The sequence below is a fragment of the Podarcis erhardii genome, assembly GCF_964252035.2.
Source record: "Podarcis erhardii genome assembly, chromosome: 8".
NCBI lineage: Eukaryota > Metazoa > Chordata > Lepidosauria > Squamata > Lacertidae > Podarcis > Podarcis erhardii.
The window spans coordinates 6719842-7865029 of record NC_138499.1 but is presented as its reverse complement, the minus strand read 5'-3'; the positions used below and the strand labels follow the sequence as shown (position 1 = coordinate 7865029).

General features: G+C 42.9%; 24 protein-coding genes, 5 long non-coding RNA genes and 2 pseudogenes across 60 annotated transcripts; 22 read left to right on the top strand and 9 right to left on the bottom strand.

The window, feature by feature from the left end:
* Window positions 1–16020: 16020 nt before the first annotated feature.
* On the bottom strand, window positions 16021–21853 carry LOC309349241 (mas-related G-protein coupled receptor member H-like; the record flags this gene model as incomplete). Its single annotated transcript, XM_081874986.1, has 3 exons — window positions 16021–17205; window positions 19188–19253; window positions 21730–21853. 3 exons carry the CDS (start codon window positions 21851–21853, stop codon window positions 16259–16261), a joined length of 1137 nt encoding a protein of 378 aa, XP_081731112.1. The 3' UTR covers window positions 16021–16258.
* Window positions 21854–24524: 2671 nt separating this feature from the next.
* LOC309349240 (mas-related G-protein coupled receptor member H-like) lies at window positions 24525–25513 on the top strand (the record flags this gene model as incomplete). Its single annotated transcript, XM_081874985.1, has 1 exon — window positions 24525–25513. The coding sequence occupies one exon, from the start codon at window positions 24525–24527 to the stop codon at window positions 25488–25490; it is 966 nt and encodes a 321-aa protein (XP_081731111.1). The 3' UTR covers window positions 25491–25513.
* Window positions 25514–35271: 9758 nt separating this feature from the next.
* LOC309348893 (mas-related G-protein coupled receptor member H-like) lies at window positions 35272–36198 on the top strand (the record flags this gene model as incomplete). The annotated part of the gene is made up of 1 exon (XM_081874693.1): window positions 35272–36198. The coding sequence occupies one exon, from the start codon at window positions 35272–35274 to the stop codon at window positions 36196–36198; it is 927 nt and encodes a 308-aa protein (XP_081730819.1).
* Window positions 36199–40041: 3843 nt separating this feature from the next.
* On the top strand, window positions 40042–51772 carry LOC309348856 (mas-related G-protein coupled receptor member H-like). 2 transcript variants are annotated; one of them, XM_081874637.1, is made up of 3 exons: window positions 40042–40067; window positions 48882–49069; window positions 50259–51772. In XM_081874637.1, exon 3 carries the CDS (start codon window positions 50306–50308, stop codon window positions 51287–51289), a length of 984 nt encoding a protein of 327 aa, XP_081730763.1. In that variant the 5' UTR covers window positions 40042–40067; window positions 48882–49069; window positions 50259–50305; the 3' UTR covers window positions 51290–51772. The 2 variants fall into 2 exon arrangements, with proteins under 2 accessions (XP_081730763.1, XP_081730764.1); XM_081874638.1 differs by lacking the exon at window positions 40042–40067 and having other exon boundaries at window positions 48806–49069; window positions 50262–51772.
* Window positions 43283–46045, top strand: LOC309348857 (mas-related G-protein coupled receptor member H-like). 2 transcript variants are annotated; one of them, XM_081874640.1, is made up of 2 exons: window positions 43283–43444; window positions 44586–46045. In XM_081874640.1, the coding sequence occupies exon 2, from the start codon at window positions 44630–44632 to the stop codon at window positions 45611–45613; it is 984 nt and encodes a 327-aa protein (XP_081730766.1). In that variant the 5' UTR covers window positions 43283–43444; window positions 44586–44629; the 3' UTR covers window positions 45614–46045. The 2 variants fall into 2 exon arrangements, with proteins under 2 accessions (XP_081730766.1, XP_081730765.1); XM_081874639.1 differs by having other exon boundaries at window positions 44583–46045.
* Window positions 51773–57150: 5378 nt separating the features above from the next.
* On the top strand, window positions 57151–65882 carry LOC309348848 (mas-related G-protein coupled receptor member H-like). 2 transcript variants are annotated; one of them, XM_081874628.1, is made up of 3 exons: window positions 57151–57529; window positions 58353–58532; window positions 64863–65882. In XM_081874628.1, exons 2-3 carry the CDS (start codon window positions 58409–58411, stop codon window positions 65726–65728), a joined length of 990 nt encoding a protein of 329 aa, XP_081730754.1. In that variant the 5' UTR covers window positions 57151–57529; window positions 58353–58408; the 3' UTR covers window positions 65729–65882. The 2 variants fall into 2 exon arrangements, with proteins under 2 accessions (XP_081730754.1, XP_081730753.1); XM_081874627.1 differs by lacking the exon at window positions 58353–58532 and having other exon boundaries at window positions 57165–57533; window positions 64689–65882.
* Window positions 59770–96388, top strand: LOC309348823 (proto-oncogene Mas-like). 3 transcript variants are annotated; one of them, XM_081874591.1, is made up of 4 exons: window positions 59770–59908; window positions 73147–73540; window positions 83455–83632; window positions 95138–96388. In XM_081874591.1, the coding sequence occupies exons 3-4, from the start codon at window positions 83614–83616 to the stop codon at window positions 96160–96162; spliced, it is 1044 nt and encodes a 347-aa protein (XP_081730717.1). In that variant the 5' UTR covers window positions 59770–59908; window positions 73147–73540; window positions 83455–83613; the 3' UTR covers window positions 96163–96388. The 3 variants fall into 3 exon arrangements, with proteins under 3 accessions (XP_081730717.1, XP_081730718.1, XP_081730719.1); XM_081874592.1 differs by having other exon boundaries at window positions 95127–96388; XM_081874593.1 differs by lacking the exons at window positions 59770–59908; window positions 73147–73540; window positions 83455–83632 and adding an exon at window positions 94171–94362 and having other exon boundaries at window positions 95127–96388.
* On the top strand, window positions 68333–75680 carry LOC309348847 (proto-oncogene Mas-like). 2 transcript variants are annotated; one of them, XM_081874626.1, is made up of 3 exons: window positions 68333–68786; window positions 69528–69707; window positions 74656–75680. In XM_081874626.1, the coding sequence occupies exons 2-3, from the start codon at window positions 69584–69586 to the stop codon at window positions 75522–75524; spliced, it is 993 nt and encodes a 330-aa protein (XP_081730752.1). In that variant the 5' UTR covers window positions 68333–68786; window positions 69528–69583; the 3' UTR covers window positions 75525–75680. The 2 variants fall into 2 exon arrangements, with proteins under 2 accessions (XP_081730752.1, XP_081730751.1); XM_081874625.1 differs by lacking the exon at window positions 74656–75680 and having other exon boundaries at window positions 69528–70622.
* Window positions 93539–126037, top strand: LOC309348837 (proto-oncogene Mas-like). Of its 4 annotated transcripts, XM_081874616.1 has the most exons (3): window positions 93539–94177; window positions 102482–102659; window positions 124772–126037. In XM_081874616.1, the coding sequence occupies exon 3, from the start codon at window positions 124816–124818 to the stop codon at window positions 125821–125823; it is 1008 nt and encodes a 335-aa protein (XP_081730742.1). In that variant the 5' UTR covers window positions 93539–94177; window positions 102482–102659; window positions 124772–124815; the 3' UTR covers window positions 125824–126037. The 4 variants fall into 4 exon arrangements, 3 of the variants coding, with proteins under 3 accessions (XP_081730742.1, XP_081730743.1, XP_081730741.1); XR_014159565.1 differs by lacking the exons at window positions 93539–94177; window positions 124772–126037 and adding an exon at window positions 103021–103278 and having other exon boundaries at window positions 102325–102659; XM_081874617.1 differs by lacking the exons at window positions 93539–94177; window positions 102482–102659 and adding an exon at window positions 123540–123997 and having other exon boundaries at window positions 124776–126037.
* Window positions 112035–115755, top strand: LOC309348845 (proto-oncogene Mas-like). The gene is made up of 2 exons (XM_081874624.1): window positions 112035–112192; window positions 114554–115755. Exon 2 carries the CDS (start codon window positions 114598–114600, stop codon window positions 115594–115596), a length of 999 nt encoding a protein of 332 aa, XP_081730750.1. The 5' UTR covers window positions 112035–112192; window positions 114554–114597; the 3' UTR covers window positions 115597–115755.
* A 21253-nt stretch (window positions 126038–147290) lies between the features above and the next one.
* LOC309349096 lies at window positions 147291–167086 on the top strand. Its single transcript, XR_014159695.1, has 3 exons — window positions 147291–147576; window positions 148304–148400; window positions 166512–167086. It is a non-coding gene; the product is annotated as an uncharacterized lncRNA (long non-coding RNA).
* LOC309349216 (proto-oncogene Mas-like) lies at window positions 148765–149730 on the top strand (the record flags this gene model as incomplete). The annotated part of the gene is made up of 1 exon (XM_081874964.1): window positions 148765–149730. The coding sequence occupies one exon, from the start codon at window positions 148765–148767 to the stop codon at window positions 149728–149730; it is 966 nt and encodes a 321-aa protein (XP_081731090.1).
* A 6603-nt stretch (window positions 167087–173689) lies between the features above and the next one.
* On the top strand, window positions 173690–177200 carry LOC309349109. The gene is made up of 3 exons (XR_014159720.1): window positions 173690–173907; window positions 176146–176217; window positions 177171–177200. It is a non-coding gene; the product is annotated as an uncharacterized lncRNA (long non-coding RNA).
* An 8112-nt stretch (window positions 177201–185312) lies between these two features.
* On the top strand, window positions 185313–190591 carry LOC309348862 (mas-related G-protein coupled receptor member H-like; the record flags this gene model as incomplete). Its single annotated transcript, XM_081874649.1, has 3 exons — window positions 185313–185342; window positions 186434–186486; window positions 189079–190591. 3 exons carry the CDS (start codon window positions 185313–185315, stop codon window positions 189968–189970), a joined length of 975 nt encoding a protein of 324 aa, XP_081730775.1. The 3' UTR covers window positions 189971–190591.
* Window positions 190592–199040: 8449 nt separating this feature from the next.
* LOC309348829 (mas-related G-protein coupled receptor member H-like) lies at window positions 199041–210664 on the top strand. Of its 2 annotated transcripts, none has more exons than XM_081874602.1 (3): window positions 199041–199124; window positions 207682–207707; window positions 209239–210664. In XM_081874602.1, exons 1-3 carry the CDS (start codon window positions 199095–199097, stop codon window positions 210218–210220), a joined length of 1038 nt encoding a protein of 345 aa, XP_081730728.1. In that variant the 5' UTR covers window positions 199041–199094; the 3' UTR covers window positions 210221–210664. The 2 variants fall into 2 exon arrangements, with proteins under 2 accessions (XP_081730728.1, XP_081730729.1); XM_081874603.1 differs by having other exon boundaries at window positions 199072–199124; window positions 207685–207707.
* Window positions 210665–219583: 8919 nt separating this feature from the next.
* LOC309348808 (mas-related G-protein coupled receptor member H-like) lies at window positions 219584–221624 on the bottom strand (annotated as a pseudogene). The gene has a single exon. The product of its transcript is annotated as a mas-related G-protein coupled receptor member H-like (transcript).
* Window positions 221625–231501: 9877 nt separating this feature from the next.
* Window positions 231502–235899, top strand: LOC309348854 (mas-related G-protein coupled receptor member H-like). Its single transcript, XM_081874635.1, has 3 exons — window positions 231502–231521; window positions 234214–234701; window positions 234829–235899. Exon 3 carries the CDS (start codon window positions 234882–234884, stop codon window positions 235866–235868), a length of 987 nt encoding a protein of 328 aa, XP_081730761.1. The 5' UTR covers window positions 231502–231521; window positions 234214–234701; window positions 234829–234881; the 3' UTR covers window positions 235869–235899.
* On the top strand, window positions 231528–234229 carry LOC309348855 (mas-related G-protein coupled receptor member H-like). The gene is made up of 2 exons (XM_081874636.1): window positions 231528–232010; window positions 232138–234229. Exon 2 carries the CDS (start codon window positions 232191–232193, stop codon window positions 233175–233177), a length of 987 nt encoding a protein of 328 aa, XP_081730762.1. The 5' UTR covers window positions 231528–232010; window positions 232138–232190; the 3' UTR covers window positions 233178–234229.
* Window positions 235900–239684: 3785 nt separating the features above from the next.
* Window positions 239685–243561, bottom strand: LOC309347774 (mas-related G-protein coupled receptor member D-like). The gene is made up of 2 exons (XM_081872544.1): window positions 243318–243561; window positions 239685–241508 (listed from the first exon to the last, which is right to left on the bottom strand). The coding sequence occupies exon 2, from the start codon at window positions 241483–241485 to the stop codon at window positions 240469–240471; it is 1017 nt and encodes a 338-aa protein (XP_081728670.1). The 5' UTR covers window positions 241486–241508; window positions 243318–243561; the 3' UTR covers window positions 239685–240468.
* A 10400-nt stretch (window positions 243562–253961) lies between these two features.
* Window positions 253962–266346, bottom strand: LOC309348246 (uncharacterized protein). Its single transcript, XM_081873297.1, has 2 exons — window positions 266246–266346; window positions 253962–255097 (listed from the first exon to the last, which is right to left on the bottom strand). The coding sequence occupies exons 1-2, from the start codon at window positions 266309–266311 to the stop codon at window positions 254081–254083; spliced, it is 1083 nt and encodes a 360-aa protein (XP_081729423.1). The 5' UTR covers window positions 266312–266346; the 3' UTR covers window positions 253962–254080.
* Window positions 266347–279005: 12659 nt separating this feature from the next.
* Window positions 279006–282861, top strand: LOC309348256. Its single transcript, XR_014159310.1, has 2 exons — window positions 279006–279142; window positions 282709–282861. It is a non-coding gene; the product is annotated as an uncharacterized lncRNA (long non-coding RNA).
* A 19428-nt stretch (window positions 282862–302289) lies between these two features.
* LOC309348564 (cation channel sperm-associated protein 2 pseudogene) lies at window positions 302290–304798 on the bottom strand (annotated as a pseudogene). Its single transcript has one exon. The product of its transcript is annotated as a cation channel sperm-associated protein 2 pseudogene (transcript).
* A 51001-nt stretch (window positions 304799–355799) lies between these two features.
* LOC309348412 (cation channel sperm-associated protein 2-like) lies at window positions 355800–357745 on the top strand. The gene has a single exon (XM_081873561.1). It carries the CDS (start codon window positions 355844–355846, stop codon window positions 357272–357274), a length of 1431 nt encoding a protein of 476 aa, XP_081729687.1. The 5' UTR covers window positions 355800–355843; the 3' UTR covers window positions 357275–357745.
* Window positions 357746–459678: 101933 nt separating this feature from the next.
* Window positions 459679–546154, bottom strand: KCNK9 (potassium two pore domain channel subfamily K member 9). The gene is made up of 2 exons (XM_081874437.1): window positions 545480–546154; window positions 459679–461251 (listed from the first exon to the last, which is right to left on the bottom strand). The coding sequence occupies exons 1-2, from the start codon at window positions 546129–546131 to the stop codon at window positions 460413–460415; spliced, it is 1491 nt and encodes a 496-aa protein (XP_081730563.1). The 5' UTR covers window positions 546132–546154; the 3' UTR covers window positions 459679–460412.
* A 61035-nt stretch (window positions 546155–607189) lies between these two features.
* On the bottom strand, window positions 607190–871282 carry TRAPPC9 (trafficking protein particle complex subunit 9). 3 transcript variants are annotated; one of them, XM_081874037.1, is made up of 23 exons: window positions 871143–871282; window positions 867578–868178; window positions 855470–855615; window positions 854849–854977; window positions 854408–854434; window positions 853740–853861; window positions 851406–851531; window positions 847052–847268; window positions 844155–844298; window positions 843272–843398; window positions 841814–841959; window positions 841080–841165; window positions 837443–837569; window positions 835865–835997; window positions 833652–833815; window positions 825620–825772; window positions 822555–822679; window positions 796769–796911; window positions 790668–790778; window positions 770852–771004; window positions 764834–764925; window positions 612266–612489; window positions 607190–609271 (listed from the first exon to the last, which is right to left on the bottom strand). In XM_081874037.1, exons 2-23 carry the CDS (start codon window positions 868159–868161, stop codon window positions 609092–609094), a joined length of 3459 nt encoding a protein of 1152 aa, XP_081730163.1. In that variant the 5' UTR covers window positions 868162–868178; window positions 871143–871282; the 3' UTR covers window positions 607190–609091. The 3 variants fall into 3 exon arrangements, with proteins under 3 accessions (XP_081730163.1, XP_081730164.1, XP_081730165.1); XM_081874038.1 differs by lacking the exon at window positions 871143–871282 and adding an exon at window positions 870973–871084; XM_081874039.1 differs by lacking the exon at window positions 854408–854434.
* Window positions 871283–872847: 1565 nt separating this feature from the next.
* CHRAC1 (chromatin accessibility complex subunit 1) lies at window positions 872848–877031 on the top strand. Its single transcript, XM_081874867.1, has 3 exons — window positions 872848–873063; window positions 875547–875673; window positions 876258–877031. Exons 1-3 carry the CDS (start codon window positions 872911–872913, stop codon window positions 876386–876388), a joined length of 411 nt encoding a protein of 136 aa, XP_081730993.1. The 5' UTR covers window positions 872848–872910; the 3' UTR covers window positions 876389–877031.
* On the bottom strand, window positions 876558–927914 carry AGO2 (argonaute RISC catalytic component 2). 4 transcript variants are annotated; one of them, XR_014159493.1, is made up of 20 exons: window positions 927512–927914; window positions 913686–913881; window positions 910023–910143; window positions 908740–908924; window positions 907197–907333; window positions 906935–907069; window positions 906136–906223; window positions 905306–905453; window positions 904391–904510; window positions 903185–903307; window positions 902392–902525; window positions 901057–901241; window positions 899556–899715; window positions 898186–898276; window positions 896723–896917; window positions 895266–895400; window positions 894923–895024; window positions 893417–893616; window positions 889495–892383; window positions 876558–879790 (listed from the first exon to the last, which is right to left on the bottom strand). XR_014159493.1 is itself a non-coding variant. In XM_081874140.1 (19 exons), exons 1-19 carry the CDS (start codon window positions 927552–927554, stop codon window positions 892275–892277), a joined length of 2607 nt encoding a protein of 868 aa, XP_081730266.1. In that variant the 5' UTR covers window positions 927555–927914; the 3' UTR covers window positions 883355–892274. The 4 variants fall into 4 exon arrangements, 3 of the variants coding, with proteins under 3 accessions (XP_081730266.1, XP_081730267.1, XP_081730268.1); XM_081874140.1 differs by lacking the exon at window positions 876558–879790 and having other exon boundaries at window positions 883355–892383; XM_081874141.1 differs by lacking the exon at window positions 876558–879790 and having other exon boundaries at window positions 883355–892383; window positions 908740–908921.
* A 4274-nt stretch (window positions 927915–932188) lies between these two features.
* Window positions 932189–937449, top strand: RPLP1 (ribosomal protein lateral stalk subunit P1). 2 transcript variants are annotated; one of them, XM_081874885.1, is made up of 4 exons: window positions 932189–932388; window positions 935925–935999; window positions 936354–936516; window positions 936992–937366. In XM_081874885.1, the coding sequence occupies exons 1-3, from the start codon at window positions 932317–932319 to the stop codon at window positions 936492–936494; spliced, it is 288 nt and encodes a 95-aa protein (XP_081731011.1). In that variant the 5' UTR covers window positions 932189–932316; the 3' UTR covers window positions 936495–936516; window positions 936992–937366. The 2 variants fall into 2 exon arrangements, with proteins under 2 accessions (XP_081731011.1, XP_081731010.1); XM_081874884.1 differs by having other exon boundaries at window positions 932190–932388; window positions 936354–936468; window positions 937323–937449.
* A 1104-nt stretch (window positions 937450–938553) lies between these two features.
* PTK2 (protein tyrosine kinase 2) lies at window positions 938554–1135842 on the bottom strand. Of its 14 annotated transcripts, none has more exons than XM_081874061.1 (36): window positions 1135768–1135842; window positions 1121582–1121644; window positions 1089583–1089609; window positions 1050547–1050773; window positions 1046096–1046262; window positions 1039220–1039307; window positions 1025154–1025233; window positions 1020821–1020883; window positions 1015728–1015782; window positions 1013601–1013741; window positions 1012758–1012835; window positions 1011862–1011969; window positions 1009627–1009744; window positions 1008221–1008251; window positions 1003995–1004047; window positions 999205–999288; window positions 997883–997900; window positions 991523–991579; window positions 990258–990278; window positions 989089–989186; window positions 986919–987003; window positions 984381–984481; window positions 982319–982434; window positions 978185–978285; window positions 977236–977325; window positions 974414–974618; window positions 968643–968754; window positions 965922–966008; window positions 961742–961879; window positions 960426–960557; window positions 954435–954497; window positions 951510–951549; window positions 950961–951067; window positions 941649–941804; window positions 940888–940968; window positions 938554–939603 (listed from the first exon to the last, which is right to left on the bottom strand). In XM_081874061.1, the coding sequence occupies exons 4-36, from the start codon at window positions 1050739–1050741 to the stop codon at window positions 939391–939393; spliced, it is 3282 nt and encodes a 1093-aa protein (XP_081730187.1). In that variant the 5' UTR covers window positions 1050742–1050773; window positions 1089583–1089609; window positions 1121582–1121644; window positions 1135768–1135842; the 3' UTR covers window positions 938554–939390. The 14 variants fall into 14 exon arrangements, with proteins under 14 accessions (XP_081730187.1, XP_081730186.1, XP_081730176.1 ...); XM_081874060.1 differs by lacking the exon at window positions 1135768–1135842 and adding an exon at window positions 1135478–1135688; XM_081874050.1 differs by lacking the exon at window positions 1089583–1089609.
* On the top strand, window positions 954885–957411 carry LOC309349128. The gene is made up of 2 exons (XR_014159741.1): window positions 954885–955851; window positions 957162–957411. It is a non-coding gene; the product is annotated as an uncharacterized lncRNA (long non-coding RNA).
* Window positions 1086573–1089113, top strand: LOC309349132. The gene is made up of 3 exons (XR_014159745.1): window positions 1086573–1086980; window positions 1087927–1088115; window positions 1088241–1089113. It is a non-coding gene; the product is annotated as an uncharacterized lncRNA (long non-coding RNA).
* Window positions 1135843–1145188: the final 9346 nt, after the last annotated feature.

The window sequence follows — 1145188 nt, the reverse complement described above, 5'->3', positions numbered from 1 at the left end:
CAGAAGGAAGAGAGGAAATAGTGGGAAATAATAAAACAGAATGCAAAGAACGGTTAAAGGCACTTTGCCCATGCTTGGAATCTAAATGGACATGGGAATCTAAATGGGGTAGTACCTCCCTTCTGGAGGTACTACCCCTCCTCTACCATCCCATACAACCTGTGAATTTTAATAGGGTCAGAAAAACAGAACCCCCAACAATGTGAGATCAAGCAGCAAGATGAGACTTAGAAAAACATCTGTATTGATTAGCCTGACATTGAGACATGGAACATAGACATGGAACACCAATATAAATGTTAAGGGCCTTAGTGGGAATATTTGGTGATTGCAACCACAGCCAAGAAACAAAGAGGCATGACACAGAGGCATTTGGTTGAAGAAGAATCATAGAATCATAGAATCATAGAGTTGGTAGAGACCACAAGGGCCATCGAGTCCAACCCCCTGCCAAGCAGGAAACACCATCAGAGCACTCCTGACATATGGTTGTCAAGCCTCTGCTTAAAGACCTCCAAAGAAGGAGACTCCACCACACAACCCTTTGGGTCCCTTCCAACTCTGCAGTTCTACGATTCTACGTGGGACCTAGTCTAGCCCATTCCTTTGTCTCTTACCTTCCTCTTTAGCACATGGGAAAGCAGATAATTGGCTGCTGTTGTTGTTGTTGTTTAGTCGTATAGTCATGTCCAACTCTTTGTGACCCCATGGACCAGAGCACGCCAGGCACTCCTGTCTTCCACTGCTTCCACTGAGAGCCAGTGTGGTGTAGTGGTTAAGAGCGGTGGACTCTTAATGTGGTGAACTGGGTTCGCGTCTCTGCTCCTCCACATGCAGCTGCTGGGTGACCTTGGGCTAGTCACACTTCTTTGAAGTCTCTCAGCCCCACTCACCTCACAGAGTCTTTGTTGTGGGGGAGGAAGGGAAAGGAGAATGTTAGCCGCTTTGAGACACCTTAAGGGGAGTGATAAAACGGGATATAAATTCCAAACTACTCTTCTTCTTCTTCTTCTTCTTCTTCTTCTTCTTCTTCTTCTTCTTCTTCTTCTTCTCCCCCGCCCCCTCCACAGTTTGGTCAAACTCATGTTGGTAGCTTCAAGAACACTGTCCTCTGTCGTCCCCTTCTCCTTGTGTCCTCCATCTTTCCCAACATCAGGGTCTTTTCCAGGGAGTCTTCTCTTCTCATGAGGTGGCCAAATTCTTAGAATCATAGAATCATAGAATCATAGAGTTGGAAGAGACCACAAGGGCCATCGAGTCCAACCCCCTGCCAAGCAGGAAACACCATCAGAGCACTCCTGACATATGGTTGTCAAGCCTCTGCTTAAAGACCTCCAAAGAAGGAGACTCCACCACACTCCTTGGCAGCAAATTCCACTGTCGAACAGCTCTTACTGTCAGGAAGTTCTTCCTAATGTTTAGGTGGAATCTTCTTTCTTGTAGTTTGGAACCATTGCTCCGTGTCCACTTCTCTGGAGCAGCAGAAAACAACCTTTCTCCCTCCTCTATGTGACATCCTTTTATATATTTGAACATGGCTATCATATCACCCCTTAACCTCCTCTTCTCCAGGCTAAACAGGCCCAGCTCCCTTAGCCGCTCCTCATAAGGCATCGTTTCCAGGCCTTTGACTATTTTGGTTGCCCTCCTCTGGACACGTTCCAGTTTGTCAGTGTCCTTCTTGAACTGTGATGCCCAGAACTGGACACAGTACTCCAGGTGAAGTCTGACCAGAGCAGAATACAGTGGCACTATTACTTCCCTTGATCTAGATGCTATACTCCTATTGATGCAGCCCAGAATTGCATTGGCTTTTTTAGCTGCCACGTCACACTGTTGGCTCATGTCAAGTTTGTGGTCAACCAAGACTCCTAGATCCTTTTCACATGTACTGCTCTCAAGCCAGGTGTCACCCATCTTGTATTTGTGCCTCTCATTTTTTTTGCCCAAGTGCAATACTTTACATTTCTCCCTATTAAAATTCATCTTGTTTGTTTTGGCCCAGTTCTCTAATCTGTCAAGGTCGTTTTGAAGTGTGATCCTGTCCTCTGGGGTGTTAGCCACCCCTCCCAAATTGGTGTCATCTGCAAATTTGATCAGGATGCCCTTGAGTCCACCATCCAAGTCGTTGATAAAGATGTTGAATAAGACCGGGCCCAAGACAGAACCCTGTGGCACCCCACTATTCACTCTCCTCCAGGATGAAGAGGAACCATTGATGAGCACCCTTTGGGTTCGGTCAGTCAGCCAGTAACAAATCCACTGAGTGGTAGCATAGTCAAGTCCGCATTTTACCAGCTTCTTTACAAGAATATCATGGGACACCTTGTCAAATGCCTTGCTGAAATCAAGATAGACTACATCCACTGCGTTCCCTTCATCTACCAGGCTTGTAATTCTGTCAAAAAACGAGATCAGGTTAGTCTGACATGACTTATTTTTCAGAAATCCATGCTGACTATTGGTGATCACAGTATTCCTTTCTAGGTGCTCACAGACTGTTTGCTGAATGATCTGCTCCAGAATCTTCCCTGGTATTGATGTCAGACTGACTGGGCGGTAATTATTTGGGTCCTCTCTTTCCCCCTTTTTGAAAATAGGGACAACATTTGCCCTCTTCCAAACTTCCGGGACTTCGCCTCTTCTCCAGGAATTCTCAAAGATGACTGCCAGTGGTTCTGAGATCACATCTGCCAGTTCTTTTAATACTCTTGGATGCAGTTCATCTGGCCCTGGAGACTTGAATACATCTAAACTAGCCAAGTATTCTTGTACTATCTCCTTAGTTATTCTGGGCCGTGTTACCTCTGCTGAATCATTTGCTCCAAATTCTTCAGGTCGGGCATTGTTTTCTTTATCGGAGAAGACTGAGGCAAAGAAGGCATTGAGGAGTTCAGCCCTTTCTGTATCCCCTGTTTGCATTTCACCATCTTCTCCTCTGAGTGACCCCACTGTTTCTTTGTTCTTCCTTTTGCTACGAACATACCCATAAAAGCCTTTTTTGTTGCTTTTAACCTCTCTAGCAAGCCTGAGTTCATTCTGTGCTTTAGCTTTTCTGACTTTGTGTCTACACGTGCTGGCTATTTGTTTGAATTCCTCTTTGGTGGTTTCCCCCCTTTTCCATTTTTTGTACACATCCTTTTTAAATCTTAACTCAGTTAAAAGTTCTTTAGATAGCCACCCTGGCTTCTTTAGGCACCTTCCATGTTTCCGTCTCATTGGTATTGCCTGAAGTTGTGCTTTTACTATCTCCCTCTTAACAAACTCCCAGCCATCATGAACTCCCTTTCCTTTTAGTATTACTGTCCATGGGATCTCACCCAGCACTTCCCTAAGTTTTATGAAGTCGGCTTTCTTAAAGTCAAGAAATTGAGTCCTAGTATGCTTGGCTGTTCCTTTCCGCTGTATAGTAAACTTCAGAAGAGCATGATCACTCACGCCTAATGATCCTTCCACTTCTACTCCACTAACCAGGTCATCAACATTGGTTAGGACCAGATCTAAAATGGCTTTTCCTCTTGTTGCTTCTCCCACTTTCTGGACAATGAAGTTGTCTGCAAGGCCAGTGAGGAATTTGTTTGACCTTATGCTCTTGGCTGAGTTTGACATCCAGCAAATATCCGGGTAATTGAAGTCCCCCATTACTACTATTTCCCTTCCTTTTGCATGCTTGGCCATCTGTTCCAGGAAGGCATCATCTATGTCCTCCGTTTGGCTTGGGGATCTATAGTAAACTCCCACAATGAGGTCCCTGTTATTCTTCTCTCCCTTAATTTTGACCCAAATGCTCTCACTTTGGCTTTGAGGTTCTAAATCTTGGATCTCTTCACAGGTATACACATCCCTGACATATAACACCACTCCTCCTCCTTTCTTGTCTGGTCTGTTTCTCTGAAATAGATTGTATCCCTCCATTATTACATTCCAGTCGTGGGACTTATCCCACCAGGTTTCAGTGATGCCTATTATGTCATATTTAGTTTGCTGTACCAAGAGCTCAAGCTCATCTTGTTTATTACCCATGCTTTGCGCATTAGTGTACAGACATTGAAGTCCATTAATCATTCCCCCGTGTCTCTTATTTAAGGATTTTTTTCCTCCCACCACTAGGTCTGCGTGCTGTTTGCTCCATTTGGTCTATGACATTTGGATGATCATGTTCATCAATTGATAGACCCCTACCTTCAGGAGCACTGTCTTCCTCCCCCACATTAGTCAGTTTAAAGCCCTCCTGATGAGGTTTCTGAGATTTTTGGCAAAAACATTCCTCCCAACCGTTGTGAGTTGCAGCCCATCTCTTGCCAGAAGTCCATCTTCAAGAAACTGCAGTCCGTGATCTAAGAATCCAAACCGTTCCTGTTTACACCATTTGCGAAGCCAGCTGTTCACTTCCACTATTTTTCTCTCTCTCCCTGGGCCACGTCGTTCAACTGGGAGGACAGATGAGATGACAATTTGTGCATTTAATTGCTTCAATTTCCTGCCCAGAGCCTCATAGTCTCTTTTGACCTTCTGGAGGCTATTACTTGCAGTGTCATTGGTTCCCACATGAACCAAGAGGAAGGGGTATTTGTCAGTGGGTTTTATGATTCCCTGCAGTCGTTCAGTTACATCTTGGATCTTAGCCCCAGGGAGACAGCACACTTCCCGAGACATCTTGTCAGGCCCACAGATCACTGCTTCTGTTCCCCTCAGTAGGGAATCCCCTATCACCACTACACGCCTCCTCTTAGGTTTGGTCGGGGTTCTTCCATGAGCTGTCCGTTCCAAGGTCGCCTGCACATTCCCTGAGGACTAACTTTGCTGTTCGTCTTCATATACCTGATCAATTGTAATGAGGGAGAGATCCTCAAATGGAGTCTGCTCTTCGTCTTCCATGCTAGGGGAGAGGACCTCAAAGCGATTGTGTATTTCTAAACAATCAGAACGAACCCTGGGCTTCCTACTTCTTTGAGTCACGTTTCTCCATATATCTGGCTCCTGTGTCGGTGAACTAGCCTCTTTCTCAGGGGAGTCCCCTGTCTCCTCCTTGGTGGAGACGGTGTGCTCTGTTGCTTCCAAGAAGAGCTCCAGCTCTCTAATTCTTTGGAGCGTAGCTATTTGTGCCTCTCATTTTTTTTGCCCAAGTGCAATGCTTTACATTTCTCCCTGTTAAAATTCATCTTGTTTGTTTTGGCCCAGTTCTCTAATCTGTCAAGGTCGTTTTGAAGTGTGATCCTGTCCTCTGGGGTGTTAGCCACCCCTCCCAAATTGGTGTCATCTGCAAATTTGATCAGGATGCCCTTGAGTCCATCATCCAAGTCGTTGATAAAGATGTTGAATAAGACCGGGCCCAAGACAGAACCCTGTGGCACGCCACTAGTCACTCTTCTCCAGGATGAAGAGGAACCATTGATAAGCACCCTTTGTGTTCGGTCAGTCAGCCAGTTACAAATCCACTGAGTGGTAGCATAGTCAAGTCCGCATTTTACCAGCTTCTTTACAAGAATATCATGGGGCACCTTGTCAAATGCCTTGCTGAAATCAGGGTAGGCTACATCCACTGCGTTTGGATTTGATATCATGCTTTATCACTACCCGAAGGAGTCTCAAAGCAGCTAACATTCTCCTTTCCCTTCCTCCCCCACAACAAACACTCTGTGAGGTGAGTGGGGCTGAGAGACTTCAAAGAAGTGTGACTAGCCCAAGGTCACCCAGCAGCTGCATGTGGAGGAGCGGGGACATCTCAGAGATATCTGCAGGAATCATTCTTCTGCTGTAGAATCACCTCCTGAAAGAATGGGGGGGGGTGAAGACAGTCCCTGATCTGGATAAATAGATGTCAGGTAAGGCTGACATATTTTGCCTCATTTATGGAATTAGTTTGAACTGATATTTTTAAATGGAAGTACTGGTGGGCAACAGAGAGTGGGGAGCTTTTTCTCTGATGGTTTCATGTCTCTGGGACACTTTCCTTGTTGTCTTTGTTCCATCCTTTTTGAAGTCTATGCCAGCAACATTATTCTGCTGTGGGGGCATTTTACTGCTGATTTTACGAGCAATGTTTGTAGAATTTATTTGGATAAATCCTTTGGAGTTTGGGGAGGATAATTTATTCTGTTACTTTTCTCAGTAGGTAAACTAGCTTGGATGATTTTTGTTCAGAAAGTCCACACATGCAAACACACACACAAACACACATGGATTTCCATGTCATCATCAGACCCCATTATACAGGTGTGTACTTCCCTGCCACCTCATTCTTCTTTACTTCCCTTCTTCCTATTCTCCTTCTGGCTTGCCATTAGGATGAAAAAGACCCAGATTCCTTAGCAAAATTAGATTCCTTTCTGTGTCTCCCTTAGTCTCCATTTCCTCTCTGGCAAGACCCTTCTCTCCTGGGATTTCTTTTTTTTGTTACCTCCTTACCTCCAGTTTCCCTTTACCATGCTTCCTCCCTCCTTATGCCCCAGGGACCCAGCAATATCTCCCCAACCATTTCCTTCAAACCTCTGTAGAAGTGTTGAGAGGCTTCAGAACCCTTTGAATTTTTCTGCAGCCTCATTTCCAGTCTGTCTGGGCCCACCTGGTTGATTAGAACGCAACCCAGGAGGCAGCTCAACAGCCGTAGCCTCCATGATCTCCAGAAACCCCAACATTTCACATGAAACCCTCCCTTTGCTTTAGGATACAATCAGGAGACAATGGAGTGTGCCATTGGGGGTGAAGTCAAACTATTGGAAAATCACAGCACCGGCTGTGGTTGTAGAGACTGATATGGGGGAGACCCATTGCATTGCATTGCATGTGAGGCAGATGAAGGGATATGCTGTTAATTACATTGTCTTTACAAAACACAGAGTGACCGTGAAATCCTTTATATTTACTCCATTGAATTAGGGTTCACTCCTAACTATATATGTATAGCCTGATACTGGGACTCTTGACAAAAAGTCTTTCCCACCTTGTTTCTGTCAGGCAACTCAAACTCCTCCATTGAGATATAAAAGGAGATAACGCAATCATGTAACTTTTTAAGCACCAGTGTTCTGGGGGCTGTTTTTTTGCTCAACTTTTGTTGTGGTATAGTCCTTCCAGACAGCAATAATGTGGTAGCATTTGGGAAGTACGATATGACAGCTGATAAAGCAGAATAAACCCAAACTCTTCTTGTAGGAAGATTATGCTGCAGAAAGCAGCCATGTCAAAATATTTAGTCTGCTGGGGGCTGATGACACAAGTTTAATGTCAACTGTGAAAAATATAACTTGGAGAGAAAGAGATGAATAAGAGCGAAGGGATTTAAAAATGTTGGTTTTTTTTTACCTCTTAGTAAGGAAAACGGCTAAGGGATTCAGCCAAAAGCTTTAGAGCACTTTTACTTTCTTTTCTTAAGGAGGGGTGTGGTGGAACAAAGAAAGGGAGAATGGAATAGAGTCAAGAGCCACTGCAGAAGATAATTTCCCATCAAGAAAAGATTCCATGCACAGAAAGTCCTACCTTTGTCCAATCACATCTGTTTTCCAGGAAAAGAGAGGAGAGAGGCTTGCAATATTCTGTTTCCAGAATTTCAGGGTCTCGGCCACAACCTAATAATGTCAGAAAGCGCTTTGTATTCAATAAGGGCAGTGGAGCAGTATTCATATCCTGCTAAAATGTTCATAGCCTTTAGTTTGTGTCCCAGTATGTCATGGGCAGGTTTCTATTTTCTCAACTTAGACACTTCAGCAATTTCCTGTCCGTTCAGGAAATCACTTATTCAAGTCTCCAGAGACATACGCACTTTATGCTTGCAGGTGTTTTGAGGGCTCTTGCTCATCAGCAGAGCTTTGGCTTAGCCAGCAGAAAGTCCTGGATTCACTCAGTGGCAGCTCCGGGTTGGGATAGGAATGATTCCTGTATATATCTCTGCTGGTCAGTGTCAGCAATCTGAGCTTAATGGTCTGACCTTGTAGAAAGCAATTTCCTATATTATTTATTTATTTATTTATTTATTCAGAGTTTTGAATGTATGCATGGCTTGAGAATTGATTTTTACTACTTGCAAGCCCACTTTTTGCAAGAGTGACATTCTAGGGCAGGCATAGGCAAACCCAGCCCTCCAGATGTTTTGGGCTACAACTCCCATGATCAATAGCTAACAGGACCAGTGGTCAGGGATTGTATTCCCAATACATCTGAAGGGCCCAGTTTGCCTATGGCTGTTCTAGGGTATTGCACAATTGACAGTTTCCTATTTTTTATTTATTCAGAGTTTTGAAAATTTGCATGGCGTGAGACCTGATGTGTGTATGGTTGGGCTGGGTACAAAACAGACTGAAGGAGAGATGAAGACAAAGGAGTAAAGAAGCTTCACCATAAGAGTTGTCTTTGAGGAGGGGCATGAAGGGAAAGAAATATGTGAGGACACCAAAGAGAAGGAGAAAAAACTAAAAGAAATGATGTAATGTGTTAGTGCTGGCGCAAGACATTTTGCTGCCTGAAGCAAGGGACCAAATGTCACTCACAAACTCTTGCTGCCCCTTTTCCTGCCTTCATCCTTCCTATTCACCTCCATTCTGCCATGAGAAGGGCCTTCCTTACCTTCCTGCACTCTCTCCTGCCATGCATAGAATTTGTGTAGCTTGCACCTGGGAGCAAAGAGGCTAAAGCGATTCCAAGCATCCTACTTTTATCCAAACAGAACTCTCTGCTTACAAGTGGGAGTAGATTGGCTATATGTATTCCCTTCTAGGAGGTTTCCCAGAAAAGAATGAGGTCCTCTTGCTGGAAAAAAGGTTTTGTACCTCTGCTCTACCATCATCCTGCTCTTTCCAGCCCATTAGCTGGGCTCTCTTTCTCCGGGTGTTTTGGAAATCTCCCGCGTGGGGAGCAAAATGCTTCTCTGTGCTTAAGACTTACTTGCAGGCTTTTGAAGTGTAATGGAGCCTTTCAAAGCACTTTTGTATATTTTACAAATGGAGCTGTTAGTGTGCATGATCACAATCCCCTAAAGAGCACTGTTTCCTCCACACATTTAGTCAGTCATGGTGCTTCTCTTGAGTATTGTGGGGAAATCCTGCCATTTCTATCCATCCCCTCCTTTCATGCTCTGATTATTCCGTACATGGTCTACTAGGACTCTCTAGACTTCTCAGTTCTCCAGTCTATCAAAAACTCAACTGCCATATCCATTCATTATTCCTATCACTCCCATCTTCAGATGTTGCTCATCAGTTCTATTCAGTTGCTTCCCATGCCTTTCCACCTCCAGGACTAATACTTCAATATGTGTAGTTGTTCATTAATGGAACCCACAAGGCAAACAGGAAATATTATAAATAGAGCAGGGTGGCTGAAAACCTGAACAGAAGAATTAAAACAAATGTAGCCCCATGTTTCAGAGAGCCAGTGTGGTGTAGTGGTTGAGAGCGGTAGTCTCGTAATCTGGTGAACCGGGTTCACGTCTCCGCTCCTCCACATGCAGCTGCTTGGTGACCTTGGGCTAGTCACACTTCTTTGAAGTCTCTCAGCCCCACTCACCTCACAGTGTGTTTTTTGTGGGGAAGGAAGGGAAAGGAGAATGTTAGCTGCTTTGAGACTCCTTCGGGTAGTGATAAAGCGGGATATCAAATCCAAACCCTTCTTCTTCTTCAACCAAACGCCTCTGTGTCATGCCTCTTTGTTTCTTGGCTGTGGTTGCAATCACCAAATATCCCCACTAAACCCTTTGACATTTACATTGGTGTTCCATGTCTATGTTCCATGTCCATTTAGATTCCAAGCATGGACAAAGTGCCTTTAATTGTTCTTTTCATTCTGTTTTATCATGTCCTACTATTTCCTCTTTTCCTTCTCTGGAGCCACAGGTGAGAGCTGAGGGCAGGGTGGGGACCAACGGTGGACAAACTATCACAGAAGGAGCACAACGTGTCCCCTAGCAGAGGTACTACCCCTCCTCTACCATCCCATACCACCTGTGAAGGGTCAGAAAAATAGAACCCCCAACAATGTGAGATCAAGCACCAAGATTAGACTTAGAAAAACATCTGTATTGATTAGCCTGACATTGAGATTATTTATAACATTGTACTGGTGGTGTAGAAACCTAGTGAGGCTGATGGTTAGACTGCATAGCCCAGTATTTCCTACTTGGACCGGTTTTGGCTCCCATACTGTGACACGATATCCCAAGACTCCAGGGATTCAACCTGGGTCTTCCTGGCTGCAAACCATGTACATTTCTTCCACTCAGCTATGGTTCTCCTTCCGCTTTTGCAAATTAACTACATCAACTTGAGACGTTCACATTCCTGTGAGAAAATGCTGATCAGCAATATGGTGAGTGGGAGACAGCAAATGCAGCACTCAGCACTGGAATAAGTAGATGGTAGGAAGGCTTGCAGAAATGAATGCAACCCAACGGGAATAAAAGCAGATATGTCCTCAAGTTCCCTGTATGACGTTTAGGGCTCCACCCACTCTTTTTAAGAATTCTGCCCACATCATTTCACAAAAAAATTCTTTTCAACGGTTATCAAAATTTTGAATATAGGAGGAGGTTCTTACCACATAAAGGCATTCTTGAGATAATTGGGTTAGCAAATTGCAGGGAATGAGGAACCAGACAACACTCTGTGATGCAATCAGGAGAACTATTTTTACTGAGTATTGTCATGCTTCATCTTCATTTTGCTATGTTCTAGCTGGTTAACATGGCCATGGGTACACAAGAAACTCAAATATATACATGCAAATGTATTTATTTCTTATTTCATAATATTCATATACTGCTTAATGGTGAAAATCTCAAAGCAGTTTACAGTTTACAGTTTACAGACATGTAAGAAGCGTCATATATATATATATATATATATATAAAATTTTTAAAGGCATCCTGGAGAGTTAGGAAGATCTTCCTTCTTCATTGACTGTTCAAGGTCATGTCCTATAGCAGTAGCATCGCTGAAAACTGAAGGAACCTTGTATCCACCTGGTCAGTGTGAGGGCAGGTTTCCCACACCCCAGTTCCCCTAAGAAGAAGAATTACTGTCCTGTACCAGCAGCATCAATGGGATGTAAAGGATAGGGGGGAGGGAAGGATAGGGGGGTGGGCTTTTTCTTTATTTTGGATTCTTCCCTGTACATTGCTCGTGATATTTAGTCTTAAAGGGAAGTTTTCCTTCTGCACATATGTTTTCCCTCTGCACATAACTGTTGCATTATGGGGAAGCATTGCTTCTTTTCTCTTGCATTCTGGGAACTCTCGCTTATAATCTTTTCTCTGTTTCTGCACACACTGTACGAACCTGCTCCAAACACCAAGACATTCCCTCATCGCTCAGTTTACTTTAAGTTCATGGTGACTTGTACTCCATGCATAGCTGACCACATTTATAGAACTTGATTATTGTATTCTTTCATGTTATGATCAATCATGCCTGTCAGGTTTCATGCCTGTCTAGTCCCAACCTTGTTTCCCAGCCTTTAATCTACCGGTGATTAATGTTCACATGTAATTCCCACCCCTCACATGTAATTCCCGCCTTGTATGTATGTTAACCAATCAGCATTAAGTTTCTTTGTGTTTGTATCAACCAATCAGCCACAAGCACACCTGTGGCAATGTTTGTAATATTCAATAAAAGGGAGTTCCCGGGACTTCCCCGGCAGACGCCTCATGACACCCACTGCTCGTCTGTCGTGATTTTCATTCCTACATCTGGTGACCCCGGACGTGCCAGATCCCTTACGCAGCCGAACCCCTGTACCTCACTCGACTGGAAAAGTCTCAGCGCGCTATTTCGTGAGTATGGGGGGCGATTTGACTAAATTGCAGAAAGAACATGACAGGGAATTGTTTTCTCTAGTTAGGCAGCGGGTTGTGGGTGTTCATGTTTCCTTAAAAGAAATTGAACAACTACTTTGTGAAATCAATTGCCAGTATCCTTCCTATCCCGAGAATGGCTCTCTGGAGGTGGAGACTTGGCAAAAGATCGGAAAGACCCTCTTCGCAGAACCGAGTGCTCCGATTCATTTTCTGCTTACCTAGCAGAAATGTGCAGAGGCCGTTGCAAAATTTGGACCCCAGGTCCCCCAGGCGTCTCCTTCGGCCCCTGCTCTTCTGCCTGTATCAGACAATCCTCCCCCTTATCCACATTCTTGCCTCCTTCTGCTTCGCAGCCCGGCCAACCCCCCCCTGCTTCTCACCCATCTCAACCTGCTTCCACCCCCCCTCCCCCCTCCCCCCCTCCTTTGCCTGCTCCTACTGGAGCCGTGCGTGCTGCACTTTCTCAGGCGAGACAGAAAGGACTTTTGTCTTTGGAGGAAGAATCTGCGTGGGCGGGGGAATTGCCATCTGCTTTCCCAATTTTTTATACTGATCCGGGGACTGCTCAGCAACAGGTGTTGTATGAGACACTCCCTTACTCTGTTATGAGGGAACTGAGGAGAGCCATCGCTGATTCTGGTTTAAAATCCTCCTATGTCACAGGGATGCTGGAGGGGATAGCGTCTGGGTACACAATGCTACCCCAAGACTGGAAAGACTTAATACACATGTTGCTCTCACCAGCCCAGTATGTTGTTTTTGACAGTGAATTTAGGCTTGGTGCTTCATCCCTGTCTGATCCGCAGTATTCAGCTAATGAACTTTATGGTGCTGGTCCGTTTGATACTATAACAGCCCAGGCGACGCTGACACCTGTACATTTCAGCCACACCGCGACTTGTGTACAGCGCACCTTTCAGAAAGTCCCTGTCTCAGGGCAACCGCTGAGCTCTTTTGTTAATATTAAACAACAACATTCAGAGCCCTACCATCAATTTATAGATAGATTGAAAGAAGCAGTCACCAGGCAGGTTGATAATACTACAGCCCAGAATGAATTGATGAAAAAATTGGCTTTTGAAAATGCAAACACCGATTGTAAGAAGGCTTTGCAGTCTGTCATTAATCGTCCTAAATATGATCTGGCACAGATGATTCAAGCCTGTGCGGACATTGGAAGCCAGAGCCATGCCATGTCCTTGCTTGCCGGTGCCACCCAGGCTGGCAATAAGCCAACTGGTAACTGTTTTAATTGTAAGCGCCCTGGTCATTTTGCAAAAGAATGCAGGGCACCTGGCGGTGGGGCGCACAGGAATGGTGATGCCAATAAGGCTAAACCTTCCAAAAAATGCCCAAAATGCGGTAAAGGCTATCATTGGGCAAATCAGTGCAGGAGTTCGGGAAACTCCATGTTGGCCCCGCCCTCGGGCCAAGAGAATTAGAGGGCCCATTGCCGTCAGCTCCCACCATTGACGCTCTTCCTAAGGAGACACCTTCAGATTTCACCATTGATTTAATTAATCAGGAATCCAAAGATTCTGTTTTACCTGGTGAAATCGTGCTCATGCCCACCCAATTGGCAGGCCCACTACCTCCCAAAGTCGCAGGTTTGATTTTGCCAAAATTTTCTGCAGCCAAAGAAGGAATCATGGTTATTCCTTCAGTCTTGGAACCTGACTATGTGGGCACAATAATGCTTCAACTTTGGGGCCATATGCCCATGCAGTTAAAAAAGGGTGACTCCTGGGCACATTTGGTAGTGCTTCCTACCGCTCCTACTGCTTCCATTATGGATAGTAATTTGCACCAGCTCTGTCCCCTCTCTCCGCAGCTATTAGCTGTAATCCAGAGGATCGGTGAACAGAATCTTCTTCGTAAGTATAAAATCAATGGCAAAGTTCTGGAAGGCTTGATTGACACAGGCACAGACATTTCTGTGATTTCCAGTAATTGTTGGGACCCCACGTGGCCCCTTGAGTCTGCCTCTGCTGTCTGGGGTGTGGGTGGACCACAAAATTCTTCCAAAAGCGTACAATGGCTGCCTGTTTCTCTGCCTGATAGCTCTGAAACCATTGCATATATTCAGCCTTGTGTGCTGAAAATCCACCTCAATCTGTGGGGCAGAGACCTATTACAACAATTACAAGCTACCATTCAATTTAATGAGTAAGCTTGCATTCCCCCTCAACTGGAAATCCACCATCTTTGTATGAGTGGAACAATGGACCAGTGACAAAAAGCATCATTTGTCCCGCTCTAGATATCGCCGCTCTGTGGAATTGACTAATGATTGTAACGATTTTGTTTTTCTCCCTAGCAGATCTGAATATATTTTTTTAGCTGTCTCTTTTTTAGGAGTCCCTGGATTGGCTGTACGAAATAGCAGGAATATTAACTCTTTAGCTTTGCTCCGCAGCAAAAGCCTTGAATTCTACTTCACAAGCTCTTCACCTTTTGAATAAAGAACAGAGGGAATTGCGTCATGGACTCTTACCGCGCTGCTATCGATTACCTATTGATGCTCCATCACTACGGATGCGAACAAGTGGAAAACATGTGCTGCTTTAATATCACTGACAATTCTAAGGCCATCCAAAAACAAATCTCTCATTTGCAAAATCTCACACATCACATTAAACAGGATGTTGGTTTTCCTGCTTTCTGGGATTCTTTCACCCAGTGGCTTACCGCTTGGCTGCCAAACCTTACTTGGCTTCGTAATCTCTTTCAATATGCTATTGTCATAATTTGCATGTTGATTTTATTATGCTGCTTCCTCCAATGCATTCCTGGCCTCATAAGTCTTTTCTCCCGGTTTCTCTCTCCCCCTCAGCCACCCAATAAAATCCTCGCTGCTTATTTTGCAAAATGGCGACACCAATTGTAAACCAAAGGGGAGATATGGGCAGATTTATTTCGAGCATGCGTTGGCAAACCACGTATCTCATAGTATTTTTTTGTCTCATCCTCCCTGGCGAACTTATTTTGGGCATTCGCTGGCACACCACTAATCCCGAAATATTTTTGCCTTATTTACCTAGAACGCCTCGCAAAAAAGAGAAAAAGAAAGGGGGTGATAAAGGGAAGTTTTCCTTCTGCACATATGTTTTCCCTCTGCACATAACTGTTGCATTATGGGGAAGCATTGCTTCTTTTCTCTTGCATTCTGGGAACTCTCGCTTATAATCTTTTCTCTGTTTCTGCACACACTGTACGAACCTGCTCCAAACACCAAGACATTCCCTCATCGCTCAGTTTACTTTAAGTTCATGGTGACTTGTACTCCATGCATAGCTGACCACATTTATAGAACTTGATTATTGTATTCTTTCATGTTATGATCAATCATGCCTGTCAGGTTTCATGCCTGTCTAGTCCCAACCTTGTTTCCCAGCCTTTAATCTACCGGTGATTAATGTTCACATGTAACTCCCACCCCTCACATGTAATTCCCGCCTTGTATGTATGTTAACCAATCAGCATTAAGTTTCTTTGTGTTTGTATCAACCAATCAGCCACAAGCACACCTGTGGCAATGTTTGTAATATTCAATAAAAGGGAGTTCCCGGGACTTCCCCGGCAGACGCCTCTCGTGACACCCACTGCTCGTCTGTCGTGATTTTCATTCCTACATAGTCTGTCAAGTTTCTTCCCCTTGAGCAGTAAGGCAAAAGTCATTCCATTCCTCTATGGCTCCTCTGTTACAACTCAGTTCACAATGTCCTACATGTCCTCTTTGCTTGATGCTCCTGTCTATCACTTCTTCCACCACTCACATATTTGGACACCCTCCCCAAGTTTAATTCATGGGATTTCTAGTTCTTCCCACCTGCAGCACAAATGCCTAAACCTTAATTTTAGTGCCTCCCCTCCCCCTTCTGCCCTTACTGCTTTGAAAGTTAGTGGCCATTATCTCTTCCTCTCCAAATCTTCCAACCTCAACTGACTAAAGCCCTCCTACTTCAATAAAGAGCTCTGCTCATTTTCTGTTGATGAGCTCACAACATGGAACTCCCCACCCTTAAGTATCTATCCAGGAAGGAAGATTTTGCAAGGTTGCAGTACAGTAGTAGGTGGCACAGGAAACTTCTTCATGTTCCAGGGTTTTCATTTTTCAAGGTAAACCCCCCCCCCAAAAAAAGTGGAATTCAGAAGGCATATGGTGGCTTTGCAGGGATTGAACTAAATGTCTCCTCAGGTCCCTTCCACCTCTACATTTCTGTGATTCTATGATTCCAAGTCAAAATAATTTTTGCCATATTAGTGGAGTTTGTGCCAAATGCTTTCAGAACTGTCTTCAATCACAGGAAAAGACTGCAACCACATCTGTATAAGCACAAGCAAGACATGAATACTCAATACAAATTAAGTAGGCTACAAGAAATGCAACCTGAAGTTATGAACATGTGCTTAGTAGAATCTAGAATGTCATAGTATAAACTAGATAAAAGTGATGGTCCTTTCGGACCATCAGCACTTTGTTTCAACAGAGATCTCTGCTTCCTCTGTTGAGCATTCCTCCTCCTTGAAAACATTCTGGAGTATGGCTTTCATGCTCTTCTTATGTCTGCCTCTCTTCTGTCTCCCAACCAGGAAATAGATCAAAGGGTTAACACTGCTGTTCAGGCAGGCAAATAAGTAGACATAAAATGAAGAAAAGAGAGATGCTGATTCAAAAACATAAGGGCTGATGTAATAGGCATTCAGTGGAAACGAAAAAATGATGAAGAAAAGAAGAGCAAGCAAGATGGCTATTTGAGTTTTACCCCGCCTTCGCTGTTGCGATTTGAAGGAGACCTTGAGGCAGAGAATTAGAGTTGAGATAGTCATGAGCAGGAGGCAAAGAATGCCGTTCACAGCATACTGGTAATATTTCTTGGTATAACTGTGCACATTTTCAGTCAGGCGGAGGGCGAAGTTAATTCCACAGGGAAGGCTAGAAAGTACCCATATTACGGAACACAAAGTGGTGGACAAATTTGCTGGCCGGCAGCATCGATGCCAAATTGGGAAGAGGACTGACACACACCTGCCAATGCTGATGGCTGTCAGTAGATATTGACCAGCACTGTACATTAATTGAAAGACATCTTGTAGAAAATCATACAGAGGTCCATAATGGTCTCCTGTTGCAAACAAAATCATTTCTATAAAAAAGTTAGCTGTGACTGCACCCAAGTCCGCAACAGAGAGGTTCAGGATGTAAATGGTGAAAGAGTTCCTCTTAATGCAGAAGCTAAGCAGCCAGACAACAGTCCCATTCCCTAAAAGCCCCAAAATGCAAATTAAAATTGTGAGTATAGAAAATATATATATATATATTTGGGTAAATATCCAAAATCCATGCTGGATAATCAAAACTACTATTGTTGGAGAAGGAAGTTGCATTGTTTTCTTCATAATAGTCTTCTTTAGCACTGAAAGGAGACAGGGCCATTGGGCTGAGACTGGCCATTGTACTCAGTTGTTGCTGTTGCGCTTCTTCTTGTGTAGATATGTCTGCTGGGGGTGGAGAGGGTGGAATTAGTCTTTGTTAATGAATAAAGATGAAAGTAAAGCTTTTCAGCCTACTCTTCCTTGTCTTTGTGAGTTAATTCTTGCGTTAATTCCTAATATGAGAGTTAATTTTTAAGGTGAAATGGCTCATCTGTTTCATCTCGAGTTCAGGCTACCTCTTCAGTAACAAACCTAATGTCAGGGAGTGGCTGGATGAAGAGGAGTGGTCGGAGCCTCCTGCCCTATAGCCCCCCACCCCCGAGGATGCGGAAGATTAGGACATTTTTATTCCAGATGAAAGCTTTACTGCCACATGGCTTCTGAAATAATTTCTCTCCCATCTCTGTCCTGCAGAGGACAAGGGATGGGGTGCTGTTAGTCCACCTGTCAATCACCTGACATCACAAGTGGTTCTCAGGTGCCTCAGAATTTACAAATTGGGCCTTTGAAGGGATGGTTAGTTAAGCCCATTTTGGTCAAGCTCTACCTTTTCTTCCTCACACAAACTAGGACCCTCGTACCTACAGGACTGCCTCTCCTGGTATATCCCACGTCTTCAAATAAGAACATCTTGGATATTCCGGGCCACAGGGAGGTTAGGCTGGCCTCAACCAGAGCCAGGGCTTTTTCGGCCATGGCCCTGATCTGGTGGAACACTCTGTCACAAGAGACTAGGGCCCTGCGGGAGTTGACATCTTTCCGCAGGGCCTTCAAGACAGAGCTGTACCACCAGGCCTTTGGCCAAGGCACAATCTGACCCCCTCCCTCATTCTGTAATCCTCACAGAACTCTAGCCCAATGGTTGCCATTAATTTGATTCTGAATTGATTTTAGAATGTATTTTAATTAATTAGCTGTGATTTTATGTAAACTGTGCTATTTTTCCTGTTGTTAGCCACTCTGAGCCTGGCTTTGGCCAGGGAGGGTGGGATATAAATATATTATTATTATTATTATTATATAAATGCAGAAGGTTGACAGGCCATATTTGGCCCATCGGCTGTAAGTTCCCTACCTCTAGTTGATAGAGGTACAAAGACAGGGGCGCCGACTTATAAAAAATATTGGGGGGGCGGGGGCCCATACCGACTTATAAAAAATATTGGGGGGGCCCAAGACCTCCAAACCGCTGCTGCTGGGGGAATGAAAGGGGCGAGCCCCGGGCTGCCCCGACCTTAAGTGAACCTGTGAGGGCCCGCCCTTTGCGGCAGCCGATTGGCTGCCGCCGTGGGCGGTGAATATTAATGAGCTAGGGGGAATCCCCGCTTCTCGCGGGGCTGGCGTCGTTGTTGATGGGTCGAGAGCCCGCAACCCCACCCCCTCTCTAGATCGGGAGTGGCTTTGTTTTAACTCATTACTGAATGTATTTTAAAAGGTAACTATCGTCAAACAAGGAAAATAAAAAATACCAACATAATTTTGTGATTTTACAAAGCATAATATAACTAATAATTTTCTTAAATTATTGGGGGGGCAGAGCCCCCCCAAACGAATTTTTGAGGGGGCTCTGGCCCCCTCAGGCCCCATGGAGTTGGCGCCTATGTACAAAGATGTTTGGGTCATTCATTGGAGCCATCTCCACTTGCCAATGAACAACGGGGAGCTTGCTCCAAGGCTCCTGGTTTTTCTTTTGCAGTTTCACTGGCCAAATTAGGAACCTGGCTAGGACTAGATTTCTCCATGGGTTTGGAGATTCTTAGTGCTTGATTTAGTACAACATCAGGCTCAGCGCACTCCCTGTCCTACTGGAAAAGGCAAAACAGAAATGGGGAACACAGAACAAAATGAAAAAAGTGGTGAAAGGGGTTTACTGAGATAAGCAAGAGATGGCTAGAGGTATTCATTTTATTGTAAAAAGTGGACATAAGCGGGCAAGAATTTCTAACTTGAGCTTTTCGCTTACCTGTGACAAACATTGGATCAGATATCATGATGGAGAGAGAAAAAACCAGCAGTAGATATTCCTGTGCTGCAATAGACAACCAGAAGATTTGCAGACATCAATGCCACTCCCAATTCTTGAGGAAACATTCAATGCATTTAAAAGCTCATGGCAAGATGTATAGCAATGTGCCTGTTTGCCTTCATTTATGCTTAATCAGTTTGCCAGTGACAAGACAAAAACGATTCTCACTGGATACAATCACCTGCAAATTTAGGAGGAGATTATTTTTTGCAATACCCTAGAATATCACTCTTGCAAAAAGTGGGCTTGCAAGTAGTAGGGGAAAAATGACTCTGAATTGATCAGGTGAAATGCATTTATTGAATAGAATCATAAAAAGCTTCTAAATTTTCATGCTGAAACTGGAATTATGGAGGTACCAAAAAGCACTAAAAGCATGCAATATTATAGCAAATGTAAGAACTTAGGGTGGTATAGGTGAGTATAGGGTAGTATACAAATTTTAATTATTATTATTATTATTATTATTATTATTATTAATGCCATATTATTATTTTTCTCACTCTCCTATAATACTAGAACTCTGGGCCATCTATTTCAACTGAATGTTGGACAATTCAAGAGAGGCAAAAGAAAATACTTCTCTGAAAAGTAGATACATAAACCGTGGAATCTGCTCCCAAAGTATATACTCATGGCCACCAACCTGGATGACTTTAAAAGAGGAGTGAACACATCAATGGATGATCAATTTATATTCTGCCTCCTGTGTGGGGGGCAATATGCCTCTGAAGTCACCACTCTGAAAAAAGTGGTGAAACTGGTTTACTGAGATAAGCAATAGACTGCTAGAGGTATTCATTTTACTGTAAAAAGTGGACATAAGCAGGCAATTGACAGCAATAAAGGCCTATCTCATATTTCTTTTATTTATAATGAATACCTCTAGCCATCTCTTGCTTATCTCAGTAAACCAGTTTCACCACTTTTTTCATTTTGTTCTGTGTTCCCCATTTCTGTTTTGCCTTTTCCAGTAGGACAGGGAGTGTGCTGAGCCTGATCTTGTACTAAACAGAAATGCTTCAGTGAGGGAGAAATAAATTATATACTTGAGCATATCCCTTATATTAGCCCCCCTCTTCACCCGTCATGCATTCAGTGAGTGCATAGGAGGGAAAGTATATTTGTCAAAGCAGATCCTGTCTGTGACCGCCACACAGCCATCTGGAGAACTTGTGGAGCCATTCAGATGTACAGGTGTGAACACATAGTCTCTGCCCATTCATTCTGGGATGCTCCCTTTTGAAGTTTTTGGAGTAAGATCTGGGAGACCAGCCTTCAAATTCCCGCACAGACATAAAACTCACTGGATAACCTCGGACCAGAGTCCTTCAACCTGACCTATCTCACAGGTTGGGTGTGAGGATAAAAGGAGGAGCAAGACAAACCATGTACACCACCTTGAATTCCTTGGAGAAAAGGTGGATGTAAATAAATAAATGGACTGAATTTTAGAAGGCAGCTTCCTATACTTTTCCGTTCCTAAAACCTCATACAGAATCTTTCACAGCTGTGTTATCTTTGAACCTTTTAACCCCAGGGATCGAAGCTGTGCATTTTAATAATAATAATAATAATAATAATAATAATAATAATAATAATAATAAAATTAAAAATTAATTCTGCCACAGTAATTACTCCTTTTTCTGCTCTTGCAAGCAAAGAATTTCTAACATGAGCTTTTCGCTTACCTGTGACTAATGTTGGATCAGATATTGAGATAGAGAGAGAACCAGAAGTAAGTAATCCTGAGCTGGAACCAGAAGATTTTCAGACACCAATGCAACTCCCAAGTCTTGAGGAAACATTCAATGCATTTAAGAGCTCATGACAAGATGTGCTGGAATGTGCCTGTTTGCCTTCATTTATGCTTAATCTGTTTGCCATTGTCATGTGATAAGTGAAAAACGATTGTCACTGGGTTGTCAATATAGTCTTTAGAGGATTGTGATCATGCACACTAACAGCTCCATTTGTAAAATATACAAAAGTGCTTTGAAAGGCTCCATTACACTTCAAAAGCCTGCAAGTAAGTTTTAAGCACTGGGAAGCACTTTGCTCCCCACGCAGGAGATTTCCAAAACACTCGGGGAAAGAAAGCCCAGCTAATGGGCTGGAAAGAGCAGGAAGATGGTACAGTAGGGATACAGAACCTTTTTTCCAGCAAGAGGACCTCATTTTTTTCTGGGAAACCTCCTACAAGGGAATACATACAGCCAATCTACTGCCACTGGGAAGCAGAGATTTCTGTTTGGATAAAAGTAGGATGCTTGGAATCTCTCAAGCCTCTTTCCTCCCAGATGCAAGCTACAAAAATTCTGTGCATGGCAGGAGAGAGTGCAGGAAGGTAAGGAAGGCCCTTCTCATGGCAGAATGGGGGTGAATGGGAAGGATGAATGCAGGAAAGGGTGCAGCAAGGGTTTGTGAGTACATTTGCTCCTCTCATTCAGGCAGCAAAATGTCTTGCGCCAGCACTAACGCATCTTGTCCTTTCTTTTTGCTTTTTTCTCCTTCTCTTTGGTGTCTTCACATATTTCTTTTCCTTCATGCTCCTCCTCAAAGGCAACCTTTATTGCAAAGTCTCTGGACTCCTTTGTCAACATCTCTCCTTTAGTCTGTTTTGGTACTCAGCCCGACCATACACACATCAGTTCTCAATTCCCATGTATATGTTCAAAACTCTGAATAAATAAATATAGGAAACTGCTTTGTACAAGGTCAGACCATTATTCTACCTAGCTCAGATTGCTGACAATGACCAGCAGAGATATATACAGGAATCATTCCTATCCCTACCCGGAGCTGCCACTGAGTGAATCCAGGACATTCTGCAGGCTAAGCCAAAGCTCTGCAGATGAGTAAGAGCCCTCAAAACACCTGCAAGTATAAAGTGCATATGTCTCTGGGGACTAGGAAAAGTGATTTCCTGAACGCACAGAAAATTGCTGAAGTATTTATGTTGAGAAAATAGAAACCTGCTCATGACTAATTGGGACACCCACTAATGGCTATGAACATTTTAACAGGATATGAATACTGCACCCCTGCCCTTATTGAACACAAAGCACTCCCTGACATTATCTGCTCAAGATTTTGTGTTCAGTGGTGGATGTACAATATGTGTTGAATGCAGAGAAGAGGTTGTGACCAAGACCCTGAAATTCTAGAAACAGAATATCGCAAGTCTCTCTCCTCTCTTTTCCTGGAAAACAGATTGAACAAAGATTGAACAAAGGTAGGACTTTCTGTGCATGGAATCTTTTCTTGATGGGAAATTATCTTCTGCAGTAGCTCTTGGCTCTATTTCAGTCTCCCTTTCTTTGTTCCACCATACCCCTCCTCAAAAAAAAAAAAAAAAAAAAAAAAAAAGTAAAAGTGCTCTAAAGCTTTTGGCTGAATCCCTTAGCCATTTTCCTTACTAAGAGGAAGAAAAAAAGCAATTTTAAAATCCCTTCGCTCATATTCATCTCTTCCTTTCCAAGTTATATTTTTCACAGTTGACATTAAACTTGTGTCTTCAGCCCCCTGCAGACTAAATGTTAAGTTATGGCTGCTTTCTGCAGCATGCTCTTCCTACAAAAATAGTGAATAACTTTTGGGTTTATTCTGCTTTATGAGCTGTCCTGTCATACTTCCCAAACACTACCACACTATTGCTGTCTGGAAGGACTATAGCACAACAAAAGTTGAGCAAAAAACCAACCCCCAGAACACTGGTGCTTAAAAAGTTACACGATTGCGTTATCTCTTTTTATATCTCAATGGAGGAGTTTGAGTTCCCTGAGAGAGACAAGGAGGGAAAGGCTTTTTGTCAAGAGTCCCAATAACAGGCTATACATATATAGTTATGAGTTTTGTACAGACAATGTAAGTAACAGCATATCCCTTCATCTGCCCCACCTGCAATGCAATGGGTCTCTCCCATATCAGTCTCTACAACCACAGCCGGTGCTGTAATTTTCCAGTAGTTTGACTTTACCCCGAATGGCACACTCCATTGTCTCCAGAGACTGACAAATGCCAACAACAGTATGGAAAACTTTATATACTGAAAGGGGGGAAGCAAGTATCCTAAAGCAAAGGGAGGATTTCATGTGAAATGTTGGGTTTCTGGAGATCATGGAGGCTATGGCTGTTGAGCTGCCTCCTGGGTAGTGTTCCAATCAACCAGATGGGCTCAGACAGACTGGAAATGAGGCTGCAGAAAAATTCAAAGGGTTCTGAAGCCTCTCAACACTTCTACAGAAGTTTGAAGGAAATGGTTGGGGAGCTGTTGCTGGGTCCCTGGGGCATAAGAAGGGACATTGTAAAGGGAAACTGGAGATAGTGAGGTAACAGAAAAAGAAGAGAATAAGGGAGAATAAGGGAGACACAGAAATGAAGCTAATTTTGCTAAGGAATCTAGGTCTTTTTCATCCTAATGGCAAGCCAGAAGGAGAATAGGAAGAAGGGAAGTAGAGAAGAATGAGGTGGCAGGGAAGTACACACCTGTATAATGGGGTCTGATGATGACATGGAAATCCACGTGTGTGTGTGTGTGTGTGTGTGTGTGTGTGTGTGTGTGCACTTTCTGAACAAAAAGTCATCCAAGTGAATTTACCTACTGACATAAGTAACAGAATAAATTAGCCTCCCCAAACTCCAAAAGCCAGCGTGGTGTAGTGGTTAAGAGTGGCAGACTCGTAATCTGGTGAACCAGGTTTGCTTCCCCGCTCCTCCACATGCAGCTGCTGGGTGACCTTGGGCTAGTCATACTTCTCTGAAGTCTCTCAGCCCCACTCACCTCACAGAGTGTTTGTTGTGGGGGAGGAAGGGAAAGGAGAATGTTAGCCACTTTGAGACTCCTTAGGGTAGTGATAAAGAGGGATATCACATCCAAACTCTTCTTATCCAAATAAATTCTAGAAACAGTGCTCATAGAATCAGCAGTAAAATGCCCCCACAGCTGAATAATGTTGCTTTTCTAAAAGTCACATGAAATAGCTGGCATAGCCTTCGAAAAAGAATGGAGCAAAGTCAACAAGTGAAGTGTCCCAGAGACATGAAACCACCAGATAAAAAGCTCCCCCCTCTCTCTTTCCCACGATTTCTTCCATTTAAGAGTATCAGTTATGGATTTTCAAACCGATTCCATACATGAGGCAAAACATGCCAGCCTTACCTGGCATCCATTTGTCCAGCTCAGTAGCAGGGACTGACTCCACCCCTCCCTCCCTCTGTTGTTTTAGGAGGCGATTCTACAGCAGAAGAACCTGAAAGCAAAATTTGAACAGAATGGCTAATTTCATTCAGCCATCCTTGCCTCATTTGGATGTCAGCAAAGAATATCCAGCGACATACAACGTCACAGAGTTTCCAAACAATGGTACCAACAATGATGATCCAGGATCGATTGCTAAATATAATTTAGAAACACATATTTTTTTTCCTATCACTCTTCCCTTCATCATGTTTGGGCTGTGGGGCAACGGGACTGTCATCTGGCTGCTTGGCGTCCGCATTAAGAGGAGCACTTTCTCGACATACATTGTGAACCTGTCCGCTGCTGACTTTGGGTTGCTCATTGTTGAAAGTATTCTACTAATATACTGGAGCATAACTAATTTGTATCGTGATCTTATAAGTGTATTGTTCAATGACCTCTTCCTATTCACATACAGTGTTGGCCAATTTCTGCTGACAGCCATCAGCATTGACAGGTGTGTGTCTGTCCTGTTCCCACTTTGGTATCGATGTCACCGGCCAACACACTTATCCAGCACTGTCTCTGCCCTGTTGTGGGTCCTGTCCTTTCTTCTCCCTGCAATTCACTTCACTCTTTTCTTGACACATGAATTTACATATTATTTCCTAAGACACTTGCAGTTCTTCATAAATGGCATCATTTGTCTCCCACTCTTAACTATCTCCACTCTGACTCTGTTCATCAAAGTCTATTTTAAATCACAACCATACCAGCGAGGAAAACGTTTGGTAGCCATCTTGCTGACTCTATTCTTCTTTCTCATTTTTTCTTTCCCACTGAATGTTTTTTCCTGTATGAAAGTGCTTAATCAGCAGTTGCCCTCCCATATTATGCGTTATGGTTACTTCTGTGCCTGCCTAAACAGCAGTGTTAATCCATTGATCTATTTCCTGGTTGGGAGACAGAGGGGGGACAATACTAGAAGAAGCATGGAGAGTATACTAAAGAAAATCTTTGTGGAGGAGGGAGAGAGTAGAGAGGAACTGGAAACCTAGTTATGATGCATGTGTTGTTTATTTATTCTTCATTCAGTATTTTTCTACCCAATCTTTCTCTCAAGATAAAATTCAACAGAGCTTCTGTGCTCCACATTCTAGTGCTAAGGATTCTTGTTTGTGCTTTGTAAAAACTCAAATAGATTGACTTTGGATAGCCCTGTAGAAACATAGAGCGCAGCTGTGGGGTCTGAAGGATCAGCCTTCAATGTGACTATCTAAATCTGACCCATCCCACAGAGCTGGAGCAGCAGGATATCATGTTCAATGTTCAGGATATCATGTTCAATGTTATCAAAAGGTGCCAAGAGAAGCAGCATCATGCTCCTTGTGTCTCAGTCCTGGACCCAGATTGAAATTGCGGTAATCTGTCACCTCCAGGAACAGCTGGAGGGGATTAAACTGTCATTAATCCCCAGGCAGGTGGAAGGCAGGGGGAACAGGCACAGCTTTCAGACATGTTTGAGAGGGAGACCATATTCCTGACAATGACTCTTTCCACTACCTTATCCCAAAATGGAATGCACTATCACCATCCTACAATGAAGTGTTTGCTAAACCCTGAACCCAATGCCACACACACACTTCTCCATTGGCATTCACCAGCTAGGATGGGCAGGGATCCAAATGGCACATTGTCAGATGCAAAGCTGCAAGTATCTTGCACACTTCATCAGGCCACATTGACTGCAAATGATTCCACAAGACAGTGGGAAAATGGCCACACCTGCTGCACCTGACTTACTGTAGAGTTGATTGACATTCTTCTCAGACCGTTAGGCATATTGATCACAGATAACCTCCATTCCATTGATTACAGATAACCTCCATGTTTCAGTTGAACTGGCGTCTACATCACATGGAAAAAAGTATTCCTAATATTGATTTATTTTTGTTGAGATTTGTAAACTGTTGAGATTTGTAAACATATTTCTGTTTAAATGCAAAACATGTTGCAAATTGACTATGTATGTTTCCCTCATAGTATACTGCCTAAACATGTCGTTGCAATACTTGTATTAAAACAATACTTTCACAAGGTGGTGATTCTAGTTATCTGAAGGACAAGCCTGTGGCAGACACAGGATCAGCAAGCATCCCGAGTGTTTATTAGGTAAAGGTAAAGTTGAATGACTGCTGGACAGGTAAGTCTAGTCAAAGGTGACTATGGGGTTGTGGCACCCATCTCGCTTTCAGGCTGAGGGAGCCGGTGTTTGTCCACAGACAGCTTTCTGGGTCACATGGCCAGCATTACTTCTGGCACAATGGAATACCTCCCACCACAACAGTACCTGTTTATATAATTGTGTTGGCTTGCTTTCGAACTGCTCGGTTGGCAGGAGCTGAGACAGAGCAACGGGAGCTCATTCCATCGCAGGGATACGAACCACCAACCTTGTGATCAGCAAGCCCAAGAGGCTCAGTGGTTTAGACCACAGCACCACCAGCCTCCCTTTTAAGATAGGCAAATATATGGGGGCCAGCATAGTTAATTAATCCTGCACATAGTTGTCTCTTTCATTTGATATAACCTTAAATGTTTTTTGTTCTTTTTTCCTTAACCATGATTCTTTTAACCTGGTTGAGAATTGAAATTTAGAAACTTTTTTATGATTCTGTTCAACAACTGCATCTCTCCTGAAATAGTCAGAGTTGATTTTACCCTCCTCCACCACTTGGAAACCTACTTTTCTTCCACCTATTCTTAGAGGGGAGGAATCTCCTCTCAAGTTTGCGGGTGAAAATCTTGATCACCCACTGGCAATCATTTTTCTCATCACATGATACTGCCAAACTGTTTAAGTACAGATGAAGATTTCTGTATGAGTTCCTGTACATTGTGCAGTAAGCTTGAAACACTGAATTTTCCTCAGGACTTCGGAGTTTCAATGGTTTCTGCAAATTTTCTGATTGCAAGCTATTCCAGCACATTTTTTTGTGTGTCTCTTGATCTCTCTGATTCGTTATACCTGACCCAAAGTTTGCCACAAGATATAATACTATCTTCGCCCAGCTTTGTTTCTCTTCAAAGGTGTATTGAAAACCATAGTGGGGTTGGTTTTGCACAGCCCTGAACAGGAGTATACAAGAGAATGTGCTTTGGAAGGCAAATTCCATGCTAAGGATCATTAGGAAAGGAATTGGAAATAAAACTGCCGATATCATAATGACATTATACAAATCTATAAGCTATCAGTGGCAATTTAAATGATCCTATGCATTTATCAAATACATTCTAACCAAAGGGAAAACAAAATTTTGCATTCAGGGAGCTGTTCATTCAAATCCTAGTTTTAGTGTCATCTAAACACTGGGCAATGTAAATGGTGGGGAAGCATTTACATGTGTATCCAAACAGGTTTGCAGACATAGACAGAGAATTTCTTCAGTGCAGTGCAGACCTCCATACCAATGTGTGGGACATTTTAAGGTGTGGCCAGCAGCATACTTTTGAGGCTCCATATGCCAGTGTTCATGAAGTCTGGGATGAACCGGCCTTTTATGCCCTTTACTTTCCCTCCTTACACGACATGTCTTTTTAAAAAACAAAAACAAATACAACTTTATTTAAGATTCAAAAATAACCAAAAATCCACAATAGCTACTACATCAGTTCATTACAACTGACCATCTTTAACAATAGTTGAAAAATTATGGAACATCACTTTAACTTACTCAAATTATTATATTTAACTCTTATCTCTTTCTTAACAGATCAAAAAGAAAAAGACCAAAAAAAGAAGGTAAAAAGAAAAAGAAGAAAAAGAAAAACAAGGGGGGAGAGAGATTTAAAGAAAGAATTAAAGGAAAGGGAAAAAATGAAATAATAATAATAATCACATTTGACATGTCAGCTTTGGTGCAAATACTGGCTGGTATTGCGCTAGACTCCCCTGTTTCTTCACGCCAAGAAACTGTGGTCCAGTCTTGGTTCACCAGATCAAGAGTGAAGGATGGTGAGAAGTGTTTGGCCTCGATGCCTGTTTATAGCATCATAAACAATTTACAAAGACTCAAATTTTTATCCAAACACAGCTTGTGTTTACTTCCCTTCAGCTATCAATGACAATTCAAATGAACCCATGAATTTATCCAATGCATTCTAATAAAAAGAAAACAGCATTTTTCACTGAAGGGATTGTTCATGCAAATCCTAGTTTTGGTGTCAGTATCATCTAAACATTGGACAATGTAAATACTGGGGAAGGATTTACATGTGTATCTGAACAGCTTTGCAGAAGCAGATGTAGACTTCTTCAGGGCAGGACAGACAACCTCAGTAATGTGTGGAACATTTTGGGGTGGGGCCAGCAATGTGCTTGTGAGGCTACATGGTCCGTTTTTCAAGAAATCCAAACATCCTCTGCAGTAGGAAGTAACAATGGGACAACGAATGTATTCTAAGGAGCTCTCATCCCCTAATCCCTGAAGGTGTCTGATATGTTTATTTAGCTGTAACTATTAGATAAAATGTGTTAGTTAAGGACAGAAACGTGAAAAGCAATTATACATATTTGATGATTAAATGATATATAATTATCATTTAACAGAGATAAAGAATGCAATTAAAGATGTGGAATTAGACTTTATTTATTTTTAAATTGCTATCTCAGCCAGTGTGGTGTAGTGGTTAAGAGCGGTAGATTCATAATCTGGTGAAACGGGTTCGTGTCCCCGCTCCTCCACATGCAGCTACTGGGTGACCTTGGGCTAGTCACACTTCTTTGAAGCCTCTCAGCCCCACTCACGTCAGAGTGTTAGTTGTGGGGGAGGAAGGGAAAGGAGATTGCTAGCCACTTTGAGACTCCTTCGGGTAGTGATAAAGCGGGATATCAAATCCGAACTCCTCCTCCCCTTCTTCTTCTTCTTCTTCTTCTTCTTCTTCTTCTTCTTCTTCTTCTTCTTCTTCCCCCCTATGGAGGAAAATCACTGAAATATGTGGAGTTAGAATCATTTAAACAGGAACAGTTCACAGGGTAGAGGAGGAATTGGATAAATGATTACATAATTGGTCTGTATATTAAGTAGGCAGGTAGGTAGGTAGGCTTATAATATGAATGGAAGAGGGAGAGAGACAGAGGAAAAAGATTCCTGGCCTCTTATACTGCAAGATGATCATGGAAGTGTCAGAGGCAGAGTGAGGCAGAAGAAACCCAGGCTCCATTGGTTGTGGAAGGGAGGGGAAAGGCGGAGAGAGATGCGGGCGGGGGGGGGGGGAGAGAGACTGGAATGAAGTTGGAATGGAGCTTCAGCTTCTGCATGTGGGTGTCTCTTTCTCTCTGCCTCTGTTATCCCTTCCAGAGTTGAGGGAGTCAGATTTCTTTTTCCTCCTCTGCCTGCCTCCACTATTTCCACACACATTGTGTAGCAGAGGGAGACTGGTTGCCATTCCCTGCTCTCCCCTTCTTGCTATGACACCTGAAGGAGCGTCTCCACCTCCATTGTTCAGCCCGGACACTAAGGTGCAGCTCCGAGGGCCTTCTGGTGGTTTTCTCCCTGCGAGAAGTTACAGGGAACCAGGTAGAGGGCCTTCTTGGTAGTGGTGCCAGCTCTGTGGAACACCCTCCCATCAGATGTCACATAAATAAATAAACACTATCTGACTTTTAGAAGACATTTAGGGAAGCTTTTATTGACTGATGTTATATATAGATATAAAAAATTGTCCAGTAGAACCTTAGAGACCAACTAAGTTTATTTTTGTTATGCGCTTTCGTGTACATGCACACTTCTTCAGATACCATTTTATTTTTTATATATATTTCTACTGTGTCAGACCAACACAGCTGGCTTGAGAGCAGTACATGTGAAAAGGATCTAGGAGTCTTGGTTGACCACAAACTTGACATGAGCCAACAGTGTGACGCGGCAGCTAAAAAAGCCAATGCAATTCTGGGCTGCATCAATAGGAGTATTGCATCTAGATCAAGGGAAGTAATAGTGCCACTGTATTCTGCTCTGGTCAGACCTCACCTGGAGTACTGTGTCCAGTTCTGGGCACCACAGTTCAAGAAGGACACTGACAAACTGGAACGTGTCCAGAGGAGGGCAACCAAAATGGTCAAAGGCCTGGAAACGATGCCTTATGAAGAACGGCTAAGGGAGCTGGGCATGTTTAGCCTGGAGAAGAGGAGATTAAGGGGTGATATGATAGCCATGTTCAAATATATAAAAGGATGTCACATAGAGGAGGGAGAAAGGTTGTTTTCTGCTGCTCCAGAGAAGCGGACATGGAGCAATGGTTCCAAACTACAAGAAAAAAGATTCCACCTAAACATTAGGAAGAACTTCCTGACAGTAAGAGCTGTTTGACAGTGGAATTTGCTGCCAAGGAGTGTGGTGGAGTCTCCTTCTTTGGAGGTCTTTAAGCAGAGGCTTGACAACCATATGTCAGGAGTGCTCTGATGGTGTTTCCTGCTTGGCAGGGGGTTGGACTCGATGGCCCTTGTGGTCTCTTCCAACTCTATGATTCTATGATTCTATGATTCTATGACCTACCTTTTGTTGGAAACTGCCCAGAGTGCCTGGGGAAACCCAGTCAGATTGGCAGGGCATAAATAAATTATTATTATTATTATTATTATTATTATTATTATTATTATTATGAGGAGAAAAAGCAATTTGCTATTGCCCTCCAACCCCAGCTTGCTAGCCAGAGGCTTTTGGTTATATATGGATTTTGCACAAACACACTGCACCTGTAACAGAATTGTTGTGTGTGATGATTGCATTGTAATGCATAATGCACAATGGTACATAACACATAACGAATGACACATACAATCCAACACATCAAATTATACACAATATCAAGGGAATCAGACCACACACACAGGAGATTGCTGAAGTACCGAGGAGGAGAGAGAGAACCTGCACATGCCATTTGAGGCACCTGCTAACTGATTTGCACAATTTAACAGGATGTAAAATTATCTGCCCCACCCTTCCTGAACAAACACAAACCTATCTGATGTTCTCTGACCAAGGTTGTGTGCTGCCTTCTGAACGGGCAACATCTCTTTTGAAAACAGAAAAGAGGTCTTGATTCAGACCCAAGTATTCTAAGAGAAGATCCCAAGCCTTATGGTGGGAAACCAGGTGGAATTGAATAAGGTAGGATATTTTGTGCAGAGAACCTTTTATGGGTGACCCATTTTCCTCTTCTTTGAGGCCACTTCCTATTCTCCCTTCCTTCACATCCTCCTCAAAGAAAACCTGTTCTCTAAAGATTTTGGTTTAACTTCTTTGTCACCATCCTAACCAAAATGAAAGCAAACCATTTCTAAATGACTTTGCTCATATTCATCTATTCCTTTCCAGATCTCCTTCTCAGTTTTTGACATTTAAGTGGTGGGTTCCTCTGAAATTTCTCTTAAGTGTGACCATGGACCCAAGTAATAGCAGGATGGTCACTGACACATATGTATGTTATCTCTATCTTTCCCCTCAATGAGATCCACACTACGTGGGTATTTTGAATGGCACATCCCTTAAAATTTGCATGTACCCTCTCTGAGCAGCTTTGCAAAGATGACTAACTACAAGGGAAAAGCTTGTTTTCTAGTAACCACCATAGTACAAGATAATACTAAAATCAGGGTAGGGGGAGAGAAAAGGAAACTAAATTCTATTCCGAAGGAGAAATTGACATGCTATAGCTATGCTATTTTATTTTTTTTGTAAACCACTTTGAGTGTTTCTTTTTTACAATTATACATATGTTTGCAACTTACACACGTTTAACATTTGTGAATTGGACTTTATGTGGCTGAAGGCCAGCCAGTGTAAATTGTTGTTGTTGTTGTTGTTGATTGACTGATTGATTTAGACCCCGCCTTTGTCGCTGACCTGACTCAAGGTGGCTTGCAGGTAAAACTACGAACCACTAAAAACACAGAAAAAGATGATCATTAAAAACCATTAAGCATTGATAGAATTAAAACTGTATACACATAATCTATTAAAACTGTACAAATAATTACAATGAAAGCAACACAGCACCAGCACTTTGGTTAAAAGCCATCAGATCTCAAAAGCCTGTTGAAACAAGAAATCACACAGATGAAATGCACAGAAGGCAGAGAGCTTAAAAACTCTTTTTTTGTACAGGGTTTTCCTGGTGCAGAAAGAGCTTTCAGGCTCTTTGCCTTGCAGAACATTACCCAGGATGCTCTCACACAAGGCCCACTCAGTGCATGGTCCTAAGAAAGGTAAGAATGGGGGCAGTTCCAAAGAAGTGGTTCGAGTATATGTATTTCTTTTGTAGATGCACACCACCCCTGGAACACGATCATACTGCGTAAACGTTGTTAAATAAATGAATAACTATTGTTGCATGGTATCTGTGGCAGAACCACCCATTCATTTGTCTGCCTTGACTCCTCTAGTGGCTTCAAAAGATCATACCACGTGGCTGCAAATGAAGTAGGTGACCAAGTCCCACCAGGACTACATGTTCTCTGCAAGCAACCATTATTTAATGAGGAAGAAGACAAAAAAATCTGCAATCTGGGTGTGTACATATTCTTGGTGGCATATTCTTCCCTTCCCCCAACTCTCCCCAGTTGTCTCCCCATGCTGTCCAGAAAGAGAAAAAGTGTGTAATCTTCCATCACATCTTCTCATTTGTTTTCTCTGTCAATTTCAGCTTTCCCAATTCCTCATTTTTTTTTTATTTTTTGCATTCTTAAGTTCAGTTCTGCACACTTCTGCAGTAACTTGCTATTTCTTAAAATAAAAAAAAATTCTTAAAATAACAAACATTTTAGGGCACTTTATGCAAATTTAAGCAACATTTGTTCACAACAGATTCCCCTCACCCCCAAGCTGGGCATGTTGCACAATTAATAATGTTACACATATGGAATGCTCTCCCCAGAGAAGCTCACTTGGTGCCTTCATTACATATCTTTAGGCAAAGGCATTTATCTTCCTTCAGGTCTTTGACTAATTGAATAATAAAGGTAAAGGTAAAGGTACCCCTGCCCATCAGGGCCAGTCGTGACCGACTCTAGGGTTGCGCGCTCATCTCGCTCAAGAGGCCGGGAGCCGGCGCTGTCCGAAGACACTTCCGGGTCACGTGGCCAGTGTGACTAAGCTGCATCTGGCGAGCCAGCACCAGTGCCGCACACAGAAATGCCGTTTACCTTCCCACTAGAAAGCGATCCCTATTTATCTACTTGCACTTAGGGGTGCTTTTGAACTGTTGGTAGGCAGGAGCTGGTACCGAATGATGGGAGCTCACCCCGCCGCGGGGATTTGAACCACCGACCTTTCGATCGGCAGGTCCTAGGCTATGTGGTTTAACCCACAACGCCACCCGTGTCCCTTAATTAAATAATAGTTTGCCTTTTAACCTGGGGTGGGGGGTATTGTTTTTGTTTGTTATGGTGGTATGCATTTTTCTGATTTTTATATTGTAAACCACCCTGTGATCCTCGAATGAAGGAAATTTAATTGATAAAAGATAATAATAAATAGGTTTCTGAGCACACTTGTAACTAAGCATGTTTGCTTACTGATCAATCATATTCTTTGGCATTAGCACACGTAGCAACATGCTGTAAGAATTTTCATGGTACTTCAATCTGGGTTCAGGTGCAGTTTGCAAACTGAATCAGCCTTGATCACCCTCACTGGGGACCCGTATTGAGGGTGCAACTCTGTTTCCAACTCTATGATTCTATGATTCCATTCTCTGTAGGAATGGAGAAGGAAGAAGGATTACCGGTATCTCAGCAACTATCTGCAGTTCAACTTCAGCCTGGATTTTTTAAAAAATCTACAGGAATGTATGGAAAGATAGAAAAATTAATCAATTCAGAGCATGTAGACTAAGATCATAGAAGCATAGAACTGTAGAGCTGGAAGGAAACCTGAGGATAATTTAGTCCAATCCCCTGCAATGCAGGAATCTGCAGCGGTCCCATACAGGGATTGAACCTGCAACTTTGAGGTTGCCAGTATCAACCTCTAACCAGCTGAACTATCTAGGCTAATGTTGTTTAGACATTTAGTCGTGTCTGACTCTTCATGACTCCATGGACCAGAGCATGCCAAGCACTCCTGTCTTCCACTGCTTCCCACAGTTTGGTCAAACTCATGCTGGTAGCTTCGAGAACGCTGTCCAACCATCTTGTCCTCTGTTGTCCCCTTCTCCTTGTGCCCTCCATCTTTCCCAACAGCAGGGTCTTTTCCAGGGAGTCTTCTCTTCTCATATGGTGGCCAAAGTATTGGAATCTCAGCTTCAGGATCTGTCCTTCCAGTGAGCACTCAGGGCTGATTTCCTTAAGAATGTATAGGTTTGATCTTCTTGCAGTCCATGGGACTCTCAGGAGTCTCCTCCAGCACCATAATTCAAAAGCATCAATTCTTCTGGACCACAAAGCCTTCTTTGTGGTCCAGCTCTGACTTTCATACATCACTTTTGGGAAAACCATAGCTTTACTATACGGACCTTTGTTTGGCAAGGTGATGTCGCTGCTTTTTAAGATGCTGTCTAGGTTTGTCATTGCATCTAGGCTAATAATTATCATTATTTTTAATGTGTGTTCCTGAAAATGCCACAGTAACTGGAGATGAGCCAGGAAGAATTATTTCACTTCAACAATAGTTTAGGAAATTGCTATAATGGATGAGGCAAGAAAGACTAGAGTAAACAGAAAGCTTTAATTCAATCTTCATTTGCTCAGATACATTAGCAAAGACTAATTCCACCCTTGATTCTTTACTTCCAGCAGAAATAGATACACCGGAAGCACAGAAACAAAGATTGAAGATGATGACCAGTTTCAACCTAACATCTTTGTCCCTTTCGTACAATGAAACTACTTTTTCCAACAACAGCAACAGTAATGATGACACAAAATCGATTGTGTATTATGAATTAGAACTATATGTTTTGTTTGTATTAATAATTATAATTTGCATTTTGGGGTGCTGGGGGACTGGAAATGTCATCTGGTTGCTTGGCTTCCGTATTAAGAGGAGTCCTTTTACTGTGTACATCCTGAACCTCGCCATTGCTGACTTTGGTTTACTCACAGTTGAATTGATTATAGAAGTAGTTTGGGCTGTAGGAGTTCTGAATGAGAGCCTTCTGCATGTGTTCCTTGGTGATGTTTTCCAATTCATGTACAATGCCGGTCAGTTTCTGCTGACAGCTATCAGCCTTGACAGGTGTGTGTCTGTCCTGTTCCCATTTTGGTACCGATGCCACCGGCCGCCACATTTGCCCACCATTGTGTGTACCTTAATATGGGTGTTTTCTTTCCTTCTCCCTGGAATTCACTTCATTGTCTGCCTGACTTTTAAGGGAAAACAGAATCTCATAAAATACTATCAGTATACTTTTAATGGCCTCTTTTGCCTACCACTCATGACTATCTCCACCCTGATCCTGTTTATTAAGGTATGCTTTAAATCACAACAACGAAAGCGGGGGAAACTACTAATGGTTATCCTGCTTACTCTGTTCTTCTTCATCTTTTTTTCTTTTCCACTGAATGCCTATTACATGATCATTTATATTTTTCATTCACCAACGCCCTATTCCTTACCTTATTGCTACTTAAACACTGCTCTGAACAGCAGTGTGAACCCTTTGATATATTTCCTGATTGGAAGACAGAAAAGAGGCAGGCCTAGGGAAAGCATGGAAGCCAGGCTCCAGAATGTTTTCAAAGAAGAAGAAAACTCTACAAAGTAAGTGGAGACCACCTCTGTTGAAATCCGCTTATGATGACTCCAAAGAATACAGGTTTTAGCTGTATCACTCTAGTTACGATAAGACACTATAGTTTCTACTTAGTTAGATATTTGCGTGTTCAGACCCAGAAACCTCCCCCCTAAATAAATTCACGCATGACTCAAATTTTTCTTTTGTTTTTGGCAGAATTTAGGCCACAACTTTATTGATTACAGAAAGTGACTGGTTGCATAGGCTCTGGTTCAACTAGCTCCCTGCCATGCAGGGTTCCAGCATAGGTCAGCCAAGGGTGAACACCTGGATAAGTGGAAAGCTGGGAACAGGCTAACTCCGCCACCCAAATGTCCCCCTGGATTCAGGCACGGGCACAACCCCCTCTCAGGGGTTGACCAAACCATTGAGTCCATGGATTCCTTTAATGGAATACCCTTCACAGAGGGATGGCGAGAGTGTTCTCCCATCCCTATCACCTGAACCAGAGCCTTTCCACAACCTTACAAGTTGTGATGATTTGCTACACGGCAGGCGAAACCCAAATGGCAGCAGCCAATCAGCCAAGTGGGGAAAATTCCTGCCATGCCCCTGTCCCAATGACAGATGACACACGATGGCATAGCAAAGCCAAGTGCAAAGTCCTAAAAGTAGGGAGAGGTGGGCGGGTGTTCCAATGCACGTGCAGAAAGAGGGAGCTCCAGGTCATGTGCATGGGCATAAATAGGTCCCTCGAACCATTTGGACTGCGTCCCATTGGCCAGATTGCACCCAGCTACGAGGGACCTACCAATCGGGTGTTATGGCTGACCAATCATACTCACCCACAACACAGGGTGTCAGTTTTCCAGGTCTCACCGTAATATGTGCCCTCTTTAAGGGAGGACCCGATGTATCCCAAATCTGCTGACATTTCTTTCTTGTTCAAGGGTGGTGAGGTTTGGCTACCTACTGTAGGTCCAAACATGAAAAGTTCCACATATGAAAACTTACTTACGGTATTAAGGACATTTATAGTTCACCTAATCATATACCAAAGGAGCAAAGAGAGCTAAGCAACCATTGGACCATATAGTTCTGTGTTGTAAAAAAAATTGGTAAAGGACCCCTGGATTGTTAAGTCTAATCAAAGGCAACTATGGGGTTGTGGCGCTCATATCACTTTCAGGCCAAGGGAGCCGCCGTTTGTCCACAGACAGCTTTCCAGGTCATGTGGCCAGCATGACTAAACTGTTTCTGGTGTAACGGAGCACCGTGATGGAAACCAGAGTGCACGGAAACACCTCTGTTTACATTCCCACCGCAGCAGTACCTATTTATCTATTTGCACTGGTGTGGTTTCAAACTGCTAGGTTGGCAGGAGCTGTGACAGAACAATGGGACCTCACCCCATCATGGGGATTTGAACCGCCAACCTTCAATGTATTGTATGCATTGACTGGCAGGGGTGCAAACGTGAATGAAATATTGTGGGGGACCAGGCAAGCCCCACCCCATATTATCAATCACATAGCGCAGTGCACATCCACCATTTGAATGGCAATGCCCATCAACTTTGTGGGGGCCAAGTCCCCTCAAATCTTTTATTTTGGAGCTGGCACCTATGCTGACTGGCAGGAGTCTTTCACAGCCCTATCTGGAGATGCCAGGGACTGAACCTGTGATGCTCTGCAAGCCAGACAGATGTTCTAGCACTGAACTACATCCCTTCCCCTACACGCAATATAGAGAATACAATAATAATAATTCACCATAAAACCAAACAGAATCAAGAACATGCTATACTGGGCACGTGCTCTTGGCTGTTAAATGCCAGGAAGTTTTGATCTATACAGATTAGATTTGAGTGTTTTCTGTGGTGAAGGCAGTTACAGCAGCATTTGATACAAAACCCATGCCATGAGAAAAATAACTACGGTATGTTTTTAAAAAAGAACCTTCCCAAGGAGCCTTCTGAGTCATGTCAAAATCATTTTGATTCCCTTCAAGGGAAAGATACCAGATGTGAACTACACCTCTGGAAAAACCCCCTGACAAGCTAGGGACACACAGAAATCCTTTGAGAAATCTCTTCAATTGCATTTTGCGCTCTGTCTCCAAAGTTGCTTCTAGTTTTGCTCTTGCTGACCTTTTGGGTCCCGTTCCAAATATAATATGGCTTTTACGAGCATAGAGGTTCACATGTGACTGTCTTATAGACCGGCTCAGATCCAGATACAGGGAAACAGAGTTTTACCCATGGTGGAAATGACTGGGAAGCTGTGGAAGGGAATCAGGGAGAGAGAACAGAATGTGTGAATGGCCGGAGATGTAAATAGTTGAGGCAGCCAAGTTTTGGATAACAGTGAGGAAGCCCAGAGAGGAAAGTGCCTCAGTAAACCATGCAGGAGATGATCATTGAGAGTTTGAACCATTTTTAAACTGAAGAGATGGAGAAGAATGGCAGGATATTTGTGCAAGGAGAAGCACCATGACTGACTAAACACAGGAAGAAAAATACAAGGAATAATGGAGTTGGGTGGGGGGACACTGCCAATTTTCCCTCCATTTTCCACTGATGCTGCTATGCGACCAACTCAGAAAATGTCAGTAACGGAGGGATATGTTTCCCACTTTCCAGTTTGCCGAACGGATTTTGTTATGATGATTCTTAGGTTGTAATCCTGTATGTATATATGTGAGTGGTGTTTTTTTTTTTAATTAATGCATTTGTATTTAACAAAAGTAATAATCTTAATAACAGGGGAGATGTATAGTAGCATATTGCTTCATGAAATAAATCCAGTAGATTTAAGAATTCCAAAGTTTTAATGTTACTGTTGGGAGGTGTTGATGTAAAAGATGCATGTTTACACATGTAATAAAATTCTGACATATATCTTGAAATGGAGTACCTTTAGCCAGTCTTTTCAGGGCCTTAAAGTAGTATGTAATCTTCTCAGAAGGATTAGTCTTCCATACATTTCTTACGCAAGAGCATCACAAAAATCCTGTAAAGTTTTCCAATTTTGTACACCAGATTATTATTAATAATAATAATACAGAATAATAAATAATAAAAAAACATTCAGTTACCAAGAAAAAATGTTTCATGTTCTTTACATGCCGTGCTTTTATTATCTCCATCAAACACAGAGAGAAGCGCTATCTGTGGCACCATCTGAAATTGTACCTGTACAATATCTGATATCCTGGGTTTTGGGTCGTGTATCCATGATTCTGCTCAGCAGCTTAAGCATGGAAATATAAAATCAAGGTATAACTAATATCGATAAAGGGATTTATCCTGATGAAGTTACTATAGCAGTGATCTACAGGTCAGGAGAAGAACAAAGACTTCTCTAGTGCCTCCTCCGTGTCTCTTCTGAAAAGTGGGTTTAATTTTATTTCAAATGTGGTCAGGGCTTTTCTTCCCACCAGAATTCATTGGAACTCAGTTCTGGCACCTCACAGGTGGGCGCCATTTCTATTATAAGAGAACAAGAGAGGCATTCATGGCGAGTTCTGGCACCTCTTTGTCTAGAAAAAATAGCACTGTGTGTGGCCTCTCACTAAGGACTATCTCCACTCTTATCCTGTTCATAAAACTATCTTTGAGATGACAACAGAAGAGGCAGCCATTTGGCTTGTACTCTGCTTCTTCCTTCTTAGCTTTCCCGTTAATTTTGTTTTTCTTAACTGATCATTTCTTCATTCGGCTCTTACACATTTTTTAGTTCTTATGCAGCTGTCTAAATATCATATTTCATCCACTGATGAGTTTCCTGTTTGGAAGAAAGAAAAGGGGTTGATCTAAGCAGAACACATAGGTCATACTCCAGATTCTTTTGAAGGAGAAGGAAGATACAGAGGAGCTAGAGTTCCAGGAGCAAAACCTGGTATGATGTCTTCAAAGTAATCAGAAACTGCATTTCTCTTCTGATTATAGTGCATGCTCCTTTCAGCTTTTTCTTTCTTTCAAACAAATGTATTTACCATAGTGTATATGTCTGAAGAGCTTCAGAGATGTCCACTTATTTTATTTTTTCAACTGCTGAGTGATGTTTTTAGATTGTGATCTTTGCTCTATACTATGGTTATCCAGAGAGCAGTAAGAATGGCTATCTGGAGATCCTGTAATATGATTCATGATGCAATATGAATTATATGATTCATGCATGAAAGAGATTGTCTTATTATGATATTATTGTTTTAATGCAACAATTAGTTGGGATAAGAATGAGAGTTTAGAGAAAGGTAAACTTCCTGAATCGAAGAACAAAGTACTGCAAAAGCAATATTAATTGTGAAACTCAACAGAGATCCAACTTGAGTGTCATCCTGTAGACCCGTCTGTTTCTTGATTAATGATTTCAAATGTTTATATTAATATCAGTACTTCATAAATGTATTCATCTGGATCAAACAGACTTTTCACTGAAAGCATTTGTGGTAGAGCACTATTAATAAAGCATGTTAAAAGCACCTGACACCAGACTTTCCGGTGTCAAAGGCCAGGATAAAGAGGTGCAGGATCTGTACATGGTAAAATGTGCATAAAGAAGGTACCACATGCATCTATGTAGGGAGGGAATATCACAACTTAGTGTGTGCAACACAGAAGTTATCTCTCCTTGCACTCAGCCCCTGAACTTCTGTGGGTGGTGAAAGTAGACAGCAACAAAACTTAGTCAAATGACTGGTCCATCTTGCTCAATATTGTCTATACTGACTGTTAGTGGCTTGCCCAGATTTTTAAAAATTGCTTTTATTAAGATTTCTTTGGCTAACAAAAATACATGCGGCACCTCTGCTTTCACTTCATAGAGTCCTTTCTACAGATCAGTTATATTCAATGGGAGACACTAATGTTATAGGCCGTATGAAGATGGGAGAGAAGAGAGGCATGGGGGGGGGGAGAAGGGGGGTAGAAAGCTTTCATTATTTGACATAATGTATGTGCGAGGTTTGTGTCACCGTCGTGTGGGCAGGTTTCCCCCCCCCCCCATTCATTTATTAGTTTTTGTTGGCAGTGAGAGAAGTTGTGGGGAGCCCAGAGCATGGTTGCTTGCCTTCAGCTGACTGCAGTGAGTTTTGTTGGCATGGGGGGGGGGAGATTCCCAATATAGAACTCTACTACATCGTCAACCAAGTGCGCCGCATAATCCTATAGGACTAGACAAAACAATGGGTGCACATGGAGACAGACACAATTGAAGACACTCCCATCACTGCTTGGTGTTCTCCCATCCCTACCTGAAAATTCTAAGACTGAACCTGGAACCTTTGCATGCTCTAAGGAACCAAGTCCATGTTATTATGGTGTGTGTGTGTTTCTGCCAACTCAAGTATATGATCATGTTACATTTGGCATGCAACACACTTGTGAGAGGGGAGTCTTGTGTGAAGTTCTGAATATCTCAAACCTGTCTGTTCTCATCTGTGATCAAACGATTGGTTGGAAGTAGGATGTTTAAGGCTTGAAATCCTTCAGTCTTCTTTCATCCCAGATGTAGGGTATATAAAATTGGGCAAGATCATAAAGCAGCTGCTTGCAGGGATAGAATTACAGCAATGTGAGTGTGTAATCAGGAACTGGTGTTTTAACAAGGCAGCAAGAAAGCTTTTGCAGTATCATTTGGAATCCTTTTAAAGCAGCAATTTTAATGGGCTGGCACTGATGAATGAGATCTTTCCTTCCTGCTTTTTTCTCCTTCTCTGTGCTGCCTCCGCCTCTCTCTCTCTTTCGTTACACTCCTCTTCAAAAGCAACATTTGCTGAAAAGCCCTGATCTCACCTTTGTCCTGATCTCTCCTTCAGTCTGTTTTGGCTTCCATCATGTCCACAGCTGAATTCTTAAGGTATGTATATGTGTGAGTCTGTGAATGTGGGAACATAGGAAAGCTGCTTTATACTAAGTTAAACTTATTACTCCATCTAGTTGCATGTCAAGGTCCCCAGGGCCACCCCAGTAACTGGTTTTTGGCATAATTTTGGCCACAGCTTTATTAAAATACAAAAAAATGTGAGTGGTTGCTTAGGCATTGGTTGCGACTATCTGCCTCCCCATGGGGGACAGACTGACATTCTGCACGCCTGTGAAAGTCAGTAAAGGAGAATACACTTGGGGATAGTGACGGAGCAGGGAACCTGCCCTCCCCAAATGCAACCAGGAGCTCACTGCTATGGCGTGAGCCCCCTTGACAGAGTGAACAAGCAATAGTTAGCCCCTGATTCCTTTAATGGAATCCTTTGCAGCAGCAGCATTAGAGGGGCAGGCACAGCCAATCCATGCCCCTCAACCAACCAAACCATAAACCAATGCCTAACCGCAACCTTACAAGTTGTGACGATTTGCTATGCAGTAGGCAAAAACCAAATGGCCCCAGCCAATCAGCCAGATGGACAAAATTCCTACCGGGCCCCTGACCCAAGAGCAGAGGATGGGCAATCCGATGCAGGGGTAAAAAGAGGAAGCCCTAGCCTCGTGCAAGGAGTTTTAGCACTTCTGGCTGTCAATCAACAAATGGCAACATTAACTTCATCCCAACAACAAGGGAAGCCCAATTGCATTAGTGGCCAACGATCAATTAGCCCGCCCCACAACTTTGGAGTGTCCTGGCGGCCCCCACCACAACATGTGCTCTCCATGAAGGAGAACACGCTTTATCCTGCATCACAGGGGATTGGATTACATGGGCCTTGGGATCCATTCCAACTCTACCACTCTATGGTTCTAGTTCAGTGCTGTTAACACTGATTGACAGGAGTTCTCCAGGATTTCTGGCAACAGCCTTTTACAGCTCTGCCTGAAGATGCAACAGATTGAAAAGCTCCATTGTCGTCGCTGATTCAGTGCAGAATCTGACTATTAATGCAACATGCCACTAAGCTTGAAACATCTGCAAGTACAAGCTGCAAATATCTTCTGAGGCTTTGCTATGTTACAACCAAAACAATTTGAAGCGCACACAGGGGATTGCTGATGCATCCCGGGAAAGAAAGTTAACCCTAACCTCGCCTTCTTCTCTTTTTTTTTGAAACACCAGCTAACCTCGCCCCCCCTTTTTTTTTTTGAAACACCAGCTAATAGATTTGCACATTTTATCAATTACCTGCCCCACCCTTGCTGAACCAACATGATAGTCTATCTGATGTTCTCTGCTCAGTGCTGAGTGCTGACATCTGGATCGGCAACTTGTTTTGAAAACGGAGAAGAAATACTGGCTCAGACCTTAGAATTCTAAGAGAGCAAACATCTGTGATTGGAATTAAGGTAGGACATTCTTCCTCTTCTTTGAGGCCACATTACATTCTCCCTTCCTCCACACCCCATCTTAAAGACAAAAGCTTTGGGCTTAACCTCTTCACCTCCATCCAGAATGTAGGGAAATTAGGGTATTTCCAAATGCCTTTGCTCATATCCATCTCTTCCTTTCCAAATTGCCTTCTCTGCTGTCGTCATTTAAACAGTGTGTTCCTCTGATATTTCCCCATGGATCAAAGTCACGGCAGGATGGTGACTGTCACCCTTGCAGTCCCCATGTTTTCCCCAGTGATATTGCTGTGTTTGGGTATTTTTTGAAGGGACATCTTGAGATGGATGGGGCACTCCCATTCCAGTTCAACTTTGTGCAGTTGATTAAGTGCAAAAAAAAGAGCTGGCTTTTGGGTTACAAGTATAGAACTAGGATACTATTAAAGGGAGAAAATTCACTGCTTACAGAGGAAAAAACTGAACTCTACTAGAACCAGAATATTATGAAATGCAAACAAGCAAAAACAACACACACACTTTTTAAGAGGGAGAAAAGAAAACTAAATTTTACTATTTGAAAGGAGACATTGACAGCAAGAGTGAAACTGTCGCCTATCACTGCATGATTTCTGTTTCAGAACCTTCCATTCATTCACCTATCTTGCCTCCTTTACTGCCCTGGCTGGCCACATTCATAGTAGGCCAGCAAGTCCAACAGGGTTAGCTTCATGTCCTCTGCAATCAATGGGGTAGAAAAATGAAACAATGGAAAGTGGTAGGATAACTTTATTGTCTGTATGTGTCCTTCTGAAAATGCAACTTTAACTGGAGAAGGTATAATAAGAAGCATTGTTGGGTTGAAATAAGCGACAGACGAGTAGCAGGTGTCAGCCATGTATTAAGCCATGTATGTGGTCAGCCATGTATTAAGAACAGGTCAGAATTGTTTGTATGAACTAACTATGAACTGAACATCCTAGGAATATTTCAGCTTGGAGCGGTTTGTGCAGAAACATGTGCAGAAACAAATACTTTCCTTCAAAGCATTTCACCCTAAGAGTGGTTTCTCAGACTGAAGCAAGAAAGACTAGACTGAAAAGGTTTGTTCACCTTGTTAGCAAAAGGCTAACGTGACCTTTTCTCGCACTTCTCCCAGCAGGAATCTCTACACCAGACAGAACACAAAAGCCAAAGCTGAACACAATGGCAAGTTTCAGCCCAACGCTCCTGTACCCTTTGGATGCTGGAGAGAAATATTATGCAGCCTTCAACGCAAGTGCTTACCCCAACAGTAGCCACAGTAATGATGACCCAGAATTTATATATAGGACAGTAACAATGTATATAGTGTGTGTATCAATTATTATAGTTTGCATTTTGGGATGCTTGGGGAATGGAACCGTCATCTGGCTGCTTGGATTCCGTATTCAGAGGACCCCCTTCACCACATACATCCTGAACCTCGCCATTGCGGACTTTGGTTTACTCGCTGTTGACTTTATTTTAGAAATACGCTGGCTTCAAAACCGTAAACAGGATGAAGGCATCGTGTTTGAATTATTCGAAGATATTTTCCAATCCATGTACAACACTGGTCAGTTTCTGCTGACAGCCATCAGCATCAACAGGTGTGTTTGTATCCTGTTCCCCCTTTGGTATCGATGCCACCGGCCGCCACATTTGTCTACCATTTTGTGTGCCTTGATATGGATATTTTCTTTCATTTTCCCTGGAATTCACTTCATTCTCTTCCTGACTGCTAAGAAGGAACACAAGTATATAAGGTGCTACCAGTATATTGTGAACGGCTTCATTTGCCTCCCACTCATGACTTTCTCCACTTTGATCCTTTTTATCAAGTTCTGCTTTAAAACACAACGGATAAGGCGGAGAAAGCTGATCACGGTCATCCTGCTTACACTCCTCTTCTTTCTTTCTTTTTCTTTCCCAATGAATGCCTTTTACATAAGCCATTATATTTTTGCGTCGCTAACTTTGCGTCGCATACAATATGGCTACTTGTGTGCCACTTTGAACAGCAGCGTTAACCCTTTGATCTACTTCCTGGTTGGGAGACCAAAGAGAGGCAAACCTAGGAGGAGCATGAAAGTCATACTTCAGAATGTTTTCAAAGAGGAAGAAAGTCATCCAGATGAAGTGGCACCCTCTGCAGAAACTAAGTTATGATGGCTCCAAAAGATTTATCAATCACGCAATCACACATTCTTACCCCCTGTGCTCAAAATTCACCTTCCATTTCATCAAAGAATATGGTATGATTTGCAGTGACCTACACTGAGCTTGCCTCTTCAAGATGGTTCCCACCTGCCTCTGCAGGGGCTATACCATAAAACCAGCTGAGAGAGGAACGAAGAAACGGGGCAGGGGATAGATTTCACCATCTAATAAGTAGCGGTGCACCTCCTTCTTTCACACATCTCCCCCTTTCACACATCTCCCCCTCCTATTCTCCACCCTTTTCTTGTCCCTGCTCTCAACCTCATCCCCATGCATCCTCCTCCCTGCTTTGTTGTAAGCCCCTTAGCACCCCAATTTTCACATTCACCCCTTTCCCCTCCACCGTCTTCCTTCCCCCCCTCTAGTCTCCATTTCACAGAGATCAACCCATTTCTGTGATGAATGCAGAAAGAGGAAATTTGAGAGAATCTGGAGAGAAGAAGAGGAACTCCATCCTGCTCAGAGAGTGCACATTCTGCTCACAGAGTGCACATAGAGGAACATAAATAAGAGGTTGAGGGCCTCTATAGCAGCATCCAGATACAGGATTTAAAAGGAAAGAAGAAACAACAGCCCATAACTGCAATACCTCAAGGACCACCTCTCCCCATATGAACCAACTGGGACCCTGAAATCATAATCAGGTCCTTCTTTGTTTGCGCCCCCTTGAGCAGTCCAGAGAGTGGCAACATGAAAACGAACCGTTTCTGTGATGGCTCCCCACTTGTGGAATCTTCTCCCCAGGAATCATCAGGTCCCCAGAGGGAGAGATCATTCTTCTTTTACCAGACCTTTGACTAGTTAAACAATCTATGGCCTTTAAAATTGTGTATGTAGGGGGGGTATCGTTTTGTGTGTCATTATCTTATATATTTTTTGTGCTTTTATACTTTAAACTACCCTGTGATACTCAGATGAAAGTTGGCAAACAAACAAAGCCTTCCCCTCTTCTTATTGCATGGCCTCCTTTGCAAGGCACACCAGTATCATGTTCAACCTCTTCTTTCCTCCTTTTTTCAACTCTCCCTTGCACACAGACCTGCCCCATTTCCATACACCCTCCCTTGTCCTATTCTGAAGCACCATTTGCATGTGCACGCACTGCTGGTATATAGTAATTTATCTTTAGGATGAATAGACTATGGAGAACAAGTCAGTCACTTAGCTTATTCAGTTAGAGTGTTAAATGGTGTTTGATGGACGTTGTACTTATATAGGTATCTGCTTGCTAATAAAATAGCTATTCAAAATTACTGACTCCACTGTTCTGTTTTTACTTCTGGTGTCTCTTGGGGCGTTTGAGCTCCATTTAGCATGGGAAGCTGGCAGGAAACTTTTTGAGTTGGCAGATAGGCAAGCCTTGAGCTGGACTACCTTCTCCTGCTCTGTGACTTTCAGGCATGTGAGCCGCTGCTGAGCAGCTTGGTCGAAAGGACAATGTGGGACTTAGGCAGCACACATGCCACAGAGCTGACCACTTGGTAGCTGGTTTGTCTTGGGCCTCCTCCGCCCTCCTGTGGGCAGTTGGTTATCAGTTGCCTCCTTTTGTGCCAAGAGTGTTGCAGGTTAGGACTCCACGGTCATCTCTGTTTCAGATTTGACCGAGTGCATCAGCCACCTGCCCTTCCCCATTAGGTCTGCTGGTGGCCATGATATTTTAGACCTACTTTGGCTATAGAGCCCACTGGCAGCCATTTTAGAGCAGGCCTGGCTTCAGCACACTGAGCTTTCCCTCGAACATTTCACTGATGAAAATAGGAACGTTCGATTCAATAATAATAATCAGTGCTTTTTTTCTGGGGGGACGCAGGGGGATGCATACCCCTAAACATTTTGTGAATCTTTGTACTTTTGTCCATTTACTGTATTTATTTTTCTTCATTCGAACTGTAAAATGGTGATTTCCTTGAATCAAAATGAGAGCACCCCTAAACATTTTTTTAAGAAAAAAGCACTAATAATAATAATAATAATGCCCCACAAATCTGACAGTGCAGCTTCCAACATATATAAAACATAATTAATTAATTATTATTTTTTAATACACTGCCCTTCCTATACAGGGCTTCCTCCAGAAGTCTTCTAAAGGTTGTATAGTTACTTATCTCCATGCCTTGGGGATTGCATAACTCCATGCCCTCCAATATTTATCTAATGGAAATAGGGATGTCCTAAGGAAAAGTGGGACATTCTGGGATCAAATCAGAAACTGGGACGTCATCTGTAAACCTAGGATTGTCCCTGGAAAATAGGGACACTTGGAGGGTCTGTCTGAGGGCATTGGCCTGGTGACCATTTTGAACAGCAGCCTTGGTGAAATATTATTCAGGCCATGATAAACCCATGACCTATGGCTGGTTAGGTCTTGTGGACTTTGTACTAGCACCAGACAGTAGCCTTAGCCAGTACCTGGTTTATTCTTAATAGTTGACTTTTGGGTGGTGGTTGGCACAGAACCTACTTTGGCTGGGGTAAGAAGATAGCCTTGCCATTGACCCAGCAGGGGTTTGTTTGCCCTAATAGATATGGGATTTCTTAATCATAGTCAGTTCCCTCACCTACAACTTTTCTGTGCAGGTTTATGTCTAACATTTAATGAAATGGACCTTATCCAACCCAGCCATTTGTCTCTCTGTATATATTTCAGCCTTCGGCCACACTAGAATGTTTACCTTCTAAAAGAGTTAGCTTGGCAATTTGTGGTTAAAATGTTATGGCACATTTCATAGAATCATAGAACTGTAGAGTTGAAAGGAACCCCAAAGGTCATCTGGTCCAGCCCCCTGCAATGCAGGAATCTCAGCTAATGATTGCTGCATCTCAGCATTTCTCAAATCTCAGCATTTGCCCAATATGTCTTCTTGGGGTCTGGCAAAGGGCATGACATAGAAACAGTTCGCTCTAAATCCACTTCCCCCTCCCTTAGGCACATGCAAAAATTGGCTAAAGAAGAAATTGCATGTTTACTGGAGTAAAGTTCACTTGAGCTATTGATCTCGCAGTGTCCAGTACTAAAGTTCATCTGACAGTTGATTGTCTGGAATCCAAATGTCAAATTTCAAATGTCAAATTGTAAGTATAAAGTGCATATATCACCTGAGGTTTTTGTAAGTTATAAAGGAACACACACTCACAGGAGATTCTTGAAGTATCAGTAAGCAAAAGACAATCCGTGGCTAAGTTGGGCACCAACTAATGGATTTGCACTTGTTAACAGGATTTCCGTTATCTGCCCCAAACTTGCTGAACAAACAACTCTTCCATTTGACATTCTCTGCTCAAAATGTGTGCTGACTTCTGGATGAGTATTTTATTTTGAACACAGAGAAGAGATATCAACTGATATCCTAGAGGCATCAGAGAACATCTCAAACCTTGTGAGCAAACATCTGTGGTTGGAATAAGGTAGGAAATGTTTTGTAGAGGTTCTTTTCCTGATGGCACAATTTTCTCATCTCAGAGATCACTTTCCATTCTTTTTCTCCACTCCCCTTCTCAAAGCCAGTATTTCCTCTAAAGCTTTTGGCTTGACCTCTTCATCTTTATCCTAAACAAAATAAATCTACGTGCCCTTACCCAAAATCAAATTAATTATTGTTTTAATTGTTGAGATCTGCAGGTCCAGCTTAAAAGTCTTATCGCCTTACCTGAAACTCTCTTTTCAGGACGCTTTTGCAAATGCTGTCTATTAGAAAGTGTTTGTTGTCATTTGTCCAGCTTTTATTTCCTTTCTAACCTTTCCAAATTAATTCTTCTCCCATCCTTAAAAAAGAAAAAGAAATCCAGAACATTTTGCATTTTTTAAATATATTTTTATTCTGTTCTCATTGCTAAGAATTATTACTATCAGCAGCAGAAGCATTAGAATTTGCTAACAACATACAAACAACACAAAGCAGCCAGCTTGGAAAGTTTAGCCTACTGGGGTTATATAAAGGAAAAGGTAAAGGTACCCCTGCCTGTACAGGCCAGTCGTGACCGACTCTGGGGTTGCGCGCCCATCTCGCTTAAGAGGCCAGGGGCCAGCGCTGTCCGAAGACACTTCAGGGTCATGTACTGGGGTTATATATATTCTTACTAATCAGTGAGCCAGCCAGCCAAAGCTTGTGGGCATATTACCCAGCCTTGAATACTACTTTTCTTTCCCCTACTCTCACTGCTTCTGCTGGCAATCTGGCCCCTTCTTGACATGGTCTCTTTGTTGACTCCAACGAACGTGTTAAAGGTAAAGGGAACCCTGACTGTTAGGTCCAGTTGCAGAAATCTCTGGGGTTGCAGCACTCATCTCACTTTACTGGCTGAGGGAGCCAGTGTACAGCTTCTGGGTCATGTGGCCAGCATGACTAAGCCACTTCTGGCAAACCAGAGTAGCGCACAGGTACCTATTTATCTATTTGCACTTTGATGTGCTTTCAAACTGCTAGGTTGGCAGGAGCAGGGACCGAGCAACAGGAGCTCACCCCTTCGCGGGGATTTGAACCACCGACCTTCTGATCGGCAAGCACTAGGTGCTGTGGTTTCGACCACAGAGCTACCTGCGTCCCAATGAACGTGTTACTTTTTATCAATCCCACTTTTTCCCCATGTCTTCCAGCAGGACTATCCACACCAGACGATACACAAAAGCAAAGGTTGAGCACAATGGCCATCTTCAGCCCAACATCCCTGTCCCCTTTGAATGCTGGAGAGAAATATTATGCAGCCTTCAACACAAGTGCTTACCCCAACAGTAGCCACAGTAATGATGATCCAGAATTTGTATACAAGACAGTAACAATGTATATAGTGTGTGTATCAATAATTATAGTGTGCATTTTGGGATGTTTGGGGAATGGAATTGTCATCTGGCTGCTTGGATTCCGTATTCAGAGGACCCCCTTCACCACGTACATCCTGAACCTCGCCGTTGCAGACTTTGGTTTACTTGCTGTGGACCTTATTCTAGAAATACGCTGGCTTCAGAATCGCAAACAGGATGAAGGCATCGTTTTTGAATTCTTTGAAGATATTTTCCAATTCATGTACAACGCGGGTCAGTTTCTGCTGACGGCCATCAGCATTGACAGGTGTGTGTCTGTACTCTTCCCAGTTTGGTATGGATGCCACCGACCACCACGTTTGTCCATTGTTTTGTGTGCCTTCATATGGGTGCTTTCTTTCTTTCTCCCTGGAACACATTTCATTCTCTATCTGGCTCTTAAAGAGTATCATGGTTCCGTAAGACTCTACCAGTACATTGAGAATGGCTTCTTTTGTCTCCCACTAATAACTGTCTCCACATTGATCTTGTTCATCAAGGTCTGCTTTAAAACACAACAGCAGAAGCGGGGCAAGCTCATTATAGTCATCCTCCTTACTCTTTTCTTCTTTATCTTTCTTTCTTTTCCACTGAATGCCTTTTACATTGGCCATTATGTTTTCCATATTCCAACTTTGCATCGATTGCAATATGGCTACTTGTGCGCCACTCTGAACAGCAGTGTTAACCCTTTGCTCTATTTTGTGTTTGGGAGACGAAAGAGAGGCGGACATGTGAAGGGCATGAAAGCCATACTCCAAAATATTTTCAAGGAAGAAGAAAACCCTACAGAGGAGGTGGAGACCTGTGCTTTAAGTCCCTTGTGATGGCTTTGAAAGAGTACAACTTATAGCTATACCACTCTGGTTACTATAAGTTGTTCTAGCTCCTACCAAGTAAACAAGTGTATATTTGTATTCCACTGCTGAGATTAAGTTTTGATGGCTCCAAAAGATTTATAATCCTAGATTCTTTGAAGCATACCTGTGTAATTTTGGTTTCCATTACCAGTACTTTTCTTGACCTGTATTCAGTGTGGGCTATTGATTCCAGGATGTGTTTAGAATTTCAGCAGGTGGGTGAACTAGATGAACTCGGAAGCTCTTAATTATTCTAAGTCTTGTAGAGTTATGAAGCAAAGCATGCTATACCATCAAAACCATGTCTCTGTTTTACAACCAGTTACCAGAATCATGAATGTACAAAAACCCTTCATCTATATTTGATATACTGTAATCTTGTATGTATAATCACCCCTTGCATTGCTTTGGAAGCCACCGTTTCTAATACAAGTTTGCATCTAGCTGTAACATGTCTACATTTGTTTGCATTGCTGTTGTAAAATGCTGTCATGGACTGGGTAGGGGCAGAGAAGTGGTGGGAGGCACCAGCTGAAAACCCCCAGGGAAGAAGACTCAGAACCAGGGGATTGGTGGTGGGACAACGATGAGTGGTGAGAGGGAGGAGACTGGGAGGAAGAGGAGGAGGAGGAGGTGGTGGTGGTGGTGGTGGTATTGGAAGCTGAAGAAGTAACAGGGTTTAGTGAGCAGGAAGAGGCTGTGACAGAGAGAAGTCCAGAATCTGGGTGGGGGGAAAGGAAGGAGGAGGGAAAGGATTTGGAAAGAGTCTTCTCCCCACCCTACATTCCCACTCTCAGTCTCTCACACACAGAGCTGCAGGGAGAACTGTTCTAAAGCCCAGACAGTAAAACGACTGGCAGGCTAGGAGCATCAATGGTACCCCTTGGAGATTTCACCCAGGGCAAAAGTCTGGTGTAAACCTCCCCCCCCCCACCAGCTATGGCTCTGCATTGGTGGAAGGCAACATCAGAGCACTATTAATCAAACACACTGAGAGCACTTTGCATGAGGCTCCTTGCTTCACCCTGACTAAAAGTAAACACAGAGAACTTCGAGGTGATGTCATGCAATTGCAGCTGGACATATCAGATGCTTTTTCTGCCCCTGACCCCAACTCACATGCAACTGGTGCACACGAGGGGAGCAAGATTTAACCTACCTCTTCCCCAAAGCTTCTTGCCAGCAGCGTTTATTTAGCAATAGCTTTTAGGAGCCGGATAAGGATTGCCTCACCAGCATGCAAAGGCATGGGGATGCCAGGAAAACCTCCCTACTCTCCTTCAGGATGAGGCCTGGGATAAGGGGTATGCACTTCTGCTATGCCAACTAAATATGGTATAAGTAAAGGTAAAGGAAGGGACGCGGGTGGTGCTGTGGGTTAAACCACAGAGCCTAGGACTTGCTGATCAGAAGGTCGGTGGTTTGAATCCCCACGACGGGGTGAGCTCCTGTTGCTCTGTCCCTGCTCCCGCCCACCTAGCAGGTCGAAAGCACATCAAAGTGCAAGTAGATAAATAGGAACTGCTCCAGCGGGAAGGTAAACAGTGTTTCGATGTGCTGCTCTGGTTTGCCAGAAGCGGCTTAGTCATGCTGGCCACATGACCCAGAAGCTGTACACTGGCTCTCTCAGCCAGTAAAGTGAGATGAGCGCCACAACCTTTATTTTTATTTTTTTAAATAATATTTATTAGATTTTCAAATAATACAAAAAACAAAAAATAATAAAAAGAAAAGAGAAAAGAGAAAAAAAAGATTCAACCTTTACAGTCCATATTTTCAGTAACTTTTTTCCAGAACTTCCCCTCGCCTCCCCTTCTTGTATTCCATGTCCAAATATTTGTTCAACAAGTTCTTATCCCTAAGTTTTTAACCTTAATTTGCTGTTATAGTTAATTCAGTTTATATATCAACTTTTAACTTATATACATCAATCATATATGCTTACACACTTTTTCTAAGGTCGACCCAGTTTCCCTTCCACGAATTCCCCATTTTTATACTAATGACAACACAAGAGTAAAAAGAAAAAGAATAATAGAAAGAATCAGACACCCTTCAGATTTCCAAACTCCCACCCTCCCTTCCCTGGTTTCGATCCCCAGGCCATTGCCCATTAGTCCATCTACTATCAGCCTGGCAACCTCACTTCTGAGGCCCTTAACTCTCTCTCAGTCTCTCTCTGCCGGTTTCTTTGGAAGTCCTTTATATTTAACACAAAGTCTCGGAGGGGCACTATCCCTATAATGTCCATGTTCCTTCCAGCCAGACCTCCATGGTTAAAGGTGGAGCTCAAATCTTGTTTCTTAATTCTTTTAAGTCCAAATAACCCAAAGGCTCCAACTTCCACCTTGATCAAATTTATAGTCCATAGATCTTCAGTTCCCCACAAAAGGAGATCTTTCCATTCCTCATTTTTAAATTCAAACCAAATTTCCCTCATCCAGTCCTTATTTTCTTTTATATCCATCTTGACAGGCCTCCGGCTCTCCTTTGCCTTCTGCAGCATTGCAGCCCCTCTTTCCTGCTCCTCCTGTTCAGCGTATATCCCTTTCTCAAATTTCTTTTCTTGTTCAGCTGCCTGGGTTTTGTACATCAAATTCTTTTCCAACTCAGTAGATTCATTTGCTGTTGGCTTCAAAGTTATGGCACTTGTAGACAAAACATGACCTTGCTCTTGCAACTTACACAACTTTCCCAGGAGAAAAGCAACCTCGTCCAGGTCAGCAAGTATTTTCCGACCTATTTCCATTCTTGTAATGTCCCTGAACCCCCTCTAGAGGGATTCTGGTTATTCAATATTCCTTTCACTTCCAACCCAAAAGTCAAGTTAATTTGTTTCAATTCTTCTTTATTTTCAACAACTTATAACTATATTGTATCTAATGTAACCGGCAAGAACATCAGAAACAAAGTTCTCTATTTTTCCCGACTTTGACAGCTAATTTGACAGCTGTCAAAATCTTAGAATCTTAGAATCATAGAATCATAGAATCATAGAATCATAGAGTTGGAAGAGACCACAAGGGCCATCGAGTCCAACCCCCTGCCAAGCAGGAAACACCATCAGAGTACTCCTGACATATGGTCGTCAAGCCTCTGCTTAAAGACCTCCAAGGAAGGAGACTCCACCACACTCCTTGGCAGCAAATTCCACTGTCGAACAGCTCTTACTGTCAGGAAGTTCCTCCTAATGTTTAGGTGGAATCTTTTTTCTTGTAGTTTGGAACCATTGCTCCGTGTCCGCTTCTCTGGAGCAGCAGAAAACAACCTTTCACCCTCCTCTATGTGACATCCTTTTATATATTTGAACATGGCTATCATATCACCCCTTAACCTCCTCTTCTCCAAGCTAAACATGCCCAGCTCCTTTAGCCGTTCCTCATAAGGCATCGTTTCCAGGCCTTTGACCATTTTGGTTGCCCTCCTCTGGACACGTTCCAGTTTGTCAGTGTCCTTCGTGAACTGTGGTGCCCAGAACTGGACACAGTACTCCAGGTGAGGTCTGACCAGAGCAGAATACAGTGGCACTATTACTTCCCTTGATCTAGATGCTATACTCCTATTGATGCAGCCCAGAATTGCATTGGCTTTTTTAGCTGCCGCGTCACACTGTTGGCTCATGTCAAGTTTGTGGTCAACCAAGACTCCTAGATCCTTTTCACATGTACTGCTCTCAAGCCAGGTGTCACCCATCTTGTATTTGTGCCTCTCATTCTATGTCTCCTCAGCAGGCTCCTCTCGCGGATCACTCCTGGTCCCGGGATGGGTGGCACTTTAACTCAAAAAATTAGCTCTTATCCTCCAGCACAATTACTTATGCTATCAATCAGTGGAATTAATAACTTTTATCCAATAAAGAAAAGGCTCTTCTCTCGACCTTAGTTGTCAAATCCTTGCTTTAAATTGTATACAATGGGGGGAGACGGACTTCCTTTTTGCACCTCCCCCGCTCGTGCCGAATCCAAGAAAATTTTTAGTCCAATTTCCAAATTACTCATGAGTTGTTGTTTTTAGATTTTAGTCCAAATTTTCAGAAGAAGAAGTCAGCGCTCTCCGTCGAATGGCATGCGGCTTCGCTTGGCAGGGGAAGCAGAAGACTCACAGCACCGCGCCGCTCCCCATCCCCCGCTCCGCAGCCTTAAAAAAGGCTCCTTCACGGGTCGGGGGGGCGCAAACGGTGCCCGCCGAGTCACCAGGTCCATGGGCTTCCGTGCCCATGCTTTTTGAGGGCCCCCGCCTCACCGGCGCGGCAGGACCTGACCCCTGTCGAGCAGATTCCCTCCGGAGCTCGGAGGGAATCCACCATTCGGCTGTGGCACCAACCCAGAAGTCGAGCGCCACAACCTTTAAAGGTAAAGGACCCCTGGATGGTTAAGTCCAGCTTTCAGGCTGAGGGAGCTGGCATTTATCCACAGATGGCTTTCTGGGTCATGCAGCCAGCAAGACTAAACCACTTCTGGTGCAATGAAACACTGTGATGAAAACCAGAGTGCATGGAAATGCCATTTATATTCCCACTGTAGCTGTACCTATTTATCTGCTTGAACCGGCATGCTTTCAAACTGCTAGGTTGGCAGCAGCTGGGACAGAGCAAAAGGAGCTCATCCTGTCATGGGGATTCAAACCGCTGACCTTCTGATCGGCAAGCCCAAAAGGCTCAGTGGTTTAGACCACAGCGCCACCCATGTCCCTTAAAATATGGTATACATTGTATGGATCACCTTTCAGTTTATCCTTACAACAATTCTGTGAGGTAGGTTAGGGTGAGTGTGTGACTGAATCAAGGGCACTCACTAAGTGCCATTGCTAAATAGTGATCTCAATCCAGCTCTCTCCACTCTGAGTCCAGCACTGGAATGCAAATGTGCAGGCAAGGTCAAGGTTCATGGCTCTCTCAGGCAAAACTTTGAGATGAGTCAAAAGAGTGTTGACAAGACTAGTGATTTTATTTATTTTGCAGAAGGCTGTTTGGGAATGCTTTTGTATATAGTTATTTTTCACATGACATATTGAAACTATCTTCATCGAGCGGAAACACCTGACACGATAGCTCTGACGGCAGATAATGATGCCCTGGTGTTTAACTGCCAAGAACATGTGCCCAGTATGTTATACATATTCATATATATCAGTCTCATGTGCAGTAACACCAAGTTGATACTCCTGTAGCCAAAACTGTACGACCTTTACATAAGAGGCATACTTCAGTAGATTTGGGTAGCTCTGAGAGGGGCATAAAAACCTCTGAACACCCCACTGAAAACTCAGTGGGATGGAATGTTGAATGAGTGAGAGTGAGTTGGAGTGGCATAGAATGGAGTGGCTCTCTCTCCTTCTTTCTTTTTTTCTCTCCCACGAAAAAGCACCAAAAATAACATCTTATGGTATGGCTAAGCCTTACTCAGACTGAGATATTTTTCTCCATGTCCCCCAGGATGGAATGAAGAGTACTTGATATCAATAAATAGAGGCTTTAAAGAACTGGTGCATATGGGATCAGACAGAAGTGTGCCCACACCCCACCAAAAAAGCAGATTGGCCTCCCACACATGTCAAAGTTGTCCCAAGGGGGTTGGAAAATTAAGGCGATTAAGGCCTGCCTTATGGGGGGGAGAGTACTGTTGTGTTCAGAAGCAGTTGTGGTCTTCCTTGAACCATCTGTTTGGCCACTGTGAGACCAGGACAGTTGGCTGCAGGGGCCTCTTATCTGATCTAGCAGGACTCTCCATTTGTTCTTAGTTCTCCACCCCAGTCTACGTTCTTCCCCAGCAGAACCAACCGCAAGCTGATTACTCTCTGAATACACTGGTTAGTCTTTCTGTTAATGGGTCAGGTGACACTCTAATCAGTAAAGATATTTCTCCAGATAAGGTCAAAGAGAAGTGGGACTTGCTTACCACTTGCAAAGCTTCTCTTCTCAAGAGTTCCTGCTTCGGACACTGAACTTTAGAGGGCAAAAATCTCCTCCTGAGTTTGTCAAATGCTATCCTGAGACCCAATGTGGAATACAATCATCTTATCACATGATGGTGGCAAATGGATTACACAGAACTGAAGACACGTAAGAAGGATCCTACACATCTTGTTAAGAGCCAGATGAGGCATCTTAACAATTTCTGCAAATCTTCCGATTACCTGCTTATTCCAGCACCACTTGCTGCTCCCACTCACCATGCCTGAGGGATGCTGATCCAAAGCTTTTAACAGGTACGTGAATAGCTAAATTTGATTTCATTCATTAACAAAGGTAAGAGGGGATCTGTAGCTGAATGGCAATGCTGTGCAGCTTTGGCAGATAGGTGGGACAAGCTAACTCCATGGATTCCTGTGTTACCTGGTAGATGGCTGGTGAAGACGGCAGGAATTTTTGATTTCCACATCCAGTCAGAGCAGAAAGGACTAGGCAGGATAGACTAAAGGGTTGTCTAATACATTCTACATTGTAAAAATCTTGCTGTCTGGCTAAGCTATTGTGGGTCATATTCTGATCTTCATATTTCTTATCAAAATCAATTTGGCTTGAGTTTTATTTATCCATTTCTTAAAAATCACATTTTAATACTAATAAAATTACAGATTCCTTCCCAATTCATTCTGGCTTTTGTTTTGCTAATCACAAGATCTGTTCAACTCCTTCTCCCACTCCTCTTCTCCACCACCCAATTATCCCACCCTCAATGTCTACAAAATGAGAGGTTAGTTTCAAATCTTAAGGCTGAGTCAGAGACCAGAAGTTGAGAAATTTGACTTTCCAAAATGATATGCTTACTGATATTGTGAATGTCGATTGTTTTACTGGTGGGAAAGAGCCATAACCCACCGGAATATTGCATTTCCCCTCTAAGGCTTTGAAACTGATGAGTTTTAACAAACATTCCAATAAACAACATTCCTAAAGTGTTTGTTTGTTAATCAGTTATGAATTCCCACTACAGCATGTCTCTTTTGCTATTGTTTGAGTGTCTCAGTTTAATATGGTTGAGCTTTATAGCCAAAACTGACTCCACATTTGTTTATTTTCTCCTGGTAGTAAGATCTATACAAGAAAAAGTACCCAAAAGTACTCAAAAGTACAGATCCAGCAAGATGACCAATGATGGCCTGGGATCCTGGTCCACTTTGAATGCTTCGTTGGAAGATATTGGAGCAGAAAATGAAACTGACCTCCTAACTCCCCAGGATGGTTTTGATTATGAATTATCAACATATAGTATAGCAGACATTCTTATCCCCATTTTACTTATCTCCATTTTTCTTATTAGCATTTTTGGATTTATTGGGAATGGAACTGTCATCTGGTTCCTTGGCTTTTGCATGAAGAGGAATCCTTTCACCACCTTCATCCTGCATCTGGCTGTGGCTGACCTTAGGGCTCTCATATGCTTATTTGCTTTTTCCATTATATATCTTCTGAGGTCATTTTTATATTTACCTCCCTATATGCATTTGATTGTATTATTGTTTTCCGATCTTTTTATCTTGATGTACAACACTGGTCAATATCTGTTGACAGCCATTAGCATGGACAGGTGTGTTTCTGTCGTTTTCCCCCTTTGGCATCGATGCCACCGACCACCACACTTTTCCACCCTTGTGTGTGCCACAATATGGATCACTTCTTTCCTGCTCACTGCAATCAACTTGATTGTTTCTATTTTTAACATTCTACCGTATACCATTTTCTACCACCTTCTCATGAATGCTATACTTTGCCTCCCACTCATGACTGTTTCCACTCTGGTCCTGTTTATAAAAGTTTGCATTAGATCAAAACAGAGGAAGAAGGGAAAAGCTTTAACAGCCAACCATACTTGCCCTCCTCTTCTTCCTCTTCTTAGCTTTCCCACTTACTTGCATTGTATTAATCAGTTTTTTCACTCCATTTATAGCCTATTTTGTGGAATCTGTTGGGTTATTATGCACCTGCCTGAATAGCAGTATTAATCCACTGATTTATTTCCTGATTGGGAGAAAGAAGAAGGCTCGTTCCAGGGAAAGCATGAAGGTCATACTCCAGAGACTCTTCAAAGAGGAGGAAAACTGCAGAGAGAAACGAGAAGTTTCAGTTCAAACCTGGATGTGAAGAAAGACTTCAAAATAGCTCAGAAAGATTCATTTTCCATCTCTTGGTATATTTCTTGGTACTTGCTTTCCTCTGTGCTCACTATTTTATTATTTTGGATTCATTTACTCTGTTAATTTTTGTCCTCATTTCAGGAGTATCGTTAAAAGCCCCTTGGATTGCCCAATTGGCAGGATAAATGTTTTACATGTTTTAGAAAATTAAATAAAAATAAATGCCGCTTTAACAGTGTGAGTTGAGTGGGATGACTTGCTAAATGGTATAGAAAACAGATTCATTGCCAAAGGGAACGAAGTAAAGCAATCTTCACATGTAGAGCTCGAATTTTTGAAGAAAACAGAAGAAAATATTTTCCCCACATGATAGAACATTCTACCAGTACAATCCCTATTTTCTGTGCTATTTTTCTAGAAAAAGAACTGCAGAAACTCACCATGAAGACCTCCCTTGTTCTCTTATAACAGCCATGGCACCCACCTGAGGGGGGTGGGAATTGAGCTCTGGTGAGTTGTGGCTGAAAAAAAGCCATGCTTATATGGATGTGGTGATATAGAAATTATAACTATGTGCATATAGAAATCCACAAAATTCTGCCTTCTACACCTTTATAGTGCAATGGGACAATTAGCAGAAGTGATTCATGACATCAATGTTTCTCCAACTTTCCAATATTTTATTGAGAAAAACACCAATGCATACAGGGAGGAGATGGTTCCATATCACGGCAAAATGCACTTTCCACTCAATGCTAGCCATCAAGCCTATATCTTGATGCATACACTGGACTCCTTTGCATGGTGAAGAACTGAATTCACCATGGATAAAGACTCACCTTGACACACCATTCTTGTCAACACTTATTAAGAAGGATTGGGATGGGGCATGAGAATAAAGCAGTCAGGTGAAACCATGCAGTCCACTCTGCACTGCAAAGCAAAGAGTCACCTCTGAGCAGGGGAGAAGATGACCGGGCTCCTCTTAAGCTCCTTAGCTTTTCACTGGCATTACCTAAGTGTCCCACCACAATGTGCAAAGGCTCTAATGCAATTAAGAGGAAGCAAGCTGCTCACATAAAAAGCTAACCAAAAATCAGCCTGACCAAGTAACACTCATCCTCAAAATGACACAAATCACCTAATAGGTGGCAGGGAAAGATTACTGCCTTCCAACCCAGCTCCTACAATCTGTGTGTGTGTGTGTGTGAGTATGTGCGCGTGCGTGCGCAGGATTAACAAAAGTACCGTAAATCTTATTATTCAAAAGAGAGGAATTAACTTGCTGTTGGACTGATGCAGAAGGATTGAACCCAAGGATTGAGAATTGGATATGGTGTGAGTCCCAGAACTTTAATTACCCCCATAATGTTTTGTAATTCTTTTACATATCATTATTGCATAAATAGTTATTTTCCCCATAATATAACTTTTGGATTTGATGCTTTCGTAACTGTCTCCTCTCACAGGAAACACCCAACTATCTTCTGCAGAAGTTCAAGCAAGATAGCTCTGCTGGCAGATAACAAGGTCCTGGCATTTAACTGTCAAGGACATGTGCCCAGTAGACCATTCTCATACAGTGTCTTCTATATCACATATTGCAGTCTCATATGTAGTAATATCAGGTTGATACTTTCCATGTTTGGGCTCCTGTATCGGCAGGAGGGACAAAGAGAAGTTGGACTTGCTTACCGCTTGCAAGCTCTCTCTTCTCTAGAGTTCCTGCTTGGGAAAGTGAACTTTAGAAGGCAGTGTCCTCCTGAGTTTGTCAAATGCTATCCTGAGACCCAATGTGGAATACAATCATCTTATCACACGATGCTGGCAAATGGATTACACAGAACTGAAGACACATGGGCAGAATCCTACACATCTTGCTAAGAACCAGATGAGGCATCCTAACAATTTCTGCAAATCTTCTGATTACCTGCTTATTCCAGCACCACTTGCTGCTCCCACTCACCATACCGGAGGGATGCTGATCCAAAGTTTTTGAGAGCAATGAAAATTGCTAATTTTGATGTCATTCATTAGCAAAGGTAAGAGGGGATCTGAGGCTGAATGACAATGTTGTGCACCTTTGGCTGATAGGTGGGACAAGCTAACTCCCTGGAGTGTTCTGTTAGAAGGATATCAGGTGGATGGCTGGTGAAGACGGCAGGAATTTTTGGTTCCCACATCCAGTCAGAGCAGAAAGTACTAGGCAGGATGTACTAAAGTTTTGTCTAATTCATTACACCTTGTAAAAATCTTGCTCTCTGGCTAATCTATTGTGGGTCTTTTTCTGATTTTTCTTATCAGTCTCAATTTGACTTGAGTTTTATTTTATCCACTTTTGTTAAAAATCACATTTTAATAATTATCAAAAACAGATGCCTTCCCAATTCATTCTGGCTTTTGTTTCCCTAAACACAAGAGCTGTTCAACTCCTTCTCCCACTCCTCTTCTCTACCACCCAACTGCCCCACCCTCAATGTCTACGACACAAGAGGTTAGTTTCCGATTTTAAGGCTGAGTCAGAGACCAGAATATAAGAATTTTAGTTCAGAAATGATATGCTTACTGATGCTGTGCCTGCAGATTTTTTTACTTGCAGGAAAAATCCATAACCAATTGGCGAACTGCATCCCGCCGCAAGCCTTTGAAGCTGATAAGTTTTGACAAACATTCCAATGAACAATATTCCTCACGTTTGTTTGTTTATTTATCAGTCATGAATTCTCAGGTTCTCAGGGCTCCTCCATACCTCATTTGGCCTTCTTCTCGTCGGCATGTGTCCTTTTTATGTTAGGATATGTTATATTAGAAAATGTTGGTCAAAGAGGGTCAAAAAGAGAGGAGTGAAAAATGTAAGGAATGTATGTGAAGTATGTTAATGTATCTGGGGTTGAACAGAAGTGTTCCCATGTCCCAGTAAAAAAGCAGGGTGGTCTCCCACCAATGTCAAAGTTGCCCCTAGTGGGGTTGGGAAATTAAAGAGCTGGTTGACCAGCAGAAAAAAAATCAGGAGAGGAGACTATTGTTGTGTTCAGAAGCTGTTTGTAGGCTTCCCTTAAGCATCTGTTTGGCCCCTGTAAGACCAGGACAGTGGATTTGACTTGAGTTTTATTTCATCTGGTTTTATAAAAATCACATTTTAATAATAAAAAACTTTACACATGCCTTCCCAATCCATCATTTGTTTATGTTTTTATGATATATGCGGGAAGCTGTCCACTGTGGCCTGGGAACCCAGTCAGATGGGTGGTGTACTAATAATCACAATGGCTTTTGTTTTCCTGATCAGAGCTGCTCAACTCCTTTTCCTATTTCTCTTCTTCACTCCAGATTTGAAGCATTGAGCCCATCCAGCTATCCCACTCTCAGTGTTTTGGACTCAATATGTTAGTTTGAGGTGTCAAGTCTGACTCAGAGAGCAGAAGAGGGGAATTTTAGTTCAAAAATGATATGCTTACTGATGCTATGCCTGCAGATATTTTATTGAAGGAAAAATCCATAACCCATTGGCAAACTGCATTTCCCCCCTAAACCTTTGCTTATCAGTCATGAATTCCCACTATAGCATGTCTCTTTTATTATTGTATGTGTGGCAAGGATTGCAGCACCTAACCAACTATAAAGGCAATATGACAAACATGGTCACGGCCAATGATGTGTTGGCAGAGGAGCTGAACATCTGCTTCACCCGCTATGAGGCAAAAAGAGCAGATATCTTAGCCAGTCTGCCAGTCTACAAACTCACAGCCACCTGTTTTATATGACCATCAAGTGAAAGCTGCATTGCGGGCGGTCAATCCCTGCAAAGCTGCTGTCCCAAATGGGGTGCTGGGAATAGTGGTAAAAAATTGCACCGATCAATTAGCAGGGGTCTTGACGAGGATTTTTTACATCTCTCTGCAAACCGCTTGTGTTCCATCATGTTTGAAAGCAGCCACAATTATCACAGTCCCAAAGAAAACAGCATTTAGCTGCCTAAATGACTATAGATCCATTGCATTAACATCTGTAGTGATGAAATGTTTCGAGAGACACGTGAGAACATGTTTTCCACTGGGCTTTGATAAACACCAGTTCGCCTACAGGAAAAATAGGTCAACAGATGATGCCATTGCTTCAGCTTTTCACCTTGCAGCAAGTCATCTGGAGAAACCAGGAAATTATGTCAGAATGCTGTTTATTGATGATAGCTCGGCTTTCAATACCATCCTTCCGGACATTCTCTTCGGAATGTTAAGGGACCTGGACCTTTCTTCTAATATCTGTGATTGGATTAAAGACTTTCTGAGAGATCAGACACAAAGAGTAAGGATTGGACCTGTTACATCTACCTCCCTGAAGCTCTGCACTGGCACTCCACAGGGATGTATGCTAAGTCCATACCTGTATTTGTTGTATACATATGATCACATTTCATCTGACCCATCTACTACAATTATTAAGTTTGCTGATGACACCACCATTAAAATGGGTTTAATTATAGGCGGAGATGAATCTGTGTACAGGGGGGAGGTTCAAAAGGTATCCACATGGTGCTCAGAGAACAATATGCAGCTAGACATTGGCAAGACAAAGGAGATGGTGTTGGACTTTCGGAGGAAGAGAGGGGAGATAGCCCCATTGTATATCATGGGGGGCTGTGTGGAGAGAGTCTCTTCCTTTAAATACCTGGGAGTCCATCTTAGTGAAGACCTAACTTGGAAGGTCATACAGCACAGGTGGTTAGGAAGGCCCAACAGAGACTTCATTTCCTTAGGATCTTGTGAAAGAACAAGGTTGGACAGCAACTCATGATTTCCTTCTATCAGTCTCATACTGTATCATGGTGTGGTACGCTGGTTTGACAGCCATGGACAGAGAGTGCCTACGGAGGGTGGTTAAGACAACACACGATATCGTGGGCTGTCCCCTGAGTCCGCTAGATGTCATTGTGGGAGACCGTTGTCTCAGAAGGGTGAGGAACATTCTAAGGGATGACTCACACCCTGGCAAGCACATGATAAGCAGCACCATCAGGTTAAAGAACAATTTCTACCCGTGGGCTGTGAGGCTGCTGAATGGTAGACAGCCACATTGCAGCTGACGTTTGGGGTTGGTGGTCGTACGACAGCGCACAGAGTGTAACCAGGACTGAGAGATTGTGGGGAGGGGGGGGCTCATTTAATCTCACTGTAAACAAGTGGTACAGTGACAATAAAGTATTTCTATTTCTAATATGAGTGTCTCACTTTCATATGGTTCAGCTGTGTAGCCAAAACAGACTCCACATTTGTTTCTTTTCTCCTGGTAGGAAGAGCCATGGAAGGAGTAGCTCAGAAGTAGAGATCCTGCAAGATGAGCAATGATGGCCTGGGATCCAGGTCCCCTTGGAATGCTTCATGGGAAGACATTGGAGCAGAAAATGGAACTGACATCCTAACCGCCCAGGACGATTTTGATCATGAATTATCAACATATCATATAGCAGACATTATTTTCCTTGTCTTAATTTCAGTTACTAGCATTTTTGGAATCATTGGGAATGGAACTGTCATCTGGTTTCTTGGTTTTTGCATGAAGAGGAATCCTTTCACCACTTTCATACTACATCTGGCTGTTGCTGACCTTGGGGCTCTCATGAGCTTATCTTCTCATTCGATTATGAGAATTTTGAGTTTATTTTCATTCTTATCTTTGTATAGTAACTTTTTCCCAGTATTCGAGTATTTGCTGTTGTTCATGTACAACACTGGTCAATATCTGTTGACAGCCATTAGCATTGACAGGTGTGTTTCTGCTGTCTTCCCACTTTGGCATCGATGCCACCGACCACCACACTTTTCCACCCTTGTGTGTTCCACAATATGGATCACTTCTTTCCCTCTCACTCTAATTGGCATGATTTTTTATCTTTTTGGAGATACAATGGATCCCCTTTTCTATCTGCTTCTGATGAATGCTATACTTTGCCTTCCACTCATGACTGTTTCCACTCTGGTCCTGTTTATAAAAGTTTACTTCAGATCACAACTGAGGAAGAAGGGAAAAGCTTTAACAGCCATCCTGCTTGCCCTCCTCTTCTTCCTCTTCTTAGCTTTCCCATTAACTTGCATTTTATTAATCAAATTTTTCACACCACATATAGACTATAATGTTGAAATTTTTGCAATACCAGTTGGGTTATTATGCAGCTGCCTGAATAGCAGTATAAACCCTCTGATTTATTTCCTGATTGGGAGAAACAAGAGGGCTCAATCTAGGGAGAGCATGAAAGTCATACTCCAGAGACTTTTCCAAGAGGAGGAAAACTGCAGAGAGAAACAAGAAGTTCCAGTTCCAACCTGGATGTGAAGAGTTCAAAATAGCTCAGAAAGTGTCATATTCTATCTCTTGGTATATTTCTTGGTACTTGTTTTCCTCTGTACTCACTATTTTACTATTTTGGTTTCATTTACTCTGTTAATTTTTTCCCTTGTCTTAACAGTATCATTAAAAGCCCCTTGGATTGCCCATTTGGAAGGATTAATGCTTTGTATGTTTTAGAAAATTAAATAAAATGAAAGGCCACTTCAACAGACTTTGAGTTAAGAGGGATGACTTGCTAAATAATATAGAAAACAGATTCATTGCCAAAGGGAATGAAGTAAAGAAATCTTCACATGTAGAGCTCGATTGTTTGAAGAAAACAGAAGAAAATATTTCTGCCAGATTTTTTAAAAAAGTGCATGATAGAACATTCCACCAGTACAATCCCTATTTTCTGTGCTATTTTTCTAGAAAAAGAGGTGCAGAAACTGACTATAAAGGCCTCCCTTGTTCTTTTACAATTGCAACAGCACGCACCTGAGAGGTGCTGGAACTCAGTTCCAGTTAGTTACGGCTAAAAAAGAGCACTGCTTATTATATGGATGTAGTGATATAGAAATTATAATTGCGTATCGAGGCCCCTAGACCCACCCCTAAAATAAATACACATGGACACTTATATTAGTTTAACATTTTGGGCAAATTTCGGCCATAACTTTATTGAAATACAATCACGTGAGCGGTATTGGCTTAGGCATTGACTCCCCACTATAACTGACTCCACCTCTCAGGGTGATTGTCCTATGTGGTAAACCAAATGAGGGAGCAAGCTTGATGAGAACCAACCTAAGCTCACCCCGGGGTTCCTGTGGTCCTGGCATGGCCGTAGCCCCTCAAGCGGACTTCGGACGAGATCCAGGACCCCCAGATTCCTTTAACGGAATACTCCAGTTCCTGGAGGGGCAGGTGATGGCCACACCCCCGCTCCCCACAATCCAACTGAGCTAATGCCTAACCGCCACCTTACAAGATGTGATGATTTGCTATGGGGTAGGCAAAAATCAAATGGCTAAAGCCAATGTGCCAAATGGAAAAAAATTCCTACCCAGCCACTATTCCAAAACAGGCAACCCAAACCAAAGTAAGGCCAAATGACTATACCTGAACTTGGGAGGGTGGGTGGTTGTTCAGCCGTGCAAATGCAAGTGTCCCACTTGCATCACACTGCTGTTTTTAAAGCACCTGGGATCACACAACCTCCTGGCTATTGGCTAAAGCCACCTGGCATGATCCCAGGGGAATGACCAGGACTTACTGCTCCCCCCCCATTTTAACCCTGTCAGGTGAGCTCTTGGAACCCAAGTGCAACCAGTACTCTGTTATGAGGATCCCATCTATGTGCATATAGAAATACACAAAGTTCTGCCATCTACATCTTTATAGGGCAATGTGACAATTAGCAGAATTATTCATGACATCAATGTATCAAAGTTTTTGAAAAATACACCAGTGGATACAGGAGAGAGATGGTTCAATATCATGTCACAATGCACTTTCCACTCAATGCTAGCCATTGAGGATATATCCAAAGCTACACTAGACTCCTTTGCACGATGAAGAACTGACATCACCATGGACTCACCTTGACACATCATTCTAGTCAACACTTATTAAGAAGGATTGGGATGGGGCATGAGAATAAAGCAGTCAGGTGAAACCATGCAGTCCACTCTGCATTGCAGAGCAAAGAGTCACCCCTGGACATGGGAGAAGATGACCAGGCTCCTCTTAAGCTGATTTGCTTTTCACTGGCACAACCTAAGTGGTCCACCACAGTGTGCAAAGACTCTAATGCAATTGAGAGGCAGCAAGCTGCTCACATAAAAGGCTAACCAAAAATCAGCCTGAGCAAGTAACACTCCTCATAAGAATGGCACAAAGCACCTGATGGGTGGCAGAGGAAGGTAACTGCCTTCCAACCCAGCTCCTGCAGTCAGTCAGTCAGTCAGTCAGTCTGTGTGTGTATGTGCGCGCACGATTAATGAAAGTAAATATGATGTTTCAAAAGAGAGGAATTACCGTGTTTTTCGCTCTATAAGGCACACCAGACCACAAGACGCACCTAGTTTTTGGATGAGGAAAACAAGAAAAAAAATATTCTGAATCTCAGAAGCCAGAACAGCAAGAGGGATCGCTGCGCAGTGAAAGCAGCAATCCCTCTTGCTGTTCTGGCTTCTGTGATAGCTGCGCAGCCTGCATTCGCTCTACAAGAAGCACACACATTTCCCCTTACTTTTTAGGATGGAAAAAGTGAGTCTTATAGATAAAAAAAATACGGTAACTTCCTGTTGGACTGATGCAGAAGGATTGAACCCAATGATTGAGAACTGGATGTGGTCTGAGACCCAGAACTTTAATTACCCCCATAATGTTTTGGAATGCTTTTGAATATCATTTCTGCATATATTGTTATTTCCCCCATAATGTAATTTTTTTGGTTTGATGCTTTTGTAACTGTCTCCTCTCACGGGAAACACACAACGATCTTCTGCAGAAGTTCAAGCAAGATAGCACCAGTGACAGATAACAAGGTCCTGGCATTTAACTGTCAAGGACATGTGCCCTGTAGACCATTCTCATATAGAGTCTTCTGTATCAGATATTTCAGTCTCATATGCAGTAATATCAAATTGATACTTTCCATGTTTGGGCTCCTGTATCAGCAGGAGGGACAAAGAGAAGTTGGACTTGATTACCGCTTGCAAACTCTCTCTTCACTAGAGTTCCTGCTTGGGACACTGAACATTAGAAGGCAGTGTCCTCCTGAGTTTGTCAAATGCTATCCTGAGACCCTATGTGGAATACAGTCATCTTATCACATGATGCTGGCAAATGGATTACACAGAACTGAAGAAATGTCGGAAGGATCCTACACATCTTGCTAAGAACCAGATGAGGTATCTTAACAATTTCTGCAAATCTTCTGATTACCTGCTTATTCCAGCCCCACTTGCTGCTCCCACTCACCATGCCGGAGGGATGCTGATCCAAAGTTTTTGAGAGCAATCAGAATTGCTAATTTTGATGTGATTCATTAGCAAAGGTAAGAGGGGATCTGTAGCTCAATGGCAATGCTGTGCACCTTTGGCTGATAGGTGAGGCAAGCTAACTCCCTGGAGTGTTCTGTTAGTAGGATACCAGGTGGATGGCTGGTGAAGACGGCAGGAATTTTTGGTTCCCACATCCAGTCAGAGCAGAATGTACTAGGGAGGATAGACTAAAGGTTTGTCTAATTCATTAGACATTGTAAAAATCTTGCTCTCTGGCTAATGTATTGTGGGTCTTGAGTTTTATTCATACACTTTTGCTAAAAATCACATTTTCATAACAATAAAATTACACACGCCATCCCAATTCATTCTGGCATTTGTTTCCCTAATCACAAGAACTGTTCAACTCCTTCTCCCACTCCTCTTCTCTACCACCCAACCATCCCCCCCTCAATGTCCGCAACACAAGAGGTTAGTTTCAGATCTTAATGTTGAGTCAGAGACCAGAAGTTGAGAAATTTGACTATACTTACTGATATTGTGAATGTCAATTTTTTACTCATAGGAAAGATCCATAACCCACCGGAATATTGCATTTCACCTCTAAGGCTTTGAAACTGATGAGTTTTAACAAACATTCCATTAAACAATATTCCTAAAGTGTTTGTTTGTTAATCAGTTATGAATTCCCACTATAGCATGTCTCTTTTGCTATTGTTTAAGGGTCTCAGTTTAAGTTTGGTTGAGGTTTATAGCCAAAACTGACTCCACATTTGTTTATTTTGTCCTGGTAGCAAGAGCTATACAAGAAAAAGTACCCAAAAGTACTCAAAAGTACAGATCCAGCAAGATGACCAATGATGGCCTGGGATCCTGGTCCACATTGAATGCTTCATTGGAAGATATTGGAGCAGAAAATGAAACTGACCTCCTAACCCCCCAGTATGGTTTTGATCATGAATTATCACCATATCGTATAGCAGACATTCTTATTTACATCTTCATTTTACTTATTAGCATTTTTGGAATCATTGGGAATGGAACTGTCATCTGGTTTCTTGGCTTTTCCATGAAGAGGAATCCTTTCACCACCTTCATCCTGCATCTGGCTGCTGCTGACCTTGGGGCTCTCATATGCTTATTTCCTTTTTCCCTTATAAATCTTCTGTGGTCATTTTTATATTTACCTCCCTATATGCATTTGATTGTAACATTGGTTTCCATTATTTTCTTCTTCATGTACAACACTGGTCAATATCTGTTGACAGCCATTAGCATGGACAGGTGTGTTTCTGTCATTTTCCCACTTTGGCATCGATGCCACCGACCACCACACTTTTCCACCCTTGTGTGTGCCACAATATGGATCATTTCTTTCTTGCTCACTGCAATCAACTTGATTGCTTCTATTATTAACATTCTACCGTATACCATTTTCTACCACCTTCTCATGAATGCTATACTTTGCCTCCCACTCATGACTGTTTCCACTCTGGTCCTGTTTATAAAAGTTTACTTTAGATCACAACAGAGGAAGAAGGGAAAAGCTTTAACAGCCCTCCTCCTTGCCCTCCTCTTTTTCCTCTTCTTAGCTTTCCCATTTACTAGCATTTTATTAATCAGTTCTTTCCCTGCAGTTATAGATTATAAAATGCAATTTGTTGCAATATCTGTTGGGTTCTTATGCAGCTGCCTGAATAGCAGTATTAATCCACTGATTTATTTCCTGATTGGGAGAAACAAGAGGGCTCGATCCAGGGAGAGCATGAAGGTCATACTCCAGAGACTTTTCAAGGAGGGGGAAAACTGCAGAGAGAAACGAGAAGTTTCAGTTCAAACCCAGATGTGAAGAAAGACTTCAAATAAGCTCAGAAAGCGTCATATTCTATCTCTTGGTACTTGTTTTCCTCTGTACTCACTATTTTACTATTTTGGATTCATTTACTCTGTTAATTTTTGTCCTTGTTTTAGCAGTCCTTGTTTTAGCAGGAGTAATGCTTTGTATGTTTTAGAAAATTAAATAAAAAGAAATGCCACTTCAACAGACTTTGAGTTAAGAGGGATGACTTGCTAAATGGTATAGAAAACAGATTCATTGCCAAAGGAATGAAGTAAAGAAATCTTCAAATGCAGAGCTCGAATGTTTGAAGCAAATAGAAGAAAACATTTCTCCCAGATTTTAAAAAAAGTGCATGATAGAACATTCCACCAGTACAATCCCTATTTTCTGGGCTATTTTTCTAGAAAAAGGTAAAGGTAAAGGTAAAGGTACCCCTGCCCATACGGGCCAGTCTTGCCAGACTCTAGGGTTGTGCGCTCATCTCACTCTATAGGCCGGGAGCCAGCGCTGTCCGCAGACACTTCCAGGTCACGTGGCCAGCGTGACAAGCTGCATCTGGCGAACCAGCGCAGCACACGGAACGCCGTTTACCTTCCCGCTGGTAAGTGGTCCCTATTTATCTACTTGCACCCGGGGGTACTTTTGAACTGCTAGGTTGGCAGGCATTTTCTAGAAAAAGAGGTGCAGAAACTCACCTTGTTCTTTTACAATTGCAACGGCATGCACCTGAGAGGTGCTGAAACTGAGTTCCAATTAGTTACGCCTAAAAAGAGCACTGCTTATTATCTGGATGTAGTGATATAGAAATTATAATTGTGTATCGAGGCCCCAAGACCAACCCTGAAAGAAATACACACGGACACTTATATTAGTTTAACTTTTGGGGCAAATTTTGGCCACAACTTTATTGAAATACAATCACGTGAGCGGTATTGGCTTAGGCATTGACTCCCCACTATAACTGGCTCCACCTCTCAGGGTGATCATGAAATGCGGTAAACCAAACGAGGGAGCAAGCTTGATGAGAACCAACCTAAGCTCACCCCGGGGTTCCTGTGGTCCTGGCATGGCCCTAGCCCCTCAAGCGGACTTCGGACAAGATCCAGGACCCCCAGATTCTTTAACAGAATACACAGTTCCAGGAGGGGCAGGTGATGGCCACACCTCCCCTCCCCACAATCCAACTGAGCCAATGCCTAACCACCGCCTTACAAGTCGTGACAATTTGCTAAGGTGTAGGCAAAAATCAAATGGCTAAAGCCTATCTGCAAAATGGAAAAAAAAATCCTACCCTGCCCCTGTTCCAAAACAGGCGACCCAAACCAAAGCAAGGCCAAGCAACTCTACCTAAACCAGGGAGGGTGGGAGGGTGTTCAGCCGTGCAAGTGCAAATGCCCCACTTGCATCACACTGCTGCTTTTAAAGCACCTGGGATCACACCACCTACTGGCTATTGGATAAAGCCACCTGGCATGATCCCAGTGGAATGGCCAGAGCTTCCTGCTCCCCCCCCCCATTTTAACCCTGTCAGGTGAGCTCTTGGGTCTCGAGCACAGCCAGGACTCTGTTATGAGGATCCCATCTATGTGCATATAGAAATACACAAAGTTCTGCCATCTACACCTTTATAGGGCAATGTGACAATTAGCAGAAGTGATTCATGACATCAGTGTTTCTCTATCTTTCCAATAAAGTTTTTTTTGGGGTAAACCAGATGATACGGGGGGGGGGTCCATATCATGTCACAATGCACTTTCCACTTAATGCTAGCCATCAAGCCTATATCCAAAGCTACACTAGACTCCTTTGCATGGTGAAGAACTGAAATCACCATGAATAAAGACTCACCTTGACACATCATTCTGGTCAATACTTATTAAGAAGGATTGGCATGGGGCATGAGAATAAAGCAATCAAGTGAAACCATGCAGTCCACTGTGCATTGCATAGCAAAGAGTCACCTCTGAGCATGGGAGAAATGACCGGGCTCCTCTTAAACTGATTAGCTTTTCACTGGCACAACCTAAGTGTCCCACCACAATGTGCAAAGGCTCTAATACAATTGAGAGTCAGCAAGCTGCTCACATAAAAGGCTAACCCAAAATCAGCCTGAGCAAGTAACTCTCATCATGAGAATGGCACAAAGCACCTGATGGGTAACAGGGAGAAATTACTGTCTTCAATCCTAGCTCCTGCAGTCTGTGTCTGTGTCTGTGTCTGTGTCTGTGTCTGTGTCTGTGTCTGTGTCTGTGTCTGTGTCCGTGTCCGTGTCCGTGTCCGTGTCCGTGTCCGTGTCCATGTTTGTGGCTGTCTCTCAAGTGTGCGCTTGTGTGTGTGTGCGATTAATGAAAGTAAATATGATGCTTCAAAAGAGAGGAATTAACTTGCTGTTGGACTGCTGAAGAAGGATAGAACCCAAGGATTGAGAACTGGATGTGGTCTGAGGCCCAGACCTTTAATTACTCCCATAATGTTTTGGAATTCTTTTGCATATCATTATTACATGTGTAGTTGTTTTCCCCATAATATACGTTTTGGGTTTTTAATGCTTTTGTAACTGTCTCCTCTCACAGGAAACACCCAACAATCTTCTGCAGAAGTTCAAGCAAGATAGCTCTGGTGGCAGATAACAAGGTCCTGGCATTTAACGGTCAAGGACATGTGCCCAGTAGACCATTCTCATACAGAGTCTTCTATATCACATATTTCACTCTCATATGCAGTAATATCAGGTTGATACTTTCCATGTTTGGGCTCCTGTATCAGCCAGCAGGAGGGACAAAGAGAAGTTGGACTTCCTTACCGCTTGCAAACAATCTCTTCTCAAGAGTTCCTTCTTCGGACACTGAACTTTAGAAGGCAAGAATCTCCTCCTGAGTTTGCCAAATGCTATCCTGAGACCCAATGTGGAATACAATCATCTTATCACACGATGTTGGCAAATGGATTACACAGAACTGAAGACACGTAGGAAGGATCCTAGACATCATGCTAAGAGCCAGATGAGGCATCTTCACAATTTCTGAAAATGTTCCGATTACCTGCTTATTCCAGCCCCACTTGCTGCTCCCACTCACCATGCCGGAGGGATGCTGATCCAAAGTTTTTGAGAGCAATGAGAATTGCTAATTTTGGTGTCATTCATTAGCAAAGGTAAGAGGGGATCTGTAGCTGAGTGGCAATGCTGTGCACCTTTGGCTGATAGGTGGGACAAGCTAACTCCCTGGAGTGTTCTGTTAGAAGGATACCAGGTGGATGGCTGGTGAAGACGACAGGAATTTTTGCTTCCCACATCCAGTCAGAGCAGAAAGTACTAGGCAGGATGGACTAAAGGTCTGTCTAATACATTCCGCTTTGCAAAAATCTTGCTGTCTGGCTAATCTATTGTGGGGTTTATTTTCATATTTCTTAATAATCCCTATTCAACTTGAGTTTTATTTATCCACTTTTGTTCAAAATCACATTTTAATTACAATAAAATTACACATGCCTTCCCAATTCATTCCAGAATCACAAGAGCTGTTCAACTCCTTCTCACACTCCTCTTCTCCAACACCCAACCAACCAATATCCATGACACAAGAGGTTAATTTCTGATCTTAAGGCTTAGTCAGAGAGCAGAAGAGGAGAATTTGAGTTCTAAAACAATATGCTTACAGATGTTGTGAATGTATTTTTTTTTTTACTCAGAGCAAAAGATCCACAACACATCCGCAAACTCCATTCCCCCCCTGAGCCTTTGAAACTGATAAGTTGTGGCAAACATTCCAATGACTGTATTCCTAAAGTGTTTATCAGTCATGAATTCCCACTATAGCAGGTCTCTTTTGTTATTGTTTGAGTGCCTCAGTTTAATATGGTTGAGCTTTATAGCTAAAACTGACTCCACATTTATTTTCTCCTGGTTGTAAGAGCTATACAAGAAAAAGCCCAAAAGTCCAGATACAACAAGATGAGCAATGATGGCCTGGGATCCTGGTCCACTTTGAATGCTTCATTGGAAGATATTGGAGCAGAAAATGGAACTGACTTCGTAACCCCCCAGGATGGTTTTGATTATGAATTATCACCATATCACATAGCAGAAATTCTTATCTCCATCTCCATTTTACTTATTAGCATTTTTGGAATCATTGGGAATGGAACTGTCATTTGGTTACTTGGTTTTTGCATGAAGAGGAATCCTTTCACCACTTTCATACTACATCTGGCTGTTGCTGACCTTGGGGCTCTCATGAGCTTATCTCCTCTTTCAATTATGAGAATTTTGACTTTATTTCCATTCTTACCTTTTTATATTAACTTGTTTGCAGTATTTGATAATTTGTTGTTGTTTATGTACAACACTGGTCAATATCTGTTGACAGCCATCAGCATGGACAGGTGTGTTTCTGTCGTCTTCCCACTTTGGCATAGATGCCACCGACCACCACACTTTTCCACCATTGTGTGTGCCACAATATGGATCATTTCTTTCCTGCTCACTGTAATCTCCAGCATTCTTTATATTTTTAACATTCTACTGTATACCATTTTCTACCACCTTCTAATGAATGCTATACTTTGCCTCCCACTCATGACTGTTTCCACTCTGGTCCTGTTTATAAAACTTTACTTTAGATCACAACAGAGGAAGAAGGGAAAAGCTTTAACAGCCATTCTACTTGCCCTCCTCTTCTTCCTCTTCTTAGCTTTCCCATTAACTTGCATTGCATTGATCCGTTTTTTCACTCCATTTATAGCCTATAATGTTGAATCTTTTGCAATATCTGTTGGGTTATTATGCAGCTGCCTGAATAGCAGTATTAACCCACTGATTTATTTCCTGATTGGGAGAAACAAGAGGGCTCGATCTAGGGAGAGCATGAAGGTCATACTCCAGAGGATTTTCAAAGAGGAGGAAAACTGCAGAGAGGAACAAGAAGTTCCAGTTCAAACCCGGATGCCATGACTTCAAAAAAGCTCAGAAAGTGTCATTTTCTATCTCTTGGTGTTTTTCTTGGTACTTGTTTTCCTCTGTATTCACAATTTTACTATTTTGGATTCATTTACTCTGTTAATTTTTGTCCTTGTTTCAGCAGTACCATTAAAAGCCCCTTGGATTGCCCATTTGGCAGGATCAATGCTTTGTATGTTTTAGAAAATTAAATAAAAATGAAATGCCACTTCAACAGACTTTGAGTTAAGAGAGATGACTTGCTAAATGGTATAGAAAACAGATTCATTGCCAAAGGAATGAAGTAAAGAAATCTTCACATGTTGAGCTTGAATGTTTGAAGAAAACAGAAGAAAATATTTCTCCCAGATTTTTAAAAAAGTGCATTCCACCATTACAATCCCTATTTTCTGTGCTATTTTTCTAGAAAAAGAGGTGCAGAAACTCACCATAAAGGCCTCCTTTGTTCTTTTACAATTGCAACAGCACGCACCTGAGAGGTGCTGGAACTCAGTTCCAGTTAGTTACGGCTAAAAAAGAGCACTGCTTATTATCTGGATGTAGTGATATAGAAATTATAATTGTGTATCGAGGCCCCAAGACCCACCCCTGAAATAAATACACATGGACACTTAAATTAGTTTAACTTTGGGGGCAAATTTTGGCCACAACTTTATTGAAATACAATCAGGTGAGCGGTATTGGCTTAGGCATTGACTCCCCACTATAACTGACTCCACCTCTCAGGGTGATCGTCAAATGCGGTAAACCAAATGAGGGAGCAAGCTCGATGAGAACCAACCTAAGCTCACCCTGGGGTTCCTGTGGTCCTGGCATTGCCCTAGCCCCTCAAGCAGACTTTGGGCGAGATCCAGGATCCCCATATTCCTTTAACAGAATACTCAGTTCCAGGAGGGGCAGGTGATGGCCACACCTCCCCTCCCCACAATCCAACTGAGCCAATGCCTAACCATCACCTTTCAAGTTGTGACGATTTGCTAAGGGGTAGGCAAAAATCAAATGGCTAAAGCCAATCTGCCAAATGGGGGGGGGGGAATCCTATCCAGCCCCTGTTCCAAAACAGGCAACCCAAACCAAAGCAAGGCCAAGCAACTCTACCTAAACTAGGGAGGGTGGGAGGGTGTTCAGCCGTGCAAGTGCAAATGCCCCACTTGCATCACACTGCTGTTTTTAAAGCACCTGGGATCACACCACCTACTGGCTATTGGCTAAAGCCACCTAGCATGATCCCAGTGGAATGGCCAGAGCTTCCTGCTCCCCCCCCCCATTTTAACCCTGTCAGGTGAGCTCTTCAGTCCCGAGCGCAACCAGGACTCCCATCTATGTGCATCTATGTGCATATTGAAATACACAAAGTTCTGCTATCTATGCCATCTATGTGCATATTGAAATACACAAAGTTCTGCTATCTACACCTTTATAGGGCAATGTGACAATTAGCAGAAGTGATTCATGACATCAATGTTTCTCAATCTTTCCAATAAAGTTTTTGAAAAAAGCACCAGAGCATACAGGGGAGATGGTTCCATATCATGCCACAATGCACTTTCCACTCAATGCTAGCCATCAAGCCTATATCCAAACCTACACTAGACTCCTTTGCATGGTGAAGAAGCAAAATCACCATGGATAAGGACTCACCTTGACACATCATGCTATTTAGAAGGATAGGGATAGGGATGAGGCATGAGAATAAAACAGTCAGGTGAAACCATGCAGTCCACTCTGCATTGCAGAGCAAAGAGTCACCTCTGAGCAGGGGAGAGGATGACTGGGCTCCTCTTAAGCTGATTAGCTTTTCACTGGCACAAGCTAAGTGACCCACCACAGTGTGCAAAGGCTCTAATGCAATTGAGAGGCAGCAAGCTGCTCACATAAAAAGCTAACCAAAAATCAGCCTGAGCAAGTAACACTCCTCATAAGAATGGCACAAAGCACCTGATGGGTAACAGGGAGAAATTACTGTCTTCAATCCTAGCTCCTGCAGTCTCTGTCTGTGTCTGTGTCTGTGTTTCTCTCTCTCTCTCTGTCTCTCTCTCTTAGAGTTTGTGTGCGTGTGTGTGTGTGTGTGTGTGTGTGTGTGTGTGTGATTAATGAAATTAAATCTGATGCTTCAAAAGAGAGGAATCAACTTGCTGTTGGACTGCTGAAGAAGGATAGAGCACAAGAATTTGGAACTGAATTTGGTCTGAGGTCCAGTTCTTCAATCATCCCAATAATATTTTGGAATGCTTTTGCATATCATTATTGCATATATAGTTACTTTCCCCATAATATCAGTTTTGGTTTTGACGCTTTTCTAAGTGTTGCCTCTCACAGGAAACACCCAACTATCTTCTGCAGAAGTTCAACCAAGATAGCTCTGGTGGCAGATAACAATGTCCTGGCATTTAACGGTCATGAACATGTGCCCAGTACAGTCATACCTCAGGTCACAGGTGCTTCAGGTTGTGTTTTGTAGGGTTATGGACGTGCCAAAACCCGGAAGTAGCGGAACGGGTTACTTCCAGGTTTCAGCGGTTGCACATGAGCAGAAGCACTAAATCGCGCCTTGCACATGCACAGAAGCGCCGAATCGCAACCCACGCATGCGCAGATGCACTGCTGCAGGTTGCGAATGCTGCGGGTTGTGAAAGTGCATCCTGCACAGATCACATTCACAACCCAAGCATCCACTGTATACCATTCTCATACAGAGTCTTCTATATCACATATTTAAGTATCATGTCCAGTAATATCAAGTTGATACTTCCCATATTTGGGCTCCTGCATCCAAAACTATACCACCATTGCATAAGAGGCATGCTTTGTGTAGCGCTGAGAGGGGCATAAAAACCCCAGAATAACCCCAAGAAAATTCAGTGGAATTGGATATGGAATGACTGAATGGAGAAAACTAAGAACCAGGTGGTAGAGGGCATGATGTAGGTCTCTCTCTCTCTCTCTCTCTCTCTCTCACACACACACACACACACACACACACACAAACGCACTCACACACACAGAAATACTATCTCTTGTTCTGGCTAGATAGCAGCCTTATTCAGATTGAGCATTTATTTATTTTTCCTCTACCAGGACTTCGACCTCCTGTAAACCAAACCGTGACAGGTACTTGTTCTACTCTGAACTCAGTATCTTATTATTATAAATTTATTTGTTAATATCCACAGGTTGTATATCTCTGAGGAGACATGGAGGTAAACCCTCTTTCCATTATTTTCAACTGCAGAATTATATATTAATATTATTTTTTGAATTTATTAATGACAAATCAAAGCAAATCATTCAATATTATAATAGTAGCAATACCACCAATTATATATTCCAATTATTAAAAATTTCAAAAGGGAACTCCCCATGCTCCAGATGTCTAGAGATACTGTCCACATTAAAGTCTCTGCATTCTTCACTATTTTCCATTTTCATAACTCTGATTTTAACCGTGCTTATCTTCTCAATCCATCAGTCGTTGTTTCTGTGACTCACTATCTTTTTAAACAGTTCCTTATATTAACACACAGGAGGCATTTCTTATTCCATATTAATCTCTGTCCAATTATTTTTGAAGTGCAGTCCTCTTTCTTTGATCTCTCCTTCATTCTTTGTATTCTCGTTAAGGCTCCCGGCTTTGTTCCTAAGTTGAAGTTGGTGGCGGCCTATCACCAAATTCTTCCTGATCTCTCTTAGTAACCTGTTATTAGTAACCTGTTGTGTCTGTATGTTTCCATTAAGTACTGAATTGTGGGGTATGCTTCAGGATCTGTATGTAATATGAGAATTATTTTCGGTTCTTCTAAAGGAAGCCCCCCCCCCCCAGCTCTCCTGGGCCCTAAGAAAACTGAGAGGGCTCCACAATTCACCATAATTGTGTCCTCAAATCATATATAAAAATAATTCATACAGACAGATGTGTCTTAGAATGAGGTACCCCCTTCTGTAGTCCAAAGGAATTCCTTTCTTTTTGTAACTGTGCAACACAGCCGCCATTTTTTTCCCTCCCATCCTCAGCCCAAGCCGCTTTCATATCAGATCTTACTCTGCCAGTTCTCCGTTGAGGGCTGTGCATCCTACATTCAATTGAGATTTCACCTCTTGTGTTCCCTTTGAATAATTAATTTCTTTCTGGGCGAGCTTTGCCATGAGGTAACAAATATGACAAATGCAAAAAGACAGCAGTTGCTCACCTCATTAATCCACACATCAAGATGAGAGTCCTTTTAGAGTCCAAAACTTAGCAACCAGCAACTGTATAATTAGGCAGATTTTTCTTTTATCTCTTTCCATCTGGAACATGCCTGTTTTTTGCCCAAATCTCATTCATTTATTGAAAACAGGTATTTCGGCACATGGGAGTGGCTTCAGAGAGTGCCCAGCTCGTCATTCCATGCTCCAAGCCCAGCGTCCCTGCCCCCACATCTTGTTGCGGAGGACAGATAACGGACAATCTGTGGGCAAGACAGCCCTCCCCCACCATGGGGAGGTCGGCAGGCCTGATTACCCCCTTATCAGCCCTGAATTACTGGAACAGCTGAGAGTCCGTTCTTGTGGCAGGCAGCCATTTCCGTCAGCAGGAAACAAGAAGTCTATATCACTCTTGTTCTAATGAGTCATTCTAATTCCTAGTAAGTCAGTGTGTGGTACTTTGGGTTGCATTGTCCGTAGCCTTGTTGATCTGCATTCAATGTGGATTACTGATTTCAGGTTGACCACAGGATTTTAGCATTGAGCAGGGGGTTAAAATAGATGACCTCCAAAGTGCATTATCTTCATGTTATTTTAGATATGTGCCCAGTATACCATTCTCATACAGAGTCTTCTATACCACATATTTCAATCTCATATGCAGTAATATCGAGTTGATACTCCCCATGTTTCGGCTCCTGTAGCATAAAAGACATAAAACCCCTAGAACAACCCAAAGAAAACTCAGTGGAATGGGATATTGAATGAGTGAGTGTGGGAAAAACTGAGAACCTGATGGAAGTAGGTCTCTCTCTCACACACAAACACATAATCCCATAATCTGGCTAGATTGCAGCCTTATTCAGACTGAGAATTAATTTTTTCCTTGTCGCCAAGATGGAATGAAGAATTTTTGTTTAGTCGTTTAGTCGTGTCCGACTCTTCGTGACCCCATGCCCCTACGCCAGGCATTCCTGTCTTCCACTGCCTCCCACAGTTTGGTCAGACTCATGTTTGTAGCTTCGAGAACACTGTCCAATCTTCTCGTCCTCTGTTGTCCCCTTCTCCTTGTGCCCTCCATCTTTCCCAACATCAGGGTCTTTTCCGGAGAGTCTTCTCTTCTCATGAGGTGGCCAAAGTATTGAAGACTGGGGGGGGGGCCGCTAGGGGTGTATTGGAAGATGGCTGACAATACCATCTCTCCGACTCACACGAGGTAATTGAGAGACTAAGATGGGAGTAATTAGCCTCCTGAGTTTTACCTGGGGAGGGGGAAATACTGCCTCGTCTGCGGTGCCTATAAATCACCCCCAAGTTTGTAAGAAGGAGGGGGGTGAGGGCACTAGATGCACAGCACTCGTGTGAGGCCGCTCTCCTGGACACTACTTCTCACCGCGCAACCTGGTTGCAGGAGCTCAAAATAAACAATTAGTGAGCAGCAAATGCACATGTTTCGAGTGAAGAAAGGGAGTACTGACTGCTAACCGTAGCAACTTCTGTGAAGCTGAGCGACGGGCTGGATTCAACAGGAAAATAAATCAAGAAGATGCATGAAAGATGTTGGTATGTCGGAATGGGGCGGAAGGAGGGGAACTTTTCTTTTTTCTCTCTATGTGATTACCTAACAATCCCCCCCAAGAAGAACCGTTGCAACAATTGACATCAAGTGAGATAATTATGAACTGTGTGGAAATGAATTATTAACCAAAAGGATTTGTGTTGGGGAAGATCTGGAAAGGAATGAGGGCCTTTGGAATGACGTAGCTCTAAAAAGAGATTCGCCATGACAGACAGGCTTGTTGCAAGATTGACGATCAAGAGGGGGAGGAAGCCATGGCTCTGTTATCATACTTGACTCTGTGTTTGACTTGGCAGAACCCCCTGAAAAAGATCAAAGTGAGAGCGACAAGTTTGCGAAAGATAATGAGCAGATACTAAGACTGTTTTTTGGAAGTGCTGAAATACGTCTGCTGTCTGAATATGATTTTTGGATTAATGTGAAAATCCACACAGGACTATAATACGTTTGTTTCAATTCGCTTGTGGAGACTTTCAGAGGTTATAAAGAAAGGAAAGATATATGATAATAACAAGAAGAGTTGATTTGAAAAGGAAAACAACAAAGAGAGGAATGGACAGAACTGTAAACATTATATGGACAGAACTGTGAACATCAAAGCAGCAGTAATAAGAGATGACTGGATCCCTTTCTGAGGTCGAAACATGGGTACCCTCAACAAAATTTTGAAAAATTGGCTTTGTAATTTGGAACTAATGTGATTTGATTGGTTTGTCAATAAAAATTATTTTTTTTAAAAAAAGTATTGGAGCCTTCCAGTGAGCATTCAGGGCTAATTTCCTTAAGAATGGATGTGTTTGATCTTCTTGCAGTCCATGGGACTCTCAAGAGTCTCCTCCAGCACCATAATTCAAAAGCATCAATTCTTCGGCGATCAGCCTTCTTTATGGTCCAGCTCTCATTTCCATATATCACTACTGGGAAAACCATGGCTTTAACTATACAGACCTTTGTTGGCAAGGTGATGTCACTGCTTTTTAAGATGCTGTCTAGGTTTGCCATTGCCTTTCTCCCAAGGAGCAGGCATCTTTTAATTTTGTGACTGCTGTCACCATCTGCAGTGATCATGGAGCCCAAGAAAGTAAAATCTCTAACTGCCTCCATTTCTTCCCCTTCTATTTCCCAGGAGGTGATGGGACTAGTGGCCACAATCTTCGTTTTTTTGATGTTGAGCTTCAGACCATATTTTGTGCTCTCCTCTTTCACCCTCATTTAAAGGTCCTTTAATTCCTCCTCACTTTCTGCCATCATTATATGAATTCTGCATATAAGTTAAATAAGCAGGGAGACAATATACAGCCTTGCTGAACTCCCTTCCCAATTTTGAACCAATCAGTTGTTCCATATCCAGTTCTAACTGTAGCTTCTTGTCCCACATAGAGATTTTTCAGGAGACAGATGAGGTGATCAGGCACTCCCATTTCTTTAAGAACTTGCCATAGTTCGCTGTGGTCGACACAGTCAAAGGCTTTAGCATAGTCAATGAAGCAAAAGTAGACAAAGAATTTGTTTTTTTCCTTGTCACCAGGATGGATTGAAGAGTATATAAATAAAAATAAAGGCTTTAAAGAATTGATGCATGTGGGATTGGGCCGAAGTGTGCTGAAGTCAAACTAAAAAAAGCCTATTGGCCTCCTACACATGTCAAAGTTATCCCAACGGGGTTGGAAAAATAAGGTGATTAAGGCCTGCCAGCAGAACATCATGGGGGAGGAGAGTACTGTTGTGTTCAGAAGCAGTTGTGGTCTTCCTTGAACCATCTGTTTGGCCACTGTGAGACCAGGACAACTGACTGCAAGGGCCACTGGCCTGATCTAGCAGGACTCTCTTTTTTGTTCTTCAGATATATTTCTCCACCCCAGCCTACGTTCTTCCCTAGCAGAACCAACCGCAAACAGATTACTCTCTGAATACACTGGTTAGTCTTTCTGTTAATGGGTCAGGTGACACTCTAATCAATAAAGATGCTTCTCCAGATAGGGACAAAGAGAAGTTGGACTTGCTTACCATTTGCAAACTCTCTCTTCTCAAGAGTGCTTGCTTGGTGCAGTGAACTTTAGAAGGCAAGAGTCTCCTCCTGAGTTTGCCAATGCACAAAGAAACCAGCTTATCACACGATGCTGGCAAATGGATTACACAGAACTGAAGACACATGGACAGAATCCTACACTTCTTGCTAAGAACCAGATGAGGCGTCTTAACAATTTCTGAAAATCTTCCGATTACCTGCTTATTCCAGCACCACTTGCTGCTCCCACTCACCATGCTGGAGGGATGCTGATCCAAAGTTTTTGAGAGCAATGTGAATAGCTACTTTTGATGTCATTCATTAGCAAAGGTAAGAGGGGATCTGTAGCTGAATGGCAATGCTGTGCACCTTTGGCTGATAGGTGGGGCAAGCTAACTCCCTGGAGTGTTCTGTTAGAAGGATACCAGGTGGATGGCTGGTGAAGATGGCAGGAATTTTTGGTTCCCACATCCAGTCAGAGCAGCAAGTACTAGGCAGGATAGAGTAATGGTTTGTCTAATACATTCCCCATTGTTAAAATCTTGCTGTCTAATCTATTGTATTAAAATCACATTTTAATAACAATAAAATTACATATGCCTTCCCAATTCATTCCAGAATCACAAGAGCTGTTCAACTCCTTCTCACACTCGTCTTCTCCACCTCCCACCCACCGAAGTCAATGACACAGAGGTTAATTTCCGATATTATGGCTGAGTCAGAGAGCAGAAGAGGAGAATTTGAGTTCTAAAACGATGTGCTTACTGATGTTGTGAATGCAGTTTTTTTACTTAGAGGAAAGATCCACAACACATCGGCAAACTTCATTTCCCCCCAAAGCCTTTGAAACTCATAAGTTGTGACAAACATTCCTGTGAACCATATTCCTAATGTGTTTGTTTATCAGTCATTAATTCCCACTATAGCATGTCTCTTTTATTATTGTTTGTCTCAGTTTAATAGGTTGAGCTTTATAGCTAAAATTGGCTCCACATTTGTTTATTTTCTCCCAGTAGTAAGAGCTATACAAGAAAAAGCTCACAAGTAGAAATCCAGCAAGATGAGCAATGACGGCCTGGGATCCTGGTCCACTTTGAATGCTTCGTTGGAAGATATTGGAGCAGAAAATGAAACTGACCACCTAACCCCCCAGGATGGTTTTGATTATGAATTATCAACATATTGTATAGCAGACATTCTTATCCCCATTTTACTTATCTCCATTTTACTTATTAGCATTTTTGGAATCATTGGGAATGGAACTGTCATCTGGTTTCTTGTCTTTTGCATGAAGAGGAATCCTTTCACCACCTTCATCCTGCATCTGGCTGCTGCTGACCTTGGGGCTCTCATATGCTTATTTGCTTTTTCCATTATATATCTTCTGAGGTCATTTTTATATTTACTTCCCTATATGCATTTGATTTTATTATTGGGTTCCATTCTTTTTTTCTTCATGTACAACACTGGTCAATATCTGTTGACAGCCATTAGCGTGGACAGGTGTGTTTCTGTCGTTTTCCCCCTTTGGCATCGATGCCACCGACCACCACACTTTTCCACCCTTGTGTGTGCCACAATATGGATCACTTCTTTCCTGCTCATTGCAATCAACTTGATTGTTGCTTTTTTTACCGTTCCAGAGTATACCGCTTTATTCCACTTTCTATTGAATGCTATACTTTGCCTCCCACTCATGACTGTTTCCACTCTGGTCCTGTTTAGAAAAGTTTACTTCAGATCACAACAGAGGAAGAAGGGAAAAGCTGTAACAGCCATCCTACTTGCCCTCCTCTTCTTCCTCTTCTTAGATTTCCCATTTTCTTGCATTTTATTAATCAGTTTTTTCCCTCTAGTTATGGACTATAAACTGAAACTTGTTGTAATATCTGTTGGGTTATTATGCAGCTGCCTGAATAGCAGTATTAACCCACTGATTTATTTCCTGATTGGGAGAAACAAGAGGGCTCGATCCAGGCAGAGCATGAAGGTCGTACTTCAGAAACTTTTCAAAGAGGAGGAAAACTGCAGAGAGGAACAAGAAATTCCAGTTCAAACCCGGATGTGAAGAAATACTTCAAAATAGCTCAGAAAGCTTCATTTTCTATCTTTTTGTTGTATTTCTTCGTACTTTTTTTCCCCTGTACTCACTATTTTATTATTTTGGATTCGTTTACTCAGTTAATTTTTGTCCTCGTTTCAGGAGTATCATTAAAAGCCCCTTGGATTGCCCATTTGGCAGGATAAATGTTTTATATGTTTTAGAAAATGAAATAAAAATAAATGCCGCTTTAACAGTGTGAGTTGAGTGGGATGACTTGCTAAATGGTATAGATAACAGATTCATTGCCAAAGTGAATGAAGTAAAGAAATCTTCACATGTAGAGCTTGAATGTTTGAAGAAAACAGAAGAAAATATTTTCCACTGATTTTTTAAAAAGTGCATGATAGAACATTCCGCCTGTACAATCCCTATTTTCTGTGCTATTTGTCTAGAAAAAGAGCTGCAGAAACTCACCATAAAGGCCTGCCTTGTTCTGTTATAATTTCAATGGCACGCACTTGAGAGGTGCTGAAACTGAGTTCCAATTAGTTATGGCTGAAAAAGAGCGCTCCTTGTTATATGGATGTAGTGATATAGAAATTATAACGATGTGCATAAAAATACACAAAATTCTGCAATCCACACCTTTATAAGGCAATGTGACAATTAGAGGTGATTCATGACATCCGTGTTTCTCTATCTTTCCAATAAAGTTTTGGAAAAACACCAGAGCATACAGGGGGAGATGGTTAAATATCATGTCACAATGCACTTTCCACTCAATGCTAGCCATCAAGCCTACATCCAAAACTACACTAGACTCCTTTGCATATTGTTGAGATTGCAGTGTCCCGTGCACAGCGGAATGATGAGGAGTACGTGCACATACTCTATATTGCTTTATTTACATTTCAAAGCTGGTAGGTTACAGAAAAACATCTTGCCTCTGCCGGAGCAGAGAAAGTATCCTCTCTCCTCTAAAGCACGGAGAGAACAAAACACACACTGAACTGCAAAGAACAGTGAAAAACAGGAAACCAGTGTACGTCACATCCAGTCTCCTTTCCCGTGGGAAAACCCAACAGCACAGACTGTGGAATGTAAACACCTGTCTCGTGACAAGCACTTCGCTGCACAGTGAAGAGAGCAGAAACCAACATCCTCCCCCTTTCTGTGAACATCGCTGGGCAGCGTGTTCGTACAATATCAGTACAAACCCAACTTCTGCACATAGGTACAGTGTTGATCCCTTGATACAATCTTGGACAATACATCAGCAGGAATTTCATTACCTGGCATATAGGACACCGTTACGAGTCCCTTCTGAATACGTTCCCTAGCATGTTGCAACTTCAATTGCAAGTGCTTCGTGCTTTGCTTACAACCTTCAGAATTCAGCAAAGCCAAACATGCTTTGTTGTCCTGGTAAACCTGGATTGGACATTTGACAGGAATTTTCATGTCTTTGCACAATTGTAACAACCATTCACAATCTTTAAGTGAATAAGACAGTGCATTCAGTTCAGCTTCACAAGTACTTAAGCTAACTGTTGTTTGCTTCTTGCATGACCAATCAAATAGACCCTGATTGTACATATAGCAAACTCCAGACGTACTTTTCCTGTCTGTAGTGTCACTTCCAAAACTTGCATCTGCAAATATTTCAAGACCACCAGACTTCTGATTGTTAAATCTCAGTCTGTAATGCATAGTGCCTTTCAAATACCGCGCTATGCGTTTCAGAGCTTTCCAATCCTTAACAGTAGGATTGTTGACTTGTCTGCTTAGCAAATTACAGCTAACAGCAATGTCTGGTCTTGAACATCTGGCAATGAAGTTTAGCTTGCCTAGCACACTTCTGTACAGTGTAGTGTCAGAAAATGCTTCTTCAGTGTCATCTACCTGATAACCTGTTGTCATCAGTGTGTCTACAGGGTTAGCATCCATCAGGTTCAGTTTGCTTAACACATCAGCAATTTTCGGTGACTGGTGTACTAGAATGTTACCATCTTGATCTCTCTCTATTTCCAGAGATAGGTAGTTGTTTACCTCACCAAGATCTTTCATGTCAAAGTGCTCTTTCAGTTGAGCTAGGGCGTTATTGTACATTGTGACATCCTTCCAAAAGAATAAAAGATCATAAACATAAAACAAACAATACAGTTTCTTTTGCCCCTCCTCTTTGACAAATACACATGGATCAGCTTTCTCTTGCTTAAAACCTAGAGAAAACAATACTTCAGTGAGTTTTGTGTGCCAACACCGTGCACTTTGTTTGAGACCATAAAGGGACTTCTTCAGAGCACAAACAAATCCCTGTTTTACCTGTACGCCATCAGGTGGAAGCATATAAAGAGATTCATCTAGAGATCCATACAGAAAAGCTGTATTCACATCATGGTGACTAATGTGTAGGTTCTCCTCTGCAGCTAGCTTGAGCATAAGCCTAATGCTCTCATACTTCACTGTGGGTGAGTAGGTCTTGTGATAGTCTTCACCTGGTACCTGTGCAAAACCTCTGGCTACCAATCTGGCTTTGTGTCTGACTATCTTGCCATTTTGATCAGTCTTCGCTTTGAAGACCCATTTGCTTCCAAGCAGTTTCATTCCTGGAACTACTGGAACTAGGTCCCATGTTTTGTTCCTTTCCAAGGAATCAAGCTCAGCCTTCATGGCATTTAACCATGGCTCAGCTTCCTTTGAATCCAAATCCTGGATTTCTTGGAAACTTGAAGGTTCAAATACCTTCTTGGAGCTTTTAACAGCTGTTACTGCTATCTTAGCAAATTCATCAGCAAATCTCTTTGGAGGTCTGCCTTTTGTGGCTCTTTGTGACCTGCGAATTAGCCGTAGGTCTTCAACACTCTCCTCTTCCTTCTTAGGAGAAAAGTGGCCTATTGTGAACAATGGTTCCTCCAATTCTTGATCAGAGCTTTCAGAGGGTCGCATAGAGGCTTTCGCACTCTTGAAATCCTCTGAATCACCCGATTCAGTTTCAGACTCAGAATCAGAACCTTCATCAGTGGGTGTGGGTTGCTGTGGCTGCTTTTGACTATCCTCAGTCTCATCACTGTCATCAGGATAACATTGGAAAATTCCCACATTCTCCCCCCACTTGGCATTGTACTCAACACTTCTTGTGAGCTTAATTGCCTTTGAGTCAGTCATCATTATTCTGTAAGACCCTTTCTGATAACCTAGAAAGATACCATGCAATCCACGCTTGTCTAACTTGGAGTTTTGTGGTGAGTGAACCCACATGTCAGAACCAAAAATTTTCATGTGTTTGATGTATGGCTTCTTGCCAAACATCTTCTCATAGGGGGTACAACCAATCGCTGAAGATAACCTGTGATTATAACTGTAAGTGAAACATGAGAGAGCTTCGGCCCAATAACTCTCTGGAAGATTTGCATCATGCAGCAAGGTTTTTAACCCTTGAAGCAATGTCTGATTTGCTCGCTCCGCAAGACCATTCATCCATGGCGAGCGAGGACTAGACAAATCGTGTTGAATTCCTTTCTCAGTCAGAAAAGCTTCAAACTGCTGAGAAGTGAATTCTCCCCCGCGATCACTGAAAAGAGTCTTTACCTTCTTACCATGCACATTTTCCAACCAAGCACAGAATTCCTTGAACCTTGGAAATGCCTCTGATTTTTGCTTGAGATTGTACACATAAATATATCTGGAAAATGCATCAATGAGAACCATGAAGTACCTATTTCCACCCAAAGAGGGCGCTAGTGGTCCAACCAAATCAGCATGAACAATTTGGTATGGTTCTGTAGCTTGCCTACTAGACACCTTACCTTTTGCAGCCATTTTCACCTTGTTTGCTGCGCATGCCTTGCACTTCATGTGGTACCTGCAGGGTTTAATAGTCATACCTTCAACCAAGGCAGGCATTTTAGATACTGCCTCAAAATGCAAATGACCAAATTTTCGATGAAAATCATGAATACATTCTGCATGCAAACTTTTGTTAGTACCTGCAATGCAACAAGTGTCATCCTGCACAACATCATCATAATACAAAACATATAAACGATCAACATATTCAGCATACAGTACATAATCATTTTTCTTTGTGATGATGCACCTTTTGTTCTTAAAGGAAACGTCAATTTTCCTTTCATTCAGCTGTCCAACGCTGAGCAGATTATGTTTGGCATCCGGCACATAAAGTACATTCTGTATCGATAAGTCCAAACTGTGAAGAACAGTTCCGTAGCCTTTACTGGGGATTATGTGGTCATCCGCCTGGTGAATCGCACCTTCCTGCGGTGTAAAAGACACGAACAGTCGCTTATCGTTGCACATGTCGTGGGTCGCTGCTGAATCAACCACGAAGAAAGATCTAGACGTCTTCTGGACCTCTGCAACCTTTGGAGTGAAGCGTGAGACCATTGCCTTGTGCTGCGTTGTCCTGGACACTGGACCTTTGCCTTTGCTCTGGCCTCTTCCACGCGATGAGCTTCCGCTGCGCTGCTCTGTCTTGGCCCTGGGATATTTGCATTCCCTCTTCATATGGCCTAGACGTCCACACGAGTAGCATTTCACTGCCTTCAAAGCTTTGGCGCCATCTGGTGGTTCCACTGCACTATGGGATGACGTCTGTGAAGTCTCCCCCTTGCCCATGCAGCTATCACCCTGGCGATCTGCTTCATTCTGAATCATGGCAGTATCACAGGCTACTGTGAGTTGAGCATTTGGCTGATCAGTGGTAACAGATTCCCCACTTGCTTCAGCCAGCCTTCTGCAGCTAGCCATCATGACTCTGGCATTAGCCTTCTGCGTCATCTCTGCTGCTTTAAACCATGCTGCTTTACTGCTGCTTCAAAACCTCATTCCAAAGGCAAGTTCAAAAGTGCTTTGTCTCTGCTGCCTTAAATCATGCTGCGTCACTATTTTCTGCAGCTGCTTTAGTCCAAAAGCACTTTTAAAAATTACTTTCGATTTTCCCAGCATAGGAACTTGATCCTTTGACCCTTGCCTATGCCCGGCAAACGGCCTTAAAAGTTCAAAGTCCAGCCATAAAGCCATTAATTAGAAGCTGGCAGGCTGCCCGGAGCAGTAGCACATACCTCATCAATCATCTTGACGCGCAGAGCAGATAAGACCGGTCCGTCTCTCTGTTCCCTTGCCGGAATTCCGACCCGACCTCCGGAGTCCATCCGTCAGATTGATCGCGTTTTTCTGGGCCCAGGACCAAATATTGTTGAGATTGCAGTGTCCCGTGCACAGCGGAATGATGAGGAGTACGTGCACATACTCTATATTGCTTTATTTACATTTCAAAGCTGGTAGGTTACAGAAAAACATCTTGCCTCTGCCGGAGCAGAGAAAGCATCCTCTCTCCTCTAAAGCACGGAGAGAACAAAACACACACTGAACTGCAAAGAACAGTGAAAAACAGGAAACCAGTGTACGTCACATCCAGTCTCCTTTCCCGTGGGAAAACCCAACAGCACAGACTGTGGAATGTAAACACCTGTCTCGTGACAAGCACTTCGCTGCACAGTGAAGAGAGCAGAAACCAACATCGCATGGTGAAGAACCAAAATCACCATGGATAAAGACTCACCTTGACACACCATCCTATTAGGAAAGATAGGGAGGAAGCATGAGAAAAAAGCAGTCAGGTGAAACCATGCAGTCCACTCTGCACTGCAGAGCAAAGAGTCACCCCTGGACATGGGAGAAGATGACAGGGCTCCTCTTAAGCTGATTTGCTTTTCACTGGCACAACTTAAGTGACCCACCACAGTGTGCAAAGACTCTAATGCAATTGAGAGGCAGCAAGCTGCTCACATAAAAGGCTAGCCAAAAATCAGCCTGAGCAAGTAACACTCATCATCAGAATGGCACAAAGCACCTGATGAGTAGCAGGGAGAAATTACTGTCTTCAATCCTAGCTCCTGGAGTCTCTGTCTCTGTGTCTGTTTCTCTGTGTCTGTCTTTCTGTCTGTCTGTCTCTCTCTTAGTGGCGCTCTCTCTCTGTCTGTGTGTGTGTGTGTGTGTATGCGATTAATAAATATAAATATGATGCTTCAAAAGAGAGGAATTAACTTGATTTTGGACACCTGAAGAAGGATAGAGCCCAAGGATTGAGAACTGAATTTGGTCTGAGGTGCAGATCTTCAATCACCCCCATGATATTTTGGAATGCTTTTGCATATCATTATTGCATAAATGGATATATATTTCCTTTCCCCATAAAATCAGTTTTGGTTTTGATGCTTTTCTAAGTGTCTCCTCTCACAGGAAACACCCAACTATCTTCTGCAGAAGTTCAAGCAAGATAGCTCTGGTGGAAGATAACAATGCCCTGGCATTTAACGGTCATGAACATGTGCCCAGTACAGTCATACCTCAGGTTACAGATGCTTCAGGTTGTGGTTTTTTTGGGTTACTCATGTGCCAAAACCCGGAAGTACTGGAACGGGTTACTTCTGGGTTTCGGTGGTTGCGTGAGCGCAGAAGCGCTAAATTGTGCTTTGCGCATGCGCAGAAGCGCCAAATCGCAATCCACGCATGCACAGACACACTGCTGCAGGTTGCGAATGCTGCGGGTTGTGAAAGGGCATCCTGCACGGATCACATTCACAACCCAAGCATCCACTGTATACTATTCTCATACAGAGTCTTCCATATTACATATTTAAGTCTCATGTGCAGTAATATCAAGCTGATACTTCCCATGTTTGGGCTCCTGTACCCAAAACTATACCACCATTGCATAAGAGGCATGTTTTGTGTAGTGCTGAGAGGGGCATAAAAACCCCAGAATAACCCAAAGAAAATTCAGTGGAATTGGATATGGAATGACTGAATAGAAAAGAAAAAAAACTAAGAACCAGGTGGTAGAGGGCATGATGTAGGTCTCTTTCTCTCTCTCTCTCTCTCTCTCTCTCTCTCTCTCTCTCACACACACACACACACACACACACACAGAGAGAGAGAGAGAGACAGAGAGAGAGAGAGAGAGAGAGAGAGAGAGAGAGAGAGAGAGAGAGAGAGAGAAATACCATTTCTCGTTTTGGCTAGATTGCAGCCTTATTCAGATTGAGCATTTATTTATTTTCTCTACTATGACTTCGACCACCTGTAAACTGGACCATGACAGGAACTTGTTCTACTCTGAACTCAGTATCTTATTATTATAAATTTATTTGTTAATATCCACAGGTTGTATATCTCTGGGGAGACATAGAGGTAAACCCTCTTTTCATTATTTTTAACTGCAGAATTATATATTAATATTATTTTTTGAATTTATATACTGTCCTAAAAGTCTTCCAAATAATGACAAATCAAAGCAAATCATTCCATATTACAATAATAGCAATACCACCAATTATATATTCCAATTATTTAAAAAATTCAAAAGGGGACTCCCCATGCTCCAGATATCTACAGATATTTTCTGCATTAAAGTCTCTGCATTCTTCACTATTTTCCATTTTCATAACTCTGTTTTTAACCATGCTTATCTTCTCAATCCATCAGTCGCTGTTTCTGTGACTCACTATCTTTCTAAACAGTTCCTTATATTATGAACACACAGGAGGCATTTCTTATTCCATATTATACTCTATCCAATTATTTTTGAAGTGCAGTCCTCTTTCTTTGATCTCTCCTTCGTTCTTCGTATTCTCATTAAGGCTATGGGCTTTGTTCCAAAGTTGAAGTTGGTGGCGGCCCGTTTATATATGTTTTGGGTTTGATGCTCTTGTAACTGTCTCCTCTGACAGGAAACACCCAGAAGTTCAAGCAAGATAGATCTGGTGGTAGATAACAAAGCCCTGGCATTTAACTCTCAAGAGCATGTGCCCAGTATACCATTCTCACACAGAGTCTTCTATACCACATATTTCAATCTCATATGCAGTAATATTGAGTTGATACTCCCCATGTTTTGGCTCCTGTAGCATAAAAGACATAAAAACCATAGAACAACCCAAAGAAAACTCAGTGGAATGGGATATTGAATGAGGGAGTTTGGAAAAAACTTAGATCTTGATGGAAGGCGGCATGCGGTAGGTCTCTCTCTCTCTCTCTCTCTCTCTCTCTCTCTCTCTCTCTCTCACACACACACACACACACACACACAACACACAATCCCTTGATCTGGCTAGATTGCAGCCTTATTCAGACTGAGAATTATTTTTTTCTTTGTCGCCAAGATGAAATGAAGAGCACTTGATATCAATAAATAGAGGCTGTAAAGATCTGGTGCATATGGGATCGGACAGAAGTGTGCCCACACCCCATCCAAAAAAGTAGATTGGCCTCCGACACACGTCAAAGTTGTCCCAACGGGGTTGGAAAATTAAGGTGATCAAGTCCTGCCAGCAGAACATCACAGGGGAGGAGAGTACTGTTGTGTTCAGAAGCTGTTGTAGTCTTCCTTGAAGCATCTGTTTGGTCATTGTGAGACCAGGACAATTGACTACAAGGGCCACTGAACTGATCTAGCAGGGCTCTCTTTTTTGTTCTTCAGATATATTTCTCCACCCCAGCCTACGTTCTTCCCCAGAAGAACCAACCACAAGCTGATTACTCTCTGAATACACTGGTTAGTCTTTCTGTTAATGGGTCAGGTGACACTCTAATCAATAAAGATGCTTCTCCAGATAGGGACAAAGAGAAGTTGGACTTGCTTACCACTTGCAAACTCTCTCTTCTCAAGAGTGCTTGCTTGGTGCAGTGAACTTTAGAAGGCAAGAGTCTCCTCCTGAGTTTGCCAAATGCTATCCTGAGACCCAATGTGGAATACAATCATCTTATCACACGATGCTGGCAAATGGATTACACAGAACTGAAGACACGTAGGAAGGATCCTAGACATCATGCTAAGAGCCAGATGAGGCATCTTAACAATTTCTGAAAATCTTCCGATTACCTGCTTATTTCAGCACCACTTGCGCTCCCACTCACCATGCCGGAGGGATGCTGATCCAAAGTTTTTGAGAGCAATGAGAATTGCTAATTTTGGTGTCATTCATTAGCAAAGGTAAGAGGGGCTCTGTAGCTGAATGACAATGCTGTGCACCTTTGGCTGATAGGTGGGGCAAGCTAACTCCCTGGAGTGTTCTGTTAGAAGGATATCAGGTGGATGGCTGGTGAAGACGACAGGAATTTTTGCTTCCCACATCCAGTCAGAGCAGAAAGTACTCGGCAGGATGGACTAAAGGTCTGTCTAATACATTCCGCTTTGCAAAAATCTTGCTGTCTGGCTAATCTATTGTGGGGTTTCCCCCCCTAATTTTCATATTTCTTAACAATCCCAATTCAGCTTGCGTTTTATTTATCCATTTTGTTCAAAATCACATTTTAATAACAATAAAATTACACATGCCTTCCCAATTCATTCCAGAATCACAAGAGCTGTTCAACTCCTTCTCACACTCCTCTTCTCCAACACCCAACCAACCAATATCCATGACACAAGAGGTTAATTTCTGATCTTAAGGCTTAGTCAGAGAGCAGAAGAGGAGAATTTGAGTTCTCAAACAATATGCTTACAGTTGTTGTGAATGTAATTTTTTTATTCAGAGCAAAAGATCCACAACACATCCGCAAACTCCATTTCCCCCCTGAGCCTTTGAAACTGATAAGTTGTGGCAAACATTCCAATGACTGTATTCCTAAAGTGTTTATCAGTCATGAATTCCCACTATGGCATGTCTCTTTTGATATTGTTTGTGTGTCTCAGTTTCATATGGTTGAACTTTATAGCTAAAACTGACTCCACATTTGTTTATTTTCTCTTGTTAGAACTATACAAGAAAAAGCCCAAAAGTCCAGATACAACAAGATGAGCAATGATGGCCTGGGATCCTGGTCCACTTTGAATGCGTCATTGGAAGATATTGGAGCAGAAAATGGAACTGACTTCCTAACCCCCCAGGATGGTTTTGATCATGAATTATCAACATATAGTATAGCAGACATTCTTATCTCCATTTCCATTTTACTTATTAGCATTTTTGGAATCATTGGGAATGGAACTGTCATCTGGTTACTTGGTTTCTGCATGAAGAGGAATCCTTTCACCATCTTCATCCTGCATCTGGCTGCGGCTGACCTTGGGACTCTCATATGCTTATTTACTTTGTCCATCATACGTCTTCTGATGTCATTTTTATCTTTACCTCCCTACATGCATTTGATTGAATGGTTGGTTTCCATTCTTTTTTTCTTCATGTACAACACTGGTCAATATCTGTTGACAGCCATTAGCATGGACAGGTGTCTTTCTGTTGTTTTCCCACTTTGGCATCGATGCCACCGACCACCACACTTTTCCACCCTTGTGTGTGCCACAATATGGATCATTTCTTTCCTGCTCACTGTAATCTTCAGCATTCTTTATATTTTTAACATTCTACTGAATACCATTTTCTACCACCTTCTAATGAATGCTATACTTTGCCTCCCACTCATAACTGTTTCCACTCTGGTCCTGTTTATAAAACTTTACTTTAGATCACAACAAAGGAAGAAGGGAAAAGCTTTAACAGCCATCCTCCTTGCCCTCCTCTTCTTCCTCTTCTTAGCTTTCCCATTAACTTGCATTGTATTGATCTGTTTTTTCACTCCATTTATAGCCTATAATGTTGATTTTGCAATATCTGTTGGGTTATTATGCAGCTGCCTGAATAGCAGTATTAACCCACTGATTTATTTCCTGATTGGGAGAAACAAGAGGGCTCGATCCAGGGAGAGCATGAAGGTCATACTCCAGAGACTTTTCAAAGAGGAGGAAAACTGCAGAGAGGAACAAGAAGTTCCAGTTCAAAGCTGGATGTGAAGACTTCAAAAAAGCTCAGAAAGTGTCATTTTCTATCTCTTGGTGTTTTTCTTGGTACTTGTTTTCCTCTGTATTCACAATTTTACTATTTTGGATTCATTTACTCTGTTAATTTTTGTCCTCGTTTTAGCAGTATCATTAAAAGCCCCTTGGATTGCCCATTTGGCAGGATTAATGCTTTGTATGTTTTAGAAAATTAAATAAAATGAAATGCCACTTCAACAGACTTTGAGTTAAGAGGGATGACTTGCTAAATGGTATAGAAAACAGATTCAATCCCTATTTTCTGTGCTATTTTTCTAGAAAAAGAGGTGCAGAAACTGACCATAAAGTCCTCCCTTGTTCTTTTACAATTGCAACAGCATGCACCTGAGAGGTGATGAAACTGAGTTCCAGTTAGGTAAAGGTAAAGGTACCCTTGCCCGTACGGGCCAGTCTTGACAGACTCTGGGGTTGGTGCGCCCATCTCACTCAAGAGCCCGGGGGCCAGAGCTGTCCGGAGACACTTCCGGGTCACGTGGCCAGCGTGACAAAGCTGCATCTGGCGAGCCAGCGCAGCACACGGAAACGCCGTTTCCCTTCCCGCCAGTAAGCGGTCCCTATTTATCTACTTGCACCCGGGGGTGCTTTCGAACTGCTAGGTTGGCAGGTGCTGGGACCGAACAGCGGGAGCGCACCCCGCCGAGGGGATTCGAACCGCCGACCTTTCGATCGGCAAGCCCAAGGCGCTGAGGCTTTTACCCACAGCGCCACCCACAGTTCCACTTAGTTACGGCTAAAAAGAGCACTGCTTATTATCTGGATGTAGTGATATAGAAATTATAATTGTGTCAAAGGCCTTTTGGGGCAAATTTTGGCCATAACCTTATTGAAATACAAAATAAAAAAATTCCTTCCAGTAGCACCTTAAAGACCAACTGAGTTAGTTCTAGGTATGAGCTTTCGTGTGCATGCACACTTCTTCAGAAGGGTGGTGGGAATGGGTATTACAAAGGAATTTCAGAAATAGACTGGAAAGAGAAGCTGCTGAATTGCAACTTATCACCAAACTTAAAACTATGGAGAGACCTGGTTTGAACAAAGACATTGGATTCTTATCTCATTATACATGACAAAGCCATTTTTCACCTTCTCACCCCTTGCTTTTTCCTGTTAGACCTATTGCAGTCATTAAGAGTCGTCAACAGGCTCATCGCAGCTATCTGCCAATCACCCATTCCCACCACCCTTCTGAGTAATACCCCTCCCCACCTTCTCACTATATAGAAAGGTCCGGTGACTTCTGTTTCAGTGTATCTGAAGAAGTGTGCATGCACACGAAAGCTCATACCTAGAACTAACTCAGTTGGTCTTTAAGGTGCTACTGGAAGGAATTTTTTTATTTTGTTTTGACCATGGCAGACCAACACGGCTACCTATCTGTAACTGGACTTATTGAAATACAATCACGTGAGCAGTATTGGCTTAGGCATTGACTCCCCACTATAACTGACTCCACCTCTCAGGGTGATTGTCCAATGGGGTAAACCAAATGAGGGAGCAAGCTCGATGAGAACCAACCTAAGCTGACCCCGGGGTTCCTGTAGTGATGGCATGGCCCTTGCCCCTCAATCGGACTTTAGACGAGATCGAGGACCCCCAGATTCCTTTAACGGAATACCCAGTTCCTGGAGGGGCAGGTGATGGCCACACCTCCCCTCCCCACAATCCAACTGAGCCAATGCCTAACCACTGCCTTTCAAGTTGTGACAATTTGCTAAGGGGTAGGCAAAAATCAAATGGCTAAAGCCAATCTGCCAAATGGAAAAAAAATCCTATCCAGCCCCTGTTCCAAAACAGGCAACCCAAACCAAAGCAAGGCCAAGCGACTCTACCTAAAGCAAGGAGGGTCGGCGGGTGTTCAGTGGTGCAAATGAAAGTGCCTCACTTGCATCACACTGCTGTTTTTAAAGCACCTGGGATCACACAACCTCCTGGCTATTGGCTAAAGCCACCTGGCATGATCCCAGGGTAATGACCAGGACTTACTGCTCCTCCCCCCCATTTAACCCTGTCGGGTTAGCTCTTGGGTCCTGAGCGCAACCAGGACTCTGTTATGAGGATCCCATCTATGTGCATATAGACATACACAAAGTTCTGCCATCTACACCTTTATAGGGCAATGTGACAATTAGCAGAAGTGGACTTCCGGGTTAGCGCCATCGGCAATGGCGGAATTACTCTGACTCAGAGGAACCCGCTCCACCAAAATCGGGTCTTGCCGCCGCGGCGAAGGCGGAGACCCTCTAGAAATCCCAGGCGGAGGAAGCCTGGGAACGTGGGATTCGGCTCGCACCAAGAGTGCCCTCCCTACTCACAGGGAAACCCCTTTTCGGGGGTTCCGAAGTGACGTGGGGTGAGTGGCGCGGTGTTTCGAATCGACTGCTATTTTTGTGGAGTGAAGCCGCACAGCTGTTGTCGGAGAGCGCTGACTTCTTTCTGTGACATTTGCATTTCAAACAACAACCTGTGAGTAGTACGGAAATTGGATTTTTAAAAAATATTCTTAAATTCGGCACCGATCGGGGAAGGTCCAGACAGGAAGTCCGCCTCCCCTTTCTGTAAATAATCTAAAGCAAAGAACCTATCAACTAAGGTCATGGAGAGTTTTTTCCTTTGTAAAGGACTTTAATTCTACTGATTGAGACTATAAGAAATTTTATTTGGAAGCAGGGGAGCCTGCAGGAGAAGAATTTAATTAGGGAATTGATGTGTCACCCCCCCCGGACCCGGGAGTGGTCCGCGAGAACCCGTTGATAAGGAATAGAACAATTTGACAGCTGTCAATACACAAAAAGAGGACTTTGTTTCTATTGCCTACGTTTGCTACAAGTTTATGTTTAAAAAGAAGAAAGGACTGTTACAATTTAACGTAATAGGACCTTTGGGTCTGTGCTGAAAGGAGTAAAAAGAAACTTAAATTCCCCTAGAGGGAGCTTTGGGATATTGCATCAAGAATCAGCTGTGAAACTGTCTTTTGACCTTGATATGTTTAAGAATGGCTGTCAGAAAGGAAATCCAGCTTGAATTGAATAGGACATTCTTTCTCTTGGGAAAGTTACAAGGTCAAATAGATGTTTTGACTACAAATGTTACAACTTTGGACATAAGACTGAGCATTAGTAATGAAATTGATAAGAATTCGGCACAGGAATGTTATTTAACTGAACAAACAGGGAAATTTGAGAAGGAGAACCATGTTGTCTTGGAAGAGAAGAAAGGGGGAGCCGTAACCCTGCAGATGCGAAAGGCGAGTGGCAATCTGAGGCCTGACATGATGGTAACAAGGAGAAATAAATTTTTGAAGATGGAAGCCTGGCCTGAATTGGAAAGTGAAAGATGGAGTGATCTTCTTACGTGGAGACCAGATGACCCTTGGATTATAAATTTGATTCAGGTGGAAGATGGAGTTTTGGGGACATTTGGATCTGAAAGGAGAATGAAACAAGATTTGGAATACCCCATAGGCCTTACTCTTAAGTATGGGGGCTTGGCTGGAAGGAATGTGGATGCTGTGGGGTCGGAGCCTCCCTGAGATTTGGCTTTCAACATTAAAGACTATCAAAAAGACTGGCAGAGGGGATATGAAAGAGATGTAAGAGCCGGGCTGATGGCCTTTTGAGATTGAGGGACTTATGTTGGGGACTGAAACCGGGAAAGGGGTATGGGTGGAATGGAAGTTGGGAACTCAAAGTGTATATAATATAATCTGCTTTTTTGTCTTTTTTCTTATGAGAGTTGGGAAATCCGTGGAAGGGAATCTTTTTCGACTTTAGAGAAACGTTTCAAGAATAAGTATTGATATATAGGTTTGGATGAGAGTTAAGATTGGATAAAGTAAAAGTGGTTTTTTAAAAAATACTGTAAAATTAAGGATTTTGATAGTAAGATGTTTGAAAAAGAAAATTATGGGGTTTTGGCAAAATGACATGAAGGACCAAGTTAAAATGAAATGACAAAAGAGAGAATGTAAAATTACAGTAATTTAAAACAATTTATCAAGATAAAAATAAAGTTGTAAGGATTTGCTGAAATAACAACTTAAACTAGAATACAAAAATGGGAGGTGTGAGGAGGTCAAGGAAATAAGTAAGGAAGAAAGTTATGAAAAGGTTTGATTTGTTTTTCGTTTTTTTTGTTTTTCTTTTTTTAATGATTGTATTTTTATTGTTCTTTTTTTCTCTTTTTTCTTATTGTAACTTTTAAAACCTTGAATAAACATTATTTTTTTTTAAAAAAAGACAATTAGCAGAAGTGATTCATGACATCAATGTTTCTCTATCTTTCCAATAAAGTTTTTGAAAAAAACACCAGTGGATACAGGAGGGAGATGGTTCCATATCATGTCACAATGCACTTTCCACTCAATGCTAGCCATCAAGCCTATATCCAAAGCTACACTAGACTCCTTTGCACGATGAAGAACTGACATCACCATGGACTCACCTTGACACATCATTCTAGTCAACACTTATTAAGAAGGATTGGGGGTGGGGCATGAGAATAAAGCAGTCAGGTGAAACCATGCAGTCCACTCTGCACTGCAAAGCAAAGAGTCACCACTGAGCAGGGGGGAAGATGACCAGGCTCCTCTTAAGCTGATTAGCTTTTCACTGGAACAACCTAAGTGACCCACCAAAGTGTGCAAAGGGTCTAATGCAATTGAGAGGAAGCAAGCTGCTCACATAAAAGGCTAACCAAAAACCAGCCTGAGCGAGTAACACTCATCATCAGAATGGCACAAAGCACCTGGTGGGTAACAGGGAGATATTAGTGTCTTCAATCCTAGCTCCTGCAGTCTGTGTCTGTGTCTGTGTCTGTGTCTGTGTCTGTGTCTGTGTCTGTGTCCGTGTCCGTGTCCGTGTCCGTGTCCGTGTCCGTGTCCGTGGCTGTGGCTGTCTCTCTCCCTCTATTAGTGTGTGTGTGCTTGTCTGTGTGTGCTATTAATGAAAGTAAATACGATTATCCAAAAGAGAAGAATTAACTAGGTGTTGGACTACTGAAGAAGGATAGAACCCAAGGATTGAGAACTGAATGTGGTCTGAGGCCCAGAACTTTAATTAGCCCCATAATGTTTTGGAATTCTTTTGCATATCATTATTGCATATATAGTTATTTCCCCCCATAATATAAGTTTTGGTTTAGATGCTTTTGTAACTGTCTCCTCTCACAGGAAACACCCAATTATCTTCTGCAGAAGTTCAAGCAAGATAGCTCTGGTGGCAGATAACAATGTCCTGGAATTTAACGGTCATGAACATGTGCCCAGTAGACCATTCTCATACATAGTCTTCTATCACATATTTAAGTCTCATGTGCAGTAATATCAAGTTGATACTTCCCATGTTTGGTCTCCTGTATCCAAAACTATACCATCATTGCATAAGAGGCATACTTTCTGTAGCTCTGAGAGGGGCATAAAAATCCCAGAACAACCCAAAGAAAATTCAGTGGAATGGGATATGGAATGACTGAATGGAAAAAAAATAAGAACCAGGTGGAAGGGGGCATGCAGTAGGTCTCTCTCACACACACACACACACAGAGAGAGAGAGAGAGAGAGAGAGAGAGAGAGAGAGAGAGAAATACCATCTCTTGGTCTGGCTACATTTCAGCCTTATTCAGAAAGAGAATTTTTTTCCCCTTGTCGCCAGTACGGAATGAAGAGTAAAAATTAGAGGCTTTAAAGGATTGATGCATCTGGGATTGTGCAGAAGTCTGCCCACACCCCACAAAAATAGCAGGTTGGCCTCCCACACATGTCAATGTCATAACAAGGGAGTTGGAATATTAAGGAGATTGAGGCATGCCAGCAGAACATCATGTGGGAGGAACGTACTGTTGTGGGCTTCCTTGAAGCATCTGTTTGGCCATTGTGAGATGAGGACTATTGGCTGCAGGGGCCACTGAACTGATCTAGCAGGACTCTGCATTTGTTCTTCAGATAAAGTTCTCCACCCCAGTCTACGTTCTTCCCCAGCAGAACCAACCGCAAGCTGATTACTCTCTGAATACATTGGTTAAGCTTTCTGTTAATGGGTCAGGTGACAGTCTAATCAATAAAGATGTTTCTCCAGATAGGGACAAAGAGAAGTGGGACTTGCTTACCACTTGCAAACTCTCTCTTCTCAAGAGTGCCTGACTGGTGCACTGAACTTTAGAAGGCAAGAGTCACCTCCTGAGTTTGCAAAATGCTATCCTGAGACCCAGTGCACAAAACAACCAGCTTATCACACGATGCTGGCAAATGGATCACACAGAACTGAAGACACATGGGCAGAATCCTACACATCTTGCTAAGAACCAGATGAGGCATCTTAACAATTTCTGAAAATCTTCCGATTACCTGCTTATTCCAGCACCACTTGCTGCTCCCACTCACCATGCTGGAGGGATGCTGATCCAAAGCTTTTGGGAGCAATGCGAATAGCTACTTTTGATGTCATTCATTAGCAAAGGTAAGAGGGGATCTGTAGCTGAATGTCAATGCTGTGCACCTTTGGCTGATAGATGGGACAAGCTAACTCCATGGAGTGTTCTGTTAGAAGGATACCAGGTAGATGGTTGGTGAAGACGGCAGGAATTTTTGGTTCCCAAATCCAGTCAGAGCAGAAATTACTAGGCAGGATGGACTAAAGGTTTGTCTAATTCATTACACATTGTAAAAATCTTGCTCTCTGGCTAATCTATTGTGGGTTTTTTTCTGAATTTCATATTTCTTAGTAATCTCAATTCAACTTGAGTTTTATTCATACACTTTTGTTAAAAATCACATTTTAATAACAATAAAATTACGTATGCCTTCCCAATTCATTCCAGAATCACGAGAGCTGGTCAACTCCTTCTCACAGTCGTCTTCTCCACCACCCAACCAACCGAAGTCAATGACTCAGAGGTTAATTTCCGATCTTATGGCTGAGTCAGAGAGCAGAAGAGGAGAATTTGAGTTCTAAAACGATGTGCTTACTGATGTTGTGAATGCAGTTTTTTTTACTTAGAGGAAAGACCCACAACACATCGGCAAATTCCATTTCCCCCCAAAGCCTTTGAAACTGATAAGTTGTGACAAACATTCCTGTGAACCATATTCCTAATGTGTTTTTTTATCAGTCATGAATTCCCACTATGGCATGTCTCTTTTATTATTGTTTGAGTGCCTCAGTTTAATATGGTTGGGTTTATAAGCCTAACTGACTTCACATTTGTTTATTTTCTCCAGGTAGGAAGAGCAATACAAGGAGTAGCTCACAAGTAGAGATCAAGCAAGATGAGCAATGATGGCCTGGGATCCTGGTCCGCTTTGAATGCTTCATTGGAAGATATTGGAGCAGAAAATGGAACTGAACTCTTAACTCCCCAGGATGGTTTTGATTATGAATTATCAACATATAGTATAGCAGACATTCTTATCCCCATTTTACTTATCTCCATTTTACTTATTAGCATTTTGGGAATCATTGGGAATGGAACTGTCATCTGGTTTCTTGGCTTTTGCATGAAGAGGAATCCTTTCACCACCTTCATCCTGCATCTGGCTGCGGCTGACCTTGGGACTCTCATATGCTTATTTACTTTTTCCATTATATATCTTCTGGAGTCATACTTATATTTAACTCCCTATATGCATTTGATTTTATTATTGGGTTCCATTCTTCTTTTCTTCATGTACAACACTGGTCAATATCTGTTGACAGCAATTAGCATGGATTGGTGTGTTTCTGTCGTTTTCCCCCTTTGGCATCGATGCCACCGACCACCACACTTTTCCACCCTTGTGTGTGCCACAATATGGATCACTTCTTTCCTGCTCATTGCAATCAACTTGATTGTTGCTTTTTTTACCGTTCCACAGTATACCGCTTTATTCCACTTTCTATTGAATGCTATACTTTGCCTCCCACTCATGACTGTTTCCACTCTGGTCCTGTTTATAAAACTTTACTTTAGATCACAACAGAGGAAGAAGAAAAAAGCTGTAACAGCCATCCTGCTTGCCCTCCTCTTCTTCCTCTTCTTAGCTTTCCCATTTCTTGCATTTCATTAATCAGTTTTTTCCTTTCAGTTATAGACTATAAACTGCAACTTGTTGTAATATCTGTTGGGTTATTATGCAGCTGCCTGAATAGCAGTATTAACCCACTGATTTATTTCCTGATTGGGAGAAACAAGAGGGCTCGATCCAGGGAGAGCATGAAGGTCATACTTCAGAAACTTTTCAAAGAGGAGGAAAACTGCAGAGAGGAACAAGAAGTTCCAGTTCAAACCCGGATGTGAAGAAATACTTCAAAATAGCTCAGAAAGCTTCATTTTCTATCTCTTGGTGTATTTCTTGGTACTTGTTTTCCCCTGTACTCACTATTTTATTATTTTGGGATTCATTTACTCTGTTAATTTTTGTCCTCGTTTCAGGAGTATCGTTAAAAGCCCCTTGGACTGCCCATTTGGCAGGATTAATGCTTTGTATGTTTTAGAAAATTAAATAAAAATAAATGCTGCTTTAACAGTGTGAGTTGAGTGGGATGATTTCCTAAATGGTATAGAAAAAAAGACTCATTGCCAAAGGGAATGAAGTAAAGAAATCTTTACATGTAGAGCTCGAATGTTAGAAGAAAACAGAAGAAAATATTTCTCCCAGATTTTTTAAAAAATGCATGATAGAACATTCCACCAGTACAATCCATATTTTCTGTGCTATTTTTCTAGAAAAAGAGGTGCAGAAACTCACCATAAACGCCTCCCTTGTTCTGTTATAATTTCAACGGCATGCACTTGAGAGGTGCTGGAACTGAGTTCCAATTAGTTACTGCTGAAAAAGAGCACTGCTTATTATATGGATGCAATGATACAGAAATTATAATTGTGTATTGAGGCCCCAAGACCTACCCCTAAAATAAATACACACAGACACTTATATTAGTTTAACTTTTGGGGCAAATTTTGGCCACAACTTTATTGAAATACAATCACGTAAGCGGTATTGGCTTAGGCATTGACTCCCCACTATACCTGACTCCACCTCTCAGGGTGAACTTCAAATGGGGTCAACCAAATGAGGGAGCAAGCTTGATGAGAACCAACCTAAGCTCACCCCGGGGTTCCTGTGGTCCTGGCATGGTCCTAGCTCCTCCAGCGGACTTCAGAAGAGATCCAGGACCCCCAGATTCCTTTAACGGAATACTCAATTCCTGGAGGGGCTGGTGATGGCCACACCTCCCCTCCCCAAAATCCAACTGAGCCAATGCCTAACCGCTGCCTTACAAGTCATGACAATTTGCTAAGGGGTAGGCAAAAATTAAATGGCTAAAGCCTATCTGCCAAATGGAAAAAAATTCCTTTTTTTTTTTTTTAAATAATTTTTATTGGGTTTTTACATTTTATAACAACAAACACACACACAAAGACAAAAACACACAAATACAATTACATACCCTAATTTTCTTTACCCACTTTCATTGATTTTCATTTTCATTTCATTCATACCCCCACCCCCTCCTCTTACATCCCAGTTCCAATAATTAATTCAGCAAGTTCTTACCTAACCTCTTAAACATATTCATATTGCTTTTAAAAATTAAATTCTTTTTGTTTATCTATATTCAACTTATCCAATTCTCTTATAATCATTAATTTCTTTTTTTTTTTAAGGTCGATCTAACTTCCCTTCCACAAATTTTCCCTTTATTATATTAATTATAGGTCACATTGACCAAATAAAACAAATCATAACATTTTATAATTCTATTCTCTCTCCCCCCCCCTGCCCCGGTTTCTGTCCCTTCCCAGACAAATGTCCAAAATACAAACAAAAAATAGTTCTTAGCCCGGATTCCTCACGTCCGAGGCGTCTGATTCTCTGTCAGTCCCTCTCTGCCAACTATATTGGTAATCCTCTTTGTTGGTCCTAAGACCCCGAAGGAGTTCAGTCAGAGTCACATCATATTTTCTTTCATCCAGAATGTTAAAAAGTGTTTGCTGCGAAGGACCATCTAGTTTTCCATACTCAAGAGGAAAGTCCCAATCATGTTGCTTTATTCTTTTTAGTTTTAATATTCCAAGTACTCCAGGGACTTCCCTCTTCTTCTTTCTCATCTTTCGCAGGTTTGTAATCCAAAGGTCTTCTTGCTCATACTCTAACAATGCAGATTCCTGGTTGATATTTTCCACTTGTAGTGTCTGAACTCCTTCTTTCTTCTCTGTCAATTCCAAGGGCATCTCTTCCTGCTCAGCTGCAGAGTTTTTGTCATACGTCTCCTTTGTGCATTCAGCAGAGTTGTTTGTTTCAGAATTCAAGGTCATAAAAACTTTACTCAGAGCCATACTCTGCTCTTGCAGGATTCCCACGAGAAAGAACATTTTTTCTATCTCCGCCAGTAATTTTCCCTCTGCAGCCATTGTAATGTCACTAATTCCCCCTAGGGGGCTTTCAGTTATTTAGTAGTCCTTTTCCAATAATCTGTTACTTTGTTATTATCAATACTTTGTTTCCAATCGCCTCAGTTCAAATGTATCACCTTTAATTCAAAGAGTTGTTAAATAACAAAATTCTTTACTTTGTCCGCCCGTTTGACAGCTTCTTTGACAGCTGTCAAACTCCTTTCACTTCTTCCTCCGGCACCCAAATAGGACACTCCCGGGTTTTTGGGGGGGATTACACACAAAGTTCCAAAGTTCCTCCCTTTCTCTCCAGCACAAAATCTTCTTCTATCAAATTTGTGAAAAACTTTTAAATCATCAAAACAGTATTCATTCCGCCTTAATTCTCCGTTCCTTGCTTTAAATCATCTATAAGTAGAGGGGGTGCGGACTTCCCTTTAACACATCCCCCGATCGTGCCGAATTCACAGGATAAAATTTTTAAAGTCCAAATTCCACTACTCACGGGTCCTTTGTTATCCAGTCCAAATTTTGGGAAGAAAGTCAGCGCTCTCCAGCCATGGCTTGCGGCTTCGCTCCACTGAAGTAGCGGTCTACTCTCAGCACCACGCCACTCTCCGTACCCTCTCCGTAGCCTTTAAAAAGGCTCTTCGTGGGTCGGGGAGGGCGCTTAAGGTGCCCACCGAGTCACCAAGTCCGCAGGCTTCCGCGCCTGCGGTTTCTGAGGGTCCCCGTGTCGCCGGCACGGCAAGACCCGTCTTCAGCAGAGCCGATTCCCTCCGGAGCTCGGAGGGAATCCGCCATTAGCCGTTCGCGCTAACCCGGAAGTTCAAATGGAAAAAAAATTCCTACCCAGCCCCTGTTCCAAAACAGGCGACCCAAACCAAAGCAAGGCCAAGCAACTCTACCTAAATTAGGGAGGGTGGGAGGGTGTTCAGCCGTGCAAGTGAAAATGCCCCACTTGCATCACACTGCTGTTTATAAAGCACCTTGGATCATACCACCTACTGGCCTTTATAGGGCAATGTGACAATTAGCAGAAGTGATTCATGACATCAGTGTTTCTCTATCTTTCCAATAAAGTTTCTGAAAAAAACACACCAGGCGATATAGGAGGGAGATGGTTCCATATCATGCCACAATGCACTTTCCGCTGAATGCTAGCCATCAAGCCTATATCCAAACCTACATTAGACTCCTTTGCATGGTGAAGAACCATAATCACCATGGATAAAGACTCACCTTGACACATCATCCTATTTAGAAGGATTGGGATGGGGCATGACAATAAAGCAGTCAGGTAAAACTGCTTTTCACTGGCACAACCTAAGTGACCCACCACAATGTGCAAAGGCTCCTCTAGCTTTTCACTCGCACAACCTAAGTGACCCACCACAGTGTGCAAAGGCTCTAATGCAATTGAGAGGTAAGAAGCTTCTCACATAAAAAGCTAACCAAAAATCAGTCCGAACAAGTAACACTCCTCATCAGAATGGCACAAAGCACCTGATGGGTAACAGGGAGAAATTACTGTCTTCAGTTGTAGCTCCTGCAGTCTCTGTCTCTGTCTCTCTGTCTGTCTCTCTGTCTGCCTCTCTCTCTCTCTCTCTCTCTCTCTCTTAGAGTTTGTGTGCTTGTGTGTGTGTGCGATTAATGAAAGTAAATCAAAAGAGAGGAATCAACTTGCTGTTGGACTGCTGAAGAATGATAGAGCCCAAGGATTGAGAACTGAATTTGGTCAAGATCCAGATCTTCAATCATCCCCATAATATTTTGGAATGCTTTTGCATATCATTATTGCACATATAGTTACTTTCCTCATAAAATCAGTTTTGGTTTTGATGCTTTTCTAAGTGTCTCCTCTCACAGGAAACACCCGACTATCTTCTGCAGAAGTTCAAGCAAGATAACAATGTCCTGACATTTAACGGTCATGAACATGTGCCCAGTACAGTCATACCTCAGGTTACAGATGTTTTAGGTTGTGTTTTGTCGGGTTACGGACGTGCCAAAACCTGGAAGTACCGGAATGGGTTACTTCCAGGTTTCAGCGGTTGCGCATGAGCAGAAGCACTAAATCGCGCCTTGCGCATGCGCAGATGCACCGAATTGATACTTCCCATGTTTGCGCTCCTGTATCCAAAACTATACCACCATTGCATAAGAGGCGTGCTTTGTCTAGCGCTGAGAGGGGCACAAAACCCCCAGAATAAACCAAAGAAAATTCAGTGGAATTGGATATGGAATGACTGAATGTAAAAAAAATAAAAACCAGTTGGAAGGCGACATGATGTAGGTCTCTCTCTCTCTCTCTCTCTCTCACACACACACACACACACACAATCACACAAACAGAGAGAGAGAGAGAGAGAGAGAGAGAGAGAGAGAGAGAGAGAGAGACCATCTCTTGGTAGATTTCAGCCTTTTTCAGACTGAGAATTTGTTTTTTTCCTTGTCGCCAGGATGGATTGAAGAGTACATAAATAAAAATAGAGGCTTTAAAGAATTGATGCATGTGGGATTGGGCTAAAGTGTGCTGAAGTCCCACCAAAAAAAGCCAATCGGCCTCCCACACATGTCAAAGTTTTCCCAACGGGATTGGAAAATTAAGGAGATTAAGGCCTGCCGGCAGATCATCATGGGGGAGGGTAGTCCTGTTGTGTTCAGAAGCTATATATGGGTTTCCCTGAAGCATCTGTCTGGTCATTGTGAGACCAGGACAGTTGGCTGCAAGCTCATGGCTCACTTAAGACATTAGCTACTCTTTCTGTTAATGGGTCAGATGACACTCTAATCAATAAATATATTTCTCCAGATAAGGTCAAAGAGAAGTGGGACTTGCTTACCACTTGCAAACTCTCTCTTCTCAAGAGTGCCTAACTGGGACACTGAACTTTAGAAGGCAAGAGTCTCCTCCTGAGTTTGCCAAATGCTATCCTGAGACCCAATGCACAAAACAACCATCTTATCACATTATTATTGCAAATGGATTACAGAGAACTGAAGAGACATGGGCAGGATCCTACACATCTTGCTAAGAACGAGATGAGGCATCTTAACAATTTCTGCAAATCTTCTGATTACCTGCTTATTCCAGCACCACTTGCTGCTCCCACTCACCATGCTGGAGGGATGCTGATCCAATGTTTTTGAGAGCAATGTGATTAGCTAATTTTGATGTCATTCATTAGCAATTGTTAGAGGGGATCTGATTGGCAATGCTGTGCACCTTTGGCAGATAGGTGAGCCATGCTAACTCTATGGAGTCTTGTGTTACCAGGTGGGTGGCTGGTGAAGACGGCAGGAATTTTTGGTTTCCACATCCAGTCAGAGCAGAAAGTACTAGGCAGGATAAAGTAATCATCATCATCATTTTTAATTTGTATACCGCCTTTCTATCTTACAATACTCAAGGTGGTTTACAAGCTGAAGAAACAAAAAATACACATCTCCCAACAATCTAATGCAATACAAAAATATGACAATAAAACACAACCTTAAAATAGGCAATCTCCATCAAAAAAGTAACATTCAACAATCATTAGAACAGTATAAAATAACAATATCAACACATAAAAGTTAAACAGATATCCACTCAACAGTCACAATAATATCTAAACTATAATCAATAAAACAACGGCAAGCCACAGTACATAAAACAATACAATACCCATTGAGAAGCAGAGGGTAGAGCAAGGCAGGTGGAAGAAGGCCTTGCCTGATGGCGTCTCTCCCCTCACAGTTCTTCCTCCAGGCACAGCTCCCTAGGGAGGACTCCTAGGGCTGCAGGGTGGGGCAAGGCAGGTAGAAGGAGGCCATTTTCTACCACCTTTTAATGAATGCTATACTTTGCCTCCCACTCATGACTGTTTCCACTCTGGTCCTGTTTATAAAAGTTTACTTCAGATCACAAGAGAGGAAGAAGGGGAAAGCTTTAACAGCCATCCTACTTGGCCTCCTCTTCTTCCTCTTCTTAGCTTTCCCATTTACTTGCCTTTTATTATATACTCTCTGCAATGGTGGAAACAATACAGAAATATTTCTTGGGCTCTTATTCAGCTGCCTAAACAGCAGTGTTAACCCTTTGATTTATTTCCTGGTTGGAAGAAAGAAACACAGTCGATCAAGGGAGAGTTTGAAGGTAATATTCCAAAGGGTTTTCAAGGAGGGGGAAGATGGGAGAAAGAAGAGAGATGTTCAAGTCCAATCCTGGATATGATGACTTCAAAAAAATTCAACCCATGAAAAAGACTATGATCTAAAAGTGGAGATGACAGGTGTATCTTTCCATGTTTATCTGTTTCCTTTGTAACACAAAGGCTTTAATTTAAAAAACTGATTAAGTTTTCCTCCAAAAAAACCCCTCATTTTCTATCTCTCCTTATATTTCTTCGTACTTCTTCTACTTTGAACTCAGTATCTTAATATTATAAATCTATTTATTAATATCCACATATTGTATATCTCTGGGGACACATAGAGGTAAACACTCTTTCCATTTTTTTTTTTCAACCACAGATTTATATATTATTATTATTTGTTGAATTTATATACTGTCCTATACACGGAGGTCTCAGGTGAGTGAGGCCTGCAGTTCTTTGTGGTCCTTTTATTTTCTTCTTGGCTATTTTTTTTCATTTGAGAGTAGAGAAAATAAATGTCAACAATAAGGTATTTGTGCTGGGAAACATCCTAAAAATCCTGTGAATAGAATTGGGGATTGATGTCAGAAGGTCTGAATGGTGAGGAAAGGGAATGATTCTGACACCTGAATGTTGGATAGATTGGACAGCCAAGCAAATTCAGAGCTGAGCAGTTCACCCTTCCCCATTTGAGAGATGGACACAGAGAGTGTGAAGTGAGGAAGCAGAGCTGACTAGAAAGTTATTTGTCATAAGCCCACCCACCTCTCCTCCACTTCCCACTGATCCTGCTGCTATAGTACAACAAATAGATATCAAAAACAAGGCACATCGTAAGAAGAAAACACATCATAAAAGCAAGCTGAAGAGTTGGCCTTTGTAGATGGCTTGTCTTTATGAATCATTTTCTTCTGATGTGTCTTATATTTGATACAAGCTTGAATGGAGTTAAGAATCTCCTCCTACACCAGCTATCTTGATAACCAATGGCTGGGGGGGCAGAAGTGTACATGCATTGCTGGCAGGAAAATCCAGGCTGAATCCCTGGAGAAGGGAATACTGGGCTGGAGAAACCAATAATCTGCCCCACAACTGCTCTACAGTAGGGATACAACATTTTTTAAAAAAAAGAATCTCAGTGTCAGGCTCATCAGCAAATCTCTCTCTCTCTCTCTCTCTCTCTCATAGCTCTCATTTTGCTGCTTGAATCTCCTCCTACACCAGCCATCTTGATAACCAATGGGGGGATCTTACCTCATGATATTGACAAGAACAGATAAAAGAAGTGATAGAAATTATTGGGTGGAGCCCTGAACATCTAGCAGGAAGCTTGATAGAACATCTGCTGTTACTTTGGAGCTACATTCATTTCTGAAAATGCTCTGACCCCCTACTTATTCCAGCACAGGATATTGTACTTCCTTCTGCATTCCACACACCATCTCTGAAGATTGCTGATCAAGAGTTTCTCACAGGTATGCGAATGTTTCAAGTTGATGAAGTTTATTTGTAAAAGCAAGAGGGGAACCATAATCGGGTAGCAGAGGTGTGCATGCAGGAGGAATACCCTTGAAGAGATACCAGTTTCTTTGTGACATAAATGGCATTTCTGTTATTCTTTACTATATGCATTCTGTGATTAGAGAGCATGGATAAGAGCAGATTAGGGTACAATAAACTGTAGATTAAAATATCATTGCTGTTTTTTTCATATGTGAGCCATGACTGACTGAATTGTTTGTATATTTGATATGTGGATATAGGAATAGACTCAGATGTGTTACTCTATGGAACAAAATTGGATAAATAGTAACAAAAGCTACATATGATTAGTTTTAGTGCTCTGGCACAACTCGGTGACATCTGTTATCAGATTTCTGTTCCAAATTTAAGAGCTAAATTCAGATTGTATCAGAATGGGAAATGGTGGTTTTGCAACCACGTTGCAGCAAGAAGACAAAAGAGGAACTAGCGGCAGAACGAACAGCACAGTTAGATGCACTTTGCCCATGCTTGAAATCCAAAGAAATACAAAATGTATACTTGGAACATAGAGGCAAATGTCTAGGGTTTTGGCTGGAACAATAGGCGAGTATTTCAAGTAATCAATTCCCTGTTTCTTCTCTGCCATTTCCCAAAATCCTATTGACCACAATGAGTAATGGATTAATTTGGAGGGTCCCCTCTCCATTTGTGTATTTCCCCCAGCTATTTAATTAACATATTTATTGTGAAAATAGATAATGGCCATATCTGCCTAATTCAAACTATACAAATTTTCAAATGTCTCCATACATGTCTATGACTGACCGTCTAACATCCCACCGGACATATAAAAACAGATTCTCAGGGCTCCTCCACACCTCATTTGGCCTTCCATTTCCCACCAGGAACACTTTCTCTTTACTGCTGAATCGAAACAAATGAACATTGGGTTTTTCCGCAGATTGCTGTTCATTCCAATTCAGAGGCAAAGAGCGTGTTTTTCAGGGGAAAGCTGCACAGCAAAGGCGAGGTCACTTGGACCGGTGCCTGGAAAGTCCCTGAAAACTGCATGAAACTGTGCCTTTTTTGGAATGGGTCTGGTGAAAGGTGGATAAGCCCTCAATCTGAACAAGGAAAATGATCTAACCAGAATGTGCCATGTTATTTACTCTACATAGATTTTTACATACATGTCTCTCTCTGTGTGTGTGTGTGTGTTTGTGTGCCATCGCATCCAACCATTCCATTCTGTTCTCCTGTCCCACCTGGTTCTCCATTTTCCCTCTCTTTCAGAAGGCCGCCCAGCACCCTTCCATGTTCCATAGTTACACCTGTGGGGCTCCACACACACCATGCATTCAAAGCATATCATTCCACTCAAAGAATCCCAGGCACTGTAGTTTTACCCCTCACCATTTGTTCCTTGCAACTTCTTTACTCACTTTTCACAAGAATGCTTCTCTAGGACATAAAGATTTTGGAGGCAAGAACCTCCTCTTAAATTAGCTTTCTTGACAACCAATTAACAAAATTATTCTTGACACATGATGTTGACAAACTGCTTAAGAACTTCATTTATGATGGGTGGAGCCCTAAACGTCTTGCGGACAGCTTGGGGATACATCTATTTTCTCCTCCGTGGGGCTGTAGTTAATTTCTGCCAATCTTCTGACTTCCTCCATGTTCCAGCATAAGATTTTGTGCTTCTTGCTGCCTTCAGCTGACCGTGTCTTTAGACTGCTGATCAACAGTTGCTCACAGGTATGTGAATGTCTCAAGTTGACACAGCTCATTTGCAAAAGCAGAAGGGGAAGCAAAGGCAGAAGTGTACATGCATTGCTGGCAGAAAAGTCCAGGCTGAATCCCTGGAGAAGGGAATACTGGGCTGGAGAAACCAATAATCTGCCCCACAACTGCCCTTATTATTTTTTTAAAGAATCTCCGTGTCAGGCTCATCAGCAAACCTCTCTCCCTCTCTCCCTCTCTCCCTCTCTCCCTCTCACTGTCTCCCTCTCTCTCACACAGCTCTCATTTTGCTGCTTGAATTCACTTTAACTTTTATTTTTCTGTTACACTTTTTTTTTTCATAAACAGCTTACTTCTGATGACACTTGTCCTTCTTAAGTTAGTAAATGCTATGTGAGAGACAAAAAAAAGGGGGTCAAGGAGGGTCATAGGAGAGGAGTGAAAAATGTCCCTATTTTCATCTGAGGAATGTTAGAGGGCATGTTTGTTTGTCATAAATTTCCACGATAGCATGTCTCTTTTATTATTGTTTCAGTCTCTCGGTTTAATATGATTGAGTTTTATAACGCAAACTGACTTCACATTTCTTTATTTTCTCCAGGTAGGAAGAGCAATCCAAGGCGTAGCTCAAAAGCAGAGATCCAGCAAGATGAGCAATGATGGCCTGGGATCCTGGTCCACTTTGAATGCTTCGTTGGAAGATATTGGAGCAGAAAATGAAACTGACCTCCTAACCCCCCAGGATGGTTTTGTTTATGAATTATCACCATATCACATAGCAGAAATTCTTATCTACATCTTCATTTTACTTATTAGCATTTTTGGAATCATTGGAAATGGAACTGTCATCTGGTTTCTTGGCTTCTGCATGAAGAGGAATCCTTTCACCACCTTCATCCTGCATCTGGCTGTGGCTGACCTTGGGGTTCTCATATGCTTATTTGCTTTTTCCATCATACGTCTTCTGAGGTCATTCTTATCTTTACCTCCCTACATGCATTTGATTGTATTATTGGGTTCCATTCTTTTTTTCTTCATGTACAACACTGGTCAATATCTGTTGACAGCCATTAGCATGGACAGGTGTGTTTCTGTCGTCTTCCCACTTTGGCATAGATGCCACCGACCACCACACTTTCCCACCCTTGTGTGTGCCACAATATGGATCATTTCTTTGCTGCTCACTGCAATCAACTGGATTCTTTCTATTTTTAACATTCTACTGAATACCATTTCATTACACTTTCTCATGAATGTTATACTTTGCCTCCCACTCATGACAGTTTCCACTCTGGTCCTGTTTATAAAAGTTTACTTCAGATCACAACTGAGGAAGAAGGGAAAAGCTTTAACAGCCATCCTGCTTGCCCTCCTCTTCTTCCTCTTCTTAGCTTTCCCATTTACTTGGATTTATTTATTCATTCTTTTCGCTCCATTTATAGCCTTTAATGTGGAATCTGTTGCAATATCTGTTGGGTTCTTATGCAGCTGCCTGAATAGCAGTATTAACCCACTGATTTATTTCCTGATTGGGAGAAACAAGAGGGCTCAATCTAGGGAGAGCATGAAGGTCATACTCCATAGACTTTTCAAAGAGGAGGAAAACTGCAGAGAGGAACAAGAAGTTCCAGTTCAAACCCAGATGTGAATAGTTCAAAATAGCTCAGAAAGTGTGATTTTCTATCCCTTGGTGTATTTATTTGTACTTGTTTTCCTCTGTACTCACTATTTTATTATTTTGGATTCATTTACTCTGTTAATTTTTGTCCTTGTTTTAGCAGTACCATTAAAAGCCCCTTGGATTGCCCATTTGGCAGGATTAATGTTTTGTATGTTTTATATGTTTTATAAAATGAAATAAAAAGAAATGCCACTTCAACAGACTTTGAGTTGAGAAGGATGACTTGCCAAAGGGAATGAACACATCATCCTATTTAGAAGGATTGGAATGAGGCATGAGAATAAAGCAGTCAGGTTAAACCATGCAGTCCACTCTGCATTGCAGAGCAAAGAGTCACCTCTGAGCAGGGGAGAAGATGACTGGGCTCCTCTTAAGCTGATTTGCTTTTCACTGGCACAACCTAAGTGACCCACCACAATGTGCAAAGGCTCTAATGCAATTGAGAGGAAGCAAGCTGCTCACATAAAAAGCTAACCAAAAATCAGCCTGAGCAAGTAACACTCCTCATAAGAATGGCACAAAGCACCTGATGGGTAACAGGGAGAGATTACTGTCTTCAATCGTAGCTCCTGCAGTCTCTGTCTCTGTCTGTCTGTCTGTCTGTCTGTCTGTCTGTCTCTCTCTCTCTCTCTCTCTCTCTCTTAGTGTGTGTGTGCTTCTGTGTGTGTGTGTGATTAATGAAATTAAATCTGATGCTTCAAAAGAGAGGAATCAACTTGCTGTTGGACTGCTGAAGAAGGATAGAGCCCAAGGATTGAGAACTGAATTTGGTCTGAGGTCCAGTTCTTCAATCATCCCAATAATATTTTGGAATGCTTTTGCATATCATTATTGCATATATAGTTACTTTCCCCATAATATCAGTTTTAGTTTTGATGCTTTTCTAAGTGTCTCCTCTCACAGGAAACACCCAACTATCTTCTGCAGAAGTTCAAGCAAGATAGCTCTGGTGGAAGATAACAATGCCCTGGCATTTAACGGTCATGAACATGTGCCCAGTACAGTCATACCTCAGGTTACAGATGCTTCAGGTTGTGGTTTGTAGGGTTATGGACGTGCCAAAACCCGAAAGTAGCAGAACGGGTTACTTCCAGGTTTCAGCGGTTGCACATGAGCAGAAGCACTAAATCGCGCCTTTCACATGCACAGAAGCGCCGAATCGCAACCCACACATGCGCAGATGCACTGCTGCAGGTTGCGAATGCTGCGGGTTGTGAAAGTGCATCCTGCACAGATCACATTCACAACCCAAGCATCCACTGTATACCATTCTCATACAGAGTCTTCTATATCACATATTTAAGTCTCATGTCCAGTAATATCAAGTTGATACTTCCCATATTTGGGCTCCTGTATCCAAAACTATACCACCATTGCATAAGAGCCATGCTTTGTGTAGCGCTGAGAGGGGCATAAAAACCCCAAAATTACTCAAAGAAAATTCAGTGGAATTGGATATGGAATGACTGAATGGAGAAAACTAAGAACCAGGTGGAAGGGGGCATGATGTAGGTCTCTCTTCTCTCAGAGAGAGAGAGAGAGAGAGAAATACCATTCCTCGTTCTGGCTAGATTGCAGCCTTATTCAGATTGAGCATTTATTTTTTCCCCCTCTACCAGGACTTCGACCACCTGTAAACCAGACCGTGACAGGTACTTGTTCTACTCTGAACTCAGTATCTTATTATTATAAATTTATTTGTTAATATCCACAGGTTGTATATCTCTGAGGAGACATGGAGGTAAACCCTCTTTTCATCATTTTCAACTGCAGAATTATATATTAATATTATTTTTTGAATTTGTTAATGACAAATCAATGCAAATCATTCAATATTACAATAGTAGCAATACCACCAATTATATATTCCAATTATTAAAAAATTCAAAAGGGAACTCCCCATGCTCCAGATGTCTAGAGATACTGTCCGCATTAAAGTCTCTGCATTCTTCACTATTTTCCATTTTCATAACTCTGATTTTAACCGTGCTTATCTTCTCAATCCATCAGTCGCTGTTTCTGTGACTCACTATCTTTTTAAACAGTTCCTTATATTATTAACACACAGGAGGCATTTCTTATTCCATATTAATCTCTGTCCAATTATTTTTGAAGTGCAGTCCTCTTTCTTTGATCTCTCCTTCATTCTTTGTATTCTCGTTAAGGCTCTGGGCTTTGTTCCAAAGTTGAAGTTGGTGGCGGCCTATCAACAAATTCTTCCTGATCTCTCTTAGTAAGCTGTTGTGTCTGTATGTTTCCATTAAGTACTGTGTTGTGGGGTATGCTTCAGGATCTGTATGTAATATGAGAATTATTTTGGGTTCTTCTAAAGGAAGCCCCCCCCCCCAGTTCTCCTGGGCCCTAAGAGAACTGAGAGGGCTCCACAATTCACCATCATTATGTCCTCAAATCATATATAAAAATAATTCATACAGACAGATGTGTCTTAGAATGAGGTACCCCCCTTTTGTAGTCCAAAGGAATTCCTTTCTTTTTGTAACTGTGCAACACAGCCGCCATTTTTTTCCCTCCCATCCTCAGCCCAAGCCGCTTTTGTATCAGATTTCACTCTGCCAGTTCTCCGTTGAGGGCTTTACATCCTACATTCAATTGAGATTTCACCTCTTGTGTTCCCTTTGAATAATTAATTTCTTTCTGGGTGAGCTTTGCCAAATCATGAGGTAACAAATATGACGAATGCAAAAAGACAGCAGTCGCTCACCTCATTAATACACACGTCGAGATGAGAGTCCTTTTTTTTTTAAATAAATATTTATTAGAGTTTTTGAATACAAATGCACAAATAATAAACAATCTTACTTCTATCACAACGTGGTTTCATCACTTCTTTGGACTCCCTCACGTCTCCCGCTCCCATTTACATCGTTAAAAGGTTTTTCCAAGCAAATTATCAACTTGTTTACAATCTTATATCCACTCATTTAAATATAATCTAGCAATTCTCCAAAAAAATTATGTTTTCTTTAATCTCACTTATCATCAAATTTAAATCTAATTTAGTGGTGGCCTATTTTTTATAATCTAGCATCCTTCTTAACATTCAGCCAAATTACAATGTTTTTGTAAATACATCTTAAATTTCTTCCAGTCTTCCTCAATCCTCTCTTCTCCCAGGTCTCGGATTCTGCCAGTCATCTCTGCCAGTTGCATATAGTCCATCAGTTGCATCTGCCACTCTTCCAGTGTGGGTAGATCTTGAGTTTTCCAGTTTTTTGCTATGAGTATCCTTGCTGCCGTTGTTGCATACATAAAGAATGTTCGGTCCTTCTTTAGCACCTTCTGGCCGACAATACCCAAAAGGAAGGCCTCTGGTTTCTTAGTGAAGGTATACTTAAATACCTTTTTCAGCTCATTATATATCATTTCCCAGAAGGCCTTCACCTTAGGGCATGTCCACCAGAGGTGAAAGAATGTTCCTTCATTTTCTTTACATTTCCAACATTTATTATCAGACAAATGGTATATTTTGGCAAGTTTAACTGGGGTCATGTACCATCTATATATCATTTTCATTACATTTTCCTTCACATGCAGTGAAGTTCAACCCAGTGGTCCATAACCTTTCCCAGTCCTCGAACATAATGTTATGCCCAATATCCTGTGCCCACTTTATCATAGCCGATTTAACCATTTCGTCTTGTGTGTTCCATTTTAACAGCAGGTTATACATTCTAGATAGTACCTTAGTCTTTGGTTCTAACAATTCTGTTTCTAACTTCGATTTCTCCACCTGAACCCTAACTTTTTGTCATTTTTTAAAACTTCTTTAATCTGAGCGTAATGTAACCAGTCTTGCACTTTATCCTTCATTTTCTCCAAACTCTGCAATTTCCAATTGTCTCCATCTTTTTCTAATATTTCCCAATATTTTGGCCATTTGGCCTCCATATTGGGTCTTTTTCGGGCCTTAGCTTCCAGAGTCCTTTTAGAGTCCAAAACTTAGCAACCAGCAATTGTATAATTAGGCAGATTTTTCTTTGATCTCTTTCCATCTGGAACATGCCTGTTTTTTGCCCAAATCTCATTCATTTTTTTGAAAACAGGTATTTCAGCTCATGGGAGTGGCTTCAGAGAGTGCCCAGCTCATCATTCCATGCTCCAAGCCCAGCGTCCCTGCCCCCACATCTTGTTGCAGAGGACAGATAACGGACGATCTGTGGGCAAGACAGCCCTCCCCCACCATGGGGAGGTTGGCAGGGCTGATTACCCCCTTATCAACCCTGAATTACTGGAACAGCTGAAAGTCCGTTCTCGTGGGAGGCAGCCATTTCCCTCAGCAGGAAACAGGAAGTCAGGCATCACTGAAACCTGGTGGGATAAGTCCCACGACTGGAATGTAATAATGGAAGGATACAATCTATTTCAGAGAAACAGACCAGACAAGAAAGGAGGAGGAGTGGCGTTATATGTCAGGGATGTGTATACCTGTGAAGAGATCCAAGATTTAGAACCTCAAAGCCAAAGTGAGAGCATTTGGGTCAAAATTAAGGGAGAGAAGAATACCAGGGACCTCATTGTGGGAGTTTACTATAGATCCCCAAGCCAAACGGAGGACATAGATGATGCCTTCCTGGAACAGATGGCCAAGCATGCAAAAGGGAGGGAGATAGTAGTAATGGGGGACTTCAATTACCTGGATATTTGCTGGATGTCAAACTCAGCCAAGAGCATAAGGTCAAACAGATTCCTCACTGGCCTTGCAGACAACTTCGTTGTCCAGAAAGTGGGAGAAGCAACAAGAGGAACAGCCATTTTAGATCTGGTCCTAACCAATGTTGATGACCTGGTTAGTGGGGTAGAAGTGGAAGGATCATTAGGCGCGAGTTTACTATACAGCGGAAAGGAGCAGCCAAGCATACTAGGACTCAATTTCTTGACTTTAAGAAAGCCGACTTCATAAAACTTAGGGAAGTGCTGGGTGAGATCCCATGGACAGTAATACTAAAAGGAAAGGGAGTTCATGATGGCTGGGAGTTTGTTAAGAGGGAGATAGTAAAAGCACAACTTCAGGCAATACCAATGAGACGGAAACATGGAAAGTGCCTAAAGAAGCCAGGGTGGCTATCTAAAGAACTTTTAACTGAGTTAAGATTAAAAAAGGATGTGTACAAAAAATGGAAAAGGGGGGAAACCACCAAAGAGGAATTCAAACAAATAGCCAGCACGTGTAGACACAAAGTCAGAAAAGCTAAAGCACAGAATGAATTCAGGCTTGCTAGAGAGGTTAAAGGCAACAAAAAAGGCTTTTATGGGTATGTTCGTAGCAAAAGGAAGAAGAAAGAAACAGTGGGGTCACTCAGAGGAGAAGATGGTGAAATGCAAACAGGGGACACAGAAAGGGCTGAACTCCTCAATGCCTTCTTTGCCTCAGTCTTCTCCAATAAAGAAAACAATGCCCGACCTGAAGAATTTGGAGCAAATGATTCAGCAGAGGAAACACAGCCCAGAATAACTAAGGAGATAGTACAAGAATACTTGGCTAGTTTAGATGTATTCAAGTCTCCAGGGCCAGATGAACTGCATCCAAGAGTATTAAAAGAACTGGCAGATGTGATCTCAGAACCACTGGCAGTCATCTTTGAGAATTCCTGGAGAACAGGCGAAGTCCCGGCAGACTGGAGGAGGGCAAATGTTGTCCCTATTTTCAAAAAGGGGAAAAGAGAGGACCCAAATAATTACCGCCCAGTCAGTCTGACATCAATACCAGGGAAGATTCTGGAGCAGATCATTAAGCAAACAGTTTGTGAGCACCTAGAAAGGAATACTGTGATCACCAATAGTCAGCATGGATTTCTGAAAAATAAGTCATGTCAGACTAACCTGATCTCGTTTTTTGACAGAATTACAAGCCTAGTAGATGAAGGGAACGCAGTGGATGTAGCCTACCTTGATTTCAGCAAGGCATTTGACAAGGTGCCCCATGATATTCTTGTAAAGAAGCTGGTAAAATGCGGACTTGACTATGCTACCACTCAGTGGATTTGTAACTGGCTGTCTGACCGAACCCAAAGGGTGCTCATCAATGGTTCCTCTTCATCCTGGAGAAGAGTGACTAGTGGGGTGCCACAGGGTTCTGCTTGGGCCCCGTCTTATTCAACATCTTTATCAACGACTTGGATGATGGACTCAAGGGCATCCTGATCAAATTTGCAGATGACACCAAACTGGGAGGGGTGGCTAACACCCCAGAGGACAGGATCACGACCTTGACAGATTAGAGAACTGGGCCAAAACAAACAAGATGAATTTTAATAGGGAGAAATGTAAAGTATTGCACTTGGGCAAAAAAAAATGAGAGGCACATATACAAGATGGGTGACACCTGGCTTGAGAGCAGTACATGTGAAAAGGATCTAGGAGTCTTGGTTGACCACAAACTTGACATGAGCCAACAGTGTGACGCGGCAGCTAAAAAAGCCAATGCAATTCTGGGCTGCATCAATAGGAGTATTGCATCTAGATCAAGGGAAGTAATAGTGCCACTGTATTCTGCTCTGGTCAGACCTCACCTGGAGTACTGTGTCCAGTTCTGGGCACCACAGTTCAAGAAGGACACTGACAAACTGGAACGTGTCCAGAGGAGGGCAACCAAAATGGTCAAAGGCCTGGAAACGATGCCTTATGAAGAACGGCTAAGGGAGCTGGGCATGTTTAGCCTGGAGAAGAGGAGGTTAAGGGGTGATATGATAGCCATGTTCAAATATATAAAAGGATGTCACATAGAGGAGGGAGAAAGGTTGTTTTCTGCTGCTCCAGAGAAGCGGACACGGAGCAATGGCTCCAAACTACAAGAAAGAAGATTCCACCTAAACATTAGGAAGAACTTCCTGACAGTAAGAGCTGTTCAACAGTGGAATTTGCTGCCAAGGAGTGTGGTGGAGTCTCCTTCTTTGGAGGTCTTTAAGCAGAGGCTTGACAACCATATGTCAGGAGTGCTCTGATGGTGTTTCCTGCTTGGCAGGGGGTTGGACTCGATGGCCCTTGTGGTCTCTTCCAACTCTATGATTCTATGATTCTATGATTCTATATCACTCTTGTTCTAATGAGTCATTCTAATTCCTAGTAAGTCTGTGTGTGGTACTTTGGGTTGCATTGTCCGTAGCCTTGTTGACCTGCATTCAATGTGGATTACTGATTTCAGGTTGACCACAGGATTTTAGCATTGAGCAGGGGGTTAAAATAGATGACCTCCAAAGTGCATTAGCTTCATGTTATTTTAGATATGTGCCCAGTATACCATAATCATACAGAGTCTTCTATACCACATATTTCAATCTCATATGCAGTAATATCGAGTTGATACTCCCCATGTTTTGGCTCCTGTAGCAGAAAAGACATAAAAACCATAGAACAACCCAAATAAAACTCAGTGGAATGGGATATTGAATGAGCGAGTGGGGAAAAAATTAGACCCTGATGGAAGGCGCATGCAGTAGGTCTCTATCTATCTAGCTAGCTAGCTATCTGTATCTCTCTCTCTCTCTCTCTCTCTCTCTCACACACACACACACACACACACACACAGTTCCTTGATCTGGCTAGATTGCAGCCTTATTCAGACTGAGAATTAATTTTTTCCTTGTCGCCAAGATGAAATGAAGAGAGCTTGATATCAATAAATAGAGGCTGTAAAGAACTGGTGCATATGGGATCGGACAGAAGTGTGCCCACACCCCACCAAAAAAAGTAGATTGGCCTCCCACACATGTCAAAGTTGTCCCAAGGGGGATGGAAAATTAAGGTGATTAAGGCCTGCCAGCAGAACATCACCGGGGGGGGGGGGGAGTACTGTTGTGTTCAGAAGATGTTGTGGGCTTCCTTGAAGCATCTGTTTGGCCACTCTGAGACCAGGCCTACGTTTTTAACCTGCAGAACCAACCGCAAGCTGATTACTCTCTGAATACACTGGTTAGTCTTTCTGTTAATGGGTCAGGTGACACTCTAATCAATAAAGATATTTCTCCAGATAGGGATAAAGAGAAGTTGGACTTGCTTACCACTTGCAAACTCTCTCTTCTCAAGAGTGCCTGACGGGGACACTGAACTTTAGAAGGCAAGAATCTCCTCCTGAGTTTGCCAAATGCTATCCTGAGACCCAAGGCACAAAGCAACCAGCTTACCACACGATGCTGGCAAATGGATTACACAGAACTGAAGACACATGGGCAGAATCCTACACATCTTGCTAAGAACCTGATGAGGCGTCTTAACAATTTCTGCAAATCTTCTGATTACCTGCTTATTCCAGCACCACTTGCTGCTCCCACTCACCATGCCGGAGGGATACTGATCCAAAGTTTTTGAGAGCAATGCAAATAGCTAAATTTGATGTCATTCATTAGCAAAGGTAAGAGGGGATCTGTAGCTGAATGACAATGCTATGCACCTTTGGCTGATAGGTGGGACAAGCTAACTCCATGGAGTGTTCTGTTAGAAGGATACCAGGTGGATGGCTGGTGAAGACGGCAGGAATTTTTGGTTCCCACATTCAGTCAGGGCAGAAAGTACTAGGCAGGATAGAGTAATGGTTTGTCTAATACATTCCACATTATAAAACTCTTGCTGTCTGGCTAATTTATAGTGGGGTTTTTTGTGTTGTTGTTTTTTTATTTTCATATTTCTTAACAATCCCAATTCAACTTGAGTTTTATTTATCCACTTTTCTTCAAAATCACATTTTAATAACAATAAAATTGCATATGCCTTCCCAATTCATTCCAGAATCACAAGAGCTGTTCAACTCCTTCTCACACTCGTCTTCTCCAACACCCAACCAACCAATATCCATGACACAAGAGGTTAATTTCAGATCTTAAGGCTTAGTCAGAGAGCAGAAGAGGAGAATTTGAGTTCTAAAATGATGTGCTTACTGATGTTGTGAATGCAGTTTTTTTACTTACAGGAAAGATCCACAACACATTGGCAAACTCAATTTCCCCCCAAAGCGTTTGAAACTGATAAGTTGTGACAAACATCCCTGTGAACCATATTCCTAATGTGTTTGTTTATCAGTCATTAATTCCCACTATAGCATGTCTCTTTTATTATTGTTTGTCTCAGTTTAATAGGTTGAGCTTTATAGCTAAAATTGGCTCCACATTTGTTTATTTTCTCCCAGTAGTAAGAGCTATACAAGAAAAAGCTCACAAGTAGAGATCCAGCAAGATGAGCAATGATGGCCTGGGATCCTGGTCCACTTTTAATGTTTCGTTGGAAGATATTGGAGCAGAAAATGAAACTGACCTCCTAACTCCCCAGGATGGTTTTGAATATGAATTATCAACATATAGTATAGCAGACATTCTTATCCCCATTTTACTTATCTCCATTTTACTTATTAGCATTTTTGGAATCATTGGGAATGGAACTGTCATCTGGTTTCTTGGCTTTTGCATGAAGAGGAATCCTTTCACCACCTTCATCCTGCATCTGGCTGTGGCTGACATTGGGGCTATCATATGCTTATTTGCTTTTTCCATTATATATCTTCTGGAGTCATTCTTATGTTTAACTCCCTATATGCATTTGATTGTATTATTGGGTTCCATTCTTTTTTTCTTCATGTACAACACTGGTCAATATCTGTTGAAAGCCATTAGCATGGACAGGTGTGTTTCTGTCGTTTTCCCCCTTTGGCATAGATGCCACCGACCACCACACTTTTCCACCCTTGTGTGTGCCACAATATGGATCACTTCTTTCCTGCTCATTGCAATCAACTTGATTGTTGCTATTTTTACCGTTCCACGGTATACCGCTTTATTCCACTTTCTATTGAATGCTATACTTTGCCTCCCACTCATGACTGTTTCCACTCTGGTCCTGTTTAGAAAAGTTTACTTCAGATCACAACATAGGAAGAAGGGAAAAGCTGTAACAGCCATCCTCCTTGCCCTCCTCTTCTTTCTCTTCTTAGCTTTCCCATTTTCTTGCATTTCATTAATCAGTTTTTTCCCTCCAGATATAGGCTATAAAATGCAATTTGTTGCAATATCTGTTGGGTCCTTATGCAGCTGCCTGAATAGCAGTATTAACCCACTGATTTATTTCCTGATTGGGAGAAACAAGAGGGCTCGATCCAGGGAGAGCATGAAGGTCATACTCCACAGACTTTTCAAAGAGGAGGAAAACTACAGAGAGGAACAAGAAGTTCCAGGTCAAACCCGGATGTGAAGCCTTCAAAATAGCTGGGAAAGTGTCATATTCTATCTCTTGGTGTATTTTTTTGGTACTTGTTTTCCTCTGTACTCACTATTTTATTATTTTGAATTCATGTACTCTGTTAATTTTTGTCCTTGTTTCAGCAGTATTGTTAAAAGCCCCTTGGATTGCCCATTTGGCAGGATTAATGCGTTGTATGTTTTAGAAAATGAAATAAAAATAAATGCCGCTTTAACAGTGTGAGTTGAGTGGGATGATTTCCTAAATGGTATAGAAAACAGACTCATTGCCAAAGGGAATGAAGTAAAGAAATCTTTACATGTAGAGCTCGAATGTTAGAAGAAAACAGAAGAAAATATTTCTCCCAGATTTTTTAAAAAATGCATGATAGAACATTACACCAGTACAATCCATATTTTCTGTGCTATTTTTCTAGAAAAAGAGGTGCAGAAACTCACCATAAACGCCTCCCTTGTTCTCTTATAATTTCAACGGCACGCACTTGAGAGGTGCTGGAACTGAGTTCCAATTAGTTACCGCTGAAAAAGAGCACTGCTTATTATATGGATGCAATGATACAGAAATTATAATTGTATATCGAGGCCCCAAGACCTACCCCTAAAATAAATACGCACGGACACATATTAGTTTAACTTTTGGGGCAAATTTTGGCCACAACTTTATTGAAATACAATCACGTGAGCGGTATTGGCTTAGGCATTGACTCCGCACTATAACTGACTCCACCTCTCAGGGTGATCTTCAAATGGTGTCAAACAAATGAGGGAGCAAGCTTGATGAGAACCAACCTAAGCTCACCCCGGGGTTCCTGTGGTCCTGGCATGGCCCTAGCTCCTCCAGCGGACTTCAGAAGAGATCCAGGACCTCCAGATTCCTTTAACGGAATACCCAATTCCTGGAGGGGCAGGTGATGGCCACACCTCCCCTCCCCAAAATCCAACTGAGCCAATGCCTAACCGCTGCCTTACAAGTCATGACGATTTGCTAAGGGGTAGGCAAAAATCAAATGGCTAAAGCCTATCTGCCAAATGGAAAAACATTCCTACCCAGCCCCTGTTCCAAAACAGGCGACCCAAACCAAAGCAAGGCCAAGCAACTCTACCTAAACTAGGGAGGGTGGGAGGGTGTTCAGCTGTGCAAGTGCAAATGCCCCACTTGCATCACACTGCTGTTTATAAAGCACCTGGGATCACACCACCTACTGGCCTTTATAGGGCAATGTGACAATTAGCAGAAGTGATTCATGACATCATTGTTTCTCAATCTTTCCAATAAAGTTTTTGAAAAACACACACCAGGCGATATAGGAGGGAGATGGTTCCATATCATGCCACAATGCACTTTCCACTCAATGCTAGCCATCAAGCCTACATCCAAACCTACATTAGACTCCTTTGCATGGTGAAGAACCAAAATCACCATGGATAAAGACTCACCTTGACACATCATCCTATTTAGAAGGATTGGGATGGGGCATGACAATAAAGCAGTCAGGTAAAACCATGCAGTCCACTCTGCATTGCAGAGCAAAATGTAACCTCTGAGCAGGGGAGAAGATGACTGGGCTCCTCTTAAGCTGATTTGCTTTTCACTGGCACAACCTAAGTGACCCACCACAATGTGCAAAGGCTCCTCTAGCTTTTCACTCGCACAACCTAAGTGACCCACCACAGTGTGCAAAGGCTCTAATGCAATTGAGAGGTAAGAAGCTGCTCACATAAAAAGCTAACCAAAAATCAGTCCGAACAAGTAACACTCCTCATCAGAATGGCACAAAGCACCTGATGGGTAACAGGGAGAAATGACTGTCTTCAGTTGTAGCTCCTGCAGTCTCTGTTTCTGTTTCTCTGTCTGTCTGCCTCTCTCTCTCTCTCTCTCTCTCTCTCTCTCTCTCTTAGAGTGTGTGTGCTTGTGTGTGTGTGCGATTAATGAAAGTAAATCAAAAGAGAGGAATCAACTTGCTGTTGGACTGCTGAAGAAGGATAGAGCCCAAGGATTGAGAACTGAATTTGGTCTGAGGTCGAGTTCTTCAATCATCCCAATAATATTTTGGAATGCTTTTGCATATCATTATTGCATATATAGTTACTTTCCTCATAAAATCAGTTTTGGTTTTGATGCTTTTCTAAGTGTCTCCACTCACAGGAAACACCCGACTATCTTCTGCAGAAGTTCAAGCAAGATAACAATGTCCTGACATTTAACGGTCATGAAGATGTGCCCAGTACAGTCATACCTCAGGTTACAGATGTTTTAGGTTGTGTTTTGTTGGGTTACGGACGTGCCAAAACCTGGAAGTACCGGAATGGGTTACTTCCAGGTTTCAGCGGTTGCGCATGAGCAGAAGCACTAAATCGCGCCTTGCGCATGCGCAGATGCACCGAATTGATACTTCCCATGTTTGCGCTCCTGTATCCAAAACTATACCACCATTGCATAAGAGGCGTGCTTTGTCTAGCGCTGAGAGGGGCATAAAAACCCCAGAATAAACCAAAGAAAATTCAGTGGAATTGGATATGGAATGACTGAATGGAAAAAAAAATAAAAACCAGGTGGAAGGGGACATGACGTAGGTCTCTCTCTCTCTCTCTCTCTCTCTCTCTCACACACACACACACACAGAGAGAGAGAGAGAGAGAGAGAGAGAGAGAGAGAGAGCGCATCTCTTGGTAGATTGCAGCCTTTTTCAGACTGTGGATTTGTTTTTTCCTTGTCGCCAGGATGGATTGAAGAGTACATAAATAAAAATAGAGGCTTTAAAGAATTGATGCATGTGAGATTGGGCTGAAGTGTGCTGAAGTCCCACCAAAAAAAGCCTATCAGCCTCCCACACATGTTAAAGTTTTCCCAAAGGGATTGGAAAATTAAGGAGATTAAGGCCTGCCAGCAGATCATCATGGGGGAGGAGAGTCCTGTTGTGTTCAGAAGCTATATATGGGTTTCCATGAAGCATCTGTTTGGTCATTGTGAGACCAGGACAGATGGCTGCAGGAGCCATGTACCTGATCTAGCAGGACTCTCCATTTGTTCTTGGTATGAGCTTTCATGTGCATGCACACTTCTTCAGATACACAGACATTAGCTGTGTATCTGAAGACATTAGCTACTCTTTCTGTTAATGGGTCAGATGACACTCTAATCAATAAATATATTTCTCCAGATAAGGTCAAAGAGAAGTGGGACTTGCTTACCACTTGCAAACTCTCTCTTCTCAAGAGTGCCTAACTGGGACACTGAACTTTAGAAGGCAAGAGTCTCCTCCTGAGTTTGCCAAATGCTATCCTGAGACCCAATGCACAAAACAACCATCTTATCACATTATTATTGCAAATGGATTACAGAGAACTGAAGAGACATGGGCAGCATCCTACACATCTTGCTAAGAATGAGATGAGGCATCTTAACAATTTCTGCAAATCTTCTGATTACCTGCTTATTCCAGCACCACTTGCTGCTCCCACTCACCATGCCGGAGGGATGCTGATCCAAAGCTTTTGACAGGTATGCGAATAGCTAACTTTGATGTCATTCATTAGCAATGGTTAGAGGGGATCTGAATGGCAATGCTGTGCACCTTTGGCAGATAGGTGAGCCATGTTAATTCCATGGAGTCTTATGTTACCAGGTGGCTGGGTGGTGAAGGCAGCAGGTTTCCACATCCAGTCAGAGCAGAAAGTACTAGGCAGGATAAAGTAATCATCATCATCATTTTTAATTTGTATACCGCCTTTCTATCTTACAGTACCCAAGGCGGTTTACAAGTTGAAGAAACAAAAAATGCACATCTCACAACAATCTAATGCAATACAAAAATGTGACAATAAAACACAACCTTAAAATAGGCAACCTCCATCAAAAAAAGTAACATTCAACATTCATTAGAACAGTATAAAATAACAATATCAACACATAAACGTTAAACAGAAATCCACTCAACAGTCACAATAATATCTCAACTATAATTAATAAAACAACGGCAAGCCACGGTACCTAAAACAATACAATACACATTGAGAAGCAGAGGGTAGAGCAAGGCAGGTGGAAGGAGGCCTAGCCTGATGGAATCTCCCCCCTTTGTCTAATACATTCCACATGGTTTGTCTAATACATTCCACATTGTAAAAATCTTGTTTTCTGGCTAATCAATTGTGGGTCTTTTTCTGATTTTAATATTTATCAATCTCAATTTGGCTTGAGTTTTATTTATCCAATTTTGTTAAAAAATCACATAATAATAATAATAATAATAATAATAATAATAATAATAATAATACAATGAATCCCCTTTTCTACCTGCTTCTAATGAGTGCTATACTCATGACTGTTTCCACTCTGGTCCTGTTTATAAAAGTTTACTTCAGATCACAACAGCGGAAGAAGGGGAAAGCTTTAACAGGCATCCTACTTGGCCTCCTCTTCTTCCTCTTCTTAGCTTTCCCATTTACTTGCATTTTATTATATACTCTCTGCAATGGTGGAAACAATACAGAAATATTTCTTGGGGTCTTATTCAGCTGCCTAAACAGCAGTGTTAACCCTTTGATTTATTTCCTGGTTGGAAGAAAGGAACACAGTCGATCAAGGGAGAGTTTGAAGGTAATATCCCAAAGGGTTTTCAAGGAGGGGGAAGATGGGAGAAAGAAGAGAGATGTTCAAGTCCAATCCTGGATCTGATGACTTCAAAAAAATTCAACCCATGAAAAAGACTATGAACTAAAAGTGGAGACAACAGGTGTATCTTTCCATGTTTATCTGTTTGCTTTGTAACACAAAGGCTTTAATAAAAAACTGATTAAGTTTTCCTACAAAAATCCCCCATTTTCTATCTGTTCTTATATTTCTTGGTACTTGTTCTACTTTGATCTCAGCATCTTATTAGTATAAATCTATTTCTTAATTTGCACAGAATGTATATCTCTGGGGAGACATAGAGGTAAACCCTCTTTCCATTTTTTTCCAACGACAGATTTACCGGTATATTTTATTATTTGTTGAATTTATATACTGTCCTATAGACTGAGGTCTCAGGTGGTTGATGCCAGCAATTCTTTGTGGTCCTTTTACTTTCTTCTTGACTATTATTTTTCATTTGAATCTTTTTTCCTGCTATACCAGCTTATGCAGAGATGGTTGTGGGGCTCTCTGACTGAAAGTCAAGCATTTTTCTAATCAGAAATTGGCAGTGGATTATACTTCATAAGCTACAAGAGTGGAGAAAATAAATGTCAACAGTGAGGTATCTGTGCTGGGAAACACCCTGGTAATCCCATGGATAGGATTGGGCATTGATGTCAAAAGGTCTGAACACTGAGGAAAGGGAATGATTCTGACACCTGAGTGTTAGATAGATAGGACAGCCAAGCAAATTCAGAGCTGAGCAGTTCACCTTTCCCCATGTGAGCGATGGACAGAGAGAGTGTGAAGTGAGGAAGCAGAGCTGAGTAGAAAGTTATTTGTCATAAGCCCACCCACCTCTCCTCCACTTCCCACTGATCCTGCTGCTATAGTACAACAAATAGATATCAAACACAAGGCACATCGTAAGAAGAAAACACATCATAAAAGCAAGCTGAAGAGTTGGCTTTTGTGGAGGGCTTGTCTTTATGAATCATTTTCTTCTGATGTGTCTTACGTTGGATACAACTTTGAATGCAGTTAAGAATCTCCTCCTACACCAGCTATCTTGATAACCAATGGCTGGGGGGATCTTACCTCATGATATTGACAAGAACAGATAGAAGAACTGATAGAAATTAGTGGGTGGAGCCCTGAACATCTAGCAGGAAGCTTGATAGAACATCTGCTGTTACGTTGGAGCTACATTCATTTCTGAAAATGCTCTGACCCCCTACTTGTTCCAGCACAGGATATTCTACTTCCTTCTGCATTCCACACACCATCTCTGAAGATTACTGATCAAGAGTTTCTCACAGGTATGCAAATGTTTCAAGTTGATGAAGTTTATTTGTAAAAGCAAGAGGGGAACCATAATCAGGTAGCAGAGGTGTGCATGCAGGAGGAATACCCTTGAAGAGATACCAGTTTCTTTGTGACATAAATGGCATTTTTGTTATTCTTTACTACATTCATTCTGTGATTAGAGAGCATGGATGAGAGCAGATTAGGGTACAATAAACTGTAGATTAAAATATCATTGTTGTTTTTTCATATGTGAGCCATGACTGACTGGATTGTTTGTGTATTTGATATGTGGATTTAGGAACAGACTCAGATGTGTTACTCTATGGAACAAAATTGGATAAATAGTAACAAAAGCTACATATGATTAGTCTTAGTGCTCTGGCACAACTCGGTGACATCTGTTATCAGATTTCTGTTCCAAATTTAACAGCTAAATTCAGATTGTATCAGAATGGGAAATGGTGGTTTTGCAACTACGTGGCAGCAAGAAGACAAAAGAGGAACTAGCGGCAGAATGAACAGCACAGTTAGATGCACTTTGCCCATCCTTGAAATCCAAAGAAATACAAAATGTATACTTGGAACATAGAGGCAAATGTCTAGGGTTTTGTCTGGAACAATAGGCGAGTATTTCAAGTAATCAATTCCCTGTTTCTTCTCTGCCATTTCCCAAAATCCTATTGACCACAATGAGTAATGGATTAATTTGGAGGGTCCCCTCTCCATTTGTGTGTTTTCCCCAGCTATTTAATTAACATATTTATTGTGAAAATAGATAATGGCCATATCTGCCCAATTCAAACTATACAAATTTTCAAATGTCTCCATACATGTCTATGGCTGACCCTCTAACATCCACTGGGATATATAAAAACAGGTTCTCAGGGCTCCTCCACACCTCATTTGGCCTTCCATTTCCCACTAGGAAAACCCTCTCTTTACTGCTGAATCGAAACAAATGACCATTGGGTTTTTCCGCAGATTTTTGTTCATTCCAATTCAGAGGCAAAGAGTGTGTTTTTCAGGGGAAAACTGCACAGCAAAGGCAAGGTCACTTGCACCGGTGTCTGAAAACTGCGTGAAACTGTGCCTTTTTGGAATGGGACTGGTGGAAGGGTGGGTGAGCCCTCAATCTGAACAAGGAAAATGATCTAGCCAGAATGTGCCATGTTATTTACTCTACATAGATCTTTACACACACGTGTGTGTGTGTGCCATCTCATCCAACCATTCCATTCTGTTCTCCTCTCCCTCCTGGTTCTCCATTTCCCCCCTCTTAGGCATTCAGACCCCCCCACCCCGGTCCAATTTCCAGGTTCCATAGTTACACCTGTGGGGCTCCATACACACCATGCATTCAAAGCATATCATTTCCCCCAAAGAATCCCAGGCACTGTAGTTTTACCCGTCACCCAGTTGTTCCTTGCAACTTCTTTACTCACTTTTCTCAAGAATGCTTCTCTATGACATCAAGACTTTGGAGGCAAGAACCTCCTCTTAACTTTCTTGACAACCAATGAACAAAATTCTTCTTGCCACAGGATGTTGGCAAATTGCTTAAGAACAGATGAAGAGTAATGGCTGGAGCCTTAAACATCTTGCGGAGAACTTGGTGATACATCCATTTTATCCTCCTTGGGGCTGTAGTCATTTCTGCCAATCTTCTAACTACCTCCTCATTCCAGCACATGATTTTGTGCTTCTTGCTGCCTCCAACTCACCATTTTCTTAGACTGCTGATCAACAATTGCTCACAGGTATGTGAATGTCTCAGGTTGACATAGTTCATTTGCAAAAGTGGGAGAGGAACCAAAGGCAGAAGTGTACATGCATTTCAGGCAGAAAAGCCCAGGTTGAATTTCCGGAGAAGGGAATACTGGGCTGGACAAACCAATAATCTGCCTCACAAGTGCTCTACAGTAGGGATACAACAGTTTACTGGTGGCGGCAATTTTCCTTCTTATGATAGGAAATGCTATGTGGAATATTCAGGGATATGTCAATGTATTTGGGATTGAACAGAAGTGTCCCCATGTCCCCATGTCCCCGAGTGGGTTGTGAAATTAAAGAGCTGATGGGCCAGTAGAAAACCACAGGAGTGGAGATGACTGTTGGTTTCTGAAGCTGTTTGTAGGCTTCCTTTAAGCATCTGTTTGGCCATTGTGAGACCAGGAGAGTGGATTTCAGTTGAGTTTTATTTTATCTGGTTTTGTTAAATATCACATTTTAATAATAATACAAACTTACACATGCCTTCCCAAAGCACCGTTTTGTTATGTAATTTTTTATGTTGAAAGCTTTGCACTGTGGCTGGGGAACCCAGTCAGATGTGTGGGGTACTAATAATCATAATGGCTTTTGTTTTGCTGGTCACCTAGTTGCTCAACTCCTTCTCCCGTTCCTCTTCTCCACTCCAGATTTGAAGCACTGAGCCCATCCAACCATCCCACTCTCAGTATTTTGGACACAATACGTTAATTTGAGATGTCAGGAATGACTCAGAGAGCAGAAAAGGGGAATTTTAGTTCAAAAATGATGTGCTTACTGATTCTATGCCTGCAGATTTTTTACTTGTAGGAAAACTCCACAACACATCGGCGAATTCCATTTCCCCACTAAGCCTTTGAAACTGATAAGTTGTGACAAACATACCAATGAACTATATTCCTAAAGTGTTTGTTTATCAGTCATGAATTCCCACTATGGCATATCTCTTTTATTGTTGTTTGAGTGCCTCATTTTAATATGGTTGGGCTTCCAAGCCAAAACTGACTTCACATTTGTTTATTTTCTCCTGGTAGGAGGAACAGTGCAAGAAGCAGCTCAAAGGTAGAGATCCAGCAAGATGAGCAGTGATGGCCTGGGATCCTGGCCCTCTTTGAATGCTTCATGGGAATATATTGGAGCAGAAAATGGAACTGACCTCCCAACCCCCCAACACGGTTTTGTTTATGAATTATCACCATATCACATAGCAAAAATTATTCTCTTTTTCTTAATTCCAGTTATTAGCATTTTTGGACTTATAGGGAATGGAACTGTTATCTGGTTTCTTGGTTTTTGCATGAAGAGGAATCCTTTCACCACTTTCATACTACATCTGGCTGTTGCTGACCTCATGTGCTTATGCTGTATTTTGATAAGTTTTCTTCAGGCATTATTTTCATATTCGTTTACAATATATTTCTTCATTCATTTCTTTATGTTTATGTTCAACACTGGTCAATATCTGTTGACAGCCATTAGCATGGACAGGTGTGTTTCTGTTGTTTTCCCCCTTTGGCATAGATGCCACCGACCACCACACTTTTCCAACCTTGTGTGTGCCACAATATGGATCATTTCTTTCCTGCTCACTGTAATCGGCATGATTTTTTATCTTTTTAGAGATACAGTGAATCCCCTTTTCTATCTGCTTCTAATGAATGCTATGATTTGCCTCCCACTCATGACTGTTTCCACTCTGGTCCTGTTTATAAAAGTTTACTTTAGATCACAACAGAGGAAGAAGGGAAAAGCTTTAACAGCCATTCTACTTGCCCTCCTCTTCTTCCTCTTCTTAGCTTTCCCATTTACTTGCATTTCATTAATCCGTTTTTGCACTCGACTTATAGACTATAATGTGGGATCTGTTGTAATATCTGTTGGGTTATTATGCAGCTGCCTGAATAGCAGTATTAACCCACTGATTTATTTCCTGATTGGGAGAAACAAGAGGGCTCGATCCAGGGAGAGCATGAAGGTCGTACTCCAGAGACTTTTCAAAGAGGAGGAAAACTGCAGAGAGGAACAAGAAGTTCCAGTTCAAACCCGGATGTGAAGACTTCAAAATAGCTCAGAAAGCGTCATTTTCAATCTCTTGGTGTATTTCTTGGTACTTGTTTTCCTCTGTGCTCACTATTTTATTATTTTGGATTCATTTGTTAATTTTTTCCTTGTTTTAGCAGTATCATTAAAAGCCCCTTGGATTACCCATTTCACAGGATTAATGCTTTATAATAATAATAATAATAATAAATTTTATTTATATCCCGCCCTCCCCAGCCGAAGCCGGGCTCAGGGCGGCTAACAACACTAAAACAGTACAGCATTATAAAACAGTATAAAAATGGATTAAAATGAATTAAAATCAAAATTGATGGCAACCATAAACTAAAGTTTTGTAAAGATTGCCAGAGGAGGGAGTCAGGCTGCGCCCTGACCAAAGGCCAGGTGGAACAGCTCTGTCTTGCAGGCCCTGCGGAAAGATGTCAAGTCCTGCAGGGCCCTTGTCTCTTGTGAGAGAGCGTTCCACCAGGTTGGAGCCGCAGCCGAAAAAGCCCTGGCTCTAGTTGAGGCCAGCCTAACCTCTCTGTGGCTTGGGACCTTCAAGATGTTTTTATTTGAAGATCGTAAGTTCCTCTGTGGGGCATACCAGGAGAGGCGGTCCCGTAGGTACGAGGGCCCTAGGCCGTATAGGGCTTTGAAGGTTAAAACCAGCACCTTAAACCTGATCCTGTACTCCACCGGGAGCCAGTGCAGCTGGTATAGCACCGGATGAATGTGATCTCTAAGCGAAGACCCCGTAAGGAGTCTCGCTGCAGCATTTTGCACCCGCTGGAGTTTCTGGGTCAGTCTCAAGGGCAGCCCCACGTAGAGCGAGTTACAATAATCCAGTCTGGAGGTGACCGTCGCATGGATCACAGTGGCTAGGTCAGGGCGTGAGAGGTAAGGAGCCAACTGCTTAGCTTGGCGGAGATGAAAGAATGCCGCCTTTGTTATAGCTGCAATCTGCGCCTCCATGGAGAGGGAGGTATCGAAGATTACACCCAAACTCTTAACGGACGGTGCTGGCACTAATTGCACCCCCGCAAGAGATGGGAGTTGCCCCCTCAGCCCCCTGTCGTCCCGTCCCAGCCAGAGGACCTCTGTCTTCGAAGGATTTAACTTCAGCCGGCTCCCACGTAACCATCCAGCCACAGCCTCCAAGCATCTGATCAGTGTGTCTGGGGCAGAGTCCGGGTGGCCGTCCATCAACAGATAGAGTTGGGTGTCATCAGCATACTGATGGCAGCCCAGCCCAAAACTCCGGACAAGCTGGGCGAGGGGGCGCATAAAGATGTTAAAAAGCATTGGGGAGAGTATTGCACCCTGGGGCACACCACACACCAAGGAGTGGCGGGATGACAATTCCCCCCCAAGCGCCACCCTCTGTCCCCGACCGGAGAGAAACGAGCGCAGCCATTGAAGGACTGTGCCCTGGATCCCCACGTCGGCAAGGCGGTGGTCCAGGAGTTCGTGATCGACCATGTCGAAGGCTGCTGACAGGTCTAGAAGAATCAGCAGCCCCGACCCGCCTCGATCCAGCTGCCTGCGGAGATCATCTGTTAGGGCGACCAGAGCCGTCTCAGTCCCATGACCAGCGCGGAAGCCGGACTGGAATGGATCCAGAGCTGATGTTTCATCCAGAAACCTACCAAGCTGTTCAGCAACCGCTCTCTCAATCACCTTACCCAGGAATGGAAGATTCGAAACCGGGCGGTAATTGGATAGATCTAAGGGATCTAATGATGTTTTCTTTAAGAGCGGGCGCACCACTGCCTCCTTCAGTTCCCCTGGGAATGTCCCGGTGCCAAGGGACAGATTGATGATATCCCCCAGGGGGGCCCGCACCTCGTCTGGACACGCTCTAATCAGCCAGGACGGGCACGGGTCGAGAGGACATGTGGTGGGCTTTCCAGCTCGGAGGAGTCTGTCCACATCGGCTGGGGATATCCGGTCAAAGTGGTCCAATACTGAACCCGAGGGCAGTCGAGGGGCCTCCAGTTCCTTTATTGTATCCAAATTGGCAGGGAGGTCATGGCGGAGCAACAAGACCTTCTCCGCAAAAAAGCTCGCAAATGCCTCACAGCTGTGTGTCAAATTGTTATTTAAATTTGGCTGTCCTTCGAGGGACGTTAAAGACCGAATTATACTAAATAATTGCGCCGGGCGAGAGCTAGCGGATGCAATGGAGGCCGAGAAGTAAGACTTCTTAGCGGCCTTCACTGCCATCTCATAGGTTTTCATAAAAACCCTATAAGATGTTCTTGAGGCTCCGTCACGGGCACCCCGCCATACTCGCTCTAGCCGTCTGAGGTCCCGCTTCATTTTCCGGAGCTCCTCGGTAAACCAGGGAGCCCGGTTTCTGCGGGGTCGCAGAGGGCGCTTAGGTGCGATCTCATTGATGGCTGCCAGGAGCTGGGTATTCCAGGCCTCAACAAGCTCAGTCAATGAGTCGCCAGGGGGAGAAAGGCCCCGCAAGGCTTGACGGAATCTATCAGGGTCCATCAGCCTTTGCGGGCGAGCCCAAATTGGCTCGCCACCCAAGCAGGGTGGGGGTGGAACGTCAATCCTGGCTTTCAGGGCATAGTGATCAGACCATGGCACCTTCATCGAAGGAAACATGATCACATCTATACCGATGCCAAAGATCAGATCCAGCGTGTGGCCTGCTATATGTTTTAGAAAATGAAATAAAAAGAAAAGCTGCTTCAACAGACTTTGAGCTGATAGGGATGACTTGCTAAATGGTATAGAAAACAGATTCATTGCCAAAGGGAATGAAGTAAATAAATCTTCACATGTAGAGCGCGGATGTTTGAAGAAAACAGAAGAAAATATTTCCCCCAGATATTTAAAAAAGTGCATGATAGAACATTCCACCAGTACAATCCCTATTTTCTGTGCTATTTTTCTAGAAAAAGAGCTTCAGAAACTCACCATGAAGTCCTCTCTTGCATAGCTGTCAACTTTCCCCTTTTTTAAAGGGAAATTCCCTTATTCCGAATAGGATTCCTCACAAGGAAATGGAAAAGTTGACAGCTGTGCTACCTTGTTCTCTTATAATAGCCACGGCATCCAACTGAGGGGTGTGGGAATTGAGCTCTGGTGAGTTGTGGCTGACAAAAAGCCATTCTTATTATATGGATGTAGTGATATGGAAATTATAACTATGTGCATATAGAAATCAAAAAATTCTTCCTTCTACACCTTTATAGGACAATGTGACAATTAGTAGAAGTGAATCATGACACCAATGTTTCTCCAACTTTCCAATAAAGTTTTTGAAAGAAACACCAGAGGATACAGGAGGGAGATGGTTCCATATCATGTCACAATGCACTTTCCACTCAATGCTAGCCATCAAGCCTATATCCAAACCTACACTAGACTCCTTTGCATTGTGAAGAACCGAAATCGCCATGGATAAAGATTCCCCTTGACACATCATTCTAGTCAACACTTATTAAGAAGGATTGGGATAGGGCATGAGAATAAAGCAGGTGAAACCATGCAGTCCACTCTGCACTGCAGAGCAAAGAGTCACCTCTGAGCAGGGGAGAAGATGACTGGGCTCCTCTTAAGCTGATTAGCTTTTCACTGGCACAAGCTAAGTGACCCACCACAACGTGCAAAGGCTCTAATGCAACTGAGAGGCAGCAAGCTGCTTCTCAGAAAAGGCTAACAAAAAAATCAGGCTGATCAAGTAACACTCATCATCAGAATGGCACAAAGCACCCAGTGGCTGGCAGGGAGAAATTACTGTCCTCAAATCTAGCTCCTGCAGTGTGTGTGTGTGTGTGAGAGAGAGAGAGAGAGAGAGAGAGAGAGAGAGAGAACTCAAACCTCAAGCACTCAGTTACAATGCCTCCAAAAGATTACCACTTCTAACTTTATCACTCTGGTTCTAATGAGTCACTCTAATTCCTAGTAAGTCAGTGTGCGGAACTTTGGGTAACATTGCCCCTAGCCTTGTTGACCTGCATTCAATGTGAATTACTGATTTCAGGGTGATCACAAAGTTTTAACACTGAGCAGGCGGTTGGAATAGACAACCTACCAGGTGCATTGTCATTGTGTTATGCTAGATGCTGTACAATTTTGCAGCAACACATTGTCCCTAGAGCATTGTCTGACCTATTAATGAAAGGAAATCTGGTATTTTAAAAGAGAGGAAATATCTGACTGTTGGGCCTGCTAGAGAAGGATTGAGCCCAAGGTTTCAGGATCTAGCCTGAGGTCCAGATCAACCCCACAATGGGCTAGGTTTGACAGGTGGGTAGGGCCACACAACTGTCAGTTACCTGATGTCATACTGAATATCTGCCAAGATACATTTAACAGGAAGGGGGGAAAATACCTGGGGGAATGATGGCACTCTATGGAAACTTTAAGGGGAGAAAATGTTTTATATTGGTCTCCTTTGACTGAAATTATGTCCAGGGTGACAAAAACAAGACACAGCTAGAGATTTCACATAGTAACATCTACTAATATATTCCAATATGTGCAAAGAAGAGGGACCCTGAAACGAAATGTGTGCCATCCTTCTGTTCAGGATCAACTGATCTCCAAGTGAGGAGAACACACTCAGGACCTGTTTGTCCACTTCTCAAATGCATTTGATGGCTACTGTGAGAAGGTAATGCTGGAGGAGATATGCATTGGGCAAGATGCAGCCTGTCACTCACTCCAATATGTACACAGAGGTTGGAAAAAACAACCCAAAGCCAGTTGAACTAAATGACTCGAAGCAATTAGCAAAGTGGAAACTGGACTGTTAGAGATTCATTTCATTATCATTAACTTTTTTCTCTCTGTCAATTCCAAAATCATGTTCAGCTCCTTGAGCACTGTGCTGATTGGAAGCCTAATAATAATAATAATAATAATAATAATAATAATAATAATTCTTTATTATTTATACCCCACCTATCTGGCTGGGTTTTCCCAGCCACTCTGGATGGCTTCCCACAAATATTAAAAATACATTAAAGCATCAGTCATTAAAAACCTCCCTAAACAGGCCTGCCTTCAGATGCCTTCTTAACATCAGATAGTTGTTTATTTCTTTGACATCTGATGGGAGGGCGTTCCACAGGGTTGGCGCCACTACTGAGAACTTTTCCCTTTCATTATATTTATATACCGGTATTTCTTGTTGAAAGCAAAAATGGCCATATCTGTCAAATTCCAGCTCCACGGCTTCTTAAATTTCTTCATTTATATCTATAGATGACTGTCTAACATCCCATGGGACAGGTCTAAAAAGTGTGTCGCCAACATGAAAAGTTTGGATGATGTATGTGTTGAATTGGTGGGTGACTGGGAGCTGTCTAGCAAGAGAGGGGAGCCAGCACATGTTGTCTGGATGCTAAAAGCAGAATGGGGGAAAGTGGGAGGGAAGGAGAGAGAGAGAATGAAGAGAAGGGGAGAGAAAAGCAGGGAGAGTGACAGCATTTTCATCTTCCCAGCAGTGTAGGCTTGTATTTTGAAAGTGCTCTCTCCCCAGTGTGGTGTAGTGGTTAAGAGCGATAGACTCGTAATCTGGCGAACCGGGTTCGTGTCTCTGCTCCTCCACCTGCAGCTGCTGGGTGACCTTGGGCCAGTCACACTTCTCTGAAGTCTTTCAGCCTCACTCACCTCACAGAGTGTTTGTTGTGGGGGAGGAAGGGAAAGGAGAATGTTAGCCGCTTTGAGACTCCTTAAAGGGAGTGAAAGGCGGGATATCAAATCCAAACTCTTCCCCTCTGCTTCCCTACTGGTTGCTGCAGTCTCCAAAAACACCTTCACTCATACACTTCCTCCATCCTCCATCCTCCATCATCAATGTTCCCCTTTTACTTCGGGGTCTTCCCCTCTGCATAAAGTATCTAGGAATGGGGGTGGAAGACAGGGAGCCAAGCTACTCTTAAAGGTCCATGGGACAGATTGCAGCTTTGCTAAAACTACAAGCTAGCTGCAACTCCACTGTCACTTTAAGAGGAGCTTAAATCAGGATTTCTCCTGGCAAAAGGAAGAAGCTGTGGTGGCTTAATTGTTTCTGTGGTGGTCCAGCAGATTTGGGGCAGTTGGAGAGTATGTTATTGTGGGACATGATCATGGGTACAAATGTCCAATCTCAGCCACATGAATTCTTAAACTTCTCCAGGCTATCATAAATAATGCCTTTTCCTGGGGCCTTCACCACCCCAAACTTCTGATGGAGGCAGAGCAACTAAAAGGCCTGCTCTGTTGATCTTAATACCTTGAGGGTAGAACCTTATAGAGAAGAATGTTTTGGGGCCTAAGCTATTAGGGGCTTTAAATATTGTACCTATTATATGAATATCCCTGTGTTTCTTGTGTATCCGTGATGCTGCTTAAGCATGAAAAAATAAAGGGAAGTTCTGACTGTCATCAAAATAGATATTTCTCCTGATTGCATCACAGTGAAGCTTTCTGGTTCAGCCGTGTACTTACGCAATTTTCTCAGGAACCCCTTTCCAAGACATTAAGCCTCAGGAGGCAAGACTCTCATCCTAAGCTATCTAAGAAAGAGTCTCATTCTAAGAATCTTATCATTAGCTATCTTAATAACCAATGAAACAAACTCCTTTTACCACATGACTTTTCAAATTGATTCAGAAGAAATGAAAATGAGTTGGGAGGGGGGGATAGTCCTAAACTTGTTGCTCTCAGCTTGAGAACACATCTGTTTTTTCCCGTGGGGTTGCATTCATTTCTGCAAATCTTCTGCCCTACCTAGTTATTCCAGCACAGGGTGTCGTATGTCTTCTTGTTGTCCACTCATTATGTCTAAAGATTGCTGATCAACAGTTTCTTAATTAGAACCACACATAGACAATTGATAAAAGAAGAGGGAGGACAGTTAAAACTCAAATCATATGAAGGACTAAAAGTATATTGTACCAGCTTACTCCAGTATTACCAACTAAATGATAAATTTGTTTGTGACAAGAAAATTTGTTTTTTGAAGGAAGAATCTAAATTCCAATTAGAACTCATACAAAACCCAAAGAAAAATATCTCAGAAATGTATAATCTGCTCCTTGAGTGGGAACTTAAAGATGAGCAAACCAAGGAATTTATGATAAAATGATATAAATTTTACTGTGTGTACTGCCATTAAAGAAAACATCAAGAAGATGTGCTATAGGTGGTATATGACCCCAGTCAAATTGGCAAAAATTTATAAACTACCCACAAATTTATGTTGGAGATGCAAAAAGGATGAAGGCTCACTATGTCATATTTGGTGGAATTTTGCAAAGATAAAGATTTTTGGAATAATATTTATGAGGAATTGAAAAAGATTTTTAAATTAACCTTACAAAAAAGACCTGAAGTGTTTCTTCTTGGTCTAGTCTCAGACGATATGCCTAAAGACATGGTCAGAGTCTTATTATACACAACAGCGGCCGCAAGAGTACTTGTGGCCAAAAATTGGAAGAGTGAGGAGACTCACTCAATGTCAGAGTGGCAAATTAAATTCTGTGAATACATTGAACTAGCCAAGATGACAGCATAAATTAGAATGCAATCAAAACAAGAATTAAGAAAGGAATGGAAGTGTGTTGAAGAATATATTGTACAATATTACTTCAATGGAAATCTTTTGATAAGTATTGATTGAGTTCATTAAGCTAAGATGCAATGATTCTAGAACAGAGGATTGATTAATGTGATGAATAAATATGAACACAATGATAGAGTTTTAATATAGTGAGAAGGTCATCGTGCACATGGGTGAGGGAAGTCACATAGGTATTTGGGTAAATGGTGAATAGGGTATAGGGTTAGATGTTGGGAATCTGTATGTTTAATATAATATATGTTATGTACAGTGCTGAAATTGTACAGTAACTGACATGTAATATGAATTTAATAAATAAAGGAGAGGGAAAAAAGGGGAGTGACACTTGGAGTCCCTTACAACTCTGTGATTCTATGATGAACTCATGGTGGTAAGGACTTCTGGATTTTGAAGGTCATATTCCAGAGAGTTTTCAAGGAGGAGGAAGATTGCAGGAAGAAATGAGACGTTCAGGTCCAAACCTGGATCTGATATCTTTAAAAAAAGAATCGAACCATAAAAAAGACTATGAACTGAAAGTGGAGACGACAGATGTACTTTCCCCTGTTTATCTGTTTGCTTTGTAACACAAAGGCTTTAATAAAAAAAACTGTGTCGTCCTCCCCAAAAAAGCTTCAAATTCTCTTCTTATATTTTTTGGTACTTGTTCTACTTTGAACTTAGTATCACTTTATTATAAATCTATTTGTTAATTTTTCTTATCACTTTAGTGGTATTGTAAGGGACTGCTCAGGGACGCGGGTGGCGCTGTACGTTAAACCACAGAGCCTAGGATTTGCCAATCAGAAGCCGGCGGTTCGAATCCCCGCGATGCGGTGAGCTCCTGTTGCTTGGTCCCAGCTCCTGCCAACCTAGCAGTTTGAAAGCAAGTCAAAGTGCAAGTAGATAAATAGGTACCACTCTGGCAGGAAGGTAAACAGCGTTTCCGTGCGCTGCCCTGGTTCGCCAGAAGTGGCTTAGTCATGCTGGCCACATGACCCGGAAGGTGTATGCCAGCTCCCTCGGCCAGTAAAGCGAGATGAGCGCCACAACCCCAGAGTTGGCCACGACTGGACCTAATGGTCAGGGGTCCCTTTACCTTTACCTATAGCTCTGTTTAGAGTAGGTAATGTCTTGATAATATAATGTTTTAAGTTTTTTGAATTAATCCAGCATATTTCCTTTTAATTGTTGAATGATTCTGTGTACATTGCGGCAGCCTTTGGCTATGTGCAATAAAACTGACTGACACAGGTATGCGAATGTTTCAAGTTGGTGCAGTTCATTTGCAAGAGCAAGAGGTGGACCATAATTGGGTGGCAGAGGCGAACATGCAGGAGGACTACTCTTGAAGCGAAACCAGTTTCTTTGTGACATAAATGGTCCTGGTGTTATTCTTCATTATATGCATTCTGTGATTAGAGAGCACGGATGAGAGCAAATTGGGGTATAATAAACTGTAGATTAAAATAATGTAATTTTTTCCCATATGTCAGTAGCTGACTGGATTGTTTGTCTGTGTATTTAATATGTGGATTTAGGAACAGACCAAGATGTGTAATTCTAAGTTCGATTTTCTGATCCCCTTGGTCAGCACTGTCTGCTGTAAAGGGAGGAAAAAGGAATCTCAATGATCCTCTAGGATCTCAAGGAGAGGATCTCAAGGATTTCCCTTCCCTTGGTCCCTTGAACTAGAGTCACCACAGCTTAAATTTTGGCACTTCTGCATATAACATATGTATTACAATCCCCAAACTATAGTCCTTCTCTAGAACCACTTCTTATTATAGCTGCACAGGATGTGATTTTCATTTTTTTAAAAAAGTGATGAAAAACAGAATTTATATTGGATCAATAAGAACAATGACCGCTCCCCACATCAAATGGGGGCTGCCTTTTGCGTGGTCGCACACAGCCCCCACCTCCCGGATCCTAGTGCAGACCCTGGTAGTTTGGGCTGGCTTCATCCTCCCCAGGCTGGATATCTGAAGGTCTCCGCCTACCTCAGCCAATTGACCAATCCAGCCTGGGAAGGCGTTACAAGGGGTTCAGCCAGGTAAGGGGAGGGACCACCCTGCCCACAAAACAGAAGGTGAATCCTACCTGTGAAGCATCAGTTGATTCCAGAGCTTCTCCCACCCTGCCCTCCCTCAGTTAAGTCTTCTTTTGCAGGTTAACCTCTTCTCCACAGGTACGCAGGCGCTGCTACGTCTTGGTCGCTGTTGAAGGGCCGGAAAGGAATTTTCCAGCATTGGCAGGTTTTGCCTTTCCAGTAGCAAAACGTCAAGACTTTGGCAGTTCCAGGCCTTGGGTGGAATCCTTTAATCTATCTACCTAAATGGGGTGTGTGTGTGAAGTGATGACCCACGCTCCCCTTGCGGCAGTGATCCCAGGGTTCCCTGTTAAAGGGGTCTCAAGGGGAGGCATTGGCCATACGCCGAGAGGTTGTCATTGCTGTTCCCTCCAACGGCGGCGAAACAGGGGCGGGCTCTCTGCTTGAACATATGTTCTCCAGAGCCAGCACAATCTGCACTCATTCTGGATAATTCTGATGTCTTCCAGATCTCCGGCTGTGGATTGGGAAGGATAAACGCCTAATGCCTGAGCCAAGGTCTTTCTACACCAGAAATTTAATAAAGTTGTGGCCAATTGTAATTCCATAGCACATTGTCTTGAGTCATTATTCCACTCAGAGGTCACCTGGGGTTGGGGGGACTCCGCCTGTCCATGCAAAAGTTACATACGCTTTTTAACACTGCTGCTGTTGTTCCCCCCCCCCCCAATATATTGCCTTGTTTTTGCCTCATTATCCTTTGAGTTACTCCACCATAAGTGCCAAGCCCCATAAGTGCCAATCATAGGTACGAAACTCAGAACCAAGAAATCAAAGTCTTTAGATTCACAACTGAGATTCTTCTTGGTGTCCTATCTGTTATCAAATTTCTGTTTCACACTTAACAGCTAAGTTCTGATTGTATCAGAATGGGAAATGGTGGTTAGTTTTGCAACTAGGTCTAGCAAGAAGACAAAAGAGGAACTAGTGGCCAAACAAACTTAGATGCAATTTGCCCATGCTTGAAATCCAAAGAAACACAAAATATATACTTGGAACATAAGGGAAAATGTCCAGGGTTTTGGCAGGAACAATAGGTGAGTATTTCAAATAATCAGTTCACTGTTTCTTCTCTGTCACTTCGCAAAATCCCATTGAGCTCAATGAGCATTGGATTAATTGGAGGGTCCCCTCTCCATTTGTGTCTTTCCCCCCAACTATTTATTTGATATATCTGTTGTAAAAATCAATTATGGCCATATCTGCCCAATTCAAACTACACAAATTTTCAAATGTCTCCGTTAATGTCTATGGCTGACCATCTAACACAGTGGTGGCCAAACTTGGTCCTCCAGCTGTTTTGGGACTACAACTCCCATCATCCCTAGCTAACAGGATGAGTGGTCAGGAATGATGGGGATTTTAGTCCCAAAACAGCTGGAGGACCAAGTTTTGCCACCACTGCTCTAACATCTCACGGGGCATATAAAAACAGGTTCTCAGGGCTCCTCCACACCTCATTTGGCCTTCCATTTCCCACCCAGGAAAACCCTCTCTGTACTGCTGAATCAAAACAATTGACCATTGGGTTTTCTGCAGATTGCTGTTCATTCCAATTCAGAGGCAATGAGTGTGTTTTTCATGGGAAAGCTGCACAGCAAAGGCAAGGTCACTGGGACCACTGCCTGGAAGGTCCCTGGAGAAGGCTTGAAACTGCATCTTTTTGGAATGGGACTGGTGGATGGGTGGATGAACCGTCAATTTGAACAAGGAAAATGATCTAGCCAGAACATGCCATGTTATTTACTCTACATAGATCTTTACATACATATGTATGTGCGTGCCATCTCATCCAACCATTCTATTATGTTCTCCTCTCCCACCTGGTTAGCCATTGTCCACCTCTTAGTCATTCAAAAGCCCCCCCCCCCATGATTTCCAGGTTCCATAGTTACACCTGTGGGGCTCCATAAACACCATGAATTCAAAGCATATCATCCCCCCCCCCAAAGAATCTCAAGCACTGTAGTTTTGACCCTCACCCAGTTGCTGCCTTCAACTTATTTACTCACTTATCTCAAGAATGCTACTCTATGACATCAAGACTTTGGAGGCAAGAACCTCCTGTGTAATCAGCTCTCTTGACAACCAACGAACAAAATTCTTCTTGCCACAGGATGTTGGCAAATTGCTTAAGAACAGATGAAGAGTAATGGGTGGAGCCCTAAACATCTTGAGGAGAGCTTGGTGATACATCTATTTTCTCCTCCTTGTGTCTGTAGTCAATTCTGCCAATCTTCTGACTACCTCTTCATTGCAGCACATGATTTTGTGCTTCTTGCTGCCTCCAACTCACCTTGTCTTTAGACGGTTAATCAACAGTTGCTCACAGGTATGTGAATGTCTCAAGTTGACATAGTTCATTTGCAAAAGTGGGAGAAGAACCAAAGGCAGAAGTGTACATGCATTTAAGACAGAAAGGTCCAGGTTGAATCCCTGGAGAAGGGAATACTGGGCTGGACAAACCAATAATCTGCCTCACAAGTGCTCTACAGTAGGGATACAACAGTTTACTGGTGGTGGCAATTGTCCTTCTTATGATAGGAAATGCTATGTGAGAGACAAAGAATGGGGATTGAGGAGGGTCAATAGGAGAGGAATTAAAAATGACCCTATTTTCATCTGAGGAATATTCAGGGATATGTCAATGTATCTGGGATTGAACAGAAGTGTCCCCAATGCCCTGTAAAACAACAGCAACAGGTTGCTCTTCAGAGTTGCCTGAAGTGGGTTGTGAAATTAAAGAGCTGATGGGCCAGCAGAAAACCAGAGGAGTGGAGATGACTGTTGTGTTCTGAAGCTGTTTGTAGGCTTCCCTTAAGCATCTGTTTGGCCATTGGGAGACCAGGAGAGTGGATTTCAGTTGAGATTTATTTAATCTGCTTTTGTTAAATATCACATTTTAATAAAAATAATAATAATAACTTACATATGCGTTCCCAAATCATTGTTTCGTTATGTTTTTATTTATGTTGAAAGCCGTCAACTGTGGCTGGGAAACCCAATCAGATGGGCTGGGTACTAATAATCATAATGGCTTTTGTTTTCCTGATCTCCAGAGCCATTCAACTCCTTCTCCTGTTCCTCTTCTCCACTCCAGATCTGAAGCACGGAGCCTATCCAACCACTCCACTCCCAGTGTTTAGGACAAAATACGTAAGTTTCAGATGTTAAGACTGACTCCGAGAGCAGAAGAAGGGAAATTTAGTTTAGCTTACTGATGCTGTGCCTGCAGATTTTTCTACTGGGAGGAAAAATCTATAACCATACTGCATTTCCCCCTAAACCTTTGAAACTGATAAGTTTTGACAAGAATTCCAATGAACAATATTCCTAAAGTGATTGTTTGTTTGTTTATCGGTCATGAATTCCCACTACAGCATGTCTCTTTTGTTATTGTATGAATGTCTCACTTTAATATGGTTGAACTTTATAGCAAAAAAATGAATCCACATTTGTTTATTTACTCTTGGTAGGAAGAGCCATACAAGAAATAGCTCAAAAGCAGAAATTAAGCAAGATGAGCTATGGTAGCCTGGGAACCTGGTCCACTTTGAATGGAACCGGCAATGGAACTGGGCTCCCCAACTCCCAACATGGTTCTGGTGATATATTTTTATCAATTTTTTTAACAGAAATTATCATTGTCATCTCCGTTTTACTTATTAGCATTTTTGGACTTATGGGGAATGCAACTGTCATCTGGTTTCTTGGCTTTTGCATGAAGAGGAATCATTTCACCACCTTCATCCTGCATCTGGCTGCTGCTGACCTTGGGACACTCATATGCTTATTTACTTTTTCCATTATATATCTTCTGGAGTCATTTTCATTTTCATTCTCATATTATTATTATTTGTTTCTACCTTGGGGTTCCATTCTTTTTTTATTCATGTGCAACACTGGTCAATATCTGTTGACAGCCATTAGCATGGACAGGTGTGTTTCTGTCGTCTTTCCCCTTTGGCATCGATGCCACCGACCACCACACTTTTCCACCCTTGTGTGTGCCATAATATGGATCATTGCTTTCCTGATCACTGTAATCTTCATGATTCTTTTTATTTGTAGACGTACAACAAATCCCTTTTTCTACCTGCTTCTAATGAATGCTATACTTTGCCTCCCACTCATGACTGTTTCCACTCTGGTCCTGTTTATAAAAGTTTACTTTAGATCACAACAGAGGAAGAAGGGAAAAGCTTTAACAGCCATCCTACTTGCCCTCCTCCTCTTCCTCTTCTTAGCTTTCCCATTAACTTGCATTTTATTATATATTCTCTGCAATGGTGGAAACAAAGCTGAGCTATTTCTTGGCCTTGTATGCAGCTGCCTAAACAGCAGTGTTAACCCACTGATTTATTTTCTGGTTGGACGAAAGAAAAATAGTCCATCAAGGGAGAGCTTGAAGGTCATATACCAGAGGGTTTTCAAGGAGGAAGATTGCAGAAAGAAGCGAGATGTTCTGGTCCAAACCCAGATCTGATGACTTTAATAAAGAATCGAGCCATAAAAAAGATTATGAACTGAAAGTGGAGATGACAGATGTACCTTTCCCTGTTTATCTGTTTGCTTTGTAACACAAAGCCTTTAATTTATTTATTTTTAAAAAACTGATTATGTTTTTCCCCAGAAGGCTTCATTTTCTATCTCTTCTTAGATTTCTTGGTACTTGTTCTACTCTGAACTCAGTATCATATTATTATGAATATATATGTTAATATTCACAGATTGTATATCTCTGGGGGGACATAGAGGTAAACCCTCATTTCCATTTTTTTTTCCCAATGGCAGGTTATTATTCATTGTATTTATATATTATTATTATTTATTGAATTTATATACCACCCTATACCTTGAGGTCTCAAATGAGTAGTTCCGGTCGGCGCCAGCGTCTTAATGGCGGTCCTTGCTTTGAGCTCCGAAGCAGGACTGCTCCGTGAGTTCGGGTCTGACCCGCTACGGCGAGCGGGGGACCCCTAAAATCACAGGCGCTGAAGCCTGTGAACAAGGAGATTCGGTGGGCACCTTTGCGCCCCCCGGTATCGCAAAGGAGTCTTTTTAAAGGCTCCGGAGCGGCATCGGGTGCGAGTGCGGTGCTGAGGATCGCAACCCAGCTCGCGGAGCGAAGCCGCGTCGCCATTGACGGAGAGCGCCGATTCCTTCCTGAAATTACCGATTGGCAACAATACCCGTGAGTAAGAACTGCAAACAAATTGAATGGGACTTTTAAATTAAGAAGATTTGGCTGAAAACGGGAAAGGCAAAAATTAAGGAAGTCAGCCTCCCGGAACTGCACGACTGACGCAGCAATGAAAAGAGCTAGCTGTATTTAAAGGGAACACTTTTTGAACTTTGCTAAACCTGACATTGAAAGGGTCTTCCCCCCACTGAGCGGGAGAAGGGGGGAAGGAAAAATTGACTTAATTTAACCCGCTAGAAGAAGAAAGTTGTGAACGGGAAACTCTCCGCTGCCGATACCTTTGATCAGGCTGCCTGAGCGGTGAGCGCCTAGAAACGAACTGTCAAAAAAGAGAGGACTGTGGATACAAAGTAAGACTTGACTTGAAATATAATAACGGGACTTTACTTGGCAGAATCTGATTTTAAATTGCAACAAAGTAGGACTTTGGGTTGGACTTTATTTCTTTGGGAACTTGCATGGCTATTTGCTTCCCTGTTTCTTTGTTATTCCTGCCTGGATACAATTTCCCCCTCTAGAGGACTAAAAGAGAGACTGCTGTATTGAGGCAAAGAAGTGGGATTTTCCATTTGCAACCTTCCTGTGTGAACGACCTTGAGTTATGAGCACGCCACTGGATGAAATATCAACAAGAAGCAAAACAAAACAGGCTCAAAAGCAGGCTCAGAAAAGAAGCTCCATATCAGGAGCAGCAGCTGCACAGGAAAAAGCAACAACAGCATCAATGGATTCTATGACACAGGCACTGCTCAGAATAAACCAATCTTTAGAAGCACTCACTAAGGAATCTACAGAGAACTCCAAGAAATTGACAGAATTGACAACAAGATTGGATTTGAACACAACGACAATATCATCTAATACAGACTCTATAAATCGTCTAATTCAAGAAAGTACGGAAACAAGGAAAATAGCTGAGATTGCTAAGAGCACTGCCGAGGAAACTAAGGGAAAATTTGCGCCTATTGCAAAGAAGGTACATGAACATGATGCAACTTTGGCTCTTATAGAATTGGAGAGGAAAGGCAAGAATTTGAAATTGAGATTGGTACCAGAAGAGGAAGAGGGCAACCTTGGGGAATTTCTCACAGATAAGTTTCAAGAATTTTGGACTGACGAATTAGAAGGAGAAGAAGATGAATTTGTAATAACTACAGCTTTCCGGATTGGCAGGAAGCAAGGCAAGAAACCAAGGGATTGCTTAATCACTTTGAGATCCAAGGAAGAAAGAGACAAAATACTGAACCTACACTTCCAGAAGGCTCTGATTATTAAGAATTCTCAAATACAGATTTTTAAAGATATTCCTAAATATTTTTTGGAGGTGAGGACTCAATTCAAAGATTTAGTGGATCTATTGAAACAAAACAACATTCCATTCAGGTGGGAGTTCCCACAAGGGTTGTCCTTTAATTTTAAAGGGAAGAAAATCAAAATAAAAACAATTCAAGATAAAGAACATTTTCTGGAGAGAAATTTTGAAGACTTTCAGAAAGGAACTGTGAGTGAGAGAGAAATACCGGATATTGCAAACCTATCATTTGGATTGACCCCAGCACCGACCGATCAGGAACAAGAACTTGGAGCAGTCGGTGGAAAAGATACCCAGTAACAAAAATGTCTCTGCAACTTCTGAGTTGGAACTGCAATGGTCTTAACCATCCCCGAAAAAGGGCTCAAGTGTTTCATATATTAAAGAAAGAATATTTAGACATAATATGTTTGCAAGAAACTCATATTGCCAGAATACACAGGAAACTTTTGACAAATAAGAGATTAGGACTGGAATTTATTTCCTCAGATAAAGTTAAGAAAAGAGGAGTGGTGATTTATGTCAAGGAAAAATTGGAACAAAAAATGATCTTTAAGGATGAACAAGGAAGATTTCTGGCAGTGGAAATTCAAACTCAAGGAGAAAAAATTCTGATTGTAGGAATTTATGCACCTAATGAGGGGAAGGCTGAGTTTTTTAAGAAGTTGCATGAGACATTAATGGATTTTATGGACTATAAAATTATAATGATGGGTGATATGAATGGAGTTGTCTCCACAAATATGGACAAAGCTCAAAGACAAGTAATTTCTAAGGATGGGAGACTACCAAAGACTTTCTTCGAACTGACTGACACAATGGACTTGATTGACATTTGGAGAACAAGGAACCCTCTGGAAAGAGAGGGGACCTTTTTCTCTGAAGCAAAAATGACATGGACCAGGATTGACCAAATATGGATTTCTAGCAATCTGGCACCAAGGGTTAAAAAAACAGAAATCTGCCCAAAAACTTGCTCCGACCATAATGCAGTAAAGATGGAAATGAAATTGACAACAGCTGGAACCTTCAGATGGAGAATGAATGACACCCTTTTTAGAGATGAAGCAATTTATAAAAAGGCCCAAAAGACTTTGAAAGATTACTTCGAAATAAACCTAGGAACAGATGTGGAAAGAAGAATAATATGGGATGCAAGTAAGGCCGTGATGCGTGGTTTTCTAATCCAGCAGAATTCGATAAAAAGGAAACAACAGAATGAGAAGAAAGAAAAAATTTGGAAACAAATGAAATAAGGAGAGAAGAAACTGAGATCAAAACCTAAATCCCAGGAGATTTTAAGAGAAATAAAGTATTACCAGACCCAATACATGGAATTGATGAACCAAGAAATAGAATGGAAAATAAAACAAATGAGGCAAAAAACTTTTGAATCAGCAGATAAATGTGGGAAACTGCTGTCATGGCAATTAAAAAAGAGACAAAAGTTGAATATTGTGACATTTCTTGAGGTAGAGGGAAAATCTATAAATAAACCAAATGAAATTAGTAATTGTTTTCAAAGTTTCTTTAAGAAATTGTATGCACAAGGGCCAAAAGATGAACAAGAGATAGAAGAATTTATTTAAAAATATGGACTATCAAAGATCTCGGAAAAAAATTAAAGGATTTTAAATGAGAAAATTACGAACCAGGAAATAGAGGGTGCCATCCAGAATATGCAATTGGGAAAATCACCAGGACCAGATGGGCTGACGGCGAGATACTATAAAGCAATGAAGGAATGGTTAATACAACCATTGAAAGAAGTTTGCAACCAAATTTTGGAGGGGAAAAAGGCTCCCGAATCGTGGAAAGAAGCATTTATCTCACTTATACCGAAGACAGAAACTGAGAAACATCAAGTTAAGAACTACCGCCCTATATCACTTTTAAATGTGGATTATAAAATTTTTGCAGACATTTTAGCAAAAAGATTTTAAAAAGTGTTGTTAGAGGAGATTCATAAGGACCAAACAGGCTTTCTCCCAGGGAGACATATGTCAGATAATGTAAGGAACATTATAGATATTTTGGAACTATTGGAGACTGATATAAATAGAAAAGCAGTTTTGATTTCTGTGGATGCGGAGAAAGCCTTTGACAATATTTCTTGGAGCTTCATGAAGAGGAATCTCCATGGGATGGGGGTAGGCCAAAATTTTGAAAACGGTATAGGTGCAATATACTCTGAGCAAAAAGCTAAATTAATTGTGAATGGTGTAGTTATGGACGAGATCCCAATAGAAAAAGGGACACGACAGGGTTGCCCAATATCCCCTCTATTGTTTATATCGGTCCTGGAGGTGTTGTTGAATATGATTAGAAGGGACCAGCTGGTTGAAGGAATACACCTCGGAGCTAAACAATATAAGCTAAGAGCATTTGCAGATGACCTAGTTTTGACTTTGCAGCAGCCAGAAGCCAGCACAAAAAGAGTTTTAGAATTAATTGAAATATTTGGTCAAGTGGCTGGTTTTAAATTAAACAAACAGAAGACAAAGGTGCTGGAAAAAAATCTAACGATGGGGGGAAAAGATAGTTTTCAAAGGGAAACTGGTTTGGAAATAACAAAAAAAGTGAAATATCTGGGGGTGAATTTAACATCTAAAAATGTGAATTTGTTCAAAGACAATTATGAGAAATGTTGGCTGGAAGTTAAGAAAGATTTTGACATATGGTCTAGGTTGAGACTATCCTTGTTAGGCCGAATTGCCGTTATTAAGATGAATGTATTGCCGAGATTGTTGTTTTTGTTCCAGACATTGCAAGTTCTAGATAGGATGGACTGTTTCAAGAAGTGGCAGAAAGATATATCTAAATTTGTCTGGCAGGGCAAAAAGCCCAGAATAAAATTTAAGATTTTAACTGATGCAAAAGATAGAGGGGGTTTTGCTCTGCCGGACTTAAGACTCTACTATGAAGCAGCAGCTTTCTGCTGGTTGAAGCAATGGCTACTTCTTGAAGATACAGACATTTTAGATTTGGAAGGGTGCTGTCAGAGTCACCCGTGGTCCCAGCTCACAAGAGACCAAAGTCCACTCCAGCTTATGTACAAAAGCTTTTATTGAAGAACATTATTAGCTTTACATCCGAGCTCTGTGACTCTACGTCTGTTACGCTTAGACCGCCGAGTCAGTCCCGCCTCGACACCAGTTTAAGAGGCTTGTACTGGTCCACCTCTTTCTCTCTTTCCTTTTCCGCAGGGTCTTTCTGCCCCCCTGTGTTCTCTCCCTTCGGGACTCTCCAGAGGCTGAATCCTCTGCCGCCTCCTCCCCCCTCCTTCGGGCTTTGGGACCAGGCTCCTCCCCAGGACTCTCTTCATTTCCGCGCGCCTCCCATTTTGAACTTGGCGCGCGTACGTTGCTCCTGACCTTCCCTTCGACAGTTACACTGCCCTCGATACTACTTTCCTCCCCTTCCGGCAGGACGTTTTGCCCTGATCTCCTTCCCCTCTCTGCTTCCTGTTCTGCTCCTTCTGACACACTGGTCACTCCTCCCCCCTCACTCCGTTCCAGCGGAGCAGCCGGTCTCGCTCTCCAACTCCCACTGGGGGTTCCCCCTTCGTTTCCCTGCTCCTGACTGCTTCCCCCTCTAGCTCCCCTTGGCTTGACCAGAGGGGCTCCCTTTTGGGAGTCCTCCGATTCACTGGACGGACTCATGGACAATCTTGGGTCATTGTCATCCTCTTCCTCGTCAGTCTGGAATCCTTCCCCCTCACTCTGCGTCTCTCTCCCTGAACCCCTGACAGGTATGATAATAATTTTGGCTGGCATGCATATTTATGGCATGACAAGGCAAAGGTTTATAAGGGCTTTAAAAATCATATTGTCAGGAAAGCTTTGTATAATGTTTGGAATCGATATAAGGATTTGTTGGAAAATAAAACACCCAGATGGTTGTCACCAATGGAAGCTAGAACGGTGAAAAAACTTAACATGGATTCTAATTGACCAAAATATTGTGAAATTATAGAATATGACGGTGAAAAAGTTAAATTACAGAGCTTTGAGAAACTAAAATCCAAAGTTCGAGACTGGTTACATTATTATCAGATAAATGAGACTTTTAAGCAGGACAGGAAACTAGGATTTCAGAAGGAGAGGTCAAAATTGGAAACAGAATTGTTAGAGACCAATACTAAGAATTTGTCTAAAATGTATAATTTGTTGCTGAAATGGAACACACAGGATGAAACGATTAAATCAGCTATGATCAAATGGGCACAAGACTTAGGTCATGATATTATGTTCGCTGACTGGGAACAGTTATGGACCACAGGCCTTAAATTTACGGCATGTAGTGCCTTGAAAGAAAACATAATGAAAATGATCTATAGATGGTACATGACTCCAGTCAAGCTTGCAAAGATATACCATTTGCCCAATAATAAATGCTGGAAATGTAATGAATGTGAAGGAACTTTCTATCATCTTTGGTGGACCTGCCCAAAGGTTATAGCCTACTGGGAAATGATCTATAATGAAATTAAGAAAATCCTTAAGTGGACATTTGTAAAGAAACCGGAGGCTTTTCTTTTGGGCATGGTCGGCCAATTGGTACCAAAGAAAGATAGGACCTTTTTCATGTATGCAACCACAGCAGCAAGAATTCTCCTGGCAAAGTATTGGAAGATGCAAGAATTACCTACTCTGGAAGAATGGCAGACGAAGGTGACTGAATTTATGGGACTGGCAGAGATGACCGGCAGAATCCGTGATCAGAGGAGAGAGACAGTGGAAGAGGACTGGAAAAAATTTAAAATATATCTTAAGAACTGTTGCAAAATCTCAGATTGATAAAATGTCAAGGGGTAAGAAACAGAGAATTATAGCTGTAAATATTTAAGTTAAGAGAATCTTGAGGGAAATTAAATATAGAAATGGAATGAAGGATTGCTAAAAAAAATTTGAAACAAGGGTGCAGTGAAGGGGAGGCATGGGGAAGTCACGTGTTGTTTATGAATGTTTTTATTTGTGTGTTTTTTGTTTATGAAAATTAATAAAAATTATTTTATAAAAAATAAAAAAAAAATCAAATGAGTAAAGCCTGCAGTTCTTTGTGGTTCTTTTAATTTCTTCTTAACTGTTTCATTATTTATTATTATTATTATTGGGGTGGTTTTTTTAAAAAAAAAGTCTATACCAGCTTATGCAGTGATGGTTGGGCGCTCTCTGAACAAAAGCTAAGCATTTTTTTTTTTCTGTTAGGAATAATGGGTAAAGAAATTAAAAAAGAAGATAAGGTATTATTCCTATATGCCACAACAGCCGCAAGAATCATGTTAGCACAAAACTGGAAAACGGAGGCAATACCTAAGATAAGCGATTGGCAGGTTAAATTGACAAATTATGCCGAGCTCGCTAGAATATCGGGTAGAATAAGAGATCAGGATGAACAGAAATTTCATGACAATTGGATTAAATATTGGATGTATATTGGAACCAACTTAAAAAGACACTGGCAGGACTGGAATAACTCTAACAGTAATGGGTTATTAGCTAGAAGAGATAAAATACGTGCCTATAGAGTATATCTGATACTTACCAAAGGAGTGGAGGGACGTCCAAGGCTCGGCAGAGCCTAAAACTATATTTATGATTTATGGAGTGGATATATATATTATGTGTAACCTTTATACTGGATTTTGTATATGTTTATTTGTTTATATGTATAATATCGATAAAAACTTATCATGAAAAAAAAGAACAAAAGCTAAGCATTTTCCTAATTAGAAATTGCCAGTGGGCCATACTCCATAAGATATGACAGTGGAGAAAATTAATGTCAAAATGAGGTGTTTGTGCTGGGGGAAATCCTGGAAATCCCATGAATAGAATTGGAGATCGATGTCAGAAGGTCTGAATGGTGAGAGAAGGGAATGATTCTGACACCTGAGTGTTGGATAGATTGGACAGCCAAGCAAATTCGGAGTTGAGCAGTTCATCCTTCCCCTTGTGAGGGAGGGACAGAGAGTGTGTGAAGTGAGGAAGCAGAGCTGAGTATAAAGGTATTTGTCTTAATCCTACCCACCTCTCCTCCTCTGTCCACTGATCCTGAAGCCATAGTACAACAAATAAATATCGAACATAAGGCACCAAAGTCCATTATCTTCATGTTATTTTAGATGCTGTTCAATTGTGCAGCAAAACATTGTCATCTGACCGATTAATGAAAGAAAATCTAATGTTTCAAAAGAGAGGAATGAACTTGTTGTTGGACTTCTGCAGGATTGAGCCCAAGGATTGAGAATTGAATGTCGTCTGAGGTTCCAGATCTTTAATCATCCCCATAATGTTTATGCATATAGTTATTACATATATAGTTATTTTCCCCATTATATAAGTTTGGGGTCTGATGCTTTTGTAACTGTCTTCACCAACAGGAAACACCCAACTATCTTCTGCAGATGTCCAAGCAAAATAGCTCTGGTGGTAAAAAAACAAAGCCCTGGAATTTAACTGTCAAGAACATCTGCCCAGTATACCATTCTTATACAGAGTCTGTTACTATAAAGAAGCAATGCGGAAGCAAGAAGCAGCTAAGCCAGCTGCTGCTGGCTGGAAAAGCCAGACAGGATGTTTGTGACTGTTACCATGGCAAGAAAGGGGCAGTCCATTCTCCGTATTGAGCACCGGATGTGAGCTCAGTGTGTGTTATATGACCTGTACAGGATGTACATGGGTGGAGTTTGAGATTCTCTCTGTTGTTCGAAGAGTGCAGACATCTTTGTATGTATGGCTGCTAAAGACAGAAATAAAGACATGTAAATACATTTCTGTCTGAGTCTGATTCCCCTCCCTGGGGAGCAGGGAGGAGGAGAAGCAGTGGTGTGTTTTTCTCACAGTCTGGGAAAAATCGCCGATACAGACCTCATCCTGTTTAACCTGCCGGGAGTCGCAGAGGGAGGTCAAAGGAATTCAGCCGGTGCCTGAAGGCAGGCACATTCCTCTGACCGAGGCAGAATTCCAACAATGGTAGCAGAGCTGCTGTTTTCATCGCTCCATGGAAGCCTGAAGTGAGGGGCTGATCCTCTGCAGCCAGAAGCTGACCAGACGAAGCTGACAGCCAAGCCACGGAGCCCAAGGTATGAGATTTTCGGGCTTAGAAGTGTGAATGCAGATTGATTCATTCTCTGCTTCACGGGAGCAGCGTTTTGGAAAAACAGCTCCAAGTGAGGAGAGGCCTGCATTCCAGAAATTCTTGTGGTATCCTGTCCTAGAAAGGAATGCACTGTTGCTAAGCAACGCCCGTCACTGAAGTGTAAAGCTACCAGAGGAGGGCTGGGCTATCAGGCTATGCCTCAGAAAGGCAAAAACAACGTCTTGTTTTGACGAACTGTTGGAAGGGACTTTCCAACGCAGCCAGTGTTAGAGCTGCCAGGTGCCAAGAGTGTAAACAAGCCAGCTATTGGATTTTAGAGGCTTGTGTTTGAGAGTTAATGCAAGGACTCAAAATGGATGCAAAGAAGGGGGGAGCCCTGCCTTCTCCACCCCTCCTGACCGATGACAATTATTCATCTTGGTCTATTAAGATGAAGGCCCTGCTGCAGAATCAGAGACTGTTTGGGGTGATTGAGAACCCCATCCCTGCAGCACCAACGTGTGCTTGGGAGTCACAGGATGTGAAGGCCAGAACGGCTATAATTCTGTGTGTGTCAGACTTGCAGCTTGTGCATATACAGGATTTAGAGCACGCGAAAGAGGTTTGGGACACGCTGAGAAGGACACATCAGAGAGATGCAGGTTCTTCAGCGTTGCTGTATTTTGAAAAGCTGACCAACCTGAGGCTTGCGCCTGATGGAGATGTTCAAGCGCACCTGACGGAAATGAAATATCTGCGCCAACAGATGGTGGAACGCAATTTCCGTCTGCAGGAGGAAGTGTTTTGCTTCATGGTGATAAACAGCCTGAATCGGACTTACAAAACTGTTGCCAGTCAGCTAGGGTCTCTTCCGGCGAATCAATTGACCTCGGAGAGGGTATTTGCCGTGGTGCTGAACGAACAGGACAGACTTGCTGCACTGGAGGTCAAGGACAGGGGGAGACAAGAACGGAGTTCTGACACCCCCACTGCTGTTGCTACTGGAGAAAATGCTGTAGCTTTGAACATTGTCCGATGTTTCAATTGTGGACAAACTGGGCATCTTCAGCGGAACTGCAAGAAGCCATGTCAGAACAAAGGTGCCAAGGGAAGCTCCATGAAGTCTGAGGCACCAGGCAAGATTCATACAAATTCACAGGCAAAGCCTGCAAAGGCTTTGATGTCGAAAGGAACCACGCCAGAAGTGGAGAACGCTTTTGTCATTGACACGGGGTGTACGTTTCACATGACAGCATGCAGGGATTTGTTTTCGTCGTTTAAGAAGCAAAGCTTCGTTGTACAACAAGCCAACGGTCAAGAGCTGGAAGCCACCGGAATTGGGACTGTGTATCTTAAAAGTCTGAACTTGACTATAAACAATGTTTATTTGGTTCCAGAGTTGAAGTACAATCTGCTCAGCGTTTCACAGATTGCCAAGAAGGGACTAAAACTGTCCTATGATGATGAGTACTGCGAGATCTACAAAGATGGAGAGCTGTATCTTTCTGCCAAAGAGAAAGATGGACTGTATTTGTTGACTTTTGATCAAAGTGATTACATGAATTGTAATTCTAACATGATCTCTTTTGCAGGTGTAGCCAAGAAGAACGCCAAGCAGGTCACCTTGAGGGTCGACAGGGCATTTCAGCGGGTGTATGCTGATGTGATTGGTCCTCTAGCACCTTCTAGAGGCAATGCAAAATATTACCTAATATGTGTTGATTCTTTCACAGGTTTTGTCTGGTTTTATCTTTTGGAGAGACCAAAAGACGCCTTAGAAAGGTTTAAAGAGTTTTGTGACAAGGTTAAAAGTATGCATGATGCTGACATAGATTGTCTTTGCACAGATGAGAAGCCAATTTTTCTCTTACAGGATTTCCAGAGGTTCCTGAAGAAGAAAGGGATAAGACACAAAATTGTCCAGGAGCACTTTCTAGAAATTTTGTGAGAATCACCTGACCAGATTCAGACAAAATTACTCTGCAGAGACCCTTTTCATAACCCACAAAAATGCCTCTGGCATTCTTCATCCCATCTGGAGTTTCCGTCCTGATTTGAGATCCAAAAACCCTAAAATGTGAGACAGAAGGTTTTCTGTGGAACAGCTTCTCAAAAAGAGAACTTTCCATACCTTATGAAACCTTTCTTACCCAAGTGTAACAATAACAAGATAAAGATTCAGCCCAAAACTCATGTGGCAAGTGTGAACTCTGCAATTGTGCATTCATGCCATTTTGCAACTCTTTGTTCACTTTTACACAGTTTTGTTCCATGCAGCTTCAGAAACAGCAACCTTGTGCTCTATCCCTTGCTTCTCAAGGAAATCCTGAAAATCCTGTGAAAGAAAAATTGGCTTCTCATCTGTGAAAAGAAAATAAATATTAGCATCATGAATACTCTTAATCTTATCACAAAAGTCCTTAAACCTTTCTAAGGTTTCTCTGGCACTCTGCAAAATGTAAATCCATACATAATGAGAGAAATGATCAACAAATACAAGGTAGTATTTTGCATTGCCCAAGAAAGTTGCATTGATCACTACAGATGGTGACAGCAGCCACGAAATTAAAAGACGCCTGCTTCTTGGGAGAAGGGCAATGACAGGCCTAGACAGCATCTTGAGAAGTAGAGACATCACCTTGCCAACAAAGGTTCGCATAGTTAAAGCTATGGTTTTCCCAGTAGTGATGTATGGAAGTGAGAGCTGGACCATAAAGAAGGCTGATCGCCGAAGAATTGATGCTTTTGAATTATGGTGCTGGAGGAGACTCTTGAGAGTACCATGGACTGCAAGAAGATCTAACCTCTCTATACTGAAGGAAATCAACCCTGAATGCTCACTGGAAGGACAGATTATGAAGCTGAGGCTCCAGTACTTTGGCCACCTCATGAGAAGAGAAGACACCCTGGAGAAGACCCTGATGTTGGGAAAGATGGAGGGCACAAGGAGAAGGGGGCGACAGAGGACGAGATGGTTGGATAGTGTTTTCGAGGTTACCAGCATGAGTTTGTCCAAACTGCGGGAGGCAGTGGAGGACAGAGGTGCCTGGCGTTCTCTGGTCCATGGGGTCATGAAGAATCAGACACGACTAAACGACTAAACAACAACAACAACAAATCTTGCATTGCCTCTAGATGGTGCTAGAGGACCAATTACATCAGCATACACTCGCTGAAAAACTTTGTTAATCTTTGTTGCCTTTTTATCCTTATCCCCATCCTATATACCTGCAAGAGAAAGCATTTTAGATTCACATGCTGTGCACATTTTATAATCATTTTCATAAAAAGTTAACAGATACAGTCCGTCTTTCTCTCTGGCAGAAAGATACAGCTCTCCATCTTTGTAGATTTTGCAGCTTTTCTCATCATAGGACAATGCTAGTTTCTTCTTAGTGATTTGAGATACACTCAACAGATTGTACTTTAAATCAGGAACAAAATACACATTGTTTATAGTCAAGTTCAGGCTTTCTAAGTACACAGTCCCGTTCCCAGTCGCTTCCATTTCATAGAATCATAGAATAGAATCATAGAATAGAAGAATCATAGAGCTGGAAGAGACCACAAGGGCCATCGAGTCCAACCCCCTGCCAAGCAGGAAACACCATCAGAGCACTCCTGACATACAGTGGTGCCCCACAAGACGAATGCCTCGCAAGACGAAAAACTCGCTAGACGAAAGGGTTTTCCGTTTTTTGAGGTGCTTCGCAAGACGAATTTCCCTATGGGCTTGCTCCGCAAGACGAATATGTCTTGCAAGTTTGCTTCCTTTTTCTTAAAGCCGTTAATACCCGGGGAATCCGCGCTCTGCAAGACGAAAAAATCGCAAGACGAAGCAACTCGCAGAATGAATTAATTTCGTCTTGCGAGGCACCACTGTATGGTTGTCAAGCCTCTGCTTAAAGACCTCCAAAGAAGGAGACTCCACCACACTCCTTGGCAGCAAATGCCACTGTTGAACAGCTCTTACTGTCAGGAAGTTCTTCCTAATGTTTAGGTGGAATCTTCTTTCTTGTAGTTTGGATCCATTGCTCCGTGTCCGCTTCTCTGGAGCAGCAGAAAACAACCTTTCCTCCTCCCTCCTCTATGTGACATCCTTTTATATATTTGAACATGGCTATCATATCACCCCTTAAGGCTCTAATGCAATTGAGAGGCAGCAAGCTGCTCACATAAAAGCCTAACCAAAAATTCCAGATCTTAAAATTTATTATGAAGCAGCATGCCTTACTTAGATTCGGGATTGGATCAAATTGGAAAAAGAAAAGGCAACAGAGTTGGAAGGACATGATAACAGATTTGGTTGGCACGCATATTTGTGGTATGGGAAAGCAAAAGTACATAAAGGATTCCACAATCATATAATACAAACAAACCAAATAAAATTCAGCGGCATGAGATATGGAATTAGTGAGTGGAAAAAACAGAGAAGCAGGTGGAAGGGGGCAAGCAGTAGGTCTCTCTCTCTCTCTCATACTTATACTCAAACTCACACACACACACAGAGAGAGAGAGAGAGAGAGAGAGAGAGAGAGAGAGAGAGAGAGAGAGATACCATCTCTTGGTCTGGCTAGATTGCAGCCTTATTCAGATTGAGAATTTATTTTTTCCTTGTCGCCATGATGGAATGAAGAGTACTCCATATAAAAATAAAATAATAAAATAGAGGCTTTAAAGAATTGGTGCATCTGGAATTGGGCAGAAGTGTGCCCATGTCCCACCAAAAAAAAGCAGATTGGGAGAGGGCTAGAACATGTTGTTTGGATACCAAACACAACAATAGAAACACAACACGTTGGCTAATAGTTATTAAAGAATATGTAATAGAATAATGATATCATCCAAACTGCAGAAATAAGCCAATCAAAGTTCATATGTACAATATAACAGAGTGGTAGTGAGGACCGTCAAGCCATGTGCTCAAAATAGAATGTTAAGTAGAGTCTCACAATACTCTTTTCAAAAGTTTCAACAGAAGATGTCTCAAAAGTTTCAAAAGTAAAGTCTCTCAATAGTCTTTCAAAAGTTTCAACGGACGACGTCTCAAAAGATAAGTGTATGAATTTAAAAAGATCCACCCTGGTGCTGAAAGCATTGTATCGAGGCTTTGGAACGAAACCGAGTCCCAATTGTAAAGTTTGTTTTTCTTCTGTGGATAAAATGCGCGAGGAATTATTAATAATTAGAATTTCCTCCTGGACCGAGGCCGTCTACCCATTCGAAAATCCTCTCTGTCGCGTATGGTGCCCTGTCAGTGTGGGAGAGGGGGTAAAGAGATGGGTTGATTTCCAACATCTGACTGAGAAGAAAAACTGGATTCACTGGTAGATCTAGTGATGCTTGCAGTGTTGGGCTGGGAATGACTGAGTGGTGATTTTTTGTAAACTCGATCAGTCTTATAATCTTGTAAATTGTGAGAAAATTGTTAAATCGAGCAGAATTGGGAAAACTGGGAGAGAAGGAGAGAGAGAGAGAGAGAGAATATGAAGAGAAAGGGAGAGAAAAGCAGGGAGAGAGAGAGCATAAAGTATCTATGGATCGGGGTGGAAGACCGGTAGCCAAGCTACTCTTAAAGGTCCATGGGACAGATTGCAGCTTTGCTAAAACTACAAGCTAGCTGCAACTCCACTGTCACTTCAAGAGTAGCTTAAATCAGGATTTCTCCTGGCAAAAGGAAGAAGCTATGGTGGCTTATTTGTTTCTGTGGTGGTCCATCAGATTCGGGGCAGTTGGAGAGTATGTTATTGTGTGACATGATCATGGGTACATATGTCCAATCTCAGCCACATGAATTCTTAAACTTCTCCAGGCTATCATAAATAATGTCCTCTCCTGGGGCTGCCACCAGCAGAGCTACTAAAAAGGCCTGCTCTGTTGATCTTAATACCTTGAGGGTGGAACCTTATAGAGAAGAATGTTTTGGGGCCTAAGCTATTAGGGGCTTTAAATATTGTATCTATTATATGAATATCTCTGAGTTTCTTGTGTATCTGTGATGCTGCTTAAGCGTGAAAAAATAAAGAGAAATTCTGACTGTCATCAAAATAGATATTTCTCAGGATTGCATCACAGAGAAGCTTTCTGGTTCAGCAGCGTACTTGTGCAATTTTCTTAAGAACCCCTTTCCAAGATATTAAGCCTCAGGAGGCAAGACTCTCATTCTAAGCTATCTAAGAAAGAGTCTCTTTCTAAGAATCTCATCATTAGCTTTCTTAATAACCAATGAAACAAACTCCTCTTACCGCATGACTTTTCAAACTGATTCAGGGGAAATGAAAATGAGTTGGGAGGGGGGGATAGTCCTAAACTTGTTGCCCTCAACTTGAGAACACATCTGTTTTTCCCTTGGGGTTGCATTCATTTCTGCAAATCTTCTGCCCTACCTAGTTATTCCAGCACAGGGTGTCGTATGTCTTCTTGTTGTCCACTCATTCTGTCTAAAGATTGCTGACCAACACTTTTTTACAGGTATGTGAATGTCTCAAGTTGATTTAATTCATTTTCAAAAGCAGGAGGGGCCCCATAGACTGGCAGAGGAGTACATGATTCTCAGGCAGGAAGACACAGGTTGAATTCCAGGGGTCTTCTGTTGGAAAGATTTATTGGTTTGTTTCATTCATAAACTATACATTAAAAGAGGGCAATGTCAGGTCTCAGCCAGACTGGTCTGTCTATACATTTTATGTATGGACTTGGAAACAGATGAAGATAAATAGCACCGAGTCAGACTTCCTTTTTCTAGGAACAAGTTTACACTTTAAAGCTCCATGTCATAGCTTTAAAGTGTGGAAATTGAGCTTTAAAGCATGACCCTACATTGAAAGAGCAGAGGGAAGGTAAGATCCATACCTTTCATAGTCCCTTTCCATAGTCACCTCTTGTTATATCTAGATGGACAGTGATTTTCTAAAAGAGAAGAATAAATGAACATCTGAGAACTTGATGAAGCCATTCATTCTATACTATCCTTTCTGAGATGACTAGGATTTTTACCACAGTATTCCAAGTGTAGAATGACCATAGATTTTTATAACTGCATCATTTTATTAGAAGTTTCATTTTGAATCCTTTTGCTAACAATCCCTAACATTGAATTCTCCATTTATCAAAGCTGCTGCACAGTGGGTCAGCATTTTCATCAAGCTACCCACCACATCCACAATATCTCTTTCTTGGTCATTCATCACTAGTTCAAATCCCATTAAATGAATATAGAGATATAGAGACCTTGCATAAAACTTTACCAAAAACCTTGATGGTGGTTTCTTGTCCTTCTGTGTGTTGTTGTTGCTGCTGTTTTAATATATATATATATATATATATACTGAGATGAGCTTTGCCATTAACTATTTCCCCTTCCTATGCAAGAAGAATTTTAAGAATGCCTGAACAAAGTCCACCTTGAGTCTTCTAATCACTAGAAAATGAATTAGTCTTCAAGATTTCAAAAGGGATTGTCTGTAAACTTTCAAGTAATTTCTAGCACCCATAAGGACTCTTCTATTTTTATAAAATTAAAAACTAAACCTGTAAAGAGGATTAATTTTGCACCCCATATCACATTGTTCTGCTGCCCCATGGTATTTTGCAATCTAGACATGCATCAGTGTAATAAGGTTCAGTTTTATAGACAGAACTGACTCAATCTTTGTTTCTTTTTTCCTAGGAGAAACCATACAAGACATAGCTGAAAAGCATAGATTGAGCATGATGAGAAACAACAGCATGGAATCCCTGTCCCTTCTGGATACTGCAGAGAATGGAAACCGAACAAACAATGGCACCGAGCTCCCCAAAAATAATAATCCCTATTTTGAATTAGGGGCTCAAGAAATGGCATTGATTATTATTGCCGTCTTTAGTTTTGTTATTTGCATTTTTGGACTTATTGGGAATGGAACTGTCATCTGGTTTCTTGGCTTTCGCATGAAAAGGAATCCTTTCACCACCTTCATATTGCACCTGGCTGTTGCTGACCTCAGGGTCCTCATATGCTCGATTGGTTTCCTAATAGTGCTACCTCTGTCTGTATTTTCACCCTCATTGGAAAATATCATCTGGTTTATATTTTGGGGTATCAGTACTTTCTTTTCCTACATGTGCATCACTGGTCAATTTCTGCTGACAGCCATCAGTGTTGACAGGTGTGTTTCTGTCCTCTTTCCAATTTGGCATCGATGTCACCGGCCACAGCACTTGTCTACCATTGTTTGTGCTCTCATATGGATCCTTACTTTCCTATCCATTGGATTATGCATTTACGCTTCTTTGGAGTACCTTTTTGAGAAACAATTTTTCTTCCTCTTCCTGATTCCTCCTGTGCTTTGCTATCCACTCATGATTATCTCCACAGTGATCCTGCTTATAAAAGTTTGCTTCAGATCACAACAAAGGAAGAAAGGAAGGGTCTTAAGAGCCATCCTTCTTGCTCTCCTCTTCTTCCTCTTTTTCACTTTTACATTAACTTTCATGATTTTACTTCTGCTTCTGAGGTTTGATATATCAGTGCCTTCACTAATTGTTGGACACTTATGCAGCTGTCTAAACAGCAGTGTTAACCCACTGATTTATTTCCTGGTTGGAAGAAAGAAACAGAGTCTCTCAAGGGAGAGCATGAAGGTTGCATTGTGGAGACTTTTCAAGGAGGAGGAACAGGGAAGAGTGGAGCTAGAACTCCGAGTCAGCCCCCAGATATAATGCTTCAAAAGAATCAGAATGCTTTACTTTTCTGCTCAGGAAGTCAAAGAAACCAAAACAAATTGTGATTATTTAATGGATAGTACAATCTGTGAATTATTGGGCTACGTACACACAAATCGTGTCCTCCCTAAAAGAGGGCACACGTTGTGGTGAGACCTGGAGACTGACCTCCTGGTTGTGGGTGGGTCTATTCGATAGCTACAACATGCAATTGGTAGATCCCTAGTTGCTGGGTTTAATCTGGCCAATGGGGTGCAGTCCAAACGGATTGAGAGACTCATGCACGTGTCCCAGAGCTTCGTCTTTCGGCTCATGCATCGGAACACCCGCACACCTCTCCCTAATTTTAGGGCATTTTGTGATTGACCTTGCTATGCTGTCGTGTATCGTCTGTCGTTGGGACAGGGGCACGGCAGGAATTTTCCCCACTTGGTTGATTGGCTGTAGCCATTTGGGTTTCACCTGCCATGTAGCAATTCATCACAACTTGTAAGGTTGTGGATAGGCACTGGTTCATTTGATAGGGATGGGAGAATGGTCTCGCCATCCCTATGTGAAAGGTATTCTGTTAAAGGAATCCAGGGACTCAACTTGGTTTGGTCAACCCCCGAAAGGGTGTTGTGCCTGTGCCTGAGTCCAGGGGAGCATCTGGGGAGTGAACAGAGTCTGTTCCCAGGCTTTTCACCTGCCTCAGGTGTTCACCCTTGGCTGACCTATGATAGAGCTCTGGGTCAGCGCTACCTGCAAGGGTGTAGGGAGCTAGTCGAACCAGAGCCTATGCAACCACTCACTTTTCTGTAATCAATAAAGTTGTGGCCTAAATTCTGCCAAAAACCAAAACTAAAATGTGAGTCAAATGTGTCTATATTTAGGCACATTTATGTAGACAAAAACTGCAACATTAGCCTCAGAAAACCTCATTTCTTACAGTTGTGCCAAATTGGGTGAAGTCATGCTAAAGTATTGGTTTGTTCCACCATATCAGGTGGAATGCTCTTTCTAGGAAGTCTTGCCTAGCACCTTTATTTCATATGTTTAGGCACCAGGCAGAAATGTTCCTCTGTACCCAGGCAGGCCTTCAGCTGATTCACCTTAAATGTGTTTGATGGAGGGGGGTTATTCATTTGTTTTTGTTCTATTAAATATTTTGTGTTATCATTTTTATGTTCTGAACTGCCCTGTAATCTTCAGAAGAAGGGCAATATGTAAATTTAATACATAAATAAACAAAACTATTACGAATGGTGTCTCCAAACATACTCAAAGACTACAGCCTCCAGGAACCTTCATACCAATTTGGGCAACATCTCTAGAAGCATCCAAATCAGCACAGTTGTGAACGATCACAACACATTGGGTGGAATTACTTTCTGAGTCACAAATTGGCATAATTTGGGGGGGGGGTTGTTGCTGTTAATATTTTGTATCTGTATTTTGTATCTTATGATTTATATGGAAATTGTTTACTTTGACTGTGTACTTTTGATATTTTCTTTATTGTTTATTACTACCTTTGTTATGTTTGAAGTTACGTAACGTTGCAAGGTCTTAACTTTGGAAAGGCAGCATAAAAATAAAATGATTGATTGATGGGGGGAACTGCTGTTGTGCCCTGCTTGTATGTTTTGGTGCTTGTTTTACACTGTTCTCACTGTTTTTAAATAATGAATAATATTCCTCAAATAAAATTTAAAAAGATAATGGAGCATGTGAAACACCAAATAGGTATTGGAAGGGAATTTGAGCAGTCTTATACATACAATTAAATTATTATAAGTAAGTATTAATTTTAAAACCTATCAATTCAAAGCAGTTTACTTACCATAAATACCAACTGCACAACAATTGTGGTTGCTGCTGCTGTTGCGTGCCATAACAATCTCTGAGCGATGTGGAATTCCAGCAGTTATGGGAACTTACTCAGGGTCCGTGTATCCTTTGGGAATGAGGCAGAGCAGAGACTGTGGTGTCTTTATGATAAATGGTTTACTTTTACACATATATAGTATGTGCCTATGATCGAGGGAATCACAGCATTAGCCCCACAAAAGGGTCTTGTTTCTCCCACAACCACAACCTTGGATTCAAATATTGCTCTCAAACAGTACTCTGACTCTCTCTCTCCAGCTTTACTTCTAGGTAACGTCATTGCCTACAAAATTTGCCCACTGCCTTTATTAACTTCTAACACTTGCTAGATCCAGGGATTAGAGGGATCTGGAGCATAGCCTAACATCCCAAACTCTTAAAAATACACACATACATGCATAATGCTATTTCAATGCTGGCTTTCCATAGGTGAAATCATGCTCAAGGCAGCTTACCACCTGAAGAAAAATACCGTATTTTTCGCTCTATAAGACGCACCAGACCACAAGACGCACCTAGTTTTTGGAGGAGGAAAACAATAAAACAAATATTCTGAATCTCAGAAGCCAGAACAGCAAGAGGGATTGCTGCGCAGTAAAAGCAGCAATCCCTCTTGCTGTTCTGGCATCTGTGATAGCTGCGCAGTCTGCATTTGCTCCATAAGACGCACACACATTTCCCCTTACTTTTTAGGAGGGAAAAAGTGAGTCTTATAAAGCTCAAAATATGGTATGTAATTACAGGTATAACAAAAGTAGTCAGAAACAATCAATAATGAAAAATACACAACCAAATTGTCCACATGAGTCATCGTAACATCACCATTCATTTCTCTTGAATGACTCTGTGATGTCTGCTTTCCTGTTTCACACTTTTCTGTTTCACCCTTAACAATGAAGTGCTGACTGTAAAAGAATAGGAAGTGGTGCAACAGGGCTGTGGTGAGAATGGGGAAAGAGGAACTGTTGTTGTTTAGTCGTTTAGTCTCTCTCTCTGTGTGTGTGTGTGTGTGTTTGTGTGTGTGTGTGCTCCTGCTCTTGAAATGAACCCTGCAAAAGTTTTCCACCACAGTATATATTCAGATTGATTTTTGCAGCAGGAGAACTTGGGTCAGTTGAAGTTGATAGAGGTGGAAGGGAAGAGATAATTGGCAGGAATATAAAAAGAAGCTACAGCCACAGCAGGCGCTGCAACTGTGCAACTGCTTGACCTCACCTCCAAAGGTGTCCTCCTCCATTGACTCATGAGACAGATGGATGCCAAAGCACAACAAAGAAGCAAGAAGTGAGAGTGGGGGTGGAGAACCTTACAATGAAATATTCCAGTGAATGGAATTTGTGGAGAGTGGATATCCCCAATATGTGAGGGATGGGCCAAGTGTCTGGTTCTGAGAGCTGTGCTTTGGATAAAATGGATCACAATTCCTGAAGATTGTCTTTCCACAGGATCAAGACTTAAACGGCAAGATGCACCTCTTAAATTAGCTATTGATAAAAAGGGGAATAACATCTTCCTGCAACACAATGTTGGGAAAATGCTTAAGAATGGATGGAACCCTACTGTTTTCTGATAGAGCCACCAAATGTTTTCTGAACTCAAATCCACTAACAACTGAGGGACATGAAGAAGCTCTCTGTTTATGTGTGCTTTGCGTGTGTTTGCATGACTGATTGTGCATGGATATTAAGGATCTGTTATTGTATGAGAGTCTGTGCCTGCCCAAGAAATTCTTCCCTCTTTCATAAATGTATAGAGCAAGGAGTTCCACTTTGGGGGTTCATCAAAAGAGAATGTTGAAGAAGATTTTACGATTGCCAACTGTAAATCTCAAAGGTGGTCCAGCAAAACTTCCTTCCTTCCTCTGAAATGAAGGCATGGAATCACTTTTGTAGCTCCAGAAACACAGCATAGCACCTGATAGCCCTGCTTTTTTTTTTGTCATGATCCTCCAGGGGTTCCTCTTCTGCCTCATTTCCCCTCCTACCACTATGTGGCGCTGCTCCTCTGTTCTTGCTATCTCTGTGTGGTTTAAATTTTAAAATTTCCTGCCACTGGAAGTTTTCCCCTCTTTCTGTCTTTCCCTCTTGCCCCCTAAACTGCTTAGGGTTTCTTACTCAGGATTTCAAAGTACAGTGGTACCTCGGGTTAAGCACTTAATTCGTTCCAGAGGTCTGTTCTTAACCTGAAACTGTTCTTAACCTGAAGCACCACTTTAGCTAATGGGGCCTCCTGCAGCCGCCGCGCCGCCAGAACACAATTTCTGTTCTCATCCTGAAGCAAAGTTCTTAACCCAAGGTAGTACTTCTGGATTAGCAGAGTCTGTAACCTGAAGCGTATGTAACCCGAGGTACCACTGTAGAGCAAATTAATTAAACTCTTGAAAGTCACACTTTCTGGTTGCTCAACAAATCTTTGTTCCACCGATGACTTTGTTCCACCAACTCCAGCTACTGGAATGGATGAGAAGGGTGGGAAATCTATACACAAATGTAATATGGTTGAGTTTTATTTAATGGGAACTGACTCCACTTTGTCTCTCTTCTCCTAGGAGGAGGATTCATACAAGAAGCAGCTCAAAAGCAGAGATTGAACATGAGGAGAAATTATAGCCCTCAGTCCTTGTCCCTTTTGGATGCTGTAGGGGAAGATAATGAGACAATGCAAGTGGGCTCCCAAACTATGAGCATATTAATTATGGAATATCATATATCTTATTATCCCTGCCTTTATTTCAGTTCCAGTTACAGATAGGTAGCCGTGTTGGTCTGCCATAGTCAAAACAAAACAAATTCCTTCCAGTAGCACCTTAAAGACCAACTAAGTCAGTTCTTGGTATGAGCTTTCGTGTGCATGCACGAAAATAAAGGGCAAGGCGAAATTCTCAGTAATAAATCTGAAGAAGTGTGCATGCACACGAAAGCTCATACCAAGAACTGACTTAGTTGGTCTTTAAGGTGCTACTGGAAGGAATTTGTTTTGTTTATTTCAGTTATTAGCATTTTTGAACTTACGAGGGATCTAACTGTCATCTGGCTTCTCGGCTTTGGCATGAAAAGGAATTGTTTCACCATCTTCATCCTGAATTTGGCTGTGGCTGAGCTTGGCATCCTTATATGCTCTTCTGATTTGTTGCAAGGGTTCCTTTCCTCTTACTTTTTCCTCATGTACATCACTCGTCAATTTCTGTTGACAGCCATCAGCACTGAAAGGTGTGTTGCTGTCCTCTTCCCAATTTGGCCTTGATTCCATCAGCCTCCATGACAATATGAATGCCCACAAGGTGTAAGAAGCAACAAAGGGGATCTGGTCCTCATCAACAGAGAGGAACTGAGAGATGAAGTGGAAGCAGTGGGAAGCTTAGAAGTAAATGAACATAACCTGTTTGCTTTAATGATACAAAAGCATGGGAAAGCTGAGTGTAGTCGGCATGCACTCAGAAAGGAAGGTGGAAAGTATCATTACAGATAAGCTGAGGTGTAAGAAGGGAATGTATATGAAATGGAAGAAAAAGAAAATCGGAAAGGAAGAGTATACTGTACAGGTGTAGCCAACAGCTGCAGGGAGAAGGTCAGGTAGGTCAAAGCTCAGAATGAGCTCAGGCTTTCAAGAGATATTTAAAATAATGTAAAGTGTTTCTTTGGCTAATGCTAAACGGCACATATTTTCATACCAAAACAAAAATCACAAACCCTGCAAGCTTTTCCATTTTGGGGCAGCTGAGGTTCCATCAGCTGCCATCATCTATGAGATCTGACACCTTTCAATCAATTATCCCATAGACTGAGCTGCTATGTATGTGAGATTCTGTATACACCATAAACTGAAATTACATTATCCACCACCACAAAAAGTATAGGACGTTTTCTCTGAGTTGCAGATCTCAGCATCCTAACAATCTACAGTCCCCACAATTATGAGGCTTTCTAAATTTGGCATAAGTTTTTGTGTGACCCTGTTAACTAGTTTGAGCATGGTAAAATAAGGGCAAGGCGAAATTCTCAGTAATAAATAAAGATATTTCTCCCAATTACATCACAGAGCTATTATTATTATTACAATTTATGATTTATTAAATTTGTATGCTACCCTTCATCCAAAGATCTCAGGATAGTTCACAAAATAAAAATGCATATCAGAGCCAAAGCAAAACAAACGAATCACCCACCTCCCCTGGCTCTTCCTTCTCTGTAACTTTCTGCCCCACATTTCTTAGTAATGTCTTTCTAGAACTTGAATTTCCTCCTAAAACTAGCTATCTTGATAACCGATGAGCAAAATTCTTCTTGCCATATGATGTTTGCAAACTGAGCACAAATTAAGAGGAAGGGGTGGAGCACTAAACAGTTTGCAGGGAAGTTTGATGACAAGTCAGTTCTTTTCTTTTCTTTGTAGTTGCATTTATTTCTGCACATCTTCCAGCACAGGATATTATACCTCTTGCTGCTGCCTCCAATGTATACGTCTAAAGATTGCTGATCAGCAGTTTCTCCCAGGTATGTGAATGTCTCAAGTTGATGTAGCTTGTTCACAAAATCTGGAGGGCAACCATATCTGAGTGGCAGGGGGGTATGTGTTTTTCAGTCAGCTTGAATCCCCAGAGTCTTCTGTTAGAAGTATAACAGGTCAAAGGCTGGGGTGATCCTTTTAGGCTGTGTTTATGGAAGACAATCTTACTCGGCTACAAGTGATCACCAAAGAAGATTCTTTTAGACCTGGTCTACCAGGGCAAAGAGCTGGAGCATATGGGATCCTAGGCTGAGAGGGCACCACTGCTACTTTTAACCTTTACTAAACGAGAAATGCCTCCTGATTCTTTAGTTTATGCTGATATAATTTTATTCTTGTAATACATGTGTACAGCTGTGTGCATGTATCTTTCAATAACGGTAAAACTTGCTTAGATGAAAACCACATATCACTTGCAAGTGAGTAAGCTCCAAGGACAGGTGACAGGGAAGTTTTACTCTGTATCAAAATCTGATGCCTAATTAAAGTCTCCTAAAATTATATACTTATTTCAAAAAATATATGTACTGCTTGATCGTAAAAAAACAAAACAAAGCCTCAAATTATTTTGTAATAACTGAAATAAAAATGTTCTCTAAGTTTCCTAAATTCCATTGAAACCCATTGAAATTAATGGATCTAAATTAATAATGGCCATTGATTTCAGTAGGCTTAGTCTGGGTGAACATTAGCTAAATGCAACCCAAACACTTGAATGGCCCTAAATATGCCTAGATTGAAGACTTTGGAAGGACTTCTTGTTGCCCTAACAAGGAGGAAAAAGGGGTGTGATGATATATCAAGAAAAAGAGAAAAGGGGTGCAAAGAGAGAGAAGGAGAGAGGGAGAAAGAGAGAGATGACTACTTAGGTTTGGCTGTAGAAGTTTCATAAGAAGCATTATGAATATTTTGATGCATGAGATTCCAGGCACCATAAATGGAAGCCATTCTCCTTGCTCTCTATCTCTATGGAAGCACTATTCTGAAAAGTAATCTCTTTGATTTCATTTAGACCCACAAGATCGTTTCAGAACTTCAGCTGTTATGATGGTTCTAGAGACTTATCTGGTTATCCAGATTTAAACAATAGTTTTGTCACTGGATATCAAAATAATACCACAAATGAGCTAATTTCCCCTCAAAGTTAACAAAATATATAATCACCAGATAAAAATGTAATAAATAAAGTTGTGAGGACAAATTTTCTCCCTCCTGAATGTGACAGAGTAGATTTCTCCCTAGGTAAAGGTAAAGGGACCCCTGACCATTAGGTCCAGACATGGCCAACTCTGGGGTTGCGGCACTCATCTTGCTTTATTGACCGAGGGAGCAGGCGTACAGCTTCCAGGTCATGTGGCCAGCATGACTAAGCCGCTTCTGGCGAACCAGAGCAACATACGGAAACGCCGTTTACCTTCCCGCCGAAGCAGTACCTATTTATCTACTTGCACTTTGATGTGCTTTCGAACTGCTAGGTTGGCAGGAGCAGGGACCAAGCAACGGGAGCTCACCCCGTCACAGGGATTCAAACTGCCGACCTTCTGATTGGCAAGTCCTAGGCTCTGTGGTTTAACCCACAGCGCCACCCGCGTCCCTAGATTTGTCCCTAGACAGCAGCAGCTTGGCTAGAGAGTTAACTACTCTGAGGCCATGAGCCAAGCGAGCTCACCCACATATCCAAGGATTAAGCTATAGATTACACTGTTTCAGATTTATAGGAGCCTGGAATGCTTTGAAGCTTTCATAATTCTAGTCCTTTGCAGACCCTTCAAGTAGACTTTAATAAGGCTGTTGTCATTTTAATCCCAATCCTTTGTGTCTTGTGTGGGTGCAATCACAATCTGAGAGGGTGCTCTTGGGCTCAGCTTCTCCGTCTGGCTATTCCAGAGGCATCTAGCTGGCCACTGTGAGAACATGATGCCGCACTAGATGGGCCACTTGTGTGATCCATCTGGGCTTTTCTGGTGTCCCTCTCTGCATCCAGTGTAGTTTCCAACTCCTTCTCCAAACTTCACAATTGGGTCCAGGGTGGGGCAGTTCATCTTCAGGTTGAACCAGCATGGTCTGCCCTGATTCAGGAACCCCTGGTTCAATGTCATGGAGCGGATGGTTGTGCACAGCTCTAGTGAACATCTTCCAGTCTCTTCTACTTTTTAATAAAGTCATAACTTTGATTTACAACACTTGAAATCATTCTCATAGTTTATAGTAGTTATTTTATTTAGGTATCCCACCATGGAAGGAAATTCTATACATCATTTTAATATCACAAGGGAACTGGATGTGACAGACATCTGGTAAGTATATACAATAATAATAAAAATAATAAGGCAGAAAATGTGGCCTCTGTCAGGTTACTAAAAAGAGGATGTGACCTTCAGAATTCCACCCTCCAGATTTATTTTATAGTTTTTTGTTTATTTATCACATTTATCTCACACCTTCTTCTCTAAAGAGAACGGGCAACACAAGAGCAGGGCCTTCTCTGCAGTGGCTCCCCATCTGTGCAATGCTCCCCCCAGGGAAGTTTGCCTAGCACCTTCATTATACACCTTTAGGCACCAGGCAAAAATGTTCCTTTTTAACCAGGGCTTTGGTTGATCCAATTTACATCCTATGCCCTTTTAAAATGTGTTTTTTTTGGGGGGGGGCTATTGGGTTGTTGTTTTTATTTTTATTAGGTATTGTGTGGTTTTATATCTTGATTTTATTCTGTGAACCGCCCTGAGACCCCTGGATATAGGGTGGTATATAAATTCAATAAATTATTATTATTATTATTATTATTATTATTATTATTATTATTATTATTATTAGCTCATGGTGCCATGCATGATTTTCCCAGTACTCCTTTAATCTTAGGGTGGATTAACGGTCAATCTCTTTGCACATGGAACTCTCGGAATTGTAGCACTGTGGTGGGAATAAGGAACGCCTAAGCACTTTCAGTGCCTTTAACAAACTGCAACTCCTAGGATTCTTTGGGCGGCCATCAATGTTTATCATAACAATGTAAAGGCATGGTGTGGATATGGCCACCATTGACTTGGGAGTTTTTGAAAGAAATGTTGGGAATCAGGTAAGAGACTCACTCAGTGGAAGTTGCTCCCAGTCCCAGTCGCACCCAAATCAATATGACTTTGACAAATGAGGCGTCAGGGTTTTAGGTAGCGTGGCTTGTGTACCCGTTGTGTAGATCATTTGATTGACTGCAGAATAATGATTACTCTTGTTCTCTTTCTTTTTGCAGGTATTGGCATGAAAGGATTACCGAAGTTAAGCAACCAGATGGTCGAGCAATAACAGAAGCTTACAGTGGTTCTGGAGACATACCTGATTATCTTAACTCAAATGAGAGTATCATATTTAGAAATTTAAATAATAGCACAACTGCTACCTCCAGCATTGTTTTTGCCGAGTTTGTAGCATCGAATGATCTGGTCTTCTCCAAATTAGCAAAGTATTTAATCAACAGCTTCATTGCCATTATTTGCATTTTGGGGGTTTTGGGTAATGGGTATGTCATCTGGCTTCTTGGCTTCAAAATTAAGAGGAATCTTTTCACCACCTATGTTCTGAACCTTTCCATTGCTGACTTTGCTGTCCTTTTATCTCTAATCAGTACTGCTGCATTTGCTACTGCCCTTCGTGTGACGAGTGAATCTCGCATTCTCAACAGTGTTTTTCTATTATTTTTTGAACTCTTTTGTTTCACATATTCTACCAGTCAGTATCTACTGGCAGCTATCAGCGTTGACAGGTGTGTAGTTGTCCTCTTCCCACTTTGGCATCGATATGACCGGGGACCAAACTCATCTGCCATCATATGCGCTATAATATGGATCTTCTCCTTCCTGCTTTCTGCAATCCATTTCGCTCTCCGCATGACTGGCAGATTTGGGGCATCCCTTTTACACTACCAGCTGCTTGTAAATGCTCTGCTTTGTACGCCTCTGATGTTCATCTCTTCTCTGATCCTGTTCATCAAAGTGTGCTGTAAAGCACAACAACGCAAGCAAGGAAAACTCATCACGGCTATCTTGCTTGCCCTCCTTTTCTTTCTCATCTTTGCTTTCCCACTGAATGCTGTTTATGTAATCTATTGCTATTATTTCCCCCACCTTCACAGTCTCATGCTCATCGGCTTTGGGTGTTCTTCTGTAAACAGCAGCATCAACCCAATCATTTATTTTTTAGTTGGAAGGAGAGGACGGAAGAGTCCTTCCAGGGTATCCATGAAAGTTGCAATCTCAAGGGTGTTTAAGGATGTGGGAGACTGTACAGAAGACAAGAAATCCAAAACAGAGAGTAAAGTTATGATTTGACCGTCTATGAGTGGTGTCTTAGCAGGGTTCCTACTGTGTGAAATCTTAGATTTCCTGATGGATTTTTATAGGCAGGCCTCACTTCTATCCCTGGGGATGGTAAGAAAAAAAAGCTTCTCAGTGTGAACCAGCATAGCCATCTTCCTTGCACTCCTCTTCTCTGCACCTTTGCTTCTCCAGTGGATGAAGTTTATATAATCAATTAATATTATTCCCACTTTCCCAATCTAATGCTCATTGGTTTCAAGGGTTCCTCTATAAACAGCAGTATCAACAGTCATGGAGAGGAAGCCAGCTCATGGGTGCTTACAGACAACTCTGGTGGGATTATGGGAAAGTACAAAAGTTCTGGCTCTCTGTGATTAAAGAGATTAATAGCACTCTCCTCACTTGAGGTTCCCAGAAACAGCTATTCAGAGGCATACTTAATGAATGCGAAAACCTTCCCAAAAAGACTTCTAAAAAGAATTCACTAGTTTTGTCAAAATTAATTTGACTCTTCCCAAAATTAGGTCTAAGAGAGTTATTAACCTATTTTTTCAATTCCACATCTGGAAAAACCAAGTTGAAGGAAAAGTGATTATGACTTAACATCAGAAATAACTTTCTGACACTAAGAGCTGTACAACAGTAGAACAGACTCCCTCAGGAGATTATGGTCTCCCCTTCTTTGGAGAGTTTTAAGCAGAGGTTGGAAGGTCATCTGTCACACATGCTTTAGTTGAGATTCCTGCTCGACTAGATGACCTTTGGGGTACCTTCCAACTTTACAGTTCTATGAGTCTATGAACCTAGGTCTCCATTTCTAGGTCCAATAGCAATGTCTGTACACACCATACACTGAAACCACATTGAAAGCACATTATGCCCCTCCAAGTATTCTGAGAACTTAATTTACCACTCACAGAGCTACATTTTCTAGTGCCCCTAATAAACTAAAGTCCCCAGAATTATTGGGGGGTGGGGGAGGATAATGTGTTTTCAATCTACTTTGTGTGATTGCCCAATTTACTGCAAGTGAGTGATAGAGATCTGGTGTGTTTCTTGTTTTTGTATATGTGTGTGTGGATGCTTGCTACTGGAATGCAGCTTCCAAAAGCTTTCCACCACAATAGATATTGAGATAGTGTGTGCCACATTTAGCGGGTATCAAGGGAGAATGAGCAGAGTTGTTTTTTGAAGCAGGAGAACTGAGGTTTTTAGAGATGGAAGGGAAAAGGTAATTTCCAAGAACATACTGAGAAACAAGGAATGAGTGAGTGAGGATGGGGGACCTTACAGTTAAGCATGAGACATTTCTGCTGGTTGGTGGCAAAGCATGGAAACCCTGTGAATAGAATTGAGGGGGTCGGGGATCCATATATGTGAATGATGGGATAAGTGAATGACAGCTGGAGTACCAAGGAATAACAGAATGAATAGACTGGCATACTAAGGAAATTCATAAAGCAAAAGATCACCATATACCCTGTAGGCAATGAGCAGAGGGACTGTAAACGGAATTGTAACTGGAAAAGAATGGAATGTTTTTTGCCTTATTGTGCAAGGAAAAGGAATATGACTAAATATCAAGATCAAACGACAGAGAAGAATCCAAAACAAAGACAGAGCCCATCCTCCTTTCCTCTAGTACCCACTGATGTTGCTGCCTTAGGACATCACCTTGAAAACTTGGGAAAGAAGGGACCTCCATCCAACTTACTGACTTGCATTGAGTTCTTTTTCCTTTATGTTGCTTCTTACAATTTATGTAATATTGCATGCATATCTTTAGGTTTCTTGTGTATCTCTGACCAGCCTGAGCATGGCAACATGAAAACAAAGAATAAGTGTAAACAATAAATAGATTTCTCCCTCCTCTGAGACTTGATGTCTCATGATTCTCTGTAATGCCTTTGTCAAGAATCTCACCCTAAATTAGCTATCTTGATACAGATAGGTAGCCGTGTTGGTCTGCCATGGTCAAAACAAAAAATTCCTTCCAGTAGCACCTTAAAGACCAACTAAGGCCAACTAACTTAGTTGGTCTTTAAGGTGCTACTGGAAGGAATTTTTTGTTTTAGCTATCTTGAGTACCAATGAACAAAATCCTTCCTCTCACATAATGTTGGAGAACTGTTTAACACAGATGAAGAGGAATGGATGCAGCCCTAAACTTCTTGCAGGTGTCTTCTTGCTGTCTCCTCCACATACTGTATGTCTAAAGATGGCTGATCAGCAGTTTCTCACAGGGATGTGAATGTCTCAAGCTGATGTAGTTCATTTGCAAAAGAAAGCGGGGGACCACAGCTGAGTGGCAGAGGGGTACATGGGTAGTTCTGCTGTAAGGATTCTGGGTCACCAGCTTGGGAAGTTTCTTTGTGACATCTTGGGAGCCACTACAAGCCAGAGAAGGAAATGCTGCAGTAGAAATTCTAATGGTCTGCCTCGCTAAGACTCTACAGCTAATCAACAGTTGGTTTGTCTGTTAAAAATATGTAAGGAATTAGAAACAGATCAAGATGTGTTATGCCAAGTCAGATTTTCTGTTCCCTTGCTTCAGCACTGTCTCCTCAGAGTGACAGAGGCACTCCTGAGTATCTTCCAGGATCTCGTGGAGAGGAAATCTTCCACACACACCCCTTTATCCTTTTAACTGGAGATGTCACAACTTAATTAAGCCCTACTGCCTGTGACACATGCATTGTAATCCACGAGCTATAGTCTCTTCCCATAGGCACATGCCACTAAAGCTGCATGCATGAGAAAGTGAAGTATCTGGGGGTGAATTTAACATCTAAGAATGTGAACTTATTTAAAGACAATTATGAGAAATGTTGGCTGGAAGTGAAGAAAGATCTTGACATATGGTCGAGGTTAAGACTTTCCTTGTTAGGCCGAATTGCTGTCATTAAGATGAATGTATTGCCGAGATTGTTGTTTTTATTTCAGACATTGCAAATTTTGGACAAGATGGACTGTTTCAAGAAGTGGCAGAAAGATATATCTAAATTTGTCTGGCAGGGCAAAAAGCCCAGAATCAAGTTTAAGATATTAACTGATGCGAAAGATAGGGGGGGGTTTTGCCCTGCCGGACTTAAGACTTTATTATGAAGCAGCAGCTTTCTGCTGGCTGAAGCAATGGCTACTTCTTGAGGATACAGACATTTTGGATCTTGAAGGGTATGATAATAATTTCGGTTGGCATGCATATTTATGGTATGACAAGGCAAAGATATATAAAGGCTTTAAGAACCACATTGTCAGGAAAGCTTTGTATAATGTTTGGAATCGATATAAGGATCTGTTGGAAAGTAAAACCCCCAGATGGTTGTCACCAATGGAAGCAAGAGCGGTGAAAAAACTTAACATGGATTCTAATTGGCCAAAATATTGTGAAATTATAGAATATGATGGTGAAAAGGCTAAATTACAGAGTTTTGAGAAACTTAAATCCAAGGTGCGAGACTGGTTACATTACTATCAGATAAATGAGACTTTTAAACAAGACAGGAAATTAGGATTTCAGAAGGAGAGGTCGAAATTGGAAACAGAATTGTTAGAATCCAATACTAAGAATTTGTCTAAAATGTATAATTTGTTGCTGAAATGGAATACACAAGATGAAACGGTCAAATCAGCTATGATTAAATGGGCACAAGACCTAGGATATGATATTATGTTTGCTGACTGGGAACAGTTATGGACCACAGGCCTTAAATTTACGGCATGCAGTGCCTTGAAAGAAAACATAATGAAAATGATCTATAGGTGGTACATGACCCCAGTCAAGCTCGCAAAGATATACCATTTGCCCAATAATAAATGTTGGAAATGTAATGAATGTGAAGGAACTTTCTATCACCTTTGGTGGACCTGCCCAAAGATTAAAGCCTACTGGGAAATGATCTATAATGAAATCAAGAAAATCCTTAAGTGGACATTTGTTAAGAAACCGGAGGCTTTTCTCTTGGGCATGGTCGGCCAATTGGTACCAAAGAAAGATAGGACATTTTTTATGTATGCAACTACAGCAGCAAGAATCCTTTTGGCAAAGTATTGGAAGATGCAAGAACTACCTACTCTGGAAGAATGGCAGACCAAGGTGACTGAATTTATGGGACTGGCAGAGATGACCGGCAGAATCCGTGACTAGAGGAGAGAGACAGTGGAGGAAGACTGGGAAAAATTTAAAATATATCTTAAGAACTGTTGTAAAATATCAGATTGATAAAATGTCAAGGGGTAAGAAACGGAGAATTACAGCTGATAATCTTTAAATTATGAAAACTTAAGGGAAGTTAAACTTAAAAATTGAATGAAGGATTGCTAAAAAGAATTGTGAATAAGGGTGCAGTGAAGGGGAGGCTTGGGGAAGTCACTTTTTGTGTGTGTTTTGTGTGTTTTGGAAAATAATAAAAATTGTTTAATAAAAAAAAATAAAGCTGCATGCATGCACACTGACTTTTTTTTTTAAGAGAGAGGGAGAGAAGAAAATATAGAACTCAACTCTTCCTGGTAGAAACAAAAATCTGACAAAAGCTACACATTTGTTTCATTTTAACCATCATTATTATCTCTCTCCCTTCCCTCTCTTTCTCTCCAACCACAAAATGTCTATGACAACAGTGTCTCTCACTACAGGTAAGCAAACTGTGGAAAAGATTCTATAAATTGAAAGTGGGGACAACATGCACTTTTCTCCGTTTGTTTTGTAACATAAGGAAATATTCAATAAATAAAAACTAATAAAGAGAGAGACTTTCATAAGGCTGTTGCCATTTTAATCCCAAATCTTTGTGTCTTGTCTCTTACTAAGGGCTGTGGGTGCAATCACAATCTTGGAGAGTACTGTTGAGCTCAGCTTCTGCTTCTGGGCATTTCAGAGTTATCTAGGTGGCCACAGGATGTTAGATGAGATGGGCTACTAGCCTGATCTAGTAGGGCTTTTCTGATCTTCCTCTCTGCATCCAGAGTGGTGATGGGTGGGTGGTGGTGCCCTGTCCAACCCCAACCCCCAGTACTTCAGTACTGGGTGTAGGATGAGTGATGGACCTCCATTAGATGCAGGGTGGGCCAGTGGGCCACCCTCATTTGTGACCCCTGGATCAATGTCATAGAGCAGATAGATTGGGCTGTGCACAACTCTAGTGAATGACTTTTTCAGTCTTTTCCACTTTGACAACAAAGTAACAGCATTTAAAATTATTTTGGTAATATATAGCAGTTATTTGATTTTAGATATCCCAACATGGAAGGAAATCCATTGCCTCCTCATAATGTGATGTGGTGGGCATCTGGTAAGTAGATTAATAATAATAATAATAATAATAATAATAATAATAATAATAAGGCAGAGCATGCAGCTGCTATCAGGTTTCTAAACAGAGAGTATGTCCCCCAGTCCTGGATTTATTTACTTATCATTTATTAGTTTCTTTTCCAAAGAGCTCAAGGTGGTGTACAGGGTTTCCCTCCTTCTCATTTGATCCTCACAACACCCCTGTTTGACAGGTTCATCTGAGAAGCAAAGGCTGGCCCAAGGTTACCCTGTGAGCGCCAGGCCAAGTGTGGATTTGTCAGTCAAGAATGTCCAGAGTGAGGAATTAACTCTTTATTGTCAAAAGTACACTTACAATTTAGTAACATGCCCCTCAGTCCTACGTTTCTTAGCTAATTCTGGGTGTACACCTGACGAGGCAGTTTCTGCAACCAAGAGGCCCCACCCTCTCTTCTTATGCATCTCCCCCACCCAAGCTGTGCACAGGCAGGAAAAGATTCCATGCAACCTGTTTTTGTTCCTCCCTCATGTCCTGGGAGACAGTGGAGCAGGAGAGGTGGAGGGGGAAGCAGGAGGAGATGTGGAAGGCCTTGACTCTACACCAGCCTCACCTATCTCTCACTCCTTCTGCACCTGTTTTTCACTTTCCAAACCTTCAGCTTCTCCTGTCTCTGACTCTCGTCTCCTGGCTGTTACAGGGACCCCCAGATCATTGATCCCTTCTTCCGTGTCAGTCGCTAAGCTAACCTCCGTTCTCCCAGCGCCCATTAACCAGTATCTACTGTGTAACCTCTGAGGAAGCCAAGAAAGCACCTTCTTGGTCAAAGTAACTTATTTACCTGAAACAAAAAATGGGTGCTGAGGAGCAACTATTGGCCCAGTTGATGACAAGCCAAAAACACTTTCCGAAGAAACTGAAGCACTTCCCTATTACAGCAGTTCTTGGTATCCCCTTATTGCATTCTAAGAAGAGGACAGCAGTTGCCTTGAATAATACACTGATATGAAATCTGCTGATATAAGATAAGGGAAGTAACACAAGAAGCAAAACCAACGTTTTCTTTTTTGCAATGTGGCAAGAGCATAAATACACATCAACAGCTTCTATATTGTGCCAGCCTAGGGAATGCATTGCTCAGTTTTATTTCATTACTACATTCTTATATTTCAGAGTTTGTACGTCTTTATCATACAGAGTTTGTGTTCCTGGCATTGGACAATCGGGACAGATTAGGGCTTCTGCTGGTTTACCGCCCGCCTCGCTGCCCAGCAGTCTCCCTGCTTGAGCTGACAGAGCTGGTTTCAGAGGTGGCATTGAGGTTTTCCAGACTGCTAGTTCTGGGAGACTTCAACATCCAAGCCAAGGCAGCTGGCTCTGGGGCAGCTCAGGACTTCGTGGCCTCCATGACAATCATGGGGCTGTCCCAACATGTCAGTGGTGCAACGCAGATGGCAGGCCACACTCTGGACCTGTTTTCTTGACTGGGAAGGAAGAGGGTGACTTGTTTGCAAAGCATTTTAGAGATACAATTGCTTGCCTCTACCAAGACTTTGACTCTGCTGTTATAGTAAGTATATCAAACCTATGGCTGCTGAGTGTCAAACACCAGCAGAATTCTGTGTCTGCTCATTTCTTCCTTCTCTAACGCCTACTTCCTATGAATTTTGTTATCTAGAACTATTTCAAAATCTTCTGGTGCTTCAGTTTCCTCTGTTGATTTCTGCTTACTTTTGTTGCTGACTAGCTCATCAGCAGCTGTTCCGGCTATAACTCTAGCTTGGGTTTCTTGGGGGACCAGTACATTCCATGGGCTATTCCATGATGGATGATTACGAGGTAAGTACTCTTAAACAAAAGCTCCCTTTTAATTGCTTCCCCATTTGCTTTTACATGATGCTGATTTAGGTGCCTGTTCGCTGATACTGTGGCAATTTCTCTCTGCATGCTTTCATGAGTTAGGCTTGAGACTGAATTTAAGATGTATAGCAGCTTGTAAAAGAGAAAACAGATAGGCTGGCTGTTCATTTCAGCTATTTCCACTACCAAACATGGTAAAAAGAAACAAACAACCTTGTCATAACCATTAACCAAATGGTGTTAAGGGGGTAAGCGTGCAAAGCTATTGTGTAATAGAAATATATACTGTATTTCTAGATACATAGAATGAAAGAGTTTTGGAGTTGGAAAGGACCCTGTGGGTTATCTGTTCTCCTCTCTCTCTCCTCTCAGTCTTATCTGCTGCAGGCAGGTGCCCAGAACTGGACCCAGCATTTCGGGTTTGATGTGACCAAGGTAAGATATTGTGGTTCTGTTACTTCCCTTGTTTGGGACACTATAGTTCTGTAGTCTAGAATAGCTTTTTTTGCTGCTACATCACACAGATGACTTGTGAAGCTTTTGGTCTACTACAGGCTTCCTCAACCTCAACCCTCCAGATGTTTTGAGACTACAATTCCCATCATCCCTGACCACTGGTCCTGCTAGCTAGGGATCATGGGAGTTGTAGGCCAAAAACATCTGGAGGGCCGAGGTTGAGGAAGCCTGGTCTACCTAAGACCCCTAGATCCTTTTCACATGTACTACTGGCAAGTCAGATGCTCTCCGTCTTATATTTATGCAGTTGGTTGTTTCTGCCTGACATTGGTACCTATTCCAATTCATTTGTTGGTTCTCCAATCTGTGAAGATCATCTTAAATGCATCATACATACACCATGCTGTTATACAATGTTCAGCAATGTTATTTGTTGAAAAATGATATTTGATTTGTGAAATTGCAAAGTATTTTTTTTTAATTAAACTACATTGTTTTTGCATTATACCCCCTCCCCTTCACCTCTTTGCTCATTTGGTCAGTTGTTATTAACATCTATTCTCTTAAACCTAAAATACTCTCTGTAACTGGGTTGTAATTGTGATTTTATTTAGATATCAGAAAATTTTTCTAGCATTCAATATAAAGAAGATGTATTTTACCTGGGGTAAGTGCATTTTTAAAATAATTTCATGTTCAGTATAAGCACTGTATCCATTCACTTCACTTAAAGTGAAGTGAATGGATACAGTGAATGTAGGTGTGACAAAGCATCTTTTGTAGGTGTGTCACACCTACATAAGAGAATGTAGGTGTGACAAAGCATAAGTGATTAATGCGGAACAATATCTTATAGAGTTTTCATAACAATAGCCAGAGATTTCCATTTTGGATTCTCTCAATTTCTCATGTTTCCAGTTCTGCAGAATTTTGATTTTAAAAAAAAAAATGACTTCCTCGTGTATTTTAAAAAATATTTTAATGTAACTTAGAAGAAAGTTACATTTGTGAAAAGAAATATATTAATATATTTTGTGTGCAGTTTTGAATAATGAGTACACTTTTGCAAGCAATTTCCCACAATACATGCATTTTTGTAGGAATTTCTTGGCTGGAGAACTGCATCACAAAATGCAGATAAGTGTGAATTTCAAATAAAAAATGTGCTGTTGGTTCAGGAAGTTCAAATTAGATAGTTTCTAATTAAAATGCAAAGACATTCAAATCTATCCACCATCTCTAGTTCTGCGATTAGCAAAACCATCATAGCAACAATCTCAGCTTGATCCAACAATCCCGTGTTAAAGAAAAAGGTTTAGCCCTTTGTCACAACAAGTGGAGGCGAATAAATACCACTAATAGACTCGCTCCCCTTCTCTTTATTTAAAATTTCCTGGATTAAAGAAAATGTTTGGGGCCGTTGTCACTAAAAATGGAGGGGAAGACCACAGGGAAGTACTTTTCCTTTTCTGAGAATCATTTCCTAACTCATAATCATAGATTCATAGGATTTGAGAGTTGGAAGGACCCCAAGGGTCATCTAGTCCAACCCCCGGCAATGCAGGAATCTCAGCTAAAGCATCCATGACAGATGGCCATTCAACCTCTGCCTAAAAGCCTCCAATGAAGGGGAGTCCATAATCTCCTGAGGGAGTCTGTTCCACTGCCGAACAGCTCTAATTGTCAGAAAGTTTTTTTGAATGTTTAGTCAGAATCTCCTTGAACTTGAAGCCATTGGTTTGAGTCCTACTCTCTTCCATGTCACAGCCCTTAAGATATTTAAAGATGGCTATCATATCACCTCTCAGTCTCCTCTTTTCCAGGCTAAACATACTTTCAACTACTCCTCATAAGGCTTGGTTTCCTGACCCTTGATCATCTTGGTTGCCCTCCTCTGCACATGTTCCAGCCTGTCAAAATCTTTCTTAAATTGGGGTGCCCAGAATTGGACAAAATACAGTGATACCTCTGGTTACATATGCTTCAGGTTACAGACTCCGCTAACCCAGAAATAGTGCTTCAGATTAAGAACTTGGCTTCAGGATGAGAACAGAAATTGTGCTCTGGTGGCGCGGCAGCAGCAGGAGGCCCCATTAGCTAAAGTGGTGCTTCAGGTTAAGAACAGTTTCAGGTTAAGAACGGACCTCCAGAATGAATTAAGTACTTAACCCGAGGTACCACTGTATTCCAGGTGTGGTCCGATCAAGACAGAATAGAGTGGTGCTATTACTTCCCTCAGTCTGGACACTACACTTCCATTGATGCAGCCTAGAATAGTGTTAGCTATTTCCTAATTTGCTATTGAACCTCAACATTTCACCTACTTTGTGTCAATATTTACTCAATAGTTGTAAAAATGGAAAAGCTACCAAACAGTTTACTTTGAAGATTCCAGGAAAATGTGTACTGCCATAGCTGCACAGGTATTGATCTAGACAAGAAGAAAGTGGTATTATAAAAAGAAAAGAAAAAAGAAAAAACATCATCAAAAAACAGAAAAAAGAAATAAAAAAACAAGTTAAACCTTTAACTCACTTACTTACATTCACTTATTTCCTTGACTTCCTCACGCCTCCCATTTTTGTATTCCCATTCAATTAGATATTCCAGCAAATCCTTCCAGCTTTGTTTTTATCCTAATAACTTAACTTAGCATACTATAATTCCCCTCTTTGTATTCTAATTCATATAAATATTTCAACAAATCCTTCATCTTGTTTTCATCCTTATATCTTATCTTAATATACTATAATTTCCCATTCTTTCTTTCACCAAATAACCATCCACTTTTACTTTATTTAATCTTATTTCTCATTAAAACTTATATATCTGTACTTATTCTTAAGACGTTTCCCCTAGGGTCAAAAAAGATTCAATTCTACGATTTTCCCATCTCTCATTACAAGAAAAGAAAAAACAAATTATATTATATACACTTTAAATTCTCAATTTTCTTCCACCAGATTCCCTCCCCGGTTTCGGCCCCTGGCAATAGTTCCATCAATCTCAAAAAACCATCAACCCGGAGATCTTAAGTCCGAGGCTTAATACCACTTTCTTCTTTTTTTTCTTTTTTTTCTTCTCTTTGATTGTTTTCTTTTTATTTTTCTTCTGTAACCTTTAAAATTTTAATAAAATTCATTAAAAAGAAAGAAAGAAAGTGGTATTATCTCTTTGCTGCTTAGATTGATCACTTTAGAGTTAATGAAGGTGAACCAAGACATCATATCAGGTACTGAAATCCTTTTATCTCTTTCAGGGAATTATATTTTGAGGAAATACGTGATAGAAATGTAATCCAAAGCATTGCCAACAGCATAATTATCATCATCTGCATGTTTGGCTTCCTGGGGAATGGAATGGTCATCCGGCTTCTGGGCTTCCACATTAAGAGGAATCCTTTCACCACCTACATCCTGAACCTCTCCATCGCTGACTTTGGTGTCCTTACAGTTCTCCTGACCATTATTTTGCCTGTTGTAACTTTCTATGAGAAATCCCATGTTGCTGTTTTGATTAGAAAAGTATTATTTGAACTATTTTTTTTCACGTATTCTGTGGGCCAGTTTCTACTGACCGCCATCAGCATTGACAGGTCTGTGGCTGTCCTCTTCCCACTTTGGCATCGATGCCACCGTCCGGCACGTTTATCCACCATTATCTGTGCCCTGATATGGACCCTCTCTTTCCTGCTCTCAGGCATTCACCTTGCTCTCCTACTGACTCAGAGCTTTCCAAACTCTAACCTAGTGTACCAGCTTATTGTGAATGCCCTCATTTGCACTCCTCTGATGGTCACCTCCACTCTGATACTGGCCCTCAAAGTCTGCTGCAAATCAGAGCAGAAGCAACGCGGGAAGCTGCTCACCACCATTTTGCTTGCACTTCTTTTCTTCCTCATCTTTGCTTTCCCACTAAATGCCATTTACACTGCCATCTATTTTAATGAGAACAATGTGATTCTAATGGAAGTTGGTTTTGTGTGTGCCTCTCTGAATAGTAGTGTCAACCCGCTGATCTATTTCCTAGTTGGGAGGAGACAGAAAAAGGGCCAGCCCAGGGTCTCCATGAAAGCTGCACTCCAGAGGATTTTCAAGGATGAGGAAGAATCAGCATCCAAAACTGAAAACTCGGTTATGATAGCAACTTAATGCCTTAAGGCACAACTGGCCAATTCTTTATTATCATAAGCACAATAATGTACAGCGGGTAGTCTGTGGTGTGAAAGACTTCTTTTAATGCCTTTCTATCTCATGTCCAACATAGGAAATTTAAACTAGGAGCTTTGTATTGTTACATTTGCTTTGGATAGAGCAAGACTGGCGATGGGCCTTGGTCTGCTTGAATGTAGCCTTCTTCATCCCTATATTTTTCGAAGGGTTGGGCTAAAGCTACTCTCCCCACCACCTCCCTATGCCATAATGTTGATTGGCATTTCAGCCTTTCAGAAAGTACACAAGTAGACTGAACAAAGCACACAACTCCAAGCTAGACAGCAGTGGGACATGACCACAGTCCCTTGCTTATACTGACTGCAGTGGCTGTGAACCGCCTTGATATCTAAAGGTATAGGGTGATATACTAATTTAATGCATAATGAAATAATAATAATAATTACATGTATCTTATAGTCTTCTTTTTTGTTTCTCTGTTGTTCTTTTTCATTTCTCCATTGCTCACTTGCATTTCATTTATGTATTTTTTTCATTCTTATATCACAGAGTTTTATCTTAATCAGCTGCAATTTAAATAAATCTTTCAATTTTATTGTACTTTGCATCTGACTCCAGTCCTTACTAAACAGCACACAACTCACTATTGAAGGTCACAGTCCATCACATTTTCGCTGTGTGGGTATACTCATGTGTAGGCAATCTGTTAACAGCTTCCATCCATTTAGCAGAGTTTCTGGGAAGCAGTAGTCAACAATTGAAGCTACACTTTGAGAAGAAACACAGACACCATAACACTCAGTCAAGTGAATTATTTCTTTTTTTAAAAAAAAAAAAATATTTTTATTAAGTTTATGGAATACAGAAAAAAAGAGGTTAAAACATAAAATAGAAGAAAAAAATTATACATTTCCATATTCCTTTCTCTCCCCCCCCCCCCAATGGACTTCCCCACATCTTCCGAACCCTGCGTTCTCTGTAATACAAAACATCAGCAATTTGTTAACTTGTTTCAAAACCTATTGTATCTTTCAGTTTATCGTGTTACCCAGATTCAAAAATGTTGTAACCCAATTCTTGTACATTTTAGCCACAATAAAGTTGTTTCATTATTATACCTCTAACTTCTTGTGTCTTGATTTCCCTTTCATTAGTTTGCAATTGCTGAAGCTATAACTTTCCTAAATAGGTGCTTTTTTCAACATTCATACAGCTTATAATATTTTATCAAATAGTCCTTAAATTTTTTCCAATCCTCCTCAATTGTTTCTTCTCCCAAGTCTCGGATTCTGCCAGTCATTTCGGCCAATTCCATATATTCCATCAACTGCGTCTGCCATTCCTCCAGGGTGGGTAAATCTTGTGTCTTCCAATGCCTCGCAATCAGGATCCTTGCTGCAGTTGTAGCATACATAAAAAAGGTTCTATCCTTCTTTTCCACACTCTGGTCTACAATGCCCAGAAGGAAGGCCTCCGGTTTCTTAGGTAAGGTATACCTAAATACCTTTTTTAGTTCATTATAAATCATCTCCCAGAAGGCCTTCACTTTCGGACATGTCCACCAGAGGTGAAAGAATGTCCCTTCTGCCTCCTTACACTTCCAACATTTATTATCAGACAGGTGGTATATCTTAGCAAGCTTGACTGGGGTCATGTACCACCGGTATATCATTTTCATAATATTTTCTTTCAAGGCACTACATGCCGTAAATTTCATTCCGGTGTTCCATAACCTTTCCCAGTCTGAAAACATAATGTTATGACCCACATCCTGTGCCCATTTAATCATAGCAGATTTAACTGTCTCCTCCTGAGTGTTCCATTTAAGCAGCAAATTATACATTCTCGAGAGTAATTTATTTTTTGGCTCTAACAGTTCCGTCTCTAGTTTCGATTTTTCCACCTGGAATCCAACCTTCTTATCCATTTTAAAAACCTCCTGGATTTGTGCATAGTGCAACCAATCTCGCACCTTGTTTTTTAGTTTCTCCAAGCTCTGCAACCTCCAATTGTCTCCAACTTTTTCAATTATTTCCCAATATTTAGGCCAGTAGGCCTCCATATTAAGTCTCTTACGGGCCTTAGCCTCCATCGGCGAGAGCCACCTCGGAGTCTTACTCTCCAATAAGTCCTTATATTTGGTCCAAACCATCAAAATTGCTCTTCTGACAATATGGTTTTTAAACAATTTGTGCACCTTAACCTTGTCGTACCACAAATATGCATGCCATCCAAAAGCATTATCAAACCCCTCCAGATCTAGGACATCAGTGTTCTCCAGTAAAATCCAATCTTTCAACCAGCAGAAGGCTGCAGATTCATAATATAGCCTCAAGTCTGGCAGGGCAAAACCCCCTCTTTCTTTCACATCAGTTAGTACCTTAAACTTAATTCGGGGCTTTTTGCCCTGCCAAACAAATTTAGAAATATCCTTCTGCCACTTTCCAAAACATTCCACCTTGTCCACGATCTGTAGGGCCTGAAACAAAAATAACATTTTCGGCAATACGTTCATCTTTATGACTGCTATCCGGCCCAACAAGGAAAGTTTCAATCTTGACCATGTTTCCAAATCTCTTTTGATTTCTGACCAACATTTCTCATAATTATCTTTAAACAAATTCAAATTTTTGGAGGTTAGATACACCCCTAGATATTTTACTTTTTTAACCACATTTAATTCTGTTTCTTTCTGAAACTCATCTGTTTCTGTAGTTGTCAGATTTTTTGCTAAAACCTTAGTTTTTTGCTTATTCAGCTTAAACCCCGCCACCCGACCAAAGTCAGATATTAATTCTAAGACTCTTTTAGTACTAGAGACTGGCTCCTGTAACGTTAATACCAAATCATCTGCGAATGCTTTCAGTTTATATTGTTTCACTCCGACCTCAATTCCTTGTACCAACCGGTCCTTTCTGATCATGTTCAGTAGCACCTCCAGGACCGAAATAAACAATAGGGGGGATAGGGGGCACCCTTGTCGTGTCCCTTTTTCAATTTTAAACTCCTCTGTCACCACATTGTTTACTATCAACTTAGCTTTTTGTTCTGAATAGATTGCCTCTATTCCATTTTCAAACCCCCTCCCCACTCCCATCCCTTCCAAATTTTTCTTCATAAACATCCAAGAAATGTTATCAAAGGCTTTCTCAGCATCAATGAAAATTAAAACCGCTCTAGTGCTCAAATTTGTTTGTAGAAGTTCCAAGATGTCAATAATATTTCTTGTGTTATCAAACAAATGCCTACCAGGGAGAAAGCCAGCCTGGTCCTTGTGAATCACTTCATTCAAAACTTTTTTAAATCTACTAGCCAAGATGTCAGCAAAAATTTTGTAATCCACATTTAGGAGTGAGATGGGGCGATAGTTCCTAAGCTGAGTTTTTTCAGTTTCTAGTTTAGGTATCAATGTGATGAAGGCTTCTTTCCACGTTTCCGGTGCTTTCCTCCCCTCCATAATCTGGTTGCAGACCTCCAACAAAGGTTGTATCAAATAGTCCTTCAAAACCTTATAATATTTGGAGGTAAGTCCATCCGAGCCTGGAGATTTGCCAACTTGAAGGTTCCGAATGGCACTTTCTATTTCTTGCTGTGTGATGTTACAATTCAGGGTTGTTCTCATTTCCTGAGGTATTTTTTGTAATCCATTAGTTTCAAGGAATTGGTCCACCTCGGCATCTTTCTGTGGCCCTTGTGAATAAAGTTCTTTGAAATATCTCTGGAAGCATTTTCTAATTTCCTCGGGTTTCTGAACCATTCTCCCATCTACCTCTAGATTTGTTACTGTACTAAGTTTCTGTCTCTTTTTCAACTGCCATGCAAGCAGTTTCCCACACTTATTTGCTGATTCGAAGGATCTTTGTTTCATCTGTTTGATTTTCCATTCCACCTCTTGATTAATCAGTTTCGAATATTGTGCTTGGAAAAATTTCACTTCTCTTAACACATCCTTCGACTTAGGCCTTGATCTTAATTTTTTCTCTCCTTCTCTTATTTTTTCCAATATCTTCTCCTTCTTTTCATTCCAGAGCTTTTTCTTGATCGTATTTTGTTGTATTAGAAACCCTCTCATTACTGCTTTACTTGCGTCCCAGATTGTTCTTTTTTCCACATTGGTATTTAAGTTTATCTCAAAGTAGTCCTTTAATGTTTTTTGGGCCTTCTTTACAATCTTTTCATCCCTTAATAAAGTGTCATTCATTTTCCATCTAAAGGAACCGGTTGTGTTTAATCTCAATTCCACTTTCAAAGCATTGTGGTCGGAGCAGGTTTTTGGGCAGATTTCCACCTTTCTAGTCTTAGGTGCCAGTCCTCTAGTTGTCCATATTTGGTCGATTCGTGTCCATGTCAGGTGAGCTTCAGAAAAGAATGTTCCTTCTTTTCCTAGGGGGTTCTTAACCCTCCATATATCAATTAAATCCATATTGTCAGTCATTTCAAAGAAAGTTTTAGGTAGTCTGCCATCTTTCGTTATGTTGGCACTTTGCGACTTATCCATGTTTACAGATACTACCCCATTCATATCGCCCAACATAATGATGTTGTTGTAATCCAAATAGTCCAGCATAGTCTCATGCAATTTCCTAAAAAAATCCGATTTCCCTTCATTCGGAGCATATATTCCTAATATCAAAAATTTTTCTCCTTGTGTCTGAATTTCAATCGCCAAAATTCTGCCATGCTCATCTTTAAATAGAAATTTCGGTGACAGGCTCTCCTTTGCATATATCACCACACCTCTTTTCTTAACTTTGTCTGAAGAAATAAATTCTTGGCCTAATCTCTTGTTAATTAGCACTTTTCTATGGAGCCTTGTCACATGGGTTTCTTGCAGGCAGATAATGTCCAATTGTTCTTTTTTCAAAATATGAAATACTTTTCTTCTTTTTTCTGGGGAATTTCCGCCATTTATATTCCAACTAAGAAGTTGCAGAGACATCCTGGTTCAATTGATGGGTCTTACAATGGGGTGTTTAGGTTTCCCTCCGATCCCGGAGGTGGTAATGCTGGTCCAGGTCCAGAAGGTGTAGGTTTTGATGGTGATCCCGGCGATGGTGGTGGCCAAGAAGCTGCAACACCTTTTTGGAGGTCCTCCTCGTGATCGTGTAGGAACTTCTGTTGGTCCTCTGGTGTTTTAATTCTTACCTTCCTTCCTTTGTATGTAAATGATAAGCCTTGCGGAAACTCCCACCTATAAGGAATTGCGTTGTATCTCAACAATTTGGTCAAATCTATGTAGGTGGTCCTGAGATCCAAGAGATGCTTGGGTATGTCTCTGTAAATTTCGGCCTTAGTTCCTTCTGTCTCCAAAGATTTTTTAAAATGTAGGCCTAATATCTTATCTCTTTCCTCTCTTGATCTCAAAATAACCAAACAATCTCTGGCTCTATCTTTCTTTACCGATCTTCCCAATCTAAAAGCCGTCACAATTTTAAAGTCCTTATCTTCCTCGATTCCCCAGAATTTAGAAAACAAAAGTGTCAAGAATCCCTCTAGGTTACCTTGCTCCAATTCTGGGATCGCCCTCAGTCTAAGATTATTTTCCTTACTTTTCAATTCAACAAGTGACAGGTAGGCTTGTTGTTCCCCTACCTGTCTTTTCAGAGGCCTTACTTCTCCCTTGATCTCATCAACCTTTTTACTCACTTCTTCTGCTTTTTGGTTGGCCGCTGCAGCTAATTTGTAATTTTCAGCTGTGGCTCCTTGCAAATTTTCAATTGCCTGATTATGTTGCGAAACTTGCTCAGATAATTTGCTAATGGAGGATGTAGCTTGGTCAATTTTTAAAGTTTGATTGTCCACTTTTTGGTTTAAAATTGCCAGTTGTTCCAAAATTTGTTTCAGGACTGTTTCAGATCCTCCAGATGCCATATCTTCTCCAGCAGACTGTTCCACTTCCTCCTCCTGTGCTATCAGCACAGCAGGGACCGATGATCTACGTTGCTGAGTTAACGTTGTTTGAACAAATTGCCCCTGCTTCTTCTCCTTTTCCTTAGCTTTAGCTGCTCTTGTTTTCCCTGAGCCGCTCATTCCACAGCTGCCTCTGTTCAAGGTCAAATTGCCTTTTAATCCATGGGAAAGATGAAACCAGAGACCAAACAATTCAACCACAAAAGTTCTCAACAAAATACAATTCCCAGCCTTCTATATCTCCACAATCCTCTAGGGGGGGTATTTCAAGTTTCAAGGAAAGAAGGAACTCTTTTCCGCCATTGAAGTTCCTATCTTCTCAATGTTAAATCTTTATAAATCCAAAACACAAAAGGAAGGTTCCCCAGGCTTTTCTCTCTCTTAGTAGAAGCCACAAGGTGTCAAGAGAGGTCCCAGCAACAATGTTTAAGTGTTAATATCGCAGTCTCGGTTACCTATGTAGCATTAGAACTCAACAGTCTCAGCAGTTTGACAGTTCTTTTCTACGCACTGGCAGTCCGAGAACTAGGCTGTCCCTTTAACTCCAAATAACTCAAAGAGGGAAGAAAGTTCCAAAAAATGTTCCCAAGTCAAAAAGCCACAATTTCCCTCTTGCCTTTTAAATACAAAGCCAGTCAATGCACCCTTAGTCCGTTTTTACAGTTCCTTTTAAGCGCTTCCGCATATTTCGATCCCTTTGCTTTGATCTGGTTAGCAGGGACGGAAGACGGACTTCCTGTTACTCGTCTCCCGTTTTTCAGCCAAATTTCAATTTTTTAGTCCGTATTTAGCACCCCTTACTCACGGGTATGTTGCAGCCAATTCGAAGTTTTCAAGAAGAAAGGTCGGCGCTCATCGGCAACAGCAACGCGGCTTCGCATCCACGAAAAGAGCGATGAACTCACAGTGCCGCTCCCCCTTTCACGTTCCGGAGCCCCTTACGAGGCTCCTTCTTCGTTTCTGGGGGGGCTTTTGGCGCCCGCCGAGTCCCACGACCACAGGCTCACTCTGCCTGTGGGTTTTCTTGATGGGTCTCCGCTGTGCCGTAGCGGACGACCCTTTTTCGCGGAGCCCCTCTTTACAGTGTAAAAAGGACAGCCATCACCGTTTCGCGCCGCCTCCGGAAACCCAAGTGAATTATTTCTTGACTGGTCATAAACACTTCATGGTAGCACTATTTACAATCATTATAGCAATAGCTGTAATGGCATACTTAAGTTTCAGTCCTTCTTTCTTTTAAGCAATGATGGAGGCAGACACAGTCTATCGGCAGTCCTGAAGCAGCAGTTTGGTCAGTCATCTAGTTCTCCTTTTATTGGCACTTCCAGCTGAAGCTCTGCATGCTCAGAGTTCCTCTCCCACTTATATACAACTGTTCTGGAATCTTCTCCCTGTTTGTGGATTAATGACTCCCTAACACTCACTGCAGCAAGCTGTTTTCAGGCCACTCCACCCCGCATATCAGTAACAGCCTATATGGCAAGATTTGTCAGATCTTACAGTGCAGTGGACCTTTGACTGAACCAGGAGCAGAGCCACGTTGAGCAATGTTGCTGTAGTCCATCTATTCCAAATTTGCTAATTCCAACAGGCCTTGGATTAGAATGATGCTGTATGTATATCAAACCCAGGGCTGCTGAGTGTTAACCACTATCTCCAAAAGTCAATGGAAAAAAATCTGTTTTTAGCTTATATCTAACTAACATCAGTGCAGGGAGCAGCAGAATTTCAAGTGGCTGGGCCACCATCATCACACAAAAAACCACAAGTGTCATTATCCAGATAAAAGACCCAGCCAGAGATTTCAGATTGTAATACAGTGGTAACTTACAAACACCTCGGGTTACAAATATTTCAGGTTACAGACACCACTAACCTGGAAGTAGAACCTCGGGTTAAGAACTTTATCTCAGGATGAGAACAGAAATCACGCAGCAGCAGCGCAGTGGCAGCAGTAGGCCCCATTAGCTAAAGTGGTACCTCAGGTTGAGAACAATTTCAGGTTAAGAACGGTTTCAGGTTAAGAATGGATCTCCAGAACGAATTAAGTTCGTAACCATAGGTACCACTGTATCTACTATTTGTGAGGGGGATAAACCATATTGTTGATTCTGCACTCCGATACACACCCAAAACACATGCAGTTACAAGACAAGTGCTCTGGACAACACAATGCTAGTTTTTGAAGAGATTTGGTCATGGCAACTATGCACAGAAATCAGCAGATTAACTGGTGAGATACTTCCTGTGGGTGAAAGCTGATTATGAAACATATGTAACAAACTTCATATCAAGGAAACTTCTTGAAAAACACAAACTCTTGCAAAAACTGAATCTTCAGTAAAAAGGAGAGGGGGGCTTCCTCAAGGGAAAATCTCTCAGCAAAATGAGGAAGAACCTTTGCACAAGAAAAATCAACAACACCACACCATCTTTAAGACTTGATGTATAAAACTCAAAATATTGCTTAGATGTTTTGCATGAAAGAACTACCCCAACATTTTCTTTGAATGTTCATTTCAGATAAAATTTGATGGAATTCCTACACCTGGACTTGCCACTATGAACACTCCTCTACATGCCTCTGAACATATATCATACATAGCAAGTGTCTAATCAATCAAACCAGTTAGCCAGAGTCATACTGGGGGCCAAGGGGATTAGAGATGATAGACCACCTCATATCCCATGGGTTACTTACTCTACTTTGTTATCCATGAGGAAGGAAAGGGTTATAGACAGATGGGGAGCTGGCATGGCCCCAGGCACACAATTTTGAGAGGGTGTGAACCAGGTGCCCCAACACAGGTGCCATCTTCCATGGGGATTCCAGTTCCGCCCAGGCATGTTCTGGCAGGCCCTGTCCCCAGCTTCCTGTCCTTCCCTGCCTGCCGCTGGGGGTCTCCTCACTTGGCGCATCGTTGCGGAGGTTGAGTGAGGTGGGGAAGGGGCAACCCACAGCAGCACAGCCTGGCATCAAGCACAGTTAATATTAAAAGGTCAACCCTTCTTTCTCTAACACCTACTTCCTGTGTCGATGCTGGAACAATACCAGGATGCGTTTCAAAATTAGCTGGTGATTCAGTTTCCTCTTTCGTTTTCCACTTAATTATTTTGCTAACTAGCTTATTATGTCTTGGAGGCTGTTCTAGCTACAACTGTAGTTGGGTTTCTTGGGGGACCAGTACATTTTATGGACTATCCCATGATGGATGATTACGAGGTAAGCACTCCTAAACAAAAGCTGCCTTTTAATTGCTTCCCCATTTGCTTTTACATGATGCTGATTTAGGTCCCTGTTTGCTGATACTGTGGCAATTTCTCTCTGCATGTTTTCATGAGTTAGGGTGGGGCTTGACACTTATAGCAGCTTGTAGAAGAGAAACGGGGAGGTTGGCTGTCCAATTCAGCCATTTACACTCCCAAACATTCTAAAACGCTAAAACCAAACAAGGCTAAGCAGGGAAGTATTCAAGGATAATGTGTAAAGAAATATATATATTCCAGATACATAGAATCATAGAATTGTAGAGTTGGAAGGGACCCCGGAGGTCTTCTGGTCCAACCACCTGCAGTGTAGATTTTCATCCAACCTCTGCTTAAAAACTTCCAAGGTTAACAATCATAATTTGTTATTTGTACCCCGCCCAGCTGGCTGGGTTTCCCCAGCCACTCTGGGAGGCTTCCAGCAAAGATTAAAAATACATTAAAATGTCACACATAAAAAATTTCCCTGAACAGGGCTGCCTTCAGATGTCTTCTAAATATCAGGTAGTTGTTTATCTCTTTGACATCTGATGGGAGGGCGTTCCACAGGGAAGGCGCCACTACCTGGTTCCCTGTAACCTTGCTTCTCACAGTGAGGGAACCGCTAGAAGGCCCTCGGCGCTGGACCTCAGTGTCCAGACAGAACTATGTGGGTAGAGACACTCCTTCAGGTATAACAGCTCTTGTTGTCAGAAAGTTCTTCCTGATAGTTAGTTGGAAGCTCCTTTCTTGCAACTTGAATCCATTGGGTCATGTCCTGTCTCTGGAGCAGCACCCTTTAATATAACAAGGGCGCTGTACTAGATAACCCTTGGGGTCTCATCCAACTCTACAGTTCTATGATTCTGTTCTCCTCTCTCTCTTCCCTCAGTCTCCTCTGCCCCTGGCTAAACATGCCCAACTCCCTCACCTGTTCCTCATAAGGCTTGGTTTCCAGACCCCTGATTATCTTGGTCTCTCTCTCTCTCTCTCTCTCTCTCTCTCTCACACACACACCCCCTGCACATATTCCAGCTTTTCAACATAATTCTTAAATTGTGGCACCCAGAACTGGACATAGTATTTCAGGTGTGGTTTGACCAAGGCAGAACAGAATGGAACTATGACTTCCCTTGATTAGGAACTATACAGTATATCTGTTGATGCAGCCTAGAAAGCAGTTGCTTTTTCCTGCTACACCACATGGCTGACGTGTGAAGCTTTTGTTGTTGTTTTTTTTTATAGTTTTTTTATTGAGTTTCATTTGACACACACATACAAAGACAAAAAACAAAAAAGAAAAACAAGCAAACAAAGAAAAAACCACAGAACAAAAAAAACTAATACATTAAACATCTTACTTCCATCCCTGCCGATTTCGGATTTCTTCTTTTAATGACTGAATTTTAACAGCTGGTGTTAATATGTGGTTTATACCTCGAGAGTTTTATAGCTGACCTGCTATAGTTGGTAAGTTTCGTAAATTTCCTTCAATATAGACCATAAATTTATTCCAATCGTCCTTTAACTTTGCATTTTTTTGGTTTCTGATTCTTTGGGTCATTCTTGCCAATTCAATAAAATCATATAATTTTGTTTGCCACTCCTTCAACGTTGGTATGTTTGTATTTTTCCAATTTTGAGCGACTAATATTCTGGCTGCTGCCGTTGAGTATTGAAATAGAGTTTTGTCTTCCTTCCTAATTTCCTCTCTGATAATACCTAGTAAAAAGGCTTCTGGTTTTTTTGGGAATGTGTATCTGAATATTTTCTTTAGCTCATTATATATCTGATTCCAGAATTTTTTCATTTCCCCACATCCCCACCACATATGTATAAAATTACCTTCTTTTATTTTACATTTCCAACAGGCCTTATTACCGGTCTTATACATCCTACTAAGTTTTTCTGGTGTTAAGTACCATCTATATATCATCTTCTCTAAGTTTTCTCTAATAGCAGCACTGGCCGTAAATTTTATCCCCTCATTCCACAATTTTGACCATTTCTCGTACTCTATGTTATACCCCAAGTCTATCGCCCATTTAACCATAACTTCTTTAATTTCTTCGTCTTTTGTGTCCCATTCCAATAATATGTTGTACATTTTGGATAATATCTTAGAATTGCTTTCAATTATTTCAATCTGAAACTTGGACTTCTTTTCATTCATTCCTGTTTTTTTGTCTTCTGTCCATATTGCATTAACTTGATGGTACTGTAACCAGCTCGTCAGCTTTCCCTTCAACTCCTCGTATGGTCTTAGTTTCCAACTATCTTGGTGTCTAACCAGTAGATCTTCATATGTCAGTCTTTTCTCTTCCATATTTACTTTTTTAATTATTAAGATATCTGTTGGGGACAGCCACCAGGGCGTTTTCCTTTCTAGCAGTTTTTTATTTTTTTCCCATACTTCATGCAAAGGGCCCCTGATGATGTGGCTCGAGAACCCTTTGTGGACCTTCTCTTTATTTGACCAGAGGTAGGCGTGCCAGCCGAACCTGTTGTCCGCCCCCTCTAAATCCAATAAATCTGTATTCTCCAGGGTTATCCAGTCCTTAACCCAACAGAGGCAGGCCGCTTCATAGTACAGCTTCAAATTGGGAACAGCCAGTCCTCCTCTCTCCTTCCGATCAGTGAGTAGTTTAAATCTGATCCTTGGCCTTCTTCCCTGCCAGATGAATTTCGAAAGGGTCTTCTGCCAATCCTTAAATATTTTGACCCCTCTAATGACCGGAATATTTTGAAACAGAAACAGCATCTTAGGAAGTATGCTCATTTTTATTGCCTCCATCCTACCCAGCCAAGAAAGGTTGGCTCTATTCCAAACATCCAGGTTTTTTTTTATTTCTTTCCACGCAGGTGAGTAGTTATCTTCAATTAAGTTTATGTTTTTTGATGTGAGCCATATTCCTAAATATTTTATTTTTTTTGCCACCTTGATTCCACATTGTCTCTCTAATTTTTCTTTTCCCTCGTCTCCTAAGTTCTTTACCAGCAATTTTGTTTTTAGTTTATTCAATTTAAAACCGGATATTTTACCGTATTCGTCTAGGATCTTCAGCGCTTTACTTAAGCTTCCATACGGCTCTTCCAGGGATAACATCAAGTCATCCGCGTAGGCTTTTAATTTATACTCCTTTGATCCTATCTTGATCCCTTGTATCTCCGGCGTTGATCTTATTTTATTTGCCAAAATCTCTAAGGCCATAATGAATAAGAGTGGAGAGAGGGGGCAGCCCTGCCTTGTCCCTTTCTCGATTTTAAATGTATTTGTAAGGTCATTGTTTAATATCAGTTTGGCAGATTGGGTTGAATATATTGCCTGTATCCCCTTCATGAACTCCCCCTCTATCCCTGCCTTTTGAATAGATTTTATTAGAAACAACCAAGAGACGTTATCAAACGCCTTTTCCGCGTCTATGAAGATCAATGTCGCCGGTTTGTCATTATTTATCTCTAAATACTCAATTATGTTAATAACATGTCTCACATTATCTTTCAAGTATCTGTTTGGTAGGAAGCCCGCTTGGTCCTTGTGAATTAAGTTTGTTAGACACTTTTTCAGTCTGTTTGCCATGATGTCCGCAAATATCTTATAATCATTATTTAATAAGGATATTGGCCTATAATTTTTGATGTTCAATTTATCTGTTTCTGACTTGGGGATTAGGGTAATAAAAGCTTCCCTCCAGGACTCAGGTATTTTCCCTCCTCTCAAAATATTATTCATGGTGTCACAAAGCGTTGGGGACAGTTGGTTTCCTAGGACTTTGTAATACTTGGCCGATAAACCATCCGGTCCTGGCGCCTTTCCCAGCTTCATTCTTTTTATCGCATTCTGGACCTCTTCTAAGTTTATGGGTTTATTTAATTGGAGTCTTTCTTCATCCGTCACCATCTTCCCTTCGCAGTTCTCTAGATATCTTTCTATTTGAGTTGGGTCTTCATTACCTTTTTTATATAATTCCTCATAGAAATTAAGAAAGCTTTTTTGTATTCTTTTTGGGTCTACTATCAGTTCGTCCTCTACCATTATTTTGTTTATAATGCTTTGTTTTTGTCGTTTTCTCAGTTGCCATGCTAAAAATTTACCCGTTTTATTTGCCGATTCGAAAAACCTTTGTTTCATAAACTTGATTTTCCACTCTACTTCTTGATTTGTTAACATTGAATATTGTCTTTGTAATATTTTTATTGTTTGTATACATTGGTCATCTTTCGGCTGTTCTGTTAATTTTTTCTCGTGCTCCCTTAACTGTCTGAGAATTTCTTCCATCTTTTGATGCCTCATTTTCTTTCTATAGGTATTTTGCTGGATGAAAAAACCTCTTAGAACCGCCTTGCTGGCGTCCCATACCGTTTCAATATTAGTTTCCAAGTTGAGGTTAAGATCGAAATATTCTTTTAATGTGGTTTTGGCTTTTTCAATGACTTCATCATTGTCCAATAGGTATTCGTTCAGCCTCCATCTAAAACCCCCCTGCGTTGCACCTTTTATTGTTAGTGTTATTGAGTTATGGTCGGAGAGTGTTCTCGGGTGAATTTCGCATTTTGTGGCTCTTAAGGTAAGCTCCCTCGTAGTCCAAATTTGGTCTATTCGGCCCCAACTTTTATGTACCTCTGAGAAGAAGGTGAACTGCTTTTCTGTTGGATGTTTATGCCTCCATATGTCTATTAAATCCAAGTTTTCTTCTATATCCTGAAATGATTTAGGTAACTTTCCTTGATTTCCCTTTTTCCTTTCTGTTTGTCTGTCAATTTCTGGAGTTGGTACTGCGTTGAAGTCCCCCAATAGTATCGTCCTGTTGTTCTCTAATTTTAATAGAACTTGTTCTAATTTCTTGAAAAACTCAGGTCTGTTCGCGTTTGGGGCATAGATATTTACCACGTTGATCTTTTCCCCCTGGAAGCTGATTTGTACCCCCAAAATCCTTCCTTCTTCGTCTTTATAAATCAATTTGGATTCCCATTTTCCATTGACATATGTTACTACTCCTTTTTTTTTTCCTTCCTCGGAGTTTATAAATTCCATCCCTAAACTCTTGTTAATCAAAACATGTTTGTGTTTGTTGGCTACATGAGTCTCTTGAATACAAATTACATCCAGTTTTTTTTTTTTCAACACATTTACAATTTTATTCCTTTTAGTTTTTTCGTTCAAGCCATTCACATTCCAGGTTAAAATTTTTAAGTTCATCGTCTCTTTTGTCTACCAAAAAGTCAGTAATTTGCCGATTTAAATTCGGGTGGATCTGCCCTCTGTCTCTTCTTCTTCCTCTCCTTCCTCCTCCTCCCCTACTTCTTCCTCTTTCTCTTCCTCCCCCCCCTCCCCCACCCTCCTCCCGCCCCGTCCCCCATCCCCTCCGCCCAAACCACCTCTCTCTTCCCTCTCTCCACACCCCCCCTCATGTCTCTCCCCCACCCCTCCAAGGTCCTTTTCATATCTGCGCAGAAATTTGTTAACTTCCTGACTTTCCGTTAGCTTGAATCTTTTCCCTTTGTAGAAAAAGGAAATCCCTTCTGGGAATTCCCACCTGTGTTGTATGCCATTCTTTTTTAAAGTGTTAACTATTTGTTTGTAGCCCTCTCGCTTGCGAAGGAGTCTTACTGGTATTTCTTTAAGAATGAAGATTGGTCTTCCACCAATTACCAATTTCTTCTGATAGCTTTCTCTCAGAATTATATTTCTCATCTCTATCGATTTAAAGATCATTAAACAGTCTCCTGGGATCTTTTTTAATCTATTTTGTTTGGGTCTTATTTTTATTCTGAAGACATTTTCTATTGTTTGTGCAACTTCCTCTTCTTTCATAGCTAACCACCTCGCCAATTCTTTAATCATTATTCCTTTAATATCTTCGTCTGTTTCTTCCATTACTCCTCTGAATTTTAAGTTTAGCTGCTTTTGTTTCATTTCCATCATGGCAAGATTGTCTAAAACTTGGTCTTGGCTCTTGCTCAGTTCTCCAAAGTTTTCCTTAATCTTCTCAGCTTCCTTTCTCTGGTCTCTCACCTCTCTTTGTAATTTTTTGTTTGAGTCTTCTAAAGACTTCGAGCGGGTTGTTAATTCTTTTATCTTATTTGACAATTCTCCCACCACCCCCTCTATTTTTTTATCAATAGAGATCTGCATCTCTCCTAACTTTTTTTCCATGTGAATTTCATTCTGCTTAAATTCTTCTTTTATTTTCAGCCATAATACATCTAGATCTCTAATTTCCTCTTGTTTTGAGGCTCTCCTCTCTGTTGGAGTTCCAACTGACTTCTTTCCGTCCCGTCCCGCCATTTGCCCGCCTCAACGCTTCCCTCACCCCCTTGATCCTTGTTAGCGGATTGAAATTTCTTATAGCTCTCCCCTTTTGGGCTCACAATCTCAAATAATTTTGGTTATCTTAGCCAGGTGCACCCTAATCAAACGGTGGCAAGGATCCTCGTGTCAATATTTCTATATTATAAATTCTGGCCTGGCTCCGCTGTTGCACAACTGCTATTCAATGGCACACATACAGAATCACAGAATTAATGACACTTTAAAAATGTGGTGGAAAACTACCCGTATCTATCATTAACTTGCAGTGTTGCACTTGGGTATTGAGGAGGCTATAAGTAGCGGAAAAAAAAAAAAAAAGAAGGGATGGGAAGGGGAGGGGAGAAGAGAAAAGATGAGCAGGAAAAATACACCGTGGGTGGAAGTAAGGATAGGTAAAGATTAGGCAAATTTCCTGTTACTGGAAACCCGATACCATAGAGGACGGACAGGAGGGGGAAGGGTGAAAAAGGAGGCAGGGAACAAGGCTCGGGCGAAGACGTTCCAGGAGAGCTTCAGGATCTCTCTGCCAGCGTTAGATATTCCACCGAAGAGGGAGGGGGAGTGAGACCCGAAGCAATCTCTGCTAGCGATCCAAGCCGAAGGTCCAACGATCTGAAACCTCGAAAGGTTCAGGCTGCAGAAAGTGCCCACAAGAGTCAGGAGTCAGGAGTATCCGCAAGAGTCAAGAGTCAGGAATGTCCGCAAGAGTCAAGCGAAGGGGGCGATGAAGATCTCCAAAGAGAGATCAGACGAACCCCCTAGATGAGCCTGTCTCTGGGGCTGCAGATTCAGCAGTTTCGGAATTTCAGCTCTACGGCTATCCCCCGGAAAGGAAGTAATGAACACAGACCCTCTGTTTCTTCCGAAAAGTGGCGTCCCCGCTTGGTGCGTCCCGCACTTGAGTCCGTGCCGGAGAGAACAGCAAATTTTGCGGGAGGGGTTCCGTTAGTAGATTGTGAAGAAGATAAGCCGTAGGAAGGACTAGACTCGACAGAAGAGTTGGGGGGGGCGCAAGTATATGGTTGTTTTCACGTCTCCGACGGGGAGAGGGGGCGAGCTCACCCCCAGCACCGTCACAGTCTCTGTTCCGGCTCTCCCCTTTTCCCCTCCTGCCTTTCTCGCCCTTCCTCTTCTGGCTAGTGTCTCCGAAGTATCTCGATATTCCTTCTAAGTTCTCCTCAAGTTTTCCCATAAAACAACCAAAACGATACAAAGTCTTTAAGGTTTCCTTCTGATTCAGTACTTTCCTGTTTGGTTACTTTTTTGCCCCGCCGCATTCCCGGCAGGGACTTTCCCTTCTAGGCTACTACAGCGGGTAAGAGTTTCTTTGTTTCACTCTCCCGATTAAAGTCCCAGCGCCATCTTAGGTCCGAAATACAACTCGAGCTCGACATCCATCGCTCCTTGGTCTCTTCTTTCAAGTTTCCTACTCCAACATTAAGTGCTTCAAACCAGGGGCGACTGTTCTTTAGATTACAGAGATTTGTCGCTTACATCAGCGAGAGCTAGAGGCATTGCTGCACGGGGTCCGCAGAGCTTACCGGAGTGCGTTTCTCGGTCCCGTCGATCCCGAGTCTTCCCCAAAAGTAGAGAAAAACCCATAGGAACTTCGGAGCCGTCCAACGCTGCTGGTTGCGCTTTCCCTCAAGGGGGCCCCCCTTGAGATTTTGGGGTCGCAGTGCCTTTGCGTTGCCCCCAAAACCCCCGTACAACTCGGCGAAGTCAGGAAGCAACTTCACCGCGCTCCCATACTGCTAGCGATCCAAACCGTGTGAAGCTTTTGGTCTACTAAGACCCCTAGATCCTTTTCAAATGTACTAGTGGAAAGACAGGTTTCCCTCATCTTATATATGTGCAACTGGTTTCTCTTACCTAAGTGTAGAACATGAAACTGGTCCCTATTGAAATTCATTTTGTTTGGGTCCAGTTCTACAATCTGTTAAGGTCATACTGAATGCACCATAAGAGTATCTCATGCACCGTGCTATTATATAATGTTCACCAATGTTACCTCCTTTGATTCAATACGTATATTTGGTTTGTGAAATTGCAACGCATTTTATTAAAATTAAACTACCTTATATTTGCATTCTTTCTTTTCCTTGACCTCTTTGCTCAGTTGCTATAAACAACTAATCTGTTAAACCAAAAGTAGCCTCTGAAACTGGATTCTAATTGTAATTTTATTTTCTCTTACATAAATCCTCTTTTTCAAAAAAAGGAGAAGAATATATCTATACGACTGTGGTAAGTGCACATAAAAAAGTAATATCATGTTCAGTATTAGCACTGTATAGTGGTGCCCCGCAAGACGAATGCCTCACAAGACGAAAAACTCGCTAGACGAAAGAGTTTTCCGTCTTTTGAGGTGCTTCGCAAGATGAATTTCCCTATGGGCTTGCGAGTCTTGCGTCTTGCAAGTCTTGCGAGTTTTTTCCCTTTCCCCCCCCTTTTTCTAAGCTGCTAATAGCCGCTAAGCCGCTAATAGCGCTAATCCGCTAATCCGCTAATAGGGTTGCTTCGCAAGACGAAAAAACCGCAAGACAAAGAGAGTCGCAGAACGAATTAATTTCGTCTTGCAAGGCACCACGGTATACATTAACTTCAGCACACCTAAGAATGAAGATGTGGTACTGCATATGTGATTAATACAGGACCATAACTTCATCTTATAGTCTGCATAAGGGATAGGTGGAGATTTCCATTTTGGGTTCTCTCAGTTTCTCACATTTTGAATTCTCTACATTTCTGCAACAATTTGGATTAAAAAGAAATAACTTCATGTAATATTTAAAAATATGTTAGTATGACTTTCTTTTTTTTAAAAAAAATGTAATGTTTGTGCTGTTTTGAAGAATGAACACACTTTAACAAGCATATTCCCATAAAACATGCATTTTTTGTAAACACTTTGGTTGGAGAACTGCATCCAAAAATGTGGGTAAATTTGAATTTCAAAGAAAATGTTGTTTTGCATATTGGCTCAGGAAGTTTAAATTCGATAATGTCTAAGTAAAATGCAAGGAGATTCTAATCCCCCCCCCCCAATGACTAGTTCTGCAATATTATGAAAAGCATCATTGCAACATTACATCAGATTAACTTGATCATTCAGATGGATTAACATAATCCAACAATATTGGATTGAAGAAAAAATGGTGCTTTCTCTTTATTTGGAAATGTTTTTGAATTTGTAGTTTTCCAGGAAAACCTCTAGGAAAAATGTTTTCCCTGTTATGAGAATCATTTCCTAACTGATAATGTTGGGGTATGATATTGCCATGCTTTGAAACTCAAAGTTCCCTTATTTTGTGATAAGATATCAACTTATTCGTTTCAAAAATTGAAAAGCTATTGGCAGGATTTAAATAAACATTTACAACTTTATTTACAGAGAACAAGAAATACAATTAGTGATAACAGAACATTATGTATAAACAGCAGAATGTAACATTTGGTGTAATAAACCAGAAATGGAAGTTGGGGGAAGTCAACAGAGAGGGGGAAACTAGAAAATGGATGTTAAATGATGACATTGAATATTTCTTACGAGAAAAGAAAACCAATAAAAATTATTTTTTTAAAAAAATTGAAAAGCTACCAACTAGCTTATTTTGAAGACTCACGAAAACTGTGCAGTGCCTTAGGTGGACAAGTGTTGAACTAGACAAGAAGAAAATCAAATTATCTCTTTGCAATTGGATAATCCTAACTTTTGATGATAGTTAATGCTATAGTTAGTGTATATCCAAAAAAGATTTCCTGTTATCTCTTCCAGGAGAGAGTATAAAGAGCCAAATCACTCTTCTGGAGATTCAGATGATGGCTCAACTGTTTCATTGAAGTTAACCCAAAGCATTGCCAACAGTGTCTTTATCATCATCTGCATCTTTGGCTTCCTGGGGAATGGAATGGTCATCCGGCTTCTGGGCTTCCACATTAAGAGGAATCCTTTCACCACCTACATCCTGAACCTCTCCATCGCTGACTTTGGTGTCCTTGCAGCTCTCCTGACTATTATTTTGCCTGTTGTAACTTTCTATGAGAAATCTCATGTTGCTGTTTTGATTAGAAAAATATTATATGAACTATTTTTCTTCACATATTCTGCGGGCCAGTTTCTACTGACCACCATCAGCATCGACAGGTCTGTGGCTGTCCTCTTCCCACTGTGGCATCGATGCCACCGTCCGGCACGTTTATCCACCATTATTTGTGCCCTGATATGGACCCTCTCTTTCCTGCTCTCAGGCGTTCACCTTACTCTCCTACTGACTCAGAGCTTTCCAAACTCTAACCTAGTGTACCAGCTTATTGTGAATGCCCTCATTTGCACTCCTCTGATGGTCACCTCCACTCTGATACTGGCCCTCAAAGTCTGCTGCAAATCAGAGCAGAAGCAACGCGGGAAGCTGCTCACCACCATTTTGCTTGCACTTCTTTTCTTCCTCATCTTTGCTTTCCCACTAAATGCCATTTACACTGCCATCTATTTTAATGAGAACAATGTGATTCTAATGGAAGTTGGTTTTGTGTGTGCCTCTCTGAATAGTAGTGTCAACCCGCTGATCTATTTCCTAGTTGGGAGGAAACAGAAGAAGGGCCAGTCCAGGGTCTCCATGAAAGTTGCACTCCAGAGGATTTTCAAGGATGAGGGCGACTGTGTGGAACAGTCAGAGTCCAGAACTGAAAACTCACTTTTGGAAGAGTTGAAGTCTGGAACTGAAAACTCAATTACGATGGCTCCCTTGAAGGCTTAAGACAAGAAATGTCAACTTCTGTATTACAGTGGTACCTCTGGTTACGAACTTAATTTGATCTGGAGGTCCATTCTTAAGCTGAAACCATTCTTATCCTGAGGCACTCTTTCACTAATGGGGCCTGCCGCTGCATGCACGCCTCCAGCGAGCGCTTTCCGTTCGCATCCTGGGGCAAAGTTCACAACCAGGAGCAGCTACTTCTGGGTTTGCAGAGTTCGTAACCTGAAGCGTTCGTAACCAGAAGCGTTCGTAACCAGAGGTACCACTGTATCATGATCAACATGATGTCTAGACAATAATCTGTTGTCTGAATGTCTTCTTGTAATGTCTTTCTTTCTATTGTCGAAAGCAGGAGTTTCACTTTAGGAGTTCTGCATTTTAATGTTTGCTTTGGAAAGAGCACTACTGTGAAGATGGAGCTTGGATGGAAAATATGTGTGAGCATAGATTGTCCAGTGGGTGTCTTTGTCACCAAGTGACAAAGATAAATTCTTGAGAGACTATGGAGAAGACCTAGTGAAGGAAGCAGAACTTGGAGAAGAGCCAGCAACATCAGGAAAAGGACTACTGGACGTGGCAAATTTATCGTTTGGACTACAGCTACCAACGGACGAAGAGCAAAAATTGGGAGCAGTAGGAGGAACAAGTAAATAATCTCATTATGGCCCTGCGAGTGCTGAGTTGGAACTGTAATGGTTTGAACATTCCTCGCAAGAGGAAGAACGTTTTTCATATTCTACAAAAACAACAATTGGATTTGATTTGCCTACAAGAGACTCATGTGACAAGAGCACATAGGAAACTACTCATCAATAAAAAATTAGGACACGAATTTATCTCATCAGACAGAGTGAAAAAAAGAGGAGTGGTTATATATGCAAAGGATAGATTGATGCCGAAACAGTTATTTAAAGATGAACAAGGAAGATATCTGGCAATTGAAATTCAGTTACAAGGTCAGAAATTTTTGATTTTAGGAATTTACGCACCAAATGAAGGCAAATCTGAATTCTTTAAAAAGCTACATGAGATTTTACTGGATTACCTGGACTCAAACATAATCTTGATGGGAGATATGAATGGAGTTGTATCCACAAACATGGACAAAGCGCAAAGACAAGCAATCTCTAAAGATGGGAGGTTACCAAAAGTATTTTTTGAAATGACTGACAATATGGACTTAGTTGATATATGGAGACTAAAAAACCCCCTTGAAAGAGAAGGAACCTTTTTCTCTGAAGCTAAAATGACTTGGACTAGAATTGACCAAATATGGGTTACTAGAGGATTGGCAACGAAGGTTAAAAAAGTAGAAATCTGCCCAAAGACTTGCTCCGACCATAATGCCGTGAAGATGGAAATGAATCAAACAACAGCTGGCACATTTAGATGGAGAATGAATGACTCTTTATTTAGAGATAAAGAATTTTGCAAAAAGGCCCAAAAAACATTAAGAGACTATTTTGAAATTAATATGAGGACAAATGTGGAAAAAAGAATAATCTGGGACGCAAGCAAAGCAGTTATGAGAGGCTTCTTGATTCAACAAAATGCAATAAAGAAGAAAAGCCAAAATGAGAAAAAGGATAAGATTTTAGAAAAAATCAAAGAAGGTGAAAAGAAATTGAGATTAAAACCAAAGTCTCAGGAGATTTTGCGAGAAATTAAATTATATCAAACCCAATATATGGAATTGATGAACCAAGAGATAGAATGGAAAATTAAACAAATGAGACAGAAAACGTTTGAATCTGCGGATAAATGTGGGAAATTTTTGGCTTGGCAATTGAAGAAGAGACAAAAATTGAACACAGTAACAAATTTAGAAGTGGACGGAAAGAACATCAACAATCCAAAGGAAATCAGATGCTGCTTCCAGAGATATTTTAAGCAATTATATGCACAAGGGCCAGAAAAAGAGACTGACATAGAACAATTTTTGAAGAAAAATGGGATGAAGGAAATTTCAAGTCAAGACAAAATATTTTTGAATCAGAAAATAGTTGAACAAGAGATAGAAGACGCCATTCAAAATATGAAACTAGGCAAATCTCCGGGACCTGATGGACTGACTTCCAAATATTACAAGACTTTAAAAGAATGGTTAATACAACCACTGAAGGAAGTCTGTAATGAAATTCTTGAAGGGAAAGAAGCACCTGATACGTGGAAAGAGGCTTATATAACGCTTATACCGAAGACAGAGATTGAAAAGACTCAACTGAAGAACTACCGCCCAATATCTCTATTAAATGTGGATTACAAAATTTTTGCTGACATCCTAGCTAAAAGATTGAAAAAAGTTTTGATGGGGGAGATTCACAGGGACCAATCGGGCTTTCTCCCGAAAAGGCATCTATCAGACAATGTAAGGAACATAATAGACATTTTGGAAATGCTAGAAGTTAATATAAATACAAAAGCTGTTCTGATATTTGTAGACGCGGAGAAAGCCTTTGACAATATTTCTTGGGCATTTATGAAGAAGAATCTCCATGGGATGGGGGTAGGTCAAGGTTTTGAAAATGGTATAGGCACTATTTATTCTGAACAAAGAGCAAAGCTAATTGTAAATAATGTTATTACAGAAGAACTTAAGATAGAAAAAGGGACACGTCAGGGGTGCCCAATTTCTCCACTGCTGTTTATTTTGGTCCTGGAGGTTTTGCTGAATATGATAAGAAAAGACCAGCTGGTTAAAGGGGTTCAGGTCGGAGCGAGACAATATAAACTGAGAGCTTTTGCAGATGACTTGGTACTTACATTGCAAGAGCCAGAATCTAGTACGAAAAGGGTTTTGGAATTAATTCAAGAGTTTGGTCAAGTGGCAGGATTTAAATTAAACAAATTAAAAACTAAGGTACTAGAGAAAAATCTAACAGTAAGAGAGAAGGAAAAGTTTCAGGAGGAAACAGGTCTAACTGTGGTTAAGAATGTCAAATATCTGGGGATTAATATGACGGCTAAAAATGTGAACTTATTTAAAGACAACTATGAGAAATGTTGGAATCAAGTGAAAAAAGACTTAGAAATTTGGGCTAACATGAGACTTTCTTTGTCTGGCCGAATAGCAGCAATTAAGATGAATGTATTGCCTAGAATGTTATTTCTGTTTCAAACATTGCAAATCGTTGACAAGACAGAGTGTTTTAAGAGATGGCAGCGAGACATTTCCAAATTTGTCTGGCAGGGCAAAAAGCCCAGAATAAAATTTAAGATCTTAACTGATGCAAAGGAAAGGGGGGGATTTGCCCTGCCAGACTTAAAGCTATATTATGAGTCAGCAGCTTTCTGCTGGCTGAAGGATTGGCTGCTTCTCACAAACACAGACATTTTAGATTTGGAAGGTTTTAACAACTTTTTTGGGTGGCATGCATATTTGTGGTATGACAAAGTTAAGGTTCATAAAGGTTTTAAAAGTCATATTGTCAGGAAAGCATTGTTTAATGTGTGGATCAGATATAAAGATCTATTGGAGAATAAAACTCCAAGATGGCTTTCGCCAATGGAGGCAAAAGCTTTGAAAAAACTTAATATGGAGTCCACATGGCCGAGGTACTGGGAAATTTTAGAACAGGAGGGTAGCAATGTTAAATTGAAGAGTTTTGAGAAATTAAAGGATAAAGTCAGAGATTGGCTTCATTATTTTCAAATAATGGAGGCTTATAAGATGGATAAGAAAATTGGCTTCCAGGTGGAGAAATCTAAATTGGAGACAGAACTGTTAGAATCCAATACTAAGAATTTATCTAAAATGTACAACTTGCTGTTGAAATGGAATACGGAAGATGAAATTGTTAAATCAGCTATGATCAAGTGGGCGCAAGATATAGGTCACAATATTATGTTTGCTGACTGGGAAAGGTTGTGGACCACAGGCATCAAATTTACGGCATGTAATGCCTTGAGAGAAAATATTATGAAAATGATATATAGGTGGTACATGACCCCAGTCAAGCTTGCAAAAATTAACCACTTGTCAGATAACAAATGTTGGAAATGTAAAGAGAATGAAGGTACTTTTTTTCACCTTTGGTGGACATGCCCAAGGATTAAGGCTTTCTGGGAAATGATATATAATGAAATGAAAAAGATGTTTAAATACACTTTCCTGAAGAAACCAGAGGCCTTCCTCCTGGGTATGGTAAGCCATGTGGTGTTAAAAAAGGACAGAACGTTGTTTTTGTATGCTACAACAGCAGCAAGAATCCTTATCGCAAAGTATTGGAAGACGCCAGATCTACCCACTCTGGAAGAATGGCAGATGAAGATGACGGACTACATGGGACTCGCAGAGATGACGGGCAGAATCCGAGACCAGGAGAAGGAGACAGTGGAAGAAGATTGGAAGAAATTCAAGGACTATTTAAATAAATACTATAAGATTGAAGAATGTTAGTTTGACAAGGATTTAAAAAATATATTGGTTTTCAGAGACATTAGCGTAAGAAAAGAAATGGAACTAGTAAAATTATATGGTGAAATAAGGGAAGGGACTTGCTGATGGAATAATGAAACTAGAATACAAAATGGTGAGGTATGAGGAAGTCGGGGAAATAAGGTTAAGAAATAAGGTTTTGAAATTATTCTTGTTGTTTTTTGTTGTTGTTTGTGTTTGTCTTTATTGTAGTTGTTTTGTATTTGTATGTTTTATTGGAAAATTTAATAAATATTATTATAAAAAAAAAAAAATAGATTGTCCAGTGGGTTGGGCTTCTTTCTCCATGAACAACTGCCATAATGTTTTTTGGAGTTACAGCCAACCCAGAAACAACTTAATTCACATTGCTTAAAACTGTGGATCTAGTAGACTTATTTTGAGTTGCATGATTCAAATTAATTAATTTTTTGTTGTATCTATTTCAACAATCCCAAAGTTTGAGAGTCTGTAGCATGAATGTTATAAAGATATGATGATCTGTTGTGGAACAACCCCATTGAAGAAGATAACAATGGTTACTCAGACCTTATTGCCAGTTGTAAAGGGGGCCCTGTAGCAATTCGAGCTTCAGGGCCCCCAAAATGTAGATCCACCACTGATAGCCACCACCATAACTACAGCCCCTTGCTCTTACTGACTGTGGTGGCAGCCGTGGGGCACATCAGGAACTTATTTCTTCTGGTCTCTTCCAGGGAAGAGTTTTTTATATGGAAATTGAGTTGCCAGCTTCCTTGAAGTTAACCCTAAGCATTGTCAACAGTATCCCTATCATTATCTGCATGTTTGGCTTCCTGGGGAATGGAAAAGTCATCCACCTTCTTGGCTTCCACATTGAGAAGAATCCTTTCACCACCTGCATCCTGAACCTCTCCATAGCTGACTTTGGTGTCTTTACAGCTCTCCTCAATATTATTTTGCCTGTTGTAACTCACTGTGGGGAATTCTATTCTGTTTATGTGATTAAAATATTATTATTTGAACTATTTTTCTTCACATATTCTGTTGGCCAGCTTCTACTGACAGCCATCAGCACTGACACGTCTGTGGCTGTTCTCTTCCCACTTTGGCATCAATGCTACAGTCCAACACATTTATCCACCATTATCTGTGCCCTGGTATGGACCTTCTCTTTCCTTCTTTCTGGAATTCACTTTACCCTTTTTAAATGCTCCTATTGCTCCATCCCAGCATCTGCCAATCTAGCAGTTCAAAAGCAAATAAATAAACAAATAGGTACCGCTGCAGCAAAAAGGTAAATGGCTTTTCTGTGGGCTCTGGCCCTTGTCACAGTGTTCTGTTGCAGCAGAAGAGGTTTAGACATGCTGGGCACGTGTCCCAGAAAGCTGTCTGTGGACAAACAGTGGTTCCCTCATCCTGCAAAGCAAGATGAGCGCTGCACCCCATAGTCACCTTTGACTGGACTTAACCATCCAGGGGTCCTTTACCTTTACCTCTACATATTGTCCAAAGAATGAGATTTAGACTAGGAGTTCTGAGCTGAATTATTTCCTTTGGAAAGAGGAACCCTTTCCAAAGGAAACAGATTTATGCTTGAGCACGAACTTCTCCACCCCTATAAAATCTAAAGGGTTGTGCTAAATCTTTTCTCAATGCCTCCCCCATTATAATGTTGACCGGAGTTCTGGCCCATAGACAGCAGTGGGGCATCATGGCATGACATAACCACCACCATAACTACAGCCCCTTGCTCATGCTGCCTGAGGTGGCATCCATGGGGCAGGCACAAGCTTGCTCTAGGCTAAACCACTTGCAGCTATATAGTGATCAGGCTCGATCCCAACTAGTGTTGACTATAGTGTCAGTTCAGAATCCACCAGGTCCCTTTGTATCTCAGCTCATTTCTGTCTCCAGGAGCCTGGGAAGCTCTCTGGAATGTCTTTCTACCTACTATTATATTACCAGGCAGAACAGGAAGTTCTTTGCCAATGGGGGGACTATAGGGTCACTCCTTGGGCAGAGGCCAGTGGACCAGAGGCTTGGAATGTGCCCCAAGAACCTCAATCTGAGTTAAATCACTCAGTATGAAGAATACAGAAGGCCATCAAATTGCAAGCAGAAATTCCCCAATGGCAGACCTCTTCAACACACAGCAGGTCCTAAGGAAGTTTATGGATGAGGCTCTACTCTATGATGCCTCTGCATGGAGTCTGCTTCAAACAGCTTTTGTGCAGTGGTAGGTTGAGTGGTACAGCCTCACACAAAGATGCCACTAAAGTTCATGTCTTCTACTAAAGAATCAGATGGCAATATATATATATATATATATATATATATATATATATATATATGCTTTCGTAGATTTTCACGGGTACAGGAATGCAGGTTTTGGTGTCCTCGGGTGTCTTCCCGTGTAAAAGTTGGGGTGTCTAGGCGACGTTTCGACGAGGTCTCACTCGTCATCTTCAGGCTGGTGCTTTCGGCTTCTTGTTACTGGAACAGAGCAGGATCTCAGTGTTTGAGTTCCTATAAATACTGTAGAGGGGGTGTGGTGTATAGCCTCCAATGTTCTGGGCAGAGAGGAAGTTCCCAGGCTAGTGTGCCTTTTCTTCTTTTGTTCCTTAATTACTTGAGAGATATCTTGAGTGATTTCTTGAGTGATATCCTGAGTACCACTTAGGTGGGTCATTAGGTGTGGATTAGTTGTTAAAGTCTTTGTGTCTTGACCTCTTGAACTTTGTGAAGAGTTTTCCTGAGAAGATGGCTGTACTGTACTTAGTTGTGTTCTGGCTTGGCTTCGTGTATAGTTTCCTCAGAAACCCCAAGGATAAAATCCAGTTGGAAAACCAAGGGATCTATGAAATACCCTGCAAAGTCTGCCCAGCCACGTACATTGGACAAACAAACAGACGAATAAATGCACGTATCGCAGAACACAAGAATGCCGTCAAAAAAGAAGAAAAAACTTCCTCTCTTTTCCAACACATGAAAGAAACAGGACACGAAATTAATTTTGCAGATTCCAAATTGCTCTTTAACACGGAACATCACCACAAGAGAATAATCATGGAAGCCATCGAGATAGAGAAACACCCTCACAACATGAACAAGCGTGACGACACATCCCGCTTGCCAGACATCTGGAAATTAGCCCTCCCCACAAAAACTGACACCAGATCCAGAGGCACACAGAACGCCAACACCAATCAACCACACCAGACCCAAACCCAGACCCTCTCCACAGATGAATTACAGACACCATCCAGTAGCCAATCCATGGTGGCACCTCCGGATGCTGCACCCCCCTGCAATCCCTACACAGATCTGGCTGACACAAGCCACAAAACCACAGCTCGCCCCTATACACGAAGCCAAGCCAGAACACAACTAAGTACAGTACAGCCATCTTCTCAGGAAAACTCTTCACAAAGTTCAAGAGGTCAAGACACAAAGACTTTAACAACTAATCCACACCTAATGACCCACCTAAGTGGTACTCAGGATATCACTCAAGAAATCACTCAAGATATCTCTCAAGTAATTAAGGAACAAAAGAAGAAAAGGCACACTAGCCTGGGAACTTCCTCTCTGCCCAGAACATTGGAGGCTATACACCACACCCCCTCTACAGTATTTATAGGAACTCAAACACTGAGATCCTGCTCTGTTCCAGTAACAAGAAGCCGAAAGCACCAGCCTGAAGATGACGAGTGAGACCTCGTCGAAACGTCGCCTAGACACCCCAACTTTTACACGGGAAGACACCCGAGGACACCAAAACCTGCATATATATATATATATATATATATATATATATATATATATATATATTTGGAGATCCGGGGTGTCTCAATGCATGTTAGACCAAAAAATGGAGTGGAAAGGAAGCAAACATTGGTGAAAGACACTGTAGCTTATGAAAGACCTTTGATGTTTTATTGTATTTTTAATATTCTGTTGGGAGCCACCCAGAGTGGCTGGGGAAACCCAGCAAGATGGGTGGGGTGTAAATTATTATTATTATTATTATTATTATTATTATTATTATTAAAGCCTGAATGTCTTTCTTGGACACACAAATATCACTTTTCCTGCTTTAAGCATCTCCCTCTTTCACTTCTTTAAAAATCATCCTGGTCAGTTTGTTCTAAGACACTCTTTTGGGCCTAGATACTTGGGTTTTGGGTTGGTGGGTTTTGGGTTTTGGGTTTTCCCTCGGATGTTTTGATATTTCCCAAAATCCATTTTATTTTTATATTCTGTTTATTCCTGTGTAAGGCTCCAACTTCACTACAATTTTAGACACATTCATCTTTTCTTTCTTTTTTTTAAACCTGAATTCGTTTTTCATTGGGACCCTTCTGAACCTTATGCATTCCGTACACTTTTCCAAACTCTCTCACTGAGTCCACAGGATCCTGTTCAGCAGATCCCTCCTTGATCCTTAGGTTGAACTGCTGTCTACTTTGGAATTAAGTAAGCTTTGAACTAATTAGATTGGAAGATGCAGTTTAGAACACAGGATTTGTGTTATTGATAGCTGCTTGGCCGCTACTTAAAAAACAACCACAACCTATCAATTATTTCTTTTAGTTACAGCACAATTCCACCCCACCCCACCCCCCATTTTGGGGGATTTTCACCAACTGCTGCTGAACAGGGTTTGGATCTATTTAAATTTGACACAAGCTTAAATTACGCTGATTTCCTTCAGGCCATCTTGTTCATAGGTTTGCTTCATTAGTCAATAAGCAGCACTACTTCTGCTTCTCCTCCATAGAAGTATCCAGGCAAACTGCATAAACCCTGATCAGATTAGAAACCATAGGAAGGATACTGAGAAAGCAAATGGCACATGAGTGACAAGGAGAATAATAATAATAATTAATAATAATAATAATAATAATAATAATAATAATAATAATAATATATTTCTACCCCACTCATCTTGCTGGGTTTCCCCAGCCACTCTGGGCGGCTCCCAACAGAATATTAAAAACACAATAAAACATCAAACATGAAAAACTTCCCTAAACAGGGTTGCCTTCAGATGTCTTCTAAAAGTCAGATAGTTGTTTATTTCCTTGACATCTGATGGGAGGGTGTTCCACAGGGCGGGCGCCACTTCCGAGAAGGCCCTCTGCCTAGTTCCCTGTAACCTCACTTCTCGCAGGGAGGGAACCGACAGAAGGCCCTCGGAGCTGGACCTCAGTGTACGGGCTGAACAATGGACGTGGAGATGTTCCTTCAGGTATGCTGGGCAGAGGATGATGAGTGGAGAAGATGCCAGGCCTAGGGAGCTGGTATGAGTTTTCATTTCATTTCATTTCACTTTTAATTTGTATACCACTTTTCTATATTGCTATACACGGGATGGTTTACAAGCTGAAGAAACAACAAAATGGACAGCAAATCTATCACACACCTAATAATAATCTGATCCAATATAGAAAGTCATAATAAAAACATAACTTTAAAATAAACAACCTACGCCAAATATAGCAGTATTCAATAATCCATTCAAATATAATAGTAAACTTCAAAATTAAATATCAGCAAATAATAATTAAACAGTTTACACTACTACCAAGAAAGCCCTCTGCCTAGTTCTCTGTAGCTTCACTTCTCGCAGTGAGGGAACAGCCAGGAATTGTTGTCATTTATTAATTTATATGCCACCCAATGCCCAGATTAGTTTTGCATTTAAAAAGCAAAATAGGAAGCCCATAGAACGCATTATCCAACTAAATGGAATAAAGTAAAAATAGATTTATATGGCCCATAATGCCCATATTAGCTTCTAAGCAGATTGTAAGTGTAAAATCCAATGAGGCAAACATTTTTGAAAATCAACATCCATAATTAAAATATGCATTGAGTTCTGCAGAAAAACTGGATCTGTGGAAGCTTTTCCAGAAGCAAATATTGCATTTGGTTATCGCTTATGTCATCCCCACAGCGTAGCTTACAAGGGGGGGTTGAAGAAGTCATCATAATTGAATCTGTCATGGCTGGTGGATTCTGATTCTCCATGCAATCAGCTTTGTCACTAAATACTCTTTCCAGCACTACCTTCAAGGGTTCTCTGGGTCGATGTTTCTTTCCCCTTCCAATTAGGAAGTAAAGGAATGGATTAACACTGCTGTTGATAATAGCACATGTCATACATATTAGTGGTTCCCATAACATGCTTTGAATGTCAATAAGTTGAAAACTTAGAAGGGTCATCAGCGCACTGAATGGTACACTGAAAATAAGGAAGAAAAGAAGAGCAAGCAAGAGAGCTGTGTAGAACTTTCCTCGTCGGTGTCAATGTAAACTACAGCAGACCTTGGTGAAAAGGACGACAGTACAGATGACTACAACAATTGGGCAAAATACAGAGTTGATTGTGGAAATGACTTGGAAAGTTATGGTAGATTGTATTTCAAAGAAATCAGTTCCAAAGACCAGAATGGACATTGCCCATATTAATGCACAAACAATTGCAGACAGGTGTTCTGGACGGTGGCATCTGTACCAGATTGGGAAGACAACCAAGAGACACTTCTCAACACTGATGGCTGTCAGGAGATATCCACTTGTGGTATATGTGTAAAAAAGCAGCTCTTGCGGTATGGAGCCTAGGGAATTAGGATCACTTTTAGTCAAAGAGAAAGCGAAAACTACCACAGAAACAAGGACACAAGCATCAGCAACAGCCAAGTTCAAGATGTAGGTGGTGATGGGGTTCTTCTTAAGAATAAAGCAGAGATAATAGATGACAATTGCATTCCCCACCAGACCACATATAAATATTATAAGGATGATGAGAATACCAAAGAGCAGTAGGCAGTCTATGAAGGAAGAAAGCTCAGATTCAAAATCATCTTCTGGGAACGTTGAAGGGCTGAATTCTCCAGAAATCCCAGCAGTGGTGTGTGTTAAAATAAGTGATACTGCTGTGCTCAGCTCTGTCATGATGAAATCTCTTCCTTTGGATTCTACCTTATTTTTCCTTTACCTACACAATTGCTGCAGGAAAAAAGGATGAAGATCAGAAGAAATCATCACTAAAGATCAGTTAAAACACATGCCTAATGCATAGCAATATATCTTTTTCCTTAACTGAAGTTTCTCCAAGAATACTCTCCAGGGCTTATCCCAAGGCAGTCACTCATTACCCCATTTATGTCTGCTCACTCAAACCATAATTAAGAACTATTTGGGAGGAATAACAAAATAACATTGCACATGAACATAACATATTTAGAACAAAATATATTCAAAGCCCTGAATTGTACATTGTGGCTTTTGAATCTGAGGAAAATAAGAAGCTCAAATTCTTGTGAAGATGAAAATCACATTTGGGTGGTTTTCCATGATGTTTTTAACATTTCAAACTGTTTCAAGTTCACTGCAAACACTGCCTTGAGCAGTCACATAAAAAGGTAAACATTTGTTTTTTAAAATATTAAAAATAACACTCCCGAATGCCTTCTGAATAATATCTATAGATGGCTTCCTAAGCATGTCTACTCAGAAGTAAGTTTCAATTAACAAGTTCTACTTAACTTGGTGGGAACTTACTTTGCATAGTAAGTGCACTTAGGACACTAAACCATAATATCCCAGTCTACTCATAGAAGTCTTGTTGAACTAAACAGGACATAATTTGCAAGTAAGTGGCAATATGCAAAGCTTATATTTTTTTTTAAAAAAAAAGTAGCACAGGAAAGAGATTAAGTTTTTGGCAATACTCACCTGCTGAAGCTTCGAGGAGAATTAAAAGGGTTTGGGTGAAGCAAAGAAGAGGCACAACTTGAATTTGACTTCTGGTTACACAATCTTTGTTTACCCCGCCTCAAAGATGTTATCTAGGCCAACTGTTGAGACTGTTTATCAGACTGCAACCCAAGGGAAGCATGTAGGACAGAAGAGAACTTGTGGACACGTTTTGAGTTAGTACTATTTGAAGCAAGCCTTCCCCAATCTGGTGCCCTCCAGATGTTTTGGGCTACAATTCCCATCAGGCTGTGCTGGATGGGACTGTTGGGAGTTGTATTACAAAACATGGTGCTCACAAAGTAGTAGAAACAAAGTAGTAGAAAAGATTATAAAGTAAGGATCTTAATTATGGGTTGGGGGGTGTTCTTTTAACAAAAATTATCTAACTTCATCTGCCATGGTATTTGATTTGATGGGACATGGGTGGTGCTGTGGGTTAAACCACAGAGCCCAGGACTTGCCGATTGGAAGGTCAGCAGTTCGAATCCCCGTGGCGGGGTGAGCTTCCGTTGCTCAGTCCCTGCTCCTGCCCACCTAGCAGTTCAAAAGCACGAAGTGCAAGTAGATAAATAGGTACTTCTCTGGCGGGAAGGTAAACGGCGTTTACATGCGCTGCCCTGATTCACCAGAAGCGGCTTAGTCATGCTGGCCACATGACCCGGAAGCTGTATGCCGGCTCCCTCGGCCAATAAAGCAAGATGAGCGCCGCAACCCCAGAGTCAGTCACGACTGGACCTAATGGTCAGGGGTCCCTTTACCTTTACGTTTATCTAACTTCATCTGCCATGGTATTTAATTTGATGGTCAAACTACTCAAGAAACAATGCCTTTGGAGACCTGGAAACTACAACTAATCCAGAATGCGGCAGAATGGGGACCTGGTCATATAAGAAGCATGCTACGGGTTGGGACTCTGTGGCAGCCTTTTCTTCAAAAGAAAAGTATTATCAAAACCTAAATGATTCAATAATTTGTATCTGTGCATACTAAAATTACCTACGTCAAAAAACAGTATTCAATGTATATAGCACCTTTTAAATTAATCCATAAAGCTGGATTGATTTAGTCAAGCCAATACAATGTTTTCTTTACATAAGCATTGTGTTTCAAGATTGTGAATGGGGCGTAGTGATGTACAAGTCTGCTATGCAGGCCTGGCCTGTCTCCAAAGGATGTTACAAAAATACATTTTATTCCCATTTCAACAAGCTCAATAGGAGTAGGGAAAATACTGTAGGGCCTGTTCTAATGTCACTGGAACCAGCAGAAGTGGGGATATTTGTCACAGTTCTGTCATGCAATGTGATCCTAAACACATTTCATGGGGAGACTCCTTTACAAGTGTGCTTAGAATTGCAGGTTACAGTTAACTCCACTGCATAGCTGTCAACTTTTCCCTTTTCTTGCGAGGAATCCTATTTGGAATAAAGGAATTTCCCTTTAAGAAAGGGAAACGTTGACAGCTATGCTCCACTGGAGAGTTTTGTTCTCTAACCTGGAGAGTCTGTTCATGTGAGAAATTGCTGTGTTCACCTTTTTATTGGGAAAAGACACACATTGAAGTTCAAATCACAGTAATGTCCCAGAATATGCCAACTTCATCTCATTTCTGGCAAGGACCTCATGATTGTCTCTGGCCAAGCATATAATTTACATATGCAAAATGACTTCACATTAGCTTAATAGGTATCAGTTGGATGAGAGGAGGCACTGTACAAGCTATCAGCACCCTAAACATTCCTTTCATCTCTTGGCGTATGGCAGGGGTAGGCAAACTAAGACCCGGGGGCCAGATGCGGCCCAATCGCCTTCTCAATCTGGCCCATGGATGGTCCAGGAATCAGTTAGTTTTTACATGAGTAGAATGTGTCCTTTTATTTAAAATGCATCTCTTGGTTATTTGTGGGGCCTGCCTGGTGTTTTTACATGAGTACAATGTGTGCTTTTATTTAAAATGCATCTCTGGGTTGTTTGTGGGGCATAGGAATTCGTTCATTATTATTCTTTCAAAATATAGTCCGGCCCACCACATGAGCAGCCCACGGCTGAAAAAGGTTGCTGACCCCTGGCATATGGCATGTGCCAAACATGTGCAGGTTTGTGGCAGTGCAGTTTTGTACTGGAAGACATTCAGTCAGACTCCAGTTTTTCAGTCAGTTCAGTCCTTTACTGACAACTCCAAGGCATTAAGGCAATTTCACTATATACAGACTTCCCCTAGATCCCTAGTAGAAGGTACAGGCTTCAAATGCAAAGCAAGTACAACTCACAGCATACATACAGCACAGAATTCAGTATTAATTTGCGAAGCAAGCAGGCAATGTACAGCCCCCGCTTAATAGACCTAAGAATGACCACATCCTTGGCCAGTTACCTGGTCACAATGACCTACTTGGCTGGTTGCCAGGTCAGTGTTCTTCAGACACTAATCACAAGACCTGCAGCTGAAAGATAAGGGAAGCATGTGCACCAGATGGGCAGGGTATAAATTATTATTATTATTATTATTATTATTATTATTATTATTATTACAGCAATTAAAGGAACCTCAACACCATCCTCTGATCAGCTTTCTGACCCTAAGAGAGAAAAGAGGCGTGCTCACTGAATCAAAACACAAAAAGACCAGATCAAATACTTGTCCTCAACTGTTATAGTATTATCTTGAATAGAGTAGCTACACATGTGTTCACTGATTAGTTTATCACATGCCTACCACAAACGGAGAGAGCCATCAGATGTCATGGTCTAATCATTGCCTCTCCCTTAGTCAGTTCATTAGGTAGAATTTGTGACTGTATTTGCCTGGGCTCCACCACCATTTTTGCAACACCATTTTCACTAGCACCTGTTTCATTCTTGAACATCCTTCCAAGCACATCCTTCAAGAGCTCCCTGGATTGTCTCTCCCAACCAAGTAATATATCCTTGGGTCAATGATGCTGCTGAATGGTAAATATAATGAAGAAGAGGAGAGCGGTCAAGAAATCTGTGTGCACCTTTGGTGGCTGACACCTGTGTGAGCTACAGCAGATCTTGATGAAGGGGTCAGCATGGAGCCAAACATAAAGGGATGGGGGGACCCAGAAAGTTCACAATGCTAATAATCATTGGACCCTGATGAAGTAGAAGCGTCATTCCAGAAAGTAGGTTAGACAAAACCCAGAACAAGGATGATACAACAGCAGAATAGGCTGGTAGATGGCATGAGTAGCAAATGAAAGGTGAAAAAGATACGCCCACAGCCAATCATGAAACACCAGAAGCATTCCTATTCACGTCCCTAATAGGCAACCAGCTAATCCAATACTACCATATGAGTAGGGTGGGCAGGCTGCTGCATTTAACTGATGAAGCCATTAGCCTAAATAGGGCTATGCCTGCCCTACTCCCATTGGTCCATTCTGACCACATGAGACTCTCTCTATCTCTCTCTCTCTCTCACACACTCACACACTACCATAGATGCCAGGTAGCACCATGCTTTTCACCCTTGCAAGGGGTGCCCCTAGCAAGGGGGGGAAACACTCCCATCAAAGCAACAAAGGAGAAAAATCACGCACTTCTCTGAATTTTGCAGTGCAGGTATAATTCAAAACACATTACATAATGTACACAAAAATATATTCTATGAGAAAGCATGCATTAATAATAATAATAATAATAATAATAATAATAATAATAATTTTTATTTATATCCCGCCCTCCCCAGCTGAAGCCGGGCTCAGGGCGGCTAACAACACTAAAACAGTACAACATTATAAAAACATTATAAAAATTAATTAAAATCAAAACTGATGGCAACCATAAACTAAAGTTTTGTAAAGATTGCCAAAGGAGGGAGTCAGGCTGCGCCCTGACCAAAGGCCAGGTGGAACAGCTCTGTCTTGCAGGCCCTGCGGAAAGATGTCAAGTCCTGCAGGGCCCTAGTCTCTTGTGACAGAGCGTTCCACCAGGTTGGAGCCGCAGCCGAAAAAGCCCTGGCTCTAATTGAGGCCAGCCTAACCTCTGTGGCCTGGGACCTTCAGGATGTTTTTATTTGAAGACCGTAAGTTCCTCTGTGGGGCATACCAGGAGAGGCGGTCCCGTAGGTACGAGGGTCCTAGGCCGTATAGGGCTTTGAAGGTTAAAACCAGCACCTTAAACCTGATCCTGTACTCCACCGGGAGCCGGTGCAGCTGGTATAGCACCGGATGAATGTGATCTCTAAGCGAAGACCCCGTAAGGAGTCTCGCTGCGGCATTCTGCACCCGCTGGAGTTTCTGGGTCAGTCTCAAGGGCAGCCCCACGTAGAGCGAGTTACAATAATCCAGTCTGGAGGTGACCGTCGCGTGGATCACAGTGGCTAGGTCAGGGCGAGAGAGATAAGGAGCCAACTGCTTAGCTTGGCGGAGATGAAAAAATGCCGCCTTTGTTATAGCTGCAACCTGTGCCTCCATGGAGAGGGAGGTATCGAAGATTACACCCGAACTCTTAACGGACGGTGCTGGCACTAATTGCACCCCCGCAAGAGATGGGAGTTGCCCCCTCAGTCCCATGTCGTCCCGTCCCAGCCAGAGGACCTCTGTCTTCGAAGGATTTAACTTCAACCGGCTCCCACGTAACCATCCAGCCACAGCCTCCAAGCATCTGATCAGTGTGTCTGGGGCCGAGTCAGGGTGGCCGTCCATCAACAGATAGAGTTGGGTGTCATCAGCATACTGATGGCAGCCCAGCCCAAAACTCCGGACAAGCTGGGCGAGGGGGCGCATAAAGATGTTAAAAAGCATCGGGGAGAGTATTGCACCCTGGGGCACTCCACACACCAAGGAGTGGCGGGATGACAATTCCCCCCCAAGCGCCACCCTCTGTCCCCGACCAGAGAGAAACGAGTGCAGCCATTGAAGGACTGTGCCCTGGATCCCCACGTCGGCAAGGCGGTGGTCCAGGAGTTCGTGATCGACCATGTCGAAGGCTGCTGACAGGTCTAGAAGAATCAGCAGCCCCGACCCGCCTCGATCCAGCTGCCTGCGGAGATCATCTGTTAGCGCGACCAGAGCCGTCTCGGTCCCATGACCAGCGCGGAAGCCGGACTGGAATGGATCCATAGCCGATTTTTCATCCAGAAACCTACCAAGCTGTTCAGCAACCGCTCTCTCAATCACCTTACCCAGGAATGGAAGATTCGAAACCGGGCGGTAATTGCATAGATCTAAGGGATCTAATGATGTTTTCTTTAAAAGCGGGCGCACCACTGCCTCCTTCAGTTCCCCTGGGAATGTCCCGGTGCCAAGGGACAGATTGATTATATCCCCCAGGGGGGCCCGCACCTCGTCTGGACACGCTCTAATCAGCCAGGACGGGCATGGGTCGAGAGGACAAGTGGTGGGCTTTCCAGCTCGGAGGAGTCTGTCCACATCGGCTGGGGATATCCGGTCAAAGTGGTCCAATACTGAACCCGAGGACAGTCGAGGGGCCTCCAGTTCCTTTATTGTATCCAAATTGGCAGGGAGGTCATGGCGGAGCAACAGGACCTTCTCCGCAAAGAAGCTCGCAAATGCCTCACAGCTGTGTGTCAAATTATTATTTAAATTTGGCTGTCCTTCGAGGGACGTTAAAGACCGAATTATACTAAATAATTGCGCCGGGCGAGAGCTAGCGGATGCAATGGAGGCTGAGAAGTAGGACTTCTTAGCAGCCTTCACTGCCATCTCGTAGGTTTTCATAAAAGCCCTATAAGATGTTCTTGAAGCTCCGTCACGGGCACCCCGCCATACTCGCTCTAGCCGTCTGAGGTCCCGCTTCATTTTCCGGAGCTCCTCGGTAAACCAGGGAGCCCGGTTTCTTGGGGGTCGCAGAGGGCGCTTAGGTGCGATCTCATTGATGGCTGCCAGGAGCTGGGTATTCCAGGCCTCAACAAGCTCAGTCAATGAGTCGCCAGGGGGAGAAAGGTCCCGCAAGGCTTGACGGAATCTATCAGGGTCCATCAGCCTCTGTGGGCGAGCCCAAATCGGCTCGCCACCTAAGCAGGGTGGGGGTGGAACGTCAATCCTGGCTTTCAGAGCATAGTGATCAGACCATGGCACCTTCATTGAAGGAAACATGATCACATCTATACCGACGCCAAAGATCAGATCCAGCGTGTGGCCTGCTTGATGTGTGGGGCCCGAAACAAACTGGGAGAGCCCTAGTGCCGCCATGGAAGACACCAGGTCCAGAGCCTGTGAGGAGGGAGTGACATCAGCATGGATGTTGAAGTCCCCCAATACCAATAGGTTAGGGAACTCCAAGGCCCAGCCGGCCACCGCCTCCAGCAGGCCTGACAGGGTGGCTGCTGGTGCGCTAGGTGGCCGGTACACCAGCCAGACAGCCAAGCTCACCTCGGAGCCCCACACTAGGCCAACACATTCAATGCCGGGGATCGATGGCGATGGTAGAGCCCTGAAAGAACAATCTTCCCGGATTAATAACGCCACCCCTCCCCCCCCCCAGCCCACAGTCCGCAACTGGTGGAGGACAGAGAAACCCGGGGGCGCCATCTCTCGTAAGGTAACAGTATCCCCTTCGCGCACCCAGGTCTCAGTCACACATGCCAGGTCAACCCCCTGCGAGGTGAAGAAATCTCGCAGGGTGGCGGTTCTGTTGCCTATAGACCTGGCATTGCACAACACCAGTGACGGAGGTGAGTAATCCTTGCTCACCCTACCCTCGTCTCTCGGGATGGGGCGCAGATTGGAAGGGGTACGAGCATATCCGTATCTCAATCCCCTTCGCCTATGACATCTGCCCCCACCGCCATACCTCCCTCGCCCCTCCACAGTAGGAATCCCAAGCCTCATACTCGCCTCCATTTACAGAATATAAAAGCAAACAAACAAAAAACAATTGCACCAAAACAAAACCAATCCCCACCCCACTCAACAACCACCCCACCCCAACCCGAAATAAACCAAAACAAAATAAAAATACATGGATAAAAACCACCATTTATGGTGGTACAACAAAGTAAAAATAAAAACACTTTAAAATATATAAAAGCATTTTAAACAGTTGCTGCAGCAGCACCAGTGTCCTTAACGTTGTGGCAGTGGTGAGTGTGGGCCCCGCCCCCTGGCCTGGTGGAGAATGGGCTAACAGGGGGAAGAGCCCTCCCCACAAACGCACGGCGAAGCGGCAGCAGCAATGTTCCAAGGCCTCCTTGGAGCCTTATATGCTGAGGTGGAGTCTGGGGCCCGCCCCCAGGCCCAAGGTGGAGAATGGGCTTGCAGGGGGAGCGGTCCTCCCCAAGACTCACCGGCAAAGCGGCAGCAGCAATGTTCCGGGCCTCCTTGGAGTCTTTTATGCTGAGGTGGAGTCTGGGGCCCGTCCCCAGGCCCAAGATGGAGAATGGGCTAACAGGGGGAAGAGCCCTCCCCACAAACGCACGGCAAAGCGGCAGCAGCATTTTTAGTTGAAATGCTTAGAAAAACATATGGTAATGCTTATTTTAGGCAGGAAATCTGTACACAACGTGTATTTTAGGGAAACTGAGTACAAAAGTGCAGACAATTTAAATGTGAAATGTTTGTTTCTCTTCTTTTTAAGGGGACAGAAACAGATTTAGGACTGAGCTATCTTATGAAACTGACACAGAACAGAAACAGGCTGACTTGGTTCATCCTTATTTAGAAATCATTGCTCTCCAGAAGCTTCTTAGTGCTTTATTATGTGCTGGGAACACATATCGCAGATTCTTTCAATTCCACGTTTCCCGTTTCCCTCAATGACAAAGGAAAGCAAAGGATGAATGGTGATTCTGAAAGCAGTAAGGAGAAATCAAAGCAACATAAGAAGAATAATGGGTATATAACCTAAACAGTCTATGAAGTACAATATTCTAAATGGAATAGCAAAGGAAATGAAGGAAGTGAGAGTGAGCAGTAACGGTCCCATAAAACATTCTTGGCTGATCTTGTGAGCTGCAGCACATCTTGGTGAACCTAATCAATGTAGAGACAAGAAGAGCGATGATAAGGGCATTCTGGGTACAGATTATCCTGATAATTGTGGAGAAAACATTCGTATGACAAAAGATGGCAAAATAGCTTTGCTCTTCCAGGCAACAAGCCAGAAGTGGGCCAAAGCAGCCATGAAGGCAAAGCAGAAATGTATTCTGACTGGGCAAAACAATCATAGATTGGAAAGCAAGCCACACTGGGCTGTCCAGTATAAGCAAACCAAAGGAGGTAAATTACTGGCCTCTTTAGTGACAATGATCTTGTTGGTCATTTTTGAGAGTGCTCGGTACCAAAAAAGGGAGTGACAGAAGCACAAAAGGGAAGAAGTTGAAGTCAACAACAGGCAAGTTCAGCAAGTTAGGCGATCGAGGGAGTACTTTTCTTGGTGCAGATTCACAAGGCATATGTACAGAAACCAGATGGCAATTCCAGTCTTCACCAATGGAAACAGAGGTGGATTTAGGAAAGCACAACCAGTTTGCCAGCACTGGGCACCAAGCCAAGAGGGCATTGGAGGAGGAGGAGGAGGAGGAGGAGGAGGAGGAGGAGAGGAGGAGGAGGAGGAGGAGTTTGGATTTGATATCCCGCTTTATCACTACCGGAAGGAGTCTCAAAGCGGCTAACATTCTCCTTTCCCTTCCTCCCCCACAACAAACACTCTGTGAGGTGAGTGGGGCTGAGAGACTTCAGAGAAGTGTGACTAGCCCAAGGTCACCCAGCAGCTGCATGTGGAGGAGCGGAGACGCGAACCCGGTTCACCAGATTACGAGTCTACCACTCTTAACCACTACACCACACTGGGGCAAGGATGACTTGGAACAGAAGATGAGAGGCAGAGGGAGCAAAAAGTTTTGAGAATTGCACAGGGGGCCACTGAAATCTTAGACCCCAAAGTCCACCACTGCTCCAAACATGCACATAAAAATGCCGGTGCTGTGGAGGATTGGTAAATAACCACAAGTATTGTCATAGTACTATGTTCTCCATTGTTTCCTCCTCCCTTGCACATAAAGGGAAAGTGGCTTCTCTACATCATGGTCTTCACGAAATTGCTGGTATTTCATTACAATTTGTAATTCATCACAATGATACCTGAAGGCCTTTTCAGGACTGGTCCTGAGACATTTTGCTGCTAGAGGCTATCCCCAGACATATCTGAGTTGGCATCTAAGAACATTGCACCCTTGCTTTAGGATCAACTCCATTGCTTTGTTTAAGGCAACTTTCCCCAACCTGGTGCCCTCCAGATGTTTGGAACTAAATCTCCCACTCCCATCAAGCACAACATGCTGGGAGTTGTAGTCCAAAAAATCTGGATGACATCAGACTGGAGGAAGCTTGTTTAAAGTCATGCCATCTCAGAACTTGTGTACAATTTATCTTCCTCTCTCGACCCTGATAACTTTAGCCTGATAAACAGTTACAACAGTTGGCTAAGATACCATCATAGAGGAAGGGGCAGAGAAGACTGTGTAACCAGAGTTTTTTTCTTATATGCATTGGGAGTCTTGTGCCTCTTATATGAAGCTCTTCTTTATTTTGCTCAAAATGTTTTCCTGCATTGCAGAGGGTTGGAGTGAATGATCCTTAGGGTCCCTTCAGACTCAACAATTTTATATTTCTATTCTTCTTCTTGAAGCTGTAGCAGGTGAGTAGTGTTAATCTCTTTCCTGGGCTACCTATAACAAATGAGTTAGAAGCTTTCCATATTGGAATTGTGTAGGCACTTACTTTTAGTGATTATCCCTTTTGATCCTCATCCCTTCTGCTTGCAGACATAGTGCAGAGAGCAGGAAAGAAGGAAGAATCCAAAGGAAAAGATTTCATTATGGCTGACCAGAGCACAGCTGCATCACTTGGTTTAACCATTGATGGGTTTTCTGGAGACTACAGCCCTTCAGCATTCCCAGGGGAAGATGATGAATCTGAACTTGCTTCCTTCACACATTACCTGTTTCTCTTTGCCTGTCTTTCCATTATTACCCTTGCAATATTCATATGTGGCCTGGTGGGGAATGCAATTGTCATCTGGTTTCTCTGCTTCATCGTGAAGAAGAATCCCATCACCACCTACATCTTGAACTTGGCTGTAGCTGATTCTTGTGTCCTTATATTTTTAGCATTTTCATTTTCAGCTAGCTTTTGGGATGTAGGAGGAATTTCCTCTGGGCTTTGTATTGAACTGTTTATTTCCACACATGCCATAAGCTTATATCTACTGACAGCCATCAGTGCTGAGAAATGTCTCTCTGTTGTCTTCCCAATCTGGTATCGATGCCACCGTCTAGAACACTTGTCTGAAATTGTTTGTGCATTAATATGGGCAATGTCCATTCTGGTGTTTGGAATCTATCACTTTGTCATTCCAACCGAAAATGCAGACTTTGACGTAATGATTTGGGTCATTCATATGATCAACTCTGTATTTTGCACACTTGTTGTGGTCATCTGTACTGTGACCCTTTTCATCAAGGTCTGCTGCAGTTTGCATCGATGCCAACGAGGAAAGTTCTACACAGCCCTCTTGCTTGCTCTTCTTTTCTTCCTCATTTTTGGTGTTCCACTCAGTGTCTTAATAACTGTTCAATATCTTCTTCCTGATATTAATATAATAACGGCATTATTTGGAGTAGTATCTGCTGTTATCAACAGCAGTGTTAATCCATTCATTTACTTCTTAATTGGAAGGAAAACGACACATCGATCCAGAGAACCCTTGAAGGTGGTGCTGGAAAGAGTTTTTAGTGACAAAGATGATTGCAGAGAAGATCGGAGTCTTCCAGCCACAACAGATTCAATGATGATGACTCCTTAAGTCTCTCCTTGTAAGCTAAGCTGTTGGGATGGCATTAGAGATGACCAACAACATAGATTTATTCTTAAAAAAAAGTCTGTAGATTTGTGTTTTTCTGCTTCTTTTCTACAACTTATAATCATGGGTGTTTATCTTTTAATGTTTGCTCCTTTAGTTTTTATACTTGTTATTTGCTTAGTAGCTAACATGAACATCTGGTGGCATACAAATTAATAAAGAAAAATTAATCATTCATGAAGTGGGATTTGTTCAAATACCAAGGACTTCAAAACTTCAAAGGCATAAGCAGGATTCTTTTCAACTCCATCCCTTTGGAAGCTCTGCATACCCTTGGTGTGAAAGTGTGAATTTAACACACCTGGTCATTCATTGCATGTGAAGCTTGAGCTGCTGTGAAAGCCTTCTGGTCCCCTGGCAGAACCTCCTGTATCTCCAATCCAACCTGATTCCACCACAAATAATATTGTTACAGGTTTGTGGGGGAACAAGGTATCCCCAGATCCCTGTGTATCAGATTCCCTCCTATATATTCCTGGATATGTTCTGGGAAGAGGAAAGAGAACAAAGGTGAGAACTTCATGAGTGCAGGCTGCAACCTAGAGAATGGCTAGCATAGCTGACTGCTCTCGACTCAAGCTAACTGAAGCTATGAGAGAAGCAGCAAGAGACACTCTTGGGGAGGGAGGTTCTGCAGTCCCTCCAACTAAGCTCAGGTGTAAATATGAGTAAAGAAACCACATTTCTTAAAGACCCTGCAGACCTTCCCTGCAGGAGAAGAAGTTCCACTGTATCCTTTGGCTGTAATCCATTATCTTTGTGCTATGAAAACTTTCACTAGCAGATGTGTCCACACTGAACAACTTGTGCTCACACAACTACAGGGCCATCTCTTCTTATCTTTTGCAAATTTGCTGGCAACCTTAAATACAAGGGTAGTCAAGAAAAAAAGAACATTGTTACAATGATACCTGAAGGCCTTTTCAGGACTGGTCCTGAGACATTTTGCTGCTAGAGGCTATCCCTAGACTTATCTGAGTTGGCATCTAAGAACATTGCACCCTTGCTTTAGGATCAACTCCATTCCTTTGTTTAAGGCAACTTTCCCCAACCTGGTGGCCTCCAGATGTTTGGAACTACATCTCCCACTTCCATCAAGCACAACATGCTGGGAGTTGTAGTCCAAAAAATCTGGATGACATCAGACTGGAGGAAGCTTGTTTAAAGTCATGCCATCTCAGAACTTGTGTACAATTTATCTTCCTCTCTCGACCCTGATAACTTTAGCCTGATAAACAGTTACAACAGTTGGCTAAGATACCATCATAGAGGAAGGGGCAGAGAAGACTGTGTAACCAGAGTTTTTTTCTTATATGCATTGGGAGTCTTGTGCCTCTTATATGAAGCTCTTCTTTATTTTGCCCAAAATGTTTTCCTGCATTGCAGAGGGTTGGAGTGAATGATCCTTAGGGTCCCTTCAGACTCAACAATTTTATATTTCTATTCTTCTTCTTGAAGCTGTAGCAGGTGAGTAGTGTTAATCTCTTTCCTGGGCTACCTATAACAAATGAGTTAGAAGCTTTCCATATTGGAATTGTGTAGGCACTTACTTTTAGTGATTATCCCTTCTGATCTTCATCCCTTCTGCTTGCAGACATAGTGCAGAGAGCAGGAAAGAAGGAAGAATCCAAAGGAAAAGATTTCATTATGGCTGACCAGAGCACAGCTGCATCACTTGGTTTAACCATTGATGGGTTTTCTGGAGACTACAGCCCTTCAGCATTCCCAGAGGAAGATGATGAATCTGAACTTGCTTCCTTCACACATTACCTGTTTCTCTTTGCCTGTCTTTCCATTATTACCCTTGCAATATTCATATGTGGCCTGGTGGGGAATGCAGTTGTCATCTGGTTTCTCTGCTTCATCGTGAAGAAGAATCCCATCACCACCTACATCTTGAACTTGGCTGTAGCTGATTCTTGTGTCCTCGTAACTTTAGCATTTTCATTTTCAGCTAGATTTTGGGATGTAGGAGGAATTTTCTCTCAGCTGGGTTTTGAACTGTTTATTTCCACACATGCCATAAGCTTATATCTACTGACAGCCATCAGTGTCGAGAAATGTCTCTCTGTTGTCTTCCCAATCTGGTATCGATGCCACCGTCTAGAACACCTGTCTGAAATTGTTTGTGCATTAATATGGGCAATGTCCATTCTGGTGTTTGGAATCTATCACTTTTTCATTTTAACCCAATATGCAGGCTTTGACATAATGAGTTGTGTCATTCATATGATCAGCTCTGTATTTTGCACACTTGTTGTGGTCATCTGTACTGTGACCCTTTTCATCAAGGTCTGCTGCAGTTTACATCGATGCCAACGAGGAAAGTTCTACACAGCCCTCTTGCTTGCTCTTCTTTTCTTCCTCATTTTTGGTGTTCCACTCAGTGTCATAATAACTGTTCAATATCTTCTTCCTGATATTAATATAATAACGGCATTATTTGGAGTAGTATCTGCTGTTATCAACAGCAGTGTTAATCCATTCATTTACTTCTTAATTGGAAGGAAAACGACACATCGATCCAGAGAACCCTTGAAGGTGGTGCTGGAAAGAGTTTTTAGTGACAAAGATGATTGCAGAGAAGATCGGAGTCTTCCAGCCACAACAGATTCAATGATGATGACTCCTTAAGTCTCTCCTTGTAAGCTAAGCTGTGGGGATGTCATTATTATTATTATTATTATTATTATTATTATTATTATTAGAGATGACCAACAACATAGGTTTATTCTTTAAAAAAAGTCTGTAGATTCATGTTTTTCTGCTTCTTTTCTGCAACTTATAATTACGGGTGTTTATCTTTTAATGTTTGCTCCTTTAGTTCTTATACTTGTTATTTGCTTAGTTCCTAACATGAACATCAGGTGGCATACAATTTAATAAAGAAAAAATAATCATTCACCAAGTGGGATTTGTTCAAATACCAAGGGCTCCAAGACTTCAAAGGCATAAGCAGGATTCTTTTCAACTCTATATAATATAATAATAATAATTTATTATTTGTATCCCGCCCATCTGGCTGGGTTTCCCCAGTCACTCTGGGCGGCTTCCAACAAAGATGAAAAATACACTAAAATGTCACATATTAAAAACTTCCCTGAACAGGGCTGCCTTCAGATGTCTTCTGAATGTCAAGTAGTTGTTTATCGCTTTGACATCTGATGGGAGGGCGTTCCACAGGGCGGGCGCCACTACCGAGAAGGCCCTCTGCCTGGTTCCCTGTAACTTGGCTTCTTGCAGTGAGGGAACTGCCAGAATGCCCTTGGAGCTGGACCTCAGTGTCCGGGCAGAACGATGGAGGTGGAGACGCTCCTTCAGGTATACTGAACCAAGGCCACACTGCTCTAAATCCACCTCCTCCAACCTCCTTGGTCACCTGCTTCCCACTTTAGAAGGCAAGATGCAAGTTCATAGCAAGGGACAGCAGCTGCAACGACCTTGACAGATTAGAGAACTGGGCCAAAACAAAAAGATGAATTTTAACAGGGAGAAATGTAAAGTATTGCACTTAGGCAAAAAAAATGAGAGGCACAAATACAAGATGGGTGACACCTGGCTTGAGAGCAGTACATGTGAAAAGGATCTAGGAGTCTTGGTTGACCACAAACTTGACATGAGCCAACAGTGTGACGCGGCAGCTAAAAAAGCCAATGCAATTCTGGGCTGCATCAATAGGAGTATAGCATCTAGATCAAGGGAAGTAATAGTGCCTCTGTATTCTGCTCTGGTCAAACCTCACCTGGAGTACTGTGTCCAGTTCTGGGCACCACAGTTCAAGAAGGACACTGACAAACTGGAACGTGTCCAGAGGAGGGCAACCAAAATGGTCAAAGGCCTGGAATCGATGCCTTAGGAGGAACGGCTAAGGGAGCTGGGCATGTTTAGCCTGGAGAAAAGGAGGTTAAGGGGTGATATGATAGCCATGTTCAAATATATAAAAGGATGTCACATAGAGGAGGGAGAAAGGTTGTTTTCTGCTGCTCCAGAGAAGCGGACACGGAGCAATGGATCCAAACTACAAGAAAGAAGATTCCACCTAAGCATTAGGAAGAACTTCCTGACAGTAAGAGCTGTTTGACAGTGGAATTTGCTGCCAAGGAGTGTGGTGGAGTCTCCTTCTTTGGAGGTCTTTAAGCAGAGGCTTGACAACCATATGTCAGGAGTACTCTGATGGTGTTTCCTGCTTGGCAGGGGGTTGGACTCGATGGCCCTTGTGGTCTCTTCCAACTCTATGATTCTATGATTCTATATGCTATTGTTATTCTTCTGAATAACCTTATTCATTCATTGTCTTATTCAAGGCCCCAAGGTGACTATAGAGAATTGCAAATAAAGTGGGAGGGATTCTGCAAATGGTTTGGTTTTGGCTCTTGACTCAGTCATGATTTGCGAGGAGATCTACTCATTTATCCCTTTCCTCTGCAGCCTACACAAGATTGTTTTTTGACTGGCTGTTCAAGAAACCCTTCGCCACATCCTCCCTTTTTATGTAATCTGTGCAGGAGACCAGCCACATAGAAGCCAGGTTGTGATGCTGTGAAAGCTGCAGATTTCCATTGCTAACTCAGCTAGCAAACCACACCAGCAGAAGCCCTGAGCAAATATTCCACCCCTATGTGCTCACCAAAATTGGCCTGCAGGGATTGGGATAAACCTTGCAATATGAAGTGCGGCAGAAGAGGGTGATCATTCTGACAAGCAAGCAAAGATGCTTAATTAGACAGAATGGATGCCTTATTTTTTTTTAAATAAATATTTATTAAGGTTTTTCATAATAAAAAGAAACAAAGTCAAAAAAGATACACCAATAACAACAATCAAACCAGAAATCAAAAAGAAAAACAAACAGAATCAACAACAGCACAGCATAGAAAACAAAGAAAAATAAGAAAAGAAAAAATTATCCCTTGCATTTATTATCTCTACAACCCTCTTTCCTGACTTCCTCACATCTCCCTTTTCTGTGTTCTCCTTTACACAATCAATTTTAGCAATTTCCTACCCTCTTTCCAATCTTGTTCCATATTGTATATTTCAACCTATTATGCATTTACTTTCCTTCTCTTTTAAACACTATTTCACATATTCATTTATAACTTAATCCCTTGTGTCATTTATTTAATCACAACATAATAATGCCCTGGTCTTACCCCTTCTTTTCCACATCATTTTTGCATATTTCTTTTTACCAATTTCCTAATGCCATATTATTTTTATATCCAACATCATTTTAACATTCAAACATTTTACAATGTTTTTGTAGGTATTCTTTGAACTTCTTCCAGTCCTCTTCCACCGATTCTTCTCCCCGGTCTCGGATTCTGCCAGTCATTTCTGCCTTAATACAGGGGTCGGCAAGGCTTACTGGGCATGGGCCAGATCACTCCTGCAGAGATCCTTCGTGGGCCGGGCCGGTGCAGCACAACGCCGAAAATCGCGTCTGCGCATGTCCGCGGTGCCGGAAGTTGCTTCTGCGCATGCCCAGGCCCTGGAAATTATGCTTGTGAAGAAGCAATTTCCGGCACTGCGGACATGCGCAGACACGATTTCTAGCATCTGGGCATGCACAGAAGTGATTTCCGGAGTCACTGAAGAGAATCCCCATGCTGCACTGCGCCGGTTTAGTGCAGCACTCAGAGACTTGATGAGCGGGCAGCTCAGTTTGGGGGCAGCCCGGCGGCTGGTTAAGTGGCCTCCATGGGCCGCTTCCAGCCCATGGGCCTTAGGTTGCTGACCCCTGCTTTAGTACATCACTGAATTCCTCCTAATCAAACGTTTCAAAGAACCATGGCAGTGCCTAAAAGGACTGCATATGAAACACTGTCAGGGACTGTTCTGAGGAGGAATGGTGGAGACCACCCCCCCACTCCTCCTCCTGCACTTCCAAGAGAGGAGGGAGACAGTATAGATTTACAACAGTGTTTTGCAGAAGGTCACAGTTCAGAGGCTGCAGAGGGCCATAAGCTGGGAAATATTGGGAGAGGAGAGGGAGGAAGTAGAAGCACCAGGGTAGAGACAGCTGACAGACTCAGCGTCTTTGGACAGCATGCCAGACCCCTGCCCTTATCCCAGGTCCTGGCGAGCATTGAGAGCAGTAGAACAGAAGGATCAAAGGCAGAAAGCACAGATCAGCCGGCGCAGGGATGATGTATGATAGGAGAGATGGAGGTGGTGGGACTTTACACGAAGCAATGCCATTATCTAAGAGAGGTGGCATTGCTATGTCTTTTACTGTGAATCTTGAATAAAAGACTTGGTAAGAACTCCTCTTTTTTTATTTGCTTATTGGCTGCCACCCTGGGAAGGATCAAATTTCCTGTCTCCTGACAAACACATAGGCAGTAAAAACCCAGCAATCTCACAGCAAACTACCCCCTGAGGAAAGGTTACAGCATCTGGGGGCCAAAGAAAGTATTTCTTCACACAGACAAATCAATCCACACAGTGCATAGTTAAACTATTATTATTATATATTAAATTTGTACACTTCCCTATACCCGCAGGTCTCAGGGTGGTTCACAAGATACAATCACAATATAAAAGCACAAAATATAGAATACAAATAAAAGCAACTCAATAACAGTTGACGACGCCCCAAAACACATTTTAAAAGGGTATTGGATGTGAATCAGCCAAAGGCCTGGTTAAGCAGGAAAGTATTTGCCTGGTGCCTAAAGGTGTATAAGGATGGTGCCAGGCAAACCTCCCTGGGGAGAGCATTCCACAAATGGGGGACCACTGCAGAAAAGGTCCGTTCTTGTGTTTCCACCCTTGAGACCTCTTTGTGGAGGAGGCACATGAAGGAGGGCCTCAGATGAGGATCTCAGGGTCCACGGTTCACACGGAGAGAGGTCATCCTTGAGGTATTGCGGTCCTGAGCAGTTTACTATGGGACTATGCTCCCACAAGAGGCAGTGATAGTCATCAACATGGCTGACTTTATTCCACACAGAGATGGTACCCTGAGGTTCCTGACGGCAATGGACTATGCTGCAGCAACTTTATCAATACTGAGCTAGAGAGAAGTGGCAGTAAAATCAGTATAGCAAGAGAAAAGCATTCCTTTGAGTTGACGAAGCTGTGGCTTTTTGTTGTGCCTATTGATTACATCTTGCATCTTCATTCCTGGGTAAGGAGATTGAGCTTCATGGTATAGTCCACTATGAGCAATTATTCCTACATGTTTGTTCCAGGATCAAAGCATTTCTATTCAAGAACAATGCTGGCTAAGTCAGTTGATGGCTTGGGTTGAACAAGTTACTGCACTAAGTTTCTCTGCATCAGTCAACACGTTCTCTTGCAGAAGATAGTGTTCATCCTGGAAGACCCTCCTGAAAATGACCTTCAGGGGTTCTGTAGAGGAACATTTGCCTCCTTTCCCCACCAAGTAATAAAGCACTGGTTTAATGCTGCCATTGACAGAGTAGAGGAGCTGTGAAAGCGCAATAAGAGTTTGTGAATGCTTAGGGGAGGATAGCAGAAATGCGATGCTCCATGGGCCATGGCAGAGGAGGAAAAACAGGAGGGAGAGAAGAATGGCAGTAGTTAGGCTTCCTGGCAGTCGGCGCTGAGAGTTGCAACACATTTTGGCCAGCAGGAGCAAAGTGAAGACAGCTAAAATTGGAGGCAAAACCCATATGACCACAATGAACATGTTCTTGACAACTGGGTATAATACCATATTATAGACCAGGTAAAATGAAATTTCCATTCCGCAGAACATGACACACAGGATCCAGACTAGCACAGATAGCCCAGACGAAAGGGATTGTGGCCGCTGATGTTGGTAGCAGTTCGGAAAAGAGACAGAGAGGCATCTTTCTATACTGATGATTGTATGGAAACAGAGACTGGCAGTATAGCAAAATTGGCATAAGTGTAACAGGGGTATTGCAGAAATGCGAACAGGGAGCGGTAATCCACAGAGGTCATCAGCGAACAAAAAGATAAGGGACAGAGACAAAAACATGAGCAGGCCAAAGTCAGCTGCAGTCAAATTCAGGATGTAGGTGGTGAAAGGATTTCTCTTAATATGGGAATCAAGGAGCCACAAAACATATCCATTCCCCAGCAACCCAAATATGCAGATAAGGATGGCAATGGGTTTAGTATAATAACCCAGTTCAGAAAATGCATATCTGTAGATTTCTTCTTCGAAACATTTTGCACGAAGTTGCTCTCCGTACATTTCATATGTGTTTTCAGTGTCCATGGTGAAAATGTTGCTGCCCCACTCACTGCTGCTCATAATACTCCACACCGTTTTCTGTTCTGTTGGAGAGAGGAGACAGAGCGGAATTAGTCACTCTGGTTGAGCTGGACTACAGAAGTATTTGAACATTTCACATCAACACTTTTACTATTTTATAAGGCGAGGCAACCGAAAGCTGGCATGAACGGGTGACATTAGAAGCTCCAGATATGGCTTTGCATGGGAATTCCAAAAAAACCTAAACAATCAGCAAAGTTTTGAAATCAGTGATTAAAACCAGTGAAGTTTTGAAAGTTTCAGTCTGCCATCTTGATCCGTAATGACATCCAGCTGTATTAAAACATAGACAAACCCTGTCCCTTGATCTCAGGAACCATCATGCAAAATAAGAATGCAATATCTCAGTAGGTGCCCAAACACAGAGTTAACAAACAATCATCCAAAATAGTAGATTTTCCAGCTGAATTCCAGCATTACCATTACTATTACTGTAACTGGTTAAAAGGACTTTATAAGAGATTTTATATAGAAACAGGAGAAATATCAATTTGGATTACTAGAAGGATGTTAGAAGAGTCGTTTTGTGCTGTCTGAGTAACTAAACATTAAAGGCTGGACTCTAGAGGGAAATTTGGGCAAAGTTACAGCCTGCAGAGGGGACAAAACTTTTATGGAGTACATATGTTAAATACTTTGAATAACTGTTGTAACAGATAATTGTCAGATAGAGAGGCAGGAGTTCTTCTTTTTAATCATTTTTTCCTAGTCTTTTCTATTCTTTTAGTTATTTTTAATTTGTTCTTTCTCTTCCTCTTTTTTATTTAATTGTGTTTTGTAAGGATCATGGGTATTTTTGTTGTTGTTGTTGTTATTCTTTTTTTATACACTCCTTTTTATTATCTTTTTATAAATGCATTTGGGTTTGAATGCTCAAAATGTTATAAACCTTCCATAAAATTGTTTTAAAGATTACTGTTATTAATACTACGGTTATTATGCATCCAGGCAACTGATACTTAAGAGCAACACTTACGTTACTAAAATATGGGGGTTGGGAGGTTAAGGCAGAAGGATGACAAGAATGAATGGAAGCAGAAGCTGAATCAGCCCACAGAGGAAGTGGTCGGAGAGAAACTGCTTTTACATCACACTCAGACATTTAACAAATCTTGGAGCCTCATTGTGGTCAGCTAGAAACCACTAAAAACTTTTACAATTTTGAATACTACTTAAAAAATGAAAAGGAGTGTGGGGGGGGGGAGAAATATTTTGACCTGGCCATGAAAAGTATTGAGAAGAGTACTAAAAAAACCTTCTCCGTGCGCTCAACAGTGGCAGCCTCCTTTGGATCAGATTCTGTCCAGTGAAAGGGATTTGATTTATTCTTGTCTCTTCGAAGAGACACCTTCCTGCATTAGAGGTTGGAAGCAGAGGGTGGATGGCCACCTATCAGCAACGATGTCCTGGTGGGACCCCAGCCTCAACAGAGGGCTGGATGAGTTTCCAGGCTCCTTCTCATATCACAATTCCGTGTTCACAGAGGATGCAAACCGGAGTGACTTGACCCCCACCTAAATGCAAGGCATAGCCTGGATTTATGTTGGGGGGCAGGCTTTATGTGAGGGGGCGCAGTTAAGTCCCCCCCCCCGGCTACACCCATGGTTACCGGTGCCCTCTGGAGTGCCTGGGTAAGGAGAGATTGAGAAACCAGAGAAGAGGTCCCCAGGAACATCACAGATCCTCACCAAAACCTGGAACTTTCAAAGGAGGACAAAGTGAGGAGATAGGAACACAAAACTATTTTTTAAAAAAACAAACAAACAGGACAATCAAAACTTACAGATATAAAAGTTACAGACATAACTTACAGATCCTTTCTTTGTCCAGTCCCTCCTGGGGGACCTAAAGCTTCCAGCAAAACGCGCGATCTGGCTGGCTGTTCACAGTCCTTCCTTCCTCCTTCGGCGGGGGAATGTTTTCTCCCTGCTTGCTTTCCTGTTATTCACACGCCCTTCTGATTCTCGCTCTCTTGCTCTTCTTCGCTGCTTTTTCTCGACTGGCGTCTCTCCAGCAGCTCTTCGCCTCCTCCTCCACCCCTTCTAGCCAGATCCGCCCTCTTCCCACGCACCCCACCCCCTCCCAGACTTCACAGATTCCTGAAAATCTCCAGATGTTCATTCAGCCTAGGAAATCCCCAGTCTAGAGCAAGTACTGCTGTTTCTGAAGAAGAGAGGGCACGAACTGCTTTCCCCTGGCTCACGCTGCTGACTGATCTGAGAGCACATGTACACAGTGTGCATGTCAAAACAAAACAAATTCCTTCCAGAAGCACCTTAAAGACCAACTAAGTCAGTTCTGTGAGCCTGGGAGGGAACTACACAGACTGCATTTTTTAAAAAAGAGGCTTGAATGCTACTCTCAGTTAAAGAGGAAAGTACAATTTGCAGAAGGAGCTGGTTATCTGCCAGAGACAGGCCACAGAGACTTTGCAAAGTGATCCAGCAGTCTTTCTGGTGAAGATTTCGATCTCCTGTGCACAGGAAACTTTGCATGGCAGAAGATTTAACTCTTTGTGAACCCTGAGCTTGCAAACGAAAAGAGGCTTTTCTGTTTCTTCCAGCTGGCAGAGGATATAGAATCATAGAATTGTAGATTTGGAAAGAACCCAATGTCATCTAGTCCAACCCGCTGCAATGCAGGGGTCGCAACTGACAGTTACCATCTAACCTCTGCTTCAAAACCTCTAACAAAGGAGAGTCCACCACTTCCCAAGGGAGTCTGTTCCACTGTCAAACTACTGTCAGAAAGTTCTTCCTGATGTTTAGTTAGAATCTCCTTTCTTCTAACTTGTCTTCCCCCCCCCCCCAGACATGGAGTTGTCTTGTTGCAGGAATTTATGTACAGGTGTGTGGGGGGGGTTGCCCCTCCAGCAGATATCATGCACATGCATGCCACTACCAAAATCAGCACAATCACTTTTGTGACTTTTGTGATTTGTCCCCACAAAACACTTCATCACAGTTTCTTCCTATCTATTCAAAGGGCCTCTGCTGCACAATACCAAATGCAACAATTCACTGATAAATGTATCTGTGTACTGGCTCACTGGGAAAACTTCAGAAATCCATATAGACATGGGAGCTCAGCTACTCAGCAGCCCCTCTGCCTGAGTGATAATTCCTGGCATCCTGATACCCGAGTGCCAGACAGGTAGCCATTCCAGAAATAACAAACCTAGATGAAGACAAAAGGGTATTATTAACTTGGCTGAGAAACAGGGAAATGTAAATATCTCTTTTGTTACACTTGATGGGTATTTGGTGGAGGGCAAGGGGAGGAATGGGGCAGGGTCCAGGATGCTCAGATTACTGACACCAGACCTCCCCTTTCATGATGTAACCATGATGCATTAGTGATGCAGTTTTTTGGGGGGGATGTTACAGCTAATAAAAGTTTGGGTGCTCTTTTGTTCGGGGCTTCTATCTTGTTCCACCTTGTGGCAGGTGGGAGTCCTGTCGTGACAGGCTTCAATAAAGACCAAGCCTACTGGCTGCTGTTTAGCTCTGGTATTCCTGGCCGGTGTCCTTGTTTTTTGTCCAAGGGAGCTCTCAGATTTCTCCATTAACAGTCTGAACATGTAGGACCTACTTTCTGTACTTTATGAAGAGTCTAGATGCATCTTGGTTGGATGCCTACCTAACTCAACGTCCTAAGTAAATGCCTACCTAACCCAACATCCTGTTCCTTCCCATGGCCAATCAGATGCCTGTGAGAAGCCCACAAACAGGGCATGAGCACAATAGTCCATCCATGCTGTTATTCCCCTGTTGGCAATCTTTTTTGGTAGACACATGTTTCACACACACATATTCTAGGAGTCTCTTGAATCATGACCTTTAGATAGTGGTAGCAGCATGTCTTGGCAAGCTTATCCAGGAAATGTTCTCTACTTCAGGCTCAGTTGTTTAGACCACAGTGCCACTCGCATCCCACTCCAACAGGATAAAAAAAGGTCATTAGGTCCAATCGTGACCGACTCTGGGGTTGCGGCCCACCGGAGCGGTACCTATTTATCTACTTGCACTTTGACGTGCTTTCAAACTGCTAGGTTGGCAGGAGCTGGGACTGAGCAACAGGAGCTCACCCTGTTGTGGAAATTCAAACTGCCGACCTTCTGATCGGCAAGTCCTAGGCTCTGTGGTTTAACCCACAGCGCCACCCGTGTCCCTATCCAATAGGATAGAAAGTGGCAAAATGTCTCCCTTCTGCAAATTGTTTGGTTTGGGCTCTTGACTCAGTCATGATTTGAAAGGAGATCTACTCATTTATGCCTTTCCTCTGCAGCCTACAAAAGATGGTTTTTTGACTGGCTGTTCAAGAAGCCCTTGACCACATCCTCCCTTTTCATGTAATCTGTGCAGGAGACCAGAAACATAGAAGCCAGGTTGTGATGCTGTGAAAGCTGCGGATTTCCATTGCTAATCTGATGGCCTCTCAATTGTGAATTCAACAGCCAGGGCACTATAAACAGTCCAATAGTGGGTCCAATAGTGCTGTGCTAAATAGATGGATGAACCTCTTTGATTTAATACTGCAAACCAAAAATAAATTCTTCAAGCTCACCGTTATGTTGGAAAAGCTGTGGAGAATGAGGTTACTATTTTCATGATTGGTGGGAGTGCACCCTGGTCCGTGCCTTTTAGGGAAAATACTTTTATCTGACCTCCAAAATCACTAAACTATCTATCAGGTGCTTGCCTTACTATCATTAGATTTGACCACAAATTCTACCCTTAAATCAAAAGAATTATTTTCCTTCCTGTTAACAGCAGCTAGACTAGTTATTGCCCAATGATTAGAAAACTCTAATATACCACTAGAGGCTTAAGTTAATAATATCTGGAACATTGCTCTTTCAGAAGGCCTCTCATGTCATCGTCAAATAGTCAGAGGCAAAAAGAAGTCTTTGACACAATTTAGTCTCCTTTTTTATTGAAGAAGAACAGGACAATTTTACGCCATCATCATCACAGAGGTGTCTGTGGAGGGGATATATTGATTGAAAATGTCTAGTAAACCCAGATCCATAGTTGGGTTCCTACTGAGAGTATTTGGCGAGTCAACATGACAGTGATGATGAATTGAGGATCGGAGTCATTGTTCTGTGGTATTATGGCAGTCAAGAAAACAAGTGTAACTTTTGGATACAGTGGTACCTTGAGTTAAGTACTTAATTCGTTCCAGAGGTCCGTACTTAACCTGAAACTGTTCTTAACCCGAAGCACCACTTTAGCTAATGGGGCCTCCTGCTGCTGCCATGCCGCCGGAGCACATTCTCATCCTGAAGCAAAGTTCTTAACCTGAAGCACTATTTCTGGGTTAGCAGAGTCTGTAACCTGAAGCGTATGTAACCTGAAGCATATGTAACCCGAGGTACCACTGTAATTGTGTTTTTAATAAAATTAATTTTTAAAATACTGCAAACCAGTTCTCTCTCTCTCTCTCTCTCTCTCTCTCTCTCTCTCTCTCTCTCTGTGTGTGTGTGTGTGTGTGTGTTGAATCTGGCCATTCCTCTTCACCCAATTTTCTTGGACAGACATTAAAAAACCTAAAATGCAAACCTGAAGTATTTGTTTGCCAGGTGAATGCAATCCCACAGTTACAAAAAAATAAATAAATGATGGGAAATGGCATTCTTATAGTATATATATAAAAAAGGGCACACCTAAAGAGCTGAATTTTCAAGTTGCCTAAATGGCTACGCTTTCCCTCATAAATAACCTGCAAGGTGTTACCCAAAAGAGTGCAATTTTTTCACAGGAAGCAATTTCTTTCACACTGGGAACATTGTCAAAGCATCTAGGATAATGGAACATTACCTAATAGGCTGGTAGGAAGTTTCAACATGATATTATTACCATGTGCCACCCTCACTGAAATGAGTGAAAACATTTCACCAATATTCTCTACCCAGAATGAGAAGTTTCTTTTGAACTCTAGAAAGAGATTATGAATAAGATTCTGACATTCTGAAGGGTGATATCTCACACCTGCTTGATCCCAGCAGGGGTATAAATAAATAACTTTTCTGTTTTACAATTTAAAATACTCATTTTACATCCTTTTTTGCAATTGTTTTTATTGATTTTCATATTATATATTTATACAGTACCTTCTTACAATATTAGTAACCTAAAACTCTCAGGATTACCACTTCCCTCTACCCCTCTTCTGGTTTTCTTGTTTCCACATTATAACATTTACACATGGATTTATATCAGCATACTGTTCACAGCGGGTGGCGCTGTGGGTAAAACCTCAGTGCCTAGGACTTGCCGATCACATAGTTGGTGGTTCGAATCCCCGCGACGGGGTGAGCTCCCGTCGTTCGGTCCCAGCTCCTGCCCACCTAGCAGTTCGAAAGCACCCTTAAGTGCAAGTAGATAAATAGGTACCGCTTTATAGCGGGAAGGTAAACGGCGTTTCCGTGTGCTGCACTGGTGCTGGCTCGCCAGAGCAGCTTTGTCACGATGGCCACGTGACCCAGAAGTGTCTTCAGACAGTGCTGGCTCCCGGCCTCTTAAGTGAGATGAGTGCACAACCCTAGAGTCTGACAAGACTGGCCCATACGGGCAGGGGTACCTTTACCTTTACCTTACTGTTCATATCTATACATGGTTCTTTCTATAATCTCATATAGAATGCTCCATACATTGTAAAGTTTATCTCCTACCTGCCAGTGTTCTTTATATGGAAACAGTGTTTCTCAAGGTAAGTTATAAATTTCTTACAGTCTTTTTGGAACGACTGGTCATCCTGCTCATGGATTCGTCCCATCAGCCTGGCTAATTCTGCGTACTCTACCATCTTTGTTTGCCATTCAACGATAGTCAGCAGATCTTGATGTTTCCATCCTTGAGCTATCAAAACTCTGGCCGCCATTGTCACATACAGAAATAGTTTTTCGCCTTCTTTTGGTATCTCATCCCCAACCATGCCTAAAAGAAATGCCTCCAGCCTTTTAGGGAAGGTACCGTATATCTAAACATTTTTTTTAGTTCATTGTGTATATATATATATATATATATATATATATATATATATATATATATATACAATGAACATTTTACATCCTTAAGATATCAATGACTTCCCTTCTTCTCTTTCATTGGTTCATTTTACGTATCGTAAATCCCTGCATATTTTACAAAAACTATACCATTCAGTATTCCATTATTGCACCCATCAAAACTTTTTTACACTATTAATCTTAATGCTGCCAGCATTGTCAACTACACACAATTATTTCCCATATATTCAGCAAACGTTTTCCAATCTTCTTTAAACATATATTCTTCTTGTTCTCTTATTCTATATATTAAGTCTGTGAGTTGTGCATATTCTGTCAGCTCGTTGCCATTCTTCTTTGGTTGAGTATGTCACACTTGTGTGCCCGTAGCTCTTACCATCACATCATAATTTCTCTTACTCTGTCCATCGTCTGGGCTGCCACTGAAGCATGGGTAGGCAAACTAAGGCCCACAGGCTGGATCTGGCTCAATCGCCTTCTAAATCCAGCCCACGGACAGTCTGGGAATCAGCATGTTTTTACATGAGTTGATGTGTCCTTTTATTTAAAATGCATCTCTGGGTTATTTGTGGGAAATAGGAATTCATTCATTTCCCCCCAGTATATACCCCCCCCCCGCCAAGATCTGAGGGACAGTGGACCGGCCCCCTGCTGAAAAAGTTTGCTGACCTCTGCACTGAAGGGTATTAACCTCACAAAATCCTCACAAAATTCCCGACCCTGTTCTTTTTCTCACACTGAGCACATCAGTCAGTTCAGGCAGAGTGAGAACTTTAAGCAAAATTCAGGACCATGGACAGCACCCATCAGGTCACACTTCTTTAAGGCTTCTTCCCATGTTGTACTGTAGGTATGGAGGGATACCGGTATTTTCCACCCATTTAGAGCTGAAACTATCTCAAGACTTGCTAACATTAGGTGGGCACACTCGCTATACTCTCATGGATGACCGTGAAAAACTTTTTTTATGTCAGCAAGCCTATCCAGGCGTGTAAATTACTATTTACTTTTTATTATTATTTTGCTGATTTTATCCGTTTCTTTAGTTTACAAGAAACAGTTAAAAGCAAAAGGTTACAGTTAAGGAAAAGTGGTTAAAAGGTTTAAACAACAATTAAAACCATCAGTAAATTAAAAAAAAGAGATTAAAACTGAGATTTAAGAGGGCAGCAGCCAAGAAAAAGGTGAAGAGGCTTCCCCCGTGATGAATCAAAAGCTTTGAGGAAAGGGATTGAAAATAAAACTGCTAACAGTATGATGCTGCTATACAATTTTACAGTGCAACCGTATTTGGAATACTGTGTACATTTCTGGTTGTTTCACCCCAGAAAGGAGAGCTGGGGAAATTTCAGGAAAGGTTGAAGAAAAATGAAGGAAAAGGTCAGTAAGGGGGAACAGCATAGAGCTGCATTACATGAATAAAGTCAATTGGAAGTTGTTGTTGTTGTTTTCTTGCAATTGGAGAATTCAGGGTCATCTGATGAAATTGAATTTTGGAAAATTTACGATAAAGAAAATAAAATACTGCCTCTGAATGTCTCTGAATACCATTTGCTGGTAACTGCATGTCAACAGAGCAATGTGGCACTCAGTTCCTGCTTGCATGCTTCCCAGAAGCAGACAGCTTCCAGATGGACCTTTGGTCTAAATCAGCAGCCAGACACTTCTTATGCACTAGTAATAATGAATATAGAGGGGAACTGTTATGGAAACTGGGAAAGAAAGACAATAGAGCCAGGACCCAGACCGTGTGTTTCTTTCACTGATTTTATTCATGACACTCATGAGCCATCTGCTGGCAAGCTGGACTAATAGCACTTTGAAAAGGGAATTTCAATTTTCTCCCCTCTTGGCTGTTCTCTAGCAACATTTGCGCACACCATTCAGGCAAAGCTACCTATTCTTCTTGCAAGCGCATATCGTGAAGTCAAGCTCAACTTACCAATTTCTCAGGAATGCTGTGTGTACGGAAGTGGAGGGAGAGAATGCCTATTCAGGGAAATATAATTTTATAGCACCCTTACATCCAGCACGCAAGGTCAATGTATGTAATCACATTTCTTATATTTCATTCTAACCATTTGCAGAGTGGAAGCCATATTTGTGTGTTGTAGCTGAAACAGCAAAAGTTCTTGTGGCCTCTTTAATGCAACCACATTTATTATGGCATGTTAGGTTTCACAGACTGTACAAGTCGGACAAGGTGCAGTCCCAAAAAGTTTATGCCATCCTAAATGTATCAAGCTTTAAAGGGTCACTCATAGAATGCATTTGGATGTGGCTATTATTGGACACGGGTGGTGCTGTGGGTTAAATCACAGAGCCTAGAGCTTGCTGATCAGAAGGTCAGCAGTTCAAATCCCCACGACAGGGTGAGCTCCCGTTGCTCAGTCCCTACTCCTGCCCACCTAGCAGTTCAAAAGCATGTCAAAGTGCAAGTAGATAAATAGGTACCGCTCCGGCAGGAAGGTAAACGGTGTTTCCATGCGCTGCTCTGGTTCACCAGAAGCAGCTTAGTCATGCTGGCCACATGACCCAGAAGCTGTACGCCGGCTCCCTCGGCCAATAAAGCGAGATGAGCGCCACAACCCCAGAGTCGTCTGCAACTGGACCTAATGGTCAGGGGTCCCTTTCCCTTATTATTGTGTTAGTCTTCCTGGTTAGAAGGCTAGTGCTTCTAACATTCCTTTTGGATCGCATTACCTGCTGCATTTTCCATTTTTGATATGTCCAGGCAGGTGGGTGTGGTATGACACAACAGCAGATATCATCGGACATGTCACCACCCTTTATGAGCATGTGTACTTCTGTTTCCCCATGACTGGCCCAAGAAAATAGTGGGGGAAACTGTATCCTAGAATACCAGCCCATATTTCATCACAATGGTGTGGTTTGTGAAAATAGAGCAAAAATGTACAGCACAAAATTCCTGCAATTTTCCAGGGATTTTAATAGGATCGAAAATTTATTGTATTTTTTCTGGAAGCAATTATCACAGAATTGTGTGCTAAACTTCCACTAGATTCTGCTAGATATCCAAAAGTGGTTTTTATGTCATGTGAAAGATCTTATAAAACACAGGAATTGTTAGGTAAGGAAACATTGGGGAAATGAAGAGATGTGCTGTCTGAACGCAGTCTTAGTTATTTCCAGGCTTTATAAGCAACTCTATTTAAACTTGTGAATAAGACAGATTCTTATTCCTTAGCCTATAAAACCTCATCATATAAATAAAAGCTGTTAAAGAGTAACTTTGGTGGTCATCATTGTCTATCTGAATCCTAAATAATTTACTGCCTTTGACAGCCAAAATCTTGGGCAGAACAGGTTGCCAATCATTCGAGGACAGTGGACACATTTGGAGTTTTGAGCAAGTGACATGAATGCCACCCTCTTTTGTCACCATTCTCCTCTCCCCACAGAGAGACAGAAAGAAGACAAATTGCACATACCAACACACAACACTTTCCCAAGGCAACTGGGTAAAGGTTGGATCCAGCAGAATTAATCTGAGAAGCACAAAGATCTGAAAGAGGAAGTGGGAAAGAGTTTCACTCTTCCAGCTTCCTTCTTCAGCTCCACATACTTGAAAAGATGTCCACACTAACTCTGGAAAAGCAGCTGACAATAAAATTATGCTGGTGGTGGTCCCATGTGCATACCCAATCAAATTACCCAAAGCATTTACACACAGGAGTATTGGGTAGGAAAGCTTTCCTTGGACAGTGCCATTTTGACGCAGTTGTGTGGGGCTTGCAAGTTTGAATTCTTCCCTTGCTTTTTCCCTTTATATAAAAAGCTTGAATGTCAAGTAGACGCATTCAGTCTTGCCCTCTTCCTGACATCATGTTTTCTTCTGTACAGAGGAAGTTTTCAGCCCATTCTTTCCACGAAGAGAATATTCAGACATATACTCTGACCACCTGCAACCTTGGTTTCACCGCAGTTTAATTACTTGAGTTGCTTAAAGTACAAAATGACACCAGCTAAGACCCTGTCCTTGAATCCACTGTTCTAAAGAGTAGTTTGCCTTGAAAAAAGCATTATTCCATCTATCAGCCGGCAAAATGAGTAATGGATATCAGCTGGTCCCTTTTCTAACCTGCAAAGCATTGCTTACTGTTGCTTCGTGCTATTTTTAGCTGCCCTTTCACTGAAGTTGCAGAGGAATTCGGTCTGGATTTACTGTTCCAAGTTGACAACTGTGGTTCTTTTTGCTTGCACAGGGAAGCATGTCTTTAACCAATGTATCTGAGCTAGGGACTTATAAATGTTTCCCTTTACTTCCATTTAATTTGGGCATATGTTTGTCCATGATTCTATTTTTGTTTTTGTTGTTGTTTTCTATTTTAATCCCTTTCTGTGTGTGTATTCACATGCACACATTTTCCCACAGGCATCATTAAATTGTTCTTCTCATGGAAATTATCATTCAGAACGTTGCCATTTCCATATCATTTCACATGCATATGGGATAGATTCTGTTCTGGCTTCTTCTCAACCCATTCAATCAATATTCCTATCCCTTCCCCAGAAACAGAGGAGCCCTAACACTGGTGACTAGCTGTGTTGCAAGACAGCAGAGAACTAGTGATGGGTGGAGGGTATGAGATGTTTCACCCATTCCATGTTCCAAATCTATACACACACCAGCATCCTGCCCATGGCTCACAAGAGCACACGCACATCTAAAACTTAATGAAGGGATAAGTCACTACTTCTAAAACTGCTTTTCATTTTTTAAAAATGCAATGCATAAGGACATTAGAAACTGGCTTATACCAACTCAGACCATTTGCTCATCTAACTCAACATTGACTACACCGACTTGCAGTGGTTTTCCAGGGTTTCATTTCCCTCTCAGCCCTACCTGGAGATGCCAGGGTTTGAACCTAGGACCTTCTGCATGCAAAGAATTTGCTCTGCAGCCTTGTCTTCAAATACAGTCCGATTTCCCCCTTTTAACCTTTCTTCTTCTTTTTACATTTCAGATTCACAACAAAAAAATACAGGAGGTCCTCTTGCCCAAAAGTGTCACATCATCATTTCACTTTAGGTGTTCAGTTCTCCCATTAATATTCCTACCACCAAGGTAAATTCCATGTTTAGATCCCTTATCTACTCATTCCCCCTGACCACACCCAAATCCTACCCACATGATTCTTCTGTAGGAATCCTGTTGTTATAGTTTGGGTCCTGTGATACTCCTATAGGTGAGCTGAGTGGTCACTCAACTCAAATAGTATTCCTCCAGGTCAACCTCTAGCATGGCTGCATCACACAACCATTTAAATAAGCAAGAAGAAAGTTTTGAAGGACACCAAGACACATAGAAGAGTCCATAGAACAATGGGCAACTGATATTTATTGCACAACATAGTTCTCCTATAAAACTGTAAAGCTGTTAACCATTTATTAGAATGGCTATGGAGAAATGTAATGTTGATGATTTTCAGGAAGTTGTAATTTTAACACTGCTCATTTTGAGGGATTAGGACTGAAAGGATTGGAGTTGAGCTAAAGTGGAACTATGATCCAGCTTTACTCTTCATCCACCAGAATAATATCTCCCAGTGCCATCCTTCGTGGGGCTGGTCGCATTGCAAGAAGGTCCTCATCAATCTCATCCAGCTCTTCCCCTCTCCCCCTGTGCTTTTTGGCTACATTGTCCAGTAACTTGTTTGCATGGCTAAGAGTCTTCTGAGCTCGTTGGCCGGCTGTTTGGACCTTCCCTTCCTCCAGGCCAGTCCCTGTGGCCTTCAAAGGTTTGGCCTTGCCTAAACGCTCCTGTTGCTCTTTCATCTGCTTTAATTTGAAACGGGGCCTACTATTCACCTGAGAAGGGTTGTCTGGAATCTTGACATCCTCTTGAAAATCAGGCGTTTGGAGAATGTCACACACGTTCTTGGGAATTAAAGGCTTACGGCATCGCACAGGGGAGCATTCAGCAGCAGGCTTTTTAGAAGGCTTGGCATTTCCCTCAGCTGGCAAGATGATCTGAACCTTACACAAAGGGTTGTCAAAACTTGATGAATGGATGCCCTCTTGATTCTCTAAACTGGGCTTCTCATTTGGCTTGACCATGTAAAGGCTTTCCACCTCAACCTGGGCCAAATTCTTCACCCTTTTGACATGGGGCTCACTGCCAATGGAGCCAATGCTAGCCAGTTTGGAAGCAGCCAACTGGGAATCTCTCTGAAGGCTCATGATTTTCTTGAGCTGAGCTTCTTTAACTTCCAAGGAGATGTCTAGCGGAGCCAACCTCACTGGTCTTTTCATGGCAAGATTATCCATGCTTTGAGCATCTGCTGAATAAAATGGTTTGGGGAAAGTAACACTATCTTTGGTGACTTTTCCAGCAAGGGTTTTTGTCTCTTCTTTGATTACTGTAGTGTCTGCAAGGTTGGGCGCAGAATGGTGGAAGCTGGCAGACCTGAGAACCTTCTCTTTCTTCTTTCCAGGCAATATTACAGTTGTTTTCTTATCAGGTTTGAGGTTCATCACAGTAACTTCACTAACTGTGCAGTTGAACATCTTTTCATCGGCTGCCGGAGCACCCTGAAAGAACAATGAATATGTAGATGTTTAGTGTGGTGCATGAATTCAAAAGTGTTTTTATACAAATGGACTTTCCCCTCCAGAAAAATAGCCACTTTCATCTTAGAGAGCTCTGTTCATTTATTTACAGAACAAACAACAGAAATATCAGCTTCTGACTCAGTTTGGAATGAAGAGAAATTCACAAATCACAGACTTGCCTAGGAATCCTTGAATTCACTACCACAGGATTTGGTGGTGACCCTGTGCTGAGATCAGTGGTTCTCAATGTATGTGACACACCACACTGGTGTGGCAGGAAAGGCTGGCTAGTGTGGTGAGAAGATTGAAGGACAATCAATGAAACATTTATATATTTTAGTGTAGCATAGTATAGTATCATTATTATTTTTTTGCAGAATATGGATAGATAAATGTTCAAAATGAGAGCAAGAGCATCAAGTGATAGTAGTTGTGATCTTTTTGTTTTCCAATGTATTTTTTGTTTATAATTTTTATTAAGGTTTTCCTGAACATTTTCCAAGATAATAATGCCCACTCACATTATAAAGAGCTTATAACCCACCTACTCTCAGCAACCAGAAGCATCATAGCCAGACACTGGAGAGACATGTCAGGACTGAACATGGACCACTGGTACCAAATCGTATGGAAAACAGCCTTATTAGAAAAGCTAACCAACAGACTAAAAATTTTATTAACAGCTGCATGTCCTGACCCTCTTTGAAGTGGACTGTGGCATGACATTCTGCAATACTTGCTGAATTGAACACTATTGTGTCTTAATACTTGCACTAAAATGTGCGATGCAAGGCCAGAAAGTTATTTTTGTTATTTACTCTATGTTCTGTCTACCTGACAAAAATAAGAGGACGCCTTCACCCTGGTATGACTCGCCTTTATTACATACACATCCCAGCAAGACAACAAGAAGAACCCACCGACAGTATATGAATCAATCTGGCTAGCTTTCCAATTTATTTCTTATCAATAAAACATTCAGTGCATGAGCAAATTTTTATTCTGAAAGTGTGGCCCAGAGGGGGGAAATTAAGAACCACTGGCTTAGATTTAGAAGGGGATTAGAGAAACTTATCTCCCAATGGTTATTAGTCATATTGGCTCTATACTAGGGCTGTGCACCAGAACCAGCCAAATCCCAGACCCTGAACCAAAATGGATTGATTTGAGTTGAGCCAAGATTCCACCAGAGTGCATTGGGTGCAGCCCAATTTTGCCCCATATCAGATCAGGTCCATTCAAAGTGATCTAGGAGAGAGAGGAAGGAGATGTGCAGACAGTCTACATGTGTCTCCTCCTAACCAACACCACATGTTTTATCAAGGTTTTCTTAAACATATAGTCAGGAAAGGATGAAATACCTGTCTGCTTCTCTTTCCTTCCCAACCACATGAGTGTACAAGCTCCACAATTGGTTTTAGGCCTGACATTCCCTTCAACATGAGCGAGCAAAGTGGCTTCTCACCCTAGTTACTTGCCAGTTAAATCCTCCTGAAGCCTTGTGCTAATTCACTTAACCTCTCTTGAGCTATAAGCACAGCATTTTGCTCTTTCTGCACATGTTAGTTTAGAGTCTCACTGAATGTTCATCTACTCTGACACTTTTGATTCAACTATTTTGTAGGTTCCTCTGGCTGTAATTCTCCCATGCACATTGGAAATGGTGGCAAGTCCAATGTACCCAGTACTTACAGGAGAATTCTTGTAAAGGGATCACTTTGTATTTGCAGACAGTAAAGAAAACAGCCTCTGAACATATATGTGAAACACTCTTCATCTCTGAATGTATGCACAGTACTGCAAACGTGGCACAGATGATAGGTTTGGCAGCTGATTTGTATCAGACACTATTCCCACAAGTATAATGTGTGCCCAAGCATTTACTTCTGCAAGACTGTTGTAAGCTATATCCTCAGCGCCACCCAGTGAGTTGCCACAGTAAACATTGTATATAGTGCATTGATCCTGTTTGCACATGCACGCTCTTTCGATTACTGCACAATAATCACAGGTTTCTCGCTTGTGTGAATTAGCCGTTCCAAATCTGACACCTCAGACAAAGCACAGAGCTTCTTCACTGGAGGCAATTCACACATTCATCTATGAGCCATTTTGTGGTCAAAACCTTGCATGCACATTAGTGGAACATTTATCTCCTTGCCTTCATGTGAAATAGTGAGGTGTTGAGGTTAAGATAGCGTGATAGGTAATGGGGGCAAGCAGCTTCATGGATAAAATCTTACAGCTTATCCAGAGTTAAGCTGTCCTCAGAGAGCAATTTATCCCAAGTTTAAATCCAACTTAGTTTGAAGTCCTCAGTATGCCCTGAGTCAGCAGGCGCTTTGTCTCTTCTTAATGACTCATTACTCAAGGCCTAGTTCAGTCAATAAGTGTGCTTGTGTACACTGCACAAATTGCATTAATGCTCTCCTCCATACTAAAAGGAGCATTGATGTTGTCTTACATGCTAGTCAATGGTTTGTATCTCTCTGAAACAAGCCACCAGAACTAGCCAAGAACACATATACACCAGCACACCTGCTTCCTCCCCGTAGTTTGTTTAACTATAGCTTACCACCATGTGAGAACAAGGCTATAATGTGATGCAAACAGGGCATCAGACAATCTGCGTCTGACATTCTTATATTCATGTGCCTTCCCCAATTAATGGAGATATATTGAGTCTGCATCTCTTCCTTCATTGTTTTCTAATTCCTTCTCTTTTCCTTCTCTATCTACTTATGTGATAGGTCTGCGGGACAAGATCTTGTAGTCCATCCTGTGATCTACATTGCACATCAACTTTTTAGGCACATGAGAAATAATCACCATTACATCATCACATTGATCCCTTTCATCTGTAGGTAAGTTGATCAACAGTTCATCTCCCACAGTTGCTGCCCAAATTAGCATGTTGGATTTGGAATGCCCCAGCTAGGGAAACATTGCTGGGAATTTCGTGTTGCCATCTGAACTTTTCGTAACTATATATAAATGAACTGTATTTCATAAGCCCTTCTGTACCTATTGATTAAAGGAAAAGGCTCATATCTGAATCCGTGTCTGAATAATGAGATAATGTGGGGCATTTACAGAACCCCCAAGTGAGCATATGAACAGATCAAGTTTAAGGCTGTGTGATTGTGTGCAGTTCTGCTCACATCACCTGAAAAAAGGATGTTGTGGAGCTGAAAATTTTCAGAAAAGGAAAACCAAAGAGGATGGAGTAACGACTCTATGCATAAAGTTTGCAGTATTGGGGATTTCTTAGTTGAGTAAGGTGAGTAAGTGGGAAAATGATTAAGGTGCCTAAAACTTAGTTTGTGAAGATAGTGGAGAGGAAAGCTTTTCTCCCTTTCTCATTACACTATAACTCAGAGCTATCCAGTGTGAAGGGACGCGGGTGGCGCTGTGGGTTAAACCACAGAGCCTAGCACTTGCCTATTGGAAGGTCAGCAGTTCAAATCCCCGTGACAGGGTGAGCTCCCGTTGCTTGGTCCCTGCTCCTGCCAACCTAGCAGTTCAAAAGCACGTCAAAGTGCAAGTAGATAAATAGGCACCGCTCCGGTGGGAAGGTAAACGGCGTTTCCGTGTGCTGCTCTGGTTCGCCAGAAGTGGCTTAGTCATGCTGACCACATGACCCGGAAGCTGTACACCGGCTCCCTCAGCCAATAAAGCAAGATGAGCGCCGCAACCCCAGAGTCAGCCACAACTGGACCTAATGGTCAGGGGTCCCTTTACCTTTACCTTTCTCCAGTGTGAAAGAAAGTTATTCTTCAAACAGTGCATCATTAAACTATTGAACTCAATCCTACAGGAGGCAGTGAAGACCACCAACTTGGACGACTTCAAAAGAGGATTAGACAAACTCATGCAGGATAAAGCTATTGATGTTCTACAGTCCCCATCAAAGGTAGTGTGCTTTTGAATACTTTTGAAGAATGACAACTGGGAAGAGTGCTGTTGCACTGTGGTCCTGCTTATAGGTTTCCCATTGGCAGCTGGTTGGCCACTGTGGGAACAGGAAGCAGAATGAGATAGGCCTTTGGTCTCCTCAAGCAGTTAAGTTCTTGAGGTTAATTAAATGAAATATACATTCTCAAAACAATGGTAGCACACATGGTAGCTAAGGAAATGGCCAGACAATACAGAGAAGTAACTAGAGGGGAGAACATTGTGGTAGGTATACCTGGACTATGTAATCTTGACAAGGATTGAAGATTCCCAAAACTCATTCCATGAAAAATGAATATAGTATATGCAAAACTTGTATAGTATATGCATGATTATATTATAATGTTGCACAATTATTTAATGCATATATATTCCTGATTGCTTTGCAACAATGCATGACTGTCTAAAAATACATATACAGATTTATACTGCAAAAAATATAGTAGAACATGGGGACTGGCTATTTTCTCTATATTATACATATAATATACATTTATGCATATATTTTTCCATATAGATCGGTGGGTTGTCATTTTTTAAAAAATGTTGAAGTGGCTTGGTCATAAGTGGGTACTCATTGCAAGCCACTGTCCAGTGATGAGGTTGGAAGCACCAAAATCTGTGTATAAATCCATTTAAAATGGATTACTCCATCACTAAGCTTGACATTGCATGTTTAAAAGGTAAAGGTAAAGGGACCCCTGACCATTAGGTCCAGTTGTGACCGACTCTGGGGTTGTGGCACTCATCTTGCTTTATTGGCCGAGGGAGCCGGCGTACAGCTTCCGGGTCATGTGGCCAGCATGACTAAGCTGCTTCTGGCGAACCAGAGCAGCACACAGAAATGCCGTTTACCTTCCCGCTGGAGCGGTACCTATTTATCTACTTGTACTTTGACATGCTTTCAAACTGCTAGGTTGGCAGGAGCAGGGACCGAGCAATGGGAGCTCGCCCCATCGCGGGGATTCGAACCACCGACCTTCTGATTGGCAAGTCCTAGGCTCTGTTGTTTAACCCACAGCACCACCCACGTCCCTTATTGCATGTTTACAGAGATGTTAGTTCTATGGAACTCAATGGTGTGCTTAGGATCGATACCTCAGTTGTTTGTGATTTATCCCATGTTCCAAAGTCAAGGGTAAAAAATGTGATATATTAAATGGGTTTGGGGATTCACACACCAGGTGCTGTTGTAAAGCTCCCAAGAGCACAGAATGAGAAGGAGAGATTAACTAAGTAGCCCCACAGCAGCTATTTGCTGTTAGACTCCCCATTACTAGTATGGATGGAGTAGAAATTGGACTTTGTTTGCATGTTAATGAAAAACTGCCTAACTCTGCATTTCTCAAACCAAATCAAAATACAGCTATCATTTGAAAATTCACGTTTTTCTGAATTTTGCAATACATCTCTCCAACCAATATGTAAAAAAATGCACATCCTGGGGGAAAGTTTGCTTTGAAATCCATATCTTAATAAAAATAACATACCAAAAAATACTTAATATTGAATAAACGTGCCTGCAAAATTTTGTAGATTAACCCAAACTGCATACAAACTGGAATCATGAGGAGGAATTCATTCACACTAAATGTCTGGTGGATTCTCACACGGATTTGCAAATTGACAATGTGTAGAACTGAATTCACAAGAAAGGAAAGAGACCAAAACTAACAGATGCATCCATTCTTAGCTGCTAGTGGATTCCCTGCAGAGTGATTCAAAGAAGACAGCAGATCAGGGGACTTTTGCCCCACTAATAACATTACTGTGGGACCATGACCTGCAGCAGCTGAGCGCTTAGTAGTGCTAAAATCTCTTTCAGAGCACTGGCCACCTGAGACACAGAGAACGTGGCTTCTGTTTCACCCCCACCCTTACCACGCAGTTCCTTTTGCCATGCCTTGATACCTTTCACTTTCCTGTCCCCCAACAGCCACTACCGACTGTCAAAATTTAGATAATGTGCTCCTTAAATCAGGGTGTGAATCACCTCAGTTGCGTCTATGAAATTAGCATTGTGCCAAACATTTCTCTTGCATCTGTTTCATGATGACTGTCCATTGAAAATAAATTCTGTTTTAAAAATATCCATGTGGAGATAAAGGGTCAATGAAATTCTCTTGAGTAGGATGCAGGGTTCCGCCCCCTCCTTATGTGTGCCTTCAAGGTGGCCAATAAATGTTTGTAGATGTTTTTTCTTTCATTCTGCAAATCTTCTCTTTCATGGCCTGCACTCTGCAGCCTTCCTGTGTGATCACCTTTCCTACAAACCCCATGACATCCTCATAGGAAGTGCAGTAAGGTTAACAGGTTGCCTGCGGTGCTCCTGAAGGCTGTGCATTGTCATGTTGCTAAGCCTTCTTGCTCTTAAAGAAATCAGTGTTATAAGTTAAGTGGAAAGACTTCTATTAGAAACAATTCAGGAGGAGCACCTATCTCAGGCTTTTGAAGCCAACCTCCTAGCTACCCATTTATTAGTTAAAGTTCAGGGAAAGACGTTGTGCTGTTATGGAGCTTTTGGAGGGATTGGGAAGTCCAGGCAACCAGGGAATCTGGAGAAATTTTTAATGGAAAGACCACCTCGCACCTCGTCTCACAAGGAGAGTATGGTGCAAAGATCAGAGAGTTGGACCTAGGAGACCAGGGCTGTTTCCAACTAACTTGTTCCATCAGTGCAAGGGTTGGGATTTTTGACTACATGCTATCTGATGCAGCTTCCCACAGAAGCAATTAAGGAGTTGGCCGAAGGCCAAGAAGACTGAGCAGAGGGAGTTATTCTGCCTAGAGATATGGGACCTTGGATACAACTCTGCTATTGGTCGAGGTCTCCACATAGGCATGATGACTCATGACCTTCCTTGCTGGTTAGTTGGTTGGTCAGTGTGAGTTCTAAGAGTCGTGCGGAGTTTGTTCAGTGAGAGAGTTAAGATCCATGTCTGTATCCTGTATATAGTAACTTGTAGAGTCTGCTGTAAATAATAAACCTCTAAGTAATCAAGTTACTGGTAGCAGTGGCTTGTTCCTGCTTCATCCTACCTGCCTGCAACTGATTGCTTCTGGAAGTCTGTGTATGCTCTGCTATATTCAACTGGGTCTGGCTAAGGTCCTACAATAGGTAAAGGTTGCGAAACATCAATAAGTGCTTGCGCAACAGAACTCCCCCATGTCCTCCTGATACACACCCAGATCTGTTGTAAGGGTTCCCTCAATGATCCAGAGTAGATTTGGGGAGGGGTGCACATCAGGAAAGAAGTGGAGGAGGGAGTTCCATTGCACATGCATAACTCCAAATTAGTTGGATACCAACCCAAGGTTCAATTCCACAGGAAGTCATAAAGCTCATTGGTTGATTTTGGGCATCTCATAGTCTCTCCACCTAACCTATATCACAGGGATGTTGTAAGGTTAGAATGGGGAGCAAAATAACCATGTACACCTCCTTGAGCTCCTTGAAGGAAATGATATAAGTGTAAAGATAAGGAATAAAGTAAGAACAATCCCACCCCCACCAAAATTCTAAAGTACCCTGAGAATGCAGGAGGAAAAAATAGAAACTTCTTTCACAGAGGAAGAAATATTTTGAGAAACAGGAGGATAAGTTTGATCACAGTGTACAAATAGCAACAAAAACAACTTTTCAGAATATATATCTGTAGATGGGCAGATGCTTTGTTCCAAATGTATTATTATTTCTTCACAACTTTGTCCCTGAAATACTTCCAGTCAGTGGCCCTTCTGTTAAAGACTAGAGCTGGCAAAATAAATGTTATAATGATTCACAGAATTGCAGAGCTGGAAGGGACCACAAGGGTCATCCAGTCCAATGCCCTGCAATGCAGGAATCGTCTGCCCAATGTGAGACTCAGACCCACAACCCTGAGATTAAGAAACTCATGTTCTATCAACTATTAATCTAGAGCCAATGTCTCATGCCATCTCTACTGCTCTGCAGGAGCAGAGACTTCCATGCTGGAAATTCTCTGAAATGCAGATCAATTCTACATGCAAACACCACCCAACATCAAAAGGTTTAGCAGATACCATCTCATGCAAGTCTCCATCAGAGCCATAGTAGCATAGCAAGTGGCTTTCTCAATGAGTCAAATCATTGGTCCATCAAACTCTGCATTGTCTACACTGGATGGCAGCAGGCAAGAGTCTTTCCAGATTGAACCTGGACCTTCTGGGTATAAAGTAGATGCACTACTACTGAGCTGCAGCCCTCCTGTAAAACGCCCTCCCATCCAACCCAGAGGAACACGCATTATCCAATTTTTCATCAATAGAATAGAGCACGAATAACATGCCCATACTGACCAACCTCCTTCAGAAGGCTGTACACCTGTGTACCGTCCCTCCCCAAATCAGAAAGTTCCCATGTGAAGTTTTGCATGAATTATAATTCCAAGGTGATGATTATTGACCAGAGTTAGAGAAAAGAAGCATGCATGTCAAGTCAGAGAAACTGGCATGCCGTAAGCACATCAGTCCAATGAATATGTGGTTGAAAATGTATCATCTCCTGTTGTGGTTTCTATTTGGCCCTTGTGGTTTGCAGGGCTGCTATCACTAACTGTTGACCATTATTACATACCCTCCAACAGGTTCAGTCCCAAAATTGGGAAGCCTGTCTTCCCGTCCGTGATCCTGCACGAGTCACATGACCCACGTGAGATCTTTGCGTGGACTACTGCAAAGCGCTCTATGAGGGGCTACCTTTGAAGGTGACTCGGAAACTGCAATTACCGTAATCCACAATGTGGCAGCTAGACTGGTGACTGGGAATGGCCGCCGAGACCATATAACACTGGTCCTGAGAGACCTGCCTTGGCTCCCAGTACATTTTCAAGCACAATTCAAAGTGTTGGTGCTGACCTTTAAGGCTCTAAACGGACTCGGCCCAGTATACCTGAAGGAGTATCTCCACCACCATAGTTTTACCCGGACACTGAGATCCAGCGCCGAGGGCCTCACTGCAAGAAGTAAGGTTACAGGGAACCAGGCAGAGGGCCTTCTCGGTAATGGTGCCCGCCCTGTAGAACACCCTCCCATTAGATGTCAAGGAAATAAGCAACTATCTTACTTTTAAAAGAGATCTGAAGGCAGCCCTGTTTAGGAAGTTTTTAAAGTTTAATGCTGTATTGTGTTTTTAACATATGGTTGGGTGCTGCTCAGAGAGGCTGGGAAAATCCAGCCAGATGGGTGGGGTATAAATAATAAATTATCATCATCATTATCTTCACAGAGCCCAAAAGACGGACTTGGAGACTTCTTATGTGGCAAGCACCTAATAAATTGAAATAAGATAATAAAATCAATAACATTAAATTAATCTTCCATCCTCTTCCCTTTCTGCCCAGGGAGTTGTTCTTGGGTCAACCTCATGCCACTTTCTCCTGTGTAAAGCAGGACTAGGGGGAATGCTTTGTTTGTGATGACAAACAAAGAGCTAGTTGCCTGCAGACCTTGCACTTGTGGAATGGGATTTTCCTTCTTCTCACTTCCTTCTGCAGCCTCCGATAGTGCTGGAAATCTGCTCATGGGCTTGGGGACCATATGAAATGATGGGTTGCAATTGGAGAGGGAATTACCCACTGCATGAGCAGTGATATCTTGGACTTATGCTCTGTTGGATCTAGAGACAGAAGAAACTGCAGTTTGGGATTCTATCGCTCAAGCATTTTTTTTCATTGCGGTTTGAAAAATAAGTCTGCTTCAAAATTCACATGCATTTCTGCGCAGATTTCTCCTAACTAGGGAAGGGGTAGGAATTTGATTTGGTTTGCATTTAAAAGCAAATCTTTCGTGTCTTCCCAAACCAATATGAAAACAGCCGCCCTTCTAAAATTCACAGCTCAATCCTGATGAGTTTTCATGAGGATTTAAAACGGGGTGGGGGGTGGGGAACCATACAGTTCTGCATAAATCTGGAGAACTAAATTTAATATGGGGAAAATGAGAAACTATGAGAACCAAAACTGGCATTTCCTTCCACTTCTACTGTCAATATATGTATTTTCGCATGCAATTTTGCCCAGTATTTCCCTCTAACAGAATGCAGTTGAGTATGTTATTTTCCCTAATACAGTGGTACGTCAGGTTACATACGCTTCAGGTTACATACGCTTCAGGTTAAAGACTCCGCTAACCCAGAAATAGTGTTTCAGGTTAAGAACTTTGCTTCAGGATGAGAACAGAAATCGTGCTCCGGTGGCGCAGCAGCAGCAGGAGGCCCCATTAGCTAAAGTGGTGCTTCCGGTTAAGAGCAGTTTCAGGTTAAGTACGGACCTCCAGAACGAATCAAATACTTATCCTGAGGTACCACTGTATCTGTGTGTGGATTTCTACTGAGAGCTGCATTTCAGTTCATACTCTGGTTTGGGGTGTGCATTTGGAAAATTCACATTTAAAATGCATAAAATGAATGGATTTCTCCTCCATCTCAGCCAGAGTTTCGCCACCCTTTCCCCCAAGGAATTGTGATTGCTAACTGCACAGCGTATGCAAACACTGGTGAACAGCAGCGTTGCAAGACAACAGAGATTTGGGGAGTGTGATATGCTTTACCCATTCCGTGCCCCAAATCCAAACACACACATCCAGCATCCTGCCCACCATGGGTCGTAAGAGGAAACACGCATGTGAAACCTGAGAAGGGGGAAAGCCACTTTTCCTGCAACTGCTTTTCATTTTTTTTTAAAAAAATGACATGCACAGGTGCATTGCAAATTGCCTTATACTGAGCCAAACCACTGGTCCATCTAGCTCAATATCATCTACATCTCCAGAAGACAGCTCAGCCAGTAGAGCATGAGATTTGTAATCTCAGAGTCATGGGTTTGAGTCGCACGTTGGGCAAAAGATTCTTGCATTGCAAAGGGTTGGATTAGATGATGCTTGTGGTCTCTCCAAGCTCCATGGTTGTATGAAACTAGATTCTCTCCAGGTCCTTTCTTGGGATGTTGGGAATTGAACCTGCGACCTCCTGCATGCAAAGCAGATACTCTAACACTGTGACCCTTCCCTGGAGATCAAGCTTCGTTACCTATGAAGGCGCAGCGACATGCATTTGCAAACAACACAAAACCAGCCCCTAAAAAGCCCATCTCCTTCTTTGAAGCAGAAAAGATGTACCTAACTTTCAGCTCCCTTGTCCTCAGATGTGCTTACCAGGCGGCCAGGTTGCTCAAGTTTAGCTCGTTGCTTTATCATTCCAGATCGTGGGCTTCCTTGCATCTTGCTCTGTGATGGCTTCGGCTGAAGCTCTTCTTGCAAAGTGTGCTTAGACCAGAGTGCCGAGCAAATGGGATCAGCAAGGACTTAAAGATGGTTTAGAGATACGTAACGGAGGGGGATTGGGGTCAGCTTTTATAGAGGCACTTAGGGAAATTGGCCCAGCATGGGTTCTGAAAGTCAAAATGACATGGCAAAAGGAACATATTTTTATTCCTTTAAATAAAAGGGCTCACGCTTATTCCTTTCCTGCTCAACCCATTACAATAAATACAGATATTACAGAAAAATATATCATTAGTATCCAGTTTCTTATTTCTTCACCAGAAAGTTAATGCTGTATTATTATTTTTAATTATTTTTATTTTATTTATATTCTGCCTATCTGTCTGGGTCACCCCAGCCATTCTGGGTGGCTTCCAGGACATAATGAAACATTAAACAATTAAAACTTGCCTATACAGCTGGGTTCTAAAAGTTGTGTAGGTCTTGTGCTCTTATGCTTGAATCCTGCTTCCCGGTTTCCCACAGGAATCTGGTTGGCCCCAGTGAGAACAGGATGCTAGATTAGATGAGCCATTGGTCTCATCCAACGGGCTCTTTTTATGTTATTATGGAAGAGAGAGAAAACTTAATTTAAAAAACACTTACAGACATCTGAAAATGGCATGATGAAATCAGCATTAAATGAAGTTGCATGTCTACTCATTGGTCTCTCTATACTGGAATGTGACCACCCCCACAATGTGAAAGAAGCAGTTTCAATTTGGGAGCCCCAGTTCTAAAGTCTCCTTATCTAGTTTAAACCTTCTGATGAACATGTCGTATGAAACAAAACAAACCGCATCCTCCAAAATGACAGCTTTGTCACCAGCCCTTCTGATAACAGATTTTGTTGTCTTGTGCCAATCAGTTTGACAGCCAAGACAGAAAACTAACCACACAACCAGGTGGGGTCACCCACACATTATCCCTCTATGCCAGGGGTAGGCAACCTAAGACCCTAATGCCCCTTCTAAATCCGGCCCGCAGACGGTCCGGGAATCAGCGTGTTTTTACATGAGTAGAATGTGTGCTTTTATTTAAAATGCACCTCTGGGATATATGTGGGGCATAGGAATTTGTTCATCCCCCCCCCAAAAAAATAATATAGTCTGCCCCTCCCCATGGTCTGAGGGACAGTGAACTGGCCCATGGCTGACCCCTGCTCTAAGCCAAATCCACTTCCTGGGCTCTCCATATCCTCATTATTTAAAAATCCACCTCTATTTACATGTTATTGAGTTCAATGCATGTTGTGGAACCACAGAACAGCCAATTCCTGGGATTAGCAGACTAGCAATAAAAAGGAAAGAAGTGGGGGGAATTAAACAGAGTGCTAATAGCAGGGATTAATACATCTCATTGAAAGGGCTTATTTTTTAACATGGGAAATAATGTGATGCCCTGTAGATATACTTAGCAGAGGCACAAAGCCCATCTTTGTGCTGCAGGAAGACTTATATTGCTTAATAATAAGAACGCCTTCATTTCAGCTGAATCAAGGCACTCATTAGTTAGTGGCAGAATTTGCCTAGATGTTGCTAGGACTGAGGTTTCATCGGATGTGTTTAGCCTGGCCCAGTGGGGGCTTTGCAATGTCATGGCGAGGGGGAAAGTATTGCCAGCTTCTCTGAGACAGCACAGGCAAGACGTACACATTGTGGCTCTCTCAGAAGCACACAGAATATGCCAGACACAATTCTCAAAGTTGCAGAGCATGTGCTTTTCCATGTGGAAGGAACCATGTTCAATCCCTGGTGCCTCCAGATAGGGTTAGGAGGCAGCGGCGTAGCGTGGGTTGTCAGCACCCAGGGCAAGGCAAGTAATTTGCGCCCCTAACCCCTAACCTGCCGCTGCTGCCAGCTTCTTCTTGCTGCTGCCTGGGCTGGGGTATTTACGGTAAGGTAGCCACAGTGGCGGTGGCAGGTCTGTGCCAGGTGATCTGAGGCGAGTTGCCGCTGGCGCTGCCGCCCAAACGACGCCGCTTGCCTGGAGGAGGAGGAGGACAGAGAGGCGAGGAAAATGCAACATGGCCCAGCAGCTGCAGCAGCAGCAGCGGCGGCGGGGCTGTGAGGAGGGGCTGCCTGGTGCGCCCTCCGCGGCCCTGACGCACGGGGACCATGGTGAGCGCTGAGAGCCGCTGCCTGCCGGACGCCTTCAGCCTGGACGTGCGCACAGCTCATCGGTTCCGCCAGACATGGGGCTCTGCTACAGCCTGCGCCCGAGGCTCTTCGGCGACTCCGGAGGCGGCGAGCACGCCCCCCCCCCAGATGTTGCGCCCGGTGCCGGAAGTCTTAAACGAGCTTTGGTCCATCCACTCAGAATGTTGCCTAACTGGTTTTCATTCATTCTTAATCCCTGTGTGTCCTTGACCAAGCCACGAAGGCCAAAACCTTTGAGCTTCAGCACTTACACACACCAGGGTCAAGGTTTCCAAGAACAGATGTCTCAAATTAGGCTTCTAAATCCCACATTTAAGCTTCTAAAACTGACTTCACTTTCATTGCTAAGTGACTGGCCCTTTGAAACAGTTGTTTATATAAATGTAGGACTATGACATCTAACTTTAGACAATCTAATTTTAGGTCATCTCAGCTTGCTGTTACTAAATATAAATGAACTGTATTTCATAAGCCATGTGCTACCTACTGATTAAGGGAGAAGTCTCATATCCAAGTCCCTGTTTGAATAAAGAGATAAAGCACAGACTCTCCAGGGTCCTACCTTCCAGAGCCAGCCCGGGATTTACAGAAGGTGTCCCAGTTTCTGATCTGATCGCAGAATGTCTCACTTTTCCTTACGGCGCCACAATTTTCATTGGAGAAATGTTGGAGAGTGCGGTAGGATGTCCCTATTTTCATCAGAGAAATGTTGAAGAACATAGCGTTATCTGACCCCTGAGCTATCTAAAAGCAGCCCTGTATAGGGAGGTTTTTAATGTTTAATATTTTATTATGTTTTTATATATGTTGGAAGCTGCCCAGAGTGGCTGGGGCAACCCAGTCATATGGGTGGGGTATAAATAGTAAAAATGTTGTTGCTGTTGTTTGATAGGGTGTCCCTATTTTCATTGTAGGGTATGAAAATGGGGTATTTACATAACACACAAACAAGCATATAAACAGATCAAGTTTAAGAAAATGAATGTGGTATGACCACACTTGCAATATTGTGTAGAGTTCTGGTCACCTCATCTGAAAAAAAGATGATATTATAGAGCTGGAAAATGTGCAGGAAAGGAGACCCAAAGAGGGTGGAATAGTAATAATAATAATAATAATAATAATAATAATAACAACAACAACAACAACAACAACAACAACAACAACAACAACAACAACAACTACAACTACAACTACAACTACAACAACAACAACAACAACAACAACAATTTATTATTTGTACCCTGCCCATTTGGCTGGGTTTCCCCAGCCACTCTGGGTGGATTCCAACAAAGACAAAAAAATTCACTAAAATGTCACACATTAAAAACTTCCCTGAACAGGGCTGCCTTCAGATGTCTTCTGAATGTCAGGTAGTTGTTTATGTCTTTGACATTTGATGGGAGGGTGTTCCACAGGGCGGGTGCCACCACTGAGAAGGCCCTCTGCCTGGTTCTCTATAGCTTTGCTTCTCGCAATGAGGGAACTGCCAGAAGGCCCTCGGCACTGGACCTCAGCGTCCGGGCAGAATGATGGCCGAGGCCATTTAGGGCTTTAAAGGTCAACACCAAAACTTGGAATTGTGCTTGGAAACGTACTGGGAGCCAATGTAGGTCTTTCAAAACCGGTGTTATGTGGTCTCGGCGTCCGCTCCCAGTCACCAGTCTAGCTGCTGCATTCTGGATTAGTTGTAGTTTCTAGGTCACCTTCAAAGGTAGCCCCACATAAAGCGCATTGCAGTAGTCCAAGTGGGAGTTAACTAGAGCATGCACCACTCTGGTGAGACAGCTTTGAAGGGTGTAGAAAGAGTGAAGGGAAAGGTTTTTTCCCCTCTCCCATAATATGAGAACTCAGGGCCAGACAATGAAGCTGAATGATGGAAAAGGTGTGGGGGGGGGAGCAAGTATTTCTTCACATAGTGCATAGCCAGAACTACAAAATTTGCTCCCATGAGAGAAGTGATGGCAACTTGCATGGGTTCAAAAGAGGATTAGTCAAATTTCATGGAGAAGAAGGTTATCAAAGTCCACTAGCCATGATGGTTCTGTTCTGTCTCCATGACTGGAGGTAGTATACTTCTAAATATTGTACCAGTCAGTGGAAACAATAGGAGGGGAGAGTGCTCTTTTGCTCAGATCCTGTTTGTCGGTTTCTCCCAGGCATCTGGTTGACCACTGTGAAAATCTGATGCTAGACTAGATGGGCCTTTGGCCTGATTCAGCAGACTCTTCTTGGAGGCATACAATTTGGACAAAAAAGTTGATTTCCAGGTGGAAAAATTGGAAACAGAATTGTTAGATTCAAAAATCAAGAATTTGTCAAGAATATATAACTTGCTGTTGAAATGGAACACTCAGGATGAAATGGTGAAATCTGATATGATTAAATGGGCACAAGATGTTGGACATAACATAATGATGGCTGACTGGGAACAGTTATGGACCACAGGTATGAAATTTACGGCATGTAATGCCCTAAGAGAAAACTTAATGAAAATGATTTATAGGTGGTACATGACACCAGTCAAGCTTGCAAAAATTTACCATTTGCCCGATAATAAATGTTGGAAATGTAATGAGATTGAAGGTACATTCTTTCACCTTTGGTGGACATGCCCAAGGATTAAGACATTCTGGGAGATTATTTATAACGAAATGAAAAAGGTATTCAAATATACCTTCCTGAAGAAACCAGAGGCCTTTCTCCTGGGCATGGTCGGCCAATTGGTGCCAAAGAAGGATAGAACATTTTTCATGTATGCAGCAACAGCAGCAAGAGTACTGATTGCGAAGTATTGGAAGACACAAGATTTACCCACCCGGGAAGAATGGCAGATGAAGGTGATGGACTATATGGAACTGGCAGAAATGACTGGCAGAATCCGAGACCAGGGAGAAGAGTCGGTGGAAGAAGACTGGAAAAAGTTTAAAGATTATTTACAGAAATACTGTAAAATTAGTGAATGTTAGAAAAATGTTGGAATGAAGTTATATGGCTTTAGTAGAAATGTTATAAGGAATTAAGTATAAACAGATTAATAGAGTATTAAAGGAAAAATAAGGTTAGAATGTGTTAAAATAATTATAGGATAGAAAACAGAGGAAGATGGAAAGGAATTGCTGAAACAATTAACAGAAGTGGAATACAAAAAGGGAGGTGTGAGGAGGTCACGGAAATAAGTGAATGAAAGATAAGATACTGAAATTATTTGATGTGTTTTAAACTGTTTTTGTTTTGTTTTGTTAGTTTAATGTGTTAGTGTTATGTAGTGTTTTTGTATTGTATTGTATTGTTCTTCTTTTTTGTAGTGTTTAAATTGTTGGAAAAGTAATAAATATTATTTTTTTTTAAAAAAAAAGATTCAGCTGACTCTTCTTATGTAGTCATCCTCCAAATTCTTTGCAAACAGGTCACAGCAAGCTGCCACTCCATTAATTTCAATGAGTCTATTCAGAATATAACTTACTTGGATGCAACTTAATGATTCTTCAGGCTAATGTTTACTGTTTCATTTTTTAAAAAAATATATAGGAAAATGAAGTATTAGTACTTTGAAGTGGATGAAGGGTGAATGAGTGGGCAAGGACTAGATTATGATTAAATAAGCAAATGGGGGTAATTGGCTGATAACTGATCTTACGCTGATGTTTCCTACAACAGTTGTAATATGGGGAGCTGCCCAGAGTCCCACTAATATTGTTTTCATGTCAGCTTCACTACAACATTCATGTACAAAAGTACATTATTATTTGTACGTTCAAATGCGCATGTGCGCACACACTCACACAATGACCTGGAAACTGCTGTCTGATTTTCATAGCAATACTGGTGAAGCAGGCATATGGATAATATCAAATCAGCCCCATTATCTCATTAGTAAAGGACTCATTAACATGAATGGTCTGTTTAACCAACATTTGCATGCCATATATTGCTGTGCAGATTGCAATTAACATCTGCCAGAGTTGTATACGAGTTGCAGCGCTCGATGTAGCCTGCTATTTCCTGTATTGAGCAACCCTGCAGCAGCAAAAACAAATAAACAATCTCCTACCTGACTAATGCACTAACATTTTCTTTATTTGCTCATGCTTAAAGAGGTCTCAACAGTACAGAGATTACACTCATGAGGTGTCGATATTGCAAGGGAGCTGAGCTGTGACTCTCGCTTACCATTCATTCACATAAACAGAGCAAATCTCAGAACAGCTTGTTAGGATCCAACGATTTGCAGGCATGCCACCTCTCATAGTGACCTGCCTAGATCCTCAGGTCATCAGCAATGGCCTTCTCCAAATCCCATGTCCAACAGAAGCACCTCTGCAAGGAGGTATGTCTGGTGCCAATATTGCCTTTCAGGCACCTGGAGAAGATTGCAAACTTTTAAAATATTTAAACATTCTAAATATTTAAACTCTCCAAATAGCATCTGGGTCTTAATTTACTGCTTGTTTTGTTGGGTTGTTTCTTGTTTTTTTAGCTGCTAATCTATCCACCCCTTCTCTTCCTGCTCGCTGCAAACTACCTGGAGATCATTGTGAGAAAGAAAGTATATAAATCTCTAACACAGTTTAGCAAACAAGTAGCTGGAAATAAATGGCTCACTGTCTTGGGGTTTCAGCCTGGAACTTATGAGGTAGTGTTGTTCCAGAGGGGCCAACAGCGCCAACTAAGTCCTACTCAGAGCAGACTTCTTAAAATTAATGAGTCTAAATTACAGTGGTACCTCTAGTTGCGGACTTACCATATTTTTCGCCCCATAGGGCGCACCGCCCCATAGGATGCACCTAGGTTTTTTTTTGGGGGGGGGAATAAAGAAAAAAAATTATTTCCCCCCAAGGCGCGGGGCTGGCGTGGGGGAAGCCCGAGCTTCCCCCGACCCCAGCCCCGAGAACAGCCTGCTATCCGCAAGGCTAGGGAGCCCTGGGCTTTGGAATGCAGGCAGCTCTGCGCAACCTTCCGGAGACTGGCGCGACTTCACGCCGGGTTCCCTATGGCTGCGCAGAGCTGCGCAAAGCCCAGGACTGCAGGCAGCTCTGTGCAGAGCTTCCTGAAGCCTGCATTCACCCCATAGGACGCACACACATTTCCCCTTCATTTTTGGAGGGGAAAAAGTGCGTCCTATAGGGCGAAAAATACGGTAATCCGGTAATACGGGGTGTCATTCGCACCCCAAAAAGTCCACAACTAGAGTGCCTCCTCCACACATGTGCGCAGCACGATCAAGCACTTCTGCATGTGAGCAAATTGCACAGATTGCTTCTGCACATGCGCAAAGCACGCAGGTAGCTTCTGCACATGCGCAGCTCGCGAACCCGGAAGTAAACACTTCTGGGTTTTCCTGGTTTGTAAGCTGAAAGTCCATAAGAAGAGCAGAATGCAACACAAGGAATGACTGTAATCATGTCCATTCATTTTGGTGAGTATCCCTTGAGTATGACCAACCCACAAACTGGGTTGGTAGAGCATGAGGCTCTTACTCTCAGGGTTGTGGGTTTGAGCCCCACATTGGGCAAAGGATTCCTGCATGGCAGGGGGTTGAACTGGATGACTCTTGTGGTCCCTCATGACTCTACAATTCTGTCGTTCTTTGAAGGACACCACTTCTGAATTTTTCAGTCTAGTTCTCCAGCCAAGTAATGTGTGCAAATACGAATACTAAGCTAACATGTTTATTGGGTTAATAATGTAAATCTTGGCACACTTGACCTACCTAATGAGGTCTTCAGAAGAGCTAAATTTCAAACTGATCTGATAAATATTGCTGTGGATACAGCCATGGGTGTCTTCATGTTGTTGTTGGTTGTTGTTTTGCTTGGAAGGCGGGGGGAGCAAAGTAAACACCAAATAAACAGCCAAACAAAATTAGCATCAGAGTAAGGCCTAACATGTTCTCGAAGCTACCAACATGAGTCTGACCAAACCGCGGGAGGCAGTGGAAGACAGGAGTGCCCTGCGTGCTCTGGTCCATGGGGTCACGAAGAGTCGGACATGACTAAACGACTAAACAACAAAAGGCCTAACATTTCTGGTAGATCCTGTAACTGAGCAGTGACATGGTCTAAGTATTCCAGATCCAGCGCTCTGTTGGTTCCCAATAGGTTCAGTATAGATATAATAATAATCACTTTAGTATCACTCAACTCTTCAACAGTCAAAGATTAGCATTGTTAGAGAAATCATTAAGTTTGGTTTCAGGATTGAAATATACTCGGAGCTGAGTGTTGATTTCATGCTCTTTATTTCAGCTTATGGTCATCAATGAGTGAGTGAGTTCCCCCCCCCAAAAAAAAAAACCTCTGGATGACAGTTAAGTCCAGTTGCAAACTACTCTGGGGTTGTGGCACTCATCTCGCTTTACTGGCTGAGGGAGCCGACAGTTTTTCCGGGTCATGTGGGCAGCATGACTAAGCCGCTTCTGGCGAAACCAGAGCAGTGCACGGAAATGCCGTTTACCTTCCTGCTGGAGTGGTACCTATTGATCTACTTGCACTTTGATGTGCTTTCGAACTGCTAGGTTGGCAGGAGCTGGGACCAAGCAACGGGAGCTCACCCCGTTGTGGGGATTCGAAAACCTCTGGCTATATATACATTATTTACACAATGGGTCCCACAAGATTGGCTGATTCAACTCCCCTCCTGGAGTCTGACTGGGCCACTCAAGTTGCTGCCTTCTAGGATCCTACCTGCCTATTGTACTAGGATTCAAACTCAGTACCAAGGATTAAGGATAATGACATTCGCTCTGGTCAAGAATAAGAGTGGTAGGTGACATGGAATGAAAGTGACATTTGATTATTCATGTACTGCTTAGCCACAAAGTTGTGCAAAAATGTTCCAATGCATGGAACTGCAGACAACCCGTAAAGCGAAATAACTGCTGATGATGTAAAATGAATCTAAAGAGTTCACAACTATTTTGGAATATGTTGAAATACTGCCTTGAACCTTTCTATAATATTCCACTACAGTGGTACCTCGGGTTACATACGCTTCAGGTTACATACGCTTCAGGTTACACACTCTGCTAACCCAGAAATAGTGCTTCAGGTTAAGAACAGAAATTGGGCTCCCGCGGTGCCACAGCAGCAGGAGGCCCCATTAGCTAAAGTGGTGCTTCAGATTAAGAGCAGTTTCAGGTTAAGAACGGACCTCCGGAATGAATTCAGTACTTAACCTGAGGTACCACTGTATATTCGAGCAAGTAAGTCTCTGTGCTTTGTGTGACAATTACTGTAAAAATATTGTGCACATTGCAACATGTCCAGGGGACTCGCTAGTTTTCAGGAGTTGAGAAACATCTCTCAGGTGTACTTCAGAATAAAGAGGAGCTTCAGGCAACTGAATCGAAAAGCAGCTTTCCTATGGTGCGTGTTCTGCAACAGTATGCCCCCCCCCTCAATTCTGCAGGAAATGTAGTAAAACTGAATAATGTAGCTTTGGAATAGAAGTAGCTTCAGAATTCAACTTAAAAATCATGGCTTCCATTTAAAAAACAAAAACAAAATGAAAACCCTCTACATTTTAGTCTTTATGGTTGTCAAAATACTCATGCAGGTGTCTGGGCAATGCTGAATGAAATAGCAAGAGTCAAGGGAGTTGTTGAATGAGATTCTCTTTGGTCAAAGTGCACTCTATTGTCATTTTTCATCCCTCTGAAGGGTTTGTAACGCTTTCCAGGTACCGTATTTTTCGTCCTATAGGGTGCACCGGCCCATAGGACGCACTTCGGTTTTTTTGGGGGGGGGGAATGAATAAAAAAAAATTATTTTTCCCCCCAGCCGCAGCTGCCGCCCCAAGCCTTGCGCACACCTGCCCGAAGCATGGGGCACCCTCCGGAGGGCTACGCATGCTTCAGGCTTCAGGCTGCCGCCCCAAGCCTCGCGCGCTCAGCGGGACCTCCCGCCGGGCGCGCAAGGCTTGCAGACACTCGCCAGGGCTGCAGTCTGCTGCCCGCAAGCCTTGTGAGCCCGCGGGAACTCCCGCCGGGCTTGCAAGGCTTGCGGATAGCTTCCTGAAGCCTGGAGAGCGAGAGGGGTTGGTGCGCACCGATGCCTCTCGCTCTCCAGGCTTCAGCAAAAGCCTGCATTCGCCCCATAGGACGCACACACATTTCCCCTTCATTTTTGGAGGGGGAAAATGTGCGTCCTATGGGGCGAAAAGTACGGTATTCAGGGAAACTAGTGGTGTGCCATGAAATTTTTCGTAGGGGAACAGTTAGGGTCAGAGGTGCCAAGGGCAATGGGAGGGGGATGGTGTCATATGTGAGACATCACCTGTATGAGCATCCCTAAGCTTGACAGAAATTTCCTAGGCTTTGGGAAGGAGGCAGCAGGGAAACATTTAGCGGAGTAGCCTACTCACCCATGTCTACGGACTGCACACCACTACTGGACCCCCTGCCAATGGCCAGGGATGATGGGAGCTGTGGTCCATCAGCTTCTGAGCGCTTCACAGACAAGGTGCCTTTTGACCAGGAGGCATGTGAAGGAAGAGAGAAGGGCAGCATCATGGATAAGAGATAAATAAACAATAGTACAGTGGTACCTCTGGTTACGTACTTAATTCGTTCCAGAGGTCTGTTCTTAACCTGAAACTGTTCTTAACCTAAAGCACCACTTTAGCTAATGGGGCCTCCCGCTGCTGCCACACCGCCAGAGCACGATTTCTGTTCTCATCCTGAAGCAAAGTTCTTAACCCAAGGTACTATTTCTAGGTTAGCAGAGTCTGTAACCTGAAGCGTATGTAACCTGAAGCGTATGTAACCTGAGGTACCACTGTAATAATAATAAATGCAAAGAAGGTCCCAACTAAACAATGCTGCTCTTCAGAACTGAAGGATCACTGCCATAATCTCTTACCAGCATTCAAAGGTGTGTTTTCCCCCATCCAGCAGTGAATCCCAGTCAAGGCATGGTAGAGAGTTTCATTTTCTATGTTCCTAGGGTGGGGTACAAAGTCTATATCATCATGAAATTTCCTAGCAAGCCATGAGCTTCCTAGCAAGCCATATAGTGTTCCATTAGCTTTCGGCAGGGCTTTGCTACTCTACCTGATCCAGAAAACTCGTTCCTGTCTTCTATTTTAATTACACCTAATGGGTGCCACCGTGAAAGTGGCAGCATTTGGGAGGCTGTGTTCCATCCGGGGAAGAGTGAGACAAGCGCTGCTTCCCTTGTGGCTGAAACTGTGAAAGAAGACACTGATGGAAATAGTGCAGCCATCTGCAAGAGAGTGTGCTTGCAATGAGGTTGTCCGTAAAGGGATTTGAATTTCTGTTTGCAATTGACTCGTCCAGGGGGGCTGAGTGAGACCAGGCCAGCCTTCCGTGTGAAGGATCCAGGTGCCTGGGACTGCACTGCTGTTTGAAAGCAGCATGTGCTCCATTTAGGGCTGGATGGGACCTGCCCCATCTCCCTTGGGGCTGAAAGTATAACCTGGGAGAAGAAAGGATTGAAGAAGATTGGAAGAAATTTAAGATTTATCTACAAAAATATTGTGATTTAGAGGAATGTTAATAAGGATGCTTGGTTATAAATAATTGGCCATCACTAAATTGGATCGGAAATTGACGATAAATGAGATTAAGAGAAACAAAAATTTGTTGGAGAATTGTTACATTATATTGAATTGAGTGGTTATAAATTTGCAAATAAGATGATAATTTGCTTGAAAAAATTTATTAACGATGTAAGTGGGAGCGGGAGACGTGAGGAAGTCCAAAGAAGTTATGAAATTTTGTTAAAACAAAGCAATGCTGTTTATTATCTTTGTATTTCTTTTATAAAAAACCCTAATAAATATTTTATAAAAAAAAATGAAAGTATAGACTTGCTGCCTGCCACTATGCTGCTGCACCAAGCGAGAAGGCCCTTTTTCAGAGCGGTTATGTCAACTGGAGCTGGGCTAGAGCTCAGCATCCATTCCCGATCAATTATTTGTATGATTCAGATATGTCATTGTTTAGTGAATTCTCTCTTTTTTATCTTCTGTGCTACTGCAGGTTTTGATACAACTGTCTTAGTGGAAATGTTCCTTGTTAAATTTTTAATGTGTTGTTATTGTGAGCTCGAGGCTGATACTAAAGCAAAGCAAGGCAAAGCAAGCAGTGTCAGCAGTCCAGCTGTGAAAAGAGAAACCAAAAGGAGGGAGACTGGATCCCTTCCTGCTATTAAGTTCACTGGCATTTTACCCTGGTGTCCCTTGGGAGTTGAAGTGGGTGGCTGCTTCTGAAATTCATGGGGTTTGGGAATCAACACCACAGCCGGTGTGTTACTCCCTCCGAAGTGCCGCTCGGGTGATTAATCCTCCTCCTGAGGCACTGCTGCGATAGATATCCGAAGACATCTGCACACCCTGTCTCAGCAGAGTCAGCAGACAGCAAAAGCAAGGCTTTGAGGTGTGGATTCAAAGCTCTAAGTTTATTATTTACAGAACAAAGAAAAGCATGGCTCCTCTCAGCTTCATCATCAGAGAGAGGGTGGGGGAAGCAAAAGTAGTATCACGGAAACAGCATATCTGAACTTCCGTTCCCATGACATCCAACACTGTGGAATGTAAACACACAGACATGTGATGAAACAATCCCATATCTGCAGCACGGAGGAATGAATTCCCAACACCCTAGAGGGTATTTGGAAGATCATAGTGGGGAGTAGGTGAGAGGGGTGGGCGACTTCCAAAGCAGGATTGACTCAGAAAATAAACCAAGCTATTCCAGACATTTGGGGAATTATCTTGGCTTCTCTCAATTTTGAGAGAATTATCTTGGCTTCTCTCAATTTTGAGAGAAGCCTGGAGAGAGCTCAAATGTTACTAGAAAAGTCCTCTTTCTACTTGTAGAAGCTTGTAGGTGTTTCCAAGATTTAGTTTGAAAATTGAGTTCTTAGGGTGGATTTTTTTCCCCATGTTCTATTGGGGTGTGGAAAGAGAGAAAGAATAATAATAAACACCAGGGAGTAACAAAAGCCCATAACTGGCTCATTTGGGCAGATCTGGGCTTCAGCTGAATTGGGTTGAGATAGTCCCGGATCACCGAAGATCAGGATGGCCCACCCATAATGATCTGGGACTGACAAGAGACACAGCAATAGTGGCAGGGGAGAAGGATAGGCACAAAGCCTTTGCAAAGAGCTGGATGGGGCTGTTTGCAAGAGGACTTTTAAACAGCCCTGCACAGTGCTTTGCCTATTTGTGCCTGTTCCGGTCAAGGGAATATCCATGTACAGCCAAATGAGCAGGACTGAACCTTCCACTCACCAGCATTCCCACTGGCTGTGGGGAATGCACTGGGGAAGCAATACCCAGCAGGATTAAACTCTGGACCCCAAGTAAATTCAAGGACTAGATCCAGGTTGGGTCAGCCCTGAGTTGGGTGAGGGCCGATCCAAAGTCTTAGAATGGCTGCTGGATTGGGTTGTGGGACGCACAGCACTAAATCAACACCCTACATTGTTGGATAATTGGCGTGACGTCGCTAATTGTTTTACGACCCCAATTAGGCGCAGCTCCTTGAATGGCAGCCCGACACTCTTCCGTCTGCTACCCCTCTGCTGGTCCTCCTCCGGCAGCCACACGTGCAGAGTAAACACAGCGGAAAGCTGTTGCTTCTCGGTGTATAAGATCCAAACACACCTAGGCGTCTGTGTGTTTACATAACAGTCTTTATTACAGCAGTAAAATACAAAACGGCACTTCTCAGATTCTCCTGGGCTGCTAGCATTCATGGCTGCTGTCTCGTTCAGAGACAAAGAGACAGTGAGGAAAAACTCCTCCCTCCTTCCAAATCACACGTCAGGAATTGAGGGACGTCACACAGAACTCTTTAACCCTGTGAGTTCTGAAAACATCCACACCCCCTCTTCCCTCGATTCCTGAGGTGACATGGGTATTTACCTTTACAGACCTTTTGTGCCCCTTCCTGGCATTCTTGTCAGGCACCAGTGGAACCTCCTCACAACTCTCAGGTTCGCACTGTGCGAAACCAACCCACACACCTGTGGCCTGATACCTCTCAGGTGGAATTCCCTTCGTTGTGCGACTGGACCGCCTGGGCACAAACTCAGGTATTTTCTCTGACTCACTGTGGTCAGCAGGTGTGTCCTGTGCATCACGGGAGTCCCCCTCTGACTTAAAGCGTCTTCGAATTCTCTGCATTACGCTAACAGGAGACACAGGCTCACTCTTGGGCTCTCTTTTGACAACTTGTGGAGATGCCCCATCCTGTTCTTGACCTTGGTCAGTGACCTGGTCGTCAGCAGGTACAGCCTCTGGTTCTCCTTCCTCGGAATCTCCCCCCTCTGAATCAGACAGACATTCTGAGAGAACGTCACGCCTTGCAGGAGTCTTTGACCAACTATCCTGCTCATAGAACTCAGCATGTTTACTGACCAGAAGCTTACTCTGATCACCTTCTGGATATGCAAACCTCCAGCCTTTAGTGGCTGGTTCATACCCACAAAAGATCATTTTCTGGAACTTGGGTCCACCTGGCTTTTGCAAAGCCTTTGGCACCGGCACAGATGCCGCTGACCCGAACAGACGGAGAAAATGAATCTGGGGTTTCCTTCCGTGAAGCATGAAAAACGGTGTGTCACCTACCACTGAATTGTAGGACCGATTCCAGGTGAAATTCACATTCTTAATTGCCTCCATCCAAAAGCTTGGAGGTAACCCAGAGTCTGACAGCAACACCTGTGTAGCCTTAACCAGAGCTTCACTTCTGAGCTCTGCCACCCCCCTCTCTTGAGGAGAAGTGACCTTGTGATGTATCCCTTTCTGGTGAAAGAACTTCTGCAGAGCAGACCCAGTAAACTCTGCACAATGGTCACTTCGAACTCCCTGTACCTTGGTGGAGAACCTTAGTTCCACCTCCTCAACCCAACTTTTAATCAGTTGTGGTGCATCTTCCTTGGATTTCAGAGCATGTGTCCAGGAGTTGTGTATGGTCATCAAAAATTGTTAGCAAAAACCTGGCCCTTCCCAGACTTGGCTCTGCCATGGGGCCCAACAGATCTATGTGAACAAGCTCAAAAGGTTTTGTGGTTACCCTGTCCAACGCTTGATAGGCCTCAAAAGCAGTCTCCAGCCCCTCTACCAAAGGCAGCTGTGATCCATCCAAACTAAGCACAATAGCTCCTAGAGCTTTGTGATTTTTTCTCTGTGAAGCGTGGGCAGCTGTAATTTCTGCCGCTGAAGCACCTGCCGCCGGTTGGGGTAGTGGAGGTCCCTGAACAGCCTCCCACAGCCCCTTGGCTACCAGCCATGCCTTCAGCTTTCTGCTCCATTCTTGCCAGTTTTTTCCGTCCAGTTTTTCAAATGGCACGGTGTACGACTCGTGGCTGTCTGCCATTTTCTCCCCAGGGCCCCAGCTGTACTCACGTAGCAGCAGCTCTCCGGCACCTGTCTCTGGAAAAGCGATTCCCTCAGCGAGCTCCTCTGCCTCTCAGCATCAGGCAGGACTCAGCGTCTTCCCAGCTGGCTCCAGCGTCTTCCCAGCTGACTTCAAAGCACACCGGCACACTTCGCAACAGCTTTATAGCAGTAATCAGCGCCCATAACCTGTTGGATAATTGGCGTGACGTCGCTAATTGTTTTACGACCCCAATTAGGCGCAGGTCCTTGAATGGCAGCCCGGCACTCTTCCGTCTGCGACCCCTCTGCTGGTCCTCCTCCGCCAGCCACACGTGCAGAGTAAACACAGCGGAAAGCTGTTGCTTCTCGGTGTATAAGATCCAAACACACCTAGGCGTCTGTGTGTTTACATAACAGTCTTTATTACAGCAGTAAAATACAAAACGGCACTTCTCAGATTCTCCTGGGCTGCTAGCATTCATGGCTGCCGTCTCGTTCAGAGACAAAGAGACAGTGAGGAAAAACTCCTCCCTCCTTCCAAATCACACGTCAGGAATTGAGGGACGTCACACAGAACTCTTTAACCCTGTGAGTTCTGAAAACATCCACAACATTACCAGTGTGAGCTATTCATGTCTATTCGGAAGTTAGAGATCTATGGGACCTTGGTAACTGTAATCGTAGTCTAGCTTGACTTTCCCAAAGTTTATATTGGAAATTCCAGTGGAGGGAGGGGAGAAAATAGGACTCTTTATCTGAGAAATAATCATGGGCCAAGTAGAATTCACAGTGATATTTCCTTTTATTGCTATTATTATTAATTAAAGCATATTTCAATATCAGGGAAGTGAAGTTCACAAGGGAGAAAAAGGACACCCTAATTATTTCTCATGGACTAAAGAGCATCGGTTGACTGAGCTTCCCTGTGTGAGATGGCTTCCGAATGGCCTTTCTACTGTTGAGGGGCAAATGAAAGAAGCCACCATTTTGATTGTATTTCTGATCTCTATCTTCCTCCCTTTGGACATTTTTAACTTATTTGTTCTGAAAGAAGATCCTGGGTGCCTTCCTCATTTAATAGACTGATTTGAAACCATCAGAAGCTCTGGAACGAATTCATAATGGATATTTCCTTAAAATGCCTTCCTTCTCATTTAAAGAAAGACATCCTTTCAGCCTCTAAAGTGGTACCACGTTGGCAGGGAGTACCAGCAAAATTATGTTGAAAATATCTATTGAATTTATCATGAGTTAGCTAATGCTTTGCCTATTAACTGAAGTGCACAGTGACTAATGAATTGGAGAACGGATATTCAGTCCAGCATTCAACAATAAATTATGTTGAAGAATTCATTAAAAATGTGGGTCAAAGTGTGGGGGGGGTCTTTCCACCCCCCTCTATGATGGTCACATCCATTTTTTGATGTAGAAATGAGGCAGCTCTGTTTTGATTCAGAGTCACTTTTACAGCTGTCCACTGATAAAACTTTCTATTGCATTCCCAAAATTATATGCAATTTATTTCTTTGAAAGAACACACACACAAATTCTTGTGTGTTTTAAAGTTAATGTCTCTCAGCCTAATCTACCTCACAGGGTTGTCGTGTGGATAAAATGAGGAGAGGGATAATCATGTACACCACCTTGGGCTCCTTGGAGAATAGGTGGTTATCAATGCAAGAAATGAAATGAATTTACACCTTCCATCAGTAGAATAGCAGTAACGATAGACCTTATTTTAGATGCCCCTTCTGATGCCCTGTAAACTGGCATCTGGGAAGATGCATGCACCTGTAAAATCAACAAGCGGTTTTTGCTTTCAGAAAAGCCAGGGATTAGTCCAAAATTTGCTCAAGCCGTGGAAGGAGGCAACATCCCCATCTGACTTCCATCCTTCAACATGAAGCCAAGTGGACCCCACAGTGTGTCAGAATGGTGCACCACAGCTCATTCAGTGGCTTGGAATGGACTATTAATGATTGATGGGTGAGAGATCTTTCAATGCCTACTAACCATAACAAAAGGAACTCCAACATTACGTTATACCCCTTATCATGGGACAAACAAGGGAAGGCATCTTCCAATGATATCTGGCTGACTTAGGTAAGAGAATTCTGGGCTAGATGAATCACTAGCAAGTTATTCTGAACTTTGCATCATGTAGCTCATAACATCTCCAGCCAATTTCACCAGAACTTCACCATTTACAGGAGGAACTGTTGTTCCTGAAACTGTTTGTAAGACATCGGTTCTGAGATGTGGAGTTCTTATTTTCTTAAGTGTTTTTGGAACGTTATATGAAAACCAATATATATGCAATTTATTTCTTTGAAAGAACACACACACAAATTCTTGTGTGTTTTAAAGTTAATGTCTCTCAGCCTAATCTACCTCACAGGGTTGTCGTGTGGATAAAATGAGGAGAGAGATAATCATGTACACCACCTTGGGCTCCTTGGAGAATAGCTGGTTATCAATGCAAGAAATGAAATGAATTTACACCTTCCATCAGTAGAATAGCAGTAACGATAGACCTTATTTTAGATGCCCCTTCTGATGCCCTGTAAACTGGCATCTGGGAAGATGCATGCACCTGTAAAATCAACAAGCGGTTTTTGCTTTCAGAAAAGCCAGGGATTAGTCCAAAATTTGCTCAAGCCGTGGAAGGAGGCAACATCCCCATCTGACTTCCATCCTTCAACATGAAGCCAAGTGGACCCCACAGTGTGTCAGAATGGTGCACCACAGCTCATTCAGTGGCTTGGAATGGACTATTAATGATTGATGGGTGAGAGATCTTTCAATGCCTACTAACCATAACAAAAGGAACTCCAACATTACGTTATACCCCTTATCATGGGACAAACAAGGGAAGGCATCTTCCAATGATATCTGGCTGACTTAGGTAAGAGAATTCTGGGCTAGATGAATCACTAGCAAGTTATTCTGAACTTTGCATCATGTAGCTCATAACATCTCCAGCCAATTTCACCAGAACTTCACCATTTACAGGAGGAACTGTTGTTCCTGAAACTGTTTGTAAGACATCGGTTCTGAGATGTGGAGTTCTTATTTTCTTAAGTGTTTTTGGAACGTTATATGAAAACCAATATATATGCAATTTATTTCTTTGAAAGAACACACACACAAATTCTTGTGTGTTTTAAAGTTAATGTCTCTCAGCCTAATCTACCTCACAGGGTTGTCGTGTGGATAAAATGAGGAGAGAGATAATCATGTACACCACCTTGGGCTCCTTGGAGAATAGCTGGTTATCAATGCAAGAAATGAAATGAATTTACACCTTCCATCAGTAGAATAGCAGTAACGATAGACCTTATTTTAGATGCCCCTTCTGATGCCCTGTAAACTGGCATCTGGGAAGATGCATGCACCTGTAAAATCAACAAGCGGTTTTTGCTTTCAGAAAAGCCAGGGATTAGTCCAAAATTTGCTCAAGCCGTGGAAGGAGGCAACATCCCCATCTGACTTCCATCCTTCAACATGAAGCCAAGTGGACCCCACAGTGTGTCAGAATGGTGCACCACAGCTCATTCAGTGGCTTGGAATGGACTATTAATGATTGATGGGTGAGAGATCTTTCAATGCCTACTAACCATAACAAAAGGAACTCCAACATTACGTTATACCCCTTATCATGGGACAAACAAGGGAAGGCATCTTCCAATGATATCTGGCTGACTTAGGTAAGAGAATTCTGGGCTAGATGAATCACTAGCAAGTTATTCTGAACTTTGCATCATGTAGCTCATAACATCTCCAGCCAATTTCACCAGAACTTCACCATTTACAGGAGGAACTGTTGTTCCTGAAACTGTTTGTAAGACATCGGTTCTGAGATGTGGAGTTCTTATTTTCTTAAGTGTTTTTGGAACGTTATATGAAAACCAATATATATGCAATTTATTTCTTTGAAAGAACACACACACAAATTCTTGTGTGTTTTAAAGTTAATGTCTCTCAGCCTAATCTACCTCACAGGGTTGTCGTGTGGATAAAATGAGGAGAGAGATAATCATGTACACCACCTTGGGCTCCTTGGAGAATAGGTGGTTATCAATGCAAGAAATGAAATGAATTTACACCTTCCATCAGTAGAATAGCAGTAACGATAGACCTTATTTTAGATGCCCCTTCTGATGCCCTGTAAACTGGCATCTGGGAAGATGCATGCACCTGTAAAATCAACAAGCGGTTTTTGCTTTCAGAAAAGCCAGGGATTAGTCCAAAATTTGCTCAAGCCGTGGAAGGAGGCAACATCCCCATCTGACTTCCATCCTTCAACATGAAGCCAAGTGGACCCCACAGTGTGTCAGAATGGTGCACCACAGCTCATTCAGTGGCTTGGAATGGACTATTAATGATTGATGGGTGAGAGATCTTTCAATGCCTACTAACCATAACAAAAGGAACTCCAACATTACGTTATACCCCTTATCATGGGACAAACAAGGGAAGGCATCTTCCAATGATATCTGGCTGACTTAGGTAAGAGAATTCTGGGCTAGATGAATCACTAGCAAGTTATTCTGAACTTTGCATCATGTAGCTCATAACATCTCCAGCCAATTTCACCAGAACTTCACCATTTACAGGAGGAACTGTTGTTCCTGAAACTGTTTGTAAGACATCGGTTCTGAGATGTGGAGTTCTTATTTTCTTAAGTGTTTTTGGAACGTTATATGAAAACCAATATAGAGCTGCATATTTTTGAGGAAGGGTTCCGCTCCAGCTCTAAGTAAAACTTTAATAAGCTTAATTCACAGAGCACTCCAAGGACTCAGCTAAACTGCTAAAGAAAAAGCGATTTTTCTGCTTTGTATGTGCAATGTAACATTGTGCTGCCAGATGGCGATGTGGAGTCCCGTTTTTCTCTACCTGTTTTCCCTGTTTAAATTTACAGTTCTTTAAACTGAAACGCTTCTTTGATGTGCCTAGGTCCAGCCCAAGTAGGTATCGTTTCATGTCCCAAAGTGCTGCAAATTCTGCTTTTTGCAGTATGCCAGGGGATGATGTATTTTCATTTATAGACACTGTAATCCTTCTTATATTACTTAAGTTGCCTTTCCCGCTTCATGGATGATTTATGGCAGAGGCATACACTCCCATTGGCCTCTCTTACAGTGATTAAATTGGAATATAATAACCCAATCACTCTGAGTATATTGCCTAAATATAAGTTCATGGGAAATTTGAGTCCCCCCCATTGACAATAAGGATGATGGTAATGAAGTTAGGGTAATAGCTGCAGTTGATGCTTACATGCACCTGATGAAGGCAGGAGTACCCTTCCCACACAAGCTCAGTAGGTACTCATTTGTCTTCATCTTGGTAGAAGGACTACACCTGGCTTGAAGGAGTGTCCTTATCTCAAAGGAGTGTTCTTACTTTGCAAGCTCCTTCAATACCAAGGAGTCAGCTCCACCACCAGCAGGCCTTTGGATAGCTCAGCCACTAGAGTGGAAGGCTGTAAACAGAGATTTGAGTCATCTGTGGGTGCTAAGAGCTCAGAATGGAAGCAGAAGCATCATTTTGACAGGTTCAAGTCAAGGAGCATTGTACCAGATTAGATGCACCCCCTGTGCTGCTGTTGAGAGGAGGAAGCTGAAAACAGTGGAACAGACTCCCTTGTAAGGTGATGGACTCTCCTTCTTTGGAGGTTTTTAAGCAGAGGTTGGATGACCAGCTGACATGGATGCTTTAGCTAAAATTCCTGCATTGCAGGGAGTTGTAACAGATAACCCTTCTGGTCCCTTCCAACTCCACTGTTCTGTGATTCCATGCCTATTATAATTTGGCTGGTTGCTTATATAGGGACACCTCTCACAGGTATATTGTGTGGACATCAAGTGAATCCTTTTTTATTTTTTTAAAAAAGAGGTAAAGGACCCCTAACAGTTAACTGCCTTTGACTGAAGGCAATTATGGGGTTGTGGCTCTCATCTCACTTCAGGCTCAGGGAGCCAGCGTTTGTCCACAGACAGCTTTCCAGGTCATAAGGCCAGAATGACTAAACCTCTTCTGGGACAATGGGACATCATGAAGGAAGCCAGAGTGCACAGAAACGCCGTTTACCTTCCCTCCACAGTGGTACCTATTTATCTACTTGCACTGGTATGCTTTCGAACTGCTAGGTTGGCAGGAGCTGGGACGGAACAACGGGAGCTCACCCTGTTGTGGGGATTCGAAATACTGACCTACCGATCAGCAAGCCCCAGAGGTTCCATGGTTTAGACCACAGCTCCACCCGTTCCCTTTTTTTACCTACCCAAAGCCTGTAAAACAGAACTCAAAACAGGGATTTGTGTTTGGATCAGAGCTGAATCAGGCAGTCTACAAAGTGCTTTGGACCAGATCAGACTATTTCCAAAGCACAAAACTGAGGTCTGAACTGAAACTTGTATTTGGGGCACACCCTTAATTTATGTTCCTTGTTCAAGTAGACCGGAATGATTCAAGAAGTTGGATAATCATTCATGTAGTTCATGATCTCCCTCATAGCCTTTTGATTGCTCTGGAACTTCTCAGTTACTCTTTGAATACGCTGGCTCTTTATGGATCAATTCACCAGCTGTCTTCCTTCCCCCGTGTTTTGGTTTCCAGACAATCTACCATCTGAGATCATTGATCATTTGCCCTTGGCCATAATCTTTTCTGCTTGACAGGCTTTCGGCAAGGTATCTAGCCTACTCATCTCCCTGTATACAAACTGCATGCCGCTTTGCCCAGAATACTCCAGTGGCCTTCTCAAGTTTGTGTGTGTAACGGCAGATGGTGCTAACATATGGAGTAGCAGTCAGGAGTAGTAGGGATTGCAGAAACGTCGTCCTCCGATTGGTGCTCAAGCTTTGCAGCTCTGCCCGAGAGCTTTCCAGCAGGGTGGGGGAAGTGATCTAATTCAAATTTGCAGGAACGCTAAGAAAAGGCATTGATCCAACACATTTTTTGAAGTGCTGGATGTAATGCACAGTGCTTTCCTATAAACATATTGGAAGGAAAGAGTAAGAGACAGTGAGAGAGCCAGAGGACTAGACATAGAAATATACATAGGGTAATAAGCAACTAAGTCTTGTTCACAGCAGACTCACTGAAATTAGTGGGCATGAGTAAGTTAGATCCTCTCTGACAAAACCACCTTTATATTTTATGACTTAGTTTGGAGTCTGGAATGATGTTTGTCCCCAGTTGGATCAACCAGGTACCCTGATTTCCTTTTTTAGTTGAATGTAACCACTTTGGTGCTGGAGGAGACTCTTGCTAGTCCCATGGACTGCAAGAAGATCAAACCTATCCACTCTGAAGGAAATCAGCTCCTGAAGCTGAGGCTCCAATACTTTGGCCACCTCATGAGAAGAGAAGACTCCCTGGAAAAGACCCTGATGTTGGGAAAGATGGAGGGCACAAGGAGAAGGGTACGACAGAGGATGAGATGGTTGGTTAGTGTTCTCGAAGCTACCAGCATGAGTTTGACCAAACTGAAGGAAGCAGTGGAAGACAGGAGTGCCTGGTGTGCTCTGGTCCAGGGGGTCATGCAGAGTCGGACACGACTAAACGACTAAACAACAACAACAAACCACTTTGGCTGTAGTGTTCAACTGCCTTCTTCTGAATTATCATACTATTGTTCCATCTCTCATCAGTACTGTCTGCTCTGACAGGCAGCAGTTCGCTGAGGTTTCAGGCAGGGTCTTCCTCAGCCCCAACTATCAGGGATCCTGTTTTAAGGACATAAAACCCACATTAAAGCAGACCAAAGGCATGTCTTGTCCAGGAATATCTTGCAATGGACAACCAGATATGAGGAACAGTTGAAGGAGATGGGTATGTTTAGCCTGGAAAAGAGGACACTGCGAGGAGGTATGACAGCCATCTTCAAATGTCACAAGGGCTGTCACATGGAAGAGGGAACAAGTTTGGTTTCTCCTGGCTGCAAGTTACAAGAAAGAAGATTCTGACTAAACATGAATCTATGATTCCATGATTTAAAAAATGCATCGTTTCATCACTTTGGTGTTCATTTTCCTGGGCTCGTTTGGGGGGGGGGGAGTGGGATAGTGCCTTCAATTAAATAATATCTGGAAAGGATGCCACTAATGAGCTGTAGAGCTGAGGTAATCAGAAATTCACATGTCTCTTTATGGACAAGATCCATCAATTTCCATTTTGCATACTACACCAAAAGTACGGAATTCAAAGGGTTAGATGTGCTTTTCTTGCAGGGCAGTTGTGGGAACTGACTTTCTGTCTGATATCTGTGTAATTTCCCTCTCTCTCTTTTTTAAAAAAATAACACCTTCCAGCATCAACATTTCAACAACTTCTCTAGGCAAGTTGTTCCTTTGACTGGCTCCATGTACAGATCGTCCCAGAAACAAAATCGATGGTGCCCAAACGCTCCCAGATCAATATTCTCTCTGCCTCTTAACTTATGCTGTTTTATACTTTTCTCGAGCTGTTTTGTGCTTCCCAACAAGTACCTGTTTTGAGACTTTAAGCTATTTCATTTTCAAAGATTAGAAACATCCATAACGGTGATCCAGTGGGTGGAGTTTGGGTACAGCTGTCCTCTTTCAACCAAGTGGATTCAAAGTGGTAGCCAAATGTTGTTGTTTAATCGTTTAGTCATGTCCGACTCTTCATGAACCTATGGGCCAGAGCACACCAGGCACTCCTGTCTTCCACTGCCTCCCGCAGTTTGGTCAAACTCATGCTGGTAGCTTCGAGAACGCTGTCCAACCATCTCGTTCTTTGTCGTCCCCTTCTCCTTGTGCCCTCCATCTTTCCCAACATCAGGGTCTTTTCCAGGGAGTCTTCTCTTCTCATGAGGTGGCCAAAGTATTGGAGCCTCAGCTTCACGATCTGTCCTTCCAGTGAGCACTCAGGGCTGATTTCCTTAAGAATGGATACGTTTGATCTTCTTGCAGTCCATGGGACTCTCAAGAGTCTCCTCCAGCACCATAATGCAAAAGCATCAATTCTTTGGCGATCAGCCTTCTTTACTCTGCTACACATCCGGTAAAGCTGAGTGGCAGCCGAAGTGTGCCGCACCTAATTACTCCATAAACCATTGTTGTTGCTGCTGCTGCTGCTGCTGCTGCTGGCCTCCACTTGTCTCGAGAGACAATGTAGTGCATTTCCAGGGGTGAAATCAAACCTCTGTTCTAACAGCACCAAAGTAACCTCCCTGGGGTGCATGCCTAGGTAGTGTGTTTGGAGGTCTTAGGCTGCCCAGATGACAAGACCCTCCCCCTCATGGCTTCACTGATGTGGACCCAGCTTGGCTGCAGGAGTTGCCGGAAGGAGACATACAAGGCGCCATCCAAACATCATAGGGATTCCCCTTCAGACTTGTGTAGGGTTTATTCCTTAGCCATTTCTTCTCCCAAAGATATTTCCCAGGGCAGAGGAGGTTTAGGATTAGAGTTTTCCTTCTTAGATGGGCTTCCTTTGCAAGTAGAGAAGTCCCATTTGCCCCTCACTTCCCAGGTGTGGGGAAGTAGACCTAACTGATAGTCCAGGTCCTTATATCCCCCATCTCTCATGTGCCAACTTTCGACATTATAGGATGCCTGCACATTTTGAAATCAAACCCTTTCAGCCAAAGGTACAATAATCATATCACGGGAGCCAGCCAAGCTCCCAGTGAGACCCAGTTGCAAAGGAACAATTGTAAGCTGCCGAAAGTTCACATATGACATCAGCCTGTGGGCTTTATCAGGAGAGGTCCCAATTGCTCTACTAGGCCATTTCCCCCCAAGGCATGTTCTCTTAACACATACCTGAAGGTTCCTGTCCCTGCCTTACACCCATTCCTTGGAAGGGCTTTTAATTTTATCCATGTGGAGTGTTTTGAGTTTCAAACAGGGCCATTAGAGGCAACAAGTTAGGAAGGTGAAGCCTAGTAAGTAAACCTGCTTACTAAGTGACAAGGACAAAACTTGTCAGTCATGCATGGTTCAAGTACCCACTTCACAGAAGTAAATGAAAAGATCTGCATATACTTTTGTCAGGAAGGCATCCCCTGGCACCTTATTGTTCTTCCTGGGTCTCATTTCACTCTGAAAACACCTAGCCTGGTCCCTTTGTCAGGGCTGTCAACACCTGGTTTGGCAGCTGGGAGTGGTAAACCTGAGTATGTGATGATACATCTTGAGGATTATAGAGTCCCCTTCCGCCCCACCCCCTCATCCCGGTATCACAATTTTTTTACCTTTTGGAACTAAATAAAAGCATCTATTTGGCTATTTTTGGTTAATTTCTGTGTTTCAGAAAATGGGATTTCCTTCCCTTATGATGGCACTGGGAGCCCAGTATAATGGAGGGAAATGTATAGAAATAAGTTTGCATTTAATACTGTGGAGCAGAACAAGCTGGTATTTTATTTTATTTTATTTTATTTTATTTTATTTTATTTTATTTTATTTTATTTTATTTTATTTTATTTTATTTTATTTTATTTTATTTTATTTTATTTTATTTTATTTTTTATTTTATTTTATTTTATTTTATTTTATTATTTTATTTTATTTTATTTTATTTTATTTTATTTTATTTTATTTTCAGTACAACTCAGGTGGTTAAGAAAGCCCAACAGAGACTCCATCTCCTCAGAGTATTGCGAAAGAACGATGTCAATCAACATTTGATGAAAGTGTCCTTTCATACTGCATCACAGTGTGGTACACTGGTTTGACATCAACTGATAGGAAGTGCCTACAAAGGGTGGTGAATACAGCACAAGATATTATGGGCTGTCCCGTGAATCTGCTGGATGACATCATGGAAGAACACTGCCTCAGGAGTGTGAGGAAAATTCTCAGGGATGATTCACACCCTGGCCGGCCCTTTTTTGATCTCCTGCCCTCGGGCACAGGATATAGAAGCATGATTAGTCGTACCAACAGGGTAAAGAATAGCTTCTATCCGTGGGCTGTTAGGCTGCTGAATGATAAGATAACAACAGGGCAACTGACTTTTGGGTTTGGTGTGTGTGTGTCAGTAAACGAGGGGAATTAAGACTAAGAGAGCTGAGTGGGGGGTGCTCATGTAATCTCACTGTATACAAGTTGTACAAGTGACAATAAAGTATTTCAAATTTCAAATTCTGGAGCTATAGCTGTTGTCAAGTCCTTACAGAGTAGAATGCTGGCCCAAGAGGCCAATGCTTCTGATGAATTGGTTGGGTACACTTCTCCCTTTGTCCGCAACACTTGGTGTGGGAACTTATTCAAGAATAGAGGCACTTAAATGAGCAGCCCCAGTTTGAAATGGGCACCAGCCTTATATGACAAACTGAGGCATCTGATCAAGGCCTGTATTTTAAAATGAGCTTAAAGATATATTTGCAAATGTTTCATGCCAGGCAAGAAACCAGCTGGTTAAGTACTTTTTCCAGTTTATCTTTCTGCTCTCCTGGACAAGGGCCCCCCTAATTTATAGCAGTAGCAGGAGACAAGTTTCTCAAAGTCATAAAAGGGAATTACAGGCTGGGAGCAAATGTTACACTGACCCTACATATTACAGAATACAATCAAGTGCAAAAACACTAACTAAGAGTTGGTAAATAGTAAGATTTATTGTTTAACAGAAAATAATACCATGTGCCTCCCATCAGACCCTAGCCATATTTTCCTAAGGGTTAAGGCAATAAATTTTGGGGAGAGCTAATGGGAAAAGCAGCTGGCTGGGAAAGGGGGGTGTAATTTGAAGAGGTTTTTTTAAAAGCTGTTTTTTTACTGAGTTCCTTTTTACTTTGAAAAGGCCTTTTTCTTCTAAAAAGCTATCTTTGTATGAGATTTGTTGGCTTAATGTAATTAGGCAAAGGATTTAGAAAGTAAGAAATGTTAGATTCTTATGTTAGATTCTTATTTCATTGATGGTGTGTGAGAATGTGAACCCAAGATCTCTGTTTAGATAGAATCTAATACCACGAGCCATCTGTTTTAGCCATTTGTTTTGGAATGCAGGGGCAACAGGGGCAAAAGGTGATCTGGTAAGTAAGGTGCCTTGTCGAGGCAAATGTAAGATATATGGCTACTTGTCTGCCATTTATGGATAGAAGGAAATATAGCTCTTTGTCTCCCATAAAAGGTAATAGGAAATGGGTGTATCTTTTATGATTGGTTCTAGCAAACAGCCAATAGGAATTTCAACCAGGCTGATTGGACAGAGGCAGCCAAAGGAGGAGCAAGGGGGCTGGGTTGAGGAAATATAAGTGCTGGCCATCAGGGCTGGAAAGACACTACAGAGAAACAAGGAATTCAGGATAATAACATCTTCCCTCCGGCTCTCAGGAGACACGCAGGAACGCAATCTGCTGTGTCGTGGCAGGACTGTTTAGAACGAAGTGCACAGTTGGAATATAAAACGCAAAATCATCTCATCGATGGACAACAATCAGATTACATGCCATGAGACTGGATTCCCCACCCACCCACCCTGGCTAATGAATTACAGAGAAAGAGACTCTTCGCATTCTTCAGACACATCCTCTCCTCTAAATAAGATACAATCCAGCATATTGAATTTTATGTACTTACCTGTGCATGCATAAAAAATTAGGAATTAGTGCCTGTGTAGGGTACTTAAACAGTTGCTCCTGTCAGTTTTAATAATGCAGAGGGAAGGAGAATAGCAGCCTGATAGGAGCTTTTGAGCTCAAAATATTTGTAACTCCAGGTTCCTTATTGCATTAACTACCTGGTTGTTTGACACTGATTTATTATCCAACTTTTCTTCCTCTCTGGTGCATATGCAAATCCTTTTACTACTCTAAGCACGCTTTCTTAAAATAATTCGCTGCTACCACTGCAGTTTTGAGAGAAAGTGAAACATTCATATTAAGGAACTGTTGGTTTGATCCAGCGAAGACATTTTGCAAGCAAATTGACTTCTGATCAAGCAGTGGAAACTTTCCTACCTCTCTTCCTCCTGTGGAACCCCCCCCCCCCACCTCACAAATCTGCTCTGGGGGTTCCCTAAACCCTCTGTAGCAGTTGGGGAAATGGCACCAGGAAATAGGAAAGGAAGTGGAAGTTCTGTTGCATGAACTCTTAATTCATGTCTCTCTGTTCATGCAGTGACTCCATTAAATTCAACCTTATAATGAGCTGCATAAATTGAATCAAGTCATGGTGGCTTAGTTGATAGATTGCTGGATTTCAGCGGTGGAAATGAGGTGGGATTAGACCCATCATTAGTAAGGCCAAGGGTCACATATGCAAGAACACAACATGAATACAATTCTGGTAAGAACCAGTTGAAGAGGAAATTAGTGGCTGATTGCTAAAGGGTAAAGCAACTCCATAGAAAGGAGGGTTCTGACATCTAAAGTAAAAATGGGTTGAGTAAGTTGTATCCATAGCTGTCAACTTTCAGATTTGAAAATAAGGGATCAGCAGCCTCACCTGTCCCAGGCACTCCTGTCTTCCACTGCCTCCCGCAGTTTGGTCAAACTCATGCTGGCAGCTTCGAGAACACTGTCCAACCATCTCTTCCTCATGGTTCAATGTTACTAGTGAGCAAAGTTACCCAGTGAGGATTTGAACCTTGGTCCTAACTTTTGGGGTTAAGTTTCTATTTAGCTGTCCATTAATACTGACAAACCGTATCTCTCATTCATCTCTCAGATCCCCTTGTAAATCTAAAGTACTGACCTCACCACATCCTGCGGTAAAAAAATTCCCCAAGTTAATTACACATTGTGTGAAGGTAAGTTTGTGAAGCTACAGCATTCCTACTATAAGCTTAAGAGACACATTCACGCGCTCTCTCTCTCTCTCTCTCTCACACACACACACACACACACACGCACACACAAAGTAGAGCCCCTCCAAGCCAAAGGCCCAAAGGCAGAAAGCCCAGCCAGCAGCCAAACGAAGCCTCAAGCGGTGGTTCCCACAGCACAGCAACCCGGCAAAGGGATACAGCAGCAAGGAAAACCACACTGTCACCTCTCCGCTGGAAAGCACTGAAGCAAAGGCAAGCCCCCAGGCAACACGGCTGATTTGATCGGCACAAGGCATGCAAGCTCCACCCCCCCAGTCATTCTCAGACTCCTTATTGGGCAGCCAAGCAACGCAGTTGAGGAGCCTCCCTGGCTGGCAGGGAGGAAGAGGAGCTGCTTCCTTTGAAATCTGGGAAATTTACGGGATATCAACAATCCGGGATAGCAGCGAGAAACAGCGCTGGAATAAGGGAGTTTCCCGCCAAATAAGGGAAGGTTGACAGCTATGGTTGTATCTCATGGACTGTGGTTCGATGAGAGGTGGTGAAGCACTGGGATGGCAGAACATGGTTGGATAGAGGATGAACAGCGAAGATGACACACAGTTGCCCACAAAGTTTGTGTCCTAACGGAAATGCTTTTACAAACACTTTGGACTCTGGTATCTGATAATGCTGCTGGAGGAGACTCTTGAGAGTCCCATGGACTGCAAGAAGATCAAACGTATCCATTCTGAAGGAAATCAGCCTGAGTGCTCACTGGAAGGACAGATCCTGAAGCTGAGGCTCCAATACTTTGGCCACCTCATGAGAAGAGAAGACTCCTTGGAAAAGACCCTGATGTTGGGAAAGATTGAGGGCACAAGGAGAAGGGGACGGCAGAGGACGAGATGGTTGGACAGTGTTCTCAAAGCTACCAGCATGAGTTTGACCAAACTGTAGGAGGCAGTGGAAGACAGGAGTGCCTGGCATGCTCTGATCCATGGGGTCACAAAGAGTCGGACACGACTAAATGACTAAACAACAACAACAAAATCAAGGAGAGGGTTTTCAAACCTGTTTTCTCCAGTGTTGTTAGCCTGTAGCTCCCATCAACCCCAGCTAGCTTAGTCAATAATCAGGCATACCTTCTGAAATATACTCGGAGTTGAGTGTGGATTTCATGCTCTTTATTCAGCTCAACAACATCTGATAATGCATTGCACGGTTGCCCCTTCTGATGGGACAGTCTGCCAAATGTCAGAAAGAATAGGTGAATCAGTTCTCCTTCAGGGGCAGATTATGTCTTTTTGGGGTGGGTAACATAGGAATCAGGGCAGGGGCAGGGCATGGGGGGGTAGAGAATAAATTCTCAAGGGAAAACGGGGTGGGGTGGTTTTTCCCCCACCGCAGGAATAATCCTTCCAGGGCCATCGACGGGGACAGGCTTCTGCCTCCCCTTCATGGATTTTGGGGGATAACAGTCTCTTCTCCCTGGAAAAGTGCTTCATTAACTCTGAAATTTTGGATCCCCTCCAAACTGATGCCAAAGTTTTGTGCTTGTTTTCCGCCAACCTATGGGAGAGAAATATATGTCCATTGACTTGCACAGGGGGTTATGGAAAGACACACAGGAAAGACTGAGGGTGGGGAAAATCTCACCCTTTGAGCAAGAACCTTGTTACCCCAAGAGTGGGCAATGGAGTTTGTGGGGAGCTTCTTTCAATTGATTTTTGCAGGGAATGGCATAGATCCATATGGGGGAAAAAATCACTGTTTTTAAGTTCTCCAAATCACTGTGATTGGAGTGCCCTGGGGAAATAATTCACTATGATTAAAGGCTAGACCTGTCCGTCACGGCAACTCCCTATGCCCCTATAAATATCACTTTAAAACACACACACACACACACACAAACAACCTTGATTGCAATCATAACCGTGGCCACATGTGAACTGCTGCCTCTGGTGCCAGAACATAAATGCTATGTTTAAACACAGAGCTTCACATGTGACTAAAAATATATATAATTAGTAACCAAGGCAACTAACTGTGATGGAACCTTGCTTTTAATAGCAAATACCAAAATAAGCTTTCTAGCGGTGCTTAAGAAATCTCTTCTGTGCATAGTATGCAAATTTAGATCATGCTGAGAGAGACGGAGGGGCAATTAAAATCAACATGTCAAGTGCTGTTTGGATAACAAATCTTTCGGGCCTCGCATATGCAATTCAAAAACCAAGCCACTTGCGCTAGGACGAAGAAGCCAAGCGCACAAGGACCAGCGCTGTATTCATAAACTAGATGCAAGAATATCAGAAGCTGTGCTTTACCATATCAGATAATTAGCTGGCCTAACTCAGTATGGTCTGGGCCACAGTCCCTTCTGGAAAACTTTCTGAGGACTGCATGCCACTGCTGGAGAGGGCCAGAGATACTTGCACACTGCTCCGATAAGGCAATTGAAAGGCATTAGAATAAGTTAAAGACACATCCTAGCCATGAAAATACATTTTGTTAGGGATGCACAGCTGGGACGTAGCCTTGGGCAGGTTCGAAGGGCCAGGTAGAGAGACCTGGAAGATGACATTTGGGCCCTAGACACAGAGCCATAGCTAGGTGATCTTGCGCCCCTGGCACAACTGTCCAGATTGCACCCCCTAACTACTGACAAATTAGCTCTTCTTTCCACCTCTCCTCCGACCCCCCCCCCCATTCAATTCACCCTTTATTTAAAACCTTTTCTTATGCGGCAATAATCAATATTTTTATTTATGGACATATTTATGGACATATTTTTAGCCGATTTAGTGCCCCCGCCCCTCACTTGTGCCCCTGGTGGGGTCCCATCTCACCACCCCCTAGCAATGGCCCTGTCTAGACCCCAGGTTCCCCACCATTGGTTTACACCCTTGGTGGTGTTCAACTGATGGGTTGGGATGCACCACAAGGTCACAGCCTGATCTAAGGTGGGTTGTCACAGCAGCACTGCAGCCATATAGATATATGGGTTGGTTGGTTGGTTGGTTGGTTGGTTGGTTGGTTGGTTGGTTGGTTGGTTTAAAAAAGATGTTGGTCCCCATATGCATATTTAGGTTCAAGATGGGTCCAAGGCTTGGAAAGGTTGAAGACCACTTGCCTAAACCAGTCCATTGCCAGAAGGCTGCACGTGACTTCCACTTCCATTGGTCTGACCCTCCCGCCAAGTCATGAGAGAGAAGATGGATGAACAGGTGGAAGTGTGGAAGGGATGAAGGAATGGATGAGAGGGTGGATTTGTGTGTGTGTGTGTGTGAGGGTGGAGTGTCCTATCCATATTTTAACAGATTAAACTCCATGTTCTTCCAAGGAAATTCTGCAGTGTCCTGTGAAGGAGACAAAAAACCCCAAACAGAAGCCTCTTTTGCAAGAAAAGAAAACTTTTTAAACAGGTTTCAGCAGAGTACAGGTTTTGGGTGGACACGTGAGCTACCCTAGTACAAAGCAGCTTCCAGTAATAGTAATAGTAGTGATGTATGGAAGTGAGAGCTGGACCATAAAGAAGGCTGATCGCCGAAGAAATGAGCTTTTGAATTATGGTGCTGGAAGAGACTCTTGAGAGTCCCATGGACTGCAAGAAGATCAAACCTCTCCATTCTGAAGGAAATCAGTCCTGAGTGCTCACTGGAAGGACAGGTCCTGAAGCTGAGGCTCTAATACTTTGTCCACCTCATGAGAAGAGAAGGCTCCCTGGAAAAGACCCTGATGTTGGGAAGGATTGAGGGCACAAGGAGAAGGGGACAGCAGAGGACGAGATGGTTGGACAGTGTTCTCGAAGCTACCAACATGAGTTTGACCAAACTGGGGAGGCAGTGGAAGACAGGAGTGCCTGGCATGCTCTGGTCCATGGGGTCACAAAGAGTCGGACACAACTAAACAACAACAAGAAGAATTGGAAGGAACCCTGAGGGTCATCCAGCTGAACCCCTGCAAAGCAGAAATCACAACAGAAGCATCCGTGATAAATGACCATCCAACCTCTGCTTAAAAACCATAATAATAATAATATGAATAATCAGTATTTGCTTGAAATGGTTAGTGAATAAGATTTCAGCTCATAATGTCCATCTCCTTTTATCTCATTTTGAATTTAATGGGTGGCGTGGGGTGGCCTTTTCTCATGCAGGATTTCAGCCGATCAGCTTTATAACTGCTACACACCTTGTAAATGGAGCTATTCTCCACAGGGGGTTGGAGATGGTGACTCTGCACATGCTCTTCTCCTTTGTTTTTAAATCACTCACATTTTGTTTCAGATGGGGTTTATGAGGCTTCCCTTTTGCTCTGGTAATGATTTGTTGTTCAATTGTGTCTCATCCGGCTATTATCTTCAAAGCGCCTTGAGATGCAGCACATGAAAGCTGCTCTCACAAGTGGTTTATGGAACGGAATGAGAATTCAGGTATCAACAGGCTGCGATTAATGGGCCTGCACTAAATAATCAGAGTGATCCTTCCTTCCTTGAAATCAGCAGCGGTGTCAGGCATCCAGGAATGGAAAACCTGCAAACAAATGTCGTACATGAGGTGGATATAAACCTTGCTGATGTCCAGGTCACACATTTCACCTGCCTTATAAGAGCTGATCGGTGACATTTGTCAACATATGAGATGAGAGCTGTAGGCAGTGAAATAACAGAGCCATTATCACCCACTGCAAATCAAAAGAAACTACAGTCATCTTCCAAAGGGGAAGATAGTGGAACCATGCCATCACTCCTGATTTTAACTGACATTGATTGGCAAGTGAAATTAAAGCCTCCTCAAGCCCTGCTGAAGCTAGGGTTAATCTACACTCTTGTTGTAAGACTAGGCGCAGGTGGCGCTGTGGTCTAAACTACTGAGCCTCTTGGGCTTGCTGATCAGAAGGTCAGCGGTTTGAATCTCCGCAATGGGGTGAGCTCCCTTTGCTCTGTCCCACCTTCTGCCAATCTAGCAGTTTGAAAGCACACCAGTGCAAGTAGATAAATAGGTACTACTGCAGCAGGAAGGTAAAATGCATTTCCGTGCGCTCTGGCTTCTGTCACGGTGTTCCGTTGCACCAGAAGCAGTCTAGTCATGCTGGCCACATGCAACCCCATAATCACTTTTGACTGGACTTAACCATCCAGGGGTCCTTTAACTTTACCTTTACATTTCCAACCCCCCCCCCCGACACTTGCGTATGCTGTTTGGGGCTGTTGAGAGTCATATTTGCTACCTGTATTTTAATGAACATTGGGAGACACAAGCATAATGTCCTGAACCCCTGGCCTACCTGGCAGTAAGTCAGTATGTCAAATTCCCAGTCCAGGGTCAATCCAGGTGTCCAAAGTCCAAAACAGAGCACCGTCCCACAGAGATCTGGAACATCCAATGTGAGAGTCAGGGACTGGGCAGGTGAGGAGGAGGAGGAGTGGAGACCAGGAAGCTTGCAGTCAGGGGCCAGATGATGGGAGTATGGAGCCAAAATTATATCATTCTACAAGGAGGTTCTTGGGCTCTTGTGCAGGTCTTAGCCTTTGTAGGAAGAATGGGAAGACCTGTTGCCTATGGGATTTGCTGGACTACAACTCTCATGAACTCAAAGCCACACACAGGTTCCCCATTTATCCATGAATTCAAAAACAGATGCCATGAAGTATAGCTGAATTTCTAAATTAGAGGTGTAGTGTCAATCTGGTATGTAAATCTTTCCCTGTCTGTAGACAATAACTAACGTGCAGAGAATATTTTTTTTTGCGGGGGGAGAGGGTTAGAGAGGAAAAAGCAATGGCACTCTGCACATGTGTAAAGGCACACTTTCCTAAGCACATGCTGTACAAGTCTTACGGTGATGAGAAAAGCAAGGTTGAAAATTGCAGCCCTACCAAGTCAAAGAATTATCAGCTGCCGCCCGTCCAAGTCATGAAAACATATAAATAAGGAATAGGGAATCTGTGGCCCTCCAGATCTTATCAGACTAGAACTCCCATCAGCCCTGGCCAGTATGGTCCATGAGGGTTGGTAGAAAAGCCTCAGTAAATTCAAGGAAATATAAAGTGTGTGGGGGACAGGCAAGAGAGTGTTTGAGATCTTGAGATGGTTTGTTTTTTTAATTGCCTGACATTTCTGGTGGGAGGGCTGTGTCTCAGTAATTCCCGTAGACCAGCCCCCATGGACCTGGACCCCACAAAGCTCAAATGTTGCCTCTCCCTTTATCAGCCCCCCCCCCAACTCTGGTCATCTGGCCAGGCCCAAATATGTGTTTCTAACATGTATGAAAACCAGAGTGAACAGAATCAGTGCCTTTACAGGTGTCATTTCCCTTCTTTACTGTCTCATTTCTTCCATTTGGTCTTTGATGATGCAGATTAACCTCTCCATTTTCTTTTGGAGTAATATATCTAATCCTGTGTTGTTGTTTTTATTTCTTTTGGATTGGATCCACAGTTCCCCTTCCTCTGATGGATGCCACTTTCTTTCCTGATGGGAATCTTCCTTGGATGTATGTGGTCCTTCTGATGAACAAGAAATGCTCCTTCCAACAGAGAAAGAGAACGTTTGGATCCAAGCCATCATATTTTGACTTGTTCTTACCAATTTTTTAAGCTGCCTTGAGGCTTGGATGAACAATTCATTGAATCGATTTAAATAAATACTTAAAATAAGAATTCAGGAAGAAAGGCAATACCATAATCAATCATTTTAAAGCTGGAAACATTTCTTTAATTAATTAACCACAAACATCCTTCTACTACTGATGTAACTGATTCTCTCAGCTTGCAATAAAATTGTGTATGCGGCTATGTGTTCTCAGAATAAAGGAGTTATTTGCAACATTTCAATAAGACTGCTCTTCTGTTTTCCAGGAGGATAGATTTGTCAGTCACTTACTAGGGTGCTCATTAGGAATTTGTGGTATCTCCCATACTGGTCAAAGGTGTACCAGTGCTTCAGCTACAGCATACTCTTTGAGCTCAGTATGGTGGGTTTCAATTGCTTGATGAACTCCTTGGTTTTGCCACAACAGGTAGGGAGTGTGGTCAAGGAGAGAAAAGGAAATGGGGTTGTGGTTCACTGAGATGTTGAAGGGACACTGTGTCACCTACCAGACATCAACGGCCAGCTCAAGTGGATGAAGAAGGAAATGACTTTTGGTTCCTAGAAGCTTCACTCATCTGACAGGAATAGAACAGGTAAGAAATGGAGCAAACTAGCGCTTCCCAGCTCACCTTTTGGTGAGTGGAAAAGGAAGGGCATGGACCAGTCAATCCTCTGATCCAGAAGCCAGAGTGAGGTTTCCTCAACAGGAAACAGAGGTGTTCATTCCATTGCCTCCCCTAGGGAAGGATATCCCCAGTGTTCAAGCAGGTCACTCCTAGCTTACTGCAAGACACTTGTGGTTAATTAATAAAAAGTTGGCTCTTTGGTCCATTGGTGTGTCTTATGCCAACTTTCAGGGGTATGGGGGAATTTATTCTTGTAGATCAAATATTACATATGTGCAGAACAGATGTCGGTCTGGCCCACAGGAAAATGTGGCATTTGAGGGTGCACCCTGGTGTGCCTTGCTCACCAATGCTATGAAACCCTAGAGACATCCAAAAGTGTCCAAAACCTGCAGACCGGGTGGTTTTGTGATCTTTCCTTGCAGTTCTAGTCTAATAGAAGCAGAAGTCCACACTTGCATCTTCTTGATCCTTCAGAAGCCATCACTCCTTGTCCTCCAGGTTGGACAGAGCCAAGACGGCATAATTCTGCAATTGTTTGCGCTCATCCAGGTTATACTGCAGCTTCTCCAGCAGCTCAAAGTAGCGGAAGAGGGCGTCACGGGGCCAAATGACCTGCTCGTCATTCTCAGCCTCGTATAGCCCTGGCAGGTTCTTGTGGACATATGTTTCCCAATCCAGAGGCCCAGCCTCGACTTCTGGTATGCTGTATATTGTGGATGGCCCCGTGCTCATTTTGTCCTGCCCCTGGGGTAAGCTGTACTTCTTTTCCAGCAGTTCCAGCTTAAATTTGTCAGCTTTCTGCTGAATCTCAATCTGCTTCATTTCTTCACTCAGTTCATTCCGAATGGTCTGGAAATTGGTGACCATGGTGGCCACCATGAGGTTTCTGAAGATGAATGCCCCAACAAGGAGCCACACGCAGATAAACAAGCCACTGATTGCTTTGTTTATCTCTGGGACCTTCCACGTGTCCTGCAGCAGAGCATACCAATGGTCCATGGTGAAGAGAATGAAGATGGTCACCAGTGAATTGGGCATGTCTTGAAAAAACCTGTTGTACTCTAGGTCATCCAGGTTTGAGCGAGTGTAGCCATCAAAGAAGAAAATGCCTGATACGGCAAAAATATAGAAGAAGAAGACGAGGAGCACCAGGATGAAGCTCATGGCTTTCATTGCTTTGAAGAGGGCCATAATGAGGATCCGGATTTGCCGGAGTCTAGGGAAGAGCTTTAAGCATCGCAGCACACGGCAAACCTGGAGGAAGTATGTGACAGCCTTGCTGTGTTTCTTTTCAACAAGGAGTATCAACTCAGGGATAAAGGATATGATGGTGACTGTGCAGTCAAAGACATTCCAGGAGTTCTTAAAATAATCCTGAAAGCTAACAGCCCAGTTCAGCCCAATTTCCACCAAAAAGATGAGGACAATGACCCAGATGATCACCTCCATTGCTATCTTCATTTTCACAAAGTGGTCCTCCAACTTATCCCTTATCTCTACTAAGATCATGAGGACCACCATGTTCAGGCAGATGAGGAAGATCATGAAGACTTTGAAGATTTGGCTGTTCAGGACTGAATAAGCCCACATGGCGACAGGGGGCCAGCGGCTGCAGCGCACACGGATACGGTTACGGCAGCGTATTTCTCGCGTGATCACGACATTCCGTTTGGGCGCAACATTGAAGCGCACCAGCTGGTGATGGTCTGTGAGCATTAGCTTCTTTAGCTTCCGGTGGTCCAAGAAATCTCGTATGTTATGGCGTGGAATAGCACTGCCTAGCCCCTGTAGATAGTCAATCAGATAGAAAGTGTAGATCAGCTTGGAGCGGATGGCATCTGCTCGGGGATGCAGTTCAAAGGGTACTTCATTTGTCTCTTTGGAAGCATGTGATGAGGGTGGCTGGTCCTCCATGACTCCTGCTGGCTCCTCCTGGTATGGCCCAACGAAGATTGGAAGGTTCTTCATACAGCATAATAGACACTCAGAAGTGACCTCACACCTGGAGCAGTCAGAGCATTCCACTAGCCTGATTCTATTAGTATGCCTAGGACTGCAGTTCTTAGGATCAATGCATGCAAGTTATATAATGGAATGCAGACATGAGCCAGTATATTGTCTAACCGCAGTGGTCCATGCACTGGTAACCTCGAGGCTTGATTATTGCAATGCACTTTATGTTGGCTACCCCTGTATCTGCTTCAGAACCTGCAGCTAGTGCAGAATGCAGTAGCCAAACTAATTACATGACTAAACTACTGGCAATATGTTGCTCCTCTCCTGTTGCCAGTTTCTTTTTCTGGACCAGGTTCAAGGTGTTTGTGTGAATTTCCAAAGCCCGAAACAGCCTAGGCGGAAAGGACCATCTGATCCCTTATGCTTCACCTCTGATGGGCACTTCTTGTAGTTCCCCACAGCCCTGAAGTTCAATTAGCCCTTGCTAGGGAATATTTATTGCGTGGACAGGCGGAGTCCCCAGATCCCGAGTGGTCCCCCCGTCATGTGGAATAACGACTCTAGACAACGTGCTATGGGATTAAATTGGCCACAACTTTATTAAATTTCAAATGTGGGTAGACCTTGGCTCAGGCATTGGGCGTTCTCCCTCCCTAGTCCCCAGCCGGGGACCTAGGGAGCATCAGGGTTATCCAGTGTGTGTGGGGGGGATGGGCCGGCTCTGGAGAACATATGTTCAAGCAGAGATAGCCGCCCCCGTTACGCCGCCGCAGGGGAGAGCAATGACGACCTTTCGACGTACGGCCAAAGCCTCCCTTCAAAAACCCCTTTAACGGGGAACCCTGGTATCGCCGCCGCAAAGAGGAAGATGGACTAAAGGATTCCGCCCAAGGCCTGATACCGCCAAAGTTGTGACGTTTTGCTACGGGAAAGGCGAAACCTGCCAATGCAGGGAAATTCCTTTCCGGCCCTTTAACAGCGACCTTATCGTAGCAGCGCCCGCATACCTGTGGAGACAGGTTAACCTGCAAAACCTATGAAAAAAAAAAAAAAAAGTTAACCTGCAAAAGAAGACATTAACTGAGGGTGGGTAGGGTGGGAGAAGCTCTGGAGCCAAGTGAGGATTAACAATTAAGATCCACCCTCTATTGTGTGGGCAGGTAATCCCTCCCCTTACCTGGCCTGGTTTCCCTGGCAACACTTCCCCCAGGTGGGATTGGACAACTCGCTGGGGTAGGCGGGGACCTCCAGGTATCCCACCTGGGGGAAGGCAAAGCCTATGCTGATGGGGCCACTCCAGATCCAGGGCTGCACGCGTCCACGCAAAAGGCGCCCCCCGTTTTAAGTGGGGAGCGGTCATTGCGTGGACAGGCGGAGTCCCCAGATCCCGAGTGGTCCCCCCGTCATGTGGAATAACGACTCTAGACAACGTGCTATGGGATTAAATTGGCCACAACTTTATTAAATTTCAAATGTGGGTAGACCTTGGCTCAGGCATTGGGCGTTCTCCCTCCCTAGTCCCCAGCCGGGGACCTAGGGAGCATCAGGGTTATCCAGTGTGTGTGGGGGGGATGGGCCGGCTCTGGAGAACATATGTTCAAGCAGAGATAGCCGCCCCCGTTACGCCGCCGCAGGGGAGAGCAATGACGACCTTTCGGCGTACGGCCAAAGCCTCCCTTCAAAAACCCCTTTAACGGGGAACCCTGGTATCGCCGCCGCAAAGAGGAAGATGGACTAAAGGATTCCGCCCAAGGCCTGATACCGCCACCCGAGACCGCAAAGATTGCGGTCTCGCCGCCAAGACTACCTACATCTGAAAAACCCCTTTGCCATCCTCCAACCAGTCAATCAGGCCATGCCTGATGTCGCTCAGCCAACGCTCGTTACCACGGTCCGATAGGTGCACGCCCTCGGGCCGGAATAGCTCCTTCATGTAGACTTTAATGTTGGGGTGTTTTGCGACCCGACCTCCGATGCGAGTGATTGCAGAGCGCACTGCCCTATTGATTTTTCCAATGGTGTAATTAAGTCTAGTGGGATTGATGTTGCCACGCCAATGCAAGCGTGGCAGAAGTTCAGACCAGAAAATCGTGATGTTGGGGTGAGCGGCATGTACGCTTTCCAGGTCCGCGATCGCTGTTTTAATCAGAATTATGCTTTTTTGCACGATCAAGTCATTTTCGCCAAGGTGGAGCACAACCGCGTTTGGCGGATGGCGGAACGCAAGTTCGTGACGCAACCGAGGGAGCAGGGCATCCCATCGCATTCCACGTTGGCCGAACCAAGAAATGGAGATCTTTGGCTGCAGACCCAGGTGTTCTCCGCCTGGACCAGTAGTGGCATGGATGGCCGCCCAATGCACTATGCTGTGGCCGAAGATCCACACATGTTTGGGGGTTGAGCCTGAAAGAAAGGATTATATGGTATCTGTCAGTGACTGCTGGTTGTTTCGAATATAGCCTTTGAAGGCAGCTGAACGCCACCGCCCCATTGTTTTTATGTGTTCTGCCGGGAGGCCGCTCGCAGCTGCCGAGGTTGCTGCACCAATACGAAATGAATGCCCGGAGAATTGTGCCGGGTCGCCTCCACAAGCATGGATGGCCTTACGCAATATTGAGACAAATTGGCAACGGGTCATGGGGCGGCCTGATGCATGAATGAGGAGGGGGCCTGGTCCAGGAGGACGTACCTTCAGGAATTTGCGTGTGTCCGCGACAGGGCATGGTCCAGTGTGTGGGGAGGAGGCTAGACTTAGCGTGGAACCCCTGCCTAGTTGATCGGTTTTGGACACTTGGATTTTGACTTGTATCATGCGTCTGTCAAGGTTGATATCAGCCAGAGACAAGCCCCTGCGATGAGGTGACAATGTGCCCCCTATGCACTCCCCGATACGGAGTGCACCAAAGAAGGCCAGGGAGAAGGCTGCCCTGAAGAGCCTGACCTCATAGTTGGACCAGCAAATACTGGGGAGCGCATCCCAGATCAGCTGGAGGATTTCTATGGTTACTGGCCTCCTCTTATCTGGAATGGGCGGGTGGGAGCGACGCCACCCTGCAATAAGCTTCCTTACGTGGAAAGTGTTACAGGGGTCTGGGAGCCAAAAACAGTTGCTTAAGTAGGAGTTAGCGGCCTTGTGCAGGCTGATGGTTTTAAGGGCCATGCCCCTACGCTTTAGGTGAACCAGATATTTTAGAACATCAGACTCCTTAGCTGTACGCCTGCGACGTAAGCCAAACTTATCTCTGAACCCCTCGAATTGGGACCATGCTCTGGTGTAGGACCGCAACGTTGATGGTGCAAGGGCGCTCAGAACTCCTGCTGTCACTTCTCCCGTCCAATTTCCCAGAGGTCCTCCGGAAAGGCTTCTGGGAGTTGATCGGCCTCGGGTGCTAGGTCGCGAAAGCGCTCCATCTGAAAGCGAGACAGGGCATCTGCGATGTCGTTATTGAGGCCCGGGATGAACCGCGCAGAAAAGGAGATGTTACTTTTCAGACATTCCAGCACGAAGAGACGGAGCACGCGAATTACCCTGTTGGATTTTGCGGATTGCTTCGCAATGATTCTTACCACCGCCTGGTTGTCCGACCAGAAGCACACCCTGGTGTCCTTGAGGAGGTGCCCCCAAACACGGAGAGCCACTAGGATTGGGAAGAACTCAAGGAAAGTTAAATCACGTGTAATGCCCTCCTCATGCCAAGATGTCGGCCAAGGCTGCGCGCACCAGTGACCCCTGGCATGCGATGGAACAGCCCATGGGCATAGCTTTGTCAAAGTACCATTGGTCCTGGAATTTGAAACCTAGCAACCAGAAGTCCCTGGGGTGGACTGGTAACAGACGGAAGGCCGATTCGATGTCACATTTTGCCATGAGCGCGCCCGGGCCACACTCCCTGACCAGCCTGATTGCGTGATCAAGAGATGCATATTTGACTGAGCATTGTTCTTGGGGAATGGCGTCATTTACTGACCCACCCTTTGGGTAAGAAAGGTTATGTATTAATCGAAACTCGCCTGGGGCCTTCTTAGGTACAATACCTAGTGGAGACACTATGAGGTTAGGAAATGGAGGTTCTGTGAAGGGACCTGCCACTCGCCCCAGCAAGCGTTCTTTGGTAATCTTCTTCTCGGCAATGTGTGGCATATCTCGGACAGACTTTTGGTTGGGGGGATTGGTGCATGAGGGGGTGCCTACCACTGGGATGCGGAAGCCTTCCTTAAAGCCCTCCTCAATGTATTTTGCTGCCTCTTTATTGGGGTACTGGTGTAACAAAGGCAGCATTGCTGATAGGGATATGGGTGAGGGGGCTAGGGAAAGGAGAGCACTATTTGCGGGCATTGTTTTTTGCTTTGCTGAGCGCCAGAGGAGCCTGAAGAGGCTCCGGCCTCTCTTTTGTCTTGAGATGCGCCTGCGCCTGATCCGCGGGAACCTCGAAAAAGCTTCTTCCCCCGAAAACATTTCATGGTGGGGTGAGATCCACTACAGCGCTCGCATTCATGAGCAAAGCGACATTTTTCTCTGAAGCAGGAGCCGTTGTTATACTCCCAGCAAGATCTCTTGGGGGCCTTGGATTGATATTTGGACTGCTTCACATTGTCGGGCCCTTTCTTGAAGAGCGGCGACACCAACTCAGACCACACGTCATCATCTTTGATATCCCATCTAACTGTGTCGTCCACTGCCGCCCGTTCCCTGAATGCCTGGTCATAGGCGAGTGCCGCCTCCCCCCCAGACATGGCTTCAGCCTTTAGGATGATGAGTAGGTAGTTGGTCAGGTGCCAACCCCTGTCAGGGTAACTAGCGACTATAATACCCATGTAAGTGGTGTATGCAGTGAGCCAATTACGAAAGGTACGCTCAACACTCACTTTTTTATCTTTTTTCCTCTGCTCGGCGGATTTAGATTTTAGGGCTGTCGAAGCGGCAGGGGATAGCAGATCAAACAAATCCACGAACTCCCCATTAAGGATGCGTTCCCGCAACTTCTCGCGCAGGCGAATGCCTGGGGGCTGGTCGGTTCTTTTGTGGTTGGATTTCCTAATTCTACCTCTGGAGTCAATGCCCTCCTCCCCGCAAGGCGCGATAGCACCATGTTCACGCCTGTGCCTCCGGTTGCGGCGCCGCCAGACCCAGTGCGGCAGCCCTGGGGCGTCGGGGCCTGTAACCCAATAGCCTTTGATGCTCCCCCCCTGTTCACTATCAGTGGAGCTGGACCTACCTGAGGAACTAGATGATCCAGACGAGTCCCTCTTGGACTTGTGGCCCCTCCTCCTGGACTTGTGGTGCTTCCTCCCGCGATGACGCGATCTGCGCGACTCAGGGCTCTTGTCACTCTTGTACCTGTCTGAGAAGCTGGAACGGGGGGACCTACCTCTGCGCCAGGTGGATGCGGATGATGAGCGTGATCCCCCTTCCTGAGCACGGCGGTCAGCGGAGCTGTTACTGCGTCCTCGCCTGCGTCTGTGAGGTGACACAGAGCGCCCTCTGCGCGAATCCCGCCGCTCAAGACGGCGCCTCAGCCGGGCAATGGTCCTATCCCTACTGTCACCACGCGCCGAGTGCGAGAGACTGCTACTAAGGGAGGAGCGGGTAGAGGAGGAGCTCTCTGTACGTCTCGGCTTGGCGGCCGACCCCTTGCTGGCGTGGCTTGCCAAGGCTAGTGGGCTTATGGACCCAGAAGGCCCTCTAGGTGCCGCTGCCCTCTTGGGCGCGGTCTTTCTGGGCTTGGCCTGCTCCTCCCTGGTCGGACGCGCCTTCCGCTGTCCAGTCGCCTGTCTCTGGGCAGGCTTGGTGGGTGCGCCCCTTACAGTGCCCCTTCTGGTGCGGGGAGGAGAAGCAGCCTGACGCTTTGGCGGCATGGTGTGGGGCTGATAGAGTGGGGTATGCTAGGGAATCCGGAAAACAAGGGGGGGGCAATGATTGGTAGGAAATGCCCGCTATCAATTTGCAAAAACACACTAGTGATAAAGGTAATGGTACAGATAATGGGAGGGGAGGACATAAGGCAAGAACTGAGTCACAGCAGGAATCGCTACTGAAGGCTGCAAAATAAAACAAGCAATAGTTTAGAAATTACTGCACAGATTTCAGTTGAGGTCCATTGGCGGTCTCCCCTCGACGATAATGAGCACGATGCCTGCTGTCCGCTGCACCTGCTGGCAAGTCATGGTGGCGATATGTAAAACCAATACGTACCTAATGAGGCTATAGGTGTGCCTGAGGACCACCGAGGCATGACCGCTGCCACGCGGCCAGATCCAGGATGGCCGCCGCCATGTGGCCACCCCCAAGCAGGCCCTGCACGCCCCCAGCAGAGACCAGTCCTACAGTGGGTTGGCAGGGCCCCGTGATGTGGTTCCACCCCCCGCCACACAGTTTGAGGGGGGGTGGGGCAAGCAGGGACCCACACTGTCCCCCGGGGCCGACTCAGGGGGGGTAAACCCGCCGGCTGCAGAGATCCCCCCTGCTGCCCAGGGGAGGTTCAGAGTTGCCAGCGGCCTCTGCAGCCGGGGGAGGCAGGATCGGGGGGCGGCAGGAAGGCCCCCGACGCCCGGGGGAGGCTCCGGGGCCGCCCAAGGCCCGATTAGGCCTCGGAGCCTCCCGAGGCCCAGCCAGGCCTCTCTGAGGCCCAGCTAGGCCCCCGGAGCCGGGGGGAGGCCACACGGCGCGGCCTGCGCCCCCCCCCACAATCGCGGGGGCGGCAGGAAGGCCCCCGCCACCCAGGGGAGGCTCCAGGGCCGCCCAAGGCCCGATTAGGCCGCGGAGCCTCCCGAGGCCCAGCCAGGCCTCTCTGAGGCCCAGCTAGGCCTCTGGAGCCGGGGGGAGGCCACACGGCGCGGCCTGCGCCCCCCGGCAATTGCGGGGGCGGCAGGAAGGCCCCCGCCACCCAGGGGAGGCTCCGGGGCCGCCCAAGGCCCGATTAGGCCGCGGAGCCTCCCGAGGCCCAGCCAGGCCTCTCTGAGGCCCAGCTAGGCCTCTGGAGCCGGGGGGAGGCCACACGGCGCGGCCTGCGCCCCCCGGCAATTGCGGGGGCGGCAGGAAGGCCCCCGCCGCCCAGGGGAGGCTCCGGGGCCGCCCAAGGCCCGATTAGGCCGCGGAGCCTCCCGAGGCCCAGCCAGGCCTCTCTGAGGCCCAGCTAGGCCCCCGGAGCTGGGGGGAGGCCACACGGCGCGGCCTGCGCCCCCCGGCAATTGCGGGGGCGGCAGGAAGGCCCCCGCCGCCCAGGGGAGGCTCCGGGGCCGCCCAAGGCCCGATTAGGCCGCGGAGCCTCCCGAGGCCCAGCCAGGCCTCTCTGAGGCCCAGCTAGGCCTCTGGAGCCGGGGGGAGGCCACACGGCGCGGCCTGCGCCCCCCGGCAATTGCGGGGGCGGCAGGAAGGCCCCCGCCGCCCAGGGGAGGCTCCGGGGCCGCCCAAGGCCCGATTAGGCCGCGGAGCCTCCCGAGGCCCAGCCAGGCCTCTCTGAGGCCCAGCTAGGCCCCCGGAGCTGGGGGGAGGCCACACGGCGCGGCCTGCGCCCCCCGGCAATTGCGGGGGCGGCAGGAAGGCCCCCGCCGCCCAGGGGAGGCTCCGGGGCCGCCCAAGGCCCGATTAGGCCGCGGAGCCTCCCGAGGCCCAGCCAGGCCTCTCTGAGGCCCAGCTAGGCCTCTGGAGCCGGGGGGAGGCCACACGGCGCGGCCTGCGCCCCCCGGCAATTGCGGGGGCGGCAGGAAGGCCCCCGCCGCCCAGGGGAGGCTCCGGGGCCGCCCAAGGCCCGATTAGGCCTCGGAGCCTCCCGAGGCCCAGCCAGGCCTCTCTGAGGCCCAGCTAGGCCCCCGGAGCTGGGGGGAGGCCACACGGCGCGGCCTGCGCCCCCCCCCACAATCGCGGGGGCGGCAGGAAGGCCCCCACCGCCCAGGGGAGGCTCCGGGGCTGCCCAAGGCCCGATTAGGCCGCGGAGCCTCCCGAGGCCCAGCCAGGCCTCTCTGAGGCCCAGCTAGGCCTCTGGAGCCGGGGGGAGGCCACACGGCGCGGCCTGCGCCCCCCCGGCAATCGCGGGGGCGGCAGGAAGGCCCCCGCCGCCCAGGGGAGGTTCCGGGGGGAGCAAGGAAGTCCAGCGACGTCCTTCCAGGAGAAGCTCTGGAGCCAAGTGAGGATTAACAATTAAGATCCACCCTCTATTGTGTGGGCAGGTAATCCCTCCCCTTACCTGGCCTGGTTTCCCTGGCAACACTTCCCCCAGGTGGGATTGGACAACTCGCTGGGGTAGGCGGGGACCTCCAGGTATCCCACCTGGGGGAAGGCAAAGCCTATGCTGATGGGGCCACTCCAGATCCAGGGCTGCACGCGTCCACGCAAAAGGCGCCCCCCGTTTTAAGTGGGGAGCGGTCATTGTGGCAGATCCTGACCTGTGACAGAGCTTGACCTGTGGAGCCTAGACGTCTGGCAGGAACCTTCCCTGCCTTCTTTCAGATGCCTTCTACAGAGCTGTTCTACAATGAAACGCACAACATACATACATACATACATACTGTTATTCATATGCAACCTTTCCATAATTAAAACCATGCTCAAGGCCGCTTACAATGTGAAAAAAAAATACATAATTACAATTATAATGAAAGTGGTCACAAACAACATAAATAATAAAACACCAAAAGTTTGCAACCAAATTGGGGGGGGGGGGGAATCCACATAAATCATAATATCATCCAAAATAAAGATACAAAAATAAATGTCAATAACAGCAGCAACCATCCTCCACCAATCTACCTAAACAATTCACCAGCCAAAGAATCTATTCTGCAGCCTCATCTTTTGTAGTTGGAGTCAGTCAGGGCTCTGCCCTCTTAGCCCAGGTGGGAAAAGGCTTGCAAGGCAAGGAGGAGGAGGAGGAGGAGGAGGAGGAGGAGGAGGAGGAGGAGGAGGAGTTTGAATTTGATATCCCGCTTTATCACTGCCCTAAGGATTCTCTTTTTTAAAAAAAATAATATTTATTAAAGTTTTGAAAGTTACAGAAAAAAGAAAGAAAAAAAATTAAACATAACAAAACCATACAATACAATACAAAGACAAAAATACTACATATACATAACAAAAATAAAAAAAATTAAAAAAACAAAAAACACACACATCCAATACTTTCAATGTTATTAACTTTCTTTTACTTGTTTCAGCGACCTCCTCACACCTCCCTTTTTTGTATTCCACTTCAATTAATTGTTTCAGCAAATCCTTTCTATCTTCCTCAATTTTCTGTCCTATCATTTAACTTAACAAATTCTAACATTATTTTTTCCTTTAATCCATTTACAATCTATTGTACTTAATTCTTTAGAACATTTCTGCTAAAGCCATGTAACTTCACTCCAACATCTTTCTAACATTCCTTAATTTTACAATATTTCTGTAGATAATCTTTAAATTTCTTTCAATCTTCTTCCACCATCTCTTCTCCCTGGTCTCGGATTCTGCCAGTCATTTCCGCCAATTCCATGTAGTCCATCAACTTCAACTGCCACTCTTCCCGGGTGGGTAAATCTTGAGTCTTCCAATACTTTGCGATGAGTATTCTTGCTGCTGTTGTTGCATACATAAAAAATGTTCTGTCCTTCTTTGGCAGCAATTGGCCGACCATGCCCAGGAGAAAGGCCTCTGGTTTCTTCAGGAAGGTATATTAAAATACCTTTTTCATTTCATTATAAATCATCTCCCAGAATGTCTTAATCCTTGGGCATGTCCACCAAAGGTGAAAGAATGTACCTTCAGTCTCATTACATTTCCAACATTTGTTTTCGGGCAAATGATAATTTTTTGCAAGCTTGACTGGTGTCATGTACCACCTGTAAATCATTTTGATTAAATTCTCTCTTAGGGCATTACATGCCGTAAATTTCATACCTGTGGTCCATAACTGTTCCCAGTCAGCCATCATAATGTTATGTCCAACATCTTGTGCCCATTTAATCATAGCAGATTTCACCATTTCATCCTGAGTGTTCCATTTCAACAGCAAGTTATACATTCTTGACAAGTTATTAGTTTTGGGATCTAAGAGTTCTGTTTCCAATTTTGATTTTTCCACCTGGAAGCCCAGTTTTTTATCTGTGTTATATACCTCCATTATTTGGTAGTAATGGAGCCAATCTCGCACTCTATTTTTTAATTTTTCAAATCTCTGCAATTTTATTCTTTCTCCATCTTGTTCCAAAATTTCCCAATATTTCGGCCATTTGGCCTCCATATTGAGTTTTTTCTGAGCCTTCGCTTCCATTGGTGACAACCATCTTGGGGTTTTACTTTCTAACAGATCCTTTGCCCTAAGGATTCTCAAAGCGGCTAACAATCTCCTTTTCCCTTCCTCCCCCACAACAAACACTCTTTGAGGTGAATGAGGCTGAGAGACTTCAGAGAACTGTGACTAGCCCAAAGTCACCCAGCACCTGCATGTGGAAGAGCAGGGAATCAAACCTGGTTCAACAGATTACAAGTCCACCGCTCTTAACCACTACACCACACTGGCAGGTCTTTCAGGTCTCATAGCCAAGATGCTCTACTTCAGAAGGTGGGGTACCTTCATTGGAGGTTTTTAAGCAGAGGTTTTTAAAAAAACAAAAAACAAAACTTTCAGGACCAGTGTTATATGGTCTCAGCGGCTGCCGTCAGTCATCAGTCTAGCTGCCACGTTCTGGATTAATTGTAGTTTACGGGTCACCTTCAAAGGTAGTCCCATGTAGAGCGCATTGCAGTAGTCCAAGCAAGAGTAACCAGAGCATGCACCAGTCTGGCGAGACAGTCCACGGGCAAGTAGGGTCTCAGCCTGCGTACCAGATGGAGCTGGTAAACAGCTGCCCTGGATACAGAATTGACCTGTGCCTCCATGGACAGCTGTGATTCCAAAATGACTCCCAGGCTGTGCACCTGGTCCTTCAGGGGCACAGTTACCCCATTCAGGACCAGGGAGTCCTCCACGCCAGCCTGTCCCCTGTCCCCCAAGAACAGTACTTCTGTCTTGTCAGGATTCAATCCATTAGCCACCATCCATCCTCCAACTGCCTTTAGACACTCATACAGGACCTTCACTTCCTTCACTGGTTCCAATTTGAAAGAGAGGTAGAGCTGGGTATCATCTGCATACTGATGAACACCCAGCCCAAACCCCCTGATGATCTCTCCCAGCGGCTGCATGTAGATGTTGAAAAGCATGGGGGCCAGAAACCCTGAGGGACCCCTCAAGTGAGAGCCCAGGGGTGTGAACACTCATCCCCCACCACCACTTTCTGAACACAGCCCAGGAGGGAGGAGCAGAACCACTGTATAACAGTGCACCCCGTTCCCAGCCCCTTTAGACGGTCCAGAAGGATGTTATGGCCGATGGTATTCAAAAGCCGCTGAGAGATCCAACAGAACTAGGAAACAGCTCTCACCTTTGTCCCTAGCCTGCCGGAGATCATCAACCAGTGCGACCAAGGCAGTTTCAGTCCCATGGTGAGGCCTGAATCCATAGTGGAGTCTATCTCTCTTTTCTTTTTTTTAATAATATTTATTAAAGTTTCAAAAAAGTTACAAGAATAAGAAAAAATAGGGAAAAAAAGAAAAAATACAAAATACAGAAAAGTAAAAACAATTAAAAACAAATCAACCTTTCCATATCTTGTCTTTCATTTACTTCTTTCCCTGACCTCCTCACACCTCCCTTTTTTGTATTCTAGTTCAATTAGTTATTTCAGCAAATCCTTTCCATTTTTACTTTTATCTTAATAATTTATCTTAATATATTATAACTTTACATTCTCACCTATTAACAATCCATTTTACATACCCCTTTGTAACATTACTGCTAAAGCCACATAACTTCATTCCAGCATCCTTCTAACATTCCTTAATTTTACAATGTTTCTGTAGATAGACTTTAAATTTCTTCCAATCTTCTTCTACCGACTCTTCTCCCAGGTCTCGGATTTTGCCAGTCATTTCCGCCAGTTCCATGTACTCCATCACCTTCATCTGCCATTCTTCCCGGGTGGGTAGATCTTGTGTCTTCCAATACTTTGCGATGAGTATTCTTGCTGCTGTTGTGGCATACATAAAAAAAGTTCTATCCTTCTTTGACACCAATTGGCCGACCAAGCCCAGGAGAAAGGCCTCTAGTTTCTTCAGAAAGGTATATTTAAATACCTATTTCATTTCATTATAAATCATCTCCCAGAAAGCCTTAATCCTTGGGCACGTCCACCAAAGGTGAAAGAATGTACCTTCAGTCTCTTTACATTTCCAGCATTTATTATCAGGCAAATGATATATTTTTGCAAGCTTGACTGGTGTCATGTACCACCTGTATATCATTTTCATAATATTCTCTCTTAAGGCATTGCATGCCATGAACTTCATACCTGTGGTCCATAACTGTTCCCAGTCAGCCAGCATAATGTTGTGTTCCACATCTTGTGCCCATTTAATCATAGCAGATTTCACCATTTCATCCTGAGCGTTCCATTTCAACAGCAAGTTATACATTCTTGACAAGTTATTAGTTTTGGGATCTAAGAGTTCTGTTTCCAATTTTGATTTTTCCACCTGGAAGCCCAGTTTTTTATCTGTGTTATATACCTCCATTATTTGGTAGTAATGGAGCCAATCTCCATCTGCAATTTTATTCTGTCTCCATCTTGTTCCAAAATTTCCCAATATTTCGGCCATTTGGCCTCCATATTGAGTTTTTTCTGAGCCTTCGCTTCCATTGGTGACAACCATCTTGGGGTTTTACCTTCTAACAGATCCTTTGCCCTAAGGATTCTCAAAGTGGCTAACAATCTCCTTTTCCCTTCCTCCCCCACAACAAACACTCTTTGAGGTGAATGAGGCTGAGAGACTTCAGAGAACTGTGACTAGCCCAAAGTCACCCAGCACCTGCATGTGGAAGAGCAGGGAATCAAACCTGGTTCAACAGATTACAAGTCCACCGCTCTTAACCACTACACCACACTGGCAGGTCTTTCAGGTCTCATAGCCAAGATGCTCTACTTCAGAAAGTGGGGTACCTTCATTGGAGGTTTTTAAGCAGAGGTTTTTAAAAAAACAAAAAACAAAACTTTCAGGACCAGTGTTATATGGTCTCAGCGGCTGCCGTCAGTCATCAGTCTAGCTGCCACGTTGATTTTTCCACCTGGAAGCCAATTTTCTTGTCCAAATTGTATGCCTCCATTATTTGATAATAATGAAGCCAATCTCGCACTTTGTCTTTTAGTTTTTCAAAGCTCTGCAATTTCAATTTATCTCCCTCTTGTTCCAAAATTTCCCAATATTTCGGCCCAATATTTCGGCCATTTGGCCTCCATATTGAGCTTTTTCTGAGCCTTCGCTTCCATCGGTGACAACCACCTTGGGGTTTTATTTTCAAGTAGGTCTTTATATCTTGTCCAGACATTAAACAATGCTTTCCTGACAATATGGTTTTTAAATGCTTTATGTGCTTTGACCTTGTCATACCACAGATATGCATGCCACCCAAATACATTGTTGAAACCTGAAGTCTATCTCTTACCGAATCTGAGCGACTTTATCGGCAAAAAACTTTGCAGAATCATTGCGGGAGATCATGTGGCCACTACTGGGCCCCGATGGAGCAGGTGGTTCCACTAAATTGTGAACCACCTGAAAGAGTCTCCTGCTGCTGTTTTCTGCAGATGCAATAGAGGCGGTGAAGAAAGGCTTCTTCGCCGTTGCTATCGCCTCTTGGTAGGCTCAACATTGAGCTCTAACCCATGTCCGGTCAGCTTCAGGATGAGTTATCCGCCACCAGCGCTCTAGCCGTCTCAGTGATTGTTTCATTGCCCTCAGATCCGTGGAAAACCACGGGGCTGTATAGGGAAGCTTTTTAGTGTTTAATGTTAAGTTTTTATATATGTTGGAAGCTGCCCAGAGTGGCTGGGGAAGCCTAGTCAGATGGGTGAGGTATAAATAATAAAGTTATTATTGTTGTTGTTGTGGAACAGGACATCCCTATTTCCATCAGAGAAATGTTGGAGGGTATAGAGAAGGCTTCTAGTATCATTTGAATGTGACTGAGAAGCTCTCCTGCAGAATGCAGTTAAATAAGGGCTAAAGAAGTCTTATAATGGAATTGGCATGTGAAATAGTGTCTGTGTGTCATGAGTGGTCTAATAAAGGCTTTCTGTGAACCCAAAGAGCTCTTCCATGGAGGATGCCTGGTGCAACTCTACATGACTGCCTGCTCTCCTCTGGGCTCTTTATGGGGCAGACCTCGCTATGTCACTGCAAGAGCCACTGTTCTGGGTGTGCCTGCTAACTAGAAGGAGGCAAGTTTATCTTTCACTCACTTCACTGCAGAGTTGCAGCAGAATAACTAGATCTCTAAGTCAAAACAAAACAAATTCCTTCCAGTAGCACCTTAAAGACCAACTAAGTCAGTTCTTGGTATGAGCTTTCGTGTGCATGCACACTTCTTCAGATACGTGTGCATGCACACGAAAGCTCATACCAAGAACTGACTTAGTTGGTCTTTAAGGTGCTACTGGAAGGAATTTGTTTTGTTTTGACTATGGCAGACCAACACGGCTACCTATCTGTAACTAGATCTCTAAGGAGAGCATTGAGTCTCTGGATGAGTCATTGGTCTGAGCATGCCTCTTCAAAAGACGAAAACATGTCCAGAACCAGCCACTCATGCAGAAACAAAGAAAAAATAGAGGTCTACTGGAGGCAAGTGATTCTCATACAGTTTAGAAAACAGGTCAGAGTATTTTTAAATGTGGCAAACTATCAGAAATCATGGCCTAGGTGGGTCTTCTTCAACTTTGGATCCCCAACTCCAATCATCCCTGACCAGACCCTCCAAGTGTCCCTATTTTCCAGTGATGTCCCTGATTTGAAGAAGCCATCCCAGTTTCTCATTTGATCCCAGAATGTCCCGCTTTTCCTTAGGATGTCCCTATTTTCATTGGAAAAATGATGGAGGGTATGGAGTTATCCAACCCCTGAGCCATCTTAAGGCAATCCTATATAGGGAAGGTTTTTTTTAACGTTTAATGTTTTATTATGTTGTTGTTTTTATGTTGGAAGCTGCCCAGAGTGCTGGGGCAACCCAGTAAGATGTGTGGGATAAAAATAGTAAAATTATCATTGTGGAATGGTGCGTCCCTATTTTCATCGGAGAAATGTTGGAAGGTGTTATGTACTGGGAAACCCAGCCAGATGGGCAGGGTACAAATAATAAATTATTATTATTATTATTATTATTATTATTATTATTATTATTATTACTGAGTTGAATAGGATCCAAAATGCAGCTGTCTCTTTTGGTCCTAGAACAATAGGATTCAGAATGCAGCAGTCTGATTGGTCTGCAGGAGCCACCCAATCCAACTCCAGGTGGAAGTGAATCCGCAAGCTGATTGGCCTACAGGAGAATCCCAAAATTAACCAATCATGTGGGGCCAGTTGTGTAATAATGTATATAAAGCAGATATTTTGGGGGGAACTTCCATTCCTCACTACTATGAGCTGAATAAAGAGCATGAAATCCACACTCGACTCCAAGTATATTTCAGAAGGTATGCCTGATTATTGACTAAGCTAGCTGGGGTTGATGGGAGCTACAGGCCAACAGCACTGGAGAACACAGGTTTGAAAACCCTCTCCTTGATTTTGTTGTCGTTGTTGTTTAGTCGTTTAGTCTTTGTCACCCCATGAACCAGAGCACGCCAGGCACTCCTGTCTTCCACTGCCTCCCACAGTTTGGTCAAACTCATGCTGGTAGCTTCGAGAACACTGTCCAACCATCTCGTCCTCTGTAGTCCCCTTCTCCTTGTACCCTCAGTCTTTCCCAACATCAGGGTCTTTTCCAGGCAGTCTTCTCTTCTCATGAGGTGGCCAAAGTATTGGAGCCTCAGCTTCAGGATCTGTCCTTCCAGGGAGCACTCAGGGCTGATTTCCTTCAGAATGGAGAGGTTTGATCTTCTTGCCGTCCATGGACTCTCAAGAGTCTCCTCCAGCACCATAATTCAAAAGCATCAATTCTTCAGCAATCAGCCTTCTTTATGGTCCAGCTCTCAATACTTCCTTTCAAAGATTGAGTGTGGAATTTGATGCAGCTGCAGCACAGGGACGCTAGGGGGTGTACAGCCATAACATTCAAGAAGCAATATCCTTTCAGATTTTTGTGTCATGAATCTCAGAGGGTGTGGGGCGAAGGAGAGACGTGCCATCAGCTGCCTCCTATTACAGATGCTGCTGGCTTTGGGTTTTGCTTAAAAGCTTTCTCTTTTCGAATCCCATTACGACTCTATGCAGGCCATTAGTTAATTAAGTGAAGCTACCGGAGTCTTTGATTGTCTGAATCTGTCATTACTCTTGGCCAGCCACCTTTGGGGATTTACCTTCCTCCACACAATCAGGAAATGTGGAAAGCAAATACAAAAACCAGGCGACAAAAACCAGCAAGAAAATGAATTCCTCTTGGGACGGAGCCAAATCTGTCTCCTTCTGCCAAGTACATTAAATCACTAGGTGCTCTCTTCCCTCCCCCACAAGACACAGTGACACTGGCAGCCTCTTGAGTAAAAGGGAACAATGAACTCATTACCGAACCCAGTTATTTTTGTAGCCTCCTCAGTATGATCAAAATGGACACCGGGTTCTTTTACCCTACAGTCCAGGAATTCTGCTTCTCCACCCCCATCGTCCAGCCCGGACACTGAGTTCCTCCTCCAAGGGTCTTCTGGCGGTTCCCTCAGTGCGAGAAGTGAGGTTACAGGGAACCAGGCAGAGGGCCTTCTCGGTAGTGGCTCCCTCCTTGTGGAATGCCCTCCCTTTGGATGTCAAGGAAATGAACAGCTATCTGACTTATAGAAGACATCTGAAGGCAGCCCTGTTTAGGGCAGTTTTCAAGGATTGATGCTATGCTTTTAGATGTGTTGTAAGCTGTCCAGAGTGGCTGGGGAAACCCTGCCAACTGGGTGGGGTATAAACAATATCATCATCATTTTTATATCTGTCGGAGGTTTTGTTAAATATGATCAGGGGGGACCAGCTGGTTAAAGGAATTCAGGTCGGAGCTAAACAATACAAACTGAGGGCTTTCGCAGATGACTTAGTATTAACTTTACAAGAGCCAGACACTAGTACGAAAAGAGTTTTAGAATTAATTCAAGTTTTTGGTCAGGTAGCAGGATTTAAGTTGAATAAGCAAAAAACTAAAGTCTTGGAGAAGAATTTAACAATTGCAGAAAAAGAGAGGTTTCAAAGTGAGACTGGATTAATGGTGGCAAAGAAAGTGAAATATTTAGGGATTAACATGACATCTAAGAATGTGAATTTATTTAAAGACAATTATGATAAATGTTGGACAGAAGTAAAAAAAGATCTAGAAATATGGTCAAATTTGAAACTTGCCTTGTTAGGCCGAATTGCTGTTATTAAGATGAATGTATTGCCTAGAATGCTATTTTTGTTTCAGACATTACAGGTTGTGGACAGAATGGACTGTTTCAAGAAGTGGCAGAAAGATATATCTAAATTTGTCTGGCAGGGCAAAAAGCCCAGAATAAAATTTAAGATATTAACTGATGCAAAAGATAGAGGGGGGTTTGCCCTGCCGGACTTAAGACTTTACTATGAATCGGCAGCTTTCTGCTGGTTGAAAGACTGGCTACTTCTTGAGAATACGGACATTTTGGATTTGGAAGGGTTTGATAATAGATTCGATTGGCATGCATATTTATGGTATGACAAGGTAAAAATTCATAAAGGATTTAAAAACCATATTGTCAGGAAAGCACTATATAATGTTTGGATTCGATATAAGGATTTGTTGGAAAATAAAACCCCTAGGTGGCTGTCACCAATGGAAGCTAAGGAGGTGAAAAAACTTAATATGGAATCTAAATGGCCAATATATGGTGAAATTTTAGAGCAAGAGAGTGGAAAAATTAAATTACAGAGTTTTGAGAAACTGAAGTTTAAAGTAAGAGATTGGCTTCACTACTATCAAATAATGGAGGTGTTTAAACAAGACAGGAAAATTGGCTTCCAGACGGAGAGATCAAAGTTAGAAACAGAACTGTTAGAACCCAATACTAAGAACTTATCAAGAATGTATAACCTGCTGTTGAAGTGGAACACACTAGATGAGACAGTTAAATCAGTTATGATTAAGTGGGCACAAGACATTGGTCATGACATTATGTTTGCTGACTGGGAACAGTTATGGACCACCGGTATAAAATTTACGGCATGTAATGCCTTAAGAGAAAATATTATGAAAATGATTTACAGGTGGTACATGACCCCAGTCAAGCTTGCAAAAATTTATCATTTGCCCAATAACAAATGTTGGAAATGTAATGCGACTGAAGGTACTTTCTACCACCTTTGGTGGACTTGCCCGAGGATTAAGGCCTTCTGGGAAATGATTTATAATGAAATTAAGAAGGTACTTAAATGTACTTTTCACAAGAAACCAGAGGCGTTTCTCCTGGGCATGGTTGGCCAATTGGTGCCAAGGAAGGATAGGACGTTTTTTATGTACGCTACCACAGCAGCAAGGATTCTTTTAGCAAAGTATTGGAAGACACAAGAACTACCTACGCTGGAAGAATGGCAGACGAAGGTGATCGACTATATGGGATTGGCGGAGATGACTGGCAGAATCCGTGACCAAGAAAAAGAGACGGTGGAAGAAGACTGGAAGAAATTTAAAGTATATCTTAAGAACTGCTGTAAAATTAATGAGTGCTAAAATGTCAAGGAAAAGGAAAATATAGAATTACAGCTGTAACTGATTAAGTATGAGAAGAAACTAAAATAAGAAGATGTTATTAATTGATTGGCGGAGGGGTTGTTGAAAAAAGTTTAAAACAGGGATGCAGAAAAGGGGAGGTAAGGGGAAGTCTGGGAAACAAGGTTTATGAAAAAGAGGTTTTGAAGTTATACATGTTTATATGTTTTTGTTTGTCTATGCGTGTGTGTTGTTTTGTTTTTAATTTGTGTTGGAAAATCAATAAAAAATTATTTAAAAAAAATATCATCATCATCATCATCATGTTACTGAACTGCAAGTGAAGGGTGGAAAGCTGGGGTGGCTAACATTTCCTTGATGAAAATAGGGATGTCCTATTCAATAATAATAATAATACCACAAACATCTGACTAGGTTGCCATTTAAACAAATAAAGTGGGACATCCAGGGATCAAATCAGAATGTGGAACAGCTTCTGTAAAACTGTGACTGTCCCTGGAGAACAGAGAAACTTGAAGGGTCTGCAATGGCTAGCCCTCCCAGTGTCACACACCATCAGCTTGTTTTCTCCATCTCCAGAGGTTACGTCTCAAACCCATGGCTTCAAGTTAAAGAAAGGAGATTCTGATTAAACATCGGGGGGGGGGAATTCTCACAGTAAGAGCTCTTCAACAGCTGTGGACTCTCCTTCCTTGGTGGTTTTTAAGCAGAGGTTGGACAGCCATCTGTCATGGATGCTTTCGTTGAGATTCCTGCCTTGCAGGAGGTTGGAGTAGATGACCCTTAGGGTCCCTTCCAACTCTACAATTCTACCAGAAGCCATCTGGGTTTCTGATTTGATTCCAGAATGTCCCGCTTTGCCTTAAAACACCCCTATTTTCACTGGAGAAATGTTGGAGGGTATGGAGTAATGCAACCCCCAAGCCGAGGAGATAAGTAACTATACAACCTTTAGAAGATATCTGGAGGCAACCTTGTATAGGGAAGTTGTTGATGTTTAATGTTTATTCTGTTTTTTATACATGTTGGAAGCCGCCCAGAGGAGCTGGGGTAACCCAGTCAGGTGGGTGGATGGATATATAAATAATAAAATTAGTAGTAGTAGTAGTATCATCCTCATCATGGAATAAGATGTGCCTATTTTCATCAGGGACACGGGTGGCGCTGTGGGTTAAACCACAGAGTCTAGGACTTGCCGACCTGATTGGCAGTTCGAATCCCCCGCAACGGGGTGAGCTCCCATTGCTCGGTCCCTGCTCCTGCCAACCTAGCAGTTCGAAAGCACGTTAAAGTGCAAGTAGATAAATAGGTACCGCTCCGGAGGGAAGGTAAATGGCGTTTCCGTGCGCTGCTCTGGTTCGCCAGAAGCGGCTTAGTCATACTGGCCACATGACCCAGAAGCTGTACGCTGGCTCCCTCGGCCAATAAAGCGAGATGAGTGCCGCAACCCCAGAGTTGGTCACGACTGGACCTAATGGTCAGGGGTCCCTTTACCTTTAACTATTTTCATCAGAGAAATGTTGGAAGGTCTGGCATCTGCTCTGCGTGCAGAAACTCCCAGGTTCAGTTCTCAACACCTCCACATAGGACTGGGACTATCTCCTTCCTGCAACCCTGGAGAGTTGCGGCAAGTCAGCGCAGACAGCACAGCTAGATGGAGCAGTGGTCTGACTCAGTAGAAAGCAGATTCCTAGGCTCCTAGCTTTCAGCACAAAACTAGTCCAAAGTGCTACGAAGAGTGAGAAAGTTTCAGGGCCGTTCACCTTGCTATTTTGAGATGGGGACTTTTATTAGATTGGATTGTAGTTAGATTGGATTGTAGATCGAGCGACCTGTGGGCTAAAAATAATTTTCTCCCTGTGAGTGAGTGTGTGCAAAAGAGAGTGAGGGGGGGTATTTCTGTTTTTAATCTCTTCTCCACGGAACAGAGAAGTGCTACAGTTCCTCCACAAAGCCCTCCTCTCCCGAGATGATATATGTTGCGCTGAATAAATGCAAGCCAAAGGCAACCATCGCAAACGAAGGAGCAAACTCTTCCTGACAAGTGACAATACGAGGTCCTCAGGCTCCCACTTATTATCGCAAGGCCCGGCAGATTTAGGAGCTGTGCCTCTCGAATGCAGCTCTCCAATAATCCCACTGACTCAATTGGCGAGCTTCTCTCCTTCATCACTTTCTTCATTGCAATCCACTGGAAGCGACAGCCCAGAACGATCCTCTGCTTACTCACCTACCAAGTGTGGTTCAGCTTCTTGTCACCTAGTGTTAGCTCAGCCAAGGAAGAGATCTTTTCTCAGGGCTTCTGCTCGCAAGCAACACGGCTCCATGCTTTTATTTTTGCCATCCTCTTAGAGTTGCTTTTTTTCCCCAATGGAAAGGAACACTCTATCAGTGGGTCGAGGAAATGTGGAGAAGCAGCCAGCAGTGAATGGAATCGAGGACTAGTTTTGAATTAACAGAGATTTAGTAGAGAATTAATGAAAACAAGTAAGCAGTGGAAGCCAGGAGTGCCTGGCATGCTCTGGTCCATGGGGTCACGAAGAGTCAGACACGACTATATGACTGAACAACAAAGCATCCGAAAGGGGAAATGTTGCAGTACTGGTTAACTTCACCTGCAATATCTGTTCCAGTCAGTGCAAAGAGATGACATTTCCAGGTACCCTAAATGACTGTGCACTAGAACAGTTGGCCATGGAGCTAATATGGGGTAGGTGGGAAGCGGGTGGCCCTGTGGTCTAAACCACTTAGCCTCTTGGGCTTGCTGATCACAAGGTTGGCAGTTCGAATCCCCGCAACGGGGTGAGCTCCCGCTGCTCTGTCCCAGCTCCTGCCAACCTAGTAGTTCGAAAGCACGTCAGAGTGCTAGTAGATAAATAGGTACCACTCCGGTGGGATGGTAAATGGCATTTCTGTACACTCTGGTTTCCATCACGGTGTTCTGTTGTGCCAGAAGCGGTTTAGTCATGCTGGCCACATGACCCAGAAAGCTGTCTGGGTCCCTCACCCTGAAAGCACCACAACCCCATAGTCGCCTTTGACTGGACTTAACCGTCCAGGGGTCCTTTATGTTACCAAAAAGGAGCAATGCAGCAGCGAGCAGCAGCAGCTTCTTCAGCTGCAGGTGGCTGGAAAGCCAGACAGAATGTTTGTGACTGTTACCATGGGAAGAAAGGGGCAGTCCATTCACTGTACTGAGCGCCGGATGTTAGCTCAGTGTGTCATCTGACCTGTACTGGAAGTACATGGGAGGAATTATTATTCTCTCTGCTGTTGTAAAGAGAGTGCAGACATGTTTTCTCTGTACTGCTGGAAAAGACAGAAATAAAAGCATGTAAATACATTTCTGTCTGTCTCTTTCCCCTCCCTGGGGATAGCAGGGAGGAGAGTGAAGGAGTGGTGTGTTCTTCTCACATCTGGGAAGAATCGCCGATTACAGACCTCGCCTGTTTTCCTGCCGGGAGTCGCAGGGGGAGGTCAGCAAGGAATTCAGCCGGTGCCTGGAGAGTGGCACATTCCTCTGACTAGACTCGGATTCCAACACTTTACCTTTACCTAGGGGTAGGTAATATATTGATATATCAGCCCAAACCACTTTGAAGTCCATATTGTGATATCAGTTTCAAAAATTTTGACCTGGCAATATCTTGCAAATCATGATGTGTATGTGGGGAAATGTGGGGGAAACCACAAAGCCAGCCAATGCTTCTCTTGATTCCTGCAGCCCCCATTAACTCTGCCAGCTCAGCTCTTCCCTGCCTCCTACAAGGGGAAGAGAATCACACACAAAAAAAATCACAACATGGGGAAAACCATGAAGCCAGCCAATGCATCTACATGGCTCCATCCTTATTTCAGACATTGTGATATACTGGTATATCATGATGTTTAGCGGGTGATCTATATCATGATGTCGGAAACCAGATATCAACCAGCCCTAGACCAGCAGAAGGGCAACCCAGGACCTGATGTGAGATTTCTGTTCTTGAACCAGTTGGGAGTAGTGGCCGGAGTGTTATTAGATTAAATATATATGTAAATGGCCAATAGCCAAGAAAATCTGACACCGTTGCATTTATTCCCTAAATTAATCCATAGCTGTATGTTAGTTGCAATGATACACTTTTTTAAAAAATGGACACTTCAGTAAAGGCATCTTAGTACAGATTACCTAGCCGGAGAACAGCAATGCAAAATTTGGAGAAGTGCAGAATTCAAAGGATGGCTGAATTTGAAGGATGGTTTTTGCATTGCTTCAGGACATGTGAATGAGGTAGGTTCGACTTTAAATGCAAACTGAACTGAACTCTGTAATGCTCACCATAATGTCACCCCAGCAAGTCCTCCTAGCAGCTCCACATTGAGCTTTAAATAGCCTCTGATTACTAACGAACAAGGCTATTCTGCTCTCCTCTCTGAGCTCGATTTCTCCTTGATGGGAAAGGAGGGACATTCTGTTCGGTGTTGGCAAAACCACCATTCACACTTAATATTGGGATCCTTCTTTGTTTATTTTTTGTCTTTTCTTCAAGAGTGTCTCCCCCCACACACCCTACAAACACATCCACACTTAATTTCTCCTGCTTATCTGCCAAATGCTTTGGGATGCCTCGTCCATTGCTGCAATGGAATATGTTTCAAAGACTCCTTGGTTACCAAATCCAATCAGAGTTTGTAGCACCTAATGCCAGACTCTCCAAGTCTTTAATCATTCGGCATTGTTCTTTTCTCCTCTAGCCTTTCTCATCAAACTCTCCACATTAAAGTTGTCATCTGCTAGGTTTCACTGTTACTAAAAACAAAAAGGCAGGTTTTAGGCAGTAGAACAAACATGACTCAAAAAGGGGAGCAACCAAACATGCCTTTTAAAGATTTTTTAGCTCTAGTCTCTAAGCTGGGAAAGAGGAACACAGAACTCTGCCTTACACTGAGTCAGGTCATTGATCTATCCAGCTCAGTCATGTTGACAGGAAGCAGCACCCCAAGATTTCAGGCAAGGAGTCCCTCCCAGACCTACCTGGAAATGCTGGTAAGCGAACCTGGGACCTTCTGCATGCAAAGCAGGTGCTCTTCCTCTGAGCTATAACACTTACAAAGAGGAGGAATGATAGAATTGGAAAGTTAGAAAGGAACACAAGGGGTCATCTAGCCCAACCCCCCCACAATGCAGGAATCTTTTGCCCATTGTGGGGCTTGAACCCACGACCTTGAGATTAAGAGTCTCATGCTCTATCCCAGAAAAAGGAAGAGCAATGTGACTTCATAAGAACATAAGTGTATAAGAAGAGCCCTGCTGGATCTGACCATTGGCCCATCTACTCCAGCAGCCTGTTCTCGCACTGGCAGATGGATACAAGAGTGCAATAAGGCAAGACTAACTAGGGGCACGGGTGGCGCTGTGGGTTAAACCACAGAGCCTAGGACTTGTTGATCAGAAGGTCGGCGGTTCGAATCCCCACAACGGGGTGAGCTCTCGTTGCTCGGTCCCTGCTCCTGCCAACCTAGCAGTTCGAAAGCACGTCAAAGTGCAAGTAGATAAATAGATACCACTCCAGTGGGAAGGTAAACAGCGTTTCCGTGTGCTGCTCTGGTTCTCCAGAAGCAGCTTAGTCATGCTGGCCACATGACCCGGAAGCTGTATGCCAGCTCCCTCGGCCAATAAAACGAGATGAGCGCCGCAACCCCAGAGTCGGTCACGACTGGACCTAATGGTCAGGGGTCCCTTTACCTTTACCTAACTAGCGAGGGATGTGGGTGGCACTGTGGTCTAAACCAATGAATAATAATAATAATAATAATTTTATTTATACCCTGCCCTCCCCGGCCAGAGCCAGGCTCAGGGCGGCTAACACCAATAAAATCACAGTAAAAACAAAATAGGGGGAGAAGAGAAGGGGGGATACCCATTTAAAATACAGGTTAAAATGCAATTTAAAATGCAGCCTCGTTTTAAAATAGCCGATAAATCAAGACCATAAGGGGAGGGAAACATAAGGGTCAGACTGAGTCCAAACCAAAGGCCAGGCAGAACAGCTCTGTCTTGCAGGCCCTGTGGAAAGATGTCAAGTCCCTCAGGGCCCTAGTCTCTTGTGACATAGCGTTCCACCAAGTTGGGGCCAGTACTGAAAAGGCCCTGGCCCTAGTTGAGACCAATCTAACCACCTTGCAACCTGGGACCTCCAAAATGTTGTCATTTGTGGACCTTAAGGTCCTCCGTGGGGCATACCATGAGAGGTGGTCCCATAGGTATGTGGGTCCTAGAACCTCTTGGGCTTGCAGATTAGAAGGTTGGGGGTTCGAATCCCTGCAAAGGGGTGAGCTCCTGTTGCTCGGTCCCAGCTCCTGCCAACCTAGCAGTTCGAAAGCACGCCAAAAAGTGTAAGCAGATAAATAGGTACCGCTCTGGCGGGAAGGAAAATAGCATTTCTGTGTGCTGCTCTGGTTTCGGCAGAAGTGGCTTAGTCATGCTGGCCACATGACCTGGAAAAACTGTCTGTGGACAAACACCAGCTCCCTCGGCCTGTAAAGCGAGATAAGCGCTGCAACCCCAGAGTTGTATGCGACTGGACTTAACTGCCAGGGGTCTTTTACCTTTTTTTTTTTTTTTTTTTTAACTAGCAGTTGAGGAAGTTTGGACTGGGTATATTTCAGACCCACCTGCAGTTACTTAAGAACATCAGAAGAACTTCAGAAGAACATCCTTAGTGGATTCATCTAATCCTCTTTAAAAACCGTCCAAGTTGGTAGCCATCACTGACTCTTGTTGGAGTGAGTTCCATGGTTTAACATGAAGAATGACTTTCTTCTATCAGTCCTGAGCCTCCCAACTTTTAGCTTCATTTGATCTCCATGAGTTGTTGGTGTTAGTGTTATGAGAGAGGGGAATAAAACTTTTCTCTGCCTTTTCTATACCTTTTCCCACCCTACAATATCCTTTTGTCGGAGAAGTGGCTAGAATTCACTAAAATGTTGAGTATGCCCTGTGAAGGCTACCTACTAATGTAAAGGTTTAAAAAAAGGTAAAGGACCCCTGGATGGCTAAGTCCAGTCAAAGGCGACTATGGGGTTGCGGCGCTCATCTCGCTTTCAGGCCGTGGGAGCCAGCGTTTGTCCACAGACAGCTTTCTAGGTCATGTGGCCAGCATGACTAAATTGCTTATGGCACAACAGGACACCGTGACATAAGTCAGAGTGCATGGAAATGTCGTTACCTTCCTGCGTAGTGGTACCTATTTATCTACTTGCACTGGCATGCTTTCGAACTACTAGGTTGGCAGGAGCTGGGACAGAGCAACGGGAGCTCACCCCATCACGGGGATTCAAACCGCCAACCTTGTGATCAGCAAACCCAAGAAGCTCGGTGGTTAAGACCCTACTAATGTACTTTCCTATCTACCAGAAGAACTGCCTACTTTTGCATGAACCTGCTCACACACTGCAGTCAGCATCTAAGTCCCTGCTCTGTGCTTTGTTTTGGCACAGACTTTTCAGCAGTGGAAGCCAGAACCTCCTGAAAGAGGTCCAGTTGGCTTTCTCTCCGCTGAGTTTTAAGATTTACTTATTTAATTAATTCTGCCATGTTTTTAATTATCTCTTTTAACCCTCTGCTGTGGTGGTGAATGTTAAAACTCGCCCAGTTGTTTTATGATCTTCTGTGTGTTGCTGTTTTAATGATTTGAATGGATTTACGGTGTTTGTTTTTAATCTATTTTTATGGTCTCCAAGCTGCCTTGGGTGTCCTTTTGGGGTCCTAATGGCAGGGTAGCTATTGCCTTGCATAAAGGAATGAATGAATAATAAAAAAGAGCAATGCTTCTTTACAATTTGCACCAAAATCCCACTGAACCTTCCCCTACAGAAAGCAAATTCATTATTCTTTTCACCTGATCTAGAAGCTACAATCCAAGCTAACAAAAAATCCCCATCTTGGAAAAATAAGGTGAACTTAACACTTTGAACTAGTTCTGTGCTGAAACCTAGGAAAAGTGGAAACAACCTCGTGCTGCCATTGGGCCATTTCACTCAGTATTGTCAACTGGCTCTCCAGGGATTACAAACAGGAGCCGTTCCCCCACTCCCTATATACTGTACATGGAGGTGACAGGGACTGAATCTGAGATCTTCCTCAAGCAAGACAGATGCTACGGCTCCAACCACTGAGCTATGGTTTGACAGGTTATTTTTCTTAAGCTGCTCCCCCTATGTCTGGAATTCAGGATTCCTGGAGCAACCAAACGCATCTCTTTGCATGGCAGCTCAAAGCTTATCAGTCTCAGTCTATCCATTTGTATTATTGGTCAGGGGGAGAGAAGGAAAAGCTCACTTCTTTATGGATGTATTGTAAGGATTAAGAGCATAGGAAGACCCTGCTGGATCAAGTCGAGGGTTCATCTAGTCCATCATCCTGTTCTCACAGAGGCCAACTGGATGTAGGAAACCCACAAGCAGGATTCAAGTACAACAGCACTCTCCCCTCCTGTTGTTTCCAGCAACAGGTTTTCAGAAGCATTGCTGCCTCCAGCTGTGGTGGAGCATAGCCATTATGACTAGTAGACATTGATAGCCCTCTCCTTCATGAATTTGTCTAATCCTCTTTCAAAGCCCTCTAGGTTGATGGTCATCACTGCCTCCCAAAGGAATGAGTTTCATAGTTCAACAATGCACTTTGTGAAGAAGTCAAGGGACGTGGGTGGTGATGTGGTCTAAAGCACCAAGCCTCTTGGGCTTGCCGATTGTAAGGTCAACGGTTTGAATCCATGCGACAGGGTGAGCTCCTGCCAACCTAGCAGTTTGAAAGCACACCAGTGCAAGTATATAAATAGGTACCACTGCGGCAGGAAGGTAAACGGCATTTCAGTGCGCTCTGGTTTCCATCACAGTGTTCCATTGCACCAGAAGCAGTTTAGTCATGCTGGCGGAGAAAGAGGAGTGTGGGGGGAGAGCACCGCCCCCGGCAGTGCGATCCCAGTGGGGTGCCATCGTGGCTGCCCCCCGCCTGCATTGGGTGCCACGCCCCTGGGATGTGCACCACGCCCCTGGGGCACACACCAGCCCCGCCCCGCCTGCTCTCCACCCCCCACCCCCTGGTGCCAGAGCATGAAACTCTGCCACAGACAAATGCCAGCTCCCTCAGCCTGAAAATGGAGATGAGTACTGTACCCCATAGCCGAATTTGGGTGAACCGTCCATGGGTCCTTTAACTTTACCATGTGAAGAAGTACTTTTTTGTCCTGATAAAAAAAGGTAAGAAAATATATGTGGGGGGACACAGTGAATGATCTGAAGTGCTCAAATGCAGATGTGTAGTTCCTAATAATAATAATAATAATAATAATAATAATAATAATAATAAATTATTTGTTATTTATACCCCACCTATCTGGCTGGGCTTCCCCAGCCACGCTGGGCGGCTTCCAACAAAATATTAAAATACAGTAATGCATCAAACATTAAAAGCTTCCCTAAACAGGGCTGTCTTCAGATGTCTTCTAAAAGTCTGGTACTTGTAGATCCCAGAATGACCAGCCAAACTTCTTTGATTCAGCTGAACACTTTGAAGCGTAGTTACAGGTAGGTAGTCATGTTGATCTGCTGTAGTCAAAACAAAATTAAAAACATCCTTCCAGTAGTACCTTAGAGGCCAACTAAGTTTGTTATTGGTATGAGCTTTCGTGTGCATGCACACTTCTTCAGATACTTTGAAACGTGGACGTGGAATACAGGGGTGGGGGCATAATTCACTATGTTGAATGACCTTTGGGAGAAGAAAGAGGAAATGCCGTGGCACAACCAGACTCCTTCATCTGCCCCAGATGCAACAAAACATATCGCTCCTGTATCAGTCTCTAAAGCCACAGCAGGAGCTATAACTTTCCAATGTTTGGACTTCACTACTGAAAGCACACACTTCCATTGCCTCCATTAGAATGCCAACCAATTCCTGATTCTCAGAAATCACAGGGACAAAGGATAAGTGGTTAAATCATGCCCGTGTTATTTTAAAACATAACATACAGAAAAGTATTTTCTTAAACACTTTTTTTTTAAAAAAAAGTGTGTTCCAAGCAAGGCCTTATGTAAACACAATGATTAAGATAAAATAAATTATAGGCTTAACCCTGGAGACAGTCACACTGCTCTTTGATGCAGAGTGCCTCTGCTCCCCCTCCATTGCTCCTTTCCCCACTCAAAAGCACTTGATGTCCCCACTTGTCACTTTAATTATTGGGGTAATCCAATGGATAAGGGGGACTTGCTCCACAACTCCCACTGACTAAATGCTCGCTTGAGGAAATGCAGCTGTGAAAAAAAATGCCGCAGTTCATCAGAGCCAAAGATAATAATCTCCTTGCTGCCTCCCCTTGCTCTCTTTCAACAACTTTTTCTGCCAGGCTTCTGGAAACGCGACTTACTGTTTCCATTCCTGGAAGCAGAGACTTTGCCGAGGGTTAAAGGTCCAGATAGACACGATGCATGTTCGGGTGGAGGGAATACTTTTTTTACATAATTTTATTTCATTTTCAACATTTAAGTATTTTCTTCTTCTTATGTATATCTCTGATGGAGAATGATAATTGTGATGTATACTAATATATATATATATATTAGTATACATCACAATTATCATTCTCCATCAGAGATATACATAAGAAGAATATATATATATATATATATATATATATATATATATATATATATAAAATGCAAAAGGAAAAGAAAAAAGACACGATGCAGGAGAGACCAGAAGCATCTCAACATTTTTAAATTTGTTAATTATTATCAATTGCATTTATACCCAACCTTTTTCTCCAAAGTGTGAAAGGTCGTGGACTTGGCCCCCCTCCCCCCCTCTTCATTTAATCCCCACAACAACAACCCTGTGAGGGGTAGACTAGGCTGAGAGGCAGGAGGCTCCAAATTTGACTGGAGGAATGATGGAGGGAAATGAGCAATTAAATCCCTGCAGGTATTTGTTCGTTGACTATCTTCCAAGGGAGATACTAGGACTCGGGCTCGGACTCAAAACCAGAGGAGTCTCAGTTCGCACCGGATCCTCTGCCTCAGGTGGCATCTGAACCAAGTCTGGAGCCTGGTTCTGAAGAGCCCCAGTCTGCACAGGTTCCCCTGCAACAAGCACCAGCTGAGCCGAGTCAGGGGCCTGAGCCTGCCCTGGCTCCAGACGCGGGGATGACCTCGTTGCCTCCAGCTGGGCCATCACTTACAGCTGCTCCACTACCAGTTGGGTCAGGAGAGGCAGAGGCGGCCCCTGGGTCTAGTAACCCACCGACATCTCCCGAGCTGCAGAGACTGAGGTCTGAGAGAAGGAGGGACCTGAGTACTCGCAGGAGGAGAGTGCTCACCTTCGGGCAAGACAGGGAGGTGAGTCACCGGGGGATCAGGACCGGCCATTATCCCATCAGAGATAAAAGGCTACTGGACCCCGCCCCAGGTTGTGGGAGCAACATTGCTGCTACCTGCCTGTTACCCAGTGCCTGACCTAGCCCGGTTTCCTGCCTTGGCCCTGTTGGACTGACTCCTCGTGGAATCCTTGGATTTGGGACTGGACCTGGACCGTGTTTCTCAGGTTAACCCCTGGGCCCAGCACAGATAGCATCTTTCTCAGATGATTTGTTCTGGGTCTCTGCTGCCTCTGCTCTGATGAAAATAGCCTACCATACAAAAGAAAATTTGGGATTAATTACTCTGCTCACTTTTGTCTCTGGCCCCAGCCACCACTGGTGTAAGGTCCTCAGGTAGTTTCACAGAAAGTTTTGCCACTCTCAGGCTGGAAAATGTTCCTCATTCCTGGTCTGTATGATGGAGGGTCTTTGCCTTCTGGTGCTCTCTGCATGTAAAATCCCTTGCATAATTGGACACATGGCAGAAAATTTGCATCTTTGACACTACTTGCATGTTAAGAAAAGGAAGATTCTCCATGTGCGGTTAGATTTGAAAACACGCAGCATCATTGGCCCTGGGAAATATTTCTTATTTGCCAAGAGTGGCCAGTAAACTGTTTCTGCTGCACTTTAATCAAGAAGACACAATAGTCTAGCCAGGTGGATGGATAATTAGAAATTCCCTCTGAATTCAAAGCAATCTCTTGGTTTGGTTTAAAACTCTTTCTTCCCACCCCAAGGTGGGAAAATGCCAGCACTTCCAATGAATTCTGAAGGAAGCAAAATGAGTTTCGATAAGTCTGGTGAAATTTCACGAGGAAATTCCTGCCAGGGGTTCATCGTCCGCCAATAACTTTTCCGCTCTGAGGGCAAAGCTAATGGGACTTGGAATTAGAGTTACAGTGAAATGCCAAGTTTTTAAAAGTTTATCCATTCAGGAAACCAAAGGCATAAGGGGGCAGCTACAGAATTGGCTGTAGAGTGGGTGAATACAATTTACTGGCTCATACACCAAGGCAAGGGCCATCCAATCTAGCATTTAGTTTCCAACAGTGGCTGGTCACAGCATCTGTTGTAGAGAGATATACTGCACCTGAACTTTGAGTTTACATTTAGCTTTCATGATTGGATGCCATTGATAAGCCTAATGGCATTGTATAGGTACCCACCAGTTAAGTTTAAAGTGGTGGTTCCACAGTGGTGGAATTCCACCCCCTATGAATGCATCAGGCTTCATCCCTGGAAATGTTTAAGAGGGCTTTGAAGACCTCTCTCTTTCCAGTGGTTTGTATCGGGTAATGCACATTGGGGACTTTGTGCATTGAAGTTATTTTGAATGAATGAATGAATGAATGAATGAATGAATGAATGAATGAATTTTATTATTTCGGTCACAGACCAGTTCCAGCCCACATACAATATCAAGGAAGTCATAAAACACAATAAGGATACATTTGAATTTGCAATTAGGTATAACAGGGACAATACAGATATAGCAAGTTAAAAATATATATAAATTAAAACTTAGTTTTAAGAAAGAAGTTATTTTGTCTTTGCTTTTTACTTAAGGTTGTTTTTTGTTTAGCTATAGATTATATCTCCCCCTTTTTTATTTCTGGTTTTAGATGTTTAGGACATGATTTTAGATGCATGGAAGCCACATTATGGAGAATCATTTTTATTTCAAATTTATAAATAACAGGTTATCTCCAACTATGTCTAACCCAGAGTAAACCCACTGAAACTAATGGGCCTAAGTTAGTGGTGCCCACTAAATTCAATGGATCTACTCTGAGTATGACTAATTCTGGACACAACCCAGCAACCTCCATAGATTAGTCATTATTCTTCAATGCCACCTCTAAGAAACTAACTTGAGTTTGAATCCCAAGATTCTGTTGTTGCTCCTCATGGTTCTTCTCCTTTCTTCCAGTGCTGCTTCTTTGTGAAAGCCACTAGATTTGCTCGGCCCACATTCCCTTCACCTTCTCGCTAATCTGATCCTTGGCATTTTGGAAACATGCCAAGAGCTGAGAAGCATCCATATTTCACATCCTTATCTTGAATTTTGATTCAATTGACTTTGAACCATGCTGTCAGATGATTGCATTTGGAGCTGTGCGGCGCTGCTTTGCATCCGAAGCTGAACTTAGCCAACCTCTTAGGGGAAAGAACTTGTCAGTCTTGCTTATTCTGGACATATACTATAATGCCAAAGTGGCCCCAAAGTGCAGTGTGGCAGCTGCAATAGTGGCTGGGAAAGACAGCAATCCATAGAGACAGCAATCCATGAAGACTGCTCTCTTAGGGCTAGTGGGAGATTGCCCCTCCAACCCACCAGCCTACCTTCATACAGACAACTCAGCCAGGACGTAGAACTGCCAGTGGTATCTTCCTCCTCCATAGTCTTCCTTGCCCTTGTGGAACTCAACAGGGATGAGGATAGGTACGAAAGCAGGAAGTGTTAGCTCACCCTATCCTTGAATCTGGCTCCCCCTACTCAGTGGCAGAGGAAGGGGGTGGAAGGGTGGTCCGCCCCGGGTGCCATCTCTGAGGGGGGTGACAAGAAGACAACCTGTGGTAGGCTAGCCCCGCTGCCCCTGGGTGCAGCGGGGCAAGCTGCGGGCATTGAGGTGCCGCAGCCATGTGTGGAGGATCCTGCTGCTGCTGCAAGCAGAGGATGCCACCGCCGCTGCGAGCAGAGGACTGCGCCGCTGCCTGTACGGCGCTCAAGCGGCGCCGTCGGTATTGGCACCACACATGCACCGTACGTAGCAGCACCGCGCATGCACCGCTGAGCAGTTTGCCCCGCCCCTCGACACCCCGCACCAGGTGCCAGAGAGCCTTCCTTCATCCCTGCCCCTACTTCTGATACCCTGCCTTCTGCCCAACCGAGCCAAATGAGCACCAGCCATGATTGGGACCAGTCCAGCCCAGCAGCATTTCAGGAAATGACCTTGATCTCAGACAGAGCACACTGTATAATAATAATAATAATAATAATAATAATAATAATAATAACAACAACAACAACAACAATAATAATGGTAATTATTATTTTATTATTTATACCCTGGCTGAGTTTCCCTAGCTGCTCTGAGTGGCTTACAGCATACATAAAGCATAATAAATCAAGACCTCAAGTTCAAATCCAAGTATCCCAAGTGCAAAAGACCCACAGGTCTGGGAATGGCATTTGCCTGCAACCTCAGTGTGAGCTGCTAGCAGTTGTGGGAGATCTTATAATAGCTTTGGTAGATCTTTGGGCATTTGCAATAGTATTTTAAACCTGATAATGCCATGAGCTCTTTTCCTGGAAGTTTATACCCAGGTATTTAAAAAATGATACCTGTTCAAAAGGTCGATTGTCAATTCTCCATTTGTGTCTCTCTCTTTTTTTTTTAAGAGAACACCATAACTTTGGATTTGCTATAGTTAATTGTTAATTGTTCGGCATTACAATAAAGAGTGAGAGATCATAGAAGTTATCTTAGGCCGACACAGGAGAAGGAAATTAGAACTGCATCATCTATAATGACTGGTGGCTGGGGAAACTCAGCCAGATTGGGGGGGGGGATAAATAATAAATTATTATTATTATCTGCATATAAGAGAACCGGGAGGGGTGTACCAGACAATTTAGGGGGGTGGGCATTTTCTTTCTCCATGTTTCCTACTGAGGAGTTAATATAGAAGTTGAATAAAGTAGGCGCAAGGACGCAGCCTTGTTTAACACCATGGTAGGTTTGGATTTCCTTGGATAAATGGTCCTGTCGGTCACACCTAACCTGGAAGCGAGTGTTTTCATATAAACTGCGGATGAGACAGTTGAAGTGGGAATGTCTGTCTATGCTTGAGGCAGTTGTGGGAGACAATGGCTGCACCAGACGGAGCAATGAGTCAAGCCATACACTAGACTTTACTCCTTGAGAGTAAAGTCAGCTTTTTCAAAAAGCAACCTGAAATATTGCCTAATAAAGTGGAGTGTGGGAGGGGTGGCAGGATAATTCAAAAGGAAGGTCATTTCAGTTTGCTTGCTTGCTTGCTTGCTTGCTTGCTTTTTAAGTGCAGCACTCTCAGGGGATCAGATGCTCATCAAGCAGGCTTTGTGCCCACCCTGGAAAGTCCAGAGGAAGATGCTATGTTGCAAAAGCCTCCTTTTTCCCCAGGAAGTGTGGGAAGCCCAAGAGGCTAAGGAGTACCCAGAGACAGGGCTGGCCCACCCAAGAGGCAATGTAAGGTGACTGCCTCAGGTGGCAGGTTCCACAGAGGCAGCAGATCCAGCCTGCAAGGAATATATCGCCCACTGCTGCCACTGCCTCCTCAGCAGCCCCAACAATGCTGCCTCTACAGTGGTCACTTGGAGAAGAAGAAGAAGAGTTTGGAATTGATATCCCGCTTTATCACTACCGGAAGGAGTCTCAAAGCGGCTAACATTCTCCTTTCCCTTCCTCCCCCACAACAAACACTCTGTGAGGTGAGTGGGGCTGAGACTTCAGAGAAGTGTGACTAGCCCAAGGTCACCCAGCAGATGCATGTGGAGGAGCGGGGAAGCGAACCCAGTTCCCCAGATTACGTGACTACCACTCTTAACCACTACACCACACTGGCTCACCACACTGAATAGGAGGCTCTGCTGCTTTCCTCTCACCTGCAGGGAGGAAAGGGCAAGAACGACTCTCTGGGGTCTCCTGGGGTCTGCACCCACCTGGTATGATTCAGAGCAGGCCCCTTCCACCACCCCATGATGGCCTTTGGTTCCCGCTTTAACTGTCAAATAAAGCTGATTTGATTCCTACCATGTTCCCAATCTATATCTTTATCCCCACTCCATTCCTGATGTAGTTCTTCACTCACCCCTTCTGGCCTGATGTGGGTAACCCTACTTTGTGGTTCACCTCAAATGTCAGGGTTGAAGTCAGACACAGGTCCGCATGAAAGATGCAGAGCTCCATTTTCAATGAAGGTAACTCTTTATTCATGGAAGCGCCATACAACTCAACAATCCTTCCCAGTAGGTCTTGCACTTATGGAGCAGTTGCCAGGACTGAAGTTTCTGCCTTCCACCCTTCCTAAGGCTCCTCCTCTCCCAGATGTTTCCCAAGCAGTCTCAAACGGCATCTGTGCACCTCTCGCCTCTGTTGTGCTCTTCTCTTTTCTCCGTGAGTTCTTAGGGACCAGTAGGAAGAGGATCTTGTCACAGCAGGCGAAGGAGATTCCCTGGATTCTTCAGCAGCTTCTTGACTCTCCTCCTCTGCTTCAGCATTGGAGTCTGAACTGCTCTCTCTCACCAGCTCTTCTTGCTCACTAAACCCTATTGCTGCTTCAGCATGCAGCCTCTCCTCCCACTCTTCTCCTTCTCACTCCTATTCATCCAGCCAGTGCCTGATATCAGATGCCGAAACATCTGGGAGCAGCCTAGCCCAGAGAGCAGCACTGGAGTGGGGGGGAGAGGGGGGGAGAGGGAGAGAGAGAAAAGCATACACACAGTATGGCCACCACATAAGTTTATTAGGGTAACTAACCAGCCCTCTATTCAAAAATAAAAATAAAAATGCAGATCACATTGCACTATGGTTTAGCAGAGAGGTGGGGAACATCAGAACCAGGGACTGTATGTGGCCCTCCAAGTCTCTCTGTCTGGTCCTTGGGAATCTCCCCAGGCCATATCCCATCCCCAACCACATGCCCTATTGACCCTACATTGCAGAAGCTAGCCTACTTGTATAGTAAAATTTTCAATCATTGATGCACAGGGAACTGAGATGGTGCTCCAGAAACCTGCTCAAGGGCAAGAAACTACAAGAAGGAACGAGTCATGTTTCAGTGGTCTCTATACAAATGCACAGAGTATGGGAAACAAGCAAGATGAATTGGAGCTTTTAATACAGGGTGATTCTATGCTCTGGCCAATTGGGCCTCTGGCCCCCTCTGCTGGCCAGGCTGGGTATGTGGCCCCTGGAAGGGTACTCAGAAAGAAATGTGGCCCTCAATCTGAAAAATGTTCATACCCCTAGTTGTGCATGGCATGGAAGCATGCCCATAGTTTCACAATGGTGAGAGTTTCATTAACATAAGGGGTTGGCATTAAAGATCATAAGGAGTGACGTCCTGTATCAGACCAACAGCTCATCTTGTCTAGCATCCTGTTCTCACTATGGTCAACACATAGCTATGGAAATCCCACCAAGCAGAATCTGAGCACAACAGTACCCCATCCTCCTGTGATTCTCAGCAACTGGCATTCAGAGGCATGGCCACTTCCTACTGTGGAGACAGAACATACTCATTACTGCCAGTACCATATGTGTAAGAGTATATACACGGCAGCTTGGGACACCTTGTGTAGTAAATGCTAACTATGCAAAACAGACTCTCAAACCGCATTCCAAGCTAGAGAAGTGATTTTAGAGGAAATCACCAAGTTCACAAATGAAGATGTAAAAAAATTTCTATGGGGATATATGCTCAGTATTTATTACTCCTGTTATACAAAAATCACCAAATGGGTCCAAACCTCAATGTCTAAAAGTCCTGGTAGAGGACAAGGATCTAGAGATCACGCTAAGGGTGGCCAAATTCTGTGTGGCTGCCATAAAACTTAGGGAACAAGCTGTACTACCAAAATGATTAAGGTTTTAAATGACAATTTTAGGTTATATTTTAGTGATCAAGATTTAATATATATTTCTGAATATTATCTGAATTGTCTCTGTTATACCCAATTGCGATTCAATGTATTCTGTTGTGTTTTATGATTTTCCTGATATTGTATGTGAGCCGGAACTGGTCTGTGACCGTAATAATAAAATTCCATTCAAGATGTAAAAAATGGATGAATCTGTATAAAAAATTACAGATCTTGGCATCATGGAATGAATGAACAAACAAACAAACAAACAAACAAACAAACAAACAAACGAATGAATGAATGAATGAATGAATGAATGCTTGACATCTACTTGTCCTGCTCCCAAGTATCAGACCTTAGTAAATAATTGCAGGAGACAATTAAAGCCATGTGGATGAAGATGCCAGTTGTAAAAGTACGGCATCAATTTCAGGTTGTACAAGGTGCCTCTTTCTGTTCAGTGCAGGTGCAGAGAGGAACACAGCAACTGAAGACAGCTTGTTTGCACAGCAATTTTTCAAGGAGCTAAACTTTCTCCCTCCTCAGTGACACTCACAAACAGTGGCCATTTATCAATATGTGAAAGAGATTTATTGGGACTTATATATTTCAGTCTCTAAGGGTAGGGAAGGAGGAAGGATAATGGGGGGCGGGGTAACGTTCCGGAGCTCTGCAAGGACAGCCTTGTGAAGTTCATGGTTGAGATTTGATGCTCACGTTGGGTCAGCAAAAACTTCAGAGCAACTGTTGGACACAGATGAAGTGCCACATGCCTGCATGCAGGGACTTTATAAAGCAATGTAAAGTCCAGAAGTGTTGAAATGAATTTGTGAACACCTCAACTCCATGCCAGGAATGGGGAACCTCCAGCCCACGGGCCACATTAGTCCAGCAAGTGACATTGGTGGTCCTAGGCAAGCCTTCTCTGAGATGTGTCTCTTCTATTGCACTGGTGTGGGTTTCTATGACAATTTCAGTGGTACAGGGTGCTAAGTGATGCCACCAAAAAGGTATCTCCAGCATCTGAGTCAGCCATGATCCTGACATGCTCAGAGATCCAGTACTTCTGCACGACTAGCTAACTCTAGAAGCAGGGGTAGTTCTGAGAATTTGGTAGGGGCTTCCAGCGAGTAGTCACATTCCTTAAGGTTATCTGTGTGGGAAGAAAACTGTTGCTATTTCCACATACTTAGAAGTGTGAATATCTCTTAATTGTTATCTTAATACAGTAACAGTTCATAGAAATAGGGCACCCATTGCTCTGAGCTGGTTAGCATGAAATTCAATTTGTGCTAATCTGCCCAATGCCCAAAGAGTGTGAAATATTCTGCATAATAGGAATTACCCCTGTTGGTTTGCCAGAATTATGGCTCTGCTTTTGTCATTTGCATTGCTGGATCAATTCCTCAGTGTGCTCTGTATTAAACACACAAACAAAGAGATTGACATTTGGGGTTCACTCACTCATCAGGGTATCAAAATGGTAAAAGGTATTGCTTAACGAGCTACAGTTCTGAAACTTGGCACACACACACATACACAGGCCAAAGCATCCCAGTTACTAGGAAACTGTGGAAATTGTACCTTTTATTATGTCTTCCTTAAACTGGGGGTTCAAAGCATTTATCCCAAATATGCAAGCTTCACTCTTACCTAGCAAGTCCAAGAAGATCTGGTTTTTGGAAAACTTATCCATCAAGAGAGTCGACTAAAAAATATAGAAACCAGAAAGCTGGAGTTTGGCACATTCATAGTTCAAGATAATGTAGGTGTGTTTTGTCGGGATATCAAGCCCTTTATCAGACGAACTGGCAACAATCCTAGGCACCCGGCTTGATTCCCTGTTGACCTCCCTGGCTGCATTCCCCAGCAGACGCAGACAAGGTCTCGATCGGCGATTCTTCTCAAACGTGAGAAGAACACACCCCTCTTTCCTTCCCCCCGCCCCCGGGCAGGGAAAAAAGATAGACAGAAATGTATTTACATGCCTTTATTTCTGTCTTTGCAGCATTACAAAAAACATGACTGCTCTCTTCAAGCTCCAGCAGTGAAGAGACAAACACTTCCTGAATAGGAACAAACGGAAGAGCTCATATTACACTCTGAGCTAATTCCGGTGCTTCGCACTGTGAAATGACTGTCCCTCTGATTCCCACGGAACAGTCCCAACATTCCCATCATGTTTACTTTTCAAGCTAGCACTTTGCAGCTGCATTGCATCCATATCGTAACATGTTTAAGCATTTGCCTGACCATGTGAACTTTGTTTCCAAGGATGGAGAGGCGGTGTTGAAGTGTGTGTGCAAGTCATCTGTCCCTCCAATTGCTTTGGACAGACTCTGTGCGCTCAACCCATTCACACATTGAGCAGAGAAGGTCTGCGGAGAACTTTTACCTGCATTCACAAATAGAACCCTCCCAACAAGGTGTCATCCAGGCATTATTGGACTACAACTCCCATCAAGCTGAGCCACAAGGACCAATGGCAAGGAATGGTGAGAGTATAATCCAGCAATGTCTAGAGGGCACTAGGTTGGGGACATTTCTATGATGGGAGGAAAACTCTGGTCCTCTTGCAGTACCAAAAGAATCAGAAGAGAATAAACAGGGCCATCTTACCCATAGGTGCTAGGGGTGCGGGGCACCCAGACGCCAGGCTCTCAGGGGCACCAGGCCGAGAATCCAGGGCCTGAGAGTTGAGTCCACCCATTGGTCAGAGCACTGTGATAGGCTCTTCTGCTGTGGGCAGCTCTGTGCCATGAGTTCAGGGGCGACCGAGCCAGCGAGACGCTGAGGCGGCTGGCTGGCTCTGCCCTCCTGCACACCTGGGACTGGGCAACCTGGGGGGGCACCGGGCAGTTCTTTGCACCCATATTTGGATCTTTGCACCCATATTTGGATCTTTGCACCCATATTTAGTCCCCCAAATATCTGTAGTGTCATGTCTATGTGTCCAAAATTGCCAAATGCTGTAAGGACCCAGTTCAGAATGAGAAGCTCTAAAGTATTCCAGACTGGTACCAGTTTACTCAGAATGATCCATGGTTTTCTCTCAGTTCACCCTAGGTTTCAGTCCACCCCACACCCACTTGCCAGAATGTGGTCTGATGAGGAGGGGTCTTCCCTCCCACCCTGATGCTTGCAATGCCAACTTGACAATATCACAGATTCATGTAGCACTGGGAGAGCAAGCTTTCTAAGTATCTCTGGTGCCTCAAATGCTGTCATTGCCAAGAACCAAAGAGAAATAGGAGTGGAAGGGATGGAGAAATTGAGAGATGCTTGTGCTAACTCAGTATTGGTAGAGAAGATACAGAAGCCACTGCAGAAGCCAGAAAAGGGAGCAGGTTTGGAGCCTATGGAAGATTGAGAGATGGAGGAGGATGCTGTTATACTCACAGCCATGTTATCAGGGGAATTGGGAGGTTCCAAATGATCTGCAGAATTAGATGACCTGATTTTTTTATTTTTTATTTTAAAAAACGACAGCAAACCTATGTTTGTCAAACTCGATTCCAAATCAAACTGGGGTAGGGAAGCATTTTTCATCTGAAAGCACAGGGTAATTTTAAAGATTTTGACATGGTAATTTTCCATGGTTTTTTTTTAGGGGGGGGGGAGTTAAAGAAAATGTCATTCCCCTGTTTTTTGCTACTCAATTCTCCCAGCTCACATCAAAACAATCCATCAGCCTCTTCTGTAACCATCATAATGTTACCTGCTGCAAAGACAAAAGAGCTACGCTCCTCGTTAGCTGCGGCCAAAGTGACATTTCTAATTATCAGTCTGCAGTGCAAATATTCAGTTGCCCTGCTGGGTGGAAATCAAAGTGTGACTCAGAATCAGGAGGAGAGGAAAATATGAGATCAGCAGCTTTGGGTCTATTGCCAAATGAAGAGGAGGATGTTTGTCTAATTGGTGCCAGAGGATATCGGGAGGCTGCACTGAATACTTAGCCAGAATTGACCAGAAGAGACCTCAGAGTCTGATATCTGTGAGCTCAGTCAGTATCTGCCACACTTAAACCGCTCAGCATTAATTGGGATGTCAGTTCTACGGCAAAAGAAACCCCCTTACACCAAGTCAGACCATCGGACAATCTAGCTCAGTATTATTGACCTTGGTTTTCCCGGGTTTCAGAGAAGAACCTTTCACAGCCTGCCTGGCATTTGAACCTATGGCCATCTCCCTGCAAGGCAAGTAACCCACCTCTGAGCTAAAGCTAAGTTTAGCAGTTTCCTCAGTCTTTGTATGGTGGCAGGGCAAGGTGACCCCTCAGTTGCACCATGCAGATGATGTAACGTATTGCTGCATGTTGCATCATTGCAAGCAGTGTGCAACCAAGACAATACTAGCTGGGCTAGAATTCCTTGTAAGAGAGCACACCAAAGACTTACAGCTGGGGTGGGGAACCTCATTCAACATTGTGTTATGGCAATCGTTCCATGAAGGTCAGCATTGCTGGCTGGAATTCTCTCCTCTCCTCTCCTCTCCTCTCCTCTCCTCTCCTCTCCTCTCCTCTCCTCTCCTCTCCTCTCTGCCCCATGTGTTTTTTCCAGGGGTTCTCCCAGCTCCCAAGCCAATTCTGGGGGGCTTCACAGGGAGGAGAGGGGAAGAAATCCCCTCTCGAGCAGAAGTATTTGTGCAGATCTTCCCCTAAGGGGACTCATTAGTTCAATCTTGTTATAGATGTGGGAGGGGGACTCCCCCACAAACCCTAGAAATTAATAAATAGTAGGATTTTGGCAGTTCTATTATTCTAGAAAAAGAGGTACCAGAACTCAACATGAATAACCTTGCTTGTTCTCCTACCATAGCAATGGCACCCAACTGAGAGGTGCTGGAACTCAGTTCCCGCAAGTTCTGGCTGAAAAAAAGTCCTGGGTTTTGATTACTTAGGGTGTGAAGGGGGAAATACAAACTGCAGAGGAATTCCTGGGCTAGCCTCTGCAAAACGACCTGGCCAAGCTAGGGCCATTAAGAAGCAATACAGTGACACTGAGAGCCATTGGCAATGCAAGAGAACTGTCCTCCCCACCCCCCCACCCCCGCCACCTTGCCCTGAAGTGTAAACAGAGACTGGGGTTTGGAAGGTTACCAACTGGGTGTGAGGTGACCGGAAAAGAGAGTTTTAGCTGGAGGTTCTGGGAGGAAGAAGCTGGAAGAGAAAAGACTGGAATTCATCTTGGGTAGGCTGGCTGCAGGCAGGCTGGGAGAAATGCCTTGGTCTCCGTGGCTGAACTGCTGTGGGGGTCATGCCCTTCTTGAAATGCCCATGCTGTAAGACAGGGGTCAGCAATTTTTTTCAGCAGGGGGCTGGTCCACTGCCCCTCAGACCTTGTGGGGGGCCGGACTATATTGGGGGGGGGATGAATGAATTCCTATGCCCCACAAATAACCCAGAAATGCATTTTAAATAAAAGGACACATTCTACTCATGTAAAAACATGCTGATTCCCAGACTGTCCGCAGTCAGGATTTAGAAGATGATTGGGCCAGATCTGGCCCCCAGGCCTTAGTTTGCCTACCCATGCTGTAAGATATGGACTTTCTTCATACAGACTAAAGGTATAAATAGGTGAATAAACCATATTTCTCAAAGTTATGACAGTCTCCGCTGTGTCTCAATTCTCCAGAGGAACACAGACCCTGGAACCCCATGAGCTCCTGCCATCTCCCAGCAAAGAGTGAGGGTGGCACCCAACTTTTGCAACAGTAAGGTAAAGGTAAAGGGACTCCTGACCATTATGTCCAGTTGTGGCCGACTCTGGGGTTGCAGTGCTCATCTTGCTTTATTGGCCAAAGGAGCCGGCGTACAGCTTCTGGGTCATGTGGCCAGCATGACTAAGCCGCTTCCAGAGCGGACCAGAGCAGCACACAGAAATGCTGTTTACCTTCCCGCCAGAGTGGTACCTATTTATCTTCTTGCACTTTGACGTGCTTTCGAACTGCTAGGTTGGCAGGAGCAGGGACCAAGCAACAGGAGCTCACCCCATCGTGGGGATTCGAACCGCCGACCTTCTGATCGGCAAGTCCTAGGCTCTGTGGTTTAACCCACAACACCACCCACATCCCTTTTGCAACAGTATAGTCTGCTTAGTGCCGAAATCAGCTTCTATGTGGTGTGCATAGTATAAAAATCAGCCTCGTGAGCGTTAAGACATAAGCATCCTTAATTAAAACAGACAATTAGAAAATCTCATTGAAACAAATAAAATAGGCTATTGTGTGTGCATGGAAACATCTCGTTGTTGCCTGGCTGGAATGTAGCCGACTGTACAATGATGTGGAAGCAAGCAACAGGCATTTTCCATAAGGCAGCAGCATATACTCACTTTCTTTAGCCTTGCGTCGGGATACTTTAGGAATTTGATTTCTGCAGCTTCCACACAGAAACTGCCAGATCCAATATCCCTTTGCCAAGCCTCAGGTTTTGTTGTCTGCCACTGTCAGACAGCTGGGTGAGCTAATGAGTTCCTTTTGCAATGAGGGTGGTCCACATTAAGCAAATTGAATTGTTCCTGGTGGCTTGTGAGCCAAAAACTGGTCCAAGTAGATGGACACTCTTCCTGCCCTGCATGAACAGAGACAGTTCGGCCAATGCAATGCAATGTTTGCCTTCGCCATCAGAACAGACTTAGCGGCTCAGGACAGGGATGACGAACCTCTGGTGTAAGTAGACTTGGCACAGGTTCCCATTTGGCCCACAAGGTTGTGTCCCCCCCCCAACCATGCCTACCCACCTCACACCTGGGCTGGATATAGACATGTCAAAGAAGCGATCCAGCTAAACGCATTGCAAACTCATACAGGGAAATCCGGTAGGCAAAAGATGGGACTCTACCGCGCCACCTGTGTCACAGTGTTATATCGCATATGTTGTTGTTGTTTAGGCATTTAGTCATGTCCGACTCTTCGTGACCCCTGGACCAGAGCACACCAGGCACTCCTGTCTTCCACTGCCTCCCACAGTTTGTTCAAACTCATGCTGGTAGCTTCCAGAACACCACCCAACCATCTCCTTTTTAAAAAAAAAAAATTATTAACCGACCAATCAAATCAAATCAAATCACATAAATTCCGAATTACAAAGCCGAATTTTAAATTTTTTGTTGGGAGAAGACCCATATTTCAAGATCCAAAGGGGATTCCAATCATCTTCTTGCTGCTGCGTTAATATCCACAAAGCTGTCCAAATAATGTTCATAATTCTATCCAGTCCTATCTTGCTGTTCCCACATCTCATCTTATTCATATATTTTTCTTTTTTCTTTGTGATCTCTTCTGATAATTTCCTTAAGCAGGTAAACACCAGTTATAATCCTGTGTGAATTTTTCCGTTTGTCCAATCACCATATCGAGATGGTTTCCATGTATCATCACTTCCATAAATAAAAGCAGTTTTTCCATCATTAATCTTCGCAAATCTGTTGCCTTCTTTGGTCCCTCTGAGGAGGCTCGCCCACAATAAAAACAGATCTGTTCCTCCTCCCAGACATAAGTCTTTCGACAGAACTTGCCAAAATGGCAACGCTATTTTTTACTGAGTCATCCCAAAGCTCTTATACTTTCCACAATCTCCTTAAAACATGCTTTTGGTTAGAAAATTATCTCCACACAGTCTTAAATCATCAGCTTAGGTCATTTAAGCAGCATTTCTGACTTGGGGGGGGGGGGATTCTTAGTTAATTACACAAAGAAAAGAAAGGAAAGTTTCCCACCCCCATCCAGTCCCATTGCCGACATACCGAGCCTTGGTGTGTCTTCTCATGATATATTCCTGTTTATCCGACCCGTCTTCTTTCTCAGAGATCTCTTCAATTAGCAGTCTTTACCCCCCATTCTTCCTTGAAATATGTACATTAGCTTCCTTCTAATTGTTTCTTTTGAAGTTGCTGCAGCTAGAGGCGCGAATCAGAGACAGAGTCCAGGAGATCCGAAGTCCACGCAAGGGCTTTCTGCCTAGTGCCCCCACCCCCTCAAATTTGGGGGTGGTATAGGGCACAGCAGGGAAGGGCATTCCCCCCCCCCACTCGCTTGGGGGGGTTGGAAGGCTGCTTACTCCCATCACAGCCTCTTAATTACCTCGTGTGGGTCAGAGAGGTGTTATTGTCGGCCATCTTCCAATGCGCCCCTAGTGCCCCCCCCCACTGCCCAACCATCTCATCCTCTGTCGCCCCCTTCTCCTTGCGCCCTCAATCTTTCCCAACATCAGGGTCTCTTCCAGGGAGTCTTCTCTTCTCATGAGGTGGCCAAAGTATTGGAGCCTCAGCTTCACGATTTGTCCTTCCAGTGAGGACTCAGGGCTGATTTCCTTCAGAATGGAGAGGTTTGATCTTCTTGCAGTCCATGGGACTCTCAAGAGTCTCCTCCAGCACCAGAATTCAAAAGCATCAGTTCTTCGGCGATCAGCCTTCTTTATGGTCCAGCTCTCACTTCCATACATCACGACTGGGGATATACAACACATATAAAATATTTTTTCTTTACCAGTCTAGCTGAGTCCCTGATGTTATATGTGATGTTGATGTGTGGGGTAGCTAAGGGTGTGACTCTGAAGGAACAACACAGAGCTTAAGGAGAGCTCCTTATCCTTTGAAAGCAAGTCCCAGTGGTATTGGCTGCACCAGGGTGTTCCCTATCAAGTTCTAGTTTCACCTGCAAATGAGCCTGTTTCCTCTTCAGCTGCTTGCAGGTGTGGCTTGGGAGAGCCAGTGTGGTGTAGTGGTTAAGAGCAGTAGTCACGTAATCTGGGGAACCAGGTTCGCGTCTCTGCTCCTCCACATGCAGCTGCTGGGTGACCTTGGGTCAGTCACACTTCTTTGAAGTCTCTCAGCCCCACTCACCCCACAGAGTGTTTGTTGTGGGGGAGGAAGGGAAAGGAGAATGTTAGCCGCTTTGAGACTCCTTAAAGGGAGTGAAAGGCGGGATATCAAATCCAAACTCTTCTCTCTCTCTTCTAAACCATGCCTGCAAAAAGACTTCAAAGCAGTTTGCTATAACTGCTTATCAGATGGTTGGTGGTTACAGCAAGCCCCTTTAGAGTTGCCATCTGATCAGGCACACCAACTCTATGGGGCTGAGGTCTTTACAGCCCCCACATAGCCACTGGGGGGGGCTCATCCCTCCCCCCCATCATGAGGAGGCAGATGAGGACTGGCAGGATGTTGCCCCAGGTCACTCAGTGTTAGGAGACACTGTGTGGACCAGTGTAGACTAGCAATTGAATGTCATATCGAGAGGATGTTTGTGGATCATCTGAGACAATATTATAGTCAACTGAAATAGCAGACAGGACTGGGAATATAAGCAAAGGAATGACAATGATAAAGGAATGTAATGCAGAATATACCTGTATGTTATGGAAGTAAGTATTACATTCAAGGCAGTAGACAAAGGATTTGAATAGAAACATCATGAAAGGAAGGATGGGAATTCTGAGAAGACAGATTCATGGATAATAAAGGATACCGTATTTTTCGCTCTATAACACGCACCTGACCATAACACGCACATCATTTTTAGAGGAGGAAAATAAGGGAAAAAACATTCTGAATGAAACAGTGGATGTATCATTTTTGTGCTTCGTGCTGTGGCCACAGACATGTGATCTGATGGTGAATTTGGGGTGACCCAATGCAAAAATCCTGAGGATCCATGTGGATCCATGTTTTGTAATCACGTTTTTGCACCATTGCAGCCCCAGGCAACAGTGGGTGCGTGATTTTGGGGGGGCAGGCTGTAGCCATGGACATGCTATGTGATCTGATGGTGAATTTGGGGTGACCTAATGCAAAGATCCTGAGGATCCATGTAGATCCATGCTTTTTAACCACGTTTTTGCACCATTGCAGCCCCAGGCAACAGTGGGTGCGTGATTTTGGGGGGGGGGCAGGCTGTAGCCATGGACATGCTATGTGATCTGATGGTGAATTTGGGCTGACCCAATGCAAAGATCCTGAGGATCCATGTGGATCCATGCTTTTTAACCACATTTTTGCACCATTGCAGCCCCAAGCAACAGTGAGTGTGTGATTTTTGGGGGGCAGGCTGTAGCCATGGACATGCTATGTGATCTGATGGTGAATTTAGGGTGACCCAATGCAAAGATCCATGTGAATCCATGCTTTTTAACCACATTTTAAGTGGGGAGGGAAGGAAAAACACAGAACGGACAAGGAGCACGAGAGGGGTGTGCAGAGAAGCAGCTGGCTAAGAATGCAGGAGAGGGGTATAACGGGAGGAAAGGAAGGCAAAAGTTTTCCCTCACCTACCCACCCAAGCCAGCCAGCTCGAGCGCTCTCTCTCTCTCTCTCTCTCTCTCTCTCTCCTGCATGTTTTCAGCAGCACGGAGCACAGCCTGGAGGGGAGGGGCTTTCCCTGCTCTTTGTTCCGTTTCAGCAAACACAGCAACGAAACAGAGATAGGTGGGCAGTAAGACCCTGAGGCAGAATGCAGGAAAGCAGCCACTTCCTCTTTTCAGTTTTCCCTTCTCCGAGCAATTTCCCGTATTTGATTTTTTTTTTTTTTTTGCCTCCCCTCGCGCCATCCTTAGAAAAGGATGCTGTGATTACTAAAACCCATCATGGTTTTCTCAAAAACAAGTCATGCCAGACCAATCACATGTCTTTTTTTGATAGAGTTAGAAGCTTGGCATACAAGGGGGATTATTATTATTAGTAGTAGTAGTAGTAGTAGTAGTATATGAATTTATATACTGCCCTGGGAATTTATATACCCAAAGGTCTCAGGGGGGTTGACGGAATAAAATCAAAATCTAAAACCACAAAATAAATTATCAAAATAAAAGCAACAACCCAATAATCCCCTCCCCCCAAAAAACCCACATTTTAAAAGGGCATAGTCAATCAAATCAACCAAAGGCATGGTTAAAAAGGAATGTTTTTGCCTGGAACCTAAAGGTCCATATTGAAGAGAGAGCATCCTATAGACTGCAGAGAAGGCCCTTTATATTGAATTAATTATTTTTTCAAATCTAGATGTTTCTTTTGTAAGACCTTCCTTTCTGTCTAAGCTCAATCTTTCATTTATCTGAAAATCTTGCAGCCAGTCTGTCAAGTGTCTTCTAATTTCTTCAAATTCTTTCAATTTGAAGTTATCATTAATTTCTTCTATCAGCACTCTGTATGTGGCCCAGTCTCTTTGCATATTTTTCTGTTTGACAGCCAGGGCTTCTGTCGGTGAGGTCCACAAGGGAATCTTTGGTTCTAATAATCCTTTACAGTGGTACCTTGGGTTAAAGCTGCTTCAGGTTACAGACACTTCAGGTTACAGACTCCGCTAACCCAGAAGTAGTACCTCGGGTTAAGAACTTTGCTTCAGGATGAGAACAGAAATCGCGGCGTGGCGGCACGGCAGCAGCGAGAGGCCCCATTAGCTAAAGTGGTGCTTCAGGTTAAGAACTGTTTCAGGTTAAGAACAGACATCGAGAACAAGTTAAGTTCTTAACCCGAGGTACCACTGTATATTTTATCCAGATCTTATATAAGGATTTTCTTATATTGTGATTCAAAAATCCCTTGTGTGCCCTCACCTTTTCATAAATTAGATACGTGTGCCAACCGTATTGATTGTCAAAACCTTCCAGGTCTAGCACATCCATTTCCCTTAAAGCAATCCAGTCTTTTATCTATACCTGCCCAGCAGTTGTGTGATAAAGTTCTAACTCTGGTAGGGCAAAGCCTCCCCTCTCCCTTTGGTCTATGAGTATTTCGTGTTTGATTCTTGTCCCCCCCCCCCACTCCAAATAAATCTAGCAAAGGTTTCTTAAGGAGTGGTCTTATCACTTCCTCCTTCAAACAGGCAGTGACCACTCCCTCTCGGAAAGAGGCACCTCCCTGACCCAGCCAGCTGTTCCCTCCCTGCTGTGGACATAGTGTATCTTGGTTTCAGGAGGCTGTTGGCAAACTCTCCCATGATATCCGCATGAAGAAGCTCGTAAAATGTGGGGTGGACAAGGGAACTGTTAGGTGGATTTCTTTTTTTTCTTTTTAAAAATATTTTATTAAGGGTTTTCTTGTTTTACAGTGTAAGTGTAATGCCTCGTATTCCCCCCCCCATGTAACATTTTTACAAATCCATTTCATTTGTTGAGGCATTAGGGGGAGAAGAAAAAAGAAAAGAAAAAAAAGAAAGGGGGTGGATGGAGGGGAGATGGATGGGGGTGGGGTCGGGTAGCGGTGTTTCTATTATGCTTAATATATGTAGTTTGATGTCAGCGTGCTTGTGTTGTTCACTTGTGTTCCTTTGGTGGTGAGAGAGGTTGGGGTTGGCCTAGGATGTGATTGTTTGTTTGTGATTGGCTGTGGTGATCTTTGTTTTCGTGTGTGAGTGAGGTGGGTTGGTGTTTTGGATCAGGTTAGCCATATTGATTTGTATGCTGTTGGTGGATTATTGTCATTGTCCTGTTGGGCTGTGTATGTGATAAAGGGGAGCCATACCGGGGTGAAGGCGTCTTCTTCTGTTTGTCCCCGTGTCAGTTTCAGTTTATTAGTTAATTTTTCTAGTAGGGCTGTTTCCCATACTATTTGGTACCATTGGTCCATGCTTACTCCTGACAGGTCTCTCCAGTGTCTGGTTATGGTGTTTCTGGCTGCTGAAAGTAGGTGGGTTATGAGTTCTTTGTGGTGTAAATGGGCATTGTTGTCTTGGAAGATGTTTAGTAGGGCCAATTCTGGGGTGAAGTCTAATACTTGCTTAGTTATTTTACATATTTCTTGTATGGCTGTTGTCCAGAATAGTTGGATTTTGGGACACTCCCACCACATGTAAAGGTATGTGCCTGTGGAGGTGCACCCTCTCCAGCATTTTGGTGAGGTTCCTGGGTGTATTAGCGCTAGTTTCCTTGGTGTTAGGTACCACCTGTAGGTGAGTTTCAGTGTGAGTTCTTTTCTTTTCGTTAATATGGATTTAAAGGGGGGTTCAGACCACATTCTGGTTCATTGAGTTGGGTTAATCTCATAGCCTATGTCATTCTCCCATTGTTTTTTGATTGCGTCTAGGGGATTTGCGGGATTTTGGAGTAGTATTTTGTATATTGCGGATACCGTCCCTTTACCGTTTCCCTTTGTTGTTAGGAGGAGGTTTTCAAAGGTTGTCAGGGGCCTAGTTGCTGCTGATTTTACTGTTGGGTTGTTTAAGAGGGCATGTAGTTGGTGTTGTGTTAACCAGGGCATTTGGGTGTCTTCTAGTTTGTCTTGTATTTCTTGTGTTGACAAGGGTTTGTTATTTTTATAAAAGTCTATTAGGCGATATAAGCCTTTGGTTTGCCAGGTTTTTATCTGGAGGTTTTGTGCTGCATGGTGGAATAATGGGTGGTACGCCAGGGGGATTAGTGGGGATGGGGTTGGGGATAGTTTGCTTATTTGTGTTTTCCATGCTTTGAGCATGGTCCGGGTGTACCTGTTAAGTGTTGTGGGAATTTTCTTTAGTTTGTTTGGGAGGAGTGGGTATGTTGTGGTGCAGGTATTTTCAATTGCGTCCCTCTCTAGGTGTACCCATTGTTTTGTCTCATCTTCTAGTATGTATGGGATTATATGACGTATTTGGTTGGCAATGTAATATGCTTCTATGTTGGGGATTCCCCATCCTCCTTCTGAGGTGGGGAGGTGCAGGTATTTGGGGCTTATTCTTGGTTTTTTATGTGAGAAGATGAAAGAGTGTAGTTTTCTCTGCCAACTGCGGAGTTGGGTTGCGGGGATCCAGATTGGGAGGGGTTGGAATAGGTAGGTTAGTTTTCGGAGTGTGATCATTTTGATCATGGCTATTTTGTCTGAGAGAGTGAAATTTAGGTGGATTTCTGGCTGGTTGACAGTTCAAACCCAAAGAGTGCTCACTAATGGTTCCTCATCATGCTGGAAAAAAGAGACAAGTAGGGTGCAGCAGAGTTTTGTCCTGGACCCGTTGTTGTTCAACATCTTTCTAAATGACATGGATGAAAGAATTGAGGGGACTCTCAATTTTCAGCTGACACCAAATTGGGAGAGGTAGCCGATGCCGCAAAAGAATCAGGGTTCAAAACAAATAAAGGCCCAAATAAATCAAGCGTTGAGGTTACAGATGCATGGACCACTGTGACTAGACTATATACTGGCTCATGTCTGCATTCCACTGTATAACTTGCATGCATTGATCCTAAGAACTGCAGTCCTAGGAATACCAATAGAATCAGGCTAGTGGAATGCTCTGACTGCTCCAGGAGAATACTCTCAACTGTGAGGTCACCACTGAGTGTCAGCACCTTCCAATATCCTCTGGGCCGTACCAGAAGGAGCCAGCAGGTGTCATGGAGGACCAGCCACCCTCATCACATGCTTCCAAAGAGACAAATGAAGTACCCTTTGAACTGCATCCCCGAGCAGATGCCATCCGCTCCAAGCTGATCTACACTTTCTATCTGATTGACTATCTACGGGGGCTAGGCAGTGCTATTCCACGCCATAACATACGAGATTTCCTGGACCATCGGAAGCTAAAGAAGCTAATGCTCACAGACCATCACCAGCTGGTGCGCTTCAATGTTGTGCCCAAACGGAATGTCATGATCACGCGAGAAATACGCTGCCGTAACCGTATCCGTGTGCGCTGCAGCCGCTGGCCCCCTGTCGCCATGTGGGCTTATTCAGTCCTGAACAGCCAAATCTTCAAAGTCTTCATGATCTTCCTCATCTGCCTGAACATGGTGGTCCTCATGATCTTAGTAGAGATAAGGGATAAGTTGGAGGACCACTTTGTGAAAATGAAGATAGCAATGGAGGTGATCATCTGGGTCATTGTCCTCATCTTTTTGGTGGAAATTGGGCTGAACTGGGCTGTTAGCTTTCAGGATTATTTTAAGAACTCCTGGAATGTCTTTGACTGCACAGTCACCATCATATCCTTTATCCCTGAGTTGATACTCCTTGTTGAAAAGAAACACAGCAAGGCTGTCACATACTTCCTCCAGGTTTGCCGTGTGCTGCGATGCTTAAAGCTCTTCCCTAGACTCCGGCAAATCCGGATCCTCATTATGGCCCTCTTCAAAGCAATGAAAGCCATGAGCTTCATCCTGGTGCTCCTCGTCTTCTTCTTCTATATTTTTGCCGTATCAGGCATTTTCTTCTTTGATGGCTACACTCGCTCAAACCTGGATGACCTAGAGTACAACAGGTTTTTTCAAGACATGCCCAATTCACTGGTGACCATCTTCATTCTCTTCACCATGGACCATTGGTATGCTCTGCTGCAGGACACGTGGAAGGTCCCAGAGATAAACAAAGCAATCAGTGGCTTGTTTATCTGCGTGTGGCTCCTTGTTGGGGCATTCATCTTCAGAAACCTCATGGTGGCCACCATGGTCACCAATTTCCAGACCATTCGGAATGAACTGAGTGAAGAAATGAAGCAGATTGAGATTCAGCAGAAAGCTGACAAATTTAAGCTGGAACTGCTGGAAAAGAAGTACAGCTTACCCCAGGGGCAGGACAAAATGAGCATGGGGCCATCCATAATATACAGCATACCAGAAGTCGAGGCTGGGCCTCTGGATTGGGAAACATATGTCCACAAGAACCTGCCAGGGCTATACGAGGCTGAGAATGACGAGCAGGTCATTTGGCCCCGTGACGCCCTCTTCCGCTACTTTGAGCTGCTGGAGAAGCTGCAGTATAACCTGGATGAGCGCAAACAATTGCAGAATTATGCCGTCTTGGCTCTGTCCAACCTGGAGGACAAGTAGTGATGGCTTCTGAAGGATCAAGAAGATGCAAGTGTGGAGTACTTGCTTACTGAGCCAGCACAACCAAAACCTGTGGCAAATCAACAGTTTAACTCTCACATTGTCCTCCTTACCAGTCTGTGGTCCTCCAGCTGTTGCTAGACTCCAAGTCCCATCATCCTTGACTCTTGCCCATGTTGGCTGGTACAGATGGGATCTGCAATCTAGCGACATCCTGATGGACACAGTTCCCTGCCCCTGATTTATGTGGCTATACATTATTAGACTAGAACTGCAAGGAAAGATCACAAAACCACCCGGTCTGCAGGTTTTGGACACTTTTGGATGTCTCTAGGGTTTCATAGCATTGGTGAGCAAGGCACACCAGGGTGCACCCTCAAATGCCACATTTTCCTGTGGGCCAGACAGACATCTGTTCTGCACATATGTAATATTTGATCTACAAGAATAAATTCCCCCATACCCCTGAAAGTTGGCATAAGACACACCAATGGACCAAAGAGCCAACTTTTTATTAATTAACCACAAGTGTCTTGCAGTAAGCTAGGAGTGACCTGCTTGAACACTGGGGATATCCTTCCCTAGGGGAGGCAATGGAATGAACACCTCTGTTTCCTGTTGAGGAAACCTCACTCTGGCTTCTGGATCAGAGGATTGACTGGTCCATGCCCTTCCTTTTCCACTCACCAAAAGGTGAGCTGGGAAGCGCTAGTTTGCTCCATTTCTTACCTGTTCTATTCCTGTCAGATGAGTGAAGCTTCTAGGAACCAAAAGTCATTTCCTTCTTCATCCACTTGAGCTGGCCGTTGATGTCTGGTAGGTGACACAGTGTCCCTTCAACATCTCAGTGAACCACAACCCCATTTCCTTTTCTCTCCTTGACCACAATCCCTACCTGTTGTGGCAAAACCAAGGAGTCCATCAAGCAACTGAAACCCACCATACTGAACTCAAAGAGTATGCTGTAGCTGAAGCAATGGTACACATTTGACCAATATGGGTGATACCAACAAATTCCTAATTAGTACCCTAGTAAATGACTGACAAATCTATCCTCCTGAAAAACATAAGGGCAGTCTTACAGAAAGGTTGCAAATAGCTCCCTTATTCTGAGAACACATAGCCACATGCACAATTTTATTGCATCCGTAGTAGAAGGATGTTTGCCGTTAATGAAATGTTTCCAGCTTTAAAATGATTGATTATGGTATTGCCTTTCTTCCTGAACTCTTACTTATTTTAAGTATTTATTTAAATCGATTCAATGAATTGTTCATTTGAGGCTCAAGGCAGCTTAAAAAATTGGTAAGAACAAGTCAAAATATGATGGCTTGGATCCAAAGGTTCTCTTTCTCTGTTGGAAGGAGCATTTCTTGTCCATCAGAAAGACCACTTGCATCCAAGGAATATTCCCGTCAGAAAAGAAAGAGGCATCCAATCTAAAGTAAAAAAAATATATGAACACAGTATTAGATATATTACTCCAAAAGAAAATGGAGAGGTTAATCTGCATCATCAAAGACCAAATGGAACAAATGAGACAGCAAAGAAGGGAAATGACACCTCTAAAGGCACTGATTCTGTTCACTCTGGTTTTCATCTGGTACAGGTTAGAACACATATTTGGGTCTAGCCAGATGAGTAGAGTTGGGGGGGGCTGATAAAAGGAGAGGCAACATTTGAGCTTTGTGGGGTCCAGGTCCATGGGAACTGGTCTATGGGAATTACTGAGACGCAGCCCTTCCACCAGAAATGTCAAGCAATTTAAAAAAAAACCATCTCAAGATCTCAAACACTCTCCTTCCTGTCCCACACACATTTTATATTTCCTTTAGTTTACTGAGGCATTTCTACAAACCCTCATGAACTATGCTGGCCAGGGCTGATGGGAGTTCTAGTCCAATAAGATCTGGAGGGCCACAGATTCCCCATTCTTTCTTTATATGTTTTCATGACTTGGACCAGTGGCAGCTGATAATTCTTTGACTTGGTAGGGCTGCAATTTTCAACCTTGCTTTTCTCATCATAGTAAGACTTGTACAGCATATGCATAGGAAAGTGTGCACAAGTGATATAATATTGGCTGCATTTGCTTCCGACTCCCAACATTCATTAAAATACAGGTGGCAAATGTGATGTTGCTGGACTCCAATTGCCACTGACCCCAAAGAGCATGGCCAAGCTTCAGGGGTGGTGAGAGATGCATCAGCATGCTTCAAGTAGGCCTTGATATCACTTGACAATCAATGTCAGTGTTGAAATCAGGAGTGATAGCATGGTTCCACTAACTTCCGCTTTGGAAGATGACTATAGTTTCTTTTGATTTGCAATGGGTGATATGGGCTTCACTGTTGCCAATGAAAGCTACGTTGCAATCCTGGCTCTGTTATTTCACTGCCTACAGCTCTCATATGTTGGCAAATAATGTCACCAATCAGTTCTTTTAAGGCACTGAAATGCTTGACCTGGACATCACCAAGGCTTATACAGTGGTACCTCGGGTTCAGAACTTAATTTGTTCTGGAGGTCCATTCTTAACCTGAAACTGTTCCTAATCTGAGACACCACATTAGCTAATAGGGCCTCCCGCTGCCACCGTGCCGCTGGTGCATGATTTCTGTTCTCATCCTTAAGAAAGTTATTAACCCGAGGTACTATTTCTGGGTTAGTGGAGTCTGTAACCTGAAGCATCTGTAACCCGAGGTACCACTGTACAGTAATACCTCAGGTTTAGAACTTAATTCATTCCAGAGGTCCGTTCTTAACCTGAAACTGTTCTTAACCTGAGGTACTACTTTAGCTAATGGGGCCTTCCACTGCTGCCACATGATTTCTGTTCTCATTCTGAAGCAAAGTTCTTAACCTGAGGTACTATTTCTGGGTTAGTGGAGTCTGAAGCATCTGTAACCCAAGGTACCACTGTATCCAACTCATGTACGATGGTTGTTTGCTGGTTTTTAATCCCTTGGACCAGCAAGGTTCAAGGAGGCCTTGGCAATAAATATCAGAGTTGAAATCAGGAGTATTGGTATGGTTCCACTACCTTCCCCATTGCAAGCAGATGTGCCAGATGATCATCTCGGGTCACTTCCAACTCTACATTTCTTTGATTCTTTGATGAAGCTGTCAATGGCTACAACCCACAATGGCTTATGTACTGCCTTCACTGTTGAAGACAGTATGCCTCTCATTATCAGCCACTTTGTAATACAACTGGGGTAGGAACGCAGGTGGCACTGTGGTTTAAACCACTGAGCCTCTTGGGCTTGCCAATCAGAAGGTTGGCGGTTTGAAACCCCATGACGGAGTGAGGTCCCTTTACTCCATCCCAGCCTCTGCCAACTTAGCAGTTTGAAAGCACACCAGTGCAAGTAGATAAGAAGAGGAGGAGGAGGAGGAGGAGGAGGAGGAGGTGGAGGAGTTTGGATTTGATATCCCGCTTTATCACTACCCAAAGGAGTCTCAAAGTGGCTAACATTCTCCTTTCCCTTCCTCCCCCACAACACACACTCTGTTTTGAGAACAACATGCTGCGCTAGATGGGTCTTTTGGTCTGATCTAGCAGCCAAGCTCTTACTCTGTTTACTTACGATAACTTCCTATAGCATCATGACTTTGACTAGAGTCTTGCCGCATATTCGGTTCCTCTGTGCAAAATTTGATTTTGAACTCAGATTTTACGTTGTGGGCAGAGTCCACACATGGCTCTAACCATGTGGGTCACTCTGTTCCACACCGACCCGAGGAAATTGCTTGCTTTCTCATATTGCCCTGCTGCTGCATTTGTTGCTCAGGGCATGCAGAAAACGAGCGAGCAAAGAAGAATCCAGCCGCCGCCCTTTCCGAACCCCCTTTCTCCCGTGCAATTATATAAAAAGCCATGTGCCCTTTCATCTGAGTCACCCAATGAAAGGGAGAATTAAATTACATTCCTGCTGAATAAAACCCGATAAAACAAGACTGAGGCTATTTTCGTAATCAAGAAAGACATAATAATATCCCCTTTTGTGCGAGCGCTTTGAACAAAGGAAGGGGAGGGAAGTCACCTAGAGATGGCAAAAAGGTAGCAGGTGCACAGGATTCCACCTACAGAACCTGTTTTGAGGTAGCATAGCAGGCCCATTGTGCTACAAGATGACTCGGGTCAAGTCCTTTGCTGTCGTCTGGCTGTCTCCACTGAATAATAATAATAATTTATTTATTTATTTATTTATTTATTTATTCCCCGCCCATCTGGCTAGGTTTCCCCAGCCACTCTGGGTGGCTTCCAACAAAACATTAAAACATCAGTCATTAAAAACTTCCCTAGACAGGGATGCCTTCAGATGTCTTCTAAAAGTCAGATAGTTGTTTATTTCCTTGACATCTGATAGGAGGGCGTTCCGCAGGGCAGGCGCCACCACTTAGAAGGCCCTCTGTCTGTTTCCCTGCAACCTCACTTCTCACAGCGAGGGAACCACCAGAAGGGCCTCGCAGCTGGACCTCAGTGTCCGGGCTGAATGATGGAGGTGGAGACGCTCCTTCAAGTATACTGGGCCGAGGCTGTTTAGGGCTTTAAAGGTCAGTGCCAACACTTTGAATTGTGCTTGGAAACATACTCTCAGTGCAGAATACCATGTCAGTGCAGAAAAATTACAGAATTACAGAAATCAGCCCAAGTTCCACATCTAGAGTCTACCATTGATTGTCTTGTTGGGATGCTGCTAAGGAATCGGGGGCCATTGGCAAGTCTCCAGCTGGCTCCAGCCCACCAGCCGATGTGCCGGTTGGACTCCAGTCCTTGGTGTAGCATGAATCTGCGACCCAGAGCTTCACAAGCTTCAGAAGCTGGGCACGCAACTTAGCAGAGTAAACGCACAACAGAAGTGACAGGGAGAGGCTGTGTAAAGCATATTTACAAGCAGTTTATTCAGCATACATCAGGAGAAGAGGGAAAACATGTCTTCTGTCTTTCATGTCCAAGCAAGCAGTATAAGCAAAAGCTATACACAAACAGAAGTTCCCAGCAAGCTGTGCTGGAGTGTAAACAGGTATGTGACACGCAACACGCATACATCAGGAGAAGAGGGAAAACATGTCTTCTGTCTTTCATGTCCAAGCAAGCAGTATAAGAAAAGCTATACACAAACAGAAGTTCCCAGCAAGCTGTGCTGGAGTGTAAACAGGTATGTGACACACAACACTCATGCCTGTTCCTCTTAAGGTGGAATGGAATCTTCTAACATATCTGACACCGAGAACAAGCGGCAGGGGATGGCTCTCTCCCTGCAACCTCACTTCTCATGGTGAGGGAACCACCAGAAGGGCCTCAGAGCTGGACCTCAGTGTCCGGGCTGAATGATGGGGGTGGAGACGTTCCTTCAGGTATACTGGGCCGAGGCCGTTTAGGGCTTTAAAGGTCAGTGCCAACACTTTGAATTGTGCTTGGAAACATACTCTCAGTGCAGAATACCATGTCAGTGCAGAAAAATTACAGAACGTAATTCTGAGGCCAAAAATCAGCCCAAGTTCCACATCTAGAGGCAGTCTACCACTGATTATCTTGTTGGGATGCTGCTAAGGAATCGGGGACAATTGGCAGGCCCCCAACTGGCCCCAGCCCACCAGCTGATGTGCCGGTTGGACTCCAGTCCTTGGTGTAGCATGAATCTGCGACCCAGAGCTTCACAAGCTTCAGAAACTGGGCACGCAACTTAGCAGAGTAAACGCACAACAGAAGTGACAGGGAGAGGCTGTGTAAAGCATATTTACAAGCAGTTTATTCAGCATACATCAGGACAAGAGGGAAAACATGTCTTCTGCCTTTCATGTCCAAGCAAGCAGTATAAGCAAAAGCTATACACAAACAGAAGTTCCCAGCAAGCTGTGCTGAAGTGTAAACAGGTATGTGACACACAACAGTCACGCCTGTTCTTCTTAAGGTGGAATGGAATCTTCTAACATATCTGACACCGAGAACAAGCGGCAGGGGATGGCTCTCTCCCCCTTGCTCTGAATGTAGCTGACTCCTGTTGGAGGCTGCTTGCTCAGGGAGGTAACATTATACCGACCTTCATTTGGACCTGGCCAGGAATTGTAACTGCAAAAAAGCATTCCAAGAATGGTCACCCTTCTATGGAAGGCTGCTTAAGAATTGTAAGTTGAAGGATGATTTTGTTGGTTGTTTGTTTGTTTGTTTGTTTGTTTGTTTGTTTGTTTTAATTATTTCTGTAATGCAGCTAACAGCAGCCCAGGATATGGGACTAACCCATGGTATGGTTGGCTAACACCAGCTGGACCCCAAGGACGAGCAAAACCTACACAGAATCATAGAGTTAGAAGATGCCACAAGGGTAGTCTAGTCCAACCCCCTGCAATGCAGGAATCTTTCATCCAACATGGGGCATGAACCCACAACCCTGAGATTGAGAGTCTCATGCCCTCTGACTTCCAGCTTTCAGCAGAACACCAAGGCTTACTGTTGTCCCAGAACCTTCCTCCCTCGCCCTCCTTTCCCAAAGGAACAGATTCTGGGAGCAGATTGTATGCAACTTTAGAATTCCCTGGGAAGAGGGGCTGATTGTTAAGCCCAAGGCTGGCTCATCCACAAGGCAAGGAGAGGTAACTGCCAGCAGCTGTCTGGGGTTGCAGGCAAAGGGTCTCTCAGCCCAACCTATCACTTTTGGCATGCAAGGCAGATTCTCCTGAGTGTCATTTCATCACTGAAGCTAAACCCCGAAATATCAGATGAAACCCTGAGAGGTGCCAACACAACTCAATAATAATATAAAGCCTTAAATCTGCTCTGGGGCCTCTCATAGTTTTGTTTTGTTTTGTTTTGTTTTAGAAATCCATTTCCAGGTCTTGCTGGATACATCAAAATCCTCCTTTATATCCTTGCCTTTTTGCTTCCCTTTCACTCCGTATATTTACTGCCACTAAAGAAAGTGCAGAGCATACAACATGAAAATCATGTCCTTTAACGGTGCTGACACTGTACTTTACTTGCAAAAACCCACAAAGCAGAACAAATCCAAAGGACTGTTCCATGACTTTTAAAAGTCTACAAAAAAAGAAAAGAAAAGGTTTGTGCTGTGGATGTTCTGCAGATGGAACAAGGTCTGTAAGATTAAGAGTTCACAGGAGCGGCTGAAGCTTTCTTCCTTTTCGAACATTCTGAAATACAACGAGGAGAGTGGGTGTGAATCCTGCCCGTGGGCCATACTCCCAGCTCTGCAGATTAATCTGATCTGTGTGCACACAGAGAGTCTTGTGTGTACAACTTGTACATGCATATACTCTGTGCTTGTCATTGGCATCCATCTGTCTCAAGAAACAGTGAAAGAGTGCACCATTGGGGGTAGATTCAAACCGTTAGAGAGTTATAGCACCTGCTGTGGGTGCAGAGACTGATACGGGAGAGACATGTTTCATTATAGCTGGGGCAGATGAAGGTGTCCGGTTTCGCTGTTAGAGAAGCACCAGGGCATTTCTTGATATTTTAAGTTGGCACACCACCCACCAACTGCTTTGAGAGGGACATCTCAGATTTACAGAAACTGCCCTGGCTTCTGTTTGAAATCCCAGATATCCCACTTCCACACCTCTTCTCCTCCACCTCTACATTGGCAGCCGGTGTGGTCTCCACCATGGACTCTTGGCTTCCGCCGTGACATCTGCTGCCACTGTCATTCTTCTGGAAGGACACTTCTGGAAGCATGTGACCACTTCCAGCGGCCATGGCAAGGGCAAGGAGACCTCAAGAATGTGGGATGTAAAACACAAGAGCAGTCAAGTACCACATCCCTAGAGTGGAATGTCTGGACCAACCAGTCAGAACTTCCTGTTTCTCCTGCCTGGGACAGACTTCCTCTACATATGATCAGAGGTGGGCGTGGCCTCACCTGTGCAGGTAACAAAAGCATAGGGCTGGCCGCCATCTCTCTCTCTCTGACTACTTTTGTTGAAGGAGCAACATCTACTTTACCAAAGATGCTTCCAGCCAAGAGAGGACAAAGGGACTGTCTTCTTATGAGATATTTTCCAGGTGTATGTTACTTTTCTAAGCTAAGTCTGCCTTCTGGGATCCAAATGTGAACAGAATGTGAGTGAGTAAACTCTTTTTATACTTTTATAGAAGACTGTGTCATGTCTTATCTTTTATGAGGGAATAAGGGGAAAATACCAGAACAGTAATTATAGAGACTTTAGTGAGCCTGAGCAAATGCATCCACTGTAAGTTTAAAAGAGAAATGCTACTCTGCTAAATTGTGGAACTGGTTAACACAAGTTGGAAAAGCTATAATCAAACAATATATCTTCTCCTGCATCCCTAACCATTCCCACAAAGAATGCTGAGGAGGCAAAGGCCCAGCCGCTGTCGCAGAGGAAGAGGAGATAGAGGCAGTGAAAGTAAGGCAATGCAAGGGGGGGCAGGCAAGGGGGGCATAGTGCATGGGGGGTGCTCTGGATTTGGGTAAGAAAATGTTGGAGGGTATGAGATGGGAAAAAGGACACCGAAATGACTTTACCAGTGGTTTAGGTACAGTGGTGCCTTGCAAGACGAAAAGAATCCGTTCCGCGAGTCTCTTTGTCTTGCAGGTTTTTTTGTCTTGCGAAGCAAGCCCATTAGCGGCTTAGCGGCTTAGCGGCTTAGCGCTATTAGCGGTTTAGCGGCTTAGCAGATCAGCTGATAAGCGGCTTAGCGGATAAGCTGATAAGCGGCTTAGCGGATCACCTGATAAGGGGCTTAGCGGATCACCTGATAAGGGGCTTAGCGGCTTAGCGGATCAGCTGATAAGCGGCTTAGCGCCTTAGAAAAAGGGGGGGAAGGGAAAAAGCCCGCAGGAACTCGCAAGACATTTTCGTCTTGCAAAGCAAGCCCATAGGAAATTCGTTTTGCGAAGCACCTCCAAAACAGAAAACCCTTTCGTCTAGCGGGTTTTCCATCTTGCGAGGCATTCGTCTTGCGGGGCACCACTGTATTTGCTTGTTGCATTTGTATCCCACCTCACCTGCAAGGAGCTCAAGATTGCATGATGTGAGGGAATGGTCCAAACAGGAGGACTGGGAAGTGTGTCCTCAACCAGATCAGCTTCTCTCCTAAGAGGCGGAGGAGGGGGACAATTCCCCCCCCCTTTCTCCCCAGCAGTTTCAGAAGGAGAGAGGAGAATGCTGCACAGCCTCCGCAGGAGTTACCTAGCTACGAGATAGTGGAAGAAGGGAGGGAACAGCCAGCAGAGACCTTCCTACAGAGCCTGGGTGATCCCCCCTCCCCTTGGGCTCACAGGTCCAGCCGAAAGAGAACAGTGAGTGTAGAGGAGCAGAACTTCCAGTTGGCACCTAGGATATTGCTGGGGATGGAAGGGGAAGGGATCAGAATAGCCAACACCTATCTTTGTGATATGCATATGGATTCTTGTTTTGCAACCAGATAACTGAATAAAAAGGACTAAAAAATGAGGGGCCGTTTTCTGAGCCTGGACCTAGATTTGGCACCCAGTAGGAGTTTGTGTTACGATATGGATGCGATGCAGCTGCAAAGTGCTAGCTTGAAGAGTAAACATGATGGGAATGTTGGGACTGTCCGTGGGAAACAGAGGGGCAGTTAATTCACAGTGCAAAGCACCAGAATTAGCTCAGAGTGTAATATGAGCTCTTCCATTTGTTCCTGTCCAGGAAGTGTTTGTTCCTACACTGCTGGAGTTTGAAGAGAGCAGTCATGTTTTTTGTAATGCTGCAAAGACAGAAATAAAGGCATGTAAATACATTTCTGTCTATCTCTTTCCCCTGCCCGGGGGGGCAGGAAAGAGGGGTGTGTTCTTCTCACGTTTGAAAAGAATCGCCTATCGAGACCTCGCCTGCGCCTGCTTGGGAATGCAGCCAGGGAGGCCAACAGGGAATCAAGCCGGGTGCCTAGGATTGTTGCCAGTTCCTCCTGATATGGGCTTGAATTCCCGACAGTTTGTGGGGTGGCAGACAAAGATGGCTCCTCCTTCCAAAGAGTTGCTAACAAAGGGACCTGGGCAGCACTTGGGGGAATTATCGTCCTTGGCACTTGGGCATCTCTGCTCTCAATAAAGAACTCTTTCATCCTCTTCTTTCTCTGTCTCGTCCTTCTCCCAAGAAATGCTCAAGCAGCCCCCTACTGCTTCCAGTTGTCTTCTGTTCCCCTATTTATTGAAATCATCTAGCTGGATCCTCAACAGGTTGTGTGCATGACCACTGCTCAAATTCCTGTTGAGTTTTTTTTCTTTTTTTTCTTTTTTTACTTCAAGTGCAAGAACCAGTGAAGGCGGTGAAGGTCCTGTGTGAGTGCCTGGAGGCGGTTGGAGGATGGATGGTGGCTAATGGATTGAGGTTGAATCCTGACAAGACAGAAGTACTGTTTTTGGGGGACAGGGGGCGGGCTGGTGTGGAGGACTCCCTGGTCCTGAATGGGGTAACTGTGCACCTGAAGGACCAGGTGCGCAGCCTGGGAGTCATTTTGGACTCACAGCTGTCCATGGAGGTGCAGGTCAATTCTGTATCCAGGGCAGCGGTCTACCAACTCCACCTGGTACGCAGGCTGAGACCCTACCTGCCCGCGGACTGTCTCGCCAGAGTGGTGCATGCTCTAGTTATCTCCCGCTTGGACTACTGCAATGCGCTCTACATGGGGCTACCTTTGAAGGTGACTTGGAAACTACAACTAATCCAGAATGCGGCAGCTAGACTGGTGACTGGGGGCGGCCGCCAAGACCACATAACACCGGTCTTGAAAGACCTACATTGGTTCCCAGTACGTTTCCGAGCACAATACAAAGTGCTGGTGTTGACCTTTAAAGTCCTACACGGCCTCGGCCCAGTATACCTGAAGGAGCATCTCCACCCCCATCGTTCTACCCGGATGCTGAGGTCCAGCGCCAAGGGCCTTCTGGCGGTTCCCTCATTGCGAGAAGCAAAGCTACAGGGAACCACTCAGAGGGCCTTCTCGGTAGTGGCGCTTGCCCTGTGGAACGCCCTCCCATCAGATGTCAAAGCGATAAACAACTACTTGACATTCAGAAGACACCTTAAGGCAGCCCTGTTCAGGGAAGTTTTTAATGTGTGATATTTTAGTGTATTTTTTGGTTTTTGTGGAAGCCGCCCAGAGTGGCTCGGGAAACCCAACCAGATGGGCGGGGTACAAATAATAAATTTTATTATTATTATTATTATTATTATTATTATTATTATTATTATTCTTGTTTTTGTTTATGTGCCTCTTCCCTCACCCCCCCCCAATCTCCTGGAACTTTGCAGTGGAGCAAATGTGCCCAAGTTCTGAGTGTGTCCAGCATCTCTGACGATGCTGATGACTAATGACATCGGCTGTACCTGCAGGCAGCTGAGAGATCTGTAAGAAGAGGACTAATGGCAGACCGTGGCCTCTGCGGTCAGCACACAGAGATGAAAAAGTGCTGTGTGAATGGGATGATGACTGTGCTCGTTGGGCCTCCAGAGGGGAGAGTGTGCCTGTATGTGTGTCTGCGTGTGCGCAAGACCCCTGCTTGCTCATGCTTTGGTCCAGGAAATCCCGGCTGCCTTCTCTCTGGAGGAATCTGGTGGCCAAGGGCCTGGTTTACAACTCAAGCCCATCTCTGCAGGTAGCTGTTCATGTTGTGCTGTTGTTTTAAAACCCATCAACTTCTTTTTTTAATGTCATGGCTATTTAGGACTAAAAAACACAAACTGCTTGTGATTCTTGCCTATGAAGTTACCAGGCTCTCCACGCTTGACACATGCATTATCCTCCGCCTCCTCATTTTATCCTGACCACAACCCTATAAAGTAGGCTCAGCTGCAACATCGTGACGCTTCCAATGAGCTTCATTGCTGAGTGGGCACTTGAACCCTTGTCCCCCAGGTTCTAGTCCAATACTTGAATTACTACACCACACAAGCTCTCAGTGATGTTGAACCGCTGTCTGAGCTAGTTATATGAACACATGTCGCATGCCCAAATCACAGCTCATCTGTAAAATCTGTAAAATCCAGATTAGGGGCATGTAACCACATGGCTTGTTCAGCATGCTTTAAATCACAGCAGGAATCTCTTGGGTTTATTTTATTGTGATTAGTCCCTTCTATGAGACAGTTATGATAGTCAGAAATATACACTCAGAGAATAAAGTTCCTTCTTTAGGTGGAATAAAACCTTCTTCTTCCTGATGGTGATGATTCCATTTGTCATCATCATCACTTGGAAGCAAATCTTATAGCATTCAGCTATAAGATTTGCTTCAGCCCAAGGTCCCAGGTTGGTTTACAATAAAAACACAATGTTAAGAACATTTAGGATTCATTATGTATTTATTTCATATTTCAGCAGAGTGGATAACAAGAAACTAAAAGTACACTTAGCAACAACAACAACAATGCAAACTAATAATGCAAATTAAAATAGCAACAGACATTTAAATAGATGGTACAATCAAACTGCTCTAAGTTTCAGAATGCTTACATTAGCAGTTCTTAAAATGCCAGAGATAAGCAGAAAAGTTTTCGCCAGGCACCTAAACGATCTTGCTCATGAATTACTCCAGATATTTGGGAGAGGGGCAGCAGATCTAAAGTTCTATTATGTAAACACCTCAAAGCCCAGAAATGGTAATATTCTACTCTTTTAAAAAGGCCATATTCCACACTTCACATCGTTATGCAAATGAAGGCTATTGGCATAAACCTGAAGATTTTGCTCTTCTTCTGATAACGACGAGCAACAGAAAGTAGCTGTGTAGAGCTCATGCAAACTTGCAGCCTTCTGTAATCTTCATAGAGCTCTAACACGATGGTTGCCATTAATCTGATTCTGAATTGATTCTAGAATATATTTTAATTAAGTGACGCTGTGATTTTATGTACACTGTGCTATTTTTACCTGTTGTTAGCCGCTCTGACTCCGGCTTTGGCCAGGGAGGGCAGGATACAAATAAAATTTATCATCATCATCACTTGGAAGCAAATCTTATAGCATTCAATGGGGCTTACTCTTAAAGAAGGCTGATAGCCGAAGAATTGATGCTTTTGAATTATGGTGCTGGAGGAGACTCTTGAGAGTCCCATGGACTGCAAGAAAATCAAACCTATCCATTCTGAAGGAAATCAGCCCTGAGTGCTCACTGGAAGGACAGATCCTGAAGCTGAGGCTCCAATACTTTGGCCACCTCATGAGAAGAGAAGACTCCCTGGAAAAGACCCTGATGTTGGGAAAGATGGAGGGCACAAGGAGAAGGGGAAGACAGAGAATGAGATGGTTGGACAGTGTTCTTGAAGCTACCAACATGAGTTTGACCAAACTGCGGGAGGCAGTGGAAGACAGAAGTGCCTGGCGTGCTCAGGTCCATGGGTTCATGAAGAGTCGGACATGACTAAACGACTAAAGAACAACAATTCTTAAGTAAGCATAGTCCAACTGTTTGATATATTTTCTTGTACAGTGGTACCTCAGGTTACATATGCTTCAGGTTACATATGCTTCAGGTTACATATGCTTTAGGTTACAGACTCCACTAACCCAGAAATAGTGCTTCAGGTTAAGAACTTCGCTTCAGGATGAGAACAAAGTGGTGCTTCAGGTTAAGTACGGACCTCCGGAACAAATTAAGTACTTAACCCGAGGTACCACTGTACAAGCAGGAACCTAGAAATTGCCTTCGAAATTCCCTTCCAGTGACACTTTGTTGCAAGGTCCCTTGTAGGTGAGGCTGAAAGCACATCTGGTCCAACACACTTTTCTCATAACTTTTGCAGAGAGAGGTTGTGTGTGGGGCAGTGAATAGGATTGCCATATTTCAAAAAGTGAAAATCTGAACAGAAAAGTTGTTGAGCTTCTTTCTTTTTTGAGCTATTTTTAAAGAAAAGCGCCCAAAACGACACGGCTGGCATGGGTTGCCAGGCGTCCAGACATAGTATGGCAACCCTAGCAGTGAATCATCTGGGTTTATGGAATCCAAATTAGATCTAGGTTTGGGCATCTATATATCTCTGAAATGTGCAGCGCAGTGCAGAATAGCTACTCTTTGATTTAAGTCCAAGGAAGTAAAGCAGGGGAAATGCTGAGAACAGGACAATCTTCCTTGTCCCGTGATCAAAATTAATGGACTTCACTCCAGTGGTGAGTGGACAGCCTTTTTCTTCAGCTCACTGGACTGATGGTAAATAATGATGTAACAGAAATTTGCAGGGTGCCTACAGCTCACTTTTACATCTTCTGCCCTTGTCAGCTGAACCGTTCATCCTCTCTCCACGCTCGGGATTAGATGTGATTTCCCCCATCCTGGTTCCTTGCAATTAACAAAGAAATGCTGCAACCAAGTTTGACAGACTCTGTTCCCGGCCTGCTGAAAAAGGTCCACGCTTTTCTGTTATCCCATTTTATGTCTTTATCCCTCGATCCTTGGCTTTGACACCTTGCCACCTGAAGGCTTCGCCTACATTAATTATCCATGAAGTGTCTTTCCATCTGAATAAGCAGATTATCCGACTCGTGATTTAATGATGGACTTATCTGCTGAGCTCTGAGTTCTGGGGGAGGAGAGGAAATGGAGAGAGGCAAAAGAGCTAAGGCCTGGATCCAGCACATTTTGTTCAGAAGCAAGTCCACACTGCAGGGGGGTGGGCCATATCCCCTACCCAGACCACATCCTGACTGTGCTTTCTTCCTTCAAATCCTCCTTGAGTGGTTTTGACTGGCTAAAGTGTGTCCTTGTACTCTGATAATGCATCTGCCCCTCCTGGATGGAGCATAACAAGGGGTGTGTGAGCGAGTGCATGGAAACTAGCCTACTGTACAAAGGTTGAATTTGCATTGCTCCACCCCCTTTTTCCTCTGGCCCTGCCCACCACTGCCATGTGACCCTTACCCAGAAGAGAATGCGGCCCTTAGGATGGAAGAGGTTTCCCACACCTGCCATATTGAAAAAAAATGGAACTGAGGTTTGATGGTGTTATGTACTGAGTTGACTAGGATAGAAAATGCAGCAGTCTGATTGATCCTAGAACAATAGGATTCAGAATGCAGCAGTCTGAATGGTCCTAGAACAATGCAGCAGTATGATTGGTCTGCAGAAGCCACCCAATCCAGCTCCAGGTGGAAGTGAATCCACAACCTGATTGGCCTACAGGAGAATCCCAGAATTAGCCAATCACGTGCGGCCCATTATGTAAATAATGTATATAAAGCAGATATTTTGGGGGGTATAATGTATATAAAGCAGATATTCTACAGGTACTAGAGAGGACCCACATGTGGGTTAAACACTTGTTCGTGGCACCGTAAATGCAAATAAAAAAAATGAATACTACACTATAAAATACGGGGAACGTGATGAATGACATTGGAATTAATTGCACAACAGTCTCAAGCTCGCAAATTGGCAATAAATCATTATTTTGTTTCGTTTTACTGTATGTCTGTTCTAGCAGCAATATCATAAAAGCCCATTTTTGTAAGGTCACAAACTTAAGCCACACTTTAAGTTTTCGCAGTCAGAATTTGAAAAAAATATTAACACGGTACTTCTGCCTTTTCACTTATCTTGTGTGTATGAATGGACCATCAAACACAAGCAATGGTTTGGATCCTGACTTCCCTCCCATGGGTGGAACAGGGTCCTCAAGCACAGAATGGGGCATTCCCTCCTCCCTGCCAAAGACACCCCAATTATGGACCTCAGGCTTGGGGGCTCCTTGGAGATAGTGTGATATCTGGGCTGTATCTGGAAAAGGACGTGGGCAGAAATGGCTCTTATTACATGAATGGAGGAGCATCTTAGAATCCAGTCCTCTTGGTTGGATCCACATTCCATTACATTAGTTGTACTTAGATCCCATTGAAATCCATGGGGGGAGTTATGGTGCTCCCAGAGGGGGCTTAATGCTGTAAATGGGTCGTTCTGATATCATTAACTGGTTCAGAGTAAATCTGGAAAAAATGGGGCTGAGGAACACATCCTGGCAATTCTAAAAATGTGCATGCAAGAGGGTCACTGATCCCACAATAAACACCTGCCTAGAAGCAGGCTTACTCTTGACTCAGCTACTTAGTCTACTCTAGATCAAACTTGATGCTTTTCTGCAGCTGAGTTTATGAGGCAACTCCCCTGTGTTTGAAATGATGCAATAGCAAAGTTGTTGGTTTCTATTTATGATCACCCATTAACTTGTGAAAGTAATCACTCTTCTTTTATTCTTTTTAATGTTTGTTTTTTATTAGAAAAAAAACACATGTTGTTGTTGTTGTTGTTTAGTCATTTAGTCGTGTCCGACTCTTGACTCTTCGTGACCCCATGGACCAGAGCATGCCAGGCACTTCTGTTTTCCAGAAAAAAACATAGTTTGCATCAATTCAAACCTTACATCAATCATACGCGCACACATATGTTAGACAGATGTTAGATAATAAAGATAAAGAAAAAAGAAACAGAAAAAATAATAAAGAATCTGCTGCTGCTGCTGCTTCTTTGGCGATCACTCATAGCCAAGTAAGATTCTCTTCCATAAACATGGTTTTAACAATGAGTCCGTAAGTGACTCTGGAGGCCAATTCTGGATCCACATGTCCTTCCACTGTGGGGGGTTTCAGGGTGGGAGTTGATCACCGTGTGGATTTGCCAAGCGTGCCTTCCTCTTAGCACATTTCTCCCTTGTGTCCTGAGTTTGAGTGTCTTCAAAGCCCATGACACCTTTGGTCAAGGCTGTTCTCCAATTGGAGCGCTTGCAGGCCAGTGTTTCCCAGTTGTCAGTGTTTATACTACATTTTTTTAGATTTGCCTTGAGACAGTCTTTAAACCTCTTTTGTTGACCACCAGCATTGCGCTTTCCATTTTTAAGTTCGGAATAGAGCAGTTGCTTTGGAAGATGATAATCAGGTATCCGCACAACATGACCAGTCCAACAAAGTTGATGTTGAAGTTGATGTTGAAGAATCATTGCTTCCACACTGGTGATCTTGGATTAGTTGTAGTTTCTGAGTCACCTTCAAAAGGTAGCCCCACATAGAGCACATTGCAGTAGTCCAAGTGGGAGATAACTAGAGCATGCACCACTCTGGTGAGACAGTCTGCAGGCAGATAGGGTCTTAGCCTGCATACCAGATGGAGCTGGTAGGCAGCTGCCCTGGACACAGTATTGACCTGCACCTCCATGGACAGCTGTGAGTCCAAAATGACTCCCAGGCTGCGCACCTGATCCTTCAGGGGCACAGCTACCCCATTCAGGACCAGGGAGTCCACCATGCCTGCCTGTCAGGCCCCGCCCTAAGCCAGATATTCCATATTCCATATTCTGTACTTCACAAAACACATAAACTATGGAATTCACTGCTACAAGATGGCCATCAACTTGGATAGCTTTAAAAGAGAATTGGACAAATTTATGGTGGAAATGCTAGCTTAGTGGGAAGGGGGAGGGATGAGGAGAACATTTTGTCATGCAAGCAGAAATCCTTGTACTGATGGGACATTCTTGGAGCAGTGCGCTGGACACTACCCAATGTTGGCAACAAGCTGCCTGTCAAAACAAGTGCAGAGCTGGAAGTGAAATGATGCTCTTCTTTGCTGCTCTGGCTCCGCTTCTGAAGCTCAGCCATCAGACTTTGGTGAGTCAGATTCCTTAGCAAAGAACCTATGGAGGAAACAAGCCTTCAGCATAGCTCCAGGCAGTGGGAAATTGTAGCACTGAGTGATGAAGTCTCCAATAGTATCAGGGCATCAACGTTAGAAGCCATAACAGACTGGCATGCTTGCGGGTTTGAGAGCACTGTGTTTGAGCAAATGGTCCAAGCAAAGGACAATCCCAAATGATTGACAGTAAAAGAGCAGGAAGTTTGGCCTCAGGGCTGTAGCTGCCGGGGGTCCGTGGGGGCCTTCCCTCCTCCCAGGGATATTCCAGCCCCTTTCCCATCTCTAAAATTTTAGCTTTCTTTAAGAAAAAGTAACACTGCCATTTTACCAAGGAGTAATCACTGCTGAATTCAAGTCCTCAGAGCTGTTAGCAGACCCCTGTTCCCTGCACGGAGCCACAATCCATAGAGTGCTTTAAGAGTCAAAGCCTCTTCCTGCATAGCTAAATTGGTTAGAGTGTGGTGCTGATAAGGCTAAGGTCACAGGTTCAATCCCCGTATGGGAACATATTCCTGCATTGCAAGAATACTAGATGATCCTCGGCGTCCCTTCCAACTCTATGATTCCCAGGGAAGTCTAGGAATTTTAGCTTAGGAGGAGAGTGGTCTCCTAACAATTCTCAGCAGCATTAACAAACTACACTTCCCAGGATTCTCTGGGGGAAGCCACGATGGTTTAAAGCAGTATCGTAGTGCTTTAAAGGCATGGTATCAATGTGGCTTAGGACTTCCTTCTGTGTATGCATGGTGCTGGTAGCCTTCATCCCTTTTCCTTGTGAAGGCTTATAATGGAAGGCTCTTGGTATTCTACCCAGTTGTGCACTGTGAAATAGTAAATTCATGTCCTGGTTGTGGTCTTCCCACAGGCATCTGGCTGACAGCTGCAGGGAATGGACTGCATAAGATCTGGCTGTTCTTAAGAAAGGAAAATGGAGGGAAGAGGGAGGGGAGTAAAAAAAGAAGACAGGGACATAAGAAACTAAAGGTGAGGGGGCGAAATGGTGTGGTTATGTCCATACCTTGCCTGCTGTTTCTCCCTCCAGGAGCAAGACTTTACTCTCACAGTGTGTGTGTGTGTGTGTGTGTGTGTGTGTGTGTGTGTGTTTGCTTCATTGATTGATTGGATTTATTTCCAGCTTTTCCTCTCCAAGGAGCCCAGGGCAGCAAACAGATATTCAATTTAAAAACAAAAGCATAGCAAAAAACAAACAAACATTATAAAACCAATCAAAGCACTCTAAAAACAATTACAGTACAAGGCATTCCTAAAGTGATTGCAATTGAAAACACACTTCCCATCCAACAATCTGGAAGTTTCTGGGAAGAAAAATATTCTTCAGCCACCAAATGCCTGGGTAAACAGAAAGGTACTCAAGTTCTGCCTGAAAGCTAATAATGATGGAGACAGGCGTACCTCACAAGAGAGGGCACTCCACAACTGGGGAACCACCACTGAAAAGGCTCTGTCATGGGTTGGCGCCAACTGGACAACTACCAACAAGGCATCACCCGCCAATCACAGGGTTCAGGATTGTTGATATGGGGAAAGTGCTCTCAGGACTGGTGCCACATGGCCCCATTGGGCTGACTCAATTGCTACAGGTGAAGTTACAAGGAACCAGGCAGAGGGCCTTCTCAGTAGTGGCACCCACTCTATGGAACGCCCTCCCATCAGACGTCAAGGAGATGAGTAACTATATAACTCTTAGAAGTCATCTGAAGGCAGCCCTGTAGATGCAAGCTTTTTAATGTGTAATGTTTTAGTGTGTGTGTATGTGTGCATATCAGAAGCCACCGAGAGTGGCTGAGGCAACCCAATCAGATGGGTGGGGTACTATAATATTATTATCATTATTATTATCATTATTATTATTACTACTACTACTACCAAGCTAACAAGCACATTTTGCACTTGCCAAAGCCTCTGCATTGTCTTTAATAGTAGACCAGCATAGAGTGAATTATAGAAGTCTACATATCAGCTCCAGTTTCGCTCAAAAACACAGAAATGAAAGTGAGAAAAATTGCCAACTGGACGTCCTATAACAGGAATCTGACTGAAGGACAGTGGAATCCAAGGACATGGTTTTTAGATGAATGTATTTAATAAAAGAGGTTCTGTTTTATCGTTCAGTGGACTAACCAAACAGGCTGGTACTTAATATAGTAGATGACTTGCCAGCAGTTTCCATCTGGCCAACTTGATAACGTCTGTCTTACATGGAAATGGATCCCATCTGAATATCTATATATATGAGGTTTATGAGGTTTAATCATTTATGAGGTTCAAACATTAAAGAGTGCTTTTTGACTTGCATGGCAAATTCCAATATTGTGACATTCATATTTGCTCAGTCTTTTTGCAGGGCCTGCTATCCAACCCATGGAAATAATTTGCTCAACTGCCTTGCTTCATGCTGTGTTTCTAGTCTCACTTTAAATTAAATAGCTCTTTCCTTTCTCAGCCTATCACGACACATTCTAGAAGGATAGCCATGTTGTCCTGTTGTAAGTGAAAAACAAAATCCGGCAGCACTAAGACACATTTTCTGAGCATCAGGAGGTTGATGTCTGTTTCCATTACCTTTCAGAGGTGCAAGATCTAGTAGAAGTTGCTGCTGCTGCTATAATAATAATAATTTATTATTTATACCCCACCCATCTGGCTGGGTTTCCCCAGCCACTCTGGGTGGCTTCCAACTGAATATTAAAAAGCCATACAGCGTCAGACATTAAAAACTTCCCTAAAGAGGGCCGCCTTCAGTTGTCTTTTAAGACTAAAATAGTTGTTTATTGCCTTGACATCTGCTGGGAAAGCATTCCACAGGGCAGGTGCCACTACCAAGAAGGCCCTCTGCCTGGTTCCCTGTAACCTCACTTCTCACAGTGAGGGAACCGCCAGAAGGCCCCCAGTGCTGGACCTCCGTGTCCGGGCTGGACGATGGTGGTGGAGACACCCCTTCAGGTATACAGGACCGAGGCCTTTTAGGGCTTTAAAGGTCAGCACCAACACTTGCTGTTGTTGTTGTTGTTGATGATGATGATGATGATATACTGCCCTTCATCAAAAGATCTCAGGGCAGTTAACCAGATAAAAACACAAGATAAAAGCACAAATAAATAGTTAAAACAACATCACAATAACTCCCCCTCCCACAAAGACATTTAAAAGGCTGTAGAATATTAGTCAGCCCAAAGCCTGGTTGGAAAAGAACGTTTTCGCCTGGCACCTAAAGATATATAAGGATGATGCCAAAGAAACTTCCCTGGGGAGAGCGTTCCACAAATGGGGAGCTACTGAAGAAAAGGTTTGGTCTTGTGTCACCAACCCTCTGGACCTCACAAGGTATGCACACGATGAAGGGCCTTGGACAAAGAACACACAGTCCAGGTCAGTTTATATGGGGAGAGGCAGTCCTTGAGGTATTGCAGTCCTGAGTTACAACAGGTGATCATGGCTACTCTTCTGAAATGTAGCCCTGAAGAAGGCACTAGCATTAACCAGATGAACTGAAAAGCCATAGATCTCATGAAGGACCTCAATGCACATTAATACTGTTAGACTTTAATGGCTACAGTGTTTTATTCAAGTTGGCACCCCTGCCTCCAACTGTGGAGGCAGAACATAGTCATCATGGCTAGTAGCCACTGATAGCTCTCTCTTCCATTAATTTGTCTCACCCTCTTTTAAAACCATCCAGGTTGGTAGTCATCACTGCCTCTTGTGGGATTGAGTTCTGAAGTTTAACCAGGCACTGCATGAAGACCTTTTTTCCTCTGTCCTGTGTCTTCCAGCGTTCAGTTTCTTTGGTTGTCCAGAGGTTCTAGTGCTATGACAGAGGAAGAAAAACCTTTCTCCGTCAACTTTCTCCATGCCATGTGTAAATTAATAAACTTTAGTCATGTTGCCTCTTACCTTTTCTATGAACTAAAACTTTCTCAAAGGTCTGGACAGAGAGGTGTGTCTTCACCTTCTTTCAAAACTTTAATAGTATTAGTATCAGGCACACTTCAGAGGTGCATCTCTTGCCTTTCTGGAGATTTTTCTGTCCATCGCTGCCTCCTTCCTGCCTTGCCTGTGGTTCTACCAGAATCTCATATTCACCGTTTTCATTTGGGCTAAATGCATCCATCAATTAATTGGCATGATTTACCAATTTACTTATCTCATGCAGGTTGAAAATGTGGCCTTTTCCATTAGTTTTTAATTGGAGTGATGCCCTGGATGAGGGCTCTCACTGCTGATTGTATTCTTGTAAATAATTTATGTCTCATCTTTTGCTTCGGGCAGTGTTCTTTAAAGTGATTTGGTGAACAGCAACAGATTTGTCTTTGCTTCAGAGTCAAAGGAAACATTATCTGCCGTGAAATATCTCCAGATTCCCCCCCCCCCGCCATCCTGTCTCAGCTCTCAAAGGTCCACCAAGGTCTGGAGGAACACCAATTCCTCGCCCCTATTCTGATAGATCACATTGGGGTGATATTTTGTGCCAGGAGAGCAAGGCATGCTTCGTTTGTTGATAAGAGGTTCCCAAAGCTGGCTGGTATAATTCTGCAGAATGCCTTCAGCAATTCTGCACATACATGTGGGTGATGCAGCTGCTCTGCAAGGCTACCCAGAAGCCTGGAATAAGGCACAAGTCCCTCTACTTAAATAAAAATATGGTAAACAAGCCTTATGAGGAATGGTTGAAGGAGTTGGGTATGTTTAGCCTGCAAAAGAGGAGAGTGAAATAAGATATGATAGCCATCTTCAACTATCTCAAGAGCTGTCATATCAAAGATGGAGCAAGCTTGTTTTCTCCAGCTCTAGAGGTTAAGACCCAAACCAATGGCTTCAAGTTACAAGCAAGGAGATTCCTGCTAAACATCAGGAAGAACTTTCTGACAGTAAGAGCTGTTGGACAGTGGGACTGCCTCCCTCAGAAAGTGGTGGGTTCTCCTTCCTTGGAGGTTTTTAAGCAGAGGTTGGATGGCCATCTGTCATGGATGCTTTATCTGAGATTCCTGCATCGCAGGGGTTTAGATTAGATGACCCCCAGTGTCCCTTCCAACTATATAATTATGTGATTTACAAAAGAGAAATGGCAATGAAACCAGGTGTATGCCACCTAAGCACACAAGCAGGTTGTACAGGAACACTCATGAAACTGTACTAAATCACCATGAAACAAACTCAGAACATTCCTAGTAGAACTTCTGCAGGGCTTAGTCGGTTGATTGACATGACATTTTGTTGCCTGGAGAAATCAGCACTGGCTCACTGAACTGCAGATCCATCTGGCTACCAGGTTTACTTGTTCAAGTCCATAAATCATTAAAAATATGTTCTGTTGCTCTGGGCATTGCTCCTATAGTTTTCACCCCATTGTTGTTTTATTTTGAAAGCCTTCATTTCTTCTTCTTTCTGGGCCATAGGTCAGTAAAGCAGGTCTTGCACAACAAACTTTACTGGTTGAACTTAAGAACCCCTAGCAACAGGGATTGGTGAAGATGCTTTATCAGAATCTGGTGATCTCAGGAAGTGTGGGAATGCTTTATCAGGGGCGCTCATACTTGGTTGTGAGTCTATTATCATGAGGAATGGCTATGATCATGCTTGAGGAAGTTCATGCAGACTTCATAGGATCAAAAAGTTGGAAGTGACCTCATATATCATCTAGTCCTGGTGATGAAGGAAATCCATGGCTTGACCTCTGAGCCATGGCAGTCTAGCCTCTGTTTAAAAAATCTATGTGAAAGAATAGTTTGTTTTTGCTTTAGAGCCTGTCCTGCACAGGAGGGTCAAAAGTTCATAGTGAGGTTAAAAGTATAGGGGGAGGTTTTCTCAGAAGGTTTGATACAGCAATCTCAAACATTCAGCCTAGCAACCTGGTAGTTAAAGAGAAACAGAATCAAGACTGCACTCTCCTTCTGATTGGCTAAAATGGTGGAAGAAGGAATAAATATATAAGTCAAGCTGAAGAGGGAACAGGGGACAGAGGTGGGAAAGTGGGAGAGGGGGGAGAAGAGAAAGGGCAAGAGAGGGAAAGATGTTGTGCTGGCCCCGGGGGGAAGGTACCGTGATCGTAGTCAGAGTTCACAAGATGAGAGTCGAGGTCCGAAACTGGGAGCCGGGCAGGGAACAGGAACACTGGAAGATCTGAAGCCAACAACGACGTTGCTCCCGCAACCTGGGACCGGGCTGACTGACCTTTATCTTCTTCTAAGGCCAGGGGCGGTCCCGGTCCCCAGGAGCCCCGCCTCCTCTGGCCTTAAGGCGAGCACTCCTCCTGGGAGCAACCAGTTCCCTTCGCCTCTCTGCCCTAAGCCTCTGTAGTTCAGGAGAGGCCGAAGGGTTACTGGGCCCCGGAGGAGGCTCACCTGTAGCCACTGAGTCCTCAAGCACCTCTGGGGCCAGAAGGGTTTCACCTGGTGCCTGCTCCTGAGGATCTGACACAGGTGCAGGCTCCTCAGAATCTAGGCCTTGCCCCAGTTCAGCCGGCCCTGGAGGCGGGGACTCCTGTGCAGGCTGGGATTCCTCTGGTTCAGCCTCTGAATCGGAATCCCAGGCCATCACAGATGTGGTGGAGAGACTAGAAATATGGGGAAGGGGAAAGAGGGGAGAGACGGATGGGCAATCCTAGCACATTTGCTCCATGCAAATTATTGTCATCTGGTGGACATTCCGCTAGTTTCTTATTAAAGATACCAAGGAATGCTTTGGCATTGTTGCCTGCCCACAAATATTTAAAATAGTAACTCAATTCCTCTATAACCCAGACAGCGCATTTTCACACTTAGAAGTCCTTTGTATACCCACTTTAGTTGCCACACGTCCCACTGACAAAACACTAAAATATTCAGGAGAACAGAATGCAGTTCACATTTACAAAATGGTGAGATCCATTTCTCCAGGAAGGAGACTATATTTTGGCAGCCAGATTGGAACAGATGGCAGCGAGCTCTGAAATTCTGTTAATATTCAGGACACAGCAGTCCCCTATATGCATGAATTGCAAGTGGAGTTGTGAGTTGGAGTGCAGGCAACCATAACAATGGAGTGCCCCTTGTCTTTTGTTTTTATTTGTGATGGAGCGCTGAAAGACTTCCCCTGGGCTGGATCTGACCCCTGAGAAAACTTTATTGACTCCCTGGTACCCCTGTCAAGTTTAAATCATGGTACAGTTTATCCACAATTTCATTCTTAAGAATAAGATGGATATTAACAAGTTGTAACAAACAGAAGCATTTCTAGCTCTCTTTCTAAACTGATGTGCAACACATCCATAATCAGGGGTAGCTGTGGCTCCTCTGCCCCTGTCCCAGGTGCTGCCAAGTGTTCTGGAATGGGCTCACTAACCTTCCTGTTCCTTGTGGCTCAGTTTAATTTAGCAGCAAGCAGCTGTGAGCCTCCTTCCATTTAAAATTTCATTCAATTCCCCATAACAAATGTCTCACGGCGCTGCAGGAAATTTTGTAACTTGTAGCTGCACAGTGCAGATCACATCGCTGCTACTGTTCACCAACACCAGTAGAAGCCCACAGAACAAGGTCGGTGGATCTGCTGATGTCAAGGTGTGTTTCTGTCAGGGGATACTAGAGAAGGACCCTATTCAGTGTGAAAATACACATATCTAACCATAGCCCCGGGATGCAGGTGGCGCTGTGGGTTAAACCACAGAGCCTAGGACTTGCCGATCAGAAGGTCGGCGGTTCGAATCTCTGAGACGGGGTGAGCTCCCATTGCTCGGTCCCAGCTCCTGCCAACCTAGCAGTTTGAAAGTATGTCAAAGTGCAAGTAGATAAATAGGTACTACGGTGGCGGGAAGGTAAATGGTGTTTCCATGCGCTGCTCTGGTTTCACCAGAAGTGGCTTAGTCATACTGGCCACATGACCCGGAAGCTGTACCCCAGCTCCCTCGGCTAGTAAAGCAAGATGAGCACCACAACCCCAGAGTCATCCATGACTGGACCTATTGGTCAGGGGTCCCTTTACCTTTTTAACCATAGTACCACACCTGAGCATATGTGTACAGTGGTACCTCGGGTTAAGCACTTAATTCATTCTGGAGGTCCATTCTTAACCTGAAACTGTTCTTAACCTGAGGTACCACTTTAGCTAATGGGGCCTCCCGCTGCCGTTGCACTGTCACTGTGCAATTTCTGTTCTCATCCTGAAGCAAAGTTCTTAACCCGAGGTACTATTTCTGGGTTAGTGGAGTCTGTAACCTGAAGCGTCTGTAACCTGAAGCGTCGGTAACCCAAGGTACCACTGTACTCTTGAAGATGTGGAGAGATTCAATGTTTGTGGCTTAGAGAAACAGTGAGTAAAAGGTGACATGATAAAAGTGTTTTCTAATATGCATGGCATAGAGAGAGTAGATATAAAAATGTTCTTCGCCCTCTCGCATAACACTAGAACTCATGAGCATCCAATGAAGCTGAATGTTGAAAGATTCAGGACGGATAAAAGGAAGTAGTTCTTCATGCAGCCCATAGTTAAAAGATGGAACTCTTTCCTGCTTTCATCCTCAGACAACTGTCATTCAAGATTTGTACCTTCTGATATAGACTAGTTACAGATAGGTAGCCGTGTTGGTCTGCCATAGTCAAAACAAAACAAATTCCTTCCAGTAGCACCTTAAAGACCAACTAAGTCAGTTCTTGGTATGAGCTTTCGTGTGCATGCACACTTCTTCAGATACCAAGAACTGACTTAGTTGGTCTTTAAGGTGCTACTGGAAGGAATTTGTTTTGTTTTGATATAGACTAGTATAACTAATATGCTAATATATCAAGGCCTGCAGGACTTGATCTCCTTCCGCAGGGCCTGTAAGACAGAGCTACTCTGCCCAGCCTTCAGTTTGAATTAGCATGATCCTCTGTTGCCTTTTCCCTTTCCTCTTCTATGAAGAAACCATTTCTGGGACCCCACATTTAATTCTTCCCTGGTCTCTTTGCTGGCCCTAGTAGGACCAACTTGGCCAGTTAGCCCTGGTGATCATGTGATGTCTACTGACTGGGGTTTTTTTTCCTCCCCAAAATGACCCCTGAATTTTTGAATTTTATTGATATTGCTGCTGCATTTTATGTTGTATTTTATGCTGTTTTTAAGTCACATTTTAATCAGTGTTTTATATTTCCTGTTAGCCGTCCTGATCCCGGTTTTTAAACTGGGAAGGGTGGGGTATAAATAAATTATTATTATTATTATTATTATTATTATTATTATTATTATTATTTGCCATTGATAGCCTTACCTTACATGGTGCATCAGGGAGGAGAATGGCAGACCTCAACATGAAGATATCGCTTTGGGACCTGCTGCATGTAACACATCCTGTCTTGGTGCTGGCACACAAGGAGAGCTGCACCAGACCTGTCAGGGAACTGCCATCGGCTCAGAGGTGAGAGATGGAGGGGTAGTTGTGTTACAGCGAGCCTTTGAAAATCTTGCAAAGCAGTTCTTCTTCTGGAGAGGAGTAAAGCCCCACCTCCAGTGGAGAAGAGGTGGAAGGACCAGGGGATGCTAGTAAGAGCCTTAACACCATGCCTGAGCAAGCCGGAGAGGAGGGAGGCACGCCTTTGCCATCGCCCATCATGCGCAGTAGTTTGAGGTGCAGGGTGGGGTGGAAAAGGCTGGGGGTGATGAAACTTTTATGTTAGGGGAGGTACAAAAACAGACCACTCCCGGATTCTGCTAGCAATTGAGCCAGACATGAACTTATGATGCTCTTCACTGTAAATGTTGTTGTTGTTTAGTCGTTTCATCGTGTCCGACTGTGACCCCATGGACCAGAACACGCCAGGCACTTCTGTCTTCCACTGCCTCCCGCAGTTTGGTCAAACTCATGTTGGTAGCTTCGAGAACACTATCTAACCATCTCATCCTCTGTCACCCCCTTCTCCGTGTGCCCTCCATCTTTCCCAACATCAGGGTCTTTTCCAGGGAGTCTTCTCTTCTCATGAGGTGGCCAAAGTATTAGAGTCTCAGCTTCAGGATCTGTCCTTCCAGTGAGCTCACTGTAAATATTTTCACCAAAATAAAGCCTGTAAAAGACAGGTCGGAGTCCTGCTTGGTTACTCTCAAGCAACCGCAACAGCACCCAACAAGACCAAAGGCCCATCTAGTCCAACATCCTGTTTCTTATAGTGCAGACCTCAAGGCATGGTGCAAGTGCAAGAGCACTCTCGCCACTTGTGTTCCCCAATATTCAGAGGCACAGAGAAGAGATTGTTCCTCACTGTGAATGCAGAAACTGGTCATCCCTGGGATGCAATCCAAAAAAACAAAACAAAAAAACCAACTGTGCACCAGTGAATATCTTCTTTTAAAGCATTGTTTCTGTGAAAGGAGATAAGAGCAAACACTTGCCTACCCAAAGAGATTTGCTTTGTCTCCCCAGGCCCAGTGGGTAAGAGCTTTATCGAGAAAACATGTAGCTCTGCTTTTCCAGCTGAGCAGATCGGAGTTAGAAAACCCACTGGCTATGCAAGCTGAGGCTCAAACTACATGCTAAGTGGAGTTCTGTGAGCCTTTGCTCCACAGTCTTGGGGTGGGTTTGTTCTTTAACCCAATGCAGCCCAAAATGGGAGACGAATAAGAGACTGTTTAATGCTTCCTATTATTTTGCAGCTGAAAATTGTCCCCCTCTGGGCTGCTTTTTCTCTTGGGGAAGGGACACAGTACCCATAACTTCCCTGTCATCATTTCTCCTGCAGGGGGAAATGCCCTCCAGGGGAAAGTAGCTACTGAAAGCAGAGAACAAGTGGCCTTATGTGATTTTGCAGGACAGAGCTGAAGTGAAATTCCAGATGCATTGTTGGGCAAATTGGATCACTAGATTCTCCCAAGCTAAGGTGGCGGTTTCCTTCCCTCCTGTTCAGTGTGTGCTGGCATCCTGCAACACTCTGCTTTCTAATTTGCATCCCTCATTAATTGTCCTCCCTGATCCCCTCCAATATCCAGGCCCTACTGGAGGATCCAGATTACATTCCCTCACCAAGGTCACTTTGAGGAATTTAAAAGCAGATTTAGCACCTTCATTAATGACCTAGATGAGGAAGTAAACAGCACGTTAATTAAATTGGCACATGGTGGCATATTGGAAGATGATGCATCAAGTGGGTGGAATGAAGTTCTGATGAATCATTTGTCCTTGTCATTGGCTTCTGGGAAGGTTCTCAGTACCTGAGCTCCCCACTTTACCCATCCCAGGCTGAAATCCGGACCTCACATATGCCGCAGGATACACTTAAGTTGTATGATCTGTGGTGGCAAAGCTTCAGTGTCAGGTTAGGCAATCATGCAAGAAGATCAAGGATGGGGCCCTCAAATGTTGTTGACCTGTAAGTCCCATAATCTCTGAGCCTTGGCCAAGCCATCTAGGACTGATGAGAGGCAAAGTCCAACACCATCTTCTAGAATTTGATTAAGAAAGATGGAACTTTGGGAGGTATCCCTTCCAAAAAAGGAAGGGAGGAAGATTCAGATGATAGAAATTGGCATCTCCAATGTCTACTCCTCAATTTTAGTGGGGGTGAGTGGGAAAGAATGTGAGGAGACTATTGACAATATACTGTTTGGTTTTCCCTTATTCTATTCTCAAGGAACTGGGAACCCAGGAGGCATTTGCACCTATAAGGAGTGCAGAAACTGCAAGGAATGGATATTGGATGGCTAATCCAAAATATGCATAAAAGCTCTTGGTGCTTCTGAACAACGAGAGAGAGAAAGGGGCACACTTTTATTAAAGGTTCTGAAATAAGAACTCTTACAATAATTTTATTTATTTATTTATTTATTTATTTATTTATTTATTTGCTTGTTGTTGTTTTTCCAATCCACCTCATCTTCAGACATTCAGGTACAACACTGATTCCCCTAGTGACAACTCACAGTGCAGTGAGGGAAGGATGACAAGTCCTTGGATGAGACATGCAACCTACCTCAAAGAATCAAAGGGGCAACCTGTCCTTCCTGTTTCCTGCAGGAGCCAGCAATGAACAGTGCTGATTGGATAGCCCTTGTAACATTAATAAAGGTTTATCCCTGCCCAACCTGCTCGTGCAGAGTTCTGACTGGCTGACCCTTGTGGCAGTCCGTATTATTTATTTATTTGAGGAGGGGAGCTTAAAACTTTCTTGAAGCACAGAGGAAGGGCTAAATCAGCACTTGGAGAGGTACATAAATCAACACCAGGTATGTGTATTATTAGAAAACCGCACAGGGATCAGAGCTCACCCCACAGTATGAAAAAAATGTGGATTGGTGCAACCGTATGCAAACTAAAGCTCTATAGCAAAGGAAGAGCAGAGTTAGGGAGCATTCTTGAAGATGGATGTATGGTTTATTAATAGATATGACAGCCATTTGCAATTCAAGAGCAACTTTCTAAAAGGAATGTCATAAAATAGAACAGTTTGCAGGGACCTGATATTGATCCACAAAAAGGCACACAAGTTATTTTTAGACCCAGACTGAACTATATTGAAACATTACGATGTCGTTACTTTTAGTGTTGCTTTGGGGCATTTTAAAAATGCAAAATAAATACACTTTCAGATTATACAAGATGCCAGAAAAATATGAAAATCCAAAGCTTGCAGCGTAACTGGTTATTAATTTTAACTGGGTAGAAAGCTCAGGAGAAACCAGCTGGAAGGCAAACAAGTGAAGTGGTGAAGTTTGGGTTGTCCTTTCCCAGAATGCATGGCAAGGAGGAAGTTGTTTCAGGTCAACATGACAGGCTAGGAGTTTTTCCCTGTTGATATTTCACAGGCATAAAGCTTAAGATAAAGCATTAAAACATTTGCTGGATCAGACCTGTGGGCATTTAATCTAGCATCTAGTCTAGGAGCTGAAGATCATCCTCTGCACCCATTATTGGCAGGTAGGGGGGCACAGAGGGTGAAGGGCACTGCCCAACACACAAGTACCTGCTCAGTGGTGAGAGCTGGGCGAGCGTGCTCCACACCCATCCCGGGTGCTTGCAAATGGCGCAATGCCCCTACCTTCCTGCAGTTTGTAGAGGAGCATCTTCAGATAAGGAACTCTCACGTGGAAGGACATAATATAGAAATGACTGCAAGGGAAGAGCTGTGGAAAGTAGATATGAAATTTACTGCTTGCTATGCACGGGTGGCACTGTGGGTTAAACCTAAGAGCCTAGGACTTGCCGATCAGAAGGTTGGCGGTTCGAATCCCTGCGACAGGGTGAGCTCCCATTGCTCCGTCCCTGCTCCTGCCAACATAGCAGTTTGAAAGCACATCAAAGTGCAAGTAAATAAATAGGTACCACTCCGGCAGGAAGGTAGATGGCGTTTCTGTGCGCTGCTCTGGTTCTCCAGAAGTGGCTTAGTCATGCTGGCCACATGACCCGGAAGCTGTACGCCGGCTCCCTCGGCCAATAAAGCGAGTTGCGCGTCGCAACCCCAGAGTCGGTCACGACTGGACCTAATGGTCAGGGGTCCCCTTACCTTTACCTTTAACCTCTAAATGAAAATAGATGGTACTTAACACCTAACAAATTATCTAAAATGTTCAAGATGGTTCCTAATAATTGCTGGAATTATAAACAGGTATATTGATCTTTTTTCCCCATATGTGGTGGACTTGCAAGAAAATGAGGAAATTTTGGGAAATGATACACGATGAGATTTAAAAAGATGTTTAAAATTAGTGTATTGAAAAAGCCCAGAGTGTTTCTGTTAGGGGTGATAGAGGCAGAAATCTCCCAAGAAATGTTAAAGTTTATGTATGTAACAACAGCAGCTAGAATTCTATATGTGCAGATATGGAAGGCGGAGGACGTTCCAACCAAAGAATAGATAATGAGTATGATAATGGACTACGCAGAACTGGCAAAATTAAGACGATCCAATGATGAGTGCTTTATGGAAGAATTGATGTCTTTTTCAGACTATTTAAAGAAATATTATAATAGGATGAAGTTGCGAGAAGGATTTAACTATGAGAATTAGCAGTAATCTGATTATAATAATGTGGTTATGATTTGATGCTTAGAAGATAGGGTGCATCAGCAGGAGAGAAACAACAACTCCATGAAGTGGGAAGTCAACAAAAACAAGAGAAAAGGAGAAATTGTGTTTTGATTGTATATGTTAAAAATGTTGAAACTTAGTAAAATATTATTGAAAAAAGGAACTCTTGTAGTGAAGTCTCAGACATTATGAGGGCTGCACCATGTTCCCTTGAATAAATAAAGATTAACTTTGAAGAGTTAATCTTTCTCCAGGCTCCGGCTGCACTCTGCCCCCTAAAGGAGAGAATACATTCAACACTGAAGCCAGGTGTATTCAGAGGAAGTGAAGGGCTGCCATCTGTTCCATTCTCCCCTCCCTCTTCATCTCCTTCTTCGTATTGCTACAGAGTCTACCATCCCAAGTCTGAGTCTGAAAGTTCTGAGGGAGGCATGAAAGACTTGACTGGAGGGGTGGGAGGAGCTGATTTTTAATTTGAGCCCACCTCTTCTTCTTGCTGCTCAGCTGCAAGGTATGCCACAGCCCATGCAAGACTAGGCTGTGAGCTAGAAGTGGCCCAGGGAGTACAGATCAAACACTTAAAAAATAGGGGGAAAGATGTGTTTCTTGGAGACTCTGCACACCATATTGAAAATGTGCATATTGCCCAGAGAATGCACCACATTCCCTAGATATAGGCACATTCCTGAGGCTTGCTGAGTTCATTCATATTCACTGGAGAACATACAAAACTCAGGCAAGGCATGAACATTCTTCAAAGCAAATTGGGGGTTATGCATAATGACTCGGGAATGCACAAACTGCAGTCGATATATGTACGTATCCCGAAGCCTGTTGGAGCTTATGCATAAAGACCAAAGAATGTACAAAATTCTGTAAATGTATGTACATTTTCCAAGTCCTGTTGGAGACTATCTATATTGACCAGGATATGTAGACAGTTGCCTTTCCATGGCTGGATTATGTGCCACTCCATGAGGTCAGGCGAATGTTCACAATGGGCAGTTGTTACTCTACCCTGGGAAAACCTAATCTGTGTTGAATTTAATTTGCCTCTTGGAATTTCCTCTCCCCTTCTGTCTGCTGAGATGACCAGATTATAGGTAAAAGCTCCCCCTCCCCACAACCATCTCATTGCTTAGCTCACTGCCCTCTCCCTTTCATCTTGCTTTGCCTTCTCTCTTCATCTAGGATACAACTCACATTTTCCTGTTCTTCCTCCTTCCCGTCAGGAATAGTCCAGAAGAGCACATGGAGGAAGGAGAGGGGAGATGGTTCCATTGAGCAAGCAAAAATGCTTTTGCTGATGGAACGATCATAATAGTGTGGTATTGAATTCTACCCCTAAACCTCTGTTGTTCCTGGAAATCGGTTCAGATGCATGGAGAGATATGTCCCAAGAAAGTATGGTAATAGTCCTTTATAAATGACAGAATCATTTCTCAGGTGTTCACCAGGGCACATAAGCCTCTCAGCCTGGGGAGGGAGGGGGGGACATTACTTCAGACTTCCAATCTGAATTTAACTCAGATATCCATAAATATACTGGCTGTATTCAAATTATTTCTGAATTGGATTTGCCACGGCAGAGTGGGATGGAAGAATTTCACTCCATCTAATTCAACCTATGTGGTCCAGGTGACAAGTTTCATCTGTAAAAAAAATAGCATACTTAGAATGGCAGTTCATAATAGCATTTCAGGAATACATTGGGAGTCAGGACACCATTAGCAACAGGCTGAGAAACTAAGTTGCTATGAGCCTTTGTGGTTTCCTGCAATCGCTGCTTCTATACCATGTGCTGGAGCTCTTTTCTTTCAAGCATCAATGCTAGAAAGAAGATACTTCCAATGATTTCTTGTTTTTGTTTTTGTCATCACTCATAAAAACCATAGAATTGCAGAGTTGGAAGGGACCCTGAGGGTCATCTAGTCCAAACCCCCCCCCAGGGATGCAGGAATCTCAACTCAAGAAAACAACTATATTATGAATGCTAGGCAACCATGCTAGTCATATCCTTCAACCAGTGAAATTGCATGTTCAGAATGTGTCTGTTTTAGGGAACGTATTGTTGGAGAATGGTCTTTTGACCTGTCTGGAACATGAAAACCACCAGATATGGGAATGTAATAGATATATGTTCTGTGAACTGCCCACATGAAAGGCCAGAAAAATCAGAGGATATTGCGGTGGTCATCCAAAGCACTACTGCTCCCATTGTTTGAGGAAGAGAGCATTTCTTCCAAGCTTTGCTCCCATTGAGTTCTTTGGAGAACTTGACCATGCGGCAATAAGTACGACTTCTGAAGAGATTAAAAAAACTTATTCCGTTCTCTCAACATGGAGAAATTTTGCATTACCTCATCTCCCTTGGGCTCTGGAAGCTCTCCTTATCTCTCCTTCCCCTCCTAATTTTTGGAAAAGACGGATCATACAAAATGTAAATGTGTCTTGCATCTCCCAAGAGGACTTAGACACTTGCTCGCTGCTCACTGGATGCTGAGCTTCTTGGGATTCTGCTGAAGCTTCCAGTTTCGGGACTGGAGGCTATATTGCTTGATTTCCTTGCATAAAACAATCACATCAAAACAGACTTCCAGGCCTCCTGTTGGTGGATGTGACTCAACATGGGCAGATAGAGAGAAAGTGTGAGATGAAGCAAATAAATAAATAAATAAATAAATAAATAAATAAATGCATGCTACAATGGAAGCTTATTTCTGCACCTACTCCCTTCCTTTCATCATCATCATCATCAATATGAACCATTTCCCTCCCTGTACTGAGACAGTCACTGAGCTGTGTTCTAATTTCCCATCTAGGCTGCTTGCCATGTTCTGATCTACCGATGCCTCCTTCCCACATAAGAAGATTGGAAGAGCCCTGCAGGATCAGGCCAAGGGCCCATCTGATCAGAGTGGCCAACCAGATGCCTATGGAGAAAGGTCATAGCTCAGTGGAAGAGTACATGCTTTGTATTCACAGCATCTCCAGATAGGGTTGGGGAGGGGGGAACCTGTCTGAAATCCTGGAGAGTCTCAGGTAGTCAGTGTAGGCAGCCTTGCACTAGATGGATCAATGGTCTTGTTAAGCATAAGGCAGCTTCCTATGTTCATAAGCCTCAATTTCTTTTGCTTGTTTTCCTGTTTTGTAAATTGCAATCTGTTACTAGTCTCTTTGGTCTCCTCAGTCTAGTGCTTTGCTGTCTGGGACATGCAAATGAGTTTTCCCATCTTTCCCCCCTCAGCCTTTCAATTTATTCACAGACTCTCTTTCCTGAACCACCCCAGCCTCGTCTTCTTGGCCTGTCACTGCCAGTGTCCTTCCCAAGAGATTCAAAACTGTCCTTCCCAACTCAAGTGCATGCAGTGGTGTCTGGTGCCCATTGGAACTGGTAAGGCAGATGGTGGCAGAGCTTCATGCTCTGGTACCGGGGGAGGAAAGCAAGCGGGGGCAGGGCTGGTGCGTGACCTGGGGCAGAGCGCGGGTCCTGGGGGCAGGGCTCACTGCCTGCGGGGGTGGGGCACCCTGTGCAGGCGGAGGGGGCAGCTGTGATGGCACCCTGGGGATCGCAATGCCAGGAGTGGTGCACTACCCCCACACTCCTCTTCCTCTGCCAGAAGAAGAAGAGGAGGAGGAGGAGGAGTTTGGACTTGATATCCCGCCTTTCACACCCCTTAAGGAGTCTCAAAGCGGCTAACAATCTCCTTTCCCTTCCTCCCCCACAACAAACACTCTGCGAGGTGAGTGGGGTTGAGAGACTTCAAAGAAGTGTGACTAGCCCAACGTCACCCAGCAGCTACATGTGGAGGAGCGGGGAAGTGAACTCGGTTCACCAGATTACGAGTCCACCGTTCTTAACCACTACACCACACTGGAGACCAACAGAAGCTGGAGCTGGAGCCAACAACAGGCAGAACCAACTAATTCTAGTTTTGTCCCCATCCTCCGACCTGTTGGTTTCAGGATTGTTGTTGTTGTTTAGTCGTTTAGTCGTGTCCGACTCTTCGTGACCCCATGGACCAGAGCACGCCAGGCACTTCTGTCTTCCACTGCCTCCCGCAGTTTGGTCAGACTCATGTTTGTAGCTTCGAAGACACTATCCAACCATCTCGTTCTCTGTCGTCCCCTTCTCCTTGTGCCCGCCATCTTTCCCAACATCAGGGTCTTTTCCAGGGAGTCTTCTCTTCTCATGAGGTGGCCAAAGTATTGGAGCCTCAGCTTCACGATCTGTCCTTCCAGTGAGCACTCAGGGCTGATTTCCTTAAGAATGGATACGTTTGATCTTCTTGCAGTCCATGGGACTCTCAAGAGTCTCCTCCAGCACCATAATTCAAAAGCATCAATTCTTCGGCGATCTGCCTTCTTTATGGTCCAGCTCTCCAAAGCCCAAAATTTGGCATCCCCTGCAAACCTGTGCCCAAGTTTTACAGTTGATTTGCAGTGAAAACCCTGCGTTTTGCAATGCCCCACAAACTGAGTTGCTGATACATCAAACAAGGGCTTCGTACTTAACATTAACTATGAACTCCAAAGTTGGAGGATCCCCTCCAAACCTGCGCCCAACGTTTTGCAACATTTTGATTTCCCCAAGGGCAACCCTGAGACAGAGAAGGAGTGGTCAACTCCGGGCTGGCTGTAAGAAAGAAGGCAGCCAAGTTACTTGAGGACTAGCTGAGGGCAGACTGAGGTTGCTGGGGAAGTGCCCAGTTCACTCTAATTGTTAGGGCCAGGGCTGTGCAGTTTGTCACCTTCCCCATTCATACCGCTACAAACTAAGCCAGGCGTAGGCAAACTCGGCCCTCCAGATGTTTTGGGACTACAACTCTGTGGCGTTTGCCCTCCTAGATGTGTGACATCATACTGGGTTCATAAGGAAAGGGTTAACTAATTGTAAAATGACTATCCAATGTGAGCCCAAGGGAAGGAGTTAGAGTTAGGGTGGTTGAGAAGTTAGAGAAGAGTTAGAGAAGAGACAGAGAGAGGATAAGTCTATGGGTTGGGCTAGTCTGATGTGAGAGAGTGAGAGAATTTGTTAAGGGGAGTCAGTCAAACAGTTGAGATAATCAGTCAGAAGGTATTTGGAAGGTATAAGCTGGTAAAGAAACTAAAGTTAAGAAACCGACAGGAATATTATCTGAGAAACCATAAACTTGTTAATGCTTATAAAATAAACTTGTTTATTTGGTTCAATTTTAACAACTGTCTGGACTCCATGTTTTACCAGAGAGTAACGGGTTGGTGGCAGCGGGGAAGCGAGCGCAGTGGTGGCACAGGGATCAATAGACCGTCAAACGTCCGGGGACCCTGTGTGATCGCCACAAACTCCCATCATCCCTGACCACTGGGTCTGTTAGCTAGGGATGATGGGAGTTGTAGCCCCAGAACATCTGGAGGACCGAGTTTGCCTAGGCCTGAACTAAGCAAAGCTCCTGTGCAGTATACAACTATGAATCGTTTCCCCATGTTGAATCCTTGCTGATCCATGTCCAATTCCTTACTGGCAGGGGATGGGAGGGGTGTCAGCCATTTCAGCGCATGATAATTGAGAACTCATTCGCAGCCTCCTGTCTGCCTGTTTACAGAGTCAACCAAGGTCTGTCAGCTTTGTACAAAGGAGAGATAGGAAAGGAAGCAAGAGGGCTTTTTTTTTTGCAAATGCCATTGGCTCCTTTGTGCAACAGACTGTTAAATCCTATTAGCAAAGTTTCCCCAGGAGATGCTACATTAAGTAAAGGATGAGGTACTTTCCATTCCCTCCGTGCCTAAATAGTTCCTTTTTTATTTTAAGGGAGTGCTAACACTTTGCAAATTAAAAGAAAAAGGCAAGACAAATTGTTCTTGATCGGGGAATTAGTGTGGGGACCTGTAGTTACATGGAGCAAATCTGATGGGTTAGGAAGAAACTTCAGCCTCCAACTAGTGCTTTCAAGTTGTCAGAACAATGAATGAGAGGGAAGGACATGATAGAGGGTTAGAAAATTATGAATGATGTAGAGAGTGGGGTGGGGTTTTTTTGGTTCATCTCCAATAACGTAGTATTACCCAGTGAAGTTTAACATCAAATTTGCAGGCTCAATACAGAGACAAAAGAAAATACTTTCTCACACAATGCATAATCATTGTTTTATGAAATTCACTGCCACAAAATGTGGTAATGGCTAGTCAGGTGGCTTATAAAATTACATTCAAGAAAGTCAGGGAGAGGAAATCTATCAGTGACGATTAGTCATGCTACATAAATATAGGTGTACTGAGGCAATATAGGTTTGAGATGGGCAAATCTATCATTTTCAATTCCTCATTTCCCCAATATTCAGCTTGCCCCATTTCTGCACATATTTGTGATTTTATTTTAAAGTATTCATGAAAAGTTGTGTTCATTTTCATGCCCATTCCCCATAAAATTGTAAATGCAATTTTGCCTTGTATATGCCTTTTTACAAGCAATTCATAATGCTTTTTTTGTACATTGTTTCTCCTAATATGCACGTTCATTGGATGCATTCTTTGGTTGGAGAACTGCGTCGCAAAATTCAGAGAAGTATGACTTTCAAAGGAAAGTTGTGCTTTGGTTCAGGTAGGGCAAATTGAGTGGTAAAAAGCCAACCAAATTAATCACCCATCCCTAGTACCTGGGCTTCAACATTTCTACACCGGAAGAGGCACCCAAAACCATCTCAGAAGCAGTCAGCTACAGAGATAACCCCACTCTTTTCTTTATATTTACTGTAGATTACTCTCACCAATGAACAGACTGGATATAATCCAGGCATCACGGAGATTGCTTATTCCAGACAGCAGTGCTTGCAACAGAATAACTCCCCTGAAAACATCACTTGAACATCAATGGTGCATCAACTCAAGAGAGGAACAGTCTACCTCCGGAGCTGTCAGTACCAGTACCAACTCACAGTTCTTTTTTCTTCTTCTTTTTTTGGACACCTCCGCTGTCATTTGTAGCCTTGCATAGCTTGTGAGAGATGACAAATATCACAGCAAGAAAGTTGTGTGTGTGTGGTTCATGAATAACTTTTGTTTCCTGATACTTTATACCAGCTGTATTCACCCCATAACTCACCAACAGAGTCCATCAAGGGAGAAAAATCTGAAGCTAAAATATTTTCAAGTAATACAGTTGGGATGGGTAGGTACACAAGAGGAGAAAGCATGGAAGCCATTCAGGAAAAGTGAAGAGAAGAAGATGGTGAAATCCCAACCTCTGATAAGGCTTTGCTTCAAGCTTTTATTTCTAGGGGAATTTTGTTTGAGATGAGCTTATGAAAAAAAATGAATGCGTGCGTGCGTTTTTGCTTATTTTCTTTTGACACTTCCCTCTACTTCTTCAGTGCTGGTAAATGACATTCAGTTAGAATTATTTGTTCCAACCAATGGTATTTTTCAAGTACTTTTCTCACCAGTTGTTTACTTTTTAATTTAAATTTTCCTTGATATCTGCATGACACTTGAAATGATGGTAGAAGTTTCTGATTCTTCTTTATAAGGTTTTTATAATATTTTTTTTTATTAAAAAAAAAAGCACACCAATCATTTCGGTACTATAATGTCTCTTAATCTGGACACCAAACTTTTGTTGATGCAGCCTAGAATACCATTGGCTTTTTTCCCCTGCTGCTGCATCACACTGTTGACTCACGTTAAACTTGTGGTTTATTAAGAACCCTAGATCCTTTTCACATGTACTACTGGCAAGCCAGATGTCCCCCATCCTATATATGTGCATCTGGTTCTTCCTGCCTAAGTGTAGAATCTTACATTTGTCCCTATTGAAATTCATTTTTTTCATCTGGGCCCAGTTCTCCAGTCTATTAAGATCTTCTTGAATCCCAGTTCTGCCTTCCACATCATTAGCTACCTGACCAGTTTTGTGTCAACCCCAAATTTGATGAGCATCCCTCTATTCTTCATCCAGTGGAATGAGGTTTTTAATAAGAAAAACAAACACCTTAAGAAAATGGGGGGGGTTCTCATTCCCCCTCTCATAGGAGACATCTCTTCATGTGAGCAACCTAGTGTCTGAACTAGAAATTCCTTCATTTCAGCCACAGCAGCTTCAAGTTTTGCCAAAACTAGTTCCTGGTTCACATACACATTATGCTTTTCCTGTGGGTAGCTCACTCAACGCGGTAGATGTGGGAGTGGAGGCAACAGGGAGAAGACCATCTGAACTGACCCTAATTTCTTTAAGTGCCAGCTGAAAATGGCCCTAACATGGGTAGACTAACTGCGGTCCCCAAGAGATCCACTCAAGCCAGACTTTTACTATGCAAGCAAACAACAACAACAATAACATATTCACTTCATGCAAATCAATCCTCCCTAATGGCCTGAAAAGGTTCCATCAATTAATTTAACTATTGGGGCTGAAAGATCATATGGAAAAACTCGGCTGCAATCCAGTTAAGGAAGTGGTTAAGCTTAATTTGATTGACGAACAGCATTTCAAAAGGAGTCAGCGCATCAGTCATTGACACACATCAGTTGCCCGTGTGAAATACTTCATTGGTAATGTTTTTGGCACTTCTCATCCAGAAGGCTTGGGAAAGTATGGAATTTGGGAAGTTACAAAAACTCAGAACAACATCATCATCTTTAGTAATACATAACATTCCCAACTCATATACCAAGTACACAGTCCTGCTCAACATTCTTAAAATGTAAGACGGGGTGAGGAATTTTTGAAGCCTGAGGACCACAATACCTTTCTATCAATCTTCTGGTGGCCTCATTCCAATGGTGAGTAAGGCTAGAAGCGAAAGTGGGTAGGACAATATGTGTGACTCTTAGTTTGGGACAGTAAGATACACTCCAGCCTCACAAAAGCCAGGGGGTTCTGCTCACACCTGTATATTTCCATTCTACCTCCAGACCAGCAAGAGGCACCATCGCATTCCAATGAGACATTTCAGACAGGCGAAAGCACTTGAGGCAATTGCAGAGCAGGGCTGATAAAGGGTTGGACTGAGAAGGGTCCCAATGGCCTGACAGAGAGAACTGCAAGGCCACATTCAGACCCTTGGCTTGAGATCCCCACTTCTGATGTAACATCTACTTCACACAAAATGTTTATAGCATATGGAGATCTCCAAAGATGTAGCCCAGATGGGATTCCACAGAGGTTGTTGACATTGTAGATGGGCATTTCGATGAAGAAGACTGACATGAAGCAATTATGATTTGTGCCAAGATGTTGGTCATTCCTCAAAGTTGCTGACATGATCATGTAGATCACCATGGCTGTGTTCCTCATATAGCCAGTGCCTCTACATGATCCTGGTTGGGTTGTGAGCCCACCAGTGTCCCATATGAAGCTACCTGGATCTTGTGATCACTGTCAAAGGCCTGTCTTCATGTGCCCCCTCCATGAGAGGTTCAGAGAGTGGCAACACAAAAATGGTTCTGCAGTGGCTCTCCATTTGTTGAAGCTCACCTGGTGCCTTGATTATATATCTTTAGAAACAAGACAAAAACATTCCTGTTCTCCCAGCCCTTTGGCTAATAAAATATATATATGGCCTCTTAAACTCTGTGGTGGGTATTGCTTGTTTGTTATTATGTTATGTATTTTTGAGTTTTTATACGTAAACCACCTTGTAATCCTCTGGTGAAGGGCAGTAAATAAGAATAAGAATAAGAATAAGAATAAGAATAAGAATAAGAATAAGAATAAGAATAAGAATAAGAATAAGAATAAGAATAAGAGAATAAGAATTTGTATGATTGCTCATGACCCAGCAAACATTTGCACCCAGTCTGTGTTGCCCAAATGGCAACTGTCAATATGATATGCTAGTAATCTGCCGCTTTGTCACATTTCCACTCATTGAGCAGTAACCATCAGCAGGGAATTTTTTGTTGTTGTGTTGAGAGTTTTTGTCACTAACAGATCTCCTGGCACTGAGTGGATGCAGCATGACAAGAGAAGCAGAATATTCTACCACAATTGCAAAATAAGAGCTTGCTCCTGTTAAATGCAAATTTCATCTTCTTGTTTACCCTTTGCCTTTGTCAGAAGTACAATTAAAATTGCCTCCTCTTCTCCCTGTTCTTTCTCACCTTCTCTCACCTATTAATCACTGATTGGAGTCAGTCATCTAATAGAGGATAATAAAACCCTCTTTCTAAAAGATTAAGGATGACTCACCAAATCTAAGAACTTTAGGGACTCTCAACCATCGTCAAGTCAGCCCAATTTACCAAAGCCATCACTAAACACAAAGTTATGTTAGAAAGCATTTTGACACTTTAGAGCACCTGCTAAGTGGGCAGCTATCTGACTGTCCCTTGGAAATGCCAGCTAATTTCCCACCATGATTTCCACAGATAATATGGAGGGGAGGGCCATAAGTCAGTGGCAGAGCATGTGTGTTGCATGTGGAAGGTCCCATTTTCAGTCCTTGGCATCAAGAATTTAAAAGGCTGGCAACTTCAACTCCACCATCTGGGAATCCCTTGAGGACAACCAGAGTGCCTAGAGACAGACAGTCAGGTTGTGCATCAATAGCAGTGACCAGGGGGAAAAGGACCACCGGGAGGAACACAGAAAGAACACCATGGTGCAACAGCAACTGCACAACCGTTTGTCCTAATCTGCCCCAGCTGCAACAAAGCATCTCTCTCGGTCTCTATAGCCACAGCAGGCACTGTAACCTTCCAATAGTTTGACTTCACCCCAAATGCGCACTCCTCCATTGTCCCACGAGACAGACAGACGCCAACCAGAAAATCTGTCCCTGGGTGTAACTTCCTCCTCCCAAATCTGCCTGACCCTGCTCCTCAATGCCAATTCAGGCAAAGCTCCTACTCAAACAGGTGCAGACAATGCTGATCACTAGGGTGCTGTCAGGACAAGCTGTGTTTTATCGGCTGGCTTTAAATGTATTCTGGTTGTCAGAGATGTGGCTCAAACAAACCCCTGGGAAGAGGCTGACTCTGGAGATGTTGGAATGCCAGTTCAGAGGGAGCCAGAGTCTGACTCTGGAGATAAGGTAATGCAGTCACAGACAGAACAGGAATGGGTTAGTTTGGCCCCCCTTCGTCAAGAGTTCCCAGACTCAGATAGAGCAGTAGACTCGGAAAGCTCACAGCCAGAGGGGGAGAGATAGACAGTATTGAGGGGGTTGCTATGCAACCAGGAGGGAGGCAGCGCTTAGAGGGCTCTTCGTTTGAGAGTGGGTGGGGGGAGTCTACCCACCTTGTCCCCGAACCAGAAGAGCTGAAAGGGTTTCAATGCAACAGAAGTACAAGAGAGGAAGAACTGGACTTTGGCGCCCTTCATGCTGCAAAAGGGGCGGAGACTCAGAGTGACCAGTTCTTAGCTAAGAGCAGCAGGCTCGGAGCGGCTCTCTGGGTGTTAATTGTAAATAAATGCACCATAAAACTGTCAGAGACCCATTAATTCTTATCAGAGCTTGCTTGCCTGCCTGAGAGCATTACACTGGTGTATTTTAGTTACTGTGTTTAACTTCCGTATTTTGTAATAATGTTTTAAATGCTATCAGCTGCCTTGAATCTAAACTCGAGAGAAAGTTGGCACATAAATATAATCAATAAATAAACAGATGGGGGGAGGCAATGTCATGGGTGGACTGCCTTGATTCGCTTTGGGTTTCCCATCACAAAGGGATGGGAAACCTCAAGCCCAGCACCTGAATGTAGCCCTCCAGACCTCTCCATCTCCCCAGGCCATGTCCTCTTCCCCAGGCCACATTTTTCACTGCCCTTCCTCTGTGTGCTTCTTGACTGCTTTTGCCTGAATGAAATGTATCCTAGACTGGAGATAATGTCTCTTGCTTGCCTTATTGGATGAATCTGGGGCTGGTGGGTCTGACTCTATATGGCTGTAATATGGTCTACCGTACAAGTTCCAAAAGCCACATCTGTGGCTTTGCCTACATTTGTCCCTAGCTCCGCCCATGTGCCCCTCTCCAAGGTCCCCCATAAAGGGATTTGGCCCTGGGACTGAAAATGCCCCCTCACCTCTCCCGTGGTGGCACCCAACCACACACAACCTTACCTGCTTCGGGAGCCTTGGCCAAAAAGCAGCAGGCCATAAATCCGAGAAATAAATAGTTCAATCTACTTAAATGAATAAGGATGCCATTCTGGGCTTCAGCATGCATGCCATGCATGGCTCAGGTTTATTGTGCCAGGAAGAGATCCCTGGAGCGGTGACAAAATCAACATGTAAGGGGTACAGTGCCCTGAATGTGTAAACGGATCTTCAAAGAGAGAGAAGGAGAGGCAGAATATTATTTTAAACAGTCTTTCCAAATGGAGTTCCTAGGGAGGTGAACAGAACTAATTATGTTCAATTAAAAAAACATACTGTTCTACATCCAAATATGGGAGTGAGCATATGTGTTCTTCTTAATCCTGGTCTCTTTACCTTTGGCAAACAGTATAATTATTATTTTGAGTTCCATGCAGGCTAAGAGTAGTACATCCTAATAATGAGTTCGGCAGGACAAGACATTCAATAATACATAGCCTGTTGTAGCAGAAATGAAATGCTGAAATGCCAAGGGTGGGGTCCTATTGCAGGCATCTTCCACATTTGTTTAACTCCTACCACTCATATGCTTTGGTTTTGCTTATTGCTTGCTTCAGAGTGACATTCTGTAAAGGCTAAGGAGGTTCCATACCCTCTAACATTTCTCGACAAAAATTTGTTGTTGTTTAGTCGTGTCCGACTCTTCGTGACCCCATGGACCAGAGCACACCAGGCACTTCTGTCTTCCACTGCCTCCCACAGTTTAGTCAAACTCATGCTGGTAGCTTCGAGAACACTGTCCAACCATCTTGTCTTCTGTCGTCCCCTTCTCCTTGTGCTCTCCATCTTTCCCAACATCGGGGTCTTATCCAGGGAGTCTTCTCTTCTCATGAGTTGGCCAAAGTACTGGAGCCTCAGCTTCACGATCTGTCCTTCCAGTGAGCACTCAGGGCTGATTTCCTTAAGAATGGATAGGTTTGATCTTCTTGCAGTCCATGGGACTCTCAAGAGTCTCCTCCAGCACCATAATTCAAAAGCATCAATTCTTCGGCGATCAGCCTTCTTTATGGTCCAACTCTCACTTCCGTACATCACTACTGGGGAAACCATAGCTTTAACTATATGGACCTTTGTTGGCAAGGTGATGTCTCTGCTTTTTAAGATGCTGTCTAGGTTTGTCATTGCTTTTCTCCCAAGAAGCAGGTATCTTTTAATCTCGTGGCTGCTGTCACCAAAAATGCTGTCGACAAAAATAGGGGCATCCTATTCCGTATTCTCCAACATTTCTCTGATGAAAACAGGGGCGTCCTAAGGAAAATCAAGACATTCCGGGATCAAATCAGAAACCAGGATGGCTTCTGTAAATTCAGGACTGTCCCTGCAAAACAGGGACACTTGGAGGGTCTTTAAGTTTCATGTGAGGTGGCATTTGAAAAAGTGAAAATGAAACCTTCTTCTTAGAAGTTGTTGAATGATGCTAATCAAAGATGGTTTTGTTGGCATGATTATTATTTTTTTAATTTAAAAAAATTATTTTGTTTTTCAAATTAAAGTTTTTCAAACACATATCCAACATACTACATAAAAATACAGTTCCAAACAGACTCCTGAACTTCCCTCCTCCTCTTTGTGGGTCCGATTGTTAGTCATTTCCCCCTGCGTCTCTTATAATAGTCCAAACATTTTACCTCTCCATTATATCCATTAAACTACAAGTGTTATTCCAATCCTACTAACGATTTTAACAGTTTACAATGGTTTTTAAGATAAATTATAAATTTCCCCCATTCCTTATTAAAATTTTGGTCTTCCTGATTTCTGATTCTTCCGGCCATTTTTGCAGTTTTGGCATAATCCATCAACTTAATCTGCCATTTTTCTCTGGTTGTCCCACCCCTATCGCTGGCATGATTTAGACCCGGTTCCAGTAAACTTTCCCCTGCAGCCAGCTCCTGTTCAGCTTCTGCTTGCAGGACAAGATGCTTTGAAAACGCTTTGCTCCCTTGCCTCCTCTCCCGGAGGGTAAATGAAGTGACTGCAAAAAATGCACATTGTGTTTGAGGGAGAGCTATTTACGACCGCGTGGGCTGTAAAAACGCAAAAGGCAGTGACAAAGTGCCGGCTGCGTATGCGCAGAACACCGCTGTCGATGTGGCATGTAATGGGGCTGTAACTTAATTTACTACAGGGCCTGCATATTGCTGCAGGATACATCATCCCTCTCAGCACTCTGCTCCGTGCGGTAGATAGATGTGATTGTGGCTCATAGATTAAGCAGAGGCATGTATTATTACTAAGGCTGTTGCAGAGCTAGAAAGCCTTTCCCTGCCCAAGGTGTAATCGCCAGAAAACATACTCTGCTCAGCGAAAAGCCAGGATAATGCAATATTAAAGCAAGAACAATATGAGCTGTCAAAGTCGATGGGTAAGTCTGCATTGCTTGCGCTCCTCAGAGTGGGCTATAGATTTCCTCATTTTTGTTTTTGTTTAAGTTGCAGAGATGATTCAGATAAAAGGCTAATTAGATCAGGCCTACCCTTTAAAAATGGATTTTCTTTCCCTTGCCCCTGTTACCCTGAAGAGAAGGCTGAACCTGTTGCAAAGCATACATACAAAACACTGGACTGTGAGTCACTTAAAATGGTTGAAAGCTCTGATTCCCCACCCGCTTGGCAGGAAGGCAAGGGACTCAAACCCACAGGGTCACAGGCTAGTGAGAATACCACCAAGTCCTCACCTGTTTAAAATGCCACAGTTCAACCCAAGCAGATGGAAACTAATTTTGGCTACCCTAGTGCCTCTGAGTATATACAGAGTGAGTTCCCCAAAGCTCCCTTGCAGCTTACATTCATTTAAGTGTGCTGTACTCAGGGGATTTTCCAAATCCTCCAACATTTCTCCGATGAAAATAAGAACATCCTAAATAATAATAATAATAATAATAATAATAATAATAATACTCCACCCATCTGACTGGGTTGCCCCAGCCACTCTGGGCTGCTTCCAACATATGTAAAAAACATATTGAAACATTATATATTAAAAAAAACTGCACAGGGCTGCCTTCAGAGAGAGCCAGTGTGGTGTAGTGGTTAAGAGTGGTGGACTCGTAATCTGGTGAACCGGGTTTGATTCCCCGCTCCTCCACATGCAGCTGCTGGGTGACCTTGGGCTAGTCACACTTCTCTGAAGTCTCTCAGCCCCACTGATCTCACAGAGTGTTTGTTGTGGGGGAGGAAGGGAAAGGAGAATGTTAGCCACTTTGAGACTCCTCAGGGTAGTGATAAAGCGGGATATCAAATCCAAAGTCGTCGTCGTCGTCTTCTTCTTCTTCTTCTGATGTCTTCTAAAGGTTGTATAGTTACTTATCTCCCTGGCTCAGAGGGCACATGACTCCATACCCTCCAACATTTCTCCAATGAAAATAGAGACATCCTAAGGAAAAGCGGGACATTCCGGGATCAAATCAGAAACTGGGATGGCTTCTGTAAATCAGGGACGGTCCCTGGAAAATAGGGACACTTGGAGGGTCTGAGTTTCCAAGTGGCTTGTGCCTTTGCAAAACTAGGAGTTGGAGGCGGGTCTCACCTCACTGCGATATTCCTAGCAATCTTACCCTCACTTTGACTAGATCAAAGGACTAACTTTGCTTCCCACTTTGGTCACGCCATCCCAAAAACTGAAAACCGAAATCCAAGAGAGGGGCATATACAGTACAACTCTCAACAATTGTTTATGCCTCCTTTTGAACCTTTTTCCTTCTGCTATCATATCAATTTGACTCTGGCATGTCTAGTCCACCAAGGGTGAAGAACTTGTAGCCTTCCAGGTGTGGCTGGCTGTCAACTCCTATCAGGCCCAGCAGTCAGAGATGGCGCAAGTTAGTTCCAACAAAATTTGGAGGGGCAGTACAGTGGTACCTCGGGTTACATACGCTTCAGGTTACATATGCTTCAGGTTACAGACTCCGTTAACCCAGAAATAGTACCTTGGGTTAAGAAATTTGCTTCAGGATGAGAACAGAAATCATGCTCCAGAGGCGCAGCAGCAGGAGGAGGCCCCATTAGCTAAAGTGGTGCTTCAGGTTAAGAACAGTTTCAGGTTAAGAACGGACCTCCGGAACGAATTAAATACTTAACCCGAGGTACCACTGTAGTTCTTCACTCTGGGGGTAGCCCCTTCATCTTCATTATCCTTAGTTGCAACAATACCTAATCAAGAGCAGGAAATATGTGTTTTTCCCCGAATTCTCTTCTGGGAAACCTTTTGAGAGTCGTGTGCTAAGTGGTAGCAGGGCCAGGGCAAAAGTGGGTGGAACAATCAGTATGCATCTTGCCTTGGTTCAGTAAGTTAGTTTCTGCACACATTTCAATCTATCCTTCATGTAGGCAAGCAAGAGGTGTTATCAGAGTTCAAGGACACATTCCACCCAGGGAAAAGCACTCTGTTGACATTTCCATTCCACCTTAAGGAGCAGACGTGTGGAATTGTTGCGTGTCACATGCCTGTTTACATTCCAGCACAGTATGCTGGGAACTTCCATTGCGTATATTTTTTGCTTTTAGCTGTTCTCTCTGAGACAACATGGGAGAGAGACAACATGCTTCTTTGTCCTGATTTATGATTAATAAATCTGTAGTTGTTAGTATGCTTCCACAAGCCTCACGCCTATTCTGTGTGTGCAGTTCATTCTGCTGATAGTGTGCCCGGGCTTTGAAGCCCGGGTTGCTGATTTACACATCGGTCTTCACATCGGGACAGCTGGAAGGGAGTGGCCCAGCTGGGGCTTGCCAGCTGGCCTCCTGGCCCTCTGCATGCTGACACAGACCAGGGCCATTGAGGGATGTGGCCTGGTGTGCATCCCAAAAGTCTGCCTTGGAGGACCACATTTGGCTCCCAGGCCTGAGTATCCCCACCTCTTTTTCTTTTTTTTTTCAAAGATATTTATTGGGGTTTTACAAACAGAAAAAAGAAAATAGTTACAGAATAAAAAGGAAAATACGAAAAAAAAATACACAATACCTGGAAAATAAAAAAACAATTAGGAAAAAATAGAAAACAGAAAAAAATCAATCTTTTCATATCTTATATTTTGTTTACTTGTTTCCTGACCTCCTCACACCTCCCTTTTTGTACTCCAGTTCACATGGTTAATTCAGCAAATCCTTTCCCTCTTTGTTTTTATCTTAATTCTATATCTTAACATATTATAGCTTCATATTTTCATCTAATTATCAATCCATTTTTTACATACTCTTTTTAACCTTGTTGCTGAAGCCGTTTCATTTCAATCCAACATCATTTTAACATTCATTAATTTTACAATGTTTCTGCAAATAGTCTTTAAATTTCTTCCAATCTTCTTCCACCAACTCTTCTCCCTGGTCTCGGATTCTGCCAGTCATTTCCGCCAGTTCCATATAGTCTATCACTTTCATCTGCCATTCTTCCAAGGTGGGTAGATCTTGTGTCTTCCAATACTTTGCGATAAGTATTCTTGCTGCTGTTGTAGCGTACATAAAGAAAGTTCTATCCTTCTTTAACACCATTTGGCCGACCATGCCCAGGAGAAAGGCCTCTGGTGTCTTCGGAAAGGTATATTTAAATACTTTTTTCAGTTCATTATGAGTATCCCCACCTCTGCCCTAAGGACATGCAGATGCATCTTCTTCACTTTGTCCCTTGTAAATCATAAAGGCATAAAAGGTCAGTGGCCCGAGTCCAGCATCCTGTTCTCACAGTAGCGAACCAGGTGCTTGTGGTAAAACCACAAGCAGGAATGGAGCAGAAGAACACTAGCCCCTCCTGTGGTTTCCAGTAATCTGTATTCAGAAACATTACTGCCTCTGACCATGGAAATAGAATATCATGGCTAGGAGACATTGATGGCCCTCTCCTCCAATGATTTGTCCAATCCTATTTTAAAGCTTTTAATGAGGGTGAAAGAGGAGACCGCAAAATATGGTCTGAAGCTCAACAGCAAAAAAACGAAGATCATGCCCACCGGGCCCATCGCCTCCTGGCAAATAGAAGGGGAAGAAATGGAGGCAGTGAGAGATTTTACTTCGTTGGGTTCCGTGGTCACTGCAGATGGTGACAGCAGTCACGAAATTAAAAGACGCCTGCTTTGTGGGAGAAAAGCAATGACAAACCTAGACAGCATCTTAAAAAGCAGAGACATCACCTTGCCAACAAAGGTCCGTATAGTTCAAGCTATGGTTTTCCCAGTAGTGATGTACGGAAGTGAGAGCTGGACCATAAAGAAGACTGATCGCTGGATAATGGATGCTTTTGAATTCTGGTGCTGGAGGAGACTCTTGAGAGTCCCATGGACTGCAAGAAGATCAAACCTATCCATTCTGAAGGAAATCAGCCCTGAGTGCTCACTGGAAGGACAGATTGTGAAGCTGAGGCTCCAATACTTTGGCCATCTCATGAGAAGAGAAGACTCCTTGGAAAAGACCCTGATGCTGGGAAAGATTGAGGGCACAAGGAGAAGGGGACGACAGAGGACGAGATCAACAGTGTTCTCGAAGCTACCAGCATGAGTTTGACCAAACTGCAGGAGGCACTGGAAGACAGGAGTGCCTGGCGTGCTCTGGTCCATGGGGTCACAAAGAGTCAGACATGACTAAACAACAACAACAGCAAATTTTAAAGCTGTCCAAGTTGTCTGGCTGTCACTGCCTCCTGTGGGAGCAAGTTGCATAGTTTCTCTCTGACACACACACAAACAAACACACAATTGCCCTCCTCCTTACCCAACACCTAAATTTAAACCAGGGTTTCCCAAAGTTGGTTCTCCAGATGTCTTCGGACTACAACTTCCATCATCCCTAGCTAGCAGGACCAGTGGTCAGGGATGATGGGAACTGTCGTCCAAAAACAACTAGAGACCCAAGTTTGGGAAATCCTTGTTTGAACTATAAGCTCTTTGCCTCTTGAAGCAGGAATGGTGATGGAGTTATAAATAATAACCGTAATTATTTATGAAGAGCCTCTCACACTTTGAGAATTATAGCGATATTTTTTAAAAAATGACCACATCAGAGTTGGGGAGCATTTATATTTGGAGAAACTAAACAAAAATTGCCTTGGCTTATTTCCTCTTTCTTTATACATTCCTGCCTGGGAGACGAGCCAGTTTGATGCAATAGAGTTGATGACAATCGACATTTGCTGGTGTAGGCACATTGAAACGGGAAACCTCCAGGCAGCAACAGGACTCTTGCCCATTGTTGCTTGCTAATCTGGAAAGTGTCGTTTAATAGACTCTCATCCTTTATTTTATTTTTTTATTTTTTCACTATGTGGCTTAATAATAAATGCAAGCGAAGACCCACTGCCAACGGTGCTCAATTCCTCTGCCAAAACCCCTTGGAGAAGAGAAGAAAGATGTATTGAAAACTGGGACCAGATTTGCTTGTTTGCAGACTCAGTGGCTATTGAGAAATGCTGGTTCAGGGCCAGGACTATGAACAACCAATTTGTCCACAGACATGAGCAGATGAAATGCCTCCCAGCCCAAGGCAATCTTCTCAAACCTGATGCCCTTCAGCTGTTGCTAGACTTCAGCTCCCATCACTCCTGGCATTTGGCCATTCTGGCTGGGGCTGATGGGATGTGGAGTCCATCAACATTTGGGTTACACCAGTTTGGGGGAAGGGTGACCTAAGGCTTTGCTAGGCATTGCTTACCTTCTAAGTGCACCTTCCTAATTATTATTATTATTATTATTATTATTTATTTCTACCCCGCCTGGCCTTCCCGGTTCAGAAAACTGGGCTCAGGGTGGCTAACAACAAATTTAAAACACTTAATTGATGCAACAAAAAACAGCATAAAATACAGTATAAAACGTGGATAACAATAAATTCTGAATTCACCAGGGCTAGCTGGCTAAATCAGTCCTATTTGGGCCAGTGAGGAGACCAGGGGGGAATTAGCTGTGGGATCCCAGAGCGGGCAAATCTTCATAAAAAGAGGAGGTGGAGGGAAGGAAGGGGAATAAAAACAAGAACAGCCCAATAATCCTCCTTCCCCAACACATTTTTAAAGGACATAGACTGACAATCAGCCCAAGGTCTGGTTATTTTTATTTTTATTTTTTTAATATTCTTTTTATTAAGTTTCGTTTACAACAGACATACACATACAAAAAAAACCAACATTAAATAAATAAGATCCATCAAAAAAGGAAAAAAGAAAAAAAGAAAAACAAAAGAACCGATACACATGACAAAAACCATTTCGGACACACAAATTGACTTCCTTCCCTGCTGGATTCGGGTTTCTTAATTAAAGACTCCATTTTCTGCTGCTGGTATTGTTACTGGGTTATACATCATAAGTTCTATAACAGACCTGCTATAGTTGTTATGTTTCTATAATTTCCTTCAATATAAACCATGAATTTATTCCAATCACCAATAAACTTTGTATTTTTTTGATTTCTAATTTTTTGCGTCATTTTTGCCAATTCAACAAATTCAAATAATTTTGTTTGCCAATCCCTCACCGTTGGTATATTTGTACTTTTCCAATTTTGTGCAATTAGAATTCTGGCCGCTGCTGTTGAATATTGAAACAGAATTTTGTCTTCTTTCCTAATTTCTTCTCCGATAATTCCTAATAAAAAGGCCTCTGTTTTTTTAGGGAAGTGTACTTAAATATTTTTTTTAACTCATTGTAAATCGAATCCCAAAATTTCTTCACTTCGTCACATGTCCACCACATATGTAGGAAATTACCTTCTTTTATTTTGCATTTCCAGCAGGCCTTGTTTCTTGTTTTATACATCATTCCTAATTTTACTGGTGTTATATACCACCTATATATCATCTTCTCTAAATTTTCTCTAATTGCAACACTTGCTGTAAATTTTATTCCTTCGTTCCATAATTTGGACCATTTTTCATATTCTATATTATATCCCAGGTCCATTGCCCATTTTATCATAACCTCCTTGATTTCTTCGTCTTCTGTGTCCCATTCTAATAGTATGTCATACATTTTGGATAGTAACTTGGTTTTGCTTTCAATTATTTCTATCTGAAATTTAGATTTCTTTTCATTCATTCCTACTTTTTTATCTTCTGTCCATATTGCGTTTATTTGATGGTATTGTAGCCAGCCTGTTAATTTTCCTTTCAGATCCTCATATGGTCTTAATTTCCAGCTGCCTTCAGATCTTATCAATAAATCCTCATATGTCAATCTTTGCCCTTCCATATTTGTTTTTTTAATTATTAGGATATCTGTTGGGGACAACCACCAAGGTATTTTCCATTCCAAAAGTTTTTTGTTTTTCTCCCAAACTTCATATAGTGGTCCTCTAATAATATGGCTTGAAAACCCTTTATGTACCTTTTCTTTGTTTGACCACAAGTAGGCATGCCAACCGAACCTGTTGTTAAACCCTTCTAAATCTAATAAGTCGGTATTCTCTAAAGTTATCCAATCTTTAACCCAGGTCTGGTTAAAGAGGTTTTTCCTGGTGCTTAAATGTGTTTAATGAAGACAACACCTGAACCTTCCTGGGGAGAGCATTCCACAAACAGGGAGCCACTGCATAAAAGGCCCATTCTCGTGTTTTATATATTTATTGAATTTATATTCCATCCTATACACAGAGGTCTCAGGGCGGCTCACAGAACAAAATCAAAATATAAAACCACATAATATATAAAAACAACAACCCGATAGCCCTGCCACAAAAAACCCACATTTTAAAAGGGCATAGGATGTCAATCAAATCAAGCAAAGGCCGGGTTAAAAAGGAACATTGTTGCCTGGTGCCTAAAGGTGTATAATGAAGGTGCCAAGCAAATGTCCCTGGGGAGAGCATTCCATAGACAGGGAGCCACTGCAGAGAAGGTCCTGCTCTTGTGTTGCCACCCTCCGGACCTCTCAAGGAGGAGGCACACAAAGGAGGGCCTCAGAAGATGATTTCAGGGTCTGGGTAAGTTCATATGGAAAGAGGCAGTCCTTGAGGTATTTCTGTCCTGACCCGTTTAAGGCTTTATAGGTAAAAAGCAGCACTTTGAATTGGGCCTGGAAACTAACTGGTAGCCAGTGCAGTTGGACCAGGATCGATGTACAGTGGTACCTTGGGTTACATACACTTCAGGTTACAAACGCTTCAGGTTACAGACTCTGCTAACCCAGAAAGAACTTTGCTTCAGGATGAGAACAGAAATCTTGCTCTGGCAGCGCAACAGCAGCAGGAGGCCCCGTTAGCTAAAGTGGTGCTTCAGGTTAAGAACAGTTTCAGGTTAAGAACGGACCTCCGGAACGAATTAAGTACTTAACCCGAGGTACCACTGTAATATGTTCAAACCGTCTTGCTCTGGTGAGCAACCTGGCTGCTGAATTCTGCACTATCTGAAGTTTTTGAACCGTCTTCAGAGGCAGCCCTACGTATAATGCATTGCAGTAATCTAACCTCAAGGTTACCAGAGCGTAGACAACCGTAGTTAGGCTATCCCTGTCCAGGTAGGGGAATAGCTGGGCCACCAGCTGAAGCTGATGGAAAGCACTCCACACCACTGAGGCCACCTGAGCCTCGAGCGACAGCAAAGGATCCTGTTCTTATAGGGACCAACCAGATAACTATGGGATGTTCCAAAGCAGAACCTGAGAGCTCTTCTAGTTTGTGAATCCCAGCAACTGGGAGGTAGTAAATAGCTATCTTGGCTGGTAGCCATTGCCAGGCTTATCCTCTATGAATCTGTCTAATCTTTTTTTAAAGACATCTAAGTTGGTGGCCGATGCTACAGCTTGTGGGAATGAATCCCATTGTTCAACTATGTGCTGTGTGAAGAAGTACTTTCTTTTCATCTGTACATTTTGCTTTGTTCTAGCCTTATTGGAGGTAAAAGAACTTCCTTCTCTCCAATTTCCCCAATCCATGCATAATGTTATACACCTCTATCATGCTTCCGCCAATTTCTGGTCGCAAAGGAATTTCATTTTAGTTGTTATTGTGATTCATTTTTAAACGATTGCTGGCTTTACAGGAATCATTTTTTAAAAAAAAAATCAAATGACATTTAGGAAGTGAGGAATAGTTTTACAGTGTTACAGCCCCCAAACCTATTAAACGTTATAAAATGTATATGAGCTTTATATTGTTTCTTTTTCTGCATGGTTATATTTTATGTATCTGCAAATGCGTCTGCAATATTCATATTACCACTATAATTTAAAAGGGGAGAAAGAAATAGATTTATACATCAAATGACAACTTTTGTTGCTGGTTGTAACTTTCCTAGTACGGAGAAAAAACTTTGCCAGCATCAACTCTCATGCAGATATTTTTCTCCTTGCCAAACATGGGCAGAGTTCCTTGCACTTCAGATTTACTCGCAACTGTGACTTGGGGAAAAGTTGGTTCTGAAAATATTTCTAAAAGGACAGAAAATGCCAGGACAATAATATTCAAATGTATTGCCAGGGATGAATGCTACAAATTCTTGACTCTTGCATTATTCAAACAAATGCACCCGGCTTATTATGCTCTGAAGGAAAGCAAGATTTTATATTTGTGGCTTTGGCCACGGAGCCAGTAAGAAAGTGAAGATTTTAGTTATTAAAAAAATGGTATCATGTCCAAGGTTATCTGGCCTGAGAGACTTTACTCTTGTCACTCAGTTACATTCCTTACCACCTATGGTGAGACACACTCTCTCTTTATATTTTATTTTTGTCTATTTAACTCTGCCAATTCGCAAATGCATATGAAGGGAGTTCGGCTTGACTGCTGTACAAAAATTCAAAACCTGCTACCACTATATATTTATTTTATCCCGTTTACTAAAACCTTAATCCATAACCCAGTAGATGTGATATTTTAGACATGGTACAAAGCATGCAACACACATTTTAACAATTAAATAAAAATAGCAAGGTATTTGTTTATTATTATCTATACATTCAAAGTGAGGTAAAATGTAATATTTCAGTTGCCTTCTGTTTCTCCAAGACTTGCATTTGCTATAGTAAGTTTATTTAAGTGACAATTATAGTGGTTTGCATGTTAAAGGTGCAAAAATCTCAACCCCCCAGTGCTGCCTCAACACAGCACTTCCATCGCTGGGCTCTGCTGAAAATGGTTTCTCCATGCAAACCAGGAAGTGACCTCTCCTACTTTCTTATCTCTGTGGCTGCAATCTCCTGGGTGTTGGGGATGCTGTTAGACAGTTGAATGCACATGCTCACTCCTTCCATTTGCCTTCTGGCCCCAAGAGCTGGCAACCGACACTATGCCATGGGCTGCAGACTTTGGCTCCCCCCCCCCCCACTTTGAACCATGCTTGCAGGGGCTTCATGTTAGGGTCAGTTCTAGAATTCATATTATGTTGAATTCTTCTCACTGCCTGACATCCTTATATGGCCTCTCTGCCAATCTTCAGCTTAAGCCAGTGATTCAGCTCTTTGTGGCCAGACTATTATTTCCTTCTTTCTCTGGGCCTATCTGTTGCCCATTTTCCACCTGGTTCTGTTTCAGACTTCTCCCTCAACTTCTCTTCTTTATCTCTGTTTTTTTCTTGCCCCCCTCACAGTACTGGAACAGGCCTGTTTATATGCAAGCCACCCTAGCCTTCAACCAATCAGATCTGAGTGGAGAAGAGAATTCTGCACCTCATGACTTCTCCTGTCCAATGAGTGATCAAGAACATCCACCCAACAGGCCAATCAGAAGGGTAATTGTACAATTCTCTCTCCAAGCATTTAAAAGAACCCAGTCCCCCCGCACAAAGAAGCCTCATATGACTAAACAACAGCTAACTGTTAGTAGCCAACAGATACACAGTATTTCAAATTTGACCCTTTACATGACTCACATACGCATGCGTTGTATCTCATCCAAACCCTGTTCCAGTACACATTTTAAAATGGGATTTCTCCACACTGTCCTTGGTCTGCATCCTCCTTGAGCGATTTTTGCCTGAATGTGTCTCTTGAATGCCTAGACAGAGGGTGGACGGGTGGGTGTATGTTTGTATATAGAAATCTCAAGATTTTGTAGGAGGAGAATATAGCCCAATGCATCTGTTGCTCTGCTCACTTTTGCTTCTGTCCCCACTCACCTTTGCTTCTCACCCCACCCACCACTGAAGGTTGCCCAGGGAAGGAATGCAACCCTCAGACTTAAAAAGTTTCCCCACCTCCAGTATATACTATTACAAATTGTATGGAAAGAAAACACAGAACACAAAGAGATATAAATATACATTACTGCGATTAACATGATGAAATGTCCCCCCCCCCCATAAACAATAAAGCCTCTGTTTTGTAAATCACAATAACGTTTCATGATGAACCGGATTCTAAATGGGATGCAGAACAAGCCTTGGAGAAGCGCTGTTTGATGTTTTTATAATGAGACATACACATAATACTATAATTCAGGTGGGCACCATTGCCATTAGAAGAGAACAAAGGAGGCATTCCAGCACCTCTTTTTCTAGAATAATAGCAGGGGATAAGTCTATCAACAGCGACAAATCCATGAGACCCAGTGGAGGTTGTCCCAGGAGGCACCTCCCCACCAATTTGAGTCTGCCTTCAGTCATCCCCACCTGCCTGTCTTTTTACTTGCAACTAGTCCAGAGGGTGGCTATCAGCCTCCTTCTCCTTGGTATCAGTGTTGCCCTTGTAGAACTCAGTGTGGTTGAGAGCCAGTGTGGTGTAGTGGTTAAGAGCGGTAGACTCGTAATCTGGTGAACCGGGTTCGCGTCTCCGCTCCTCCACATGCAGCTGCTGGGTGACTTTGGGCTAGTCACACTTCTCTGAAGTCTCTCAGCCCCACTCACCTCACAGAGTGTTTGTTGTGGGGCAGGAAGGGAAAGGAGAATGTTAGCCGCTTTGAGACTCCTGAAGGGGAGTGATAAAGTGGGATATCAAATCCAAACTCTTCTTCTTCTCAGCAGGGACAGGAGGGTGACAAAATTAGAATTAGCTGACTCTGCCCATTGTTGACTCTGGCTTAAGGTTACCAGATGTCCCTGTTTCCCAGAGGCAGTCCCCAGATTTATAAATCAATCCCCTGTCAAAATCCATCTATTTAGTAGGAAGTTGAAAAGTGTCCCCAGATTCATTGAAAAAAATAATCTGGTAACCTTATTCTGGCTTCCCACAGCGGCAGAGCGTATGCCCGCGCTGCCCAGGGTGGGCGCACTCCTGAGGGGGGGGGACAAGGATGGTGCCCTGCCAGGCACAGGATAGACGCTTGGGTGCATGGAGCCGTGTGCGCACCCTGCAGCTGGGGGCAGAGTGATCCACCCATGGCGGACATTTGGAGTGTGCCCCCCTCTCGCGACTCCCAAGCCTCCCCCAAGCTGCCAAAACGAAGGATGAAGGGGGAAAATGCCACCGGCAAAGCAGGGCAGCTCCACCCTTACCCGACGGCTCGGTGTAGGCTTGGGAGTCGTGGGTGGGCGGTGTGCTGAATGTCACCCCCCTCAGTGAGGGCACCTGGGGCGGACCACCCACACCACCCCCTTCCTCCACCCTTGGCTCCCTGTACTGCTTGTCTCTGTGCCTTCCACCACTTCCAGTGGGCACCAGTCACCAACAATGGTACCAAAATGGCATCTCCATGCACAAAGAATAGCAGGTGCTGAGGGACAAGCAAGAGAGAAGTCCTGTTTCAATCACACTTTGTTGGTTCCAAGAGGTTCTTTGCTGGCAACAGAGCTCTGACTTAAATGACCCTTTGCAAGGTTCCCATTATTTTCTTAAATTCAGTCGTCCGGCTTGTTGTTTAGTTGTTTAGTTGTGTCCGACTCTTCGTGACCCCCTGGACCAGAGCACGCCAGGCACTCCTGTCTTCCACTGCTTCCCGCAGTTTGGTCAAACTCATGTTGGTAGCTTCGAGAACACTGTCCAACCATCTTGCCCTCTGTCATCCCCTTCTCCTTGTGCCCTCAATCTTTCCCAACATCAGGGTCTTTTCCAGGGAGTCTTCTCTTCTCATGAGGTGGCCAAAGTATTGGAGCCTCAGCTTCACGATCTGTCCTTCCAGTGAGCACTCAGGGCTGATTTCCTTCAGAATGGATAGGTTTGATCTTCTTGCAGTCCATGGGACTCTCAAGAGTCTCCTCCAGCTCCATAATTCAAAAGCATCAATTCTTCGGCGATCAGCCTTCTTTATGGTCCAGCTCTCACTTCCATACATCACTACTGGGAAAACCATAGCTTTAACTATACGGACCTTTGTCGGCAAGGTGATGTCTCTGCTTTTTAATATTCTGTCTAGTCCTCCAGCTACCCAAATGCAAATTAAGCAGGTAAGAAGCTCAACAGGAAATTCCGCAGTTGCCACTGGATCCATTTTCAGTCTAGCAGCAAAGCACGGATGATTTGTCCTACTGCATTGCCCAACAGCAGCAATCCGAGAATTGGCCATGTTTAGCTCACTCTGTGGAAGCTCCTTTTCTGTTTCTGTTCTGCCAAGCCCGATACCTCTGCGTACTGACAGCTTGACTACTTATGTCAGGGTGAGGTTGAGAAATGAGTTAATTTATGATTGCATGAAATGTTTGTCAAAGAGACAAAACTGTTGGATCGGTTGGCAGCATATAAAAGGATAAATACTGAGGAACACAATGACAGGAGCCGACATTTATTAAAATTATGGCCTGCAATGTTTTCAAGTAATGTTATTTCATTTGCTTGCTCATCAGGAGCTTAGAGAGGGAGCCTGCATCTGGATGTAGGGAAGGAGAAGCCTCAGACACGCACATGAAGCTTGCTCATTCCAAACGCTTATTTAAAAAATCATAGAAGTTAAATGGACCTTCTTACTGCATTTGACTACTGGTAAGATGCTTTTGAATTATGGTGCTGGAGGAGACTCTTGAGAGTCCCATGGACTGCAAGAAGATCAAACCTATCCATTCTTAGGGAAATCAGCCCTGGAAGGACAGATTGTGAAGCTGAGGCTCCAATACTTTGGCCACCTCAGGAGAAGAGAAGACTCCCTGGAAAAGACCCTGATGTTGGGAAAGATGGAGGGCACAAGGAGAAGGGGACAACAGAGGATGAGATGGTTGGACAGTGTTCTCGAAGCTACCAACATGAGTTTGACCAAACTGCGGGAGGCAGTGGAAGACAGATGTGCCTGGTATGCTGTGGTCCATGGAGTCACGAAGAGTCGGACATGACTAAACGACTAAACGACAACAGTGAAAGATCTCTGCCAGACCTGCTGCCAGTTTGAGTGGACAACAGTGAACTAGACAGGCAAATAGCATTATGTAATATTTATTTATTTGACAAATTTACAATCTGCACTTTTCATAAAATATATCAAGGCGGCTTGCAATATTAAAATATATATAATAAAATCAGCCTATACAGATCCACAGAGCATAATTAAAAATATCAATTAAGAACAACGGCAGCAAGAATACTTATTGCAAAGTATTAGAAGACACAAGATCTACCCAGCCTGGAAGAGTGGCAGATGAAGGTGATGGACTATATGGAATTAGCGGAAATGACTGGCAGAATCCGAGACCTGGGAGAAGAGTTGGTGGAAGAAGATTGGAAGAAATGTAAAGATTATTTGCAGAAACACTGTAAAATTAATGAATGTTAAAATGATGTTGGACTGAAAATAAGTGGCACTAGCGACAAAAGTTAAAAAGAGTATGCAAAAATGAATTAAAAATTTGGTGAAATTATAGGGTTACAATATGTTAAGATTTAGAGTTAAGATAAATGAAAGAGGGTAAGGATTTGCTGATTTGAATATTTTAATGGGAATACAAAAAGGGGAGGTGTGAGGAAGTCAAAGAAATAAGTTAATGAGTTCAAAGTTATAAAAAATGGATTTGTTTTAACTTTCTATTTTCTATTTCTCTATTTTTCTTGTTTTTTGTATCTTGTATTTTTGTTTGAGAGTTTTCTTCTGTTTCTTGTTTTACTATGCATTTTTGTATTTTTGATTTTGTAAAATTTTAATAAATATTACTTAATATATATATATATATATATATATAAATTAAGCACCAGCAGATACAGGTAGCTCTGCCGTTGGAGGGAGCAATGCTTCTGGAAACCACATGAGAGGAGAGAGTGCTCTTGTGCTCTGGCCCTGCTCCAGGGTTTCCTACAGGCATCTGGGTGACCATTGTGGAACAGGATGCTGGGCTAGATGCTCCTGATCCAGCAGGCCCAATGTTCTTATGCTTGGTTAAAAAGAAAAAATAAATCTGCAGAGGTATCCAAACACTACAGTTTTCAGGAGTCATTTGAAAGAAGGCAGGGGAGATTCCTGCAGAACCTCAAAAGGTAGGGCAGGGGCAGGCCTGCCACACTAAATGTCCCTATGCCTAGGAAACGTTGACCATCACATCCCCAGCATCAGGGGTAGTTTTCCAGTTCTTGGGAATCACAGGTGAAGAGAGTGCTCAGGTCCTCCCAATGGCATAGCGTAGGTTGCCAGCGCCCGGGGCTGCACAGAGGGGGAAGGGGAGGGAAGGAAACAGACAAAGTATGCATGCCACATTCAACTGCCTAAGGGCATCCATATCACCCAGGAGATTGCAGCCACAGAGATAAGAAAAGAAGAGTCATTCTGTTGTCTGGAGAGGTAACTTCCTAGTTTGCATGGAGAAGACATTTTCAACGGAGCCCAGTGCTGGAAGCTCACAGTTGTATTGAGGCAGAACCAGGTGCTGAAATTTTGTGCCCCAAACAATTTTGTGCCCGGGGCAACTGTCCCTGTGCCCCCCCCCCACTCTATACCACTTTGTGGGCTTCAGATCATCATCTGACTGGCCATTGTAAGAAAAGAATGGTGGAAAGATGGGTCTTTGGCCTAATCTAGCAGGCTCATCTTACATTCCTGGTTGGTGGTGTTTTTTGTTTTGGTTTTAGAGGGGGAGCAGCAGTATTCAATTCTTTTTATTATTATTATTATTATTTGCATGTGAGAATGCTAGCTATACCCATCCTTAATCCACATTTACATCTCCTGCTTCTTAGCTCTCTGTAGGTATATGATTGGCCACCGTGAGAAGAGGATGCTGAACTTGATGGATCTCTGGTCCGATCAAGAAGGGTGTTTCTTTTGTTCTTAAGTAACAAAACTTTTTAAATACATATTGACACAAATGCAACATGCCGACGTGAATCATAGGAGATTGTCTTCTACTGAGTCAGACCAATGATTCATCTAGCTCAGTGCTTTCTGCACTGGCTGGCATCAGCATTCCAGGGTTTCAGACAACAGATTCCAAGCTCTACCTTGCAATACCAAGGAAACTGAACCTGGAAACTCTTGCATGCTCTACTACCGAACTATGGTCATTCCTCTAAGTATGCTTCCCTGCTTCCATAGATAACTCCACTCCTCCTGTCTTGTTGCTCCTTTTGCCTAGGGCTCTCTCTCAGAGTACCTGCCTGCTGCCACCAATCTCTCTTCCACGCCAAAAGCCCTTTTTCCATGAAGACTGGTGCAACCCCTTCGACCTCAACTCCTATTGATCTCGTTTTTTGACAGAATTACAAGCCTGGTAGATGAAGGGAACGCAGTGGATGTAGTCTACCTTGATTTCAGCAAGGCATTTGACAAGGTAAAATGCGGACTTGACTATGCTACCACTCAGTGGATTTGTAACTGGCTGTCTGACCGAACCCAAAGGGTGCTCATCAATGGTTCCTCTTCATCCTGGAGAAGAGTGACTAGTGGGGTGCCACAGGGTTCTGTCTTGGGCCCGGTCTTATTCAACATCTTTATCAACGACTTGGATGATGGACTCAAGGGCATCCTGATCAAATTTGCAGATGACACCAAACTGAGAGGGGTGGCTAACACCCCAGAGGACAGGATCACACTTCAAAACGACCTTGACAGATTAGAGAACTGGGCCAAAACAAAGAAGATGAATTTTAACAGGGAGAAATGTAAAGTATTGCACTTGGGCAAAAAAAAAAAAAAAATGACAGGCACAAATACAAGATGGGTGACACCTGGCTTGAGAGCAGTACATGTGAAAAGGATCTAGGAGTCTTGGTTGACCACAAGCTTGACATGAGCCAACAGTGTGATGCGGCAGCTAAAAAAGCCAATGCAATTCTGGGCTGCATCAATAAGAGTATAGCATCTAGATCAAGGGAAGTAATAGTGCCACTATATTCTGCTCTGGTCAGACCTCACCTGGAGTACTGTGTCCAGTTCTGGGCACCACAGTTCAAGAAGGACACTGACAAACTGGAACATGTCCAGAGGAGGGCAACCAAAATGGTCAAAGGCCTGGAAACGATGCCTTATGAGGAACGGCTAAAGGAGCTGGGCATGTTTAGCCTGGAGAAGAGGAGGTTAAGGAGTGATATGATAGCCATGTTCAAATATATAAAAGGATGTCACATAGAGGAGGGAGAAAGGTTGTTTTCTGCTGCTCCAGAGAAGCGGACACGGAGCAATGGTTCCAAACTACAAGAAAGAAGATTCCACCTAAACATTAGGAAGAACTTCCTGACAGTGAGAGCTGTTTGACAGTGGAATTTGCTGCCTAGGAGTGTGGTGGAGTCTCCTTCTTTGGAGGTCTTTAAGCAGAGGCTTGACAACCATATGTCAGGAGTGCTCTGATGGTGTTTCCTGCTTGGCAGGGGGTTGGACTCGATGGCCCTTGTGGTCTCTTCCAACTCTATGATTCTATGATTCTATGATTCTATTGAAACAAAGTATATGTAGGTGAGCTGAAAACATGGTGGTCATCTCCTATGGATTATCACCCCATGTTCCTCACTTTCCACCTCGCTCTTTGTCGTTTCTCTATAAAGCATCGTGCACTGATGTTGCTCTATAAATGGTGGAGGTTGTTAAGGTTATTTCACCTCAGGCCAATTTGGGCTGCCTCCAGCTCTACATAAGCAGACTAAAAGAAGAGTACAGAGCAACCACTAATCCCCTCTTGTCTTCTCCACCTGACATCGCCCAGCCAAATTTAGAACACCGGCACTTCATTCCCAATGACAGCATGCAATTGCTCCCTCCAGTACATTTTCCATTCATTCTCCAACTACGTGTCTCCAGCAGTGGCTTTTTTCCACTGTGTCCTTTTGGAGACTGTTTTGAAGAACATGCTATTCTTTATCATTTATGGCTATGAAGTGCTAACAGCACACAGAGGAGACAGAAAGGATGTCCATGTTGACAAGGGAAATGGTTTTGTAGAAGGGCATATGTCCATTTACTGCTCATGAGTGGTTAAAATAATAGAAGACTAGACCACGTCATTACCGAGGAGGCAGGTTTAGTCGTTGTTTGAAGACTATCCCTGCCTTCGGGTCTGGTCTTGACTGGGTGGATACTGGAATCAACAAGGGAGACTCACATGACCTGAAGGTGTTGCTGTGCAATGCCAGGTCAATGATTCATAAGACCACTGCCATCCACGACTTGATCGTGGATGGAGGACTTGACCTGGCATGTGTAACAGAGACTTGGTTGGATGAAGCAGATGGGCTTGTCCTTGCTGCTGCTTGTCCACCAGCTTTCTCATACACACAGCAACCCAGGTCATATGGGCAGGGAGGGGGGTGGCAGTGATTTTTAGGAAGTCACTGGTTTATACCGGGCATCCTATTGGAAAGACCCAGTTCTCTGAGTGCAGGTTCTGGAAGTTGGGCAATAGGGGCTGTACAGGATTCCTTTCAGTGTACCGACCTCCCCACTGCACCAAGGATTCCCTGCCCAAGCTGCTTCAGGTCATAGCAGATGTTCTCCTGGAGACACCTAGTTTGGTTGTCCTAGGGGATTTTAACATCCATGCCGACACGACCTTACATGGGGCCGCTCAGGACTTCATGGAAAGCATGGCCTCCATGGGGCTGTCCCTGAATAAGTTTGGCCCAACTCATAGTCACGGACATGCCTTAGACCTGGTGTTCACCTCTAGTGACGTGGGTGATCTGACATTCAGTAAAAGTGAAACAAAAGAAGTGCTATGGTCAGATAACTTCTTGGTGCAACTGGACTTCTCTGCGACCCTTCCCCTCTGCAGGGAGGTGGGACCAATTCGGATGGTCTGCCCCTGCCACTTAATGGATACAAATGGTTTCCAAAGAGTGATAGGGCATGCTTTATCCCATGTTAATGGCCTTTCAGCTGATTCCCTGGTGCTCCGCTGGAATGTGGAGTGCCTGGCGTGCTCTGGCCCATGGGGTCACAAAGAGTCGGACACGACTAAACGACTAAACAACAACATCGACTGTCTGGCTCTGAAGCGCCCTCTCCGAATGCATGAAGCCCGGACAGCCCCATGGTTTTCCCTGGAGCTGAGGGTGATGAAACAACAGCTAGAGCGCCAGTGGTGGAAAATTCATTTTGAATCAGACTGGACATTGATTAGAGCTCAACGTCGAGCCTACAAAGTGGTGATAGCGATGGCGAAGAGGACCTTCTTCACCGCCTCTATTGCATCTGCAGAAAATAGCAGCAGGAGACTCTTTCAGGTGGTTCACATTTTAACAGAACCGCCATTGACATCGGGGCCTGGTAAAGACTCCAAGATCTCCTGCAATGATTTTGCAAAGTTTTTTGCAGATAAAGTCGCTCAGATTCGGGAAGAGGTAGACGCCACCGTGGGAGCAGGGCCGGGGCGGGAGAGTGCTAGAGTCCTGTCTAGTCGAGTTGCATGGAATCAATTCCAATGTGTTACCTCTGAGGATGTGGACAGGCTGCTTGGACAAGTGAAAACAACCACCTGTCTCCTTGATCCTTGCCCATCCTGACTAATAAATGCAAGCCAGGAAGGGCTGGGAGATGGACTCTGCGGGGTGGTGAATGCTTCCGTCTGTGAGGGAGTCTTCCCACACCACTGAAAGAGGCGGTCATTAAACCGCTTCTTAAAAAAATATCTTTAGACCCGGCCAATATGGCCAACTATCACCCAGTCTCAAATCTCCCATTCTTGGGCAAGGTGATTGAGCAGGTGGTTGCTGAACAACTCCAAGCATGCCTGGACGATGCAGACCATTTGGATCCCTTCTAATTGGGATTCAGGCCTCATCATGGGACTGAACCTGCCTTGGCCACACTTCACCAAACTCCACCCCCAGTTCACCCTCCCCACAGAAGGAGAGCCATGAGGTATCCTTGAGTCCAGCCTGCTCTTCCCCATCCTCTCTTCGCTCTCTTCTCCTTCGCTCTCCCGGGGATCGGGAGGCAGCAGGAGGGCTGCCAGAGCTCTGCATGCTCTCCCCAGTGCAGCTGCTTGGCCAAGCGACAGAGCCCAAAGAGAGCCCCCAGCCTCCACGGCTCCAGTGACTGCAGTATCAGTGACCCCCTTCTGCATGCCTTGCTGAGCGATCACTCACCGGTGAGAGCATGCAGAGCTCCAGCAGCCCCATCCCCGATCCCCGGGAGAGCGAAGGAGAAGAGAGTGACAGTGCGAGGTTGGGAGAGTAGCAGCCGGTACTCGGGGATACCTCACGGCTCTCCTTCTGTGGGGAGGGCACACCGGGGCTGGAGTTTTGGCTCTGTGAGGTCCTTCAAATGAGTGCACATGAGTCCAGCCTACCTCCAGTTTCCATTCCACCTTACATGTCGTCTGAAGAAGTCTCCAGCCCAGATACGGCTTTCCCACCCTTCTGCCTCCTTATACTGCCCATCTCACAGGCATCAACAACAGATGGATTGTTATGGTTGGGTGGGAAAGTGGGTTAGTGGTATGCATAACTATCAGATTTCAAAAGGTTACACCGACAGATACAAATTAAACTGTCTGCCCTATTGCAGGGCTTCTCGGAGCCAGGGAGCATTGGGGACGACTCTATGTCCATCACAACCACAGACCCCACAATTACTCACAGACTCAGATGTGCTGCAGCCTAATGTAGTGATTAGGAAACTGTCTCACACCAGGTCAGATTATCTGCCCAGCTAGCCCAGAATAATCTACTTGAATGGGCAGCATTTCTCCATTGTCTCAGCAGAGGTCTTGTTGCTTGTTAGCTTTAGGTGGAGGTGCCACAGATTTAATACACGACCTCTGACATGTGGAGTTCATACTTGACCACTCAGTTATTGTCTCTGCCCAAAGGGGCATTATATGTTTCTCCTGGTGTGTGATCTACTCTTTTCAGATGCAGGTGAGCAAAATATGAAAATTGGGTTTCAAAAAGCCTTGCTGGTCAGGATATACTTATTATTAATTGCACTTATTAGTCACTTTTTTTAAAAGGTAACTCAAAGCAATTTTTAGAAATTAAAGCAACACCAACCTCAAACAGAATAAAAACTGTAGCGGACCTTAATAATTTCACCATACAGAAAGACACACATTTAAAAAGCAGGCTCCAGTATAAAGCAGCCAAATTCATTCATTCTCAAATCTTACATAGCACAGCTTGGTCTCAACAGATTCTGGGATAACCTAGCTTGATGGGTGTCTGGGATATCGTTCTTGCTATGCCTATTTTTTTACTCAGCAGGCTAATTCAAGGCCGGCTCTACTGTTAGGCAGAGGAGACCACCTCCGGCAGCAATCTCTGTTCCACCTAGGCCCCCTGCCTAGACCCCTCAATTGGAAGACAGAATTGTGCATGCTACACCATCTACCCCGGGGCCCCTAAACTAGCCTAGGTCCTTCTCTGATGTAGATTAGGGCATTACAGGAAGAAGGGCAGGATAGATTCCACCTAAACATTAGGAAGAACTTCCTGACAGTAAGAGCTGTTCGACAGTGGAATTTGCTGCCAAGGAGTGTGGTGGAGTCTCCTTCTTTGGAGGTCTTTAAGCAGAGGCTTGACAACCATATGTCAGGAGTGCTCTGATGGTGTTTCCTGCTTGGCAGGGGGTTGGACTCGATGCCTCTTGGGGTCTCTTCCAACTCTATGATTCTAGGATTCTAGGATATACATCTAACTAATTAATATCAATAATCCCACTGCCAGTGTTGAAACAAGATTGGGGGACAGGGCCATAGCTCGGTGGCAAAGTGTCTGCTTTGCATGCAGAAGCTCCCGGGCTTAATCCCTGTCTGAAATCCTAGAGAGATGTTTCGGGTCAGAGCAGACAATACTGAGCCAGACCCTCCAAGTGTTCCTATTTTCCAGGGACTGTCTCAGATTAACAGAAGCCATCCTCATTTCTGATTTGATCCCAGAATGTTTCCTTGGGACGTCCCTATGTTCATAGCAGAAATGTTGGAGGGTATGCTGAGCTCAATGGACCAATGGTTCTGATTCAGCATAAGACAACTTCCTATGTTCTTAACTGTTGGTGCGTTCAGCTTCTGTACATGGAATGAGCAACATCTATCACCTTGTCTTTCGTTTCTGGCAACAAAAATTGGGGGACAGCCTTGCCTGCTTTTCAACTCAACAATGAGAGGCAAAACCACACTTGGAAATACAGGGATTGAAAATATACAGCCACAGTGGCTGCTAGAGTGGCACTTTCTCATACTTTGGACCTGGCATATGGCACACAGGACTAATTTAATCTGCCCCATCATCTGCAATAACATTGTTCCTAATGGTTGTTAACTGCAAGTGCAAATTGCTGAAAGGGCAAGCATTTTGAAAGGAGGCAAAGCAATGCCAAGACACAATTGATCCAGCCATGTTATTTGTGCAGATGGTACTTGGATGCCTGGGCTATTTTTAAAGCCTGTAAGAATTACTCATCTATGTTTAACTCCGAGAAAGGGAAAAAATATCTCCCCAATATGTCTCAGATATTCATGTCAGCAAGACAGCCTGGGGGCTAGGAAATGTAGACACTGTCTGATGGCAAGTACTCGGCAAACTTTCCATCCTGCTATTTGTTTATGTAGCTCCCATCAGGTTCAGAGAGGGAAATGATAGTGGGAACCTGTGCTGACTGGTAAGCTTTTGCCTGCAGACATTGTTTCAATGAGAAGAGCTACCTTACTTGGTCTGCTTCACCAGCAGCGATAGTAGACATTTTACACAGACAAATGTATTTATTTACTTACCCAATTTCAATGCCAGCAATCTTAGCAGCTGAAAACAGTGCATAAAAAGCAACAGAGGCACATGAAAGCTACAGCTGAGCTGAAAGGAGGAGGAAATCAGCAGTGAAAAGAATCTTCACCTTTCAGATAATATTATGAATTTTCTCCAAAAGAGGGCAAATCTGTTCACACATTCAGTGTAGAGCCAATGATAATGCATTTGCCCTCATGTCATCAAGTCACACTGGCTGGCTAGCGTTGTGGCATTATTGTGTTTATGACAGAGTCCCTGAATGGTTGAGACCATGTAGCCTTGGAGAATGAAACTCTAAATCAGAGGGAGAAGGGGGAATGGTGCCTTAAGTAGTACAATGCCTGCAAAAAGTCATGGAAAAGGTTGTTATTCTTAAACAGTTTTCAGGGACTATTTTGGGGGCCCTGGAAGGAAGTTTGTCACCCTAGAATGTCCCCTCTCTACAATATATTTGGGCAAGTTGTCCACTGTGCATTTGGATACCTCTTAAGATATCATAACGAACTTCGGCATGATGGTTCCTGAGATCAAGCAGCAGATACTTTCCCCCCTATGTTTGGATACAATTGGGTGCCATTTTGAATCAAGATGGTGTACTGAACCTTTCAAAACTGCGCTGATTATTGTTCTTGTTTCTTAGAATTTTTGAGCAACATCAGGTACAAGGCTGGTACTACAAAAGTGCACCATGTTGGCTACAGGGTATTCAACAAAGTTTCCATGGCAAAATTAGGCCTGAAACCTGAATGAAATGGAGGCACAAGTTTACACATGTATGTGCCCATTGCCAATCCATTGCTTCTCCCATCCTTGCCACCCCCCCTGCCCTGCCCTGCCCTGCCCTGCCCTGCCCCATCCTGGTCTTTGTGAGCAGCAGGCACCATAGCCAGAAGAACAGCAGAGAAGTGGTGGCCTACCTCACATGTCATAACTGCCCACCAGACAGCAAAATAAAAGTGTGTCTTGAGAAGAATTGCGGGGGGAAACAGATTTGTGGTTTGGAGAATCGTTTGTTTGGAGTAAGAGAAGTGTCTACTGTAGAGGGGCCCCTTGGCTAGTTCCCATGATGTCAACCAGTCGCTTTTTTTCTGGAGGGATACGCATACCCCTAAACATTTTGTGAATCTTTGTACTTTTGTCCATTTACTATATTTATTTTTCCCAATTTGAACTATAAAATGGTGGTTTTCTGGAGTCAAAAGGAGAGTACCCCTAAACATTTTTGGGGGGGGCACAGATGTCAACAACACAAGCTCCATAATAGTACTTTTGAAACTTTAAAAAAAGTTAATAGCACATAAGATAACTGCTGGAACAACTTCCACTGTCCTTAAGATGTTACATTAGGGACAAATTCCATGATATCTGCAAGCACATGTAACGAAGCCCCAGTGATTTAAAAGTAAATAGCAATTCTGAGCAGAGGGTGCTCAGCTTTTTCCCAGGTGGGCATTCTTTTACTCTCAGAGAACACAGGAAAGTGACTTAATGTGAGTCGGACCAGTGGTCCTTTGAAGTAACCTTTGAACTGCCTACCCTGACTGAAAGCAGTTTTCCTGAGTTTCAAATTGGGTCCAAGCTGGTGATGCTTGGAAACTGAACCTGGAACTATTTACATTTTAGACATTTGCTGTGACCCATTCCTAAAATTGTTGCTAGTGGCTGCTTTTCCCTGGTGCGGTTCCAGCTGTGTATTTTGAAGGGTAAACATGCCTCTAGAGTTCTGCGGCAGGAAAAGTAGCTTGTATAGTGTGATTTGGAGAAGGGAAGGGGTTAAATACAACCCTTCCCACTTTCCTCCTCTGTTCAGAATCGCAGGCATCCAAGGCTTTAATTTATTTTAAAGAAAAGCCAGGATTTGTAGCACACATTTTAATGTAACATGGCATTTGCCTCAGAGAAAGACAGCTCTTATAGCAGGAATCTGCTATATAGTGGCTCCTAAATTATCACAAAAAATAATAATGGGGGGAGCAATGTCCACATAAGTCTTTGAGCCCTACTATGCCCTTTCCCCCCAGAAAAAAAGATTGCCCTCAACAGATTGTAGCATTACATTCTGGAACAATTTAAACTGTGTTAGGTATCTAATGCTTCAGCTATTTTTATAGTATCCAGGGGATTATAAACTGTAAGTCATTGTCGACTGCTTTTGATAAGTATTGCCTTCAAATCGGATTATAATTTGTAAAGGCACACACTGCACTTGGGGTATGGCCATGTCAGGCAGCGAGATAAAGAGTAAAAAGGAATCTGTTATGTTCTTGAGCCCTGGGGAGGAGCCGCCTTGTTTAGAAAGGGCAGCGCTGAAGGACTAATGGCTGCACACAGGAGACAGGAGGGAATTCAGTGGCTTGGCTTCAAAGCAAGACAACAAAAGGAGGTGATTTATCAGTTACAGGAGGATGAAGGGGCTGGAGGACCACACACCTTATCCCAGCTGGTTATGACACTCCATCACGGATCAGACAAATCACAGAAACCCAGAGAGGATAGTCAATACCTACTCCTGTGTCAGTGTCATTTAGATTCCAGAAAAAAAAACCTTCACATTTCATTGCACCAGACAAAAGACGGCTTCAGTTTGTTTGTTTAATTTATTTAGTCTGGTAGATTATCTCTGCTCCTGTCCAGGGCAGAGGAGAAAGGGGTGCAAAGAGGAAGAGAGGCTGATATAGTGGCAAAGAGGGGGGGAGCCAATTTTAGCACCAGGGGAAGAGGCATTGTGCCATCTTAATAGATAAGAGTGGAATTTTAAAAAGAGAATCAGTATATTCTGCCTGCTACATGCTGACAGGGAGTGAATCAGCTGCTGTCTTTTCACAGAATTGGAAATGATCTCAAATGTCGTCTAGTCCAACCCAAGGAACAGAAGCCTCGTGGATCATTTTAATTACGGATGGGGGATAAATTGTATTCACTTTGCATTTTAAAGGCAAATCTACCTAATTTGCGTTTTATGAAAACTACTCAAACTGTAACACAACTATCCTTTGAAATTTGCACTTCTCTGAATCTTGCGATTCAATTGTTCAACCAAGTAGCATCTACAGAGACGCACATTCTAAGGAAAAGTGTACTGTATATAAAAGTACATATATTAGTGAAAATAGCATACAGAATTGCAGTATATTAGGGGAAATATAAATATTGGAGAAATGTTTATATAAAGCACAATTGCATGCAAAAATATGTCAGTCGGGATCAATCTGGATGAAAATACTGAGGAATTTTCATGAAACTTGTTTCTAGGGAGGGAAATTGCAAACTGATGTGGAAATATGAACTTACGACTGGAAACATGAGAAACCAGAATAGACCAATTCACACATCTCTAGTTTTAACTCACCAAAGTAATGTTAATCGATGGGATAGTCCTGTTAAGTGCTTTTATCATTCCCTTCTTCCTTCTGCTTGAACTATCGGGGTGGGGGGGTGAGATAACAAGTTAAGAGGTCATCATGAGGGTTGAGCTGGAGACTATTGAACTTGTTATACTCCTCCCAGCCATATAGGAATTCTTTTCAAGTGCTCTCACCTTGAATTTTGGGGACCAGGGTGGCACTGTGGGTTATACCACTGAGCCTCTTGGGCTTGCCAATTGGAAGGTAAGTGGTTTGAATCCCCACGACAGAGTGAGCTCCCATTGCTGTGTCCCTGCTCCTGCCAGCCTAGCAGTTCGAAAGCACGTCAAAGTGCAAGTAGATAAATAGGTACCGCTCCGGCGGGAAGGTAAACAGCATTTCTGTGCGCTGCTCTGGTTCACCAGAAGCGGCTTAGTCATGATGGCCACATGACCCGGAAGCTGTATGAGCACCACAACCCCAGAGTTGGGCACGACTGGACCTAATGGTCAGGGGACCCTTTACCCTTTACCTTTACTCACACTCAACCATGAAACCCTCTACATGTCTTTGGACAAGTCAGTGTTTCACAGCCCAACACACCCCTTATCAGAGGCACCACCTTGAGCCAAAGATTGGGGGCAGCAGCATGACATGCCTGTGTCATCACACAGACGTCATTGCGAATAGGCCTTGCCCAGTGCCGCGCAGCTTCGATGGCTGCAAATCTTCCTCTCTCGTACTTAGGAGGAGCCTGCCTTTGATGCTAGGCTGCTCTCAGCTCAGCGCTTCAGCCTCCTCTGCCCCCTCAATATTAGGGGGCTCTGAGCCACCTGCTAAGGAATATTGAGGGGACTGACGACACTTCCAGCCCCTGGAGTTGGTGCCCCTGCCACTTATATACCAAAGTGAGTGTCCTGGAAGAAAGAGAAGTTGCAATTGTGATGGATGGATAGATAAAGGTAAAGGTAAAGGGCCACTGGATGGTTACATCCAGTCAAAGGCCACTATGGGGTTGTGGCGCTCATCTCGCTTTCAGGCCAAGGGAGCCAGCGTTTGTCCACAGACAGCTTTCAGGGTCATGTGGCCAGCATGACTGAACCTCTTCTGGTGCAACAGGACACTGTGACAGAAGCCAGAGCACATGGCAACGCCGTTTACCTTCCCTCTGCAGCAGTACCTATTTATCTACTTGCACTGGCGTGCTTTCGAACTGCTAGGTTGGCAGGAGCTGGGACAGGGCAACGGGAGCTCACTCCATTGTGGGGATTCAAACCGCCGACCTTCCAATCAGCAAGCCCGAGAGGCTCAGTGGTTTAGACCACAGCGCCACCTGTGTCCCCTAGGATGGATGAATACACAGAGAGGTTCCTGCAGCTTTATTATTTAAAAGAAAGAAAGATCTATTTGTTACTTATATTGTAACAAAAAAAGGTTGTTAGCCATAATGTGTAGACTGTCTTATAATTGCTCTTCATACCACACCTTATCCAGGTAGGCCATAAATGCTTCCCAGTCCTTGTACTCACAAGTTCCTGTAGTAAATACAATGGCAGCCGTTGGGGCAGGATGGTGCCACCTGCTGTTTTGATGTTTCCTTGGCTTAATTTTATGGCTGATTTGTGGCTGCTGTTTTACAGCTTCTGTAGTTCTGAGGAAATGCTTTCGCCGGCTTTATGTTAGTTTTTCAAATTTGCTTTCAATCCACCCCAAGCTGTAGAGAAGGGGGGGCGGGGGGTGATAGAAAATCCTTTCAACAAATAAACATATCTGTGTAGGAAAAGAGTGTTGTGTGAAGCAGACATCACTTCTTATGTACAATGCCTAGCCCTGTGGGAGTTAACCTGTTTGTGGCCTTTTAGAGTCTATTGCAGCAGAAATGTTTCGATAATAACAATAATATGTCTCATTGGGTCCCTAATTCCCATTCTCCATTAATGGAGATGGCAATACTCTCCAGAGTGTTGTGAGGATTAATTAGCTAATGTTTGTACAAGTGCTAAGTATTAATTATTAAGTCAGGCTGCTGCTAAAGGGAACAAAAGATTTTTGACTCTCTGGAAAGTGGGGAGGGGGGAAGACATTTTGCAGAAGACTCCCACAGCCTCTTAGGCAGATGTGAGCCGTGAGGTGGCATCTGAACAAAATGGAGAACAAACTCACAGCCTAATTAACAGAGGTGACAGATTTGTTGTTTTGTTGGTGGAAAGGCATTACACAACTCTCTTTGCAAGAGGAGAAACACAAACCCCACAATCCTGCAAAGAGAAATAGTTTACACCCCCCAACAAAAAGCAGAAAAGCCTGCTGTGCAGTTGGGTGTCATGCAGTTGGTGGTGTCATAATTCGTCTATTGAGGCATATGCATGTCTGTGCTGAATAAAATATTCTCCAGTTTCAATTTTGCAGCAAAAAAAAAGCGGGGGAGGTAAGGTGTGAGGAAGTTTTCTGAAAAACACTTTGTGCAAATATTCGTTTTTAAAAGAAAGGATTTTTCAAAAGATTGGTATTACCCCCTCCCCCCAAAAAAGAAGAAAAAGTTTCTTTCAAGCCTTATATACATACCCATGTCCATTCTGGTGTAAATTGCAACCCATTTTCCTTCCAGTTAGGTTAGTTTCTTCAGTGCATATTCGCATCAACTTGCTCATTTCAGCAAATGTCAAAGAACTTGATAAGCCACTTCTTGGTTGTTGGAATAGCTGCTGATTTCTGGTGTTGGGAAAACACTGCATTCTAATTCAAGCACATTGATTAGGGATGGATGAGTCAATGGCCACATCCGTACCAAACATTTAAGACCTGTAATGCCACTTTAAGAGTCATGGCTTCCTGCAAAGAATCCCGGGAAGTGTGATTAGTTAAGGGTGCTGAGAGTTGTTAGGGATTGATTGTTAAGGATTGACCCTGGAAATTGCAGCTTTGTGAGAGGAATGGAGCCTACTAACAACTCTCAGTGCCCATAACTCTCTACACTTCCCGTGATTCTTTACAATAAGTTGTGAGTGTTAGAGTGGCATAATAGTGGTTTAAATATATTTTGTGGAAGTGGCATTCAAGTAATTTTCTTTCTTCTTCTTTTTTTAAAAAATATTTTCATTGCAAAGTTACAATATAAAATATAAAGTCAAACAATGATCAAAAATCTTGAAAGAAAAAGAAAAAAGACAAAAAGAGAAAGAAAAAGAAAAAAGAAAAACAACAGCAATAACCACAAATCATAATGAAACATACATACATTTTGATTCCTGCATACCCTTTAGCGACTAACTTTAATTAATTCTAACTTTAACCCTTTCATATCTAATTCTTCCTTTCTTCAACATTGCAAACTTCATTCATTACATACCGATAAGTTTATTCCAGAACAATGTTTTTTCATATACACAGTCCCATTCTTTCATTAGTTTTTGCTCTGGTTGTCCTCAAGACTGCTGTTAACATTGCCAAATCTATGTATTCACAGAGTTTGATTTGCTATTCTCTTACTGATGGAATTTTTTCCCCTTCCCAGTTTTTTGCTATAAGCGTCCTGGCTCTTCTTGCTATAAGCGTCAAGTCTATTTCTGTTGTGTCGCTTTTGCATGTGTTCCTGCACAAGCCTGCCCTGTCCCATTCCACACTAATTCATATTTAATTCATAATTAAATACTATTCTAAAACATATTTTCTGTTCATGTGTTACGCAAGTCATGTGAACATGTCATCATGAACAAGTCATGTTGTCATGTGAACAAGAGCTCACAGGTTGGGTTTTCTTCACAGACAACATGTGGTTGCTCTGGGAAGGAGATGTGATATGGAGATGGGGCTACAAAAGAGGTTCTGCTTCCCAGTCACCACACACTTGCCTTACATGAGAGTAACACATTAGCAGAGCTACCGTTTCAAAACATTGGGGAGCTGTAGAAGCCAGAGGATAGAAAAGTCCCCATCTACACATTAGTGTGGGAGTTGCAAGTTGCCTCATTTCATACCAGAATTCCTCAGATGATGAAATCTTCAAGCATCCTTATGTTTGATAGTTCATCTCCAAATGGATCAAGCTTCAGATTAACATCAGTTACTTGACAAATGGCACCCAATTTAGAACCAATTTAGAATCAAATATGAAGATACTCATACTACAAGTATGGGGGGGGGGCAAAATTTCTGCCTGATCTCTAGAGGACTTCCAGGATTTAGATCTATTACACTTGAACATTTTTCTTCAGCCTGCCAGGAGTTAGATTCTAGAAACAGAACAACTCATAACATTTTGCTTTTCTCAGGAAGACACCAGAGAAGTGAGGATTAATCAAATAATAAATCTTCATCCAGGTCTTCTGACATTTCTAAATTCTTTTCCCATAAATATTTTAAAGAGTCTTTTTTAACATCCAAAATACATTATTAATGCTCATAGCAGAGAGGCAGCACCTCTCTGTCAAATTATTAAGCACCAAAACCTTGCAAGATGATCAGTCTTCTTTAAAACAAAAACAAAAAATTGGGGGGGGGGGCTGATTTTCATCAGACAAAATGTCTTCCCAGAAAACATGGAAACCAAGATAGAACGCAGCCTTGCAGTCTCATCCCAGTTCCTTCTCCTCTGATGAAAATCCCATTTATAAGAACATCCATCCATTTGTAGTCACAGACTTGGTTCACATGTAACACTAAGCCAAACCATGGCTTAGTGTGACCATGAAGGGTGCTGCTCCCAGAGAGGAGATTGTGACCACTTTACTTCTCCTCTGGTCCTGCTGTTGCAGTGTGGCTGTGGACAAAGCTATGGTTTGACTTAGTGCATCACTCTAACCATGGACTTGTGGTTTGTTTCTCATGGTTTATCTGGAGTGAGAGAAGCCATGAGCCTGGGTTCATATGCCAGGCTAAGGCAAACCATGAAGCATAGCAGCAGCTGGACCAGAAAAGGAGCGAAATGGCCAAAATCTTCTCCCTAGGAGCCTCTCTCCATAAAGCCATGGTTTTACTTGGCTTTATGTACAAACTGGGGTTTTAGGTCTTTCCCATTTGGAAATGTCCCCAAGACAACAAAGTAAATTAAATTTGGGATTTCTTGAAATCAGCACTAGATTTAATGTATTACTCTGCTTGCCCCACATTTTTAGTAATTTGTGTTGAATAACGTTTTATCCAAGCATCGTGTTCCTAACCGCTTGATACAATCATAGGACAGCTTTCAAGTTGCTCCAACAAAATGCTTGTTCTAATTCAAACCAAACAGCCTTCTTGTCTTGTGTGTGAACCATTGTCCTAGCCAGCAATGCTAATCTAACCCATAACTATTTGATGACAGGTGGGTATACAAGTTTTGTTTAAAAAATAAAATAATAGTCATGAAAAAATCATAAATAAAATTGCCCCTTTGTTGAGGGCAACGGACAGTCACATTGATGACCCCAGCCCATCAGGGATTAATGGCACTCTGAATGGAATGAAAAGAAAGATGCTACTAATCAGATTTGTCTATGCAATGGCACCACCAAGGATAAAGATAAATGAAGTCGAGAGAGAGAGAGAGAGAGAGAGAACAAAGTAATTGAATAATCAAAAGTTTTTGCAACTCATGCACAAGAAAATGTTGGAAAAGGAAGACATTTATAACACTTTGAAAGTTCTCTCATCGGTCTGCCCTGGACACCAGTAGATTTTCTGTCACCAGGTAAGTGGTTCATAAGGTTACCTTTTATGCGCTACTGATGGGTGGTAAAAAATAATTCTTCAATGATTATCCAAGTCCGTTATATGAAGCTATTCTCTGAGCAATCACAGCCTTCGCTGCTTCAGCCGAATGCATTTTTCACACCACTCTCAGCCAACCTTGGCTATTTTTACTACAGATTTATAGGGCAAAATCTGCCCTTAAATTCAATTTTCTTTGATGCAACCTTTTCACAGATGTTTTATTATTACTCTTATTATTATTATTTCCTATGAGTTAGGTTTTAATCTTTTCTGTCCTACCCAGGAGTTCTGAAAGGTTATCTACAGTTATAAGAAATAATATTTGCCACTGACAATTGGGTTGCTGGGTTGTTATTTTTTTCCTTGCTTGTGTGTGTGTTTTTTTAACTGAAGAATTGATGTTATTTTTGAGCAAGAGTTATTTTTACCCACATTTTTGCTTTGAGCATCAGGATATTTTAGAACAAAGGAAAGAACATGAGCAATATCCTAATGATTTGTGAAGGTTGGTTAAAGGAGGCTGAAATGACTAGAGAAGCAATATTTGGGGAAATAGGTATGCAAATATTTTTCCCTTCATCATGATGCATAAGCTTAGAGTCACTCAAATGAAATTGATTGGCAGTAGAATCAGGAAAGAATTATCACATGATGCACAATTAACTTAGGGATTTTGTTTATCTCAGGAGAAAACAATGAAAGGTGCCTTTGATGGCCTTAAAAGGTGCCAGACTAATTCTTAGGGATAAGATCTATCATTCAACATATATTAAAGTTAAAGGTAAAGGGACCCCTGACCATTAGATCCATTCATGGATGACTCTGGGGTTGCGACCCTCATCTCGCTTTACTGGCTAAGGGAGCCAGCTTACAGTTTCCGGGTCATGTGGCCAGCAGCGCACGGAAACACCATTTACCTTTCCACCAGAGCGGTACCTATTTATCTACTTGCACTTTGACGTGCTTTCGAACTGCTAGGTTGGCAGGAGCAGGGACCAAGCAATGGGAGCTCACCCCACCACGGGGATTTGAACCGCTGACCTTCTGATCGGCAAGTCCTAGGCTCTGTGGTTTAACCCACAACGCCACCAGCGTCTCAACATATATTACCCATTTTAAAAAGCAGGGGTCTGGTTCATATGGCTGCAAACATCCTTGAAAATGGGTGGGCAGCACCTAGTGTTATCTCAAATCCCAAAGCAGTGGTTAAATAAGACTTGGAGGAGGCAGGAAGGCTACATAGCTCATTACCCCTCCTCATGACTACCACTCAACAAATCAATCATGCAAAGGATACTGTACAGCTGGAAAAGATTCAGAAAAAGGCAACCCAAGTCATCAAAGTATAGACTAACTAAAGGATACAGCATCTGTGGCATTTTATTTTAGAGAAAAGGCAAATAAGAGGGACATGGTAGTGGTGTGCCATGTATGCCATGTGGAGAAAGCACACAGGAAGCCATTTTTCTCCCTTTCACATAATAATAGAACGTGAGGACTTACAATGAAGCTGAATGCTCCAAGATTTGGGACAGGTAAAAGAAAATGCGTCTTCACCCAGTGTGTAGCTAAACTACGGAATTCACTCCACAGGAGGTAATGATGACTGCCAAATTGGATGACTATCAAAGAGGGTTTGACACACTCGTTGACAATGAGGCTATTGATTGCTGCTAGCCATGATGGGTATGCTCTGCCTCCATGGCCAGAGGCAATATTGTCTCTGAACAGTGAATATCACTTGCTGGAAACCACGGGAAGGAAGAGTACTGTTGTGTTCAGGTTCTTCCTGTGAGTCTCCCATGAGCATCTGGCTGGCCTCATATAACCAACATGCTTAAGTCTAATCAATGTGTGAAGGAGTTAATGTCATAGGGTAAGCTGTCAGAGTTAGCTCACTCCCCTTCACCTTGGGAGGAAGGTAATCAAGGCACTTGTTCACCTTCAGTCTATCAGAGAAGTTCATTGTGTGAAGAGGTATGAGCTGGTTGCTCCCAGCTCAGACCCCATGGCTTGCACCAGCCACTCTTGAGTTCCTGTAATAACAATTTAGGAATTTTCACCACTTTGGAACTAAGCCAAGTTTTACTGCCAGTGCAACTTTTCCTGAGTGCTGTATAGAAAAGCACATGAATCTGACTTTTGGAGGATTTGTAAGTAAAGCATTTTTAACTTACTAAATGTGTGGTCTTTTTCTATTCTAAGGGAAGAGGGAAGTTTTGGAACTCACAAGGGCATATTTTCAAAGGCTAACAACCCATATTTTCACGTTTTACTTTGTTGCATGTTTTGTGATTTTAAATCTCTGCTGGGTTACTCTCACCAAAGACTACTTGTCCCAAACCTGTATATTGGCATCCAGGGGATTCTCTTTTAATACTTATATTTTTCCGTTGCTACCAACAAGAATAGGGTGCTGGATGAGATGGGCAAGGGCGCTCCTTATTTTCTTGCAGCAAGCTGTGCTCAGTTATGCTCCTGAGAAATCCCCCAGTCATTTTGTGTACTTTCCAGCACATAGCACCACTGTGTTTTTAATGTGTGCTTCTGCTTTTCTTTCACTTTCGTGCGGGTTAATGTTATGAGTATTGATTTTTTGAAAGCCTGCAGCGCAAGGAAAGGGACAAAATCTCTCCCTTCCACCCCAGCCCTCAACACTCCAATTTTAACTCCTATTTTCTCTTTTTATCCCTGCAGACTCCTGCTCAATTCCCTACACGCCAAAAGAATGTACTGATGGCGAGCCTCAGAAACAAGCCACCTCCCAGTGCTTTGCTTTTTTTAGAACAATTCACTCAGCCTCTCTTTTATCTCACTGGACTGACTCTGTCGACTGAGGTTAATTCCTGCAGGGACTATGGGAAAGAAGTGCCCTTTTGGTCCTCGCAAAGAGATCGAAAGTGCTCTCTCTTTGGATCTCTCAAATGCAGAGTAATTCCAGGCCACCTGAACAGAGAAGGAGCGGAATGTAGCCATCAGAGGAAGGAAGAATGGCTAAACTGATGCTCACTTTATAACATGATGTTATGCAAGGTGGGAAAGCTGTATAAAGTGCACTTTCTAGGTGCATTTGCATCAAGCCTGGAGCAATGTAGCCTCTGAAATCAATTGTCTGAACCACTGTGATGGCATGGGGTGTTCAGGAAAGCGCCTTATGAGGAATGGTTGAAGGTGCTGGATATGTTTGGCTTGGAAAAGAGGAGACTGAGAGGAGATATGATAGCCATCTTCAAATATCTCAAGGGCCATTACATGTAAGATGGAGCAAGCTTGTTTTCTCCTGCTCTGGAGGGTAGGACTTAAACCAATGGCTTCAAATTGTGAGAAAGGAGGATATTAGAACACCCGATTGATGGACAGGATATAATGGTGTAAGGACTGACATCATCCGAAACCAGGAAGAAGGGACATTGGATAAAACTAGAATGAGAATCTCTTTTTTATAAATCATTTTATTTTTGGAATTAGTGTAATACTAATGAAATACTAAAATGTGCTGGAAAGGAATTAATTGGCTTTAGCAAAAAGGTTTGAAGGAGTTAAGTTTAAATATGGTTTAAATTTCGAAAATTTTAATGTTTTGAAGGTAAGATAAGGTTAAAGAAATTAATAGTAAATTGAACTGTAAAATTTTCAAATGTTAATGATGTTGAAATGAAATGAAGTGGTTCTAGTAATAAGGTAAAATAAGAACTTGTAAGAATGGGTTGATATTAGATGAAAATCTGAAGTTATAACATATGAGGATAAACAATTAAGGGTAAAATAAGAGGGTATGAATTTGCTGAACCAACTTTTAAACGGAATACAAAAAGGGAGGTGTGAGGAAGTCAGGAAAATAAGTAAATGAATGGTAAGAAACTGAAAAGATAGATCTTTATTTATTTATTTTCTTTTTCCTTTTTTATGTTAAATTTTGGCTTTTGTATTTTTCTTGTGTTTTTTTTATTACTGTTCTGTAACTTTTTTCTTGTTAAAATCTAATAAAATATTATTTTTAAAAAAAATTGTGAGAAAGGAGATTCCGACTAAACATCAGAAAGAATGTTCTGGCAGTAAGAGCTGTTCGACAGTGGAACAATCTCCCTTGGGAGGTGGTAGACTCTCCCTCCTTGGAGGTTTTTAAGCCCATCTGTCATGGATGCTTTAGCTGAGATTCCTTCATTGCCAGGGGGTTGGACTAGATGACCCTTGCGGTCACTTCCAATGCTACAATTCTATGGTTCCAGGTGCCCAAGGGGAGGGGGAACTGTTCAAGATTTGGGAGCTAAGACTGCTACTGCAGTTATCTCCAACTTGTGGGCTCTCCATGGGCACTTGATGGTCGCTGGACTTGATGGGTCCTCTGTGTGATCCAGGAGACCTCCTCCTTATGTCCTTATGTCCTCTTTCTGTGGGAGAAAGAAAACTGGGAATTAAATTTGATACTGACCCCACTGCTTTGTGGGGCAGGCTGATGATTGGAAAGTGGTCCGAGAATGTAAGGAAGAGAAGGAAAGGTCTCATGAATGGTAGAGAATAGGCCACTGGTAAAGAAACAGGAAGAAGACTTGAGAGAAAGGGGCAGAGGAGATAAGAGAAGTGACCACAAAAGGGCTTGTGATAGAAAGGATGCTGAATAAACCTCAAGGAACGGAAGGACCACGGAAAACTCTGTGATAATGGGTGAGAGGAACTGATGATAGAGGCCATGCAGAAAAGAGGGTAGCTAATGGAAATGGAACCAAGTAGGAAGTAGACTGAAAGAGGAGGTTCAGAGGGTGGCACCAAGGGAGATGACATTTCCTTTAGGGGTTCCCATTTGTGGAATGTTCTTCCCAGCAAGTTCCTCCTGGCACCTTAATTAACATCCTCTCAACACCAAGTAAAAACTTACCTCTTTTCCCCGGGCATTTGACAGAGTGGAATGATTTTGCTGTTTACTTGTATGTACGTGTGTGCATATATATAAGTGCTATTTTGTAGGGCCTGTTCTATGGATTTTTACATGACTTTTACATGACCAATCTAACCACCTTGTAACTTGGGACCTCCAAAATATTGTCATTTGTGGACTTTAAGGTCCTCTGTGGGGCATACCAGGAGAGACGGTCCCATAGGTACGTGGGTCCTAGTTTCGCTTAGGTGTCATGGCTTATAGCCATGTGTAGATTCATAGAATCATAGAATCATAGAGTTGGAAGAGACCACAAGGGCCATCGAGTCCAACCCCCTGCCAAGCAGGAAACACCATCAGAGCACTCCTGACATATGGTTTCAAGCCTCTGCTTAAAGACCTCCAAAGAAGGAGACTCCACCACACTCCTTGGCAGCAAATTCCACTGTTGAACAGCTCTTACTGTCAGGAAGTTCTTCCTGATGTTTAGGTGGAATCTTCTTTCTTGTAGTTTGGAACCATTGCTCCGTGTCCGCTTCTCTGGAGCAACAGAAAACAACCTTTCTCCCTCCTCTATGTGACATCCTTTTATATATTTGAACATGGCTATCATATCACCCCTTAACCTCCTCTTCTCCAGGCTAAACATGCTCAGCTCCCTTAGCCGTTCCTCATAAGGCATCGTTTCCATGCCTTTGACCATTTTGGTTGCCCTCCTCTGGACACGTTCCAGTTTGTCAGTGTCCTTCTTGAACTGTGGTGCCCAGAACTGGACACAGTACTCCAGGTGAGGTCTGACCAGAGCAGAATACAGTGGCACTATTACTTCCCTTGATCTAGATGCTATACTCCTATTGATGCAGCCCAGAATTGCATTGGCTTTTTTAGCTGCCGCGACACACTGTTGGCTCATGTCAAGTTTGTGGTCAACCAAGACTCCTAGATCCTTTTCACATGTACTGCTCTCAAGCCAGGTGTCATCCATCTTGTATTTGTGCCTCTCATTTTTTTTGCCCAAGTGCAATACTTTACATTTCTCCCTGTTAAAATTCATCTTGTTTGTTTTGGCCCAGTTCTCTAATCTGTCAAGGTCATTTTGAAGTGTGATCCTGTCCTCTGGGGTGTTAGCCACCCCTCCCAGTTTAGTGTCATCTGCAAATTTGATCAGTATGCCCTTGAGTCCATCATCCAAGTCGTTGATAAAGATGTTGGTTCTGCCCAAGACAGAACCCTGTGGCACCCCACTAGTCACTCTTCTCCAGGATGAAGAGGAACCATTGATGAGCACCCTTTGGGTTCGGTCAGTCAGCCAGTTACAAATCCACTGAGTGGTAGCATAGTCAAGTCCGCATTTTACCAGCTTCTTTACAAGAATATCATGGGGCACCTTGTCAAATGCCTTGCTGAAATCAAGGTAGGCTACATCCACTGCGTTCCCTTCATCTACCAGATTCATGAGACATCAAATCTCGCTCAGTATAAAGCAGCTTCTTATGTTAATCTGATCCCTCTCTTTGTGTAGAGAACCTCCTGTGTCTGATCTGCTTACAGCAGAAATAATGGCGGGATTGTCTAAATATGCAAGAGACCTTGTTCTTCCTAAACCTCTTACGCTGTGAATAATTTGTGCCGAGCCACTGGGGAAAGGCATTTTTCTCCCTCCCTTCACCCCAATATGCTTTCTTTAGCTTTGTTATGTAGATCTTGTCGTAACATCTTCATTGCTCCAAAGAAACTAGTTAATATTTCTTTCTCCGGCATCTATTCTTGGTACAGCACTGGGACATTGCCATGGAAACAGTGGTAATCTGGAAATCAAAGTTGTTTTTTCTTATTTTTGGTTTGGGAGGGGTGCATTCATAGAAGCACTAAGAAACTCTCACCCATCGACTTGTTCCACAAGATTATTTACTGCCTCCATCCTATTTTACCAAAAGGTTTAGCTGCATTTGGAATTGTGGTATCAAATTATCATTCATAATTGCATTTCTACCCCCTGCTTTCCTCCTCCCCTGAGCTCAGAGCTCACACATATTATTCTCCTGTACCCATTTTATCCTCAAACCTGCAGGGTAAGTTTGACTGAGAGACAGCAACTAGATCAAGGTCCCACCGTGAGCTTCATGGCTGGGTGGGATTTGGACCTGAGTTGTTGAACTTTAACCACTATACCACAGTACCTCCCAAGTCAATGTGCAATGCATGCACATCCTCCAACCATATGAGGTTGACGGAGTCCTGCTGTCATAGATGGTGCTTAGCATAGCATAGAAAGAAGAGGCAGAGGCAGCGAGTATTTTCATAATGGAGGGGCAGCTCTTTCGAACCTCTCCCTTCCCCGGTAACTTTTATTATCCTTTGTCCTCACCAACCGCATGGTCATCTGGCAATGTCTCACGTTACATGCCTGGTAATGGTTTGACACTCCCCTCACCATATAAGGAAACACTGCCCAGAGGAAACACAACTCCATTTAAGGTCCTAATACATTGTAAAGCACAGAGTGCCGGTCAGCCAAGGTCAGGGGGCACCCTGTGGTATTTACAAGCCTCTGCCTTGGCTTTATGACTCCCACATGAGGTTTTTATATGTTCTCATAGAAATGTAAGTGGCTGAATCTCAAGAGGTGTCCAGAACACTGTCTAGTCTTCTTGTGCTGGATGAGTTTCAGTTATTAAGGCTTGAGGATGTGGGAAAACATTTGGTTCGGTCTGGACAACCACCTGTGTACTTGACCCTTGAGACTCATGGCTGAGAAAAACGGGCAGGGAGGGGAGAGTCAGCTGGGAAGTGATTGGTGACTTTTTTGACATAGGTAGTCCCTGTCTGCTTAAAGGAGGCAATGGTAAGACCACTCCTTAAGAAACCCTCACGCTTCGGGGGGGGGGGGGTGGCAAAAGCAAGTTGGTGACTGGAGGAGGAAAGGGGATCATCACCAAGGGTCAGTTGCTGCTGATGCTTTTATTTTCTTTCTCCTTTCCTTTTAGTGTGTAGCATGGCTTATGTGCTTGAGTCATCTAGGAGCTCTATGGATAGCATATTGCTGTTGACATCTGTCTGTCTTGAGAGACAGTGGAGTGTGCCTCCATGGGTGAAGTCAAACTGCTGCATTAGCAGCGCTGACGTGAACTTCCCTGGGCATGAGCCTGGGCAGTTTGTCTGGGTATTCTGGGCTGCCCAGTTAAGATCTCCCTCTCAGACTTGATGAGGTGGTCCAAGGGAAAGGAAAGGAAAGCAATATGTTTGGCACCAGCTTGGCTAAAGAAGTTGCCTGAAGGAGGTGTACAAGGTGCCATCCAACTGCCTTAGGGGCTCCACTCTGGATTTGTGTAGGGTTTGCCCCTTAACCTTTCCTTCTCCCAAAGATATCCCTAAAGATAGTGGAGGTTTAGGATCAGAATTTTCCTTCTTCTAGTCGAGCTACCTTCCCAGGTTGACAACCCCATCTGCCCCTCACTTCCCTCTACAACACATGCAGAAGCTGCCTTTTTGACGGTTGGACCCACCATTGGTCTCATCCACTCAATCTTCCCCCTGCCATTGACCTCAAGAATGAAATGAGCGCAGCTCCAGCCTCCAATCAACAGTTCAGCCTGTATCATCTTGAAGGACTTTCTAGCTCTGCAACTTCATGATTGCATTGCCATTCTGATCCCCAAAACCCGTTGATATTGTCGGCAACCTCATTTCAATGCCCAGGAGTGAGTGAGGACCTCCAAGTCCCCCCTAGGAAAGCAGCCCTATGATTGAATTGTTATTCTGGTCCTTAGATGCCATCAGTATTGCACAAGATCAAGGGATTGAAATTGATGGCCTCTTCTTGGCTTACAACTCTGTGGGCTGGATCCAGACAGAGGATGGAATCCAACACAGAACAAAATGAATGTTCTGTCAGTGCAAATATTTCTGCTTGTGCAATGGAGTATTCGCCCACTCTCCATTCCATGAACCCCCTAAATCTGTTCTAGGGTGTTCACCCAACCCTTCTGTAGTAAAGTTAGTATTATTTAGAAATTATTCTTTGGTCAAGTAAAAGGAGTGAAGCCTTGTGGGAGTTTCATCAGCCACAGGGACCCTGGGAAAGAAGTTGTGTATCTTTAACCCCTAGACTAGTTGGCTCCTCAGCTGAAAGCTTTATTGAACCCAAGGAAGTCTTGATTTAAGAACTAACACCTGAGGTTGAGAGTGTGAACCTCTCCCCCCCCTCCCAGTGATGCTATGTGTCCTTGAATTGCTTGGGAATGTGTCTCTGGCTAATTTCCACGAAAGGGAGGAACCCCTTTGATTTGGAGTTTGTATTCTAAATTGGCCCAGCTGTCAAGAAGTAAAATAATTGACCAGCAAGCCGGTCATTGGTGTATTCAAAAATAATTTGAGTCTTATGATTGGTTTGAAAGTTACGACGCCTTGTGCAAATTGTGAATAAAGGATCAGGGAATTATCCTGATCGGCGCTCTCTGCCTTTGCTCTGCAATCCGCAAAGATGCCGGCTCTATTGTTCCATCGTAAATAGCCGTCGTTTCGTCTTTTGAAATGGAGATCTTCAAAAGCCTTCAACTTGCAGATTCCTAAAGAATGTCAGCTATCCTATTTTGTGTTAGACCTTGTGAGTATGTATAGTTAGCTACACTATGTAACTTCGTTATTTTTCTTATCTGTAACGCCCAAAAGAGTGCCTGCTATTCTAGCATGTTTCTTATGTTATTTTAAAATAAACCTTTTAAGAATGAAACTGTTTTAGTTGTGTGCCTTTCCGGAGGGAATAGCTAAGTCCTAGCCTTACGCTTGGTTACGCTCTACCGTAGAACTTCTGCCTGCAAGTCTGTGGATGCAGCTTGTGGAGTAGGGGGACAGCCAGGTTAAATGGGTCGCAGCCTGCTCCCTGGGTTGTGATTCGGAGTCCCCTGGACAAGAGGGAGTGGTGGCAGCCCTACCGGGTCTTACTTGTTCTGTTATGCAAAAAGTAATTTCACCTGCCAACCTTGCCCTGGGCGTCCTGGCCTGGCCGGAGAGCAGAGGCAGGAGAAGGGAGGGGCAAGCGGTTGGGGGTGAGCATTACTACACCTTCAAAGCAGATTTGGGGAGAGCACAGGGGGAAGAAGGAGGGAAACTCCTGTTGCACTGAGAGGACAGGTTAGTTAAATAATACCGAGAGTTAGTTCAACTTGAACTCCATAGATGACTAACTTGTCCTATTGAATTCAAAGGGTCCCAAATGCAACTAACTTCCTCTGGGTCCTCTATGTCTCCATCTGCCCCAAAGCCAGAAGCACCACACAACTTCACTGCCTGTTTCTCAATAAACGGGCTTTTGATGTATCTGGGTGCCTTTGCAAAATGAGCTGCATATCATTGTTTCTCTTGTAATCATGTAATCAGACAGCAGCACTAATAATCAACATGTCCTTACCACCATGGCAAGCACTTATCACTGGCTTCTGCGAGAACAAAATCCCAGAAAATGTGCTGTGTGCTCTGTCATCTGTCACTTGGCAATCTTGAATGATTAATGTCTATCTGTGCTTACAAGAGGCAAAGTATAATGCTCCCTAGGAGGCTCCAGCGCCGCAGGCAAACTGTGGCAGGCAAAATGGATGAATCCCAGTGGGATGCAGGCCCATGTGGGTGAGCATGACAAGCTCCCACCAGTGATGCGCTAGGAAAAGGAATAGATGGGCTGGTAGAACTCTTGGGGCTTTGCTTAGCTCAGAAGGGCTTATTCTCATTCTGGGACTATGGAATCTGAGTGTTTCTCTTACCTGCCTAATTAATCACTGCAGGCCTTCCAACAGTTTAAAATGTTCCATTCTCATACAGAGCAAGAGGCTGTGATGGTTTGGGTACCCATAAGGCACCTATTGGATGGTGCCCTGTACCTGTATTCCAAGGGTGGCCAATGTGGTGCCCTGAAGATGTTGTGGACTACAGAACCCATCATCCCCACCATGCTGGCTGGAGCTGATGGGAATGACTGTCCAAAACATCTACAGGGCATCACGTCGACTACCTCGACTGAATGCAAAAATAGAACGGATCTTATGAAGGGACTTGAGCACATTTTGGTTGTAAGGCATGCCAAATAACCCCAAATTGAATGTCCAAATCTGGCCTCCCAGGTTTTGCTTTCCAGACTTTGGAGCTCTACTCAGGCCACAAACCCACTACGCTTGTTCTGCACCCTCAGGTGCTTTTGTCTGGCTGGAACATGTCCTTGAATGATGACAATGTTTCTTTCCTGTAAGGAGGAAGAAAAGGTGCAAGTGGGTGCAGAAACCTCTGGACTTTGCGTGGCTTGAATGTAGCCAACTATACACAGATAAGTATCATGTCCATTGAGAACCAGTGTGGTGTAGTGGTTAAGAGCGGTAGTCTCGTAATCTGGGGAACTGGGTTCGCGTCTCCGCTCCTCCACATGCAGCTGCTGGGTGACCTTGGTCCAGTCACACTTCTTTGAAGTCTCTCAGGCCCACTCACCTCACAGAGTGTTTGTTGTGGGGCAGGAAGGGAAAGGAGAATGTTAGCCGCTTTGAGACTCCTTAAAGGGAGTGAAAGGCGGGATATCAAATCCAAACTCTTCTTCTTCTTCATTGCTCTGGCTGCTTTCCCTCTAGCCCCAACCACCACTGACGTGATTTCCATGAAGGAATCAGCCTCTAGGCTGCAAAAGGTTCCCCATCCCCGTGTTATATAAAAGAAGCCGTATGCATTTGAAAACGTGCCATAGGATTTTTAATGAAAAAATTAGAAAAAGTGCATTTATTTTACAACACTACAGTAAATGATTCTCTCTCTGTATTTTTTTTTTCTCTTGTTTTGTAAAGACATTGTAAAATATATACAGGGTTGCTTAGTGCATTCATTACAAAAAGAAAGATGCAATCCCTTGCATAAATTACATATATTTTACAGGGGTTCGCTGTCTACTTGGACTTGTAAACATTGGTGTGGTACAGTTTTCATTCTTTAGGTAAGCTGCAATACATCATTTTTTTTCTGCTCATCCAACTGTTAAGCCACTCTGCTGAATCAAGTACGGCATTTGAAGGCCATGTGTGAGGTCTACCTCTCCCAACATGGAGAAGACCAGTAAAAAAAAATGAAATTGAGACACAACTGTCATTTAATTTAATTCACATACTAACATGATTCAACTTGTTGCTTCTGACCTGCTCTTCTTCCTCTTGACATTCTGTTTTGAAATACAAAGCCCTGGACTTCTTTCTCCATATGGGTCTTTTACTTGGGAGCAAAAACTCAACCAAGAGCACTATGGTACCTTAAAGACAAATCATTTCATTGTGCATTGAGCTTCCATGGGATAGAGGGGTATGTGGAATCCTCCTCAAGAATTTTACTAGTCCTCTGAAATGTGGGGTGTGAGGTTTTTTCCCCTTCTTTGAATGTTCCATATGAATCAAGAACCTTCAGATTTGCCTGGAAATGTCCTTTCAGGGAAAAGTCCATGGCCAACCAGGGATACCATTCCTTAGCAATTTCATTATTATTATTATTATTCCTTAAATTTCTTCAGATGTTTTACCTGTGCAGGAAAAACCTTGCTTGAGCAGGAACAGCAACCTCACCTTGAGACTGGCCACTCTAGAGCCTGCTTCAACTCTTGCCTTTAGTGCGCAATGCTAATTTAAGCACTTATATCCTGTATTTGTAGGCAAAAGCACCTTACAATATAATCACACTAGCATAATAAATAAATGCAATGTGAATAGCTCCTGCCACAATGAATATGATAGTCTTTTAGGTACCATGGGATTATTTTCTTTGCCACATCTGCTGTGCGGGCTAGAAACTGGCTAGAAGCTGTTAATCTCCAGAGGAATTGCATTGTGAATGGCACCCTTGAGGTAAGATCTCCCCTCCCCAAGATATCATCTAGGAAGATCCACCACCACACAGATCAGGGCCATCATACTGTGGTTTGCCCAACTCTTGCTCCTTGTCATTGTTGTTGATCATCAGGTGATGGCTTTGACCCATGCAATAAATGTACCTTCCTGGGTGCTGCTGCAGTAAGGGGAAGAATGATCCAAAGGGATGTCATTTCCATGGCACCCACTCAGCTCTGCCATGGCTACTCATCCATAATTTGTTCCTTGGGACAGATTTTCAGCATAGTCCATGGTGGAGGTAGTCAACCTGGTGACCTTCAGATGTTATTGGTTTATGACTCCCATCAGCCCTGGTGAGTGTGGCCAATGGTCAGGAATTATGGGAATTGTAGTCCAGCAACATCTGAAGGGCACCACACTGTCTGTCTCTAGTCCATGGACTTTACTTATTGTCCCTCTTTCCCCTGCCATTTCTCTTCTATGCTCTGCACAGAAAATATACCACTCAGATTAAGGACATTTTCTTTTTGATAATGCCACTGGAAAATGCTGCTTTGTCTTCTTTCCACTCCAGGAATGGGGAACCTGAGATGCTGTGGAGCTCCTAACACCCTTCAGCCCTAACCAGCATGACCAATGCTCAGGGATGGTGGGAGTCAAGTCATAGTCCAGCAACATCAGAAGGGCTCCAGGTGCCTCACCCCTGTCCTGCGTACATCGTGCAAAAAGTACAAAAATGCAACCGGAGTGTCAGGAGAGACAGCATCAACGCACACCCATGCGCGCACACTCACACACACACACAATAATTGCAGGCTCTCAACCCGGTTGAACACCTTTCGTGCGTTTGCTTTGGAAGAAATCCAAGAACTTCTGTATAAAAGCCACTGGGACACAATTTGAACACTTTTTATCCCTGCTTCTCGTAGATACAACAGTAAGCTGAAAGAAGAAATTGCACCTTAAAGAAACAGTCTCTCCATGCTTTTTGACTTGCTGGGAACGGCAATCACAAGGACCCATTTTCCCCATAATATATCGAACTGACTATCTGCAATCCAGTTTATGAACTGGAATTATCTATGATAAAAGGACTCGCCATGCAGAGGCAAGTGGTACCCTAAGTATGTTTAAATTGTGTTCCAAGGAATGACAGGCTTCTTCTGCCTGTTACTACTCTTCAGTGAGAAGATCATACATGGTGGACAAGCTTCCTTAAAAGATAGCTTGTCCATCAATATGCTCTCCATTTTGGATGTGGATGGGGGTGGTAGATATTAACCTGAAGCTAAACTGAGACCTCCTGCAAAGGCCATTTGGCATACACAAGAATTCCCTGAAGGAAGAAAGTTGGGAAACTGCTCACCTAATACCCAGTGGCTAGTGGAGGTATGTTTCTGAATGACAGCTGCTGGGAAACACCCATGCTTGGGACATCATGTTTATATCAGCTTTAAGCTTAGACTAATAGGGAAAGCTGGAGCATACCCTCCAACATTTGTCCGATGAAAATAGGGACATCCTATTCAACCACAACAATACTTTTATTATTTATACCCCCACACCCATCTGACTAGGCTGCCCCAGCCACTCTGGGTGACTTCCAACACATATAAAAACATAATAAAATATTAAACATTTAAAAAACTTCCCCATGCAGGGCTGCCTTCAGATGTCTTCTAACAGTTGTATAGTTATTTATCTCCTTAGCTTGGAGGCCGAATAGCTCCATACCATCTAATGAAAATAGGAATGTCCTACCAACATTTCTCTGAAGAAAATAGGGACACCCTAAGGAAAAGCGGAACATTCCAGGATCAAATCAGAAACTGGAACAGCTTCTGTAAATCTGGGACTGTCCCTGGAAAATAGGGACACTTGGAGGGTCTGCTGAAGCCGTGGGGGAGCTGGAGACAGGGTGGGGAAATGCAAACCCTTTCTCACAGACCAATCCTCGTTCTGGATTAGACTCCAGAAAATAATATTTAAAAACTGAAAGAAATGAAGCATAAGGTCCCTGCTGGATCAAGCCACAGGCCCAGGATCCTACTCTCACAGTGGCCAACCAGTTTCCCCAGTGGAGACCCAGAGCCTGCAAAGAGGTATTTGGTGCAACAACTGCACTCTCCCCACTTGTGATTCCAGAAACTGGTATTCAGAGACAAACTGCTTCTAAGAATGGAGGAGAAAGCTGGACAAATCCTGACTTGGGCCTCTGTTTAGCCTCTGATTTAGAGACAAGGAACCTGGGACATGCAACCTTTTGAGCAAATTGTCTTTCCACTTTAGTTCCCCCTCTCCCTCTCTTGTCTTTAAATCAATCCGCACATTCCTATTGCCAGCAGTAATTAGTGGCGCTATTTTCTTTCCCCAGGGTTCTTTCCCACAACATCATGCTCTTCATTAATGCACAATGAGAGGGAGAAGAGCTACACAGTAATGGTTCCATCTGATTGAATGTGCCTCTGAAAGGGCAAGCTAAGGCATCAGTTTGAAAGCGCAGCGGGATAACAAACAGGGGTGAAAAATAGCCAAGCATGAAACAAGCGACATCAGCTCTTTAACAAGGAATCTGCCTTCTGCCCTTCTGGGATGCTGTGATCCTGGTAGACACCCTTCCACAAGCTCTTCTGCACACTGAACAGGGTATTTATCAAAGCCACCAAACTAGTATAATCAGAAGTTAGGGGAGGAAAAGATGCATTTCAGAGCACATTTTCAATTACTGGAGCCGCGACTCAATCTGCTCACAGAAAGAACCGGCAAATGATAAATCCCGTCACTCTGCAGGATGGGTTCTGCTTTCTCAAACGGAGCCCAGACAACATGGCTTGCAGCGATGAATATTAATTACCCAAAAGACTGCACCTATTAATCTTGGTTTGGAGTCTTTTCCTTTCTTGGGGGTGGGGAGCAAAGCTGTTGTGGGTGTTGACATATAGCACTGTGCCATACATGATCAGTAGGCAAGGTGGGAAAAGGTTGACAAGACAATTAAGTAAAAATGAAATGCGCTAGGGGTGAGATCTTTGTTAATTACAATATCCATTCATCACAACCATAAAAGGGAGGGAGAGGAGAGGGAGGGAGGGAGGCTTGGATCTGGACGTAGGCTCATAAAATATGTTTCCAATTATTATTGAGAGCCCGTGTGTCCTGCTGGTTAGAGCAAGGGTCACCACTGTAATACGTCCATATGTTCTGGATTACAACTCCCATTAGCTCCAGCCAGCATGGTCAATGGTCATGGATGATGGCAGCTATAGTCCTCAACATCTGGAGGGCACGACATTGACTACACCATGGATTAGAGTACTGGATTAGGCCAGCGATGACCTAAATTCAGATACCCACTGAACTATAAAACTCACAGAGTGGTCTTGACACAGTCCCTTGCTTGCTCTCAGTCTAAACTTCCTAAGTGAGTTGTTGTAAAGATGAAAAGGCATGGATTTATATGCTGTCTTTGAACTCTTTGGAAAAAGAGGTCAGATATAAATATAATAAACCAATCCAATTCTGGTACAAAAGCATGAATGGGGACCTGTGACCCTCCAGCTATGGTTGGGTCACAACTCCCATAATCCCTGACTACTCTCCATGCTGGTTGAGGCTGATGGTCGTTGGAATCCAACAACTTCTGGAGGGCCACAGGTTCCCCATCCCTGACCTGAAGTCTAGGTAACACCACTGAAAATGAACAATTGCAATTACGTGCTGCACATATCCACCTCATTCTGCCAAACCTTCAGGTTTTCTTGCGGAGCTGCTGCACTTCTGGTCTTCCTCACTCATTTCCATGGATTCAGCCAATCCATTCAGACAAAGGAATACATCTCCCCTTCCAACTCTACAATTCAATGATTCAGTGATCAACTCTCTCTATTGAAATGACTGGATGAATGAATGCTCTTTGCATACCGGAGCAGCTGCACCCAGCTGTAACAAACCATGGCAAGCCGATTAACAAACAAACAATGGTGTTGGTCCAATGCAACCAATACAGGGTCAGTAAAATAACGCTTTGATTAGCACCATTATCAGAACCTGACTTGTAGCAGATCGGGCTGCTTATCCATCTTTGGTATTGTCTCCTCAGAGAGGCAACAGTGCTCTAGCAACTCAGGGGAGGGTTTTGAATATGGGGTCTGCCACATTCCAAGAATGTGCTCTATCACTTCCTCCCTAACCCATGTGCACATGTCCTGCTTGCGAATATCCCATGGACATCTGGTTAGCCACTGTGAGAACAGGATGCTGGACTAAATGGGCCTTTGGTTTGATCCACCAAACATTTGTTTATTTTTAGTACACTGTTAGACCATTTGCAAATTCAGCCCCAAACCTATTTTTGAGTTTTCACTACATCCACAAGGACTGGAAATATGGTTTGTTTTTAAATGCAAATGGATTCTCTGTAATCTGATGGTTTCATATTTCATTGGGTTATGCTGTAAACCAGAAAACCTGATTGGAATAATGAGTCAAGATGAAATACTTATTGGCTCATTCAAAGCAATATTTCTGATCAAATTTCATGCATTTGCATTCACAATCAGGTTTCGTGTCCCTGCTACCATCTTGCAGTGGATATTCCACATCCGTCTTAATTATCTGCACTTTAATTATTTGCAGCTTCTATTCGGAGGAAGGGGACTTTAATTTAGTTGTGAAAAATCAAACTAAGTGAGAAAAGATTTCCATAGTGAATTCAAACTTCAGTCAATTTTTCTACGGCTCATCTCTGTTGCTGTCCTCTGTTACCCTGCTTCTACAGCTCTATATCCTCTCATTTTCCAGTAAGAATGTTGATATTTTAAAAGGATGCTGTTAAAATGGGCAGTTCCTCTTCTGTGTTTCTTTTCCTTTTCAAATCTTTAAATGACATTGTGCTCCACATTGTTGAAATTAGCAACACTTGGATTTAAATTTGTGTAATATCCCAGTCAGCAACAGAACCTCATTAAAATCTACATTAAAAAGTCCATAACATTAGTGCAATGGACAGATTCCAGCGACCCTTTCTATTTCCATTTCCCTAGTAAAAGGCTTTAAATGAATATCTTAATTAGACCCTGGATATTAGCAAGAACATTACACAAAGTAAAATTATGCCATAAACCTCAGATCTGGTCTATTTCCTTCATAATTCTTCCGCTGGCCTCCATGCTTTTAATAGTTGGAAAATGTTTCCTTTTTTAAATCTCTTGTTCCTTTCATTGATCTTTCTTTTAAGCTTAACCAGTCTCATCTCACATGTTTCCAGCTACCAAATATATAGTTACGGTAGTTAGGTCATGATGTGCGATTCAGCATTCTTGAAAGGGCAGCCTTGTGATTTCTGAGGAATAGTCAGATCCCACCCTACCATTAGATGTAATGAGGCAGTTACCTCAGGCAGAAGATCATGAGGGCTTATGAGGTACAACACCATCCTTTCCCCTGCTCAGCTGTCCCCTTCTGTTGAAGTACACAATTGTGTGCACCCCTTAAAACAGTCTGATTTCTCCAAGAGTGGTGGAAGACACCATCCTATTCCACAGCTTCTATACAATGGTACCTCAGTTTTTGAACATCTCAGAAGTCAAAGGTTTCAGTTTTCGAACACCAAAAACCTGGAAGTAACTGCTTCAGTTTTCAAACGCTCTTTTGAAGTCAAACGTGCCACGGAGCTTCCGTATTGAGTTTTTCAGAAGTAAATGCTTCGGTTTTCGAACGTTTCGGAAGTCATACGGTCTTCCAAAATGGATTACGTTCAAAAACTGAGGTACCACTGTATATAGAATGGACACTGTATTATCCTTTACCTCCTGCAGCAAAATGTCTTGGACGTTGTGCCCACCCAGGAATGAGTGAAAAGGAGAATCGGACTAGAACAACCAAGTTTCACTAAGACATGAGATTGAAATATAGCCATGGTCACAGTGAAACTTGGTGGTCAGAGTTGGCACCCAGCTAGCATGCTGCATCAGTGCAAGGATTTACTCCTGCATAATGGAACTTTTCCCCCTGTGCACCCCTTACAGCTCTTCTAGGAGTTCCCCCAAACCTCCACACAGATTCCTAGGGAGGACACATTCTTGATGAATACCATCCATTATTGCCAACACACGCAAGAAGACTGAAGGCAAGCTAACTGCATGCATGTGTAAACCTGCGCACAAGGGAAATGGCTCCTTGAGCCTATGCACTCAAACACTGGTATCCTCTAGGTTGGATTACTGCAATGTGTTATACATGGGGCTGCCTCTGAAGGCAGTTCGGAAACTTCAGCTGGTGCAGAATTCAGTGGCCAGATTGCTCACCAGGGCAAGACAGTTTGACCATGATACAGTGATCCTGACCCTACTGCGCTGGCTGCCAATTAGTTTCCAAGCACAATCGAAGTGTTGGTTTTGACCTATAAAGCCTTAGGTAGCTCAGGATCACAATTCCTCAATGACCACCTCTCCCCACATCAATTGAACTGGACCCTGAAATCATAATCTCTGGTCCTTCTTCATGTGCCCCCTCTGTGAGAGGTACGGAGGATGGCAACACAAGAATGGGTATCTTCTGTGGTGGCTCCTCATTTGTGGAATGTTCTCCCCAGGGAGACTTGCCTGACGCATTTGTTACATATCTTTAGGCACCAAGTGCAAACATTCCTCTTCAACCAAGCCATTGGTTGATTAAACAATCTATGGCCTTTTCAACTGTGGGTGGGTATTGTTCATGCTTGTTATTATGTTATGCACTTTTGTATTTTTATATTATATAGCAATGACAAACCTAGGCAGCATCTTAAAAAGCAGAGACATCACCTTGCCAACAAAGGTCCGTATAGTAAAAGCTATGGTTTTCCCAGTAGTGATGTATGGAAATGAAAGCTGAACCATAAAGAAGGCTGATCGCCGAAGAATTGATGCTTTTGAATTATAGTGCTGGAGGAGACTCTTGAGAGTCCCATGGATGGCAAGAAGATCAAACCTATCCATTCTGAAGGAAATCAGCCCTAAGTGCTCACTGGAAGGACAGATCGTGAAGCTGAGGCTCCAATACTTTGGCCACCTCATGAGAAGAGAAGACTCCCTGGAAAAGACCCTGATGTTGGGAAAGATGGAGGGCACAAGGAGAAGGGGACGACAGAGGACGAGATGGTTGGACAGTGTTCTCGAAGCTACCAGCATGAGTTTGACCAAACTGCGGGAGGCAGTGGAAGACAGGAGAGCCTGGAGTGCTCTGGTCCACGGGGTCACGAAGAGTCGGACACGACTAAACGGCTAAACAACAACAACACCCAGTGATTCTCAGTTGAAGGGTGGTATAGAAATTTTATAAGTAACATAATATAAAATAAGTAACATCAGCTGTTTTCTTCATTCCTGGGATTCTGGTAGAAGGTAACCAAGAAACCTGGGCCAGGTGCAAGGCCAGTTCCCTCTTATAGGCACCTGTGGCTCTTGCTCTCTTTCTAGAAGAGCATAAAGCATTCCTAGAAAAACTGGTGACTCACAGCGGCAGGGCAGGGGCGGGTCATATGAGTCATCGCCATGGCCGGAGCTACGTCATCACTCAAGCAGGGATTTTTCACATGTCTACCACAGAATTCATATTTTCTTATGAATGTTTTATATTATTTTACATAAAATAGTTAGATGGGTTTTTTTATAAAAAAAATTAAGCTGTTTATAGTTACAGATAGGTAGCCGTGTTGGTCTGCCATAGTCAAAACAAAATAAAAAAAATTCCTTCCAGTAGCACCTTAAAGACCAACTAAGTTAGTTCTACGTATGAGCTTTCGTGTGCATGCACACTTCTTCAGATACACTGAAACAGAAGTCACCAGACCCTTCTATATAGTGAGAAGGTGGGGAGGGGTATTACTCAGAAGGGTGGTGGGAATGGGTGATTGGCAGATAGCTGTGATGAGCCTGTTGACGACTCTTAACGACTGCAATAGGTCTTACAGGAAAAAGCAAGGTGTGAGAAGGTGGAAAATGGCTTTGTCATGTATAATGACATAAGAATCCAATGTCTTTGTTCAGACCAGGTCTCTCCATGGTTTTAAGGTCTCTCCATGGTTTTTCCTGACATCAGGAATCACAAGACAGAGAAACCAGTAGGAGAACACTTCAATCTCCCAGGACACTCTATACAAGATCTCAAAGTATCTGTTCTATTACAAAGGAATTTCAGAAATAGACTGGAAAGAGAAGCTGCTGAATTGCAACTTATTACCAAACTTAAAACCATGGAGAGACTTGGTCTGAACAAAGACATTGGATTCTTATCTCATTATACATGACAAAGTCATTTTTCACCTTCTCACCCCTTGCTTTTTCCTGTAAGACCTATTGCAGTCGTTAAGAGTCGTCAACAGGCTCATCACAGCTATCTGCCAATCACCCATTCCCACCACCCTTCTGAGTAATACCCCTCCCCACCCTCTCTCTATATAGAAGGGCTGGTGACTTCTGTTTCAGTGTATCTGAAGAAGTGTGCATGCACACGAAAGCTCATACCAAGAACTAACTTAGTTGATCTTTAAGGTGCTACTGGAAGGAATTTTTTAATTTTGTTTTAAGCTGTTTATAAATCTTGTAAAATAAATATAATAAAATATATTTCATTCAATCAAATTTAAAATACAGTGGTACCTCTTGTGGCATTTGCCCTCCTAGGTGACATCATGCTGGGTCATAAGGAAAGGGTTAAATGAGTGTGAAGTGATTGGCAAGTGGGAACCCAAGGGGAGGAGTTAGAATTAGAGTTAGAGTTAGTGTTGTTAAGGAGTCAGTCAGGTGTTAGAGAAGAGAGAGGGAGGATAAGTCTGTGGGTTGGGATAGTTTGATGTGAGAGAGTGAGAGAATCTGTTAAGAGGAGTCAGATAGACAGTTGGGATAATCAGAAGTTATTAGGAAGGTATAGGCCAGTAAAGAACCTAAGAAACTGACAAGAAAAATTATCTGAAACCATAAACTTGTTAATGCTTATAAAATAAACTTGTTTATTTGGTTTAATGTTAACAACTGTCTGGACTCTGTGTGTACCCAAGAGAAATGGGTTGGTGGCAACGGGGAAGCAATCACAGTGGTGGCAAAGGGATCAATAGACCGTCAAACATCCGGGGACCCTGTGTGATCGCTACACCTTTGGATGCGAACGGGATCCGTTCCGGAGCCCCGTTTGCATCCTGAAGCGAACGCAACCCGCGTCTGCACGTGCGCGAGTCGTGATTCGCCACTTCCACGCATGCGTGTGATGTCATTTTGAGTGTCTGCACATGCGCGAGCGGCGAAACCCAGAAGTAATGCGTTCTGTTACTTCCGGGTTGTCGTGGAGCGCAACCCAAAAACGCTCAACCTGAAGCATATTTAACCCGAGGTACGACTGTAGCAGTATTATGTTTACTATTATTATAGTTAATGACTTCGTTCTGGCCAATATTGCACTTCATGCATCATTTTTGGTGCTACTGGTTAGCATTAAGTTACAACTGAAAAGAAGCTGGTGTGTCAGAGGGCAGAGCCTGTAGGAAATAAAGCTATTTTCACCTCAGATAAGCAACACTTGGTAGCGCTGGTGGCCCCAGTGTTGTGGAATGCTCACCCTGCTGAAACACAAGAGGTCCTATCCGCATTGGCATTCCGCGGGCTCTTGCAAACGCACTTGTTGTCACATCCCCCTGATCTCCTGACCTAAACCCCCCATCTTAATTGCTGTTTTAACTGTTGTGCTGTTTCAAAGGGCTTGTTTATTGCACATTTTAATTGTGGGATGTGTATTTTAATGTTTTGATGGGGCATTGTTTTATTGCTTGTCTCCACTCTGTGCGTTTATATTCTGTAAGTGGTTTTATATCTGTAAGCCACTTACAAGCCACTTTGGCAATTAAGTTGTATATAAATAAATTAATAATGTTTAGCCTCAATAGTAATAACTCTTTCAAGGAAAAACAACACAGTTAAAAGTTAAGGAAGAAGTAAGGAGTCGAAATGAGGTGGAGGGAAGTCACATGAGAAGAATAATTATTATATTTTTGGTTTATGTTTGTGTATAAGAAAATACATGTTGAAGAACGAATGGAATATGTATATGAATAACCAACTTAAAAACTCAAGAAAAAATTATTATTGTTTTTTCAAAAAAGAGAATGTGCAAGCAATTGCTTTAAATTCGGAAGTAAGTTCACCAGAATAAAGAACTTTTCCTGCCTATAAAATAACAACAACAACAACAACATCTCTTGCATGTGCTTACAGGTCCTCAGCCACCAAGCTGTTTTGTAAGATGTGTGGTGGTGAAGTAATTTGGGGGTGTGGGTGGGGAGTGACAACAGAACACAGGTTACCTCTAACCTCCTCAGCTGTGTCTCCCTTCCCATCAAACAAAATTCCCTCCTGCCTGGCAAATAGGCTTAAAAATCAGCTTCCGCTGACACCAATGGAGGCTGTTTTTTTAAAGCATAATTGAACTCTAACTGCCTGCAGGCTACATGTCAAGGTCCCTGTGGCCAACAGTTCCTCGGCCCTGATATTGTACAATGGAGATAGTTTCCCCATTCTCAAAAATAAACATGTCATCATAAGTGTATTGTTTATTTCACTTCACCCCTCGTTCTGCAATTTTACAATTTCCCCTTACACTGCGCCAGAGGGTACAAGAAATGGAAGGGATGAATACTAGGCCTTCAAATCTCTATATTTACCAAGTGAGAAAGATGAACCAATATAGAAAACTCCAGACCCTGAAGCCTTGTGAAAGCCTTTTGCTGAGGCCATTGCAACCCTCAGAAAATCACAGCATCATATTAGCCTTCTGCTTGCCTTGCTTCATTATGGCATGTCTCATCCCTGCTTTGCAGCTTGCTCTGTCAAAAACATTTGAACTATGCCCTGAGCAAACGAAATCCCTCCCTCCCTCGCTCTGGTGCTGATATGTAATGCGATAGGATAAACTGGATTGTTACATAATGGTTCCAACACAGGCACAAAACACAGAATGGCCATTGGGCTGATGAAAAGCACAGTTGCGTTGGGAGCAACGGAATGATCCCTTTGCAGACCCAATGCAGACATACAGCAGAATTGCCATCTCACAAAAATGAGGCTGATTGGCTGGAAGGAAGCCAAGCCAGAACAGGGACTCTTGCAGAGACAGCAACAGGCAAGCTTCTTCATGTCATGGGGTACTTAGCGCTCAAATAAGCTTTTCCATTCTAAATGAGCCCATTTCTCTGGATAACCCTAGTTGTTGTCAGCTGTTTTGGAATTTCTGGACTGCAAGTACGCCTCACCATTAAGCCAGTGCTTCCTAGATCTTGTATTCCTTGGACAAAATGGTTCGATGAGCTGCTCTCAAGTCGCTAAAGCAACTCAATTCTGGTGCAATCATTCAAAGGGTCAAAGCAGAGCAAGTATTGACACCTGCAGTGGCCTCAATTGAACACATTCGCTCAGCAAAAGATTGTCAGGGTTTAAACGTTCCCAGAAGGTCAAAGCATGAGACACTCTCTCTTGAATCCTTCCTGAGGCCAACCAAGGCTTTCCGTTATTTACAAATCAAAAGCATTTAGAGACTATCTTTTATTATAATAATAATTTAAAACAAGGAATGCCCTGTTTTTTATATATAAGAAAGGGGGGGGATACACCCACCTCTGTATACCATCCTTGTCCAAGCATTCCCAAAAATATAATTCCTATGCATGCATCTGATTCTGCACACGTACACGCATTCAGGCTCTCTCGCTCACACACACACAAGCACATGATAACATAAAATTTAATTTTATACAAAACTGTATAAATAAGAAATAATAAAATAGATACTCTTCAGTTCCAACGACCCCCCCCCCTCAGAAAAGAAAAACCCTCTGTGTTGTGGCATATAGTTGGAACAATAACAAAGAATTAAAAGAAACTGATTTTAAAACCATATTATTTGCTTTAGAGTATTAATCCTATCTTTTCAAGGGTTTTGTTTTCCTCTCGTATTGTCTTAATGCATACCAGTTCTACAAAATGCATGCTGTAGATTTTTTAAAAAATATACGTTTGGGGGGGGGGGGTTGTAAGGATTTGATCCGGCAAGCAAAAGCAATCCTTCTTTCCTGCCTTGAACCTTTCTGGAAACAAAACATCTAATAAAATCTAGCATTTAAAAAAAAATTAAAAATCACCATGATACACTTGGTATATTGACCGTTTATGGTGCATGCTTGACTCAGCAAACGGAACAAAAGAGAATAGCAGCTTTTTCCCGTTCCCGCAGCCCCTGCCATGTTTTGGAAGCCAAAAATCAGGCCAGAATACAAGTTCTTCAAAGGAAGAATCGAAAGAAAACAAAACCAATACCTGATGCTTTGATATATACTTTGTTAGTCACATGGCACTGGTAGTGGAATTGTGCGTTTGCACCTATATCCTAACCCAGACACTCCACACACAGGCACACTCATGCTCTCTCACTCACTCACACACACAAAGAGTGACCTGCTTGTGAAGGAAAAGAGTTCATTAGGTCAAAAAGTGCCCCAGGGCACATTGAAAGCTCCCAGCTAATATGTGCAACTTTGGAATTTGGATACCCACTTCCCATCACCTCGAATCTTCAGACTACCGAGGGGCGGGGACATAAATGTAAGGCATACTTTGCTCCAGAGCTGAGTCTCAGAGGAAGGATGTCTATTCCTTTGCTTGATTTCCTTGATTAATCTTAGCCTCGCTCTGACTTACATGAGGAATTCCTTAAAAAAAAACAATCTTAGGAATAAAAGATCAAAAACCCCAAGGACAAAGGACTTCAGATGGACTTCCGCCGTCTCATCAGCCTGTGGTTGTCTGTGAAGCTGTTCAAGCCAGGAGAGATTGAGCTTACAGGGGATGGGAAAAGGCTGTTTTTTAATGTGCTTGGCGAGATCTCCTCTATCTTGTAGGAGATAGAGTGAAAGTACTGGAGGTTCAACTTGGAGCTGAAGGAGTTTTGGTGGGACACAACCCGGCTGGTGTATTCGTGGGACCTGTAGCACATGCAGGAGCAATCCGACTGGAGGTCCGTCACCTCGGTCTTGTACCTTGGCCTCCCATGCTGGGAATCTTCTTGGATGTGGATGATCATGCTGTTACGGTTCCCTGACTGGGAGGCACGTTCCTCAGCCTCCCGCCTCTCTTCCTCGATGTTCATGAACAACCTGAGAACAACCAGATTGAGGAATGCCCCAATGACTGTCAACCCTACTAGGATGTACATAAAGCTAAAGGCCACATAGAGCGGCTTCCTCTGGAGGGCTCCTTTTGTCTGAAGGGCCACGTAGTCTCCAAACCCTATTGTAGTCAATGTTATAAAGCAGTAGTAGAAGGCCTGGAAAAAGCTCCACTCCTCGCAGTGGGAGAAGGCTGCTGCTCCTATGCAGAGGGTCCCTATGCACGAAAAGAATCCGACGGCCACCATGTTCTCCATGGAGACATCAGTGCTCCTCATCCTGCAGCACCTTTTCATCCGCTGCAAGAGGTACTTGACAAAAGTGTTCATGCGTTCGCCAAGGCTCTGGAACATGACCAGGGTCAACGGGATGCCCAGGGCAGCGTAGCACATGCAGAAAGCCTTCCCAGCATTTGTTCCTGGGGCAGCATGCCCATAACCTGGAGAAGCAAAAGACAAAAACAGGTGAGTGACCAGGGAGGAAGGGAAGGAGGGGTGGCTGCTCCTAGGTGGAGCTACCACATCACAGGTGGACTTTGATCTTTCACATTTCAGTAGCGCGCTGTGCAAGCCCCCAAATCAGCTCAATACTCCACTTCTCGCCTTCTGTTCTGTTCAATTCACTACGTCATAGTTGCAATGCCCTGCTGTCCCCCACTAGGCTCAACACCCAGCACAGTGGAACAAGACGCCCTGCCCTAAATCTTCCTCTGTACCCATTCCAAATGCCCTGCACATGTCTACTGTAAAGGAGAAATAGAGCTGTGTGTCATCACTGAAAGCCTCATGGTGCCCAAAAACACTCCCCAAGCATCACCCACTGAAGACAACCAACCAAGTAGAACCGGAACAACTGCAAAACAGTTCTGCTCACCCCCAACTGGGACAGCTGCTCCAGAATTGTACCATTGTTGATGACATTGAAAGCCACTGAGAGGTCAAGGATGATTAAGAGGGACACATTGCCCCTGTCTGTCTTCTGACAGAGGTCATCATATAAGGCGACCATGACCGTTTCTGTGCCAAAGCCAGGCCGAAACCCCGATTGAAATGGATCTAGAAGATCAATCTCCTCCAAGAGCACCTGGATCTGGTCAATGGCCACCCACTCAAGTACCTTACCCCCAAAAGGGAGGTTGGCAGCTGACCAGTAATTACTTAGGTTCTCAGGATCTATGGATGGTTTCTTGAGAAGTGGTCTTATCACTGCCTCCTTCAAACAGGCAAGAACCACCTGCCTGACATTGCTGTATCATAGCAATATGATATTGCTATATCACAGCAATAGTAGTGAAAAGTGATCTGTTAACTAGTGGTAGCAACAGCAGCCGCAGCAATAAATACGTGCCAAGATCTCCTCCTCCTCCATTTGCAGGATCTGGATCCAAATTGTGTGCTGCTAATTTCGCTTCCCTTTGAATTCACTTTTTCAGGCAATATGGGACCCACACTGCTAATCAAAACCGGAATGGAAGAAGCTTCAGGAGCATTCTTCATCGTCATTCCATGGTAATGGAAATTCACCTTCCTTCGTGGGGCAATCTCTCCTTTTGACAACAGCATAAAGCTAGGGGTGGAGGGGGGGGTGAATTATGCCAAACCCTCATGACTCAGACATTTCTTATGCTGGCTGCAGCCTGAGATGGCAGATAACGACAGAGGAATAATTGCATCTGAAACTTAAAACAGACGTATTAGGAGGGGGAGGGTATGGTCATGACTGAGGTAACACACGAACTGCTTTTCCTCCAGGGAAATGGTGGCAAAGAGTGACGTAGATCTTAGGAATAACTCCAGTAATTCTTTCGGCATGCTGAATTTTCCTTGACTCAGTTGTACTAGACACTTAAAGGCCATTGTATGTAGACTGTGTATCTGAAGTGTCTAAGCTGCTCTTGACGCAGGTTGCCCCATCATCTTCAGTCATGGTAGCAGAAAAGCCCTTTCAGTAGCAGCTAATACTGTCATGGTCGGAGGCAGGAATGAACATGTCAGTTTGGGTTTCTTTCTGTTTCTCCTTTTCCCAGTCTTCAGTTAATCTCATTTCTGCATTGATTTGCAGTTTATGCATTGTATTAGGTCAAATGGTTTGCAACAATTATTGTATTAGGCAAAGCAGCATTTTATTAAAAAATAAATGTGTATATTGGAGAAAATTCACACTAAAATGCTGGTGAATTTTCACGACTTAAAAAAATCCACGTAGTAATGTAGAAAGGTGGAAAAATAAAAGTAAGGCTGAGAAAATTAGAAACTGGAAGAAACCAAAATTGACAGATTAGGCCTCAGTAAACCCATTAGTAAATACGGCAAACAGTGCATCCAGTTCTCTAAATTAGAGTTCAGCATATTATATACACACCCAGAAAATGACTCCACTCCCCATTAACTTCTCTTTCCATGAGTGGAAATAACGAAGGTTGTCATCAAATCTTTTCTAAAACTGACTTTGCAAGTAGGGGATCTGTTACTGCTGAATAGCTACTATCATTTATGTTTATTTCATATTGTTTACAGACCACTTTTCTACGCATCTGCACCAAAAGCAGCGTACAGTTAAAATCAGTAAAAACAACAAAGGTCAATCAACAAAATGAACACTGAAAAAGACTGCTACAGAACAAAAATGCGAGGCATATTTTGAAAGAAGGGCCCCACAAGATATTCTTGGAGGAGTGTTCCAGAACTGCAGCAACAGTATCCAAAAATAAGCTCAAATCTGTTATACAGCATTGCAGACTACTTGGTAAAATCCTCATGGCATTTGCCGCTTATTAAGTTGGGGCTTCCTTGACTGTCACAAAAGTTGGTGGAGCCTCAAGACTACAAACTCCATGGTACAGTGTTACTATGACCAAAATATTGTTATGAGTTTGGGGGTGCCAGACTCCCCTAACTTCCTGGACCTAGTAAGTGTTAGAATTTAATCAAGGATTGGAGTGTTAAAATATAAACCAGGTAAGCTTCCTCATGAAAGGTGAGCCATTAAGAAAACAAAGGAACGGTGATGGCCCATTAAGAAAGCTAAGGAGAGGGGGCTCTGTGCCAGATGGCAAATGGGTGACACCTCTCCTCCATTTGAAGTTAGTTAGAAGACAAAGCCAGAGTTTGAGGCAGATGTTTAGAGTTGGCTGTGATGTGAACTAGAGGGGGGAAAGGTTGTAGGTTGGTAAAGGCAGCAAGCTAGGAAGAAGGTCGGAGGATAATTGATTTCTGCTTGAATACAAGGCTACACCTATGGGAGAAACAAGATCCTTGTGGGGGGTTAATGCTGTGAACTCCATCACAGGCTCAGGTTGTATATATGTGCACATAAACAATATTATCCTAAAGAGACCATAGTCTCTGCTGTGCCTCATTTGCAAAAGGAAACATGAACCCCTGGAATCTCACACCACTCAGAGATTGGGGTGGCATGCAGCAATATGCATCCACAGAAATAGATGATACCTGTGAATGTTAACAATAAATAAGCTAATTTTGAGCATATGCAACCGCAAAAGGAGCAGCTGAAAGCCAAAAAGAACAGATCGATTTCCTGCAGCCAAAATGTTGCCTGGCTGCCTCTAGCCTTATTGCTATGCACTGGACCACACCAGCAGATGTGAATAAAGTTTAAAATAAGTGTAAAAGGAATCGTGCTCCTGCCCTAGCCGAGACTACAATCGCCTCCCAGAGATTAACAGCACGAGCCACAGGCCTCTTCTTCTCTCATCAGCTCTATCAGGTCAGGCGCCTGTCTTCCCTTTTTTTTAATTCTGAAGGGTGGAAGGCCAGGCTGCAGCACGGCACAGCATGACTCAGAAGAAGGATGGCTGCTTCAGCTTGAAAAGTTACCCCCGGCACAGGTTTGTCTGCAAGTAAATCAAGTCGACTTAGCTAAATGCCTGTCAGCAAATCAAGCAGATGGCAGTGAAGAGGCAGAGTTGAAAGGGTCACCCAAGAAAGAGAAGGGGGAGATGGTCACAGAGTCAGCAAATTCCTGTCCCAGTGGAGAGGTGAGCGCTGGCTTCTCCTTGCAATCACATAGGAGGGAAATGGTATAAGGGACGTGACTTTCTTTCCACATTATGATTCACCCTGACATCATAAGGTCCCAATTCTCAATCCAGGACATGCATGTGCACTCCAAATACTTAAGAGAGCTATGGCCATCCCAGCTCATTCCAAAAAAAGCTTTGATATAAATGCTACAATTAAGAAAATACAGTGGACGCTCGGGTTACAAACCTGATCTGTGCGGGATGCATGATCGCAACCCACAGCATTCAAAACCCACATCTGTGCATCTGCGATTCATCATTCCAGTATTTCTGGGTTTTGGCGGTCTGCAACCTGAAAAAACGCAACCTGAAGCAGCTGTAACCCGAGGTATGACTGTAGTGGAGAAGAATTAGAACAGCAATCTTTTGCGCTGCTCCCTTGGAGTAAGCTGCACTGGGTGCAGTGGGCTTTCCAAGTTAGCATGCATAGGACTGGGCCACAACAATGCAGTTTGGGACTCAGAAGTAAGTCCTATTGAGTTAAATGAGTCTCACCCCCATTTTTTGTGCAGGATTGTAGCCCATGTCAAAGTGTGCTTGGGAAGAAGGTAAGTGTCCGCTTTATATTAAGTTATTCTATCTAGATCAGTATCATCTACACTGACTGGGAGGGTACCAGACAGGACACATTTCCAGTCCTCCTTGAAGATCACAGAATTGTAGATCTGGAAGGACCCCGAGGGTCATCTAGTCCAACCCCCTGCAATGTGGGGATCTCAACTGCTGGGGATTGAACCTGGGACCTTCTGCACTCAAAGCAGATGCTCTGCCGCTTGAACTGAAGGAAATCAAGAGATCTCAAAAGGATAAATCTACAGGTGATTCCACATCAGCCTGCAGTGGGAGGGAGATTAAATATTTGAATGCTTGCCAATATATATTGCACACGCAAGACCATCAGGGAGCAAGCACAGGAAATAATGCATGATTGAATGCGCATCAGATCTCATACTTCCACCAGCACCACCTGCAGTCTGAAGAGTTTCAGCCAGCTTTCAGTCATCTGGTGAACTTGTCCGCTTGCCTGCATCCTCCCTGCTGAATTTGCTGAATCTGGGCTTATGTTTTAGAGGGGAAAGGGTTCAGAACTCGGCGGGCTCTACTACACAGTTATCACATCACATCCAGCCTTATTACACATGCTGAGGGGATGGAATCTGTGTGTCCTCGCGGCACCCCTCTGTCCCCATTTGCCTCTGCCAACCCTCCTCAGAAACTGTCCAGAGTATTATATCACAAGACATATAATGCCTTGAACAAGACTGCGGCCTGAAAAGGCAAACTGGCAAGCAGAGATGACCGAAGGAAATAACTCTTCTCTAGTTTAAACCAATCATGCCTCCTTGGATTACACACACACACACTGCTCACTTCACTCTCCAACCCCTCCCCTTGCAGCTTACAGAAACCCCTTCCTCTTATGACAGCTAAGTCCAGTCGCGAACGATTCTGGGGTTGCGGCGCTCATCTCGCTTTACTGGCCGAGGGAGCCGCATTTGTCCGCAGACAGTTTTTCCACGTCATGTGACCAGCATGACTAAGCCACTTCTGGCAAAACCAGAGCAGCGCACGGAAACGCCGTTTACCTTCCCGTCAGAGCGGTACCTATTTATCTACTTGCACTTTGACGTGCTTTCAAACTGCTAGGTTGGCAGGAGCGGGGACCGAGCAACGGGAGCTCACCCCGTCGCAGGGATTCGAACCACCAACCTTCTGATCGGCAAGCCCTAGGCTCAGTGGTTTAGACCACAGCACCACCCGCGTCCCCCTTCCTCTTATAGATTGTCCCAAATGTGCACACACCCCTCCACCTACAGATCACCGAAACCTGAGCCCAGGAAACCTGAAGAGGAACCGAGGAACAGGCAGAACAGCAGGCTGTTCCATCACCGTGCTGCAGTTTTCGTGGCTGCCTGCTGGTGGCCACACAAAGTGCAGCGTGATGACATCCTTGCAGTTTTACTATATAGCCCCAGCTGCAACAAAACATGTCTCCCCCATACCTCTACAGCCACAGCTTTCGGGGGTGAAGTAAAAACCTTCCAACTGTTTTGACTTCACACCCAAAGGCACACTCCTCTGTTGACTCTCAAGACAAGGCGGATGCCAACCTAATCCAGCTTTCACATCAAGCATTTTACTAAGTAAAAAAATTCCTTCCAGCAGCACCTTAGAGACCAACTAAGTTTGTTATCGGTGTGAGCTTTCATGTGCATGCACACTTTTTCAGATACACTGAAACAGAAGTCACCAGACCCTTATATATAGTGAGAGGGTCGGGAGGGGTATTACTCAGAAAGGTGGTGGGAATGGGTGATTGGCTGATAGGTGTGGTAAACCTGTTGATGACTGTTAACGACTGCAATTGGTCTTACAGGAAAAAGCAAGGGGTGAGATGGCTAAAAATAGCTTTATCATGTATAATGAAATAAGAATCCAATGTCTCTATTCAGACCAGGTCGCTCCATGGTTTTAAGTTTGGTAATAAGTTGCAATTCAGCAACTTCTCTTTCCAGTCTATTTCTGAAATTATTTTGTCATATGACAGCTACTTTGAGATCTTGTATAGAATGTCCTGGGAGATTGAAGTGTTCTCCTACTGGTTTCTCTGTCTTGTGATTCCAACATTTTACTAAGAAACCTCTTTGGAGCCACAAATTCCCCTACATATTGCAAAGGATTTGGGGCCACCATTTAGAGTGCACATTCAGTTTGCAGAAATGAGACCAGCAACAAAATGCTGCACTGTGGAGTGTTCCTGTTCAGGTTTCCAGCCTGTGATCCATGCTTTTTTCCCATTCCATTTTGCCTCTCCACAGAGCATGCCCAGTTCTCAAAGGGCTGGGTTTTGGGCTGGTTGAGAGGGCCCCCTTTGCGTTTTTTCCCCAAAGCTGTTTTGTGCATCTGCAGTCCTTTAAGTTCCCCCAAGACCTCTGACACTCCTCTCATGCACCATTTGTGCCGTTTTGCCAATGTAAGGATTGTTGACGGAAGATTGAAACACTACTATCCTTCTACAGATAGGTAGCCGTGTTGGTCTGCCATAGTCAAAACAAAACAAATTCCTTCCAGTAGCACCTTAAAGACCAACTAAGTCAGTTCTTGGTATGAGCTTTCGTGTGCATGCACACTTCTTCAGATACACAGTGTATCTGAAGAAGTGTGCATGCACACGAAAGCTCATACCAAGAACTGACTTAGTTGGTCTTTAAGGTGCTACTGGAAGGAATTTGTTTTGTTTTGACTACTATCCTTCGAAATCCATACTTGAATGAACTTTGAGGTGCTGTTCTCCAACCAAATAATTTGCAGGCTTTGAGCATGCATCAAAGCATCAGTGAAAATGATTTTTGAAAATGCACTGTATTGGGAGAAATTGCTTGCAAACCTGTGTAGTAGTCAATGTTGCAATGTTGCATGCAATAATGTTTCTGTTATCCTAAAATACTGGTCTCTTTCATTGGGACCTTTAATTCGCAAATGGATGTAGAAATGTGGAGAAGTTAAGATTGGGAAAATGAGAAATGAAGAGAAACTGATTAGATAGATCTGCCTACCCCTACACATCCTGAATCTAGTGTACTGTTGGCATGGCAGGCAAACATCAATCATGTTGTTCTGCCCATTGCTTCTGCCCATTGCTGATGTTCACCTTGAGAAGCCTCTGCCCATTGCTGATCATAGAATCATAGAATCATAGAGTTGGAAGAGACCACAAGGGCCATCGAGTCCAACCCCCTGCCAAGCAGGAAACACCATCAGAGCACTCCTGACATATGGTTGTCAAGCCTCTGCTTAAAGACCTCCAAAGAAGGAGACTCCACCACACTCCTTGGCAGCAAATTCCACTGTCGAACAGCTCTTACTGTCAGGAAGTTCTTCCTAATGTTTAGGTGCAATCTTCTTTCTTGTAGTTTGGAACCATTGCTCCGTGTCCGCTTCTCTGGAGCAGCAGAAAACAACCTTTCTCCCTCCTCTATGTGACATCCTTTTATATATTTGAACATGGCTATCATATCACCCCTTAACCTCCTCTTCTCCAGGCTAAACATGCCCAGCTCCCTTAGCCGTTCCTCATAAGGCATCGTTTCCAGGCCTTTGACCATTTTGGTTGCCCTCCTCTGGACACGTTCCAGTTTGTCAGTGTCCTTCTTGAACTGTGGTGCCCAGAACTGGACACAGTACTCCAGGTGATGTCTGACCAGAGCAGAATACAGTGGCACTATTACTTCACCTTGAGAAGCCCCTGAGGAGCCCTCAAGGATCCCCAAGATTCCCTGGAGCACAGTTTGAAAGCCTGATGTTATATATGAACTGAAATGCCGGGAGTGAATCCCTGGGGAAATCTGTAAAGAGCTTTGCAGAGCCTGCCATTAGGAAGTTTTCCTTACATACAGCCTACGTTGAATTTCTCTGCTCAATTGCATCCCATTACCCTTCGCTATACACCCCCTACATCATTGCAGAGTCTCTCCATTCTTGGTATTAAAAACCCTCTTCCGACACTGTCAGAGAGTCGTTATCTCCTGCCTCAGGCAGAAGCTTCCTAGTCCAGCACTTGCATCCATAAAAAATATAGAAAGCTGCCTTAAAGCTGTGAGACCATTGGTCCATCTAATGCAGAACAGCTGACACTGGCTGGGAACAGCTCTCCCAAGTTTTCAGGCAGAGTCTTTACAAGCCGTATCTGGAGATTCCAGGGATTCGGCCTGGGACCTGCTGCATTAAAAACAGATATTCTGCCACTTAGCTATAGCCCATTCTGCTGTGCCAGCAATATTTCTGCATAGGGTGGTTTGTGTGAACAGCTGCTCCGTGGTCTAGGGCTCAGCTTGGAAAGTGGCCTGGGTCAAACAGGGGCTCTGAGACTGAGGACGGAAAGGGTGATGGCCAAATCCTACAAAATCTCAGGCTATGGGAAAGAGAATCATTACCAGCGGTGACAAGAGTGGGGGGAGAACTGGCATCTGCCAGCCATCATATGAGGAAGAACCACGGATTTGAGTAGGCAAGCAAAGGTCCCAGGCTCAGTGCCTGGCATCTCTAGGTAGAGTTCGAAAGGACTTCCTGCCTGAAACCCCATAGAGCTGCTGCCAGTCAGTGTAAAGGTAAAGGTAAAGGTACCCCTGCCCGTACGGGCCAGTCTTGACAGACTCTAGGTTTGTGCGCTCATCTCACTCTAGAGGCCGGGAGCCAGCGCTGTCCGCAGACACTTCCGGGTCACGTGGCCAGTGTGACGAAGCTGCTCTGGCGAACTGGCACCAGAGCAGCACACGGAAACGCCGTTTACATTCCCGCGATAAAGCGGCACCTATTTATCTACTTGCACTTAAGGGTGCTTTCGAACTGCTAGGTGGGCAGGAGCTGGGACCGAACGACAGGAGCTCACCCCGCCGTGGGGATTCAAACCGCCAACCATGCAATCGGCAAGTCCTAGGCGCTGAGGTTTTACCCACAGCACCACCCACAGTCAGTGTAGACAATACTAAGTTAGATGGACCAATGGCCTAACTCAGTATAAAATAAAAAAATTCCTTCCAGTAGCACCTTAGGGACCAACTAAGTTTGTTATTGGTATGAGCTTTCATGTGCATGCACACTTCTGCAGATACACTGAAACAGAAGTCACCAGACCCTTATATATATCTGTATATGTATCTGAAGAAGTGTGCATGCACACGAAAGCTCATGCCAATAACAAACTTAGTTGGTCTCTAAGGTGCTACTGGAAGGAATTTTTTAATTTTGTTTCGACTACGGCAGACTAACACGGCTACCTACCTGTAATCAGTATAAAGCAGTTTCCTACATTTCTGCAAGGACTTCATCCACTCCAAGTTGTGGTCAAACAAGTTGGAGACAGGGAGTGGAATGGAGAAAGGAATCCCCATCATTGTGGCCAGCTAAATCTTATGAAATCTCCCACTCCATTTCCCCCTCCTTCCGATGGAAAGAAAGCATTCCATCCCAGCTCTACATACACACTGCACTGATCCAGAGCTCCATATGCACAGAGCCCCACATTTTCACGGGGAAGTATTCAACCAAGCAATCCCCCCATTTGCAATCTGAAGTGGTACAACCAACCAACAGCTCTTTGTCATAATGTAGCAAAGAATAACATTAGTATTTGCCTACACAGTAATTTAAGGCTATCTCACATTCTGGCAATTCCCATCCTGCAGAGTTTTCACCCTTTCCCCCTACTACACTTCATAGGAACTTTGCATATCTCCTGCAAGATGAGCAACTCTATTTTCAATGAAATTTCAAGGGAAGAAATTCCTTTTCTGGGTTTTCATTTTGGGGGTGGGCGAAAAACCTAAAAGGAGCAAAACTGTGTCAGTTCAGTTGTGCCCCCCTCCCACTTCTAGGCTAAACAATAATAATCTCTTCAGTCTTTCCTCACACACCCTGCTGTCTTAACCCTTGAGCAACAGTGGCTTCCCTGAATCCTTTCCTGCCTTTTTGGATTTTTTTCAATCACCAACTGAGGGTCTGAACAGGCATCTGTGAAATCCTGCTCAGGAAGAGGCTAAGATGAGGATGCTGAAATTGCCAAGCCAAGCCACTGCGGCCAAGGAAGTAAATCTGTCTTGTTTAAATTGTGGAAATTGATCCACCCATCCCAGTTAGCCATTTTTACAGCAATTTGTCTCATCAATAGGCAGCTGCAGTTTTCTACAAAATAAGCCCATTTCTCTGTTGTTTACAAAGAGCAATCTTCCTCGATGCCAGATTCTGACATATGCATCCCACAGTAAATTTACAAGAGGCGGTGGAGCTAGGCATCCCATCTTAAACGTTCTGACTATGCATAATCAGGGCGATCCATCATTTTTGTTTCCTCTGAACTGGAGGCCCAACGTATGAGCCTGTGTGAAAGATCCAGCACTTTCAACAACTTTGCGTGGATCCCTGAGGAAAACCCACCCCCAAGGCCAGCCTTACTACATTGTGATCAATGAAGCTGGGAGGAGTACATTGACCATCTCCAGAAAGGAAAGATCACTTTCACTCTTCCATCCCTGGCTTCTCATTATCCACTGGAGAAGTCAAAGGCTATGTACACCAGGGGTCCCCAAACTAAGGCCCATGGGCCGGATAAGGCCCGAGGGACTTGTTTATCTGGCCCACAGCAACCCCCACTGCCGCCGCCTGCTCTTACCGGCATTGCGCTGTTGGCTTCCCACTTCCGGGTTGGAGGAGCACTGGAAATAGCTTGTGCGCATGTGCAAGCATTTTTTGCGCATGTGCAAGCGTTATTTCCGGTGCACATCCGGGTCGGAGGAGGCCCATGCACATGCGCACAAGCTATTTCCGGTGCTCCTCCGACCCAGAAGTGCACCGGAAATAGTGTGTATGCACACGTGTGGGAACACACTGCCCCGCCCTCTGGCCCGCCACACGATCAGCGCCGGAGACAAGTTTGCTGACCCCTGATGTACACACTATAAAGCACATTCAAAGTGCATCACTTTCCTCAAAGAAATCTGGGCACTGTAATTCACCCCACACAGAGTTACAATCTGCAACAGCCCTAAACAAATTACAGTGCCCAGAGGGTGGCAATGCTACCTGTCCACTTCCTCCTCCTTGGTAGCAGTGCTGCCCTTGTAGAACTCAGCAGAGAGGAGTATGGAGACAAAAGTAGAATGAGGTGGCTCTGTTTGAGCTATGGGCATTCCAGCCACCACTTTGATTTGAAAGCAATAACCTGGCCAGTTGGTCTCAGTCCCTTCTTTACCAGCCTGCAAAAGGAAGCCTGCAATATTTCAGTAGAGACAAAAATATTTGTTCTCGTAACTGGTTAAAGGTGGTTCTGAGTGTGTCAGTGTCAACCACACATTGAATGGCACAACCCCACCACCACAAATGTTAGGAGTGCGTGCAGGAGCCAGGCCCTGTGACCAGTAGGGCTTCACAGGACTGGGGCCTTCCTAAGTTTGTTCTGGAGAGGCAAGGCACGGTCACACAGGTGAGGCCACTTGGTAACTCACTGCTCCTGGTGGCAAGAGCCAGGAAGGGTTATAAGGTCAGCATTTCCCTTCGGCTCTTTGCCACAGCAACACGTTTCCTGCCTTGCTGCATTTGGCTTCTTGCTTCCTGATCCTCGGACCTCGGCTTCGTGACTCCCTGCTTCTCGACCCTCGGACCCTTGACTTCTGGACTCTCGTTCTTGCTCCCACCCCTCCATCTTGCCCCCAGTCCTAACGTCCTCAGCCAGGACTTCAATTGCCAGTAGACCAGACTGTGACAACAAGTCATTGCAAATGGCCATGCCACATCCCAGCAATCTCCAACCTGAAGCCCTCCAGATGTGGTTATGACTACAGTTCCCATCTTTCCTTACCATTGGCCACACTGACTGGGCCATTGCAGTCCAAGAACATCTGGAGGAAACCAAGTTGAGGGAGGCTGGCATAATCTGAAAGGGACTGTGAAAACAAAGCCAAGAAAGCAACAGCCCTGGGGCATGGTTCTGTGGAGGTTGCATCTCTTCAGAACACAGTTCACCAAGTGTGCCAGCAATTTTCTCTGCTTCTTGTGGCTTATTATTATGTTTTCTCCTTTCATGCTTTGAAATCAAAAGCTCCCTTTCCAGGCTTAGTGCAGTTTGTACCATGCTATATTTGCCTCCAAAACTCAATTTCCTTGGAGGGGTTTTGCAGTTGTTTGATGAAGCTGCTTATCAAGGTACACAAAGAAATGGCAGTGATTTCCGACAAGCCACACCATGCTTCCAGTTACCAACTATTCTGTAGTTGAAGGGAGGGGGAAGAAAACATTTTCTGAGCCTTCCAATCAGAACAAAGACAGGGAATATCTCTAAATTTTAAACCCTTAAGTATTAAGAAGTTGGTAATTTTAGGACTCGGCCTAAGGTCACATGGCTCAGGCAGTTCCAAATGCCCAGAGGTTCTTGCACAAGCTCTAAGAAAAAAATTGCTTCAAGCCATTCCTCATTCTTCTAGTCTGCCTCTGAACCCAGAATCATTACAGTTAGGGAAGGAAATATGCAGTTGGGTCCAGAATAATACTGTTGCAGGATTCAAGTAAACACTTACAATTAAGAAAACAAATGTAAAGATTAAGGAACAACAGTTTGGAAACTAATTAAGGATAAGACATAATTGGAAAGAAAATGTGGTATAAAAAATAAATGATGAGAATATAAGAGCATTTAATCAAAAGATAACAGTTAAGCAGAAATAGCAAATATTTAATGAACCAGAAGGGTGGGGGGGATGTTTTGATTCTTTTATTATTTTTCTTTTACATGACAAATGTGTGGAATATAAAACTGTAAAGCTAATAAAATTCTTTGTTAAAAAAAAACAACAGAATAATACTGTTGCACTTAGTTCCCTGTAATCAATGGAAATTAACACTAACTTGTTGCATTAATTTCAGCAGTAACCAAATATAGTCTGCATCCAACCCATGGTTGCCAATCGTCTAGGGCCAGTCTGAACACTAGGGGTAATGTCTGTCTGCTTCTGTGATTAGAACAGCCTTCATCTGCTGGTGAGAGAGGAGGGAGAGTCCTCTACCTCCCGAGGGAGACTGTTCCACTGTCAAACAGCTCTTACCACCAGAATGTTCTTCCTGATGTTTAGTTGGAATCTCCTTTCTCGTAATTTGAAACCATTGGTTTAAGTCCTACCCTCCAGAGCAGGAGAAAACAAGCTTGCGCCATCTTCCATGTGACAGCCCTTGAGATGGCTATCCTTTCTCCTCTCAGTCTCCTCTTTTCCAGGCTCCTTCAACCACTCCTCATAAGGCTTGGTTTCATAGATGCAAATAGCTCTGTCAATTCTCAATTTACCTAAGTGCAAAAAAAAAATGAATATAGGGAGAAAACCAAGAAACAGAAAACAGCCAAATGAAGACTGAGCATACTCAGAAGGCATGGAATGCTACTTGGCTGCTGGGGTGAGGAAAAGGAAAACTGAAGTGAGAAAAAGAAATAGTATTCAGTGCCTGTAGACCTGAACAGAGGCAAGCCATGTTGTATAATTTTGCTCCAGGTCCCACCTGTTTCTCATTTAGTGCAGCAGATGATGTACCTGCAACCAGTGGTGCTAACGGACTCAATGGGCACTGCCCAGTGCTTAGAAGGAAATAATTCAGATTAACTAATCCATTGAATTAATTCAAAAACCTCTGAATTATACCTATAATTTTGGGATGAACTCAATCTGAATAAAGTTCCTTTTGCAGTGGAACATTTGGGTGATGTGCAATTCATATATGTTTCGTCTCACTTAACTGTCTGTTTGATTGTGGCCATTTCATTATTTGGGGTAAATTAATAAAACAACTGGGACGTGGGTGGCGCTGTGGGTAAAACCTCAGCGCCTAGGACTTGCCGGTCGCATGGTCGGTGGTTCGAATCCCCGCGGCGGGGTGCGCTCCCGTCGTTCGGTCCCAGTGCGTGCCAACCTAGCAGTTCGAAAGCACCCCCGGGTGCAAGTAGATAAATAGGGACCGCTTACCAGCGGGAAGGTAAACGGCGTTCCGTGTGCAGCTCTGGCTCGCCAGATGCAGCTTGTCACACTGGCCACGTGACCCAGAAGTGTCTCCGGACAGCGCTGGCTCCCAGCCTATAGAGTGAGATGAGCGCACAACCCTAGAGTCTGGCAAGACTGGCCCGTACGGGCAGGGGTATCTTTACCTTTCTTTACCTTTAATAAAACAACTGTTCACATTACACTGTGTTGTTATGTTCTGATGCTTTCTTGGTCTTCTTAAGTATATTTTATGCTTGAGGAGAGCAGCTTGTAAAATTCTAGTGGCTAAAAAAATGTGCCAAGGACTACTCGAATGAATTTTGAATGGAATTGTAAGCTGAGCTGGGACGAAATTAGTTCCTTTTTGGAGGTGGAGAACTTGAACTGGAATTTATTCCTTTTTATAATGAAGTTCCCAAGCACTGTTACTGTAGATTTTAAAGCCGTTTTTCTATGACAATCCTTAAAGTACATATTGAAAAGTATTATAAAAAGGATCATGGTTGTAAATGATAGTGCTAAAGTATATGTGAGAGCAGAAATGAATTAACCGCTAACTATTAAACTGCTTGACCTTCGAAGTCATAATGTGCAATGAACAATTCAAAATCTCACCGCTGGCCCAAATACATGGAGTCTTCACACACCATTGATGCAAACTACACTCCATTACAATGCAGTCTCCCAGAGAACAAGGGAGAGGTAGCATTCCTGAGCACCTGTGCCTCTGAGCCCATCTCAAATACATTTTCTTCCTGTTATTTAAGCAATTACGGTCACGACCCATGTCTTTTCTAGGGGTGATAATGACCAACTGAAATTACTGCATTCATGCACCATTAGCCCCAAACCATCATTAGCTGCCTTCAGCACTGCACGTCCACTAATAAGACTCAAGCCTCTGCCACGAGAACGTATCCCTCGGACTTAGAGATTGTGCCAGAAGGAAGCCCCTTAAATACCATAGGCTTTCAGTCCATTAGGAAATGGACGTGTTGGCTACAAAAGCTCCCATTTGTCTTCCTGTTGGAATCAGAAAGCCGAGGGTTGCACTTAACAAGCAGGAAGGGAATTCAGATGACTCTGCCCAGCAGCTTAAATTTTCTCATCCTCAGGGAAAATTGACACTTCACAGTGCTTCCATTTTTATTATTTGGATTGCTATCCTACCCTCTCTAGAGGGCTGGAGGCAGGTTGTAAAACTTTAAAACAAAGCACATAAGCTTATTAACCAAGGGTTGTATCGAATTCATACTCAGAAGAGACCTCCTGAAGCTGATGGACTTCCATGTGACAAACTTAAGTCCATGGATTGCAGGGAGCCTATTCTTAGTAAGACTTAGTTGGGTGCCACCCCAAATCTGTAAAACATTAATAAGGATGGAGCTGGGAGCCACGGGAAACTACATTTCCTGTGATCCCCAGCATTAATAGATGCTCCATGAAAACATCCAAAATCGTAAGTGAGACCTCCCCTCTCCACCTCCAGACTGTCCTCCTGCCTCCTTAACATGCATACATTTTGGGAAGGAGGGAACCAGTTGCATGAAGATGCCAGGTGTACTTGGCCTGAACCTCAGAACAGAATGGGCTCAGGGAGTTCTGAACTGAGGATGTTCTTTCTGGGTAGGAATTGTCCGATTCCAAGCCACAGCATCATCATAATGGGTAAAAAAGAAAGAAAACAGCCATTTAGTGCCAATCCAAACAAGCTTTCTATATGCAGCATGACCACTTCAGAGGACCTTGCACATATAATGAAGCCAAAGTTATATAGATAGGTAAATGATAGATAGATGATGATAGATAGATAGATAGATAGATAGATAGATAGATAGATCGATAGATAGATAGATAGATAGATAGATAGATAGATGATAGATAGATAGATGATAGATAGATAGATAGATAGATAGATGATATAGATGATAGATAGATGATAGATAGATAGATAGATAGATAGATAGATAGATAGATAGATAGATATAGATATAGATGATATAGATAGATAGATGATAGATTAGATAGATAGATAGATAGATAGATAGATAGATAGATAGATGATAGATAGATAGATAGATAGATAGATAGATAGATAGATAGATAGATAGAGATAGATGATAGATAGATGATAGATAGATAGATAGATAGATAGATAGATAGATAGATAGATAGATGATAGATAGATGATAGATAGATGATGATAGATGATAGATAGATGATAGATAGATGATAGATAGATAGATGATAGATAGATAGATAGATAGATAGATAGATAGATAGATAGATAGATAAATAGATAGATAGATGATAGATATAGGTAGATATACCACATTCTTCCCTGTGCTTTCTCTCATGTTCAATGCAACAAATGTTCAGATATGTATTTGCAAAAGCTGAGAGTTTCTTAGCCTTAGGAACATAGGAAACTGCCTTACATTGAGTCAGACCATTGGTCCATCTAATTTAGTATTGTTTATAGTGACTGTCAATGACTCCAGAGCTTCAGGCAGGAGTTTCTCCCCACAAATACCTGGAGATGCCAGGGATTGAATCTGGGCCCTTCTGCATGCAAGGCAGATGTTCTCCCACTGAGTTATGCCCTCCCCCCCCCCAGTTAAGGGGATGGGGAACCCATGATCCTCCAGATGTTGGGGCTCCTGTTAGCCCGAGCCAATACAGCCAGTGGTAGAGATGATGAGAGCTGAAGTCCAGCAAGATCTTTGCTTTAGTAGCAGAAAGATTCAGAAACCTTCAACTGGAAAACCAGACAGCTGACAGTTTTAAGGATAATTGATTTTCTTTTGCCTGAGGATCTGACCATTTATGTCAGCATACTGCTTTGACAATGTACAAAATGTTATGCTTGTGCATTTCTCGTTTGTATGTTATGACCCGAGGTCAAGACAATAAAGAGACAAGCTGGGTGGTAGACTGGCTAAAACACTGTGCACAAGGCAAATGGCTGTCTGACGCTTACACCATGTGCCAAGTCACCTGCCAGGCACTGTAATGCGTTGAGTAAAGTTAGCAATCCAATGAAAGGGGAGCTCTTAGAAGACAATCAGTGCATATGCATCTAGGGATCAGGTCCACTGTCTGCCTATTCATGCAGCACACAGCACAGTCCAAGGATGAGGGAGAAATTTTATATTCTTTGCATTTTAGTGAGAAACTACCTAATTTGCACTTCTCAAACCTATACATGAACCAAAAGACAGCTGTCATTTGAAATGCACACTTCTCTGAATTTTGCAATGCAGTTCTCCAGCCAAAGTGTACAAAGATGCATAAATCAGGGGTAAGAGTACATAAAGATGCATACATTAGTGAAGCTAACAAAAAAAATTATTAAGGGAAAGGGATTGAAATATTAGTCAATATTAGTGCATATTAGTCAAAACTGTGTACCGAAATATGCTTAATATAATAAATCTGCTGTTGTAAAATGATTGTTCTGTTTATTGAAAATGCCAATAAAAATATACCTTTCTAAAACAAATGCTAAGGAATTTTGAAATTGTTGCACAAATGTGAGAGCTGGATTTAAGAGTGGGGGGGGAGAGAGAAACTGAGAAAGCCCAAATTGAAAACTAAAAACCTGGCAGTGTCACATATACAAGTACTTGGTAATGGTAGCAAAGCTTGGGAAGAGTGGCTTTGGAAATTACTTCCCCTCGTTTAGAACCCAGTTAGAATCATAGAATCATAGAGTTGGAAGAGACCACAAGGGCCATCAAGTCCAACCCTCTGCCAAGCAGGAAACACCATCAGAGCACTCCTGACATATGGTTGTCAAGCCTCTGCTTAAAGACCTCCAAAGAAAAAGATTCCACCACACTCCTTGGCAGCAAATTCCACTGTCAAACAGCTCTTACTGTCAGGAAGTTCTTCCTAATGTTTAGGTGGAATCTTCTTTCCTGTAGTTTGGATCCATTGCTCCGTGTCCGCTTCTCTGGAGCAGCAGAAAACAACCTTTCTCCCTCCTCTATGTGACATCCGTTTATATATTTGAACATGGCTATCATATCACCCCTTAACCTCCTCTTCTCCAGGCTAAACATGCCCAGCTCCCTTAGCCGTTCCTCATAAGGCATCGTTTCCAGGCCTTTGACCATTTTGGTTGCCCTCCTCTGGACACGTTCCAGTTTGTCAGTGTCCTTCTTGAACTGTGGTGCCCAGAATTGGACACAGTACTCCAGGTGAGGTCTGACCAGAGCAGAATACAGTGGCACTATTACTTCCCTTGATCTAGATGCTATACTCCTATTGATGCAGCCCAGAATTGCATTGGCTTTTTTAGCTGCCGCGTCACACTGTTGGCTCATGTCAAGTTTGTGGTCAACCAAGACTCCTAGATCCTTGGTTAGATTATGCTCACACCAGCATGAGACCGTTCCACCATCAACGTCCTGACTTTTCCTATCCAAGTTGACCCACTGGGAACACCAGCCTACACTAAGTTTGTGACACTGCTGTGTGCAGGGTCCAGAGTGTTAGGAATCCATGGGAATGTTACAATGTTAGCCGCTCTGAGCCCAGCCTCAGCTGGGGAAGGCAGGATATAAATAAAATATTATTATTATTATTATTATTATTATTATTATTATTATTATTCCCACTGACCTAAGAATAAGCTTCACTGAACTCAGTGTGACTTACCACCCTGAGACCTGTACGTATAAATAATAATAATAATTACTTCTAAGAAGACCTCTATAGGATTCCACTGTGAACCTCCATTTGATCTCTTGCAATTCCACTGATCTTTCACCCAAGCCAAGATCTCAAAATTCACCACTTGGTGAGAAATTCAGTAGCAACCTCAGAACAGGCAGAGCGCCGATATAAAATTCATGAGTTTTATCCAAAACTGTTTTGCTTCTCTTGACATTCCTCACCTGAGCAAGAACCTTCACTTTCTTTTCAGAATTTCAATTCCAGCAAAATTTGCTTCCAGCTCTTACTCAGAGGAGACCTCCAAACCTCCACAAAGGCACAACAGTGCCACTATAGTGTAAGGACCATATGTGAGGAACACCACCCAAACTCGGATGCTGGGAAATTCTAATACCTTGCCTTAATATGTGCTGGACTTAATGGTGTAAAAAGGCAATGTTGGATGACCTAGAAACAAAATACTCGATTCTGAGAGCCACTGCTAAGCACCCCTTCTGAAAACCATTGACAGACCTCTTGGGATGAAAGCATCTCTTGGGGTAAAAGCTATTCCATGGTAGCCCAGGGGGATGTTCAAGAAAGGAATCTTTGAACTTCATTAATCAATGGCAGAAACCTTTATAACATCTCTTTTTTGAAGAGAGAGAAACAAAGTAATCTCCCTAGCTTCTCTTTTCCCATGGGAATGGATTCTTATAATATCGGATGTTCTTTAACATCTCATCTCCCTTAGGTATCATTGCCTTGAAAAACACAGGGCCGAATGCGGAAGTTTTTTATTTTTTTCGTGACTTTCCCTCTTCACCAGTTTCTAATTTTACCAGTCTTAAAACAAATCATTGTGTAAATTTTGTCAGCCTTTCAGTGTGAATCTCTCCCAAAAAGGTAAAGGTAAAGGACCCCCTGACAGTCGCAGACAACTCTGGGGTTGTGGCGCTCATCTCACTTTATAGGCCAAGGGAGCTGGCATTTGTCCACAGACAGTTTTTCCGGGTCATGACTAAGCTGCTTCTGGCGCAATGGAACACCGAAAACAGAGCAGCGCACAGAAACACTGTTTGCCTTCCCGCCACGGTGGTACCTATTTATCTACTTGCACTGGCATGCTTTTGAACTGGTAGGTTGGCAGGAGCTGGGACAGAGCAACAGGAGCTCACTCCGTCACAGGGCTTCAAACCACTGACCTTCTGATTGGCAAGCCCAAGAGGCTCAGTCATTTAGACCACAACTCCACCCACGTCCCATGAATCTCTCCTAACAGGATGCAATTTTGATGTGTTATTTTCACAAATATGTATGCACATTTACACACACTTTCCATATTGAATGCATTTTTTGCACACACTGGATGGTTGGAGAAACGCATTGCAAAATTTGGAGACGTGAATATTGGAAGATCATCATATTGTGATTCGTTTATTGGCTTGAGACGTGAGAAGTGGGTAGTTGCTCATAAAAATGCAAACGAATTTGAATTTCACCCCGTCTCATATATTTTTGGACATATATGCATATATATTCATGCCCGGAAAGGGAAGACATTTTGTTTGATACAGCTTTTAGTGCCAAGATGAAACCACATCCTGACAGCCCTCTTTTTCTTTTCTTTAGATATACCCACAATCTAAGAGAGTGGAAATTTAAGCCAAATGCATCCACTACCTGCTTTGCTAAATGAGGTTTTGTTGACCTCCGCTGTTCTCAGACAAGGAGGTCTACTGAACTGTACGCACATCTGACTGCCGCTCTTTTATTCAGAAGTCAGCACAAAGCACACATCAGCACATAAATCTTTCTTCCCATCCCTGAGATAGTGCCAAACTGGACTTAGTGGCAGAAGTGTCTTATTTGATGTTGAAGTCTATTATCTGAGTATTAGTTTTGTATCTGATCGATTGCCACCTGTCTTCCATGAGGATTCAGACCTTGCATGCTAGGAACAAAGGAAGCTGTTTTATACGGAGCCAGGTCATTGTTCCATCTAGGTCAGTATCGCCTACAATGACTGAAAGCAGCTGTCCAGGGTTTTAGACAGGGACCTTTCCCCACCCAACATGGAAATGCTGAGGGGTTGAACCAGTTAAGATGTTGGTGATGAGGAAGAGGCCAGCACTACTGAACTAGATAGACCTGTGTTCTGACTTACTATAAGGTAGCTTCATACGTTCCTATGATGCATTCATTGTCGAACCTCTAAAAAGTCTTCTACAGTTCCCCTCCTCAAACAGCAGGCAAAGGGGGCTTTCCATGTCTCATAATAATTTGCTTCCCAGTAATTGAACAGTATTATTAACAGCACTGTCATCCATGCAGCCTGCTTAATTAACTGGTCAGCAAATGAGGCCTTAAAGATCATTAGTCAGATCCGTTATTGTTTTTCCCCTAATGATCTGCAGCATCTTTTAATTTGACTATTGGCCAAGGATCCCACCTAATATATATTTTAATGGCTTTCAACAGACGAAAACTGGATATGCTGTTGAATTTTGCATGACTTACTGCTGTTTGTATAACCTGTTATGCATATTGTTACTTTCTCTTCTTTCACAAGTACATTAAGGGGAGACCATCAAAGTCTCTCCTGTGACTGAGTTCTCCCCAGTGAACCCTTTCCCTTTTCTCAGTATAAGGTTGCTTTTTTTGGAGAGGGGCTAGCAATGGGAATGAAGACAGTCTTTCTCACACACAAAAACACCAGAGCTTGGATATTGGTAGTAATAACCACCAAGTTGGATGGCATTAAAATATTTTTTATACACCCCATTTTTTCCTTCTTTTTAAAGCTCATTTCCTATTATTGTATTCCTTCTGTGAAGTGTAAGATACACTGGTCATCTATATTATTTATATCTACTGTCCATCGAAATGTGATTCACTGTCATGGTCTGGTTGGGCGCAGAGAAGGCTCAGAGCCCAGGGAGTGGTGGTGGGACAATGATAAGTGGTCAGAGGAAGAAGAGGTAGCAGACTGGAGGTGTCAGAAGCAGAAGAGGTAACAGGGCTTAGTGAGCGAGGAGAGTCTGTGGCAGACAGAAGTCCAAAATCAGAGGCAGAAGCTAAGGCAGGAGAATGGGAGGAATCTTCTGCCCAACACAGGGCTCAAATTCACGACCCTGAGATTAAGAGTCTCATGCTCTACTGACTGAGCTATAAGTTCCCCCTGTTCTTTGACAGACAGAAACACCTGGCTTTAGGTCTGACACAGACCAACTATGTCAGAACAGCACAGGCCTTTTAATATCAACTATAATTGGAATATATGCCAAACCATTCCCCTTCATGGATCACTGCCTTGCCGTGGCGAAGGGGCTTGAAGAACTCAGAGAAGCTATGAACTATGCCGAGCAGGGCACCCAAGATGAACAGGTCATAGTGGAGAGTTTTGACCAAACGTGATCCACCTGGAGGAGGAACCGGCAAGCCACTCCAGTATCCCTGCCAAGAAAACTCCATGGACAAAGACAACAGGCATATAAAAGTATGAGTCTGACCAAACTGCGGGAGGCAGTGGAAGACAGAAGTGCCTGGCGTGCTCTGGTCCATGGGGTCACGAAGAGCCGGACACGACTAAACGACTAAACAACAACAACATGCCAAACCATTAGAAAATCAGATCTGCATTCATCAATTAATTAAAATACATCTTAAAATTAATTCAGACAAGTTAAAATTTGCGCAGGTGGCAATTATCAGGTTGGAATTGAGAGTGGTTAATACTTGCCAGGACCAATTGTTTCCACACACACACAAACACAAACACACACGTGTGTGTGTGTGTGTGTGAATGAATTTTGCCACATAGAGACAGACTCAATCTTATTGTTCATGTAAAATGCAGTAGCAGCCGCAACAACTTTAAACTACTGTGAGAAACCGGTAATCTTTCATTTAAGAAAAACACTGTATAGCAGAAAACATTTCAGTGTGTCATTTACGGGTTAGGAAAAGGCATCCATAATAAATCTTGTATCAATCTGGAGAATACTTTCTTTAAAATGAATTGACTGTTGAGAAGCCATCATTAGAAGATAGCACACATTTCCTAAGAAGTTTGTAACATCACCTCCCAAAATATGGCTGAGAAACCTGGAATGCAATATGTTGACCTGCCTGAACTTATCTTTTGACGTAGTATGTATGGCATACATTGTATGCATTGAAACTAAGGTCAACCTATAGGATTGCAGCCAACTAGGTTTTACTCAAAGTAGATCCATTGAAATTAATGAACCTTAGTTAGTCATGTTCATGAATTTCAATGTGTCCATTCTGGGTAGAACTAATATTGGATGCAACTCATACCGCTGAAATAAATACACTGCTCTGTGCCATTTAATCCTGGATATATTCAGGAGCAGGTCTCTAAACCTTGTTGAGAATTCTACAGTGTCTTCTTCCTGATCTGATATGAAATGGACTGGTACCCTAACTTTGTGGATTAAAAATAGCATCTGATGACATTTAAGAGCAGCTGCCTAGTCTGGGCTGTAAGAGTAGTGAGCCATGCCTGACTCAGATGACTGACTGATCCATCCATCATACAAACTTTACTGTCTGTCATTGGGATTGCTTCTGCGTTTTCCATTGCCCTCTTAAAAAAGAAGGGAGAAAGACTGAGAATTGCTTCCACAGGCCAACCATCAATATGACTTCTTCTTAATGAGCCAGAGTCCCTTCCCTAGTTAGTTAGAATGTATCTTGGGTCATTTTGACCCAGCCTGGAGCCCAAATGCATTAAATCCTCTTCAGAGTGAAACTGATTTATTTCCCGTTATAACTGAGAAGTGTAAATCTGACCAAACTGAAGAAACTATTGTTGCTTCAATTGGTAGGAGGTGGGGGATGGTGAGAAAAGAGAACACAAAATCCGTTGATGGAAAGAGGGGGAAATAAAGACAACTCGTGAATGTGATCAGACACCATTTCTTTTAGAAAGGAACAGCTGTAAAGCTTTGTAGCTATGGAAACTTTACTACTTGGTGTGTAGTTCTCCGTTGACAAGGCATAACATTGATAGATGAGCCTTGCTCCTGCTACTGATACTCTCCCCTCTGCAGGAAAACCACAGTATCGTTCAAGTACTGTTTACATGTGACTCAGGCTGTAAGCTTGTTGGGACAGAGAAAACAGGGGGCAGGGAGAAACTCTAATATAATGTTCTCCTGCCTTGTACATTTACGGTGCTGCATCACTGTATCTGTCTATTTGCCTTGTTCAAGCTATGCTCATAAGTTTGAGTTTTGTATATGACACCAGTGGAAAGGAAACACAGCAGAAATGTACCTTGAGCTGTCCAGCATTGGAATATAGGGAAGCTCTGTCTCTCTCTCTCTCTTTTAATAATATTTATTAACATTTTAAAAACTACAAAAGAAAGAAAAAGAGTTAAACAAAACAATACAATACAATACAATACAAAAACAAAAACACCACACAACACAACACCAACACCATAATATTAAATTGACAAAACAAAATAAACACAATTTAAAACACATCCAATAATTTCAGTATCTTATCTTTCATTCCCTTGTTTCAGCGACCTCCTCACACCTCCCTTTTTGTATTCCACTTTAATTAACTGTTTCGGCAATTCCTTTCCATCTTAGGGAAGCTCTGTCTCAGCTACTGCAGAGATGCCAAACAACAGGAAGCTGGAGGTATCTATGCTTCATGTTAGCGTAACACTGGAAACCAGTCTGGGGAAAGCTAGATTATCACAGCAAAGCTGTATGTCGCAGATACGATAAGGAACATCATCGTGGGAGGCACATATCCTGCAACTGTCCTGATTAAATTGGGTCATCCTGTTTGGGAGGGCGACACGCCAAAACATGCAAGATCGCAACCTGAAAGGCACGTGTTTTAGGGCACCATGCTCTTATGTGGTTCATGGGACTCATGCAAGTGCACGCCCTGAAAAACAGGCACCCTAGTTTCCTGCTGCAACATATTGGAGAGTATGGGAAACAGAGTGGTTGACTAGCTGGAACCAATTCAATGGGGCTCTTGTGTTTTTACGCCCACTGGGGTTGCCCAAGACTTTGCTCATTCTCTGTCTCCTCCTAGTTCACAGCAACAGAACCTACTGAGCCCCATCAGAAGAAGACCTCCTTTCCCTTCCATTGCCCTGTCTAGAACTAAAATCCCCTTAACTCAAGAGGAGCAAAATCTTATTCCAAAATTGCACTCTGTGAAAGGGAGCTGGATCTAGGCTGGCTGGAAGCTGCTGCTGTTTTCCTGTTGAGACAATATGCAAGTTCAATAATAAAAGCTGGCAGAGCAGCTGGAAGGAAGGAAGAAGCATGCCTGATAGCTGTGCTCTGTCTCCACAGTTGGAGTCAATGATGCTTTGAATACCAGTTGCACAGGGCAGGGCAGTGATTTGTGCTTGAAACCTGCTTGCTGGTTTCAAGAGAAACCCAGCAAGCAGATCAGGATGTTAGACTATGTTCTTCTGTCAGTGAAGAAGAGACAATCTGAGTCTCCTAAGGGAAGGCGTTCATCCACAGCTTGGGAGCAGCGAGAGAGAAGGTCCCTTCCCATGAACGACACTGCTGATGGCAAGGGAAAGTGGTTTGGAACTGGGTTTCTCCTCAAAGATCTGAATAGGCAGACAGAAGCATATGAAACCAGACAGCCTTTCAAATATCCTAGTCCCAAGCTTTCCAGGGCTTGTAGGTCCCAATGAAGCCGGTACTTTGATCTCGACTCAGAAGCAAAACTAAGCACCAATCAAGATTAAATAATAGCAGGCTAACATAATTGGTGTCTGCTATGGTGTCTCTTACACCCACCAGCCTGAGTCTGAAACTGAGCAGTTAAATGTCAATAGGAGCTAAGTCAAAACAGCAGCTGCTATGGGTTAAACATGAGATGTAGTATTGACATTCAGGAGTAGGAGTAATGTTACTGAGGGAAAGACCGTGAGTATTACCGGCAGCAAGTATCTGCTGCACTAACTAGAAGTCAATGGCTCAGGCTCATAGCCCAAACCCATCATGCCTGACAAACGTCACAGAGCAATCAGGATTATTGCCTTGTCAATAAACTGTGATAATTAAGCAAAGGAAGAGAAACAACAGGCTCTTTTGTATCCTAAACATAGCTGTTAAAGCTCAATTACCATTTCCTGGTAAAATTCCCAGACTTCATTCTGTTGTTCCTTTACAACCAAGGGCTCAGAAACAACGAGAGGGATCAAAACACCTGCAAAAAGGAGGGCGAAACAGAAAGGGGGGGGAGAGAACAGCAGCAGCTGTGTAAGGAAAGTCAGTCACCCTTAGTCCAAATGTGTTTGTAGTATATAAAAAAAATCAAAGCGAGAATTGTTTTTAGAGAAAGGCAAAATGCTCAGAACTGCTCTCTCTTAACAGGGCAGACGAAAGACATTTTGCTGCTTGTGGGAAGAATGACACCTCTCCATATACAGATGTTCACCGGCCCAAGAGTTAATCTTGCTTCAACACTGAACTTAAGAGCCTGCTGGGTCAGGCCAATGGCCCATCTAGTCCAGCATCCTGGTCTCACAGATGCCACCCAGATGCCTGTGGGAAACCCACAAGCAGCAGCCAAGCACAAGAGACACTCTCCCCTTCTGTGGTTTCCAGCAACTGATATTCAGAAGCATTACTACCACTTACAGTGAAGGGCGTAGGCATCACGGCTAGTAGCCACTGATAGCCTTCTCCAAGTCATAGATCACTAAAGCCAGGCTATCCTCATCTGGACAGCGCTGCAGCTGGGCAACCAACCAAAGTTGGTAGAACAACACCCTGGGAACTCCAGCTAGAACCACAAGAGAGTACATAGATAAAGATGGGCAGGCAGCCACATGTAAATGTCTTTCAGGGCCAAGAAGTATCTACCCTACCAGTGTAGTGGTAGTGGTTAAGAGCGGTGGACTCGTAATCTGGTGAACGGGGTTCGCTTCCCTGCTCCTCCACATGCAGCTGCTGGGTGACCTTGGGCCAGTCACACTTCTCTGAAGTCTCTCAGCCCCACTCACCTCACAGAGTGTTTGTTGTGGGGGAGGAAGGGAAAGGAGAATGTTAGCCTCTTTGAGACTCCTTTGGGTAGTGATAAAGTGGGATATCAAATCCAAACTCTTCTCTTCATCAGAGCTTTGGAACTCAGTTCCGGCACCTCTCAGGTGGGCGCCATTGCTAAGAGAATGCTAAGAGAACATGGTGAGTTCTGGCACCTCTTTCTCTAGAAAAATAGCATCGCCTACCATAATTGCTATTTCCCCCCCCCCCAAAAAAAAAATGTAACTAGTGAATATTCAGTGCAGCACCAATCCTAACCTCTGTCAGAAATGCTATGTGGAAGCTACTCTGTACACAATCATAATCCATCTTATCTGACAAGTAGCCATCATTATGAAGCACCACAGGATGAATTTCTCCCTGACCTATGAAAGCCAATATTGTTTTGTGATGTGAATCTAAATAAAAGAGGGGAGGAATTGAAGTTCTGTGAATTTTCCCTGCATTCTATTAAATAGATGATGAGATAAGGACATGACATGTCAAAGCTTTAGGCTGAACAAGGGAAAGGGTAGCGTTGTGCGAGCAGGGAAGGACGTGACGGAGCATGGAGAATTACAACCCGTTTTGCGATGGAATACTAATGTCTGATATCCTCACCAAGCCAGAATGCTCCTCTCATCGTATAATCTGCCATAAATAGCCAATAAATCCCCTAAGCTGGCTGGCTGCACAGCTGCTTAGGAAAATGTCTGCATTTTACCGCACTTGGCTGTCCCCGCGGTATCATTCGACGCCAGTTCCCATTAAAACAGCATTTCCCATTTACTGTCCCACATACCTACAAATCGCTTCAAATCGCTCCCAATCTGCTTGATCAGCACTGGGCTTCATTAACATAGCAAGTTGTGCTTTGGGGTTTACCGGTTGAGTGAACCATCCTCTCAGGGAGATACTTGTTGCATCTGTTCCCAGGCCCTACGAACAGTTAATCTCTTGCCAGCTTGATGATGGCTCTGCTCCTCCCATCCTTAGAAGTGAACCAAAATGTTGGAGAACTATAACCAGGATTGTACTGTAGATCACCCATGCCTTTCTTCAATGTCTCGCTCCCCTCCGGCTGCACTCAGACAAGCGCAGAAATTGCCAATAGAATGGAAATTTTTACTAGGGTTGGCCCTACCATTGGGCAAAGTGGTCACTCAGATTATTGGGGGGAGGGCAATATCCTCTTGCTGTTCTCTATAAGCCCACTAGCACTTCCATTCTGTTGGACGACAGACCCTTGTATGTGGTGTAGTGGTTAAGAGCGGTAGACTTGTAATCTGGTGAACTGGGTTCGCGTCACCGCTCCTCCACATGCAGCTGCTGGGTGACCTTGGGCTAGTCACACTTCTCTGAAGTCTCTCAGCCCCACTCACCTCACAGAGTGATTGCTGTGTGGGCAGGAAGGGAACGGAGAATGTTAGCCACTTTGAGACTCTTTTGGGAAATGATAAAGTGGGATATCGAATCCAAACTTTTCTTCTCTTCTTCTTCTTCCCTAGGCCACATCCCACACTGGCCCAGCATCATGCCACAAGCAGAGACAGAGCAAGGTGGATGCGGCGGGTGCAGCGCACTTCGGGTGCCATCCTGATGGGGGTCACATTCTGCCCCACCCCCACCCATGACTCCCACCCTACAGTGAGCCAGGGAAAGGGGGGAGCTGCAAAACAGCACGCAAGGCAAGCCCACTCACTAACCATCCACTCTCTCAAAGCTGCAGCCGCGAGCAGAGGATTCCACTGCCATCCGTATGGCATATTCGGCAAACCACCCATTGGCGCATGCGCAGCACGCAGTGGTGCCGCTTGTGCATCATACATACGGTGCACATGCATGCACGGCCAGGCCTTTTGCCCCACCCCGACACACCCGCACTGGGTGCTGGTTAACCTTCCTTCGCCCCTGGCCACAAGGGTTTTTGCCTGCCTGAAATATGTCCCTGCACTCTAACCATGCCTCTTGCTTATCTGGACAGCATATAGAGACGGGGTGTGTGAGAGTGTGTAGCAACTAGCCGACTGTATAAAAGTAGAAATTACATGCGCTGCGCTGCTTGCTTTTGCTTGTCTTGTGGCATGTGGTACCCAGAAAGTTGTCCCTCAGGAAGGAAATTGCCCTTGGGCTGTCCCCAGCTTTTACACAGGGAGGAGCTCAGAGAGAAGAAACGCCCTGGTGCATCTGCAGCAGCTCAACAGGACGCCTTCATCTGCCCCACCTGCAGCAAAACATGTCTCTCCCATATGGGTCTCTACATCCACAGCAGGCGCTGTAACTCTCCAACGGTTTGGCTTCACCCACAAAGGCACACTCTTCCCAAGACAGATGCCAACCAGCAGTTGAGAATGGAGAGCCAATTGAGGCTTCAGTTGAGAATGGCAACTAATGCTTAGGAAACATGCAATGAGACAGGCTGACAATTGGCTTACCAGGTGGTTAAGTTTGTGGAAGAGTCCTAGTTTAGTGTAGAGCCTCTCTTGTGCATGCAGAAAGTCCTAAGTTCAATTCCAGGCAGGGCTAAGTGAGACCTCACCTGAAACCCTGGAGAGCCACTCTCAGCCAGTGTCAACGATACTAAGCTAGCCAGTGTACGGCAGCTTTACTATGTTCCTAACTTAACCTCTTTATTTAACAGGATGGTTTTTTTTAACACTTATTCACCCACAACCTCTAAGCAGTTTACATAGAATATAAAATGTTCATTTAAAAAATAATAATGAGAAAATTGAACATTTAAAGCAAGTTAACCTAAATAAAACAAACACTTGTTAAAAGTATACACGATAAAAATAAAATGTCATGTCTTGCCTAAACTAAAAAGTGCAGGGGTTGCCACACTGAAGGATTGATTCCTTGCAAGTACAGAATAAGAATTATGTGGCACCTGCAAAGTGCCCTTTCTGTAGATCAAAGCAGCCAACTGGGGCAAGGAGTTACTTCAAGTCAACCGGCTTGAAGCTGTTAAATATTAATAACACCTAGAATTTCGCCTGGTGACAAATTGGCAGCCAGTGCATATCTCTGAGCAGAGCTGCAATATGCTCGTGGCCTCTTACTCCTTTCAGCAATCATTCTGCAGCATTCTGCACTAGCCGTAGTTTCTGGACCAAGTAGAAGGGAAGCTCACATGAAGTGCATCCAGTCTTGGAGTTAGCAATGCCTGAACTACTGTGGTCTCCCAGTCCAGGAATGGCCACAGCTGTTGTACCAATAGAAGCTGGTCAATAGTACTTCAAGCCCCACCAAGGTTATCAGGACCTCCAGGGACAAAGCTGGATCCAGAAACAATCCTAGACTGTGTACCTGATATTTCAGCAGCAGTTAAATCCCACCCAGGGTAAGCAATTGGTCAGTTTTTCTCAGACAGGGGAACAACTTGCCCATAGTGCTTCCATCTTTCCTTATCCATCCCACTTAGGGCTTTACAATCTCTCTCACTTCAGATGCTATGGAGAAATAGAGGTGTCTTCAGCATACTGATGGCACCTTGTCCCAAATCTCCTAATAGACACTCCAAATGGCTTCAAAGAGATATTAAACAGCATGAGAAATACAAGCGTGATCTCCGGCACATCAAAGCACCCCTCGCACTCCAAACGCTAAGCTGCATCCACCATCATCTCAGTTCGATTAGAGCAGGGGTCAGCAAACCTTTTCAGCAGGGGGCCAGTCCACTGTCCCTCAGACCATGTGGTGGGACAGACTATATTTTGAAGAAAAAAACTGAATGAATTCCTATGCCCCACAAATAACCCAGAGATGCATTTTAAATAAAAGGACACATTCTACTCATGTAAAAACACCAGGCAGGCCCATAGCTGTCAACTTTCCCCTTTTCTTGTGAGGAATCCTATTTGGAATAAGGGAATTTCCCTTTAAAAAAGGAAAACATTGACAGCTATGGGCAGGCCCCACAAATAACCCAGAGATGCATTTTAAATAAAAGGACACATTCTACTCATGTGAAAACATGCTAATTCCTGGACCGTCCATGGGCCGGATTAAGAAGGCGATTGGGCTGCATCCAGCCCCCGAGCCTTAGTTTGCCTATCCATGGATTAGAGTTCAGATATGAATCTGCCAGATCTGCAGGAAATTCTTGAAAAGAGAATGGTGACGGGGAGCTGTGATGTATGTAGAGCAGACCATGGAGTGCCTACAAGCTCCAGTTGCTTCATTGCATAACTTCAGCGTGACTTACAGAATAGAGTAGAATCTCATTGCTGAGATTAAATACACCATCACTGCCCTCTCCCCGTGCATTGCTTAGCCAGCACCAGCTGTTCATTTCCAGGGACATTTCTCCCCCACCCCTATTACCTCAGGTAACCTTTGACTCCATTCCTAATAACATCATGAGGCATGGGAAAGGAGACCCTAGCAACAATTAAACTGAAGGCTCCTCAGTCAGTCAGAAGGTCAAAAATTGAGTTAAAATACCCTGCTCTTTGTTCTCCACAGTGCTCTAGCTGAAAGGGCTGAGGTGAGGCTGAAAAGGGCTGTTGCTGAATTCTTTCGGAAATAAGGATGCAAGTTCTGTCTGGAAATGGAGACGTTGGCTGAGAAAGCCAACGTCAAAAGATAGCCATTCAGATTCTTGACTGCTAAAACGCAAGGAAATTTGGGAAGGTACCATGAAGAAGGGACAGATTGCAGATGCTAATCTAGTATAACTATATAAAACATTATAAAATTGATTTTAGTCCCAGCATGGAAGAAGCATAGAATTATAAAATTGGAAGGAACCCTGAGGGTCATCTAGTCCAACCCCCTGCAATTTAGGAATAAAGAGGGGGACATATTTATATGGCATTGTGGTTACAAGTGTTGGCCTAGGACCAGGCAGACCAGCATTCAAATCCCCACTAGATTTGAAGCTCACTGGGTGACTTTGGGCCAGTCACTGTCTCTCAGTGTCTAGTTATTGTGTCTAATTATTGTGAGGATGAAATGAGGGAGAACCATACACACCACCTTGAGCCCCTTGGAGGAAAGTGGGATATAAATGTAATTAATTAGTATAATTAATTAGCTCACCTAATGAACCCTGTTGGCTCTGCAGAAGGGCTTCTCCTTGTGTAATGGGACTTTCCCCTACATGGGGGCCCCCCATGAACCCCATAATTGGCTCTGGGAGAGTTGAGAATTACCCCAAAACAGCACTATGGGGAGAGGAGGTGGGATCATTCCATCTAGCAAACTAATATGCTTGTGCAGGTGGAACATTGAATTCCACCCAATATGTGGAACAAAAGAATCTTCCATATATTGAGTAAAATCACTCATCCATCTAACCCGGTTCTGTCTAGACCAGATATCCCCAATTGGATGCCCCCTGCATATGTTTTGGACTACAACTCCTCCCACAATCCAGAACATCTAGAGGGGTCCAGGTTGAGGCTGGCCTATCCCGAATGACTGCTACTTCAGAGTTGCAGATGTATTTCTTAGTCCCATCAGGAGATGCCAAAGAATGTACTGTACCTGGGACATTTTGCATGTGTCTTACTTTTGAGATCAAGGATTGGGGGGGGGGGCTGTGCTAAAAAGCTGAACACTGATATTTTTGGGAAATTCCATCTGTAGTAACAATAGTTTGACTTGTAAGCCAAGTCCCTTTTTATGGGCCCATGCCAAACTTGCCTGAAAATTGTATAGTAAAGGTAAAGGGACCCCTGACCATTAGGTCCAGTCGTGGCTGACTTTGGGGTTGTGGCACTCATCTCGCTTTATTGGCCGAGGGAGCCGGCGTACAGTCATGTGGCCAGCATGTGGCAAACCAGAGCAGTGCACGGAAACGCCGTTTACCTTCCCGCTGGAGCGGTACCTATTTATCTACTTGCACTTTGACATGCTTTCAAACTGCTAGGTTGGCAGGAGCTGGGACCGAGCAACAGGAGCTCACCCTGTTGCGGGGATTCGAACCGCCAACCTTCTGATCAGCAAGCCCCAGGCTCTGTGGTTTAGACCACAGTGCCGCCCGTGTCCCAAAAATTGTATACAGCAGAGCATTTCCTTCTCTGCTTAGCACACTGACATTAAATAGGACACTACCTCACTTCAGCTGCTCCTCAACCATCCTTGCATCTCTTCAATCACTTTCCAGAAAAGTAGAAAGTGTGATCGGTCTCACTTCTCACTGAGCTATTGGTAGTGTATGTTCTGTTTGTGACAAGCATTCCTTGATCCAAGCTGGTGAGCAGGCCATTCTTAAAAAAAAAAAAAAAAATGCTTTTCGATCAAGGATTGGGCCTGTCATCAAGTTACAGTGCACTCCCTGCATGTCTTCCTTTCTATCCCTATAAGTCACTTGGCAGGAGATCTTTGCTCAAAAACAGCCAATGAAGGGTTAACACCCTCCATCCTTCAGCAGAATTGTGCTTCGGAAACCTCCCAAGGAATGAAATGCCTGCACTCTTGTAAGGCCGGTTGGGCAATGCTGAGGAGTTGAGGCTACTTATCTGCATGAGAGACATTTATGTGACATGACAAGGTGAGGGACGGCCTTCTCCTGGCTCCTGCTTTGGGGTCTTTCAAGGCACTGACGGGAAGACAGCTCGTGCAAGCCATGTGCGCTTCTGAATCTTTGGCAAGTCCCATGCGCAGGTTCCTCTTCAGACATTGCAGTGAGAGAGCAGAAGATGGAAGGCGGATGCACTGAACCATTGCTTATCCCATGCCCATCTCAGTGACAGCTTGTACAGGCAGCGAGATTATATCAGGGAAGCTTTTCTAGACACAAAGAGATCTTTCCTGCCGTTCCTTTGATTGACTTTTGTTTCCTTATAGCAGGGGTGGGGAACCTCAAGCCCAGAGGCTGAATGCAGCCCTTCAGGACTCTTTGTTTGGCCCTCAGAAATCTCCTCAGGCTGCACCTTGTTCCTCAGGCCATATACTTCACTGTTCCTGTGTCATCTGCTGAGCATTTTTTTCCTGTCTGGAATCCCTCATTCAACTCTGAAAAGATATCTTGTTTGCCTAGATAGAGGACACAGGGGTGTGTGTGAGAGTAGAAACTAGCCTACTGCCCAAATGGGAAATTTGCATTTCTTGCTCCACCAATTTGCCTCTGGCCACACCCACCATTGGCCTGTGGCCCTCAGAAGGTTCTCCAGAAAGGAATGTCGCCCTCAGAGTGGAAAAAAATGCCCCCCCCCCACTCTTTGGCTTTCACAAACAACTGGCACTGAAGCAAAATAACATGGTGGCTTTATTTATTCTCCATTCATTGCCAGAAATACATTTATCCCATTTCCATCTAGGCCTGAAACATACATTAACGACAGCAGCAGGGGAATGATATGCTTCCCCATGGTTTCTTTCCACTCTGCAAAATGTATCTGTATATATAATATTTCTACTCTGCCTCATCACCTAACAGCCTGAAAATGTCTTACAATAAAGTTAAAAACCAACTAAAATACAAAATTAAGAAGAGTGTTTTTATAATAATAATAAAAAACTCATAAAAGCAGCAGATGGAAAGAACCAAAACCAGCTCATTACAGTCAAGGCATCTAAAGGCAATTAAAGCTTGAATTAAAACAATTCAAAAGTGTCTCAGATATTTTAAGAATCAAAGAGTCTTGTGGCACCTTAAAGACTAACAAATTTATTGTGGCTTTTGGGATTCAGACCAGCTTCGTCAGAGGCATGAAGTGAAATCCTGTCTGGCAGGTATACAAAGGAAGAAATTGCAAGATGGGCGTTGAACGGCTATGAGATGGAGAAACTAAAGTCAGGGATTGATTTATTGGAGCACACCTTGAAGTTTCTGCAGTGATGATTGATGCAATGATTGTATTAACACGTGTAATGGGGCAGGAAATCATTTGCAAGAGCACAGATATCCTGGCACTGGTTAGCTAATAAACTCAGGTAGCGTGATAAAAATCCTCTGTCTTGATTTAACTCACAAGTGATGGCATTGAACTTCAAGATGAAGAAGAAAGTATTTGTGTGTCTAGGGAGAGGGTTCCACAGCCTGGGTGCCACCACTTTGCTTGTAGTCACCTGCCCAATATTTGAAGGTAGGGAGCACACAGAGAAGGGCACCCAAAGAAGATATCAGTTGGTGGGCAGAATCACATGTCTCCCCGCCCCCCCCCCCCCCGCCCCACTGAAGTAAACTTATGAACTTGGTCACAAACTCGTCCGTTCTATAACATCTCACCAAGTCAACTTCATTTCTCCCTCTTCAGGACATGAACAATAGTCACTGGTATCCTTTCATTTTTATTTCCCGATGTCATCCACCCTCAAGGATTTTCAAACCTCAATGCAATCTGAGTACCTTGACAACGATCATATTTTATCTCGCCTTCTCTATCACCTTCAAAGACCACCGTCTCCACCTCTTCGCCTCTCAAGTGTGCGCTGAAAAGATATTTTCAAGGAGGTGCCAGCCAGGAGTTTAGAGGCCAAAGGACTAAGAGCTCATTCAGAACCCTTTTGTATGTGTATCTGAAGAAGTGTGCATGCACACGAAAGCTCATACCAAGAACTAACTTAGTTGGTCTTTAAGGTGCTACTGGAAGGAATTTTTTTATTTCCTTTTGTATGTGTGATTTGCTTAAGTTGTTTCATCTAGACTTCACACTACCTGCCCTGAAATCCATCACTGTGCCATTGTGCTGGCATTTCCTGAGATTTCTTCAACCCTTCCAGAGTTCCACTTGTTCCTCCCTCGCCTTTACTACCCTGATCCCTGTGGGTGTTTTTCTATTAACCTCCTCACATTCTGGAAACTGAACTGTTCCTTCTATTATTTGTTCCTTGCCTCTTAAGTCCGATTTAAAAAATAATCTATAACTGTGTTTCACCTCTCACCCTGTGAGGTTTGTGAACCTCTCCAGCAGGTTCCCTGAAAGAACGTTATCAAACCTTTCAAACCAGCCTGAAAGCAGTAGATCACCTTGTTCCATACACTGAACTCCTGGACATAAAACATTTCTATCTGACATAGGTAGGAACAGAAAGCAAGGTTGTATGACTGGGTGATAAACATATCTCAGTTGGTTAGAGTGGGGTGCTGATAACACCAAGGTCGCAGGTTCAATCTCCATATGGGACAGCTGCATATTCCTTCATTCCAGAGGGTTTCACTGCTGTAGATGACCCTCAATGTCCTTTCCAACTCTCTGATTCTGTGATTCTATGTTTCATTTGCATTTAAAACCAAAACAACCTAATTCACTAAAACCAAACTTTTGAGTCAGGAGTGGGAGACATTTGCAGCCCAAGGTCCATATTCCCTTCTTTGAAACCTCCTAGGGTCCATGTTCCAGGGGTGGAAGGGACCAGAGGCAAACCTGGACTTAGCAACAAGTGCAAGTTGCAGTATTTTTCACTCCATGAGACACACCTCAGCATAAGATACACCTAGTTTTTAGAGGAAGAAAGGGGGAAAGCCCCGTTTTTGGGGTGATCAGCTCACAGTTGTGCAGGTTCTTTTGCAAAGCGGAAAAGCCCCGTTTTTTTGAGGATCAGCTCAAAGTTGTGCAGGTTCTTTTGCAAATGGGAAAAGCCCCCTTTTTGAGGATCAGCTCAAAGTTGTTGAGCTTACTTTGCAAAGGGAAAAAAATCCTGTTTTTATGGGGTTCAACTCACAGTTCTGCAGCTTCTTTAGGAAAGGAAAGGGAGCCATTTCTATAGCTTCCAGACAGATAATCTAACCAGCCACTCACATGTCAATGGGGAAACAAATAGCCTCCTCTGCAGAACATTCAACAATGGAGGCCTGGGCAAGGGGCCAGGGCCGGAAAGGGAGCCAGCTATCAACCGCACATTCACTCCATAAGACACACAGACATTTCCCCTTACTTTTTAGGAGGGAAAAAGTGTGTCTTATGGAGCGGAAAATACGGTACACGGAAGGCTGGATTTTACACTCACACACTCCTCTCGATCTTCCATTCAGGCAAGCAGCTGCCACAGGATGTCAAGAACAGGATAGCGAATATTCAGAAGATATTTGAGTAGTCAAAAAAAAAAATAGTGAGCGAGCATCAGCATTCTCACTTGAGAGACCAAATCTGGCATATAATAAACACCGTATGGTTGGCTTCATTAAAAAACAAAAACAAAACCTGGTTCCATTTGATGGTGTCTCTACACCATAGCCATAACTTAGGTGTCTCTCCAAACTACATTTGGGCAGCTGACGTGCTAGCATGAGGACTTACCATGTGTTCTACCCAATCCACATTGCTTATAGATACAGGGTGGGTCCTCCACCACAAGAGGTAGTAGACTTGTTCACATATTACCCTGAACCCAGATACAAGCTGTTTCTACACATGTACAAGTGATTGCGTGAAAGAATGTGCACTTATTTGATCATGCAACTCAGTCATTGTGCACACATGCACCCAAAGTCTACACTTGTTGAACATTTCCTGTGCATAACTGTACAAACATTGAAGGAATGGGTTTCCCAAAACCCAAAACTGACTGTGCAGGCAGTTTTAAACTGCACAAAAATCCCTATTTTTCCTTAGCTAAAATGCATAAACTTGAGCCGTTGAGCAAATGCATAACAAGAACACAGCTCTCTCCTTTATCAGTTTGTGACGTCAAGGATGACCCTGACTGTACCAGTAGAACAGAGAAAACACGTTTGTGCCTTATCTTATGTTCTGACCACAAAGACGCACAGACCCAAGTCTGGGAATAACGCTAATGTGTGTTCTCGGAAATGGTGACCTCTGGCTCCAAGATAAGAGTAGGAACAGGAATATCCTTTTAAGGTCAGGAGTGCAGGAAGGAAATCCCTTTTATGGTTAAGAGTGCCGGAGCAGGAACATCTGTGATGTCAACCTGCGTATACAAGCTGACGTGGCTGGGGGAGGGGGAGAGGGTGCCTGGAGGATATATATACTGCATGAAATTTCTCATTTCTTTGGACTTGCTGTGGACACACCACGCAGGTGCCTTTCTGCTGTTCTGGAGAGCAGAAATAAAGAACTCTTTCTCTGAACCAACCCTCAGTGTCATTTGACTTCCTTCCTCCCGTCCGGAGCAACGCAGACCCAATCGGTGAACTCCAATAAAGCTACAGCGTGCAGCTCAACTATTTGTGTATACATGTGTAAAAGGCAAAAGATTTATATGATCTGAAGAGAAACCAGAGCATGTGTACACATGTGGACAGATTGTACACTCATTTAGTGTAACATGTGAACATCCCTGGTCTTCCAATCCTTTGACTAGAAAGTCACCTTTGGAAAGACAGTTTTCTCTGCATGTCTCCATAGTGAAATCTGTATGTGCAGAGGGAGAAATGCTTCTCAAAACTCGCTGAGTAAACCAGTTCCTAGGAACTGCAAACAACCCAGGTTTCTCCTTGTTTCTTCACCACCCCTTTCCAAGCATGCATCTCCCCTCTCTGGGTTACAATGTTCACTGCAAAGAAATGAGAATGTATCTTTCTCATACCATGTCAAGTGGTCCTAATGGGTCCCATATACAATGTCCTAGATTCTGTGTTTGTGAGAGCTTAGCTCCGATCTAAAACTTGTGAAATTCTACCTATATAATAAATATTGTTTCATTGTGTCTGTGTTTTGTGATAAAGTAAAGGTAAAGGGGACCCCTGACCATTAGGTCCAGTCGTGGCCGACTCTGGGGTTGCGGCGCTCATCTCGCTTTATTGGCCGAGGGAGCCGGCGTACAGCTTCCGGGTCATGTGGCCAGCATGACTTGCCCCCCCCCAAAAAAAAGTCAAAGGAGGAAGAAACATCTGTAAAATGAATCAGAGGAGAAGAGAGAGATTTTCATTTAAACCATCCAGATAAACCTGCTCAGTTTTCAGGAGAAAACTTGTTACCTTGCATGCTTCTGAAAATTTCTCTCTGACCTCTGAGTAGCAGCCTTGAATGTTCATTATAAGCCACTAAATGAATCACAAACATTTCCCCTCCTTTGTTATTCACAGTGAACAAGAGTAAGTACAGCTAAATAATAGAACACAATATTATCTGTTTATGCTCAAATACTCAAACATGTTTGGACCTCTGTTTCCTAAGCAGTTATGAGAACAACATGGTCAAAGGTTTTCTAGAGGTATTGGCAGAAAGGCACTCTAACAGAGAGCCCAAGCTAACCTACATTTATTAAAAAGAAGAAGAACAAGAGACTAAAACTGGAGTGGGAATTTTAGAAGTACAGAGATGTTAGCTAAATGTAAACTAAGCTGCAATATTATATGTCTGTGGAATTTACTCGCAGCAAATTCGCATTAGTCAAGGCATCACAGACCAAAGTTGGCCCATGGCTGATGTATCTATTGAAGAATACTATCCCCACCATCTTCAGAGGTAGGCTGGGACCATGGGTAACCCTGAAGTCTGTGCTCTTCACTCCAAGATTGAGGAAATCAATGGTTGTGGCCAGTTGTGGCTGGTAGCCATTGGGTCTGGTAGGGTGGAATGCAGGGAGGTCAACAGTAGGTGGAGCCACAGCCTAGCTTTGAACCCATCCTCCTACTTGCTGAATTAAATGAGATTTAGTAGGAAGAGAAAGCTGAGCTGGATACAAGCACTGCCACCCGCTGGACTGAATGGAAGTTAGACAAAAGGTGGGTGGGTACTAAGAGCAGACTGAAATTGGTGGGGCCATGCCCCATTTGCCTAAATGGGCTACCCTCTACTGCAGGGGTCAGCAAACTTTTTCAGCAGGGGCCCGGTCCACTGTCCCTCAGACCTTGTGGGGGGCCGGACTATATTTTGAAGAAGAAAAAAATGAATGGATTCCTATGCCCCACAAATAACCCAGAGATGCATTTTAAATAAAAGGACACATTCTACTCATGTAAAAACACGCTGATTCCCAGACCATCTGCAGGCCAGATTTAGAAGGTGATTTGGCCAGATCCTGCCCCCGGGCCTTAGGTTACCTACCCATGCTCTACTGGTTGCAGCTGGAGCTGCAAAGAAGGTAAAAGGTACTGGTGTTTTGAACGGGTGGAGGACAATGTCCAGACTCCTCATTTCCCATTCCTGATTAATCCACAGTCAGGCAATTGTGGGGGTTTGTGTTGCTTACTCCTGCTCCTTTCGATGCTTGAAGAGGGCACCAAAATTGGAGTGCATAGTTCTGCGAAGGCAAGATCCTACCCTCAAAAACGAAACACAAAGTGCCTGGTTCAAAATATAGAATCATTGAGTTGGAAGGGACCACAAGACTATAACTAGTCCAACCCCTTGCAGTGAAGAAATACATCACATCCCTGTGTGGTTCTCATCAATGATGAGCACATGGTGTCTGCAGTGACAGTCAGGTCCCCTCCAAACTACACCCCAATGTCGATACTGCTTGCTTTCTCCCATAGAAGAGAATGGGCCACAGTGAGAACTGGTGCAGCCCTAACTACATCAGCTGAGGTCACAAGAAAAGAAGACTCCCCAATAAGGCCAAAAGACCACCTACTCCAGCATCCTGTTCTCACAGTGGCCAAGCAGATGTCTACACGAAGCCCAAAAGGACACTCTTCCACTTGTGAATCCCAGCAAACAGCATTCTGCCTCTGATAAGCAGGCTGTTAGTTAGTTCTGTGCTGCTCAATAATTTCAGGCAAATCAAGTCTGGACGATGCTTTCCCATTCTTAACACTTTGCCTAGGAGCATCTCTGTTCCATTATGATTTAATGGAAACATTTTTCTCAGCTCTTGCAAAAAAAAAAAAAAAAGTAGCCAGTTCTTTGCAAAACACAAATGAAGAAAAATGCCCAATGGCTTTCTAATGCCCGTGCAACACCACAGAGTATTAATGAACAGATCCATTACCCGAAAAGTTGTTCCTAGACCTTGTCAAAGCAAAACTCCAAGAGACTGTGGATGTGAAATATTTGCAGACATATGGCAGGAGCTTTTGACATTGAATTTGACCAAGATGCAAATTTCAGGAACCTGAGCATAAATGACTACACGGCAGTTCCAGGAAATGACCTGACAGATGGCCAGTTTCTACAGCCACCAGAATCAGATGGAACAGTTTCTCCTGGACTGTAATACGTCGGATTGCAGAGGGGGAATCAATGTTAAAATTCCATGTCCCACACATGGAAAAACAGTACATATAAGTTTGCCTGGGTCTTTTCCCTGGTTTGTTCCTTTCTATGGCAAGGTGTGTACATGCACAGGCCTACGTATGTATTTCCATGTCAGTACATTCAAACAAATAGATTTCCACTTGCAGTCTAAAATAGCACCATCCAGGCAAAGTTTTAACACTGGATTGTCAGGGGTTTAGTATTATTTTAAATGTATCTGTTGTCCATAGGTTTTTAACTGTTTGTACAGTGGTACCTTGGGTTACATACGCTTCAGGTTACATATTCTTCAGGTTACAGACTCCGCTAACCCAGAAATAGTACCTCGGGTTAAGAAATTTGCTTCAAGATGAGAACAGAAATCGTGCTCCGGTGGTGCGGCAGCAGCAGGAGACGCCATTAGCTAAAGTGGTGCTTCAGGTTAAGAACAGTTTCAGGTTAAGAATGGACCTCTGGAACAAATTAAGTACGTAACCGGAGGTACCACTGTACTGGTAATTATCTCAACTTGAGATGGTGGTTTTGAAAGCAAATTAATAAATTATAATTCTAGTGGTGATGACGATGAGATCCTTGGAAGACAAAGGTGGTATAGAAATGTAATTATAAAATAAAATCTATATATTGCTTTTCATCCAAGGATCACAGGGGAGCTTACGGTATAAAAACACAAAAATAAATATCGTAAACATGCAGTGGCATACATAAAATATCTTCTTCTTTTTTGCAATGTAACAAGCTTTATCAATAGTCTTAGAATACATTACATATATAAATAGTACATCTTGTAGAGTAAATGGAAATTTCACTCATATACACGCATATATAAAATATAAGGATGTTCCATATCCCTTAAGTCAGGCTATTGTATTTTCTCCCACATCTCCCTGTAGATACAAAGACATGCTAGGTTAAGGCCATTACTCTAATATCATTCTTCTCCTCTCATACCTTCTTTTTTCATTTCTGTCTTTGCCACTACTTCTACATATCTCCTCTAGCAATTTCCTTAAGGACACCAATCTCACATGGGTCAATGGCAACTGTAAGGACTTGGTTCCAGAATCACAAGAATACTGTTCCCCTGAAGGACCAGGTGAGCAGCCTGGGAGTAATTTTGGACTCACAGCTGTCCATGGAGGCACAGGTTAATTCTGTGTCCAGGGCAGCTGTTTACCAGCTCCATCCAGGCTGAGACCCTATCTGCTCACAGACTGTCTCACCAGAGTGGTGCATGCTCTAGTTATCTCCCGCTTGAACTACTGCAATGCATTCTACATGGGGCTGCCTTTGAAGGTGACTCGGAAACTGCAATTAATCCAGAATGCGGCAGCTAGACTGGTGACTGGGAGTGGCCACCGAGACCATATAACACCGGTCCTGAAAGATCTTCATTGGCTCCCAGTACGTTTCCAAGCACAATTCAAAGTGTTGGTGCTGACCTTTAAAGCCCTAAACGGCCTCGGTCCTGAAGGAGCATCTCCACCCCCATCGTTCTGCCTGGACACTGAGGTCCAGCGCTGAGGGCCTTCTGGCGGTTCCCTCACTACGAGAAGTGAGCTTACAGGGAACCAGGCAGAGGGCCTTCTCAGTAGTGGTGCCCGCCCTGTGGAACGCCCTCCCTTCAGATGTGAAGGAAATAAGCAGCTATCTTCTCTTTAAAAGACATCTGAAGGCAGCCAGCCCTGTTTAGGGAAGTTTTTATTATTTATTGCTGTATTGTTTTTAACACTTGATTGGAAGCTGCCCAGAGTGGCTGGGGAAACCCAGCCAGATGGGCGGGGTATATATAAATTATTATTATTATTATTATTATTATTATTATTATTATTATTACCCTCAGAGAGGTTCGCAACAGGATCAGGCCAAGTCTCTAGTCAAGCATCCTATCCTAGCCGTGCCCAGCCAAATGCCTCTGGGATGTCCACAAACCAAGACCTGATTTCCACAGCAATCTCCCTACTTATGACCCTGCCCATGGAGCTAGGGCATAGCCATCTTGGCTAGTTGCCATTGGCAGGCTTATCCTCCAGGAAATCAAGCGACAATGTCAGAGCTCTCAGGTCTAGAACTCAAACAAGGAGAAGGAGAAATTATAATGATCGTGCACAGAGTGTATTCCCACACCCCTGAATAACAGCTGCCTTCTCCACCACACTTAGAATTATAAAATGGAGGAAGGATGCAACTTCGGCTTCCATTTCATTCTGAGAGATTAAGTGTTGGAGTTGAGGACTGTGGAAAATAACAAATGTATAAATTCCAGGCTCCTACTTTCTGAACCAATTATAATTTCATATATGACAATCATATTCCTCTTTTTCAACCAAGACTCCTAATCTTTTTAGCTGAGTTTTGTGTGAAACTCAGTCCACCCCTTGATCAATTTTGTAGTCTTTCTCTGCAATTTTTCAGGCTTGACTGTATCTCTTTTTTTCTCCATTGCACAGCCAAGAACTGCGCTTTAAGTGAAATTGTTGGGAGGATGAGCTGGAGCTGAGAGCAGAGCCTTCGCACAGTAATTGGTTTGTGTTGTAAGAGCTAAAAAGTATTAAAACATACTCTGTGTGCTACCTAAGTTCATCATGTTAACAGAGGCTTTGGTGATGTACGTTCAATGCTTTTGTTGAGCAATACGTTACAACAATGTGGCCTCTGAGAAGACCAAGCTAAGCAAAACCTTTGGATAAGTCTGCTTTTGAACATTAGATCATTTGCCACTAGCCAATTCTTCCACCAGAAAAACATGGATTTTGCCGCTGGAGTTTTTCATTCATGACTTGTGTTAGCAATTGGCATCCAACTTTGCGCTCCCAAAAATGCAGCACAAATATGAACTGAACGAACCTTGCAAGATTGCAGGCATATCTGGGGAAGCTGAGATGAGGACGGTCATATGGCAAAGAGAAATAATTTGGAGAGTCTTAGTGCATCATAACTAGGCTCCTGAATCAGACCAACACTCATCTTGGACTATCAATCTGCTTCTAACAGTAGCCAGTCAGAAGGGTATTCAAATTGACCTGAACAGATGGGCGAATTCAGCCCAAACTAACAAAAATGCATTTCAATACAGACAAAGGTAGGCAGGAAGAGCCAACTGTTCAAATGAGAGATGGGGGACACCTGACTTGCCAGTGGTATATGTGAAAAGGATCTAGGGGTCTTAGTAGACCACAAGCTTAACAGTTCAGTTGGTGCTGATAACACCACAGTTATGGGTTTGATCCCTGTTTGGGTGCATATTCCTGTCTTGCAGGGGGTTGAACTAGATAGCCCATGGGGTCTCTTCCAGCTCTATGATTCTGTGAGTCTACCATGAGATTCAGCAGCAAAAAAAGCTAATGCTATTCTAGGCTGCATCAACAGAAGTTTAGTGCCGTGATCAAGGGGAGTAATACCACTCTATTCTGCCTTGGTTAGACCACACCTGGAATACTGTGTTCAATTCTGGGCACCACAATTTAAGAAGGATATTGACAAGCTGGAACATGTGCAGAGGAGGGAAATCAAGATGATCAATGGTCTGGAAGCCAAGCCTTATAAGGAACTGTTGAGGGAGTTGGGAATGTTTAGCCTGGAAAAGAGGAGATTGAGATGAGATATGATCACCATCTTCAAATTTCTTAAGGTCTGTCACATGGAAGATGGAGCAAGCCTGTTTTTTGCTGCTCCAGAGGGTAGGACCTGAACCAATGGATTCAGGTTACAAGAACAGAGATTCTGACTAAACATCAGGAAGAACTTTCTGATGGTAAGAATGGACTACCTCAGAAGGTAATGGACTCTCCTTCCTTGGAGGTTTTCAAGCAGAGGTCATGGGTGGTTTAGTTGAGATTCCTGCATTGCAAGGGGTTGGGTTAGATGACCCTGGGGGTCCCTTGTTGTTGTTTAGTCATTTAGTCATGTCTGACTCTTCGTGACCCCATGGACCAGAGCACGCCAGGCACTCCTGCCTTCCACTGCCTCCCGCAGGTTGGTCAAACTCATGTTGGTAGCTTCAAGAACACTGTCCAACCATCTCATTCTCTGTCTTCCCCTTCTCCTTGTGCCCTCAATCTTTCCCAGCATCAGGGCCTTTTCCAGGGTCCCTTACAACTCTACAATTCTATGAAATAAAATACTTCTTCATGCAGCACATAATGAAACTATGGAAATCACTCCCCCAGGAAGCAGTGGTGGCCACCAAGTTGGATGGTTTTAAGAGCAGATTAGACAAATTCATAGAGGAGAGGATAGTTGACAACTGCTAGCCAAGATGACTATGATCTACCTTCACAGTTTGAGCCAGTGATGCTTCCAAATACCATTTACTGTAAACCACAGGCGGGGAGCATTCTGCTCCCTGGTTTCCCACAGGAACCTTGTTGGTCACTGTGAGAACAGGATGCTTGACTACATAGGCAACTGACCTGATCCAGCAGGCTATTTTTGTGTTCTTATGTTCAGTGCTGGGACGCGGGTGGCACTGTGGGTTACACCACAGAGCCTAGGACTTGCTGATCAGAAGGTCAGCGGTTTGAATCCCCGTGACAGGGTGAGCTCCCGTTGCTCGGTCCCTGCTCCTGCCAACCTAGCAGTTCAAAAGCACGTCAAAGTACAAGTAGATAAATAGGTACTGCTCTGGCGGGAAGGCAAACCGCGTTTCCGTGCGCTGCTCTGGTTCGCCAGAAGCGGCTTAGTCCTGCTGGCCACATGACCTGGAAGCTGTACGCCGGCTCCCTCAGCCAATAAAGCGAGATGAGCGCCAGAACCCCAGAGTCGGCCACGACTGGACCTAATAGTCAGGGGTCCTTTTACCTTTATGTTCAGTGCTTTTATGGCTCCCCCAGTGTTCTTTCAGAGACCACAGGATCCTTCAGTCTGAACTGAGAACTGTCAGACTGTTGGGGAAACGTGAAACCCTGTGAACAGCTAAATTCCAGCCTGCACATTAGTCTAGGTCTAGGAGATGCAGATCCGGTCAACATGAATAAGGGTTTGCAAATATTAAATTCCCCAACCATGCCTACTTTTTGCCAGCACTGCAGCTCATTAGATCAGGCCACAAATCAAGTCTAAAGCAACTGTGTGTGTTTGACCAACTGTTAAATAAATGAAATACAAGCTGTAAGGAAAGCGCTATCATATAAATATGCATTATTAAATCCATATATATTTTCCCCTTTATCTTTTAATCACACTTTGCTAGATCTTGGCCCTCTTGAGATGAGAGGAGGAATCCTGATGTTTATGCCACACCAGTCATTGATATTTGTGTAATCTTTTCTCGCCAAACTCTCAACTTGTCAGGCATGCGGTAGAATGATCTCCATTATGATTAAGACTCTGCAGTGACATTCTCTGAATAGTCAAATCAAGGCATAAAGGGAAGGGAAGGAATCTGTTGATGAACAAATGAATACTTCAAATGAGGGGATCCATGACATGAGATAATTTCATTCATCTCTGATGTGGGGAGTGGGGAATTGATATGCTTACTAAAAAAAATATTTAAAAAACCTGCAATACGGGAATCATAATGATTTCATGTATTTGCATAACAGGAATAGAAGGAAATTCTGATCGGCATTTTTGTTGCTGAATCTGACCTAATTTGTGCAAAATTAAAAAATAAACAATAATAAACAGTCTTGTCTGTTTCATTTCAGTATTAAAATGTTCCTCCTAAAAGCTGAAAATGCATATTACAGAGGTTAATTTTGCAAGGTCTTCTAATGAATGAATGAATGGCTATAATCTCCATATACTGCAACAAAGCTTAATTCTCATTAAAATGCTGACATCATGAAAGCTGCAAAGTTGCATAGAAAAGAGCTTTAAGAATTTGTGTGGGCTATATGCAACAAACAAGATTAACTTAACTGGATTTTAACCATAAAAACAAAAGTAATCGCAACTCAGCCAGGGGTTTCCGTTTCTTTGTTTGGCCTTAAATATTAATGTGCATTGAAGAATGTAGAAAATCAACAGACATATTTCCTCTGGCCGGTCTGAAACTAATGATCTGCTTTATGTTCTGGTTGTTCTGAGACTGCAGAAAGAAGGGGGAAATGACACCCTGACCCCATTCATCAGCATAAGTCGGGCAGAGAGCCACAAAACACTATGCAAGCAAACAGATAGCAAGGAAAGATCAACCTAGCCCAAACTGGATATAAATGCCTACATGCAACCATAATAGGGTTGCCACATATCTGGAATTTCCCGGGCATATCCGGAATACTGTAGCTCAGCAGTTTTCAACCAGTGTGCCGTGGCACCCTGGGTGACTTGAATGATAGTCAGGGGTGCCATGGACAACACTGTCCTCTGTCCTTCCTTCCTTCCTTCCTTCCTTCCTTCCTTCCTTCCTTCCTTCCTTCCTTCTGTCCTCTGATGTCCTCTCACATCTCTGCCTCCAAAAGGCTTGCACAACTGCTTGTTGCAGTGGCCCAGGCTACAAACTCTGAAGAGCGAATGGTGCCTCTGGGGCTGGCCAGGAGGTGCTGATTGCCAGGAGTTGAGGCAGCCTTGTAGTAAGCAAGGAAGTGGGCAAGGGAGCCCAGCCAGCCAGTCCACCAGCTCTTGCTGTTGGAAATGGACAGACAAGTCCCAGCCCCCTGTGGGGCAGTGCAAGGGAGGCCCCTCTCTTTGGGGCAGGGGGGCAGTTCAGAGACCAAGGGCAGAAGCAGTGGCTGCCCAGAGGACTCCTGAGGAGAAGGGAGAGGAGAGGAGGCTGAGGGAACACTCCACAAGGGAGGGTCTTCAAAAAGGGGGAAGAGGTTGCCTGCAAGGGGTGACATAACTAGGCTCCTGAGCCCCTCAAGGTTACCACAGAAAGAATGTAGCTGGTCAAGAGAGTTGCTGACTTAAAAAGGTTGAAAACCTCTGTTGTAGTTGGTTGCAGTGTCCGGGCGAAAATTGGCAAGAATTCTGGGGAAATCCAGACATATGGCAACGCATGTTGGCAGTGAAGATAAGAATAGCCTGCTGGATCGTGCCAATACCCCATTTAGTCCAGAATCCTGTTGTCACAATGGCCAACCAGATCCCCAAGGGGAAGTCCATAAGCAGGACTCAAGCACAGGAGCCTTCTCCCCTGCTGTGGTTTCCATCAACCAGCATTCAGAAGCTCTGCTGCCTCCAACTGTAGAGGTAGAACATAGTCATCATGGCAGGTAGCCATTGACATCCCTCTCCTCCATGAATTTGTCTACTTGCTTTGTAAAGCCATTCCAGTCAGTGGCAATCACTGCCTCCCAGAGAAGCAAGTTCCTTAGTTTGACCCTGTGCTATGTGAAAAAGGGCATTCGAGGAACTTCAGTAATAGTTGCAAGGCAGATAGAAGAATAAAGATCTATTAAGAAAAAGTTTAATAATGATAAAAGTGTGTACTGGCAATAAGTTATATGAAATTGAAATATGGAATAGAGGGGAGGTTGGGTCTTTAGTATTAAGACCAAATTATGTCTTATTGTTTGTTAAGAAAATTCAGTATCTATTGTTATTCTTGTGTGTAATTTGGTATTTGTGTTTTCTCTTTTTTTCTTTTCTTGCTGTATCAAAAAAAAATCAAAAGAGAGAGAGAGAGAAACAGTGATGCCGTATAACACTAAAAGTACAAATGCAAAAGTAAAAGAAAAGAAAAAGAAAAAGGGCTTTCTTTTAGCTGTCCTAAGTCTTCCAACATTCAGCTTCATTGGAGATTCATAAGTTCTATCTACTTTCTCCAAGCCGTGCATGTATATATTTTTTAAAAACTTCTATCATGTTCCCTTTTCCTCACCTTTTCTCTAAGCTAAAAAGTCCCAAACACTGCAAGCTTTCATTATACGAAAGTCATTCCATCCTCATTTGGTGGCCCTTTCCTGAGTCTTTTCCAAATCTGTAATATTTGGAAGCCTCCTGATCTGTTTCCAGTGCATTCAGTATCATTCAGTTTGCTTCGTTATTCAGGTCCAAATCTGATCTTTAAAATCTGAAGCTCTGTTTCACCCCCATTAACTATAATGGTGAATCTACAAATATCCCCCCCCCCCAATTTTCACTGAAGCAGATAAAATTTATGGGCCCTCTGAGTGGACTAAACCTGCCAAACTCCAGGCAAATCCATCCATGGGTTTTCATGTAGGTTTTGTGGGGGGGTTAGTCTCTAACCTTTTATTTGCTGCTACAATTACATGTAAGTTGCAGGCATTGCTCACTTGTCCTGTAGGGATGAAACCAGCCAAAATTCAGGGAGATGGGTAAAGCAGCTCTTCCACAAGCACAGACTTAAACATTTTGGAGTGGGGAAATAGAAATCATGTTCCCTCTCTTCTTTTTTGTTGCTGAAGGAAATCAATTTGAGAACTTATAACTTGAGAGAAGTGTCCCTTGGTAAGAAACCCACCAATGTTCAGACAAACAGATCTGAAGGGTATTCTGCTGGGTGATTTTACCTTCTTCTTTGGAGGGGGAAAAAGGCCTGGAAAAGTTGCAGTTCTTATTCACCACCACCCCTCCAGAAATCCCTCAGTGGAGAAGAGAGCTGTGATTTGTAGTTAGAAAAATTGAAGATTGGGAAAGAAGCAGGCCAATCAATAGTCTAACTCAACCACACACAGTCTGCTCTTGATGAAACTTGTAGTTCAGGAAACCAATGGTTTCAAGATTCTAACTAAACATTAGGAATAACTTTCTGGTGGTAAGAACTCTCAACAGTGGGATGGACTCCCTCAGAAGGAGGTTTCTAAACAGAGGTTGGATGGCCATCTGTCAGGGATTCTTTAGTTATGATTCCTGCACTGGAGGTAGATGGACTAGAAGGACCCCATGGGGTATTTTCCAACTCTTCAAATCTTTAATTCCATGAAAATCTTGACCTGCCCATCAAAACCAAAGATCCTCTCCCCTCTCGCCCACCTTCCTTATTGAACTCTAGACATTTTCCCAGTCAGTTCGGTTTTATTTCTCAGGAAATGGGATGGGTAGGTTGTACATTTAACTTCTAGGGGGAAATCACAGCCGCAGAATGACTCAGAAGCTTAGGGGGTTCCTGGTCAGCCTTAAGGCACCTTGTTAATGGTCTGATCTGACTCAGGAATGTGAGATCATGACCTGAATCATCCTGATTTGACTCGTTATTCAGACCACACACAAAGTCATTGCACGCTCCCAAAATATAACATCTCCTTTGTCTGCCTTTCCCTTCCACAGTGTGGTTTGTCTTTCTTTAGCCTAAAGGCAAGGCATCATTCCTCTTTCTTTCTTTCTTTCTTTCTTTCTTTCTTTCTTTCTTTCTTTCTTAGTTCATACAATCTACTTTGGCAGACAATAACTAGATCCTAAGCTGATCCACCAGCTGGCCTGATCTGAGCCTCTCTGCTGCCCCACCCTGGAGCTGGCTCAGCAAAATATATAAGACACCCTCTACTTCCACTGTGGCTTGGATGAGCAGTTGAATGAGCTTGGATGAGCAGTTGCAACTCTGCTGCTCCTCAGCGGGAACTTAGGATTGATCCCTACGTCAGGTTTAGAGAAGATCCTTTGAAATCAATGGGACTTAGTCATGACTAAGTCTCTTTGGTCTCCATGGGTCTGCTCTAAGCATGACTGAATCTAACCCAATATTACATGCACTTGGGAGATTCACCACTATTACAGGTGGTGGTGGTTTTTACGAACATAAGACAGGTCCTGCTGGATGAGGTCCAAGTCTCATCTGGTCCAACGTTCTGTTATCACAGTAGTCAGCCAGAAGCCTATAGGAAGCCCTCACCACTTGTGTTTTTCAGCAACTGGTACTACTTCTGACCACCGGAGCATAATGACTAGTAGCCATCGATAGCCAAAGCCTTCATGACTCTGTATAGACAAATTTCAAAGAGGGTTTTAAAGGTTATCAGATCCAGTTTCCTCCAACAGCTAAAACTCCATCTTTAAAGGCACTACGTATTTCATTAACAGATTCTGGAGACAAATCAAGAAGGGAAAGCTAGATAGATGGCTACCAGCATTATTGCCTTTGCCTTGTTTGTGAGCATCTTGCAGGCGTATTTGGGAGACAATGATGGACTAGATGGGACTTAAACCATCTAGTGACAACTTTTAAAAACAACAACAATACACTAAGGCAGCAATGGCAGCCTATGGTTCTCCATATAATCTTGAATCCTGCTCCCATTAGTCCCAATCAGCATGGCTGATGGTCAGCAATGATGGGAGTTAGAGCAGAATATCTGGAAGGTGACAGGTTCCCTGTCCCTACAGGAAGGCTTAGATTCCTTTCATGAGTGAATGGCCTATCAGAGCACTGGTTGAACTATCAAATCCACTCCTGTTACATAATACTTTTCAGAGTAGTCAGTTTACACATTCCTTAACCGTCAGTTCATGCAATGATTTGTATCACATGATTTGTTCACACTTAATTGCTATAGATGACTGTCAGCTGTATGTGAAAACAGATCATCTTGAAAATCTTTAAGGAGATAATGAGAGTTCTACCTGGTCCTTTTCCCACATGCAAGTTGGCCAGAGTGACTTAAAGGTAAAGGGACCCCTGACCATTAGGTCCAAGTCGTGACCGACTCTGGGGTTGCGGTGCTCATCTCGCTTTATTGGCCAAGGGAGCCAGCGTACAGCTTCTGGGTCATGTGGCCAGCATAGCTAAGCCGCTTCTGGAGAACCAGAGCAGCGCACGGATACGCTGTTTACCTTCCCACTGGAGCGGTACCTATTTATCTACTTGCACTTTGACTTGCTTTCGAACTGCTCGGTTGGCAGGAGCAGGGACCAAGCAACAGGAGCTCACCCCATCGTGGGGATTTGAACCACTGACCTTCTGATCGGCAAGTCCTAGGCTCTGTGGTTTAACCCACAGCACCACCCGTCCCCCCAGAGTGACTTAGTCTCTTGCAAATTCTTAAAAATAGCATCCTGGCTGCTTGCCTGAGTACCTGGAACCACATTCATTCATTCATTGTTCATTGCAAAAAAAAGCCAAAGTATATAGATGAGGGTGCAAGCCCAGATTCACCAGCTGAATTGAACAGGACCGTGCCACACACCTGGTTAGATACTCCTCTTGTAATCAGGTGTTCCTGCAGGTTACTTTAGCTACGACTGCACTCCTTGAAGCCTCTAGGGGGAGCCCTATAATCATTGTTCATTCCCCCTGGGATAATTGTAGTTCATACACAAGCACACAGTCTTTGATGCTTCACCAGAAGAGAGGTCGTGAACTATAAATAACTCCCCTTCTTTTATTTTAGAACAGTTTGCAAAAGGAAATATTTATTCCCTTGGAAATGCAAGATAAAGTAGCTCAGCCTTAACAGGAAAATTCATGGATTGTTTTGTTTTTTTATAATTAATTAACCTGCAAAGAGAAAGCACTTTGATCTGTTTGATGAGACAGTTTACACCTAATATTTGGCACAGCCAGCACTAGAAAGGCACTCACTTGGGGAAATATAAATGTGAGTCAACAGTTCATGCTAAATTCGCTGGAGAAGGGAGGTAGTGATTGATGCAATCTTCAGTCTCCAGATTCTCCCATTTCATAGACCCCTCTAGTATTCCAAAAACAGCACCTAAAGGAGCTGTGCCCAAAAGTTACACATAAACAAGCCAGGTCCCCTCCGCCTTCTGGAACTGCAAATATACGTTGTAGTAATTCACCTACATTTATTTATTTATTCATTGCATTTATATCCCACCATTTTCTCCAAGGAGCTCAAGGTGGCATGCCTACTTAGTTCTTCCCCTCCTCGTTTAATGCCCACAACAGCTCTGTGAAGTGGCTTAAGCCAAGAGTGAGTGATTGGCCCAACATCACCCAGAGAGCTCCACAGATGAGTGGGAATTCTTAACCCTGGTCTCCCAGGTCCTAGTCAGACACCCTAACCACTACATCGCACCCCCATGTGGTTGTATTGGGAAGGGCTATGATTCAATAGCAGAGCAACTGCTTAGCATGCAAATGATCCTGGTTTCAGTCCTTGGCATCTCCAAGAAAGGTGGGTATGAAACTCTGGAGATCTGCTACTAGTCAGTATGGGTAATGCTGAGCTAGGTGGACCAGTGGTCTGAATCTGTATAAAGCAGCTTGCTTTGTTCCTCTATCCATGATCAGACCGTGAACAAGTTACATTTCTCCTTGCAAGCATGGACAGACACACACATACACAGTGTTGAGGACTGATCAGAACTGCCTGCAACTGCACATGTGCTTTTGTGTGAAGTAGTAGACACTAAAGTCAATTGGTTAATTTTCATGTTCAGTTTTCATGTTGAAATTTTCATGCTCACTTTCACCAAACAAAGAAGCCAATTGTGCAAAAGTCAAAAGTGTTCCTCTGCTGCAAAGGAGTTTTGAAAGAAAAAGGACTACTAAACCCTCTCTTGGGCTCAAGGGAGAGAAACACATTGCATTCATTTATGCATATGTAAATAATACTTGTTGTTCAACAGTTGCCCCTCCCCCAAACACAAAGCGCGTGAAATTGTGTGATCCTCTTTTAAAGTCTCCTACTAAGAAAAATTGGGTGGAATGGAGAAATGGCCAAACTTGTCACATGGTTTTAAAGAGCAGGGTCGTTATGTGCCTGAACGAGAAAGGCCAAATCACTGTATGCAGGTTCCATGAAAAATCAGGCACCCTGGGGATGTTTTTAGTGTACGTGACTATAAATACACCAGATATCGACTTTATTCCTGGCTGACATTAACTGTTCATTTTAATGAGTAAAGTGAGGGGGGATATCTTAACAGAGCTAGATATTTTAATCTATAATTTGCTCCATCCTCTTGGTTTATTAGATTATACACTTGAGGAAGAACTGACTGTTCTTTTACTTGCTGTCCTTTTTGGCAACCAGATCTATACCTAGCAGAGCGTGGGTGGGGAAACACCTCCAAATTCTCTTGTGCATGCAAGGCGAATCCAAAGGAAATGTATATCTGTGATTGTACTTCCAGACATCCAAAAGCAGGAGGATTCAGGGGTAATGAATCACTGAAATGAAGGAAGGAAGGAAGCCAGAATTGTGGAGGCCAGAAGGATGGATAAATTTTTTTGGACAGAACATTACCAAGAAGGAACACCACAGAACAGACTTGCAAAGCTTTCCAGAGCCAATAGCTTGCTTGTCTTAGGACAACAGTATCAGGAAACCACTGACTGTGATGCTCCATCTTATGTTAATTGTAAGGCACTATGGCACTGCCAGACAAACTTTGGAGCCCAGTGTGGGTTACTTATGGTCTCAGCTGCTAGGAGACAGCTAGCTGCGTGGAGATGATAACTGCAGACACTCCACACTCTAGAACCCTCCATATTGAGCGCCAGGAACTAACAGTAGCAGCAGAGAAAACATGTCCCCCTCTTTATTTTCAATTTTCTTGGGCCACATGAAACTAACCACAATTACCTTCAATTTCTGCTTAACCCTCAAGAAAGAAGGGCATTTTCGCTGGCCAGGTTTGATTCAAATCTATCAAACCTCCTTTGGGGAAGGTTCTCAGGCAGGGTGGGAGGAGAAAGAACTCGCCCGTGTGAAGACCACCTGGTGGAAACCATTACACATATGGTTCTTAACTGTAAACTATATGCTGACCTCTATCAGCAATTTCTAGATCAACTCTGCATCCCCAAACGGAAACCAGAGTTGGAGGTCATACATTTTCTATTACCGGGGAATGATCAGGAGCTCACCAAGTTAGTGGCTAAATATCTCTATTTGGTTTTTGGTCGTAGAAATACACTGCAGACGCCTGATCTCCCTGGAGACCTAGCGATGTGACGATAGACTGCCCTGCCTCCTTTCTTTTAGCAAACGTTTTGTGCCACTAGGGAAGTGGTGATTCTGTATTGATTTGTTTTGGATGTTTGGATGTGATGCCAACAAAAGGTTTCATAGAATCATAGAGTTGGAAGAGACCACAAGGGCCATCAAGTCCATCAGCGGTTTGATGATGATGATGATAGAATCCTCCTAGGTGGGAGTGAACTAACCACAGTAAAAATCCCTGCATTGCAGGGGGTTGGACTAGATGACCCATGGATCCCTTCCCACTCTACAATCCAATGATTCTATAAGAACACAAGAAGCTGCTTTCTACTGAGGCGGACCACTGGTCTGACTGTCTCAGTGTCGTCTACATTGACTGGGGTTTCAGCTGGGAGACGTTCCCAGCTGTACCTGGGATGGAAGCGAGGCTGTTCATCCCAGGTGGGAAGTATCTAATTCCAAGCTACAGGCTCATGGTAATGAAAGATGAAACAAAGAAAACAGCAGTCCAAGGCCCATTCGCAGAACGTTTCTGTATGCATGATGACTGCAGAAGATCTTGCTCACAATGCAGCCAGAAGTAGCTATACATCACCCTTCCCTGTGCTTTATCTCTTATTTAATGCAAGAAGTATACAGAGCATGCACTTGTAAATGCAGAGAGCTTTCTCTGTAATGGAAAATTGGCTTTCTTAGGCTTTAGGAACCTAAGAAGCCACCCACCTTTGAGTCAGACCACTGGTCCATCTAATTCAGTATTCCTTACACTGATTGGCAGTGGGTCTCCAGGGCTTAAGGCAGGAGTTTCTACCAACCCTACTTGGAGATGCTGGGGGTTGAACCTGGAGCCTTCTGCATGCAAAGCAGATGTTCTGCCACTGAGCTACTTTCCCAGCCACCTTTCACTTCCATCTCTAAGCTCTGCTGCTTTGCAATCTGAGCAGCTGGTCTCCAGGGGAAGATACACAGCTTCTGTTCATTTCTGCCTGACTGCCTCCTCTATTTGACCTCCTGCCTGCTCCTCAGCTTGCCCCAGACCTATCAACATCTGAACCAGCCTTCTAATAACCAATACAGACACACGTGTACCGTACAATGTGGCTCAAAGGCAGGTATGCGCACCTCTCTCGCTATTTCAGAACTATTCAGCCAGTTCAGAGGTCTTCGAAGTTTTCAGATCCAATACATGCTTTTAAATCCAACCTGCATCGTAGGGGGGTGTTCAACAAAATATTCGTCCTAGTGCAAGGATTAGCACAAGCACAATGGGGTTTTCCTTTTCTCCTCCCCCCAATACGATCTCAAATGCACTCTTGGAAGTTAGGAGAGGTGGAGAACATGTCATTGCACAAAGAGAAATTCTTGTGCTGATAGACCATTAATCTTAGTGCTACACTGAATACAACCCACAGGTCTCTCTCTCTCTCTCTCTCTCACACACACACACACACACACACAGAGAGAGAGAGAGAGAGAGAGAGAGAGAGAGAGAGAGGTCCCACTTCTCTTGTCTCATTGTTTTTCTCTCACACACTTTTTCTTCCTCTGGGCATATCTGCACTGCAGACTTACTAGCTTATTGCAGATGGTAGTTCTTGGGGGGGGGATAGCAATTTCTAGCAGAAAATCCTTATTGTCTGAGTCAAATTACCGTTCCTAGGTTTGGGGCAAGGGAGCAAGGAGCCATGCCAGTTAAACTAGTACTGAACCAATATAAATGTATATTAATTATATAAATTTTGTATCTTTCACTCTTCTTCCCCACCATTTTCTACTTTTCTCTCTTTCTTTTTTTTTTAAAAAAAAAACATTACAGTGCTTCTGTTTCAATTCGCATAAGGTCGGTTCAGTTTAATGGTTAGCCAAAGAGGTTTTAAAGATCGCTTTAGATCTGGCCAGCACTCACAGCAAACTACTGACTCGCTGGTCAACACTAGGAAGAATGGCTGAGGAGCTGAGGAAAGCACTCATTCTTACACTGCTATATTCAGGATCTCTCAATATTCAATTGGCATGATTTTTTGACATCAAATGCAACCTGCAAGTGTTTCAAATATCAGGAATGGCATCCAAATCCATGGGTGTTGTCTGAAAATTCTTCAAAACAAAGTTCAGTACACTTAAAATATTTTTTCTCTCATGTATTACGCACCCCTCTGCAGTTTTGTTTTAATCTCAGTGTTAGTACCCAATTACTGAGGAACAGGATATTCTGCAATTTATCACATTTCTGCAGAATTTCCATTGCCTTGCCACAAAGTACAGAAGGGTTAGGAACTTCTGCTGATAATGGTGATTCACCTCCCCCTTCAAGATATGTTTACTATTCAGTTGCCTAGTTAAGTAAGTTGCACACAGCTAAATATTCCAGCATAAATTTCTCAGCAGTTTACACATGCCAGCATAAAATAATCAATACAAAACTATAAAATACAAAATCAACATTCAAAACCAAACCATACTAATAATTCCACAGTTTAGTAAAGCAACATGATAAAGGAACCAATAAATGTTACAAAACAATGTGCACGAGTAAAATAAATAAGAACCACAAAATCAGATCATATACGAAACATCAAAATACAAAATACAACATCGAAACGCAACATAATGATAGTATCATCTGGAAAATGTCATAAATATCACACAAAAGCACATAGCATAATAATACAATGAGTAAAATCATTCACGTACACCAGGAGCGAGGAATTTTTGGCTTTCCATATGTTTGCTAGATTACAACTCCCATTCTCCATGACTATTGGCTTGCTGGCTGGAAATGATGGGAGCTGTTGTTTGACAACAAAGGTTTCCCAGCCCTGAAATACACAGTCACAATACACAAAGCCAATCAGATTGCACAACCTCTACTTAACACTATCATTCAACTATCACATCACTCGGCCACATCACTCCATCCATTTAATTCCTGCTTCAACAAAACACTCAACATTCAATTAACTAATCATTGTGTACTGAAAAAGGAGTACTCTGAATAAGAAAAATCTATGAACAGCATTGGAAGGGGATGTCATTTCCTCCTCATCTCTCACCTGGGGCAATAGAAAACCCACTCTCCATCTCCCACCTAAGGAGATTAAACACTTTCCCACGAACAAGACTCTCGCCCCGTGGTGAATCAGGTGAAGTCCCCAGCATAGTTCCACTCACCACTTCCCAGTCAATCAATTTTTTAAAAAAAATCTCCCTTAAAAAACAATAATGCCCCAAGAACAACAAATCGAAAGGACAGGGGACTCTCTCATTCTCATGATGACCCTGAAGGAGCAACCCAAAATGGCTAACTACTCTGAATTTGTGGTCTCAATCAATCCCCTATGAGAGTGTCTGCTCTTCTGTTGATAATTTCTTCACACATTTCTTACTACCCATTATCAACCCTGAGCTCTCCGTGGTGCTGAATACTGAGAAGGCGCTGTCACTAGCAAGGGAATAACAGCACTCTTACAAGCTAGATGGAGGAAGCCAAAACCAGCGCTACAAGCTGCCAAATGACTTTGCTGATAGCACCAGTGGGAAATGTTCATGCAAGGACAGGTCAACAGCAGCAAATTCTGAGCATGATGTTCAGACCACCTAGGGGTAAACAAATTGAGCCCCATTTATGGATCCGCTTAAACGGCTGTTTTTGTTCACCAAAAGCTAATTGACCCAATTTTCCCAACACTTAAAAAAAAAGTGATGGTGTTATCTGTACACTCTTCCCATTGCCCTGATTATACATAAAGCCACTACCTCCTCACCACCACCATTCAAACCTGCACAAGTTAGAATTCCTTGGCAACTACAAAGCATGAAATGCAATTGTGAATCCTTGTTTTGGAAAGCAGTATCACCCTATTGTGTTATTTTTATCACCTGGGTTTCTTGGACGGGGTTTTCAGATAACTGGTGGTTATATTTGCACCTGAGTCTGAGACACGATTTTTCAGAAAGCCACCAGCTCTCCGCTCAGACGCTTATAAAGGTGTGTGGGATGAGCTTTGTTTATTAAAGCCTTATCAATGACACTTGCATTATTTTTAATTAAGCAAGACAGAAGCAGAATGACAGGAGGCAGCTGTCAGCCTATTCCTGCCTGCTTCCAACAAACCCCAAACCCCATCCTTTATAGGTTGCCCAGAGTGAGAGTTTGGGCTGCAACATTTTTGAGTATCCATCGGAAGAGCCTCCTTGATCAATGGCCCATCTAGTCCTGTTCTCACAGCAGCCAACCGGATCCTAAAGTTGCTTAATACTAATTAGTGTGAGACACTGAACTGGTATAGAGAAAAGCCTACTTGGATGGGAGACAATAGTTATATTGCCTTTTATGATACTGTATTGTCCTAGGTCAGGGGTAGCCAATGTGGCATCCCCCAGAAATTGCTAAACTACAACTCCCATAAGCCCTAGCTACTATGGGCAATGGTCAGAGATTATGGGAGTTGTAGTCCAGCAACATCTGAAGGGCACCATGTGTCCCTATTTTCCAGGGACGTCCCTGATTTAGAGAAGCCATCTCAGTTTCTGATCTGATCCTGGAGTGTCCCACTTTTTCTTAGGATGTCCCTGTTTTCATTAGAGAAATATTGGAGGGCATGGAGTTATCCGACCCCCGAGCCATCTGAAGGTAATCCTTTATAGGGAAGCTTTTAAAAATGTTTATTATCATTTTATATCTGTTGGAAGCTTCCCAGAGTGGCTGGGGCAACCCAGTAAGATGTGTGGGGTATTCCATAAATTACCACTATGGAATGGGATGTCCCTATTTTCATCAGAGAAATGTTGGAGGGTATGCGCGTGCACACACACACACACACACACCAGCTCCTGCTCCCATTTGCAAAATGGGGGTGGGGGGCACACAATACTGATCTACCTACCAGGCTTGCTGTAGGAGACTTTACAACCAGACATGTCTGTGAACTGTGCTCTGTGCACTCTGAAAAGCAAATCTAAAAATAATGTTAAGTGTATTTATGATCCTGTGAAGCAAAATGCATGTATCACTAGGCACAGAAATCACTTTGGGGAAACGGGGGAGGGGGAGAGAGATTAACTGGCCTTAAGTGTATAGCCCTACAATTATCAGAAGTACATCAAGGATATAGATGTCCCTGGAGCTCATTTGGAGAGTACAAGATGCTGCAACGAGGATGGTTCTCTTTCTCTGACTCCCTCTCTTTCAAAAAAAGGAAGAGGAGAAGGAGGGTGGGGAAACCAGACAGGATTTCAGCTGAACCTGTTTAGTAAATTATCTATTATCTCCCTTGGTGGCACAGGCAAGTAATCCCTCTTGCTTTAATGAGCAATTTTATGGCTACTAATAACATTTGTAGCTAAGATAATGAGAAGGATAATCAAATCCCATGCTTCAGGGCATATGCCAATAACCACAGGGTAAGTTAGGGAAGAAATCGCCACCACCGTTGAGTGGAACTTAGGTGTCCTGCAGAGAAGCTGTGCTACCTTTGAAGTACAGCATGTGTTAGACATCTGGATAAATTGAAAGCCCAAGTCTAGGAGCTCCTGCAGCGGGACTCAACCCCTCTCATTCTGATTTTTGTGTCTATTACATATTCCCTTTGGATCTTGACTTGAGTGGATGCATGTGCGTCACTGTGTTTCATCCCTTTCTGCCAACCCTGGGAACTGAACCCACTCCAAGAACTGGCACAGAAACACCCCAAAATCAGCACTGTGTCCATAGAATTGTAGAGTTGGAAGGGACCCCAGTGGTCATGCAGTTCAACCCTCGGCAATGTGGGAATCACAACTAAAGAAACCCTGTCAGGTGGTCATCTGTTTAAAAATCTCCAGTGAAGGAGAGTCCACCACCTTCTGAGCTAGTCCATTCCACTGTCAAATAGTTCTTACCATCAGAAAGCCATTTCTAATGTTTAATCAGAATCTCCTTTCTTGTAAGACCATCTTAGCTGTGAGTCTTGGGGGACCTGCTCCTTGCTTTGCAGGCCTTTTCTACCTGGCCTGGGAGGGCGGGTCCTTGACTGACTCCAACTACAAAGGCTGAGGCTGCTAAAGAGCCCAGGAGCCAACTTGGCTGTGAGTCCTTCCCTCTGGAACAGGAGAAAACAAGTCCTTCAGATCTTTGAATATAGCTATCATGCCACCTCTCAGTCTTCTCCAGGCTCAACATACCCAGCTCCCTCAACCATTCCCGATAAGGATTAGTTTCTCCTAGACAACCCAACTATGCCAGCAAAAGGAGCCAGAACTAATAATGACTACTATGGAACTTTTGGTAAGCTGACTCAGCAAACACAAATAAAATTTGGACACAGAACATACAGAAAGCCCTGCTGGATCAGTTGGTTGGGGCACATACTCCAACATGTGGAAAACACACACAAAAGCTCAAGATACACGTTGATCTACCCACACGTAGTTGTTATCCCTGAGAAATGTAGAAAATAACACAATATATTTATCCGAAAGTCTTCAAACTTACACAACCCTTTAAAAACTAGCTGATGAAGGTGAATACATCGAAACAGGGCCCTGTCCTGGTTTCTGATCCATAACTGACTTCTGACTTCTGCTCAATGATTGAAACTCTTCACGTTGAATCTATGGACTGACATGAACTTATCTCTATTCATAAACTCTTATTTCTAATTCTGTACGAATTATTGTGTTATACATATCTTTATGAGTTTGAGTTTATAATCTCTGTTAGAGTTTGTAATCTCTCTTTGAGTTTGTAATACTTGTCAGAATACATACTTTTGAATGGATTAGTTTTTGTTACTATTGACTATTGATTTGCGAGTAGGGACCACTCCCACTATTGAAGCTTACATTGGCCTGAGTTCTTGGTGTGCTTTTTTCATGAATAGGATATGAGCACAACAGCACTCTGCCCACCTGTGATTCTCAGCAAACAGTATTCAGAATTATACCGACTCCAACAGGGGAAATAAAATAGTCATAATGGCTAGTAGCCAATGAAAATTTCTAATCTTCTTTTAAAGGCATTCAAGTTGATGGTCATCACTCATTCTCGCAAATGCCATAGTTTAAGTAAGCACTGCATGAAAAAGTACTTGACTTTGTTTGTCCTGAATTTCAGCTTCTTTGGGTGGCCCTGAGTTTCAGTATTAAAAGAGAAGAAGATAAACCTTTCTGTCCACTCCATGAAAGGTTTTATGCACCTATCTATCCTTGGCAGCTGTAATGGCTGAAGGCACAACATCTCCAACCAAGTAGGATGTATGTCATCAAATCATGAGGCCTCTGCAAGCCAGGCAAAGGGCTCTTTAATCCCCTCTCCTCCAATGTGAACTTCAGTAGGCAGTTTGGAAAATCCTACCCTTTCCCACTCTCTCTTGCAGGAGCCAACCCTCAGCTGTATTGTATAAGAACTCTGTCAAAGCTGTTCACATCAGCTGAGCAGAAGGGAGAAGCACTGGAGAGCCCTTTGCCTTGTGTCTCAGTTTGCACTGGAAAAATAATCCGTTTGGTTCATAAAAAAGTGATGGGGACTGTGAAATAGGGAATCAGCTGGCAAGCGCTTGCAGCCATTGCCTGAGATTGATTCTAACTGGTCTGCAGTTCAAGGTCCTGCTCTGCATTACTCAACCTATCACCCATACATCCAAGTTCCTACTACCAGGTTCTTGGGTAGGCTGTCTGGCTCCTGATCTCTGCTCAGCCTTGATTCTGGTGGTCTCCAGCATTGTCATCCTGCTTATCACAACTGCACTGGGACTTCCAGAACAGCTGCAATATAATCTGCTCCTGAACTCAGCTCCCCATCTCTTCATTACATGCCTCTCCTCCTTCCTGGAAGCCCAGCCTATCCATTTATTTATTTTTAATCCTTCCACAGTCAGTGCATAGACTCCCATTCTCCAAATTGGCTAACATTACATTCAGGGTTTCCCCAATTGCTTTTCAAGTCTGCAATAATTTATTTTGCAGACTACCGCTTCCTGGTGCAGGGCACACGCTGACACTTGCAAGGCCGCATGCACAGGGCCACTTAATCAGTGCCAAAGTACTGCTAACATAAATAGATTTGCTGGTGGTCTTGGATTTATTCCAGCGAATCAGAATTATAAAGTGGACTCACTCGAGTTCTGAGCCTATGTTGGCTCACCTAACAATAAAACAAACCCTACAAGAATCATAACAAACTGGGCAATATACCAGCCCCTCAGCTTACTGAAGTTTTGTCTGGGGCAAGAAATATGTGGCTAGAATCTGAAGCACCATGGAACAGCAGAGAGAGGAGCCAGAATTCAGTGGTAAAACAACTGCTTTGCACAGGGGAAGTATCAGGTTCAAGCTCCAGCATCTCCTGTAAAAAGGATCATAGTAGCCAGGTTCAAAAATACTTTTGTCTGGAAAGGCCTTGCAAAAGAGGGGGCCCATGTTGTTTATATTGATGTGTAATGGACCATTGATACATGCAAGTCCTCAGTGCATGCTGCAGACTTCAAGAATGAGCTTCTAGATCACGAACTAGGCCTTGGGGAGGTTTGCATCCATTTGCAGAGAAGATGAACTAAAGCATATCTGATTAGAAATCAAGCTGGTTCGGTGGTGGTGGTTTTTAAAAGCTATTTGGTTTTTGTTCAGCTGCTGCCAATGCAGCTCATTTGCCTCTTTTTGCCCTACAGACACAGACATATGTTTTGGTTTCATACAAATAAAAGGAATACCCTGCTGTTGCAGGAGCTGCAGTTGCTGGAATTGCTCTTTCAGCGAGCCTTTCGACTCTCACTTGTGGCCTGCCTTAAGAACAAGCCATTCCTCATTCTGAGTGCTGCTGGCAAGATCTATCCAGCACAGATCACCCAGGCGTCAAGATAGGAAAGACGCAGGGCTAGAAGCCAGGTTCATTGCAACCCTGAATTACTCAGAGGCCTAGGCTTACATGAAAAGCTGTAGAGCTCCCAGGCATCCTGGCATCACAATGAGAAACTAGCTAAGAGGGTTATCAGGTTGCAACCTGATAGCCACCTTTCTTATGAACAGCAGTCTGGCACACCAGCTGAAGCTTTTCCCCACCAGTTATCTGGAAAAGCTTCACCTGTGGAATATTTTCCTGTTTGGCTGCAGGGAAAGCAGCAGGTAACAACCCCAACAGAGCCTTTGAATTCTCCAGTACAGTGAGAAATGGCAGTCAGGACTCCTCTAGCCTCAACCTCCTTGCTTCAGAAAGCAGGAATCCTAACAGTAATGGCCACCAACATGGATACCTTTAAAGTGTGAGATGTTTATAATGCAATCAAACCAACAACATGTTTGCTAGATGGTAGGAGCTGAAGCTCATAGAGTTTTCATGTTAAGTTTTCTAGAGAGAACTCCTGATGCGGAGATTGTATATAATTTCCCCACCTGGCTGCACACTTCCTCTTTGCTCTCTCTTCACTCTTATTTTTTCATCTCATCGCCAAGCCAGAAATGTGAGAACAATCTGCATGTCTGAGCTCCATTGCTCAGGCACCATTTTAAACTAGACTTAAGTAGGTCTATGTAACTGAATTACCATTTTAAGCTCGCCTCAACTAAAGCTACTGTATTTGATATTCTGCAGCAGAAGCTCTGAGTGAGTTCAGTGGACCCTCTAGTTTACGTACCGATCTGGATACGTAACTTTCGGGTTACGAACGGGGCAAACTCAGAAGTATACTTCTGAGATTTGCCACATGCACATGCGCAGAAGCACTCTGCGCACTTCACGCATGTGCAGAAGCGCTTAATCGTGCTGTGTGTGCGCACAGAAGTGGTGCCTCTGCCCACGGACTTTTCAGGTTGCAGATGGACCCCCGGAATGAATTTAATTCATATCCAGAAGGTCCACTGTAAATGTTATTTTTACCTTTTACAAGACTGTTTGTGTGGTTATTGTTTAAAGGGGAGAAAAGAGGGAAAATACCAATAGAATCCTTTCCTCCTTGAAGCATCCTGGATTACATAAACTAAAAGGAAAAGGCTTAAACTAGCCTTTCTAAGCTTCCCTTTTAAGCTGCAAAGGGGTGGCACTCTGCTGAACTCACAAACTTGAGGAAGGAAGGATAACATCTAATAAACGTATTATCTCCTAGCATCTATGCACATCCCTACATAAAGGAGGGTGAGAAAAATTCATGGAGGATGCTGCTATCAGTGGTTACTAAACACAATAGCAATGTTCCACTTTGACTGTCGAAAGCAGCATACACCAGTAGCTAGGAATCACAAGTGGACAGAGTGCTATTATGTTGAGGTCATGCTTTGAGGGTGGGGCTGTGGGTTAAACCACAGAGCCTAGGACTTGCCGATCAGAAGGTTGGCAGTTCGAATCCCCGTGACGGGGTAAGCTCCCGTTGCTTGGTCCCTGCTCCTGCCAACCTAGCAGTTCGAAAGCACATCAAAGTGCAAGTAGATAAATAGGTACCACTCCGGCGGGAAGGTAAACGGCGTTTCCGTGCGCTGCTCTGGTTCGCCAGAAGCGGCTTAGTCATGCTGGCCACATGACCCGGAAGCTGTACTCCGGCTCCCTCGGCCAATAAAGCAAGATGAGCGCCGCAACCCCAGAGTCGGTCACGACTGGACCTAATGGTCAGGGGTCCCTTTACCCTTACCTTTATAGGCATCCAGTTGGCCACTGTGAGGACAGAATGCTGGACTCGATTCCCATTGGCTTGATCCAGCAGGGTGGTTCTTTTGTGCCTTGAACCGGGTGAGGAAGACCATAGTCAGGCAGGATGAGCCTCACCCGGCATTTCCCACTTAACTTTGAGCAATTAAAAGATGTCATGCAGATCTCCAGGTTGCACACTGGCAGCCTATAGTGTAGACCTGTACAGTGGCAGTCCAACTAAGACTAGGTATCCATTGCCAGATATCCACTAATAAATAGCCATGTGCAACCAGCCAACAACTGCTTCTGCTATCTTGGAGGCCAACAGATTCCCACTCAGCCCCACTGTTTAACCAACAGGAAGCAGGAAGATCCCGGCATCCAACAATACACCCCACCTAAAAATGCCAGCTTTGAATAAGCCTACACTAGTAGGCTTATTAAAGTATAAAGTAAGGTCATGCCAATGAATACTGCTCTCTGCCTGTTCCTTCATGGCCTCCTGCTGCAGTCTCACTGCTGCTTTGCACCATTTATTTTCTTTCTATCTAGGACACTCCTAGCATGATCCTAGCTAATCAGGGATCACATAGTGATGTGACATGGCCAATTAGAAGGCTGGTTTTGTGCTGATGTCACAAGCTGGTTTAGAGGTAGAGCAATGCTTTCTGAATAAGAAACTACCTCTGACCCTTTCTTTATCAGTCCCCAAAAATACTGGAGTACCTTTGGGCACTGACAAAAGTTTGAGAACCCTTTTCTGGGGCTCCAAACCTATTGATCTGTGTATACAAAGCAGTGCCTACTACTGTTTGTAGAACCCCTCAGAGCTCCAGGAATGCAAATGAAAATGGCGATCTACAACACCAGCCCTTGTGTTTGGCAGTCTCTCAACAAGCCTGATAACAGAAGCTATCGAGATATCGAGCATCAGAACAACCTGGCCACTATAAGGAAATTCAGCCCTTGGTCTGTTCATTTTCCACCTTTCCATTTTTATTCTCTGGCCCCATATCTGCACAAACTTATTATCCCAAAATACAGACGTGCTTTTACACTTGCAAGACCGGATGTTTTGACATCTGCGGTACTTGAGGGTTGATTCCAAAAGATCCCACCTGAGAAATGTCTTTGCCCCTGTGGAGACGGTAGCCCCAAAACAGTGGCACATGTCCTCCTGTCTTGCACTCTCTACAAAGATATGAGGAACGAGATCGTCACCCCACTCGTACTAACCATCCCAGGGCGCTCAACCACTGCCACAATGTCCTTTCTTCTGTCAGATCAAAATGAGCAGATAACAGCAAAGGTTGCTAGGTTCATAGCAGGGGCAATCAGAATAAGGGCCCCTAACTGACTGCTGATTCAGGACTTTAAATTGTGCTCTTATATCAAATTTCCCTTTCTGCGTATACTGTACTGTTTTATTGTTGCTATGGCCATTGGCTAATGTGAATAAAGTTTTTATCTTATCATCATCATAGCAGAAGCCTAGCCTGCTTCACATCAGACTCCCATACCCTCCAACATTCCTCAAATGAAAATACTGTAGAGACATTTCTCACTCCCCCTCCAATGACCCTCCTCAGCCCCCACATTTTTATCCCCCCACCAACAGAGCATTTCCTATCAGAAGAAGGGCAAGTGCTGCCACCAGTGCACCAATGAAAGACATCCTCCACCACCCCAATATTTTATTGTATTTTATTTTTGGTAGATTTGGTAGATTTGCAAAAAGAAAAACACTATTTATTTAATTATTTATTTATTTATTTATTTATTATTTATACCCCGCCCATCTGGCTGGGTTTCCCCAGCTACTCTGGGCGGCTTCCAACAGAACACTAAAATACAATAACCTATTAAACATTAAAAGCTTCCCTAAACAGGGCTGCCTTCAGATGTCTTCTAAACATCTGGTAGTTGTTTTTCTCTTTGACATCTGCTGGGAGGGTGCCACTACCAAGAAGGCCCTCTGCCTGGTTCCCTGTAACTTGGCTTCTCCCAGCGAGGGAACCGCCAGTAGGCCTATACACCAATAAATACATTTTAGAAAGGGGCAAGATTAGATGTGGATGCACAAAGTGTTTGTTTTTAATCAAGACACCTTTGTGCTCTGCTCCACTCTCACTTTCTCCTCCCCCAGGGTGGCCCCGCCCTCTGCCTGCCATTCAGAGCCAGTGTGTCACACAGGGTTGGGCCCCAGTGGCTGCAGCCTCTCCTCCTCCTTGCCTGGTCTCCAGCAGTAGCTACGAGCTGCCCAATGGAGGAAGCCAGAGGCAGTGGCCATGGAGAGGCCATGGAGAGACAACAGGGTGGTTCCTCACAGCTGCCGCCACCTCTCAAGGACAAGTCTTGGCTCATCCTCTTCCCCAAGCTTGGCAGCGGCTGCACTGGTGGGGGAAATATTCCAGGATCAAATCAGAAACTGGGAAGGCTTTTGTAATTCTGAGACTGTTCCTGGAAAATCTGGACACTTAGAGGATATAAGCTCCATATCAACCCATCATCTCCATATATTGGGAACTCTGGACTGGAGCCACAGATCCATTAATACTGGGTTTGTGTTGGTCACCCAGCCTTGAGGCCCCAGTAAAGGTAAAGGGACCTCTGACCATTAGGTCCAGTCGCGGACGACTCTGGGGTTGCGGCGCTCATCTCGCTTTACTGGCCGAGGGAGCTGACGTACAGCTTCCGGGTCATGTGGCCAGCATGACTAAGCTGCTTCTGGCGAACCAGAGCAGCGCACGGAAACACCGTTTACCTTCCCGCTGGAGCGGTACCTATTTATCTACTTGCACTTGGATGAACTGCTAGGTGGGCAGAAACTGGGACTGAGCAACAGGAGCTCACCCCGTCGCGGGGATTTGAACCACCGACCTTCTGTTCGGCAAGCCCAAGAGGCTCAGTGGTTTAGACCACAGCGCCACCCGCACCCCGAGGCCCCAGTAGGTGACCCTAAAATGTTCTTAACAACTGGCTATCACCACCCCACAAGCCCAGGGGCACCAGTCTGCACAATGGAACAGAATTCCTCCGCCTCTCTCAGCAGACAGTCCTCTGATTTCCCCAATACAAGAACCAACCATGTGGAGCAAGGTCAAGCCAAGTGTTAGCGGCAAATTGTTACTCTCAGTTGTTTTCATGCAGCTCTTGGGCATGAAGTTGAAGCTGAAATGTGTCCCTTGCAAAAATGGAATAGGAGAGGGAGAAGGAGGGAGGCAGAAAGAGAGAGAGCTCTGTGTTTCAACTATTTGTTGCCTGGAACTAGATTTATCTCATTTTAACCATAGCAACTGCTCAGTAGTGCAGAAGCTTAAGACGACACATGGTGAGAAAGAGATAATGTGGGGACACTGTCATTTGCAGAAAGGGTCACAGCACTGTGTGCACTCCAACATCAGCTGGAAGCAAGGAGACAGCCCCCAAGAGCAGCAAAACATCCCCTAGCTAGCAGAACCCTGAATCAAACACCAAAGTAAAACAGTGTCTGCCATATGGGACCCGTCCCTACCATGAATCATCATACCGCTCAACGGCCCCAATCAAATTGGGATGTCCCGTTTTGGGGGGCTGTTCTCTCAAGAGCACAACACCCCAAAACATGCTTTTTGGGTGCTAGGATCTCATGCAGATCACGTGACATGTGGGACCATGTCCTGGAAGAAGCACATCCCGGTTTTCCATGGCGACATGTTGGAGGGTGACATGATGTACTTCAGAAGGCATTGTTGATGGTGAGGGACAGAGGAAGGCAGCAATTAGTGCCTGACTGATGCAACGATATTTGTTTCAGTGCTAGCCCCCTTGGCTGGGGGGGGGGGCACACAAAGTAGGTACCAGTGAAGAAGCAAAATACCTTGGACTGGGACCACTATCATCTACAACTGAGGCCGCATCTGCACTATGCATTTAAGGATGCATTATACCACTTTAAACATTCACAGCTTCCCCCAAAGACTCCTGGGAAGTGTACAGTGGTACCTCTGGTTAAGAACTTAATTTGTTCTGGAGTTCCATTCTTAACCGGAAACTGTTCTTAACCTGAAGCACCACTTTAGCTAATGGGGCCTCCCGCTGCCGCCGCGCTGCCGCCACACAATTTCTGTTCTCATCCTGAAGCAAAGTTCTTAACCCAAGGTATTATTTCTGGGTTAGTGGAGTCTGTAACCTGAAGCGTCTGTAACCCGAGGTACCACTGTAGTTTGTTAAGGGTGCTGAAAGGTGTTAGGAGATTCCCTACTTCTTTCACAGAGCTATAGTTCACAGAGTGGTTTAACAATCAACCCCTCTCCCCAAGGAACTCTGGGAATGGTAGCTTAGTGAGGGGAATAGGGGCCTGCGAACATTTCTCAGCAGCCTTAACAAACTACAGAAAAAAATACAGAAATGGATGCACTGAAAGTCTTTATCCCAAGAAGAAATAGACCCCCTGTGCCAATTTTGGTGATAGGTAAGCGGTCGCCATTTATCACATACTGGAATAAGCAGTGCCTGTTTGTGTCATTGAATAGAAATCTGCTTCTGTAAAGGTTAAGCGTGATAATGATTTTTTTACAGAAACAAAAAACGAGGATGAGATGGCAGTAGGATAAAGTGGATGTGTAGCACAACGGTGGGGACGTTTTTCAGTCTGAGGACCACAGTCACTTAGAATCATAGAACATAGAGTTGGAAAGCACCCCAACTCTATTATTACATTTAAAAAAACAACACTCCATATATTATTTCACCCTTCCTTTGTCTTGTCTTATGATGCTCACTTCAGTACGGCCACTTCAATTCAGAAGGTTGTAGACTCTCCTTCCTTGGAGGTTTTTACGCAGAGGCTGAGTGGCCATCCCAGTTTCTGATTTGATCCCAGAATGTCTCACTTTCCCTTAGGATGTCCCTATTTTCATTGGAGAAATATTGAAGGGTATGATGTTATCAGATCACTTCAATCCCATAATGAGGTGTCTCTTCTACAAAATGCTTTCCATCTGGATGCTTTCATTGGGTGCACATTTTATATTTTTAGTTTTATTACTTTGTTAAAAATAAAATAACAATAGCGAAGCTGGCGGGGGAGAGAAAGCTTTCACTGGATGCCATCATGGATGCTTTCATTGAGATTCCTGCATTGCAGAGGGTTGGACTAGATTATACTGGGAGATACAATAAGATATTTTTAAAGAGTCCTTCAAATCCATTCCTTAAGCAAAGGAAGCACATCCCAGAATCTTGACATTTTTCTTTTCCTAACCCTCTCTTTTCCCACCATTACATAAACGTCTATTCATGTCTGGAAGTTTGCCATAAGAAGGTTATGCAACATTAAATTGGCCCAAGGGCTATTGGCTCACAATCCTTTCTCGGGGGTGGGCTGCTTGCTTTACTGAGATGGTGGTGGTGGTGATATTACAGCAAAAAAGACAAACCTTTGTTAAGAGGAACATATGGTTTTCTCAGTTGATCGGATGAACATAAAGCGGAGGAAAGGCATTTGACTCTGCCCTTTGGCACTGCTCCTAGATGGCTGTGGCAAAGTGGAAGATGGAAAGCATTTTGTAGAAGAGCCACCTCATTGTGGGATTGAAGTGATCTGATAACATCCTACCCTCCAACATTTCTCCAATGAAAATAGGGACATCCTAAGGAAAAGTGACACATTCCGGGATCAAATCAGAGACTGGGATGGCATCTCTAAATCAGGGACATCCCTGGAAAATAGGGACAACTTGGAGGGTCTGTAACATCCAAAGGGATGATGTGAGCTGACTTGCAATCCACTTTCTCTGCAAGGGCAAAGAAATCAAACAAACTAATGGTGCATGAAGACAGTAGAATCGTCTTCCTACTGTGTTACTTGATCCCACTCACTCTGTATTTAACACCAGTAAGATTAAATCAAATGAACAAGAAATGTTTGGTGTTATGTTGGAGGAGATGCCAGGAAACTGGGACTTACATTCACATGTGGTGGGGTTGTAAATATATATGACTTTTTTGACAAAGGGTGTTTAAGGAGATAATCACTGGGTTAAAGCTGACCAAAAGTCCAGAGGTAGCATTGCTATCAATTTACGATGGGGTGGAAGGTTTGCAGGCTATGGAGGACTTACTCACAAATTTATTGACAGCTGCACTAGTTATTACAGCTAGGAAGTGGAAGGTGCAAGGTGAATATAAAATGGAAGAATGGAACAAAGAGGTTGCAGGTATAGCTATTAATGATGAATTAACTTGTGTTGTTAAGGTAAGACGGGGAATGTGCAGGAGAAATGATTTTTAGGAGATATGGACGGTATTTGGAGAATTTGTACTGTTAAAACGGAAAGGGGTCAAACCATTGCAAGGCGTGTTGAAATTTTGGGAAGTTGGATAGTTATAATGGAATGGTCTTGGGGGTGGGGTGCACATTTTTTATTTTTTTATTTTATTACTTTGTTAAAATATAATAACAATAATGAAGCTCATGGGGGAGCGATAGCCTCAGTATGGCCTACAGTGCCTGGCAGCAGTTCTGCAAGGCTTCAGTCTGGGACTTCTCCCAGTCCTACTGTAAGATGCCAGGGAATTAAAATCAAGATCTTCTGCATAAAAAAGCAGATACACTGAGCTATGTCCCTGTGCACACCATGAACCTTTGGTGAAAGATCCGGGTTAGCCCTATGTTTCTGTCATCCATTGGTTGCTTCTGCTGGTTTTGGAATGAGAGAGAAAAGATGGCTTTCTTTTCTTTGCATTCCCCACACGAGCCTCCAGAAATAGCCAGTGTTTACTACAGTTCCGTGGCGTTAAATCAAGTATGGCTATCACCTCTAAAAGCCTGAGAAATGATCGAGTGTTATCCATAGTGGGAACTTGCTCACTTTCAAAGGGGGAGGGAGGGAGAGAGAGAGAACGTACCCAGTTTCCTTGCAGCTATAAATGGATTGCTCTAGACTATATTCCCAAAATACTTCTGATTCCCCAACAGAGGAAGCCAAATCTTGTGGGCATCTATATAAGCCCACAGATGTTGCAATCAGAATACATTATGGAAATAAGAACATTAAGCAAATTGTCTAAATCAGCAGCCCTCGGGAGACCCTGGAGCCAATTTGAACCCCAGTGTGCATCAGGTCTTCAATTTTTCTCCTCTTCCTTCCTTTCTTTCTTTTTTTTTACTGGAAAGGTCTGTGTGAGACGTAAGAGGAACACTTGTGTGCCCATTCATGTTATTTCGCGGTTATGAATGGGAGAATACAGTCAATCCCTCTAAAAGCAAACTCATCGAGTTGAGTAGCCTATCAGCTGGGAAATGAAGAAGAAGAAAACACACACACACACATACAAAATAAGAGGGTGGTTTCTACCTTCCTAGTTGTACATATGAGTTTGTAAATTAAAGGGAAAATGTGTTTTGAAAAACTCTTAATGGGTGGGCAATGAAGCAACTCATGAGCAGGATCTGAGCTCAGCCACACTATTCCCTCTTATGATTCCCAACAGCACTTATTCAGAGGCATACTGATTCCACCAGAGGACATGGAACACAACCATCATGGCTAGTTTTAAAGATGCGCAGGTTTGGGGGCGAAGGTCACTACTACTGTGCAGCACAGCATGAAAAGGTGGAAGGAACAGGGGGGAAATGTGCTCCTTTCCCCTCCCATTCCCCGAAACTCCCTCCACTCCCATGATACTGAGCCTCTTGGGCTTACTGATCAGAAAGTAGGCAGTTCGAATTTGTGAGATGGGGCGAGCTCCTGTTGAAAGTGGATAGTTAGGTACTGCAGTATGAAGGTAAACAGTGTTTCCATGCATGCTGGTTTCTGTCACGGTGTTCAATTGCGCCAGAAAGAGTTTAATCATGCTGGCCACATAACTCAGCTCCTGCCAACCTAGCAGTTCGAAAGCACACCAGTGCAAGTAGATAAATAGGTACCACTGCAGCGGGAAGGTAAACAGCGTTTCCGTGCTCTGCTCTGGTTTCCTTCATGGTGTTCCGTTACACTAGAAGCAGTTTAGTCATGCTGGCCACATGACCCGGAAAGCTGTCGGTGGACAAACGCCGGCTCCCTTGGCCTGAAAGCGAGATGAGCGCCACAACCCCATAGTGGCCTTTGACTGGACTAAACCATCCAAGGGTGTGTTTTCTACATTTTTTACTCAAATAGCTCGCACATGAGTGCTCCAGCTGGAGAATAGCCTTTACCAAGGGTGCCATGGACTTTGAAGAAGCACGAACACAGGATGAAAAAGGAGAAATGAGCTAAGAAGAAGGCATATTTGGCAAATCCACACCATGATCAATTCCTGCCCAGAAACCAATGTCCCCACTGTGGAAGGACATGTGGGTCCAGAATTGGCCTCCACAGTCACTTACGGACTCACTGTTAAGACCATGTCCATGGAAGACAATCTTATTTGGCTGCAAGTGATCGCCAAAGAAGAAGAACTCAAATAGCACCACAAAGGTCTTATTCTACAGTCTCTGGAGCCCTGAAAAGGAACACTTCCCTTAGCAGTGAGGATAGGCATTCTATTGCACATCAGAAGAATAAGAGGAGGAGGAAAATGAGTTTCTGTTTATGACTTTAATGTTCAAAGAACTCAATATATGTTTTCTTAGTTAGTTTTACAATTGCTCTGGAAGGTATACCACTCTTGTTATCACCTCGCGTTGCATTTGGGTGGGGGTTGTTGAAAGAAGGTGAGAGAGGTTTGCCAGTGTGGTGTAGTGGTTAAGAGCTGCAGACTCATAATCTGGTGAACCGGGTTCACGTCCCTGCTCCTCCACATGCAGCTGCTGGGTGACCTTGGGCTAGTCACAGTTCTCTGAAGTCTCCCAGCCTCACTCATCTCACAGAGTGTTTGTTGTTGTGGAGGAAGGGAAAAGGAGATTGTTGGCCACTTTGAGACTTCTTGGGGTAGTGATAAAGCAGGATATCAAATCCAAACTCTTCTTCCTCCTCCTCCTCCTCCTCCTCCTCTTCTTCTTCTTCTTCTTCTTCTTCTGCCACATAGCAATTTCATGCCTGAGAAGACATCTTTGGAACTGCAGCCTTCCAGATCACCATCTATACTCTTCACCATTAATCTATATGGGCTCTTGTTGAGTGACTGAGGGTGGGGGGGGGCAGTGGATAATGCATGCAGCCACTGTAATTGAAGCAATTGCCCCTGATGAAGCAACCTGCCTGTGCAACATCAGAGGACTTTGCCTGCATTGCACGGCATCACATGGTCTAATATTGTTGCAATCAGGGCTGCAGGAGGATCCCAAATCCTGAGATTTCAGGGCCCAGACCTGAGATCTTAGGGTGAGCCCTGGTGACATCAGAGAGCAGCCCCTAATAATGTCATGGGGTAAGCCCTGGAGACAGAGGTTAATTAGAGCAGAGAGGGGAAGACTCTCCCCAAATGCCAATGGTGTAAATTGCAGCCAGCTCTGCCAGGCTGAAGCTTGCAAGTGGTGGTGTTAAAGGCTGCCAGCCTTGAGATTCAATACCTCCACTTGCCACCTACAGGGGGTGAGGCAGATGTGAAGGCTTCTGCCAACCCTAATTGCAACACCATATGGGGAAGCCTAACCCACTTTGCATTCATATCTGATCCCTGGCAGCTCCAGTTAAAACAGGGACATGGGACAATTTTCTGCCCAAAGACTTCATTCCCTTCTGGACAATTGCATGCAAGTGTTGGGCAGGCCCAGGGGCAAAAATGAGCAAGGCAACCCATGCAACATTTAGGTTTCTAAGTAGGCAGGTTCCAGCACACACACACACACACACACACACACACACACACACACACAGACACCTCGCTCTTCCATCCTGGCAGCAAGGAACACATGACAACCAGACAAACACACTCAAGGAGTGTGCAATGCTGGACCAGTGAAGGAAGTGGCCTGGGTAAAGGAGGCTGGGGAGGTTGTGAGGCCTGAGGGGAGTCCTGAGGACCACTTTTGGCCCCCAGATCTGTGACTCTCCACCCCTGGGTTATTAGGACACCAGGTGATAGGAAAGGTCTCTGCCATAGGACCTAGAGAGCCAGTCAGAGCAGATGAAACTGGGTGATGCTGATAACTAATCTGAGTTCACTGTGATCCTGTCCTGGCATGGTCACTAAATCCTGAAAAGGATTTAAAAGCTCAAAAGATGCAATGAATGAGAAAAGGCTGAAGGAACTCAAGTTTAGCTCAAGGAGAGAGAGAGAGAGAGAGAGAGAGAGAGAGAGAGAGAGAGAGAGAGAAAGAGAGAGAGAGCGCAATCAACACACATCAAGGACTATCAGCAAAGTTATTTCAGTGGAGCTGGCATATGCAGAGTTGATATACTTTTGAGCTCCAGACAGCCCATAGGGGGTCCTCATGCTTGTAAGCACCCAGAAACACTGGACTTGCCACTGCTGGAAACAGCATGCTAGGCTAAAAGATTTTTATCTAGCCGAGCAACACCATTCTTATGCACTGTTGAACTTTGAATCAGAAAATAGAATCTGAAAACTAGATGAAGGTGAATGGGGTTGACATAGAGAAGGAGCAGACATTTTGCTCAGGTACAGAAATAAACAATCAAATTGTTCTCAATGCTCAGAAATCATTCTCTAAGAAACGTGTACAGTAATAAGTAAATTCCTTTAATCCCCTGCAGAAACTTTTTTGAACCACCGAGTCATGAAAATTTCATGAGAAGTCACTTCAACGCTCCCAGTGGAACACAGTGATATATTTTCTGCACAATGATTGGGTGTGAGGGGGCAGAATTGGATGGCAGCCTGTAGAAAACTTTTTTTACCAAAAAATAAAAAAAATCAAAGAGTATGGCAATTGGGAGTCAGAAAATATCCTCCAAGAAATGCAATAAATATTTTGAGCCTCTGCTGATACTGGAGCTGACAAATTAGCTAGACCTCTCACCTCCCAGAGGAGGGGGGGGGGGAATCTATCACTGGTTAATGAAGGGAAGGGTGGGCTTCATCGGATGGAATTAACAAAAAATTGGCCAAGTGTAATTAGTGCAATGGGGCTTGGAAGCTTCCCAATTCTACTGCTTCTCTTGTTATCATTTGTGAGTAATTAGCAACAACCACTCAGCATTTAGGAGAGCATTTTGTTTCCTTAACAGTGAGCAGCTGCAGCAAGGAACTGACCAGTTCAACCAGTTTAGCACCATTACTTCTTGTGCGTTGGTGGTGCAAAATGGGTCTCCAGAAAGAAGAGTAATCTTTCCAACCTTTCCATTTCACTGGCATGGTTTCTTAACCAAATGCTCCCTAACTGGAGAGCCAGTGTGGTGTAGTGGGTAGAGTGTGGGACTAGGACCTGGGAGGCCAGGATTCAAATCTCTACTTGGCCATGAAACTCACCCAGTGACCTTGGACCGGTCATAGCCTCTCAGCCTAACCTACCTCACAGAGTTGCTGTGAGGTTTAAATGAGGAGGAGGTGGAGGAGGAGAACCTTGGGTGCCACCATGAGTTCATTGTAGGAAAATGATGAGACATAAATGCGATGGAAAAACCATCTGTTGACAGAACATGGAATGGGGCCCAAGGCACATGACTGCAGCATCATATGAGAAGTCGTAACTTAGTGATGAAGCAGCAGCTTCCATACAGAAGGTCCCATGGCATCTCCAGTTGAAATAAGGACAGAGAAAACATTTACAGCTCCATGGCTTGCTTCCCTTCTGGACAGCTTTCCACAGTCCACATACATACATACATGGATCAAGCCAGAGGCAAAAGAGGCAGAGCCACAAATGTAAAATTGTCGAAATGTAGAGTTGGAAGTGACCCCAAGGGTCATCTAGTCCAACCCCCTGCGACGCAGGAAACTCACTTAAAGCATCCATGACAGATGGCCATCCAGTCGCTGCTTAAAAACCCCCAAGGAAGACATCCCTTAAGATTTTTGAAGATGGCTATCAAATCTCCTCTCATTCTCCTCTTTTCCAGGCTAAACATACCCAGCTCCTTCAACCGTTCCTCATAAGGCTTGGTGTCCAGACCCTTGTTCATCATGGTTGCAAATTTGCATTTGTAGAGTGCACTGTATTCCTCCCTCCCTTCCTCCCTCCCTCCCTCTCTCCCTCTCTCTCTCTCTCCTCTATCCATAATCCATAATCCAGGCAAGCAATATCAGAGTTTGAGGACACATTCTAGCCAGCCAAAAGGAGTCAAGACCAGTCAGGGACACAAAGCAAGGTCAGCAAGCGAAGTACGGACAGCAGGCCAGACAGGAACTTGTGGCTTAAATCCCAGCTGCACCAGGATGTATCTCGAACCGGCAATTAACTCTCAGTCAAAAACTGCGTGTGAGCAGTGAACTCATGAATCCAAGTTTCGCAGGTGCTGCTTCTCTGTGGCAAAGCAGCACTGGGAGGGGATTATTTGGATGGGAGAGGAGGCAAAGGGGCTAAAGGACATCTAGGCTTTTCATTGCCCACTTATTTTTATCTTTGCAACTCAGGTGCAGACAGAGAAAGAGCAGATTATGAATATAGCCAGTTGCCTTATACTGAGTCAGTCCATTGGTCCATCTAACTCAGTAATGCCTGCACTGACTGCCAGCAATTCTTCAAGGTTTCAGGCACCCCTACCCAGACTGGGGGATGAACCTGAGACTTAATGCATGCAAAGGAGTCACTCAGCTGCTGACCTACAGCAGTTTCCCAAGTTGGCCAGCCTGAGCCTCAGTTCCGTTCTCTGTAAAAGGTAAAGGTAAAGGTAAAGGACCCCTGACAGTTAAGTCTAGTCACGAACAACTCTGGGGTTGCGGCGCTCATCTCGCTTTACTGGCTGAGGGAGCCGGTGTTTGTCCACAGACAGCTTCCGGGTCATGTGGCCAGCATGACTAGGTGAACCAGAGCAGCGCACAGAAACACCGTTTACCTTCCCGCCAGAGTGGTACCTATTTATCTACTTGAACTTTGACATGCTTTCAAACTGCTAGGTTGGCAGGAGCTGGGACTGAGCAACGGGAGCTCACCGCATTGCTGGCATTCGAACTGCCGACCTTCTGATCGGCAAGCCCTAGGCTCAGTGGTTTAGACCACAGCGCCACCCGTGTCCCTACGTTCTCTGTAATTTGGGAGTATTAATGCCTTGCCTCAGGAACTGGTACGAGAGCGAGTGCGGAGCCTCTTCAGACATTGCACTTGCTTTTCAACATACCCCTCAAAATGCAAACTAAACTCTTCTTTAAAAACATACATGCACTAGTCAGAGTGAAAGAGTGAGGGCACGCTCAGTGAAAAAGCCAATATGTGAAATGTGAAAATACTTTTGAGGGACATGATAATAAGGTTTTGGAAGCACCTTTAAGTGGTCTTACATCTCTCTCGCTCTCTCTTCCTTCAAATCCCTCCTTGGAAATGATTGATTTATTATTTAATTGAGGTTTATTTATTAAAAACCTTTCTGTACTGCTTTTCCAGCAGTTCCAAGTGGTTTACATTTTAAAATAAATTAATGACGGTAATTAAAAGCACCTTCAAAAGAAAAAAAAGGGGAGAAATCACAACATCAGCACACCATTGCAGATTTAAAGTAGCCACAGAAAGCCCTTTTCCCAGTCAAAAACCAAATAGAAGAAGTAGTTTCTGCTGCATCTCTTAAAAAATTACAGGGACCTAGCCCTCCCAACCTCTTCATCAAAACAGTGTCACAATTTGTGGTCTGCACTATCTATTTAAAACATTTACAGATAGGTAGCCGTGTTGGTCTGCCATGGTCAAAACAAAATAAAAAAATTCCTTCCAGTAGCACCTTAAAGACCAACTGAGTTAGTTCTAGGTATGAGCTTTCGTGTGCATGCACACTTCTTCAGATACGAAGAATTTCTGAAGAAATTCTGAAGAAGTATCTGAATACTGAAGAAGAAGATATACTGAATACTGAATACTGAATACTGAATACTGAATACTGAATACTGAATACTGAAGAAGAAGAAGTATACTGAATTATACTGAAGAAGAAGTATACTGAATACTGAATTCTGAAGAAGTATCTGAATACTGAAGAAGTATTCTGAAGAAGTATCTGAAGAAGTGTGCATGCACACGAAAGCTCATACCTAGAACTAACTCAGTTGGTCTTTAAGGTGCTACTGGAAGGAATTTTTTTATTTAAAACATTATTATATCTCTTTAAAGAACTGTGGCTTCCTTGAAAGAACCCTGGGAACTGTAGTTGGGCGCTGAGAGTCATTAGGTGACCCCCCCCCATTTGCTTTGCAGGGCTTCTCTTCCCAGAGTGGTTTAATTCTCAATCCTTCTTCCCAGGGAGCTCTGTGAAGGGAATGGGGTTCTCTTAAAAGCTCTCCATGTCATTTTAAAAAAACTACAGTTCCCACGTTTCTTGGAGCAGGGAGCCATGACTGTAAAAAACAGTATTTTAAATGTATACTGTAGATCATAGAATCATAGAGTTGGAAGAGACCACAAGGGCCATCGAGTCCAACCCCCTGCCAAGCAGGAAACACCATCAGAGCACTCCTGACATATGGTTGTCAAGCCTCTGCTTAAAGACCTCCAAAGAAGGAGACTCCACCACACTCCTTGGCAGCAAATTCCACTGTCGAACAGCTCTTACTGTCAGGAAGTTCTTCCTAATGTTTAGGTGGAATCTTCTTTAGATGGGGCCTCACTGAGGAAACCCAGGTCTGGGCTGGCAGCAAGGATGGAAGAGAGAAAACAACCTGCTTATTGGTCCATGCGGAGAACCAGCGATGATCCTTAGCGTGTGATGGTCTTGGGTAAGCTGGTGAAGATTCTCTTTCACAAAACCGTCACTTCACTTCTGGGTCCCCAGGTACAACAGCAAAGGCTTTTAGTGCTGGTCCTCAACTACAGTGAGGTCACAGTGGCTGAGTACACACTATGCATTCAAAGTACACAGTCACTCCCGATAATCCTGAAAACTGTAGTTCATAGAGCTACAGTTCCCAGCACCCTTGAACTACAATTCCCATGATTCTTTTGGGGGTTCTAAATGTGATTCAGATGTGTACACAGTTGATAGGCGTTAACAGTGTTTGCTCACATTCACTTGCCCCCTCCTCTCTCTTATGTGCCCCTATTCCCTGTCAGATTTGGCACTGTATGTTCCTAGGGGCAGGGACACTGGTTTATGCTGTAGAGCATCATATACACTGACGGGGTTTCTGCAAATAAAAATGATGACTCAGAGTTTCACCTTTTAGAAAGGTGACATACTAAGGATTTCTGAACATAGGCAGCACTTTGGAGCAATTTAAACCAGGCATAGGCAAACTCAGCCCTCCAGATGTTTGGGGACTACAACTCCCATCATCCCTTGCTAACAGGACCAGTGGTCAGGGATGACAGGAGTTGTAGTCCCAAAACATCTAGGGGGTCGAGTTTGCCTGTGCCTGATTTAAATATTTGCCGTTTTCAATGGGGTGGCGGTGTTGAAATATTTTTGAACAAACACACCATAATCGCTAAACCTCGACCAACTTGCTCAGTGCCAGATGTCGGATTCTGCACCTGGATAAGCTCACCTCTGGGACACTCTTATTTTCTTGCCTTTGATAAGAAGCCAATCCAGAAAGCACAACCAACTGTTGTATTTATTGACATTATGCAAAATATGGAAATTTCAGATTGCATTTGCTAGTGAAAGCCCACTAGCTGTACCCTACGGAGGCACTTGGTGCCTTCTCATTAATGCATAAAATGTGCTTTTTCTTCCTGAGTTGTACTTAGGTGGTTTCAGAGAGAGAACAAAGTGTGTGCAAAGCGACGTCTTCAAGGTTAGTTTAAAAATAGAAACTTAAAAAAAAAGCCCAACCGAGCGGCACACTTGATGTCACTGCAGATTATTCTAAAATAACTTTCTTTTTTTAAAAAAAAAAAGTGTTTTCTCTAAAGGCCTAAAACTACTGAAGTGGAATAAAGAAAACAGAAGCACTTTTTAAAGGTATAAATTATCCACACGTGAGAAACTGTTAATTTGTCCTCATGGGTTGGTAGAACTTGATATTCATTGAAATAAATGGGTCTGAAATTAAGTCAAGGCCAACTTGTCCCATTGATTGCAGCAGGACAGCAGCTTACTGAGACTGCAACCCTTTACATACTTGCCCAGGAATAGGTCCCATTGAACTGAATGGGCCTTACTTCTGAGCAGGCATGCATAGAATTGCACTGTTAGCGGATTTTCAGTGATAATGGTCCTATATACCCCAGCTTGAAGGCTTATTTTTTTAAATCTATGCCTACAGGCTGGATGGAGGGGAGAGTGTCTTTGAGCATGTACAGAGTGCGGTTTCTCAGTCGTAAGTAATCACAATAAGAGCACATTCAGACACATTGGCTTAGCCCATGGCTTCCAAGTTGGTTTGAAACTTGTCAAAGTTAACATTTACCTCTCCCATTGAAATCAATGGGACAAGAAAGTGTTTGCCTTTGAATAGCTCATGCCCATGGTTAAATTCAGAGTTCTCTTTCCACCAGGCTTCTTCCAATTATTCCTTGTGCTCTTTTAAGAAAGCTTTTGATCTAAATATCCAATATTTTTAAGTAATATGCAGGCAGGCAAACATGTATACTGAGAGCATTTAAAAAAAAATCTTTTCATCCTTCTGCAACATATTACAAAGTATTTCAATTATATACTCACAATTTTAAATAAATACACAAGTTAAGAGACAGCAGATGTACCGAAACTCATGAAAGGAAGTTATGTCATTGGGTCCAGCTAAACTAAACTAAACCCATTCAACAAACTATCACGACAGTGTTCAATACAATCATTAAAACATTATAACCTTATAAAAGATGGAACTAATTTTTAACACTGGGTCAAATTAATTCTCTAAAAGCACTTGGAGAATTTTGGAACACAGAAATTAAGAAAACCATCAAATCTAGCATGCTGGGGGCCCCACTTTATCTAAATTATATAATTTGGTATTTGAATGATTGGTATTATAATTGTATTATAAATTGGTATTGTTATAATGAGGCTATTATTGCACTGTGATTGAAAACTGATAAAAATTTACTATATAGAAATTTAAAAAGCACTTGGAGAAGCAGAACAAATTCAGCAAGTGGAAAAATATCAGAATTAAAGCACAGGGGTGGGGGTTAATACTCTGCTGTGTTTCCCTCCCTGATTCCCCCCCCCAAAAAAAAACCAACTTCACAAAGATTGTTCCAAAGCATTCAGGTTTTGATTTCTACAAAGACCCTTTATGATGGGGGGGGGAGAGACTGAAGTGAAGGGGAGACTCAGCAAAATAAGTCTCAGTTTTGGCCCCCAAAAGAAACATTCTTTTAAAGCAAAGTTAGAAAGACATAATCTACAAAATCTCTCCCAGTGTCAGATTACCTCTCAAGCAAGCAACTTACTGCTGCAAACTGCACACCTTCCCCACCTGACAGCTTATAAGAAGGTGGAATTCTGCTGAAAACTGAGAGCTCCTTCGTGTGTTAATGTTTACACTGGCGGTAATGATAGTGTCTGTCTCAATTAATAACGTTGTTCTGTTCTTCGTGTCCTGTCCAACAGAACATAGTGCATGCATTATTAACCAACTATTGTGTTCAAGTGACCTGCTAGTGGTGTATGTTGAGAGAACATCTTCATTTCCTCATGACGTGCATCTGAATATACAAAAGGCAAGCAAATAGGCAAGTAAGCACAAAATAAAGTCCAGGGTCTAGGACCTATCTCTTGATACCTCTTCAGGGCCTGAGGGATGAAATACACTGATTTTTTTTTTTCATTCTGTCAAGCAATATTTTATTTTATTTTAGGAGAGGAAAACTTTCTTTGGGTGATTCTGCACTTTTCCCAAGAGTATGGTACGCTGCTAGAAAAACAACTCTGCCTTGTCAACAAAACAGTCATCTAAAAAGTCATGTTGCGTTCAGCACTGGGCAAGTTCTCTGATTCCTACTATTTTGCACACTGGACTGTCTTCTCCACCTTCTAAAATGAGGGGGAGGAGATTGCAAGCAGACAAGAGGAGAGGCACGCAGACAAGGACCTGTTACTACTACTACTGTTGTAGAAGAAAACTTCTGGGGCAAATTGGCCTCTCCCTTCCCAAAGCAAAGGATCAGATGGAAAGATCTGATCCATTAGTTCCCTGAATCATGGCAATCCAAGGCTTGGGTTACAATCCTCAAACCACTATTGTGAAGTTTCCTGAGCAGCGCAATCGAACTATTTCAGAGTAAATGGCAATGCCAGTTTACAAACCTTGGCTATTTTTTTCTCCCTAGAGTGGAAACAAGCTTCAAAAGAGACTTGCAAGACAATCCAATATGTTTTCTCAAAAGTATGTCCAACTGAGCTCACTAGAACTTGTTCCCAGTTATGTGTGCCTGGGATTGCAGCTTCAATTACTTTTAAATCTTATTTAATATCACCTTCCAAATATCATTGCGCGAAAACTTGCACATCATTTTGTTGCCTCCCTGTCATGAGTTGGGAAGAACTACTAGTGGTGCTAAATTCTGCCTTCAGAAGTTCCCAGTCACTCCACCCAATTCTACTAAGGTTTAATCTGGAATCTGGGGATGGGAGCAGAGAGACAGAGAGACCTAAGGTTCAACAAGTGTGAACTGAAACATTCAAATAAATTAATAGAGTAGGAAAGGGAGAGTCATTCACTCTCCAACTTTTGGAACCAATCCCTACTGCACAGCTTCCTAAACCCATTCTTGTTTTTACCCTGAAAATCCCACAGTTGCCCAGCTCCCCAAATCATCAGTTCACCCACCTCGCAGTAGACATCTTTCCCTGGGTAACTCGCTTTCATTTTGCATAACTCCTCAATCTTTGGAGCAGTCTGATCACATTTACTTATGCTTTTACGCACAGATATATTTCATTTTCCGTGTTAGCAGCTCAGCACCGAACAGCACCCAAAGTTTAGGAAGCTTCCCTTCCGACGTCGCTCTCCTTGGCATCTCACAGTTTCTCCACTCTTGGCGCCCTCAAACCTTCCACTCGCACCCATCCCGGCATCGCGCGGGGGACTTACCTATGGTGGTGATAACTGTGATGGCAAAGTAGAAAGACCCTGCGAATTTCCACTGGACCCCGGCCCGGTGGGGCTCCAACTGCATGATAATCTCCTCCAGCTGCTGGTAGTCGTCGTTGGTGATGTTGTACTTCCCCTTGAGCCGGGTCTCCTCGGCTTTCAGCTGCTCGTCCTCGCGCATTTCGTGGTCGGACTCCAGGGCATCAAAGACGGCCGCCCCCACCAGCAGGTAAGTGAACGTGCAGATGATCAGGGAGAGGGTCCGCACGTTCTGCCTCTTCATGGCCGCCAGGAAGGGCCCACGGAGGGGACCATGTCCCCCCCTGGCCGCCCGGAGATCCGACAGGGTGCAACAGAGGCAGCCGCCGAGCGAGGCGAGCTGCAAGCGGCGCCTGGCGGGGCTCGGTGGGCTTCTTCGGGGAAGCTGCTGTCCTTGGTGCTGAAAGCGCGGTGGTGGCGGCGGCTGCTCCGGCTGCTGCTGCTGCCGCCGCTGCTGTTCTGGCTGCTGCTGCTGCTCTCCGCCTCGCGGATCGGGCTCCTGTGAGGCGGACAGGCACAGAAGGCTGCTGGAGCGTCTCGACCACGGACCTTGCAGCCGGCAAACTCTGCGCAAGACCTGTCCAAACCAAGCTGTCCCGGCGCGCAGGGCCATCAAGGGCACCTCTTCAGGAAACCAGATCTTGCCCACCCGAGGAGTCGAAAGGAGGCTCAGCCCGAAGACCAGAGGCAGGTCCCCCCCCCTCCACGCCTCCGCCCACAGTTTTTCCAAACTCCCAAAAACTCCCTCCCCGCCCTCTTAGCAAGGGAAAGCCAAGAGGGAAGTCGAGTCCGTCGGGGAGAGCGGATCGTGCCCGCCCCGCCACCTGTCTCCCCGCAATCGCCCTTCCCCGCTCGGGTTGGGGTTTATTCCGCACTTGTCGAGCCCCGGGGGGAGCGGGCTAAGGACGCGAAGAGGGGTCCCATCAGAGGGGCGGCGGGACGGCGGCACGCCCCTTCCAATCCATGTGCGACTGAGCTGTCCCTCCCGGGAGAGGCCAACTGGTCCCGTCTCCAGATGTGGTCGGTCCAGGTGTGCGCCGGTAGGATGCCGGCACAGCATCAGCCACGGCCCAAGAAGACTTCTTTTGGGGGCGCTGCCTCTTTGGAACGGAGGAAGAACTTCCGGTAAGTGGGGAAGGAAACTGACCAGTTTGCAAGCGCCACGGCGGCTCTCCCCCACCCCCAAATGATGCAAATTTTCACCAGGCACGCGCACAGGCACACACGAACATGCACACACACACACTTCTGCAAGCTGCTGCTTCCTTCGAGCAAAGCCTTCAAGTATGATCAGCAGCAATCTTGAGGCAGATCGTTCCAGGAGTCGCCACGAGGATCATACAGAGCGCACACAGCCTTTGCTTTGCAGCCACCAGCGTGGCTGTGGGGAGACGGGGCAGGAGGCGGCGGCGAAGTTCGCGAAATCCAGCTTTCTTTAGGGTCAGTTGCGATTTGGCTGGGGAGGGGTCGCGGGGGGGAGGTCTCTTAATGCAGCCAGCCCCTTTCTGTTACTGTTTCGGAAGGGAGATTGCTTTTGGAGGGGAAGAGGGAGGAGAAGAGCCCACCGTTTGGGGGCAGGGCGATTGTCGCTGGAACAGATAGGCGATGCTGAAGGAGAAGATCTGGAAGACCAGCCGGGGTAAGAAGGAGACGGTCTCAGACGTCAGCTTGCGGCTTTGGGGTCTCATAGTCGGACTCAGGGCAAGGGCGCGCTCGCTCGCTTTTCTCCTTCTCCTCCTCTTCCTCCTCCTCCTCCTCGCTGGAGTAAAAGGCAGACAGTCTGGGTCTTCTGGGGAGACAGGTGCGCGCCTGCCTCTGGATCCTTTATCTGAAAGGCTGCCGTTTGCCGGAGGAAGGAGTGGAATGAATGAATAATAGGGGGAGGGGAGGGGGAAGATTGTGTGTGAGAGAGAGAGGCGTGGCCCAAGGATGCAAAGGAATCTCCCGGTCGCGCGTGGGATCGTCTGGGAACCAACTGGTCGCACCCGCCAGTGCGCCACGCTCCTTTGCTCTTTTCGCAGACACTGGGAAGATGGGCTTGCCTGAAGCCGAAGACGAGAGCGCTACAGAAGGCACTTGGTCTTGCCAGTCTCCCTGCCTTAAAGGAGAGAGTTAACAGCCATCAGGATTCAGAAGGGGGAGGAGCACGGAGGGGGAGGGGGAGGGGAGCAGGACCCCTTGTCTTGACACTCTTCCATCCCAACCCCACTCCCCAGAAAATGAGACTCAAAGTATTGGAGGAATTATGGATCTTGGAGCCTGGGGTGAGGGGGACCAGGCTCTGTGTTTATGTATATCTTCGGTTCTGGGTCGTATCCTCTTTAAGGCTGCCTCCCCCACGACAAAGCAGCCCCCCAGCGTCCTAACTGCTTGACATCACCAGGAGTGGGAGGGGTGGCGTGCGCGCCTTCCTCCATCACCATCTTCCTTCCTCGCCCAACGCAAAGCCAAGCCGGGCTGGGCTGGGCTTCGTCTCTTGGGATGTTTCCAGCCCCAGAGAAGAGTTAGCGGTGGGGTTTGTGCGAGCCAGCCGTCGCCGGCGGAGAGTCTCCCACCTCCTTCAATTGCTCAGCGCCCTTCCCAGCGCTTGCCTCTGAGCGCAGACGGAGAAGCGCCCGCCCGCCCTCTCTCTTCTCATCCACCCACCTTGTCTGGAAAAAACTGGAACTCGTCGGCTGCCGTCTCCCGACCTGCTCTCTTGGTGTCCGCGGTCTCACTCACTCATTCTCTACATCCTCTGGCCCCGCCCACCCCAGATGTGGCCCCGCCCATTCTGCTCCTCTTCTTTAAATAAGCTGCGAGCTGGAGGAAGGGGATTTGGAGGGAGGGGGAGACAGATGATGTGCAAAAATCCAGGCACCGGGGACTCCCTTCCCTCGCTTTGCCAAGGCGTAGCAGTCTTCTGATCTTTGGGAATGAAGCCACTGGACAAAGATGTAGCTAAGGTTGCTACCATTTAATTCTGGGACTGTGGCTGTGACTCTTAGCAGACAGAAACTAAGCAAGGGAAACTTTCCGCGGCCTGGAAACAAAGTAATTGGGGCAGGTTGGAGAGAATGTCACCTGCTTTCTTTTCAAAATTCTGAGCCACCTTCACACATTCTGAGCTTGGATCCAGACTTGGCCAGTTGCACTGTGATCGTGCAGAAGTAAGCCCCTTTTAGCTCAATGGGACTGCAATCCTAGTTCCACTTTCCTGGGACTAAGTCCCATTGAAAATGGGAAAATGGCCAATGACGTTTCACTCAGACCCACTGAAATAAATGGGTGGAAAACAGTCATGCTCATGAATTGCAAGAGCTCTGCTCTGAGTAGGGCTAGTATTGGATACAGCCCCATGGGGTGTATGTCTGAGTAGACGTGTATAGGACTGGGTGTTCTATCCCCCACTGAAAGTAACGGGACTTGTCAATCATGACACTTCTTTCAAAGTTATTTAGGTATAACTGACTTTGTCCGGACCCAACCCTATGTTGGTTTATTGATTGATTGCTTAACAAGCTTCATATTCCTCCTTCTTAGCGCTCTCTCTCTCTCTCTCTCTCTCTCTCTCTAAGATGTGATCAAAACATAAAGCAAGTCATACTTCAAAATAAGCAGGCAGCAAACAAAAAAGGCACTGCATGCAGCAAAAGTAAAAGTATTCAGCTCTTAATAAAGTGAATGAGCAATCCTTAACTTCTGAATGTGGCCAACACCCTTCTGCAAGTGCATGTCTTGTGCAAATACACTTATTGGGAAGTGGAGATAGACTGCAGCTGCAGGGTGTGAAAGCTATACATAGTAAGGACTCTGCAGTCGCGCCATCTGTGAGACAGTCCTCAGGTTGTTAAAGGCAAAAGGACCAGAGCCCAGAAAAAGATAACAACTTGAGTGCATATTCACACATTGCTAAAAGCACCACTGAGCCCATCCCATACTGCACAATTCAAAGTGTTGGTGCTGACCTTTAAAGCTCTAAACCAGGCATCCCCAAACTCGGCCCTCCAGATGTTTTGGGACTACAACTCTGATCATCCCTGGCTAACAGGACCAGTAGTCAGGGATGATGGGAATTGTAGTCCCAAAACATCTGGAGAGCTGAGTTTGGGGATGCCTGCTCTAAACAGCCTTGGTCCAGTATACCTGAAGGAGCATTTCCCACCACCACCACCACCAATCGTTCAGCCCAGACACTGAGGTTCTCCTCCGAGTGTCTTCTGCTGGTTCCCTCACTGTGAGAAGCGAAGTTACAGGGAACCAGGCAGATGGCCTTCTTGGTAGTGGTGCCCTCCCTGTGGAAAACCCTCCCGCCAGATGTCAAGAAGATAAACACCTATCTGACTTTTAGAAGACATCTGAAAGCAGCCTTGCTTAGGGAAGTTTTTAATTTTTGATGTTTTATAGTGTTTTTACTATTCTGCTGGGAGCCGCCCAGAGTGGCTGGGGAAACCCAGACAAATGGGTGGGGTATAAATAATGCAAGCTAGAAAGCAGATGAGCACATTTTGCAATCAAAGTTCACATTTTTATTATAATTATTATTCCATAAAACACTGCCCTTTGTCAAAAGGCTGCAGAGCGGCTTACCACATAGAAACATAATAAACCACATAACGCGCCCATATAACATAGGCTAATGCAGAGATTACAGTGCATTTGAATCACAGATGATGCAACTTGCAGCTCAGAGGTGAAAATGAACAAAGGACACAAGGACACAGGCTCACTGCTTAACATCAGTGCAAGTCTCAGTCTTGGGACAAATTATAAACCAAAGTTGCTACATATGTGGAATTATTTCCTCTTAACAGTGAGTCGTACAACCAGCCTCCACAGATGAGAGCTTTGGTGTGCTGGGCTCCCATGTCCAAAAGGATGGCCTCCCAGGCAGAATCAAACCACTTGGCTCTTGGTTTCGAATAGGCATAGCCACATGGCTGTCCACACCCAGATGTTCCCATTATCTCCAGGTCTGCAAGGGAGCATGCTCAGATCAGTGGCCCATGCAGGACTGCAGGGACGACGAATCATCTGGGTTTCCAAAACAAGCCCTTTGTTGCTGTAGAAGTGAAACCGGTCTCAGGAGGTTGGGCAAACACAGTCTTAGAGTCCTGCCTCATTTCAGGGCTTGGGGTCAACAGCAGGCAATAATCCTTTGGCAACACTCTGGCAGGGCCCAGCAGCAAAATCAGCACTCTTGGCTTTCCGCAAAGCAGCACTCTGAGGGCATTGCAAGGAATTAAAAGGATGGCTGAACACTGATTAGAGGGCAATGACTTGCCACTGTGATGTAAGCCACTCTATGTTTGCCAACAGGAGGGGGCTCAGCGGAGTACCCTTTGGTGAGAGAACCCTCCAACTTGCAGCTCTCCCCTGCCCCAGCCTCCTCTGCTCGGCAGTGATCTTGCTTTCCTTTCCTAGCTTTCCCTGGCAAATAATGGAGCGCAGGTTTCCCGCCTCTCTATTTTCTCTTTTTATGTATGCGGAGCCTGAAATTTCAAGGTGGCTGTGCAATTATTGCACCACTTAATAGATGTGTTCGGTAACCCCACTGCTGAGAAGCTGTGGAATGGCACAAAGGCGAAATGCTACTGAGGGGGCTCTTCCCCCCCACCACCACCACCCTTCTGCTTAATTGTAGGAGACGTTTTCCTGGGGTAATGGAGGAGGTACCTCTACACAATTTCTCTCTTTGAGAAATAAAGGCAGTTTGGAAACAAGGCAGACACGTTGCCCTGGGAAATAGAGGTAAATCTCACAGAGAGCTACTGATAATGGACTGAAAGGGGGATCTAGACCGCATTCAGGGCCTTAGAGGAGAGGCGTCTTTCTAGAGTGTCAGTAGTGCATGGGCGAACTTCTCCAGCTTTGTGTGGCTGACATCATTGAGGGAGAGTTAGAGAGAGGAGCAACAGCCATTGGGAAGTTACAGGTGTATTCATCAGGTGATTGCTTTGCTGAGCACAGAGCCTCCATTCATCATCAGATTTCTGCAGCAGGCAAATCCCACGGGAGAGAGCTGTCGTGTCCTCAGCTCAGGAGCATTTTTAGAAGCTCAGAGGTCATTATTGTTTCCAGGCTTTTAATTTATACAGTAACCTTTTAATTGCAGCCAGGAAGGGCCAGTTTATAAAGTCAGCACAATTGGGTGACATTCCTGGACCACTTTTCTTTTCTTCTCTTCTCTTCTCTTCTCTTCTCTTCTCTTCTCTCTTCTCTTCTCTTCTCTTCTTGCGGATTTTTCCCCCCTCCTGATTTTTATGCATCTGAACAAGTAGGCTCTAGCCTATGAAAGCTTACACCACAATAACTGAACCAGTCTTTAAGGTATTGGGGAGTGGGGCAATAGCTTGTGGTGGACCAGATGTGTTGCATCTCCAGATACAGTTGAAAAAAAGTCACTGTGAAACTCTTGATACCCATTGTCAGAGATTGTAGAGAATAGTGAGCTAGATAGACCGATGGGTTGACTTGGTAGAAGGCAGCTTCCCCTCGTTTCTAAGGTTTCACATGACTCTTGGATGGTTTTCCCAAACTGCACTGCTTCAAGCTATACAAAGGTGTGGAGCAGGAGTTGCTGGGAGCTAACTGGCCTCAGTGGTTTCCCACTCCTCCTGAGCAACTCATGAACCTGTGAAGTTGCCTTATAACAGGAATGGAGGGCGTGTAGCCTTCCATCTGTAGCTGGTTTCCCATCAGCTCCAGCCAGCATGGTCAATGGTCAGGGTTGGTGGAAGTTTTAGTCTAGCAGCATCTTAGAACCAGAGTTTCCCCACTCCTGGCTTGTATCAGCTCAGACCACTGGTCCAACCTAGCCTAGTATTGTTTTCTCAGACAAGAGGTGCAGAGATTGAAACTAGGGTCCTACACAGTTGTATTTGGAATACAGCTACCATCACCCCCAGCCAGCATTGCTGATGGTCAGGGGTTGTCGGAGTCATAGTCCAGAACATCTGAAGGGTAATAGGTTGGGAAAGGCTGGTGCAGACAATATTGTGCTACAAGGACCATTGCTCTGATTTGGTATTCCTGCATTCCTGTAAGTCTTCTGCTCTAACTGACCACTGTTGCTCACACCCAGCTTCCTTCAGGATCTTGTTCAGCCTCATCCTAAGAATGAGGCTCCATGCTCCACCCATCTATGCCTCAAGCATCTCTGTCCTTCCATCAAAATCTGATTTATGTCGGCCACTTCTGATTCCCCCATAGAAAAGCAGAGAGTGCAGGGGGGCAGTCAAAGGGGGGGGGTTCAAAGAGCCTTTCTATAAATAGATTGCAACACAGAGCAGAGTTGCAGTGCAGATCAATAGCCTGTCTTAAGGAGGGCTCCAAATTACATCTCCAGGGATGGAGGTGCTGAAGAGAATTGATAAATGAGTTGCAAATGCTGCGTGTGTTGTGTGTGTATCTAATTAATGAAGGGTGACTGGGATCAATAGCAACGAAGGAGCAGAGCTAAAAATAGAACTCAGGCCAGGAACTCAACCTGCTGGCATCAGCCTCGCATGAAAATGTCCCCCTGAAATATTACCTTCCCCCAACACCAGATTTCCTTTTATTTTCTGCTGGGAGTGGATGCTGAATGCCAGGAGGGTGCTTTCGGATTACAAAGCTCTCCGCGCAGCTTTCTCTGGAGCAAAATGCATCGATCAATTGATCAGTGTGATTGGTGAAGCCTAAGACTGATGGCGTGAGCCTCTAGAGTTCTTGGCACGGGCAGGCCAGTATACCAGTAGCAATGCTCCTATCTGCTCTGTTCTCTGTCATTTTGGATAAGAGGACCATCCCAGAGGCCCTAAGAAGTCAAGCCAAGGGCCACATCCCCTCCTCTGCAAGCTTCCAGGGGCCACAGGTGGGCAGAGTTAAAAGAGGGCAAAACAACAAATGCAAATGTTACATCCATATGATAGTCTATATAGAATCATAGATCTGTAGAGTTGGAAGGGATCCTGAGGGTCACCCAGTCCAACCCCCTGCAGGAATCTCAGCTAAAGCATCCATGGCAGATGGCCATCCAACCTCTGCTTAAAAAGCTCCAAGGATGGAGAACCCACAGCCTTCCAAGGGAGACTGTTCCACCGTCAAACAGCTCTTATTGTCAGGAAGTTTTTATATATCTACCTTATATCCTCCATCCAGGAAACAAGAGTTCAAGGACACATTCTTGCCAGGCAGAAACAGCAAGGGTGCAGAGCAGGGATGCTGAAGGATGTGGCTGAGGAGGGTGTGTGACCTGAGATGAGTCACAAGCACCAGATAGAGAGGCTTGGAGGAACCCATTTGGGCAACAGCACCTGAAGTTTTCTACCCTTGCTCGGGAAGCATCCCAGACCCACTTTCCTCCTTTCCAAAGGAAATGCAAAGTTCAGAGACAAACACATTTCTCTGCTCTGCTAACCTCCTATCATTATACAGGATGCATTGCCCTTTGGCTCCCTGGAGTAAGAGGAAGGGTTGGTTTAAACAAACAGTGAACCAGTGGGGAAAATGCTATTGTTCATTACTGCATTGTGGGTGGGGGGGGAGAGAAATAAAGACCCCATAAGTCATTTCCTGATGGGATGCGGGTGGCACTGTGGGTTAAACCACAGAGCTTAGGACTTGCCAATTAGAATGTTGGCGGTTCAGATCCCCGCGACGGGCTGAGCTCCCGTTGCTCGGTCCCTGCTCCTGCCAACCTAGCAGTTCAAAAGCACGTCAAAGTGCAAGTAGATAAATAGGTACCACTCTGGCGGGAAGGTAAACGGCGTTTCCGTACGCTGCTCTGGTTGGCCAGAAGCAGCTTAGTCATGCTGGCCACATGACCCAGAAGCTGTACGCCGGCTCCCTCGGCCAATAAAGTGAGATGAGCGCCACAACCCCAGAGTTGGCCATGACTGGACCTAATGGTCAGGGGTCCCTTTACCTTTTAAGTCATTTCCACCTGGATTTGTGCACCAGCAATGCACATTAATTGCACCAGCAACTAGCATCATGCCTAATGATCTCAGGCAACCTTTGGGTCTTAAAATGCGGAGGATCTTCCTGCATCTTTTGTAACATCAATTGCCAGTTGGAAAATAATCAGAAAGAGCTGTTGCTCTCATGCCTTGCTTGCAAACTTCACAAAAGCTCCTATTATGTCTGTATGTATAAAGCAGGAAACAGACACAGAAACTTAAATTATAAGCATTTGGAAAGTCCACTAGGAGGGGAGCTTTCTTAATAGGTGCCTGATTATCATCATCATCATCACCATCTTCATCATTACATCCATATCCTACCTCTCCTCTAAGGAGATCAAGATGGTGTACGTGGTACCCCACCCCCAAATTGGATCTCCACAAAAATCCCGTGAGCTTGGTTAGGCGTAGAGGTAGTGGCTGGTCCACGGTCACCCAGAGAGCTTCATGAGTTGTGTGCAGATTTGAACGCTAGTCTCCAACGCTCTAACCACTACACTGCACTGATCCGTGTGTGTAATACATTCCATGCAAATTTTGCATGACTGCTCTCTCTGTTTTCACCTACAAATTAATCACACCAGTTGTATTCTACCAGGCAAATAAATATTTTTTAAAATTCTGTGTTAAAGGGGTGGGGAAGGAATACCTGCATTCTGCAGGCTAATTCACACATGCTTGCGCATCACTCAGTTTATGCAACAATTGATGACTTGACTGCGAGTGTGTGAACTAACTTCAAGTGCCTGCAAAGGACATGTTTATTCAGCATTCGTTCTGATGTGCTTGCACAAATCAGAACAGAAGTTAAACTATGCCCAGTCTTTATTGAGCATTAAATCTGATCTGTTTGTGGGGCATTGTTATGACACCGAGCATTCCTGCATTCCAGTATTGCAGGGTATTGGAATAGATTTCTCTTGGGGTCCTTCTCAACTCTACAATTCTATGATTCTATTATTCATCCTGATTTGCTTGTGGTGTGCTTATACCTCTCCCCATTAATAATTTGTTCATCCTACACTTTACAGAGCATTTCCTCATCTATTTCCTAACCACAAAGTTCTGCTGTTTTGTTTTGTTTTTTCAAAAATGGATTTTTTTAGTGCTAGGGTGACAGAGCACTTTAATCCACTCTGATTCCCACAAAATAAAGACCAAAGGAACCTGTCCACGGAAAAGTAATGCTATTTTTTATGTGGTGGGTATAATAGAAATTCCTGTGTTTGATCTACAATAGATTCAAATCAAAATAAACATTTGCTGTTGACTGCTGATGTGTTTTTAGTTTATTGGTGGCTTCAGTTTTCTGAATGCTTTGATTGTCTTTACTCATAATTGTATTGGGGAGGTTTTTTTCTTTTTGTAAACCACTTCAAGGGCTTTTTTAATATATATATATATACAGTCAAGTGATATATAAATTTCATGAAATAAATAAATAAACAAGCACAACAAGCACAATTTGACATTGCTGTCACCAAGCGTTAATCAGCTCAGAGATTCAAATAAAGAGGTAGCAGCTGATATTCCCCAAGCATTTTGCAAAACAGAAAGGCACAAGACCAAAACTGAAGAACCGTTTCATCCTGATCGAAGCTGCAGGGTCTCCAAGCCACTTCGGAAGCCCCTTTCTCATGCTTTTCTCGATGGAACATGCTACTGTTAAAACACTCTAGGTGGCAGCAAATTGAGCATCTGGTCTAGCTTGAATTGTCTCTCCTGTTCTATTTTTAAATTCCTTCTTCATTAAAAAAAACACTGCAGAACCGGATTGTGGCAGGCAAGAGTGACATCACTCCTCCACATTTGAGCCAAAGGTCTCCATGAGAGGCAGCATGTAAGAGGTTGAAAGACTTGACTGAGAAATTGAAAAGTGTGTAAGGAGGTGGGGAGCTGTTCAAGAGGCACACAGTTCTATATCCTGTGTGTGTAATAATACAGCATGTGCAAACTTTGCATGACTGCTCTCTCCACATTTACCAGAAAATCCAACTGGCCAAATAAAAATTAAGACTTCTGTGTTAAGGTGGGAAGTAGAAATGTGTGCATTCTGTTGTTGGGCGGGTACTTTGACACAGTACATTGAGCCCATTTGGAAGAGTAAAGGTAAAGGGACCCCTGACCATTAGGTCCAGTCATGACCGACTCTGGGGTTGCGGCGCTCATCTCGCTTTATTGGCCGAGGGAGCCGGCGTACAGCTTCCGGGTCATGTGGCCAGCATGACTAAGCCACTTCTGGCAAACCAGAGCAGCGCACAGAAACGCCGTTTACCTTCCTGCCGGAGTGGTACCTATTTATCTACTTGCACTTTGATGTGCTTTTGAACTGCTAGGCTGGCAGAAGCGGGGACCAAGCAACGGGAGCTCACCCCATTGCAGGGATTTGAACCGCCGACCTTCTGATCGGCAAGTCCTAGGCTCTGTGGTTTAACCCACAGCACCACCCGCGTTTGGAAGAGAGAAAAATAAATCTAAGTACTAAAGAACACGATGTAGTTAATTATTCCTCCCCGTTCAGATTTCACCACCCATAGACCTGATACCTTTCTCTAACTAAGTTTAACTGTATGAAACAAAATAATTCCATATTCTTCCCCTGTTTACTGCTGCTGCTTCTCCTTTCCCTTCCTCTGTTATTTCTCTGGTGTCTCAATTGTATGCCCATTGGGGCAGGGACCTGTGCCTTCTCATTCCTTATAAAGCACCATTGTAATAATAACAATAATATCTGAGGATGATGAAGTAAGAGTAGCAAAGCAATGTAGACCTTGCAACTTAGAAAGCTGTATTTTGCACTCTCTCAGCAGTTTTGGCCACAGCCCTATAAAATAGCCCAGTATTACTATCACTGAAATGATAGGTGGAGTTTAGCCTCCTTGGGAAACCCAGTAAATCTGCCAAAGGGAAAAGATTTGAGCCACGGAGGTCCTCACTCAGCTCTCCTGAACTGCACTCTTGTGAAAGGAACTGCAAGTGTCAGCACTTGTTGTTTTGTGAAAGAACCACACACACACACACACACACACACACACACACACACACCACGAGGTAAGATTGCCAATAACCCTGTCTTGAAACACCACTACAGTTGTAAAGGAGTACTCAAACCCTTCTGTTTCAGATCATTCTGTTTGTTTCCTGTCCTTCATCCGAAGAAGAAGAAGAAGAGAAGGAGGAGGAGGAGGAGGAGGAGAAGAAGGAGTTTGGATTTGATATCCCACTTTATCACTGCCCGAAGGAGTCTCAAAGCGGCTAACATTCTCCTTTCCCTTCCTCCCCCACAACAAACACTCTGTGAGGTGAGTGGGGCTGAGAGACCTCAGAGAAGTGTGACTAGCCCAAGGTCACCCAGCAGCTGCATGCGGAGGAGCGGGGAATCGAACCCGGTTCACCAGATTACGAGTCTACCGCTCTTAACCACTACACCACACTGGCTCTCTAAGGTCCTGGGGCAGGCTACAGCGCAATATAAAAACAATTTGAAACAACTTACAATCATAAAAGTAAGGCGGGTACTAAAAACATACACCTCAGGTGTCAAAAGTCAGGGTAAAGAGGTACATCATCAGCATTCTTTGGAATAATGAAAGTGCCAGATGCATCTCTGTGGGGAGAGAGTCCAACAGCTCAAGGGGCCACCACAGAGAAGGCCCTCTCCCCGGCCACCCACCCACCCATTGATGAAATGAATTACCAGGGAATCATGCCAAATAAGGTTTGGGTGTTGAGCATGCTAAGCATTACAGCAAACTCTAACCAATCATAAGGAAGCACACATACACACAAGGAAGTGGTAAAATCAGACCAATCACAAGGTGGTAGAATTGTCTACACTTATGTGCCTTATAAGGAAATGGGAAGAGGGGAACTAAACATTCTGATTGGGTGTAAGGGTTTGAAATGTATTGGAACGTATGCAATCTATATGAAAACGTGTGTGATCTAATGTTCTGGGTCCAGCCTTTGTGGAGCAATCCCACGGGATCAAACCTCTGTGCAGAAATAAACTTTGGACTTCTTTTTCACCTCCGTCTCATGTGTTTCTTTGCTCACTTGTGTGATATGGCTGGTTTTCCTGCAACACCACGAGCCTCTGGGGGCAAAGGAACTACCAAAGGGTAGTTGGCTCTGCCAATCTCAGCACCCAGAAGTGAAGGTGATGGTCTTTCAGATATTTGGGCCCTGAGTCATTTGGAGCCTGGAATTGTGAGCACTTTGAATTGGTCCCGGTAACAAACTGGCAATGAGTGCAACTCTTTTAAAACTGGTTGTAAGATGTGTAAATACAGTGGTACCTCAGGTTACATATGCTTCAGGTTACATACGCTTCAGGTTACATACTCCGCTAACCCAGAAATATTACCTCGGGTTAAGAACTTTGCTTCAGGATGAGAATAGAAATCGTGCAGCGGCGGTGCAGCGGCAGCAGGAGGCCCCATTAGCTTAAGTGGTGCTTCAGGTTAAGAACAGTTTCAGGTTAAGAACGGACCTCTGGAACGAATTAAGTACTTAACCCAAGGTACCACTGTAGAACCCCTGTCATAATTTGGACCAAGTGAAGTTTCTGAGTAGTATTCAAGGGCAGCCCCACATAGAGAGCATTGGAATAATCCAGTCTGCAAGTTAGTAGAGCATGGACTACAACAGCCAATCATCTCTGTTATTATTAATAGCAGCAGCAGTGTTATAGTATTAGCATTACTGCATAATTTAATTGTATGTGACTGCTGTCCAAGGCATGCTTAATTTTCTCATAAGGCCAGAGTTCTCTGCTTACTTGAAAACTGTCCCCATAAAATGGGGAAGCTGCTGTTTGTCTACCTGGCTCAGTTTTCACTACAGCGACTGACTTCAGCTCTCCAGGGTTTCAGACAGGGTGATCTCTCCCAGCCGCATCTGAAAATCCTGGGGATTTAACCTTGGATTAAATGTTAAGCAAGCCAGGCAGATGCTCCACCACTAAGCATCCCCCCTGATTTGGGATCAAGGTGCAAAAGATGTTTGGGGTTTTTATGTTATGTATTTTGCGTTCTTCTTTTGCAATTTTATGTTGTGAACCGCCCTGTGATCTTTGGTTGAAGGGTGGCATTATTATTATTATTATTATTATTATTATTATTATTATTATTAATAAATTGCTGCAGTAATTGAATAGCATAATTATTATCTTGGCTAGACTGCAGACCAGGTATAGGCAATCTCAGCCCTCCAGATGTTTTGGGACTACAACTCCCATGATCCCTAGCTAACAGGACCTGTGGTCAGGGCTGAAGGGAACTGTAGTCCCAAAACATCTGGAGGGCTGAGGTTGCCTATGCCTGCTGCAGACACACCCAGCTCCACTGCCTATAAAGCTGATTCTGCAATTGCCGTTGCAGTGCGGTGGGGAGGAGACTCAGACTTCAATATGATTTAATAAACACACCATTCTAGGAACAGCTTGGCCATAGAACAGTCAATTTTCTAATGCCGGAGACAGCTTGTAAACACACAGGATGTTATAAAAAGGACAGGTGCTTGAGTGAATCTGAGGAGCATGGTCTCCTATTGTTGGATACAAAAAGAAAGCCTTTAAAAACAACTAGGTTATATTTTCAGGGACAAGTGGGAGGTTGCAGCATTAAGTACTTTCCTTTGTAGCCCGCTGGCTGCTCAGATGAAGAAAGGGAGGCTTTTCCATGAAAAAGAGAAGTTGGTGGAACAGTATCCATTGCCCAAGGATACTTAATGGAACGTGCCTCCAGGGGTGAAGCCAAACTGCTGCATTTGCAGCATCAAAGTGACCTCCCCTGGGTCCTAACATGGATAGTGTGTATGGAGGTCCTGGGCTGCCCAGGTGACAAGACCTCCCCTCTCTACCTCCATCATGTGGTCCAAAGGAAAGCAGAGCAATGCACTGGGCACAGTTTTGGCTGCAGGAGTTGCCAGAAGGAGGTGTACAAGATGCTAAGGATACTATGCTTTGTGCAGCAGACAGGCAGATAGGCAGGTAAGCTGGCAGGCAAGCAGATAGACAAACCACTTTCCAAAACGTACAACGGGTTTAATTTTATTTATTATTACTTTTTTAATCCATTGCTCCTCAGTGGAGTTCCCCACCCCTAACCTTCATGGCCAAGTGGAGATTTGAATCCAGTTCTCCCCAGTCTAAGGACTTGTCCACACTTGACTTGCCCCATGCCTAGAAAGCAGTTGTCTATTTGTCCCACCTCTTTCCCCAGGAAAACTTGTTCTTCTGAATTGAAGCAGACATCAATCCATGGAAAGTCCAATTGGCATTTGCTCTGATTCTGCAGTAAATAGCAGATTTTCCCCACAGGAAAGCGGTTGGGAAAGTGGAGGTGTGTGGGAGCCTTTAAGTCCAACACGGCAATATCTACCTACACTGGCTTTAAGGCTTAATATATATATGATGCTTCCCCCGAACTGCATAAAGTGCTTTGCACAGATTTATTCTCTACTCTCACAACAAGCTGGTTAAGTATTATTTCTCACACATTATAATAGCATATTAAAGCTGTGATTTTAAATGAGAACTTCCATCTCATACTCATGCTATGCTACACTGGTTCAGTGCCTGTTTTTATTGAGTGTTGATGAAAGAAAATAATGGACAAACCTAACACAACATAAAATCCCCAGTACCTGTGCAATGCATATATAATGCATCCATTTCCCATAGAATCAAATAAAGACTTTGAGTCCCCAGCTCCATAATTCAATATCTCTCCCTTCCAGATCTATTTCCCCCCCCCCCCCCGAAACAAGGAGTGGCTATCCTTCAGAAAAGTTTCATGTGTCCATTTTTCAAAAGCCATTCAGCTTGACACCGAAATTGAGTTTTGTATTGATGAAATGTTTGATGTAATGCAAAAATGAAATAAAGCTATGCCGCATTGCATAGAATTTCTTACCCCCGAATACTCACAAGTGATGTGTTAAGAGCATAAGAACCACCTGCTGGATCAGTCCATTGGCGCATCTAGTTCAGCATCCCTCTCCCACAGTGGCCAGCCATAACATAAACTGGCATCTGAGCATAAGAGCATTCTTATCTCCTGTGGTTTCCATCAACTGGCATTCCCAGCATTGCTTTCTCCAACTGTGGATGCAAAGCATAGCAATCATGGATAGTGATAGGGGTAGGCAACTGAAGGAATGATTGCTGGGTGTGGCGCACACTTCCACCCACCGGGTGTAGAGCATATTTCCACCCACAGACAAGCCACAGCTGTCTGAACATCATGCCCTCTATCTAACCTTTTCTCTCTTAGTGGTCTGCCCTGTCTGTGATCTTTGTCTCATTTGCTATACATTGTTCAAGGGGAAAATGACGCGGTGGAAACAGGTGCCAAAATAACTTTGTACCGCCCCATGATCTCGTGATTGGAAGATGTAAAGGTCAGAGTCCAAAATGTATCTGACTGGTTTTGCATATTGTGCTAATAAAAAGAGCCTCAGCAGAGCTAGCTGGCAATTTGCTTATGCACAACTCACCTTCATTACCACCTCCTGCCTCATGTCCTTCACTTTAGCAACCTAAGGCCCAGGGGCCGGATCCGGCTGGATTGCCTTCTCAATCCGGCCTGCAGACAGTCCGGGAATCACATGAGTATATTGTGTTTTCACATGAGTATATTGTGTTCTTTTATTTAAAATGCATCTCTGGGTTATTTGTGGGGCATAGGAAATTGTTCATCCCCCCCCCCTTCAAAATATAGTCCAGCCCACCACATAGTCTGAGGGACGCTGGACCGGCCAAGGCTGAAAAAGGTTGCTGACCCCTGGTCTTATCCATGAAGTTGTCTAATCTTCATTCCCTCCTTGGCAGAGGGGTATTGATAATTTTAATTTACAAAACATGGGACCTCGTAGAAACACGACTGGAAATTGCCAGGAACTGGAGAGAAGCAAAACTTCTCTCCTTTAAATCTTGGTGCAGTAGAGTTTGGCAGCTAGCCCTGGAGGAAAAGCTGACCTAAGAGAAGGGGAGGGCATGTGGGAGGAATCAAAACTGATAAATTTGCAGCAATTCGGTATCCTTTTATTCAGTTTGTTAACAAAAGTGATTGAATTGTTGCAGAGTTTGGAGAAAATGAAGGATAAAGTGCGAGACTGGTTACATTATGCTCAGATTAAAGAAGTCTTTAAAAATGACAAAAAGCTAGGGTTCCAGGTGGAGAAATCGAAGTTAGAAACAGAATTGTTAGAACCAAAGACTAAGGTACTTTCAAGAATGTATAACTTGCTGTTAAAATGGAATACACAAGACGAAACGGTTAAATCAGCTATGATAAAGTGGACACAGGACATTGGGTATAATATCATGTTTGAGGACTGGGAAAGGTTGTGGACCACTGGGCTGAACTTCACTGCATGTAATGCTTTGAAGGAAAATGTAATGAAAATGATATATAGATGGTACATGACCCCAGTTAAACTTGCCAAGATATACCATTTGTCTGATAATAAATGTTGGAAATGTAAAGAAAATGAAGGAACATTCTTTCACCTCTGGTGGACTTGCCCTAGGGTGAAGGCCTTCTGGGAAATGATATATAATGAGCTGAAAAAGGTATTTAAGTATACCTTCACCAAGAAACCAGAGGCCTTCCTTCTGGGCATTGTCGGCCAGAAGGTGTTAAAGAAGGACCGAACATTTTTCATGTATGCAACAACGGCAGCAAGGATACTCATCGCTAAGAATTGGAAAACTCAAGAACTACCCACACTGGAAGAGTGGCAGATGCAACTGATGGACTATATGGAACTAGCAGAGATGACTGGCAGAATCCGAGACCTGGGAGAGGAGAGGGTTGAAGAAGATTGGAAGAAATTCAAGATTTATTTAAAAAAACACTGTAATTTGGTTGAATGTTAAGAAAGGATGCTAGATCATAAATAATTGTGCACCACTAAATTAGAAAGAATTAAGATGATAAGCAAATTTGAGAAAAAATTATAAACCTTTTGGAGAATTTATAGATTATATTTAAATGAATTTGACACAAGAGTGTAAACAAGATGATAAATTGCTGGCAAGAATTGACAATGATGCAAATGGGAGCGGGAGGCGTGAGGGAGTCCAAGGATGTTATGAAAAGATGTTATGATATTTGTTATACTGTTCATTATTTTTGCATTTATGTTTAAAAACCCAAATAAAATATATTTTTTTAAAAAAAATTGATTGAATTGAAAGCCCCCTCTCCAAGCTTCTCTTTCTTTTTTGGGTATGAGGTTCTGCCCCCACCCCAACGATTCCCTCCTCTGTCGTCCCAGCAGCACTACTAGTGCCCTAGACATTTTTATTTCATTTCTTTTGCTATTGTAAAGAGTGACATTGTTATAAACTGATCATTCTGTTAGATTAAAAAGGCAGTAAAAATATATTTTTAAAAAAACATGGGGGATTTGATGGCAAAATAGGGCCTTCCATCTTTGCAAAAAGAGGACTGTTTGCTGGTGTGTTCATGAGGTCCAGGTCAAGTGGAAGACCTCAAGTCTGAGTCATCAGCGGGAGAGTAAGTATGTCAGAAGAACAGAGAGAACTGCATGTCACCCCACTTAGCCCATGACTGTATATGAAAAACACTCCATCACTTTTAAAAAATATAGCAGCTAAATGTGGAAGATTGATAGCAACTTGTCTTATTAGCCAATCAGATGGCCTCCTCTGTGGAACTTGAGTTTGTGTGTGTTCCTTTAATGTAGCTTTTGCAATCTACCCTGAAGTTATTTTGCTTGCCAGAAACATGATAAAACAGCAACAAAATCAACCTCTGGCTGACTCAGCAGACAAATAAATAACACTTGCTGTCTTTGTCTTAGACTCATGTTCCCTTTTAAAACTGCAAATGTCGCAGTGTCGCCAATGGATCAGTAAATATCGACAGTGTGGAACACTAAATACATTTCAGCACCTCGGCCAGCTACACGGGCATTTCCTTCCATGGTTTATTTTTTCTTGCTGGCTGCCTCTTCCTGCTCCTCTCCCTGCTGAATGTTACGAATTCGGAGAATCAGTAAGATTAGCAACATCTGCCAGGGATTATTCCATATCTGCAATATTAACACTAACATTCACTTAAAGTAGAAAGTAATTATAAATGGGAGGATCTGTAGGGATTTCGATCGATTCAGTGGCATGGCAGAACATGGTGAGAGGACGCTCTAGTCATCCAAAGGCTGTGATTTCTGAACACTTGAAATAACTCGTGGGTGCTTGTGTTTTGAAAAGGGGCCCTCAAAGATTCTGAATAGGCAAAGCATTGTCAACATTTTCAGGTGTGTCTCGTCTCCTGCAAGCCAAAGAGGGAAAGTGCCTTGTTTTGAGGAAGGCGGAAGGCTTTGGGGGAGGGCCCTGACTCAGCAGGAGAACATCTGACTTGCATGCCCAAGTCCAATCACTTGTATCATCCTGTTGGGCTGGAGAGATCCCTGTCAGATACTTTGGAGAGCCACTTTCAGTCAGTGTAGACAATACTGAGCCAATTAGACCAATAGTCTGACTCAGTATAAGGCAACTGCCTATGTTCCTTGTAAGGATCACTACCACATAGTAGAAGCTGTAGGTTAGAAATGATGTTCAGAGTGTTGCATCTTGGTAGAGATCATACTGCTTAAAGTTTGAAAACTACAAGCCCCATGATCCACAGCAGCAGCATTTTCTTGTGGTGGTTGATTGTCTGGTAGTAAGTCCTGGCCACTGACTGTTACAACAACAACAACAATTTATTATTTATACCCCACCCATCTGGCTGGGCTTCCCCAGCCACTCTGGGCAGCTTCCAACAAAATATTAAAATACAGTAATGCATCAGACATTAAAAGCTTCCCTAAACAGGGCTGCCTTCAGATGTCTTCTAAAAGTCTGGTAGCTGTTCTTCTCTTTGACATCTGGTGGGAGGGCGTTCCATAGGGCAGGCGCCACTACCAAGAAGGCCCTCTGCCTGGTTCCCTGTAACTTGGCTTCTCACAGTGAGGGAACCGCCAGAAGGCCCTCGGCACTAGACCTCAGTGTCCAGGTAGAACGATGGGGGTGGAGACGCTCCTTCAGATATACTGGACCGAGGCCATTTAAGGCTTTAAAGGTCAGCACCAATACTTTGAATTGTGCTTGGAAACATTACCCTTTCCTCCTTCCACAAATAAAGCTTCTCTCTGTTTTCATTTTCTTTTTCTGTTTTCTTATTTTGCTTATGGAAAGTTGGAGTAGCATGAAAGACAAAGGTGAGGCATAAGCCAAGTTTGAATTGAGCCTAGGCTGAAGGAGACAGGACCTGACTTGAAACTGGGCTTGGTTTTCCATGTAAGGGGAACTCATATGTGCTTTCCAAGTGAAACCTTGCAGCATATCTCTCTCTTCCTTCTCCTTTTTCCTCATCTCCAGGTACTCCCACCTTTGCGTACTTGCCGCTTTCTCAGATTCATACGACCAATCACTCTTTCTATAACCTCCAGCAGTATTGGGTGACAATTTTGCGTCACTTCAGTAAGCCACCTTGCACTAAAAATGCTTTGCAAACATTTTAGCAGCCGATAAGATTGTTATTTACTAGAACTAGTACTATACCACCTTTCATCACAAGGTGGTGTAAAAAAATACATTAAAATTGCTTTGAACTTACAGAATTAGTTATATAGCAATCAATACCGGACAAAAAGAACCCAGATACATTAAGGCTGCAATCCTAACCACACTTCCCTGCAAACAAACTCCATTGAATTCAGCGGATCCAAGCAACTTTTTCAGCCAAATGCTGAGCAAATGGTTCAGAATGGGCTCTTCCCTACGCATTTGGATGCCTCTTGACCCACTGCCAACAAATTTGGCACTAGGTTTCCTGCGACAGATTTTGAATCTGTGGGAATGTTGAGGACATTAGGAGAGGATATATTGATTAATATTATCCTTCATCACTCACACTAGTGAGCTTGTAGTAGAGCACATTCCCATGTACATAGCAGGAAGTCAGTTTACTGGATTCGTGAGAATCACTTGAGTTAAGCAATCCAGTCTGGCTTGTCCAGATTGGATTTGTTCCTAGTAAATCCCCTTTTGTTCCCTCTTAAAACAATAATGACACAGTAATGTTCTTTTAAAGTAATGATAAGGTTGACTCGATGGCAGAAAGTGAGGAGGAATTAAAGAAACTTTTATTGAGGGTGAAAGAGGAGAGCACAAAATATGGTCTGAAACTCAACATCAAAAAAACGAAGCTCATGGCCACTGGTTCCGTCACCTCCTGGCAAATAGAAGGGGAAGAAATGGAGGCAGTGAGAGATTTTACTTTCTTGGGCTCCATGATAACTGCAGATGGTGACAGCAGCCACGAAATTAAAAGATGCCTGCTTCTTGGGAGAAAAGCAATGACAAACCTAGACAGCATCTTAAAAAGTAGAGACATCACCTTGCCAACAAAGGTACGTATAGTAAAAGCTATGGTTTTCCCAGTAGTGATGTATGGAAGTGAGAGCTGGACCATAAAGAAGGCTGATCGCCAAAGAATGGATGCTTTTGAATTATGGTGCTGGAGGAGACTCTTGAGAGTCCCATGGACTGCAAGAAGATCAAACCTCTCCATTCTGAAGGAAATCAGCCATGAGTGCTCACTGGAAGGACAGATCCTTAAGCTGAGGCTCCAAGACTTTGGCCACCTCATGAGAAGAGAAGACCCTGATGTTGGGAAAGATTGAGGGCACAAGGAGAAGGGGACGACAGAGGACCAGATGGTTGGACAGTGTTCATGAAGCTACCAGCATGAGTTTAACCAAACTGTGGGAGGCAGTGGAAGACAGGAGTACCTGGCGTGCTCTGGTCCATGGGGTCACGAAGAGTCGGACACGACTAAACGACTCAACAACAACAACAACAAGGTTGACTCACATTCAGTCCGCAGTGTGATCCTGAAGGCAGGCTTTAGCTTGTAGTTACAGATACAGAGAAAAGTGTGGGTTCATCCTCTCGTGAGGAATGAGCCCGTGTGCTGCTGGCTGAGAGCCAGCACACAGCAAAAAAAAAAGGATCTAGTTAGTACAAGAGGAGGAACATTGAGGGGGGGAGGGAAGATGGCTGTGTGACTAGCCCTTTTATGGGGTCTCCCAGGATCATGCCCATCTACCTTGTCACACAAAGGGGAGGATGCTCCAGAACAGGTGTGACAGGAAGTCCTGGGCAAACAGGAAATGTTGTATTTGACTACTTTTGTGATGTTACACCCCACAGAATCAAGATAGTAGTCCAAAACATCACTCTGGCCTGACTTCACATGGTTTTTGGTATAGGTTTGGCTGCCTCTTAAGATATTGTTGCCAAACTTGACATGCGGGTTCCTGAGGTGTGTGGTGCAATCCTTATCAATATTTGGATGCTGGGCACCATTTTGAACCAAGATGGCAGGCTGAAACATGAGGTTACCATGAGTTCACCCATTTTTTGCCACAGGATTGACCACCACTCAAGAGATCATCACCAAGCTTGGCATGAAGGTTCCAGAAGTGGCACTGGGGAGTCTTTGTTGATGTTTGGATTCCAGGTGTCATTTTGAATTAAGGTGGTGGACTGAAATATGACCTTGGCATTACTGCAACCAATTTTTTATATGATGGGTCCAAGCTCACAAATTGCACTATCCATTTAAAACACAGTATTTTTTGTTTCTAAAAATTCCTAGGCAGTGCCAGGCATTCCTCCACTAGTCTGCTCTATATTTTGGAAAGTTGATTCTTCACTATGTACTTAGACACTTTTAAAGATATTATAACTAAATTTTGTGTGTTGGTTCCTGACATCAATGAGCAGGTTTTTGTCCATATTTTGATATAATTGGACAAAATTACATCAAGATGGTAGACTGAACCTTTCAAAAATGAACTGATTTGAACCACTGATTTCAAAACTGAACCTATATATATATATATATATATATATATATATATATATATATGGTTTCTTAGAATATCCAAGCAAGTAATAAATAAATAGTGACTTTGAGCCCAAGGGTTTCCTTCATTCAATGGCAGAAGCTTTCTCCAATAAAGAAAGCCTTTCTCCAGTGAAAAGGAACTCCTCTACTAAAAATAAATAAATTTTCTCATTGGCAAAGACTTCTTCCTCTTAAGGAAGGAAAACTTTTGATCTAAAAGTATGTTTAAATAAGAATTACATCACATCTTGTATCTCCCTTTGTTTGTTTGTTTGTTTGTTTTTCTTTCCCTTGGGAGAAATATTTGGGAAGGTTATCAGAATTTCAACAATGCAGATACGTGAAACTCTCCACCCAAAACTAGCATAAAATAGCAATTCCGCTGAGGGCCTTTGTTTAACTTTTAATATTTAATTATTTTAAAAGGAAAAAGTGTGTGTGTGTTCATGTGTGCATGCTAAACTCAGATTGATACACAAAATGCACATCCCTGTTTTGGATACCATTTTCAGTCTCCATAGTAACCACTGAATACCAAATAATCTTTGAATCGGATGATTCCAGCTCTTTTTGTGATCATTCCTGGTTCCCATGGCAATCCCTGAAACCTCATGATCTCTCAAGCCAGGGATTCCAGCCAATAGGATGCCCAGCTGGAGCAGACAAGTAAACAGAAAGATCTAGTCCAGTTTATTGTACTGCCCATGGTTAAAAAAAAAAACCAACAGCTTTACTGCCGAATATCTATACCAATGATTACTCTTGGGATTTGAGGCAGAGACAGAATAAAGCATTTTACAGAAGCCTGCCTTGTTTAATCAGCTGAAATCAAATTTATTTAAAGAGTTCACTTTCTACTTACACTAGAGCCTTCCTCTGAATTCAGTAGGGTTACACTATTATAAATAGATTCTCTGTCATGATCAACCAGTTAAATTAGTGGAAATTAAAATATGCATTTTTGTAAGTTATAAACAATGCTTTTTAAAAGTTTACTAGTTTTCACAAGTAAGTCTGATGGCTGGGTATTTCAGAGAAAATCAGATGCACAGTCTGGTTCAATCCAGATTATGCAGTGATCCTAGCTACATGTACTTGGAATTAACTTTTTATCACTTACTTAATGAGAACATCGCTTATTAGATTTGCATCCTATGCCTTCCTCCTAATACGCCCAGGAAAGAGGAGTTAAGAAATATAGCCCTCTATTTCTGCTGCTGTTGCTTCTCTGCCCCCCCCCACCTAAAATTTTATTAAGACTCTTTCATAATGCAATGCTATAAAAAACAAAGTAATCTAAATGAAAACAAAAACAGAAAAAAAGAAAAGAAGAAGAAGAAGAGTTTGGATTTGATATCCCGCCTTTCACTCACTTTAAGGAGTCTCAAAGCGGCTAACATTCTCCTTTCCCTTCCTCCCCCACAACAAACACTCTGTGAGGTGAGTGGGGCTGAGAGACTTCAAAGAAGTGTGACTAGCCCAAGGTCACCCAGCAGCTGCATGTGGAGGAGCGGAGACGCGAACCCGGTTCCCCAGATTACGAGACTACCGCTCTTAACCACTACACCACACAAGAAAGTGGTTGACCCTCCCAGTTCTTACATGAGAGCTTCCCTTGCTTCTCCCTGCCTCCCATTCTGGGATATCTTCTCTGTCCTGCCTCTCATACAGGGTCCTCCATAAACCATCCAGTATAAGTTGCAATTTCAGCTGAATTTGGGGGAACCACTTAAAGCATCTGTCGTGTTGAGCTATTTCAATTGCTTTTGGTAGATTTGCTCATTGCAAACAGCCAAAAGTCTATAAATTTTGATAATCAACCTGATTTGCAATTGGGGTATGTGTGTGTGTGAGAGAGAGAATAATTTTAATTGCAACTGTATGTATAATCGCAGGGACGCGGGTGGCGCTGTGGGTAAAACCTCAGTGCCTAGGACTTGCCGATCGTATGGTCAGCGGTTCGAATCCCTGCGGCGGGGTGAGCTCCCGTTGCTCGGTCCCAGCTCCTGCCCACTTAGCAGTTTGAAAGCACGTCAAAGTGCAAGTAGATAAATAGGGACCGCTTTATAGTGGGAAGGTAAACGGCGTTTCCGTGTGCTGCGCTGGTGCTGGCTCGCCAGCTGCAGCTTCGTCACGCTGGCCACGTAACCTGGAAGTGTCTTCGGATGGCGCGGCTCACGGCCTCTAGAGCGAGATGAGCGCACAACCCTAGAGTCAGACACGACTGGCCCATACGGGCAGGGGTACCTTTACCTTTACCTTTTATGTATAATCACAGTAGTGGCCCAGAGTAGGGGACACACACAAAAAGAAAAGAAAAGAGAAACGAGAGAGGGGAGAATAAGGAAAATAAAAATAATAGAAGGAAAAGAAAGAAAGAAAGAAAGAAAGAAAGAAAGAAAGAAAGAAAGAGAAATAAAAAGGACTTCTGATTTTCCATTTCTCAGTTACAAAAAGATTATTCAAAGTATTTACTCTTAGGGTGACATCAAGATGTTTTTCCTTCTGCTAAGGAATATTTTCCTGATATTCTGACCCAAATGTCTCCTATTCATTCGTTTTCCATTCCACAGAAAAAGTCTAAAAGGGGTTCTTTAATTATTCATCTTTCTTCACACAAGTCTCTCTCCACTGTAAATGTAAAGGGACCCCTGACTATTAGGTCCAGTTGTGACCGACTCTGGGGTTGCGCACTCATCTCGCTTTATTGGCCGAGGGAGGCAGCATACAGCTTCCAGGTCATGTAGCCAGCATGACTAATTCTGGCCAACCAGAGCAGCGCATGGAAATGCCGTTTACCTTCCCGCTGGAGCGGTACCTATTTATCTACTTGCACTTTGACGTGCTTTCGAACTGCTAGGTTGGCAGGAGCAGGGACCGAGCAACGGGAGCTCACCTCGTCGCGGGGATTCGAACCACCAACCTTCTGATTGGCAAGTCCTAGGCTCTGTGGTTTAACCCACAACGCCACCTGCATCCCCTCTCCACTGTGGTCATATATTAAAATACTATTCCATAGTTATTTACTTATTGTATATTCATTAATTCACACCCAGTTCCATATCTTCCGATCCGATTTCCTATTATATTTGCCGTGATTTTTCATCCTAATTTTAAAAAAATTCCTTCCATTTCTGCTTCTTCCATTCTTTTCCCAAGAGAAGTATCCAAGGCTTGATAGCTTTCCCCTCTGGATTCTACCAGTCTCTGCCACCACAGCTTACAGGTCTGTTGCCAGGATTACCAAGTTTATGAATATAAAATTACTAGAAAGCTGCAACATGCAATATATAATCCAGGCTGTTTTTATTCCTTATATTTGGTTTCTTGTCTGTTTCTCACTCAGGTATACTTTCTCCAGCTCAACCAGAGTGTGCTAGCATCCATTTTACAACGAGTCTGATTAACATTTCTTCTAGGGATATGTTTTTTCCCCCTCAATGTGCATAAACTCAGAAGACTCATTTATCTTCCTTCCATCATAAAGGTCGAATCTATGAATCATTACAAATTATTTGTGTCCAACAAGTATTTGTTATATAATTGAACAAAGGTCATGGGTCAGCTGCCTACAGTGTCCGTCACGTACACCAGTCCCATGAATGGATGTTAGTTAGTAAAAGAGTCCTTAATATTGAATAAACACCTTCCTAAACATTAGGTGGACATACATTAGTCATGCTTAATAGAGAATGACAATAATTCAGTGGGAAAACACAAGGGAAGTTGGCTTCTACCAAGTCAAACCATTGGTCCATCAAGTCAGTATTGTCTACACCAGCGATGTCCAATGGTAGATTCCCCTGGTGATCACGCTTGATTATGGTCGATCGCGGGCTCCTTATTGAATGCTGGATTTTTTAAAAAATGTATAATGAAGGTCTCCGCCCCCCATTTCCCTCACTCTGTCACTCCATTGTGTGAAATGGGCGTTTCTTTGTTGTCTGTTGCCAACAATTGTGGAAAAGTGAGCTTGTTCGTGGCGTAGTTTATTGTGAGCGATTAATGTCGTTTCCCCCAAAGAAGCTTAGGAAATCAGTCCTCCCACCCTACATGAAGCTCAACAACTGTGGGCAATCCACCCCTTGCACCCACCTACCCCTCCAATGACAATGGGTAGATCACTGCCAGGTTTTTTATACTGGGAGTAGATCACAGTCTCTTGGGAGTTGGATATGCCTGGTCTACACTGACTGCAAGTAGCTCTCAGAGTTATCTCCCAGCCCTGACTGAAGATGCCAGAAACCGAACCTACTAGGACCTTCTGCATGCAAAGCACATGCTCCAACCAGTGAGTTATGGCCCTTCCTAATAATAATAATAATAATAATAATAATAATAATAATAATAATATTTTATTTGCATCACACCCTCCCCAGCCAAAGCCGGGCTCAGAGCAGCTAACAACAGTAAAATGATACAACATTCTAAAATGATTTCATTATAAAATCAGTTCAAATCAGATTAATGGCAACCATTGGGCTAGAGTTCTGTGAGGATTGCCAAAGGAGGGGGTTAGGCTGTGCCCTGGCCAAAGGCCTGGTGGAATAGCTCCGTCTTGCAGCCCTGTGGAAAGATGTCAAGTCCCGCAGGGCCCTAGTCTCTTGTGACAGAGCGTTCCACCAGATTGGAGCCATAGCCGAAAAAGCCCTGGCTCTAGTTGAGGCCAGCCTAACCTCTCTGTGGCCTGGGACCTCCAAGATGTTTTTGTTTGAAGACCGTAAGGTCCTACATGGGACATACCAGGAGAGGCGGTACCGTAGGTACGAGGGTCCTAGGCAGTATAGGGCTTTAAAGGTTAAAATCAGCACCTTAAGCCTGATCCTGTATTGCACTGGGAGCCAGTGCAGCTGGTATAGCACCGGGTGAATGTGATCCTGCAGCGAGGACCCCGTAAGGAGTCTCTCTTTCCATGCTTAAGGTACCAAGTTCCATCCCAGCATCTTCAGTCACCTGTAGCAGATGATGATAAAGGTCTCAACTTGACACCTTGGAAAACCACAGACCAGGGGTAGCCAATGTGATTATTGCCAAATGCTGTTGAACTACAACTCCCACCATATGTGTTGTAGTCAAGTAACATCTGGGGGCATCACGTGTTATGCCTCCTGTAGACAGAATTGTAGGTATACGAATGGTATAATTCAGTATAGGATACCTTCTTCTCATTCATATCAGTACAGATTCTTATTTATTGCATTTTTAAAAAAATCAGGCATAACCAAGCTGTACAGTCCAGCAGTTTTAAGTCTCAGAGAAGAGTTTAGCCCATGTTGAAAGCTCTCCTGCTGAAATCAGTGGAGCATTGGACTTGGTTGGCTTTTATCCTCGTTTTTATGTAGGGTATGTAGGGTATGATCCAACCAAAATTAGGCGATATTAAGTTCCACTGGTTTCAGCAAAAGAGTTAATCAGTTTTATGTTTCTCCTGCTTCAATAAGTGCCTAATTTGATTGGGAGCCTTTGGGCAGGGACTTGTCTTCTTTAATTCTCCACAGAGTGCCTTGTTTATTGCAAGAATAACCAATAATAATAATAATTAAGTTTCACATTTTAAGAATGACGAACATTCTGCCAGGTGTGCCACTGGCAGCCTCCCTGAGCTAAGAAGAAAGTCCAGGCAAGGCCATCATGGAGTCTGCAGGGAGAATGGGCACCCAGGAAGGCTGCAGAGGGCAGACCACTGAGGAGATTACTTTTGGAATGAAATAAAAGAACCTCAGAAACCCACACAGGAGAAAATTTGTGGGATGTGAAACACAAGAGCAGTCAAGTAGAACATTCCTAGAGTGAACATGTTTACACATGGGGAGGAATGTTTGTCCAGCCAGCAGGTAAACTTCATGTTTCCTTCTGGGCTGGGGCAGACTTCCTCTGCATGTGACTAGAGGTGGGTGTGGCCTCACCTGTGCAGGTAACAACAAAAGCACAGGGCAGGGCAGCCATCTCTCTCTCTTTCTCCACATGCATCAAAGAAGCAACATCTGCTTAGCCAAAGATGCCCTCTTGGGTTCCAGCCAAGAGAGGACAAAGGGGCTGTCTTCTGCTGGAATAGTTTCCAAGTATATGTTATTTTTCTAAGCTAAGTCTGCTTTCTGGGATCCGATTGTGAACAGAATGTGTGAGTAAAACTTTTTTATAGAAGACTGTGTCATGTCTTATCTTTTATGAGGGAATAAGGGGAAAATACCAGAACAGTTATTGTCAGGGACGCAGCGGGAGCGCAGGGAGGGGAGGAGATGGAGAGCGAGGGGGAGCAATCCGAGGGCAGCGTAGGAGAAGAGGACAGTAGCCCGAGAGATTCCATGAGCCTCTCCAGCAAATCGGAAGATTCACAGAAGGGGGCGCCGATGGCCAGGGCAAGGGGGGCCCCAAGGGGGACACCCCAGAAGCAAGGGGCCAGCGGGGACTCCCAGAGCAGCAGTTGGAAATCAGGACCAGCTTCCCCACCAGAGCATAGTGGGGGGGAAGGGCCCCAGGTATCAGGGCCAGCGTATTCGCCACCAGCGAGAGAAGATGAGTCAGGGTTGACCACGCCTCCATCGGAGAGCGAGGGAACGGTCGAGAGGAAGGTTACCGGCTGGGCGCGCGCGCCAAGTTCAAATGTACAGGCGAGCGGCACAGCAGGTAGCCCGGATAGGGAACCAGGTCCTAAAGCCCGCCGGAAGGAGGGGCAAGAATCAGGGGGGTCAGCGTCAGAAGAGTCCAGAAAGGATGAAACCCCAGCGGGCAGGAGGGCCCAGAGGAGGAAGGAGCGAAGGAAGAGGTGGGGCAAGGCTAGAGTCTTAAACTGGTGTCAGGGGGGCGGAGACTCAGACGGGACTTCGCCGGTCTAGACTTTAAGACGTAGAGCGGCACGCTGCGGCTTTGAAATGGAAACTGAACTTCAATAAAGACTTTTGTACATAACTACAGCCGGGCGTTGGTCCTTTGTGAGCTGGGACCAAGGGGCGGCTCTGACAGTTATTATAGAGGCTTTAGCGAGCCTGAACAAACGTATCCACTGCAAGTTTAAAAAGGGGAATGTTACTCTGCTAAACTGTGGAACTTGTTAACACAAGTTGGAAAAGGATATAATCAGACAATATATCCTCCCCTGCATCCCTGAACATTCCCACAAAATTGTGGCGTAACACCAGTTTTAATTATTATGCCTAGCCCATGTGTGGGGAACCTTTGACTCCCCGGATGTTGCTGAGCTACAACTGCCCTCAGCCTGAACAAGCACAGCCAAAGGCCAGAGCTAATGGGAGTTGTTCTTCAGCTGCGTCTTAACAGCCAAATGATCCCCACACCTGGTCGGGTCTCTGGACTGCTTGCATTTTTTCTTGAAGCTTTGCATTTTGCGGTTGCAGTTTCTTGTGAAGCTGCCCTTCTTCTGGACAAATGGCAAAGTGCACATATTTTAAATAAACAAGTGCAACACTTCATGCTAGAATTGTGGGCTATTTACAATGCAGTCAAACCAACAATGCATGTTTACTAGATAGGCACGTGTGTGATAGGAGCTCAGAGTTCTTCCTGTAAGTTTCCTAGAAAGAACTCTGAGAGACACTCCCTGTGTGCCCTGACAGGTGGAGGGCTTATCCATACATATAATCTCACCTAACCAAGCACTTCCCCTTTGCTCTTTGACCTCATTCCAGGAATGTGAGAACATATGCTCAGTCTCAGACTCCATTTTAAACTAGACCAATGTCTTTGTAACTGAATTACCATTTTAAGCCTGCCTGAACAAAGCTATCTGTTACTCTTCAACAAGTATTCTGAGTAAGTAAATTATATTTTTACCTTTTACAAAACTATTTGTGTGATTGTTGTTTTTTAAGGGGGAAATACCAGAAGGAACAGTGTGCCATAAGGCATCCTGGATTACTTAAACAAAAAGTAAAAGTTAAGTAAACTAGCCTATCTAAGCTGCAAAGCGATGCACTCTGCTGAACTCACAACTGTGAGGAAGGAGGGGTAATATCTAATCAATATTTCCTCTTCTAGCATCTATACACATTCCAATAAGAATGTGAGTAGACGTTCCATCATTAAGCCTCCGATAACTATGAGTTAAGGACAGCAGTTACTCATAGCTGTCAACGTTTCCCCTTTTTTAAGGGAAATTCCCTTATTCCAAATAGGATTCCTCACAAGAAAAGGGAAAAGTTGATAGCTATGTGAGTGTGTCTTCTTTTCTTTCTTCCTTTTTAAGCCACTGCTTTAAGAAGTAAACGAATGTTTGGCAATCGTTTAATTGAGTATTGGCATTTATGTATTATCAAAGCAGCGGTTTATGTTTTGTGTGTAGTATATCAAAGCCTGGGGGAAATGGCTAATTTCTGTGTTGAAAGCGAATTCAGAAGTAGGGGAGGGGACAGGACTTCAAGGAGAATCCTATCAACGTGCCATCAGGGAACGAACAGCCACAGAAGCTCGTTAACAGCTTGATTAGAAGGATAGAAACTAATCACTCTAGCTCTTAAAACAAACAGGAAGGCAGAAGGCTCAACTGAATAGGCACTAATTGGGAACAAAGAATTATGAGAGCCCCGATAAGATATACCCTCAAGGAAGCGGGAATAAGGTTCACTTACCCAAAGTGTTTTATTAAACAGAGAGTTTGCTATTAAGTACTGTACCACTAATGGAGAAGAGGCAGACACTTGCTTAGTTGCGGAGAGCTATCAGGTAGTAGTAACTTGCAACTGCATTAAAAGATTAATGACTGTTTAGTGCGTGGATAGCGCAGTTGGTTAGAGCACGGTGCTGATAACGCCAAGGTTGCAGGTTCGATCCTCGTATGGGACAACAACATATTCCTGCATTGCAGGGGGTTGGACTAGATGTTCCTCAGGGTCCCTTCCAACTCTACAATTCTATGAGTACCCTGAAAAGGGCAAGCAAATTATTAAGGGGGGGAGCAACTCCCCAATAAGGAAGGGTTGAAATACAGTGGTACCTCAGGTTACAGATGCTTCAGGTTACAGACTCCGCTAACCCAGAAATAGTACCTTGGGTTAAGAACTTTGCTTCAGGATGAGAACAGAAATTGTGCGGCGGCAGTGGGAGGCCCCATTAGCTAAAGTGGTGCTTCAGGTTAAGAACAGTTTCAGGTTAAGAACGGACCTCCAGAATGAATTAAGTTCTTAACCTGAGGTACCACTGTATTTGGGGCTTTTTAGCTAAGAAAAAAGCAAGTAAGTAGCAAGAAGCAGTGTGGAAATCATGCACGGCATGCCAAGAGTGGATAGAGGAGCGTTTTACACCTCTCTCATAAAACTAGAACTCATGGATCTCTGATGAAGCAAAATGTTGGAAAGTTCAGGACAGATAAAATAAAGGACGTCACAGTTAAACTGTGGAACTCCCTCCCTCAAGAGGCACTTATGGCCACCAACTTGAATGGCTTTAAAAGAGGTCTGGACAAATCCTTGGAGGTAAAGGCTATCAATGGCTACTAACCTTGCTTACTGTATTCTACCTCCAATATGCTTCTGTAGGGTGCAAGCGGTTCCTTTGCAAGCACACCTTCCCTGCAGAGAAGTTTATGGGAATGTTCAGGGATGCAGGAGAGGATATAGTGTTTGATCATATCCTTTCCAACTTGTGTTAACAAGTTTCACAATTTAGCAGAGTAACATTCCCCTTTTTGTACAGTGGATGCGTTTGCTCAGGCTTGCTAAAGCCTCTATAATACGTTTTAGTCCCTCATAAAAAGATAGACATGACACAGTCTTCTATAAAAGTATAAAAAGAATTTACTCACTCACATTCTGTTCACAAATGGATCCCAGAAGGCAGACTTAAGTTAGAAAAGTAATATACACCTGGAAACTATCCCATAAGGAGACAGCTCCTTTGAGCATTTTAGGCTAAGGAGATGTTGCTTCTTCATCAAATGTGGTCAGAGGGAGAGAAATGATGGCCAGTCCTATGTTTTTGTTACCTGCACAGGTGAGGCCACGCCCACCTCTAGTCACATGCAGAGGAAGTCTGTCCCAGCTTAGGAGAAACAGGAAGTTCCGACTGGCTGGTCCAGATATCCCCTTTTATGTCCATTCTAGGGATGTTGTACTTGACTGCTCTTGTGCTTCACATCCCACAAAGTTGCTTGCAATGGAGCACTCCACAGAACTGAATCCCATTGCTGTTGGTTGGCAGGGAGAAAATACACAATGTCTTCTCCCTCCTCCCCCATCCTGGCTGTATTATTAACTAGGGGGTTTAAACAAAGTAAACAAACGAAAAAAACACACCACCTAATTAAACTCTACTTAATTTGGAACCACATCCAAGATGGTTGGTCCTCAAGATGGAGGATCCACCCAGGGCAGGTGGATCAGGGCCCCAGAGTGAACTGGGGTTGGGCTATTGTGTGTTCCTTGACTTATGTTCTGCTCATTGGTTTCCAGTAGGTATCTGGCTTGTGATTGTGAGAACTAGATGGGCCATTGGCCTGATCCAGCAACCTATTCTTCTGCTCTTAATGTTTAGATTTCAGGAGAACACTCTGCATCCAAGAAAGCAGCACCGCTGGTTCTCTCCCCCCTCCCCCCCCCCGCCTGGAGAGCAGAGTGTTCTTTTCTAAGCAAAACATTCATTCCTCGCTCACATCATTTGCGATGGATTCATATTACACAGAGGGCATGAAAAGGTGCTTTTATTCAGAGGGGACTCAAGCTACAACACTGCAGAAATATAAAAGGCAGTTTATAAAGGAGAGCTATAGAGATTATGCTTAGAAGCTTGACTGGAGGCAGGGAACACCTCCTACGAAGGGAGAACACACACACTCATAACATGATTAGTCAAGAGGCCTCGAGGGAATTTCTGTCCCAGAAGTTTCATTCTAAAAAGGGGAGGGGATGTTCCTCCCCCGCCCCCATGGAGGAAAACACCATCCATCTGAAACCCAAATCGAGCTATAAGTATACTCCCTTTTAACCTAGCAATCATGTTTTAGGGCCAACTCTTCAAAGCTACAATCAGTGCACTGCCAGGGTAGGGAAGCTGATTTGGGGTTGCCCCCTGCCATGACCCCAGAGTCTAGTGGTGACTAAGGCCACATTAACACCACACATTTAAAGCACTACAATACCAATTTAAACAGTTATGGCTTTCCTCAACGAGATCTGGGAGCTGTAGTTTGTTAAGGGTGCTTAGAGTTGCTAGGAGACCCCAACCCTTCTTCCCCTCACAATGCCACAATTCCCAGAGGGATTGGTTGCTATTCCATTCTGAGAGGGGAAGTCAGAGAACTGCCCTAAATTTGGGCCCTGTTCCTACATTGGGAAGAGAAACATTCCATTGGGAAACGGGAGTGGGCAGACTTCCTTGACTGAACAGCTCAGGACATATGAGGTTTCCAGGAATCCAAATTCTGCCTGGGAAACTTGTCTAATTCTGCACCCAACAGAGATGTACAGTGGTACCTCTGGTGGCAAGCGGGATCCATTCTGGAGGCCTGTTCGCAACATGAAAAGAAGCCAACCCGCATCTGCACATCTGCGCACATGCGGCTTGCGATTCATTGTTTCTGCATATGCGCGTGATGTCATTTTGCATGTCTGCACATGCATGAGTGGCAAAACCTGGAAGTAGCCCTTTCCGGTACTTCCTGGTTGCCACGGGACATATCCTGAAAGAATATACAGTGGTGCCTCGCAAGACGAAAAGAATCCATTCCACGAGTCTCTTCGTCTAGGGGTTTTTTCGTCTTGCGAAGCAAGCCCATTGACGGATTAGCGCTATTAGCGGTTTAGCGGCTTTTAGCGGCTTTTAGCGGCTTTTAGCGGCTTATCAGCTTAGCGGATAAGCGGCTTAGCGGCTTAGAAAAAGGGGGGGAAAGGGGAAAAAACCCGCAGGAACTCGCAAGACATTTTTGTCTTGCGAAGCAAGCCCATAGGAAATTCGTTTTGCAAAGCACCTCCAAAACGGAAAACCCTTTCGTCTAGCGAGTTTTCCGTCTTGCGAGGCATTTGTCTTGCGGGGCACCACTGTAACAGGAAGCAGACGTAACATGAGGTATGACTGTATTTGATGATCTGCTGTGCTCAGCAGCAGCTTCAGAGATTCAAATGTTCTCTCTCCCTGCTTGCATGTGACTCTTCATGTAGAAAAAGGCTATCAATGACAACTAGCCATGGTGACTGTTCTCTCCATCCATGGTCGGAGGCAGTGTTTCTGAATACCAGTTGTTGGAAGCCACTGGAACAGAGAGGTTGTTCTTGCCTTGAATCCTGTTTGAGGATTTCCCACAGACACCTGGTTGGCCACTGTGTGACAGGTTACTGAACTAGATGTATCACTAGTCTGATCCAGCAGGCTCTTTGTATGTTCTTATGACACCCAAAGCCATCCTAAGAGAAGAAGGAAACCACAATTCCGATCCTCATTCATTTTTTCCATGCCCAACACCAATCATTCAAAAGGTTCCACACAGGTTCCACTCACCAGATCTCCTTGCTGTTCAGCAGGCAGTGGAAACTGGGCTGGTTTGCATATTTCTTCTTTCTAGTCCAAGCCCAGAACTCATTATCCTGCATTTATCTAAGCTGCATTCCATTTGTCATCTTTTTGCCCAATTACTTAAAATGATCTAAGACCTTTTAGGTGTCCAAGTGCACCTATCTTCCTTAATTACCCTTCCTTCCAATTAACTGTCACCTGAAGTTCTTCCTGTCCCATACTCCCCACCTGCATTCTGCGTAAGATGCATCTAGGAATAGGTAGAAAAGAGAGAGAGAGAGAGAGAGGGGGGGGGGAAGAGAACTTTCATGTTGGCTGCCTGCTTTTTGCTTTTGCTCCATGTCATTCCCTGCCACCTTCATCTGACCAAAGCATATTAAATTTGTCAGCACGAATGTTAATTTATTAAGAATCTCTGCTCTGTGAATAGCAAGGAAGATCTATTCCCCAAGAACTGGACCAGCAAAGAACAGACTGGAAAATAACTCTGCTGTTATGTTGATGTCAGTTGGAAATGATCACTATGTAAAATGCCTTTGTATACTCAGCTAGCAAAACAGAGAGTGAAGGTGATGGCATCTTTTTGGAGCTAAGATATGAGAACTGTACAACTAGACTGTCTTGCCAGAGTGGTGCGTGCTCTAGTTATCTCCCTCTTGGACTACTTCAATGCGCTCTACATGGGGCTACCTTTGAAGGTGACTCGGAAACTGCAATTAATCCAGAATGCGGCAGCTAGACTGGTGACTGGGAGTGGCCACCGAGACCATATAACACTGGTCCTGTAAGATCTTCATTGGCTCCCAGTACGCTTCTGAACACAATTCAAAGTGTTGGTGCTGATCTTTAAAGCCCTAAACGGCCTCAGTCCTGTATACCTGAAGGAGCGTCTCCACTCCCATCATCCAGCCCAGACACTGAGGTCCAGTGCCAAGGGCCTTCTGGCAGTTCCCTCGCTGCAAGAAGTGAGGTTACAGGGAGCCAGACAGAGGGCCCTCTCGGTAGTGGCACCTGTGGAACGCCCTCCCAACAGATGTCAGGCAATAAACAACTATTTTACTTTTAAAAGACAACTGAAGATGGCCCTATTTAGGGAAGTTTTTAATGTCTGATGCTGTATTGTTTTTAATATTCGGTTGGGAGCTGGCCAGAGTAGCTGGGGAAACCCAGCCAGTTGGGCAGGGTATAAATAATAAATTATTATTATTACGGATCAATACAAATTTAGCACAGCATCCTTTCTCCAGGGGTAGCCAGCTAGATGTCTCTGAGGGGCCCATCAGCAGAGCATGGAAGTCCTGGCTTTACCCCACTTTTTGTCCCCAGTGTCTGAGATTGGCAGGCATACTGGGGAAAGTATTTGATGGGTTGAAAAAGGGTTCCTCATCCCTGCTGTACACTGTCTGGAGGTAACCTTGGGAGGTTGTGGACTCTCCTTCATTGCAAGTGTTAAAGCAGAAATTGGATGGCCATCTGTCTTGGATGCTTTATTTGAGAATCCTGCATTGCACAGGGTTGGACTTGATGACCCTTGGGGTACCTTCCAACTCTACCATTCCATGATTCTATAATTCTATGATTCTATAGTGCTGGAGGAAACTCTTGAGAGTCCCATGGACTGCAAGAAGATCAAACCGATCCATTCTTAAGAAATCAGCCCTGAGTGCTCACTGGAAGGACAGATCCTGGAAGCTGAGGCTCCAAGACTTTGGCCACCTCATGAGAAGAGAAGACTCCCTGGAAAAGACCCTGATGTTGGGAAAGATGGAGGGCACAAGGAGAAGGGGACGACAGAGGACCAGATGGTAGGACAGCGTTCTTGAAGCTACCAGCATGAGTTTGGCCAAATTGCAGGAGGCAGTGGAAGCCAGGAGTGCCTGGCATGCTCTGGTCCATGGGGTCACGAAGAGTGGGACACGACTAAACAACTAAACAACAACAACAACTCTCCACAGGTTCAGACAGGTCCTGGGACCTGGGACATTATGCATGCAAAACATGCACTTGAAACAGGTACCCTCCCAGTGAGCTATAGTTCTCCCCCCGCCACCAAAAACAAAAACCACCAGAAGGTGCCAAAGAAAAAATTACTTTCCATTTGCAAACACGCTCCCAACTTCTTAGTATGCCTAACCTGTTTTGAGCATAACATACTATTTATCAGAGGCACTAAAAGCAATTCAGAAAGCATAATGCAAACAATGTATCACAACATTTAATACATCAAGATCATGTGCAGACACATCACGCCATTTAAAACATATTTGTTAAAGAGTGCCCAGGGAACTGCAGCGTAAACATCAGCACTGAGGCATATTCTTCAAAGAGAACTTTAAAGCCTGATATTCTCTGAGCATTCAGAGTTACAGAATTAATGAAACAATGAGCCCGCCAACTCCATTCTTTCATAATCAGCTCGCTGTGTCTATTGTCATCAAAAGGCATTATGCAGATCACAGCTACTGATTCTCAAAAAGAGGAAGAGACAAACATTTTAATTCCCTATAAGGATTATTGTAAAGGAACAAAGTTTATGAATACCTGTCTGGAGTGGGGAATCAGCTTGCAATCCACAGAAATAGCTTCAGTATTGAAGGGGCAAGTTATTTTCAATGAGATCCCCTTTTCCTTTCTCAGGTTGAAATCCTATACATTTACCTGGGAGTAAGTCCCATTGAAATAAATGGGGCTTAATTCTGAGCAGGCATGCCAAGAACCACACTCTTAGCCTTTCTGCTTGGGCTTCAGGAGGTTGACAAGATTAAAGGGGAAAGGTGTGAATTTTTGCCTCATGGGATTGAGATGAAGGTTGCAACACCAAACACACTTCCTAATACAAAGGAAGTGAACAAGCATGAAACTTGTTTCACTGGGCTAGAGTACCTGTGGCCCTCTTGATGCTGTTAGACTCCAATTCCTATAATCCCTGTACATTGGTCATGCTGACTGGGGCTGATGGGAGTTGGAGTCCAATGACATCTAAAAGTACCAAGGCGCTCAAAAGCTGCTCCACAGTCACCCTTAAAGGTAAAGGGACCCTTGACCATTAGGTCCAGTCGCGGACGACTCTGGGGTTGGGACGCTCATCTCGCTTTATTGGCCGAGGGAGCTGGCGTACAGCTTCCGGGTCATGTGGCCAGCATGACTAAGCTGCTTCTGGCAAACCAGAGCAGCGCACAGAAACGCCGTTTACCTTCCCACCAGAGCAGTACCTATTTATCTACTTGCACTTTTTTGACTTGCTTTCAAACTGCTAGGTTGGCAGGAGCAGGGACCGAGCAACGGGAGCTCATTCCATCGTGGGGATTCGAACCACCAACCTTCTAATCAGCAAGTTCTAGGCTCTGTGGTTTAACCCACAGCACCACCCGCGTCCCTCAATCACCCTTACCACTCCAATGAAAAGGATTTCAGCTAGCAGGGCAAGACAATACCTCTCTCGGTCTTTAGTTTCCCACATTACAATTTTGTCTATAGTTCTTATGAAAATTCATCAACATATTAATGGGCATTTCTCCTGACATTTTTGTGTACAACGGTATCTCGGGTTAAGAACTTAATTCGTTCTGGAGGTCCGTTCTTAACCTGAAACTGTTCTTAACCTGAGGTACCACTTTAGCTAATGGGGCCTCCCACTGCTGCTGCACGATTTCTGTTCTCATCCTGAACCAAAGTTCTTAACCTGAGGTACTATTTCTGGGTTAGCGGAGTCTGTAACCTGAAGCGTATGTAACCTGAAACGTCTGTAACCCGAGGTACCACTGTACAATTTTTCCTGTGATATCCATTTTTTACAAGATGATTTCCCCAATTTTTATTTTCACCAATATATGTGGGCTTTTTATGGACACGTCAAACACCCCCCCCCTCTCCCGTGCATGAATTTTGTACACATTACTAGGCTGGAGGACTGAACTGCAAAATTCAGAGGTGTGCGAATTTTGAAGGCTGCTTTTATTCTGTCCGCATATTGTTTGGGGGAATGTGAATTAGGTCAAAACAACCTTTAAATGCAAACCTCACCCCTATGCCTCATCTTCTTTAAACTTTGCCTCCGCACCCCAGCTAGGAAAAACATTGCATTTGTTTTGGTGGGGAAAGTTTGCCCACAGAGAAGAGGTTAATCATCAGATATCAAGCAGGCGGTGATTGCTTAACTTGGATTAAACCAAGATTTGCTGGAACACAGTAATTTGCGTCTGTAATTGCACTCAAGTTTATAGCTATATCTGACAGCTTCTGCTTCACTTTGTTCTCCTCCTTTGAAATGTTGTTGTAGCAATGTAACTGGCAAAGAATAATGTGTTTGGGGGGAAATTGTAAAAAACTGTCACAAGCTCCCAGCGTGAAGAGACCGCACAGTTTACAGCTGACATCACCAGAGTCTTTGTTCATAATCAGGAGTCTTGGACGCTTGTTCCATAGCATATTTGTTTCTTGAAAATTGGCTTTCTCCAGTTTCCAGAGGGGCAGGTATGTTGCAGCCGAATTTGAACCATGGTGTTATGTACTGAGTCGAATAGGATCCAAACTGCAGCAGTCTGATTGGTCCTAGAACAATAGGATCCAAAAGGCAGCAGTCTGATTGGTCCTAGAACAATAGGATTCAGAATGCAGCAGTCTGATTGGTCCTAGAACAATGCAGCAGTATGATTGGTTGGCAGGAACCACCCAATCATGCTCCAGATTGAAGTGAATCCACAACCTGATTGGTTTACAGTACAATTCCGGAATTAGCCAATCATGTGCAGCCCATTGTGTAAATAATGTATATAAGGCAGATACTTTGAGGGGACTTTCATTCATTCCTCCTCACCACTATGAGCTGAATAAAGAGCATGAAATCACTTTGCGACTCCGAGTATATTTCACTGGCGACGAAGGTGGGATCCCGCTGAGCTGACTGCCACACACAGCACCGCAGCACCGCCACCTGCCGCACCGCTGCCTCGCACCGTGTATCCAGGCTTCAGCTCCGGGACACAAGGAACTCAGAATGGCAACTGACAGCAACTTCTCGCCGTTCAACCCAGCATCTGGAGACTGGGAAGCGTACGCCTCCCGTTTCACCTTCCTCCTAGAAGCCAAAGGGGTCACCGATGATGAAGACGCCAAGAAGAGGGCAATATTCTTCAGCGTCTGCGGAGAGGAGACATTTGAAATCGCCCGGGCTCTCCTTGCGCCTGAAGACGTTGCTACTGTTCCATACAAAACAATAATGGAACAGCTGAAGGGGCACTTTTCGCCACAGCCCTCAGTGGTGGCTCGTCGAAATGCCTTCTACGCAAAGCGGCAAGCCCCTGGGGAAACCATAACTGGGTTTGTGACCTCTCTCCGCCAAGCCGCCCGGTTCTGCAACTTCTCAGAGCTGGAGAACATGCTTCGTGACCGCCTCGTCGGTGGCCTGAGGGATGAGAAGCTGCAACGACGCCTCTACGCTAAGAAGAACCTAACGTTCCAGGTCGCTCTGGAGGAGGCCCTGGCAACGGAAGCTGCCGAGAGGTCGACACAAGAGGCACGGCCGAGCCAGCCGTCCCAACCGAGGGTCCACCATGAAGACCTCACCGACGACTCAGGATCTGACAGGGAGGAGGTGCACCGAGTACAGCAGCGCACTCAAGCAGCCCACATACCACAGCTGCCTCGACGAGAAGGAGGGAACTGCGCAAGCTGTGGAGAAAGTCATGAGAGGAGGACCTGCCGTTTCCGCAATGCAGAGTGCAGACAGTGCAGAAAATCGGGACACATCGCCCGGGTGTGTCGGGCTCGGCCCACCCGACACCAGGCATCAGACGACCAATCCAAGAACCCCAGGTCCCGGGGCCCAACGCACCAAGGCAACTCGACAGAGCTCACGGACTTCCAGGTATACCAGTTGCCCCACCCCAACATAGAGAAAATTTATGTAGAGGTACAGATAGAGGGGGCCCCATGCCGCATGGAGCTTGACACGGGTTCAACTCTATCCATAATCTCGGCAAGGACCTTAAGGAAACTGTGTCCTACTGGGGGTCCCAAACTCAGGCCGGCCCCATTCACCCTCCGGGACTTCCAGAAACGTAAGGTCCCCACAATGGGGGTGGGGACCTTCAGGGTGCAATACCGAGGGCGGACGCGGCAACTGGACTTGCTTGTGGTCAAGGGCCCCTACATTAGCTTACTGGGATTGGCATGGTTTGGACCACTGGGGCTAGCTGTCACCGGGGTGAACCACACTAGCTTACAAGTGGACGTGGACGCCATATGCAAGGAATTTCCGGGGGTTTTCGATGGGAAATTGGGACAGTATACGGGCCCCCCCATTGCTCTACAGCTTGACCCCGCAGTACGACCAGTCAGGCTCAAGGCCCGCCGGGTCCCGTTCGCTCTGAAACCCCGTATAGACGAGGAATTGGACCGGCTCGTGGAGCAAGGAGTGCTGGAACCGGTACCTAATGCCCCCTGGGAAACCCCAATCGTCACACCTGTCAAGCCTAATGGCTCAGTCCGCATCTGCGCAGACTACAAATGTACCATAAACAAGGCCCTCACGGCCCATGCATACCCAGTGCCAGTGGTCAGCCATGTCCTTGCCACCCTGGCTGGGTCGAAAATTTTTGGCAAGCTGGACTTGGCCCAAGCATATCAACAGCTGCCAGTAGATGAGGCAACAGCAGAGGCACAGACGATTGTGACGCACAGAGGAGCATTCAGGGTAAAGCGGCTGCAATTCGGTGTCAGCGTGGCACCAGGCATATTCCAGAATCTAATGGACTCTCTCCTTAAAGGGATTCCTGGCGTCACCCCCTTCTTCGATGATGTGTTGATTGCCGGGCCCACACCAGAGGAGTTTGAGGACCGCCTCCGCACCGTTCTGCACCGTTTCCAGACAGCGGGTCTCAAGGTAAAGCGGGAAAAATGTCTACTAGGAGTGCCCCAGGTGGACTTTCTGGGATTCATGGTGGACGCAGAAGGGGTCCACCCGACTGGGGACAAGGTACGGGCCATTTGTGATGCCCCAGCGCCCAGGAACAAGACTGAACTTCAGGCCTTCTTGGGACTATTGAACTTTTACCATTCCTTCCTTCCCCACAAGGCGGCGGTAGCGGAGCCCCTACACAGACTCCTGGACAAGCGGGCCCCTTGGGTGTGGGGCCATCGCCAGGAGGCCGCATTCCAGGCAGTCAAGGACTTGCTTGTCTCAAACTCGGTCTTGGCACACTTTGACGAGAAGCTGCCGGTGGTGCTAGCATGCGACGCCTCACCCTATGGCATTGGCGCTGTCCTGGGACACCAACTCCCAGATGGAAGAGAGGTACCGGTGGCATACTTTTCCCAGACACTCAACGCAACCGAGCGGAACTACTCACAAATCGACAAGGAGGGCCTGGCAATCGTGAAGGGAGTAAAAAAATTCCATGATTTCTTGTATGGGCGGCCCTTCACCGTGGTGACTGACCACAAACCGTTGCTTGGCTTGTTTGCCCCCGAAAAGCAGACCCCCCAAGTGCTGTCTCCTCGTGTCCTCAGGTGGTCAATTTTCCTTGCCAGCTACCAGTATGCACTGATTCACCGCCCTGGGAAGGCGATGGGCCATGCGGACGCCCTCAGCAGGCTACCACTACCAGAAACAGGCCCCGACCCGGCACCTGCACAAGAGGTTATGAGCCTGGAGCTGCTTCCCGACCGCCCCATTCAGGCACAAGAAGTTGCACACCATTCCAAGAAAGATAGGGTCATCTCCCGGGTCCTGGACTGGGTGTGGAGGGGATGGCCCAGCAGCAGCCCCGGGCCAGAATTCGCCAGCTACACAACCCGCAAACATGAACTGTCGGCCCACAAGGGGTGCCTGTTATGGGGAAGCAGGGTCGTTGTTCCCCAGCCCCTCCGCAAAAGGGTCCTCACAGCCCTACACGAGACACACCCAGGGGTAGTAAGAATGAAGGCCCTTGCCAGGAGTTATGTGTGGTGGCCGGGGATCGACGGAGAGATAGAGGCCTGGGTCAAACACTGCCAGGCCTGCCAAGAATCCCGCCCAGATCCCCCAAGGGCCCCAGTCCAGTCCTGGGAGTCTGCCCGAGCACCATGGTCACGCCTGCATGTGGACTTCGCTGGCCCCTTTCAGGGGAAAACATTCTTCATAGTGGTGGACTCCTACACCAAATGGCTGGAAGTCGCACTGGTACCATCCACTTCTACATCCGCAGCCATCCAGGTACTACGCAGGCTGTTTGCAACGCACGGGCTCCCTGACACTCTCGTCTCAGACAACGGGACTGCATTTACGTCAGGAGAATTCCAAACCTTCACAGCGCAGAACGCCATCCGCCACATCCGTTCGGCGCCATTCCACCCTGCCACCAATGGCCAAGCAGAACGCATGGTGCGGACCACCAAGGACACCCTTCGCCGCATGACGCAAGGGGATTGGGAGTACCGCCTTGCCACATTCCTTCTAGCACAGCACAGCACCCCCAGCTCAACGACTGGCCGGAGCCCCGCTGAACTACTAATGGGTCGGCGCCTTGCAATCAGATTGGACCGCCTTCACCCCGATAGAGCTCAGGATGAGGTAGGGGTGGGGGAAGGCAGGAACCCCCGGACCTTCGAGGCCCAGGACCCAGTGTACGCAAAGAATTTTGGGGCAGGCCCTGCATGGGTACCCGCCACAGTCACCAGGGTCACTGGCCCCGTGTCGTACGAGGTGCTAACGGATGGGGGGCAATGCTGGCGCCGCCACTGTGACCAGATACGGCGACGATTCCCGGGAGAAAACCAGGAGGAGGAGGACAGGTCAGAGGAGTCCCAGGGGAACAGTGGGGCAGTGAGGCCCATAGAGCAGCAGGGGCCAGCAGGAGAGGCAGAACCAGTAAATACAGAGAGGTCCCGGGAGGCCGAAAGGACACCGGAACCAGAACCACGACTGAGCGAGCCGGTTGCGCCAGACCAAACAGCCCCATCACAGCCAGCATCCTTGGAACACGAGCCAGAACCAGAACCCCGGACCAGGGAACACCCCAGGCCGCAACGCACACGTAGGCCGCCAGCGTACCTTGAGGACTATGAATGCGACCTCCCGGGCAGGACTGGAACTTAGAGGGGAGGGGTGTTATGTACTGAGTTGAATAGGATCCAAACTGCAGCAGTCTGATTGGTCCTAGAACAATAGGATCCAAAAGGCAGCAGTCTGATTGGTCCTAGAACAATAGGATTCAGAATGCAGCAGTCTGATTGGTCCTAGAACAATGCAGCAGTATGATTGGTTGGCAGGAACCACCCAATCATGCTCCAGATTGAAGTGAATCCACAACCTGATTGGTTTACAGTACAATTCCGGAATTAGCCAATCATGTGCAGCCCATTGTGTAAATAATGTATATAAGGCAGATACTTTGAGGGGACTTTCATTCATTCCTCCTCACCACTATGAGCTGAATAAAGAGCATGAAATCACTTTGCGACTCCGAGTATATTTCACATGTCTACTCAGAAGGAAGTCCCATTGAATTCAATGGAAGTCTCAGGTAATCAGGGTAAGGACTCCATCCTTTCCTAGTCTGATGCAGCAAAAACAAGGAAGCATCTCAGCAGGACCTGAAGAAGAAAAAGGCTTTGATTCCTGGAATTTTCCAGTTGGAAAATGAGAGAGAGATTGTCTTTCAGCCTTTTTTGTCTGTTGTATGATCTCATCACTGCACATGGCAAGACAGATTGGTCAGTTGAAGGCATCTGCAGGCAGTTTGTTCTGGGACACTAAGCACAACAGGCAAGATTCCTCCTGGTCCTGGGAATCAGACATTCCCAGAGATCCGCTCATTCAAAGATTTGCTCCTCGGTCTGGGCAACTCAGTGATGAGTGAGGTCAACAGCTTGCTGAACACATGAATTATCCTGGGTCATACCATTAGCCCATCTGCTTTGGCAGGAGCTCTCCAAGGTCTTAGGCTGAGTTCTTCCCCAACCCAGATGGCTGAGATACTGGGAGAGGTCTTCCCAGGTCCCACAGGAATCTGGTTAGCCACTATGAGAACACAGTGCTGGTCTAGCTGGGCCACTGTCCTGATCTAGCAGAACTCTTACATTCTTACGCTCTTTCATCTGAAGGAGCTAGGATCTGAACCCATAACCATCTGCATTTAGTGGTCCGACCCTTGAGTTATGGCCCTCTCATTGTCCTCCTGCCTGCTATGCATCCACCTCCTCTGTTCTTACGGGGCTTAGAGAATCCCTGAAGAGCAGCCATGACATGATATAAGTAGCCACAGGTAACTTCATGCATTTAAAAGGTATCTAACTGTATTGCTTTTTAGCAGTGAGGGGTGGTCTAGTAGGGTGAATGGGTCAACTTTTAATAAAAACAAAATATACATGGAGAGGTCGCCCCCCCCATCCCCACATAGCTATGCTTCTAAACAGAAGTTAACCAGCATGAATTTACCGAATTTCAAATGCACAGCCTGTTATAAATAGCATCAACCCAGCAAAATACAATGCGATACTGGAGTGTTTTTCTCTGGTCTATTTTCCTCCTATTAAAGTCACAGTGCTTCTTTATTGGCAATTACAATACTTTTCCCCTTTCCAACATAAAAGCCTGGGCGTGAGTGGGGAAATCAATAAAAGAGAATATGGAAAACCGGCCTCCTGTTCTGCAAAGGCAAAGGGAACATGCAAACCCCTCTGTACAGCTTTTCATAATTAAGGGCAATTAATAAGGTCCAGCCCAAATCATGCATTCCATTGGTGCACTAATTTTCCTGTTGTAAAGACTAAGAAGCAGCACTGAGTGCTGGTATTATGGTGTCCATTGTTAGATGTGTTGGTGTCCATTGTTAGATGGGGAAACATGAATTCATTTGGAGCATGCATGAAGTCACGGGAGTTCCACCACACGTCCACCTAAAGAAGATTCTATTGGAGCAGGTTGATGGTCCATCTAGCCAAGCATCCCATTCTCAGAGGGGCCAACCAGATGTCTGTAGGAAACCCATAAGCAGGATCCAAGCACAAGAGTCCGCTTCCCTCCTGTGGTTTCCAGCATCTGGTGTTCAGAAGTGTCCAAGCAATGATTCTTCAACATCAAATTCGTTGGACTGTTCATGTTGTTCAGATGCCTGATTATCATCTTCCAAAGCAACCACTGTATTCCGAACTTAAAAATGGAAAGGGTAATGCTGGTGGTCAACAAAAGAGGTTTGAAGACTCTGTCAAGACAAATCTTAGAAAATGTAGTATAAACACTGAAATCTGGGAAACACTGGCCTGCAAGCTCTCCAATTGGAGAACAGCCTTTAGCAAAGGTGTCATGGGCTTTGAAGATGCTTGAACTCAGGATGAAAGGGAGAAGAAGAAAAAGAAGAAGGAGGAGGAGGAGGAGGAGGAGGAGGAGGAGGAGGAGGAGGAGGAGGAGGAGAAGAAGGAGAAGAAGGAGAAGAAGAATAGTAGTAGGAGTAGTAGTTTGGATTTGATATCCCTCTTTATCACTACTCGAAGGTGTCTAAAAGTGGCTAACAATCTCCTTTCCCTTCCTCCCCCACAACAAACACTCTATGAGGTGAGTGGGGCTGAAAGACTTTAAAGAAGTGTGACTAGCCCAAGGTCACCCAGCAGCTGCATGTGGAGGAGCGGGGAATCAAACCCGGTTCACCAGATTACGAGTCCACCGCTCTTAACCACTACACCACACTGGCTCTCATGAGAAACATGTTAAGAGGAAGGCATGTTTGTCAAATCCTCACCGGGATCAACACCCGCCTGGAAAGACTGTGTTCATGGAAGACAATCTTACTCGGCTATGAGTGATCGCCAAAGAAGAAAAGAAGAAAGTTCAGAAACATTACTGCCTCCAACTATGAAGACAGAGCGCAGCCATCACGGCTGGTAGCCATCAAGCAACCCTTCACCCATCCATTTATCTAATCCTCTTTTAAAGTCAACTAGGCTGGTGGCTATCACTGCCTCCTGTGGGACTCTGTGTGAGACCTTCCCTCACCTTCGTAAACTTCCTTTTCAGCTCAGGGACCCTCTTTTCATGTACAAAAGGAGCATGTGGATATCAGGAGTTCAGCCTACACCTGAGTAGGAGCCTGGCAGAGACACATGCCCAACTGGCATGTTCTCTCCCTCCTGGTTAATTGTTCAGGAGCTTCAAAAGCTTTCTTCAGCCCGAACATCACAGCGACCGATGGCAACAGACATCAACACACTTAGGGATCTGCAGAGTCTTCGCAGCTTGCGTAACAGACCTCAGCAACTCAGCATTTTGGCTAATCTACTTTACTTACATATAAACACACACAGAGCACTGCAACATGGCTCCCTCTCTCTCTAGCATCAGACAGCAAAGAGAAAAAGAACAAAGGACAATAGGCCCATTTCATGGAACACAGTAACACAAACATCCTGTCTCCACCACTTCCCACTCTGTGGAGTCGAAACATATCACGTCATGTGAAGGACAAAAATCCCATGACTGTAATCACGGAGCAGGAATTCTAACAGTGGACAGAGTGGTCCCTCCACAGGGGGACCCGCTGAGCTCCTTTTGATTGGCTGGCACAATCCAGTGTGTATATGCAGGCAAAACCAGACGAGACAGGCCTGGCGATAGATGAAGACAAGCACTCTTGCAAGATTGCCATGTAGCAAGGCTTGCACCTCAAGGAAAAGACGCTTCTCTCAGAGGTGGTTGCTGTAAGCTGTGGACCACAGCAGTGCCAGGTGATGATCCACGTGGCCCTCGCAGTCGGGGCTCTTGTCTCAGCCCAAGCAACCTCACTTGTCTGTTATTAGGGAGCAACTGCATGCTACTTAGATTTCCCAGGAGAAAAGAAGGGTTCTTTCTTTATAACCTCCCACACCCACACATACAGACACATTCTGGGCTGTTTTTCATTTTGTTTTGCTCGTTCCCCAAAGCCAGGTATTTCTTTTAAAGCAACAATGCAAGAAAATCAAAACTATTTCCCCCCCTGTTTCAATAATTCAAGGGCTCTCACAACCACCACCAAAACAGAAGTATTTATCACATCACATACAAAGCCTCCAGGCTCCAATGCTGGAGAGGCCCATTAGATGCCACGCATCTGCCAGTCTGACACCATCCCATTCGGATCTAGTTGCATTTGTATTTTTTTAACACTTGAATAAAACATTTCTGATTTGTAACGCTGAATTTAAAACAGCAAGCCTGAACCATATTCAGAGTAAAGCTGTCTAGAATGCTAATGTTACATTTTTATTTTTATTTTTAAAAGGGGAGGGATTTTCCCCTCAGCCAACACCAGCCAAAGCAGCTGACTGCTGTGCCACTGTGGTGTAGTGGTTAAGAGCGGTAGTCTCGTAATCTGGGGAACCAGGTTCGCGTCTCCGCTCCTCCACATGCAGCTGCTGAGTGACTCTGGGCCAGTCACACTTCTTGGAAGTCTCTTAGCCCCACTCACCTCACAGAGTGTTTGTTGTGGGGGAGGAAGGGAAAGGAGAATGTTAGCCGCTTTGAGACTCCTTAAAGGGAGTGAAAGGCGGGATATCAAATCCAAACTCTTCTTCTTCTTTTGCTTCTCCCTTCCACCAACACTCCTGGCATCAACCATGATCCAAAAGTTTGCAATCACCCTGATGGACTCCAGATACGCATCACTCATCCAGCAGACATTTCAGCTAACCCTAAAAATTGCACAGAGAGTTATCAGGCTGGAGAGCTTTGCAGGGACTGCACCACACCAGACCATAAGATAAATAAGGCATGCTTGAATGTTCTATCATTGGGGGGGGGGGAATAGTGACGGTGCCAAAACCAGCATTTCTTGGCTTGGTAGAAATGAATTTGGGTAGTGCTTGCCTCAAATACAAGGCTAGCACTACAGGACTGGAAGTTATTATCGGGCTTGGATTTTAATCAGGCATGGCAGTCTGACCAGGCCTGGAACTTGCTCTCACAGAAGGCAGGGGTGGCAAACAACCTAGACAGCTTTAAAAGAGGATTAGACAAATTGACAGAGGAAAGGGCAGCTGATGGCTACTAACCATGAGAACTATGTTCTACCTCCACAGTTGGAGGAAGCAATACTTCCAAATACCAGTTTTTGGAAATTATAGGAGGGTAGAGTGTACTCCAAGCCTGTTTGTAGGTTTCCCGCAGGCATCTACTTGGCTACGGTAAGAACAGGATGGTGGATTAGGTCGACCATTGGCCGGATCCAGTAGGCTCTTCTTATGTTTTTATTGTCCAGCAGATTTTAATCAGACCTGGAGGTTATTCTCCAGCTCAGATTTTAATTCAAGCAGAGAAGGTCCCTCCCCACCGCTCAGCTTCCCACCCTTACTCAGATCATCATCAATAATAATAATAATAATAATAATAATAATAATAATAATAATAATATATTTATACCCTTCCCAGCTGGCTGGGTTTCCCCAGCCACTCTGGGCACCTTCCAACCAAATATTAAAAACAATACAGCATCAGACATTAAAAACTTCCCTAAACTTCCAGTTGTCTTTTAGAAGCAAAATAGTTGTTTATTTCCTTGACATCTGCTGGGAGGGCATTCCACAGGGCGGCCACCACTACCGAGAAGGTCCTCTGCCTGGTTCCCTGTAACCTCACTTCTCGTAGAAGGCCCTCGGCGCTAGATCTCAGTGTCCGGGCTGGACGATGGGGGTGGAGATGCTCCTTCAGTTATACAGGACTGAGGCTGTTTACATCATCCAGACTGACTCCCACCCCCAAACCTGCAACAGTACTTTTCATCCCAGCAGATCTATGGATGCGTAGTACACATCTGCCTGGTTCCTTCAGCAGCACTGACAGCTTATGGGATACTTCCATCTGCTGCAAGGCGAGTGGCTAACTTTGCACAGCCAATGCTCTGGCTGCCCTCTCAAACAATCCCTGTGAAGATGGAGAGAGCAAGAGGCCGCTGAGCATCCCGGTTCCAGGAGGAATAAGGGACACTTCTTCACAAAGAGCGGGCGACTTTTCTTGTAAGGACATAACAATTTATGGCAGACTTGAGAGCTCCAGGTAACAAGCAATTGAGTAATCTTATTAAAAAGAAACTTAAGGACATGACTGCTGTCTTTGTTGTCCGGGCCGAAAAGCCGCTCAAATTGCTGAGTCACTTCTGAACTCCAGCCGTTACGTCCCTGTTTCGCTTTGTCCAAAACTGTGGCCTAACATGTGAGTGCCTCAACGCAGGCGTGGAGCTCCTGGTCGCCTTACAATTTTGCAGCAAGTACTGGTGTCTCTACCAAACTCAAAGGGGTTGATTTAAGAGTTTGGATTTGATATCCCGCTTTATCACTACCCAAAGGAGTCTCAAAGCGGCTAACATTCTCCTTTCCCTTCCTCACCCACGACAAACACTCTGTGAGGTGAGTGGGGCTGAGAGACTTCAGAGAAGTGTGACTAGTCCAAGGTCACCCAGCAGCTGCATGTGGAGGAGCGGAGACGCGAACCCCATTCACCAGATTACAAGTCTACCACTCTTAACCACTGCACTACACTGGCTCTCCTTCCCACACTTAAACCCCACACTTAAACCCCTTCCTTTTCCCTTCTGCTCCTGCCCCCATGCTCAAGCCCTCTAAGAAGGGGTCTGCGCACTGGGATTGCACTGGGACCACCCCTTCTTCCTACTGATTGGCTGCTTGATGGAGGGGGAATCTAGTGGGCCAGATAACATTAGGCAGTGGGCCAGAAGAATCCCAGGAGGCAACGCTTGTGTACTTCCAAACAAGAGATTGGGTGAGGAGACTTGACTCATAGAATTGTAGAGTTGGAAGGGATCTTGAGGGTCATCTAGCTCAACCCCTGCAATGCAGGGACTTAGAGACTATGCATATTGCCCGTAGAACATACAAAGTGCAGCTGAGATGTACACATTTGCTTAGGCCTGTTGGGGATTTTGCATGACTGGGAAATGTGCGCCGTTCCCTCTTCATGCATGGAATATGTGCACATTCTCCACGAGGCCTGGTCAATGTGCACAATGTCCGGTTGTTGTGCACATTAAGCGCTCAACTTACATTCTACACACACTCCTTTGTTGATAACTACAGTCCTAACAATCCTGTTCCTATGGGCATGTTTGGTGGCAATTCAAGAAGAAGCCTTCTCAGTTGTCAATTTTCCGACAATTTCACAAGATACAGCCATGATTAATAAGTTCCTTTTTGAAGAATCTTTCTGCAAAATGATACTATCTGTTTCCCCCTCCCCCCATCTTCCCCAGGATATATTGTGTACTTAAAAGAAACCAATAGCGGCAATAATAGGGATGATAGACCTATTACACAATTGGAAGAGTATGGTTTTTATCACTGATGTCCAAGGGTGAATTGCATTAGCGTTAATGAAATCTTATAAGGCTTCTGGAAGTGTGATAACTTTTAAAATGCTGCTATTAGTAGCTCTGTCAATTCTCTTTTGCTCATCGTTCAATTCACAATTTAGGAATAATGAAAATTGGAGGTGGCTGCTGTTACCAGCAAGGCAAACCACAGAGCTCCTCCATTGTCAGCAGTGAGAGGAATCCTTAGAAAACACTGCCGTTCCGTGCAGGAGCTGTTCAATTAATGTTGGCTGTGTGCTATTTCTCCTCTGAGATGTGTTTACAAACCTAACCAATTATATCATCGAGGGCCTTTCCAGTGATGTGATTATATCAACCTGCAAAGACACAAGTCAGAGGCGATTCAAAAAGGAAAACAATAGAGTTTAAAGGCTATGCTGGCCGCTAGGTAAAGATGTTCTGGGGTTCTGGTGCAACTGAACAACAGAGGATGGTTAAACCTCAGGGCTTATTGAGCTCAGAGAAAGAAGGGTGGTAGATTTAACTCTGTCCCAAATGGAAATGGGTAGATTTGGTTCTACACTAGGCAAAAAAACAGTCACATACTGCACTGGTGGCTCTGTGGTCTAAACCACTGAGCCTCTTGGGCTTGCCTATCAGAAGGTTGGCAGTTTGAATCCCTGCAACGGAGTGAGCTCCCGTTGATCTGTCACAGCTCCTGCCAACCTAGCAGTTCGAAAGCACGCCAGTGCAAGTAAATAAATAGGTAACGCTCTGGCGGGAAGGTAAATGGCATTTCCATGCACTCTGGTTTCTGTCATGGTGTTCCATTGCGCCAGAAGCTGTTTAGTCATGCTGGATACATGACCTGGAAAGCTGTCTATGGACAAACGCCGGCTTCCTCGGCCTGAAAGCGAGATGAGCGCCACAACCCCATAGTCGCCTTTGACTGGACTTAACCATCCAGGGTCCTTTACCTTTTTATCTTTTATTTCTCTCTTTTGTTAACCTATGTCCATTTCAGGTGATTAGAAGCTTTGCTGACATCTGATTACATCTGCTATCACACAAAAAAAAAAATCTTTAAAATGGATCATTCAGCACTGGAAAAAAGGATAGACAAATGTCAGCTTTTCTACAAAGAAAACTCATAGAGGAGGAAACACAGGGAACTGTCTTGTATCAGTTCACCCCGTGGTCCTTCTGGCTCAATACTGCTTTGACTGGCAGTGGCTGTCCAGAGGCAAGACTCTTTCTCACCCATATTCAGAGATGCCAGGGACCCTCACACGCTCTTCCTTTCTCTCTCTTACCAATTTTATCCATTCCCTGTTTCCTTCACTCCTTTTATTTTCCGCCCAACCTCATGCCACAAGCCTCTAGTTCCTTAATACAAGGACAGATGTGGATTAGGCCGAGGGCGGGTGGGTTCAAGCAGCTCAGTTGTTGAAAGGGCCGCAAAACCAGCCAAAACTTTGCAGATTTTAAGATAATAAGACGAACAGCTTTTAATTTTTCGTTGTTTTATTTGCTGTGTTTGTTTTTGTAACAGTTTCTACTTCATAGGGGGGGAAATTCACAAGGAGTTGTGTAACATTTGTATAATTAATCATCCTGGGAGCATATAATGCAATAGAGAGTACATTACACACTAATCAACCCTTTGGTTATCACCAGCAGCATAAATCACAGGCGTCTCTGGTTAAGAGTGTTCCAGACAGGACTCAATGTGGTTCTCCACTCCCCTTCCCCATTTTGTCCTTACAACCACTTTGCAAGGTGAGATAGGGCAGAAACAGACTCCAGGGTCACCCAGTGAGTTTCATGGCTGAGTGGGGATTTGAACCCTTGTCTCCCAGATCCTTGTCCGACTCTCTAATCACTAAACCACACTGGCTCCTTCTTTCTGGGTTTTTCTACGTGTGAGCCTTTTGAGACTCAGTTGTTGACGATGTTGTGAAAAGCTAGTAATAAATAAGTAAAGCATGCTGTTATATGGCCTGTAAAAAGGTAAAGAGACCCCTGATCATTAGGTCCAGTCGTGGGGTTGTGGCGCTCATCTCGCTTTACTGGCCGAGGGAGCCGGCGTACAGCTTCTGGGTCATGTGGCCAGCATGACTAAGTCGCTTCTGGTGAACCAGAGCAGAGCATGGAAACACCGTTTACCTTCCCGCCGGAGCCGTACCCATTTATCTACTTGCACTTTTTTGACATGCTTTCGAACTGCTAGGTGGGCAGGAGCAGGGACCGAGCAATGGGAGCTCATCCCGTCACGGGGATTTGAACCGCCGACCTTCTGATCAGCAAGTCCTAGGCTCAGTGGTTTAACCCACAGCACCACCCATGTCCCTAATTAAAACATTTTTTCCCCTTCAACTCTGATAACAAGTGGTCCCTGGCCACTGGCCGTAATGGGCACTGCAGTTCAGAAATCTGGACAGGGCTTTGCTCCCAAGCCTCTAGATCAGCTTGCCCCATGTGTTAAGACAGTCTCTGAAAGCCCTCATACATATTCCCCTGCCCTCTGCACTGGAGTAGACCTAAGAGAAGGTCTCGGTGGTGGGACCCCATTTGCGGAATGACCTCATTGAGCACCTAATTTTTATTTTTGGCCCTAGGCAAAACCTTTGTGAAAATTATTGCTGTTCTTGTCCTGATTTGAGTGTTTATTTTTTACCAATTGCATGCTGTCTTATTCCTAGGTAAGGTTTTTTTACCATTTGCCCAATAACAAATGTTGGAAATGCAATGAGACTGAAGGCACTTTTTATCACCTTTGGTGGACCTGCCCGAGGGTTAAAGCCTTTTGGGAAATGATCTATAATGAAATTAAGAAAGTCCTTAAGTGGACCTTCCCTAAGAAACCTGAGGCTTTTCTCCTTGGTATGGTTGGCCAATTGGTGTCAAAAAAGGATAGGACCTTTTTTATGTATGCTACTACAGCAGCAAGAATTCTACTGGCAAAGTATTGGAAGATGCAAGAACTACCTACTCTGGAAGAATGGCAGATAAAGGTGATTGACTTTATGGGACTGGCAGAGATGACCGGCAGAATCCGCGACCAGGGGAAAGAGACAGTGGAAGAAGACTGGAAGAAATTTAAAATGTATCTTAAAAACTGTTGTAAAATTGAGGAGTGTTAAGATGTCAAGGGGTAAGAAACAGAGAATTACAGCTGTAACTAAAAAATTAAAGAAAACTTAATGAAAGGGAACTAAAGGGATTAATGGATTAAAGGGTTGCTAAAAAAAATTTGTAAAATAAGGATGCAGCGAAAGGGAGGTATGGGGAAGTCGGAGGAAAGAAGGTATATGAAAATAAGATTGTGAAATTATATGTGTTTGTTTTTGATTTGGTTTGTTTGTATTATGTGTTGTGTTTGGCTTTTTGTTTATGTGTTTTTTTAAAAAAATCTGAATAAAAAATATTTTTTTAAAAAATATATTCCTAGGTAAGGTTTTGCCCCTCCCACAGGGAAAACCCCTTTTTTTGAAGAGCAGGACATACGTTTTATAAAGAAAAGACTTATCTGGATTCTGTGAACCTCAGGCTTACGCAGCACAGACACCTCCCCGCTGTCGTCATCAATGAAGTCTGCTGCGTAATCCCTAAGCAGTTGCAGAAAAACACCATCAAGGGAGCAAATTTCATTTATTAAAAGTATAGCAATTCTTTTCCGTGTGTGCGCGCGCGTTTTGTTTTTTTAAAAAACAAACACCTTCCTGGGTAAAATTGCTCCCCTACCACATCGTGCCTTCCCAAATGAAAGCTTTTCATATTCAATATAAGGAACAATCCATCATTGCATTGTGCTTCCTTATAGCCTTCTCAGTGTTTATTCCGCAGAGGGAGGGAAAGAGAAGAGGCTTGAATATGTATGAAGAATTTCATAATGTTGAAGTACAGCACGGCCACAGACTGCTCAGAGCTCTGTTCATAAACACAAGGAACACTGCCTTGTACCAATTCAGTCCTCCCTTCTTGACTAACTCTTGTAAATTGCTTCTGATACAAACTGATCACACAGCCTCGTCTGGTTGCTTTTTATAGTTTCACAGTTTGGGGAAGGAGAAAGAGGAAATGGTCCCTTGGGAACCAGCGGCCACTGTATGTCATATATGATGTGCTTATGTACAGTTTGCCCATCATGCAGATGGATTTGTATTGCTAATATTTCAGACTGTCGAGAGAAATTAGTCATGTTTGGAAGAGGACCATTGGATGGCATAGATTTTTAATCTGATGTTGCAGTAGTAGCAGCAGCTCTGGGCTGGTTGCCTTTCCTCTCCTGCCAAGATAATCTCCACCTCACCCTCCAGAAAGTGGTTTCTTAAGCAGAGAGGGGTGAAAGTAGAAATTCCTCCCCCCTAATGGATGGCAGAGAGATGTTTAAAAGGGTAGAACATATTCCGGCTCTGGGCTTGTGGTATAATAATATACTGCTATTACACTTTACAAAGCTTTTTTTTTACAAAAAAATCATTGTGTTTCTCAAAGGAGGTGGGGAAGAATTCAATTCTAAGCAGGAGTTGTCCGACCTCACGCCTGCATGGGAAATCAACTCCCATCATTATTAGTAGGTTTTTAGCCTTTCCTCTCCTCTCCATCCCCAACGTTTTGCAAAGGAACCGGAGGGTATTTATTTATTTAAGCTGAGGAATTATTATTCTTATTCACTCAGCCCGCTTTTCTTATACCATCAAGGCAGTCTACAGGTGCACCCCCTCTCTTTGTGCTGAAGTGAATTGATTAACCTCAGCTATTAGCCTACTTTTTTATTCCATTATTAGTAATTTAAAATATACTGATGACAGTTTCTGGCACTCCTTCTCTCAGATGCTGAAGTGCTTAAGCCAGTCTAGAGGGCTAGTATCCCTGCAAATTTCATCCACTCCTGTTCAAAGGGAAAAGAACATTTTCTAAATTCCTCCTAATTTTTGGATAGGATTGAGCTTCATGAAGAGGATCACAGGGTGGTTTACAATCCCAAAACACAAAAAATGCATACCATAGTAACAAACAAAAGCAATAACCCCTACGCACTCACACACACTGAGTTTAAAATGGCATAGATTGTTTAATTGGGCAAAGGCTTGGGAAAAGAAGAATGTTTTTGCCTGGCACCTAAAGATATGTAATGAAGGCACCAGGCAAGTCTCCCTGGGGAGAGCATTCCACAAATGGGAAGCCACTACAGAAAAAGCCCGTTCTCATGTTCCTGCCTTCCAGACATCTCATGGAGGAGGCACATGAAGAAGGGCTGCAGATGATTAATGCAGGGGCTGGGATGGGGAGCACTGGATTGGCTCCACTGGTGCACCCACAAAGTGGGTGCAGGGTGACAAACTTACGAAAAATCCCTCCCCAGCATGGAAGCAGTTCTGATACTCGAAAGGGAGCACATGAAGAGTCAGGGGCAGAGTGGCCTGCAGTCCCTGCAGTAGCTTCCTACTGAATACCACAACAAGCAAGGACACTGTGCTTCACTGGAATCCCTCTGCTCAAAGATTTCTGCAAAGTGATGCTGAGCTTTCAAATTAAGGGCAGTTAATGAAAATGGATCAGCACTAGCTGTTATGTGAGCCTTACTGCATACATTCAATAGGTTCATTAAGATGATGTCTCTGTCTGAGATCTGTGCTCCATCTTGCTATTGGACTCTCTGGTCAGGTACTTTGTGGGTTGACCATAGCATTTGGAATTAGTAATGGTAATAATGCATCTCCAGGCTCTGCTTGCAAGTGTGTTGCTGCACCCACACTTGACAACACACACACACACACACCCCCCGTCAAAAGAAATTTGTATTTTGCTAGAGGGATAAAAATGCATTCCCCTGCAGAATCCCTGAGTTGCATCAAGCTAGAGAGAAAACTGTGCTGCAGAAGCAGATAGTGCTGCGAAATTTCCAATCTCAAGAGTATTGGATGGTGAGCGTTTGGACATCTTCCAAAAGCAGAGGTAGTGCACTGTCAGTCTCAATTAAAGATGCCTTTCCATAAGGAATATGCTTCTACTTTCATAGAATAATATAATAGAATCATAGAATTGTAGAGTTGGAAAGGACCGGAGGGTCATCTAGTCCAAACCCCTACAGCGCAGGAATCTCAAGCATCCATTAAGTAATTCATCAACTACTCGTCTCCCACAGATTTGGCAGAAGACGTCTTGCCAAAAGGTTGTCCAGCCCAGCACTCCAGCAGCCATTATGATACCTCTGAAAACTCACAGTCAAGGTAGGAAGATGGCTTACCCTTTTCCTCCTCTTTGTCACCAACATCGGAGGTATTATTGGTATCCGTCTGTCTCGAGACAATGGGGGCTTCCATGGGGCACAAACCTAGACAGTGTGCGTGGAAGTTCTAGGTTGCACAGATGAAGAAGAAGAGTTTGGATTTGATATCCCGCTTTATCACTACCCTAAGGAGTCTCAAAGCGGCTAACATTCTCCTTTCCCTTCCTCCCCCACAACAAACACTCTGTGAGGTGAGTGAGGCTGAGAGACTCCAGAGAAGTGTGACTGGCCCAAAGTCACCCAGCAGCTGCATGTGGAGGAGGAGACGCGAACCCGGTTCACCAGATTACGAGTCCACCACTCTTAACCACTACACCACACTGGTTATAACAAGACCCTCCTCTCAGCATCGCTGATGTGGTCCAAAGGAAAGCAGAGCAATAAGATTGGCATCACCTTGGCTGCAGGAGTTGCCAGAAGGAGGCGCACAAGGCCCCACACAACCATCTTAGGGGCTCTGTTCTGGATTCATGTAGAGATTTATGTAGAGAAGATATCCCGCAAGGAAGAGGAGGTTTAGGATTCGTTTTCCTTCTTGAGATGGGCTCCCTTCCCAGGTCAACAAGAACCATCTTTCCCCTTACTCCCTCTACAGCATGAGCACAAACTGCCTAGACCCACTATTGGTCTCAATCCGCCAGAGCCTGTCTTTGCATGCAGGTGAATACTGCCTCTAGATATGAAGCCTATGTTTAACTGCTGAGGGACCTACTCCAGGGGATGGGAGGCTGGCCTAGAGCCTGCATGTGGCCATGTAGACATCTATAACTGACCCAGGGGAACCTTCCAAGCCACATACCTTCATATCCTTCCTGGCTAGAATGTGTTCTTCAACTCTGATAAAGCCTCTTCCTTGCCTGGATGGGGGGCAGAGATGGGGGCATGAGTGTGTGCAGCCTAGGTCGCACTTACATTCTTTGCTCTGCTTACTTTTGCTTCTGGCCCCACCCCACCCCTGGCTTTTGAATCCTGCACCCCACCCAAGATTAGCTAGATGGAGTTGTGATGCCTGAGATGCAAAAGGTTTCATTAACCCTAATCTACTCTGTAAGGTTTCCCCCCGCTTTCTTAAATGCATCAAATGTAGCGTTTTTCACTGTATCTTGTGTTAGGAAATGCTATCAGTCATGAAACCTCATGTTGTCACACATAATTAAAAGCTCCTGTGAGACTGAAGCATCCACCTGCTGGAGGTGGTGTCAGAGACCTGCTGTGTGCCGGAATGAATCACTGCTCTGGCCCTGCCACCTTCCACTCAGTCTTCATTAAGGGCAGTTTTCCCCGCTGTCTTACTGCATTAGGTGTGATCGGATAAGTCAATTATTCCCAGCACAATTACCCGCTTCGAGGAGGCTGGACGCCACATCTCTGAACGAATCCCTGTTCAGGGCTTCTCTCTGTCGTGTTGCTTTTTGCTGGGAGCAGAGACTGGCTTGAATTGGGTGTGGTTGGGTCACAGCCAACTCAGGCTTGGGGGAGATAAAATACCGTATTTTTCGCCCCATAGGGCGCACCGCCCCATAGGACGCACCTAGTTTTTTTGGGGGGGGAATAAAGAAAAAAATATTATTTCCCCCCCAGGCGCGGGACTGGCGCGGGGGAAGCCCGAGCTTCCCCCAATCCCAGCCCCGAGAACAGCCTGCTATCCGCAAGCCTAGGGAGGCCAGCAGTAAGTCACGCCGGTCTCCCCAGGCTTCAGAATGCAGGCAGCTCGCCCCAGGACAGCAGGCAGCTCTGTGCAGCCATCGGGAGGCAGGCACGACTTTGCGCCCCGCTCCGGATGGCTGCGCAGAGCTGCGCTCGCCCTGGGACTGCAGGCAGCTCTGCGTTCGCCCCATAGGACGCACACACATTTCCCCATCATTTTTGGAGGGGAAAAAGTGCGTCCTATAGGGCGAAAAATACGGTAGCTCTGGGTTGCGAGTATATGTTCAATCCCCAGCAACTACTCTGGTCAAAACCACCAGGCAGCAGGTAATGGAAAAGGCCTCTGCGTGAAACTCCTGGGAGCTACCAATCAGACAAAAGAACACTGGGTCAGACAGACAAGTTTAAGATAGCTTCCTATGTTCCTCAGTCCCTGAAGATGACAAACACCCATCTAAGGGCATAAAGTCATTCTCAGCATCTAAAAACTGGCTTCTGAGGCCAACGAAGACATTACAAAATAAATAATTATTTTTTAAAAAGGTGCTATGTACGCTCTAAACTCCAGTTAAATATTTAAACGAGGCCAAAACATTGCCAGATATGTCCCCAGCTGCCCTGCATGTGACGCGGCTAATCAAATTTCCCAGATTTGGCCACTAACATCTGTTTGTTTTGTGATCTGCATCTGATACTCCCACAAATGGCTGCGCTTCTTGCTGCCTTCAAAGCAGGAGGGTGATGTCAATTTTTCAATCAGCAGAGGCTAGTTAAAAAGCAATAATGATGATGGCTGACACATTTCCATTAATGTACAAGATGTACACAGAGATAGATCACAGGGCTGCAGCTGCCAGAATAGTACAATGTGGCCCAAGGGGCCTGCAGCGAGAGGAACTGGAAAACAATACTCTTTATCGCATTTTCAGGCTGCTTCGTAGTCTCAGGAGGGCCAGGGCACCTTTAAAACGGACCCAACAACATACAATACCATAAATAAGAGCAGCTATTAAAACACTGTATAAGGAGATGGAATGTGTTTGTTAGCGAAGGACCACACCTGGCTGAAGACCAGCTTCCATACTACTTTCCCATTAGATGCCATCTTGGTGGCCAGAATACCACCCTGGCTCCTCTGACTCTTTTGTGCTGCTCTCATTCATCTTCATAGGGCTTCCCCAGGAAACTCTGCGCCCATGGATCAGATCTGTCTCTTGCATTCTGCTGCCCTTAACAACCACCAGTGGATATTCATTCATCTGACCTCATGGTAAGGTCTCCAACCCAGAACAAGGGTCCTGCACAAATTTGCACTCATGCCTTCCGAAGTTTCATGCTCACGCCTTTCACATTGCTCCTGCATTGCCGAGGTCTTTATTCTTTCATCCCATATACCTGCTATCTCAACCTTAAAGGTAAAGGGACCCCTGACCACTAGGTCCAGCCATGACCGACTCTGGGGTTGCAGTGCTCATCTTGTTTTATTGGCCGAGGGAGCCAGTGTACAGCTTCCGGGTCATGTGGCCAGCATGACTAAGCCGCTTCTGGTGAACCAGAGCAGTGCACAGAAATGCTGTTTACCTTCCCGCTGGAGCGGTACCTATTTATCTACTTGCAATTTGACATGATTTCGAACTGCTAGGTTGGCAGGAGCAGGGACCGAGCAACGGGAGCTCACCCCATTGTGGAGATTCGAACTGCCAAACTTCTGATCGGCAAGTCCTAGGCTCTGTGGTTTAACCCACAGCGCCACCCCCGTCCCTCTAACCTTAAGCTTAGCCAAATCTGTGTGCAGCCATGTTTGCTTGCATTCTTACCACATATCCCAGGGCTTCTCTCCCCCTCTTCCTCCTCCTTTGTTTTTAGACTATAAGCTCCTTAAAGCAGGAAACATTTCCTATAAAGACATGGTGGTGATTGTCGCTTTTAAAAAAAACCTATTGGTCCATATGCATCTACTGTTTTCTTTATCATTTAACAAGCCCAATTTGGCTAGATAAAATAGAGTGAAATTGAATTCCAGACCGAGGGGTAATTTGATACTGTTCTGTTAAGGCACAAGGTGATAACAGCAGCCGAGGTGTCACATAATTACAAGCAGTAAAACCACAGTGGAAAATCATACACAGTGGAGGGAGGCAGATGGACAAATATTTATTTGGCAAGTTCAACTTAACATACGATTTGAGTTTCACCAGCATATATCAGCATATACACACAACGGACCAAATTCTGCTTTCGGTTTGTAACAGTTTTAAAACCAAAGAATGGTTTAACTCATCTAACTGGGGTTTACAGTTGATTTACAGGTGAAAGTTGGCCCATTACAGATTTGGAGGGGGGAAATCTGCCTACGTTTCCAGAAAAGGAGAAAGACCAGGAAAACAGTCTGCATTTAAACTCTATTGCAAGTGAAATTGTGGAATCTAATATGTTAATGGCTCAGAGATTAAGTGCAGCTGGGGTTACACCAGCTTCCTTCGGAATACAGATCTGTGAAATAACGCAATAGGAAATGTACTTCTGGCCAGAAACTTAACAATCTTCAGCGTTGCAAAGTTACCCTTTCTCACTCGGGAGCATGCAAGCAGGCAAACTGAGAGAGTGCCAAAGCAGATAATCCATTAAAGTTAACAAGGGGGAGGTTAGATCCTGCATTTCTGTAATGGAACAGACTTCAAAAGTCACCTTGCACAGAGTGGCATCTATTAGGAAGCAGATGTTGCCAGAGAGCAGCAGCGGAATGGACTGCAATCTGGAGAGAATGCATACACCCGCAGTTCAGAGCCGACACGTGCTGTTTCACAGGTATTATGGAAGAGTTCAGAAACGGAAGAGCAAAGATGATACAGAAATATTAGGCCATTTGTAAATGTTATCGGGCGCAATCAGGATAAGTGATCAGGATTAGTAGACGAGAGAGCACAATATTTTCTGGCCATCCAAGGCAAGGAGTAGGAGAAAGCCTGCTATTACACATCTGGCAACACGATGAAGAAAGCACAAAGTCACTTCTCTGGCTATTGGGTTAATGCTTCCTAGAAGGATAGACAGACATCCTGAAATGAAGGCCAGTGCAGGGATTTTCAGCAGGCGATGTCTCTAGTTTCCCACTAGTCAGGCAACCTCTAAACAAAAGTGCACTGTCCTAATTTCTTGCCCCAGGAGTCCAGAGCACTGTGAGTTGATGCCAGATCAAAAGCTACATCGCATGAAAATGCGCACTTAGGGAACAAGGTGGTGTGAGGAGAAAGAGAGTCTTCATGCAAATACCTGTGTCACTTGCTTAGAAGCAATTCCTCTACCAAAAAAAGAGTTATCCTTGCGATGCTGCCATTTAACATATGTGATTAACACCATTTTGAATTAATTCAGATCCCAATGTGCATATGACGAAGCCAACAGGAATTTACTTTCTGCTTTCTAATAACCAGCACACTCCGCGGTTGAAATATGAAGCACTTTTTTATGAAGCGTTTTCTGCGGTTGGTGTGGGTTTCATATTGCAAATGTGATCCTGCTGATTAGACCAAAGTTTGCAGGTCAAAGGAGTTTGCATTACAAGCCTGCATTTCCGGTATATTTGAAAGTTTCTATAATATTGCTGAAAATTCAAGGAAGCGGCTTTAGGAATTCTGCCCATATTGCAAGAATGTATTGGATGTCCCCTATCTAGACAAGCATTAATATACTAGCCGTTAGTCCATTTTAAGTCTGCATCTTAAAAACTGATTGCTAAAGCCCAATGCTGCATTTCAGCAACAATGTAAGATCTTTGGGGGAAAGAGAAAGGAATGTTATTCTGTAAGAATCATACACAAATAAGGAAAAATTATGTTCCCTAGTATACTCATTCACTTCTTCTCAAATCAGCAGAACGAGCTTCCAATAACTACCAGCTAATTGTGGGAAGTATTTGAATGCATTTCACGGGGAGGGAGAGAAATGAAAACATCAGACTGGAAAGCAACAAACTAAGGTCAAGTGGAGGCAACGCCCAGCCTTCCTGAGCATGGCGACTAATGCAGTTTTATATGGTACATTTACATCTTAGTTTGGATCACGGGCTGCGCAGCACGGATGTGAACGCTGGGCAGGCAAAACCACGAGAGGGGAAGCTCCCTGCTGGAGTTGTCTTCATGGAACTGGATGTTCAAGTAGAAATCGCCCGTGTACAGAAAGAGTAGGGCTCCAATACACACCGAATTTTCTGTTGGCTTAACCTGCAAGAGATGGGAGGGAGGGAGTTATTTTAGTAGAATATTCATTATTTGTATGCTGCAGATCAATAGTTAGAATCATAGGATTGTAGAGTTGGAAGGGACCCTCAGGGTAATCAAGTAAATCATACAGGAGAGAAGTCATCCGATCTCTGCTTAAAAACCTGAGTGCCTGTCATTAGGAAGTGAAATGGGGTCACCTAAAGGCAGAAAATTCTACTTTCTTGGTGGGGACTCCTTATGTATTAATAACATATAAGATGGTGAATTAAAGGAAACCAATCATTTTGAAAAACCCCTAAATGGCCTATGAAACTCCAGGTTTCCAAAATGTCAAGGTGTTTTTTCTTTTGTGAGTGGGGGTGGGAGATGACAAAACTGGAGGTGGGGTGAGAAACAAGAGGGAACTGGCCTGCTCAATGAACCTGCATTTGGGAGGAGAAGAGGGTTGACCGGGTGTTCGTGTGTGTGAACTTTGCTGCAGTTTATGGGGATGTATCCTGGAGTGAATAAAGATTCACCACAAAACTTTGTCATGGGTCCTATTTGTTCTTCCAAAATTCAGATGGATCACTGAAACCAAGCTCTGGTGTCCCTCTATTATTATAGATCCGAATGAAACTACAAGTCTGGAGAATATCAATGGTAAAAATGGGGATGCTTTGAAAGATGAGTTGCCGGTTGTTACAGACGGGATGAAAGCCGTGAAGAATTGCACTGGCTTGCTTGCTTTTAAATTGGCAAGCGTCCGGTCTGGTGTAACATATTACTGGGGGGGGGGGATATTGGCACAAAGTGAAAGGGTTATTACTAAAGTAGCTGGATTTAGGCAGCCCAGAGAATGCCAAAGGGAACATCAATCAAGGTAAAAGTGGGGGTTTGGGGGGGGAGAACTGGGCTCTTTCATAGCTTTGATTCTGGAACAAAGAGCAGCAGTAGGCAAACAAGTGATTAAGCCATGAAGTCCCAAATTATTTTGTCAGGGTCACCCAGATATAGAACTTGAAGAATCCAGATAGTAGAAACCGGAGAGCTATGCATCCTCTGCCTTTGGTGGCTGTTTTAGATATAGTTTAAGCAACCACCTGAGACAAAATCAGCTTAGCTTTTGGTCTAGCAATATTCCGTAAAGAGGTTTGGTTTGGATTTCCCTGACTGCTCTCTAAGGGCCTTTCGTTTATTACATCACACAGACCCAGGTTTGCTAATGAAAGCACACTCAACAAGAAGCACAGCCAATCTCGGCTTCCTAATGAGTCCGTGTGCATGAGATACATCTTTTCAAATACAAGGTTAACTTCACTCGCAGTTCGGATTTGCATTTCTAATGTGAAAAGAGCACTTAAGTGCACAGTGGAGATGGTTTCACAGAGATAAAATGTGTGACTCTGCTCCAATTCATCTTTTCTTCACCTCCTTTCAGAGGGTTAGTTTCCAGTTTCCAGCAGTGGCTGCCATAACAATATAACAAGAGCCACTACATTCACCCAGTCAATGTGCAGGCAGCTGAAATCACCCATTAATGCAACATTCTCTCCTTCAGTTACTGCCTTGATGTCTTTCTTCATCTCTAGGGTTTGGGATGAGAGCAGCATCCATCACAATTCTGTGCATGTGTATATTCCTCTGCTCTGTCTATATTACAGAGCTCATATCCAAGGATAACTGTATTTCCCTGGTTCTCACTGTTCCACTATTCTTCTTAGAAGTTTTATGTTCTCTTTTAGCACCAAGCACTCAAATTCCTCTATTACAGGTTGGAGGCTTATGGAATTAGCAGGTAAACACCAGAACACTGTGTTCCTTTCTCTTTGTGGAGCAATTTTTCTTATGGCACTCTGGCCCCTTCAAACAGTTCTCACTTGTTTTCGTAGGCTCATTGCCAAATTCTACTGTATCTCCAACTTGGACATTTACTTAATGGTGGAGGCACCCCAAAGGGAATGATCCCTGCTTCCTCAAGGCTTTCTTCAAGAAATCAGCTGAAAAGCTGCTCTGCAATTATGATGGTGGTGGTGGTGATGTTGCTAGCACTCCAATTCAATTGCAATTCATGTCAGAGAGGAAAATCGAACTTGGCTTAACTTGTACAGTTCAAACCACTCATCAAAGTGCACAAACATTTCCTTCCACAAGTGCTTCCCATAAGTACTTTGAGGAAGGAGGTCACCACTTGCCACTTTGCAACCTCTTTCCCATGTGTGGACCAGGAGTCAAGCACGTTCGTGTAACTGGATGAGACTGGATAGCTCAGTCGGTAGAGCACAAGACTTAATCCCAGGTTTGTGGGTTCGGGGCTCACGTTGGTTGGAAGACTGCTGCATTGCACGGGGGTTGGACTAGATTAACCCAAGGCCCCTTCCAATTCTACGATTCTATGATTCAGCAGGGGACCATGCATAAAACAGTAAATTCTAAACTGAAAGGTAGAATGCTATAGGATTTTCTTAAGTACAGTGGTACCTCGGGTTACAGACGCTTCAGGTTACAGACACTTCAGGTTACAGACTCTGCTAACCCATAAATAGTACCTCGGGTTTAGAACTTTGCTTCAAGATGGGCCTGTACAGGGGCCTATGCTGTACAGTGGTACCTCAGGTTAAGTACTTAATTCATTCCGGAGGTCCGTACTTAACCTGAAACCGTTCTTAACCTGAAGCACCACTTTAGCTAATGGGGCCTCCTGCTGCCGCCGTGCTGCTGCATGATTTCTGTTCTCATCGTGAAGCAAAGTACTTAACCTGAGGCAATATTTCTGTAACCTGAAGCGTATGTAACCTGAATGAGGTGTATGTAACCTGAGGTACCACTGTATCTGTTTTAGCATAAGCTCTGGGATACCCTCTAGGAAGCAGATATATCCAGCACTGAAGTCTACTTCTTGATCTATGATGCAATGGATGAGGTATGCCAAGATACCTTTCACAGAAAACCCGTGCTTATCTTTTCAACATTCTAACGTGGAACCAGACAGCGTATGGTCATTTATGGATTTACCGTATCAATATATAGGGTGTTGGATCCAACGAAAGTGATGCCATCTTGGAGGTCGTAGTTGTGGACGCCATTTTGGTAATCTTGGTAGGGGATCACCGTGAGCGAGAAGGGGCCTACGCTGCGCTTGCTCCAGTTGGTCAGCTTCACTTCCAGCTTCACCGTGTCCCCAACTGTGCAATCTGCTACAACATCGCAGTCACAGAGCTTTCCCTCCACCGACACATCTGTGAAGCAAAGACCCAAAATGACAAACTCAATAAGTTGTGCTTCAGGAACTTTGAATCCTTATCGGTCTCACTGCACCAAAATAAACCAACTAAAATTGGAAAGTTCACACGCCGGAACCACATCTACCCAGCAATGTATAAAACATTTTTCTATACTGTGTAAACATTGACCTTTATCATCCTTTATCATGACTTTCAACACCTTGTGATTATGTTTGGGAGAAGACGCATGATGACTAATGAGTTTTGAATTATTGGTTCTAGAACTAACATACTGGACATTTGGGCAATGCCAAGAATAAACCACCAGATTTTCAGGGTGACTTTTAGGAGCAGAGTATGTGAAGCCAAATTTGCAATGTAACACATATATTCACCAGTACCCACTAAGCAAAAGAAAACAGCTTTCTAAATGCTACTATACTAAGAAAAGCTTGCCTAGGTTTTTTTTTCCCCAGCACACACTCAGTCTGTTTTCCATTTTTTTACTCTGCAGTATGAGTGGGAAGATGGAAGCATGCTTCTAAGGTACTGGAATATCTTTTATCACTACCCTACTCACTAGCAGCTGTCTTCGCGAAGTCACACACATCTCTGGAAAAGAGACTGAAAGTGACGTTTCTCCCACTTTGCACATGGTTCACGTTCAGGAGAGGAGTCACATAGATATCACACAGAATCATAGAGTTGGAAGGGGCCCTGAGAAACATCCAGCCCACCCCTTGCCAGGCAAGTATGTGCAACTGTCTCTTACGGGGATTGAACCTGTGACCTTGGGGTTATCAGCACCACACCAACTGAGCTATCCAGCTAGTACCTGTTTTCAGCATCCCAAAAATAAAGTATTTTTAAACAAATAAATAAAATATAATATAAAAAACCAGCTACCATCCCATCCTAGATCTCTGTGCACTCTCTCCAAATGTCACAAAGCTGCATTTCTACATACTTTTGAAATGTTTCCTCTTGTGAAATGTATCACAGTGCCAAATGAGAAGTAATATAGCAGATCTGTGACCAGGACCTTGTAGACTTCCCATGGGCATTTGGTTATTCACTGTGGGAACAGAATGTTGGACTAGGTGGACAACAATGTTCTTGCTAGTGCCAAACAACTGAAAATGGCATTCAGAATCGACAATGGACTATTGATTTTAGAATGAATGGATTTTAGAATGTTGTGTTACTTTTATTGTTGCTCTGAGACCGGCTTTGGCTGGGGAGGGCAGGATATAAATAAATAAATAAATTATTATTATTATTATTATTATTATTATTATTATTATTATTAAACCATTATTGAAAGCTAACCAGTCAGGTGGCCCATACAACCTGCACTCCAACAATGATGAACGAAACATAACTTTCCCTTTTCTTCTGTTGGTACCCAACATCACAACACACGCAACTGTTCTAAGCATCCTTCCTCCATAGCCAATTAAACTATAAAGGTCACAAGACAGTAACCTCTAATCAAACCAATTTATTTCATATTCTTCACAGCCAATTAGACTGATTGATTTAGGGCGTGTATGTGCAGAAGCACTAATTATTTCCTGAACTCAGCCGCAGTACTAGCCACCTATAAAAGTGTAAAGACAGTGGTTCCTGTCAAATGATCAAAGTATGTTTGCACAAGCCTATGCGGGTAGCAGAACATTATGGTAAGGCAACATCAAAAGTATTTCAAAGTTTCATTCTTCCCTTGACACAGAAAAAAACCCATTACACCACATGGACCTGTTTTCATATTTTTCAGCAGCAAATGGAAGAGAGAGCTTCGTGCACAGAGTCCAGTTGGTGTCGTTGCTACTTGCTAACACAGATGGCATATAAAAGCTGAAATTACTCTTGGTGTTGCTTTGGGAGTAAATCACTGTTGGCTCTAACATGCAGAAGCTCTACATCTTTGGTACAGCAGCCAAATGGTGAGTGCTATATTCATCTTGCTCGGATTCAGATATGTTTAAAAAAAATGACCGTTAGCATTTCAGAAAACGAGAAGAAAGTGAAGTTGAGCATCACTGCAGAAAGTCAAATCAGAAGGGGAGGAACACAACAGATATGACTGCCTTTCACAGGAGGAAGAGTTGTGTGCAGCAGAGCACCATCAATGGACTGAACTGCACTGTCAAAAGAGCGAACCAGCAGTAAATCGCACTGTTCAAAGTTGGAGTTAACCCTTTATTAGGAAAAAGACGATATTCACAAACTTGGCTGAGTGTCAAGGCTAATGAAGACAGCAGCTCATCCCTGGTAGGTCTGGCCCCCTGAATCAGTTGCCAAGAGACTTTCTAAGTCCCTTCCCTTCCTCTCCAGGGCTTTCCCCAAGCAATTGTAGACTATGCCTGCGTGCAGCCAAGCTCTCTTCTGCCCTTTTCATGCCTCTGCTGGTTCTGGGAGAGAAGTGGCAGAGGGGAGCTTGTCATAGCAGGAGGGGAAGACACCAATGACTCTTCACCAGCTTGACTCATCTGTGCTTCTTGGCCTCCCTCATCCCACTCTCTTGCTTTAGCTTCAGCCTCTGATTCTGGACTTCTCTCTACCATAGACACTCCCTGCTCACTAAGCCCTGTTACCTCTTCAGCTGCCAACACCTCTTCTTCCCTGTCTTCTCCCTCTGCCCAATTATCATTGTGCCGCCACCACTCTCTGGGCTCTGAGTCTTCTTCTCTTGGTGGCAGGGGCTGAGGAAGGGGGGGTGCGGTGGGGGAGAACCGCCCCGGGCATCTTCGCTGAGCGGCTGACATTTGGCGTGCTGCCCGCCTGTGACTCCCAAGCCTACCCAGAGCCGTTGGAGGAAGGGGGCATCTGCTCCGCTTTGCCAGCAGCATTCCCCCTTCCCCCTTTGTTTTGACAGTGGGGGGAGGCTTGGGAGTCATGGACGGCGCACCGAATGTCCACCATCGGAGGCTCCCTCTGCCCCTGTGGGCTGCTCGCTCTGCCCCTGGCTGCAGGGCGTGCGTGCTGTTCCATGCACCCGAGCAGCTATCGCACATCTGGGAGGGAACCCTCCGTGCCCCTCGGGAGCACGCCCCCCACTTGGAAGCGCGCCCGCCCTGGGCAGCGCAGGCATATGCTCCACCACTGCTTGGCGGTTCCTCGGCTGGTTCTCCCCACTATTCCTCTGCGTCCAACCAGCCCATGACCTGCACAATGTGTTTATTCTCTGGCCTTCAACCTGAACCCGTGGAGAAAGATTGTGTCTGCCTTCATGTTTCACACCGTGCACAATCATTTCTCAGATCAGGCCACCTCTACACACTGAATGACTTGTTGTTGTTTAGTCGTTTAGTCATGTCCGACTCTTCGTGACCCCAAGGACCAGAGCATGCCAGGCACTCCTGTCTTCCACTGCCTCCCACAGTTTGGTCAAATTCATGCTGGTAGCCTCGAGAACACTATCCAACCATCTCATCCTCTGTCGCCCCCTTCTCCTTGCGCCCTCAATCTTTCCCAACATCAGGGTCTTTTCCAGGGAGTCTTCTCTTCTCATAAGGTGGCCAAAGTATTGGAGCCTCAGCTTCACAATCTGTCCTTCCAGTGAGCACTCAAGGCTGATTTCCTTAAGAATGGATGCATGTGATCTTCTTGCAGTCCATGGGACTCTCAAGAGTCTCCTCCAGCACCAGAATTCAAAGGCATCCATTCTTTGGCGATCAGCCTTCTTAATGGTCCAGCTCTCACTTCCATACATCACTACTGGGAAATCCATGGCTTTAACTATACGGACCTTTGTTGGCAAGGTGATGTCTCTGCTTTTTAAGATGCTGTCTAATGACTATACTGAATGACTATAAACACTTAAATGGGCCCAAGAACTGCTGAAGGCAGAAACGGCATTTCACTGAGGCCAGGCCTGTCAATGGCTCTTTGCCATGATAGCTGAATGGGACCTCCAGGTTCAGAGATAGTATGGCAACCTTTGAAAACCATGTGCTGAGGAGGGTTGTTGTTTTCATGCTCTCCTGAGGGGCTTCCTGAAGCTTCTAGTTCATGGGTAGGCAAACTAAGGCCCGGGAGCCAGAGCCGGCCCAATCGCCTTCTAAATCCGGCCAGCGGATGGTCTGGGAATCAGCGTGTTTTTACATGAGTAGAATGTGTCCTTTTATTTAAAATGCACCTCTAGGTTATTTGTGGGGCATAGGAATTCATTCATTTTTTTCCAAAATATAGTCCGGCCCCACACAAGGTCTGAGAGACAGTGGACTGGCCCCCTGCTGAAAAAGTTTGCTGACCCCTGAATCTAGTTGTTCATTGTTGGGAAGAGGATGTTGGGATACATAGGCCAGGGGTGGGAAAACCTTTCTGGGACCTCATGCTAGCAGCCTGCACACACTGTACACACCTACGTAATGCACACACAAATTCAAGACTCTCTCATCCTATGTACCAATTAGGTGTTCATGATACTGCAGCTGGACAGAGGGAGAGGGTTCAATCGCATTACATTTTTACTGTAATCTTGAACATATACAGGAGTAAGCCTTTAAATCTTACTAAGAATCATGCCTACTGACAGCTATTTGCTCTCCTCTCCACTGAAATATAAAATCAAAACCGATACTCACAGTGCATTGTAGAACCCTGCTGGTGTTAAGTGCCAACTTCTAGTAATTATAGCGACAACATTATGCTGCTATTTCTAATGCGGCTTTATTATTAAGGAAGACCCCTTGCTTAAAAATAACAGCAAAGCAACAGGTATATCTAGGTGAGATGAATCACATGTATGGATAAAAAAAAGCTGTGAAATGTTTAAACAAGTGTTTCACTGCCATTATCGGCTCCTGTGTAGTGAGTTGTAAGAGCACACATTAAGATCTACAATGACACCAGCTGTGCTTGCCATTTTATTAGCTGCTAACTGGCACAGGTTAGAAAAGTGACCTCAACCTTCTTTCTTTCTTTCTTTCTTTCTTTCTTTCTTTCTTTCTTTCTTTCTTTCTTTCTTTCTTTCTTTCCCTCCCTCCCTCCCTCCCTCCCTCCCTCCCTCCCTCCCTCCCTCCCTTCCTTCCTCTTTGCTTACAATTCATCCTGAACAGAACATGGGGGAAATTCTTAGGGCCATGAGTAGAAATAAATTAGATACTGGGTGACTACGTTTATGCCCAATTCAATTTTCCAAACATCTGGGGAAAGACGAGGGATTAAGAAAAATACTGCCCCACTGCAAACTAATGCAGCGTACAAATCAAGCTGGGTTTTTTCCTTCCTGGATGTTTAAATTAGGCAAGTACCTTGTCTCTCCTTTGTGTATTCTTTGTGAAGTCGGAAGCAGTTCCTGGCAGTTCTTGTTTCAGCTGGACTAGTCATGTTTGATAGAAGTGCTCTGGGCTATGGGTCCCCCCACAAAAGAACCTTCCAAAGGCATTTTGAACACTGCTTATGCAATTTGTGCACCAGATACCCCAAAATATGCCCTATGCTCCTTGAGCCCCCCTGCATAAATCATTTCCCTCAATTTTTCCAAACAGGCGGCCACTTTTACTTGCACACATAACTGTAATTTCATGACAGTCAAGTTTCCTAGTTACTGAACATGCACGTGCTTTTGCTTTAAATCTGCTGTATGTGTTTCACGTCAGTTTCATCATCCTTATAGCTAGAATTCAAGCTTTGAGAGAAAGACCAGTGTGTTTGCTAGAGATAAAAAGAGAAAACATATAGACAAAACCATAACAAGAGCAGTCATATTAAGGTGGCAAAGGTTCCGAGTAGAGATATTTAAATACATTAAGCTCAATTGCCAAAAATGAGCTTTGGTCCACAAAACCGACTCTTTACAATCTTGGAATGCATGATCCAAGGGTATAAATACTTATGGCACACACCTCTAAAGTTCAATGCCTTCACAGTCTGAGACAAGAGAAGATGAAGTCAGTGCACTTTATTTTTTAATTTTTTTTATTCAAAACTATAAATCAAGGGGGAAACTGGTGTGTGTGTGTGTTAAGTGTTGCACACAAAGCTACAATAATATTGTACTTTAGAAAAAACACCAATACTAATTTGTAGAACAGCCCAGTGCTTTTCATAATCCTTTCAAGCAGCCTAATTTCTGGCAAACTTCCCATGCATGAAAACAAATGTTTTTACATTTAATTAGTGCCATCTTGCTTCCTTTCAAAATTGAGCAAGCCGGCAAGCCAGCCCAAATGGTGTTCCAGCGAGAGTTAAGTACCAAATTTCCTGTGGTAGCTGAGTGCATTTGTATATCTTACTGACTGTATGCAGTGTTAGATTTATTATTGCATTTTTCTCCCATCTTTCCTCTGAGAGGAGTGAATGAAATTGCTGACCTTCTAACAAAAATAGATAACTAGTGCCTCAGATCAGCCTCCATACCTGAGGACTGGAAAGTAGCCAACGTAACACCATTTTTTTTTTAAAAAAAAAAGGCTCCAGGGTAGATCCTGAAAATAACAGGCCAGCTAGTTCAACTCAAGAAAACTGGTGGAAAGTATTGTTAAATATAAAATAACCAAGCATATGGAAGAACAAGCCTTGCTAAAGCAGCATGGCTTCTGCAAACAAGTCCTGGTTCGTAAACCTTTTAGAGTTCTTTGAGAGTGTCGACAAGATATGGTTAGAGGTGATCCAGCTGACACAGTGTACTTGGACTTTTGAAAAACTTTTGACAAGGCACCTCACCATTCTGAGTAAGCTTAGCAGTCATGGAATAAGAAGAGAGGTCTTCTTGCGGATCACAAACTGGTTAAGTAGAAGGAAGCAGAAAGTAGGAATAAATGGACAGTTCTCCAACTGGAGGAATATAGAAAGTGGACCCCCCCCCCAAGACTGATATTCAGATCAGTGCTTTCTAACTTGTTCATAAAGTATCTAGAGTTAAGGGTAAGCTGTGACACAACAATCAACAGCATCCATACTCTGCCTATTGGAAGAGCTGGATGTCCCCCCTTTCACAAGCGGAAGAATACCATCAACTCTCAGGCATGTAGTAAAGCTCCAGGACAGGACAGAATCACAACAGAAGTGCTGGAACTGCTCTTGCAGTGTTGGGAACAAAGATCCCTACCACAAGACACTGCTCAACAAATAGGATGCCCACCAAAGCTTCACAAGATGATTGTGTCCTTCCACAAGAACATGAATGGCATCGTCCAATTATGACGGCTCATCCTCAGACGCCTTCCCTATAATGAATGGTGTGAAACCGGGCTGTGTTCTCGCTCCACCTCTCTTTGGCATATTCCTGGTTCTCTCATAACACCCATATAACACCAGTCTTCAAAGACCTACATTGGCTCCCAGTACGTTTCCTTTAACGTGCTGACCTTTAAAGCCCTAAACAGCCTCGGCCCAGTATACCTGAAGGAGCATCTGCACCCCCATCATTCTGCCCAGATGCTGAGGTCCAGCGCTGAGGGCCTTCTGGAGGTTCCCTCACTGCAAGAAGTGAGGTTACAGGGAATCAGGCAGAGGGCCTTCTTTGCAGTGGCGCCCACCCTGTGGAACGCCCTCCCATCAGATGTCAAAGAGATAAACAACTGCTTGACATTTAGAAGACATCTGAAGACAGCCCTGTTCAGGGAAGTTTCAGGGAAGTTTTAATGTATTTTTAATCTTTGTTGAAAGCCGCCCAGAGTGGCTGGGGAAACCCAGCCAGATGGGCAGGGTACAAATAAATTATTATTATTATTATTATTATTATTATTATTATTATTATTATTATTTGCATTTAGCTTGAATGAAGATGGTGTGTACTTTCGTTCAAGGAGTGAGTGGGGATTTGACCCTAAATTTGTCAGACTATTGAAAAATATTTATGACATTACATCTGCTACAATCAGGATAAATAATGCAGATTCACACAAAAATGTCAGCTTAGCCTCAGGACTAAACAGGTTTCCTTTCCCATTATCACTTTTATGATTTGCTTTAATTGTAGAACCCCTGGCAATGAGATTATGCCAAATTCTGACAGTAATGGGTGGAACTATTGTCTGGCTATAAACTGTAACAAGTATCCCACACACACCCCTCGAAAAAAGTTATAATGTGGAATGCAATTTAGTTAACGCGCCCTTAACATAAGGACATGACTGCAGTCCTTATTGACATTTAAAGTTTTTTGGGGGGTTTAAAAAAATGGATTTCTACTCAAACTTCAAGGCAAAATATATTGGGCTCTCGCCACGAGACAGAGTGACTCCACATTGCATATGCATGGATCCAAGGACAATTGTGGTTTACAATTTTCACGGAAAGGTCAGGCAGTACATTATGGTTAATAATCCCCCCCTCTCTCTCAAAGTGCCCTTTCACATATATTGAATTTATTTCATAAATTTATATGCCTCCCTTCAAATTAATGCAAACAAACAAGCTGGCTTTCCACGTAAAATAGCAGAACGCTCCAAGGGTTGTTCTTTTTTTTAGCCCTCCCTCCAGACAAATTCTATGGAAATTCATAGAATCATAGAAGAGTAGAGCTGGAAGGGACCCTATTATTATTAATAATAATAATAATAATAATAATAATAATAATAATAATTTATTTATATCCCGCCCTCCCCAGCCGAAGCCGGGCTCAGGGCAGCTAACAACAATAAAATAGTACAAAATTCTAAAATCATTCATTATATATCAAAAATCCATGGCACATGGCCATCCATCCTCTGCTTAAAAACCTCCAATTTCTATTAAGTATAGTTTCTGGTCTTGGTTCTGCACTGGGATTCCATGCTACAGCGAGTCTATAGAGTTGGAAAATCCTATCTTATTAAGATTATCACTGTAAGTGTTCTCTGCCGCTATTAATTATGTGCTTGGTACAAAGAAAGAAAGGAAAAGTCTATTTCAAAAGCCTGGTTTTGCTGTTTTAACTTGTTCACTTGGATTCCATTAGCTTCCTTTCATTCATCAGTTCACATTTAATTCCCCAATCTATCCTTGGCAAAGTGTTGATCAGTGTTCGCTTTTGGAGCAATTCAATCTCTTGACTGTTGTAGAGGTTTGGATAACGTACAGCTTTCTTCAATTAAATCTTCGCACTGGGTGATGTTCACTGGAAAGAAAAATGCTTAGCTCCCTGGGCTTTGAGGGCTGGCTGGCTCAGGCACCCTCACTGCAAAACCAAATGGAAGCTACATGTTTGCTTTAAGAAATGCCATTTTACACAGCTGGGTGCTTAAAGAACACCTGCTCCCTCATCAGCCTGCTTGCATACGAAGGTTGTGTCAAAGTGACAAAGTGAGACAAATGGAAAGCATAGAATCACTTCCCATCTTTGGAAACTTGTTTCTGGAACTCTTACTCCAGCAAGTTTGGGGGGGAACCAACATCAATATTTTGTAGGCACTAGACCAGTGATGGGACGTGGGTGGCGCTGTGGGTTAAACCACGGAGCCTAGAACTTGCCGATCAGAAGGTCGGCGGTTCGACTCCCCGCGATGGGGTGAGCTCCCATTGCTCGGTCCCTGCTCCTGCCAACCTAGCAGTTCAAAAGCACGTCAAAGTGCAAGAAGATAAATAGGTACCACTCCGGTGGGAAAGTAAACGGCGTTTCCATGCGCTGCTCTGGTTCGCGAGAAGTGGCTTAGTCATGCTAGCCACATGACTCGGAATCTGTACACCAGCTCCCTTGGCCAATAAAGCCAGATGAGCGCCACAACCCCAGAGTCAGTCACGACTGGACCTAATGGTCAGGGGTCCCTTTACCTTTACTAGACCAGTGATGGCCAAACTTGGCCCTCCAGCTGTTTTGGGTCTACAACTCCCATCATCCCTGGCTAACAGGACCGGTGGTCAGGGATGATGGGAACTGTAGTCCCAAAACAGCTAGAGGGCCAAGTTTGGCCATCACTGCATTAGACAAAGACTTTTTTTTAATACTCTTGCTGCTTAAACCATTGTGTTATGATTCTGAATTGTGATGTAGTTTCTTTTTATGGTGCTTTTATTGTATAAATAGGTGGGATCCAATGAAGTAGTCCCGTTAGTACAAGGATTTCCATTTGCACAACAGGACTTCTCCTTCTCTCGTCCTTGAATGCCCCCTGCACCCTCCCCAAAGCTGCTCCTGAGAGTTGGGGAAACCGTCAGAACAGATTCAGAGAGAGTACAGGAAGAGGAAATTATGTTGCAGAGTTGGAAGTCCTTACAGTAATGGAACCAGCCTGCATAGCTCAGTTGGTTAGAGCGTGGTGCTGATAACGTCAAGGTTGCAGGTTTGATCCCCGTATGGAACAGCTGCATATTTCTGCATTGCTAGGGGTTGGACTAGATCACTGATGTCCAGCAGGTGGATCGTGATCAACTGGTCAATCCCTGATCGTTGGTTAAAGAAAGCATTTTGTTGAAAGTCTTGGCTCCCCCCCCCCCCAGCATTTTATGAAGTCCCCCCCTAAAAAAACTCCACAACTCTGCCCCCACAAAAAAAAAGCTCAGCAACAGACATCACCTTGCCAACAAAGGTCCGTATAGTAGAAGCTATGGTTTTCCCAGTAGTGATGTATGGAAGTGAAAGCTGGACCATAAAGAAGGCTGATCGCCAAAGAATTGATGCTTTTGAATTCTGGTGCTGGAGGAGACTCTTGAGAGTCCCATGGACTGCAAGAAGATCAAACCTCTCCATTCTGAAGGAAATCAGCCCTGAGTGCTCACTGGAAGGACAGATCCTGAAGCTGAGGCTCCAATACTTTGGCCACCTCATGAGAAGAGAAGACTCCCTGGAAAACACCCTGATGTTGGGAAAGATGGAGGGCACAAAGAGAAGGGGACAACAGAGGATGAGATGGTTGGACAGTGTTCTCGAAGCTACCAGCATGAGTTTGACCAAACTGCTGGAGGCAGTGGAAGACAGAAGTGCCTGGCGTGCTCTGGTCCATGGGGTCACGAAGAGTCAGACACGACTAAACGACTAAACAACAACAAAAGATTGCGGTCTCTAGGGAGTTGGACGTGCCTGGACTAGATGACCCTCAGGATCCCTTCCAAGTCTACAATACTATGATTCTACTTTGTTGGATACTACCCACTGTATGGTATAGAACCTGGGCTGGTTTATGACTCCAGTAAACGACACTGCAATCTAACCCCACTCACTTGGGAGTAAACCAGTTATGGTTATAGAGAATTACCATTCTGCATTTAATAAACATGTATCCTGATGACCTTAGCAATGTATTTGGGGTTACTGGCATTACCCATATAGGGGGCTAGATGGAGAATTTTGACTGACTGATCAGAATGCAATTATTCTTCATATTCTGCACCTTTGAATTTTGTAACTTGTTTCTTGGCTCAAAAACTGTATAAATTACACTTAGAAATACAATAAATTATGTCCACATTAGAGTTTGATGCCCTGTTGGACACAGTCTGCGACTTTCAATCACCTCCTTGCACTATTCAGAAATGTAGTGTTCTGCTTAAAAACCAGCTCAGTCTGCAAATTATTCAGGGATTTTTTATTTCTTCCCCAAACATTGTCTTTTAACCCATACCACAACAGTGAGAAGCAATGATATGTGCCCCAGGCTATTAGAAAAGACTTTTGGAGCTAAAAACATCATGTCTTATAGCCATACCTGGGAAGCTGGCCTGTTATTTAAGTAAAAGCGGTAAAAAAAAACCCAAACACCCACAGACCTCCAAGGAATCCCAGATTCCTAAGGAAATGTCATACTTCCTTCCAAAGTACCATGAAATCATTAGCCTAGCAAAGAAAGAGTTCACATGCAGAGATCAGACTTTCCATCTTCCCCCTCAGTTTGGGAGCACAACACTCAGCATCCGTAAGATTATTCCTGGAATGATTTCCATCTCAAAACATGTAACAAAAATCACGTCATCCACCAACCTTTCTAAGAGCCATGCATGAAGTGGGGACGTTGCTGATGTCGTACTAAATCCGTTATTTTTCCATGCTGGTAGTTTCTAAGCTGTATGTACTGCCCCAGGCTCCTTTGGGAGAAAGGCTGGGATATAAATTTAATGAAGAAGAAGAAGAGGAGGAGGAGGAGTTTGGATTTGGTATCCCGATTTATCACTACCCGAAGGAGTCTCAAAGTGGGTAACATTCTCCTTTCCCTTCCTCCCCCTACAACAAACACTCTGTGAGGTGAGTGGGGCTGAGAGACTTTAAAGAAGTGTGACTAGCCCAAGGTCACCCAGCAGCTGCATGTGGAGGAGTGGGGAATCGAACCCGGTTCACCAGATTACGAGTCTACCGCTCTTGATCACTACACCACACAGGCTCTCTTAAATAAATAAATAAAGGACCACATGATAAATGTTTTCAGGTGTCAAGAGTAATTTCTCTGTTGGTCTAATAAAATTAGACCATGAGAACAGGGTGCTGGGCTGATGAGCCACTGGCCTGATAGAACAAGTACTGCTTGTTGTTGCTTAGTCGTTTAGTCGTGTCCGACTCTTCATGACCCCATGGACCAGAGCACGCCAGGCACTCCTGTCTTCCACTGCCTCCCGCAGTTTGGTCAAACTCATGCTGGTAGCTTCGAGAACACTGTCCCACCATCTCGTCCTCTGTCGTCCCCTTCTCCTTGTGCCCTCCATCTTTCCCAACATCAGGGTCTTTTCCAGGGAGTCTTCTCTTCTCGTGAGGTGGCCAAAGTCTTGGAGCCTTTATGGTCCAGCTCTCACTTCCCACAAAGGATGCTAATATTATTGAAACGAGGGATGCTGCATATATGACATGTTGTCATACATACAGGTGTGTATGTTGACACACTCATGTAGATTATACTTGCATTGCTGGCACATATACGAAAGGCCCACTGGGAACTGCAGATCTCCAGATATATACACGGTCATATCTTTAAGTGTGACCATGTAAGCGCTCTATTCCAACACCCATGCTGGTAAAATTTTACAGTAGAAGTGGCCCACGTAGAGAAGTTGATCACAGTTCACTGGTAAGGAAAAACAGATTCCATGATGCTACAGGTTAAAATCCCCAGGATTTGCAGTTAAAGAGATCAGGTAAAAAGTCTGATAGAAACCTTTGCCTGAGAATTTGTCAATATGGATTATGAGGACCACCGATTGCTTATAATTCCTGATCTCACGGATGTAAGGCAATAGATTTTATTAGGCCAACTTCTCTCGAAAGAGAACGCGTGATTTTGATTATCACACAACCATTCAGAATGTGAAGCAAAGGTTATTTTGGAGCTTAATACAGAAGAAGGATAAGACATTATAGGTCTTAATGAATCGCAAGCCTACCACAGAACATGAAACAGCTGCTGGTACAAGTTCAACTAGGAAATGAGACGCTAAGCCATTTCAAGGGATAGAAAAAGCAAAAAGGTAGGATATTAGTTTTTCCATTGTAGAAAGACGAAAGGAACCCATGCCATATTTGACTAGCTCATGAGCCACTCTGACCCCGGCATAACAGCCTATTTTCAGGCACAACAAAAGATAACACATTACTCCCTGTTAATGGGCAGGTAGATGATTTACTGCATCTCAGTGGCTGTGTAAATACGAACGCTAAAACACCGAGCTTTCGGGCCTCACCAAAGCCAGCCATGATTTAAGCACAATGAGCTGGAATTAATTGGAAACATTTAAGGCTTTCTTCAGAGCCAAATTCTCTTTATCTCAGCATTTTACCAAAGATAGGACAGGCCATTTGGCTCTTTCATAATTCAGTTTTAGGAATCCTCACACAGTTTAAATGATACCCGCCTTTAACTAGGAGGTCATTTTAGGCTTTTCTAGTGTGTCAGTTATCCAAGGTAATAATAGCATAAATTATACGTGTTTGACTTGGGTATGAATGCAATTGCCTAACCTCATCAATTCTGTATTATTCTTGCATTATTACTGAGCAGGAAATATGTATATATGTATTTTCCAACCCTTGTGCATACTGGAAAACAAGCAGTGAGGAATGAAAAAAAGACATTTGAAGGGGGAAAGGGGCAACATAGCAAAAAAGAACCCCATAAAAAAACTACTGTAGGATGAACAGATTAAAAGGAAAAATATCACCATTTACACTGTCATTCCAAAAATGTAAGAACAAAGTCTACCTCTAAATAAATTTGTTTTCCCAACTATTATGTATTGTGCTCCTCTCATATGGAAGTTTAACAATTAAGATTTGCCAGGTTTTCATTAACCAATCAGTTATACTGTAGTAGGGGAGGTCCTTTATTTTTCTATTTTTGAGCAATACACGGTTTTGCTGTTGTTAGCAATGTAGTAATCAGCCGCAAATCAGTATTAATGAAGTATCCTTTTGAAGTATCAAAAGGAGAGTTGTTTTAGGGTTTCTTGGAAGATCGTAGCCTGTACATGTTTGTATACTATTCAATACTCTCAAGAAAGGAATTATTTTTACAACCCCAAAATATGTTTATTAAATTTGTGTTGATTCCATTACACTTCCAACAATGCATGTTTTGGCCAAAAAACTTCCACATTTTGTACGGAATTAAGCACCAATAGAAAATTGTCTTAAGATCATTGTTTTCCAGGTTCTAGTCTGAGTGACTTTGAACTGCAAAGTGATGTATTATCCACTTTGCACTTTAAAGGTCACTCATACCTAAATATTCTACATGAGGAATTTGATATGCTACATTCCATATTGCTTTTTGTTCTGCAAAGCATCCATTTCAGCCTGGCCTCTTCTCTGAAACAACCTGACCAGAACTACAGTAAATCTTGTCTCTAACGGAAGAGACATGAGTAAGAAAACAGTCTTGGAGTCAACTGGCCTATATGGCAATAACATCTTCATCAAATAATGCAACATGAGTCATGTTTATAAATAAGCATTTTTTTAGAAAGAGAAACTGAGCAATCAAAAGATTAGGAATCTGTGCAGCAGACAGCTGGTAAATACATCTGCACTTGTCATGATGAATTCAACTATCATGTGACAGCTCAGAGGCCTGAAACGATCTTCCTAGATCATATTGCTGCGTCACAACTATTACTAAAAAAAGGAGCTGAGAATGATGCAGATACATGAGGAATCATGTAACTGGAAAGGGTCTTTGAATCTTCTCTTCCCCACCTCCGCTTGATGATTGAGCTAGACATCTACAGCAGAGAGATGTCTAGTTTCTGAAGACCACGAGAGAGAGAGAATTCACCACCTCTCCAGGTAATTAGTTCCACTGTCAAAGAGCTCTTACCATTAGTTTTCTCCTAAAGTTCACTTGAAGTGTGAAGTGTTGGGATCCACCTAATGTTGGTCTCTTCTGCTATGACTTTTACCCTTTTAATGAAACCATTCTAGAGTTCCCAGGAATGTCTGAATGCGCTGACATGTCCATGAAATTACTCACCACCCCAAGGCAAGCTGTGGACTGCATGCCTGCACCAGTTGGGTTGGACCCAGATCTGGGACATGTGGGCTACAGCTTGCCGCAAATTCTCTAGGTGTGAGGGGGGGGCTGATGTTTAGAAGATTCTGGGTGTTACAGCTAGTGTTACAGCTGCTGCAAGGACCTTAAACTGAATAGATGGAAGTCCTTCCCAAAATCCATGAACATTCTGCCTGGGTGGAATCTCAGAATCTGGCCAAGGTGTCAACATCTGGCAGCTTCTCTACCGGTGATCAGAAGTCATTTAAAAACTCAGAAACACTACAAGCTGTAAAAACCAATGTCTGTTTAGCCTCTGGGAATTATCTGTGTCAAGAAGTCACCTCTCAAGGGTTGCAGAAGATTGTAGCATATCTACGCCACCCTTCGTACTTGGTTGGTTGGGTGGCAAAACTTCAATGGAAGGTAATTTAGAATTAATTTCTTAAAGAGAACAGGGTGAAGGGAACAAGAAAGGAACAGGTGTCAGATCTGGCCTTTGATTTGTGGGCTTTAAAAAAGCAAGATACAATTATGTGCAAATGAATGCAGTCTTGTGGTTCATTAGGCCTTTCTTTTCAGATTTTTGTGTGTGCAAGGTTTGAGTGAGTAAGCAGGATAGGCTATCACCTTATCCGCAGAAAGTCTGATTATCAGAGGCTTGCCAAGCATGTTGAAAGATACAGCAGCATAATTAGAGAACACAGTGATTAATGCTTGCCCAACAAAGGAAACAGGGCAAGAGTTTGCAGCAAAAGGCAAGGTAAACATCACTTTAGATCTGGTCTAAGGCATGCACTCATGTGGAATTCTTCACTCACTTTTGTGAAATGAATCTGCAAATGAATCTTTTAAGAAGCAATGAAGTAATGACAAATGCACAAGTAAGCCAAAAGCCAGGAGGCAAATGTGTCAAGATTCAGTGTCTGGAAAGATTTTTGAATTCTACTCCACCTTATGACTCTGGCAAGCAACATATTACTAGTCTTCCAAAAGAAAAAAGCTCTCCAGAGGAAAAAATGTATATCAATTATCAGTAGATCAGCATTTTAGTATAGCACTAGTTCCCTCAAAAAAGATGTGATCTACCTCTTATCACTGCTGATGGCTGCATACTAATTTATTCTCTCTCTGCTAGCAGAATGTTTACTCTCTTTACTCCACACCACAAATCAATATCACGGAGTCACAGCAGAAATAATGGGATGGATAAAGAAATCCACAATGAGAGTTCTATCCCCAGAATGCTCTCTGTTCCCACAAACAGAAGACTGGAACAAAGGAGGAAATTAAGCCTCTATTCTTCTTGCAACTTTTTCTGCTTGCCCCCATTTGCTCCGGAGGATCAACATGGGAGATGGTGTGGGTAGCTGTAGGGGGAATAGGGAATCAGTGGAAATATTGTCTCATTTCTGTTTGCAGATTCCAGTTTCCTAGGTAGCAGTATAACATTTCCAAATGCCCCCTGTGGTTATGTAATTGGGAATTTTCCAGGTCTGTCATTAGCAGTAAAAATAATAATAATACTTTACTTTATGTCACTTCGATAGCTGTATGCTCCTGGAAGAGTAAATAGGGGCATATTACTTAATGCTAAGTAGTAATCACATTATCTCTGGCAATATACTAATGGCAAAAGCCCAAAGAACTGATTGTGCATACTTTCCTTAGCGGGTATTATTTGAAAAGGAAGGATAATACGCATGGCACCTGACTGTATACCTGGTAATTTTTCTTCCCACCAGACCAGTGAGAGATTAGGTTGGAGGACAGTGAGAGAGCCCAAGACCATACTGTTTATTTCAACACTCTATTCCTATTCTCAATGCCATTATGAGGGGGAAAACAATGGGGAAAGTTCTGTTGTGCTCATGTTCTGCTTAAAAGGTAAAGGGACCCCTGACCATTAGGTCCAGTCGCAGACGACTCTGGGGTCACTTTATTGGCTGAAGGAGCCGGCGTACAACTTTTGGGTCATGTGGCCAGCATGACTAAGCCGCTTCTGGCGAACCAGAGCAGCACACGGAAACGCCGTTTACCTTCCCGCCAGAGCGATACCTATTTATCTACTTGCACTTTGACGTGCTTTCGAACTGCTAGGTTGGCAGGAGCAGGGACCACGCAACAGGAGCTCACCCCATCGCTGGGATTCGAACCACTGACCTTCTGATTGGCAAGTCCTAGGCTCTGTGGTTTAACCCACAGCGCCACCCGCGTCCCTCATGTCCTGCTTACAGACTTCCAATTGGTATCTGGCTGGTCACTGTAAAAACAGGATGGACTAGATGCATCTTTGGTTTGCTTTGGCAGGACTCTGCTTATGCTGAATAAGTTTTTTTCCAGCCAACTGTGAATCCATCTGAGAATGTTATCCTCTAGTCTGCCTTTAACCAGTTTACTAACCAAAATATCTTTTCAAATGCATTGTCTAAATAAAGATAAATTGCATGCTAAGCATTCCCACAATCCACTAAGGCAATAACCCAAGATATGATTAATCTAGCAGGATTTATTCTTGACAAATCAATGGTGGGGTTTTTTTGCTGCTGCACAGCTAACAAGACAATTATAAATTGATTCCTTTATCTGGTGGCCACTGGAGTAAATGGGCCTTTGCTTGTGATCCAGCAGGGCTCTTCTTATGTCCTTAATATGTGTTAGCATCTTTCCTGGTATTAAAGTCAGGAGGGATGCTAATCTGTGGCTTCCGCTCTTTTTTGACAACTGGTACAACATTTGCCTGTCTTCAGCTCTGTGGCACCTCATTCCTTCTCCAGGATTTCTCGAAGATGATAGAGAGCCTGAGAGTAAATTAGTAAATTCCTTTAGCACTCTTAAGATGCAGATTATCTTGCCCTGAAGATGAACTCATTTAAAGTAGACAGGTGCTTCTTGATCTACAGTCCTGAGCCCTCACCAGGTACATTACTTGTACAAGGTTACACATGGTTTCCCTTGTGGGAGAAGATCAAGGTAAAACAGATAAGCAGCTCCACTTCTCTTTATCACCTGCTGACATTTTCCCATCTTTACTGCACAGTGCCACAGCAGTCCTGCCTCTTCCTTTAAAATCTAACCACAAACATTTTTGTTGCTTCTAACATCACTCGCCAATCACATCTTATTCTGAAGTTTAGCTTTGCTGTCATTGATCCTAGAAGTCTGCACCCTTTCATCAGCAGTCAAGAGGGTGGCTATGACAGAACAATCCTTTTCCAGTAGTGTCCCCCCCATCTACGGAGGAGCTCGCCTTGTGCCCTCATTGACATATTTTCAGTATAAGGGAAAGACATTTCTCTTTTGTCAGGCGGCAGAGGAACCAACCCACACGGCAGGTTGCCGGGAACGGGCAAGACAAGGAAAACTCCTTACCGTCTGTGTTTATTCAATATTCACAGAGAGAGGCTTGAGAATGTGGCCTCTTAGAATAATGGTGTTGCTCCGATTGAGTCTCCACCCCCTCCGTCTCTCCTATTATGCGGCATCACTACAGGTGGTGATATGTGCCCTCTGCCTCTGAGCTCTCTGCTCCCCTACTTTCAATGCCCGCCGGGTTCTGGGAGGGGGGGGGTCTGGAATGCTTTCTAAAGACACTGAGTCCATCAGCTGTCTCTCCTCTTCTTCTTCTTCTTCTTCTTCTTCTTCTTCTTCTTCTTCTTCTTCCTCCTCCTCCTCCTCCTCCTCCTCCTCTCCCACTATTTCCCAGCTTTCCCCCTCATCAGTCTCTGAGCTGTGACCTCCCTCAAACCCCTGTTGTAATCCTGAACTGTCTCCTTCTTCTCTGGAAGGGTCAGGCTGGGGAGGTGGTCTCCACCATTCCTCCTCTGCCCAGTCCCTGACATCTTTTCAGAGAAATTTGGGTTTGGGTTTTAATTTTTTGCAGAAGTAGAATACAGTTCAAGACCGTTTGTTTGGGAGGATGTGTGCTTCTGTTGTGGAGATGAAGCATCTACTTTATGTTTTGACCATCTTGTCATCCGAGTTGAAATGATGATGATGATGACGATGACAACAAAGGACTGGACTGCTCTTTGGTGTTCATCCTTGGTTATCCGTCCTCCCTCCCCATTTCTTACCCATGTCCTTTTTTGTGAAGCCACGTTGGCTTTTAAAAGATATCGCCTATTTCTCTCTCTCCTTGGTATTGCTTAGTTTCTTCTGCAGGAACTTCTACCTACCCCGGGCTCTTTAAAAAAAAAAAAAAAGCAGCAGCAAGGCAAGTGGCAAGGGAAAAAAATCAATTTATATGTCATGATATACATTCATACCTCATGTTACGTTTGCTTCAGGTTGAGCATTTTCAGGTTACGTCCTGTGGCGACCCGGAAGTACCGGAAAGGACTACTTCCGGGTTTTGCCGCTCACGCATGCGCAGATGCACAAAATGTCATGTGCATGCGCAGAAGCGGCGAATCGCGACCTGCGCACGTGCATATGCACATACGTGGGTTGCGTTCCTTTCAGGTTGCAAATGGGCCTCTGCGATGGATCCCATCGCAACCAGAGGTACCACTGTACTAAGAAGCAACATAAGGGGCACAAGATAAATTGTTTTCCCGATGCCAAACTACAGCTGGCAATGAAGACAAGCCCTTGAGGGCATCTGACTCTTGCTTCTCTCTCGCCAATTCCATTGTGGCACAATAGCCGTCTCCTCACCCATCCTTCCAACAGCAGCTAAATCCAGTGGAGGTAGAGAATCTCACAAAACAATGGCACTGTGCGATTAGGTAAGTGTTCCCAGGTCCCAGGAAGGACCTGCTAGAGAGAAGGCATTTCCAACAGCGCCCCATGGCGCATGCAATAGGAAGCTTGGCACTTGCAAGCCTAATTGCTGAGCCCTGCTCTCCTTTTCACTGTTCTGTTGTTTGCAATGTAAAGAAAGGAGCATTTAAGACACATGCTTGTTTTAAGTTTAAGGCACATACAACTGAAATTTTGATAAAACCAGACTGCTTACTACCTTCTGGTTCTGGACTCAGAAACATGAACTGCTATATCCTTTCAGCCACAAGATTGCACGGAAAGGCTGTGTATGTGATTCTGCTGCTGCCCTATAACCATGCCAAATGCATAAAACGGCTGTTAAATGCTAGTAAGTCATAGCAAATCCATGTTAATTTATCCTGAGCATCCACTCATAGAGAATTGACCAAAGAAGGTGTGGAAGGGGAGAAGAGTATTTGTGAAAATTTCAGTGTTTGGGCACATACCAAAATGTTGGTGTGGGTTGAAGCTGGTGGACTGAGTTAATTAAATCTGGGGACGGCTCAGTTACTGAACCAAAATCCTAAATATTTTGCAAACATGCCCTGCACAACCTTCTTCAAGGCATTTATTCTGGAACACCAACTCTGTGAGCTGAAGCAATTTTTTTTTAACATACCCTTCTCATTTTCATTTCTAGAGAGACCTTAATTGTAAATTCTGCTACATGGCCGCTCGGTGGAAATCGGTTTTGAGAGAGCAAAGGTCCATTTCCTCTGACACTTATCTCTTAGCACTGATTTTAAAGAATATCATCATCTCCTACTCCACTGGCCTTGAGGCTTTTTGGGGGCGGGGAGAAATCCAATATAACAAAAATATCCAATATAATTGTTAATTACTTGGAAAGTCAGGCAAGTCTGACCTACTGAGGCTTAATTTATGGATTCATCCAGTGGAAAAAAGTCAGTACCTGCCACAGAGTATTGCTTGAGACACCTGTTCTTGACAATAGTTTGGAACATGAGGTTCTTGAACAAAGAAAACTATCAGTGAAACTGCGTGTTCACCCATAACAAGGAATCCTTAATAAGAGAGCCACTTAGGGAAGTGTTTAAGATGACAGATTTCTTTGAATTTCAAAATGACTCTCTCCGAGAGTTCATATTTAAATATCTCAGAATGCTAATAGCCAAATCTCTTAAATGGCATAATTTGACAAAAGGCTTAGGCTGTTCACAGAAATTAGTGATGAGAGGCGGGAGGTCTGGAAATCATAGGTCAGCTGGTCACCCTCCTCTAAGCCTGCAGATATGACAAGAGTTCCTCTGCTAACTGGTAGCTCTATGGAATTCCCCCTGGTCGCAGCCCAGGAGGCTTGTACAGTGGTACCTCTGGTTGCGAACGGGATCCGTTCCGGAGGCCCATTCACAACATGAAAAAAGCGCAACCTGCAGCAGCGCGTCTGCACATGCGTGGGTTGCAATTCGCCACTTCTGCGCATGCACGTGTTGTCATTTTGCGTGTCTGCGCATGCGTGAGTAGCGAAACCCAGAAACATCCGGGTCACCGTGGGACGTAACCTGAAAGAAGCGGATGTAACATGAGGTGTGACTGTACAGTGGTACCTCTAGTTATGAACTTAATTCATTCCGGAGGTCCGTTCTTAACCTGAAACTGTTCTTAACTAGAGGCATGCTTTTGCTAATGGGGCCTCTTGATGCTGCTGCGCTGCCGGCACACGATTTCCATTCTCATCCTGGGGCAAAGTTCTCTACTCCTGGTTAGCGGAGTTTGTAACCTGAAGCGTCTGTAACCTGAGGTGTTTGTAACTCGAGGTACCACTGTACACACGTTCAAAGAAAATGTTCTTACAGCCCAGTTCAAACCTTTTAGCACTTCTTCTTCTTCGGTGATCGCACGTGGCTGAGTAAGATTGTCTTCCATGAACATGATCTGAATGGTGCGGCTGTAAGTGATTGTGGAGGCTAAATCTGGATCCACACATCCTTCCACAGTGAGGACATAGGTTTCCGGGTGGGAGCTGGTCACAGTGAGGATTTGCCAAACGTGCCTACCTCGTTTCTCCCTTTCATCCTGAGTTTGTGCTTCTTAAAAGTCCATGACACCTTTGGTAAAGGCTGTTCTCCAATTCTCCAACTGGAGCGTTTGCAGGCAAGTGTTTCCCAATTTTCCGTGCTTATACTGCATTTTTTAAGGTTTGCCTTGAGAGCGTCTTTAAACTTCTTTTGTTGTCCACCGGCATTATGCTTTCCATTCTTAAGTTGGGAATAGAGTACAGTGGTACCTTGGGTTACAGACGCTTCAGGTTACAGACGCTTCAGGTTACAGACTCCGCTAACCCAGAAATAGTACCTCGGGTTAAGAACTTTGCTTCAGGATGAGAACAGAAATTGTGCAGCGGCAATGGGAGGCCCCATTAGCTAAAGTGGTGCTTCAGGTTAAGAACAGTTTCAGGTTAAGAATGGACCTCTGGAATGAATTAAGTACATAACCAGAGGTACCACTGTAGTTACTTTGCGAGATTGTAATCAGGCATCCGAACCACATTACCAGTCCTTCTAAACACGTTCAGAGCAAATGTGCTTACAGCCCAGTTTAAACTTTTCAGCACTAAACACAAGTTGGTCGGAAATGGAGGGGATGCACCTGGCAACCCTGGGACTGGGGCCAATGTTCATGTTCCCATCACCCTTCACACTTTTGCAGCAGCCATGTGCAGATTGCATGTCTGAAGAGGGCTTTTGTAGCAACTGGAAAAAAGGAGCAATGCTATATAGGAACTGGAAACTGCAAGCAATGCTATATAGGAACAAGGTGTACTTGCAAATTCCCCCCCTTGCTATAGAAGCACTAAAGCCAAAATATTGCATCTGCCAATCCTACAATCACACAAATAGTCCATCAGATGATTATCATATCATAAAGCTGACACTCAAAAGCTTCCCTCTCCATCAACCGGTATTAGTTACACGAGCTGAAAAGGCCTTTTGGTGGTGATGGAGAATTAAAATGACACGGTTGTGCTGCACTAGATGTGGAGTTCATTAGCATTTCAAATGCCACAGGCAGGCACAAGAATATTAGTTTTTAAGGTGTTCAAGTGTAATTAAAAGCAATGAACGGCAGTGGCTATGTACAGCAAAACACTGAGCCATGGAATATAATCACAAAGATAATCAAAGGCAAAGGTCTGGGGCTAACTCGTTAGCATATCAAGAGAGAGCATCAGGAATCCATGCTCCCTCCATGCACAGCCTCTTCTTCCTCAGAAGCAAATCCACATCACCATGCTGTTAGCATTTCCTGGATTTCGTGTTCTGATATCGGGCAACAATGGAAATATCCACACCTGGAACCCCTGATTTAATTTTTGAGTCATTTCAATTTGGCCACATTTGTGATGAAGCTGAAATGTCGCTTCTTTTGATTACAACATTTCAGCTTTATCACCTCTCTTCTTCACACCCCCACATCCCCCAAAAGGCACTGTTTAAGGCTGCTGACCTCGCTGCCAATATGAGAAGGTAGAATCTGAGAAGGTGGAATAATATTTGCCACAATACTCAGTCCAAGGGCAGGATCTGCACATTTTATCAGGCATGGCAGCTTTCTTTCTATGCCTTCAGGGACAGCTTTTGCAAATCCACCCTTGTTTGAATTGCATTATTTCCCCACAATGTTGAGGCAATGGAATAATGCTTTAATTTTCAAGTGTTTGCAGACAGACACTGTAGCTGTCAAGCAGCCTGCCTAACAAACAAGACTAACAAATCTCCCATTCTGCTAACAGTCAGAGTGAGTATTATTAGACCTACTTGTTGGTTGCTACCACTGACTGGGGTACTTTATGTGGCAGCCTGAGGGTCTCTCCTCTATGAAATCTGGCAGGCACCAACTTGGATAAACTTTCTGGCTCCCAAGACTCACCAGTTGTTTGCTGGCTGCTATATTCTAGCATGGTAATATATATTCTTGCGTACAGTGGGTGGATTTCTGTTGTAATAGGCATATTTTACTGCACTAGGTTTATATTGCAAACTGTTCTATTACCCATATGAAGAGTAGTATATAAATATTTGAAATGCATGAATACATAGTAGGACAGCAAGTCCGATCACTCCAGTCTTCCATGGATGAATGGTAGAGGATGGGAAGACCACTGGCAGTGGTGGACCTTAGGGTCTCAAAATTCAGTGGCGCCCTGCGCGAAGCCATATAATTAGTCTCTTTACACTTTCTCCCCATTCAACGAGTAATTAACCAAGCTCTTTCCTTAAGAAATCAATGGCTATGTTCTCCCATTTGTGACCCAGGCTTCATTCATTTCTTCGATAGCCGCACAGCCAGGTGGGCCAACCGAACAACGGAAAGGATTTAGAGGCTAATATTGTGTTAGAAACACAAGAAGAAAATGCAGCCGTCTGCACTCTTCACTAGAATTTTATATAATTATTAGGAATGCAATTTTAAGCCCCCAACAGTACAATAGGCAAACAGAATAGAAAACTATATATTATACAGGTTGTATTCAATGCTAATGCTACTTAGAGTAGACCCATAGAAGTTAATGGTCACGACAATGTAGTTTCATTGATTTCAATTGGCTTACACTGGGTAGGACTTGGTTGGATACAACCCCATGAGTTTGTATTTACACTCAGCAAATCGGGACTCTCACAGGTTAGGAGTTCCATAGGTGTGAGTTGTAAGAACATAAAAAGATGCCTATGGAAAGCCTAAAAGTGCAACAGCATTCTGCCCACTTGCGACACCCAACAGGTGGCATTCAGAGGCATAATGCCCCCAACACTATGTGCAAAAAATGTAAGTCTCATTCTACTTCTGTGATCAATCCATCCTGGTTAATTTCTACCAGATTTGTTCAGTCTTCATTTAGTAATACTCCCATATATTTCAAGCGCATTGGTGCCCAGGGAATACCTGTTAATTGAACAAGTCCCTCTTTCATTTTCTTCTGAAGGTTAAGTCCTATTCACGATGACTTCTTATGATTAATCTTGTACTCTGATAGACTTCCATATATTATTAATAATTGCATTAGCTCCTTACATTACATTAGTCCCTGTGGTTGAGCTGAGTCTAATATTATCTGCATACAGCTTTTTTATTTTTTAACATCAGGTATCCTAGCTGTGGGACATGGGTGGTGCTGTGGTTTAAACCACAGAGCCTAGGACTTGCCGATCAGAAGGTCAGTGGTTCGAATCCCCGCGATGGGGTCAGCTCCCGTTGCTTGGTCCCTGCTCCTGCCAACCTAGCAATTCGAAAGCACGTCAAAGTGCAAGTAGATAAATAGGTACCACTCTGGCAGGAAGGTAAACGGTGTTTCCGTGCGCTGCTCTGGTTCGCCAGAAGTGGCTTAGTCATGCTGGCCACATGACCTGGAAGCTGTACAATGGCTCCCTCGGCCAATAAAGCGAGATGAGCGCCGCAACCCCAGAGTTGGACATGACTGCACCTAATGGTCAGGGGTCCCTTTGCCTTTACCTTTATCCTAGCTGTACTTCCTGAATATTAAGATTTTCCCTAGTTGGTTTGGCTAGAGGGTCTAGTGAACAGAAGTAAAGGAGTCCAACTACCCTACCATATCCCACTTGTCAAGAGAATCGAACAGAGGATAGCTCAGACAGTAGAGCATGAGACTCTTAATCTCAACTTCTACGTTGGGCAAGAACAGATTCCTGCATTGCAGGGGGTTGGACTAAATGACCCTCATGGTCCCTTCCAACCCTACAATTCTATGATTCTATTAATCTATGACTCTAACCTGAGCATTAGGTTTAGCAAACAAAAACTGTGCCCATTTTTTAAACTGATATCCCAAATGAAAATTGTGACCATCCAGAGCTAATGAACACTTTTTTGGTGTTTATGCAAGGCAGAGCACATGCCTGCTTCTAGTAATTTACAGATTTGATTATACCCACAAAGCATAATTGTATATTAATAAATCCTGTCTGGTCTAAATCTATAACACTTGACATTATTTAATCATGATAAAACAACAGTGTTTAAATCCTGTTTAAGGAGCAGGAATGGTCTGTGGAAATTGTTAATTTAAATCTATACTTGTACAAATACAGCAGTTAGTCACTGTGGAAAACAGAATGTTCTACTAGACAGGTTTTTGCTCTAACAGCAGAGGCCTACTTTGACATTGCAGGACCTCTCTGGACCATCAGAAAAGTTATTCTTGTACTGGATAAAAAAAATGACACTCCATCACTGAAGATCGCAATATGCTTGACAATGCCCTTTACTTCTTAAATACATGTGTGTCACAAAAGGGCAGGGTGATGCATTGGGCTGGGCCTGAACATGACAAGCCTGAGATTCAATTCTCTCCCAGCCGTAGCGCTTACTGGGTGGCTATGGGTAAGTCTCTTTCTCTCAGCCTAAGCTACCTCAATCACCCATCTCCTACTACCCTCCTGAGAAAAACCCCACCCCACCCTCCCACTATATATAAGGTCTGTTGACTTCTGTTTCAGTGTATCTGAAGAAATGTGCATGCACACAAAAGCTTATACCAAGAACAAACTTAGTTGGTCTCTAAGGTGCTACTGGACATTTTATTTATTTTTATTTTTATATATATTTCGACTGCGTCAGACCAACACGGCTACCTACCTGAATCTCAAATAATTATTGTAAAGATAAAATGGCAGTCCTTAGCGGAAGGTTGGGAGTAAAAATGCAGAGGCAACGTGGGTGCAAAGTTGAACTAGGATCACCCAGGCCTGTGCTCAAATCTCTGTGTAACCTTGGATCCATCAGCTGAATCTAGCTCACATTGTAATTGTAGAAATAAAACTAGATACCCTCACATGTGTTATTCTGAGCTCTTTTAAGGAAAGGCAAGATTCAAGTGTGAGAAAAGATTACGAAATGTAACAGGTCCATCCATGTATGTTTGCACTGATAGATTTATATCCACGCCTCCTGTTCCCCACATAAAACAGTTAGATGATTTAAGCTGAGATACCAAACTGTTGGGCAGACATGCCTACAAAAGAAACTGTTCGTCATTCTAATTGGCCCAATGGATCGTTGCCATTTGTTATTCTTATCACAGAACAAAATTTTGATTTAGAATACAGTGTATTTAGGGCACTCCGGTTGAAAAAGGATGGCCCACACAAATCACAATTACTGAGAAAAACAGCATCTGTGGGGCAGCATTTGTGCAAAGACTGTCCAGTCTAGTTAGAAATCCCTCTTCATCTCTATAGCAATTATTTCAAAAATTAATGGTGATGTGGCTAGAGGCCTCCTTCAGAGGAGAAACTCGATTCTATTTAGGAATACCACTCAGCTGGCCATTGCAGTGCACAAGAGTGTGTGACTGCCAGAAGTATACACTTCAAGGTGACTAGCAGTGTGAAAATGGCAGCAAAGTAGCTATTATGAGAAGGCGCAGGAAAAGGAAATTGCTGTAGCCATCCTAGCATAAATGAACCATACACTCATCATTACAAAAGCACAAGCGTATGTTTGCAAACAGCTGGTTGAAACAACCTATTACAGGCAAAGGCTCAGTAGCAACGGGCACAATGCCATTCTCCATGGCTGACCTCCTGTCAAGGATGTTACATCAAGAGATACCAGCTGGAAGTTCATGAGCAAACCGAGTTATTAATATTTTGACTTCATTTGCCAGGTAAGAATGGAGAAAGCGTGTTCTCCTTCATGGAGAGCATGTGCTGCGCTGGGGGCTAACAAGATACCCACTTTTCCTGGGGGGGGGAGAGTTTAGTCACCATTATCATGGAGCTTCCTGTTGCTGGGGAGATTTATATGTTGCCATTTCGTGGGGGCCACCAGGGGGCGCATTGGAAGATGGCCGACAATAACATCTCTCCGACCCACACGAGGTAATTAAGAGGCTGATATGGGAGTATGCAACCTCCCTTCGTTGCCCCAAGGGAATGGGGAACGCTGCCTTGCCTGCTGTGTCCATAATTCACCCCCGGATTCGAAAGAATGGGGTGAGGGCACTAGGCACAAAGCCCTCAGGTGGGTCCGGCTCTCCTGGACTCTGTCTCTGATCACGCACTGGTTTGCATCAGCTCGAAATATATAATTGGAAATGAAGCAAATGCACATATTTCAAGTGAAGAACGGGAGTGAGGACTGCTGGCTGGGGTGGCCTCTGTGGAGCGGGAGAAGCGGGTTGGACTTAACGGAATACAACATGAAGAAAATACACCAGGTTCAGTATGCCGGAGCGGGACTGGGTGGGTGGGGGACCTTTTTTTCTTTTCTTCTATGTGATTAATCAATAACCCCTCCTCAAAAAGAACCGTGGCATAACCGACCTAAGCAGGATGATTAAAAACTGTGTGGAAGTGATTTACTACCAAAAGTTTGGCTTGTGAGATCGAGAAAAAGAACGGGGGCTTTTGATGGCGCAGCAACAAAAAGGGAGTCGCCATTTTGACAGGTCCTGTCGAGGGATTCATGATCGGGAGGAGGAATTTTGTCCATTTGGCTAATTGGCTGGTCCCCGTCAGTTTTTGGCTACTGCATAGCAAATTGTCACAACTTGTAAGGTTGCAGTTAGGCATGGGTTTTATGAATTGGTTGGTAGAGGGCATGGATTGGCTGTGCCTGCCCCTCCAAAATGCTGCTGCTGCAAGGGTTTTCCGTTAAAGGAACCCAGGGGTTTACCATGCTTTTGTCCAAACCCTTGTCAAGGGGCTAGGGCCACGCAAGAGCCCCTGGGAGCATTTGGGGAGAGGTGTAGCACGGTTCCCAGTTCTGTCTCTCTCCCCAAAATGTTTTCCCTTTCTGACTTTGCGGGCGTGTGAACGTCAGTCTGTCCCCGTGTGGGGTCAGATAGTCGCAACCAATGCCTAAGCAACTACTGACATTGCTTGTAATTTTAATAAAGTTGTGACCAAAATTATGCCAAAAACCTTAAACTAAAATCATGTGTCAATTGTGTTTTATTGGGGGGGGGGTGTCTTGGGGACCTTGACATGCAATGCTCCTTCATAGGGATTACTCCTCCTACTGAAATTGACACCAGCGTGGCAAGTCATTCAAGGTGACAGAGGCGGCGGCTCTATGGGGGTGAGCTGTCTTCACCTCCCCCAATCTGGGGGGGGGGGCAGACCCCCTCAATGTTGAGGGGACAGAGGAGGCCAAACACAAGCAAGGAGTCAACAGCCACTGAAGCCGTGCCATGCTGGGCTCTGGGCTCGGCCTCCTCCTGATAATGCGACATCTTGCATGCCTCACAAATGACATCATACACATGTGACACACGTCAGGAGCACGATGTCACACATGTGCACCACACGTGTAACATCATACCCACGCAACATGCACCAGGCCCCCTCAATTTGGGCGCAACCTGGTTCCTCTGCTAGGTGGTGTTTGACCCTCTCTGAAAGGGTGATATGATTATATTATAAATATTGTATTATAAATATTGTTATTTCATGTTCAGCGGGTCGAGTGGCTTTTTGCTTAAAAGCACTACATAGAAGCAGTCTCCACTCGTCAGTTGGTACTGCTTCTATATGGTGTTTTTTAAGGTCTCTCTCATTTTGAGCACCCATTTAGTGATAATTTATCTCAGCTGGCTGTTGTAAAAACATAGGAAGAGCCCTGCTGGAAACGTCCAATGGCTTATCTGGTCCAGCATCTGGCTCTCACAGCAGTGATGTGGGGTGAGACTGATAAGATGCCCCTTAATGGGGAAGACAAGAGTCAAGGACAGCTAGGGAGCTAGATTCGGCTCAGGGACTGGCAGCTGACAACCAGCTGTTAAGGTAAAAAAAGGTAAAGGTAAAGGACCCCTAACAGTTAAGTCCAGTTATGAACGACTCTGGGGTTGCGGCGCTCATCTCGCTTTACTGGCCAAGGGAGCCGACATTTTTCCGCAGACAGATTTTCCGGGTCATGTGGCCAGCATGACTACGCCACTTCTGGTGAAACCAGAGCAGCGCATAGAAACGCCGTTTACCTTCCTGCCAGAGCTGTACCTATTTATCTACTTGCACTTTGACGTGCTTTCGGACTGCTAGATTGGCATGAGCTGGGACCGAGCAATGGGAGCTCACCCTGTGGCAGGAATTCGAACCGCCGACCTTCTGATCGGCAAGCCCAAAAGGCTCAATGGTTTAGACCACAGTGCAACCCGCATCCTTAGCTGCTAAGTTATATATTCCAACACACCCATTCCTCCTCTGCTCACTGAAAAGCTTTGGGGATGAAGTTTACTAGATGGCATCTTCCCCAGGGGGCACCTCAAACCTGGTGCAGATTTCAGCAAGGATCACACCTCACTCTCTCATGTTCAGAAATGCACCACTGGGAAGCTGCTTCTAAATCATGTTCGTTAGCGCCCCCAACAGAGAATATGCTTAAGTGATGGCAGGATTACTGTCACCTGAACCATAAACACCAAGTCACATAAATGATAGGGTTTGCTACTGAAAACAGATCATATGGCAAAATTTCAGAGCTGCCACATTAATTAAATTAACATTAATGTCATATCTCAGTTTTATAAACTGTATAATATCCTCTGTACCCATAAGCAAAGAATCCTGAAATATAAAATCTCTTTCTTTATGGTTTCAAAATTAATGTCCCTAGCTCACTCCAAAAGCATCATGCTTCAGCTTTTAAGTCCATCACTTCTGCATTTCATCAATTATTTTGCACTGTATTTTGATTATGCTGACATTCTGCTAATGAAAGTTATAAATTTTAAAGCAATATGTCAGCCTGAAAGAGCAGGGATAGAGGTTCCTAAAGACAAGTTAAATTCTTTATTAAAAATTAAATTACTTTTTCTCCAAGTGGAGAACAGTGGCAAAGTATAGCATAAGAATTCTTATTAAATGAATGACCGAATCTCATTTCAATTTTGTTCTGCATATAAGCTTTCATACAGTGAATGCTTACAATCCTTTTAAATAACTAGGTGATCCAATGAAAGCAATTTATGTCTACTGCTAACCCTTCTCACCCATTCAAATGTTGGCAAGCAGTAGGTGGGAAAGATGGCCAATAGAATTTCTCATTATCCAAATTTTTCTTTCCTATTCTATTCAAGTTTAAGGCATGAGCCACTTAGCCCCATGGGCTAATGCCCTTGGTAGATTACTCATACCAAAGCTTTGGAAGTGAGTTAAAGAATGGACTAATCCCTTCCCTGCCTATGCGAATTAACCATAGTTAAGGCTTTTCTTGAGCTCCCCAGAGCTTTTTATTAACTAATATATGACTATACTTTCAAAGCCTCAGCTAACAGAAATCCAGGTGAGTGTTAACCATGATTAAGGTTGGGAATTTTATCTAATGGCAGAAGGCAAAATTTACGGCTGGTTGCCTCATTGTACTACGATGAAAGCAAAGTGATCTTTTATGTAATGTCTGTTTATTTTATCACTACCCTAAGGAGTCTCAAAGCGGCTAACAATCTCCTTTCCCTTCCTCCCCCACAAAAAACACTCTGTGAGGTGAGTGGGGCTGAGAGACCTCAGAGAAGTATGACTAGCCCAAGGTCACCCAGCAGCTGCATGTGGAGGAGCGGGGAAGCGAACACCGTTCACCAGATTACGAGTCTACTGCTCTTAACCACTACACCACACTGGCTCTCCAGTGTGGGAAAGGTTAGGAATTGGCCTGTGATGGCCTGGGATTCCGATTCAGAGGCTGAACCAGAGGAACCCCAGCCTGCACAGGAGTCCCCGCCTCCAGGGTCGGCTGAACTGGGGCAAGGCCTAGATTCTGAGGAGCCTGCACCTGTGTCAGATCCTCAGGAGCAGGCACCAGGTGAAACCCTTCTGTCCCCAGAGGTGCTTGAGGACTCAGTGGCTACAGGTGAGCCTCCTCCGGGGCCCAGTAACCCTTCGGCCTCTCCTGAACTACAGAGGCTTAGGGCAGAGAGGCGAAGGGAACTGGTTGCTCCCAGGAGGAGTGCTCGCCTTAAGGCCAGAGGAGGCGGGGCTCCTGGGGACCGGGACCGCCCCTGGCCTTAGAAGAAGATAAAGGTCAGTCAGCCCGGTCCCAGGTTGCGGGAGCAACGTCGTTGTTGGCTTCAGATCTTCCAGTGTTCCTGTTCCCTGCCCGGCCTCCTGCTCCTGACCTTCCAGCGTTCCTGTTCCCTGCCCGGCCTGCTGCTTCTGCCCTTCCAGCGTTCCTGTTCCCGCCCGGCTCCCAGTTTCGGACCTCGCCTCTCATCTTGTGAACTCTGACTACGATCACGGTACCTTCCCCCCGGGGCCAGCACATGGCCCAAGAAAGAAGAGACTGGAGAAGGGAACTTCTGATCACATGGGGTGTTCCTAATCCCTTCTCCATGGTTTGGGGATCAGGAAGCTTCTGTGGTCAACTTCTAGAAAAAGATGCTCAACATCTGCTTGAGCGACAGAATTTGTATGTCAAGAGCATATTTTTCAAGCCATGCACTTAAGTCTGCACGCTGAATTCCAAGCTTCCAAAAAGGTTTTCATTTGTGACGCAAAGCTTTTCATTTGTGACACTTATCAATTCAATAAGTGCCACATCTGATCACTTGGAGGACACATCTATCTATGTAGCCGCCTCCCCACCCCAACCAGATAACCTATAATAAAAAACAGATACTAGCACTTGGCAGCGTGCATTACAACTGCAATAGCTAGTTACACATTTGTGAATCAATGAAGTAGATTCCTATGATCATTTACAGTAGTCTGGCATTTGTGTCACATATGACAAATCTTTTCATACCGGTACTAATAGATTTTCTGACCTTTTATTAAGGTCTCTTTTCAAGTTGTTCTTCTGTACTTCAAGACTGATGATTAACTGCCAAATGACACCCAAATGATAAGTAATTTGTATAACCACTGTCAAAGTGGCCTGCAGGGAGGGAGAGAAGTCTGGATGTGACATGCCGGTCGGATCCTGTTCTCCATCCCTGTATAACTGGAACCTGCAACAAAATGTGCTGCTGTTTAGGAGTCTAGAAACTCCATTCCATCCCCCAGAAGTTCTCTGCTCCTCAAAGCTGTTGGTCTGGATTCTGTAGCCCACCTTGAGTCCTAACTGGGAGTTTCCCTTCTTTAAAGGTGTTTTTTCCTAATTCTTCAGATTTTGAGGTTCCTCCAAGCCTGCTGCTCTTTTGCATAGGTTTTGGCAACAATAAACAGACAAGACGTAACCGGCTGTACGTTTGAAAAAATAATATATACTATTCATTGTATTGAATTGTAGATTTCAACAGAAGTAGCTCATAAAGTTCAACGAAAAACGCAGAAGACCCAGTGGATCAGTTCACTCTCTAATCAGTTTATGCATATGTGAAAAGTGTCTATTCCACCTGTCGGTTTACAGAGTCCAGTAATCCACATGAAGGGTTGTTACAGTTCCACAGAATCCTTTCACAGAGTCTAAGACAAGGATTTCCGGAATATTAGCCTTGTTTCGCCATCCTAGGCTTCATCAGTAGTACAAACTCATATATGATATCACAGGACAGTGGATCTTATAGCATAGTAGTATCTGCTGTCAATACAATGAATAGTATATATTATTTTTTGAAACGTACAGCTGATTACGACTTGTGTGTTTATTGAATATGTTTCACATAACCAGAGGTTTGTTGTTGTTTTGTGTAGGTTTTGGCAGCTGCATGCACAGCCGAAAGTAGGGAGACCACTTATACTTCATCTCCCCACCACCACAAAAAAAAATATTATCACTATAATAATTATTATTCATTAAATTTGTATACTGCCCTTCATCTGAAGATCACAGCATAAAAATACAAATTTGGAACACTACATAACAAACAAAAACATACCAATACCCCCCCCTACAAACACATGTAAAAGGCCTAATGTTATGTATTGAAGTTCTCACCCTGGGCCAGCAGGGGGATACTGTAGATAGTTATGCAAATGAAGGATCGAAAGTGATGTTCAGTGATTGGGTACTTTTAGAAAGTTGCTACAGTAACGTTGTACTGGAGCTCAATATAAGCAGGCTGACTGAGCCCTTCAGTTCAGTTCAGTTCTGGCCTCTGAATAAACAAGAGCTGTTTGAAGAATCGCTGTGTCGTCTGATATGTTCACCCACAACTTAACACCTAAGATTGTCTATAACCAGGCCTTTGGCTAATTAAGCAAACATTTGCATCCTTTGGGGAGCCACCACAGAAAAGGCCCGTTCTCATGCTGCCACCTTCCGGACCTGTCAGGGAGGGGCAAACAAAGAAGGGCCTCAGATGATGAGTACAAGAGTACCTACTTGAGTAAGAGATGACCTCCAAGGGCTCAAGTTGAGATCCTTCCTAACATGGGCAGATGATGCCAAGAACCAAGGCCAAGACCTTCTTCATGAAAAGTATGCACCCCTCTACTCTACTATGGACCCTTCGCCATGTTTTGTTGCATCACCATCACCATATACTCATGTATCACCATATTCATCAAATTTATCACTGCATAAGCTCACAAGGCTGCAATAATTAGGCTTAACCAATCTGTTGAAAGATGCAGAAAACGGCAGTGTATAACAAAAGAAGCCCCCCATTATCTCCCTCTCTTTATTCTAATTATCTCATTAATGTGTCTGTACCTTCACAAGAGGTCTCCTCCCTTTCTCTCTCCCCCCTAATCAACGTGATTAATCATCATGTTATACAAGATAGCCAGGAGAATGGAAAGACAGGGGAAACTTCACTGTAAAGACAGAGTATAGAGAAGGCATGTTAGAGGTCTATTATAATCTACTTATCTTTTTTATCAGCACTGGGTTTTTATTACCCAGTGTGGAGGTAATAGCAAAAGCACATCCTGAGAAACAAAACTTCCGTCAAAAATAAGTCCGTTAATTAAGCCAACAACACCAGAGAGATAAAGCCAAAGTACAGACATTAATTCATTATTCCCTATTACACATAATTCACGATCTAATCATATAAGCATCATTATTACAGGCTGTTTCAGTTTACGACAGCACAGGATGGCTTCACCCTTATCATTTCACCTGAGAGTAGCTTTTACAATCACACTGCTGACATACCATCCTCCGTATCTTTTCTTTACCTTTTGATAGTTCTTCAGTTGTGCAATTATTAAATGGAAACAAAGGCTAGCTGTAACAGCCCCATAATCTACCGTATTTTTCGCTCTATAACACGCACCTGACCATAACACGCACATCGTTTTTAGAGGAGGAAAACAAGGGAAAAAACATTCTGAATGAAACAGTGGATGTATCATTTTTGGGCTTCATGCTGTGGCCACAGACATGTGATCTGATGGTGAATTTGGGGTGACCCAATGCAAAAATCCTGAGAATTCCTGTGGATCCATGCTTTGTAACCACGTTTTTGCACCATTGCAGCCCCAGGCAACAGTGGGTGCGTGATTTTTTTGGTGCAGGCTGTAGCCATGGACATGCTATGTGATCGGATGGTGAATTTGGGGTGACCCAATGCAAAGATCCTGAGAATCCCTGTGGATCCATGCTTTGGAACCACGTTTTTGCACCACTGCAGCCCCAGGCAACAGTGGGTGCATGATTTTTTTGGTGCAGGCTGTAGCCATGGACATGCTATGTGATCTGATGGTGAATTTGGGGTGACCCAATGCAAAGATCCTGAGAATCCCTGTGGATCCATGCTTTGTAACCACGTTTTTGCACCATTGCAGCCCCAGGCAACAGTGGGTGCGTGATTTTTTTGGTGCAGGCTGTAGCCATGGACATGCTATGTGATCTGATGGTGAATTTGGGGTGACCCAATGCAAAGATCCTGAGAATCCCTGTGGATCCATGCTTTGTAACCACGTTTTTGCACCATTGCAGCCCCAGGCAACAGTGGGTGCGTGATTTTTTTGGTGCAGGCTGTAGCCATGGACATGCTATGTGATCGGATGGTGAATTTCGGGTGACCCAATGCAAAGATCCTGAGAATCCCTGTGGATCCATGCTTTGTAACCACATTTTTGCACCATTGCAGCCCCAGGCAACAGTGGGTGCGTGATTTTTTTGGTGCAGGCTGTAGCCATGGACATGCTATGTGATCTGATGGTGAATTTGGGGTGACCCAATGCAAAGATCCTGAGAATCCCTGTGGATCCATGCTTTGTAACCACATTTTTGCACCATTGCAGCCCCAGGCAACAGTGGGTGCGTGATTTTTTTGGTGCAGGCTGTAGCCATGGACATGCTATGTGATCTGATGGTGAATTTGGGGTGACCCAATGCAAAGATCCTGAGAATCCCTGTGGATCCATGCTTTGTAACCACATTTTTGCACCACTACAGCCCAAGGCAACAGTGGGTGCGTGATTTTTTTGGTGCAGGCTGTAGCCATGGACATGCTATGTGATCTGATGGTGAATTTGGGGTGACCCAATGCAAAGATCCTGAGAATCCCTGTGGATCCATGCTTTGTAACCACATTTTTGCACCATTGCAGCCCCAGGCAACAGTGGGTGCGTGATTTTTTTGTTGCAGGCTGTAGCCATGGACATGCTATGTGATCTGATGGTGAATTTGGGGTGACCCAATGCAAAGATCCTGAGGATCCATGTGGATCTATGCTTTGTAACCACATTTTAAGTGGGGAGCGAAGGAAAAACAAAGAAGGGACATGAGAGGGGTGTGCAGAGAAGCAGCTGGCTAAGAATGCAGGAGAGGGATTTAACGGGAGGGAGGAAAGAAAGGCAAAAGTTTCCCCCCACCCAAGCCAGCCATATCTCTCTCTCTCTCTCTCTCTCTCTCTCTCTCTCTCTCTCTCTCTCCCTCCCTCCCTCCCTCCCTCCCTCCCTCCCTCCCCCTCTCTCTCCCCCTCTCTCCCTCTCTCTCTCCCTTCCCCCCTCTCTCTCCCTCTCCCCCAGCAGCACAGAGAGGAATTCCCCTCTGCTTGCCTGGAGGGGAGGGGCTTTCCCTGCTCTTTGTTCCGTTTCAGCAAACACAGCAACGAAACAGAGGAGGGTGGGCAGTAAGACCCTGAGGCACAATGCAGGAAAGCAGCCACTTCCTCTTTTCAGGTTTCGCTTCTCCGTGCAGCGCCGCGATTTGATTTTTTGCCTGATTTTTGCCTGATTTTTCGGCTCCAGGGACCACACATTCGCTCTATAACACGCACAGACATTTCCCCTTCCTTTTTAGGAGAAAAAATCTGCGTGTTATAGAGGGGAAAATACGGTAGTTCCTTTGTTAAATTCAGCCGGCAGCTCCAATTTCTTTGCAACATTTTTTTTCATTTCATTTTATTTTTAAACCCAAAGCTTCCTGACCAAAAAGGGAATGTAAGGAAACACTGATTTGGAATTTATGGTTATTATCAGAAGCAAAACCGGATACTGCACGTTACTGCGAAACTGCCGTGCATTACAATGTGATAGAAAGCTCTCTGGAAGTATTATAAAAATGTTTGTTCATGTGCGTTGCTCACTATATTATGGTTTAGATTTAATTATTTTTAAAGGAAAGGTCACCAGTGTTGTAGCCTTGAGCTCATGACCCAACTGCCTCCTTGTTTCATCTCGGTGTCATTTGTGATCTGATTTAGAAAATTTAAGTAACTCTGGTTGGTTAAAAGATTTCCCTTGACCTACTACAGTGGTACCTCGGGTTAAGTACTTAATTCGTCCGTACTTAACCTGAAACTGTTCTTAACCTGAAGCACCACTTGAGCTAATGGGGCCTCCCGCTACTGCCGTGCCGCCGGAGCACACTTTCTGTTCTCATCCTGAAGCAAAGTTCTTAACCTGAAGCACTATTTCTGAGTTAGCGGAGTCTGTAACCTGAAGCGTATGTAACCTGAAGCGTATGTAACCCGAGGTACCACTGTACAGCCTCTTTGCACAGCGACTCTTTCTTTACTTACACTCCCATTTTGTTCCACACTTCAGTAAAAAATAAACAAAAATATTTTTCTTGCTCTTACCTAGATATTACCCTTTCTATCAGCTGTCATTTAGCTCAACAGTTGAATTAGTTAACCCTGCCTATCATTCCACAGGTACAAACTATACAAAAAAGGACTGGGGCTGGACCTTCTCAAAACAATTCCAAGCAGGTTAGAATTGAACATGACATGGCTGAAATGATCTTCATGATGATGGGCACATTCCCTTACTCAACACACAGTTTCTTCTGGCCCGAGTTTTATTTTTAGACACCTCTACAAATATCTCTGCCTTAGATGGCTTTCACCATTAATTTGTGTGTTTGCCTTCTGTTTACTTGGGTTTGGCTTCAGTTCCATCCGTAGCAAGCAGTGCTGACAACGGGAATTAGCAGGCAATCTAAAGAATGGGATAAATTTGATAAGGCCTCAATCCAATCTTTAATGTAATTGTGCTTACATAGGATCTACAGAGCACACACAAACACAAACTAACAGAGGCACTGAGTGGTTCCTTAGATCGTATGGATGGGAGAATAGTTGCTCTTGACGGGGTTACACTCCTTCTTAAGGAGCAGGTATGCAGTTTGGGGGCGCATTGCTGTCACGCCGAGACCATATAACACCGGTCTTGAAAGACCTACACTGGCTCCCAGTACGTTTCCGAGCACAATTCAAAGTGTTGGTGCTGACCTTTAAAGCCCTAAACGGCCTCGGTCCAGTATACCTGAAGGAGCGTCTCCATTCCCATCGTTCTGTTTAGGGAAGCTTTTAATATTTAAAATGTATTACAGTATTTTAATATTTTTTTGGGTGGCTTCCAACCGAATATTAAAAACAATAGAGCATCAAACATTAAAAACTTCCCTAAACTTTTAAACGTAAAATAGTTGCTTATTGCCTTGACATCTGCTGGAAGGGATTTCCACAGGGCAGGTGCCACTACCAAGAAGGCCCTCTGCCTGGTTCCCTGTAATCTCGCTTCTCACAGTGAGGGAAACACCAGAAGGCCCTCGGCGCTGGACCTTCAGGTATACTGGGCCAAGGCTGTTTAGGGCTTTAAAGGTCAACACCAACACTTTGAATTGTGCTCGGAAATGTACTGGGAGCCAATGAAGATTAAACAATATATGGCCTTTTAAATATGTGGGGACATTAATATGACTTTTATATTATTGTTTCATTGGATTTTATTATTATGTTGTGTAAATTATGTTGTTTTGTTGTTGTTAACAAGAAGATGCAGAAGAAGAAGAAGTAGTTGACAGCCACATGTGCACAGAAGCAGTCAGTTCAACAACAGACTATGAAGTATGCAAGGTATCATCTTGGTTGCACTGAAGTGTATTAACCCAATTTGATAACCCTTTGCACCCTCCTAGGTACAAAGAAGTGAAATTGGGGAACAACATGTGCCAGCATGCAGTATCTAGCACACGGATGGTGCTAAAATGGTAGGGTTCTCTAAGACAGAGATGAGACACAGGTATTCAAAGCAGGTATTTCAGTAGAGTTTGTACTTTCAAGGTGTTGCCTTATGCATTCTCCAGAGGCTATTGGCTTTTCCACAACCCCCTTAAAAACTCCCTAAACGAAACCGTGCACTGAGAAAAGTGCATCATTCTTTAAATGAGTCATTGGCACCACTGCCATCAAGGATCTGACATTCCTTCGCTTTATCACCAGTCTATCAAAATGAACACGAGCTCCTTTGCAAAGTCTAAAAAAGCACCACTTCAGTTGATTTTGTCTCTGAGGAGACCTTGTCCTTTAGTGCTTAGCACTTCACCAAAGGCTGCTTGAGCTGTACTCCTATCACAGCCTCTGTTTCAGGAACACGTTCAATACACCGCTTTATGGAAATGAGTCATAGATAGGTAATGCCTTCTACATGCGCTGCGTCAAGAAGAGCAGGAGGAAACAAGCTTGCTCCCTCTTCCACATGACAGCCCTCAAGATTTTTGAAGATGGCTATCATCAGATATCCTCTCACTCTCATCTTTTCCAGGCTCAACCGTTCCTCATAAGGCTTGCTTTCCAGATCATCTTGGTCACCCTCCTCTGCACACATTCCAGCTAGTCAACATCCTTCTTAGATTGTGGTGCCCAGAATTGGACACAGTATTCCAGGTGTGGCCTGACCAAGGCAGAATGGAGTGGTACTATTACTTCCCTTGATCTGGGCACTAGACTTCTGTTGATGCAGCCTAGAATAGCATTAGCTTTTTTTGCTGCTACATCACACTGATGACTCATGTTCAGCTTGTGATCCACCAAGACCCCTAGATCCATTTCACATGTACTGCTGGAAGCCAGGTGTCCCCCATATATAAGCTAATCACCAAACGGCACCTTAAACCTAGTTACGGTCACCACGGTAGACGGTCTAATCGCCTTTTTTTAGTGGAGTTTATTATTGGCATTATTCATTTCATTTCTATACTGCTTTGTATCTTAAAGGGGAAAAATCTAAAACTGGTTTACAACACATTAAACCATCTTAAATTGTGGTGCCCAGAATTGGACACAGTATTCCAGGTGTGGTCTGACCAAGGCAGAATAATGGCTACTCCTAAGCTGCTTGTGATTGCATGTGTGTTCCTTGAGTGGCGTCTCCTCCATAGCCCTTGCTCATCTAACATTCGGGCGGGCTCTGAGGCCCTGGACTTTTGCCCCATGGTCTGCCCCCAACAGTGCCATCATCCAAGGAGCAAATTTTACCTTAAAGAAGGCTTGACCTCCAAAGTCCAAACTAAGCATTAATAAGATCCTATAAATAAGATCCTATACACTGAGGTCCAGCGCTGAGGGCCTTCTGGCAGTTCCCTCATTGCAAGAAGCGAAGTTACAGGGAACCAGACAGAGGGCCTTCTCAGTGGTGGCACCCTCCCATCAGATGTCAAAGAAATAAACAACTATCTGACTTTTAGAAGACATCTGAAGGCAGCCCTGTTTAGGTAAGCTTTTAATATTTGACGAATTATTGTATTTTAATATTTTCCTGGAAGCCACACAGAGTGCCTGGGGAATCCCAGCCAGATGGGCGGGTTATAAATCTATTATTATTATTATTATTATTATTATTATTATTATTACAAAAGGATCAAAAAATCTGCACAGTGAAATGAATTTCAGAAGAAACAATACAGACAGGCAATATACAATACAGCTAGATTATATTGTACATGTTATCAATCCTCTGTTGTCTATGAGAAATTTTACTTAATAAAAGGCATGCAGTGCTTCTGCAGCAGCACTCAAATACACAAGCCTAGTGTATTGTAGATATCAATACCTGACACAGATGCCACCATTTGATGCTACCAAGTACAGAATCTCTCCTATTCCAGGGAGCCTGTGTACTGCATGGGTTATACACAGCAGCCAAGTGTTCTGCCTTTATGAAGTTTAAAATTAATGCCTTGCACAACTCAATTCGGAAAAGAAACCTCCTGAGTTAATTTACATATCTATGCCAATGATGGAAATAGGAATATTAATGCATTTTCCCAGGCTGGAATCCTGGTGATTACAATGAAAGATGAAGGGCAAATATTCAGAAGCCATTTTCCGTTAGTCTATTGGCTCAGCGCAGATGTGGTTCTTTCCTTCCACTTCTATAACCTTTTAAAAAATGTTTCGTATTATTTGGAGGAAAATATAGCTGGTGCCTATTTAAATAATGTGGTTTTGAATGTCTATTGGAATTGTTTTTAAATGGTCTGGGAGCAATCTTTCCCATGCTGGTATAATTAGAAATGGCCAATCGTCTAATTTGGAGGGGCAAAATATTCACACATAAAACTGCTCACATTTCTTCATTTCCTATGCACTTGGAAGACCCCAAAGCAAATTGCTATTTCAAATGGGAATTAAAGAAAAATGGCCAGTAATGGAGCCACTGGTCTTTATCACATGAGCATGAGGCTGTAAGGAACATTGCTCTAACCCTAGTTCTCCGACATAGCAAAGCGAAGTCATATCTCTATTTTTACTTCTTGTTAATTATCTTGTTACATGGCCCTGTGAACTTACAGCAAATTAAGAATTTGTTACCGTGGGTGAGCAACGTGTGGCATCACATGTTATTCATTATTAACATAAACAAACAATCAAAGTGTTATGGAAGGGGGAATTACTTGGGTTGTCTTTGCTTTTATTCTTATTACGTATTCTGTGGTTTTTGTATTGTGATTTAATGTTGTGAACCGTCCTGAGATCTAAGGGTGTTGCAGGGTGGTATAAAAATTTAATAAATAATTAAAAATAAAAATAATCAGGGCTGCTGTGATGCAGTCTGCAGATCCTTTTTACATCCCCAGCATCTTTTTCTCATGGCCATAGAGATATATTTTACTGTGACACGGCAAAATTACCAAAATTACCAATTGCTTCTCTTGTCCCATGATTCCCACATCGATTCTGTAACAGACTGGCTCTAGTGTTTAAAATGTGAGGGTAAAAATGACAGATTAAAGAGAATGTAATTGTGAACACAACATTCAACAACTGGCACTCCATGTTCATGAAAGAAACCTACACATATTCACGATCTTAGCCTCCCTTGGGCTAGTACACTTCCCTTTATTCATCTGGAACAGCCACAAGGAAGTCAAAATTCTCCACCAGCTTTAAGCTAACCACAGTTTAGCATGGTGCTTGAACCCTAAAATCTTAACAAGCCAACTTCAAACCAAGTTGACGTTAATCAAAAACTGCAGTGAAAGCTTCCCAACTCCTCTTTGTGGCTACATCCGAGGAGGAGGGGAGAGAGGAGAGAACAGCAACTGTGGGAGAAGTTAAGGTCATTCTTACAGTGCTAAACTGTGGTTACTGATCGCCGAAGAAATTGATGCTTTTGAATTATAGTGCTGGAGGAGACTCTTGAGAATCCCATGGACTGCAAGAAGATCAAACCTGTCCATTCTGAAGGAAATCAGCCCTGAGTACTCACTGGAAGGACAGATCCTGAAGCTGAGGCTCCAGTACTTTGGCCACCTCATGAGAAGAGAAGACTCCCTGGAAAAGACCCTGATGTTGGGAAAGATGAAGGACACAAGGAGAAGGGGATGACAGAGGATGAGATGGTTGGGCAGTGTTCTCGAAGCTACAAACATGAGTTTGACCAAACTGCGGGAGGCAGTGGAAGACAGAAGTGCCTGGCATGCTCTGGTCCGTGGGGTCACGAAGAGGCGGACACGACTAAACGGCTAAACAACAAAAACTGTGGTTAAGAAGAAAACAATGCTAAAAAGTGTGGTTGGGCATTACGTCTGAACTAGGGCAACATCTTGACAATGGCTGCTTCCCTGTGGTTCGGATCTGGCAACCCTTAGTGTTGGTGCCATGTTTTCAACCCAATTTATTACGATTACACAGCAGACCAAAAGAACCAGATGGAAGCTGAATTCAGGATTTTTTCAGTTGCATGATGTTTCAGATCAGGATCAGTCACAGTTCTTATCAGAACTGTGCTGCCAAACTGATTTTGGTAGTCACTCCAGGGCAAAGAATATTTTCTTTTGGTTTGGCTAGTAACACTTCCAGGTAAGGCCTATGTCTTTGCCAGGGAGATTGCCCAAATTTCAACTTTGCTGGCTTCTTAATTGTGTTCCGTACATCTCAACCAACCAGCCTGCTTCCTCCTCTTGTATTGGTCTGTTAGTCTGCCTCTTGCCTTCATTCTTGCTCTACTCTGCTCTTGAATCCTTACTGATCCTTCATCTGTAAATAGATTAACTCTCCTGCTGATTTGCCCCTTCTGCTCTCCCCATTTCCCCAGGATTCAAATTGTCTGCATGCAGTTAGCATTCACAAGTTGTTGGGTTCTCCCCACTCCTCCTGGAAACCCCCCCCCCCCAAGTTCTTTAAAGATAGTGAATTAAGACAGATCTTCAAAATGATGTTGAACAAAAGAAAAGAACAACGTGCTCTATTGAGATTCACAATGCTACCTGTTTCCAGCTACGATGGAAACACAATGGTAATACCTAACCCAGCCACTTATACTTTGGCTCCTGGCCAAAATCTGTAAAGAAAGGTGCACATTAAAATGAAGAGTATTTTTTAAAAAATGAAGAAGGGATGGTGAGAAATAGAACAAGGTGAGCTTATTCGAATGCTGGTGATAAGGCAAGAGGATTGGACAACTCAGTCAGATGGGTGGCATACGAATTTGTATATCGATAAAGATATAGACAGAAACACACAAAATTGCCATATATTCCAAGACTCTAAAAAGAGCAGTTCTACTCCCTCTGTTTGAAAATACTTGGAGGGAATGGCAATATCCCTACGTGATTATTATTTTTTAAATATTAAGATGCAGGGGAAGAAATAGCTGATTTGCCCTTTTAAAAGGTGACCTACGAGAACCTTGCCTTGCTGCTGGTCCCCTATAGTTCCTCTCGTGTCTCCCTGGTAAAATATATTTCATACTTCATATATTTTTATCCTGTCTTTTCTCCAAGAAGCTCAGTGCAGTATTCATGGATATCCCCCACCCATGTTTTACCCTTACAACAATGTTGTTGAGAAATAAGTTAGGCTGATTGGCCCAGGGCTGCTCAGTGAGCTTCATGGCTGAATGGGATTTGAATTCAGGTCTCCTTTGCCCTGGGATGTGGGTGGCGCTGTCGGTTAAACCACAGAGCCTAGGATTTGCCGATCAGAAGGTTGGCGGTTCGAATCCCCACAACAGGGTGAGCTCCCGTTGCTCGGTCCCTGATCCTGCCAACCTAGCAGTTCGAAAGCACCTCAAAGTTCAAGTAGATAAATAGGTACCACTCCGGCGGGAAGGTAAATGGCGTTTCCATGCACTGCTCTAGTTTGCCAGAAGTGGCTTAGTCATGCTGGCCACATGACCCGGAAGCTGTACACTGGCTCCCTCGGGAATAAAGCGAGATGAGCACCGCAACCCCAGAGTCGGCCACAACTGGACCTAATGGTCAGGGGTCCCTTTACCTTTACCTCCTTTGCCCTAGTCACGTAATAAGATGGCCAGAGATCTGGCAGAAGAGAAATTGCCCACTTAGAATCATAGAATCATAGAATCATAGAGTTGGAAGAGACCACAAGGGCCATCGAGTCCAACCCCCTGCCAAGCAGGAAACACCATCAGAGCACTCCTAACATATGGTTGTCAAGCCTCTGCTTAAAGACCTCCAAAGAAGGAGACTCCACCACACTCCTTGGCAGCAAATTCCACTGTCAAACAGCTCTTACTGTCAGGAAGTTCTTCCTAATGTTTAGGTGGAATCTTTTTTCTTGTAGTTTGGAACCATTGCTCCGTGTCCGCTTCTCTGGAGCAGCAGAAAACAACCTTTTCCCCTCCTCTATGTGACATCCTTTTATATAAACATGGCTATCATATCACCCCTTAACCTCCTCTTCTCCAGGCTAAACATGCCCAGCTCCCTTAGCCGTTCCTCATAAGGCATCGTTTCCAGGCCTTTGACCATTTTGGTTGCCCTCCTCTGGACACGTTCCAGTTTGTCAGTGTCCTTCTGGTGCCCAGAACTGGACACAGCACTCCAGGTGAGGTCTGACCAGAGCAGAATACAGTGGCACTATTACTTCCCTTGATCTAGATGCTATACTCCTATTGATGCAGCCCAGAATTGCATTGGCTTTTTTAGCTGCCGCATCACACTGTTGGCTCATGTCAAGTTTGTGGTCAACCAAGACTCCTAGATCCTTTTCACGTGTACTGCTCTCAAGCCACTTGTCATTCAGTATGTCTATTTGCATCCTGAATTCTGTCCCCCGTCATCTTCTACTTGTCAACTTCAGCCCCAGAAGATATGCAGCAGATACTGCTTTTCTAGTAGTCATCTGGACAAGCCTTGGTCTGTGACTGGTGGGGAGAGTGGTGCTGCCCTCTGGTCTTGCTTGTGGGCTTCCCATAGGTAGCCAACTGATCACTGTAAGAACAGGATGAACAAGAAAACCCTTTGGCTTGATCCAGCAGGACATTTCTTTTGTTCTCTTCCTTAGGCTACGTTAGGGTGAAAAATGGGGGTTTAAACATCCCTTGAGAATCATATATTTATTCTAATGTGATACGGATAGATTGTGTTTAAGTATCACAAGAGGTATGAATTCCTCCTCATAGAAGACATTTAAGACATTATTATTGTTGTTACTTTACTTCCACAGGAGCTTACCTCCGAAATTAATCAAGGGAGTTAACAGATGAAGCACATGCAGAACTTCAGAAGCCAGCCTTCTAAAAATAGGCTGACATCTGGAGTGGAATGTGAGTTGCTTGAAGGTGAGCTTGGTAGGTCAGCTGAGGATCAATCAGGTACTCAAAAAGACAAGGTAGACAGTATAAGGAGGAGGGAGGCTGTATTTGGAAGAATGGAGATGGGGGAAAGCTGCCCACAACAACAGAGCTTAAGTGATTAAAACTGAAAACAGAAGTCTGATTCTGAAGTTGAATGCACTGCATCGAAGGACAGGGGAGAGGGCAACTGCTGAGAGTTCCTGCCACTGGGCTGCTCTGAATGGCATCCATTCAGCCTCCTAAAGATACAAAAATTGAAATACTTTATTGTCACTTGTATAACTTATATACAGTGAGATTACACAAGCATCCCCCACTCAGCTCTCTTAGTCTTAATTCCCCTCGTTTACTGACGCACACCCACCAAACCCAAAAGTCAGTTGCCCTGTTGTTATCTTTTCATTCAGCAGCCTAACAGCCCACGGATAGAAGCTGTTCTTTCCACTGTTGGTGCGACTAATCATGCTTCTATATCTTCTGCCCGAGGGCAGGAGATCAAGAAAGTGCCGGCCACGGTGTGAATCATTCCTGAGAATTTTCCTCACTCTTCTGAGGCAACGTTCTTCCACAATGTCATCCAGTGGATTCACGGGACAGCCCACAATATCTGGTGCTGTATTCACCACCCTCTGTAGGCACTTCCTATCAGTCGATGTCAAACCAGCGTACCACACCGTGATGCAGTATGAAAGGACACTTTCTATTGTGGACCGGTAGAAGGAGATCATCAAATGTGGATTGACATCGTTCTTTCGCAATACTCTGAGGAAATGGAGTCTCTGTTGGGCTTTCTTAACCACCTGGGTTGTATTGATTTTCCAAATAAAAGCCATAAGTCTTCAAAGCATTTTGAGGGGGCATAGTGATCATCTGATGCGCAACACCTAAATGTTAGAAGGGACATGTTCCAACCAGTCTGGAGATGCTGTAAGCAACCCTCAGCAAAAGCAAAGTGGCTGGGATGGAGTTGGTAGCACAAACAAGAACCTGGAACCAATGAACATTGTCGTAACGGCTGAAGGGTGCAGTGGGATATAGTGGTTAGAAGAGGCCAAGGAACTCACCAGGAGGCAGGTGCAGAAGGCAAGAGGCACCAAAGAGGAAAGGGGAACACCAGTGACTTTCCCCAACAATGTTACAGTGGTGCCTCGCAAGACAAAAAGAATCCGTTCCGCGAGTCTCTTCGTCTTGCGGTTTTTTCGTCTTGCGAAACAACCCTATTAGCGGCTTAGCGGATTAGCGCTATTAGCGGCTATTAGCGGCAAAGCGGCAAAGCAAGCCCATAGGGAAATTCGTCTTGCGAAGCACCTCGAAAAGCGGAAAACCCTAGCGGGTTTTTCGTCTTGCGAGGCATTCGTCTTGCGGGGCACCACTGTACTTAGACCATGTAGGCACCTCCTTTCATATCTCACACTGCAGCATTTCTCCACAAGACTGCAAATATGCTGATATACTTCCAAGCAGCAATTTATTGGATATAGTAAAGACAGGATATATTTCATTCAGTTAACTTTCAGAAATGGGGACATTTTCTCCAGCAGCTACTGTTTCCCATTATATTGTTTATTCATAGCTGAAGCTGTATTAACTCTTGCATCATGGTAAGGTTGTTGAAAGAGCTGAAAAGCTAGTTAGTTACAGCATAGCAGAAAAAACCCAACAGTTTTATATTTTGAGACCTAAATTTAAAATATATGATACACTAAATATCTTATTGAGATCCCTATCTAAGAACAGCTTTTGATTTATAACACAGATGTAGGAATGAAGAGCAGCAAGGGAAGGAGATGCCCTGAAAGAACAGTTGACTCAGTCCTGTAAGCAACTCTCTGTTTAGAAAATAAACATGGCTGCTCCAAAATGATATGTTTCTATTAAAAATGCTGCATGTGGCAAAATTATGGCAACGGCTCAAATCCACTGGGAACTATAGCATGTGGACAAGCCAAGATTGGAGAAGAATGCCCAGTAGGTTGAAAAATCTCTAATGGGTGTAAGTTGAGGAGGAGTGGCTAGCCCTGGAGCTGTGGAGAAGATGAGCTATGATGGCTCAGGACACAAATGAAGAAGTGGATCTTGCAATGGAAGGTGATCCGTGGTGATATCCACCACCCAAAGAAGGGGATGATCCAGACAACGTGGAGTTCAGTAGGTCCAGGGCTCTTGAACACATCACTGGTAAGAACAGGACATTGGAGAAGGGCAAAGGTGCCACACTCACTGGTTCTTCAGCTGAGGCAGAAAATACAAGGCTCTGTGATTTGTTCATCTTCTTCCCTGAGTTTAATGGCATTGCAGGGTCACAGAAGAGATCATGTTACCACCACCTTTGTCTCGGCCTTTGGCTAGAACAATAAACTTATGAACTGAACTGAGTATCTGAAAGGCTGTCACATAGAAGATGGAGTTGGCTGGTATTCTCCTGCTCTGAAGGGCAGGACCCGAACCAATGGCTTCAAGTTCCAAGAATGGAGATTCTGATTAATCATCAGGAAGAACTTTCTGACAGTAAGAGCTGTTTGACAGTGGAACCGTCTCCCTCGGGAGGTGGTGGACTCTCCTTCCTTGGAGGTTTTTAAGCAGATGTTGGATGGTCATCTGTCATAGATGCTTTAGTTGACATTCCTGCATTACAGGGAGTTGGGCCAGATTGTACGCTTTTGGAAGAATTTTGTGGGCCACCCACACCCCAAACTGCAGAGGCAGACTCAAGGGGCCACGTGGGGTCCCAGCAATTACTGGAAATCACAGAAACGTCTGCGCCTGTATCAATCAAGCCTTCCAGAACTCTGCCATTGATTTTATACTTACGAAGAAGTTTCTGTTCACCGATCCTCTGGATTACAGCTAATAGCTGCGGAGAGAGGGGACAGAGCTGGTGCAAATTACTATCCATAATAGAAGCAGTAGGAGGGGTAGGAAGCACTACCAAATGTGCCCAGGAGTCACCCTTTTTTATCACGTCGGGGTCACCAGATGTAGGAATGAAAATCACGACAGACGAGTAGTGGATGTCATGAGGCGTCTGCCGGGAAAGTCCCGGGAACTCTCTTTTATTGAATATTACAAACATTGCCACAGGTGTGCTTGTGGCTGATTGGTTGATACAAACACAAAGAAACTTAATGCTGATTGGTTAACATACATACAAGGCGGGAATTACATGTGAGGGGTGGGAATTACATGTGAACATTAATCACCGGTAGATTAAAGGCTGGGAAACGAGGTTGGGACTAGACAAGCATGAAACCTCCTAATTAATAATAACTAAAGATTAACATAGCTATAGATGTGGTCAGCTATGCATGGAGTACAAGTCATCATGAACTTAAAGTGAACTGAGCGATGAGAGAATGTCTTGGTGTTTGGAACAGGTTCGTACAGTGTGTGCAGAAACAGAGAAAAGATTATAAGCGAGAGTTCCCAGAATGCAAGAGAAAAGAAGCAATGCTTCCCATAAGGCCACAGTTATGTGTAGAAAGAGATGCAATGCTTCCCTATAATGCAACAGTTATGTGCAGAGGGAAAACATATGTGCAGAAGGAAAACTTCCCTTTATGTGCAGAAGGAAAACTTTCCCGGCAGACGCCTCATGACATCCACTACTCGTCTGTCGTGATTTTCATTCCTACACCAGATGATCCTCAGGGCACCTTCCAACTCTACAATTCTATGGCTCAAGCTCTGTTTCAGACCGGTGGGTTTGGCCCCCTTGATTCTGAGGGATAACTTTAAATCTCCATGGGAAGGGGAGATAGTGGAGGAAGTGCAGAAGTGCGGGTTGTCCTCCCTTTATATAGAGTCCATGACATATAGCCACGCAAAGGCGGTGATCGCCCAAAGATTAAGGGTTATTGCCAGACAGGAGGACATAGCCCGTGTGAAACCTGGGTTGTTTCTGGGGGAGCAGATGTATCGGGCTGCTCCAGCTCGCTACCTGGCGGATATCCACTACGTGGAATACCGCAGACTATTTACCGTGGCTAGGCTGAATGTTCTTGACTCGGCGGTTCTGAAGGGAAGATATGGAGGAGTCCCATATGACCAGAGATTATGCCATTGTGCGTTGGGTGAGGTAGAATCCACAGAGCACATTTTACTGAGCTGTCCCTTCTACAACGATTTAAGACAGTATCTTATAACTCCATGCTTACCCCAGCTCAGTCCCCGACAAAGAGGAAAGCAGACAGCATATCTGCTAAATAAGTCTTCTGGGAAAACAACTTTGTCAGTGGCTAAATTCCTTTTCCTGGCACTCAAGTGTCGGAAACGTATAACTGAATGCTTTGATGTGGGTTATCTGTGAGAGGTTTAGTACTGTGGCCCTACCTTTTTATGTACCCCTATGATGTTTTTAGTTTATAATTCTGTATTGTGTTTTATCTCTGACTATCGGTCGAATAAAGGAAATTGATTGATTGAATTCTATGATTCTTTGAACTGAAGTGAATCGAACTTACTGCCTTTTCATGTTATTAATCAATAACATCAGATAGCAGACACACAACAAAGCTTTATTGCGGTCCATAGACCCAAAATACACAGTACGACAATAAAAAGCCTAGTGTTGTGGTGTCAGTCATTCAGTGCAGTGGTACCTCTGGATGCAAACGGGATCCATTCTGGAGCCCCGTTCTCATCCTGAAGCGAACGCAACCCACGTCTGCACGTGCGCAGGTCGCGATTCACTGCTTCCATGCATGCGTGTGAGATCCTTTTGAGCATCTGCACATGTGCAAGCGGCAAAACCCCGAAGTAACACGCTCCGTTACTTCTGAGTTGCCATGGAGCGTAACCTGAAAACGCTCAACCTGAAGCCCATTTAACCCAAGGTATGGCTGTATCTCTCATCAAACAACTTGAGGGGTCAAACCCTTTACAGTCATACCTCGAGCTACAGACACTTCAGGTTGCGCACCCCACCGAACCCGGAAGTACTGGAACGGGTTACTTCCAGATTTCGGTGCTCGCACATGCGCAGAAACACTAAATTGCGTTTTGAATATGTGCAGAAGTCCAGAAACGCGACCTGCGCGTACGCAGATGCGGCGGTGCGGGTTGCGAACGTGCCTCCCGCACGGATCACATTTGCAACCCGAGGTTCCGCTGTACTTACTTACTTAGCCTATTTGCTTATGTTTCTGTTTTTAAAAAATGAGTAGCTAGACAGGAAGAATTTCAGCTTCCTCCCCTTTCATCTGACAGCAGCTGGGAAATGAAGTTGTTTTTTGTGGTAGATGTGTGTACTCTGTGAGTAGATCCACAGGAATTGTGTTGGGTACCTTTCTTAAAATGCACCTGTCATCCACATGGTCTAGGGCAGAAATCAACTCTTAAATGGCCAGCAGGTTAGTAGTCACATGGCTACAAAAAGAATTGCCAATGAAAAGATGAAGCAAGTACAACGTGAGCTGCCTCCTTTTAAGATTGGTATACAATATTAAAGCGTATTTGATTCATTTGGGGTCTGCTTGGTTTTTCGGCATTTGTGAGTATTTTCCTGTTCTTTTTTCAGACAAAAGAGAAAGACCTGAAATGCTTTCTGACTAGATAATCTGTGTTTTCTTAAAAGCAGAAATGAAAACATACACAGGATTTAATGGCGTCTGAACTGAGTGGCACTGACAGCTAAACTGAGAATTAAACAGACCAAGGCAAAGAGAAAGGGGGGGGGGACCAGTAGTTCCACATTATTTCTAGAGGTGTTAATCTTGGGAATGAACAGCCAGCTTCAGATCAATTAGCAAGATAGTGGAAACTATACAAAAAGAAGGTATCTGAGGATTACGGGCACTTTCAAATGTTATAAAATCCTCCCCATCAATAGCCCATCTGAGGAATGCTCTGAGCTCACTTTTGATCTCTTCAAATCTTGCAGTAAAACCCAGGAGGCACCTCTGCTTCTGAGGGGGATGTGTTAATCCCTACACAATCAGGGTGAATCGGTTACATTCCACACACAGAGAAGTGAAACTGCTATACAGGAGTTGCACAGTGGTTCTAAGCAGAGGCAGGGCAAACAGCAAGACATCTCAAAATACATCAAAGAGACAAACTGCTCTGCATGAACTGGCTACCTGGTAAATAAGGTGTCTATGGCAGAATAAATCTGATACATGTTTATGAACATTGGGTTTTTTTAAAAGGCACATCATGCTTCTGAAGGGAAAAGCAATAATAGCACATTAGCGTGTAATTATGGCACAGGAAATATGGTCTCAACATGGATACAAGCATATCCATGTATTCATCTGTTGTTGTTGTTGTTTAGTCCTGTCCGACTCTTCGTGACCCCATGGACCAGAGCACGCCAGGCACTCCTGTCTTCCACTGCCTCCCACAGTTTGGTCAAACTCATGTTGGCAGCTTCGAGAACACTGTCCAACCATCTTGTCCTCTGTCGTCCCCTTCTCCTTGTGCCCTCATTCTTTCCCAACATCAGGGTCTTTTCCAGGGAGTCTTCTCTTCTCATGAGGTGGCCAAAGTATTGGAGCCTCAGCTTCAGGATCTGTCCTTCCAGTGAGTACTCAGGGCTGATTTCCTTAAGAATGGATAGGTTTGATCTTCTAGCACTCCACGGGACTCTCAAGAGTCTCCTCCAGCACCATAATTCAAAAGCATCAATTCTTCGGCGATCAGCCTTCTTTATGGTATGTATTCATCTACGTTTACTTAAATCCTGACACACTATATAGTCAATGCAGGCAGAGTACCATTTGGTATACAGATTTAATAATGGAAGTCAACAAAGAAATTAATGCACTTTTGTGCATGGAGCATGCTCTTCCTATTTGTAGTCAAGGAACTAAACTAGACTACCCTCGTGCACCTTTCATTTTTAGGATTCAGTTATTATATAAAGAAGAATTTTGTATTGTTTTCTTATGGACAAAATGCAACTTCATCACCTACAAGTTGACAGATCAGTGAATACTCCAACTCGTGGAAGTGTAGCATTAGAGCAATTGCGGTGAGCTACTAAAGGCTGCCGATGAGCAGATGAGCGAAGGTCAAGACTGTCCTCCCAAACCCAAGCCTACTGATTCCTCCTCATTTGTTCTGGCTATAAATGCTCTCCCCTTCATGGATCAGTGCTTTGTCATGGCGAAGGGGCTTGAATATCTCCAAGAAGCTATGAGCTATGCTGTGCAGGGTCACCCAAGATGGACAGGTCATAGCCAAGAGTTTAGACTAAATGTGATCTACCTGGAGAATGAACTGGCAAACCTCTCCAGTATTTTGCCAAGAAAACTCCATGGACATAAAAAAGGAGAAGCTTTGAGAAGAAAGCAAGAGTTTCCAAGCCATGCTCTGGTTCATGGGATCACGGAGAGTCGAACACAACTAAGACAACTAGACAACAACAATAAATGCTCTGAGGTCAGAGTTAATCAGCCATCCCACTCACCCATTCTTCTTTACAAACTGCCTCCTCCTATCCCAACATTAGTGTTATGAGGGTTGATCTTGCAAAGTTTAGTTTTGCCCTCATGCACTTATTTCCTGTGCTACCTTCATTGCCTGTCCCTAAATCCAGGTGCAGCACTTCGTAATAAAATCTGGTCCCAACCTTGCCAGGTCCACACATCATCTGCTTCTAGGAATATAGGAATCTGCCTGATACTGAGACCATTAAACCATCTACCTTAGCACAGTCTGCACCAAGTGGCAGAGGTTGAGCAGGATTTCAATTGGTGAACAACAATGCATGACATACATCACCGTGTCGTGATTTATTTAACAGAAATAAAGCGAAGATGGAGAAATCATATGTGAAAAATGAGAAAGCCTCGTCTCTCTAAAAAGAACATGGTAGCACAGCTTTGGTTTGCAAAGTTGCATCTCAACAAACCACAAGACTTCTGAAGCAACGTCCTTTGGACAGATGAGACCAAAATGGAGATGTTTGGCCATAATGCACAGCACCATGTTTAGCAAAAACCAAACACAGCATATCAGCACAAGCAACTCACACTAAGGAACAGATTTTTCATATGTAAAACCACAGAATTCAAAGCGGCTGCACCTCCTTTTTCTCATAACTATATATCTTAAGGTGTCAGGCAAAGACATTCCTCTTCTCCCAGGCCTTTGGCTGATTAAGCAATCTTCAAATTCTCTTGGTTGGGAGGGTATTGTTTTTATTTGTTACTACATTATGTATTTTTGTGTTTTTCTGTTGTAAACTGCCCTGTGATCCTCAAATGTAGGGCAGTATAGACATCAAATTAACAACAACAACAACAACAACTTGGCTGGTCTTAGGTACAGTGGTACCTCAGGTTATATACACTTCAGGTTACAGACGCTTCAGGTTACAGACTCAGCTAACCCAGAAATAGTGCTTCAGGTTAAGAACTTTGCTTCAGGATGAGAACAGAAATCGTGCTCCGGTGGCGCAGCAGGAGGCCCCATTAGCTAAAGTGGTGCTTCAGGTTAAGAACAGTTTCAGGTTAAGAACAGACCTCCGGAACAAATTAAGTACTTAACCTGAGGTACCACTGTACTATGTCTCTTGACTTGGACAGGCAAGCATTTGGTGTTCCACCTCAGACAGCCAAACATCTTGCAGTGGCTCTAACACAACACAGAAGTCTAGCAGAAAAATGTTCACAAACCACTGGGAATCTGATGTAAGATTTGCTGCTAAATTTGAGCAATCCGCAATGCCTGTGCATAGCCATGCTGGGATGATGATGCTGCAAAGGTAGCTTATGCATTCCAGTTTCAATATTTACTTGAGCTTGACTTGTGGCCTTGTAAGGGTGCTTCAAGATGCCTGATTCACCCCTAGTTCATTTAGTAGTAGAATCCTATTCAGCAACAAGAGAAAGGAAGGGTTGGCTACAGCCACTGTTTTGGGCTGTGCTACCAGCTACCATCTAATCATTTTTACTGGCAGTGATAAGTACAGAAGTACAGGAACCAGCCTCTGGGTGCTGAAACAGCATGTTTAACGCTCAAACCCTCATCTGCTCAAACCCTCGTCTGCTTGGAAGCACTCTAGAAGCATTTTTGAATGCCTATGTATCAGTTAATCAGCCAGGTTTTACTGATGTGCTGGACATGGCAGACAGCAAAGGGGCTTAAACATGCCAAATTTCATTAAGATTCTCCAACAGCTGCAATAAAAGGAATTAGCATGAGAAACAGAGCACAAAGCTGTCTGAAGCACACAGCAGAGTAATTGAAGAAAAATGAGCTCCTTCTGGAATAGCGCAATCATTTCTTTAAGCAATAAGAGGAAGTTTGTTAAATAATAGACTAGACAAACTCTAATAAAAACTGTCAAAGAACACTTTTATTTTTAAACCTTTAACACAATCCTCCCCGTTTTGCTTTCATTAGCATGCAGCAAGAGTTGATCAGATTTTATTATCATCTTGTCTGGACATTATCTAATCAGCATTCAAGTACATTGCAAAGAAATCAAAAGATGCAGGAAGAGTTGCAATTTAAAAGATGGCGGGACTGAAAGCATGCAGTGCAGGAAATCCCTCCAACGGCACTTAATGGTGCTTCTGCAACACAGTTAGAAATGGAACGGTCAGATAGAGCTTTCTGCATGTGATCTTCTTAGTCCAGCTAGACCAGGGGTCGACAAGATTTAGCTCGCCTGGGCTGGTTCACTCCAGCGGAGTTCCTTCCCTAGGCCGGATCACACACATGTGTGAGCACGCCTGCCCATGATTTCCAGCATCTGTGTCTGCACAGACGCAATTTCCGGTGCTGCAGAAGCAAGTCCCTGTGCCGTGCTGCACCGGTTTAGCGCAGCGTGTGGGGACTCGCCGAACGGGCGGCTCGGTTCAGGGGTGGCTTGTGGCCCGGTTAAATGACCCCCGTGGGCTGCTTGTGGCCCATGGGCCTTAGGTTGTTGACAGCTGAGCTAGACATTACATCAATCTAGGGGAACTTTCACCAAAGCAACCAGTGAATCAGGTCTACTGCCAATCAGGGTTGAAAGTGATGGATAAGTAAAATGTATGGAGTAAGTTTATGGTTTATATAAGTGAGAAATACAGAAATATGAAAATGTTGGCAGGATTAAATTAAATCTTATGTCACGGTATAATTTTTAACCAATGAAGTTGTGAATTATAGATTGGAATAAGAAAACTTGCGGAAGGGAAGGACGGAAGTCAACGGCTCTATGGAGCATAAAGTAGGATATATGTAATATGTAATAAGATTTGATGTTTTTGTTGGTGTTGGTCGGTGTTGGTGTTCTTAAATCGGTCGGTGTTGGTGTTCTTAAATCTCAATAAAAAGCATTTGGGGAAAAAGTGATGGATAATGTGGTTGACTCACTATAAGGGAGCACTCCATAGATATTTAGTTACTTGAACCTATTAAAAAAAAAGCATAGAGGGGACAGATGCCTGGACCAGGGAGGTTTAGATTAATGCCTCTTTGCAAGAGGGGATGGTCCCTGCCAGCTTGAAGGCGGCAGTGGTAAAACCGCTTCTCAAGAAATCTTCCCTGGATTCAAAAAGTCTGAGTAACTGCCAGCCCATTGCTGATCTCCCCTTCTTGGGAAAGGTTCTTGCGCAGATGTATCCTTCTGGAGCAGCTCTGCAAGTTAGGGTTGGGTGGCATTGCTCTGCAGTGGTCCCAGACCTATTTGCATGGGTGTTGCGGAGAGGGATTCTGGTGGAGTGTTCTTCAGCCCCATGAAGTGTTCATGGGGGTTCTGCTGGGTTCAATTTGAGCAGGATTATCCAGAAGTTTGGAGTATGTTGTACGGATCACTGTCTTGCCTCAGTAGTGGACTGGATGAAAGTCAACAAATCCAAGCTCAATTCAGGTCACACTGGGGCATTGTTTGTGGGAGATTCCCTAGAATGGATGGGTGGAAAGTTGTCTGCCCTTGATGGGGTTACATTCCCTCTGAATCCTTTGCCATAGTTTGAGGTTCAGGTGCCTCCGTGGCCCGGAGTGCCTCCCATCAGCTTCAGCTGGGCAAGAATAGCCTGGCTACTGTTCTCTATCGCTCAGCTAACCTCTAGGTTAGATTACTGCAACACTTTCTAATCTTTCTATTAGGCCATTCAGTAATCCCAGAGAGAAGAAAAAGCACTGTCTGCACAGGGAAAGTGGGTTGCACATGAAACTTCAGATGAAAGCCTGGGATTAGGGCATGATCAGCCTACACCGGTGGTGTCCAAACTTTTTTCAAAGAGGGCCAGATTTATAATAATAATAATTTATTATTTATACACCACCCATCTGGCTGGGCTTCCCCAGCCATTTTGGGCGGCTTCCAACAAAATATTAAAATACAGTAATACATCAAACATTAAAAGCTTCCCTAAACAGGGCTGCCTTCAGATGTCTTCTAAAAGTCTGGTAGTTGTTCTTCTCTTTGACATCTTGTGGGAGGACCTTCCACAGGCGGGTGCCGCTACTGAGAAGGCCCTCTGCCTGGTTCTCTGTAATTTGGCTTCTCGCAGTGAGGGAACCACCAGAAGGCCCTCGGTGCTGGACCTCAGTGTCCAGGTAGAATGATGGGGGTGGAGACGCTCCTTCAGGTATACTGGACTGAGGCTGTTTAGGGCTTTAAAGGTCAGCATTTGATGAAGTGAAGGGCCATGAGGGCCAACCAAAGTTGTTAACCTTTTTAGGATTGAAGCTGTTGAGGGTTTTTTAGGATTTTACCCCAGGAAATGCTTGGCCTACAGCCTCTATTCAACTTTGCACATGATAATAACTTCTACATTTAAGATGCAGTTGTGGTGGTGGCACCACTGTTCAGTACAGACCCACCAGATGGAGTCTGTGACAACTGAACCAGGAGGTATGATTTCCACCCAAACTGTGCGAACTTTAATTGTGTCTCAGACTCACTGCTTGATGCAGGGCCTTCAGTCGGCTTCTTGTACACTCAAATATGTATGAGAATGGAGAAATAATGGAGCACTCGTTCTGTGATAGTTAAGATCACCATCCTTAGGAATATTCTGAGCCAGAGGAAGAATGCTCTGAAGGTTATGGATAATACAAGTTAACACCTGTGTTCACAATCAACCTGTCTAATTATTGGGGTAAAATATAAAGGCTGGGTTCCTGGATTTGCTGCTGGGAATGCAGAGGTGCAGTTGATCCAAAGGAATGGAAAACAAGTTTATTCACCCTTCGCAGGTATGTTCTGTGCAGTTTCCTAGACAGCATTTCATAAATCATCTCTATAGGTTAGCAAAATCCCTGCTGAGCCCCTTTAATCTTTTGATTCTGATCCCCACGCACATACTTTTCAAACTAGCAGGTTTTCACAATGCAGCCTGATATTTGCTTAAATAATGAAACACCTTAGACAACTCTAGGTGAGCAGAGGGAAAGGATCCCCATTGTGACACCTGCTTAATTCCTTTCATCTTTTCCTCACAGTCTCCAACACTTTTTTTATTATTTACCAAAAGCTGACATAAAATATTTGTCTTTTGATCGGCTGCTGCAATTTGAGGTCATGAAAGGAAATAGGAGGCTACTTGATTGGCCCGACAGAACACAAAGGTATTTTAGCAGCACAGACAATCAAGGAAGACAGACACGTAGTTGTGGATCTCAAACTGTCGGCTATGTTCCCTGTGGGCTCTGTGTTGGAACTGTACTTTGGTAAGGATAACTGTACCCACAGAAGACGAGCAAACTCACTCTGGATTAATAGAAAGCTACTCTTGGGAAAACCCTGAAGAACCTTATTTGCTTCCCCGAGCCAATCTGAGAGTTGGGGAAATGACCCTCCCACTGTCAGGCAGTGAAGGTTTAAGGTCACTTTTCCTTTTCCTAGGTGGGCTACCTTCCCAGGTTGATCAGCCCCATCTGCCCCTTAGTTCAATAGAGCAAATGTCTGGATTCCTGGAGAGAATGATTTCAGCCTTAGTTTGAGAAGAAGCACTGCGAAGATGGCAACATTCAAGACCTCTTCCCTGGGCCTTTCCAGGTTATGATCATTTCACTGCTCTGTGAATGTTATTGTTGCAGGGGTGCCAAATGTCCTTCCACCTGCCAGCGTATCTACTGAGGGGAAATCACATTTTTCAAGCACTCCCAAGTGCAATTTGCTGTGAAAACACAGCTCTCTCTCTCTCTCCACTATAATTAGCTGCCGTTACAACCTGAAGTGCTGCTTGGAATGTAGAATCCATTATTAGTGCTTGTGACATCACTCATGATCAGAAACACAGCCCTCCTCTCACATTCTCCTCTACTTTCACAACTTTTTTTAAAAAGAGTTTTATATCTCTGTTTTAAATTTATTTTCCCAGCTTTCCAGCAAGCATGATCATGAGGATGTTTAAATTTGGAGGTGAAAAAATATATAGCCATCATCATGGTGGTCTCTCTCTTCCTACATGCCAGTAAATATGTGTTGTTAGTTTAGTTCTTGAATGTGCTATCCTATTTTTATCACTAAAGTACACAGCTACCTTGCATACAGTAAAAAGGTAAAGGGACCCCTGACCATTAGGTCCAGTCGTGGCAGACTCTGGGGTTGCGACACTCATCTCGCTTTATTGGCCGAGGGAGCCGGCGTACAGCTTCCGGGTCATGTGGCCAGAATGACTAAGCTGCTTCTGGAGAAACATAGCAGCGCATGGAAACGCCGTTTACCTTCCCACCGGAGCGGTACCTATTTATCTACTTGCACTTTGACATTCCTTCAAACTGCTAGGTTGGCAGGAGCAGGGACCGAGCGACGGGAGCTCACCCCGTCGCGGGGATTCAAACCGCCGACCTTCGGATCAGCAAGTCCTAGGCTCTGTGATTTAACTCACTGCCTAAAATAATTGATTGCTCCAAGAACACATAATTTCACCTTCTGCATCCAAAGTAACTTAATCAACATTCAAGGGGAGCTAAGGATGCTACTTTATTAGCACATACACTAAATTCATTTTTTTTCTCTTATAGAAAATACTTGTAGGAACAAATGTTTTATTTACTGATTATAAAGCTTGATTTTCTCCAGGAAATTGTGTACATACAAGATTTAATAATAATTAAAATAATTGTAGTATTTATACCCCGCTCATCTGGCTGGGTTGCTCCAGCCACTCTGGGCGGCTTCCAACACGTATAAAAACATAATAAAACATCAAACGTTAAAAACTTCCTGATACAGGGCTGCTTTCAGGTGTCTTCTAAAAGTTCTACAGTGGTGCCCCGCAAGACGAACGCCTCGCAAGACGGAAAACCCGCTAGATGAAAGGGTTTTCCGTTTTGGAGGCGCTTCGCTAAACGAATTTCTCTATGGGGTTGCTTCGCAAGACGAAAAAATCTTGCGAGTTCCTGCGGGGTTTTTTTCGCTCCCCCCCTTTCCTAAGCCGCTAAGCCGCTTATCAGCTGTTCCGCTGATAAGCCGCTTAACAGCTGATCGCTAAAAGCCGCTAGACCGCTAATCGCGCTAATCCGCTAAGCTGTCAATGGGCTTGCTTCGCAAGACGAAAAAACCGCTAGACGAAGAGAATCGCGGAACGGATTCTTTTCGTCTTGCGAGGCACCACTGTATAGTTATTTATCTGCTTGACATTTTCAGGGAGGGTGCCACTGCTGAGAAGGCCCTCTGCCAGGTTTCCTGCAACCTCACTTCCCACAGTGAGGGAACCACCAGAAGGACCTTGGAGGTTCCCCATGCATTCCCTCATTAATTACTGTATCCAATTTGCACCATTTACCAAGCAAAACAAGGCCCTTAGCATACACACACACAACCCTGCAGCCAGAAAATCAATCTGTGACTGTTTTACCATCTGTGACACCATCACCATTACTAAAAATAAAATAAAAAAAGAGTCAGAATGAAATCTTTACTGGCAATTTTGCTGATGACACATGAAGCAAAATACAAGCACAGCTTGATCCTTTGTAGCTACATTGAATTTGTACTGCTGGCGGTAATGGAAATTTGCATCTATCAGTTTACTAAACTCCCCAAACACTGTGAAGAGGGAAGAGATGGCTTTAATTGCCAGGCAGAAGGGTGAAGAGCCACATTTCCCTCAACACAACTGTATCCCTGAATAACCCTTTTCCCACACACCCAACCTTCACCCGATTTTTGAGGTATATTTTAGGATCTTGACATGGGACCCCAAATCTACAGGCATGGGCTTAAGCCTCAGAGCATAGGTCTTCAACTGGTGGGCCATGGCCTGATCCAAGGGTAGTTGCAACAGAAGCACTAAGGTAAAGGTAAAGGAACCCCTGACCATTAGTTCCAGTTGTGGCTGACTCTGGGGTTGCGGCGCTCACCTCGCTTTATTGGCCGAGGGAGCCGGCGTACAGCTTCCGGGTCATGTGGCCAGCATGACTAAGCCACTTCTGGCGAACCAGAGCAGTGCACGGAAACCCTGTTTACCTTCCCGCCGGAGCGGTACCTATTTATCTACTTGCACTTTGACGTGCTTTCAAACTGATAGGTTGGCAGGAGCTGGGGCCGAGCAACGGGAGCTCACCCCGTTGCGGGGATTCGAACTGCTGACCTTCTGATCGGCAAGTCCTAGGCTCTGCAGTTTAACCCACAGCGCCACCTGCGTCCAAACAGAAGCACTATCACCAGGCAAATGCATGGTAAAGGGTTCAGCAATGAGTCCCCAAATGCATGTCTGGGTCTTTGATCTGAAAAGGTTGGAGATACCTGCCTTAGGAGATACAAGTCATTTTAGCCAAGTCAGAGAAATGACTCATCATCATGAATGACATCAGATCTCCATGGTCTTTCCTGTATTTCCATGTTGAAAATAGAGAACTGAGCATGAAAGCATCATGTTCCAACGAACCCGCTGTTGAGCTGAAACTCACCTGGTTCCACACTGAGATCTCTCAGATAGTACAGTTCCATACAGGAACTAGCCTACCATGGAACAAACAAAATCTGACAAACATATTTGACCATGGGGATGCTTTGGGATCAAAAAGCAAAGTGGAAACTAAACAAACAAAAAGGAGAAATGAGTAAGTTAGCATAGTAGCTGTCCATTTTGCATCATGCCAAAGGAGAAATCTGGCAAAGCCATTCAGAAAGCAATATTCGTGATAGATAATTGATTATGGCAAAAAACAAAATAAAAACCTTCATGATGGAAAGATCCACCGTCTCTAGCAAAAACAATCAACTTAATAGCTTTCCTGGAAGAGACGTAATCAACTGTGAGTAGCCAAAGTATAACTTTGCACAATATTTAGCAAAGATTGATTTCTCTGTAGTTATCACTTTCATTGGAATCTATCAAAATTTGACAACCATAAATTCTGGGCCATGATCCAGAGAATCCCTTTAGGTATGCCCAAGGAATTGTGCATGTGCAATGCAACCTATTGCTTTTCTCCATAAAAGTCACTTTTTGCATTGTGCTAGTGGCTCTATTTTAAGTTACCCCAAGATTCACTTTCATACTGAACCTGTAAATGCAAAACAGAATTGACTTATAATGGGGGGAAATGAATATGGGGCAACTCTGTTTGCTGTGAAGCAATGGACTGGAGGGTGAGTAATCTCCAAGAGTTTTCAATGAAATGAAGATGGGATTAAGAGTAAGGATAGTAAAGTGATAGTGTGAAATGCAAAAATATGGGTTTAACAGTGTCTTTCAGGAGTGGCTTGAATTATTTCAGACAATTACTATTATCCTTTCAGACTATTATCCTTTCGGACTAATACCTTTGTTTCAGACTACCACATAAATTCTTTTGAAGACAGATAGGTTTCATGCATTAACAACTACTAGCCATTATGTCTATTGTCCTACCTCTGCTGTTTTGCTTTTGAATACCAGTTGCTGGAATTCGCAGGTAGGAACTGGGCAATGAATGTAGGACACAACATAATGTTTGAGGATTGGGAAAGATTGTGGAAAAAAGGGGTCAAGTTCACTGCATGTACACTGCTAAAGGAAAATATAATGAAAATTATGTATAGATGGTATTTGACCCCTGTTAAATTAGCAAAGATATATCATAACTGTGATAATTTATTTTGGAAATGTAAAGAAAAGGAAGGTACTTTCTATCACATGTGGTGGACTTGCCCCAAGGTGAAAGACTTCTGGGAAAAGATTTATAATGAATTGGAAAAAATGTTATAATATACATTTATAAAGAAACTAGAGGCCTTTCTTCTTGGAATAACAGGTTTGGAAATGCCCAAGAAAGATGTTAAATTATTTTTTGTATGCCACAATGGCTGCTCGAATTTTACTAGCAAAGAAGTGGAAAACGCAAGAATTACCTACGGTGGAAGAATGGCAGATGAAGATGATGGAGTTTTCGGAGCTAGCCGAACTAAGCGGAAGAGTCCGCGACCAGAAGGAGGAGGAGTATCAGGAAGAATGGACAAAATTTAATGATTATTTAGGTAAACATGTAAAATTAAATTAATTGAAAACAGCTTGCAGATACTTAATTGGCTTAGGATTTCATATAAGTTAAGTGATGAATTAATATGTTTAACTTTAAAATTAAAAGATATAAGGATGTTAATGTTAATGTTAAATTTCATAAACTCTGATTTGGAAAACCGTTAAAAGGATGTGTAAGGAAATTCAACCAAGGGGAAGCGAGGAAGTCACTTAACAATGTTAATAAGTGTAATTTTAATAAGGTTATGATTTATGTTTGTTTGTATATCTGTTTGTTTTGTTGATAATTTTGTGAAAATTAATGTGTGTTTTTTTTTAAAAAAAAAAAAAAGAGAAGCAAAGCAGCTAGTAAGCCTGATCTTTATCGATCTGTTGCAACAGGGTGCTCCCCTCACACACAGGAAAGGAGGAGGAACCCAGAACAAAGGTGTGTCTCCCTTATACAGAAATTTAAGTTCCCTCCCTGGAGCTCCAGACCACCCCTCCATACATCATACATACATCACAGAAGGGGTATAACCCAAGACCACCCCTCCCAAGATACATCATACCTACATCACAGAAAAAGCGGTCTGAGTGCGTTGTTTATCTTGTTTGACAGGTTACCTATTAATGCTCACTTGATTGGATACCCTGGGGAGCCTGGCCAGTCTTTTGTAATGATAAATACTTAGTTCCTGAGCCAGTTCACAGACTCACCCTATTCAAACACAGACAGACATACCCTTAAGACAGGATTTGTGAAGGAAAAGACAATGGGGAGGCTTTTCCATTTTCCTTTGACCTTGCAGAGAAAACATTTGGTCAGTTTGGGAATCAAAAATGGTATCAGGTCGGTCTTCCTGTACTGATCTATGTACGTGCTTGGTTGGTACATTTATGAACATTTATTATATATCTAAGACTTTAAAATTCTTATCACAACAGTCACTTCCAGTGACACCAAAGCAACTTGGTGCCTCGTTCTTCAGAGTGACAGAGATCCGGCCACAATTCTGCTTTCTCCTTCATGCAGAGAGCAGGATAGGAGCCAAGCCAAATATTCCCGCCTCATCATGCGAATGCACTTCATCATTTCCTGGGAATAAAGTGTGAGCCATATGCTACCATGTCATCAGTATGTGTGCAGTTTAAACAACCTCCTCAAATGAGTGACAATGCACTACAAAGAAACAGCGCCCACACTGCTGTGTATGTTTGTGTACATGCATGAGAGACAGAGAAAGGGGGTGCCTATGTTTCACTGTGCTGTTTTCATTAGAAAGTCGCTAAAAATCTATGCTCTTGAAAATGCCAACTCACATCCTGCTGTAATTTCTGCACATCTGCATGCACTTCGACTGAAATCAGTGATACATATTTTGAGAATGAGAGGGTGGGCTTTTGATTTCACAACTGGTGATAAGGAATTCCTCAATGAATGTATTTATAAACCCTGTGATACTGCAAGAGGAAGCTGCTTTCCATCACCATCTCTACAATTTCTACAGTCCTCCAACTTGACAATTATATGGTTCTATTACCATCTTGTTGTATTGTTGGGTCCACTGAGAATGGGTAAGAGACAGATGAGTCAGTGACTAAGTAAAAATGCTCCGGTTGCAGGGGAAACCAAACAAGAGATTTCCTAATTTCAAAAGACAGTCACCATTAAAATGTAAGCACCTAATTAACATTTGTATGTAGAAACTGCTTTTCAGTCCTTGTCTCACTTATGGTATCAACAGCGATTATATCCTTTCTCCCTTTTTCAAGAGAACCATTTGCTGCTGCTCAAAGCCTTTGAATCTCACTCTGGGCCAGAGGACCTCATCTGTTGTTATCAAGGAGCTGATAGCAGAGAAGGATGAAGCAAAACTCCTGTGTTTGTAAAGTACTCCTTCCTTCCAATGGGACTTGGACAGCAGAATTTCCCACAGAATAATGCCCTCATTTTCAAATGAAAAACAAACAATCAAAAGAGAAAAAACGAGGAAGTAGTGAAAAATAGAAAGAATGGGAAATGGCTTTCCGGTTTTTAATAAAAAGAAGGCTGTCTGCTTGTTCTTGAGTTCAAATAAAAGTAGATGTTGATTTTGATATTTCAATCTGTAGATTGCAACTTCAATCCAAGGCCATACCTCAGGATTTAAAACCACAACCTTCTTTTAAAATTTTGCTTATATTAGCATTAGCGTTGCTGAGTTAACGGACTGTTGGCAAGCACAAAATAAACAAACCTATTCCAACATCAAAACTGCAGCCTAAAGGGAAAGTACTTTCTCAGCAAGTGCATAAAAAGCATAAAACATCCAGTGAAATTATGAAAGCTGCTACACAAATCCAACATGTCGATGGTTATGCCTCTGTCAACAGATACTGATATGACCAACACCTTGCAGGGTTATTGAGAACAACTACAAAAGTCATTTGAGATTGGGATCAAAGGAAGAACGCAAGAAATAATTTGAGACAAAGAAGAGGTAAATATGATATCTCTAGATAGGCATAAGTTAAAATTCCAGGCTAGCAGGTGTTTACATCAATGTGACAGCAAAACAAATTATGCAAGATTACAGATTCAGGTTTGCTGCCTCGTCTCTCAGTTGCTTCCAGATCAAACGAGTTCTGTCGTTGGGCAACTGCATTATGCAGAGTCAAGGAGAAGGTGGTGCGTGCTACAAGGCCTTTAGCAATAAACAGTGCAAATAGAAAACATTGTTTTCATATGTATTTTTCTATCTCGAGTTACAATGCAAAGCGGAGGGGAGCGGAGGGGGTAAATATCTATCTTGATATGAGGCATAACAAAGTTTAATTTGCAAAATGAATCATACTGGTAATCATATCACCTCTCATGTCTGTTATTCTTTATGAGACCAGGTATTTTAACTCAGTAATTCTATCAGTAATCCTGTAAGGTTGGTTAGTATTATTATCCCTATAGTGTTGATGAAAACTAAGGTTTGCTGGCGGCCTCCCAATGAGACTGTGAAGGTAGAACAAATTGGACTCAGAGGCTTCCTGATTTATAGCACATGGTCGGTCGTAGCCATTGCACAACTCCTGCACACAGGCATCATTTTACCTGAGGTATGCAGTAATTTCTCACATGTTAAACTCGTGGCTGGCATCCCACTGGCATCTAGTTATAGGTAAAGGTAAATGGACCCCTGACCATTAGGTCCAGTCGTGGCTGACTCTGGGGTTGCGGCGCTCATCTTGCTTTACTGGCCGAGGGAGCCGGCGTACAGCTTCCGGGTCATGTGGCCAGCATGACTAAGCCGCTTCTGACCAACCAGAGCAGCGCACGGAAACGCCGTTTACCTTCCCGCTGGAGCAGTACCTATTTATCTACTTGCACTTTGACATGCTTTCAAACTGTTAGGTTGGCAGGAGAAGGGATCGAGCAATGGGAGCTCACCCCGTTGCAGGGATTCGAACCGCCGACCTTCTGATCGGCAAGTCCTAGGCTCTGTGGTTTAACCCACAGCGCCACCCACATCCCGGCATCTGGTTAGCTACTGCGAAAACAGGATGCTGTACACGATGGGCCATCAGCTTGATCTATAGGCAAGCTCTTATTATCTCGACTTGCGATAATATCCCATTGTTATAAGAAAAAAACTGCTCCTTCTCCCTTATGGGGTACCCAAGAGCCCGTGTAGAGTCCTTTTGTAGGTTCTCTATCGGTAGGAGAAAAATAAGAGGCCAACCAGAGAATATTGAGAAGCAAAGCAGCTAGTAAGCCTGATCTTTGTTCAACTGTTGCAACAGGGTCCCCACTCACCACACACAGGAGAAGGGAAGAGAAACCCAGAACACTGGTATGTAAGCTCTTATATAGACTTTTGAAAATGCCACACTGTAGCTCAAGGCCACCCTCCAATACATCATACATACTGCTGTAGACCACAGAAGAGGTGGTCTACAGCAGAATCCTGTCTGCCAGGATACCTCATAATGGTCACTGATTGCTTTTACCTGGGCACCCTGGCCATTCTTTTGTGATGTTAAATACTCAGTTCCTGAATCCAGGTCACAGGCTCACCTTATTCATACACAGATATAATAATAATAATAATAATAATAAATTTTATTTATATCCCGCCCTCCCCAGCCAAAGCCGGGCTCAGGGCGGCTAACAACACTAAAACAGTACAACATTATAAAACATTATAAAAATGAATTAAAATCAAAATTGATGGCAACCATAAACTAAAGTTTTGTAAAGATTGCCAAAGGAGGGAGTCAGGCTGCGCCCTGACCAAAGGCCTGGTGGAACAGCTCTGTCTTGCAGGCCCTGCAGAAAGATGTCAAGTCCTGCAGGGCCCTTGTCTCTTGTGACAGGGCGTTCCACCAGGTTGGAGCCGCAGCCGAAAAAGCCCTGGCTCTAGTTGAGGCCAGCCTAACCTCTCTGTGGCTTGGGACCTTCAAGGTGTTTTTATTTGAAGATCGTAAGTTCCTCTGTGGGGCATACCAGGAGAGGCGGTCCCGTAGGTACGAGGGCCCTAGGCCGTATAGGGCTTTGAAGGTTAAAACCAGCACCTTAAACCTGATCCTGTACTCCACCGGGAGCCAGTGCAGCTGGTATAGCACCGGATGAATGTGATCTCTAAGCGAAGACCCCGTAAGGAGTCTCGCTGCGGCATTTTGCACCCGCTGGAGTTTCTGGGTCAGTCTCAAGGGCAGCCCCACGTAGAGCGAGTTACAATAATCCAGTCTGGAGGTGACCGTCGTGTGGATCACAGTGGCTAGGTCAGGGCGAGAGAGGTAAGGAGCCAACTGCTTAGCTTGGCGGAGATGAAAGAATGCCGCCTTTGTTATAGCTGCAATCTGCGCCTCCATGGAGAGGGAGGTATCGAAGATTACACCCAAACTCTCAACGGACGGTGCTGGCACTAATTGCACCCCCGCAAGAGATGGGAGTTGCCCCCTCAGCCCCATGTCGTCCCGTCCCAGCCAGAGGACCTCTGTCTTAAGATATGCCCTTAAGACAGGATTTGTGAGCAAAGAGACAAGGGGGAAGCTTTCCCCATTTCCTTCCTCCTTGCCTAGAAATATTTGGGATCAATTTGGGAGAGTCAAAATGGCTTCATGATTGCTCTCCTATACTATTTCACACACGTGGTTTATATACTTACGTATGTGTTTATCTTGTACATTTATGAACATTTAATTTATATAGCTTGCCTGAGCTTGTCTTTTGAATACTTGGATGTGGCGAGATCACAATTTATCGCATCACAGGAAAAAAAATCAAATGATCTGTGCTGATATCAATAAGTGAAACTTGTGGAGGGGGAGCCATTTTGCAAAAACACACCATTTTAGAAAAGGGAATGAAAACTGTCCCCCACCCCCACCCTAACACTAAACATGAACTGTTTGACTCCTGCGATAATTCCAGAACATTAGAAATAACTTGTTTCTAAGAAGTCTGGGGCTGGTATGAAGGCTTTTTCAGAAAGAAAGAAAGAAAAAAAACAATGAAAGAAAGGAGTGTTATGTCAGTGTTCTAAACACTTCATATACACTGCTGCAATAATCAGTAACTTGATAAAATCTAGTGGGCACCGTGCACACACCACAATCTATTATATTTGCTATGACATTATGCTTTTGTTTCTGTGTAATTTCAGTGGGGGGACAGTAGATAGATAATTTATTACAGTCGGAGACCAGCTTATAAAACAAACATGGGGGTAAAATCCCAGAAGGAAAACAAACATTTAAAACAATGTACAACAATAAATTTAAAATTTATAAATGCGATAAGCGTATAGACGCTTAAAACTTTAAGATGAGCTACCGCAGAGAGATGACCTAGAGTCACCCATGGAACCGAGTTTGGGGATTTTCTTAACAAACTAGTTTGGGTTGGGGGATGGTCTGCGCCTACAGATCTGTACACAGAATCTGGCGACCATCCGGGTCATCTTATGAGCTTTGCCTAACAGGAAAAGGTCAAATCTTTGCTTTTCCGGGAGGTCAGCGAGCCTCACCAGCAGGGGATCAATGGTCTCATGTGCCTCTTCATAAAAGGGACACCTAAAGAACAAGTGCTCTGGGCTTCCTATATCCCCCAATGAATAGGCACAAAGTCGCTGAGTACAGTGGTGCCCCGCAAGACGAATGTCTCGCAAGACGAAAAACTCGCTAGACGAAAGAGTTTTCCGTCTTTTGAGGTGCTTCGCAAGACGAATTTCCCTATGGGCTTGCTTCGCAAGACGAAACGTCTTGCGAGTTCTTGCGAGTTTTTTCCCTCCCCCCCTTTTCAAAGCCGCTAAGCCGCTAATAGCCACTAAGCCGCTAAGCCGCTAATAGCCGCTAAACCGCTAAACTGCTAATAGCGCTAATCCGCTAAGCCGCTAATAGCCGTGGTTCGCAAGACGAAAAAACCGCAAGACGAAGAGACTCGCGGAACGAATTAATTTCGTCTTGCGAGGCACCACTGTATATGGGACTTTTTTTTTAAAGGATCCTTCCAGGACCAGTGAGGGCAGAGCCAAGCTTCTGGCAACTGTAAAAGCCCTTCTTGCATGGGGGGACAGTAGAGGAGACTCTGTGGACGACACAGGAGGCATCTGTGGGCACATACATGGAGGGGAAGAGACCCTCATACTGCAGAAAACTCTTGAGATACAGAAACAATAACTTTCCTCTGAAAAGTTGCTTTTACTTTGCTGATGTAAAAATAAACAAAGCTATATTCTGATTGTTCTTGTTCTTCCACTCATTCGTTAATGTAATCACAAGCCATTTAAAGGACAACTCAAAGCCTAATCTTTAATTGCCAAAGGAAAAATTGGCAGCGTCAAACGAAGCCATCATCAATCTTAGAAATATCAACCGCTTTCATTTATACAAATGCATGCTTCAGCTGCTGCTCCTGTACGTTAGAGTTAGCAGGTCTCATACTCTTGCTAATGGAACAGGACAAGACAGAATACATCAATGCGATAAAAAAACCCAACCCAATACTTCTTCTTTTTTAAGCTGATTCTTTCTTCCAGAAACCAATGCAGACCTTTGAAGCGTGGCTCCAAATCAGATGCAGTTAAGCATCATGTACTATGCCTCCGTTACATTAGGTGCATCCTTGAAATAATTAAAATTGGGAATACTACATTTTTTAAAAAAAAACAACCCACTTTTTGAGTTGTCCATATTTCATTTAAAACAGCTGTTGGTCACAAACCAAAATCTTATTTTTTAAAAAATACAATACAGCACCATAAAAAACCCCATAAAAGTTACAGCTTAAAACACTAACAACAATACTAATAATTTATGAACTGGGAATAGACATTTCATACAACCAATTCCCAGTTAGAAGCAGAAAGAAAGCAAAGGTATCTCAAGAAGCTTTCTTGGACAGAGAAGCTACAAAAATGTGATGGATGGCCATCTGTCATGAATGCTGTAGCTGAGATTCCTGCATTGTATGGGGTTCGACTAGATGACGTTCAGAATAATAATAATAATAATAATAATAATAATAATAATAATAATAATTTATTATTTATACCCCGCCAATCTGGGTGGCTTTCAATGAATATTAAAATACAATAGTCTATTAAACATTAAAAGCTTCCCTAAACAGGGCTGCCTTCAGATGTCTTCTAAAAGTCTGGTAGTTGTTTTTCTCTTTGACATCTGGTGGGAGGGTGTTCCACAGGGCGGGTGCCACTACCGAGAAGGCCCTCTACCTGGTTCCCTGTAACTTGGCTTCTCGCAGCGATAGGACCACCAGAAGGCCCTTGGCGCTGGACCTCATTGTCCGGGTAGAACGATGGGGGTGGAGACGCTCCTTCAGGTATACAAGACCGAGGCCGTTTAGGACTTTAAAGGTCGGCACTAACACTTTGAATCGTGCTCGGAAACGTACTGGGAGCCAATGTAGGTCTTTCAGGACCGGTGTTATGTGGACTCGGAGGCCGCTCCCAGTCACCAGTCTAGCTGCCGCATTCTGGATTAGATCCCTTCCAACTCTAGGATTCTATTAGCCTATGTATCTCCATTGCATGATTTAGCCTATGTATCTCCATTACATGATTTCTCCAGCATACATATTAGCCTCCAGCATACATATTAGCCTATGTATTTCTCCAGCATACATATTAGCCTATGTATCTCCATTACATGATTTCTCCAGCACCAATGAAGTCTGCTGCTGCAATTGGTTGCTTTTATTGTTATAAAACGTCAACCATATCACTGTTCTGCTCTGATATTGTTCACATTGTTGTTTTAAAAAACACTGTAACACACCCTGGGTTCCTTTGATGAAGGGCAGGCTAACATAGTCTTAATAAATATATAGTAATACATAATTACCTTAATAAAATATAATAATAAATAAATGGGACAGCCTCTGCCTTTACAGAAATGCAGGAGGCATTGCCTCTATGCATTACCACTATGCAGAGCTTTGCACTTAGGTGATTGTTTTTATCTATAGGTAGATGTAGGGCTCCCAAGATGTCTTTAATTTTCAAGTAATTTCCATTTATTTCAAAAGGAGAAACAAACTTATGCAGCACCAGGGTGGATATGATTTAAATCAAATTGATTTAGATCACTAGTCAGTAAGACTTGATTTAAATCATTTTTTTTACAGGAAGACTCATTCTTGCTAGTATAATCTAAATATTTTACAACCAGAGGAAGGTTTCATTTTTGGAATAATAAATTTTCAGAATAGTTTTTACAGTTATATCAAAAATTACTGATTTGGTTATACTGTTAGAAATACATAGACAGATAATTATGAAATTATTGTGAGGTTTAGTAAGTTAACTGTTTATATTTGGACAACTTTCTGCTGTACTTTATTGGAAGGAGAAAAATAATCATTTCCTTAATAACAATTTAAACAATTTATTCAACTAAAGCAATAACATTATAGCATATGTATCCATGTTTGTTAACTGATGTGGTTAAATGTAGGAGTTTTTTTTTTAAAGAAAAACAACAACACACAACTTAGAATGAGTTTTAGCACACATGAAAAACTTAAAACAAAACCTTATTTCCTGATGAATAGCTATTGGACTATAATGTAACTTAAATAGAAAACTATCTTTAGAAAGATTTTTCCTCCAAAAGCATTTTATTTTAAAAATCTGATTTAAATAAAAAAAAAAAAATCTGATTGACTGATTGATTGATTTTTCATTTATTTTTATCCACCCTGTGTGGCACTGAAACCATCCATTTATTCACTAGTTGTTCATACAAGCTGCTGTTCTAAAACAGCAGATTGCCATTGAGAAATGATATGCTAAAGAACATGTGAGATGAGACCACTGGGAGATGCAAGTTGACCCACAACTCCACAAGCAATGAAAGCCTTAACGCTTGACCATGTATTTTAAACAGCCTGTTCAGATATTCACACGACTCTATAGTGGTAAGGCAAAACATGAAAAACCAGCCACCACCAGCCAACTATTCTTCAAATTAAAATATTTTCCAAACGGAATACTATAATACAAATGAGAAACATGCATGAAGGTACCTTTTGAATATTTATTTGAACTATTCCTATTACAGATGCTGCTAACGCCTGAAAATTCAAGGCTCCTTCACAAACTCTCTCTTTCCCCAGCAGGGAGTCCTTGAAAGCGTAATTTTTCTAGATGTCTTGACATTCTGCCCGGCAATGTGGGGAAATTGCACCTCCAAGGGTTCCCTGTGCAACCTGCCCTAGCAATGTCCCATGTGTCGGGGTTGAGAGGAGAAGAAACCAGTCTCTTCAACTCTTGCTGCTGCTGGAGAAAGAACAGAAAATTGGGGGGGGGGGGCAGTGCATTGCTAGAAGTACCACAGAAGCAGCAGAAGGTCCCCCCTCAGCCACAGCCATCATGAAGGGAGGTCTGAGGCCTCTTAGGGTGACAGAAATTATGAGCAAATTTAGAATTTGTGGGGAAGAAAAATGCAATTTTAAGCATTTTTTGCCCAACTGAAACTGGGGGACCTTTCCCTTTTCTAAAATCTTGATTCCCAGAGCTTCTTATTAGTGAACATTATCATTACAGTGGTACCTCGGGTTACAGACACTTCAGGTTACAGACTCCGCTAACCCAGAAATAGTACCTCAGATTAAGAACTTTGCATCAGGATGAGAACAGAAATTGTGCGGCAGCGGCGCGGCGGCAGGCCCCATTAACTAAAGTGGTACCTTAGGTTAAGAACAGTTTCAGATTAAGAACGGACCTCTGGAATGAATTAAGTTCTTAACCAGAGGTACCACTGTATTTCATTTTCATTGCTTTCTACAAATATATGCAATCAGATTTGCAACAATAAAAATAATACAAGGGCATGTAAAAGTATTGATCAGTTTTGCAGGTGAATTATTTTCGGTTGTTCCACAGCGGATCATTTTTGTGTGTGTTTTGTTTTTTAATGCGTTTGTGCCACAAAACCACACAGAGTAAGACGGTAGCTTTCACTTGCACCAACTAGTGGTCAGATGACTGTATGCAGTGTGCTAGATCTCCATGTAGATCTTGAGGACTAAGAAGCATAAAATGGGAATATCCCTACAACATGTAAGCACTTATTCCGCTGTTTGCTCTTGTTTAGTCATTTAGTCATGTCCGACTCTTCGTGACCCCATGGACCAGAGCACGCCAGGCACTCCTGTCTTCCACTGCCCCCGCAGTTTGGTCAAACTCATGCTGGTAACTTCGAGAACACTGTCCCACCATCTCGTCCTCTGTTGTCCCCTTCTCCTTGCACCCTCCATCTTTTCCAACATCAGGGTCTTTTCCAGGGAGCTTTCTCTTCTCAAAAGGTTGTCAAAGTATTGGAGCCTCAGCTCCAGGATCTGTCCTTCCAGTGAGCACTCAGGGCTGATTTCCTTCAGAATGGATAGGCTTGATCTTCTTGCAGTCCATGGGACTCTCAAGAGTCTCATCCAGCACCAGAATTCAAAAGCATCAATTATTTGGCGATCAGCCTTCTTTATGGTCCAGCTCTCACTTCCATACAACTCTACTGGGAAAACCATAGCTTTAACTATACGGACCTTTGTCGGCAAGATGATGTTTCTGCTTTTTTTAAGATGGTTTGTCATCGCTTTTCTCCAAAGAACGGGCGTCTTTTAATATCGAGACTGCTGTCACCATCTACAGTTATCATGGAACCCAAGAAAGAAAAATCTCTCACTGCCTCAATTTCTTCCCTATCTATTTGCCAGGAGGTGATGGGACCAGTGGCCATGATCTTAGTTTTTTTGATGTTGTGCTTCAGACCATATTTTGCGCTCTCCTCTTTCACCCTCATTAAAAGTTTCTTTAATTCCACCTCACTTTCTACCACCAAGGTTGTGTCATCTGCATATCTGAGGTTGTTGATATTTCTTCTGGCTATTCTTCTGGGATTCATCCAGTCTAGCCTTTCGCATGATGAATTCTACATATAAGTTAAATAAGTAGGGAGACAATATACAGCCTTGTCATACTCCTTTCCCAATTTTGAACCAATCAGTTGTTGCATATCCAGTTCTAACTGTAGCTTCTTGTCCCACATAGAGATTTCTCAGGAGACATATAAGGTTGTCAGGCACTCCCATTTCTTTAAGAACTTGTGGCCGACACAGTCAAAGGCTATTGCGTTGTCAATGAAGCAGAAGTAGATGTTTTTCTGGAACTCTCTATCTTTCTCCACTGTTACAGCAAACAAAACCAAAGGAAATCAAGTTGTCAAGTTCTGCCAGATTAGGTACCCATACTTAATGGTGCTATGAGACACCTCTGCATCTTCACTTTCTTAACAGAAACAAAAAGTCACCCCATTACATAGGTGACATAAAACCAACAACCCATCTGAGCCCTTTGATACGTTGATCAAAGTTCCCAGCTACTGTGAGGCAATATTATCTGTTTTGGATAACACTACCTGCCACTGATACATGATTACCTCATAAAAACAATGAACTGGATAGAAAATGCCCGTCAAATGAACTCAGGCAAGTTCTTTTTGCGGCTTTTGATAAAAGATACGCTCCGGCTGAGGTTATACTTGAATAATGAGCAGTCGCAGAACAACAACCTAAGTTCTTAAACAGTATTTCCTGCTAGCTCTTCCATTAAAATGGTTGAAGGCAGAGGATATTAAAGAATCCAATTTATTGCTTATCACTACTGGATCTCTGAAAAGCTGCCCATTTCACTGGAAATATTTCCAATTAAGTGCTCATCGGTGGCTCAAGACAAATGCTAGCCAGAAGAGCGATCATTAGGGGGCAATGTGAATAACTTCCTCTCTGCAGGAAAAGAGCACTTTGCCTCTGGCTCCTTATCTGTGATAGCCTTGAAAAGAGAAACTCGGCTGCACTTCAATTAGACTATGGGGCTGGCCCAGAGACACTGATTGCTAATGTGCTGGGAATAAGATAATACTTGTGAGCTTATTAATCAATTAGATAAAGAATTAAATGGGCTTAAAGAATGAACTATTTAAATGGGTAATAGTCAAGCAGGGGCATTAAATGCAGCATCATAATGAAGGAACTAATAAATGGAGATAAAGATGCACACAGCTCTGAGACTGAGGAAGTTAACGCAGCCCAGATTTCAATAATTTGGAAAGGGCAGGCCTTTGCAAAAACAAGTTGCTGACCTGTGGTTTTCCCGGAGGTTATCTGCTGTTGCACAAATGGGGGGTCTGCCCCTGTGGAAAGCAGCGTTTGGAACCTAGAGCTAAGCGAAATCTGCCCTCAAACCCTCATGTAACAGAAGAGGACACCTCATGTGGCATTTTGGGGCTGCTCACTGTCAGAGAGCCACAGATTTCAGAATGGAGTTTTTCCAGAAACCACAAAGAAGTTGCTATTTAACAGAAGCTTCCTTAATAGTGGTAAGAAAGGAAGAAGGAGAGCAGAAAGACAACCAAGTAATTCGAGATCTTGAGAATGTATCCCCATACCACAAAAAACTTGACAGATTTCTGTTGAAATCAAACACTGTTCCTGGAAATGGGATGTTTACTTTAATGCATAATGTAGAATAATATTAATAAATTACTGGTTTGGCTTTGGATTTGGTATCATCACAACTGATATTTTTCCCCCAAGCACATTTATAGTTGCTGTTTATTATACAGATTTGTAAAGCAGAGCCAATGTAATTCCCTAATAACCACAGTGTCCAGTTTAGTCAAGCATTCCATCCAATGAAATGGCTTCCATACCAAAGCTTCCCAGAAATCTCATGTGTACCCTGAGAATCTGGTACCTGGGAATTCATGAACAATTCTTTCCAAGGCCTCACCTTTGCCAGAAATAAGAAAGCTGCCAGACATATTGGCCAGCGCAGATAACTGTAATTTGTTATGCAGTAAAAACAAATCACTATAGGTTGTTGACTCCCCCCAGCCTACAGCCGATTACTGTAGCTGAAATAAAGAAAAACAAAAATTTGGAAATCTATGCATATGCATATACTGTACAGCCAGGCTTCAGGATCATGGTTCCAGGTGTTTTCAGACAAAGGGTGGAGGAGCACAGCTGAGAGGGATGAGGCAAAAGCAGAGATGGAGGAAGGCAAAGTCAGTTTGTATATGGCAAAGCATGACTCTTACCAGACCAGATCTAGGAGATGACAGACACTGACCTACTGAAGTAAGGAGGCTATTTTAGCTTTCTGGTTTCCTCGTTCCCACTTATTTGGACATAACTGGGTACTGATGCAGATTCAGTGTTTACCAGATGCTGTTTAGCTCACCTCCTTAAGGCTCCAATACAGTCATACCTCGAGTTACAGCCGCTTCGGGTTGTGTTTTTTCAGGTTATGGTTCCGGGTTTCGGCGGTTGCGCATGCGCAGACGCGCCGAATCGCAACCCGTGCGTGCGCAGATGCAGGTTGCAAACGTGCTTCCCGCGTAGATCACGTTTGCAACCCAAGTGTCCACTGCACTGACTTACTTACAGACACCTGCGCCCGGAAATAAATAATTCAATTATATCCTGAAATGGCAGGACAGTGATGGCTCATATGAGGAAGCCCTCCCTCCCAGAGCCTGAAGAGGATGTCAGAAAGCCAAAAGTACAGGGGGGAAACCGACTCCAAAAAAGGTTTCCAAAATGGTGGGTGGGAGCTATCACTGCTGCTGCGCTACCCCACACAACAGCTATTGGGCAGGAAGCTTTAACTACTGCAGTGGGCTCCCCACTTATGCCCATTTCGCTTATGCACACAGAGACCCAGAACATAACCCCTGCATAAGTGGGGAGTCACCTGTACAACTCAAAAAGAAGCTAGCCTTGCCATAGAACCAAGACATTACTCAAGAGCATAGGGCATTGGACACATGTTTCAGGAAGCACCAGAACTACTGAGTTGAAAAAGGATGAAAAGGATGACTGAAACCATGCCCAGCAAGCCACAAAAATACTGCAGATGCTGATTCTCAACGTTATGAATTATTAGGGTTCCTCCAGTTTGTCTCGTCTCCCTCCGCTTTGCAATACTACCAACCAATTACATACTAGATTTAGAACAGATGCATTTTTGGTATGAAATGTACTCAGCACTCGTAATGCAATTATTTTTCATACGTTATGCTAGATGGTTGTGCAAAATTAAAAACAGCCACCAGCTCCCTAACCCACAGCAGACATTCAGGGAAAATTAAAACCTATTCTTAAGTGAGCTGTGAGAGACACCAATCACCTTCTTTGAAATAAACATTTTATTTAATAAGCCAGACATGCTCAAGTTTTCAAACAGGCAATGCACAAGGGCAGGTTATATTCACATTTTCAGCAGCTTTCATTCATTATTACAAGCAATTTCAATAATAAATAGTCTCTATTCAAAATGAACAAGAAGAAAAATGTGGATTGGCTGCTTATGGGGACTGGATAATTCCTGCCACATCGTTCTTCCCTCAGGGTTCTTCTATCAATAACCATTGACAGCAACTGAAATTCTCACAGGAGGGGCTTGGTGAAGTTCCCATTGTTCTTGCCATTGTTAGGGAGGGGTCTGGCTGCCCTCCCCATAACAGATCCAGGAGCAGAGCAGCTGACAAACAGACAGTTGACATACCTCAGACAGATGACATGATGACACTTTTAGTTATCTAAAGATTTTATATGCTGCCTTTCCAAAGCAACTAATAACCACCAAAAAGCAGATTTTTAAAAATCCGTATTATAGGAGACAGGCAGGCACAAGAGACAGGGTCTTTTCTGTGGTGGCCACACAGAAACTCTCTATCTGGCTCCCTTCCTCTCTGCTTTGAAATGCCTTCTATTTAAAACCCGCTTGAAACACTGGGTTGGGTTTTAAACGGTACTAGGACTTTTTACTGGTCTTCCTGAAAACTGTTGTACGCTGCTTTTTTAAGTAAGGTAAACATTATTTAGATATTGGTTTTAAATGTTTGTATCAACTGTAAGCTGCCTTGGGAAAATCCTCCTGGATAAATGAGCAGACAAACAAATAAACAAACGAGGACTCGTAAGGGGAAATTCCCCATGTGTGACACAAAAAAACAAGTTATAGAGCTCTTCCAAAATGCAAGCAAAGAGGAACAGTTTCTCAGTCCTGAACAGAGATAGTTCCACAGTCTTGAGCAGTCTCTGCTTCTTAATCCCATCACCTGTATGTAACACTCAAATTTATCAGTGTGTGGTTTCTTAAAAGGCAAAGAGACACACATTCATACATGCCATTTAAAAAGAAACAGAACACATCTAACCGTTGGTCAACATTTTTAGCAGCTGTCGACATTAAAAATAATAATCACCCACATAATCCACTAAAGATTTTGTTTTGGGTCAATCCTACCAACAACAACATTGATACCATGACTCCTAAGCAAGTTTCACTACAGATCTATGGATTGGCTGAGTTCCCTACTGTATTAGTTGGATGGCGACTGTCTAGCATTTTAAGAGATGTAGCCAAGGAGCGCAAGATTTGCTTTTCATTTCATTCTGCTCTAACTTCATCACAGGAATCAATAACGGGCCATTTAAGACTATATCCCAAGGGAGTTTAGCTAAGCCAATATTTATACATGTAAGAATATTTATACACATGCTATGTTGAAGAGCTGATTCCACTGACAGAAAATTAATCTCATCTCAGTTTCTCTGAAAGAGAAGACAGGGCAAGGCCCTCTGTATATGACCCAATCCGGTGGTGGAAAATTGGTATTAAGCTTTCTGAAGTTTTTGTTCTTTCTTTACTTCTCTTTGAAACAAGAATCTCTGTACGGATTGGACAAAGGGGAATTCTAACCCTCTCCCTCCAGGCAAGAGTTCCTAAATTTTGTCACAGTGATCCTTTTAAAATAAGCGTTGAACCTTTCAAAATAGCCACGTGATAAAAGTGGGACGCTAAAATCCACTTTTAGAAATCCCTAGAAAGTGAAACAAATTGTGTACAGATATTAAATGCATATTTCACTCTGATTCAGAGAACATAATAAGGAGCAAATTGAATCTGATATTCATAAGAAATGTGAGCTTTTTCAAACAGCGAGGCTTTTATAAAAGTGATTCAATGCTTTGTGCCACCCGTATTTGCTTATTTGGCAGGCTTGTTTCCCCGAAAGGCTATTTCAATTCAACAGCATTTGTACAGAGAGACAAAAGCTGATAAACAGGGGACAATGGTCGTCAGTAATATAATAAAGTGTGAGGATGGAAAAGTAAACAGCCCATCTAGATGTATCCAAAATAAACAGGGACAGAATAGTATTCACTGCAGAAGAAGAAAACCTGGTAGCAATGGAAAATAAATGGGGTTAAGGAAAGCTAGGGAGACAGGCCTGGTGAGAGAAGCACTAAAGCCAAACGCAAGTGTGGGAAGAATTAACTTATACCAAAGAATAGTTTCATTTTTGATGCATTATCTTAACCCCAGTTCAGTCCAAGAAAACAGAACAATTGGGTAAATGCCTGGCTCCTGGCACCAATAAAAGTATGGTATAATATAAACTATGGTATGGTATAATACTTGGGAATATTATTCCCTTTTTCCTTAAACTTTGGAGAAATAGATTCCCACTCCTTTCCCAAACTCTTCAACATATCAGTAGACTACCATGTTATAAAGCTTACCCCATAACCGCTTTGAGACTCCTTAGGGTAGTGATAAAGTGGGATATCAAATCCAAACTCTCTTTTTTTATGCTATTGAGGGAAGGTTTCACCAGCTTATGTTGTGACCTATCCTCAAAGGGAGGTTTTGGGCGCTCAGGTCTGCACCTTTTCTATCTCATATTAATTTAACAAAAGTTATATACCACTTCAACCCTTTTCCAGGAAACCAACATATAATACTGTTTAGGAACTTAAGTTGTTCTGAGACTGTTCATGTGCATTCTGCTTATTCGAGTGTAGCCTGAATCTGAGCATCTCTACAGTGCTTGTTCAAAATATATGAGAAGAACCTGTCTGAGTTCATCTGACCGGCATTTTCTATCCTTCGTAAGGCAGTTCTTTGTTTTATCAGGTCATCATGTGTCAGTTGCCAGTATTGTTCTCTAAAAATGATGATATTGCCTCAAAATAGCTGGGAATCTGTGTGGACAAACTGCACAGCAAAGATCACACCTAGTTTAGCTCCATCAGAGCTGCCTTGCCCTAAATACATTGTAGGCTCTTGTCAACATTATGGCAGCTGGACCAAATAAAAGCAAAGATGGCATTTGTCTTCCAGACCCACTGAGGAAAAAAGTCAGTGGAGTGTGCATTAAATTTGGATGAATCCTGAAGAACGGAATCAGTGTTTTGGAAAGATTCAGGGCTCATCCAAGCTGAAGCAGGTACTCTCTGAAGTGCCCCAAACCAAAACAGGGGCATCCAAAGTGGTTCAGGGAGCTCTGGAAAGTTGGAGGTTAAAATAAAATGCTGAAGACAGCACGTTTGGAAAAACGAAAACATCTCAGATCTAGCTTCTAATTAGAGGGAATGGTTTTACTGGGGCTCCTTGTTAGCTTTGCTGGTGCCAGATGTTCAAACTCTTCTTCCCCTATGGCGCACGCCAACACATCTACTATTGTCAAATACCACCACAAAACTGTAAATGCTGTCCTCAAAGGGAAACCACTGGAACTACGCCTCTGAAATCTGGCAAGATCCATCGCTTCATAAGGGGCTACTGTGCTGGCAAATTTAAATCCTGCAAATAATGCAAATATTAATAATCCTTGCCAACAAAGGTCCATATAGTTAAAGCTATGGTTTCCCCAGTAGTGATGTATGGAAGTGAGAGCTGGACCATAAAGAAGGCTGATCGCCGAAGAATTGATGCTTTTGAATTATGGTGCTGGAGGAGACTCTTGAGAGTCCCATGGACTGCAAGAAGATCAAGCCTATCCATTCTGAAGGAAATCAGGCCTGAGTGTTCACTGGAAGGACAGATCCTGAAGCTGAGGCTCCAATACTTTGGCCACCTCATGAGAAGAGAAGACTGCCTGGAAAGGACCCTGATGTTGGGAAAGATTGAGGGCACAAGGAGAAGGGGACGACAGAAGACGAGATGGTTGGACAGTGTTCTCGAAGCTACCAGCATGAGCATGACCCAACTGCGGGAGGCAGTAGAAGACAGGAGTGCCCGGCGTGCTCTGGTCCATGGGGTCACGAAGAGTCGGACACGACTAAACAACAACAACAACAATAATCCTTGGTGCCTGTGGAGTCAGGACTGGTTCAAAAACCAGGGCTGAGATAGCTCAGTTGGTAGAGCATGAGTGGGTAGGGTCATGGGTTTGAGCTCCATGTTGGGCAAAAGATTCCTGCATTGCAGGGGATTGGACTAGATGACCCCTGTGGTCCTTTCCAACTCTACAATTCTATTATTCTATTATTCTAATTGTTATAAACTATTCATTTGAAGGGATTGGTCTTTAAAGGTTCCCAGCATAAAACCCCCCACCTTAGAACCTATTTGTCTGTAACAAGGCAGGCTGATGAGGAGTTCCTATGCCTCCAAATGCCATTCAATTCCAACAACAATTAAAGTTATGCCCATTTTTTAATTTGTCCATAATAGTGATTGGAGGAGCTATCAAGTTTCATGTTTCTGAATCAACACTTGACATCAGACTCTGAACCAAATTAGGTAGCCTCGTGAATCAGGCTGTTTTTTTTTCTGAAGAGCTGGACTCCAAGCTGAATATTGTGCTCAGTTTATATACATGGTTGTCAACTGTCTCCCATTCCCACTTCTTTTCTGCATTGCTGGGAGTCAAACTATCTTCCTAAGAAAAAGCCCTTACCATTTTTGGCCAGCAAGTTCTATCTCCTGCTTATTTTTTTCTCCTGTCTATAAGAGGAAAAGTGCTGACAAGGAAGAATGTGCATTTCAAGGAGTCTTTTTGAAGATGGCAAGAAAGACTAGGAAGAGTGTCAAATGTATACTTACAGAACGACCGAAAAGCACACTGCAGCTAGCATGCAGCGACAACAAAAATACGGAAAACTCCAGGAAAACATCTATAGCTGGAAAATAGTACACTGAGCATAAAGGATGGGGTTGTTGAGAAGTGTCAGTAATCCTCTGTGACTGGCACAAATTGAGAGATAAGGTGACATGCAATTCAAGAAGACATCTGGATTTGGTAGCAATTAAGAGGCACCGCCTTACAGGAAAAATGGAGACACTGTTAACCAAGAGAGAAAATTGCAATTGTGGTGAATTAGGAACACAAATCTTTGTTAACGGAGAGCCTTAAGAGGCTTTTCTGCCATCCTTTACCTAAGAGAGGATGGATATCATAATGTCACAAAAGCAGATTAAGGGAAAGCCACGATTAAGCATCTCACATTCATTAAGAAAAAAATTGGTCCGAGTGACGAAAAATGTGGATGTATTTTCATGGAAGGGGTCTTGCTGCTTGGTTGCAACATATTGCACCCTGACAGAAGCAAAAGGCATTGAAATGGGCATTAGAAAAATTCAGAGAGCAGACTATTATTTTGAAATCTAGCCATTGTAATGAAATTCTTTTCTCTACAGTGGTACCTCGGGTTACAGACGCTTCAGGTTACAGATGCTTCAGGTTACAGATGCTTCAGGTTACAGACTCCGCTAACCCAGAAATAGTACCTCGGGTTAAGAACTTTGCTTCAGGATGAGAATGGCGGTGCAGCGGCAGTGGGAGGCCCCATTAGCTAAAGTGGTACCTCAGGTTAAGAACAGTTTCAGGTTAAGAACGGACCTCCAGAACGAATTAAGTTCTTAACCCAAGGTACCACTGTATTGGAAAATTGTCAGTATGTTGTACCCATCGTGTAACCTTTTCCTTCCTTGGTTAAACCTACTTATCTTCTACATATGATATGAGATCAGCAAAGAACACAAATGGCACAGTAGCTTGCAGATTATCTGTAACGATGACATGGGAGAAACCAGGTTCATAGAATCTTAGAGCTGGAAGGGATCCTGAGGGTCATCTATTCCAGCCCCCTGCAATTCAGGAATCTCAGCTAAAGCATCCATGACAGATGGCCACCCAACTTCTGCTTAAAATTTCCAACAAAGGAGAGTCCACCACATCCTAGCCCCTCACTGGGTACCCCTGAACTGAAGCATCTATAATTCTGTTACCTATCAAGTAAATAATGTTTCATTGATTGATTGATTGATTATACCCTGCCCATCTGGCTAGGTTTCCCCAGCCACTCTGGGCGGCTTCCAACAAAAGATTAAAAGTACATTAAAACATCAGTCATTAAAAACTTCCCTAAACAGGGCTGCCTTCAGATATCTGCTAAACGTCAAGATAGTTGTTTATTTCCTTGACATCCGTGGGAGGACGTTCCACAGGGTGGGCATCACCACCGAGAAGGCCCTCTGCCTGGTTCCCTGTAACTTTTTCTTCTCACAGTGAGGGAACAAGGGCTCCTTTACATCACTCAAAACAATTATGCCACTATTTTTATTTTGCCCTGATCAATCCAGCTGCTTACAAAAATACTCTAGTCAATTATGCACATGACGATAGAATGTAGAATTCTTAATTCATTTTCACTAAACTCTAGTTGTTAAGCTGGTTGTTTTTCTTGTACTTTCTTTTTATTTCATTTCATGCATTGATTAAAGTCTGTATGTAACTTTTGTGTATTTAAGTTAAGGTTACCAGCTGCTGGCTACTATGAGGAACAGAAACCCAGTGAGACAGAGAGAGACAGAGACAGAAGGACCCCTCAACTTAGACAAGGTCTGAGCTCATACAGGAAGCCTTTTATTGTCCTTTCTGTAAAGGCCTGTGAATACTGCACTTTAAGGAAAACATTCCAACCTGTACCCAGAACCCAAGGTTCCTGGTTCTAGCCCCCATAGCTGCTGATAGACAAATATCCATAACAATCCACTTCGGCCATTTCACTGCTCATGGGACTAAAAGCCATTTTGGCATATTATTGGCACATAAATTAGTAGATGATAATAAATCACTCCCACGAGAGAAGGAACCTAATGAACAGAACATGCAAAGGTGGTGAGGGGGAGCCAGACTGCGGGAATTCTGAAATCTCCCTGCTATATCATCTTATCTACATAGAAATTGCGACAGATTTATATTTTTGATTCTTAACCTTACGTGGGTGGCGCTGTGGGTTAAACGTCGGTGGTTCGAATCCCCGCGACGGAGTGAGCTCCCGTTGCTCGGTCCCTACTCCTGCCAACCTAGCAGTTCGAAAGCACGTCAAAGTGCAAGTAGATAAATAGGTACCGCTCTGCCGGGAAGGTAAATGGCGTTTCCGTGCGCTGCTCTGGTTCGCCAGAAGCGGCTTAGTCATACTGGCCACATGACCCGGAAGCTGTACGCAGGCTCCCTCGGCCAATAAAGCAAGATGAGCGCCGCAACCCCAGAGTCAGTCACGACTGGACCTAACCGCCAGGGGTCCTTTACCTTTAACCTTACCATTTCAATACATTCTGATATATTCTCCTATTCTATGGCTAGGAGATAAAATGTGATAGCTTAATTAGAAATGGAGGGGGGAGGGAAAACAACTAACAGAAGAGACATCACCCTCTTCTAGGTTTTGCAAACACTAAGAAAAACAAGACAGCCCCCAAGGAACTTGCTACGGCAAAATATTCAGAAGTTCAGTTTCTACCTATCTGTTCATTTGATTTCCAAAGTTTTTCCCTCCTCAGAATGCCATTAGCTCAGCAGTATCTGTAGTTTTACAGTAGCAATTAGCATCCTGGGGATCCAGCCATGGATAACGAAAAACATAACTGAAGTGGAGTTAATCAAGAGTAAAATTAAAAATGTGGAGGAACTCACATAATCACAGTAGTTTTTTCTTCTAAGTGGTAGAAGGCTTGTGAAGAAATTGCCACAGGCATAGCTGAGTCTTCCAGGCTTCCTTTGGCAAGGAACCTCGAACAGTTGGGGTTTCTTAATGACTTAGAACACTAATGAAGGCTAATAATAATGACTGGGCAGCCCTGATAAGGATTACCCATACATGTTAATCATGTCTTTTCTTTTATGTGGCTGAGCTGCAGTGGAAGGGATCGGATTTCGTCACTTTGAAAGCAATGCTTTCAAATCATTATCTCAAGTGTTAAGGTCCACATCTGGGTTGGGGGAAGGAATCAAATAGGCCACTGTGCATTTCAATCCTTTCCTTTCGTGGCATGAGGCACAAGATAACAGGCAGGATTCATGTGAACAGAAGGAGGCAGACCTTCTTGCTTCCCACTTTTAGACTATCTCCATGTTAGGGTACATGCAAGTATTTCAAGTGTTAACAGAAAACAAATCTCTGTTCCTCTCTCCCCTTTTCCCACACAGAAAATGAGAGAAAACATTATGTGTACATGTGTGTGTGTGTATCAAGAGTAATGAGTACCATATATACTCGAGTATAAGCCAACATTTTCAGCACATTTTTTATGCTGAAAAAGTCCCCCTCGGCTTATACTTGAGTGAGGGTCCTTTCAGGCTACTCCTTCCTCCTCCTCCTTTGCCGCTATCGGCGGTGGAGGAACAAGCAGCCCAAAAGCAGCCATTTCAGGCTGCTTGTTCTTCCTCCGCTGCTGCTGCCACCACCAGGTTTGTGGTGTGGTGAACTGGTTTATACTAGTTTTTTGTGGTAAAATTGGGTGCCTCGGCTTATATTCGGGTCGGCTTATACTCAAGTATATACGGTATATAAGTTGCATCTGACCACACAACTACTTTTATGAGAGGCAATACTTTCTACAAGTTTTTCAAGGACAAATGTTAAGCTAACTGGTCTGTAATTTCCAGGATCTTCTTGGGTCCTGTTTTAAAAATTGGCTACTTTCCAGTCCTCGGGTATGGTGGCTTATCTGAGTGACAAGTTGGGTTTGGACTTCTCAGGAACTCAAAATATTATTTAAAGAGTCTGGAGATATATATATTTTAAAGTAGCAATGCATTTTCAGAGCACTTCAGAGCCACAGTTTACTTTTCCCCCTTAACAGGTCTGTGTGGTATTTTCAGAACTGATATTCTTGCTTTAGATACAATGAATTGTAATCATTTGTCTTTCTAAATGAACGCTAAAAGATGTGCCAAAGGCCCTAAAGCAATTTGAAACCAGACAGTGAATTAGGAACACCATTCCTCTGATCTGGAAGGTTGCTTTAACCTCAAAAAGTGGGCATTTTCAACTATCGAGCTGATTCTAAATTTGATAAAATTTGCTACGTTAGGCTGTGCCAGTTTAGTCTTTCCTTTTCTTTGTAAAACAGATTAGCTTGTAAAGAAACATCATTATCGTCAGCACATGCCGTAAGCAGCACATTGTAAAAAGCACTCAGGTTGCTTCTCAGTGGTGTATTAATGTTAAATAAATCACATTGCTTCTATTATTTTTGAGTAGGACCACTTAGTTAATCGTTAGTGAGACATGAAGTAGTATCTTCTTTCAAATTAAGAGCCCTTAACCAAGTCACTTTAAATTGCAATCAATGAAAATAAGAATGCTACAGAATCAGAGGTGGCTTCACAATAATTCAAAATGAATATGCGGCATTCAGAAAACATAGCAAGAGCTACAGTAGATAAAATGAAACTTGGAAAACTAAATTCTTTCAACACTGTAGCCAGTTTTTATATATTTTTGCTAGCTCTGCAATGCTTCTAGAAGTACATCAAGATAAAGTAACTGCAATTTTGAGTTACAGGCTTATCCAAACAGCATATTGCCTAGCCTGGCTCTTACACTAGGAAAAGTTCTTTAAAAAGGGCAGTTGTAAAGGTGGGTATTAACTAAAAACAGAATTGAGGGGCGAGCAAGCTATTCATTCAATACTTGAATCAGGAATTTGTGGGAAAGCTCTCACCTTTTCCAAAGTGGTTACAAACTGGAAAATGTATTTATCTACAGTCAACTGCTCTGGAGATTTGGGGAATCCCCAGAACAGATTGGAGGATGTAGAAGATGGAGAGAAGATTTGTCTGTTGTACAAGCGGAAGTACTTGTGTGAAAGGGATAATTTTGTTGAATACAAGCCAAGGATTCTGTGGGGTGGGTTTTAATGGGTATGAGAGAATATATTAATTGCAATTTATCCCTCCAGGTGCCCATGTGTAGGGGTTAAACAGAGTTTTAAAATCCTACCCTTGCCATCAAAATTAAAAGCATAGGAATTAGGCTGTAAAACCTTGTTCTGAGCAAGTCCAAGTATGAAGTAAGCCAGCTCTCCCTCTCTTATCCTACTTACCAATGAATCAGACAACAGCTTGGGAAGTAAGTTTCAAAATATAATTTACCTGCTTATAATCTTGCATAGGTTCACTGCAATGGCAGCAGTAAAAACTATGCAGGCAAAATACTTATATTTACAGTAAACAGCAAGCACAGGGCATGTGTGCCTTCATAGCTAGTCGAAGGAAGAGAAGGGGGAACAGGAATTACGATAAGCTCCTTCCTCTACAGCAGAAGAGGGGAGATGACATTACACAGAGCCCTCTCTACCAATTCACAGAAGCACAGAAGCACAGAACTGCAGAGTTGAAAGGGACCCTAAGGGTCATCTAGTCCAACCCCCTGCAATGCAGGAATCTCAGCTAAAGTGTCCATGGCAGAGGGCCATCCAAACTCTGCTTTAAACCTCCAACGAAGGAGAGTCCACAACCTCCGGAGGGAGACTGTTCCACTGTGCTTACTGTCAGAAAGTTTTTCCTGATGTTTAGTCGAAAATGTATTTAGTCGGAATTGTATTTCTGCGGTCTGAGCATCGGCCTGTCAAGAACGCAGCTTGGTGCATATAACCCTTTCTCATCCTAACTAGCAAGAACATGCATTCATTGGGTTTGGCTGTTAATGAGAGCCAGTGTGGTGTAGTGGTTAAGAGTGGTAGACTCGTAATCTGGTGAACCAGGTTCGATTCCCTGCTCCTCCACATGCAGCTGCTGGGTGACCTTCTCTGAAGTCTCTCAGCCCCACTCACCTCACAGAGTGTTTGTTGTGGGGGAGGAAGGGAAAGGAGAATGTTAGCCGCTTTGAGACTCCTTAAAGTTGCACGACACAGGTGCAACTTGTAAGTGTAAGTTAGAGGAAACCTTTGTAAGGAGTTCAAGAGCTGTTAGAAAAAAGCTATAATAATTACCTATAAACTTTGTGTGACACCATTCTGTATCTAAAACAAACCACTGACGCATTGTATTTTCATGGAAAACTGGCTTCTCTTCAAAGAAGCAAAGTCTTACATCAGCTTGATGAATTCGCATGTTAACAAACGACTGGGAGAAGAAAGACAGCACCAGTTTGTTCATATATTAATAAATAGTTTGGCCTTGCCATCCTACCATTAGGGTTTAGCAACAAGCCAGGATGCCTGCTAGATAAAAATGCTTTTAGCTGTGCACCTCTTTGCTCTCTCTTGCTCTCCCGCTCCTCAGTTACGCATTGACAGGGAGAAATGCCTTAGCCTGTAGAACAAAGCAACCGAAAATCAAATAGAATCTGGCTGCTCTCAAACACTTTGCCAATTTCAAGCATCATTGTGGATGATGGAAAGGGAGGAGGTCTCCAGCGTTGCAGGTTGCTGGTGCAGTGACTGGAGCAAAGTGCCTTCTCTATTTCTGTTTCCACCCTCAGTAATGGCACTGTTGCATCTATTGATATGACATTTAACTAAATATAGTCTTTAAGGTGTCAGGATAACTTCCTTCTGCTCCCTAGAGACAGAGTAAGATGTTCTTCATCCACTCTGTCCTTTTAACTTCAATCACAGCTTGGGGAAAGCTGTAATATGGAGTTTATCAGAAACTGTCCCAAAACAAACTCTTGCTACTGGGCAGTGATGTCTTTTTGCTGTGAATTAACTAAATTAAACACACATGGCGGGGGGGGGGGACACAGGTTGCAGTTGGTGGCTGGCACAATACAAATTAGATTTAATATTTTAGAAGTGGAATTGGCACTGACAAAGAAAGAAAATGGCTCTCTTTCTCTTCTCTCCCCTGCTTCTTGCCTTGCTAGAAAAAGAATAATAAGCAGAGAGTTCATTTTTTTTTTTCCATTAAGGGGGCATCACAGAATTTGATGACTATTAATGTCCCATCACTGGCTATGTTAGGGTTGCCATATGTCCGGGAAAACCTAGACATGTCCCCTTTTTGAGGGCCAACATGCCCATCTGGGCAGATTTTTACTGTTATTAGGCAGAACCTAGTTAACAGGGTTCTTTCCCCCCCCCCCCAATCAATTTTGGAAGAAAATTTGCTTACACTTTAATTTTAGACTTAATATATAATCTTAGCACTTTTCTGGGATATAAATGTTGGACAGCATTCCCCTAGTATAAAGAGGCTGTTTTCACAGTGGTGTCAAGTACATCGTCAGCACTTGGAGGCAATAACTTTTATTTAAGGATCAATATTCTGGAGTATAATTTACAGCTTTATTTCATCCAGGCCCTTAGGGCAATTAGGACTGCATTGGCATGTGGGCTGTATTGATCCATGACTTAGCACAACAGTAGCATCCTACTGAAAGGATTGTTTATAACCACCCTTTTGCTCTTACAGGTTTAAATTTATGTTCATATGGGCCATAGTGAGCCATTTAGAACCTACAAGAGTTATTATCAAAACCTATTAAGAAGGCCACAAGTAATCATATTGAAATCCATAGAACTGTCTCTGCAAACACAAGTTTCTGTACAGGATCAGAGGCAGTGTGTTTGCAATGTATCTAAGAAAGATGTTTAGAAGCAACCAAAGAAAAGGCAGAGAAAAATCAATACTATAGCTATAGTAAATCTTATAGTCATATTTATATTTGATTGGAAAACTGAAGGAATCGTGTGTGTGTATGCCCTTTGGTCAAAAGAAACAGAATAGTTTAGCAATTAGAAACTCGCTTTCTGTAGTATGCAATGTATTAGGGAGTAACAGACTTCACTCAACCCAAATGAATAAACAATCTAGTTACAGAAGGAACTTTGCTTTTTAATATTAATTGCAATTGTTGTTTGAGTAGTAAATCAAAGTAACAGTAATTGCTGGATCACTTTTAAGGCAGCTAAGTTCTACAGTGACTTTAAGGATTTTTGTCTAGAGCAAAAATGGGAATCGGCTTGTGCACAAAACCTGCTTTTGGTTGCGAGATACAAAATACAGTATGGTCAAATAACAACCATATCAAATTTGATCACTGATAGCCAAACAGGGAGGCATGGTTTTTTGTTCAGAGTTAACTAAATGCTCCTAAAAACAAAAGTGAAAAAGTAGGCCAACAAAACAAAACATACTCTGACAGAGCATCAAAATCTTGGGCTATCTGCTACACACTGACATAAACTTCAGCCTTTGTCCGATAAAAGGAGAGCTGTGATGCCATTTTACAGGATGAAAGAAATGACAAATGTAGCTTATGGTGAGTAAGCAACTTAAATGTGACAAAATAATGGTGTTTGGATACCATTAAAAAATCTGGAGGTGATACTTTCAGGGAGCTCTATCCCTTACTGTATAGGAAATAAAGATGAGGAGTTTCTTTGGGCGGGGGAAGATACTGGAAGCTGGTAGACTGTGAAAACTATGGCACTTGAGAATTTGAGTAAGTTGAATGTGGTAAACAACCACCACCATGGATGAAACAACCACTAGCATGGAAAGTTGTTAAATTTAGTTCAGAGTATTTCTCAGCCAAATATTTAGGATCCTTAGAGGAAGAGCCAGGCTATGCAACACGATACGATACGATACGATACGATACGGTACGGTACGATACGATACGATACGATACGATACGATACGATACGATACGATACGATACGATACGATAATCTTTATTGTCATTGTCCCTGTATGTCATTGTCATACAGAACAACGAAATTGAAAAATCTACATAAGACATTCAAAAACCAACAAGCCTGCTATCCCAGCCATCCCAACCTGGTTAGCCCCCTAAAATACAATATACTCCCATAGAGACTCCTTACACAGCGTTTAAAACCAAAATCACATTTGGATAGAAACTGTTTCTCAGGCATGGACTGTTTCACAGCATGGACTGTTCAGCCTCTAGCATCTTGTTTTTGCTTTTTGTTTTAAAATAATAATCAGGTAGCAGTTGGAGGGAATGACCCCTGTCTCCAACCCCAGAAAGCCACTTCTAGTCAGAGATGACAAGCATCAGAATCATCATAGTATCTTGAGTCAGAATATTGCCATGGTGTACCTAATTGGGATACCTCCCCGTCCATTTGTTTGCTGGTGTAACAACTCTAATAATAATAATAATAATAATAATAATAATAATAATAATAATAATAATAATTTATTTATACCCCGCCCTCCCCAGCCAAGGCCGGGCTCAGAGCGGCTTACAAGCAATAAAAAACAAGATGAATGATTACAACTTTAAAAACAAAAATAAAATACAACATTAAAATAATGGAACATTAAAATATTAAAATGTAGCCTCATTGCAGGAGGAGAAGGAAAAGAAAAAAGAAAGAGAGGGAGGGAGGGAATCAAATTGGCACCAAGCCAAAGGCCAGGCGGAACAACTCTGTCTTACAGGCCCTGCAGAAAGAAATCAGATCCTGCAGGGCCCTGGTCTCATGAGGCAGAGCGTTCCACCAGGCTGGAGCCAGTGTTGAAAAGGCCCTGGCTCTGGTTGAAGCCAATCTAACTTCCTTAGGGCCTGGGACCACTAGAGTGTTGCTATTTATGGACCTTGAGGCTCTCTGTGGGGCATACCAGGAGAGGCGGTCCCGCAGGTACGAGGGTCCTAGGCCGTGAAGGGCTTTAAAGGTCAAAAGCAGCACCTGAAATCTGACCCTGTACTCCACCGGGAGCCAGTGCAGCTTGAAAAGCACTGGGTGAATATGCTCCCATGGCAGAGACCCCGTGAGGAGCCTTGCTGCAGCATTCTGTACCCGCTGGAGTTTCTGCGACAGCTTCAAGGGCAGCCCCGCGTATTCAAGGGCAGCCCCGCATGGATCACTGTGGCCAGGTCGGGGCAGGAAAGGTAAGGGACCAACTGCTTGATGCGGCAAAGGTGGAAAAATGTCGCCTTGGCTGTTGCTGTAACTTGCGCCTCCATGGAAAGGGAGGAGTCAAGGATTACACCCAAACTCTTAACGGAAGGCAGTGGCACTAATTGGGCCCCCGCAAGAGAAGGGAGTTGGTCCCTCATCCCTATGCCATCCCGACTCAGCCATAGGACCTCTGTCTTTGAAGGATTTAGTTTCAATCGGCTCCCACGAAACCATCTAGCCACAGCTTCCAAGCATCTGGTCAGTGTGTTCGGGGCCGAGTCGGTGTGGTCATCCATCAGCAGATAGAGCTGAGTGTCATCAGCATACTGGTGACAGCCCAGCCCAAAGCTCCGGATAATCTGGGCAAGGGGGCGCATAAAAATGTTAAAAAGCATCGGGGAGAGAATTGCGCCTGCGGCACTCCACACACCAAGGAATGGCGTGACGATATTTCCCTCCCTAGTGCCACTCTCTGTCCCCAACCAGAGATAAAAGAGCACAGCCAGTTACTGGCTATGCCCTGTATCCCCACGTCTGCAAGGCGGTGGTCCAGAAGATCATGATCGACCATGTCAAAGGCTGCAGAGAAATCTAAAAGGATCAGCAGTCCTGACCCGCCTTGATCCAGTTGTCTACGGAGATCATCTGTTAGGGCAACCAGAGCCGTCTCTGTCCCAAAACCAGGACGGAAATCGGACTGAAATGGATCTAATGCCGATGTTTCCTCCAGAAACCTACCAAGCTGTTCAGCAACCGCTCTCTCAATTACCTTACCCAGATTTGAAACTGGGCGGTAATTGGATAGGTCTAAGGGATCTAATGAAGTTTTCTTTAAGAGTGGACACACCACTGCTTCCTTCAGTTCCCCTGGGAATGTCCCCGTGTCAAGGGACAAATTGATAATTTCAACCAGGGGGGTCCGCGCAACATCTGGACACTCCCTAATCAGCCAAGACGGGCACAGATCAAGGAGGCAGGTGGTGGGCCTACCAACTTGGAGGAATCTATCCACATCAGTAGGGAGTATCCGATCGAAATGGTCCAACACTGGACCTGAAGTCAGTCAAGGGGCCTCCAGTTCAGTCACTGTATCTAAATTGGCAGGGAGGTCACGGCGGGGCAACAGGACTTTCACTGCAAAAAAGCTCGCGAATGCCTCACAGCTGTGGGTCGAATTTGTGCTTAAATTTGGTTGTCCTCCTAAGGACATTATTGACCTAATTATTCTAAAAAGTTGTGCCGGGCGAGAGCTAGCGGATGCAATGGAAGCTGCAAAGTAAGATTTCTTAGCAGCTTTCATGGCCATCTCATAGGCTTTCATAAGCGTCCTATAAGATGTTCTTGAGGCTCCGTCACGAGTCCGTCGCCATACTCGCTCTAGCCGTCTGAGATCCTGCTTCATTTTCCGGAGCTCCTCAGTAAACCAAGGGGCCCAGTTTTGACGGGGTCGCAGAGGGCGCTTAGGCGCGATCTCATCAATGGCTGCCAAGAGCCAGTTATTCCAGTCCTCAACAAGGTCATCTAATGAGTCTCCAGGAGGAGCAGGGTCCCGCAAGGCTTGTCGGAATCTATCAGGATCCATCAGTTTTCACGGACGAGCCCAAATAGGTTCGCCACAGAGCCGGGGAGGAAACACTATAGCATCAACGAAAGAACAAGTTCCCTTATCTTTCATCCTGACCAGTAAACTTAACAGGTAAATTTGAGGCTGGTCAAGGGGCGCCAGAGTTAAAATGAGATAAGCTGTTAGTGCTGGTACTTAAAAAAGCAACACAACCGAGAGAAATGAAAATATTAAGGGTTCAGTTCTGTATCTAAATCTAACTCTTGAGTTGTTCTGCCCCAAGGATTGCCACCTGATCAACAACTGACTCCCTGCTGGGCTAATCCTCCAGCTTCTCAGTCCTGCAAACTGTTTGCATCCTGTTAAAAGAATACATATTGCTTTGATTAAATGTTGAATACCATTGTGCTAAAAGCTGATTGACAGTCTTATATTTCACCTGAGCAGCTTCAGGGCTGCAATACAGCTCAGTTATGTGTTAGTCTAAGTTTGTGCAAGGTTACTCTTCTGTTGTTTTTCAACAAGTAGTTTGCGAGCAACGTAGAGGAGCTATTTTTTGAAATGTAACACCCTGTCACCTTGTCAGCCGCAATAACGGAAGAAAAAAACATCAGGGACATACCTGGTTGCTTTTAATGAATGCAAACAGATGTTTTGGTTCGCAACCAGTATCAATACAAGCTGCAAAATTATTTTAATATCTAAAAACAGATTGGAGTGTTGCAACCCGATCGCTGCCTGTGATCACCAGCTGATCCTTTGCTCCACAGAACATTGCCATCAGAAGCTCAATTAGCTGACACACGAGAGAGGACATTTTCAGTCGTGTGGTTCTGGTTGTGAAAGACTGACCTCATCATTCTGGCATACTGTGAATACCTTGAATTAAAGAAGCTATGCTTGTTTCAGACAGGCAAATATTGAGATGATGGCACATACCCATTGCTCTGTAGCCATTGTCAGTAGAAGCTGTTTGTCAGCTCAGCTGCCTTCAGTTCTGGGCAAAATAATGCAAAATTCATGGGCGACACTTGGATGATAAATCAGGTGAAAAATAAGCCCATTTTATGGAGAACTGTCAGGCCTTCAGTTGTAGGCCACTTTTTAATGAATCAACCTTATTTTAGTTACACACTGATCAAAGCCAGAAGAAAGCAAAAAGGCTAGGAAGCAGATGATTATATTTACTACTTTAAAGTCCAAACTGTCTGCCCCAGAGTGGCCGTAATAAATAGAAACTATACTTGATTTTCTCTTCAGTCTCTCCTGAGCATCTGATGCCACCCCAGACCACAATCCAGCATAATTCACTTGACTGGCACATTGATAAATGGTTCTCTCATATCACTGAAACAATTGTCCAGAGAACAAACAAATTCCTATTCAGAGACTGACAAATAGCAAGTTCTCCTTTGGCTGACACAGCAGCAACACTCGTGGAAAGAGAGGTATTAGCAGAAAAGGGTGGATTTGGGGGTGAGGTGGAGGGACACATGGAACATAGACGGAACTGCTAATTCTTAGCCTGCTTTTCGGACTAACAGCAATTTGTGGGGATCTCACTGAAGTCTGCACACAGTCGATGAGTGTGAAATATTGAATGAGAATGCCGGACACTTGAAAAATTCCGGGCAGGAAGCCTCATCAGAATACTGAACAGCAGGTATAGAATTTCATGATATCTGGAAACGGATGGAGTTACGGTTATCCTCCTATTTTGAATATTCTTCTCCTTTTAAAACCCTCAGCTCTGGTTTACAAGAAATTGAGACAGGCTGTGTCCAAAGTTTATGGTGTGTGTTACAGTTAACAGGCAGTATTCTGCAATGCAACAAATAAGGTCATTGTGCAAGTTCTCAGATTTATAATTACTTGTATCCCAGATATCATACCTGAGGGGCCCCAGATCTTGGAAGTAGGCAATCCTTCAAAGACTCATATAACAGGACATTAAAAAAACCAAGATGTTACAAATTCCAAGAGGAATATGAGAAGAAGCTTCCCCAAATTTTCCTCCCACTGCAGCAATAAATGCTGATCTTGCATGAACCTCAGCTTGGGTTTCGCTCTTCCTTTGTGCACTGTTGACCCCGGATGACACAAAAAAGAGAACAGCACGGAGAATCATGAAGACAAGTTGTCACAAATCAGACAAACTCTGGGGTGTATTTCCTCTTGTTCTATGCAGCCCATAGGTGGGTATTTTTCCTTAAGTGACCAAAATAGCTCCTAGCATTCTACTCCGGGGTCTAGAGACGTAAGATACCGAGGAGAAAGAATTATTGTGCTGTCTCTGGAAAACTTTGCCAGCATGCCACAAAACTTGGTGCCAAGGCCACAAGTACAAAACCGCACAGTGCACCTAACAATAATTCACAGCAATAATGCAGATTCTAGACAATTCTCTGTATGTAATCTCAAAACTAAATGTTGGCATATTTTGTTGGCATGAACTCAATGATTGGAAGGCTTTTCATTCAGAGTGCTTCCTTGTTCTGTGCCCTGCTCCCAGCCTTGACTTTAATGTAACATTGCATTTCATTTAGGAATGCACAAAGACACCTTAGACAGGTTTCCTGAGAAATCTGCCTTTCAGCACATTACTGAAGCAAAGATCTGGAAGGAGTGCTCAGAACCGCCACGTGCTTTTTGCTCAGCAGGTTAGGCCCCCTACTGCAATTATACTACACCTTCTGAAATAATGAAGCACAAAACTACACATTCCTCAACGTGAAATTGAAATCCAGAGAGATACTGCAGTCTTCTTACAAGATTAAGGAAAAGGGGCTCTTCATCCAAGTGATTCTGAATGAAGTGAGACACAGACAAGTTTAAGCAGCTGAAGTGAAGATAACCAGAAAAATGAACAAAAAGTAACATTCCAATTTGCTCTCAGAAATCATGTTCAAAGTAAGTTACCCGTTCCCCATGATTTCAAAATGCACATTAACCATCATAACCCACCCCAACCCTAGGAAGTGGAAGTTTAAAGCCATTCCCATTAAATAATGAACTTAATCACTCTGCTCATCTGATGAAGTAAAGTGAGTTATAGCCTCCATAAGCCTGTTTGTTGCTTACCAAATTAAGGGATTTCTAGCTATCTTTGCTGGCGTTCTCAGAGGAAAGCCAGCAAAGAAATACTTTTGCTCACATCTACAAGAAAAGGAAAATCTGTACTGTCATTAAGACCTGCACAATCTTTTCAGGAAAGCCCAAAACACTGATCAATGTTTAAAACACGTTTAAAAACAGCACTTTAGCATCACTGGAGCAAACATGATTTCCTTCTATTTAAGGCAGTGGGACAATAAACCCTCTCACAGTCTACTTTTTATTTTAATGCAATAGCCTAATGCTGTTCATCTTCCATTTCAAAGTTACATTTACAGTGGGGGCAAAGCCTCTTATTTATGATGGTGACTACATTTCTGGCCAACAAACTCCAAGAGCTTTTACCCCTCTGCTTTTGCCCAACTACATGAAGTAAGGGTCTAATACTGCTGGACAACACTTAAGGGTTGTTTTTTATTGAACCAAGTCAAACAAATCAATCCCACCCACCCACACCCCAAAAATAACAGAAGTACAAATACAAAAGAAGAAGAGAAACAGAGCAGAAAAAAAATACTGATGAAGCTTAGATCAGATAAGTAGAGTACTTAGGACCATTTAGAAAGCAAGGTTTCATTTTTTACCATGGAGAGGAAAGATTAGCCCAATCTCTGCTGCGTTATAATATTGAATTTGTTCACTGACTTCTGTGGGCAGCTTTCTCTTCCATCCCTGTGTTCATTTGAAAACGGCTTCTCATTGCAAACAAGAAAATAATCCATCCAGACAACAACATGGTTCTCTCTATCTCACACCCACACTTGCATTTTCCAGCCACTCTATTCTATTCTCTTCCCTCCTCCAAGAGTCAGCTTAACCTTCTGTGCCCACTGAATGCACTCACAAACCTACAGGAGAATATTTTCTGGCTTGCGCAAACCAACAAAAACCAGAATTCAATAGTGTTATTTATTTATGATGAAGGTAGATTTCAAAGAAATCTACGTGAGGAGAAGCCAGTTTTCCATGAACATACAATGAGCCAGTGGTTTGTTTTGGGTACAGAATGGTGTCACACAATGTCTTAAGGCAATCATTATAGCTTTTTTCTAACAGCTCTTGATCTCCTTACAAAACAAAGGTTTCCTCTAACATGTGAGAGGCCCGCAGGTTGGAGACAGAGGTTCAAGTTGCACTGATGCCTCATCTTAAGAACTCGAAGCTATCCTTTGTTCCTTTTCAAGTACTCTCATCCATCCATTTCCTGCAGATTGATGCTTGAGTTTGCTCTCCTGGAAAAAGGCTCTTTATTCACTAGAGTCAGCCATCCCTTGAAACAACAACAAGTGTTTCTGACATCCAGATGCCAGCAATGAACTTGCCATCTGTCAATACACGTGTGCAGGCTCCTTCACACAAAAAAATGTTCTTACAGAGATCACTATCCACGGCCTTCCCATTGCCCAACACAGTCAAAACAAGGGCATCTAAAGAGGCATTATTGCAGGCATAGGCAAACTCGGCCCTCCAGATGTTTTGGGACTACAAGTCCCATCATCCCTGACCACAGGTCCTTTTAGCTTGGGATCATGAGAGTTGTAGTCCCAAAACTTCTGGAGGGCCGAGTTATTGGGTGACTGCTTCACAACCATGGATCACTTGGCTCATGGGAGCTCACCCAAATTTGAGCATAAAAATAGTCAGGCGATGTTATATAGCAATATTCCTCAGCCCCCACACTTAAAGCCCTGAAGTTATATTTTAAAAATAAAATAAAGCAACCCCCTCTCTCTCTTCCACACTTCTCCATGTATACATTCTAGGCATCCGATTGTTCAAATGGTTTGGACATTCCCAAAGCACTCAGAGAAAACAGAAGTGTATTATAGTTAGCACAAAGAAAAAGCTCGTGCCAATGAGCAACTGGAGTTAATAGTGTGCCATAAGCAAAAGGGGGGGAAAAGTGGGGTGCAATTAAGATGTGTTTTGCCAAGTTTGCTTGGAGACACTCAGTAAGTTGCTTACAGAAAGAAGGCAAAAAATCTCTCAGAAACACCACTTAATCACTTTGAAAAAGCATCTTGAACCAATATAGAACAATCCAACTGTAGAGTGAAAATAGAACCATCCTGGAAGGTGGCTGGCTGACGGGGAAGGGAGTAAGAAAGGGGACAGAAAACAACAACCCCATCTTATTTTATTTTCAGCTGAGGTATGTGAAACCTATTTTTCCTGGTGCTTAATTCCCTCCCCAAATAGCAGCAGAAATGATGTTTGTATCATTGAGCAACGAAGCACTAGCCCTTCAGCAATTTTTATATAATAAAAGAAATACAGAACTCTTGTATATCATTGTTTGCTGTGCTGAAAAAATGTCCAGGAAAAGCAAAGTGGTTGCAAAATGCAACACAGGTTTCTCTTTTGGACACCAGAAATTCCTCTATCACTATTCCTCTCTTTGTTGCAAGGATGGGCATATCGTAATGGTTCAAAATTTGCAGCAAATCTTTGCAATGTAAGAAATAAATTGCTCCCCTTATTAGACCCTTATTAGAATGACTGGGGTGACTGCGAATTGGATTGTCATTTTAGCAACAAGAAAATAATCTCTGCAGAGAAATCTTGCCTGGGAAGGAAAAGTAACCTAATGTCCAATAATAACTGTCGGCTAAATTAAGTCCTAGAAAACAAAAAGCTTGATGTGTGTGCGTATTTAGAAGAGTGGAACACAATGTCATTGCTATGGAAAATCACCTTTATAATTTTACACTCATGAGCACACACAATGGTGCTGTTTTAACACTTGTGGACTCTATTTTATCCCAGACAGTTTCTGAGCTTCAGTATAACTAGAATGAATGCTGAGAGCTCTGTCCATCATTTTGCCCATAGTATACCATTCTTTTATTACGTATTCCATCAAGACAGTAGTGGAGATTGACTCAGCTAAGACAAAACATATGGCTTACATACTTCCAGAAACTCTGCGTATACTCTGCAATATTCAACAAAAAGTCGGGGGCTTAAGGAATATTATCTGCCCTTTTTTATTACTCCTTTTGTACTTGTCATTAGGTCACTGATTCCCACTGTTGGAAAAAGGAGGTCTTCTAAAAACAGTTTTTGTGGGTGGAAGGATGACCGATGTTTCTGACCATGCTTTAGAACAGGGTAGTGATTTCAACTGCCCCATAGCAATTTCACCAAATTTCAATCAAGGTTTGAGCAGTAGCATAACTAGGGCATTGTGACTGCTCTCCCAACATCAGATACAAGAGCTATCTCTTTCTTTGTGTCTGTAAGTGGAAGACGATGCTGCCAATGGAGCATAGCTTAAAATCATTATAATAGCATGAATTTCACACAACCAAAAGATAATTTTCACATTTATTTCATTACATTTATCACATTTATTTCATTATTTTTAAAAAATCAAAATTACCCACATGGGAATTGATAATGATATAAATATGAAGATCATATTTAAATAGGTGACATTTGTTCAATTATAATGATCCCTAGCTCAGGCTTACCACTGATTAATAAATTGTATTAATGTGATTTTGTGAAATTGGTATGTTTATTGAAGCTTCAATTTAATCACACTGTCAGATATTGCAACTTTTTTCTTATTTACTTCTAAATCTAAATCAGTGGTTCTAATTGAAATGGATATTACCTATCAGTCTACTCACTTGCAAAAAAAAAAAATTAAACATGTTATCAAAGCAGCTGTCTCTGGTGCTGAATTTAGAACAAGGAAGAAAACTACAGAAGAATAAATTAAAATAGAATGTCTCAGGTGTGGCAAAAAATGAGACCAAAGAAATCACTGACTCAAGCAAGTGGAGGTTTTTATAACAAACATAGTACAGACTGATGAAAAAAATGCATGTGAATCAAGTAGATCTTTCAAACAGATTTAAAGGGGCACTGAAAATAGACAGGCTCCCCCCCTCCATGTCTAAAGTAGAATTCCAGAGAGAAATTCTCTTGCACAAGTTTCACTATGAGGTGCTAGTGCATAACTCACATACTTTCCAAGGAGCTTGCCCAAAATAACTTCTAAATGTGCTGTGTCTCAAACATCCTAACTAGGGAATCAGTAATTCTGTGGTTTTCCAGTCTATCATACATCATGCACCTGCTGAAATTAAGGATGTAAAGAATATCCACTGAATATGGTAAAGTGGGAGCATAAAACTACCAAGGTCCTTGTATCTGTGCGATATATTCAATTTCTGCAATGACAACAAAAAAGTCTTTCTTTAGGCTCTATGCTAGATCGCCAATTGGCCACTTTTGCTATTAAGGTACCATATGCCTTTAATGCCAAATGTACAGTTACAGCAGTTACACCTATTGACATAATAAAACTGGGGTATTTAATAGACCCCCCTTCAATAGATACCCCCTTCAAGGTATCTACCATCGCAAGGCAGTATCCAACCTCACATATTTCCCTTCTGCAGCATACGACACACGATATTCTTAACAAAAATGTTTCAAAAACAAGTTTGGATTTGGCTCATAATTGAGTTGGGCTTCTGCAACCCCACCATTCCCTATTCAGAAAATTTGAAAATTACTGCTCTCCCAGTGCATCCTGCATCTGCCAGCAGAGTATGAGGCTGCAAGAGACATTAGCAGTAGCCTAGTAAGGTGGCCTTGGCCAGTGAGGAAGGGCCATAGTTCAGTGGTAGAGCGTCTGCCTTGCAAAGAGAAGGTCCCAGCAACTCCATGTAGGGTTGGGAGAGATTCCTGCCTGGAAAGCCGCTGCCTGTCAGTGCAAGATGGACCCAGTCATCTGACTCAGTATAAAGCAGCTTCCTCTGTTCCTGACATCTGGCTGCAGGCATTTTGAGGCCAAGAAGTTCAGCTGCAGAATAACTAGGGAAGACCTGTTGTTGTTGTTTAGTCATTTAGTCGTGTCTGACTCTTCATGACCCCATGGACCAGAGCACACCAGGCACTCCTGTCTTCCACTGCCTGCCGCAGTTTGGTCAAACTCATGCTGGTAGCTTCGAGAATACTGTCCAACCATCTCGTCCTCTGTCGTTTCCTAACATCAGGGTCTTTTCCAGGGAGTCTTCTCTTCTCATGAGGTGGCCAAAGTATTGGAGCCTCAGCTTTAGGATCTGTCCTTCCAGTGAGAACTCACTGTACACCTTTACCCCACCGTAGTAACTCTTGTCCATTTTACTGTATTTATAAATCATTGCAAGCTGGCCTCAAGAACTTTGATTAGTAGAAAGGGAATAAATACTCCAAACCAATTTGGTCTATGCATGCCCTGCAAATCTTATTTCTTCCTGTTTCCTACTAGTGACATTTTTATCCATTAGGATATTACAGGATTTATTACCGTTTCACAGTTTCTTGTTCCCTCTTGTGTTTAGCTCTTCTACCATAACTTGTGCACATAGGAATATTGCCAAGTGATCAGCAGTTCACATTTCTGCTAGCAGTATATCGTACAGTCACACATTATGGGTCCAACATCTTATTGTATCAGGATTGTGGGGGGGAGGTTGTTCCTCCAAATCTTTGTTGTTTACAACCAGCACACCGAAGACTCTCCCAGAGACAGGCTTTGGGTAGATGACACTGGAGTGGGTGGAATACCGTATTTTTCGCTCTATAAGACGCACCAGACCATAAGACGCACCTAGTTTTTGGAGGAGGAAAACAAGGAAAAAAATATTCTGAATCTCAGAAGCCAGAACAACAAGAGGGATCACCTTACTTTTTAGGAGGGAAAAAGTGAGTCTTATAGAGCAAAAAATACAGTAATTAGCTGCAAAAAGCGAAAAATGGAAGTGCACAAATGAGATACGAGGCAGGCAGAGGTTGAGTGCTCTTTTGTCCAGTTGGCATTAAAAACAAAACACTAAAATTTGCACTGTAGACTTGCCTGTGTTGGAAGCGGGGGAGTATTGAGCAAGATAAAAATTCCCATAGCAACAACTTAAAATTTAAAGAGCCCTTAATTTGTGCTAGTTAAAAACATGCTTAAATATTTAGCAGTGTAAAATACAGAGCTCTCCAAACCCCTGTCCATTTAATCTCTTCTGTTAAATTAATCTCCTGAATGGCTTATTCTGCTTGATGGGTCAGCTGATAGTCTGTTGCAAATGGCAATAACGAGGAAATCAAGGGAAATGAGATGAAGGTTTAAAGGAACAAGTTACTTTGTATGCAGAATGCAAGTATTTCAAAGACTGCAACCCCCCCCCCCCCGTAATTGACTTCTATCTCCACAGCAATCTTTCCAGCATTATCAACGATTATGAAGAGAAGTAGACAATGGACCTTCTTTCTTCGGTTAAAAATAAAGCTTAGTTCTACCTCAGCTGGGTAAAGCAAGGAAATGTAAAATTCTGAATTGGTTCCAAGAACCAATTGCCCTGCTTTCCTTTGTTTTTGTTTTAAGTTTTTATTGTTAAAATAATTCAGCATTAATACACACATATTGCAAATATACAAGCATACAAGCATACATTTTATACAATCCTTTAAAATGTTCAAACATACCTACACTCAATCCCATAAATAATTCCTTTTCCCATCACCATCCACCACCCCTCACCCTTTGTGTTAGACTTCCAATCTACTCAATCGCAATTTCTTTCCACTTCTATTACTTTCTCTCACACACCTTAACCTAATTTCATGCTTCTTTTTCTATTACACATTGTTATCCATCTTATTTAGTATTTCAGTATTTAAAACGGAACTTGTTTATTCTAATAGGAGTTCTGATTTTTCGATATGGTTTTGCAAGGATCCTTTAAACGCCTTCCAGTCCCTGTCTATCTTCTCTTCTGAGATCCTTCCAATTTCTCCCATTGTTTTGGATATATTGTAGTACTCCAATAATTTGGCAAGCCACTCTATTTTTGTTGGTATAATACCACTTTTCTAATTTTTTGCAATCAATAGCCTTGCGGCTACTGTTGCATATAAATATAATGTCTTGTCTTCTAGTACCAGGAAGTCTAAAGAAAGATGTCAAGACATTATGTCCTGCTTTCCTTTGGACTACACCAGTAAGTCTGAGATGGGGGCCTTGTCATCTGGGCATCCCAGGACTTCTGTACACACTGTCCAGGTTTGCGCCCCAGAGAGGTCACTTTTGTGCTGCTAACACAACAAAAACAATATGGGACTTGTGAGTTACGAGTCTCTGCTGTCACAGTGGGAGCTGCAATTCTTCAGTAGTTTGACTTCACACAACCCCGTGGTGTATTCCATTGTCTCTCAAGACAGAGTAATGCCAACAATCTTCAGATGCATTCCAACTGGCACAGTTCGTAACCGTCATGCCAAACTGAGCAAGGTCACACGAAACTGGGAAACACTATCTCCAGAGGAATCTACTGTGCTATTCAGAACATTTTGGTCGGCCATCTTGATTCAAAATGGCATCAAATGGTGTCCAAACACAGATGAAAACTGGCTCCTCCATCTTGGAAACCATCATGCCAAATGGGGTGACAGTATCTTAACAGGCGTCCAAAAGCATAGAGGGCAGATGGACAGACAGATGGACAAAACCACTTTGCTAAAAACAGAGCAGATTGTGCATGTAATTATTTAAAGCTTTTGTATGTTGCTTACTGCCACAAATGTTCTTGAAACGGTTTACAAATATCAGTAAAAAATAATAAAAACATAAATAATAAAATACAATTAAAACATCAACAACAAAGCCATTCTAGTCAAGACTAGATAATATGAAGGGAGACAAGGACAGAAAATAATATAAATATAACTTCCTGTTGTGTTCAGAAAACACAGCATCTTTCCCTGACATTCTATCAATGTCCTAATCATCCATTCTTCTATGGGAAAAGAGTTCTGTAAGCGAGGTATAAATACAGAGAATGCCCTTTTATAAATCACTACATGCTGGGCTACTCCCTAGTCATACCATAATCAGTTCCCCTACATTGGGTTTGTGCTGGTTGGTATGGGGAGAAACAATAAAATAAGTGCTATTGATATAGTACTTTACTGTATTTAAATGGCTTCACGTACATATTGTACATGCACCGAAGGTATGCAAATATTGTACCTGCTATTTCATATGCTTGTATGGTAGGCAGGAGAAGGGGGAATGAAGAACATCTACAAGGCCATGTACCAGACATATTAAATTTGTTTTTCAGCCTAACAGAGAATGAACCGTTGACTTTGGTATCATGTTACCAAAAGTCAATTTAATTCATGTTATGTCTGTTCCTCCGTGGCAAGGGACCTAAACACTTACAGTATTTGTGTAGCCTACGGCAAAAACAAAGTTCTTTACTAATGATCTCAAATTGTAATCTTGTTCACGTAAATAACCCCACATCCCTCTGGCAGGAGTATTTCGAGGAGCCCATTTGCAGAGGCCATATATGTATAATATTAACAGTTACCTCTAGGCGTAAGAATGAGTCAGCTAACAGTGAACCATTTTTCTGTAGGAATTTAATTATACTTCCAGCCTTGGATATAGCAGTTATCATATGTGCTAGGAAAACCCCTGAACACTACCAGAGGCTGTAGGTCTAGTGCCCAGTAAGGCAAGAATGTGCCTTAAAGTTTGCTTCCGGTTGTGCAATGGTCAGGGAGGCTTGCTGTCACCACTGATCAGCATAAAGCAGATCTTGAAGTCATCGCCTGTCAGCTGATGGGTGCTGACTTCAAGGTCCATGGGATCAGCTGTACTATCGAGCACTGTTTGGCACCTTAAAGCAGCAACAATCAGCTGATCAGCAATGCTTCAAAACACTGCACAGGGCAATTTGCAAACCTTGTGTGATGCTTTGAAGTCCCAATAATTGCCGGGACTTCAAAGCACCATCACCTGACAATTTGACCCACGAGGGGTTGTCGAGATGTAGACCCTGACTGTAGATTGATGCTACTACCATCATTCTGTCACACAGCTATTAACGAACAACAATATTCTCCCCACCCTCAAATCTTCCTTTCAAAAATAGTGTTAAAACTGCATTGTACCCTACACTCCACACATTTTGTGAACAGTTAGGTTTATTTTATTTCCGTTTCTGAAAACGCCTTTTCCCCATGTTCACCACATAAACAAAGATATTTAATGCAAACAGCAGCAAGGCTGCTACTTATTCTATTAAAGGTGAATAACATATAATGATATTTCCACTGAATCAGGGCTTCGGTAATCTTACAGAGATGATAAAATGCTGCTGGAGTATGATTTCTCTGATTCAGAAAAACTCTTAAGCAATAGTTATCAGCAGCGCTGAACCTTGGTAGCAGGGAAGAAAGAGATGGTACACTTTACCAGCCCCTAGAGATCAAGGTGTGTGTGTGTGTGTGTGTGTGTGTGTGTCAGCCTGAATCTCCAACACCATAAAAGGGTGGGGGAACAGACCAAACTGTAGATCCTAGTTGAGGATATTTATAGAAACGCGTTTTCCTGTAGCTTTAAACCTACTGACCAGATCTCATGCAACAGCTAGAGGAAATCATAAGCAGTATTACAGCACAACAAGCCACACTCTGAAGAATGAGCTGCTGACTCAGGTGCTCCTCTAGAGCGGAGAGAGGGCTTGTACTGTTAAAGTAGGCTTGTAGTGTAAGCGAGAAAGAGATATGTGCTTTCCTATATGACACACTCTCTCAAAACCTGGCCCTCTAGTTTCCTGTGGATATGCAAGAGGAATGGGCAGCTGTTGTGAGGAACAAGAACTATAATAATCAGGAACATTGATCCAAGGGACAGTGGGAGTCAGTGCTGTTCACAGGATTTGCAAACCAAGCATACATGGGTGTTATCTAATGTTAGTCAAACGCAGAGTAAATATACTGAATTCAATGTTAATTTCATTCGGTTAATTTCATTGTACACAGATTGTACATTGACAATAAAGGTATCATCATAATCATCATTATCATCATCATCATTGTACTTAAAAACACACACAAATTAGTTTATTTCCATGGATCTACTCTGAGTTTGACTAATATACATGCTATTTTGCCATGGAAAATGCCAGAAAAACAAAGGTTCAGAGCGAATTGGTCTATTTATAAAACATTTGCAGCTCAAGAAACAACAACAGCAACAATCACTCAAGAGTACCTCAACAAGGACCAACCAAAAGGTTGCAAAATAATGGATAAGATTTGTGTGACTTTTTTTTGCAGGCTGGATATTATTTTAAACAAAAATAGAACGAACTACGTTTGGGGCATGGTAAAAAAATATAAAAATCCTCATTGTGGTTGATGTTGTAATTTCAGAAAAGTAGAAAATACAATTTCAGAATTAATTTATTTTTTTCAGGAGGCTATATGTATGCATGAGATGGGATTATGGAACATGTGTGGAGTTGCCTGTGTTACAAGTTTAATACTTGGACCCTGGTTATCAGATAACATAATGAAGGGAGTGCTGTACCCCTGAATGACAGGGGTGCTTTTAAGCACATAACTGAACTGAACAAAGACAAGCGACAGATAGGATCTTCTGGATCAATTACCTTGCTAAACCAAGAGGCTAACATATTCACTTCAGTCTCAGAGATTAAGTACACTGAAAGCCATGTATATCAATAAAGATCTGAAGGGTTTTGTACTTTCCAGAAAAGTATCTGATAACATCTGAAGGGTACTTAATAAAGATTCCTATATATCAAAAAGAAAAAGAAATCTACCGTTGATTAGGCACCCAAAAAGCATTTGACAATTTGAAGTGAACCTTTATAACACAATTATTGTACAAATGGGTACATGGTTCTGAACTTTTATGCATATATTGAACCACCATGTAGCACATTGAAGGCAGCAGATAGGACAAATGGCCTGGATACTGTACCCATCAATATACAGAGAGGGACCCAAATAAGAGAGTCTCTATCGCTCTTCTTCACCCCACTTCAGAACCATTAGGAAGTTCAATATGAGGAAACAACAGAAGAAAATGAATACCTAGCAGCCACCTGAAATACAAAAGAAACTATTTGCTAATGATGTACATACATATCTTTCCAGCAAATCCAAAAGAGTCAGGTGCCATGAAGACACCAGACCCAAACTCTGTTCAGCAGCAGGGCTAAGCCTAGCAGAGGGAAAACAGGCCTTTAAAATAGTGTTTGAATTACACTTCCCTTTTTACTTATGCTGGGTTGCCAGGCCACATGACCAAGCTGAACAGGCATAGGATCCAGCCCAGGGGCACCCCCTCTGTTCTTGCCAGCACTACACCCCTTTTTCAGGGCTTACGGGGGTTTAAATCTGCAGGGTTTGGCTCAGCTAGCTAGGGTGGAGGAGTTACACCGGTGTATTTCTGGCTGAGCTGAAGATGAGGAAATTACCGTATTTTTCACTCTGTAACACGCTCCAGACCATAACACGCACGTAGTTTTTAGAGGAGGAAAACAAGAAAAAAAATATTCTAAACGAAATAGTGGATATATGATTTTTGTGGTTCATGCTGTGGCCACAGACATGTGATCTGACAGTGAGTTTGGAGTAGCCCAATGCAAAAATCCTGAGGATCCATGTGGATCCATGCTTTGTAACCACGGAGGAGGGAAGGAAGGGGAACCATGGATCCTCTGCTCACGACTACAGCAGATCCCCCCCGCCACCCGCAGGCATTCGCTCCATAACACGCACAGACATTTCCCCTTACTTTCTAGGAGGAAAAAAGTGAGTGTTATGGTGCAAAAAATACGGTAAGTTGGCATAGCTGATTGCAATAGGAACCTTGCAGTTTAGCTGGAGATCTAATGAATACCATTATAATGATATAATGAGGAAGCGCATCTTATCTTGTCTCCCAGTGGGACTTGACCCTTACCAGTTTGCGTACAAGGCAAAGAGATCCGCAGAGGATGCTGTGGCAATGGCTTACATGCTGTCCTGACTCATTTGGAGAAGCAAGGGAACTACGTGAGACTGTTATTTGTAGACTTTAGTTCTGCATTTAATACTATTCTTCCGCATTGATTGGTGCCCAAATTATTAGACCTGGGACTTCCACCATGTTTGTGCAGGTGGATATTAGACTTTCTATCAAACTGTTCCCAAAGGGTCAGGTTGGGTTCCCCCGTCTCTGCGGATCTCATCACGAATACAGGGACGCCGCAGGGGTGCGTGTTGAGCCCGCTTTTATACACGCTCTGTACAGCTGACTGTGCCCCCAAATACCCCAGTAATAAGATCATTAAGTTCGCAGATGATACAATGGTGGTTGGTTTAATTACGGCTGGAGTGGGGGAGACGGCCTATAGGAAGGAAGTTGAGCAGTTGGGGGAGTGGTGCAGGAAAAACAACTTGCTGCTTAACTTAAGGAAAACAAAAGAGATCATTGTGGACCTTAGGAAATGTAAATTGAATATTCAGCCACTTATTATTGAGGGGAAGTGCGTGGAACAGCTCTTGTGTTTCGATTTCTGGGAATGGAGTTGAGAGATGACCTAACCTGGGGAGAGAACAGCAAAGACCTGGTGAAGAGAGCACAGCAGTTATATTTTCTGAGAATCCTCCGGAAAAACAATCTCTCAAAGGACCTGTTGATGGCATTCTACCATTGCACTGTGGAGAGCATACTAACTTATGGTCTGTGCGTGTGGTTTGGGAGCTGCACGGCCAGGGGAAAAACAATGCTATCCAGGGTTGTAAAGACTGCAGAGAGAATTATTGTGGGTGCACTCTTCCCACTTTAGATCAAATCTATGCTGCCAGGTGCCATAAGAAAGCGGCAGAGATAGCACATGATAGTACATACCCCGGAAATGATCTCTTTCAGCTTCTGCCTTCTGGAAGAAGGTATAGGGTTATAAAGGCCAGGACTCGCCGCCTGAAAAACAGTTTCTACGCTAATGCAATTCTGGTTCTAAACGCAGCATAAGGGGTCTCTGTAGTATAGTGTATTTTAAAATGGGGTTTTAGAGTTTTTTAGGGGTTTGTGAATGTTTTATGTAGTTTTATGTAGTTTTTATGTAGTTTTTATGTAGTTTTATGTAGTTTTTATGTAGTTTTATGTAGTTTTGTGGTAGTTTTATGTAGTTTTATGTAGTTTTTCAATTTCATTGTTCTGCAAGGGACAATGACAATAAAGATATCGTATTGTATCGTATCGTATCGTAACCTGCAAATCCTTGCAGATCTGCATACAGAACTCCATATATAGGAATAGTGCACTGCAATTTGAAGAAAAACAATAGGATCATTCACTGATCCTTTTATCTCTAATGTTTTGGAGGTAAGAGTTTTCTTAGTTAACTGCTGCTCTTATATATGCTAAATTCAAGCAGCTGGTTTTATGAGGATTCTTGTTTTAAACAAGCTAGCAAGTGAATTTAACTTTTATGCTCTCCAAGGATATTACCATTACGATCCTTTCCTTCTTAGGGAATACCTATAAGCCTCCCGATATTGAATACTAGATTGACTCATCCTTCCCTTCCCCACTATAGAAAATTAAATTTACATTCTTCTGAGTTGATGAAAAAGAGGATTGCCACCCTCATAATTCACTTTGGATTTTAATTAAACCAATTTATTGAACATGTCAAATCTTTGCAGCATTTGAAGAAATAAATGTTATTTATGTAGTATCTGTGCTGTAGTCCAAAATAAATTCCGAGAATGCATAACAATGTTTTGGATTTATAGCGGTGTAACTTCTAGTGCTTTTCAGTCACCCATCTGTGCAGCCAGGTCATAAATAAACCATACTGACATGGTATTTTACGGTAAGATCATAAATGTAGCTCATAACAATAGCCAAATATTTTGCCTCCCCACCCCACCCCTATCATCTGTTTGGTTTACATACTGAATCATAGAATCATAGAATCATAGAGTTGGAAGAGACCACAAGGGCCATCGAGTCCAACCCCCTGCCAAGCAGAAAACACCATCAGAGCACTCCTGACATATGGTTGTCAAGCCTCTGCTTAAAGACCTCCAAAGAAGGAGACTCCACCACACTCCTTGGCAGCAAATTCCACTGTCGAACAGCTCTTACTGTCAGGAAGTTCTTCCTAATGTTTAGGTGGAATCTTTTTTCTTGTAGTTTGGAACCATTGCTCCGTGTCCGCTTCTCTGGAGCAGCAGAAAACAACCTTTCTCCCTCCTCTATGTGACATCCTTTTATATATTTGAACATGGCTATCATATCACCCCTTAACCTCCTCTTCTCCAGGCTAAACATGCCCAGCTCCCTTAGCCGTTCTTCATAAGGCATCGTTTCCAGGCCTTTGACCATTTTAGTTGCCCTCCTCTGGACACGTTCCAGTTTGTCAGTGTCCTTCTTGATGCATTAAAAAAAAAAAAAGTATGATACTGCTTTAAATGGATTACTACAGTGTATTCTATGTAGGTCTGCCTTTCAGGCTGACCCAGAAGCTGCAGTTTGTGCAAAATGCCACAGCTTAACTGCTCATTGGGGTGGAATATTAACATCATATTATGCCACTGCTGAATTGCACTGGTTGCCAACTAGCTACAAGCCTAGGTTCAATTGCTGGCTGGCGTGTGTGTGTGTGTTCACAAAGAGCATATTCCAGCTTCTGCTTTCACAGCCAAGTTGTCTCAGCACGGCTTTCAAGAACCCAAAGCGGTGAAAGAACTTATTTGTCATCCACAACCCTCTCCGTGAAGAGCAAAAGTGACACAACAGATTATGGCATTTTTAGGTAACCTTTTCTTTTCATACTGAAATCGTGGAATGTAATTAGCCAGGCTTTTAAGGCCAATTTTCCATGAGCTCTATTACATTTACTTTTAAACAACCTCCCCCCCAAAAAAACCCTTAGATTCAGCTAAGAAATGTTTACTGCCCCATTAACATCTTACAAATACACATGTTCTCTCTTCTTCCTGGAATCACAACGATTAATATTTATACACTTTCACTCATCCGACATCATGCAGTACAGTGGTACCTCAGGTTAAGTACTTAATTCGTTCCGGAGGTCTGTTCTTAACCTGAAACTGTTCTTAACCTGAAGCACCACTTTAGCTAATGGGGCCTCCTGCTGCTGCCGCGCCGCGGGAACACGATTTCTGTTCTCATCCTGAAGCAAAGTTCTTAGCCTGAAGCACTATTTCTGGGTTAGAGGAGTCTGTAACCTGAAGCGTATGTAACCTGAAGCGTATGTAACCCGAGGTACCACTGTAGTTCGAATGGTGCTGTGAACTACGGCGCGACAAGAGGTGTTGGTTGGGAAACCCAGGGAAACTGTGGAGGGACAGCTAGAACTGTCCACCCACCCCAGTTCTGCTGGCTCCTCTGCCTGCCAGCCTCGCGGGCCCTGTCCCTGAGACCCAGACCTCGAGGCTTGCCAGTTCTGCTACTGCCAGTTCTGCTACTGCCCCTGCCAACTTCTTCCTCTACTCCTGATGCCAATTATGATGTAAAGTTGGCCTGGGCAGCAGGAGGAGGACAGGAAGGCAGCCAGAAGTGGTGGCCCCCCTGGACATTGACCGTGGCAGCAGCTTGAGGTGGAAAGAGAAGGGGTTATTTGGGGGGGAATGGGTCTGGGAGGCACAGCAAACAGGGGGGCACTGTTATGTATTCAGTGGTCTGTGTTTGCCTGAGCTTGAGTCTGGACTAAGGATTCTGTGCCCCTGTGTTCTGATTCGATACATGATATCCAATCACAGAACATTTCAGGATTTGGGCCTCTGCCATTGGCCTTTGAACTCTCGAGTTATGATTCGCAGCTTGGAAGTTTAGACAGCCAATCACGTTGGGAGTGGGAGTGGCCCAGGCCTTCAGAAATGTATATAAGAAGTTGCTTTGCCCCTGTTGTCCAGTTCTGTTAGTTCAAGAAAGGTTCTTGCTGTTATCACTGTGTCTTGCCTCGTGGGAACCCAGCTACGCTTCAGCACTGCCCCCCCCCCCACTTGTTACTTACAAAACACATTGTAAAATGAAGACTTTTAGTTCAGGAATTATGATGATTGTATCAAGCTGTGTCCAATATTATGTGAGTGGAAAGCAAAGCAAACGAATGCAACAGATCTCTCCTTTCCCCTCCTCGCACTGTACTTGAAAAGTCTCTCCAGGGGCTTGGACGGATCCAGCAAACACAGGTCTGTATCTATGCCTGCAGCTGGAGGAGGGGAAATTGGCTAAAACAGGGTGGAGGAATCTTGCCCTCTGCTGGCTTGTTAGGTTTTCTTTAACCCTCCAGCACCTTTTACAGTATTGGTATGGGTTCTAGTCTGAACTTTGAAAAATATGTTATAATTCATGTATTATTTTTTATGAACACTTTATATGAAAAAAAGAAAACAAAGGTCATATTCAAAGTTAAAGAAATGAAATGTACACAAGTAAATGAAACAGCCATTTCGCTGTGATGTCAAAGAAAAACTTTGGATTGCCAAAGCATGAAAAGAGGGGAAATAATCCAACCAATGGATACATATGTAAAGATATTGACCCTAGACCCTTGGTCTCCACTCATTAAAATGTCAAATGTCAAAGCAGTAATAAGGAAACAGTTTAACCACATTCTGTGTGATTTTATCCATAGATGCATTTGCAGAATTCCAGTTATGAACACGAGTAGCCGAAGGAAGCCGAGTCAAAAATGTAGCACTAAACATTTTATGAAAACAAATACCAGCACCACGATAACTCTATGAAGAAAAGGAGGGGGGGGGATTAAGAAGGAAAAGAAATTGTGACATTTCAACAGCTCTGTAATCTCTGAGTAACACGTTCCTAGCTATTTACTAATGGATACTGAGAATTTTTCACAAAGCAAGTACGCTTTGCCTTTTGTTTCCAATGTCTTATACGATGCTCGAGAACAGCTCACTCAATATTGCAATTGAAGAAAGATCGGTTAAAGCATATACAGGGGAGGAAATGATTTTTAAAGTCCTAATTTTGCTCCCAAGTGGAAATGAAAAACCAAGAAAAGTAATAAAGTTAAAAGACAGAACCTGTAAGAGATGAACGTGAAAGTACAGTACTGTATATTATACTGGCAATAGGGGAGGGAGAAGGCATATTTCCAGACATGGTTTTAAATTAGATGGAGAGTAAATGAGGCAAAGAGTAATAAAATGGATGTTCCAGATGGCACAAGTTATACAGTACATAATAGTCTTGCACAAAGAGTGGTGAAATGGTATAAAAAGGCATGCAAAAGCTAGCTGAGATGCAGAGATTGCTTCAAAACTGTATAGACTTTTCTAGCTTTGCAAAGCCAGCATAAGATGGCCCTAAGACAGTAGTAGACTTAGGAAGAGATCAATGTCAGTTGAGGAGGGCTTTAGAAGCTGAACGACAGACTGTAAGTACTTTGACAGAGCTGCTAGTCTACCATGTTAAGGGCTAAAAGAAAAGCCTGTCTACACAGACTTTTTCTGATCCACTTTGTTCTTCTGATGAAATCATCTTAAGTCTTCCTAAAGCTCATAGCTATGAGTAGCAGAGCATAGTGTTATCAAAAACTTGGCTGGTGGTAGAAACATTGGTGTTTATAACCCTGAACTACTTAGGCCCCCAATTTCTCATTAATGGCCCAATTACAGGCATGACTTCCATTAGATATGGCACCACAAGTATGAAATAGCTTCAGATGATCAATGACACTGAGTCTGCACGATAAATTGGGCACTTACAGTTGTCTGTTTCTGGCTGGCATGTGCAGATGTCATCGCTGGCATGAACAAGACAGGATTCCCTTGTTCACTACTATGACACACTCACTGCTCAAACCAAAGCCACATAATATACACAGAATTCTATCTGAGTTGAGCTACTGATTAAGCAGTATTGCAGGACTGCCACACCTGTTCACCCTGGAATTGTATAAATAAGGCAAAAGACTGGGATCAGTGACTCCACCTCAGGTATGCATAAGGGCTTGTGCCCAAAGTTTTTTATTTTTTATTTTTCTTCTTCAAACACACATCCTGCCACCCATATCCACCGAGGGCTTTTGGGGCTCATGAAAAACACTTATGTGCCTCTTTTAAGCCTGTCCCAAAGCTGCAAAATGACCTTCAGACTCTGAGAGGACAAACTAATAATTAACCTTACTAAACACATGTATTAATATGACACCATTAACCTAAATTCCTTAATTAATCTGTCATTCTTAATGCCACCTCTTCTTCATTTCAAAGGTCTATTGTGCAACGCCACACCCGAATTACAATGAAGACACTGACTAATTGCACATGACTACCTTTTAAAGTTGAAGACAGCATTTTCTCATAACTTCACCATAAATAGTACCTTACTTCAGGCCCCAAAGTTTGCAGGCTTACTTTAAAAAAACAAAAACCTAATCTAATCTGAGGCTACTTGCTAACTTAATCTTATTTTCTCAGAGCACATCCCTCTTAACACAGAGGCCAGCATGAACAACGAGGAGTTGCTAAGAAAACAACATATTCTGTTGCTAGGCGCATCGATATAATTCCTTACCAAAGGGTGATACATTGAAGATAAGCATTAACCTTGTGTGATTCAATCACATGTACCTCCAGCGCTTTCAGAGAGCCTGCAATCTATGACAAGTGCTACATAAACAAGGAAGACGCCTTCCATCCCATTTGCCAAGTTCTGGCCTGCTGACTTTGTAAGAAAAGAAAAGTAACTCAGCTTCTTTACCTTAAAAAGTCAGAGTGCAAGTTTATTCCTAGGTGCCTGTGATAGAATGGCACCGTAGCTGGATTTTCTTTTCAGTTAACACAAGTGCTCTTTTGGAAATGCAAGATCATCGTCAATGGCACTCATGTCAAGTACAAGCCTCCTGGCCTTAATGCCAAAAACTGAACAAACAGTTGAGGATGCTGCAGTCTGGGCAACAGGAGGCAAATATCTGCTTTGCTATCGCTCCTAGAACCATCTGCCTACAGGCCTCCCTTCTTTCTCCAGACGTGAAAAAGTGTGTGTGCAGGATTCCAAAGAATAGGACCAGTTTGTTGCAAGAAGATGCCCAGATTTCCAAGAAAACAGGCCAAGTGTTTGCATGCCACAGAAACAAAAGCTGAAGTAGGCAACAGGGAGACAAAAATAGCATTCCTCTTCCCGTGATACAGCTAGGAACAAAACGAAAACAGACTAATATAGCACCATACCGCACACAACAAAATCATGTAAATAAAGATGAACAGAAACACCTACATTGAAGCAACACCAATATAGAGGTTCTGTTCAATGGACTAGTTTGGTGGGTGTTGCACCCCACTTACAGCACATACTGTGTGCTTATTTTAGACAACTTCTTGCTCCAGATCAAAACTGAAAACCACACAATATTGAGGCAGATGAAGAAACCTGCTGTTTTGATCATCCACCCCTGAAACAAAAAGATGCAAAATACAGTTTGACGTATTCAAAGAATGCACATCAATCAAATATGTGACTTTCAGTTACATTTATAATCTCCAAACTCCTCAGGGGCTGCCACCCAATACAGAAAAGTAATAATAATAACTGCATCACTAGTTATGCAAGAGGCTCTGTTCATGGGACTGCCTTTAAATACAGTTCATAAACTCAACTGGTAAAAATTAAAGCTGACAAGATGCTGGGAGGAACTAGGTTCCTCTCCTTGCCACCTGTCACCCAACTTTTCAGCTGTGTCTGTTGTTTTGTCTTGAACTTACAATGAAGTTGCTGCTTCGTATACAGTGGTGCCCCGCAAGACGAACGCCTCGCAAGATGGAAAACCCGCTAGACGAAAGGGTTTTCCGTTTTGGAGGCGCTTCGCAAAATGAATTTCCCTATGGGCTTGCTTCGCAAGACGAAAATGTCTTGCGAGTTCCTGCGGGGTTTTTCCCCTCCCCCCCCCTTTTCCTAAGCCGCTTATCAGCTGATCCGCTGATAAGCCGCTTATCAGCGGATCCGCTAAAAGCCGCTAAACCGCTAATAGCGCTAATCCACTAAGCTGTCAATGGGCTTGCTTCGCAAGATGAAAAAACCGCTATACGAAGAGCCTCACGGAACGGATTAATTTCGTCTTGCAAGGCACCACTGTATCTAGCTTTCAGCACCATTTTCTGAAGTCTATCATTCTGGAATCTTTTGAGGAAGCCTTAGAGTTAGAAACCAAGCTAGGCAAATTCTAAGGAGCCTATGTATTTCCGGTCAACAGGTGAGATTTGATAAGAGTTTTATTTTTAATGTAGATTCTTGGAAAGCCATACACAAATTCAAAGGGAAATAGACCAGAAATCAAAAAGACATCTGTGCTCCACAGGAGGGGAAAAAGAAGAAATCTGATCGCAAAATAGCACAGCATCATATAGTTTACTATTCTGGCATTAAATGGAACACTTCTGGCCTTTAATATCTAACAGTACTATGACTGGTACATTTTCTATATCATAGTGCCATCTTGAGCCCATGGCAGGATTAATATGAGTTCTGGCCACCGATTCAATAAGGTTTAGGCTAGGTGTTTCATATTTCACTATAATCCTCAACAGGATCATTGACATCTAAGTCACTACCTATGATTTAAAAAGATTTTTATTGAAACATTTGTGGAAATTCTCCGGCCTCGAATGTACTTCAAGATAACTATAGCGACATAGAAAAGCTGAGATCATCCTTTTAAAAGCAAGAGATCATCCTTTTAAAAGCAAGGACGACACAGATGTTGGAACTTCAGGGAAAAGTGGATGAAACATATCATACAAGAGATGCATACTGTCACCCCTGTGACAAAGTGAATTAATTACCACAGTCGTACCTCGGAAGTCGAACAGAATCCATTCCAGAACTCCGTCTGACTTCCGAAACATTCAACTTCCAAAGCGTGGCTTCTGATTGGCTGCAGGAAGCTCCTGCAGCCAATCAGAAGCCCTGTCGGACGTTCGGCTTCCGAAAGAACGTTCGAAAACCGGAACACTCACTTCCAGTTTTTGATTGCTCAGGAGCTGAAACATTCGACTCCCAAGATGTTCAGGAGTCGAGGTACGACTGTACAAGTCAACTGGAGGAGAGATGATATGAGGAATGTTCTCTTGCTTAAATTTGCTAGAGAAATGAAATGTACTTTTTAAATTTATTTCATCTGGAAAAAAATGTTCTGTTTTATTAGCATTTCCTTGGTGGTGAATAAGAGTTGATTTCTCTTACTGTAGAAGAATAGACAAAAAAAAAAAAAAGGGAATTCGTGAAGTGTTCAAAAGAAACAAGTATGCAAAACAAAGGATGAATCCTTTTACTTTGATGTTTTACAATGAGGAACATTGCCTAGAACATTCCTTTCAGTTAACTTGGCAAGAAATATATCCTGAACATACAATTATTCTGGATAAGTGACAGAACCGATAAAAAACAAGGACAGCATAAAATTCACTTGTAGAATCATGCAGCACTGAACCCAGTTCAAATTCTACACTGAAGTGATGACCGAGAGAAACCTTAATGCCTTTTCCCAAACAATGCTGTGGACACAGTGACTTTGCAATTGCATGTACAATGGTGGTATAAAGAAATGCTATTTTTCCTTGGAATATTTTCCCCCACAGATCCCTCTATTTTGGTTGCATGTTATGGTAAGATGATAAAAGCATTCACTGACTCAGATAAAACATCAAGGCTGCAATCCTAACCATGTGTCCTCAGAAGTAAGTCCCATTTAACTCAGTGAACTTACTCACAGATAAGGGAGGTTGGGTTACAGTTTTCAAAACGATTTTTATTGGTGTTATAACACAGACAAAAATACAGATAGGATTGTCCAACAAGTGAACAACAATGAAGCTTGGAACAAAACAATTATAAGTCTTATTAACTGGGAATAGATGCATTAGAAAAGGGGTGGGGGGAGAAGTAGGGGGATGAGGACTATTTGAGTTAGGATAGTTTTTAATTTAAATTTAAGGAATTTCTTCAGAGGGAGGCTTTTCCACCCATTGAAAGCTTAATAAAAGGCAAGAACAGAAACCAAACAGCAGCAAAAACCAAACAGCAGCAAACACATCAGGCTGGGCTCACTCCTTTGACAACAGAAGGTTGTGGGTCCATTTTTTCACAAAGTGGAATCTGCCAAATTAGAACGTAGCATCTGCCGACAGAAAATACCGAGAGAGTTTCCCAGCAAACAATACTTTCTTGTGCAGCCAACCAACAATAAAGTGATGAGCTTTGTGTCCATGAGTTTAGGTCCCAGGTTGATAGATACTAAGAGTTCTGAGAATCGTTTGATTTGTTACCCAGGGGGAGGCAAGAATGCAGGGATTTTTCTTGTGATGAATTTCTGTTTATTGGGAATGACAGGTGACATGCTTCACAGGGAAGACACCTCCTACTGGAAGGACCCATTGAAGCCTTTTGCCTCCTTTCCAGTGGGAGAAGTCATCCAGACCAACAGACCAACAGGCAAAGCAGACAACTCCTTGACCACACAGCACATTCCAACTTCAACTCTCTCAACAACGGAAAATTGTTGAAAAACTCCAATGAACAGAAAAAAAGAGAAACCAACAAAGAACACAGAAGCACAGCAAAAGCAGAGGGGGCTAGAACTGCTGCAAAAGATTCATAATTCAGTTTTGAAATGAACAGGTAAACTGAACAAGCTTACCTAATTATCCAAACTACCAAAAAAAAAAAAAAAATACCAGCTCCTTGATTCCGTGCATCCTGTCAACTGTGCTTTGCAAGCATGTAAAAAAAGAGTCCCCTCTAATTGGGGGAAATAATTGTCCCCAAGGATGTTCTTGTATTTCTGCAACAACAACATGAGTAATCAAGATGATGTGTTAAATATGGACTGGGGTTTTTTTTTCTGCTCATAGCACCCAATGTCATTTGCTACTCAAAATCCTATTAAAATATATACTAGATCGCTGCACGAGTAACTTGCGGCAACGGCAAGGTGACAACAGCAACTGTGACAGGCGATAAGAAAACAGAATAGAAAATTGCGCTAAGAAATGGGTGGGCAAACAAGGCTTCATTTTGTCCTAGTTTATTTACATAACCAGAAACTATAAGCTCAAATTCATAGACGCTAAGCAGTTTCCAAACTTAAACACTTTGCAAACTGTCATTAGTATTTCACTGGCAGTATGAGATAATCATATATCACAACACTGGATGATCAATTGGACCTGAACAAGTTGTAGCACAGTGTGGTTCTTAATCAGTAACTCATTTTGTGGATTTCTGAAAATATCAAGAGATAGTGGTGATTTGGCCCTTATGCAGTTTCCTTGCAAGCAAATGCTGTTTCATTCTTTCCTACAGATAACGAGCTAATAGGACCACACCAACATTTTGAATTACCAAGACAGGAATGTGAATGATGACAAAAGGGAAACATATAGGTGACTTTGAGGTCTGGCATTAATTGCTTCAAAATCTTTGAGAATGGGTGATTGCAGTCCCCAACAAAATAAGAAATATATGTATACACAATATAATTAACCCCCCCCCCCAAAGAATCATGGGAACTGTAATTTGTTAAGACAGCTGGGATCTCTAGCTCTGTGAGGGAGAAGATACAGTTCCCAAAGTTCTTGGTATTGGCGAGTATTTTAATTGTATATTGTGTACACAGCCTGTTTCCTATTCTAGTAGGGGAGATGGATCAAGTACCTTCTGCTGCTCATAATTAAAGTACCTTGGATTAATAGAATTAGAAAATGATTAGCTAATGAAGACTGTATAATAAACAAAAATGCTGAAATCTAGGGAGGTGGAGATCTATACAATCATCCTTCACTTTAATGCATGCACTGTAACTATTCCCAGTTTCTTTTTCCATGTATAGCCCTTATGCAGCTCCTTGGCTTTCACCCTAGACTGAAACCCCAGAAAGGAGAGTTTATTTAAAAGGTTATTCCTAGTAAGGCACATCTTTCTGCATTCCATCTATTATTCAACCCTCCACCTTTATTTCCCTTCCTGCACAAATGAAACCTGAAAATAGAAAATGTGAATTTTCTTCCAGCTTTTCTTGCTCTATATTGCTTGACAGGTTTACAGTGCTACAGAGATCCCAAGAGCTCATAATCCAGTTTGTTTTCTGTCTGAGGATGCACCATCAGGAACTGAATTATGTCATCTTGTAAGTGATTGCAGTAAACTCAAGTCAGAGCCGTTGGCAAACTCATGGCACCAACACTTGGCTGAAGTCCATACACAAGCTTGGGGGATATTTTCTGCAATTCAAAAGTGGTGTGTATGCAATTTTCCTTACACTCATTTCTTTGTGTTCCTACTTCTTTGTCTCCTGTTCTTGTATTCCACATGAACTAAAATAAGATGAACAAGATCATTGCAGGGGGCCCTTCCAACTCTACAATTCTATGATTCAGAGCACAAAAACGTGACATCACATGTTTGGTCACATGTTTCTCAAGCCACTTTAGCACAATCCAATGTTATACTCAGTTGCACGCTGAAGTCACCAAACAGTTTAAAAACAATCAAAAGTAAAAAGGATATATTCATCTCAAGCTCACACTTTCGCTGGCATTCAGTTCTAAATGGCCATTATTTCCCAACCAGTGTGCTCACTGGAAGGACAGATCCTGAAGCTGAGGCTCCAATACTTTGGCCACCTCATGAGAAGAGAAGACTGCCTGGGAAAGACCCTGATGTTGGGAAAGATGGAGGGCACAAGGAGAAGGGGACGACAGAGGACAAGATGGTTGGACAGTGTTCTCGAAGCTACCAGCATGAGTTTGACCAAACTGCGGGAGGCAGTGGAAGACAGGAGTGCCTGGCATGCTCTGGTCCATGGGGTCACGAAGAGTTGGACATGACTAAACAACAAAAAATTCTAAATCTTCATCGTTATTCTTTCAGCTAATGAAAACTCAGGACCCCATCTGATTCATCACAGGTCTAACCTAATCCATCTGCATGCTGAGGGATCCCAACACGGTATAAATGATCCCCTCCCCTGTCTTCTATTGTGTGTGCACACACATTTCCAAACATCTTGTAAAATGGAAGACCTATGTGTGTCTCCTATTTCCCCATCCAGCCCTTCTTTCCTCTTGCTCAGGGTCAAGAGAAGTTTCAAACTCAGGTCCTTTGATAAAGCAGATGGGGGAAGGTTGTACTGAGGGAAGTGCACACAGGTCTATCATCTACTCTAAGGGTCGGGTGAACTTAGAACATGAGATGAGACCCGCTGGATCAGGCCAAAGGCCCATCTCATCTAGCATCCTGCTCTCCCAGATGCCATGGGGAAGCCCGCAAGCAAGACCTCAGGCACCACAGCATTCTCTCTCCTAGTGATTCGCAGCAACTGGTATTCAAAGATTAACCGCCTCCCACAGTGCAAGCAGGACATACCTATCATACGGCACCAATACTGAACTGCATTGAGCCCTTAAAAGGTAAAGGTACTCCTGACCGTTAGGTCCAGTCGCAGACGACATTGGGGTTGCAGCACTCATCTCGCTCTATAGGCCAAGGGAGCTGGTGTTTGTCCGCAGACAGCTTCTGGGTCATGTGGCCAGCATGACTAAACCGCTTCTGGTGAACCAGAGCAGCACACGGAAACGCCATTTACCTTCCCGCCAAAGCAGTACCTATTTATCTACTTGCACTTGACGTGCTTTTGAACTGCTAGGTGGGAAGGAGCAGGGACTGAACAACGGGAGCTCACCCCGTCGCGGGGATTCGAACCGCTGACCTTCTGACCGGCAAGCCCTAGGCTCTGTGGTTTAGACCACCGCGCCACCCACATCCCCTTGAGCCCTTAACTGTAAGCAATTTTACTGTTATGAAACCAAACAAAATATGTAAAAAACTAGATTTCAAAAAAAACCATGGCAGAGCTTTAGGAGAAATAGGTTTTTTTCCTCCCAAAATTAATGCAATGCCAAACCTTAATACAGGACTGTAATGATCAATTCCTTTGCAGGCATATTTCTAAGTACCTTCTAAGGAAAACCATGTACAAAAGTTGAACAATTGACAGCACTCTGAAGAGAGGTAATTCTAAGGCAGATTCTCTTACAATAAATAGCAGGCAAAAGATCAAATGAAGATAAAAACGTGACCCACAGCAATGCATGGAAACCAAATTCCTATCACACCCTCACAAGCAAGGTTAAGGGTTATCCCAAAGGATTATTCCTTTGCCAGACACAGTGTCTCCCTAGCAAAGTTGTCATATTTAATGAAATATGACTCTGACTTCTCCTTTCCTTCTTTAATACATAGTCCTATTGCTACTCTTTTACTACACATTGGAATACGGCATACCTACACATGTATATAGAATAATTCCACAAAACAACAAGTTGAGGGAGGGTTGTATGTTGAACGTTACGTAGACAAGATACACCACCTGCCTTGTGAGAAGAAAGAAGAGAACAATGGCAGGATGGAGGCAGGCAAGGGCAACAGCAGGACCTTGCTCCAGAACTCAGCTACATTAGCAAAGAAAAAGCGTTTTATATGCGTTATAACACTGTGACACCAGATGTGGAGTCCTGTCTTCCGCCAGTGTGATTTCCCACTATGAAGGTTATAACGCATTTTCCTGAAACACTTTTTTTGATGTGTCTCGATCCAACCCCAGTCAAACTGGCTCCTCCCTACCATGTGCTGGGCCAATTTAACATTTTACTCATTTTGGAATTTTAAAGTGTAAACTGCCTTGGGTGCCTTGGTAGAAAGGTGGTATATAAGTGCAATAAACACATATTTGTGTTTCTTAAAACAAAAAAAAGCCCTATCCACACACACAAGACGGAGGTTGCGGGAACTCCAAGGTACAATCAAAACAACAACACAGACCCTCCTATCAATATCCCTTTTCGTGCTAGAACCAAAGCACCAAACTGACTTTTTCTTACACACACACCCATAACATTTCACCAGTTGGATTAAAAAAGCTTTGCAACTCCAGCAGTTCTGAATCTATTTCCATCTTCTTAGGTAACATGTCCAAAAATAGCCTAATTCTCCAAAGATCGGAATACCTTTGAGATCTGCTAATTAAATCTCAGGTGTTCCCTCCTTCTGTTTAGAGACAGAATTAATTGGCTCAGTGGAGCTAAAAAGAAATATGTGAATATGTAGAGCAAGCAGGTTCTACTTTTACTCCAGCTTTAGATTTGTTAAATTATGAAACATAAAGAGCTTTAACAAATGTGTTTGATTTTCCATTTTTTGCGGGGGGTGGGGAGATTAGCTGTTCACCGTAACAGGCAGCAATTTAGTAATATTGAGATAGACTGTCAGCTAATCTGTTTGTGCAAGATTTCAAAGTGTACAGTAAGCACAGTTGAACAGCACTGTAATTTTCAGCTGGCAATCATCAGTAAGAGGATTTAACAATTCAACTGGTGTTTCATGGGCCAATTTATCACAAACTGAGACATTCTTGTTACGCAGGGTTGTTCAGAATCTTTGTTCATTGTCATATGCCATCATTTGTATTTATTGCAATGTTTCTATCCTGGGCCCCCAAGAAAACCTGTGGTGGGGGAAAAAATCTCTTACTCTCTGGTTGGTTAGGTTGTAAGAATTCCCAAAATCATCTTGTGGGCTTCATGGTTGACTGAAGGTTTGAACTCTCATGTCCTTGCAGGACTAACCCAAGGCATTTTGCTGCCTGTGAATATGGACAATATTACTGCCCCTTAGTTTAATTTATTTTTTTTAAGTGGCTCTTAAAAACACTGGAACAGCATTGTAGTATGTAGCTCTGAATTTATATCCATTATTCACATTCATGCAGTCCTCCAGCCATTTTCAACGGAAGAATCCCAGCTATGTCTGGGAAATTCTGGGTGTATAGCAGCTCTAGATAAACTGGCGATACTGGCCATCTCTTCCAGAGAGGTACACTTGACAAGCAAAATATAGAACAAAGACGAGAACCCCCTCTGCACACAGAGCAAACAGCAAAATAAGATTAGCAGTAGAATGGGAAGGAAGAGCACAGTGAGTGAGAGTTGATTTGGCAAAGTGTAAACAATTAGACGGCAAAAACAGGAAAAAATAAATTCAGGTACAGTATTCGAAAACTAAATAATTAATGAGGAGTTAAAGACTTTGTTAATTATGCAGAAATGTATTATTTATTCAGAGCATCAAATGAGCGGCAAGTAATTATGCAGGAAACCAAATGAGCCATCCGTTATGGAAGGAGCACGTGGACAATTTGCAAACAGATGGATGGCAAAAATAATTAAGTGTTAGGTAACTAACAAATGTAGTTAATGTAGCAATTAAAGCAAACCAATGTATTGCTCCGATCAAGTGAAATAACCGTGTAAAAAAAAGTTAAGCTAAATCGGGGAAGTACATAATTTGATGATCAGACAGATCATTAAAATGTTAGCCAACTAAAGGGATGCTGAATGGCAGTATCATATATAGGTCAAAAGGACACAAAACATTGTCATTACAATCTTCTCTCCCATTAATTTCTAGAGGTGGACTATCCACAAATAAACAGTACAAAATATCTTTATTAGGACCAACTAAAAGGTCACAAGTAGTAAGCAAACTTTCAAGTTCATTCAAATTTGAAGGAGAAAGGGATGCAACGGGCTAGATATAGATATATATCTAGTACGTTTCCGAGCACAATTCAAAGTGTTGGTGCTGACCTTGAAAGCCCTAAACGGCCTTAGTCCAGTATACCTGAAGGAGCGTCTCCACCCCCATCATTTTGCCCGGACGCTGAGGTCCAGTGCCGAGGGCCTTCTGGCGGTTCCCTCATTGCGAGAAGCAAAGCTACAGGGAACCAGGCAGAGGGCCTTCTCGGTAGTGGCGCCCGCCCTGTGGAACGCCCTTCCAGCAGATGTCAAAGCGATAAACAACTACCTGACATTCAGAAGACATCTTAAGGCAGCCCTGTTCAGGGAAGTTTTTAACGTGTGATTTTACTGTATTTTTGGTTTCTATGGAAGCCGCCCAGAGTGGCTGGGGAGGCCCAGCCAGATGGGCGGGGTATAAATAATAAATAATAAATAATAAATAATAAATAAATTATTATTATTATTATTATTATTATTATTATTATATAAAAGACTTGGCCTGCAATTTGTAAAAGTTCTACAATAGAATGAGGTCTTAGTGGGGGAGTGGTCCAGATATCATCCCATCATCTTCAATTGGGTGGATCTCTGCTTGCTTACAGGAGGCATCACTCAAGGTCATCCTCCGATGGCCCTGGACAGTGGCGTAGCGTGGTGGGTGCAGGGGAGGCCGGCCGCACAGGGCGCAACATCTGGGGGTTAGGGTTAGGGGGCGCAAATCTACGGGTTAGGGGGCGCAAATTACTTGCCTTGCCCCAGGTGCTGACAACCCACGCTACGCCACTGGCCCTGGATGCCAGTCAGGCTAGCAAAAATTAATCACTTCCTTTCCCCTTTATGTTTCTCCAAATCCCACCTTAACCCTACTATCTTTGGACCTGAAGATTCCACCCTGAACCACAGCAAACTAGTAGGCTTCTTACTGACCGCAGCACGACTAGCGATAGCTCAGCAAATGGAAAAACCAGACTGAAATACCCTTGAACCTATAGGAAAATAATATATGGGATACAGCAATGTCTGGGCATTTTATCAGACACGGAAGGGAAGTTAAAGGCATAACGAATAGAGACAACTTCCAAGAAACCTGGACAATTTTCTTTAACTATGCTAATGACCAAAATCAGTGGAGAGGTTACATTAAGTACAGTGGACCCTCTTGATACGAACTTAATTTGTTCTGGGGGTCTGTACATACCCTGAAAAGTCCGCATTTAGAGGTGCCGCTTCTGCGCACATGCGCAGCGTGATAGAGTACTTCTGCGCATGTGCGCGTGGCAAAACCCGGAAGTATATACTTTCAGGTTTGCCGGGTTTCCAACCCCAAAGTTACGTTACCCGAAGGTAACGTAACCCGAGGGTCCACTATAATATGTTTGAATGTTGAATGTATGACAGTATGTCTACAGACAATGGATAAAACAAATCACTCTTAGATGTACTGTTAGATAAGTGTTTAATGGTTATTGTATTTGAATTTGGGGTTGTTGTTTTTAAAAAAGAATCAGGTCAGTGTTTTGCAGTCTTAAGACTACACAGAGTAGCATTGCTGCTCTCCCTGACCTTTGAATATATAAGCACCAGCAGTGTCAGGGAACTGCCATCGGAGAGACAGGTGGTGGACAGGCTCCAGGAGAATAGGAGAGAATCTGCAGCAGAAGAGGGAACCAGCAGGGGGAGTGCAGGAGTCACAGCGGAGGGGAGGCTCTGGGATGCTTCCAGTGAGAGTAGTGGAGAGGTAACGGGACCCCCGTTGGGAACTCCCACCCTTCGCCGGAAACTGTCACGCAGAGAGTCACGAAGGCGCATGTCCGTCAAACAGCTTTTATGTTGGCGTAAATTCCGTAGACGCCCACTGTCAGATTCTACCAGCGACTGACGGAGTCATGCTTTGGGGGCTCCGTTAGTGCATCGGTTTGGATGACCAGCCAAACCCCAGAGGGATCAAGCTTTTACGCACAAGCAGCTCATTATCCCATCACAAGCAGCTATTTCATTTTCCCACTAGACCTAAATCAGAACATACAGGTTCCTTGCAAGGTAGGTAAAGAAAACAATGCTTTAAATTATGTTAGAAAACCTGTGCTTAGTCTACCACCTCAGAGGGCACTGTGATTTCCCTGAGTGCTCCGTAGGCAAAGCCCCATCAGATGGCTATCATTTATTCATTAATTTATTCATTAATTCATTAATTTATTCATTTAATTTATTCATTTATTCATTAATTAATTCATTTTTCATCACTCACCATCATTCTCTGGGCAGCATACATTGTCATATTTCAAAAAGTGAAAATCTGGACAGAAAAGTTGTTGAGCTTCCGGACACTGCTTGCGGCTGCAGTATTCCAGATATGTCCGAGAAATTCTGGACGTATGGGAACCCTAACATGCAACAGTTATCAAAACAGTTTGAAATCACAAATTCCACAAAAATAAAATTCTGTTTAGCAGTGCTAACACTAAAAATAGTACTTTTAGATCAAGGAATAAGTCTAAAGATGCAGCTGGTCCATGGCATTCAAAGTGAAATATATAATAAAATACAATATATAAGAAATGAAAGAAGACAATAAAATGATTGTATTGCCTAGTGCATTACAATTGCTACAAAAGGCAGAAAAACCTTTCAGTGGTTCTCCAAGACTCTCAACAATTTTCAAGTAATCTGTGGGAAAGAAAGTTTGGGAAGAACTAATTTACATGATGTTCAATAATAATATCTGGTGGAAGCCAGTTTAACAATCTACTTCTAAAAAAATATCAATATGAGTGGCTGCATTAAAAATGTACTAATATAGGTAGTAAAGGAAAGCTAGTTTCCGCTTCCATTTTAATGCTACCTGGATATCAATTTACCAATGTGGAACACATCTTTTCAGTCTAAAAGCAACATCTTCTAACTGAAATGCACTGATAATGTCATACAATCTCCCCAAGCCTAGCAGAATATAAATATCTTTACAGATCTCCTAAAGATCACAACTGAGTAGGCTTGGCAAATTTCCCCAGGGAGAAAAGCTACAGTACAAGTGCCATCACAAAAAGTTCTATTTTTAGAATAGATTAATAATGTTATCTCAGACACAGTGGAACCTGCAGTCTCTATCTCTCTGGTAGATTTGAACTGATTGGGGCGGGGGAGAGAGATGGGAAATGCTGTTCCCTGAAATATATCCAGCTTGAAGCTATATAAAGAGTTTAAGGTTAAAACCAGCATAGAGAGTTTAACCTGAACACAATCTGGTAGCAAGTGGAATCCAGATTCTAAGGATATTTTCTAATATTTGCTGTTAGACCCAGCTAGCATTTTGGACCAGCTGGAGTTTTTGACTGGCAGAATTCCTTGCACTCCTTGGAGCATAAAAACAGGGCCATGGTGATTTGTCTCAAGAAAAAAGTGAAGCTAGTATATTATCCAAAACGAGTGAAAAGAGCTTGTGGGAAGGGCTGTAGCTCAGTAGCAGAGCACATGATTTGCACGCAAAAGGTTCAATCTCCAGGGTAGGGCTGGGGAAAATTTATACCTGCCTGAAACTCTGGAGTGCTGCTGCCAGACAGTGTAGACTGTATTGAGCTAAATGTATAGATGGTCTATGGGTGGTGCTGTGGGTTAAACCACAGAGCCTAGGACTTACCGATCAGAAGGTCGGCGGTTTGAATCCCCACGACAGGGTGAGCTCCCGTTGCTCGGACCCTGCTCCTGCCAACCTAGCAGTTCGAAAGCATGTCAAAGTGCAAGTAGATAAATAGGTACCGCTCCGGCGGGAAGGTAAACGGCGTTTCCGTGCGCTGCTCTGGTTTGCCAGAAGTGGGTTAGTCATGCCGGCCACATGACCCGGAAGCTCTACGCCAGTTCCCTCGGCCAATAAAGTGAGATGAGCGCCGCAACCCCAGAGTCGGCCACGACAGGACCGAATGCTCAGGGGTCCCTTTACCTTACCTATAGATGGTCTGGCTCAGGTAAAGAACGCTTCCTATGTCCCCACATCAAAACCCGGACATCCACAAACAGCACTCTAAGGGGGAAATGGCTTCCATTAAGGACAGACATAACCCACAAAGCCAGGTTTAAAGAGCATGACTCCCTTGTTGTTGGCATCTGTCTCAAGAGACAAAGTCACTTCCGCCATTCAGAGGAGGTGGAGTTGCAGGCTTCACGGCTCCAGCCCGCGCGTGATTGGGGGATTCCCGCCGTGTCACCTCCTGGCCAGCCAATCAGGTGTGGCCTGCCTTATTTAAACCAGGATGCGGCCGGGGATCTCCCTCTTTGCTGCCTGCCAGCTGTTCCTGCTTTTCCCACTCTCTCGCCCTATAAGGTTTACGTTCCTTGACCTTGCTATGGACCTTGGTTGGTCGCCGTTGAGGGGCCTGGTAGGAATTTTTCCACTTGGCAAATTGGCACCAGCCACTTGGTTTTTGTCTACCTCGTGGCAAATGGTCACAACTTTCTTGGTATTGGAGGTTAGGCATTGGTATTGCTCTGTAGATGGAAGAGGGGAGGTAACGCCATCACCAGCCCCACATATTGAAGGGTAGTCTGATAAAAGATTCCGGGGAGCATAGCCCTGTCCGAAGCCTATGGGGGTGAGGGCCTAAGGCACACCTCCTATCGGTGACCCCAGGGGAGTTCCTGTTCGTTTCTGTTTTGCCACTGTGCAGCTGTTTAGAGTCACAGGACTCTGTTTACATTCCTGGGATTCCATACTGTTGGAAGTCTCACGGGAGACAGGAGACGGATGTGACGTTAGTGGTTTCCTGTTCCTTTGTTACTCTGTTTGTGTGCAGTTGCTCTCTGCTGTCACAGGGAGAGGGTGTATTTTTCTGTCTGCATAGTAATAAATAAAGCATAATGATGTAGCCATAAATCCCATCACTTCCATATGCTGTTTTGGATTCTCTGCTGAATGGGATGTGCCTAGAGCCTTATCAGAGGCTCAGGTCGTCAATCACGTCAATCCGGAGGAAGATGAGCTTTATCAGCTCGGTCAAACGCAGATCCCGACAGTTCCTAGTTGATGTGCATCAGCAGGACTCCCCCTACTGGTCGTTAACCCTTCCCGGACTTCAAGTGGACAGGCTGAAGTCGGATATAGTCGGTTAGGACCAATGCCTAAGCCAATACTGCTCATCACCTGTAACCAATAAAGTTGTGGCCTTCTTTAGCCCATTAACCTTAATAATTGTGTCATGTGTCATTATTTCCACTGGGGGGGGGGCGGGAACTCGCCATGCAATGGAGTGTGCCTCCAGGGGTGAAGTCAAACCGTTGCATTAGCAACACCCAAGTGACCTCCCTGGGGCGCAAGCCTGGGCAGCGTGTATGGAGGTCCTGGGCTGCCCAGAGGACGAGATACTGCTCTCAGCCTCCCTGATGTGGTCCAAAGTAAAGCAGAGCAATATGAAAACAGAAAAAGGTTGAAAATGATTGACCTAAGCATTCAAGGAAGAATCAACATGTAATAATACCCTACTCTGTGCCCCTGTCTTCTTCAGCAAGAACAGGTGGTTCCACAGTAGGAAACTTTCAATAATCTCAATATTCTGTGATAGATTCCATGACAGTAAAACCAGTTCCCAGCTTGAACATATGCTGTAATACTGTGGATCAGAGCTTTCCAAATTGTGTGTCGTGACACGTTAGTGTGTCTGCTGCAGTGTCTAGGTGTGTTGCGCAAATGCTTGCCGTGCTCCTCCCAGGACTGGAAAGGTTTTAGTTTAACATCTGGTTTGCTAGTCAAACTGAATTGCATCGTGAAAAGATGCAAAACTGAATTACTGCGTCGCGAAATGATGCACGTCTAAAAAATGTGTCACCATCATGAAAAGTTTGGAAAGTTCTGCTGTAGATGGATTCAGCTGTAAAAAAGCTACACTTTCCTCTGTCAATAGCAGAGGAAAACAGAGTATGGTCCCAAAGATAAGCAGGAGTTAGTTGGCTGAGAAATTAGACACTTTCTTATTCCTTTCAGATCAGTTGTCAATAATCCTTCTAGTTCATACACTTATTGGTGGGCAATTTCCAGACACTATGAAATTATTTTCTCTTTTATCCCTATTAGATTTACCAAGACCATATTCTTATGGCACATAGTTACATATTTACTTTCTATTGAAGTACAACAGAAAGAAAACCCATTAGCACTATAACAATATTTTTAGAGGCCATAATTATTCTTTTATGAGTAAACTTCTGTTCAGGTTGTCTGACGCTAACTATCTGTATCAGTGTTAAGAAGATCATTTTATCCATATAATATTAATATGGCAATATAACAAACAGCAAAGCCCGGATCATTAGCCTTCTTTGCTGTTAGAGTATCTGCAGCATTTCACACTAAACAATTTTTTTTATTGAAATAACAGTCCGATTGCACAGTTCATTGCTGTCGAGAAAAAAAGCCACATATAAAAATCTCTACAATCTTAATGGCTTTCCCGGCTAACCAATTATTTACTTAAATTCTTCATGGATAAAACACTAAATTTTGCAATAGTATTGCAGTAATTCTAGGAAATACTGTTCTCCGTGAAGCTGACTATTAGGAGTACTGAAGACGATGTCACTTAAAGCTCTCCAAGTTCACTTATAGTTATCTTTTGATCATTAGTTAAATTTTAAATATTCAAATGATAAGATAACTTTGCAACAAAATGAATGCTTTAAATACTACATACTATTCTCAAATACCGGTTTGTGTCAGGAGCTGGAGTCAGCAATAAAACAATACCCCTTCCCACCGCTCTCTAAGACTCCTCGCCTCTTCTTTCCCCAGCAGCCTAAGGCTTTGTCCATGACAGTTTGCCTATAAAAGCTAATTTCTTCAAATGGAATATGATTGATAGAATCACAGAAGGTGGAATACATAAAACTGTATAATTGGAAGGGATCCTGAGGGTCATCTAGCCCAACCCCTTGCAATGCAGGAATCTCAACTAAAGCATCCATGACAGATGGCCAACCAACCTCTGCTTAAGGACCTCCAAGGAAGGAGATTCAACAACCTCCCAAGGGAGACCATTCCACTGCGGAACAGCTCTTACTGTCAGAATGTTCTTCCTGATTCTTAGTCAGAATCTCCTTTCTTGTAACTTGAAGCCATTAGTTCGAGTCCTACCCTCCGGAGCAGGAGAAAACAAGCCTGATCCATCTTGGGTGCTATTGCCAACCAACTAGAGATGCGGTGGCGCTGTGGTCTAAGCCACTGAGCCTCTTGGGCTTGCCGATCAGAAGGTTGGCGGTTTGAATCCCCACGACGGCATGGGCTCCTGTTGCTCTGTCCCAGCTCCTGCCAACCCAGCAGTTTAAAAGCACACCAGTGCAAGTAGATAAACAGGTACAGCTGCGGTGGGAAGGTAAACGAGGTTTCCGTGTGCTCTGGCTTCCATCACAGTGTCCTGTTGCGCCAGAAGCGGTTTAGTCATGCTGTCCACATGACCCAGAAAGCTGTCTGTGGACAAACGCCGGCTCCCTCAGCCTGAAAGCGCCACAACCCCATAGTCTCCTTTGATTGGACTTAACTGTCCAGGGGTCCTTTACCTTTACCAACTGTACTTCTGCCTTGTCTGGATTAAATTTATGCTGCCTGATGGATCACAGATCTTCTTTCAACCATAACCAGATAACACAGAGGACATGAAGCTGGGTGCTCCCACTTTCTGATATTAGGCAGGTGGGTGATGGCTTCTACAGGGACACTAATAGTTGACAAATTTTGCAGCAGACTGTTGTGAGAAGTCTTTATTCATCTATCTTTGCTTTTTACAATATTGGTTTATTGTTACTTTAACAGTGTGTGTGTGTTCTGCCTTTCAGCTCTTAATTATTTTTATTACTCATTGGAGGGGCATGTTTAGGTGGACTGTTTAACCTCTGTTTTTGAGATGCTCCCCTGGATGTTCTAAAACTGAAGAACAAGATATTAAAGGTGCTAAAACAAACAATAAGAGAGAGAGGCAATGCATACAAATAAGGTTTGCTTCTCATACAGAATGTTTGGGACTGCAGTTTAAGAGTTAACCGCACTGTAGTAAACAAAACCGCATACAAACATTTCCATGCAGTTAATGCTATTATAAAGACAGTTCATCACAAAATGCAGTTGAATATGATCTGCTTTGTAACATATCCTCTGCTCAAGTATCTGGGAGAAGATTTTAAAGCCGGCACTGCAAATAGATTAATAGTTACATAAGTCATAAAACCCTGATCTTTATTTCCTCTTAAGTATAGTTTATTAACAGATGGCATCACAGTAAATATAGATATATTATCTCTTTTCACTGCTGAAATGCCATTAAGAAGCATCTGGAGCTCACATGAAATAGTTCCTCCTCCAGCCAGCTATGGAGCCCTTGAAACAGCCACACATAAATGTAAAAGGGACAGCCGTAAACATTCTGAGTTCTGCTCCCATCAATGCAAAATGGGCCAATGAAGTAGATAATTTATATTAACTGGCAATGCCAGCATGCTTAAAATCTGAATGGGGAAGCTAATATAGTCACTAAATCTATGAAATGGCTTATAAGTTACCCAATGCAGGGCTTTTAATTGTAATTTTTAGGGCACCAATTAATTTGCCTGAAATTCTTAGTGGCAATTTCAGCAGCACTACAGCCAGCATCCGTCTAAATTCTCCCTGATTTGTCACACATATCTCTTGTATTTAGCTATTTAATTCTTTTTTTATTGCTCCTATGTCACTCCTATCACCTTTGGTTTTTCTGTGTGTGCTACCACCCTCTCACATTTGTGCTGAGTTTATTTAATAGTAGTATCCTGCTTTTCCGACAACAAATTTTGAGCTCAAAGTTGCTCGCAAGAATCACAACAGCATTAAAAATAACCATTGCAATGACTATAATATCAAACGCAACAGCATATAAAGCAAACAGCAACCAATTCATCATAAGCAATTAATTCAATTCAATAAAGTTATATATTTGTCTATACCAGGGTTTACCAAACTTGGGTCTCCAGCTGTTTTTGGACTACAACTCCCATCGCTCTTAGAGACCAGGACCAGAAGTCAGGGATGATGGGAATTGTAATCCAAAAACAGCTGGAAACTCAAGTTTGGGAAACCCTGGTTTATACCACGGATGAGGGACTATGCCACCTCTTCTACGAGAGCTGTTAGTGCAGTAGCTTGACTATCTACTTAACTTGAATTTACTGGACAAACTCCAAAAGCATATAATTATTTGTACTGAGACAAAAAAACCCAACACATTATGTGGTATGACCTTTCACAAAACCCATGCAATAAATTCTGCACTCGTTTAGCATTGTAGAGTTTTCTCTGTTTCTATTTTCATAAGCCAGCAGTATGATGAATAAGCTGTTGCCCTAATACAGGTGCAAGTGAGTATTAAATTACATTTTAAGACCTATTTTGTTCACTACAATGCCAGAGCTTATCCTATTATTATATTTGATGTATAGATGGTTGCCAGAATTTTAAAACCAAAATAGGGAGGCGATGAATGACCTGTTTTTGTTCCTTCAGCATTCACAAGGAGAAGAAGAAATTAGTACTATTTGCATTATAATATCTGCACGCCACTAGGAAATGGCCTGGTTTGCACATCACATTAAGCCCGAAAGCATACAGGCTCTGAGAGTGGAAATCACAGCTTCTTGGCTGCAAGTCTGGCTTAGCTTGATATGTGAACCTGAACTTGTGATTTAGCACTCCTGGACAAACTGCAAACTATAATCCATAGGATTCTCCCCCTGCCAAAAGCTGCAGTTACTATTTCCCAGAGTTATAAGAGAATATTGAAGAGACCCATAATGACTGGTATTTTGCTAGACACCAATACATTTTACTATAAAATGGTAATTATCACCCATCATTACAATTCTTGGCCAAATAGGATGGAATATGGATGTATAAAATAGATATTAAAGGCCCCATATCCCCACTATCACTCTTTTACACAGGCAAGTCCCTGCAGACCTGAGTTGCAATGGTTAATTAATAAGAGAACTACTACAAGAGGCAAATGTATAAATCCGACAGATGTTCCAATTTGCTATGCAAATTCTCCCTGAGTGTCTCGCTAGCAGGAGAATATCCTTACATATTCCAAAACCTGGAGCTTGAAGGAAGATCAGAGAAAATCAGCATATCATTTCGCCCAGCAAGGCGGGGGGGGGGGTTAGAATTTGCTGAGGGAAGGGGGAAAATGAAAACGTGTTTCATCTCCTCCAGTTCTCATTGCCAAAAATAATTTTATGTGGAAAAGTTGAAAATTAAAAATAAAAAAGGTATTGACATTGTGCGAGGGTTATTCTGGCTGAGTGCTTTAGTAATGTGCCAAGCTGACAGTGTCCTTTTATTAAATGAAGGAGTGCACCCTAAAGGCTGATAGAGCATGGCTGCTAATTTTAAATGGCTCAGGCTTGCAACTGGATCAGTAAATTCCAACGGGGGATGAATAAGCAGGGTAGGTGGTTCTTTTTCAGAGAGGAGTAAAACGAAAATAGAAAGCTCTTTTTATAGCAAGAGGGAGCCTCGGGGAGATCTCGGCGCATCTTTCAACCGCTGAAACACACTATATATATATATTTTTAATTAAGAGACCTGAGAGACAGGCATTTTAATTACTTTTCAGCTTATTTTCGCAGAAACAAAGCAGAGTGCATGCGGAGAGGGAATCTACACAAAAATGAATTATAGATGGGCTGGCTGTGGCAAATGGGTCTTCCAGCATACTGATCTTTTTCAAAATCCGGCGAATTCAACCAGACTAATCTATTCTCCCTTTTCAGGTGGCACGGACGAAAACCAGATGATGCCAAAACAGTATCAGATTGCAACCTATGGCTCAGAATTTTTTTCCGGGGGAAACCTGTTAAATCCGAGTTGTCCAGTTCAAATGTTAGAGCAGGGGCAGTCATTTATAAGTACCCTTCAGATGTTTTGGATGTCTCAGCCAGCATGGTCAATGATAAGAGATATAGGGAATAGCAATCCACAACATCTGGAGGTCCCCATGTTGGTTTCATTTGTCCTAGAATCAAGGAGGGTTCTCAAAATCTCTACCTCCAGGGCCCACTTATGAAGGCTGAAAATTATTGAGGCCCAAGAATCAAAATTTCCCGAAAGCTTCCTGCTTCAAGGTACCATGGAAATACCCACTTCAGCTCTGGCAAGTCCCAAATCTGTCCAAAGCTGCCCACTTCAAAGAATTAGAATTACAGAATCACTGAGTTGGAAGGGACCCTGAAGATCATCTATTTCAACCCCCTACAATGCACAAATATGCAGCTGTCCCTACAGGGATCGAACCTGCAAACTTGGAGCTAACAGTACCATGCCCTAACCAACTGAGATATTCAGCTGTAACTTCCGTTCTTGACTGGGGATTCATGTGAATCTTTTGCATACCACTAATTATTATACACAAACATTGCTATGGTGAAGGTCTGCTGGTGAACAATATTGTACTATCAAATACAAATGGGATTCTACAAAAGAGACATCCACATTTAATTAATTTGTTTACTGACTAGTAACAGTGCTCTCCTATTTTCTAAAATCATGTGTTTGTATGCAGCACTGATCGCCGAAACAACCAATCATTACTGCAAAAAATTCGAAGCACAAGGCACACGTCATTCTTAATTGTGATCTGCTGTTTTCTGGAACAGAATAATATTTCAGTCACTAAAACTTGCTATGGTCTGCTGGTGTGCAAGGTAAATTATATTGTTCTTGTAAATTAGAGTTTGAAAAGGGCATACCAGGGAACTGACAGTCTTACAAGACAATGTTTTTTAATTACACTTCACATCAATAAATGTCACTGGAATCAAATTAATTGAATTCAAGCTCAGTTTGATTTTCGCAACTCGATAAGGAAATTGATAAGCATCCCTCTCGGAAAGATCCAGGAAGTCTTTGTAGCTTCATAAATTTAAACGTAAGACATTAATTTAAACTACTTACCAACAACAGTGTGTACAGTTTGACATGTTTGAAAGCCTAATACGCACACAAGGCACATACTAAAGGAATCGGAAGCATGCTTATAAATTAACATTCTGCAATATATGTAGAAATGTTGGGAAGACCACCTCCTACAATCAATAGTCATGCTTGCGGAATCTGTACCATTGCCTGCAGCTAAGTAAAGGGCAATGTTGGAATAATAAAAAATTGCATACTCTCATTTCTAGGGAAGAGGTTTCTGCTTCTTTAATATGATTGTGCTTTTGCCACTGTGCCACCCTGCAGGAACTTCAACTGAAGGCCTCTTTCCCTATTCCTTCGAGTCAAATTTCTAACTATCGAGATGTTTTCTTTCAGACACACAATGTAAGCAAGATGGAGAGACAATCTAGGATACCACAACTACTCTAGGGCAGCCATTCCCATTTCCCCTCCTCATCTGCCCCCTGGCAGGCCCTCACTTAAATATAGTGTGACCACCTCACAGTACATCAATTATACGAATGTCTACAAATTACCCCCAATTATCTAGTGGGCGACTTGTGTGAGGGAAAACTTAATAGTTTGGAGTCTCAGGCAGGATTTGTTCAAACAAACCAGAAAGGTTTTATCAAACAAAAAAAGTTTATGACACAAAGTAGGTAAAACAAAGGATACTTCAGGTTATAATGCTATTTCAGGTAACCATTCACCTAATAATATTTATACTAAATCTAACTGATGCTATGGACTTCTAATCAAGCACAGCTTCCTTTAAATTTCAGTTGCTTATGTTCAGTTACTTCGCTTCAGGTAGATTCAAAAGCATCAATTCTTCGGCAATAAGCCTTCTACCATCTAATTAGACTTTAATTTGATTTTGACCTGTTTTTAGGAGGTAATTTAATTATTGGTTGATTTTTATACTATGTTATATATCTGATGTTAGCCGCCTTGAGCCCAACTTCAGCCAGGGAGGGCGGGCTATAAATAAAAGTTGTTTTTTTTTTAATTATTATTATTATTATTACTATTATTATTATTATTATTATTATTATTAGCTTATAACACTCTCACAGGACACTACACACTGCCCTTCACCCTGAGCTCAGAGACTCCTTTCTGTAGCTTTTGATATATTCCTCAGAGTGGATGTTTGCACGACCCCATCGGGAACCCTGGGGGAGCTCTAGTTGATGTATATCAACGGGGCTCCCCCTACTCATGGTTGACCGTTACAGTGGTGCCTCGCAAGATGAAATTAATCCGTTCTGTGAGGCTCTTCGTATAGCGGTTTTTTCGTCTTGCGAAGCAAGCCCATTGACAGCTTAGCGGATTAGCGCTATTAGCGGTTTAGCGGCTTTTAGCGATCAGCTGTTAAGCGGCTTATCAGCAGATCAGCTGATAAGCGGCTTAGAGGGTTAGGAAAAGGGGGGGAGGGGAAAAAACCCGCGGGAACTCTCAAGACATTTTCGTCTTGCGAAGCAAGCCCATAGGGAAATTCGTTTTGCGAAGCGCCTCCAAAACGGAAAACCCTTTCGTCTAGCGGGTTTTCCGTCTTGCGAGGCGTTCGTCTTGCGGGGCACCACGGTACTAGACTACCTGCATGGCGGGCAGGAGTCAGTCAGGTAGGGCAGTTCCAATGCCTAAGCTAATACCACTCACATTCTGCAGCCAATGAAGTTGTGGCCTCAATTATCCCATTAACTTATATACAGTCATACCTCGTGTTGCGTTAGGTTCACGTTGCATCTTTTCGGCTTGCAAACGCAGAAAACCCAGAAGTGCATACTTCTGGGTTTTGCCGCGCGTGCATGTGCAGAAGCGCTCTATTGCGCTCCACGCTTGCGCAGAAGTGCTGTTCTAGTTGCGGACTTTTCAGGGTGCGAATGGCACCCCGGAACGAATCGTGTCCACAACTAGAGGTACCACTGTACTGGTGTCCATGTGTTTCATTATTCCCAAAGGGGGGGGCTGGGGGTCTTGCCATGCAAATATTTCTTTAACTTGGTTTAGGGCTTCTAATTGGCAGGCAAACCTGAGAACGATACACAACATGTCTTCACTGCCAGCTTCCTGACAATGTGCTCACGCTGTGCTAAAATTAGCACTATCTGTGTACCTTCCGTTCATTATCAGTGACACAAATTGTATACAAATTTAGCTCTTTTCCATGTCTGCCCTCCCATTTGTCTCCCACTCATTTATACTTTTTAAAGAAATAATATGCACTGTAATCTCCCCCCCTTTCCTTTCCATCACTGTGAAACTGAACCGCTTTTTACAAGCCTGCTTTCATTCATCTACTAAGATCATCCTCTTCCTAAATTAGAGCGCTGCTTCATTACTGAAGTAGATTACATTGAAGCGCTACAAATAATTTATCACCACTAACTGTAACAGAGAACGCATGTTTCTCGTCTAAAAGGAGTCATCTTTAGACCCATGTAAATCACTCCAAGGACAATGTTTCCGGGGGTGGGGGTGGGGGAATGGTATTTAAATTTCTTGAATAAAATTCTTAAATAAAACCTCGTGCACACAAACATTCATGCTTGTGTAAGTATATGAAGGAACATCATGGAACACAATACTACCTTCCGATGCTGCTACAGATAGTGCTTACCAAGAACAGAAATTTTGGCTAACATCTTTGGATTACTATAACGCAATCCATTTCAGTGCTAATATGAATCAATTCACGATTCCACATTTTCATGCAACTTTCAGTGTAATGGTAGGATCAGGCTGATGCTCAATCAGCAGGTGCAACTGCATCCTAATGAATTTGCAAAAGTCTGTCTGGGCCCGGTTAGGCAGAAAGGGCTCCACAGTGCAACTTTTTTCTAGAAAAAAGAGGTGCCGGATGTCACAACGAACACTTCCTTTGTTCTCTTATAATGACAATGGTGCCCACCTGAGAGGTTCTGGAATGGAGTTCCTGTGAGTTCTGGCCGAAAAAAAGCCCTGCCGCCACCAGCCATGTGAAAAGCTCTGCAGTTTTTAAAAGCAACAGATTGACCTAGCAGTTGGTAGATCAGGGGAATCCTATGAACATAAAATGAGTTCAACAAGACTTTTTGAGAAGGTCCCTCTATGATATTCCATATTATGCTAATGCTAGGTGGGTTTGTAGCTAGTTGCTGGACCGTAACCAATAAGCACTCATCAACACCTCGTTATCAATCTGGAGAAGTGACAAGTGAGATGCAACAGGATTTTATCCTGGACCCCATCTTTCTTAATCAAAGTATCATAGAATTGTAGAGTTGGAAGGACTCCAAGGGTCATGGAGCAAAATCCCCTGTGATGCAGGAATCTCAACTGAAGCATCCATGACAGATGACAATCCAATCTCTGCTTAAAATCCCCCAAGGAAGGAGAGACCACCACTTTCCGAAGGAGTCCGTTCCACTGCTGAACAGCTCTTACTGTCAGAATATTCTCCCTGATGTTTAGTTGAAATATCCTTTCTTGTAACCTGAAACCACTGGCTTGGGTCACTACCCTCTACAGCAGCAGAAAACAAGTTTGCTCCCTCTTAAAGATATATGAAGATGGCCATGATATCTAGTGGTGAAGCTGCATGCTCCGCTACCGGGGGCGAAAGCAGGTGGGGGCGTGGCGCGCGTTCTGGGCACGTGGAGCATTGCTTGTGGGGGCGTGGTACCCGTCGCGCACCCAGGGAGGGCGCCACGATGGCACCCTGCCAGAATAGTGGTGCCGGGGGCGGTCCGCTCCCTCCACACTCCCGTTCCTCCGCCAGTGATCATAGCTCCCCTCTGACTTATCTCTCTGACTTCGACAAAGGAGTGGAGGAAAAAACATAAGGTTTGGGATGGAAGGTCTATCAGTGAGTGTTTGTGTATCTCTGAAAGCCCCTTTCTGAAAGCACCAGAAAAATGTGTTACTGAACATTTGTCCCATACCAAGAAATTAAATCTTTGCAGTTTTTACAATATAAAAAGAATGCAGGATTCGTCATTGCTGCCCTCACACAACCAAATAAACCAATCTTTTTTGCAGCCCAGACTGTGCTAGAACGGGCCTCTCTCTTTCATGAGGTTTGAACTCTAAAGAGGCTGATCAAAGTCCCCCTCTCCCAGGTTGATAGAGTGGAAGATGGCAAAAATCAGTCTCTTGTGTGGTTACTGATCTAAGAATACACTAATATCTTTCCTGAAAGTCTGCAGGGGTTAAATTTATTTTACGTTGAGAACACCTGTAAAAGACAAATATGAAATACATACACAGACATTTACAATGGCCCCAAGGAACTGTGTTTCAACCACTGAGCAAACCGTCTGCATTCACAGGGAAATAAGGCTCTAACTTCCTACATCCAAGTGGCACAATCAATTTGCAATAGGCTTCCACTGCAGGAGCTTTGGCTGTGCAATAAAGCTCTTCTGAGCTGTTATTGGATATTTTACTTTTTATTAGAGATGCTAAGAGGCAGACAGCTTCACAATGAAAATGTGATTTTTCCTATCTCCTTTCTCCATCAGCCAATCGGGTGCATGAATAGCAAAATTAACTATGAAACAGTACTTTCTGTCAACTTTATGCAAGCTTTTTATACAATACATAAGGCATTCCCATCCTTTGAGTTCACTTTTGATAGCTTTTTTTCTTAGTCACAAGCCCTGTTCCCCTTCTGATGTTTTCTAGTAACTGAGGCTGACAGGATTTCTTCCACAATTACAACTTCCTCGATCCATGGCTATTTTTTGTCAAGCTGACCTTGATTTTACTTTGAAGAATTAAGCTCTTGGAGTTACAACTCTTGGGAGAATGAATTAGCACAGAGAAGAGTGCAGTTTGGCTCTCTAGATTTCTTCTTCCTGCTTCAAACTTTCCTGACAATATCATACTTATTTATTGAGTTCATCTAAGCAGATGACAATTCTAGTGTGTGTGTTTTTATATAAAATATAATAATTTTGTTCCGGTTTCAGTATTCTAATCCATCCTAAAATGAGAGAAAAGTGACTAGTCTCTCTAAAAGCTTTAAAAATCCCTTCACATGGTTACCAATCTAAATCAATGTAACATAATTACACTACTACAGCTATTATTTTTAAATTACATGGAAAAAAATAAGGAAAATCTTATATATGGCCCAAACCAAAGAATGAAAGTACCTGCTACAGAATTCCCATAGGCCATACCATAGCTGTCAACGTTTCCCATTTTTTAAGGGAAATTCCTTTATTCCGAATAGGATTCCTTGCAAGAAAAGGGAAAAGTTGACAGCTATGGGCCATACATACATACACACACACATACATAATTTTATTTGTATGCTGGCTTTAAATAATTCAAGCCATGTTCAAAGAGACTTACCGTACAACATGAAAAAAAATACATCATTGTAAACTTAAGTTTGTAGGCTTATAGGTGACCTAGATTGGTACATAGCGTGTCTGAACAGATATGCTAGCTTCAAGCATCCACCAGTTACAACATAACAATAAAGCAATATCACAGGTTTGTAGTGAAGTTTCCAGAGATCAAACTATATAAAGGTGCTGGAAAAAAGGATTCTATCATTTCACAAGGCAGAATTAAAGCAAACCTGATAGCTATCAGTTATCAAAAGACCAAATATGCAGGTGGAAATATGTCAGCTGCTTACTTTACAACCCCCCCTTTTTTTTTTACATTGGACACATCTGTGCCCTAATCCTGCACCCTTTAAAGTGCTCCTGAGTAAGGGCCTCCAAGTCACAGTTTACATTTTCTATCATTAAACATACTGACATTAGAAAATTAATGGACAACTTGCCACTAGATATTGATGGACTCCAACTCCCATCAGCACCAGCCAGCATGGCCAATAGACATGATTGATGGGAGATGTAGTTCCCTAACACTAAAGAGCCACAGGTTCTCCATCTCTGCATGAAGCTTAAGAGTACAGCATAGCCTGGGTCCATGGCACTGTCACACAGCTCACTTGGGTACAAGAAATGTCTTGATTTGGAAAGATATGGTGGTTTCAATTCATCTAAACTTTTCATTGCATTAAACTCTGTGCAGAAGGAAAGGACTGGTCTGAAGAGCAACAAACAAATTTCACATTTCTCAGAAACACCCCTCTTCGCATCAACATCAGACCTATTGAGGCTCTTAATTTTGACATGAGGATGCTGAGACTATGAACCAACCAGAAGTGGGAAATGGTGGGAAATAAATTCAGTCTTGATTGATTGGGGGGGGGGGGAGAAATAGTTCAGGTTATGCCATAGTTTTGTGTTGCTGATTCCTTGGTTTGTAGTCTATGCTGTTTTCCGATAACTGTCAGATACATGCTGAAATCTTTTCACTAGCCATCATCATATAATTCATAAAATTCAGCGAGGTAATTCACTTTATTACATGTTCTTTGAATCCAATAGAAACCTGGGAAAAGTAACAAGAACAGTCACAGTTGAAAGAATTTCCATCAAGCAGAACAGCATTTCAGCTGTAGAAATTTAAGGTAGATATATTATTCTTCTAAACAGACAGCTATGTTGGTTCACTTGAAAAAGTTCAAACAGAAACAGTAAAACTATACATTCATTAGGACAGCTACAAAGCAGTTTTTACAAAGCTTTTAAATGTCCACTGAATGCTTCCTCAGGCTGGATTGGGATTGGGATTGGATGTGATCGATACTGGTAATATTTATTTTAATCATCCAGAGAGGACTCATAGGAAGTGGGCAAAGATGAGCTTCCATGTAACAATGAGCAGCACTAACACAATATCTTTATTAGGATCGACTGGTGGGTGGCACTGTGGGTTAAACCACAGAGCCTAGGACTTGCCGATCGGAAGGTTGGCGGTTCGAATCCCCACAACGGGGTGAGATCCCATTGCTCGGTCCCTGCTCCTGCCAACCTAGCAGTTCGAAAGCACATCAAAGTAGATAAATAGGTACCGCTCCAGCGGGAAGGTAAACGCCGTTTTCGTGTGCTGCTCTGGTTCCCCAGAAGCGGCTTAGTCATGCTGGCCACATGACCCGGAAGTTGTACGCCGGCTCCCTTGGCCAATAAATCGAGATGAGCGCCGCAACACCAGAGTCGGCCACGACTAGGCCTAATGGTCAGGGGTCCCTTTACCTTTACCTTTTACATTATTTTTATTTTCTCTCCCCGTTTTCCTGTAAAACTTCTAGCCTACGGGAAGAGTTCTGTAAAACCCAAAATCTAGTTCACTATTTTGTGGCTTTCCATTGGTCCTAAAAGGTTATCGCCATTGTTGTGCTATTCTATGTGGCACCTTGGTAAATATGGGATTCTTGCTTTCTTAGCAAGTAGACCCTTTCTAAGCCACCTAACATTACATAAAGCTAAGTAATTGCCTAATTTGTTAAACAAAAGGAGTGAAGCATCCAAGTTCAGAATTTAAGTACACTTTTTCTTATACCCTTTTCTTGACCAACAGCTTTCTGACATGCTTATATGCACTTAATTTCCCATCAGGAAAACTACAATGCAATTACATTGTTTTTCAAAAACTGTGTTTACTTCCACGGAGTCTGGTCTTCCATGCTTTTCTATAATATACCATCAATCCACAGCCTCTCACGGAATCTTTGCTGAGCGAAGCATACAATAATATTTCCTTTATTACGTGGCAATTTGATAGCTATCAAAATGCAAAAGCATAGTGGATGTCAGAGGACAACATAAATTAAAAATGATCGACCGCTTCCAAGCTATACGGTTTTTTAGGGGAGGAAATAAAATACAAAGCTAACTTCTACAATAAGCTTCACCACCCTCACTTTGATGCATACATCACTGCATGGAATCTGACAGAGAAGAAAATTGACACTCAAGGAGAAGAATACGCAATGAAAGAAGCTAAAATGATCGTCGGCTTCACATTTGCTTCATGAGTAGTATTCTTTAGTATTACAATAACTGGTGTTATTGTTGGAGAATGAGATAGGTGAAAGCACTAGAAGGAGCAGAACTTGTCCTCATCAGAATTCCTGACCTTTCCCCTTCGGTTCCAAATGTCACAGCTAAAAATATCCTTGCCACCACAAGACATTAGCTCTTCATGCTAGAGAATGCAGTGGAGAGCATTGTGCTCTTGCTATAAATAGAAGCACTTAGATGCCAATGAAATCGCATTAAAACATAAGCAACCAACAGCATAAGCCATTAGTAACTAACACCAAGACTCTAATTCGAATACTGGTTTTAGCATCCCCTAGATTTAGATTTATTGGGCAAAGAACTGCTTGACAGTATACAGAGCACAAAGGAAGCAGATTTCTTTTTTCTTTTCCTTTCTGTTTAATACATTCTAAACAGGGCTGCAGAATCCACTCCCAGGTACTGTCAACCTTTTCAAGGATCCACGCCAGTTCTACAATGCTAAAATTAAACTGAATCCCCAAGTGTAAAAAGGTGTCCCTTTTATCTGGTTATAAACTGCAAAGTCTTTCTACCTCCTGAAGCATATCTGGGCCATGCATTCCTACCCTTAAAAAAACCCTACAAACCTCCACTGAACTTTGATAAGGTCATTGTACAGGAGGGGAACTGTTTACAGAATAGTTGGGGGGAGAATACTTCAGGGAAAGGATTTGCTATGTCAAATGACAGCTATATTTTCATCTCTTCCAAGTTTTCTGTGGACTTCCCATGGGCTTTAGCAAACGTATCAGAATAAATGATTCTACTGTTGGAGAATGAGTGTAAACAATTGGTGTGTGGTATCTCAGATGGCTTAAGAGGAGTTAAAACTGAAACAACCACATATTTTGGCTGTGTATGCAAGGACATCTCACCCCCCTTGCTGCTGCTGCTGCTGCTACTACTACTACTACTACTACTACTAATAATAATAATAAATTTTTATTTATACCCTGCCCTCCCCAGCCAGGGCCAGGCTCAGGGCGGCTAACGCCAAATATAAATTACAATAAAACATACAATTCATTAAAATACGGCTTAAAATACAGCCGCATTTTAGTAGTAGCCGATAAATCAAGACCATAAAGGGAGGAAACATCAGATATTCACCCGAGCCAGCTATCCATGCTGGTCCTACATGGGCCAGCAAAAAAGCCAAGGGAAAATTTATATACCAGATCCCATATAAGGGGTCAGAGTGGGTCTAAGCCGAAGGCCAGGAGGAACAGCTCCATCTTGCAGGCCCTGTGGAAAGATGTCAAATCCTGCAGGGCCCTGGTCTCTTGTGACAGAGCATTCCACCAAGTTGGGGCCAGTGCTGAAAAGGCCCTGGCCCTAGTTGAGACCAATCTAACCTCCTTGAGGCTCGGGACCTCCAAAATGTTGTTATTTATGGACCTTAAGGTCCTCCAAGGGGCATACCAGGAGAGGCGGTCCCGTAGGTACGAGGGTCCTAGGCCGCATAGGGCTTTAAAGGTCAAAACCAGCACCTTAAACCTGACCTTGTACTCCACTGGGAGCCAGTGCAGCTGGTAAAGCACTGGATGAATGTGTAGTAGTTCCTACACCTGAGGTTGCTTTTGGGGCGGGGAGCTGGGTGAACTGGCTCGCCTGATGTAACAGAGAACTTATTTAAGAAAAGAGTGAGGGTTGTTGTTGTTATTTTTGTATACCACCCTTCATCTGTGGATGTCAGGGTAGTTCACAACATAAAATTAAGATATGAAAAGTTCAAAATATCTCCTTGCATACTAGCTTATTATATGCTACTCGGGCCTCTGTATATATTGTGGTGGGTTGATTTGCACTTCACAGGTCAACTCATCCTGCCAAGCCTACACACACATTCATGTTGTCAGGACAGACCACAAAATCCAAACCACTAGTATACCTTTCTAGGCCACCAACAGGTTATGGCGCAGTCTAGGTTGGCTCATGTGACATATCTCAATATTTTCTTATTCTAAACAGAAATAAGGGTAAAGAGAGGAGGAGAGACCCCCACCACCACCAAAAAAAAGTTCCATGTGGTAAAAATGAGTGTTGGGTTCCATGTTGATATTAGAAGGTTTGTTCTGGAATCAAAAAAGACAGATGATAATAGCTCTAGTGTATATTATCCATATCCATGCCAGTTTTCATCCAAAAAAAAAAGGATATTTCCTAAGAAAGTTCTCCACAGAAAAACCATCCTTCTGTCACCTTCTGAAACTTCCATCACTTATAGTTTAACCGTCTTGTTGGAACTTGCCTTCTCTGACTGATCTGTGTCACAAGGTTGTAAACATATTGCGTTCTTTCTTGTCATTTCTGTTCTTTGAATCATGTGTTCCTCTCTGAGTGAACTTTCTCTGCTAGAACAATATACTGCAGCGGCTAGGCAATTTCTCACAAGTAAACTTAATCATACTTCTGAATTGTCTTATTTCCATCCTTTGCCCCGCATCGTTCCACTCCATTTTTCATACTTAAGTAATGTCTACCGTCTGTGCCAAGACTAATGAGTACTACCAAATCAAAGGAACTGTGCAATCCACTTTGCAACTTTCCTTTGAGTGAGACACAAATGTAGAAATAAGCCCAGGGCGGGGGGGGGGGGGAGAGAGATTTAGGAAGGCCCTTTTGCCTTTAAAGCAGAGATTTCTGCTCTACTCTTCCTAAAGTAATAGTGTAGCCCTGATCTTGACCACAGATGAGAGCAGTGTTTTTTTTCTGACGCATACCCCTAAACCAGGCTTCCTCAACCTCAGCCCTCCAGATGTTTTGAGACTACAATTCCCATCATCCCTGACCACTGGTCCTGCTAGCTAGGATCATGGAAGTTGTCGGCCAAAAACATCTGGAGGGCCAAGGTTGAGGAAGCCTGCCCTAAACATTTTGTGAATCTAAGTCTGGCCTCACTGAGGGGCAGTATTTCAATATGAGTAGGGAAATGAGAGTACCCCTAAGCATTTTTTAAGAAAAAAAGCACTGGATGAGAGTATGGTTCTACATCCTGAATAAGACTGACATGGGATGCCTCATGCTACCAAGTGAGCAATGCACCACTGTCATAAATATAAAACTGTCATATAAAACTGTCATAAAAGGGGGGCGTGGATGTTTCAGGGTTTTTTAAAATACTTTATCAGGTTGCTGTGAGGAGCGCAAGGGAGGCCCACACGCCTGAGCTCTTTGGCAGATGGGCAGATTTAAAAAGCAACCGGCATGAATGTTCCAAATTACGTCATAGGGTTTTTGCGTTGGTACACATTTATAAGAATTCCAAACAAGTTACTATATCTCCTGCCTTGACTATGCCAGAGTTTCCGAATTTATGTCAGCTCTGCGGCTTTCATGTGCAAAACCAGAGAAAGCCTCAAAAAACAATGTGCACTCGGCAGACACAGAGCAATTTCTCAGTCATTAAAGTTATACAGATTAACTGCTCAAATAATCATGTTTCTGATGTTCTGAAGTAATTTCCACAGGTGGAATTTGAAATGGTGCATAAAATTAGCCCCTCCTGCCATTCTGTAAGCAGGTTTTTCCTCCGAGAGAACAGTCCCGAACAGAAACAACTCATGTTGCCCAATTAGGAGAAATAGGAAGATTGTTTATTAGAGCAAATGATTCACAACAACCTGGCTGGCAAATGTTTGAGCTATAAACCATTAAAAGCAAAGGTCCTCCCCTCCCCCCCCGAAAAAAAAGCCTGAGAAAGTACCATCCACCTTGAGCCTGCCCATAAAAAAACAAGCCTAGTGTGAGTGCTTTGTAATATGGTCTCTTAAAGGTAATCACCTGCAACAGGTGATTTCCACAGCAGTGCCAATTCCACCCTGCTTTTTGGCAGCCATAACTAGCAATAAATAGATATTTGGAGACAGAAGCAGGAGGCTCACATAATTATAATTCAATATAATTACTGATTTCAAACCAGTTCATATGCCTGCAGTGCTAATCTTTATAACCATGGCTTACAGTAATGAGACTTTTGGTATAAGTTTACAAACACTCACCCTGAAAAAGGTTCATATTCCTAGTCCAAATTTACTCCACGGTTGCTGCCAAATATCTCTAGGGAAGGGTCTGTAGCTCAGCGATACTACTCATGTTTGACACGCACAGGTCCCAGGTTCAGATCCTGGCATCACACGATAGGGTTGGGGTAGCAGTGGACAACCACCACTGAGCCAGGACAGTAGACAGTAACAAATTAGAAGGGCTGGTGGTCTGAGTTGCTCTAAGGCAGTTTCCAATGCTCCAATTGTTCAGACTGAACTAGTACGTAGGATTGAACATTATTAACATTAAATTTAAAAAATCAAAACCAGTACAGGAAGAGAATTATGGAACTGTTCTGCCATGTTAGACAACATAAAACAAGCACCAACAACCTGTAGCTTTTTAAAGAAAGAACTTAATGGAAAAATAATAAAGCCACCGTTCAGTTGAAATATCTTTTATGTCTTACTTTTTTACTGCTAAGTGCTTATCACTCAGCTGCTGAGTTGTTAAAATGTCTTTATCAAAGGTTGAGTCTCTTATCTATTTTTCAAAACTGCCCCTAAGCCACATATTTTTTCCAGGAATCGTAAACCTAGCATTATTATTATTCTCAACTTCTGCAAAACCACTTTTGCTATGTCAGCCAAAATATTGTATCCTTGTTTTCCATGAGGCAGAACTTTCATATTGCTTATCTTTCAGAGCAGCCTATTAAATTCCACATGCTTTCAGAATTTTGCCAATTATCTTTTACAAACCGCATATTCAGTTCTGCATCTTTGGTACATGAACACATAACTAATGGTTATAACTTCATACTGGGCCCTGCCTGGTCTGTTCTTCCAGCCAGCAATTGTATATGTGTTGTAAGCTTGTTTGAACTGTCTGATATATGCCTGCAGATAAGAGTGTGTTTGTGTTGACTGCAATACTGCTGAGTGAATACAGGTTATGTGTATGAGAAACACAAAATCCAGAGTGTGTTGTATATGTGAGAGTTGGGCTAGAAGCAGGCTGCAGGCAGAAGCCTGAGAGTGAGAGCCATGCTTGAAGATCACCAGTGTTGAAGCAATGATTCTTCAACATTAACTTCGTCGGACTGGTCATGTTGTGCGGATGCCTGATTATCGTCTTCCAAAGCAACTACCCTATCCCAAACTTAAAAATGGAAAGCATAATGCTGGTGGTCAACACAACAGGTTTAAAGACCGTCTCAAGGCAAATCTAAAAAAATGTAGTATAAACACTGACAACTGGGAAACACTGGCACGCTTGGCAAATCCACACTGTGATCAGCTCCTGCCCGGAAATCAATGTCCCCACTGTGGAAGGACGTGTGGATTGGCCTCCACAGTCACTTACAGACTCATTGTTAAATGATTGTTTATGGAAGACAATCTTACTCTGCTACGAGTAATCGCCAAAGAAGAAGAAGAAGAACAAAGATGTATAAATAAACCATACATCATATACCACAGTCTCCATTGCCTCTCATTCCAAGATATGTGCCTGGAATCTTGCACTGCTCAGAGATTGGGGTTCCAACAATATATATGATCTTTTCAACAAGCATTACTGTGTAGGCACTTGAGTTTTAAGCAGGTTAACAAGAGAGATGTTGTGTGCAGTAATATTTTCAACAAGGCATTTTTTCAGTGAAAGCTCACCCACTTTCCACCAACACCAGTATGCAAATAAATTACAAAAAGCAGCCCTACTCAGCATTTCCTGATGCAAGGTCACAACATCTGGAGTCTACTTTTCATAGATAGCTAAACAGACAGAAGTGCCACATGTGTCTCCCATCTAGTTTGGCTGCAGTTTTGCTTTTACAGCTGTTTCCAACACACCATAATGTAAATGTTAACCTCTTCCATTTCACAAAGATAATTCTTCATCTGTTTGCTCTCTGAACAAAAACGCCCCCCCCAAAAAACCCCCCACTGCATATCAAATAATTGAGAACATGGTTTGATCATAAATCAGTAAGAAATATCCCACATAAATTACTATTCACAAACAAGAGTTATGCATTTCACACACAAAAACCCAGCATTTTTGTAAGAGCAAATCTCTACCACACTAGAGTGGCCAGCAGAGTTATAACCCAACAATATCAATTAGTTTTGAGGATAATGAATGATTTTCTACAACCAAGTAAACAAAACCAAGGGAAAAGCCCTTATACTAAGTTACCCTGCTCCGTTGATTTTTAGCAAATGATAGAAAATGGAAGCTGTGAGCTGTATTGTGCGCTGTTCGACATTTCAAGAGGTTACCCAATGACTGTGCAGAGCTAACATCTTTAAGACGCACCACAACATAAAGCAAATGTATATAATTATCAATCTTTTTCAGCATTACTCACCCCACTGGAGAGGAGCCAATTGCAAGTGCTCTAGGACCAGTTGATTGAGAACCCCTTCTATGCTTGCTTCTCCTTCACGCTTCAAAGAGGGGTAAATGACAGTTAAGGAGCACAGGAGACAGATGCAGCTCGCAAAAAGAAAACATACATGAATACAACATTTAAGGCTGCAATTTCTAGGAATAATTTTAGGTTGTTATTGGACAGAAATAAGAGCAAAGAGAAATGTCAGTCCTGAACAGGACAGACAGGATCAATACTTGTTTTCTGAGTCAAGTGGCATAGATATCACAGGTATAGATGATATTGCTTCATTTTCAATAATACACAATAAGGCAAGTCACTGACCTATCTAACCTTGCAAGCACTATGTATTCCAACAGGCAGCAACTGTCCAAGTGCTCAGGAGAGCACTATAGCAGCCTTGCTCCCCCAGGAGCAATCTATACCCCAACCTTCCTCCCAACAGAGTGGCAAACAACAATTGATAAAACAATAAAAGCATCTTTAAAATCCCCATACAGATGCAGACTAGGGAAGATCTCAAATTAAAAGCCTAGTTGAAAGAGTAAGGTCTGTGTTGTTGTTGTTGTTTAGTCGTGTCCGACTCTTCGTGACCCCATGGACCAGAGCATGCCAGGCACTCCTGTCTTCCACTGCCTCCCGCAGTTTAGTCAAACTCATGCTGGTAGCTTCGAGAACACTGTCCAACCATCTCGTCTTCTGTCGTCCCCTTCTCCTTGTGCCTTCCATCTTTCCCAACATCAGGGTCTTTTCCAGGGAGTCTTCTCTTCTCATGAGGTGGCCAAAGTATTGGAGCCTCAGCTTCAGGATCTGTCCTTCCAGGGAGCACTCAGGGCTGATTTCCTTCAGAATGGATAGGTTTGATCTTCTTGCAGTCCATGGGACTCTCAAGAGTCTCCTCCAACACCAGAATTCAAAAGCATCAATTCTTCGGCGATCAGCCTTCTTTATGGTCCAGCTCTCACTTCCATACATCACTACTGGGCAAACCATAGCTTTTACTATATGGACCTTTGTTGGCAAGGTGATGTCTCTACTTTTTAAGATGGAAGGTCTATAGCAGGCAGCAAAAAGATGGCAGAGACAGCAAAAGCCACAACATCAAATATGCTTTTTTAATGGGAGACGCCAAGGAATGAACCTGGGACCTTCGATACATGCTCTTGTTCTTCAACAAGTCCTCCTTCCCCCATGAAGGTTTCTGTTCTAGACAACCTATTTCCACTAAAATTATTTCTGCTTTTGCAGGTAACACCACTGTTACCACTAACTGTAAACCAAACAGTTTTATCTCCTGGTTATATATAGAGCCTGAAGATCTGAAGGTCCATTCCCCACCCCATCCCCAATACATCCAGATGAACTGACAGGTAAATTCTATCTATAATGAACCCTGAGAAGTAAAATGTGCAAACTCTCAACTACATTTACTTAATGCTCACCTTTAAGGTCACTGAAGAAAGTTGGTAGCATATTTTTAGAATAAAGTTGGATGCAAAGAGAAACAAACTTGTTTACAAGATACTATACCAACAAGACAACTTTTACTTTGAGATATTGCATGAATAAAATATCCTCCTGCTTAGACAGGTGGGTACAGATTCTTCCCACTACTGCCCCTGCACTGAGCCTTACAGCCCTTAATTGCTTTCACTCTGCAGTGCAGTTTGACCTCAGGCATTTTGCTATGAAGATGTTTCTTTCTGTCCCACTTGTCACTTCCTATGTGAAAAGGTACAAGTGAAGGAATGCATCCCACTGCTACTTCAAGCATAAATGAATTAGCACATATTCATAAATAGAAATTATACTAATGGAAAACTGCTTAAAGTGATTAATGAATACATCTTACCATAAATATTTCCTCTCATTTGCATTCTGAACTTTCTGAATACTGATTATTATTGCATTTTTATCGTTTCAAACACATTTGTTGTGTGTTCCTCCACATTATTATTTTAATCAATCAATCAATTACATTTCTATACCACCCTTCATCTGTAGATCTCAGGACGGTTCACAGCATAAAAATACAAGATAAAAACACAAAATACATAATGCAAAAAGAGCAAAAACAAACCAAGAAGCCTACCCGCCGATGAAACATTTAAAAGTATACTGGACGTCAATCTGCCAAAGGCCTGTTTGAGGAGGAACGTTTTCGCCTGGTGCCTAAAGGTGTATAATGAAAGCACAAGGTGAACCCCCCTAGGGAGAACATTTTCTCTCCAGTATTAACAAAATTTGCTTACGGAGATGTCAAAAGAAAGCCCACTTAAAACTGTCTCGTTCATCCAGCTTGGCTCAAGGGCTTCTAGTATCACCATATGAAGGTGTGTACATTTGTCCGTCTTGCCTTTGGCATTCATATTCTCTTTTAATAACTAAAACTACGAATGAAGAATCTTTTTCAGCCCAAGGCCAGCATTCCTTTGTGGCTAGCCTTCCAGTAGCCGTATGCAAGAGGTGGGAGCAAGGCCAATGCAAAAAGTAGTGGCGCAGTCTCTCATACGTCCAGTCATACACATCCATGCACATCCATTCTCACATATGGCAGAAACTCATTCATGCTCCACTACATACACATATTCATTCATTCATTCGTTCATTCATTCATACATACATGCATTCATTCTCTCTCTCTCCAACAAACAAACATCTCTCACTCCCACCCCCCAGCAATTAGTCATGAGAAAAGCAGTGGAGTTTCTTCCCCAAGCCCAATTGCTTGGGGAGAGATGAACCACTGCAGTAGCTGCCTTGTCAATACACTTGTCCAGCTCAGCGTTAATGGGAGAGACTGCTAATTATTTATGGAAGTGAGTCATGGGCGACTTACAACCGCCAGGAGTGACACCTCGACGCCTTCCACATGTGCTGCATCAGGAGGATTTTGGGTATCACACAGTAGGGAAGAATTCCAATCAAAGAATTCCAGCATGTCTCAGGAACATCTACACTGGCTTGGTCATGTCTACAAGAATGGAAGATGGCAGGATCCCCCAAGGACGTGCTCAAAACAGCTAGCAGTGCTGCTTCCCATTTCTAAGCACCTAGGAGCCAACCGGCTTGCCAAAACTGCTCCTCAAATGCTGCCAAACGGCTCTCCAAAATAGAACTTCTTTTGAATAACCCACTAAATATTTAGAAAATATTAATAAAATGCACAGACTCACAAATATTAGCCAATCTCAAAATGGTATGCCATCTGTTCAAGCACTGAACAGCAACAACAAGATTCTGGTGTGCAGGCAACAGCAGATGCTATTAGCACATGCTCATTAGGAAACAGGGGGTGGAGGCAAACCCCCCCCCCCCCATCCCAAGACTGGATCCATAATCTAAACTATAAAAATCACTACAGTAGTGCCTTGGTTTGCAAACAGTCTGGTTTGCATATGTTTTGGATTACAAACACATCAGACCCGGAAGTATGTGTCCTGGTTTGTGAAGTTTTTTGGGATTACAACCCATTTTGGGGGCTATTACGAACAAAAAAATTTTGGAGGCTTCATTGGCGAAAGTGCGCCTTGGGTTACAACTTGTTTTGGTTTACGAACGGACCTCCAGAACGGATTTTGGTTGTAAACCAAGGTACAACTGTATTTGATGTTGTTTAATAAACAATATCTCAATCTGTATTTTAAATCCTAAGGACTTATTTCTATGCAAGAGGAGCACATATGCACCTTCACATTTACACCACCGCAACAAGCTGGGCAGATGCACACGATAAGCAATAGGGATGGGGAACCTTTTTGCAGCCGGGGGTTCAATTCCCTTGTGACAAATGCTAATTTCATTTCATTTGTCCAGTGTGCTACATTCCAGCCACACACAGGTAAGAGGTTTCTATGCATGAACATGGGGTAACTGTGCCCCTGAAGGACCAGGTGCGCAGCCTGGGAGTCATTTTGGACTCACAGCTGTCCATGGAGGCGCAGGTTAATTCTGGGTCCAGGGCAGCTGTTTACCAGCTCCATCTGGTACGCAGGCTGAGACCCTGCCTGCCCGCAGACTGTCTTGCCAGAGTGCTGCATGCTCTAGTTATCTCCCTCTTGGACTACTGCAATGCACTCTGCGTGGGGCTACTTTTGAAGGTGACTTGGAAACTGCAATTAATCCAGAATGCGGCAGCTAGAGTGGTGACTGGGAGTGGCTGCCGAGACCATATAACCCCAGTCCTGAAAGATCTTCATTGGCTCCCAGTACGTTTCCAAGCACAATTCAAAGCGTTGATGCTGACCTTTAAAGCCCTAAAAGGCCTCAGTCCTGTATACCTGAACGAGCGTCTCCACCCCCATCATCCAGCCTGGACACTGAGGTCCAGCGTCGAGGGCCTTCTGATGGTTCCCTCACTGCAAGAAGCGAGGTTACAGGGAACCAGGCAGAGGGCCTTCTCAGTAGTGGCGCCTGCCCTGTGGAACGCCATCCCATCAGATCTCAAAGCAATAAACAACTATTTTACTTTTAAAAGACAACTGAAGGCGGCTCTGTTTAGGGAAGCTCTTGTTTGATGCTGTATTGTTTTGAATATTCGGTTGGAAGCTGCCCAGAGTGGCTGGGGAAACCCAGCCAGATGGGCGGGGTATAAATAATAATAATAAAATTAGTAGTAGTAGTAGTAGTAGTAGTAGTAGTAGTAGTAGTAGTAATAGTGTGCTTATTTATATCTATACACCCACAGAAGCAAGAGGCATTATTCAACAACACATTCCAGCAAGGCAAAATCATTCAAGCAGAGGGCATATCAGGCCAGTGAAGGGTTTATCCAGGGGAGAGTCCTGAAGGCTGCACAGAGGGGCCTGGACCTTTTGATTCTCCTTCCTAGAACTAAAGGCTTCCCTTTTCTCATTTACAAATATAGCCAGCATATTTGGAGTTGGGGTTTAAGTGAAGAAGCAATGTGCTCCATCTTTGGGCCTTGATACCAACTGTGTAAGCAGTTATTAGGAAACATAATGTGCTCCTTAAAAAAATGTTTCAGGGAGATGCCTTCAATGGTACAAGCTGAAATTTAGGGAAGACCACCGAAAATGTTTTATGTGGTGGAAATACAGAAAAGTGCTGCTTTAAATCAACGGGCCGTTGTGGTCCTGTTCAAAGTTGTTCTGACTGACAGCTGCCTCCAGCACTTTTGGAGAAGGGCTCCTACAGGAATCAATTAAAGTGTTGAAAGCTATTGCTAGCAGCAACCTCTCTTTATACCTTCCAGCTGAATTGTGGTCAGGAGTTGGTTTAATCTGCCCTGTTCTGGTCCTGCAGAGAAGCCCACAGGGCAGGCCAACAAGGCGGCACCACAGACGGCTCTGAGTCCACAAATTGCTCCAACGAAGGCTCAACTGACCCCTTTAAAGTCTCTAGGTCGCCTTTCCCAGGCCCCACATCTGCATGGAGAAGTTTCTGGCCTGAAGACAGTCTCTCCTCCTTTACTACTGGACCAATGAGTTAATGTGGGAGGAATTTAGATCCTCAGGCTCACGGGAAGATCCCAACTCTTGCCATAAAGGCCCTGCTGCCATGATAGGTTGTTCCAAGGAATCTTGTCTGCCAGGCTGGGAGTCCTGAACCTTGACGGGTCTCTCGGCAGGTAGCACTGCTGCCTTGGACTCTGTGTTTCAGTTACTGCTGGGCTCCAGTGTGGTGCCATAATCCATCTCCCGAGTGACATTCTCAAGCCCTGTGCCATCTCAGAGGCAATTCCACGAAACACAGTACAGTTCTTTATCTTGCATTATTCAAGAAAACAGATGAACCCTGGAGTGTGCCCACTTGAATCAAAGGATTGCAAGGCATCGTACTGAACATACTGGAAAAATCTAAACCAGTTAAGAGTTAAAATTAAGTTTAAGAATTCTATAATTATGTTAAATGATCAATTTTAAACCATGTTCTCTTTCAAACTTCTTTACAAAAATCATTTGAATTAAAGGTCACAGGCTTCCTACAAGAGTATCTTAAGGAGGAAAAAAATAGTATTTCTGAAAGGATATGATTTTCCAAAGAATGTCTAACTTGCTGTTGATCTCCAGACCTTTTGCTTGCTGTCTCTCTTCTTCCAGCTGCTTTGGGTTTGTAAATTGTGCTCTTTCACCAGGGGAGTCCGGGTAGCTCTCAAAGTTGAACTTGTCAACTTGGATAGCCATACTGCAGTAAAAAACAACAATTATTATTGGAGAAGTTTTATGGAACAATGTCTTGCAGGTCGCACGACAATTTTCATCACATCAGAAAAGCATCAGTAAGCAGGAGTGGTGCAAACCGCAAACAGAACTGAAACAAGCCCAAAATGATGTTGCCGCCTTGTAAATATAGTTTTTTAAGGTGATATTTAGCTTTCTTGTAAATAAAATTATTCCTAAAGAGATTTGGAAGGGCCATTGGTCCTATTTAACGTTCACACACTTCTAGAACGGCATATGAACAGATCATAATTAATAACCATACAGAAATACATACAAACTCAATTGCAGTTGGCTACTAAACCAGGGTGCCATTATTCTTCTGTGCATACATGTTCACGCAAACAAACCCATCTAGCCTTCCACTCCCGCTCAGTCAAGTTATTTACCAGCTTGAATAGCTTGACTAAGCAAAGAACCAGGCAATTTAAAAATGTAGAGCTTTAAAACACACAATTGTAAAATGCATAGCCACAAACATATACAATTTGGAACACAGCAGACATGCGCTTTAGAAGCAGATATTAGATTTGATTAAAATGTATGTATTATGGCTATGATCTCCATTGAAATCCAGCATGGAACACTGTGCAGAGCCCATAGGAAAGGAATAAATTAGGCAGAGATGTTGAAACTCTTGGTTTTAAGTTTCTTGCCTCTTCTAGGTACTCATGTGGTCTTGTTCAAGTCATACAACAGTTACAACTGTTGTAATTAATGTATCATGGAAATATGACTCACATTTTGAGTGGCAGATATCAAAACATAATATTTTCAGGTTCTTCTAGCAATCACATCAAACACTAGACTGTAGTACCTATTCATATAGCAATTTGTTTTGAAGTTTCCACAGTAATCTTTCTCCGCTTTGCTAAGGAAGTATTGTGTTTTTGCAAAAAGTCTCCAACAAGTTAGCTACTTGAAAAACTGAACACAGTCACTCTCTAATGCACACTCAGAAGTAGATCGGCTTAAACGTCATCACAATATTCAATTAGAAATGGAGATGTTATACTGTAAGGGGGGCATTAATTTAATTTAATTTAATCTAATTTAATTTAATTATTATCTATTGCTATTTGATTGTAATGCAGCTCCTTTATTAAAATTAGTTTGGACCTCTCATTCTTTCATTGCTTAGAAACCATATTATGAAATGTGATTTTAGAATAAAATGACTCATACAGCCCACAGGAACCACCTTTACTCATAATTGAAAACTGGTTTTATAAAAGTTTGACATTTAACATTTATATCAGGATTTCTGTGCTACCTTTTGGCCCAAACCACCTTAAGCAGCTTCCAAGCAATTAAAAACCATATGTGCTACAAGTATACACACATTAGATTTCAACTAGTATATGTTAAAGTATGTAGCCCTCTAGAAGAAGAATTTAATAAATCTGAAGTTTCTAAAACAAAGTAAAAATCCAATAAAATAACCTGTGGGAGGGGGGGTGAGATTACTCATGAATTTTACCAGAATAAAAGATGTAAATATCCAATCCTAAAGGGAACTCTATTTCAACGTTCACAGAAACCAGACTATTTTGGCAAAACCGAGGATGGCAGTGGACAACTTAGGAACAGATATATGAGAAATTACATACCTCACATGTAAACAGAGCTAACACACGCAACTACCATGCCCTGAAAACCAGACATTTTGTCAATGCCTACCCCCCCATGGTTACCCCACTCACTTCAAATAATAGCAATATATACTTGAAGGTAGCACTATTTTTCTAGAAAAATAGGTACCAAAACTCAATATGTTCTCTTAGAATGGCAATGGCGCCCACCTGAGAGTTCCAGTGAGTTCTGGCTGGAAAAAAAATTGTTTTCCTCTGCAACCAAAGGGGTATGTGTGTGTTTTCCCTTCTAAATGTATTGTTTTCAGAAAGTTGCAGTTATCATTAAGGCTAAATTGTGTCGTCTGCTGCAGACTCCACACAGGCACAGGCCAACTGTGTCCCCTAATCATTTCAACAGAGACTTTTAGGTGAAGAGTGAAATCTTTCCAGACAGAAGGACACTGCAAAATGGTTTAAAAGAAATCACAAAACAAGTGTGCTTTTCATGATCCCCTCACAACTGCTTCACTTATAACAACCAGAAGTCCACCTGAAAAGTTGGTGGCCAAATTCAAAGCCTTATTAAATAAGTGCCACTTATTAAATCTGACTCATAGTTTTTTTAAAAAAAAAAATTCGTGTTTTGGCTGATGGAAATACAGGTACTGTATTACTGTATATATATTATACCCTCTAGTTACCTTCCATCCAAGGAGGTTTAATAAGATAATATGCCGGTTTATTTTTCCAATAATTCAGCCTTAAAGCAGGCATTGCTCCTGATCTGGCAGCATGCAAAGGAAAGGCTGTGTCTACTTTGCCTCTGATTAATTTTGTATTGATTTGTCTTTGAATGTTATTGCCAGTGCTCCAGCGTTTCACTTACTTCTATTAGTGAATAACGACTTCTGCACATGACACCTATGTTGTGCCAGTTGAACTGGCTGCCGGTGTGCTTATAAGCACACTTCAAACGGCTCATAAATGCATTCACAACCCTGAGCAGTTTAGAATCAGGCTAGTTTAAGGATCACTTCCACCCGTATCAACCTGCCTGCATCTTAAGATCATCCTTAAGATACACTGCTCAGACGACTCGAGACTAAATTAGAAGATTGGCAAGAATGCAGAACAGCGTCTTATCAGTGAAGGTCTCACAACTATGAAATCAGACCTCATATGGACTTAGACTCACTCTCATATTTTTATTCAAGCTTTTAAAGACTCCCTTTTTACTCTGGTTTTAGTGCTACTATGTTATATTGGGGATTTTTTTAAAATTTAGGATTAGCTTTAAGAACTAGTGCTATATAAACAAAATTTATACGGTTTTATTGAGTTTTAAAACTGTATTGATTTACTCAATGTAAGCTGCTGTGTGAAACTTGTGCTTAAAAAGCAAACTAAAAATATATCTGTAAAAATTAATATTGTGATATTTCAGTGATCTGCACAAATATAGAACCTATTCAGTATAAGTGATAAATCACCAATTAACCTGTTCCAACCTTCTACTGGAAACCGAACGTATGTACAGAGCAGCTATTCTCCCAGTTGCTGGCTTTCCAAGCACCTGACAGAAATTCTATCTCTATGGGAGATTTCTTTCCACACTGCAGATTTCAAACTCTGTCCTCTTGTACTCTCAAAAACATCATGCACTCTGATGATGCAATATAACAGCAACGTTAATAGGCAACAGCATGAATCTAGCCATCTTGATTTCTAATTTTTTTATATATCCAAAATTGTTTTCAATTCTTTTGTTTATGCTTGTAACTGTTTTTATTTTATAATTGTATATTTTGCTGTTGTGAAGTGTGAGCTAAAAATCCATACTGAATTCCTAAATCTATAGTGAGTAAATAAAATCAAAATTAATAAAAGCATGGAAGACAGGAACAAGGCCATCAAACCACATGCATTATTTACCCAATGGCATCTGCAGGCCAGCAACCAATATGCCAGGCAAATTTAAGGGGAATGTGTTCAATAGTCACGGTGCCGGCATAGAAAAGACTCACAAACCAATGATAAACCATGGCTTTACATCAACCAAAATGACTTTGTTTAGTTAGCTGGGACAGGTTCAGACATTAAAACAAGCCAAGGTTTAGTGTTACATGTGAACATGGCTACTATATCTGCTATGGAAGTTACATTACAGCAGCCTCCGCAGGGATTTCGTTCAAGCTTTTAAAAATACTGAGTCACATCATAACATTTTAAAAAGTAAGAATTTAAAACTTAATTCCATATTGCTCATGTTAGGAAAAATATGAGGAGAAAAGGCATGGTAATGAAGGTCACAGTGCAGCCTGTAGAAAGAGAAGGTCAAAGACAACTAAGGTTTCTTCTATGGAAGAGTATATATTCTGAAGCTTCAAATCACACCATAGGTATAGATGTAATGAAACAAACTGACAAGTTATTTCCATAACCAGGCATATTTCTATCTGCAATCATGACCTAAAAATAAGTTTCTTAACAGGTGTTTGTCTTATTTTGACTGCTTGGTAAAAAATAAGAAGCATGGAGTTCAGCCAGATGCAATTGAAGCATTTTATATGCTGCATATAATCATTTATTTTATCTGACAGGTGAGGTCTTCAGTGTTGGATGTGGAGCGTGTAATTAGAACAGTGTTCTGAACATACTTGCTATGAGATACCTGAAGTGCCTTATATTCATGTTAATCTAGCATCTACAGTCCAAATGAAAGAAGTCAAGTTGGTCTTGAACCTATTTCAAGATGGAGTATTATAGCCTGTCTAGCAGTCAACCAAATCAGGTAGTAGGAATCAAAATTTTAAGAGCCTTTAGTCCGTTGGGTAATTTACATGTAAAGGTTATTTTTATCTGTCATCTGTAACACTGCCCTGAAAGCCTGAAAGGGCAGGATAGACATAATTAAATAAAATAAAATAACCAGTATTTTTGCTTCAGCAGAAATGAAAGATGAAATAAATAATACCCTGGCTAAAAAAAGGAAATGTTTCTATGGATAGTGGGTGTAAATTCTGTACCTTCATAGCTCTATTTAAAGCACATAAACACAGACATGACCAATTAAAAGGGGAATGCTCACAGTAACTGTTTGTTGGAGATAAAATTTTATGAACAACTAGCCAAAAGAAAAAGGAAAAAGAATATTAGGAAATTGTTTCCTAATTGTATGATGATTTTATATAAATACGTTTGCGTGTTAAATGCTTCCCCACACCAACATTTTGTTCCACATTTTGAGATGCATTTAAATGACTTTAGGGACGTCTGTTGAGTCATTTTACTGTTCTGTTCACTGGTTAAGATATAATAACAATAATAATATTTTGGATAAGCATGTTTCTTTATAGTGTTAATTCCAGATATTTTCACAATGAGCATTGCAGAAAAAGCCTTGAAGAAAGCTAGCTGACATCCACAAGCTAGAAAAGCACAGAATACCTAGGGAACAAATGGAATTCTCGCACTGATTATACTGTTTCTGCATCAAAATCAGAAATAGGCACAGCTTCATTCTCATTTTGATTCACAGTTTCTCGGGCAAAAAGGAGAGTTTGCTCACACTGTAAAACTGAAGAGCAAGGGTGTGGGGGGGGGAATACGATGACCTCTACAATATTCTCCACAGATCTGTGCATTAGTCATCAGAGTTAAAGCTTTGCCTCTGGAGACCTGAAATCAGCTTCATGTTGCTTGGAGGGGATTAAAAGAATGAATCGCCAAGGAATTCAATAGTGATGACTCAGAACACATATTTTCATTATGGAAATTTCAGTTACAGGTCTGTAATGGTTCTAGGGGTTGCTCGTGCGTAAATCGGCGCCACGCTTGGCTGAGTTACCTGGGTGAACCCTTTCTGTCCGGACAGCCACTCACCCGTGGCTGTCTCAATCGCTGGCAGAATCTGTCAGTGGGCGTTTCTTGAACTTCTTCCAGCAAAGAAGCTCTTTGACGCCTAGTCTCCGCCTACTCTCCCTGCGCGGAAGCCTTCTGCGCAGGGAGGGTGTGGGCAGCGGAGGACCCGTGCTCTCCCCACTGGTCTCCGGCGAGGAGTCATGGAGCCACCTTGCCGATTCCCCCATCTGCCCCCCTTCTCCACTAGTGTTACGCTGATTTCCTTCCCCAGAAGATGGGCTGCTTCTCTCCCTCCCGGTACGCTCTCCGGAATCCCTCTGGAGCCCTCCCTCTCCCTCTGGCTCCGATGGCAGTTCCCTGACACAGGTCACTCTATCTTTCCATGCAGCCAAAGTGAGCTGGAAAGAAAAAAAATGTGAATACAGAGACATAGTCGGATCAAGTAAACTATTGCTGTGTATTATGCTTCTTGGAAGGGTCTATTGCTTTATTCTGTTCATGTGCCTGAATTGATTCCTAAGGATAAAAACTGGATAAAGTGAGCTTTTCAAAATGTGAATATGACCTCCGCCAAGGTGATAAGAGTGTTTTTATAGCTATTATGCTGCTAATTTATTTTTTTCCTCCTCTCAGTTGCCTGCTCCATGCAGAAAGACACCAACAATAGGACAAGTCTTTTCTTTGTCTATTATGATATAGACGGCATGTCAGGGAGATGGGCTGTAGATTAGCCCTCTCTACTTAGGTTACCTCTCTGCATTTAGGAAGAAATCAGAACCCAGTCAAAATTCAATGTAGTTTGCAAGATTCTGGAACTCCATGCTGGAGGAGACCAGGTGAAGCCCTAGGGTGCATGCAAATATCTAAATGTGCAGCTGAGGGCACTGGGGAAATATCCCCTAGGAATGCTAAGAAACGATCAGGCAGTGTTTTGGTTAGTGAAAATGCATCAGCAGAAAAAGCTGCTCAACTTTTCCACTAAAGATAGCCTTTCAAGAACTGAACTTTTATTTCATGAAAAAAGCACTTGTCTGGTATCAAAATGTCTAAACTGATGCAAGACCGAAAAGGGAGGAATCCTATGGCAAAGATCTTCCAGGTTTAAGAATGAAGGATGCAGCTGATCTCTGGCTGAGCCAGAAAGTCCCCACCCCTGGCTCAGTCAAAGATATGGTGGCGTAACTTGCTCATGCTGGCTCAGCTGAAACTGGCTGAACTTACGCCAGCTTTTGGTGTATAGCATTGCTCCCAACATTGGCTAAGCTCAGAACATACATATCTAAACAATTAAACTCCCAAGAGGTGGTCATATAATTTAAAGTGCTTGAAAACCTGTGCATCCAGCCGACTTCCAGAACCAAATCCTATGCACAAGAAGTTGCCATAAAGAAAGTGGGTGTAAATTAAGCCAGCAGATGCTGCTGTTCTGGCCGACAGAAAACAACCCCTTAAAATAGTGTTCTATGCCAGGTTGCTGGGAACCAAACTGAATGGGCTTAGGATCCAGCCTAACTCCTCCCTCTCTGGTTCTGCCCCCATCATGCTCCTGAAATGCCCCTTTTGCAGGGAGGGGGGCACTAACACTGGCCTTGGATCAAGTTACACCAGCATATCTTTGGATGAGCAGGCTTGGGGACTTAACACTGGCTGAGAGTAGCTGAGCCAGAAATCAGCTGGCTGAATCAGAGATCCACTGCACTCTAAGCTGCTCATCCTATGGTTCTTCTTGCCATAGGTGTGCCTCCTTTTTCTCTCTCATCTCTAATTTATTGACACTGGAAACCTGTAGGAGTGGGGAAAGGCTGAAAACGGCATGGGAGATAAACAGAACAAGTAACATATCTGCCTTGCTGTCTTGGTGGAAATTAATAGAGATGATGTAACCTCCAAAGGGGACGTGGGTGGCGCTGTGGGTTAAACCACAGAGCATAGGACTTGCTGATCAGAAGGTCAGCGGTTCGAATCCCTCAGACGGGGTGAGCTCCCGTTGCTCTGTCCCTGCTCCGGCCCACCTAGCAGTTCAAAAGCACATCAAAGTGCAAGTAGGTAAATAGGTACCGCGGGAAGGTAAACGGCGTTTCCATGCGCTGCTCTGGTTCGCTAGAAGCGGCTTAGTCATGCTGGCCACATGACCCAGAAGCTGTATGCCGGCTCCCTCGGCCAATAAAGCGAGATGAGCGCCGCAACCCCAGAGTTGGCCACGACTGGACCTAATGGTCAGGGGTCCCTTTACCTTTTAACCTCCGAAGACCATCAGAGATACTTAAATAAATAGACAGGAATTTTACAGGAGTGAATGCTATGTTCAAAGGGCTCTTCCACATGTGGTGGACTTCTCTGGCTGTTAAAATATTCAGGGTACGGGAATTTGGCAATGTCGGTGATAAAGTGCAACCACTGATGGAGCCTACCAATCCATTATTAGCCAGGCTATGACATTTCAAAGCCCCTAATCAGGATTAATTTATCCCCCAAATTACCATATTGTTTTTACTACCAGCAACTTGGATTGGAAGAGTCAGATATTGTATTTTTTTTTTCCAATATTTTTTATTGAGTTTACAGAATATAGAAATACAGAAGAAAAACAGATAAAAGAAAAAGAATAAAAATTTCAAATTTCTTTTATTAGGAAGAGTCAGATATTGTAAACCCCCTTCAGTTTTCTAGGATTTGGCAAACAGCAGAAAAGTACAGCATACTTATGAGGGAATGTTAAGGATAGCAGGAAAGGATATACTGAATAAGTATTATCCTTCCTTCACTCACGCTAATGAGTGATGTAGCAGAGCAAATTTCCCTCAATGGAAGCTAGTATGCAGATTCATTTGAATCGCTTAGTTAAGATTATTTCCTTGTGCCCCTTTTGATCCCTATTAAAAGAATAAAGACAAAAGAGTCTTTCTGAGTAAAGTTTACTCGCATTTCAGTTCACAATTTGATCCCTGAAAGGCAGGCTTTACTTGGTAGTTACATAAAGAAACTGTGAGTTTGTCTCATATGGAGATTGAACTCATGTGCTGCTGGCTGAGAACCAGCAGACAGAAAAATTAAAGAACAGGCGAAGTCCCGGCAGACTGGAGGAGGGCAAATGTTGTCCCTATTTTCAAAAAGGGGAAAAGAGAGGACCCAAATAATTACCGCCCAGTCAGTCTGACATCAATACCAGGGAAGATTCTGGAGCAGATCATTAAGCAAACAGTCTGTGAGCACCTAGAAAGGAATACTGTGATCACCAATAGTCAGCATGGATTTCTGAAAAATAAGTCATGTCAGACTAACCTGATCTCGTTTTTTGACAGAATTACAAGCCTGGTAGATGAAGGGAACGCAGTGGATGTAGCCTACCTTGATTTCAGCAAGGCATTTGACAAGGTGCCCCATGATATTCTTGTAAAGAAGCTGGTAAAATGCGGACTTGACTATGCTACCACTCAGTGGATTTGTAACTGGCTGTCTGACCGAACCCAAAGGGTGCTCATCAATGGTTCCTCTTCATCCTGGAGAAGAGTGACTAGTGGGGTGCCACAGGGTTCTGTCTTGGGCCCGGTCTTATTCAACATCTTTATCAACGACTTGGATGATGGACTCAAGGGCATCCTGATCAAATTTGCAGATGACACCAAACTGGGAGGGGTGGCTAACACCCCAGAGGACAGGATCACACTTCAAAACGACCTTGACAGATTAGAGAACTGGGCCAAAACAAACAAGATGAATTTTAACAGGGAGAAATGTAAAGTATTGCACTTGGGCAAAAAAAATGAGAGGCACAAATACAAGATGGGTGACACCTGGCTTGAGAGCAGTACATGTGAAAAGGATCTAGGAGTCTTGGTTGACCACAAACTTGACATGAGCCAACAGTGTGACGCGGCAGCTAAAAAAGCCAATGCAATTCTGGGCTGCATCAATAGGAGTATTGCATCTAGATCAAGGGAAGTAATAGTGCCACTGTATTCTGCTCTGGTCAGACCTCACCTGGAGTACTGTGTCCAGTTCTGGGCACCACAGTTCAAGAAGGACACTGACAAACTGGAACGTGTCCAGAGGAGGGCAACCAAAATGGTCAAAGGCCTGGAAACGATGCCTTATGAAGAACGGCTAAGGGAGCTGGGCATGTTTACCCTGGAGAAGAGGAGGTTAAGGGGTGATATGATAGCCATGTTCAAATATATAAAAGGATGTCACATAGAGGAGGGAGAAAGGTTGTTTTCTGCTGCTCCAGAGAAGCGGACACGGAGCAATGGCTCCAAACTACAAGAAAGAAGATTCCACCTAAACATTAGGAAGAACTTCCTGACAGTAAGAGCTGTTTGACAGTGGAATTTGCTGCCAAGGAGTGTGGTGGAGTCTCCTTCTTTGGAGGTCTTTAAGCAGAGGCTTGACAACCATATGTCAGGAGTGCTCTGATGGTGTTTCCTGCTTGGCAGGGGGTTGGACTCGATGGCCCTTGTGGTCTCTTCCAACTCTATGATTCTATGATTCTATGATTCTATGATTCTATGATTCTATGAAAATGGCTGCAGGAGAGCAGCATGGCAGCAAGAGATAGAACAACAGTAGTATCAAGACAGCAAGAATCAAGACAAGCTGAGAAAATGGCTGCATGACCTGGCTCTTTTATAGAGTCAGCCAGAGCCATGCCCATCTCCCAGATCACATGCAGGGGGAGGAGCTCCAGAATAGTGGAACAGGAAGTTACACTGACTGGATGTCCCCCTGCCTGTGCCCACTCTAGGGAAATAAGGAATGTTGCATTTGACTGCACCAATGGATTACATCCCACAAGTTATTCAGGTATTGTAACCGTGTTGGTCTGTCATAATAAATAACAATGATAAAATATTTTTTTAAAAAAATATTGAAAGATGTTCTAGTAGCACCTTAAAGACCAACTAAGTATAACCTTTCTAGGTATGAGCTTTCGTGTGTATACTTAGATGGTCTTTAAGATGCTACTGAAACATCTTTCAATATTCTTTTTTTAATCTTTCATCATTGTTATTTATCCCACAACTTAGACATTCTGAAATGACAGCAGTTGAATGGAAGGCAGATTTTTATGGCAGCAATAATACTGTGGTGATCTCCTATTACCATGCAGCTGCTTATTATTTTCACTGTTTATTACTCCTTAAATTTCTTCTTTTAGGGAAAAATTACCCCAAGACAGTGGACAAAATTTTGTATAAAACAGTCCTCAAACAGGTATTTTTACCATCTTTATTGTTGGCTCAGAGGATTATTATTATTACTACTACTACTACTATTGTTAATTCATAAAATTTCTATATTGCCATTCATCCGAAGATCACAGGGTGGTTTAAATATAAAAACCCAAAATACATACCATAATAACAAACAAAAATAATACCCCCAACTATTATTATTTCAAACCCACTGGCCCAAGAACCATAAATGTTCTATATCTAGTAAAACACAGTGGGGTCAGCTAGTACTAAATCAACTAAAAATCTAACGATAGCAACAAAACATTTTTATTTGCAATTAAATCTGCCATTCTGCTATTAATATGTAGAACTTTTGTTAGGGTTTTTAAATAGTAACATGGGGGGGGGGGTAATCCCAATTAGCAGCATTTCCCGCAATAACCTTTCTCAGAATAAATCTTGTGTGTAAGGCTGAGATAGTTACTATAGCAACTGAAGGCAATTTCAAGCCACCGTTAATGAGAAATGCAGTATCTGTTACAGAAGATGCTGCTGGTAGCCTGACACAATATAAAGAATTAGTTACTGGCCCCTTCTACTCCAAAAGCAGCATAAAACAGCCATACAAAAATGTTTAACATCTTCATTGTTGTTTCACACTCTGCCTAACGCCAAGCGACCCTGGATCACTGCAAAAAGTGCCATGTTAAATCTTTAAGGTATGGATGGCTGATCACCGAAGAATTGATGCTTTTGAATTATGGTGCTGGAGGAGACTCTTGAGAGTCCCATGGACTGCAAGAAGATCAAACCTATCCATTCTGAAGGAAATCAGCCCTGAGTGCTCACTGGAAGGACAGATCCTGAAGCTGAGGCTCCAAGACTTGGGTCACCTCATGAGAAGAGAAGACTCCCTGGAAAAGACCCTGATGTTGGGAAAGAATGAGGGCACAAGGAGAAGGGGACAACAGAGGATGAGATGGTTGGACATGTTGTCGAAGCTACCAGCATGAGTTTGACCAAACTGTGGGAGGCAGTGGAAGACAGGAGTGCCTGGCGTGCTCTGGTCCATGGGGTCACAAAGAGTCGGACACGACTAAACGACTAAACAACAACAACATCTTTCAATGTTTTTAGCCAATGAGTGATGTCAGAGCTATGATTGACAAGTCAGCTGTTTCCCCCTTGCCTCTAGTGAATTCTGCCTTATTTTCTAGTTGAAATGCATCCTACTCAAAATCAAGATCATTTAGCTTAGGGGAGATAATTATTTTATGGGAAGGAGTAAACCCTGAAAGGTGCACAAATCAGACACGATTTTCCATAATTCGATCATCCCTCTGCCTCAACATCAACTAATACCTTTGATGAGCTGCATAGGCATACTGGTGCTATATATAGAAAAGTTGAGCCTACTGTTGCAAATGATAAATTAATATAGTACTGCCATTCACACTGCTGGCTGACATATATTTCAATCTGCAGATAAATGAGAAAGAAAAACTCTAGTTATGCAGAAGGAGAACAAGTCATTCAGTAAGAATACAGATGACCTCGCAAGCTGTGCCCACTGTAGTGCAGAATTATAGGTATTTCTCAAGGAAACAAGCCAGCACCATATTCTTACACTCTCTGATGATGTTCAGTGATAGATTCTACAAATCCTCCTAGATTTCCAAAAGCCAACACAATCTTAAATTGCCAAAGAAAAGAGCATTTTCAAAGCCATTTAAAGACTACAAACAAAACAGAGCAGCAAGGTACAGCTAATGGTAGGTTTTGCTAACTATCCAAACATTATTTTTATTGTGATAAACGATACAGGCAAGTCAGACAGTCTGCCACAAATAGTTGCTTCAGTTTCATAAATCTTTAACTGTCTCATTTGGAGGGGAAAGCAAGAGTATTGCTTGATTTTTAAAAGCAAATAAATGTTATCTTATACCAGGGGCTGGAATTTTGTGGCCCTCCATATCAACACCTACCATTTTTGACCATTGAGCATAATGTCTGGGGCTGATGGGAGTTGGAGTTCAACAACATTTGGAGGGGTCACATGAAAACCCATTCCTGTACCAAACAGTTGGTTCATTAAAAAGTTATCCAATGTTCCTGCACAATCCCATTTATTTATTTATTCATTTCTATTCTGAATCATCCTTCTTCCCAAAGAAGCCCAATGCGATGTAAAACAAAGAACAGAACAATGAAGTACATCCCATAAATAAAACACGAGATAACAAAAACAGCAATAAAATATCAAAGCGAAAGCACAAAAACTACCTGCAGCTGTTAAGTTTTAGAACAAGTATTATAACAAATTAATTTATAAAAACCTGGCCAAAGAAAAATATATTCTGCTGAAATCTAAATGTAAAAAACCCCTTGGTGTCCCTTCCAACTCTACATTTCTATGATTCCATGATTCTATGAATCATGTTTCAAAGAGAAGGACATTCTGGATTCAGGTTGTCACCACAAAGAAGGCCCTTTTGCAAGTTCTTATACAATGAATTCTCATGGGGACTACTAGGAGAGTCCCTATTCTGCTGATATTAAGACTTCCTCCCTTTCTTTTCAATAGCCAAGGCAATTTCCACAAAACGTCTTTGTTGTCATTAATGAGACACATTTGCAAGAAATGGTAAGTCTGTGGTATGTGCACACACATATATAATATCCCACCACCAGACCAGCAGTTTCCCACATGGTCAGCATGTCTTAGAAAAGATACAAAACTTACACACCTGTAACACAAAGCAACTCTGTTCAAGAAAAGCACACACAAACAGCACTAGCTAAAAACAGAAATACCCACCAATTTTTAACAAGCACTAACTAGAAAGACCATACACCTGCCAAAATTAAACAGCCAAGGAAATCGAACTCCACCTCAGAGGAAAGACTATGCTGTAGCATCGTGGCTATTGCAATCCAAGTCCCTTTGATCACATCTCTTTCAATGAATGAATATGAAACAGGGTATACTGTACTTTGCAAAAAGCAATTGGTGTGGAGGCTAATACAATAAATGTTCTTCACAGTATTTGAGCTAAATTATTACATGCCCCATTAAGAGGAAGATACTACTTGCTAAAAAACAATACACTTACTGTATAAATAAAATTTCATGTAATGTTAATGAAAGTACCTGCATTATGGGTAGTACTGAAATGGATTTCATTTCATTAAACTATTTACATACTGCTTAATTACGACAGACTCAAAGTGATATACAATTAACTCAGTAGAAAAAGAAAAAGGGGGGAAACAACCTATAAATTCAGAACTCAGATAAAATGCCTGCTGAAATAATAATTTTAAAAGTATTTAGCATGTACTGGAATTTCCACAGGGAAGGAGGTTGTTGGACCTCAACTGGGAGTCCTATAAAATGTACACTGAACTGCAAATTACCATGACACTTTGCATTTATTTTTCCTCTGCTTGATGAGTACTTTAAAACATACTCTTCCACATGCACACCTGAAAGATTTCAAAAGATGAGTACCGGTAGATTAAATACACCACTAAGTGATTTTTGTTAGGGTCCTCCTAAGAATCTATTTAAGAAGAAGTTTTCATTATAAAACTTAATGAGAAAACCTGAGCAAATACTGACATGCGAAAAAGATCGTTAGTGCTTCAGAAAAAAAGAGAAATAAAAGAATGCAATGCTATTTAAAAATGGAGATGGGGCATTAATAAGTCACACAAAGGTATTCTGGATTACCAGATATTAGCCTTAGATAAGCTCCATTTCTAGCAACACAAGACAGGTATATCAGAGAGACCAATTACAGCTATTAGACAAAGACCTCTCTTCCTGTCACAGTACTATTCAAATATTCAAAATATGAGCCTATCAGAGCACTTAATATTCATCAGAGATGAGACAGACTTTCTCTTGTGTGCCCTAAAATTACATTCTTTGTGCTAAAAGCAAGTAAGCTCAAGATGGAGCGTGTGCTTGGAGTTTCAATTTTTATGGCTAATAGTTTCTTTTTGCAATTCTCCCACCTCCCACCCCGCCGGCCCCCCAGTAACTCTTATATCGGCTCTACAAAAGATCTAGATGGCTTCTTCATTGGGGTATTGCAGTATGTGCTGGCTTAATACAACAAACATCTATTTGGTCTCATAGGACTCACAGCAATAAAAAAATACAGTCACTATGGTCAGAAAAGCTGAAAAAGAGTCACAGAAATTCTTCAGGAAGTATCCTAAGTTTCCATTTAGCACTCACTACTCCCGTCACTGTGTTTAAGAAATAATGTACCAAAGCTTTTAAGACCTTAACACACATCTGCATGCTAAAGTAAATTAGGTAAAGGCTCAGCTGAGAGACTCTTGTCCATGATTGTTCATGGGAGGACTGCCAAAGTAGATGAAGCTAATTGTACTAGATACATGTACTAGGCAACAAAAATGGTCAAACAAGCATCTGGTTGGCCACTGTGAGAACAGAATGCTGGACTAGATGGGCCACTGGCCTGATCCAGCAGAATGTTCTTACTTAAGACTAGTTTGTAGCCAAAAGAATAGTGCAGAAAAATGATAACACAGATTAATGTTTGGGAATTGGTATACGGCTGCTTCCTACCAAAGCAATTGTCCTAGACACTGTTTAATAATAATAATAATAATAATAATAATAATAGCCCTACTATGCAAGTTCAGGCTTAAGAGAATTGTTACGATGGATAATTAAGTCTACAGTTCATATCGCTTAACAAGGATAATCAACACCATTGGGACTTTTAGTCTTGGGAAGTGGCCTTGGGCCAGTCACTATCTCTCATTTTACCCAACTTCTCAAAGTTGTTGTGAACAAAAATTGGGGGTGGTGACTACTGTGTATCTTGAGAACCTTGGAGGAAAAAAGGGAGGATATAGATCTAATAAAGAAGGAAAGAATAGACAAAGTGCCACCATACATGCCTTTCATATAGTCGATTCAAGGTTCAGTTCTCATTATCTGCAATTAAAAAGCATCTTAGCAAGCTGAAATATAGGAAGCTGTCACATACCGAGTCAGAGCACTGGGCCATTTGGTTCAGTATTGTCTACACCAGGCTTCCTCAACCTCGGCCCTCCAGATGTTTCGAGACTACAATTCCCATCATCCATCATCCCTAACCACTGGACCTGCTAGCTAGGGATCATACGAGTTGTAGGCCAAAAACATCTGGAGGGCCAAGGTTGAGGAAGCCTGGTCTACACACTAGCAGCGCCTCTCCAGCGTTCTGCTACTGAGCTACAGCGCTTTCCCCAAGACCCCTGCTTGCCACCAGTTGGAGAAAACAGAACTGAATCAAATGTCTGACTATGTAAGACAGTTTTATATGTTCATTAGGCTTTCGTTCCAAAAGCACACCTTGTTGCCGTAATCAAAACCTGCTTTTTGAAGATAGGCAGGTAAGAACGAAAAGTCAAACCAAACTCATGATGGGTGCAAAGAAAAAATTACACGAGACTCGGGATTCTACTTCATACCAAGAGACAAAATAAGACCTGTAAAGAAGCAGGCCGGAATGTAATATATGATTCAAAACTTGACTTCAAGGTTAAAATAAGAAAGTGATAAACTGAAGAATCTCCTACACAAAAACAGGTCTGCCAATATGGTGGTTTTAAGTCTCTTTTATTTTGCAGAATACAACCAGAGTATTTTTTGCCTAAAGTGGCATATGATCTGCATTATAGGTGGAGGGGTCTTCTGAAGGAGACTCGTGTTTACAAACAGAAGGTCAGATGTTAAAGTACCTATTTCAAGAAATCCTCGGGACATTAAATGAAGTGTTACTGATACGAGCACACATCAATCATTCTTCTTTTAGTAGTCACGCTAAAAATATAGGTGAAATGAGCCATATCTTCAGACATTAACAGTCCTACTCATATAAAATGAATTATACAGGAATTAAAGTCCCATATTTAATCCTCACCTGGGGAACATCATCACAAAAATGGTCTACAAACATGAAATTTTCATTGTCTCGTTTATGATGTATATTGTGGACACTGGGAAGGTATAAACCCCAATAAAGTACAGATTGATATTTCTCTACTTGTTTCACTCAACGATATAATCTTAATTTGTTTGTCTGAGAAGTGTGAATAACAACCAGTACAAATGTCACTTCCAACACATAGAAGCGCCTGTTATCTATACCTTCCGGAAACAACCAACAACATTTTTGTTTCAACAAGCTTTTCCAGTAAGATGGAAGGGTCTCTGCCTTAAGGGTTCATTTTATTTTTAACCCTATGATGTTTATTTTTGCACCTGTACTTTTACTTATAAAACTATTCTTGTACTGCTTTTAAAATTATTTCAGCTGTTTTTAAAGGTATGTCTGTAAATCGCCTTGGGCAATTCAGAAGTTAAATAATAGCTATAAGCAACTTATTGAATAAAGGTAACAAAGCCTTGCAAAACTGGCGGGATTGCAAGATGTCCTGACCCTGAAGAGATCAGTTATATGAGGACAGCAAGTAGGGCTGAAGTTACTATAGTTCCTCATTGCTTTACTTCGTCCAACAAGACCTATCTAGTTCAGCATCAGCCAACCAGGTAACTCCTAAAGCTCATAAGCAGGGTATGAAAGCTACCTAATGTTTATTCACCGCACATGGTACTCAAGAAAATATTACCTCTAGGAAACCAGTTAATTGCTGCAATTCTAGAGAAGTCTTCACTCAATGCAACTTCAGAACACACTTTCTACAGGTGCAGAACCCTAAGTGGAGGCCTCCTAAGAATATCCCAATAACTAGGAAGAGTCATATGGAACCCACAAACATCTTCAAGAAGGGCACTCGCATTGTCTTGCAAACCACAGAAATGATCTGAGCACCCCCAAATGAATATTTCACACTGACACTTTGAAGATATTAACAAAAAGGTAGAAATGCCCCAACAGCAACCATGTTAATTTGGCCAGGTGAACCCAAGTTCATAAAAACTGGTCAGTTTCTATACCCAAGATTTCATGGGTAACCCAGTGATGGGCATTTCAGTTAGGTTTTTCCCTCTTCAGCAACCTCTTCCCCATCCCCTCCAAAAATCTTTTGAAAACTTTCTAAGCTACCCAAATAGGCAGAAAATAGGGAGCTGCTGAATAGGGAAAAGATACTCAATTCCCCCCACCACCACAAACAAATGAGTCACCTCATTTGAATTGTGTAATCCACTCTACTTCAGTGTTAAGATCCCAGCGCATCCCATTAACTGGAAATTTTCTATGGCATGTTAAAATACCTTTTTAAAAAGAGGTAAGTGCTACACTTCAGTAAAGGGGGAAAAAACTGACAGGCTGTTAAATCACACAAAAGTGCGATTTGATATGCCTGATGCTCTCCCACCACTGAAAAATACGCAAAGAATAATGTCCTTCTCAGAACTATGGAAAAGGTTATTGATGCTGCTCACAGTGCATACATAAAGTCCCATCCTCTCCTAAATACTATCCTTCTCACTTTATACCATTTTTCAGAAAAATGTGCTCCTACTTGATCTCAACTTTTACATCACCACAAATTTTCTCAGAATAGAGAAGGTTTTTATACAAAAAAATCATTTTACAGAAGTGAAAGCAATTCAGGTAAAAGGGAAGCAAGCCATCAGCTTTAGGAGACTCGTTTTTCATATGGTTTCTTTATACTTGGAAATACATTTATTTTGTGTGGATCATGTTACAGCATCTGAGTATATAATGGGAAGTCAGACGATACAGCCTTTTTTTAATGAGTATCAAGTATAATGTCTTTTCCAGGTACTCTCTGAAATCTGTTTACCACACATTCATGAAACACTTGAGGTGCACCACAAAAGAAAAATGATAACACCGATCTACTGAGATCATCACTTTGATAAATCTCCACACTAATGAGTTAGTTTAGGACTATTCAATGCCAGACATTCTGTGCGTAGAATTTAAATGCTTAGGTGACACCTTCCACTTTGAATTACAAATTACTCTCATGAAACTTGATTTTAATATGATGATCAAGAACAAAGCATAATAAATTACCAAAAGTAGGTCTACATGTACCGCTATTGATGACCACATATTATTTTATCATAAATAACTATTTTAATATTTTCACATCTGTAAATACAAACCAAGACACTGCCAAGGTGGTAGTGACTAAATTCGTAACTTTTTAAAATAGCTGCCGAACCATATCAAAGTTACTCCGAACTACAGAACTAAACATTCTTTTTGAGTAGAATTTGCTCGGCAAAACTGATGCTATCAAAATTACAAAGTGTGAAATCTTCAGTTCAGAAATCCAGCCATAATCTGAAAGAAAATCCATGACTTTATTGCTACTAGAAAAAGAGAGTAGTCAGGACTTCTAAGCAAGCATTTGATTTAGAATGCCCGAACTCAGTAATGGCAGGAGTTCAATTATCACTTTGTGCCTCTGAGTACAAAATGGCCAGTGAAACTTGTACCATCAAGTATTCTCATATTCTGCTATATGCATATGCAAATTCATTATCTGACCACTATACTTCTTTTGTATAGGTACCCAAGGGCTCCTATACTCCCCCCTTCAAAATATTGATCACTAGTGAAAATAATTGAATAAAGTTCTACTGTACAGTTGATAAAACAAAATTATGATTTAGGACAGTGATTTAAAGCTTTTGTACTGCATACACATTATTTAAAAAACAGCAACAGTCTCTTTTTGAAGAATAAGGTTAAAAAAAAAGTTTATCCAAAATACAGTTGTTGTGAACACTGAAAAAAGTCATGAACAAAATGTCTATTTCTTTCTGTTTCCCCACACATGTCATCTATGTGTAAATTGTGCTAAGAAAACTTTCAAGTTAAGATGTCTCAAATTAGTCAATTATATTTACAGGGGACTACTTATTAATCACATGCACTGTTGAGCCTCTGAGCTTCTTGCATTCAAGGTGAGACAGAGATGTAGCATACAGGAGGACTTGAAAGAAAGAAGGGGATGAAACTAAGAAGCTGTGTTTTGTCTCTGAACTTACCGCTGACATTCCCCAGCATGCAAAACTAGATCTTCATTGTTCTTTGCACTAACTGTGAGCTCATGTTCTGTTGAGTTGAACACATCAAGGAGGAGATGGCACTGGCGGGTACTATTTGAAGAGATTTAAACAAACAACGTTGAGGTTTTAACAATCATCACAGAGTTACGATAACAGAAAAACATTAATCGTTATTATTAAAGGAAAGGAACAGTCTGTGATCAAGTCAGTGTTTTTTTTCCATTGCAGCAAATCTCAGCACTTCTCAGAGCAGTGACTATTTCACATTTTAGCTATCATGTCCCAGTCACTGTTCAAATTCAAGTATCACAGTAAACTATGGTTTAATGAGATGTCAGCTTCCTTCTGGTATCAGGTGCTCTCTTCCTCCTCCCACACAGCTGAGATGAGCATGGAGATGTTTGCTTTCAGTTTTAGTTAACTGTGTCTTCTTGTGTCATCTGTAAACTCAAACTGTGATTCAAGTTACCTATGTTTAGTTTAAAACAGCTCAAACTGATTTCTCTAGCTGGCTTGTTTAAACTAACCATAGTTAACACGAACTGCCATTTCTGGTGTGGGCAACATGGGAATCCACAATTAAAGGCATGGAAACCCATGGTTATGCTATGCTGGAGGAGGAGGAGTATGCACAAACCAAAGGCAGTCACATTGCAGAGCACATTACAGTAATCCAACATTGATGAAACTAGGCACTGTAGCCAGGATCAGGACTGGGTGCAGCCGGTATACTAGCCTAAACTGAGCAAAAGCATTGCTGGTCACTGCCGCACCATGATGATCCAGATGTAAAGCTGTATTTAGGAGCACTGCCAAACTGCAAACCACGTTTCTCAAAGGAAGTACAACCTCATACAAAACAGGCTGAATCTCTATTCCAGTGATATCTGTTAGGGTGAGATAAAGGGCTGGATTGTCAGGATCCATTAAGGCAATTCTTATTTTGTTAAAAATCACCCTATTGTACTAGCAGTGAGAGTATCAGAGGGAAGAATGTACAATTTAAGAATGAATTTTAATCTGCTAGTGTTTGAGTTATGGTGCTGGAGGAGACGCTTGAGAGTCCCATGGACTGCAAGAAGATCAAACCTCTCCATTCTGAAGGAAATCAGGCCTGAGTGTTCACTGGAAGGACAGATCCTGAAGATGAGGCTCCAATACTTTGGCCACCTCATGAGAAGAGAAGACTCCCTGGAAAAGACCCTGATGTTGGGAAAGAATGAGGGCACAAGGAGAAGGGGACGACAGAGGACGAGATAGTGGGACAGTGTTCTCGAAGCTACCAGCATGAGTTTGACCAAACTGCGGGAGGCAGTGGAAGACAGGAGTGCCTGGTGTGCTCTGGTCCAAGTCGGACACGACTAAACAACTAAACAATAACAGTGTTTGCAACTAGCTGATGGCCCTAAATCCAGACCATTAGGGCTACAGCATGAATGTATGATCTCATGCATTTGGTGTCAGCATTATAAGTAACTGTGCTTGGATAATGAGTCACACAATGCCCTTAAACTTTTTAATTCTCATTTGCCTTAACCATACTTCTTCACTAGATGTGCATATCTGACACATTCTATGTTTACTCAAGTCATTTTGAGAAAGCACCATTTTTTAAAGAATTAAAATCTATTACAGTGCTATCATAACTTGATAAAATCTTCAAGCATTGAAAAACATTTCATCAGCAAATGAATATATAAAGCATTCATCACGGGAAAAGAGAGAGAGAAAAAAAACTAAATTCAATTGAGTAGAGGAGATGAGACAGGCAACTACTATTGCTTTATTCATTAGCAACGCTAAAATAGAAACTCATAAAATTTAACTGAACCAAGTGATAGACTGCTCCAGTTTGGAAAGAGGCAGATTTGTTGAATTTTTGGCATTAGGAGAAGAAGCTGAATTAAGCCAAATTTCTCCCAACAGGCAAAAATGTTCTATTTCATAATGCATGAAACCAATAGAAGGTATATTATATCCATGCTGCATGACAAAAAAATAAACTGAGAAGTGGCTGTCTTCTGCTGTTAGGTTTTTCCACTGCTCTTCACGGGTGGAAGAGTCTAAGCCTGCTATGCTGTCATGGGATGGTCGTAAACACTGCAACTGCTGAAAGGAATGATTCTGTTACAGAATGCTGGCTGTTTCTATGAAACGGTCAATGGGTTTTTTTAGGGAAATATTCATGTGAGAACTAGAGAGTGGCTGTGTATTTTTTGCTAGAAATGAAATACAGGCAGACAGGAGAGTCGAGCATTCCTGGGAAATGGACTAGGGAGATGAGTTAAGAGTGGCTGGATGGATAACCTGATTGTCTTTCTACAGGCACTGCAGTCGTCTGCAAGGGATTTCCACATGGCAAGGTTGATGTTCCCAGCAATTAATGAGATATCCATATTGTGGCCTTGCCACTGTGCTGTGGAACAGGAGTCTCCAGGCTCTGATGAAGACCAAGACTCAAGAAGGGTAAGCAGATACGAAACAGAGAGCCTAAAGTGTGGAGGTTATGTCCAATCACAAGGATCACATTGCAGAACTAGGGCTTGAACACAGTTAGATTACTTACGAATATACAATTTTTGTGGTTTTTTTGTTTTTTAAAAAATATATTTTATTTGGGTTTTTAAACATAAATGCAAAAATAAAGAACAGTATAACATATATCATAACATCTTTTCTTAACATCTTAACAATTTTTGAAACTGTCCACTGATTTGTATTATGACTGTCAGGAAAGGGAGGAACATAGGGAAATAATGGTCAGGATACATTAAAATGGACTACTGACAACTGCAATGTGAGAACATGACAGAAAGGCAATCATAGAATCTTACATTGGAAGGGACCCAAGGGTCATCTAGTCCAACCCCCTGCAAATCAAGAATCTCAGCTAAAGTATCTGTTGTGTATTGAGTCAAAGGATTTTATATCTGTATTATTATTGTCTGTAATTGAATTAGGGTAAAGTAACTGCCTTTTGGTTCCAGAGGGTACAGCTACTATTGGTTCATTTAAGCTGCTGTATTTGGATCCTCTGTCTTATTGGTTGCCTCCCAAAGGCAGGACTGTGATTGCCTGATATTGTTCCCTCCAAAATGTATCCCTTCTAGCTTGTTCCCTGTCCCTATAAATGTAGCTCTCCCCTCCTCAGGTTTTAGTCTTGTTGCTTTTAATAAAGAAGTGTTACTAGAGAACTGTCTCCAGCATATTATGTCAAGAGAGCTGAAATCACAAACCCCACGTCACAACAGTATCCATGACAGATGGCCATCCAACCATATGCACCCAAGTTAAGAGATGGATTCCAAAGAAGAAGATGGATGAGTACTTTCTAGCAGAGCCACTCCGAAACTGATGATATGATTACTTAATCTCTCCAATCTGCAATTATTATCTTTTTTTAAAAAGCCACTTTTGTATTATTTGTAAATTACTTTGAAAACAGATATGGAAAACCAGGGTGCAAATACTATAAACAACTTTTTAAAAACTAGGCAAAAATTCATGAGTAGCTCATAACTTATACAAATATGTGATTTCAAGCAAAATTAATCACACTAGTTTAAAACAAATAAAACTTTGTTTCATAATTTGCAGTGCTCAAGTCTTACAATCAGCAGACAGTGTGGATCATAAACAGAGAAACAAGCTGTTTTTTTTAAAATAACACCAGTTCACAGATGGGTGGACAAAGAGTCCCTGACACTATGTGTCAATGAAGTGTAGGAATGAGATGCAATTTGTATTAGTGAGGCATCTGATCAAGGCCTGTATTTTAAAATGAGCTTAAAGATTTGCAAATGTTTCATGCCAGGCAGAAAACCAGCTGGCTAAGGACTTTGGCAGTTGTTTCTCCTCCTGGACAAGGGCCCCTCCTGATTTATAGTAGTAGCAGGAGACAGGTTTCTCAAGGTTGTAAAAGGGAAATACAGGCTGGGAGCAAAGGTTACACTGACCCTACATATTACAGAATACAATCAAGCTGCAAAAACACTAATTAAGAGTTGGTAAATAGTAAGATCTCTGTTTAGATAGAACTTAATACCACGAGCCATCTGTTTTAGCCATTTGTTTTGGAATGCAGGGGCAACAGGGGCAAAAGGTGATCTGGTAATTAAGGTGCCTTGTTGAGGCAAATGTAAGATATATGGCTACTTGTCTGCCATTTATGGATAGAAGGAAATATAGCTCTTTGTCTCCCATAAAAGGTAATAGGAAATGGGTGTATCTTTTATAATTGGTTCTAGCAAACAGCCAATAGGAATTTCAACCAGGCTGATTGGACAGAGGCAGCCAAAGGAGGAGCAAGGGGGCTGGGTTGAGGAAATATAAGTTCTGGCCATCAGGGCTGGAGGGCAGGCAGAGCTTTGGTAACCATATACCACTGTGCCTATCATTTATTTGTCTGACAAATAAATTATTATTTTAATTTCTCTATTGCTGCGTTGAATATTTCATTCCAGCTAAGCGATAACCACAAGCAGGGTGCTACATTAGTAGTGGGAAATTTGTAGAAGTGCAGGAGCACTGTATGTCACCAAAAGAACAAATAATGAGCACTATAAAAAAGGAGTATTTAAATGCACATTCACATCAATACTTGTACAGTGACAACACAGTTTGTAAAAAATAAGAAGGAACATAAAAGAATTCTGGAATGTTGTTGTTGTTGCTGTTGCTGTTGTTGAATCGTTTAGTCCTGTCCGATTCTTCGTGAAGGGGCTTGAATAACTCAGAGAAGCTATGAGCTATGCCGTGAAGGGCCACCCAAGACTGACAGGTCATAGTGGAGAGTTTTGACTAAATGTGATCCACCTGGAGGAGGAACCAGCAAGCTACTCCAGTATCCCTGTCAAAGAAACTCCATGGACAATTCTGGCAATATTTCCACCTAAAGATTTATTCATCCATATTATTTCTGGACCTAACTCAACAAAGTACTTAGGAGGTTTCTTGACCTCTAACAAAACACAACATGGTTTTATATGGCTAATGCCATAATCCAAAGCAGCAACGTGCAGTTCTTCTAATAAACAGAGTGAGAGCTTTGTTTCATACTTTCACTGTGTTGCTGTTCATTTTTAAAAAGGTTGTATCTCCGACACACTGTGAGCCTAGGTGTGCTGCTGAATGGAATCACAGTTTAGCTTATAAACTAAGGGTCATCTCCATTGCTGAAGCTCTGCTGGTGCAACAAACTTCTCTGCATGTTACAGAGCTGCTTCTTTCTCTTCTCTCCCTTCCAACTGCCACATCCTCAAAATCAGCTCCGGAGGGTTGGGAAGCATGTTTTTCTGGGTGCACAGTGGGGAATGGGAATGGAAGTCCTACTATGCTAGTGAATGCTTCACTGATGCAGTGCTGGGTACAACCCTAAGTGAATTTATATATGCTGGTATTTCTACTGAACACTACCTATTATGCAAAAATACAATGCTGAAGTAGACTCAATGAAAGCATTAACTTTCACTGAAATCCATTCTCAGCTATATTATGTAGCTTGCATTATGATAAAAACAATACTATGTGACAAAATTATTAAGTACTTTAAGAGGAAATAATAATAATAATAATAATAATAATAATAATAATACTGATATAATAGAGAGAGCAAAAGAACAAAAAGCTTGTTTAAAGCAAAGATTAATTGTAACAAGAATAAAAGAGGAGAAATAGATAATTGTGCAAGCCCCGAAGTATTCTTTAGACTTTAACATGGTTTTAATGAAATTGGAAATTAACATGTAGGAAGGCAGTATACTGGCCAACTTTTAGGTCATTAGGGCAACTTCATTCAGATGCACTGGGTCACTTCTATGAAATTCTAAGCACACTGGTTCAAAAAAGGAAACAAAATGTTAGCCTTTAGCTGTGTACAGATACATGGGACCCTTGAGAACATGAAAGAGGAAACTATTTCTCAATTAATAGTAATCTACTTTGGTATACTGCAGGAATAAGACTGCGGTCCCAATATTGCTGCTGCTGCTACTACTACTACAACTACTATTATACTGATGTTATATAGAGAAATCCTTCCCCCTTCCCACACAAAAGTAAGCTTTTTTAAAATAACACACCTTGTTGCGGGCAGAGTACTAACACGTGTAAAGAAGACAGATGGCTCCACATCTACATGAAGTCCCAGAGACAAGTTCCTGTAATAGCCATCAACATGTCCTGGACCTCCTGAGTATTTGAAGTTCAAGATGGCTTCCAGCGTCTAAAAAAAACAAAGTAAAAAATTTAAATCTGCTTTCCCCCCCTATACTAAAATATACAGTTGATTTCTATCACCTTTCCATTGCTGAGCACCAAGTATCACTTTGTGCTTCCACTAACAATACTGTTCTGGCTACCCTGATGTAAATGCAACAGGGGCTTTAGGAAATATAACAGGATGATCTCAAAGATTACAGTCAGCCATGGTATATCATAACATCTGCCTTAAAAGGGGGGGGGGAGACCACCTATAAATGCAATTTAAAAACAAATTCACACAACCATATTTTAGGTAATGGGATTTACTATGAATAGATTTCATTTGGTAAATGAACAGGGACATGCAATTGTTTCATTATGCGCCAAATTCGGAACTACTGGTGTCATTCCTGCACTTTACTGTACTTCCATTGCTTTAAGCACCTGTGGTAAAGTGGGACATTGGCTTACAATAAAGTGGCATTGTTTCACCAGAGAGCCAAGGAAGAATAAGCCTGGATTCACAGACGATTAACCTTACCTTGAAATTTATGGGTATATCTGTTGTAACTTAGCTAACCTTATATCTGATTTCACACAGTCACACAATTTGTTTTTTTGCTTAATCACAATCAAATGATATGCAGCATGGCTAATCTTACATCACCACAACTAGGCAACTTGTGCAACCATTAATGTCATGTCTAGAAAATAATCATTAGGCAATACATTCAAAAACGAAGAAAAACACCCTACAAACATTTCCAGATTAGCAAAATACTGAGTTAAAATCAGCAGTTTCAGAAAGCTGACATTGCTTAAGACAAACTTGTAGTATTGAAAATATTTTTATTTTATTTTTTTGCTGGTGACATAATATTTTGTAAAGTGTGGCAAAGTACAGATTTCACTCTTTTGTTCTATATCCCAAAACTGATGATGTCCTGCTGTTATGCAGGACAACCTGTACAAAACCGATTGAATAGCAAAACTGAATTCCTTTGAAGTGCTTTCTTTTACATGGAAGAAAAAGAAAGTGAAATAATTGCAGAATCCTAGAAACAAAAACAAATGCTGAAGTTGATGTGTTTTTAATGAAACTCCTACATAAAAAACAGCTCCATTAGTGCTAGGCCTTTGGGCAAACATCTGGGGCTCCGCAGCACCACCCTCAGGGAGACCATCAAACTTTGTAGCTTGGCTTTCTTCTCCCCATCCCTTGACTGAGTCCAAAGTGTCCACTGCTTTTCTCTCACTTAAAATCACCACTGAGTTTGAATTTCAAAAGAAGGGAAATGCAAAAAGGAAACTGTGCCCCAAGTAATGATTTCAGCCAACATATTTTGGCAGCGAATCTGCCTTGGTTACCAGGTGCTACTAGAAAAACACAGCTGAGACTAAAGTAGAAGGGTATTTCACTATGTGCATGTTTCCCACTTCCATCTCAGCTCCCTGTTCAAACTGGCAGCCGGCAGCCCAGCTATGGGTGTTGCCAAGATCTGGTATTTCATTAAAACTGCTGCCAGAAGGCATGGCTATAATTTAAAAGTGCCAGGAGCAACCAGTGCCAAAAGGGAGACCCTGTGCAACCCAGAAGTAAGCCAGCCCAAGAACTTTGCATGTCAGGCAAACGCATGGGGTTAAGATTCCCATGTTTGCCACTGAAAATCTAGCATTGCTTAAATCATTCCAAATATCATATTGGGGCTTTGAAGACTAGAGATGTCTCTGGGACATCTTGCCTTGAAGGCCAGCAGGTGTCAGAGCACTAGAATGACCTGCTGGTGTTTGGAATAGAAACCGAATTACTGGAAATGCATCAGAATGTCCTTTAGGTAATTTGACAGTGTTAAAGTACAGCTATTAGAGGCAGTTTTCCATACTCACTGCCTGAAGTTACTTCAATGCAAGATGCTTAGGAGTTCTCGTTTTGAAGTCAGGAATTATGCTATTTGAGTGATTTCATGCACCATTTTTGCATCTTCACAAAGGATTAGGAAAAAATATGCTAACAAGTAAGCATATATGGATGTTTGCTCAGCTTTCTTGCAATGGAAAATGCCTTGGCTACTTAAACAACAAAGAGTTCTGAGGCACCTTAAAATCTAACACATGTATTATGACATAAGCTTTTGTGGACTAAGGTCTACTTCACAAGAAGCTCCTAAACTGTCATCCATTTATCAGCAGATTTATGAGCAGAAGGGCCTATTTTCAGGTCTTTCAATCATGTTGAGAGGCCTGAAGCAAAGCAGAGGAAAACCCTTTCAGGTGGAGAGAAAGAAAAACACTTGTTGGTCTCCAATATGTGCCTCAGCTCCTGGGCAGCAGAGCTACTTCCTCTGTCTCTCTCAATGGGAGTTAGCAGCTTGCAGCTTCATTGTGGTTAAGTAACCACTGTGCCTCATTTCCACCCCAAAGGTGGAGAGATGCGTGAAGATGGGCAGCTGGACAGTGATGCTCATTAGCCTGTTTTGCTTCAGCAGCATTAGCCTGTTTAGCTTCTATGCAAGAGGAAGAGACGCCAATCACAGAAGCTGTACCAGGAAAGCAAAGCCATCTTTCCATAAGAACCCTCTTCTCTTCTCAGTGATGCCACTTCCATCAAACTTTATGGTAAGGCACAGCCAGAGCATTGCCCGAGTATCTGCCTGAAAGGGTGCATCTCACACACAAAAGAAATAAACTATAAATATAAAGGAAAAATTGAAGGTGGTCACAATAACTGAGATACAATCGATGCCACAACTCTACTGCTTCTAGCCTGGCAAAGCTGATATGGGAGCCGAAGACAAAAATTCTGGTCTTCTGTAATTCCCAGAAATTAGAGAAATGGGAAATAAGGGGGCAAGAAATCCAGCAAGTAAAGATGCACAGATTTCTCATAATTTTATTCCAGAGCAGCTCAGGTTGGTCAAACCATTGCACAAGTGCTATAAAACGGGCAAAGTGTACCTCCTCAGCAGTAGCTCGCTTTTATTTTCAGAAAGGCAACCAGCTGCTATTCAGATTTTTCAAGCTAATAGTGATTTAGATAAGATACACTCAAGTTTATTGTGACGTATCCTGGGGCTCCCAAGTTCAAGCAAGTCTGAGATGATGTGTGCAGAACTAGGTATAAACACGATGGAATATTGGGTGTGAGCTAGCACTATAAAATCCTGGTTGCGCTGCCATTTTTGTTGTCAAACTCTGAGTCTGCTCTCTGACTTACTTAAGGACTCTTATAAATCCAGATGCTTCCAACTCTTATATAGCAAAGTCAGATATATTGGTATTGACTTGGAACTCTTGTATAATTCAAGTGAGCAATATATTTATCTCAATATTCAAACCACATTAAGGAACACTGAAAACAAAACATTGAGTCAGCTATAAATAAAATTTGCTCTCCCAAATTCTATGGTTTTAATGCAACAAATAACAGGGTGACATATATCTCAAAATTAATAATTCCAGTCCAGTGCAGGCCTGCTTGAACATTTCCCCCTCAGCTTTAGTCAAGGGCAGATATTTAAACAACCCCAGAATGATAAACATTGTGCATGTTCTTTGAATGTGCTGGACATTGTAGAACATTTTCTTTTCTACTGTCCAGCTACATAAAGGTGTGCTATCCCCATTTTGGGGGCAGTCTAACATCACAGCACAATGAAATATCAGATTCTATCTGTCTGACATAAACCCAGAAGAAACTGCAAGGATGGCTGAGTTTTTGTCAATAGTATCTCTTAGAGTGGTGAATTGCACTATTTAGCGGGAAGAAATCTCAATGAAAATCCTTGTTGTTATATATTTTACATGGCTGTTTATTTGTATATATTTTAAATTTTTATATCTGGTGTTTTATGATGGCCTATACTTGTAATGCCTAATAAAGGTCTGGCAAAGTAAGAAGGAAAGATATGGGAGCAGAGAAACCATTGTTCTCAGTATCATTCCTGCTAGAAGCCCTGTTGGTCTACCAAGAGAAGGTACTTTCTAAAATTAAGACTGTCGCAGCCTAGAACCACCAGAGAATGTCATTTGTTAAGCTCACTTTGGTCTCATTCCTGGTTCTTGAAGATACTTGTGGTACTTTTTTGTTTCCTGATCAGGTCCTTTAAGCTCCTCCAGAATTTGTATAACTATTGTTTATCAGCTCACTCATTTAGACACTCAAACTCAGGACGAAAGGGAGAAACACACTAAGAGGAAGGCACGCTTGGCAAACCCTCACCATGAACAACTCCCTCCCGGAAAGCTAGTATGTCCCCACTGTGGAAGGCCGTGTGGATCCAGAACTGGCCTCCACAGTCACTTACGGGCACACCATTAACACCGTGTCCATGGAAGACATTCTTATTTGGCTACGAGGGATCGCCAAAGAAGAAGAGGAGAGTCACAACACTCTCTTATCCTCTGTTCATGTTGAGCCTGGTATATGCTGGCTCAAACAGCTTTTTTAAGTGAGCCAGCCCTCAGAGCCTGAAGAATCCCTGGGGCATGGCTCTAATAGCAAGATGCAGGCACACAGAAGTGGTCAGACTTCTATCTCAGAGCATGAGCTACTTTGTGCATCTAATGACCCTTCCCTTCCCTTCTGATTCTATGAATTTGTTGTCATAGAAGACCATGAATACAGCAAGAGACAACATTTGCTGACCCACACAGAGTTCTTTAAAAATGTGATTTTTTAAAAAAAGTGAATTACTTTAGTCTGGACATGGGGAAAGAGTAACAATGAATGGCTTAGCAGCTTTCTATGAGAAGTTGTTGGGGGCAGAATTCTGCATTTTTATACAGTATCTCTTATTCTCGAGGTACTTCAAGCTGTGTCACAAAGCAGTGGTCACCTGCAGCGAGGTAAATTTGCTGCAAAGTAACAATGATCTTACTGTGCAATGTCCATTAACCTTAATGCACCCTTCACAGCTAGAAGCCCATTCATAGCACTTAAAATATATCTAAAATACACTGTAGAACCAATTTATAGAAACACAATTAATTTGATGAATGGCAGTTTCAGCTCACAACATGCACATAATCCCCATGAGTAAATGACTTTGGAGAAAACAGAGGGAAGATTATGCCCTTAATTTATAGAACCAGAACCTGAAGTGTACATGCAGGGATTATACTTATTTAAGCATCTTTTAGCATCCCCTTCATCATGTGACCCCATGGTTTGTTATAATGCAATCGAAACAAGAACAATTCCAGACAGTGAAGAGCTAAACAGAATTAAAGTTCCCATCTCTTGCAGGGGCTCAATTAGTGCCAGTGCCTTCTGTCAGGAGTTTGGGTGTAGCCTTCAACGCCTCCCTTTCTATGGAGGCGCAGGTTGCAACTGCGGCAAAGGTGGCATTTGTCCACCTCCGCCATGCTAAGCAGCTGGTCCCTTACCTTTCTCTCCCCGATCTGGCCACAGTGATCCATGCAACAGTCACCTCCAGGCTTGATTATTCTAATTTGCTCTATGCAGGGCAGGGTTGCCCTTGAAGCTGACCCAGAAACTCCAGCAGGTGCAGAACGCTGCAGCGAGGCTCCTTACGAGGTCCTTGCCACGGGATCACATTCATCCAGTGCTACACCGGCTCCCGGTGGAGTACAGAGTCAGGTTCAAAGTGCTGGTTTTAACCTTTAAAGCCCTATATGGCCTAGGACCCTCGTACTTATGGGACCTCCTCTCCTGGTATGCCCCGCGGAGGACCTTATGGTCCACAAACAATAATACTTTGGAGGTCCCGGGTCTCAACTGGCCTCGACCAGGGCCAGAGCCTTTTCAGCCCTGGCCCCAGTCTGGTGGAACGCTCTGTCGCAAGAGACCAGGGCCCTGCAGGATTTGACATCTTTCTGCAGGGCCTGCAAGATGGAGCTGTTCTGCCAAGCCTTTGGTCCGGGCCCAGTCTGACCCCTTTCCTTCTATGGGACCCTGTATGTAAGTGGCCTCCTTGGCTCTTTCTATCGGCCCATATGGAACCAGCACAAGTGGCCGGGCCTGTTGAACTTTTAATTCCTTACCCCTACAGTTATGATTCGTGGGTTCCTACTTAATTTTATTTTGATTTTAAATGTGATTCGAATTATATTTTTAATGTACTGTATATTTGGTGTTAGTTGCCCTGAGCCTGGTCTCAGCCAGGGAGGGAGGGGTATAAATAAATTATTATTATTATTATTATTATTATTATTATTATTATTATTATTATTATTATTTATTAAAAGTTCAGTAAAAACAAAAACAACAAAAACAGAACTGCAGAAATTGCCATGCGTACAGATCTTTAGCCTAATGCTGAAATGCCAAAAGAGTCAGCACCAGTCAGTTTTTTTGAGGGGGCATTCTGCAATTTGGTGCCACCGCAAAGGACACTGGAGAAGGGCCTCTTCCAGATACCTGGGTTCCAAGATTTGGGTTCTAAGATGTTTAGGGCTTTACAGTGCAGCACCAGCACCTTAAATTCAGCCAGGAAGCAAACAGTCAATGGAGATCCTTTGGGTTCCATGTTGTACAGTATGGTCTCTGCTAGCTGCCCTAGTCAACATTCTGACAGCTGTGTTCTGCACTGATGGCAGCTTCCAAACCATTTTCAACCACAGAAACCACACCATAGTAACCCAAACGGTGTTAAATTCAGGCTCGGTCAGAGGTATGTGCCTATCTGCAGGCACCGGCTGAATTCCTTTGACCTCCCTCCGGCAACTCCCGGCAGGAAAAACAACACGAGGTCCGTTCCGGCAAGTTTCCTCAGGCTGTGAGAAAAACACACCAACTGCTTCTCCTCCTTCTCCTCCTCCCTGCATATCCCCAGGGAGGGGAATCAGACTCAGACAGAAAAGTAACTACATTGCTTTTATTCCTGTCTTTAGCAGTCATACAGTAAAAGATGTCTGCTCTCTTCAACAAACAGAGAGAAGCTCCAAACTCCACCCATGTACATCCTGTACAGGTCATATGACACACACTGAGCTCATATCCTGTGCTCAATAAGGATGGACTGCCCCTTTGTTTCCATGGCAGCAGTCACACACATCCTGTCTGGCTTTGCAGCCACTAGCAGCTGTTTGAGCTGTTAGAGCCTTTGCTTGCTGCAGCATTGCTGCTTTAGAATAACAAACGGGAGGTTACCAAGGCATGTGTCACTGTGGCTTAGGTCACCTCTGTCCAGGAATGGCCATAGCTGGCAAACCAATTGGAACTTGCCTAAAGTACTCCATGCCACTGAACCCACTTTGGCCTCTAGCCACGCAACATTTACCAATAAAAATCTGCCAATGGAAGCATTTGCAAATGTTGCATGAGATGGGCGATTCAGAAAAAGAGCTGTAGAGGGTTTTTCCTCTGAAGAGGGTCTTAATCTCCTGTGAAACTTCACCTGGCTTAATTGTACAGCTAAACCATGCTTTAGAGAGCCAGTGAGGTGGAGTAGTTAGGGCCCTGGACTAGGTCCTAGGAGGCAAGGGTTCAAATTCCTTCTCAGCCATGAAACTCACTGGGTGACCTTGGAAAGGCCATTGTCTTTTAACCCAGCCTACTTCATAGGGCTTCTGTGAGGATAAAATGGAGAGGGGGAGAACCGCGTGCACCACCTTGACCTCCTTGGAGGAAAGATGGGGTATGCATGAGAGGTTACTTGAAAGCAAAAACTAAACTAGTCATTCTCCACACTTGACGGAACTGGAGAGGGAAACCCTGCCAGATTGGTGGGGAATAAATAATAAAATTATTTATTTAATATTTAAAAGAATATTATCATAAGCTTGATGTTTTGCCTAGGGTTTGCGAAACCTCATGCACTTAGCACTAAACCACGATTGAGTTTTACGTGCACACACAGCCAGTGTGTATAACACTGCAGTCACCAATTACAGTGGTGCCTCGCAAGACGAAATTAATTCGTTCCGCGAGTCTCTTCGTCTTGCGGTTTTTTCGTCTTGCGAAGCACCCCTATTAGCGGATTAGCGCTATTAGTGGCTTAGCGGCTATTAAAGGCTTAGCGGCTTAGCGGCTATTAGCGGCTTAGAAAAAGGGGGGGAAGGGAAAAAACTTGCAAGACTCGCAAGACGTTTTCATCTTGCGAAGCAAGCCCATAGGGAAATTCGTCTTGCGAAGCGCCTTGAAAAACGGAAAACCCTTTCGTCTAGCGAGTTTTTCGTCTTGCGAGGCATTCGTCTTGCGGGGCACCACTGTAGTGCGAACTATTCTAAGCTGTGATGAAGATTCAGACTACAATCCTGTACCAATTACATTGGTAGCAAGCCTCTCTAATCTCGATGCCAGTTGCTTCATGTAGTAGATGATTGTATGACATATAGTCTTTTAAAAATGCTGCATTTCCTCACAAAGCAACAACCTTCTATGTGTACACCAAAATGCCACATAAAACAGGTGATGTGAATTGCCATGATGCCCCTTGCTCAGCATTGTGGCCATCTGCCCTCCAGTCGAATAAATCTGAAATCCTGAGGCAGCTATAACAATGACGTGCAAATCCAAGAAACTAAATCCCAAGTGTGTGTGTGTGTGTTTTAAACGCTTAAAATAGTCATTAGAATTTGTCTATTTAAGGCAAGATGGCCTTTCATGGTGTCTGCTGCCCTTGAGAACTAAAATAGTTATTACGGTAACTGCATGCTGACCCAACATTTTAAGACACAATTGCCTACATAGTTCTGTAGCTTTTCCTCAGATGTAGTGCACACAAGCTGAATTTCAGAAGCAACATGCAGTATCCCACATTCATCGTCTAGTTCATTCATCTGCATTTATGTCTTATCAACTCACTGAACAATGAAATTGCATCATCCCTTTGTGTAATAATACAGTGGTAGTAGCAACTGGGGAAAACTAAATATAGATTCTGCATAATGTATGCCTTGGGAATTAAATAATGCAGTATTGTCCTTTTTCCCCCCTGCCTCCCCTTGTCAGACCATTTAGCAACAGGATCCATCTTGAGTTATGCTCTGTATCTCAATAAAGTCCCCTTGCCCCCCGAAGGTAGAAGGAATGTTTTAAATTTCAGCTGGCTAAAAATAGCCTTGCTTGAAACGATTGAAAGTGTGAGCAGAATAATACTCAGATACAACACGGAGCTGGCATGCAGTACTGCATGTACATTAGCTAATGAGATAAAACTGCAGCTGCTCTTACAGTGATATATAGGTTGCCAAATGCATATGACTGGACAAGGTCTTATGGCAACATACAGAAGCTGAATAACCTAAACTAGTTGAAGGCTTTTTAAAAAAACCACTGGGTTTCAAACGACGTCTTGGGAAACATAAGAGTTCTGTGGGATCAGCAACAGCACACAACCCTACCAGAAAGCCAACTTGGCTTTCTGGAATATTGGTTGCACTCTTCCCACTTTAGATCAAATCTATGCTGCCAGGTGCCATAAGAAAACGGCAGAGATAGTGCAGGATAGTACACACCCTGGAAATGATCTCTTTCCGCTTCTGCCTTCTGGAAGAAGGTATAGGATTATAAAGGCCAGGACTAGCCGCCTGAGAAACAGTTTCTACACAAATGCAATTCTGGTTCTAAATGCAGCATAAGGAGTCTCTATAGTATAGTGTATTTTTTAGTATAGTGTATTTTATAGTATAGTATAGGGTATTTTAAAAGGGGGTTTCAGAGTTTTTAGGGGTTTTTATAGTATAGTATAGTGTATTTTAAAATGGGGTTTCAGAGTTTTTAGGGGGGTTTTGAATGTTTTATGAAGTTTTTAAATTTCATTGTTCTGTATGGGACAATGACAATAAAGATATTGTATATTGTATATCGTATATATCATATAACTTGCATAACCATTCCCCACCTTCTCTGATGGCCATATTTTGGTTTAATATGAGATATGAATGAGCCTTTTGCACACTTCCATGTGCAAAAGGTCATGTGCAAGTGTCTAACTCGTGGCATCTCAATGAAATGCAGAAGTCTTCAATTAACTACAACTTCCCATTTTAACTGCAATGGTAAACTATGGTTGTCAGAATCAGGAGCAGACAGAACCTTAAACCAGCTTCAAACCATGATTTATGATCCTGGCTGGGCTCAGAACTACAGTAACCAAGCCCAACTCCTGTTTGGATAAAATCGGAACTATAAGACTTCTGGAATTAATCACGGCCTGCCAATAAGTGAGTACGGAAGGGGCTGCAAGTATGGACAAACATTTCTTCCTATTTCAGCTTATTAAACTGAGAAGCGACCATCCAAACACAGCTAATGTGCAGTCACGGGAGACTTGAGTGTATTCCAGGAGGTTGTGCTCTCATTTTAGATGGGGTGAGGGTGAAACCAAATACACATTTGCCAGAATCCTCTGCAACAGACAACAGTCTTTGACAGATAAATCAATACAAGAAGGGTTCCCTGAAACCTAGTCTCAAAACTTCTGCACCCAAAATCTGACAAATGCTTATTAAAGATCACACTACTGTGTCAGCTCTCTTTCAGAATTTAATAAAAAATATCAGACTGAAACTCCCAAACAGTGAGTCATCTTTGAGAACTTTATGTTAGCCAAGTAATCAGGTATATAGCAACTGCATGGTCACACTCAATTTAATCCCCAGGCTATAGTTTGCCAACTTCTGGGGATTCCACTTTGTAATCCATTTAGATCATCATGAGTTACAGCAATGAAGTTAATGGATTTTTTTGTTTTTGTTTTTAAGGAGGAAAAGAAAATATATTGGCAGAGGGAAATTTGAGCCTTTCAAATCAGATGTGATGTTAAACTAGCATACCTAGATGAATAGCAGGAAACCTTACTGGCATTCTGCAATTCTGCTGTATTAACTAGGGATCTAGAGATTTTGGTTTTCTGTTCCTTCCCCCCAAAAAGGCTATGAATGCATTCATGAATCTGTAGTTTGTTGCTTAAAGTACTAGAAAGTGCTTTCAGTAAAATTCTTTTGTAATAAAGCAAGACAAACCAAGGAAAACATGGGGGAAATCTTCAGTTTTTGCTGAGTATTCAACATATTCTCAAATATTGATCATTAGCAAGTATGCTTTGATAATTCATTCAAAATATATCACTGGGATATTCATTAACATTCATCAACCTGCATTAACACATGTCAGTCACAAGAGGTGCTGGATCTCTCCAATGGTTTGACCTTTCCCCCAAGGCACCCTCTTCCATTGTCTCCCAAAACAGACTGATGCCAACACAACACCCATTAACAATTATATTCACCATCTTAGGGTTTAATTCTGTACAGAAGATCCACAGGCTGAGGGGCTGTAAGGAACGTCCTCCCATCAGAGTTTTTGAGTCCTTAGCTCAGATTAAGCCATAGTTAAGCTTTGAGTAGCAGTAGTGCAGTGCCCTTTTTTTACTATAATTCATCTGTTTGGAGCTGGAATGATCTGACCAAGGTCTTATGGATCTGGTGTGGTGGTTCTTGGAACTGTAAAATAAGCCCATGTCCTGAATCTGCAAATTACTTTTCCAGCATCCATCTTACCAAACATGGCTAACATGGTTTGGTTCGTTCACACAGTAACTTCTGAGGCATAGAAGTTCTGTTTTTGTTTTGTCTGAGTGTTTTCTTCCGTGCAGGTAACAGCTCATCTCTATGCTCTGGAAGACGACTTCTCAGCAAAAGCTCTGCTTGCTAATCACACCACTGGTTCCTATGAGTAAGAGGGTTTTATGTCCTGCGGCCCACTAACTTGCTATCAGATGGAAATCAAGAGAAACCCTGTGCTCTTGCCTTACCATCTGTTTGAGACTGTGATAACCTGTGCCAGAAACTCAACGCAGTAATAACACGGAAGAATGGATTAAGTGGTGGTTTTCTTTATGACAACATGGGTTTACTTATTTAAAAAATCTGCATCCCAATTGTACAGGCTTTGCAACCCACTTGAGACTTGCAAACCAGAGTTTAGGAAATGCTAATCCAGGGAACAAGTGGATCAATAAATTATGTGTGGCCGCCGAGACCATATAACACCGGTCCTGAAAGACCTACATTGGCTCCCAGTAACATTTCCGAGCACAATTCAAAGTGTTGGTGCTGACCTTGAAAGCCCTAAACGGCCTTGGTCCAGTAGACCTGAAGGAGCATCTCCACCCCCATCATCCAGCCTGGACACTGAGGTCCAGCTCCTAGGGCCTTCTGGCGTTTCCCTCCCTGCGAGAAGCGAGGTTACAGGGAACCAGGCAGAGGGCCTTTTTGGTAGTGGCGCCTGCCCTGTGGAACGTCCTCCCATCAAATGTCAAGGAAATAGACAACTATCTGTCTTTTAGAAGACATCTGAAGGTAGCCCTGTTTAGGGAGGTTTTTAATATTTGATATTTTATCGCTATTTTATTCTGTTGGGAGCCACCCAGAGTTTCTGGGGAAACCCAGCCAGACGGGCGGGGTATAAATATATTATCATTAGTAGTAGTAGTTGTTGTAGTAGTAGTAGTAGTAGTAGTAGTAGTATTACCTATGGTATAAATATTATGTTATAGAAAAGATGACAAGAGAAGCATCTTTCAGAGTAAACAACTTTAACAGATCAGGATACCAAGTAGGCCAAGACACCAAATTCAGACTACAGTTAACGTTAGGAATACTGAGGGGCACTGGTGGTTAGATTAGTACTGCAACTTAGAACCATAGAGTTGGAAATGACCTGAGGGACATCTAGTCCAAACCCCCTGCAATGCAGGAATTTGGCCCACAGCCATCCCTGTGTGGGCTCAAACCACCAACCTTCTGGTTAACAGCCAGACACACTGACCTATTGCGCACTACTGCAATAGATTACAAAATACAGTGGTACCTCGGGTTACAGGGGCTTCAGGTTACAGACGCTTCAGGTTATAGACTCTGCTAACCCAGAAATAGTACCTCGGGTTAAGAACTTTGCTTCAGGATGAGAACAGATATCGCGTGGCTACAGCGGGAGGCCCCATTAGCTAATGTGGTACCTCAGGTTCAGAACAGTTTCAGGTTAAGAATGGACCTCCAGAACGAATTAAGTTCTTAACCCGAGGTACCACGGTAGGTGTTAAAGGCGACAATTACAAGCACAACCAAATGGCCAACTACAAGTAATAATAACAGGAATAATAAGGAATAAAAGAATATGAAAAGGAAGTAAAGCCCAGTATATATGGTAAAATATTTTCTTTGTGTCTCATTCCACCAGTTCATAATAAACACACTCCATTTTTCAATGAATAAGTTATTAGATTGCTTACCTTCCCTCACTATAATTCTATTATTTAATTTATGATTTTTTACTACTTAGTGAAGGAGTTAGGGGGTTTGTCCCCCCCCCCCCCATTTAGAACTTTTTATCCATGCAGCTGTTAAGAGGCGAATGGTAATTTCTTTATCTTCTGGCAAAACCAGACCTTCTGCATAACAAAACAGAACAGCTAAGAAATTTGCTGGCAGCATATAACCTGGAATGCTTTCCTTTCCTTTTATAATATTTATCAAAATGATCTTTATTCAGGGGCAAGACCAGAATATATGGAGCATTTCAGCATTTAGTGTTTCTCATTCCCAGCACTTATTATTTGTGCCTATGTTTATTTATTTCAACCTTGAAGGTCTCAAATACCAACAGATAAGAAGTTTATATATAAAAAAACTTTAAGATTAATATTTATTTCCTGTGGGACATATTGCCCTATCTACTTCCATGCATCTAGCAGGATCTCATTATTCAAATACTGTTCACATCTGCTTTAATATGTGTTGACGGAAATATCATTAGCCATAATAATATCACATAGCTTACTCAATAACTTTGGTCTTTGCCCTTTAGCCATTACATTTTCAAAATCTGTTCTCTCTCGCATAATGTGCCACATTTTAAAACGAGGCATTTGGCTATGCATCTCATTTGTGGATCCTGAAAGAATTGCAGCGGGTGTTCTCCCATTCCAATACTAATTCCTTTGTAAGATTTTAAGTGTCCACCTTTAAAAAAGATCCCATATCTCAATCCAACCACTATCATGCCACAATTGCAAAATTATTTATGTTAACACCATCTGATCACATTCAGATTAGCACAGGACTCAGCTACACAGCTGCAAATAAAATGCTTTAAATGTCTTGTAAAGTGCAATATACACATGTGTTGCTAGATGGCAAAAGTGAGCCATGCAAAATTCAATGTATTTTTCAAAACTTTTTTTTTAAAAAAGCATTTTGACAACGTTTTTCATATGTGTGTAGATTCCACCCTGCACTAATCATGTTTTGTTCACACTATCACTTACATAAGCAATTACATGAACTAGACACTTGACCAAGTCCACACCTGAAAACTAGCAAGGGTCCTTAGTTCACATCTGATTTCAGAACATGCAGAACAATATCCTATGAAACTGCTTCAGAGAGCCTTAATGGACCACATTTTAAAACAGCTACTCCAAAGAGTACCTGAATCCATTAGTTGGCTAGATCACCCAACAAGCATGGCTTTGGTTTGTGTTGTGCTTTATTCTGCTAAGATTTATAGTGTATTCCTTTAGGAACTTAGACTGATATGTGCATACTCTACTATATTGTTAATGCAGCCTTTCCCTAAGAAGCAATCCAATCATAAATGATCTATTAATTTGATATACTGATTTTTGATGTACTTATTTTATTTTATGGATGTGTTTTATTGTTGATACTATGCTGGTTACCGCCATTACATTCTTCTTCAAGTTGGCAATATAGTCTTGAACCTTCGAGCATATAAGGAACTGGGAACTTCGGCATCATCTCTCCCTCCCCCTTTTATCTGTACACACTGAAGGATTGCACTGGTACTCTGTGTCCAATATCAGCATAGTTGGAAATCAATTTTTAACACAACCCCTTTTATTATATTAAGTTAAAAACAGCTATTGCGAGTCAGCAGCACCACACTCAGGAAAGCTGCAGAAGCAAGAGGAAAGAACTATTATGAGAGCGTGTTTGATTTTTAAATGATTATTTAAGGGCTGTTGTTCACTATCGTGAGTCATGCTAAAAAATAATAATCAGAATCTTTACTATTCCTAAGCAGTTACCGTAAATACCAGAATCATTAAGATTCTTAAGCGGGGGTAGCACCCTTAGTGATGTATGGAAGTGAGAACTGGACCATAAAGAAGGCTGATCGCCGGAGAATGGATGCTTTTGAATTATGGTGCTGGAGGAGACTCTTAAGAGTCCCATGGAGTGCTAGAAGATCAAACCTATCCATTCTTAAGGAAATCAGCCCTGAGTGCTCATGGGAAGGACAGATCCTGAAGCTGAAGCTCCAATACTTTGGCCACCTCATGAGAAGAGAAGACTCCCTGGAAAAGACCCAGATGTTGGGAAAGATGGAGGGCACAAGGAGAAGGGGACAACAGAGGACGAGATGGCGGGACAGTGTTCTTGAAGCTACCAGCATGAGTTTGACCAAATTGCGGGCAGTGGACAACAGGAGTGCCTGGCGTGCTCTGGTCCATGGGGTCACAAAAAGTCGGACACAACTAAACGACTCAACAGCAACAAAGCACCCTTACCTTTTGTGGGAGCTATAGGGGTGGTTGGTTTGGCTAAAATTGGAGAAGTCAGAATATGGAGATTAAATATTTCATTACACCTTCCCATCAAACAGGTGAGAGGAGATCATGGGGGGAATGTGAAGTCTCATCCTCCACTTCCTACAATCTCCCCATCCCAACCCCACTGATCAGAAGGACACTGCAGGGAAGAGGGGTCAGGCTGGCAGAAACTTGCTGCCAATGAGGGAATAGGTCACTCTCTTCTTCCATCAGCAAGCTGTTGCTTTTCCAAAAGGAAAAAAAATCCCCTTTCTCAGTGCACAATAAGTGTGAACTCAATACAGTGGTGCCTCGCAAGACGAAATTAATCCGTTCCGTGAGTCTCTTCGTATAGCGGTTTTTTCGTCTTGCGAAGCAAGCCCATTGACAGCTTAGCGGATTAGCGCTATAAGCGGTTTAGCGGCTTTTAGCGGCTTATCAGCTTAGCGGATCAGCTGATAAGCGGCTTAGCTGCTTAGAAAAAGGGGGGGAAAGGGGGGGAAATCGCAGGAACTCGCAAGACATCTTCGTCTTGCGAAGCAAGCCCATAGGGAAATTCGTTTTGCGAAGCGCCTCCAAAACGGAAAACCCTTTCGTCTAGCAGGCTTTCCGTCTTGCGAGGCGTTCGTCTTGCGGGGCACCACTGTATCTAGATGTGTAGGAATGAGGCATGGATATGGCTTCCACCATGACCACGTTTTCACTTTGGCCCCACTTACAGCTAGTATGCAAAGGTTATCCACAAGGAAAACAATCCCTTGGGCTATGAAAGGTTCCCTCCTGCTGCCCTAGGGTAACGGACGTTGAGGCCTTGCTCCTTCCCACAGCAATACAACTCTATTTAAATGATGATCCAACTTTATTTAAATGATGATCCAAAGCAAAGTTTCCTTAATAAAATATGTGCTCATACTAATTAATACTGCATCACACAGAGCAGTATTCAAGTGTTCTCCGATTCTCCCACGCTACTCACTTGTTACATATATTCAAGGTACCACTGTTAAGGAACTATAGTGCTTTCAAGAATGCCAAGTTAAAATCAACTCTAAAAAGCCTTTACTCTGATACAAGAATGAGGAGCGCCTCTGGCCTTCCTGATGATGTTGATCTATAACTTCAATCCCATGGACCACGTTAGCTGGAGCAGAGGGAAGCTGAAGTCCAACAACATCTGGATGACCACGCTGCTCTAATAGATTATCTCACTGTACCTACCCAAGCTGCTGGTTTCTCATTTGTGTGTCCTTTTCTCGTCCTAGGCCATCTGTCAGGCTGGAGAACTGCTGACTCAACTGAAGTGCAAGCATCCTGTCACTAACATCACTGAATGCTCGTTAAACCTTAAGCAGTGAACCATAATAAATGCAGCATCATCACCTTTCATGTCTTTACCTTTCCCCAAACTGGCTTATGAACTGTCTCCATATAAGAAGGTGCTCAGAGTAGAGGCAATAAATGCCAATGACGTGATAGAAAATTGCAAGAAGGCAGTTTGGGGGGAAAGAAGGAAAGACGGGGGTGATGAACAATTCGAAACTCTACATGAGAGTTGGGCGAAGACCATAGCACTGAGAAGATAGCACAAGAACTAGAAATGCAGTCATTGGTAGGTAGGGGACACAACAACGACCCACAAGAAATATAAACCTGCAAGTGTCTCAAGAATTTGTAGTCTGTCCCAGCACTGAAATATTACTGCAATGTTGCATTAAGCTACCACTGATGAAAGCATCATATTTCAAATGATACAGAAATAACTGGATAGCCCGACACTATCATTAAAATCTCCCCAATGACTTTTTGCAAGGGAAGAAGAGACATTAACCCTCATGCCCTGGCTAAATTCCAAATGGGTAATTATATTCATTCTGCTCTGCAATTTCAAATGTCTACGGGTCATCAAAACAAGAGCTTTACAAGACCCTAGATCCCTACATCAGAGCAGAAGGAATTATGTGGTCACAAAGATACGCATCAATAGAAGAGCTTTAAATATCAACGAAGCAATTTGATATGCATTAAAAAAACACACCACAAAACCCAAGATGGGAAATGTAGATTTTAAGGAGCTGAACATGATTAGCAATTCTGGTAGCAAATGCTGACTGCCTGTCAGTCCCCAAAAGAACATAGATTCTTCCTGCCACATGTGATCAGGAGCATAATGTTCAATGATGACAACCCCGAGGCAGTCTGAATAAAGTCTAGATTGCCCTTTTCCGTACTTCCTTCCCGTTTTGAGAAAAGCAGAATTCTCACAAACAGATGATTGGGGAAATCTATGTCCGTTCTATGCCATTTCATGCTGCAGAGAAAGGCTCACATGAATGAACACTACACAATATAGAAACATCCCCTGCACATAGAAACTAACATGCAACAGAGGCTTAGGCTAGAACCCTTTACCTGGGCATCTATTTTTTGTGTCAGATCACTTCCTGTTGAGATTTAGGCTTTCAGCACCTTTTCCCCTCTGCAGAGGCAGGGGACTTATTAGGATGGTCCACCCTGGTGGATCCAGTAGGCTTCCAGGTGGCTCTGGGAGATTTTCTGGCTGATATGACTTGAGCTCCTGAGCATCCGAATGCCTTGGGCCGTTGACATGATCACCCCTGATCGCTCCCTCTGAAGGAGAAGGTGCGTAGTTTGGAGCTACTTCTGGGTCCTTCACTGTAGCTTGAGGCTCAGGTGGTTTCAATGGCATGGAGTGTCTTCCATCAGCTTCAACTGGTGGCCCAGCCATGCCCGTATCTGGACAGGGATAGCCTGGCCACTGTTGTCTATACTCTGGTAACCTGTAGGTTAGATTACTGCAATGTGTTCAACCCCTCTGGCTGATTAACATCTTCTAAATGTTTTTGTGGGAGGGGTGGGGGAGGGGAGGGGTTATGGGTTAATAATAATAATTTTATTATTTATACCCCACCCATCTGGCTGGGTTTCCCCAGCCACTCTGAGCAGGTTACAGCACATAAAACATTGTGAAAATTAGACATTAAAAATTTCCTGTACAGGGTTGCCTTCAGATGTTTCCTAAAATCCAGACAGTTGTTTATTTCTTTGGCATCTGGTGGGAGGGTGTTCCACAGGGCGGGCGCCACTACCGAGAAGGCCCTCTGCCTGGTTCCCTGTAACCTTGCTTCTTGCAGTGAGGGAACCACCAGAAGGCCCTTGGAGCTGGACCTCAGTGTACGGGCAGAATGATGGGGGTGGAGATGCACCTTCAGGTATACTGGGCCGAGGCTGTTTAGGGCTTTAAAGGTCCACATCAACTCTTTGAATTGTGCTTGGAAACATACTGGGAGCCAATGTCTAGCTGCTGCATTCTGGATTAGTTGTAGTTTCCGAGTCATCTTCAAAGGTAGCCCCACGTAGAGCGCATTACAGTACTCCAAGCGGGAAATAACTAGAGCATGCACCACTCTGGCAAGACAGTCTGCGGGCAGGTAGGGTCTCAGCCTGCGTACCAGATGAAGCTGGTAAACAGCTGCCCTGGACACAGCTTTGATCTGCGCCTCCATGGAAAGCTTAGGGGCTCAAAATTACTCCCAGGCTGTGCACCTGGTCCTTCAGGGGCACAGTTACTCCATTCAGGACCAGGGAGTCCCCCACACTTGCCCACCCCCTGTCCCCCCCCCCCAAAACAGTACTTCTGTCTTGTCAGGATTCAACCTCAGTCTGTTAGCCGCTATCCATCCTCCAACCGCCTCCAGACATGTTATGGATTGTTTGTTTGTGTTTTTTTGTACTTGTTTTTATCATGTACCTTGTGTTTTTATATTGTGAACTGCCCTGAGGTCGACGGATGAATATACAAATTTAATTAATAATAGTAATATACTTACTTGTTCTGAAGCTGTTAATTAACTGTTCTGGTTCAGAACAAGAAAACTAGCAAATAGAAGAGTTTCTAGTCTGCGTACTTGCATGTATGAGAGAAGGGCTTGAAAGCATGCCCACAGCACAACTCTGCCCTTCTGGTTACAGTTAATTGGGTGTAGGTGTAACAGTAACTCTAACTAACATGTCCATCAGAAAATATTGACCCAGAAATCGGTCCTTAAGTCTTTTAAATCACTGTCAACTGTTTGAAGCTCTTGTGACCAATTTATGTTCCATCATCCATCAAAGCTGGATGTGCAAAAACTCTTGAAATACTTTCCCCTCAAATGAAACTAACTTTCAGTGTCATAAATCTCATGATCAAAACAAAATAAAAAAATTCCTTCCAGTAGCACCTTAAAGACCAACTGAGTTAGTTCTAGGTATGAGCTTTCGTGTGCATGCACACTTCTTCAGATACCACACTTCTTCAGATACTATCTGTAAATAAATCTCATGAGTTCTGCTGTCCGTTTTGAGTTTCATCTTAATTCAACCAACTTAAACAACTTTGCAAGACAAATTGAAGATGTTGGTTACAATATATAGTTTCAGAGATTCCACAATTCAAGAAGCAAAGGGCTTTTCAATATTGTCAGTAAGACAAATTAAAACAGTTTCGTCTCTCAAAACTGTTTCCAGGGTCCACTGCGTTACTTGAGAGGCACCAAGCTTTAGTGCATACTCAGTGGGATTTTTAATGTTTTTCATTTAACGTAAGACCCTGTCACATGCCACCATGCAGTCAGGTTTGAACACTGAAATTACACACAATCAATCCTTGGGGTCTTCCTATTGAAGGCATCATCATTTTATTATTGCTGCAACTTTTTAATACACATTTGTTCATCGTCATTTATATGCATCACACAGGTCCAATCCAAATATTCAAATGTACCTCAATATTTTATTTATGGTCTCTGCAGCCATTAATCATAATGAAGAGACACATTATGAAGATATTTTCATTCTCAAATTTTTTTTTTCTTCTCCTCCTCCAAGTTAAACTTTCATGAGAGGAACATGTTATGTGTAATTCTAATATACATTTTAAAAACAATTCACTGTATAGCAAAGCAAAGTTTACTTTTATTGAAGGCCTGGTCATCAAATGGTTTGGGCAGAGGGCCACACTGACAAATGAGCACAACCTACCTTCCCAAATGTCTTACTTCAGGCTCCCATCACCACAATTGCTTATCCATCTCACTCTAAAAGATGGATCTGACCGAGGTATTACCAGCTGTTGATTGCTAGTTTACAGGTTCATAATTAACATTATTGTGAGATGATCTGCATGACTTATGTGTGCTCTGTAGATTATCGTTAAAATTCCCATGGAATGCCGATTCCCAATAGTAAGCAAATAATATCAAAGTGCTAAAAGCAAAAAAGGAAGCTGGGATATTTGCATCACTAATATCCTAGCACAAAAAAATTGAAATCCAGAACAGATGCACAATTTATTTTGAAACACTGAGCTGTCTAATCGCAGCAGGACTAAAATGTTCAGCTAATTATTGAAACAGGTAAGAATTCTCTAGATATACATTTATTTAATTAAATTTACTTTCTCTAATGAATTAGCATAATTACCAGATGCTCTGCTTGTATTTACTTTTTGAGCAAGTATGTATTTTCAAACGGGCAGGAAAAATAACAAAATATTTTTCCTTGTAGTTGTTTCGATACTACTCCTTACCCTCAACATGTGCAAACAGTGAAAGGTCACTATTTTCTCAGTTTATCTCATGTATCGGATGAAACAGGAACTTAGCTGCAGAAGTCTCTTAGGCATAGCAATGCTTTCCAAATTATGTATTGGATAATTTACAGTCTGACAGTGCAATCCTCTGCAAGTCTGCACCAGTGGAAGTTTGTCAGGGGGTACCCTCCAATAATGGGCAGCCTCATGCCTGCACACAAAACTACAGTGGTGCCCCGCAAGACGAATGCCTCGCAAGACAGAAAACCCGCTAGACGAAAGGGTTTTCCGTTTTGGAGGTGCTTCGCAAAAGGAATTTCCTATGGGCTTGCTTCGCAAGACGAAAATGTCTTGCGAGTTCCTGCGGGGGGTTTTTTCCTCCCCCCCCCTTTTTCTAAGCCGCTAAGCCGCTTATCTGCTTATCCGATAAGCTGCTAAAAGGCGCTAAAAGCTGCTAATAGTGCTAATCCGCTAAGCCGTCAATGGGCTTGCTTCGCAAGACGAAAAAACCGCTAAACAAAGAGACTCGCAGAACGGATTCTTTTTGTCTTGCGAGGCACCACTGTATTCCCTCCCAGGGTAACACAGTTATATACTGAATTCTTAGTAACTTAGTAACACCACTCAAGTGCCACCTTCCATATTTTTGTAGCCATTTTTACCAGGTTTACTGTATTTTAAAAGCTCTGTGACACAATTCATCTGTCCCTACACTACAAAAGGCAAAAAGAATTCAGTAATCCTGGAAGAATGCAAATAGAGCCATTATACAGCTGAACAGCCAGCTCAGCCTTACAGTTATTTAACATTTCAAACTTCAAAACGCAGCTGCATACTGAAAACTGAATATACATTTGCAAAATGCACGAATGTTTATGTGCACAGAAGTCTGCCGAGAATTTCACTCTCCACTTCTGATACTGCAGAAGTAGTAGCTGTAACGGAGCACTTTGCACACTGAAGTTCTTTTCTCTCCGTGTTGAATCGCTGGAAGTCAGAAGTGAACTCAGAGAGTCTGGCCACATCTGTCCCACAAACTCCCCATGCCTAATATATAGGACTGAGACCTGAAGAGCTTGTGGAATACATAGAAACATGCACGTATTGATAACCTTTGGACAAAAACTGAAGAAGCAACTCAGTCCATTCACACCTCACTCAACTCTCTCACAGATTAAATACCAACCAAACAACCTGGTGAATGAAATAAGAAATGTTTTCAGAGAACTGTGTGTAGCCTGGAGGCGGCTGGAGGATGGATGGTGGCTAATGGATTGAGGTTGAATCCTGACAAGACAGAAGTACTGTTCTTGGGGGGACAGGGGGCGGGCTGGTGTGGAGGACTCCCTGGTCCTCAATGGAGTAACTGTGCCCTGAAGGACCAGGTGCAAAGCCTGGGAGTCATTTTGGACTCACAGCTGTCCACAGAGGTGCAACTCAATTCTGTATCCAGGGTAGCTGTCTACCAGCTCCACCTGGTACACAGGCTGAGACCCTAGTTGCCCACAGACTGTCTCGCCAGAGTGGTGCATGCTCTAGTTATCTCCCGCTTGGACTACTGCAATGCGCTCTACGTGGGGCTACCTTTGAAGGTGACCCAGAAACTACAACTAATCCAGAATGTGGCAGCTAGACTGGTGACTGGGGGCGGCCGCCGAGACCACATAACACCGGTCTTGAAAGATTTACATTGGCTCCCAGTACGCTTCGGAGCACAATTCAAAGTGTTGGTGTTCACCTTTAAAGCCCTAAACGGCCTCGGCCCAGTATACCTGAAGGAGCGTCTCCACCTCCATCGTTCTGCCTGGACGCTGAGGTCCAGCGCCGAGGGCCTTCTGGCAGTTCCCTCATTGCGAGAAGCAAAGCTACAGGGAACCAGGCAGAGGGCCTTCTCAGTAGTGACACCCGCCCTGTGGAATGCCCTCCCATCAGATGTCAAAGAGATTAACAACTACCTGACATTCAGAAGACATCTGAAGGCATCCCTATTCAGGGAAGTTTTTAATGTGTGATATTTTAATGTATTTTTAATCTTTGTTGGAAGCCACCCAGAGTGGCTGGGGAAACCCATCCAGATGGGCGGGGTACAAATAAATTATTATTATTATTATTATTATTATTATTATTATTATTATTATTATTGCAAAGTGCAAATCCTTCTACCAGTTTATTTACTAGTTCATAACTGCCCCGAGTGGCACATGACATTTCCACCAATTAGAACTGAGTCATCACAGTGTGGAACTCATGGCTTGTGCGTGCTCTCTCTCTCTTTTGGACCAATATACCCAGTGCCCCGCCCCCCTTTAAGGGCAAAGGAGAATGCTGTTGCATGCACCAAGGGAATACAATGAGTTTCTATGGAGCAGCACAGTGGTGATTTCTCAGCCCAGCTCACTTTCTCCCTTCTGAAATAACTGCCCCCTACTCACAATAGGGGAACGCGGGTGGCGCTGTGGGTTAAACCACAGAGCCTAGGACTTGCTGATCAGAAGGTCGGCAGTTCGAATCCCCGCAACGGGGTGAGCTCCCATTGCTCGGTTCCCTGCTCCTGCCAACCTAGCAGTTTGAAAGTACATCAAAGTGCTAGTAGATAAATAAGTACCACTGCGGTGAGAAGGTACCGGCGTTTCCATGTGCTACTCTGGTTCACCAGAAGCGGCTTAGTCATGCTGGCCACATGACCCGGAAGCTGTACGCCGGCTCCCTCGGCCAATAAAGCGAGATGAGCGCCACAACCCCAGAGTCGGTCACGACTGGACCTAATGGTCAGGGGCCCCTTTACCTTTACTCACAGTAGTGGAGGGGGGGACATGTAGAGATTATGCACTAAACAGTGTTAATAATTCTGACAACTTACACTGATTGCCACCAACAAAGCAACCTGCTATTACTTGCAACAGTTTAAACGCATTTGTGTGTCATACTGGTTGCAAAACCAGTCTTAATTGGTTGATGGATTGTTGTTTTAATCACCAATCTGATTTTATGACTGTATGAGTTGTATGAGTGCACATTAATACAGTATGTGATAAATGTCTATGGATGTATAGCATGTATTTAAGCTGGCAGGGTGATCGTAACCATAGTGCATAGTCCAAAAATAGAATTATCATCTGTAAAAGCATTCATGCTGTGGCAGTTGACAGAATGGATATAAATATACCTATTAGCAGCTTCAACTGAATCTCTAAACAGCACTGTAGTGATAGCAGGACTCTAAAAATAGCTTGACAATGCTGCATTTGAACACTTGGCCTCAGAAGCACTCTGATGCATACACTGGGTGAATTTCAATTTTTCCCTTCATGTAGTTCAAAATGAACATCTGTGGCACATGAGAGACAGGCAATGTGACATTCTCTGACCTCTCTTCTCTGTGTCTACCCTACAAATAGCTATAGAACAATGTAAGATTATTTTTTTCAACTAGAGAAAATGTTGCACTGGCTAGAATTTTAAATAAGAGAAAGGAAAAAAAAACCAGGCTCCTAAAATAAATTACAAGAGCAAACCATCTCTGCATGCATCTTTTGGTGCAAATTGGATCGCACATCTGCATCAGGAGTCACCAGCTGTTATATACATCTCACGGCCCACAGCTACAGTTGGATCATGGCCTCAAGATGACCACAGTTAGCTGGATGAAAAACAAACCTTTCCATTTCTTCCAAATAAGCAAAGCACATTTCTTAATTCCCCCCCCCCCAAAAAAAATGCCTGTTCTATGTCCACATTTATATCTAACAGAAACTGAATGTGCAGCCGCAAATTCCACATACTGGAAGTGGGAAGAACCATACTTCCCCTCCACTTCAAAAGCGCATGTTACCAAAGGGGTTATTTCATCGACTGGCCTGCAAATGTCTTATTTTGAATGGAGCAGAGAAGCACAATAGACGCATCTGATAAAGTGGACTGTAGTCCATGAAAGCAGTCACTTTCTGGCTTTTAATGTGCCACAAGACTTTTCCCCAAGACTAGCAAGTTATAGCTATGAATCTTAAAGATCACAGTCGCCTGCTAGGCTGATAGCAGCCACAACATACAAGATGCACTTGTTATCAGATTTCCTATACACATTTTGGTTAAATTACTTCAAATTAGTGTGTTGGGAATATAATTCCAGAGAAATCAATTGTGCTTATTTCTCCTTTACAGGATGGAAAAAACAAAGTGAGCTTTGTTTTAGCACCTTCACACAATGGGTCTGGTTTTACTATTTTAGGCAGAAGAACACAAAAGCAAGTTATGACTTGTACTTTATTGAACTGGTTAATTAGCACACTTAAGTTGGAAAAGAAAGAAGTAAAATTAGATGTTTTACTGGATCAGTTAGTATTGCAAACCTTTAGAGCTTCTACTGTCAAAGTAGCAAAGCAACAACAATCCCAATATTATTGCAATATTTTACAAAACCATTTATTTGTCTGATATACTAGTTTGCTTTTCCCCAACAAAATTGTCACCGTACACAATGCCTTACCTATCTCTTCCAGCACCAAACATTCAACGCAGCCAGGCAAATCAATTTTTGTGATAGCGTTCGCTTACCTTTACATGACTGAAGTCACCAACTTTGCTGGTTTCTGGTGGATTTATAGGTTTGTTCTCGACTCGTGGTTTTATCACTTGTCGAAAAGGACTGGAAAGAGGAAGACCACTTACGCTAATTCCATCTAAAAAGTGGGGGAGAGAACATTATCATTCCTACTTTCAAACTCAGAGGCACTTAAAAAGAAATATCAGTAGGCGACCAGATCTTTGACAAGCACCTGTGTCCACTAGGCAATAAACCCAAATCACTCAAGATTCAAAATAGTTTCTTCGATCCACAGAAATTTCAAGGTAATATGACGACTGTGGGAATTGACAGTTCTAACTAGCACTGGGCAAACTCTCCCGTGCTCTTCCTGGTCAGACCCAGAAGCAAACTGATTTGGCTTTTTGTTTTAAATCGATTCCTAAGTCAATCTATGAGGCTTGGGAAATAAAGAATTCCTCCTCCTCCTCCTTGGAAGTTCCCCCGCTACCTTTACTTACCTGCAAGCAGGGATGGCATTTGAGAACAGAGGAGAGATATTATATACAGTGGTGCCCCGCAAGATGAATGCCTCACAAGACGAAAAACTCGCTAGACGAAAGGGTTTTCCGTTTTTCGAGGCACTTCGCAAGACGAATTTCCCTATGGGCTTGCTTCGCAAGACGAAAACGTCTTGCGAGTCTTGCGAGTTTTTTCCCTCCCCCCTTTTTCTAAGCCGCTAAGAGCCGCTTAGCCGCTAAGCCGCTAATAGCGCTAATCTGCTATTTCGCAAGACGAAGAAAACGCAAGACGAAGAGACTCGCGGAACGAATTAATTTCGTCTTGCGAGGCACCACTGTACCCTATACACATGGCTATTATACAGCTACCACAAGCAAAGCAAGTGCAAGTCTTTGTGGCACCCTTATTAATGCCACTATGCAATCCTGTATCCTCTGACAATCTGGTATCAACGAAGGCAACGTGCCTTCATCCAAACTGCTTATTAACACAAAATTTTCAGCAAACATTCACTGGAACAAAGCCTTCCAAAATCTCTTTAATAATACTTGCTTAACATTAAATAATGGATAACGTGAATATTATGTATTCAATACTGCAAGAGTTAATTAAAATTTAGAGTGAGTAGACCTTTATCATTAGGTCTTAATAAATTTCAAAGTTATTTTTGTCAGAATGGATTTGTGGGCACCGACAAAACTCATTACTGTAACTTCTAAATAAGTTATGTACACAGCCCATCTATTGCATTATTTAAAATGTTACTTTTATGAGATTCTGTGCAATACAACTTTTCAATTACATACAGGGGAATGTTGAAAAACGAGGTTTCTGCTTTGCCCCTATGCTTCCTTATCTTACTGAGATGAACAAGCATGCTGTTGCATGGGGGGAATGGAGGGGACATCAGGATGGGAGCTGAACACAGCCCTCCAGACCTCTCTGTCTGACTCCTTGATTTCTCATTAGGCCACACTCCTCAGCTACCCTATGCCACACCATCCCCGAATTCAGTTACATGCACACATCATCACTGTATCCTTCAATGGTGAGAATGCCTCTAGCTTGCCTGGATGGAGTATGGAAAGAGGGGTGTGGATGTGTACGAGCCTCTGACTTCACATGACTGCAATTTAGTCTACTGTACTGTGCAACAGCAAGAGTTACATCTGTTGCTCCCGACTTTTTTGCCTGTTTCTACCACTGTTGTGCCCACCCCTCGCAAAGTTGTCAGAAGGGGAATACAGCCCGTGGGCTGAATAAAACCACGTTCCTACACCTGCTGTAGCTTCTCAACTTACCACCAGTGTGGTTTTAAAGATTTCTAGGAAATACCTGATGGATCGCCATAGGAATGGTCTCTTTCCCAATTCCAACAAGGGGTTTAACCAAGAGGTGGGGAAAGACACACTTGTACAAACAAGTTCTGGGCTTGCAATAGAATGGATTGAACCCATAATGTAGGGGAAAACATTCACTAGCAACTTTCCACTAGGCACCGAGAAAGGATACAGGTGAATTTATTCAACTTGAGTAATTCAACTGTAAAGTTGTTTACATTATCATGTATGATATTATGAAAATATCATGCTCTTATTATTCTTGGTACAGTGGTGCCCCGCAAGACGAACGCCTCGCAAGACGGAAAACCCGCTAGACGAAAGGGTTTTCCGTTTTGGAGGCGCTTCGCTAAACGAATTTCTCTATGGGGTTGCTTCGCAAGACGAAAAAATCTTGCGAGTTCCCGCGGTTTCCCCCCGCTTTTTTCCGCCCTTTCCCTAAGCGCTAAGCCGCTTATCAGCTGTTCCGCTGATAAGCCGCTTCTCAGCTGATCGCTAAAAGCCGCTAGACCGCTAATAGCGCTAATCCGCTAAGCTGTCAATGGGCTTGCTTCGCAAGACGAAAAAACCGCTAGACGAAGAGAATCGCGGAACGGATTAATTTCGTCTTGCGAGGCACCACTGTATTACTCTGTCCCAGATCCCAAGGCCATACTTTAATTAAAAACACTATTCAGATTACATATCAAGCATACCAGATCTGACCACATGCTGATTCTCAATTACCACTGCACAAAGGGATATGCAGTGGTACCTCGCAAGACGAATGCCTCGCTAGACGAAAAACGCGCAAGACGAAAGGGTTTTTCGTTTCTTGAGTTGCTTCGCAAGACGAATTTCCCTATGGGAAAACGTCTTGCGGGTTTGCTTCCTTTTTCTTAAAGCCGTTAATACCCAGGGAATCCACGCTCCGCAAGACGAAAAAATCGCAAGACGAAGCAACTCGCAGAACGAATTAATTTCGTCTTGCGAGGCACCACTGTGATAAGATTATATATAAGCGCTACTGGGAAAGCTTGGTGAACTTTGCCTCTATCCAAACACAGCTTTGGAGTGATTTTAAAGACATGTAGTCAACTAGATCAGCTGCTGGTTCCATTACAGCCAGGGTGATATTTGCCATTAAGGTTGCAAAGTAAGAGATGTCACACCCTACAGCTTTGAAATATCCCTAACTAAGCCAAAATACTTACCAAAAACCCCCACTGCATACCAAAAAAGAATCCAAAACTCACCATCATTAAGGTCTTGCAGGAGGTTTTCCTGGCAGGAGAAGTCAAGCTTTACTTTAATGTACACAATAAATGTAGCAATGTGTCCTGGTTTTAGAGGAAACTGAGAGAGCGTGTCTTCCAGATTCCAGCTCAGAAAGTCACCAAACAGCTTTCCTATAAAAATAATAACAACAACATACAGAAGTTATGTGTAGACAAACACAATAAGGATACTGGGTCTAACTATAAAATACCCAGTGTTCAGTATGGCTTCTCCTGAATACACAGAATTTTCTTTTTCAAAAACAAAAAAATGATTTCTGTGCACTTTTATGGAAAAAGTGACTAGTAAATATAATAATAACAACAGCAACAACAGCAACAACACCTAGGCCCAGAATTCTCAATTCTATTTGGAGCTGATCTATTAGAAAGCAACCAGGTTTGCAGGGTATGGAGGAAGCAGAAAGCCTAGAAAATAACTCCCCTGAATGTCAGGTTATTTACTACCTGTTAAGTGCAATATGAAAGGGACGTGGGTGGCGCTGTGGGTAAAAACACAGAGCCTAGGACCTGCCGATCAGAAGGTCAGCAGTTCGAATCCCCGCAACGGGGTGAGCTCCTGTTGCTCGGTCCTTGCTCCTGCCAACCTAGCAGTATGAAAGCACATCAAAGTGCAAGTAGATAAATAGGTACCACTGCGGCGGAAGGTAAACAGCGTTTCTGTGCACTGCTCTGGTTTTCCAGAAGCGGTTTAGTCATGCTGGCCACATGACCCGGAAGCTGTACACTGGCTCCCTTGGCCAATAAAGCGAGATGAGCGCCGCAACCCCAGATTCGGCCACGACTGGATCTAATGGTCAGGGGTCCCTTTACCTTTAAGTGCAATATGGGGGGGGACACAAAACTAGTAAAAGTTTGGTATATAACTGCGTGCTCTGAACACAAGAAAACAGGGCAAGAAAAGTAGCATATGGGTTGCAAGAGTAATTGCTGGGGTTTTGTTGGCACCTGCCTGTCTTGAGAGACAACGAGTTGCACCTCTGGGCGTGAATGTCAAACCACTGGAGAATCTCAGCACCTGCTATGGCTGCGGAGACTGGTAACTTGGTCTTTTTGCTGGGTTAGCAGCATCAAAGCTATCTCTCTGGAGGCGTACAAGGTGCCATCCAACTGCCTTTGGGACTCCACTCCAGATTTGGGTAGTGTTTACTCCTTTTCTTCTCCCAAAGATGTCCCGCACACCAGCGGGTAGTTACAGGGGTAGGTGAATTATTATTGATTCAATTTATATCCTCCCCTTGCTCCCGAAAAGGCCCAGGGTAGCAGTATTAGAATTTGAGAATGACAGAAATAGATATACATTAATTAGATTAAAAGGCTATGCCTATTAATTTATTTCAATCATTTATTTTTATGATGAGAGCACAAAAGCAGATTCTAAATATTTGCAGCATGTATCACTGCTGAGAACTAAGAGATCACCAGAATTTGCAGGCTTGTGCAAAGAGTTATATTTTTTAAAGGCCCCAAACATTGTTGCACTTGTTCGGATCACTGTTTGCCCGAGTGCTTCGAAGTAACTAAATTATTAAAATACATATTTTTAATCTAAAACTTGCACAGTTAACTATTTTTCCTGTAGCAGTCAGCCAGAGATGCATTATTCATTACAACAGTACTGACAACTATTGCCTTTATTATCAGAAACACAATAACGAATATTTTTTCCCATTCCAGTAAAAGTTCATTTAAGATGCAAGCACATCAAAAGAATGGCCACTTTCTGACATCTTATTTTTAGTAGCCAATTTTAAGTTCTTTCTATCAAGGTGGTGTAGTATCTTCAGATCCACTGTCCAATGTTGCAAATGTTGTCTTCAAGCAAAGCTCATTGTGACTTCCTTACTTATCAAGTCCCCCTGAGGTTAATGGAAGTTATTTGAAGGTGTGCTGCACTGGCTCGCCAGATGCAGCTTGTCACGCTGGCCACGTGACCCGGAAGTGTCTGCGGACAGCGCTGGCTCCCGGCCTATAGAGTGAGATGAGCGCACAACCCTAGAGTCTGGCAAGACTGGCCCGAACGGGCAGGGGTACCTTTACCTTTACTTTACCTATTTGAAGATGACATGGACAGGTTTGCAACTCAAGTCCAATTGGGAGCAACTTCACTTAACTTTTTTTCTACTGATTTCAATGGGGCTTTGTTCATTACTAACTAAAGCAGGCTCAGAGTTGTTTAAATTTTCTCCCCTTAACATAATGTTGTTGTTGTTTAGTCATTTAGTCGTGTCCAACTCTTCATGACTCCATGGACCAGAGCACACCAGGCACTTCTGTCTTCCACTGCCTCCCGCAGTTTAGTCAGACTCATCTTTGTAGCTTTGAGAATACTGTCCAATCATCTCGTCCTCTGTCGTCCCATTCTCCTTGTGCCCTCAATCTTTGCCAACATCAGGGTCTTTTCCAGGGAGTCTTCTCTTCTCACGAGGTGGCCAAAGTATTGGAGTCTCAGCTTCACAATCTGTCCTTCCAGTGAGCACTCAGGGCTAATTTCCTTAAGAATGGATGCGTTTACCTTTACATAATAAGTAAAGGTAAAAAGGTAAAGGTCCCCTGGATGGTTAAGTCCAGTCAAAGGCAACTATGAGGTTGCGGTGCTCATCTCACTTTCAGGCCAAGGGAGCCAGCATTTGTCCACAGACAGTTTTCCGGATCATGTGGCCAGCATGACTAAACCGCTACTGGTGCACAGAGGACCGTGACAAGTGCCAGAGCGCATGGAAATGCCGTTTTCCTTCCCGCTGCAGCTGTACCTATTTATCTACTTGCACTGGTATGCTTTTGAACTGCTAGGTTGGCAGGAGCAGGGACAGAGAAACGGGAGCTCACCCCGTCGCAGGGATTCGAACCGCCAACCTTCCAATCAGCAAGCTCAAGAGGTACATCAACTGTGAAAATATTTTACTGCTTATTAATCCATTGTCAGGAAGGTATGTATTGTCCATGCATCTCAATAGTCAAAATCCTATGATCAAAACCTGGCATCGTATGCCATGGTTTAAAGGTAAAGGTAAAGGTAAAGGGACCCCTGACAGTTAAGTCCAGTTGCAAACGACTCTGGGGAGCCAGCATTTGTCCACAGACAGTTTTTCCGGGTCATGTGGCCAACATGACTAAGCCGCTTCTGGCAAAACCAGAGCAGCGCACGGAAATGCCGTTTACCTTCCCGCCGGAGCAGTACCTCTTTATCTACTTGCACTGGCGTGCGTTCGAACTGCTAGGTTGGCAGAAGCTGGGACAGAGAAACGGGAGCTCACCCCGTCGCAGGGATTCAAAAAGCCGACCTTCCAATTGGCAAGCCCAAGGCTCAGTGGTTTAGACCGCAGCGCCACCCGCATCCCTTTAATGCCATGGTTTAAAGTTAGCTTAATATCCTGGCTTGTTTATAAACTATTGAACAGGTTTTTTTGGATCACATATAATCTGATGATCGAATTAAGAGCTGAATCCTGGCTCATTCAGGCCCTCACACCAAGGGAGGGATGAAGCAGCTGCCAAGGCACCTGCACAGAGCTTCTGCATATCCTGGCTTACTGAGCAAGGAACTAATCATGCAAACCAGGCCAATGTGATTTCCACAGGAAATTAGGTACACGTTTGATGGACTACATCCTCAGTTCACATGCCTCTTAATTTTTTGCATATCTTATAGAAGAATCATAATTTAGTAGCTATTCAAACATTCAAATGTGTATGTGCATCCCAGTGATTTTTAAAATACTTCTCGGTGAAGCTTTCTTCCCTAGTAGTGTGTTAAAAGACTGCAGCTTAAAGAGAGCTTGTAAGAAGTCAGTGAGGAATGCATAAACTCAATAAACTGTTTCTTGATCGAAATAGTCATGGAAAATAAAAATTTAAAAAAGAAGAAAGAAATAGTCATGGAAACACGAGTTTAGAAGCTTTATAGTAGTGTGGTCGTTTCTAAACAGTGCTGAATGCTTTTTTTTACCTTTTACTTTGGTGCATTGTCATAAAACACCTATCTTGCAAAATCTGCATTAGCTGCCTGTATATTATCAAGTTCAATTAAAGGTGTTAAGACTAACATAAAAATCCCTAAACATCTTGGGCCCTAGGGAAGTGGCTTTTCCATTTTCCTCCTGCTAGTCTTCTTTGTACGGTTTAGACATTGATAAATGCAATGGAATCATTATGAATTATATATGTTTTAACTGTATTATATTTTATTGCTTTTGTTATTACCAATGTGCACTTTTATGAAAACCCCTTTCATGTCTGCTTGACAGAAAGCAGAAAATAATAATCTGCAATATTTAATTAAATAAGGTTTCGGGCTTATAGAAAATACTTCTCTTTTTAAATCCGATAAACTTTAAACCCTGTATCAAAAAATAGTCAACAACTATTATTGTTTATCTTAGGCGGTTTAATTTTTTGATATTTCTCAGTAATTAGAAGGACATCAGCATTAATAAAATGTGAAAATACTTTCAATGATTGTTCCTTTCCAAAATCCTTGTTGGTACAAAACAAAAACTGAATCCAGCGAAACATTTTTAGGTTTATTCTTTGTTAAAGTATAAGGTGTTGCTCCTGTCACCAGAAAGAGCTGCATATTATATAGATGCCCAAGATGCTCTAGGTATCAAGCAGCACACTTGGAGAGGTGGGGATTGTCCCCTAAGTCTTGTGGAGGAAGCATATACAGTACCATCCATCCAGTCCCTTCATCAATCATAACTGCTTTTCTCAAAATATATGCTTATCACATAACTTATGAACTTATCACATAACTTATTTTAGTATAATTGTTTTGTTTTTGTTTTTTGTTGTTTTATTGGTTCTAGTATAGTTTGTGTTTTGTTTTTAAGGGGCAGGATCAGGGCTGCCTGGGAGTGGGGCCCCAGCCAACACGATGGCTGGGACAAGTTCCACGAGGGGGAAGCACTGGGACATCCGATCTCAGTGATCATGGGCAGCAGGAGGAGTTACGCTAAGACCAGACCATGTCATTACCGAGGAGGCAGGTTTAGTCATTGTTTGAAGACTATCCCTGCCTCCGGGTCTGGCCTTGATATTGGAATCAACAGGGGAAACCCACATGACCTGAAGGTGTTGCTGTGTAATGCCAGGTGATTGATGAATAAAACCACTGCCATCCACGACCTGATTGTGGATGGAGGATTTGACCTGGCACGTGTGACAGAGACCTGGTTGGAGGAAGCATGTCCCTGAATAAGTTGGGCCCAACTCATAGTCATAGACATGCCCTAGACCTGGTATTCACCTCTAGTGACGTCGGTGATCTGACACTGAGTAAAAGTGAAACAAAAGAAGTGCCATGGTCAGATCACTTCCTGGTGCAACTGGACTTCTCCGCGACCCATCCCCTCTGCAGGGAGGTGGGACCAATTCGGATGGTCCGCCCCCACCACCTAATGGATCCAAATGGTTTCCAGAGAGTGGTAGGGGATGCTTTATGCCATGTTGATGGCCTTTCAGCTGATTCCCTGGTGGCTCGCTGGAATGCAGGGTTAACCAGGGTTATCGACTGTCTGGCTCCGAAGCGCCCTCTCCGATTGCATGGAGCCCGGACAGCCCTGTGGTTTTCTTCGGAGCTGAGGGCAATGAAACAATCGCTGAGACAGCTAGAGCGTCAGTGGCAGAAAACTCACTCCGAATCTGACCGGACACAGGTTAGAGCTCAACGTCGAGCCTACCAAGTGGCAATAGCGACGGCGAAGAAGACTTTCTTCACCGCCTCTATTGCATCTGCAGAAAGTAGTAGCAGGAGACTCTTTCAGGTGCTCCACAATTTAACGGAGCCACCTTTACCACCGGGGCCTTGTAAAGACCCCAAGATCTCCTGCAACGATTTTGCAAAGTTTTTTGCAGATAAAATCACTCATATTCGGAAGGAGCTAGACACCACTGTGGGAGCAGGGCTAGGGCGGGAGAGTGCTGGAGCCCTGTCTGGTCAAGTTGTATGGAATCAATTTCAATCCGTTACTCCCAAGGATGTGGACAGGCTGCTTGGACGCGTGAAACCAACCACCTGTCTCCTTGATCCTTTCCCTTTCCTGGCTAATAAAAGCAAGCCGGGAAGGGCTGGGCGATGGGCTCTGTGGGGTGGTGAATGCTTCCCTCTGTGAGGGAACATTCCCAGATCCGCTAAAAGAGGCGGTTATCAAACCGCTTCTTAAAAAAAAATCTTTAGCCCGGTCAGTATGGCCAACTATCGCCCAGTCTCAAATCTTCCATTCTTGGGCAAGGTGATTGAGCACGTTGTTGCTGAACAACTCCAGGCACGCCTGGAGGATGCGGACCATTTGGATCCCTTCCAATCGGGATTCAGGCCTCATCATGGGACTGAAACTGCCTTGGTCGCACTGGTTGATGATCTCCGGCGAGCTAGGGACAAAGGTGAGAGTTGTTTCCTAGTTCTGCTGGATCTCTCAGCGGCCTTTGATACAATTGACCATAACATCCTTCTGGACCGTCTAGAGGGGCTGGGAGCTGGGGGCACTGTTATACAGTGGTCTCGCTCCTTCCTCCTGGGCCGTGTTCAGAAAGTGGTGGGGGGGATGAGTGTTCAGACCCCTGGGCCCTCACCTGTGGGGTGCCTCAGGGTTCTGTCCTCTCCCCCATGCTTTTTAACATCTATATGAAGCCGCTGGGAGAGATCATCAGGGGGTTTGGACTGGGTGTCCATCAATATGCAGATGATACCCAGCTCTACCTCTCCTTCAAATCAGAACCAGTGAAGGCGGTGAAGGTCCTGTGTGAGTGCCTGGAGGCGGTTGGATAGATGGTAGCTAATGGATTGAGGTTGAATCCTGACAAGACAGAAGTACTGTTTTGGGGAGACAGGGAGCGGGCTGGTGTGGAGGACTCCCTGGTCCTGAATGGGGTAACTGTGCCCCTGAAGGACCAGGTGCACAGCCTGGGAGTCATTTGGGACTCACAGCTGTCCATGGAGGCGCAGGTCAATTCTGTATCCAGGGCAGCGGTCTACCAACTCCACCTGGTACACAGGCTGAGACCCTACCTGCCCGCTGACTGTCTCGCCAGAGTGGTGCATGCTCTACTTATCTCCCGCTTGGACTACCAAACTGGTGACTGGGAGCGGCCGCCGAGACCACATAACACCAGTCTTGAAAGACCTACGTTGGCTCCCAGTACGTTTCCGAGTACAATTCAAAGTGCTGGTGTTGACCTTTAAAGCCCTAAACGGCCTTGGCCCAGTATACCTGAAGGAGCGTCTCCACCCCCATCGTTCTGCCCGGACGCTGAGGCCCAGCGCCGAGGGCCTTCTGGCAGTTCCCTCATTGCGAGAAGCAAAGCTACAGGGAACCAGGCAGAGGGCCTTCTCGGTAGTGGCGCCCGCCCTGTGGAACGCCCTCCCATCAGATGTCAAAGCGATAAACAACTACCTGACATTCAGAAGACATCTTAAGGCAGCCCTGTTCAGGGAAGTTTTTAATGTGTGATATTTTAGTGTTTTTTGGTTTCTATGGAAGCTGGGGAAACCCAGCCAGATGGGCGGGGTACAAATAATAAATTATTATTATTATTATTATTATTATTATTATTATTATTATTAGAGCCATCACCAGAATTTTACTGTTGCCAATTTCCTCCTCATCCCTTTCTTCCTTGTGTACCGTATGCAGGTATCTTTGATGAAGTTAGGTGGAGGTCTAGCTGTGCCCAGCCTGTCATTTATTTCTTTAAATCCCAGCTTTCTTCCATCTTGTACATTCCTCTTCAATTAGGCTTTTGGCTGAATAACATTCTATGTCCTTTTTGCGGGAGGTGAGTTATTTGTTTGTTTTGTATTTGTTCTTGTTTTTATTATGGGCTTTGCGTTTTTGTTTTGTTTTTTTATGCTGGTAACTGCCCTGAAATTTTCAGCTGAAGGGTGCTATACAAATTTAATATAATAATGATAAGAAGCAGCAGCCGCCGCCAGTGGGCATGGCTGTGCTGCACTCAGAAACCTTTAGGCATCAATAATAATTGCAAATACCTTTCGTGTTGATCATTTTTGATGTGACCTCCAGCTTCTCCAAAGGCTCTGTTCCAATATTTTCCAGCTTAATGGTGAGTTGCTGCATCTCTCCATTATAGAGCTGGACAGACACATTGGTGGCTATTTCATCTCCTGAGGAAGGCTGTAGCATGTGAGCAGACCTTCAAAAATGGCATGAAAATACAAGTGAAAAATACATGCAACATTGACAAATATATGAAAATTACATTATCTACCTTTATGATTTTATTTATTATTATTTTTTGTCCTGCCCTTTCTCCAAAGAGCCTGGGGCAGTATACCTCCTCCCCCCCCCCCCCGTCACATTTTATCCCCCAAACAACCCTGTAAAGATATATTAGAGGTGAGGAGCAAGGTCATCCAGTGCATATCTTAGCTGAGCTGAAATTTGAACCCAGATCTTCCCAATCCTGGTCCGATACTGACCACTACACTATGCTGGCACAGCTTGCTTACTCCTCTCATTTACGTGTGACATATAAAGATACTGACTGCATGTGCTAATGCACGGGTGATCATGGTCACTGTGGAGAATTCTACTTTGGCTTTCGGAGAAGGATCTAAGGAAGAACTTAAGACTTGGAATTGGTGAGTTAATTCTCCTTGCAGTGCAAGCTATTGAAAGGTAACACTGAAGCCAATGTTGCCCTTGCTGGTTGATAAAATAGTAATCCTAAAGCTAATATAGAATAGAATAGAATCATAGAATCATAGAGTTGGAAGAGACCACAAGGGCCATCGAGTCCAACCCCCTGCCAAGCAGGAAACACCATCAGAGCACTCCTGACATATGGTTGTCAAGCCTCTGCTTAAAGACCTCCAAAGAAGGAGACTCCACCACACTCCTTGGCAGCAAATTCCACTGTCAAACAGCTCTTACTGTCAGGAAGTTCCTCCTAATGTTTAGGTGGAATCTTCTTTCTTGTAGTTTGGAACCATTGCTCCGTGTCCGCTTCTCTGGAGCAGCAGAAAAACAACCTTTCTCCCTCCTCTATGTGACATCCTTTTATATATTTGAACATGGCTATCATATCACCCCTTAACCTCCTCTTCTCCAGGCTAAACATGCCCAGCTCCCTTAGCCGTTCCTCATAAGGCATCGTTTCCAGGCCTTTGACCATTTTGGTTGCCCTCCTCTGGACACGTTCCAGTTTGTCAGTGTCCTTCTTGAACTGTGGTGCCCAGAACTGGACACAGTACTCCAGGTGAGGTCTGACCAGAGTAGAATACAGTGGCACTATTACTTCCCTTGATCTAGATGCTATACTCCTATTGATGCAGCCCAGAATTGCATTGGCTTTTTTAGCTGCCGCGTCACACTGTTGGCTCATGTCAAGTTTGTGGTCAACCAAGACTCCTAGATCCTTTTCACATGTACTGCTCTCAAGCCAGGTGTCACCCATCTTGTATTTGTGCCTCTCATTTTTTTTTGCCCAAGTGCAATACTTTACATTTCTCCCTGTTAAAATTCATCTTGTTTGTTTTGGCCCAGTTCTCTAATCTGTCAAGGTCGTTTTGAAGTGTGATCCTGTCCTCTGGGGTGTTAGCCACCCCTCCCAGTTTGGTGTCATCTGCAAATTTGATCAGGATGCCCTTGAGTCCATTATCCAAGTTGTTGATAAAGATGTTGAATAAGACTGGGCCCAAGACAGAACCCTGTGGCACCCCACTAGTCACTCTTCTCCAGGATGAAGAGGAACCATTTATAAGCACCCTTTGGGTTCGGTCAGTCAGCCAGTTACAAATCCACTGAGTGGTAGCATAGTCAAGGATCTTTCAGGATAAATTTCTGTTCTTACTTGCTGACCCCAACAGTACAGGTTAAGAACTTAATTCGTTCCGGAGGTCCGTACTTAACCTGAAACTGTTCTTAGCCTGAAGCACCACTTTAGCTAATGGGGCCTCCTGCTGCTGCCGCGCCGCCGGAGCACGATTTCTGTTCTCATCCTGAAGCAAAGTTCTTAACCCGAGGTACTATTTCTGGGTTAGAGGAGTCTGTAACCTGAAGCGTCTGTAACCTGAAGCATCTGTAATCCGAGGTACCACTGTATAATAAAATGCTTGATGTTTTCACTAATACAAACATATAAATTTGAATGGGAACACAATATAATGTTATGTGGTTCTTTGGAGAGTGGATGATTCCCCTAGTTCCTAACAACTTGAAAATGATCACTCAGATTTCTTACCTCGGTAATGAAGTACTAATTTGCAATCTAGGTAAAGCTGGAATGACTTCCACTGTGCAACCGTTGGTCTTTATTCCTGGTAACTTATCCAGAAGACAGTCACTGAAGACCCCAAAAACTGAAGTGTGATAACCTGACATCAACAGAGACCAAATCAGGAGTTTATTGTCAAGTCATGGATGGAAACCCCACTGTAGTTGAAGATGTCAGAAACTTGATATATATGGAATATATTGAAAAGTTTAGTGACCTTGGTACCAGTGACTCATTTGGGCCCTCATTACTAGCCAATTATAATATAGTTAGCAATTATCTATGAAGAGCTATTTAGGAAATGTCCAGGAGCCAATAATCCTCAAAACATAACTAACATTGGTTGGGGGGTGGGGGTTGTCATGGGAATTGGATGGGGGCTAAATGGCCAGTAAATTTTAATCCTGTTTAGTATTCACACTGTGAGCCAAAGTCTTAAGAATATGTATCCGTCCATTTCCTGTTCATTTCACTCTTGCATGTTTTCACTCATAAATCAGTTACTTCCCATTTTTTGCATTAAGCTGTAATTTCTTTAAAAATAAATATTTAAATTATTACATATTTTCCTTGCCAAAATGCACTATTCTAAAAACACATATTTCTAAAAACCTTTCTTTTTTCAAAACACATTGGTGGGGGAGGGACTTCACCAAAACATTTGTAAGTGCAAACATTTATGGATAGCTGACTTCTGAATCACACTTTCGTGTGGGAAATGGGGATTGGGTCAGTTCAAATTCCAGAAATATCCCTACTAGAAACAAGAGAATTTTGCCAATTTGCCAAATTTTGTTTTAGGCAAACTACCCCAGGTAGTCCTAGCAGTTCAAAAGCACGTCAAAGTGCAAGTAGATAAATAGGTACCACTCCAGCGGGAAGGTAAACGGAGTTTCCATGCGCTGCTCTGGTTTGCCAGAAGTGGCTTAGTCATGCTGGCCACATGAACCAGAAGCTGTACGCTGGCTCCCTTGGCCAATAAAGCGAAATGAGTGCCACAACCTAATGGTCAGGGGTTCCTTTACCTTTACCCCAGGATCTCTGCTGCCCCTTTCCCCCCATATACAGTAATCTACAATTCAACAAACACCATCCGCCTCTGAGATGTTCAGCTACATTAGAGAGATTCTTTTTGATACCAGACTCCTGACTCATTTACTGGAAAGCACATTAATTATAAGCAATTTAAAGATAAGCCTCTTGTTTTCTCATTTCTATGTACAGTTAGTAGGCAATTAGGTTAGCTCAATATTTTCTTTTTAGAATCGATTGATACAATCTAGACTTCGTTTATGAAATTTGTAGCCCACCCTTCATCTCAAACGGCAGCAACTATATGCAGTTTTAACAATAGGGTAATAAGTAGACACAGCGAGATAGAAGCATTTCCTGTGTGCCTGGGCAGAATTGGGCAGAATTACAGTAAGCAAAAGGGATCACTCACTTCCACACAAAAAAGGGCAGAGGATTAGAACAGCCTTGCCATTTAGAAAATCGACAACTTCTGACGCATGAATGGAATATAAAAGCAACAACAGTTTTTACCACTGATGGTGATCTGGCCTGCAGACTGTGGGACACCAACAAGTGTTACTGGATAGAGGCCGGATTCTGCTGGTAAAGAGAGAGCTGCAGGGAGGGATTCAAACTCCACTCCACTTGTCAGAAGGCCCTGGAGGAGGTGGAAAGCATATATATAACAGACACACATAAGAAGTCTATTCAACTTGCATCAAAGAGAGTATGAATGCTGTCTGCTAGTGCTTATTTATACTGCTTTACTGTTTTTGCCACTCTTCCAAGGAAGAAATAGTGGGATATAAATGATTTTAAGTAAAATGTGTCTGCATTGAAAATGGGGCTTTAAATTAAGCAAGCCATGCACCACTTTAGCGAATGGGGCCTCCCGCTGCCGCTGCACCGCCACCACATGATTTCTGTTCTCATCCTGAAGCAAAGTTCTTAACCCGAGGTACTGTTTCTGGGTTAGCGGAGTCTGTAACCTGAAGCGTCTGTAACCCAAGGTATCACTGTATTTCATCTGCTGTATTTAATATTGCAATTTTATTATTTTATTGTACATTGTCTTCAGTACATTTGTAGAAACAGAACAAACTATATGGTGTGCGAAACATTTCTAATTTTGTGTCCCCTCCAACTCTATCAGAATCATTAAAGAATTGTAATCCGCAGTGAAAGGGTATATGATAGCCCCCGTAGTCTGAGTCACTGGCTCTTAACATTACTGTCAGTTTTGCATTGAGATTATCAACTGTACACAGTAATTACATAGGTGTCATACTGTATATGCAATACCACAATGGTAAATCTAACTGCAATGGAGATTTCCTTGCAAAGCAACCCCGAAATAAGTAAGCATTACATAATATTATGTAAGTTAAATGTCTGACAACTGAAATAGCTAAGTTCCAGCTCCTAACCAGAAGAAAAAGCCAACATAATTGCCTTTCCTTTCTTCTTAGGACTTATTACTAGTGAATTGTCTCTGTGAATTGAAAAAGTCCCACTGGTCAGAATAATATACCACCATCTGCTGGAGCAAAGGACATTTGGTTGGTTAGATTCACGAGCAAGTGGGTCAAAGAATCACTCTAATGCGATCTCAACTGACACGGCAGTTAGCTGAATTAACTGCAGAGAGTGTCTGAGGAGACACAGTATTATTCAGCTCAACAAATGACAACAGCCAATAGCCATTTCACTCAACACAGATTGCAGGCTATCTGGGTGCATTAACATGAATCAAAACTGTAGAACTCTGTCATCTACTTCCAAAGTGACAAAGTGCATTGAGGCAAATCCCTAACAGAGGACAGAGGCCTTCACTGTTGTGTGTATGAAAGAGTTATGCAGGCTGAAGGCAGCAAACCTGAAACACGTTTTCGAACTTTTAAGGTGTGCCCCACAACGACCAAGGCTTTGCAATGAAGATTGATTTTTTTTTAAGTAACAAAATAACACACACACATAAAAAGAGATATTGCGTATCACTAAAATCTTATGCAAACTCACAGCCAAAAGCCTTTTAGAACATGAGCTTTATCCTCCTCATAAGGCTAAGAGAGGGACACTATGCTGTGGTACGTACAGTGGTGCCTTGCAAGATGAAAATAATTCGTTCCGCGAGTCTCTTCATCTTGCGGTTTTTTCGTCTTTTGAAGCAACCCTATTAGCGGCTTAGCGGCTATTAAAGGCTTAGCGGCTTAGCAGCTAAGATGCTATTAGCGGCTTAGAAAAGGGGGGGGGGAGTGAAAAAAATCGCAAGACGTTTTCGTTTTGCGAAGCAAGTCCATAGGGAAATTCGTCTTGCGAAGTGCCTCAAAAAACGGAAAATCCTTTCGTCTAGCGGGTTTTTCGTCTTGCGAGGCATTCTGGGCGCTGCTTTTGCACTTAAAGATGATATGTTGTTGTTGCTGTTGTGAGATGATATATAGAAGTCTCTATATTTATCTTATTTTGAAATTTGGTGTGTTTAGTATTCTTCTGCAAATCTCTGCAAGATTTCATAGCATACAAGCCTCTGGTATATAAAATAGTTGGTGATTAATTTCATCATTAACCATGTCTGATTGAAAACACCAATTTCATAATGGAAAAAGTCCCACTCTCACTTCTGATATATTTTCCTTACAGTGATGAAATGACTGTGAAGGGCTTGCTTCTTTAAAAAAGATGTATTGGGGGGGGGGGAGGAATCAGAGATTTATAAAATTACGCACTATATGAAGAATTCATTTTAAGTTTTGTTTTTTTCCTTTCCCTGAACACTAGCACTTGAGCGCATCCAATGAAATTGATGGGCAGTACATTCAGGACAGACAAAGGGAAATGATTCTTGAAATCAATAATTAACATGTGGAATTGGTGGCCACAAGATGTGGTGATGGTAACTCAATTTGAAAGGGGTTACAGAAGATAATGTAAGAGGAAAGTATCAACAGCCATTAACTATAGCTTTACTAAACCTCCCTGCAAAAAGGGATGTAACTCTGTCCCCCAGCGTCTAGGACTCAGACAGGAGAAGACTGCTACCTTCAGGATCTGCTTGTGATTTCCCAGAAGTCTATGGGTGGTCACTGCTGCAAACTAGATACTGAACTTACTAGATGAAACCTTGGCCTGATCCAGTTAGAATTTTTTTATTATTTAAGTATGATCATTCAAAAATAAAAGTTACTTCTTCTGCATAACAACATGCTTGAAAATCCAAACAATTTATTGATAAAGTTTTGCCACCAAGCACTAGATTATTAAGACATCACTTTCACTTCTGCAAATCATCTTAACATAAGTTGGTATAGGTAGTTTGTTTGGGACTCTTCATATTTTATGAAATCAGCCAAGGTGCACTATTAAAACACAGCTATTTCAGCTGAACAATGGCTGCCCTTGTGTGCATACCATCCAAACCCTTTAAGTCTAGCCTCACAGTGTCTTGTCACACATTTCCAGGGCTAGAACTCTTTCCTCAATTAGCATTATTGCTGTGTGGACAGAGGGAAAAGACCCAGGGATGAGGAATGGGGCAAGATTTGACAGACACAAGAAACGATGAACACAACTCCATATTCATCCAGCAGTGCGCTTAGGAAAAGAAACCAAGGAGTTTTAAAGAATGTAAAAGCAGAAAGCAACAAAGACCTGGGGCTAAATTTAGAGGGCACAGAGATGTCAAGTTGAAAGGTCAGAATAAATTCGGCGGGGGGGGAAGTTACATGGACAATGAGGAACACAACTATTGCTGCTAGCGTGCCTCAAATCCTCAAGCACTCCAATAGAAACATAACTTGGCTTAAAGGAGCAGTGTTATACTTGATCTCAACCTCGTTTATAGAATGAACTATTCTATAAAGGAGGTTTGAGATTAAGTATAATGAAATACAAATAATAATAATAATAATAATAATAATAATAATAATAATAATCCCTAGTCAGTAAAAGGCAATGGTTTTACCCTTGCTTGTATACACTAGCATAAATGTTCAACAGCATAAAGCTTATCAAACAGGCCTGGTACAGATATTAAGAGGGTGATCACAGACCCTCATTTCACTGTCCTCTTCCCAACAATTTCAGCCATTTGTCCCATCTCATTTTAAACACGATGTTAACATCAATAAGGTTAATCAGGGTTTCAATTCAACTAGGCTTTGAAACATACCATATTTTCTACACGGAGTTCAAAAGGCATTGGATTGTACACCATCAGCTGAACTTCACAAACATCTCCCTGGACCCATTGAAAATCTGTATTAAAAACAAAAACATAAGTTTCAGAGTTGCTGCTGTTGTTTTTCAAAAAGCTACACGCATACTTTGTTGCTGTTATCATATATTGCTACAGAGATATTGTAGATATCCCACGTGCCATCCATACGGGCTGCCTCTCGCATGGCGACCGAAAGGGCTGCCGCTCGGGCACCATCCGTATGGGTGTGTCTGTACGGGCTGCCGCTTGCACGGCAACAATAGGAAGTCTTGATCCCCACGTAACCCAACTTTTGTTGCAAGATTATGCTAAGCTATAACAGCAAATCTGCAAGCATTCTGTTCCTCACGCTTCCAATAAGCACTGAAAGACTGAAAGGCATTCTTGCAATCATCTTCAATGATACTATAAAAATGTGATCTGCTTGTATCCTTCTTTCCAAGTGGCAGCAGTGGATTAACACATCATGAGCTGCAAACAAAGGCAAGATGGATACAAGCAATCTGTGCCAAGTTGTCTAGTCAGTTTTATAATCGAGAGGAGGAAATAGCATATTGATCCAAAAACTGGCAATAACCACTTGATTCAATTTGCAGGATGAAAACCAGCAAGCAAACAGTGGTATATCAAATATTCAAGCAGGATGCATTTTAAAACGTAATGAATATAAGAAATTGTTTTCTTACCAATTTTTTTACTCCGCTCCTCCCCACGATTGTGAGCGATGATTGGAGAATATATAAAGGGACTCTTTGTTGACATGTTCTGACCCACCAAGCTTTTTATTTTCTGCGGCCGAAGGCTAACAGGGAGATTTAAAAGCTTGACAGATCTGTTAAATAAACAAAAAGGGTTGTTTTAACATAGCAAAGAAACCTAAATTGAACATACAGTCAGAATAGAAACAAGGCAGCATTAGAAATTCTAGTAAAATCAGCTTAGAGTAGTGGGGGGGGGAACAAATTGCAAGAAGAATAAAGGGTTATCAATTCCTTCAATAAGCATTGTTACTATAAGCCTGGTAACCTACACATATGGCAATGCATCCAGCTTGAATTCAGAACTTCAGTGTCTGAGGCTTAGTGAGCTCTGAGGGACTGTGTGCTCAGCAATAGTGCTTAGGATTATTTTCCATTCAATATGTAGATGCGACATCCCATATGTAGCATAAAAAGCAAATTATATATCTTAAATTCTTACTGAAGGGTAAAATTATTTCACATTCCGTGGCCATAACACTGATGCCATGCCAATATTGACAATGAATTCTCTGGGAAGAGACTCCATTGACAAACATATCTCAGGCAAAGCCTCTATACAGCACAAAATAAATAGGTATAACAGCAACAGTTCAATCCACCATGGAACCATCTATGGTAGCATCAGCCAACACAACCGTGAAAGTAGAGGAAAGGGTTAAACTAGTATGAAAGCAAACAACAACAAACCAAGATAAATCAGAAATAGTGATATGATGCTGAGACATCATAACTATGCATGTTTCTGGGTAGTATTAAGAAGCAAATCGAAGGGTGGGTGGCGCTGTGTGTTAAACCACAGAGCCTAGGACTTGCCGATCAGAAGGTCGGCGGTTCGAATCCCCGCAATGGGGTGAGCTCCTGTTGCTCGGTCCCTGCTCCTGCCAACCTAGCAGTGCGAAAGCACCTCACAGTGCAAGTAGATAAATAGATACAGCTCCAGCAGGAGGATAAACGGCGTTTCCGTGCGCTGCTCTGGTTCGCCAGACGCGGCTTAGTCATGCTGGCCACATGACCCGGAAGCTGTACGCCGGCTCCCTCAGCCAATAAAGCAAGATGAGCACTGCAACCCCAGAGTTGGCCACGACTGGACCTAATGGTCAGGGGTCCCTTTACCTTTAAGAAGCAAATCTCTGGTATTCAGGGGATAAGAGGCAGTCTCAACTATGCAAGTTGAGTGTCCTCAACACAATGACTCCTTACACAACTGCCTGCTTCCTTCGAGAAATATTGTTACAAGTCAGAAACTGGACAGATGGTTACAAGGACAGAAACTGTCCCATTCTACTGCAGCTGACCCATGGATCACAAAGCACGTTTTTGCGCCTACAGTGCAAAGCATGAAAACCAACAGGACCAAGCAATTCAATTGCAGTTGATGGTTACCTTACAATAGGAAGTTTAGTGAATGGCACAGGGGGAAGCTTTAAACCATCTGGAAGCGTAATTAATTCCATCGTCCCAGGGCATTTTGAGGTGTAGTTTTCTAGACTTTGTGTTACATCTTTCTTTTCTGAAAAGAAAGCACAATTCTCCATTAAAGTTGTCTCAAAACGGTAATATTCAAAAGCACATAATTTATCCAGGATTACAGATATTTTTATTTTATTTTGCTATGTATTGTGATATACTGCTTACTCTCTCCATTACTTTCTCTCTCTCTCTCTTAAAAAATTACAGTGAACTTCAGAACTCCACTGATGTAATATTGGATATGATCCTGAACCAATAGTAGTTAAAACACACACAAGCAAAATACTGAAGATTCCAAAAGCAGCAGTCAGTGGAACAATAAAAACATTTTTACAGACCTGGCAATATATGACAGGGCTTTCCAAAGGTGACATGCCGCAACTAAAAAGAGCCAGGCTTTGATGCCTGTCCACCTAACCTCTGTAGATTGCACTGTTTGGAGAAGGTCTTCCCCAGAAGATCTTAAAACACATATTCAGCTTCTGACAGGAGTAGGCAGTCCTTGAGACAACTTGACAATGTATTGAAAGAACAACTTCAGTCCAGAAAGAATGCCAGTTTACCTGTTTCAAGCCTGCTGTGATTTGTCCATTTTTAGATTAAGAGGATTTTCAAAAGCTCTTTGTGATCTAACTTGCTAGGGAAGGAAACAGGATGGGGAGTCTGCTGCTCAATCAACAGAAGTCAGGAATCCCACTCAGCTTGTCTAAAAGAGCCTCTCCTTTAGTAACATCTATATAAACTGGTTACAGGAAATATATTTGTAATTTTATTTTATTTTATTTTTAAATCATACCCTGATCAGAAAGAAAATCCAGCATGGTTTGCAAGAGAAAAGACAAATGTCGGACAGAAAGCGCTGGGTTTCCCATTCTTCTTGAAGCATACACTAACTCGTGAAGCAAACGCATCTGCACGGCAGCCCAGCCACGGTGAGTTCCTTAAAAACAAAACCGGGAATGTTTACTGCAATAAATCTCGAAAGTGAGAAGCAATCAATACCATCACGAAATTCATTCGATGCTGAATTTTACAAGGCTACTAGCTCTAAGGCTCAGCATTATGCTAGACCTACTTCCCAAGACAACCGTCCCATGACATAAGTTTTTAAAAGCCACGCTGCAGACTAGGGTAGTTAATAAAGGATAACTTATTTAATGCCCTCTCAAAAAGACCTTCAGTGACAAGATCCCATGCCTACACAATTAACACTGCTCCTAGTTTAAGGCCCCTTCAGTTTTTACTGTGCCCAAGGCCCCTGAAAATCTCAAAGCCTATGCACAAACCTTCACATTTTCACTATACCACTGAATAGTGCCTCTTCTGTTACGCAGTAAAATCTTACTGCCATCTGGAAAAATCAAATTAATATTTTCCATTTCATCAACTAAATTATACTGTAGCACTGAACACAAATCATCATAATCACTCAGATGTTTATTAATGTTCTTCAAATCCAAGATACATTTTCTCTCAAATCCTCTCATTACTGCATCATCCACACTTAAATTTAGGCACTCAGGCTAAACATAAATCACTTTTATCATTATCCTCCGAAAACTGGACTTAAAATTAATTACCTCACATTAGTTACATTCAAAAAAAGAAATTATGTAGAAATAAGTCCTGTCAAGGTTTGAGTGCCATACTCACATATTTGAATAAAATATGAAATATGGAAGCTAATGTTCCTCAAATGTAAAAAGACTTGGGGTTGTATTCAGCTAACTGTTGCTCAGAGTATGCCCACTGAGGTTAATAGCCATGACTACCTTAGGCCTATTAATTTCAGTTAGCCTACTCTGAGTAAATGTTAGCTGAATGCAACTCTTTCTATAATATACCTGTTTAAAAACTACCTGCAGCTTTCATGAAGCTATTAATATTAGCTGGTATATAGTGTGGTATATAATTTTATTATATGCATTTGCAACACTTTCAGAAATTTCAGAAACTACAGTGTGGATCATATCCCATTATCATTCAGGACAACAACTGAAGATTGACAGTGGCTGTATCCTTCCCACCACTTCACATGTGATTCTTCCTCAGGAGTACCTGCTTCTTTAGATTTTATGAGGAATTTAAAAATAACTATGCGGGTGGCGCAGTGGGTTAAACCACAGAGCCTAGGGTTTGCCAATCAGAAGGTCGGTGGTTCGAATCCCTGCGACGGGGTGAGCTCCCGTTGCTCGGTCTCTGCTCCTGCCCACCTAGCAGTTCGAAAGCGCGTCAAAGTTAAAGCAGATAAATAGGTCCCGCTCCGGCGGGAAGGTAAACGGCATTTCCGTGTGCTGCTCTGGTTCGCCAGAAGCGGCTTAGTCATGCTGGCCACATGACCCGGAAGCTGCATGCCGGCTCCCTCGGCCAGTAAAGCGAGATGAGTGCCACATCCCCAGAGTCGGCCACGACTGGACCTAATAGTCAGGGGTCCCTTTACCTTTACCTTATGACAAATGTTCTCAGTATAAACTGGTATTTTTTAAACAGTGTTTTAGCACTGGGGGGAGCTCCCCCTAAACACTAGGAATGCATAAATACCAGGATTTTGATTAATTGGTATACGGATTAAAGTACAGAATTGTGCCAGATAGGGAATACAGGGAATTCCTGGGCTGGCTTATGCAAACCAGCCTTGGCCTAGCTAGGGCCATTAACGGAACAAAGGTTGGCCACTGTGCAGAAGAATCCTTTAGCCTGGGAGGTGAGATGTTACCAAGGTGGTGAGGTATGTGTTTGAGGGGGCAGGAAAAGGGAGGTTTGAAGCAAGGGTTTCTGGGCAGGAGGAGAAAGTACGGCTGAGATCCATCTTTGTGATGAAGAGGGGAGGTTGTCTGCAATGCTTTGGGCCATGCTATAAGATCTAGACTCCCTCCATGCAGACGAAAGGCGTAAATAGGCGAATAAACCCTATTTCTTAAAGCACGGTAGTCTCCACCATGTCTTCTATTCTCCAAAGGGGCACAGACCCATGCGCTCTGGCCACTGCTTAGCAGAGAGAGGGCACAGGGCATTTGCAACAATATACTTTCAGCCTGAACATATTCAAAAGCAGACCTTATTGTGAATCTTCCCCATCTCCACAAAAACATGCTTGCCCTCTCCCCTCTATAAAACCTGAAGTAGCACCTCTGCTTTAACACAATACACATTTAAATAATAATACAGCGGTATCTCGGGTTACATACACTTCAGGTTACATACGCTTCAGGTTACAGACTCCGCTAACCCAGAAATATTACCTCGGGTTAAGAACTTTGCTTCAGGATGAGAACAGAAATCATGCAGCGGCGGCCCAGCAGCAGCAAGAGGACCCATTAGCTAAAGTGGCGCTTCAGGTTAAGAACAGTTTCAGGTTAAGAACGGACCTCCAGAACAAATTAAGTTCTTAACCCGAGGTACCACTGTAATAACCAAGGTTTCTGTGCAGCATAGGGCTATCACAGGTACCAAAAAGAATAAGAAGAAAACCAGAACAATCTGCCTTACAGTTTGCATTTTATTGCCTGGCTTTGTCTCATGACTGTGTACATGTAAATTTGTGGAGCTGACTGCTTGGAATGTCTGCCTCCAATTCAAACTTCAGTCTTCTGACCTCTGTACATTTATTTGCTAAGCTTGATGCAAGCAAGACAATGAGGGTTTTGAGGGGGCTTTTTTAAGGGCAGGGGGGTGTCTGTAAATAATCTGTACCTTTGCTGAAATCCTTAGGATCCAGAGATAGACTGTAACCAGGGAGGGTCTCCAGAAGCAGCTTATAGCAGGCTCTCCATCCTGGTTCTGTTATGCTAGGTGCCACACACTGCATTGCTGCCACACGCTTGAAGAAAGCAGATTTGCGGTGAAATCCAATGCGCTCATAAAGCTCAGAAAGAATGCTATAACGCTGAATTTTTTCTTCTTCAGAAAGCTGGGGGCAGGAGGAAAAAAAAGTTTACTCATTAAAAGGTTCTTCTGAAACCTGCTGACATATCGTACATACAAGCAGGCAGACTGCTACACAGTTTTATAAAAAGGCAAGAAAAAAGAAATGGGCCCAAACCTAAAAGGTGTGCAAAGTGACATCCTAAAGGGAAAAGCAATGAAACAGCAGTTGGACAGTAATAAAACATAAAATAATGACCAACTAGACTCTAGAGAAATACATGCATCCTGGAGACAAATCACAGCTATTTATATTGCATTATAATCCAAAAGCAGCTTTCTTCTTTGATAGTGTGAGCAGCTGTAGTGGTAAATAATCTGAAACCTCCTGTGGCTAAGTATGCAGTTCTCCCTTGCTGAAATGTATGTATTTTGCTGGTTAGCCATGAAAGAGAATACAAAGAAATCCTTGACTGAGAACCAATGTATTCCACACACACCCATAGCCTCTATTTCCCAAAAATTGTCAGTATATTGTTGGTTGATTTTGCTAGCTCTGTTCTATTACAAGTATTGGTTTTGATGGTCAACTGCTATGCCCAAAACAACCTGTTTTCAGTATGTGGTCATTGTATTTTTAACATGCTGGCCACTTCAGGTGGCTCAAGTGCTGAGCTAGAAAGGCAGGATGCAGTAAGGAAATAATAAATGCAAACAATTCATCTAAAGTCAATATAAAGCATTGCAACACACTGCCCTGAAAATCTCAACAACAGCAACAAAAGATTGCTGTTAACACTTGTAGAAATATTTAAGATAATTTTAATCCAACATGTGCATATAAATTTTTCTATAATAGCTAAGGTATCATAGATGCAGTTTTGCAGTTTTATAGTAGTGTAAAGAAGGCTTTCTATAACCCCACATTTGAAGACTCAAACAGTGCCATTTCAGATAAAACCAGTTCAAGTGAGAATCCAGTGAAAACGGATTTAGCCTGGAGAAGCTAGAGCACAAATATGCACAATTGAAATGTGCATTGTCAGGAAGAACAATTGTGCCATTATTGAAATAACTATTGTGCCATTATTGAAATAACTTAATAGTGCTACTCCACTGTATGATTTCCTATAAGGTACATTAGAACTATCTGATCCATTCCAGAAATGACTGAACTATTTGACTAGTTCCATAATCCTAAATTGCTTTAGAACAGGCTTGCTCCTACAGCAGCCCCTACACATCACATGACAACCTGCTTATGAAGCTGACAGGAGTTTCAAAAGCAATTAGTGAGCAGTTCTAGTTACAGGTAGCCATGTTGGTCAGCTGTAGTCGAAACAAAATTAAAAAATTCCTTCCAGTAGCACCTTAGAGACCAAATAAGTTTGTTATTGGTATGAGCTTTCGTGTGCATGCACACTTCTTCAGATAGATAGTGAGCAGCACAGAGTTCAAGTGAGTGGAGGGAAATGCTAGCAAAACATTTCACTTGGCTAGGACAAGCACCTTATCTGATGCTAGCCAGCTCTTTGAATCCAGGACTATATGGTACTCTGAGAACTGAATTTTTAATGGTATCTGAAGAAGTGTGCATGCACACGAAAGCTCATACCTAGAACTAACTTAGTTGGTCTTTAAGGTGCTACTGGAAGGAATTTTTTTCTTTTGTCTTGACTATGGCAGACCAACACGGCTACCTATCTGTAACTGAATTTTTAATGTTGATGGTGAGTACTAGCCGACAGTTGCTTTAAAAAACAACAACTCCTATACAGAAGTAACATAATATGTTTTAGCTCCTAAGCAAAAGACAGCAATATCATAAGCATGCAAAAGAAAGTGATCCCAATCACATATTCCCAGGAAATTCAGGAGGAAAACCCAGGTGGCATTTCAATTCTCTACATACGTAAGAGTTCTAACTTCATAAATTGTTCAGCAAATAGTCTAACTAGGTACCCAACTTGGGCAATGAGCAACAAGAATCTTGAAGGCATCAAATACCACAAACCCACAATACAAATTCTGTTTGTTATATCAAATCCCATCAGGGCTCATTATTTCTGTTGTTTGACTGGAATATTTTAAGACAGAAATAAACCTGCAAGAGAAAACTCCTTTGCTTGGCTAACTCAAGAGGCTGTTAAGCAATAAGACTTTATATCGGCACTATTCCAGCCACAGCAATAACCAATTCCTACAGTGTTACACTGCTGACCCCTAGTGAAAAATATACAACATAAGCATAACGAAAGCCTGCCGCAACCGCTTTTGACATTTCCCCCAACCCTCTAGAGAAATATTTTGTCTGAAGAAAATAAAATGAGAGCAGTACAACACCTTAAATAACAAATGCTCAGAAATGACAAGTGCTCAGAAAGACAAACTGGAACGTGTCCAGGGGAGGGCAACCAAAATGGTCAAAGGCCTGGAAACGATGCCTTATGAGGAACGGCTAAGGGAGCTGGGCATGTTTAGCCTGGAGAAGAGGAGGTTAAGGGGTGATATGATAGCCATGTTCAAATATATAACAGGATGTCACATAGAGGAGGGAGAAAGGTTGCTTTCTGCTGCTCCAGAGAAGCGGACACGGAGCAATGGCTCCAAACTACAAGAAAGAAGATTCCACCTAAACATTAGGAAGAACTTCCTGACAGTAAGAGCTGTTCGACAGTGGAATTTGCTGCCAAGGAGTGTGGTGGAGTCTCCTTCTTTGGAGGTCTTTAAGCAGAGGCTTGACAACCATATGTCAGGAGTGCTCTGATGGTGTTTCCTGCTTGGCAGGGGGTTGGACTCGATGGCCCTTGTGGTCTCTTCCAACTCTATGATTCTGTGATTGTAGGAAAGGTGAGTGGTGTGGTGTTCCACTCAAAATTCCTTTAAAGACAATAGCCTAGGGATAACTATCATAGAATCAGAGTTGGATGGGACCCTGAGGATGATCTAGTCCAACCCCCTACAATGCAGGAATATGCAGATGTCCCTTACCAGGATCAAACCTGCAGCCTTGGCATTGTCAGAACCATGCAGAACCATGAGCTATCCACCTCAACACTTGGTTGATCACATTCATATTCAATAGACACCATAAACTGATATTAAAAAATATTTGGAAATATTCACTGCTTTGTCTTCTCTATAACCATTTTCCCCCAAATTCAGTCACTTCTCCATTTCAGCTACCTTAAAGAACAATATTACACCCACCCCATCAAAACAAAGCACTTGGCTTCTGTGCGTTCACGACTCCACTCATTTCTGGAATGGGTCCAACAGTTGTAATGTACCTTATAGGAAACCATACAGTGGAGTGGCACTATTAAGGTATTTCAATAATGGCACAATAGTTATGTTTCTTCCCATGTGCCCTGACAATGCACATTTCAATTGTGCATAATTATGCTCAAGCTTCTCCAGACTAAATCCCTTTTCACTGGATTCTCAGTTGAACTGGTTTTATCTGAAATGGCACTGAGTCTTCAAATGTAGGGTTATAGAAATTATCAAACAATGGCTCCATTTAAATTATCGTTGCTGACTTCATAAAGCTTGATTTATCAAGCAGGGAACAATTCGTCAAGGCCAAGCCCTCCTCTCCTCAAGCACCACTTCAGTCCTTTGCACCTGGCTTGTATTAAGCAAGTGTCACCAATACATACAAACTGGGAAATTTCAGGAAACAAGGCAAGATTATCCTTGCTTGATAAATGACATTAAGCATTTCCCCGCTTATCATCCTTGCTTGTTAACCGACAATAAGCCGGAATTCCCAGTATGGATGTAACTGGAACTCTGGCTTCATACGAGCCAGAAACAAATTCACCTAATGAGTTCTGTCAACAGGAACCCTAGGCAAGGACTTGCATTTGCACAGTGAGACTTTCTCCCCTGCTCTTCTGCCATGCATGTCCTGCCCTCCAAAAACAACAGGCTCCAGAGACGGGGTCAGTAGAAACCCCAGAAAAACACAAGGGGTGCGGGGAGAGGAGAATCATCCTACCTGGCAAGTTGAAATGACAGAATATTCAACGTAACGTGACAAATTCCTCCCACAGCACTAAAGTGGCAGCTGAAGGTTGGAGAGGAGCAAGGGAGAGTGTTTGGCACTGATGCTAATGGGGGGGGGGTTCAAAAAACCAAGTCAATCCATTCTTAGTTGAAAGATAAAGAGTGTACTCACCTGACGGAGATTAATATAAACAGCATTCTGAAGAAATTCAGAAGCTTCCATGCTCCTTTTCTGTATTGCCAACACTCTCACGGCCTTCACACAGGCTTCCAACTCAATTACACCAGCATTCTTGTACTATAAAACAAGAACATATAGAGGATCGAAACATTATTAAGTGATGTACCAAAAATATTTGGCAGACAGGAGGCTGCCTGATACTGAGTCAGACCATTGGTCCATCCAGCTCTCTAGGGTTTCATGCAGGAAACTGAACCAAGAAACACCTGCATTCAAAGCAAATCATTTGGGAAAGGGGCTAATTATCCCTATATGCTGAGAATTCACTACAGTCTGCAGGAGAGCTTCTCCTTCAAATTCCAAACATATCAGAAACCTGCTCCACAGTATCTTGGAGCAGGGCTTTCACCATGGCTGCCTCTGTTCTGTGGCACAGCAGTCCCTCTGAAATACAACAGGTGCCTACTTTCTGGAAAACAACAACAAACTAAAGACATTTTTGTTTCAACAAGCTTTCCCAGCTGGATGAATACCCAGGGGGGTCCATTTTGTGTTATTTCTGTGCCGTTTTTAACTTAGTTGGTTTCATTACATTTTGTACATTGCCTTGAGATAATCTACGTACAAGGCGAAAGTAAAAAGAAAATGCTACTACAAATGTGGCTGGAGCCTCTGGAGAGAGAAAAGTAATATTTCCAAAGCATTTGAACCAAGTTCACATAGTTAGCAAGAGTTGCAGAGTGTGGGGCCAAAACTGCAATACAATGACCTGCATTTCCTTCAGAGGCCTTTTCAGTTAAAATAAAACACAGTGACTGCATTCAGAAACAAGGCTATGGCTTAATTGTTACATAAATGAGCTTTGATCTCTCACCTCCTTCATTCTTCAGCACAGTATCAAGAAAAAAGTTTTTACTTCTATTTTCAGTTATGTCCAAACCATAAAATATGGATAGTCTAATTAAGGTTTGCTGCAGCAAGGGTGAATTGGATCCAGCAGTAACCAACCTCTGGAGGGCACTTTGAGAGATGAACAGGGCCACCCACCTATCTCTCACCTGACTTCATATGATGTCAGGAATTTAAAGTCCCAAGTACAGCTGCAAAGGAACAGTACTCCTTTGCAGCCACAGTTCTTCCTTTGCATCTGTGGCTTAAATTCAAGCTGTGGCTGCAAAGGAAAATCCTTCCTTGAACTTTCCAAGGCCTGACCTCATACAAAAAAGATTGCATGGTTTCCCCCAAAACCACCTAGGGAGTCAACCTCCAAGGCTTGGTGGACCTAATTAGGCTCACAGGCAGAAGGCTCCCCACCAATGACTTACTGGAACAAGCCAGGATCATAAACCAGTTTAAAGTTGGCTTATTTTGCTAAACCGTAGCTAAGGCTATTCCCACTTTGTCCACTCCAGATTTAACTAACCATAGTTAGTTAAAGCAGAAGTGAAAGTTTTCTCCATCCTGGAAAAGTGAAAGGGATCTGACAAATCATGGGCCAGCAAACTAAGGTCCGCAGGCCAGATCAGGCCCCATTGTCTTCTGTATCCGGCCCATGGACAGTCCGGGATTCACTGCATGGCTTGCCAGTGCACACGTTCTTTCCCTCTCCCTCCCTCTCCCTCAGGCAGCGCCAGCGCCTGCGCCTCCTCCCTCCCTCCTCCTGGCTTCTCCCCGCCCTGCCTAGAGGAGGAAGGGGGCTGGGCTTTATTGGTGCCAGCAGCAGCAGCGCTCAAGCAGCTAGAATTTTAAGCAGCCCCTCTCCGGAGCCTTTTTTGCGCGCCACTCATCGTCCCTCCGCCGCTGCCACCAGCCCCTGCAGCTCACAAGACACAGGTAAGCAGCCACTGGGGCTCATGGTGCTCTGGCATCATTTTTTTCTCTCCAAAATATAGTCCAGCCTCCCACAAGGTCTGAGGGACAGTGGACCAGCCCCCTGCTGAAAAGGTTTGCTGACCCCTGAAATAAATCTTCACGCAATGATAAACCATAATTTCATTGCTATATCTGAAAGTAGTGGAAACTCTCTAAAAATATCAGTGTAAGCATGAGTTCACCTTTGCTTGGTGCATAAGCCTAGCATTCTACTCTAAAAACCACAATTTAAACTATAAAAAGCCATTTTCTAGGAAACCTCAGCAGCTACATATATAGGTGCTAGTTTATAGAGTTAGCAGCTCGACAGCATCAACACTATCTTGTATGCCCATCAGAAGTACTGTACACTCTTACAGGAAATCATGTGCCCACTACTAGAGGTGCCACTCAAAATGAAGCTGACTGCCTTTATTTCACACATCAAAATCCCTCATAATGTAGCAACATCACCTTGCTGTAGTAAGAAATGGCCTCTTTGTATTTATCTATGATGTCTTCAGGGTTAAGGCAGTTCTTGGCCCGTCCTATTTCAGTACTGGTATCTGCATTAATGCCATTTGACGTGAGGGCTCCTGCATTGGAGGAAAGCAGGAAATTTCAAATTAACAATGGCTGCCAGTTAATGACACCTGGGTAAGAGCAAAGCAGACCAAAAAATGTTTCAGAAAAGCCTTTCAAGACAAATTAACTCTACCAATACTAAGTTTTAGCAATGAACAAACCTTTTAAAAATTTTAGAATGTAAATAAAAATCAGTTTGCTGATTCACTGTCACAGAATTAAATTTCTTTCTTTTTTTAATTGCACAAAAAGTTGAAAATTATATCTTATTTTGATAACATAAGCATACATAAAATAATCTCTGGCAAAATTGACAAACTAGTGCTGTATTATGTTGTCTACATAATAAGGAAAAAAGGAAATGCCACTTAATGGTATGCAACATTTTAAATGAATTTGCCTGTTCTCCAAAGGAAAATTTAAAAAATGATTTAAAGATTATATGAAGTAGAAACTACTATTTTAAAAAAAGAGAACTCTAGGAACAACATATAGGAACTAGAAAACAATTAACACAAATATATATATTGACACAGCAGATTAATAAGACAGTATACCTGGATCAATAAGAACTTCTTGTGCCCCTAAAGGAAAATCAAAGTGACAACATTAACCTTCTTTATTTCCAAAAAAAAAAAACCCAAGCTATTAAATATATTTGAAAACATGCCAAACAGCTACAGAATTCTGAGAAAACCCCATTACTGACATTGAAACAAACAGCTGCCAAGTGGTTTTGATAAACTTTGTTATCACATACTTTCCTACAGCCTGACAGATGACTCTACACAAGCTACCAAGTTAGACCCTTGGGTCATTTAGCTTAGCTTTCTTTGTTTACATCAGGAGTGGTCAACCTACCAATGGCAGTGGACAACAACTCCCATCATGCCATGATGGTTGTTGATGTCTAGGGGAAATACCAGAGCCTGCCAAATACTTAATTGCCAAACATACTAGGGAGAAAATCCTCCAAGAAAAGCAAGTATATTGCTTACCTGGTCTGTGCCTGTTGCCTGCCTCTGCAGAAAGTGAACTTCCTTGTGCTCTTCTTGCACCAACTTTACCACCTGTGCCTCCAGGATAATGATAGATAACTGAGGCGGAACATAATCCTTCAAGAGCAGCTACAGATTAAAAACAGTATTTTAAGTGGCAGCAATCTCTCAAGCCTACTCATGTGATTTAAATTGTATAAGAAATATAGGCAGGTACTGAGGCTGGCCCAGGCCAATAGAAACCCAGATGGGTGGGATATAAATAATAAAATTTGTGGTGGTGGTGGTTATCTCAAAGCACTGCCAAAGCAGCCTTAAAATCCACCATTCCTTTCATAGGCAGGGTGTGTGAAATCCCTTGGTGTGCACTACCATACCCAGCCCTGTGGATCACAATTTGTTACAGATTTATTATGGATGTTAAGGTCACTTCTGTTTCATTACCAAGACTTAAAACATGAATTAATTTCCATCTAAGTTGTAGCAGGTAAAGGCAGAAAGTGGATATAAATCGTGTATCCACTGATCTCAATGGATCTGCTCCAAATATAATTTAATCAGATTGCAACCCGGGTCAACCGTTTCTAAAAACGGTTACGTTTTGTTACTCATTTTGCCCACCTCCAAGCCACAAAAAGTCATTCACAGAACGGAGAAGTTCCACTGCCATGTGATAGTGTACGAGGGAATCTTGCAACATCCCGGCTTGCAGACATAGGTCACCGACATGCTTCCGCATACGACCCTGGCATCGCTTCTTATAATGTCTAGAACACAGAATATACAGAGATCGATGAGCTTCGTTGACCTCAGCATACCAGAAGGCATTAGATTTATTTGCTTTAACATTTCTCTATCAATTTATGCATCATGTACAGGTATATTTTTTTCGCAACAATATTTATGTCTTTAGCCACCCTGTGCTCCCTGACTTCTGGATACAACTGTGAGATATAAAAGCTGATGAAATAAATAGCCGTTTCTGCTCACCAATGAGCAGACAGACCTATTTCAGCCATCAATGTAAAAGGCTAAATAAAAACAAAGATAGCAACTATAATAATAATAATAAAATAAATCACATTTGGAAGCAAAACCACATTCTGTATATGCAACACTAGCAATAGTTGTATCAGTGGAAGCTATCTTGAGTGTTGGCAACCATCACCCTGTAGCAGGAAACCCCCCCCCCCATCATTCAGTTTGTACAAACTTCACACACACTCACACTCACACACTACACATACGCTACGCTTCTGTTATAAATTCATAGAAAATCAACCATGCATCAGATTTGCACTGTTCTACTTTTATTTTACTCCATGAACGAAGGACTACAAAATGGGGAAGGTTTGATACAGGGCACCATAATCCCTTCACCATCCCAGCACATCCACAGGAGCCCTGCCCAGTTGCTATGCCAACCCTGATGGTCCTAGACAGAAGACAATCAAGATCACAAAGAACTTGCATATGGGAATGGATTCAGCATGGACTGGAACAAAGGACAATGATCAGATTTTCCCTCAGGGGGCAGGAAACTGCGACTACCTTTTGTCTTCAGAAAATGACTCATGGGGAGGAGGAGAAGGGAACCAGCCAGGTGACAGGACACTCAGGTTACCACCACAACTCCTCCCTCAACCCCTCCTTTCTGTAATGTATGCATGATGTTTCTGGGGGTGGGCTTGACCTAGAGGATGGGAATTTCAAAAGTTTTTATAAGGTCTTGCACACCATTTTTCTGTGTCTTTCCTCTCACCTGCAAGTGAGGGGAGCACCCTGTTGCAATAGCCCTCGGATTTTTCCGGTAACATCCCAAAGAACGTACATGCCTCTCCTTATCCTCTGACCTCTTCACTTTCCTCTGTGTCTGTCCCATTCTTTTTTTATGCCACTAGCTGACCTGACATCACGGAAGTGCTTGACTAGTGAAGGTGTTCTGCTAGGGTGAGGCAGCAATTTCCAAGATCAATGAAGAACTTTCGCTAAATTAAAACTGCACATCTATGGCAGAGATTCCACAAAAGCCACCCATGGGCTCCTGCACTACAACCTCAGTGTGGTTTAATAGTTATGGAATCTTTTGATAGAGACAGATGACACTGGCTGCTTAATTGTTTTTTACTTTAGTGAAACGGAATAGTTTATGATTTGCAGTACTATCAGGTTATAAACTGAGCAAAGCAAAAGCAGAACTTTTTATGCATTAACTTGGCTCCACAGCTTGAGAGGAACTGCAAGACTATATTACATGTGAAGAACGTGGAATTTCAGAATGGCAAGATATTTGAAACTCAATCTCTCTGAAGATTTAAAAGTATTAATAGATATCAGCAAGGAAGTAATTTCATTAAAAGCAATTCTCTCAATGAAGAGCCGAAACCAATGTAAGTCCCTACCCCCCACCCCTGAAAAAGCAGACACTTTGGGAGCATGGCAGGGGCAAGACCAGACAGTGGAGATTTAGGCTGGATCATAAAACCATTCAGCTTTGTCATGTGGCCTTGCAAGTCAGAGTAAAATACTATTTTAAAGACTTGTTTTTCCTCTGCCAGGCATAGGCAGAGCTGCAGCAGTAGTCCAGCTGCTCAATGGAGTTTGGATCAGGTATAACTTTATGCCAATTTAACATATACCAGCTTGCTTTATGACAGTTTTTGTGCACAGGATTGTTCCCATAGCCAATAAAGTGGGATTTCTTCAACAAATCCTCTACAGAATACAGAACAGTAATGAAACTATGCATTTTTTTACTTCAAGACCCATTAAGTTTTGTGCATACAAAAACAGTTTTTCTAGTACTCAAGTCCAATCTCAGTAGAAGATTTTCGGCTAATTAAAAGATCGTTTCATATGCCCTGCATGACAGTGGTATGTTTGAAAAGATGTATGCTTGTGTTTTAAGACAAAACATTAGTAAATACAGCATAGAGAAAAGTAATAGCTAAACTGTATACATTTTATGAGATATGAAGAAGTAATAAAAAAACAAACTTCTAAAAATGTGTTTCAGTGCATTTAGGAAAAACAGTGCTGTTAAAACATTCAATAAAATTTTATCACCATATGTTGCTGCCTGCACCCTAAATAACCACATTTTAACATTCAGCTATTATAAGGAGGAAAGTTGATGCCTCTGCAATATTTGTAATACTAAATTCCCATAGGTGCAATAAAAACAGAAAATAGCCAGTAGCATTTGATGATGATAATAATAATAATAATAATAATAATAACAATAATAATAATAATCTATACTTTTTTCATTTTATTTTTTGTAGTGACTCTAGTTCTGTGGAAGTCTTGTCATGGAAGACCACTCTAAACTCCTCCACCCTCCAGAAGCTGCTTTGCTCTTTACAAAATGGTCTGAGCACCATTTCATTTATAAGCATGTAATTTATAGGCAGGAGCAACCCACCGCCTTTCCAATGTGAGCAGCAACCTTCTCTGTCCTGGCATTCTTCCCAACCCGCTTCAGCTATCTACTCCCATGTCCACGACACACAGACAGAGCATCTCCTGCTTTTATCTCTATGGAAGGGCCCTTTGCCTTGGCCTTGGACCACATGGATACAAGTCAGCAGGGAGAGTCAACGTTACCGGCTCTTCAGCACTTACTGAATACAAAATATGCCCCTTGTGAAAATTTATTGTTAAGCAGGGATGTAGAATCATCATTGAAAACAATAACAACAGCAACCGCTTGCTATTATTGCTCATGTTTATGGATGAATGACCAAAGTTAGAACAGTGCTCTAGGTCAGTGTTTCCCAACCTTGGACCTCCAGCTGTTTTTGAACTACAACTCCCATCATCCCTGACTAGCAAGACCAGTGGCAAGGGATGATGGGAATTGTAGTCCAAAAACAGCTGGAGGCCCAAGGTTGGGAAACACTGCTCTAGGTGACCTCTGGGTGACTGGAAGAGGAAGCCTTTGACACCTCCGCAAATGCAAGGAAGGAGTCCTGGCAATTAAATGCACCCAGGGGCAAAGAGTTAACAACATATAACCCATGTAGGGAAACCACACTTTGGATATGAAACTTTTAATCAGAAAACAATGCAAACAAGAATGCATCCTTCTTTTTCCCCTTGTTAGCTAAGGATGTGGAACAGAGTCTCATGGGAGAATTTTGCCATGATGTTAGCAATTGAAAAGTGACTGACAAGACTTTCACTATCTATAGCCTGGCTTTCAACACGTTCAAGAAAGATTTTATACAATATTAATTCTGCATTGCAAAACATGCGATCTAGCTCTGGCCACCAGCTTATTATACAGTTCGGTGTTGCACAGGTATGACTTATATATCTAACCAAACCTGCCATAGTGCAAGGCTTTAGCCTTTATAGGCATAGGACCCACCATTACCCACAACCTGCAACACATAATTAATTTTTTAAAATATATCTGCCCATGCTCCTATGGCTTGTGTAGCAGAGCAAGAAGCCAAACGTTATGCTATTCTGAAAGGTGCCTATCTGAGCTCTTGGTGGGCTCTTCCTTATGAAGCAGAAAAGAAGGTTGATCCTTTGCATGGATTAGCTTTAGGGCAGGGATAGGATACATCCAAACAACTTCCGGTTCAAATCTCCAACATCTCCAGTTAACAGTAGATCAGGCAGAAGGGCTGTGAAATATCCTTGGAGCTCTACTGCCAGAGAGTAGACAATACAATGATTTGACTAAGTATGAAGTTTCATGAGTGTTCCTTAACATTGTTTCTTCTGCCCCTCTTTCTTTTTTCTCTCCTCAGACCCTTACAGAAACATCAAACAAGAAAATAAAAAAGTGGTAGTGAACTACTACAATTTACTCTAGGTCAGACTACAACTGAACTGGAAGTCTATTCCCACATTTGAAGAAGGTGCAAACTGAACGACCCAGATATTTTTAATGCGATCAGTCTGCAAGTGATTGTCAGGGAGAAAATATCACCCTCTGCTATCCACTTGCATTTTAATGTGCTTCAGTGCCATAAATGTCAAAAAGGAAAGCTTTTTTTAAAAAAAAATAGTTTATGCTCATATATTCACAAGACTCCACTCACTGTACCCTTGGTTATGCCCACTGAGTGGGTTCTGCATCCATCAGCCTATTCAGTGAGCAATTTAAAAGTAGCTGCAATCAAATGACGTTGTGTACACTGGAAAATTTATGAATGCACCCCAATTAAAATACACTAAATACATCAGACGGCTGCCACTGTACTTTTGGATTTACAATTATCAGTTTCATTCACTCCTAAATGACAACACAAGTCATTATAGATTAGCATCTCTTTAAAATTTCTCAAGCAAAAGAAAATCATGCAAAATAAATGAATATTTTCATGTTAAATGTTACAAGAACTATTTCAACAACAACAAAAATCAAGTTAAGATGGCATGCTTGGCTACAGTTGTTGATAGCTTTTGAAAGCCAGAAACAAGTTCCATGGCTGAGGACCTATTCAGTCTTGAAACTGAATATGCAAGAGCATTATAATAGCTGTAGAGTTTTAGATGGTGAAAAATCCTAAATCAAACTAAACACAAACCCTGCAAGCTCTGGGTGTCTGGAGCTACCAAAAAAAAAAAAAAAAAGGTTTAAACAGTACTCCTTACTCCCTCCCCACCCCCAACTCAAGAAGGCAACTTAGACAAATCTCAGCACTTTAAAAAAAGCCTTGCCCAAAATGCCAAAAAGATAAACTCCAGCAAGAGTCCAGGCAGCAACAGTTAATTGCTGTGTTAAATAAAGACACAAAAAGCAACACTATAGTATGCAACAGAGGCAAAGGAAGAAGGCAGCACACAAAAACTAGCTATTTTTAAAAATGCAATGTGATCAAAAGCCTACCTTTTGAGACCCAAAAACACACTCACAGGGCAGTACGAGAGAGAGAGAAAAGAAACAAGGAAGGAACAAAACAAAAATTAGAAACACACACAGTAATTAGAAATAAAATAGCCATGTATACACAGAAGAAGTGAAGGAAACCACACCAATTACTTAATAAAGAGATGTTTAGAAAGCACATTAGAATTACAGATTAGAAGAGCAAAGCAACTGTAAATTAATGGATCTTCATCAACATGTTTACAGGTGAGTGATGCCTTTTGAGTTAAAAAACAAAATGATGCACATATGACTGCATTTGAATCAGTGTACCATTTCACCAAAATGCTAAGAAGTAGCAAATACCAAAAATCTTAGCTACAATTCAACAACCTGACACTGTAATTAATTTTGTGTTCCTGGCTTTCAGTTTGTAGCTTAAGAAGCTAACAGCCACCAAGTTTAATAAACAACTGATACTTTGTATAACTCTTTACTCAGTGACGTACCAAATATTGGATGTGTGAATGCGTTAGGAAACCCCTTCTTTGCTTCAGCACACAGAAGTTGTTAACAGTGCAATCTTATGGATGTTTACTCACAAGTAAGTTCAGTGGAGTTCAATGGGACTTACTCCAGGTGTGTATAGGATTGTAGCTTATAAGTAATTAATTTCATCTGTTCCTGGATAATTTAATTTTGGTTAGACGACCCTGCATGGGATCAGCAGCTCTGATTACACTCAATTAATACAGTGCAAACCTTTCCAGTACAAATAGATCTCCAATATCAACAAAAGGCAGGTGTTGCCATCTACTAACATGAGCTGTCTGGCTAATCACTACTTCAGCACCATGAACAGCAGTTGGATCCCAAAACCTGCTTAGGCTGACAGACAGGTTTGCCAGTTGCAGCAGAATCTATACTAAGAACAGCTCTTCCCCTAGTTATACCGCAACCTGTTTTTTAAACTCCCCTTCATTTCAAAAGCAGTTCAGTTCACAGGAAGACTGATTTGTGTGTCCATGCATAAAGGGCTTAAAGTCCCTTTGAGCTCACAGAACTAGTTTCACAATTCTTCCAGTTGTGGACTATATTTTCAACAAGTGTTTAAATACCACTTATAGGGAAGGCAGGTCTGGAATAGAGGAGGAAAAGGAGACGTGAGCTGAAATTTCTCAACCAACCACAAACGTGCTTCACAACGTGCTTCATACAGCATTAGGTTGTATCCAACTAAGTCAGGGCAGACCCAAGGAAATTGATGGACATTACTTAGGGGGTGATCCTACGGCAAGACCTGCCACGATAAGCCCCATAGGATGCAGAGGCTCTGAAGTTCAGCCAGACTCAGCCAGTGTTAAGTCCCCTGCCCCAGCTCAGCCAAAGATGCACTTGTGTAATTTACTCATCCAAGCTCAACCACCGGAAGAAGTTGGTATAAGCCCCCCAAACAGGGTGTTTTGGGGGCATGGAGGGAGTGGGACCAGAGGAAGGGGGAACTTAAGTTGGAGCCTGTTCAGCTCAATCATGTGACCTGGCAACTCACCACAGAACACTATTTTAAAGACTTGTTCCCCTTCTGCCTGGCTAAGGAAGAGCTGAACAGGGTTTTGATCTGATGTAACTTAACGCCAGCTTAAGTTACACTGCCTTGCTTCATGCTGGCTTCTTGTGCATAGGGCTGCTTCCCTAAACTGCTGTCCATTGGCTTTAGTGGGTCTACCTCAAATATGACTAAATTTTATGGATTCCATTACTTGAAGACTTTTGTTAAGACTCTCATCACTGATTTTAAATGGGCAAGAAATGACAATTATTGAAAAAGAGGTAACTGCGTAGAAGTTTGGTTAGGCAGAATCAGGTTGCTACCCAACGGTAAGAAATGTTATTGAATCAAAAGAGGCACGGAGAACAGATAGTGTTGAAAATGACTATATCTAACTGGTTCTTTTCTTTACAGCCCAGAACTCTAAGCTCCAATTTAAAAGACTTAAAGCAGCACTGGTTCCAGACGCTGGTCTGTGACCGTATTAATAAATTCATTCATTCTCATTCAGCACTGGTTCCAGTATTCTGAGGGTGGTGGAAGAATTGTTGTTGTTGTTTAGTCGTTTAGTCGTGTCCGACTCTTTGTGACCCCATGGACCAGAGCACGCCAGGCACTCCTGTCTTCCACTGTCTCCCGCAGTTTGGTCAAACTTGTGCTTGTAGCTTCGAGAACACTGTCCAACCATCTCGTCCTCTGTCGTCCCCCTTCTCCTTGTGCCCTCCATCTTTCCCAACATCAGGGTCTTTTCCAGGGAGTCTTCTCTTCTCATGAGGTGGCCAAAGTATTGGAGCCTCAATGGAAGAATACTGCATCTGAACTATGTCCAATCTGAAGTAAATCCCATTGAATTCAATGGAGCCAACTACCAGGTAAGTGGTATTAGGATTGCACCCTTAGTTCCAACACTCCATAAAAGTTAAGCATCTATGGTATTCTTTTTTTTAATATACACTCAAAGACTGTCCTGCAGTTATGTCAACACCATTAAGGGTCTTGCCATAGCATGTACCCATGTAAAAAGAAATAAATTGGCTAATCTGCTACCAATGAAGCACAATACAAATAACTACCACCATAATCACATCTACCTAAATTGCAGAATAAATGTGGCAGCTATGTATCTGATGTGAATCTCACGCACGATGAACTGCAGTTCATGAAGGTAATATGCTCACTTGTGTGTACAACATTTTCAAGTACATCTAATGATGCCAATCTACTACAGGCAATTTCCTACATTACTTACAAAAATAATTTCAAACACCTGCAGTCACCTCTCTGCTATGGTCTAAAATGAGATACTACCACCTAAAAATCTGAAATATACATTTTTCTAACTTTAAGAAACAATTGCATATTAACAGCCACAAAAAATTAATTTTCACATTTATTGAGGAATCCTGAAATTAGAAAGCAGACTATTATTTGTGGGTGCCTGCAATATGATTTCTGTATGTACCTACTATATTAACATTCCAGTGAAAATAAAAAGAATTCATGTGTCTGCTAGAAATAAAGGTAAAGGTAAAGGTACCCCTGCCCGTACGGGCCAGTCGTGTCCGACTCTAGGGTTGTGCGCCCATCTCACTTAAGAGGCCGGGGGCCAGCGCTGTCCGGAGACACTTCCGGGTCACATGGCCAGCGTGACAAAGCAGTTCTGGCGAGCCAGCACAAGCGCAGCACATGGAAACGCCATTTACCTTCCCGCTATAAAGCGGTGCCTATTTATCTACTTGCACTTAGGGGTGCTTTCGAACTGCTAGGTGGGCAGGAGCTGGGACCGAAAGACAGGAGCTCACCCCGCTGCGGGGATTCGAACCGCCGACCATACGATTGGCAAGTCCTAGGCGCCCCAATACACTGCTAGAAATACACATAAGCTATTTCTGGGACGTGTGATACCTTAATCAACCACTACATGTTTACAGGGATTAAAATGGCTTTCAAATGCTGAGCTAAAACAGAGCACCTTTCAAAATGCATGTTCTCCTTTCCTCTGCTTTTTCTTTGCTTTTTAGATACTGGTACATACATCTACATATGTCTTCTAAGTGTATCACAGGTGTCTGGGGTAGCCTGTTGTTGGTTGTTGTTGACATCCATCTGTCTTGAGAGACAATGGAGTGTGCCTCCAGGGGGTGAAGTCAAACTGCTACATTAGCAGCAATGAAGTGACCATCCTGGGGTGCAAGCCTGAGCGGTGTGCATGGAGGTCTTGGGCTACCCAGACAACAAGTCACACACACCCTCCACCTCACTGATGTGGTCTGAAGGAAAGCAAGGCAATACATCTGGCACCAGCAGCAGTTGCCAGAAGGAGGCATACAAGGCACCATCCAACTGTCTAGGGATTGTTTACATCTTAGCCTTAGGGTTTACAGTGGTGCCCCGCAAGACGAAAAACTCACAAGATGAAAAACTCGCTAGACGAAAGAGTTCTCCGTTTTTTGAGGTGCTTTGCAAGACGAATTTCCCTATGGGCTTGCTTCGCAAGACAAAACGTCTTGCGAGTTCTTGCGAGTTTGTTTCCTTTTTCTTAAAGCCGCTAAGCCGTTAATAGCCGCTAAGCCGCTAAGCCGTTAATAGCCGCTAAGCCGCTAAGCCGTTAATAGCCGCTAAGCCGCTAAGCTGTTAATAGCCGCTAAGCCACTAATAGCCGTGCTTCGCAAGACGAAAAAACCGCAAGACGAAGAGACTCACGGAACGGATTAATTTCGTCTTGCGAGGCACCACTGTACTCCTTATCTTTTTCTTTTGCTGAAGATATTCCATAAGGCAGCAGAGGTTTAGGATCAGAGCTTTCCTTCTCCTAAATGGGCTACCTTCCCAGGTTGACAAGCCCCGTCTGCCCCTCACTTCTGTCCAGGAATAACATAGGTGTACAGGAGTAGCCTGTGTGGTACCCTTCGGATGTTGCTGAACACCAACTACAATCAGTCACAGTCAGCAAGGCCTGAGTGGTCAAGGATGCTGGAAAAACAATATCTGAAGGACACAATGTTGACCATCCCTGTCCTAGGCCATATTCAAAGAGTGAACAATTTGGGATAAAATGAAATGCTAAAGTTACTTCCTGGTTAAATCAGAACAACTTAATATACGAGCACTTTGACTTAGATTATCAAAATTAATTCGCATTGAGATCTCCCAGAAAAGTGATGAGAACTATAGCAAATGAAACACAAATATTATCTAACAAAGCAGGCGAAATATTACACATTGCCAGGGATGGAAGAAGGTGCAACAAGGGGAGGGGGGAGACACTTTACAATTAAGAGAGCAATCCTATAGCAAGATCTGCCAGGACAAGTGGGTTAGGATCCAGGGGATCTCCAGCTGGGCTATGCAAGCTCACTCTCAGTTCAGCCAAGACCCTGCTACCTGAGCTAAACCTGATGGATCGTAAACTGGCATAAGTCCTGAAAAGGGGTTGCTGTGGGGTTGTGGTGGGATTAGGATGAGAGAGGTGAGACTTAGACTGGATCCTAAGCTTGTTCAGCTGCCTTAACTTACACAGGCTTGCTTTACACCAGCTTGTGTTTGGATTCCTCCCTAAATCAGTGGGACTTACCTCTAAGTAAAACATCAAAGGACTGGGACGTGAACTTTCACGTAAAAAGGTATTTAACTTTTGCAGGATAGTGTCAATGTGACTCAAGTTCACTATGACTAGGGACTGATCAGAGACACCACCAACTAGAGTGACAACTCATTAGTATTTGAGTATCACAATATCCAGGATATGTCATTGACAACATCTGTTTCGAATGAGCAAATAAAAAAATCAACAGCTTCATAATTGTTGTGTGTGAAGTAAACAGCCATAGGGCACTTAAACAAAATACTGCAAGATCATAAATGAAATAAAACTATTGGAAGTAGAGACTTTCAGAGTCATAGACCATCTGCAAGGCAGACTCCTACACCTCTGGTTTTGTACTTTCATCATACCCATCAAAATGAGTCAAAATGGAACAATCTTGTTCACATTTACAAAAAAATACTACTCCCTGGTAAATATACCTAGGACTGCAGCCTCCAGTATGAATGCCCGAGGCTGCAATTTCATGTTCACTTTCTTGGGGATGAGTTCCACTAAACAGAGTGGATTCTATTTGAAGTACACATCCACATAATTAAACTGTTACTTCTGTAGCAGGGAGACTGTATCAGTCATTTGAGGGGAAAAGTGAAAAGCCCAACCACAAAGGAGAGACCAGACCAGTAGGACAGGAGATGCATACTTCTAATACAGTGGTACCTCAGGTTAAGTACTTAATTCGTTCCGGAGGTCTGTACTTAACCTGAAACTGTTCTTAACCTGAAACACCACTTTAGCTAATGGGGCCTCCTGCTGCTGCTGCGCCGCCAGAGCCCGATTTCTGTTCTCATCCTGAAGCAAAGTTCTTAACCCGAAGCACTATTTCTGGGTTAGCGGAGTCTGTAACCTGAAGCGTATGTAACCTGAGGTACCACTGTATCGCTAAACTGAATGAAGGATCATCCGAAGAGAGCAAGCAGCAATTCACAAGAAAAAGAATGCCCTGTGTGCTCTCTCACATGCAGATGGCAGCACTCTCTAGATGCAGAAATGCATTTTGGACTTGAGTGTTGTGTAAGTCTACAGTATTAGATGATAATCTATAGCATTCCTGTATATACTCACAAGGAATTACTTAAATGCTGTAAACTATTTTACATAAAATCTTCATTTGAACAAAGTTTTGTCTTAAAAAGTATTTCAGCCGTAGAAACCTGGGAGAAGGGGGTAACAGGAGTTGTACCGTATTTTTTGCTCTATAAGACTCACTTTTTCCCTCCTAAAAAGTAAGGGGAAATGTGTGTGCGTCTTATGGAGCGAATGCAGGCTGCGCAGCTATCCCAGAAGCCAGAACAGCAAGAGGGATCACTGCTTTCACTGCGCAGCGATCCCTCTTGCTGTTCTGGTTTCTGAGATTCAGAATTTTTTTTTTTCTTGTTTTCCTCCTCCAAAAACTAGGTGTGTCTTGTGGTCTGGTGCGTCTTATAGAGCGAAAAATACGGTATATCATTATTATTATTGCTCCCCCCCCCACAACAAAAATTCCCATGGTAGATCTTTTCCCCTCAAATATTCTGCCAGTTCCCACACCTCCCCCAGGCTTACATCTACATCAGAAAGAAGTTTATCAAGAATGCTCACAAATGTCAGTTAACAACAGCACCCTGTTACTCATTGTTTTTAAATTGTCAACAAGGCAGCTTTGAGGGACAGGAGCAGTATTTTCCCAGCTATAGCAGGGGACTAGTACCTCTAGCTGGCCAGACAAGAGACATAAATTTTATATCTGTATTTTGTGAAGGTACTTACCTACTATCTGTATCCAGGCCTACAAAATCCTTTTTTTCAAAAGGAACACAGAGAAGTGGGATCTTATCTCCAGACTTATCAGTGGCTCTGTCAAGACGTTTGGATTCTAATACAATGAAGAGAGATTCAATGAAGTCTTCTATCCTCTTTTCTACATTTTCACATTCATCATAACTAGGATAAAATGCCACATCTGTACGAGGTTGCTCTGCAATTTCCCCTTGAAGCCCGAAGACAAATAGCCGAGAATCATAAAGTGTGGAGCCATATATTTCCTTCTGAAGGTGGAATTTTTCAAAGGTCTGAGGCCAATCTTTTGCAGAGGAGCAGTCTGTGATGGTTATGAGTCCCACAACTTTGCGGTGCGTCTGAAAATCCCCCCATTCATTGTTCTCCGGTGGGTAATGATGTCTATAGCGGATGTAAAGGATGCGCTGAGAGTCGCGTACGTTGATCTGACTCACAGTTGAAATCCGCTTGTAGATCTTAAAAAAGCTCTCTTCAGGGACAATCCCAACTGGCTGGACCACAACTAGTAGAGTTTGATGGTCTTCTGCACACTGCATGTAGTCAGGGACACTCATTTTGCATCACCCGTATACTAGTGAAACAAACAAACAAAAATTTCCTGTTAGATTGTTGCAGGAGTACCCATCATTTTAGAAGTTACAAATAGATTAAGGATTAGCTCTATTCTTCAAATTCATTGTCAACTTCAGCTTTATTAAGCAAGTTATCAGATCCTGAGTAGGCTATCACACATCTTTATTTATTCATTTATATCCCACCATTTCTCCAAAAAGCTCAAGGTGACATAAATGTTTCTCCCCTATCCTCATTTAATCCCCAAAGTAGCCCTGAGATAGGTTAGGCTGAGAGGCAGGATTTGAACTGAGTGGGGATTTGAACCCTGGTCTCACAGGTCCTAGTTCAACACGCAAACCACTACACCACACTGGCTACCAAACTTAAATTTCTCACAGTATGCTTTGCTGCTTGTATAGAACGTTCAGATGTAGAAAGACACAGAATGTTCTATATACATAGAAAGCCAGGAGCAGCCCCCAGGGTTAAGAAACTGCTGAGGCAAATTTTGGGAGCCCTATAACTGGGAATATCTTAAATAAAGGAGCTTCTTAAATAAATGGCAACCCAGCCAGATGGATGGGGTATAAATAATAATAATAATAATAATAATAATAATAATAATAATAATACTGTGTCCAGTCTGCAGCAAGGAGAAAAGTGGTGAGACACCTGAGTCTCTACTCCAGGATTTCCCCAGCTGTTTTCAGACTACAACTCCCATCATCCCTCACCACTGGTCCTGTCTAGCTAGGGATGATGGCAGTTGTGGTCCAAAAACAGCTGGGGACCCAAGTTTGGGAAAACCTTGCTCTACACCAGGCTTCCTCAAATTCAGCCCTCCAGATGTTTTGTGACTACAGTTCCCATCATCCCTGACCACTGGTCCTGCTAGCTAGGGATCATGGGAGTTGTAGGCCAAAAACATCTGGAGGGTAGAGTTTGAGAAAGCCTGTGCTACACTAACCTCGAGGGAATTTTGACTTGTCACCCAGGATAGAAGGGAAAGCTGCACCCGCTGAAAATTCCCTCACTGACCCTGAGGTTTTTCTTTAGGGAGGAGTGGGGTGCAAAGCTGTCAACTTTCAGATTTGAAAATAAGGGGTCAGCAGCCTCGAAAATAAGGGGTCAGCAGCCTCACCTGTCCCGGGGACAGCCTACGGAATATCTAACAATCTGGGATAGCAGCGGGAAACGGCACTGGAATAAGGGAATTTCCCGCAAAAAAAGGGAAGGTTGACAGCTATGGCACTGGGTTGGGGAAGGGCACCTAAAACCACTGGAAGGCAAAGTTGGGGAGGGTCCCCAGGGGGTCATCTAGTCCAACTCCCTGCCTCCTAGCAGTGAGGGGGGGGGGATCCTCTTTCTCCTGTGCTGGGAGAGGAGGGCGTGGGGCAGTGGAAGGACAGAAAGCAAGCCCCAGCCAGACATGAATGTGTATGTATATATATATATATATATATATATATATATATATATATATATGAAAGGATTACAGTATTATTAGTTTTATGACATTAACAAAACAATAACAACAATTCGTAATTATAACAGCCTCAGAGGTGCACGATAGGGATGATGGGAGTTGTGGTCCAAAAACAGCTGGGGTCCCAAGTTTGGGGAAACCTTGCTCTATACCAGGCTTCCTCAAATTCGGCCCTCCAGATGTTTTGAGACTACAGTTCCCATCATCCCTGACCACTGGGTCCTGCTAGATAGGGATCATGGGAGTTGTAGTCCCAAAACATCTGGAGGGCAGAGTTTGAGCGTTTAACTTAGGGAATTTTGACTTGTCACCCAGGATGGAAGGAAAAGCTGCACCTGCTGAAAATTCCCTCACCGACCCTGGGGGTTTTTTCTTTAGGGAGGTGTGGGGTGGGGAAGGACACCTAAAACCACTGGAAGGCAAAGCTGGGAAGGGTCCCCAGGGGGTCATCTAGTCCAACCCCCCCCCCCCGCCTCCTAGAAATGAAAAATAATCCTCTTCCTCCTGTTTGGGGAGAGGAGGGCGTGGGGCGGTGAAGGAGAGAAAGCAAACCCCAGACAAACATGAACGCTGCGATATATATATATATATATATATATATATATGAAAGGATTACAGTATTTTATGACCAGTTACAGATAGGTAGCCGTGTTGGTCTGCCATAGTCAAAACAAAATAAAAAAATTCCTTCCAGTAGCACCTTAAAGACCAACTAAGTTAGTTCTAGGTATGAGCTTTCGTGTGCATGCACACTTCTTCAGATACACTGAAACAGAAGTCACCAGACCCTTCTATATAGTGAGAAGGTGGGGAGGGGTATTACTCAGAAGGGTGGTGGGAATGGGTGATTGGCAGATAGCTGCGATGAGCCTGTTGACGACTCTTAACGACTGCAATAGGTCTTACAGGAAGCTGCTGAATTGCAACTTATTACCAAACTTAAAACCATGGAGAGACCTGGTCTGAACAAATACATTGGATTCTTATCTCATTATACACGACAAAGCCATTTTTCACCTTCTCACCCCTTGCTTTTTCCTGTAAGACCTATTGCAGTCGTTAAGAGTCGTCAACAGGCTCATCACAGCTATCTGCCAATCACCCATTCCCACCACCCTTCTGAGTAATACCCCTCCCCACCTTCTCACTATATAGAAGGGTCTGGTGACTTCTGTTTCAGTGTATCTGGAGAAGTGTGCATGCACACGAAAGCTCATACCTAGAACTAACTTAGTTGGTCTTTAAGGTGCTACTGGAAGGAATTTTTTTATAGTATTTTATGACATTAGCAAAATAATAACAAAAATTCGTAAATTATATCTGCCTCAGAGGTGCACGATAGAGGGACACAAGGAAATGAAGGGGCCGCTGAGGTAAAATATCTGTGTGTGAGAGAAGGGGGGAGGTGAAAGTTTGTGAGGCGAAAGCGGCCCCTCCCCCCTCCTCTCCCCCTCCCCCACCGCGATAAAGGGCGGGGGGCTCCGGCTCACTCACTCAGCCCGGGCGACGCAATAGCTCCGCCTCCTCTCGGCCTCTTCCTCAGCGCGCGCGCCCCACAGGCAGAAGGGAGCGGAACTCGCCGGGGCGGGGAGGGAGGGCCTTGACTGCGCAGCCGCCGAGCCGCCGAGACGAAGTACGCACGCGCAGGAGTCCCCACGCGAGAATTGGTCCCGCCCCTCCGTATGGCGTTAAGGCCACGGGACTACAACTCCCGTCATGCCCGGCTATGGGCCACACAGGCTGAGGGCTGGTGGGAGTTGGAGTCGCCCTGCGACTTGTAAAGGGCAGGCGTCTCCCCGCCCCCATCGCTGGCTTAAAGAGGAAACGCTCAGCAAATGGAGCGTTTATTTTATTTTATTTTGCTCCGCACAAACTCTTTGGGTTGCTTCGGGGCGAGATAAAGCGACGGACAAGTAGTAGTAGTACAGGAGTAATAATAATAATAATAGTTGTTTCCAAGTGACGGTTACTTCAGACATTCCAAAGTATTATTATTATTAGTTGTTGTTTAGTTATGTCCGACTCTTCGTGACCCCCTGGACTTGTTTAGAAAAGGCACGCCAGGCACTCCTGTCTTCCACTGCCTCCCGCAGTTTGGTCAAACTCATGCTGGTAGCTTCGAGAACACTGTCCCACCATCTCATTCTCTGTCTTCCCCTTCTCCTTGTGCCCTCCATCTTTCCCAACATCAGGGTCTTTTCCAGGGAGTCTTCCCTTCTCATGAGGTGGCCAAAGTCTTGGAGCCTCAGCTTCAGGATCTGTCCTTCCAGTGAGCACTCAGGGCTGATCTCCTTAAGAATGGATCGGTTTGATTATTTGATTATTGTTAGCCGCCCTGAGCCCGGCTTCGGCTGGGGAGGGCGGGATATAAATAAAATTTTTTTTTATTTATTATTATTATTATTATTATTATTATTATTATTATTATTATTATTGCAGTCCATGGGACTCTTGAGTCTCCTCCAGCACCAGAATTCAAAAGCATCCATTCTTCGGCGATCAGCCTTCTTGATGGTCCAGCTCTCACTTCCATACATCACTACTGGGAAAACCATAGCTTTCACTATACGGACCTTTGTTGGCAAGGTGATGTTTCTGATTTTTCAGATGCTGTCTAGGTTTGTTGGGTTGCTATTTGGGTTGCTTTGGGGCAAGATAAAGCGACGGACAAATAGTAGTGGTAGTGATAATGATAATGGTAATAATAATAATAATAATTGTTTCCAAGCGACGGTTACTTCAGACATGCCAAAGTATTATTATTAGTACTATTGGTTTTATTATTTTATGTATATAAGGCGGTTGGTTAGTGTGGGGCTAACGCCAAGATCGTGGGTTCGATCCCTATAAGGGATATTCTTGCGTTGCAGGGGAGTTAGAGAGGCTTCGACCTCTACAATTCTATACTTCTATATTTATTTACACTCCGCCTTCTCCCCAGAGTGGATTCCAGGGGGCGAATGTACTGTACTGACAAAGATTCTGCGCGGACATAATGCGTATACGCTGCGCTCAAGGTCGCTGTCGAGTGATGTCACAGACGCGCCTTGCGGGACTTGTAGTCTTTCTTAACGAGGCGGGGCTCGCCGCGCATTTGGGCTCGGAGAGAGGGAGGCGGGCTCGTGGCCGCAGTGCACTCTGGGAAAGGTAGTTCCGAACTCCCGGCGACGCCGCAACCAGAGCGGAGACGAAAACTACAAATCCCAGAGCGGGAGGCGAGGCTTCCGGCGGAGGCCGCGCGGTTGTGGGAGGGAGATGGAAGATGGCGTCGCGGGTGAGTGGAATCGGCGGCGGCGGCGGTGAAGAAAACCGTCTGGTGTCGCTGCCGTTGTCTCGCATCCGGGTGATCATGAAGAGCTCGCCGGAGGTCTCCAGTATCAACCCGGACGCCATTTTCCTCACGGCGAAGGCCACGGTAGGGCCCCGGCAGGGACGCTTCTGAGGGGAAGGCGAAGGCTTGAGGCAGCTCCGACGGTGGCAGCGGCTCTCCTGTGGAGACCAAGCTCCTGGGAAGGTGGGGTGGCTTTTCTAAACAAGAGACACATACATACATACATACATACGTATGTGTGCAGTGGTACCTCGGGTTACAGACGCTTCAGGTTACATACGCTTCAGATTATTGTAACTCGCTCTACGTGGGGCTGCCCTTGAGACTGACCCAGAAACTCCAGCGGGTGCAGAATGCCGCAGCGAGACTCCTTATGGGGTCCTCGCCGTGGGATCACATTCATCCAGTGCTTTACCAGCTGCACTGGCTCCCGGTGGAACACAGGATCAGGTTTAAGGTGCTGGTTTTAACCTTTAAAGCCCTATACGGCCTAGGACCCTCGTACCTACGGGACCGCCTCTCCTGGTATGCCCCACAGAGGAACCTACGGTCTGCAAACAATAACATCCTCAAGGTCCCAGGCCACGGAGAGGTTAGGCTGGCCTCAACTAGAGCCAGGGCCTTCTCGGCTGCGGCTCCAATCTGGTGGAATGCTCTGTCACAAGAGACTAGGGCCCTGCAGGACCTGACATCTTTCCGCAGGGCCTGCAAGACAGAGCTGTTCCACCAGGCTTTTGGTCAGGGCGCAGCCTGACTCCCTCCTCTGGCAACCTGCACAGAATTTTGCTTAATCGGTTGCCATTAATTTGATTTTAATTAATTTTTATAATGAAATATTTTGGAATGTGTGATTATTTGATTGTTTGATTATTTGATTATTGTTAGCCGCCCTGAGCCCGGCTTCAGCTGGGGAGGGTGGGATATAAATAAAATTTATTATTATTATTATTATTATTATTATTATTATTACAGACTTCGTTAACCCAGAAATAGTGCTTCAGGTTAAGAACGTTGCTTCAGGATGGGAACAGAAATCGTGCTTCAGGGCGCAGCGGCAGCAGGAGGCCCCATTAGCTAAAGTGGTTCTTCAGGTTAAGAACAGTTTCAGGTTAAGAACGGACCTCCAGAACGAATTAAGTACTTAACCCGAGGTACCACTGTATTCTGTTCAGTCCTACCTCGCAGGGTTGTTGTGAGGAAAGATGGGGACCCCCAGGGGAGTTTTCACGTCTTCCGCCTTGACCTCGATTCGTTAACTTACTCTGTTTCTATGCAAAGTGGCTCCTGAGCAACAATGACATACAGTAATAGAGCATCACAACTACAACGTGAATTATATAAAATCATTATCTAAATCAGCAGTAGATCAAGCGCATTCTATAAAATGCTAGTAGCAAAACAACTTTTTTAAAAGAAAGAAAGAAAAGCTAAACAGCACAATTACACCAAATGTCAACTTTGGAACTCCCTGCCTAGGGAAACCAAACACACTAGCTCCTTGCTGCCCTTCTGCCAGCAGCTGAAGGCATTCTTGTTCCAACAGGCTTTTGGGAACTGGCTGCGTTTGATGCTTTGCTGTGTTGTTGTTTTTTGTAATTATTTTTAGGGTTTTAAGAAATCTATGTATGTATGTTTTAATTGTCAATGATTGTTGCTTTTCTGTGTTTATAGCTGTTACTTTTATCTGTAAGGCAGGAGGCAAAGGCAGGGTATAGCTAAATATGTCTTCTTTCTTTGGCGATCACTCGTAGCCGAGTAAGATTGTCTTCCATAAACACGGTTTTAGCAATAAGTCCATAAGTGATTATGGAGGCCAATTCTGGATCCACACGTCCTTCCACAGTGGGGACATTACTTTCCGGGCGGGAGTTCATCACATTGTGAATTTGCCAAGCGTGCCTTCCTCCTAGCACATTTCTCCCTTGTGTCCTGAGTTCGAGTGTCTTCAAAGCCCATGACACCTTTGGTGAAGGCTGTTCTCCAACTGGAGCGCTCGCAGGCCAGTGTTTCCCAGTTGTCAGTGTTTATACTGTACTACTTTTTTTAGATTTGCCTTGAGACAGCCTTTAAACCTCTTTTGTTGACCACCAGCATTACGCTTTCCATTTTTAAATTCGGAATAGAGTAGTTGCTTTGGAAGACGAATAGCAGTTGGGACAAAAATGATGATAAAAAGTGTAGCTTAGATTCCCAGCCCATGATCAGCCTACTATGGGACATATTTGTATTGCATTGTGGATATCTATTGATTGATGCAATCAATTGTGTGCCACTTTTCCTCCAAGGAACTCGGTGGGGGCATGCACGGTTTTTCTCCTCCCAATTTTCTCCTCACAGATAAGTTAATCTGAGAGTGACTGACTGCCCCAGGGTCACTGAGTGAGCTTCATCACTGGGGAGAGGTTTGAATGCTGGTCCCCCAACACTCTAACCACTGCACCACGATACCTCCTCTTGTTATAGTACCCTCTTTGGTTCCAAGAGGGTGATTGATGTAATTACAATAAAATAGTGTATGCTGAATAATATATACCTGACTCATTGGCATACTATATTCTTATTCTTAGGAGCTGTTTGTCCAGTATTTAGCTGTGCATTCCTACAAGCACGGCCAGGGAAAGAACAAAACGTCATTAACCTACAGTGACTTGTCCCATACAGCAGAGAACTATGATACATTTCAGTTCCTTGCAGGTAGGTCTTTACCCTTATTGGTCATGTAATTGTTGCAGATTTTTGAGTCCCCAATGGCGAAGTTGGTTCTGTTAAGACTACAAACCACCTTAAAAAGTCTCCTGGAACTGTTTTCCACTGATACAAAGGAGGTGGCAAAGAAGGTCGTCTTTGCCATCGCAGTCACCACTTGGTAGGCTCGATGTTAAGCTCTAACTCGTGTTTGGTCCAATTCGGAATGGGTTTTTTGCCACTGGTGCTCTAGCCGTCTCAGCAATTGTTTCATCGCTGAATGAGAGAAACATGAGAGTTATGGATGATGGGCAGAGAGAATGACTAGGATACAGATTTCCTGTTCAAACCCATTCTAGTTTCTAAGTCTTCACGACTCACCTCCTTGTTTGCCAAGTGCTCTTGGACAATCATAGCAGTGAAAATATTTATTTATTTGTTTGTTTGTTTGAAGATTTTTGTAGATGTAAAAGTCTGTGTTGGGTATGTGGTTCCATTGTGAACCTTACACTGGGCCAGACCTTTCCTTACTTATTTTGTAGCACCTGTAAGAATGCTTCTGTAATCATTTAATGAAGGTGCCCTTCTTCCAGATATCCTGCCAAAGAAGATCTTGGCTAGCAAATATCTAAAAATGCTTGAGAGAGAAAAAGAGGGAGGAGAAGAGGAGGAGGAGGCAGAAGAGGAAGAGGATGAAGAAAGTGACGAGGAAGACGCATCTTGAGGGTGACAAATGACTAGACTTACAGCACATCCTTGTTACACATTTACTTGTGTTCAAGTAAAGTCCTGTTATCTCTGCATTGGTTGAAAATTGAACAACTGGATTGCCAGTTTGTTTTACAATATATGCAAGAGCCATAAGTGTGGGACTGAACTTGTGAACACATTTATTTTTATATTATTTACAACTCTTTGTTAAAAGCTTACCAACTACGTGTCAAATATTCTTATCTTGTGGATACTGTCTTTCCAATACAGAGGTTTCTTCCTCTGCCCACATTGGGCAGCTCAGCAGTGACAATGGACCTCCTAATAGGGAACAATTCATTTAACAGCTTCATAGAAACCAAACATAATGCAGAATGTCCAGCCTAGTTGGGAACAAATGGGGAAACTCTTTTCATGTTTTGGGGTTTTTTTAAATTACTACTTGCAGTGATGTTATGCATATTGTTAATGGGGGGGGGATCTGCTCTGCCTCGTGTTAATATGTATATTTTGAAAGGATGTTAAATATAGAAGTAGCATTTCCACAGCAGGGACTCTTTCCCATTTTGAGTAAGAGATGTACTTTATTCTTTAAACAGTGGCAACATTTGTAGAATACGTGTTCTAATGAATGTTTTATAAAAATGAATTCAGAAGATTTTTGTATAAGCACTTTTCCTTTGAAACCTGAACCTGTTCAGGGATTGGGCCAAAGGCTTAGTGAAGGCTGTTTTGTGTGTCTGCGTGATGTAAAACTTAACTGAAGTGGGTAATAGGCGAGCATTCCAAGGCAGGGAGAGTACTAAAATGTGATTTTTGATCCATTTACACTACGTACTAGGCCACCCATCCTCTTGCACCAACTCTGTAGTTGCTTCCATCAACATGTTGAATGATAAGAGATGCTTTGTTTGAAATTGCTTGAAAGGTTTAGTACTAAATGCTTATATAGCCAGCTCATCCATAGGAAAAGAAATTCCTTTCTTAGTCTTTGCTTTTTCCAAAAAAAATGAAGCACTTACTAAAGACTTTGCTTCACCAGCTTCTGTTCTGCGATGACCCACATGGCAGAACCTTCCCTGCTACTCAAGGGCAGGTGCTCTCTCAGGGGTGTCTGCATGTGCTATGGAAGGCACTGGAGGTTGAGTGGTTCCATACCATCAAAGACTTTTAAAAAGTCAAATTGGGACTAGAAGTTTGCAATATAGGTATTACATTATACCCACCCTACAAATTCTCCTGCTCCACTGTCAATCAACCCTCTGAAGTTCTTAAAATATGGGTAGGTTTATATGCCCCTACCAGTTGGTTTGGTAATGGCATATCAGAGCCCTTTCTACAGTGGAACTAAAACTAATTCCCCATCTGAACGAAATCTGGACATTTAGAAGTACTCATGCAGAGGACACAAAGCTTAGCTCAGTCTCCCCCCCAAGATGGGAGAGAGAGTTTGAACAATATACTGATTGAATACAAGTGCAGGTACACTATTGCTCCTGTATCAGTGGCTGTAAGCTCTACCCTCTGAAGCAAACCTGGGAGTTATAAAGATGGAACACACATAGGAAGTTACAGCCATAACATCCTGTGTTTGATAAAGCACCTTGGTCTAGTGATATGTGAGCAAAACAGCATCTATTAAATTGCAGAGATAGCAAGTCATTTTTCTCCTAGGTTCCATGGAAACTGAGCTAATAAGGAAATAGTTTATTCTTATGCACACAATACCAGAATGGTTAAGAATGATCAGATGGTCTGAAAGACAAATGTTCAAACTGTTTCCCAGCAATGGAGTTTGCTATGTGACCTTGGACCAGTTACCATCATGCAGCCTACCTTACTTCATAGGATCAATAATGAAAACTGCCCAGAATGTGTGCATCCACATTCCCACCCTGTAAAAAAATGTATTAATTACACCAGGCATTTGAAACCCATACATAATAGAAAATGGTACATTTGAACTTGTAAATATGAGTAATTTATTGACATACTATGAGGCAGAAACAAAATCGACACCATACAAAATAACTTTATAAAATATCATTCACATCATATTTCATCAAGATTTACATCATTTTGAGCTTGTTACATGTCTTATGGTATGGAGGTAATAAAAAAAACACTACACTAAATCTTTAGTATTAGTTTATAATATATATATATACACACACATACACAAGAAACCAAAACAAAAGTAAAAGGTTAGTTTGTCATGAGTTTATTGCATAAGTAGTGCAAAGTATTTTACTAGCAAGCTGTAAAACAAACATGGAAAGAGGAACCACCTAAGTTTAAAAACAGGACAATAAATGTTGAATTTCACAGTCTTCTGAAGCTTCCTTCAAGAGTTTCTCTCCCTGCATTCTACTCCCAAACACAGCTCCCTCTGTGTTATAATGCATTTGGGGAATTAAAACTACCAAGTTATTCTGAAGGAAATTAGATCTAAAGGGCATATGTTGCTTGAAATCACCTGGTTGCAAACTCAGGGTGGCGTCCAACTAAACAGTTTGGCTAGCGCAAGGACATTTACTGCACAGTGGAATATTCCCATATTCAAGCCTCTGGAGCAGATTTAGGGGGTGAGAGGCAGGGAATTTCCACTGTACAGCTAAAATCCTTGTGCTAGCCAAACTGTTTAGCTGGATCCTGCCCTCAGTTTCCAATGGGGGGTGTTTTGGAGTAGCAATGTGGCTCAGCTGTCCAGTTAGGTTATCCTAACTGATTTGTTAGCTTATTCCTTAATCAATATATAATTATTACAAGTACATGATTGCCTTTTTCCAGTTGGAAAGCAGCAAACGACACCACTCCCATCTCCGATGTTCAATGATTACAAAGCAAGCATACAAACCAAGAGAGAACATATATTGTCTGTTTTACAATCTTAAGTTTCCTTTTTCTCAAAACCTACTTCGTAAAGTCACTACATCCTCTACTGAACAATGCAGGGCAGACTTGATAACAACTACTGAACTAACACCAGTAAAGGGGTAAGAATGTCTAACTAAGTGAAGAGAGACAAACTCTCTCAGTTCTTCAGGGGATCCAACAAATACAAATTAAAAGCCAGGTAGCCTTTTAACAATATATTAAAACTAATGAAAGCCAAACAAAATGCTCAGTGAAATAAAAGGAACAAAATGCAGCATATTCAGGCTCTTGTTTCAATCGTGAGGTACCTGTAAGTCTTATATTCTGCCCAAGTACTATGGTACATTAAAAACATTTTAAAATTCTTAACCATAAGCCAATTTACAGGACACTATTACTGAGAAAGTGCAACAATGCTGATCACTTATATGCAGCATATTAAAAGGTTGGTTACTCTTTTATAAAATATAGCTTTACTTATAGACCCGTTGGGGCAGTTTTGTAACATACACTTTTTTTTCCGGTTGATTGAGTCTCTCTGCAGCAAAAAGAAGAAAAAAAGGAAAAACACCTCCTTTAGGGTATAGCTTAAATCCTGCCACTTAGGAATGTTGGTGTCCCCCGTCTCGCCCCCCCCCCCCCCGCATTTCTTTAATTCCCTCACCCGGATATTAAACTAAATTATCAATTTTTACAGGAAAAGATTCCCATGCTGTATTGGTTACGGTTTATAAAGTCAATTTTTCAATCTTCAAAAACAATAGTATATTACAACTTAGTCTCCCCAAAAAAAGGTAAGTAAAAAAAGTTTTATATAAAAAAGGATATTCAAACTGTTATATAAAAGCATGCAGAAAGTTACTTGGGTGTTTTTATTCCCTTACCTGACATATGCACGCACATCACTTCCATGTTTTACTATATACATGTATACATGTAAAGTAACCTTTGCCAGCCCGGGAGGGCAGCCTTCCAGGTATTGTTGGACTACAAATCCCATCAGTCCCCAGTGAGCAAGTGCTGTTTGGGTGCTGATGGGAGTTGTAGTCCCCTATCTGGAGGGCAACAGGTTAGCAAAGGTTGATGTACAGCTTGAGTATTAGTAGCTACATACACACATCTTCACGCATATTGAGCTTCCCACCCCCGGAACTACCCAGGCCACAGAGATTTCACTAATTAAATGGAGGAAGTACATATATATCTTGTTGTGTACAGATTTGCTCCCTTCGGTGAAACAAATGGGGCGGCCTACATATATTGGCTAGCACATTGGAGCACGCTCATCCCAAGATTAAACTGCTACACTACTTCCTTTTGGGAAAACGCTGAGACGCTCCACAGAGCATGCATGGTTCACGACCATGCAAATGTATGCATAGAATAGTTTGGGATCCGAGTATCAATGTTTTTTTTTTCCTACCGTCTGTCTGTTTTTCAATACTTTTTTTTTCTTAAAAAAAGAACTCTTTCCACATTACAAGCATTCCGTTACGCTGTATATTTATATAGTTTTATTACACACAAAAATACACTTTCGTTAATTTTTCAGAAACCTGACACAGTTTTCAGTTTTGCTGTTAAAAAGGGTTTATAGTTTGTATAGGAGCGTGACGATTTCGCTATGCATTGGGACTCAACACAAAAGGCACAAAGATGAAGAGAGAGAGAAACCAAATGCATTTTTTGTAACACAACCCACCCCCCACCCCCTCCCCCAAACACCCTTGTCTTCAGAGGACAAGTAATCACATACTGTTTGGTCACTTTGGACAATCTCATTTATAATTTGAATAAATTAGCACCCAACTGCTTAGTGTGAGGTAGATCCAAACTGGAAAGAATGCTGGGTCCCCACCACCCCCACCCCCGCCTGCGACTAATCTTGGAGACAAATGGAGTCAATGTCAGTTATGTGATGCAGAAAAACATCACTATGTTTTCAACATATGTACATTTTAAAAAATCATCAAGACTCTTCTTTCAATACAACTACATATCGCTCGGGGGAATGAAGCAACATTAATCCCCTTAGCCCTTTTTTTACAAAAAAATGAATTTCTTCCAATTGCTTAATATTTTCTCCACACATCACAATGTCCGGATTAACGGTGTGGATGGAGCCCCAGTCCAGGAGGTGTAAAATTCTGTAAAAATTGGGATAGAATGACAAGGCTACAGGGCAGGTGCCTCCGTTGCCTCCTCAAAAACACAGACTGGTTTTAAGGATAAGAACAACTTTAAAAAAAAAAAAAATCTCTTGTGCCTTCATGGGAAAGAGTTAAGTCTTACTAAATTACTGTTTTTGCATATTCTGATTTTGGACAAATTTGATACATTTGTTAAGGCTTAAGTTAAAGAAACCACATCGCATCAAGCAAGCATGTAACTAAAACTGCTTAAGGTACATACACTGCATAAAATGCTAATTATCCTACATTGAGTTTTTATAGATGAATGTATAGAATGAAGTATACTCTCTATAATATATATATAAAATGAAATGGAAACTCTACAGCATTACTAATGGGTAGAAATAATTTTTTTAAGTTTTCCTCAAGTGCTAATTTTATATTTCTGTATATCCTGGAAGCCTGGAACATTGCAACAGAGAGGCAGCAAAAGGATGTAAACTATTTCTATTTAGTACCATTATGAAATAAGGCCCTTCACTAATCTCTCTCATTAGCTAATCGGTTTTTTTCAACAATGTATTTTGTTTCTTCCTTCTTGGCAAATGAAATATGTACGATAATGGTGTTCCTAGGCAATTATTCCCTCAGCGGGTAGGATCCAGACCCAAGTTTGCTGAACTTGGGTGCCACCGCCAAGTTATTATTACTATTCATTACTGCATTTATGTCCCGTCTTTTTGTCCAAGGAGGTGTGCTTGGTTCGCCACATTTAACCCCCACAGCAACCCTGTGAGGTAGGTTAGGCTGAGAGAAGACCGTGACTGGCCCAAGGTCACCCAGTTAGCTTCATGGCCGAGTGGCGATTTGAACCCTGGTCTCCCAGGTCCTAGTTCGGCACTCTTAACCACGACACCACACTGGATCTCAAGTTAATACTGGGTTAAGTCCCATTGATTTCAGTGAAGTAACTTAAGTCTGGGTCCAAGAAACATTAGTAAATTTAAAAAGTACTACAACTGCTTGAACTAAACTACAGGTTAAAATTAATCCCAGGAGATGTAAGTTAAATCTGAAGTGTGCCAAAGCTTTTTAAGACCAGATTACACCATAAACCCTGACCATCCTAACTTCCTACCTCCAACCTTCATGGTGCAAAACACTCTCAGTCTATTTTACTATTGCGGATTAATAGCCATTGGTCATAATAATCGCTTGCTAGAAACTGAGTGGCAAGTCTCAGTTGACCATGCGGGGGCACACTCAGCAAAGGAGCACAGCCCACTGCAACACCAACCCTACGATAAGTGGGTGTTCAAGATGTACAGTACACCTAAAATAAAACCCTGTGTAAAGCAAGGAAGCTGTGGCTTTTGCAGCACACAGGGAAAAATGAAGAAGGAAAAGCTTCAGTCAGCACACATCCTGAGGAAAGCATGGCGTTACCAACAGTTTGTGCAATGGACTTGGTAGAAAATGGGAGGTAAGGAAAGTAACGTTACTATGCAGTCTGTCTCCCCATATCCTTTTGCCGCTTAAAAAGAACTGAAAAGGTGCCCGCAATACTGCCATCTCATCATAATCAGAGGTAGTTTTATTGTTTCGTTTTGTTTTTAAAGGAGAGCAACGGGCCCAAATTCTTTCCCCAAGAAGTATTTCTTCCCTGGTTGTAATCTTGAGAAATTCACAGAACCGAGAAAGGTGACAGCTATTTGCATGCACTGTTCTTAAAACTCTCTATAGAAAAATCTGCCGTGAATTCGGAGATCTCTCATATCTAGGCTCACTCCAGAGGCAGCAGCAAAATTGTTCTTCTCTTCCAGACTGAGAATCAAAGTGTCACATATCTGAAGCAACAAGCTCACTCTTTTAAGGATATCCTTAATGTGGGATAAAAGTTACTACACCCTTGTGCTCCTTATGGAGTTTTGCCATATTTTCAACAGCTGACGGGAAAGGCGGGGGGGGGGTTGCATTGTAAAGTAGTATTTAAAGTAGGATAGTTCCCGTTTGACAATTTGGTTGCTTCAGCAGATTTCAGCAGGTTTTCAGGAACTTAAATCATAACCCTTGTTAAAAGTCTCTAGCCCTCAGCGTCATAAAGCCTTATGAACACTTCTCTCAGCCTTTAAGTGGTTGAATGGACAAATAACATCAAATTCTGGCAATTTAGCAGTAGCACCCTTCTTCCCCAAGGTTAAGCCCTCTCTTGTAATTCAGGGTCAGTACAGATGCCATGCTGGTTCCCTTAAAACCATGGTTTGGCAACATGCGTAAGAGCCTAAAGGTCCATCGACACCAGTATCCCGTTTCCTGATGGCTCAGGTGCCTTCAGGAACTCCACCAGTTTCAGATGGCAGTGGAGAAGGGGCAGAGAAAGAAACAGGCTTCAGTGTGCAAGCCAGTGTTTCCCAACCTATGGGTCATGAACCACAAGAGTCGCAAAGCCTGTGCAAACAAGACACAGGCTTTATAAGTAAGCCCAAAATAAATATTGTTAGTAACCTTTAACTGGCATGATGAATGCCTCCTGCAACTTTTCATTTCGTTGGCATATCATGGACGCTTGTGGCAATAAATTTAGGAGTCACCACACCAAATAAATTCAGAGTTGTGAGTCACCGTATCAAAAGAATCACTGGTGTAGGCTACACCTCAGTGGCTGACCACACATTTTGCATGCAACCCCCCCCCCCCGGTTCAGTTCCTGGCATTGCTAAATAGAATTGGTGGACTCCTGCTAGAAAACCCTGCAGAGCTGCTGCTAATCAGCCTAGGCAGACAATATTGAACTAAGTAGACCAATGGTCTGTCCATTTTAAGGTAGCTTCCTACATTCCACACACCCAAGTAGGCTCTGAGATTGTGCTATTTGAACTGCCATCTTCCTTTTGCCACGTGACAACCCACTTTTGAAACTCCAGGGAACATTCAAGCACAAACTGTGATACGGGACAGCAGGGTCTGTTGCTCAAAGACAATCCCCAAGGGATTCACATAGCTCTATGGATCTCAGGCTTCAAAGGATGGGAAAAATTATGAACAGATCTGTTTGCAAACTACTGGTGAACATGACTATTGAATAGTACAAGCACTGTTACTCTCCTGAACGATGAAACATATGATGACTTGCATTAACTATCAAGTAAGTAAGTAAGTTATGGATAACAGCCCTATGACATATCCAGTGACAATCTTGATAACAATATGTGTATGTATAAATGAGCACAATGAATTTGCTCGTCAGAATAATATTATGATTACAAGACAGCTTTCTACAGTTTAGTTTGAGATAAAAGCACCTTATTTGCACTCACTTCAAGATCTTGGGTGTGACCAAATTCTCATACCGTGAAACAGAACACACTCATAATATAAAACATTCAAGAATATATATATATATTTGCACATTTAGAGTTTATATAAGTTAGTGACTTGTGTAGGGAAAAATAGCATCTTGAAGTTCGAAGAAAAAATACCTAAATAGAATCTCAAAAATATTCAACACATAATGTCGTCCTAGGTTCAAAATAAGTTTAAAGCACCTTCATGTCACCCTCTGTTAAAACAAGAGACCTTATATATTATTTTACATATGTGTGCACATCTGGATTCATAGCTGGTATGCACGAGAGAACTTGGGACTTGTGTTTTCAAATGGCAAGCCCTCATATGCAAAAGAAGCAAACCTCAGCTGAAGCAAAAACGGGAATCTTATCATTAGCCTGTGATATGGAATAAGGGCCTGCCATTTAAAGGGAGGAAGTACATGCCCAAGTCCCTAGGGGGTAGCTTTTTAGATCCTGGCCAAACATCCCATGCACAACCATGCTCCTACACCTAAGGCATTCAAACATTTCTTATTGGAAACAACAGTTGGGGGGGGGGTTGCAAATACAGGGTAAAAGTGGACCCGTCCATGATATCACTGCAATTCTTCAAGCCATGTTAAATTCATTAAAAACAACAACTTTCTTCTTTGCAAAGTAGGCAGCATCCTGTGGGTTCTATCCAGACCGCTTGCTCTGATAAAGGATGCTATAAGAACCCGTATGGCACTTGGCTTCTCGGATTAGAAGCCAGTAAGTTCATAGCGACTCAGGTCCTTTGGTGAATTTTGGCTACTCTCAGTAATGTTAAATCACATCTCAAAAAAAAAGGGGGGGGACAGGATATATTCTAATCTCTTTCAAAGTATGAAGGAGGTAGTCTTTAAACTGTACCAGCTTACTAGTTGAAGAGTCCTCTGCTGCAATCTGGCCATGCCGTTTTAATTCTATGACAATACTTCAGGGATCATCATGGAAAGAAGCGACATTTAAGTAGGGTGGAGTCAGGTACACAGCAGGCCAAATGAACAGGCTTAACATGGGGTGGGAGGGCTGAAATAACTTCACAAACAGGGCAGGGGCTTCTCTGTCTGCTTTGAGCGTGCCAAAGGGTAGTTCAACAGAAGTCAGAGCCAATTACTAACAGGTACATTTGCAGCCCAAAGAATAAGTGGCTACAGAAAGATCAATTCACAAATCACAAGCTATCCATTTGGGCTGCCCGTTTAATTAGTATGGAGAATTCATACAAGGTTGAGTGAGAAAAGCTCCATCAGGTAAGCAGCCCTATGGCACAGAATGAAGCCCAAGCCCACGTTTTGCCCTCTGTCCAATGGTTTCACATAGCCGCTGCAACAGTTTGGCTGAGCCCAAAGCCACGTTAGAGCAGCCAAACGAATCAGGTGCTGAGGTTCTCCACCCGTCATTTTTCTTGGCACATCTCCCGATCTGCATTTTTTGTAACCAGACAGCATGGCCGACTGGTCAAAAAAGGCAGTGATAAAACTGCAGGGCAGAGAGCTATGTATAACTGATTATACCAGTGCATAAAATCCGGGGGGGGGGGTGTACATATTTTGCAAGCAAAGTGCATTTTGGAAAGGGACAAAAAAAATGAAGCTATGGAGTGAAAGCAGACAAAACTTCACTAAGATATATAAAGCAAATTTAGCAAACTGTCCTTCAAGGATTTGTTGGCTACATACAAATGGATAAAATGCAGAAACTAAATATGAGCCTTTATGTTCCTCTCTTAATACTGTAAAATCAGACACTCACTCTAGAAATACAACAATGAATGTGACAATTTCTCCCTTGTCTCATCCTAACGCTATGTACAGTATTGTTCCAATAGCTACAGCAGATGCAAACAGAAAACCCTTTACAGTAAAAAAAAAAAATAATAATCAAAAAAAAAAAAGATCAGTGCAATTACATCCTGCTTGAGTTTTTCCTAGAAATGATGGCCTGGATGCTTTTAGAAGCAAATTGTCAGTGACTACAAATGCAAAAGAAAGATATAATGCATGGTCTCATATGCATGGATCTTAGCCAGTGCCATTTCGAAATGAACAAAGCTACCAAACAAAAATAACTGCTTTTGGAGAAACGAATTGTAACACATAACTTTAATCTACTACTGCTACCTACAAGTGACAACGTTTACATTCTTTTCCTTAGGCAGAAAGACCTTATGGCTTAAGTAATGTCACAGGAGTTGTTCTCTGGGTTATATCACATGTGGCAAGATTTCTACCTACAACCCCTAAAGCGAAGGACCAAAATCTCGTCCCAAAGTGTCAGTGGTCACAGGTGATGTGAAAGACCTGAGACCCTGAAGACCTGTTCCAGACTCGGTGACAATGAGCTACATGGACTACTGATCCGTCTGAACTGGTAATAAGGCAGATTCCAACTATACCGCAGAACTGAATATGGGACATGGGACTATGAAGCATTGCTAAGATCTAGTTCATTTCTCAAGGGGGTGGGGAGAGACGACACTGACTTCAAGAGATAAGGCCTGGCGCTCCTATTGTGTGCTTGCATATAACTGGATACTTCCAATCCCACCGGTTCTCGATAACTGTTTTTCAGCTCCGTGGGTGGCGGCCTTAGACAAATATATATATATGTCAGGTTGGTAGGCAACCCAATCCCATATCCAACAACCTAGATCAGAAAGAGTGAAGACTCATAGAACTATCTCCAAGAAATTGGAGCTATTAAGATGCTACCATAGCCCAACAGTCTACATGATGCTTCAGATGTTGTTGAGCTCCCATCATCTCAAGCTCCTGGTTATACTAGCTGGGAGCTGGAGTTCAACAACACGCAGAAGGCACTAACTACGCTGGCTCCTCCTAACTTATGCAATCTTTTTTACCTACCTGACTGCTACATGTTATCTGAATTTTAGGTACAGGCAGAAGCAACTCAAATAACACAGGTAATCTCCAGCATGTGCAAAGCTGAGGAGGAACAGGAGAGAGGGTGTTGTGAGAATTCCCATCTCCCCTGAACAAACCCATCACAGCTCAACTTGAAGTTGCCACACGCAGCCACACAAGATGTCCTTACAAGTCAAGACTAGCAACACACACACACCCCTTGGCAAGTTTTTAGATGTGAATTATTCCAGTGCTCTAGCCATTGTTATAATAAAAGTCAGTCAACAACACAGCTTCAAATGTGCTGCATATCCCAATCAAGTCAGCACCAGAACAGTAATGAAAGCTAGGCAGGGGCTTGGTTGCGCCTGTGCTCAAGACCCAAAGCTGAGGAGGAGAGGCAAAGAACTTGGCTGGGCCCAATACATGATCTAACGTCAGTAACAACTCCAAAATGTGGTGTGGGGAGGAGATCTGGCCATGGCTGGCTCTGTCTCTCACTCCTGTTGTCATTTATCTCCGGCCGACAACCTCTGAGCAAGCAAGGGGCAACAATGCCAATCCTCATATGCTCCAGAAGGCATCCATGTTCTCTGCATCAAGAATGCATATTTTTAAAAGGCACAAGAGACCAATTATAGTGTGTTTTGCTTTTTCAGATAAAATGGCTTCAGTTATCATTGCTGGTTCATTGGTTTGCGCTCTGAAACAGAAGCAATTCCATTGGTTGCTGCTTTCTTCTTTTTTTACATCCCAATACTGCTAAAATTGTAAAGCAAACAAAAGCAAATAAAAATAGAAAACTTGCACACTTGAATTCTATAGGGTGTTTCTACCACCCCTCAAATCTTCCCACGATAGGAGGTTCCTTACTTGGCAACATGAAATTGACAGCAAAGCAACTGGTTTTGCTAGGGCTGAGATGTCAGCCCCTTGTTCTTCTTTTTTGAGACGTTACAGGAATTTATAAGCATCAAACAGGCAATAGCACAGATAAGAGAAGTGAGGGGGAACCTGCAGTCCAACAACATCTGAAGGGCCACAACTCCCGTCCTCCCCAACCATTGTCCAGCTAGCTGGGTCTGATGGGAACTGTATTACGACAACATCCAGATTGCTATATGTTCCCCATCCCTAGCACAGATACACATCCAGCAGAGTCTAATCCTTACAGGTGAAGTTTGAGAAAGGACTGCAGCATTTACAGGCAATGCAACTCTGAAACGCCTGTTTGGCTACAACTGAGTGCTAATGCCATTTTAAAAAAACAATTATGGAGGTCAATCAGACCCAGTTTTCTCTGCTTGTGAAAAGGGAACAACTTTTTAAAAAAGGAGAAAAAGAAGCCAAATTCCTAACAGAACCAGTTTTATTACAAATTGATTCCAACAATAAGTAGATAAAATTTAAAAGCACTTCCAGGTATATGACACAACCCTGGACTCCCCTCAGTTTTTTTGTAAACTATTCTCCTTTGTTCTCATGGAGAATATTTTGGATAAAAGTGTATGAAATCATTCACCTGAGATATTGCTGTGCTTTCAAGAGTCATTGTAGTAAACAGCTGTGTAGAAAGATGTATTCTTTGTTTCAAATTGGAGTTTTGGTTTATGCATATATTATAAAAAGCAGTTCCTGTGCATAATCAGAGTGCCCTATATTTTCAAAGTGCATTGTCAATTGTTCAAAAACGAGCTTTACAACCCCTCCCCCCGATGCTGAATCTTGCTAGACACTAGTTCACCATGAAAGGAAAAAAGCCTTTAAAAAAAATAATACAGTATACAATATTAAAAGAAAGAAAACAACATGCATTTATCCTTTCTGCCACACAATGATATCTAACTTTCAGAAAACGACCATATTCCTTCTACACAGGTAGATACTCACATGAAATTGCTGCACATGCCAGTGACAACATTAATTCTTTGGAGAAGGGTCTACACAAGCCCAGGCAACAATTGTGGACATGCGTCTGCAGTCTGAGAGTGCTGATTCAATGAAGATAATGGAAATGGAAGAAATAAAAAGAACTAAGTGACTGCCAGCTAGCACCTAGAAGATAGCCGCTACTATTTTAGCTTGTTGCTAGTTAACAGCAGCTGTGGGAAAGAGCTCTTTGCATTGACTTGACCACCCAGTTCTGGATAGGAAGACAAGGAAAATTCTGCCATCTTGGCCCACCTCTTTCTGCCTGATGTAGCTTCAAGATGACAGAGAAACAAGGAAATAATGAATTACTGCCACCTTATGTGCCAGCCTAGGACAGAACTAGCTTAGATTAGCTTTTAGAACCAGCTCGTTCACCAACTGAACAGTGGTGAACCCCAAATATCTCATTCACATTTCAATCGCTTCCCTAACGCAAGCTGGAAAGTGCAACAAATCCAGGAAGAAAAAGGTAAGATGCTTTAAATTCAAGGAGGAGATGTTGCAATCTGCTTTTCACAGCAGAATGACAGAGCCCCTGACTGGGTCCTGTTTTTCTTGAAACAATCAAGCTGCTGGAACTGCAGTGTCCAGAATTTTAACACACACACACTTTAAACAAAAGAAACCATGACATACTCATGCCTCAAAAGCCTGTCTGTTGTTCCAGCAGATCTGTTTGGCATTATGAGGCACTGCTTACTAGGTGCAGACTTTAACTGATGTACAGCATAAATTAGATTCCTAAAATTTAATAGGCAACAACAACAAAAATTGAGCACTCTGTTGCCCAGGCATCAACTATCAGTTCTATAATACCGTAACAACCTTAGCACAGCCTGATCCCATTTCCCCCACTTCTTGAATAGAGAAATGGGAACAAATCTTGCAAAACAGCTGTTCTGCTGTTCAGAAGAGAGAGAAAAAACAAATCCGAATGAATCTTAAGATGGTTTTACAAGCATAAAAAGTACTTAACACTGACTTGATGTGTTTAGCTCTTTTCTTTCTTTTTGTAAACTCCAGCAAGGTCAGATTAGGAGGGAAATTTCCTGGGCTTTCTTCGACAGTATCTTAGTAGTGTTCCTGTTGCCATCATTAGTGCAATGGTATTTGTCGTTAGTCACCTATATGAATCTTGTGCAAATGTACAGAAGCTTTTATTTTAAGTAGGTCTCTGCTTGAATTAATGCTCCTCCAAAGAGAATGGCAAACCTCCCCCACCTCTTTCTATTCATGTTTCGCAAAACAGTTGACACTTCACTGCCCAAGTACACACCAGATCTCTTTCCTTTCACTTCTCTGTCTCAGATGATCGAACAGGAAAGTAATTTTTTTGTGCTTGAATGAATCAAGAACTGTTCCTTCATGCCTAAACCACTGAGTGTTAGATCTACTGAGCTGGATGAGCTCAGCAAGCCCTTCCAAATATAAGCTAAATAAAACGATATATACACCAGGTAAATCTCTCAACCCTGCCTTGTTTAGTCAGTTGCATATTCCTGCTTTTGAAAGGTGCAATACACCAAGCATTGCTACAGCCTCTCCTCTATTCATTTCAAAGAGATGTGGGTAAAGCACCACACACAAGGCCTGTTGAAATGAATAGAGAACTTGCAAAAGCTACGGTTGGTGAATTCCAGCCCAAATCACTAGTGTCCCCATGATAAACTTCTCATCTCAAATCCAAAGCATTCCTGAATTTATGATATGTTAACAGAAGTAAGTTGAGCTGATCACTCCTTAGTAAATAAAAATAAATAGCATCTAGTCTATCATGTTAATACTGTGAACATATATAATTTTTACATTAATTCAAACACAACAGTGAAAAAGATTGTACTGTATCACCACAGACCCGTATTCTTTAGAAAAGCTTTGGAAAATTAAGTGTCACAGTCCTATAGGACAAACTCCATGATTAGTAATCAAAATGGATTTTTTTTCTAAGGAAAAAAAAATACATTTTTAATGGCACGCTTTGCTAATCTTTCAATGGACCTAATAAAATGTATAATAAACTCCTTTTTCTTCCTGAAATAATTCCATTATTCATTCTACGAAAAACTTAAAACAGCACAATGAGAGACATTCAAGAACTTCAAAAAATACTTTTTTGCCCATAGACCCCCACAGACTGTTCATCTAGAAGACAGCAAGGGGCAAACCAAGATTCTCCCCTTTTGCATCTCAATACTAAACCATTTGTGAATGCATCCAAAATGACTGAGGATTTAAATGGCACCGAATTAGCACTTCATTTTCTTTTCAGGAATAAAAGCAAAATTCATAGGTTTTTCACCAACCCATTAAGCCTGATCTTAATTGGGTATTTTCAGATTAGTTACAAACAAGTATATCTGTAGAAAGGCATAACTAAATGAAAAGTGTTGTTTTTAGCCCTGAGATCACAGCTCTAGATTTAGTTACAAAAGGTGGGTTTTGATTTCTTTCTTTTTTGTTCCTTTCTTCCTGACAAGCAGCTTCTGATTTTGGCAAATCCAAACTTCTAATAGCTGTGCAATTTTGTACAGGTCTGCAGTTTGCAATCAAGTCTGAAATTCCGGACGGAAGGCTTCCTTGCAAATGAAAAAAACAATACTAAAAATTAAAACCTAATAAAATTATGATGCATCACTCATTGCTGGCTGTCGCTGTAGCTGGGGCAACTGTTGGTCTAAGTGCAGCTGGTCTCCTGTGAATCCAACTTGGAACTGAGTTACTTAAAGCACTGCAACATGTCAAGCGAAGTACATGGTGCGCAATGTATCTTGATGAACCTGAACGGCTTTTGCAAGTGCTTGATGATCTCTGCCATTGCTCTGACCAGATGTATGACTCCCTTCGGCACTAGAAGATAAGAGGGGGGAGAGGAAAGACAAAACTCACTTTATTTATCTACCCTGAAATAATTTTCCACTCAAGGCAATTCTGATGTTTCTAAACAGTGTATTCAGTTCGTATCAGAGCATCTTTTAAAAATTAAAAAGCATGCACTCTACAAGAAATCTAGCACACTTAGGGCCCATTATTAAGCCAAACTCGTTTCCCTGAGCAAGGGAAAATTACAGGCAACTCCAACTAGAGAATCAAAAATCTCCAATCAGCACCAGTTCACTATGCTAAAACAAAATGGTTCTTGGTCTGGTACATCTGCTGTAGGAATACTGCTAAACTTGAGACATCCCAAAACCGTAACAAGGTTTGAGTGTGAAAGGACCCAGAAATCAAAGATGTAAGCACAGATACACATATACACACACAATAATATAACCCCTTTAAAAAGTTTCAGTTACTCATTGGTACTTACTTCTGTAAAGCTATGTATAGGATCGCACTGTTATTTGATTATCTATTCTCTATACCATCCTACTATCCTAGCCATGGTTGTTTGAAGATACAATTATCTTCCTATATTGATGGGATTTTTATCTGGATTTATTTTATGTTTATCTAATTTTTAATTTAATCTGTTGTTCACTGCTTCGTGTGTAGAAAAGCAATAAATGAATACATTTTAATAACGATGAATGACAATTTGAATGTCTCTACATAAAAATTGTGATTCATTGTTATTATTCATCACAAGAAAGTGAGCTAGAAAATACTTTCATGGAGCTAGGTAAAGGTAGAGGGACCCCTGACCATTAGGTCCAGTCGTGGCCGACTCCGGGGTTGCAGCGCTCATCTCACTTTATTGCCCGAGGGAGCCGGTGTACAGCTTCCAGGTCATGTGGCCAGCATGACTAAGCCGCTTCTGGTGAACCAGAGCAGCGCATGGAAGTGCCGTGGAGCTAGAAGAAGCAAATTATACAGCCTCCGGGCAATCTACACACAGACTTGCACTCTGCCCATTTCCATCAGTCCCAAGCAAGTTTCTCACCTATCATGTTCTTTATCCACCAGATGATACCTGGCTCTGAAGGCAACCAGGTGTGCATAGTATGCTGGTGCAGGGATTGAAACAGAACGAGTACAGCGTACATATGTATGACACAGTTGGTAGGTAAGGATTTGAAGCTCATCTGAAGAGAAACGATTGTCATCCCAGAGAACGTGATAATGAGATGGCCTGCTTGTCCCCTGAAAAGAGCACAAAGAAGCAGAGGTTTTCTCCTTCAACATTCAAGACCTAAATGGACTGAACACACCACACTGAATTTCTGTAAGCTATCCTATGAATAAATATAAAATATATCTATATAGATATACATAGATATATATGAAATAATTCCTTTCATTTGAAGGAACCTATGAGTTTCATTCAAACCCTGCCCAGAAGCTTAGCTATGATTTGTTTATTGCCAACAAGTCACAATCTGAAAAGCCATGCTTTGTTGTTGGCTAACAAATCTTGGTTTGTTTTAGCTATGGCATGTTAGGTGCAAACCTGGAACACTTTTATAACCAGAATTTGGCCACCTCACCTCAGACCATCACCAAGTTACAAAGGCACAAGGCAAGAGCAGCTGGAAAACAAACCAGGCTGTGGAGAACCAAGCCATGGTTTGCTTGATCGTCTTTGCGATAGTTCTAGGTTAACTCGTGGTTTGTTAAAACAAGCCACGGCTTAGTATTAAATGAAACCAGGCCAATCTTAGTACAAACCTATTGTTGTTGTTGGACAAAGAGAGGTGCCCAAGACAGAGGAAGCTCAAAAGAGGTTTGACACATGCTGGGCTATAAGAAAAAGATTAAGTGAAGATAACTTGGTTCATCCCACTTTTGGAGTGTGCACCAATTCAGATTTGCTAGTTTAGGGGTTGCCGCAAGCTTTTTGGACCAGTGGGCACATTTTGGAATTTTGATTTTGAGAGAGTACTGGAGGCACCAATCACAAAACAGCTGCTATGGTAACATGGAATCCCTTCAAGATTTCTTTTTTAAAAATGTTTCTTTTTATACTTTCTAAACATTTCATGAACCCCTTTTTCCCATAATTTTAAATTTATTCTCATATAATATACCATTTATTTATTTGGAAAATTTATAAACCACTTACTAAAAATAAAATAAGAATCTCCAAGTGGTACACACGTTCAATTATATATGAAATATAACTAAAATATACAAACCAATTAAAAACAAACGTACATAAAACAATGGTTTTAAAATAAAACATTTAAAACAAATGTAACTCAATGATGCATCTGGACAGGCTTGCTGAAACAGAGGTTTTCCGCAAGCATCTAAAACAGCACACAGTGAAAGCAGCTGCCTAATATCAATAGACAGGGAGTTCCAGAGCACAGGGGCTGCCAGACTAAGGGTATGTGGTACAAGGAAGAATAAATAATAAATCTAGGACACAAACAGCTAAAACGCACAGGAGACAAAATAGTCATAACACAATTGGTCCACAGAATGAGATGACACATTAAGAATATACCTGAATACCAGCATGACTACACAGATAGAAGTCAAACTCTGAAGGGTGGGTGATTTTTGTGTCCACTGTTGTACCTGCTGGAATGTTTCCACTTTTCCCGACCTGTGCAAACAAAAAATAATGAGACTTAAGCTTTTGTTTCTTCTCGTCTGTACTATGAAGCTGCAATAGAGGAGCAAGCAAATGTGCATTTGCTTAAAAGGTTGTTTAGATGCTACAGTATAAATGGTTGATGACTGTTTCTCTTTTACGATCGGCTTCTGCTAGATGGGGCTGGGCTACTTATTTCAACACCCGCAGGCTGTTGCTTATTGTCCGCCTCTTTACAAAATGTGATACCCACCCTTTCATTTTTGTCTGTACAGAAGAGTCTGGTGTGATGCCTTTTCTGCACAACAATGAATGTGATTCCAGGCTGGTAGTCTTTTTCTAGCTTAATACATGCTTCTCTGATAGCCAGCAATTCATGATGGAGGACCTACAGGAATAAAAGGGGGGGTGCAGGAAATCTAACATTCTGAAATGTCACAAACATATAGACACTAGTAGGAAAATGCATTTTTTTAAAAAAATCTGACTGTTTACATTTTCAGAGCTTGCTTCAGGTATTTCCCCTGCAGCAGAACAGGTGATCTTAAGACCTATCCTACATTCTTCACTTAATGAGATTAAACAAGATTGTTGAGAACTTGGAAGAAGATCAACATTATAATAAAAACCTGTATAGGTCCAGGCATGCTGCGGCGTTTGGCAAACACCACATTTTCCAGTGCTGTTAATCAGCAACATATAGACTTTTAAATCTAAGGTTCAGACAACACTGAAATGAAAGGTTTAAGGATAGAGAGCGAGGGCCACAGACCTTGCCTGCACCCTTCTCTTTTGCAAATTCCCCCAGCCCCTTTCTGTCCAATTGCAGCATTATACAAGCGTTTGGGGTACCCTCCCAAACTAATTTTGAGAACCCAGCTTTAAAAAAGCTTTCATATACATATACAAACCCCAGAGAGATACCATCATAGCTGCAACAAGAACCCACAACTTACGAGGGGGTAAAATTCTGGGGATTGTGGCTAAAGCCAAAATAGGCAAAACCCATCGGATTCAATGGTGGGTGGGAATGGTTTTCCTGGAACCCCACACCTTCTCAACCCCTTTTTCTTCTTTTTATTATTTTTTAAAATAGCCATACATGTAAAGCTGAATGAACACAAGTTGCAGGTTTTACGTATTCAAATAGCTCTGTTAAGGACTGATCCTATTATAATTTCAAGATTTTTGTGCTGGGGCACTCGGTGACTTTTATTCTTACAAACAGGTGTGTCTGGGATCAACATTCCTTGGCTCAGTGGTCAGCCATTATCTGTGGTCTGCACTAAGCCCCTCCCCCCTTTCCCGAGTCTCTGGCTCTTGCCAGAGAGGAGAAGAAACAAGCAGTGAGAGACTCATGTTGTCTTCTGCAGAATAAAAGGGAGAGGGCTCTTCTATCAGCTCACACCAGGCAACATTATGGATGGGGACTTCTGCCTCTTCTTCAGAGCACAACACGATACCACCATTTTGATGGAGTGTTGGACAACAGCCTTGGACCTGCCACACTTGCTCAGCCTAATCTACCTCACAAAGTTCTTGTGAGGGGAAGGAGCTACCCTCAAAGTCCTTCAAAGAAGGGTGGAAATACAAATGTAAGAAATAACCATGCATCAACAAAAGCCATCTATGCAACCCTTCCTAAAACAATGCTATACAAAGTACACAGCAAAATGTAAATATCAAAAGCGTATGTGGGGGGAAGATAACCTGTTGGAATTGCCCCTCAGAAACACCATCTCTGTAGAAAATAATCCGAGTTGGTTTGAATCGGGTTGATTTGTAGAACTGAATGAGCAGCTCCCTGACCATGGCAGCCAAGTCTTGGATGATCTCTTGGCGGTGCTGCTGGACTCTCACAGTGGCACAGTATCGATTAGGGTGGGCATCCATACTACCTACAACCTGTTAGAGAACAAGAGAGTTGTTTTGAGCTGGTTCATTTAAGAATATGGGGTAGAAACAGGAGTTACCTCATATCCCTTTTCCAAGCAAGTATTCCAAGATCTTTAATCGTTCTAAAAGAGGCATTTTACTGAAGTAAACTTCCAATCAGTCTGCTAGGCTATCCTGCGTAGTTACCACCCTCTCCTTACAAGGAGGGAGGCAGATGTTTGTCCAGCAGCATGGTTCCCCACCCCTCTTCCAAAAAAAACCATGCAGACTGGGGTTTTCTATTCCTTCCATGCCTAGAAGAAACAGAGGCTCTGCAACTATCCTGAAGAGAAGAGTTTGGATTTGATATCCAGCTTTATCACTACCCTAAGGAGTGTCAAAGTGGCTAACATTATCCTTTCCCTTCCTCCCCCACAACAAACACTCTGTGAGGTGAGTGAGGCTGAGAGACTTCAGAGAAGTGTGACTGGCCCAAGGTCACCCAGCAGCTGCATGTGGAGGAGCGGGGAATCGAACCCAGTTCACCAGATTACGAGTTCACCGCTCTTAACCACTACACCAAGCTTAATAGTGTCAACAGGTATGGAGAAAGCAGATCTCTCTTTCTCCCTTTTAAAAAAAATACCAGAATTTGGAGACTTAGGCAACTGTAATACTATGACACATTGAATGCAGAGTGATATGATATTTAAGGGGTCTTCGTGAAGTAGGTACATGTACCAGCCCAACAAGCCTGTCACATCCTTAACTCGGCTTTGAGGGCAAGCCACTAATTTACATCCAGTTTTAAAGAACCCACTGTAACCAAGCAAGGGATGTGATATTGAACCTCAAGGCATTATTGTCTCACCTTGCATCTTCACCTGAATCATTTGCATGGGGCAAGAAAAAAGACACATTTGTGAGTCCTGCTTGGGCTCCCTTTCAGTGAAGGAACAATGGACCAGGAGCAGACTAAGCATTGACTACTGCTGTCATTATTCTCCATTTCTCACTTCCTGGCTTGCAAACAGAAACCTCGTCTAAATAGGATTAAACTAGCAGAAGGGAACAGACCCAGAGTCTACAGCCACTCACTACAAATGCATGGGAAAGAAGGGGTCTTGTTTCAGCTCCGAGATGAAACCTTCAAAAAAACCTGCCCCCGACCGGACAGAGAAGATGGCACCACAGTGTTTTGGTCCCTTGCTAATGCAACTACTGAAAAACACTGTATGTACGGGGGGGGGGGGCAGGGGTAGGATATGTTTGATGTGACCAATACACAGTTTACTCACAGCAGCAATGGATGGTTTTTTCCCATCTCCAGCTGGTGGATGAGTGACATCTGCACCCAGGAAAATTACAGGTTGCTGAAATACTGGAGGCCTAGATAATAAATAAAAAAAAAAAATGATACCAAAGAGTCACATAGTAAGTTAACAGTCAGTATGGTTAACCCACCTTTTCTTGTTACAGATAGGTAGCCGTGTTGGTCTGCCATAGTCAAAACAAAACAAATTCCTTCCAGTAGCACCTTAAAGACCAACTAAGTCAGTTCTTGGTATGAGCTTTCGTGTGCATGCACACTTGGTATCTGAAGAAGTGTGCATGCACACGAAAGCTCATACCAAGAACTGACTTAGTTGGTCTTTAAGGTGCTACTGGAAGGAATTTGTTTTGTTTCCACCTTTTCTTGTTCCACAGTGGCATTACCAAAGAGGCAGAATGGGAAATGGCTTTGCGCTAAGCTTCTAAAGGCACTCCAAAGTGGCAAGAATTTGGACTGCTTCCAAGTGCCTCTGGAATGCAGCATGATGTCAAGGGCAAGACCTGCCCTTTCCTCAATTTGGGGTGGGGCAACTACTGAGGCCAACCAAAATTTGTAGACATGCCAATAATACATGTGGATGCAATGTACACCCTTTACACACACACACAACATTGATGGACCTGTTATTCAATAGCTGCTCCCCATTTTAAACTTGGCAAAGGAGAAAAGATTGCTTATCTTTACGAAAGGGACTTATACTTTGGTTCACAAATGCATGTTTCTCTTAATTAGTGGAAAACAAACAGACTTTAAAATGGCATTTCCCATTTAGTCACTCTTTGGGGCATTACCAGATATATATGCTTAATACAGGCAGGACTTATTTTTGCAGCCTCTAAAGATGTGTGCCCAGTTTTGGGTTTTTTTACTCCCCCCATCCCACTATTTCAGCTTGAGACGCACCCAACCCTAGCATGTTTATCATAAATGCAACTCTTAGCAATCCCTCAAGCACAATGCAACAAGATGCAAATTTCTTTCAAGTCTAAACTATGTATTATTTTTCATTTGTTTTATCCTGGCCATCAGGATTCAATGAACAAGGCAACTTTCATTTTGCGCGCACTCTCTCTCTCTCTCTCTCTCTCTCTCTCTCCTCCAGCTACAGAATTAATCAAGCATTATGTGTATCAGATTCCAGGTTTTTAGTTCTCACTATAATATGTTAATTAAAATCTAGCCATGGAAATAAACTTTTTTTAAAAGCAGTCCTACAGGACAAAAAAACTATGCTGCACTGAATATAGCTATTTCTCAGAACATTAGGATGCAATGGATGTGCACATTTATAAACTGTCTACTTACTCAATTGTTTACAGACAGGAAACCCCTTACCTTCCCTGAGGCAGTAAAATGTTATTTACTCCTCCCAGTTTGACATTGATCTTTAAGCACAGATTGGAAAGTGTCTGTGGCGTCGTTCTCTGCACATTTTTCATCTGCACACACTGTGTGGCCATGCCGAGCACAGTATCACCAACACGCTTCACCTCAGCTGCCAAGTGAAAGAGAGATCCAGTCAAGTCACTCTGGCACAGAAGATTATCAGACTATCTCTCGATATGAAAATAACCATACATTAAAATCAGGAAGACCAGAGTGTTTTCTACAGATGTCCCTGTCATCTGATGCAAGTGGGGGGGGGGTGTCTTGGGGTGGGGGTGGGCTTCTCAGTAATGATGGTGTTCCAATTCTGGATGATCGCCCCAAAGAGACTCACCTAGAGTTTACGATCATTATATTTCAACACCAGGTAAAGACATCTTTATTTTCCCTATCTTATTGCTTTACAGATGCTGCTTTAAGATGTACTGTCTTTGTTATTTCACCAGTTTTGCTGCGTTTCTCTCTCTCTCTCTCTCTCTCTCTCTCTCTCTTTTGCAAGCCAACCTGGGATAGTATATAAACACTTATAATAAACAAACAAGCCTTGTATATAACCGTAAAATGCACCATGTTATCAGCTTTCTGTGGAAAAGGGGTATGTGTAAAATAACATATATTAGTCTATGAAATGGGATGTGATTAAAATAATGCTGAGGGTTTCCTTTCCTTTCAAAGAATTATTGTACACTAATGAGCATGTATGCCTATTGCTGTTATTCACCTTTCAAAATAATGATTAGGCAGGTCTCTGACAACCTTTATAGAACGGGCTTCTGATGCTTAGGTGATCTTGACAAAAAGACTGCTCAGCAGCATACACACAGAAGTGAAATACCACACACACATACAAAATTATTTGTATGCCGCCTTTCCAGACTTAAATCCATGCTCAAGGCAGCTTACCACATGAAAAAAGTACATACAAAGGTAACAAAAATTAGTCATAAACAACAAGCACATCAAAAAGCACACAACCAAACTGAACCATTTCCACATGACTTAATCATAAGATGATCTAAATATAAAGATTAATATCAACAACAGCAGCAACAAAAACCCATTTTAAAAAATCCCCTAATTCCTCAGTTCAAGAGTCTGTTTAGCAGCCTCAATTACTGAAGCTGGAGTCAGCCAGGGCCCCACCTTCCCCGGCCAGGTGTGAAATGGCCTGCAAGACAGGGAGCAGCTCTTCCAGGACTCACAGCCAAGATAAACACAAAGCTTTCTTCCCCTGGTGCTTATCATACTACTTCAGAAAAAAAGTGCAAAGCCAAACAGTCAGCATTGCACTGCACACTAGAGAACTACATCAGGCAGTTCCTCTGGGAACAGTATGCTGTTGCATTAAAGGAAATCTGTACAGAAACATCTAGAACACTGTGAAATGCCAAGGCAATAAAAGTTAAATAAATGTAAATAGGTAAGTCAAATGTAACCCCTGTATACTGACCATAAACTGGAGTTTTTCCTGGCAGAATGACTACTACCAGCTGCAATCCGGCGTAAGTGTTTTTTAGATGTCGGAACATTGGTTCCACGCTATCTGCTCCCTGGGCATATTTACAGAAACAGGGCTGACCCTGGATGGGCATTCCTGCATCTCGTGATATCTTCCTCAGTTGTTCTGTGAAGGACCTAAGAATAAAAATGGATCAAGGCACACATTTAAAGGAAAGGAACCTGCACTTGACACTCATTAAAACCAATATAGCCTCGTTGGCTTGAGTGACACTTGAGTGTCTGCAATTTCCATATTTCTGATTATAGAACTCTTCTATTTCCATCCTTGGGGAATCCTCTAAACACTCAGGCCTATATACTGCTGCCAAGCAGATTCATGCCAATTCCTTTCCCTCGCAAAACAGCTACACTCCTACATGCAAGCAGCTGCACATACACTCCAAGGAAATAAGCAGTGTCTATATTCCCAAATACGAGTGCACACTTCAGGTTTCAGGGATCAAAACTCTCCTGACAGTTTATTATCAGTAGTAAATTTGGAGTGGTTTATGAATAAAACTAGTATTTATTTACCAATGTACATGGAACCTTACAGTTTCAGAAGCAAGGGACAAATTCATGTCCAAACACTTTAAGGCTGCAATTCTATGCATAAATGCTTGGAAGTAATAGCCCTAAAGTCAGTAGAAGTCATTTCCAAATTATGGTGCCTAGGTGCGGTCTTTACATTTTTGCAGTTCCCATTTCACACTAGCCAAATGCAACCGTCTAGCCTTAAAAGTATGCAACATTTCTAATACGTATCTGAAGAAGTGTGCATGCACATGAAAGCTTATACCCAGAACAAATTTAGTTGATCTCTAAGGTGCTACTGGACAATTTTTTAGTTGCCAATAAGTAAGTGAATACAGTGGTACCTCAGGTGAATAACTTAATTCGTTCTGGAGGTCCGTTCTTAACCTGAAACTGTTCTTAACCTGAGGTACCACTTTAGCTAATGAGGCCTCCCGCTGCAGTTGTGCCACCGCCACACGATTTCTGTTCTCATCCTGAAGCAAAGTTCTTAACCCGAGGCACTATTTCTGGGTTAGCAGAGTCTGTAACCTGAAGCGTCTGTAACCCGAGGTACCACTGTATTTATTTGTAAGAGATATCTGCTCCCCAATACTTCAATTGTATTAGTTGTATTTCTCACATTTCTGGAGGAGTGCATAGTTCTGCTGTTATGTTCAGAAAAGTAATGACATGCTTAATACTTTCAGAAGCTATGAGAACACGTTCAAAATCACTACCTGAACACGACTTCGATCCCTAACAAACTTACTTAAGGTGTACTTCAGTGCACTGGCGCTGTGGAGCAAAGCAAGCAATTGCCCAGACCTTGATTTCAATTCCAGTGTGAAACTGTTTGTTCCTCATATCCCAAACCCCTTGAACTGGTGTAGCTATTGCTTTGTTCTAGAAAGAGAGAGAAAACATAGTAGTGAGTGGTTTACTGCACGAAATAGCTCTGTGCTGCAATGGCTTTAAATACCTCAGTATTAAAATAGCAAGCCTCTACATTCTGGGGAGACCATTAAAAAAGAAAGTCTTCCACAGTACACCAAGGCATCTTGATCAGTCTCCCCCTTGGCCAGGAGTAAATGCATCCCAGACCCAGAATAAACCATGACTTCCGATCTCTGTATCCTTTTCCCTGCACACAACAAACTACATGTACAATCATCCACGAGCTATATTGGTAACATCAGTGGAAAAGACTGTCAGGGTAACTGCATCTATTGACAATGCATATTTTTCTTGGCCAAATGCTAGAGGGCAGCATTTGAGACTGCAAGATCGTCTACAGTATCACTGGAACAACTCCAAGAGAAAAGTATGTGCAAAAGATTCCCCGCACTGAAACCTCTCCACTGGGAAGAAATAGGGGGACAAGAGAGTAACCCACCCTCCTGTAGATACTCAGAGTATTCACACAGCAGCGTCTGAAAGCCACACACAGTAAAATCTGAAACTGTGGCAAAGTACAGCACTAACCATTATTCAATGTCTTTACATACAAACCGGGGGGGGGGGGGGTGATCACTGCAGATCCCACAGGATCTTGGTTTACATACCCTGCCTCCATAGAGAATTGAAGGAGGCTGTAGGACCCGCCCAGTCACATCCGTCATTTCATCTTTCACCATTATTCCAAATTCACGAACAAAAGGGTCAGTATTAAAACTTGCACTTCGCATCTAGAAACGAAAGATAAACCAATGATGAGACAAATCCTTCATTAAAATACAATACAAAACATCGAATTTGTCTGGATATGGCTCAGAAAACAGAGTGGGAATGAGCAGTTTCTGAGAACTGAGACTGAAGGACAATGTTATATGAATACTTGCTGCTTTTCGTCACTTATTGTTCCCTGGCCTTCAGCCCCTCTTACACTGCTCCACTTTTCTACCATATTCCATACTAAAAAGTTATCAAGCTCTTTGAAAGTCCAAACCTGGGAGGCAGTGTTATGTTTAGTAAATGAACCAAAAATAGATGATTTATGGCAAGACCAGAATGCCTTTTTCTTTTTTGCACACCATTATACAATTATTATTATTATTATTATTATCATCATATTAATATATTATATTATATTATATTATATTATATTATTAAAAACACAATAAAACATCAAGCATTAAAAACTTCCCTAAACAGGGCTGCCTTCAGATGTCTTCTAAAAGTCAGATAATTGTTTATTTCCTTGACATCTGGTGGGAAGGCGTTCCATAGGGCGGGCACCACTACTGAAAAGGTCCTCTGCCTGGTTCCCTGTAACCTCACTTCTCGCAGTGAGGGAACCGCCAGAAGGCCCTCAGAGCTGGACTTCAGTGTCCGGGCTGGACGATGGGGGTGGAGACGCTCCTTCAGGTATACAGTGATAGCTCAGGTTAAGAACTTAATGTGTTCTGGAGGTCCGTTCTTAACCTGAAACTGTTCTTAACCTGAGGTATAACTTTAGCTAATGGGGTCTCCCACTGCTGCTGCTGCTGCGCTGCGGCCGTGCGATTTCTGTTCTCATCCTGGAGCAAAGTTCTTAACCCGAGGTACTATTTCTGGTTAGCGGAGTCTGTAACCTGAAGCGTCTGTAACCTGAAGCGTCTGTAACCTGAGGTACCACTGTACTGAGCTGAGGCCATTTAGGGCTTTAAAGATCAGCACCAACACTCTGAATTGTGCTCAGAAACGTCCTGGGAGCCAATGAAGTTCTTTCAGTACCAATGTTATATGGTCAAGCTATAAACCAATTCCAGGGACAGAGGAAGAGGACTCACCAGTTTACTAATCTCTTCTTGACGGTCAGGTGCTGATCTAGCAGTTGCTCTTATCATAGTGGAAGTTTGATTGTCTGTCAGCTTCTTTATACACCTCTGTCCTGCCACTATGTTGCATACCTGTACAAAGACCAAACACAAATTAGTTGGGGTTTTTTTAATATCCAGGGGAACAGGCATACTACTCTGTAAAATAGCAAAGAATCTTATGGAACCTTAAAACTAACAAGATAGATAGTGATATGAGGATGTTAGAAACTGTTATTACATTGGAATTCGAGTGATATCCCATTAAAGGAACTGGTCAAGTTCAAAGCTACTAATCTTTGGCAGTACCAACAAGCATTTGATTGGGCCTCAGATAAATCAGATCTAAACAAACAACCCCAAAACATACATTGTGCCTTCATGTGAAGCAATCCCCAAAAGGCATAACAGAGTCCCATTATCTTCTAGGTGTTTACAAACATGCATTACACCAGGTCATTTGAGGTAATGAGAAGCCACTGCACGCCCAATATCCCCATCGAGCCACCCCTTCACTTGGCCAATGCCATAAGATCAGAGCTGATCTGGATAAAGGAAGCAACTTTCCACTGAATAGGCTCTATAAGCACTTTTGGCATTGGTTTTATTCCCCCCTAATATGGAGGGAGATGGCAGCCAATAGGAAACAGCTTTTCTACTCCAGCTGGCCATTAAAGAACTTGTAACTAAGAACTTGTATGTGAGCTTAGATATTTCCTCCTTCCTCCCAATTCAGTCTTCTTTGGTTAAAGAGCAAGGTTAACATACTTTAAATAAATAAAAACATATCAACCTTTCAACTAAACTACTTCCAACAATGGGGGACGGGGGACCAGTTAGAAATATAGAGTAAGGCCGACCCTCATACACAGAAAAGCAATGACTTGCCTCTAGAGGGAGATATGTGTGTTTCTGCTCCTGTCCAACTTGTAAACATGGAAGATGAGGGTATCGTAAAACCAGCTTGTGCCTATCTTTAAAATATTGAGCTACAGTGCATTCAACGGTCTGTCCACTCTCCTGCTGAAGCGGGAATCTACGGAAAGTCAAATGTGAGGAGGGAAATGCAAGTTAGTGATTTCACAAACTGTCCCACAATGCAACTTTACAGGGGCTCACATCAGCCCCCAGACACTATATAATCATAGTACATAAACGTGTTGCCTTTTCCAGCTGCCAGAGACTAAGTGCCTACACGAAGCCACAAAAGGCACTTTCACTGTTTCTACGTTCACTGGCTACAGTCAAACCACGTTATGTTTCTAATAGAGTTTCAATCACCCTTTGAAGATAAATCACAGCAGTTATAATTATCCTTAAATCAGAAAACACTACCCAGATAATGTATTTGGCTTCTTTGAATAACAGTCATAATTGAAGCTCCTACCATGTTTTTCACTGAATATCTGAAAGAAGATTTATACAAGCTTCCAACATCTGAATAAAACCTGAAGGAGCAAAATTAAATCAGCCTAGAAGGGTCTGGAACAAAAGGGACATGCAAAGCCTCAAGGAAGCTGCTTTTTCTGGCATTAGAAGAGGCAATATTTAACAAGGGATGTCACCAACTCAAAGTAACTTCTTCAAGTTCTCAATCTTGTCATATATTCATGGAAGGTTTATAGTCCATGAGCACGAAAGAAGGTGCTGCATCAAATAAGTACAGAGGAAGTAACAATTCTTAAGTAATTGCAAAAAAATCAAAAAGCAAATATTACGTTTGGTGACTTGCTGGTCGTCTGGTAACATTGCATACTCGGTATTTTCTCTTCATTTGCCCGCAGTGAGTGATTTCCACCTTCAGACCTAATGATTTAGGAGCATAAGAACTCAGTTTTGTTTCCTAGAAAATTTACTAGTACATATTTGAAAATTAATAGGGGAAATGGTTCCATTTGAAATACCTTTTTTAAAAAACCAAAGCCTGCATTTCAGGAGACTTTATTAAATAAACATTAACTACATTTTAACAATATGATTACCTTATTTCCAAGTGACTTGGGTTAATGTAAGCTGAACAAAATTTAGCACCTGGCACTTTAAGTAGGCCCCAATCCACACCACCAGGCACCAACCAAGCAATGACCACATTTGGACACCACCTGGGGCACTCTCCTTTTGCTGCCTGCCAGCAGGGAAGGAGCCCAGCTGTTGTGCCTTAAGAATGTTTCAAAACAAGCCCTCCACACATGCTTAAGCAGGAGTGAAAACTGAATATGCTTTTATACAACTGGGTCATAACATTCATACATGCAAAAGCCCACAGGAATTACAAATCTTGGGGAAAATCAAGTCCATTTAAAATATGCATCAATCAAAACCAGTTTGGTCGACAGCAAGAATGTTGATCTCCTTACAGCCCTTGTTTAAATTCCTTTCAAACTGAATGACCAATTCATTAACAATCAACCACATTCTACTGCACGATTGGAGACAATTTACTATAAGGTAGCCTTCTGAAACTCTCAATATTTGTTCCACACAGACAATCATGTTTGTTTCTTTCAACTTTCTTACCTTTAATTTCTTTGGTAAACTTAACCCTTTGGGAATCTGTCAGAGGTTTCTGTTGTTCTTCAATACTTTTGAAATCCAAAACTTCACATACGAACTCAATTACAGGTTGTGCCTTGTAAAATGCTGTTGCAGATACTAAAAATCAAAAGGGAAAATACAGGAAATGAATGACACACAAATCTTACAGATCTAAGAAACCTGACTAAAAAGCACTTACAGACAACGTAAACAAATGCAAATGGTGAAGTGACACAAAACATACCATCAATGTTAAGCATCATTTTCCACAGTGAAGGCCTGACGGACTGATGGAATCCAAACCAAACTTCTCTGCCGCCACCCAAGGGATTAGAGCACCCTTCTGATGCAGTAAAAAAGGACCGTCCCACAGGAGTGTACCTACAAGAGAAAGTGAATATATTATTCAGCGGGGGGGGGGGGAATGGAGCGAGGGGGGAGCTGTATTATTTCAAACACATTGCTGGTCCAACTACACTAGGGTGAAACTAGGGCTTCACGTGCCGTGCACATTGGGCCACTGAAAAATATTGTTGGTAAATAATGTTCAATGGCCCTATGTGCACGGCATGTTAAACCATGGTTTAAAAGCTATCTATGCTGTCACCTGCTGCTCAAAAGCTTAGGCGGGGCTCCTCCCCAGTTCTGCTGCCGGCACACCACAAACCAAATAAGCATTCAATGTCATCCAAGGCTGGGGTCATGATTTGTCCCTTCAGCCCCCACCCCGTGCTGTGAACAGTAAGCCAAGAACAAACCTTAGTTCCCACTTGTGCGTTTGGAGAGAAACAAGTCACAAGACCATGTTCGGGCAACATAAAAATGCAGACACTGGCTTGTTTCATCTGAGCCACAGTAGCAGGACCACGTGGGTGAGGAGCATCACAGAGGCTTTTAAGCAGCATGCCCTAGCACACCACTTATGCTGCTCACTCACATTAATCCAGTTTGTTTTAAACTGTGTCTAATATGATATGCAAGCTACGCCAGTATCTGGCAAGGTCCATGGGATCTCATTAGAATCCCTGTAACCATCTTTGGGACATCTTTGGATTTATTTTTATGCAACAATAAAAAGCATTATGGTTGAAAAAAGAAAGGCATGGACAAATGGGAGAAAGGAAGGGTGCAGCAAAAACAGAAAAAGAGAGAAAGAGGGGTAAACAGCTGCCAGTCCTAAATCCCTGAATCTTTTGTCCTCATCTCAACATCTGCCTTCAGAAGTTCCCTTTAATTCCAGTTGATGAGCAGCTTTCAATTTGCAGGAGTTTTGCATGCACACCTGCCTCTTCCATTCACACAAATAGTAAAGTGTGCGTGCACTAGAGCGCACATCAAGACGTTGTTGGTGTAGATGCAAAATTCCCAAGCGCGATTTTGTTTAGCTCCAGCACTAAAACTTCCCTGAATCCGAGACCAGGGAGAAGAGTCGGTGGAAGAAGACTGGAAGAAATTTAAAATTTATTTACAGAAACATTGCAAAATTTTTGAATGTGAATGATGTTGGAATGAAACGAAGTGGTTCTAGCAATATGATTAGAAGTTACAATATGTGAGGAAAAATAATTAAGGGTAAAATAAGAGGGTATGAATTTGCTGAACAAATTTGTAAATGGAATACAAAAAAGGGAGGTGTGAGGAAGTCATGAAAATAAGTTAAAGAGTGGTACGATATTTGAAAGAGTGATTTTTTAATTTTTTCTTTTTTAATTTTGGTTTTTGTAAAAAAATAAAAATAAAAATAAAAATAAAACTTCCCTGAGGACCTATATTAACATTTCCCTTACCTCATGGAAGGCAAGTGCCTCATTACTACATCCAGCGCCTGAATTGTTTCAAAAGGAACACTTGGAAGACGACCAGAGAGAGCATCATGTAAAGCCTGCAGACTCACACCTGACATCCATTTTATTGCCACCTTAAATATTCTGTCCTTCCCTTCTCCCGGCAATGTGACCTCCAATTCCACCTGCAACATTTGGAAACCACAACAAGATGATTCTTTCTGTTTAAGCACACACTTTATCAGAACGGTCAAAGGGAAACAAACTCTTCTGTATAGTGAACGCTCATTGACAACAACACAAAAAAAGACCCCGCAAATAAAAATTTACTTAGATGTCTACTTCACATATGATTCAAGTGCAGTAATACATTTAAATAACAAAATAAAAACAGAGCAGCCGGGGGGGGGGGATGATGTAAGCCAAGAAAAAATACATCACTGAAAATCCTCAGCAAATTAAAAGGTTTTCCAAGTGCCAGGGAAAGACACCAGGCTCAGTAACAGGAGACCCTCCCTGGAGAGTTGGGGTGCCACAACTTAAAAGACTCTTTCTCGGATCTCCACCAGACTAACTTCTGAAAAGGGTCTCAAAATATTCAGAAATAATTATCCTGGATAATTTTTCTTTTCTCCATGTTGGATCATGTGCACCTTAAGATCACCACTGTGTTTTGGCAAAGCTGTTTTAGAAGCAACGCTTGTGCTATGATGCACCAACTGCAGGTAACAAACAAGGTAATGTGTCTCTAATGGCAGCATGGCTGGCCTTTTGTCTTCCAGCAATCAGCTCAGCCACTGTTCCTGATATAGCTACAGCTGCACCATTAATTGTTATACAATATGAACATCTTATGAAAACCTTTATACAATGTGATCTTTTTATATTTTCAGAGTTGCTTTTCCACAGCAAACACTTTAAAAGTAACTACTGCTGTGTAAGGCATTTATTCCAACAATGAGACATCATCATCATCATCATAATTTATTACCCATCTGACTGGGTTGCCCCAGCTGCTTTGCATGGCTTCCAAATCAAACAGCACAGGTGACACATGTGGTAAGGGTTTTCTTGGAAAACCCCACTAAAGCACTTCCCATTGTATGAGCAATATTGAAATCTTGGTAGGATGAGTTACTGATGAACTTACAAAAACCCTACAAATTTTATAACCTGCATCTTATCACTGAAGCCTTGACACATGGGAAGCATGAAGCTCTGTCAAAATAATGAAATCATACATGGAACATATGGAATCATAGTTGAAGCTGGCATTAAATACTTACTTTATCTCTCCCTATTGGAAGTGGTATAGCTGTATAGAGGTTTTTTCTTCCATCAAACACTGGTTTGCGCTCCCCAAATATCTGTCCTTTAAAGTGCTGGACCATGTGTTCAACTATTTCTCTGGAAACATTGTTCAAAGTGTTAAAATAAGCATCCATCCATGTTTATTAGTTATAGCTTTATAAAAGGATGAAAACTGAATTCAAACATCTGCTGAAACCCATTCAAGTCCTCCATAATAATAATCAATGTACAGATCACTTGCACCTTACTTGTGGATTATATTCCAGGGATGGTTCATAAATCCAAAATTGTGTACAGTGGTGCCTCGCAAGACAAAATTAATCCGTTCCGCGAGTCTCTTCGTCTTGCGGGTTTTTCGTCTTGCGAAGCACGGCTATTAGCGGCTTAGCGGCTATTAGCGGCTTAGAAAAAGGGGGGAAAGGGCTTTGCAAGCCCATAGGGAAATTTGTCTTGCGAAGCACCTCAAGAGACGGAAAACTCTTTCGTCTAGCGAGTTTTTCGTCTTGCGAGGCATTCGTCTTGCGGGGCACCACTGTATAGTCAATACAATCCCTTGAAACCACCCACATGTGAGCAACCTCACCTTCTGGAGCTGGTGCACCAATGGATCTCACCCCACCAGCAAGGCACAGTACTTTTAAGCTCTCTTTTAAGTCTTCCTTACTTGGCTCTGTGGGGCTCCTGCAAGAAAGCTTCCCAGAGCCCAGTAGGCAAAGCAGAGAGCTTAAAAGCTCTTTTTGTGCTGGGGGAACCCTGGGCAAAGGGAGCTTCTAAGTTCTCCACCTACCGTGCATTTAATTTATGTGATTTCAAAGTTGAAATTACATATGTTGAACGCATGTAAGTTGTGAGCTGACTGACTATATCTGTAGAGCATTGAGAGCAATCCATTCATTGACAGACGGGGTGGGGAGGAGAGACTGTCTTGCCTAGAACTTCATGGCAAAGGCAAGATTGAATCACTTTTTTCTGCTTCAAAGCTCAGTCCTGATTAAAGTTGATGTTAGGCAGGAAAGAAAAGCTTACTCATAAAGCATTCCTTGCAACCAACTCCACTTTAAACCATGCCCTTAGCCACAACACATGCAACGTTAATAGCTCCAGTTACAGATAGGTAGCCGTGTTGGTCTGCCATAGTCAAAACAAAAAAAATTCCTTCCAGTAGCACCTTAAAGACCAACTAAGTCAGTTCTTGGTATGAGCTTTCGTGTGCATGCACACTTCTTCAGATACCTTATCCTTCAGATAACGTTAATAGCTATCAGAGCAGAACCCATGTGTTCCATGCTGGATACCATAAAAATGACAGGTTAGCCACAATATGAAGGCAGCTAAGATTTCTTAGCTTTTTGGTGTGCTCCCAACATCACTGGGAGAGGTCACAGCATGCAAATGCTACTTCTACTCCTCCATAACATCTGAATCAAGATAGACTGTGAAAAGTCTGGATTGATGTCTGAATGCAGTGGTGGACTGGATAAGGGCCAATTAACTCTGCTTGCACTCTATGTGGGGCTGCCTTTAGGTTTGGTTTGGAAGCTCCGGCTGGTGCAGAGTGAAGCAACCAAACTGCTGATAGGGGCATCTGGTCAAGAACACATGACACCATATTTAAAACAGCTGTATTGGCTGCCCATTCACTACTGAGCCAGGTACAAGGTTCTTGTATTAATTTACAAAGCCCAGAACAACTTAGGTCCAGGGTAGCCCAGGGATCGCCTGAACCCTTATATCTCATTTCGACCACTGAGATCATCTGCAGGAGCATAACTGGTCATTCCCCAAGTTGGCAAGGCTCACTTGAAAACAAGAAACCGAGCATTAGTGTCATCAGCCCAGACCTGTGGAATAATCTGCCAATAGGAGATTCAGCAATTGTCCACTGTGCCGAAGTTTAAACATCTGCTTAAAAGTTTTCTAGTCCGTCAGGCCTATGCAGGCAATTAAGTATACATGTCCCCATAATAGTTAATTGATGTCTGACTATTCCCTTTAATGTGGTTTTTATTGCATGGTTGCATGTATTTTTGTTGTAAACCACTTTGATATTTTAATGAAATAAAGGTAAAGGGACCCCTGACCATTAGGTCCAGTCGTGACCGATTCTGGGGTTGCGGCGCTGACCTCGCTTTATTGGCCGATGTGGCCAGCATGACTAAGCCACTTCTGGTGAACCAGAACAGCACATGGAAATGCCGTTTACCTTCCCGCCAGAGCGGTACCTATTGATCTACTTGCACTTCTGACGTGCTTTCGAACTGCTAGGTTGGCAGGAGCAGGGACTGAGCAACAGGAGCTCACCCCGTCGTGGGGATTCGAACCACCGACCTTCTGATCGGCAAGTCCTAGGCTCTGTGGTTTAACCCACAGCGCCACCCGCGTCCCTTTAATGAAACAGCAGCATATAAATATTTTTATACATGCAAATATAATATAATAAACAAACAAATAAATAAGCTATTGCTTCTCTTTTTTTAACAGCTTATTAATCTTCAAATACAAGAGCTCCCTGGCAACCCTATCACATTAACCTTTGCAGGAAAGTCCTTCAATTCTCTATTCAAAAGCGAAAGATGGATAGGAGATAGCTAGGCTGCTATTGAGTTTCATGCTTCCAGCTTTTTAAAACAGAAACACATGCAATACCATTTGTGTATACGGTAACCACAGCATGCATGTTAGTGGCAAAAGCAAAGTAATCAGTTAATCCACCAAAGAACTCTCAGATAATAGAGACAGAAGATGTGGAACACTGCCTTAATGAATAAAATTATGGCCTGTAAATATCAGTTGGAAGGAATATTCCACCTTTCCACTTACTGTAGTGGTTAAGGCAGACGACAAAATTCAAATAATAATTAAAAAATCACATTTACCTCCACTGAGAGGTAGGAAACTGAGTAGTGCTAACGTGAAAAAATCTGTCCTGATTTACACCAACTTTGGTTAATTCAGATATCAGCATACAGAGCAGATGTTATCCTATACATAAGCCCAGTCACTATGGCTTGTAAAGACAAATATCTAAAAGACCCAGGAACCTACACATATCTTCATCTGTCATTTTCTGTTAACAGGCAATCTGATGGAGACATGTAATCTCTTACCTGCTGTTATATATAGTTTCTCCAAAGTCCTTTTATACCATCAGACAAATGAGTTCACTTCCCCCTGCCAGTAGGTGAAGACAGGAAAACAAGCAGTTGGTAACATCACCTCTCCACTTAAGAGGCTTGATATCAAACTACAGTACCAACCAGTAAGCAAGCAGTTCAGTACTGGTTGAAGGAGATCAACTGCAGTGAAACTGGTGAGATAGGACCTGCCATATCATTGATACCCATCAAATGCTAAAAGTTTTAAATAAACACAGTACCACCGAACACAGCATAGGGAGAAAAAAATATTTTAGGATGGTATAAAAAGATTTGGAGAAACTGGTTTTGTTTTATAAGAGGAGCTCCTCTTAAGTGGAAGCAGAACAAAGGCACCACTGTTTCTGGTTTACAGGAAGTATACCACTAATACCATCCCAAAGAGAAATAGTTCAGCATCAAAGTTTAATGAATGCATCCTTTTTTAAAAAAATGAAGGAAGTGAAATGTTCAAAGCTGAAGAGAAAGTAAAGCGGGATGTACCTGTTAACTCTTCTAGGGCACTTCTCTGGCTTTATATCCAATTCATAATGGTAGATGTCGATTTTTGGAATGTCCATTTCAAAAAAGTTGGCTTGCAGTTTGATTGATCTCCCTGAAGTACCAAAATCAGGTCGAGGGGGAGGTTTAAATGCATATGCCTGTATCGGAGGTGGCATGGGCGGAGGCGTTGCAAGTACTAGAAAGGAAGGAAAGGCACAAAGAGTAATGCAAATTCCGTAAATGCAATTCTCTGTAACATATATTCCTATGTCATTCATAGCAAGGTAACAAATGGCAATAAACTAAAGCAGAAGAATAATCAAAGTTATCCAGTGAGTTTCCTACTGTTTGTAGCAAAAAATCACTCTTTCAATACAGCAATATAAATGGCTGCAGTCCAAGTATCATTTTAGCAATCCAAAGTACTTTCTCTTAAAACCAGCTTAGTAACAAGGATTTTAATGCTAGCCAAGAACACACTCTAGTGAGCAGCTGTATAGCACAGCAAAGAGAAAGAATGGTCCACATCAAAACTGGGTTGCATTGCACTGGCATGTAAGTAAACAGGATTAACTTGACTGAAATGCAGGAATTCTGGTTCTGTTTTTGAATCACGTGTCTAGTTATTACTCTGCTCAGTTTTTTTCATTATATCGGTGTGATATACAATACATGCTTAACTCAACAGCTGTAAAACAATGCTACTTATCAAAACACAGATTCAGCATATAGATTTATAATAACCAACCAACAAGAAGGGGAAACATTTAATAGCTTTAATATATTTTACTAAAGAGCACACATATACTTTTGAATCAGGAAGTCAGGAAATATAACTGATTTTAAAGTGTGCAGGTAAAAAAAGGATCCACTGATGTCACTATAACATCAGGTGATTGACAGGTGGGTGTCTCCGCCCATTTGTCAGGCTTGGCCCACAAGAGTTGGGAGAGGGAGGAGATAATGATTTGGCCTACCAGCCTGATCCAGTTCCCCACTTTTTGTCTAATAGCTACACAACACCAAAAGCAATCACAACACACAACTGTACTATTAAGTAGTTATTTATTACCATATCCTACTGTACTTCCTATACAGTGTTTATATTCTCCTGAGTACAGCAGAACACTTCCCCTAGCACTTGCCGATCAGAAGGTCGGTGGTTCAAATCCCCACAACGGGGTAAGCTCCCATTGCTTGGTCCCTGCTCCTGCCAACCTAGAAGTTCGAAAGCACATCAAAGTGCAAGTAGATAAATAGGTACCGCTCCAGAGGGAAGGTAAACAGCGTTTCCGTGCGCTGCTCTGGTTCGCCAGAAGCGGCTTAGTCATGCTGGCCACATGACCTGGAAGCTGTATGCCGGCTCCCTCAGCCAATAAAGCGAGATGAGCGCCGCAACCTCAGAGTCGGCCACGACTGGACCTAATGGCCAGGGGTCCCTTTACCTTTACTGTACTTCCTATACAGTGTTTATATTCTCCTGAGTACAGCAGAATACTTCCCTTTCTAGAATAAATAATAGTGGGTTTTTCCTTGAAATAAGTAACTACTAGTTTTTTTATTACATCTATCGCCATATCTCCACTATTTTCTAAATCTCAGTATGCTTCTGCTTTTGAGTGATCGAAGCCACAGTCATTTGCGATCTCCCCTGGGGCAACCAAGGCCACCAGTTCGGTCTGCCAGATCCCTAGCAACCCTTCCCACTCCTCATATGGGAACCAATAGTTCGCATGACATGGGGACATGCATAGCCTTGGTAACAGGGAAGAGAACTGGCACTGTGCTTTATCGATTTGTCAATCTCAAGCTTTTCTCAAGGAGAGCAAATGGAAAATGTTTTTCAAGACAAAACTAAGGAGCATTTGCCCATCGCTACATAAAAGTGCTTTACTTTAATTTCTTTTTTGAATCATGTCCCATGAAACACCCTAAAGCAAAAATGTAGATTTAAAAAACAACTAAAAAGCTGGATTGTTCCAACGATATTAGAGAAAATGTTGTCTAGATGCACAAAAGTTTTTGAATGTCATGAGAAAACTCTTGATTTATGCCTAGTACAATCAGTAATTAAGTCTGTAACTGTAACAATTGCAATTGCAAATGAAGCCTGAGTCTTTCAAATAACAATACCAACTTCAACAGCTCTGCTCACACAGAGAAAGGACTTCAAATGTGTATGATACTACTGATCTCACACACACACAAACACTTTTACCGTACATCCGCAGCCCTCTCTCAAATACATAGCCACTACTTCCTTTTTTGATAATGTGAAACTATTTTAGTAGGAAGGAGAACCGCCAAGCAAGTCAAATGGAAGTGTGGTCATTTTGGTCCCAGTTCACTAGATAAGTCCCAAGATGAACATATTATGATCAATTATGCTAGCAATATTGTTCAATAATATATATATTATTCCCAATTTAAATTACCAGTGGATGGCGCTTTTAGTGCTGTTAAGAGGAAATAATTGCTCCCTCTCTTGCTCTTGAAACTAGCAATGTAGTCTGCTAGCTTTAATACACAAAGATCCTCATTCATTTGGATCCTAAATGTGTCAAATGACTAAAATTGCTGTTTTTATTATTAATTTGCTCTTTCGGTGGAAAAAAATAGCACAATACACTTTTACATACAATTTAAATAATTCATAATCTTCAGCTGCCATAACTTTATTTCTGTTCACTTCATTCTACTACTGTAGCTCCATCTGCACTTACATTTTACATTAATTGGTCATTATTTCAGTCATCCTAGCTTCAGCAACTGTACTGTGAAATTAAAGTTTTTATGAAGATAAAAAGTTTTGAGAAAATAAAACATATTAAATGTATCTCCGTACATATAAAAGTTCCTCAAAATACACCTCAAATAAGCTGGAGTTACTGTAAAGAAAGGTAAGTTTTAGTTTTCAAAGTTCTTCTGCAGAGTATCATATAGAGTCAGCTCTCTAACATTCTTCTGTTTCAAGCTGATAGAGAAAGGTGGAGAAATAACGTGAAATGTTCAGTCCAAGATAAGAAGCACTTCCAATATACTGGCAACTTTTAAGACATCCTTAAAGCTGAGTAAAACTGGCTTTGGTAGACCTTGGTGTTCCAAAAATATTATTAAAATCTGTTGTGCTGTACTTGTAAGACATGACCATTGAAAGTGATATTTAACATGCATGCTTAGATGGCACTGCCAAAGTTCTGAAACGGACTGGAACATTACCACCTAAGTCTCCAAAACAATTTGAACAAAGAGCTATTTGATTTGGGGGTTCAGGGTCGATTCAAAGCAATCCTACACTTACACTGCCACCTTGACACCAGCAGAATGGTCATTATAGAGTCAATATGCTACACAAATGCTTTTGAATTCTGGTGCTGGAGGAGACTCTTGAGAGTCCCATGGACTGCAAAAAGATCAAACCTCTCCATTCTTAAGGAAATCAACCCTGAGTGCTCACGGGAAGGACAGATCCTGAAGCTGAGGCTCCAATACTTTGGCCACCTCATGAGAAGAGAAGACTCCCTGGAAAAGACCCTGATGTTGGGAAAGATGGAGGGCACAAGGAGAAGGGGACGACAGAGGACGAGATGGTTGGACAGTGTTCTCGAAGCTACCAGCATGAGTTTGACCAAACTGTGGGAGGCAAAGGAAGACAGGAGTGCCTGGCGTGCTCTGGTCCATGGGGTCACCAAGAGTCGGACATGACTAAACAACAGCAACATGCCACACAAAGATATTCTCAAGGCATCCCTGAAGAAGAAGAAGAAGAAGAAGAAAAGTTTGGATTTGATATCCCGCCTTTCACTCCCTTTAAGGAGTCTCAAAGCGGCTAACATTCTCCTTTCCCTTCCTCCCCCACAACAAACACTCTGTGAGGTGAGTGGGGCTGAGACACTTCAGAGAAGTGTGACTGGCCCAAGGTCACCCAGCAGCTGCAGGTGGAGGAGTGGAGACACGAACCCGGTTCCCCAGATTATGAGACTACCGCTCTTAACCACTACACCACACTGGCTCTCTGGAAACTCTGCTGGTGCCCACCCATCAGGGACAGTGCCCATAAAAATGCTCATAGGCCACAGAGGAAGCTGATGAACTTAGAGCAACAGAAACAGACCTCCAGCACTGTCTCACCACACTTACAACATTCATGTTGGTATGGCAACATCCCCCTACCTTATCAGCCCCAGTGGCACAGCCAGCAATGACCCTGCTATTGCCAGCTCCCATGCAGCCCCTTGGCAGTTCAAATCTCTTCATGCTGCTCATAACCACTGTTTTATGAACACAACGAAGGAGAGGAAAGAGAACCCAGACAACACAGCACGTAAAGGACACCTGCCATCATTCCTGACTGTGCCACTGGGGCCAATGGAAGAGAAGAGAAGAGTTTGGATTTGATATCCCGCTTTATCACTACCCGAAGGAGTCTCAAAGCGGCTAACAATCTCCTTTCCCTTCCTCCCCCACAACAAACACTCTGTGAGGTGAGTGGGGCTGAGACTTCAGAGAAGTGTGACTAGCCCAAGGTCACCCAGCAGCTGCAGATGGAGGAGCGGAGATGCGAACCCGGTTCACCAGATTACGAGTCTACTGCTCTTAACCACTACACCAAACCGGCTCTCAGTGTGAATGGAGGGGGTGTTGTGGCAACCTCTAGCAATATATGTGCATCTGAGGCAAATCTGTGTGAAAGAGGCATATCCCTGCTATCATGAGTTCATCAGAACCCTCTACAGGTAGCCCCAACTAGCCCAGTTCCACTATGTGCTGCAACACTGTTTCTGAAGGCTACCCTAGTGCATTTGGGGATCTTCCTCCCCCCCAAAAAAGCTCAACAACTTTGATCAATTCAACAGGTAGATCACTGCCATGTTTTGTTTTTGTGTGGGAGTAGATCGCAGTCTCTTGGGAGTTGGACATGCTTGTTCTACAGAACTCTGAAGGGCTGCTTGCAGTCTGTATACAATACTGAGGTACATGACCTGTCATACGACTTTCTATAATGCAGCTGGCTTGTTTTAAGGCAGTACAAACCACAGGAAAATTAAATATATTCCTTCTGCTCAAAGAAAACTTGCATATTACGGAGTCAGACATGCTAAAGCTTTCCATATAAGAATTTATTTATACACAGACAACTAGATGGCAGTGAGAAGAGCTCTAGCCTAGGTTTCTCCCTAATCTGCTAGTTTTCCATGGCCTTCTCTATACACATCCCTGCAGCCTGAAGCAATACAGTGTGGCAACAATTTTATTGCCTCCTCTGTTGTATGTGTGAACTAGGCCTAAAATGTCTTAAATTATTCAAGCTTTGTTTTAGCTTCACAGAGAGAAGACGCCAAGTAAATCTAAGTGGATCGATCAACAGGAAAATGCTGCAGTCAGATGTCATATTATGTGAACAAGAGCATTCATTGCAACAGCCATTTTTGTTTCTATAAACCAGGGGTGGAAAACCTGTGGCCTGTGGGTCTCCAGATGTTGCTGAGAATACAACTCCCATCGTTCCTGGCCACTGGTCATGCTGGCTGGGGCTAATTGGGGCTGAGAGCTCAATAACATCTGAAAGCCACATGTTCATCCCCTCTGCTATAAACAAACAATTATGATATCAGACACATGTGTTCAAACTAGCATTTGCCATCCAGAAAAGAATATGGATTGGATTCAAACTAAGTTCAGTCCTCATGAAATCAGTGGGACAAATTAGCCATGACATAACTGAAGTGAGTTGAATTCAATAGAGAGTAAGTGGTTGGGTCTAGAATTGGTTCCAAAGATGGTACTCAAACAACATAAATACATCAAAAATTTAAATATCTATCCTAACTACATGGAACAGCTTGCTTTTTAGAATAATACTGAGGCTGGCAATTAGTTTTCCCATCCTTTGCAAGATTTAAAGAGAGAAATAGATGGTGTTTTAGTAATCTCTTTGTCTTTATCAGACCAAGTAGCGCAAAAACAAGCTGTTGGGATCAGCCTCCATTAATTAATCAAAAAGTAGAAACATCCAAAGCCTGGGAGAAGCATGTACACATCTCCCCACATGCCAGAAGTGACATCAAAAGCAGCCCAGGTGAGCAAATCCCACCCTGTGTAGGACTCCAACATCTGGCTGCTTTCATTTCATCCAAGATCTGCCACGGCCCAGAGACTGGAACAGCAGAGTGGCAGCTGGAACAGCTGAGGACAGGACAGTGGATTGTATACACCTTTTCCTCCCCCTTTACTGTGCCTCTTGCATCTGCTGCCAGAAGCTGCAAGAGAAATCAACAGCTGCCTGAGTAAGGAAGGCCAACACAGTGAGGAACTAACCTGATGACTGAGCTACTGTATATTAAATGCATTGAAAGCTGCCTTCACAACTTTGGTTAAAGACTGGGGTATAAATATATCTATGCACATGGAAATGTATCTATCTATCTATCTAAGTTACAACTTTGTATATTATACAGCTTTTTATGTTATACAAAGTAATCCTGAAAACCCAATTAATCTAGAGCTTTAACCTGATTAAGTATGAGGAGAAACTAAAATAAGATGTTATTAATTGATTGGCGTGAGGGGTTGCTGAAAAAAGGCTAAAACAGGGATGCAGAAAAGGGGAGGTAAGGGGAAGTCCGGGAAACAAGGTTTATGAAAAAGAGGTTCTGAAATTATACATGTTTTTATGTGTTTGTTCTTTTGTGTGTGATGTTTTGTTTATAATCTATGTTGGAAAATCAATAAAAAATTATTTTTTTAAAAAAAATAACCTGATCCACCTTTATCAATCTGCTGGTAAGGGCCAACACACCATTTAAAACCTGACCTTCAAATAGTATAGTATAGATGTCTTAATGTATTATTTTCTTTTCCAGTTTTAATGTATGTATGTGTATTCTTTCTTTTTTTTAATTTCCTTTGGGTTGTCTGTGGCAAAAAAGCAACTAATAAATTGAAGAAGAAGAAGAATCTCATTTTTTAAAAAAAGTGTTGTTTTTATTATAATTGTTGACATTTAAGTGGCATATAAATAAATTGCTTTCATTTTTTAAGTGGCCATTAAATAATTTTTATATTTGCAGTACAAGCAGAGCTTGTGTGGGGGTTATATTCTTGTGGTGGCTCCCCATTTGTGGAATGCTCTCCCCAGAGAGGCTTGCCTGGCACCTTCATTACATATCTTTAGGTGCCTGGCTAAAACATTCCTCTTCTCCCAGACTTTTGGCAAATTAAACAATCTATGGACTTAAACCCTCTCTCTGTGTGTGAGAGAGAGTGTGTGTAAGGGTTACTGTTTTTGTTTGTTACTATTGTGTGTATTTTTGTGTTGTTATATTGTAAACCACCCCGAGATCCTTGGAATAAAGGTGGTACAGAAGTTTAATTAAGAATAAGAATTTCCACTCAACTAAGCTAGGGGTAGGGAACCCCTGTGGACCAGATCTGACCCACAGCCTAACCTGATCCAGCTTGCTACCTCAGGAGGGTACTTGTGAGTGGTTCTTTGCTTTTCATGCACAGCAGTGGGGCAGCTACATGTCCCCTTGGCTGGCACTAGCTGGAGGAAGGGAGGAACAGAAGAGAACAAGGAAGATGTTCTTTGTTTTTTCACCAGGGTTTTTCCTCTTCTTGGGCGACACTTGCTTAAGGGAGGAAAGGAAAATCAAAGGGACAAGCAAGTGCCATAGGAGCAAAGCAGAAAACTTCCTTCAGTTTAAGGCACCCAAGGGAAACTGAGGTGAAGTGTAACTTTTTGCCACACTTTAGGAGACACTGGCGTGTGACTCTCAACTCACGCAACTAAGACTACACATCAATGGGTTGAGGGAACAGAAGGAAAGAGAAGTTGGGGGGAGGCTATCCATCCATGGGGCTCCGCTTCCATCCACTGGGGTGTGGAGCTGTCATACAGTGGTGCAGCACATAGTTTGTATGCAAAAGATCCCAAACTCAGTGCATAGCATCTCCGTGTAGGAGTCCTGTCTGAAATCCTGGAGAGCCACTGCAGGTCAATTTTGACAGTGTTGCGCTAGGACCATCACTGGTCCAACATGGTGTAAGATAAAGTATAAGGTGGCACCCTATGTTACATTGTCAGTACCAGCCCTGCCCAATATTGGCTTCAACTCCTTCTCCTCACTGAATCTTCCCACTGCTCAAGGACTCTTCTAAGTAATAATAATGTTACCCATCCCTGACCTAAGACACTGGCCTAAGTAATTATTTGAACCAACACTATGTACTGATGGAGAATATTTAGGAAAAAATGGTAGATTTCTTTCATTTGGGTGTACTGCATTGTTTTAACGTGGCACAAAAATATCTATTAGTTCTCTCCAACTATAATTCAGGCAACACAGAGAAGTAAAAAAGTGCACTTTTAAAACAGAATCAAACTCTCAGCATGTAAACTACTGAAAACCATTTCTTAGATTTCTTTTAAATCTTTACAGAAGAAAAAATGTGACACACCATTTCAAGCATCTACAGCACGTGCATATATTAAGCTTATTTCCAAATTAAACCTTTAATTACACAAAACCAAGAACACACAAGTAAACATGCTTTACAGGATTTCAATCCAGCCACCACTTCAAAACACACATTTCTCTCTCACACACCATTTAATGGGTTGTTAACTGCTGTGCTGCAACAAAAGACATTGTGTAAAAAATTAATGCAGATGATACTTTATGGTAAGCAACTTCTACAAAGTTCGGCTTCAGTTCTGGAGAACTCAAAGCCTTATGCTCAAAGGCAATTGATTCAATAAAAAGGTACTATGTAAAGTATTTCAGATCTTGCCGGCTACAAGTTAGGATTTAAGTCCTGAAAACATAAAACAAACATATTGGGTAGAATGTAAAGTCATGTAGTTGTTGAATTCCTCAACTAGGAATTATATTTGGGCTTTTACTGTAACTTGCTGGGACACTTCCCCTTAAGAGGATAAGGGCAGTACTTCTGGATAATATCAAGAATTCTTCAAAGTCTGCATCCTGTTTCAGACAGTGGTCAAGCAAATGCTTCTGAGAAGCACACAGCAAAGGGATGAAAGCAATAGCCCTCCTGTGCTGTTGCCCCACAGCAGCTAACATTCAGCAGCCTCTGAACCCAGAAGGGCTAGATGCCTGCCAATCCAAAAATAACTAATAGTGTTATGTCTCAATAAAGATGCACAAAATGAAGAATTAGTTTACCACTCACTAAACACAATTATGCTGGGCCCATTGCATGTATGCTACTGGGAAGCACCTGTGCCATGAAGAACGAATATGAAGGGAAAATACTTTCAGGCGGTACAATTAACTTTGCTTAGTATCAGGCAGGCTGATTCTGAAAATCACCTATGCATTACACTTCACTTATTCCTATTACATTAATTCAGTGACAACAGCATGAAAACTACTATATAGCTGATCAGAAGAAACACAATTCCTTTCCAGAAGCCTTGCAATCTACATTAGGCAGGAAAGACAGCATTTATTTAATGTATTTATATCCATTTAATGTATTTCTCCCAATCAGGGGTGAAGAAGCGATACAGGACTGGTGTGATATGGAAGTGGCAACTGAGATATTGGTAAGATCCTACTGTATATATCTGAACACTATGAAAGACAGCAGGGAGGGCAAAGTCACTACTGTTGTGTGTTTACACTTTACAACTCTATGGGCAATGTCAGATGACTTCCAGGCATTAAAAATAAATTAACATTTTATACCTTTAGTACAATCAGTGGTAGAAACTGAGCTATGAAAACTAGGAGCTAAATGGCACCTTAAACTTAGGTTATGGGTGCAACAACGGAATGTTTAGGTGCGCTTTTTAAATAAAAAGAATACAAAGTTCTAAATGAATAAACTGAAGCTAAAATATTATGTTCATTTTTCACATGATCTCGTCCTTCTCCTGTCCACACCCTAATATTCTTAAGAGGGTATCTTTTCCAATCTACAGAGAGTAGCTGGAAGTGGGGAGGCAGAAAAAGGTCCTCCTTTCCTCCCACTCTGCAGTTTTAATCTGAAATCTTAGGTGTAGTACTGCACCCTGAGCTCAGAAACTGGTCGTGCTAGTGAAATTCCCTGTCGCAAAATGTACCTAGAGCAATGGGTGTTTTGAACACTGGGTACAATACACCCTACCCCCCCACCAAACACACATACACATGATGGAGTATCTTTACTAAGGACAGGCAGGGAGCTGGATGTTTTTAAATCAGCAATGCTAGAGGAGTGGGGTATGCGGCTAAGAACTGCTGCCAGAAAAGAAAAGTTGCTTTGCTCATGTTTGCCACCTATTTTTAAAGGGCAAGATAAGTGTTTAACTTTGCATGATGGACTGGTAGGTGCCGCAGAAACATGCTCAACCTCTGCAGAATGTTCTAAGAAGCAAAGCAAACTTCTACAATTTTCACAAAACAGCACACACATTTCAGGAGGGGAGACACACTCCTCATTAGAAATAGTGCCAACAGCATCCAAGGAGCGTCCACAGAATTAAAGACTTGGCACAGCTAGAGCGCACCTTGGACTGACTAATAGCTATGTTTTCCTAGCAACAAGCATCAGGTTTGAGAGCAGAGGAAAATGCAACTTCCTCACAACAGAAGCAGTTATTAGAAGGGAAATATCTGATCTGATCTGATGCAATAACTATACAACTTACTGCACTTTTAACATGCTACCTGTCTGGAAGCCCCAGGTAACATGCCTTAAGTGAGATGCCCAGGAACATCTCAAATACAGTGGTACCTTGGTTAAAGAACAGCCCTGTTTACAAACTATTCAGTTTAAGAACTCTGAAAAACGGAAGTAGTGCCCCAGTTTGCGAACTTTACCTCGGTCTAAGAACGGAAGCTGAACAGTGGAAGGGCAGCGGGAGGCCTCATTAGGGAAAGTGCCCCTCAGTTTAAGAATGGTTTTGGTTTAAGAACGGTCTTCCAGAACGGTTTAAGTTCGTAAATCAAGATACCACTGTATGCTAATTCAACAAGAAAACAAAAAGTGGTTTTAGACTGGATAAACTCTGTGAAACCCTAGCTAGTAATATGTTTAAAGGGCCGCCAGAGATGTTAAACTGTTTAAATTTATAAATTTTGACTATATGTAGTATATAAAAACAAGAAAACAATGGAACAGCAACTGAGCTCAGTACACTTCATTGATCCTACACATTATGGGAGGTCAACCTGTAGCAAAGAGAGCTAGTTTGTTGCAAACATATCCAGAAGCAGCACATCTTCAGACTCCCAAGCTGTTTGTCTTTATGCTTGCTTTCTGTTCAGTACAAAAGGCATGGATGCAACATGTGCGCTGTTGTGGCACTATTTTTTTGACCAGACTTGTGGCACACTTGCCAGACAAGTTTACCAGCAGTTCCATACGTTCTTATTTTGGGTAGTTGTTTCAACAAGACAAATATTTGGTACAGAAGGAATAAACAAAATCCCTAATTTCACCTGTTCAGCTTTGATGCTGCATTGCCTGTGCACAACAGAATGTAACTTGCACAACGCACACAAATTATACAGTATAGTAATTACAGTGCCCATCAGTACACAGAGATATTTCCAGTTCGGTCCAGCAGTGAAAATGTTCTCAATCTGAGGGTTGCACTCCATATTATGAGAAGGGGCACAAAAATTGTCAGGTCACTCTGACAACCAGAAATGGATCCCTAACATAAGGGGTCTCCCCTATTCTGGCAGGTCCTGGATCCAGAAGAGATACTACATGGACATAATGTGAATGGGGTGGTGGTGGCAGTTACCCCATATCAGTAAACTTGGAAGTGTGAGTAAACTTGTAACCATACCTTCGCACTGAAACAGAAGTGCAACATTTGGTGTGCAGCTGACAGCAAGATGCTATGAAGACATATGAGAAATGGGGTGTACATATGTGTCTGTGTGCGATATATTATTGTGTTTATATCCCATCCTTCCTCCAAGAAGCTCAGGGCAGCATACATAACATCCCACTCCTCACAACTGTAAGAACCTGTGTTGTGTAGTGGTTAGTGTGGGACCAGGATTCAAATCCCCATGCAGCCATGAGACTCACCAAGTGATCTTGGCCCAGTAACTATTGTCTTAACCTAACCTACCATACAAAACAGCTGTAAAGATAACGTGGAGCTGAAGAAGCACGTACATCACCTTGGGTGTCTGAAGGAAAGGCAGGATATAAATCTAATGCATAAATATCTGTAAGCGAGGATGAATGGCCCAAGGTTGGTCAGCTTCATGCCTGAGTGGGGATTTGAACCTCTGTCTCCCTAATCCAGCACATCACACTAACCCAAATGCATATATGCATTTGCACACACACATGTGTAACAGTATGTGCGTGTGTGCGCATAAACAAAAACATACATTTATAATGTATATAGTGATATATAGACACACAGACACACACATTCCCACAAGTATCTTGTTGGTCACTGTGAGAACAGGATGCTGGACTAGATGAGCCACCAGCCTGATCCAGCAGAGCTTTTCTTATGCTTCTTCTATATGTGTGCATAAATAGAATCATAGAATTGTAGAGCTGCAAGGGACCCCAGGGTCATCTAGTCCAACCCCCTGCAATGCAGGAATAAATGGTGGACATTATATATGTGGTGTTGCATACACATACATACAAATATAAAGGCAAGTCCACAGTGGTTCTGTTTTAGCACCTGCGGGTCTCTTGGATGGCAGCTAATGGAGCATAACAGTAGTAGTGAATTGAACTCTTTTCACATCCAGCCCAGGCAAAGAAACTCCTGCCACCATCTCCCCTACCTAGACCCTGTCTGCCCCCATCACCCACCCCACCTTTTTGCCAATGCCCATTGTTCGGCTTCACTCTCTTAAAACTGCAAACCGGCCGGGGGTCCCCCATTACAACAGAGAAAGGCAACCGCAACACGGCGAGGGCAGCCACTACCAAAACACAAAGGAGGCAGCCATACAAAACACACACACACACACACACACAGGCGCCCCCTTAATTTATTTATTTTTCCACTTCCCTCTTTCCCGCCCCCCCCCGCCAGGGGCCCTGATGCTTCGCGACCACCCAACACGCCCCCCACACACACACCAGGGGGTCTCTCAGGCGGCCCATCCCTCCCTCGCAACCGGTCTAGGGGGGGGGGGAGGCGTTGTGCGTGTGCGCGTGCTTTTCACTTTAAAAAAACCAATTGCGGGAAAAGGGAGGAGGGGGACCCGAAGTGCAAGTCTGTGTGCAAGTGGTTTTTATTACTTTTATTTATTTTTAAAGGAGCCTCGCGAAGCGCAGCCCCCTCCCTCCCCCCCCCCGACTCCACAGCTGAGGTAAAAAAAGCGGGCGAGAGGAGCCTTAAAAAAAAACCCTCTTCTCCCTCGACCCGCAACCCACACCCTCCCGCTGCTGCTGCTGCTGCCGCCGCCCTCCTCCTCCTCTTTCCGGGTCTCGCCCAGGCAGCTGGCGGAGGAGGAGGAGAGCCGGCAGCGAGGCCGGGCGGCTGAGGCGAGACCGCCGGCGGCGGCGGCCGCTCTGAGGGAAACGTACCGAGCGCCCCCTCACAGAGCCCGGCCGCGCGAGAGGGAGCGCGCGCACCTCCCTCCCTCTGCCCCCTCCCTCCCGAGAGACCGTTGGCGGCGCCTCGTGCGCCTCCTTCGCTGCTGCTGCTGCTGCTTCTCCTCCTCTCTCTTTCTCCTCACAAACCCGGTTCCCGCCTCAGCGCTGCCCACCCATTTTTTGCGGGGGGGGGGAGAGGGAGAAGCGCCGCCTTTCTCTCCGATCCCTCGTGGAAAACTGGCGGGGTTTGCGGGGGGGGGGGGGAATAGAAGCGGCAGCTCACTCACCGGGTCCCGCGGCGACGGGGGCCGCTCCCCCCGCCGTGTACATGGCGGCGGCCCTCGGGCGGGCGGCGTGGCGCCCTTTTCTTCTTCTATGAGGAGAGCAGCGGCGGCGGGCGGGGAGGGGGGAGGCGAGGCGGCGGCAGGGAAAATAATAATAATGGTGAGGATGATAATGAAATAAAAATAAAGCCCGCCTTCTCCTCCTCTTCTTCTTCTTCCTCCTCCTCCTCCTCCTCCTCCCTCGTCGGCTGGAGCTCCGCTGCCGAGGCCCCCCCGCCAAACTCCGGCGCCAGGCGCGATGATGGTGGCTTTGCTGAGGGCGGAGGGAGCCGAGCTGAGGCGAGGCGGGCAGGGCCCGAGAGGAGGAGCCGGCGGAGGAGGCCGCGGCGGAGGGCGGAGCCGGCGGAGAAGGAGGCCGCGGCGGCGGCGCGCGGCGGCGGCGAAGCCAGACGCTCCGCCCCGTCAGGCGCCGGCCCTCCTCCGCTCCCGGCTTTCGTTTCCTCCCCTCACGCAGCGGCGGTGGCGGCCCCGTTGCCTCAGATGCCCTCGTCGCACCGTGTGCCTCGCCGCCTCACGTAGCACTTTTAAACTTAAAAAAACCCACACACACAAGCCAAAATCTTTTTTTTCCCCCAAGAAGACCAGGCGCTGGAATGTTTTTGAAGCGAGAAACAAGAAGAGAGCATGAGGGGAAGGGGGTTTTGTTTTTTGCGTGTGTGCGCGTACTTTTTAAAATCACCTCACACTTTCGGGTTCGACAAAGATGGTCAAAAAGCCCCACCGAGACTCCAGCTCAGTGGTTCTCAAAACTTTTTTTTTCTCCCTCTGAGCTGCGCTTTCGGAATAAAAATGTGCTCGCGCCACGACCATTTTTTTTCATTGACAAGAAAGTAAAACGGAAAGGAGCGACACACAGCAGTGCTTGAATTAGGACATAAAACACCACTGCTTTGTAATACGGCCACGAGACATCCAGAAAATAGAAAACGATGCGGCTACTTAAGAGCATTCCCAAAATATAATATTGATTGTCCTTGAACCTTCCCGCCACACCACGGTGTTGCACAGCACCCTTTGACAACCAACTGGAACACGAGTCTCTTTCTTGAGGGTGGGGAGAGACCCTAAATGGCAGCAGTTCAGCAATGTCACATCCAGAAAGCCACTATATAGTAACCTAGTTTTCAGACATGACATAAGCTCTTCTTGCTGCGAGTTAAAGAAACGAAGATGTTGAAGAGAAAAAAAAGTTGTTGCTGGTGATAAATATCAAATGATGGTGAGATTTGAAGGCAGATACTACAATCCAGTCCAACTATGCCCATTTACAAAATACTATTTTTTGGCACCGGTTTCTGAGTCTTTTCAGTGGTATTGTCCCATCTATGAAAGAATGCCTCAACCCCAAGAAGATCATCTCATACCTATGTTACTGTCTCTTTCCACCAAGTGAACTCTTTGTAATGTTGGGTTATCCCTAACAATTGGTTTTTGTGTTCTGGAGCGATTCTGACCTCCCTGCCAGAATAGAGTGGGACTGTTACTTCTCTTGATCTGAACATTATACTTCTGTTGATGCATTAGCTTTTTTGCAGCTGCATCACACCGTTGACTCATGTTAAGCTTGTGGTCCACCAAGACCCCTGGATTCTTTAAGTCATGGTTTAGCCCATCTTATATTTGTGCATTTATTTATTCCTGCCTAAGTGCAGGACCTTACATTTGTCCCTGTTGAAATTAATTTTGTTAACTTGGGCCCAGTTCTCCAATCTGTTGAAGTCATTTTGTATACTGATTCTGTCTTCTGTGGCATTAGGTACCTCTCCCAGTTTGTTATCTGCAAATTTGATAAACATTCCCTCAATTCCTTCATCCAAGTCATTTGCAAAGAGGTTGACCAACCCAGGACAGAACCCTGCAGCATCCCACTTGTCACTTTTTTCCCAGGATAAGGAACCGATAATGAATACTCTTTAGGTTTGGTCAGTTAACCAGCTACAAATCCACCTAACAGTTTACCTCGTTCAACCCACATTTTCTCATTCTCAGAATTTCCAGAAATTATGCCTAAATAAATGCAAGATATCTCTAGTGCCCATACATAGGCACACACACAGGGAAGCTAATGTGAGCTTTTTTAACAGTTCCTAGGACAATTACGTTTTCTGCCTTATTTGCAGTACAGTATAATGAACATAGGAAGCTGCCTTGTACTGAATCAGACCATTAGTCTGTTGATCTCAGTATTGCCTCTTCTGTCAGCTGCTCTACTTGAAGATGCTGGTGGAGATTGAACCCAAGACCTTTTACATGCCACTTCTGAAGCTGGGGCAACAAGGTTGTGGCATAATGAGGCTGTCACTTTACCTATTAGCCTGGAAGTGTTACTAAGGTCTAGAAGGCAGCAAGTTGCTGTGACCTTTCAGCGACATTAAACTGCAAAGGTGCAAAGTTGGCAACCCAGTCACAGCCCCCTAGTCTTGCTGGCTAGAGCTTCGGTTGCTGGCTTGGCAAGCAACTGCATTGAACCCAGGCCAGAAACCGCTATAGGTGTGGGAGCAGTTTCAAAGCCATAGCTGACCCACCAAGCCATGCTGCTGGGGCCCAGTTCCTTGATTGGAAGAGAGGGAGGCCAAGAGAACTTTGAAAGCAGGTGGAATGACTGAGGACACATCAACCCAGCAGCCACCACTCCATCCTCCAGCCATGTCAGACATACAGTGGTACCTCAGGTTGAATACGCTTCAGATTACATATGCTTCAGGTTACAGACTCCGCTAACCCAGAAATAGTACCTCAGGTTAAGAACTTTGCTTCAGGATGAGAACAGAAATCGTGCTCCGGCGGCGCAGCGGCCCCATTAGCTAAAGTGGTGCTTCAGGTTAAGAACAGTTTCAGGTTAAGAACGGACCTCTGGAACTAATTAAGTACTTAACCTGAGGTACCACTGTATCCTGCTAAAGAGGCATGGCTTGTGTGTTTCGTCTTAGGCCCTGTCATTACTATACATTTAAAGCACTATGATACCACTTTAAACTGTCCTGGCTTCCCTCCAGTGAATCCTGGGAATTATAGTTTGTTATGAGTGATGAGAGTTATTGGGGGGGACGGGACCCCGTTATCCTCAGAGAGGTATACTTGACCCTAGGAACTGGGGGAAACTTAGGAAACTTAAAAGTCCTAGCAGGGCAAAGCAGGAAATTCCCACCGAGAAGATATTGGAGTGTGATGTGGGGTGATCACATACCCAAATTATTCCCCTCCTTCCAATTAGCACTTTTCCCTCGAAAAATCAGGTTTTTGTCCTCCCTCCCTCCTAGTCCTATTTCCCCTCCCCATAGCCCAATCCTGAGCAGAGAACGATCTCTGAGCATTGGCGCGTGTTGCTAAGGTAGCCCTCTCAGCAGTGGCGCCAAAGGGCCAGTCAACTTTGCCTGCATTTCTGCCAGGCAGGAAAAAAAGAAAGAGACAAAGGCTTGAGCGACGCAGCGTTGATCGGGAGGCAGCGGTGTGTCTGTGGCGGGAGGGGGGTGGAGTTTGGCCGGCCCTGCTTACTTCAATGAGCCCAGGACTGTGAATGGGGCCCCTCTAAGAGTTTAAAAAACAGCTGCCCGCCCCCTTCCTCCTCCGCTATTGGCTGACTCCCACGCCGCCTAGCAACGGAGCAACAACCCAGCCTTAAAAGCGTTCCCATCCTCAGGCGACATGCGCACAAGAGGTAGCGGCGGGGTTCGGACCGGCTCGCGGAACAGCCTTCGACTTCCGGTGGCCATCTTTGTTGGTGGAAGCGGCTCCGCTTGCGTGGGTGGCTCAAAGGAGGCACTGCGCAGGCGCTGAACAGGAACATACATTGGTTGGCTTTGATGTTTCGATACTGTACTTCCAAGCAAGAAGGGAGGCGGCGGGGAACGTAGTTCGGGGACTCCCCCCACCCCATCGCCTCCGTGACGTCATCAGCGAAGCGTCAGAGTAATTCAGGGACTCTCCTAAATGAAGTGATAACAAGGCTTTCAAGGATGGGGGCATATTATTATTATTATTATTATTATTCAAATTTGCCTACCGCCCTTCATCTGAATATCTCAGGGTGGTTCACAGCATAAAAATACAGAATAAAATAGTACATAATTAAAAGCATACTACACATTTATCCCCCAAGAATCCTGATTCACATAGAGCTACAATTCTCAGTAACTTTTTAGAAATGACGGTTCTCATGATTTTTCCTGGCAAGGGCCGCAGACTCGCCTTCCCTCGTATAATTGTTCTCTGGCGCCTACATTTGCCCCAGGATTTAAATATGGCTTCCAGTGTGTTACCAGAATCTCTTTCCTCAGAACGTGGGATGGGTTACTCTAGAATTTTCTGAAGTCTAGAGACATTACCCATGGAGCCTCTTGGCCTTAGACGGCGTCGACGCAAGAAAGTAACAACCGCCTCTCTGATTGGCTTTGGCCTCTTCGACTCCTCGCGGCCGCCGCCAACCGAGGAGTATCCGTCTCTACGATTGGTCTTCGTGCTCTCGCGCGAATCTGACCCTTCAACTCCAACCGCCGATTAAAGCCCGCCCCGCCGCAACGCGACTGGTTCTTCGTCCGCCACGCTCTCCGCTATTGGCCAGAGCGCCCCGCCGCGAGCGAGCCGGGATTGGCTGGGGCAGCCTTTATAAGCTCGGTCGGCGGCGAGGGGCCTTCCCTTTCTCCAAGCTCCCTCAGCGAGGCGCGCAAGGTGCTGTGTCCTTCAGTAGAAGCTAAGGCCGATTTCCCAGCCGGCGACTAGCACCGCGCACCGCCCCCCGACTGCCCGCCATGGCCTCCGTCTCCGAGCTCGCCTGCATCTACTCCGCCCTCATCCTGCACGACGACGAAGTCACCGTCACGGTGAGGGAAAGGGGGAGGCCGCGCGCGGAGGGGCTCAGGGCGCATGCGCCGGAACGTCGCGGCACGTGGAGGAAAAACGGCCACTCGGGGAGAGGAGCTAAAGGGGCAGAAGGAAGAGCAGGCCGGGCCCAGCCACGCTGGTTCAAGTGTCCCTTCTGGCCACGTGCTTGACTCAAGCTCATTCCCTGGTCCTGAATGGGGTAACTGTGCCTCTGAAGGACCAGGTGCGCAGCCTGGGAGTCATTTGGGACTCACTGTTGTCCATGGAGGCACAGGTTAATTCTGTATCCAGGGCAGCTGTTTACCAGCTCCATCTGGTACGTAGGCTGAGACCCTACCTGCCCGCAAACTGTCTCGCCAGAGTGATGCATACTCTAGTTATCTTTTTTTTTTTTTTAGATAATTTTTATTAATTTCCAAAACAGAAAACAAGAAAAGAAAAGAAAAACACACAGAGAAATAAATAAAATATGACTTCCCCATACCTCCCCTTCACTGCATCCTTGTTTTGCAATTTTTTAGCAACCCTTCAGTCAATTCTTTCATTTAACTTTTTTGGGTTTTCTCAACTTAAACGATTACAGCTATAATTCTCTGTTTCTTACCCCTTGACATCTTAACAGTCCGAAATTTTACAACAGTTCTTAAGATATACTTTAAATTTTTTCCAATCCTCCACTGCCTCCTTCCTCTGGTCTCGGAAGTTATCTCCCATGGAAGTTATCTCTCTCGGAAGTTACTCTAGTTATCTCCCACTTGGACTACTGCAATGCACTCTGCGTGGGGCTACCTTTGAAGGTGACCTGGAAACTACAACTAATCCAGAATGCGGCAGCTAGATGGGGGACTGGGAGCGGCCGCCGAGACCATATAACACCGGTCTTGAAAGACCTACATTGGCTCCCAGTATGTTTCCGAGCACAATTCAAAGTGTTGGTGCTGACCTTGAAAGCCCTAAATGGCCTCGGCCCAGTATATCTGAAGGAACCCTGACAAGACAGAAGTACTGTTTTGGGGGGAAAGAGGCGGGCAGGTGTGGGGGACTCCCTGGCCCTGAATGGGGAAACTGTGCCCCTGAGGGACCAGGTGTGCAGCCTGGGAGTCATTTTGGACTCGCAGCTGTCCATGGAGGCACAGGTCAAATCTGTATCCAGGGCAGCTATGTACCAGCTCCATCTGGTACGTAGGCTGAGACCCTATCTGCCTGCGGACTGTCTCGCCAGAGTAGTGCATGCTCTGGTTATCTCTCGCTTGGACTACTGCAATGCGCTCTACGTGGGGCTACCTTTGAAGGTGACCCGGAAACTGCAATTAATCCAGAATGTGGCAGTTAGACTGGTGACTGGAAGTGGCCACTGAGACCATATAACACCAGTCCTGAGAGATCTCCCAGTACGTTTCTGAGCACAATTCAAAGTGTTGGTGCTGATCTTTAAAGCCCTAAACAGCCTCGGTTCAGTATACCTGAAGGAGTGTCTCCACCTCCATTGTTCAGCCCGGATACTGAGAACCAGCACCAAGGACCTTCTGGCAGTTCCCTCATTGCAAGAAGTGAGGTTACAGGAACCAGACAGAGGGCCTTCTCGGTAGTGGCACCCACCCTGTGGAACACCCTCCCTTCAGATGTGAAGGAAATTAGCAGCTATTCCTGTCTTTAAATGACATCTGAAGACAGCCCTGTTCAGGGAAGTTTTAAATATTTAATGCTGTATTGTTTTTAACACTTGTTTGGCAGCCGCCCAGAGTGGCTGGGGAAACTCAGCCAGATGGGTGGCGTATAAATAATAAATTATTGTTATCATTTATCCAGCAAAGCCCTCTGCTAATTTTACTTATTTGATTCGTGTGCTGCCTTCCGATTAACAGCATAAAAAACAAGATAAAAATCACAATGTGCGCAAGTCAAAACAATGCCCCTCCAAAAATAAAATTTAAAATTAGATAGGGTGTTAGGCAAAGGCTTGGTCGAAAACGAACGTTTTCTCAAGACAACAAAAAGAATAAGCATACACAAATTTATCAGTTAATAACATGATGTACAGATATGTAAGGATATGTACAACTTTATAATATGTAGAGAAAGTATGTGAAGAGAAATCAGGGAGAGGAGCTGAGGGAAGTGCTTGGTGGCAGGGAAAGGGGGAAAAATAATGTATGTGATTATATGGTTTATATTTACAAAAAGGAAGAAAACGAACGCTTTCTCCTGGCACCTGAAATTGCAGGTGTCCCTGGGGAGAGCATTTCATTTAACTCCGTGAGAAAAGGTCACCAACAATGTGCCCCGTGGGGGGAGCCACATTGAGGATATTTGCTGCCCTCGCCAGAAATCAGTGTGGGCATTTGGCTCTGTAGGAAAAGAGAAGCAAAGGGGTAGGAAGCTTCTGCACCTGGTGGTCTCTCTTTCCTTGGAGATTTTAAAGGAGAGGTTGGAGGCCATCTGTTGGGGGTTCTTTAGCCACTATTTCTGCAACACAGGAGGTTGGACTCGATGACCCTTGGGATCCCTTTCAATGCTACAGTTATGTGATTCCTCTTCACCCCTCACCCCATGTAGTGACAGCCGCAAACTGCTCTGACTTCAGAAGGGGGATTAGGCAAATTGGTGGGAAGCTGGACTAGCAATAACTACTAGGCACAGTGGCTGTGTTACTCCTATGGGGATGTAGTACGCTTCTGAATACCAACTGATAGGAGTTGCAGGTGGAGAGAGCACCGTTGCCCTGTGGGTTCCTGCAGGCACCTGGCTGGCTGTCATGAGGACAGGGTGATGGACTAGATGGTCTTTGGCCTCATCCAGAAGGGCTCTTTTGACCTTAGGATGCTGGCTGCTTATAGCTGTTTAGCTTTCATCCTGTGTTTTGCTTCATCCAACAACACTGCAGAATAGGGGCAGTCCTTAGTGGACACCCAACTCCCATCAACCCCAGCCAACATTGCAAATGGTCAAGGATGATGCAGGTTGGATCTTCACATCATGTGAAGGGTGGTAAATTGGCTACCCATCTTAAAGCTAGGAGACTATCAGAAGGCAGGTGGGGAGGAATGTCATTTTAGGATCTATAAAAGTAATGCGTAGGGTCTTCAGCCTATGCTGTCTTTTAAGGCAGCCTGCACCAACCTGGTGCCCTCCAGATATTTCAGACTACATCTTCCTGTCAGCTACATGCAGCAAGTACTGGCTATGGATGATGCAGTATAAGGTGTATGCAAAGGTTCTCCAAGCTCAGCATGTAGAAATGGGAAAATAATTTTAAAAAACCACTTTCTCTTCAACAGGGTGGTACGCCTCACTTAGGAAAGTAATTTTAAGAACCCTACCAGTGTCAGGGTGATTCCTAAAGCAGCCTTGTATGTCTTGCCACAACAGTTACTAGCCCACACACACACACACACATATATATAAATAATATTTACCAACCTAAGTAATGCCTTTAGATTTAATGATGGAGGCATATAAATGCATTTTGAGGATAGGGGGTGGAGTGTGATCTGTGACCTCATTTCTTTAATAATTTTCTTAACACTTTGTTTAGGAGGACAAAATCAATGCCCTAATCAAAGCAGCCGGAGTGAATGTTGAACCTTTCTGGCCTGGACTATTCGCAAAGGTAAGACTAACGAGGAACAAGTTATCCAGTAAAAATACATTTATGGAAAGAATATATTCTAGTCTGCTGAGCCTGCTGCCTTTAGGGTGTTGTTGGATCTCAACTCCCATCATGCCTTACCAAGGGCCTTGCAGGTCGGGGCTGATGGAAGTCCAACACTATCTAGAGGGCCATGTAAAATAAGGTGCTTGGCTGGCAGATTTATGTATTCTGGGGACAGCAGTGCTGATTTTACTATTGCAACTCTTAGCAGTTCTAGAGCAGTAACTGGTTCTAAGTTTGTGCTGTATGATGGGTGGTTGTCACTCAAATTGATATGCTCCCGTTTTTAGTAACTTTGTTTATTCTGACTAGGCCTTGGCCAACATTGACATTGGAAGTCTCATCTGTAATGTAGGAGTTGGTGGTGGTGCTCCAGCGGCTTCAGCCCCAGCCGGCGGAGGGGCACCTGCTGGTGCTGCTGCTCCCGGTAAGTGCAATTATTTCCTTATTTAGGAGGCCCTTAGATCCATTTACCGTATTTTTCGCACCATAGGACGCACCTTGTTTTAGAGGGGGGAGAAGAAAAAAAATTCTCCCCCTCTCTGCCCAGCACCCCTTCAGCGAAGCGGCAGGAGGTGCTGCGCAGAGAGGGGGATAATTTCCCCCCTCTTGTTTTCCCGCTCTAAAACAAGGTGCCGTTTAAGGTGCGTTCAGGCAGCTACCTTGGAAGCCTGGAGAGCGAGAGGGGTCGGTGTGCACCGACCCCCTCGCCCTCCAGGCTTCAGGTTCCTTTCGACCTGCTCTTTGGGCTGGCGGGGGGAAGCCCACCACCAGCCCCAAAGAGCAGGTCAGGGAGCAGCGGAGAGGCTGCTGCCATAACTGCGCGTCACCTCTCCAGCCGGGAGAGGGTCGCGGGGCTGTGGCTTCTTCGCTCCATAGGACGCACACACATTTCCCCTTCATTTTTGAAGGGGAAAAAGTGCGTCCTATAGAGCAAAAAATACGGTAAGTGGGATGCAATTTTTCCCAGAAAGGGACTAACAAGCCATGCTATAAATGTCTTCTTTTTTCCTCTTTGTGGATAATTAGGTTGTCCACAATGTGTGTGGTGTTAATCTGTATCTAACAAGTTTGGTCCTCAAGGGTCAAAAGAGAGGGCAAAACAGTTCAGCATTATCTAAAGCCTGTTCAGTGGAGGTGTCACACACTTCTGGGGTTGGCGTTCCACAGCTTAGGGGCTGCGACAGAGTCATCCAATGTGCATGCTAAAACAGCTTAATGGGTGTTAATTAGTTAAGGTGGACTGAGATTGCTGTATTCTAATCAATATTAATTTTGCAGCTGAGGAGAAGAAAGAGGAAGAAAAGAAAGAAGAGTCAGAAGAATCCGATGATGACATGGGCTTTGGTCTCTTTGACTAAGCAAACATTTTGTACTCTTTGCTAATAAAGATACAAAAGCATGTAAATGGAATCTCATTTGTTCTGGTAATACATGAGGTGAGTCTGCTGGATTTGGCCAGCATCCTGCACAATAGTGGCCAACAGGTGCCTGTGGGAAGCCTGAAAGCTGCACATGAATGTAACAGACCCGCAGTTACTAACAGGCGGCATTCAGAGGTGAAGTGGCTCTTGGGAAACATTCATCTATGTATTAGAGTTTTCCTGTTTACATCCTGATGGTTTTAGAAATTGTTTCTCTACAGCAGAGGTAGTAAATCTATCTCCCTCACCTCTGCAAACAATGGAGGAGCGCACTTTCAGGGATGAAGTCAAACTTTTGGAAAGTTACAGCGCCTGCTGTGGCTGTAGACCAATACAGGAGAGACATGTTTTGTTGCATCTGGGGCTGAGTTCTGCTGCAGAAGGATTTAAATTTAAGCCCCCCCCCCAATTCTTCATTAAACTTAACAAGAATTGGCATGCATGTTGAAGTTGTGATCAGATCTGCCCATCAGCTGGATCTAAGGTGAGAGCCCCACATGCACCACTCCTGAAGTACGATGGTGGGGCTTCCTCAATTTGCTGACAAGCCTGATGATGCCATGTTTTGTTTCATGGAGTGGAGGTTGCCCACCCCAACCTGTAAAGGAAAGAACCGCTGGTAGGTGAAAGCAATAAGGTGATGTAGAATGGCAAGGATTATAGGCCTTTTAGACCCTAGTCCTCAACTTCCTAACAGTTCAAAACCCCTTAACAATGAAGTTCGTGCTAAGAGTGTCTACCCCAATCCAAGACAATCCTTATTTCACTATTTTTAAAAAATACACTGAAGCTATTCATATTCCTATATACTTTGTATAGGGAGGAACTTGGAAAGGATTTCCCCCCTAAATGTGTTCCAGAGAGGATTCTGTTTGATACCACACAAGGTAACCTACCATTACAGGAGTAGAGCGACAGCAAAAATTAGGAAGAGAATTCTGTACTAAGTTGCCAAGAAACAATTACATCACATTTGCCCAGGTTCTATTTTTAAATGGTTGTGTGTCTAGTTTCCTTAGGGGAAAAGGAAACACATGAAACATGGATTATTTCATTATAATCCCTTAATCAGGCACACCAATGGCAGGTTTAAAATATTCATCATGGCTTTAATCTTTCTTTATAAATTATATAAAAATGGGGAACATGTATGGTTACATAACATTTTCTTCTAAATTCAGCTTTGAGTTGCTCTGGTACAAAGCAGCTTGTTTTTGCTTCCAAGGAAAACAACTGCTACAAAAAACTAGCATGTTATTCTGGTGAAAAAGACAAGTTCTCTGTTGGTGTTCTACAACTACTTTCCAATCCAATGCTTCACGCGTCCACATGGAAGGGGAGGGAAACAAATGGATGAAGAGGACTTTCTGTTTTGAAATGACAGGCGCTTTGAAAATAGAGCTTTTTAATCTTTCTCTGTAAATTGTGATTAGCATTTTGCGGCTTTAAGTGTTCTAATAAAAAAAAAGTATTCCAGTCTGGACAGTTCGCATATTGTGGGCAAGAATTCTCAGCCCTGAGGTTTCCCAGAATTCTTCACAATACCTTTGCTCAGTTCTGCACCTTGGAAAGTTCAAGGTCTTTGACTTGTTTCTTTTTCTTTAACAACAAAAACCCTTGGCAAATGAAGAGATTCACATTCCACATAATGTGAAAATTTCAAATTGATGCCCACTGATTCTGTGCAGATACAGTTCTGTAAAAATTGACACGTTTTCAATCTCAGACTTTTCCTGGCATTGTCAATTAGGGGGGGAAAGATGCTTGAAGATAGAAGAACCAACAGGCGTCATTTTGTTAAGCAGCATGGGAATTACTGGAAATCCAGGACCAGGAAGGGTCAATTCTCATTTCTGCTGGAAGGCTAATTGCCCATTAAGGGAGCAATGCTCTCTCAACTGCACAATGCAAACTTCCCTCTGCATTTAGTGGGGCCTGGACTGGCCAATCGATTTTAGCCTGGCTTGGTCAATAACATCCAGCAAGTTTTTGGCATCCACAGCCAGAGCGTGAGCTGCCGTGAGCATCTGCTTTTTGTATTCCTGCTGCAGGCTAGTCATGACATATTGCTGAGCCAGCTTCATCTTGTTAATCAGTTCAGCGAGGTCAGAGTTCAGGAGTTTCTGGGCCATCTCAATCTGGAAGAGAGAAGAATCAGGATGACACCTGGTGTAGAAAAAGGCAGAAGGTGCTACAATACTCATCTATTCCCAATGAAAGTTTCACCTTTACCTAAAACCACTGGACCTTTAGTTGTAAATGTTCCATGTCCCTGTAGAGCCAGTGTAATGGTTAAAGAGTGTTGGACTAGGACGGGAGTAAGGTAAAGGTACCCCTGCCCGTATGGGCCAGTCTTGCCAGACTAGGGTTGTGCGCTCATCTCACTCTATAGGCCGGGAGCCAGCGCTGTGCGCAGACACTTCCGGGTCACGTGGCCAGCGTGACAAGCTGCATCTGGCGAGCCAGCGCAGCACACGGAACGCCGTTTACCTTCCCGCTGGTAAGCGGTCCCTATTTATCTACTTGCACCCGGAGGTGCTTTCGAACTGCTAGGTTGGCAGGCGCTGGGACCCAACGACGGGAGCGCACCCCGCCGCAGGGATTCGAACCGCCGACCATGCGATCAGCAAGTCCTAGGCGCTGAGGTTTTACCCACAGCGCCACCCGCGTCAAATCCCCACTGTGGGTGACCTTGGGCCAGTCACCTCTTAGACCAACCTACCTCACAGGGTTTTGAGGATGAAATGGGGAGGAGAACCATGCACACCACCTTGAGATCTTTGGAAGATAAAGGTGGTATGTAAAGGTAATAAAAAAAAAAAGTCACTTAGGTGTGAAACTCACAAAATAATAGTCATGGCCGCTACAGTGGAACCTTGGTTTTCGAACTTAATCCATTCCAGAAGATGTTTGAAAACAGAAGCATTCACTTCCGGGTTTGTTGGCGTTCGGGTTCTGAATTGTTCGGCAACCAAGGTTCTGCTGTACTGGTTTGTTCCCCAGGGGCTATAATGGAATTTATTAGGTCCCTGGATTTCAGAGCTTAGCTTTGCAAGTGTGCTAGCAGTTTTATTGCTGTGCCGCTAGGTGGAGACCATTCGCTTAGCATTGTAAAGCTTCCCCTGGTGATTACTTTTTGCTGTTTGTAAACAATGCGTGTTCCACCCCAGCTACTCTTGCCTCCCAATGGACATGCTCCATTACGCTGTTCTCCTAAGTCCCAGTAGCCACATGAGGCTGCTATACCACTAATGGGCCCAACTGGTTGCTGATTACACATCTGTATGAAGGGCTGTATTCATTGGGAAGGCTAGCATATGAGGGGATCCAGAGGCTCTGTGCTGGCTCAACCCAGACCAATGACTGCAGAGTGCATTGATGTGCAGGCTTGCCGTCCAGAAATTAAAGCTTGAATCATCTACCTCTCTGTGGGTGCTTGTCGGGAGCACTGGGATGGTCTCGTCTACTGTAGCCAGTAAAGTTCGAAGTGCCAAGCCAACCTCCTAGCCAAAGACAAGAAAGCATGAATAATTATATACCAATTACCCCAATCCGTAGGCATCGTCTCTCAAGCTTCTCTTCCGAGCACAAAGGACTAGAAATACAACAAATTCAGATATATTCGGTATCCTGAGTTTCATGCCCTGGTCAAATCCCACCCATGCGTCTTTTACACACAGCCCCATTTGTGTTCCCTTTGCATACTAATAAACTACATACGTCAAGGAGAGTGAACCACATACAATCTTTCATTACTAGATGTAGGACTGGTTCAGATACTTAAGTTCAGGGGTAGGCAACCTAAGGCCCGGGGGCCGGATACGGCCCAATCGCCTTCTCAATCTGGCCTGCGGACGGTCCGGGAATCAGTGTGTTTTTACATGAGCAGATTGTGTGCTTTTATTTAAAATGTTATTTGTGGGGCATAGGAATTAGTTCATTTTTCATTTATTTTTTCAAAATATAGTCCGGCCCACCACATGGTCTGAGGGACGGTGGACCGGCCCACAGCTGAAAAAGGTTGCTGAACCCTGCTTAAGTTTCTCTCCATGCAGGAGAGCGTGAGAATGCGCGCACACACAACCCCACATATCCCAATCCTGGTTTTCGTTTTTCTTCTGCCTGCCACACATCTTGAAAGACTATAAGGCCACTCTGGTGGGTGGATGGGGGAGTATCTTACCTTCACCATGGGGACATATTCCTCCGGTGGGGCTGGCTGAATTCTGCTGGACATCTCTATGACCGCTTTCACCAGGCCTGTGACGTTCTCGTAGACCTTGTCATTGGAACGATCCAAGTTGGCTGTTGGGGGAGGGCTAATCTCTTGCGGCTGAATCTGGAGGGGAAAGGAGATAGATTTACTTCCGCATGCTTGCCCACCAGATGGCGCTCATCTACTTTCATCTAGTTTCAGCTTCAGGAAAGCTCCTTTCTGTAACTACAAACACAGGGCATACACATTCAAACAGCGGCCAAGCTGATGGAAACCCTGAAGAGTTTCTAAGATTCAGTGGCCAAGACTGGGAATATGAACGAAGCTGAACCACAATATGAAATCAGAGAGGAGAACCAAGTGGGAACACTTCTCTCACGTTGCAGTTGGTGCCTCTGCTCCAACAGAATCTCTGGATAACCTTCAATATTTAGATTATCTTCAGATCACCTAAATTCAATTGAAATATTTCAGAGTAAGGAGTCTGATGACTGCAGACTCTGTTTTGCTGTGCTTTAATCCATTTTATAGCATTGAAATTAAGTTTATGAGCCCTTGTAGTCATCGGGCTGGTTCCAGTCTTGTAGTGCAATCCAACATATGCTTACTTAAAAGTAAATTCTATAGTGTTCATTGGTATATCCTTTCAGGTAAGAGGGTGCAGGACTGCTGTGGAAGTTATTTAATCTTGGCATCCATTGACAGGTTGGGCATGACTTAAATCCCACTGATTTCAATGGAAACAAAGTTCAGATAACAAACTTAAGTTAACTAAGGAATGGAAGGTGTGTGTTAGGATCCAGCTGATCTCCAGATGAGCTGGAAGATTCCCAGAGCCCAGCCAAGCTATGCCAGCTTAACTCTCCCACTCAGCCCAGCGAGAAACCAGTTTATCTCCCCCAGATGGTTGAGCCAAGACCAGTACCCCTTAAGCTGGCATAAGACCCAAAAAGGAGATTTCTGGGAGCTGGGACCAGAGGAGGGGGACTCAGGCAGAATACTAAGCCAGTCAGCTTGGTCTTGTGCCCTGTCAAACCAGTGTAAGTTAAACTGGCCCAAAGGGTGATGTAACAAACAGTATTTTAAAGGTTTGTTTTCCTTGTGCCAGAAACTTACGTCGGCTCCACCAGCAATAGCCCTGCTGCTGCTGCTGAACAGTTTGTATCTGGTGTAACCTTATGGAAGGTTAATTTACACCACCCTGCTTTACGCTTCTGATGGCATGTACGATGCCAATGCTCAGCTTAAATATTTCCACCTCTTAACATCCTTTAGGTCTAGTCCTTGGCTGCATCTCTGTGTGCAGGAGATTCCCTACTACTAACTCCTCAGGGGAACAAGGTATTCTGACAATCTGGATTTTTTGTGTTCATTATTTTGCTTCATGTACATCCAGTGAGAGCTGTCATGTAAATGATATTCAGGGAGATGTGTGAGGAGATGTGAAATCAAATACTGGGGGGTGGAATTCTTACAGATGCACCAAATCAACTAGATTTCCTAGAAATGTATAGAGGTTTGTATTCCATGGAGATGGTGCGTGAGTGGAGCAGTCTTTCGCTCATGCAAGATATCTCCACCTTCCTCTTCTCCGCCCTGCAGCTCCCTACACTGCCCCCCAAAATCTTCTAGAGTGTTGGGGAATCCTCTGGAGCAGATTTGGGAGGAGAATGGGGGCTGCAGGAGAAAGGAGAACCCACTCCAAGTTCCACAGTGGCAGAGCAACTCCTTTGCAGGCGCAAGACCCCCAAGTTCAATCCCTGGCATTGCTCTCTCTTGAGCAGCTTTGAGAGCCACAGCCAGGGAGGTAAGCCAGTGGTGGGTGAGGCCGATGAAGCGCACGGCAGTTTAAGTGGGTGAGGCAGCTTCCTGTGTTGTTCACGGGTCTTAAGTCAGGGTTTGGTCGGAATATCCCCTTGCCTACCTTGTGCACCACCCCCTTGATACTTTTTTATTAAGGGATGGTTTCCATAAATAAATATGAAGAGCAGTTGGAAGTGAAAAGCTGTGCACTCCAGGAGCCTAAGAAGTTTCAGACGTTCCTGTGGGAAAAGGCTACACACACCTCCTTTTAAGGCTAAGGCAAACAGTCATCCGAGAGGACACAGTTGGAACGCCAAACACTGCTTCATGCCCAAGTCTGTAGCACAGCAGCAAAATCAGCCACCCTGTTGCTTCCCCCTTCCTGTGCCTGGTTCTGAAATGGGAGGATGTGGAATACTCCACAAAGGTGTAGCAGCTAGAGGCAGGGGGGGGGGGAGAGCCAGGGGCAGGTAAGAGAATTACCTGCATGTGACTGGATGAAGGCTCTTCCCATTCTCAAAGCATTAGGGGTGGGGGGGGGTGAGGAAATGTCTGCGAAAGAGCAGCCTGCCAGATGTTTGCAACGTATCAGAAATGACGTGCTGCTATGCTACAGGTGTACTTCTGCTGTGGCACTGGCTGCACGAGGGGACTGGAGGAGGGCCAAAAAGCTGAGCTTGAACCCTGGGAAGATGGAAGCACTGTGAGTTGGTAGTTGTCATGTCTGGGGGAAATCGGCCAGTTGCCTGTTCTAGATGTGGTTGCATTCCCTCTGATAGAAACAGAGGTTCAGAGGTTGGGGGTGCTCCTGGAGCCATCTTTGTCATTGGAAGCTCAGGTAGCCTCAGTGGCTATGAGTGCCTTTGGCCAGCTATTGCTGGTATGGCAACCACAGACGTTTGTGGACAGGGATAGTACAGTGGTGCCTCGCAAGACGAAAAGAATCCATTCCGCGAGTCTCTTCGTCTAGCGGTTTTCTTGTCTTGCGAAGCAAGCCCATTGACGGCTTAGCGGATTAGCGCTATTAGCGGCTTATCGGCTTAGAAAAAGGGGGGGAGGGGAAAAAACCGCAGGAATTCGCAAGACATTTTCGTCTTGCGAAGCAAGCCCATAGGAAATTCGTTTGCGAAGCACCTCCAAAATGGATAACTCTTTCGTCTAGCGAGTTTTCTGTCTTGCGAGGCATTCGTCTTGTGGGGCACCACTGTATTCTGTATTGGTATCCTCAAGACTCTGTTATTGCAGTGCACTCTATGTGGGGATATTTGTGGATACAGTCCGGAGGTTTCAGCTGGTGAAAAACGCTGCTGTTACAACTGCTGTTGGGGGCAGACTATTGCCAGCACGTAACTCCAGAGCTCAAATGTTTGCATCGACTGCCTGTGTGTTACCAAGTGAGGTTCATGGTCCTTAACAACCTCAAGGACTTGTACCTAATTCCTTGTATCACTTAAGTCTTCAAGGGAGTCATTGCGAGTGCTCCCTCATGGCTTGCATGCAAGGCTCATATCCACCAGGAACTGTGTGTTTAGTGATGTGGGTCCAATTTTATGGAATTCCCTTCCCGTTAGGGTCAGATAGGTCCCTCCTTACTGAGCTTATGGCAACTACTGAAGACGTTTATATTCCATATATTTTAACTGAACTTTGATCCCCTTGTTTTAACTGATTTTTACTTTCTACGTTGTATCTTTGTAAACTGCTTGGAGACTAGTGTGGTTAAGTGGCATATCAATTATTTAAATAAAGCAAATAAATAAACAAATGGTTCTGCAGATGTGGCAGCCCTTCATTTCTCCCTCCCCGGCTGGCTGAGAAACATATCATTCATTTCTAAGGGGTGAAGGTGTTCCCGATGGATTGGGGGTCTGAACAAATTTCTGCAGCCACCAGAGCACATGCAGGGGCATTTGTGAAAAGCAAAAGGCACTGCCACACAGGGCTTGCGTAGTCTTGTCATTCACACAACCACATGCACACTCCAAGTGCTTACCCTCCATGGCTAGTGTCGAGCAGAGTTTGAGGGGTGGTTAAAGAAATTTACCAGAAGAGAAAGGGAAAAGAGAAAAAAACACAAGGTTAACAAAATGTAGCAAGGGGGGGGCAAGGATTCCAAAATATAAGGAAGAGCAAGAAAGACCTGTTAAAACGCCCCAGCCCCAAAGTTCATCTGGACCCATTTCTGCTCAGTTGTGTTAGCCATTGCCCCCTCCCCCCCGAAACGGAGTGCCCATGCCCAGCCCTGGAAGGAGAGTTTTATCTGCCATGCACCCCTAGCAAGAGAGCATGCAAACAGCAACAGGGGCAAAACAGCCCAGCGAGAAGCAAAGGAATTAAAGATTACGAGGAGCCCCTCGGTGTGGAAGCAGCAGGCGGGCCTCAGGCACCTGGTTCTCTGCACAAGAGATCAAGCAGAGGAAAATTTCGGTCTCTTTTTATGAGATCAGGGGAAAGTGCTCAGTAGAAGGAATCATTTAGTCATCTAATTGCTCCGCTCCTGTTTGCAAAAAATCTTTGGTCAAACCCTTGGCCAAGTTCTATGCTGGAGGATAGTTTGGGGACCAATTACAAACAACCCACTTGATTCCTAGGCTGAAATTCCAGAATCCTGGCAGAAGACTCTATCTGCCTAGCTTGATGCTCATTTGTTATGCTTCTCTGCCATTTCTGAAGCCAATACCAACAGTAATCCACCACAAACTAAACAGCCAGGGTTATCTGTGCAATGTTTGGCTGATTTCCCCTTGGCAAATAACTGTTCTTTCAAAAATAAAATCAGAAATGCCTCCAAGCTCCATTTTCCTCCAGATATTAAGAAGCTCAGAACTGTTGTTTGCAATAAGGGGAATTTCTGCATTCTGTCCAATACTGGTTCCTTTTGTGCGACCTAAAAATCTCAGGAAAAGCTTCTGTTTGGCTTGGCAGGTTCCAGCACAGCCACGTTATACGAAAAGTCCTGCAGCTTCCTGAGGGCGGGCCAGGAAAATCCACTCCGGGATGAAAGAGGGAAATAGGATGACGATGCAATATTCTGCCGCCTCCAAAATGTGAATGTAGAGTCCTGGTGACCTGCCCTTTTCCAGATTTCGTTTTAAGGAGGGTCTCTGTGTTTATACAGGAATTTTAGACTGAGACACTGAGATTAGCAAATAATGCTTTTAAGAGAAACTCTTTTTTTCCCTTTCTTTTTTGGAGGCTTGGCAGCTCAAAAGACTCTGGCACTGTTCGTAAAAAAAAAAACAATTTTTAAAGCAGCCTGTTGAGTCCTCTTATGCTGGCCTCGAAACGCCAAGCAAATCTCAAAACGTTAAGAGGGAGAAAAGGGCACTGTGTCCATTTTTGCCAGACCTCTTGCCATTGATGGCTTGATTGTGAATTCCACAGATGGGAATATACTGGGCCTTCCCATCAGTTCTGCCCCCGCCCCGAAAGCCCTAAAATAGATTTCACTTAATGAGAATCTCCATTTTCATCGCTAAATGGGAACAGAGCTCTTGGGAAAGGCTCGCCTCTTCAGAAACTTAACTTTCCTGAGAAAGTAAACTGTTCTAACCGTCCTTGAATTACAACAGCACATATCCCTGGAGCTGGCCAGAGGTCACTCTAATGGCTGCTTGGATCCCATGGGAAGTTGAGTCGAGAGTGCTACTGGTGCCCAGCTCCTGCTTGTGAGCTACCCTCAGGCATCTGGTTGGCCAGTGTGAGAAGAGGAGGGTGAACCAGATGGGCCTGGGGCCCCATCCACCAGCCAGGGTGTTCTCAGGTGCTCAAACACACAAATGGCACATGATGGCAACAAGAATCCCCTTGAAGTTTGATTCCAGCAGCTGGCGAGCAAAAAGGGCCTCTGAATATGGGAGTCGTCTCAACCCCCATCGTTCTGCCCGGATGCTGAGGTCCAGAACAGAGAGCCTTCTGGCTGTTCCCTCACTGCAAGAAGCAAAGCTACAGGGAACCAGGCAGAGGGCCTTCTTGGTAGTCGCACCCACCTAGTGGAATGCCCTCCCATCAGATGTCAAAGAGATAAACAACTACCTGACATTTAGAAGACATTTGAAGGCAGCCCTGTTCAGGGAAGGTTTTAATATGTGACATTTTAATCTATTTTTAATCTTTGTTGGAAGCCGCCCAGAGTGGCTGGGGAAACCCAGCCAGATGGGCAGGGTACACTAAATATTATATTATATTATATTATATTATATTATATTATATTATATTATATTATATTATATTATATTATATTATATTATATTATATATTATATATTATATTATATTATATTATATTATATTATATTATATTATATTATATTATATTATATTATTATAGCATCCTGGATAATATCCAGTAGTAGACTAATCTCTAAGACTCTGTCTAATCTATTTTTAAAGTTTTTAAAAGGGTTAATTATGTTTTACCTAGGTTTTTGAGGCTTCTATGTGTTTAACTATGCTTTCACTCCCCCAGCCTCCCTATTTTATTCTTCGATTGTTGCTAGCACATGAATGAACTCTCTTTAGAGCAGAATATAGGAATAGATTTACTATTGGGGGGGGTAATAAAAAGCACGACTTATTTTCATGTATTAATTATGCACATCTAAACACAACCTAATCTGGACAGTCAAGCAAGCCAAAGGAATATGAGTTTTATAGAAACCTGAGTTTCTGTAACAGGTCCAGCCAACATGGTGATCTCCCAGAAGCTTTTGGACTACAACGTCCATTATCCCTGACCACTAATCCAACAACATCTGGACAGCACCACATGGGTGACCTCTGCTGCTGAACAAGGACATGTTTTCTGTGGCTGCACCCTAAATGCAGTCTTCTGTGTTGGAAAGTCAAAAGGCCAAAGCATAAGCATTTGTCTATACTACAATTAAGCCTTTTTATTTGAGCTGGATGTAGAAGCCAGGTTAAAAAACCAGATTCAGGGGCAAGAAGAATTGGATTTCAAGCAGGGTTTTTAAAAAGCCATATACACCGTCAGCCTTTGTTGATGAGACAGACTTAAAACCTTAACTCTACTGAGGGAAACTGCAATCCACAATTATTGCAGCGGGAGAAATAAAGCCAGCATGTCACAAAAACTGTACTGCTGTGCCCATGAAGGAGGAGAAATGTTACTTCGTTTGACCACCTGCCTCTGAAAATCATTCCTGCCTGGGGAAAAGCTCAGCTTCTTCAGCCTATTAGCAAGAACACATTCAATTTGTGCCTCAGCTTCCCAGCAATTTGAAAGAAAAGCAGGCAAGTTCCCAAAGCTACTGGGTAGAGCCCTGAGTGTTTAAAAGTGAATTCCACCGAGAGGAACAAAGAGACTTTCAGCTGTTGCTACAGAGGCTGAGATTCAGAGCCACACAGCTACTCCTGCAGTCTATAAGGGGACTCTGGGCTTGTGTTCCTCAAACAGCAGCTCTGCATACATGACATGGCAAACCACCTTTGAAGTGAAGCACAGAAGACTTTCACAGTACAGCACAGGGGGCTGCCCTTAGATGAAATGAAGGCCCAAAGTCTACTGAGCATGTTTAAAGTCCTCTGGCATCCTGCCAGAGTGGCTCCCGGGATCTTGGCCAGAATCTAAGATGCTGTATTTACCCAAGAATCCTGCTCAAGGTTAGAGCTCGGGTGATGCTTTGAACAACACGGGTTTTCAAGACTTATCGCCCTGGCATTTCCAAGACTCAGAAATAAATACTCTTGACTGAGCTTTTCTGTGCGCAGCTAAGATAAAAAGTCAGCAGAAATGGCGGTGTTCATTTTTGGCCCCAGCACATTATGGAAAATGTAGAATTCAGGACAGCATGAACTTGCATTCAACAAGAAAAGGAATATTAGAGGTTGATGCCAGAAATACCATATAGTGAAGAGGGGCCTGTTGACATATGGTGGTGGTGGCAAGTTCTCTACTGGAACAAAAGGAGACTACCCAAGACTGCAGGGAAAGGGAGGCTGCCTCTGGGAAGCTGCACACTTCTGATGTGGAAGGCTCATGACCCCACTTGTAGCTGGCAACTTGGTTCACTGAAGAAAAGTGCCATTCAGCACAATTATGTCGCATGAAAGGGACAAGCAGCTGGGGCTTCCTTGGGGTACCTGGGGCAAGTATGGGCTTAGGGTACCTGGGGCAAGTATGGGCTTCTCTAACAAGGGCACAAATGGAGTCAGAAGACTGACTGCAGCACACGGAGCACAGGATTTCAACCTCTGCTTAGTAGCATCAAATCTAGATCATCTAGACCAGCCTTTCTCAACCTGGGGGTCCCCAGACGTTGTTGAACTACAACTCCCATCACCTCTAGCTAGCAAGGCCAGAGCTCAGGGTTGATGGGAGTTGTAGTCCAACAACATCTGGGGACCCACAGGTTGAGAACCGCTGATCTAGACTGATGATCTAGGACGCTGTTGGCTCAAGACTCCCTCTAGTGTGTGACAATCCTATGCAGGGCACACTTTGGACACTATATATAATCTACCAAACCACTGTTGATAGAACAGTTGACTGCCTTATTCACATTTCAGTAAAGGGTACATCTCTGGAAAGAATGGTGGAGAATAAGGCAAAAAAACAACAACCCACTGTGTGATGCATGGTGGGTTAGAACTCATGTTAATAGTGGGAGTATATGATCCATCACTACAAGGATGCCATGTAAAAATGCCCCCCCCCAAAGCACCCCAGCAGCTCTATGCTTACAAAATATGCCCAGATTCTGGCCATGAAGTGAGCTTTCTGCTAACTGCTTCCAATCATTTCTGAGCAGCTACTGAATAGTAATGGCTCATTACACCGTGTGAATAGTTTATAGACAAGTGTACTTCACATGACAAGAGTTGCCAGGAGAGATGTCTTAAGCTAGGGGACAATCATCTGATTCTATTTCAAACCACTATTAATACCCCCCACCAAAAGAAAAGTGCATAGCAAGGTTAAAGTACAGAGATACCCAGTGCTGCTCTTGCATAAACTGCACCACGCACACAAAGATCAACAGGCATGGTATTATTATATGCTGCAACTTGCAGCAGTGAGAAGCAACATCAATGTTCCAGCCCAGTCCGTACACAATCTCTTATTCCCTATCATTTGTGAAGGGAGTAAGCTGATGACAGGCCTTGGGCACCAGATCTCATTTTGCAAGCTGCAGTTTTGACTCTCCACTCGCAGATGGATTCCACAACCAGCTTGAGTATATTCAGTTGGGAAACAGAATCTGACAACCTGGAGGAGCAGAAATCTAAAATGGCTGAATATGGCAAAGACTGGATATTTATTTTCTTCGGGTACCATGAACTCAGCATGGGGAGCACCAGGAGAAAGACCTGCCATAACACACATCTACCTTGACTGGTCAAGAAAGGTTATGGTAGTTTTTGACCTGTTTCTCCATTAGTAACAGTAATTGTTCAACTTAACCCAGGATTTGAAGAGTAATGAGCAATGCAACCCAACGTTGCACTAAGAACATACCTTAACCCCTTCATTGTAGCTGTCCACGGGGCTGTTCAGGCTGGCAAGGCTACCCAAATGGCTGGGAGCTCCTGGGCGAGGTGGTTTCTTTGGTGGAGCAGAATGATCTGGTAAGAAAATATTATACATGCATTGATATGAAAACGACAATCATTAGGCTCATTTAATTGGAATGCAGCAGAAACTCATCAAGTCCATTTTCACTAGCACCCAAACCAACCCCTTCTATGAGAGAGCAAAACACACAATCCCCAAAATCAGAACTTAAGAGCAATTTATACTTTATACGTTGGCTTTGAAGTCAAGCACAGAAGCCTCCTAGAATTAGGTAATAGACACAGCTTGTTTAAATGGACCTTTACAGATCCTGTTGGTATAGGAGAACCAGACACATGGTATTACTCATGAGTAGCCACCGAAGACTGCCACTAGCTTTGACAAATGTTGTTTACCCCAGAATCTAATGGATTTTCTAATAATGGAGGAGACCTAGAGAGGAGAGATTGAGAGTTCACATTGTGGCTGTAAAGCTGCCTATTTATGACTTACCTGGTTTACCCACAGGCTGATAAATGTGCTGGTTAGAAGCCTGAAAAAGGAAAATAAGTTTTATTTGTCTGCTCACAGTGTTTGTGTACAAAGAAACCCTCTCCAGCTAACTCCCCTCCCCCACCATCCTTATGCATCAGGCTATCCAGCCACAAGAATTTCCAACATTTCTCCTCTCCCACTGCTCTCAAATTTCAGGAGAAAACAACATAAAACAAATCCTCCCATCTCCTGCTATTTTGCTCGGCATCCGTGTGATATATCCATGCAAGGTCACAGCTACCATCACTCAGACAAAATGACATGTTTATAACATTCTACCTCTTCAATCCAAATACAAAAATCCAGGCTACTGAGCTGCAGTATGAAAAGCTTGTGCCTCAGGTCTCTCCATATTGTTCAACAGATCTTTCAGAATAATTACTCTTGTGTTTCACAATAAAAGGAAAACGAACAAAAGACCTTGGTTATTAATTTGGAAAGGGGTTTATAACAGGATTCAAATCTAATCATATTTCTACAACCCTTTGCCAAGCGAGATAAAAGTCTATTCTCTCACTGCACAACAAAAGTGGCATTTGTGCATGCTGTTTGGCTGCTGCATTCTTAGAAAAACATTGGTTTAGAAAAGCCTGGTGTGCTTTTATCAAAAAGTGAGCATTCACAGAGAAAAATTTCCTTTGCAAGATAATAGTGCTGACACAAGCAAGGCTATATGGGAATCTGAACAGGACATTTCTGCTGCAGAAAATGTAACATGTGAGTGAAAAGATGTGTTTTCCTCATCAGAACCCAAGCAAGAGCGTTGGGTAGCTCAAATTTTTAAAAGCTGGTTATCTACTAACATAGCATTTCGAGGTCACCTTGCAAAATGAGGCCAAGCCACAGAGCGTCTGCATGAACTCAGCTGCCCCCAAGGATAAATCCAGAATAATTCACTGCACTGATTCATTCAACATGTTCTAGCTAGCTGCTCTAGTGTCACTCTCAGAGCAAATATGTGTCTTTGTGGGTGGCTAAGCTTGCATGCTAGCAAGAGAAAATGTGTAACTGAAAAACTAACAGGAAAGGAGTAAGAAACATCTCAGCTGGTATCTGTACTGGATTTGAATTGATGTGATGTTGTTCTATATGTGTGTGTGTGTGTGTGTGTGTGTATGTCTGTCTGTCTGTCTGTCTGTCTGTCTCTGTCTGTCTGTCTGTCTGTCTGTCTCTCTCTCTCTCTCTCTCTCTCTGCATGCGCACAGTTAAAAAAAAAAGGGGTGGCATTCATTAGGTTTTACTCATTGAAATCAGCCAACCTAACTTAGTCATGTTCCTTAATTTCAAGGAATCTGCTCTGAGCAAAATGTCAATGAAGACCACTCTGTTTTTCTTACCCACCCTTTCGCCATGAGGTCTCACGGTGGGTCCCAACCAGAAAACATGCAATTATACAACCAGTAAACATAGTTACAATCATAAAACAAGAACAGTGTGGAAACAATTCCCTACAGATACAGGCTGGGATAAATATCTCCATGTCAAAGGGTTCAGTATGCACCAACAGAACGAGAGAGTAGATGCCACCACAATGAAGGCCCATCTCATTGCAGAACCAAATTACCTTGCAGAACCATACATGAGAAAGCACTTCTGAGAAGTGGAAAGGGCCTTCTGTTTAAATTAGGTTTGCTAGACTGCAAGGGATGGTTACAGAGGTTACCAACAATGGGAGATCCTTCAGCTCTGCTGTATGAACATAGAACAGTGCAACATGTTCCAGCTGTCTACACAACTTGTTTCTCCAGAGGACCTGGAAATTGTCCTACAGAAGCAGCCATCCCAGGACATAGCTGTGTCTGTTTACAGCCCCATACCTCAAAGTATGCCTTGATCTTCCCCTCCAGATGAAGGAGCGGCAGTCAGAGATCAACCAAGTCCCACTGATCAGATCCTCAAAAATCTGAAGGTAGGCCTGATATTTGCTTTCTAGGTAGCATGCTCACAGTACATTAGCAGCAGAAATCCCTATGAACAAGCAAGCCTGAAGTTGTCAGCAAGTTTATACTGCAGAGGGGCTAAAACAGCACTAAAACAAGTCTGTGTTTGCACCCAAAACTCCCAGTGTTGATCCAAAGGCCCTGAAGCTAATAATCCAATTTAAATACTCTGATCTCTGTTGTGAAAGCAGTGCAGCCCTTATTTCTATAAAGCCAAGGTGGATGAATGAGTTCTTAAGACTTTCTTTCGATATTGCAGCTGCACCTCCAGGTACCGAGAAATGCACATTTAAATGCCCCAAACACAGTAATTAATTGGAAGGGGGTAGGTCACCACCAAGTACAGGTTTCTGAATAGCAATCAGATTACATGTTTATTGTCTGAGGCAGCTATACCCCTGTTGCAGATGTGTTTTACAAGCACATCCAACACATCTTTTCATCCAGCCCTTGTTTTGATGATAGCTTGCTTACAAACATCACCCTCAAGACACTACTTAAGTTCCACATTACTTAGGAGAATGCTCTCTAGTTACTCAAACATCTGCAGGCATTCCTTTACAGTTTTGTTTTCTGTTGGCAGATACGTCAATGCAAAGCTAACACAGGAACACACACACCCTGACCTGGCTGTGTACTGCAAAGCAGCTTTAAAAATAATTAGAGCTCTGTTTGCAAAGGGAAGAGCGCATCTGCTTTGGCGGCGGCATGAAAAGAAGCAGCTCCCCAAAGTGCTGCGTGCAGAAGACTTCCCCCGTCAGCGCCGTTCCCAGAGAAGCGGGAGCCTTTTGAAACCTCTCACGTAAACATAACAATCGTGGAAACACCGAGAAAACCAAAACTCATCTCCCGCGAGCACGAGCGGAATGTTAACAACGTTTTCCATCGAGGAAATTAAACAAACATTTCTCCTGGTAGTCGAAGAGATGGCATCTGTGCTTACCGGGCCCTGGAGACTCCCATCTTCTCGATCGATGCTCCCCCTGGAGAGCCTCACATCAGGTTTCTAAGGAAATGAAAAGAGATGTGGTTTTGTACTGCGGGTTTTGAAGAGCCAGGCAAGCCAAATAGCCTAAGAAATAGAATTCTTACTAAAAGAAAGGCAAAACATAAAAATCCTCTGCTGGGAGGAAAGGAAGGAGTGGGAGAGAGCGCACTTTGACTAATACGGATGCTATTGCATTCCTTCTCCTCATGCCTCAACTTCACACACACACCCCAACACACACTTCCAAAACGCAGCAACTGAACCTCCCAGCAGCCCATCTAAAGATTTTTCTTTTCTTTCGCTCTTTCTAACTACTCGCTTTCTTGCTTGTACATAAAAAAGGCTTTGAGATAAATATTGATAGTACCATTTCCCCAAGACAACATTGGAAAACCTGCATTTTAATTCTCCCAGGAATAGCAGCAGCAGCGCCACAGCCGTTGTTTATTGCGCTTTTCTTCCTAACAGCGAAAATTTCAACCACAGGATGAGAAACGCTTCACATTAATTCCTGTTTCCTGCTTGAGGAAGGCTTAAATGTACTTGGCTCCATCTCCAAACTTCCCAAATGGGGCCAATTACCAGAGCTCTTTTAAAGCAGAGAGATGCAGAAAGTTCACAAGGCAGCCTGGACCCAATACGCTGCTTCTAGCACGGAAAAAATAGAAGCCACTTTTTATTATCCCTTTGAAAAGTCAGATTAGTAAAGGAATCTGTTGACTTTTTAAAATAAAGCAATTCCTAAAGATCATCCTCCTACTCTGATACTACACTGCATAATATAAAAACAAAAGCTTGGAAATGATATTTTGCAATAATGGATCAGATGAAGTTTTTAATCCCCCCCCCCAAAAAAAAAATATTAAAAGGGGCAGAGCAGAGATAGGCTTAAAGAGAGACTATGTTCACACCCCACACTAAGCCAAATCATAGCTTAGCACAAACATGCTGGCTCCTGAAGAGGAGGTCACAGTCATTCTCCCCCCCCGCCCCCCCCCCGGGATTTTTAGGTTAGGGCAGCATGGCTGCTAATCCACAGTTTGGCTTAGTGCATGGGTAGACAAACTCAGGCCTGGAGGCTGGATCCGGCCCAATCGCCTTCTAAATCCGGCCTGCGAACGGTCTGGGAATCAGCGTGTTTTTACATGAGTAGAATGTGTGCTTTTATTTAAAATGCATCTCCGGGTTATTTGTTGGGCATAGGAATTAGTTCATTTTTTTTTTTTTCCAAAATATAGTCCGGCCCCCACAAGGTCTGAAGTACAGTGGACTAGCCCCCTGCTGAAAAGGTTTGCTGACCCCTGGCTTAGTGTGTCATCCGTATGTAGGGTCAGGGTTTAAGTTTCTTCTCAACAACCAACTTCATTTATTCGTTTAACAAAATTTATACAATGTTTGACTGTAAGAGAACCTCTGTTATATATATATAAAAGAATTAACATCACTGATAAGCAGGTAAAAGCAGATATTTAAGAATATTCAAAATGAATAAATGCAACAATACCAAAAATGAAATAAAATACACGCAACTTCTACAAGTCTAGATAGGATTGCCTAAATAAAAATATTTTAAGTGCGTGCCGAAAAGAATACAATGAAGGCACCTTCCTGATGTCAATAGGCAGAGTTCCAATAGGCAGAGGTGTACCACAGTAAAAGACTGGTTTCTTCAAGTGTGGGACAAGCATTAAGTATATTAGGGGTAAAGTGGACCCCTGACCATTAGGTCCAGTCGTGGCCGACTCTGGGGTTGCGGCACCCATCTCGCTTTATTGCCCAAGGGAGCCAGTGTACAGCTTCCAGGTCATGTGGCCAGCATGACTAAGCCACTTCTGGCGAACCAGAGCAGCACACGGAAACGCCGTTTACCTTCCTGCCGGAGCGGTACCTATTTATCTACTTGTACTTTGATGTGCTTTCGAACTGCTAGGTTGGCAGGAGCAGGTACCGAGCAACGGGAGCTCACCCCGTCATGGGGATTCGAACCACCGACCTTCTGATCGGCAAGTCCTAGGCTGTGTGGTTTAACCCACAGCACCACCCGCGTCCCATATTAGGTGTATTATATCACAAGTATTGCATAAGTTCCTTGGAGAGTGTTTAATCCATCTCGCACTTGTCCACTGGTAAATGATGGAGCTCCCACACAACTGAACAATACATGAGTGAGGTAGATAGTACTGAATTACTATCACAGGGATAGTTAACCTAGTTTGCCCAACTAGGAGAATGTAGAGAGGAAGAGGGAGGAACAGACCCCTCTGCCTTTGATTTCTCCTAATGATAGCGCCATCTCACTATTCCAAGGGGATGTTCCAACCTCTTTAGAGCATGGCTGAGTAACCTATGGCCCTCCAGATGTCATTGGACAGCAACTCCCATCACCCCTGATCATTGGCCATGCTTCCTGGAACAGATGGGAGTTAGCCCTCTGCTCTCTCCAGCCTGAAACAGCATCATGGCATCAAGGTCTGAACTCTCGCCACATCTCCTCATTTCCTGAATGCCTATCAGAGAACATGGATGGACAGATCAATTTGTTTCTGGTTCACGGCACTCCGTTCATAAGTCCATTCCGTATCCACATCATTATGCAATATTAAAAAACCCAAACCCCAAAAAGAGTTCACATTTTAATGTGTATTTCACAGAATATGCATTTTGTATGCATTTCACCTCAAGGTGCGTGGTTTTGTATCTGTTTTGTCCTGAAATATATTTTACTGCATTTTTGAGCAGATGACAGTATTGAAAAATTCAGAAAACTGTGCAAACTGTATTTATTCCAGAATCAAGGTGGATTGCCTAAAAATGTGAACTAAGCAAAATCCTCAAGCATCCCTATCAGGGGAGGTTGCACCTACAAGTATTTTTACAATGGATTGCCCCCCTTGTGTATTAGAAAATGGTGCTGTTAAAAGTCGCACCCATTATTATTATTATTATTTTTAAAAAGAGGATGCAACAGGACAGGACAGGTGCTGCAGTTGTGACTGAAAAGGGTAGATTGGCAGTGTGTGCCCACAGCATCCTGAGGGCAGTTTTTTCTCAATTCAACATCCTCTAGGTATGTGCAAGCTTTCTTTTAGACACTCTACCTAGCAGGAAGTGAAGGCAGCTTACTATTAATGCAGCACCAACGACAGCAAAACACTTTAGGGTAAATGCCACAAAAGCGAAATGTGCGCAGAAGCCCTTGCTTAGCTGAATTCTTTTGGGAACGGCAAGGATATAATTACCACCACCCCGCCCCTCTTCACAAAGAGGAGCTGGAGAGCTCTGCTGCATTCCATGTCTTTTTTTTTCATTAATTCAGTGGGAAAAAATGCACAAGTCATTCTCAACAAAGGAAAAATAATGGCTGTGTTCTCTCTCTCTCTCTCTCTTTTTTTTAATCCTAAAATAAAAACCCAACTTTAGCACACAGTTCCACCAATTTACCCGCTGCTATTCGTGTTTTCCTAGTTCGTCTAGACATGTGCTGAGCTGCACATATGTGGGAATATTTGTGAATTCACCAACCCCTGAAAACAAAAATAAAAAGCCAGAGATAAGAGCACTATGTCAGTTATTCCACCCCAAATCCAGAGAGGCCAGTGAGGGGTTGCAGAATTCCAAGCTTTGCTGAACAGTGCGTGCCTGCTCATGCGCACAACTATCAATGTGCTACTGACAGAAAGCCACAACAGATCCAAGGATGCAAATTGCTAAACGCGTAGGAAAAACAGGTCCAATGATTAACAGAGAAAATAAGATGGCCTCTTGGAGATACGCAGAATCTCCACCCCTAAGAAATCTGATTAAAACGTTCTGTGGAAGCCTGCTTAAAGTTCATCGAAGACATTTGGACCATTTTCCCTTCATACCTGGGCTTGCAGGGTGTGTCTCCTTGCCTTTAGGGCCTGCGTTTTCACTGCCCGTCAACCAGGCTGCACACTGGGCATTAATGCTCCCTGTTCCAGCCCTGCAGAATCCAGTTAGCCAACCCTCTCCTCTCTGTGACACATCAGTAAGGGGTGAAGGCTGAGGATAGTTCAACCTGGACCACACCCCCTCCCTCCCAACCCGACAGCCACAAATTCCCTGCCACAACCACTTATGGGAGGCTCAGTCCAGGCTCAAGTGCAGGACTTTTCCAAGGCCTTCTGGTTCTAAGCAGGGCACCAAGCAGCTGAGAAGTACAAGAGGCACTTCAGTTGTGATCTGTTGCAGGTTGCCTTGTTAACTCTAAGAGCTTTTGAAGAGGAAGTGAGTAGCTCCTTTAGGCGTGGCTTGGAGTAGCCTGGCACTGTGTCCACGCAGACAGCTGTAGCTATGGAATGCAGGGCTGAATTAAAACTGGACTAATTGGAAGCCTACATGTTTCATGAAATCACTTGAATATACAGTGGTACCTCGGGTTACAGACGCTTCAGGTTACAGACTTTGTTAACCCAGAAATAGTACCTCGGGTTAAGAACTTTGCTTCAGGATGAGAACAGAAATTGCGTGGTGGCAGTGGGAGGCCCCATTAGCTAAAGTGGTGCTTCAGGTTAAGAGCAGTTTCAGGTTAAGAACGGACCTCCAGAACAAATTAAGTTCTTAACCAGAGGTACCACTGTACTGTCAAAACTCTTCTCATTCAGTTTTGGAATTTTGTTTTGATTTTTTTGGGGGGGGTGTCAGTTAGTCCTGAGATTTTTTTCTTTCTTGCAGACTCAACATTGGGTGTGCCTCCTTAGAGGGCATTCCAAAATTAAAGTGCCACCACAGAAAAGGCCCTCTCCTTTGTGAAAGCATAGTACACAACTAACTTAAAGAGGGTCCTTGGAACAGATCCTCTCCAGAAGATCTTAAGACAAGGGCCTGGCTGGCAAAGGATGGCTAGTGAGGCACCCATCAGGAAGACCAAGGAGTAGAAAACCTTGGAGTGCTTCTCTGGCATCTCTGTCTGAGCTACATTTGGTCAAGTAAAAGAGAGATCATTGAGGATTTAGCAAAGGCCCTCAGAGCCAAAGAAGATGACTCAAACCTGTGTGTAGTAGCTTCACTTCTCCACTGCTGATCAACCAGTAGCTCACCCAAGTCTGAAGTTAGGAGAAGAGCCTTTGACATGAATACTACCCCCTTAGCATCCAACTTGGGTGTGGCCAGGTCTTGCAATTCACCATGTGGGAGAGGGGAGAATGTGTCACAGATGGGAAAGTGCGACTCAGGTTTGGAAGGCCTGGCCCATTCCTTGCAGATGATGTCAATGAGGTTGGTCAAGTGGAAGGGGAAGATTGAGGTTTAGCTGGTTCAGACAGAGTCTTGGGACTATCCTCACCTGAGTCAGATAGGTGTACGGTTTCTTTGCTGGTTGCCAGGGGAAACTATCATGGAAATGTCTGCACTAGGAGAGCCTTTTCTTAGCCCTTTCAGCCTCTCCATCTTCCCTATCAGAGAGCAGAACCCATCTGAGTGAGAGGGAGGGAGGGAGGGAAGGGGGAAGACCTGTGTACTTGGTTTCTTCCACCTGAAGTGGGAGTGTTGATGAAGGCAGCTCTGATCCTCTTGTATCTCTCCTGTGACTTGCGCAGATAAAATTAGGTCAGTTTGCGAAAAGGGGGTCATTCCCCACCTCCCTCTCATGTGGAGGTCTGTGATAAGAACTGGAAGGAGGTCAGGTTCCTAACTAGGATCTAAAGTGGGAGTGAACAGCAGCAACCCCCAGATCTACAACATCACCTATGTATCTGTAAGGAGGGACACTGGAACATTTGCAAATGTCAGGTGTTACTTGGATCTCACCCACAAGTGTGATCTGTGGGTCCCTACTTTGCAATTATTATCAGAACCATGAGACTTGTGGTTTCTTTATTGGTGCATCTGACCAGTGTCTGCACAGACCTGAGCCCAGCATCAAGTGTGTCTTAGAGAACACTGCATTAATTAGCGAGAGTTAAGCAGCGCAGTGGAATGCATTACCAGGAATCTCTCTTCTTTTTCCAACCATCGCTGGTCTTCCTCCATTTCCTGTTGCTGTCGTATCAATCTCTCCTCCATTAGATGTGCAGGTAGAACTTGCCCCATTCCTCGTAGATCTAAACTGCCGGAATCCTACCAGACAAAGAGAGAAAAAAAACAAGAATATTAATTGCGGTAGTATTTTTATTCTGTTAATATAATCCTGTTCTTGAAGGCAGCAGCTTTTCAGGCAAGATAAAAATCAGTTTGCAATAAACTCATTAAACAAACATGGTGCTAGATTACATTTAGACACGAGAATTCTAGGCTGAAACCCCAATTCAGCTATGCAGATAGCTTGCAGCCGAATGTAATTCACTGGTCGTTGCAAGGATAAATGAGAAACTGCTAGGAAATTTGCGCAACTGAAAAGTATTTTTCTATCCATTACAGACCATCTATTTGGCTGAAAAGGCACTTGAAAAAAGTTATCAGAAAGAGAATTGAAGCCATGTATATTTAGATCTAAAAACCCTCTTATATCACTAGAAGCACTCAGCTAACTGTAGCAGCAATTGCCTTCAGCAACTGAAACAGGTGCTTAATGGTCCAGAGAGAGCCTCCTCCCAATGCTTCGTGTCACTAGCACTACCACCCACCCACTCAAAATGACATGCCAGTGATGCTTTGTCATAAGTAGATCCACTTGTAGGAAGTTGTTGTACTAAGAGGTTGGACGGGGAGGTTTAAACAGCACACCAGAGGAACAAGAATGTTGTTGTTTTTTAGCACAAAGTTTCAGCCTCCTCCAGTATAGTGCATTAAATGATGAGTATATTAGAACTGCTGCGAGGTCAGGGACTTGGGTAAGGGAAAGGGCAAGCCAAAATCTTGCCTGCGGAAGGAATGAAGACCAACTGTGAAATGTTTTGTCATTCACTGAAGGAGAAGAATGGTGTGAAACCAACACTAGGTTCCCTTTTCTCCCAGCAGATGGCAGCTGTATAATCTACCTAGTATCACTCCCCTCTGGCTCTGACTGCTCTGGTGCAGCAATGGAACAACTCTGCATTGCCCTATATGGATTGCCTGGGATGATTAACTAGCGCACTCAGAAAAGCAAGGCTGCACAGAAGCATCCTGGGAGCTGCTTTCGTCATATAGATTATGTCAAACTGGGTGGGGATGAAACACCAGAAGGAGGACAAATGAGGCTATTGAAGCCTTACTGAAGGAGGAGAAGGAGGGAAAGGGGAGAGGGAATACACATATTAGCTAGAAAACAAGAGAATGCTCTCAACTGCCCACAAGTTGCTAATTATCTGGGAAGAAGTTACCTCCATGTTGGGTTGCCACATGGATATTTCTTGAGGCCGATGATTCCAGGAATCTGTTTGATCCAAGAGGGAAGCCTGGCCTGGATAAATGCTACCCGCCATAGCTGGAATCCCATGGGAACTGCTGTACCCTGAGACCTACCAAAGAAAGCAATGAGAAATGCCTGAACTCACTACGAAGTCTCCAGTTAAACTTTTACATGTTTTACGAGTTTGTCCTCATAAATCAAACGCAGGGGGGTACAAAAAAAAAAATCCAAGTGAGAGAAAAGGAGAGTTGAAATTGATGCTTTCAGTCACAATATGACATGCCCTTAGATGCTGCCTTATATGTACCTAATTTTTAGAGATTATTTCTGAAAAATGAAACTTATAATGCCCTTAATGAACACGCCCATATCAGAACACTTGTGCATGATATACAAGCGCACAGTGCTCGCTGACACTAATAATGATTATGTTTGCATTTCCCTATATATACTGCTAAATACCGACCCCCAGCATTTTCTACAAGCTTTTATGTCTGTGGTGGCAGAAGATAATTAGCACAAGAAGCTGGAAGATGTTCCAACAGTTTCTCCATTGTGTTCCAAAGCTGGTTTCAAATGAGAGACTGGTTTAAAAATGCAAAGCATTGTAGACATACTGTAAGATTTGCATCCATCTGTGAGTTACTGCAATAATTATTGTCAAAAGATCCAGGGTGGTACAAGATCAAAGATAAAACAAAGCAAAATAAATACATAAACTTTGGCTTCTCTTAGCAAATGTAAAAGCCTTCAAGGAGACCGCTGAGAAGTGTCTTATCGGAACATTTAATTGCACTTCCACATCTGTGCAACATTTGCAACTTACAGCTTTCCATAAACCCTAAATAAATGAGGAAGGATTATACTACAACTTTAAGACAACAGTGCAGCAATAGTGCCCACATTTTTTCTTTCAACTCTGACCTCTCAGCTTCTGCCTAATCCTCTACCTCAGTCTCATCCACATTTCTTCCAAGTAGTCTTGCAAATGTGTCAGCATTTAAAATGGCAAAGACAGAGCTCATACTCTTTCCATTCAAAACTACGTAATTCCCTCACTTGTGTAAAGTGAGAGATGCTGTTACTTGCTTCATCTCCAGATTCTCACTTTTTGGAGCACTTTGGGTAAGATCTGCCAACATCCAAACCATCTTCAAATCCTGCTAGCCTTGTCTGTCTTTACATCACTTTACACCCTTCCCTTTTCTCACTTGGGAAAATCCTTAATAATAATAATAATAATAATAATAATAATAATAATAATAATAATTTATGATTTATACCCTGCCCATCTGGTTGGGTTTCCCCAGCCACTCTGGGCGGCTTCCAACAGAACACTGAAATACAATAACCTATTAAACATTCAAAGCTTCCCTAAACAGGACTGCCTTCAGATGTCTTCTAAAAGTCTGGTAGTTATTTTTCTCTTTGACATCTAGTGGGAGGGCATTCCACAGGGTGGGTGCCATTACTGAGAAGGCCTTCTGCCTGGTTCCCTGTAACTTGGCTTCTCGCAGTGAGGGGACCACCAGAAGACCCTCAGCGCTGGACCTCAGTGTCCGGGAAGAACAATGGAGGTGGAGACGCTCCTTCAGGTATACTGGACCCTTGCTCCAGTTGCCCCTCCTCTAAACCACCATAACACCCTCCTTGCTGGCATTACAGCTACCTTTCCCACTCTCAACTCAGGTTGCATGCCACTGCCGAAATCAACTTTCCCTCTTGAGTATTTACAATTCTGTTGCCATCCCCCTCCAGGAAGTCTTCTGCACTCTCTCTCCCTATTCACTTCTGATACCCCAGTCAAGCTCAAATGTCTTTGCTCTCAGCCTGCTGCAGATATAGGAACTCCATCATCTGAATTCCTCCTCACCCACTGCAACTTAGAATCATAGAATCATAGAGTTGGAAGAGACCACAAGGGCCATCGAGTCCAACCCCCTGCCAAGCAGGAAACACCATCAGAGCACTCCTGACATATGGTTGTCAAGCCTCTGCTTAAAGACCTCCAAAGAAGGAGACTCCACCACACTCCTTGGCAGCAAATTCCACTGTCAAACAGCTCTTACTGTCAGGAAGTTCTTCCTAATGTTTAGGTGGAATCTTCTTTCTTGTAGTTTGGATCCATTGCTCCGTGTCCGCTTCTCTGGAGCAGCAGAAAACAACCTTTCTCCCTCCTCTATGTGACATCCTTTTATATATTTGAACATGGCTATCATATCACCCCTTAACCTCCTCTTCTCCAGGCTAAACATGCCCAGCTCCCTTAGCCGTTCCTCATAAGGCATCGTTTCCAGGCCTTTGACCATTTTGGCTGCCCTCCTCTGGACACGTTCCAGTTTGTCAGTGTCCTTCTTGAACTGTGGTCTAAGTGGACACAGTACTCCAGGTGAGGTCTGACCAGAGCAGAATATAGTGGCAAACTTCAAATAAGTCAAGTCTCGTGTGTGTTCCTTCCACTGAGATTCTGGCATGCACAAAGTGACAGACTTAAAGCACTCCCCCCCCCCAAATATATATTTTCCCCACCTCTCTCTTTCACTTTCTGGTGCCTTTGTTCTGCTTCCATTACCTTTGCACAAACTCACTGGCTATCAGCATCATTTGCTAAATTCTCATATTGCTCAATGTTGTTATTTCTTCCTACACTTGAACAAACTTTTCAAATCAGCTGCACAGCCTCCTTCTAGTTACTCATCAAAACCATTTTCAGCAAAGTCCTACCTCCCAGTACATTCTTAATCTGGATGTATCTCTGTTCAGTGCTATTTTTCTAGACAAAGAGGTGCTGGAACTCACCATGAACACATCCCTCATTCCCTTAGAATGGCAATGGTGCCCACCTGATGGATGCTAGAACTGAGTTCCACTAAGTTCTGGCTGAAAAAAAGCTCTGCCTCTGATGCTTCTTATCTCTCCACTATGCCAACCTCGCTCACACATTTGCTTTTTAAAAGACAGCGAGAATTATAAATTGGGAATGAGTAATTATACATTCACCAATATAGGTATTACATTTTTTTCTGCACGATGAAAGGAATGCACAAATAAATAGTTAAGCAAAGGGCATACAAATAATAATAACAATATGGAAATCTAAAAAGCACATTCATTTAAATAAATGCAGGAGGGAGAGAATTGGGTTCTTGGCATTAGAAATGGTATACATCTAAGTTTTTTCCATCTTGCACATTTGTCTAGACTTACCCCCTCACCAGAGCTTTTGTATTTGCAGGTCAATTCCAACCCAACCTAGCAACGCCACAGCCCTTTGGAGCTATTTCTTTAGGTCTTCTGGTGTAATTACTCCTTTAATGGGGGAGAGCCCATAGCTCAGTGGCAGAAAACATGTTTTGCATGTAGAAGGTCCTAGCTGACAAGACTGGGGTGGGGGGAGGGGAAGAGACTTGGCTAAAACCTTGCAGAGCTGGTGTCTGCCAGAGTACCAATTCTGGACAAGGCAGACCAAGAGAAGGTAGGAACATAGGTTTATATTAATAACAACTAAATGCACCTTCAATTGCTGTCAGTTTCTTCTCTCTTTTTCAAGTTACTGTGCCAGATAATGTGTTTTTGACAACCCAACATAAATCCATTATTCCTTCAGCAACCCAATTTCAGGGTTGTTAACATTCTGCAATTCCATTATAGCAAAGTTCAACCAAATAAGTTTGTAGTGGGAACAGAATTCATTATCAGGAACATCTTTCTTTTTTTTTTTTTTAAAAAAAAAACTAGCTTCAAAATTGTGATAAATGTGCTTGAAAGTGTATTGGTTGTGCCTGGCAAAATTACAGAAGCTACGCCTGAGCATAATTAGCAGGAGGAGGAAAAAGTATGAAAAATAAGTCAATAGTACAAAAAAAAATTAAAAATCATATGCATAATTTTTGTTCCCCTGACCAGGGACTTCACCACTTCTGCCCCATGTCTGGCATGCAGTTAGCAGTAACTGTTTAATGGGAGTAACAGTAATACTGGAAATTGAGTTATGCAAAAAGCTCTTACAAAAGTGTCCAGGACTCCCTATAGGCCATGTGTGGACCATCCCCCAACTATATGAACCATGCTTTCCTTCCTTACGCGAACATTTAATATGATGATTTTTTAAAACAGTGAAACAATAGTGATTAAGAAGTAGTAGTTCTCACCTGGTAATGATTGGGCTGTACCATATGCTGTGGGCTGGGATAAAACCCTTCGCTGGATCTTGGACTGGGATAACCAGGTCTGCTGGGCTAGAAATACAAAGAAACACACTTTCATTTCAAAACAAAATAACGCAACTCACTATGTTTTTCATAAAATAATAAAATAAAAATGCAACGAAACAGATGCAAGAAGTTTCTTGCATTTATGCACTTAGACTTGGGTTCCATCCTAACCTGCCCAGGACTATCACCGGGTTTATGACTGGCAGCAAATGAAAACGTGCAGTAGGGATGGACACAATTTGTATGACAAAGGAACAAACAAGGAATAAGGACAATTACTAGACGAACAAACTGAATCAACAAAAATGGCTTTGGCATTACTGTGATCCCTACAGATGGCGACTAAGTAATGTGCTTTACAAATTCCTATTGCACTCAACTGATGCTTTTTCAAGGGCTCAAGTTTTATTGAAAAGTTCATTACATTCAGGTTCGAAACAGAAGGCAGAAAAGGTAACTAGAACACTTTTCTCTCAGTCACGTCAGAGCCCATCTGTACTCCCCACCCCACCCCAAAAAAGCACAGATCCAAAATCTCCTCTATTATGTGCTAATCAGGTCCCACTGCTCATTAGCCACAGCTTTCAAAGGATTTAGTGTTGTGCTTCTCTTAATCAAGCTGTAATTCTTCATTCATTAATTTAAAGAAACCTATTATCCACTCAGATTAGTTCTAAGAATTTAACAGTTTAATGCCATCAAACAATGTTGTAAAATACTAGTGGCAGCTTGCTGCTACAACTCATGCCATTTGTTTACTTCTGCAAATGTATGTATTAGTTATTCAAAGCACTTCACCATGGGAGTACAGTAATTCAAAATGGCTCGGCTACAGGTCAGTGCGAACTTCTGTTCATTTGATTTTATTGCCTTCTGTGTTCTGAAGGGCAAAGCCATGGTAACTAAGAAAGGAACACGCAATATGCTTTTAAAATTTAGTTAGAGCTGGAAAAAAGCACTCCAAGCCACCATGGCCACCTGAGCCTCCAGTGACAAGACTGAATCCAGGAACACCCTCAAGTTATCGTGCAACCAAGTTATTGTGCAACCAACCAGGACAGGCAGTCTCCTCACTTCCCATACTCAAGAACCTGGGACATATTGCACCTCTTTCTTTTCAGGATTCAGTTCCAATTTACTGGCCCACATCCAGCCCACCGTTGTCTCTAGACAGTGGTCTAACACTGTGACCACCTCTCCTGTTTCAGATGGAACAGAGAGTAGACCTTGGTGTCATTTGCATATTGGTGACACCTCACTCCAAATCTGATGACAGCTCCAAGTGGTTTCATATAGATATTAAATAGCATGGAGGACAAGACAGGACACCGCAGGACAACTTGCACAATGCCAAACAATAGCCTCCCATAACTACCTTCTGGAAATGGCCTTAGGAGTAGGATCAGAACCACTGAAGTAGAGTACCCTCAACCCCCATCTTCCTGAGGACCATGTTATTCTTCTGAAGTACAACAGTATTGAAACCCACCAAGAGATCAAGGAGAACGAGCAGGGATGCACTCTTTCCATCTCTCTCCCAAAAAATGTCATCAACTAGGATAACCAAAGCAGTGCTGTGATCAGGCCTGAAGCCAGACTGAAATGGATCCAATCAATCAGCTTCTTCCAAACATATCCAAGCATCTAGTCTTAATAGTCTCTACTCCAACAGACAGCAATGCACCCAAGGTCTCAGGCAGGGGTCTTTTGGAGCCTTGTGGCATGCAAAGCATGTGCTCTACTACTGAACAAATACCCCTTCCCAGCCTGCCAACAACCAATCCCCAGTCAGAGACACATTGGCAGCCCACTCACATTTTATGCAGCATAGGTATCTGTCGCATGTACATCAGCATTGAGGGAAAGGCTGATGAAGTGAAAACAGATGTAAGCAAAACATCTGAAAATGGTCTTACCATCCACTGAGCAAGGGATAAGCCCCAGTATAAATTAGAATGGAATGAACGCATTTCTGAATGGCATGCTATTATGTCGTAAATAAAACTTTATGGATGTCTCACAAGCCAGCTATTTACAAGCGGTCAGGCAAGACAAAAATGAAAATGTTTAATCCCCAGGTAAAATAATACAATGATAATCTGGGTGCCCCTGGGAGGAGATTCTAAAGAGGACAATGAGAACATACCTGACGTATTACCACTGAAAGTTCACCTACTATCAGACCCAGTTAATGTCTTCATAGAGGTTTATGGGGAACATGTCATGAACTATACCAAGTTTCAGCAAAGCAGATAACAAAATGTGAACCAAATGAGTAGGAATTACTGAAATCACACTTATTCTAAATTTTGGTCAATAGATAATCAACATCAGATGTTGCATGTCAGTTTCACATTTTTTTTACATTATTTAAGTAATACTTTTCAACTTTCAAGTACAGAAAAATAACAAGTTATTTCTTAAAGAAGACATATCTAAGAACTAATTTGTATTCCTTTCTGTTTCTGCTACCTTTAAGCTTTCTTTCTTTCAGGACTTTTTCAAAAGGACCTCTGCGGCAAAGGAAGACAGCTTTTTTAAAAAAGAAAAAATAATGTAGTTGCCTGCACTTTAACAACAGAGATTCAAAGGCCTCCTGGAATTAAGAAGCCACACAGTTTTAGTACAAAGGATATGAGAGAAACCCATCTTCTGTACCTTGGGAGGAGCCTCATCTGATCCTCCTGAATCCCAGGACACCGTAACCTGTCGCCTTGATTCCATTCTCATTCGCTCCTCCTGCTGCAGCTTCTCTTCCTCCAGTATTGTACTAGGGGGAAAATAAATGTTGCACTGAAGATAAATGGCATTCTGGCTCAGAATGTAATAGATGCCGTCCTCAAGTCTCTTCCAAGCACATTCCCCAAACCAATGGTTTGGGGCAGACGGCAGACAAGTAAGGAATTTGCTAGACAAATATGTCTTCTTTTTAGACAGCAATAGAAATGGTTAGGCTTCGTAAGACTAATAGTGGGGAGGGGAAATGGGGGTGTTGGGAGAATGCCTTTGCGAAATTAGCAACTGCATTTTGAAACGCAAGACTCTTAAAACATCAAGACATATGGCAATGAGAGATATATTTAGAAAGTTACGGGTGATCCCACAGAAGAACACTGAAAATATCTATATATCCACATTCCTTTTGATCTAATGGCACCAGTGTAATTATACTGAGGCAATTAATCAAGCACGTACTTGCTTGAAAACATTCATACACCACATGTAAAATAAGATTGTTGCATCTCTGAAAAGTCCGAAAGAAGCTTCAGACTTAAGAAAGACAGAAAGGTATTTTCAGTTCTATTAGTAATGTTGAATATAACATCAAATGCTTAAAACTGCATCTAAAACTCCTATTGCTTAACTTTTTACTAGTAGACAAGCTCAAACAAAAACTGTGATAGCCTTCTAACAGAGAACAGAAGGAATTTCTCCAGTAAAACAAATAAGAGTACTACCTCCTCTATTGCTCAGCTACTTACCACATCTTTCCCACTTGAAGTGACTAATTGAAGATTTGCTGCCTCTTCAGAAATTCACTCCCCTTCCTGCCATGCAAATCACCCAACTTGGATAGTAGCCATCTTGAAAAGACTTGGCATGCAGCAGCTTCCAAGATTTACTGAGCAGTTACAGTATCCTGTGCTACATATATTCTAAGGAGTTCGAAGCTGATCCGATCATTTCCACACTGGTCTCTACAGAGCCACAAACTAATCAGTTTGGCAGCACGGCAACTTTGGGATGTTTCTAAAGGCTGTTCAGGATTTATACCCTCCTCGTCTAGCTCCCCCAGTTAACCACTTGGAATAAAGTGATGAAAGTTGCCTTAGTCCTTTGCTCATTTTAAAAATAAATTCCTCCTTGATTGGCTATTAGATTCTGCTTCTCTGCTCTGCCAAATGTAAAACCACTCTGCAGTTTCTATAGGGATGGAGAAGGCAAAAACTCAGATAGCAATTTATTTCATCTGGTTGCTGGAAATAAATGGATTTTGAGCCTACTGCCCTGCAATCTCAGTAGGCTCCAAATGAACACACCCTGCTACTACCACAAAGATAGAATAAATCAGACCAAATATATTTTTTCCCCTTATGGGTCTGTTCCAGCAGCAAAATATCAGGTAAATTTGGTCTGGAGATGAACAACTGTTTTTGTTTGTTTACTTTTAGTGAGTTGAGTGTGGTTTGAGAACAAAGCACATGCACATTTGCTGAAATGCTCAAATGGGTCTTGCATGTTTTTAAAACAATACAACACCTTGCAAAAACTGTTTAGCTAAGGTAAAGACAGGATAAGCTGTGTTATGTACATATTCATACATACAATGAACAGCAGTATTTCTCTCTAAATACCCCCAGTTCTCTGGGTCTGGGGTAGGGAAAGCCCATCTGTCTTATTGCTATTTGCCCCCACCTTTTGCACACCCCAGTTAACAACCCAAATCCTAGCAGCACCTTTGCTTTAAAGAGCACTGTCATGACAGCTGCAAACCTCAAGAAACTGGTCTCCATGTACACATGATGAACAAACCATTTGTTTATCAAGTTTTTATTTATTTGTCTGTTGTAACAGTTGGATGGAAACTTCTGTCATTCTACTTGGGGAAGGGTGGAAGAAACAGGGGCTCATGACCACAACACACTAGCTCACTAAAAGCCACAACTTACAAGAGACAGTCAATAGCCAAGACAATGAAAAACATGTAGAGCTACAACCAGCTAAAAATGGGAATCCTGATTTCTTAGCTGCATGCCTGGCAAGCTATCTATGCACATCACCGTGGTGTCTCCAACACTCAGTAATAGTAAGTCTAAACAGATGCAGCAAGAATTCATGACATTTTCCCCTTTCAAATTTAGAATCAACCCTTTTCTTTTCAGATAAGCTATGTATTTCTAGTTTGCTTCACAGAGGTGCTCACACACATATTGCCCTGGTTCCTCCAAAACAACCTTGCCTGTATGCTTGCATGACAAGTTTTGAAAATGCTTAACTTCTAAAAGCTGAAGAGCCATGGATAAAGTTTGCCTTTGAGTAATGCCTCCCATCTGCCATTCCAAGGATCAATACTAGTGAACCCTGAGCTAAATCTAGCCCCTGAACCAAAAATCTGGTGCAGTCTTCATGGCTGTGCTGGTTGGGGCTGATTGGAGTTGTAGTTCAAAACATCTGGAGAAAGCAAGGTTGGTCTGCACCAGGGGTGTCCAAACGTTTTTCAAAGAGGGTCAGATTTGATGAAGTGAACATGCGTGAGGGCCGACCAAAGTTACTGACCTTTGTTTAGGTTTGAAGTTCTTGAGCTTTTTTAAGATTGAAGTTCTTGAGGGTTTTTTTAGGATTTTACCACAGAAAATAAACAACTGCCACAGGGGCCAGATTAAACCAACTGCCGGGCCGGATTAGGCCCCCAAAACAGACTTTGGACATGCCTGGTCTACACTGACTGGCAGACTCCAGGGTTTCAGATGTCTTCCCAATCCTACCTGAGGATAGGTAAAGGTAAAGGTACCCCTGCCCGTATGGGCCAGTCTTGACAGACTCTAGGGTTGTGCGCTCATCTCACTCTAGAGGCCGGGAGCCAACGCTGTCCGCAGACACTTCTGGGTCACGTGGCCAGCATGACGAAGCTGCTCTGGTGAGCCGGCACCAGCGCAGCACACAGAAACGCCGTTTACCTTCCCGCTATAAAGCGGTACCTATTTATCTACTTGCACTTAAGGGTGCTTTTGAACTGCTAGGTGGGCAGGAGCTGGGACCGAACGACGGGAGCTCACCCCGCCGCAGGGATTCGAACCACCGACCATGCAATCGGCAAGTCCTAGGCGCTGAGGTTTTACCCACAGCGCCACCTGCGTCCCTGTTCTACCTGAGGATACTGGGGATCAAATCTAAGACCTGGCTGGGACTGATGGGAGTTGCAGCCTAAAACATCTGGAGAACACAAGGTTGGCAGTGGTTGACCTAAAAAATAGGGTACAGGATATGGCAAGCGACATTCAAGAGAGCTTTGCCCATTACCATTCTCTGCTCCCTCCTAAAAGTGGCCTTCTGAAAAAGGATTTGTAAACCAAGTCCCAAATTCATGTGTGGAAACCAGCTGTGGTCATCAGTGGTAAGGGTTTCACACACGCTCTGAAGAACTCTCTATTTTGGAAATCCAAAAGCTAGACTGAGCCATGACTCTCAGAACAGATTCCTGGTGTAACTCCCAGTCAATGCTGATAAATGAACCCCCAATTTTGGAGCCTACAGCAAGACTTTAAAATAGGGAGCATCAAAGCAACCCTGCCCCCAAATCCTGATCTGCTGAAATGAAGGCAATCCTCAGTTGTTTTTGTCTCTGCCCTGACAAAGAAGAGTGTGAAATGGAAATGACTCTGAGAAGCTTTAATCTGCTTGAAGCAAAGGATTAAAAATAACACATAAAACTGCCTTTGTTTGGCCACTGGGAGGGACAGTCCATAGATGGGAACAGCACAACGTCTGGAGATATTTTTGACTTTGCCTTTATACAGCTGTTCTAATGCACTCTTAGCATTTTAAAGCTAGAATTCACAGGAGGTCAGGAAAGTCAGTTTGAGCCATATTTTTCCCAAACTGAACGTTATTTGTTGCACAGTAAGTAACGGAGCATGTCTTGTCTTGCAGCTTACCCTGCCAGATCTTAAACAGCTTGAAGGCATTCAACTAATTTTCTTAGCAAAGTTGACATTTTATTTGAAATAGCCATCAGAATGCATTTTTCAGGAAAATACCATTATCCAACTAGCCACAATAACCCTTGAACCTTGTCCATGCCCTAAAAGGGAATTACATGTTGTTGTATTACTAAATAAAGGAAATCTTCTCAAAGTTCTTTAGACTAGTGTAGTAGGACATAGTTGTGTTTCTTAATTTATATTTATTTCCTCACATTATGTGAGGAAATTCACACACAAAAGTGTGAATTAGTCAACAGCAGATGCAAAAAAGCAAAGCTTCTAAAAAATTTGGTTTCCAAGGGCATGGAAATAAAATATTTGAAATGTGCTCTACGACTGCCCAAGGTTGCATCACCAGCAGAGAATTTTCAACCCTTGCAAGTAAAAGGGCTGACATAGCCTTTATGGAGTGAAAGCAAGGCCAAGGGATCTTTGTCCAGAAAAGGGAGAAAAAAGACTTGTGAAAAATATAAAAGTTCTTCTAAGAAACAGCAATCCTCTACTCCGCCTGTTCAGGTGAAACAGGAAGCAGTGTTTACTTCTTGATACATACGGAAAATGTCAGTGTCTTTTTAGCTAGAATATAGGGAGTTCAGCACCTCTTAACAATTCATCTCATCCTGTACATTTCTACCTGTTCACTCAGTATCTGAAACCCTACACCATGTCTCTATACCAAGCATGTGGGAACAATTTCTTTCTGGCTGAGACACTACAAGGACTGAATTACCTCCTATGGGAGAAAGGGGGAGTTGGCCTGACCCTAACACTTCTCATCCCAAAACAGCTAGTTCAGACGGCCTTTACAAAGACAGTGACTGGTTGTTTTTACTGTGTGACTGTGCTCATTTTTTATTCATTTTTAGGAGGGGACTTCTAAAGGCTTTTTGTTTTTACTTTTGTTATTTTTATAGTGTGCTATATCGTTATACTGCTCACTACTATTAGTGGCCACTGTCTTGGAAGCCCTAACAAAAAAGCCAGGTGAACACTATTGTAAGCAACAGAAAAGTGAGAATTTAGGGTACTATCTGCAAAGCAGTTGTAAAAGGGGTTGGAGTGCCTATCGAGCCCTTCAAATTCACATGCTCCAAGAGTCAAGCTGCAGGACTGTATGGTCAAATTCACCCTCCACAACAAAAATAATAAAAAGGAGGGGGAGGATATCAACCACAGATTCTATGAAAAAAAAAAGGTAGATAAGTAAAACCATGGGGGAAAGGAAATAAGATGACTGAAGGTGAATTCATTCTGGAAGTAGCACTTGGTAGGTATTCAATGGGAATGACAAACATAATATATACTGATAGGAGGCTATGAAACAGAACAGTCACACCAAATATTTGATTCAAATATTCCAAGATTATTATTTTTTTTAAAAAAAATGCTTTTGTTTAAAATAGTTACCGTATTTTTCCATCTATAAGATGTCCCCATGTATTTTTGGGGACTCAGCTTTAAGAAAATGGGGGGCAGGAATCTATCCGTGTATAAGACACCCCCAAGTTTTGGACATTATTTTTTAGGGAAAAAACTTAATCTTCTACATGGAAAAATACGGTATATCCTAAGCACAAACAAGCATATTTTTATTTCAAAATAATGCCATCGATCCCTCGCTCCACCCTCCTCCCTCACAAACACAATCCCTTTAAAGCCAATATCTTAACATAACAAGATTAGCACATAACATGAGATGCTAGCAGACAAGAAAGCGATTCTTACTTCAGCTGAGCTTTAAGTTCCGTAAATCTCGGCCGCCTGCTGGGGTCATATGCCCAACATTTGGTCATAAGGCTGTACAGAGTGGGAGGGCAGTTCGGAGGCATTGGTAACCGCTCGCCATTCTCAATGCGGCCAATCACATCATTGTTCTTCACTCCTTGAAAGGGCTTTATGCCATGCATTAAAATTTCCCACATACACACACCTGGGAAATTGAAAACAAAAAGTGAGCAGTTAACCTGAAACAAGAGTATTTGGAGGGAAATTATCAGCCAGGTTAAAGACTTAGCTCATAAAGTTTTGAAAGGATTTGTTTTCTCAGGCATACAGATAAAGGGGTGAATGAGTTGTTGAACAATAGCTAGCAATAATGAGTTGGAAATTGTGCAACCTCTCAACAAACACTTGCGTTTTTGTTCAGAGATCTGCCACAGCAGACTACCTATCTGTTGTTCTGAACCATGAATATTCACCATGGAATTTATGCTCCAACCACATAAAGGAAAGATATACTAGATTAACTGTAAAAAGGGAAATTCTTACTTATGTGTGCACTCCCATTTTTGGAGGAGACAGACACATCTAGGATAAAACCTATTCTCGGAATAGACAGGGTTACAGTTGCTGGAATACCAAGGGGCAAAAGGTATCTACTTTCCCAATCTAAACCCAACAAGCTACTTTTTTTTCAACCATATTGTCTGGGCTTAATCTAGACAAGATGAGGGTACTGTGGGAAAGTACATATAAGATTTGGACAGGTGGACATGGCTTGCCAAAATGGCCTGGCAGGTCAAATGGGAACGTCTGGTGGGGCAAGTCTGGCCAGAAGTTCCTGCTTTATTAGAAGAAAAGTTGAACTTAAAAAAAACACAACACTGTAATAACGAAGGAAGTAAATTGATTAACATATTTCATTGGCATAAAAAGCTCAACTTAATCTATATTAACAAAGCCTCAAAATGGATTCCCCCCCCCCCCCCCAAGTGCTGAAGAAGTGTGAAATGGTACCTTTCTTTAAGAAACATACTCATTACTACACTAAAAGGCCATGTTTAATACTTCCCTTTCTTATTAACTTATCACAAACCGAAAGCTGCCTTAAAAAAGAAGTGTGCTCTACACTTTCAGCCCACTTACTCAAACTGGCCTTAACCACTCATTCAACTAAATTTTTGGTTAATCAATCAGCCTGTTAAACTTCACCATCCTACTCATAATGATAAAGAATAAGCAATCCTTGTTTTCCACGTTTCCCACAGGCTTGTTCTTACTTGTGGACGGTTCTTGACAGTATTTCAGTCTGAGGTTAAGTTTCAACAAAGAAAAAAAGCTGAACCAAGAGACAAAGTAGTTTCAATCGAAACTATGCTTAACATGGGTAATCCAACAAAAATTGCCTTAGGAGCTGTTAATAGCTGGGGCTTTCTACCCACAATGCCTTTCCTGTGACCAATTAAAAAATAAATTACTGAAGAAAGAATGCTCCAACTGCAATATAAAAATAATTATGAACCAAAAAGTACAAAGAAATGAGCTTGTTTATGTTGCACCATGCTTTTATTAAGCACAGTGAGGCTGATATCAACCCACCCCTTTTGGCATATGCTCAGCTTATTACAAGGGATGAAACCTCTCCTGTCTCTTGCCAAGTACAGAAATAAATACAGAAGAATTTAAGAACTTCCAGAGCCTAGCTGTATTCACACCTTTGTTTGTCTATACAGTATAAATGAGTGTTTGTGAATGAATGAATGTTTGTGTATATACGTATGTGCACACATACGCACACACCTACAGCAAGAACCACTGATATTGCATCACAATTTAGCATGGGCAAGATAACCAAGGATCGGGCTTTGTAGATGAGGGGGTGGAGTTCTACTAATCAGTATTGCCATTTTTATGCTGTTTTGCTACTCATAAAACGCCACAGCAGCTTACAAAGTAAAGTAAAACAACAACATCAATGAACACAAGCAGAACCACCACAAGAAGCAGAATCAAACACCAAAGGCTGCCTGAAAAACCTGTCTTCACCCATCTCTGTAAAGACAGAAAGGAAGAATAAATTCCTCTTGGGAGAGAGTTGCAGAGTATCAGGAGCTACTCTACAGCAGCTACTTCAAGATAAACAACATATGCAAGGCAGAACACCACATCCGGCACTAGCTAAAGCTTCTAACAAAGCTAAAGCTTTTAACAAAGCAACTTCATCACATAGTGTGTATTACTAAAGTTTAATATGAAAGCTACCAAAGCATGTCTAACAACGGCCAGGGCTATACTAGGTATCTGGCTTTTCACCCAAAGCAGGTGAAAGGCACTCCAGCCTACAGCTACCAACATGGAATCCAGGAGCAATGGTTGATCCAACAGCACCTCCAGACTACAATTCTGAACCTTTCAGGAGGGAGAGACCTTGTCCAGAGACAAGGCATGTCCCAAGGCAACCCATTTACTGACTCTCAGTTACTGGGCCACCATGAAGCCCAAACGGTAATGGTATCCCTGCTCCCACATACACAAATGCTCATCATTTATTCCTATGGGAAAAGTAAATCACACACCACAGTAAAAGCAAAATTCGCCTTCCACCCTGTCATTAGGTTGCCCAGCCTCACTGACATGGACACAGCAGAATGATGCAATGTATGTAGGTCTGTGTGCAAAATCCAGAGGTACATTGCACCCCATAAATCCTTTAATATCCTTCCACAAGGATGGAGGGAACTTGTCAGTGTGAAATATATGGGAAATGAAAGCCTGTAAGTGGTTCACATAAAAAAACAACCCTATAAATGGAGCTCATCATCACTTACCAAACATCCAGACGTCACTGGCTGAGGTAAAACGTCGGAAGTTGATGGACTCTGGTGCCATCCACTTGATAGGCAATTTTCCTTTGGAAGCTGGAAGGTATAAATCACAACTACTGAAGACCCGTTAACTGCTAATGCTAAAGTATATTCAGCTGATTATCTTCAATAGTATACACAGTGTTCTTTCTCCTGGCCATTTGTAAAGATCCTTTTGTGCCGTGCTTCTCAGAGTGTAGCGTCAATTACAAAGACGAAGACCAAGGAAGGTGCCTCACAGTTGTACTTTCATGAAAGGAGTATAAGTAACAGCAGAGACTAAAAACCTAATGTTACGGTCAAGCTGCACTGAGCCACTTGTATTGCTGATTATGATGCCCCTTTGGTTGTTGTTTACTCCTCTCCTGCTGCACTCCTCTGCCCTGCCTTGCTAAGCCACTGCCTTGCGACAGGCTTTTCTGCCATCTGATCTCTTTGGTACTCACATGCACTCTGACTTCTTCCAAGTTTACAGGCCTTGTTTTTCACTAGGCTGGCCCAGAATCTGGATTGTTGTTCCACATACACCACAGAGGGCAAGAGGGCAGAATGCATGCAGCTTGGCTCCCTAGGTCTCCATTAAAATAAATCAGGTGTGCAATTCTAAGGAAAAGTGTGATATTTTAAACCGACAGGTGCTGAATGTCATTGGGCAGATAAAATCTGGTTACTTGTTTAAGAAAGCTGCAAAGCAGAATAATTTGCAGAAATAACATTTTCCTGGCTTCTTCCAAATGTATTTATACAACATTGGTTTATTTTTTAAACTGGGATGGGTTTGATTTTACTTGCCATTATACTGTGGTTCTGTATTATGTCACATGTACCATCTTAAAATCAACTGACTTAGTAAATACAATGACGTTGAGTACATTTTAGAAACCATGCCTTGCTGAACATTCCCCTTTCTTACCTTTATAATACGTACTATCTTCCATATACCGGGACAAACCGAAGTCACCTAATTTCACACAGTCCGTGGAGGACACAAGCACATTTCTAGCAGCAATATCCCTGCCAGAGGACACAACAGTTATTTCCTTTCACATAAATTTAAGGCATCAAAAGTTTTGACTATTAGCAATATTCTGTGCATTTCATCACACTGAAATCTAGCATTATTCTCCCTTACTAACCCAAGTTATCTCTCCTGGTAGAAATGACAAGTGCACTGGACTTCCGGGTCGTCGCCATCGCCGAATGGCGGACTCCCTCCGAGCTCCGGAGGGAGCCTGCTGGGTAGGGGTTGGGTCCCGCCGCGCCGGCGACGCGGGGACCCTCAAAAACCATGGGCGGTGATGCCCATGGACTTGGTGACTCGGCGGGCACCGTTTGCGCCCCCCCGACCCGCGAAGGAGCCTTTTTAAAGGCTGCGGAGCGGGTGACGGGGGGGGTGCTATGAGTCCACTGCTTCCCCTGCCTAGCGAAGCCGCATGCCATTCGGCGGAGAGCACCGACTTTCTTCTATTGAAAATTTGGACTCAAAAGAAAAACCCGTGAGTAAATCTTCCGGACTTAAAAGGAAAAATCTGATTTATGAATTTGGAGCGAGCGGGGGAGGTGCAAAAAGGAAGTCCGCCCCCCCCCCCTGTTGTAGAGGTTTTAACGCAAGGATTTAACAATTAAGATCGAGAGATGAACTTATTTATTCGGAAAAAGTTAATTTCACGAAGGGAAATTACAAGTAATTGTGCTGGAGGAGAAGATTGATTGGTGAGAACTAAAATGTAACCCCCCGGGAACCGGGAGCGATCCGTTATGAGAGACTGGTGAAGAGACACAGAAATTTTGACAGCTGTCAAAGTAGCTGTCAAAGCAGGAAAATAAAAGAGAACTTTGTTACGATGGCTTTGCTGGCTAAATTTGTTACAATTTGGACATAAACTATTGAAAACAAAGGCAACAAGTTATTTGACTTTTGGGTCTGATCTGGAAAGAAATTAAGTTACCTTATTCCCTCTAGAGGGAGTTCTGGGACATTGCAACAGTGACAGCAAGTGGAAAATTACTATGAAATTGAGCAGGATTTGTTATCTCTTGGGAAAGCTGCAAAACCGAAGCATTATTTTGTCTACAGAGGTTTCTACACTAAAGGAGACAATGGATTTATCTATTGAAGAAAGGAAGGGACTTGACGTAAGTTTATGTTTCTGAATAAATAAAGCCTCTGTAGAGGAACCAGAAGTTTCTGAATTAGAAGGTTTTTGCAGCAGAACAGGAAAAAGAAACCTGAGGAATAAGAGCTGGACTAAACTCGAAGTTGGAACATTTGGGACATCCAGACTTTAAAAGGATCAAGAAACAGAATTTGAGTTATACTCTTAAATATAGAGGTCTGGATGGAAGAAGAATGATTTTTTCTGAGAGTTTCTCCGAGATTGGACTTTCTGAAATTAAAAGCTACCAAAAAGACGGCAAAGCGGACTCGAGAGAGAGTTAGACATGGACGTGGGATCTCCAGTCTGGCAGTAGACAGATGGATGGATTTTGAGGATCGAAACCGGGAAAGGGGGGGGGGAGATTTGGAATCCAAAGGCTGTAAAATTACATATTTTTTATCTTCTTTTTTTTTCATTTTCTCTTGTTGTGTGAGAAAAATAGGGGAATTCGTGGAAGGGAATTGGGGTCGATCTTAGGGAAGTATAAAAATATAAAGAGAAATGGTTAAATAAGATAAATTAATTTTGAATAAATGGACTAATTATAATTATAACAAGGTTTTAAAATTTGGGGTAAGAATTTGTGGAATCAATCTAATGGAAATGGAATACAAGAGGGGGAGGGGGGGAGTCCTGGAAAGATGTCAATGAAATTAAGTGTAAACTTTATCCTTTTCTTTCTTTTTTCTTTCCTTTTTTATTCTGGAAACTTTAATAAATATTATTTAAAAAAAGAAGAAGAAAGAAATGACAAGTGCACTACCAGTATCGGACAGCATGGAGGGCTGCTCCTGTTCACCTGACCTCCAGTAGGTCACACTGCTGCAACTTAGGCAAAAAGGGAGGGGAGGGGAGAGGGCAGTGTGGTTCAAACACACTGGTGGAGTCAATCTGGTGCTCTTGCCAGTGTGTTTGCACCACACCACCCCTCCCCTTCTACCCCCTGGTAAGCAGCAGTGACACAATGGACTAGACCAGCACTAGCCTACCACCCTGTCCACACTCGGTGCACACGCAACATAGTATATGAAAGTCTGTTTAGGATCCACAGAGAAAACAATGTGAGTACAGTGGTGCCTCGCAAGACAAAAAGAATCCGTTCCGCGATTCTCTTCGTCTAGCGGTTTTTTCGTCTTGCGAAGCAAGCCCATTGACGGCTTAGCGGATTAGCGCTATTAGCGGTTTAGCGGCTTTTAGCGGCTTATTGGCTTAGCAGATAAGCGGCTTAGCGGCTTAGAAAAAGGGGGGGGTAAAAAAACCCCCGCAGGAACTCGCAAGACATTTTCGTCTTGCGAAGCAAGCCCATAGGAAATTCGTTTTGCGAAGCACCTCCAAAACGGAAAACTCTTTCGTCTAGCGAGTTTTCCGTCTTGCGAGGCATTCATCTTGCGGGGCACCACTGTATGCAAGAAGCTACCTTATGCCCAGCCAAATCGATGTTCCTCTAGGATAACCATCTGCAGAAGTCAGACTTTGCCCTGTTACCAAAAATTCAGTGTAATTCACTGAATTGAGACCTTCTTTATGTTAAGTGTGTGCAACACCTTCAAATCTAGGGCGCCTCTCTGCTGATCTTGCCCTATCCATGTGAAGTTGAATTACAAAATCTTCATTAGTTTCAGACTCTTGCCTCTACCATACACACAATTTTTTCAACATGAAGAGCAATTATAGCCCATTCTTTAAGCTAGTAAAGTACCAATCCACTCATGTGCCTCTGAGTGATAGCAGGTGCTTGGAGAATCACAACAACTGGGAAGTACAAGAGTTTCCAAATTTCTGTTGCTCATACCTCTCTCACCGTATAAATCAGAACTCTCCCATTTCTCCTCATGGTGAAAAAAGCTTGCATTTCACACCAAAGAGGAAGTACAAAATGCATTTTAACACAACAGTGGGGAGCTTACACTTCCTGTTTCCCAAATTATTGTTCATGAAACCCCCAGTTTCAATCTCAGCTCCAGCATAAATTTAGAAGGTGGCTTTAATCCCAGGTCTAACTGGGATTTTGTGAGGATTACAAGATGGAGTGTATGGAGTACTTTGAACAAACTAAAGTAGCCTTTGCCAACCAAGTGCCATCCAGATGTTTCTGTCATCCATATTTAATGCAACATTTTATTCACTCTTATTACTTAGAAATCTGAGGGGTTGTTTCTACTGGTTTTCAGTTTAATTGCAGCAGAAAACAGCATGAGTATAGTTCTTCCTGCTCTTAAGAACACTGCTGATAAGCTCTCACGTTTTGAAAGGGTTTCAAAATTGCATTTGCAAATCACCAGAAGATGTCTTGGCAGACTCACTTGCTGCAAATATTTTTTTAAAATACTAAAAAGCGGCAGTCCAGCAGGTGTCACTCTTCACTAAGTCTCTTGAGTGTAGCTGCATCCCCAACAGGGGAACAGAGGGAACAAGCAAATGAATTTTGGAACTTCAAAGTTTTATTCTAAACTTGGGAGTATTTTTATTCACGCAGTAAATTAAGTTCTAATAAATTACCGTGTTTTTCGCTCTATAAGACACACTTTTCCCCTCCTAAAAGGTAAGGGGAAATGTGTGTGCGTCTTATGGAGCGAATGCAGGCTGCGCGGCTATCCCAGAAGCCAGAACAGCAAGTGGGATCGCTGTGCAGCACTCCCTCTTGCTGTTCTAGCTTCTGGCTTAGCCGCGCAAAGCCTCTTCAGGGCACGGGGAGCCTTCGTCCTGCTGCCCTGAGGAGGCTTCGCGGGGCTATCCCAGAAACCAATGTGAAGATGCAGTTCTAGATAACAAAACATTTCTCCTATCTTTAAGCAGTATAGCCAAACAGTCTGGCTGCTAAAGAAGACAAACAAACGTATGCATTTGGGGATCTGAAACTAAAATTTTGCTGGTTGAAGATGTCTTACCTATGTACAAATCGTTTGCTCTCTAAGTAGGCAAGTGCTGTGCTAAGCTGATAAGCATACAGTATCAAAGATGCCAGATCCAAGTTGTATTTTCTTACTTGCAAAAACGACCGCAGCTTTATGGATGAAAGAGAGAAAGTTCAGGCAAAATAAAAACATAGCTGAATGAATAAGTGGGGTCTGTGACAAAATGTTGCTGTCCGGGGTGCTTTTATTTATTGTTCCAAAATATTCAACACAACCCCATTTTCTGTCTCCCAAGCTCCAGAACAGAAAACAGCAGTTCAGTGACTATAATAGGTATAAAGGTAAAGTTAAAGGGACCCCTGACCATTAGGTCCAGTTGTGACCGACTCTGGGGTTGCGGCGCTCATCTCGCTTTATTGGCCATGGGAGCCGGCGCACAGCTTCTGGGTCATGTGGCCAGCATGACTAAGCCGCTTCTGGCAAATCAGAGCAGCGCACGGAAACGCCGTTTATCTTCCCGCTGGAGTAGTACCTATTTATCTACTTGCACTTTGACGTGCTTTCGAACTGCTAGGTTGGCAGGAGCAGGGACCAAGCAACGGGCGCTCACCCCATTGCGGGGATTCGAACCGCCGACCTTCTGATTGGCAAGTCCTAGGCTCTGTGGTTTAACCCACAATGCCACCCGTGTCCCTGACTACTAAGTATACCCAACCTTAATTTTTCTTTTTTTGGGGGGTGAGCCTTAGTCTCTCCCCCCCGCCCCAGTTCTTTTACCTCTGCAAAACTTGGGAGTCTCCCCATTCATGCCGGTATTTCCCCCTCATTGGCCACATTTGGGCTACAATACTGTTGGGCATTTATCCTGCCAAAGGCATTTGGAAACCCTTGAAAAAAAGTCATATAACAGGCCTTGCTCCCTTTTCCCACAATGTCCACCAGAATGCTCCCACAGGCTTCTTCCTACTTGTTCTTGTGGGTTTGTTCCCATTCCCACTCCCATAGATACACGGCAACCAGCAGCCCTCTGCTGTGATCCCTACCTCACCTTAAGACTCCCTGGGTCTTAAGAATGTTGCTGCACTACTTCCTTCATGCCTCACCCTGGGATGATGGGGCCTGATGATCACTTTCACCCACTGAGACTCTTATTTCTTGTTTACTGCCTGGTCTTTGCTTGACTCTTTAGAGCGGGGTGGAAGCCTGTGGCTCTCTAGATGTCGCTGGACTACAACTCCCATCATTCCTGAACATGCCCATGCCCAAACACCACTTAGCAGAAGATGTGAAAAGAGACCAAGAGGCCATAAGGCAGATATGAGCCCTGTCCACCCAGTTCTGCAGCAAAAGTACTGGACTGGGCTACAGCCCACAATATAGCCAAACTGGTGGCATTTGGCTGACAGCGCTGAATTGAAACCCCCGCTCCTCCACTTTACAATATTAATTTGTCAGGTGGAAGGAAGTGGCAAATACAGCAATCACTTCAGTATTTTTTAAACAAGTAATATGAATCAAAGCATTTCTGGGGAAAAGAAGGAAGACGAAAACAGGTTGCCGGCAGCTGTTGGGAACAGCATTAAGGGGATAATAATAGAATTTCAAACAATAATGCTAAAGCATTAGAAGGGAACTGAGCTGTGCAATCTGTTACACATAACAGTTACCCTAGTTCAATTTCCAATTCCACTGTATAACCTGGTTCAAGCAAATCTATTAGGAATAGCTCTCTCTCAAGGGTAATATGGTTTTACTTGTTATCCATTAATACACATCTTGTGCACAGCATGTATGAAAGTTTTAATTTATTATCAGTTCCACTCTCTGCTTAACTACAAAGAACCCCTTTGAGGACTATGAGTCAAACAGCACCAGGGTAAACAGGTGCAAATCTCCCATCACAAGCACAGCTAGGCCTGATTACTCCAGGGTTGAATTTGAACCCCAAACTGTGCAGCTGCAGAGTTTTGATGAGTGTCTTGGAGTGCAATATTCAAGCAGCAAATACATGGCTGGCAAAACAAGCAGTCCTCCCAAATCTCTTTATAAAACATCTGCAAGACTTAGGCATAACAAGCTTCCAAACTTTTCCTACCTCTCCTAACGTACAGAGCTCCATAATGATCCAGACGGGGTTTTCTGTGATAACGCCGATCAACTTGACGATGTGAGGATGATCAAACTGACGCATAGTTACTAGAATGGAGAAAAGTAAGCTTTGTTGTTAAGAATCACACTGTGATCTCAAAGAGGATAGGGTGGTGGGCCAATGACACTTCTGGGAACAAGAACTCAAGTTACAAACTCTGGACTAAGAAATCGGAAGCGTCAGAAGCACTTCATGTAATACAGATTGAACATGAATGCACATCACAGGTGGCAATTTAGCACCACTGATATTTCCACTGTAAGTCAGCAGTGTCTTTCAATAGGACTAAACCAGGTACTCCAACTCAACAAAATCTGTTTGGGTTGAGACCCTCTAGAAAATTAGTACCAGGCATTTTGGTAAAATAAGTAGAGTAATACTAAAGCCCAGCTTCTTCTTCTTCTTTGTAAGACACCTTAGCATTTCTTATCTAGTCACAATGTTTATGAATAATTCAGCTATTTATCCTTCATAAAGGGAGGAGGAAGAATAGTTAACTAGTTAGGATTGATTCATAATGTTATTACTGTGGTGATAGAATTTAGCACTGACATGTGTATGGAGTCCACAAGAAAATCTCATTTGGTGCTTTGGTGTTTATCAGATCTTATTTATTATGAGCATAATTGCTCTATTATCAGTCTCATCAGAAAAACAGCAACACCTCACACTTGCTAAAATGTGCATCTATTTATTCATGCTGTGGAAGAGACAGCATTCTATAGCTGAACCTGGAACACCAGCCTTTTATCTCAGAACGGGCAGAGAAACATTCCTAAAACATTTATTAAACATAGCAGTTTTATATTGGTTGCTCATGCTTTTCCCGCAGTTACAAATTATATGTCTTATTCCTCTGATTAAACTGTTTATTGAAATCCTAGATTTATGAATCAAATCCACAGCTTCTATATGTCTAGGTTTTGAAGAGTTGCTAGATTATGTAGGGGTGAGGAGAACAGTGTTATTCCTGACAAGGACCATTGGCGTCAAACACTGCAATGTCTTTACAACTAGATTGCTGGTTGTGGTTCCTTCCAGATCTCACATAACCCCTGTTTTAAAACAGCTGTACTGGCTGCCAATTCATTTCTGGGCCCAATCCAAGGTGCCTCCAGTTTCATTTTAAGCAAAGCTTCCCCCAAATTCAGCATCTAATTCCAAGTTAGTTAGGGGGAGGGAAAGCAGGAAAGAACTGAAAACTCAAGACAACCAGGTGTGGAACTCCATGGCCTTTCTCAAATGAGCAAACTGAGGTGTGTGTTTTGTACACACAGATGGAAAGTATGAGAAAGTACTTGAGTCATTTCTAATATCAGCAGAATCCTGATTTCTGGTATCAGCAGATTCAGCTAGAAATTAAAAAAGTGAAACACGGCTTCTCAAGCTGTGCTAGCTGTCCATTTGGCTTGATATGCAATTCAGGGTTTTATGTGTACATTGGTATCAGAGTAATTCAAATATGTGGCCTTAAAAACAATCTGTATATGTATATATACATATACATATACATATATAAGTAAAACCCTACTTCAAGTTAATGTAAGGTTGATGGCAACGGAACAGAGTAATTGCACAAATCTGTCATAGAACGCAAAGCTCAAAATAATGAATACGCTAAGTTTTTTTCTAAAAAACAAAACTTATACATCTATGCAACCCCTGAGCATGAGCCAAACTTTGGTTATGCTTAAAGTGTGGAAAAAGTAGCTTTAGGTAATGGAAGCTGCTCTGAGGCATATTGGTGTTATTTGCTGCCCTCTCATTATACTACATTATAAACTGTAAAGAAGCCAAGGCCCCCTTCTGGAAAATCTGAATGCATATGGCCACATTGCCTCTTTAGTTGCTCCCACATTTATTTTCAAAATTGAGGCATTGCTTTATTAAAAACACAGACATTGGCTTGGAACCCAGAAAAGGCTGGGGTAACAACTTCAACATGCCGCAAATGGTTCAACTTGTCAGCAGCATGAACCAGAATTGGTGTGCCTCATAATATACAAGCTACATGAAAGTGTGGTGATAAAGTTCACTTTCTAGCTGGCCACAGGTTCTGTTCTCCGTTAATAAAATGTGTGCTGCAATGACCCACCAGAGATGTTGCAAGCACAAAAAACATAAAACATGGCACTTCACAAGTGCTATAAAATTGGTGATATAGTAAAAATATAAAATACTTATTACCTTTTAGTTTCAGGATGGTTTGTGTACTTAATGCTCAGAGTAAGTCAGCTTACAGCTTTCATGATGAATTTGGGCCATTATTTACATACCTCTGACTCTGAAAATTCATCATTTAATGCTGCTATGTTTTCAACATAACGAAGAATGAAGGCTAGAAAACTTGCTCTCAAAAACAGATAACTGAATAAAAGCAGGGATCTCAGAATTATAAGAGCATCTTAAATTTTGTGGCCATATGATACACATTCCCCACCTTGGCTTACTGAAATGTAAAGAGGAAGTGATTTTAGAACTTACAGGCTTCTTGTAAGAATTTCTCTCGCACACTGTCTGAGGTGCAGTTTTTACACGTTTTGATTGCAACCGCCATGGCAGGGTTTTCCTGCAAGACAGAAAAACCACAATATAAAAATAATGGTCACCTCCTGTGAATATTTGTTCCTTTGGAACTATAACCAACAACTATGAGAGAGGGTTTTTGTTTGTTTTTTGCAAGAAATCATGGTAAGTTACAAGTGTATATTTTCATTCAATTAATTCATATACATTGGCAATGTTGTTTCTAACAATGTTGCATAGAACACATCTTAAATGTTTTTAAAAACATATTTGCAACAAATCATTGCTAAGCATTCTCTCACTCTGTAATAGTTTTGAAAAACACAGAGCTTGTGAGTCATTTTGGAGGCAGACTAGCATCCACTGGTACATTTCTGGGTGATTCCTCAACCTTTGTCCAAACTTGAGACAACTTAAGAAAATGAGAAATCAAACTGACACAACTTTTAGTGAGTGATGAAAAACTCCCCCTGCAACGGCATGTTTGTGTCTCCGTGTCTGCACCCAAGCAAGCGTGCAAGCACACACACTTTAAACCCAAATACAGTAGTACCCCGGGTTAAGAACTCAATTTGTCCTGGAGGTCCGTTCTTAAGCTGAAAATGTTCTTAAGCTGAAGTACCACTTTAGCTAATGGGGCCTCCCCCCACTGCCACACGATTTCTGTTCTCATCCTGAAGCAAAGTTCTTAACCCGAGGTACTATCTCTGGGTTAGTGGAGTCTGTAACCAGAAGCGTATGTAACCTGAAGCATCTGTAACCAGAGGTACCACTGTATCTATTTATATCCGCCACATAGCAAGGAAATCCTACCCATTCCAGAAGGACTCTCTAGGGTTCTCCCCATTTTATGTGATTTCACATATGGGGTGGGGGGTGGGGAATGGAACCTGTATACAAATTACCTCAATTTTCGTGTGAAATGTGCAGCAGTAACAGTAGGCTGTGTATGATATGAAACAAGTATTTTGATGGACAACAAATTATAAGGGCTGCTTCTAACTTATTTGAAGACACAGGTACAAACATGTAGGCTTGGACAGATTAACACGAGCAATATTTAGCCACATTATGTAAAGTTCTCTCTCTCTCCCCTCCCCCCGGGTAGATCCCAAAATGTGGTGTTGAAGAACTACTGTCCTGCCCTGTACCCTTTGACTTACAAGGTACCATAGACTTCTAGCTTCTTCAAATACAAGTTCATGAATAGGAATGAAGGCACATGTCATGCACTTCAAGTAATAATGAAGGCTCCACAAACAATCAGAAAGCCCAAACTAAAGAATTCTATCCCTGTCAAGCCATGTGAAGCAGTAAGACAGAATGATATTTCACTTCCCAGGTCAGAGGTTGGCTCCAGACAAAGGTGGTGGATCTCCTTTGTAATTCTTGGTTAGAGCATGGTGCTGATAACACCAAGGTTGACGGTTAAATCCCCATATGGGGGTCATTTCCAACTCTACAGTTCTATGCATAGCTGTCAACTTACAGATTTGAAAATAAGGGACCAGCAGCCTCGAAAATAAGGAATTAGCAGCCAAAATAAAGAGATTTTCCGGACACAGGTATGTTCAACTTCTGAGCCCCTCCGAGCCAAAGGCAGAAAGCCCATCCAGCAGCCAAACGAAGCCTCAAGTGGTGGTTCCCACAGCTCAGCAACCCAGCAAAGGGGATGCAGCAAGGAAAACCACCGCCACCTCTCCGCTGGGAAGCGCTGAGCAAAGGCAACGCAGCCGATTTGATTGGCACAAGGTATGCAAGCTCCACCCCCCAGTCCTTCTTAGACTCCTTATTGGGTAAGCAATACAGCCAAGAAACACAGCTGAAGCCTTCCTCCTCCCTGGCCGGTAGGCAGGGAGGGAGAGGAGCTGCTTCTTTTGAAACCCGGGAAATTTAAGGGACATCAATAAGGGACAGCAGCGGGACACAGCACTGGGATAAGGGACTTTCCCGCCAAAAAAGGGATGGTTGACAGCTATGGTTCTATGATTCTTTCACTACTCTTACTGGATAAAATAAAATGTTTATCCACCAAATGTATATGAAACACAGTGTTTTCACAGAACGCATAATTACAAGAAAGAGAATACACTTTATGAAAAAGTATGAAAACATTAAGGATACCTACTGGGGTCACGTAAACTCCTTGATGAACGTCTCCAAACTGCCCTTCACCAATGCAGCGTCCCAGTTCAATCCGTTCTCTCTGAATCTCATAATCCCTGGCTATTGAAACAGAATCCATTTAAATGTCAATCTACTGATGAAAAGCTTTCAGCTGAAATAATCCACAAGATGCCAAAAAATTCAAAAGTAAGCCGCACAAATGATTGGCATTTGAAAAACAGATTAGAATTTGCTGCACGCAATCTATAAAAATACGGTCTGCACAGCAGAATCCTCTTAAACAACTGTTCGAATGAAAACCCTGAAAAGAATGCTGTGAAATCCAGACGTACTGAATTAGTTCCAATGTGTTTAGTTATTATTAATGCAATAAATATAATTAAAACATCTTAATTGGATTATGACCTACAAGACCACATGGAAAGAAATGCAAGTAGCCTAGATTATATGGGTTAGCCTCCATAAACAGTATGTTTAAGAGTTCTCTGCTATATTGTCTTTTGGGTGCCTGAGGCTGGAATCCTTTGCACAATTACCTGAGAGTAAGTTCCACTGAACCAAGTGAGACCTACTTCCAAGTAAACATTCACAGGATTGCACTGTTAAACACCAAATCAGCCTGGAGTATTTTTAAAGAGGTGCAAGGAAGGAGATAATAAAAAGAACCAGATATTTACAAAAGCAACACCTAAATTCTGGTGATATTTGATGCAAAATTGACATAATGAGATTGTGCATTAGTTATTACTTTTTTCTATAGTTTACTGCATATTCCTAAGAAAACCAGTGGTTTCCTAGAGCATGAAGCAATGTATCTCCAATCAATTCATTTCTTACTTGGAAACATGCTTTATTTCTCATTTCTGCTGCCAGCTACCTCCAAAACAAGTACTTTAGGTCTTATTCTATAACACTTCATGTACCGTATTTGTAACAATAAGTGAGGACAGCTCACACAATAAAAATGGCCTTAATATGTCCTACAAATTTTTTAATTGACTAATGCATTGTCCTCTTTAAAATCCCAAAGCTATCAAATATATTGGCTAAATTCTCACAATCAAGCTAATTAATATTTTATATTAATAAAGTCAAGTTTTTTTTAAAAAAGACACCATCACATCATTCCAAAGTTGCAAGCACAGAGATTATTAAAGGATCTCCTGTTACCTTCATCTATTCCATAGCTTTCTGCAGTGCAATTAAGAGAAAAATCAAACACTTCCTTAGAAATAGCTTCTTCAAATTCATAAAACATTTGGAAAATACTGCTAATATTTAAAACCCACAGACACAGAGACTTTGTATATTAATTTAGTGTGAGCCCCACAAGTATAAAATCTTAATTTCTTTTTGCCACCATCTTCATGACCCAAGAGAGGCAAAGATGTCCTTGGTAATCCCTGTTCCCAGCCTTTATTTGCAAAGTGCAGCATGTTTTAGGATAGGGCTTCAGAACATGCAGTGCTCACTTCTGAGATCTACCCTCTCTCGTTACTATGTCCCAAAACAATAGAAGCATCCAACCAGCCCCACACCCAACCCTGCAAGGGGTTTTTATTTATTACATTCATGTCCACTCTTCTTTCCAGGGTGGCCTACATAGATCCAAGTTCAGCAGTTCACACAGCCATTTTCCCTCCTTTGGGAGGAGGCTGAAAACTTGCACTTGCAAACTGATATTTCCAGGGGCTAGCACACATCTGGTCTCACAAAAGGAAAAAAAGAAAGAGGGAAGAGACAGAAGCACTCATGGACCTGGCTTGTCTAGGCAAGTTCTGAAGTCGACCAGTGCCACAATATCCAAGACTGAATTTAGCACTAAAGCAGCCAAGCCGAAGCCCCATTAATGCAACGCTGTTTGTCACTGGGCTGTATTTCAGACTGCAGGCAGGATTCAAGCAATTGAATGCTCCCCCCAAATACTCCTTCAACATATAAGCAGGGTCTGCCATTGGCATGCTAGCTGCAGACGTCCAATGTGGGGAAATCATTCAACTCTTTTGAGCACTCCCCTGAAATGGTACAAGCTAACAACAGATATACCACACTAAGTTTTTCCTCAAGCATTTTAAATTTTATTGGTATACGTGGTGTCTACAGTTCTTCATTTTCTAACCTGATGGGTTCACACACACACCCCCCCCCCTTAATTTCTACTAGGGTGTTTAATTGTTAGCTTTGTTTCATGAATCAAGCACAGATAGAAGAAGAAAACAGAATGTAAATCCTATAAGAATATTCTTGCCCACAACATTTCCCTTTTAAAGCCATCCGGTTTTGAAATGTATTGATCTTCTGACCAACAAGCTACCTAAAACCAATTGAACTAACTGAAGCCAATGGATCTCAACTGGCTTAATTGCAAACGGCCTGCTGATTGCTGTTCTGAAGTTTATGAATACAACAAACTCCAGAATGAACATTTTACTTACTTGAGGGCATGGTATAAGTATCTTCTTCATCTATAATCTCTGCATAGTCATCCGTTTCTGAAAGGAAGGAATCAGAGAGTTTGTAGGAGGATTGACATTTTTGGGGGTAGGGATGCTGCTCCCTTTCCCATTTAAAAAGCAAAAACCTGTAGCCTTTTCAATCTTCACACAAATCTGCTTAGGCCACCATGACTAAAGCTTCCCCATGCACCAAGTTATTCATGGAAATGAAGATGATCTCATTGCCTACTACATTACACCACACAGACTTGTTTTTCAGACATTAGAGACAATTTGAATGCATCTTTTATTAAATAGTAGACAGTTCCCCTATTTAGTTCTATTCGTCAAAATATGAATTAAGTCCTGTCTGTATCATCAATTTCCAACTACAAGGCCCATTATAATCCAATGGTGTGGGACAGGAATATAAATCAAGACCCTTTCTAAGAGGTGCAAACAAGCAAGAACTTTGTATATCTTATGCATTATTAACAATTTGAGGATGAAGGATCCACTAGCAGCAAGAGTCTGATGTTTAGTTTCAGTCTAGCACACTATGGAGTGATCTGTTCCCTTAAAACAAAAAAACAGAAAGATGGATTGTACATCTACATGAAACCACTGAGGTGGCCAGGTTGCTCATGGGGGCAAGACAGTTTTGAGCATATTACACCAAGCCTGGCCTGACTACACTGGCTGGGCCCAATTTTGACCTAAAAAGCCTTAAAAGGCTCAGGACTGCAATACCCCAAGGACCGCCTCTCTCCATATGACCCTACAGACCCTGAAATCATCATCATCATCATCATCATCTTAATGTGCCTCCTTCACGAGAGATCCAGAAGATGGCAACGTAAGAACAGGCCATTTCTGCAGTAGCTCCCCATTTGTAGAATAGTCTTCTCATGGAGGTTCGGCTGGCACCTTCATTATATACCTTTAGGCACCAGGGGAAAACACTCCTCTTCAAACCAATCTTGCTATTAACATCCTATTACATTTTGAATTGTTTGTGGGACAGGGGACAGGGAAGGGAGTTGAAGGTTTGTTTTTGTTTTTATTCTGCATTGTGTATCTTGTACTTTTAATCCTGTATTTTTATTTTGTGAACGGCCCCTGAGGTCTACAGATGAAGGGCAGTATACAGATTTAATAAATAATAATTGTAAATTCCATCTGCAAATGAATTTGATGGCTTATATGTGTCTAGATTATTCAAAATTTATACAGAAGTACCGTATTTTTCGCACTATAGGACACACATTTTCCCCTCCAAAAATGAAGGGGAAATGTGTGTGCGTCCTATGGAGTGAATGCAGGCTTTCGCTGAAGCCTGAAGAGCGAGAGGGGTCGGTGCGCACCGACCCCTCTCGCTCTCCAATCTTCAGGAAGCTATCCGCAAGCCTTCGGAGCCTGGCAGGAGTGCCCGCCGGGCTCCCAAGGCTTGCGGATAGCAGCCTGCAGCCCGAAGCCTGGGGAGCGCAGCGCTGCACACCCTGGGCTTTGGGCAGCTATCCGCAAGCCTTCGGAGCCCGGCGGGAGTTCCCGCCGGGCTCCGAAGGCTTACGGATAGCAGCAAGGTCCAGGAGCAAAGGCGAGGTTGCGCGCAACCTCGCCCCTGCTCCTGGACCCGTTCTGGGGGCTGGAGAAGCTCGGGAGGTTATTCAAGTTATCCCGGCTGGAGAGGTTGTGCGTGGCTAAAGAGGAAGCCAAGACAGCCAGCGGGATGGATCCCGCTCGCTGTCTTGGCTTCTTTGCTCTTTGGGGCTGGGGGGGAAAAATAATTTCCCCCCCTTTATTTACCCCCCAAAAAACTAGGTGCGCCCTATGGTCCGGTTCGCCCTATAGAGCGAAAAATACGGTAATTCACTGGGAACTAAGTAATGTTAATTTTAAGAGTGGCACCAGGCCCGTTGCCAGACCAACTCTGTGCTACCAACCCTGCTGTGTGGGAATCCCTTGCAGACGACTGCAGTGCCTGGAGACAGTCAGGACATGCATCCATCGCAGTGACCAGAGGAGAAATGACCACTGGGAGGAGCGCAGAGAGAAGGAACGCCATGGTACATCTGCAGTAGCACAACCAAACACCTTCATCTGCCCCAGCTGCAACAAAACATGTCTATCAGCCTCTACAGCCACAGCAGGTGCTGCAATCTTCCAACAGTCTGCTTCACCCCAATGGTGCATTCCTCCATTGTCTACCAAGAGAGACAGATGCTTACAATACTCAGTAGTAGTTCACTGGGAACTAAGAGTGGCAAGTGTGTTTATATAAATCTGCCTTGGGCTTGAATAGCTCAGTTGGTTAGAGTGTGGTGCTGATAAAGCCAAGGTTGCAGGTTCAATCCAGTAACGGGACAGCTGCATATTCTCTATTGCAGGGGGTTGGACTAGATGATCCTCAAGGTCCATTCCATCTCTACAATTCTATGATTCCTATCATGCCAAATCTATTCCACTCCTGACAGTGATCTCTTAGACCTCTAGAAAGGAGTGGGAAGCAGATAAAGACTCACACATTCTTGCCCACTAACTGGGATAAATATCTGAAAGCCTGCACTCTCACCCCAAGCCCCCTCTATGAAGACAGTACAGTCATACCTTGGGAGAAGGTTGAGCGCTTTTGGGTTGCGCTCCGCGGCGACCTGGAAGTAATGGAGTGTGTTACTTCCGGGTTTTGCCGCTCGCGTATGCGCAGATGGTCAAAATGACATCACGCGCATGCACAACGAAACGCAACACGCGCACTGTCGCGTCTTACGATCTGTTCAGGATGCGAACGGGGCTCCGGAACAGATCCCGTTCACATCACAAGGTACCACTGTATGTTTAGACCACAATTCCCAAAACATTTGCTCATCTGTTCATTATAAACACTGCATCTTTATAAAAAGTTAAAAAACACAATAGGGTACATAAGCTACTGTTCTAAAAACTTGCTGGGGAGAAAGTGCCAATGTTTTCCCTTGATACTTGTGTGATGAGCAATTCTGGACCACCAAACCTTGTCCCTTCTCAACCTCCAAACTCCGGTGACATATCCTGGCCAAGCCTAAGTGCTCCTCTGAAAACTCTTCACCAATTACCGTATTTTTTGCTCTATAAGACTCACTTTTTCCCTTCTAAAAAGTAAGGGGAAATGTGTGTGTGTGTTATGGAGCGAATGCAGGCTGCGCAGCTATCCCAGAAGCCAGAACAGCAAGAGGGATTGCTGCTTTCACTGCGCAGCGATCCCTCTTGCTGTTCTGGCTTCTGAGATTCAGAATTTTTTTTCTTGTTTTCCTCCTCCAAAAACTAGGTGTGTCTTGTGGTCTGGTGCATCTTATAGAGCGAAAAACAGGGTACTTTTTGAATGAATATACTGCCCCCACCCCCCAAAAAAGTGGTAATATCAATTGTGAATGGAGCAGATTAATTTAAGTGGTTTGGTATCTCGGCATTAAACATGAAAGTGGGATTTTGTCCCTTTCCCCATTATTGGTGTTTTTTTTTGGGGGGGGCACTGATTTAGATGTATTTTTTCCACTTAAAACTGGTATACTCTGTAACAGAGACCAAAATGTAAGACCCTTCAGGTCTTTTCATCTCATTCTATCTTTTGAGTTCAATCTTCTGATTATTCCAACTTTTTAAACTCGCCTTCAATCTTGGACTTCTGTGCATTCACTATTTATTTCGTCTCCTTGATCTACTCATTCTCCCAGTTACAGATAGGTAGCCGTGTTGGTCTGCCATAGTCAAAACAAAACAAATTCCTTCCAGTAGCACCTTAAAGACCAACTAAGTCAGTTCTTGGTATGAGCTTTCGTGTGCATGCACACTTCTTCAGATACACTGAAACAGAAGTTTCCAGACCATTCTATATAGTGAGAAGGTGGGGAGGGGTATTACTCAGAATTATTATTCTGAGTAATACCCCTCCCCACCTTCTCACTATATAGAATGGTCTGGAAACTTCTGTTTCAGTGTATCTGAAGAAGTGTGCATGCACACGAAAGCTCATACCAAGAACTGACTTAGTTGGTCTTTAAGGTGGTACTCATTCTCCCTCTGCCACCTTGGGTGACTTACTCCTTGTCGTTCCACCTCCTTATAGCAGCCTTTGACCACACCTTTCTTTATGCTCAGTCCTCCCATTTCTTCAAAGCTCCCTCCACTATCAGTTTTCTGATACTCAGAGATACTGAAAAGCATCTCTCCACCAAATCTCACATCTCAGTGGTAAAAACTGCCCCTCCTTCATTTGATCTGTTCCCAAGTTCTACCACTTCCTTCCTTTCACTTTGCTGTATCATCTCCTCCCCGCCCCCGCCCCCAAAACCCCCAACCCTCTCTGGCTCTCAGTAAACAATTCAAATGCTCACCCATATCCAGATTCTCTCAAAAGCATAATTGCTAGACATTTCCTGTTCTATTTCTCAATTTACTTTCAGTTCTTGTGGTGTAGTGTAGTGACTAAAACCTTATGACTGGATCTGAGAAACTCAGGCTAAAATTGTTTCCAAGCCATGAAGTTCACTGGGCAGCCTACAACCCAGGCTCTATCTCAGCTTAACCTTCCTTACATTGTTGATGAGAGGATAAACAAATATAACCCCACGTAACCCCTGAGTTCCTTGGGGAACGGCAGCATGCTAACATGATACATAAAATAAAAATCCACCTTCGCTGTTTCCTGCTTTGCACAGCCCAGCACTTAATCATTAGCTGCTGCTGTCTCTAAATTAAAGCACAGATAGAAGCAGCTGCAGCTGCCATGGTGTCTACTCAGTAGTATGCCCTGTTCAATTCAATGGGGCTTACTCCCAGGTAAGTGGGGTTAGGACTGCAGTGGCAATAGGATGCTATCCTCAAATAGGATTATGGCTGAACATTGCACAACCCTGAACATGTAGCATTTCCCATATAAAAGCATATTTTAAAAGCTATGGGCATACCTTCCCAATAAAGAGAAATAAAGCATGCTTTATATGCTTGGTATTATTTTGCTTTCACTTTATTACTCTTACACAGTCTTAGGGCTGGGCTTTTTCTTCACTCTGTGCAGAAGAAAACAATGCAGAAAGGCACAAGTGGAAAGGATATAGCCAATTCTAGCAGCACATCTCTACAAGCCACCCTGGCAAATGTGGCCACATGGCTGCTGCTGGCTGGCATCATAATCAAAAGGATGTTTCCAAAACCAGACATTATGATCCCTTCCTTGCATAGGTGCTGTTCTAGTGTGATGGGGAGCAAGGCAGCCCCAACACTGCAGACCCTCTAAAAATAATGATGTGTTCAGCATTTGAAGGATGATTAAGATGGCTATAGTATCTAAAATATGTTAATTTCTCTCTCTCTCTCTCTCTCTCTCTCTCTCTCTCTCTCTCTGTGTGTGTGTGTGTGTGTGTGAGAGAGAGAGAGAGAGAGAGAGAGAGAGAGAGAGAGAGAGAGAGAATATAACAGACCATTCCATTTCCCCCTGGTTATTTTACTTTTCTCTTTCACGTACTGGAGAATTCGTATTCACCCCAGGGAGACAAATTACTTGCATTGGAAAGAAAAATGTTTAGCTTTCTCTGATACTGCTATTATGCTATAGCAAATATAAGCAATTCTTCATTTCGGAAGGCCTAGGAATTGCAAATCCTTAATAGTGGCTCAGGGATGTAAGGCAGTGGGGTCTAACACCAGCAGAGGGGGCCAGTTTTAAAGAAGCCATCTAATGTAAAGAAATGCAGCTCTTCACTGGCTGCTGTTTGAGATATTTTTAATAACTTGGGTTGGGAATGGAACTTTTGTTTCTGTTTGGTCATTCCAAACAGATTCTCAGCACCACTCCAGAAGCCACACATAGAGTGCAGCCTGCACTTTGCTCTTGCTTCAGTATTTCCAAGTTCAGCGCGTATATTTGGGGTGGGGTGGGGTGGAATGGAAATTCTCCTTTTGGAATTAAGCTAGATAAGCAGCTGCACATCTAGTTTCCTGGTTGTCCTCCATAAATTCTAGTGTAATATCCCTCCCCGTTCCAGCTTCAGGCTTGACACTGTGGTGTCAAGATGTGAGGTAGGAAACACAAGATGTTTCTGAGAAGGGAAGGGAATGTAGATGCAAAACTATCATTTGGAACAGCAGTCACATTTAATGTAAAGCCAACTTCAGCCCTCATTTGAAGGGTTTAAAGACAAACAAACAACTTATGTAGCACTTTGTTCTGCGCGACACTGTGGAGTAGCAAGACATAAAAGCCAGCCTTAGGGCTACTTTGATTATTTTTTTAAATGACATAAGCAGATCAGCGTAAGGGGCTGTAAAACTGCATGTTAGTGACAGACAGACTGAAATAGGTATAGATATATAACCACATATTACCGTCCCCACTAATTTCATCTGTTGATCCGGGTGGCATGCAAAGAGAGAGAGAGAGAGAGAAATGCAGGGAAGGGGAGGGACAAAAGGGGAAAGAAATGGGAAGATATAGTATTAAAATCACAGGAAAGTCAAACAGAATAGCAAAATCATGTGCAGTCATCTTACATGCCTAGCTCAAAAGAGATCTGATAAAGGAAGAGGAAATTAAGGGAGCTCACTGGAATCCAGTGGTCTAATTCCTCACAGCATAGGACAAAATGCAAGCAAACAACACGGTGGTACAAATTTCAAGTACATTTTTGGGGAAAGGAAACTTAAGCGGCTGCGCTTCATTACCAGTGGCATCAATCTGCTATGGGACAAGAAAGCAGAATAAAAAGGAATAAGTTGGCCCAAGGGGCAAACCGGCCTGATGCGTATGAAAACTTTCTCCTGTAATTTAGACTATTATTTAATGCTTGTACGAATTTGTTCTTGCAAAATCATGTGATGCCACAATTTGAAACTACTAAATACAATCCACGTTCAGAATTTTAATACTAATTACAGAAACAGATTGCTAACCAATCAGCTCAAAAGATAATGTGCTGCAAACACCTGCTCATTAGAGGCACGGTGAAAGTTTGCCTCTCTTCATCCCTAACTCCCCACCAAAGCCCCATCTGTCAAGGACCAACACCCAGGGCTCAGGCACACTCTACGTCCTCCTGGCCCGGGGCTAAAAGTACTCCTAGACTGGTGCAAGTCTTCCCCTCCCAGCCATGCTTTTGGTTCTCTTCCTTGAGCAAATTTCTTGCATTTGAGGATACTGGAGCCTCCCCCTGTCCAGCATGCTAACATGAAGGCAAATAGCTGTCCCACAGTAAGAATCCTACAGTAGCAATGCCTGCACATGCCTTTAGACCTATGCAAAGCATTACCACAATCACTTACTAACCTAAGTGACCTCAATACACTTTAATAGCTACTAATTTATATGACATTAAACTGCATGCTATACCAGGGGTCCAAGAATATACTGGCCCAAGTGGACCACCGAGTAAAAGATTTGCAGATCTTCTTCACTTGCATTGCCCAATTGTTTTGCTTACATAGTGTACCACATCGGTACAAAGGCGGCAGCATCTACACTTGTTAAAAATATTTCCTGCGAGGTGTGTATGTGTGTGTTGGGAAATGCTCTAAAATTTCAGCGGGATTATTCTTGGAACTCTGCTTCACAATTTTACTCCAACCTCAGGTGAACAAAACTGCAACAGAGTTAGTATTGTTCAGCTTTCGGGTTAGTCAGGAAGCCTAAAGGCAGAGCAGTGCAGTAGTACCCTTATGTGGTGACTCATGGGAACAGAAGACGAAAGGGAGAAAGTGCCTGGCTTTCTTTGCTTTATGTTGACAGTGATTGACTCCTTTACCAAGAAGCGGAAAATAAAAAGAAAGAAAAATTATTTGGACACAACGGAAGATTGACGTATCAGCACATCTGCAAGGAATGAACACCAGAATGCAAAAGTTAAATGTTACATTTTTATCCTTTCAAAGGATAGTCAACTACATGAAATATGTCTTTCCTTCCTTTCAATGGGTATTATTACAGAAATGAATATTTTACTTCTACTTTGCTTTTTGAAAAGGGGTTTATCAAACAGGGGCTGTTAAAAGCTCAACATCTGCAAGCTCTTGTTTACAGCAATGAGCAGAACACGTCGTTTTGGTGTATGAACTGGCATAGATTACAAAATTGACAATTACTAACAAATCTGGATATTCACATGACTGTGTGTATGAACATAGACACAATAACAACAAATGCAAATGTTTCACTCATCATTAAGTAAAAGATAAGGAGTGAGAGTATTTTCTTTTGCCCTAAAGAGGCAAAAACTTCTTTCTGTAAGACCTGACTTCAGCTCCTGGGGTCTTTCTTCACCTCCAGCTTCTTATCCCTGGCCTTTATATAATAAAAACCATAAGCTTCTGCTGGTGCGTACCACAAGGAGATCTGCCAAATTCTTTTGGATCCACGAAAGTGGAGGATTGGACACTGATAATACAGAAATGGAAGCTGCTTAGGAAACATCTGAAAAAGTAGCAGTCCAGCAGACCAGTCAGACACATGCTTCCATTTCTCCTTTTAAACTCTGACAAATTATGTATGGGAAAGGGTATGAGGAAAGGCTCTAGTGTATTTAAGTGTAAGCCTAATGCAGTAGAACAGGGGCCACACCCCCAGCCCCCAGTTTCCATGATCACCAGTGTGGTGGCCTCCCACTTGGTGGAATGCCTTCCTCTCTGAGATGTCTGGCCTTGCCACTATATATATTTTGATGTCAAGACAAGACAGGCATTCTTGCACAAGCCTTTTGAGGTGGAATATCTTATATGATTTAACTGTATCGATCTCCATGCAACCCACCTTGGAACCTGTTCTTTGTACTTTGCTCTGCTTCCTGAACTCTGTTTAGCAGCATCGCTCTTTCTGATTGAGACAACCAAGAATCACAGGGACCTCGCCAGCTCACAGTACAAAAATTGCAGTGGGCTATCAAAAAATCGTGTGGGTGCTTTGCTCTCTTAGCTATCACAAGTAGACAGACCAAACATGTTTCAAGCATGGTCAGCAGGGGAAAAAATCGTAATCTCCAGAAACAGATGGCAGCTCAACGTTTGTTTATCCTCCTTAAATCACTTCTAAGGGTTGTGTGGTACGGAAGATGCAAATTTTTTTTCCCTATTCTGGGATACTAATATTCCCAACAGCAACGTGCATTTTTCTTTCAGTTCATTCAATGCCACACAGGACCTGATTACCAAACTATGCTGTTTAAAACAGGTAGTTGACCATGCATTCCTTGGGCTTTCCTCTTGTTGCAAAAGGATAGTCATGGGACTGTATAATATAGATATGGTTTGCACAAGTGTCTTAAAACGAAGGCATCTGAGCAACTTGAATACACCAAAGGAATAAGGCAATGGTTTATTTACTGAAAGATTTATAAACTGCCATTCAGGACAATTGCTCTCATATGTAATTTCACAATAAATATAATATTAAGTTAAAATAGATGCTAAGCCAAATAATGGTTCTGTTCTATCCAAAGCAGCTCAACACACTTTACTCATCGCTAAGGAGATGGGGGAATGGCAGGGAGCAACTTGATTAACATGTGCCACTGCCTCCCTGTATGAGTGAATTTGGAGGACAGTGCTGCTTCTGAATAAATGGCAGAAACCAGAAACAGAATTCCAGGATTGGATTATTATTTTTTCATCTAGATGCTTGGCATGTAGACCCGCACTGCTTCAGTGACAGATTTAGACATTCTACTCAACTCCACTGTAGAAGTACTCTAAAAAGGGGGTGGAAGGGACAGGAACATTTTGCTCTGTGGTGTGATTAATTTATTTACATCTTCATGTGTTGAATACCACATGCTATAAGGCTGTGACTTACAGATAACACTGAGTGAACGCACATAGCATTTCAAGGCCAAACAGTAAACACCATGTGGAAACCAGGGCAATTCTGTGCATGCACTTCCCCGTGAAACTGCCCATTATTCAGTGATACTTTTATTTGGTGACCTTGTTCTTTAAATGGCTGGCAGCTTTTGCAGAACTTCTAGAACACTTGGATTCATGCATGATAAAGAAGAGCAATGCTGATAAAATCAAAGAGTATCATTCTGTTTTTGTGTTTCTTGGTTTTGATGGGAAAAGTGAGGCTTATCTATAAAACCCTGCCTCGCTATAAGTCTCTGGGCTACAAGTCACTTTAAATATCAAATGACAGCTCTCATTCTGCAGTTTGGGATGGCATCACCACAGCTGGTTTTGCACATTAGACTTTGTGCTGTTAAAACTCTGCTAAGCTAGATAAGCCAACATTAATTGTGCATTGTGTGCATCTGTTGCTTTCATTGTTCAGTGTCATTCAGACATATTCATTGGGAAAGTGTGCCTCTTTTATGTGATTGCATGAAACACAACTTCCTTTGAAGCTAGTTGGTACATTTCGAGAAAAACCCAAAGAGACTATCTCCCCCTGAAAAATACTATGCCCAAACTACCATATAATTTTCACACTAACAATCTGTTCCTGAGGAATGAATTCAACATGACAACAGCCCATGCCAAAACCTGAAGGAACTATACTATGACTTGAAATTATTTTGTGCAAATAATGGTTAGTAGTAACAAAATCTGTATGAATAACCATTTGGACTGTATGAGTCATTAGAGCTGTTCCAACATTTCTACACAAACTGGGCTTTAATGGTTCATAACAAAGTGTTTAGAAACTGCAGCCCAATGGCTGAATTGTTAAGGATTTAAAAGTTATCCTTCTGTGTTTTGGCCTGTACTCCTTAGACTTTGCTACATTTAAGAATGCATCCAAGCTGCTCTAGTGAAGTGGTGATGGATTTCCCAGTTGGCTCTCCATTGTTGTAATAAGAGTTCTCTGTTTAAACAAGAAATTGGCCAGTAGTTTCTTCAAGAATCAAGTGTAATTAAATCCAGCTGTACAAGCCAATAAAAAGGTTGATGTAAAAAGCAGACTGACCAAAAAGAACAAAAAAGAGCCAGAACAGAAAAAAGCATAATCCTGCATGCACAATCTCATGTCTAGATAATGGTACATAGAGCAATCATACTTATAGACTTCAGTTTGATGTGCATGTTGACACTATCCACCCAACTTCTCCATGTTACACAAACCATTATTCATGAACGTGTTGCATCTACAGATTTAATGTTTTTAAAGACTCGAGACCAACTTTGATGCTAACTTATGAAATGGGACCTTTTAATTTCTCAGCATAGATGGAACAAATTCTCTCTCCTGATCCCTGTGTGTTTCCTTCCCTTCTCCTCTCAAAACAACAAGTAAACCAAGGGGTGGCTAATCTGGTTTGGCCTCAGGGCTGCACTTGCCCTTGGTCAACTCCTCCCCTACTCCTTGCTGCACTTGGGGCAACAAGCCACAAGACTTGGCTTGTTGTGTTATCTGAACCCAGGCTCATGTTTCTCTCTAAACAAACCACAAGGAGTAGCCAAGGCCTATTCTTGGCTTACTGCTCCTGGTTTGTTTGGGGAGAGAAGTAGGGGACGACTGTTCATGTTCAACTATGGTCTTCTTTTGTTATTTCCACAGCAATTTTAGCATGTACAATGCTTTTTGGTTACAATTATTCTCTTATAGTAGCCACATAGTGATTAACATTCTATACACAGAGATTGAAGCAAATATGTGCAAACTGACAAAAGCAATAAAATAAAAAATAAGGATAAAACTCATTATCACCCGCGCCTATTTGTCAAACCTATTTCCAAGTGTTGCAACCTGTCCAGAGTCTCCATGTGAATCCACTGAATTCTAGGATTTTAACCCAGGTCTAAATACAACACATTTCCTACTGAACTACAACATCGGCCGAACAGTCCTAAGTTCTCCAGCCTCTAAATCTTCCGCTCTCAACAAGGATCACTACTTTATGTTTTGGTTTGAAAAGAATCCCAGAGTGATCCTAGTATTTGGCAACTCTATGCAACCAAGGGAATTGCAGCAGATTAAAATGGAGCACTTTATTAAGCCAGTAATTCACAGCCATATCAAGTTCTGTTGGTGATGACTAAATCCGTGTAGATACAGAGCACATGCACACATTTTATTAAAGGCAATGATATAAGATATTGCAGTTTTCATTGAGCTGTATATTCCCCCCTCTATGATAGCCCTTGCATACGTGAATCATGAAGGGCAGGGGTAGCCAACAGGATGCCTTCCAGTCAGGGGCTGGTCAGGGATAAAGGGAGTTGTAGTTCAACAGTAACCGGAGGGCACCAAGTTGGCTACCCCTGGTTGAAAAGTAACCTGCACATAAGCAATTCAATTATGTACTGTAATCACTTTTCATCTCAACTTCATATAAGGAGATGCCTTTGTTAAACAAAAAGCAACAAAAAAACCCCCAGCATATCCTCCCCCTCCCAGCCTTCAATGATATTTTGTGAGGAAGTAAGCAAAGGCTTTAAAATATTTAGCAGCAGAGAAGTATATATAAAATTACCAAAATAAAACTGTCTTCATAAGCAAAGTTACTGCAGGTCCTACCTGATACAGAGACTGTATGCGACCGTATTCCTTGCTTCTCGTTGTTGGCCAGCCTGTAACACAAGAGTTCAAATCTGTGAATGCTGTACATTGTAGCTCAAGAGAATTCATTCTAAGAGGGCACCTCCTGCAACTAGGAGGGCCAACCCATTTTCTACAGTGAAAAGTTTTGGAGGAGCAGAAAGTTGTCTCTACCATTATGAATCCACCAGGGGTGGGGGTGGGGGGAGAGTAGAGGGAATGCTATGAGGAGCCAATTTTAAACTTGATTCATCTTGACCAAGTCAGAAGAGAATAGCTTTATAAAGAAACTGGGTTAACAAGCAAGAGTTTAATTTTGAATTGCTTTTAATCCTCATTAGTGTTACCCCAATTCAACACCGTGTCTACTTCTTATATGTGAAAGAGGGCTATGTTGTCTCTTTATTACACGTCTTATTATCTCTCCTGTTAAGTATGTAAGGCATATCCTTCTTAAATATTATTTCACCCCTGGGGGGGGGGGGACTTAGTAGGCTTAGTGCAGCTAAGAATTTATCCATTATCAATCTATTAACTTCAGTGGTGGTTGTACATCAAGAGAGTTTTAATTATGAAACAGTATGAGCAATTCATAAACAGATTAAGCCTGCAATCTTTACATTTACTTGCACATAAGTCCCACTGAACTCAGTAAGAGATATCTGAGTAAACATGAGCAACAATGAGCTACAAAACTGTGACCGCCAGTCTACAGTAAAGTAACATACACTATGCTAAAATGACTGTTTTATGACATAAAAATATATAACTGCATAAATAAAAAACGAAGCTCAGCAAAAGGAAACCTCTTTAGATTTAGCATGCTGTGTAAAGGGAGTGTGGAGTTACAAGTGGCCTCACAGCATTTTGTTTGTGTGCTGCCAGAGGGAGGTGAGGGGCTCCTACATTCACAGCAATAGAAGTTAAAATATTCATTCTTTGGAGACCAGGAAAAAACCAGAGTAGTTCTCCAAGCAGATCAGGATTTTACTACAACTTTAGTAACAACTACTTATATTGAAGCCTACCAGAATCTTTCAGTGGCTGATTGACCTGGTCTAGCTTGTGTAGAGAAGAGCATTTTGAGTACTAAGTAAAATCTGGGTGGGGACAGCTTCAGATTATGGTACGCTACAACCACTACGAAAACATGGAGTGGATTTTAAACATGAGAGACCCCTCCTTATGCATAGCCTTCTGATTGAGGAACACACATTAATACTTAAATGTTTTCTTTCCACTGGAGAACTGGCTGAGCATGTTGCTGGTCAAGAGAACTAAATTCTTTCCCAGACTCTAGAAAGCCAAATTCAGAAGGGAAAGAACACCATAGTCATCACCTTTTGTTACACAAGTCCACCCAGAGAGCTTTGCTTAGGATCCCTTCAAGTCTGAAATCACCAAGCAAAGGGGGTGGAGAACCTCAGGCCGAGGAACCAAATGTGATCCTCTAAAACCCTCTATCTGGCCCTCAGGACTCTCCCCAATCTACACTTCCTCCTAAGCCATTCCCCTTGTCCCCCTACGGCTCACAGGTCGTACTTTGCATCTTCCTCAAGTGCTTGTTCCTTGCAGGAATGTGCCCTTGAAAATGTTTCTTGTTTGCCTGGATGGTGGACCGAGACAGGCTTGTGAGCATTTGTAGGAACTAGCCTACTGTGCAAAGGTAGAAGTTACTTTTGTTGCTCCACCCACTTTTGCCTCTGGCCCTGCCCACCACTGGCATGTGGGGCTTGGAAGGCTGCAGGGGAGAGAATGTGTCCCTAGTGCTGGAAAGGTTCCCCGCCTCGTAACTACAACAACATTCAGAACTTTGCGGACAGTAAAGACTAATGCTCTCCACAGGTCCAGTTACAGATAGGTAGCCGTGTTGGTCTGCCATAGTCAAAACAAAACAAATTCCTTCCAGTAGCACCTTAAAGACCAACTAAGTCAGTTCTTGGTATGAGCTTTCGTGTGCATGCACACTCCTTCAGATACCTGGGTATCTGAAGAAGTGTGCATGCACACGAAAGCTCATACCAAGAACTGACTTAGTTGGTCTTTAAGGTGCTACTGGAAGGAATTTGTTTTGCTCTCCACAGGGTCTTTCTGTCCTAGCGCTTGCCTTGCAGAAACAACTGCCCTGTGAGATTTGCCTTAGCCCATCTCCACTGACCTTTGGAAAATGCTGTAAAATATTTTCAGTTTAAGCTGTTTTTATACTGTCACTTAACTGGGCTACAGCCACTTGAGATATATATTAAGCACCTGGGATATATTTCAAAATAGAGCAAGTGCAGCAAAGAGTTAAAGCTGGCAGCTCATTGTGCTCTTGCCTTAGTCACCATTTGGCCATTACTCAACCCTGAAACCAAAAGCCTCAAACAATGTGCTGAGGATTCAGGCCCTGTTTGAGGGGGTAATGAGCCAAAATAAATGCTCACACCCCTGCATGAGGCATATTTCAGCCATTTGGCTGAAGGTGAAGTTAAGCTCTCTTGCCTATTTAACAACACGCAGTAGTTATAATCTACAAAAGCTATTGCATTATCATGAATATGCTGCATTTTAGGACCTCAAAGAAATGGAGATGACCTATTTTGATTGAAATGAATATACCAAATCAGAACAAAAGGAGGCCTGAAAGGAAAAAGAAAAAGAAAGGTGGCAATAATAATAGAGCTTTTCTGGGGGGAAATTTGCATCATCGTTTCTACCAATGTTCTAAATCTATTGCGATATAATTTGCCTGGTGACATCATCATAAATCTGTAGGCACCAAACAAAAACTTTCTTCTATAGCCAGGCCTTAGGCCTTTAACTGTCTGGGATCTTAGTGTATGGGGATGTTTTTAATGTTTCCTCTTGGTTTTAATGTACAGTGGTACCTCGCAAGACGAATGCCTCGTAAGACGAAAAACTCGCAAAACAAAAGAGTTTTTCGTTTTTTGAGCTGCTTCGCAAGACGGATTTCCCTATGGGCTTGCTTCGCAAGACGAAAACGTCTTGCAAGTTTGTTTCCTTTTTCTTAAAACCGTGCATTCACTTCAAGGAGCAACTCGTAGCACATGGTGTGGTAGCCTTTTTTGAGGTTTTTGAAGACTTTGGTGATTTTTGAAGCTTTTCCAAAGTCCGTGCTTCGCAAGACGAAAAAATCGCAAGACGAAAAAACTCGCGGAACAAATTAATTTCGTCTTGCGAGGCACCACTGTATATATGATGGGGTTGTTTGGCTCTCTTTGGTTGTAAGTCAACTTTGGGTGTGCTCTGGTACAGATAAAGCAACTAACAAATTTAATGGAAGGAAGGAAGGGAAAGAAAGAAAGATTTGGATTCTATATTATTTGGGGTTTATTTTTTTACTCTAGTTTACAGAAATAGTGCTTTGTGCATGCACACACACGTCCCCAGGTAAAATAAAGCTATCATAATGTGGGGAAGGGGTACACACCCACCCACCTGGGATAGTGGCCAGGCTGGAGGGGGGGAGAGATTGCAACTTTTAAACCCCACAATCTGAATAGCATTGTATGCATTCATAATATTCCTATTAATTTAATGAAATTTTTCACTTAATGGTTTTTCTATGGAATAAAATATAGTTGAGGAAAGTGTATTGCCCTAATGTAGCTCACACAAAAAGCTGCCTTCACATGCCACACTATGAGAAAAACAACTACCAGACTTAGGAGACATCTGAAGGCAGCCCTGTTTAGGGACGCTTTTAATGTTTAATAGACTATTGTATTTTAATATTCTGTTGGAAGCCGCCCAGAGTGGCTGGGGAAACCCAGCCAGATGGGCGGGGTATAAATAATAAATTATTATTATTATTATTATTACTACTACTACTACTACTACTACTACTACTACTACTACTACTATTATCAAGGATTGAACCTGGGACCTTCTGCATCAAAGAACTTATTCCATCACTAAATTATTGCCAGGTATGCATTTGAGTTTCCCAAAGGCATTTGATTTTAATCCAGCAGCAGTTTGGTCACAAAGAGATATGGAGGCCACAAGAACCCACAATGCCACCTGCCATCCTTATGATGCTACAAGAGTTATCCAGGTGTATTTGAGTTACATGGTGAATAAAAATGAATGGAGCAAACAATAGCTGGTTAACTTCATTTAAAGTCTTTAGCTGTACAACCCCCAAATTAATATATGTCAAAGTATTATTCAACTTCTGAAAATAAAGTATTAAGACTTACTTTGGTATGGACGGTAAAGCTCTTTCACCTTCTGCATGAAGAGGAAAATAGACAGTCGATTGTCACATGCTCTTACAGTATATGCATAAAATATATTTCGCAAGTAGGAAAACTGCTAATTACAGCTAATTCCATCTTCAAATTCTAGGAGGATGTTTTACAATATCACATTTCCCCTAATAGCCTTACATAAAGCTTCCAAATGCCCCTCATTTATGCGGTACAAGGATCTTATAATGAATCTCTGGATACCTGTAGAAAGGGAAAATCTTCAGAAAAACTCTGACACACTACTATTGTGTCAGAAGGGTCAAAACTACAGGAAATCTGCCCACTGTTTTCAGAGCAACTGAATTGTTACCCCTTGGGTCAACTTCTAACTATTATTTCACTTTCCCAAGCAATTTTTAGAACATCTGCAGAAGGTCCAACATACAGGAAGCAAGAGACTAGAAACTGAAAGTAAAATATTATGAAAATTCAAGTACTCAATGAAAAAGCCCCGAAATCATGGCTGCACTATTCTACACTATTAGTGTTAAGATATCAAAATCAGACTTGAATAATTTCCCTCGCTTAGTAGTGTCTGAAATTTAAATTTGATTATAGATTATCTGTCTATCAGACATGGGGTACTGAAGTATAACCAGTCAGTAGAAAATAAGCTAGACTCTCTGCAGACAACCTCTTTTGTGCTCAGTGCAACAAGGCAAAAGCCGTTCCTGGACTTGGATACATTTAAACAACTATTTTATTTTTGCACTAATATTAATAATCAAAAGTTATTTTTTTAAAATTAAATTTAGTTTTATGTATTTCTTTTTCACTGAATAATTCACATTTGCCAAAATAAAATATGTTTCTATGATTCTAACAGCAGTTTTCATATCTTGTGTTTGAGTCTAAAATTTCTTCGAGCATGCCAAAGCTCATGTAACCAAAAATATCAGAACTGGAGAGATGAAAATTAAAATCCATCATGCTACATGGCGTTATCAAGTGAAGTTAGGCTGCTTATTATGTCTCAGCCTAACCTACTTCACAAGATTGTTGTGAATAATAAAGGGGGGAAAGAACCATAGGTGCCACCCTGATTTCTGTAGAGGAAGAATAGAATAAATAAAAACATAGAATACAAACTAGCTGACAGTTTTGTAATATGACTAAGTTATGGTTTTGCCATCTATAAAATTACTTATATAAGAGTAGCTGTCGGAATTGGCATCTCAGACGCTTGTTAATGTTTTGCTATTAGTTGTATATCCCCTGGCTGCAGAAACCACACGGATTTCCCCTAGTAAACAAGAGAAAAGTTCTCCAGGCTAGGATTCCAGCCACCCCCCAAGCTAAATGACACCAAACCTGACTAGACATAATACAAGTTATCTACAAAAATGTTATCTCACCTTTCTGAGGTCTGATGATGAAGGACTGTGTAGCACCGTTGACCAGCCGGCAATAGCCATCTATCAAGTCTGCCATGTTCTCTGCAATGGTTAAGGATGGTGCTGTCACTGTCAGAGGCTAGAGAGAAAAAGAGCGAGAAAACAGGGCACCAAACAAAGAGGCATTATTTGCAGACACAAACATTTAGTAGAACAGCTGAGCTGTTATGTCAGAGCAGAGCATGCAACTTAAAAACAGAAAATAGGGGGGAAAGTGAGTAAATGATTAAAAGGTCCCAGTTGTTACACCCTAAAGCCTTTCACATGGGAGCGGCCCCATGGAGGATGTGAACATGAGAGCTGGCACGACCACAATGACAAATGCCACTTTCTAATGCCAGTTCGCATGAATAAAGCAGAGTATTTTTTTTCAGCTGCCTACAAGTGCCATCTCTCTGCTGGAAAGCAGTGTATCTCCATGTGGCCGAAGATTAGGACTGTAATTATTTGGATTGAATCCAAAACATACTAGGCATCAGCAATATTCATGAGGCAATGGGAGGAGAATTCAGAAACAATTCACCTTTTGATAAGAAAGGCTTTTCATTGACAGCTCCTCACCTTTGGAATGCCACAGGGAGGCCCAGTACAGTGACTACTTAACTACCTTTTAGGCACCAGGCAAACACATTCCTGTTTTCTCATGACTTTTAGCAAAAGGTAGTTTTGCTGTTTTTCTTTAAAAACAAACTAACTTGGAGCAGTTTTGATTTTGCTGTTTGAAGAGATGGGTGAAATGATGTTTCACAGTGTTGTCTTAGTTTCTATGCTTTATTGCATTACAGACAACTCCCATTTTGCACACATTCAAAGAATGTGTGACCCAGAAGTGGCAGGAAAAGGGGGCAGAATGAGGGGAGGGCAGGCTATATGTGTGCTGCCATCATGTGTGATTACCTGGAATGCGTGTGCGTGCGTGCGTGCGTGCACACGCGCACACACACACACGGGGGTTGTCTGTAATTTATCAATTGTATTTGTATTGTTCTTGCTACTTGTTACCTGCACCAACATAAATTAATGCTGAAGGTGTGGAATATAAATTGTGTGAAACAAACAGAGATCAAACTTGATTGGCAATTGTTATCTGGAATAAAATAACAACAAATAACCAAAGAAGTGCATGCAGTTTGGGTTTTAACTAGAAATTGAATGTCTCTTATTTAACCCTAGAATACTTGCTTATCGATTGTGTGCATAGTTCATACAGTTTAAGAAAAATATTAAGCACAAAATATACCACATTTTCACCAAGTATAATTGATGAAGGTTTATGGTACCAACTAAAGAGCTGTTCACGGGAAACAGGTGGTGCTGTGGGTTAAACCACAGAGCCTAGGACTTGCTGATCAGAAGGTCAGGCTTAGTCATGCTGGCCACATGAGTGCCGCAACTGCGGAGTCGATCACGACTGGACCTAATGGTCAGGGGTCCCTTTACCTTGACCTAAAGAGCTGTTCAGTATGCTTCCATGTATCAACAGTTTCAAAAGCAAGCTTCTGCTAGTCACACCTTTTTTCTGGATTGCACTATGTGCATTGTGCAGGTTTCTTGGGTAGTAACAACATCTCCCAAAGCAGAGAAGTGCACCCATCTTTTATATGACTTAACTGTTCATGTCTGTGTTCTCGCTCTTCTCCACTGTTTTCGTGATTACGTCCAACGTAACAGCTAGGTCAGGGAAGAGTCATTCTCAGGTTCAAAACTCCATACATGGTTTCCCACATTGACCTGTCTAACCACAAATATGTAGTGCTCACACACTCCAAAGGGTAGCAGTTTCTGTCAAACACACCATAATAAGGAGCACCCACAGAGGGCAGTAATGGCTTTCCACTGCAACCATCACCATGGGGTTACTGCAAAAGGAACAGCAGAACTGTAGCATGGGCATGTGGTCCAGCACAACTGGCAAGGCAGACATAATCTCAGCCACTCTGGATCCAAGAAGCCTGAAAGAATAGCACTATGGCAGGTACCTCACTGCAGCTGGGACTCTACTATACATCATTCTTAGCATTATTAATGCAGAGGGCTGCAGTCTCGGGACAAAGAAGTCTGAGGCAATGATCCAAGTTTTTACATTGTCCTGGGAGAGACACCCACCTCTGTTCATGAAGTATTGATAAAGTACAATAAGGAATTAGGTCTCATTGCCTGACCATGCAACAGAAAACTCAACAGTAATCCGCCTACCTCTGGTGCTCCAGCAATTTTCATTTGTAGCACTCCTTTCCTGTCCTTATCTTCGCTAGTTGAATACTGAATGGTCTGAACTTGATGGAAGTCTGCCAGGTGAGTAAGCTACAGAAAAGTGTGGGGTAAAGTGAAAGCATCAGTAACAGCAAGTACTATAGATCACCCGACCATCCTTAAACACTTACCACTATCCTCCGGAAGTTTATCATATTCTGCCAGTTTCCTGTCATTTTTAATAGAGCCTCAGAGCAATGTCACAAGCTCTGCCCAGGGAAAGAGAAGAGAGCAAAGAGATGGCAACTCTTGGCCTAGAGCACCATGGAGCAATATGAACTATTGGCAGAGAGCCCAAATGGAAACTGACTTGAGATCTCCTATGAGGAGAGGAGGGTGGAGGGAAGCATAATCAACACAGCATTTGTTTGCTTTGCTTTCTGTATGTCAAGTTTCCTGAAATCTAAGAAGCCTGGTTTGGGGTTGGTGGTGGTGGTGGTGGGGAACACAATATAATGGAAAGAAAAACCCTAGGAGTCCATTTAAGCCTACCAAAAATGCAGAAGTTATGGTATGAAGAGTGGCAATATCATATTCTATTTCCAGTGTTCAGGGGAGGATGCTTACGCAGCTAACTCATCAAGTACAAGAAAGAGATACCCAAGGAGAAGCCCAAGATTTGCAGAAGTACAACGTATTTAGGGAGAATCCCTATAAACAGTCCAATAAGGACTGAGCACAGAATGCAGACTGACTGTGGTTTGTTTGTTGTTTAGGCAGTGAAACAGATGGGAGCAGCAGAGTTTTGCCTGAAAATCTAACTTGAGATTAACCTCCACCTAAACATTCATTTACACCTCCTACTCATGTTAATACAGTTGGTGGATAAGCAGACTTACATTGGAACCCTTGTCTGTAAGGTAGCTGATTCCTTCTTCTGGACCAATGGCCAGCTCGACCGAAATTATCCAGCTTGACTTTTATATTAACAGAGGTGGTGATGATTTGGAAAGAACATTGACAAAAGAATTGGGTAAATACCATCAAATTTACTACACAACTTCAATCTTTACAGGTTTATCATTGTTTCTTGGCATTATGTAAAATAACTCATTTTTTTAAAAAGCCAGCAGGGGAGAGTTCAATTTTAGACACAGCGGCAATGTGACTCACAGAAACTGAGTGCAGTCTTCAATCCTCGAATTCAAAAATGATTCTTAAAAATGTGTGTAACTGTATTATATGGTTGGTGATTAGCTGGATATAACAAACACATTTACCAAACTCTTGTTCTCCCTTCCCCACCCCCTAAAAAGCACCATTGTCACCTCTGGCCTGGACTGAACATAACAATGAACCACAATTAATGTATCTGGCAGATAATCCCTTAAACCTTGGCATATTACAACAGAGAACAGAGAATAGAGAAAAACACCAGCAAGAAAAAGCAGCCAAGCCTTGAAATTGATTTAAATTTTTCTGACACTCTTCCGTTACAGTTCTGTACCTTTTGGGTAGTGACAGTTCCATAAGGAGAACATCTAGGTTCACCCATAACACTAAACCATGGTTAACACTAATGTTCATGCAACAACAACATGCCTTGGTCAACAAGCAACCTTTAACCATAGTCAAGAAATGATAGTTAAGCTGGTGGCCATAGTTTAATAAACCATGACCTGCCTACAAATAACCCTGATTATTTTATAATATGCCCTAACACTTGGATTTAGCATACTTACACCCAGAGCGCACTTGAAGCATTCCTTGTCAAATCTGTATACTGGTGAGAGGATCTCGAAGAATTTCAAAATACTTTCTTCTCTATTGAGGTTGGCATACTGTCGAAACGTTTGCTGGATCATTTTCCGTAGGTTTTTGGCCTAGGTAATGAAAGAGAGATCACTGTAAGGTCCTGCCGGCAAGAGCGAATATTAAACTGCATCCATCACCACAAGGTTGGAAACATCTGCCCAATAAACTTGGGGGGCGGGATTCACAATTCTGAAGCAGAAAGAAGCTTTGTCAAGCATGAATAATGTACAGCTGTTTACCACCTTGCATCTTATAAAGAAAAACAATGTAACTCTCTTTAACAGGTGCTGTTGCAGAAAAAAGGTTGAAATAAACTTAATTACTCCATAATGTTAAAAGGCAATCTGAGTATTATGATGCACTTGGACCAACTGTCCTTGTCTCGGGTTTGATCTTATTTTCTAAACCTATATAAAGTGAAGAAGAAACTGCAGGCAGCTTCCTCTCAGTCTCATACATTCACATTCAGAATATTCACTCTACCCTCAAGTAGTCCTTGCCCAGAAGCCTGTGACATTCAGAAATTGTACAGAACTGGGAGGAACAAATTAAATAAATCCATTCAGGCTCCTAGTAATCCACACACTCTTTTCCTTGAGGCTCACAAATTGAACACTTAATAATCTATTATAGAATTTTGCTCGGTATTGACATCAGGCTAATTAACTTCGAGTTTCCCGGACCTGATTTTTTCTCTTTTTGAAGAAAGGGATAGCATCCGCCCATCTCCAGTCTTCTGGCAACTCATGTGATCTCCAAGAATTCTCAATTAATAGTCACTGGTTCTGAAACATCCGCGAGCTACTCCAACACCCTTGGCGGCAATTCATCTGGCCCTGGAAACTTGAACTCCTTCAGCGTAGCTAGGTGCTCTCTAACAGCTTCCTTACCTATCCTGAGGTTGAACACAATTCATCTCATTGGAGAAGACAGAGGTGAAATAGAAAATGAGTAATTCTAACCCTCTCTTCATCTTTGGTTAATAATTCCTTAAACAGAAGACCTACCCGCTTCTTTGTCCTTCTACTTTATCTAAACATAACCAAAGAAGCCCTTTCTCAAGTCTCAGCTCTTTCTGGATTTTAGCCTTCCTGATACCTTACATTCTTACAGATGCAAGCTACTCGTTGTACTCATCCTTCTGCCCCCTGTACATATCCTTTCCAAAATCTCAGCTCATCAGCATTAGCTCTCTGTGCAGTCACACAAACTTATTTAGATGTCTTTTGTTTTTCCTAACTGGAATAGTTTGCCATTGTGCCTTCAGTATTCCATACTTCCCAATATCCCACCCCTCTTGAGTTCTTTTCTCCCTCAGAATTTCTAGCCATTGCTAGAAATTCCTCAGATCTGCTTTCCAAAAATCCAGGTTACCTGTCCAGCTATGTCCAGTTTACACATACATTGTTATCACAAATTCCAAGGTAACACAGTCATTTTCACCCCAAGGTTCTTGCCATGTGTACTTGCCAGCTGGTCTCAGTTGGTAAGAATTAGATAGATAAAGAATAGCAGATCCCTTTATTCCCTCCCCCACCTCCTGAGAGATGAAACTGACAGCAAAACAAGTCAGGAATTTGTTCAATACAGTGGTACCTCGCAAGACGAATGCCTCGCAAGACGAAAAATGCGCAAGACGAAAGAGTTTTCCATTTTTTGAGTCATTCCGCAAGACGAATTTCCCTATGGGCTTGCTTCGCAAGACGAAACGTCTTGCGAGTTTGTTTCCTTTTTCTTAAAGCCGCTAAGCCGTTAATAGCCGTGCTTCGCAAGACGAAAAAACCGCAAGATGAAGAGACTCACGGAACGGATTAATTTCGTCTTGCGAGGCACCACTGTATGCCTAAGTCTTTTTTTTGTTTATACCACATTCCCTTGGGCCATTTTCAAGATTGTAAGCCCCTGAGCTTGTCTTGTCCTCTCATGTGTTTTGAAATGCCATGAAATGGGCAGTACTAAATAAATATATAAATGTGCACTTTGAGGGGAGGAGATGGAATGATCAACACACACCATCCAACTACATCCAGCATCTGAATAGAACATACAATTACCTTTACTGAATCCAACAAACTCTTCGGGAAAAATCTTTTTAAGCCCACATCTTTCCTGAAATAATCAAAGCAATAGTTAGTCATGTTTATGAGAACTGTTGTTCTTGGACAGGATTTTGTGATTGATCAAACAAATACATTACCCTAATACAGATTTGGGGATTTGTGTGCCTTGCTCATGTAAATCAACAATAAAATCAAGAGGAAATATGCACAATGTGTGCTAATAAACAAATCAAGGAAGAATTCATAAAAAACAGTCAACAATTATAAAATCTTTTCAACATTGTTTATATATCATTTTAAATAGTTCTTTTATAAACTTCTAGTTGGGAAGCAGACTACTAAAAAACAAAACAAACCCCCTCTTTCAGTTCCAAAACATTTAACAATTTACTTATTTACTGTATCTCTAAGGCAAATACACCAAGCAGAAGCAACTTGTAGTGCTAACAGGCAAAACAAACTTTTATTACTTGTTGACTATATTTGAAGCTTTGTGACACTAGCCCAATCAGCTAATCTCTAAATGTGAAAAATAACGTGCAAGTTATGAGTCTCAGAAAAATGTTGGAATGAAATTATATTGCTTTAGTAGAAATGTTATAAGGAGTTAAGCATAAATAAGTATTATAGTATTAATGGAAAATAAGGTTAAAATAAGTTAAGATAATTATATGACAGAAAATAGAGAAAGATGGAAAGGAATTGCTGAAACAATTAATAGAAGTGGAATACAAAAAGGGAGGTGAGAGGACGTTGATGAAACAAGGGAATGAAAGATAAGGCATTGAAATGGTATGATGTATGTTTTAAAATTGTTTTTGCTCTGTTTTGTTTAGTCTAATGTGTTAATGTTGCATTGTGTATTGTTTATATATTGTATTGTATTGTTTTTTCTTTCTTTTGCTTCTTTTTTCTTCCTTTTCTTTCTCTTCTTTTTTGTAAGGTTTAAAAGTAATAAATATTATTTTTTTAAAAAATGAGGGAAGGTTCCCCTTTATCATTCATAAATATGTGTATGTATATGTTCACACACACACATATATCTCCCTCTCTCCCTTTGACACTTGGGAAAGAGCACCTCCTTTTGCCTAATTTTATTCTGAACAGCGGCCCCAAACTTGAGATGTTTCAGGGATCACTACCTAATACACAACTGGATGTGGACTCCTTTCTATAGAGGTTGTATTCAGAGATGTCAGATGCACAAAGCCAGCTACCATTTAGTGGAATCATTTGCACTTGATTGTAGGCCTCTTTTAAAAAGAAAAGAAAAAAGACCCTGCTAAAAATCTTTCCCCAGAACGTATAAGATTAACGGCAGCAGAACATTCTCCTTTGCCGCTACAAGCACAAGTGTCTGCAGGGATGCTAAACTGGGGAAGAACGTGATAAAACATTCATAAATATTAAGTCCTTTGATGTATTTCTTCTCAGATGCAAACTGTATGCAGTTTATCTTCCTATGTAGGATTAGATAAATCCGACAGTCTACATGACATGCAAGAGCACTCCAAGAGGGACTGCACCGCACATCTTGGAAATATTTACAAAGAAAATATCTCACATTACTGCCACCTTAATGTTATTACCGTACATGGTTTCCGTGTATTGGTATGAACAATATTATACAGTTTTATAACAGTTTTTGCATCATCCTTAACACCCTTCAAGCTCTGCTTGTAGAGATATTTGGCTGGCTATGATAAAAGCTTGGCTTACTGCAGGAGCTGATAAAACATAACAAATAAATATTTAACAAACAAATAAATATTATTTGTTTTTGGTTGGCCTGTGAGAACAGGATGCTGGACTAGATGGGCTACTGGCCTGATCTACTCTAGTTCTCCAATCTGTTAAGGTCATCTTGAATCCAGATTCTGCTTCTACAGCATTAGCTACCTCTCCAAGTTTGATGTCATCTGCAAATTTGATGACCATCCCCTCCATTCCTTCATCCAAGGTGTTTGCTGAACAGCTTGGTAGGTTTCTGGATGAAACATTGGCTCTGGATCCATTCCAGTCCGGCTTCCACGCTGGTCATGGGACCGAGACGGCTCTGGTCGCCCTAACAGATGATCTCTGCAGGCAGCTGGATCGAGGCGGGTCGGGGCTGCTGATTCTTCTAGACCTGTCAGCAGCCTTCGACATGGTCGATCACGAACTCCTGGACCACCGCCTTGCCGACGTGGGGATCCAGGGCACAGTCCTTCAATGGCTGCGCTCATTTCTCTCTGGTCGGGGACAGAGGGTGGCACTTGGGGGGGAATTGTCATCACACCACTCCTTGGTGTGTGGAGTGCCTCAGGGTGTGATACTCTCCCCGATGCTTTTTAACATCTTTATGCGTCCCCTTGCCCAGCTTGCCCAGAGTTTTGGGCTGGGTTGCCATCAGTATGCCGATGACACCCAACTCTATCTGTTGATGGATGGCCATTCTGACTCGGCCCCAGACACACTGACCAGATGTCTGGAGGCTGTGGCTGGATGGTTACGTGGGAGCCAGTTGAAGTTAAATCCTTTGAAGACAGAGGTCCTCTGGCTAGGACGGGACGATATGGGATTGAGGGGACAACTCCCATCTCTTGCGGGGGTGCAATTAATGCCAGCACCCTCCGTTAAAAGTTTGGGTGTAATCTTTGATAACTCCCTCTCTATGGAGGCGCAGATTACAGCTATAACAAAGGCGGCATTTTTTCATCTCCGCCAAGCTAAGCAGTTGGCCCCTTATCTCTCTCGCCCTGACCTAATCACTGTGATCTACGCGATGGTCACCTCCAAACTGGATTATTGTAACTCGCTCTACGTGGGGCTGCCCTTGAGACTGACCCAGAAACTCCAGTGGTTGCAGAATGCCACGGTGAGACCCTTATGGGGTCTTCGCTGCGAGATCACATTCATCTGGTACTATACCAGTGCACTGGCTCCCGGTGGAGTACAGGATCAGGTTTAAGGTGCTGGTTTTAACCTTTAAAGCCCTATACGGCCTAGGACCCTCGTACCTACGGGACCGCCTCTCCTGGTATGCCCCACAGAGGAACCTACGGTCTGCAAATAAAAACATCCTGAAGGTCCCAGGCCACGGAGAGGTTAGGCTGGCCTCAACTAGAGCCAGGGCTTTCTTGGCTGCGGCTCCAATCTGGTGGAACGCTCTGTCACAAGAGACTAGGGCCCTGCGGGACCTGACATCTTTCCGCAAGGCCTGCAAGTCAGAGTTGTTCCACCAGGCCTTTGGTCAGGGCGCAGCCTGACTCCCTCCTCTGGCAACCTGCACAGAATTTTGTTTAACAGTTGTCATCAATTTGATTTTAATTAATTTTTATAATGAAATGTTTTTAGAATGTTGGATTATTTGATTGTTTGATTATTTGATTGTTGTTAGCCGCCCTGAGCCTGGCTTCGGCTGGGGAGGGCGGGATATAAATAAAATTTATTATTGTTGTTGTTGAGCCCGGCTTCGGCTGGGGAGGGCGGGATATAAATAAAATTTGTTGTTGTTGTTGTTGTTGTTGTTGTTGTTGTTATTTATAAAGGTGTTGAACAACAACAGCCACAGGACAGAACCCTGCAGCACCCCACTTGTCACTTTTCCAGGATGACGAGGAACCGTTAGTGAGCATTCTTTGTGTTTGGTCAGTCAAGCAACTACAAATCCACCTAACAGTTACCTAGTCCAGTCCACATTTTCCCAGCTTCTCTGCAAGAATATTATGGAGGACTTTGTCAAAAGTCTTAATGAAATCAAGATACACTGTGTCCAATGCATTCCCCTGATCCACCATCAAAAAAAGAAAAACAAGCATTACTTGTTTTTCAGAAACCCATGCTGGGTATTAGAAATCACAGCATCCTTTTCCAAGTGTTCAGAGATGTACTATTTAATTATCTACTCTAGGACCTTTCCTGGTATCGATGTCAAGCTGACAGGTCAGTTGTTGCTGTTGCTATTTTTACTAAGTTTCTATACTGTCCTTCATCCAAGGATCACAGGGTGGTTTACAATATTACCCCCCCCCCAAAAAAAACAATCCCCCCTATCTCCTCCAGTCACCCTCTTAAGTTAGATATCAATTTCAGAATGAGCTTGTAATGAATAATCAGTTTATATATTGGTAGGACATAACAGTGGACACTGAAGGCATACCTAACTCTACATACTTGGAAAGGTTGGTGGTTCTTCCATTTATATAGCACTTCTAACGTTGCAATTTTCATTGCTTTTTGCTTTCATAACAGGTCCTCCAAACCGTCAAATAGCATTGAAGCTGAATGTAGCCCATCTGTTTTACACTTATACCCTCTCGTGCCTTTCTGCTTTGTATTGGGGCTTTAGTAGGGAAGTCTTTTCACTTCCTAGAAAACCTGCTAATGCACTTAGCCGTTAAGTCAATGAAAACAAAACTGCCCTTTAATGGGCTGTAGCAATGCCAATTGTCTTTTTGGAATTGGATGCAAAGCTCCTCAAGCTCTCTGTTGAAATTTGGCTAGAAGCCACATTTTCACAATTTGCCTAGGTCAATATTCCAGTTTTTAATGATGAGTAACTCAAGTTTGGAGCACATGCTGGGCAATTTGTGATTTTGCTAACTTCATTGTAACTTAGTACAGGAGGAAAGGAAAGAAAGGGAAAACAAAGCCACCGATTATATAATTCCAGAATCTGCTAAGTAATTAAAGACTCTAAGTAATTTAGTCCCGTGACTGATTAATCTAATCACAAACAGAAAATCCATTTTATACAAAGCACTGCTAAATCTGTAGGACTAGACCGGCTGATCCCAGATGCATTAACAGAATGCAGATGATTGAAACCACTATGATACTGCATATCAGCAGGTTTAAACTATGAAGAATCCAATTTGTCTTGGTCAGACAGAAGCTGATGAGCTCTTGCCTCCTCAATAGGTTCAGAGGTCTGAAATTTATTAGGTTTTACGATTTCCCATTTTATCTTAATTAAAGCAATAACAGCAGACTTCGTCTCATGGCCTCCCTGTGAAGAGTGGCACTAATGCAGCTTCTAATGGAACTTATCCTCTTTCTCCTAAGCATGAGACAACTCAGGCCTGGAACTGAAATGATATACTTACTCTAATACTTCATAGTTTGACTTCTTATCTAACGCGTTGCCTCTCATCTCCCAGTATGATCTCCTGAAATCAGCACAGACACAAAACAAAAACACCTTGAGTAAATACTTGTCTGGGCAAGCACAAGATAAGCCATCAGTGCATATAAAAGTATCTCAGCAACTTGACTAATAGAAATCTACTGCTGTTTAAACGATGAACATGCAAGAGCTGAATTTGTCATAATAAAGCTACTAAATCCTCTCGCAGATTAAGAGAGTCACAGCATACACACTTACCATACCCCAATCACCTGAGGAGGATTTTCAAGGTGTGATATCACAACTGTGCCCATCATTAATCCCAGGACAAACCCAAAGCACTGCTACAGGTGCCCTCTGTTTGTGACCCACCTTTTATTGCTATAACATCGAACAACAGAATATGCTTTCCATGAAGTGATTCGAATAGATTTACATATGAGATAGTTATTTTTAAGACAATAAACTTACTCTATTAAATTTTTTCTAATAATTTTAACTATTCTACTTGCGTTGTACATTAATCTAAACTGCATGTATAGCTGCATGTATAGTGGAAAAACATAGCACCATCCTCCTGCAGCTGAATCCCTGTGTTATGGGAGAGGCACCTTTCCACCCAAACATTTCTTTCAAACTTGCAATTTTGACAGTGCTGAGCTGCCGTGTACCAGCCATCATTATTCTTGGCCAGCAAGAGCATTTGCAATAATGGTGTAATTCAAAATTACTGCTCAACATTTGCTTTTCTCTCCCTATTACTCTGTCGCTTGATTTACCACTAATTTCTTATTGATTGTTACTTTTTCTGAGTCTTGCTGTGCAAGACAATAGCAGAACTAAAGCAACTGTCTCAACAAAAAGACCTTGAACAACAGTTTTACGCTTGGGGAATTTTCATCAGCTATTGTTCCAAAATCTCTCTTGTCTCTCTTCGTAATCCGGAAGAGTTTATTAACATGCTAAAAATTATTGTGCTTTGTAAAATAGGAGGAGACTACAAAATGCTGTTTAGGGCTGGTATCCCAGCAGGACTGGGTTGGGCTGGGCTTAGGCTGAGCCCTTCAAGGCTCCAGCCTTCATGCGTGTTCTACAGCCTTCCTGGTGTGATACTGGGCTCAGTTTCACAGCATTCATCTGAAGAGGAAACACAAGCTGAGTGTGACATTGGTGGGGGAAAATGCATACAGAGCAGCTCTCAAGCCACAGGCTTCCCAGCCCTTTCTGACGGTGACAGGGATTAAACCTGGACCTTTTGTATGCAAAGTACAGAGGCGTCTTACCCACAGAGGCTAATGGTGCCGGGGCACCAAGTTCTGGAGGGCGCCAGGGAAGAGGTGGAGGCTGGACGCGGAGCCTCCTGGCATCAGCTCACTGCCCTCGCCATGCCACGCCGAAGCAGCACCGCACCCGGAACCTCCGTCTGCAATGGCCACCGTGACCTCCCCGATGGAGGAGCCGCCCTCCAGCTGCTGCCCGCCTCCTCCAGCCCCGCCAGCAGCGCAGTCCTCCCTAAAAAAACTCTGGGAAATGGGGCGGGGGCGCTAGGGGGTGCTTTGCACCACGGCGCCAGATATGCTTAGGACGGCCCTGGCAAAGTATGCACTGTCCCACTGAGCTGCAGCCCTTCCCTACACTTCCGCAATTCTATAATATGCATTCATGTATCTGGAGACAGAAATATAGCTTGGCTCTGTAGATGCCTAACGAAACCAAATGTCCAGCTATGAAGCTCAGAAGGCAGGCAGCACCAGACACTTAGAAGGCATGCTGTTGGCAGAAGAGGGTGGTGGTGTCTCCATTGCAAAGGAAATTCCCTGGGTGGTAGGAAAGCCAACCCCATTCCACACATCCCTGCTGTACTTCCACTGTGGGGATAGCCAGGGACCTAGTCTGATTCCAAAGACAACCCCACTGGAGGTGGAGACAAATCTGAATAATATTCTGACCCCTCGGTGCAGAGTCAGAGCTATATACAGTGGTGCCCCGCAAGACGAATGCCTCGCAAGACGGAAAACTCGCTAGACGAAAGAGTTTTCCGTTTTGGAGGTGCTTCGCAAAACGAATTTCCTATGGGCTTGCTTCGCAAGACGAAAATGTCTTGCGAGTTCCTGTGGGTTTTTTCCCCTTTCCCCCCCTTTTTCTAAGCCGCTAAGCCGCTTATCTGCTAAGTTGATAAGCCGCTAAAAGCCGCTAAACCGCTAATAGCCCTAATCCGCTAAGCCGTCAATCGGCTTGCTTCGCAAGACGAAAAAACCGCTAGACGAAGAGACTCGCGGAACGGATTCTTTTCGTCTTGCGAGGCACCACTGTATAAAGATTTATGTTTATAGAGTGGGCCATGGAGAAAACGAGACTCCAGATAAAGGCTCCCTGAGCTGTGGCTGATCCCTGTGAAAAGAAAGGGTCACCTAACCTATGTGGGGCATACTGAACAGGAGGGGCTCCATAACTCGCACTATAATCTCAATTAAATAAGTGCTTGCTGCTTTAAGAATATAAGAAACCACCCTTGCTCTCACAGTAGCCAACCAGATGCTTATGGGAAACCTGTAAGCAGGAAGTGAGTACAACAGTGTTCTTCCCACTTGTGATTCCCAGCAACCGATTATAAAATACAAGAGCATGACTTTGTGCTCGCAAGAGTGAGAATGTGTATTTGTGAAAGAAAGAAGATTTGCAGCTCTGGCATGGCACCTGGATAATTTATTAAGAGACAACTCATGAAAAGGGACCACAACATCTTTGCCAGTATTCTGCTTTTCAAAAAGGCCACCAAAGCAACTTGGATGCCTGACAGTCTCCAAAGCCCATTGCTCAGATCTAGGGCACACAATATCCCCTCGACTGAGCTTCAGGCTCCGGCGGGTAGCAGAAAGGCAACAGAAAGGCAAAAATAATCAGTTTCAGATCAGAGACATTAAGACAGATGACCGTAAGTCTTTTTTTTTTCCTGATGAACTCCAAATATTCCTAGTTACAAGAGTAAAAAATATGTTTGGATTTACTTCTCTCAGTTTCTCTATTTTTCTCTATAGAATTTTTTTACACTTTACAAGTATTGGACAATAAGTTAAGGAAGGGGCAACAGCAATGTTCCTAATTCAACTCTTCACAATTTGTAAATGTGGGTTGATGAAACATTCTCCCACAGAAAATGTACCGTAATTTCCACTCCATAACACGCAGTTTTTTCCTCCTAGAAAGTAAGGGGAAATGTCTGTGCGTGTTATGGAGCGAAATCCTACGGATGGCAGGGGAATCTGCTGCAGTTGTGAGCAGTCCATAGCTCGCTTTGAAACAGCAAAGCGTGTGTAAGCGGCTCCTGTCAGCGAGCCTAGCCGGGGAGGAGGGAGAGAAGCAGAGCGGGGTTGGCTGCTTTAAAACAACCCCATGCTCTCTGTCCTTGCCTGCAGTTCTTTGCTGTCCGATTTTGGATTAGCCACTGTAGGGCCTGTGTGTGTGCCTGAGCTATCGTTCTCCTCCTCCTGCTTCCCGTTCACTCTCCCAGCGCCCCTGTGCTCTCCTGCGACTTTAGGATTGATACTCTCTGTATGTGTGTGGCATCATTCTCCTTATCTTGCTTCCTGTTCACTCTCCCAGCGCCCCGCGCTCTCCTGCGACTTTAGGATTGATACTCTCTGTGTGTGAGGGATCATTCTCCTTCTCTTGCTTCCCACTCCCAGCGCCCCTGCGCTCTCCTGTGACTTTAGGATTGATACTCTGTGTGTCTGTGTGTGTGTGTGAGGCATCGTTCTCCTTCTCTTGCTTCCCGTTCACTCCCCCAGCGCCCCTGCGACTTTAGGGCGACTTTAGCATGGATCCACATGGATCCTCAGGATTTTTGCATTGGGCTACCCCAAACTCACCGTCAGATCACATGTCTGTGGCCACAGCATGAACCACAAAAATCATACATCCACTGTTTCATTTAGAATATTTTTTTCTTGTTTTCCTCCTCTAAAAACTACGTGTGTGTTATGGTCTGGTGTGTGTTATAGAGAGAAAAATACGGTATTTGTATTGCCTTACTTTCAATATATGGCTAATTTCTAACCATTTGAGTTTAGTTTGTGTGAACTGAGCAGAAGTGACATAAAAATGCCACTAACTGGGAGTTTGGGGAAGGGGAAATCTGTAAATTTAAAAGCATCACAATTGTATTACACCAAACACTGTAAGTTCTAAAAAGACTTTTAAGGAAACCTTTTTTTAAAAAAAACCCAATTTTCATATCAATCAGGGTACCAAGAATAAGGGAAATTGCTCATCTTATAAAAGTTTGAATAAATATGTAAAAAATATTGCCTTACCGGATTTCAAGGCAACCTAGCTTCAAGGCAATTTCCTGGTCCACCTGGTCTGCTATTTCTACCATATAGTCATTTTTCACCTAAAGTAAAACAAAGAGGAATGTGTCATATATAAGAACAGTATAAATGACATCAAATATACTTTCATTCAAATATCATGTTCACTGCAAGTTTCAATACTTTTCCAAGCAAATTTCATCAGTCTGCTTTGGAGGTAAATTATTCTCAAGCTCCTAGCAATCTTTTCCACGAGTAATGAAGAGCAGATTTGTTCATTAAAAGGTGGGGGTGGGTGGGTTGAGGAGTAGGGTGAGGAAAAGTATTCTAGTTTCTTGTGCAACATCCAAAGAGGGATACTGTGCATTTCCCTTGTGCAGAGAGTAGCTGAGCAATATTCTTGAATCTGAAAATGTACACATGCACAACTGGCAAGACATGAGACTCTTGATTTCAAACATTAACCAAGAAAAAGCAAAAAAGAGGGAGTGTGTATCACTCCTGCTTGCCTTCCAATCACATACCTCCAAAATGTGAAGTTGTCTGAAGTGATGTGGTATTTTCTACTGTGGATTCGTATTTTTTTCTAGATTTATTGCATTGTTTTTATAGAAATGGTTGCAAACTGGACACTGTGTAACCTCAGATGCTTGCCAGTCTACAAAGACACGAGGCAAGTGCAGCTGGAAAACCAAACCAACTTTGAGGATACAACCCATGGTTTTGTTTCACAGTCACTATGTGGGAGAACTCATAATTACCTCAGTTTGTGAAACAAACCATGATCAGGATTTTCCAAGGAGAGTCCTGGAGCTGACTCTCCACCCATTATGAGGGCTAAGAACAGATACAATAATAGTCATCCAATTCCCGCCCCCCTCAAAGTAAATAAATAAAGGTTGGTAATTAAAAATATAATTTATCCCCAAATGAAATTCAGACCTCCTTGACTGAGATGTATACTTTAATGGCAATAATTAACATTAGCACATGACTATCACTGGACATTTAAACAGCTCTGTTAGAAGGAAGAATGATTAATAACAGCCAACGTTGTGAATAGCTGGGTAAGCAGAGATAACCTACATGAAAACTTAATTTTTATGAATACTTAGGGCTAATAGGGCTTTTCATCTTAAAAACGCTTAAAGTTTATAGATAACAAATCAGAGCTTAACAGAATTACACTGAAAGCTTGGCATTTTTTCTGCACTTATTGGTGGATATTTACTTGATTCCCAAAAATGATTGAGCGCTTAATATCTACTAATTAGAACTGCTGTTCAATTACATTAATTTTATAATGATATACTTCCCCAGGAAGCTAGTATATTAATTTAAAACCCTTGCAAAGCTGCTTTACAAAAAGAGTCTTTTACATTAATCAGATCAACATGCTGATTTTAATTAATGTAGTATTTCCCCTTGAATTATATGGTTCTTTTCACAAAATTCAAGAGTTGCCCATTGCACCACCGTTCTTCACTATTAAATCACTCGCTTTAATGGAAAACTCAATTTTAAACTTCCCAAAATAATATGGACAATCAATGTGTGTTCACGTACAACAACATTTTCTTTCTTATTTCTTTTTAGTAACATTCACTGGTTGGTATGCAAGGATAGTTTTCATAGTCAGAATCATATTACATGAAACCTTCCCTCATAATCAGAAAGAGGAAGCAAAGTAAAAAGCCAAATAAGAGTGCCATGGGCAAAACCACAGTCCAGCAGAATACATTTTATTTATGCCTTTCATATCCTCCTTTCCTCCAATGAGTTCAAGGTGGCATATATGGTTCTCCCCCTCCTAATTCTTCCTCACAACAACCCTATAAGGTAGGTTAGGCTGAGAGGCAATGACAGGCCCAAGGTCACCCTTGGCATAGTGGGGATTTGAACTCTGGTCTCTCAGACCCTAGTCTGAAACATTCTAACCAACCCCCAGCTCCCTTTTTCTGCACAGTCATACCTTCTTACGTTTGCTTCATGATACGTTTTTTCAGGTTGCGTCCTGTGGCGACCCGGAAGTACCGGAAAGGGTTACTTCCGGGTTTTGCCACTCGCGCATGTGCAGACACGCAAAATGACGTCACACGCATGCCATGTGCAGAAGCGGCGGATTGCGACCCGCGCATGCGCAGATGCGGGTTGCATTCCTTTCAGGTTGTGAATGGGGCTCTGGAACGGATCCCGTTTGCAACCAGAGGTACCACTGTACTGTAGCTTTTTTATACTAAATGTTTGACATTATGGGAAAATGCACTTTGTGCTTCACTTAGGTTTTTTAATTATCACAGAAGGCCTCTCCTATGTCAATAAGAAAGCACTATCTATGGACCTCTTCCTACAGTGGCGGACTTTGGGCTCTCAAATTTCAGCAGTGCCCTTGGGTAACCCAAAAATTTGGTGCCCCCCGCCTCTTCCCATACATTCTACAGCGCTCCCTGCAGTGCCCTTTTGGCTCAGCACCTAGTGCAGGCAAACTGGTCATGTTCCCCTAAATCTGCCTCTGCTTCATACATGACTTGTACTTCCATTGCTTGTGTCTCTTAAAATATTTACCATTCACTTCCAAAACCTTTGGCACACGAGCCACAGATGGAATGCAAAATATAAAAGAGTGCCACACTAATTCATATTAGAATGAAAAGCTCAGCATCCCTTGACCACTTCAGAATGGTGGGAACAGACAAGAGAAGAGGCAGGCAAAAGGGAAGGTCCAACTCCCACACAGCCAGGACCATGTGCTCTCCTGCTCCTATTACAGAAGTGTCACAGTCTACATGTCCTGTGCCACTTAAGGCAACCTTGCTACAGGTTGGCCACCCAGCCACAAATACCTCTTCCTCCCCAGACAATCTATTCCTTTCCATGCCAGACTTCCTGGTGTAATAGTCCATGCAAACTTATCTGCTGCTCCCAATGACCATGAAAACACAACCGTGACTGCTATATGCCACTGCCCCCATATTTCACATGTATGCTCATGTTCTCTTTTGGGTTCATCACTCAATAGTGCTTCAGCCCCTCTCTTGACTATTCGGGCTTTCCTCCCCACCTTCATATGATGTCTAATGCTGTCTTTGATCTTGAACCACTAGGAATTTTAAGAAGCACAGAAAAGCGTTGTTTTAGGAAATGTTCTTGGGCTTGCTTTGAGTTAGCAGTGCATGAAAAAGGTCACACACAAGCCCCAGAAACACTATTTCCAGTCTTAAGAGAATGCAAAGAAGTAAAAATAAAAGTAAACACTTTACAACTGTACCCTATCGAAAAAGCGTTTTGAATACAAGATGCTCAGTCAAGGAGAAGATGAAATGTGCAATCACCTCAAAAGCTCTAAAGTGCTCTAGCCTTGGTGAAGTGCATCAAACCAGCCAAGCAAATACACCTAGATCACAACTCTGAATTCTTCTTTGGATACTACACATCCAGGAAACAATTTCCCCTTAACACAAATGGAAAGGAACAGTAAGATTGTACCTCTTATCTGAATCTAAAGCCAACTGCCCTAGCATACTGCTATGTCTTATACATTTCTCTAACTGCAGTCTACTGCAGCATCACAGTTTCTCTCCTCACTCTCCAAATCCCCGAATCTCCCCAAAAAAGAAACTCCAAAAAAGATGAAAGCAACAAGTAACCATACACACAATAATTTCTTAAGCAGAAAGCAAACACTGGTGGGTGAATGAGCACATGCTGGTTTCAGCCAAGCATATTGAAACCATTTCCTATTATACTGTGCTCTATTTTTGGTCCTAAAGATTTCCATCTCTTCGGGGAATAAACTCTTGTTTCTTCAGAATTAAGAACTGGGGCAACAATGCACAGCAGCAGTACAGTACCCAGAAATTAAGACTTTCTAGAGAAGGTATCACAAACAAGAAATTACCGTATTTTTTGCTCTATAAGACTCACTTTTTCCCTCCTAAAAAGTAAGGGGAAATTGGTGTGCGTCTTATGGAGCGAATGCAGGCTGCGCAGCTATCCCAGAAGCCAGAACAGCAAGAGGGATTGCTGCTTTCACTGCGCAGCGATCCCTCTTGCTGTTCTGGCTTCTGAGATTCAGAATATTTGTTTTCTTGTTTTCCTCCTCCAAAAACTAGGTGCGTCTTGTGGTCTGGTGCGTCTTATAGAGCGAAAAATACGGTAGCAATTTTCAGTTGCCTTTAGCAGGTAACATATATAAAGGGCCCTATGGACACCTATTGGACTTTAATGTTTTGCTAGATATACTTGACAGATTAATTTAGGGCATCCATTTTTATATGTTGCATATTGGTAATGCTGTAATTTTTGAAACTGTAACCTACTTTGTGAAGTTTTTTTCTTCAAAAAGTAGGGTTCAAACCTACCAAATAAACAAACAGAAATCCATAACCCATATCAATGGAATAAAATAGATTTAGTATATTTTATTATTTATTATTTTTAACAAACAAACAGAAGAATCAAATAAACCAAACAATCGTAACTGATAAGATAACCAGCTCAGCTAATGTTCGTGCTTTTACAGCATTAATTATTTTATTTGCTTCATGGGGTATAAATAATAATAATAATAATCATGTTCTTTCCAAGTGAAAAGTTCAATGTGAGTATTTCAATTTTTCCAGAAGCACTTCCTTTAGAAGGTGAGGCAGTGATTTTTTTTTTTGTTTTCATCTAAAGAAGTTTGATCTTCATACTGTTTTTAACTATAGTGCAGCTTTGAAAGCAAGTCCACAAAAGTTACTAGCCTGCAACAACAAAATTATTAGCCTGCCAACAAACTGGAGAGTGTGGAGCTTCATCCTGCCTGCAAAAGTCCTCTGCACATTTCTGTATTGGGTGCAGGAGAGAGAAACAGAGTGCTCAATCTTTCTTCTCCTGCTCCCTCATGAACATGGAATCCTTTCTCGCCTATGGCTACCAAGCTAGGTTTGTTATAATGGTTGCCTTGCTGCTCCTTCACTGTACTGCCGTGACCACAATTTTTGACTTTGAAGCTAATTGAACCTTATTACCACAACATTTCCTCCTGTGGGTGCTTCATTGAATTCATTCTTCATCTCAAGATCTCCTTGAGCTTTTCAATGGCGGGGGGAAGAGCACAACCCCTGTACTCAATTACTATTAGGGCCCAGTTCTGTGGTGGATTCCCTCCCTTTTTCGATTTCTAGCTTACTGGAGTCAATGCCTTCTTTGATTACAGAGTGACAACACCTCAAGTACATCCTTCCTTGCTGTTCCTCAAGTGTTAGCATCTGGAGATAACCACATCCCACTGGTTTTCTCTGTTTCACCCAAGCTTCCAAATGTCTTGGGCAAGTAATCAGTTCAGATCCAGGAAAGATATCAAATGCGATAAAAAATCTGCAAACTTTTTTTATAAGAAGGTCTTTGACAGGTGCCAAGAAACTCATAGAAAAGGCACCTGTTTGATATTAAGTGGGAAGGAGTGCCAAAGTGTAGGAGATGCCACACTAAAGGTCCAATTCTGACAATGTGCAAAAGGGACCTCCTGATAGCATGGTATCCATAGGGTGCCCTCTCCTGCAGAGCACAGTGATCAGTTGAGTATTTTGGTGGTGAAAAAATCTGGTCCCAAGCTGTATAGGGCTTTGTACACAAATACCGGTGCTCTGAACCTAGCCTGGGAGTTAGCTGGCAACCAATGCAATTCCTTCTTCAGGAATACTGTTCGTAATTGTGATGTTCACTAATCACCCTGCTGCAACCACAGCAGCAGTTTGCTGCTCAGAAGATAAGAGTACTCTGTGCCCCAAAGACTATTGCTGTGTGCTAAACTTTCTTCCATTGACTAAGGTTAAATATAGAACATTCATGAAGTCCAGGAAATATGGGTAAGCCGAAACTTCAATCTGCCAGAGATGCTAAAGTAGCAATTCCAGAACTCTGTGCTAGGGAACAATAGGATGTGGCGAGAGAACTGCTAGATAGGCATGAGAAGTAATTAAATTATTTAAAAGATTCTGAGAATTTGGAATGTTACACTCACAGAGGAAGCTACTTGCTGCATCTCTGCATGATTTACTGCTTTGGCCTTAACTTCAAGTCAGTCTCTGTCTGATTTGAGCTAGCAATTGTGCAGCATGATTGTATCAGGTGGTGACAGCATCACTCCTAGTGCAAAAATGCAGCTAATTGCCTGCACTTGGAGGAAGCATGACCTGAACACTGATTCATGAAGAAACACAGGGTGAGGGTTCTAAGAGGGTCCCTACTTTTAAGAGGGAGGACTGCACATAGAAATAGCTTGGGTGTCAGACATCTGGAAACCACTGATTTATTAGTTAAATATGTTCATATACAGCAAAAGTTGCTGTGCACAGAAGACTCCAGGGAAGCCTTCCTCAACTTGGTGACCTTCAGAAGTTGCTGGACTACAATTCTCATCAGCCATAGCCAGCATGGACAGCATGATGGGAATTGTAGTCCAAAACAACTGGCGTGCACCAGGTTGGGGAAGACTATTTGAGATCATGCACTTGTTTTCTTCTTCTTTTGTCATTGGGGGTGCTTGAGTAAATACATTAACTATGGCCCACTTTACAGCTTTGGAATCTGAACCTTCATATTGGAAAACAGTTCCTAAGGACTCTTCGTTGGTTCTCACGTTTCAAAAAATTGCACATCATAATCTGTGAATCTAGGAGTTAGATTCTGAGACAGTTGGTGACTGCTCCCCAAAACCTTTATTTCACCATGCAGACATTATGGCAGAAGGCAGCTACAGGAACTGGTGAGACTGCAAGTTTGCAGACACTGCCTCAGAGCAGTAAACGACAAGAACTGCCAGTTCAAAAGCTCAAACAGAATTTCCAAATCCCTGTTTATTGTTGACATTTAAAATAGCTGAGGGCATTTGGAAGGGGGAAGAGTCAAGTGGGCCAAAGGTGCTTAATCTGTCCTGCACCTGCATGCTTTCTTCTCCAGGTCCTCTTTGAATTCTTTTCCGGAACTTGTTCAAGTATAATACTGGCTGGCAGAAAAGAATTCTTAGGGAGGGTGAATCTCAGACTGTGCAGCAGACAGCTCTTTCCCTACACTCTCACACACCTCACCACTCACTCTCTCCCTTGCAAATCCATCCCTCCTCCACTTTTGCACAGCAGGAGGAAAAGATGAGATTAGGAAACCTGTGTTTGTTGCCAAAGATGTAGTCCCAGACTCAGTGAGAAGAATCCCACACCAGTTTGGAATTTTACTCCAACGGGAATTAATCAGAATTAAAAGCAGGTTGAGATCAACCATTTGAGAGTTTCTCTTTAAGCTCATACATGTTTTTCGCACCAGGGGAAGTGGTGATGAACCAGAGAAAGTGATTCAAGGTTGAAATGCAGCACACACACACAGGGAAAGCCCCATTTAACTCAGTGGGACTTATTATGAGTAAACACAGAGTTGAGCTTAAGCCAGGAGCCCCAACAGCAGCAACCCTTTCACAGGCTAAAAGCTTATTGGGAAACAAAAAGCAAAAATACAGCAAGTCTGCTCTCTCAGTAGGATCCTTATTTTTGTTGAGACAGAACACCAGTTGTGTGCACTTCTTGAATAACTTGCTGACTAGTCACTTCCCAGACTTCAAAACATTTATTAAGGAACAATTGTAAAACCCGCCAGCAGTCAAGTTCCCTGGCACATCAGACTGGCGCGATACACAGTCAAGACGAGAGGAATGAAGAGCTCATACGTTTGGACATTCCAAACAGTGTAGGCTTACTCTGGTGCATGAGTTAAGAATAAATTTATTACTGACTGTATTGCCTTATGCAGCAGCTGCTATGTTTTAGAAGGCATGTGCCTCATTTAGCCAGATCTCTCCCCCTCCCAACCCCCAGCCCTTACAGCAACAAAATCTCAGGAAGAAACATTCCCCATAGCCTGGGGATTTAATTCAGATGAGAAGATTGCTATTAGGCATTTCACGGAATAATCAAGTTTTTCATCTTTGTGCAGCAAAAAGATACAACACCCCCCCCCCAAAGCATAAGTCAGGGCAAGGCATGGATGAGGTTACAGTCATCCTAACATGCCTTAATTAGGAGGTGCACATAAACAGGAGAGGGTGAAACTGAGGAGCCCTGAGTGCAAGGGGAGGTAGCAGCTTTATTGGTGTGGCTTCAGGGATAGGAAAGGATCTGAAACAGGTTCCTAATGTCCAGCTTTCACAGTATGAAGCCAATCATGCATTAATTAAACAGCAAGCAATCCAAAGGCACCAAGATGAGTCTCAGGATCAGGTGGCAAGACATTAATCTGAGGTTGTTTTTCATCTCCTCCGCCTGGGCATAGGGGTGCTAACAGTGCAGAGTTAAATATTATGTTTTCTTCAGACGTCTCCTTTCTGAACGCACATGTACAAAGTTGTTCATAACATCATGAGACAGATGGAGAGAGCAGGTGTGCGTGTGCAGGTTGGTAGTTCAACTCACCATGGGGATGCTAATCTCCATGGTGAGTGTAGCATTTAAAACAGTCCCCTGAATTTTACTGTAGAAACAAAGACATGTAAAGCTGGTCCAAGTGAATGTCATTTTCTGTGCCCAATGAAAATCCAGAGGGTTACTAGGGAAGGAAAAGAGCTTCCTCTACCAGCCCACCAACAAAGCATTATTCAATCTAGTATATTTTCAAGGTTTCCTTACAAGCACTGTCAGCAGTGAAGACGGCTGACTTAGGTATATAAAAGAATGGATTTCAAGCCGCTGTTGAACCCATGCACAGAATGTGACCTCTAAATAAAAAAGCAGCCTTGCGTTTCAGAACTTGCCTGGTAGCCATAAGTAGATAAGGAATTGCATGCAGGCAAGCAAAGTGGCTAAAGACTGATAGAGCACTCTGTCCCTTCTCCACATCTGTTAAAGAAGTAGACTGTCGGAGGATGAAACCCTCTACATCCCATTTGTTGTAAGTTTCTTATCCTGTGGAATCATCATGGCTTCTACAATGTTGAACGGTAAAAAGTGGTTACTACTCTGCTTCATTTATAGAAGTCCTCCCTTTCCTTTTGGCCAGTTTTACAACAGACAAATCATTAAACAAGACTTCCATGCTCCAAAGAAAATACACACTGGTGTTTTTTTCTTTCTTTACAGCTTTTAAAAGCAAAGCTTTGCATTATGGTAACGCTCAGCTGCCATCTGCCCTCAGCTGCTGCTCTGCCTTATCAAAAAGGTCACAGTTGCTACATTAATGCAAGTTGATCTTTGACATCCTGCACTAATTACACAGGCTCCCTTATTTCTATGGTAATAATAAGGACATTAGTGACTGGGGGAAGGGAACTGCTTGCCAACAGGGCATTGTGCAAGGCAGAATGACTTTAAAATTACCCCTTCTGTCATGGTGGACAGATCCCCCAGCTGTCTTTGTATACGCTCCCACTTCCGATTTTGTTGGCAAAATCAAACTATACACTTGGGAACCTTTATAATATTGGAAGCAATGCAAGTCTTTTAGTGCAAATGATCAATTTAAGTAATCAGGCGTACTATCTTACTAATTTTAATTTTACCGGGAGGAGGAAGCTGGAATGTTTTGTAAATGTATCTTGCCATATGGAAAGATCACCACCTGGTAAGATATACCACATTTTTCGCTCTATAAGACGCACCAGACCATAAGACGCATCTAGTTTTTGGAGGAGGAAAACAAGAAAAAAAATATTCTGAATATCAGAAGCTAGAACAACAAGAGGGATCACTGCGCAGTGAAAGCAGCACTCCCTCTAGCTGTTCTGGCTTCTGGGATCGCTGTGCAGCCTGCATTTGCTCCATAAGATGCACACACATTTCCCCTTACTTTTTAGGAGGGGAAAAGTGAGTCTTATAGAGCAAAAAATACGGTAAGTTTACAAGACTTCATAGATTTGCATGGCTCAGAGAACAGTAAGGATTATCTACCACCAGAGACGGATGGGTCTGCATCATTTTTCCTGACTGCTCTTAAAAGAGTTTCCTTTTGACCTAGCTAACTGTCTGTCATTGTACTAGTTGGTCTCTGGAATAGAATAATGTCCCAAGAGAGAGATGACCACTCCTACGTGTAGCTTCCATTGACTAGAGCCTCAGCTGCTTCCTGTTATATTAAGAGAGCTTGGAAGCAGCAGAAAATACAAAAGCAGAACACAAACTGAGGAAGACTTGAGCTATGTCAGACTATAGGCCACTTTGAGGTCTATTCTGTGGTGGCGGCAAGGAGAGTTTACATCATCACATCTACTGCTTGGAGGTTTTTGCCTTTTTATAATCAAGTGGTATATAAATTGTATGAGATAAAGAAATAAATCTACAGGAATGTCTGGCAGAGATTTAACATGCAGTAATGGGCCCCAGAGCAGTACTGCAAACCCTTGGTAGCCTACTATGACCTATTCGTTAAAAATTAATTTACATACATGCATACATACATAATATAATTTGTATACTCCCTTTCTATAGTTAAAACCAAGCTCAAGGTAGCTTACAACATGGGGGAGGGAGAATTGCATAGTTCCAAACATAACAAAAGTAATCATAGACAATAAATAAAACATCAAAAAGTACACTGTCAAATTGAACAATTTCCACATAAATCGTAATAAAGATACAAATAATAATAATACCAACAACAGCAACACCTCCAAACAAAATCCCCTAAGCAATTTAAATAGATTACCTAACCTGCACTGTCAATCTAATGACCACAGTGCTTTTCCTATGACCACTCCTGACATCCTGAAAGTGTTGAGGGCCTATAAACATCGTGGCTTCAAGTCCTGGAAGATTCCACCTGGCCTGGAAGGGTGGACCTCTGATTGACTCCAGCTACAAAAGCTGAGGCTGAAGAAGAGGCCAGAGACCATCTGGACTGTGTCTTAGCTCAGACCCAGGATATTGAGCCAAAGCTTCCACAGCTGCCATCCTTCATGAACCACCACTGGCAAGACTGGCAGCAACATCAGCAGATATGTTCTATGCTTATGATAACATTTTATTCAAATATTTTGTTTTCTTGCTAATAATGCTGTTTTAAATGTGCATTTTATAGTTGACTTTCTTTAGCAATGTTTTCTTTTGGAATGTTTAAGATAAAATATTTGTTAACTTTGCTGTGTTAAATGTGCATTCTGCAGTTGACTACCTTTGTAATGTTTTATTTTGAAATCCTTAAGATAATGTTTTAGATTCCTGCTAATTATGTTGCCTTGAAAGTATACTTTATTTGGCTTTCTTCAGTATTGTTTGATACTTTTTCTTTAAAAGATAAACAGAATAGAAATGAAATGGATAATATTATTAACAAAAAAACAACAACAAAAAACTTAAAGGGCTATGTCAGGATCTCTGACTATGAAAAACAAATCCCAAAAGCTTCCTCCAGTCCTCCTGAAAGTCAACTTGTGCTGGCATTTCTGTATTCAAAAAATGATTCAAGTAATTCAGGAGGCAAGGCACTAATCAGGCAGTGCTTAAAGAAAAAATTCAGTGATTTGCTGGCAGAAGGAAAACAAACCGACTGGCAAGAGCACAGTGAGCATGGCAAATACTAGCTCACTCAATAATGCTTGAGAGTAGCCTGGGAGCAATTATACTGAACAGTGAACGGACCACAGATCTGTGACACTATCATATCACCGCCTTGGCAAGCACAAGCTTTATATGTATCCAAACTAGAGCTCCCCAAAGCAATTTTACACCCATCTTATCATCATAATACTCCAGTACAAATTATGCAACACTGTGCACTCGAAACAAATCACTGGATTAAGCCTTCCACCACCTCACAATTGCTGTTCTTATTTGTCACCCTTATCACGGGGAAAAAAGATAACTTCTGTTCGATGAACTTAAATTCTTTACACCAATATGTAGCATTAATATAAAGGTAAAGCGACCCCTGACCATTAGGTCCAGTTGTGGCCGACTCTGGGGTTGTGGCGCTCATCTCGCTTTATTGGCCAAGGGAGCCGGCGTACAGATTCCGGGTCATGTGGCCAGCATGACTAAGCCGCTTATGGCGAACTAGAACAGCACACGGAAATGCTGTTTACCTTCCCGCCGGAGCGGTACCTATTTATCTACTTGCACTTTGACGTGCTTTCGAACTGCTAGAGTGGCAGGAGCAGGGACCAAGCAACGGGAGCTCACCCCGTCGCGGGGATTCAAACCTCCAACCTTCTGATCGGCAAGTCCTAGGCTCTGTGGTTTAACCCACAGCACCACCCACGTCCCAAGCATTAATATAGGGTTGCTATATTTCAAAGGGTAAAAATCTGGACAAAAAAAGTTGTTGAGCCAAAACCCGAACCAGAGTCCAGGCCGCCACTGTCAGAGCCAGAGCATATGTTCTACCATTACTCTGCTAAATATAAATCTCTGGCTGTAACTTTCTAATTAGGTTACTAACATGAATTTAGATAATTCTAAAGAAATCTCTGTCAAGGGAGTACAACAAATCCTGTACCAACAATGAATTCTGCAGCTCTTATATTGTATATGCGCTGTGGGTAAAACCTCAGCGCCTAGGACTTGCCAATCGAATCCCCGCGGCGGGGCGCGCTCCCGTCGTTCGGTCCCAGCGCCTGCCAACCTAGCAGTTCGAAAGCACCCCCGGGTGCAAGTAGATAAATAGGGACCGCTTACCAGCGGGAAGGTAAACGGCGCTCCGTGTGTTGCGCTGGCTCGCCAGATGCAGCTTGTCACGCTGGCCACGTGACCCGGAAGTGTCTGCGGACAGCGCTGGCCTATAGAGTGAGATGAGCACACAACCCTAGAGTCTGTCAAGACTGGCCCGTACGGGCAGGGGTACCTTTACCTTTTACCTTACTTATTTTGCATAATTGATTCCCACTTAAGATTTTACAGTAAATCTGTCAGTCATTGTGAAGAAAAGGGAGACTACATTGCACAATGAAACTCTGCTGTCTTCGCTAGCTAAAGAACTAAGAAATTCTTAGTCAGCCCCTTTCTACTTTCCGAGATTCAACCAGACTTTGCCCACTCACTTTTCAAGCTTATCTTCACAGCTGTAGTGACTAAAAGCCAAGATTTTTCAGGATGATGAATGAATTCTGCCCACAGCAACCAAGCCCTGTGCTTTTTGCTGTATTTCCATTGAACTATAGCTGTGCTTGCATGGAACTGCAGAATACACACAGTTTTCCTGGTCACAGAGAAAATTATTAGAAGAGTTCCAAGTAGATGAGGGTCTGAAGATGGTTAGCTGGTTTAAGTTAATTGGATTTTGAAAAGAAGTTTATAGCAAGAAGGCAACCCTTTTTCTTTAAAACTTTATGCGATATCCCTATGTTTTTAATCTAGGGAAATTATGGAAAATTTCCATAATTATGCAAATTATGGATGGGTGGGGCATAAATAATAAATTGTTATTATTTATTTGGGAGAGGAAGTCCCACATTTATTACACAGATATTTGTGAATCTCTTGAAGAATTGATGTATAGATAGCTATAGAACAGCTGGAATTTGTGTATCACAGCTGGAATTTATTGGGGAAAGTTAGATTCTGAAATATCTGCACACATATTAATCATGCATTTTCATTATATGCCACCTTTCTTCCACAGCAAAACTCCGTCCAGGCGCTGGTCAGACCCAGGATCTGAAGAACTCTTCCAAAACATGTCTTCTTGCTACAGCCTTGGGCATTATTTATGGAAAGGCAGAATTTAACCAGAGTGAAATATCCCAGGGTACTTATACCACACGGCAAGTGTGTCTTAGACAAAAGTATTTCTGAATCTATCCCAATGCAGCATATATAAACTGGGGTCAGTGCGCAGAGGGGAAACCTAATCACTGCTATGTTCCAAATTTTCAAACTCCACTCATACTATGAAAACTGGTGCCTTAAACTGGTTTTCTTGACTGGGGAGACACTAACTGTCACTTTAAACTGACAAAAGAGACTCACCCTTTCCCTCCAGTTCTGATGTGTGCTTTCAAATAACATATACCACTACAATTTTTCTGTGCCTGCATCAACACGCTACTTATATAAACAAAGCAGACTTTCACAACTCCAAAAGCAAGTTTAAACAAAGCTGTATGTGTTTACCTGCTGATAGAAAAAATTTAACGTTGGCTTATCTTCAGTAAACTGGTTCAGAAATCCTTTTGGTAAGTATCGGATTCGAAGTTCATATCTACAAGGATAGAAAATGCAGAAAAATTATATGCTTTGTGTTTTGTAAGTTATGAGTCATCATCACATAATTTTTTATAAAATCTCTAACCTGTATAATATTTATTTAAATTTTATTTATTTAGAGCATGTGTACCCCACTCTTCATCCAAAAAGGCTCTCAGAGCAGCTTACATGAAATCAAAACAAAACACTCCCTACCAGCAGGCATATATTCTACATATCCTGGAGGTAAAACAAGACAGATGAAATTAAGACTTGCAATGAGAGCCAAATATGTGAGAATTCATATGCACATCAAAAACCAACAGGGAAACAATGCTTGATTTTTAAAGAGAGACGGGTGGGAATTTTAAAATTGCATGAAATGATATGCTTATGCAAGGTGCTGTTGAAACCCCTGAAATTCACAGCAATCGCCATTCATACAATTCTAATTTCTTATTAACACTGAGACACAAACTGTATTACTGGCCTTCAGTAATTCACCATCATAACATAACTGGTTCATGATCTGTGCAGAAGGCTATGGACAAGATCCAAACAAGCTTCTCAATATAAAATGGAACTCTTCTCTCCAGGAATGCCAGCAGCTGCTGTGAAAAACTGGAAATATCTCTGTCCAAAATATGCAGCTCTTTTAGACATTGGCCCACATCTAATACGCTTTACAAGTGTTGCCCTCCTTTAGAACTATTATATCTTCCCTACAATAGCATTAAATATGATCCAAATATGAGTTAATTGCTATAAAATTATTGTGCATCCATCCTGTTTCATTCTCTGCAAAAAAATACTGTCAGCTTCTTCCTCTATCTATATTTTAATGGCACAAATTATAAGGAAACAGAAGTGCCAACAAGTCACTTTGTCCTCCTCACAAGCAAAAAAAATACATGTCACAGTAAACCTCTTCCTATCTGATCTCTCAAAGAAACCACCACCTTTCAATTCTAAATGTGTTTGTTACTGTGATTATCATCCCACTCTCCACGCTGTGTCAACATGAATCTAACTTCCAAGTCACAGCCTATGAAAGCATCGTTATCACCATATTAAAACAATCAATTATACCTGAAGATAATCATCAGCTTTAAGCAAGAGCTTTTAAATCCTGGGCTTCTACACAGGCTGCCTAAATTGAGATCTCTTGCAAGTTAGTTGCAGCTTCTTTTTCTTTTTAAAAATGTCACCAGCTATTTCTAGAAAGCATTTTACAACAAGCAGATTCTTCTGCAGTTTTAAAACTATAACTGTTCTGCAGTTTTAGAAGTAAACACTTTTACCACTGCAACGGCTTTAGACTTTAACATTCTAACTTCTCTGCCCCTAGATAATGCAAAGTAAGTTCCAGTGATTTAAAAACTGGAGATGAAAATTATTATAAGATTTCAAACACCAGCCTTTATACCTTTCAAAATGAAAAGGTTGATGAGGCTTGGCTAATACACCATGCAAACAAATCTTGAGCATAATAAAGGTTTGCTAAATAAGAAAATGTTATTACAATGAACAGTCAGGGAGCAACAACACCAATTTCACTAGCATCCTCTGTGCTTATTTGGCAACATTTTTTTTTTTTTTAAAAAAGGAACCATTCCACTAAAAATAATAGTTTCAACTTTTTGGGGGGAAGAAAAATGTTATCATATGCTGCTGTTCAGCACCTAAGCATGGAGACAGCAATTTGCATTATGTTTTCATTTCAATCTAAATGCCATGCTGGTAGTGCAGTTTCAGGCTGTGAGAAGTGCAACTGAGACATGATCCACATCTGCAACGGACCACTGAAGTTAAAAAGAGGTGCCACACTCAAGGAGAGCAGTCCTCTAATGCTGCTCTGAGACTTCTTGCAGCAGGATGTATAAGAGCAACCTAAGACAGACTCCTGGCAATGAGCTAATTTTGGTCCTCATCATCCTCATTCTACAGAACCATACAGTGGTCCCTCGGGTTACATACGCTTCAGGTTACATACGCTTCAGGTTACAGACTCCGCTAACCCAGAAATAGTGCTTCAGGTTAAGAACTTTGCTTCAGGATGAGAACAGAAATCGTGCTCTGGCGGCGTGGCAGCAGCAGGAGGCCCCATTAGCTAAAGTGGTGCTTCAGGTTAAGAACAGTTTCAGGTTAAGTATGGACCTCCAGAATGAATTAAGTACTTAACCCGAGGTACCACTGTACTTTGCTTAATGTTGTTCATGTCAATTGTCTGTCAGCTGTTCTGTCAAGATGAGCTGAATGGGTTTTTCAGGCAACTTCCCAGAAAGCAAAAAACGTATTCGTTTTGACAGGATGGTTGACTGAGCTTCTAGACCATGGGTAGGCAAACTAAGGCCCGGGGGCCGGATCCGGCCCAATCGCCTTCTAAATCCGGCCCACTGATGGTCTGGGAATCATGAGTAGAATGTGTCCTTTTATTTTAAATTCACCTCTGGGTTCTTTGTGGGGCATAGGAATTCGTTCAATTTTTTTTTGTCAAAAATAGTCCGGCCCCCCACAAGGTCTGAGGGACAGTGGATCGCCCCCCCTGCTGAAAAAGTTTCCTGACCCCTGTTCTAGGCCAATAGTTTGCAAATTCTGTATCTTCAGGGAACCATTTCTATATTGACTTGTCTGCCAAGGATGCCCTGCACATTGTCAAGGTCACTGTATCCTAGAACTCTCCAATCCACGCAGGGTGTTCACCAGGTTTTTTGGCCAATGTCTCTTGTAGATGGTGAATGCAGCACAGAAGTCATACAAAACTCCCTTGCAGCTACTCACAGATAACAATGGCAGACAAGGTTTCTGGTATTACTGATCTTTCTCACTGAAAAATTCCTGATAAACTTTAGAGAAGCCCCAGAAGTCCCTGGGATAGAATTCAGAAATCAGTCTCTTAGACCAAAACATTACTACTTTTATTAATCATCATCATTATTACTAATTTGATTTTTATCCGACCCTTTCTTTTTTAAAAAAACACCCATATTCATTCATATTCCATTACTGCACTTCTCAAAATGAGGACACTGAGCGAGTCCCAAGAATCAGAAGCCCAAATTGTGGGGTTTACATGTTGTCAGCACCAGCAGTAGAGCAGAACACAGATGCTCTCGGCAGCAAGTTGTCTAAGTGCTAAATACTGGAGCAGCCATAAATGAACAACATGAACAGAAAGCAGCTGCAAGAGTGACTTGCACATTTCATTGGTCTGGTGCAGATCTAGTTCTCTGTTAACCACCGCTTGATTCTTCCATCTCTGGCTCTTTTACTATAGAAAAGCTCTGGAAAAGGTGTCACAAATATGAATACCATAATTAAGTTGTCACATCTTCTCATTCGCACTGACAGAAGCCTCCTTTTTACATTTTTTTTTTTAAAGTTAAAGCTATTTAAGGAGAATCCTCATTTATATATTATTACACAGTAGAAAGCTATTAGATTCAAGCCCTCTTCCAGAATTCTTCTTCTACCCCACTAATCTAAATATTTTTACAAGCACTGTCAACCGATACTAAATGCTGTGTTTCATGTATTAAAAAAATATGACAGCAGTGGTTTCATTATTCCCAACAAACCTCCACAGATTAAGAGAGCAAGGCAGGCTGCACATCTTTGATAAAGCATGAAATTACACTCTGGAAAGATGATGAATAATTTATACCAACTCATGATGCTTTCATGAGGGATTTTATATGACCTGATCACCTAAACATCAGAACAATTATCTAACTTTGCTTTTAAAGGTTATTATCTTTGTTCTGCAATGCATTAAGACATGAGAGTACCCGTGAATACTATAAATGAAACTGGCACTTTTACGTTTCAGATCTATTTTTTCCAGCATAAATTACAGTCACACTGAATATAAGTATACTTTAAAAAAATGTCAAAGGTATAATTTTGTATGATTTTATGATAATTTACTTGGTGAAAAAAGAATCACATGCTCACTACAGAACACTGAAATAGAAATGTTAATGTGGAAAAATAAATGCTACATTTTATTCACTCAAAATTTTAAAAACCTTTTAATTTAATGTGAAGGGTTAAGACAAGCAAGTCTGTCCCAAGATAGTTCATACATATGATAGTTCATACATATGTTGCACTTGATTTGTTGCAATGCACTCAGCATTACCAGAAAAAAAATGTTTATAGGCTGTCAAACTGAATGCAAGCCACAGAGAGCTTGCATTTGGCACAGAGAGCCAAATCACACTGTAAAAATCAGAAGGCATTTTTCTAGTGCAAGGCAGCTCCTTGCTTGTAGCAAGAAGTCTTAATGGGTGAGTTACTCATTACATGAGAAGAGTCACTACTTTTGCAAACTAGCAGTGACGTGAGTATCATCAGAAGGGCCAGACACCAAACGAGGTCCATTACAGAGCCTAGAAAAAACCAGTACTGCCATATTTGCTGTAACTTAATGAGGACCTAGGTGGGATGTGGGTGGCGCTGTGGGTTAAATCACAGAGCCTAGGACTTGCCGATCAGAAGGTCGGCAGTTCGAATCCCCGTGATGGGGTGAGCTCCCATTGTTCGGTCCCAGCTCCTGCCTACCTAGCAGTTCGAAAGCACGTCAAAGTGCAAGTAGATAAATAGGTACCGCTCCGGCGGGAAGGTAAACGGTGTTTCTGTGTGCTGCTATGGTTCACCAGAGGCGGCTTAGTCATGCTGGCCACATGACCCGGAATCTGTACGCCGGCTCCCTCAGCCAATAAAGCGAGATGAGCGCTGCAACCCCAGAGTCGGTCACGACTGGACCTAATGGTCAGGGGTCCCTTTACCTTTTTAATGAGGACCTAGAGAAGCTGGAGCAGAGTAGGCTCTGCCTGACACAAGTAGGGAGAACACACAAAAGAGTTCCCTGCAACTCCGCCACAATAATTTAGAGAGCCATCTTGCTCAAGGACCCACAGTAACTCAGCAGTGCTTCTAACAGGAATGATAGTTTCCACAAATGTCCCATGCCTGTCAACCTGCTAAGAAGTCCCAGAGAAAGAAGGAAATGAGGTTACAGAAGTCTTAATTGCCAAACGTTCCACACTGAATGTGTGGATGCAGTTCCAGAACATTCATAAATGTTTCGCAACTTGCCCTGTTGGTCTACTTGGGGCCACAGTGTCAGAGATGGTCAAAGGATCTTTCATTCTTAGTCTATAGCCAGTGTTTACAGGGACAAGCAAAACCAGGGTTCTGCAGCCATAGAGTGTACTACTCTGAAGCAGTCTAGCAACACTGTGCTTGCAGCGGATTTTCAGCATCCCCGCCCCCTGCACCTCCCCACAAATAAATAATCTTTTAAATATATTTAAACTACTTATATGCTTCAAGGACCTGCAGGGCACAGCTCACCACAACTAACACTAAGGAACTTGCAGTAGACTATCTCCAAACTGTGCTCCCACCACTATCTCTCAAACACTGGGAGAGGTAATATTGGCAGTTGTCTTTCCTGTTTCATACCCAATATCCTGTTCCCCCTGCCCTTTCCAAGCTGAGCCATGGTGCTTCTAAGGGAGTGCACTTAACTCTCTTCCTTATACCAGGCATAGGCATAGGCATAAGCTAAGACCCTACCTGCCCGCAAACTGTCTCGCCAGAGTGGTACATGCTCTAGTTATCTCACGCTTGGACTACTGCAATGCGCTCTACGTGGGGCTGCCTTTGAAGGTGACCCGGAAACTGCAATTAATCCAGAATGTGGCAGTTAGACTGGTGACTGGAAGTGGCCACCGAGACCATTTAACACCAGTCCTGAGAGATCTCCCAGTACGTTTCTGAGCACAATTCAAAGTGTTGGTGCTGATCTTTAAAGCCCTAAACAGCCTCGGTCCAGTATACCTGAAGGAGCGTCTCCACCTCCATCGTTCAGCCCAGACACTGAGATCCAGTGCCGAGGGCCTTCTGGCGGTTCCCTCATTGCGAGAAGTGAGGCTACAGGGAACCAAACAGAGGGCCTCCTCGGTAGTGGCGCCCGCCCTGTGGAACGCCCTCCCATCAGATGTCAAAGAGATAAACAATTACCTGACATTCAGAAGACATCTTAAGGCAGCCCTGTTCAGGGAAGTTTTTAATATGTAACACTGTACTGTTTTTAACACTTGATTGGGAGCCGCCCAGAGTGGCTGGGGAAACTCAGCCAGATGGGCGGGGTATAAATAATAAATAAATTATTATTATTATTATTATTATTATTATTATTATTATTATTGACAAACTTGGCCCTCCAGATGTTTTAGGACTATAACTCCCATCATCTCTGACCACTGGTCCTGTTAGCTAGGGAAGTAGACCCTACATGTCTGTCTCTAGGGCCTCTCACCACTCTTTTTTTCCATACTTGGTAACTGTTTCCCCCAACATCCAGCTCCTGAACTGTCTTTTATAGTCTTCTCCTCCTTGCCTAGTCAGCAGGATCAATGCACAGCAAAGAAGCAATTCCATCCTTCCCCGCCTCAAACTGCTAGGGCAGCAGATAAGCCATCTGGGACAGGCTTCATTTAAGCCAGCCACTGTTCTACTCTTCCTGTGTTTACATTTTTCATGTTTGTATTATTTTTTATTTTGCTTCCTGTTTTATTTTTTATTTTGCTTCCTTTTTATTTTGCCTCCTTCCTGCCCCCCACAACTGGAATGAGTTTCCACCGAAATATCTGATTTCACTGCATCGTTTACTTTCTCATTTCCTAAACAAAACTGCTGTCTTCCACCTCTATGAAACTATGGGGCAGTACACAACATAGTTTTCAAAGTATCATGCATTTAGCGAGTAGGAACGCTTCTAGGTTTTTGCCTTACTTCCATTCCTCCGGCGCGTGGGATAGTTCAAATTTCTCCCTCACGTTGGACACTCCCATGTCTGGATGAAGCCAATGAACTTCCTCTGACTGCAGGTGACTGAGCCGTAAACCGTAACAGGCTACATTTTTTACTTTGTGACTATCTACTATCTTCTGGATTATGCCCTAAAAAAGAGAAAGAATGCAATGATTTGTTTGTTTTTTCTTAAAATTCATATACGGCTTTCTTGAATGAGCATGATATGGTCAGAAGGCACATGAGGACACCACCTTGCTGAACAGAAGCAGGCCTGTGTTCAGACAGTGCCTGGATGGGTGATCGCCTTCAAACCACTTGCATGCTGCCTTGGGTTTCAGGACAGAAGAAAATGGGATATAAATGTAAAGAAAACAGTCTCCTGAGCATAAATTTTAAGAATTCACATTTTCTACATAAGATCAAATAATAGCATAGCAAGCATTTGTGTTTATTACGAGTTATTTCTTAATAAAATTGTTTATGGGTAATGAAATATTAGCTAGAAGTGTAGTATGTTTCTCCCAGCTTTTATACCTGTGTTTTAACTTTAAGTTGCAGTCAGTATTGTTTTCTTGTTATATCTACGTTGATTTTGCTTTTATCCTGTATTTGAATTGTGTGTGTGTGTGTATGTGTGTGTGTGTGCGCGCATGCGTGTGCATGCATGTGTGGTAAACAGCCCAGAAAACATAATGTTATAAAGCATATAAGTGCTGTAAATGTGAATAAATAATACATTTTAAAAGTTCTTGAGAGGCAACATGAATCACCACGGTGAAAGAACGGTCACTACTGAACAGTAACAGCTGCTTCAGATTTTCATACTAAACAGAACCATGCCTTCTGTTTGCCTTTCACTGGATACATTAAGACGGTGGTGAAATCTTTGTTTATCTAATTCCCATCACAGTCTAGCTCTACACTCAGGAGACAACCAGCGAGACTAGTGTGCCACTGAACTAAGAACCTGAACTGCAGTGCTTATATTTGTACGTCTATCAATTCCACACAGCATTTCTTCTAGCCTGAAAACCTTGAGCACAATACGGTAAACACAGAAGAAGTTATTCACCTGCTTGCTGCCAGATAGTGTTGTTTAAGTGCAAGTTTTCCTAATACTGCAACACACAGTTGCCCATAACTAGAGCTATGTGGGTCAGCACAAATTTCAGACATTGAACCCTAAAGATCTATTTATGCATAGCTAAGTGTGAGCCTGACAGTCCCACTATGGGTACACTTCCAAGTCTCCCTCCCCCAATCGATGTATGAATAGAAGCAGCCATGGAATGCAATTCATTCATTTTTTCTGTGCTTTCTGAACTTGGCACAAAAAATGTCCACATAACATACAGACTTCTTTTCAGAAACCTCGCCAAGTAGGACAGTTTTGTTAACAATGAAAAAAGAAAGAAAAGCAGATGTAACTTAAGAATTGCAAATGGACAACCATTTTTTTAATTAAAAAAGGGGAGGGTAGGCAAAACTAGCGTGGATTATTAACGAACAAGTCAATTTAAAAATAATAAAAACAAAAACCACTCACACTAGCGAGGTTTACAAACATCTAATGAAGGAAACAAGGTAATTTTTCAAGCTATAATTTTTAAGATACAGTGGTACCTCGCAAGACGAAATTAATTCGTTCTGCAAGTTTTTTCGTCTTGCGATTTTTTTCGTCTTGCGAAGCACGGATTTTGGAAAAGCTTCAAAAATCACCAAAGTCTTCAAAAACCTCAAAAAAGGCTACCACACCGCGTGCTATGAGTTGCTCCTCAAAGTCAAGTCGCAACTGCACCCCCTGAATGCACGGTTTTAAGAAAAAGGAAACAAACTTGCAAGACAAAGGAAACAAACTTGCAAGACGTTTTTGTCTTGCGAAGCAAGCCCATAGGGAAATTCGTCTTGCGAAGCAACTCAAAAAACGAAAAACTCTTTCGTCTTGCGAGTTTTTCGTCTTACGAGGCATTCGTCTTGCGAGGTACCACTGTAAACCCAACTGGGGGTTAAAATTACATGCTGCGTTAAGTAACTGATATGATCACAGGATCATAGCCTAAAAGTTTAAGAAGCCTCCTAGGGCACCTGTTTCATTTACTTTATTTCAAGTGATCATGTAAACAATTGCATAGCTATTAACCAGCAGTTAGCTCAAAATAGCAAGAGCAGAAAGAACAATTCATATCCGTCAGCAGTCTAAGAGTCTGTGAGTCTGTGTCTGAGAGTGAGACTGCTATATGGTAGCTATCACCTAAAGAACATGTGTCAACAGTAAGTTACATCAATTCCCGAAGCCACTTCCCCATTCTTTTTCTCATTCTTTTTAAAAACTTTTTTGGAATGTTTGTGGAGGTACCTTAGAAAATTCCACTTAATACCACAAAATGTATATATAAAACCAAAACAAACGAACAAAATGAAAAGAACAATTTATCTGGTGACTAAAACACAGGAGCATTAGAAGAGTTCTCCTGTCATCATTCTCATTTCCGAAGGTATCCTTCCACTGCTGTTTGGCATGCAGGTGGCCTTATGAGATTTATTGATATAACTAATGAAGGGGAACCAAGTATCATCAAAACTGTCTCATTTCATTTTACCCTCAATGACTTGCCTATGTTGGGTTACATGCTCTGGTAATGCTATGTCCCAATTTTTTTCGGTACCATTCCTTCTTTGTGGACACAGAAAGGGCATGCCGCAGTCAGTAGCATTGCTAGTGATACTCCATATTGAATTCCATGATCATTACCACTTCCAATCGAAAGTAGTGCCAAAGTCAGGTCTAAATGGGGTTGCTAATTTTGCTTAATTCAAAAAATACCCCCTTTCATATTTTTTTTTAAGCTTTAGGGCAATCCTGCCACCCATTATTGCCTTATAAACATAGGCCCACTACCTGGTGGCCTGGTTTGCATGGCACCTTAAAGCACAGTTAAACTCAATTATGGCTTAAAGCAAAATTAGCAATATTGCATCATAACGCATGGGGCTAAAATTGCAGGTGCTTTGCTCCTCCCCCACTCCTGCTACTGTCATGCTGCTGGGAGTTATGCGATGGTTTGGCTTAGCATTATGTCTGGATGTCCAGGACTGTGGTTTGCTTCTCTTCAAATAAACCTTGGTTTTGTTCTCGGCTTACAACTCAGGGTTTGTTTGGGGCAAACAAGCCACTGTCTCCTTTTCAAACATATTGCTAGGCCAAACTACAGTTTGCTCCAGGCCAGGATAGCTGACTTATGACTATCCAGATGCTGCTGAACATTTCCAACCATGCTGACTGGGGCTAAAGGGAGTGGTACAGCAATCTGAAGTGGGATGTAGGAACATTCTGTCATATTAGTAGTCTGAAGTGGTGCAGCCCAGACACAGTTTGAGCACCTCAATGAGAAGTAGGCATAATCTTTGTGTGATGCAAGCAAAATATCTTGTAGTGTAAGAAACAGAAGCTTTAGTACTCCCCTGGGATGCCTTGCCTGTTATGGCAATAATTATGAGCTGATTACCTGTAAAAGAGCTTCAAGTATCTAAAACAAGCTCACAGGATGGGCCACAATAATTTCAGAAATCAAAATTAAGTAAGTGCCTCATTTGCTTAGGTTCTCTTGGAGCTGTAAGTCTCAGATTTAAAAGCAAGGTTGAAAAATGTATCTTTCAAACTCATATTGCAAACACACAGCATTTTCTAAGTGAATTCCTTCAAGATGAAAAAAGCATTACATCTGAACTATGTAAATCCCTTCCTATTGCAGCATGAAACCAGAATGTGTGCTCTCTTTCAAGTGAACCAATGGCATATTTAAAATTCTGAGACAAAAGGTCATTTGAAATGTAAAATGCTACTACCTGTGTTTGAAGTCTTTTCTGTTCCATCCTATTTTCTTTTAAGTTAGCCCAAGAGCAATACTTTAGTTTTTGTGAAAAATAATGTATTTGTCTGCAAACAACTAAAATAAAAATTGGCATACCATACCAATATTAGCATACCATGGCATACCATAAAGTCTTGGTTAGCCTGTTAAACCAAGAAAAATATTCTTTTTAAATATGATTTAATCATGTCAGTAGCTTAAAACAAAAAGATTGCAGGTGCAAATAAATATAAATAGCTGTAATGTGGTTCATGGGGATAAAAACAAATTGAGCAAAGGCATTAAATAGGTCAGCTAAAGCTTCAAACCTAACTCCACTTACCTGGCAGTAACCCACATTGAATTCAACAGGATTTACTTCTGAGTAGACATATTCCTCAAGAAAATTTTAGAAATCAAAGCTTTGCCTGGAATGACTCACAGCATGTGCTGAATAAAGACCTTCAAGTAAACACTTCAACATCTGTGTCCCTCAGCCTCAAGTTATTCGCTTCACATTCTGAGAATGACCTTCAAAAAACCATCTCTAAAGAACTTCAAAATGTTAAATCAGCTTACCCAAACATCTGTAGCATCCCCGTGACGTATAATACTGGCCCATGTTGTTGGCTCACTGTTACTTTCAAAATAATGGAAAACCTTTAGGACTCGTTCCATTGCCCCAGGAGAACGCTCCATCCCAGAACTGAGGTGCGTCTTTGTGCTTGAGCTTGGCGTGTGATTCAAGTTTGGGTCTAGGTAAGCTGCTGCCATGGTTTTGCTAGATGCTAGGTATCTGTCATATTCTGAAATGGGAGGAAGGGAAAAAATAACATTTCAGACTTTATAAGTGATACGTAAACAAATTCTACAGTTAGTCAATACCTTGGAATAACTGGTGTTCATTTTCCTAAGGAAAAGCACCTCCGAAAGACACAAACCATTAAAAATAATCTATTCAAATGTATAGAGGGGGAAATTCCCATTAAAAAGCATTTATCACCCTGTACAGTAAATTTTTTAGATCACTTGTATTTATAGATCACACTAGTATAAAAAATCATCTTCCTATTGCCCCCAAAATGAAACTGGCCCCACAAAGTGTGTCTGGCTGTTAACCAGAAGGTTGGTGGTTCGAGCCCACCCAGGGATAGCTGTGGTCAGGATTCCAGGATTGCAGGGAGCTGGACGAGATGACCTTCGAGATCCCTTCCAATTCTACCATTCTATGAGTCTATATAAGTTTTCTTTGAGCATCCAACTGTTTGAGAAATGGGAGCTACAGAGCACAGGAATAAACAGCACAAAATAGTAAAGCAGCTCTGCCCCTTTCCAGTAGGAAGTTTATTCTTCTTTGTGTCCCACCCCTGCAATGGAAAATTGGCACATCATAATCAGTTTTTGGGCTTTTAAGGCCATTTGTTAGAGTAGGGGTGAAAGTGGTACCTCTGGATGCGAATGGGATCCATTCCGGAGCCCCATTTGCATCCAGAGTAGAACGCAACCCGCGTCTGTGGATCGCGATTCGCCGCTTCTGTGCAATGCACATTTTGAGCATCTGCGCATGTGCGAGCGGCGAAACCCGGAAGTAACGCATTCCGTTACTTCCAGGTCACCACGGAACATAACCTGAAAACGCTCAACCTGAAGCATATTTAACCCGAGGTATGACTGTAACCAAATGCAATCTAGTTTGTAGAACTTTAGAAGCACCAAGATCCTGTAGACACTGCTGTTCAAACACTACACTAGGTATACAAAAGTGAATAGCTTTTCACCACTTATTTGCATTATTTCCTGCTCCATTTAGTCAAAATCCTGTTTGAAAAACTAGCTCTAACTTTCTAGCATCAGCATATTTCTAAAGTAGTCTTTTCACAGTCACCTTTACTGCAGTGAAGGTCTAAGTATGCTTGCAGAACTCTTTGCCTAAAAGCTACATCCAATGTAATACACTAGATTAATAGCCCATGCAGGGCTATATTACACTAGTATCACATTTTACAGCCTTCCAGGAAATGTTGGAACAGCAGCTGTAAACCCCAAAGTGATTTCAGAAGTGGAAGGCAATGATCATTACTAAGGCCTAATTCATATCAACTCTAAATGTTCTCAGTGGTGCCACTTCAAGCATAATTAAGACAGGATATGCTCATCCGAATATACAACCTTTGCCTTCTTCTGCTTGCGCCCTTTCCATGAGTCACATTTGGTGAAAGTGCTTGCTAAAATGCAATGCATTGTTAAGGCAAAATTTTCTTGCTAAGCCACCAGGACAGGAGGTAAGAGAGCACTGCAGAAACTTTGAGCCATCTAGTTTTGGGACATAACAAACTAAGCAGTCCTGTGATTTGCATATAGCTCATCCTGTCTTTTCCCTGCAATAAGGTATACAAGTGTGCTACAACACATTTGGGAAAGAACTACTTCTAAGAAAGAGTGAACACAAGCATGTCATGTTTCTACTACGACAAATGAAGTCTAGCTGCTCCAAGTAGAAGCAAAGAGGATGCTACACATGCACATTACTGAAGTGTTCTTCAACCGTGGGTCCCCAAATATTGTTGGACTGCAATGTCCATCTTCCCTGACCATTGTCTAAGCAGGCTGGGGATTATGCAAGTTGTAGGCCACACTTGGGGACCCAAGACTGAAGAAACAGTGTGTTACAACATGAGGTGTATGCACTACAAGAAAGCAATTTGCCCCATCTTCACGGTTGTGAAATTAAATATTGCCAATATTTATTGTGCCATATTTTCAGATAACTCAAGCAGGAAGGGATGGGGGAGGGGGTTAGAAATACCATATCCCTAGTTTTATTGTGGTTTTGTTAATTTATTAATCACCTTTCATATAAATTTCAAGGCAACAATGAAATAAAATACCTAAAAATAGGCTTCAAAACAATTAAAAAAACTAACCAAAGATGGTTTTTTTAAAAAATACAAATATAAACACTCAAGGCATATAATACAAAATAAAAACAATTTCCTCCCCAGCCGGTTGGGAAAGCCTCTCAAAACAAAAACATCTTAATTGTTTCTGGAAGCTACAAATAGAGGGTGCCTGTCTTATGTCAAAAGGAGATGCTAGTCCATGTTCTCGAAGCTACCAGCATGAGTTTGACCAAACTGCAGGAGGCAGTGGAAGATAGGAGTGCCTGGCGTGCTCTGGTCCATGGGGTCACGAAGGGTCGGACACGACTAAACGACTAAACAACAGCAGTCCAAAAAAACATAGAATAATAGAATTGTAGAGCTGGGAGGGATCCCAAGGTTCACCTAGTCCAACCCCCTGCAAAGCAGGAATCTCAATGAAGAGATCCTTGACAGAGGACCATCCAACTTCTGCTTAAAAACCTCCGAGGAAGAAGAGTCCACCACATTCCAAGGGAGTCTGGTCCACTGTTGAACAGTTCTTGCTGTCAGAAAATTCTTCCTGGTGTTTAGCTGCAATCTCCTTTCTTGTAATTTGAATCTGTTGGTTTGGGTCCCACCCTCTGAAGCAGGAGAAAACAAGTTTGCTCCATCTTCCATGAGACAGCCCTCTAGATATTGAAGATGGCTATCATATCTACACGCAGTCTCCTCTTTTCCCAGCTCCCTCAACTGTTCCTCATAAATGCTTGGTTTCCAGACCCTTTATCACCTTGGTCATTTTTCTCTGCACATGTTCCAGCTTGTCAATATCCTTCTTAAAGTGTAATGAAGCCACATAGGTATTTTAGCAACTTCAAGGACAGTCTCTCCTGGAGAATGCAGTCACCAAATACCCTGGTATATATAATTTTAATAGAAGTCATATAAGAAATCACTAAAGAAACATATTGTACCAGGAAAACAACTTGCCACTCACATGCTTGTCCAGGGCATTAACAACTACGCAGACCCCATGCCATTATGTACCACTTCCTCCCAGTACTGAAGTCAGTATTCTTACTTAACAGAATTTATATACTGCTTAATCACCAAAACCTCCAAGCGATTTACAGTACCATCTCACAGTACCATCTCAGGTGTCTGATCTAAACCTTAAAACTGGGACGGTCTCTTGCTGTTGATACTAGCCAGGGTAATGCAACACAGTATGCTAGCACAGCAAAAATATCAAAATTCAATTGTGTGAGTTTAGGGGAGATTCCTCTGATAGTCTACCTTCAAACTCCCCTTACTAGATCAAGATAATGTGGGAAACATTAATTTTTAAATAAAAATATAATAAATTATCTGTTCATGTTAGGTGAGCATGCAAGTAAAATATAATACTATTTCTTAGAAATGGTTAGAGTTTTGAGACTGAAATATCCAGCAGAAAAACAAAGATATTGATCCTGTGCTTGTATCTGATATGAAAAATTGGGTTAGGATTCCCTCCCCCGCACTTGGCTCTTTCATTTCAAAACCAGAATCAACCTTCTGGGCAATTAACTGATATTAAGTGGGTGGGTGGCATTGTGGGTGGCGTTGTGGTCTAAACCACTGAGCCTAGGGCTTGCTGATTGGAAGGTTGGTGGTTCGAATCCCCGCGACGGGGTGAGCTCCCGTTGCGCTGTCCAGCTCCTGCCAACCTAGCAGTTCGAAAGCACATCAAAGTGCAAGTAGATAAATAGGTGCCGCTCCAGTGGGAAGCTAAATGGCGTTTCCATGCGCTGCTCTGGTTTCGGTGTTCCGTTGCACCAAAAGTGGCTTAGTCATGCTAGCCACATGACCCAGAAAAACTGTCTGCAGACAAACGTCGGTTCCTTCGGCCAGTAAAGCGAGATGAGCACCACAACCCCCGAGTCATTCGCAACTGGACTTAACTGTCAGGGGTCCTTTACCTTTAAGTTACTTTTATTTATATATATTAGAACTTCAGTCATGGCTCTTCTAACTTTTTCTAGCTGCCGCATGGAAATTCCATCCCCACCAAACATCCTTCAAATATTATTAATCTTTCTTTTATAAAGGTAAAGGGACCCCTGACCATTAGGTCCAGTCATGACCGACTCTGAGGTTGCGGCACTCATCTCACTTTATTGGCCGAGGGAGCCGGCGTACAGCTTCCGGGTCATTATCTACATGCACTGGTGTGCTTTCGAACTGCTAGGTTGGCAGAAAACTGGGACAAAGCAACAGGAGCTCACCCCATCTCGCGGATTCAAACCACCGACCTTCCAATCAGCAAGATCAAGCCACTCAGTGGTTTAGACCACAGCGCCACCCGCTGACTAGATCCATGTATAAACATGTACTAATGATTTCACAGATAGCTAACACATAACTCCTCAAATTGACAATCAATCAGCATACCTCCAACTGCAGAGGAATCTCATAGGCCAAGCATGGACAATTCTTTTTTACTGAGGTTAACCTAGTTTCCCCCATTATCTCATATCATCTACAGAGCTATTCTAGCTGCTCCCCAAAGAGTTGGCACCAATTTCTATTTTCAGGTGATATTTGCTTCTAATCCTCCTCCTCTGTTAAAGGATTAAGCACTTCTGATTTGTTAACAGTTTCTTTACCATTTCTTATAAGCAATCCATCTAAAAGTGATTCAGGTTTTCTTTTGATTTACATCTTCATACCGCCTTCTATGCATCTCATGTTGTGATAGCCTATTTCTGTTCTGATAGACAAAGCACCATTATAAGCACCACCCTGTGTTCAACCTATCAGCAGTGGCTGTGATCCAGAGAGGCAAATTATGGCTTGATAAGAAGAGATGTGTGTTCATGCACAGCAATGTCTAAAATCAAATGGCTTGTCTAAATCCAGAAAAGTTTTAAACATATAATTTGGGGGTTCAGTACGGAGAACTTTTGAAAAGTAATAAACAAAAATGCCAGTTTGTGTGCCCCAATGTGATGCACTTGAGACTTTCATTTACCGTATTTTTTGCTCAATAAGACTCACTTTTCGCCTCCTAAAAAGTAAGGGGAAATGTGTGTGCTTCTTATGGAGCGAATGCAGGCTGCGCAACTATCCCAGAAGCCAGAACAGCAAGAGGGATTGCTACTTTCACTGCGCAGTGATCCCTCTTGCTGTTCTGGCTTCTGAGATTCAGAATATTTTTTTTCTTGTTTTCCTCCTCCAAAAACTAGGTGCATCTTGTGGTCTGGTGCGTCTTATAGAGCGAAAAACACGGTAATTTCATTTTTATTTGAACTAATATATGCTGCTATGTAGTCATTACAAAGGAACACAACATGAGAAACACAAAACTTTACAAAAATATTGTACTGATTTCTGTGGATGGAAACTGGTGGGGATAGGATGGCGAAACTGCAGGCACACAGGTTCTAGCATCCAAACAAGTCAAAATTCCCATCAAGTCATGATGTCACACAATATTTTTGGTGGACATTCCCATCTGTAGGATCTTGCAACACAGGAAATGGGTGTTTCCTGCCTCAGAGGCTATAAACACAATATACATTTAAAGCACATTTTCCCAACAAAAGAATCCTGGGAACTGTAATTTGTTGGTGGGGGGAAATTTTAGCTCTGTGGGGTTAAACTACATTTCCCAGGATTCTTGAGAGTAGTGCTTTAAATGGACAGCACACACAATACTAGTTACTGAATTTTTCGTTCCCCTACTTACACTGGCTATCTATATCCAACCAATTTTCTTGCCTTGCCATGTCAGGATGACAAAAAATATCATTTGTGCGTTATCAAGGCCCTTGCAGAGGCAGAAAGTGGCCATCAATTAGACAGCATGCAAACTGACAAAAGCGATAGCTTAATAAATAAGGATACAAATTATTACCACCGGTGCCTATTTGTCACATCTATTTCCAAGTGGCTTTAGGAACTGCAGGAATAAATATGCATGTTCATTTTAAGAACTGCTTCTCTGCATGCAAAAGAAAAAAGGTCATAGCCCTTAGAAACCTTGTAAATGAAGACTGTTATTGTTGATCCCCTTTGTTAAAGAACTTCACTACATTTTCAAGTTTTAAAAAAACAAGCTGAAATCTTAACAGCTTATAATTAATATTTGAAAAGAAGATTTTAAACCTTTGAGAACTGGAAGAAAAATCAAACTATAGCTACAGAAAACAAAAATTGGGGGATTAAAGTAACACTACTTTTTCATACACATATTTGAAGACATTCTCTGAAAGACAGCAAACAGATTGCTGATGTAACTTGGTAAAAATGCCTTTTTAAATCCAAACACACATCAGACACTTAAAATAGAGGCTTGTATTTCAATTTAACCTATTTATAATCTTAGATCTTCACTGATAATCACGTATGCATGCAACGTCAGTAAGCAGCAGAAAAATACACTGTCACTCTGTACAGGAAAAACTCTGCCAAGTTTGAAGCATTACCACTGGCACAAGTGGTGTTTCCTAGCACTTAAATCTGCATCCAGATTCTGAGTTCTAAATCTCCATTCAGCTGCTCAGCTTGCTTACTTTAATTAAGAAATAAAATTGCAGTTTTTAGTGGTCTGGTTGCGGCCAGCCTATGATTTGGTCGATTGGAGCTATGGATCAACTTCACACACTCCTTTCTCCCAATCTGATTACTTAGAAACATAGGCAACTGCCTTATACTGAATCAGACCACTGGTCCATCTAGCTGAGTATGGTCAACCCTGATAGGAAAGCAGCTCTCCAAAAGTTTCAGGCAGTGGTAGTAACCAACCATGCCTAGAGAAAGCAGAAACTGAACCTGGGTGCTTCTGTAGGCAATATAGATGCTTTAGCTCTGTGCTAGAGCCCTTTCCTTCATTTCATGATTTCTAATAACCAGTTGCTTGTCCGATTCAGATATTAATGCAAATAAGATATTAATGCAGAAAACTAGGAAGTACGACTAGGAATTACAGCAAACAGGTTTTGGCTGTGACATATGCACTGGGTGAGAGTCACACAATTTGTAGATATTTCACATTCATATATTTACCTACATGGGCAAGACAAGACACATTAAGAACACACACACACACACACACACACACACACACACACTCTGTTATGGAGAAACTGACATTAGAACCATACACCACACACTTTAAAAATAGTCCATGGAGATGAACATGGTAGAAAAAATGCAACATTTCCTCTCCCCCCCCCCCTGTTCACTTTTTTAGAATACTGAATTCTTCAGAGATATCAAAGAGCAACCCCTATTTGAACAGAAAACACAAAGGGTCAGTAGATAAATGCTTTCAATATACCATGTCTTACAAATAACAAACAGAAAAAACCTTCCAGTTAATCTATACAATATTTTCAAAAGCAAGCTGTTTTCAAGAGATAGGCAGAAGACAGAATTGGGATCCAAAATGACCTTAGCAGATTGAAAAACTGGCCCCAAAATAACACTATGAAACTCAATAGGGACAAACGTTGGTTTCTATGCTTCATCAGAAAGCACCAGCTGCACAAATATAAGGGGGATGTTTGATTTGTCCGTAGTACATGTAAAAAGAATGTAGGGGTCTTGGAGGACCACAAGCTTAACATGGGAGAACAGTGTGATGCAGCAGCAAAAAACACTAATGCTATTCTAGGCTTCAACAACAGAAGTATGGTGTCCTGGTTAAGGGAAGTAATAGTCCTGCTCTATTCTGCTTTGGTTAAACCACACCTGGAGTACTGTGTCCAGTTCTGGGCACCACAATTTAAGAAGGATATTGACAAGATGGAACATGTGCAGAGGAGGGAAACCAAGATGATCAAGGGTCTGGAAATCAAGCCTTATAAGAAACGGTTGAAGGAGTTGGGTGTGTTTAGCCTGAAAAAGAAGAGAGATTATAGCCATCTTCAAATATCTAAAGGGCTCACATGGGAAATGGAGCAAGCTTGTTTTCTCCTGCTCCAGAGGGTAGGACCTAAACCAATGGATTCAAGTTACAAGAAGGGAGATTCCAACTCAAGATCAAGAAGAACTTTCTGACAGTGAGAGCTGTTCAGCGGTGGAACTTGGAAGATGGTGGATTCTCCTTCAATTGGAGGTTTTTAAGCAGATGTTCGATGGCAAACTGCCATGGATGACTTAGCTGAGATTCCTGCATTGCAGGGGTTGGGCAAGAGGACCCTCAAAATCTCTTCTAACTCTCCAATTCTGTGATTCTACAATCATGCTATATTACTTCGCAAAGATCTAGCTTCACCAAGCATCCCACACAGTGCTTCCAACTAGGAGGACAATGAACATTGGCCTTTCCCCTCTGATCAGAAATGTATGACTAAAGTATTGTCATTAATGAACACAGTCCCCACAGGTCTATGGGGTCATTTCCAAATAGTGAGTTAGGAGACAACAAAGGGAAAACTATGACTAAGAGTTTCTGAAAAGAACCACTAAGAAAAGAGTGAATGATTCTGAAATGAGCTAGCTGTAACAGACCACAGTCTACATAAGTTACTCACAGGCATGCTAATTCCTAACTCAGAGAAGGCTTCTATGCTTTTAATTCATTGTTAGCAATTAATTAAGGCAGTCTGGATTTCCTATCACAGTGGTGTCCCCTCTTACACTATCTGTCACAAACCATGAAATTTGGGGGCAGACAACAGCAACCTAGTTCTCCTTGAATCTCAACACATTTTACTTAAACACTCCTTGATTTTTTAAAATACTAAAAAAAAATCACTGGTATGGCAATGGAAGGAGGTGTAACTCAGAAACGAACGATCAATTCACGCTTCTAAAGAAATGCATTTCTACAATGCTACTGCAACAAGACAAAAACAAAGAAGATTTCAGAATCCGTCCCTAAAAGACAAAGATGTTCAGTCTTGACTTTCTCAGAAAGTGCCCTGTAATAGCCTCATAATACAATATTTCAAACAAATAACAACCTAAGAATGAGTTAAAATGATGGTCCATCATCAACACATGAGTAATGCCAACTATGAATGAAAGCCTCCCAAAAACCCATATAAATGCAAATAGATACCAAAAAACCCACTGAGAATTTTAAGAGGACACTGGAAAATCCAAAGCAGCACTATTGTACATATATGCACTATGGCTCCCTAAAACTGAAAAATCAAGTAATGGCACTACACTAGGAATCAGAAACCTGTGTTTCTAAACCACGATGAAGTCCTGAAAGCCCCAGCTAACACAGTGCTAAAAAGATTAATCAGCTAATGTTACTGAATGTACTCCAGAGCTTTCAAACACACGCACACAACACAAGCTAAAAGGCTGTCCTTAAAATAAAAAAGGCATTTCCATGCACTGTTATTTAGAGTTAAAAAGCTCAAAATAAACCATCTAACAACTGTGTTTACAGTGATGACTTGGCCTGACTAGCAGGTTTTATGGAGCTATATATAGGGAAGAAGAGATCCTACTGGATTTTTCAGGTCAGGACTTAACTCTAATGTCAGGATCTCTGGAATCTCATTATTTAATAGTCCCTCCCCCCTCCCCTGCTCAACCCAATCCTTTTCAAATGCTCCCCATTACAAATGCACTCAGACCATTTTTTTATAATGTTATATAGGACATGCGCTCTCTTCTCTCCTCAGTGTTCAGAACATTGCACTCTAGGGTTCACCAATAATAAATTATTCACCAAACAAGTAGAGGCAGACAATGGTGAGGGAATGTTGTTGTTTAGTTGTTTAGTCGTGTCCGACTCTTCATGACCCCATGGACCAGAGCACGCCAGGCACTTCTGTCTTCCACTGCCTCCCGCAGTTTGGTCAAACTCATGCTGGTAGCTTCGTGAACACTATCCAACCATCTCGCCCTCTGTAGTCCCCCCTTCTCCTTGTGCCCTCAATCTTTCCGAACATCAGGGTCTTTTCCAGGGAGTCTTCTCTTCACATGAGGTGGCCAAACTATTGGAGCCTCAGCTTCACGATCTGTCCTTCCAGCGAGCACTCAGGGCTGATTTCCTTAAGAATGGAGGTGAGGGAATACCTGAAAGCTTATGCCAGTGGTTTTCAACTAGTGTGCTATGGCACCCTGGGGTTCCTTGGATGATGGCCAGGGGTGCCACAGGCAACACTGTCCTCTGTCCCTCTTTCCTTCCCTCCCTCCTGATGCCCTTTCACGTCTCTGCCTCCCAAAGGCTTGCACTGCTGTTTGTTGCAGCAGCCCTGACCACAAGCTCCCCAGCTCAGGCGAATGGTGCCTCGGGGGTTGGCCAGGGAGGAGGCACCCTCTTTGATGTGGGGCGATCAGAGACCAGGAGCTGTGGCAGTGGCTGCTAAGAGGACTCCCAAGGAGAGGAGGGTGAGAGAACACTCCACAAGGGAGGGTGTTTGAAAAAGGGTGAGAGGCTGACAGCTCTGCAGGCAAGTGGTGATAAAACTGGGCTCCTGAGCCCCACAGGAGTGCCACAGAAAGAATCTAGCTAGTCAAGTGAGCCGTGGACTCAAAAAGGTTGAAAACCTCTGGCTTATGCCATAAGACATGTGCTAGTGTTAAAGGTACCAGGAGCTTTTGTTGCAACAGACTAACCCAGCTACCCCTCTGGAAATCATTCAAATCCTGTTCTCCTTCTGAAAAGTCCACCGTTACAGTAACCACCTTGAATTCCCATGCACTGATTTCAGGCAGAGACCCCAGTTGCCTCCAATCACTAAAGGGAAGTTCAAGGTTGCCTGCCATTTTCCAACTCTTGAATAAAATTGGGAGAGCCTCACTGATCGTTGCAGACTTTTTCATATACGTACTCACACAATGTAATATAATAGAGAAGGAAAACACCTTCTTAAAATGATATGTTTTAAGTCAAATGTTAGAACTTCATCATTAGGGATGGCAATCTTGCATTTGCACCAAACAATTAGATATAATAAAGGAGATAAATAATGTTAATAAATACTGGCAAGAATCCTAAGACACTACAGTTCTGTATTCAGACTGTATGCTCACCCACAAAACAGATTTGCTTCAAACAGCTATCTTTTCCATACCTGAGATAAATATAAGCATAGTGATGTGCTAAAAAGATGAATATTCCGCATGTGTCAAGGGGAAATGAGATCTAAGGAGGGCTGTTCAGCAATTGCTTGTATTAATTGCTAGGTACTGCTGGCTGGCCATATATTTGTTCATTCTGCACCACAATATCCAAATCAAGCAAGATCTCGGAATATAGCTTTCCTCACACTATGTTTTGTTAAAGGGCCACAAAAATATTGCATCTATTGTTCTGTCACTGTTTTGGGTTTTTTTGCCTTAACTTTATATCTTGAACAACAATGAAATCCAGACTTGATGAGGGGAAGTATATAAAGGCTGAATGAATGAAAGTCATTCAGAATCAGAGAGTGCCATTTCATCAAAACCAGCCAACTATGGTTTGCACTTGCCCAACAGATCAGGATTAAATCATCTGCTTGCTGGGCAAGCACAAAGCATACTAGTTTCGCTCAAGTTAAGTAAAAAATATTTTGGATATCTAGCTCATACCACCCTGCCTATGGCTCAGGGTGCACAACAGTTTTCACACACAACATAACCAAGATGAGAAAAGTAAAACATGCTATTTAAAACCTACTATTGCAATTGCCCAACACCTTCCAACCAGACTAATTGAATTTTAACCTACACACAAGACCTTCAAGCAAAGTACATGGTCTCAGATTCAAGGAAATCTCTAGGACAAAAAGGTTCCACAGATGCAAAACAGCCACTAAAAACACCCACTCTGCATGTCATAAAGAAGTATTTCTCAAACTTTTTTCTTTGGACTATACTTTGAGAATAAAAATTTGCTTGTGCCACACTGAATTTTTTATTGATAAGAAATACATTGGAAAACAAAAAGAAACAACTCCCCAGCAGTGCTTGATTTATAAACACAGAACACAGCTACTTTATAATACACACATCCAGAATGTATAAAACAATGCAGCTGCTTAAGAACATTAACAATTCCCCAAATACAATTATAAATGAGCCTCTTACATATGTACCTTATGTATACAAACTATGAGAGGTGTGAGCTTGCTTTTGCTGGGTAATGTCATTTACAGTGGTACCTCTGGATATGAATGGGATCCGTTCCGGAGCTCCATTCACATCCAGAAGCAAACATATCTAGCGACAGCACGTCTGCGCATGCATGCATTGCTTTTCACCGCTTCTGCGCATGATGTCATTTTGAGCATCTGTGCATGGGTGAGCAGCGAAACCCGGAAGTAACACGCTCAACTCGAACGCACTCAACATGATGCATATTCAACCCGAGGTATGACTGTATATTAGGTTTAATTTGAAACAAACGAACATTCATCTCCTCATCAACACAAAGAAGACTCTCTTTTCTGATCTTTCATATTTGTCAGAGCTGAAAATCCCTGTGACATGAAGAACTGTAGAAGAACTGCAATTCTGGATCACAACTAGGATTGCCCTCAATATCACTTCATTCTCTTGCTCTCATTTTGAAAAGATATCTATCCATAATCTGCAAATAAAAATTATATTTATATTATACTATACTGCGCTGAAATGTTTAAATGCTCCTTTGATTGTCCTTGAATCTTCCCACTCGCCAGACTTGCCATCCCTCCTGCCATACCAGTGTGGGGCACCACACCCTTTGAGAACCACTTAAAGGTAATAAGAGAGTGTAAGAGAGAAAGTTCTCCCTGAAGTATGTAAACCCCAAGCCATCCTATTTGTCTCCTTTTCTGCTTCATCATCCTTCAACATCTAAACAAGTGGACTTGTGCTATCAATACTGGAAAATAACATCTGGGAATCAACAATTTCAATAGTCCTCCTCACACATTGTTCACCTAGATGGCATTCACGTGTATGAGAAGGAGGGATTAAGGGTTGAATTAATTTAAATCACTAAAAGGGAAAAATAGAAGGCTGACCTTTTTAAAATAACATTCCCAGTTTCATAATTTATTTATCTCTTGCATAAACTGCGAGTTAGTAGAATATATGACTAGCTAAAGAGAAACTTTACGTGTTTCTAGGAACATCAACCAAAACCTCTGGTCATACAGTCAACATGCCTTTCACACTACATAATTTATAATTGCTTAGAAGCAGAGAAGCATTGTGGAGTTCAATATTTTGCTCTGGCTATCTTTATACATATGTGGTTTTTTTCTTTACAAGTCAGAAATGGTTTTCAGGAATTTCATAATAGCTTTTGCCATAAAAGAGAATGTCAAATCATACATAAATGAAGAACATGTAATTCATACACAAAGTTATCTAGCCCTGGGGTAGCCAATGTGGGTGCCTTCCAGATGTTCAAGATGACAACACACATCCTAACCAATGATCAGGGATGATGGAAGTTGAAGCCCATGGTGGAAATTGAGGGTACCATGTTGCCTATCCCTGATCTAACCAATTATTAAAATACTGTATAATTCAACCACACAAGCTTCACTTACAATATTGTTCTTATCCAACAATTAAGATGGGGTGGCTGACCATCAGATAGGACTAAAGCAGTAAATCCTAAAACAATTCAAAGATGCAGCCACATGGGAAACAAAGAACAACAAAAGAGTTCTGAATATATAGGCTTTCATGTTCCCTTGCTGGCATGGCTACCTCTACAATTGTTCCCATGTTAGTCTGAAACCACATACAGAATTACACCCGTGCAGCTGGTCCCAACAGCATCATCTACCAAATACATAAACAATGCCCTTCTTGAACTGGCAGGGCACAGCTACTGTGGAATGTGAACAAAGTGTGTGCAAGCCTGTGTATATTACTTAAGTGGCATGGCAGCAAGTGCAAAGGCAGTCCATAGGGTTGTATTTTTCATACATGATTTTTGAACAGCATTTATTTTACACAGTTCCCATTAATTTCTGTGGGTATTTTTGAGTACTTTATGGATTGCACTTTGTGTTAGTATAAAGGGTCTCTATCACCAAATCTGAGAAAAACAGCTTCTCATAAAGAAAAAAACTCCAACTAAAAATGGAGGAAGGTTGGAAAAAGGTAATTTAATCCTGAATTTACAGTTCCTGAGCGGGCACATGGCATTAACTTTTAGTTTGGACAAAACTGTTGCTTAGGTCTCATAAGAACTGTAGCCTATAATTTGGAGCACAAGGAATGAGAAACTTTGTTGTTGTTTTAAGGACAGCAGATGCTCACAAAGCCTATTTTATATGCCATTGATAAGTTTAAACAACTACTGGGGATGTCCTCAGACAAGAGCTTTAATTGAGTAACAACTGGAGAATATTGCGAAAATAAAATGTCGCTTGGTCATAATGCTATATGATAAACTCAGATGGGCCTCTGATGGCCTTGAGATTTATTTCAAAATGTGTAATCCATTTATATAAGTAGCTACCTCTTGAGTTTACCAAATGCTGTGTAAACCAAGACGGAACTGAAAGGATTTTGCACATTATGCTTTCTGCCATTACTCTCCAGTTTTAATATAACAATTCTATTCGTTTGTTCTGTCAACTGGTTATTATTTTAGGCCCAAGAAGAAAAATATACAAAGCTACTATCTTCTATAAGTTCACAGGTACTTAAAACAACTCGCTCTATACCAGATTTATTGAAATCTTTTCCATTCTGCCTGACACATTTCTAAACCAAGCACTCAAGGTGGTGAATATTCAAAGAATAATAAATCAATAATTAAACAATTAAAAACAAAAAACACAAAAACAGCATGCAAATAGCTAACACCTGAGTAAGCTTAAAATACCAAGGGTTTTTTTTGGGGGGGGGGACGGACTTCAATATCTGCCTCAAGCTTTTCATGAGTTATAACAGAAGCTAAGGTGGTCCTCAGATGCTAAAGTGTCTAATTCAGCCCCTACCCTAAAGATACCAAACTATCCTTGAGAAAGGTCAAATGGACAATTGTGACACCGAGGGCCATCCAGCTTTTTCTAAATACTCCCATACAACAAGCAAAGAAGTCTGGACATGCAAAAACTTTATTTTATATTTATCCTGAATATCTGTGCCTGAAAACTGAAGTTAGGTCAATAACTTCTGAACAATAACAAATATTTTTAAGTATTCTTTTATAACACTAAGAGTCAATATTTTCAACTCTAGAAGCAAGCATTGCACTAGTACAGCTGTTCCAAGTGTGGTGACCTCCCAAAGGCGTTGAACTCCAAATCCCATTGGCCCCAGCCACCAAGACCAATGATCAGGGCTGATGAGTGTTGTAATCTATGAAGCTGGTGGCAACGGCCACAGTCCCTTGCAGTTCCCATAACACTGGGCTGTCAAGCTGAATGATTCACTGACAAGTCCAAGCTATTGGTTACTCACTTCACTTTAAAACAGGGATAGGGAACTTGGAGGACCTCCAGTTTTGGTTTGACTCCAAATCCCATCAGCCCTAGCCAGCATACCCAATGGTCAGGGAGAAAGGGAACTATTATCCAGAAACTACTGTACTAGGAAAGCAAAAGGTTCCCTATCACTGCCACTGAGGTTTACTGGTTGCAAAGCAATAAAAACAGCTCAAGGTAAAGAAAAACTTACATATTTTCTGCTGCTACCTCTGTAGATGTAATTGTTGAAATATTCCATAGCTTAACACCTTTTAAGTGAAAATTGAGTTGCCTTTTGTATTAACCCAAGAGCACTGGTGATTGGACTTCATGATGGGTGCAAGCAACAAACTGAAGGAAAAAATGTTTTGGGGTAGCGAGTGTCTGATATTTTACAGTCCTGACCATCATTCCTCTGTATTCCTATCAATCTTGTACTCTTATGAAATATTGTCCATATTGTACCTGGAAGCAACTCACTTGCTTTCATCTAGTGCCAACTACTCTGCACAGGGGTTTGCCCACAAGCAGTCTTTGCTTAGGACCTGAAATTGATGTCCAAACCATGTGGACTGATAGGCAGGGGATAGTTCATAGATTGCTCTGCCTTCCAGAGATGAACAAATTTAATGGCCTTTGAAAAAGTCCCTTTCAACCAAATGATTCTATAAAGCTGAAGACAAATGAGGCACACAGACTAGATGCAAGTAGGCACAATACTAAGAGATAAAGATAGATTGTTTCCCACTATAACAACAAGACTTCGACAAATGGAAGAAATTAGATGAGCAGACGGAGGCAAATGTAACTCTGTGAAAACCGCTTATTCTGATCACATTAATCCCACCAATACAAGCAGCACATCCCATCCAGCTGGCTTCATGGATTCTGTTCATTAGAAAAGATTACATGAAAAAGTGCACTTTTGCTTTTTAAAGACATTAGTTGTCTAACTCTAAACATTAGAACAGAAACTGAGTTGCATGAACAGAGTGGGGGAAACCCACACAACTGAGCAATTTTTATATTGTAATTCTACAGTTTTGTTACATCACTTTCTTACATTTATCACAAGTTAAAATGAACAGTCATGATTTCAAATAATGCTTTTAAACCTAACATTATTTTAAAACATTCTCTCTCTATTTTTGTCTGCCACCTAATTAGGCTAATCTTATTCCACTTGCAAAATATCTCTTGCTATCTATCTTAAGACTGCTATAAAGCTGTAGGCCTTCCATGTCACACTATTTTTCTTCCATCTGTTCCCCTCTCATTTTGCTAGGAATCTAGCTGGCTTCACAAAGCTTTCTGCTTGCTTTTTTAACATATTAGTTGGTCAGTCTCCTCCATAATAGCCACTTTTTTTGGCCTTCCCCCATTTCCCAAATTCGTACAATTTCTTGAAGCACTTCATCCTTTTTCTGCTTTACTGGGGGGCTGTGTTCATCAGTATTAGTTTACAGGAATTTTGTACTTCCAACAACAAATGTATTGGTTCATGGCAAAAAAGAAGTTCACGACAGCCTTTATTCTTCCAAGCTTCCCCTGCTGAGCTTCCGCTGTATTAAAATACAGAATATTACTTTCCTAGCTTATCTTGTTTAGATACTGAACAGCTTGTTATAGACTCTTACTTTTCAGCCTCAGTGTTTAAACTTGCACGGCTGTCTTTTTCACTTGTCCAAGGTATGTGCATGTGTGCAAGCCCATTCCTGTTTCCAGTGATTGATATTCCCTAGTCCTGCACCTCTACTCTGCCCATTGCTTTGTTCAAATGCACATGCAAATCCAGTAAGTTTTCCCATTTATTCTGAGGATCTAGAGCTCAATTCCTTTAAAAGCAAGCTCTTCCTAAACCATGGGGGTTCTCCCAAAAGAAGGGGGACCCTGTCCATTTAAATGTTCAGCATCTAAACCTATAAGACATCCACTACTATTATAATTCCAAACCAATGAGTGGCTCTTGTTCCGCATTAGGACTACCTAGAACTTGGCAGTTAATAGTTAATATTGTTAGGTATTCCAAGTAATGTTCAATTATCAAATGTTTGCTTGCTCAAAAACTTAGTGTGACAGCAGCTCAGGCAGAATGGCACCCATGCAGTTTCTCATTGGCCCCTTGTATACAGCGCCTGCCAACCTAGCAGTTCGAAAGCACCTCCGGGTGCAAGTAGATAAATAGGGACCGCTTACCAGCGGGAAGGTAAACGGCGTTTCCGTGTGCGGCTCTGGCTCGCCAGAGCAGCGATGTCACGCTGGCCACGTGACCCGGAAGTGTCTCCGGACAGCGCTGGCCCCTGGCCTCTTGAGTGAGATGGGCGCACAACCCCAGAGTCTGTCAAGACTGGCCCGTACGGGCAGGGGTACCTTTACCTTTACTATACAGCCTAACACAGTGAAGCATGTTCAACCCCTGAACATGAAAATATGCAAATCTTTTAAATATGCATAAGAAATCCAGAGCTGATAAAAGTTGTAGTCCAAAATATCAGGATAGCACCAGAAAACCAGGTTAATGAGTGAAAACTCATTAATGGTGCTAGGAAGGTTGGTTATGGCACTGGTCAACTTTTCTGAAAACCAACTGTTGATCGACCCCTTGAATACATAAGCAGATCAGGAGTGAATTATGGGGCTGTCATTCCAGGATAATGATTGTGTAAATTAGAGCATCAGAACCACATTGGAGCATTTACTTATTTTAATGGAAGCGGCAGGTGCCAAAATAACAGTGGGAAGAATGATGCACTTAGTCTACAATATTCTTATTTTGAGAGAATGTGTTACCTTCAAGCCTGAGAACTAAATGATTGTTCATTAAAAAATACATATTTTAACCAGTATTGGTTAAATTTGTTTAATTTTTACTGCTACATTTGCTGCAACAGCTTTTGCCATCATGTTTTCCAATTTACTCTTGAGCTATGAAGATAAAACATTGAATGACCATAAATTATTTAAGTTTTAGTTGGTTCGTATCATCACAGCAAACTAGCCTGGCATCACATTAAAAATTCCCTCGAGGGAGCTTCACCTCTCCAAGTAGTCAAAAAGCGCGCACCCTGGTTTCCAAAAGCAATGCAGAAAGCAGTTTATTGGAAAGGTAAACCACTACTCATTAAATCCCTCCTAAATCTCTTCAGATTTGACTGAAATATTTCCACTATAAAGTAATTCCACAAGCATTCTATACGTAAAGGTGGTTTGTATGTAGAAGTCCATTCATTTATTCCAGACATGAAAAGGCCAACAGAGAAAGAAAGCTTTAGATGCTGCTCAGATTATGTATGAAAACACTTTTTCTTGGGTTTTCAGATATGCAAGCATGTAATGCAATAAAACACTAGACTCACAAACATCTCAAAAGACTTTCAGGTCATCTCTTATGTGGGATCATCTCTTCAGGATGATTTCTATAGCACTTTTCAAAAGTAGATTACAATAGTTCTCTCTTATCCCTGAAATAGCTGTATAAGTGATTCCATTCTACATAAGTGAAAAGTGAGATTTAAAAGAAGCTAGCATGCTGAGAGACACTTAACAACTTCATCGCTTATCAAGTATTTGAACCTGTGTCTTTCACAGGTCCAAGTCAGTTATAACCACCATCAGGAACTAATATAAGGCACTCTACTCTGAACACAGTAAGTAAATCAGAAAGGTGTCTTGATTCCAGAGCAGCTCTCAACAGAAAAAGGCTGCTTTAGTGTGAAGTTGCATGAGGCTATACTGGTGTGAAAAAGTTGAATTTGGCAACACTGTTGTGGTTATTTTGTACAGAAAAGGAAGGATCGCTTAGCCGATTATAGCAACAATGTACCAGCCACATAAGCCCAAGAGTACTAATTACAATCCGGTTACTGAGAAGATAGTAGCTTTTCCGTTTTTAAAAGCAAGAGAGAAAGTGAGAAGAATTGTACAGAGTCCCTGAATTCACACAGGGTTCTTTTGCACAGGGTTCTTTTCAAGAAGGAGAAATGCCACTGTCAACATGAAGAAGACAAAGATAAGCAGATTTTCAAACAATGTTTCCTAGGCAGTAGCTGACACACATAACTGTATGGTCTGTGGCACGTAGTGACAGGAGATGGTTAATAGCATACTTAATTTTACAACAGTTAAGAATGTTATTATTCAAATTTGTTATTGTTTTACTACCTTGCTTCCATATGCAGCTATTTAACAATCTCTATTATCGGAGCTGGCCAGATCCAGTTTTGTTCCTTAAGGTTAAGCCCACAAGCACTGCATGCATATTTATCAGATAAAGACTAGTCACTATTCAATTGCAAATAAGAAACTCTCACTGCATCTTCTCTCTGGAGAACACTGAAAACAGACTATTTGAGAAATGATAACTACACACACACGCACACACACAACCTTTAAAATAGTTATTTTTCTCCTGTGTTGATATGTGCTTGGAAGGATGCTCAATGCAATATATTTATTTGCTGAAGTATATTGTTGTCTAAGTCAGTTTATGCCATAATAAACCAGTAAGGGATAATTTGCAGGTTTTACTCCAAGCTAGTCGTTTCTAGCTATGGTTTTTCCAGTAGTGATGTATGGAAGTAAGAATTGGACCATAAAGAAGGCTGATCGTCGAAGAATGGATGCTTTTGAATTCTGGTCCTGGAGGAGACTCTTGAGAGTCCCACGGACTGCAAGAAGATCAAACCTCTCCATTCTGAAGGAATTCAGCCCTGAGTGCTGACTGAAAGGACAGATAGTGAAGCTGAGGCTCCAATACTTTGGCCACCTCATGAGAAGAGAAGACTCCCTGGAAAAGACCCTGATGTTGGAAAAGATGGAGGGCACAAGGAGAAGGGGACGACAGAGGACGAGATGGTTGGACAGTATTCTTGAAGCTACCAGCATGAGTTTGACCAAACTGTGGGAGGCAGTGGAAGACAGGAGTGCCTGGCTTGCTCTGGTCCAGGGGGTCACGAAGAGTCGGACACAACTAAACGACTAAACAACAACAACAGTCGTTTCTTACCCACATCCAAATCCAACTCCCATCAGACACAGGCAGCATAGCCAATGGCCAGGAATGATGTGAGTTGGAGTCCAGAAACATCCATCCACAAGGCATCTCTTTGGCCACCACTGCTCTGTAAGTTACCAGAAATTTAAAAATATCCCCTCATCAATACACCTCTATTGTAAAGTTAGGAAAGATTCAGAAAAGGGAAACAAAAATTATCTAGGGTCTGAGTGGTTCCCCTATTCAGAAAGGTTATAGCATTTGGTGCTTTTTAGTTTGAAAAAGAGGCAGGAAACATGCTAGAAATGGTTTGGAGAAAGTGTTTCAGGGGAGGTTCTCCCCACCCCCACCCCTCATAACACACAATTCACAGTAACTTAATGAAACTACATGCCTCAGTGAAACTACATGCTTCAGGACAGCCCAAAGGAAACACTTCTTCACACAATGTACAGTTAAACACTGGAATTTACCGCATTTTTCGCTCTATAAGATGCACCAGACCACAAGACGCATCTAGTTTTTGGAGGAGGAAACAAGAAAAAAAATATTCTGAATCTCAGAAGCTAGAACAGCAAGAGGGATTGCTGCGCAGTGAAAGCAGCAATCCCTCTTGCTGTTCTGGCTTCTGGGATAGCTGTGCAGCCTGCATTCGCTCCATAAGACGCACACACATTTACCCTTACTTTTTAGGAGGGAAAAAGTGAGTCTTATAGAGCAAAAAATACGGTACTTCCACAAGATGCAGCAATGGCCACAAACTTGGGACAGCTTTAAATGGCATTTGGAACAATTCATGAAGCATAAGGCTAGGAATGGATGCTAGTCATGATGACTAACACCACAAGGGAACGTAAGTGGGTAAGCGCTCTTGCCCTCATGTCTTGCTGGTGGACTTTCCAAAGGCATCTGTTTGGTCAATGGGGGAACACAATGATGGAGTAGAGGAGACGTTGATCTGATCCAGTTCTTATGTTCACTTGTCTACATTTTGGATGGAAGGGAAGTGAGAGGCAGAATGACTGCCTCAGAAAAAAATAAAGAAGACCATGAACTCTGACATGTTACTAACCCTGTGAATTCAACCTTAACCATTCAAAGGCCAAGGACACATTTCTACTTTCAAAGGTGGGGAACTGGAGTCTAGCCACAGGAACAAGGCAGCAAGAATGACCCTGAGGAAATACATGCAAGCAAGGAGGTACACTGCACCAGTTCTCATGAAGAGGAATTGGGAAACAAACAGCTCTAGGCCAGAAGAGCAACCTCTAACACATCAGCTGAGCTCCCCCAGTTCTGGTGCCACCCTTCCAAACCTCCATTCACATGTCTCCAAACACTTGCCATGCTCTCCATGACAAGTGTGCAATTGCCCACTGGTGGGAGTAATGAGCAACAGACCTTCTTCCTACTTTGAAGCAGAGAAGTGACTCAGGCTCACCCTGGATTAATTCCCACCCTCTCCCCAGGTCAAAGGTTCAGAGGAAAGCTCTGAGCCCCATTACACAGCAATTGCTGAAACTTTCACTCTCCTTGCCCAGTCTTTTCTGCTTGTGAGACAACTGGGGAAAGGAAACCTTTTCAACCGCTGCTCAATGTTAGAGCTCAGAGCCCCAGCACTGTGCACTGCCTAAAGCCTGCACTTTTCACCACCTATCTTTCCCTCAGGTAACAGAAGGGGGGGGTGTCAAACTGAATCTGGAATGCTTCTTATCTACCTTCCCCTCCAGTAAGTTTAGGGGGAATTCTTGGCTGTTGGGCAAAAGTGCTTGCCTCCAGCCAACTGGAAACAAGCTGGTGGCCATAAATTTTTGTTTGACTAGCAATAGCAATCAAAAAACGTAGATCCCTGCCCAACATATTGTAGAGAGGTAAAAATTGCCCAATAAATACTTCCATGCACACTGAAGTAGAAAATCTAATTTTCTTCTTACTTATAAGACGTCAGCAGGTGTACGGAGTCATAAGGTATGTCTAGATCCACAAACAAGGATAGTAAGGAGTAACTGGATGTCAGCTGAACAGTGTATCAATTAAAGGACGGGTAAGACACATGGAGAGTTCAAACAGAGAGCTTGTATGTGTGTATGTCATCCCGTCCCCCTCCCCAATACATACATTGTCCAACAATAGCTGGACAGAATGGCTTGAAGTTAACCATGTCCACTGCTTCAATTATAAAGCTGAGTAACAGTTATAAAATTACTCTGAAATGAGATCACAATGATAGTGAAGAATAGGACTACTTATCGGTATTCTTCTTATCCTAAACAGTGTCTGGGTCCATCAATGCACTCTGGCTTCAGGGTATCTGATTTCTATAACTTGCAAAGTGCCTATGAGAGTTATGTAACTCTGCAAGTATCCTATGGCTTCCTGGATATTATCCCTGAAGTATCCAGTACTGATAAAATGTAGGAGGTTTGATATTAAACTAGACATCACAGACATGAAGAGCAGCATCTTTACCCTTGAGTTTTATTCAACAGATGAGGAATATAAAAGCAGCTAAGGGACTAACTCCTCTGTAATCTAACTGAATAGCCCCACATTCTAATGTAAGCCTGACACAAGGCTCCAAGTGTATCCTTTATGTGAAACTATTTTTAAGAAATCTCATCAAAAATACATGTAGCATTAATTTTATATAAGCGAACAGCATTCAGTGCATTTGTGCCTTCAAAATTGAAAGTTGCCATTGCCTTATTTAACTTAGCAAATATGCCCTTCATAAAACAGGAAATATTGAATTGGGATCCAAAAGTAACAGAAATGCTGTGCTTTACTTTACATTTACAGCTCACCAAGATGAAGGTGCACATAGCAGGAGAATTCTAAAGAAAATTCATAGGAAATACATTGCACATATCCAGAGGAAACTATTCAAGAATTCTGGACTTATATTTCACTGGGAAGAAGGTTTCACAACTAGTTTGGAGATAATTATCTAAGAAGCTGCCATATATACTGTCCAATCAGTGGTTCATCTAACCCAACATGGCACCCTCCACCTGTCGTTGGGCTCCAAACTCGCATAAACACTGAACATGCTGGCTGAGGCTAATGGGAATCCCCAACAACCAGAGGAGGATGGCTACCCCTGATATAATAAAACAATCTGGTACCCATAAGAGCAAGTGTGGTATAGGACTCAGGAGGCCTGGATTCAAATCTCTCATAATAATCATTATTCACAACACCCTTGTGAGGTAAAGGGGGGGGGGAGGAGAATATATGCAACTCCTTTGAGGAAAAGGGGGGTAAGTAAGACACATTGACTGGCAATGGAAAACCAAGTTCTCAGATAGCTGTCTCTCAGATCTGCCATCCAAGAATCTTGGACAGGAGATGTCAGAGGTTAAAACCAGACTCAGTGCTCCACCATAAGCTATGGCACAGCTGACAACTCATAATGTGACAGCAGATTAAAAACCTTCCTTCACAGAGTAGCGGTCACGAACTGCCTCCGGTCATGTAATGAACTGAGCATTGCAATACTCCAGCTACCCTTTGGCAGGGAGCAGGGTAATGGTTGGCTCATAGCCCAGCTGGATACTATAGGTGACCTGTTCAGGTGAATCACTACCACCATAAAGAAAGAGGTCATCTTGCACTACTTTTCATTACAAAATTAAACCTTTTTGTGGGGGGAGGGCTACTTTGTCCTTTATAATTTTACCTTAAAATGTACAGTACAGGCACCCGGACCTTACATGACAGTGCACTAAAGGGCAAGGGTGCAAAAAATGTTGCTGCCTTTAAAACCCACTAAAAATACACCCCGTAGGGAGAGTTCTATACTTGGAACTGCTTTATTGCTCAACCTGAATTTCAAGTCAGATCCTGTCTGATTGTGGCAGCTATAAAGCACTTCCCTGTCACGTTTACCACAGCTTTTAAAAAGGTAACCAATGCAGTAGTTCTGCATAAAAATTCTATCCTGTTCACACTCATCAAATTTCCACCCTGTTTTGGCCACTGAAATTAGTAATAATTCGTAGAATCTATCCTGAAAAATAATGAATAACATTTGATAAAAGATTTAAATAATAATAAAAAACAAACACATGCAGGCAACTGAGGGAGATGAATTCTCCATTTCAAATAGATCATCAAAACTGAAAAGTACTGACTATTCAAAACCAATAATGCTCATACCATTTGTTTCCCTGCCTTTAGAGGGTAAAATGTTTATGGTTGTCAGGTAAAACACCACAGCTGACTGCTTCCACATCAAAATTACATGGCCGGAATACAGCCACTGTGTTTTCATTTTCATGCCAGTCCTTCTCTCCCAACCAACTTATTTCCCCCTTTTATTTTGAGGCATGAATCAAAAGTCAGAAAATATATCATATTAAAGTTTGGTGTACCTTTAGCCCAGCATATTGGGAATGGACTACAGCCGCTTTTCTCCATATAGATGACACCTGCTTGTTTCGGGGCCTGTTGCCCTGCCAATTCCAAGAACAACATACACACAATCGTATAGAGATCACGCCAGGCTCCAGCATACAATGTTCCAATTCAGGTCTCCAGTAGTATTTGCTCCCGCAGGGGGGCTGGGAAGCCAGCCGCTTGAGCGTAGTCACAAGCAGGAAAAATCAACTACTAACCCTCCTCACATTTAGCGCCTTTCAGGTTTGGCTGCAAAGGTAGAAGCAAGAAAAGACCCACCTCCACACCACCCCATTCCTTAGTGCTGCTCTAGTAATATATTCCGACAGCGTGAAGAATGCATTTCAGTTTCGGAGTCTTCGCATGCCTCAACAATTTAAAGCAGAGATCATCCTTTTCCCTGGACAAGCTACCAAACAGAATGCAACCAGCCAGCAATGTGACTGTGTGCGTCTGTATTCCTAGATTCATTCAGGAGAGGCGGAGGAGGAAGGGAGGGAGGGAGAGGGGAGGGAGGAGAGGCGATTAGCAACAACCTTATTAATATGCTAATCTCACCCTTCTGTTCAGTTCAGCCAGCAGACTCCTGTTTACAAAACTGACAGCAGATTCTAAAACTGACTAAGCTGCAAATCAAGCCTGACCCAGGTCATAGCTGTAGATCCGCTCCTGCAACCAGTTTAGCTTTAAATCCATGCCTACCAACACTGACATTTGATTTTAAATAACTATTCTGATGAAACAAGAATAATTGGGGGAGGGGGAGGGAGGGGGCTGCACTAAACAATGAGATGTAACCTCTAATCATCTTTCATTTAAAGACAACCCAATTACAAACTTCATACTTTCTAAGTACTGTAAAGTGTTCTGAAATATTCTCAAAATTTATCTGCAAGAAAGGATTACTAGAAAAATGGAAAAGATACCTCAAAACACACAGACACGTACACACAATGGAAGAAAAAAGGTGACCCAAATTATACACCAAGTATGGCCATTGTTTAAAACGTCTTGAAGCTAGCATTCAGCAAAGGTCAATACATACGAGTGTTCTGTGCATATTATACTCCAACCACAAAAGGTTAACTGAAAACAGATTCTGTTTCCTTCAGCACACACACACACACACACAGGCGCACAGAATATCAATGATAAACTGGCTATTTATACATACACACATTGCAGCAAACAACATAGAACGTGGTATATACATTTTGCCTCTTCCACTCACACAGTGACACACATACCAAGAAAGTGTTTTAGCAACTGCTGGATTTAAACAGCTTTGTTTACTAGCCAAATGCATTCTCCCACAATGTGCCTGGGCTCATGAGTCCCTCCCAGAATGTGAAAATGCTTTCTATTTAACAGGTTGTGAGATACACAGGTGTTCTGTTTTATTATTTAATTACTCCTTTAGCCCTGAAGAATACTGTTTTGTGTATTGCATATCGGCTTCCATTTAAGTACAAGTAAGCATGACCAACTCCACTGCTAAGCCAATATTGTTGCAAGTCATAGTCAAGCTCATAGCCAGCATTGCAAATATGGCTGCCTGTGCCACTACGTTGGATGTGGTTGCAAACTGTGCTCTGCTTAACTGAAATGGAGATGTCAGCTACAGGCAGCTCCCCATTGATGCAGGGGTTACATTCCAAGGAACCACACATTTAAGTAAATTTGTATATTGGGAACACCATAGAAAAAGTCTGCAAACACCCTCCAAACCTCCTCAATCAAACTCCAACTCTCCACAGGCCTCAAATGTCAGTGCAAGGGCTCCTGGGATTGCAGTTGCAAAGGCTTGGGGGATTGCTAGATGCTGTTTTTGTGCCATTTTCATGCCCTTTGTGGCCTGTTTTTGCCCCTTTCCTTGCCACTTCCGGGCTCGCGGCAATGCACACAGCCACGGTCATGCGTGCCTTGAACACGTGTAAATGTGGAGTATTCTGTATTCTACTTTGATGGCAATTCTTAACATGCTAAAATCAGAGGTAGTGGGATTGTTTCTGTTGCCCCAGCCCGATTAAACTGAAAGAGGGCCATGTAGGACTATTAGGTAAATGCCAACATCCTTATTAGGCCAACCAAAATGCCACACAACAGTGTGCCAATCCCCCTTTCCCAGTTCTGTTTACCATCCAGCCCCAAGATAGCCAACACTGTCCCATCCAGGAGATAACTGCATGCAAGGCTTGACATCTGTACATGCATCTGTCTTGGAAGACAGTGCTTTGTGTTTGGTAGTTACTTTTTTATTTTTCAACACAGTTTATAAACAACAACTGTCCCGTCCATATGTTGTTGGATTCCAAATCCCCTCAGACTCAACCAGCATGCCAGTAGTCAAAGAGGATGAGAACTGTAGACCAACAACATGTGGAGGGCCCCACACTGGCTATACCTGATATAGTCTGGTGAAGATTTCCAGAAAACTCAAAAGCTTGTATGATGTCTTGTGACATGTTGATTGGTCTAATTGCCCTAATAAATTCAGTCTTTGCTAACATTCTTATTTGGTAGCTGTTCCACTTACATGTGTTTTCCTGTACCAAGAGTGGGATGTGGGTTTTTGTGGGTTTCTTCTTATTTCATTCTTGTTAAATGAGGCTAGCATTCAGTATCCAAGTTAATTTTCATGAAGTTTTATTCTTTCTTTCTTTTTTAAAAAGAGGGAATAGTTATAATGTTACAGTTTATTAAGCAGTCACCTGTGATATAGAGTAGCAATACGGTGAGCTATTAAAATAGCTTCTCAGTCACATCTCAGCTAGAAACACCACACCACCCCAAAATTTAACAATAATGTCATCAGCATGTGGATGACATACAACTCTACTCTTTTCCACCTACTTGCTCCAGAAGGCTGTTTGAAATGCTGAACTGATGTCTGGAGGTGGGTTGGGGTTGTAACATATTGCACTGGTTGCCAGTGCATTTCTGGGTTTAATTTCAAAGCACTAGTCATGATCTTTAAAGTCCTCAGCAGTTTGGGAAGAGGTTACATGAAGGATCATACTCATTATTCTAACCTGCCAACACCTAATTTATGTTATGTGTCTGAGGTCCTGCTCCCATGCCTGCCTGTGAGAGCAATCCACAGGGAAGCAAAAGGAGGCATTCCTTGGAACAGACACCAAGTTAACACCTGCAGCAAATACATGGGAAGCATGCACACATTGTTCTCGGTGCACCTCACTGCTACTAGTTTCACAACAAGAACAGCTGGACATGCCTACAACAAGCTCTGTTCAGCCCTTTTGAAAAGAACTTAGAAAACTGGGTTCCAATACAGTTTAAAATAAAAATTAGAGCACAATTGAACCATTAGTTCTGCCCCACTGCTCAGGCATAATGACCAAAGCTCCTTCAAAGCCTAAAGAGTCCCCAACATAAAATGACATCTCCTTATGCATATAGTCAGGGCAGGAAAGTAGGGTGAAGAATGAACAAAAATCCTCTCAGCATCAATTTTCAAGAACAGAACAAGTGCAGCAGTATAGGCACAGTAGTTTCTACTACTACACAAAATATAAGGCATCTATAAGACGGTCAGATGCAAAAGAATGAGAGAACAACATATACCTTGGACAACTTTTGCCAGCCAGAGTAGACAGTACTGGATGAGACTGGCCAGTGACTCAGTCAGTATAAGGCAGTTTCATATATTTACCCATAATATTAGTTAAAAGCTTGTCAGGTAGGGAAAGCTGCACATATTGAAATGTTTTCTTTTACACAATTATGAGCCTCTAGAACCAAAATGTGGTGTAATATCCTGGTTTGATTAAACCAATTGTGATTTGAACAAACCAGTGTTCCATCCACTCAGCGGAAATGGAAGACGGTGGTTTGTCTGAAACCACATCCAGAAGCTTTAAAACATCCTCCCCCATATGTGAATGAGAACGGAGAACCCAAACCTGTAGCTCACCTATGTTCATCCTCATAACACTAAGCTACAGTTGAATGTTATGTCTGACCTGAGTAAGTTACATTCCAACAAAGATGCAATTGCCATTTTATGCTTTGGCTTCATACAAGCCAAACATCAAGGTTAGTGTCTCACTTTTTGAACTGAATCTTTCCTCTCACACGTTTTAACTGAGAGCTGTTTTTTATACTCCCCCTTCAGCACAGATTATCAGACCTCTGGAAAGCTAATACCCTTAATTCCAGAAGCACCTCTGAGAAAGAACCATTTTTCCTGCACTCCAGCAACAAGTGATATCCTGAAATTCCTTCATACATTCAGGGTAGAATAGGAAGGGGGGATGTCATGGAAGTCTCTCTCGCTTCTTCTGAACTCTCACCTCTCTATGAAGCTCCAAAAGGCCACTTTTTGACAACCATGAATACTACAGGGAAGACCAAATATCTAGAAAGAAACACAGATGGAATCCATATACTAAAAAAATGCAACTGGTAAACAGAATGCTTCTTGCACCTTGAAAAGAATTTAATTACAAGGCTCTCCCTACTATATATGTGGTTCACTGAAATATAAAATCTTCAATTTACAGCATTCATTTATTTATGTATGTATAACATTTGTAATGAAGTTCTCTCGGCAGCTTACAATAAATAAGGAATACACAAATGAAACACAAAATAAGACCTAAAAATATTTAAAATAAATAAAAACTATTTAAACAAATATTGACCACGACCCACTACAGCATGACATGTACAATTCATTAAGAATGAAGGAAGTGGCTGGAAAGGGTGCTGGACTGGGGTCAAGAAAAAGGGGCTCAGACATTTCTTTTAAGGTAAGGTTTTTATCTAGACTTTGGCACCAGCTATACTGTCACTGATAGCAATACAAAATCCCACAGCTACGGAATAAGTTTCTCCTTAATCAAATGAAGTCAAAGTGTCTCACTTTTTGGTTTATAGAAAAGGTGAAGAAAAAAACTGAACTAAGACACCACATGCTTCCTTAAATAACTTGCATGAAAGATAAATATAGCAAATCTACTCCTCTGAGGCGGCAATCATTTCTTTTTCCTTTATAAGCATGCTTCAGAGAAGCATTGATCAATTTTCCTAATCCAGAGCACCACATGAAGTGACTCATATGGATTCCATTCTTGCTGCTTCTCCTTCCTTCACTCCATCCAGTTACCCTCCATGTTCCCCAACCCTCCCTAGGTGGGTTAGACAAGTGACTATTCTCCAAGTCTCAGTACCTCACTCCCACTGCAAGATGGGGATAATATTAAGCTATGTTACAGAACAGTTGTAAGGATTACCAAAATTATTTGTGACATGCTCTATCCATTCGACACACACTATATGTCAAGCATCATTACCACATTCCACCAGTTATTATATTTTATGGTAAGCAACAATCACTCAATTGATTTTTAAAAAAAACACACACACAAAAAACAAAAGCTTGTGACGTGATATTAATGCCTGCTCAGAAAACTCACTTATCACTTTGGCATCCCAGGCTTTTCCCCCAGAGGAATCCAAGGGGGCACACATGGTACTCTTGCACTCTATCCTCACAAAATTTATGTGAGATAGGTTCGAGTTGAATAATACATTATTATTTTACCAAGCTTTTAATCACTTGTTAATATTTGTTTTGAAGTTGTATTTTGAGTGACTGTAAAAAATTTGCATTGTATTAAGATACATGTTTCAGGTTCTAAACACCTTAGGGGAGCCTTTCTCAACACTGGGTTCCCCAGATGCTGTTGGACTACAACCCCCATAATCCCTGGCTAGCAGAACTAGTGATCAAGCATGATAGGAGTTGTAGTTTAACAACATATGGGCACCCAAGGTTGAGAAAGGATGACTTAGGAGTTCTTCTGAGGGTTGAAAGTTAAGTTGTGCCTGGCGGAGGTTATGTATAGAAGCACGTCAGGAAAACACTAACTTAATAATCTGAAGCACTTGTTCTCTGCAAAACTATGAACATGTCCCATTCAAAAAAGAGGGTTAATGGCAGTAAAGCTGTTCATAATGCAAACACATTTCTGGTCTCTGGAGCTATCAAAGGCCCACCTGGAATAAAATCTCACTTTTGAGCAGGGGGGGTATTACAAAAGTTTTGAGGACCCCTCAATTCATGCCCTAATTCCATGCCCCCACAACCTTGTATTCCAGCACTAAACCTAACTAAGGTAGTAAGGTTACAGGTCTACTGCTATTCTGAATTGCAGCCATTCTGTCTCAAAACAGATTGTGAAACTACAGTCTGAGCAATGCTACAGTTATTCCCTGCATTCCTTGATCTCTCCTCCTTCCTCTGTGAAGATATCTCTGCCTTCTAAGCCACCATTACTAAAGCACCCTGCAGCTGGCCTCTCTCTTGCTATTCTTTACATCACTTCATCGCATTTCCCTCATATCCACAGTGCTGCCAAAGCTAGCTGATCTTGCAAAAGGCAAGCTTTTACAGCCTCAGCCTCTTACCCACAATTTGCACAAAAAGGTAAGTCTCCCATGTTGAGCTTTGCCTTTGGAGCAAAAGGTCATCTTCACTGCCTTCACCCCTTTTAAACCTTTTTCCTCAGTCTGAAACTATCCCAGAGTGTCTGAATTTTACACACTTCTAGATTTTGCTACCGGGTTATCCCATACTGATCCTTAAAAAAAAATACAGCAGGAATTCCATTTCACATTTTCAAATGTGATTAAACCTACCACTGTGTTTCTCCTACTTCATCCTGACTGAAAAAGTCCATCATCCTTTCACCACAGTATGACTATCCATTAATGAAAGATTAATGCTTTAGAAGGAAATGCATAATGACACTTGAAAAGTTAAGCTACTCATGATTCTAACTTGTGGATCACCAGAATGAAGTATTTAACAGTGAATGGTTAAATACTTAATTCACTGTTAAAGTTCAACACATTTTCAAAACCACAGACATATACTTACTGACTGTGATCCACAAAAGGAATACTGTATTAGGACTGGAGACATGAAAAACAGGTTCTGTGCAATTTCTGCTTGGAGAAGAGAGGAAAAAATAAAAATTGGTACCCAGTTTTTATTAAAGACTACATATGAGGCGAATCCCGATAACAGCAGAGAGCCTCGCCTTCATTTCCTCTCTTTTCATGATACCAGCACTGTTTAACTGAATCATGGCAAGCAGATTAATCATGTTTGTTCTGTGCAGCACAATGCACAAGTCAAATCCTCACAGGTCACAAACCATGATCCATTCTTAGCACAGGTAAATGACTAAATTACCATGTTCTGTATTTTGGACTTTCAAAGACAAATTGGGTTCTCAAATGAAACTTGAGAAGCATTTTGCAACTGTTTTAATAGGGGGACCTCATAAACCCTTTAAAAGTGGATGACAACAGCTGGTGTCTCACAGGCTCACAGTTACTGAATATGCCCAGCAGAATTGAGGTAGACAGTAGACAACTGATTACTTTACAGAGCCATTCTGGGTTCTGGCCTCTTGTCAGTAACCAGGCCCCGAGGTAAAATATGTTCACCAAGCAGAATCATTAACAGATGGTATAGCATCCACCCACCTCTCCCTCATTAAATCTCTAAGAGCAGAAATTTGAGGACTCACAAAACCCATTAGAGCAAAAGCTTCTATAACAGAGCCTTGTGATGGTTGCAGGAAATCAGACAAAAGTATAAATTAAGAGGAGGCTTCCTTAGAAAAGGGCAGAAAACTTTACCTTTTCACCACTATTTCTTTTTTAAAAAAGAACAACATATTCAATCTGATTTATTTTTAGTTACACACAATTAAGACCTGTAGCAGGTGCATTAAAAATCATGTAAACATACCTGTTTTAGTTCATTTACTAGCAGTAGTTCACAAGTTTACTCAGAAGCAAGCCCCAGTGTCTTTAATGAAACCTATTTCTTAGTAAGCATAAAAGGATAAGAGAACTTTCAAAGGGAAGGAAAAGTTCACAATTTGCTGTTGGATATCACAAATTTAATTCAGATATGAATGTTTTGTCAGATACAGACATTTTAACAGTGTGTACTAATATTTCCACACCTATTCTTGCTGGAACAATAATATAAAACGAACAAAAAGCCAGCAGAGTGCTAGAGAAAAGCTACAGTTTACCGCAACATTTCAGGTTCCCTGCCAAAAATGGTTGACATCCAGAATAACCACAACCCCTTGTGGTTCTCTTATAATATAGGCAATTCTGTGCTAATCAGACTGGGAACAGACACCAAAACAGTCATCTTATTCCACAGGCAGGCATACTCCGTATTCTCCCGCTTGCCGGCAGAAGGAGCCTCTGAAGCAGCCATGGGAAATCCAAGCAACTTCTTGCCTAATGGCTGCCCTAGCCACACAAAGGTTCACCTGAGCTCAAATGACAACTGTGGTGACTGTCCTGGTCTAGGATGCTGCAATGAATATCATTTAATGAATCTTGCAACGCTTCAAAAAAAAGAGAGCCAAACTGATGGTAACCTTTGCAATTATCATCAGAAGTCATTTTGGATCATTTTCAAATAGCTGCAACACTTTCCTGGGGCATGGTGATGCTTTCTTCTTCTTCTTCTTCTTCTTCTTCTTCTTCTTCTTCTTCTTCTTCTTCTTCCTCTTCTCCTCCTTCTTTTTTTTTAAAGCAACATGTTTTAGGTTGAGCCTCCCTGGGGAGAGCATTCCACAAATGGGAAGCCACTGCAGAAAACGCCCATTCTCACATTGCTACCCGCCAGACTTCTCATGGAGGGGGCACACAAAAAAGGGCCTCAGATAAGAGCAAGTTTAAAGTCTATACAACTAGATAATGTACATGCAATGCATAGAAAACCTTTTTTTTAAAATAAATACAATTTAGGCTCTAAAAAGCAGCAAATTGAATAATAAAATAATGGAAAGTCTAGATTTGTAATGCACATCATAAAACTATCAAAGGTTTGTGTGGTGGTGGTGGTGGTGGTGGTGGTGGTTTTTAAAAGAGAGCTACTCCCGTTGCTCGGTCCCTGCTCCTGCCAACCTTACAGTTCGAAAGCACGTCAAAGCGCAAGTAGATAAATAGGTACTGCTCCGGTGGGAAGGTAAACGGCAGTTTCGTGCGCTGCTCTGGTTCACCAGAAGCGGCTTAGTCATGCTGGCCACATGACCTGGAAGCTGGACGCCGGCTCCCTCGGCCAATAAAGCAAGATGAGCGCCGCAACCCCAGAGTCGGTCACGACTGGACCTAATGGTCAGGGGTCCTTTTACCTTTACTAGTATTATGGCTTTCCTGACTGTTGTATCCTGAGTTGTAGTGTCACATCAACCATGGTCAGATCTTAGCAGCATTTACAAAGTGTTATCTAGTAGATAGTATTCTTGCCTGTAAACATCAGCAACCAACTAATGCCCCCTAGCATGGTGCCAAAAACCAATAATCAGGATGAAACATAGAACCCTGCCATTAACTGCTTGTTATCAGTGAATACCCCTAAGGCACTTTTCACAAGCACAAGATTGCAAACAGATGTCCATGCAAGTGTTCAGTTTGGCTAGCTCTGTCTAGCAGACAGAAATCTCCCTCAAAATTGGTAAGTTAATTCTCTTTTAAACTAAATGTTGATGTTCTTCCAGAAGATGAAAGCCACATACAGAAATTACCTTTTTCCTCCTTAAAAAAAAAAGGACCCATGAATTAAATGCAGATGACTTTGCATGGTTTATTTCAACACAGAAGGAAAACAAATGTACAATATTTAGAAGTGCCTAAACACCTAGATGATGTTCAGTAAAAAATAATAATGGACAGAAGTGGACCTGCATGCAGGCCCATAACCTACTCATATGATTTAAAAGGAATGACAGAGATAGCACAAGGAAAAATAAAATAGAAATGCCAGTTATAAAAAATACATACTTTCAGAAAATTATCAGATCAATTTTAAAATTTATGACTGGAAAATCAGTATTTATTACACTTATATTCCAGCTTTTCACCAAGGAGCTCAGTGCAGCATTCTAACGAGTGAGAAGCCCAAGTAAATTGGGTGAGAGGTTTACATCTGAGTGGAGATCTGAAGCTGGGTCTCAACAGTCCTGGTCCAGCAGTCTAACAACTATACCTCACCAGTCATCAATAAACAAAGCGACAGCCAGCTGAGGGGTTGTCAGCAAAATTAAGCATGCAAATAATATTTTTGCATCCTTAAGCTCCCTTTACAGTAGCCAGTAGTAATGCCCCCCACCCAAATATATATATGTATGTATGTATGTATGTATGTATGTATGTATGTATGTATAAAGGTAGCAGCAGAGTTAAGGCCATCATTATTGTGGCCATACAGCAGGGCGACAAGAGGTGCGGCTAAGAGCAAGCTGCTTTACGGCAACCCTGAAATGTTATCCATTGTTATTATCCAGCCTTTCAAGAAATGTGTTTTTAATGTGTGTGTGTGAGAGAGAGAGAGTGTGTGAGAGAGAGAGTGAGTGAGAGAGAGAGAGAGAGAGAGAGAACGCTCCCGGTGTGGTAGTGGTAAAGGTAAAGGGACCCCTGACCATTAGGTCCAGTCGTGACCGACTCTGGGGTTGCGGCGCTCATCTCGCTTTATTGGCCGAGGGAGCCGGCATACAGCTTCCGGGTTATGTGGCCAGCATGACTAAGCCGCTTCTGGCAAACCAGAGCAGCACACAAAAACGCTGTTTACCTTCCCGTCGGAATGGTACCTATTTATCTACTTGCACTTTGATGTGCTTTTGAACTGCTAGGTTGGCAGGAGCAGGGACCGAGCTGCGGGAGCTCACCCCATCGCAGGGATTCAAACCGCCGACCTTATGGTCGGCAAGTCCTAGGCTCTGTGATTTAAACCACAGCGCCACCCGCGTCCCATGTGGTAGTGGTGGGTTAAAGCAAAAATAAAACACTTTCATCTGTACTACTGCAATCATTTCTGCAATCCACCCACCTGATTTTCTCTTTTATAAAAATGCAGTGTGACCCTCAAAGGTTATAAACACTATAGTAGAATATAGTACACTCACCCTCACCTGTATAGGAACACTTTCTGTTATGGCTAGCAAAACAAAACTCTGACTGAAAGGCTGCTGTAAAAGTAATTATATTTAAATTGACGCTTCAGAATTCTTCCCACCCCAAATCTAGCACTCAACTGAACGTACAACACAGAAGCCTTTGCCTCCATAGATTTGCTTTTCAAAAGGCAAAAGAAGATACATGCATCAAATTAAAATTCCAAGTCAACTCTGAATCTGGGCATTGTGTGTCAGTCTACTCTTGTAAGTCTATGGTCATAAGTGCATGCTCTGAGGTTGCCAGGCAACCACAGGATATAATACTATAGGTCATCTACTGTTGAGGAAGGGAATCAGAAGAGTAAACTACAACAGGATGAATGAGGGAAACAGAAATTCCACACACATATAATGCTGGTGGCTTAGAGAAAGAGAGCAGTGCAAGGTGCATAAGTTCTATATAACAATTTCTGAACTTGCTAAAGTAGAATTAGATTCTTATTTTCAAGTCTTACCAAAAAATTCCATGCAAAGAAAAAGCATTTCGCAGGCTTCCAGTCTATCAACTTGTGCACTGATCCCTTTGCATTGAACAGTACAGCACAGCCAGGTAGATTCATTCAGGTTCTCATTGCTAAAATGGCAACAATGCTATCATATCTATTTGACACTTACCTGAGTCACAACACTACTTTTTTAATTTACAAATTAAATTAAATTTCCCAATATTTCATATATCAATGATCCATACAAATATAGAAGTATACAAGTAGCATTGATATTTATTCAATTGAAATCAGAAACCATAATACTTCAACCTCCCTCTTAATACTGCACAAAACAATTTAATAATGGTGGGAAATGGGGAAAATGGGAAAAACACCCAGATGACGAGGGAAGCAAAGTCAACCATGGGATTTAATGAATTTATCTACCATATCTCAAACATCAACCACATCTACAAAAACTGAGTTAGATGCTCAATTTTTTTATTTAAAAAATCAATTAAAACATTTATTTATGTATATGCTACAAGATGTCTGGCCTAGAGGACTTACAAATAAAGTGCTGGAGCGCAGCCTTCAATCCAGCTCTAAAGTGATAAAAATTTAACAAGTTGCCCTCAGACGCCTCCAGTGATTTGCACTCTCAAATCCTCAAGTCTCATATTCTTGGCCTCAATTAAAAAAGCAAGAGCAAAGTAAGTGGCAAAGACTTCAAAGCTATGATAGGAATTAGAGAAATGTAGGATAACTCCCTTATGTGATGGCTTAACAAACTACCTAATCAAGTAATACATTCAACAGCACACACTTAATCATCCCCACAAAAAGGTTTAACTATGAAATCAAAGAGGAAAGGAAATGTTCACAGTGACCTTTATCTTCCAGCAACGACAAGAACAACAGAATCTATATTTAATCCGATTGTTAGCTGCACACTATGACCAAGGAGCACTGGAAAAGTCCACTGCTACAATGCTTCCCCACAGAGTAGAGATGTATTGTAATGGAAATGTTCAGAACAGAAAAGACAGACATACAAAAGAGTCGAAGACAATTCCAGACAGTTACTGCATAGTGCTATCAGGTATATTCTGTTGTTGTTGTTGTTGTTGTTGCTGCTGTTGTATATTCTGTTGTTGTTTTAAAGTGTTGCTTTTTAAATCTTCAATTTGCCTTGATGCCTATTCTGCATACTAAAGACAAAATTCTGTACCAAATAGTTTTGAAGGAGGGATAAGCAGAAGTAAAAAAAGTCACCTGAACAAAAACACAAGATCCCATATTGCAGCACTAAGAGGCAAGAACCTTAAAGATTGTCCTGTAAGCAGCATAAATAGTATGGCAGACAGCTAAAATTGTCATTGCATTCTACTGAGGGGTGTTTAGGGTCACAGCTCCTGAAAAGGCTATGGTTTCATTAGGACTTCAGAGATTGTTAGTAGGTAACAGTGTGTGGTTCAGTAATAATAAAAACAGTGTGTTATTTTATATAAACACAGGACGCTCTGTTTGCGGAAGGTCACATTGCCTTTCATTAAGCCTTCCGTATTTCCCATATAAACTCAAAGTTTTCAGTTCAGCTTTCCAAATACAAAATGCACCTACTAAAGAAATGATGGCTTTCACAGATAGACTGAGGAAACCACGAGCCATTAGTTTAAAAGTCAGAGCCCACTGAAAACCTAGTCATTTGTGGTGGTGGCAGTAAATAAATAAATGCATGGATCAGGTTCTTTTGTGTGTGATTTAATAGATACAAGTCTACTGAAAAATAAATTAGGAAGGTTGGGATGGGATGCCTCTTAGCTAGCCCTCTATACTCCATACCATCTCCATATTCACCACACTGAATGTCTTACTTTAAAAATAAATACCACAAGGTAGTTTATTCCTACAAGCCTTACCCTAAAATCCTGACTCATCAACACCTCTTCTTATTTTCACCGGGATGTGAGTGGCGCTGTGGTCTAAACCACTGAGCCTCTTGGGCTTCCTGATCGGAAGGTTGGCAGTTCGAATCTGCGTGACAGGGTGAGCTCCCGTTGCTCTGTCCCAGATTCTGCCAACCTAGCAGTTCTAAAGCACACCAGTAGATAAGTAGGTAAATAGGTACTGCTGTGGTGGGAAGGTAAATGGCATTTCCATGCGATCTGGCTTCTGTCATGGTGTTCCGTTGCGCCAGAAGCACTGTAGTCATGCTGACCACATAACCTAGAAAGCTGTCTGTGGACAAATACTGGCTCCCTCGACCTGAAGCAAGATGAGCGCCGCACCCCATGGTTGCCCTTGACTGGACTTAACAGTCCAGGGGTCTTTTACCTTATTTTCACAACTGTACTGAAAACAGAGCACCAAATCCCTATGGACTTTTACACACTTCTGTATACAACAATCCTGACTTCTTTACCCCATAACTATATAGCTTACAAAATACATTAATGATCACCAAGCAATACAAAACATTACAGGCATCTTACTTGGCCATATTTTAGAATTATATCATTATAAAAGCCAACATTTATTATTAAAACAATACCTTACCTGCTGAAAAAGAAAGTCTGGAAATATCTGCAATAATTAAAAAGAAATATATATTAGTGTAAATAACATTCAGTGCAATCTTTCTAATTTACAATGCCATTCTCTTGAGCTACATAAATTGGAAATGGTCAGATTTCAATCTCAAAAGTCTATTCCCATCACTAGTCTACCCTATGATGTCCGAACTGACAAACCATGCATACAACTAGCTAGGAAGCCATAATTGGCAATTGTGTTTGGAAATATAGTTGCTACCTATGGTCATAGCTGTCAACTTTTCCCTTTTCTTGCGAGGAATCCTATTTGGAATTTCCCTTAAAAAAAGGGAAACATTGACAGCGATGCCTATGGTTTGGTGGATTATCTAAACTGATAAACTGATCCAGCTTTTCTGCAACTTCTAAGGCCAATTTTGAAGTACATTAGCAGCAGGAATTCCAGCTGCTAATCCCCAGCATCTCTCCAATTCACAATAAGAGAAGAGCTTGATCATCATTAAAAGCTGGCATGGATATATCAAAGGTTAGAAAGCATGGAGAAATACATATCAACAAGAAAATGCTATTGTTATATATTTAGTTAGGCTTATAATCAATGTTTCATGTTGTAAAAACTAATAAAACTTTAATGAAAAACAATTAAGTAAAATAATTACACCAAAAACTGAAAGCTTCCCAGCTCCAGCCTATATCATATTTCAAACACAATCTGAGATCTGCCTCTAAAAATATACAGTTATTGCTGAAAACCACATAGCAGCCAGAAATAAAAACAACTCTCAAAATGCAGTTACACAATATTTACCAATATAACATGTTAGTTAAGTTGTAGTGAATAGAAAAGCAGCCAGGAGCCAAAAAGGCTCCAGAACATTTTTGAATGCATTTGCTACTTTGAACAATTGACCCATTTGTCAGTTTCAAAAGCAGTTCTCCTTACAGCATGGGAATGGAGGTTCTTTCAATCGACCTGCAACTCCCATCATCCCTGACCACTGGCTATGCTGGCTGAGTTTGACACCAAACTCAAATGGGGTCTCTACCCCCATCGTTCAGCCTGGACACTGAGATCCAGCACCGAGGGCCTCCTGACGAGAATTGAAGCTACAGGGAACCAGGCCAAGGGCCTTTTGGGTAATGGCGCCCACCCTGTGGAACGCACTCCCATCAGATGCCAAGGAGATGAGTAACTATATAACCTTTAGAAGACATCTGAATGCTACCCTGTACAGTGGTACCTCGGGTTAAGTACTTAATTCGTTCCGGAGGTCTGTACTTAACCTGAAACTGTTCTTAACCCGAAGCACCACTTTAGCTAATGGGGCCTCCTGCTGCTGCCACACCGCCAGAGCACGATTTCTGTTCTCATCCTGAAGCAAAGTTCTTAACCTGAAGCACTATTTCTGGGTTAATGGAGTCTGTAACCTGAAGCGTATGTAACCTGAAGCGTATGTAACCCGAGGTACCACTGTATAGAGAAATTTTTTAAGGTTTAATGTTTTATTATGTTTTTACTGTATATATGCTGGAAGCTGCCCAGAGTGGCTGGGGCAACCCAGTCAAATGGGTGGGGTACAAATAATAAACTACTATCACCATCATCATCATTATTTATGGCATCTGGAGGGCCATCTGTTTCCCAGCCCTCCCTGCAGAGCCTTGGACTTTAGCTAGACTGTAGTTCTGGGAGATAGGATGAAAACGAATTTAGTGCATATTATAGCATATTTATAGATGTAAACATAATTCTAATAGACTTCCCCAAAAAATTCTTCAAGGCAAAAAAAGAGGACAATATATGGGCATTTATTTGGGGGAGAAATGGGTGCCAGAAAAATTGGGGTTGTGTCTTATGGGTGGGGGAAGAAGAAGAAGAAGAAGAAGAAGAAGAAGACGACGACTTTGGATTTGATAACCCGCCTTTCACTCCCCTTCAGGAGTCTCAAAGCGGCTAACAATCTCCTTTCCCTTCCTCCCCCACAACAAACACTCTGTGAGGTGAGTGGGGCTGAGAGACTTCAAAGAAGTGTGACTAGCCCAAGGTCACCCAGCAGCTGCAGGTGGAGGAGCGGGGAAGCAAACCCGGATCCCCAGATTATGTGACTACCGCTCTTAACGACTACACCACACTGGCTCTACTTTTGGCTAGTGGCCAAAAGTAGGTGGGACAAGAGATGTGGTTCATTTTTAAAAACTCTTTTATTTTATTTAAATCATTAAAACAGTAAAATTATATATTCTAACAAATAAGGTACAATAAAGTAAACGAAGACACCTGTTTAAAATACTAACAAGTATTACAACAGTCTGAAAGCCGCACACGGTTGATCATCATTAAACTTGGCTAAATGAATGATTAACCTTAGGGGGGTTACAGATAGGTAGCCGTGTTGGTCTGCCATAGTCAAAACAAAACAAATTCCTTCCAGTAGCACCTTAAAGACCAACTAAGTCAGTTCTTGGTATGAGCTTTCGTGTGCATGCACACTTCTTCAGATACACATGTGTATCTGAAGAAGTGTGCATGCACACGAAAGCTCATACCAAGAACTGACTTAGTTGGTCTTTAAGGTGCTACTGGAAGGAATTTGTTTTGTTTTAACCTTAGGGGGGGTATTGTTTTGTTATTATGTTATGTATTATTGTGTCCTTATATTGTAAACCAGGCCGTAATCCTCAAATGAAGGGTGCTATAGCTATATAGACAGTATTCCCACTTATTGGGGAGATATGGTCAAACTAGTACCAAGGAAAAACCTACCATAAACACAGGCCTAGAGAGAAAGAGAACAAGATAAATTATTAAACTCCACATTTCTGACTTCCACACCACCACTTCAAGTGTTTGGGGCTGAGCTAGTTCATTATGAATTTAGAAGAAACTGGTTTGTCTTTAAGGGTGCCACAAGATTTTGTCTTACAAAACTAAGCAACACTCAGGGGAGAACACAGAAAAGCTCAAGGGTAACAATTCCACCAAGAAAAATGCTCACTAAACCATCTGCTCACTAGCAAGTCAGGCTGATGTAATGAGAGAAGCCCTTAAATATGAGAAAACAAAAAGCAGACAGGAAAGAGCAACACAAACTTCAGGAATGGAAAGCCTTACGTTGCCTCCGGCAATAGATTCCATAAACAACAGTTATTGGTATATACAGCCTCCTTAAGACAGCAGAAGCTTTACAGTATTCTAGTATAGGTGGATGCACCCATAGATTTATTTTTGCGAAGCAGCGCGCTATCTTGGATCTGTCACATCAATGAATTATAATCTGGGGATGTTTGTAGCACTAAAATTTTAACCCAGTTCTCTTTAAAAAAAAGTAAAGGGTGTTACAAAAATTCTGCTTTATTATTTGAAAATTCCCTTATGAAAAAAGCATGTAAGCCTGGACAATCTTCAGAACAGACATTAGAAAGGAAAGACAGCTCTGTGAAAAAAGTGTTATAGGAACTTGGGGGGGGGTGAGAGAATTATCTATAACTGGTAAGCAACAATACCCACAAGTGGAAAGGATTTACTTCAGAATATGGGAAGGGGTGGAATCTTTCTATGTGAACATCATACCTCCTCACCCAAGATACACACAATGGATATTGGCAAAGCAGGAAGCTAATGTATCCAAAGCTAATGCATACTGACATTAAGATATGCACAATTTCAAAGTAAATATTGCCACAGACATTACAAAATGAACAATTCCATGCTGCCCTGGTTTGCATGTCACACTGAGCCAAACTATGGCTTACATGAATACATGGTCTCCCAGAGAATACATCACAGCTGCTTTGCTCCTCTCTGTGTTTTGTTTTTTGCTTTCCTTTTTCTTTTGCTATAGCACAGAGTGCTTTTCCAAAGTCCTGCTCATGGTTAAGTTTTATCCACACTAACCACGAAGTGTAACAAAGAACAAAGGGAAAAGTAGGCACAACCAAAACCAGTGTTGCACAGTTACTTCTTCACAACTTGCATTAATTAGATCACAAATTCACTATAGCAATGTAGATTACTCAACGAGATTAGACAAATTAATATACTATAAATATAAATAAAGTTAATATAAACCACCATCACTTTTCAATAAATTCAATTACAGCATTCCTAATTTGAATAAATACAATGTGCTTTGATCTCACTATAAATAGGAGATCAAATCAAGGGACAGCTGCTATGTATGGTCACTATGAACAGTCTCACACTGCATTTTCTACACTCCTTTGACCCTACAGCATTTTCCTCTCAACATACATATGTACGTGTAACCAAACATGTGATAACCCATCATGCATTTGATTCTAGTCCACAAAAGGTTGTTCCATAATAGTCTTCACTGCTATCTTCATGCTATGCTTGACAGCTTTCGGAAACATCTGGCTGCCTGGCTGCCTGAAGCAGATTGGACTAAATTGGGATGACCAAGCAATCATGCTCTTGTGTTCTTACACAACAAGGGGAAGGGTCATAGCTCTGCTCTAGAGCATCTGCTTTGCATGCAGGATGTCCCAGTTTTAGTTCCTGGTATCTCTAGGCTTCAGAGAGAACGCCAACATGAAAGCTTATACAGTGGTACCTCTGGTTACGTACTTAATTCATTCCGGAGGTCCATTCCTAACCTGAAACTGTTCTTAACCTGAAGCACCACTTTAGCTAATGGGGCCTCCTGCTGCCGCGGCGGCATTGCTATGTGATTTCTGTTCTCATCCTGAAGCAAAGTTCTTAACCCAAGGTACTATTTCTGGGTTAGCCGAGTCTGTAACCTGAAGCATATGTAACCCGAAGTACCACTGTACTACACTGACCAGTTTTATAAGGCAGCTTCTTATGTTCCTGTGTAACAGCCATACCCAATAACCACTCCTGCACTCAGTTAATAGGGTGAACTGGGCATGTTAAAGGATTTGTACACATTTTCATTCATTCAAGAAGTCTTCCAAATTTTACCCTCCACTCTCACAGCACAATTTTTGGAAACAGTTCAAGACAGAAATCACCCATGATTCTTGGTATATCTCATATTTGCATGACATTTTACAATTTTAGCTTTGAGGTGCTTTCTCCCATAAGGTATGTGATGCAAAGTATTTGTAGCTCAACTGTATTGTATATTTTCCCCTTGTATTGTATTTTTTATCATTTTTTCTTGTTCTAGTTGTCCTCTTTTTGACATTTAAAACTGTTTTCTATTTATGTAACAAAAATAAAATAAAGACAGTCTCCCAAACAGCAATGGATAACCATATGTTAGTTGTGCTGTGCTCTGGGGTCAGCATAAAAATATTTAAAGGGAAAATATGTACAGTGCTAAAATGTGCACACTCCTTCATCAAAACAAACAAGTCCAATAAAAAGAGGGTGTTAACTTGTGAAAAGGAGTTTTGTGGTGGTACCCAAGCTATACTTAATCAGGTCTGAATTCTGGAGCTGTTCATGATATATAACTTGATTAGACAGAATATGTTTTGTTGGAAAAGATCAAGGTGCTAATTGTCCCAAGTTCAGACACAATGCTAAAAACATAGTTTACTATTAAGTTAACTAGACTTCTGATTGTGCATTTCCCTCTGCTCTCTCCTCTTCCAGTGCAGCTGCAGATTCCTGTTCTTAACCATCCATAATTTACCCTGTAGTTAGTAAAACAATACCGTATTTTTTGCCCTATAGGACGCACAGTCCCATAGGACACACCTAGTTTTTTGGGGGGGAAATAAAGAAAAAAAAATTATCCCCCCCCCAGCCGCGGGGGAAGCCCAAGCTTTTAAAAACGCACCTACCGTAGTTTTTAGAGGAGAGAAGGATATCTGCCCGAAGCGCAGGGCGCTCTGCTTCAGCGCGCCCCACACTCCGGGCAGCAGGCTGCTATCCGCCTGAACAGCAACCTCAGGACAGCAGTAGAGGAAATACAGATAGGGGTCTTGGCGGCGACAAACCTTTGCACCCCCTCAAGAACCCCCAATTTGTCCTGTGCCTCCTAAATGGCTGCCCTGAGCTGATCCCTAAAAAACCCACCCCACTCGCACACACCCCAAAGCCAAGGCTTTGTATTACCCCTCCCCCAAAAAACCCAATTCAAAACACCCTACATGTTACCCCCCCAAACCGTGCCTCTGATCTCTCATTTCCCCCCCCAAACCTCCTTGTCCAAAAAAAGAGGGTTCAGACCCCCCCTCCTCATCTGGAGGCAGCACCTTCCTTCCTCCACCCCACCCTCTATTTAGATCCCTAAACTTACCTACCTCCCCCCTCCCGCCAGAAGATAAAAAAATGCCCCTTTCCAGGAGGAGGAGCAGCAAGAGGTGCTCCCCACCCTGAAAGAGCCCCCTCCCCTAATCAAGCCCCCTCCCGGCCTGTCCTCCCCCCTCCCCCCTCCCCTCGGGGATTATCTCATCCCTCCTTCGCCTCCTTCCCCATGCAGCTCTGAGGGGCGGGGAGTCTGAGGGAGGAGGAGGAAGAGGGGGGAGAAGAAGAAGAAAACAGAGGGGGGAGAAGAAGAAGAAAACAGAGGGGGGAGGAGGGGAGGCAGCGCCTGCGGAGGAGGCCGGTCTCCCCGCTGCGCCACAGCAGCAGCAACAACAGCAGCAGCGCCTTCCCGCTCGCCTTCCCTCCTCGCCTGTCAGTGCCTCCTCCTCCTCCGTCCCTTTCTCCGCCCTCCTTCCACTCAGCGCCCCAGAGGCTTCATCCGCCCCCGCTGCCTTCCCCTCAGGCCCGCCGCGTGCGGGACAGCAGCCGCCTCAGCCTCCTCCTTCTCCCGTCCTCCTTGTGGCAGCGGCAGCGTCTTCCCCTCAGGCAACAACATGGAGGCGGGAAGGAGAGCGGGCGCCTTGTGCCGGGCGGGGGGGGGGCGGTTTGAACTGCGTGCGCCCGCCTGCCCGCCCTGTTTCTCCCTCCCTGCCTGCCTGAGCGGTAAACAATGGGGCGTGGCATACAGGCAACTCTCTGCAAGCCGCGGGAGCCCAGCGCCAGCCTTCCGCACCTTGCGGAGAGCTGTGCAAAGTCTGGGCGCACTGAGCTCAGCGCGCCCAGGCTTCGCCATGCAGGCAACTCTCCGCAAGCTGTGGGAGCCCGGCGCGGGCTCCCACGGCTTGCGGAGATCTGTGTGAAGCCTGGAGAGTGAGAGGGGTCGGTGCGCACCGACTACTCTCACTCTCCAGGCTTCAGAGAAAGCCTGCATTCGCCCCATAGGACGCACACACATTTCCCCTTCATTTTTGGAGGGGGAAAAGTGCATCCTATAGGGCGAAAAATACGGTACTTCATTGAAACAAGCCCAGATCAAACTGTGGTTTAACTGACCAGAGTTCCCTGTTTGAGTGTAATGCTTAACTCTAGTTTGTTCAAACCAGGACATGTTTCCAAACCTTGTGGAGAGAAGAAAAGGAGAGGGATAGTGTATAAACTCAAAGTTTACTGCTGCTCAGGCATGTCACTCTAAACCAGGGGTAGGCAACCTAAGGCCCATGGACCATAAGCAGCCCACGGGGGGTCGTTTAACCAGCCCCAGAGCCACCCCCAAACCGAGCCGCTTGCTCAGTGAGTCCCTGCGCACAGCGCGACACAGACTCGCTTCCGAGGCACCGAAAATCACGTCTGCGCAGACACCGGAAATCATGCAATCCGGCCCACGGAGGGATCTCCGCTGGAGTGAACCAGCCCAGGCAAGGTACACCTTGCCGACCCCTGCTCTAAACCATGGTTCAGCCTTATATCTAGACCAAATTACTGTGTTTTGTATTTTTAGAATAATTTTTAAGACTAAGTGGCTCTGAATGTCTTTTGACTTATGGAGCAAGACTCTGCATTGCACAACTCTTTAAACTAGCAATAATTTGCCTAATAGATAGACCTCAACTCTGTCTTGCATATGAGAAACACTAACTGTGGTTGACAAGCTACAAAACAGTATTGGGAGGTCCCTTTAATCAGCCAAGTAAAACAGTGGAATACATCAGTTTAAGTTTATTTAAGGTTTATTCCATCCAATCAGAAAAAGACTCATACTATTTTCTTTTCAAGACCTGCTAACATTCAGAATGTGCTGCCAGAAAACAAGTGGTGGCCTCAATGAACTACAGTTGTTTCTAGCTATCTATACAGAGCTGTTTCTATCATGTTCAATACTGAATCATGTATGGTCTCAGTTGTAACAGTAATCCAACACTGGTTCTCTTCATAATGCACTCTTTCTGCCCAGATTCCTGTCTACATAATCTCAAAAGCCAGTAAGCATGTGAGCTGCACTTTACCAAATCCATGTGGGAAATCTGACAAGTGGGAACAGAAGATCTCAACTGTACACTCACTTCTCAATGTCATTTACAGGAGGTAAAATTGTGTTTGCCATTGTGGCCCATGCAAAACCTGGCCCGGTCAAAATCCTATCTGATGGCATTATTGTTGTCACCCAAACCCTCTCCTGAATCTCCAGAGACAAAGAGTAGGTTTTCCCAATAGTTTTGCAACTCTCCTTAATGTATTTTATGTGTTGCTGGGACAGCACATGTTCTCCGTATGCCAACTGAAGAAAGATGCTTCTCTTTAACCTGCAAGTTACTGAAAATATTGTCAGGATATAACAAGTGTTATGAACTACTTAGATAATCTGTCCCCTCCCCCAGTGTAACTTTGGATTTCTTTCATTCTTTATGGAAATTAAATTAATATTTATAATTAGAGTTTATTATGTTTTGGACGAGCCATCAGCTGTGCCTATCCTTCGCTCAGGCTTCCAGTTGTGGAGTGGTGCTGGGAAATTACACTCTTGTGACAAACTAGAATACATCCCTACCTTTCTTTGAGAAAGAACAGACTGAGAGGTACATTGCATGTTATTTGCTCCTGGGCAGTCCTACCATCACATCCCTCTTATAGAAGTACCTAGGTCTGAGTGGAAAAACCTGAGACATGAAGTGGCTACAGTGATCTGACAATTGGAAACACTCTTGGCAAACTCTTGGATAGAAAAGTCAGCTCTGTTTTCACTTCTTAGCAGGATGTTATAAGCTAATGACAAAAACTGAAGCAGACAGGCCCACTCTGAAGTGAAGGCATGAGGCAGGAGTTGGTAATGCAGGTGTACTTTGCACAAGCAAGCTGCCAGCCAGCTCTGCTGAGGCTCTTTTTATTAGCACAATATGCAAAACCAGTCAGATACATTTTGGACTGTGACCTTTACACATCTTCCAATCCCGAGATCGAGGGGTGGTACAAAGTTATTTTGGCACCTGTTTCCACCGCGTCACTTTCCCCTTGCACAATGTATGACGAAGGAGACAAAGGTCACAGACAGGGCATGGCAGACCACTGAGAAAGCCAAAGGTTAGATAGAGGGCATGATGTTCAGACAGCTGTGGTTTGTCTGCGGGTGGAAGTATGTTCCACACCCGAAGGTCACGCGGTCAGACAGCTAAAGCTGTCTGTGAGCAGAAGTGTGCTCCACACCCAGTGGTCATTCCTTCACACTCAATGGACCATAGAAGAACTGACTCCCAAGTAGCCTCTCTAGCTCCATTCACCAGCACTAAATTAATCGTAAGAGTACACCGAGTCAGGTGGGTAATCTGCTTCAAAAGAACACTTTCTAAATATTCTGCCCACCAGATAAAAGCCATCTCTCAGTCCAGGCCAGCATTTGGTACACTCTCTTAAATACTTTATTCTTCCACTTATTAGTCAACCCTCGCAATTCAGAGTCTTAATGATCCTGTAACATTTTTCAATCTGACAGTTCGACTAACAGCACATACACAAAACTCCTCCGGCTTCAAAGCCAATTCAAATATGGATGGTTTTATTTTGGTTTCTCTTTTTATTATTTTACAAAATTTACATACTACTTGCTCAAAACAACAACAAAAACAAAAACCACACCCTCCAAGCCACTGTAGCAAATACCAAGTGGTATATCAAGTAGGACTGCCCCCACCTCCTATTCACATTTTCGTCGCAATTCACCCCCTCCATTAATGAACCCAAAGCAACTCAGGATGTGTATCTTCCTATGGGAGCCCGGGCTTTAAGATCTTCTGGGGAAGTCTTTCTCTCAGCCCTGTCACATTCACAGGCATGTTTAGTGAGAACACAAGAGAGCAGCTTCTTAGTAGCTTGCTCCCAGATTGTGGAACTCCCATCCACGCGATGTTATGCTGCCCTGCTTTTTGCTTTCCTTTTACTGACAGGCAAAGACTGATTTGTTCAACAGGCCTGGGTACAAATGAAATAAGTAATAAACTGTGTATTTAATAGAGGCACTCATCAGCATCATGTATCCAAACATCATACAATAATCCTATTGTTTTCTTCTGTAGGTTAAAATATAAACTTGTAAAAAAATTGGATTCATTCAGGAGAGAAACTGCAAATCCTTCTTCTAAGTTAGACCACTGATTTACCCACCTCTAGCTAAATATTCCCAAGACCACTTATTTCTTTATTGCTCCAGTTACTGATAAAGAATTATGGGGCATCACAAAAAGTAAGACTGGAAAAGAAAAAACATGCCATTTAAAATGACCAAAGAGGAAGATAAGGGCAAGGGATGATAAAAGATGTCAATCTGAAGAACTAATATGGTAAATACTTTGTCCTCCTCACAGTCTGGCTAATGGTTGCTGATGCTTTTCAAGAGACATCAGCTGATCCACTTTTCACATGAAAGGTGGAGAATCCACTCCATAGAAGGACTCCAAAGTCTACAGCCTACAAAGACTATAATCTAACAAAGGAATTCCAGGTAGCATGAATGAAGTGTGTACTGTTTGTATAAGCCATCTGCTTACAGGGATTCCTGAAGTTACAGTGAAACATCTAGAAATGTTAAGTGTGTGCTTTTTTTGTCAGAGCACTGATAAGAATAACACATTCAGCATGAATGGTTTTGGGTGTCCATTAAGAGTCAAATGAGTATATTTAGTGTAGAACCATTAAAGCATAATCAACATTTAAAATGATGGCTGAAGCGTATCTTTCCCGTAATGCACTGTGCAGACCAATCAATTTATGCGTATTAACAGCATAATGACCCCGACTTTCTCCCAACAGCAAGAGGCAAGTTTTAATCACCAATCAAATATTGGTACAAATATTTGGTACAAATATATCTTGGAGGTCAAAGAAAGGTAGCTAATAAATATATGTTGTGGGAAGTGGAGGAACCAATGACATTTTCCTTACCTAAAACACGTGGCCATACACACACACACACACCCCACCCCTTGCCTAGGTCAGCAAGAGCTGAGGGCTTCTCAAGCACACAGCAACCACCAGACACGGCTGGTGTGTTGTATTCTGACTGGTGAGCCACCAATTATGCAGGCCTTCATCAAATACATCTCTGGGGCATTTTTAATCCAAAGGCAATAAACACATTATATTAATGCAGCAAATGCTGGTAGATGGGAAATTCTGAACACTTAAACTTTTAATACAAAGACACATCTATATCTAAGCAACGTAGAGCATGTTCTTCCAGTTACCAGGGAAGTGGGACTTTAAACTCAAGGATTAAGTCCTAGCCACCTTTTTCCAGACTACAAATTCCACAATCCCTAACCATTAGCTATGCCTGCTGGGGCTGGTGAGAGAAGATGGCAGCCAAACATATGGGAGGACCACAAGTTAGCTACTCCTGTTTTAGTGTGACATCCAAATGTTTTGAGTAATGGAAAAAAGCTGCTCCACAATTGATTTATAGTCACAACTGTCTCACTACTTTTACGAAAACTCAATGCCACTTAGAAATTGCTATATGCTCAATATCTTTAAATCAGTAAAGATAATTGGTTTACAATACAAAATAAAAATGTGAACAAATTTAAACTAGCTCTTTTGACATTCTTTGATAAAAGTGAGCTGACTGAGGAAACAAAATGTTTCAGTACCACACAGCTTTATGTATTAGGAAAATCAATCGGCTACTTGTTATTTCTTATGATCATACTTTGCCAACGTGCTCTTGATCAGGTGTACTATAACGCACAGATACATACACAGAGCTGTCAGTTACCATGTCAACACACCCATGTTTAACCATCCCGCATACCAAGAAAGGACACTGCAGCATCCCAATCAAACTAACAAAGTTTAATTTTGTTCCAGATATATTTTTATTCTGTAATGAAAAATGGGGGAGGGGACATGTTTGCTCATTGAAAATGGACTAGATGGATTTTCAGTGCATGTAATTTAGCCACATGAACACCCATCTTGGGAAACAAAATGCAGAATAATCACAAAGGTCCTAACTATTAACCTAATTGATACAAATGGGTTTTCAGGTTACATACAACAAAAGACTAAAAATATTCAGAATCCGGGCACAGCAGCAACTGCATCCAATGCACACATTAAACTGGCGAAACAGAATCGTCTTACATAATACTTACCACAGTATAGTCTTTCCATGTAGGTTCTTGCTTACAAAGCCTGCTAGAATTCGGTATATTCAGTACAGCTTCAGCATTCTTAGATCCAAAACACTTAAGTTGTCAATTAATATTTGCTCTCCCCCCATCCCGTTTCACAGAGAACATAGTGCAGCAGCCTTTGGTCACGAGCTTATCACACAGTACAGTGAAGCCAGTGGAGCTTCTTTTGTCTCCTTTCACTCAAAAGTCAGGCAGCGCAAACAAAAGGCATCCATCACTAAGTCCATTAGCTTCAGCTGACGAGACAATTCTAGGCTGCCAGATGGGTAAACGTATTTTGCTAAATCTGGCTGCGGCCGCAATAAATCCTAAAAGAAGAACAGCCAGAGCAATCAGCCTTTTGAATCTCTTCTACTCCAATATTTTGTGCGTGTACCAGTAAGCCCATTCTGTTCACTTGATAGCCTCAGACCCTAACATGCATCTTCAATCAATTACTTTTTAAAGAGTGACAATAAAGAACAGAAGCAAGTCCCTCCTGGAAGCTAGCAGGAGCTTTCACTATATATTATTATCCAGAAGCAAGCTGAAGGAGATGCAGCTGTAATTTTTCTTTACAAAAGCAGGACAACATCTTTCTCAGTGAAGTACCTTAGTATATTTAGAACTTATTCCTCTCAAAGGTCACTGAAAACCAGAAATGCTAATTCATGCAAATACAAAACAAACCAATGCCTTAAATCTGGAAATGAAAATGAGTAAGAAAACACCTAATGTTGCAATGACTCAAAATGTAAACTGGAACTTCATATCTTCTAATAGCAAACAATAATTTTGTAAACTTTTGTCTTCCATACAACGATCTGTAGTCTTTGTTGTTTGTGACGTAACTGTTAAATACTTAATAAGGTGTCAACCCTTGGCTAAAATGAAAAACTATTGATCCTCTTTATACAAAGATCTCTCCCCATCTTGGAATATCAGAGTAGCTTCTTAATCTCTGGATGTGTATTAATGTATAGAACTTAAAAAGTTATTTTTAATTCCCAGCAGATGTCTTTTACATTTCTGCAGAGATGCAATTTTTAGCATTAATAACAAAGGAAGATGCTAGTCATATTTCTTCTTAATTAGGAATAAAATAAATTACTTCTTGAGCAGGCAATAACAGGTACGAGACAGTTATAAAACAACTGATTAGTGTCCCTAGTATCAAAGATTTCTTAAAACTAGATGAAGATTATGAAACCAGCATGTTATGGGCATACAGGATAAACTCAAGACATGCAAAAAAAAAAAAAAAAAAAAAAAAAAAGAACAAGTTGGATAAAGATGTTTGGCAACCAAAATATTGAAGAACTTGCAGATATACTGTATGTCCAGAAGTGCAGAAAAAGAATAAGGGGTAAAGAGAGATTAATTCATGGAGATAAAGGCTATTAGTGGGTACTTACCATGATAGCTATGCTCTGCCTCCAAGGTTGAGGGCAGTATGCTACTGAATATGAGCTGCTGGAAACTACAGGAGAGGAAACTGCTCTTGTGCTCACCTTTCCCACAGGAGTCAACAAAATTTTGGGACATGGAGTTCCATTGCACCCAATGGTCTTTTTGCTAAATCAGAAGCCATTCCACATGGTCACGTCTAACCTTCTAAACAAAGGTTCTACTAGACATGACCATGTGGAATGGCTTCTGACTTACCACCTGCAACGAGAATTCTCTCTGCTGGAAAATGGGAATCAGGTAACGTACCATGTATAACAACATTTCTGAGTATGCCGTGCCGGCATGGTTGACATTAGATTCAGAGAACAAAAACAAAATCATAGGACAATTTGGGGGCAGGGGACCACATGTTCTTCATCCCTGCCCTAGAGCCAACTATACAAGGGCAGTGACCTTTATAATGGGTCAAAACTGTAAGTATGAACCATTGCAGTTTGAGGAACTCATTGTCAAAGAAATGCTAGAAGAAAAGGTTCTATGATACGATGTGGGGACTGAGATTGTTAAACTCCCAATCAAGCAAGGAGTCAGAGGTACTGGAGAGTGAAATGGGATAGGCAGTTCCACAAAGGGATTTCTTTAAGGTCAACAGGTTTCTGTAAAATAATGCTGTGAAATTGAGACAGGAAGGCCCCTTAAAATATAAATGAGATGAGGAAGAATTTTCATGCTAATGATACGGAACTTCCTACAAAGATTGACCACTAATGTCTCCCAGCAGTCTAAATCGGCTTTTATTTGATCAAGTATGAAAGCTAAATTCACTTTAACCAGCTTTGGGGATTTTCATTCCTAGAAAGATGATCTCAGTGGGCCACCACTTAAAATGTCCAGGTTTTAAACAACTGTTGTGATGCAATTTTAAATGTCATATTATCCCAGTTGACTAGATAGCCTGACAGGAAGACAGAGTTTTCAAGCAGTGATTGAGTTCTAAGGTGTCCACATCCTCCAAAATCAGCACATAAGAAAATCTGAGTTCAGTGCCTTTCATCCTTAATATTCATGTCTCAGCTGAGAATATTGAAAGGAAGCTGAGAGAGGGGGAAACGAGAGCTATCACATAAAAATATGTAACAGAAAATAGATGCAACTGAATTTTCTGGAATTAAATCACTTGAATGTAAAACTATAACTATTCTCCCCCACAGAGTCTTAACAGGTATTTAGAAAACAAAATCCATGATGAAACTCTAGAAGGCATGTTCTTGCTTGTGCACATAAACTGCCCAGCAACTTCCTGCTATTTTTCTAGAGAGATAAAGCTAAAGGCATCCTATGCTGTGATATGATCATGTTGCACAACATAACGAAGTGGCTTGCTACCAACATGTGAATGTAAAGCAAAAATTGTTAATTCTGCCTAAGCTATACAATGATGCTTCAACATGGGAGTGAGTAGGTTTCGATAAGAAATGTAGGCAAAGCTATGGCCACCACATCTCTGACCCATTCAACTGGAAAAACTGTTGAGAGAGAAAAATAAACTATGCCTTTTATTTATGCTGATACAGTCTGCTCTACTTATGAGTAAGCACTGTAAACTTCCACAGCTTGAGATGTCCATCAATTAGTAAGCATTTCACATACATATTGTATGCAGTCTGGCATAAATTTATAAGTGCATGTTTGATGCCCAAACATTTTATTTCAATAGACCTCACAGCTTCCGTTCAAAATACTCTCTCTCTCTTTTTCTCACTCACTCACATACATATGGGGTGCAATTCTGCCTAATGAGCAAGGCCAAAAAAAATGCAGTTGATTTATAGTTTGCTAATGCAAAGGGAATGCTAAGCTTAACTATTTTAGTGTTACAATGATTTTCCAGATTTGTCTTTATGACTTTGAAAACTGCAGCTGTTATAGACAAAACAGCAAGCAGTTTTTGTGACAAATGTTGTTCCCAGGCAGACCTTTAGAGTGGGTTTTTACACATGCACCTGGTGATGAAGCCAGAAGACGACTAGAAAAACTCCTGAAGGGTCTACTTTTTCAAACATCTTAGAAGAAGGCTCCTGATAAAAGAAAACCTGATAAGCAATTGCTGTCGTACCCTGCAGAGAACTTGACGTTAACATACTGTGATCAGAGAGTTTCATCAGCCGATACAAGTCAAAAGCAAAATTCCCCCACTAAGAAACAGATACAGTTCTTTGCATATCTGTCCGTAAGAGTCCACCTAAGCAAGTTTATAGTAGAGTTATAAATCATTCACAATGACGGTGCTCAGAAATGTTTTTAAAGGCACCAATATCTGATATACACACAATGTCAAGCAAAACAAGCCATTTGCAACAAGGTCAATCTCCAGATATGAGCAAAGAATATTTGGCACTGAAGATTTTGCTTTTTGCCTCAAATAAGCCAACATAGTGGGGCAAGAATGCAACAGACAATCCACCAATGGATTTATATAAAAAGAAGCAACTCTACCCCATCTTGCTAAGTAGCACCCCACACTTTCCACCAGAAGGGAAACATACCTTTCCCACATTGAATTTGAACTAATCATCAGACCAAGCAGGGGACAGTAAAGGAGGGGCAAGCACAAAAAGAGTAAACAAATGTCCATGTACAAGTGTTTTTTTACTGTATGCAAGTAAGGTGAATGCAAGTAAGTAAACAGAATGCAAAGTCAAGTCTCAAAACAGTTTCAGAAGTCAAGGAGGTGAGGAGTACAACTGTGATGTATGAGAACTTGGTGCTCAGAACAGGGATGATCCCAAATCACTAGTTCCCAAGTATTTAATACAAAGGAGGGAAGCAAACAGTGATCAAAATGATGTGGTATCACGAGTGAGCAGTGGGGTAGTCATATTTGCAGGTGACAACAGATTATTTAGGTTGCTTAAAGCCCAAGCTGACTGAATGAGATACAGAATGAAGCAAGATTCAGTATTTCCCAATAAATAATAATGGATATTATTTTGACTAGCAGGTAATGTTTTCTATGAGCTATACTGAGATTTGTGGTTAAATGCTCAAAGGCTAGTAAACCCAAGTTATGCCATTTTCCAGAGAATGGTTCCCAGTACTGAACATACAAAGCAGAGCATTCTTTTTTTAAAAAGAAATGATGTTTTAGTAAATGTGATCTGGGATGAATTTACACATGTAGTCTTGATTCAGAAATTTTCTTTTAACAACATTTGCTTACTTTGCTTACTTTGGATATTTACTGTTGCTGATAGAAATGGTAATTGTTACAAACATTTATCTGCCTTCATTAAGTTTTGTAGCACATTTTCTCAACTAATTAGGTGTAAGACTCAGGTGCAGCTTTTGCTACATTTAAATTATCTCCACATCACCCAGCCACATGGGGAGATTGTCGTAAATTCCTGACCATATAGACAGTGTTCACCCATTTATGTATTTGGATTTATGCCAAAAGGCTGAAGCAGGGTGTCCAAATGCATACTTTGATGTGACTGGTGTAAGTTATGATTACCTGGTATCTGCCAGTGTTGTGTTTCTGGCACAAGACCAAAAATTACACTAGTACCTACCACCCTACAATAGTAGGTTTTTGGTTTTTTTGCCTTTGGGAAGAAGCCCTTAAAGTAAGGTTACCAGATGTCCCCGTTTCCCATACAAAATCAGTCCCCATACAAAATCCATCCAAGTTGAAAAGTGTCCCTGGATTCATTGAAAAAAAATCTGGTAACCTTACCTTAAAGCATAGCTTGAACTCACTTTGCCATATGCAGTCCACAATGACCACAAATTAGAGAAGATGGCTAGTCCAATGCCAAGCAGTTCTCCTTAACACAGGGATAGCCAACATGGCACTCTCCAGAGATTTTTTTTTTTTTTAAATAATATTTATTAAAAATTTTCAAATATAACAGAAAAGAAAAACATCCAAATTTAAGGCCTTATTTTCAATGTCATCTTTCCAGGACTTCCCCTCCCCTCCCCCTCTTGTATTCCAATTCTTTCAAATAGATTCAGCAAATTCTTACCCCAAATTTTAAAATTATTATCATTAACCCAATTTTAAAAATATTTTCCCATCCCCTAAAATCGACCTGTTCCCTTCCACGAGTTCCCCTCTTTAGTATACAATACAGATTAACATAAAAAAAAATAGAAAAAAGAATAAAATGTAATTTAACACCCTTTGGATTCCAAATTTCCCTCCCCCCTTTCCCGGTTGCGTTCCCAATGTCCGTCAATGTCTACTGTCGTCCTGGAGCTCCCACATCTAAGCCATAGTCCTTGACCAGTCCGCTTTGCCGTCTTTTTAATAGTCTTTGCCGTCTTTTGGTCATCTTTGATTTCGAATGTCCAATCTTGGAAGGGGTCTATCTTCCAACTTTGTCCAGTTCTTGTTATTCTTGTTGTTCTTGTTGTTCTCTCTTCTCCTCTTTTTTTTCCCCCCCTACTCTCCTGCACAAATGTTCTAATTCCAAAAAGCTTGTAATTCCTCTACAGAGGCTTTGTTATTCAGGAACAAAACATTACGTCAAGTTCCTTCCATTCTTCAATAGATAAATCTATTGTCTCCTTTAGTGTGTAGACCTCTGTAGACAAAATAGTGTTCCATTTCTGCAGTTTCCCAGGAGATAAAAAGTCCGATTCAAATTCCATGCCAGCAATACTTGTAATGACCCACAGCTCCTCTAGAGGGATTATAATAACTCAGTTTCCTTCCCGATCACACCCACCAGTCAAAGTAACTTATTATTCCTTGTTTTAAACAGTTTATATCCAATTTATAACAAATGTAACCAGCAAAGTCCTCGTAACAAAGTTCTCTTTTTGTTCTTCAATTTTGGCAGCTCCTTTGACAGCTGTCAAAACCTCTATTTCTCCTCTCCCGGCACTCTCACGGATCGCTCCCGGGGTTGTTCGGGGGGGGGGATTGTATTTTAATTCACATTCCACTTTTCTCCTCCAGCCCAGCTTATAATTTTCCATCGCGAAATTAATAACTTTATCAAAAAAAAAAAAAAGTTGCACTCGATCTTAGTTGTCAGGTCCTTTGCTTTAGCTCCTCTACAACAGGGGGGAGGCTGACTTCCTTTTTGCACCTCCCCCGCTCGCTCCGAATTTAAGAAAAAATTTGTTCCCCTTTTTAATCCAAGTTCCAATTACTCACGGGTTATTCTTTTGAGTCCAGATTTTCAATGGAAGAAGTCAGCGCTCTCCGCCAAATGGCATGCGGCTTCACTTGGCAGGGGAAGTGGAGGACTCACAGCACCCCCCCGTCACCCGCTCCGTAGCCTTTAAAAAGGCTCCTTCGCGTGGTCGGGGGGGCGCAAACGGTGCCCGCCGAGTCACCATGCCCATGGGTTTCAGCGCCCATGGTTTTTGAGGGTCCCCGCGTTGCCGGCGCGGTAGAACCCAGCCCCTGCCGAGCAGGCTCCCTCCAGAGCTCGGCGATGGCGCCAACCCGGAAGTCCTCTCCAGAGATTTTGGACTGGGGAAGATGCCAATTATAGCCCAAAACATCAGAAGGCCATCACATTAGCTAGCCTTGCCTTAACATAGAAATGTCTTCACACTAGATCACATGCACTCCAATTCTGTCTATGTTTATTCAGAATAAAGTCGCTCTTAGTTCAATGGATTAACTTCCAATTGAATACTTAGAACTGTAAAACACTTCATAATGACAAAGCACATGAACACTCCCATTTCAGATGCAAGTTTTAAATTGTATTCACAAGTTAACATGGTTTTTCCTTAAAACTAAGCTGTGCTGAAAGCAAAAAAAAAAATGATGCAATCAAATAAAAATACATAAGTTGGATTTTTTTTAAAATTGAGCAATGAAGAGCACTTGATCCAAGTTTAACCAGCTCTCTTTGGTAATGTAATATGTCATACTAGCAAACAATTTCTTCCAATGTAACAAACAAATTAAGGACTTGCATCCAATTTTAAAAAGATATATGCCAAGTACAAGCAGATGCATTCCAAGTTTTAAACATTTCTTTGCATGCTTCTTGATCTTGCTAGATAATGGTACAGTTGTACAACCAGTTTTAGGAGGACTGGGGGATATCTACCTTCCTCCTGCCTCTTTCACTGTGCTACTGGGGATATTTATACATCAATCGGGTTCTGGGGAGATTGGATACAGATATTCTCCAGATTGAAATCCAAGTACTATACAGAGGGCAGAACAAGCTTCATGGGCAACCTCTGCTATCTAATTTATTTTTATTTAGTTGAAGGCAGCTGGCCAAAATGCATCAACTGTCACATACAGATATATAATTTTTTAGTCTCTATAGTAGTATTGTCAGAATACACAGGTAGCAATTTCCCCATCGATCAAGATGTAATTAAACCAATATAAACTCCGATTTTTTTCAGTAACCTTGACCTAAATATCCCCCTCACCAGAAGGAATTGCTGACTTGAAGGTAAAACGCTTATAACCTCTCAGTAATTCCATTGTGTTTAGATAAAACTACAAAAAGCATACAATTAAGAAAGGAATAATTATCACTTCACATTGCTTCTGATAAAAGTTTTTTCTGTTGCCAAAAAAAAGTTAACAGAAAAATGCACGGCGATTAGACTACCATGCATGCTTGTACACCACTGGATGTCCTTGCACACATTCCAACCATCTGCTAACCGGCTACTCCAAATGCCAGTCTTCTGCAAGCCTAGCCCAATAAGTTGCTTGAGCAGTTAAGAAAAAATAAACTTACATTTTTCAGAACATGTACAGAGAGCAAGAGGACAGAATAAGGCAATCAAGTCTTAAAAATGGGAAGGAAAACATTTTTGTGTTAAGAGTTCAAAATAGATCCCCCTTACTCCTATCTTACCATTCCCCAATTCTGATTACAGCATTCAGAACACAATCCGTATGTCTAAGCACTCCAAAACCAGATTTACCACTTTACAGCACATCCAACAAATACAATATGATCATAACAGTTTCTTGTGTTGTCTGGAAGGGTACATTAGATGTGTCTGCAGAAATAACTGTGTGATAACAGCCCTGTCCTCCTGGCCTAGATATTATCAGTTCTGCTCCAGAAATGTGGAAGGGGGGGGGTGTTAAGGAGGGGCTGTTCTTTGCCAAAAACAAGAGAGTCGAACTAAAAACTGAGACTGGGAAAAAAGAAAGACAATTCCATCAAATGTCATCAAGTCAACTGTCTGAGGAAAGAACTGTTGTGGCAGGAGCAGCTCTGTCCTTCCGGCCTTGACATCTTATATATTTCTGGTATGGGAGGAAGGGAGAAGAGGAGCTTCAAGGGAGGGGTTGCCTCTAAAACAACCAGAACCTACATATATATTGGTGAGAGTACTGAGTGTGTTCATTTTTTCAAGGATGGAAGATGCCTATGTGAAAGCCCACCCCTGCTGAAAAGTGGAATGAATATTCTAAATAAATGAATACTAATAATTTTATTCCAATTTAATAATTCCATGGGACGCGGGTGGCGCTGTGGGTAAAACCTCAGCGCCTAGGATTTGCCGATCGCCAGGTCGGCGGTTTGAATCCCCGCAGCAGGGTGCGCTCCCGTTGCTCGGTCGCAGCGCCTGCCAACCTAGCAGTTCGAAAGCACCCCCAGGTGCAAGTAGATAAATAGGGACTGCTTACTAGCGGGAAGGTAAACGGCGTTTCTGTGTGCTGCGCTGGCTCGCCAGCTGCAGCCTGTCACGCTGGCCACGTGACCAGGAAGTGTCTTCGGACAGCGCTGGCCCCCGGCCTCTTAAGCGAGATGGGCGTGCAACCCCAGAGTCGGACACGACTGGCCCGTACAGGCAGGGCTACCTTTACCTTTACCTTTAATAATTCCATTGCCCCTGAAACTAGGCTGATGTTTTTCTTTATAATGTACAGTAACTAATTTTTGTTAGCCGCTAGCGGATGAGCGATTGTCGGCAATCTGAACAACTCTGGGTAATCCCCACCACCACCAAAAAAGCTCAACAATTGGGCAATCCACCCCAAAAGAAGCTTAAGAACTGTGGGCAATCTCCCCCATTTCCTTAATTTTGAGTCCCAAAAAATAGGGGTCGTGTTATACATGGAAAAATACAGTAAGTACCAGGGTTCATCCCATCTCAGAAAGAAAAAAGGAACTTTAAACACTATGCTAGACACTGAAACAGGCAAGAAAGAATCATACCAGAGGAACACACACACACAAACCCCTCAGCAGATTTGGTTGTGCTTTTGAAGGCGGTTTCAGCTTTTGGAGAATTTCTGCCTGAATTGCTACAAAATCCAAACTTGAGTCACCATTATGGACAAAGAAAAAGAGAAAGCAATATGGATACTCTTTATACTGCCACCACCAAGTCTCTAGAGAACATTTGTTACCATAGGGGAATGTTGAGACAAAGTTATTGCATATTTGAGAAGCAAGCAAAACATGTTATTATCAGTACACAGCCGAAGGTTCTCTACCTTCTGCAGTTACCAGAATTGTCTGTATACCCATTAACCAACCAACCACCAAATTCATCCAAACAATACATGAAGTACATACCATTACTTGCACAATTTAAAAATCCAAGAACCTGCATTTGCTCTTGTGGTGTTTGAAATCCTCCAGTGGAAAGTTATGTCTGATTCCCTTGCTGCAAGGTTGCTTGCAGCTATGTCTAGCGCTCTGTGCCTCTACTGTCAAATCTCTAAACACTCAAGAGCTCTCAAATTTCACAGTAGGCAAAAACCAAAACACACCCTTCCTCGAAAAACAACTACGCACCTTTAATGATAAGAGGGGAAAGAGTGAAACCAGAAAAAGTCTGAACAATTACTTGAGAAACATTTTAGCCTCTCATTATAAAACTGCTTATTCTTAGGAAATCTAGTATTGCCCATACCAAAGAGGATTTATTTGTTGACACAATGGGGGAAAACATAAAGCTGAATCCTGAGAAGTTTAGAGCTCCACCCCTTCTTCTGTCTCCAATACCAAGGGTATAGGGTTATAAGAGCATATGCCTTATGCTCTTGTAAATTCAGTTCAGTGTGTACCTTCAACCTTAATCAAAACAGTCAAAAATCTGCTGGGGAAAAACATCAAATGAGAACAGTATAAAGTTCATACACCTTCCTACATTTGCCTAAATTCTGAGCTGTCAACAAAAACCCATCCATTCCATGAATTGTTTTTTACTTGACTGAAGTCCATGTTTCTCATTTCCCAAAAATTAAAGGAATATTTAGCTCTTCGCTCTACTGATCACCTTCAGGAGGGGAAAAAAATCCCATGGTGCAGTTCTCTGGTACTATACCACTTCAGAATGCAGATGGCGAATCATATCTGAATGCTCATCAACACATGATCTTCTGCACAAAGAAACACAATGCCATGGGGGGAGGCTGCTGGACTAGTGCCATTCTTCTGGACACATTAGCTTTCCATAGGTAGTGTTGAGAAGCATTTCCAGGTAATGTTTCCTCACCTACATTCTGAAGCGATAAGCCAATTTTTTCCTGTACCTTAGCCATAAGGTCTGACTTTGCGTGGCAAGGTCCCAAATCCTCCCAGGAAGTGCAATAAAGACACATGAAATAGTATTTTAGGTTAATGGGTGAAAAAGGCCACAACTTTATTGGTTGTAGGATATTGAGCACCAGGAACTAACAGTAGCAGCAGAGAAAACATGTTTCCCTCTTTATTTTCAACTTTCTTGGGCACATGAAACTAACCACAATTACCTTGAATTAACCCTCAAGAAAGAAGGGCATTTTCGCTGGCCAGGTTTAATTCAAATCCATCAAACCTCCTTTAGGGAAGGTTCTCAGCCAGGGTGGAAGGAGAAAGAATTTGCCCATGTGAAGACCACCTGGTGGAAACCCTCACACATATGGTTCTTAACTGTAAACTATATGCTGATCTCCATCAGCAATTTCTAGATCAACTCTGCATCCCCAAACGGAAACCAGAGTTGGAGGTCATACATTTTCTATTACCGGGGAATGATCAGGAGCTCACCAAGTTAGTGGCTAAATATCTCTATTTGGTTTTTTTGTCATAGAAATACACTGCAGATGCCTGATCTCCCTGGAGACCTAGCGATGTGACGATAGACGGCTCTGCCGCCTTTCTTTTAGCAAATGTTTTGTGCCACTGGGAAAGTGGTAATTCTGTATTGATTTGTTTTGGATGTTTGGATGTGATGCCAATAAAAGGTTTGATGATGATGATGATGATGATGATGATGATGATGATGGTTACAGAATGTGAGTGGTATTGGCTTAAGCATTGGACACCACAAGACTATATCTGACTCCTGCCCATCTGCAAGAGTCTTGGAAGGGTTAACCACCAGAAGGGGGAGCCCTGCTGATGCACATCAACTAGCAACTCCCCCAGGGTCACCGCTAGGGGTCGTGTCATGGCCCTAGCCCCCCCCCCCCGTCTGGGGCTTCGGACAGAGACCACGCCCCTCGGATTCCTTTAATGGAATTCCCTTGAAATAGGAGGAGTAGGTGATGGCCACTACCTCCCCTCACCTTCAACCTAATACTCCAATGCCTAACTGCCAAACCTTAGAAAATTGGGATGATTTGCTACGAGGTAGGCAAAAAACCAAATGGCTGGTGCCAATTTGCCAAGTGGAAAAAATTCCTACCAGGCCCCTGTTAAAAAACAGGTAACCAACCAAAGTCCATAGCAAGGTCAGGAGATAAAGAACCTAACCTAAGGGACGGAGGGTGGGAGAACTGACTGAGCAGGGAGAAAAGGAACATGTCCTCAGCCGTGGGCAGTTTAAGTAGCCTGCGCCATGCCCCCAGACCATCCAGATTTGAGAGCCTTGGGTTGACATGGCCGAGGACCAACCAATGGCGGAGGGCTATCCTGCCCCATGCGCGTGGGAAGGGCTTGCTCCCAGCCCGCAACGTCATCTCCCCAGGGACAGGAAATGGCTTTCTTGTGTAAGATTAAAGATTAGGCTAATCAGCAGAAATGAAAGGAGCATTTTCTTTGTAAGTGGATGTATTACCTCCACTTGTAATGGTAGCCACAATCCTGCTATCATTAATAGTACTTACAAAGCTAAATCTAGGCTCATAAAAATATCATCGTTTAGTTATCCCCATTCACAATGTTAGACTTGAAGATCTGTCAACAGCTCTATTACCTACCACGTCAGAGCTTTTAACACTTGTGTGGAATATTTCAACAAGACATATCTAGGCGATTCCAGAACACCAGAGTCTATAACAGAACAAAGCTTTGGAGTTATTTTCTGCTCAAGAGCAAAAGTAAAACCTAATAGCTAATCTGTCCAGACTGATAAACCTAAGGATGCAGACACATGCATTTACCATAGATAGTGTCGTTTCCAGTGTAATGTGCTGGTTTTAATAAAATAAAGACCTTGTCTTCCAGTAGGCTTCATCTGTGCATCATGCATAGTCATGTACAACACACACATGCCCCCACATAATGGGGATCTGTCCCATTCAGAAAATGCTACCCATTCAAAGAGGAAATAATTATTCTGGTTCAATTTGAGTCTTTCAAAAAGAAAGGCATTTGGGGAGTTTTCTTCATTCTCAAATAATTGTATGACATCAGAAGTTCACTAGAAGACTCTTGGCAAGTTTCCTTAACAGCACTGAAAACGCCAACTATAATACTTTGATAAGCTATACAAAAACAGGCAGAGAGAGGCCTTAGGAAGATAAATAGAAATGCAATATATTAAAGAGTTCCCCAGAAACTGCCCAGTTGCACTTGTTCTCCGAAGTTTGAGCATACCCTTCTTAGGTTTCATGCTAAGTGAGAACACTGTATCAGGCAGAAGCAAGACACTTGGTAGTGCAAGTTAGGCTACACTGGCGGATCTATATAGCTTACTTTGGATTAGTGTGAAAATCTGGACATCAACAAATTTAGACACTGTTATATGAACACATAACAGCACTCTGTTCCTAATGCTTCTTTTGTTTTACAAGAAAGATCCCTTTTATAGCTCTGAGGTAGCATTGTACCATTTCTGTATTTTACTTACGAATAAGCAGAACACACAGTCACGTAGGCCTATAAGAATTGCAAAATTCATATTAGAGCAATACCTGCATTAGGTGAACCAAAGAATCACAAAATAGTGTGCTAACTATAGAGGTCTTCACAACTAATTAGACTAGATGGTAAACAAAGCATTGGGAAAGAAAAAAGAAAGGTTGACCCATAGTGAAGCCATGGGGTTTGTATATGGCCAGGAAAGGGTGCCAGACATTCAAATGAGGCTCTGTTAAGCACTATGCATGTTTCAGGTTGTGCTCAGAGCTGTTAGGACAGAACATAAAGCCCTACTATTCATCCAGGTTCATCTCCATCCTTTAAAGTGAAACATGTAGGTCTACGGGTAGTAATGAAGAAGCAAGGCAGTCTATGTGAAGAAAGCTGGAGATTAATTTTAGGAGGCATGATAGGCAAGAGAAAGTCAGCAGAAGCCAAATTGTCTTCTTGGGTAGCTTACACACAAAGGATTTTGAAGTACACAATAAGGACCAATCACCCAATGTGTTTATATGGCACGCAGAGGAATCAAATCAAATCAACTCACACAATCTAATAAAAATCTGAGCGCATTTGTTCAGTTTTACGCCAGGTGTGCATCAATTCTGCATGCTTCTCATTTATCAGGCCAGCATGGAATTTAATAACTGCTACAAAGTTTGATTTCATTAATTATTTCAGCAAACAGTCCTTGCTAACCACTGATTAAGGAAAAAGTTGGCTACTGATGTTGCAATCCATCATGCAAAACCCTAGGTGTGAAGAGTTAATTCCCAACTAAAGCTCAAAGAGGCACTACCAAGGTGCAGCTCAGCCTAACTGTGTGTAAAGAAATGTGTTGCTTCCCAGGGGAAGAAAAGTTGGAACAAGGAAATATAACATTTCCTCCTTCACTTTTATTCTTTACAAACTTCAGCAGGAAGGACATTAGTGCAGATTTTTGTCAAGGTAACGAATGAGAAATCTATGTGGGACAAGAAGCTACAGTTAGAACTTGATATGGAATAACTGATTGGTTCAAATTTGGGAAAGGAGTACCACAAGGCTGTATATTGTCTCCCTGCTTATTTAACTTATATGCAGAATTCATCATGCGAAAGGCTAGACTGGATGAATCCCTAGACGGAATTAAGATTGCCGGAAGAAATATCAGCAACCTCAGATATTCAGATGATACAACCTTGATGGCAGAAAGTGAGGAGGAATTAAAGAACCTTTTAATGAGGGTGAAAGAGGAGAGCGCAAAATATGGTCTGAAGCTCAACATCAAAAAAACTAAGATCATGCCCACTGGTCCCATCACCTCCTGGCAAATACTGTAGAAGGGGAAGAAATGGAGGCAGTGAGAGATTTTACTTTCTTGGGTTCCATGGTGGTGACAGCAGTCACAAAATGAAAAGACGCCTGCTTCTTGGGAGAAAAGCAATGACAAACCTAGACAGCATCTTAAAAAGCAGAGACCTTGCCAACAAAGGTCTGTATAGTTAAAGCTATGGTTTTTCCAGTAGTGATGTATGGAAGTGAGAGCTGGGCCATAAAGAAGGCTGATCTCCGAAGAATGGATGCTTTTGAATTATGGTGCTGGAGGAGACTCTTGAGAGTCCCATGGCCTGCAAGAAGATCAAACCTCTCCATTCTGAAGGAAATCAGCCCTGAGTGCTCACTGGCAGGACAGATCCTGAAGCTGAGGCTCCAATACTTTGGCCGCATAATGAGTAGAGAAGACTCCCTGGAAAGGACCCTGATGCTGGGAAAGATGGAGGGCACAAGGAGAAGGGAACGACAGAGGGCGAGATGGTTGGAGAGTGTTCTCAAAGCTATGAACATGAGTTTGACCAAACTGTGGGAGGCAGTGGAAGACAGGAGTGCCTGGCGTGCTCTGGTCCATGGGGTCACGAAGAGTCAGACACGACTAAACGACTAAACAACAACAACGAATGCTATTTGGTTTAAATTCAGTCTCCTACAGTTAGAATGCCCCATATGTTGTATATGCATTGTTGAACTTAAATCTGCCAAATTAAAAATGAGATTCACCAATGCTAGGTTGTCTGTTTTAGGTAGGTATACATCAGGTGCCTAACCTGTGGCTTTGAGAAGTTTATGGGCTCCAGTTCCTATCAACCCCAATCAGTATGGCTAATCAACAGACATGTTGCAAATTTGGAGTAACAAAATCTGGTGGACTACAAATTAGCCATCCCTGGTATACCTTACAAGTGTCACAGATTAGTATCAAAGTGAGTTGCAGTGCTCTGGAACACATTTTTTGGCTCTGTACTCACATAGATGCTTATGACTTGATTACTACAACATCAATGGGCAATTTTGAATGTGGCATGTAAAAGCATTTTAAAATATTTTCAAAGGATGGGAAAATTAATGCTGTCATGTGTTTACGGGGATATTAATGCTATTATGTGTAAATGCTATTAAGATACTAACAAGCATACATCATCATGAGAAAGCTGATCAAGATGTCACCACATGATACAAATAGTATAATCTAAACCTCAGAGTTTAAAAATAAAAAGGTTCCATAATTCATATCAAGCCTTCATACACAGCTTAGCTTACTGAAGGAAGCAGTGTACAATCTGGGAAAGTGGCCCAGGAACAGGCTCCAGTCCAGACACAGTGATCATGAGCAGATGTTCATCTGCAGCTTCATAATGTGCCTGCACACATGTGCCTGCAGAAATCTTCCCTGGTGCCTTTGGAGTTCCCTCCACACACCTGCCCATGCTGAACTGGGGTTATTTAGAAGTATTCTACTGCAGCCAACAGAGCAGGTTGCCATCTATGCTTGGCTGCTGTATGTGTGGTGCCTACAACAGTTTCTTCAGTGGGCTAATGTGCCTGGAGGTCCCAAAATGTTGGTCACTCCTGTATTAAGCCATGATGAGCACCAAGGGAACATGCTCCTCCCTTGCTTCTCCCTACAACCTAATTATCCTGATTTGTTAGCCATTAAGACAGAGTTCCCAGTATAGACATGAAGGTAATACTGTATCCAAATACAGCCAGCGGTATAATGTGTAATATGCAGCAATATGCAGCAATATGCAGCAGAGTAATGTGTAATATGCAGTAATATGCAGCAGAGTAGCACTACTCTGAGCAGAATAGCTTGCTGTTCTTTGGATTACTAAGTAGTCATTACTGCTGGAAGTAATCCTGTGCACTTTCTACAAAGCTTCACTGCACAGATTAAGTTGTGTCAGTGGATGTCTGCCAGACTTCCAATACGTAGTCTTAAACCAATTCTCTCTCCAGTCCTACCAACCTTTCCACAAGATCTGTTCCTCTCAGCACTCAATTTACACCTCAATACTTGCAAGTAGCAAGGTGGTATAGTTTTCAAGTGTTGATTTACATGTGCAAAAATAGCACGAAGCAGAGCTATCTTTGCAAGTTTGACAACACAGAAAGATACTTAAGGGCAATAATTTATGATATGTTGTAAGTGTGCAAAAGGCTTTTCAACTCTCCTCTCATTCATTCCTAACAATTCCCACCTTACTAAGGTAAGTGACTGGACAAAAAGGAAAATGCAGGAACTGGGACTTGTTGAAGACCATCTTGGGCAATCATGACTTAGCAGAAATATGAAAAAGGTGTCTCAGTTTGAGTAGGAAACCATTCATCCAGTGATCAATACATACTAATTCAAGAAACTCTCAAGAATACAGTCCTGTTCAATATGTGGGCAGCCTTGGTGTATCTCCTTTTTTCTTAAGACTGCAATTCTATGCATGGCTTCATGCAGTTTTGGAATAAGCCCCAAAGAACAAAGCAAGCAAGTACATGATGAAAGGTCACCACTTTAATACTGAATGATCCAAATAATATTGAGACATTATTTGGTTTGTGTACTTGTGTGGTTTAAGAACTATTGACACACTTTCTTTTTAACTACCGTATTTTTCGCCCTATAGGACGCACCGGCCCATAGGACGCACCTAGTTTTTTTTTGGGGGGGGGGGGAATCAAGGAAAAAAATTTATTTCCCCCCCAGGTTTGCGCAGCCATCCCCAAGCTAGAAGAGGGAGACCGAGCGCTCCGTCTCCTTCTTCTGCCTTCAGGGACAGCCTCTCTAGCCTCCGTGGGGCAGCGGCTTGCCCCGCTGTCCCCCGGGTTTGTGGGGCTGGCGAAGGGGAGAAGCAAGCTTGCTTCTCCCCCCCCCCCCCGCCAGCCTCCAGATCAAGTTGGGGAACAGCTTTTGGGCTGCAGGCTACTGCCTGCAAGCCTTGCGAGCCCACGGGACCTCACACCGGGCTTGCAAGACTTGCGGATAGCTTCCTGAAGCCTGGAGAGCAAGAGGGGTTGGTGCGCACCGACCCCTCTCGCTCTCCAGGCTTCAGCGAAAGCCTGCATTCGCCCCATAGGATGGTCACACATTTCCCCTTCATTTTTGGAGGGGAAAAAGTGTGTCCTATAGGGCGAAAAATACGATATTTCGCATGGGGTTTTTGCCATATATGTTTTTGCTTTCCTACATTTTAACAGTGTGGTCACGAATAGAACCCACAAAAGGAATTCTGTTACAAAGTTTTATCCAAGGAGATGCTGCACTGCACTCTGAAAGTTATTTACCCAACAAACTGATGATTACACAGTTGTCTGATGACTCACTTAATCTGTTACGTTTGGAGTATTCCAGAGAACAGGAGGCTGCAGTTCACAGAAAATACCAAATAAAGCTCATTTCTAGATGACATCATATGTTTTGAGCACTCACCAACAGTAATCTCAAACGAAACAGAACATAAATATATTGTATGTGCATTGTGCTAGGTACAAAAGACAGACAGACATACCAACACAAAACCCATGTTACAACGGAAGTCATATCCCAGCTCATTTTCTGAGTGTCTTGCAAATTTAAAATAACTCAGCAGTTCTAAAATGAGAGAAAAGGATAAAACAGTGAGTCATAAAATCTTTGTGGGTGGATCCACCAGGCTGCCATAAATTGATGCTGGGCACAAGTACAGAACAAGGGGCTAAAAGCTGGGGACAGGTTTCCAGGTCTGCAATCTAGAGGAAGTAAACAAGCACATGCTCCGGGTGACCTTTTATACATTTTCTCTTCTTCAATACCATGCTATCACAAAAGCACAAACTACTACATGTATCCATCATATCTTGTTTTAGAAATCCAAAACAATGCAAGTGGTTTAGGGATTGTTTCCTTAAACACAAGGACATCAGGAGTATAACTTCCCTCATTGCTCCTAGAAAAGTGAATCCTACAGCTTGAAGAAATTCTACTGAGTTCATCATCCGGCTTCTGAGATGTTAAGCAGGCAACTGACTACATTTCTTTGAAGTCTAAGGACTAGAAACTTGCTTACATAAAACCAAAAACTGAGAATCTCACAACACAAAATTATATGCTCAGTTTTGACCTAGTGCAATGCAGTGATGGAACAGCAACAAACATACAGTCCCGTAGGCTCCTTAAGTGTATTCTTAGAATTAAGCAGGAGTGAAAAATGTTTCTCACTTCAGAAGAAAACAAATTGAGAAGCTTCAGATTGCCTCACTAGGAGGTTACTCTACACAGTACCAAGATATACAGCCTAAGTTTTTCTGGTAAGAATTTCCACATAACTCACAAGGTAAAATTTGGCACAGCAATAAAGCAACTCCACTGCAATCACAAAGTCATGGGATAAGTATAAGAATACTCTTCCCACAGTTTCTGGACCCTGGGTGCTGATCAAAAGGCAGCTGAGATTACACATTCTGGTAGCACTAATCTCAGTTCATGACAAGGGCAAGCTTTTGAGGAACTTCTCTTCAGACAGACATGAAAAACTCTGCAATGCCTAAAATCCTTACACCATTTACCAACACCAAAACAAAAAGACTACATTCATTAACAATGCACAAATTATAGGAAGCAAATGCATTCACAATGCTGTGCTTGTTGTGCTACAGAGCAGAATTTAACATGCCATATCAGATATTGTATTGCTGATTGCTATGTGGCATGCTGCTTTCCTTTAGGACATAAATTTCTAGGAAATCCAGGTAGAAATAGATGCATGCACTGTATGGTCTTTGAGGGCTCATAATTCACTCACATACTTTGTAGAATGCCCATACAGTATTCATTTAAAAAAAAATAGATGGAAAAGAACACATAATATCTACCTTAAGCAGATTTTCCAGTTCTTAGCAGTGGATGCCTTCTAAGAATAAGAAGGGTCTTGAAACCTGTAATAATAAATAGAATTAGTCAGGTATAATATCTTTCTTGACATATTGAAAATACAAAATGAAATGCATCATAAAAGCTATGAAGGAGCAAACTGCAACAAACTACAGTAGATAATATTGATAAGATCTATCATATTGATATCCACAACAAAATACATCAATGAAAACTACTTTTTATTTTGAATAAATCCAGAATTGCAAATTGGATATTTTCTGAATTAGAATGGCTTTCAGATTCACACAAGCATATACAGTGGTGCCTCGCAAGACGAAATTAATCCGTTCCGTGAGTCTCTTCGTCTTGCGGTTTTTTCATCTTGTGAAGCACGGCTATTAGCGGCTTAGCGGATTAGTGCTATTAGCAGCTTAGCGGCTATTAGCGGTTTAGCGGCTTAGCGGCTAAGAAAAAGGGGGGGAGGGAAAAAACTCGCAAGAACTCGCAAGACGTTTCGTCTTGCAAAGCAAGCCCATAGGGAAATTCGTCTTGCGAAGCACCTCAAAAGACGGAAAACTCTTTCGTCTAGCGAGTTTTTCGCCTTGCGAGGCATTCGTCTTGCGGGGCACCACTGTAAATGAGGCATTCGAAATTAGCCAGTTGTCAGTCGCTTTTTGCAACTCAGGAGCACCCCCTTGTGACCAATCTGAAATCTGCAGTCACCAGAGGGGAGATCTGGCTGATTTTCAGCTGTGAAAGACATGTTGTGGTTGGAGCAGGAGGGGAGATCTGGCTGTTCAAAGAGAGTCTCTTTGGAGAAACAGAACTACTGTGTGGAAACACCCTTTAAACTGGTGCATATTCTATAAAATAGAGTATTTTAGAAATAGAAGGAGGTGTGGAATTTTATTATCTTTTAAGTGCAAGGGGTGCCAGTATAACCCATCAACGTTTTATAATTCAAACTACAAGGTGTCGGTCTTACTTGCATTTTTACTGGAAGTGAAAAATGAAATAAAGAAGTGCCTTTTCTTGGGGAAACCCCATTTCATATGTCAAAATAAATGTTATGTTAGGGTTTCTATAAACCACCTTCGATGGTTTTCATGCTAAATCCAAGTTATCAATATAGAATGGTAGGTTTTTTGTTTTTTGTATTTTTGTGTTTTTTTAAGTGCAAACATTTCCCACAAATTTCCTCTCATCCATACTCATGGAGTTAACACACTACAGCTAAAATGATAATTTGAGGTAGGGGCAAACCTTCAAAGAAACCAAGCATCTTGAAATAGTGGAGCATCACCCTACCATTTACAGGGAAGTGCTTTGCTCTACAGAAATAAAAATATTAGACCTTTGAAAATAATCATGTTATGTAGGCATGAATGGACAGAGTAGACAATGTCCCTCACTGGCAGCTCCACCTATCACAGAAGCTGTGACATTGTAAACGGAAAGAAAAAGCTCGCCTCAGTGATAGTCAGTGTGGTGTAGTGGTTAGTGTCTGTAGAACTAGGACCTGGGAGACCCAGGTTCAAAACCTTACTCAGCCATGTTCACTGGTTGTGACTGTCCTAAACATGCCTAAACTTAAGTCCAACTGTGCTCTCTGTACAACCTGTTTTGCTATGGCTGGTTACAACCCTCCAAATACAAAAAACTGTGAATAGAACCAAATAAATTCTCTAAGCAAAGTTATTCACAATTTTTTTTTAAAGATGCAGGTTTTGGCAAACTACCCACTCTGAGTAAAAGAGGTTCAGTTTTTAACTTCTGCTAGAATGAAACTGCAGTCACGTCTCTTCTAGACTGCTTTTTCCACTTGATTGCTTCTTCATTTTAAAAGAACTCGTCTTTCGTGCACAGTATTTATTCCATCTTCAGCTAAATGGCCCATCTTGTCTTCATTTGCTGTGTAATCATGTAAAAAAAAATGTTTCTAGACATATTGTGGCAACTGAAACCTAATTTGAAGGTGCCATTTGGCTCCTAGCTCTTATATCTCAGTTGCTAACACTGTAAATGCCACCTCTGAGGTATTTCCAGAGAAATACCTTCCTCCTACTCCTTTTCAATGTTCAGTAAGAATTTGCTTCTAACTTAAACATCATTACAGTGGTACCTCCAATTACGAATTTAATTCGTTCCGGAGGTCCGTTCTCAACCCGAAACCGCTCATAACATGAAGCATGCTTTCACTAATGGCACCTCCCACTGTTCCCAGCGAGCAACTTCCGTGCACATCCCGGGGCAAAGGTCACAACTGGGAGCATCTACTTCCGGGTTAGCAGAGCTCGTAACCCACAGGGTTCACAAGGGGGACAATACATAACACGAGGTTCCACTGCATCACATTTAGCACACAAGTACTGAAAAGCCATTTCTTATACAGTGGTACCTCGGGATAAGAACCTAATTCGTTCTGGAGGTCCGTTCTTAACCTGAAACTGTTCTTAACCTGAGGTACCACTTTAGCTAATGGGGCTGCTGCGCCGCCACCGTGCGATTTCTGTTCTCATCTTGAAGCAAAGTTCTTAACCCGAGGTACTATTTCTGGGTTTGCAGAGTCTGTAACCTGAAGCGTCTGTAACCCGAGGTTCCACTGTACATCTAAGAATCTGCTATACTTTTTGCTACTTCTTATCCTAGAAAGAATCAGTAGAGAGTTCATTTGTATCCAGGAGTCCTTCAGTACTAGACAGTTAATTAAAATCCAGTCTATGGCAAAGATTTTTGTTTACGGCAGGGAGGCCACACTAAGGCATGCTCTATTAGCATTCCAGCCTTACATTAGCCAATAATGATGAAATTGTAGTCTGCTTTACTACATACAGAACAGTAAAAAGAAAGAGAAAGGGGACAGGAAAATGTGAAAAAATACTATCTCATACTTAGCATTTATATATATCACTTTAGGGTGTTCAAAGCCATTTACATACCACAGCTTAGAAAACCCCTCATCAACTGTGTTAAGTAAATGAGAAAACACACCATATGCCCAATATAATGCTTTGTTTTTGACACAACAGCCCCCAAGCAGTGCAATACACCAAACCACCTAAGGCTTTAAGGCTTCCAAGCATGAAAAGTACTTGCAGGTGACAGGGCACAACAATGCTTTGCCAAAAGGGGGAGAGGGGAGAGGTGTATTAAGAAATTTAAATAACATTAATTTCTGGACTGATTGCAGTCAAGATTTCTAGGGAAGACCAGTAATTATTTTGACCACTGGTTGACTGCAAAACTCTGACTTCATGGAGCTTCATGGAACATTTTGAATGCCTGAGATCTGTTAGGACCCAAAATCTATTGCAGCCTTGTGTTTGTTATTCTTGCTATCTGCACACACTTCCCAAGTACCTAACTTTCACTACCCACAAAAAATGCCTTATGACTCATCACTTTCATTTATGTTTCCAGTATTGACCTCGGTTACTTCTGGCCTCGTGCCTAACCATGCCCTCTAGCTGTTCAGAAACCTCTTCCTAAAATTATCATGATGTGCAGTTAATTAAAAAGACCCTCGTTAACATTTGCTGTCGCAGTCCTCATTATAGTATCCTCCCATTTCCTTTTGCTAGTTATCAAGAATGGTAGGGCAACTGCAGGGACTGAACCAATAAAAACTACTCTTTGTTCAACATCAAAGCTGAGCGAGACCAGGGCTTCAGGCTTATTGCCTATTTGAATTTCTAATGCAACACATACAAGCAATTTGCAGTACTGTATTATTTGCTAAACACAACACTTAACCTAAAATATAAGATACAAGGCGGCAAAATTCACTAGGAAATTACCAAGAGTCAATTTGTATGTGGAAAGAAACTGACCAGACTGCAAGTAAAATACACAATGAAATTAGAGGGAAAATATGCACATTTTCAGACAGAACTGCTATGGTGTCCTGTCTTTTCCTATGATTCTTCCCAAAGTTTCACACACTCTAAATCCCAATGCCATACACTCATGTCATCTCCCTTCTTCCTATCTCTCTGTCTCACACAAACACACACACTGCAATCCTAACTTCCCAGAAAGTCCCTCTTGTTGCCCACTTCCCTCCTCGCTCTCAATCTGCAGATAAACCAAACCTCCTCACAAACAACCTTCCTCCCTATGTTCACTGGGAGAAAACAGTTCCACATGCAGTGGCTGGCTTAAGTCAGTTCATCTAGTAACGATGGGGCTGCTTCAGCTCTTAAAAGCGAAAACTGGTTGGAAGGACAGAGGGGCGGGGGAAAGCCGAATGTAACCCTTGGACGTCCAAGTGAATTCTAGTTATGTAAGAACTGTGCAACATATGCTACATTAGTTCAATTCAAGAAAAGCATACAAATGCACAAGTCCCAGCTTGAACACAGGCAATATTCACAGTTTTAAACTATCCCACAACTCTCATTTGAGAAAACAAAGGTCTTTCTAGACCATAGAAATAATTAAATAGCAGGAGACGGTAAAAAAACACGTCTTTTTTTCTGCCCCATCCATCCTCAAGAGTTAAGCTAAATAATAAAAAAGTAGCAAGGCAGTGGTTTCAGTTAAATCAACAGCCTTACATTTCATAACATAGGGTCCTCATATTGGGCCTACTTTACTGAACTGAGTCGTGCATGTTTAAAAGCATTCATCACCCAATCTCAAGAGCTCAGACTCTTTAAAATAAGTTACAAATATGCCACTGTAATAGTCCATGCCAAACCTCAGATAAACTTCTACCAAAATTACAGTTCATAACTTCATGTATTATTGACATCAGAAAGGTAAAATGCACATATAGTCCTGAGGCTTTAAAAACATCACATAAGCAATTCACCCATTTCCATTCATAACCTTTCTTAGAAGTTTGACACCAGCCCTTACCCTTTCTCTGGAAGTCACTCTGCCTCACCCTCTCTTAGGGATGTTATCATGTGGGCGTTATCTTTCAGGGATTAGAGGAAACAGTACTCAAAGGACCCAAGTGAAAGTGACTTCAGTCATGGGCAAATTGCTAGATAAGGAAGCCACTACATTTCTTATTGACTAAGTTTTGTTCTGGATAAGTTTAACAAGTTCACTTGCAGAGATGCTGTGTGTTATCAACTTCCCTTTTCTTAAGATTCACAGGATCTGACAAGACATCCTGAGAGGTTACTGGTAACTATAAATCACTTAGCGTTCATGCTTGTTTATCACACTTATATCCCACTTCTACAAGTAACATAGAATAGATTATATGGAATTATAATACTTTAACCTCATAAATCTGCAGGACAGATGATGAACCACAAAGCAGCAAGGCCTCATGGGCATATACCTTCCTGTCATTCCAAAGCCTTTCATAAGTCACAACAATATTTTTTTTAAAAAAAAAAAAGCTTCTTATTGTCAGCTGCCTTGGAAGCCTATTGTCAGACAAAACGGTGGGATATTAAATAAATTATCTGAAATAGATCTGGCTGAGAGGTAGCACCTGCCCCATGAGCATCATAGCAGAACAAAGAAGTTAACCCATGGAATCAACATCCACTACTCACTGCTTTTATTATGCATAACCATTGCAATAGTTTAAGGATATGTGATCAGCAGTACGTATTCATTCATTCAAGCATCAGGCCTCTATCCTGTGGCTCACAGCCTATTTCCATAGCTTGGCACAAGAGCTCAGGTAGTCTTCAAGGTATTGTGTCTCTGAAGCTGCTCAGGACTTTGTATATTAATCAGGGGCATACCTAGAGGTTGGCTAGAATTGCCCCTGCCAGTGATACAGGCCCGGGGTGTGTGTGCAAAAATTGTGTCTCTCCACCCTGGCTCGGAGCCCACTCACCCATCCATACACTCCCTGGGCCACTCCTCTGCTGCTCTGGGTGGCCAGGCAAGGTGTCCAAGGCTCCTCTGGGTGCCTCAGTGGGAGAAACCAGTTGCCATCATGGGCCATCACAGCAGCCCCCCACCTTTCTGGTCTGCCAGCTTATTAGAAGTGTGAGCAGAGCACTCAGCGGGAGGTGTTCATGGTGAGTTCTGGCAACTCTAGAAAAATAGTATTGGTGGTTACAATTAATTATACACCAAATTAAGTGCTAGTTTGTCATCAAATTACATGGGAAATCAACATGGCCCCCAAATCAGAAAAGCTTGAGTCCAAATTCTGAAATTGCAGAGGGAAAGTATAATATGTTTTGAATATGGGTGCTTATCAATGGAAGTTTATTGTTGAACAGGGACTCCTCATGCATGCGAATTTCTCACTGTATGCTCACAATATTGTTGCTATCAAAACTGCCAACATTTAATTCAGATATTCATTTTCCAGAGGAAAGCCAGCAAGTGGAAGCGGGGAACCTGTTGCTGACAACTCATCTGAGCTAACCCTTACAATATTATGTGCCTACCTGGAAGCACACTTAAATGCCCAAATCACCTGAAGAAGAGTTCCAATTAGCCAGAAAGCTAAATCACAGCATTTTGAACACTAGTCTCCTTTGCTGCATGCCATTTAGGCAGCCTGATCAGCTGACCGATCCCAGAGGCCAAGAGGAGGTGCAAGGAAAAATCATATACTTGGAAGGAAAAAAACGCTGTCCATCCATATGACATGCCACACCAGCATGAAACACCAAAGTCCAGAACAGTATGGCAAAATCAGAAGGGGAAAACACACACACCAACAGGACACATAAAGCAAAGATGACTAAAGTGAACAAACCAGACAAAAGGATTAGCATCATACCTCTACCTACAGAGCAATCATAGAATCACAGCATCGTAGAATTGTGGAGTTGGAAGGGACCCCCAGAGTTATCTAGTCCAACCCCCTGCAACGCCCCAATTCTTTGGGGGGGAAAGCAGGAATTTCTGGAATCTGTCAAAAGCAAAGGGGAGCAGGGCACTGAGACTTTTCTTGCCTTGATTGCAATCCAGAGGATCAAAACAAAAGGTTTCCCAAAAAGAAGAGAAAGCTGGCAGGTAGTGGCTTGCTTCTTCCCCCTACAACAGCTTGTATCAGTTCAACCCAACCTTTCAGCTTAATATTTGAACTGACAGGACTGAAATCTGGGACAACATCCCCTGCTCCTCCCCTTAACCAACAAACAGAGAAGGCAGTTATTGCCTAGCTAGGAAGATTGATGTGTTCCTATCTTTTTTCTGTTGCCAATGCAAAAGATTTTAAGACAACTCCTCATTCCTGTTACAGATAGGTAGCCGTGTTGGTCTGCCATAGTCAAAACAAAACAAATTCCTTCCAGTAGCACCTTAAAGACCAACTAAGTCAGTTCTTGGTATGAGCTTTCGTGTGCAGATGTGTATCGGATGTGTATCAGATGTGTATCTGAAGAATACAGATACACATGAATACAGAATGAAGAATACAGATACACATCTTCAGATGTGTATCTGAAGATGTGTAGCTTTCAGATGTGTATCTGAAGAAGTGTGCATGCACACGAAAGCTCATACCAAGAACTGACTTAGTTGGTCTTTAAGGTGCTACTGGAAGGAATTTGTTTTGTTTTTCCTCATTCCTGGAAAGTGGAAACTTACAAGAGTTGTCCAAGTACAACATTATACAGAAAAGAGAAGCATGGCAAGATCTTTAGCTCTGGTCTTTCAAAGCCACTTGTCTTAAGGATTTTTGCTGACTAAACTAGTCTGTTCCTTGTACCAGTGAAAGGATGGGAAGCTATTCAAATACCCCAAAAAAGCACCAAAAAAACCCTGAATGATTCTTCATGGAGTTTCTACGGCAAGATCAAATTTCACTTTATGAGTGTGAAATTTAACATAACAAGAAATAGTCAGTTTAACAAATATAGACGTTGAAACTAGAAACCAGTCTAGAAAGAAATAAGGAAACAGGAATAGAAATGCTTCAAAATTGTGAAAAACTTCCAATATGTGAGTTGCCCACCAGAAAGAAAACACAAATATGCTTCCAATTAGAGCTGTGTGCAAATGGCCTTTTGAAATTCTCCACTCAATCTGTGAGTATGGAAACAAAGGACAGTGAGACCATTTCACCAAATTTCTCTATGAGGAAGAGACATTTTTCAGTATTTTCTCAGGCTTGAGGGGCTCATCATAAGCAGTGGCAGCAAAGCTTATTTTCCCTTAGGTTTAATGTGATGCCATTGCAAATGACAGCATCATCAAATGTGTTGGCAGCCTAACCATCATTTTGCACCCTCCACAATCTTCAGACCTATTATTATTATGGAGCATGTAGGGTAGAAAGGGGGAATGGAAGACCACAAAAAAAGAATAAAATTCCGAAGAGAAGCCTTTTTCTTACTCTCTCAGATAGATATCGGAAAAATGTCTTTAGAGAAATTTCAGCTCAATTCTACATTCAGTGTTGGAACTACTTTGACAAATTCTACTCAGAGTAGATGAGGGAAGTAACAACATAACTTTAAACTCCTGCTTCTTCATTGAACATTAAAAGTAAAATGATAAATTAAGCCCACCTCAACAGACTGGAGCATGTTTCTGCTGAAAAAAAGGAACTGTTATCAAGTTCACAGGAATGTAGTAAGAACAGAATACTTTTTTATTTATGCATATAAGAATAATTAGCATTTTAGAATATGTTTTAGCTGCTTAAGGTGCACCTCATGCATTAGTTCAGAAATTCTCACAAGCACCCTCTAAAATGTTCCTTATTTCAGATAAGAGCAAAGGAACCGTGGTTTGCCTAAGCCCACATAGCACATGTTCAGACAATACTTTCCCCACAATACACACACAACTCTGGAACACCAGAAACAGCTTTTTAGGCTCACATACTTGCTCCTCCATCTAACAACATTGCAACCTGTTCTCATAGCAGCTAGCCAAATGCCCATGTTAAGTCCACAAGTGGAACATGAATGCATCAGCAGTCTCCTCACAATCCTATTTTAAAGCCATCACTAACTACATGCTGTGTGAAGTAGCAGTTTCTTTTGTACGTCAGCCCAACATCCAGCTTCATTGGATGGCACCAAGTTCTAGCATTATGAGAGAGGGGGGAAAGCTTTTCTCTATCCACTTTTTCAACACTGTGCACAATTTTATACATCTTTATCATGTATTCTCTCACTCAGCAAAACTAAAAACCCTCAAATGCTGCAATCTTTCCACACAGGGGGGTTGCTCCATTCCCTTGATCATTCTTGTTGCCCTTTTCTGAACATTCTCAAGCTCTACAATATCTTTGAGGTGAGGAAATCTCAATTGCACACAGTCACACCACAGATTTATACAATAGCATAAGTTTTATTTTCAGTCCTTTCCCCAATTATCCCTACCATGGCATTCACTTTTTTCACAGATGTTGCACACTGGGTGAAGATCTTCACTGTGCTATCCACAACAACCCAAAGATCTCTTTCCTGGTCAGTGACCACCAGTACAGACCCCATGAGCATCTGTGTGCTCATATATATACACATACACACAGTGCTTTTTCTGGGGGTACGCGGGGCTAAGTATACCCTTAAACATTTTGTGAATCGAAGTTTGGCCTAATTGAGGGGCAGTATTTCAATATCAGTAGGAAAATGTGAGTACCCCTAAACATTTTTTAGAAAAAAGCACTGTGTATACACATGCGCACGCGCACACGTGTGTGTGTGTGTGTCCCAATGTGCATCACTATACACATGCTTACACTGAAGTGCATCCTTTGATGTTTTGATGTGCTTAGACAATAATGAAAGAATAAGAGCATCCGGTGGATATTTGAACCCAATTGCATGGTTCAGACATAACAGGAGCCACATGAGTAAGTTGTGGTTAGCCTCAGGCTTCCCCAACACACACACTTTTGTACACCGGGAGGTAAAAATAGGAAACTTCAGTTATCCAATTGTAAACAATCTCAGTGCAATCCACAGTGCATCCAACCTCTGTCCTGCAGCTTATTAAAAAATTATTGAACAAGCCAGGAACAGAAAGCTTTGTTTGATCCTGGTTTGGTTCTCACTAGAGTTTAAACAAACCACTATTGCCAGATATCAGCCTTAACAGGGAACTACAGCTTGCTTAAAATTGAAAACCTCTCATCTTTTCCATTTGCTCATGGAAGAAGAGGAGCATGAGACCCTGGCTCAGCATAGCTCGTTCACACAACAGGAAACCATGGTTGGGCAAGAGATCCCATGTTCAATAAACCATAGGCTAACCCTACTCAAATGTTGCCTTCCAAAGTACAATGTAAGTTCATATAAAAAAATTGTTCAGTAGCACCTTAGAGACCAACTAAGTTTGTTCTTGGTACAGTGATACCTCGGGTTACATACGTTTCAGGTTACATACGCTTCAGGTTACACACTCTGCTAACCCAGAAATAGTGCTTCAGGTTAAGAACTTTGCTTCAGGATGAGAACAGAAATCAGGCTCCAGCGGCGTGGCGGCAGCAGGAGGCCCCATTAGCTAACGTGGTACTTCAGGTTAAGAACAGTTTCAGGTTAAGAACGGACCTCCAGAACGAATTAAGTACTTAACCCGAGGTACCACTGTATAAGCTTTCATGTGCATGCACACTTCTTCAGATAGCTGAAGGTATCTGAAGGTAGTGTATCTGAAGAAGTGTTCATATGCACAAAAGCTTATACCAAGAACAAACTTAGTTGGTCTCTAAGGTGCTACTGGACAATTTTTTAATTTTTTATATATATTTTGACTGCATCAGACCAACACGGCTACCAACCTGAATGTAAGTTCATGTCTCTTCACCAATACCCTACACCAATTTTCATTACCTCTCATACGTATATGATGGTAGTATCAATAATACATTCAAAAATCTCAATTTCAAAAGCAAACCTGAGAGTTTCTCTCTTCTAGTTATATTTTTGAAAGAAAGTTAGTAACAGAGCTACACGAATACTGAACAATGGCAAGCATACAGCAAATGTTCAGTTCTAGCAGCTCCATTTTAAGCATTTTTTTTAATCAACACTGCTGATTCTTACTACATCACACTTCTGAAGGCAGTTATCAGCAACTTTCCTGGGCCATTACTCAAATTACAAATTGTTTGCTATATTTGATGAAAGGCATATACACAGTTCTTAAGAGATGTGAGAGGATTTGCAACATCCTATTATCTCCGATCTGTAGGAAGCAGCATACCAAATATTTCTGTCATTCTGAAAGACCCACACTGATGCTTTGAGATTCTTGCAATAGTGGAGGAAACAATATTTATGGAAATTTCCAACTTCCTTGGATGTTTACACATATTAGTATCAAAACCAAATTAAAAGATTCATCCTTTGTCACCAAGAGGCTTGTTGAATCTACAAACTGAATTGTTGCTTTTGATGTCTCTTCTGATTCGTCCTCAAAAACTAGAAATCGTTTACATGAGAACACACTCTTAATACCATGCCATTTACTTGAAAAACAGGATATGATTACATCACCCCTGGAAACAGGACTACAGTGACCAGATGCAATCAACAACAGGGGCTCTTGAACGTTTAATAGTTGTAAAGAGAGAATTTCAGCAGGTGCAGTTGTTAGTCAAATCACAGCATTAAGAAAATGCCACATGTATGCCATAATCCCTCCTTCTACTCAGTAATAAAGACCTTTAGAACTTTTCAAGGCAAGTGAATACATTTTTACTTTTTGGGGAGAGGAACAAATCTCCTCTATTAACATTAACTGATGTTCCGTTTAAAGCATTTAAATAACTGCTTTGGTTTTCACACAAAAATGATGCATTTTAGTGATTCAAAATGCTGCACAACTGCCTTGACTACACGGTGGGATAGATGCTGCTACAGAAACACAATGCTACTCAGTTATAAAGAACTGCAGCATCACAGATCATTGCTTGTATCACAGAACCCTGAACCAGCAAATGGATAACACAGAAGTGCAATTATACACAATGAAGAGCAGTGTTGTAACTTAGCTTCATATGAGACTGTCAGCAGAAGGGAAGCCAAGGCTTGTGATATCAGGCCCTGCAGCTGGAATGAAAGCAACTATGATACACTGAACAGAACTGACCTCAGGCACCTGGGTTCATATCCCAGTTCAGCTGTAGACTCAGTAAGGAGAGGAGAAATAATTCTCGCCTCAACTTTCAGTAAAGCACAAATGAAGAAAAGTTGAAAGGATGAACAAATTAACTAAGATGTTGCTGGCCTTGATCCTTTAAATGGCAGACAAGTTATAAATTCTATCATTTAACATACACAGAGGGTGTCATTTAAGAAAGGAGTGTGGGGAGGGAAGAATCAAAGCTAACTACTTCCAGATGTGGGGGTGGGGAGGGGGAGTGGAAAGCTTGCAGTACGGATGTTCATCATGAACAATGAACTCTGAAATCTCCACTGGCAAACTTTCTGCTTTCAGCTTAAACTCCCTTCCAATATCTTTATTATGGTACTACATATATTGCCAGAAACTCAACTGCAGATCAGCAGTGCAAGAGCCCAGTATTGGTATTATAGCCTATACTACTGGAAGAAAAGTAGTTTCAGTTAAAAAAAATATATATTTCAAGTAACACAGAACTGCCTAGTTCACAAAATCCCTAGCTTCGTATGTTAGAACTGGCCAATATACTAATCTAGAACAAATAAATGCAAAACCAGCAATATATTTAAAAGTTAGAAAAAGAGAAGCATGGGCTGGGAGGAACAACGCACAAAATTATGGATTAATTTTACTATATACACATGATCTGGAAATGAGTTAAGATTATTTTGCCGCTGTGCCCATCTCATTGTGGGGAGAGTGTGAAGAAGAGAGGGTGATTCAGTCCATTTACACTGAATTTGGATCGTTTCCTCCTCAAAATCTTTCAAAAGAAACCTGCCTTGGGTGAATAACACACCACCACCACCACAAAACACACAAGCACACATACACTCCCCCTTTCGGAGGCTACCCTTTCCCCTGTGGATCAGGCAACCTGAATTTTTTTTTATTTTTTTACTATTTGGCCAAAAGATGTGCACACGAGAAATCTCAGCAACTCCCCTTGCAGCCTTCCCACTCTCACACACCAACACACACCACTCCCCGTGTTGCTTAAGATGCACACGCCGACTCACAACTCTCCATGCTACAGGTTATAAGCGTGTTTCGGAGACGGATGCATCCCAGACTGGAGGGCCGCCCCGCCCTTTTCGTTGACTTTCCCCGCAAGCGACCCCCTTCACACGCCCCAGGGGCACTTAAGGCCTACACGGCATTCCTCGTGAACTCCCGTGGATCTTCCACACTTCGCAAAGGCTGGGTCAGGAACGAAACACGGGGGCGGCGGGGGCGGGGTGTGGATCACCCAAAGGAAAGGTTTATTATTTTTAGGCAGCTTCGTTTCCTCTTCCCTGCTTTTGTGGGGGGGGGGGAGAGAGAGAGAGAGAAAAGGGGGGGGAGCGGCTTGGTTTCTCTTTCCTCCGCGTTTCCAGAGAGAAATCAAAGAGCCCCGAAGTTTGCAGAGCTCGGATGGGCCCTTTTGTTAGTGGAGACACACAAAAACCACAGAGACCGACGTGCAAATCACAACACCTCGGGGGACGCTTCCCCCTCCACACACACACACACACAACTCTCGCTCCCATTCAAAAAGCCACGGCCGCTTCACCTTTGCACCCACCCACCCACCCCATACACCCCCCCTGGCGGAGCCCTGCCCCACAACCCTCCCCTCCATCTCTCTCCGTGTGTGACATAAAGAGACCCTCCGGGATGGAAAACTCCCTGTTTACATGTTCTTCCATTGCCTTCCCTCAGGAGGAGGAGGAGGAGGAGGAGGGCGCGCCTTTCGGAGCCCCCACCCCAGCGTCACCCCATTCCCACAACCGCTTCTTCCCTCCCCACACGCATCCACGCTCCCTTCCAAACTGGCCGCCCCCGCCTTTCCTCCTCCTCCTCCTCCTCCTCCTCTTCCCCTCACGGCTGAAGAGACTCACCCGGCGAAGCCCTGAGGCGCCGCGGTCATAAGAGCCGAGCGTCCATTCGCCCGCCTCCCTCTTCTTCTTTCCTTCCCTTCCCTTCCCTTCCCCCGCGGGTCGTTCCGCCGGTCGCTTCCCTCAGCCGGAGGAGGAGGAGGAGGAGGAGGAGGAGAAAGCTGCTCCTTCTCCCGCTTCCCAGGCCGCTCCGCCCGTCCCTCAGCCAGCCAGCCTCCCTCCCTCCCGGCGCGCTGCACCATGGGATGCGCCGCCGCCGCCGCCGTTGCCCTCACAGATATACACACACATACAGACACGCGCCCGCCCTCGCGCGCGCGCGCGCTCTCTTCTCCCTCTCTCCCTCGCCTTTCCCTCTCCAGTTCGTTCCCGGCGCCTACAACATGGCCGCGAGCGACTGCGCGGCGAGGGAGCGGGAGCGCGCGGCCCCGCCCCACCCCCGCCTCGAGCGAGGGGCGCTGAGGGAAAGGGTGGCGGTCCCCTCCTCGCGCCGAAGTATCCCCCACTCACTCACACACACACACACACACACACACACACACTGAGGGGAAGAAATCAGAAACTTCTCCTCAGGGGGGGTGTGGGGAAAGGTCGGCAGGTAGATGTAGACACCTGGTAGTACAATAGCGTTTTGGTTTCCCTTCGAATGTCCCGGTCCTCAAAACAATCTGCGCTTCAATTTTACTCAAAAAAATAAAAATTCCTTCCAGTAGCACCTTAGAGACCAACTAAATTTGTTATTGGTATAAGCTTTCGTGTGCATGCACACTTCTTCAGATTTCCCCCCCCCCCCTACTATGGCAGACCAACACAGCTACCTACCTGTAACTTCAATTTTACTGTATGCTTGTGAAACAAGGACCATTTATAAACGCCAACTCCTGGAAAGATTCCATCAACAGTGTCTCCAAAATTTTTTACACGTCACTTGGGAAGACAGGCAAACTAATACCAGTGTACTGGAAGAAGCAAAGATCACCAGTGCCGAAGCGATGATTCTTCGACGTCAACTTCGTTGGACCGGTCATGTTAAGCCGATGCCTGATGATCGTCTTCCCAAGCAACTACTCTATTCCCAACTTAAAAATGGAAAGCGTAATGCTGGTGGTCAACAAAAGAGGTTCAAAGACTGTCTTTAAAAATGTAGCATAAACACCAACAACTGGGAAGCACTGGCCTGCGAGCGCTCCAGTTGGAGAAGAGCCTTTACCAAAGGTGTCATGGGCTTTGAAGTCACTCGAACTCAGGACGCAAGGGAGAAACATGCTAAGAGGAAGGCATGCTTGGCAAATCCACACCATGATCAACTCCCGCCTGGAAATCCATGTTCCCACTGTGGAAGGACGTGTGGATCCAGAATTGGCCTCCACAGTCACTTATGGACTCATTGTTAAAACCATGTTTATGGAAGAGAATCTTATGCGGCTATGAGTGATCACCAAAGAAGTATTTAGAAGAAGATACCTGAGGAGGGGGGAAAGGGAATATCTGCCCTCTATGTCAGCGTGTGTGTTTATGTGTGATTACATTTTTACGCCGCCTTTCTTCTCAAGGAGCTCCAGGTGACATAAGGCAGCAGCAGGAGGAGAGGCAGAAGCTCCCCTAAAATAAAATATAAAATAAAATAAAATGTCTTACAATGTATTGGAAGGAACCACATGGGGGCTCAAACCCACAAATATCCTTGATAAGCGAGGAAAGAAACTGGCCCCCACCCACCCAGTACCCCCACAGGGAAAGAAATCACAACAACTTTTCCTAAGGGTGAAGGGGAGGAAAAGAAAGGCTGGCCACTGTATTACCTGGGAATAACTGCTTGCAAGAAAAGCAAAAAAAGCAGCTTGACAACTTTGCAAAAAAGAAAAATGGGAAAAGTTCAGCTTTTCTGTCCGGATTTGCACTTTTTGACAAATGGCAACCCTATACCGTGTGTGTGTACACTGTATATAGAACTGCATTTATATGCCACCTTTCTTCCAAAGAGCTCAAGATGACATACAGCAGGAGGAGGGGAGGCAGTAAAGGCTCCAGACTCTCCTACAAAAAGTAATAATTCATTGTTAATGAGTATCAAGCACTCGTCAAACAAGGACAGAAACCCCCCCCCTCCCACAAGTAATAATTTCCCCACAGAGAAAAAAAAATCACAACTTTCCCTCAAGGGGTGTGTGTAGAAAGGTTGACAGATATATAGGTAATTCAGATAAGAACAGGGGAAAAACAATCATTAAAAAGCAAATAACTTTAACAAAGTTTATCTAGATGGATATAGAAAGATTAGAAACATACAGATAATGACCATAAAAACAGCACAATACCAGCCCTTTCATTGAAAGCAGTCAGTTGCCAAAAGGCTGTTGAAATAAAGTGGTCTTGACCTGCTGGTGGATGGAAAGCAAGGAGGGATCCAGTCTGGCTTCTCTAGGGAGGGGGTTCCAAAATCTGGGAGCAGCCACCACCAAGAAGACTTACATTTATATGCCAACCTTCTTCCCCGGAGCTTAAGGTGACGTGCTTGGTTCACCCGCTGCTCTTTTTTATACTCACAACAGCCTTGTGAGGAATGCTAGGCTGAGAGACAGGGACAGCGATTGGCCCAAGGCCACCCAATGAGTTTTCTACCTGTGTGGGGATTTGAACCCTGATCTGCCTGGTCCTAGTCTGACAAACTTGCCCCTATACCATGGGGGGTAGGGCACCCATTTTTGCACCCATGTGGGACGCGGGTGGCGCTGTGGGTTAAATCTGAAGAAGTGTGCATGCACACGAAAGCTCATACCAAGAACTGACTTAGTTGGTCTTTAAGGTGCTACTGGAAGGAATTTTTTTGTTTTCACAGAGCCTAGGACTTGCCGATCAGAAGGTTGGCGGTCCGAATCCCTGCGATGGGGTGAGCGCCTGTTGCTCAGTCCCTGCTCCTGCCAACCTAGCAGTTCAAAAGCACGTCAAAGTGCAAGTAGATAAATAGGTACCACTCTGGCGGGAAGGTAAACGGCGTTTCTGTCCACTGCTCTGGTTCGCCAGAAGCGGCTTAGTCATGCTGGCCACATGACCCGGAAGCTGTACACCGGCTCCCTCGGCCAATAAAGCGAGATGAGCGCCGCAACCCCAGAGTCGGTCACGACTGGACCTAATGGTCAGGGGTCCCTTTACCTTTGCCTTTGCCTTTGCAGTTGTTGGCAGGCAGTGATTTTGGTACCTGATCCTGCTAGTCAACCTAGTGCCTAAGACCCTGAGGTGAAGGGGATCCAGGTTCAAATGTTATCTCAGCCTTCCATCCATTTGTCTTTTGTAGCATTGTTCTGGTCTTGAAAGCAAAGGAATTTAGGGCAGTGTTTCCATGTACAAAGGCATAGAATCCATACAACAGTCAAGGGTGAAAGACAGAGACGGGTGCCACAAAGTCACTTTCATGGCTGCTGAATGGCCATTGGAAGCCAGATCTCCCAAGTCCAAGACTGATATGCAGCCCACAAATTCTCAGTGGCACACTGCACATTGCGTGTCTATGCCTGTTTATCCAGAAGTGAAAACCCCACTTTCGCTCATACGGGCTTTAAATGCAGTCCTAACCATGTCTCCTCAGAAGTCCTATTTATTTCAACAGTTTTACGCCTAGGTAAGTAGGGTTAATATTGCACACTAAAGAACACTAAGCAAGTCACTATCTCTCAGTCCCTCTTCTGCAATATAGTCTGCAGTAATAACTAATACTGCAGAAGCAAGACAACTGCATTTACTAACAATGAAACAAGAAGAACATATCCACAGGTGCTATAAAAAGATCACCACCGAGAGGCGTAAAGCAATTGAAAGGGAGAAAATCTATTCTCCTCTGCAGTAGCAAAATGAAGTTGAAGTCTGAAATGGGTTGGGCAATTTCCAAGAGCAAACTAGTCTTTTTAGCTCCTGTGGATATTTTCTTCTTATTTTCATCAGATAAGATAACACAGCACCTTAAAGAGCTCTTACAAAGATTACCAAGATAGGTGTGTGAATATTTCAACACTAAAGCCCCCTATTAATTATAAATATATAATTATTGTTAGCTTATTTGCCTCTGTTTCAGTTTGGCTGCTGTACTGCTGTATGACTCAGGGTTATGACTCTGGCTTTTCCTAGACTGAGTAAATAGCTGCCTCAGGTGGCACAATTCAAAGGGGAGCTGTCATACCGGAAGCAGGATACAGTATATGTCCAGATTCTCATGCTACTTCTGAAATGTCCTGTCCAACCCTTTCAGCCAGCAGCAAAGTTATGAAGTGTCTTCTTTGCAGCAAATTGAATGTAGCTTATATTTTACTTTTGGTATGTCACTCCAAACATTGCTACAGTCTCAAGCGACAAGGGATCTACATCAACTAGATTTTTCCTTACTTGTGATCACCAGACCAACTCTGTATTACAAAGAGGTCTGCAAACGTGACATTGAAGGCTGGCAACATCAAACACACCATGTGGGAATCCCCTGCAGTCAACCACAGTGTCTGGAGATAATCAGTGAGGTCCTGTATCCACAGCAGTGACCAGAGGAGGAATGACTACTGGGAGGAGCACAGAGAGAAGCAACGCCGTGGTGCACCTGCATCAGCACAACCAATTGCCTTCATCTGTCCCAGCTGCAACAAAACATGTCTCTCCTGTATCGGTCTCTACATCTATAGCAGGCGCTGTAACTCTCCAACGGTTTGACTTCAGCCCTGAAGGCACATTCGTCCATTGTCTCCTGAAACAGACAGATGCCAGCCAACCAGGTCATTTAGAAAAAGTGCCACTGTGATCATGTAGCTCATGAAAGTGTGTGAGCTCAGCAGCCCCGCACAAAACTTAAAGTACTCACAGGGGTCCACTTTTTCATTGATATTTAGCTACACCCTCAGCAGCTCAACTCAGACTGTACAATGGAAAAGCCTTGAGACTGGTGTTATTTGGAATGCAAGCAGCTATAAACATGAAAAACCCACTTCCCTATACAGAACAACCTTCAGGTGTCTTCTAAAGGTTGTATAGCTACTTATCTCCTTGGCTTGGGGATCGCATAACTCCATACCCTCCATCATTTCTCTGATGAAAATAGGTACCTCCTAAGGAAAAGGAGGACATTCAATGATCAAATCAGAAACCAGGATGACTCCTATAAATCCAGGACTATCCCTGGAAAATAGGGACGCTTGGAGGTTCTGAAATTCTAAACCAGTTGCAACCACTGAACAAACTTCAGTGACATCTCTGCACGTTTCAGTGGTAGTCACAGCCTAAATTATAAAGACATTCATTGACATTGACTTGGTCTGTATCCAAGAGCAAAGATGACAGCATTCTCACTAAACAGAGCTTGTAAGAATACTGACCCAGGAGGAAGCACACCAAAGCTACACTCATCAATGTCCCTGGGGAAATGGATTCATCAATGAGAGGTAGAGCTTCATGCTTTAAATTGCAAGCTCCGTGCTTTAAATCCTTCACAGACAATTTGCCTTTTTGCAAACATGGTGGAAGTACATGGTTCTATCTTGATTAGACAAGTGCCAAGTGATAACACAAGCCATTTTGCAAACGTGAATTATGATGGACTGGTCAGCTTGCATTGCTATGGCACTAATACAGGAGAACACAATGTTTGAATTTATACCAATCTTTTTATTCCCACCCACACCATTATCTCTTTTAATTTTCCAGCTGTTTAATAAACCTGCAAATCCTTGTGCTATATTGGTATAAACAATAAAATAATAATGAACTTAATTACAGCATAACATTAATTATCTTTTCCATTACTGAATGAGGATATGGAAGGGGGGAGAACAGCTTTATGCAGAAAATGAAAATAGTAATCTAGTATTTTACAGCTTAGCAGTCTTGAGCTGTACTGCAAGGGAGTAAATATTCATTAAAACAGCCAAGGCTGATCAAGCTGAAGGGAGACAAGTTATTTGGAACTGCAGGGCTACTTCTCTGAATTGAAATAATGTGGATTTTAAGTCGGGGGTGGGGGGAAGAGTTCAGTAAGTTAGAAATATAACATTAAAATCCACAGCAAATTTCTTCTCCGCAAGCAGATAAATTTAATACATATTAATATTAAAAGAGATTTCCTCTCAAATGAAGGTGGCTGTCAGCTTGATCCTCCAAGTGGCTCATTCTTCTACATCAGTGCTTACACTTCTGCAAGTAAATAACTTGGTATTATAGTTGAAGAAAGGAGATGCCCAGCTGTTCACTGTGTGAGCTCTTTCTCAATGTGTTTTGCATACACTGTATTTTCACTGTCTTCTTCATACGTGGCTGCGGTAGTATAACCTGGTCATGTATAGGAGTCCTCCTATACTATTGAATCCCTGGAAAATAAGCTGGAATTGGGGCAAAGGGGCTTTGATTATTTCTTCTCATACTTGCTATAAGAATGAAAAGGACAAAACGAAAAGAAACCAGTAATTAAAGCGCCCTCTTCTGGCCTTTGCAAACAGGAAATGTTAAACTAAAGGCACAGAAGCCCTTAAAGGCCTGATTAAGCACATCGCCTTTCGACAAAAATTGCCATAAGTCAGGTATAAAAAAACATGGGAGGGCAAAACACTGCAATGTAAACAAGCTTACAATTATGTAATCTGGATGCTCGGCAGGGTGTGTGTGTGTTTTTGTGAGCAAAGCATGTGCATTCCAGAAAAAAAGCTAGTTTAGAAGCAGCTTCATTGTGGAATGCCCAGGAGGCTCTTATGTTACACTTTCCAGAAGTCTTTTCAGCATGCAGGGTCCCCTACTATACGACGGCCTCTGCCTGTCATTGTGGCAACATTAAATTAAGGCTTATACTCCGATGTCACAGCGAGGAGCACAGCAGAGAAGTCTACAGTAATGGATTACGGAGAAGTGAAAGCCATGAAACACGCTTATGTTATGTGTGGATTTGTTCGCATCACTGTGGATTTGAAATATAGCTAAACAAATTCTCGGGATGCCATGGATGCTGTCTGGCATAAGAGCTGAAGCGAGAATCCCAGAGGAAAACAAAGTTAAATCGGCAGTGTAAAAGGGTTAGCCACTGCCATGTTGCTGCGGTTGCGCGAAGAATACACAGAGGGCTGGTGTTCACGCAGTGGGAACAGAGGCTCCATTCCTTACGGAAGCCGCCTGATTAGTTTTTGCGATTGGCTTAACATTTCTGAGGCAAAGGTTCCTTAATTGGGAGCACAAAAATAATCCCAGCTCAGACTCCCAAGGTAAAATGGAGGGTGGGGGCAGGTAATAAAGAAGAAAATGGAACCGGAAATTCAAACAAAGCACGCCTGTTGAATAAAAGGGCATTTTGAGCAGGATGATGGGTTTAAGAAATCTATACGCAGACCTTTCCATAATTGTGGACTGCAAAAACCAAAAATGTTAAGTCTGTAGCAAGAACAGAAGGCGGCATCATATAAAAAGTATAGTAGAAAGGAGCCTGGCAGAGGAATTGAAACCACCAGAACTGTTGGCTGAAAGGGCATAATGGGGAGAGGGCAAACAGAGGGGGTCCGTGCTGATGGAAAAACCCCTGTGCTAGCAGAAAAACATCCATGTGCCCAAGGAGAGCATGGTGATCGAAAGATACATCCATTGGTAATTAATTGTGCAAAAAGCCCCAATATTGGGTTTACTATGGTTGAGGAATGGGCATCTGTTATGTACTGAGTTGAATAGGATCCAAAAGGTAGCAGTCTGATTGGTCCCAGAACAATAGGATTCAGAATGCAGCAGTCTGATTGGCCCTAGAACAATAGGGTTCAGAATGCAGCAGTCTGATTTGTCCACAGGAACCACCCAATCCAGCTCCAGGTGGAAGTGAATCCGCAACCTGATTGGCCTACAGAATTAGCCAATCACCTGGGGCCCATTTTGGAAATAATGTCGATAAAGCAGACATTCTGGGGGAACTTCCATTCCTCCTCACTACTATGAGCTGAATAAAGAGCATGAAATCCACACTCCACTCCGAGTATACTTCAGCATCTGTTGCTGGAGGACTGGAACACAGGCTGGGCACCCCACGCTCTTGAATTTCAGAAGCACCTTCTGCAGCATGGGGATGTTGCAGTTAGTGTGGAGGGGCCAAACATCTGGCACAGTGCCTCATACACATCCCTGTTGAATTGAAAGGTCTAGATCAGGGTTTCACAAACTTGGGTCTCCAGCTGTTTTTGGACTATAACTCCCACCGTCCCTAGCTAGCAGGACCTGTGATCAGGGCTGATGGCATATTTTGCAAAGAGCTGTATTCATACACAAACACATGCACAGAGGGAGACCTCCAATGCTTGCACTAATTGAGCCAGAAAGGTGTTTCCTGCATAGTGACATAACAGCTCGAAGCCAGTTTTGTACGCAACATAAACACCATTTCCTAGGGTGTCAGGTTTTGACATTCAGTTGTGTATAAAATGTGAAGAGTTCAGTGCTTTCTGTATCCTGAACTTTCTCCTCCAGAAGGCAACATCTGCAATTTCCGTATGGTAGCACTGCATAAGCCACACGTCTTGACTTGCTTATGCATATAATAAATTCATGTGGCACTGTATCAAAAACACTTCAGCTGCATGGTCCTGTAAACGTAATCAATCTGTATTCTACTGTTCCTTCAGCTCCCATTTACATATTTGAGGACTGAGAGAGGCTCTACCTTGGGCCTTTTTCTCTTTAAGTCAAAGGCTGTACAGCTGCTTTAATCAATCGGGTGCTCTCCAGAGATTTTTGGAATACGATTCCCATCAGCCCTAGGTAACACATGTTGCCTGGGGCTTATGGGAGTTGTATTCTAAAACATCGGTTGGTAAAGGTTTCTGTACTTCACTGAACCAAATGCGTTGCTACTTTGAAACCATGCCACGTTGCTTGACTTCCTTCTATTTGAGGAAGCTAAAGTTTTGGATGAAATCTGGCACAACATTGCAGAGATTTCAGGAAAATCTGGGCTTGTGCCTAATAGCAGAATGAATACATTTGCAAACAAAGGTTTTTTTAATGCGACACACAGCAATGTTCCCATGCCTGACCTTGTGCAGGACAACAGTCCTCAGCATGTTTACCTAGAAGTAAGCCCCACAGAACCTAGTGGGACTTAATTTCCTCCTAAGTATGTCCAGTGTTGTGAAAAGAGAAAGCTGGACCATAAAGAAGGTTGATCGCTGAAGAATTGATGCTTTTGAATTATGGTGCTGGAGGAGACTCTTGAGAGTCCCATGGACTGCAAGAAGATCAAACCTCTCCATTCTTAAAGAAATCAGCCCTGAGTGCTCACTAGAAGGACAAATCCTGTTGCTGAGGCTCCAAGACTTTGGCCACCTCATGAGAAGAGAAGACTCCCCGGAAAAGACCCTGATGTTGGGAAAGATGGAGGGCACAAGGAGAAGGGGATGACAGAGGATGAGATGGTTGGATGGTGTTCTTGAAGCTACCAGCATGAGTTTGGCCAAACTGTGGGAGGCAGTGGAAGACAGAAGTGCCTGGCTGCTCTGGTCCATGGGGTCACGAAGAGTTGGACACAACTAAACGACTAAACAACAAGAAAATGTCCAGTGTTGACTGACAAAGGCATTTCTATGACATCCCCTTACACAGGTTTTGCACATTTGACTATCGTAGCATCCCTCAAAGAATCTAGGGGAACGGGCGAGGAGGCTAGCCGAGTTGCAACACTCTTTTCCTCCCAGACATAAAGGGGTTAATGCCATAAAGTAAGCT

Bases quoted from the DNA above. Each gene is read 5' to 3' on its own strand.
- RPLP1 (XM_081874884.1), top strand. From the start codon at position 932,317: ATGGCCTCCGTCTCCGAGCTCGCCTGCATCTACTCCGCCCTCATCCTG. The intron at 932,389-935,924 runs GTGAGGGAAAGG...CACTTTGTTTAG, and splicing joins ACGACGAAGTCACCGTCACG to GAGGACAAAATCAATGCCCT. The intron at 936,000-936,353 runs GTAAGACTAACG...TATTCTGACTAG, and splicing joins GGCCTGGACTATTCGCAAAG to GCCTTGGCCAACATTGACAT.
- AGO2 (XM_081874140.1), bottom strand. From the start codon at position 927,554: ATGTACACGGCGGGGGGAGCGGCCCCCGTCGCCGCGGGACCCG. The intron at 904,511-905,305 runs GCAAGTCATTGC...GTCTTTGTACAG, and splicing joins ACACATATCTCCCTCTAGAG to GTATGCAACATAGTGGCAGG. The intron at 893,617-894,922 runs GTATATTCTTAA...TGCTCTTTTCAG, and splicing joins GTAGTCATGCTGGTATTCAG to GGGACAAGCAGGCCATCTCA.
- LOC309348856 (XM_081874637.1), top strand. From the start codon at position 50,306: ATGGCCATCTTCAGCCCAACATCCCTGTCCCCTTTGAATGCTGGAGAG.
- LOC309348412 (XM_081873561.1), top strand. From the start codon at position 355,844: ATGGAGGACCAGCCACCCTCATCACATGCTTCCAAAGAGACAAATGAA.
- PTK2 (XM_081874049.1), bottom strand. From the start codon at position 1,075,655: ATGTTGTTCTTGGAATTGGCAGGGCAACAGGCCCCGAAACAAGCAGGT. The intron at 1,046,263-1,050,546 runs GTAAGCTGATTT...TCTCTTTTTTAG, and splicing joins GGGATGCTACAGATGTTTGG to GGCATAATCCAGAAGATAGT. The intron at 1,025,234-1,039,219 runs GTAAACACATAC...GTTTTACTTTAG, and splicing joins TAAATTTTTTCTATCAGCAG to GTGAAAAATGACTATATGGT.
- LOC309348857 (XM_081874640.1), top strand. From the start codon at position 44,630: ATGGCAAGTTTCAGCCCAACGCTCCTGTACCCTTTGGATGCTGGAGAG.
- LOC309348829 (XM_081874602.1), top strand. From the start codon at position 199,095: ATGGACTATCCCATGATGGATGATTACGAG. The intron at 199,125-207,681 runs GTAAGCACTCCT...TTTCAAAAAAAG, and splicing joins CCATGATGGATGATTACGAG to GAGAAGAATATATCTATACG. The intron at 207,708-209,238 runs GTAAGTGCACAT...TATCTCTTCCAG, and splicing joins AATATATCTATACGACTGTG to GAGAGAGTATAAAGAGCCAA.
- LOC309348246 (XM_081873297.1), bottom strand. From the start codon at position 266,311: ATGCAAGGAAGCCCACGATCTGGAATGATAAAGCAACGAGCTAAACTT. The intron at 255,098-266,245 runs GTAAGCACATCT...TTGTTCTTTCAG, and splicing joins TTGAGCAACCTGGCCGCCTG to GGTGCTCCGGCAGCCGATGA.
- LOC309348847 (XM_081874625.1), top strand. From the start codon at position 69,584: ATGACCAATGATGGCCTGGGATCCTGGTCCACATTGAATGCTTCATTG.
- CHRAC1 (XM_081874867.1), top strand. From the start codon at position 872,911: ATGGCGTCGCGGGTGAGTGGAATCGGCGGCGGCGGCGGTGAAGAAAAC. The intron at 873,064-875,546 runs GTAGGGCCCCGG...TCTTATTCTTAG, and splicing joins TCCTCACGGCGAAGGCCACG to GAGCTGTTTGTCCAGTATTT. The intron at 875,674-876,257 runs GTAGGTCTTTAC...CCCTTCTTCCAG, and splicing joins TACATTTCAGTTCCTTGCAG to ATATCCTGCCAAAGAAGATC.
- LOC309348855 (XM_081874636.1), top strand. From the start codon at position 232,191: ATGGCTGACCAGAGCACAGCTGCATCACTTGGTTTAACCATTGATGGG.
- LOC309348848 (XM_081874627.1), top strand. From the start codon at position 64,733: ATGAGCAATGATGGCCTGGGATCCAGGTCCCCTTGGAATGCTTCATGG.
- LOC309347774 (XM_081872544.1), bottom strand. From the start codon at position 241,485: ATGAGCAGCAGTGAGTGGGGCAGCAACATTTTCACCATGGACACTGAA.
- LOC309348854 (XM_081874635.1), top strand. From the start codon at position 234,882: ATGGCTGACCAGAGCACAGCTGCATCACTTGGTTTAACCATTGATGGG.
- LOC309348845 (XM_081874624.1), top strand. From the start codon at position 114,598: ATGAGCAATGATGGCCTGGGATCCTGGTCCACTTTGAATGCTTCGTTG.
- LOC309348837 (XM_081874616.1), top strand. From the start codon at position 124,816: ATGAGCAATGATGGCCTGGGATCCTGGTCCACTTTTAATGTTTCGTTG.
- KCNK9 (XM_081874437.1), bottom strand. From the start codon at position 546,131: ATGGCCCTGCGCGCCGGGACAGCTTGGTTTGGACAGGTCTTGCGCAGA. The intron at 461,252-545,479 runs GTAAGTCCCCCG...TTGCTTCTCCAG, and splicing joins CACAGTTATCACCACCATAG to GTTATGGGCATGCTGCCCCA.
- TRAPPC9 (XM_081874037.1), bottom strand. From the start codon at position 868,161: ATGAGTGTCCCTGACTACATGCAGTGTGCAGAAGACCATCAAACTCTA. The intron at 847,269-851,405 runs GTGAGTACACTC...TCCTGCCCCCAG, and splicing joins TTTATATTAATCTCCGTCAG to CTTTCTGAAGAAGAAAAAAT. The intron at 609,272-612,265 runs GTAAATCCATAA...CATCTCTTGCAG, and splicing joins ACACCCTATATATTGATACG to GTTAAGCCAACAGAAAATTC.